This window comes from Scyliorhinus torazame, chromosome 3, assembly GCF_047496885.1.
Source record: "Scyliorhinus torazame isolate Kashiwa2021f chromosome 3, sScyTor2.1, whole genome shotgun sequence".
Taxonomy (NCBI): Eukaryota; Metazoa; Chordata; class Chondrichthyes; order Carcharhiniformes; family Scyliorhinidae; genus Scyliorhinus; species Scyliorhinus torazame.
In genome coordinates this window covers 208,067,487-209,220,919 of record NC_092709.1, presented here as the reverse complement: position 1 = coordinate 209,220,919, position 1,153,433 = coordinate 208,067,487, and the positions used below count along the sequence as shown (strand labels likewise).

The following is a 1,153,433-nucleotide window of genomic DNA, read 5'->3' as shown; positions in this document are numbered from 1 at the left end:
CTTTGTTCTTTGTTCTTATCAAGCAATGTCTCGAGCTCAGCATCGGTGAACCTTGGTGCTGCTCTTTGTGCTGGCATCACCTTGGCTGGAATGACAGTGTGAGGGGAGTAGTGTGCTTACATGCAGCTGCAGCGTGTCAGGCTCCCCAGTGCCAATCCTGACCCTGGCGGATCACACGCCGGCATGCGGTAGAATCGCCCATTAGCATGTCCTGAATGGCTCCGGGACCGGTGGCCCCGTCGGTACCTTAGGACATCCCCCATTCAGTCCCAGTATCTGTCTCTGAAACGCAGAATCCGATCTAGAATGTCTCTGGGACCTTTTACTGATTCATTCTGGTGCCAACCATTAATGTTTGTTTGGGATCCCATTCAAGTAAACTAGGTTATTCAGGGAATTCAGCGAATCGTTTTGGCATATATCCACATCATAAGTTTTAAAAAATTGTTTTATTTAGCTTTATATGAATAGGTTGCGTTTCTTTTCTTCTTGCAAACATTTTGGGCAGGATTCTCCATCCCAGGATACCTGGATCGCTTTCCCGAAGGGACGGAGAATCAGGCATTGGGGTGAAATTGGGATCTCCGCCGGGCACCGACCCAATCGTGATGCTCCAACCCCTCACTGGCAGTGGGATCGAGGCTCACAACCGCGTGCCAGCCGGAGCATGTCAATGAATTTAGCGGGCCCGGCACCCTATGCACCCACAGACCCCAGAAAAGAGACCCCTGACTGAAAGCTAGAGAGCAGTCCAGACAGGGGCAGTGAGAAGACTTACAGCTACAACACATACCTTGAAGATCCATGTGTCCATTCCTGGAAAGAGAACAGCTATGACCTTTGTCTGGTCCCCACAGATCCATTGGCTGCAAACCACGGTAGCACAGTGGTTAACACTGCTGCCTCACAGCTCAGGGACGCAGGTTCAATTCCAGCCTCCAATGACTGTCTGGGTGGAGTTTGCACTTTCTCCCCATGTCTGCGTGGGTGTCCTCCGGGTGCTCCAGTTTCCTCCCACAGTCCAAAGATGTTCAGGTTAGGTGTATTGCCCCTCATGTTAAATTGCCCCTCAATGTCCAAAAGGTTAGGCTGGGTTACTGGGTTACGGGGATAAGGTGGGGTGGTAGCCAGATAAACAAGCAGTGATTTACCTTAATCACTTTTTACATTACTACCCAGCCATCATTACTGCCACACAACTGAATTCTGAGCTCCAATCATGAGAGCGGAAGGAGGGCCAACCAGGGAAAGTACTTTAAGCCAAAAAGAAACAATCTTTTTGCTTCAAGGCAGCTAGAAAGTTCGTGCTGGGTCCAAAGCTGGCACCTCATCCCCACTTGACTTGAGCTGAACGCCTGTTTGACCACCACAACAGAAACAGTGGGCAGGAGCATTAGAAGTTAATACTGATTCCATCCAAGAGTGTATAGGGTTAAGCTTTTAAACCTTCATGCAATGCTCAAGTTAATGGTGAATTTCTGTAGATCAACATGGACTTTGTGTCAGTATGATTGATTTTGAAAGCAATGTTGGACATGTAGAAATAGAAGCACTTCAATGAAAAACATTAGCTTGAAAATTACTGAGAGAGATGTTATTGTACAAATGGTCTCATTGTAGTATGAGAGTGTTTCGAATTGTAAGGGTGAATATGGGACTGGGGAGACAGTACCGTCCACACTATGATGTAAACAGTTACATTGGAGTAGTACAGTGTAGTAGTAAATCTGGTACAACTCTGCGCAGAGATAGCACCTGGTCAGGACTGTATCCTATACACGTGTGAGTAGCTATGTGTTATTAATAATCAGTTATTGTTCGACCATACAAGCCTCCAGGCAACTTTATGAGACAACATGCTACCTTAGAACAGCTACCATATTTATTTCTCAGCTACTTTAACAGAAGCACCAGTCATTTGAAAGGCAGGCATCAATATGCGTTTCTGCTGTTGTAAAGGATGAGAAAATAGATGGATACTGCAATTTAACACAGACCACAGATAATCGAAAGTGGACAAGACATTGTAAAATCTTAGCTGTCAGGCTTGGCTGGGTGGTGCGTACTCTCAACCCGTAAATCAGAAGGATGTGGTTTCACTCGAACATAAAATCCCTATGCCAGAATACACCAGTAAGTCTCTGGTCACAACTATCTGGAAAATGCTTTTAGAAAATTTGGAAAAGAATGATGAACTGAATGGGCATGGTCCTTGCCTCTGGTGTAAAGGTCAGGGCAAGCCTGTCCCTGGCTTGGGGATCTTTCCCTGCAGCCATTAAATGGACATCGTTAATTGGTTTGAGGCATGACTTCTTCCCAGAAAGGGCAGGAAATTCTGTCTCCAAGAGCTGACAGTCAATCAAATGGTCAAAAATCAAAAAGTAAAACACTTGTCCACAGTGACAATAATGCATTGATCTATGTGCATGCCATGCTCAGTTTTAGTCGATAGGTAATTTGAGATGTTTAAAACATGACTTGAATATTGAAACTAGTCCTAGACAGTAAACGTGCACTGTCCCTTTTTTTAAATCCCATTGCTACCACTCAACAGCTGACCTCTTCTCACAGCGAGACAAGAAATCACTATTCGGTATCAGAGTAATACCATTGGCTAGTGTAATGTCACATGTTATGCAATCTTCAGAACATTTTGCAGGCTTTTGTGGAGTTCACCATTGTACCCTGTTTGAGCAGCAGCTTCTAATAAACCCCTTATTGTTTACATACTTGACGTGTGCCACCTCTCATTCTTTCTCTTTCCGGCTACAACAAAGAACATATCAATAAACAAACTGGTGATGAGATCTGGGACGTAAAATAAAGGGAGGAAAACAACTTTTGGAGACAATTCTGTGAGCCAGAAGAAGGAATCAGCGATGGAAATCCAGGCCCATACACCATTGGAGTGAGGTCAGGAGAAACACTGTCGACTTCCAAGGTGGAATCCTCATTGTGACAAGTAAACAAAACACTCAAGTAAATATTTGGACACTGTACAGTTTGTAGAAGGCTGTCGGCGAATCAGCCGATCCATCAACTAGGAATTTGAAGCTGTTGATCATCTCCACCTTGGCATCATTGATGCAGACAGGGGTGTGTTCAATACTTCGCTTCCTGAAGTCAATGACCAGCTCTTTAGTTTTGCTGACATTGAGGGAGAGATTGTTGTTGTATCACCTAGATTCTCTATCTCCCTCCTGTATTCTGATTCATCAATGTTCGAGATCCGACCCACTACGGTCGTGTCATCAGCAAACTTGTAGGTGGGTTTGGAGCCAAATTTTGCCACATAGTTGTGTGTGTATCGGGAGCATAGTAGGAGGCTGGGTAGGCAGCCTTTCGGGGCCCCGGTATTGAGGACTATCGTGGAGGAGGTGTTGTTGTTTGTCCTTACTGATTGTGGTCAATGTGTCAGAAAGTCGAGGATCCAATTGCAGAGGGAGGAGCCAAGTCCTAGGTTTTGGAGATTTGATATGATCTTGGCTGGGATTAAGGTGTTGAAGGCGGAGCTGTAGTCAATGAATAGGGGTCTCACATAGGAGTCCTTGTTGTCGAAATGCTCCAGGTATGAGTGTAGGAGGGAGATGGTGTCCGCTGTGAACGGGTTGTGGATGTGAATTGCAGTGGATCAAGGCATTCTGGGAGTATGGAGTTGATGTGTCTTATGACCAACCTCTTGAAGTACTTCATAATGATAGATTTCAAGGTCACTGGATGGTAGTCGTTGAGGCACATTGCCTGGTTCGTCTTTGGTACTGGTATGATGGTGGGCCTATTTGAAGCAGGTGGGACCTTCGGAACGGAACAGGGAGAGGTTGAAGATGTCCGCGAACACACCCGTGCAGGATCTGAGTGCATGACCAGGGACCCCGTCCGGACCCGCCGCCTTCCGAGGGCTCACTTTTAGGAAGGGCAATGCTGCTGGGGCAGTTGACAGTGGTTTGTGATTTCCTGTCAAACCGAGCATAGAATGCATTGAGTTCATTGGGGAGGGGTGTGCTGCTGCCGGAGATTCTACACGGTTTTGCTTTGTAGTCGTTATGTTTATTACGAGCCAGGGTTTAGAGAACTCCAAAGTATATCATGGAGTTCACCTGACCCACAACTTTAAATAGATTTTGGTTATGGGGAGCACAAGGGCCCAGTCCCAGCAATAGAGAGCTAAAGTATGTTTAAAACAAAACAATGTTTATTCTATGAATCCAGTTAACATTTTATAAATGCACAGTAAACATCTTATCAACTACAAACACTGACACTTTCCCAAATACAATATTCTTAGGTAACCCTTAATAACTCCCCAAACAACATCCATAAGTTAAATCCTTTTCAAAATAAAGACAGTTAAATGCTCTGCAGAAACAGGTATTACTTTGAAATAATCAATGGTCTGGAGACATTCCTTAGCTTGTAGAGAGAGAGAGATCATTATACAGCTACTTGCTTTCAATGCAGCTATCCACCTCTGAAAAAGAAACCAAAAGCACAAAAAAGTTTGGTATTGTCTCTTGGCATCCCTGATGGCTTTGCAGAGGCCATCCCTGGATTTCTTGTTTAGGTCAGGGTCGCCTGTCTTGAATGCCTTAGACCGGGCCTTCAGAAGGGAGTGAATCACCCGGTTAAACCATGGTTTCCGGTTGGGGAACGTAAGCACTACCTTCTTTGGCACGCAATCTTCTACATATGTGCTGATGAAGCCTATGACGGTGGTGGCATACTCGTTTAGGTTGGCTGCTGAGTTCTTGAATATGGACCAGTCCACTAACTCTAAGCAGTCAGGTAGAAGCTCTTCTATTGCCTCGGACCAGCATCGCACGACCTTCTTAACCGGATTCTCCCACTTAAGTTTCTGCTTGTATGCCGGGAGAAGGAACACTGTCTTATGGTCCGATTTTCAGAAGTGCAGTCGGGGGATGGAACGGCAGGCGCCTTTGATGTTTGTGCAGCGGTGGTCGAGGATGTTGGCGCCCTGGTGGGACAGGAGATGTGTTGGTGGAATTTTGGCAGTACACTCGAGGGTGGCCTGGTTCAACTCTCTGGCCACAATGAAAAAGACCTCCAGATATTCTGTTCCACTGATATTTATAGCAGTGTACAATTCATCACTTCCTCCTTGGGTGGGATGTAGATCGCCAAGATAATGGCAGAAGTGAACTCCCATGGAAAGTCGTATGGGCGGCACTTCACAGTTGGTTATTTCAGGTCGGGGAGCAGTAGTTCGCCAGGGTCACCACGTCCGAGCACCAGGAGGACTTGATGAGGAGGCAAACCCCTCCACCCTTCACTTTACCCGAGGACGCCGTGCGCTTCGTCCGGTGTTTGACGTCAATGATGTAATCAGAGTGTTTTGAGGGTTTTAGTGGAATTCACCATTGTACACTGTGTGAGCAGTATCTGGTAAATAAACCCCTTGCAGTATAAAACAAATTCGACATGTGCAACCTCTGAGTCTTTCTCCTTGCAGATAAAACAACGAACATAACAGCAACAGGCTGCATGGCAAAGTGCCAGCTGTTACTCAGTTGGTGGCACCAATTGCTATTAAATTGGAGATTCAAGTCCCACTTCAGAACTTAGACTCATAATTCAAGCCTGATTCTTCAGCGCAGTACAGAAAGAGTGCTGCAGTGTTAGGCATGGCATTTTTCAGATGAAACCTTTGAGGTCCAATCTATCCTCTCAAGGTACAATTTTGAAGAAGAGTAGGGGAGTTATTCTTGGAGCACCAACCAATTGATGCACTATCAATTACGACGAGACGAGAGTAGAGAGTAATCAAGGCTTTATTAAGCAGAGATGTGTTGCCTCCTATAGCTGCTGCCAAAATGGCTGCAGCTCGGTGAGCTCACACATTTATACTCCGCCTACTGGGCGGAGCCAGCAGGCAAGGATCTACCCCTGTACCTGTAGTACAGGGGCCTTACCGTATTACTTCTCATATGTGCGATATAGACAAACAATGGTGATGACCACATTCACCCCCTGTTAAAAAAGAGTCCAGCGAGTGGGGTGGAAAAACTATTTACACGTATGTGAGCATTTTCTAAAGTGTACAGTTCGGGAAAAGTTCACAAATTCAGCCGGTTGGGTGCCTTGATCCTCCATTGTGAGCGCCACAGTTCCGGTGGCGATGCAGCCGCCGGCTTGGTTGCTGGTGAATCCGGGAGCGTGTAGTCCTCAACTTCATACCCGAGTGGAACCAATGGGAGGACGGATTGTCCTGGAGCGGGGGCTGTGGTGAGGTGCGCTGTGGGGAGGATGGGTGATGCCGGGGCAGTTGTGGGGGGGTGGGGACCCAGCTGCTGCCAGGTCCCTGCGGGTTTGCATGGAGTAGCTGTACCTTCTCGACCAAGGGGTACGCCTTGTGGAGCTGCATGTGCTTGCGAAGGAGAACGGGTCCTGGAGCTGCCAGCCATGTTGGGAGCGAAACCCCAGAGATGGACTTTCATGGGGGGGTTGCATTAGTCGCAGTGCAAATTAGCGATCGGATGGAGTGGAGGGCGTCGGGGAGGACCTCCTGGCAGCGGGAGACCGGGAGATTTTTAGACCGTAGGGCCAGCAGGATGGCCTTCCAGACCGTCCCGTTTTCCCTCTCCACCTGCCCATTTCCCCGGGGGTTGTAGCTGGTCGTCCTGCTCGAGGCAATGCCCTTGATGAGCAGGAATTGACGCAGCTCATCACCCATAAAGGAGGATCCCCGGTTGCTGTGGACGTAAGCGGGGAAACCGAACTGAGTGAAGATGCTATTGAGGGCTTTGATGACTGTGGCGGACGTCATATTGGGGCATGGAATGGCGAAGGGGAATTTGGAGTATTTGTCGACCACGTAAAGGGAGTACGTGTTTCGGTCGGTGGAGGGGAGGGGCCCCTTGAAGTCCATGTTAAGGCATTCAAAGGGACGGGAGGCCTTCATCAGGTGCGTCCGGTCCGGCCGGTAGAAGTGCGGTTTGCACTCTGTGCAGACCTGGCAGTCTTCAGTGACCGCCCTGACTTCCGCAATGAAGTAGGGTAGGTTGCGGGCCTTTATGAAGTGAAAGAACCGGGTGACCCCTGGGTGACAGAGACCATCGTGTAGGGCCCGGAGTCGGTCCACTTGTGCGCTGGCACATGTACCTCGGGATAGGGCATCGGGGGGCTCGTTGAGCTTACCGGGGCGATACAAAATCTCGTAATTGTAGGTTGAGAGCTCAATCCTCCACCTCAAGATTTTATCATTTTTGATCTTGCCCCGCTGTGTGTTATTAAACCTGAAGGCAACCGACCGTTGGTCAGTGAGGAGAGTGAATCTCCTGCCGGCCAGGTAATGCCTCCAATGCCGCACAGCTTCTACGATGGCTTGGGCCTCCTTTTCGACGGAGGAAATTTGAATGTCGGAGGCGTGGAGGGTGCAGGAAAAGAATGCCACGGGTCTGCCTGCCTGGTTGAGGGTGGCGGCCAGAGCGGCGTCTGATGCATCGCTCTCAAGTTGAAAGGGGAGGGTCTCGTCGACCGCGTGCATCGCGGCCTTGGCGATGTCGGCCTTGATACGGTCGAAGGCCTGGTGAGCCTCGGCCGTGAGGGGGAAAACTGTGGAGCGAATGAGTGGGCGGGCCTTGTCCGCATAGTTAGGGACCCACTGGGCATAGTATGAGAAGAACCCCAGGCATTTTTTGATGGCCTTGAGGCAGTGGGGGTTCCATGAGGGGGCGATGCGGTCGGGGTCGGGCCCTAGAACTCCATTTTGCACAACATAGCCAAGGATGGCTAAGCGGTTGGTGCTGAACACGCACTTCTCCTTATTGTACTTGAGGTTCAGGAGTTTGACGGTGTGGAGAAATTTGAAAAGGTTAGCGTCGTGGTCCTGTTGGTTGTGGCCGCAGATGGTGACGTTATCCAGATACGGGAAGGTTGCCCGTAGTCTTTACTGGTCAACCATTCGGTCCATCTCCCGTTGGAAGACCGAGACCCCATTAGTTACGCCGAAGGGTACCCTAAGGACGTGGTAAAGGCGGCCGTCTGCTTCGAACGCAGTGTATTAGCGGACCGCCTTGTGGATGGGGAGCTGGTGGTCGGCAAATTTCAGGTCCACTGTAAAGAACACCCGGTACTGTGCAATCTGATTGACCATATCAGATATGCATGGGAGGGGGTACGAGACAAGCTGCGTGTACCGATTGATGGTCTGACTGTAGTCAATGACCATCCTGTGTTGGGAATGGGAAGCACTGGAAAATGGGAAGCACTGAGGAATGAGAAGCACTGGATAATGAGTAGCACTGGAGAATGAGAAGCATTGGGGAATGGGAAGCACTGAGGAATGAGAAACACTGGATAATGAGTAGCACTGGAGAATGAGAAGCATTGGGGAATGGGAAGCACTGAGGAATGTGAAACACTGGGGAATGTGAAGCACTGGGAATGGGAAGCACTGGAAAATGGGAAGCACTGAGGAATGAGAAGCACTGGATAATGAGTAGCACTGGAGAATGAGAAGCATTTGGGAATGGGAAGCACTGAGGAATGAGAAGCACTGGGGAATGGGAAGCTTTGGGGAATGGGAAGCACTGAGGAATGAGAAGCACTGGGGAATGGGAAGCATTGGGAAATGGGAAGCAATGGGAAATGGGAAGTCATGGGGAATGAAAAACCCTGGGGAATGAATGAGAAGCACTGGGGAATGAGAACCACTGGGGAATGGGAAGCACTGAGGAATGAGAAGCACTGAGGAATGGGAAGCAGTGAGGAATGAGAAGCCCTGGGGAATGGGAAGCACTGAGGAATGAGAAGCACTGGGAATGGGAAGCACTGGATAATGAGTAGCACTGAGGAATGGGAAGCACTGCAGAATGAGAAGCACTAGGGAATGGGAAGCCCTGGGGAATGGGAAGCACTGGAGAATGAGAAGCACTGAGGAATGAGAAGCACTGGGGAATGAGAAGCACTGAGGAATGAGAAGCACTGGAGAATGGGAAGCACTGAGGAATGAGAAGCCCTGGGGAATGGGAAGCACTGAGGAATGGGAAGCACTGGGGAATGAGAAGCACTGGGGAATGAGAAGCCCTGGGGAATGAGAAGCACTGAGGAATGGGAAGCACTGGGGAATGAGAAGCACTGGGGAATGAGAAGCACTGGGGAATGGGAAGCACTCGGGAATGGGAAGCACTGGGGAATGGGAAGCACTGGAGAATGGAAAGCACTGGGGAATGGGAAGCACTGGAGAATGGGAAGCACTGGGGAATGGGAAGCACTGGGGAATGGGAAGCACTGGAGAATGAGAATCCCTGTGGAATGGGAAGCGCTGGAGAATGAGAAGCCCTGGGGAATGGGAAGCCCTGGGGAATGAGAAGCCCTGGGGAATGGGAAGCACTGGGGAATGGGAAGCACTGGGGAATGGGAAGCCCTGGGGAATGAGAAGCACTGGGGAATGGGAAGCCCTGGGGAATGAGAAGCACTGGGAATGGGAAGCCCTGGGGAATGGGAAGCACTGAGGAATGAGAAGCCCTGGAGAATGGGAAGCCCTGGGGAATGGGAAGCACTGGGGAATGGGAAGCCCTAGGGAATGGGAAGCCCTGGGGAATGAGAAGCCCAAGGGAATGGGAAGCACTGGAGAATGAGAAGCCCTGGGGAATGAGGAGCACTGGGGAATGGGAAGCCCTGAGGAATGGAAAACACTGGAGAATGAGACGCACTGGGGAATGGGAAGCCCTGGGGAATGAGAAGCCCTGGGGAATGAGAAGCTCTGGGGAATGTGAAGCACTGGAGAATGGGAAGCACTGGGCAATGGGAAGCACTGAGGAATGGGAAGCACTGGGGAATGTGAAGCACTGGAGAATGAGAAGCACTGGGGAATGGGAAGCACTGGGGATTGGGAAGCACTGGGGAATGAGAAGCCCTGCAGAATGGGAAGCACTGGGGAATGGGAAGCACTGAGGAATGGGAAGCACTGGGGAATGAGAAGCACTGGGGATTGGGAAGCCCTGGGGAATGAGAAGCACTGGGAATGGGAGGCTCTGGGGAATGGGAAGCACTGGGGAATGAGAAGCCCTGGGGAATGGGAAGCCCTGGGGAATGAGAAGCCCTGGGGAATGGGAAGCACTGGGGAATGGGAAGCACTGGGGATTGGGAAGCCCTGGGGAATAAGAAGCACTGGGGAATGGGAAGCACTGGGGAATAGGAGGCACTGGGGAATGGGAAGCACTGGAGAATGAGAAGCACTGGGAATGAAAAGCACTGGGGAATGGGAAGCACTGGGGAATGGGAAGCACTGGAGAATGAGAAGCACTGGGAATGAGAAGCACTGGGGAATGGGAAGCACTGCGGAATGGGAAGTCCTGAGGAATGAGAAGCACTGGGGATTGGGAAGCCCTGGGGAATGAGAAGCACTGGGGAATGGGAAGCACTGGGGAATAGGAAGCACTGGGGAATGGGAAGCACTGGGGAATGGGAAGCACTGGAGAATGAGAAGCCCTGGGTAATGGGAAGCACTGGAGAATGAGAAGCACTGGGAATGAGAAGCACTGGGGAATGGGAAGCACTGGGGAATGGGAAGCACTGGGGAATGAGAAGCCCTGCGGAATGGGAAGCCCTGGGGAATGAGAAGCCCTGGAGAATGAGAAGCACTGGGGAATGAGAAGCACTGGGGAATGGGAAGCCCTGGGGAATGGGAAGCACTGAGGAATGAGAAGCCCTGGGGAATGAGAAGCACTGGGGAATGGGAAGCCCTGGGGAATGGGAAGCACTGAGGAATGAGAAGCACTGGGAATGAGAAGCACTGGGGAATGGGAAGCCCTGGGGAATGAGAAGCCCTGGGGAATGAGACGCCCTGGGGAATGAGAAGCCCTGGGTAATGGGAAGCACTGGAGAATGAGAAGCACTAGGAATGAGAAGCACTGGGGAATAGGAAGCACTGGGGAATGGGAAGCACTGGGGAATGGGAAGCCCTGGGTAATGGGAAGCACTGGAGAATGAGAAGCACTAGGAATGAGAAGCACTGGGGAATAGGAAACACTGGGGAATGGGAAGCCTGGGGAATGAGAAGCCCTGGGTAATGGGAAGCACTGGAGAATGAGAAGCACTGGGGAATGGGAAGCCTGAGGAATGAGAAGCCCTGGGTAATGGGAAGCACTGGAGAATGAGAAGCACTGGGGAATGGGAAGCACTGGGGAATGGGAAGCACTGGGGAATGAGAAGCCCTGCGGAATGGGAAGCCCTGAGGAATGAGAAGCACTGGGGATTGGGAAGCCCTGGGGAATGAGAAGCACTGGGGAATGGGAAGCACTGAGGAATGAGAAGCCCTGGGGAATGGGAAGCCCTGGGGAATGAGAAGCCCTGGGGAATGGGAAGCACTGGGGAATGAGAAGCACTGGGGAATGGGAAGCACTGGGGAATGGGAAGCACTGGGAATGGGAGGCACTGAGGAATGAGAAGCCCTGGGGAATGGGAAGCACCGGGAATGGGAGGCTCTGGGGAATGGGAAGCACTGAGGAATGGGAAGCCCTGGGTAATGGGAAGCGCTGAGGAATGAGATGCCCTGGGGAATGAGAAGCACTGGGGAATGAGAAGCCCTGGGGAACGGGAAGCATTGGGGAATGGGAAGCACTGGGGAATGAGAAGCACTGGGGAATGAGAAGCCCTGGGGAATGGGAAACACTGGGGAATGAGAAGCCCTGGGTAATGGGAAGCACTGGAGAATGAGAAGCACTAGGAATGAGAAGCACTGGGGAATGGGAAGCACTGGGGAATGGGAAGCACTGAGGAATGAGAAGCCCTGCGGAATGGGAAGCCCTGGGGAATGAGAAGCACTGGGGAATGGGAAGCACTGAGGAATGAGAAGCACTGGGGAATGGGAAGCACTGGAGAATGAGAAGCACTGGGAATGAGAAGCACTGGGGAATGGGAAGCACTGGGGAATGGGAAGCCCTGGGGAATGGGAAGCACTGAGGAATGAGAAGCACTGGGGAATGGGAAGCACTGGGAATGGGAGGCACTGAGGAATGAGAAGCCCTGGGGAATGGGAAGCACTGAGGAATGAGAAGCACTGGGGAATGGGAAGCACTGAGGAATGAGACGCCCTGGGGAATGGGAAGCCCTGGGGAATGGGAAGCACTGAGGAATGAGACGCCCTGGGGAATGGGAAGCCCTGGGGAATGGGAAGCACTGAGGAATGAGAAGCACTGGGAATGAGAAGCACTGGGGAATGGGAAGCACTGGGAATGGGAGGCACTGAGGAATGAGAAGCCCTGGGGAATGGGAAGCACCGGGAATGGGAGGCTCTGGGGAATGGGAAGCACTGAGGAATGGGAAGCCCTGGGTAATGGGAAGCGCTGAGGAATGAGATGCCCTGGGGAATGAGAAGCACTGGGGAATGGGAAGCACTGGGGAATGGGAAGCGCTGGGGAATAGGAGGCACTGGGGAATGGGAAGCACTGGAGAATGAGAAGCACTGGGAATGAAAAGCACTGGGGAATGGGAAGCACTGGGGAATGGGAAGCACTGGAGAATGAGAAGCACTGGGAATGAGAAGCACTGGGGAATGGGAAGCACTGCGGAATGGGAAGTCCTGAGGAATGAGAAGCACTGGGGATTGGGAAGCCCTGGGGAATGAGAAGCACTGGGGAATGGGAAGCACTGGGGAATAGGAAGCACTGGGGAATGGGAAGCACTGGGGAATGGGAAGCACTGGAGAATGAGAAGCCCTGGGTAATGGGAAGCACTGGAGAATGAGAAGCACTAGGAATGAGAAGCACTGGGGAATAGGAAACACTGGGGAATGGGAAGCCTGGGGAATGAGAAGCCCTGGGTAATGGGAAGCACTGGAGAATGAGAAGCACTGGGGAATGGGAAGCCTGGGGAATGAGAAGCCCTGGGTAATGGGAAGCACTGGAGAATGAGAAGCACTGGGGAATGGGAAGCACTGGGGAATGGGAAGCACTGGGGAATGAGAAGCCCTGCGGAATGGGAAGCCCTGAGGAATGAGAAGCACTGGGGATTGGGAAGCCCTGGGGAATGAGAAGCACTGGGGAATGGGAAGCACTGAGGAATGAGAAGCCCTGGGGAATGGGAAGCCCTGGGGAATGAGAAGCCCTGGGGAATGGGAAGCACTGTGGAATGAGAAGCACTGGGGAATGGGAAGCACTGGGGAATGGGAAGCACTGGGAATGGGAGGCACTGAGGAATGAGAAGCCCTGGGGAATGGGAAGCACCGGGAATGGGAGGCTCTGGGGAATGGGAAGCACTGAGGAATGGGAAGCCCTGGGTAATGGGAAGCGCTGAGGAATGAGATGCCCTGGGGAATGAGAAGCACTGGGGAATGAGAAGCCCTGGGGAATGGGAAGCATTGGGGAATGGGAAGCACTGGGGAATGAGAAGCACTGGGGAATGAGAAGCCCTGGGGAATGGGAAGCACTGGGGAATGAGAAGCCCTGGGTAATGGGAAGCACTGGAGAATGAGAAGCACTAGGAATGAGAAGCACTGGGGAATGGGAAGCACTGGGGAATGGGAAGCACTGAGGAATGAGAAGCCCTGCGGAATGGGAAGCCCTGGGGAATGAGAAGCACTGGGGAATGGGAAGCACTGAGGAATGAGAAGCACTGGGGAATGGGAAGCACTGGAGAATGAGAAGCACTGGGAATGAGAAGCACTGGGGAATGGGAAGCACTGGGGAATGGGAAGCACTGGGGAATGGGAAGCCCTGCGGAATGGGAAGCCCTGGGGAATGAGAAGCACTGGGAATGGGAGGCTCTGGTGAATGGGAAGCACTGGGGAATGGGAAGCCCTGGGGAATGGGAAGCCCTGGGGAATGGGAAGCACTGAGGAATGAGAAGCACTGGGGAATGGGAAGCACTGGGAATGGGAGGCACTGAGGAATGAGAAGCCCTGGGGAATGGGAAGCACTGAGGAATGAGAAGCACTGGGGAATGGGAAGCACTGGGAATGGGAGGCACTGAGGAATGGGAAGCCCTGGGTAATGGGAAGCGCTGAGGAATGAGATGCCCTGGGGAATGAGAAGCACTGGGGAATAGGAAGCCCTGGGGAATGGGAAGCACTGAGGAATGAGACGCCCTGGGGAATGGGAAGCCCTGGGGAATGGGAAGCACTGAGGAATGAGACGCCCTGGGGAATGGGAAGCCCTGGGGAATGGGAAGCACTGAGGAATGAGAAGCACTGGGAATGAGAAGCACTGGGGAATGGGAAGCACTGGGAATGGGAGGCACTGAGGAATGAGAAGCCCTGGGGAATGGGAAGCACCGGGAATGGGAGGCTCTGGGGAATGGGAAGCACTGAGGAATGGGAAGCCCTGGGTAATGGGAAGCGCTGAGGAATGAGATGCCCTGGGGAATGAGAAGCACTGGGGAATGGGAAGCACTGGGGAATGGGAAGCACTGGGGAATAGGAGGCACTGGGGAATGGGAAGCACTGGAGAATGAGAAGCACTGGGAATGAAAAGCACTGGGGAATGGGAAGCACTGGGGAATGGGAAGCACTGGAGAATGAGAAGCACTGGGAATGAGAAGCACTGGGGAATGGGAAGCACTGCGGAATGGGAAGTCCTGAGGAATGAGAAGCACTGGGGATTGGGAAGCCCTGGGGAATGAGAAGCACTGGGGAATGGGAAGCACTGGGGAATAGGAAGCACTGGGGAATGGGAAGCACTGGGGAATGGGAAGCACTGGAGAATGAGAAGCCCTGGGTAATGGGAAGCACTGGAGAATGAGAAGCACTGGGAATGAGAAGCACTGGGGAATGGGAAGCACTGGGGAATGGGAAGCACTGGGGAATGAGAAGCCCTGCGGAATGGGAAGCCCTGGGGAATGAGAAGCCCTGGAGAATGAGAAGCACTGGGGAATGAGAAGCACTGGGGAATGGGAAGCCCTGGGGAATGGGAAGCACTGAGGAATGAGAAGCCCTGGGGAATGAGAAGCACTGGGGAATGGGAAGCCCTGGGGAATGGGAAGCACTGAGGAATGAGAAGCACTGGGAATGAGAAGCACTGGGGAATGGGAAGCCCTGGGGAATGAGAAGCCCTGGGGAATGAGACGCCCTGGGGAATGAGAAGCCCTGGGTAATGGGAAGCACTGGAGAAAGAAGCACTAGGAATGAGAAGCACTGGGGAATAGGAAGCACTGGGGAATGGGAAGCACTGGGGAATGGGAAGCCCTGGGTAATGGGAAGCACTGGAGAATGAGAAGCACTAGGAATGAGAAGCACTGGGGAATAGGAAGCACTGGGGAATGGGAAGCCTGGGGAATGAGAAGCCCTGGGTAATGGGAAGCACTGGAGAATGAGAAGCACTGGGGAATGGGAAGCACTGGGGAATGGGAAGCACTGGGGAATGAGAAGCCCTGCGGAATGGGAAGCCCTGAGGAATGAGAAGCACTGGGGATTGGGAAGCCCTGGGGAATGAGAAGCACTGGGGAATGGGAAGCACAGAGGAATGAGAAGCCCTGGGGAATGGGAAGCCCTGGGGAATGAGAAGCCCTGGGGAATGGGAAGCACTGGGGAATGAGAAGCACTGGGGAATGGGAAGCACTGGGGAATGGGAAGCACTGGGAATGGGAGGCACTGAGGAATGAGAAGCCCTGGGGAATGGGAAGCACCGGGAATGGGAGGCTCTGGGGAATGGGAAGCACTGAGGAATGGGAAGCCCTGGGTAATGGGAAGCGCTGAGGAATGAGATGCCCTGGGGAATGAGAAGCACTGGGGAATGAGAAGCCCTGGGGAATGGGAAGCATTGGGGAATGGGAAGCACTGGGGAATAAGAAGCACTGGGGAATGAGAAGCCCTGGGGAATGGGAAGCACTGGGGAATGAGAAGCCCTGGGTAATGGGAAGCACTGGAGAATGAGAAGCACTAGGAATGAGAAGCACTGGGGAATGGGAAGCACTGGGGAATGGGAAGCACTGAGGAATGAGAAGCCCTGCGGAATGGGAAGCCCTGGGGAATGAGAAGCACTGGGGAATGGGAAGCACTGAGGAATGAGAAGCACTGGGGAATGGGAAGCACTGGAGAATGAGAAGCACTGGGAATGAGAAGCACTGGGGAATGGGAAGCACTGGGGAATGGGAAGCACTGGGTAATGGGAAGCCCTGCGGAATGGGAAGCCCTGGGGAATGAGAAGCACTGGGAATGGGAGGCTCTGGTGAATGGGAAGCACTGGGGAATGGGAAGCCCTGGGGAATGGGAAGCCCTGGGGAATGGGAAGCACTGAGGAATGAGAAGCACTGGGAATGAGAAGCACTGGGGAATGGGAAGCACTGGGAATGGGAGGCACTGAGGAATGAGAAGCCCTGGGGAATGGGAAGCACCGGTATTGGGAGGCTCTGGGGAATGGGAAGCACTGAGGAATGGGAAGCCCTGGGTAATGGGAAGCGCTGAGGAATGAGATGCCCTGGGGAATGAGAAGCACTGGGGAATAAGAAGCCCTGGGGAATGGGAAGCACTGAGGAATGAGACGCCCTGGGGAATGGGAAGCCCTGGGGAATGGGAAGCACTGAGGAATGAGACGCCCTGGGGAATGGGAAGCCCTGGGGAATGGGAAGCACTGAGGAATGAGAAGCACTGGGAATGAGAAGCACTGGGGAATGGGAAGCACTGGGAATGGGAGGCACTGAGGAATGAGAAGCCCTGGGGAATGGGAAGCACCGGGAATGGGAGGCTCTGGGGAATGGGAAGCACTGAGGAATGGGAAGCCCTGGGTAATGGGAAGCGCTGAGGAATGAGATGCCCTGGGGAATGAGAAGCACTGGGGAATGGGAAGCACTGGGGAATGGGAAGCACTGAAGAATGAGATGCCCTGGGGAATGGGAAGCCCTGGGGAATGGGAAGCACTGGGGAATGGGAAGCACTGGGGAATGAGACGCCCTGGGGAATGAGAAGCACTGGGGAATGGGAAGCCCTGGGGAATGGGAAGCACTGGAGAATGGGAAGCACTGGGGAATGAGACGCCCTGGGTAATGGGAAGCGCTGAGGAATGAGACGCCCTGGGGAATGAGAAGCACTGGGGAATGGGAAGCACTGGGGAATGAGAAGTCCTGGGGAATGGGAAGCACTGGGGAATGAGACGCCCTGGGGAATGAGACGCCCTGGGGAATGAGAAGCACTGGGGAATGGGAAGCACTGGGGAATGAGACGCCCTGGGGAATGAGACGCCCTGGGGAATGAGAAGCACTGGGGAATGGGAAGCACTGGGGAATGGGAAGCACTGGGGAATGAGAAGCCCTGCGGAATGGGAAGCCCTGAGGAATAATAAGCACTGGGGATTGGGAAGCCCTGGGGAATGAGAAGCACTGGGGAATGGGAAGCACTGAGGAATGAGAAGCACTGGGGAATGGGAAGCCCTGGGGAATGAGAAGCCCTGAGGAATGGGAAGCCCTGAGGAATAAGAAGCACTGGGGATTGGGAAGCCCTGGGGAATGGGAAGCACTGGCGAATGGGAAGCACTGGGAATGGGAAGCACTGGGGAATGGGAAGCACTGGGGAATGGGAAGCACTGGGGAATGAGAAGCCCTGGAGAATGAGAAGCACTGGGGAATGGGAAGCACTGGGGAATGAGAAGCCCTGGAGAATGAGAAGCACTGGGGAATGGGAAGCACTGGGGAATGGGAAGCACTGGGGAATGAGAAGCCCTGGAGAATGAGAAGCACTGGGGAATGGGAAGCACTGGGGAATGGGAAGCACTGAGGAATGAGAAGCACTGGGGAATGGGAAGCCCTGGGGAATGGGAAGCACTGAGGAATGAGAAGCACTGGGGAATGGGAAGCACTGGGGAATGGGTAGTACTGGGGAATGGGAAGCACTGGGAATGGGAGGCACTGAGGAATGAGAAGCACTGGGGAATGGGAAGCACCGGGAATGGGAGGCTCTGGGGAATGGGAAGCACTGAGGAATGGGAAGCCCTGAGTAATGGGAAGCGCAGAGGAATGAGATGCCCTGGGGAATGAGAAGCACTGGGGAATGGGAAGCACTGGGGAATGAGAAGCCCTGGGGAATGAGAAGCACTGGGGAATGGGAAGCACTGGGGAATGAGAAGCCCTGCGGAATGGGAAGCACTGAGGAATGAGACGCCCTGGGGAATGAGAAGCACTGGGGAATGGGAAGCCCTGGGCAATGGGAAGCCCTGGGGAATGAGAAGCACTGGGAATGGCAAGCACTGGAGAATGAGAAGCACTGGGAATGATAAGCACTGGGGAATGGGAAGCACTGGGGAATGGGAAGCCCTGCGGAATGGGAAGCCCTGGTGAATGAGAAGCACTGGGAATGGGAGGCTCTGGTGAATGGGAAGCACTGGGGAATGAGAAGCACTGGGAATGAGAAGCACTGGGAATGAGAAGCACTGGGAATGGGAGGCTCTGGTAAATGGGAAGCACTGGGGAATGGGAAGCCCTGGGGAATGGGAAGCCCTGGGGAATGGGAAGCACTGAGGAATGAGAAGCACTGGGAATGAGAAGCCCTGGGGAATGGGAAGCACTGGGCAATGGGAAGCACTGGGAATGGGAAGCACTGGGGAATGGGAAGCCCTGGGGAATGAGAAGCCCTGGGGAATGGGAAGCACTGGGGAATGGGAAGCACTGGGAATGGGAAGCACTGGGGAATGGGAAGCACTGGGGAATGAGAAGCCCTGCGGAATGGGAAGCCCTGGGGAATGAGAAGCACTGGGGATTGGGAAGCCCTGGGGAATGGGAAGCCCTGGGTAATGGGAAGCACTGGGAATGGGAGGCTCTGGGGAATGGGAAGCACTGAGGAATGAGAAGCCCTGCGTAATGGGAGGCTCTGGGGAATGGGAAGCACTGGGAATGAGAAGCAATGGGGAATGGGAAGCCCTGGGGAATGAGAAGCCCTGGGGAATGGGAAGCACTGGGGAATGAGAAGCACTGGGAATGGGAGGCTCTGGTGAATGGGAAGCACTGGGGAATGGGAAGCCCTGGGGAATGGGAAGCACTGAGGAATGAGATGCACTGGGAATGAGAAGCACTGGGGAATGGGAAGCCCTGGGGAATGAGAAGCCCTGGGGAATGGGAAGCACTGGGGAATGGGAAGCACTGGGGAATGGGAAGCCCTGCGGAATGGGAAGCCCTGGGGAATGAGAAGCACTGGGGAATGGGAAGCCCTGGGGAATGGGAAGCACTGAGGAATGAGAGGCACTGGGAATGAGAAGCACTGGGGAATGGGAAGCACCGGGAATGGGAGGCACTGAGGAATGAGAAGCCCTGGGGAATGGGAAGCACCGGGAATGGGAGGCTCTGGGGAATGGGAAGCACTGGGGAATGAGACGCCCTGGGGAATGGAAAGCCCTGGGGAATGGGAAGCACTGGGGAATGGGAAGCACTGGGGAATGAGACGCCCTGGGGAATGGGAAGCCCTGGGGAATGGGAAGCACTGGGGAATGGGAAGCACTGGGGAATGAGACGCCCTGGGGAATGAGGCGCCCTGGGGAATGAGAAGCACTGGGGAATGGGAAGCCCTGGGGAATGGGAAGCACTGGAGAATGAGAAGCACTAGGAATGAGAAGCACTGGGGAATGGGAAGCCCTGGGGAATGGGAAGCACTGGCGAATGAGACGCCCTGGGTAATGGGAAGCGCTGAGGAATGAGACGCCCTGGGGAATGAGAAGCACTGGAGAATGAGAAGCCCTGGGGAATGGGAAGCACTGGGGAATGGGAAGCACTGGGGAATGAGACGCCCTGGGGAATGAGACGCCCTGGGGAATGAGAAGCACTGGGGAATGGGAAGCACTGGGGAATGGGAAGCACTGGGGAATGAGAAGCCCTGCGGAATGGGAAGCCCTGAGGAATAATAAGCACTGGGGATTGGGAAGCCCTGGGGAATGAGAAGCACTGGGGAATGGGAAGCACTGAGGAATGAGAAGCACTGGGGAATGGGAAGCCCTGGGGAATGAGAAGCCCTGAGGAATGGGAAGCCCTGAGGAATAAGAAGCACTGGGGATTGGGAAGCCCTGGGGAATGGGAAGCACTGGGGAATGGGAAGCACTGGGAATGGGAAGCACTGGGGAATGGGAAGCACTGGGGAATGGGAAGCACTGGGGAATGAGAAGCCCTGGAGAATGAGAAGCACTGGGGAATGGGAAGCACTGGGGAATGAGAAGCCCTGGAGAATGAGAAGCACTGAGGAATGAGAAGCACTGGGGAATGGGAAGCACTGAGGAATGAGAAGCACTGGGGAATGGGAAGCACTGGGGAATGGGTAGTACTGGGGAATGGGAAGCACTGGGAATGGGAGGCACTGAGGAATGAGAAGCACTGGGGAATGGGAAGCACCGGGAATGGGAGGCTCTGGGGAATGGGAAGCACTGAGGAATGGGAAGCCCTGAGTAATGGGAAGCGCAGAGGAATGAGATGCCCTGGGGAATGAGAAGCACTGGGGAATGAGAAGCCCTGGGGAATGAGAAGCACTGGGGAATGGGAAGCACTGGGGAATGAGAAGCCCTGCGGAATGGGAAGCACTGAGGAATGAGACGCCCTGGGGAATGAGAAGCACTGGGGAATGAGAAGCCCTGGGGAATGAGAAGCACTGGGGAATGGGAAGCCCTGGGGAATGAGAAGCCCTGCGGAATGGGAAGCCCTGGTGAATGAGAAGCACTGGGAATGGGAGGCTCTGGTGAATGGGAAGCACTGGGGAATGAGAAGCACTGGGAATGAGAAGCACTGGGAATGAGAAGCACTGGGAATGGGAGGCTCTGGTGAATGGGAAGCACTGGGGAATGGGAAGCCCTGGGGAATGGGAAGCCCTGGGGAATGGGAAGCACTGAGGAATGAGAAGCACTGGGAATGAGAAGCCCTGGGGAATGGGAAGCACTGGGGAATGGGAAGCACTGGGGAATGGGAAGCCCTGCGGAATGGGAAGCCCTGGTGAATGGGAAGCACTGGGGAATGGGAAGCCCTGGGGAATGGGAAGCCCTGGGGAATGGGAAGCACTGAGGAATGAGAAGCACTGGGAATGAGAAGCCCTGGGGAATGGGAAGCACTGGGAATGGGAAGCACTGGGGAATGGGAAGCCCTGGGGAATGAGAAGCCCTGGGGAATGGGAAGCACTGGGGAAGGGGAAGCACTGGGAATGGGAAGCACTGGGGAATGGGAAGCACTGGGGAATGAGAAGCCCTGCGGAATGGGAAGCCCTGGGGAATGAGAAGCACTGGGGATTGGGAAGCCCTGGGGAATGGGAAGCCCTGGGGAATGAGAAGCCCTGGGGAATGAGAAGCACTGGGAATGGGAGGCTCTGGGGAATGGGAAGCCCTGGGTAATGGGAGGCTCTGGGGAATGGGAATCACTGAGGAATGAGAAGCAATGGGGAATGGGAAGCCCTGGGGAATGAGAAGCCCTGGGGAATGGGAAGCACTGGGGAATGAGAAGCACTGGGAATGGGAGGCTCTGGTGAATGGGAAGCACTGGGGAATGGGAAGCCCTGGGGAATGGGAAGCACTGAGGAATGAGAAGCACTGGGAATGAGAAGCACTGGGGAATGGGAAGCCCTGGGGAATGAGAAGCCCTGGGGAATGGGAAGCACTGGGGAATGGGAAGCACTGGGAATGGGAAGCACTGGGGAATGGGAAGCCCTGGGGAATGAGAAGCACTGGGGAATGGGAAGCACTGGGGAATGAGAAGCACTGGGAATGGGAGGCTCTGGTGAATGGGAAGCCCTGGGGAATGAGAAGCCCTGGGGAATGGGAAGCACTGGGGAATGGGAAGCACTGGGAATGGGAAGCACTGGGGAATGGGAAGCACTGGGGAATGAGAAGCCCTGCGGAATGGGAAGCCCTGGGGAATGAGAAGCACTGAGGAATGGGAAGCACTGAGGAATGAGAAGCACTGGGAATGAGAAGCACTGGGGAATAGGAAGCACTGGGGAATGAGAAGCCCTGAGGAATGAGAAGCACTGGAGAATGGGAAGCACTGGGGAATGGGAAGCCGTGGGGAATGGGAAGCACTGGGGAATGAGAAGCACTGGGGAATGGGAAGCACTGGGGAATGAGAAGCCCTGAGGAATGAGACGCACTGGAGAATGGGAAGCACTGGGGAATGGGAAGCCGTGGGGAATGAGAAGCACTGGGGAATGGGAAGCGTTGTGGAATGGGAAGTCCTGGTGAATGAGAAGCACTGGAGAATGGGAAGCACTGGGGAATGAGAAGCCCTGGGTAATGGGAGGCTCTGGGGAATGGGAAGCACTGAGGAATGAGAAGCAATGGGGAATGGGAAGCCCTGGGGAATGAGAAGCCCTGGGGAATGGGAAGCACTGGGGAATGAGAAGCACTGGGAATGGGAGGCTCTGGTGAATGGGAAGCACTGGGGAATGGGAAGCCCTGGAGAATGGGAAGCACTGAGGAATGAGAAGCACTGGGAATGAGAAGCACTGGGGAATGGGAAGCCCTGGGGAATGAGAAGCCCTGGGGAATGGGAAGCACTGGGGAATGGGAAGCACTGGGAATGGGAAGCACTGGGGAATGGGAAGCCCTGGGGAATGAGAAGCACTGGGGAATGGGAAGCACTGGGGAATGAGAAGCACTGGGAATGGGAGGCTCTGGTGAATGGGAAGCCCTGGGTAATGAGAAGCCCTGGGGAATGAGAAGCCCTGGGGAATGGGAAGCACTGGGAATGGGAAGCACTGGGGAATGGGAAGCCCTGGGGAATGAGAAGCACTGGGGAATGGGAAGCACTGGGGAATGAGAAGCACTGGGAATGGGAGGCTCTGGTGAATGGGAAGCCCTGGGGAATGAGACGCCCTGGGGAATGAGAAGCCCTGGGGAATGGGAAGCACTGGGGAATGGGAAGCACTGGGAATGGGAAGCACTGGGGAATGGGAAGCACTGGGGAATGAGAAGCCCTGCGGAATGGGAAGCCCTGGGGAATGAGAAGCACTGGGGATTGGGACGCCCTGGGGAATGAGAAGCACTGAGGAATGAGAAGCACTGGGAATGAGAAGCACTGGGGAATAGGAAGCACTGGGGAATGAGAAGCCCTGAGGAATGAGAAGCACTGGAGAATGGGAAGCACTGGGGATTGGGAAGCCGTGGGGAATGGGAAGCACTGGGGAATGAGAAGCACTGGGGAATGAGAAGCCCTGAGGAATGAGAAGCACTGGAGAATGGGAAGCACTGGGGATTGGGAAGCCGTGGGGAATGGGAAGCACTGGGGAATGAGAAGCACTGGGGAATGAGAAGCACTGGGGATTGGGACGCCCTGAGGAATGGGAAGCACTGAGGAATGAGAAGCACTGGGAATGAGAAGCACTGGGGAATAGGAAGCACTGGGGAATGAGAAGCCCTGAGGAATGAGAAGCACTGGAGAATGGGAAGCACTGGGGAATGGGAAGCCGTGGGGAATGGGAAGCACTGGGGAATGAGAAGCACTGGGGAATGGGAAGCACTGGGGAATGAGAAGCCCTGAGGAATGAGAAGCACTGGAGAATGGGAAGCACTGGGGAATGGGAAGCCGTGGGGAATGAGAAGCACTGGGGAATGGGAAGCGTTGTGGAATGGGAAGTCCTGGTGAATGAGAAGCACTGGAGAATGGGAAGCACTGGGGAATGAGAAGTACTGGGGAATGGGAAGCACTGGGGAATGGAAAGCCCTGGGGAATGAGAAGCACTGGGGAATGGGAAGCCCTGGGGAATGAGAAGCACTGGGGAATGAGAAGCACTGGAGAATGGGAAGCACTGGGGAATGGGAAGCACTGGAGAATGGGAAGCACTGGGGAATGAGAAGCCCTGGGGAATGGGAAGCACTGGGGAATGGGAAGCCCTGGGGAATGGGAAGCACTGGGGAATGGGAAGCCCTGGGGAATGAGAATGTGCTGGAGAATGGAACTTAAAGGATAGCTTTACGAAAGTTCCATCAGGGGCACAATGTGCTATGTTTCGATCCCAGATCAGATCCCAACATTTGTTAGGATACTGGAGAAGAACCTAAATACTTTTATTTAATGTTTTAAACTTTGAGGGAAGGATACTTTGTTCCAACAGTTATTCCACTGACCTCCAATTTATCTCTAATGAAGGAAAGCCCATCACTGGTCAGAAGCCACTTATAAATAAAGATTGCAAACACAAGGGGGGGATTCTCTGATTCTGGGGCTATATCCCCACGCTGGCATGGGAACGGTGGTGTTTTCCGCCAGAACAAATGGCGTTAAACAGCCACTGATTCCCTGTTTTGCTGAGGGCTAGCAGGCGTGCAGCATAGAGCACCTGGCTCTAGCTGCTGGTACGGCCTGGAGAATTCCTGGGTCCGTGGCCGCGCATGCGCACGGCGGCAGCCTACAGTGGCCGCGCCATGCTACATGGCAGCGGCCACTCGCAGACTCGGCCCTCAAAATAGTCCCCCACTTCGGCCGGCTCGCGCGCCCCGGACCACCCCTCCACAGTGCCCCCAGCCCCTGATGAAGTCCCCCGCCCCAGCCCGCGGATTGACACACCCCAACTGTGGCAGAGCTGGACTGAGTCTGCAGTCGCCACGCCGGGTTCCTGACGGATGAGACCACACATGTCCCGCGCCGTCGGGAACTCGCCGGTCGGAGGCGGAGCATCAGGGGTCGGGCCTCAGGCAACATCCTGAGGCTATCGATATGTGGCGCGCCGTTCTCTCCGAGTATGCCGCTCTGGAGGGGGCGGAGCATCGCAAAAGCAGCGCCGCCCCCGATTTGGTCGGGAACTTTGATTCTCCAGGCGATCGCCGAAAGCAATTTCGATGCCGACCGGAGAATCCAGCCCAGGCTTATTGCTGTACACTTGTATAGAGATTTCTTGAAAGACTCCTTGAAGAGAGATTGAGAGATCGTGTCACGAAACAGTCTGAGATCCTTCTGTGTGTGTAAGACTACTGCTTAACTTGATAGCCTTTGGCAAAATCTATCAGGAGATAGAAAAGGCATATAAGAAAGGCAATATCACAATAATCATGGGAGACTTCAATGTGCAGGTGGACTGGGAAAATCAGGTTGGTAGTGGATCCCACGTAAAGGAATTTGTGGAATGTCTAAGAAATATTTTTTGGAGCAGCTTCTGACAGTGCCTAGTAGGGATCAGGCAATTCTGGATTTGGTGATGTGTAATGATGCAGACTTGATTAGGGAACTTAAGGTGAAGGAACTTTTAGGGAGCAGTGACCACAATATGATAGAATTTACCCTACAGTTTGAGAGTGAGAAGCTGCAATCAGATGTAACGGTATTACAATTAAATAAGGGTAACTACAAAGACATGAGGGAGGAGCTGGCCAGAGTTGATTGGAGAAGGAGCCTAGCAGGGAAGACAGTGGAACAGCAAGTTAGGAGTTTTGGAGGGTTATTTGGGAGCTTGCCTTTAAAAGCGAGCAGAGGACAACTAAAAAAGCAATAAGGGGGGAGAAGATGAAATATGAGTGCAAACTCGCTAATAATATAAAAGAAGATAAGAGTTTTTTCAAAATATAAAAAGTAAGAGAGAGGCAAAAATAGGCAAAGGACCAAGAAAATGTGGCTGGATAAGTAATAATAGGAAACAAAGAAATGACAGAGGAACTGAATAATTACTTTGCATCAATCTTCACGGTGGAAGACACCAGTGGGTTGCCAGAGCTCCAGGAGAATCAGGGGGCAGAGGTGAGTGATGTGGCCATCACTAAGGAGAAGGTTCTGGGGAAACTGAAAGGTCTGAAGGTGGATAAATGCCCTGGACCAGATGGACTACACGCCAGGGTCCTAAAAGAGATAGCTGAGGCATTGTGGAGGCATTAGTACGCCAGGGTCCTAAAAGAGATAGCTGAGGCATTGTGGAGGCATTAGTGATGATCTTTCAGGAATCACTGGAGGCAGGAAGGGCCCCAGAGGACTGGAAAGTGGCTAATGTAACACCGCTGTTTAAGAAGAGAGGGAGGCAGAAGATGGGAAATTATAGGCCGGTTAGCCTGACTTCGGTCATTGGTAAGATTTTAGAGTCTGTTATTAAAGATGAGATCGCGGAGCACTTGGATAAAATAGGACTGAGTCAGTGTGGCTTTATTAAAGGGAGGTCATGTCTGAGAAATCTGTTAGAGTTCTTTGAAGTTAGACAAAGGAAAACAAGTGGACGTGATTTATTTAGATTTCCAGAAGGCCTTTGACAAGGTGCCGCATAAGAGATTGTTAAATACGTTAAGAGCCCATGGTGTTAAGGGTAAGATACTGGCATGGACAGAGGATTGGCTGACTGGCAGAAGGCAGAGAGTGGGGATAAAGGGGTCTTTTTCAGGATGGCAGCCGGTGACTAGTGGTGTGACTCAGGGGTCTGTGCTGGACCACAACTTTTCACAATGTGCATTAATGACCTGGAAGAAGGAACTGAAGGAACTGTTGCTAAGTTTGCAGATGATACAAAGGTCAGTAGAGGACAGATATTATTGACGAAGCAGGGGGGCTGCAGAAGGATTTGGGCAAGCTGGGAGAGTGGGCAGTAGCAAATGAAAGACAATATGGAAAAGTGTGACGTTATGCACTTTTGAAGAGGAATGGAATCATAGATTATTTTCTAAACGGGGAAACGCTTAGGAAATCAGGGGCGAAATTCTCCGTTATCGGCGGAAACTCCGCCGATCGGCGCAAAAAACGGCGCAAATCCCACTTGCGTCACGTCATAAAAATGGGCCGATAGTCTGCGGCCCGAAATGGGCTAGCAGCGACGTAACGGGATCCGCGCTTGCGCAGTGGTTCACGCCGTGCAGCGTCATACGCGCTGCACGGCGTGACGGCTCATAAGGCCGCGCAGCTCCCCCCCACCCGACCGGAACAGCCGACCGCAACACCCGACTTGATGGCTGGCCGTCGCTCAGCCCCGAGGTTCGAGTCACGCGATGTGGAGGCGCTCCTGGATGCGGTGGAGCAGAGGAGGGACGCCCTGTATCCCGGGCACGGCCGCAGAGTTGCCCCACGCCACAGCCGGCGTCTGTGGAGGGAGGTGGCAGAGGCCGTCACCGCTGTGGCCCTGACACCACGGACAGGCACCCAGTGCCACAAGAAGGTGAACGACCTCGTCAGAGCAGGCAGGGTGAGCGTCCCCCATATCCCCCATATCCCCTCTCCCCCAAATCCCCCCTCCCCCATATCCCCCCCTCCCCCATATCCCCCCCTCCCCCATATCCCCCATATCCCCCATATCCCCCCTCCCCATATCCCCCCCTCCCCCATATCCCCCCTCCCCCATATCCCCCCTCCCCCATATCCCCATATCCCCCCTCCCCCATATTCCCCATATCCCCCCTCCCCCATATCCCCCCTCCCACATATCCCCCCTCCCCCATATCCCCCATATCCCCCCTCCCCCATATCCCCCCTCCCCCATATCCCCATATCCCCCCTCCCCCATATCCCCCATATCCCCCCTCCCCCATATCCCCCCTCCCACATATCCCCCATATCCCCCATATCCCCCCCTCCCCCATATCCCCCCTCCCCCATATCCCCCATATCCCCCCTCCCCCATATTCCCCATATCCCCCCTCCCCCATATCCCCCCTCCCACATATCCCCCCTCCCCCATATCCCCCATATCCCCCCTCCCCCATATCCCCCCTCCCCCATATCCCCCATATCCCCCCTGCCCCATATCCCCCCTCCCCCATATCCCCCCTCCCCCATATCCCCCATATCCCCAAGTGAATCCAGCCCTAACCTTAACCTCTGCAATGCACGCGCAACCGATGGCGTGCATTCATATACCTGCCTAACACTGTTGCCTTTTACCCCTGCCACCACCCCCCCCCCCCAGGAGAAGCGCGCACACAACAATAGGGAGCATGTGAGAACTGGAGGAGGGCCCGCTGATGAGAGGCCACTGACCGTACACGAGGAAAGGGCCCTGGAACTGGCTGGCGGACCTGACGACCGGGAGGTTGCTGATGCAGAGGTCGGGGCCCCACGAGCAAGTGAGCCACCAACAGCCCGTCCCCATATCCCCCCTCCCCTATATCCCCCTCTCCCGTATCACCTGATCACTGCCTGATGTCTAACCATGCATGCTTCATTGTGTATCGCAGGACCAAACGTCCAGGCACCCATCCCCGCAGATGCAGACCGCCCGCAGGATGCCCCTCCGAGACCACGGGAGACGGAGAGACCCGCACCCTCCAGCATGCGACGCCCGCAGGATGCCCCTCCGAGACCACGGGAGACGGAGAGACCCGCACCCTCCAGCATGCGACGCCCGCAGGATGCCCCTCCGAGACCACGGGAGACGGAGAGACCCGCACCCTCCAGCATGCGACGCCCGCAGGATGCCCCTCGGAGACCACGGGAGACGGAGAGACCCGCACCCTCCAGCATGCGACGCCCGCAGGATGCCCCTCGGAGACCACGGGAGACGGAGAGACCCGAACCCTCCAGCATGCGACGCCCGCAGGATGCCCCTCGGAGACCACGGGAGACGGAGAGACCCGAACCCTCCAGCATGCGACGCCCGCAGGATGCCCCTCGGAGACCACGGGAGACGGAGAGACCCGAACCCTCCAGCATGCGACGCCCGCAGGATGCCCCTCGGAGACCACGGGAGACGGAGAGACCTGGAGCAACAGGGAGACGACACCCCCGTCACGTGCGGGAGCGACGACCCAGCGATGAGGGGGGCAGCCACAGGCCCCCGTCACATCCGAGCCAGGACACCACTACCCAGGACACCACTATCCAGGACACCCCTACCCGGGACACCACTACCCAGGACACCCCTACCCGGGACAGCACTACCCGGGACAGCACTACCCAGGACACCCCTACCCGGGAAGACGAAATACCGGACAGTGACTCAGAGTGGATGGGTGGAGACGAACCCCCACCCCAAAGTGCCATGGACTCAGAGTGGGACGAAGAGCACGACACAACGCCACTGCTGTCACCAACACCCTCCACCATCGCAGAAACACTCACCACGGTTGGGCACTTTAGTGATGAGGCGTCTGGTACACTCACTGGTGCGCACAACACAGCCGTCCCGGTACAGCAGGTGGAGGTAGGAGCAGCAGAGGGACCGGGCGGTCGGAGGGCAGCCCAGGCCAAGCGAACATCTGCCGCCCAGATGGATCCCGGGTTCCTGCAGTTACCACACCCACACATAGATCCGATGCAACTACCGACACGGACAGAGCGAATAGGGTGACGGGTGGCTTGCGGCGGCTGCGGTCGCAGGTGGAGGAGTCCACCCGCGTCCAGTAGCTGGGAGTGGTCCCGGTCATGCGTGCCACCCAGGCTGACACCGCACGGGTGGCGTCCGCGGTGGAGGCAATGGGTGCGACGGTGTCAGACATGGGGAACGGTTTGCGAGGCCTGGGGCCTTCCGTGCAGGCGGCGTCTGTGGCCCAGGAAATGGCTGCCCTCTCACAGGAGGCCATGAGCCAGTGCCAGCGCCAGATGGCAGAGGCGCTCAACGCCATAGCCCAGTCTCAGCAGGCCATGGCCCAGTCTCAGCAGGCCATAGCCCAGTCTCTGCAGGCCATGGCCCAGTCTCTGCAGGCCATGGCCCAGTCTCAGCAGGCCATCGCTGAGGGCATCGGCGCCAGTGGCCATGTGCGAGCTGGCGTCGCACTGTCGCAGACAGGGTTCGACAACCCCCTGGGCTCCATGGCTGCAAACCTGCAGACCCCTGTCGATACCAGCACGGGCCTCCAGGACTGGCAGCGCCAGATGTCGGGGGCGCGTCGGATGGCCAGTCCGTTCGCATCCCCCACCCATGTAGAGGCCTGGGGGCCATCGGGCACCCCGAGGGAGGAGGAGGTGGTGTGGTCCGTCCCGGCTCCCTCTGTAGGGGAGGTCCCGGTACACCGCGACACCTCGGACTCCCCCCCTTCCGTCCCAGGTGCATCGGGTGGGCAACGGGCAGGACAGGCTGGCAGCTCGCCATCCCAGTCGCCCGGGCCGCAGCCTGGCCCATCTAGGCCAGGACGCCCCAGGAAACGGCCGCCAAAGGGATCCAGTGTCAGAGGGCAGGAATCACAGGAGTCCACCTCCAGTTCTGCTGTACCGTCTGGGGAACCACGTAGACGTAGTCAAAGGGCCCGTAAGGCCAAACAATTAGACACTGAGTAAGTTGGCACGGGTGCAGGGCACAGATGAGTTTTAGGCGCTAGGGCACGTGCATGAACTCCTTTGGTTATTAAAGTCAATGTTACACCTACCGAAGCTGCCTTTGTGCTCTGTCCAAAGTGTGCGGGGGTGTCATGTACGTTGAGCGCAAGTGTGTGTGTGAGGGGTGGTCTTACCTCAGCCCCAGGTGAGTCTGCCCCCTTCCCCCTGGGCCGCCATCAACATCCCCCGGGCAGAGGACGGGACCGTGCGCTGCAGTGTCACAGCCGCATGCAGGGATGGTCCGGGTGGATGGTGGTACTGTGGCCATGGGTCAGACATAGTCCAACGATGTAGAGCCAGGAGCTCATCGGAGGCGGGCTGTCATCATTCTCCATGGCCTGCGATAGACACGCGTCCACCCGCAACTGGGTGAGCCCGGCCCGTTGTGCCGCCGGTGGATCGGCAATTGGGAGTGGGGGGGGTGGTGTGCATGCGGGTGGGGTGTGTGGGGTTGGGGAGGGGGGTGATGGTGCTGGGTGGATGGATGGGTGGGGGGTGTGGGTGGTCGGCTGTTGTCATGGTGTGCGGTCTGTGGCCATACTACCCGATTCCCACGCCCATCTAGTCAGTGAAGCGGGCGTCTATCAGTCTGTCCCGTGCCCGCTGGGCCAGCCGGTAACGGTGGACAGCCACCCGTCTGTGTCTACCCCGTCTGCCCTGACCATTGCCCCCATCCCCCTCATCTGGGGAGGACTGGGCCTCTTCCTGCTGCTCCTCCACTCCGCCCTCCTCTGCCTGCGGCACATCGCCCCTCTGCTGGGCTATGTTGTGCAGGACGCAGCACACCACAATGATGCGGCCGACCCTATCTGACCGATACTGGAGGGCGCCCCCAGAGAGGTCCAGGCACCTGAAACGCATCTTCAGCACGCCAAAGCACCTCTCGATCACTCCCCTTGTCGCTACATGGGCATCATTGTAGCGGTTCTCCGCCTCATTGCGTGGCCTCCGTATAGGCGTCATCAGCCACGATCGCAATGGGTAGCCCCTGTCGCCCAGCAACCAGCCCCTCAGCCGGGGATGGCGTCCCTCGTACATGCCGGGGATGGATGACCGCGACAACACGAATGAGTCGTGTACACTGCCTGGGTAACGGGCGCAGACGTGCAGGATCATCATGCGGTGGTCGCAGACCACCTGTACGTTCATCGAATAGGTCCCCTTCCTATTAGTGAACACGGCCCTGTTATCTGCAGGTGGCCGCACGGCGACGTGCATCCCATCGATCGCGCCCTGGACCATGGGGAACCCGGCAATGGCAGAGAAGCCCACGGCCCGGGCATCTTGGCTGGCCCGGTCCACGGGGAAGCGGATGTAGCGGTGCGCCATGGCATAAAGGGCATCTGTCACTGCCCGGATGCACCGATGCACCGATGTCTGCGATATGCCGGACAGGTCCCCACTCGGTGCCTGGAATGACCCCGTTGCATAAAAGTTCAGGGCCACCGTAACCTTGACGGACACGGGGAGAGGGTGGCCCCGCCAGTGCCACGCGGTGACAGGTGTGCCAGCAGGTGGCAGATGTGTGCCACGGTTTCCCGGCTCATCCGGAGTCTCCTCCTGCATTCCCGGTCCGTGAGGTCCTGGTATGACTGCCGGGGCCGGTACACACGGGGCGCCCTCGGGTGCCTCCGTTGCCGTGGGGCCGCGACGTCCTCCTCCCCCTCCTCGTCCTGTCGGTCAGGTGTCCCTCCAGCCTGGGCGGCTGCCGCCTGCCCCTCTGCGGCAGCTGCGCCGCCTCTCTGGCACGCTCCTCCTCCTCCTCCTCCTCCTCCTCATCCAGGGCAACATAGACATGAGCGGCTGCCACCACGGCGGCCAACATCGCTGGATGATCTGAAAACATGACGACCTGGTGGGGGGGAGGGGAACGACGACATGTCATCATTGCCCATATCCCCTCCTCCCCCCAGCCAGGTGGCATGGACCGCATGGGTCCAACTGTTGGAGGCTGGCACCTGGCCAGGTGGACCAACTCATTTGCCCTCCCATCACCCACCCCGGCACGGACCCCTCCACAACCCCCAACCTCCACCCCGGCACGGACCCCCTCCCCAACCTCCACCCCGGCACGGACCCCCTCCCCAACCCCCAACCTCCACCCCGGCACGGACCCCCTCCCCAACCCCCAACCTCCACCCCGGCACGGACCCCCTCCACAACCCCCAACCTCCACCCCGGCACGGACCCCCTCCCCAACCTCCACCCCGGCACGGACCCCCTCCCCAACCCCCAACCTCCACCCCGGCACGGACCCCCTCCCCAACCTCCACCCCGGCACGGACCCCCCCCCCAACCTCCACCCCGGCTCGGACCCCCTCCCCAACCCCCAACCTCCACCCCAGCACGGACCCCCCCCCAACCTCCACCCCGGCACGGAACCCCTCCCCAACCCCCAACCTCCACCCCAGCACGGACCCCCCCCCAACCTCCACCCCGGCACGGACCCCCTCCACAACCCCCAACCTCCACCCCGGCACGGACCCCCTCCCCAACCCCCAACCTCCACCCCGGCACGGACCCCCTCCACAATCCCCAACCTCCACCCCGGCACGGACCCCCTCTCCAACCTCCACCCCGGCACGGACCCCCTCCCCAACCTCCACCCCGGCACGGACCCCCCCCCCAACCTCCACCCCGGCACGGACCCCCTCCCTAACCCCCAACCTCCACCCCGGCACGGACCCCCTCCCCAACCTCCACCCCGGCACGGACCCCTCCCCAACCTCCACCCCGGCACGGACCCCCTCCCCAACCCCCAACCTCCACCCCAGCACGGACCCCCCCCCATCCTCCACCCCGGCACGGAACCCCTCCCCAACCCCCAACCTCCATCCCGGCACGGACCCCCTCCACAACCCCCAACCTCCACCCCGGCATGGACCCCCTCCCCAACCTCCACCCCGGCACGGACCCCCTCCCCAACCTCCACCCCGGCATGGACCCCCCCCCCAACCTCCACCCCGGCACGGACCCCCTCCCCAACCCCCAACCTCCACCCCGGCACGGACCCCCTCCCCAACCTCCACCCCGGCACGGACCCCCCCCCCCAACCTCCACCCCGGCACGGACCCCCTCCCCAACCCCCAACCTCCACCCCAGCACGGACCCCCCCCCAACCTCCACCCCGGCACGGAACCCCTCCCCAACCCCCAACCTCCACCCCAGCACGGACCCCCCCCCCCCCAACCTCCACCCCGGCACGGACCCCCTCCACAACCCCCAACCTCCACCCCGGCACGGACCCCACCCCCAACCTCCACCCCGGCACGGACCACCTCCCCAACCCCCAACCTCCACCCCGGCACGGACCCCCTCCCGGCACTCCCCCGGAGCCCAGCCTACTCTAACCACCCCCCCCCCCCCCCCCGCCCCGCCGCACACACACACAAGCCGAGACACACCTCTCCTCAGGCAATCAGTCTGCGGCCACGCCATTTCCTGCCCAGAGCCAACCCCCCAGGCCGTCACTCACCTCCTCGCTGGTCGGCGTGAGCCTGGAGCACCGGGTCACGCCGATGAAAAGGAGGTTTGATTGACGTCGACGTGAACGGTCATCACGTCGACGGGACTTCGGCCCATCCGGAAGGGAGAATATCGGCAGGCCGAAAATCGGCTGCCTTGCGCAGACCCGTGACATTCTCCGCGGCAGCGGCGCCATTAACGCCCCGCCGACTTTTCTCCCTTCGGAGACTTCGGCGGGGGCGGGGGCGGGATTCACGGCGGCCAACGGCCATTCTCCGACCCGGCGGGGGGTCGGAGAATGACGCCCCTGAAACATAAAGGGACTTGGGAGTCCTTGTTCACGATTCTCTTAAGGTTAAAGTGCAGGTTCAGTCGGCAATTAGGAAAGCAAATGCAATGTTAGCATTCATGTCGAGAGGGCTAGAGTACAAGAGCAGGATGTACTTCTGAGGCTGGATAAAGCTCTGGTCAGACCCCATTTTGGAGTATTGTGAGAAGTTTTGGGCCCCAATAGATCATAGAACAGTACAGCACAGTACAGGCCCTTCTGCCCATGATGTTGTGCCGACCATTTATCCTAATCTAAGTTCAACCTAACCTACACCCCTTTAATTTACTGCTGTCCATGTGCCTGTCCAAAAGTCACTTAAATGTCCCTAATGACTCAGATTCCCCCACCTCTGCTGGCAATGCATTCCACACACCCACCACTCTCTGTGTAAAGAACCTACCTCTGACATCTTCCCTATACCTTCCTCCAATCACTTTAAAACTATGTCCCCTCGTGACAGCCATTTCCACCCTGGGGAAAAGTCTCTGGCTATCCACTCTATCCATGCCTCTCATCACCTTATACACTTCTGTCAAGTCACCTCTCTTCCTTCTTCGCTCCAGTGAGAAAAGCACTCGCTCCCTCAACCTTTTTTCATAAGACATGCCCTCCAGCCCAGACAGCATCCTGGTAAATCTGCTCTGTACCCTCTCCAAAGTATCCACACCCTTCCTATAATGAGGAGACCAGAACTGGACACAATATTCCAAGTGTGGTCCAACTCGGGTTTTATAAAGCTGCAGCAAAACCTTGCAGCTCTTAAACTCAATCCCCCTGTTAATGAAAGCCAACACACCATATGCCTTCTTAACAACCCTATCAACCTGGGTGGCAACTTTGAGGGATCTATGTAGTGGACCCCAAGATCCCTCTGTTCCTCCACACTTCCAAGAATCCTGTCTTTAACCCTGTATTCAGCATTCAAATTCGACCTTCCAAAATGAATCACTTCACATTTATCTAGGTTGAACTCCATCTGCCACTTCTCAGCCCAGCTCTGCATCCTTCAATGTTCTGTTGTAACCTGCAATGGCCCTCAACACTATCTACAACTCCCCCAACCTTCATGTAATCGGCAAACTTACTAACCCACCCTTCCACTTCCTCATCCAAGTCATTTATAAAAACCACAAAGAGCAGAGGTCCCAGAACAGATCCCTGCGGGACACCACTGGTCACCGACCTCCAGGCAGAATACTTTCCATCCACGACCGCTCGCTGTCTTCTTTCGGCCAGCCAATTCTGTATCCGGACAGCCAAACTTCCCTGTATCCCATGCCCCCTAACCTTCTGAATGAGCCTACCATGGGGAACCTTATCAAATGCCTTACTGAAACCCATATACACCACATCCACTGCCTGACCTTCATCAGTGTGTCTCGTCACATCCTCAAAGAATTCAATGAGGCTTGTGAGGCGTGACCTGCCCCTCACAAAGCCATGCTGACTATCTTTAATCAAATTATGTTTATCTAAATAATCATAAATCCTATCTCTCAGAATCCTTTCCAATATTTTGCTCACCATAGACTAAGACTGACTGGTCTGTCATTCCCAGGGATTTCCCTATTCCCTTTCTTGAACAGGGGAACAACATTCACCTCCCTCCAATCATCCGGTACTACTCCAGTGGAGAGTGAGGATGCAAAGAACATCGCCAACGGCGCAGCAATCTCCTCCCTTGCTTCCTGTAGTAACCTTCGGTATATCCTGTCAGGCCCAGGGGACTTATCTATCCTGGTGCTTTTCAAAATTTCCAGTACATCCTCCTTCTTAATATCAACCTGTTCGAGTCTATTAACCTGATTCACACTGTTCTCATGAGCAACAAGGTCCCTCTCTCTAGTGAATACTGAAGCAAAATATTCATTTGGGGCCTCCCCCATCTCCTCAGACTCTAGGCACAAGTTCCCTCCACTATCCCTGATCGGCCCTACTTTCACTCTGATCATCCTCTTATTTCTCACATATGTGTAGAATGCCTTGGGGTTTTCCCTAATCCTTCCCACCAGGGCTTTTTCATGCCTCCTTCTAGCTCTCCTAAGTCCATTTTTGAGTTTCTTCCTGGCTACCTTGTAACCCTCTAGAGCCATGCCAGATCCTTGCTCCCTAAACCTCATGTAAGCTTCCTTCTTCCTCGTGACTAGAAGCTCCACTTCTCTTGTCATCCAAGGCTTCTTCACCTTACCATTCCTTCCTCGTCTCAGTGGGACAAAACTATCCAGCACTCGCAGCAAGTGCTCCTTAAACAACTCCCACATTACTGTTGTGCATTTCCCCAAGAACAATTGCTCCCACTTTATGCTCCTCAGCTCCTGTCCAATAGCAGTATAATTTCCCCTCCCCCAATTAAATACCTTCCCATACTGTCTGTTCTTATCCCTCTCCATGACTATGGTAAAGGTCAAGGAGTTGTGGTCACTGTCACCGAAATGCTCTCCCACCGAGACACCTGGCCTGGTTCGTTGACGAGCACCAAGTCCAATTTGGCCTCCCCCTAGTCGGCCTATCTACATATTGAGTCAGGAAACCTTCCTGTACACACCTGACAAAATCTGCACCATCCAAACCATTGCAGTAAGGAGGTTCTAGTCAATATTCGGGAAGTTGAAGTCACCCATGACAACAACTCTGTTACTTCTGCACCTTTCCAAGATCTGCTGCCCAATCTGTTCCTCTATATCTCTGCTGCTATTGGACGGTCTATAGAAAACTCCCAATAAAGTAACTGCTCCTTTCTTGTTTCTGACTTGCACCCATACTGACTCAGTAGACAAACCTTCCTCAACTACCTCCTTTTCTGTAGCTGTGATGCACTGTTGCTCTGTTTCGGTCCCAACAGCATAGCCAATACTGTGGGTATTTCTATTTATCTTAGTGAACCACAAGCCTTCCCTTATATCGATCAAATGACCACACAACCAGTTACTTAGTTCAAAAGATGGTTTATTTACATACACAAGAGTTATCTCAACATGCAAACGCAATATCTACTACGAGTTAAACTACACCTATCAGCTACAATAACCTATACTTAACTTCAGGGCAACCGGCACTGTGCAAATGGATAAGGTTTTTATCTGGATTTCACTTGGCTGGTTCGAAGAAAGTGGCTCTGTCTCTGCTGGACTCATCCGTCAGGTAGCGATCGTTGATCTTGAACTTAGCTGGCTGTTCCTGCTACAATTGGGTTGGCACAGGCTGGATCCAAAAGAGACAGAACACATGGCTGCGCTCTTTTATCCCTCTGGGATTTTGCGCTCTTTGGGGCGGTCCTTAACCTTGGACCCAATAGTTTGACAGGGCTCTGATCACTGTCTTCGATTTCGGCCAATAAAGGGGCAGGTGCCTTGGTGGCTGGTCTGGTCCTTAGCGGTCATTGACCTTGGCAGTTGGGCTTTCTGAGTAAGGGGAGTGGCGCCGATCAGTCTGTGGCTGTACCGGTTGCTTGATTGGAGTTCTATTGTCCTGAGAAAATGGGCCATTAAAATGCAAACGAGCAGGGGTTTCTATCAGGTCTGGTTACCTGTGTTTTAGATACAGATCGGCTGTGTATGAGTCTGAGTCCTGGGTTGGCCATAATTCCCATGGTCCTTTGCAGGTGGCCATCTTAGCTGACTACAGCACTCCCTAATTAATAGTGCCATGCCCCCTCCTCTTTTTCCTCCCTCCCTAATCTTCTGAAAACATCTAAACCCCGGAACATCTAACAACCATTCCTGCCCCTGAAACCCATGTCTCCGTAATGGCCACGACATCGTAGTTCCAAGTACTGATCCATGCTCGAAATTAATCTCCCTTATTCCTGACAGTCCTTGCATTGAAACAGACACACTTTAACCCATTCCACTGAGTGCAACTTTGCCCTATCAACTGTCTACCCTTCCTCACAGACTCGCTGTATACTATTTCTACCTGTTCAACAGCTGCTCTATCCTCTGATCCATAGCTCTGGTTCCCATCCCCCTGCCAAACTAGTTTAAACCCTCCCAAAGAACTCGAGCAAACCACCCACCCAGGACATTGGTGCCCATCCAGTTATCTAAGGAGGGATGTGCTGGCCTTGGAAAGGGTCCAGAGGAGGTTGACAAGAACGATCCCTTGAATGAAGAACTTGTGTGAGGAATGGTTGAGGACTCTACGTCTGTACTCGTTGGAGTTGAGAAGAATGAGGGGGGATCTTATTGAAACTTACAGGATACTGTGAGGCCTGGATAGAGTGGACGTGGAGAGGATGTTTCCACTTGGCGGAAAAACGAGAACCAAAGGACACAATCTCAGACTAAAAGGACGATCCTTTAAAACAGAGATGAGGAGGAATGTCTTCAGCCAGAGAGTGGTGAATGTGTGGAACCCATTGCCACAGAAGGCAGTGGAGGTCAAATCACTGAGTGTCTTCAAGACAGAGATTGATAGGTTCTTGATTGATAAGGGGATCAGGGGTTATGGGGAGAAGGCATGAGACTGGGGATGAGATAAATATCAGCCATGCTTAAATGGCGCAGCAGACTCGATGGGCCGAGTGGCCTAATCCTGCTCCTATGTCTTATAGTCTTATCGTCTTAAAAGCTGCTGCTCAGCTTAAAATTCCTAACAGAATCCAAAAATGAAACTACCTGAAACAGACCTGGCTTCTCCCATTAATTACTTAGGGCGTGATTCAATGAAAATGTTTCGCACCAGCTGCCCATTCTTCCCGAGCTGAATCCCAGGGTTTTGAGCATCGACCGGGAGGAGTGCTGTATGCTAACCCGGACCCATCCTATGGAGTGGTGACATTGGCCACCAGCTCCCCCGAGTGCCACCCTTTTGACAACTCCGCGTCTTGCAGTCAGCAACTGGAACAGGGAGGCACAGCTGTGCAAGTCGCCTGGACCCTCCAGCCCCAGGGCCCCAAAGGATGCCCGCCAGGGGCATCGAAGACTATTGGTGCGTTGGGGAAGGGGGGAGAGGTGGGTGAAATGGTGGTGCAGAGTGTGGGACGGCATCATTGAGAAAGTGGTGAACACTTGTGAGAGTGACATTAAAAACCCTTCACCATGACCAGTATGCCAGGTGGGGAGGGGCGCTGGGGTGATGTGACACAGACATCGGGAGGATGGGAAATGGCGGGGGAGAGGAGAGGGGGAGGGGGGGCTGTGGTTGGAGGGGGAGGAGTGCGGATGGTGAGGGGTGGTTGCAGAGGGATGGGGAAGGGGAAAGTGGGAGGAGGTGCAATGACGGAGGAGGCCTTATCCTATGTGATTTGGGTGATGATGCCAGCTGCTTTGGCCCTCCGAGCATGCCGGACCTTCGCTACTGCTGCCTGTCCTCCAACCTCCAGCTGGTCCTCCCCAGGATCGTCCTCCAGTCCCTCCTGGTCCGGCGCCTCCTCATCCTCCTCCTCCTCGGAGGTGGCCACACATCCCTCCTCCTCCACCTCCAGCACATCACCCCTTGCTGTGCCAGGTGTGGAGGACACAGCAGACCAGAACAAAGCGGGCGACCCTCCAGGGGGTCTACTGTAGTGCACCACCAGAGCAGTCGAGGCATCAGAACCGCATTTTGAGCAGCCTGATACACCGCTCAATGACAGACCGAGTGACTGCATGGGCCTCATTGTACCGGGTCTCTGTATCAGACACCGGCCTCTGAATTGGCATCATTAGCTAGGTCCTGTGGGTACTCCTTACCCCCAAGAGCCAACTGGCCATCCTGGGGTGATCCTTGAAGAGGCCGGGGACATCTGACTGTCCCAGGATGTAGCTGTCATGGACACTCCCTGGGAAGTATGCACACACATGCATGATCAAAGGTGGTGGTCGCACATGAGCTGGATGTTCAATGAGTGGAACCCCTTCCTGTTGACGTAGGCACTCCTAGGCGGTCCGGTGCGCGCAAGGTGACATGCGTGCCATCCACTACCCCTTGGACCTGGGGCATCTCTTTGATGGTGGAGAGTCCAGCTGCCCAAGCATACTGTTGGGCTTGGTCCATGTCAAAGTTTATTGGCCGAGGCAAACAGGGCATCCATAACCTCTTGGATGCACCTGTGGGCTGTAGCTTGTGAGATGCCACACAAGTCCCTGCTCGAGTCCTGAAATGATCCCGAGGCATAGAGGTTCAGGGCAAAAGTAACATTGACGGCCATTGAGAGCGGGTATCCTCCACCTCCACATGGTGCCAAGTCCATGAGGAGATGGCGCAGGTGCTGCACCGTCTGCTTGTTGAGGCGGAGCCTCCACCAGTGCCCTGTCCGTCATCTATTCGAAAGCCCAGCAATGCTTGTGCAGCTTGAGCCGTCGAAGGCCTCCCTCTCTGGGTCTCACCCTGGCCTAATGAGCGGCGTGGTCCTGAGGATGTGGGGCGTGGTCCTGCACATGGGCTGTCGCCTCGATCCTCTGGCAACGCTGTTGCTGTCACCACCTTCTCCGGCGTCTGGTTGCCCGGCCTGCCAGCAGCACCACCAGGGCAAGTTGCACGGGTGGAGAATATTATCCGTACCGTTTGAAATCTGTAAGGAATTGGGAGAAGGTGTGAAACTGACGAACACCGATGTCTTCCATTCCGGGTCCCTCCAGCCTCCCATTGTTCTCCTAATCAGTGCCTGCATGACCACTTGCTGTGGAGGCGATTAGATCACAGGAGACCATTGGATAGGGAGGGTGTGGCTCCCGTTAATTATATGGAAATTGGGCTGAAGTGGCGAATATTGGTTTCTTGCCATGGTACGAGGGGATCCCGATTTCGCCTACGGAAGCGGGCCAATTGGATCGCGAACGGTTGGCGTCTGGAGCTATTCTCGTTTTTGGCCTCTCCCACTATTTAAGGGCCTCTCTCGTCACACTTTTGCTCGAGCGCAATACAGCCACTGAATCGCGTCCTTAATCTTTATCCCACTCAGATACCCTGACCTGCTTCCCTTAGTCCAAACACAATGGGCGGGATTCTCCATTTCTTTTTTTTTAAAGTATTTTTATTGGAATTTTAACACAATATCAAAATTTACAGAACATAAGTTTAAAAAACAGAACAAGAACAACAAGCACATCAACAACATGTATATCACAGGTTGTCCCCACATCTGTGACCATCGTTTTCATAATCACGTTTCCTTATTTACACTGGTGTACATAGTTACAAAGGGAATCTTTTATTTACATTCAAAGGTCACTAATGCAGGACTTCCTACCACCAAATTCTTTTCTTTTTTATATAAATCCTTTTATTGGCATTTCCCATAAGCAGTTGTATATATACACATCACATTCTTCTCGCCCGCGCTAATTTTCTTTATTATACAGAGAGGTTTAATTTGTCCTTCGTTTAACTGACCCTCTGTGCATTTCGTTGCCCTATGTTTCCTCCCCCTTCCCCGTTGTCCCCCCCCCCCCCCCCCCCCCCCCCCCCACCCCCCCCCCGGTTTCGGTTGTGCTTTTCTTTTCCGGACAGAATGGAGAAAAAAAAAAGAAAAAAGGGGGGGAATAGCATCCCGCCTCATCTCTCGTGGTTTCCCCACCTTCCTTCTTCGCCCCCCCCCCACCCCCACCCTGGGTTGCGCAGTCTTTTGGTACCTCATCTATCTTGGTTTGTTTTTTTAAATTCTTATTAGCTTACTCCTTGTTGCTGGCCTCGAACAGGTTTTGGAACAGCCCAACAAACTGCCCCCAAGTATCCAGGAAGCCTTCCTCTGACCCTCGGATAACGTACTTAATCTTCTCCAGGTGGAGAAATTCCAAAAGGTCAGCGAGCCAGTCTTCAGCTGTGGGTGGTGCTGCCAACCGCCAGCCGAGCAGGATTCTCCGGCGTGTGATTAGGGAAGCGGAAGCAAGGCCGTTGGCCCCCTTCCCCATGTGTAGTTCTGGCTGCTCCGATACCCCGAGGATTGACTCTATCGGGCATAGCTTCACCCTCACCCCCGCAGCCTTGCACATTGCCTCGGAGAAGGCTGTCCAGAACCCAGCAAGCTTGGGGCAAGCCCAAAACATGTGGGTGTGGTTGGCCGGGCCCCTCTGGCACCGTTCACATTTGTCCTCCACCTCCAGGAAGAACCTGCTCATTCGGGTTCTGGTCAGGTGCGCTCTGTGCACCACTTTGAGCTGCATTAGGCTAAGCCTTGTGCAGGAGGAGGTGGAGCTCACCCTGCTCAGTGCTTCACTCCAGAGTCCCCATCCTACCTCTGTCCCCAGTTCGTATTCCCATTTTTGTCTGGTCTCGTCCAGTGGAGTCCGAGCTCTGTCCAGTAGCTGTCCTTATATTTTCCCACATAGCCCCCCCCTTCTCGTTGCTTGTGCCTATCAGGTCCTCTAGCAGTGTGCTTTCTGGGGTCCCGGGGTACCCTACTGTCTCTTTGCGGAGTAAATGTTGTTTTTGGAGGTGTCTCATTTCCTGTCCTTTTGCTAGTTTCCACTTCCTCATCAATTCGTCCAGTGTCGCCAGTCTGTGCTCGACGTAAAAGTCCCCGACTGTCAATGTGCCCCCGTCCCGCCTCCATCTTCTGAAGGTGGTATCCAGCACGGCTGGGGGGAATCTGTGATTGCCGCAGATGGGGGCCATAAGGGACATTTTGATTATCCCGAAGTGTTGTCTCAGCTGGGTCCACGTTCTCAGCGTGGTCGCCACCACTGGGCTTGTTGTGCACCTTGTTGAGGAGGATGGGAGTGCTGCTGTGGCCAGGGCCCGGAGGGTCGTTCCTTTACAGGATGCCTCTTCCATTTGTACCCAATCTGTGTCGGGTTCTTGTACCCATCCCCTCACTCTTTCTGCCTTCTGCCGTTGCTGCCCAGTGGTAGTATTGTAGGTTTGGTAAGGCCAAACCCCCTTTTATTTTTCTTCTTTGCAGTGTCTGTTTGGGAATTCTCGGGTTCTTAACACCACCCGCCCCCCCCCCCCCCCCCCCACACACACACACACACACAAACTGTCTACGTTTTGGAGAAAGGCCTTGGGGGTAAAGATCGGGATGGATCTAAACAGGAAGAGGAACCTTGGCAGTACGTTCATCTTGATCGTCTGCACTCTCCCCGCCAGGGAGAGTGGGAGTGAGCCCCACCTTTGAAGGTCTCTTCTTACTTCCTCCACCAGGCTGGTCAGGTTCCACTTGTGGATCTGTGTCCAGTCTCTGGTTCTTTGGATCCCCAGGTAGCGGAGTCTGTTCTGGGCTGTTTTGAACGCGAGCCCCTCCAGCTCTCTCCCGCCCCCATTTGGCTTCACTGGGAATGCCTCGCTTTTGCCCAGGTTAAGTTTGTAGCCTGAGAAGGTTCCAAACTCGTTCTTTATTTGTAGTATTGCCTTCAGTCCTGATGCACGATCAATTACACAAAGACGAGAGAGTTGGATGTAATCGAGGCTTTATTACACTGAGAAGTGTGGTCTCCTACAGCAGCTGATGAAACGGCTGCTGTACTGGGAGCACACATATTTATACTCCGCCTACTGGGCAGAACCAACTGGCAGGGATCTACCCCCATACCTGTAGTACAGGGGCCTTACCGTAAAGCACCTATATCAACATCCTATATATACAATATATACATCAGTGGTGACTACCACATTCACCCCCTGTTAAAAAAATGAGTCCGGTGGGGGTGGTGGAGAACTATATACAGAAAGTTGTGTTTTAAAAGTACAGATAATATTACAAATTCAGGCGGTCCGGTGCCTTGCTCTGTCGTTGAGAGAGCCGCAGTGCTGGTGGTGACTCCGGTGGCGGCTTGGTCTTCGGTGACTCTGGGAGCGTGTCGAAATCCTCTTCATCCCCGGGTGGGAGCAAGGGGTGGACGGATTGTCCCGGAGCGGGGGCTGCGATGGGGTGCGCCGGGGAGGGGAGGGTGGTGCCGGGGCAGGGGTTTGTGGAACCAGCTGGTGCCAGGTCCCTGAGGGAGACTGTGTCTTGGCGGCCGTCGGTGTACGCCACGTAGGCGTTCTGCAGGTTGGTGTGTAGTAGCTGCACCCTCTCAACCAACGGGTCCGCCTTGTGGAGCCGCACGTGTCTACAGAGGAGAACAGGTCCTGGCGCTGCCAGCCATGTCGGGAGTGAAATCTCGGCCTTCCAGACCATCCATTCTCCCTCTCCACCTGCCCGTTTCCCCTGGGGTTGTAGCTGGTCATCCTGCTCGAGGCAATGCCCCTGTTGAGCAGGTACTGGCGCAGCTCATCGCTCATGAATGAGGATCCCCGGTCGCTGTGGACGTAGCGGGGAAACCGAACAGAGCGAAGATGGTGTTGAGGGCTTTGATGACGGTGGCAGACGTCATGTCGGGGCATGGGATGGCGAAGGGGAATCGGGAATATTCATCGACCACACTGAGAAAGTACATGTTGTGGTCGGTGGAGGAGAGGGGCCCTTTGAAGTCCACGCTGAGGCGTTCAAAGGGGCAGGAGGCCTTCACCAGGCGCGCACGGTCTGGCCGGTAGAAGTGCGGTTTACACTCCGTGCAGACCTGGCAGTCTCTGGTGAGCGCCCTGACTTCCTCGATGGAGTAGGGCAGGTTGCGGGCCTTGATGAAATGGTAAAAACGTGTGACCCCTGACTGACAGAGGTTGTCGCGCAGGGTTCGGAGTCGGTCCACTTGTGCGCTGGCACATGTACCTCGGGATAGGGCATCGGGGGGCTCGTTGAGCTTACCGGGGCGATACAAGATCTCGTAATTGTAGGTGGAGAGGTCGATCCTCCACGTCAAGATTTTATCGTTTTTGATCTTGCCCCGCTGTGTATTGTTAAACATGAAGGCAACCGAGAGGAGAGTGAATCTCCTGCTGGCCAGGTAATGTCTCCAAAGCCGCACAGCTTCAACGATGGCTTGGGCCTCTTTTTCGATGGAGGAGTGCCGGATTTCGTAGGCATGGAGGGTGCGTGAAAAGAATGCCACGGGCCTGCCCCGACTCACCGGGGAGTTGACACGGCGTGGAGAGGAGGTGCCTGGCGTAGAGTTTGTTAGTCCGCTGAGCGTAGTTTTCCTTCAGTAGCGCCATGGCCTCTGCATAGGTTGGCGCGTCCTGGACAAGTGGAAAGACATTGGAGCTCATCCGCATGTAAAGGATCTGGATCTTCTGGAATTGGGTCTGGCGCAGACCCGATGTACGCTTCAAAACAGGCTAGCCAATGTTCAAAGTCCTTTTTGGCGTTGTCTGCTTGCGGATGCAGCTGCAGGCGATCCGGCTTGATGAGGAGGTCCATCTTCTGAAATGCCCAGTGTAATAAATTGATGCACGATCAATTACACAAAGACGAGAGTAGGATGTAATCGAGGCTTTATTACACTGAGATGTGTGGCCTCCTACAGCAGCTGACGAAATGGCTGCTGTACTGAGAGCACACATATTTATACTCCACCTACTGGGCAGAACCAGCAGGCAGGGATCTACCCCCGTACCTATAGTACAGGGGCCTTACCGTAAAGCACCTATATCAACATCTTATATACACAATATATACGTCAGTGGTGACTACCACAAGTCCCTCTTGTGGCTTCAAGACATAGAGGAGCAGGTCATCTGCATAGAGTGAGACTCTGTGCCCTCTGTCTCCTCTCCGGATCCCCTTCCAGCTTTTTGCGTCCCACAGGGCTATCGCTAGGGGTTTGATTGCTCGCGCGAACAAGAGTGGGGACAGGGGGCAGCCCTGTCTTGTTCCTCTCTGTAGCTGGAAGTATTCAGAGCTGGTAGTGTTAGTTCGGACGCTCACTTTAGGAGTGTTGCACAGGAGCCTCACCCAGGCGGTGAATCCCGCTCCTAGCCCAAACCATTCCAGTACCTCGAGGAGGTATTTCCATTCGACTCTCCGGAAGGGGTCATTATTGCATTCAGCAGCTGCCTGATGTTTGCTGTGAGCTGCCTACCATTGACCAAGCCCGTTTGGTCCTCTGCGACCACCTCTGGTGCACAGCCCTCCAGCCTTTTGGCCAGGATATTTGCGAGTATTGTCGCATCCACGTTCAGCAGTGAAATGGGTCTGTATGATCCACATTCCGTCCGGTCTTTATAGTGTGGAGCGTGCTCAGAGGTAACGTTCCCCTGATCCCTGGAAGCACCAATTTCCCCACTGCAAAGAAGTCGATATGAGTACATCCTTGTGTACTTTTGAGAAGTATGAAAATTCCTTCTCTCCCGGGTGCAGGAACCTCCATGGGTCCACCGCCCCCATCTGCTCCATAAATGCTCCTGGTTCCCTAACCATACCAGTCTTTTTCCCTGCTCTGGGGTCTGATCGGTCGGTCAGTGGGTCCTGTACACGGTTGGGGATTTCCGCCATGGTCTTCTTTATGAATTCTGTGTCGTCCCAATTTGGAGCGTACACATTTACCAGTACGACTGGTGCCCCTTCCAGGACGCCGCTGACCATGACGTACCTTCCCCCTGGGTCCATAACTGTCTTGGTTTCCGTAAACCTCGTCCTCTTGCTAATTAATATTGCCACCCCCTTAGCCCTCGGCCCGTATCATGAGTGGTACGTCTGTCCCACCCAGCCCTTTCTTACCAGCAGTCGGTCCTTCACCCTCAGGTGCATCTCTTGTAGGTAGATTATGTCTGCTTTTAGGCCTCTTAGGTGGGTGAAGACTCTGGATCTTTTCACCGGGCCATTGGGTCCCCTTACGTTCCAGGTAACAATCCTGGTGGGGGGTTTTCGACCCCTCGGTCCTGCGGGATCACCCATACTTACCTGGTGGTTTCCCTTCGTTAGGGGGCCGTCCCAAATGGCCACGGTCGCTGCTCTCGCCGTGAGGTTGGGCCCCAGGGCTCCAGGGTTTCCGTTTGTCCAGGGGGCATCCAACATGGCCACTAACTGTGGCACTCAAGGGTCTCCCTCTGCCCTGCAGCCCTCCCGAGTGGCTGTTTGTGGCTCCATCTTGGATCCTTGCCCTGCTCCATGCCCGCCGAGGCCTGTGTTTGTGCTGCTTATCTACCTCACCCTTCTCTTTGCTTCTCTTCTGTTCTGCGCTCTCCCCCTGACTCCTCTCTCCCCCCCCCCAAAGTCCCTGTCCCTCTGTTCCCCCCCTGTGTTCTTCCCCCCCCCCTTTCTGCCCTGCCCCCCCCCTCTTTGTGCCAGGCGCTCCCTCTCCCCTGAGAGGCGGCCGCGGCCCTCCTTTCTTCCTGCCCTCCTGTGTTGGCCGTCCTCGCTAGCACGGTGGCCCCCCTCCCAGTATTTGCCCTGTTCTGGTCCTGTTTTACCTTCCTTTTGCTAGCCCTTGTCTCACCCTCCTGCCTGCCTTTCTCACCCTCGTTCACCTTGCTCCGCTCCGCCCATTGCATTGAGAGATGGAACGAGCCTGGGAACGAGTCAGCACAGTCCCGCACAGTACACCAAACATGTGTGTACAGTCCGTGATCGTATTGTCTCTGTTTGCGGTCTGCCCTCCGCTCTTTGTTCCGATTCTTCCTTTCTTTCCCATCCCCGTTGCTTTCATATTGGCCGTTGCGGCTGCCCCTCCCCCAGTTTGTTCGCTCTAACGAACTCCTCTGCTGCCGCTGGGGTGTTAAAAAACAGCTCCTTCCCCTCAAATGTTCCCCAGAGTTTGGCCGGGAGTAACATCCCAAATGTCACATTACTTTTGTAGAGTGCTGATTTGGCCCTGTTGAATTCAGCCCTTCTTTTGGCCAGGTCCGCCCCAATGTCCTGGTACACCCTTATGATCTTCCCTTCCCACGTGCTCGCTTTCGTCTGCCGGGCCCACTTTAGGATTTTTTCCCTGTCTTGAAACCTGTGCAGCTTCACGATAACCGCTCTGGGCTGCTCCCCGGCTTTGGGCCTGGGTCGGAGCGACCTGTGCGTCCTGTCGATTTCTGGGGGGTTTGGAAGCTTCTCCCTTCCCACTAGCTTGCCCAGCATTTGGGTGACGTAGCCTGTGGGATCTCTGCCCTCCATCCCCTCTGGCAGACCGACTATTTTAACATTCTGCCGTCTGGACCTATTTTCTTGGTCCTCTACTTTCCCTCTTAGGCTCCCCTGGGTCGTTACCAGCCTTTTCACCTCGGTTTCCTGAGTTACCACCCTGTCGCTCTGATCTGAGGCGGCCCTCTCCAACTCCTAAATCGTTTTCTCCTGTGCCTCCACCTTCCTTTCCAGGCCATCGATGGTTTGCTGCATTTTGTCCGTTGTCTCCGCCTGCATCTCCTTCATCATTGTGTGGAGCTCTGTCCTGAGTACCTCCCTCATGGCGTTTATCTCCATTTTTATCTCCTCTTTTATGGCGTTTATTTCCGTTTTCAGCACTCTTCTCCATTCCTTCCCCTGTGTGTGTGGGGGGGATGCGGGGTGGTCGCCACGTCCTGTTCCTGCTCTGCTGCTCGGCTCGTCAACCTTTCCGCTTCCTGGTTCGCCTGAACCTCCGCCTCGCCCCGTGGGGTCGTCTGCCTGCGCGGCTGCAGATCCTGCTTTTTCCCTACGCCTTCGCTGCTGCTCCTTCTTGCATCTCGCCGCCACCCCCCCCCCCCCCCCCCCGAATTTTAATTATTTGCAGGCATATTCCTGTTATGTGCCTTTCTCTTTTATTCCCTGGGTTTTGGTGCGAAAAAGAGATTCCCCAAGGGTTTTTCCTCCTTTTAAAAATGATTTGTTTTTTCTAAAAAGTAATTTAATTTTTTTAGAGAGTTTTTTTTGAAAAAAGTTTTTTAAATTTTCAGGAGTGGGGAAAAAAAAAGTTGAATTAAAAAAAAAAAGATTATTTTGTTTCTGTCTTATCCTCTCCGTGCTCCGACTTTCAGGCAGTTCCTTGTTGCGATCCCCACTCCTCCTCCACGTGCAGCTGCTCCGCTGACCAGGACCAGTCTCTCCTCTTCCTTTTCTCTTCAGCTCCGTGGAACGGAGCTTTGGCGCCTGGGCAGGGCGAGGGAGGCAGGGCCGATTTCGCGGGGCTTTAATTCTTTTTAAGAACTTGCCGGGAAAACCCCCGACAAAAGCCGCGATTTTGTGGATCTGCGGGAGCCTATTTCCTGCAGCCGCTCCGTTCGTGAATGCTCGGGATTCTCCATTTCTGAGACTAAATGTTGACATCAACGCAGAATTCATGGGGCTGGATTCTCCATCCCGCCATGCCAGATTTCTGGTTCATCACGCTGGTGGGATGCTCCGTTTCGCCGACTGCTCAATGGGTTTTCCCATTGTTGGACAGCCTGATGGCGGAGAATCCAGCCCATGGACTTTCACGACAGAAAAACTGCCGGCACATCTGGACCGATTCTGCTACTATTGAAGAGCTTGCACCAGTACCGCATGGAACACAATCGATTCCAATGAAAAATGGAGCGGGATTCGCCGGGTCCATGATTGACACTCAGGAGGCTAACAAGCCTCAGCCACACATACACATTGCAATCCCCACACACACTCATCCCAGCCAACAAGATAGCCCTGGTTATGTTGGAGTGCGCCAATACAGATAATGGGTTGGTTGGGGCCAGAGGACACCCAGTGGGGATATGTAAACGGTGTACTGTACGTGCGTTCAGGAACGCATGATGCCGCTGTCGAGGTGCTGGAGTATTGCGATTTGGCGTCAAATCGGCACCGGCCCGATTTTGGCGTCAGAACCGATTCTCCGCCCAATCACTTTTCCCGATTTTGACGTTGGCTCACGGAGAATCCCGCCCAATGTCTCAAATTATCTACTATCCAGGGAATCTCCAGCAATTGTAACTGAATTCCATCAGACCTCTCTTTGTAAACACATACATGTTTGGAATGAATGATGATCTCACTTTTATCACATCTTAATTGCACCCTTTGCAGACATACTGCCTGCCTGAAGGTTAGACCAGGAATTTTCAAAAATATTACTGCAACAGATAAATGTACATAACCCAGGCTTTTAATAACATTACTGCAACAGATATATATAATATATATATAAAATGTCCAACACTCATCACAGCTGTATCATTCTATGATTCTACAGGGTGAATTTTACACTGAGGTTGGATTCCCACCTCCAGCATAAAGGTTGAGATCAAATCCACCTTTACTTGGTCAGTGCTCTCTGCAGTCATTTATTGCTCTCGAGCCATTAATTGGCTCTAGACAAGCTTTGTGCCCCATCAAGAAGGCCACTCAAATAACTGGTAGCTCCCTTATACCAGCAGTATCACTGGAATAATGGCCACTGTTGCGACTAATGTCAGTCCCGAAGAGGACTATGGTACTAGACTTAAAGATTAGACCAGGATGTTGCCTGGGCCAGATGAGCTGGCCCCGGTGAGGGATCTCTAGGTCTGGGATTGTCAAGGTAATTGGAAGGGTGGGGTGGTAGGGGAAGCCAGGGGTGATGGGGGGGGGAGGGGGGGCGGTGGGGGGGGCGCTTAATGGAGTGGAGAATTATTTTGAGAAAGCTTCTGAGATGCACAGGAAGCTCAAAAAGGGGGGACTTCCTCCTCTTGTCTGGTCACCAGGTTTCACCAGATGGGCTGGTAACTTGGTGCTAAGCTCCCCTGTTGTGGGTAAAATCCCAGCAGTAATAGGACTACGGCTTTAAATGGTTATTAATTAGCCACTTGAGGGCCTCAATTGGTCCATGCCGAGTGTGCCACTTAACACCTCTTCCACCAATGGTAAAATAATAATGGGGTACATGGGGCAGTTACACAGCGGGCACAGCACCACTGCTATCTCACTCTATATGCAGCTGATATGGCTACCCCCCCCCCCACCCCTCTGCCTCTCCCGCTCCCCCAGGCCCAGCCCCCACAATCTGTCATCCTTCCCCCAGAGAACCATAAAATTCCAGCCTCTGAATCACTTGTGAAATAATGTGTTTGAATTTTTCTCTTCTGACTGCCTATTGTACTGAAATAGATCTGGCAGTCAGGCTGTGGAAAATGAGTGGGAGTTTGTTCTACTGGAATGTCGCCAGTGCTGTCAGAAGCCTCTGCCTCAAGCAAGTAAACACTTAATTTGCATATGTAGGGCCAAACCAATATGCACCTTCAGATGCAACAAAGTTCTAAATTGATTATCACTGTTTCAAAACCTGCCTGAATCTCAAGTGTAAGAGGCAGTCAATCGTGCAGTCTAAGCTCAAATACAACTCCAGATCCAAATTCAGATGCTGCAAGAGATGGTGTCCGTGGTAGGAAAGGACAATTATGTGGAAGCACAATTTACATCTTTGGCACAATGAACACATTTTTCTGACAGCAGCCTTTGCCAAGATTGAAGGAGCAGAGATTGGGTGGAATTCTCCCCCCAAAATGACTAAGGCCAGAGTTCTCCATCACGTCACACCGGCGGGATTCACCCTTTGTGAATTGACCAAGCCCCTGAGCGCCGCAGCAATGTCTATCTGTGCCCAAGACATGTCTGCCTGTGGCTATGCTCTCCTGTCCTGTCCCTCAGCCATGGATAGCACAGTGTTCCCCAAGCCTTGGATGTCCTGGCACATGGCCCTGACATCTTGCCCCAGGCCTTCCACCATGAATGCCAAATTTTCAGTGTTAGCCTGGCTGCCATGCATTATCAGACCATCTCCTTCACCTGAAGGTGGCTGAAGTCCTCCAGCTGTGCTCAGTTGCTGGTAAATTGCTGACACCCCATCCTGTAGATTCTGGCTCTGCTTCTGCATCTGTAACAGTGGTGGGATCACCTTTACCAGAAGCGAAACATCCGCTTCCTTGGGTGTTCCTGCTTCCACCTGATGTGCTGCAGCACAGGTCTAGTACTCACAAGAGGAAGACCCAGGAGCCGGATAGCTAACAGTTTCTACCAAAGTGATAGTCTCTGCGATGATGGATGGTGCAGGTGCAAGCAATGCGAGACGTCGATGTGTTCTCTGGAGTCATGATCCGGGGTGTTCCGATAGTGTGGGTGACGGGCTGAGGCCCCGGACAGCCCGGCCTCGTTTGATAGAGATCCTACAAGACAAAAGGCATGGGATGAGGTCTTGGAAAGGACTGATCTGTGGGACAGGTGGTGACTCACTTGCTATGGGACTCTTGCTCATTTGGTGCATGGGGGGTTCGTGGACTGATGCACTTTCAATTACGACGAGATGAGAGTAGAATGTAATCGAGGCTTTATTACACAGAGATATGTGGCCTCCTACAGCAGCTTACGAAATGGCTGCCGTTCGGAGAGCACACACATTTATACTCCGCCACTGGGCGGAGCCAGCAGGCAGGGATCTACCCCCATACCTGTAGTACAGGGGCCTTACCGTAATACCCATATATACAATATAATACAACAGTGGTGACTACCACATTCACACCCTGTTAAAAATGAGTCCAGCAGGGGTGGTGGAAAACTATTTACATACAGATTGGTTTTAATATTGCAGAGAAGGTTACAAATTTAGACGATCGGGTGCCTTGATCTGTCGTTGAGAGCGCCGCAGTGCTGGTGGTGACTCAGGCGTCGGCTTGGTCTTCGGTGACTCCGGGAGCATGTCGAAATCCTCTTCATCCCCGGGTGGGAGCAAGGGGAGGATGGATTGTCCTGGAGCGGGGGCTGAGGTGGGGTGCGCCGGGGGAGGGGATGGTGGCGCCGGGGCGGGGTGGGGAGGGGGTGTGGGGACCCAGCTGGTGCCAGATCCCTGAGGGAAACTGTATGTTGGTGGCCATCGGGGTACGCTACGTAGGCATACTGCGGGTTCGCATGGAGTAGCTGTACTCTCTCAGCCAACAGGTCCGCCTTGTGGAGCCGCACGTGCTTGCGGAGGAGAACGGGTCCTGGAGCTGCCAGCCATGTTGGGAGCGAAACCCCGGAGGTGGACTTCCTGGGGAAGGCAAAGAGACGTTCATGGGGGGTTTCGTTGGTCGCGATGCACAGGAGCGACCGAATGGAGTGAAGTGCGTCGGGGAGGACCTCCTGCCAGCAGGAGGCCGGGAGATTTCTGGACCGTAGGGCCAGCTCGACGGCCCTCCAGACCGTCCCATTCTCCCGCTGCACCTGCCCGTTTCCCCTGGGGTTGTAGCTGGTCATCCTGCTCGAGGCAACGCCCCTGTTGAGCAGGTACAGGTGCAGCTCCTCGCTCATAAATGAGGATACCTGGTCGCTGTGGACGTAGGCGAGGAAACCAAACAGAGAGATGCTGTTGAGGGCTTTGATGACGGTGGCAGACGTCATATCGGGGCATGGGACGGCGAAGGGAAATCGGGAATACTCGTCGACCACATTAAGAAAGTACGTGTTGCGGTCGGTGGAGGGGAGGGGCCCTTTGAAGTCCACGCTGAGGCGTTCAAAGGGGCCGGAGGCCTTCACCAGGCACGCACAGTCTGGTCGGTAGAAGTGGGGTTTACATTCCGCGCAGACCTGGCAATAGCCCTGACTTCCTCGATGGAGTAGGGCCGATTGCGGGCTTTAATGAAGTGGTAAAATCAGGTGACCAATGGGTGACAGAGATCGTCGTGCAGGGTCCGGAGTGGGTCCACTTGTGTGCTGGCACATGTACCTCGGGACAGGGCATCGGGGGGCTCGTTGAGCTTACCGGCGTGATACAAAATCTCATAATTGTAGGTGGAGAGCTTAATCCTCCACCTCACGATCTTATCGTTTTTGATCTTACCCCGCTGTGTGTTGTTAAACATAAAGGCAATCGACCGTTGGTCAGTGAGGAGATTAAATCTCCTGCCGGCCAGGTAATGCCTCCAATGTCGCGCAGCTTCAACAATCACTTGGCCCTCCTTTTCGACGGAGGAGTGCCGAATCTCGGAGGCATGGAGGGTGCGGGAAAAGAATGCCACGGGCCTGCCTGCCTGGTTGAGGGTGGCGGCCAGAGCGACGTCTGATGCATCGCTCTCGACTTGGAAGGGGAGCGTCTCGTCGACTGCGTGCATCGCGGCCTTGGCGATGTCTGCCTTGATACGGTTGAAGGCCTGGTGAGCTTCAGCCATCTGTGGGAAAGCGGTGGATGGAATGAGTGGGCGGGCCTTGTCCGCATAGTTTGGGACCCACTGGGCGTAATACAAAAAGAACCCCAGGCAACGTTTGAGGGCCTTGGGGCAGTGGGCCAGGGGGAGTTCCATGAGGGGGCGCATGCGATCGGGGTCGGGACCGAGAACTCCATTCTGAACCACATAGCCGAGTGTGGTAGTATGCATTAGGGGTCATGTGGGACTGTGAAGCCATGATGCCATTGGCTGACATATCCCGGGTCCTGGTTGGCTGTTGATCTCTAGCTCCGCCCTGAAGGCGGAGTATAAGAACCAGGAGTTCTCCCCGCAGCTCCAGTCTGTTGCTGAACTGCGGGGAACAAGTCACGCTTAATAAAGCCTCATCGACTTCATCTCTATTCGTCTCACGTAAGTCATTGTGCGCTACAATTTATTAAGCGTGCTTAAAGGACTATGGAGCTCAGGATCGTCCCGGAATGCCTGAGGATCAGCCCCCACGCAGTGAACTCAGCAGCAATTTTTAAACACTGGCAGACTTGTTTCGAAGGCTACCTCCGAACGGCCCCCGGCCGGATCACAGAAGACCAGAAACTGCAGGTCCTGCATTCGAGGGTAAGCCCGGAAATTTTCCCTCTCATAGAAGACGCAGAGGATTTCCAGACGGCGTTCGCAGCACTAAAGAGCGTCTACGTTCGCCCAGTGAACCAGGTCTACGCACGCGACCAACTCGCAACGAGACGGCAAAGGCCCGGAGAATCGCTAGACGAATTCTACGCCGTGCTGCTAATTTTGGGACGGGCCTGCAGCTGCCCGCCGGTAAACACGGCTGAACTCACGGACATGTTAATTCGCGATGCGTTTGTGGCAGGTATGAACTCTCCCCAAATCCGCCAAAGACTGTTAGAAAAAGAGTCGCTAGGACTCTCAGAGGCCCTTGCAGCCTCCCTGGATGTGGCCGCGCAAAACGCCCACGCGGACGGCCCCAACCGCGCGGCAGCCTCTTGGGCTCCATGGACACCCGTCGCGACAAACCCCCCCCCTCACAGGCTTGCGCGGTTCAGACGCCAGGTCATCCCGGGGGGGCCCGCTGCTATTTCTGCGGCCAGGCGAAACACCCCCGGCAGCGCTGCCCGGCCCGCGCAGCGATTTGCAAGAGCTGCGGCAAAAAGGGCCATTTCGCAGCTGTGTGCTGGTCCCGGGGGGTCGCCGCTGTCCCCGGAGAAGAAAGAGTCCAGCGCATCCCAAACGCTCCCCAACCCCCCCAGCGCCCCATGTGCGACCCGCAGGCGCCGCCATTTTGGGTCCCGGCCACCACGAGGGGAGGATGGGCGTCGCCATCTTGGGACCCCCCAGCCATGTGCGATGCATCGGGCGGCCATTTTGTTCACCCCCACCGCCATCTTGGACGACAACAATGGACCCCAGCATCGACGGCTCCACGGGGTTCGAAGAAGACGCTGAGACACTGCGACCACGTCTGGCCTCGGTGACGCTGGACCAAGCACGGCCCCGGACGCTCCAGACGACGACAACAACGGTGCTGATCAACGGACACGAGACACCATGCCTGATCGACTCCGGGAGCACAGAAAGCTTCATCCACCCCGACACAGTAAGACGCTGTCTTTTGACCATCCGTCCCAGTACGCAAAAGATTTCTCTAGCTGCAGGATCCCACTCCGTACAGATCAAAGGGTTCTGCATAGTGACCCTAACGGTGCAAGGGAGGGAGTTTAAAAACTACAGGCTCTACGTCCTTCCCCAACTCTGCGCGCCCACATTACTGGGATTAGACTTCCAGTGCAACCTGCAGAGCCTAACATTCCAATTCGGCGGCCCAATACCCCCACTCACTATCTGCGGCCTCGCAACCCTCAAAGTTGAACCCCCATCCTTGTTTGCAAACCTCACCCCGGATTGCAAACCTGTCGCCACTAGGAGCAGACGGTACAGCGCCCAGGACCGGACATTTATTCGGTCCGAAGTCCAGCGGTTGCTGAAGGAAGGCATAATCCAGGCCAGCAATAGTCCCTGGAGAGCACAGGTGGTAGTAGTAAAGACAGGGGAGAAGCAAAGGATGGTCATAGACTATAGCCAGACCATCAACAGGTACACACAGCTAGATACGTACCCTCTCCCCCGCATATCCGACATGGTCAATCGGATTGCCCAATATAAGGTCTTCTCCACCGTGGACCTCAAGTCCGCCTACCACTAGCTTCCCATTCGCCCAAGTGACCGCAAGTACACAGCCTTCGAGGCAGACGGGCGACTATACCACTTCCTAAGGGTCCCATATGGCATCACAAACGGGGTCTCGGTCTTCCAACGGGAGATGGACCGAATGGTTGATCAACACGGGTTGCAGGCCACGTTCCCGTATCTCGACAACGTAACCATCTGCGGCCACGATCAGCAGGACCACGACGCCAACCTCCAAAAATTCCTCCAGACCGCTAAAGCCTTGAACCTCACATACAACGAGGACAAGTGCGTGTTTAGCACAAACCGGCTAGCCATCTTGGGATATGTAGTGCGCAATGGGATAATAGGCCCCGACCCCGAACGCATGCGCCCCCTCATGGAATTTCCCCTCCCGCACTGCTCAAAAGCCCTAAAACGCTGCCTGGGGTTTTTTTCATATTACGCCCAGCGGGTCCCCCGGTACGCAGACAAGGCCCGCCCCCTAATACAGACCACTACCTTCCCCCTGTCGACAGAGGCTCGCCAGGCCTTCAGCCGCATCAAAGCGGATATCGCAAAGGCCACGATGCGCGCCATCGACGAGTCCCTCCCCTTCCAGGTCGAGAGCGACGCCTCCGATGTAGCTCTAGCGGCCACCCTTAACCAAATGGGCAGACCCGTGGCCTTTTTCTCCCGAACCCTCCACGCCTCAGAAATCCGCCACTCCTCAGTGGAAAAGGAAGCCCAAGCCATAGTGGAAGCTGTGCAACATTGGAGGCATTACCTGGCCGGCAGGAGATTCACTCTCCTCACTGACCAACGGTCGGTAGCTTTCATGTTCGATAATGCACAGCGGGGCAAAATTAAAAATGACAAGATCTTAAGGTGGAGGATCGAGCTCTCCACCTTCAACTACGAGATCTTGTACCGTCCCGGAAAGCTGAACGAGCCGTCCGATGCCCTATCCCGCGGCACATGTGCCAACGCACAAATAAACCGTCTCCAAACCCTCCACGAGGACCTCTGCCACCCGGGGGTCACTCGGTTCTACCATTTTATAAAGTCCCGCAACCTCCCCTACTCCGTGGAGGAGGTCCGTACAGTCACCAGGAACTGCCACATCTGCGCAGAGTGCAAACCGCACATTTTCAGGCCGGATAGAGCGCACCTGATCAAGGCTTCCCGTCCCTTTGAACGCCTCAGTCTGGATTTCAAAGGGCCCCTCCCCTCCACCGACCGCAACACATACTTCCTGAACGTGGTGGACGAGTACTCTCGTTTCCCTTTCGCCATCCCCTGCCCCGACATGACAGCGGCCACAGTTATTAAAGCCCTTAACACCATATTCACACTGTTCGGTTGCCCCGCATATATCCATAGCGACAGGGGGTCCTCCTTCATGAGTGACGAGCTGCGCCAGTTCCTGCTCAGCAAGGGTATAGCCTCGAGCAGGACGACCAGCTACAACCCTCGGGGGAACGGGCAAGTAGAGAGGGAGAACGGCACGGTCTGGAAGACCGTCCTACTGGCCCTACGGTCCAGGGATCTCCCAGTTTCACGGTGGCAGGAGGTCCTCCCGGACGCTCTCCACTCCATCCGGTCGCTGCTGTGTACTACCACTGATCAAACGCCTCATGAGCGCCTCCTTGTCTTCCCCAGGAAGTCCTCCTCTGGAACGTCGCTGCCGACCTGCCTGCGGCCCCAGGACCCATCTTGCTCCGGAAACATGCGCGGGCGCACAAGTCGGACCTGTTGGTCGAGAGGGTTCACCTCCTCCACGCGAACCCGCAGTACGCCTACGTGGCGTACCCCGACGGCCGACAGGACACGGTCTCCCTGCGAGACCTGGCGCCCGCCGGTAACACGCACACCCCCCCGACACCAATCATCCCCTCCCTGCCACCGGCGCACCCCGCGACCGCCCCCTTCCCGGGAGGATCGGTCCTCCTCCCATGTCCGACCAGGAGTGAAGCAGAAGCAGACACCGTAAAGCTCCCGGAGACGACAACGCTGGAACAAGCACCTGCACCACCATCGGGGCTGAGGCGATCAACAAGGAAGACCAGACCGCCCGCTCGACTCGTGGCATCGGTGTAACACAAGAATGTTGTGGACTTTAACGAGAATGTTCTTTTTTTCTTCTTACGAATATTGTAAATAGTTCACAAACCCTGTACATAGCCCAGTGTAGGGCAAAGTGTAGGGCACTGTAATGACATGCAAAAGTTTTTCCTCCCAGGACCAGCCTTGTAAACCCCTACCACCATGCGAAGCACCACCCCGCCGGGTTCATTTTTAACAAGGGGTGAATGTGGTAGTATGCATTAGGGGTCATGTGGGACTGTGAAGCCGTGATGCCATTGGCTGACAGATCCCGGGTCCTGGTTGGCTGTTGATCTCTAGCTCCGCCCTGAAGGCGGAGTATAAGAACCAGGAGTTCTCCCCGCAGCTCCAGTCTGTTGCTGAACTGCGGGGAACAAGTCACGCTTAATAAAGCCTCATCGACTTCATCTCTATTCATCTCACTTAAGTCATTGTGCGCTACACCGAGGATGGCTAATCGGTTTGTGCTGAACACACACTTCTCCTTGTTGTAAGTTAGGTTGAGGAGTGTGGCGATATTTGGAAAGGTTAGCGTCGTGGTCCTGCTGGTCGTGGCCGCAGATGATGACGTTGTCCAGGTATGGGAAAGTGGCCCGCAGCCCGTACTGGTCAACCATTCGGCCCATCTCCCGTTGGAAGACCGAGACCCCGTTGGTGATGCCGAAGGGAACCCTAAGAAAATGGTAAAGGCGGCCATCTGCTTCAAACGCAGTGTATGGGCGGTCCGCCTGATGGATGGGGAGCTGATGGTAGGCAGGTTTCAGGTCCACTGTCGAGAAGACCCGGTATTGTGCAATCTGATTGACCATATCAGATATGCATGGCGGGGGAGGGTATGCGTCGAGCTGCGTGTACCGATTGATGGTCTGACTGTAGTCAACGACCATCCTGTTTTTCTACCCAGTTTTCACCACTACCACTTGGGCTCTCCTGGGGCTGTTGCTGGCCTCGATGATACCTTCCCGCAGCAGCCGCTGGACCTCAGATCTGATGAAGTTCCTGTCCTGGGCACTGTACCGTCTGCTGCTGGTGGCGACGGGTTTGGAATCCGGGGTGAGGTTTGCAAACAGGGAAGGCGGGTCGACCTTAAGGGTCGCGAGGCCACAAACAGTAAGGGGTGGTAGGGGCCCGCCAAATTTCAGGGTTAGGCTCTGGAAGTTGCACTGGAAGTCCAGGCCGAGTAGCAAGGCAGCGCAGAGGTTGGTGAAGATGTAGAGCCGGAACCCGCTGAACTCTATGCCCTGGACGGTGAGGCAGTACCCTCGGATCGCCACGGAGTGGGATCCGGAGGCCAGGGAGATTCTTTGGTTAGCGTGGTGTACCTCAAGGGAGCAGCGCCTTACCGTACCGCGGTGGGTGAAGCTCTCAGTGCGCCCGGAGTCCAGAAGGCAGGATATCTCATGCCCGTTGACCTTCACCTTTGTCGAAGCGGTCGCGAGGTTGTGCGGTCGAGACTGGTCGATCGTGACCAAGGCGAGATGCGGCTGGTCGTTGGCGGTTGCAGGCAATGAGCGGCTTCATGAGGTGCCCGACGGGCAGGGGCACTGAGGCAGGTAAGGTGGTGGTGCCCACGGGCTGCACGTGTCCTGGGGCAGGCAAGATGGCGGTGCCCTCGGGCCGCACGTGTCCTGGGGCAGGCAAGATGGCGGTGCCCATTGGTTCTGAGGCAAGCAAGATGGCGACGCCCACTAGCCGCACATGGGGGGGTGCCGGAACAATAGCGGCGATTGAGCGGGCCAGGCACACTGCAGCGAAATGTCCCTTCTTGCCACAGGCCTTGCAGAGCACGCTCTGCGCCGGGCAGCGCTGCCGCGGATGTTTTGTCTGTCCGCAGAAGTAGCACTCGGGTCCCCCGGGGTTGGTTAGCTGCCGCACGGCAGAGGCGTGGGGTTGGCTGAGGGCGGTCGCTGATGGGGTCCACGATGGGGTGGGCGCTGGCGGGGTCCACGATGCACAGGGGGGGTGGGCCGTGCGGTCGGGGCATAAGCCTGTACGTTGCGTGAGGCGACCGTGAGCGAGAGCGCTAGTTTCTTGAGCGCCACGAAGTCAAGCCCTTCTAAGAGGCGCTGGCAGATGTAGTCAGACCCTATGCCCATAACGGACGCGTCTCTCATTAGCAGGTTCGAATGTTCAGTGACCAAAACGGCCTGGCAATCACAGTCTCTCACCAGGGCGAACAGGGCACGCCAGAAATCTTCCACAGACTCACCGGGAAGTTTTTTTTAAAATATATATTTTATTGAAATTTTTTTCCCTGAGCAACATTTTTCCCGCTTACAAAACAAGCGAAACGATAACAGTAACAAAACAGAAATTTTTAAACATTTTAACAATAATAATAATAGTAGTAATAATATACAAGTAACAAAACCTCGTACTCTATTGACCTATACTCAACTGCCTCCCCCCCTCGCCCCCCCCCCTCCCCCCTGGGTTGTTGCTGCTGGTCATCCGTCTTCCCTCTAACGTTCCCCTAGGTAGTCGAGAAATGGCTGCCACCGCCTGGTGAACCCTTGAGCCGATCCTCTCAGGGCAAACTTTATCTGCTCCAGTTTAATAAACCCCGCCATATCGTTTACCCAGGCCTCCAGTCCGGGGGGTTTCGCCTCCTTCCACATGAGTAGGATCCTGCGCCGGGCTACGAGGGACGCAAAGGCCACGACATCGGCCTCTTTCGCCTCCTGCACTCCCGGCTCTTCCGCAACTCCAAATAGAGCTAACCCCCAGCCTGGTTTGACCCGGGCCTTCACCACCTGCGAAATCACTCCCGTCACTCCCTTCCAATACCCTTCCAGTGCCGGGCACGCCCAAAACATATGTGCATGGTTTGCCGGGCTCCCGCCACACCTCCCACATTTGTCCTCCACTCCAAAGAACCTGCTCAATCTTGCCCCCGTTATGTGTGCTCTATGTAGCACCTTAAATTGAATCAGGCTAAGCCTGGCGCATGAGGAAGAGGAATTTACCCTGCTTAGGGCATCAGCCCACATACCCTCCTCTATCTCCTCCCCTAATTCTTCTTCCCACTTTCTTTTTAGTTCGCCCACCGACTCCTCCCCCTCTTCCCTCATCTCTCTATAAATCTCTGACACCTTGCCCTCTCCGACCCACACCCCTGAAAGCACCCTGTCCTGTATCCCCTGTGTCGGGAGCCGCGGAAATTCCCTCACCTGTTGTCTAGTAAACGCCCTCACCTGCATATATCTCAAGAAATTCCCCCGGGGTAACTTATACTTTTCCTCCAGTGCTCCCAAGCTCGCAAAAGTCCCATCTATGAATAAATCTCCCACCTTCCTAATTCCCAACTGGTACCAGCTCTGAAATCCTCCATCCATTCTTCCTGGGGCGAACCTATGGTTGTTCCTGATAGGGGACCCCACCAGGGCTCCCCGCACCCCTCTCTGTCGCCTCCACTGTCCCCATATGTTCAGTGTTGCCGCCACCACCGGGTTCGTGGTGTACTTTTTCGGTGAGAACGGTAGCGGTGCCGTCACCAGCGCCTCTAAACTCGTCCCTTTACATGACTTTCTCTCCAGTCTTTTCCACGCCGCTCCCTCACCCTCCATCATCCATCTACGTATCATTGCCACATTGTCGGCCCAATAATAATCTCCCAAATTCGGTAGTGCCAGTCCTCCTCTGTCCCTACTGCGCTGCAGGAACCCCCTCCTTACTCTCGGAACTTTCCCTGCCCACACAAAGCTCGTAATGCTCCTATCTATTTTATTAAAAAAGGTCCTGGTGATTAAAATAGGGAGACATTGAAATACAAATAAGAACCTCGGGAGGACCATCATCTTAATTGCCTGCACCCTGCCCACCAGCGATAAAGGCTGCATGTCCCACCTCTTAAAGTCCTCCTCCATTTGTTCTACCAGCCGTGTCAGATTAAGTCTGTGCAAGGTTCCCCAGCTCCTAGCGATCTGAATCCCCAAGTATCAGAAGTTTCTTTCCACTTTCCTTAGCGGTAAGCCTTCTATCTCTCTACTCTGGTCCCCTGGATGTATCACATATACTTCACTCTTCCCCATGTTTAACCTATACCTCGAAAATTCCCCGAACCTCCTCAAGATTCGCATAACCTCTATCATCCCCCCCGCTGGGTCCGACACGTATAGCAATAGGTCATCCGCGTATAACGAGACTCGGTGTTCTTCTCCCCCTCTAGTCACCCCTCTCCATTTCCTGGAGTCTCTCAGCGCCATGGCCAGAGGTTCAATTGCCAGCGCAAACAACAATGGAGACAGCGGGCATCCCTGTCTTGTTCCCCTATATAATCGGAAATACTCCGATCTATGTCGACCTGTAACTACGCTTGCCGTTGGTGCCCCATAAAGTAGTCTAACCCAGCGAATAAACCCGTTCCCAAACCCAAACCTCCTTAACACTTCCCATAAATACTCCCACTCCACCCTATAAAATGCCTTCTCTGCGTCCATTGCCGCCACTATCTCTGCCTCCCCCTCCACTGAGGGCATCATTATCACCCCTAATAGCCGTCGCACGTTAACATTCAATTGTCTCCCTTTTACGAACCCTGTCTGGTCTTCGTGCACCACCCCTGGGACACAGTCCTCTATCCTCGATGCCAGCACCTTTGCTAGCAGTTTGGCGTCCACGTTCAATAGCGAAATAGGTCTATAGGACCCACACTGCATCGGATCTTTGTCCCTCTTCAAAATTAGCGATATCGTCGCCTCCGACATTGTCGGGGGTAGTGTCCCCCCTTCCCTGGCCTCATTGAATGTCCTTGCCAACAACGGGGCCAATAAGTCCACATATTTTCTGTAGAATTCCACCGGGAACCCGTCTGGCCCCGGGGCCTTCCCTGCTTCCCAGTCCCTTAATAACCTCGTCCACCCCAATCGGTGCCCCCAGGCCTACCACCCCCCGCTCCTCCACTTTCGGGAACCTCAACTGGTCCAGGAACTGCCGCATCCCCTCCTCTCCCTCTGGGGGCTGAGACCTATACAGTTCTTCATAAAAGGTCTTAAACACCTCATTTATCTTTCCTGCCCTTCGCACGGTGTCTCCCCTTTCATCCCTAATTCCTCCTATCTCCCTCGCTGCTGCCCTCTTTCGCAGTTGGTGCGCCAACAGGCGACTAGCCTTTTCCCCATATTCATACCTCCTCCCCTGTGCCTTCCTCCACAGTACCTCCGCCTTTCTGGTGGTCAGAAGGTCAAACTCGGTCTGGAGTCGTCTCCTCTCCCTGTACAGCTCCTCCTCCGGGGTCTCTGCAAATTCCCTGTCCACCCTTAAAATCTCCCCCAGTAATCTATCCCTTTCCTTGGCCTCTGTTTTCCTTTTGTGGGCCCCAATAGAAATCAGCTCTCCTCTGACCACCGCTTTTAGTGCTTCCCAGACCACTCCCACAGGGACCTCGCCGTCGTCATTGACCTCCAGGTATCTCTCGATACACCCCCTCACTCTTGCACACACTCCCTCATCCGCCATCAGTCCCACATCTAATCGCCAGAGTGTTCTCTGCTCCCTGTCCTCTCCTACTTCCAGGTCCACCCAATGTGGGGCATGATCCGAAACCGCTATGGCTGAGTATTCAGCTCCTTCCACCCTAGAGATCAACGACCTTCCTAGAACAAAAAAATCTCTCCGGGAGTACACTTTATGGACGTGGGAGAAGAAGGAATACTCCCTAGCCCTGGGTCTAAGAAATCGCCATGGATCCACTCCCTCCATTTGGTCCATAAACCCCTTAAGTACCTTGGCCGCTGCCGGCCTTCTTCCAGTCCTTGAGCTGGATCTATCTAGCCCTGGGTCCAGCACCGTATTGAAGTCCCCTCCTAAAATCAAATTTCCTGCCTCCAGGTCCGGTATACGCCCCAGCATCCGTCTCATGAACCCGGCATCGTCCCAATTTGGGGCATACACATTAACCAACACGACCTCCATTCCCTCCAGCCTACCACTCACCATTACATATCTACCTCCACTATCTGCTACGATGTTCTTTGCTTCAAATGCTACCCGTTTCCCCACCAAAATGGCCACCCCTCTGTTCTTTGCGTCCAGTCCTGAGTGGAACACCTGTCCCACCCATCCTTTCCTTAGCCTAACTTGGTCCGTCACCTTTAGGTGCGTCTCTTGGAGCATAACCACGTCCGCCCTTAGTCCTTTCAAATGCGCGAGCGCTCAGGCCCTTTTTATCGGCCCATTCAGGCCTCTCACGTTCCACGTGATCAGCCTCACTGGGGGGCTACCTGCCCCCCTCCCGTGTCGACTAGCCATTACCTTCTCTAGGCCAGTCCCATATCCCGCCTCCGCGCTCCCGCTCGCTCCCCCAGCGTCGCATTCCGCCCCCGACCACCTTCTCTTTAGCCATTTCCTTTTGGATTTCCGCAGCAGCAACCCAGTTGTCCCCCCCCCCCCCCCGCTAGATCCCTATCTAGCTTGATTGCTCCCCCCATATCACTTCCGTAAGTCAGCTGACTTCAACTGACCCCGGCTACTCCTGCTCGCTCCTCGGCCCCCCCGGTGTGAGGGAACTCCCATCCGCCTTGCGCCTGTTTTCCCGCCTTATTCTTTCTGGCGCGGGAACATCCCTGTACCTGTCCCGCCTCTTATGGCGCAGCTCCCTTTCCCCTCCCCCTCTCCTTCCCCATTTTCTGACTATGTCCCGCCTCTCCCCCCTCACCGGCGCCCACATTTCCTCAGTCCCCCCCCTTCCCTGTTTACTTCTCGCTTAACTTTCACCATCCCATTAACAAAAACAATAATAACAACAATAACAGTCCCCTGCAGCATCAGTCCCTCAGTTCCGGTCCAGTTTCTCTTCATTGATGAAGGACCATGCTTCCTCCGCCGTCTCGAAATAATATTGTCTCTCCTGATGCGTGACCCATAGTCTTGCCGGCTGCAGCATCCCAAACTTCACCTTCCTTTTGTGCAAAACCTCTTTGGCTCGGTTGAAGCTCGCCCTCCGCACTCCAATCCTGGTAGATCCTTACCACCGCATTCTCCCATCTGCTACTCCGCACCTTTTTGGCCCATCTCAGGACCTCTTTGTCCTAAAGGCGGTAGAATCGCACGATTATCGCCCTCGGTGGTTCTCCCGCTTTTGGTCTTCTCGCCGGGATCCGATTTGCCCACTCCACCTCCATGGGGCCCGCAGGGGCCTCAGCACCCATCAGTGAGCTCAGCATCTTACTTGCGTACGCTCCACAGTCCACTCCTTCCACACCCTCCGGGAGACCTAGTATCCTAAGGTTCTTCCTTCGCGCTCCATTTTCAAGGGCCTCAATCCTGTCAGCACACTTTTTATGAAGTGCCTCGTGCGTCTGAGTCTTGACCGCCAGGCCCAGGACCTCGTCCTCAATACCTGACACCTTCTGCTCCACCACGCGAAGTTCCGTCTCCTGGGTCTTTAAAGTCTCCTTAAGCCTCTCAATTGCCTGTAACAACGGGGTCATTACCTCCTTCTTCAGCAGGTCCACGCACCATCTCACCACCTCGTCCTGCTCAGGCCCCCATGTCACCTGTGGTTTCTCCGCCGCCATTTTGTTTCACTCCCTCTCTCTCTCTCTCTCTGATCTTCTGGCTGCAGATTCTTTGGGCTGCAGCCGCCGCTGCCGGTTTTTCCCTCTGTCTTTCGGGGGGGGCTCCCTTCCCTCGCGCCTCGCACCGGGTTTTACGGCTGTCCAAGTCCCCGTTGGGGCTCTTAAAAGAGCCCGAAGTTCCGTCGGAGCTGGAGCCGCCGAAACATGCGGCTAGCTCATCCCTGCCGCAACCGGAGGTCCTCACCGGGAAGTTGGTGCCGGGGGATAGGTGTGCCTGGCGTCGATCTTGTTGGTCTGCTGAGCATAATTCTCCTTCAGTAGCACCATGGCCACTGCGTAGGTAAGCGCATCCTGGATAAGGGGAAAAAGGTTGGAGCTCAGCCGCATGTACAGAATCTGGAGCTTCTGTGCTTCTGAGATTGGGTCTGGCGCAGACCCAATGTATGCTTCAAAGCACGCTAGCCAATGTTGGAAGTCCTTTTTGGCATTGTCTGCTTGAGGATGCAGCTGCAGGCGATCCGGCTTGATGCAGAGGTCCATCTCTGAAAAATCTCTGTGTAATAAATTGATGCACTATCAATTACGACGAGACGAGAGTAGAATGTAATCGAGGCTTTATTACACAGAGATGTGTGGCCTCCTACAGGAGCTTACGAAATGGCTGCTGTTCGGAGAGCATACACATTTATACTCCGTCTCCTGGGCGGAGCCAGCAGGCAGGGATCTACCCCCGTACCTGCAGAACAGGGGCCTTACCGTAATACCCATCTGTACAATATAATACAACAGTGGTGACTACCACATGGACAATGGATTGTAAGGAGATGCAAGCAGGTCTGTTGTTGTTGCCCTTCGGGAATTGGGGGCAAATGTGAGGAATGAAGTACATGAGTGATGCAAGGGACCACAGAGGTGTTTACTCACCCAAGCTACTCTGAGGAGGTCACACATCTTCTTACGGCATTGTGTGCCAGTCCTGCTGGTGAGGCTGGCAGCACTGACCGTCTCTGCCACCTCATCCCAGGCCTTGTTCAGAAGGGAGGGCTTGTCTTCACCCCACCCTGGGGAAGAGGGTGTCCCTCTTCTCCTCAATGGCATCTTGCATCCAGTCAATCTCTGACTCCAGGAACCTAATAGCAGGGGCGGGATTCTCCGACCCCCCCGCCAGGTCGCAGAATTCTCTGGCAACGGAGATTTGGCGGGGGCGGGAATCGCGCCGCGCCGGTTGACAAGCAACCCCCTGGCGATTCTCCGGCCCGTGATGGGCTGAAGTCCCGCTGCTGTAATGCCGGTCCCGCTGGTGTGAATTAAACCACCTCCCTTACCGGCGGGAGCAGGTGGCGCGAGTGGGCTCCGGGGTCCTGGGGGGGGCGCGGGGCGATCTGGCCCCGGGGGGTGCCCCCACGGTGGCCTGGCCCACGATCGGGGCCCAACGATCCGTGGGCGGGCCTGTGCCGTGGGGCACTCTTTTACTACGCGTCGGCCGTGTAGGCCTCCGTGATGGCCGACGCAGAGGTGACCCCCCCCCAGCGCATGCGCGGGGATGACATCAGCAGCCGCAGACGCCAAAGGCCTTCCACGCCAGCCGGTGGGACGGCAACCACTCTGGCGCGGGCCTAGCCCCTAAAGGTGAGGGCTTGACCCTAAAAGGTGCGGAGAAATCCGCACCTTTGGGGCGGCCTGACGCCGGAGTGGTTCACGTCACTCCATCCCGCCAGGACCCCCCGCCCTGCCGGGTAGGGGAGAATCCCACCCCAGGTCTTTTACCAGCCAGCTTCTTGGCTGGAATGGCATTCTGTGCGGAGTGGAGTGCTTAAAAGATGCTCCAGCTTGTTTGGGTCGAAATGTGTATCGCGATCATAGTGAATCAGGGGCAGGAGGACAGGGAGACATGCAGGCTGTATATGGGCTGTGTGCTGGCCCATTTGCATGACTTGAAATTCTCCTGGCTGGCATTCCTTGCGGAATCATGCAGTTCCCGTGATTCTACTACGCCTGCAGCACTTAGTCATAGATGTTTACAGCATGGAAACAGGCCCATCGGTCCAGCTGGTCCATGCCACCCAGTTTCTATCACTCGTCTCCAGACTGGAGAATCCAGCCCTTGGCTCCATTGATGGAGAACAGTAGTGATTCCCCCAGACCTCAGGCTGTGGGGCTGAGCCAGGAGACTTCGGCTAAAATCCAGAAGTGCATATTTAAATGAGTTTAAATACTCATTTAAATATGTGAGTCTGGTTCACACCCAGCGAGGGCATGAACCACTTTGCATCCGGTGCTGCAAGGCCAGGAACATTGCGTTCTGTTTGACGCCCAGCGCAAACCCCGTTTAGGGGCTCTCCCGCTACTCTCCAGGAATAGCGGGGAGTGCTTCAGGTGCAACATTGGCGGAGAATTGTCCCCATTAAGAAGTATTGGGCCAAGGTGAAGGGAGAGAACCCGAGGTGCAAGTCTAAATGCAAAGCTGATAATTAAGGATGAAACCCAGCTCCTGACTTCATCTTTGATGCCTGCCAAAGGCGACATGGTGACGCAGGAGCTGCTTGTTGGATGAGTTGTCATCTGCCTCTTTATAGCATCATCCCATAGATCACCAATGCAGTAATGCTGCCTTACTTTAAATCACAACTGACTGTTACTGCCCCTGCCTGGGCAACATTTCCTCCATTGTGTAATTCGGAAAATGCTCACCTGGAAACTGAGAAGATAGTTCCCCATGTTCCTTCCTCAAAGGACTTACCAGGACCTTTGGAAATCTTCCTCGCATCCTGGCAAGTGCAGTCAATATGAAACGCTGGATCCTGATCACCCTGACACGTTATCTTTCATAGCACTAGATAAAGTATGGCATGCTGTGATTGGTGTGCTTCTGAATAATGTCCCAGTTAACCCTTTTTGTGATATTCACCAGTACGATCCCTGCCATTGGAAGGTAATGTTATCTCGCTCTCTCGCTCGTCAGGTGCAGGCATGGCAATAAGGCATAGAGGATCACCAGGGCAACCAGATCTCCATGGCATCTGGCCTCAGCTCCTTTTCATCCTCTACACCAGGCATTGTCAAACTCGGGGGCGCGACCCGCGGGTGGGTCGCGGGCGGGTGTCGAGAGGGTCACGGAGCCGTCCGTCGCGGAGCTGTCCGTCGCGGCGCTCCCGATCGCACACCTGCGCGCAACAGCCGCAGCAGCCGGCTGTTAATAACACTGGTTGCAAACGACCTTCAAAATGGCCACGATCATGTAAAACAAATACGCCCACACTGCGCATGCGTGCCCGATCATCGGTCCGCATGCGCAGTGCGGCCGCTTTTTTTATAAACGGTCGCAGCTTTTTATTTTACAAGTTCGGGGGTGGTTTTATTCATTTAATTTTTATTTTTCTTTACAAGTTCCGGGGGGATTTATTTGATAAATTTTTACAAGAAAAAAATTCCGAACTTTGGACAGATGGAGACTCCATACTTTCCGACACCAGAAGGCTTCACCTTCATCCAACAGGTTCCATTAGAGGAGCGTGTATGAGGGCCAAAGGGACCCAAAACCATTTCCTCCATTTTTGTCAGCAGCAAACAAGGTAAGAGAAAATGGTGGGTCGCGCAGGTCGGCCGGCGTGGGTCGCGAAGGTCAGCCGGCGTGGGTCGCGAAGGTCGGCCAGCGTAGGTCGCGAAGATTGGCCGGGTTGGGCCCCGAAGGTTGGGTCCCCAGAAAAAAAGTTTGAAGAACACTGCCCTACACATATCAGCTCATAAGACCTTAATTTGGCAAACCAATGTTGTCTATAAAAGGAGCAATAAAAAACAGATAAATAACAGCAACCACAAAGACTAATTAAAGTCTGTTGCCAATATTTCAAAAACACTCAGAAAAGAGTTACAACATGTTTTTATAAGGCCTAAATCACTTGCCTGGATAGCCCATCTGCTTTTTAAAGGTCTTCCTGTCCCTAATTCTATGTAACCAACTTACCCACTCGGTTCTCATGGTTGCACTAAGCACCTGGCATCCACCAATGGCCACCAACTGGGATTTGGAGTGAGGCCCTCCCTCACCCCACTTTCCGTAAGGCAATTGAGTTTCCACACATCAGTTTGCTTGACCTTAAAATTAGTGGAATATCACACGACATAGCATAAATTCAAAACAACAGTTTTAATGTTACACACCAGATCAGAACAATGATTTGCATTTATATAGCAACTTTAACAAAGCATCTGAAAGCTTCACAGCAGCATTAGCAAACCAAATCTGAAACCGAGCCACATAAGGCACATTCGAGCTGATGACTAAAAATGAATGGTAGGGTGATTAAAACCAGGGATGCATATGGGGGCGGAACTGGAAGAGGCAGAGATCTCGGAATTTGCCGAGCTAGAGGAGGTTATAGAAATACAGAGAGGTGAAGCCACGGAGGGATTTGAAAACAAGGATGGGAATTTTAAAATAGAGGAATTGATGGACTGGGATCCAATTTAGGCCAGTGGGCACAAGGACGATAGGTGAATGGAATTTGTTGCAAGGATATGGACAGCAGAGCTTTGGATGAGCTGTTTATCAAGGGTGGAAGATGGGTGGCTGGCCTGTTGCGCATTGTCAAGTCATGATGTAAGGCACATGTGGGGGTTTCAGTAGCAGAAGTGTTGAGGCAGTGGTGAAGTTGGCTGATGTTCTGGAAGAGAAAATAGGTGTTCTTGGTGAGGATAAGAGTTGAAGATGATCACATGACACAATGGTTGTGAATGGCTTGGTTCAGCCTCAGACAATTGCCTGGGAGAGAGAGTGGATCAGCGGTTTGGGAATGGAGTTTGTGGCATGATCATAGGCAATGGCTTTGGTTTTCTCTATATTTAATTGGAAGACATTTATGCTTATCGATTACTGGATGTCAGACAAGCAGTGTGCCAAACCAGGAAGAAGTGTTGGTAACGTAATAATGGATCTCATTAGTGTTTCTGTGGAACCTGATGTGTTTTCAGATAATGTCACTGAGTGATAGCATGTAGATGAAAAATAGGAGGGGACCAAAGAAACCAAGGAAATCCCGCCCCCGCCGGTTGCTGAAGTCTCCGGCACCAGAGATACAGCGGGGGCGGGAATCGCCCCGGAGATGTCATTTCCGCGCCAGCTGGCGGGGCACCAAAGGCCTTTTCCGCCAGCTGGCGGGGCGGAAATTCGTCCGGCGCCGTCCTAGCCCCTCAATGTTGGGGCTCGGCCCGCAAAGATGCGGAGCATTCCGCACCTTTGGGGCGGCGCGATGCCCGTCTGATATGCGCCGTTTTGGGCGCCAGTCGGCGGACATGGCGCCATTTCCGGAGAATTTCGCCCAAGGCCTTTGGTGCCCCGCCAGCTGGCGCGGAAATGACATCTCCGGGCGGCGCATGCGCGGGAGCGTCAGCGGCCGCTGACAGCATTCCCGTGCATGCGCAGTTGAGGGAGTCTCTTCTGCCTCCGCCATGGTGGAGACCGTGGCGGAGACGGAAGGGAAAGAGTGCCCCCACAGCACAGGCCCGCCCGCGGATCGGTGGGCCCCGATCGCGGGCCAGGCCACCGTGGGGGCACCCCCCCGGGGCCAGATCGCCCGTGCCCCCCCCCAGGACCCCGGAGCCCACCCGCTCCGCCTTGTCCCGCCGGTAAGGTAGGTGGTTTAATTTACGCCGGCGGGACAGGCATTTTAGCGGCGGGACTTCGGCTCATCCGGGCCGGAGAATCGAGCGGGGGGGCCCGCCAACCGGCGCGGTGCGATTCCCGCCCCCGCCGAATATCCGGTGCCGGAGACTTCGGCAACCGGCGGGGGCGGGATTCACGCCAGCCCCTGGCGATTCTCTGACCCGGCGGGGGGTCGGAGAATCTCGCCCAAGTTCTCTTCTGTCCGTTTGATCACCTACAAAATGATATGAACATCAGGTAGGCGCTTTCTTTCTCTTGTTTCTTTGTGCAGGAATTTTATATTTTGCGGCATCTTGCACGCTCAATCATAACTCATTCGCATGATTGCTCTTCCACAGGTACTTATCTGCATGTTCAGCAGGTGCATCACCATTTCCTTTTTCATATATAACTGTTTGGAAGCCCCAAACACTAGATCCACTTGCAATAAAGACTGATCAAGATGCTTTCCAGTCTAATGTGCTGCATTCACACATCATAATTTTTCCCCTTCTTTGCAGGAAAACTAAATACTGTTCTGTTTGAAGGCATGACCTCAACCTTCCATTGGTTCATGACTTTCAATCCCCTTCCCATTTAGCTTTACTCAGCTTTCGTATCCTCCTGTCGTTCCATTGGCAAAAAAGTACTTCATAGAATTTACAGTGCAGAAGGAGGCCATTTGGCCCATCGAGTCTGCACCGGCTCTTGGAAAGAGCACCCTACCCAAGGTCAACACCTCCACCCTATCCCCATAACCCAGTAACCCCACCCAACACTAAGGGCAATTTTGAATACACTACGGGCAATTTATCATGGCCAATCCACCTAACCTGCACATCTTTGGACTGTGGGAGGAAACCGGAGCACCCGGAGGAAACCCACGCACACATGGGGAGGATGTCCAGACTCCGCACAGACAGTGACCCAAGCCGGAATTGAACCTGGGACCCTGGAGCTGTGAAGCAATTGTGCTATCCACAATGCTACCGTGCTGCACTTGTTCGATTCCGAACTGGTCTTTCTTACTTCATTACAATATGGCATTAATGATAATACCACTCTTCAAGTTTTCTATTCAATACTTTAATCCTATTTAAAGTTATGGAGCCAAATCTTGCTGGAAAAATAATATTGTGTTAATAAAGAACATGATTATTAATGCACAAATTGGACATGAGGGGATTAAGAGATAGGTTGGAGTGACAATCTCCAGGTCAATTTGTGCCATAGCACTGTTTCCTTGCACAAGTGGCTTCTTGGCCTTAGACACCTAATTATTTTTTGAAACTTGCTGGATTTCCCCATTAATTGCCCACCAGTCATGTCATGGAAAGTTAAGTTTAATATTAATAGAATAAGTATCTTTTCAATTACATGAGAATTGTCAAAGCAGTAGCATTTATTCTCAATGGGCAGCTGCTGAAGGATAGAACTGGAGCCAAACTTTATGCACTTTCATATTTATTTAAAGTTACAGATTACAAATGTACACACACAAACCCAGATACCCACAGTTTTAGTTTACGTATGTTTATATTCTTTCAAATAAAATAAATCAACAATTAAAGAGAACAAATTAACAAATTAACAAAAGATCAAACCAACAAATTAAAGGGATAGCCCCTTAAAGAGGGGTTGAGTAAGTTTATGGGGGCTCAAGTGAATTCCGAGTTAATGCCCACCACCTGTGTACAAGTAAGCAAAATTATGTATAATTAACACAAATTAACCTCATTGGTACAAAATTGAGCATACAATGTGGAGTCTCATTCTTTCACACAGTAAATGTTCTTAGAGATCTTAAAAATTACATTTTATTTATCTCGTGCTTGTCCTTTCCCTTTTTAAAAAAAAAAAATCCAGTCTTTCCTTTCTTTTTCTTTTTCTATCCGATCCAACACTAAGTCAGCCACTCTAATTAACCTACCTTCTCAGTCCTTCCTCTATTTCTTTCTTAATTCTTTAATCTCATTGGTCAAGGAGATAATCTGCTTTAATGACAGTTCACTAAGCTCCCAGTTACTCCATTGCCCGTACCACACTGTTATCAGCCCACACAGACCAGCAAGTAATGGCACAACAAAAGTTCAAGCTGAAGGGTGCAGGAAAAAAATCTGTCTAAAGGGTCTTGACGTGAGTTGACCTGCTCCAGCAAGATCCAACTCATAAGTTTTCAAACAGTAAATAAAGATCTGTAAATTAAATTCTCCACATATAGCTGATAAACATGGGAATTGTGTTTAAAGGGGGTTGTGGATAGACAAGCATGGATTGTGGTTGGGGGAGTTAAGAAATAAAGTGAAGTAAATGGGATATTTAATATTTTCAAAACTTAGATAAATGTAATCAAGCAAAGCATTGTATGAAGTCCATCAGAAGTGGTTTAATAGGGCAGCACAGTGGCGCAGTGGGTTAGCCCTGCTGCCTCATGGCGCCGAGGTCCCAGGTTCGATCCCGGCTCTGGGTCACTGTCCGTGTGGAGTTTGCACATTCTCCCCGTGTTTGCGTGGGTTTCGCTCTCACAACCCAAGGATGTGCGAGGTAGGTGGATTGAACACGCTAAATTGCCCCTCAATTGGAACAAAATTAATTGGGCACACTAATTTATTTTATTTTTTTAAAGAAGTGGTTTAGTACATTGAAAGAGTAAGTTAATTTTATAGAGTTTTTTTTTAACATAAACATTTTAATATTCAATTTTAAGGAATTACTATTAATTATCGGGATTGTAGCTTTTCAAATTTCTTAATCTTTGGGTTCTTTATAAAAAATGTATAATGTTCAATTTGTATGGAAGTTATAGACAGTTCAGCAGGAACTCTCCTTAATTGATGTCCTCAGTTCTTTAAAGGAAGGAATATTAATTTTTTATATGCCAAGTTAAAAATGTTGCTATTTAATAAATATGAGTAAAAATACTTCTCCCCTCGAGTCACAGAGGTTTATAGCATGAAAACAGGCCCTTCTGCCCAACTTGTCCATGCCGCCCAGTTTTTACCACTAGTCCCAATTGCCCTCATTTAGCCCATAACCCTCTACACCCAGCTTTCCCAAATAACTGTCTAAATGCTTTTTAAAAGACAAAATTGTACCCGCCTCTATACCTGCCTCTGCAGCTTGTTCCAGACACTCATAGAGTGATAGAGGTTGAGGTAATGAGTAGTTCCATCAGGAGTATGGTATTCTTGGCAATTTGCCACAAGGAATGGCTTGGATGTAATGTGAAGAAAAATACAAGCTAATGAATTAGATTGAGTACCATTAGCTTTCAGAATGACCTTCAGTATTAACACAAAGCACTGAAAAAACAGATATGGGGGATGATATATGGCTTTACTGGCCGTGTAAGGTAGTTGATAGTAAATCAAGTGGCATTTAAAATAGTCTGCTGATTTGATATTGACCATTTTCTGCTGCCTCCAAGAACAAATTTAGCCTCCATGTGTTCAAATTTAGAAGTGAAAAGGAAACTACACAGTCAAAATAAATCTATTAAATAAAAGCAAAATACTGTAGATGCTGGAAATCTGAAACAAAAACAGAAATTGCTGGACAAACTCAGCAGGTCTGGCAGCATCTGTGAAGATAGAGAAACAGAGTTAATGTTTTGAGTCCATATGACCCTTCTGCAGAACAGAAAAGGGATAGAAACATGATGAATTGTATAGTTGGAGAGGTGGTGGGGCAAAATGGAAAGTCGGTGCTGGGTCAGAGTTAAGGTGAGATTGACAAAGATGTCATGGACATGAGACAAAGGCGATGCAATGATGCCATTAGGGACTGAAGAGTGTTGATAGTGGCAAAGGTAGGATGGCAGAATGTGTTAATAGGAGAATAGAGGTGAGTGCTCAGTGGGAGTAAAACTAACAACAAGGGACAGTGACCATGTGGGAGAGCGGTGGGTTGTGTTGGGACAAACCAGGGAAACTGGATAATAAAAAACAAAACAAAAAAGTCAAGATGGAGGGGGAAGTTCACAGCCTAAAGTTGTTGAACTCAATGTTGAGTCCAGAAGGTGGTAATGTTCCGAATCGGAAGATGAGGCGTTGTTCTTCTCCTTAGCTCCGACCTATCACTATCTTTCCATTCTGCCTCATCAACTTTTCAAGCCTTTGCAGTTATATACCTTTTCAGTTCTATCGAAGGGTCATAGGAACTCAGAAGGCTAATTATGTTTCTTTTCACAGATGCTGCCAAAGCACATCTGCTCCTGGAATGGCTTGGGAGTAGAGATATGAAGAAGGTGATGGATAGATTTTTGATATTGATGGGTATCAGAGATGAAGTGGGAGAAGAGATCTGTAATGCTTCGGGCAAGCCCAATGGATGGAAATGATCTGATCTTGCATAATTCTACAACCTTAAGTGAGTTGGAGCAGTGAGGGACAGGGTAATTTAACTGGAGTGTGACGAGTAACCGTGGTCTATTATAATACAATATTTTGGCTTACAATGTTAGGGAAAAATTTCCAAGAGTTATTTCTGAAATTGGCCAGTCATTGTTTTCACATATGTCTGCCCCTCCCAGGAGTTAGCATTACAAGTGGTAGAAGGTAGCAAATATGGTCACACTGTCGATTAGTTGGGTAAGCACTGTTGGGCCTGCAAATTTTCACAATCTTTTGTATTGATTGTTTGAAGGCAAACCTCAAATAATATTAAAATGTGGGCATTGGTTTCAATTTGTCTGTGCCTCTATTTCTGCCCTTAAATTCAAATAACACAATTTCTTTGTAAGCCATGACTAAGAGGTTAAAGTATGCAAGAGCGCTTGAAATTCCATTACTTTCTATGGAAGGAACAATGTTGGATTTGTAATCAAAAGGCCGAATTTGAAAAGGACGGAAGTTACCAACTTCATTTAGAAATTGATTAAGGAATTGCATACATACATATATTATGGGAGTAATGTTATACAGGCTATGCATAAGCTCTTTTTTAAAGGATCTTAGAAGTTAAAAAGTTATTTTCATGTGGATTCTGCAAGATCACAGATATAAGGACTGCTTACAGTCTGCTCACTCTTTCAAATCTGTTGCATTCATGACTTTAGACTGGAATTTTCCAATAATAAGCTACTACACTGAGGAATGTAATAAAGTTTCCTCAGCGCTCACAGCTCACCACTAAGTGTTGTCAACCCAGGGGGCTGAAACAGAACGGGATTATGAGCATGGAGTGAAAGGCTCATTCTTCCCAACCATGTGGGTGCTGCCATGCACAGCCATGTGGTCAGGGACTGAGCAACATGCATCGTAGAAAACGATGAAACACATCCTTTATATTGTAGTGACCAAAGCTCTCTTGAACTAAAAACCTGAGCATCATGCCAGCAGTCTCTGACAATGGCAGCTTTTGTCTACATGTTGCAGGCCACACGTTTTTTATTCACAATGCACAAGGCGTTCGTTTCCAAATGCCACACATCTCTGGTACTTTAGGCAGGCATGGATGATTGCTTGGCATCTTTACTTCTTGATGCTTAACTGTTTCATTACTAAATATCTTTCACAGATTATTGCATATAAAAAAATTTCGTAGTAAAAAATATTCAGTTCTACTCAAGTAAATCTCTTTTTGCAGCAATAGATTTTGAAATACATGTTCAATAAAATGTGTGTGAAATAGGTTTTTGTACATTTTCTCTCGAGCAGTGGTGCTTCTCACCTTCAAGATATACTTTGTTCTTTTAAACCATACTTCATAACAAAGCTGCTTGAAGGATTTAAATACACCACCAGGACACTGCTTGATCGTCAAATGATTGTTATTTGTTTCTCTCCATTAACAGCAACATATTGCTGAATCTTGAGCATATTAGAATTTATCTATATCCTCTGACCAGCCAGGAAATATCTGCTGCAGTGATTAAACCCCTTATTAGGTAGGTACATTGTATAAATAAATGTCACTGAGTCAATTCACTTGTGAAGTCCAAGAATTGGACACTGACAGAAAGAAGGAAATAGGCAAAGGATTGTTCTATTAATGAGACCCTGCAGATTAATGCAGGTGGTAAGAGAGAATGGTGTCTTGTTTGACTTAGAAGAACAATTTCTGAAAAAGCAAGACGATGAGGCAATGATAAGATCAGAAGCAGCAGTATCTTATATGCCCGATGTTCATTGCTCCAATGTTGGTAGCCATACATTCATTGCCTAAAACCTCGGGCTGGATTTTGAACAAGACTCCGTGGACCGTGGAGGTTGTGACCTGGATGCAAAAGTTCCACTTCCATTTCCAACAGATCCAATTTTTGTGGGCAAGGGGAAGGGGCAGGGAAACCCCAACTCAGCAGGGCTATTTGAACCGATGCGGAGTTCGATTAGATCCCATTTTGGCTAGTATATCGGCTTTAACCTATGGAATCCATGAATTGATGGAGTAGACATAAATGATCTTGAAAGGCAGATAAGACCTGTTTAATCATAGAATTATAGAATTTACAGTGCAGTAGGAGGCCATTCGGCACATTGAGTCTGCACCGGCCCTTACAAAGAGCACCCTACTAAAGCCCACGTATCTACCCTATCTCCGTAACCCAGTAACCCCCACTTAACATTTTTTGGACACGAAGGGCAATTTAGCATGGCCAATCAACCTACCCCGCACATCTTTGAACTGTGGGAGGAAACCGGAGCACCCGGAGGAAACCCACGCAGACACAGGGAGAACGTGCAGACTCCACACAGACAGTGATCCAGCCGGGAATCGAACCTGGGACCTTGGAGCTGTGAAGCAATCGTGCTAACCACTATGCTACCATGCTGCCCTCACTATGCTGCAGTGCTGTGTCATGATCTGAAGGTTTTTTATAAATCCCCTGCTGTTTAAACTCCAAAGCAAAAGGCTTTGTCTGTCAGTGAGAGTTTTAAAAAAGAACATCTTCTGGACTGCTGTGATTCAATGTGGTTATAAAAAAGTTACCAGTTTGTAGTACAGTTTCGGGCCTAGACAATATACCGCAGAATTACCTAAGATGGGAGGAGAATCAGTAGTGGACATGATGCATAGAGTATGTGTAGTGCTGTGGAGACTAGCGATTGGCCGAAGAACTGGACTGATCTACTTCTTTCCCTCTTCAGAAAAAAGGCGACCTAAAAAAGTGCACAAATTATAGAAAAATTGCTTTGATCTCCCATGCTAGTAAAATCTTGCTTAGGGTCATCCTGAAATGGATCCAGGAAAAGTCAGAGGCTGGAATTCCACGGTTGCTGGGGTTCTCTTTTCCTGCTGGCAGCCCACGGGGTGGGGTGGATTCAATGGGAAATCCCATTGACAAGTTGGGGTAAGAGAGAATTCCCCCACCAGCGAATGGCGCGCCGCCAAGAGTCACATGGCTGGGGGAATGGAGAATCCTGCACAGAGAGTGAGACTGCCGATGGGCAAGCTGGATTTTTACATGTAAGAGGAACCAGAAATGCGGTCACTAATCTTAGAATCATAATGTGCAAAGTCCAAGACAATAAGCAGCCAATATACATGTACTTCATTGATTTTGAGGAGGCATTTGATTGGATCTCATATGAGAAGCTCTGATTAAAAATGTTAGATCTGGAATATCCACCACGTTGAATCTACTTGCTAGCCAAGCTTTATTGCAAGCATGAACCTCGGGTCAGAATTGCCAGCACTCTCTCAGAATGATTCAGTGTCAAAAGGATGTTCGACAGAGGTTTGTCCTCACAATATTTATTCAGCGTCACGGCACAGGCCCGCCCGCGGATCGGTGGGCCCCGATCGCCAGGACCCCGGAACCCGCTCGCGCCGCCTGGTCCCGCCGGTAAGGGAGATACTTTAATTCATGCCGGCGGGATCGGCATTACAGCAGCGGGACTTCGGCCCATTGTGGGCCGGACAATCGCCGGGGGGGGCCCACCGACCGGCGCGATTCCCACCCCCACCGAATCTCCGGTGCCTGAGAATTTGGCGGCCGGCGTGGGCGGGATTCACGCCGCCCCCCCCCCCCACGCCCCCCGGCGATTCTCCGCCCCAGCAGGGGATCGGAGAATCCCGCCCCAGATGTCTCTATCAACACTATTGTGGGCGGCACGGTAGCACAGTGGCTAGCACAGTTGCTTCACAGCCCCAGGGTCCCAGGTTCAATTCCGGCTTGGGTCACTGTCTGTGCAGAGTCTGCATGTTCTTCCTGTGTCTGCGTGGGTTTCCTCCGGATGCTCCGGTCTCCTCCCACAACTCCCGAAAGACGTGCTGTTAGGTCATTTGGAAATTCTGAATCCTCCCTCAGTGTACCCGAACAGGCACTGGAATGTGGCGACTTGGGGATTTTCACAGTACCTTCATTGTGGTGTTAATGTGAGCCTACTTGTGACAATGAAGATTATTATTATTATTAAGTATCATGAAAAATGCCTGAAACAGGAGAAGGAATTACTGATGAATAAGAATGAATGACAGTGCAGAATTAGCAACCAAAACTGATTAAATATTGGAACTTCACAAGAACAACAAAATTCTTGAACATTGATCCAATGTGAAGAACAAAAATGATGGGATGTCCAGGATAGAGAGAAAATTCAGGCTTTACAAACAGAAAAGGAAATTCATAAGAAACAGACTGAAGATCTAATGTGTGAATTGAAAGAGTCTCAGGTGCACTCAATGTCCATGGAAGAAAGACTCTGAAAGCAACTGAATGCCCAGGTGAAATTGTTAAGCTTGGAAAGGATTCTACTGATAGTTCTGAAACAAAGACAACTGAACTCACCATACTTGCTGAACTGAATTAAATGATTCACAAGCTTGAAAACTAATTGGTCAACAAAAGAGTAAACAAATATTTGGTTATGATTGTGAAACTAGTGGCAATGAAGGTTTCATTTCTGAAATATCAGCTTCCAGGAAAAATATGGCAGATCTGATGGAAAAAGCAAACTCAAGTCCACTCAATGAATGAACAGTGCGAACATTCACTCTGGAAGGTATGGGAGGAGCCCATGATACCTGATCAAAAGGACAGATTGTCGACAAAGAAAAGCAGAGCACGAAAGAGCGCATGAAGTAAAGCTAATGTTGCAACCCGAGTATTCAAGTGCGACAATTTCAATTCTGAAACAAAGTCAACCTGGAACAACCAAAACTACCACTCCTCCAAATGGGAAGTGAACAGGGCCTGGAAAAGTCGTAAAGCCTCCAGACCGTCTGAAATTGTGGAGTCAGAGACTTAAGGGAAGGCCAGGAGATGGGGTACCAGGTAAAGATAGATTGTACTGTAAATACATGGGGGACGTGTAGCATAAGGGTGTTTGGCATAGCACAGATTAATGTGGGAGTGTTGAACAGTACGGCTACTGTATTTCCGTAGTAAGGTAAAGTCGCCATCGTCCCAGATGACCATAGGCTGCTTCCCCTTTGAGAGGGAGAGCTGACTGGTGGTGATTTATCCCGAGGATCGCCACACCTCAGGTGAGAGCCAAGGTTGAGAAGGCGGGGCCTACATGAGTAATGTAGTGCATACAAGACAGTAGACAGGAGACAGGGTCGTGCAGTGAGAATCTGAGAGATGTTAGCATGATAAGAGTATTCATGGTTAGAACCAAAACTTGGAGATATGTATATAGTTATGGGTGTTAAGAGCCCCACTGATGTTAAATGTGACTGTAAACCAAAACCCAGAAGGGTAACTTGGAATACGGGTTCTCTGTAGTGTATATTTTCAATTTGGTATAATGCAAGCCAGGGAGGAACAGTCCAGTCTTGATGTAATCAATTAATAAAGAATATTTATTAACTTAAAAGAAACACACAAGAACGCACATACATTACAGCACTACACTTAACTAAAATCATAGAATCATAGAATTTACAGTGCAGAAGGAGGCCATTCAGCCCAAATCTGCACCGGCCCTTGGAAAGAATTTACAGTGCAGAAGGAGGCCATTCAGCCCAAGTCTGCACCGGCCCTTGGAAAGAGCACCCTACGTAAGCCCACACCTCCATAATGGCTTTGCACACACGGTATCTCATGAATTTGACCCTTGGTCACAGCTACCTACATTTCCTGAACTCTGAGAAATGTGCCTTTTCCCAAACAACAGCCAATATTATTCAGCTCTATGAGCTAAATCCAGCATATAGTTTGAGGCACGATCAATTTGGCTGGAGACGAAGTTGAATCCAAACTGAGGCTTTATTAGTATCAGATGTTTGGCCTCCCACAACAGCTGACGAAATGGCTGCGAGCTGGAGGCCACGCATATTTATAACCCGGCTCCTGGGCGGAGCTAGCATGCAGGGGCCCAGGTGAACCTGTAGTGCAGGTTCTACCGTACAACCCCTAATATCAGAACCTGTGGTTTACCACATAGTTATCACTCATAAATTCTTTTTTAATCTGGGAAATCCTTTCTTCAGTTCTGTTTTGCATTTCTCTTTGGGACTTTTAAAACAGCAGCTTTTAACAACAATCTCTTTTCAGAAAAACCTGGAGCTGGGATTCTCCAAAAAGGGGGCTATGTCCCCACTCCGGCGTAAAAACGCTGGCGTTTCACTCCCCAGTTTCCTGCAACAAATAAAGAGCAATTCACTTACCTTCAGGGGGCTAGCAGGGACCCGGAGTGCTTCATGCAGCTTTGGCTGCAGATACGGGACCCCGCACTTCTGGTTCCAAGTCCACGCATGTGCACGGCGGCGGCCTCCAGCGGCCACGACGAGTGCAATGGCGGACTCAGACCGCGGACCAGCACTAAGAAAGACGGTCCCCCCCGATCGGCCCGCGCCGCTTCATCCGACCCGCCCAATCACTGCCCCGGCCACCCATTGGGCACCCCCTAATGATGGATCCCCCCCCCACCCCACACCAGGGAGGCCACGGGCTGAGTCCACAGCCGCTGCGCGTGAGTCCTGACTGGCCATACGTGGTTAGAACCATGCCGTCGGGAACTCGGCTGGTTGGGATTGGAGTATCGCTGGGAGGGTCTCTGGCAATGGCCCCCCAGCCGTGTGGCGTGATTCGCTGGAGCGGCGCAGGGCATGATTCGGGCATAAAAGTCGATTCTCCGCCCCGGCGCCAAACACGATTTTGGCGTGGGGCTGCGGAGAATCCAGCCCCTGATTTCTCCAGCTGGGTATGGTGGTGGCTGTCTCTCTCGTCCTGTATACGGTTTCCCTCCTTTGATGCTACCCTATCCCGATAGCCCCATGGACCAGGCTTTTAGCATATAGGTTCAAATTATTTCCTTATCTGTCCACTTTGAACTCATCTCTTCTACACCTATTTTTATACACCCTCTAGTCAGTTAGGTCAACTCTTGTTTTCCTACTGCTTTACTAATTCGCCTTCAGATAGCTGCAGTCATTGATTTCCCCTTCATCTAATTCTTTACTTTATTTTATTCCAATTTAATTTTTAATCTTGGTTTTACTAAATTCTTGAATCTTTCTTTTACTCCAGTATCTTGACATGGGTTAACAGTGAATGGTTTATGTTGAACTACACAAGCTTACAGACCGCTTAGGGAGACACCAAACAACCTTACAACAGTAAATCCAGTATCATTTTCATGAATCCACACTGTACCTTCCAAGACCAATATTTCTTTCTTGAGGTCCAGTACCTAAAAGCTAACCCCAGATGGAATCTGACCAAGGATCTGTACAACTGAAGTATCACCTCCTTAATTTTCAATTTCAGACCACTTGAGATCAAGGCTAACATTCAATTTACCCAAGATCTTTGAACTGGGACAGAGAAATCTTTTTCAAAGAAAGAATAACCAACTTTCAAAAGCGTCACTCAGAAAATATGCAAATTCATGACAGAGATAAACAAACAACAGAGAAACCAAAAAAGTTAAAATTGGAGAAGGCCCACCCGCTGCGGTAAAGCTAATCCCTGAAGATAGATTTTTTGCAAAAACCTTGCTTTTTGAGATTGATGACTTCTGACGATTAAACTCTGGGGACTTTCAAAGGAAAAGTGTACCCATGGTGAATCTAATTCTTTTTTTAAATCTTTACTTTCCCATCAGTAAATTCTGTGCGGCTCAAAGAAGCAAGTACAAAAATATCCCTGTTTGTAAAACCATCTTATTCCCATGCAAGGTAATATATATCCATCTGTCATATATTCAAATTATTATTATTTTTAAATGAGCAAATATTGTTCAATAAAAAGAAGTCACGAGAGTTTTAGGTGCACCAATGTCACATTGGGAAACAATTTAGATAATTTATTCCCTCTTTTCTACAATTGCTTCCCTACAGAATCTCTGGAAGGCATTCTAATCTCTTCAAGTATGAGCAGACTAGGGTCTCCAGGCCACTTGGAATCACCCCTTACAATACCTGACAGCATATACCAAACAACTCATTGGCCTGAATTTTACGTTCAGAGGGCAGATGCACGCTCAACCCGATTGAACATGAAATGGCGCCAAATAACATCAGACGTGCTTCCTGACGTAGTTGAGCATGCATGCAATATCAGCACTGAAAATTTAAGGACCAATTAAGGCCATCAACAAGCCATTGCCTGTACAATTTTCAGCTTGTCATACAGGCAAAATATGTTTTGATCAAACCATCATCCGACGGCGTGATAAAAGGTACCCAGAACAGAAGAACTTTCACTCATATTGCGAGTTTGTCACTCTGTGATGACAGAATTGTCCCATTCAGCAGCATTTCAAGCGTTCTTTGCTGGATTTCAAGATCTCAACTCCCCTGCAAGGTTTGCCTCAGAATTACAGGACAGTGCACTCTTATTTGCAAGGCACAGGTCCTCTGCATCTCATCTAATGGAGATAGCTGGTGGGAACTCCTCCTCCGAAGAAGAGAGGGGCAGGAAAGGGAGGATGTAAGGTAACTGTAACTTAAGTGTGATGTGCTCTCACCACTGTGTATTACCTGGGGAGCCGACAACCTAATGCCCACCAACGTGTGAGATTCTGGTGCCACTCCGAGAGATCGTGCGACACTGGCACGGGCGTGATGTCTTCCTAGGAGTTTAATGGAGTCCTCAAGGTCGCTGGCAGCTCCTGCAGGAGGAAAACAAAATATCAGTATATTCAATCATCATAGACATTGTGCAAGCTAGGCGAGCTGAAAGATAATGGAGACCTGCAGCATAGTGCCATCTGCATTGGAGTTTCCACGGCACTCTTGCTGTGACATTTCCCCTTTATGTTTACAGTACCCGCTGCAAAAGCATCTATGCACTGCACCTTACCTTCACCCATGACCCCGCCCTTACCATGACCAGAGGAGCGAGCTGGCTGGCAGCACTCTAGGTCTAGAACATCACTCTCATATTTAGTGAGGACATAGAGATTGGGCATACCAGCACCCGTTCCTCGGCACTTCACAGCATTATGGCTTCTCTTCTCCTGAAAGGAAAAAGTAGAATTCATCATTAGTGCCCTCTCTCCCTGAAGCTTGCACCACTCCCCGCCCCCCCCCCTCCCCCGCCACCCCCACCTCCCGCCACTGCCACTGCCCCCATTCACACCCTGGGGGCTACCATTGTTCAGAAAATGTACTGGACTAGCCGTATTAATACTGTGGCTGCCAGGGCAGGTCAAAGGCTAGGAATCATTTGGTGAATAACTCACCTCCAGACTCCCCAAAACCTGTCCACCATCGACAAGGCACAAGTCAGGAGTGTAATGGAATACTCTCCACCTGCCTGGATGCGTGCAGTTCCAATAACACTCAAGAAGCTCAACACCATCCAGGAAAAAGCTGCCCACCTGATTGCTCCCCCTTCCACAAACATTCAAATCCTCCACCACTGACGAACAGTGGCAGCCATGTGTACCATCTGCAGGAAGCACTGCCGTAATTCACCAAGGTTCTTCAGACAGCACCTTCCAAACCCATGACCACTACCATCTAGAAGAACCAGAGCAGCTGATACCCGGGAACACCACCATCTGGAGGTTCCATTCCAAGTCACTCACTGCCCTGACTTGGAAATATATCGCTGCTCCTTCACTGTCGCTGGGGCAACATCCTGGAACTCCCTCCCTAACAACACTGTGAGTGTACCAACACCTCAAGGACTACGACGGTTCAAGAAGGCAGCTCACCACCACCTTCTGAAGGGCAACTAGCGATGGGCAATAAATGCTGGCCTAACCAGCGACGCCCACATCCCATAAGTGAATTTAAAAAAAACAAAGAAGAGAAAGAAAGCAGGTATTGAAGAACATTTATTACTCGTGTCAAAATGTAAACTGCCTCAAATATGTGCAGAGCAACAAACCCACCTTGTTTAACAATGAATATTGAAAAATGGATATCTTGAAGTATCATATAATCATAGAATCATAGAATTTACAGTGCAGAAGGAGGCCATTCGGGCCAACGAGTCTGCACCGGCCCTTGGAAAGAGCACCCTACCCAAGCCCACACCTACACTTCCACCCTATTCCCGTAACCCAGTAACCCCACCCAACCTTTTTGGACACTAAGAGCAATTTAGCATGGCCAATCCACCTAACCTGCACATCTTTGGACTGTGGGATGAAACCGGAGCACCCGGAGGAAACTCACGCAGACTCATGGAGAACGTGCAGACTCTGCACAGACAGTGACCCAAGCCGGGAATCGAACCTGGGACCTTGGAGCTGTGAAGCAACTGTGCTAACCACTGTGCTACCGTGCTGTATTTCAGACATGCTTACCTTCCCAGTCTACCATTAAACTGTCAATCACAGGCTAGTGAAATGTATTGGAAGCCTATTCAAGTGTTGTGGGCTTTCGAGGAAGCCTGTGACACAATAGCTTCTGCTTTAAAGGCTTTTGCCACTGAATTGCCTGGACTGCTATTCAGCTGTCAGGCAGAGCAGGTCAGACTGAGGAGGCCACATCAGAATTAAAAAACTCTGTAGCCTGGCAGTGGCAGAGGAGTACATTATTAGGGGAATCAAGCTTCTAGCCATTAATTGCATGTCTGTGCATGTTTATCATGAATTTGCATTTTCCTATCGGCACAGGGTGGATAGTGCACTACGGCAGGGGGGTAGCGTAAAATGGCAATGGGCCTGGCGCCAATCTCGTTTTACTGCTGATGCTCCATTCGCTGCCCGATTGGGATTCCCATTCGCAGATTGCTGGACTGTGATAAGAACCAACATGCTCCATTGAACCTTGCTATTCACAACCATGATAGCAGCAGTCTGAGCCTACATAGTAACGTACATGATCTCATGAATTTCATCTGAGTTTCTATTGCAGTGCCCAGACATTGGGTGGCCTCTGCCTGTGCTGCAGTGGAAGCTGATGCTACTTCATGGTTGGGATGGTCAATGCTTCCATGGATTTGGCCATCACCTCCATGCTGGGAAGGATATGTTGTATTATCTGAGCTACTCCTTCTGTCAGATTGCAGCCAGATTCCTCCAGATTCCTAGACAACAAGCTGTCTCATAGATCTTCCAATGCACCAAACATTTGGTGCACGTGACCACGACAGTTTTCCTGTATGCCACCCCACTGAAGTCCTCATCAGATGATGCTATCTTTTCCTTCTGGCCGAGCTGTGGTGCACTTATTTTTTTTAAAATGTATGTTATTACAAACGTGTATAAACAAGAACAGTAACATATACAGCAACACATTCAGTTTGCACAGTTTTCCCCATTTTACCGCCTACCCTCCCCTCACTGCCCTTTCCCCGCGACGAACAGTTCCTCAAACCTTGTCATGAACAGCCTCCACCGTGCCTCAAATCCCTCCTCAACTCAAATGTGATCTTTTCCAATCGTAAAAAGCCATACAGGTCCCCCAGACAGGTCTCCACCTCCAGTGGTGTATCCGCCCTCCAGTTTAACAAGATCCTCCGCCGGGCAATTAGACATGCGAAGGCCACAACATCAGCTCCTCTCCCTTTCATCAGCTCCAGTATTTCCGATACCTCAAAGATCACCACCATTGGGTCCGACCTGACCTGTATCCCTACAATTTTGGACAATGTCCCAAACACTGCTTCCCAGTACCTTTCGAGCATCTCACAGCCCCAGAACATGTGCACATGGTTCGCCAGCCACCGTCCACACTTCTTACACACGTCCGCCACCCCACGAAAAAACCCACTCATCCTTGCCCGAGTCATGTGCACTCTGTGCATAATCTTAAACTGGATCAGGCACATCCACACATGGGAGGAGGGAGCATTCACCCTATGCATAGCCTCACACCACAGACCCCAATGTATTCCCCCCCCCCCCAGCTCCTCCTCCCATTTACATTTAATCCTCATCACTTTGCTCCCCAAGCCTACCTTTTCCAGACTCATCTAGGAGCAGCAATTACTCCAGCAGGGTAAACCCCAGCAACCTGGGAAACGGCCACCATTCGTTCCGCACCTGCATATGCCTAAATTTACTCCCCCTTGGTAACTCAAACCCCTTCCGCAGTTCTTCCGAACCCGCAAACTGACCTTCCAGATATAAGTCCCTCACCCTCTCCAATCCCGCCACCCACCACTTCCCATACATCCCATCTATCTCCCCCGGGAATAAACCTATAGTTCCCACACAGTGGCATCAACATCGACACCCCCTCCAATTTAAAGGGCCTCTTCAGTTGGTTCTTGGCCGTCGATTGTACCACCGGGCTCTCTGTGTACTTCCCCGGAGCAAAGGGTAGAGGAGCCGTCACCATGGCTCTCAGGCTGGATCCCCTACAGGATTCCTCATCCACCTGAACCGACACTGCCCCCTCCCTGCTCCCCCCCCCCCCCCCCCCCCCCCCACCATCCATACCCATATAAACTCTGAGATCACCGTCTCCATTTTCCGAAAGAAGGCCTTCTGGAGAAAGATCAGGAGGGCCTGGAAAACAAACAGGAACTTTGGTAGCACATTCGTTTTCACAGCCTGCACCCTCCCTTCCAGCGTCAGATGCAGTGTGTCTCATCTGTTAATGTCCCCTCTAATCTCCTCCACCAACACTTTCAAATCACCCTTATGGATCATAGCCCATTCCCTCATCACCTGGATCCCCAAATATCTAAACCCTTCCCTAGCCACCTTAAATGGTAGCATCCATAAGTTGATCCTCAGCCCCACTATGTTCACTGGAACTACCTCGCTCTTCCCAATGTTCAACTTATATCCCAAGAAGGCCCCAAACCTTTCCAGTATGTCCATGATACTACCCATGCTCTCCAGTGGGTCTGACACAAACAACAGCAGGTTGTACAGCGACACCCGGTGTTCCCTACTCCCCCTCACAATTCCCCGCGACTCCACTGACCTCCTGAGGCTGATCGCCAAGGGTTCAATCATTGGCGCGAACATCATGGCGACAGTCGACATCCCTGTCTCGTACCTCTGTGCAGCCCAAAACTTTGTGAGCTTGTTCCATTCGAGACTACACGTGTCGTATACAATAAACGCACCGACGCCGTGAACTTCGGTCCAAACACAAACTTCAAAATTTCAAATAAATACCTCCAGTCCACAGGATCAAAGGCCTTGTCTTCATCCATGGAGACTCTCACCTCCAGCAGCTGCCCCCTGACAGTGTCATTACCACATTCAACAGCCTCCTGATATTACTGGAGAACTGCCTGCCCTTTACAAAACCCATTTGGTCCTCTGCCACCACCTCTGACACACATCCCTCTATCCTTCGCACCATTAACTTAGCCAGCACCTTCACGTCAGTATTCAACAGCTAAATGGGCCGATATGAATCCAGCGGATCCTTCCCCTTTTTCGGGATTAATGTAATCAACGCCTGCTTCAGTGTCTCTGGCAGCTCTTCGCCAATGCTTCATTAAACATCCCCAATAAGAGCGGTGCCAATTCTGTTGTAAATGCCTTGTCGAACTCTGCCGGAAAGCCATCTGACTCCAGAGCTTTCCCCAACTTCATCCCCCTAATGCTATCAATCACCTCCCTCAGGCCCAGGGGTTCCTCCAATGCTTGCCTCCTCACTTCCTCAACCTTTGGCAACTCCAAGCCGTCCAGGAAATGTCCCATGTCCCCTTCCTACCGCCCTATTGTGGTAGTCACCACTGTTGTATTATATTGTATAGATGGGTATTACGGTAAGGTACGGGGGTAGTTCCCTGACTGCTAGCTCCGCCCAGCAGCCATTTGGTAAGCTGCTGTAGCTGGCCACACATCTCTGTGTAATAAAGCCTCGATTACATTCTACTCTCACCTCGTCGTAATTGATAGTGCATCACCGATATAACTTCTCGTAGTACTCCCGGGATGCTTCATTTATCTCTCCCCAGCACTGATGCTACCTCCCTCCTCTCCGTTCTTACTTTCAAAATTTCTCTGTACGTAGCCTGCCTCCTCAGCTGGTGGGCCAACATACGGCTCGCCTCCTCCCCATATTCATATTGCACCCCCCTCGCCCTCCTTAACTGCTCCACTGCCTTCCCCGCCGTCAGTCTATCAAACTGCCCCGCAACCTTTTCCTCGCTGCCAACAAGTCCGCCCGCATATCTCCAGTCCCCCTCGACTATCTCATCCAACAGCCGTTCATACTCCTCCCTCCACCTCATGTCCCATGCGCCTTGAACTAGATAATCTCCCCTCGGGCCACCACCTTTTACGCCTCTCAAAATGTGTCTGCCGACACCTCCCCGTTCTGGTTAGTCTCCATGTAATCCCCAATTGCTGACTTCAGCTTTCAGCAAACCCCTTATCTGCCAAAATATCCGAACGCAGGCTCCATCCCGGCCTCTTCACCTGCCCCTCACTGAGCCTCACCTCCATCCAATGCGGTGCATGATCGGATATTACGATTCCCACATACTGCATTTCCACCACCCCCAACAGCACCACTCAGTTCACCACAAAGAAATCAATTCTTGAGTACACCTTATACATGTGTGAAAAGGAATACTCCCTCCCCTCCGGGTTCCTGAACCTCCACGGATCAACCATTCTCATCCGCTCCATAAACCCTCCGAGCTCCTTTGCCATCTTCAACCTTCCCATTGACTTGGGGCACGACATGTCCACCCTCAGTTCCATCACGTAATTAAAATCTCCACCCATAATCAATTGATGCACATCCAAATTTGGGATGGCTCCCAGCAAACCCGTCAGAAATCCCCACATCATCCCTGTTTGGCGCATATATGTTGATTAGCACCACCAGCCTCCCTTCCAACACCCCACTCACTATTATATATCTCCCCCCCCCCCCCCCCCCCCCCGCCACTGGGTCCCATATCTCCTTAGCTCCCACAAACCCCATTCTCTTATTCAGCAAAATGGCCACCCCCACGACTTTGAGTCAAACCCCGCATTGATTAACTTACTTGCCTTGCAGGTCAGCTGTTGAGTTCGGGAGTGAGAGCTGGGACCTTAGAATCAGCACGGGAATTTTGAAAAGCGCGGGGGCTGCGAGACAGAGGGGACCATTTAAAAGGTTGCTGTCTGTGGTGAGGTGAGTACAGATTAACTTACTTGCCTTGCAGGTCAGCTGTTGAGTTCGGGAGTGAGAGCTGGGACCTTAGAATCAGCGCGGGAATTTTGAAAAGCGCGGGGGCTGCGAGACAGAGGGGACCATTTAAAAGGTTGCTGTCTGTGGTGAGGTGAGTACAGATTAACTTACTTGCCTTGCAGGTCAGCTGTTGAGTTCGGGAGTGAGAGCTGGGACCTTAGAATCAGCGCGGGAATTTTGAAAAGCGCGGGGGCTGCGAGACAGAGGGGACCATTTAAAAGGTTGCTGTCTGTGGTGAGGTGAGTACAGATTAACTTACTTGCCTTGCAGGTCAGCTGTTGAGTTCGGGAGTGAGAGCTGGGACCTTAGAATCAGCGCGGGAATTTTGAAAAGCGCGGGGGCTGCGAGATTAACAACTTGCTTACCTTGCAGGCCAAGTCGATTTCAGCAGGAGCAGAGCAGGTTAGTCCATTTCTGCGGGGGCAGTGCGGAAGTGATTTCTGGGAGGTAAGTTTCTCCTTTAAATAAATTTTTTTTAAAAAAAATTCTAGTGTTTAAGGTGGGAACAGGAAGTCGACCCGCGGACGTCTGGGAAGACCCTCACCAATAAATTCTGGTGGAGAGGAAACCCGAGACACTACACGTGTAGTGTCTCCCACCCGCCCTCCTCCTCTAACCTAATAATAAAACCCTTTGGTGTGAGGTAAGTACCATATTTTATTATTGTTATTAATTTATTTTTATTCTTTATTTTTTTTTATATATAAATTTTTTTTTTAAATTTAGTTGTTAGCCAGATCTTGGTAGAAAGTTAGAGGAATGGCAGGGAAGGGAGTGCAATGTTCCTCCTGCAGGATGTTTGAGGTGAGGGATGCCGTTAGTGTCCCTGCTGATTTTACCTGCAGGAAGTGCTGCCATCTCCAGCTCCTCCAAGACCGAGTTAGGGAACTGGAGCTGGAGTTGGAAGAACTTCGGATCATTCGGGAGGCAGAGGGGGTCATAGATAGCAGCTTCAGGGAATTAGTTACACCAAAGATTGGAGATAGATGGGTAACTGTAAGAGGGACAGGGAAAAAACAGTCAGTGCAGGGATCCCCTGCGGTCGTTCCCCTGAGAAACAAGTATACCGCTTTGGATACTTGTGGGGGGGACGACTTACCAGGGGTAAGCCATGGGGTACAGACCTCTGGCACAGAGTCTGTCCCTGTTGCTCAGAAGGGAAGGGGGGAGAGGAGCAGAGCATTAGTAATTGGGGACTCTATAGTCAGGGGCACAGATAGGAGATTTTGTGGGAGCGTGAGAGACTCACGTTTGGTATGTTGCCTCCCAGGTGCAAGGGTACGTGATGTCTCGGATCGTGTTTTCCGGGTCCTTAAGGGGGAGGGGGAGCAGCCCCAAGTCGTGGTCCACATTGGCACTAACGACATAGGTAGGAAAGGGGATAAGGATGTCAGGCAGGCTTTCAGGGAGCTAGGATGGAAGCTCAGAACTAGAACAAACAGAGTTGTTATCTCTGGGTTGTTGCCCGTGCCACGTGATAGTGAGATGAGGAATAGGGAGAGAGAGCAATTAAACACGTGGCTACAGGGATGGTGCAGGGGGGAGGGATTCAGATTTCTGGATAACTGGGGCGCTTTCTGGGGAAGGTGGGACCTCTACAGACAGGATGGTCTACATCTGAACCTGCGGGGCACAAATATCCTGGGGGGGAGATTTGTTAGTGCTCTTTGGGGGGGTTTAAACTAATGCAGCAGGGGCATGGGAACCTGGATTGTAGTTTTAGGGTAAGGGAGAATGAGAGTATAGAGGTCAGGAGCTCAGATTTGACGTCGGAGGAGGGGGCCAGTGTTCAGGTAGGTGGTTTGAAGTGTGTCTACTTCAATGCCAGGAGTATACGAAATAAGGTAGGGGAACTGGCAGCATGGGTTGGTACCTGGGACTTCGATGTTGTGGCCATTTCGGAGACGTGGATAGAGCAGGGACAGGAATGGATGTTGCAGGTTCCGGGGTTTAGGTGTTTTAGTAAGCTCAGGGAAGGAGGCAAAAGAGGGGGAGGTGTGGCACTGCTAGTCAAGAGCAGTATTACGGTGGCGGAGAGGATGCTAGATGGGGACTCATCTTCCGAGGTAGTATGGGCTGAGGTTAGAAACAAGAAAGGAGAGGTCACCCTGTTGGGAGTTTTCTATAGGCCTCCAAATAGTTCTAGGGATGTAGAGGAAAGGATGGCGAAGATGATCCTGGATATGAGCGAAAGTAACAGGGTAGTTATTATGGGAGACTTTAACTTTCCAAATATTGACTGGAAAAGATATAGTTCGAGTACATTAGATGGGTCGTTTTTTGTTCAGTGTGTGCAGGAGGGTTTCCTGACACAGTTTGTTGACAGGCCAACAAGAGGTGAGGCCACATTGGATTTGGTTTTGGGTAATGAACCAGGCCAGGTGTTGGATTTGGAGGTAGGTGAGCACTTTGGGGACAGTGACCACAATTCGGTGACGTTTACGTTAGGGATGGAAAGGGATAAGTATACACCGCAGGGCAAGAGTTATAGCTGGGGGAAGGGAAATTATGATGCCATTAGACGTGACTTGGGGGGGATAAGGTGGAGAAGTAGGCTGCAAGTTTTGGACACACTGGATAAGTGGAGCTTGTTCAAGGATCAGCTATTGCGTGTTCTTGATAAGTATGTACCGGTCAGGCAGGGAGGAAGGTGCCGAGCGAGGGAACCGTGGTTTACCAAAGAAGTGGAATCTCTTGTTAAGAGGAAGAAGGAGGCCTATGTGAAGATGAGGTGTGAAGTTTCAGTTGGGGCGATGGATAGTTACAAGGTAGCGAGGAAGGATCTAAAGAGAGAGCTAAGACGAGCAAGGAGGGGACATGAGAAGTATTTGGCAGGAAGGATCAAGGAAAACCCAAAAGCTTTCTATAGGTATGTCAGGAATAAGCGAATGACTAGGGACAGAGTAGGACCAGTCAAGGACAGGGATGGGAAGTTGTGTGTAGAGTCTGAAGAGATAGGCGAGATACTAAATGAATATTTTTCGTCAGTATTCACTCAGGAAAAAGATAATGTTGTGGAGGAGAATGCTGAGCTCCAGGTAAATAGATTAGATGGCATTGAGGTAAGTAGGGAGCAGGTGTTGGCAATTCTGGACAGGCTGAAAATAGATAAGTCCCCGGGGCCTGATGGGATTTATCCTAGGATTCTCTGGGAGGCCAGGGAAGAGATTGCTGGACCATTGGCTTTGATTTTTATGTCATCATTGGATACAGGAATAGTGCCAGAGGACTGGAGGACAGCAAATGTGGTCCCTTTGTTCAAAAAGGGGAGCAGAGACAACCCCGGCAACTATAGACCGGTGAGCCTCACGTCTGTAGTGGGTAAAGTCTTGGAGGGCATTATAAGAGACAAGATTTATAATCATCTAGATAGGAATAATATGATCAGGGATAGTCAGCATGGCTTTGTGAAGGGTAGGTCATGCCTCACAAACCTTATTGAGTTCTTTGAGAAGGTGACTGAACAGGTAGACGAGGGTAGAGCAGTTGATGTGGTGTATATGGATTTCAGCAAAGCGTTTGATAAGGTTCCCCACGGTAGGCTATTGCAGAAAATACGGAGGCTGGGGATTGAGGGTGATTTAGAGACGTGGATCAGAAATTGGCTAGCTGAAAGAAGACAGAGGGTGGTGGTTGATGGGAAATGTTCAGAATGGAGTTCTGTCACAAGTGGAGTACCACAAGGATCTGTTCTGGGGCCGTTGCTGTTTGTCATTTTTATCAATGACCTAGAGGAAGGCGCAGAAGGGTGGGTGAGTAAATTTGCAGACGATACTAAAGTCGGTGGTGTTGTCGATAGTAAGGAAGGAAGTAGCAGGTTACAGAGGGATATAGATAAGCTGCAGTGCTGGGCTGAGAGGTGGCAAATGGAGTTTAATGTAGAGAAGTGTGAGGTGATTCACTTTGGAAGGAAAAACAGGAATGTGGAATATGTGGCTAATGGAAAAGTTCTTGGAAGTGTGGATGAGCAGAGGGATCTAGGTGTCCATGTACATAGATCCCTGAAAGTTGCCACCCAGGTTGATAGGGTGGTGAAGAAGGCCTATGGAGTGTTGGCCTTTATTGGTAGAGGGATTGAGTTCCGGAGTCAGGAGGTCATGTTGCAGCTGTACAGAACTCTGGTACGGCCGCATTTGGAGTATTGCGTACAGTTCTGGTCACCGCATTATAGGAAGGACGTGGAGGCTTTGGAACGGGTGCAGAGGAGATTTACCAGGATGTTGCCTGGTATGGAGGGAAAATCTTATGAGGAAAGGCTGATGGACTTGAGGTTGTTTTCGTTAGAGAGAAGAAGGTTAAGAGGAGACTTAATAGAGGCATACAAAATGATCAGAGGGTTAGATAGGGTGGACAGTGAGAGCCTTCTCCCGCGGATGGAAATGGCTAGCACGAGGGGACATAGCCTTAAACTGAGGGGTAATAGATATAGGACAGAGGTCAGGGGTAGGTTCTTTACGCAAAGAGTAGTGAGGCCGTGGAATGCCCTACCTGCTACAGTAGTGAACTCGCCAACATTAAGGGCATTTAAAAGTTTATTGGATAAACATATGGATGATAATGGTATAGTGTAGGTTAGATGGCTTTTGTTTCGGTGCAACATCGTGGGCCGAAGGGCCTGTACTGCGCTGTATTGTTCTATGTTCTATGAACCTCTCCCTTCCTCAGCCTAATCTGGTCCTTCACTCGGGTGATGCATCCACTGTAAGAAGATCCACCTCCACCTTCAAACACCTCAAGTGTGCAAAGACCCAGGAACTCTTAATCGGCCCATTTTGACCCCGAACATTCCAAGTTACAAATCTTATCGGGGCTTACGCCTCAATTCCCCTCCATCATCTGCCATCATCGCCTTCCGACTCTGCCTATTCTAATACTGACCTATATCAGGCCCATCTAAGATGGCCCCCCTCTTCGTCTATGACCACATTTATTCTCTACCTTTGCCGCATCGCAATTCTCCCTCCCTCATCTCCACCCTTCGCCTCCCCCCCCCCCCCCCCCCCCCCCCCCCCTTCCCTCTGGCCATCTTTCTCGGCCTCCTCCCCTACACATCTCCATTCACCAGCATTGCCTACTCAAAGGCCCTCCTCCCACCCCCACCCCCCACGCCCCCCTGCCCGCACAATCACTGCCCGCTGCGGCTCCCACATTCTCAGCCTTTTCTTTAAGGACCTGTGTGCCCTATTCACTTCTGGGGCCTTGACCAGCACTCCCTGCTCCACTAACCTGGCCAACACCTTTGTCACATATTTTGTGGCGCTCATCCCTTCCACACCTTCTGGCAACCTCACGATTCATAGATTCTGCTGTCTCGACCGGTATTCATGTTCCTCCACTTTCACTCTCAATGATTTACACAAGTCCCCCAGGGCCCCCACCTCTGCCTCCACCTCCTGCAAATTCACCTCTTGTGCCTCAAGGCACTTTTCCACATGGTCCAGAAGTGCAAATGCACCCTCGATGGCCTTCGACCAGTCCCGTTGCATCTCTTTCCTCTGCTGCCAAAGTCCATCTCTGACAAAGCCATCAGCAGCTCCATCTGAGCCTTTCCTACTAGCGTCATGCCTTCCCCCTCCACCATTTTCTCATTTGTTGCTGCGCCACAAGTTCCCTCCAATTCCTTAGCCGGGTAGCTGCCGGCATACTAATCTTGGGGAGAACCTCAGCCTCTTCACCTTCTGCAGCACTTTCTATCAGTGTCCAAATCAACGCCTTCAGGCCGGAGCCACCTTATGTGCGACTATTCACTCCATGGCTGCCATCGGAAGTCTCGCTGTTGCGCACTCATGCCCAGTGACTCATCACATGATCCTGACTAACCTTTGATGTTCACACAGTGCCAGTATCTGAGCTGGTGGTTGTGAGGGTCAGATCAAGAGATGTTACTTCTTCCTCGGAGATACGGCACAGCTCTTTCTCTTCATCCTAGGGCTGATGTGGCTAGCCAAGTGATATTCTAGAGTCTCCGAAATGATAAAATCAGAAGAGGAGTGTTGGAGGGAAGGAGTGGGGTGGGAAGCAAGGTCACACCATAACAGCTTACACATCATGCCAGAGAACAGGATGAGGGTGAGGTGGGAGTTGAAATGTGACCTAAGCCAGTCACATTCCATTATCCTGGATGCTTTTAGTAATGTTAGATGCTAGGGCTCTTGTGCAGCCCACCCAAGGAGGTGGAACATCATCTCATCCATTGAGCTCAGGTATTGAAGGTGTGCCAGCACCTTGCAAATCCCCACACTTCCTGTTCTATGATCCCCCCTTGCATTTCATGCCATACATTTCTGTAAGGGTGAAGGCAGAAAATCAGTGACTGTTGCTCTGAGATTGGGTGGAGTGCCTGCCATAGTTGAATAGCTGGAGGTGGGTATGAGTCTAGCATTATTGGAAGGTATGTGAGGGTGAGATGGAGTATTTGACAGTTTAGGCACGAGTTCTCAGTGTTAGTGCATTGAACAACATTAGAGGTTAATCTGAGATGTCAAGGTGAATTCATGAGGTCATTAAACGTCTTGCGTCCCTGCTGCAGGTCCTAAGGAGCAGACTTTGGGAGCTGACCTCCTTGGTTATCTGTCCCTGTTTCCCGAGTGTTCATTGGGGGCATTCTGGCCCTCAGTGATAGATTTAGTTGGGGAAAGATGGGAGGAGACCCAAGTGGAACATAAACACCAGCATGGACTGGTTGGGTTGAATGGCCTGTTTATTTTGTGTTAAATTTTGTGTAAATGTACGTCATATTCTTCCACTTGGTTACCATATTTAAGAATACTGCATGCATTATATGATTACAGCTGATTGGGATTTTGTGTGGGTGTACATATGTTTTTTCACAATATCCCTTGGTGACTTGTACAGATATAAACATGCAAGGCCATCTTGAATAATAAAGCTGTGGGATTCTTAACCGGAAATGTAGATATTTCTGTGACATGCAATATCACTGAAACTCAAGCCAAGTTGTGTCTGAAATGCTAATTAATTAGAAAATTAAGAGATATGAAAACTGTAGAGGCAATTGTCAAGGATATGTCGTCTAAAAATATGATTAAAACTGTTAGCATTATCAGTGCACTGAAGCAGCTATAAATATGGTTTACAATTTAATTCTGGTTTTCATTAGGGAAAGATACTGTAAAATAGATTGTTCATTAAAACTTCCTGTGAGACATGAAGTGATGAACTATTTCCTTAGTAAGCCTCTGAGTCCAATTTTTTTTGTGACTGTACCACTGGCAAGTACACTATACATAACCACTTGGCAGTAACAGTGAGTGCTTAACCTTTTCCCATTGAAAGAGTCCAACCATCGACCATCTGGAAGCTCTTTCAATGGAAACATTTCCATAAAATGCCTACAATGTACAGCTCTAAATGTTAAATATACAGATCATCAAAAAAAAAATGGAGTTTGGACTATTGATGCATCGGTGTCTTGGTGTTCAGTCTGCACAAACCACTTGTCGCTGAAATTATTTTCTTTTAAATGCTGAGTTATTTTATCTCAGTTATGAGCCAATATGGGGAACTTTCTCCTCATGCAGTATGAAAGCTGATTATGTGTCGAGTGAAAATTTGGTTCTTTCGCTTGTGGGTTCTGGGTTCCAGTCAAACATAACACTGACAGGATGATAGTTTGTTCATTCCCTCCATGCCATGAAGGTCATTTATGAATTTAATTTGCCCAATTCAACAGTGTAAGCTGCCCATAATTTGACACCAAACTGTCAGAGGGGCCAGAAGGATGGCTGGTGTGGAAAAGCAGAACAAATCGCATGCTCAAGCAGAGGATGCATTTCTGAGGCTGAGTTTAATCTGTGCTGACCTGGCAGTGCTCAACGCTCTCACTTGATGCCAAAAGTGGAAAAGAATCCCATTCCCATGTGTAGCCAGCTTCCTCAGACCATTTCTCTCGATAATTAAGTTGTGTATTTATATTGATTTCTGAGAAGCAGCAGTGAAGCTGCACTGAGCACTGTATAAAGATATATGCATGACGGCATGATATCACCTCGATCTACATTTGTTTCTGCAATCGCTCTTTAATCATCTTGTAGGACGATCTTCACTTGTGTCAACCGACCCCGTTCTTTCCACAGTGCATGGGCAGCTTTGTCATTTTTCCTGACTTTTCCGACGATTTTAGCCTCCTGCTGGTAGTGAGCAAGTGCTGTTTGCCGTCCTCGTCGCCAGTTTCTGTGTTGTATCCACAAGATTGATGCTAGGGGGCATGGAGTTTGACAATTAAAGGAGCTTTATTAACAAGGTGTGTTCAGTACAGGCTGCTTCTTTACTCAGCACATTTACCCATGCTAGTGATCAATACCATTATGAATATATCTTTATACAGTGCTCAGAGCAGCTACACTGCTGCTTCTCAGAAATCAATATAAATAATCAATATAAATACATAGTGTGGTAGTATGTATTGGGGGTCATGTGGGACTGGAAGCCCTAATGTCATTGGCTGACAGATCCCGGGTCCTGGTTGGCCGTTGACCTCAAGCTCCGCCTTGAAGGCGGAGTATAAGAAGCCGGAGTCTTCCCCCGCAGGCCAGTTTACTATCGAGCTGCGGGGGAACAGACACGCTTAATAAAGCCTCATCGACTTCACTCTATTCGTCTCATGGAGTCTTTGTGCGCTACAATTTATTAAGTGTGCCTAAAAAGGACTATGGAGCTCAGGATCATTCCAGAATGCCTGAGGATCAGCCCCCACGCAGTGAACGCGGCAGCAGCCTTCAAACACTGGCAGACTTCCTTCGAGGCCTACCTCAGAACGACCACCGGCCGAGTCTCAGACGAACAAAAACTGCAGGTCCTGCACTCGAGGGTGAGCACGGAGATTTTCACCCTCATTGAAGACACCGATGATTTCCAGATGGCGTTCACAGCACTCAGAAGTCTCTACGTTCGCCCAGTTAACCAAATCTACGCTCGCTACCAGCTCGCGACGAGACGGCAAGCTCCCGGAGAATCGATGGACGAGTTCTACGCCGCGCTGCTGATTTTGGGACGAGCCTGCAGCTGCCCGTCGGTGAACGCAAACGAACACACGGACATGTTAATGCGCGATGCTTTTGTGGCAGGTATGCAATCCTCCCAAATCTGCCAAAGACTTCTAGAAAAAGAGTCACTAGGACTCTCAGAGGCACGGGCCCTAGCAGCCTCCCTCGACGTGACCGCGCGTAATACCCGCGCCTACGGCCCCGACCGCACGGCAGGCCATTCGGCCCCGTACGTACCTGTCGCGGCAAAACCCCTACCCACCCCCCGGACACCCCACAGGCTTGCGCGGTCCAAACGCCAAGTCGCACCGGGGGCGCCCGCTGTTATTTCTGCGGCCAGGCGAAACACCCCCGACAGCGCTGTCCGGCCCGCGCAGCCATCTGCAAAAGCTGCGGGAAAAAGGGCCATTATGCGGTTGTGTGCTGGTCCCGCGAGGTCGCCGCCGTCCCGGGAGCACAGGGAGCCCTGCAAGCAGTCTATGCGCCCCAACCCCCCCAGCACGCCATGTACGACCCGCAGGCGCAGCCGCTCTGGGTCCCGACCACCGCGGTCCCGGGAGAACTGGGAGCCCTGCACGCCGCCTACGCTCCCCAACCCCCTTCCCCGCAGCCCATGTATGACCCTCCGCCGGCGCTACCGCTTTGGGTCCCGGCCAACACTCTCCACGGAGAGGAGGGAGTTTTTCGCGTCCCTAACGCCACCCTAACCCCCGTACCGTGCCCCACGCCTGACCCGCCGGCGCCACCTACTTGGACCCCGACCACCGCTGTCCCCGGTGAGGGAGCTCCTCGCGGTCCTTGCGCTCGCGGCCCCACACCTGACCCGCCGGCGCCGCCGACTTGGGCCCCGACCACCGCTGTCCCCGGTGAGGGAGCTCCGCGCGGTCCTAGCGCTCGCGGTCCTAGCGCTCGCGGTGAGGGAGCTCCACGCGGTCCTAGCGCTCGCGGTCCTAGCGCTCCCCAGCCCCCCCAGCACAACATGTGCAACCCGCAGATGCCGCCATTTTGGGTCCCGACCACCACGAGGGGAGGAGGGGCGCCGATGTGCGACCCGCAGACGCCGCCATTTTGGGTCCCGACCACCACGAGGGGAGGAGGGGCGCCGCCATCTTGGACCGCCCCAGACCTGTACGACGCATGGGGGCGGCCATTTTGTCTACCCCCGCCGCCATCTTGTGACCCCCCAGCCACGTGCGATGTATGGGGGCGGCCATTTTGTTCATACCCGACGCCATCTTGGACGGAAACAACGGACCCCACTCCACTACTGCAACCACGGCTCGCTTCGATTACGCTCGATCAGGCTCGGCCTCGAACACTCCAGACGTCGACGACAACGGTCCTAATAAATGGCCACGAGACGCCATGCCTAGTCGACTCCGGGAGCACGGAGAGCTTTATACACCCCGACACGGTAAGACGCTGTTCCTTGACCACCTATCCCAGCGCACAAAAGATTTGCCTAGCTGCAGGATCCCACTCCGTACAGATCCAGGGATTCTGCATAGTTACCCTTACGGTGCAGGGGAGGGGGTTCAAAAACTACAAACTTAACGTCCTTCCCCAACTCTGTGCCCCCACCTTGCTGGGATTAGATTTCCAATGTAATCTACAGAGCCTTACGTTCAAATTCGGCGGCCCCATACCCCCACTCACTATCTGCGGCCTCGCAACCCTCAAAGTGCAACCCCCGTCCTTGTTTGCGAACCTCACCCCGGATTGCAAACCCGTCGCCACTAGGAGCAGACGGTACAGCGCCCAGGACCGGACCTTCATTCGGTCCGAAGTCCAGCGGCTACTAAAGGAGGGCATGATCCAGGCCAGCAATAGGCCCTGGAGAGCGCAGGTGGTAGTAGTGAAGACAGGGGAGAAACAAAGGATGGTCATTGACTATAGCCAGACCATCAACAGGTACACACAACTAGACGCGTACCCTCTCCCCCGCATATCCGACATGGTCAATCGGATTGCCCAATATAAAGTCTTCTCCACCGTGGACCTCAAGTCCGCCTACCATCAGCTCCCCATCCGCCCAAGTGACCGCAAGTACACAGCCTTCGAGGCAGACGGGCGATTATACCATTTCCTACGGGTCCCTTTTGGCGTCACAAACGGGGTCTCGGTCTTCCAACGGGAGATGGACCGAATGGTTGATCAACATGGGTTGCGGTCCACGTTCCCGTATCTCGACAATGTAACAATCTGCGGCCACGATCAGCAGGACCACGACGCCAACCTCCAGAAATTCCTCCAGACCGCCAAAGCCTTGAACCTCACGTACAACGAGGACAAGTGCGTTTTTAGCACCGACCGGCTAGCCATTCTGGGCTACATAGTACGCAATGGGATAATAGGCGCCGACCCCGAACGTATGCGTGCATTCATGGAATTTCCCCTCCCGCACTGCCCAAAAGCCCTGAAACACTGCTTGGGGTTCTTTTCGTACTACGCCCAGTGGGTCCCCCAGTACGCAGACAAGGCCCACCCCCTAATACAGACCACGACCTTCCCTCTGTCGACAGAGGCTTGCCAGGCCTTCAGCCGCATCAAAGCGGATATCGCAAAGGCCACGATGCGCGCCATCGATGAGTCACTCCCCTTCCAGGTCGAGAGCGACGCCTCCGACGTAGCTCTAGCGGCCACCCTTAACCAAGCGGGCAGACCCGTGGCCTTTTTCTCCCGAACCCTCCACGCCTCAGAAATCCGCCACTCCTCAGTGGAAAAGGAAGCCCAAGCCATAGTGGAAGCTGTGCGACATTGGGGGCATTACCTGGCCGGCAGGAGATTCACTCTCCTCACTGACCAACGGTCGGTAGCTTTCATGTTCGATCCTCCACCTTCAACTATGAGATCTTGTACCGTCCCGGAAAGCTGAACGAGCCGTCCGATGCCCTATCGCGCGGCACATGTGCCAACGCACAAATTAACCGCCTCCAAACCCTCCACGAGGACCTCTGCCACCCGGGGGTCACTCGGTTTTACCACTTCATCAAGTCCCACAATCTCCCATACTCTTTAGAGGAGGTCCGTACAGTCACAAGGGACTGCCACATCTGCGCGGAATGCAAGCCGCATTTTTTCAGGCCAGATGGAGCGCACCTGATTAAGGCTTCCCGCCCCTTTGAACGCCTCAGTCTCGATTTCAAAGGGCCCCTCCCCTCCACCGACCGCAACGCATATTTTCTTAATGTAGTGGACGAATACTCCCGCTTCCGTTTTGCCATTCCCTGCTCTGACATGACCGCAGCCACAGTCATTAAAGCCCTGAACAGCATCTTCACACTGTTCGGTTACCCCGCATACGTCCACAGCGACAGGGGGTCCTCTTTCATGAGTGACGAGCTGCGCCAGTTCCTGCTCAGCAAGGGCATAGCCTCAAGCAGGACGACCAGCTACAACCCCCGGGGGAACGGGCAAGTAGAAAGGGAGAACGGCACGGTCTGGAAGGCCGTCCTACTGGCCCTACGGTCCAGGGATCTCCCAGTTTCACGGTGGCAGGAGGTCCTCCCGGACGCTCTCCATTCCATCCGGTCGTTATTATGTACGAGCACTAATCAAACGCCTCACGAGCGTCTCCTTGTCTTCCCTAGGAGGTCCTCCTCTGGAACGTCGCTGCCGACCTGGCTGGCGGCCCCAGGACCCATCCTGCTCCGAAAGCATGTGCGGGCACATAAGGCGGACCCGTTGGTCGAAAGGGTTCACCTCCTCCACGCAAACCCCCAGTACGCCTACGTGGAGTACCCCGACGGCCGACAGGACACGGTCTCCCTGCGGGATCTGGCGCCCGCCGGCAACACGCACACCCCCCCGACACCATCAACCCAACCCCCCCCTTCCTGCCACCGCCGCACCCCGCGACCGCCCCCTTCCCAGGAGGATCGGTCCCCCTCCCCTTTGCACCGACAGCTGAAACCGTACGGCTCCTGGAGGCGACAACACTGGTACAAGCACCACCACCACCGCCGGGGCCGAGGCGATCGACACGGACGACCAGACCGCCCGACCGACTCGTGGCGTCGATGTAAAACAAGGATGGACTGTTCAAAGAACATTTTGCTTTTCTTCCTATACCCTCTGTAAATAGTTGCAACAGGACGAAATTGTCCAATACTGTATTGCCATGTGAATGTTTTATCCTCCCAGGACCAGCCCTGTAAACCCTTACCACCATACGAAGCATCACCCCGCCGGGTTCATTTTTGACATGGGGTGAATGCGGTAGTATGTATTGGGGGTCATGTGGGACTGGAAGCCCTAATGTCATTGGCTGACAGATCCCGGGTCCTGGTTGGCCGTTGACCTCAAGCTCCGCCTTGAAGCCGGAGTCTTCCCCCGCAGGCCAGTTTACTATCGAGCTGCGGGGGAACAGACACGCTTAATAAAGCCTCATCGACTTCACTCTATTCGTCTCATGGAGTCTTTGTGCGCTACACATAGCACAAGTGTTCTTGTTTTAAAGTGGAGCTTGAAACAAAATAGTTCCTTACATTACATATTTTACAATATAATGTCAAATAGTTCCTGATGGAAGAAGAGGAGGACATTGATGATGGAATTCCTATACACTTTCTGTTCAAAACCATTTTGTTAGAGCCTTGTGGTGAAATTTAATTCTTCCCTGGAAGCAGGAAGGCCCGTATAATTAGGTGGGAACCCTGTTACCATCCTGACTGTGCCCAGTTCAGTCAGGGGTGGTGAATATTGAGGATAGCCTTCCAGTCAGGGGCTAATTGATGCCCTTAGTTGTCACTGGTGCTCAGATATGCCCTGGCATCCGGCTTGCAGCCAGTTGGGGGGACTCCTGATTGGGTATCCGGTGCCCCACTGAGAGCCCCTGGTGATAACTACCACCCACACTGGAAGAGCATTCCCCTGTCGCCCCCAAAGGCTGCTCCTACCCCCAACTCTTTTGGGGCCTCCATCAATGGCTGCTGCTCTGGTACTTCCTGCAGTACTGGCAATGGTTGATATGACTGAAGAGCTGCCAGCCCTCTGATTGCAATGTATCTTTTGGAGGTGGGTCCTATCTAAAGATTCCCAAATCCTCATGGCAGGTTGTTAATTGCCTGAATGACATTTAATGTCATCAGGTCTTTTAAAAATTGCTGTTGTGAGGTTGACACCAAACATCTGACCGGATGGACATTTGCGACTATTGAATTCAGCCCGTAGAGTCTCCAGCTCAGAAAACACACTAAGAAAATCTGAAGAAGAAATTAAAAACAAACTTGTCCTCATAAGAGGATGAAAGAAATACTTAGATCTGTACTTCAATGCTTGTTCATGTATTGTGTCTCTCTTCACTGACTACATCCCTTCTGAAGATCTTCCCTCCACAGCTTGCACCGTCTTAGCCCCCAATACAGGACAGTCCACTTCTACCTCCTTCCCAAAGTCTGCAAACAGCACTGCCCTTGCAGACACTTTGTTTCAGTCTATTCCTGCCCCACTGAACAGATTTTTTCAGCCTTAACTCTATTTTTCCTCCCCTTGTCCTGTCTCTTCCAACCGACATCCATGACTTATCCTGCTCACACACAGAACTGGAAAACTTAATCAATTTTGCTTCTAATTTTCACCTTTCGCTCACTTTCACTTGGCCCATCTCTGACTCTACACTTCCTTAACTTTCAGCCAATCTAGAGAAATGGAGAAAATCAGTTAATATTCACTATAAGCCCACAGACACACACACTACCTTGGCTATGCTTTCCCATATTTTCTCCCTGCAAGAACACTTTTTCCATTCTCCCAATTTCTCTGTCTTCCTTGCAACTATTCAAACAATATAATCTTCTGTTTAGCGCTTATTTTTCAATTCCTTTCCTCAACGTTGACCACATCAAAGAGAGGTAAGTACAGTGAAATCACGTGCTTGACTGATTGGAATGCACTTTGTGTACTTATATCTCTTTGATGTGGTCAATATTTACAAAAATTGGGGTTACACCACTTAGATCACTGAAACATGAAGGGATATGAATGGATCAAAGTTGTAAATGACTTTTACGAGATGCCAATCACAGACCACTACACAAAAGCTATGAATAGCTTGCAGATAGTAGATCTGTGGGAACCAGATGCAGATACAGATGCCCTTCTTAGAGGAATGGACATGTGGATATAGCTGCAAGGTAAGTATTACAGCTATAATGCTCCCCAAGTCCTTGTCTGGACTTGTCTCGAGCTTCCAGACAGGGGTCTCATTTCTGGGGGAGACGAAGGTTTGAGGGGGTGGATTCCCTTAGTCAAGGTGTTCTTGGGGGGCCTCTTTAGTCAAGGGGTCTCTGGCTGGGTCCCTTTAATCAGGGGTTCCTGGAGGTCCCTTTAGCCAGTGGGTGCCTGCGGAGCATCTCCTTATCGCAGGGCTCCCTGTGGGGTGTCTCCCTATCACAGGGGTCTCTGTGGGAGGTCCCCCTATTACATTGGTCCCTGTGGGGGTCTCCCTATCACAGAGGTCCCTGCGGTGGGGTCTCCATATCAAAGGTGTCCGACCCCCCAGCGTCCTGGGTGGAGAATCCAGCCCAACATCATGGTACGACAATGTATGAATGACGAATATGCAGTGCGGGGATAGGTGGTGATTGAGCCTTGGATGGTCTCTACCAGCTTGGCCATGGCATGGTGGACCTTGTGGTGGGCCAAGGGCAACCGTTGCCCCCTTGGCCCACCACGGGGTCCACCACACCAGGACCACGATTGTAGAGACCACAAATGAACCGCTCCCATGTGATTCCCGGCCAAGGGGATCAGAGAGTCATGGGAGGGTGGAGCATAGGGTGCCGTGCCCGCTAAATAGATGCAAATGAGTCATTATAGCCCATTCAGTTTATTTACATGCACCCGCTAGCATATGCCGTGAAACCCGTTCACATCGCCAGCAGGGGGTTGGAGAATCGCTTTTAAGTCGGCGCCCGGCACCAATCCCAATTTTGCCTCAATGGCTGGTTCTGCGCCCCATCACGGAACGCATTCTGGGGGTCCTGGACGGAGAATCCAGCCCAACATCATGGTAAGAGAATGTATGAATGAATAATCTGCTAAATTCGAGGAGGTTTTCAAATATTTTGGCATTTGTTTTAGTTGGCGAAGCAATAAAATACTGCAGGGGGCTAAATTCAATAAGAGAGCCTAACTTCCTGGAGAACCCATCAATTGCTTTATAATTGATCTCTACAGGACAGCAGTGGGGGTGTGAATAAGGATTTAAAGTCTGATTCCTTCAGAGACAGAATAATTCTGGGTGTAACAAGTGATACAATCTCCAATAATAATAATCGCTTATTGTCACAAGTAGGCTTCAATGAAGTTACTGTGAAAAGCCTCTAGTCGCCACATTCCGGCGCCTGTTCGGGGAGGCCGGTACGGGAATTAAACCCGCGCTGCTGGCCTTGTTCTGCATTAAAAGCCAGCTGTTTAGCCCACTGTGCTAAACCAGCCCCTCTGACACCCTGAAAGCTAAAAAAGATATAACCCTCAATGAGGCAATCCATATAGTTCAACTGTTTGAACTCAGTGAGCACCACAGAATAATCTTAAGGGAGAAGATAAAACGTGGGGCAAAAGTCAACCCTCAGTCCAACTTTTCATGCCACAGGCACAATCAAAGCAATTCCCGAACTAGCCAGCAGAATGACCTTGCCAGCTCTGTGGTGTGAAGTGCCTCACAGGATAGATCAGTGTCCTGTGAGTACAGCCCAGTGCTTCCATTGTAACAGGGTGGGACACTATGGCAAACTGTGCAAGTCAAAACCCCAGAAATGCACAGAAGGCTCAAATGGAACCACAAGATCTAGACCGAAAACCCAGTAGACACACAGCCATGCTTCTTGGATGAGGTCAAGGATTGTGGTTCCTCATTTTAGAAAGCAGATATCTTGGTCAATGGCCATCTAGTAAATGTTAAATTAGGTTCAGGTGTCAGCCAGCGTGACAGTCCCGACAGACAAGGAACCATGGCTGAAAGAAATCTGATTTAGTACGACTGACACTCCACTTTATGGGGTAGGAGGAATCCCACTCCCAGTCATTGGCATGATCGTGGAACCACTGAGGTATGGTGGGAAACAGACCTTTGAGTTAATTTACTTCATCCGTAACCACTCTTTCCCTCTGTTGAGCAGGGATGCCAACATAGCCCTGGATCTCCATACGGCAGAGGATGTCCAGAAAACTACTGTCATTAGCTAACCAGGACTGCATGGTGCTGAGTACTCTAACACTAGAGTGTATTGAATCTCAGACTTTAGCTCGGATCTCTTTAATCTCTTTGCGGAGCAGGTTTGCCCATTATCATTGCAGGTCCCAGAAAGCCCCAGTGGTCAAACCAGCCCAGCATCAGTGAGATTACCACCTGTGGAAATGGTACAAGAGAGTGACCAGCAGTCCGAGACACCTCTACCTGCCACAACGACAATGGTACAGCTGCTCACCACAACTGTGCACACACTGCTGCTTCCAGCCAGCATGCTAGAACCACAGGGGATGCCAAAACCTGATAGCAGTCTCCCAGTATTGACAAGAAGCAGATGTGAGCGTACCACAAAACCTTCTCCTCGCCACAGGAACACACTTCCACTGCCACAGAGATCTTAGAGACAGCCCACGCGGAGAATATTCTTATGCCCCATAAGAAACAATATGGAGTAGCAACAACCACTGGTGAACGTAATCACTCAACTGACAAATTGTGGTTCAACATGAAGCAATGGAAGAAAAGAATGAAAACCTACCAAAATGCTAGTCCAACCTCCAAGCCAACAGGAAGAAACAGAAACAACAGAGCTTAGCATTCCTCTGATATGGAAAAATATCGAAGGCCTCCAGACCACCTGAATCTGTAAATTCAAGGACTTGAAGGGGGGGAGATGAAGGCGTGAGAATGTTGTTGTAGTGCTTATAGAGCAACAGCAATTATGCAGTATTAGCAATAATATGGTTAAAAACAAAGCAAATATATTAGACTGATAACAATGTAAGACATACAGTAAACTACTGTAACTCCATGTACATTGGATGAAGACTTGGGATGTGGAGTGGGGTGGAGTGTAGTATAAGGGTCTGACATATACAGGGTTAATGTGCACTCTCAGTAATGTAAGAAGGCATATGATCTAGGCCGAGGGGTCTGTGAGGTGTTGAGCAGAGAAGGGTAAAGACTTAAAATGGAGGTAGCTCCAAGCTTGTACCCTTATTATACATATGTAAATGGTTCTACTTGCTAATAGAGACTTACAGTTAACCTACTGAAGACTTTTTAAGAGACAGATTTCTGTATCCAACACTGACCCAACAAACAACAGCAGACAGGGATCTTTCTAGTTTGTTTTCCAGCTGCCAAGATCCTGAACTTTGGATTTTCCGCCCTAAGATGTTTGCCTCACTTTCCTCCTTTCGACACTCTTTAAAACATATCCTTTTCACCACATTTTTAGTCAACAGAGCGAATGTTTCCTTGTGTAACTCAGTGTCAAATGTTGTTTGATATAGCTTCTATGAATTCACTTGTCAGATTTTATTATGTTGAAGGCACATTATGAAAACAAATTGATGTCACTGCTGTTTTCATAGAAGAGGACGCTCCAAAGCAAAAGAAGCCATGTTGTCCTTGTCCAAGATCCATGGTTAGGCCCCTTTAAGAATATGGTTCCCTTTCGTGTTAGACGATATTAAGGCTTTGGACCTTACATATTAGAGAAGCATAGACTCCAGTAGTTTGATCAAAATTGACAAAGAAACATACTAAAGGGATTGGGACTGAATTATGCTTATGCAGACAAATTATTTCAACTTGCTAGATAGAATCATAGAATTTACAGTGCAGAAGGAGGTCAGATCGGGGAAACCAGTTCAGATGGCATAAAGGGGGAACAAGATTGGATTTTAGGGTTGTTCTTTCTCTGTAGAACAGCAGAGCTGTGGAACAGGTTAACAGCTTATGTGGTGAATGCTGATACATTCCTTTTCTCTTTGAAAGAGCTGGAACAGTTTCCAGCTGAGAAGGATATCAAGTCATTCAAGAATTATGTACCCTGTAGTATAAGTCAGGATTCTGGATTAGATTTGATCACCTAAAGGATCAGAGAAAGATATTTCCAGAACATTTTCCCCAATTGACCTGGATTTTTAGCCTTTTGCAAGGCCCCAGATGGGTAGTCATATCATAATGTAAAGAATATAACAACTAATGATGGAACAAATTTGATGGACGAGTTAGCCTTTTTCTGCCTGGCATTTCCATATATTTGTACATTTGCAAAAGAGAACAAATACAATTGTGCATTATTGGTATCCACTGGACCTACAGAGGAACATAGGAATTAGGAGCAGAAGTAGGCACGTCAGCCCTTCAAGCCTTCTCCGCCATTCAATCAGAACATGGCTGATCTCTTCCTGGTCTCAAATCCGCCTCCTCACTTTATCCCTTTAATCTGTTTTTTTTTAAATCAGAAATATATCTATTTCCCTCTTGAAACCATTTAATGATTCAGACTCCACCTCACTATGGGGCAGCAAGTTCCACAAATTCACCACCCTCTGCGAACACCAGTGCTTCCTCTACTCAGTTTTAAATCTGCCGCCTCTCAACCTATATCTGTGACCTCTTGTTCTAGATTGCCCCACAAGAGGGAACATTTGGTTTACATTTACTTTATCAACCCCTTTTAGCATTTTATGAACCTCGATCAGATCCCCTCTCGTCCTTCTGAACTCCAGCGAGTACAAGCCCAAACTGTTTAATCTCTCCTCATAGATCAATCCCTTCATCCCTGGAATCAATCTGATGAACCTCCTCTGAACTGCTTCCAATGCCACCACATCCTTCTTCAAATAAGGAGACCAAAATTGGTGAGGTGTGGTCTCACCAACACCCTATTCAAGTGCAACAATACTTCTCTATTTTTATACTCCCATTTTGCAATAAACGCTAACATTCCATTGCCTTTCTCATTACATTTTGTACCTGCATCCAGACTTTCTACGATTCATGAACAAAGACACCCAGATTCCTCTGCCCAGACACATTTTGAATCTGCTTTCCATTGAGATAATAATTTGTGTGACTATTTTTTCGTCCAAAATGGATAACCTCACACTTATCCACATTAAACTCCATCTGTCAAATTTTGTCCCAATCTCCTAACATATCTATATCCATCTATAAAATCTGTATCTTCTCTTCACTGCCTGCTTTCACACCTATTTTAGTATCATCCACAAATTTTGATATGTTACACTCTGTCGCTACTTGCAGATCGATTATATAGATTGTAAACAGTTGAGGTCCGAAGACTGAACCCTGCAGCACCCCACTGGTTACACTTCACCAGCCAGAGAAGGATCTACTTAACCCGACCATCTGCTTTCTATCAGTCAGCCAATCCTCCATCCAATCTAATATTCTACCCCAAACCCCTGCAATCTCACCTTCCGGATCAATCTTTTATGCAGCACCTTGTCAAACACCTTCTGGATTGGATTGGATTTGTTTATTGTCACGTGTACCGAGGTACAGTGAAAAGTATTTTTCTGCGAGCATCGCAACAGATCATTAAGTACATGGGAAGAAAAGGGAAGAAAAGAAAATACATAATAGGGCAACACAAGGTAAAATTTACAATGTAACTACATAAGCACCGGCATCGGATGAAGCATACAGGGTGTAGTGTTAATGAGGTCAATCCATAAGAGGGTCATTTAGGAGTCTGGTAAAAGCAGGGAAGAAGCTGTTTTTGAGTCTGTTCGTGCGTGTTCTCAGACTTCTGTATCTCCTGCCTGATGGAAGAAGTTGGAAGAGTGAGTAAGCCGGGTGGGAGGGATCTTTGATTATGCAGCCTGCTTTCCCCAGGCAGCGGGCCGTGTAAATGGAGTCAAAGGATGGGAGGCAGGTTCGTGTGATGGACTGGGCAGTGTTCACGACTCTCTGAAGTTTCTTGCGGTCCTGGGCCGAGCAGTTGCCATACCAGACTGTGATGCAGCCAAATAACATGCGTTCTATGGTGCATCTGTAAAAGGTGATAAGGGTTAATGTGGACATGCCGAATTTCCTTAGTTTCCTGAGGAAGTATAGGCGCTGTTGTGCTTTCTTGGTGATAGCGTCGGCGTGAGTGGATCAGGACAGATTTTTGGAGATGTGCACCCCTAGGAATTTGAAACTGCTAACCATCTCCACCTTGGCCCCGCTGATGCTGACAGGGGTGTGCACAATACTTTGCTTCCTGAAGTCAATGACCAGCTCTTTAGTTTTGCTGGCATTGAGGGAGAGATTGTTGTCACTGCACCACTCCACTAGGTTCTCTATCTCCCTCCTGTATTTTGACTCGTCATTATTCGAGATCCGGCCCACTATGGTCGTATGGTCAGCAAACTTGTAGATGGAGTTGGAGCCAAATTTTGCCACGCAGTCGTGTGTATACAGGGAGTAGAGTAGGGGGCTAAGTATGCAGCCTTGCGGGACCCCGGTATTGAGGACTGTTGTGGAGGAGGTGTTGTTGTTCATTCTTACTGATTGTGGTCTGTTGGTCAGAAAATCAAGGATCCAGTTGCAGAATGGAGAGCCAAATCCTAGGTTTTAGAGCTTTGATATGAGCTTGGCTGGGATTATGGTGTTGAAGGCGGAGCTGTAGTCAATAAATAGGAGTCTGATGTAGGAGTCCTTGTTGTCGAGATGCTCTAGGGATGAGTGTAGTGCCAGGGAAATGGCGTCTGCTGTGGACCGGTTGCGACGGTATGCGAATTGCAGTTGATAAAGGTGTTCTGGGAGTATGGGGATGATGCGCTTCATGATCAACGTCTCGAAGCACTTCATTACGACTGAAGTCAGGGCCATCGGATGGTAGTCATTGAGGCACGTTGCCTGATTCTTCTTTGGCACCAGTATAATGGTGGTCTTCTTGAAGCAGGTGGGGACCTCGGCGTGGAGTAGGGACAGGTTAAAGATGTCAGCGAATACCTCTGCCAGCTGGTCCGCGCAGGCTCTGAGTGCATGACCAGAGATCCCGTCCGGGCCCGTCGCCTTCTGAGGGTTCGCTTTCAGGAAGGCCGGTCTGACCTCGGAAGCTGTGATGGTGGGTATGGGTGAGTTATGGGCTGCTGGGGCACGCGACAGCGGATTGTTGGTTACCTGCTCGAAACGAGCAGAGAATGCATTGAGTACATGTGGGAGGGGTGTGCTGACGTCTAGTTATACCACATCCGTAGATTTGGCAGATTGTTTAAAGGGGTGTAATGTGAGTGGCATATTCATCGATCTTACCAAGGCAACATCATTGCATATAGCCAGTGGACAATTGCTGTTCCAAGTTAATAACATGAAAAAGGATACAATATGTGAAAAAAGAACAGCCTGTCAAAATAATCATAAAAAGGAGGTTGATGCATTATTGAATTTCTTAGATGTTACTAGCACGTCAATAAATACTTATATTTGCAAATTATTCCAAAGGCATCCGAGATTAAATGCCATCAATTAATTCTGCTTTTGCTCATTTTGACTCCTTGAATTCAGCATTCTATACCTGAAAATACTATGTAGATGTCTGAACAGACTCCAGGGAGCAAATAGTCATGGTAAACCAAAGAGAAAATGCTGGAAAATTTCAGCAGGTCTGGCAGCATCTGTGGGGAGAGAAAAGAGCTCACGTTTCGAGTCCAGATGACCCTTTGTCAAAGCTTTTTTGACAGGGTGTAGGATGCAAAGAGCTGTAGCCCAGATAGCTGTGGGAATCAGTGGGCTTGTAATGGATATTAGTAGACAGTTTATTGCCGGAAATGGAGACAGATAGATCAAGGAAGGGAAGGGAAATGTCTGAGATGGACCAGGTGAAAGTGATGGAGGGGTGAAAACTGGAAGCAAATTTGATGAGTTTTTCCAGGTCCGGACGAGAGCATGAAGCAAAATAGTCATCAATGTACCGGTAAAGGAGTTGTGGGAGGGGACCCAGGTAGGCCTGGAACAAGGAATGTTCCACATCCCTCATAAAATGGCAAGCGTAGCGAGGACCCATGTGGGTACCTATTGCTACACCTTTGATTTGGAGAAAATGGGATGAGTTAAAGGAAAAGTTGTTGAGAGATAGAACAAGTTCAGCCAGGCAGAGGAGAGTGGTGGTGGATAGAAATTGTCCAGGCCTCTTTTCGAGAAAGAAGCGAAGAGCTCTCAGGCCATCCTGGTGTGTCATAGTGTAACCATCTGGGATGGCCACTTTCAACTAGGTACAGAGAAACTCGCAAAGCCTGGTGGGTAAAATGGACAAGCCAAGACTCAGGCAGGCTCAGAGCCTGAAATGCATGTTTGTAAGCAAGAAATCGAGACGGTATCGAAACTCCGTCCAATTACCATTTTAATGGGGCCGATTAGCATTTGATGGCCCACCTTCCCCAAAACATAGGACTGGTATTCAAGCAACCGGGACAGTCCCAGACATTTCGGCGCCACTCCCTGTTCAAGGGAAACGCAAACAACGGGGTCAGTGACTGCTTGGGACACGCCCAGCTATCCAGACCCCGCCCACTTATTGGCTAAGGAATCAGGGATCACCCAATTAGTAAGGCCCAAATCGAAGGACCACCCAAAAGAGCTCAAAAAACCCCTGAGTATAAGAAGAAGAGTTTGCCATATGTTCGCTCTCTCTTGGCTCTTGGCCCTGGTACCCCAGTCACGGCCATCGCCAAGTGCAGCAACACCAGAAGCGAGTCCAAGTTCAACGCTTGCTACCAGACGGATGAGGCTAGCTGAGCAGCAGTTACTCCTTAGAACCCGTTATGGATGCATAACGCCTTATGCATCCAAAAGAGCCTGAGGTCGCAGCGTCCAATAGATCAGAACCGTGTCCCGTATGGGAAGAAGAGATTAGGAGACACCTAAAGGGGAAAGGATGGCCCCTATGGTCTGAGTTTTGCGTGAATGAAAAGACAGGTTCTGGCAGCATAGGACAGATTTGGTGGGACAGCCTGACCAAGATTCGCAAGAAAAGTTTAAGCAAGGTTCGTAAGCCGATGGCAATCGTGTCCTGTTTGGCATAATTGCAAGGCACAGAGGAGGTCGTGAGGACGCTCCGCAAGCAGCTTGAGGAGAAGGAGAAAAGTAGAGAGGGAGATATCAGTAAAAGCGAGAGATTAAATGTGCAGCTCCGGGAGCAGTTAGTGGCGAAGGACAAGGAAATGGATGATGTCAAGAGGGCACATCAATCCTGTCTCGCCCACCTTAGCAGCTTCCAAATTCAGTATGAGAAGGCCTACCAGGACACAACGTGCTGTAATGGTAAGAGAAGAGACAGAGAATCAGGTACAGCAGTTAAAGAAACAGAGTGATGATCTAAAGGCAGCCCTCCGAGCACGCCACAGTTCCACCACGGAACAGAGGCAGAGTTCGGTGGATCATGCCAAATGCAGGAAGCAAATTGCCAAGTTGCAATCCCTGCTATCAGTTCAAAATGGGTTGAGAGACACCTTTGGCCCACAGCTAGACCAGGGGGATGGCCCTTCTTGGCAGGAACTCAGTGAAACAGCCCAACGGTACGTAAGCGAGACCGAGAGTCAAAATAGAGCCCCCCAGGCCCTGAAAAGAAAAGCACCCGCACCACTGACTGCACAGGCAGCACCCAACTCAATAAAACCTATTACCACGCAGCGCAGGGTTACCACGGAAGGCCAACCCGATTTTGTGTACACCACCCCATTATCTATCACCCAATTACGAGATGCCCGCGAGAAGATGGATACTTTCCACCCCACATCGGACCCACATCACTTTTTCGAGTTAGTGAAACAACAAACCCTCATGTATGGTTTAGACGGGCCGGAACAGGTTAAGCTCATAATTATGTGCTTAGACCACTTAGTTAGTTCAGCCCTTCCCGACCCACAAAATATCGGAGGAGGTAGCCTCCAAGAAATGAAAACGGCCATTTTAGATGCCATAGGTTATAACAGAAGAGATCCGGTAGACGGACTCAACCGGTGCAGGCAGAAAAAGGGAGAGCATCCAACAGCACTTGCTGGACACCTCTGGATCCATTTTACTGCTGGATTTGGTGAGTTAGCCCGCGCCCATTTATCAGCAAACAATACGGCCAAATGGACCCGTATGTTAGTATCCCATGCCACAGAGGCAGGACAGAAGGCATATATGCCAGTTACCACCCCTCAGACCCAGCACACAATGAAGTGTGGGTTCTGAAACGATTGTCCAGAGCTTGGGAACAGTCTGAACAGAACAAGACAGAGCATGAGAGAGTAGATGCCACAATGCATCCAGTAAGGGCACACCAAGACCCCGCATGGGTAAATGAAGGCAGGGGTACAGCGCAGCACCGCAAGACACAGGAATTCTATAATTGTGGACACGAGGGACATTACGCACGAGAATGCAATGCCCCCCCCCGAAGCAGCAAAGGAATCAGCACCCAAACCACCCCCCGGAAACAATACCCGACCCATTCACAGCGTTAGCGCCTGACCAGATAATTCGGCCATGAATGGCACTGACTGACGGTGTTCGGGCTCCCCAACTTGGGTCTGCGATACCCTTTGGGATAAGTCCGGAAGACCGGTCGTTGCAGGCACCGTCCAGGGACACCCCGTAGAGTTCCTTTGGGACACAGGTGGGTCCCGAACAGCGTTAAACTCCTCCATCATGTACCAGAAAGAGATATGGCCCACTACGGATACCATTACCCTTTGGCTTTACAGGTCACCTCCAGCAGGGACACATCACAGCCCCTGTGGACGTACAGCTCGGTAATATTAGGCCAAAACATTCGGTTGTTTTAGTAAACTATCCCCAGGCAGCAGAACACATCCTAGGCATCAACTTCACAACATTTCATTCGACCCCCGCCACGCTCACAGTAGGAGATTATGCCCATAGAATCAGCTCAGTAGGAGAGTACTGGTTTGATCCATAAACCATTACCACAGCCAAAGCGGTTAGAGAGGTCTTGAAAAGACATAAGGCAGCATTTGTCCAGCACGAGCACGACTGCGGCAAAATCCCAGGTGTAGTAAACATTACAGGTCCCGATCGCAAGCCCCAGAAACAGTACAGCTCCCCCAGCAAGCCGTGGGAGAGATAGCCAAGGTAATTCAAAGTTTATTGAATCAAGACGTGATTCGACCCGTTGCATTGACAAATAATGCTCCGATTTGACCAGTAAGAAAACCCGATGGATCATGGCGACTGACCATCGACTACAGAGAATTGAACAAAGTGACTCCCTAGCAGCCCCCACCATTGCCACGAGTCCCGAAAGCATGTTGAGACAGGGACTCCAGTCAAAAAAAATTCTGGTATTAGATATCAGTAATGGCTTTTGGTCCATACCGTTGGACAAAGCATGCCAGTATAAATTTGCGTTCACCTTTCAGGGACAGCAGTACACGTGGACGTGCCTTCCACAAAGCTTCCACAACTCCTCCTCCATTTTTCACAGACAATTAGCAAACGGATTATCTAAATTTTCCCGCCCTGAATGCCTTGTTCAGTATGTGGATGACTTGCTCCGACAGACGGTCACCAAGGAAGAGCACATCTCGCTTCTTTCTGAATTATTACAACTCCTTACAATGATTGGATGCAAAGTTTACCCCAAGAAAGTCCAAATCCTTCAGGAAAAAGTCACTTTATTAGGCACTGTCATCACGCATGGGAAGCGTGAAATAGAACTCAAACACATTGATTCCATTGTAAATTTGCCCTTGCCCCAAAACGTTACAGCATTCCAGTCATTTTTAGGACTGGCTGGATATTGTCGGAACTATATAGACGGATTCGCCACGAAAGCAGCCCCACTTTCTGAGCTATGAAAGAAACAGGCCCCATGGAAATGTCTTCCACAGCACATGGATGCCGCGGATGCATTGAAACGTGCCCTGAGCACAGCCCCCGCTTTGTAAGCCGCAGATCCACACTCCCCATATGCAATAGAGGTAGCGACCACAGACCAAACCCTTTTGGCCGTGCTCCTGCAGGAAAGGCACAATCGTCTAGGACCCGTAGCCTTTGCCTCACGAGTCTTAGATCTGGTCGAACAAGGATTTTCAGCCTGCGAGAGGCACCTGTTAGCAGTTTTCTGGGCGGTACAATACTTCTCGTCCACTACCGGACTCAACCCAGTAACTATTTTTAGCGAGCACACCCCGACACATCTTTTATTGGACGGCAGACGAAAAGACGGCGCAGTAAGCCAAATTCGAGCAGAGCGATGGACCCTACTCCTGCAGGGACACGACATCTCTGTAAAACGGACAAAAATACACACGATTCTGGCCGATAATTTGCAGTATGCAGGAATCCCACATGAGTGCGAGATCATAGCCCCCAAACACAGCATAGGCCCCTTTGTTCCCAAGTTGGTATCAAGAAAGACAGGAATCGGACCCCAGCCCACAGACAAAGCACTGAGAATTTACGTAGATGGCTCCTCCACAGTCTTTGAGGGGAAAAAGGATAACAGGCTGTGGTATTTATGTAGAGGACGCGCAGGGACGTGCTTTAGAAGAGATAGCTTTAAAGTTGCCTGGACACTTAGGTTCGCAGGCAGCCGAGTTAGCAGCCATTGCTTACATTGTCCAGCACCCCGATTCATTCCCGACCCCTGCAGACATATATTCGGACAGTTCATACGTCTTCAATGGAATTCCTACGCCTGTGGGAATCGAGAAAACCTCTACCTTCAGCCCCATTGCTCAAACATATCCTTCAGACAGCTAAAGGCAGGAAATATGGCATTGTTAAAGTAAGAAGTCACCATCGTTCCTCCCCACCCGGTAATGTGAAAGCTGACACCCTAGCGAAGGCAGGCTCACAACATGGCCACTTTTGGCAACCCCCCAAGAGTGCCCCAGTACACCCAGTTCAGGTCCCACAGACCAACATCCAAGACTTAGCCCAGGCACAAAAGGAAGACGAAGCATTAAAGGAGATTTTAAAAGTAAACTTCCCAGCCCCCGACGAAAAGTTTAGGAATTCTTTGACAGTCCATGAGGGAATCGTTTTAAAAGATGGAATTTATGTAGTCCCCACCCAGGACAGGAATGAGATAATTTGGAAGTTCCATGACGGACATGGACACCAAGGGATTGAATCCACCCTTGCCCACCTCAGACCCCTCTGCTGGTGGCCTGATTTGAAAACCGACGTGTCCCATTACATCGAGAACGGTTTAATTTGTGCTCAAAACAACCCCGATAGGTATGCGAGAAAAGCCCAGCTCCGACACACCTGCCCTGTAAATGGCCCGTGGACAAACCTTCAATTGGATTATATTGGTCCCCTCCCCCCCTGCAGAAATGGATACAAGTATGTGTTAGTGGTGATAGACACAATTACGAAATAGGCCGAAACGTTCCCCTCGAGAACAAACACAGCCAAGTCCATGGCGACGATCTTAACTGTTATGGGTGAGGTGTTTTCAGAACCCTAAAATGTATCATGGAGTTCAATCACCCTCTCCCTTTAATGGATTTGTTGCTTTTCCTAGCACACGGCTTTTCCCTAGTTGTGGGATTACAATTATGGACATGTGGGTTTTTAAACACAAAACACTGTTTATTCCATGAACTCAACTTAACATCTTAAATAGACAGTGGATCTCTTAACACCCCTTACTTCAAAGATAACTCAGAAAATATTGCAACAGTAAATAACTCCTTAAAATGTTCCTTCAAACTTCCAAGAGACTTAACACCTTTAAACAGTATCACATCAGGTTAAAGGATATATATATTTTCTGTAGAATGGCAGAGATATGTTAGCTTGGTTGCCTTCAGCTCCAGCACCTGGCTTTCTTCCTGCAAACTGCAAAATACAGACACACACCCAGCTCTTTTCAAAACCGACTTCCCCCTTCAGGCAACTCACAGCAAACCAGAACTTCTAAAGCTGCTGTCTCAAACTGGCTTTCTCCTTTTAATCAGCTCACAGCAAAACCAGCCAGGCACTTTTAAAAACTGAAACTTGAAAAAACCCTCAAAATGGCTGACCTGAGCTGAGCTCCACCCACTCTATGACATCACTGTTTTCTGAAAGGTACATTGCTTAAACATCATGGGCGAGATTCTCCGACCCCTGCCGGGTCGGAGAATCGCTGGGGGCTGGCGTGAATCCCGCCCCCGCCGGTTGCCGAAGTCTCTGCCATCGGAGATTCGGTGGGGGCGGGAATCGCACCGCGCCGGTTGGTGGGCCCCCCCCCGCGCGATTCTCCGGCCCGGATGGGCCGAAGTCCCGCCGCTAAAATGCCTGTCCCGCCGGCGTAAATTAAACCACCTACCTTACCGGCGGGACAAGGTGGCACGGGCGGGCTCCGGGGTCCTGGGGGGGGGGGCGCGGGGCGATCTGGCCCCGGGGGGTGCCCCCACGGTGGCCTGGCCCGTGATCGGGGCCCACCGATCCGCAGGCGGGCCTGTGCCGTGGGAGCATTCTTTCCCTTCCGCCTCCGCCACGGTCTCCACCATGGCGGACGCAGAAGAGACTCCCTCCACTGCGCATGCGTGGGAAGCTGTCAGCAGCCGCTGACGCTCCCGCGCATGCGCCGCCCGGAGATGTCATTTCCGCGCCAGCTGGTGGGGCACCAAAGGCCTTTTCCGCCAGCTGGCGGGGCGGAAATTCGTCCGGAGCCGACCTAGCCCCTCAAGGTTGGGGCTCGGCCCCAAAAGATGCGGAGCATTCTGCACCTTTGGGGCGGTGCGATGCCCGTCTGATTTGCGCCATTTTGGGCGCCAGTTGGCGGACATCGTGCCGTTTCCGGAGAATTTCGCCACCCATGTCTTAAAGGTACTCTCACATGACATAACAGAGCAAATTCTTACGAGATGGGGACTCCCCCGTAGTATTGAGTCAGACCAAGGTTCCCACTTTACGGGAAGGGTCATGAAAAATGTGATGACGATATTTGGGATTAAGCAAATGTTCCACATTGCCTATCACCCCCAGTCCAGCGGCATTGTGGAGCTCATGAATCGGACACTAAAGGCCACACTTAGAAAAATGGTGCAGCAGAACAACACAACATGGGACACAGTGCTCCCATTCGCACTGATGTTTATTAGGAACACAGTGTCGAGCTCAACAGGATATACCCCCCATACCCTCATGACCGGACGACCCATGAAGGGTACCGAATACTTATTCGGACTTGATTTGGCCAGCCCCACAGTCACCGCCCTGACCCATGAGAAAGCAGTCCAGCACATGGTAGAGAATATTAAAGCAGCACAGCTCGCTGCAGCTGTTCGACTAGGCGCTAAACGAAAGCAGAGTAAGGCCTGCTTTGATAAAACAGTACACCCGACAGAGTATACAGTCGGACAGCAAGTAATGATCACCTTATACAACCCTCGCTCATTCCTCTCCCCTAAATTTGCAGGACCCTATTCAATCTCGGACAAAGTCCCTCAGTTCATAAAAACACGTATCCAAACGGAAAATCAGGATGGTTCCATGTAAATCAGCTTGAGGTTTATGGAACGCAGTGCAGCCACTCGCACCACCTCTCATTGGCGATGGCAGACAATGAGGACCCGCCCACTGACAGCCCGAGCTCCCCCTCCCCCAGCAGCAGCAGCATGTCCACAGACACGACGTTGATCACGCCCCCAGAATCAAATTTCACCTTGACACTTGATTCGGCTGCTAGCGACAGTGACAGTACTACTGAAGCCCCTGAGAGACCCGAACAAAGATCCCACGACCCAGGCCCCAGTCACTACAGGCACAGAGACCCCGACCATGATACGCTCAGCCTCTTTGAAACAATTTATTTACCCACACCGGAACCTGACCCGCCACCCGACGATAGCGGCAGCCCCCTTGCAACCTCTCTACAGAACACGAAGCATTGGCACCGTGATAATTCCTGTCGCCTGATGCGGAATGATGAAATGGACCCCACATAGGCACACGCCGCGTTAGCCCGCAAACTCCATGAACGAGTTTGGCATCCGGGAGATGGTGATGACTCCGAGTGTGACTCCCACCATGGTAACCTCTTTCAAAATCTTTTTGAAATGGAACCTTGAGGTATCAAGATGATGAGAGCCAGGAACCGATCGAGATTTACGGTGTCCTGCACTCTGATGGAGCCTGCCCGTTTTTCTTTCTCTAATTTGTTATTTTTTTGAATGTTGAATGTTTGTTATTGGTGCAACTATTTGTATCGATCTCTCTAAAATTTTCATACAGTTTCTTCTTTCTGTCTCACACCAAATCTCTTGATGCAGTCATAATTACTCCCCAACGCCACATGGCAGTTAGGGAAACAAGTTTGTCTGTAGGAAGGTCTTGGAAGGTCACTCAGGCAGTGGAGTAACAGCAATTATCCCCACCCTGCCTGCGGACCGCCTATACATTTGGTCAGCCAAGCTCGGGTAGTGGAGCAACGGCACTGATCACCGCCCCAGCAGGGGATCCCACCCATTCTTGCCCTGCCGCGGATCATACGCACCACCCCATTCGGATACTTGTTTTCGAAACACTTTTGCTGTTCTTTTCTAGTCCTGTGGTTTAAAGAATGCTTTTTGCCACAACTTTTGCCCTTTCCGGCAACCCTTCGGTTGCTTTCCCCCCCCATATTATTTACATGTCAGAAACACTTGGTTGGCAAAACAAGTTTGCAGAGGACGGAGAAATTATCCGTCCACTCAGCCCATCGACCACAGGCTGCGAGAGTGCTCGCATAATGCACAGAATTTTCTTCCCCGGATGTCTTGCCTCCGCAAGTGGTTGTTTGAAAAAATAAAATGAGGGAGTCACATATGGTGATGATTATAATATGGAATTGACGTTAAGGAGAAACAGACAGACATACAAGATGTTAAACAACACGTTTATAACAGATATTATGCTTGTTCCCGTAGAAAAATACGAAGATACTCGACGGTGAAGGAAAACTTGAACACAATGAAGACGACCCTGATGATTTGCATCATGATTGTCGCTGGAACAGTCCAGTTGCGTGCATTACCCACCTCTACCCCTTCACCACACAGGCCCCAAACCCGACTACCCATCACAACACCCTCAGCCCGGACACTACACCACACATAGACCCAGTCACCGATACCCCACATGATGTGAGAACCTCGTCAAGTGGTAATCACTGTCCTACACAGTGGAAGCCTTACTAGTGATAGCCATATTGTACAGTGTCATCCAGCCAATTAGATTGCGAAAATGGAGGAAGAGAGCCTCCCGCCCTCCAGTATACACATTTAGAGCCCCTTTCCTCAGACTCCAGCAAACCCCACACTCTTTCTGAACATTACTCTTTAATAAATTCCGCGGTTGCTGTTTTGTTAATAAAGTTTCTTTTTCTGTGTGTGTGAATGTTAGTGATGGAAAGAAATGTGATGCTGCTATCGGATTTTTGTATTGTGAGATAAGTTCTTTGATTGTTAAATAGCAGCATGAGTGTAGTCTAGTTAGAGACAGTTAGAGGTTCCCCTTTTTACTGAATGTTAAATGGCCCCTCAGAAATTCTTAGATATGTGTTGTTTAGGGAAAATTAGGTAAATGTTTTTGACCCATAGGACAGAGTAGAGTAGAACCTGTCCTTGGTTAAGGGTACCCGGCATTTCAGAGAACAAAGAAGACCCAGTATTGTGATCCTTCACCTTCGCGTTGAGGATCAAGAGGACGGAGTGTAGCCATCTGGGATGGCCACTTCCAACTAGGTACAGAGAAACACGCAAAGCCTGGCAGGTAAAATGGACAAGCCAAGACTCAGGCAGGCTCAGAGCCTGAAATGCATGTTCGTAAGCAAGAAATCCAGACGGTATCGAAACTCCGTCCAATTAGCATTTTAATGGGGCCGATTAGCATTTGATGGCTCACCTTCCCCAAAACAAAGGACTGGTACTCAAGCAATCGGGACAGTCCCAGACATTTCGACGCCACTCCCTGTTCAAGGGAAACACAAACAACGGGATCAGTGACCGCTTGGGACACACCCAGCCATCCAGATCCCCGCCCGCTTATTGGTTAAGGAATCGAACGGAGTGATCAGGGATCACCCAATTAGTAAGGCCCAAATCGAAGGACCGCCCAAAAGAGCGTGAAAATCCCTAAGTATAAAGGAAGAGTTTGCCATATGTTCGCTCTCTCTTGGCTCTTGGCCCTGGTACCCCGGTCACGGCCATCTCCAATTGCAGCAACACCAGAAGCGAGTCCAAGTTCAACGCCCGCTACCAGACGGATGAGCCCAGCTGAGCAGCAGTCACTCCTTCGGCCTCGATAGATCCATAATTGAACAGCGGCCATTGTTTTCTGACCTAAGCCGGGTGCCCAAAGTTAAGTACAGGTTGTCTTAGTCGATAGGTGTAGTTAACTAGTAGTGTTTATGTTGCATGACTAATTGTGTGTAAATAAAGTACCCTTGACCTTGAACTAACTAACTGGTGTTTGGCTCTTTGATCGATAGCCGGTTGAAACTTGAGGTGATATCATTCGATACCTGGCGACTCTAAGCATTCGGACATAGACAACATAGAAAGAAAGGCAAATTCACTGATTGCCATAATTGGAACAGAGCCACAGAAAAGACAAAGTACAAAAGAAAAAGGCAACAATGGTAAAGCTGTATATGAGCCCTTCAGTCTCACACTTATGATTTCATTACATGTAATGGGCAGATAAACCTTTGCCCTTACGTTTCAGAAAGTTAGACCTGCTTCTGAGAGATCTTTACGAAAAAGCTTGAACATAGAAGAAATAGTTCTTCACCCTGACATCCTCATGAAGCTGTGCATACAGGCCGATGTATTCATACTTATCATAGATAGAATTCATAGAATTTACAGTGCAGAAGGAGGCCATTCGGCCCATCGAGTCTGCACCGGCTCTTGGAAAGAGCATCCTACCCAAGGTCAACACCTCCACCCTATCCCCATAACCCAGTAACCCCACCCAACACTAAGGGCAATTTTGGACACTAAGGGCAATTTATCATGGCCAATCCACCTAACCTGCACATCTTTGGACTGTGGGAGGAAACCGGAGCACCCGGAGGAAACCCACGCACACACGGGAAGGATGTGCAGACTCCGCACAGACAGTGACCCAAGCCGGAATCGAACCTGGGACCCTGGAGCTGTGAAGCAATTGTGCTATCCACAATGCTACCGTGCTGCCCCTAATACTTGCACCTGTCCAAAAAAGATCTGCATGTGGAAACTAGAATTTACCTGAGACCCTGTGGCAGGACATTGCAATCTCCTGCAGCCAAACTGTTTTGTTACCTGTGTGGTAGGTAACATGTGCTACTCAATCCTCGGCTAACGAAGAGGTCTTCTGAATATCGATGAAGAAGACTCAAACTCATCCAGTAGTAACAAAAGGTTCATTGAGTAACTATAACAATAATTGCATGAATTCTTTACTTTAACTTTGATACCAGTGATAAGGTTAACAAGATCTAACTACAGTAACTATACATAACTCCACTAGCCATCTGAACTACTCTGCTATTGCCCTGGTCACAGTGCACCCCCGAGAGACCCAGAGACCCAATGTGGTTGCCTTTTTATACCCCTGTTGGTCCGGCCCTCTAGTGATCATGTGGTGCTACTGATTACACATTAACCCCTTGTGTACATGCACATATTGGGATCACTACAGCCCCCTTTTTTTCTTGTTACATATTTTCTGTATGTTGGAAAGAAAATTGAACAAACATAATGGATGCAGTTTGCAAATGCATTGCATAAAATCAATGAGTTAGTCCGTCAAATGTGAATACATTTATTCTCTAAGGTTTTTTCGCTTGCGTGAAATAGGTAGACAAATGATGTTATGTACAACGTGTGATGATCTTGATGATTATACAAAGCCAATTAATATGTATGAGTCCAATCTTAATAAAAAAATGTGTGAGTCCAAACTTTATGAATTTGTTCGGTTGAGTTGCTTTCGTCTCTGTTGTTGAAGTGGTGATGTTGATGTCGTTATTTCTTTGTGAACATCATCAGTGTTCTTGTGTTTAAGTGACCATCAAGTCATCATGAGGTGTTCGAATGGTCGAATCACTTTGTTGTCTGATTTAGACTTTCTTTTTTTTCTCTATACTTGTGGTAACGATTCTGTGTTACACCGTTGTCTGACCTGGACATTTTTCTGTGCTTGTGGTATTGATTCTGAATGTCATCTTTTCATCTGACCTGGACTTTTTCCTGTGCTTGTGGTATTGATCTGGTGTGTCATCTGCCTTGAAAGCTGGTGTGCTTGCTTGTTCTCGAGCAGATGTGAACACGTGAGATTCTTTGTCATGCCTTGGCATGTTTGTAGTCTTGTCATTGTTTTGCAGTGTGCTGTGGCATTGTCCTTCATGTGCAGAGTTGTAGCATGTTGTACAGGTCATTGTTTCATTGTTGTTGTTTCTGTCGTTTCTGTGTTTGTTGTTTTCGTTGTCGGTCGTTCTTGTTGTGGTTTTTCATCGTGCTTGGTGTTTCTGGTTTTTCCCCCATTCCTGGTCTTGGCGTTTTTCTTGTTGTGCGTGTTGTTTCTGGGATGCTTCTTGTTGTCTTTGATGTTCTTGTTGCACTGCATGTTGTTTTTGTTGTTGCTGTTGTTGTTCTTGTTTCTGCTGTGCGTCTTGCGGTGTTTGTTGTTCTTGTTGCGCTCAATGAGTGTTCCGTGTGGATGATTTGAGTCATTGTCACAGTTATTGGTGTCAGTGTCCATTGTGGTATCTGTTACATTGAGCGTTCCTTCTTGAGAATTGTGAGAATGATCTGATGTTGCATTGATGTTGGTGACATCAGTCATTTGTGATGGATTTGATTCCTCTTCTTTGCTTCCTTGGTACTTCTCTTCTAGAGTCATTTCTGGTTCACTTGAATCATCATTGATTTCTTTGTGCTCAACTTCTGGAGTTATTTCTGGTTCATTTGAATCACCTTTGGTTTCTTGGTGCTCCTCTTCTGGAGTCAAAATCTTCACCATTTCATTCTCTTGTGGGTCTTGGTGCTCCTCTTCTGGAGTCAAAATCTGCAAGATTTCATTCTCTTGTGGGTCTTGGTGCTCCTCTTCTGGAGTCAAAATCTTCAAGATTTCTATTGTTGTGGTCTTTCTGGACTCTTGGTGCTCCTCGTCTGGAGTCAAAATCTTCAAGATTTCAATTGACGTGGTCTCTCTGGACTCACGGTGCTCCTCTCCTGGAGTCAAACTCTTCAAGATTTCAATTGACGTGGTCTCTCTGGACTCATGAGTAGCCCTCCTCTGATTGTTGAGTGCTTCTGTACAGAAGAGCTGAGATCTGTCAGTCTCGCTGTGATCCTGCACATCCTGTATGGGAATTGTGATTTCTTCGTCACTTGTTTCACATACAGTGGGTAGACATTCAGTGTCTTCTTGTTGGTTAAATGAGCTGGGTAGACTTTCATAGTCTTCTTCTGGTGGCTCAAATAAGCTGGGTAGACTGTCTTCTTGTTGGTTTAATGAGCTGGGTTCTGGTGGCTCAAATAAGCTGGGTAGACTGACATAGGCTTTTTGTTGTTCACGTGAGCTTGGTAGACTTTCATAGTCTGCTGCTGGTTGCGCAGATAAGGTGGATAGACCTTCATAGTCTTGTTCATGCATGGCGTTTGCTATGGAGTGTTTGCCTGCTTCCATTTTTGAGTCTGTCACCGAGCTGTTTGTGGAGGCTTGCATCACTCTCTTTGTGGAGGCTTGTATCGCTCTCTCTGTGGAGTCTTTCATCGCTCTCTCTGTGGAGTCCTTCATCGCTCTCTGTGTGGCATCGTCTTCTTCTTGGGTATTGCTGTCATCCAATGTATCGACGATCTGCCATGGCATCATGGTATTGGATTCATCTACCATGAGAAGAGTCATGTTGAACATTTCAACATTGTTGCTGATGCAATCATCATCAATTCCGAATAACTCATCCACGTCTGAGCAGTAGTCTTCAATGAACAAATCATCACTTTTTGTTTCGGATTTGTCATTGTTCTTGTTTCGGATTTGTCATTGTTCTTTCTATGTCCAATTAAGAAATCATCTTCTGAGTAGTATTCTTCAATGAACAAATCACTGTGCTCTCCTCTTTGGGTCGTGCAAACTGCTTGTGCCAGGGTGCTGCAGGGGTTATTTTTAACTGCTGGTGTAGGTTTGGGCATTTTTCTGTCTTTTGATGTAAGAAAATTTAGTTTTGCAGCTTTAAATGTCTTTTTGTTCATTTCCCTTTTAAGTGGGCATGGTCTGGGTCCTCTGACATCATGATGCTTGTGACATCATGCGTAGGATTCGATTGCGAATGCGCAATTTGCATTTCCTTTACTGTGCGCTCTTTTCGCAACGGCGCATGCGCGGCTTCTCGAGTGTATTTTGCCATTTTCCTTCTTTCTGAGAAGTGCGCATGTGCGTAATGGCTGGAATGCTCTCGCTCAAGATGGCTGCCAATCAAAAAGCGCTGTTGCATCGAATGAGATCCTGCCTCTGCCTTGTGGTGAGTGTTCGTGCCATTTTTGCCGATTTTGTTTTCTAGATACTGATTCTGTGTTTGTAAAGACTCACAGTATTGATTTTTTTGTTCATAAGCAAGGCAAGTTCTTCCTTCAAATTTTTGTCAGATAGTCCAGAAATTAATTGATCCATTATCATAGTGTCTCTGACATCAGCATAATCACAGCCTTGTGGTGTTAACTTGTGATTTGTGATAAAATCAGTGATGGGCCCTCCGTTTCTCTGGAATTTATGACAAGAGTTAAATCTTTCCAGCATCTCTCCAGACTGACTCTTACAGTGTTCATCAAATTTATTGCGTATTACTTCTATTTTGGTGTTGTCTTCACCTTCTAAATAATTAAAGCAATTATAGATTTCTCTGGCTTCATGCCCTCCTATTGAGAGTAGTAATGCTATTTTTGTTGCGTCAGAGACTGTGCTTAAATCATTAGCTGTGATAAATATTTGGAATATCTATTCAAATTTTTTCCAGTTATAACTTAAATTGCCGGTTGTTTCCAGCTGCCCTAGTTCCATAGTCCCATAGTTAGTCGTCGAGGATCCATTTGCTGCGAAGTCTTCCACAGTCGAATATCCGCTCTGAATTTTCTTCTCTTTTTGTCTAACCTAATCTAGCTAGTTCTGTTAAAGCCAACACGTTTTGTTACCTGTGTGGTAGGTAACATGTGCTACTCAATCCTTGGCTAATGAAGAGGTCTTCTGAATTTCGATGAAGAAGACTCGAACTCATCCAGTAGTAACAAAAGGTTTATTGAGTAACTATAACAATAATTGCATGAGTTCTTTACTTTAACTTTGATACTAGTGATAAGGTTAACAAAATCTAATTACAGTAACTATACGTAACTCCACTAGCCATCTGAACTACTCTGCTATTGCCCTGGTCACAGTGCACCCCTGAGAGACCCAGAGACCCAATGCAAACAAACAAAGAACAAAGAAATGTACAGCGCAGGAACAGGCCCTTCGACCCTCCAAGCCCGTGCCGACCATGCTGCCCGACTAAACTACAATCTTCTACACTTCCTGGGTCCGTATCCCTCTATTCCCATCCTATTCAGGATGCCTTTTTATACCCCTGTTGGTCCGGCTCTCTAGTGATCATGTTGTGCTACTGATTACACATTAACCCCTTGTGAACATGCACATATAGAGATCACTACACTAACTTTGAAAAAATATCAAGCATAGTGACATCACAACTGTTAAGGTGACCACCGCTGTCACTTTTTAAAATCTCTGTGCCTCTTGCAAAGCAGCAGCACAAGATATGTGACAATTCTCCAAAGGTATACATGGATGCATCATGCAGTTGGCACATGTATTTTCCTGCTGGACCAGTGATTTCCTTACTTTCACCAAGGATGGTTTTGGGGCCAAATCTCAACTCATTTAAAAGATACCGCGATCTGCACCTAAAGTGTTGTAACCTGCAAGGCTACGGACCAGGAGCTGGTAAGTAGAATTAAAATAAGTGGCTAGTTGCGTTTCTCTTTTTTGTTTGGCCAGCGCAGGCACGATGGGCTGAATGTACTCTAAGCCAGACCAAAGAATGGACCAGAGTTATCAACTAGATTTGTGTCTGATGACACCTCTAATGCATCCAAGGAGCATCCTTCTGTATCCTCAAAGATTACTAAGATGTGTTCTTCTGCCTTGGACTCTAGGCATGAGATGTTCTTAGACACTGTAAACATACTCTGGTATCTGCTTAATACTTGTTTATTGGTACCACATCTAAATAGGCTACAGAGTAGACATGTAGCCTCTTGGCATGATTCCAACCTCTCTCTTGAGTACACATGACTGCCTGATGTCAGTGATACATCATCATCTATGTCATACATTAGTTTATCCCATCTGTTAACCCATTATCTTACAATTGTCTTCATTAATCTAGCTGTCAAAATACACAAAAACACTTCCACCCACCCCACCCCCACCACTAATACCATCATTATAATATGGCCCTTTTGTATAATTTACCGTGATGTATTAATAAAGATGTGAAATGCAAGATTTTTTTAATGCGACCCAAACATTGGTAATTAGCAAACCAGAAGCCTTTAAATGTGAGAAGTAAATCCATTTGCATGAATCTGACTTATTGCAATTAAATTCATACATTCCATTGGGTGAAAGATGAATTTTGGCAGTGTCATTTCAGGCAATACAAAATTGGTTACTGAGTTCTCAAGCATTGACAACAATTCCTAATGGTATTAACCATATGTGATAAAACCGCTAATTAACTGTATTAAACATGTTATGCAGTTGGGCTCCATATTTGCGTGTTAAATTGAAAACCACAGATCTACCATCACTTTCCAGCACAGTCCCTATAATAGTGACTTGGCGTCAATCATATTTTTGTCTGTGAGAAAATATTCTTGTGGACCGACTCACTGGAGAGCAAGGGCAGCCAAAATGAACTCTTGCACAATTCGTGCTACTAGCTGGAAGAAAAGTTATCCCTATGGAATTGTAACACAAAGCCAGCTGAGGAAATCTCCCCCGGGTGGCTAATATCAGACAGATAATTCAAGCAAGGTGGTCAGAATAGTGATACATACTTGGATACACTACGCGTGTATTAAATTTTATATGGTAATTGTTTTTCGTGTTGGCGTTAGAAATAGTCATATGGAGATCTGACCAACTTTTAATAAGGCCAACTTGTTAACATTTAAACATAATCCATGTTAGTCTTTTCATTTAATTTAAGCTCAGGTGAAGTAATGAAAATTTCATGATGCCTTTACGCAATATGTTACATTACATTTTAATCCAATAATTAATATGTAGAGAATAAAAAACACAAAGGGCAACTCTCAACATAATCACAGTGATGATCAAACAGTCGCTGGAGGAAAATCTAATGGGGAACACTCGGCACTGGAATTTGCAAACCTCCAATTTTTCTTTCTAAAATATGCTCAGAACTACTGAAAAACAAATAATTGTCACATTAAAAAGAAACTTAACCAGCACAGTAATTGTAGAACTTTTTCCCAGATATGGTAAGTTTACTTAGACATAAAAATTATTGCAGTGTAAAATTTAAAAATCTTAAGTCAAAGCTATGTTGTGTCGCATAGAAAATTCAAGGTGAAGAAATAGGGAGCGTATATTCATTTTTTTCAACATTATATGACATCCATGATGCACGTTTACATTTTCAGGCTTTATCTTGTTGGATGCCGTTTGGTAAGGTTGTCAGCGCACACGCATTGGAATTATGTAAAGCAGATTGCCAGCAGTGCCATTTTGGAGCTCACTCCAACTCAAATGCCCTTTATTAACCTTGCACAGCTAACCAAGCATTCAGCAGCACAAAGGACCATTCCCCCATCACTCCCACCCCTATTCCACCCCCACCAGTGATATTTAAATGGATCATGAACTACTTACAAGTTAGTTACTGGCTGATTTCTTCTAGCTGTTACTTTATTCTACCACTGTTTGGTCCTTTCTTTGGTTTTTAAAGTTGACAAAGTCTACATGGAATGAGGCGATTCTACCGATTTCAAGGCTCCTGCACAAACCAGTTGCTCCTAGACATGAATATGCCAGCAGGGATTCCCCTTGGAATACAGCACAGCTGAGGGAATGAATAGAAGCCGTGCAGAGCTTCTTAGCAGGAGGCCGTATCTGCGGAACTCGCACATGAACCTTAGTGAGGAGAAATGTGTGAAATAGCTCACTTCAGTAAGGGCAGCCTCAATGAAATCTACCACCTGCTGGAGCCACAACTGCAACCTTGCAGCAGGACCACATTGCCAGTGGCTGCAATATTGACCAGGTGGTGAACCTTTTGCATTGGACGTCTTCCAGGCTGGAGCTGCCATCCACTATTTTTATGGGAGGTCATTCAGGCTCTCGACTTAATGACATCCAATTACATTTCTTTCTCTCTTGCCAGAGGGAAGCAAACAGATCTAACATGTGCCTTTACCAAAATTGCAGATTCCCCGTGGTGCAGGTACCTTCGGCTGCCTGTATATTTCTTTGTGAGCGCTGCATGCCAACTCTGCCTTTTGCTGGAACCAAAAGTAATTCCACTTGCCCAGTGTTCGGCCGGTGTGCAACAATAGTTCGCAAAACATGCAGCTTGATTGCCGTTATCCTGCCAGCAGATACAATTGTCCTAATTCTGCGGCAGTTCAAAGTATCAGCTGCATTTGAACAGCAGCGGAAAATCAAAGGGCGGCTACTTGGCAACAAGGGCTATCCATTGCTGACAGGTCAGATGATTGCGGAACTCATCCCGTGCATAAATGCATGGCCTGCTTACAATAAAAGCAATGTAAGAAGTCTTACAACACCAGGTTAAAGTCCAACAGGTCTGTTTCAATATCACTAGCTTCCGAAGGAGCAGCGCTCCGAAAGTTAGTGATATCGAAACAAACCTGTTGGACTTTAAGCTGGTGTTGTAAGACTTCTTACTGTGCTCACCTCAGTCCAACGCCGGCATCTCCACATCAATAAAAGCAATGTGATAGATCAGATCATTGTGTGTGCTGAAATAATGCTTCCATTGCCGAGACTACTCTCGTGCAATCCTTCAATACCCAGAAGAGCAGGGTCAAGATTCATGGTGGTCTGTTGCATGCTTCACAACCTCGTCACTATGTGGGAACGGCTTGTAGCAACCAATTGGATGGCAAGCAGCTGAGGAGCAGGAGTATGAAGCAGAAGAAGGAGGCCGAGGCAACCTAGACAGCTTTTTCTGACCAGTCTGTCCATGAAAAACTCATCCAAGTGTGTCAGCAGTAACCACAAACCCAATTCCCCTTTCACCAACAGTCCCATACCTTACCATTACTCTGCCACTAACCATCACAGTGTCTTTTCGGCCACTATGTAAAACCAAATGCCAACACAAATCAAACATTCCATACCAAATTTATGAATGCAATCATGCCATATTGCTCACAAAACTCAAATATCAATCTTGCGCATCCCTTGTTGCCTGCCTTTCATTACCTGCCTTTACCTCTCCGAATGCATCTCCCCTACACCTGTGGATGCAACATTCCTGGTGGAAGGGCAGCTGACATTCAGTGTATACACAGAAAATGGTCTTGGAGGATGTCCTGGAGTAGCTCTGGGCCAAGAAGCCCTGGCTTCAGACTGCATGGGCGGGATTTTCCGCTAACGGGCAGGGCGAGACGTACCGGCGCAAAGGAGTGGCGTGAACCACTCTGGCGTCGGGCTGCCCGGAAGGTGCGGAATCCTCCATAACTTCGGGGGCTGGGCCGGCACTGGAGTGGTTCGCGCGTGCCAACCACCGCCGAAGGGCCTCCGCGGCCGGCGCGAGTTGGCGCATCCGCAGGAGCGCCAGCGTGTTCTGGTGCATGCGCAGAACCGCTGGCGTGATCCCAGCGCATGCACACAGGGTTTCTTCTCCGCGCCGGCAATCGCGGAGCTTCATAGCGGAGGGAAAGAGTGCCCCACGGCACAGGCCCGCCTGCAGATCGGTGGGCCCCGATCGTGGGCCAGGCCACCGTGGGGCCCCTCCTCGGGGCCAGATCCCCTCGCACCCCCCCCCCGATTTCTCCGCAGGCCGCCCGCAGAGCCAGGTCGCACCGGTAAGGACCTTGTATAATTTACGCCGGTGAGACTGGCCGGAAACGGGCGGCCGCTCGGCCCATCGCGGAGTGGAGAATCGCCGGGGGCCGCTACCAAGACTCTGGATCTTTTCACTGGGCCGTTCAGTCCACTGATGTTCCAGGTGACCATCTGGCGTGATCCCAGCACATGTGCAAGGGGTTTCGTCTCCGCGCCGGCCATTGCGGAGAATCGCCGGGGGGCGGCATGAATCCCACCCCGCCACTGGCTGCTGAATTCGCCGGTGCCGGGTTTCTGGCGGGGGCAGGTATCGCGACACGCCGGTCGGTGCCCGCTAGCAGCGCCCCCCCTCGGCAATTCACTGCCCCACGATGGGCCGAGCGGCCTCCCGTTTTCGGCCAGTCCCGCCGGGGCAAATTATGCAAGGTTCTTACCGGCGGGACCTGGCTCTGCGGGTGACCTGCGGAGTCCTCGGGGGGACGTGAGGGCATCTGGCCCCGGGGGGGGCCCCCAACGGCGGCCAGGCCCCCGATCGAATCCCACCGATCCGCGGGGGTGGGGGCTGTGCCTCTTTCCCTTCCCTACCAGAAGGCCGTAGATGCTTTAGAGAGAGTGCAAAGAAGATTTACCCGGATGTTGTCTGGTCTAGAGGGTGTTAGCTATGAAGAGAGATTGTTTTCATTGGAAAGATGGGGCCTGAGGAGAGACCTGAATGAGGTCCACAAAATTATGAGAGGTATAGACAGAGTGACTAGTCAGAAGCTTTTTCCCATGGTGGAAAACTCAATTACAAGGGGGCACAGGTTCAAGGTGAGAAGGTGAAAGTTTAGAATCATAGAATTAACAGTGCAGAAGGAGGCCATTTGGCCCATCGAGTCTGCACCGGCTCTTCGAAAGAGCATCCACTTAAGCCCACACCTCCACTCTATCCCCATTACCCAGCAACCTCACCCAACGCTAAGGGCAATTTTGGACACTAAGGGCAATTTATCATGGCCAATCCACCTAACCTGCACATCTTTGGACTGTAGGAGGAAACCAGAGCACCCTGAGGAAACCCCCGCACACACGGGGAGAACGTGCAGACTCCGCACAGACAGTGACCCAAACCGGGAATCGAACCTGAGACCCTGGAGCTGTGAAGCAATTGTGCTAACCACAATGCTACCGTGCTGCCCTAGTGGAGATATGCGTGGCATGTTTTTCACACAGAGGGTGGTGGGTGCCTGGAATGCATGGCCAGAGGAGGTGGTGGAGACAGGCATGATATCAACATTTAAAATGTATCTTGATAGACACATGAACGGGCAGGGGGTAATGGAGTGATCCAGGTCGTTTTGACAATAAGTAGTCGGTATAAATAAGGAATCTGGATCGGCGCAGGCTTGGTGGGCTGAAGGGCCTGTTCCTGTGCTCTAATGTTCTTGTTCTTTGTTTCTGTCCCCCGCCTCCTGCGGGGTTAACCATATTTATCATGTGTATGCGCCCCGGCACTCCAAGGTTTCCCTTTGTTTGGCGGGGCCATCCAAGATGGCCGTTGTCACCATATTCGCCATGCAGTTGGGCCCCTACACTCCGGGGTTTCCCTTTGACCAGGGGCCCTCCAAGGTAGCCATTGTTGCCATATTCATCATGTGGAAATGCCCTTGCACTCAGGGGTTTCCCTTTGTTTGAGGGGTCATCCAAGATGGCCGTTCCTGGTGTATTTGTTTCTGCTGTTGCCATATGCATCCTGCTGTAGCCAGTGCTCTACCCCCTCCCCCTCCTCATCCCCTTCCACCTCTCAGTTCCCCCCTGGGCCTGTCTATCTCTCTTTTCACCCTTCCCATGTCCCTGTGGGTCTCCCCCTTTCCCGCCCCTTCCTCTTCCCATCTAGAGTTTTCACCCCCCCCCCCCCTTTCTGCCAGGCATTCTCTCCTCCATGGGAGCTGTGCTGCGACTCTCCCCTACTCCTGCACTTTCCTGCGCTAGCTTGCTCGCTAGTGTGGATCCCCCACCTCCCCCCGGGGAGCGATCTGTACCTTCTCCGACCCGTTGTCTTTATTCCCCCCTTCCTCCTTCTCCCCATCCATTCCTGTACCTTACTGCTCTCACCCCTCCTCCCTGGACTCATAGTAGACTGAAAGCAAGGCAATTCTATCCCACATAATTGCCCTTTTGTTTTTGCCCAGAAGTTCGTATTCAGTGTTGTTGCTGCTGCCTTCCCAGTCCGTGCTGGCACATGGGTTAGTCCACTTAGGCCAGTGCGGTGAAGTAATGCTCCATCCCAGAGCTTGGCCGGATACAGCATCCCAAACCGCAAATGAGGCAGCACTTCAAACTAACCAAAATGTTCACCAATTCCCCCATCTGCAGTAATCATTAGTTCACTCCCACAACAATGGACGCCTCCTTCAAGAGGTGGAGACAGGGCGAGGGGACACTGACAGTTCAGCACATGTATACAGACAGTAGAGTAATGACCCTGGGGGAACACACGGAGAAGTTTCAATTCCGGAGTGAGAATGACCTAATGTACACATGTTGAAAACTTCCTCTGCAAGGAAACAATGAAATACCCCCAGATTCCAGGACATCCTGGAAGGACTAGTGAATGTGGGAGACCTGAGAGAGGGGAACTGCTTGCACCTGTATGGACGACTGGTAGAAGAGGTGCACCCACCCCTGGATGAGACAAAGAAGTGGGAGGAAGAGCTAGGTAGGGAGATAGGGAGGATTCTGGATCGAAACACTGCACAGAGCAAACTTCACCTCCACATGCGCAGCACTGAGCCGAACACAACTAAAGGTGATGCACAGACGCACCTAACGATAACACAAATGAGTGGGTTCTTCCCGAGGTGGAGGACAAATGCGAGTGGTGCCACGGAGGCCAGGCTACCACATTCATATATTCTGGGCATGCTCCAGATTGGTCGGGTACTGGACGTCCTTCTTAAAGGCTATGCCCAGTGTTGTGGGAGTGAAGGTGGAGCCATGCCCATTAGTGGCGGTCTTCAGGGTAGCAGATCAATCAGAACTCTTCACAGGGAGGCAGGCTGATGCCCTAGCCTTTGCCTCCCTCATCGCCCACTGGAGGCTCCTGCTTGGTTGGCGATGGCAGCACCACCCAAGGCTGCAGACTGGCGGTCAGACCTGGCGGAATTTCTTAGGCTGGAGAAGATAAAGTTTGCCATCCGTGGGTCAGAAGAAGACTTTCACAGGACATGGAAACTGTTCACCAATGTGTTTCAAAACCTGTTCGTAACCAGAAACCAATAAAATATGGAGGGGTGGGGGCTTACAGAGTAAGTCATGGAACAGTTGTGGATCATCAGAATGTCCTCTGCTGCCTAATTCAGTGGATATTCACATGTGCAACATGGGTAACAGTTGGGACTGGCTGACCAAGAGGTGACTGCAAGTGGACTGGCAGAGTGGCCGTGGTGGGGGGGATGAATATTGTCATCCTGAGAGAACAAAAAGTGTGTGCTCCATTGAGCCACTGACACTCACAGGGGCAGTGTCTCCTCGTAACCCACTGGAGTACAGATTACTGAAGTACTCTGGCACCTTACACACTAGAATCCACAGGCAGGATGGTCGCAGCCTGAGATTTCATGCCAGGAAGCGGACTTTGTCTTACAGCAGTTTGAACTTTTCCTGCAGAACTTAGACATTGGATGGTCGCTGCTTGTGCATAGTTCATCAAACTGTGACATTTTTTTAAAAAATATATTTTATTGAAATTTTTTTCCAAACAACAATTTTTTCCCTCTTACAAAGCAAACGTAGCAGTGAAGAAATTTTAACAATACACAAATAACTAAACCCCATAATCGTTTGACATAAACTAAACCAAAACCCCCACCCCCCGCCCTCCCCCCCCCACCCCCTGGGTTGCTGCTGCTGGTCATCTGTCTTCCCTCTAACGTTCCCCTAGGTAGTCGAGAAATGGCTGCCACCGCCTGGTGAACCCTTGAGCCGATCCTCTCAGGGCAAACTTTATCTGCTCCAGTTTAATGAACCCCGCCATATCGTTTACCCAGGCCTCCAGTCCGGGGGGTTTCGCCTCCTTCCACATGAGTAGGATCCTACGCCGGGCTACTAGGGACGCAAAGGCCACAACGTCGGCCTCTTTCGCCTCCTGCACTCCCGGCTCATCCGCAACTCCAAATAGAGCTAGCCCCCAGCCTGGTTTGACCCTGGCCTTCACCACCTTCGAAATCACTCCCGTCACTCCCTTCCAATACCCCTCCAGTGCCGGGTAAGCCCAAAACATATGTGCGTGGTTTGCCGGGCTTCCGCCGCACCTCCCACATTTGTCCTCCAATCCAAAGAACCTGCTCAATCTTGCTCCCGTTATGTGTGCTCTATGTAGCACCTTGAATTGAATCAGGCTGAGCCTGGCGCATGAGGAAGAGGAGTTTACCCTGCTTAGGGCATCAGCCCACGTACTTTCCTCAATCTCCTCCCCTAGCTCCTCTTCCCACTTTCCTTTTAGTTCGCCCACCGACTCCTCCCCCTCTTCCCTCATCTCTCGGTATATCTCTGACACCTTGCCCTCTCTGACCCACACCCCTGAAAGCACTCTGTCCTGAGTCCCCTGTGTCGGGAGCAGCGGAAATTCCCTCACCTGTTGTCTGGTAAACGCCCTCACCTGCATATATCTCAGGAAGTTTCCCCGGGGCAACTTATACTTTTCCTCCAATGCTCCCAAGCTCGCAAAAGTCCCATCTATAAATAAATCTCCCACCCTCCTAATTCCCAACTGGTGCCAGCTCTGAAATCCTCCATCCATTCTTCCTGGGGCGAACCTATGGTTGTTCCTGATTGGGGACCCCACCAGGGCTCCCCGCACCCCTCTCTGTCGTCTCCACTGTCCCCAGATATTCAATGTTGCCGCCACCACCGGGTTCGTGGTAAACTTTTTTGGTGAGAACGGTAGCGGCGCCGTCACCAGCGCCTCTAAACTCGTCCCTTTACAGGACTTTCTCTCCAGTCTTTTCCACGCCGCTCCCTCACCCTCCATCATCCATTTACGTATCATTGTCACATTGGCGGCCCAATAGTAATCGCCCAAGTTCGGTAGTGCCAATCCTCCTCTGTCCCTGCTACGCTGAAGGAACCCCCTCCTTACTCTCGGAACTTTCCCTGCCCACACGAAGCTCGTGATGCTCCTGTCTATTTTATTGAAAAAGGTCTTAGTGATTAGTATAGGGAGACATTGAAATACAAATAAGAACCTCGGGAGGACCATCATCTTAATTGCCTGCACCCTGCCCGCCAGCGACAGAGGCTGCATGTCCCACCTCTTGAAGTCCTCCTCCATTTGTTCCACCAGCCGTGTCAGATTAAGTCTGTGCAAGGTTCCCCAGCTCCTAGCGAACTGAATCCCCAGGTATCGGAAGTTTCTTTCCACTTTCCTTAGAGGCAGGCCTTCTATCTCTCTACTCTGGTCCCCTGGATGTATCACAAATAATTCACTCTTCCCCATGTTTAGCCTATACCCCGAAAAATCCCCGAACTCCCTCAACATTCGCATAACCTCTATCATCCCCCCCGCTGGGTCCGACACGTATAACAATAGGTCATCTGCGTATAGCGAGACTCGGTGTTCCTCTCCCCCTCTAATCACCCCTCTCCATTTCCTGGAGTCTCTCAACGCCATGGCCAGAGGTTCAATTGCCAACGCGAACAACAATGGAGACAGCGGGCATCCCTGTCTTGTTCCCCTATATAGTCGGAAATACTCCGATCTTTGTCGACCCGTAACTACACTTGCCGTTGGGGCCCCATAAAGAAGTTTGACCCAGCTAATAAACCCGTTCCCGAACCCAAACCTCCTTAACACTTCCCATAAATACTCACACTCCACCCTATCAAATGCCTTCTCTGCGTCCATTGCCGCCACTATCTCTGCCTCCCCCTCTACTGGGGGCATCATTATCACCCCTAATAGTCGTCGCACGTTCACATTCAGTTGTCTCCCTTTTACGAACCCTGTCTGGTCTTCGTGCACCACCCCCGGGACACAGTCCTCTATCCTCGATGCCAGTACCTTTGCCAGCAATTTGGCGTCCACGTTCAATAATAAAATAGGTCAATAGGACCCGCACTGCAACGGATCTTTATCCCTCTTCAAAATTAGCGATATCGTCGCCTCCGACATTGTCGGGGGTAAAGTCCCTCCTTCCCTGGCCTCATTGAACGTCCTCACCATCAACGGGGCCAACAAGTCCACATATTTTCTGTAGAATTCCACCGTGAACCCGTCTGGTCCCGGAGCCTTCCCTGCTTGCATGCTCCCCAGTCCCTTAATAACCTCGTCCACCCCAATCGGTGCCCCCAGGCCTACCACCTCCTGCTCCTCCACCCTCGGGAACCTCAATTGATCCAGGAACTGCCGCATCCCCTCCTCTCCCTCTGGGGGTTGAGACCTATACAGTCCCTCATAAAAGGTCTTGAACACCTCATTTATCTTTCCTGCTCTTCGCACCGTGTCTCCCTTTTCGTCTCTAATTCCTCCTATCTCCCTCGCTGCTGTCCTCTTTCACAATTGATGAGCCAGCAGGCGACTAGCCTTTTCCCCATATTCATACCTCCTCCCCTGTGCCTTCCTCCACAGCACCTCCGCCTTTCTGGTGGTCAGAAGGTCAAACTCCGTCTGGAGTCGTCTCCTCTCCCTGTACAGTCCCTCCTCCGGGGTCTCTGCAAATTCCCTATCCACCCTTAAAATCTCCCCCAGTAATCTTTCCCTTTCCTTGGCCTCTGTTTTCCTTTTGTGGGCCCCAATGGAGATCAGCTCTCCTCTGACCACCGCTTTTAGTGCTTCCCATACCACTCCCAAAGGGACCTCGCCGTCGTCATTGACCTCCAGGTATCTCTCGATACACCCCCGCACTCTTGCACACACTCCCTCATCCGCCATCAATCCCACACCTAATCGCCAGAGTGCTCTCTGCTCCCTTTCCTCTCCTAATTCCAGGTCCACCCAATGTGGGGCATGGTCCGAAACCGCTATGGCTGAATACTCAGCTTCTTCCACCCTAGAGATCAACGACCTTCCCAAAACAAAAAAATCTATCCAGGAGTACACTTTATGGGCATGGGAGAAGAAGGAGAACTCCCTAGCCCTAGGTCTAAGAAATCGCCATGGATCCACTCCCCCCATTTGGTCCATAAACCCCTTAAGCACCTTGGCCGCTGCCGGCCTTCTTCTGGACTTTGAGCTGGATCTATCTAGCCCTGGGTCCAGCACAGTATTAAAGTCCCCTCCTAAAATCAAGTTTCCTACCTCCAGGTCCGGTATACGCCCCAGCATCCGTCTCATAAATCCCGCATCATCCCAGTTCGGGGCATATACACTAACCAACACGACCTCCATTCCCTCCAGCCTGCCACTCACCATTACATATCTACCTCCGCTATCTGCTATGATGTTCTTTGCTTCAAATGCTACCCGTTTCCCCACCAATATGGCCACCCCTCTGTTCTTTGCGTCTAGTCCTGAGTGGAACCCCTGTCCCACCCATCCTTTCCTGAACCTAACTTGGTCCGCCACCTTTAGGTGCGTCTCTTGGAGCATAACCACGTCTGCCCTTAGTCCTTTCAAATGCGCGAGCACTCGGGCCCTTTTTATCGGTCCGTTCAGGCCTCTCACGTTCCACGTGATCAGCCTCACTAGGGGGCTACCTGCCCCCCTCCCGTGTCGACTAGCCATTACCTTCTCTAGGCCAGTCCCATATCCCGCCTCCGCGCTCCCACTTGCTCCCCCAGCGTCGCATACCATCCCCGTCCACCCACTCTTTATCCATTTCCTTTTGGATTTCCGCAGCAGCAACCCAGTTGTCCCCCCCCCCCCCCGCTAGATCTCTTTCTAGCGTGATTGCTCCCCCCATATTACTTCCGTAAGTCAGCTGACTTCAACTGACCCCGGCTACTCCTGCTCACTCCTCGACCTCCCCGTGTGGGGAACTCCTATCCGCCTTGCGCCTGCCTTCCCGCCATATTCTTTCTGGCGCGGGAACATCCCTTTACCTGGCCCGCCTCTTGTGGCGCAGCTCCTTTTCCCCACCCCTCCCCTTCCTCATTCTCCATCTATGTCCCGTCTTTCCCCCCTCACCGGCGCCCACATTTCCCAATGTCTCCCCCCTTCCCAATTTACTTCTCTATTAACATCAATAATAACATTAACAATAACATTTCCTGCAGTATCAGTCCCTCAGTTCTGATCCAATTTCTCCTCTTTAATAAAGGTCCATGCTTCCTCCACCGTCTCAAAATAATGGTGTCTCTCCTGATACGTGACCCATAGTCTTGCCGCCTGCAGCATCCCGAACTTCACCTTCTTTTTATGCAACACCTCCTTGGCTCGGTTAAAACTCGCCCTCCTTCTCGCCACCTCCGCACTCCAATCCTGGTACACCCGTACCACTGCATTCTCCCATCTGCTACTCCGCACCTTTTTAGCCCATCTCAGGACCTCTTCTCTACCCTTAAGGGGGTGAAATCGCACGATTATCGCCCTGGGTGGTTCTCCCACTTTTGGTCTTCTCGCCGGGATCCGATGTGCCCACTCCACCTCCAAGGGGCCCGTAGGGGCCTCAGCACCCATCAGTGAGCTCAGCATCGTACTTGCATAAGCTCCACAGTCCACTCCTTCCACACCCTCAGGGAGACCCAGTATCCGAAGGTTCTTCCTTCGCGCTCCGTTTTCTAGGGCCTCGATCCTTTCAGTACACTTTTTATGAAGTGCCTTGTGCGTCTGAGTTTTGACCGCCAGGCCCAGGATCTCGTCCTCATTATCCGTCACCTTCTGCTCCACCACGCGGAGCTCTGTCTCCTGGGTCTTTTGTGTCTCCTTGAGCCCCTCAATTGCCTGTAGCATCGGGGTCAGCACCTCCCTCTTTAGTAGCTCCACGCACCGTCTCAAAAATTCGTCCTGCTCGGGCCCCCATGTCGCCTGCGCTTTCTCCGCCGCCATCTTGTGCTTCTCCCTTTCTGCCTCTTTGGTCGACGATTCCTCGCGCTGCAGCCGCCGCTGCCGGTATTTTCCTCCTTCGTTGGGGGGGGACTCCCTTCTCACTCACCCCACACTCACTCGCCCAAAAATTTCCCGTTGGGGCTCTTAAAAGAGCCCGAAGGTCCGTCGGAGCTGGAGCCGCCGAAACGTGCGGCTAGCAAGGCATCACTGCAACCGGAAGTCCAAACTGTGACATTGATCATCAAAATGTCACATCGTCACTGGGTCCACAAGTGTGCAAAGGGATAGAATAATATTATCATAGAATTTACAGTCAGAAGGAGGCCATTCGTCCCATCGAGTCTGCACCGGCCCTCAGAAAGAGCACCCTTCATTAAACTCATGCCTCCACTCTTTCCCCATAACCCAGTAACCCCACCTAACCTTTTGGACACTAAGGGGTAATTTGGCATGGCCAGTCCACATAACCTGCACAGTCACCCGAGGCCGGAATTGAACCCAGGACCTTGGAGCTTTGAGGCAGCAGTGCTAACCATTGTGCCGCCATTTCACCCAATAGAAACAGAAAGTCCTGGAAAATCTTAGCGGGCCTGGAAGCATTTGTGGAGACAGAAACAAAGTTACTGTTTCAAGTCTAATATGACGCTTCTTTAGAACTGTTTGATAACAAAGTCAGGGTTAGACCTGTGAGAACGGTGTGCGGCAAGTTCACAGGGACTCAGGTTAGAGTGTGTGAGGAGAACAAAGAAATGAAGACAGACAATGTCACACTGACGGCTCTCGAGGAAAAGTTCAGATAAGAGGCCAGAGCATGGGATCCAAGTGGAGGGCAACTACTTTAGGCAGGTGGAATGGTCCATGGATTCCTGCCCAAAGAAGTGAGCACGGAGACAAAGGTGACGGAACCAGGGGTCAACATTCTGCCGAGTTTGAAATTCATTGAGGTGGGGGTGGAGGGGATAAGACTGAGCCCTCTGCTGAGCACCTATCTTTAGTCAATAGCTGGCTTAATCTGGTCTCTTGTAGATCTGACTCAGCTATCATAAATACTGGCTCTGGTTACAACATGCGCTAAGTGCGACTTCAAAGAGTGAGCATCTGGGCGTTTGGTGAGTGTGAGAGTTTGGAGACCAGTGAAGGTTGGTGCTCCTTTCTTTATCTACCTTTGTCAGCCTCCAGTATTTGGTTCTCACTTTGGTACAGGTGAAGGTGCTGATTGGCGAGTAATGTTTAAGTTATCCTTCTTATTCCACTTATAAGAAATAGTTTGTAAAGTTAAGATATGGCAGGGCAGCTCAGCTGAGTGGAATGTGCATCCTGTGTAATGTGGAAAGTCTTGGGCATATCATATGTCCTAGACAAACACATCTGCAGGAAGTTTCTCCAGCTGCAGGTGCTTGAGCTCCAGGTTTTGAAACGTGCATGATGGCTGGAGTCACTGTCATGCGTCCGTGTGGTAGAGAGCTATGTGGACAGCATGTTAAGGTAAATGATCACGCTGCAGATTAGGAGCATGAATGCAGAGAGGGAGTGGATGACTACAGTTGTAATGTGCCTTTAAGGAATAGCACTGTACCATCACTAGAAGGGAAGGTATCATGTGATCCTGCCTCAGTTTTATTTTGGCCTGTGAGCAGAACACAAGAAACACAGCCCTGTTGCTGATGCCTTCAAGTTTTCTGTCCATGTATATCTCTTCTCATCTGCCTAGTTTAAAGAAATTAACCCACAACGTGTTTGTAAAATACCTTTTGAGTGATTAGCGCCTTTATATCATTAGAAAAATACAACTTGTTGTTCAGCTTAACAGAAAGATTCATCTCAAGTATGACATTATAAACATCTTTGGACCATGTTACATGGCATTAAACGACCTCTGACATTTAGGTCAGCCCACAAGTTCCCAGTATCAGTGAGTGTTAAAACTGCAGTGTGCTAACTGCATAGAAAATCTTGGAAGACGCAATGAGAGAATGCTCAAGTAAAGAGTTGGTAAACAGATGTGTACTTCTAGTGAGATTGTAGCACATAGCCTGTCAGCTCAGTGAGTGGGACCAGCCTGGAAGACTAGCATTTAGTTAGCTTAGTCAAGAAAGGTGAGTGACCAGGATGTGGGCCAATGTGAAAGTGAGGAAGGAAGAGTCAAACAAAGCATAAAGAAAATAAACAAAACCATCATAAAATCAGGCCGGAGAAGGTTGTCATTATAACGTGCGGCTTCAGGAGTTGCAGAACAATAAATTGATTAAAGCAAGGTCGAAGGTAAAGTGATATTGTCAACATGTCCACAAAGTTCCCCAGTTTGAATAGGAATGCATCGAACCTACTATCCAAATTCAAAATGTTTAATTAGCGTACAGAGCGATGGTTTCTTGATTTAGGTATGTCTGAACCAGACAAGCAAATCATAAAAATTCACCAAACAGTTGGGAATGTAGTTCTATACAGGCTGAACACATCAGGATGAATAGCAGAAGAGCTAAAGGATCCTCAAAAGAAATGGGGCTGGATTCTCCGCAGCCCCGCTCCAAAATCGCGTTTGGTATGGGGGCAGAGAATCAAATTTCCAGACGGAATCGGGCCCGGCGCCGTTCTCCGGGCCCCGAATAACTGCGCATTCGTGAATTACACCGTGCAGCTGGGGGGCCATTGCCAGAGGGCTGGCCAGCGATACTCCGCTTCCGACCGGCCCAGTTCCTGACGGCATGGAACTAACATGGTATGGCCGGTCGGGATTCAGTCCGTGGCCGCTCTGGAGGGAGCGGGGGTTCGAGCACCAGGCGGGGCCTTATGGGCAGCCGGGGAGTGATTGGGCCGGACGGATCCTCGGGTGCACGGCCGATCGGGGGGGGCCTGGTTTCTTTGCGTGGGTCCGCGGTCCGAGTCCACCATGGTGCTCGGCTCGGCAGCTGGAGGCCGCCGCCATGCACATGTGCGGACTCGAAACCGGATGTGCGGGGACCTGAATCCACAGCCAAAGCTGCATGAAGCACACCGGGTCCCTGCTAGCCCCCTGAAGGTAAATGAATCGGGTTGTATTTCTCCCAGGAAACTCGGAAGTGCAACGCCTGCAATTTTCGTCACTGTGGAGACATAGCCCCAATTTTGGAGAATCCAGCCCATGGGCTACATTAGAAAACAAGTGTTGTGACTTTTCCTTTTCTTACTCTTTTACTCTGTCCTTTCTGTGGCTCTGTTCCAATTATGGCAATCAGTGAATTTGCCCTTCCTTCGATGTTATCTATGTCCTAATGCTTAGAGTCGCCAGGTATCAAATGATACCACCACAAGATTCAACCGACTATCGATCAAAGAGCCAAACACCAGTTAGTTAGTTCAAGGTCAAGGGTACTTTATTTACACACAATTAGTCATGCAACATAAACACTACTAGTGAAATGAAATGAAATGAAAATCGCTTATTGTCACAAGAAGGCTTCAAATGAAGTTACTGTGAAAAGCCCCTAGTCGCCACATTCCGGCGCCTGTTCGGGGAGGCTGGTACGGGAATTGAACCGTGCTGCTGGCCTGCCTTGGTCTGCTTTCAAAGCCAGCGATTTAGCCCTGTGCTAAACAGCACTTGAAGCCGCACGTTATAATGACAACGTGTTTGTAAAATACCTTTTGAGTGATTAGCGCCTTTATATCATTAGAAAAATACAACTTGCTGTTCAGCTTAACAGAAAGATTAATCTCAAGTATGACATGATAAACCCATGTTACATGGCATTAAACGACCTCAGACATTTAGGTCAGCCCACAACAAGTTCCCAGTATCAGTGAGTGTTAAAACTGCAGTGTGCTAACTGCATAGAAAATCTTGGAAGACGCAATGAGAGAATGCTCAAGTAAAGGGTTGGTAAACAGATGTGTACTTCTAGTGAGATTGTAGCACATAGCCTGTCAGCTCAGTGAGTGGGACCAGCCTGGAAGACTAGCATCTGGTTAGCTTAGTCAAGAAAGGTGAGTGACCAGGATGTGGGCCGATGTGAAAGTGAGGAAGAAAGAGTCAAACAAAACATTAAAAAAATAAACAAAACCATCATAAAATCAGGCCGGTTTGCATAAATCCATCAAACCCCACACTCTTTCTGAACCTTTCTCTTTAATAAATTCCGTGGTTGGTGTTTTTGTTAATAAAGTTATTCCTCTATATGTGAACGTTAGTGATAAGAAGAAATGTGATGCTGCTATCGGATTTTTGTATTGCAAATAAGTTCTTTGATTGTTAAATAGCAGCATGAGTGTAGTCTAGTTAGAGACAGTTGGAGGTTCCCTTTTTATTGAATGTTAAATGGCCCCCTTAGGAATTTTTAGATATGTGTTGTATTCGGGAAATTTAGGTAAATGTTTTTGACCCATAGGACAGAGTAGGGTAGAACCTGTCCTTGGTTGAGGGTACCCAGCATTTCAGAGAACAAAGAAGACCTAGTATTGTGATCCTTCACGCTTCGCATTGAGGATCAAGAGGACGGAGTGTAGCCATCTGGGATGGCCACTTCCAACTAGGTACAGAGAAACTCGCAAAGCCTGGCGGGTAAAGTAGACAAGCCAAGACTCAGGCAGGCTCAGAGCCTGAAAGCATATTTGTAAGCAAGAAGTCCAGACGGTATTGAAACTCTGACAAATTAGCATTTAATGGGGCCGATTAGCAATTGATGGCCCACCTTCACCAAAACAAAGGACTGATACTCGAGCAACCGGTACAGTCCCAGACATTTCGGCGCCACTCACTGTTCAAGGGAAACGCAAACAACGGGGTCAGTGACCGCTTGGGATACGCCCAGCCATCCAGATCCCCGCCCACTTATTGGCTAAGGAATCAAATGGAGTGATCAGGGATCACCCAATTAGTAAGGCCCAAATCGAAGGACCACCCAAAAGAGCGCGAAAACCCCTAAGTATAAGAAGAAGAATCCGCCACATGTTCATTCTCTCTTGGACCTGGTACCCTGGTCACGGCCATCTCCAATTGCAACAACACCAGAAGCAAGTCCAAGTTCAACGCTTGCTACCAGACGGATGAGCCCAGCTGAGCAGCAGTTACTCCTTCGGCCTCGATAGATCCAGAATCGAACTGCGACCATTGTTTCTCTGCCCTAAGCCGGGTGCCCAAAGTTAAGTACAGGTTGACTTAGTCGATAGGTGTAGTTAACTAGTAGTGTTTATGTTGCATGACTAATTGTGTGTAAATAAAGTATCCTTGACCTTGAACTAACTAACTGGTGTTTGGCTCTTTGATCGATAGCCGATTGAACCTTGTGGTGGTATCTTTCGATACCTGGCGACTCTAAGCATTAGGACATAGACAACAGAGAAAGAAGGGCAAATTCACTGATTGCCATAATTGGAACAGAGTCACAGAAAGGACAGAGTAAAAGAGTAAGAAAAGGAAAAGGCACAACAGTTATTGGCGACTCTGGTGGGATTCGACCCAGAAGAGAATGAACAACATTTAAAACAAACTAAACATAAAGCGGGCAGGTTCGATCAGAGTACAGGACACCGTAAATCTCAATCAGTTCCTGACTCTCATCATCTGGACACCTCAAGGTTCCAGTCCAAATAGATTTTCAAAGAGGTTACCAAGGTGGGAGTCAGACTCGGGGTTGTCACCATCTCCCGGGTGCCAAACTTGCTCATGGAGTTTGCGTGCCAGCGCGACGTGTGCCGATGTGGGGTCCATTTCATCATTCCTTGTCAGGCGACAGGAATTATCACGGTGCCAGTGTTTCATGTTGCGTAGGGAGGTCGCAAGGGGGTTATTGCTATCGTCAGGTGGTGGGTCAGGTTCTGGTGTGGGCAAATAAATTGTCTCAAAGAGGCTGAGCGTATCGTGGTCGGGATCTCTGAGCCTGTAGTGACTGGGGCCTGGTTCTTGGGCCCTTTGTTCGGGTCTCCCAGGGACTTCATTAGTGTTGTCGCTGTCGCGAGCAGCTGGATCAAGCGTCAGGGTGAAATTTGATTCTGGGGGCGTGGTCAAGGTCGTGTCCGTGGACATGCTGCCGCTGCTGGGGGAGGGGGAAATTGGGTTGTCAGTGGGCGGGTCCTCATTGTCTGCATCGCCAATGAGAGGTGGTGCGAGTGGCTGCACTGCGTTCCATAAACCTTAAGCTGATTTACATGGAACCATCCTGATTTTCCGTTCGGATACGTGATTTTATAAACTGAGGGGCTTTCTTTGTCCGAGATTAAATAGGGTCCTGCAAATTTAGAGGAGAGGAATGAGCTGTGGTTGTATAAGGTGATCATTACTTGTTGTCTGACTGTATACTCCGTCGGGTGTACTGTCTTATCAAAGCAGGCCTTACTCTGCTTTTGTTTAGCGCCTAGTCGAACAGCTGCAGCGAGCTGTGCTGTTTTAATATTTTCTACCATGTGCTGGACTGCTTTCTCATGGGTCAGTGCGGTGACTGTGGGGCTGGCCAAATCAAGTCCAAATTCGGTACCCTTCATGGGTCGTCCGGTCATGAGGGTATGGGGGGTATATCCTGTTGAGCTCGACACCGTGTTTCTAATAAACATCAGTGTGAATGGGAGCACTGTGTCCCATGCTATGTTGTGCTGCTGCACCATTTTTCTAAGTGTGACCTTTAGTGTCCGATTCATGCGCTCCACAATGCCGCTGTGGGTGATAGGCAATGTGAAACTTTTGCTTTATCCCCAAAATTGTAATAACATTTTTCATGACCCTGCCCGTAAAGTGCGAACCTTGGTCCGACTCAAGACTACGGGGGAGTCCCGATCTCATAACAATTTGCTTGGTTAAGATCTTTGCCGTGTCCTTAGCTGTATTTGTTCTTGAGGGGAAAGCTTCGACCCATTTCGTAAATGTGTCGATTACCACTAACACATGCTTGTATCCATTTCTGCAGGGGGGGGGGGGACCAATCTAATCTAATTGAAGGTTTGTCCATGGGCCACGTACAGGGCGGGTGTGTCGTAGCTGGGCGTTTTTCGCGTACCTATCTGGGTTGTTTTGTGCACAAATTAAGCAGTTTTCAATGTAATGAGATACGTCGGTTTTCAAATCAGGCCACCAGCAGAGGGATCTGAGGTGGGCGAGGGTGGATTCAATCCCTTGGTGTCCATGTGTTATGGGTCCGGGTTTACAGAACCCCAAAGTGTTTCATGGAGTTCAACTGACCCACAACATTTAATAGATTGTACTGTGGGAAGCACACGGCCCACTCTACAGGTGTGATACAGCAATTATGGACAAATGGTTTTTAAAACAAAACAATGTTTATTCTATGAACTCAAGTTAACCTTTTAAAAACAAACATTGAATATCTTAACACCCATTACATCAAAGATAACCCCAAAAGACTACAACACTAAATAATCATTCAAACTGTTCCTTTAAACATCCAAAAGACTTCAAACCTTCAAAAACAGACATGAGGTTACATTCAATATATTTATAGTCTTTGGATTTGCAGACATCAACAAACCAACTCTGTGTATTCTTCCTGCAACTCTCAGCAAAACACACAGACACTCCCAGCTGCCTCCTCAAACTGAAACCAAAAGAAGAAGTGAGCTCAGCTCCCCCCCCCCCCCCCCCCACACTCTGACATCACTTCAGTAATATGATCAGCTCCATTTCTTAAAGGTACATTGCTTAAACATCCATTTCATAAAGGTATTCTCACATGACACATGTCCGTCATGGAACTTACAAATTATCTCATTCCTGTCCTGGAACTACATAAATGCCATCTTTTAAAACTATTCCCTCATGGATCGTTAAGGAATTCTTAAACTTTTCGTAGGGGGCTGGGAAGTTTCCTTTTAAAATTTCCTTTAATGCCTTGTCTTCCTTCTGTGCCTGGGCTAAGTCTTGGATGTTGGTCTGCGAGACCTGAACTGCATGTACTGGGGCACTCTCGGGAGGTTGCTAAAAGTGGCCATGTCGTGAGCCTGCCTTTGCTAGGGCGTCAGCTTTCACATTACCGAGTGGGGAGGAATGGTGGTGACTTCTTACTTTGACTATGCCATATTTCCTGCCTTTCACTGTCTGAAGGATATGTCTGAGCAGTGGGGCTGAGGGTACAGGTTTTCCGTTGGTGGATATAAATCCTCTGGATTCCCTCAGGGGTAGGAACTCTCTTAGGCTGTTGCAGACGTACAAACTGTCTGAATAAATGTCTGCAGGGGGCGGGAACAAATCGGGGTGCTGGACAATTTAAGCCATGGCTGCTAACTCGGCTGCCTGCGAACCGAAGTGTCCAGGCAACTTTAAAGCTATCTCTTCTAAAGCGCGTCCCTGCGCGTCCTCTGCATAAATACCACATCCTGTTATCCTTTTTCCATCAAGGACTGTGGAGGAGCCACCTATGTAAATTAGCAATGCTTTGTCTGTGGGCTGGGTCGTCTGTGGTCCGATACCTGTGATTTTTTGGTACCGACTTTGGAACAAAGGGGCCTGTGCTGTGCTTGGGGGCTATGGTCTCGCACTCATGTGGGGTTCCTGCATAGTGCAAATTATCGGCCAGAAACGTGTGCATTTTTGTCCGTTTTACGGTAATGTCGCATCCTTGTAGGAGTAGGGTCCATTGCGCTGGTCGAATTTGGCTTACTGTGCCGTCTTTTAGTCTGTCGTCCAATAAAAGCTGTGTCGGGATGTGCTCGGTAAAAATAGTTACTGGGTTGAGTCCGGTTATGTACGAGAAGTACTGTACCGCCCAGAAAACTGCTAACAGGTGCCTTTTTCAGGCTGAAAATCCCTGTTCCACTTGATCTAAGACTCGAGAGGCATAGGCTACGGGTCCTAGATGATCGTGTCTTTCCTGCAGGAGTATGGCCAAAAGGGTTCGGTCGGTGGTCGCTACCTCTATCGCATATGGGGAGTGTGGATCTGGGGCTTGCAGAGCGGGGGCTGTGCTCAGGGCACGTTTCAATGTATCCACGGCATCCGTGTGCTGTGGAAGCCATTTCCATGGGGCCTGTTTCTTTAGGAGCTCGGAAAGTGGGGCTGCTTTTGTGGCAAATACGTCTCTGTGGTTTCTACAATATCCAACCAGTCCTAAAAATGACCGGAGTGCTGTAACGTTTTGGGGCAAGGGCAATTTTACAATGGAATCTATGCATTTGTGTTCCATCTCACGCTTCCCATGCGTGATGACCGTATCTAAATATGTGACTTTTTCCTGGAGGATTTGGGCTTTATTGGGGTTAATTTTGAATCCAATCGTTGTAAGCAATTCGAACAATTTGGAAATAAGCGAGATGTGCTCTTCCTTTGTGTCAGTCTGTTGGAGCAAGTTGTCCACATACTGAAAAAGGCATTCAGGGCGGGAAAATTTAGATAAGCCGTTGCCAATTGTCTGTGAAAAATGGAGGGGGAGTTGTGGAAGCCTTGTGGAAGACACGTCCACGTGTACTGCTGTCCCTGGAAAGTGAACGCAAATTTATACTGGCATGTTTTGTCCAGTGGTATGGACCAAAAGCCATTGCTGATATCCAATACTGTGAAAATTTCGACTGGAGTCCCTGTCTCAACATGGTCTCAGGTCTCGTGGCAATGGTGGGGGCTGCCAGCGGAGTCACTATGTTCAATTCTCTGTAGTCGATGGTCAGTCGCCATGAACCATCTGTTTTTTTTACTGGCCAAATCGGGGCATTGTTCGTCGAGGCAATCCCTCCTTGATTCAATAAACTTTGAATTACCTTGGCTATCTCTCCCTCGGCTTGCTGGGGGAAGCCGTACTGCTCCTGGGGTTTAGGATCGGAACCTGTAATGTTTACTACTCCTGGGATTTTGCCGCAGTCGTGCTTGTGCTGGGCAAACGCTGCTTTATGTCTTTTCAAGACCTCTCTAACTGCTTTGTCTGTGGTAATAGTTTCTGGATCAAACCAATACTCTCCTACTGAACTGGTTCTATGGGCATAATCTCCTACTGTGAGCGTGGCGGGGGCTCGCGCTGCTATAGCTATTTTCCATATGCATCGGTTAACTGGGTCGAATGAAAGGTTGTGTGTACTCATGAAATCTATGCTTAGGATGTGTTCTGCAGCCAGGGGTAAATCTACTAAAACGACCGAGTGTTTTGTTTTAATATTACTGAGCTGTACGTCCACTGGGGCTGTGATGTGTCCTTGCTGGAGGTGACCTGTAAAGCCACTAAGTGGTAATGGTGTCCATCGTGGGCCACAACTTTTTCTGGTACATGATGGAGGAGTTTAAAGTGGTTTGGGACCCTCCTGTGTCCCAAAGGAACTCTACGGGGTGTCCCCGGACTGTGCCTGCAACTACCGGTCTTCTGGACTTATCCCAAAGGGTATCGGAGACCCAAGTTGGTGAGCCCAAACACCATCAATCGGTGCCATTCATGGCCGAATTATCTGGTCGGGCGCTAACACTGTGGATGGGTCTGGCATTGTTTCTGGGGGGGGGGCATTTGTGTGCTGATTCCTTTGCTGCTTCGGGTGGGCTTGACATTCTTGGGCATAATGTCCTTTCTGTCCTCAGTTATAACATTCCTGTGTCTTGGGGCGCTGCACTGTACCTCTGCCTTCATTGACCCATGAGGGGTCTTGGTGTGCCCTTACTGGATTCATTGTGGCGTCTACTCTCTCATGCTCTGTCTTTCTGTGTACAGACTGTTCCCAAGCTCTGGACAATCGTTTTAGAACCCACACTTCATTGTGTGCCGGGTCTGAGGGGTCGGAACTGGCATATGCTTTCTGTCCTACCTCCGTGGCATGGGATACTAGGGTAGGGTCCATTTGGCCGTATCGTCTGCTGATAAATGGGCACGGGCTAACTCACCAAATACAGCAGTAAAATGGATCCAAAGGCGTCCAGCAAATGCTGTTTGATGCTCTCCCTTTTTCTGTCGGCACTGGTTGAGTCCTTCTACCGGATCTCCTCTATTATATCCTATGGCGTCTAAAATGGCCGTTTTCATTCCTTACCTCCTCCTACATTTTGCGGGTCGGGAAGGGCTGAACTAACTGACGGGTCTAGGCTCATCATTATGAACTTTACCTCTTCCTGCTCGTCTAAACCGTACATGAGGGTCTGAAAATTCGAAAAAGTGGTGTGGGTCTGAAGTGGGGTGGAAAGTCTCTAACTTCTCGTGGGCATCTCTTAACTGGGTGATAGTTAATGGGGTGGTGTACACAAAATCGGGTTGGCCTTCCGTGGTAACCCTGCGCTGTGTGGTAATGGGGTTCATTGGGTTGGGTGCTGCCTGTGCAGTCGGTGGTGCGGGTGCTTTTCTTTTCAGGGCCTGGGGGGCTCTATTTTGATTCTCGGTCTCACTTACGTACCGTTGGGCCATTTCACTGAGTTCCTGCCAATCGGGGCGAGTTTCACTGAGTTCCTGCCAAATCTTCCTGATCCAGCTGTGGGCCAAAGGTGTCTGTGAACCCATTTTGAACAGCTAGCAGGGATTGCAGTTTTGCAATTTGCTGCCAGCACTTGGCATGATCCACCGAACTCTGCCTCTGTTCCATGGTGGAACTGTGGAGTGCTCAGAGGGCTGCCTTCAAATCATCGCACTGTTCTCAATTGTTCTACCTGGTTCTCTGTCTCTTCTCTTACCATTACAGCACGTTGTGTGTCCTGGTAGGCCTCAACATACTGAATTTGGAAGCTGCTAAGGTGAGTGAGACAAGATTGATGTGTCCTCTTGACATTATCCATCTCCTTGTCCTTCGCCGCTAACTGCTCCCAGAACTGCACATTTAATCTCTCGCTTTCACAAATATCTCCCACTCTACTTCTCTCCTTTTCCTCAAGCTGCTTACGGAGCGCCGTCATGACCTCCTCTGTGCCTCACAATTGTGCCAGACAGGACATGATTGCCATCGGCTTACGAACCTTGCTTAAACTTTTCTTGTGGATCTCGGTCAGGCTGTCACACCAAATCTGTCCTATGCTGCCAGGACCTGTTTCTTCATTTGAGCAAAATTCCGACCATCCTTTCCCCTTTAGGTATCTCCTAAGCTCTTCTTCCTATACGTGACACTGATCTGATCTATTGGTCACGGCGACCGCGGGCTCTTGTGGATGCATAAGGCGTTCCATTGCCTTCATGGCCATCCCTACAATTACAACCGGAAATTTGGAACAAGGGGGAATAAAGTGGTGGTGCAAACACGGGTACGGCTCAAGCTATTTTCCGGTTTACGCAACTCCCAAAAGTTGCACGCAACAAAATCTATCGAGTTTACCTTATATCCCTTTGTTAATACGCATGCAAATTACACACTTCCGAATTCTGGAGGCTTCATCGATATTGGTTTCGCTTGTGGTTTCTTTTATTTTGCCAATTTGGATTCTAATTCAAATGCTTTTGTGGGTTCTCTCGGAGTGACACGGTCACTTCTGGGTCGAATCCCACCAGAGTCACCAATAACTGTTGTGCCTTTTCCTTTTCTTACTCTTTTACTCTGTCCTTTCTGTGGCTCTGTTGCAATTATGGCAATCAGTGAATTTGCCCTTCTTTCTATGTTGAGTATGTCCTAATGCTTAGAGTCACCAGGTATCGAAAGATACCACCACAAGGTTCAACCGGCTATCGATCAAAGAGCCAAACACCAGTTAGTTAGTTCAAGGTCAAGGGTACTTTATTTACACACAATTAGTCATGCAACATAAACACTACTAGTTAACTACACCTATCAACTAAGGCAACCTGTACTTAACTTCGGGCACCCGGCTTAGGTCAGAGAAACAGTGGCCACTGTTCGATTCTGGATCTATCGATTCCGAAGGAGTAACTGCTGCTCAGCTAGCCTCATCCGTCTGGTAGCAAGCGTTAAACTTGAACTTGCTTCTGGTGTTGCTGCAATTGGAGATGGCCGTGACTGGGGTACCAGGTCCAAGAGAGAATGAACATGTGGCGGATTCTTCTTCCTATACATAGGGGTTTTCGCGCTCTTTTGGGCGGTCCTTCGATTTGGGCCTTACTAATTGGGTGATCCCTGATCACTCCGTTCGATTCCTAACCAATAAGTGGACGGAGATCTGGATGGCTGGGCGTGTCCCAAGCAGTCACTGACCCCGTTGTTTGCTTTTCCCTTGAACAGGGAGTGGCGCTGAAATGTCTGGGACTGTACGGGTCGCTCAAGTACCAATCCTTTGTTTTGGTGAAGATGGGCCATCAACTGCTAATCAGCCCCATTAAAATGCTAATTGGTCGGAGTTTCGATACCATCTGGACTTCTTGCTTCCAAATATGCATTTCAGGCTCTGCGCCTGCCTGAGTCTTGGCTTGTCCATTTTACCCACTAGGCGTTGCGAGTTTCCCTGTACCTAGTTGGAAGTGGCCATCCCAGATGGCTACGCTAGCTCAGAATCAGGTTAAACTTCCATATTTATCAACTAAAGTTAATGTCGTATCACCAACATCCTACAAGATCCACAGACCACTTTGTCAGCAGATACAAAGCAAAGGGTATGTACTGTGATTTTTCAGATGCAGAGCTAGCAGACAGAATTGTTGAGTTGGTGATCACACCCACTCCTTGGACGTATTCTAGTAGGATCTACTAGACATGCCCAAAGCATCGAAGACCTAATAAAGGATGAATTTAACCGCAAAACGATCCTCGCAGATTGACGAAGCTCACAGGTCTTAAGTGCAACCGCAACTGCCAACACACATCACTAGAACACCCAAATCTAACAAACATGTGGAAGGTGCGGCCTTCTGCATGAACTAAGGAAATACTCAGCTATTCAACAATTCTACAAGGCATGTGGCAGAAAAGGCCATTGGCAGCAGTTGTACGCTCGGGCAAAGGTCAATGCAGCTACAAAGAGCGGTGCACAAATGCAAACAGACCATACACAATGGTACTTTCAAGCAATAAGAATGACCATCTGGTATCCTGTCAGAAACATTCATCTGAGGTGATTTACAAACCAGGAAATGATGATGATCTGCATGATGAAACGAAGAGTGTGACTACAGGTTTGACTCTGTCAGTCTTGTGGAAAACATAGGTGCCATTACACCATTACAAACATTCAAAATGTTTGCCAAGATTCAAATTGTCTGCCGGAAGAAAATTGGCAACTACTATGTGATAGTCAAGATTGACAGAGGGTTAAGTGCTAATATACTACCCCTGTAGGGCAGCACGGTGGCACAATGGTTAGCATTGCTGCCTACGACCCTGAGGACATGGGTTTGAATCCCGGCTCTGGGTCACTGTCCATGTGGAGTTTATACGTTCTCCCCGTGTCTGCGTGGGTTTCACCCCCACAATCCAAAGATGTGCAGGATAGGTGGATTGGCCACACTAAAATTGCCACCTAATTGGAAAAAATAATTGGGTACTCCAAATTTATTTTAAAAAACATACTACACCCTGTGGATTCTAAAAGGCAAGTTTCCACAGATTTTCGTCCGATAATGATTAGTTAATTCCATGCACCGGATCCATCATCCTGGAGTGGAATTACAATGGGAGCCAAAGATGTTCTACATCATGATAACTAAAGGCCTGGCGATGGTAGGACTACCGGTATGCCATGACCTCTCACTAGAAACAATTTATGGAATTAGTCAGACCTCGCAAGGCAGATCAACCACAGAAACTACTATACTCTGTTAACAACCTATTGACAAAATTGTCAATTTCAAGGGAGCTGCAACGTTGCACTTGCATGAGAATGCAGATCCATCAATTGATCTAGTATATTTTGCGCAGTGAAAATATCAGCAGTTACAAAGAGAAATGGCAAAGATTCTACAATACAGAAACTGTAGAAAACGATCATTAAATGATGGGCTGATTAAAATCTGAAAGAGGTGGGTGATCATTTTGACCTGATCAGGATGATCAAGGCATCTTTCAGGGAGTCATTTTGAAAGGCAAGACAGGTCATCATACTGGAATCCGATATTCTTCCACACCTTCATCACTCACATTTGAGCATAGGTTGGATATAAAGACTTGAGGAGAGACAGTCAATTGGCCGGATACGAACAATGACATTGAAGTCATCATGAAGAAGTGCCAGGTATGTTAAGAGCATATGCAAAGCCAGTCCAAGGAATCCTGGGCGGGATTCTCTGATCGCCGACGCCACAAACACGTTCGGCGATCGGCGGGAGAATTCGCGTTTACGCCGGAATCGGGATCAGCGCCGTCAATGCTCCACCCCCTCAAAAACGGCGTACTGTACGCCGCATACTGTATGGATGGCCTCAGGATGTCACCTGAGGCCCTCCCGCAATGCTCAGACCCCGATGGACTGAGTCCCCGATGGCGGGAGACACATGTACTCACACCGTTTGGGGACAGCGTGTGGTGGCTGCGGACTGAGTCCAGCGCTGCCACAGTCGAGGGGGGAGCCATTCCTCTAGCAGGGGGTCCTTCGCTGGGGGGACTGGTGGTCGGGGGGTAGCGACACTCGTCACAGGTGGGCAGTTTGTGGCAGGCTGGGTCTGTGTGTGGCCGGCGCCATGTTGCATGGCGTGGTCGCCGAAGGCCGCCGCCATGCACTTGCACGACCATGGGCCCGGCCATTCTGCAGCTGTATCTGCAAGTAAAGCCGGGGGCTTTATGTTGCATGGCTGCGAGCTCCCACCCGACGGAGGGTCGGTGTGCGGGCAGCGCCGACTTTCTGGTCGTACAACCAGACGGATCCTGCGGACATAGCTGCAGGATCGGAGAATCCAGCCCCACAGATTCCACGTTAAGTTTCTCTGCAGCCTTGGTCCAAAATCATTTCTGACCTCTTTCATGTCCATAGCATTGACTTTATCATCATCATTGACCTTTCTTTACCAAGTACTCTATTATTTGACAATTGCAAAATACATACATACAATTGTTGTGCATACTCAAAGTGCTCATTTCAGTTTATAATGTGTACCTCGTGTTACGACACTCTGGGCTAGAGCACGGTCAATCCCAGCCCCACAGACCCCGCAGCTCCAACACAAGTGAATTAACCAATAATTTGTACAAAATTTGCAGAATTTATGGCCCCTTGACTGCTCAATATGTTATAGCCACCAGGTTTGTAATTTGAACACAATTACTGTTTATTTATAACAGTAACACTACTTCTTCTCCTCATTAGCCAAAATCTAATGATCTAACTGAATGAGTGACTCACACAGTGAAATCTCTCATTCTCAAATGTAGATAGAACTAGAGAGTAGCTTTTAAAATTGCAACAGATGATCAATTTGCATGATAGCAATGCAGGAATAGAATTGCCAAGTTTCAAGTTGCAACAGCAAGCTTACGTCCAGGATCCCACAGAAGGTACATGGCAACCAGCTGAGGTAACAATGAATTGTTCAGGTCCAGCATGATTCCAAAGAGGAGTCATATTGGACTCAATGTTAACTTTGTTTTTCTCCATAGATTCTGAAAAATCTGCTCAGTTTTTCCAGCACTTTCTGTTTTTATTTCAGATCTCCAGTATCCGTAGTTTTTTCCATATATTATAGTGTGCAAAGCAATAACCTCAGGATTACACCCAATTCCATGTGTTAGTGGGCATAAGAAGAGTAAGATTGAACAATTCAATATGTGGCTGGAGAAATAGAGTAATAAGGATAGCATTAGATTTCAGAGGCATTGGGACTGATTCTGGGGCAGGTGGGATCCATACAAGAAGGACAGTTTACACCTTCACCGGACGGAACTGATGCCCCTGTGGCGATGTTTACTAGTGCTGTTGGAGAGGGTTTAAACTAAATTGGCAGGGGAATGGGAACCTTAGGCGAAATTCCGAGTGGCGAGAAGTAACACTGACAGTGGGAAATAGAAAAGTATTAACTGAAAACGAGGATATATTAGAGTAGTATCAAGGTATTAGAATATTTGGGGAGTTGAAAGAGCTATAGTAGGTTATAGTAAATCATTCCATGTCAGAATAAAGGGGAAAGTTAAAAAACCTAAAACCAAATTGATGTATAATAAGAAATGAAAAAAGTACAATAACACTGACTGGTTTAGCATATATACCACCAACTAGTGGAAGGGATGTGAATAAACAAATGTGCAAATAAATTACCCAGAGTTGCAAGAATTAAAGAGTAATTATAATAGCGTGGGGTGCGGGAGGCTCAATTATCCAAAATAGCCTGGGATAGGAATGGTGCAAAGGGACAAGAAGGGTGAGAGTTCCTGGATTGTGCTCAAGATAACTTTCTGCAGCAGTATGTATCCAGTTCAACTAGGGGGCAGGCTCTCGTTGAACTGGAAACATACTGCCGCAGAAAGTTATCTTGAGCAAAATCCAAGAACTCTCAACGTTCTTGTTCCTTTGCACCATTCCTATTCCAGGCTATTTTGGATAATTGAACCTCCCGCACCCCACGCTAGTATAATTACTCTTTAATTCTTGCAACTCTGGGTAATTTATTTGTACATTTGTGTTGGACCCCACTCTGGGAAATGAGTTGGCCCAAGTGGATCAAATATCAGTGGGAGAGCATTTAAGGCTGGGAGAGGGGGGGGGGGGGGTGACCATTGCATCATAAGGTTTAGGTTGGCCATGGAAAAAGACAAGGAGCAATCTAGAGCAAGATAATTAATTGGGGGAAAACAAACATCCATGGGATGAGAATGCATCTGAGTCGAATGAGTTGGAATTAAATATTGGCAGAAAAGGTGGTGGCTGTACACTGGCCCAGGTTCATTGCAGGCAATGTCAAGATATATCGCCTTGAAGGAGAAAGGTAAAGCAAATAAATACAGAGCACCCTGGATGATGGAAGAGATAGAGGTGAAGATGAAAAGATAGAACTATGGGTATGACAGATGTCTGGTGGAAAATACAATGGAGAATCATGCTGAATATAGAAAGACCAGAGGGGAAGTGAAGAAACTAATCAGAAAAGCAAGGAGGGAGCATGAAAAGAGACTGGCAGCAACATAAAAGGGACGCCTAAGACCTTCTATAAGCATGTAACTAATAAAAGGGTCATAAAAGAAAGAGCAAGGACGATTAGGGATAAAAAGAAGAATTTCATGTGGAGGCAGGGGAAGTAGTGGAGTTATTTAAACAAATACTGCACAAAGGAAGAGGATTCTACCCAGGCCGAGATGAGAGAGGAGGTAACTGTCACAGTCAACAAATTTAAAATTGAGAACGAGGAGGTATTAGAAAAGATACTTAAAATTGTTAAGGTACCAGGACTGGATGAAATGCAGGATACCACAAGAGGAGACAGTGGAAATTACAGAGGCACAGCTATCAATTTGTGCAAAAGATCCAAAATGGCCCTGACCTTTGAGGTATGGGGGTGTTTGTCATTGCAAGATTTAACGAGGGACTGGAGAACCGCCAACAGTATGATGTAGAGGGCAACATGATAGTGAAATGAGTATAATAGAGTCGAATTGAAATCGCCATGGAGAAAGTACATAGTTAGGCCTGTACTCTGGGGCTTTATTTAGTTGTGTCACTAATAAACAATGTTCAGCCACACAAGCCTCCAGATCTCTTTGTGAGATACAAAACAAACCCTCACAACATGGTGGCAGCTAATGCACAAATCCAGAACTGAAGGAACTGGAATATGACCGCAGAATCTCAAGGATATAAAACAAATGAAACTGAGGTCCTGATCAGACTGAAGTGCACCTGAGTCAATGACACAGCTGGAGGTCGCCTAAAAAGGAGTTCCATTACAGACGTGGGAAAGAGAGAATACAGTTGAAGTACATTCCTGTTGAAGAGCTTGAGACAATGAAAACATCACTGAACAACTGAGTTCTGGAACTGTAGGAGGGAAAGGAGATGATGAAGAATTCCTGTTTAAAGGAGCAACAAAAAGTGAAAACTTGCAGCTCCAGTTTGTCCATTGGATAAAAGAGTTATCACCAACTTATGCAAAATACCCAAGTGAAAGTTAAAGTTCTGAGAAAGGAACATGAATGGTCTCAGAAACAATTAGCAGAAGTTAAATTACAGAATGTGAGCTTGAAAGATAGCAAAAAGAATTAGATTCTGCCGAGGAAAAATGGTTCAGTGCAGAGAACCAGCGTTCATGTACAAAAGATGAGTCCGCAAATGAAATACAAGATCAGATGAGAACACTAGAGTATCACTCAAAGGAAATAGAACACTTGAAAGAAGACTTGAAACATCCAAATAATAACCTTACAGAACCAAATTTAGATGTTCAATTAGAATGTGATGAAATTCAAGGACCAGAGGTCTCTATTAATTATTGTGAAAAATGCTTTCAATGGGAGAAGGAAGTGCTGATGAATCAGAACAACTGGCTGAAAACAGAATTAACAATGAACGCTGCTGAAATTCTTGAACTTCGATCCAACCTGAAAAACATGAAAGATCAGATGCACTGTATGAAAGAGAAAATCCAGACTTTGAGAACAAATAAGGAAAATTCTAAGGAGTAGATTGGGAGAATGAGTGAATTTAAACAATCTAAGGTGCACTCAATGACCAAGGAAGATAACTCTGAAAGCAACTGAATGCCCAGGTGAAGTTGTTAAATTAGTATAAGGATGTCATTGATAACTCTGAAACAAAGACAACTGAACTCACCCAGAGTAGTTGCTGAGCTGAATTAAAAGATTCATAAACTTGAAAAAAAGAACTGGAAAATAAGGGAGTAAACAAATATTTAGATGAAGTTGTGAAAAAGGTGGATATGAAAGTTTCAGATTTGAAATGTCAACTTCCAGCAAGAATGTGGTGGGCCACATGGAAAAAGAAATCCCGAATCCACTTTATGAATAAACAGAATGAATATTCCCTCTGGAAGGAATGGAACAAACCCATGGAGTCCAACAAAGCAAACATGTTGTTGATGAAGAAAGATTCAACTCTAAGCAGCGCAAAAAACAAATTAAATTGAGACAACCAAGTACCGAAAACACAGATTACTACGATTTCAACTCCAAATGAAGAAATTCTGTCCCAAGCAATGCTGCTCCTCCAAACTTGACAAGTATGATACCTTGGAGTGTTGTGTAAACCCCAGACCATGTGAATTTATGAAGTCAAAGACTTGAGGTGGGGAGAATGGGTATCATGGAAAGATTGTATTGTAAACATGTGTGGGTGAAGATTTGCATGGAGGTGTAGTATGAGGATGTTCCCCATAGCAAGGGTGTATTTATGACTGGAGAACAGTACAGCCCACAGTATGATGTTGAGAGTCACATGATAGTGGACTAATTGCAGTGGAATCAGCTTTGACAAAGGGTCATCTGGACTCAAAATGTTAGATCTTTTCTCTCCCTACAGATGCTGCCAGACCTGCTGAGATTTTCCAGCATTTTCTCTTTTGGAGTATAGCAGAAGCCAGTTTGGAGATAGTACATTGTTTGGGTTCTATCCTGGAGATGTATGCAGCTGCATTACCAATAAACACTTGATATTCAGCCACATGAGCCTCCAGACCTCTTTGTGAGGTCATTACACAAACAATTCCTTCCAACAATTTTCACTTACTCGGGACATCTTTAACAATGGTGGAGGGGACTGAACCTCTTGATTCCCACCCCATTTCCATTCCTCGAAATTTTCATCTGAGAGGGATAAGGGTGCAGGTAACCCTCCTGTACACAACACTCTGATATATAGCACTCCTGCCCTTGTCAGCTGCATTTCAGAGGAAGGCAGTTTAAAAACCCTTGCAGTTTTTGTGGCTTAAACCCATTCCTCAGGAATATGTGGTTTGTAGCACCGCAGAGGAGTCCTGTACCATGGGGGAACCCCATTTCCAATTGAGGAACCAACACAAAGTCACCTGCTCCTCGAAATCTTTCATTGAAAGGATATGAAATATGAGAAAAATATTCTTTCAGTTTCAATACTTAGATCCTGTATTGTGAGGTACAAATGTTTTTGTTACAGTGATTTATTTTAGGGATTTTCCCGCAAAAGGTAAGTTGACTGTTGCGTTCATCAGCGTTGTGTAAGTTTTGAGATCCATTGGAGTACTTTCCCATTCAGACAAAGTGCAAAATTGAAGGAAACACTGGTAAGTATCATAATTTAAATCTCCCACCCTTTAACATTGAATTTAAAGGAGTCTACAGTTTTCAGATAAAAAAACACAATCAGCTCCTGCTTGCATACATTGTCAGGTCATCTGGTGTAGCTTGGGAAAAAACATAGGGCGTGATCTAGTGGCCCTGTTTGTTGTGGTGCAAATCACATATGGCCACTAAATACTGTGAGCATTATTTTCATGAATTTAAACATATTTTAATATAATTGAAGGGCTTTGCGCTGTAACTTCCATCCGCGACGTATCTGGGTTTTATATTGTTGAAAAAGGTGAGAGAGTCAGGTGGAAGAAACAGGGAGGTTAGAAAGCGAGGGAGATTAAATACAAATTATGTAATGGAACAAAAGGCAAAGGGAGTGGTAATGGTTGCAGTCAAGACATAAAGCAAAGGTCTATAGTAGGTGTGCACAGCAAAGTAAAGAGCTACCTAGTCTCAAAGCAAAAAACAAGTTATGGATTGGCACTTGGCAAAAGAAAAAGAAAATGGCAGACAGAGTTCATGTTCTGAAGTTGTTGAACTCAATGCTGATTCCAGAAGGCTGCAAGTGCCTAATCGGAATAAGAGGTGATGTTCTTCCAGATTGTGCTGGACTTCACGGGAATATTATAGCAGGTCGAGGACAGAATATGAGCATGAGAGCAAGATGTTGAATTGAAATGGCAAGTAACTGGAAGGTTGGCGTCATGCTTGATGAATGAGCAGAGGTGTTCCAAAGGTGTAGAGGAGACAGCAATGTGAGCACCGAATACGGGAGACTAAATTGATTGAAGTGGGTACAGTCAGGTTTGGCGAATGTAACTCACCCCTGTTCTGAGTGGCAGAAATATTGATATCTGAGGGACACAGAATTAAGGAACAAGAACCAGAGGTGACATCAGGAAAACCTCCTGTAGTTGTTATGATTTGTAATGTATTGCCTAAAAGAGTGATGGAAGCAGATTTAATTGAACTTTGAAATAAAATTTGATAAATACCCTTAGAAAAAAATGTTTGCAGGGAAAGAGCAGGGGAATACATATTTTCACCAATGAGCTGCAACAGACACAAAGGCCAAATTGAGTGCCTACTGTGCTGTTTTATTTTATGATTCTATGAATCTTCACCCAATGTGTCAAGGAAATCACTGGAAGAAACGTTTATCTGGTATTCATAAAAGTCTCATAAAATGTACATGAAATGGAAGTTGTAGTACATCTGGGACACAACAGCCTCAGAATGTTAAAGTTTAACATGACCTGAGAGTCAAATACCTAAGAAGAGTTAGGTAAACTTTTTTAAAAACTAAGGAGTTAATGTGAATCTTTACCACTGGGTAGAAAACTAACATTAGTGGATTGGCCACCGGTTTATATGCTCCAACCTTGACCGCCTGTCAACGGTTCACAAAGGAACAACATTGTCCACAGAATATGAGGTTACCACAGCATACAGTTGCCATGCCATTGCATCCTCCCTGTTGGCAACAAGGAACAACTGTCACGTTAGGCCATCCACTGCATGCCTTTGCTAAACAAGTGATAAGTGCGACACTTCCATTGCGGTACACAGCATATGGCACCCACTTGGGCATTCGTATCAACCTCGTGGCTTGCATCAGCAGAAAAGACTTGCACCATAACAGTTACTAGAATCCAGCACACACCCACAATGCCTTTGTTGTGCAATGTTCATAGCCCATATTATTTTTAGGCAAAGAAACACAGGGTGGATATGTCAAAGGAGAAGACATCAGTCCTCTGCATCCATGACTGATGGTCCCATTGAGAAATTTCTTGACAGAAGAGCTTCCTGGAATGGGTGTCTCAGTACCTGTTCCTAGGTTGTCACATCCACCTGTAAGGAAAGTGCATTATGCAGTTTGGGCACAATGAGGAAATGCATGCAACGGGGTAATAGTAGTACGCAAAGCACCCAGGTACTTCCCAAATTAGGTTTCTGTGCTGGTTAATGGATCCCACACAATATCAGAAAATTGAGGACATCTGTTATTTTTACCTGCTTCCTGATGCCAACAAACATGTTCCTTCTTTCAAGAAAGTACAAGGGATACTGCATTGACTCTGCATGGTATGTTGCCTGCCCTGTTCCAGGGTGAGGGACATATCTGACAAGCTTAAAAGGATATTGGAGTGGTAGGGGGAGGATCCAGTTGTTGTGGTCCATGTTGGGACAAACAACATAGGCAAGACAAGGAAAGAGGACCCGTTGGGGGATTATCAGGCACTAGGAATTAAATTAAACACTAAGGTCCTCAAGGGTCATAATCACTGGATTACTACCTGAGCCACTTGCGAATTGGCATAGGGATGAGAAAATTAGGGAAGTAAACAGGTGGCGAAAGGAGTGGTGCGGGAAAGAGGGGTTTCATTTCATGGAGCACTGGCATCAGTATTGGGACGGTCATCACCTGAACCAATCTGGGATCAGTGTTTGAAAGAAAAGGATAAACAGGGTGGTCACAAGGACTTTAAACTAGCAAGTGGGAGAAAGAGAAGTGTAACACTACGGGAAGTAAAATGGTAATTGGGAGACAAAGCAGCAGGTTAGCACATGGGGGTTCAACTCCATGGAAAATTATGAAAAAAGATAAAATGAAGAACTCAGAAGGTGTTATTAATGGAGGTGTTAGGATTCAAAAAGAAGGTATAAAACCAGCACAAGGACACTTTACCTGAATGCTCATAGCATTCGAAACAAGGTTAATGAGTTGATGGCACATATCATCGCAAATGAGTATGATTTAGTGGCCATTACAGAGACATGGTTGCAGGGTGGTCACAACTGGGAGTTAAATATCCTGGGGTATCAGATTCTTTGGAAGGACAGACAGGAAGGTAAGGGAGTTGGTGTAGCTCTGATATGTAAGGATGACATCAGGGTGGTAGTGAGAGATGATATAGGTTCTATCGAGAACATGGTTAAATCCACTTGGATGGAAATTAGAAGTGGGGCGGAATTTCCGACCCCCCGCCGGGTCGGAGAATCACCGGGGGCTGGCGTGAATCCCACCCACGCCGCGTCCCGAAGTCTCCGCCACCAGAGATTCGACAGGGGCGGGAATTGCGCTGCGCCGGTCGGCGGGGGCGGGAATCGCGCCGCGCCGGTCGGCCGGCCCACCCCCACCGATTCTCCGGCCCGCGATGGGCCGAAGTCCCGCTACTGGAATGCCTGTCAGGCCAGCGTGGATTAAACCACCTTTTGAACGGCGGGACAAGGCGGCGCGGGTGGGCTCCGGGGTCCTGGGGGGGGGGGGGGGGGCGCAGGGCAATCTGGCCCAGGGGGGTGCCCCCACGGTGGCCTGGCTCGCGATCGGGGCCCACCGATCCGCGGGCGGGCCTGTGCCATGGGGGCACTCTTTTTCTACCGTCTTCGCCATGGTCTTCACTATGGCAGAGGCGGAAGTGATCCCCTCCCCTACGCATGCGCGGGGATGACATCAGCAGCCGCTGTCACTCCCGCGCATGCGTGGGCCCGCGTCGCCCGGCAAAGACCTTTCGGCTCCGGCTGTCGTGGCGCCAAAGGCCTTTCCCACCAGCCGGTGGAGCAGAAACCGCTCCGGCACGGGCCTAGCCCCTCAAGGTGAGGGTTTGGCTGCTAAAGGTGTGGAGACTTCCGCACCTTTGGGGCGGCCCGACGCCAGAGTGGTTCCCGCCACGCCATCACGCCGGGACCCCCCGCCCCACCGGGTAGGGGAGAATCCCGCCCATGGTCACTGATAGGCGTAGTCAATAGGCCATCAAATAATATCACGGTGGAGCGGGCAATAAACAAAGAAATAACTGATGCATGTAAAAATGGTCTGGCAATTATCATGAGGGATTTTAATCTGCATGTCGATGGGTGAAACCAGGTCAGTCAGGGCAGCCTTGAGGAGGAGTTCATAGAATGTCTCCGCGATAGTTTCCTCGAACATATGTAATGGAACCTGCGAGGGAGCAAGCTATCCTAGACCTGGTCCTGTGTAATGAGACAGGAATAATTAATAATTTCATAGTTGGGGATCCTCTCGAAAGGAGCGATCACAGTATGGTTGAATTTAAAATACAGATGGAGCATGAGAAGGTAAAATCCAATACCAGTGTCTTGTGCTTAAACAAAGGAGATGACAATGAGAAGATGGAGGATTTGGCTAGGATAGATTGGGAGCAAAGATTTTTTAGTGGGACAATTGAGGAACAGTGGAAGACTTTCAAAGTGATTTTTCACAGTGCTCAGCAAAAGTATACACCAGTAAAAAGGAAGGACTGTAGGAAAAGGGATAATCAGCCATGGATATCTAAGGAAATAAAGGAGGGTGTCAAATTGAAAAGAAATGCATACAAAGTGGCAAAGATTAGTGGGAAAGTAGAGGATTGGGAAATCTTTAAAGGTCAAAGAAAGCCACAAAAAAAGCTATAAAGTAAAGTAAGACAGATTATGAAAGTAAACTAGCTCAGAATATTTTTTTAAATAAATTCAGTGTACCCAATTCATTTTTTCCAATTATGGGGCAATTTAGTGTGTTCAATCCACCTGCCTTGTACATCGTTGGGTTGTGGGGGCAAAACCCAGGCAAACATGGGGAGAATGTGCAAATTCCACACGGACAGTGACCCAGAGCCAGGATCGAACCTGTGACCTCAGTGCCATGAGACTGCAGTGCTACCACTGCGCCACCATGCTGCCCAACTAGCTCAGAATATAAAAAAAGATAGCAAAAGCTTCTACAAATATATGAAACAATAGGCAGATGAGCTTAACTTCTGTAATGGGGAAAATGCTTGAATCTATCATCAAGGAAGAAATAGCGAGACACCTGGATAGAAATTGTCCCATTGGGCAGATGCAGCATGTGCTCATGAAAGGCTGGTCATGTTTGACTAATTTAGTGGAATTCTTTGAGGACATTACGTGCGCGGTGGACAACGAGGAGCCGGATGTGGTGTATCTGGATTTTCAGAAGGCATTCGACAAGGTGCCGCATAAAAGACCACTGCATAAGATAAAGGTGCAAGGCGTTACAGGTCATGTATAAGCATGGATAGAGGATTGGTTAACTGACAGAAAGCAACGAGTGGGGATAAATGGGTGTTCTTCTGGTTGGCAATCAGTGGCTAGTGGCGTGCCTCAGGGATCAGTGTTGGGTCCGCAATTGTTTACAGTTTACATAGATCTGGAGTTGGGGACCAACTGCAATGTGTTAAAGTTTGCAGATGACATTAAGATGTGGTAGAGTAAAGTGTGCAGAGGACACTGAAAGTCTTCAGAGGGATATAGATAGTTTAAGGCAAAAGTTTGGCAGATGGAATTCAATTTTGATAAATGTATAGTCATTCAGTTTGGTAGGAATAACAGCAAAATGGACTATTATTTAAATGGTAAAAATTGCAGCATGCGGCTGTGCAGAGGGATCTGGGTGTCCTTGTGCATGAATCGCAAAAAGTTGGTTTGCAGGTGCAGCAAGTAATTAAGAAGGCAAATGGAATTTTGTCCTTCATTGCTAGAGGGATGAAGTTTAAAAGCAGGGAGGTTATGTTGCAGCTGGACAGGGTTCTGGTGAGGCCACACCTGGAGTATTGTGTACAGTTTTGGTCTCCTTACTCGAAAAAGGATGCATTGATACTGGAGGGTGTGTCGAGGAGATTCACTCAGTTGATTCCGGAATTGAGAGGATTAGCTTATGAGGAGAGACTAAGTAGACTGGGACTATACTCATTGGAATTTAGAAGATTGAGGGGGCAGTTTTATAGAAACCTTTAAAATTATGAAGGGAATAGATAGGATAGAAGCAGTGAGGCTGTTTCCACTGGCGGGTAAAACTAGAACTAGGGGCATTGCCTCAAAATAAAGTGGAGCAGATTTCCGACTGAGTTGAGGAGGAACTCCTTCACCCAAGGGTCGTGAATCTGTAGAGTGCTCTGCCTTGTGAACCAGTTGAGGCTAACTCGTTAAATGTATTTAAGGCAAAGGTAGAGAGGTTTTTGAACAATAAAGGAAAAAAAGGTTATGGTGAGCGGGTGGGTAAGTGGAGCTGAGTCCACAAAAAGATCAGCCGTGATCTTATTGAATGGCGGAGCAGGCTCGAGGGGCCAGGTGGCTTACTCCTGCTCCTAGTTCTTATGTTCTTATGACTCAGTTACGAGCATTACCTGGTCATTTAAACTGGTACTCCACTGCTGCATAAGGGAGAGATGCACAGTTGGAAGTGCTGTCCTCCAGATGAAGCATTAAACCAAGACCCAAGTGTCATGATATCCACATCAGCATATCATGGTGCAATCACACACACACTGATGGATAGGCAGTTGGACCAACCAGCACACACATAACATCGCAGCCAATCACCAGTGAGAGCACACGCACTATAAAACAGGGAACACCACAGTTCCCGCTCATTCTACCAGGAGATAGCTCAGAGCACAGAGCTCACAGCGTGCCACTCAGACATAGACCATGTGCTGAGTGCCTCACTAAGATAGTGATAGGGCTGGGTCCACAGGTTAGCTGGTGAAGCAGGTACCCAAGCCAGTAGTTAGTTGTTACCGTTGATTAGACAATAAAACAGAGTTGTATCATCTACAGCCATGTTGGATCATTTGTGCATCAGAACACCCAACACGACATGATACCAGTAGTGGACGCAAACCAGCGACTGTGAGACCAACCTGCACCCTTTCAGATATCCGCCATCCTGCTCCAGGAAAGACATCAGCCCGCCGCTCCGAATCGCTGGTAAAGTCGGCGTAAACTGGAAGCTGTTTAAACAGCGCTTCCAGCTCTTCCTCGAAGCCACAGACAGGGAGAATGCCTCGGACACCAGCAAGATTGCCCTCCTCCTCTCCACGGCGGGGCAACACCCCATCCACATCTATAACTCCCTGGCATTCGTGGAAGGCGAGGACAAAACAAAATATAAGACGGTGCTTCTGAAGTTCGATGAACACTTCAGCGTGGAAGTTAATGAGAGCTTCGAGAGGTACCTATTCCAGCAGCGCCTGCAGGGTAAGGATGAGCCTTTCCAATCTTACTTAACACACCTCCGAATCCTCGCGCAGTCCTGCGGCTAAGGGGCCACGTCCGACTCCATGATACGGGATCAGATAGCTTTTGGGGTCATCTCGGACACCCTACGCCAGCAGCTCCTTAAAATAAAGCGCCTCACCCTAGCGACTGCCATCGAGACCTGCGTCCTCCATGAGAACGCGACCAGCCGGTACTCCCAAATCCACGCGGCCGAAACAGCACGGCACGGGCCCCATGAGTGGAGCAAGTCCAGTCGATCGAGTTCCTCCCGGCCCGCGGCCCGGACGAGGGCGGCCATTTTGCGCACTTTCTGAGGGCTCCCACGCTTGTACACGCCAAAAGAGGGACCTTGACGCAGAGGAACGTGATGCACAGGCGCGCTCTATGCAGGGCCGCACCGCGCATGCGCGGTGGCGCAATGAACGCAACGAACGCCATGACAACACGACGTACGGCATCTGTGGCTCCGCCCACTTAAAGCGGCAATGTCCGGCCAAAGCGCGACAATGCCTACAATGTGGCAGGATGGGCCACTATGCTGCCTGCTGTCGAGCAGCTTAACCTTCCAACTCCCAACAATTACGCCAGCCTCGCAGGGACGTGCGGGCAATTCAGCCCACCTACACTGAGTCATATCCAGATAGCATGCAGACCAGCGATACCGAAGACAGAGAGCCCTTCCACGTTGCGGTAATCCACAAGAACCGGATGTCCCCAAGTCGGAACCACCAGCCGCTGCCAGTGCACAGCACTGATCCAGGCGATGAGTGGTGTGCCACCCTAATGGTCAACCGATCCCAGATCACATTTCGCCTGGACACTGGTGCCTCCACCAATCTACTTGCATGGTCAGCCTTCCAGACTTTGAAGGTTAAACCACCGATTCTGCCATCCCACTGTCAGCTGGTTGACTACAATGGAAACGTCATCCCGGCCACGGGGTCCTGCCAGCTCGAAGTTACACACAACTCACACAAAGCCACATTATCATTTGAAATCGTAGGATCCTCAAAGGACTCTCTGTTAGGCGCACAGGCGTGCAAGATTCTCCACCTCGTTCAGCGGGTACACACTCTGTCTCCAGAAGGCACGTCCGATTTCCCAGATGCAGACTTTAGTGCGCAGCTCCACTCACTCCTCGCGCACAACCAGGAGGTTTTCGAGGACATGGGCACACTGCCCTACACGTACAAAAAACATCTCAAACCGGACGCTACCCCGGTCATTCACACACCTCGTAGGGTCCCAGCACCACTCAAGGACCGCCTGAAGCAGCAGCTGCAGGACCTGCAGGACCAACGAGTGCTTTCCCGGGTCACAGAGCCAACGCCATGGGTCAGCTCCATGGTGTGCGTCAAGAAGCCCTCCGGCGAGCTCCGGATCTGTATCGACCCAAAAGATTTAAATCACAACATTATGAGGGAACACTACCCCATACCCAAACGAGAGGAAATCACGAGCGAGATGGCTCAGGCAAAAATATTCACCAAGCTTGATGCCTCAAAGGGCTTTTGGCAGATTCAATTGGATCAGTCCAGCAGGAAGCTGTGCACTTTCAACACTTCATTTGGTAGATACTGCTCCAATCGGATGCCATTCGGCATCATTTCGGCCTCCGAGGTGTTCCATCGCATCATGGAACAGATGATGGAGGGCATCGAAGGGGTACGCGTCTACGGAGACGACATTATCATCTGGTCCACCACACCACAGGAGCACATCAGTCGTCTCCAGCGTGCCTTTGCACGGATACGGGATCAGGGCCTGCACCTTAACCGAGCCAAATGCTCTTTTGGCCAGACTGAGCTAAAGTTTTTGGGGGACCACATCTCCCGGTCGGGTATGCGGCCGGATGCCGACAAAGTGGCAGCCATCGCAGCCATGCAGCAGCCGTCAGACAAGAAGGCAGTGCTGCGCTTTCTCGGGATGGTCAACTTCCTGGGGAAGTTCATTCCTAACCTTGCTTCACACACGACTGCTCTTCGCCACATAGTCAAAAAGACAACGGAATTCCAGTGGCTGCCCGCACACCAGAGTGAATGGGAGGAGCTCAAGGTCAAGCTCACCACTGCCCCGGTACTGGTGTTTTTCGATACCACACGGGAAACAAAGATCTCAACTGACTCCAGCCAGTCTGGCATTGGGGCGGTACTCCTGCAACGGGACGACACCTCATCATGGGCTCCGGCGCAGATTGAGAAGGAGTGCCTAGGCCTGTTGACTGGCATCGACAGGTTTCACGACTATGTATATGGTCTTCCGCAGTTCACTTTTGAGACCGACCATCGCCCCCTGGTCGGCATCTTTCAGAAGGACCTCAACGACATGACCCCTCGCCTCCAACGCATTCTGCTCAAGCTCCGGAGGTACGACTTCCAACTTGTCTGCACCCTGGGGAAGGATCTCATCATAGCAGATGCTCTGTCAAGGGCGGTCAACACACCACCCGACTCGGAGGGGTTCGTTTGTCAGGTCGACGCACAGGTAGCCTTCACATCGGCCAATCTGCTGGCCACTGATGCACGTCTGGCCCACATTCGCCGTGAGGCTGCGGCTGACCCCCTTCTACAACGTGTGATGTGTCACATGACGGAAGAGTGGCTCAAGGGGCAGTGCCCACAATTTTACAACATCCGGGACGACTTGGCCGTCATTGATGGTGTCCTCTTGAAGTTGGACCGGATCGTTATCCCATACAGCATGCACTGGCTTGTCCTCGAACAACTGCACGAAGGCCATCTCGGAGTTGAAAAGTGCAGGTGGAGGGCCCGAGAGGCTGTGTACTGGCCGGGCATCAGCGACGACATCGCCAACATGGTGCTCAATTGCCCCACCTGCCAGAGGTTTCAGCCGGCGCAACCCCCTGAGACACTTCAGCCCCATGAGTTGGTCACGTCCCCCTGGGCGAAGGTGGGTGTGGACCTCTTTCATGCGCTCGGCAGGGACTACATTATTCTTATTGACTACTTCTCAAGTTATACGGAGGTCATGCGCCTGCATGACACAACGTCATCAGCTGTCATCCGGGCATGCAAAGAAACCTTTGCTTGCCATGGAATTCCGCTCACCGTCACGTCTGACAACTTTGTGAGTCAAGAATGGTCTTCCTTTGCCACTTCATACAACTTCACACACGTGACGTCCAGTCCCTTGCATCCTCAGTCGAATGGCAAGGCGGAAAAGGGCGTCCACATTGGGAAGCGACTCCTCTGCAAGGCTGCTGATGCCGGATCTGACTTCTGTTTAGCCCTGCTGGCCTATCGCTGTCCACGGGCCTCTCGCCAGCCCAGCTGTTGATGGGTCGCACCCTCAGGACCACTGTGCCGTCCATTCATGTTCCTGACCTCGACCATGCTCCAGTATATTGCCAAGGATGCAACAACAGCGTGCTCATCAGAATGTGGCACATGACGCTCGGGCGACTGATCTTCCTGTCCTGGCGCCTGGAGACAACGTCCGCATACACCTACCGGAAGGTGGCTGGTCGGCAACCGCCGAGGTTCTCCGCCACGTGGCTCCCCGCTCATTCCTGGTTTGCATGCCTGATGGTTCCATTCGCCGCCATAATCGGCGGGCCCTTTGTTTTGTTCCGCGCTTGCTACGAGATCATGCACCGGTGCCACACCCTCCTGTTGTCCCTGATGTCGACTTTGTTGAGCTTCCTGACACTCTGCCTCTTCCTCTCTCGCCCGTGGCCAGGCCCATTCCTCAGCTGGTGTATCATGACCCACCCTTGAGGCGGTCAACCCGAATTCGTCGCCCACCTGAGAGACTTGACTTATGAGCCTGTTAGCGCATTGGACTCACTGAATTGTTTTACAGTACTGTTAACGAGTTTTTTTTCTTGTCGTTCATTGGTCCAGAGTTTTCTCTCGGCGTTTGTTGATTGCATTTGTTCTGTTATTGGTACAACGTCGTTGTTCTGTTGCACCTGACACCTTCCTCTGTATATAGTTTAGCCTCATGTACATGTTGTAAATATTCCACACACATACTCAGAGGCACGCAGTACACATTTCTATTTATTATCATGTCGGCACATATCCTTTGTGAAAGGGGGGAATGTCATGATATCCAAATCAGCATATCATGGTGCAATCACACACACACTGATGGATAGGCAGTTGGACCAACCAGCACACACATAACATCGCAGCCAATCACCAGTGAGAGCACACGCACTATAAAACAGGGAACACCACAGTTCCCGCTCATTCTACCAGGATATAGCTCAGAGCACAGAGCTCACAGTGTGCCACTCAGACATAAGACCATAAGACCATAAGACATAGGAGCAGAAGTAAGGCCATTCGGCCCATCGAGTCCACTCCACCATTCAATCATGGCTGATTTCAACTCCATTTACCCGCTCTCTCTCCATAGCCCTTAATCCCTCGAGAAATCAAGAATTTATCAACTTCTGTCTTGAAGACACTCAACGTCCCGGCCTCCACCGCCCTCTGTGGCAATGAGTTCCACAGACCCACCACTCTCTGGCTGAAGAAATTTCTCCTCATCTCTGTTTTAAAGTGACTCCCTTTTATTCTAAGGCTGTGCCCCCGGGTCCTAGTCTCCCCTGCTAATGGAAACAACTTCCCTACGTCCACCCTATCTAAGCCATTCATTATCTTGTAAGTTTCTATTAGATCTCCCCTCAACCTCCTAAACTCCAATGAATATAATCCCAGGATCCTTTGTTTTTATATTCCTGTATAGTTTTTTTCTTGTATTATATTTTTCCCCTTCTTATCCACCCTTTGGTGACCAATTTCTGGTTTCTAAAACATTCCCAAATTGCCAGCCTTGCTATTATGCTACTATTCTTTTCACCCATATACGCCTCTTCTTTTAATCTAATGCTACCCTTAACCTCCTGTGTAAACCAGGGTTGGGCTGTTATGGCTGAGTTTTAGGGTGCAATCGAATAGTCATGTTGCGCCTGAAATGCAGTTCGCCGTGGACAAATGTGGTCGATAGAAGCCGGGAGACCCCGTTCCCAGGATCTACCCGGCTTGCAGTACTTTGCGAGATCTAATGCAATCTCACGAGACATTGTGATGTGAATCCCGCCCATTGTGGGTGGGATTACTTTTTGTCAAATATGCCTGTTAGAGCGAGGCAGCTCGTCTCACTTTAATATGCAGTGTCCAGAGGCACCTGAGGTGTTGGGATCTATCCCCTTTGCCTTGGAGACCTCTGGCGAGTGCTGTTCAGTACTGATCTCCACGAATGGGGACCAGACAGAACGGCACTCAAGAGAGGTCTCCCAGAAGATCGGAGGCCCCCAGATGCTTGCTCTCTGGGCAGGGTGACACCCTGGCAGTGCCACTTGTGTGCCATACTGGCACTGCCAAGCTGCCCACATGGCATTGGCAGATGGCATGGGCACTGCCAGAGTTCCAGGTTGGCTGGAACTTTTCACGTGGCAGTGATCGGGTGGGGGGTGTTGCCCCACGCGGGTGTTGGGGGTTGCAGGAGGGGGACACAGTGATCATCCCATAGTGAGTTGGGACTTGGTGGGATCGGGGGTCAGGTCAGGGGCTCGAGAGATCAGGATGCCAGTTAAAAATAGCGTCCCAATCTCTCACTACACTGAGGAGTTCCGGCGAACGGAGCATCCGGCGAACAGGACACTGTGCAGCCTCGACCGCACGTTTGCCTCTGAGGCTCCCTATCTAACCCGGGTGACGTTCGGTAGCGTTGTGTTCCTCAGCGTTCACTGTGGGACTTGTACTCATTTAGTTAAACTGCGCCCTTAGTTTCTCAATGGATTGTACTTTTTGCGAACATTTTGAGTTCTTAATGTTTCCCATTGTTTCTTGACATTCATACCTTTTTCATCAGGATTGACCTCCTGACTCCCCAAAGCCTGTCCGCCATCTACAAGACGTCAGGAGTGTGATGGAATACGCTCCACTTGCCTCAATGAGTGCAGCCCGAACAACACTCAAGAATCTCATCATCCAGGACAAAGCAGCCCGCTTGATTTGCACCCCATTCACAAACGTTCACTCCCTCAGTCATCGGCAGGCAAAAGCAGTGGTCATTGACATCCGCAAGATGCACTGTAGGAACTCACGAAGGCTCCTTCAAAAGCACCCTCCAAAACTACGACCACTACTATCTCGAAGGACAAGGGCAGCAGACACATGGGAACACCTCCATGGAAGGTACCCTCCAAATCACTCACCATGCTGACTTAGAAATATATTGCCATTCCTTCACTGTCACTGGGTCAAAATCCTGGAACTCCCTCCCAATATGAAGATTAAAGTCCCTTACAGTTATTACATTGCCATTGTTGCACGATCCAATGCTTTGTCCAACATTATAATTACTGTAGGGGACCTATAAACTGCTCCCACCAGCATTTTCTGACTCTCGCCCGATCTCCACCAATACTGATTCCATTTGATGATCTTCTGGGCCAAGATCTTTTCTCATTAATGGGCAGAATTTTCCCATAATTTGTCAGAGTGTCAGGCTCTGACTGAAAATCGGCATGTAGCTCTCCAGCTGCACAGCCAAGTTCTTAGACCAGATCTTTTGACACTCTGAACAAAATCAATTTGGGAGCGTGGTTTATGCCATTACTCTGGTGGGATGGGACCAACAAGACAGCTCCATAGAGAATGCGGTGCCATCTTTAAAGGAGAACTCAATTTAAACTATACATTGTGTGGGGCGGGGGGGGGGGGGCATTGAGGTGAGGGAAACCTTGCATTGAAGGGGAGGAACTTGCATGGGAGGGGGTGGGGTGGTGATACTGCTGCAGTGCTTGTGGGAGGGTGGTGGGAGAAGCCCCAATCATTATGCGGTGAGGGGTAGAGCCCCCGATACCTTTGTGATGGTGATGAGGGGGTTGGGGAGAGTTTCACGCCAGTGCTGATCAGGGCGCCCTTTAAAACCAGCGCCCCGATCTCTGTGGAGCTGGTCTTGCCGGCGCTATCAGGCTCCACCCCACCATATTGATGGCACAAATCACACACCCCTAATTTTTTTGTTATAGTGGTTAAAGACCTTCTGAAACCTTGACTGTGCATTGAAGAGATGCATGGCCGGTTTTCAGTTAGAGCCTGTCACTGACAGATTATGGAAAAATTCTGCCCATGTAACTATGCCTCTGTAAGGGCGATTAGATCTAACCATTGGTGCCACTCGTGGATCTATCTTATTGCGAATGCTTTGCTGATTCAGATATTGAGCCTTTAATTTCATTTTTCTGCTATTATCCTTGCGTGGACCTTACCAGGTGTGGACCTGGGCATAGAGGGATAAGGACCCCGGAAGTGTAGAGGATTCTAGTTTAGACGGGCGACATGTTCGGCGCAGGTTTGGAGGGCCGAAGGGCTTGTTCCTGTGCTGTACTTTTTTTTGTTCTTTGTACTCACAGATGAATAATTACCATTAAACTTTCTGCCCTTCCTCTCCAATCTGTTTGTCTTCACCTGCACCTCTGCATTGTTCTGCACCTCAACATTCCTCTTTGGATTTAATTCTCTAATCTGTAATTGTTATGGGCCAGGGTTTAGAGAACCCCAAAGTGTATCATGGAGTTCACCTGACCCACAACATTTAATAGATTGTGGTATGGGGAGCACACGGCCCACTCTACAGGTGTGGTACAGCAGAAATGGAAAAGTATTTTTTAAAGCAAAACAATGTTTATTCTATGAACTCAAGTTAAGTTTTTTAAAACATACAGTGAACATCTTAGCAACCATCAATTCAAATACAACTCCCAAAGAATACAACACTAAGTCATTCTTAAAGCTTTCCTTTTCACATCCATAAGACTTAAAACACCTTTTACCAGAAGCACATTAGGTTTACATTCACTACTGAGAACATTTATAATTCTGAATTCACCAAATGATCAAGAGATAGTCTTTTCATGGCAGAGAGATCAACAGTACACCTGCTCTGTCTGGCTTCAGCTCCAACACTGAAAACAAAACTAAAACACACCATGAAGCCTTCTCAAAAACGAAAGTAAAAAGCTGACAGACAGACCAGCTCCACCCACTCTCTGACATCACTGCAGTAGTAAACACCCATTTCTTAAAGATACTCTCACTACAGAGATTTATATACACACCCATTTATAAACACCCATTTCTTAAAGGTACTCTAACATGACACAATACCCTATGCTAATTGGCTCATGGCTCAGATAACAACCCAGCGATTATTTCTTTTGATGTTCTGCATCTAACTCTCCAAATACTCCATGCAGAACTTAATTCCTAGTTCTATTGTGATGAATGGATATAATACTATCTATGGTTCCTCCATGGACCTACCCACTCCAAGTTCAACTCCAGCCACATAGAGATGATTTTCACCATGTCACCAGGCAGACAACATAACCATCAGAGGTTGCAGTTGCAGACAACAGTGCCTATACCCCTGACTATACTATCCCCTATCTGTATCACATTACTTTTCGCTACCCACACGTGATTGGCATCCTTAGTCTGGTGCTATGACCAGTTTGCTCATTCATGCTGCAATCCTGGTTGGCATTCACCCAGGTAGCTAGCATCTTGTACCTGTTGGTCAATGTCAAAGGCTGAGGCTCCTCCATCGCTACCCGTTGGATCTCTGTACCTGCCTGAATCACAGTGACCTCCTCCTATCCCTGACCATTGATCAAACTTTAAAGGTGTACTTAACCTAATGGTTGTGACTGCCTCCTGCAACAAAGTGAGCAGAAAAATTGCCTCCTCCCGCTGCTCCGTAATGTCTGTAACTCAGATTCTAGCTCAGAGCTACTGAGAAGGTTGAGAGGAGATTTCATAGAGATATTCAAAATCACAAGGGGTCTGAACAGAGTAGGCAGAGAGAAACTGTTCCACTTGGTGGGAAGGCCGAGATCCAGTGGACGCAGGTTTGTGGTGATTGACAAAAAGAACCAAAAGCAGTGTGAGGAAAAACATTTTCATGTAGTGAGTGTTTAGAATTTGAAATATATTGCCTGATATGATTATGGGATCAGATTCAATCATGGCTTTCCAAAAGGAATTGGATAAAGTACACAAAGGGAAAAAAAATCAGGACAACAGATAAAGAGTTGGGGGAATGGGATGGGGTAAATTGCTCTTGAAGAAAACAAGCACACACTTGTCATATAATTCTGTGATAATAAAAAGATTGTGATCCATTTCCAAAGCATACGAAGGGGTGGATCAGCTTTGTCAGGACCTAAATTGGGATTGAATCTGTAATTAGCTAGTAGCATGCGGAAGACTGTTTGTTCAGTGTGCTGCACTTCATCCTTCAATTACATTAAATCTCAGTTTCTCCACGGAGCCATACGAATCCTGAAGCTACTGGCCCAAATATTCTGCTTTTGTCGAACTGGGATGGGTTGTGGTGGTGGGGCGGGGGGGGGGGGGGGGGGTTGCTTGTTTGACATGTTGGAAATTGCACCCACCACAAATCAACGCTCTTATCCTGGGGGACTATTATTTGCCTCATGGTCAGTAGATTGATCATGCAGATCTCCTGGTCTCTGTCAGAAAATCCACCTGAGGGAGAGGGAAAACAAAGGGTTTTAGAGGTCTGGTGCACCACTGCATAGATTCCTTTTCCCCTTGTACATAACAAGAGAGTAGGCAGTTATTTTAAGTCTTGGTACATTCTTTGTCTTTGATTTTGATTTCTTCATCGCGTTCTACTGCCAGCAGTAGGGTTCCATTGTCCTACAGTCATTGCTTACATCATTATTAACAAACCAAAATTCCCATGTGCACATTTTTAAATATGAGATTAATGGAATCAAAACGGTTAATGGAATGTTGGCCTTTATCTCAAGGGAGCTAAAATACACAGGAGCGGAAGTGAAGCTTCAGTTGTACAGAATCTTGGTCAGGCCCAACCTGAAGGATTGAATTCAGCTTTGGGCACCGAACCTCAGAAAGGATTTACCAGCCTTAATTTGAAGGAGTACAAATGATGATTCACCAGAATCTACCCCAGTATTTTAGACAGCTTTTTGAATCTAATCCTGTGTCTACTTCAAATAATATGAAGAACTCTTTGATTATTTGAGAAAGTGGAGGAGTTTATCAGAAATACACTGGCCCAGAACCTCCCACCCGGGTTGGAATCCTTATTTCTGACCCAGAGCAGACAAAATGCTAGCTACTTATCATCTTACAATTTGTCAGGCCTGTCTTCCAACGCAGGGCCCTTCCAAACTCAACCCGTGCAGCAAGCCTCTCAGGGAGCAGTGGAGAGAATCATTATAGTAGTCTTCGGGTAAATTGAGAGTTTAAGGGCGCGATTTAACAAAACAAAAAGAGTCCTGATTTGGCCGCTGATAGCAGTGTGTTTCTCAGCTCGTGCAGTGTGTGAACGACTCCGCTATCAAAATTGATTCTGTGTGTTTTTTGGCCTCGGCGAGGTATGCCCCGCCAAGGCCACACTTACTTAATTTGCTCGTCAGTGCAGGAAGAGATAGAGACTGAAGTGTTGGGTACTCTGACACACAGACGAACCAACACGGTTGCGTACAGTACAACGCAGTTTTATTTCATTGAACTATAAACATAGTAAACTCTGGTATTCAGCACATGGTGAACCTCTGAGTGGCTGGCAATGAGGTCTGTGCCCTGAGTTCTCTCCTGCTCGAGTGCCCAGGAAGTGTTGTGTTCCCTGCTTTGTACTGTGTATGCTCTTGTCTGTGATTGGCTGTCGTGTTGTGTGTGTTGATTGGTCCGTTGATCTGTCCATCATTATGTGTGTGTGTATGTGCTGTGATGTTCACATGAATATCATGACAGAGACGTCATTTTTAAATGCTGCCCTGAACTCCCAAACCCTCAGCTATCCTATCCAATACAGATCCGGAGCTCGCCGGAGGGCTTCTTGACACACACCAAGGAGCTGACCCACGACGTGGGCTCCGTGACCCTGGATAGGACCCCTTGGTCCTGGAGATCCTGCAGCTGCTGCTTGAGGCGGTCTTTGAGTGGCGCAGGGACCCTGCGAGGTGCGTGAATGACCGGGGTGGCGCCTGGTTTGTGGCGAATTCTATAGGTGTATGGCAGTGTTCCCATGCCCTCGAATGCCTCCTGGTTGTGGGCGAGGAGCGATTGGAGCTGTGCGTTAAACTCAGCATCCGGGAAGTCAGACGTTCCGTCTGGAGAGAGAGAGTGGACTCGTTGCACGAGGTGGAGAGCCTTGCATACCTGTGTGCCTAGCAGGGAATCTTTCGTTGAGCCGACTATCTCAAAAAGTGGCATTGGGGGTGGATGTAGGGAGGTTGGTTCCAAACAGCGTTACTCTTTCAGGTTTTCAAGAAGGTGAGATTTATGCATGGGTAACTATTGGTTTTTTGAGTAAAACTCCTGGTACTATTATGAAACCCATGGGCCTGTGTTTTTAAGCTGCATAGTGAAAATGCATAATGGGTAATATTTCCAATTCAGCGCAGAAAACCAACACCAATAATTCCAGATCCGAGTCTTGTCCCGCATCTGCTTTACTCACACAACACTATACGTCCAAGTGCGTAATTAATAGTGCCGATTGTTACCAGGAGGTGTGAGCTGCCTGCTGAGTGGTAAAAGGCAGACAGCAACCAAGATGGGCCTGTCTCTTCCTTACAGAAGATGACCTTAGACAGCCATCAGCCTCAATGTGCACAAAAGTGGCCAAATTGCCAAATGAAAGATAATGCATTCAATCAGGAGAAAAATCTCTCAGGTCCCCAAATTATTCAGCATAAAGAGAAACTCACTTCTGCCCACGTTGAACGTGACAGCTGTGGACGAACATGCATCAGGCAGTTCGGGTTCAACGATTTACAAATTGAAATCGGTCCATTAACAAGGTCTTCAAGGAGCCATTTATCAGAGATGGGTGGGTTCCCAGCAACCCCCTCGCCTGCACTTTGAAAGTTCTAGCACGTCCCAGAGGCTTTGGGACAATGATGTGCGTTTTAGGAGTGTAATCTTCAAAACACGTGCACTTCAGTTCCACCCCTCATAGGCAATCAGAAATTCTGCCAGTTAATATCTTACATATCTTCTTCTTCAGTTCTCTGCCTGAAGGCAGGTCTTTGGCAATTATTTGCCAAAACACAGCAAGTGATGTTTCTTTGCAACTAGTAGGGTAAGGAGACAGGCCTCTCAGTTGGAACGGGGATCAAAACCCATACTGTTGCCATTAATCTGATCCATCACTAACTGACTAGCCAACTGAGCTAACCGGCCCCCATACTTACATATATGTACATAAATAAATATCCTTCAATGAAAAGGAGTAATATTTTAAAATGCATTTGTGCAGTTTATTTGCATATTTTTTTTTAATGTTCTCTTCACTGAGCCAATTTTTGCAGAGGATCTGGCTTCAGCTGAGTGAGAACTTTGCTTTTTTTTATGTCCAGAAGTCACTTACATCTTCTGTAAATGTTGGGCCATCTGGGCTGTGTTATATTTCGCCTTCCTCCCACACGTTATGAAATACATTGCCGTTGCCAGGTTCAATTGATGTTGGGGGGAAAAAGAATCAAAAATTACCCCGATGGTAAAATGATCCAAAACAGTGTTTATATTAAAAGGACTGCTTAAAAAAACAGTATCCTAAAATGCAGCCTGCCATCACCTTCAGCTGTGAAATTCATAATCTACATGTTTAAAATTACATTTTATATAATTCCCCACTTATTGATTAAAATATATTAAGATTGATATCAATTAAATAAATTGAGGTTTTGTAAACTTTGCGAGATTTTAGGAAGGTTAAAGTGAATCTAAGTTTCAGTGGAATATTAATATTCTGTTCTATCATCTTTCTTTCCAGACACACTTGCTCTCCCTCTCTCTCTCCACACGTGTTTATCTAAATCTTACAGCATATGATGTTTTAGGCAGAACAAGTTACAGCTTAAAGCATCAAGTAATTTCACAATACCTTTGACAATCCTGTTAATTTTAGAGCCACGCAGTTTTTACGTGTGTGATAATGGCATTTATGAATTAAAAGCAGGAATGTGTATTACGTGATGTTATGTTTCATTCCAAAACATCATGATATGACATGCAAAGAAAATCAAGCCACGATCATAGGTAAAGAGAAAAAAAAGAACAGTGCATATGTAAACCTCATAGTTTATGTTAAGAAGTGCATGTTGTGTCCTTTACATGACATATAATGGTGGTGCGCTTATTTAGTCGCACACGGCTACTGAACCACATGCTAATTAGAGTTTTTTTTAAAACCTGTGATCTGCAATAGCTTGGTTCTGGCTTTTACAAAGGTACTTGTCTGCTTTTAATCAAGACCAAATGGTGAACTTAGTTCCCAGCCTGCAAGTCGCTTGGAGAAACAGAGAGGAAGTTGTTCCAGGGAGGAAGAAATGGGGGAAAAAGATAAACAGATGATGGTTCAAGAAAGTCTTTTCATAAATCTGGATGCATAAGCTGTGGGCAGTCCTAGTGATCCAATTCAGGCACTCTGTCAAACTGGAAAGCTCTGCTGCTGTGTGTTTTATGTCAGCATAATTCTGATATGCTCAAGATGGAATTTGCCCTTGCGAATTTACATTGTTGGTGGTTATCTGTTGCTCTGGAGGATTCTCAGGAAAGGTAATAATGCATGTTATCTACTTTAGAATCCGTTAGACTTAAAATAAACCAATATGTTAAATAAATAAATGAATGCAACTACTATAATAAGATAAAATCAGTTCCTATTTTTAAGCAAACCTTTTGAGATTGAGATGGATTTTACGCTTATCCAGTCTGTTTAGAACTGGTTAGAATAAGAAAGAAACTGAATCGGGTAGCTATACACAATCTAATTACTACATATCCTGCCATTGCGGTATCCCCCCCATTTGTATTCCTTTACTTTTTTGCGTCTTTTTTTCTCATGCACTTACTCACTCGCTTGCACATGTATATACTTCTTAGAGGCAGGAAATAGTTTCCAGCCCGTCTGGGCCTGGTCATTGGGCCCCTTCACAAAACATTCGTTTCGTCTGAATTTCGGAGACAGGAGACGCTGGGAATAACTTAACAGGATTCAGTTCAGTTTAGTCTCATTCTGCTACAGTATGTGCGCTTTCAGTATCACACGCTGAACAAAACTGCTTGGAGTAGGTCATTGATCTTAGTAAGGCAAACAAGGGAAAGCTTTTAAACCTTCTGCACCAGAATTACGATCAGATTATGGAATATAAAGCTGTCAGTCATTTATCTGGATGTGTGTAATGTAGGTAAGATCTTACTTAAATTTCTGTTACAAAGTAGTTCGCGTAGTAGGAGCCGGTTACAGCCCAAGATGTTGAGGAGGCTGACAGTGAAATATATTTTGCTGAATGGGCTGGCATTATGAAGCACTGTACAGTTGAGAGAATGATATTGAGGGGAAAAAATACTTACTCAGACTAATCACAGTAACATTAGCAAGGTTGAGGTGTTCAGGTTTCATCCACAGTTCGTTCAAAATCTGTGAGGAAGTCCGTTTACAAATCAAAATGCCATCAATCTACCACAATAATTAATGTAGCCTCGTGGCATGGCTCTCTCTGTAAAAATAGATATATTTTAGAGTTATAAATGAATAAGGATGTAGCATGGTCTGTTACAATATTTACAATAAGGTGCCCAGACCTCGACAGATGTTGATACCCGAGTACAATGCCACATTTACTCCGTCCTGTACTTTTTCTCTCTGTTTGAAGCTCCAGTTGTCCTCTGGTTTTTCCTATTTTACAAGCTGCTGACATTTGGTAAAGTACATTATTGTCACAATGGGTGCTTTCAGCATGTTATATAATTTTTTTACAGCAGTTCAACTGTAACAAATCAGTTTTGTATCTGTGTCTATGCATCTTAGTGAATCTAATGGATTATCTGAGAATGAGTGCTTTATCTCTACCATATCAACCAGGTCATTCAGAAAAGAAGAACGCAACTCAGCCTTTAGAAGACTGATTATCTTAAGATTGATAGTTTGCTGATACTGAAATCTGTGATTAGCATTTCTGAGATATTTAGATAAAGAAGCATGACATTTGAGAGGTGAATTGTTTTGTTACTCTATTATTTATTGTTCTTCTCCTTGGCGTGTGTTCATATGTTTGTGTTCTAAACCAGATTCTCAGGGGACAAGTTACGTTGTCAATTTTGATTAAAACAAATGCATTGCTTCAACTCATAGATTTGTTGCCCAATGTGGAATAAAATCCATATCCTCAGGCCTTACTCTTTGTACATGTCAGCTGAGGTAATATTGGAGACTACAGTCTCCAGTACCCTTGGGCCAGGAAGTGAACAATTTAGCTGGGATTCCCATTCCAGATTGCTATCCATTAAATCCTCCAGGAATGTGCACATTTGTCGACATCAAGTGAGGGGACATTCAGTTTTGGAATGAGAGGTTGAATTTAATATTTCCCCCCGCCATCCTCCGAAGGCAAGTTTGGAAACGTGGTGGGGCACTCCATTTAATTGGGCAGGATGATTCGTGATGGGGACATCCGTCCTTGCCAACTCTCTAATCAAGCTCCAGGTGCGAAGGGTGGAGGGTGTCATTCCCCTCTTCGGCTAATTGGCCCTCAAAGTAGCCTTAAAGTGGGAAACTTGCCATGCTGGAAGACAACTCAGCAATTCTTGTTGGGTTTGCCAGCTTACTGTTGGCGAGGGAGGCAGCCCCTTGTTTAAAAGCACCATGTGCCCAATCAAGGAACCCGGCTTTGGGAAGAAGGGGTCTGTGGGAAAGCAAACCCTGCCCTTAAGCAGGTTATTGTTGTGTAAGTGCCACTTGACAGCAGTGACATTGCTGATGATCGATGCAGATTGGTGTGACAGTAACTGGCCTGATTGGATTTGTCCTGCTTTTTGTTTACAGAACGTATCTCGGAAGGTTTCCACATTTCATAGATACAAGTGTTATTGCTGTACTGGAACAACTTGGCAAGGGATGTGGCAAGTTCTAGAGTACAAGTCTTCAATATTATGGCCAGTGTGTTGTCAGGACCCATAGCCTTTGCAGTATCTAATGCCTTCAGCCATTTCTTGATATCATGTGGAGTGAATCAAATTGGCTGAAGACTGATATCACTGATGCTGGACGAGGCCAAGGTGAATCGTCCATTCAATACTTGGCTTTTGTACTGATGCGCTGGGCTTTCCCATCATTGAGGATGGAGATATTTATGGAGCCTCCCCCTCTGGTTAGTTGTTAAATTGTCCACCACCATTTATAACTGGATGTGGCAGGACTGCAGAACTTTGAACTAATCTGTTGGTTGGATAGCTTAGCACTGTCTATCTTATGCTGCTTTTGCTGTTTGGCATGCAAGTCGTTCTGTGTTGTAAATTTACCAGATTGACACCTCATTTTTAAGTATGCTTGGCACTGCGCCTGGCATGCCTTCCAGCACTCTTCATTGAATCAATTAATGGCCACTTACAGTCTTAATTTTTTGACTGGCAGGTAGATTGAACCTCCGTGGGGGAAACACAAAAATAAAATTAGATCTCAGGTGGGAAGGGCTTGGGCGTGTGTGTGGGGGGGGGGGGGGGGTGGGGAGGGAGGGGCAACTCCATCATACACCACCTTCTAATTGGGGGAGCGTGTCCTCCCCTTAAGACCTGTTGACCTCCGAACCCCCTCCACATATCCCCAGCCTATCTCCGGGGACTCTAAACCCCTCAGGCCTTCCCTACCCTCCCTGCCTCGGGACTCCTGACACTTAACTGGAGCCCCAATTCCAGGGTCTTAAACTGTGGTGATTCCGTGCAGTGTCTTCCAGACACTGCAGCGCTGTTGCTAAAGGAGCTGGAGAGTTACAGGCCAATCAGGTTAGCTGGCAGCTATCCAAGGTAGGACTTCCTCCCAAGTGAGGGCGGAAGTCCTGCCTAATACCAATCAACACTTATTTGAGTGTAAATTGCCTGTGGGGCTTTCTGGGGGGGGGAGGGGGGTGGTCTTCTCCATCACCTCTTCAAACCCCCCCTCCATCCTGAAAATTCAGGCCAGACTCTTGAGTGCTGGAGAAATACTCCATATATTGCCCTAAATTTTCTTTACAAATTTTGGAAACACAAATTTTACACAATCATTTATACTGTTATAACAAACAAAATGTGTACACAAAAACTGCAAAGTATTTTCAGAGCTGGGAGAGTTAATTACCAGACAATCGAACCCAGCCTGGAATTTAGTTCATACATATGCTGATCAAACGTTTGAAGTCTGTTAGAGGCAAAGTGATAGCATATGTGCAAGTACACATACACAAAAGCTATGCAGAGTAAATGTCAAGTAATTTAGATGTATTAGAATCCCACATCTGTGAATGCATTATAGCTTCTGTTTTGCAGCAGATAATGGCGCATGGCTATACCTCTGTCTTCCTTTTCAAGCCTCCTGTCTGCATCCTGCTGTAAGGAGCCTGCAGTCCCATGGTCAATCAGAGCCATGTCTCTGCACTATTAAGGCATAGCTCTGTGTGGACTAATAGTCTCCTGAAGAATAAGTGTTGACATTACTTATGGACAGCTTAGTGGGCAGAAGAAATAACTGTTCTTAGCTACTTTAACTGTTTATTAGAGCAAGAGCAAGTTTGTTTACTTTTGTTACCTTGTCCTTCCTGTTGAGCAGGTATTGACTCTTTATGAGATATGAGGTTGGATTTTCATCCCCAAGGTGGCTAGTGGGAGTTAGACATAATGTCAGAGTCTTTTACAGCACAGAAAACCCTTCGGCCCATCATGTCTGTGCCGGCCATCAAGCATCTATCTATTCTAATCTCATTTTCCAGCACTTGGTCATTAGCCTTGTATACTATAATGTTTCAAATGCTCATCTAAATGCTTCTTAAATGCTGTGATGGTTCCTGCCTCTACCACCCTTTTAGGCAGTGAGTTCCAGATTCACACCAATGTCTGGGTGAAAATCCCCTTTAAGTCTTCTGTCTATTACCTTAAATCTATGACCCCTCAACTAAGGGGAAAAGTTTCTTCCTACGCACCCGATCTATGTCCTTCATAATTTTGTACACCTCAATCAGGTCTCCCCTCAGTCTTTCTGCTCTAAGGAAAACAACCCCAGCTTAACCACCCTCTCTTCATTGCTAAAATGTTCCAGCCCAGGCAACATCCTGGTGAATCTTCTCTGCAACCTCTCTGGTGCAATCACATCTTTCCTATAGTGTGGCGACTAGACCTTCACACAGTACTCTAACTGTGGCCTAACAAATGTTTCATACAGCTCCATCATAACCTCCCTGCTCTTATATTCTATGTTTCAACCAATAAAATAAATTATCCCATGTGGCTTCTTAACCAACTTATCTACCTGCCAGCTACCTTCATTGACATATGGATATGCACTCCAGGATCCCTCTGAGCCTCTGTATTTCCTAGCTCGAACAAACAGTTAAAGTAGCTAAGAATAAAAACAACACCATTGTTTAACCAACACCATTGTCCTCCTGCGCCTAAACCAAATTTGGATCCAATTTGTCAAATTGCCCTTGATCCCATGGGCTTTTAGTTTCTTCATCAGTCTCCCATGTGGGAACTTGTCAAAAGCCTTACTGAAGTCCAGGTAGACTACATCAACTGCATTACCCTCTTCTACACACCTAGTCACCGCTTCAGAAAATTCAAATTTGTTCAACATGATCGCCCTTGAAAAAGTCATGCTGACTATCCTTGCGTCTCCAAGTGAAGATTAATTATGTCCCCAAGAACTTTTTCTAATAATTTCCTTACCACTGATGTTAGATTCACTGGCTGGTAATTTCCTGGTTCTACCCTACTTCCCTCTTGAACAATGGTACCACATTAGCTGTCTTCCAGACCTCTGTCACCTCTCTTTGGCCAGAGAGGATTTGAAAATTAATGTCAGAGCCCCTGAAATCTACTTTCTTTCCTCACACAACAGCCTGGGATACATCCCACCTGGGCCTGGTTATTTATCTACTTTTAAGCTGGGGAAATTCACAGCTCAGCCTGCCCACCTCAGGGGAAAGTCCACACAAAGGCAGGATCTTCATTGCCAGGGAATGGGTCCCGACTGGACCTAAGTCAACTGGTCCAGGAAAGAGGTCGTCAGCTGCAGGGCCTACTGGATCTGAAGGATTGCTGTTTAAAAAGCTCATCATAGCACTATGGGTCTTCAGACCAGTTAGAATAAAAATAGAAAGGTCTCCCAGCCCTTAACCCTCACACCCCTTCAACCCACACACATTCCCATGCCCCCTCCATGCCACCTCATACACCCTACTTATCCCCATGTCCCCGAGTGCCCCCTATTCTAATCTGTGGCACTCCACCCACCCCAGATCACCTCAGGCCTCCTATGCCAATCTATGGCATTCCACCTACAATTCATGCCACGTATGCCAAGCTATGGCAATCCACTCACACCCCATCACTCTTCATGTCCACTATGCCGAGCTACGGCACTCCACCCACCATCCCATGTCCCCTCATGCTTCCTATGCCATGCCGTGATGTATACATGCCCATTAGCCCACCGTACATTGTGTAGAATTAATTAACACTATAGTGAAAGTAAGATGTGGAAGAAAAAGCTTTAAAAGTAAGTCCTTCATTCATTACTTTCTACTATGTTAAAAAAAAGTCATTTCACAACAGGGAAATTATCTAAACCTTTTAAAGCATTAATAATAGAAAACGCAAACCCTTGAAATCACTTAACTTTGTGTAAATAAACATCGTTGAATTGACAGCATGGATCAGAGTTCCAGAGCTGTCAATCAAGCAACGTTTTATCTGGGCTGCAATTGTTTCAACAAGAGGACTAGCGTAATGGTAAAAACTGGGCGGCACGGACTGGTTGGGCCGAAGGGCCTGTTTCCATGCTGTAAACTTCTATGATTCTATGATTCTAAGAGTAATGAATGTCTGGGTTCTCAGCCATTCTCATTAAGTGGAGTACCATATCCTGCCAGAGGGGACATTTGGGGAGGGGAGGGAGTGGAGTGCCATAGTAATTTGGCATAGGGGTATGAAGAGAACTTTTAGAACTCACTTTTTAAAGGATCCCGCTCTGCAGACTGCTTTCGCAACTCCTCTTTACAAACCTGGCCTGACTACAAACATTTTGGAGGAGTGGAACATGTTGATCTTTGGAATGGAGCCAGCCAAGTCAGTTGTGGCAGATGGGGGATTTTGACCCAAACCAACCCAGACCCTTAAAAGGCACTCCTGAAAATCAAACAGCTCAGAATCGGGACCTGCCCTCCATTTTTAAGCAGCTCCGAGTCATCCCAAATTGGTGAAAATCCAGCCTATGATGACATGTAAGTGCCAGTGGCTGTAATATGTTACCCAAATAGCCATTATTTATATGTGTGAGCCCTGTGACCTGTGTCAACAGATTAAGTTAGTTAGTGTGGAGGACTCCACTGATGAGCACAATGTTATTGTCTTCTGACTGACAGTCATAAATGTACCCTTGGCAAGAGTCAGTGGGTAGTTGTCAGGAGCCAGAAATGCTACCATTTTGTTTTTTGATTTCCCTCTCATGGAGACCATGAAGTTAATTTTGGCATTTGAGAGCTGACCTGGCTGAGATGAGCTAACTCAACATAAATCGAAGATCTTTATGATTTTTCATCAACTCAATGGATATTCAAATGTATACTTGCATTGGACCTTCCCTGACCTTCAATTGCAGCATTTGTAAATGTTATGACAATGCAGCTTAATTTTCAGATATCAAGGTCACCACTGTTTGCATTACATTAGGTGGAGAAACTGAGCTCAGCTTGGAAAAGTGAGGAGACATTACTTCTGCCTCCAATTACTCGTGTGTTTTCAGTAAAAGAAGAAAAACATTGATTCTTTGGAGGATACTTTTCTTGCTAAAAAGAGCTTCTAGTTGGTGATTTATTTTGGAGAGACAATAGCCTACAAGTTCCACAATTGGACACTAGCAGACAAAAGCTGAATGCAGACGCACCTCTCCCCTGCCAACAGAATACTCCCGTAAATTCCTTCTTTCAATCATTTCCAAATGCTGAATTATAATTTATGGAGGCCTTTTTGCTGAACAGGTTTAGGGTTGAGGAAATGTCAATGACAAAAAGAAAAGTTACAATTTGAATCATAACTCAACTTGCTCTCGTCAAAGTTACATGAGAGATAATGAATGCTTAAGCAGTTTGTTGTTCATATTCTTCTTATAAGCTCGATGGTAAATCATTTAGCGAAATTTGTAAAAGAATTTTGAGACCATACATTGTCTTCTGCAATCACCTACACTTGTTTGTCCCTTTATTCCCACCTTACAAGTTCTCTTCCATTTCCTTCCTACGTTTTGGCCAAACCTATCTTCTGCCCAAGCAGGAACGTAGCTCCCAGAACCAATTCAACATTGTTCTACCTGATTTGCCAAGAGGAACTTGAGAGCAGCCAATGGATACCTTCCATTTGATTTTCCGTCTACACTGTGGAAAGATGGTTGATGTCTTCTTTTCATTAATGTTCTGGGGCACAGCTAAGAATGGGAACCCAAGAAAATTCATGACTGAACTTTTATTCCCAGTGTCAGCTATGCATACATAGTATTTTTTTTTTTTAAGACTCCAACTAATCCCTATTGTTTCACATTAGGTCTTTGAACACACTGTCCCACTTTCTGGGTCAGAGTATTATACATATTTTATTAAAACGACACATGTTATCTTTATTAAAACTGTTTCATGCTGGCAATTGTTAAGGGTAAACATTCCACTGGTTTCTTCATTTCATAGGGTGTAATTATGTTCAATTTATGATAGTCAGCTTCTGTAACAATAACAGAATAGATTACCCTATGTTGCGATATATAGATTTACTAGGCGGGCTTCTCCATTTGGGATACTCTGTTCTCTCATCGGAACTGAATTGCAACCAGTTTATGATCCCCCTGGGAGCGCAAACCAATAACCAATTCTGTATTCCTTGCCATGCAGAGATAAGCTTGGCATGGACTACAAGGGATTTCCAGGGAATCCGCTATCGGGCCACTATCTTGAGCCATCCGCGAATAACGAGGTCCCATGGCCAGCCGCTCCCCCACACCACAAATTAGCAGCGAACCCCCTCCACTGCACCACACAGCAGCCCTCCGCCCCTGGGTTTGCTTGGATGCCCCCTTACCACTAAGTATGCCCCCCCAGGGACCTCTGTGATAGGGAGTGTCCCCCAAAGGAACCCCTATAATAAGGAGACCCCCCATAAGGACCACTGAAAGAGGGCTACCACACAGGGACAGCTTCTACAAAAAATCTGCCACTTTGACTTTTTTATCTCCCTCCGTGGTTCGGTGGCCTAAGTGGTGAAACCCCAATGTTTGTAAACACTGACCACATCAAAGAGAGGTAAGTGCATTCCAAGCACTAAGTGCATTCCAATCACTCAACCGTGTGGTTTCACTGCACATATCTCTCTTTGATGTTTTCAAATTTAACAAACATTGAGGTTTCACCACTTAGGCCACAAACCATGAAGGGAGATGAAGAAATCAAAGTTGCAGATAGTTTGTAGAAGCTGTTAATTACAGACCACTTGTAAAAAGCTATGAATGACTTGCAACTCATGGATCTGTGGAAACCAGATGTAGATCACAGCTGCTCTCCTTATCGGAATGGATATGCGGAGCTGCAAGGTAAGAGTTACAGCTGTAATTCTTCTCACTGCTCATGTCTGTACTGCACTTCAGCTTCCAGTCAGGGGTCTCTTTTCTGATGAGGTCCACCACGCCAGGGCATGCTGGTAGAGACCACAAGTGATCCCCACCCACGTGATCCCCAATACGGGGACCAGAGAATCACGGAGACTGCCAGAGCATAGGGCGCAAGCCCGCTAAATGGATGCAAATGAGTCAGTAAGACCCATTTATTTGCATGCTCCCGCTGGCGACAGTGTGGACCTCATTCCTGCCACCAGCGGGGGGTTGAGAGCATCGCGGCCAGGTCAGCGTCCTACGTCAATCCCGATTTTGCCCCAATACCTGATTCTCCATCCCATCAAGGAAAGCGATCCGGGCAGTCAGGGACGGAGAATCCCGCCCATATAGCAAAAAAATCACCACGGTAACAAAATACATGAAGATGAAAATATATATCCAAAAATAACGTTTCAAGAAGTTTTATGAGGCAAATATTCGAAAGACTATGGACCAAGTAAAATCAATTCTTTCGCGAACAAGAATGCCAAATTTGTAAAAGCCCTCATAAATCATTGCAATCAACATGGCACTCCTTTTTGTGAAAAAGGTCATAATGCAAATTGTGTTGGCTGGGGGAACAAAAGCCTGCATAATCCTTATGGAATTTATACATTTGTGATCTGTGAACTGTATGGCTTTGGGATTTTTTTGTTACAGTATTTTATGTCCCACAGGGTTGGTTGCATTTCTCATACATCCCATCATTTTGAAATAACAGTCCCAGGAATAGGAAGCAGGAAACAGAGCAGGAGTCAGTATAGTACAGTTCGAGTTGAGTTGAGTTCTGTTCCATTAAGAACGTCTGTTTAGATTAGTGTTTTATACTTTTTCCATTCTCTTTTCAGATGATAAACCTTTAACAGCATTCTGGTATGTGCAGCCTATAACCACACATACCAGCCAAGGAACTTGCTTGTAAGGAAATGCTGGCATGTACTGAACTCTCACAGGAATGTTTATTCATGTTAAATGTCTCTGCTTATATTGATATGGTTCTGCATGAATATATTCCTGCATTCAATGGAGTGCACTTACTTTGACTTTACGTTCGAAACTGAGACCCCCGTGTCTCCAGATATTCTTATAGAATTTAATTTTAGTGACCTATAAAGCATTATTCTAAATTTATTTTTAAATTAATATTATCATCCGATGTATCTTACTAAGGTCAACTCTCAGATGTCTATTTTTGGCCGGAAAGCTCATTTCTGTCCAGTCTGTTTGCAAAACGGGTTGCTTTGTCCCGGGTGGTATCGAGCTTCTTGCATGTTGATGGAACCATGCTCATCCAGGCAAGTGGAGAGTATTCCATTGCACTCTTGACTTTTGCCTTGTAGATGGTGGACAAGCCTTGGGGAGTCAGGAGTTGAATTACTCATCACAAAATACTGACTTGCTCTTGTAGTCACAGTATATATATATTGCTGGCCCAGTTAGGTTTCTGGCAGCAAACCCAAGTTTTCATATTTGAATTTCATCTAAAAGTCTTTTAAAAGTCAAGGTACACCATAGTAAAGGGCTTTCCACTGGCCAATTGGGTTGTAGTTGTCCCCAATTAATTTAATAGATCTGTTGGACAGGCTCTCGTTTGTTAAGATACAATAGCAACTTCCAATTATACAATGATTTTAACACAGTCAACATCCCAAGGTGCTTCACCAGACAGTTGGACAAATTGCTGGTTATTGTATTAATGACTATGAAAAAAGTCTCCAAGATATATTCAATGATAAATAATAATGTTGTTAATCACCTAATTCAATCTCCACGGGGAAACTGCAAACCAAAATAACCAAATTTAATGAATGACATCCAGATGAACAAATTACCAACAAGATTCCACTTTTTATAACACAAATCAGAACCTCTGCAAATTACACATAAACCAATAGGCAAAAGAATAGTACTGACAACATTATCTATCTATCAATTACACCATATACTATGTTCACAACAGGAGCTCGCATTTTATCACTTTTGTTTCTCGGTAAAGTTTATATGAATCAAATACAAGTGCAAAATCTAAGTTGTATATTTTCAACGAAGTTCATGTATGTTGCTATTCATATAAGTAAGTACATGGGACTCTTTCAGTGAGTACTTCCAAATATTTTTGCTCTATCCATGTTAATACTTAAATGTCAGCAGTTGTTCTAGTGAACTTAACATTCATATATAAGTTTAAGAAAAGGCAATATTTCCTATGTTGCTGTGATGGAAAGAATCTTGGCGCAGAATATAATGATGTCTGTGTAGATGCATCATTGCCAAATCTCTGAAGCTGTTCTTTTCTTTGTGACACAGATTCTGTTAACATAGCTTTGAGAGACAGAAACCGGCAAGTGCTCTTTATCATGGAGAAAGTCAATGGGTCTCCCTGATTCTTTTCTTTTCTCTCTGATGTACGCCTGGAAAAATCTGTAACTGGATTGTGATGACATGTCTTTAACTAATAAGAAAAGAAGCTGGGAAGATCATGTGACCAATTGGCCTGGCTTTTCATTTGATTCTGTTGATTCTGGTGCAGTCTGTTGTCATGGACTTGTGGCGGATAATCTAAAACCAAGTATGGAAAGCAATGAAATATCAAAAGCCGACAAGAAGGAAAGATTCTCCAGTATTTCTTTACCAGAATATTGTCTTAACACTGATCTATCCACCCTCGAGGCAAAGCAACTGTGCGACCATAGACGAGGAGTCGATGAAAATGATAATCATGAAAGTGAGGAGTACATTCTGCCATTAGAAGCAAGCACAGAGACATTAGTCCATGTATCTGGTGAAAACTCAGATTTTAGTTGTGAGGAAGATTATGTTGCAGGAGAAGTGCAGCCCTCGGGGAATGAACGAGCGCCTATTGAAATATTGCGATTCGAAGAGATCGAGCAGGCGACCCAGAATATATCAGAGAATGTTGGAATTGATAATGACCCTGATTATGATTCGGTTCCTGAGGAAGAGGAAAAGAGTGATGAGAAGACAAGTGAGCCTAAACACCTGGAAACTTCAGCGGAATTAGATCCGAAGGATTTACCAAAGAAAGACCTGGATAAGGGTTTGGATGTAATTAATGCAACAGAGGAGCTTCTCCACACTGCAGTAGTTGCACAGCAGCGTCGAAAGCATGACACACCAAGAGATGAATGTGATGGGGACGTTACTAAGAATATGGCTGAGAGCCTTGTCACTAACAGTGAAGTACAAACGACATCAGAGGGTACCCCTGTGAATTGTATAATTGCATCTAAGACGTGCTCAAGGGAGAGTTTGAATCAAACCTTTCTGGAGGAATTCAGTCTAGTTGTAGCACAAGCTGAAAATGATTCTGATACCAGAAATAATACTACAAATATTTCAAAGCAGAGTTCCCAAATATTAAATGTACAGGAAAATACAAATAATGTTAATCCTGCAGATTGCACCATAAAACTCCGAAAAAGAAAGGTAAGATAATATTTTAATTTACTCTACTTGATTTATTGATTGATAGATGACTGATATTAAAACAATTTTTATACTGAGATCCTCATTTTAACTATATTTGCTGCCATATTTGCGTTATAGTCAATCAAGAGTGAAGAAAGATTTGGGGTTAAACAAAGAATGTATTTGTCCATTTTATGACACAAAGAAAATGCATATGTATGCATTTTGGGGGTAATTTCAACTCCAAATGATGGTATAAATGGCACTATTGAATTGCTGCGCCACCCAACTTTCTATACCAATGACTTTAATGGAAGGGTAATTGAGATTAATAGACAGCAACACATGCACCGCTATGTTAAAATTACCCGGTTCTGTGCAGATTTCACAGGCCCCATCTCTGTGTATTTATCTTTATTCTATTGATGCAAATGTTGAGACACTGGGATTATGTCTAATGATATATATCACCTAAAAGGTGGACCAGTAGTGGAATCCAGGGTTTCCAATCACAGTGATTAAATTTAACCCTTTTGAGGTACTTCAGCTCAATTCCGCTCAGCGTCAGAGTTCCACGCGATTGTGGTGGGGTCACTCAGCAGAGTTTTATTAAACAAAAGTGGAAGAACTCATCTCAAGGAGGGAAAGGAGCAAAGAACATAAAAACAGCTGAATTAGTAAGTCATATGTTGTTGTTTGTAGATCCTCATTGTGTGCAAATCCATTTTCAGCGGTTACTCATAGAACAAAAATGATTGCAATTTAAAAATAATTAATTGCATGTGAAGGGCTTTGGGGTGTTTGGGACATGTGATAAGGTTGCTGCACAAATGAAAGTCTGTTCTTTCTTAGCATGACAAATCAATACTCTGTTATGACATCTCCAATTCAACAATCAAAGAACTACTTTTCCAGCAGCCAATGACCAGGATGGCATTCTGATGTAGAGTAATATGATGATTTTGTTCAGTTAGTGTTGGAAAAGCAAAAAAAGGGGACTCTCCCAGATGGGTGCTCCAGGTCCGCAGAGCAAAATTGCCACCTCCATGTCAAGGTGCCAGTGTCACCCCTCACATGCAAACCTTGATCAATAGGGCCTGCTTCCTAGTCATGGCTTCCTGAAATGGCTCACTTGTATCCGAGGTTCCTCCAACGTTGAGGCATCTTAGCAGTGGCATCTTGGAGCTTGCAAAAAACCGTCTCTCTGATTGCCCCAGAGATTATGGAGTGGGGTGGGGCAAGTGGGAGCCAGCCTCATCCTCAATTGAACAGCAGCCCTAACAGAGGCCTGTTTAAATGGGCAATACTTGCTGAATGCTGTCACAGGATCCTCCATCTCCTGGAGCAAGTACAGCTGTCATAAAAGTAGAGAAGTGTCGTTACAATTGTATAGGGTGTTTGTGAGACCACATCTGGAGTATTGTGTCCAGTTTTGGTCTCCTTATTTGAGGAAGGAAGTGTAGCACTGGAGGCAGTTCAGAGGAGGTTCACCAGATTGATTCCGGGGATGAAAGGGTTGACATATGAGGAGAGATTGAACAGTTTGGGCTTACACTCACTTGAGTTTAGAATCATAGAATTTACAGTGCCGAAGGAGGCCATTTGGCCCACCAAGTTTGCACTGGCCCCTGGAAAGAGCACCCCACCCAAGCCCACACCTCCACCCTATCCTCGTAACCCCACTTGAGATGAGAGGGGATCTGATCAAGGTATATAAAATACTAAGAGGGATTGATAAAGTAAATGTAGACCCCTTGTGGGGCAATCTAGAACAGGATACAGTTTGAGAGGTGGCAGATTTAAAACTGAGTTGAAAAGAAAGTACTTCGCGCAGAGGGTGGTGAATTAGTGGAACTCACTGTCCCACAGTGGAATCGGTTTCAAGAAAGAGATAGATATATTTCTGATTTTAAAAAAGAGTTAAAGGGATATGGGGAACAAGCAGGGAGGTGTATTTGAAACCAGGAAGAAATCAGCCATGGTCTGACTGAATGGCAGAGCAGGCTCGAAGGGCCGAATTGCCTACTTCTGCTCATGATTCCGATGTTCCTATGGTCATTCCCAGTGACAGAACTTGATCTTCTTTGGCAAAGTTGCGCATTAAGTACTGCTTTTAAACCTTGAAAGAAGTCTCAGGTATTTTGGGGCAACCCCTGTGCTGCGACTAATGTAAATTACAGGCATCAGTTGTGTGGTAAGACAAGCAGGCTATCGTAGTTAGAACAGTTGCTGTAGTATTGGTTATGTCTACCCATCTTTCATCTCGACAAACTAACTGCAGTATAAAACAGATGGTTTTCCAAGCTGGCAGGTTCACAGACGCTTGATTCATTAAATGACTCTTACATCCAAAGAAACTAAAACAAAATACATTCTGTGAATTTGTATCTTTTCCTATAGTATTATCTTAATACCATCACAATGGGTATTTTTTGATGTTCAATTTTCCTGATTACATCAAAGCCGAGTAATAGGCATATTGTAATCATTCAGTATCGAACTTGTCAGGAAATCATTAGTAATGATTAATGTAATCAATAAGTAACCCATATGGCAACTTTAGCAGCAGACAATATTAATTAATAGTAGCCTATCAGAGAACATTACAGCTGGTTCTAATTCATTCAAACAGCTGTTTGTGGTTGAAACAAATTGATTAAGGGCTGAGGCCAGAGCACCAAAATTGAAAAGTGTGCAGTACTCGGGGCAAATGAGGTATGTCCAGAAGTAATGATTAGGTGACATCAAGCTTAGGTTTTAAAAGTCACCAGGTCATTAACATGGGTGGTAAAGAACTCGACAGTTTTAAGGTTCTGGGAAAGAAGGAATTAACAAAAGGAATAGTTGCAATTATTGACAAAGTTAGTTGCTTTTAAACAATACGAATGAGCAAATTTAGAACTTAAAAGCTTTCGTTTAGTCAATGCAGATATAATTTATTGTGTCGAAAAATCACTTCTGCCATGAGTATGGTACTAGAAACCTTACACAAAAATGAGATGAATGTCACAAAAGCAGCGTACGATAGCGTAGTGGTACAGCACTATTACTGGTGGCTAAGACTAATGAATGCAGAGACATAGGTTGGAATTTTCCTATTTTTGCACAGAGTTCTGGCTGAGGCAAGAAAAGCGGTGTGCAGCTCGCCGGCTGCACAGCTCCCTTTTCTCACCAGATAGTGCAGCACTCTGTGCAAAAGGAATCTGCAGGCAAGGCCATTGCTGTCAAGTTGGTGGCATGGGCAAGTAAAAGCCAGGAATGCCAGGAATCCTTAGATCAAAATAAGGAAGTCCTGTCCCCACAATGTACACGGAGACCCCCTTCCACACACACAAGGGATACACCCACCACAATTAAGGGGAACTGCCCACAGATAAGGGGACCCCACCAATGGAGGTGACCTGAGCCCCCCCCCCCATCTTTGGAACCGTCCCCTGGCATGCTAGCCCTGCCTTGGCACTGCCCCAGTGGGCACTGCCCCAGTGAAAGGGCAGTCCCAGAGTACCAGGGTTCAGTGCCAGGGGGAAGAATCAGGGTAGAGTTCCAGGCTACCAGCGGGCAGTGTCAAGCGTAGTGTCAGGGAGCAGTGCACAGGTGCCAAGGGGAAGTGCCACGGGGCTGTGTACGGGAAGTGCCAGGATGCGATGGGACAGTTCGAGGTACTGCTCGGCATGAACCTCTGTCCCTGGGGACTATACTTACTTGTGTGCTCCAAGTGAGTTCCCTTTGCCTGCTTCACATTTTGCGAAACCTGTTGTAAACCACGCCGGTGAGAGGGGATTTTCTAATGTGGGGGAACAACACGACGGGGAGGTCCTTTAATAAGATGTTAATTTATTGAATGAGGTTCACGACCTTTCTGGACAGGAAACTCGCTATGTCACTGGTGGGGGACAGGAAACTCGCTATGTCACTGGTGGGGGACAGGAAAGTAAGAAAACAAGGGGCATAATTCAACGGGAAAAAATTTATGTTCGGCTTTGGCAGCGTTGAGTGGGGTGTTTCCCGGTGACTGCCAGGGATCGGGCCCGGGAGGCCTTACCAGCTGGGGGGGGGGGGGGGGGGGGGGGGGTGTTGCTGGGGGCTTGAAAAGTATTCAATTTTTTTTTTTAATCTTGAAATGAAAAGTGAATAAACATGACTGTTGGGTTGTTGTAAAATCCCAACAGCAAGTCCCTGCCACTGGGGGACATGACCCAGTACCAGGTGGACCTTGATGAGGCGCTGTGGGGCGTGTCCCAGGCTCAGGTGGGCATACTCCGCGGAGCGTTCCAGAGCATGTCCCAGTCACTGAGGAGCATCTCCGAAGTCGCCAACACTATGCTGAAGACATTAGGGGGTCACCAGGGCCAGATGATGCAGGTGCAGCCGGGGCTCGATCTAGCTACATCTCTGTCCCGAGGTGAACCGTAGGGCCCAATAGTCTGCTACCAGGAGGGGGCGCTGGGTGACAACCCAGAGTGGTGACGGTGGCCACCCGCTCCCCAAGACCCACCCCACTGACAATGGTGCATCTCGGAGTCAGCACTAGGAACAGGGTGGCACAGCGGGGCATGTGCCGCTGGGAACTGTGCCTGAGCTCTCCAGCCCCAGAGCCCCCAGAGGATTATTGTCGAGGGTATCGAAGGCCACGGGATGAGGTAGGCAGCAGGCTGCCTCCACCACTGTTGTGCATCCTGGGAACACACCTAGATTCAGTGGTAGAGCACGGAAGGCAGGTCGAGGAAAACCGGAAGGACGCTAGGGGGGTGGGGAGTGGGTATGGAGGGGTTGGGTGCATTGTGTTGGGGGGAGGGGGGTTGGGGAAAGGGGGGAACACCATTGGAGGATTGGGGCAGTTGGGGACACGTGTTAATTCATGAAAATCGTTTATCTCGACCAACATTCCGCCTCTGACACTTTCTTCCGCAATGCTGGTCGAGCACCAATCCCATGCTCCATCTCGCTGGACACAGAGGTCCTGGATGCCTCTTACCCCCCACCCCCCCCCCCCCCCCCACCCCTGCCTCCACCCCTCACATCACGGATGCACTTGTGGGTTGTAGCTCGTGAGATGCTCTTACCCCAGACACCCGCACGTAACATTACCTGGACCAGGCGCTGGTCCTCTCCCAGGTGCACACACCCACCGTATGGTCACTGAAATGTTCCCGGTGCAGGAGTCCAACCCCTGGGTGTTCAGATGTTTGCCGCTACATCCGTAATGTTGCCTCCTGCAGTGTTCAGGCACACTGTCCAGGCATCACAGTCTGAGTGGGATGATAGGCAATAACTCTCACCTGCTCCATGGCCCGCCCACCCACGGGGAACCACTTGGGAGCTGTGAAATGCTTACTTAACTACGGTTGCTAATTCATATTAGCAATAGCATTCAGTCACGCGGCAAAGGCCACATGATCCAGGGGTTAGCATGGCGGACCCACGGGCGCTGCGCCACCCATCTCCAGGCCCACCCCTGCTCTGCGCAAATGACACTTCGGAAATGTTCCATTAGATCGCTCCCTTAATGCTTAGAAATTTGAGTGTCCGTGTGCATGAAACACAAAGTTATGTAGGTACGGCAAGCAATTAGAAAAGCAAAAGCTCTTCTTGAAAAGGGATTGAATTTCAACCGTAAGGGTGCCTTGCAGCAATTGTAGAGAGATTTAGTGAGACCACACCTGGAGTACTGTTTTGGTCTCTGTGTCTAAGGAAGAATGTAGAGGAGCTGCAAAGAAGGTTCAATAGATTGATGGCTGGGATGAGAGTGCTGTCTTATGAGGGGAGAATAAGTGGGATGGACCTAAAGTTGAACACAATGAAGGTGACCTCATTGAAACAAAAAGTTATTCTGGGGGGGCTTGACAAGGTAGATGTTGAGAGGCAGAGTCTAGAACTAGGCAGAAAACTGAAGACAAGGGGTTGATGGTTTAAGATTGAAGTGAAGAGAAATTGCTTCATTCAGAGTTCTGTGAATCTTAGAAATTCTATACTTCAAAGGGCTGTGGATGTTCAGTCATTGAATATATGCAAAGCCGAGGTCAATAGATCCTAAGGGAATCTAGGGATATGAGGGTAGGCTGGGTAAGTAGAATTGGTATGGAAGATTGGCCATTAGCTTATTAACTGCAAAAGCAGCCTCAGGGGAATGTATTTTTACTCCGGTTCCTATTTCTTATGTTCCTGTATTACTCAAGGTTAGGTAGGAGTCCAAATGAGGATTGGATTGAAGTCTACGACTGTTCAGGATTATAACACTTTTTTATTAACATCTGTTAACAAGCTGTTCAAATGCTCCAATGTTCAGAACAATGATGGGATATTTTTAGTAACAACTTGTGCTTAAGTCACATAAACAGATTAAAAGGAAACAATGTTCTGCTGATTAGCTGTTTGTATCAACAATATCAACTTGCCTTTAATTAGCCCTTCAAAGCAGAAATGCCCCTGCTTTACAGAGGTTTACAGGTAAAAGTAATGGCAGCCTAAGAAGCTGTGATGATGTGGATGACTACAGTTTGGTCCAAGAGGTAGGTTTCAAAGAACTGAAATTCCTCATCCCTGGAACCATTCCTGCGAATCTTTTCTACACCCTTTCTGATGCCTTCATATCCTTCCTAAAATGTGGAGCCCAGAACTAGAGGAATCAGTGTGTTATATAGTTTTACTTTGCTTTGTTCTTCTTGCCCTGATTTGTTAGGTCCAAGATCCTGCACATTTTATTACCTGCTGTCATGTGAGAGTACCTTTAAGAAATGGGTGTATATATAAATATCTGTAGTGAGAGTACCTTTAAAGAAATGGGTGTTTACTACTGCAGTGATGTCAGAGAGTGGGTGGAGCTGGGCTGTCTGTCAGCTTTTTACTTTCGTTTTTGAGCAGGCTGCAGGGTGTGTTTTAGTTTTGTTTTCAGTGTTGGGGCTGAAGCCAGACGAAGCAGGTGTACTGCTGTTCTCTCTGCCATCAAAATTCTATCTCTTGATCATTTGGTGAATTCAGAATTATAAATGTTTTCAGTAGTGACTTTAACCTGATGTGCTTCTGATAATAGTTTTGTTTTTAAGTCGTATGGATATTAAAAAGGAAAGCTTAAAGGTTTACTTAGTGTTGTAGTCTTTGGGGGTTGTATTTGAATTGATGGTTGCTAAGATGTTCACTCTATGTTTTAAAAAGGTTAACTTGAGTTCATAGAATAAACATTGTTTTGCTTTAAAAAATACTTTTCCATTTCTGCTGTACCACACCGGTAGAGCGGGCCGTGTGCTCCCCATACCACAATCTATTAAAAGTTGTGGGTCAGGTGAACTCCATATTACACTTTGGGGTTCTCTAAACACTGGCCCATAACACTGCTCTCTCAACCTGTCATGTTACTATTATAGTCAATGAGGAGTCCCGAAAAGCTAAGTCAAAAGTATTTTAGTTCCTATTCGCAGTAAGGAAATCCAGAAGCCAACAACTCCCCAGGTCCCAGCCAGGACCATCCCTGAGACACCAGTTCCCTTCTGGCCGGCTTTTATTTCGGGGAATTAATGAGCCCCGTTGTTGGGCCTCCGCCCCTCAGCGGGAGAGCTCATGTTCCACAAGCCCAACAAAGGTCTGGATTCTCCATTTTTGGGGCTATGTCCCCATGCCATCAGGAAAACTGTGGTCTTTTACACCAGTGAAACTGGCATCAAAAGGCCACAGATTCCCCGCTCTGCTGGGGGCTAGCAGGCAGCCGTCGTAGAGCTCAGTCTCTAGCAGCCGATACGGCCCCCAGCACTTCCAGGTCAGAGGCCGCGCATGTGCACGGCGGCGGCCTGCAGCGGCCGCTCCGTGCTCTATGGCGGACTCAGCCCGTGGACCTGGACCGGCAAAATAATGCCCAACATTGCCCGCTCACGCGCCCCGAACTGCCCCCCTCCACGAGTACGCCGATTTTTGGAGGGGCGGAAAATTTGAAAAATGGCGCCGCTTTCAATTTCGGCACCAAAACAGATTCTCCACCCTGTCGCCAAACGCGATTTTGCCGTCAGGGAGCGGAGAATCCAGTCCAAGAAGATTGATCAGTTCGTCCCCGTGGGTTTCATGAGAGTTACAACAGTCACCTTCAGTGACTTGTGCACGTATACACCCATGCTCCCCTGCTCATGCACTTGCTTTACAATTGTACCCTTTAACTTCTAGTGCCTTCCCACATTATTCCTACCAAGATCAATCATTTCACATTTCTTTGCTGTTTTGAACAGTTTTACTCATTCTTCGGAATTTTGGCATCACTGACAAGACCGGCCTAACCATAGCTTCTGTTGAGAGGTGGTGGGTCTTCAACCACTGCAGTCTGTGTGGTGGAGGTACGGTTACAATGCCATGAGGTAGGTAGTTCCAAAATTTTGATCCAGTGACAATAAAGAAATGGCGATATATGTCCAAAATAGAATGGTGCATAGCTTGGAATGGAATTAGAAGGTGGTGGTGTCCGCCCACCCCTGCTGCCCTTGCTTTTCTGGGTGGTAGAGGTAATAGATTTAGGAGGTATCACCAAAGAAGCCTTTGTGAGTTGCTGCAGTGCATCCAATAGATAAGGCATGCTGCAGCCACAATGCACCAGTGGTGGAGTGAATGAATGTTTAAGCTCAACTCAAGCATCAATCAAGCAGACTCCTTTGTCCTGAATGGTGTTATCTTCTTGAGATTTGTTGCAGCTGCACATCTGCTACATCAAAGTTATATCACTGAACTTCATCAAAAATCTCTCTCCCCTTCAGCACTCTTACAAATGTTTACAAACTGTACATTGATTATTCTTTTCTCTCTCACGCAAAGACTAAAATCCTAGTCCAAGTCATGAGAAGCATCCTGGAAAATAAAATGTCTTTAAAATGGCGAGCCTATATGTTGCCTTTTGAAAAAGAAAAATATCAAAACACTCATGTCAGGGACAATATTACAGATGGGCCTGGAGTTCCTGCTAACTTGTGCTGCTATTTTAAGTGGAATTCGGCAATGAGAGACCAAACTAGTGCAGAAAGTTGAAGAATTTATAGTATATATTATGCCTCGCACAAATGTAGTTTCTGCAATTTTTGGCAGCAGTTTAAAAGTATTTAGCTGGGAGCTGACTCTGTCCTAAAGCTGTTGTGCCCCAAGGTTGATTGAATCACCATTAAAACTATCTCTATTTGGACACATTTGCAGACCTTTGAAGAAACTGTTAAGTGCCAGGACCACAACAATCATGTTTCAAAGAACCTGACTACTGTAAACCAATGCACTAATAAACAGTTCTGTAGTTTTTCTGAAAGTCATTTCAGTTACTTAAAATTGGATTACTTAAAAGTGCAGGACGAGACACAGAGGGCGGTATTTTCCATCCATCCCCACTCCACGGCATGTTTTCTGGTGGTGGAGGCAGCTTGACTTCGGCCACCGGCGGAATCTCCGGTCCCGCTGATGGCTACGTTGTTTTGCATGACTCACCCGTCCGCCAACAGGGAATCAGCTATGCTTCTTTCAGAAGGAGTGGAAGATCCCGCTGATAGGAAGGGCCGGAAAGTATTGCCCTCTGATTTTTAAAAAGCTTATTTTCCGGGTCAACTTATTTTCAGCTGCAGAAATAAAATTGCACCAAATATATATCTTAAATATATCAAGTTTTTTTTTTAATGCACAACCTTCGAAGAGAAATTATGTTCTAAAACTTTGCTTGATTGGGCATTTGGCACATCATGACACTCAAGGGTATGGGCCACGTGCTGGCAAATAGGAGTAGGTAGGTAGGTCAGGTGTTTTTCATGTGCTGGAGCAGACTCATTAGGCCAAAGGGCCTCTTCTGCACTGTATTTTCTGAGATCCTGTATTAGTCATCGGAGATTTCACAAATAAGTTTAAGTAGGTACCTAAGCAAAAAATACACATCCTAAAATTAGCACAAATTTGCATCCAGATCGTCAATTGCCCAAAATACAATCTCTTGGTCATGGTACGGCATTGGTTATTCAGATCAAAAAAATTGATAACATTTCCTTTTTGGGTTGTGTTTCTGTTTGCCAGATTGCTAACGGTGTCAAAATATTTTCTTTGAAGTGATTTTCTTTCCATTGGCAATTGTCAAAATGAAGGATGATACTCATTTTGAGAATGTTGAAAACAGCATAATTGTCACTTTGAATTTGCTCTTTAAATTTCCTCTGGCCAATTTACAGCCAGTGTTTATGCAAATCTGTAGCACATTTTTTAGTTATATTAGGCAATAAAGTTATGAAGTTGCCAGCACTGTCTAGACACTTAAACCAAAATTAATAACAGTAAAGGACATGTGATGTATTCTTTTATAACATTGTTTCTGTTATGGTCCAGCCAAAATGGAATTTATGGTATTTGATATCTTAATATGTGGCTTTTATGAAATATGAAGTATGTATTTTATTGTGGTACATCTATAATCAATTTTTTTTAACTAAATAATTATAATGATCATTGTCTAGATTGTGACATTTTAGCACCTAATTGCACATCATACTTTAATTTCTAAAATTAAACGATATTAAACACAGGTCACTGATAATTCAATCCTTGTATCCATCTATTTGATTTGAAATGTATACATTCATTCAAATCTTTGAGCGTCAATTAAATTCAATACTAATAATGAATGATGTAGATTGTTATACTAGATTGACAAAAACTTAAAAGAAAGTCAGAGGATGCTAGGCTGGCAACGCCAAGGTGCCCGGATGCCAGATTGGCACTGCCAAGAATCAGAGCCGGAGGGGAACCATGCCCATGAAAGGGGGCGGAGGAGGTATTAAGAATGGGGGGGGGGGGGGAAGAGGGGTATGAAGGGGCCTCATAAAGGAGGATGGGGAGGCCTGAAAAGGTGGGGGTGGGTTCCTCGGTGACCCCATGGCAGGGTTTCCTCACTTGCACCCGAGTGTTTTAAAAAAACAGAAGTTAACAGGCTCTTGCAGTAAGTTGTCAGAGAAAGACATTGAAGTAAACAGCACAAACAACTTCAAGGTCAAACACATTCCATTTGTGAAGTGAACAGGGATTTATTGGTATGGCAAGAAGGCAGACAGGGGAAGTTAAGAGCAGTTGAAAAGGGAAATGCTTGTTGGGACAAATAACATTTTCCTGACACCAGATGTTCTTACACCCTTCAATTTTTGCAGTTCCATTTGGCTATCTTAGTAGGTCAATGAGCAACTTCATATCGCTTTGACTGCATAGCTGTTTTACCTGTGATTTATTTCAGCTACAGCCCCCAAATAAGGTGAGTCAATTTGGTTGTAATAAAATTGGCTACGTTTTATGTAGACAACATGCTGTATGGCCTAAGAAGGGCTGTAGGGATAAGCCTGGGAACTACAGACTGGTTAGCCGTACTTCTGTACTACATAAATTGTTAGAAGGTATTCTGAGGGACAGGATCTACAGGCATTTAGACAGGCAAGGGCTAATTAGGGAAAGTCAACATGGCTTTGTAAGGGGAAAGTCATGTCTCACGAATTTGATTGAGGTTTTTGAAGGGATAACCAAGAAGGTAGATGAGGGCAGTGCAGTCGACATTGTCTACATAGACTTTAGCAAGGCCTTTGACAAGGTACGGCATGGTAGGTTGTTGCAAAAGGTTAAATCTCACGGAATCCAGGGTGAGGTAGCCAATTGGATGCAAAATTGGCTTGGCGACCAAAACAAAAGGATAGTTGTGGAGGGTTGTTTTTAAAACTGGAGGCCTGTGACCAGCGGTGTGCCTCAGGGATCGGTGCTAGGTGTTATTTGTTATATATATTAATGATTTGGAAGAGAATGTAGTCGGCATGGTTAGTAAGTTTGCAGATGACACCAAGATTGGTGGCATAGTGGATAGTGAAGAAGGTTCTTTAAGATTGCAACAGAATCTTGACCAATTGGGCCAGTGGGCTGATGAATGGCAGATGGAATTTAATTTGGATAAATGTGAGGTGATGTATTTTGGTAGATCAAATCAGTGCAGGACCTATTCAGTTAATGGTAGGGAGTTGAGGAGAGTTACAGAACAAAGAGATCTAGGGGTAGAGATTCATAGCTCCTTGAAGGTGGAGTAACAGGTGGACAGGGTGATGAAGAAAGCATTCTGCATGCTACATTTTATTGGTCAGAATATTGAATACAGGAGTTGGGACGTCTTGTTGAAGTTGTACAAGACATTGGTAAGACCACACATGTAATACTGTGTTCAGTTCTGGTCGCCCTATTATAGGAAGGATATTGTTAAACTAGAAAGAGTGCAGAAGAGATTTACAAGGATGCTACCAGGACTTGATGGTCTGAGGTATAAGGAGAGGCTGGATAGGCTGGGACCTTTTTCCTGGGAGCGTAGGAGGCTTAGGGGTGATCTTATAGAGGTATAAAAGAATGAGGAGAATAGATGAGGTAGATAGTCAACATATTTTCCCAAAAGTAGAGGAGTCTAGAACTAGAGGGCATAGGTTTAAAGTGAGAGAGGAGAGATACAAAAGAGACCAGAAGGAAAATGTCTTCACACAGAGGGTGGTGAGCATCTGGAATGGGCTGCCAGAGGCGGGTACAATTTTTTCCTTCAAAAAGCAGTTAGACATGGGCAGGGTGGGTATAGAGGGATATGGACCAAATGCGGGCAAGAAGGACGAGCTTAGTGATAGAAACTGGGCGGTCTGGACAAGCTGGACCGAAAGGCCTGTTTCCATGCTGTAAACATCTATAACTATGAATGTTCTTACCTTGCTCAATACTTCATATGTATTTCTTTGTAATAGCACAGTGCATATTTAGACTTGTGTGAATTCATGTTATTGATTTCTAACAGTTATACTGTTATTTTTTTTAAATCACACATACTTTCAACTTTTCAAATTTATTTCAACAGTAAATCCTTGCATGCAAAAGTGCAATCTAACACATACTGCATTTATCAATTTGCAAATGAAGTAAAAGGTTCTGCTTATCTGGAAATTATTTGCATGTATTGCTTGAACTGCGAGTAGAATTCATTTCCTGTTTAAACAAAGTTGATCTTAAATTACGTTATGTATCCTATTTTTACCGAGTGTAATCATTTTATTGAGCCAATAATAATGCAATTATTAAAATTGGTTCCTTTTTCAAATTGAACAGAGTGTTCAGATTAAGACTCTGGGGCTTCATATTCTAATCAACTTTCTCTATCTCTGAAATTATTAGAATTATGAGTTACTTAATTTGTTATGTCTCATCATTTTAAACCTGTTATTTTAGAAAATACTTATAAAATAAGGACAAATGTGACCTTATTAAGTTTCTCAACATGGAACATTGAACATAACCTTTATCGTCAACCATATTTTTCAAACTTTTGATGGGTGACTACTTTTGTGCGCAATCTTCCCAAAAGGGAACAAAGTTCCCGAGCGAGCACGTGTTTCCCGGCATTCGCAATGCCGTGAAACACATGGCTATTAAACGTGATTCGCTTTAAATAAGGGGCCGAAATGGGGTACATGCAGCCAAGGCACCACATAGCCCTATTTATTTACAATGGGGAGCTCCTGTCTCCGAGTCGCACAAAGAAAATCCCCAACCTGGCACCACCCCTGCCAGCACCACCAGGGTACCTTGGCAGTGCTAGGCTTGCACCCAGGTGACACTTCCAGGCAAGCAGTGTCAGGGCATCACCATGCCCAGAGAAGGGCCTCCAATCCCCATGGGGACCCCCACAAATGCTGTTCCATCTGGTCCCTGTTTGTACAGACCATTTTTTATTATTTTTTTGTTCAAAAAATATACTTTATTCATACCAAACAACACTCACCCAAGGTCCCTGAGACAAAGGGATTGAATCCCAAAGCCTCAGGTACCTTGGGAATCTGCACATTAGAGTAAGGCTTACTGCTTCGCTCTAATATGCTAATTTGCCAAAAACTGATCCCGCCCATTGTGAGCGCGATTCCCCTTGCAACATCTCGTAAGATTGCACTGAATCATGCAAAGCATTGTCGATCTTGGGAAAAGGGGGCGGGATTCTCCACTCCCGCGCCGAAGTGGCTGCGCCGTCGTGAACGCCGTCGAGGTTCACGACGGTGCGAAACGGCCCCGGTCCCGACCGATTCAGGCCCTGACAATGGGCCAGGATCGGGGCCGCGTCATCTACACGTGCCAGGCCTTGTCGCCCGCGTAAAAGCGGCGCCACATAGATGACGCGGCCGGCGCCGCATAACGGGCATCATCCGCGCATGCGTGGTTGCCGTCCTCTCTAAGTCCGCCCCGCAAGAAGATGTCTGATGGATCTTGCCGGGCCGCGGAAGGAAGGAGGTCCTCCTTCAGAGAGGACGGCCCGACGATCGGTGGGCACCGATCGTGGGCCACCCCACATCTGAGGTACCCCCCGGTGCATGATCCCCACTCGCCCCCCCCGCAGGCCGCCCCCCCCAGCGTTCACGCACCGCTCACGACTGCAGCGACCAGGTGTGGACGGCGCTGGGGGGAACCCGCCATTTTGGCCTGGCCGCTCGGCCCATCCGGAGCTCAGAATAGCGGGGGTGCCGGAGAATCGCCATTTTCGGTGTCTCCGGCGATTCTCCGGCCTGCGGCCCGCGAAACCTGACCGGGCCGTTCCCGCTGTTTGGGAGAATCGCGGGAGGGCGTCGGACCGGCGTCCCGGGAAATTCTGGCGGCCGAGGCAATTCTCCCAACCGGCGTGGTAGTGGAGAATCGCGCCCAGGGTCTTCCGGCTTTCACCGGCCATGCTGTGCCGTGGCAAGCTGCTTTTCCAGTGCAGCGTGGCCGGAAGATCGTGTGCTCGAGTTGTCGGCCATGAATCAGTTTTGTAGTGCTATTTTTTGTGGCTGGCTGCCTATATAGAACGACCGACCACAAAAGTCAGATGCATAACAATCGTATTTTTAGCACTACAGGTGCCATTTTGAATCTAAAACGGCATCCAGATATACATCTGCACTTTTGTTGCAGATGCACCAGACACCAATTTGGTGAGGTTGTTAGTGGTGGTGGTGAGGTGAGGGGGTGCACTGGACATATGGAGGGTAGTTATATGGTGAAGATATAATTTGACTTCAGCGGTGCCATTTCTGACCCCAACGCTCCAGCTAACCCCCTTTCTGAACCTCCAGAACTGAATGCACATTGAGCAGAAAGATGGAACCCACAACAGTATTATATAAAGGGATCACTATTCAGGTTAGTTACTGGTTGATTCCTATTGGCTTTTCCTGAGTTAGTAGATGTGTTTGGTGGTTTGTTCTGCTACTCAAAGTTGGTGAAGTTTGCGAGGAGTGGTATGGCATGTAATAAAGGTCTTGTTTCGCATTTGAAGGATTCCACTCACGCCACTTGTTCCCAGTCATGGATACTACAGAATCTATCCACCTTGGCATGCAGCATACAAGGAGAATGAACGGACACAACAAAGAGGAGGAAAAACTGCTGAAAGACAAAGGAGGAGAGGGAGTAGGTCTCGCAGCAAAAGGCCATATCCACTCAAAGTCTTCAAGGAGTACTTTCCCTTCCTCAATTTAAACCAGGAAAAATGTGTGTGATATGTGTGTGACATCGCTGACTCACTAAAATCATTAATGTCTTTAAAATCTGCGACCTGTTGCTGGCAGATCTGCAGTCTCAGAGCTGGGTGAGGAGGAGCTGACAGTGGTTGCAGAAGTTACATAGTCATGGACATTTTTCAAGCGAGCTCCTTCCGAGCTGGAACAGGGACAGCACCAATACCTTGCAGTTCATTGTCAATTTTTTGTATTCATTCACAGGATGTGGACACAGGATAGCGAGGCAGCATTTGTTGCCCATCCCAGTCGCCCTTGAGAAGGTGATTGTGAACCACTTTCTTTAAGTGCTGCAGGCCATCTGCGGTAGATTGACCCCATTAAGAAGGGAGTTCAATGATTTTGGAACCAGCAGCAGTGAAGGAACAGCGACAATTCCCGTAACAGCCTTCCCGAACAGGCGCTGGAATGTCGCGACTAGGGGCTTTTCACAGTAACTTCATTTGAAGCCTACTTGTGACAATAAGCGATTTTCATTCATTTCATTTTCAATTCCAAATCAGGATGATGTGTGGTTTGGAGGGGAACGTGCAGGCGGTGGTGTTCCCATACATCTGCTACCCTTCTCCTTCTGCTACCCTTCTCCTTCTGCTACCCTTCTCCTTCTAGGTGGTAGTGGCCATGGGTTTGGAAGTAGGTTTTAGGAAAATGCTGTCAAAGGAGTCGTGACAAATTTCTGCAGTGCATCTTGCAGTTGGTACATGCTGCTACCACTGTGCATTGGTGATAGAGCGAATGAATGTTTAAGGTAGTGAATAGGGTGCCAATAAAGCAGGCTGCATATCTTGGATTGTGTCAAGCTTCTTGAGTACTTTTAGAGCTGCATTCACCCAGACAAATGGAGACCATTCCATCAAATTCCTGACATGTGCCTTGTTGATGGTGGTCACACTTTGGGGGAAATCAACAGATGAGTTACTTGCTGCAGAATTATTAGTTTCTGACCTGCTCTTGCACTCACAGTATATACATTTGACTGGTCCATGACTGGTCCAGCTCAGTTTCTGGTCAATGATTAGACCCAGGAGATTGATGGGTTTGGGGGGGGAAGGGGGTGGGATTCAGCAATTGGATTGGATTAGATTTGATATATTGCCACACGTACCAAGGTACAGTGAAAGGTATTGTTCTGCGTACAGTCTAGACAGATCGTTCCATACATGAAAATTGAATATCAAGGGAGATGGTTAGACCCTCTCTTGTTAGAGATGATCATTCCATGATCCCTTTGTGACAAGAATATTAATTGAGACTTGTCAGCTTAAGCCTGAATGTTATCCAACTCGTGCTGCATTTGGACATAAGACTGTTTCAGTATCGGAGGAGGTGGAAATGGTGCTGAACATTATGCAGTCATCAGCGAACATCCCCACTTCGGACCTTATGATGGAAGGAAGGTCATTGATGAAGCAGTTGAAGATGGTTTGGCCTAGGGCACCAGCCCGAGCAACTCCTGCAGTGATGTCCTGGAGCTGAGTTATTGACCTCCAAAATGTACAACCATCTTCCTTTGAGCCAAGTATGACTCCAACCAGTGGAGAATTTTCCCCTGATTCCCATTGACTCCAGTTTTGCTTGGGCACCTTGATGTCATATTCAGACACATGTTGCCTTGATATCACGGGCAGTGACTCTCACCTTCCCTCTTGAATTCAGCTCTTTTGTGCATGTTTGGACCAAGGCTGTATTGAAGTCAGGAGCGGAATTATGCTCTTGGAAACCAAAGCGTTAGTGAGCAAGATATTGCTGTGTAAGTGCGGTTTGACATCACTGTTAACAGCACTTTCTATCACTTTGCTGAAGATCAAGAGTAGTTAATGGCACAGTAATGAACTGGACTGGATTTGCCCTGCTGTTTGTGGACAGGAGATACCTGGGCAATTTTCCACATTGCCAGATAAATGTCAATGTTGTAGCTTAATTGGAACAGTTTGTTCAGGGGCATGGCTAGCTCTGGAACAGAAGTCTTCAGTACTACAGTACTACTGTTATCAGGGCCCATTGCCTTTGCCAATTCCTTCAAACAGTCCTTGATATCAAGTGGAATTAATCAAATTGGCTGAAGACTGTTATATGAGGATGATTAATGTGTGTGGATAAAAAGGGGAAGACACTGTCTTCTCCCTTTCCGGAGAGGAGAAGATTGAAAATGAAATTGGCTTCTCTAGGTTAACTATTTTCTTCATGGTGCAGTGTGCCACTGACTACATACACATTGTGTGTAGATCCTGACAGGATAGATGTGGAGAGGATCTTTCTCTTGTTGGAGAATCTAGAACTAGGGGTTTCTAGTTAACAATAAGGCGTCGCTCATTTAAAACAGAGATTATTCAAAATCTTTACTTTTGGAGGTTCGTGAGCCTATGGAACTCTCTTCCTGAAAAGGCAGTGGAACAGAGTCTTTGAATGTCATTAAGGCAGAGGTGGATAAATTCTTGGTAAGCAAGGGGGTGAAAGGTTATCAGGAGAGGCGTGATGCAGATTTGAGGTTACTATCAGATCAGCCATGATCATATTAAGTGACGGAGCAGACTCGGAAGGGCTGAATGGCCCATTCCTGCTCATTGTTCACATGTTTGTATCTTGCTTTGTGGGTGCTGCATCGAACTTCTGAGAGGTATCACAGCTGCAAAGATTGCCACTCCTTCAATGCTGTAACTGATGTGGAACCATGCTCGGTGCATCATACAAATCAGTGCCCGATATCTGGGCAGCTGTCATGATGCCTTCATTCACGTTGGTTCAAACATGGACAAAGGAGATGAATGCCAGAGGTGAGCTGAGAGTGACTGCCCTTGACATCAAGGCAGCATTTGACGGCGTATGGCATCAAGGAGCCCTAGCTAAACTCGAGCCAATGGGAATCAGGGGGAAAACTCTCCACTGGTTGGAGTTATATCTGGCATAAAGGAAGAAGGTTGTGGTGGCTGGAGGTCAATCATCTCAGCTCCAGGACATCACTCCAGGAGTTTCTCAGGGTAGCGGCGTGGGCTCAACCACCTTCAGCTGCTTCATCAATGGCCTCCCTTCCATCAGAAGGTCAGAAGTTGGGATGTTTACAGATGACTGCACAATGTTCAGCACCATTTGCAACTCCTCAGATAATGAAGCAGTCCGTGTCCAAACACAGCAAATTCTGGACAATATCCAGGCTTGGGCTGACAAGTGGCAAGTGACATTCACGCCATACAAGTGCCAGGCAATGACCTACAAAAGAGGATCTAACCATCGCCCGTTGAATGGCATTCAATGGCATTACCATCGCTGAATCTTCCACGTTCAACATTTTGGGGTTTACCATTGATCAGTAACTGAACTGGACTAGCCATATTAATACTACGACGGCAGATCAAAGGTTCAGAATCCTACGGCGACTAACTAATCTCCTGACCCCCCAAAGTTTGTCCACCATCTATCTACAAGGCACAAGCCAGGAATGTAATGGGATGCCCTCCACTTGTCTGGACGAGTGCAGCTCCAACAACACAAGATGCTCAACACCATCCAGGACAAATCAGCATCGTGATTGCTCCCCCTTCCACAAACATTCAAACCCTCCAATACCGACGAACAGTGGCAGCCATGTGTACCATCTACAAGATGCACTTCAATAACACGGCAAGTTCCTTAGACAGCACCTTCAAAACCCACGACCACTACCATGCAGAAGAACAAGAGCAGCAGATACCTGGGAACCTTACCACCTGGAGGTTCCCCTCCAAGTCACTCACCACCGTGACTTGGAAATATACTGCTGTTCCTTCTCTGTCACTGGGGAAAATCCTGGAACTCCCTCCCTAATCGCTGTGGTAGTCACCACTATTGTGTTATATTGTATATACTGCACTGTATACGAGGGTATTACGGTCCCCTGTATGACAGGCACGAAGGGTAGATCCCTGCCTGCTGGCTCCGCCCAGTAGGCGGAGTATAAATGTGTGTGCTCTCCGAACTGCTGCCATTTCGGCAGCAGCTGTAGGAGGCCACACATCTCTGTGTAATCAAGCCTCTGTGTAATAAAGTCTCTACTCTCGTCTCGTTGTAATTGATAGTGCATTAATATATTACCAGAGATTTTACAAAGATGGATCTCCGCATCAAGCCGGATTGCCTGCAGCTTCATCCTCAAGCAGCCAATGCCAAAAAGGACTTTGCACATTGGCTAGCTTGCTTTGAAGCATACATCGGATCTGCGACAGACCCAATCCCAGAAGCACAGAAGCTCCAGATTCTGTACACGCGGATGAGCTCCGATGTCTTTCCCCTCATCGTACCTACGCAGCGGCCATGGTGCTACTGAAGGAGAACTATGTTCCGCAGACCAATAAGATCTACGCCAGGCACCTCCTGTCCACATGGCACCAACTTCCCAGTGAGTCTGTGGAAGATTTCTGGCGTGCCCTGCTCGCCCTGGTGAGAGACTGTGATTGCCAGGCCGTTTTGGCTGCTGAACATTCTAACCTGCTAATGAGAGACACGTTCATTACGGGCATAGGGTCGGCCTACATCCGCCAGTGCCTCCTAGAAGGGGCTACGCTTGACCTTGCGGCGACCAATAAACTAGTCGCCTCACGCAACGTACAGGCGTATGCCGCCGACCGCACGGCCCACCCCCCCCTGTGCATCGTGGACCCCGCCAGTGGCCACCCCATCGTGGAACCCATCAGCGACTGCCCCCAGCCAACCCCACACCTGCGCCACGCGGCAGCCAACCAACCCCGGGGGACCCAAGCGCTACTTCTGCGGACAGACAAAACACCCCCGGCAGCGCTGCCCGGCGCAGAGCGCGCTCTGCAAGGCCTGCGGCAAGAAAGGACATTTCGCTGCAGTGTGCCAGGCCCGCTCAATCGCCGCTATTGTCCCTGCACCACCTTCCTCGCCTCAGACCACGTGCGACCCATGGGCGCCGCCATCTTGCTCCCCTCACAACACGTGCGGCCCATGGGCGCCGCTATCTTGCTTGCCTCACAACCAATGGGCAGAGCCATTTGCCTGCCTCAGGACACGTGCGGCCCGTGGGCACCACCATCTTCCCCGCCTCAGGACCCCGGCCCGTCGGGCACCTCATTGGGCCGGTCATCGCCTGCAACTGCCGATGACCAGCTGCGTCTCGCCCCCGTCACGATCGACCAGTCCCGACCGCACAACCTCGCGACCGCGTCGACAAAGGTGAAGGCCAACGGGCATGAGATATCCTGCCTTCTGGTCTCCGGGAGCCCTGAGAGCTTCATCCACGGTAAGGCGTTGCACCCTCGCGGTACACCCCATTAACCAAAGAATCTCCCTGACCTCCGGATCCCACTCTGTGGCGATCCGGGGGTACTGCATCGCCACCCTCGCCATCCAGGGCGTAGAGTTCAGCGGCTTCGGTCTCTACGTCCTCCCCAACCTTTGCGCTGCCTTGCTACTCGGCCTGGACTTCCAGTGCAATCTCCAGAGCCTGACCCTGAAATTTGGCGGGCCCCTACCACCCCTTACTGTATGCGGCCTCACGACCCTTAAGGTCGACCCGCCTTCTCTGTTTGTAAACCTCACCCCGATTGCAAACCCATCGCCACCAGGAGCAGACGGTACAGCGCCCAGGACAGGACTTTCATCAGGTCTGAGGTCCAGCAGCTGCTGCGGGAAGGTATCATCTAGGCCAGCAACAGCCCCTGGAGAGCCCAAGTGGTAGTGGTGAAAACGGGGGAGAAAAACAGGATGGTCGTTGACTACAGTCAGACCATCAATCAGTACACGCAGCTCGACGCGTACCCCCTCCCATGCATATCTGATATGGGCAATCAGATTGCACAGTACCGGGTCTTCTCGACAGTGGACCTGAAATCTGCCTAACACCCGCTCCCCATTCACAAGGTGGACCGCCCGTACACCGCGTTTGAAGCGGACGGCCGCCTTTACCATTTCCTTAGGGTTCCCTTCGGCGTCACTAACGGGGTCTCGGTCTTCCAACAGGAGATGGACCGAATGATTGACCGGTACGGACTGCGGGGCCACTTTCCCGTACCTGGATAACATTACCATCTGCGGCCACGACCAGCAGGACCACGACGCTAACCTTTCCAAATTTCTCCACACCGCCAAACTCCTCAACCTAATGTACAACAAGGAGAAGTGTGTGTTCAGCACGAACCGATTAGCCATCCTCGGCTATGTGGTTCAGAACGGAGTTCTAGGGCCCGACCCCGATCGCATGCGCCCCCTAATGAATCTCCCCCTTCCCCACTGCCCCAAGGCCCTCAAACGATGGCTAGGGTTCTTTTCGTACTACACCCAGTGGGTCCCTAACTATGCGGACAAGGCCCACCCACTCATTCACTCCACCGGTTTCCCACTGACGGCCGAGGCTCACCAGGCCTTCAACCGTATGAAGGCCGACATCGCCAAGGCCGCGATACATGCGGCCAACGAGACGCTCACCTTCCAAGTCGAGAACAATGCATCAGACGTCGCTCTGGCCGCCAGCCTCAACCAGGCAGGCAGGCCCATGGCATTCTTTTCCCCCACCCTCCATGCCTCCGAAATTCGGCACTCCTCCGTCGAAAAGGAGGCCCAAGCTATCGTCGAAGCTGTGCGGCACTGGAGGCATTACCTGGCCATAGGAGATTCACTCTCCTCACAGACCAACGGTCGATTGCCTTCATGTTTAACAACACACAGCGGGGTAAGATCAAAAATGATAAGATCTTGCGGTGGAGGATCGAGCTCTCCACCTTTAATTACGAGATTTTGTATCGCCCCGGTAAGCTCAACGAATCCCCCGATGCCCTGTCCCGAGGAACATGTGCCAGCGCACAAGTGGACTGACTCCGGGCCCTGCACGACGATCTCTGTCACCCAGGGATCACCCGCTTTTATCACTTTATTAAGGCCCGCAATCTGCCCTACCCCATCGAGGAAGTCAGGGCTGTCACCAGAGTCTGCCAGGCCTGCGCGGAGTGTAAACCGCACTTCTACCGGCCAGACCGTGTACGCATTGTGAAGGCCTCCCGCCCCTTTGAACGCCTCAGCGTGGACTTCAAAGGGTTCCTCCCCTCCACCGACCACAACACGTATTTTCTCAATGTGGTCGACGAATATTCCAGATTTCCCTTCGCCATCCCATGCCCCGATATGACGTCTGCCACCGTCATCAAAGCCCTCAACACCATCTTCGCTCTGTTCGGTTTCCCCGCCTATGTCCACAGTGACCGGGGATCCTCATTTATGAGCGATGAGCTGCGCCAGTACCTGCTCAACACAGGCATTGCCTCGAGCAGGACGACCAGCTACAACCCCAGGGGAAACGGGCAGGTGGAGTGGGAAAATGGGACGGTCTGGAAGGCCGTCCAGCTGGCCCTACGGTCCAGAAGTCTCCCGGCCTCCCGCTGGCAGGAGGTCCTCCCTGACGCACCTCACTCCATTCGGTCGCTCCTGTGCACGGCGACTAACGAAACCCCCCATGCACATCTCTTTGCCTTCCCCAGGAAGTCCACCTCCAGGGTTTCGATCCCAACGTGGCTGGCAGCTCCACGACCCGTTCTCCTCCGCAAGCACGTGCGGCTCCACAAGGCGGACCGTTGGCTGAGAGGGTACAGCTACTCCACGCGAACCCGCAGTATGTCTACGTGGCGTACCCCAACAGCCGCCAAGACACAGTCTCCCTCAGGGACCTGGCACCAGCTGGGTCCCCACATTCCCCCTCCCTCTGCCCCGGTGCCACCCTCCCTTCCCCCAGCGCACCCCACCACAGCCCCCGCTCCAGGACAATCCGTCCTCCCCTTGGTTTTCCACCACCACCGCTGGACTCATTTTTAACAGGGGGTGAATGTGGTAGTCACCACTGTTGTATTATATTGTATATACTACACTGCATACGAGGGTATTACGGTTACGGGTGTAGACCCCCGCCTGCTGGCTCTGCCCAGTAGGCAGAGTATAAATGTGTATGCTCTCCGAGCTGCAGCTGTAGGAGGCCACACATCTCTGTGTAATAAAGCTCTCTACTCTCATCTCGTCGTAATTGGTAGTGCATCAATCGCACAGTGCATGTACCTGCACCTCAGGGACTACAGCGGCACAAGGAGGCAACTCACCACCTTCTGAAGCGCAACTAGGGATGGGAACTAAATGTTGACCAAACCAGCGATGCCCACATCACATAAATGAATTTTTTAATAACCTACTGTTTGATCAGCATTTAAGGCATCATGAGAAAACCTCATTACCCGTGAACAAGTGTATCCATTGACCACCTGTCTCATGACTCTAGTGTGCAACTCATGCACTTGTGGTCAGCTTTTATATGATGAAAATTATCCTGCTGCAAAAAATGTGATTGAGCAGACATTTCTGGTACTTAAACAATACATGGACCAGTCTGGAGGAGCCCTGCAGTACTCCCTAGTGCACATGTTGTGATTCATGGTGGTTTTTTGCATCCCAGAATCTTAGAATCCCTACAGTGCAGAAGGTGGCCATTCAGCCCATCGAGTCTCTCACCGACCCTCTGAAAGAGTACACATCCTAGGGCCCTATCCCCACAATCCACCTAACCTGCACATCTTTGGCCACGAAGGGGCATTTTAATATGGCCAATCGACCTAACCTGCACCTCTTTGTAAGAGGTTTTACAACACCAGATTAAAGTCCAACAGGTTTGTTTCGAATCACTAGCTTTCAGAGCGCAGCTCCTTAATCAGCTGCGTTCCGAAAGGAAGTGATTTGAAACAAACCTGTTGGACTTTAACCTGGTGTTGTAAGACTTCTTACTGTGCCCACTCCAATCCAGCGCCGGCATCTCCACATCATGTGCACCTCTTTGGACTGTGAGTGTAAACCGGAGGAAACCCATACAGACACGAGGAGAACATGCAATCTTCACACAGACAGACCCAGGCCAGAATAGAACTCAGGTCACTTATGCTGTGAGGCAGCAGTGCTAACCACTGTGCCACCGTACGACCCATGGAGGCATCCAACACAACCTTTTTCCAATCAGGCTGTCCACAATCACTCATCCAATTTAGGTTTTAGTGATCACAGCCTCAATTCTCCAATTAACAATAGTTCCACACTTTACCTCCCCTATGTTAATGACCATCACAACATCCTATTAGCCACAATCCTGAAATCAGAGCCACCACAAACCAAACATTCCAAAGCAAGATTATCAAACAAACATCCAATATTCCGTAAAGAGGTTTCCTTATCACCTTGCGCGTTTCCTGTGTGTTTGTCTTTTGTATATCTAACCCGTGCTACTACACAGTGCTCTCCCAGTGACTGCAGCATGGCTGGCAGAAAGCTCAGTGGGAAAGACTGAAGATGGCCCAATAGGACATCGTCACACAGCACTGGCCCAAAACTGTGGCCTTCTACAAAATATTATAGCCAACATAGCAGCTTTGCAGGAAGATGTTTTGAAAGTCGAATTATGTTATTTTAACTCATTATACTGTTTGATGTAACTTAAGGCAATTCACCCAAAACATTTCCAAGTGTAGGCTCCGGTGCGATTCCCTTCGGGTGGGTCGACATGATTCAGATCACAATCCACCCACACTTCAGCACTTTGTTTTGGAGATTGGGGTGACTTGTGCCCTCAGTGAAGCATGTGACACTTAAAGATACTGGCAAGCCCGACTCCTCAGAGATCAGGGCACCCATCTTAAGACAACCCTATAGAATGCTCCAATAGCCGACAATGAACCCTCCCAATCGCTGTCATCAGGCACCCCTCCAAGTGAGCGACACCCCATTATGGGGTCGTCAAAGGCCCCCCTCCCTTCAGCCCCCCCCTACATCAGCGCCCTCCCTAGAGCCCCTTCAGGCCTTGCAACTTGGCAGTGCCTACCTGACACTGGCAGGGTGCCAGTGAGGAATGCCAAAGCACTTTACAGCCATGTCCCTGACCACCCAGAGGCTCTCTAATGGCCCTGCAAGCCCCCCCACCTCGGCGTGTTCATCATGTCTGTGCTCCGGTTTTGGAGACCAGTAATGATCCCCAGCAGTCTCATGTTGCACCTCGCCTGTGGGCGAGAGAATTGAAGGGGCCCAGTGAATTCAGCTTGAAGACAAATCTGAATATGCTAATCTGATTCACGCCCTCATTGGGCTTAACTAGGTTACGTTGCTGACTGGAGGCAGGAGAATCTCAAAGTGCATTCTGGCCCATTTGCAAGAGTCCTCGGCCTGAACACGATTTGAGCCTGCTTTAGCAAGGCCGGAAAATCACCCCAAGGGTCCCAATACAGAAGCAGGAATAAATACAAATCTGATATTAAAAACTGAATTTGATCAGCCTTTTGGGGATGGATTGGGTGACCCCATGTGGGAGGCAGCCAGATGTGCACATTGTTTTTGTTTTCCACCATCATGCAATTTTGCTCATGGCAGGAAAGATGACAGATGGCCTGCCCACCCAGAGTGCAACTGGGTCACTTAAGTGGCTGTTTAGGGCCTCTTTCTCTTCTGCTGGCACTTGACCGACTGCTGCAAAATCTCCACCATGTGTGGAGATCACTAGGTAACCCCTAGTGGTCTCCCAGCAGATTACAGGCTGTCCTCATCTTTAGGCACTCTTTGGTCCATGAAGGGGCTCTTCGAGAAGCAATTGCCACCAATGGCAACAGCGCATCCTGTAATCAGTGACCAGCCCTCTTCCCCAGCCTGCCTAACAAACTCCATCACTTCCAGGCTAAACCTGCTTGACTTTGAGGGTTCAGGGCCATCCATGCACCCTCACCCTGCAGATACAGCCCCAGCAGTGGCCACTGCTCTTGATGGTGCTACTGAGCTGCTGACCCTCTGAATTGGCCAGCAACTCTTGGGCCAGCTTCAGCAACTGCGACTGATTTGCTGCCATTGACAAAATGCATCGACAGGTCCTGTTCACTGCTGAAGTGAGGTAATCCCCTGCTTTAGGTATATGAAGAGAAAAAGATTGGTGAAGACAAATGTAGGTCCCTTGCAAACAGAAGCTGGGGAATTTATAATGGGAACAAATAAATGACTGACCAACTAAATACTTTGGTCCTGTCTGCACAGAGGACACAATTAACATACCAGAAATGGTGGGGTAAACAGGACGAACTGAAGGAAATCAGTATTTGTAGGGAAATAGTGTTGGGGAAATTAATGGGATTAAAGCAAAGAAATCCCCAGGGCCTGATAATCTACATGCCAAAGTACTTACAGAAGTGGCCCTCGAAATAGTGGATGCATTAGTGGTCATCTTCCAAGATTCTATCGACTCTGGACCAGTTCCTACAGATTGGGGGTAGAGAGAAAACAGGGAATTATAGACCAGTAAGCCTGGTCTATAAAGAAATGGGGAAAACTCTGGAATCCATTTTCAAAGATTTTATTGCAGAACTCTTGGAAAACATTGGAAGGATCGGATAGAGTCAGCATGGATTTATGAAAGGGAAATCATGCTTGACAAATCTATCGGAATTCTTCGAGTAGAGTTGATGAAAGGGAACAAGTGGATTTGGTTTATTTGGACATTCCGAAGGGACAAAGTCCCATATAAGAGATTAGCGTGTAAAATTAAAGTGCACGGGATTGGGATAGTATATTGAGATGGATAGAAAACTGGTCGGCAAATAGGAAACAAAGAGTTGGAATAGACGTTTTATTTCAAAGTGGCAGACAGTGACTAGAGGGGTGTCCCAGGGATCGATGCTCGTACCTCAGCTATTCACAATGTATATTAATGATTTAAATGAGGGAACAAAATATGATATCTCCAAATTTGAATTTGACACAAAGTTGGGTGGGAGGGTGAGCTGTGAGGCGAATGCAGAGATCCTTCAGTGTGATTTGGCAAAGTTGAGTGAGTGGGCAAATGATTGGCAGATGCAGTATAATTTGGATAAATGCAAGGTTATTATCCACTTGGATAGCAAAACAGGAAAGCAGATTGTTATCTGAATGGCCATAAATTAGGAGAGGGGAATATGCCATGAGACCTGGATGTCCTTGTACACGACTTCCTGAACGTAAGTATGCAGGTGCAGCAGGCGGTAAAGAGGGCAGGTGGTACCTTGGCTTTCATAGTGAAAAGATTTGAGTACAGGAGCAGGGATATCTTGCTGCAATTATACAGGACCTTAGTGAGACCACACCTCGAATGTTGTGTACAGTTTTGGTCTCTTTATCTGAGGAAGGATGCTCTTGCTATCGAGGGAGTGCAGGGAAGATTTACCTGACTGATTCCTGGGATGGCAGGACTGAGGTATGAGGAGAGATTGAGTCAGTTAGGATTGTATTCGCTGGAGTTCAGAAGAATGAGGGGGGATCTCATAGAAACCGCTGAAATTCTAACAGAACTAGACATGGAAGATGCAAGGATGTACCATATAATGTGACCAGAACCAGGGGTCACAATCTGAGGATACAGGGTAGACCATTTCATAGACGTTACAGTGCAGAAGGAGGCTATTTGGCCCATCAAATCTGCACTGGCTCTTGGAAAGAGCACGCTACCCAAGCCCACACCTCCACCCTATCCCCATAACCCCATAACCCAGTAACCCCACCCAACACCAAGGGCAATTTTGGACACTAAGGGCAATTTAGCATGGCCAATCCACCTAACCTGCACATCTTTGGACTATGGGAGGAAACCGGAGCACCCGGAGGAAACCCACGGACACACGGGGAGACCGTGCAGACTCCGCACAGACAGTGACCCAAGCTAGGAATCGAACCTGGGACCCTGGAGCTGTGAAGCAATTGTGCTAACCACTATGCTACCGTGCTGCCCTTTAGGACTGAGATGAGGAGAATTTTCTTCACTCAGACAGTGGTCGACCTGTGGAATTAGCTACCCCAGAAAGAGGTTAGGTCAAAACACTGTGGCCGTTGGGAGCGCTATTCGGTGAGCGAGTTAGGAGATGCAAATAGGCTAGCACTTTGCCGGTGCGAATTCAGAGCAATTCCCGGTCCTGTGGGCATTGTAACCGCCGGGGCTGAAGTTAGCGCCAAAGAACCTGATAGCTGGAGCTGTTTTTAAGCAATCCACTTACCACAACTCACTCAACCGCAAAGATGGCTCACAGAAGACCTGCCCCCCGAGTTCGGGAGGCCGAGGTAGACCCAAAACCCGATGCCAGTGAGGAGCGGAGAGACACCATCTTCCCCAGGGTGGGCTGCAGACTCAGGCCTTCCCTCCTGAACAGCACCTGGGAGGTGGTGGCAACGGTAGTTCACTCTGCCTACCTCACCAGGAGGAGGAAGCTGGTGATCCAGAGGGGGATGGTTCATTGGTGGGGTCTCTGCCCTGAGAGGGGCCCAGAACCAGCGAGGGTTCCAAAGGCCACTGTGCAGGTGTCCTCTGGTTGGGGTGAACTCTGCTGAAATTGTATCCTCTGCAGTTGGGCACTGCTTCTGAGGAGTGCCTGGTGATCCCTGAATGAACTTGGCCATGCCCATCCTTTGGTGAAACAGCTGGGGTATGAGGGTGTCCAGGGGAGTGGCTGGGTGGGCTCCCAGATGACCAGATGCCTTTTGAGCATTCAAAGAACACAGGCAATACTCAGAAGTGTGAGCAGCCAGGAGCCTGCAAGGAGCTCCAAAGTTTACTGCAGCTATGGTAATCTGAACCAGGACACCCCGATCCTGAGGGGACTCACTGAATCCACTGAATTGGCATCTAGTCACTTCCCCCACCACTGCCCCAGCCGGGGCAGCCACCACCCAGCAAGCCCGACAATTGTTTCGGATTTTTTAGCTCCCCCTCGGCACCCATGGTGCTCAGGCCCTGGTTTTAAATACTTGCACTAATCCGTGTCCGCGTGACTTCTGCCTAAGTGGGGCAGAACATCATGCAGGAGCGGAGCATGAAGTGCCCAAGCTGCTAATGATATTGAAATCCATGCAAATGACGGTTTAGTATGGATCCAGGGGTGCAGGGCGCAAACATTAATATCTCCGCCGACATCAGAATCAGCGCCAGGCGCAAAGCTCAATTGAATTTTTGATAACCTGCAATTCTCACTCCATCACGATTTACGTTTATGGCATCACGAAGTGGAGAGTCCCAGCCTGTATGTTTTCCAGAAGCAATTAGATACACCACTTGGGGTGAAGGGGACCAAAGAATATAGGGGAATGCGGGATCAGGCTATTGAGTTGGGTGATCATAATGAATGGTGGGGTAGGCTCTAAGGGCTGAATGGTCCCTCCTACTCCAATTTGCTATGATTCTATGCTTTGGCTCTGGTAGGGAAACCACTGCCGTTTACATAAGATCCAGCCTTAAAGACTCTTCCGACTGTCAAATGGACGATTTGATAACTTTTGTGAGGGCCGCGAAGAATCTAGCATGAGTTTGTCAAACAGAATGTAACTTTATTTACAACAATATGTACACAGCAGCAGCAGTTCACCATTGCTTCCTTCTCTAGCCGGTATCACACTTCCAGCTCTATTTATACAGCTGTGACAACTAGTGATAGTCCTGACCCCCTTCATTGGGGAAACTCATACCCCACAATACATTATGGGATAACCAATTTTCCCCAGCCAATAGGATTTGGGCAGGTTATAACAGTAATTCTTATTAGGTCCTAGTCCAGGAGCAGCCCTTACCTCACACAAATGGCTCTAACTGAAAAATCTCACTCAGAGTGATCATAAAAATGTTCTCCAGCAGATCTTAAACCCAACTGCATTGTTGGTTCAAATCATTCACATTCGTCAAGTTATCCTTTGTTCATGTGCATTCACTGTGGAGAAGCAGAAGCGTAATGTCAGCCACTCCTGCATGCCTGGGAGATTTGCAGTAATATTATTGACTATCAGCTACAGGTCTTTCAGATCAAATGCCAGCCAGAAGGCCTTCAGCCCCAATTCTCTTCTTCCTACACTTAAAAAAGAAGGTGCTCGTCTTCTCCTTTGGTTCAGCAGAGATCCCAAAGCAACACAAAGGCTTGGTGACCTGCGATTATGGGTCTCCAACCATGTCCTGGAGAAATGAGCAATCCTATCTGAGCTGAGGAAGATTGGGCCTCACATTGGTTAAAAAAAAAACATTTTTGCCCATGGTGGTGAAACGGTCTTTCGAGGAGCCACAAGAACTGGGAACAACAAAGGGAGGAATTGGAAGGCTTGGGAAAGATGAACGACAATCATTTTCTATTGTCATCTTTGCCCATTTAATATTTCTCCCATTGTAATTTACATTTGGACCTCATGCCTTCAGCATTTGGGAGCCCACTAAAACAGCCATTAAGCCATTTTCTCCCGTCAGAATGTTTAGAACAGTGAACAGGAGCTTAATTATTTGTTCATTCAGCTACCTATAAACAACTTCATTTCAACTGTTTTATTATTTCAAATATAGAACAGGACACTACTTTTCGGCTAATTTCCTTTTCTCACTCCATTTAACTTTTTCCTCTTTCCTCCTCACTTAAAGATCTTGGTTATTTGTTGGTGTAAAGCTCCAAAGCTGTTAGTTGTCTTCGATGCACTGGTCAAGAGACTATTCCACATGTGTGAGCCCAGACGACGACCAGGCCCATTCCAGAGTTCACTGTACCTAATTGCTGTTGCCCTCACTTCCCCATCCCACCCAGCCAGCCCAGTTAACATCAGTTAACTGAACACAGACCATGAATCAAACCTAGGAAATTCTGTTCTATATAAGTCCAATACATCCTGCCTCTGCCAACAAATCATTAGTACCTTCCTGACAATGTCAGGAGGCCATTTGTTTATGGAGAACATTACAACTTGCAGCGGAGATGATGGCGCTGTGGCATTATCACTGGACTAGTAATCCAGCTACCCACAGTCATGCTCTGGGGACGTGGGTTTGAATCCCACCTCGGTAGGTGGTGAAATTTGAATTCAGTTTTTAATGGACAGCATGGTAGCACAGTGATTAGCACAGTTGCTTCACAGCTCCAGGGTCCCAGGTTCGATTCCCGGCTTGGGTCACTGTCTGTGCGGAGTCTGCACGTTCTCTCCGTGTCTGCGTGGGTTTCCTCCGGGTGCTCCGCTTTCCTCCCACAGTCCAAAGATGTGCAGGTTAGGTGGATTGGCCAGGATAAATTGCCCTTATTATCTAAAAAGGTTAGGTGGGGTTACGGGGATGATGTGGGCTTGGGTAGGGTGCTCTTTCCAAGGGCCGGTGCAGACTCGATGAGCCGAATGGCCTCCTTCTGCACTGTAAATTCTATGATTCTATGAACTTAGCTGAATTGTCCCACAGTAGGAGTTTTTATTCAACATTCAGGAACAGTAAAACTGGTTGACTTATCTGTCATGTCCCACTGCTGACCTGACTGAGATTAGTTAACTCATCATAGATTAGCTTCCTCCTCTTCCATCTGCTTCATCTCAACCTTTCATATAAGGCAAAAAGGGGACAAGACTACAAATCTGAATCAGAATGAAACAATAATAACAAGTGGTGTGCCACAGGGGTCAGTGCTGAGGCCCCAGTTTTTTACAATTCATATAAATTACTTAGTTGAAGGGACTGAAGTTATGGTTGCTAAATTGCTGATGACAAAAAGACAGGTAGGATAATAAGTTCTAAAGAAGACACGAGGAGGCCACAAAAGGATATAACTAGACTAGGAGAGTGGGCAAAAATCTGGCAAATGGGGTATAATGTTGCAAAATGTGAAATTGTCCATTTCGGCAGGAAGGATAAAAAAATAATCATTTGGTGAGAGATTGCACCCCTGAGAGGCATAGTGTAGGATATCCTGGTGCAGGAATTGTAAAAGGCTAGTATACCGGTACAGCAAGTAGTTTGGAAAGTTTTGTAAGGGCCCCGAAGAATCCAGCACGAGTTTTAAGGATACAAAATAATAAAGTTTATTTACTATGACAACATATACATAGCAGTAGCAGTAACTTCCCTTGCTACCTTCTCCTTCCTCCTGGTTCCTGGACTGGCCAGCTTATTTATAGTAGGAGTTTCTCCGCCCCCCTCATTGGGGAAGTTCATACTCCCATAGGATTGTGGGATAATCATTAGTCCCCAGCCAATCGTCAGTAGGCAGGTTATAACAGAAAGCTAATAGAACGTTGTTGTTTATTGCAAGTAAAATTGAGTACAAAAGTAGGGAGTTTATTCTCCAGTTGTACAGGGAATTGGAAAGACCACATCTAGAGTATTGTGTACAATTTGGTCTCCTTATTTGAGGAAATATGTTAAAGCATTGGAAGCAGTTCAGAGAAAGTTTACCAGACTAATACCTGGAATGGGCGCGTTGTCTTATGAGGAAATGTTGGATAGGCTGAGCTTGTATCCACGAGAGTTTAGAAGAGTAAGAGGTGACACTGTGCGAAGTTTGCACATTCCCTCCGTGTCTGCGTGGGTTTCCTCCGCATGCTCCGGTTTCCTCCCACAGTCCAAAGATGTGCAGGTTAGGTGGATTGGCCATGCTAAATTGCCCCTTAGTGTCCAAAGGTTAGGTGGGGTTACGGGGATAGGGTGGGGGATTGGGCCTAGGTAGGGTGCCCTTTCGGAGGATCAGTGCAGATTCGATGGGCCTTCACTCTAGAGATGCTATGATCCTCTGAAGACGAGGCCACTATATGCACTACTAAACGTCCATTGTGAAACAAGATTATGGAGTATGTCGGGGAAGGAAACAGGCACCACAAATCACCACAAATCCACAAGAGCTGGTGCAGCTGTGGAATGTTATACAATTTCAGAATTGTTGGCACTCGAAGTTTTTAGAGCAAATATCTGTACCAATTCTTTGTTTTTTCAACTTTTTCAAATATTCTTTTCAAAGGGTTACTAGGTTAAAATCAGCGCTAAGCTAGCTAATTTGGTCAGTGATGCTTTATTCCAACATTATGCCGCTCAGGGCAGCATGGTAGCACAGTGGTTAGCACAGTTGCTTCACAGCTCCAGGGTCTCAGGTTCGATTCCCGACTTGGGTCATTGTCTGTGCGGAGTCTGCACGTTCTCCTCGTGTCTGTGTGGGTTTCCTCCGGGTGCTCCGGTTTCCTCCCACAGTCCAAAGATGTACAGGTTAGGTGGATTGGCCATGATAAATTGCTCTTGATGTCTAAAAACGTTAGACTGGGTTACGGGAATAGAGTGGAGGTGTGGGCTTAAGTGGGGTGCTCTTTCCAAGGGCCGGTGCAGACTCGATGGGCCGAATGGCCTCCTTCTGCACTGTAAATTCTATGATATCTATACATGTGCCTGCTTTGCCTTTATAATGAACAAAGAATGGAATGGTGACACACATGTTAAGCAAATACAGCAGGAGCTGCAAAGTCAGGGAAAATTAATACTTGTTCTAATGCACTTTCAGTTCCATAGTCATATCAAGATCTGCCAAATTCTGGTAACGAAAATGTATTATAAAGCCCCTGGTACTGTTTCAATCTTGTTAGCACTGGCAGAAGCGAGACCCCCAGAAAGAGATGAATTACTGGTGGTCCTTTAATGTGCCAACTGCAGTACAATTGAAAACAAGCATCTTGCACTAATTTAGCCCATGCCTCATTGTAATTCAGGTAGAATGTTACAATTAATTAACAATTGAACAATCATCCTCTGTAACCTGATCTACATTGATGGAAAATGACAAAACAAATCCCAAATATTCAAATGAAAACATGAAGAATGTACTATAACCCATTATTTTCCTATCCAATTGTGATACAGACCTGGTGGCATAATAGGTTAGCATGTTAACTTTGCAACTTTTGTTTATATCTTTTACTCCTGGCATGATTATTGGGGCGATGACCTCCACTCTGTGCCAACTTTATCGACACAATGTAAAATAAATGTGTCAACCTATCTTATATTAGACTTTCCTGCCCTTGACAACTCTACCCATATTTTGGCACAACTTAACAGTAAGCATCCGATAAGCCATAAAAACTGTTTGGGACAAATAATTCAAAAATTCCCAGTACTACTTTATGAGGCTGAAACATATTGATGGGGCACAGTAGAGGGAGCTTTATTTTGCATGTAGCTTATGCTACACCTGGCTTCAGAGCACTAGTTGCAAAAAGTGAAAAGATGGACAAATGGTTCCTGACATTACCTGTAGACAAAAGTAAAAGAATTACTCAAACTTTCACTCCACACAGATTTTATTGCAGTCAAATATGAAACAGTCAGCCACTGGACAACTTTTCTATCCAGGATCCTGATTCTAATTTAGCCATTTCTGCGAAGTAAAAAGGAAAGAAATTGTGTGTGAATGTGCATGCATTTGAGACGAGGCACAATGTAGGTTTAAGAATTTGACAGGTATTTCAGGGCAGTTGTGTTTGAAGCCTGTAACTCAATCATTACGTTTGAATGCACAGAAATTTCCAGCACAGAATGCAAGTTACTGAGTACAGCACACGGACGTAAGAATAGATTCTTCAGCTCCATTTTTTTTCCATATTCCAAACTAAATATATGGTAACTTCTGAAGTAAATATACCTTTATTATTAGATTTTTAAGAAAGTAAATTCATTAAAAAATGTATTTTATGTACTTAAAAGATTTACAGAGGAATGGTGAGACGGGAAGGCGACTGGGAGGAATAGCAATCTGGAGGAGGGAAAACAGGAAGAAATCAAATTGTTTGGGGGTGGGGATGGGCTTGCAAAGTTCCCTAATTTTGGTAGTGAGATGAAAGTTGGTGAGTTGATGAAAGTTTTCCCGCTGCCTTCCCCAAGCAGGGTGAGTGACATTGCTGAGTGGTTTGATGGCTCTCACACTGAGAAGCCAATGCCCGCTGCCTTCTATTTCCTTTCAGAGGACTTGGTGGGATTCGCACCCCGGGCCCCAGAGTGTTGCCCTGGGTCTCGAGATTACTATTCCAGTGACAATACCGATGCACCACCATCTCCTCTGTGACAGCATGGAACAGGAATGTAGTCCAAGGTAGGGAAAGAACAAAATTGAAAGGTTGTGGGCAAGGTAGGGAGGGAGGGGTCTCTTACACGTGGCACATGGGAGCAATACTCTGTGACAGGCTCCACTTAAAGTAAAGTGAGACCAGTGCCCTAGCAGAAATAGTCATTTTGTAATACTGAACTTGAATATTGCTGAAAAAGAGACATGCTGTTGAAGGTTTTCATATTGCGTTCTTCAGGACAGATGTAAGAATGCCAAATTTCAAATGGAACAGTAATTTATACTGCACGAGAAAAGCGTGCTGATTGGTTGGTAATGTGACTCTGATTGGTTGAGACATTACCATGGAGAATGCACCAGTGACTATTGCCCCCAGGCTTTTGTATAATTCAAAAATATGCAATGCCTGGACATGTTCTTTTTGCTTGCAGAGGATTATCATAGATTATCATAGAATTTACAGTGCAGAAGGAGGCCATTCGGCACATCGAGTCTGCACCGGCTCTTGGAAAGAGCACCCTACCCAAGGTCAACACCTCCACCCTATCTCCATAACCCCACCCAACACTAAGGGCAATTTTGGACACGAAGGGCAATTTATCATGGCCAATCCACCTAACCTGCACATCTTTGGACTGTGGGAGGAAACCGGAGCACCCGGAGGAAACCCACGCACACACGGGGAGGATGTGCAGACTCCGCACAGACAGTGACCCAAGCCGGAATCGAACCTTGGACCCTAGAGCTGTGAAGCAACCGGCCGAGTTCCCAAGGGCGTGGGTTGCGTGTGGTCCCATCCTGTCAGGAACTCAGTCCAGCACTGCCACAGTTGGGGGAGGGCCGATCTGCGGGCAGGCTGCAATGTAGGGAGTGGTCCCGGGTGCGGGAGCCCGCCAAAGGTGGGGCACTATTTAGCGGGCCAGATCCGGGTGCTCTACGCTGCCGACTTTCTAGCCCTCAGCAAAACAGGGAATCGGTGGCCGTTTTGCGCCATTTTTGTCTGCCGTAAAATGCCACCGTTCCCATGCCAGCATGGGGATATATCTCCAGAATCGGAGAATCCAGCCCATGAATTTTGACTTTGACTGCTAACTCCCCTTAACCGTTTGGACTGTGACACTGATGAACTTGTCTTAATCAAAGATCCCGGGCGGGTTTCTCCGTTGCACGACGCCAAAATCCTGTTCGCCAATTGGCTGGAGAATGGCTCTGACCCCGAAATCGGGGCCGTGCGGTTTGATGCTGGTCAACCATGCCCCGCCCCCTCCTAAATGGCATCATTGTGACTTGCACCACGCGCGGTCGCAATGCTGCTGGCACCTCATCAGCTGACCCACTCGCGATGCTCCACCCTCGACGGACCGAGTTCCCGAAGGCACGGGATTTGTGTGCTCACACAAATCGTGAACCCAGTGTACAGCCTGCGGACTGTGTCCAGTGGTGCCCACTCGGCCGGGCTCCGTGCCGCTGGCGGGGGGGGGCTTCTGTGAGGGCTGGGGGGACTAGTGGGCGATGACCAGGGGGTGGCCAGAGGGTGGGCTGTAGGATCGCGGATGGCGGGTTGACCGCTGCAGGTCATCAGCCATGTGCACGGCCTGGGACCCGGCAATTCTCCGACGAATTTTGGCGCAGGACGCGGGCATTTCACGCAGCACCGATGCTAGCCCCTCACCGGTATCCGAATCAGTGAGGGGTTCATGCTGATTGTTCCGACGTAAACCTCAAATGGATTCTCCGTTCGAGCCCTGTGGTAGTACCAGGTATTGCGGTACCTAAGAGGCTGATGACCATTGGTTAGACCCAGGAGTCTACCATTGGCTGTTGTACGTGGCTCCGCCTGTCAAGAAACGGTGCCGTCCCAGCAGCCTTCACTTTCTGTATCGAAGCTGCTGGGGAACAAGTTCTAATAGATTAAAGCCTTCAGTTATGAAATCACTTTGTCTTGAGTGTAATTGATTGCGCATCAATTTAACCGACAAGAACTAAAGCTGGAAGGATGGATCTCCGAATCAAACCGGGTGCCTTCAACTCAGCCCCCACGCGGAGAACTCAGCTGCAATATTTAAACACTGGCTGGCGTGCTTTAAAGGCTACCTCGAGACGGCCGGAGGCATCCCCTCAGAAGGACAGAAAATGCATCTCCTGCACTCAAGGGTCAGCCCTGGGATCTACCCCCTTATCGAGGAGGCGAAGAACTATGATGCCACGATCGAACTGCTAGAAGGACATTATATCCGCCCTGTAAATCAGGTCTACGCACGTCACCTGCTTGCGACTAGACGGCAAAGCCCCGGGGAATCGTTGGGAGATTTCTACCGGGCGCTACTGGTGCTGGGCCGAAACTGTGGCTGCCCGCAAGTTTCGGGGAACGAGCACATGGAACTTTTAATCAGGGATGCTTTCGTAGCAGGTATGAGCTCCTCAGGTATCCGCCGAAGACTCCTAGAAAGTGACACTCTGGGACTTAGAGAGGAGTCCATGGACGTCGCCTACAAAAACGCGCAATCCTATGCGCCTGACCGCGCGGTGGCCCCCTGGGCTGCGTGGCACCCTGCAATGGCAGCCCCACAGACCTTCCCCCTGACCCCGCAGGCCTGCGCTACGAGACGGCCCTCCAGCGCCCCCGGGCCCCGCTGTTTCTTCTGCGGGCAGGCGAATCATCCCTGCCTGCACCGCCACCTGCAAAGGGTGCCAGAAGGGCCACTTTGTGGGGGTCTGCCAGGCCCGCGCCGTGGCCGCGGTCTCCAGTGACTATGGACCTCCGCGGCAACCCACCCTTCAGGCCCCAACCAGCCAGCGCTCACCGCCACCCCCCTATCCTAGGGCCACGTGCAACCCACGGGCGTGGCCATTTTGCCCCCCGGACACCACGCTGGATGGGTGGGCACCGCCATTTTGTCCATCGCCGCCGCCATCCTGTTCAACCCCGGACACCATGTGCGACCAATGGGTGACGCCATCTGGGATGGAGCCCCAGGCCCCCAGCACGGCCGACTACACGCTGCCCGATCAGAACTCGCAATTGCTTCATCTGGCCTCGGTGACACTGGACCAAAGTCGACCCCGGACACTCGGAACAGCTACAACAACGGTCTTCATCAACGACCACGAGACATCTTGCCTGATTGACTCTGGGAGCACGGAAAGCTTTGTTCACCCCGACACGGTAAGGCGCTGTTCACTTGTAACCCACCCTGTAAATCAAAGGATCCCCCTGGCCTCCGGGTCACACTCAGTGGAGATAAAGGGGTTCTGCCTAGCGAACCTCACTGTCCAAGGCAGGAGATTCGACAATTTCCGCCTGTATGTCCTACCGCACCTCTGCGCGGCTACCCTCCTTGGGCTGGACTTCCAATGCCATTTGCAAAGCCTGACCTTTAAATTCGGTGGCCCTATACCTCCCCTTACTGTCTGCGGCCTCGCGACCCTTAAGGTCGACCCGCCTTCCCTGTTTGCGAACCGCGCCCGGATTGCAAACCCGTCGCCACCAGGAGCAGTGCCCAGGACCTGACCTTCATCAGGTTAGAGGTCCAAAGGCTGCTGGCGGAAGGGGTCATCGAAGCGAGCAACAGCCCCTGGAGAGCTCAAGCAGTGGTGGTAAAGACCGGGGAGAAGCATAGGATGGTCTATGGTCTAGGATGCTTTTCTAATTGGAGGGCTGTGACCAGTGGTGTTCCACAGGGATCAGTGCTGGGACCTTTGCTCTTTGTAGTATATATAAATGATTTGGAGGAAAATGTAACTGGTCTGATTAGTAAGTTTGCAGACGACACAAAGGTTGGTGGAATTGCGGATAGCGATGAGGACTGTCTGAGGATACAGCAGGATTTAGATTGTCTGGAGACTTGGGCGGAGAGATGGCAGATGGAGTTTAACCTGGACAAATGTGAGGTAATGCATTTTGGAAGGGCTAATGCAGGTAGGGAATATACAGTGAATGGTAGAACCCTCAAGAGTATTGAAAGTCAAAGAGATCTAGGAGTACAGGTCCACAGATCACTGAAAGGGGCTACACAGGTGGAGAAGGTAGTCAAGAAGGCATACGGCATGCTTGCCTTCATTGGCCGGGGCATTGAGTATAAGAATTGGCAAGTCATGTTGCAGCTGTATAGAACCTTAGTTAGGCCACACTTGGAGTATAGTGTTCAATTCTGGTCGCCACACTACCAGAAGGATGTGGAGGCTTTAGAGAGGGTGCAGAAGAGATTTACCAGAATGTTGCCTGGTATGGAGGGCATAAGCTATGAGGAGCGATTGAATAAACTCGGTTTGTTCTCACTGGAACGAAGGAGGTTGAGGGGCGACCTGATAGAGGTATACAAAATTATGAGGGGCATAGACAGAGTGGATAGTCAGAGGCTTTTCCCCAGGGTAGAGGGGTCAATTACTAGGGGGCATAGGTTTAAGGTGAGAGGGGCAAAGTTTAGAGTAGATGTACGAGGCAAGTTTTTTACGCAGAGGGTAGTGGGTGCCTGGAACTCACTACCGGAGGAGGTAGTGGAGGCAGGGACGATAGGGACATTTAAGGGGCATCTTGACAAATATATGAATAGGATGGGAATAGAAGGATACGGACCCAGGAAGTGTAGAAGATTGTAGTTTAGTCGGGCAGTATGGTCAGCACGGGCTTGGAGGGCCGAAGGGCCTGTTCCTGTGCTGTACATTTCTTTGTTCTTTGTTCTTTGTTCTTTGTCATTGACTACAGCCAGACCATCAACAGGTTTACGCAGCTGGACGCGTACCCTCTCCCCCGTATAGCCGACCTGGGAAACAGGATCGCACAATACAAGGTCTTCTTCACGGTGGATCTCAAGTCCGCCTACCACCAGCTACCCCTCCGTAATAGTGACCACAAGTACACTGCCTTCGAAGCAGATGGGCGGCTCTATCAATTTTTAAGAGTTCCTTTTGGTGTCACTAATGGGGTCTCGGTCTTCCAGCGAGAGATGGACCGAATGGTTGACCGGTACGGCTTACGCGCAACGTTCCCGTATCTGGATAACATCACCATCTGCGGCCATGACCAGCAGGACCACGACACCAACCTCCGCAAATTTCTCCAGACTGCGAAAATCCTTAATCTGACAGACAATAAGGATAAATGCATGTTTAGCACCGACCGTCTCGCCATTCTAGGCTACGTAGTGCGAAGTGGAGTTATAGGCCCCGACCCTGAGCGCATACGCCCCCTTATGGAGTTCCCCCTCCCTCACTGCCCCAAGGCCCTGAAGCGCTGCCTCGGGATTTTCAGCTATTATGCACTGTGGGTCCCCATCTACGCAGACAAAGCCCAACCCCTAATCCAGTCCACAACCTTCCCCCTGTCGATGGAGGCCCACCAGGCCTTCAGCCGCATCAAAGCAGACATTGCAAAGGCCACGATGCATGCCATCGACGAGTCCCTCGCCTTCCACGTCGAGAGCGATGCGCCTGACGTAGCTCTGGCGGCCAACCTGAACCAAACGGGCAGACCCGTGGCCTTCTTCTCCCGTACCCTCCATGCTTCCGAAATTCGCCATTCCTCAGTCGAAAAAGAGGCACAAGCCATAGTAGAAGCTGTGCGACATTGGAGGCATTACCTCGCCGGCAGGAGATTCACTCTCCTCACTGACCAACGGTCGGTTGCCTTCATGTTCGATAATGCACAGCGGGGCAAAATTAAAAACGACAAGATCTTGCGGTGGAGGATAGAACTCTCCACCTTCAACTACGAGATCTTGTACCGTCCGGGGAAGCTAAACGAGCCTCCTGATGCCCTGTCCCGCTGCACTTGTGCCACTGCACAAGTGGACCGCCTCCGATCCCTCCACGAGGACCTCTGCCACCCGGGGTCACTCGATTTTTCCATTTTGCCACGACCCGCAACCTGCCCTACTCCATCGAGGAGGCCAGGACAGTCACCAGGGACTGCCAAATCTGCGCAGAGTGCAAACCGCACTTCTATCGGCCAGAGAGGGCACACCTGATAAAGGCTTCCCGTCCCTTTGAACGCCTCAGCATGGATTTCAAAGGCCCCCTCCCCTCCACCGACCGCAACACGTATTTCCTGAACGTGATTGACGAGTACTCCCGGTTCCCTTTCGCCATCCCCTGCCCAGACATGACCACAACCACCGTCATCAAGGCCCTCCAGGGTATCTTTACACTGTTCGGTTTCCCCGCGTACATACACAGTTATAGGGGATCCTCCTTTATGAGCGACAGACTGCGTCAATTCCTGCTCAACAGGGGCATCGCCTCGAGCAGGACAACCAGTTACAACCCCCGGGGAAACGGGCAGGTAGAGAGGGAGAACGGAACGGTCTGGAAGACTGATCTACTGGCCCTACGATCCAGGGATCTCCCAGTCTCCCGCTGGCAAAATGTCCTCCCGATGGCCCTCCACGCCATCCAGTCGCTGCTCTGTACAACCACAAATCAGACACCTCATGAACGTCTCCTTGTTTTCCCCAGGAAGTCCTCCTCCGGGACCTCGCTCTCAACCTGGCTAGCGACACCCGGACCCATCCTGCTTCGGAAGCACATGCGGGTGCACAAGTCGGACCCATTGGTCAAGAGGGTCCACCTGCTGCACACTAACCCCCAGTACGCCTACGCGGCGTTCCCTGACGGCCGGCAAGATACAGTCTCCCTTCGGGACCTGACGCCCGCCGGAACCCCACTCGGACCCGAACCATTGCCCCCACCCCCACAGCACCTCACTGGAGGGTCAGTACTCCCGCCGCTCGTGCCTAGGCCCGCCCACCCACCGACGCCCCCTACAGGCGCCCCCCCCCGTGTCAACCTTTTGCCCCAACAGCGCCGCCTAGGGGTGACGAAGCTGCCAGGGAGGACAAAACCATGCTCCCGGAGTCACAACCACCGGACCCCCATCAGAATCACCACTGCAGCCCAAACACTCCAGAAGGACGACCAGGCCACCCGATCGACTGATTGCTTCACTGTGAACACTTTGTAAATATCCTCGACACCACGGTACCTCCATACCTGGTCATACCATGCTAAAGGCGACTATTAACACTGGCCACCACACCCGCCGGACTCTTTTTTAACAGGGGGTGAATGTGGTAGTACCAGGTATTGCGGTACCTAAGAGGCTGATGACCATTGGTTAGACCCAGGAGTCTACCATTGGTTGTTGTATGTAGCTCCGCCCAAAACGGTGCCGCCCCAGCAGCCTTCACTTTCTGTATCAAAGCTGCTGGGGAACAAGTTCTAGTAGATTAAAGCCTTCAGTTATGAAATCACTTTGTCTTGAGTGTAATTGATTGCGCATCAAGCCCGCACTTAGCCGCGGAAATGGAGAATCCAGCCCCCTGACTCACTATACTGGTGGATTCTGACAAATTTTTAATTTCTTTCTGCCTTGCAGTTGGGACCGTAGGGGGAGTTTGGACTACAGAGGGTTACCCGGCTCCTTCTTTGTCAGATTTTCTCTTTCAAACAAATGATTTACATGACACTCTCTTTACATGAGAGTCTCTTTCCAATCCTCACTCGATCTATGAATGTACCTCGTTCCTTTATAGCAACTCTAATCACACTAATCACCCTTATCACTTGATGGTTTTCACCATGACCTTCTAACCAGCAATGAACAAAATTTCATGCCTTTGCACCATGACTCTATCTTGTCTTGGGACATGATTGTCCCACCCCAATTGCACCCGGCTCCGATTGTGTTGCACCAGGCGCTTAGCAGGAGAAACCCAAAACGGTTTACGTGACGGGCGCCAAATGCAATGCACCTGATTCGCTACACTTGGTGCGATCTGGATCATACCCTCACTGAGTCAGCTAGTCTCACTCTAATGTGCAAGTTCCCAATCTGGATTCATCGCCTTCACCTCCGAGACCCCACAAACGGGTCCAGACGGAATGGCACTTGTTGCGGTCTCCCAGGGGATCGAAGGCCCTCAACTGCATGTCCTTTGTGCAGGGTGGTGCGCTGGCATTGCTGGTGCCACCTGGACATCTTGGCAGTGCCAAGTCTGTGTGCCAGTCTGGCACTGGCAAGGAGCCCAGGTGGCATTGCCAGCTGGCATGTTTGGGCACTGCCAAGTTGACAATTATTTTTCACACACGATCGGGCTGGGTGCCCTGCGTGGGTGTTGGGGCGGGGGTGCATGTGGGGCCAGTCTGTTCCCAGTATGTTCGGGGATCGCTTCGGATGCCTTGATCTCTCGCTACACTGGGGCGTTCTGGTGAGCGGAGCTCCCCAGTGTACAAAACGGGGCTATGTGCGACACGAGTCGCATTGTACAGCCAAGTCTTTCTCGCCCTTGGTTTTCTCTTACTTTGCTATTGACATCAGGATTAAGCAAACAAAACCTTTAAAAATGTTTAAATTATAAATGCCTCAATAAAATATTTTCTGAAAAAAAGCAAACAAAACCTCCTCCAAGGAACATATTTAAACACTAACTGATGAGGTGAGTAATCTGTAGACTATGGGATAATTCTGTAAGAGAACAGAAAATTGTCTCTCCTTTTTGAAGAGAAAAGCGGAAATTACTGCCGAACTTGTCGTCCCAATCTGCTCACTTCTTTCTGTGGCGCCATTTGATGTTGGACGATATGGTTGTATCAGGGCGTGTTCTTATTCACAGATATTTCAAATTCTCCTCACTTAAACTGTAGACCATCATCTGGCACCAACAACTCTGGCAGCCCATAAATTGCAAACCAACTTCTCAAAACCTCAATAGTTTTGGTTTGTTGGATTGAGCATTGACTCAACATTTATTCATTAGCTACAGCGATCAATCAAAACAAATTTTCTATTTCAAAGAGCAATAGAATTGAAATGCAGAGTTATGTTTCAAATTTGTCTGGAATCTTGGTTCGAACACATTTGGAGTGCTGTGCACAAATCTGGGGCGATATTCTCCCCAAACGGCGCAATGTCCGCCGACTGGCGCCCAAAACGGCGCCAATCAGATGGGCATCGCGCCGCCCCAAAGGTGCGGAATGCTCCGCATCTTTGGGGGCCGAGCCCCAACATTGAGGGGCTAGGCCAACGCCGGAGGAATTTCCGCCCCGCCAGCTGGCGGAAATGGCCTTTGTTGCCCCGCCAGCTGGCGCGGAAATGACATGTCGGGGCGGCGCATGCGCGGGAGCATCAGCGGCCGCCGACAGTTTCCCGCGCATGCGCAGTGGAGGGAGTCTCTTCCGCCTCCGCCATGGTGGAGACCGTGGCGGAGGCGGAAGGGAAAGAGTGACCCCACGGCACAGGCCCGCCCGCGGATCGGTGGGCCCCGATCGCGGGCCAGGCCACCGATCGCCCCGCGCCCCCACCAGGACTCCGGAGCCCACCCACGCCGCCTTGTCCCGCTGGTAAATAGGTGTTTTAATTTACGCCGGCGGGGCAGGCAGTTTATCGGCGGGATTTCGGCCCATCCGGGCCGGAGAATCCAGCGGGGGGGCCCGCCAACCGGCGCGGCCCGATTCCCGCCCCCGCCGAATATCCGGTGCCGGAGACTTCGGCAACCGGCGGGGGCGGGATTCACGGCAGCCCCCGGCGATTCTCCAACCCGGCGGGGGGTCGGAGAATGACGCCCCAGGTGTCTATATTATTAAAAGGATATTGAGGCACTGGAGAAGTTGCAAGTAAGGCTTTACTAGAATGATTCCAGAAATTAGTGGTTAGGCCGAGCAGGAAAGAATGAGCAGAATTGGATTCTTTCCTCCAGAAAAGTGAAGACCGAAGGGTAAGCTGCTAGCGATTATAAATATTATGAACATTTTTATTGGGTGTGTTTCTGCTTGCAAGGATGACCGGATTGAGGGGCATGAATATAAAGTGATCACGAATGAATCCAATAGGAAATTCAGGAAAAATTTGGAGACCTAGGGCGGGATACTCGGTTTAGTGACACCGGAATCGCGAAACATGTGAGCCAAAAATGGTGGCCAACGGAATGCCATGCTCCGGAGTACCTCGACAGCAGCGTCAATGCATTCTACGCCACACATACAGTAATTGCCGTTGGCATGTCATTAACGATCCCGAGCCGGTATCCTCCGGGGCCTCCGCAATGCTTCATCTCTGCCAGGAGGAATTGGCAATGAGAGGGTGTCTGCCAGGGCCGAGGGTGGGGTGGGGGGGAAGTAGCAGGGGTGAGCAGGGGTGGGCTCTGGAGCCGGAATCACCTCCCTAGGATCAGGGTGTTCAGGCATGGACTGTCATTGCCATGACCTGCAAGGGCATCATCGTCGGGTGCCCCCACCTCACCCCCCCCACTCCACGCCCCCCTCCACACCACCAAGTCCCATTCCCAGAACTGAGCAACACCCACTGGTGGGGCAGCACGCGGCACACCCAAGGGAACGCCCGCAGTAGCTCTTACAGGAGGGTGCCGGATGGGGGCAACAGAGCATACCTCTGGCATGAGTAACGCCAGCCACCGGTACACCTGTTGGCAGGGATGGGTGCCGGGGCTAAAGGTCCCCACGGTGCCAGGCACCGATTTGGCCAGGGATACGGTGTGGAGGGCAGAATGCCAGGGGGAACAGCTGGGGTGGATGTCGGGATGGGAGACGAGGAAGGGTTGTATGGGGAGATGCAGGGGCAGGAATTGAAGTGCAGGCCGGGGCCACTGTGTAGCCCGTTGGACCTGGTTGAGCAAAGGGGTACACGCAATGCTAACATATTTGCCTTTCACTCGCAGCAAAAAATAAACTTCAGAATCCAACCTGGAATGGAGGCCTTCATCCTATCCGCCGTGGCCCTCTGGTATGCACTGAGGCTGTACGAGCAGGAGCTGCTTGGGGTGGACCCTGCAGCGGTGGAGCCTGCCCCAGAGGAACTCATGGCAAATGGTGAAGATGGATAGCCTGCGGCCCAACAGGCCGAGGGGGAGGGGGGATGGAGGCACCACTTAAGGCCTTGTGTGTGTCTGCAGCACCTGTCATTCAAGATCCTGCCGGATCGAGCATGTCGTCGAAGACTCCGACTGAGCAGACGGATTGTACAGCATATCTGCAAGAACGTGGCACACCTGGAAACGTGGGGGTTTTGGGGAGGACACCGTGGTTCCAGGTAGCCATCAAGGTCCCAGTGGCTCTGAACGTTTACACCACGGGGTCCTTCCAGGTGCTGAGTGTGGACCTGTCTGGGATCTTGCGGACGACGGTGCACAGATGTATCCGCGATATCACGGAAACCGTATATGCCCGGTTAGCACAATATATTAAATTCCGTGTGGACCGTGCTGACCAGGATGCCCAGGCAACGTGATTCGCCACTATTGTCAGATTCCCCAGCCCAGGGGGTGATTGACAGGATGCATGTCCCCCTACAAGCACCAGCAAGACAACCTGGTCTTCACAAACCGAAAGGGGTTCCACTCGATGAACGTGCAGCTGCTGTGTAACCATGAGCTGCACATCATGCACGCCTGCACCTGTTACCCAGACAGTGTGCACGACGCCTTCATCCTGGACGGCTCCTAACACCTTTGAGGCACACCCCTGAGTGAGAGGTTGGCTCCTGGATTACAGGGCTATCTGTTGCAGTCGTGGCTGAGGACGATAATTCGGAGGCCACAGACTGATGCAGAGACCCGCCACAACGAAGCCCGTGCAGCGACCAAGGGTGTGATCGAATGATGCATCAGCATCCTGAAGATACAGCTGAGCTGCGTGGACCGCTCTGGAGGGGCCCTCCAGTATAGCGCGAGGAGAGTCACCCACATCGTGGTGGCCTACTGCATCCTCCACAATATTGCACTGCAGAGGACGACGTGCTGGAGGCCTCGTCCGATGGCCAGGATGGGCAGGCCATGGGGCCCGAGCAGGCACAGGAAGCTGCCAACGTGCGCACCAGGGCCAACATGCAAGGGTCGCTCTAATCGCCTCCCATGTTCACCAACTAGGAAGCCTGGCCGAAGGCGAAAACATCCCGTTCCACCCCGAGAGCCCCCCCCCTTGACCATCCTCCCTGCACCCCCACCCCTGCAACAGCCTCCGTGATTCCTATCTACCACACTACAGGATACAGGCCCTGTGTTGGCAGTAAGAGCAGGTCTGCTCCCCATCATTTGAAAATGTCTGACTTCTTCCACCGTTCACTTGGTTGACCCCTGCATGCAAGCTGGCCATTCCACCATAGAAAGCATCCTATCGGGCTGCATCACAGCCTGGTATGGCAACTGCTCAGCCCAGGACCGCAAGAAACGTCAGAGAGTCGTGAACACAGCCCAGTCCATCACACAAAGCTGCCTCCCATCCATTGACTCCATTTACACCTCCCACTGCCTGGGGAAAGCGGGCAGCATAATCAAAGACCTCTCCCACCCGGCTTACTCACTCTTCCAACTTCTTCCATCGGGCAGGAGATACAGAATTCTGAGAATCGCACGACCAGACTCAAAAACAGCTTCTTCCCACTGTCACCAGATGCCTAAATGACCCTCTTATGGACTGACCTCATTAACACTTACACCCTGTATGCTTCATCCAATGCTGTTGCTTATGTAGTTACATTGTATATGTTGTGTTGCCCTATTATGTATTTTCTTTTATTCCCTTTTCTTCCCATGTACTTAATGATCTGTTGAGCTGCTCGCAGAAAAATATTTTTCACTGTACCTCGGTATACGTGACACTAAACAAATCCAATCTCACGGTCCTACTGAACACTTGGGATGGTGGAGGTGGGGCCGGGGTGCAAGGTGGTGGGAGTTGTGGTTGAGAGGCAGGGTAGGGATAGGGTGTGCGTTGTCCAACCCAGGGTGATGTGCGTTGTCCAACCTGGGGTCTCGGCTCATGCCCACCTCCGACGTACGCCCATCTCCCATCACGCTCCCATGCCCCTCTGCAGCCAGCCCAGCCCAGCCCATAGGTCACACCTCTCTGAAAGAGCACCGAGGCCGTTTGGAACTTTTGTGCACAGGTGTTTATTTTGAACATAACAGGTGAACATTTCGATAGCGGTTTGTGCCCTAGCCCTTAACGCTACCTTGTGTGCTGCACCCGTGCCAACTTAACAGGTGTCTAACATACTGGCCTTACAGGCCCATTGTTATGTCTCGGTGGTTCCCCAGCCATGGAGGTGCCTGCTGCGATTCCCGCCCTATGACGTGGGTCCCCTTTGGCACCGACCGGGCCTGGATAGACTCGGCAGTCTCTCGGGCCTCCCAGCTCAGAGGGTGCCGCCCTGTTCTGCGTACTTCCACCGGATGCACCTGGGACAGGAGGGGGGTGTCCGAGGCGTTGTGTTGTTCCAGAACCTCCTTTGCAGGTGTCACCAGCACAGGCTCCATCCTGGCCTCCTCCCTCGGGGTGCCAGATGGGCCCGGGCCTTCTCTGTGGGATGGGAGTGCAACTGGAGCGAACTCCTGGGGCTCCATCACCACCTGGCGCTGCCAGTCCTAGAGGCCCGTTCTCGTCTTGACCAGGGTCTCAATGCTCACAGCTATGGAGCACAAGGACTAGGGCACCTCCCTCTGGGACAGTCCCACATCACAGAAACTGTGCCACCTCCCTCTGGGACTGGCTCAAGTCAGCCAGCGCCTGGGCAATGCTGTCAACGCCTGCAGCCGTAACCCGTTGTGACGGGACCAAGCTCTGGAGTGCCGCTGCAATGTTCAGGTGGTCCTGGTTCATAGCTGCCTGTGACAGGGCAGCCCTGACCTGTGTCTCGCCCCCCTCACGCACAGAGTGCCCCAGGCCTTGGGCATCCTGAACCATGGCCTATACCATTGCACCCAAGGTGTCAACGCAGATGCACCCGTGCGGCTTTGGCCTGGATGGCACTCATGGTCGGCACCACCTCCTGCACCGCAGGCACTGGTTGGTTGCTGACATCCTTTGATTCCCACTTGGGTCACTGTCTGTGCGGAGTCTGCACAGTTTCCCCATGTCTGTTTGGGTTTCCTCCGGGTGCTCCAGTCTCCTCCCACAAATCCTGAAAGACGTGCTGTTAGGTAAATTAGACATTCTGAATTCTCCCTCTGTGTCCGGGACCGGAATGTGACGACTAGGGGCTTTTCACAGTAACTTCATTGCAGTATTAATGTAAGCCTAATAAAGATTATTATTATGTAGTTTCTGGCTAAGTCTGCATCTCCGTTATCGATGGCTCCGTCCTTTCCAGAAGCCTGAGACACAGGTAGTCTCTGGGGACGGGCTGCCCTCCAACCGACCACCCCCTCGGGGGTTCCTACCTTCACCTAATGTACCATTGCATGTGCATGGTACGCACCAGATAGTGCCCCAGGGGCCTCTTCACTAACATGCCCAACTGGGATAGTGGAGAGTGTTTGGCACAGTTGTGACGGAAGTAGGTGTCGTCCCCAGACTGGTGTTCCGGTGTGTCTCAGGCTGGCGTTTGGGGGCTCCCTTCACTATCTGTTGCTGCCTCATCGCTGGAATCTGCTTGGGGTTGGTGTCGGGGGTGGGGGGGACACCAGAAGGGCCTGCCGCATCTTCAGGTGATTCTGCAAGACACAAGACATGACACATGATTTGATCGCGGGTTGGGATGGTGGGTCTTGTGCGGCAAATGGGGTGGTGTGGGGGTGGTGAGTTCGTGAGGGTGTGTTGTGGGGGATGTGGTGTGGCTATGCCACACATGCTATCGGGGCACCGTAAGTCAGCGGGGGCTCACTTAGTTGCCCGATGCCAACCTTCACCTCAGCAACTGCACTCTCTCCGGGCCCACCAACCAGGTCCTGAGCCCACTGCGCTGTGCAGTGAGGTGCGCTGGTCCAGCAGTACACCTCCGGATTTCTCTCTCTCTTTGCGGTTATGCGCCACCTTCTCCTGAAAGGCGGGGGGCAGGAGACAGAAAATGCACAGTGTTAGACAGTCGGATACGTGCAGCACAGGATGTAGGCAGCTGGTGGTCTTTGTGGCCAAGACAGCCAGCCATGGCAGGAGGTATGGGTGCTGACACGTGGTACAGAGTGGGGTGCGAGCAGACTGCCGGCGGGGGGGAGGGGTGGGGGGGGGGGGTGATGTGCATCAATGTTAATACATGTAGGCTAGCTGGACACTAGAGGAAGCACAAGAGACATCATACACACACACTCAACCAATAGATCAGTTAGATAGGACACGACCAATAGACATTCACGATACACACAGAGGTGACACGACCACAGGAGGGCATTACACCAACCCATATATAAAGGACACCACACACATGATCTGCCTCTTTCCAGTGGAGACAGTCAGTGAGTAGAGACACAGGGTTGATTCAATATTACACCCACCACGTGGATTGCAGCAACTGGTTAGTCAGTCTGGGTAGCTATAGTCGGATTATCAGTAGTGTCGAACCCGAGTAATAGAAGTGTAAATAGTTTAATAAACGTGTTGAAGTTATCTCCACGTCTGAACCTTCCTTTGTCAAGTGCACCACAAGGAAGCCGCTTATGTTACACCTACAGCATAACAACTCAGGGGGTTCGATTACTCTCCGGGTGGTGGGGGGGGAAGTTATGAGTGTGTGGGACTTGGGCTGCGACGGGGCACAGTACTGCCTACTCACCCTGGCCACCGTGAGGAGGTTGTGCAACTTCTTCTGGCACTGCTCTCCCGTCCTGGCGGTGGGGCCCATGGCACTTAAGGCCATTTCCACCCATGCCCAGGCCCAGTGTACAATTGCAGGTGGCAGCCTCCTTCCCACCCGGGGGAACAGGGTGGCCAGCCTCTCCTCCATGGCGTCCAGCAGGGTCTCGAGCTCTGCATCTGCAAACCAGGGTGCTGCTATTCCTGCTGCCACCTTGTTGGCTGGGATGAATGTGTGTGTGGGGAGTGGAGTGCTGATATGCGGCTACAGCTTGTCAGCCTCTCGAGAGCCAATCACACTCCATCAAATCGTTTTTCATTGAAATCGATCAGGTTCCACATGGCGCTGGTTCTAGCCCATTAATGGATCATGAGTTGGTCTGGGACCGGCATGGATTTCTAACTAAGTTCACCGATTCAATCCCAGCATCAACACTTGTTGAAATGGAGAATCCAGCCCCTAGTTACAAGTGGAACTCATCACCACAAGAATGATCAGCTAGAAGCGTTCGTAAGGAAACCAGATAAGCACAAGAGTGAAAAAGGCATATGTTGATGGGGTTAGAAAGACTCATGGAAGGAGGCTCTTGTGGAGAATACATACTAACGTTGATGGACATGAGCCGAATTCCCTGATTCTAATGTGCGAAAGGAATGGACGGCAAAGAATTCCAAAGAATTAAGTATACAGGACTGGATACTGCGAGGCCTGGACAGAGTGGACATGAAGAGAATGTTTCCACTTGTAGGAAAAGCTAGAACCAGAGGACACCATCTCCGACTAAAGGGACGATCCTTGAAAAGAGAACAGGAGGAATTTCTTCAGCCAGATGGTGGTGAATCTGTGGAACTCTTTGCCGCAGAAGGCTGTGGAAGCCAATTCACTGAGTATCTTTAAAACAGAGATCGATAGGTTCTTGATTAATAGGGAGATCAGGGGTTATGGGGAGAAGGCAGGAGAATGGGGATGAGAAAGTATCAGCCATGATTGAATGGCGGAGCAGACTCGATGGGCCGGGTAGCCTAATTCTGCTCCGATGTCTTATGGTCTTATGGTCTTATGGATTCTCCATTCTGGACACTTAAGTGCACCCACCTGGGGCTGGATTCTCCGTTTCAGCGGCTAAGTTTTGGCTCGAACGGAGAATCTGCGGGCATTTTACGACCCAAAAATCGGGATCGACCCCTCACTGATTCCGGGACCGGTGAGGGGCTAGTGCCGGCGCTATGTGAAACTCCTGGCTCCTGCACCGGAAACGGGCGGAGAATGACCGGGTCCCTGGCCGCGCATGCGCACAGCGACGACCTGCAGCGTCCATGCCGGATAGCATGGCAGCACCATGTGCGGAACCGACCCGCCAACCGCAACCCCACAGGCCACCCCTAGCCACCCCCCACCAGTCCCCCCAGCCCTCGTGGAAGCCCCCACCCCCACCAGCGGCACGGATTCCTGCCGAGTATGGCAGTGCTGGACACGGTCCGCAGCCACCAGGCCGGGTTCCTGACCGCTGAGACCACACGTGTCCTGAGTAGTCAGGAAGTCGGCCCTTCGGGGCTGTAGCATCATGAGACAGCCTTCCAATGATGCACCAATGCCGTTGCAATGGCGCACGGCACACAACATGATTATGCCATTTCAGAGGGGGTGGAGCATGGCAGACCGTCGTCATACTGGCGCCGGACCCGATTTGGGCGTCGGAGTGGATTCTCCACCCGACCGCCGATTATGATACCAGCGTCGGACAATGGAGAATCCCACCCCTGGTCTCTGCTGGCACTTGGAGTGGCTCTCAGGAACGCTTCTCTCACCTTCGTGTAAATTTATGCATCGAGAGGAACTCGCAGGATTCTGTCTGAATCCTGGTTTTGGGCCTCCAATTGAGCGGTCAGCCCAATAACGAGGTCCGGCAGCTGGCCCTCTCCTCTTCACAGCTCAAATTGTGCCCCCCTCGCTGACAAGTAAGGTCAGCCTCCTCCACACCACCATGGGAATAATGGGTCACCCCCCCCCTTCCACAGCATGCGCACATGAGGGTGACCAGCTCCCCCCACCTGAACCCTGTTAGACCAACCCATCAGACTCCCATCAGAGACCCCAATCAAACCATCCCATCAGACCCTCCCAGCAGACCACCTCCAACAACAAACCCCCCAACAGAGACACCCAACAGTGACCCTGATCAGACACCCCCATCAGACCCCGCCAGCAGACCCCCCCCAACAGATGCCCCTGCTTGAAGGCTACTGCTTACCTATTCCTAAGCTCTGCTGCCTCAGACAAAAGTGTTCAAAGCAGCAGCTGTTACAAGTGTCAGAGGCTTCTACAAGCCCAGTACATTTCAAAGGGCTTAAAAACCCTTGACAGCCTTTGAAATGCAGATCTTACATTCAATTTCACACAGCAATACATTTCATTGATTGAACGTTTTATTACTCCAGTGACTGGTGATTGATGGATTGTTTATTTATCTTTCCTTTCGCGCAAGAATTAATCTCCATTATCCTGCTTTGATGCCAACCACAATATTTATAAACACTGTAGCTATATTCCACAACGAACGCATCTGATCTAAGCTCTGCAGTCCTGTCACATCCAGCCAAGAATGGTGGTGGACAATTAAACAACTCATTAGAGGAGGAGACTCAACACCTATCCTGATTCTCAATGATGGGGGAGCCCAGCACATTAGTGCAAAAGACAAGGCTGAAGCATTCGCAACAATCTCAATCAGAAGTGCTGAGTGAATGATCCATCTCGGTCTCCTCCGGAGGTCCCCAGCATCACAGTGATCAGTTTTCACAATTCACTCCACATGATATCAAGATACAGCTGAAGCCAGTGAATACTGCAAAAGCTATGGGCCCTGACAATATTCAATAGTACTGAAGACTTGTGCTCCAGAATTTGCCGCACCTCTAGCCAAGCTGTCCCAGTGCAGTTACAACACTGACATGAACCCGACAATGTGAAAAATTGCCCTGGTGTGTCCTGTACACAAAAAACAGGACAAATTCAACCCAGCCAATCACTACCCTATCAGTCTAGTCTCCATCATCAGCAAAGTGATGGGAGGAGTCATCAACAGTGCTATCAAGACGTACTTACTCAACAATAACCTGCTCACAAACGCTCAGTTTTGGTCCTGGGTTAGAACAAAGAACAATACAGCACAGGAGCAGGCCCTTCGGCCCTCCAAGCCTGTACCGGTCATGATACCACCCTTGGCTAAAGCCCTCAAAACTCCATCGTGCCATATCCCTCTACATCCATCCTGTCCATGTAAATTAGTCAAGATGCCTTTAAAACGCCATTAATGTATCTGCTTCCACAACTTCCCCTGGCAGCGGGTTCCAGGCACTCATCACCCTTTGTGTAAAAAACCTGCCTCGCACATCTCCTCTAAACTTTACCCCACAGAAATTAAACCTATGCCCCATAGTGACTGAGCCCTCCACCCTGGGAAAGAGTACCTGCCCATCCACTCTATCCATGCCCTTCATAATCTTGAAGACTTCTATCAGGTTGCCCCTCAACCTCCATCATTCTAATGAAAACAGTCAGAGTCTATTAAGCCTCTCTGCATAGCTAACACCCTCCAGACCAGGCAACATCCTGGTAAACCTCCTCTGCACCCTCTCCAAAGCCTCCACATCCTTCTGGTAGTGTGGTGACCAGAATTGTGTGCAATATTCCAAGTGTGGCCTTACCAAGCTTCTATACAACTGTTGCATGACTTGCCAGTTTTTATACTCGGTGCTCTATCCAATGAAGGCAAGCATTCCGTATGCTTTCTTGACAACCTTGTCCACTTGCGTTACCACTTTCAAAGACCTGTGGACCTGTATGCCCAGATCTCGCTGATTTTCTATATTCCTAAGCGTTTTGCCATTTATGGTATATTTCCCCTCTGTGTTAGACCAACCAAAATGCATTACCTCACATTTGTCTAAACTCACTTCCCATTTCTCTGCCCAAGTCTCCAACCTATCTGTGTCCTGCTGTATCCTCTGACAATCCTCAACACTATCTGCCACTCCACCAACCTTGGTGTCATCCGCGAACCTACTAATCAGACCAGCTACATTTTCCTCCAAATCGTTTATGTACACCACAAACAGCAGAGGCCCCAGCACAGATCCCTGTGGAACAACACTAGTCATGACCTTCCATGCAGAAAAACACCCTTATACTGTGTCATGTGAGAGTACCTTTAAGAAATGGGTGTTTATCACTGCAGTGATGTCAAAGAATGGGTGGAGCTGGGCTGTCTGTCAGCTTTTTACTTTCGCTTTAGGCTTTTTGCTGCAGGGTGGATTTGGTTTCATTTTAGTTTTGGAGAAGCTGCAATCACAGCAGGATGTATGTGAATCTCTGCAAGCTTCAGAGTGTCCATTTTCTGATTTCAACGTGGTAACTGTTCTCAGTAGTAACGTTAAGCCTGGTGTTTTTAAGTCTTATGGATGTTAAAAGGAAAGTAAGAATGACTTTGTGTTGTATTCTTTGGGAGTTGTATTTGAATTGATGGTTGCTAACATGTTCACTGTATGTTGTAAAAAGATTAACTTGAGTTCATAGAATAAACATTGTTTTGCTTTAAAAAATACTTTTCCATTTCTGCTGTACCACACCTGTAGAGTGGGCCATGTGCTCCCCATACCACAGTCTATTAAAAGTTGTGGGTCAGGTGAACACCATGATACACTTTGGGGTACTCTAAACCCTGGCCCATAACAAATTGGGGGCTCGAGGGGGGATAAAAGTCTATCTATTGGATTGGCTTAGTGAACTTAAAGACAGTGACGGGTGAGTATATTGTGGTTGCTTTTCAGGTCTGGTATTCCAGTTTAAGTGGGGAGTGTGTTGTGGACAATGGCTCTGAAGTTTTTGGGGGTGGAGATGGTCACACACAGTATCTTACGGACAGAGACTAAAAGCAGGCTGTTAGATTTGGCTAAAATATTGCAGTTAACATTACCTGACAAAATGCAAAAAGATGAGGTAATTATGGCGGTGGCTAAGCATTTAAATTTGCCTGAGATACAGTTGGAAATAGCAAAAATTCAGTTACAAATTAAACAAATGGAACATGAGAAAGAATGAAAGCAGCTTGAATACAAAAGAGAGGAAAAAGAAAGAGAGAGAGCGGAAAGAGAAAGAGATAGAGAGGAAAAAGAAAGAGAGAGAGAGGAAAAAGAAAAGGAGAGAGAAGAAAGAAGAAAAGAAAGAATAGCCCGAGCAGACCAAAAAGAAAGAGAAAGGGAGATACAGATCAGGGAAAAAGATAAAGAGAGAGAGTTGAACTTCATAAAATGGCCATGAAACATGACAGTCAGTTAAAATTGGCAGACGTAAAGGGAAACGTACAGTTGGATGATAGTGATGAGGACAGTGAGAAAGAGCGTCAAGGTCGAAGGCGTGGTGGGGATCTATTTAAATATGTCCAAGCATTGCCAAGGTTTGACGAGAAGGAGGTATAAGCCTTTTACATTTAATTTGAGAAGGTAGCTGAACAAATGAAATGGCCACTGGACATGTGGGTATTACTGATTCAAACAAAGCTGGTAGGTAGGGCTAGTGAAGTGTTTGCATCACGACTGGAGGAAGTATCTGGAACGTATGAGGAGGTGAAAAAATCCATCTCAGGTGCATATGAACTAGTGCCTGAAGCCTACAGACAAAAGGTTCAGAAATTTAAGGAAATAATTTGGTCAAACATACATGAAGTTTGAAAGGCTCAAACAGAGTAATTTTGATAGGTGGATAAGGGCTTTTAAAATAGACCAAAAGTATGAAGTTCTCAGAGAAATTATACTTTTGGAGGAGTTTAAAAATTCAATTCCTGATGTAGTGACAACTCATGTGGAAGAGCAGAGGGTTAAAACTGCGAGATTAGCAGCAGAAATGGCAGATGATTATGAATTAGTTCATAAATCAAAGCTTTGTTTCCAACATCAGTTTCAACCAGTGAGGGTAGAAACTGGGGACATGAGAAATACTCAAGTGGTAAAGGTAAAGGTGATCTGATGGAAGATAATAAGGAGAGTGTACCTCAGATTAATAAAGAAATCCAGGAGGGTGGAAGAGACATGAAAAGTTTCAAATGTTTTCACTGTAATAAACTAGGCCATGTAAAGTCACAGTGTTGGTGGTTGAAGAAAAGCACTGGGAAGGTTGATGTGATAAAACAGGATAAGACAGTGGGGTTTGTTAAAGAGGTAAAGGAAAGCCCAAGTGAAGCGAAGGAAGTGCAAATCATTGTACAGCCTGTTCAAGAAGTAATTGATAAGAAGGTGCCAGGTGCCTTTAAAGAATTTACTTGTGTGGGTAAAGTTTACTCATGTGTATCAGGAGGAGCAGGTAAAGAAGTCACAATTTTAAGAGATACAGGAGCTAGTCAATCTTTAATAGTCAGAGATGAGGAGTTATGTAGTTTGGGAAGAATATTGCCAGAAAAGGTGGTAATATGTGGAAGTCAGGGTGAGAGGAATAGTGTTCCATTCTATAAGGTAAGGTTGGAAAGTCCAATGAAGAGTGGTGAAGTGGTTGTATGAGTAATAGAGAAACTATCTTGTCCAGGAATACAGTTTATCTTGGGTAATTATATAGCTGGATCGCAGGTGGGAGTGATGCCTTCTGTGGCTGATAAGCCAGTGGAAAATCAGACAACTGAAGGGTTGAAGGACGAATATCCTGGGATTTTTCCGGCTTGTGTAGTAACAAGGTCGCAAAGCCACAGGTGCAGACAAGGGGAGAAATCAAAGAGTGAAGATGGAGTTCAAGTGCAATTATCAGAAATGATTTTTGATCAAATGCTTGAAAAAGAACAAGAACAGGTGGAGGATGAGGCGGATATTTTTAGTTCAGGAAAATTGGCAGAGTTACAACAGAAAGATGTAGAAATAAAACAGGGATGTATCAGAAAGCATACACAGAAGAGGAATCTGAATGTATACCAGAGTGTTATTACCGTAAAAGTGATGTCTTGATGAGAAAATGGAGACCTTTACATGTGCGGGCGGATGAAAAGTGGGCAGAAGTTCATCAAGTAGTATTGCCGGTAGGGTATAGAAAGGAAGTGTTGTGAGTTGCATAAGAGGTACCAGTGGGAGGTCATTTGGGAATAAGGAAAACTCAAGCTAAAATCCAGAAACATTTTTATTGGCCTGGACTACATAAAGATGCAGTTAAATTTTGCCAATCATGTCACACATGTCAAGTGAGAGAGAAACCTCAAGCAGTGATAAAACCAGCACCCTTAATACCCATTCCAGCATTTGAGGAACCTTTTACAAGGTTCCTAATTGATTGCATAGGACCGCTTCCTAAAACTAAAAGTGGGAATCAGTATCTTTTGACTGTAATGGATGTGTCTACTAGGTTTCCAGAGGCCATTCCAGTAAGTAATATTGCAGTTAAATATTTGTGGAGGAGTTACTTAAATTCTTTACTAGATATGGACTACGCACAGAAATACAATCGGATCAAGGATCAAATTTTACCCCAAGGTTATTCAAAGAAGTTATGGATAGCTTAGGAATAAAACAATTTAAATCAACTGCGTACCATCCAGAATCGCAGGGAGTGTTAGAAAGGTGGCATCAGACATTAAAGACAATGCTGAGGGCTTATTGTCAAGATTATCCAAAGGATTGGGATAAAGGAATTCCATTCAGACTGTTTGCAATTAGGGATATACCTAATGAGTCAACCAAATTCAGTCCTTTTGAACTAATTTTTGGTCATGAGGTAAGAGGACCACTTAAATTGATTAAGGAAAAATTGGTGAGTGAGAAATCAGAAATTACATTATTGGATTACGTGTCAAATTTTAGGGAACGATTAAATAGAGCAGGTGAATTGGCTAGACAACATTTAAAAGTTGCACAAAATGTGATGAAACGGGTATCGGACAAGAAATCCAAAGTTCGTGGTTTTGCCAGTGGAGATAAAGTTTTAGTGTTGTTACCAGTGGTAGGTGAGCCTTTAAAAGCAAGGTTTTGTGGACCTTATCAGATTGAAAGGAAATTAAGTGAGGTGAATTATGTGGTAAAAATGCCAGATAGAAGGAAACCTCACCGAGTGTGTCATGTGAATATGCTTAAAAGGTACTTTGAAAGGGAAGGAGAGAAAAAGGAGGAGGTTTTAATGATTCTAACTCAAAGTGACAAAGCAAATCCAGATGACTGTGAATTTGACATATCTCAAATTAAATTGGAAAACGAGGCTGTTCTTAAAAATTGGGATAAACTGTTGAGTTACCTTCCAGAGGAAAAACAAACTGACCTGAAAGAGTTATTGATATCACATGGGCAAGTTTGTAGAGATAAATTGGGAAGTACTAAAATGGCTATACATGATGTAGATGTGGGAAATGCTGTTCCAATCAAACAACATCCACACAGACTTAATTCTTTAAAATTGGCACAGGTTAACAAAGAGATTGAGAGTATGCTTAAAAATGGCATAATTGAAGTGGGTTGCAGCCAAAGGAGCTCACCCATAGTGATGGTACCTAAACCAGACGGTACCCAACGGTTGTGTGTGGGCTATAGAAAAGTTAATGCAGTTACAGTTACGGACTCTTATCCTATCCCACGTTTGGAGGATTGCATTGAGAAAGTGGGGCAATCAGCTTTTCTTTCTAAACTGGATTTACTTAAAGGTTATGGCAGGTACCTTTATCCGAAAGGGCGAAGGGGATTTCAGCTTTTGTGACTCCAGATGGTATATACCAATTTAAAGTTACTCTCACATGACAACTGCTACCCTCTGCCTTCTGAGGGCCAAGTTCATTGTCCATCTTGCCACCTCACCTCTGATCCCGTGTGACTTCACCTTTTGTAACAGTTAGCCATGGGGCACCTTGTCAAAGTCTTTACTGAAATCCATGTAAACAACATCCACCACCCTCCCCTCATCAATCATCTTTGTCACCTCCTCAAAAAACTTGATCAAGTTAGTGAGGCACGACCTCCCCTTCACAAAACAATGCTGTCTATTGTTAATGAGTCCATTTGTTTCCAAATGGGTATAAATCCTGTCGCTGAGAATTCTCTCCAATAATCTACCTACTACCGACGTGAGGCTCACCGGCCTATAGTTTCCTGGATTATCCTTACTAACTTTCTTAAACAGTGGTACCACACTAGCTATTCTCCAATCCTCTGGGATCTCACCTGTAGCCAATTAGGATACAAAGTAGTCAGTCAAGGCCCCAGCAATTGCCTCCATTGCTTCCCTCAATATTCTGGGGGAAATCCCATCTTACGCAAGAGACTTATCAATCTTACTGTCTTTTAAGACACCCAATACCTCCTCCTTTTCAATGTCAACATAACCCAGACTGTCCACACACCCTATCCAAAAATCATCTTCCACAAAGTCCTTTTCTTTGGTGAACACTGATGCAAAGTACTCATTTAGCACCTCGTCCATTTCTTCTGGCTCAACACATAGATTCCCCCCACTGTCCTTAAGTGGTCCAATTCTTTCCCTGGCCACACTCTTGCTTCCTACATATGAATAAAAATCTTTGAGATTCACCTTAATCCTATTTGCCAAGGACATTTTATGGCCCCTCTTAGCCCTCCTAATTTGTTACTTGTGCACTTTCCTACTTTCTTTATACTCCTCAAGGGTTTGACTGTCCCCACCCTTCTAGAACCTACAAAAGCCCCCTTTTCCTTTATGACGAGGTTCACAATATCCCTCATTATCCAAGGCTCCCTAAACTTCCCATACTTATCCTTCGTTCTCTCAGGAACGTGACTTTCATGAATCCTAATCAACTGTTGCTTGAAAGACGCCCACATTTCCGATGTTGATTTACCCTCCAACAGCCACACCCAATCTAAATTCTTCAATTCCTGTCCAATTTGCCTTTCCCCAGTTTAGCATCTCAACCCGAGGGTTACCCTCATCTCTATCCAAAAGTACCCTAAAACTTACGGAATTGTAGTCACTACTCCCAAAATGTTCCCCTACTTAAGCCTCAACCACCTGTTCAGGCTCATTCCCCAATGCCAGGTCCAGTATTGAACCTTTCCGGGTTGCGCTATTTACAAATTACATCAAAAGGTCTTCCTGGATACACCTTACAAACTCTGTCCCATCCACTAAGTGAGTCCCAGCCAATACAGGGGAAGTTAAAATCCCCGACCACAACAACCCTGTTACTTTTGCACTTATCCAAAATCTCTGGAACTATCTGCCCCTCTATCTGTCTCTGGAAGTTGGGGGGCCTGTAATAAGCCCCCAACATTGTGATTGCTCCCTTCCTGTTCCTGTGGTCTATCCAGATTGCCTCATTATATAAGCCATTCGAGGTGTCCTCCCGCAATACGGTTGTAATATTCTCCTTAACCAGTAATGCTACTCCCCCACCCCTTTTACATCTCCAAAACTCCTGAGCTCATGTCAGCCTTGGTTCAAACATGGACAAAAAAGCTGAATGCCAGAGATGAGGAGAGAGTGACTGCCCTTGACACCAAGGCAGCATTTGACCGAGTATGGCATCAAGGAGCCCCAGTAAATTGGAGTCAAATTAATCAGGGGGAAAACTCTCCACTGATTGGAGTCATACCTGGCACAAAGGAAGATGGTTGTGGTGGTTGGAGGTCAATCATCTCAACTCCAGGTCATCATTGTAGGAGTTCCTCAGGGTAGTGTCCTAGGCCCAACCATCTTCAACTGCTTCATCAATGACCTTCCATCCATCATAAAGTCAGAAGTGGGGATGTTCACTGATGATTACACAATGTTGACCACCATTTGCGACTCCTCAGATAATGATTGGATTGGATTGGTTTATTGTCGCATGTACCGAGGTACCGTGAAAAGTATTTTTCTGCGTGCAGCTCAGACAGATCATTTAGTACATGAAAAGAACATATGTAATCGGGCAACATAAGGTAGACAATGCAAATACATAGACACAGGCATCGGGTGAAGCATACAGGAGTGTAGTATTAATGAGGTCAGTCCATAAGAGGGTAATTTAGGAGTCTGGTAACAGCGGGGAAGAAGCTGTTTTTGAGTCTGTTTGTGGGTGTTCTCAGACTTTTGTTTCTCCTGTCTGATGGAAGAAGTTGGGAGAGTGAGTAAGCCGGGTAGGAGGGGGTCTTTGATTATGCTGCCCGCTTTCCCAAGGCAGCAGGAGGTGTAGATCCAAGTCTTGTGTGTTGCTGTCTGGGAAATGCTAGACAGGTCACCCATCCAACTCTGAAACAAGCTGCTGGCATAAAAGTTCAGAGCGGCAGTAACTTTCAGGGCCACAGGCGATTTGTGATCTCCCAATCCATGTGGTGATATCTGTTTCATCACCTGGCACAGTTGGTCCACCATTCCCCAGGTCAGACGCAGTCTTCTCTGGCACTGGACCTCTAACATCTGGAGTAGGGACTTCTACTCGGAATATGCATGGCCAGCAGTGTCTCCTCTGAGGCTCCGTTATCTGTGGCCCTGCTCCAGGAAGATGAACAGGCCATACCTCCCTCTTCTCTGCAGGACGATGGTATTGGCCACCTACAGCGGAACGTTGATGTCACTGTTGGTCGATCACAATCAGAAGAATTGCCAGGTCGACTAGCTCTGTACTTCTCCAGAATCATGAGAGGGAGGGAACATTAAAGTCAGGGACAAGAAATCCTGGCAATGCCCTGACCCACAGCCCTCTCAGGATCTAGGATACCCACCCATGCTTATCCCCTATGTGAGCACCTTTCTCCTAAGCCTTACTTCCTCCCCATCCTGTTCACTGCAATTTCCCCTCTCAACTCCACCTGAATGAAGGGCCCTGACCTTGAGAGCCTTTGCGGACTGCATGATTCTCCCAAGGGTGAGGAGTGAGTCAGTTGAGTGCATTCAATGAACCTGTGTTCTGACCTCATGGGGAAACGAGATGCTACCACCCATCAGCTCCTGAATGGGGTGACTGATGAGTGACTTCACCATAACGCCTTGCATTGGGGGTCACATCAGTGCCACTTGTCTAATACAGAGATGTGAAGAGCCTTGGAGTTCAATGCTTGGTAACTAGGCTTCCAAAGGGTTAACAGTTGGGCGCCATTCAGTGGCGCACACATGCATTGCAATGCTGACTAAGTTGGCACAACTGACTCATCAAGAAAGGGTCAGGGAGCTAATTAGGCAACTGCCTTCCCCTTGTGGCAGGCGAAGCACACCTGATATGTGTAAAGATTGGAATTAACATGTCAACTTTCTCCTGAGACAGCACCCTCGTTCCCCCAGCTCTCATGGGATGTGGATTAAACAAGCCTTCCAACTTGGATAGTCAGCCACCCAAACACTAATCCCTGACAGCCTGGCCTCCGTAATCAGTGGCTTGAATTTCCATACAGCTCTTGCCCTCTGGCTTCACAGTGATGCCTGAGTGTGGAATTCATTCTGACTGCAGTCGTACTCCCCCCAATGTGAGGGTCTTCAACCTCCATGAGGCTGGAAACCACTCCTTGTCAGAGCTCCCCCACTCTGCCCTTGCGGCCTGGCATCTCACGGGACCCCACGCATGGACCTCACAGTCACTACCTGTGCTGACCCTGTGGATTCATCTGCTCTCACCCACTTTCCAGCTGCCACTCTGGAAGGGCAATCCCTCAGCGGTGATATTGCCACAAGTCCAGCAAGGAGGGTAGCGTACCAGCTGCCAGACCCTTTTACACCTAGAGGCTCACAGACATGAAGGGCCGCTAAGGTATGTGAATGATTCCACGCCCCGAGATGCCGCGATTGAATCCCTTAATAGAACATAGAAAAATACAGCACAGAACAGGCCCTTCAGTCCACGATATTGTGCCGAACCTTTGTCCTAGATTAATCATAGATTATCATTGAATTTACAGTGCCGAAGGAGGCCATTCGGCCCAATGAGTCTGCACCGGCTCTTGGAAAGAGCACCCTACCCAAAGTCAACACCTCCATCCAAAATTAAGGGCAATTTTGGACACTAAGGGCAATTTATCACGGCCAATCCACCTAACCTGCACATCTTTGGACTGTGGGAGGAAACCGGAGCACCCGGAGGAAACCCACGCAGACACAGGGAGGATGTGCAGGCTCCGCACAGACAGTGACCCAAGCCGGAATCGAACCCGGGACCCCGGAGCTGTGAAGCAATTGTGCTATCCACAAAGCTACCGTGCTGCCCTTAAGAACAAATAAATCTACACTATATCATTTTACCGTAATCCATGTACCTATCCAATAGCTGCTTGAAGGTCCCTAATGTTTCTGACTCAACTACTTCCACAGGCAGTGCATTCCATGCCCCCACTACTCTCTGGGTAAAGAACCTACCTCTGACATCCCCCCTATATGTTCCACCATTCACCTTAAATTTATGTCCCCTTGTAATGGTTTGTTCCACCCGGGGGAAAAGTCTCTGACTGTCTACTCTATCTATTCCCCTGATCATCTTATAAACCTCTATCAAGTCGCCCCTCATCCTTCTCCGTTCTAATGAGAAAAGGCCTAGCACCCTCAACCTTTCCTCGTAAGACCTACTCTCCATTCCAGGCAACATCCTGGTAAATCTCCTTTGCACCTTTTCCAAAGCTTCCACATCCTTCCTAAAATGAGGCGACCAGAACTGTACACAGTACTCCAAATGTGGCCTTACCAAAGTTTTGTACAGCTGCATCATCACCTCACGGCTCTTAAATTCAATCCCTCTGTTAATGAACGCTAGCACACCATAGGCCTTCTTCACAGCTCTATCCACTTGAGTGGCAAATTTCAAAGATGTATGAACATAGACCCCAAGATCTCTCTGCTCCTCCACATTGCCAAGAACTCTACCGTTAACCCTGTATTCCGCATTCATATTTGTCCTTCCAAAATGGACAACCTCACACTTTTCAGGGTTAAACTCCATCTGCCACTTCTCAGCCCAGCTCTGCACCCTATCTATGTCTCTTTGCAGCCGACAACAACCCTCCTCACTATCCACAACTCCACCAATCTTCGTATCGTCAGCAGATTTACTGACCCACCCTTCAACTCCCTCATCCAAGTCATTAATGAAAATCACAAACAGCAGAGGACCCAGAACTGATCCCTGCGGTACGCCACTGGTAACTGGGATCCAGACTGAATATTTGCCATCCACCACCACTCTCTGAATTCTATCGGTTAGCCAGTTCGTTATCCAACTGGCCAAATTTCCCACTATCCCATGCCTCCTTACTTTCTGCAGAAGCCTACCATGGGGAACCTTATCAAATGCCTTACTAAAATCCATGTACACTACATCCACTGCTTTACCTTCATCCACATGCTTGGTCACCTCCTCAAAGAATTCAATAAGACTTGTAAGGCAAGACCTACCCCTCACAAATCCGTGCTGACTATCCCTAATCAAGCAGTGTCTTTCCAGATGCTCAGAAATCCTATCCTTCAGTACCCTTTCCATGACTTTGCCTACCACCGAAGTAAGACTAACTGGCCTGTAATTCCCAGGGTTATCCCTAGTCCCTTTTTTGAACAGGGGCACGACATTCGCCACTCTCCAATCCCCTGGTACCACCCCTGTTGACAGTGAGGACGAAAAGATCATTGCCAACGGCTCTGCAATTTCATCTCTTGCTTCCCATAGAATCCTTGGATATATCCCGTCAGGCCCGGGGGGTTTGTCTATCCTCAAGTTTTTCAAAATGCCCAAAACATCTTCCTTCCTAACAAGTATTTCCTCGAGCTAACCAGTCTGTTTCACACTGTCCTCTCCAACAATATGGCCCCTCTCATTTGTAAATACAGAAGAAAAGTACTCGTTCAAGACCTCTCCTATCTCTTCAGACTCAATACACAATCTGCCGTTTCTGTCCTTGATCGGACCTACCCTCGCTCTAGTCATTCCCATATTTCTCACATATGTGTAAAAGGCCTTGGGGTTTTCCTTGATCCTACCCGCCAAAGATGTTCATGCCCTCTCTTAGCTCTCCTAATCTCTTTCTTCAGTTCCCTCCTGGCTATCTTGTATCCCTCCAATGCCCTGTCTGAACCTTGTTTCCTCAGCATTACATAAGTCTCCTTTTTCCTCTTAACAAGACATTCAACCTCTCTTGTCAACCATGGTCCCCTCACTCGACCATCTCTTCCCTGCCTGACAGGGACATACATATCAAGGACACGTAGTACCTGTTCCCTTCTTCCCCCTCACCCAGAGTTGAACCTATCTGGGTCCCTTGCATGCTCTCCAGTGCTTCCTCAGCAATTGGCACCTTGGAGGGTAATGGCAACCTGAGTGCTCACCTCCAATATCCCCTTCCGAGGCCAGAGTCGTGTTTCCCAATTCTTGCCATTTTGGCGCCTACATCGCCGTTCTCGCTAACGGCTAACTCGGGTTGAAAATCGCCCTCCCCCCCCAAAGTTTGCAAAGTAATGCTTCCAATAAGAATCTCTGTTCAGCAATAGAGTGGCCTTTTAATATTTTCTCCCGTCTATAATTTGTGTCATTGCCATTGCATATAAACATGTGAGAAACCTAACTATGTTGTCTTGACCACACTATGATCACAAATCACACAACTAACCATGCACATTATTCCTGGATATTATTCAACTTCTCCAGGATTGTGATGTTACAAATCTCAAGAGGCTGCAATTTTACCAGCACTTGCAGCTTTTATAGAAACCTTAAAAAAATTACAAAATCCTCTTTTATAAGAGAGATGAAAACTGAAAGCTCTCTTTAACTTGGTTTGGCTTTATCACTTACGCTTTGCTTAGTTTCCAATTTCTGGTTAAGTTTGCTTTCATTGCCTGACTTACTTTATTAAAAAGAAACCATATACCAGAGTCTGCTGAAGAAGTCTTGTGACCTAATAGCAGCAGTAAACCCCTAGGCATGCAAACAACAAGGTTTTATCAGGTCAGCGCTTATTTTGGCAAGAGGCAAAACCAATGGGTTACCACTGTTTTTGATGAAATAAATAAACTTGTGAACAGCTGATTCTATTCAATCCAACAGTACCTCCATCCTTGAGGTTGGTCTCGCTGTTTTTTCTCTGTTAAATAATCTGTGAAAATCCTCGGGCCTTCTGACATACTCCTACCGTCAGTCAGGGTAGAGCTCACATTCTGGGCTGGAACCGCATAACACTGGGCTCTGGCTTGACTTTTCAGTTTCTGGGACATTGCTCAGGATGCAATAGCCATCCATCTCACATACAAGCGGCAGTGTGGCAGACCTGAGGAAACACTCTGGCCAGGAATTTCCTTTGACACCGCCTCAGGATCGATCATGTATTTGGCAAATCAGGTGCCAAGGCAGGCCTCCCAACTGATGAAAATGAGGCTTACCTGGGTGCCCAGGCTGAGAAGCAAAATGATGAAGCAGCATCAGCCAAAAAGCCTCCATTCTAATGGCCCAAGCATAGCTGCAGATCCGCAGTTGTACTGCTACTTCCTGTATGACTCAGTCAATGGGTATGAGTGTGTCTGGAATTCCCCAACATGCGAAAGGCCCAGTGAAGTAAAAGCAAGGGTCGTGACAGTGTGTGCCCGTCATGAATGAGGACAGATTCAGTCCGAACTGTGATGCTACCGGTAGTAAAATATTTGTCTAATCCTCACAGTCTAGGTGAAACAAGAAAAATAGCCTTTCAGCTCACGTATCAGAGGGCTACGCAAGAGGGCAGAGTGTTAGGAATGGGTTAAGATACAGTCCAATTACATATCAAATTGATGTTAAGGATCCAATAATTGACACTGATATGTAAAGGGGTTACAGGTGGCACTTGGTGTGGTGATTGAGTTTTGTATGGAGTGTGTTCAAGGAACAATAAAGTTGTTTGGAAAGAAGCAGACCACTTGACTCTTTACTCAACAGCAGCCTCAAACTAACAGTGGTAGCAGAAGATGGTTCTGATCCATCAACCTCTGGGTTATGGACCCAGCACGCTTCTGCTGCGCATTTAAATATATCGGACTGGAAATCGGACAGACTGAGTTTGGTGCAACTTTACGTCAGCAATCTTATTTGGAGAGCATCAGCCCAATAGCAATTAGTCGTGGTCGGTTTCATAAGGAGATGTGGTGGTTTCAAAGACGGCAAAAGAGCAACTGCGAAGTTTAATTGGGCAACTGAATTGGTTAGATAGACAGACTAGACCAGATGTTAGTTTTGATGTCCTAGAGTTGAATACAAAAATGAATGATCCTAAAGTGGAAGTCAGAATGAGAACAAATAAAGCGTTGGCCAAACTAAAGATGCAGGAGTGTGTTTTGAAGTTCCTGGTTTTAGGTGATCTCAGGCACTTGAAACTCACAGTTTATAGTGATGCATCCTATGCAAATTTATGTGATGAGGTTTCAAGCGCAGGAGGTTTTATAATTTTCCTTTTGGGAAACAATGGTAAATGTTCCCCCCTTGTATGGGAAACAAAGAAAACAAGGAGAGTGGTCAAAAGCACTTTGGCCACTGAGACGTTAAGCCTTGTAGAGGCAGTGCATATGGCCTTTTATATATCCCAGATATTGACAGACATTTTGGGATTAGGGGATTTGGGTAACATACCCATTGAGTGTCACTTTGACATTAAATCTCTGTGGGAAAATGCACACTCTCCAAAAAGTGTGAATGGGAAAAGGTTAAGGATAGACATTGCCAGTTTGAAGCAGATGCTGGACAAAGGGGAGATAGCAGAAAAAAATGGGTTGAAGGTAGCTATCATCTATCCGATTGTTTAGTGCTTATAATTTAGTGCTTTCTATTTGATCCCGCAAACCGTGGTGAGGGCAGCACTGGAGGGTGCTGGAATTCCTTTTGTAGTTGCTGAGACCCATCCCCAAGCAGTTTCAGGTGCAGTATTTTGAGTGTCTACTGTAATAGGAAATGAAACTTCATGATGGTTGCTATAAATATTACCTAATGTCCACAGATGGCTCTGCTTTATTGGCCTGCCACCATGTTTACAATATGCCCTGTTGCCGTTAGCACTTTGAAGGAAGAAAAATCTATCCTTCTCCCAGCAAGTGGCGTGGACCAATCCATTCATCAGAAACTGGTCATAGTTCGAAGGAGCTGCTGCTCTGTACTTGATCAGCCATGGGAAATAACCATTTGCTCTTCCCTCAGAGACTGATAAAATATTTGACCTCAGGCAATTTGAGCCAGCAGACATCAATCAGCATGCAGCAGAAGAGCTGATTTGAATTTGTATTTGTTTGGCAGTCTCGGTGAGAAGCTAAGCTTCTGGAGGACGTGACTACATTTAAACACCAATATAGTGCAATGAACCTTGTTCCACGAAGGAAGAATTTGCTTCTAGGAAAATTATTGTATTTATCAGCATTGTTAGATCATCTCTGATTTAATCAGAGATGATACGAGTTGCATCGCACTATTTTTGAGCATAAATTTGGTCTTCGGTTGAGGTTAAGTTGTTGCAGATGGGTTGGATGGGATTGGGAGTTATGGCAGTGACACCCATGCATAAGAATGTTGAAGGTTTATTTGAATTTTATAGTAACATCAGTTGCTATATTAATCAGTAATTTCCCCGTGATGCTTCAAACTGGCAGCTATATGAAAACCACTGCCACTCGTAAAGAACCTTCCAGCTGCATAAAGTTAAAGATTTTCCATTTGACTTCACTGAAGGCTGAAGTAAATGGATATTTTCCACATTTAGCTTGAAGACCTTGTATAAGCAGCTGCAGTTTTAACTTTGTTCTTTCAAGTTCAGAATTTTCTAAAATTTGATTAGTCTCAGAAATGCCTCCAGTTTGAGGTTTATCGTGCATACTACTCTCAGTCTACAACACGGTGGTACTGATCCCAGCTTATTTCACTATATATTGAAGTAACCTATTATAATTTATCTTGCATCATCAATCATATCTTAGATTCTAGCTAACCATCTCCTTTTAATTATCAGAAAAATATGTAGCTTTGAAGTTACTGTGAGCAATATTAGTGAATGGATTCTTAACATACTTGGAGAGCATACTTTGTGCATTATTTTATAGAGGCCTCAACCTGTTAAAAATAGCAGACAAAGTAATGTTGGATTAAGCACTCATATGCTAATATCACACAACAAAACTTCTACTCTTACATCTATTACAATGGGCAGCACGGTAGCTTTGTGGATAGCACAATTGCTTCACAGCACCAGGGTCCCAGGTTCGATTCCGGCTTGGGTCACTGTCTGTGCGGAGTCTGCACATCCTCCCCGTGTGTGCGTGGGTTTCCTCCGGGTGCTCCGGTTTCCTCCCACAGTCCAAAGATGTGCAGGTTAGGTGGATTGACCATGATAAATTGCCCTTAGTGTTGGGTGGGGTTACTGGGTTTTGGGGATAGGGTGGAGGTGTTGAACTTGGGTAGGTGCTCTTTCCAAGAGCTGGTGCAGACTCGATGGGCCGAATGGCCTCCTTCTGCACTGTAAATTCTATGATAACCTCTATGACAATGAATAAATTATCTACAATAGAGCCTATTGATGACGCACTGGCGAGCACTGCTGCCTCACAGTGCTGAGGACCCGGGTTCAATCCCAGCCCCGGGTCACTGTCCGTGTGGAGTTTCCACATTCTCCCCGTGTTTACATAGGTCTCACCCCCACAACCCAAAGATGTGCAGGATAGGTGAATTTGGCCATGCTAAATTGCCCCTTAATTGGAAAAGAAAAGAATTGGAAACTTTAAATTTATTTTTAAACATTTAAAAAATAAGAGCCTATTTATCGTTAGAATCATATTTACTTGGAATTGCAATGATGGAAGTTGCGCAGCAATGAACATTTGTAATAAATGCCAGGGACCGGTTATTACAGGATATTATGTTCCCTGCTCACCACTCCCCTAATTGAAAAAGCTAAAGGGAACAACAATTTGTATTGCATGAGAAGAGAGTGCTGATTCGTTTGCAGTGGAATCTGAGTGGTAGAGGTGATGCCTTGGGAAATACATAAGGGGACAGTCAACTGCCAGAATTTTTTAAAATTCAAGCCAGGCAGGTCGACATTTTAGTATTCTTGCAAATGTGCCCTGTTGAGTGCAGGATGAAAGCTTCAATGCCATGGGGAGGATTTTCCAGCCCTTCCTGTGGGCGGGATCTCCCGTTCCCATTAAAGTCAACTGCAACCAGATGGGCAAGCCTTGCAATTTGCCATTGACTTCAGCAGTACCAGAAGACCCTCCCATGATCAATGGCAAGCTGCCTGCATCGTGGGAAAACCCTCCACAGGACGGGCTGGAAAACCCCAGCACATGCCACTTTTTTCAGCAATGCTAGAAAGTGGTTCTGGAGCCCAATCACAAGAAAGCCAACTGCTCCACAGTTTTGCATGGTGGGACATTAATTGATGAGGAAAATACTTCAGCACCCACCTGACGAGGAGGTCCTGCTTTAGGATGCTACCGGGCAATCTGCTCATTTCCCAGGGTTACTAAATGGAATCATTTTGGAATGGAATTTGTAGCCAAAGTTAACTTGGTCTTTTTACTTGAGGTTAGATCAACTTGAGACATTTCTTTTATGTTTAAGGCACTATATGAACACAAGTAGTTGTTCTTGAAATTATGCCCCTCAGATTGACAATAGGAAGTGTTTGACTTTGAACATCAGGATGAATGATGCAGAGTGCTCCAGCTCTGAGCATTACTCTGAAAGACACAGTGAATTTTAGCTCTCAGCCTCAACCTAAAAGATACAGGCCGGGATTCACCAAAATCCCGGTTAAGTGTTGACGCCGGCATAAACACCGGAGTGCTGCACGCTGCGCCGGCACCGATATGTGGCCCTGCACTGCCGGCGCGGGTACGCGCATGCACATGTTGGCCGTTTCCGCAGCGGCGCATATGCGTGATGGCCGTTTCCATGCCGGCACCGCGCAACGTGGCGGAGTCACACAGCGGTCCAACACGGAAGGATATAGGCACCCTCCAGATTGTGCCGGCTGTCGATCGGTAGCCCCCCCCCCCCCCCCCAGAGTCTGATCCACCCCCCCCTGCCACCACTACCAGGATGGCCACCGAGGCCGCGGGTCCGAGCTCCTGCCGGGTGGTACCAGGTTGGAACCACACCAGCGGAATTCGGCGGGAAGTCGGCCGGTCGACTGCGAAGAATCGCCCTGACCGGTGCCATGTCGACCTAGCTCGCACGACTGGCGCCGATTCTCCGGCAATCGGCGCGGGCTCGGAGAATCCCGGCCATAGAGTGCTCCAGCTTTGAGTTTTCATTATCATGATGAATGACAAATTAGATAGAAGAAACTGTAGATTACAGGGGTAAATTTTAACTCCTGGTAGAGTTCTATTTCAATTAAACTAGGAATAAAATAAGCTGTGCTTTTGTATACATATGGAATTCAAACCACAGTTGGCACAATGAAGGGAAACATTTAGTCAAATAACTACACCCTCAGAGTAATAAAATGAATGTTCACTTAAAGAAAGATATGTTAAAACACATATAAATTTAAACTGGAAAACAATGGATCCATATGTAAAACTTGTTAAATTCATTTATGGGATTTGGGCGTCGCTGGTTATTGCATTGAGGATGCCCATTTATAGCATTTATTGCCCATCCCTAGTTGTCCTTCAGAAGGTGGTGCTAAGTTGCCTTCTTGAACGGCTGCAATCCTTGAGGTGTAGGTACACTGACTGTGCTGTTAGGGAGCAAGTTCCATGATGTTGCCCCAGTGACAGTGAAGGAACGGCAATATATTTCCAAGTCAAGATGGTGAGTGACTTGGGAAGGAACCTCCAGGAGTTGAGGTTCCCGGGTATCTGCTGCTCCTGTCATTTTAGATGTTAGTGGTCATCGGTTTGGAATGTGCTGACTAAGGAACCTCAGTGAGTTCCTGCAGTGCATCTTGTAGATGGTGCACACGGCTGCCACTCTTCATCGGTGGTGGAGAGTTTGAATGTTTGTAGAATGGGGAGCAATCAAGTGGGCTGATTTTTCCTGGATGATGTCAAGCTTCTTGAGTGTTGTTGGAGCTGCACTCATCCAGGCAAGAGAAGAGTATTCCATTACACTCCTGACTTGTGCCTTGTAGTTGGTGGACAGGATTTGGGGGGGTCAGGAGGTGAGTTACTCGCCACAAGATTCGTATCCTTTAACCTGCCCTGGTAGCCACAATATTAATATGGCTAGTCCAGTTCAGTTTCTTATCAATGGTAACCCCCAGGATGTTGATTGTGGGGGATTCAGTGATGGTAATGCTATTGAATGTCAAGGGCGATGATTAGATCCTCTCCTGTAGGAGATGGTCATTGCCTGCCACTGTGTAGTGCGAATGTAACTTGCCACTTATCATCGCAAGCCTGGATATTATCCAGATCATGTTGCATTTGGGCAAGGACTGTTCATTATCTGAGGAGTCGCGAATGGTGCTAAACATTGTGCTGTCGTCTGCAAACATCCCCACCTCTGACCTTGTGATGGAAGGGAGGTCACTGATGAAGCAGTTGAAGATGCTTGGGCCTTGTAGCCATCTGGGATGGCCACTTCCATCAAGGTACAGAGAAACTCACAAAGCTTGGCGGGTAAAATGGACAAGCCAAGACTCAGGCAGGCTCAGAGCCTGAAATGCATATTCATATGCCAGAAGTCCAGACGGTATCAAAACTCTGTCCAATTAGCATTTTAATGGTGCCGATTAGCATTTGATGGCCCATCTTCACCAAAACAAAGGACTGATACTCAAGCAACCGGGACAGTCCCAGACATTTAGGCGCCACTCCTTGTTCAAGGGAAATGCAAACAACAGGGTCAGTGACCGCTTGGGATCTGCCCGACCATCCAGATCCCCGCCCACCTATTGGCTAAGGAATCGAACAGAGTGATCAGGAATCACCCAATTAGTTAGGCCCAAATCGAAGGACCGCCCAAAAGAGCGCGAAAACCTCCTGAGTATAAGAAGAAGAGTTCGCCATATGTTCACACTCTCTTGGTCTTGGTACCCCGGTCACAGCCATCTCCAATTGCATCAACACCAGAAGCAGATCCAAGTTCAACGCTCGCTACCAGACGGATGAGGCTAGCTGAGCAGCAGTTACTCCTTCGAATCCAATGGATCCAGAAATGAACAGCGGCCACTGTTTTCTGACCTAAGCCGGGTGCCCGAAGTTAAGTACAGGTTGTCTTAGTCGATAGGTGTAGTTAACTAGTAGTGTTTATGTTGCATGACTAATTGTGCGTAAATAAAGTACCCTTGACCTTGAACTATCTAAGAGGTGTTTGGCTCTTTGATCGATAGCCGGTTGAAACTTGTGGTGGTATCATTTGATACCTGGCGACTCTAAGCATTAGGACAAAGATAACACAGAAAGAAGGGCAAATTCACTGATTGCCATAATTGGAACTGAGCCACAGAAAGACAAAGTAAAAAAAACGCGCAACAGTTATTGGCGACATCTGACGGGATTCGACCCAGAAGTGACAGTGTCACTCTAAGAGAACCCACAAAAGCATTTGAGTTAGAATCCAAATTGGCAAAGTAAAAGAAACCACAAGCGAAACCAGTATCGATGAAGCCTCCAAAATTCAGAAGTGTGTAATTTGCATGCGAACTAACAAAGGAATATAAGGTAAACTCGATAGATTTTGTTGCGTGAAACTTTTGGGAGTTGCGTAAACCGGAAAATAGCTTGAGCCATACCCGTGTTTGCACCACAGCTTTGTTCCCCTTGTCCCAAATTTCCGGGAGACAGAAGTAATTGTAGGGATGGCCATGAAGGCAAAGGAACGCCTAATGCATCCACAAGAGCCCGAGGTCGCAGCGTCCAATAGATCAGAACAATGTCCCGTATGGGAAGAAGAGATTAAGAGATACCTGAAGGGGAAAGGATGGCCGCTATGGTCTGAGTTTCACGCGAATGAAGAGACAGGTCCTGGCAGCATAGGACAGACTTGGTGGGACAGCCTGACCAAGATCCATAAGAAGTGTTTGACTAAGGTTCGTAAGCTGATGGCAATCGTGTCCTGTCTGGCACAATTGCGAGGCACAGAGGAGGTCGTGAGGACGCTCCGCAAGCAACTTGAGGAGAAGGAAAGAAGTAGAGTGGGAGATATTAGTGAAAGCGAGAGATTAAATGTGTAGCTCCGGGCGCAGTTAGCGGCAAAGGACAAGGAAATGGATGATGTCAAGAGGCACATCAATCCTGTCTCGCCCACCTTAGCAGCTTCCAAATTCAGTATGATAAGACCTACCAGGACACAACGTGCTGTAATGGTAAGAGAAGAGACAGAGAATCTGGTACAGCAGTTAAAGAAACAGTGCGATGATCTAAAGGCAGCCCTCCGAGCACGCCACAGTTCCACCACGGAACAGAGGCAGAGTTCAGTGGAACATGCCAAATGTAGGCAGCAAATTGCAAGGCTGCTATCAGTTCAAAATGGGTTTAGAGACACCTTTGGCCCACAGCTAGACCAGGAAGACAGCCCCAATTGGCAGAAACGGCCCAACAGTACATAAACGAGACCGAGAATCAAAATAGAGCCCCCCACGCCCCGAAAAGAAAAGCACCCGCACCACCGACTGCACAGTCAGCACCCAACCCAATAAACCCCATTACCACACAGCGCAGGGTTACCTCGGAAGGTCAACCCGATTTTGTGCACACCACCCCATTATCTATCACCCAGTTACGAGATGCCCGCGAGAAGATGGATACTTTCCACCCCACATCCATATCACTTTTTCGAGTTAGTAAAACAACAAACCCTCATGCATGGTTTAGACGAGCCGGAACAGGTTAAGCTCACAGTTATGTGCTTAGACCCCTCAGTTAGTTCAGCCCTTCCCGACCCACAAAATGTAGGAGGAGGTAGCTTCCAAGAAATGAAAACAGCCATTTTGACGCCATAGGATATAACAGAGGAGATCCGGTAGACGGTGTCAACTGGTGCAGGCAGAAAAAGGGAGAGCATCCAACAACGTTTGCTGGACACCTTTGGATCCATTTTACTGCTGGATTTGGTGAGTTAGCCCGCGCCCATTTATCAGCAGACAATACAGCCAAATGGACCCGTATGTTAGTATCCCATGCCACAGAGGTAGGACAGAAGGCATGCACCAGTTACGACCCCTCAGACCCAGCACACAATGAAGTTCGGGTTCTGACACAATTGTCCAGAGCTTGGGAACAGTCCGTACACAGAAAGATAGAGCATGAGAGAGTAGACGCCACAATGAATCCAGTAAGGGCACACCAAGACCCCTCATGGGTCAATGAAGGCAGAGGTACAGCGCAGCACCCCAAGACACAGGAATGCTATAATTGTGGACACGAGGGACATTACGCACGAGAATGCAATGCCCCCCTCGAAGCAGCAAAGGAACCAGCACCCAAATGCCCCCCCCAGAAACAATACCCGACCCATTCACAGCGTTAGCGCCCGACCAGATAATTCGGCCATGAATGGCACTGATTGTCGGTGTTCGGGCTCACCAACATGGGTCTGCGATACACTTTGGGATAAGTCCGGAAGACTGGTCGTTGCAGGCACCGTCCGGGGACACCCCGTAGAGTTCCTTTGGGACACAGGAGGGTTCCGAATCACGTAAAACTCCTCCATCATGTACCAGAAAGAGATATGGCCCACTATGGATACCATTACCCTTAGTGGCTTTACAGGTCACCTCCAGCAGGGACACATCACAGCCCCTGTGGACGTACAGCTCGATAATATTAGGACAAAACACTCGGTTGTTTTAGTAGATTTACCCCAGGCAGCAGAACACATCCTAGGCATCGATTTCATGAGCACACACAACCTTTCATTCGACCCAGTCAACCGATGCATATGGAAAATGCCTAGAGCAGCGCGAGCCCCGGCCATGCTCACAGTAGGAGATTATGCCCATAGAATCAGCTCAGTAGGAGAGTACTGGTTTGATCCACAAACCATTACCACAGCCAAAGCGGTTAGAGAGGTCTTGAAAAGACATAAGGCAGCATTTGCCCAGCACAAGCACGACTGCGGCAAAATCCCAGGTGTAGTAAACATTACAGGTCCCGATCCCAAGCATTAGAAACAGTACGGCTTACCCCAGCAAGCCGAGGGAGAGATAGCCAAGGTAATTCAAACTTTATTGAATCAAGGCGTGATTCGACCTGTTGCATTGACAAATAATGCCCCAATTTGGCCAGTAAGAAAACCCGATGGATCATGGCGACTGACCATCGACTACCGAGAATTGAACTACTCCCCGAGCAGCCCCCACCATTGCCACGAGACCTGAGACCATGTTGAGACAGGGACTCCAGTCGAAATTTTTTATGGTGTTAGATATCAGGAATGGCTCTTGGTCCATACCACTGAACAAAGCATGCCAGTATAAATTTGCATTCACCTTCCAGGGACAGCAGTACACGTGGACGTGCCTTCCACAAGGCTTCCACAACTCCCCCTCCATTTTACACAGACAATTGGCAAACGGATTATCTAAATTTTCCCACCCTGAATGCTTTGTTCAGTATGTGGATGACTTGCTCCTACAGATGGACACCAAGGAAGAGCACATCTTGCTTCTTTCTGAATTATTAGAACTGCTCACAACGATTGGATGCAAAATTAACCCCAAGAAAGCCCAAATCCTTCAGGAAAATGTCACATATTTAGGTACGGTCATCGCGCATGGGAAGCATGAGATAGAACACAAACACATTGATTTCATTGTAAATTTGCCCTTGCCCCAAAATGTTACAGCACTCCGGTTATTTTTAGGACTGGTTGGATATTGTAGGAACTATATAGACGGATTCGCCATGAAAGCAGCCCCACTTTCTGAGCTCCTAAAGAAACAGGCCCCATGGAAATGGCTTCCACAGCACACGGGTGCCGTGGATGCATTGAAACGGGCCCTGAGCACAGACCCCGCTTTGCAAGCCCCAGATCCACACTCCCCATACGCGATTGAGGTAACCACCACAGACCGAACCCTTTCGGCCATACTCCTGCAAGAAAGGCACAATTGTCTAGGATCCGTAGCCTGTGCCTCACGAGCCTTAGATCCGGTGGAACAGGGATTTTCAGCCTGCGAGAGGCACCTGTTAGCAGTTTTCTGGACAGTACAGTACTTCTCGTCCACAACCGGACTCAACCCAGTAACTATTTTAACCGAACACACCCCGACACAGCTTTTATTGGACGGCAGACTAAAAGACGGCACAGTCAGCCAAATTTGGGCAGCGCGATGGACCCTACTCCTACAGGGATGCAACATCACTGTAAAACTGACAAAAACTCACACGTTTCTTGCCGACAACTTGCATGATGCAGGAACCCCACATGAGTGCGAGATCATAGCCCCCAAGCACAGCACAGGCCCCTTTGTTCCCAAGTCGGTACCAAGAAAGACAGGTGTCAGACCCCAGCCCACAGACAAAGCACTGAGAATTTACGTAGATGGCTCCTCCACAGCCCTTGACAGAAAAAGGATAACAGGCTGTGGTATTTACGTAGAGGATGCGCAAGGACGCGCTTTAGAAGAGATAGCTTTAAAGTTGCCTGGACACTTAGATTCGCAGGCAGCCGAGTTAGTAGCCATCGCTTACATTGTCCAGCACCCCGATTCGTTCCCGACCCCTGCAAACATATATTCGGACAGTTTGTACGTCTGCAGCAGCCTAACAGAATTCCTACCCCTGTGGGAATCGAGAGGATTTATTTCCGCCGACGGAAAACCTGTACCCTCAGCCCCACTGCTCAGACATATCCTTCAGACAGCTAAAGGCAGGAAATATGGCATTGTCAAAGTAAGAAGTCACCATCGTTCCTCCCCACGGTAATGTGAAAGCTGACACCCTGGCGAAGGCAGGCTCACGACATGGCCACTTTTGGCAACCCCCCCCGAGAGTGCCCTAGTACATGCAGTTCAGGTCCCACAGACCAACATCCAAGACTTAGCCCAGGCACAGAAGGAAGACAAGGCATTAAAATAAATTTTATAAGGAAACTTCCCAGCTCCCTCCGAAAAGTTTAAGAATTCTTTGACGGTCCATGAGGGAATCGTTTTAAAAGATGGAATTTATGTCGTCCCTACCCAGGACAGGAATGAGATAATTTGCAAGTTCCATGACGGACATGTACACCAAGGGATTGAATCCACCTTTGCCCACCTCAGACCCCTCTGCTGGTGGCCTGATTTGAAAATCGGCGTGTCCCATTACGTCGAAAACTGTTTAATTTGTGCTCAAAACAACCGCGATAGGTATGCAAAAAAAGCCCAGCTACAACACACCCGCCCTGTAAATGGCCCGTGGACAAACCTTCAATTGGATTATATTGGTCCCCTACTTCCCTGCAAAAATGGATACAAGTATGTGTTAGTGGTGATAGACACAATTACGAAATGGGTCGAAACATTCCCCTCGAGAACAAACACAGCCAAGTCCACGGTGAAGATCTTAACAGAGCAAATTTTTACAAGACGGGGACTGCCCCGTAGTATTGAGTCAGACCAAGGTGCCCACTTCATGGGAAGGGTCATGAAAAATGTGATGACGATATTTGGGTTTAAACAAAAGTTCCACATTGCCTTTCACCCGCAATCCAGCGGCATGAATCGGATACTAAAGGCCACACTTAGAAAAATGGTGCAGCAGCACAACACAACATGGGACACAGTGCTCCCATTCGCACTGATGTTTATTAGCAACACAGTGTCGAGCTCAACAGGATATACCCCCCAAACCCTCATGACCGGACGATCCATGAAGGGTACCGAATACTTATTCGGACTTGATTTGGCCAGCCCCGCAGTCACCGCCCTGACCCATGAGAAAGCAGTCCAGCACATGGCAGAGAATATTAAGGCAGCACAGCTTGCTGCAGCTGTTCGAGTAGGCGCTAAATGAAAGCAGAGTCAGGCCTGCTTTGATAAGACAGTACACCCGACAGAGTATACAGTTGGACAGCAAGTAATGATCACCTTATACAACCCCAGCTCATTCCTCTCCCCTAAATTTGCAGGACCCTATTCAATCTCAGACAAAGTAAGCCCCTCGGTTTATAAAATCCCAGCAGCAGCAGCACATCCACAGACACGACCTTGACCACGCCCCCAGAATCAAATTCCTCCCTGACGCTTGATTCAGCTGCTAGCGACAGCGACAGTAGTACTGAAGCCCCTGAGAGACCCGAACAAAGGCCCCAGTCACTACAGCACTACAGGCCCAGAGACCCCGACCACGATATGCTCAGCCCCTTTGAAATTATTTATTTGCCCACACCGGAACCTGACCCACCACCCGACGATAGCGACAGCCCCCTTGCGACCCCCCTATGGAACATGAAGCACTGGCACTGTGATAATTCCGGTCATCTGACTAGGAATGATGAAATGGACCCCACATCGGCACACACCGCGTTAGCCCGCAAACTCCATGGGCGGGATTCTCCCCTACCCGGCGGGGCGGGGGGTCCCGGCGTGATGGAGTGGCTTGAACCACTCCGGCGTCGGGCCGCCCAAAAGGTGCGGAAGTCTCCGCACCTTCAGGGGCCAAGCCCTCACCTTGAGGGGCTAGGCCCACGCCAGAGTGGTTTGCGCGCCGCCGGCTGGCGGGAAAGACCTTTGGCGCCACGCCAGCCGGGGCCGAAAGGTCTTCGCCGGGTGACGCAGATTAGGGCATGCACGGGAGCGACATCGGCTGCTGACGTCATCCACGAGCATGCATAGGGGAGGGGGTCTCTTCCGCCTCTACCATAGTGAAGACCATGGCGAAATTGGAAGAAAAAGAGTGCCCCCACGGCACAGGCCCGCCCGCGGATTGGTGGGCCCGATCGCGGGCCAGGCCACCGTGGGGGCACCCCCCGGGACCAGATTGCCCCGTGCCCCCGCCCAGGACCCCGGAGCCTTGTCCCGCCATTCAAAAGGTGGTTTAATCCATGCTGGCGGGACAGGCATTCCAGCAGCGAGACTTCGGCCTATTGCGGGCCAGAGATACGGTGGGGGAGGGCCCGCCAACCGACGCGCTGCGATTCCCGCCCCCACCGACTGGCGCGGCACGATTCCCGCCCCGCCGAATCTCCGGTGGCGGAGACTTCGGGTCACGGCGGGGGCAGGATTCACGCCAGCTCCCGCCGATTCTCCGACCCGGCGTGGGGTCGGAGAATCCCGCCCCATGAACGGGTCTGGCACCCGGGAGATGGCAACAACTCCGGGTCTGACTCCCACCATGGTAACCCCTTCGAAATTCTTTTTGGAATGAAACCTTGAAGTGTCCAGATGATGAGAGTCTGGAACCGATTGAGATTTGGGGTGTCCTGTACTCTGATGGAACCTGCCAGCTTTTATGTTTAGTTTGTGTTTAAATGTTGTTCGTTGTCTCTTGTACGATTTTGTGTGTCGTCCTCACGGACGCTTTCTTGATGCAGTCATAACTACTCTTCCGACGCCACATGGCAGTTAGTGAAACAAGTTTGTCTGGAGCCCATGTAGTTACAAATTCTTACCGCTCTTGGAAGGTCACTCAAGCAGTGGACCGTATCCCCTTCCTGCCTGAGGACCCCCTATACATTTGGTCAGCCAAGTTCGGGTAGTGGAGCAACGGCACTGATCACCGCCCTACCCGCGGATCCCACCCATTCTTGCCCTGCCACGGATCATATGCACCACCCCATTCGGATACTTGTTTTCAAAACTCTTTTGCAGTTCTTTTTCTTCCCTGTTGTTGAAAGAATGCTTTTTGACACAACTTTTGCCCTTTCCGGCAACCCTTCGGTTGCTATCCCCCACATACTATTTACATGTCAGAAAGTCTTGGTTAGAAAAATAAGTTCGCAGAGGACGGAGAAATTGTTCGCCCACTCAGCCTATCGACCACATGCTGCGAGAGTGCTCGCACTGTGACACAGAATTTTTTTTTCGGATGTCTTGTCTCCGCAAATGGTTGTTTTAAAAAAAAATGAGGAGTCACATATGGTGACGATTCTAATGGGACAGTGACATTAAGGAGAGACAGACAGACATACGAGATGTTAAACAACATGATTCTAACAGATACTATGCTTGTTCCCGTAGAAAGATACGAAGATACTCGAAGGCGAAGGAAAACCTGAACAAAATGAAGACGACCCTGATGATCGGCATCATGATCATCGCTGGAACAGTACAGTTGCATGCGTTACCCACCTCTACCCCCTCACCACACAGGCCCCGAACACGACCACCCAACACAACACCCCCAGCCCAGACAGTACACCATACACACACCCAGCCACCGATACCCCCACATGGTGTGAGAATCTCGTTAAGTGGTATTCACTGTCCTACACAATGGAAGCCTTACTAATGATAGCCATATTGTACAGTATCATTCGGACAATTAGATTGCGAAAATGGAGAATGAGAACCTCCCGCTGTTGCTAACTTTTGCCTTAGTTTAATTGTTCTGTTCTATCATCTTTGCTCTTGAGTCGCCAGGTATCTTTCTGATACCGCCATGTGGTTCAAGTCGAGTAATGATCAATAATCCAATACACCGCTTAGTAAGATTTAAATCAAAGCACATTTATTATACACAGTAATCACTACTCATGCATAAATTCTACGTCTAAGCTACTTCTACAGCTAACAGGCCTATACTTAACTTGGAAATGGCCCACCAGGTCAGGGAAACAAGTGGCCTTTCGTTCGGGTTCTGAGCCTGCGGGATTCGAAGCTGGTACAGATTGATAGCTAGGAGCGCCTATCTCGTTGCGAGCATTGAAGTAAGACTTACTGGATGTTTCACGATGGCTGGACCGGTTACTGTCAAGGGTTGGTCTGCGTTGCTGAGTGACCCGGTCAGAAGAAGAAGCAGAAGGGTGCAGGAGGATGCAGAAGGGTGCAGTAGGGTGCAGAAGGGTCGATTTGAACTTGGACTCTATTCTTATAGTCCCCAGGGGCTTCCCGCCTTTCGGGGCAGACCCTATACCTGGTTCCAAGTGATTGGACTTTGTCCCAATCACTTGGTTCGATATTCTCCAATGCTGGAGCGATTCCTTGATCGATGGGCGGTCTTGAGGTGATTGTTCACCTCCTTTGTGTAGGCTTTTGCTGGCGCCGCCGAGTCTGGGTTGGCTTTGTGTGTCTAAAATGTTACACATTGTTCCCGGGGATTGCTCATTAGTATGCAGATGGCTGGTGTTTTGTTGTGCTGATGGTTACTGGTATCGATCTTGTCTGGCCTTCCCAGAGGTGAATACACAGTCTACCTGTAGCTGCTTGTTTTAGTCCTGTTGGCTGATTTTCCCATCATCCTTTGCCGTTCGCCATTTTAAATCGGGGTTAGCCATTCTAAATCAGGAGTTAGCCATTTTAACTGGCTACAGACCCTCCTTGTGATCCTAACGCGAAGCGTGAAGGATCACATCACTATGTTGCTTTCCATTCCCTGACCTGGGGGGGACACTTCCTTTATGGCCTCTGCACTGACCATAGCTATGCAAAACATTTTTTAACTAACAATTCTAAGGGCGCTATGTCAGACAGGGACATGCATTACAAAACAATAAACTGGGAACCTCTAACTTATTCTTAATATACTACACTCACTTAAACATTCCATTACCCTACCTTCCTCAATCATACAACAAAATCATAGCATTTCATACAGCCTTTCCTGGCTTGGCAGTCAAGCTCAGGATCATACAATTTGTTCATGAAAAAGTTCTTTACATTTCTTTATTTACAATAACAATAAACGCAAGTGAATGTACTTTATTATAGATCGCGGGGGTCGGGGGTCTGGTCGTAACCGAACATAGGGGATCTGATCCTATATACCGGGGTTCGAGCGCGGTAGGCTCTCCTTCTCCATTTCCGTAGACGCATAGTCTGCACAATGCAGCAGAGTATCGACAACGCTAGTAGTGTTTCGATCACATCGGACAGAGAATACCAGGTTATAAACCTGGCACACCAAGATGCTGTAGTGTCGCTGGTGACTGGGCTCTGGGTACTGCGGGATAGTGAAACATTAACGGCTGGGGGTCTTGAAGTCATGGGATTCGCGGTCACGCGCAACCAAATGTCCAAAAGCACAAGGGTGATCCACTTGAAGGAAGTCCTCATGGCTCTTCTCTTTCCTTTTCTTTCTTTGTCTTCTCCGGTCCTGGAGCTTCTGGAGTTCTGTAGAAACAAGCATAGTGTCTGTAACTATCTTTGTTTAATGTCTTGTACGCTAGTGTGTCTGTCCTGTAGTGCCAATTACTCCCTTTATAATTGGTCACTATGCGTGACTCCCTCATTTTTTTTCAAAAATCGAATTTTAGGACAAGACACACTTCCCAATAATTAACCAGTGCGAGCCGTCTCCCAGACTGTGCAATTTACCATCCGAATGTTTCAGGATGTAAATAGCATGTGGTTGGCAACCTAAAGGTCACCTAAAACAAAACAAAACTTTTTGAACTGAAAGTGCCAAAATGAGGTGCGTATGGGCCGCGACGGGTACGATTTGGTTGGAGTCCCTGGGTAGGATGGCTACCAACGCCGTGTCTCTCCTACCCGAGCATAGTTGATCAGAGGGCGGATTCCCAGGCAGGGCGGGTCCCAAGCCGTTTCTCCACTGCCTGAGCAACCTACAAGAACGGGCAAAAATGTAGGCATCGTGGTGGGGCTGCCATAGTGGTTCTATCCTTCGAACCAGAAGGGCAGTTACGAACGGGCGTCTGGTTCCATAACCAGTCTCTGCAGACAAGCTCTCAGAGGTTTCTGCAGAACTGGTGAGTCTCTGTAGGCAAGTCCTCAGAGGTTTCGGCCGAATAGGCGTGGGGCAGTGAGAAAATTCTCCTGTCGGACATACAACATTTCACAAACTTACAAACAACATAAAACATTTTGCAGGTTCCATCAGAAAGGACAACACTTCTCCTAAGCGGTTCCTTTTAAAACATCATCTGGACACCTCAGTTCTCGGTTGCGAACAGGGTCGCAAAGGGGTTCTCGGTTTGGGAGTCAGACCCAAGGTCGTCCTCTTCTCCCGGGTGCCAAACTCTGGAGTGGATTGGGGCTGAAAGGGCTGCATGGTGTGAGTTGGGGTTGCTCTCATCGTTGCGGACGAGTCGGTATGAGTTGTCTCGGTGCCAGTAATTGGTGTCTAGTTGTGTGGGGACAAAATCGGGGTCGTCAGTGTGGTTCGGTGGTCAATGGTGGGGTTTATTCAAGAAAGTGATCATGAAGGGATCACTTGGATCGTAGTCGGAATCGCTGGGTGTGGGTCCTGTTGCATGGGGATAGTAGGGAGGCGTGCTGTGGCTATCGTCCGAGTCACAGTCACTGTCTCTGCTGCTGCAGTCTGTGGGCGTTCTGGGGCGGAGTGTATATGTGGGGGGTGGAGTCGAGGTCGAGTCCGTGGCTGGGCTGGACGAGTTGGGGGATGGTAGGGTTACGTTGGCTGTGGGCGGGGTGTGGTGTGCTGCGTCAAGCATGACGTGGTGTGCGTGGTTCGACTGTGTTCCGTATGCCTTCAGCTGGTTTATAATGAAACCACGCAGTCTTACCATTGGGGAACTTTGGGCGCGATTCTCCACTCCCACGCCGGTTGGGAGAATCGCCTGGGCCGCCAAAATTTCTGGGGACGCCGGTCCGACGCCCACCCGCGATTCTCCCAAGCGGCGGGAACGGCCCAGTCGAGTTTCGCGGGCCGCAGGCCGGAGAATCGCCGGAGACACCGAAATTGGCGATTCTCCAGCACCCCCACTAGTCTGAGGCCCGGATGGGCCGAGCGGCCTGGCCAAAACGGCGGGTTTCCCCCGGCGCCGTCCACACCTGGTCGCTGCAGTCGTGGGTGGTGCATGAACGCTGGGGGGGCGGCCTGTGGGGGAGCGAGGGGGGATCCTGCACCGGGCTTCACCTTGAATGTGGGGTGGCCCGCGATCGGTGCCCACCGATCGTCGGGCCGTCCTCTCTGAAGGAGGACCTCCTTCCTTCCACTGCCCCGCAAGATCCGTCCCCCATCTTCTTGCGGGGCGGACTTAGAGAGGACGGCAACCACGCATGCGCGGATGACGTCCGTTATGCGGCGCCGGCCGCGTCATCTATGCGGCGGCGCTTTTACGCGGGCGACAAGGCCTGGCACGGGTAGATGACGCGGCCCCGATACTGGCCCATTGTCAGGGCCTGAATCGGTCGGGACCGGGGCCGTTCATGACGGCGCGGCCACTTCGGCGTGAGAGTGGAGAATCCCGCCCTTTATTTTATAAACGGAAGGGCTTACTTTATCCGCAATGGAATACGGACCCGAGTATTTTGGTGACAGGAATGTGCTGGGGTTATATACAGAGAGCATCACTTGCTGTCCGATACTATACTCAGTCGCATGCACTGTCTTGTCGAAACAAGCCTTGCTCTGTTTCTTTCTGGTGCCCAATTTTACTGCGGCTGCTAGCTGAGCCGTTTTAATATTGTCAACTAATTGCTCCACGGCTTTCTCGTGTGTGAGGGTCGTCACTTCGGGGCTGGTCAAGTCCAAACCTAACAAATATTCTGTACCTTTCATGGGGCGTCCGGTCATGAGAGTGTGCGGGTTGTAACCTGTGGAAGTAGAAATTGTGTTACGCAAAAACATCAGCACAAAAGGGAGGACTGAGTCCCAAGTGGTGTTGTTCTGCTGGACCATTTTTCTGAGGGTGGATTTTAGGGTCCGATTCATGCGCTCCACGATACCACTCGACTGGGGGTTGTATGCTATGTGGAAATTTTGGGTGATGCCAAATATCGTGAGGACGTTCTTCATGACACATCCCGTAAAATGGGAGCCTTGGTCGGATTCAATGCTGCGGGGGAGTCCCCATCTTGTAAAGATGTGGTGGGTCAAAATCTTGGCTGTGGTTTTTGCAGTGTTTGTGTAGGCTGGGATTGCTTCCACCCATTTGGTAAACGTGTCAATTACCACAAGTACATATTTATAGCCATTCCTACAAGGGGGCAATGGTCCTATAAAATCGATCTGGAGGTTAGTCCAGGGGCCATTAACGGGTCGGGTGTGGCTGAGTTGGGCCTTTTTGGCATATCTGTCCGGATTATTCTGGGCGCAGATAAGACAATTTTCGATGGAATGGTTTACATCCTCCTTTAAATTCGGCCACCAACAAAGCTGCTTGAGATGGGCTGTAGTGGGATTGATTCCCTGATATCCATGACCGTCAAGCAACAAGCAAATCAATTGATTCCTGTCCTGTTCAGGAACCACATAAAGGGTGTCTTTTAACACCACACTGTCATGTGTGGTCGGTGTATTTCTAAATCTCTCATAGGGAGCTGGATATTTTCCCTTTACAATCTCCTTGAGATTGCTGTCCTGCTTCTGGGCCTCCACTAGATCCTCGATCTTTGTCTGTGAGACCTGAACTGCACTCACTGGTGCGCTTTCGGGGGGTGTCCAAAGGTATCCGTGTCTGGAACCTGCTTTAGCCAGTGTGTCGGCTTTCACATTTCCAGAGGGGGAGGAACGATGGTGACTGTGGACTTTGACTATCCCAAAAGTCCTGTTCTGGGCTCTTTCTAAAATATGATGGAGCAATGGGGCTGAGGGGAGGGGTTTTCCGTCTGCGGAAACAAATCCTCTTGCTTTCCACAGGGGCAGAAATTCCGTGAGGCTGTTGCAGACATAGAGGCTGTCCGAGTATATGTCTGCTGGGCTGGGGAAGGAATCTGGGTGCCCAACTATATACACGATGGCCGCGAGCTCTGCTGCCTGCGCGCCTAAGTGTCCGGGTAGTTTTAACGATATTTGCTCAAGGGCGCGTCCCTGCGCGTCCTCGACATATATACCGCAACCTGTTACGCGCTTCCCATCCAAGACTGTGGAAGATCCATCCACATAGATCTTTATGGGCTCACACGTGTCCGTGTGCGGGGGGCTCTGGGTTGAACTATCTATCTTTCTGGGGGGTGTCTTAGCAATAAAGGGGCCTGTGTTGTGGTGTGGAGAGATAATCTCACATTCATGGGGGGTTCCGGGGTACTGTAAATTGTCGGCTAAATAGGTGTGTGTCTTTGTCCTTTTCACAGTGATGTCCCGTCCCTACAAACGAAGGGTCCATCTAGCTGCTCTTATTTGGCTGACGGTACCGTCCTTGAGTCGTCCGTCCAGTAGAAGTTGGGTGGGGGTGTGTTCGGTGAGAATTGTGATGGGGTTCAGTCCGGTAATATACGAAAAATACTGGACTGCCCAGAATACTGCGAGCAGGTGCCTCTCACAGGCTGAAAATCCCTGCTCCACAGCATCTAAGAGTCTGGAGGCATAAGCTACGAGCCTTAACTGGTCGTGCCGTTCCTGGAGGAGCACGGCTGAAAGGGTGCAGTCTGTGGTCGCTGCGTCTATGGCGTAAGGGAAAAGCGGGTCTGGAACTTGTAGTGCGGGGGCTGCTATGAATGCCTGTTTTAAAGAGTCCACAGCATCCGTATGCTGCGGAAGCCATTCCCAGGGGGCTCCTTTCTTTAGGAGGTCTGAGAGGGGTGCTGCCTTGCTGGCGAAACCGTCAATGTGGTTTAGGCAGTAGCCAACCAGTCCTAAAAATGACCGGAGGGCTGAAACGTTCTGGGGAAGGGGCAATTTAGCATTGAGTCAATCCTTTTATGCTCGATCTCGCGTTTACCGTGCGTGATAATTGTTCCCAAATATATCACTTTTTCTTCCAAAATCTGGACCTTTTTGGGGTTGACTTTACAACCGATTGAATGTAATAGTTCCAGGAGTTTGGACAGAAGCTCAATGTGCTCTTCCTTGGTGTCTGTCTGCAGTAGTAGGTCGTCTACATACTGTACCAGACATTCGGGGCGAGAGAATTTGGCTAAACCATTTGCCAGCTGTCGGTGGAAAATGGAGGGGGAGTTGTGGAATCCTTGTGGCAGGCATGTCCACGTGTACTGCTGTGCTATAAAGGTGAAGGCAAATTTGTACTGCCACGCCTTTGCCAATGGAATGGACCAGAATCCATTACTGACGTCCAAAACCGTAAAGAATCGGGAATTGAGTCCCTGCTTGAGCATGGTCTCGGACTTGTTGCTACTGTGGGGGTTGCTGCGGGAGTGACTTTGTTGAGTTCCCGGTAATCGATGGTCAGTCGCCATGATCCATCGGGCTTTCTCACTGGCCAAATCGGGGCATTATTAGTGGAGGCTACTGATCTAAGTACGCCCTGCTCTAATAAGCTGTCTATTACCTTGGAGATTTCTCCCTCTACCTCTTTGGGAAATCTGTACTGTTTTTGGGGTCGAGGGTCAGGTCCTGTTACTTATACGGAGCCAGTCATCTGTCCACAGTCGTGCTTGTGGGTCGTGAATGCTGCCCTTTTTTTTACAGAACTGCCCTAACCTGCTTGTCCGTACTAAGCGTGGTCGGGTTGAACCAAAATTCGCCTACGGCGCTAATTTTGTTCATGTATTCTCCTATGTTGAGCGTTGCAAGGGCTCTTGCGGATTTTGCCATCTTCCAGACACACTGGTTGACTGGATCAAATGAAAGGTGGTGGGAATTCATGAAATCGATTGCCGGAATGCTCGCTACCAGACGGATGAGCCTAGCTGAGCAGCAGTTAATCCTTTGAACCCGATAGATCCAGAGGCGAACAGCGGCCACTGTTTCTCTGACCTAAGCCGGGTGCCCGAAGTTAAGTACAGGTTGCCTTAGTCAATAGGTGTAGTTAATTAGTAGTGTTTATGTTGCATGACTAATTGTGTGTAAATAAAATACCCTTGACCTTGAACTATCTAAGTGGTGTTTGGCTCTTTGATCGATAGCCGGTTGAAACTTGTGGTGGTATCATTTGATACCTGGCGACTCTAAGCATTAGGACATAGATAACACAGAAAGAAGGGCAAATTCACTGATTGCCATAATTGGAACAGAGCCACAGAAAGATAAAGTAAAAGGAACGCGCAACAGCCTAGGGCACTACCCTGAGGAACTCCTGTAGTGATGCCCTAGAGCTGAGATGATTGATCTCCATCCACCACAACCATCTTCCTTTGTGCCAGGTATGACTACTGCAAGTTTCATCAGTTGTCCATTGAGGAGAGGAATATTTCGACCTGACTATTGCAGTTTGCTTGTACTCCTGAAGAGTGCTTGTATGAGCATGACCCAGAGACCATAATAATACAGCCTTATTGCATGTGCTTGATGCTGTGATCTCACAAGTTCCACTATATCTATTCTGCTGTTTTTGCTAAAGGCAGGTTGAAAAGCATTCCAATGTGGCGAGGTCAACTGTAAACCAATGTACAGGTCTATTTGGCATGAAGTACATACAAAACTGAGTTCAGTCTCATAGTGAAAATCAGTCAATTTATTACTGCTTCTTAAAGGCGGCACAGTGGTTAGCACTGCTGCCTCACGGCGCTGAGCTCCCAGGTTTGATCCCGGCTCTGGGTTACTGGCTGTGTGGAGTTTGCACATTCTCCCCGTGTTTGCATGGGTTTCACCCCGACAACCCAAATATGTGCAGGTTAGGTGGATTGACCACGCTAAATTGTCCCTTAATTGGAAAAAATGAATTGGGTACTCTCAATTTATTTTTAAAAATATATATACATTACTGCTTCTCGTACCATAGTATAGTCTACTAAACTCTTCTACTATTACAGACTAAATGGCAACCAACTTCTCTGATCACAGGTTGTGACAGGTACTGGAGATGATGGGATACTGGATGAGATGGAAATACATAAAGAAATATTAGAAAGCTGGACAGTACTTGAACTGGGTCGGTCACTCACCTTGGATCAGATGCTTCCTAGAATTCTGAAGGAAGAAAGGATAGATATTGGAGAGGTGATGGCCACAATAATCTGATGCTCCTTCGATAAGAAATAGTAGCGGAGGACTGGAGGATTGCAAATGTTTAAAGAAGGAAAGAAAGATAAATTTGGCAATGACATGCCATCAGTTTTACAAGAACACTGGAAAGGTTTAGAAAAAATAATTCGGGATAAATTTAAGAGCCATTTGAAAAAATATGGACTAATAAAGGAGAGCCAATGTGATTTTGTTAATGGCAAATATTGTGTGACTAAACAACATAGCGTCAGATGATGTGGAGTCTGTGTGGGTAGAGTTGAGGAACCACAAAGGCAAAAAAAACATAATGGGAGTTATGTACAGGCCTCCTAACAGTGGTCAGGACCAGGGGCACAAAATGCACCGCGAAATAGAAAGTGCACGTCAGTAAGGCAAGGTCACAGTGATCATGGGGGACTTCAATATGCAGGTGGACTGGGTAAATAATGCTGCCAGTGGACCCAAAGAAAGGGAATTCAGTGAATGTTTACAGGAGGGCTTTTTGGAATAGCTTGTGATGGGAGCCCACGAGGGAACAGGCCATTCTTGACTTAGTGTTATGTAATGAGCCAAACTTGATAAAAGATCTTAAAGTAAGGGAACACTTAGGAGGCAGTGACCATAATGTGGTAGAATTCAGTCTGCAATTTGAAAGAAAGGAAGTAGAATCAGATGAAAAGGTGTTACAGTTAAATAAAGGTAACTACAGGGGCATGAGGGAGGAACTGACAAAAATCGACTGGGAGCAGAGCCTAGTGGGAAAGACAGTAGAACAGCAATGGCAGGAGTTTCTGGGAGTAATTGAGGTCACAGTACAGAGGTTCATCCCAAAGAAAAGAAAGGTTATCAGAGGGGGGATTAGGCAGCCATGGCTGACAAAGGAAGTCAGGGAATGCATCAAAGCAAAAGAGAAAGCCTATAATGTGGCAAAGAGTAGTGGGAAGTCAGAAGATTGGGAAGGCTACAAAAACAAACAGAGGACAACAAAGAGGGAAATAATGAAAGAGAGGATCAAATATGAAGGTAGACTAGCCAGTAACATTAGGAATGATAGTAAAAGCTTCTTTAAATACATTAAAAACAAACTGGAGGCAAAAGTAGACATTGGGCCGCTCCAAAATGACGCTGGTAATCTAGTGATGGGAGACAAGGAAATAGCTGAGGAACTAAATAAGTACTTTGCGTCACTCTTCACAGTAGAAGACATGAATAATATCCCAACAATTCAGGAGAGTCAGGTGGCAGAGTTGAATATGGTAGCCATCACAAAGGAGAAAGTGCTAGAGAAACTAAGAGGTCTAAAAATTGATAAATCTCCAGGCCCAGATGGGCTACATCCTAGAGTTCTAAAGGAGATAGCTGAAGAAATAGTGGAGGCGTTAGTTATGATCTTTCAAAAGTCACTGGAGTCAGGGAAAGTCCCAGAGGATTGGAAAATCGCTGTTGTAACCCCCCCTGTTCAAGAAGGGAACAAGAAAAAATATGGAAAATTATAGGCCAATTAGCCTAACCTCGGTTGTTGGCAAGATTCTAGAATTCATCGTTAAGGATGAGATTTTTAAATTCTTGGAAGTGCAGGGTCGAATTAGGACAAGTCAGCATGGATTTAGTAAGGGGAGGTCGTGCCTGACAAACCTGTTAGGGTTCTTTGAAGAGATAACAAATAGGTTAGACCAAGGAGAGCCAATGGATGTTATCTATCTTGACTTCCAAAAGGCCTTTGATAAGGTGCCTCACGGGAGACTGCTAAGTAAAATAAGGACCCATGGTATTCGAGGCAAGGTACTAACATGGATTGACGATTGGCTGTCAGGCAGAAGGCAGAGAGTTGGGATAAAAGGTTCTTTTTCGGAATGGCAACCGGTGACGAGTGGTGTCCCGCAGGGTTCAGTGTTGGGGCCACAGCTGTGCTCTTTATATATTAACGATTTAGAGACGGGACTGGGGGCATTCTGGCTAAGGTTGCCACTAATACAAAGATAGGTGGAGGGGCAGGTAGTATTGAGGAGGTGGGGAGGCTGCAGAAAGATTTAGACAGTTTAGGAGAGTGGTCCAAGAAATGGCTGATGAAATTCAACGCGGGCAGGTGCGAGGTCTTGCACTTTGGAAAAAAGAATAGAGGCATGGACTATTTTCTAAACGGTGACAAAATTCATAATGCTGAAGTGCAAAGGGACTTGGGAGTCCTAGTCCAGGATTCTCTAAAGGTAAACTTGCAGGTTGAGTCCGTAATTAAGAAAGCAAATGCAATGTTGTCATTTATCTCAAGAGGCTTGGAATATAAAAGCAGGGATGTACTTCTGAAGCTTTATAAAGCACTAGTTAGGCCCCATTTAGAATACTGTGAGCAATTTTGGGCCCCACACCTCAGGAAGGACATACTGGCACTGGAGCGGGTCCAGCGGAGATTCACACGGATGATCCCAGGAATGGTAGGCCTAACATACGATGAACGTCTGAGGATCCTGGGATTATATTCATTGGAGTTTAGGAGGTTGAGGGGAGATCTAATAGAAACTTACAAGATAATGAATGGCTTAGATAGGGTGGATGTAGGGAAGTTGTTTCCATTAGCAGGGGAGACTAGGACCGCTTTAGAATAAAAGGGAGTCACTTTAGAACAGAGATGAGGAGAAACTTCTTCAGCCAGAGAGTGGTGGGTCTGTGGAATTCATTGCCACAGAGGGCGGTGGAGGCCGGGACGTTGAGTGTCTTTAAGACAGAAGTTGATAAATTCTTGATTTCTCGAGGAATTAAGGGCTATGGAAGAGAGCGCGGATAAATGGAGTTGAAATCAGCTATGACTGAATGGTGGAGTGGACTCGATGGGCCGAATGGCCTTACTTCCGCTCCTATGTCTTATGGTCTTATGATCTAAGATAGTAAATGGGTGACCAAAAGACAGAGCAAGAGTAGGAAGGCAGTGCAGGTGTCCTCTGCGGTCATCACCCTGCAAAACAGATATACCGCTTTGGAAAATCGACCGTGGATATCTAAGGAAATAAGGGAGAGTATCAAATTGAAGGAAAAAACATACAAAGTAGCAACAATCAGTGGGAGACTCGAGGACTGGGAAATCTTTAGGGGGCAACAGAAAGCTACTAAAAAAGCTATAAAGAAGAGTAAGATAGATTATGAGAGTAAACTTGCTCAGAATATAAAAACAGATAGGAAAAGTTTCTACAAATACATAAAACAAAAAAGAGTGGCTAAGGTAAATATTGGTCCTTTAGAGGATGAGAAGGGAGATTTAATAATGGGAGATGAGGAAATGGCTGAGGAACTGAACAGGTTTTTTGGGTCGGTCTTCACAGTGGAAGACACAAATAACATGCCAGTGACTGATGGAAATGAGGCTATGACAGGTGAGGACCTTGAGAGGATTGTTATCACCAAGGAGGTAGTGATGGGCAAGCTAATGGGGCTAAAGGTAGACAAGTCTCCTGGACCTGATGGAATGCATCCCAGAGTGCTAAAAGAGATGGCTAGGGAAATTGCAAATGCACTAGTGATAATTTACCAAAATTCACTAGACTCTGGGGTGGTCCCGGCGGATTGGAAATTAGCAAACGTGACACCACTGTTTAAAAAAGGAGGTAGGCAGAAAGCGGGTAATTATAGGCCAGTGAGCTTAACTTCGGTAGTAGGGAAGAATCTGGAATCTATCATCAAGGAAGAAATAGCGAGGCATCTGGATGGAAATTGTCCCATTGGACAGACGCAGCATGGGTTCATAAAGGGCAGGTCGTGCCTAACTAATTTAGTGGAATTTTTTGAGGTACAGTGCGGTAGATAACGGGGAGCCAATGGATGTGGTATATCTGGATTTCTAGAAAGCATTTGACAAGGTGCCACACAAAAGGTTGTTGCATAAGATAAAGATGCATGGCATTAAGGGGAAAGTAGTAGCATGGATAGAGGATTGGTTAATTAATAGAAAGCAAAGAGTGGGGATTAATGGGTGTTTCTCTGGTTGGCAATCAGTAGCTAGTGGTGTCCCTCAGGGACAATTTACATAGATGATTTGGAGTTGGGGACCAAGGGCAATGTGTCCAAGTTTGCAGACGACACTAAGATAAGTGGTAAAGCAAAAAGTGCAGAGGATACTGGAAGTCTGCAGAGGGATTTGGATAGGCTAAGTGAATGGGCTAGGGTCTGGCAGATGGAATACAATGTTGACAAATGTGAGGTTATCCATTTTGGTAGGAATAACAGCAAAAGGGATTATTATTTAAATGATAAAATATTAAAACATGCTGCTGGGCAGAGAGACCTGGGTGTGCTAGTGCATGAGTCGCAAAAAGTTGGTTTTCAGGTGCAACAGGTGATTAAGAAGGCAAATGGAATTTTGTCCTTCATTGCTAGAGGGATGGAGCTTAAGACTAGGGAGGTTCTGCTGCAATTGTATAAGGTGTTAGTGAGGCCACACCTGGAGTATTGTGTTCAGTTTTGGTCTCCTTACTTGAGAAAGGACGTAGTGGCACTGGAGGGTGTGCAGAGGAGATTCACTAGGTTAATCCCAGAGCTGAAGGGGTTGGATTACGAGGAGAGGTTGAGTAGACTGGGACTGTACTCGTTGGAATTTAGAAGGATGAGGGGGGATCTTATAGAAACATATAAGATTATGAAGGGAATAGATAGGATAGATGCGGGCAGGTTGTTTCCACTGGCGGGTGAAAGCAGAACTAGGGGGCATAGCCTCAAAATAAGGGGAAGTAGATTTAGGACTGAGTTTAGGAGGAACTTCTTCACCCAAAGGGTTGTGAATCTATGGAATTCCATGCCCAGTGATGCAGTAGAGGCTCATTCATTAAATGTTTTTAAGATAAAGATAGATAGTTTTTTGAAGAATAAAGGGATTAAGGGTTATGGTGTTCGGGCCGGAAAGTGGAGCTGAGTCCATAAAAGATCAGCCATAATCTCATTGAATGGTGGAGCAGGCTCGAGGGGCCAGATGGCCTACTTCTGCTCCAAGTACTTACGTTCTTAAACCTGATTGATATTTTATAAATGAGAAATCAAGCAGCATTACAATTAATTTTATACATGTATGTATGTTTTTATTCTTCCCTGAGATACTTCCCATACTGAATTGTCCTTGAGAAGGTGGTGGTGAGCTGTGTTACAGGAACACCCACAGCTCTGTTCAGAAGAGAGTTCCATAACTTTGATCCAGCAACAGTGAAGGAATGGCGATACAATTTCAAGCCAGGATGGTGTATGGCTGAGAGGGAAATTTGCCCCCTGCATCTGTAGCCCTTGTCCTTCTAGCTGTTAGGGGTCATGGCTTTGAAAGATGCTGTAGCAGTTCCTGTAATGCATATACACATATAGATATATAGGGGGCGATTCTCCGATCGCGGGACTAAGTGCCCACACCGTTGTGAACACCGTCACGTTTCACGACGGTGCGAGACAGCCCCCGCCGCGACTGATTCAGGGGCAGAAAAGGGGCCAGCAGCGGCGCCGCGAGAAATGTGGTGGCCGTGGCGCCAGAGCAGCGGCGTCATCACGCGACGCCAGGATGATGCCGCGCCGTGTCATAGGAAGTGCCCACACCCCAACCTCTGCCACATTTCCCACCATCCAACCGGCCGCCGCCCACCATCGGGGCATCTTGCGACCCACTCAAGGGCAACGCCCACTCTAGCCCCTACAAAGTCACCGGGAGGGGGCCGCGGAGTGTAATGCTGGCAAGGGCAGTGCCAACCATTGGTACCCCTGGCATCATAGAAGTGTGCCAGGGCCAGAAACCCCCACTGCTGGGCTCCGACAGGGCCAGGCGTGCGGGGATGGGGGGGGGGGGGGGAGACATGAGGGGGTAGTGCCAACCAGGGGCACCGTGTAGGCCATTGGACCTTTGTTGGCATGGGGGTACGCACCATACCGACATGTCGGCCTTTCACCCCCTGCAGACAATGGAAATTGGAATTCAACCAGCAATGGTGGCCTTCCTCCTAGTCACCACATCCCTGGGGGATGCCCTACGGCTGTACAAGCTGCCGCTGCTCGAGGAAGAGGAACCTGGAACCATGGAGTATGCAGCAGCAGAGTATGCAGCAGCGGAGCTTGCCCCCAGAGGAACAGGGGTCAGCCGCCCAGGATGGAGAGCTGGCCACCCAACAGGCCGAGGACGAGGTGCCAAGCGGAGCTGCATGAGGCTTTGCGTGTACCGGCAGCACCTGTCATTCGAAGATCTGCCGGACCGGGCATGCCGTCAAAGATTCCGGCAGAGCAGGGGTCAGTGCGGCATATCTGCCAGATCATGGTGCACCTGGCGGGGGAATGGGTGGTCGTCAAGGTGACAGTTGCCACAGGGTCCTTCCAGGCTCCAAGTGGGGTCCTGGCCGGGACCTCTCAGATCTCAGTGCACAGGTGCATCCGTGTTGTCATGGAGGCCTCATATGCCCAGTCGGCACAATACATTCATTTCAGTGTGGACTAAGCTCACCAGGATGCCTAGGCATCGAGGTTCGCCGCCATCGCAGACATGCCCCAGGTCTGGGGGATGATTGACATGATGCATGTTCCCATATGAGCACCTGCAGGTGACAGGTAGCTCTACAGAAACTGGAAGGGGTTCCAGTCGATGAACGTGCAGGTGAGATGTGACCATCAGATGCGCCTCATGCACGTCTGCGCCCGATACCCGGGCCGTGTGCACACCGCTTTCATCCTGGCACACTCGACGATTCCTGACATGTTCAAGACACCCCTCTTGGGGGGTTGGCTCCTGGGCGGCAGGGGTTAATCCAATGCAGTCATGGCTGATGATGCCTATCCGGAGGCCACAGGCCGATGCAGAGACCTGCTACAATTATGCCCACGCAGGGACCAGGAGCATGATCGAGCATTGCTTTGGAATCCTGAAGATGCAGTTCAGGTTCCTGGACCGCTCCGGAGGGGCCCTCCAGTATGATGCTGAGAGGGTTGCTCACATCGTGGTGGCCTGCTGTGTCCTCCACAACATCACACAGCAGAGGGGTGGCATGCTGGAGCAGGAGGATGAAGGATAGGCTTCCTCCAATGAGGAAGATGCGGGGGAGGGGAGGATGGGCATGACATGGGGCCCAGGCAGGCATGGGAGGCCACACGATGTGTGTGCCAGGGCCAACGTCTATGGTATGCTCTGATTGCCTCCAGGTTAACCTACTTCGGGGGGGGGGGGGGGGGGGGGGGGTGGGGGGGGGTAACTGGCAGGGGCATGGACACCATATCACGCCACAAAACCCTCCCCCCCACGCCCTGCCTGCAACCAGTCCGTGATACATACCTGCCACACTACAGGACATCAGGCCTGGTTTATGGGATGGAGAATGATGACAACCCACTCTGCGATGAACTCTGGTGCTCCACATCATAGAATCATACAGTGCAGGAGATGGCCTTTTGGCCCATCAAGTCTGCACCGGCCCTTGGAAAGAGCACTCTACTTAGGCCCATGCCTCCACCCTATCCCCGTAACCCGACCTAACCTTTTGGAGACTAAGGGGCAATTTAGCATGGCCAATCCACCTAACCTGCACATCTTTGGACTGTGGAAGGAAACCGGAGCACCCGGAGGAAACCCACCCAGACACAGGGAGAAAGTGCAAACTCCACACAGTCACCAGAGGCCAGAATTGAACCCGGGTCCCTGGAGCTGTGAGGCAGCAGTGCTAACCACAGTGCCACCGACATGTCCAAAAACAGAGATCCCATTGCATCTCCTGTGAAATGAAACAGAGCATTTATCCCCATGGGCACTTCATGCCTTTGCTGCCCAATATCCTTCAATCTGAGCTGGCTTAAGAGCTAGGACGAGAGCCAATTTCTTCTGGGTGCTTGCCAAATGGGCACCACTCCACAGAAACAAGGGAAAATGAAATGAGAAGTAATGACACGTCACTCCCATCTTTTTAATATCTGATTTTAATGCTTGCCTACACACCCCTGGTCTCTTTCCTTTTTCCTCTGCTTTACACATGGGAATAAATGAGCCAGGCTCAAAGCAATGTAAAACTGGTCCTGGGCCATATTATCTCACCCTCGTTAAGACCAAATCTCTTTGCAGTTGAAGCCATCGTCTTCAAGTACAAAAGACTATGTATCCTAAACTTGGAAAATTACTCTTTAAATGGCTCTAGGATTACAATAAATTATAAGATTACTTGAGCTGATTTTTGATCTGAAAACAGTTGCCGTCATGTTGGCTATATATGGCTAACCTACTCACATAACATCCTTTTAACATTTAGCACAGACATAGGGTGGGATCTTTCCATATTTTTTCGATGCGTCAGGCTCAGACTGAAAACCAACCTGTAGCTCTCCAGCTGCACGTACCAGTTTTATCTCCAGCTATTGAGCCCCTTTAAAGAAAGAAAATGAGTGGACGTGGTTTATGCCATCACTCTGGCAGGGTGGGGCCTGATAGAGCTGGCCCTCGGCTCCACAGAGATCGTGGCATTATGTTTAAAGTGTTCCCCGATCAGCACTGAAGTGTAACCCCCTTTCCACTCCTCCCATGGAGGTATCGGGAGCTCCCCCCCCACCCCCCGGACAACCCCCACCACTACCGTAGAAGTATCGCCAGCATTCCCCCACCTCATTGCCTGCTCCCCTGTGCCTGCAAGTTCCCCCTCACTGTAAACACCCCTCCCCCAACACACATAAATGGAATCCTTCCCCATTAGGCGCCCATGAGTGCCTTCCCTGGCACTGCCCCTTAGTGCACGTTTGCACAATCAGGGGGCACTCCTGTGCATATCCCTCTCCTCCAGGGGCTATGCTTACATTTGCACCCATGGAGGGTCCCCTAAACTGAATTTCCTTTTTAAAAACTTGTTGCATAAAGAAAAAAGAACAAAGAAACGTACAGCACAGGAACAGGCCCTTCGGCCCTCCAAGCCTGTGCCGACCATGCTGCCCGACTAAACTACAATCTCCTACACTTCCTGGGTCCGTATCCCTCTATTCCCATCCTATTCATGTATTTGTCAAGATGCCCCTTAAATAATGTCAGCGATGTTTGAATATTTAGTGAGGGCAGGATCATGTGGCAGGAAGGCCCGTTAATAATATTAATATTTATTAAGATCCATTTAAATAAGGTTCTTGTCCTTTGTGGACCTTGTTATGCCACCAGCGAGGAGCGGGGAAGATCAGGACATGCAATTCTCTCCGGACTTTCTGCCCAAGTCACCGTTCTGTCTGATGACAAACACGGACTGAAAATTGCCACTAAATTGTAGTTGGCTTTGCATTTCCAAACCTAAAGAGGCAGAAAACATTAAGAAGACAGCATCTAACTCCAAAATTTCAACCTTGTCCTTTCATTCTGCAACAGATTCTGACTCATGTTGTCAATCAACCTCCAAAGTTACAGGCTCCTGGATTGTCATTCTATCTTTCGGGTCCTACCTGCCACATATCTGTCTGGTATCAAAAGCACATTGTTAAACTATTGTCAGAACCAGGATTGCTTGCTGTGTGCTGGAGACTGATGCAGTTGTCGTGCATCTCTGTATATGAGGCAATCGTGTTTGGTAACTCCAAGTAAAAACGTATCTCTGAGTACAGGATTACAGGGGTTTTGTCTCATATTTGGAAATAATTCACATGCATGGCCATTGAAAAGGTAAACTGTAATATCAAAGCAGAGATACGTGTTGTACATAATGCAAACAAAGATAGTCAGCCATTTTCCAACTATTATTGCAGGCTGTGCTTGACAATGATTGATGTGTGAGAATTACAGCAAAGGAAAAAACATGTCGGATTCCGAGTTGGAAACCAAGCCAGATTCCGAGGTGGAGAACACCTTTCCAGTCTTGGCTGTTCATTTCCACAGTTCCCCCACTTGTTTTTGTTTCTGCTTTTAATTACATTGGGCCTTCCTTGGTGATTCTGAGGGCCTGGAAGTTGAAAGCAACATTGTGTTCTGCTTTTCTTTACACTGCTCAGCACGTCCTCAGCGTTCTTACAAAGTTATTCAATTAGTGGAGACAGCATTTAAGGGCCTTGCTCTTTCTCGGAAGCCAGCCTCTGCTCCTTGCCAAAGATCAGCACTTACCTTGATGGTGCCTTCTTCGCAATGACAGCCATTCACTTTTCTGTTTATATCTTGTATTATGTTCAGTAACTTTGGGAATATCAGATAAAGGACATCTAGTTTGTTGCCTTATTACATGGGTCAAGAGGCTTATTTCCTGCTTGTTAAGGTGATGAACTGTGATTACGGGGGGGTAAAATCTGATTAGATAGCAGGGTTTCCTCAACCCCACCCCCACCTTGCTGTTCTCGATCAAAAAATGCAGGGTGAATTATCACGAAAAAGTGAGGTCTCCGGTGGGAAGTGAGATGCGATTCCTGCCAAGTGGTTGGGCACAATCAAGATCACAATCCACAGAGAAGTATTTTTGACGGGAGGTGAGTTTTGTTCCGGCACTGAGAAGGGCAGGGCCTAACCACGGCAGCAAGCTCAGATTCAAAGCGATCAGGGTGCCCCGATCTCTTTAAGTGACAATGAAGGACTCCTCCCAACATCACACCCCCACCTCCCAAGGGCCACTAGCATCGGTGCTCCCCCCCCCCAATGGGTCTCCTTTCAGACCACACCCCTTCTTGCCAAAATCAGCCCCCCCCCCCCCCTCCAACCGTTGGTACCAACGCCCTCCTGCCCCCCCCTCTAATGAGCGACACCCTGAATGAGCTTGCCAGAATCCCCACCCCTTCATGCCTCCCTTCATGCCCTGCCCCTTTTAGGCCCCAATCAGGCAGTGCTCCCTGGTACCCTTAGCAGTGCCAATCTAGCAGTGTCTTGTTGGCACTGCCAGGGTGCCAGGAACTGCCCTGCCATGCCCCAACCACACAGGGGTTCCAATATCCTCTAAGTCGCCTCCAGCTTGGTCTTCACATCTGGTCCCCGATGTTGAAGACCGGGCCTGGGGCAGGATGCTCCGACCCCCTGCCGGGTCGGAGAATCGCCGGGGGCTGGCGTGAATCCCGCCCCCGCCGGTTGCCGAATCCTCTGGCACCGGAGATTCGGCGGGGGCGGGAATCGCGCCGCGCCGGTTGGTGGGCCCCCCCCCCGGCGATTCTCCGGCGCCATTTCCGCGCCAGCTGGCGGGGTGGAAATCAGTCCGGCACGGGCCTAGCCCCTCAAGGTTAGGGCTCGGCTGCTCAAGATGCGGAGGATTCCGCACCTTTGGGGCGGCGCAATGCCGGACTGATTTGCGCCGTTTTTGGCGCCGGTCGGCGGACATCGCGCCGATTACGGAGAATTTCTCCCCTGATTCCCACCAGCCTCACACTGCGCCGACAGGGCAGAGAATACCAGGAGTCGGGAGAATCTGGCTTCAAACAGTCGTGGAATATTTAAAAGTTAATTTAAATATGCTGATCTGGTTCACGCCCAGCGAGGGCATGAACCAGATTTTATCACCTGCAGCATGCCAGGAGCATTGTGCTCTGTTTGGGGTCCGACACAGAGCCCGTTGTCTCTCCCACTACTCTCCAGGCATAGCGGGATGCATGCTGGGTGTAATGTGGCAGAGAATCAACCCTGCTGTGTTGCTGTCTGTGCTGCAATCTGGAAGCTGATGCAGAATATAACTTCACAAAGGACCTTAAAGTCTGAAGCCTGACAAATCTCCCTACATTGGTATATGTTCAGAATAATAAGTATTTTAAAGTAATTGAAAAATCATAGAATATAGAACAGTATTCTAGAAAATCTTAATTATACAAATAAGTTAAATTAAATGAAAGGAGCTTTAAGTTAATTACTTCCCTGCCTGTCAATACTGCCTTGTGTCCATATCTTTATTTTAAACAGGCCAGTTATTCAGTAAGTAGAGTTTCAGCTCAGTTTCCTAATCTATTTCAAATAAATGCGGGATTCACATTCTAATTCTGCCAAATGCAGTTTGGACAGATGGCAAACATCAAATATAGACTAAATGCAAATTACTGCAGCTATTGGAAATCTGAAACGAATCTAGAACATGGTGGAAATATTCATCAGGCATGACAGCATCTGTGGCGAGAAAAGCAGAATTAGCATTTGCGATCGATGACCTATCACCGGAATCATTGACCTGAAATGTAGGGTGCGTTTCTCTGGCCTCGTTACACTCACGCTCAAGCGAAACGAGGGCGGTGAATAGCGGGAGAGGCCAAAAATGAGAACCGTGCCAGGCACCAAACAGTTGGCAACGCAACAGGTCCACTCCCCATGGCGAAATCGGGATCTCGCCATAGCGTGGCAAGAAGCCAATCATCACCACTTAAGCCCCGTTCCATGCAATTAACAGGAGTGACCCCATATCCAACAGCCTCCCTTCAGCGGCGTCCCCAGCAAGTGGTCATGCTGGCACCGATTAATAGGTAGCGGTTGACAGGTGGGCAGATGGGCAGGGGCTAGGGTTGCCTGGGGAACGGGTACGCACGATCCAGGGATTGACATGCTGTTGCTATGGGTGGTTGTCCCCCCCCCTCCAGCCTCTTTCCCCCCCCCCCCCCGCCACACCCCCCCCCCCCCCCCCCCCCCCCCCCCACCTCCCCACTCCCCACCCTTCCCATGATGAAAAGCAAAGGCAGTTAGATAACCGGCACAGATTACTGTGCAAAATGAATTTACGCTTCAGCTCCCCGGTCCACACTGCCTGGGATCCTGCTCCCAGGGAACTGCGCAAACTCCCCATTGGCCGGGATTCACACACCCCTGCACAATTGGCCCCGAGCTAGTCAAATGGTCCGTGTACACCACCCCCTTAAAGGGGTAATGTTAACCCATCTCTTTTCCCTTAAGTCCCTTGAGATTATGTAATAAAGTTATAATGGTTAACAGGGATAACCAAGTAAAGAGAGTCCATCAAAAAGTCAATCGGTCTGGAGGTCTCCGGATCATCCCGGACCTCCATATGCTGGCCACAAGCTTGGTACTTTTTTAAGTGATCAAGTGGTCCACAGTTGATGCCACCTCAGGAGGGACCACTCTGACCACAGGGGAACTAGCCTCATTGGCCTTGCCCGACGCAGTAGGTTGAACATAAACGGGAGCCCCTGGCTCCCCTTGACTGGATCGAGTTACAGGAATATTGTCGACTCCACGCTGGGGGTCGACACACTGCGACTCCTCAGATGGTCAACATGATTTTTGACAGTCGCCCCATTAACAGCGACCACATAGGACAACAGCTTACATTGGGACAGAACCTGTCCTAATCAAGGAAAACAGGCAGCTAAATCCCGGAACAAAACCGAGTCTCCCATCCAGAACCAACTGTCATCTCTCTGCTCCAACCGCTGACTTTTCTGGGAGGCCTGCTGTGCCTCCACCCTCCCCACCAAATTTGGAAATAAAGATCCAATCGGGTTCTCAACCGACAGCCCATGAGCAGCTCAGCTGGTGTGACCCCCGTGGTTGAATGAGGGGTTGACTTGCACAACACAAAAAACTAACCACCTCTGTCAAAGTGGTTTATCAGTTTGACCTCAATTTCTACATGTAAGGAATTAGCAATGAAGTATTTTATGTATTCACCTTATCTATATCTCAAAAGGCAATGCCTGCTCCGCCCTTATTCTCTAAAAGTTCATGAGTCAGTACTTGCTTTGTAATAACATCCATTATAATTATTTTGCAATGTACTGTATAATAATAAAGCTGGTTTTCAAAAAGGCACGATATTGTGCTTTGAACTGCAAAAGCCTTCATCAAATGATTAGCAAATATCCACTGATAAAATGAGTTGTTAAGTAATCCCAGGCAGACGTGGAGATATAGATCCTTTATTCTTTTAAGAAGAAACCAGACTGTCTCTAATTAACTCTCTGAGGAGTTAATTTTTCAAGCTGTGAAAAGTAGAACTGAACTTATTTAGCGACTAGGCTATCAGAGGACGGGGATTCCCAGACTTTCTGAATAGACCACCTCTGACACTGGGAGGAATCCAGATGAGGTCACCATGGCACCCTCTATTTCCTGTCCCAGAGACATTCCTGATAAACACAAATGTTGGAAACTCTTTGAAAATCTCATGGGAATGTTTTCTGGTATTTATGCACCATTAACCCTTTTTAACCTAATTATGCATTCATGTTTTCATGCTTATTTATCTAACACCAGTTACAAGCATATTAGAACTCTTCAAATTCATTAGAAAGAATTAAGGAGTAAAATGTTTTGACTGGTGTAGTGTTGAAATATCCTAACTGCTTCAGTTTTAGCATATTTAAAATAATAATCTTTATTATTGTCACAAGTAGGCTTACATTAACACAGCAATGAAGTTACTGTGAAAAATATTTTGTCTATCACGATACATAACCTGATGTATGTCAAGGCAATCATTTTCATCATTACTTTTGTTTACCTATGTTTCAAATATTTTAATTTAAGCTGTTGCCTTTTGCCAATCTTTTAGAAACAGAGAATTTCAGAGTCTTAGTCCTGTTTATGGTCATAATCGTCCTTTTCAGATGCAGCGGGGTAGGTGTTTCTATTGATATCCTTTTATGTAAAATATAAATCCAGATAAGAAGCTTGGTTATATGTACAAAATCATATACTTAGAAGATAATAAAATAAATGCACTATAGCGGGGAGGGAGGTTTTCCTCTGTGTATTTGCTATAACAAAGTTGGACATTTAAAGAGGACACGTTAAAAAATTCACAATGCCTAAAGACATACAAGAGAGAATGATTTGGAATGTATTCAATCATACCCCTATTTACTATGAATGCGGATAGATGTAAGATAATAGCAGTTTCATAATGGTTCACGCAAAATAATTTTGGGAAGATTTTTCTTTCTCTGCCTCTGAATAACACTCTATTCACAGGAGTATAAAGAGCAAATGGTATGATTTATTGGCGTTCCCCAAATTGACAGCACTGGATTGAGAGCCTGTGTAAGTTGTATGATGATAATACGACTGATAAGTTCATACAAGAATTCCAAACTCTGGTGAAAGAGAAGGACTGTAAAGTTCCACACTGCACTGAACGACAATGAAGGTTTGTCCAGTAAAATATGAGAGGTATATTCACCAATATTGTGTGCAAGGTACTTTTGACTAAAATTCATGTCTGTGGCTAAATAGTATTGCAGTAGACAGTTTTGTGGTTAGTCAGCGATTTCTATTGGATTACACTGTATTAGAAGTTCAATATCTTGCAATGTAGCTGTGTCTAAGGGTCAAAATGAACCTCTTTATTACTTCCAGTTGCTCACTCGAATTGGCATAAATCCTGTAGCTTTCGGAAAACATAGGATGTAATATTCTATCCAACTGTGTGATTTATGGATAGGCCATGAATCAGGTTTATTGAATGAAAACAGTAGCCGGAAATGAGTACTGGTTTCCCTTGATTGTAGAACTTTTAATTTTATAGAAATACGTCGCACCTCGCTTATTCTGAATGATATTAAATTCGGACCTGCATTTTAACAAAAAATCATATTCCACTGCCATATTCCCACCTCCTGCTATTGCTAAAGTTCAGCTGGATAGAAAGAACCAAGGACTTCTTCTAACAAGAATACAATTCTCTTTGAAGTTCAAACTAAGATGCAGGAAATCCAGTAGGAATATTTCACATTTAAAGATCTTTGTCACTTAACTATAGGATTTAAAAGGATGATTGTTTGATGCTCTGGAAGTGCAATCGTAAGTTGGATTTTATGTGCCCCACTGGACGGGAGGGCATGTAAAATAGGGCGGTTGTCCAGCCCATCACCTTCCAACCACCGCCGAACTCACCCCCTTAACATGGTAGGTGGACAGGCACTGAAATCAGTAGCCCGCCACCCGCTATGCTTAAAAATAACTACGGGTCAATTGAGTTTGTTAACAAGCCAATTGACCCCGATAAAAGACTGGGGGCAGGATTCTCTGTGGACCGACACCGGAATCGGGAATCACAGTTGGGCAGAGAATCAGTTCCGTCGCCGAAATTGTGGCGGCCGCCGATTTCATGCCAAATCACAATTCTCCATCGCCTCGACAGCAGCGTCAATACATTCCACTCTGCATGTATAGTAAACACCATTGGAATATCATTAGCGGGCCCGACCCGGTATTCACCAGGGCCTCCACGATTCTCCACCTCCAATGGGCAGCACGGTAGCATTGTGGATAGCACAATTGCTTCACAGCGCCAGGGTCCCAGGTTCAATTCCAGATTGGGTCACTGTCTGTGCGGAGTCTGCACATCCTCCCCGTGTGTGCGTGGGTTTCCTCCGGGTGCTCCGGTTTCCTCCCACAGTCCAAAGATGTGCAGGTTAGGTGGATTGGCCATGATAAATTGCCCTTAGTGTCCAAAATTGCCCTTAGTGTTGGGTGGGGTTTCTGGGTTATGGGGATCGGGTGGAGGTGTTCACCTTGGGTAGGGTGCTCTTTCTAAGAGCCGGAGTAGACTCGATGGGCCGAATGGCCTCCTTCTGCACTGTAAATTCTATCTATGAACAATGGGCCGAATCCCCGACGGTGCGGTTCACTTGTACTTTGAAAAGTCGTGAAACAAGCGCTGTGGCTGCTGAGGGAGAGAGAGGATACGGAAAGTGTCCAACATCGCCATAGTTTGTTATCAGTTTTGCCGCTGGCCGGGGGGCTTCTGCCAGGGTTGGGGGGAGTAGCGGGGGGTGGCCAGGAAGTGGGCTGTGGGGTCTGGGCGGGCAGGCATGGAACATCATTGTTGCAGTCTGCAAGGCAGCCATGCAGCTGTGCACGCCGCTGAATGCCCATTGTGAACTTTGGGGCACAGATCATATGGGTGCCCCTCAAGGCACCCCCCCTAGGTGTCCTCTGGCCCCAGCAGACCCATCAGCAGTGTGGGCATGTTCCAGCGCAACCAGTGCCATTTTGTTGGCTGAGATGTGTGTGTGTGTGGAGTGAAGTGTGTACATAAGGCTGCACCTTGTCTACCTCCTGAGTGTCAATCACGAATCCGGCACTGATTCTCATTGGAATCAATTATGTTCTGCGTGGCACCATTGCCAGCTCGGTCCAGGTGCGGTGTCAGTTTGGTCGTCGTGGAAGCCCACGAATCGTGCCCCGGCGTCAACACTATGGGCAGGATTCTCCGATTGCCTCAGCCGATTGGGCGGAGAATCCTTTTTGATGCTGAAATCAGGGGCGCCGCCTGTCTTTGGATGCTCCGCCCCTCCAAAATGCCGTGATCGGTAAGTACGCCGCACACCATTGGGATGGCCTCAGGGCGTCACCTGAAGGCCCTCCCCGATGCTCCGTCCCCAATGGGCCGACTTCCCAAAGGCGTGGATAACTTGTGGCCTGAGGTTTCCTCAACCTTGCATGGCGGCTGCGGACTGTGTCCAGTTCCGTCACAGTCTATCAAAATTCATTGCATTATTTGATGAGGCTGGAGTGATCTGCACATCTGCATGTATACAAGGGGTTAATATAAATACACTACAACTAAGTAATCACTAGAGGGAGCACTAGAGAGGTATAAAATAGACAGACGGGATCCAGGATCTTACTCTTCACAGGAACGGCAGCTAGTGACCAGACACAAGCAGACAGCTCAGATGTAACATCTCGTATAAGCTCTGGTGAGAGAACAAACTGACTCAATAAAGCATTTACTTCAACTGGAAGACTGAGCTTTATTCGGACATAAGAAATAATATAGAGGCGACAGAGGATATTGATCAAGGTTGTATAATATATGTGGTATAGGGTCTTTTTGAAGGCATTCAACAAGGTGTCACATTGGAGGGTTATGAAGAGATATAAGTTCATGAAGTTAATGGGAAAAGTGGCTGTGTGGATATAAAATTGGCTCAGTGGCAAGAAGCAAATAGTTAGGGAAGAGAAAATGCTGGAAAATCTCAGCAGGTCTGGCAGCATCTGTAGGGAGAGAAAAGAGCTAACGTTTTGAGTCCAATGAGTCGAAGGCCCCCGATTACTTGCCTGGCCGCCGTGGAGGCCCCCCCCCGTGGAGACTGATCCCCCGCCCCCCACCAGGGCGGCCACCACAGCCGCGACACCGAGTTCCCCCCGGGTGGAACCATACGTGAACCACGCCGGCGGGAACTCGGCCGGTCGACCGCAGAGAATTGCCGCGGGGGTCTCCTTCAATGGTACCCGACCAGCACCGCGTCGACCGCGCACGCACGACTGCCGCCGATTCTCCAGCCATCGGAGGTTCACGTCCCAGCGCCAGACCCGATCGCGGGTCTGACGCCCCATTCTCCGCCCCCGCGCTGAGCGCGATTTCGACGCGGAGGCTCGGAGAATCCCGGCCACGGAATATTTGAGTTCATAAATAGAGGAATAGAACAAAAAAGCGGAGAGATTATGCTAGAACTTTACAAATCACCGGTTAGGTCTCAGCTGGAGGTGTGTGTACAATTCAGGGCCTCATGCGTCAGGAAAGATGTAAAGCCATTAGAAAGAGTACAGGTGAAGTTTAGCAGCAGTTTACCAGGAATGAGGGATTTAAGTTATGAGGAGAGGTGGGAAACATTAAACATGTACTCCTTGTACCCGAGAAGGTGACCTCTGAGAGCTTTTTGGGATGATGGAACGAATATGATAGAGTAAACAGAGGAAGATTATTCCATCTGGAGAATAGATCAGTAACAAGAGAACATTTTCAAAATCAATGACAAAAGACGGGAGATGAGGAGAATTTGGCTTCACTCAGAATTGTTGGGATCTGGAACACTTTAACCCAAAACATGGTAGAATCTGATCCAGTCAATAATTCTAAAGGAAAGGAGGGGTTGAATTTTCCTCTAGGTGTGGAGGCATGTTTCAGTGCACATATGGCCACACTTTTGATTTTTGTTTTGGAGGAAATTCAATTTTCCCCTGCATTCCTGATGCTGCACCATTTTCCTCTGGCCTTTTCCCTTGTCAGGAATGCCTTGTGTGCAAAACAGGCTCACCCTGTGATGCACAAGCATCAAGAACCACAAAGACATGTGAGACTTTAACCAAGGCTTTAATACACTACATAGGAAGCTTACCCGACACAGATGACCCCAGACAAAATGGGTCCGGTCTCAGAAGCTGGGTCTTATACCTAACTCCCGGGGGAGTGGCCAAGGCGAAGCTCTCCGTGGCCAGGTCAGGTTACATACAGGTGACCGAACCTCTACAGAGCTACAGTACAATACACAGTACAATACACAGGATTACAGGGCCACGTTACACACAACTATTAAATAACTATGTACAATGCTAGGGAAGTACAGTGGTGTATCACCACACCCTGTTGAGTTTTGGTTCCCCATTTTAAAATTGGGATAAAATTCAAACCCTTTCCACCTCACATTCCCAATGCCTCCTCTATGTAGCTCATGCACCTTCTATTGCCCCTCATCCAGAAATCACTGTGTACAGTTCTCTGTGGCACAGTGGCTATCACTGCTGCCTCACAATGCCAGGGGTCCAGGTTCAATTCCGGCCTCAGGCGACTGTGTGGAGTTTACACGTTTGCCCTGGGTTTCCTCCCAGTGCTCCGGTTTCCTCCCACAGTCCAAGGATATGCAGGTTAGCTGGATTGGCCATGCTAAATTACCCCTTAGTGTCCAAAGATGTGCAGATATTACGGGGATTGGGCCTAGGTCGGATGCTCTTTCGGAGCTCAGTGAAGACTTGATGGGTCGAATGGCCATCATTGGCATCAAATGGGAGGAAAAAGTGTCAAACACTGAGATACTTCAAAGGGCAGAAATATGTGGATTTGGGACACATCATCAGAGCCCAGCTCAGTTGGAGTGGACATGGAGTCTGGAATTTTTGGGTACTCTCAATTTCTTTTTAAAATGAACGATCTAGGGCTACCCACTCCCTTAGTGTGGGAGCTCGTATTGGGTGAGGCTCACGGGGAGATTGATTGCTCCAACCCTGTCGGTCTTGTGTGGGTTATAACATCCATCCCCGCCAAAGTCCGAAGACTCTTCTGGCGACTGTGGAGTAGGAGGGTGCCGGATTCTCTTCGCACTTGGCTGTGAGTCCTCTGCTCGTGGTGCTGGATCTGGTGGCATGTATCTGGATATTCCGATCGAAACGTCATGGTCGATGCCTGGTCGATGCACTGTCTGAGGCTGTTGCACTGCTTGATCCACGTCGGACACATCTGACACCTGGGATTCCATTTCAGAATCCATGTGCTGGATACTCCGGTCGGCGACGCCGAAATCGCTTTCGGCAATCGGCCGGAGAATCACAGTTCCCGACCGTATCGGGGACGGCGCACCTTTCGCAATGCGCCGTCCCCTCCAAAGTGGCGAACTCCGAGAGTATGCCGCGCCACGTATCGACGGCCTCATGACATTGCCTGAGGCCCGCCCCCAATGCTTCGCCCCCGACTGGCCGAGTTCCCGACGGCATCAGTTGCTTGTGGTCTCATCTGTCGGGAATTCAGCCTGGCGGCTGCGGACTCAGTCCAGCGCCACCACAGTTGGGGCAGGGCCGATCCGTGGGCAGGGCAGGACTTTATTAGGGTTTTGGGGCACTGTGGGGGGGGGGGGGGGGGGGGGGGGGTCCGTGGCACGTGAGCCGGCCAAAGGGGGGGAACTATTTCACGGGCCGAGCCCGTGAGCGGCCTCCGTCATTTTGCAAGGCGCAGCCACTGCAGGCCTCCCCCGTGTGCATGCACGGCCACGGACCCTGCAATTCTCCGGGCCGCATCGGCAGCTAGAGCCGGGTCATAGATCATAGATATTGCAGTGCAGAAGGAGGCCATTCGGCCCATTGAGTCTGCACCGGCCCTTGGAAAGAGCACCCTACTTTAGCCCACACTTCCACACTATCCCCATAGCACAGTAACCCCACTTAACCTTTTTGGATACAAAGGGCAATTTAGCATGGCCAATCCATCTAACCTGCACATCTTTGGACTGTGGAAGGAAACCGGATCACCCAGAGGAAACCCACGCAGACACGGGGCGAACGTGCAAACTCCACACAGACAGTGACCCAAGCCGGGAATCGAGGCCAGGTCCCTGGCGCTGTGAAGCAACAGTGCTAACCACTGTGCTACCATGCTGACGGCATGCTCGCCCAAAGCAAAACAGGGAATCGGTGGACATTTTACACCTTTTTATCTGGCATAAAACGCCACAGTTCCCACGCCGGTGTGGGGACTTAGCCCCAGAATCGAGAATCCAGCCCCATATCTATGAGCTCTCTCATTTCGACACCTTGAGTGGCTTGGGGTAATGCTCTAGCCTCTTCGGGCATCAGATTTGGTTTGACTGCAACTTTCCTCTCCCAAGGAATTCTGGGTAAAACTGGCCATCTGAACTGTATGTGACCAAGGTGCGATTGCATGATTCGACCTTGTACCTCTACTTGATAAGATGCCAATCCTGTCTGGCGGACGATTATCCCGGAGAACTATTGAGAGCCACCTGCAAAGTTTCTAATATAGACTGCGTCACCTGGTACAAAGTGTCTGGGAAGTTTTCATCAAACAGGGCAATGCCCTTGCAGCTCTTGGCTGTGGCGTATTTTCCCGCCAATATCAGGGAAAGCCAGACTAACACCAGTTCGAAGACTCCAGCCCATTAGCAATTCAGTTGGCGCCACCCTGATCATGGCATACGGAGTGGTTTTGTAGCACAGTGTCCTGTGTCCATCGACCATGAAAACTGCTTTCTTAGTCTGCGTTTGAACATTTGCACCGCTCTTTCTGCAGGCGGCTTGAGGCTGGTTGATACAGGGCCATACGGATGTGGTGTACCCCATTTGCCTTCAGGAGACCTGAGAACTCCTCATTTGTAAAAGATGTTCAATTGTTGGTGACCAACACCTCTGGGATACCATGTGTACTGAAGGACAAGAGGAATTTTTCAATGGTTGCTGTAGAGGTGGTCGCCAACGCTCCAAAGGGTAGTCTGGTGTATTCGTACGGATAATGATGAGTATTTTTAATGATGTATTTATGGGAGGCAAAGTCCAATTCTAACTGCAAAAATGCATAGCTTGTATAGAGCTTGGTGAATGAGTGACTACCGGCCAGTTTTCGCATATGTTCTTAGTTCGGGGTATCGGGTAACGATTGGACCGGGAGGCCCTGTTGACTGTAAACTTATATTCCCCACAGAATCTGACCCTCCTATCGGGTTTGAACACTGGGACCACCAGCGCTGCCCAATCAGCAAAATATACCAATTTAATGATCCCAAGACCTTCAAGCCAGCTGAGTTCAGCCTCAACTTTTGCAGACAAAGCATAATGGCCCAGGCGAGCTCTGAATTACCTTGGTTGTTTCTGCGAGTTGACGTGAATTTTTGCCATGGCCCATTTTATTATCCCCAGTCCAGATTGAAAATCCTCAAGGTATGTTCCTGGCCCTTCGTAAAGACCCCCGTATCCTATTTAGAAAATTTCCTGCCAGTCCAGGTGCTTTAGCCAATCGCAGCCTAGCAGGCTGGGGTCACGTCCCTTGACTATGATCAACGGGAGACGTACCGACTGTTATCCATAAACTACCGGGGTCATTGCATTTCACCAGTATACATCGCTAATCTTGCCTCAGTGTCCCACAAATCCAACTGCTGCACCCCCGACTTTATCCTTTCCAAAGTCTGCTTTCCAGCAGAGGGAACCACAGCTCCCGTGTCTAGTTCAATATCGAATGGATGTCCATTAACTTGCACAGTTATCTTGATGGGGGCCACTCCGAGTGCTGTAACACAATTCAGCTACATACACTCCTCCTCTGGTTACTCCAGGTGGAAAATGTGAACCCTTGGTTGGCGTCTGGCTGGCTTGTGTCTTGCATTCCCTTTCCCCCCATGTCCACATGCCCCACAAGATCCGGGCTGTCCCTGTATAGATTCCAGGAGATATCGCAGTGGGATGATTCGGTTCTTGACCAACAGACCTGGGCCCTATGGTACTCAGTCCAGGGTGAGGTATCAGTCCTGGGAAGGGCCGCTCGCCATGAGGGGGCATCTTCCTGGATGTTTACCTCCATCCCCTAGTTGCACTTCTCTCTCAGCGTTTTCCCAGAAAAGCAAAATTTGTATGGCCTGCTGAAGATCTATGAAAAGTTTGGCTAGCAACTTCCTTTGAGTAGCCATGTTATTTACGCCGCACATCAAACAGTTGTGCAGAATGTCGGAAAGGGATGTTCTGTATTCAGAATATTCTACTGGTTCTTTTGAAATGGTGGCCCAATCTCTCAAGCCCCCGATATGGCCCCCGGGCCTCTTTCCCCCCCCCCCCCCCCCCCCCCTCAACCCCCCTATGTACGAACTCACTTATTGGGGGGGAGGGGTCCTTGAGCATGGCACCCCTGGGCCCGATCCCAGGTGTGGGCAAAATACCACCTGGGTACCCCGGCAATGCCAGCCTGACAAAGCCACCTGGATGGCCAGCAGTGCCAGCCTAACAATGCCACCTGGATGCCCTGTAGTGCCAGCCTGATACTGCCACCTGAGCACCCAGGTAGTGTCAGGCTGGCAGGGTGCACTGATGGCACTGCCCTGGTGGCACTGCCAGGGTGCCAGGCCTAGAATGCAAAAGTGCCAGGTGGCATCAGCTGTGCCAGAGTGCCATCCTGCCCAGAGGCAAACCACTCAGGGGCTTCTGATCAGCTGGGAGACCCCCCAAGTGCTGTTCCAGCTGGTTCCCGTTTGTGTGGACCAGTACTAATTGGTTCCTGGCTGGGGTCTCCTTGGCGAGGCTGGTAGATCCCAGGAGCCAGTTCAATCTGGTGAAGGAATCGTGAAGTGAATTTTTAAACTCACTTAACTTTGTGAGTCTGGGTCCCGCCTATTGTGGGTGGGATCCAAATCGCAATGTCTCGCGAGAACCTAATGAGATTTTGCAAAGTGTAACGACTGTTGGGAATTCCAGGAGAGGCCTCTTGCGGGATCTACTGGCCGCATCCCATTCTGATTCCAGCAGGATGCGCCCAGTAAATCACGCCTGGTATCTTTGCACTATAACGGATGGTTTAGGTTTGAAGTGTTGGGCCACTAGGGTTACCAATTGTTCAAAGATTTTAGTGTCTAGAGCTGCAGGATATGTAAGAATTTTTACCGCTACATAAGTATGTGCCCCACAGACAGTCAACAATATTATTGTCTATCGATCAACATCTGTGATAGTGTTTGCCCGGAAACAGTAATGCATGCACTCTGCGTACGATGTCTAATCCTCTAAGCTTATGTTGAACATGTCCAATCTTCTCAGCAAAGACATATTTGTAAAAATAATTCTCCGGCCTTGGTCCAGCAGAGTAAAAGTGATGGTTCACCCGATGGTGTAGCAGAGTCGGCAGTAATCCAGTTGTATCCTCGTCGCCAGTTTTATAGGCCACAAACGAGTTCGAACCGAGTTCGTGAAAAGAAAACTTGCTTCATTGCAAAGCAATGATATTTACAATATACATCAGATCCCAGCCGGGTCTGCTCTGTCAGTTCCAAACTTGGCCAACTTTATACAGATCTCAAACATGAATGATGTGGGGTTCGCCGACCCCTTAACAGGGAAGCTCGTATTCGGCAAGACTCATGGGGAGATTGATTGCTCCAACCCTGGAGGTCCCGTGCGGGTTATAACACTGATCAATAACCAATTGCCTCATTTCCCTGTGCATTCAGCTGGTGTCCCCCAGAGTTATGGCAGGTGATCAGGAATTTCGGTTCGAATGTGTTTTCTCAAGGTGGTTGAGCTATACTGCAGCCAAATTGGAGCTTAAACTGTCTTTGCTTGGCAACATTTGTATTTTCCTCAGACAGGCTATTTCAATCCATTGTTCCATTGCTCCTTTCAGATTTTCATTGATCTTGACATTCAGGAGAATTCAGCTTGTTTTTGAGCAGGCCCATGAGATTAGTTCTTCTGCAAAATTACCTAAAATAGCAGCAGATTCTTTTAAAGCCTGCCTGCTTGCCACGTCATAATTTAATTGAAAAAGCAAATCTTAAACAGTCGCTAACTTTTTGATAAACAAAAGCTGTTTTCTGGCGAACATTTGCATTCCCACGTACTTTAGTGTAGCTTTTCCAAATTAAATCCTTGTACTCTAGGCCTAGCCTCTGATACAAGGAGCACATATTTGAAGGAGTGATCTTGGATACAGTAACTAAAATACAAAAACAGATCTTGGCAACCACTTTAGACATGATGTAGATCTACATTTTGTATCAAATAGTTTCTGAAATGTTAGTGGAAAATGTTTAAGCCAAGAGCGCTTGATGAAGAGCTACTGCTTTTGTTACTGTGCATGTTTAGCGATAATTCAAATATGCGATAAAGTTACATGACCTGTTTCAAAGCACAAAAATGGAAAAAAAAGTAATAAATGTAAGCAGAACATCTAATACCCTCGTCTGTCATGCCAAATTCAATGCTCAAACAATATACAATAAGTGCAAATTTGGTTAAAAAATGATGACAAGGCGGCATTGAATCTGGCTGCCATTTAGCTTAGATTGCCTCTACTCAAGCCTACCACAAAGTGATGGTCTAGCCGTGAATTACCATTGTGTGTACTTAAGTTGACCAACTGGAGCTATCATACAACACCCAAATACTTATGTATTGGAATTCAGCTTGGCTTGATAGTTAGTGAGCTATAAGATAGATCTATGAGAGTAGGGCATATTGCAGGAAACTCCGATTCTCCGTCCTCCACCGCTGCAATCAGGAATCCAGCTCGGGTGGAGAATGGAGCGTTGGCCAGAAAAAGGGGCGGGATTCTCGCTTCTGACGGCAGAGTGTTGACGGCGTCATAAAAACTGGAGAGTTTAACAACGGCGTCATCGGACCGCTAAGTGTAGCAATCCTCTGCCCTACAGGAGGCCAGCACGGCACTGGAGTGACCCATGCCGCTCCAGCTGCCGATACCGGCCACAAATGGGCGACCAGCACGAATACGCACTGCAACTGGCGTAAATGTGTGGTAGCTTCCTTCTCTGCACGGGCCCCGACGCAATATGGCGTAGGGCTACAGGGGCCGGCGCAGAGTAAAAGAGGCCCCCACCAGGACAGGCAGGCCCGCCGATCGGTAGGCCCCGATCGCGAGCCAGACCACGGTCGAGCGCCCCCCCCCCCCCGGGTCGGACCCCCCCAACCAGGGCGCCCCCGACAGGATGGACGCTGAGGTCCCGCCAGGTAAGACCAGATGTCAATGGCGCCGGGCTTTTTTGGCGGCCACTCGGCCCATCCCGGACAGAGAATCGCTGGGGGAGGCCGCGTAGAGTGGCCCCCGACCGGCACCGCGCCGACTGCGCTGGCACCAATGGTGCCGACTCTCCGGTGACCGGAGAATCGGCAGACCGGCATCGGGGCGACGTCGCACAAATCGCGCCCGGCCCGATGATTCTCCGAACCGGCGTGGGCTGAGAGAATCCCGCCCAGGATCTGCACTGGGCGGCAGACCCATCCCCAGTCTCCATTCCCACGCCGCCGCCCGTAGTGGGCTACCTTCCCCGCACCAGTGAGAACATGCAAAGTGCTGATTTAATTAATGGGCTGGAAGCCCGATTCTGCTCCCCCCACAGTGTTGGTCCAACCCCCACAGTGGGAAATCCACCGGCGGGCTTTGCCAAGTGCAGTCTTGGCATGGTGGACCCTGAGGGGTGGTCAAGGGGGTCATCCTGTTGCTAATGTGCCCCCCTGCCACTGCCAAACTGCGGGAGGGGGGGGGGGTGTCCCCAAGACTCCTGGGGGTTGGGTCCGTGTGAGCTTTGGGTGAAGGATTGACCCCAGGACCCTCCCCAGGATGGGGTCCCCTGCCTGGACTGTCCCTTCCAGCCCTGGGCAATCTGAAGATCACCCTTGGCATGACGATCTCAGGCAGCCCTCTGTTCAACAACATCTTCCTGGTCAGTCTTTTGAAACTCTGCAGATACCTCCTCAGCCTGAACTGCATTGCCTGACAGCTGATAAGAAGTCCAGTCACAGTGAAGAATCAATGCAAGAACACTTTCCTCACATCTGCTCCCTCAGCCCTATGTCTTTGAAAATGCAGCCTTTTGAAGTGTCAGAGCCTTCGTAGAAAGTGCAACACTTGAAACGGCTTCAAACCAACTGAGATCCTTTGAAATGCTAAGCATCCCCATTCAATTTCACAGAGAAATACCTTTCGCTAGCCTGTGATTGACAGCTTAATGATTCAAACACAACTAACAAAGAACAAAGAACAAAGAAATGTACAGCACAGGAACAGGCCCTTCGGCCCTCCAAGCCCGTGCCAACCATGCTGCCTGACTAAACTACAATCTTCTACACTTCCTGGGTCCGTATCCCTCTATTCCCATCCTATTCATGTATTTGTCAAGATGCCCCTTAAATGTCACTATCGTCCCTGCTTCCACCACCTCCTCTGGTAGCGAGTTCCAGGCACCCACTACCCTTTGCGTAAAAAACTTGCCTCGTACATCTACTCTAAACCTTGCCCCTCTCACCTTAAACCTATGCCCCCCAGTAATTGACCACTCTACCCTGGGGAAAAGCCTCTGACTATCCACTCTGTCTATGCCCCTCATAATTTTGTAGACCTCTATCAGGTCTCCCCTCAACCTTCTTTGTTCCAGTGAGAACAAACCAAGTTTATTCAACCGCTCCTCATAGCTAATGCCCTCCATACCAGGCAACATTCTGGTAAATCTCTTCTGCACCCTCTCTAAAGCCTCCACATCCTTCTGGTAGTGTGGCGACCAGAATTGAACACTATACTCCAAGTGTGGCCTAACTAAGGTTCTATACAGCTGCAACATGACTTGCCAATTCTTATACTCAATGCCCCGGCCAATGAAGGCAAGCATGCCGTATGCCTTCTTGACTAACTTCTCCACCTGTGTTGCCCCTTTCAATGACCTGTGGACCTGTACTCCTAGATCTCTTTGACTTTCAATACTCTTGAGGGTTCTACCATTCACTGTATATTCCCTACCTGCATTAGACCTTCCAAAATGCATTACCTCACATTTGTCCGGATTAAACTCCATCTGCCATCTCTCCGCCCAAGTCTCCAAACAATCTAAATCCTGCTGTATCCTCTGACAGTCCTCATCGCTATCCACAATTCCACCAACCTTTGTCTCGTCTGCAAACTTACTAATCAGACCAGTTACATTTTCCTCCAAATCATTTATATACACTACAAAGAGCAAAGGTCCCAGCACTGATCCCTGTGGAACACCACTGGTCACAGCCCTCCAATTAGAAAAGCATCCTTCCATTGCTACTCTCTGCCTTCTATGACCTAGCCAGTTCTGTATCCACCTTGCCAGCTCACCCCTGATCCCGTGTAACTTCACCTTTTGTACTAGTCTACCATGAGGGACCTTGTCAAAGGCCTTACTGAAGTCCATATAGACAACATCCACTGCCCTACCTGCATCAATCATCTTAGTGACCTCCTCGAAAAACTCTATCAAGTTAGTGAGACACGACCTCCCCTTCACAAAACCATGCGGCCTCTCACCAATATGTCCATTTGCTTCCAAATGGGAGTAGATCCTGTCTCGAAGAATTCTCTCCAGTAATTTCCCTACCACTGAAGTAAGGCTCACCGGCCTGTAGTTCCCTGGATTATCCTTGCTACCCTTCTTAAACAGAGGAACAACATTGCTATTCTCCAGTCCTCCGGGACATCCCCTGAAGACAGTGAGGATCCAAAGATTTCTGTCAAGGCCTCAGCAATTTCCTCTCCAGCCTCCTTCAGTATTCTAGGGTAGATCCCATCAGGCCCTGGGGACTTGTCTACCTTAATATTTTTTAAGACACCCAACACCACGTCTTTTTGGATCTCAATGTGACCCGGGCTATCTACACACCCTTCTCCAGACTCAACATCTACCAATTTCTTCTCTTTGGTGAATACTGATGCAATGTATTCATTTCATACCTCGCCCATTTCCTCTGGCTCCACACATAGATTCCCTTGCCTATCCTTCAGTGGGCCAACCCTTTCCCTGGCTACCCTCTTGCTTTTTATGTACGTGTAAAAAGCCTTGGGATTTTCCTTAACCCTATTTGCCAATGACTTTTCGTGACCCCTTTTAGCCTTCCTGACTCCTTGCTTAAGTTCCTTCCTACTTTCCTTATATTCCATGCAGGCTTCGTCTGTTCCCAGCCTTTTAGCCCTGACAAATGCCTCCTTGTTCTTTTTGACGAGGCCTACAATATCTCTCGTTATCCAAGGTTCCCGAAAATTGCCGTATTTATCCTTCTTCCTCACAGGAACATGCCGGTCCTGAATTCCTTTCAACTGACACTTCAAAGCCTCCCACATGTCAGATGTTGATTTGCCCTCAAACATCCGCCGCCAATCTATGTTCTTCAGTTCCCGCCTAATATTGTTATAATTAGCCTTCCCCCAATTTAGCACGTTCATCCTAGGACCACTCTTATCCTTGTCCACCAGTACTTTAAAACTTACTGAATTGTGGTCACTGTTACCGAAATGCTCCCCTACTGAAACATCTACCACCTGGTCGGGCTCATTCCCCAATACCAGGTCCAGTACCGCCCCTTCCCTAGTTGGACTGTCTACATATTGTTTTAAGAAGCCCTCCTGGATGCTCCTTACAAACACTGCCCCGTCTAAGCCCTTGGCACTAAGTGAGTCCCAGTCAATACTGGGGAAGTTGAAGTCTCCCATCACCACAACCCTGTTGTTTTTACTCTTTTCCAAAATCTGTCTCCCTATCTGCTCCTCTATCTCCCTCTGGCTGTTGGGAGGCCTGTAGTAAACCCCCAACATTGTGACTGCACCCTTCTTATTCCTGATCTCTACCCATATAGCCTCACTGCCCTCTGAGGTGTCCTCCCGCAGTACAGCTGTGATATTCTCCCGAACCAGTAGCGCAACTCCGCCTCCCCTTTTACATCCCCCTCTATCCCGCCTGAAACATCTAAATCCTGGAATGTTTAGCTGCCAATCCTGCCCTTCCCTCAACCAGGTCTCTGTAATGGCAACAACATCATAGTTCCATGTACTAATCCAAGCTCTAAGTTCATCTGCCTTACCCGTAATACTTCTTGCATTAAAACATATGCACTTCAGGCCACCAGACCCGCTGTGTTCAGCAACTTCTCCCTGTCTGCTCTGCCTCAGAGCCCCACTGTCCCTATTCCCTCGTTCTCCCTCAATGCTCTCACCTTCTGACCTATTGCTCCCGTGCCCACCCCCCTGCCATACTAGTTTAAACCCTCCCGTGTGACACTAGCAAACCTCGCGGCCAGGATATTTATGCCTCTCCGGTTTAGATGCAACCCGTCCTTCTTATATAGGTCACACCTGCCCCGGAAGAGCTCCCAGTGGTCCAGATAACGGAAACCCTCCCTCCTACACCAGCTGTTTAGCCACGTGTTTAGCTGCTCTATCTTCCTATTTCTAGCCTCACTGGCACGTGGCACAGGGAGTAATCCCGAGATTACAACCCTAGAGGTCCTGTCTTTTAACTTTCTGCCTAGCTCCCTGAACTCCTGCTGCAGGACCTCATGCTCCTTCCTGCCTATGTCGTTAGTACCAATATGTACAACGACCTCTGCCTGTTTGCCCTCCCCCTTCAGGATGCCCTCTACCCGTTCGGAGGCATCCTGGACCCTGGCACCAGGGAGGCAACATACCATCCTGGAGTCTCTTTCACGTCCACAGAAGCGCCTATCTGTGCCCCTGACTATAGAGTCCCCTATTACTATTGCTCTTCTGCGCTTTGACCCTCCCTTCTGAACATCAGAGACAGCCGTGGTGCCACTGCTCTGGCTGCTGTGGGTTTGTCTATTTATCTTTCCCTTCATACTTGAATGTATCTTAAGTCCCCTCCATTGGTCCTAACCACAATGTTTATAAACACTCTTGCTATGCTTGACAGCTCCTGACCACTTCAACAATGCTAGGTTCTTTCTGCGTTTACAAAAAGGAAGTGAAACCAATTAGCTGCCAGAGTGTTAGTGCCATGGTGCCAAGGGGCAATGCACCTTTGGAAATGCTAGGGGGCAGGGGCTGGAGGGTTCCTAAGACAACACCTTCCAAATCCATGACCACTACCATCTAGAAGGACAAGAGCAACAGATACCTGGGAACCCCACCACCTGGAGGTTCCCCTCCAAGTCATTCACCACCCTGACTTGGAAATATATCACCGCTCCTTCACTATCACTGGGGCAACATCCTGGAACTCCCTCCCTAACAACACTCGGGGTGTACCTACACCTCAGCGACTGCAGCCACTCAAGAAGGCAGCTCACCACCACCTTCTGAAGGGCAATAAATTCTGGCCTAACCTGCGAAGCCCACATCCTGTAAATTCCATAAACTCTGAAATGGAGAATCCCGTCCTTTATGATTGTTTGATAATGTAAAAGAAGAGGTGTTGAATCAGCAGCCTAATTTATGTTGCTTGCCATTTTTATTTCTATTGACTTCAACGCCCAGCTTAAATGCAGTGGCCAACTAACAGAAAAACCATAAATCATCAACTGGGACATATTTAGACAGAAGATGGTTAGGATATAAACCATGCATATTTCAGTCAGGAAAGAATGTATCAAAGGTCGCGTTTAGTGGACGTTTAAATCAAATTTAAAACTTACAAAAGAAACAATAACTGCTTACAGGCAAGAAAATGAAACGGCAGGCCAGGATCTGAAGTTGAAACATGGTGGCACTGTAGCACAGGGGCAGCACGGTAGCACAGTAGTTAGCACTGTTGCTTCACAGTGCCAGGGACACGGGTCGATTCCCGGCTTATGTCACTGTCTGTGCAGAGTCTGCACGTTCTCTCCGTGTCTGTGTGGGTTTCCTCCGGGTCCTCTGGTTTCCTCCCACAAGTCCCGAAAGACGTGCTGTAAGGTGAATTGGACATTCTGAACTCTCCCTCAGTGTACCTGAACAGGTGCCGGAATGTGGCAACTGGAGAATTTTCATAGTAACTTCATTGCAGTGTTAATGTAAGCCTACTTGTGACAATAAAGATTATTTTTAAAAAGGGGCGTTTTTAAAAAAACTAAACGGATGTACATGAGAAATTTAACAGAAGTCATTAAGAGCAATAAATAGGCTTTCTATAGGCACAGTAATCGTAAGAGGATAATCAAAGTAAATCTACTGAGAGATGTAGGCGACTTGCTTGTGGAGACTGAGGGAATGACAAAATGACTCAGGAAGTACTTTGCTCCAGTATTCATGGACAAGGCTATTGGGAATGGAGAAACATTATGAATGGGGTGTACAGAGTATTGAGGAGAAATAGAATAAAAGCTATTACTCAGCCTTTACACTTATTTGCGACATAAATAAATATCCTGAACTTAACGGGGAGCATTGACAAGCTTGGGCTTTGCACCACCAACTCTTGTCATTTAATCTTTCCTGCCTTCCACCCCATCACTGACCATCCCTTTTTTGTTTCCCACACTCCAACCTCTCACTTGCTTACCACCTGTTACATCTCTAACTGATTCCACTTCTGATGAATGGTTATTGACCTGAAAATAACTTTGTTTCTCTGCACAGGTGCTGTCTGAACTGTTGAAATTCCAGATTTTCTATATTTATTTCAGATTTCCAGTATCTGCAGCAGTTTGTTTCGTGTCGGTGATTTCTGACACCTACAGTGCCCCGGCAATCTGTGCCCATGGAGGCAGGTCCAGGGATATCTCCCCAACAAACTATTTCTTATTTCCCCATAAAATATGTTTGTGTCTGCTGTTCTGAAAACAGTCATTGGTTTATGTTGATCGTAGAACATAGAACATAGAACATTACAGCGCAGTACAGGCCCTTCGGCTCTCGATGTTGCGCCAACCTGTGAAACCACTCAAAAGCCCATCTACACTATTCCCTTATTGTCCATATGTCTATCCAATGACCATTTAAATGCCCTTAGTGTTGGCGAGTCCACTACTGTTGCAGGCAGGGCATTCCACGACCTTACTACTCTCTGAGTAAAGAACCTGCCTCTGACATCTGTCTTATATCTTTCTCCCCTCAATTTAAAGCTATGTCCCCTCGTGCTAGACATCACCATCCAAGAAAAAAGGCTCTCACTGTCCACCCTATCCAATCCTTTGATCATCTTGTATGCCTCAATTAAGTCACCTCTTAACCTTCTTCTCTCTAACGAAAAGCCTCAAGTCCCTCAGCCTTTCCTCATAAGATCTTCCCTCAATACCAGGCAACATTCTGGTAAATCGCCTCTGCACCCTTTCCAATGCTTCCACATCCTTCCTATAATGCGGCGACCAGAATTGCACACAATACTCCAAATGCAGCCGCACCAGAGTTTTGTACATGACCTCATGGCTCCGAAACTCAATCCCTCTACCAATAAAAGCTAACACACCGTACGCCTTATTAACAACCCTCGCAACCTGAGTGGCAACTTTCAGGGATCTATGTACATGGACACCGAGGTCTCTCTGCTCATCCACACTGCCAAGAATCTTACCATTAGCCCAGTACTCTGTCTTCCTGTTATTCCTTCCAAAATGAATCACCTCACACTTTTCTGCATTAAACTCCATTTGCCACCTCTCAGCCCAGTGCTGTAGCTTATCTATGTCCCTCTGTAACTTGTAACATCCTTCCGCACTGTCCACAACTCCACCGACTTTAGTGTCATCTGCAAATTTACTCATCCATCCTTCTACGCCCTCCTCCAGGTCATTTAAGCAGTGGCCCCAAAACAGATCCTTGTGGTACACCACTAGTAACTGGACTCCAGTCTGAACACTTCCCATCAACCACCACCCTTTAGACTTCCGGGTGCGGCTATGCAGAGCTAGGTCGCATATTCGGCAGCTCCCGCTTGGAACGGATTTTGGGCTCTTTTACAGGGCCCCCACGGCATTTGTTTGACATTTCCCGGTGTGGCAAGAGGACTGCAACACTCCCCTGACGGTGTCCCCCAGGAGTGTTGTGTCTTTTGGCTGCCAGACCCGGCAGAAACAGTGAAGGATTTGGCTTGAGCTGCAGCAGTAGACGAGGGCCTCTTCCAGCATGCAGGCGGGGGAAGGGCAAGCTTAAAGCTGCAATCTGACTTGACTCTATCAAAGGTGAATTCTAGCAGCAGAGGGAACAACTGTGAAAGGATCTACCAAGGCCATTGAAGAGGCGGGGACGAGGCTTCTGGTGGCGGCCATGGAGGAGTAGGTCGTGCATTCGGCAGCTCCCGTCTGGAACCGACTCTCAGACATTTTTCAGGAGTTTCCATAGACTTTTTGGGGCAGACTGGTGAAGCAAACACTGCCAACTTCTATGAAACGGACCAGAAGTGTAACGGCCGAAGGAGCGGCACTGGAGCAACGGGAGAAGCGAGGGAAAGAAAACAAAATGGCGGCGGCCAGGGACAAAGGGGAGCTGCAGGAGTTCATCAAGCGCTGCTTCGAGGAGCAGCACGAGGAGATGCGCAAAGAGATGTTGGCGCCTATGCTTTCGGCAATTGAAGGACTCGGGATCACGCAGTAGGCCCACAAAGCTAAGATCCAGGAGGTACAGAAAAGAGTCAGTCAGAACGAGGACGAGCTCGTGGACCTGGCGGTGAGAGTGGAGCAGAACGAGGCGCTACACAAGAGGTGGGCGGGAAGACTCGAAGACCTGGAGAACTGGTCGAGGAGAAAGAATCTGCGAATCCTGGGTCTCCCTGAGGGAGTGGAGGGGGTTGATGCCGGGGCATACGCGAGCACGATGCTCGAGGCGATGATGGGCACGAAGGCCCCTTCGAGGCCGCTGGAGTTGGACAGGGCACATCGGGTGCTGGCGAAGAAGCCCCAGGCAAATGAGCCGCCAAGGGCGATGGTGGTGAGGTTCCACCGGTTCACGGACAGAGAGTGGGTCCTGAGATGGGCCAAGAAGGAGCGGAGCAGTAAGTGGGACAATGCAGAGATCTGAATATATCCGGACTGGAGCACGGAGGTTGCAAAGTGGAGAGCGGGTTTCAACAGGGCCAAAGCGGCGTTGTACCGGAATGAAGTGAAATTCGGAATGCTGCAGCCAGCGCGACTGTGGGTCACATACAAGGGCCAACACTATTACTTTGAAATGCCTGAGGAGGCGTGGACCTTTGTACAAGCCGAAAAGTTGGACTCTAACTGAGGGTTTGTGAGGGTGGGGGGGATGTTTTGGGGTTTGATGTGTGGGGTTGTTGTATACAGGGGGTCAATCACGCGCAGGAAATGTTACATGGGCTGGGGGAGAGAGACAAGGCCGCGACAGGAGCTGCGCCAGAGGGGGCGGAGCGGGCTTTGGAAAGCGCGGGTTTTTTTCCCGCGCGCGGGAAGAAAGGCGGGAAGGGGAATGAAGGAATGCATATGGATTGGGAGACTCCCACGCGGGGAGGTCAATGGGATGGCAGGGGAAGCCGGGGTCAGCAGGCGTCAGCTGACTTACGGGAGTGACATGGGGGGAGCAAAAATGCTAGACAGGGGTCGTAGCGGGGGGGAGGGAAGGGGGGGAAAAGGGTTGCTGCTGCACTGGCCGAAAGGGAATGGGACACAGAAGAGGTGGTCGGGACGGGGGTCCCCCCTCTGGGGGACTGGAGGGTGAGGGAGGCGTGGACACGGGACTGGCCCAGAAAAGGAGATGGCTAGTTGGCGGGGCGTGGGGGGGTGAGAGCCCCTCCAATCCGGCTGATAACGTGGAATGTGAGGGGCCTGAATGGGCCGGTGAAGAGGGCTCGAGTGTTCGCGCACTTAAAGGGACTGAAGGCGGACGTGGCCATGCTCCAAGAGACACATCTGAAGGCGGCGGACCAGGTCAGGTTAAGAAAGGGATGGGTAGGGCAGGTATTCCACTCGGGACTGGACGCGAAGAATAGAGGGGTGGCAATATTGGTGGGAAAGCGGGTGTCATTTGAGGCCAAGACTATTGTAGCGGACAATGGAGGGCGATATGTAATGGTGAGCGGTAGGCTGCAAGGGACGTGGGTGGTGTTGGTAAACGTATACGCCCCGAACTGGGATGATGCAGGATTCATGAAGCGCATGTTGGGGCGCATTCCAGACCTGGAGATAGGAGGCCTGATAATTGGAGGGGACTTCAATACAGTGTTGGATCCAGCACTGGACCGCTCCAAATCAAGGACTGGAAAGAGGCCTGAGGCGGTCAAGGTACTTAGGGGGTTTATGGATCAGATGGGGGGAGTGGACCCATGGCGGTTTGCAAGGCCGCAGGCCAGGGAATTTTCTTTCTTCTCCCATGTACACAAAGCCTACTCCCGGATAGATTTCTTTGTTCTGGGTAGGGTGCTCATCCCGAGGTTGGAGGGGACGGAGTATTCGGCTATAGCCGTTTCGGACCATGCCCCGCACTGGGTGGAACTGGAGCTGGGAGAGGAGAGGGACCAACGCCCGTTGTGGCGGCTGGATGTGGGACTGCTGGCGGACGAGGTGGTGTGTGGGAACGTGAGGGGATGTATTGAAAGGTACTTGGAGGCCAACGACAACGGGGAGGTGCGGGTGGGGGTGGTATGGGAGGCGTTGAAGGCGGTGATCAGGGGAGAGCTAATTTCCATTAGGGCTCATAGGGAGAAGACAGAGGGTATGGAAAGGGAGAGGTTAGTGTGGGAGATTTTGAGAGTGGACAGGAGATACGCAGAGGCCCCAGAGGAAAGATTACTTGGGGAAAGACAACGGCTCCAGACGGAGTTTGACCTGTTGACCACAGGGAAGGCGGAGGCACAGTGGAGGAAAGCGCAGGGGGCGACCTACGAGTCTGGGGAAAAGGCTAGTCGGATGCTGGCACACCAGCTCTGTAAGAGGATGGCAGCGAGGGAAATAGGGGGAGTCAAAAATGGAAGGGGAGCCACGGTTCGGAGTGCGACGAAAATAAACGAGGTATTCAAGGCCTTTTATGAAGAGTAGTACAGATCCCAGCCCCCAGCGGGGGAAGAGGGGATGAGACGATTCCTAGATCAGCTGAGATTCCCGAGGGTGGAGGAGCAAGAGGTGGCTGGTTTGGGGGCACCAATTGGGTTGGAGGAGCTGAGCAAGGGTTTGGGGAGCATGCAGGCGGGGAAGGCCCCGGGACCGGACGGATTCCCGGTGGAGTTCTACAGGAAGTACGCAGACCTGTTGGCCCCGCTACTGGTGAGGACCTTTAATGAGGCAAGAGAGGAGGGGACCCTGCCCCCGACAATGTCGGAAGCGACAATTTCTTTGATCCTAAAGCGGGACAAGGACCCACTGCAATGTGGATCGTACAGGCCGATCTCGCGCCTCAATGTCGATGCAAAGTTGCTGGCAAAAGTGCTGGCCACCAGGATCGAGGACTGTGTCCCGGGGGTAATCCACGAGGACCAGACGGGATTTGTAAAGGGCAGGCAACTAAACACCAATGTGCGGCAGCTCTTAAACGTGATAATGATGCCATCGGAGGAGGGAGAGGCGGAGATAGTGGCAGCTATGGACGCGGAGAAGGCCTTTGATCGAGTAGAGTGGGAGTACTTCTGGGAGGTGCTGCGTAGGTTTGGGTTCGGGGTAGGGTTTATCAATTGGGTTAAGCTCCTTTACAGAGCCCCGATGGCGAGTGTAGTGACGAACCGGCGGAGGTCGGAGTACTTTCGACTGTACCGAGGGACGAGGCAGGGGTGCCCCCTGTCCCCCCTGTTGTTCGCATTGGCGATCGAACCATTGGTCATGTCATTGTGGGAGTCTAATAAATGGAGGGGGGTGGTCCGAGGGGGAGAAGAGCATCGGGTATCGCTATATGCGGATGACCTGTTGCTGTACGTGGCGGATCCAATGGAGGGGATGGTGGAGGTCATGCAGACTCTAAGGGAGTTTGGAGAGTTTTCGGGCTATAAGCTCAATGTAGGGAAGAGTGAGCTCTTTGTATTACGGGGGGACCAAGAAAGAGGGATAGGGGACCTACCGCTGAGGAGGGCGGAGGGGAGCTTTCGGTATCTGGGGATCCAGATAGCCAGGAGTTGGGGGACCCTACATAAACTGAATCTGACGAGGTTGGTGGAGCAAATGGAGGAGGATTTCAAAAGATGGGACATGTTACCGCTCTCGCTGGCGGGTAGAGTACAGTCGGTCAAAATGGTGGTCCTTCCGAGGTTTCTATTTGTGTTTCAGTGCCTTCCCATCGTGATCACTAAGGCCTTTTTTAAGAGAGTAGGCAGGAGTATTATGGGGTTTGTGTGGGCGAATAAGACCCTGAGAGTAAGGAGAGGGTTCCTGGAACGCAGTAGGGACCGAGGAGGGTTGGCGCTGCCAAACCTGGGGAGCTACTACTGGGCAGCAAATGTGGCGATGATCCGCAAGTGGGTTAAGGAGGGAGAGAGGGCGGCATGGAAGAGAATGGTGATGGCGTCCTGTAAAGGAACGAGTCTGGGGGCGTTGGTGACGGCACCGCTGCCGCTCTCGCTGACAAAGTATACCACGAGCCCGGTGGTGGTGGCAACGCTAAGGATCTGGGGCCAGTGGAGATGGCACCGGGGTGCAATAGGAGCATCAGTGTGGTCCCCGATCAGGGGTAACCACCGGTTTGTCCCGGGGAAGATGGACGGGGGGTTCCAGAGCTGGCATCGGGCGGGGATTGGAAGAATGGGGGACCTGTTCATCGACGGGACGTTTGCGAGCCTAGGGGCACTGGAGGAGAAGTTTGAGTTACCCCCGGGGAATGCCTTTAGATATATGCAGGTGAGGGCTTTTGTGAGGCAATAGGTGAGGGAATTCCCGTTGCTCCCGGCACAAGAAGTTCAAGATAGGGTAATCTCGGGTGTATGGGTCGGGGAGGGCAAGGTGTCGGAAATACACCAGGAGTTGAAAGAAGAGGGGGAAGCGCTGGTAGAAGAGTTGAAGGGTAAATGGGAGGAGGAGCTGGGGGAGGAGATCGAGGAAGGTCTGTGGGCTGATGCCCTAGGTAGGGTTAATTCCTCCTCCTCGTGTGCCAGGCTCAGCCTGATACAATTTAAGGTGGTCCACAGAGCGCACTTGATGGGGGCGAGGTTGAGTAGGTTCTTTGGGGTAGAGGACAGATGTGGAAGGTGCTCAGGGAGCCCGGCGAACCATGTCCATATGTTTTGGTCATGCCCAGCACTGGAGGGGAGTGGCGGGAGCAATATCTCAGGTGGTGAAAGTCCGGGTCAAGCCAAGCTGGGGGCTAGCAATATTTGGAGCAGTGGATGAGCTGGGAGTGCAGGAGGCGAAAGAGGCCGGCATTCTGGCCTTTGCATCCCTAGAAGCCCGGCGAAGGATCTTGCTAATGTGGAAGGAGGCGAAGCCCCCCAGCCTGGAGGCCTGGATAAATGATATGGCTGGGTTCATAAAGCTGGAGAGGATTAAGTTCGCCTTGAGAGGGTCTGCGCAGGGGTTCTACAGGCGGTGGCAACCGTTCCTAGACTATCTCGCGGAGCGTTAGAGGAAGGTCAGTCAGCAGCAGCAGCAACCTTCGGGGGGGGGGGGGGGGTGGAGGGGACGTCCTGGGAGGAGGGGGATGGGGGGGGGGAAGGGGGGACTGCCTGGGAAGGTGGATGAGCAAGAGATAACATGAAGGGTTGGGGAAACTGGCACGTACGGGTGAGGGCCAGTGTACAAAGCTGTGTAAATATATCATTATTCCATGTATATATCTTGCTCTGCGCGATTTCTCGTTTGTTTTTTTTGTTACGAGGGAGGGGGGTTATTGTTTGTAAGGGAGAAAAATTGTGTTAAAAAACTTTAATAAATATATATATATTTTTTAAAAACCACCACCCTTTGTCTTCTTCCAGCCTGCCAATTTCTGATCCAAACTGCTAAATCTCCCTGAAGCCCATCCCTCCGTATTTTCTGCAGTAGCTTACCGTGGGGAACCTTATCAAACGCTTTACTGAAATCCATACACACCACATCAACTGCTTTACCCTCATCCACCTGTTTGGTCACCTTCTCAAAGAACTCAATAAGGTTTGTGAAGTACGACCTACCCTTCACAAAACCGTGTTGACTATCTCTAATCAAATTATTCATTTCCAGATGATTATACACCCTATCTCTTATAAATCTTTCCAAGATTTTGCGCACAACAGAAGTAAGGCTCACTGGTCTATAGTTACCGGGGTTGTCTCTACTCACCTTCTTGAACAAGGGGACAACATTTGCTATCAACAGCTTTAAAAAATGAGAAGACCACTCTGATTTACAAAAACAGGCAATAAATGGCATTTCCTAACAGTTCTATAATACATGTTCATATAAACCTCGTACATGCTTCAATGAATATTAGTGAAATTAATTATTAGCTATTAGAACTTGCTGTCGATGGAATTTAAATCAAACTCATTTGTATAAGCCATGTGACCAGGAACAACCTAGTCACTTGCTTTTCCAGATGCCTTACTTGAGACCTGCTGAACTATTTACATGCACACAAAGACAAATTACTCCACTTTTCTTCTGTGGATTACATGGCAGGCATGCTGGTAGTGGACAGATAAATAAGGTGACGCTGCAATGTGTGTTGTTTCCATATGGGCATGTTGGTGCATTTGTATAAAATTCCTTTGTTTTTAGCTAAGCTGTCAGCGTGTTTAAATCAACTAACATCTTTGATGAAGTAATGGAGAGAGAACTTTCATACAGAGATTAACATTGCCCGATCATACTTCCAGTCTACACAATTCACCTCAGAAGAAAGCTAAATCCAAGGGGTGATTATATAGTTTGGCATTCCGAGCAGCAAGCATACCTTGAGATATTGTTGGCCTTAGGGGCTTCCAACCTTTCCAGCTGATGCAAACTTTCCCCATTTTGGGAAAGGCTCCAAAACAGAAAAAAACAAGTCGGCAAATGTGCAAGCAATTGGTTTTGCTGCAGTTTAAAGGATCAGATTGAGTACTAAAGGAACCAACATAATTGCCACTAAACGCTGCTGTTACTGGAACCGGTCAAAGGCTGGGCATTTTGCAGAGAATGGCTTACCTCACTATTCTTTGGTGATTGGTTCATCTTTTGACCTCTCAATCCTTCTCTGCACTGCTCAAGTCAGTCAGGGGTGAGATGGAATGTTCACTGTTAACCTGGATGGCCATAGCCATAGCAATATTCAAGAAGCTTGACAACTTGACAACATTTGGGATAAAGGTGCCCCTACTGCTGAACTCAATATTCATTCTACCTCCATGGCATTTCACTCTCATGGGACTGTTACCTCTGAGGACAAAAGGAATAATGTTGCCTCCAAGTTTCCCTCCAAATCAAGCACCATTTTCATTTGGACAAATATGGAAAAGAATCCTTGCAGTGTAGAAGGAAGCCTATCAGCCCATTGAATCTGCATCGACCCTTCGAAAGACCACCCTACTAGGCCCAATCCCCCATCCTATTCCCGCAATCCTGCCTAAGGGGCAATTTAGCATGGCCAATCCACTTAACCTGCACATTTTTGGACAGCGGGAGGAAACCGGAGCACCCGGAGGAAGCCCACACAGATACGGGGAAAATGTGCAAATCTGTGCAAACTCCACACAGACAATCACCCAAGGCTGGAATTGAACCCTGCCGCTGTGAGGCAGCAGTGCTAATGCCGCCGTGCCACCCATCAAATATAATCTCCCTGCAACAAACCAATTCAGGTAATATTCAGCCACAAACGTCTACTAATGCAAATGACTGTTGTGCAAACATTCCTCGATGGGCAAGGTTGAGAAGGCGGGCCTTCATGAATAACCTCAGCTGGTACGGGAATTTAACATGCACTGTTGACCTTGCTCTGCATCACAAACCAGCTGTCCAGGAAACTGAGCTATATATTGCTGTTCCTTAATTCTCACTGGATTAATATCCTGGAGTTTCCATCTAACACTGTTGTGGAAGCACCACTCTCACAATGACTGTAACTGTTCATGGAGATGTCTCATCGCCACCTTTTCAGCACAGCTAGGGGTGGCCAATAAAAGTGATTTTACCAGTGTCACTCTCTTCTTGTATAAAGAGATTATAAACTACACTCTGACTAGTTTTGCCAATAGAGAACTTAACAGAACAAATCACATCATCATGTTATGAGTTCATTCTTCTTCATGACTTTGTTGCTTTGCAGGATAGTTTCCATTTTGAGCTTTTTTACATTAAAATCAATAACACAAAGCTGCTCTTAAATTTAGCACAAAACTAGTGACCCCATTCACAGAGTGAGCATGGGTGATGTGGAATATAGAAATGTCACACTAGTGCAACAAGGAGGTTTTCTATGTTACGGACTGAAAGGTATTGTTGGAGAGGGGTTGGCCTTGGCGTCAAACTCTTTCTGCATATGGCGAGGGAGTGGCAACACTAGCTGGCTGAAATTCATCGACAAACATTCCTCACCTTGATTAGCACAAAATTCACCCAAGAAAAGCTAATTGATACTTTTCTTGTGGCCTGTGCTTTTTCTGGAACTTTAGAAATTCTACATTAGTAGAGTGATGACACAGGCCTTTGAATATCCATCTACTGACGTGTCAACACAGCATGTTTGAATATGATGGGGTCAGACCCCATTTGGAGAATTGTGAGCAGTTATGGGCCCCGTATCTAAGGAAGGATGTGCTGGCCTTGGACAGGGTCCAGAGGAGGTTCACAAGAATGATCCCTGGAATGAAGAACTTGTCATATGAGGAACGGTTGAGGACTCTGGGTCTGTATTCATTGGAGTTTAGAAGGATGAAGGGGGATCTTATTGAAACGTAGAAGATACTGCGAGGCTTGGATAGAGTGGACGTGTAGAGGATGTTTCCACTTGTAGGAAAAACTAGAACCAGAGGACACCATCTCAGACTAAAGGGATAATCCTTTAAAACTGAGATGACGAGGAATTTCTTCAACCAGAGGGTGATGAATCTGTAGAACTCTTTACCGCAGAAGGCTGTGGAGGCCAAATCACTGAGTGTCTTTAAGACAGAGATCGATAGGTTCTTGATTAATAGGGAGATCAGGGGTTATGGGGAGAAGACAGGAGAATGGGGATGAGAAAAATATCAGCCATGATTGAATGGTGGAGCAGACTCGATGGGCTAATTCTGCTCCTATGTCTTATGGTCTTATGGTCTTTACAGGGTCTGTATTCATTGGAGTTTAGAAGGATGAAGGGGGATCTTATTGAAACTTATAGGATACTGTGAGGCCTGGATAGAGTGGACGTGTAGAGGATGTTTCCACTTGTAGGAAAAACTAGAACCAGAGGACACCATCTCAGACTAAAGGGATAATCCTTTAAAACTGAGATGACGAGGAATTTCTTCAACCAGAGGGTGATGAATCTGTAGAACTCTTTACCGCAGAAGGCTGTGGAGGCCAAATCACTGAGTGTCTTTAAGACAGAGATCGATAGGTTCTTGATTAATAGGGAGATCAGGGGTTATGGGGAGAAGACAGGAGAATGGGGATGAGAAAAATATCAGCCATGATTGAATGGTGGAGCAGACTCGATGGGCTAATTCTGCTCCTATGTCTTATGGTCTTATGGTCTTTACAGGGTCTGTATTCATTGGAGTTTAGAAGGATGAAGGGGGATCTTATTGAAACTTATAGGATACTGTGAGGCCTGGATAGAGTGGACGTGTAGAGGATGTTTCCACTTGTAGGAAAAACTAGAACCAGAGGACACCATCTCAGACTAAAGGGATAATCCTTTAAAACTGAGATGACGAGGAATTTCTTCAACCAGAGGGTGGTGAATCTGTAGAACTCTTTACCGCAGAAGGCTGTGGAGGCCAAATCACTGAGTGTCTTTAAGACAGAGATCGATAGGTTCTTGATTAATAGGGAGATCAGGGGTTATGGGGAGAAGACAGGAGAATGGGGATGAGAAAAATATCAGCCATGATTGAATGGTGGAGCAGACTCGATGGGCTAATTCTGCTCCTATGTCTTATGGTCTTATGGTCTTTACAGGAACCAACCTAAACAACACTGAGCATTTAGACATTTGCCAAGATTGGTTAATGTTTTTCACAGTCAGCTGACATGAAGGTCTATACCACAGGATCCAACCTTATTTGAGAAACTATGCAGTTTATTGGACAGCAGAGCAGTCACCCGTCGAGGTGGACGGGCACGTTATGGGGAGAAGGCAGGAGAATGTGGATGAGAAAATATCAGCCATGATTGAATGGCGGAGCAGACTCGATGGGCCGAGTGGCCTAATTCTGCTCCTATGTCTTATGGTCTTATGGTATTAATTTACCAAGTTCACAAATACATTGCCCCTGAAACTCGAGCCCCTCCAATTTCCATTCCAAGTGTGGTGGAGCAAACAGCACTTCAGAGACAGTTATAACAGATGGGAAAATCGGAGTGACAACATTTGCTCCAATGGAGGAATAGAGGTCTGGGTGGGGCGCAATTGATAAGGTTGACTATGACTCTGATTGGTCCTTAATGGCTGGCTAAGTTTTCTACATTGCTTTGAAATAACAGTGTTCAGGAAGGTGGATACTGAAACATAGGTAAGACCATTCAAACTGATCAAAAATGCAAGCGTAAGGGTATAACATGCAACGTGGTGCACAGTTACTGGCATGGAAAAAACCTTGGCATCTAAAGTAAGTAGGTGACTATAAGTAAACTGTGTTTAAATACAGTCATCTAACAGCCAATGTTTTTCTTCAGTTGAGAAGATTGATATAAAATATATAATTACATTATTGAAATAGAACATGACGAACAAGCACTGCCAACTAAAATCTATAATAGTTTGTGTTTGGAGCTCAGTTTAAAATCTATCAGATTTTTATCAGAGATTATTATTTTTTTAGTTCATGGGACATGGGCGTCGCTGGCTGTGCAGGCATTTATTGCCCACCCCTAATTGCCCTTGAGGGGGTAGTTAAGAGTCAACCCCATTGCTGTGGATCTGGAGTCACATGTAGGTTAGACCAGGTAAAGGACATTAGTGAACCAGATGGGTTTTTACAACAATCAACAATGGTTTCATAGTTATCATTAGACTTTTGTTTTTATTGAATTCAAATGTCACCATCTGCAGTGGTGGAATTCTAACCTGGGTCCCCAGAGCATTACTCTGGGTCTCTGGTATACTAGTCTAGTTGCAATACCACTAGGCCAGCGCCTCTCCTAATGGTTCATATGTGTTCGCCTTGAAGATCATAATCCTTTTCAAAATGAAAGGATTATTCTCTTTATCTAACACAACCTGCTGAAAGAAAGTAAAAAAGAATGTGCATTTAAATAGCATCTCTCGACTTCCGGTGGCGCCCTCGAGGCAGCAGGTCGCAGGTCGGATCGCTCCCGCCCGCGATGGGCAAACGGACCTTTTCCAAAGGACTTTTTCGGGACCTGGCGACCTGAATCGGTGGAGGAGACGATAGGGAAGAGGCTTTCCCCCCGGGGTATGGACAACTGGACCAGAAGTGGTCAAGTGGAGCGGCAAGGATCGCAGCGGGAGCAGCGGGGACCCTAGACCGGGCGGCGAAGCATGGCGGACGGCAGGGACCAGGGAGCGAAGGCTCACTGGCCAAGGGAGCAATGGATAGAGTTCTTCAGGAATTGCTTCGCCGAACTGAAGAGGGACACGCTGGACCCGATGAGAGCGGTAATGGACCGAATGGTGGAGACACAGGCGGTCCAAGAGAAGGCACTCAGGGAGGTCGAGTTGAAGCTCTCCAGCCAGGCGGACACGGTAACGGAGCTGGAGCACGAGGTGGAGGAGCTGAACTCCCGCCACAGGAGTGATGCACGATCAATTAAACTCAAAGACGAGGTTGTGACATAACTGAAGGCTTTCATAGACAAGATCTGTTCCCCAGCAGCTTCGGTACAGAATGAGGGATGCTGGGATGGCACCTGTTCTTATACCCCGCCTGTCAGGGCGGAGCTATATACCAAACAGCCAATGGTAAAGTCCTAGGTTTATCCAATGGTCTACAGCCTCTCGGGTACTGCAATGCCTGATACTACCACATTCACCCCCTGTTAAAAAAGAATCCGGCGGGGGTGGTGGCCACTGGTTACAATTGCATTTAACATGGTATGATCGGATATGGAGGTACCGTGAGTATTTACAAGCGTGGAAGATCTAAACAGTCAGTGTTCATTTACAGTTACAGTTACAGTGTAGCAATCAGTCGGTCGGGTGGCCCTGGTCGTCCTCCTGGATCGTCTGAGCCTCTGTGGTGATCCTGGTGGGGATCCGGGCGTCTGCGACTCCGGGAGTGTGGCTTTGTCCTCCATGGCAGCTTCGTCACCCCTAGACGGCGCTGGTGGGGCAAATGGTTGACATGAGAGGGGGGCGCCTGTAGGCGGCGTCGGTGGATGGGTGATCGAGGTAGGAGCGGCGGGAGGACCGACCCTCCAGTGACGTGCTGAGGGGGGGGGGGGGGTAATGGTTCGGGTGCGCGTGGGGTTCCGGCGGGCGCCAGGTCCTGGAGGGAGACTGTATCTTGCCGGCCGTCAGGGAATGCCGTGTAGGCGTACTGGGGGTTAGCGTGCAGCAGGTGGACCCTCTCGAACAACGGGTCCGACTTGTGCGCCCGCACATGCTTCCGAAGCAGGATGGGTCCGGGTGTCGCTAGCCAGGTTGTGAGCGAGGTCCCGGAGAAGGACTTCCTGGGGAAAACAAGGAGACGTTCATGAGGTGTCTGATTGGTAGTTGTACAGAGCAGTGACCGGATGGCGTGGAGGGCCTCCGGGAGGACTTCTTGCCAACGGGAGACTGGGAGGTTCCTGGACCGTAGGGCCAGTAGAACGGTCTTCCAGACCGTTCCGTTCTCCCTCTCTACCTGCCCGTTTCCCCGGGGGTTGTAACTGGTCGTCCTGCTTGAGGCGATAACCTTGCTGAGCAGGAATTGACGCAGTTCGTCGCTCATAAAGGAGGACCCCCTATCACTGTGTATGTACGCGGGGAACCTGAACAGTGTAAAGATATCCTGGAGGGCCTTGATAAAGGTGGTTGCGGTCATGTCGGAGCAGGGGATAGTGAATGGGAACCGGGAGTACTCGTCAATCACGTTCAGGAAATACATGTTGCGGTCGGTGGAGGGGAGGGGGTCTTTGAAGTCCATGCTGAGGCACTCAAAGGGACGGGAAGCCTTTATCAGGTGCGCCCTCTCTGGCCGGTAGAAGTGCGGTTTGCACTCTGCGCAGATTTGGCAGTCCCTGGTGACTGTCCTGACCTCCTCGATGGAGTAGGGCAGGTTGCGGGCCTTAATGAAGTGGAAAAAAACGAGTGACCCCCTGGTGGCAGAGGTCCTCGTGGAGGGCTCGGAGGCGGTCCACTTGTGCGGTGGCACACGTGCCATGGGACAGGGCATCGGAAGGCTCGTTTAGCTTCCCAGGATGATTCAAGATCTCGTAGTTGTAGGTGGAGAGTTCTATCCTCCACCGTAAGATCTTGTCGTTCTTTATCTTGCCCCGCTGTGCATTATCAAACATGAACGCCACCGACCGTTGGTCAGTGAGGAGAGTGAATCTCCTGCCGGCCAGGTAATGCCTCCAATGTCGCACAGCTTCTACTATGGCTTGTGCCTCTTTTTCGACTGAGGAATGGTGAATTTCTGAAGCATGGAGGGTACGGGAGAAGAAGACTGCTTGGTTGAGGGTGGCGGCCTGAGCTACGTCGGACGCATCGCTCTCGACCTGGAAGGGGAGGGACTCGTCGATGGCGCGCATCGTGGCCTTTGCAATGTCTGCTTTGATGCGGCAGAAGGCCTGGCGGACCTCCGTCGACAGGGGGAAGGTTGTGGACTGGATTAGGGGTCGGGCTTTGTCTGCGTAGTTGGGGACCCACTGTGCGTAATAACTGAAAACCCGAGGCAGTGCTTCAGGGCCTTGGAGTAGTGAGGGAGGGGGAACTCCATAAGGGGGCGCATGCGTTCAGGGTCGGGGCCTATAACTCCATTCCGCACTACGTAGCCGAGAATGGCTAGGCGGTCGGTGCTAAATACGCATTTATCCTTATTGTACATTAAGTTAAGGATTTTCGCGGTCTGGAGGAATTTGCGGAGGTTGGTGTCGTGGTCCTGCTGGTCATGGCTGCAGATGGTGACGTTATCAAGATACGGGAACGTTGCCTGTAAGCAGTACCGGTCAATCATTCGGTCCATCTCGCGCTGGAAGACCGAGCCCTATTAATGACACCAAAGGGAATCCTTAAAAATTGGTAGAGCCGCCCATCTGCTTCGAAGGCAGTGTACTTGCGGTCACTAGTGCGGAGGGGTAGCTGATGGTAAGCGGACTTGAGATCCACCATGGAGAAGACGTTGTATTGCGCAATCCTGTTCACCAGGTCGGATATGCGGGGGAGAGGGTACGTGTCCAGCTGCGTATACCTGTTGATGGTCTGACTGTAGTCAATGACCATCCTATGCTTCTTCCCGGTCTTCACCACCACTACTTGAGCTCTCCAGGGACTGTTACTAGCTTCAATGACCCCTTCCCTCAGTAGCCTTTGGACCTCTGACCTGATGAAGGTCCGGTCCTGGGCACTGTACCGACTGCTCCTGGTGGCGATGGGTTTGCAATCCGGGGTGAGGTTCGCAAACAGGGAAGGTGGGTCGACCTTAAGGGTCGCGAGGCCGCAGACAGTAAGAGGAGGTATAGGGCCACCAAATTTAAAGGTCAGGCTTTGCAAGTTACATTGGAAGTCCAACCCCAGGAGTGTAGCCGCGCAGAGGTGCGGCAGGACATAAAGGCGGAAATTGTTGAATTTCCTGCCTTGTACAGTGAGGTCTGCTAGGCAGAACCCCTTTATCTCCACTGAGTGTGACCCGGAGGCCAGGGAGGTTCTTTGGTTTACAGGGTGGGTAACAAGTGAACAGCGCCTTACCGTGTCGGGGTGTATAAAGCTCTCCGTGCTCCCAGAGTCGATCAGGCAAAACGTCTCGTGGCCGTTGATGAACACCGTCGTCGTTGCAGTCGCGAGTGTCCGAGGTCGATTTTGGTCCAGCGTCACCAAGGCCAGATGGAGCAGTTGTGGGTTGTGATCGGGCAGCGTGTAGTCAGCCGTGCTGGGGGCCTGGGGCCCCATCCAAGATGGCGTCTCCCATGGTTCGCACATGGTGGTCGGGGATGGACAAAATGGCAGCGGGGATGGACAAAATGGTGGCGCTGATCCGTCCAGCGTGGTGTCCGAGGGGCAAGATGGCCGCGCCCGTGGGTCGGACGTGGCCCTTGGATAGGGGGGTGGAGGTGAGTGCTGGCCGCCTGGGGCCCGAAGGGAAGGTTGCCACGGCGGTCCGGAGTCGTTGGAGACCGCGGCCACGGCTCGTGCTTGGCAGACCCCCACAAAATGGCCCTTCTTGCCGCACCCTTTGCAGGTGGAGGCGCGGGCCGGGCAGTGCGTGCGGGGATACTTCGCCTGCCCGCAGAAGAAACAGCGGGGCCCAACGGAGTCAGCGGGACATCTTACAGCGCAGGCCTGCGGGGACAGGGGGAAGGTCAGTGGGGCTGCCGCTGCGGGATGCCACGCAGCCCAGGGGGCCGCCGTGCGGTCAGGCGCATAGGACTGCGCGTTTCTGGAGGCAACATCCATGGACCCTGCCAGGGCCCATGCCTCTCTCAGTCCCATGGTGTCCTTTTCTAAGAGTCTTTGGCGGATCTCTGAGGAGCCCATACCTGCTACGAAGGCATCCCGGATTAGAAGTCCCGTGTGCTCGCTGCCCGAAACTTGCGGGCAGCCACAGTTTCTGCCCAGCACCAGTAGCGCACGGTAGAAGTCCTCCAGTGATTCCCCGGGGCTTTGCCGTCTAGTTGCAAGCAGGTGACGTGCGTAGACCTGGTTTACAGGGCGTATATAATGTCCCTTTAACAGTTCGATCGCATCATCAAAGTCCTCCGCCTCCTCGATGAGGGAGAAGATTCCAGGGCTTACTCTCAAGTGCAGGAGATGCAGTTTCTGTTCTCCTGAGGGGGTCCCTCCGGCCGTCTCGAGGTAGCCTTTAAAACACGCCAGCCAGTGCTTAAATATCGCCGCCGAGTTCTCCAAGTGGGGGCTGAGTTGTAGACACTCCGGCTTCATTCAGAGATCCATTCTTTCAGCTTAAGAGTAGTCTATTAAATTGATGCACGATCAATTAAACTCAAAGACGAGGTTGTAACATAACTGAAGGCTTTAATAGACTAAATCTGTTCCCCAGCAGCTTCAGTACAGAATGAGGGCTGCTGGGACGGCACCTGTTCTTATACCCCGCCTGTCAGGGCGGACCTACATACCAAACAACTAATGATAAACTCCTAGGTTTACCCAATGGTCTACAGCCTCTCGGGTACTGCAATACCTGATACTACCACAAGGAGGATGCAGGAACAGCTTGAAGAGCTGGGGAACAGAGCCAGGAGGCAGAACTTGAGGATCGTTGGCCTCCCTGAGCGCTGCGAGGGATCGGATGTGGGTGCATACATGATGGGTATGCTCGAGGCGCTGATGGGGCCGGAGGCCTTCCCTCGACCCCTGGAGTTGGATGGGGCGCATAGAGCCCCCGCAAGGAAGCCCAGGACGGGCGACCGACCGAGGGCCTTGGTGGTCCGCTTTCACCGGCTTGCTGACAGGGAACGTGTGCTGCGATGGGCCAAGGCGGAGAGGAGCAGCAGATGGGGGAACTGCGAGGTGCACATCTACCAGGACTTGGGAACGGAGCTGGCCAAAAGGCGTGCACGATTCATCAAGTCAAAGGCAGCCCTCTACAAAAGGAGGTGAGGTTTGGAATGCTGTATCCTGCAAAGCTTTGGGTTACGTTTGAGGACATCCATTACTACTTCGAGACACCAGAACAGGTTTGGGCTTTCATTAAAGATAAGAAGCTGGTCTTGAACTAACAGGCACTTAGTTTTCTCAGTGCTGTACAGTGGTGGTGGTCTGTTAACCTAACTTGCTCTGACTAGGTGTGGACTTTTATTAAAAGAAGAAGCTGGACTTGAACTAAAGGACTCTGGACTCTCAGAGTTTTTCTGTGGCGGTGTTTTTTTTAAAAAATATATAATTTATTCAAAATTTTTGGCCAACCATGACAATACATTGTATATCCTTTACACAGTAATATAACAATATAAATAACAATGGCCAGTTTTAAGCAAGAAATAAATAATATATAAACAACATCAAAATTAAAAAACAAAACTAAATGGCAACTGCCTTGTCCCAAATAAATACTCTCCAAAAATACAATACAGCAGTCCAATATACAATTACCTATAACAACAACCTATACATATTATACATATACACTAACATCCCTGAGAGTCCTTCTGGTTCCTCCCCACCGCCCCCCCCCCCCCCCGCCCCCCCCCCCCGCCCTGGGTTGCTGCTGCTGTCTTCTTCTTTTCCATTCACTCTATCTTTCTGTGAGGTATTCGACGAACGGTTGCCACCGCCTGGTGAACCCTTGAGCCGATCCCCTTAGGACGAACTTAATCCGTTCCAACTTTATAAACCCTGCCATGTCATTTATCCAGGTCTCCACACCCGGGGGCTTGGTTTCCTTCCACATCAACAGTATCCTGCGCCGATCTACTAGGGACGCAAAGGCCAAAACATCGGCCTCTTTCGCCTCCTGCACTCCCGGCTCCTTTGCAACCCCGAATATAGCCAACCCCCAGCTTGGTTCGACCTGGACCCCCACCACCTTCGAAAGCACCTTTGTCACCCCCACCCAAAACCCCTGTAGTGCCGGACATGACCAGAACATGTGGGTGTGATTCGCTGGGCTTCTCGAGCATCTCGCACACCTATCCTCTACTCCAAAAAATTTACTGAGCTGTGCTCCAGTCATATGCGCCCTGTGTAACACCTTAAATTGTATCAGGCTTAGCCTGGCACACGAGGACGATGAGTTTACCCTACTTAGGGCATCAGCCCACAGCCCCTCCTCAATCTCCTCCCCCAGCTCCTCTTCCCATTTCCCTTTCAGCTCATCTACCATAATCTCCCCCTCGTCCCTCATTTCCCTATATATGTCTGATACCTTACCGTCCCCCACCCATGTCTTTGAGATCACTCTGGCCTGCACCTCCTGCGTCGGGAGCTGCGGGAATTCCCTCACCTGTTGCCTCGCAAAAGCCCTCAGTTGCATATACCGGAATGCATTCCCTTGGGGCAACCCATATTTTTCGGTCAGCGCTCCCAGACTTGCAAACGTCCCATCTACAAACAGATCTCTCAATTGTGTTACTCCTGCTCTTTGCCATGTTCCAAATCCCCCATCCATTCTCCCCGGAGCAAACCTATGGTTATTTCTTATCGGGGACCACACCGAGGCTCCCGTCTTACCCCTATGCCGTCTCCACTGCCCCCAGATTTTCAGAGTAGCCACCACCACCGGGCTTGTGGTCTATTTCTTCGGTGAGAACGGCAACGGCGCCGTCACCATAGCTTGTAGGCTAGTCCCCCTGCAGGACGCCCTCTCCAATCTCTTCCACGCCGCTCCCTCCTCTTCTCCCATCCACTTACATACTATTGAGATATTGGCGGCCCAGTAGTACTCACTTAGGCTCGGTAGTGCCAACCCCCCCCCCCCCCCATCCCTACTACGCTGCAAAAATCCCCTCCTCACTCTCGGGGTCTTCCCAGCCCACACAAAACTCATGATATTCTTCTCAATCCTTTTGAAAAAAGCATTCGTGATCACCACCGGGAGGCACTGAAACACAAAAAGGAATCTCGGGAGGACCACCATTTTAACCGCCTGCACCCTCCCTGCCAGTGACAGGGATACCATGTCCCATCTCTTGAAGTCCTCCTCCATCTGTTCCACCAACCGCGTTAAATTTAACCTATGCAATGTACCCCAATTCTTGGCTATCTGGATCCCCAAGTAGCAAAAGTCCCTTGTTACCTTCCTCAGCGGTAAGTCCTCTATTTCTCTGCTCTGCCCCCCTGGATGCACCACAAACAACTCACTTTTCCCCATGTTCAGTTTATATCCTGAAAATTCTCCAAACTCCCCAAGTATCCGCATTATCTCTGGCATCCCCTCTGCCGGGTCCGCCACATACAACAACAAATCGTCCGCATACACAGATACCCGGTGTTCTTCTCCTCCCCTGAGCACTCCCCTCCACTTCCTGGAACCCCTCAATGCTATTGCCAGGGGCTCAATCGCCAGTGCAAACAATAATGGGGACAGAGGACATCCCTGCCTCGTCCCTCTATGGAGCCAAAAATATGCAGACCCCCGTCCATTCGTGACCACGCTCGCCATCGGGGCCCTATACAGCAGCTGTACCCATCTAATATACTCATCTCCAAAGCCAAATCTCCTCAACACCTCCCACAAATAATCCCACTCCACTCTATCAAATGCTTTCTCGGCATCCATCGCCACCACTATCTCCGCTTCCCCCTCTGGTGGGGGCATCATCATTACCCCTAGCAGCCTCCGTATATTCGTATTCAGCTGTCTCCCCTTCAGAAACCCAGTTTGGTCCTCATGGACCACCCCCGGGACACAATCCTCTATCCTCATTGCCATTACCTTGGCCAGAATCTTAGCGCCTACATTCAGGAGAGAAATAGGCCTATAGGACCCGCATTGCAGCGGGTCTTTTTCTTTCTTTAGGAGAAGCGATATCGTTGCCTCTAACATAGTCGGGGGCAGCTGTCCCCTTTCCCTCGCCTCATTAAAGGTTCTCATCAGTAGCGGGGCGAGCAAGTCCACATATTTCCTGTAAAATTCAACTGGGAATCCATCCGGTCCCGGAGCCTTCCCCGCCTGCATGCTCCTAATTCCTTTCACTACTTCCTCCATTTCGATCTGTGCTCCCAGTCCCACCCTCTCCTGCTCCTCCACCTTAGGAAATTCCAGCTGGTCCAGAAAACACATCATTCTCTCCTTCCCATCCGGGGGCTGAGCTTCATATAATCTTTCATAGAATGCCTTGAACACTCCATTCACTCTCTCCGCTCCCCGCTCGATCTCTCCCTCCTCATCCCTCACTCCCCCTATTTCCCTCGCTGCTCCCCTTTTCCTCAATTGGTGGGCCAGCAACCTGCTCGCCTTCTCCCCATATTCGTATTGTACACCCTGTGCCTTCCTCCACTGTGCCTCTGCAGTACCCGTAGTCAGCAAATCAAATTCTACGTGTAGCCTTTGCCTTTCCCTGTACAATCCCTCCTCCGGTGCCTCCGCATATTGCCTGTCCACCCTCAGAAGTTCTTGCAGCAACCGCTCCCGTTCCCTCCTCTCCTGCTTTCCTTTATGTGCCCTGATTGATATCAGCTCCCCTCTAACCACTGCCTTCAGCGCCTCCCAGACCACTCCCACCTGGACCTCCCCATCATCATTGAGTTCCAGGTACTTTTCAATACACCCCCTCACCCTTAGACACACCCCCTCATCCGACATTAGTCCCATGTCCATTCTCCAGGGTGGACGCCGTTCTTTTTCCTCCCCTATCTCCAAGTCCACCCAATGTGGAGCGTGATCCGAAATAGCTATAGCCGTATACTCCGTCCCTCTCACCTTCGGGATCAACGCCCTTCCCAAAACAAAAAGGTCTGTTCGCGAATAAACTTTGTGGACATAGGAGAAAAACGAAAACTCCTTACTCCTAGGTCTACTAAATCTCCATGGGTCTACTCCTCCCATCTGCTCCATAAAGTCTTTAAGCACCTTGGCTGCTGCCGGCCTCCTTCCAGTCCTGGACCTCGATCTGTCCAGCCCTGGTTCCAGCACCGTGTTAAAATCTCCACCCATTACCAACTTCCCCACCTCTAGGTCCGGGATACGTCCTAACATGCGCCTCATAAAGTTGGCATCATCCCAGTTCGGGGCATATACGTTCACTAAGACCACCGCCTCCCCCTGTAATTTGCCACTCAGCATCACGTATCTGCCCCCACTATCCGCCACTATGGTCTTTGCCTCAAACATTACCCGCTTCCCCACTAATATAGCCACCCCCCCTGTTTTTCGCATCTAGCCCCGAATGAAACACCTGCCCCACCCATCCTTTGCGTAGTCTAACCTGGTCTATCAGTTTCAAATGCGTCTCCTGTAACATAACCACATCTGCCTTAAGTTTCTTTAGGTGTGCGAGTACCCGTGCCCTCTTTATCGGCCCGTTCAGCCCTCTCACATTCCAGGTGATCAGCCGGGTTGAGGGGCTCTTTACCCCCCCCCCTTGTCGATTAGCCATCCCCTTTTACCCAGCTCCTCACCCGGTTCCCATGCAGCTGTGTCCCCCCAGGCAGTGCCCCCCCGCCCCGCCCACCCCACCCCATACCAGCTCCCCCTTCTTCCCAGCAGCAGCAACCCAGTAAATCCCCCCTCCCCCCCCCCCCTCGCTAGATCCCCCACTAGCGTAGTTACACCCCCCATGTTGCTCCCAGAAGTCAGCAAACTCTGGTCGACCTCGGCTTCCCCCCGTGACCTCGGCTCGCACCGTGCGACGCCCCCTCCTTCCTGCTTCCCTATTCCCGCTATAATTATCATAGCGCGGGAACAAAGCCCGCGCTTCCCTTTTGGCCCCGCCCCCAATGGCCAACGCCCCCAACTCCTCCACCTCCCTTCCTCCCTCCCCCACAACCTGTGGAAGAGAGAAAAGTTACCGGGTCGCAGGATTAACAACATAAAAATCATCTCTCCCCCCTTTTTCCCCCCTCTTCGCCCCCCATATTCGCCCCACCACTTTGTCTCAAACGTTCTTTTTTAATAACCCACTCATTCCAATTTCTCCTCAACAATAAATGTCCACGCCTCATCCGCCGTTTCAAAGTAGTGGTGCTTCCCTTGATATGTGACCCACAGTCTTGCCGGCTGCAGCATTTCCAAATTTGATCTTCTTTTTATGAAGCACCGCCTTGGCCCGATTAAAGCTCGCCCTCCTTCTCGCCACCCTCCGCACTCCAGTCTTGATATACGCGGATCACCGCGTTCTCCCATCTACTGCTCTGAGTTTTCTTTGCCCATCTGAGGACCGTCTCTCTGTCCTTAAAACGGAGGAATCTCACCACTATGGCTCGAGGATTTCTCCAGCCCTCGGTCTTCGCGCCATAAACTCGATAGCTCCCTCCACCTCCAGCGGACCCGTCGGGGCCTCCGATCCCATCAACGAGTGCAGCATCGTGCTCACATATGCCCGACGTCCGCCCCTTCTGCACCTTCAGGAAGACCAAGAATCCTTAAATTCTTCCTCCTCGCATTATTCTCCAGCACCTCCAGCCTTTCCATACATCGTTTATGGTGTGCCTCGTGCATCTCCGTCTTCACCACCAGGCCCTGTATATCGTCCTCGTTCTCGGCAGCCTTTGCCTTCACGACCCGAAGCTCCCGCTCCTGGGTCTTTTGCTCATCTTTTAGCCCTTCAATCGCCTGTAATATCGGGGCCAACAGCTCCTTCTTCATCTCCTTTTTAAGCTCTTCCACGCAGCGTTTCAAAAACTCGTGTTGTTCAGGGCCCCATATTAAACTGCCACCTTCCGACGCCATCTTGGTTTTTGCTTGCCTTCCTTGCCGCTGCTCTAAAGGATCCACCGCAATCCGGCCACCTTCCTCTCCTTTTTCCATCCGTATCCAGGGGGGATTCCCTTCTGGTTTACCGCACAGTGCTTTTAGCCGTTAAAATTGCCGTTGGGGCTCTTATTAGGAGCCCAAAAGTCCGTTCCACCGGGAGCTGCCGAAACGTGCGACTTAGCTGGTCATCGCCGCACCCGGAAGTCCACCTGGCGGCGGTTTGTTAAATTATCCTGTACTGTAATGTTCTCTCCAAGATTGTTTTCAGCCGGGACAGAGAGAGGGGGCTGGAGGGCGCACTGCTTAGGGTGTTTTGGGGAGATTGCAACGAGTTGGGGGGGGGGGGGGGGGTTAGAGAGAGGGGCCCTGCAAAGGGGGCCCTGCGCTTGATATCTTTCGGCGGGAGATCGGGGCTTCGGAGAGGGGGTTGGGCTAGGGGCTGGTTAAGGGACTTGAAAGGGCACGGTGAGATGCAATCAGGTTAATGGGTCCTTGGTGTGTGGGGGGAGGGCCCTAGCGCTCGGGTGGGAGACAGACAGGCGCCAAAGGCAGGGGTCAGCGTAGCTAGCGTAGGTCAGGGGGCACCAGGGAGAGTAGGAGGAGGGGTGGGCTAGGGCCAAGCGCAGGGCTGACCTGGCAGGTCTCGGGGGGCAGGGGAGGTCGTTGGGTGGGGGGGGGGGGGGGGGGGGAGCAGCTGAGAAGTAGAGCAGAGGAGACTTAAGTGGGCAAGGGGGGGGGGGGGAGGTGACCAGAGATCCCCCCGGGGGGGGAAGGTCGCTTGCAGACTTTCAGGGAACAGCGCAGGAAACCGACAGCAGCGGCACCCGAGGGAGGGGGGTTTGGGGGGGGGGGTGGGGGGGGGTGCAGAGCCACATTAGTTCAGCAGATCACGTGGGGCAGGGCAAACAGAGCTGACAGGGGAAGTGCCTTATTAACATGTTTATTCTTTCCCACTGTTCGTTTTCACTATGTTAAGGCTCTTTGCACAGGGCCTGTTTTCTCTCTGGAAATGTTACAAATTTGTTTTAAATAAAAAATTTCAACAAAAAAATAAATAAATAAACGAATAAATAAAATAGCATCTCTCATGGTTTCAGGACTTCTAAAGTGCTTCACATTCAATTAAGTACGTTTTTTTGAAGTACTATCATTATTGTAATGTAGAAAAATGTGAAAATCAATTTGCCTACAAACAGCAATAAAACAAATATCCAAACAATCATTTTCAGTTGTACAATTTCCATCCTTCTCTCATTTTTACCTGGTCCACTCTTCTATTCCTCAACCTCTCTGCTTCTATTTCTGGAGATAGGCTATCAACTCATATTCACTACAACCCACAGACTCACAGGCACCTTGACTAGACTTCCTCCCACTCTGCTTCCTGTAAGGAAACCACTCTATTCTTTGTTTCTCCATCTCCCTCACAACTTTTCTGATGATGCTATGTTCCACACTAGACTTCTGATAAGTCTTCCCTTTTCCTCAACAGAGGATTTGCCAACTCCGTGTGGTTGAAAGGGCCTTCCACCATGTCAAATCCATTTCACACGCTTCTGCTCTCACCCTTCTCCTCCCTCCCAGAACCAAGATAAGGGCCCAGATGTTCAACAAATGGTTAATGAGCCCTGAAATCCTAAATCCAGTCCCCTATTTTTGTTGGGGTGGGACTGGAGTTGGGCCAAGGTTTGCGCAGGTGCAATCATCGGAGACAGCTGGTCATTTACATCATTAGCTGCCTCCACGGAAGTGGGATTTTGGGAGGCGAGGAGTGTGATTAGACCAGGGAAGAGTTGGCCTGGATTCATTTGGATAGTCAGGGCACTGCTTTGGAGAGGTAAGGTGCCCCTTTGGATATGGTCCCTGGATACCTTGGGAATAAGTAAGGCAATATTTAGGAGTGGTAAGGCAGCCTTTGGGATTGTTAAAGTATACATGAGCCTTCAAATTCAAAGGATCATCGTCTGCCATTTCTGTCACCTCCAGTGTGATTCCACCACCAAACACATCTCCTGCTGCCTTTCCCTTTCAGCATTCCAAAAGGACTGCTCGCTCCATGACACCCTGGTCTATTCCTCAGTCACTCCTAACACCCTCTTCCTTAACCACAGCACCTTTTCATGCAACTCCTGACCTTTCACCACCCCTGCTTCCCACCATCCATGGCCCAAACCCTCCTTCCAAATGAAAGAGCAATCACTTGTACTTCTTTCAATAGCATAGTGCACTCACTATTCACCATGTGGTCTTGTCTACCTTGGGGGGGGGGGGTGGGGGGGGGGGGACCAAACATAGACTGGCTGCCACTTTGTGGAACACCTCCATTCAATCTGTAAGCATAACCCTGAATTTCCTGTCACCTCTCATTTTAATTCTCCCTTAGCTCCTACTCTGATCTATCTGTCAATGGCCTGTTCTAGTATTCCAATGAAACTCAATCCAAACTGGAGGAGCAACACCTCTTTCATCTTGGCATTTTACAGTCTTCTGGACTCAATATTGAGTTCAACAACCATAGATCATGTTTAACTACTTCTTGTTTAACATGTTTTTGGAGAGTCTTTGCCGCTTGTTTCCTTTTTTTAATCCCTTCATGGTGCATTTAGATAATTCTGTCTAACCATTCATGCCTCATCTGAGCACAATCTTTGTTTCATACTGTACCCATTACCGCACTCTTTGGGTATTGCGTCATAACATTTTTGTTATTTAATCTCCCCTGCCCGACACCATTGAGGGATAACAGTTGACTAGAACAAGAATCTCTCTACCTCCACCTTAAGTATATCCAGTACTCCTCAGTACTTCATTGAAGAGTCAGTCTGGGATGGAATTAAACCCATATTCGAGAGGTCAGAGTGTGTCGACAAGAGCCAAGTCCAACACCTTTTGATACTAATGTGCACAAGAGTTTTACATAAACACATTGGCCAGTATTTTTAAATACCACAGAGCAGGATTTCATTGTCTTTGGTGTGCTGTTCCTCAGGATAAAGGTATGTCATTAGATAGAAAACCACAATTGCTTTCCGCACTTCCAGCAGTTAGATGGAATGGAGATGGATTAAAATGTTGCCGTTCTGCTTCTCTGGAAGTGTGGAGTGGCAGAATTAGCTCAGTCAAGTAGATGGGACATTATTCTCTCACCTCTGGAATTGAAGCTCAACCAGCTTCACATGATGCTGACATGGTTTCACAAAGGATATTGATTCAAAGGTGATAAAACAGGCTGCAGCATAAGCTGCAAACTAAAAGCAAAATGCTGCAGATGCTGGGTAAATGAAATTAAAATCAGAATGTTCTGGAAAATCTGGAAGCATACATTAAATGATGGGAGAGATTAAGGGCTCGATTTAATGCCCACATGGCGCATAAGCGAGAGTGGGTCGATGCCGTTAAAACACGGGAGAGGCCAAAATCGAGAACCATACCGGGCCCTGATCTGTTTGTGATCTAACAGGCCCTCTCCCATTGGCAAAATTAGGATCCCGCCTTAGCGTGGTGAGAAACCAATAATCACCACTTAAGCTCAATGTTCAGACAATTAACGGGAGTGACCCCCCCCCCGCAATCTAACGGCTCCCTGTGATCTAACGGCCTCCGTAGCAAGTGGTCATGCAGGTGCTGATTAGTGCTCCTTTTTGAAAACGTGAAGTTGGTGGACGGCTGCTGCGGGGACCTGAGGAGGTGAGTAGCCACCTTCGCTCCCAGGCAATGAGCCCAGAGGCACTGGGGTTGCTGCCCCAGTGCTCGGAGAGGTGGGATGCCATTGGTGGGGGAGGGGGGGGGGGCACGCGCAGCCGGAGAATGCTGGGTTGGGGGAAGAGGAGATGGGTGTCTCAGCACCCACGGGTCCACCATGCCAACCCCTGGATCATGTGGTCCTGTTATGTGGGCAACCCCAGCTCATGCCCGTCTGCCCCCCCCCCCCCCCCCCCCCCCCACCACGACAACCCATAACTCCCACTGACCACAGAGGCCTCTGGCTGCGTGGCTGAAGGCTATTGCTAAATGGGAATTGGCAATCGTGGTTCAGTGAGCACTTCATACATTCCAAATGGAGTCCCATGGATAGGCGTGTCATGTAGCATGTGGGGGTTATTGTCTAGTATCCCAATCAGGCCGTGATGCTTGGACACTGTGTCTGGACACTGCGGGAGACAACACCACAGACCCAGCGGACAACATCCGAACACCCAGGGGCTGGACCCCAGCACCGGGGACATTTCCACAACCAGAGGGTGGGTGTGTGCACCGGGGAGGGGACCAGCACGTGGTCCAGGTAGCGTTACGTGCGGGTGTCTGGGGTACAGGTTGTGCGGCCTGGTGTACAGGGGCCCCCGCTGCAGCTGGGGGTGCGTGGGCAGGGCATGCCGGGTGGGGGGAGGAACAGTTGGGGTACTGGAGGATCCCGGGTGGAAGACACTATTGGTTAGTCAGTCTCTCAGGCTTTTGACTACTATCTCGCTTGGGCATTCCTGCCTCCACCAGATTAGCATCATCAGCAGTGCGGTGCTCACCAGATTGTACCCCAGACGCCAGACATTTCCCACCGAGCTGTGTGTCTCTGCGTTGGTGGAGGGTGGTGATGACAGCTATGACGCTTCGAAGGTGGCATCCTTGGAGCTCTACAGTGGTGGCTCTGGGAGATGGCCCGTTTGGTTGGGGGGGCATGGGGAGTATGGGGGTGGGGGCATAGACAGCACTGCTGAACTTGGGTGGGCCGGGGCATGGAACAGTGCTGGGCCGGGGCGGTGCCAGGCGCATGCTCATGGCCAGGGGGGGTGGGTTGTCGGGGGCCCAGTGCCAACTCACCCGTGCAGCCCGGTGGAGGTCTAAGATCTTCTTATGGCAGTGGGTGCCGGTCTTCCTGGTCACACTCCTTGAGGTGACAGCCACCGCCACTTCCTCCGAGACGGCACTGGCTGCCCTGTGGCTGACCTCCCGAAACCCTCGGGGGGGAACAGGGCATCCCGTCCGGACTCGACCGCATCCAGTAATCTGATCAGCATCCCCAAGTCATGGGGCTCATCTTTTCGGAGGCATGGCTACCAGCAGAGTGGGGATGACTGTGTAAGATCGATTGAAGTGCCGGTCTCACTTGTTGACGGGGTGGTGGTGGTGGGGGGGGGGGGGGTTTGCGGGGGGTTGGGGTGGGGGTTGGGGGGAGGGGGGTGGCGAGCGCAGTCCCGGCGAATCAGTCAGTGGGACCATCATTTGCAGCGTGAAGCCCGTGGAGCCTCGTTAAGGGGACCAATTAACCTTTTGTAGCGGTGATGGCCTCCCCAGTCTGAGCGCTCCCGCTCACGAACACACTTAGAAACTTTTTGGTTAAATCGTGCCCTAAATAACTAAGATGGTGTGGTAATACCAGGTATTGCGGTACCTGAGAGGTGGATGACCATTGGTTAGACCCAGGAGTCTACCATTGGCTGATGTACATAGCTCTGCCCTGAGAGGCGGAGTATAAGAACCGATGCCGTCCCAGCAGCCTTCACTTTCTGTATCGAAGCTGCTGGGGAAGAGTTCTAGCTGATTAAAGCCGATTAGTTATGCCTCACCTTGTCTCGAGAGTAATTGATTGCGCATCAATTTAATCTGCGACAACTTCAGTTGGAAGGATGGATCTCCATATCAAACCTGAGTGCCTTCAGCTCAGCCCCCACGCGGACAACTCTGCTGCTACTACCTTCAAACATTGGCTGGCGTGCTTTAAGTGCTTAAGTCGACACGGCCGCCGACACCCCCACGGAAGGACAAAAGATGCATCTCCTACGCTCACTGGTCACCCCTGGGATCTACCCTCTTATCGAGGAGGCGGCGAATTATGCGGCCGCGATCGAGCTGCTAGAAGGACACTATATCCGACCTGTGAACCAGGTCTACACTCATCACCTGCTGGCGACTAGGAGGCAAAGCCCCGAGGAAACGTTGGAAGACTTCGGGCGCTGCTGGTGCTGGGCCGAAACTGTGGCTGCTCGCCAGTTTCAGGGAACGAGCACACGGAACTTTTGATCAGGGATGCTTTTGTGGCAGGTATGACTTCTCCTGATATCCGCCGAAGGCTCCTAGAAATGGACACTCTGGGACTTGCAGAGGCACGGGCCCTGGCGGGGTCCATGGACGTTGCATATAAAAACACGCTGCCCTTTGCTCCCGATAACGCGGTGGCTCCCTGGGCTGTGTGGCACCCCGTAGCGGCAGCCCCTCAGTCCTTTCCCCTGACCCTGCATACCTGCGCGACAAGACGGCCCGCTAACGCCGCCGGACACCGCTGTTTCTTCTGCGGGCCAGCGAATCATTCCCGCCCGCGCTGCCGGCCCGCACCGCCACCTGCAAAGTGTGCGGCAAGAAGGGCCACTATGTGGGGGTCTGCCAGGCCCACGCCGTGGCCGCGGTCTCCAGCGACTATCGGCAACCCCCCTTTCTGGCCCCGACCGCCCAGCGCTCACCGCCACCCCCTTATCCTTAGGCCACGTGTGACCCGCGGGCGCGGCCATTTTGCCCCCCGGACACCATGCTGGAAGGGTGGGCACCGCCATTTAGTCCCTCGCCGCCGCCATCTTCTTCAACCCCAGACGCCATGTGCGACCAATGGGTGACGCCATCTTGGATGGGGCCCCAGGCCCCCAGCACAGCCAACTACATGCTGTCCGACCAGAACTCTCCATTACTGCAGCTGGCCTCGGTGACTCTGGACCAGAGTCGGCCCCGGACGCTTGTGAGAGCTACAATGACGATCTCCATCAACGGCCACGAGACGTTGTGCCTGATCGACTCTGGGAGTACGGAAAGCTTTGTTCACCCTGACACGGTAAGGCGCTGTTCCCTTGTCACCCATCCCGTAAACCAAAGGATCTCCCTGGCCTCCGGGTCACACGCAGTGGAGATAAAGGGGTTCTGCCTAGCGAACCTCACTGTCCAAGGCAGGGAATTCCACAATTTCCACCTGTACATCCTGTCGCACCTCTGCACAGCCACCCTCCTCGGGCTGGATTTCCAGTGCCATCTGCAAAGCCTGACTTTTAAATTTGGCGGCCCTACAACCCCCCCTTACTGTCTACGGCCTCGCGACCCTTAAGGTCGACCCGCCTTCCCTGTTTGCGAACCTCACCCCGGATTACAAACCCGTCGCCACCAGGAGCAGACGGTACAGTGCCCAGGACCGGATCTTTATCAGGTCGGAGGTCCAGAGGCTGCTGAGGGAAGGGGTCATCGAAGCGAGCAACAGTCCCTGGAGAGCTCAAGTAGTGGTGGTAAAGACCGGGGAGAAACACAGGATGGTCATTGACTAAAGTCAGACCATCAACAGGTTTAAGCAGCTGGATGCGTACCCTCTCCCCCGTATAGCCGACCTGGTGAACAGGGTCGCGCACTACAAGGTTTTCTCCACGGTGGATCTCAAGTCTGCCTACCGCCAGCTACCCCTCGGGTTCATCAGCTATTATGCACAGTGGGTCCCCAATTAAGCAGACAAGGCTCAACCCCTGATCCAGTCCACAACCTTCCCCCTGTCGACGGAGGCCCGCCAGGCCTTCAGCCGCATCAAAGCAGACATTGCAAAAGCCACGATGCACGCCATCGACGAGTCCCTCCCCTTCCAGGTCGAGAGCGATGCGTCCGACGTAGCTCTAGCGGCCACCCTCAATCAAGCGGGCAGGCCTGTGGCTTTCTTCTCCCGCACTCTCCATGCTTCCGAAATTCGCCACTCCTCGGTCGAAAACGAGGCCCAGGCCATAGTAGAAACTGTGCGACACTGGAGGCATTACCTGGCTGGCAGGAGATTCACTCTCCTCACGGACCAACGGTCGGTTGCCTTCATGTTCGATAATGCACAGCGGGGCAAGATTAACAACGACAAGATCTTGCGGTGGAGGTTAGAACTCTCCACCTACAATTACGAGATCTTGTACCGTCCGGGGAAGCTGAACGAGCCTCCTGATGCCCTATCCCGTGGCACTTGTGCTACCGCACAAGTGGACCGCCTCCGAGCCCTCCACGAGGACCTCTACCACCCGGGGGTCACTCGTTTCTTTCATTTTATCAAGACCCGTAACCTGCCCTACTCCATCGAGGAGGTCAGGACCATTACCAGGGACTGCCAAATCTGCGCGGAGTGCAAATCGCCCTTCTACCGACCAGAGAGGGCGCACCTGATAAAGGCTTCCCATCCCTTTGAATGTGGATTTCAAAGACCCCCTCCTCTCCACCGACCGCAACACGTACTTCCTTAATGTGATTGACGAGTACTCCCGGTTCCCATTCGCCATCCCCTGCCCAGACATGACCACAACCACCTTCATCAAGGCCCTCCAGGGTATCTTTACACTGTTCGGTTTCCCCGCATACATTCACAGTGATAGGGGGTCGTCCTTTATGAGTGACGAACTGCGTCAATTCCTGCTCAGCATGGGCATCGCCTCGAGCAGGACGACAAGTTACAACCCCCGGGGAAACGGGCAGGTAGAGAGGGAGAATAGAACGGTCTGGAAGACCATCCTGCTGGCCCTACGGTCCAAGAATCTCCTCGCTGGCGGGAAGTCCTCCCGGCGGCCCTCCACTCCATCCGGTCACTGCTCTGTACAACCACGAATCAGACATCTCACGAACGTCTCCTTGTTTTCCCCAGGAAGTCCTCCTCCGGGACCTCGATCCCAACCTGGCTAGCGACACCCGGACCCATCCTGCTTCGGAAACATGTGAGGGCGCACAAGTCGGACCAGTTGGTCGAGAGGGTCCACTTGCTGCACGCCAACCCCCAGTACGCCTACGTAGCGTTCCCTGACGGCCGCCAAGATACGGTCTCCCTTCGGGACCTGGCGCCCGCCGGAGCCCTACGCGCACCCACACCATTGCCCCCACCCCCACCCTCCCCACAGCACCTAACTGGAGGGTCAGTACTCCAGCCGCCCCTGCCTAGGCCCGAACACACACCAACGTCCCCTACAGGCGCCTTCCCCCCCTATCCACCTTTCACCCCAACAGCGCCACCTAGGGGTGACGAAGCTGCCTGGGAGGACGACATCACGTTCCCGGAGTCGCAACCGCCGGGACCCCCATCAGAATCACTGCCGAAGCCCAGACGCTCCAGAAGGATGACCAGGCCACCCGATCGACTGATTGCTGCACTATGAACACTTTGTTATTACCCTCGACATCACGGTACCTCCATACTTGGTCATACCATGCGAAAGGCGACTATTAACGCTGGCCATCACCCCTCCGGGCTTTTTTTTAACAGGGGGTGAATGTGGTAATACCAGGTATTGCGGTACCTTAGAGGTGGATGACCATTGGTTAGACCCAGGAGTCTACCATTGGCTGATGTACATAGCTCCGCCCTGAGAGGCGGAGTATAAGAACCAATGCCGTCCCAGCAGCCTTCACTTTCTGAATCGAAGCTGCTGGGGAAGCGTTCTGGCAGATTAAAGCCTATTAGTTATGCCTCACCTTGTCTTGAGAGTAATTGATTGCGCATCAATTGGCATGGACAAAGAAAGTGGTAATGGGTGTAGTAAAGACACACACCATTGGTCCAGAGTTAGTATGAATGGAAGAATAACAGAGAGATTGGTCCAAAAGCAAAGACAGGAAAATAAGATACAGGCTGGGAAAAAATGAAATAGGATAGAGTCCATGATCTGAAGTTCTTGAACTCAACATTGAGTCCAGAAGGCCTTTTCACCTTTCTCAGGCATTCTCTATTCTTCTTCCACCCCTCCCCCTTTCAACAGTATAAAACCCAAAACATATCTGCAACATATTGGACTCAAAATTATATCTGTTTCTCTCTCTGCTGACGTTGCCAGGACTGCAGAGTTTTTCCAGCACTTTCTGTTTTCAGTTGCAGCATAAGCTGTATTTTGATATCAATGTTCTTGCTGTGTATTTGTGCTGTTATGCATTTAACTCATCAAATAAAACTTTCAACCATTTTATCCATATAAATGGCCTCAGCACCCGTTAATTGCAGTTGGAAAAGTAGATTAGTCAGGGATTTTGTCAAGTTGTGACCTGTGCTCAGAAATGTGTTCTTGATAGAAGATGGAATTAGGTTGTGAGGTCCTCCACAGTCAAATAGTTTCCAGATATTATCTGGACTCACACATGAAGCATTGTCAGTGCACAGATGCTTAACTATATTGACGCCAGTTCTAGCTGGCACCTGGGATATACCGGTCAGACGCCATTTAGCACTGGTCCCCACAAATGGGGAGCAAGCGGAACGGCACTTGGGGGGATCGGAGAGGCCAGGTCGATGGCCTCTGGGCATAGTGGCATCTTGGTACTGTTGATGCCAGGGCACCATGGCACTGCTTTCCTGACACCATGGTACCTTGGCAGTGCCACCTGAACATCCTGGCAGTACGATTTGTGTGGCATTCTGGCATTGCCAGGGTGCCCAGGTGGCACTGCCAGGCTGGTGGGGGCACTGTCAGGGTGTCATGCTGGCAGTGCCAAGATGCCCACGTGATATTTTGCCTGCACTGGGCATTGGGCTTGGGCGTGCCCTGCCCGTATGAGGTGGGGTGCAGGGGGGCACGAGGACCCCCCAACAGGTGGGCTGGTGCATTGAGGGGTCTGGGGTCGCACCGGGGGATCGAGAGATCGGGGCTCCATTTAAAATGGCGTCCCAATCACCTCCTGCACTGACGGAGTGCCAGCTCGGCTGGTCATTCCGCGCTGAGGCCCGTAAAGAAAACAGAGTGCCGTTCGATAGCTGGGACGTTCCCGGCACTACATCCCGCTCCAGAATGGGACTCCGTTGGTTTTCCATTGATCGCATCCTTTGTCATACGGAGAGATTGAAGCAGAAAATGTTGATGCGTTTAAAGGGGCATTCAGAAGGATGAAGGGAATAGAAGGATATGGAGATAGGGTGGGAAGAGGTCATTTAAATGAGAACAAGCTCATGGGAAGTATAACCACTTGCAGACACCCATTCCACCAATTAGCTCACAGTCGCTTACTGTGCACAGTAATTCTGTGCAAAAAAAGATAAAATGGCAGTACAATCTGGCAGTTTCTATCATTTTCTGCCAAAGGTGAAAGTTAAACCCATTTCGCTAACACTCCAGGCATGCGAGACTGTTCTGTGACTGCCGTTAATGGAACTTTGTTCGACATTAGGGCATTAGAAGCTATGATTCATTGCAATGCCATGTGCATACTTTGCAGGGCTGGTCACCGAATGGACAATGTTCGACTGTCTTGACACTTGTGTGTGGAAACATTTAAGATGATGTCATGCATAACCACCTTCACGATAGTAAAACTTATGCTTCATCTGAACCGTGCAAACATTGTGCTGTGTCTCTAGTCCCCAATGAGGTGAAGTAACCTCTTTGAAAGGAGTACTGTCTTCATGAAGGAAAAATAGTTAGTAAATCTGATTTTGTTGACAGAAGGAGAAGGCACATCTGCTTCCTTAGATTACAGACAGAACTTCATGAATTGATGTCATTACATCGTATGTTTATAAACAAATGAACCTGGGGTTTTCTGAATATTTTCTGCAAAGATGCTATTCATTTAACAACCCTCCGTGAAGCAGGCACAAACGAAAAGGCAGTTTTACCACCATATTTTGTTTCACGGTGTAAAAGATGGGCGCGATCTGCCAGCCACGTCCCGCCCGAACGGGGGCGCAACGTGGCTAGTAACCTCTGGAAGGGAGGCCTCTTCCGGGATTCATCTGGTTCGCCATGCCTTGCGAGATCTAACGGGATCTCACGAGACATCGCAAACCCGCGGGATCAGTATTTGGCAAATCTGCATATCAGAGTGAGTATCTACTCTCTCTCTAATATACAGAGCCACTGATCTACCCATAGTGTTGGGATCTAATCCTTTCGCCTCGGGGACCTTAGGCGATCGTCGCTCAGTACTGGTCCCCACAAACGGGGGCCAGGCAGAATGGCACTTCAATTTAAATATAATTAAACGGCGTCACACTATAGCGTCCGGCCCCATTGAATGTTCCCCCTTCTCGAAGCGTGACATCACACCGGTGCAAATCACTACTTGTTTTTGAAAATGAAACCTAGTAGTGGTCACCACACCAGAGGTGCGGAGGTTCCTGGACACCATGGGGTTGAGGGCCAACAATGGGTATTGCCCTCTAGCACCATGGCACTGCCACCTGGTACCGGGCGCACTGAGGTGGGTACTGAGTTGTGCACTGCCAGGAGCCCATGTCAGAGAGGTAACCCTCCTCCATTGGGGAAGGTGCTTCCCCTTAAGTATGGTGGAGGAGTGGGGTGCATGGTGATGACAGCATGGAGGTAGAAGAGGAGTGCGCCCCCTCAATACTTCTTGGTGAGGGGGTGCTGCCCCAAAACATGTGTGGGGGAGGGGTGAGGGGGCGGAGGTTGGGAGTGAGTTTATTTTTTTGGCAGATCTTTAAAGGGCGCTCCCGATCTCTGTGGAGCAGGCCTTGCCGGCTCTATCAGGCCCCAACTTGTTTTAAAAATGTTCTTAATACATTTAGAGTACCAATTAATTTCTTCAAAGGGGCAATTTAGCATGGCCAATCCACCCTGCACATCTTTTTTTGGTGGTGGGGGCGAAACCCACACAAATACGGGGAGAATGTGCAAACTCCACACGGACAGTGACCCAGAGCCGGGATCGAACCTGGGACCTCAGCGCCATGAGGCAGCAATGCTAACCCACTGCGCCACCATACTGCCCTAGGCCCCACCTTTTAACAATGGGCAAACCATGCCCCCTAATTTTTTTGACAGAGTGTCAGAAGATCAGAAGGTCAGAAATTTTGGCTGTGTTTCTGGAGAGAAACATTCCAGTTTTCAGTCAGAATCTTACACTCAGCAATCTTTTAAGAGAATTCTGCTCATTATAGATTCTTTGGTTACAGAATTCAGTTCTGCTGTGCCAATAGTGGCATCTTTTTGTTCCAAAAAGACATCTATGCCAAGCATATATAGTTCCATCTCCTAAGATGCCATTTTGGGTCCGGTGTTAGAAGGACATGCTGGGAATATGCTGAGTCGCACATCATGTCGGTCAGCTGGAACGCTTCCAGACGATTAAATCAGCAACCCTGTCATACTGGGAAACCCGAGATAAGGGTAAAACCCCAGTATGCCTCCTTTAACTGCCCTTCACATGGCTCTTAATGAACCCAAGGGAGATGAGAAGGAGAGTATCCCAAGATACAGGTACAATTTCACCACCCTTTTTAACTTCAAATTAGAAAATGGCCTCAGCAGCCAGGCCACCATTGTAGGAGAGGGACGGGGGTGCTTTAAACAGGGTGGCCTGCAGCTGAGGCCAGACAGCAAGGGAGAGTCTTTAAACCTGCCTGGAATACTGACTCCTATGGGCTGCCACTGGGAATCTTAGGCACCTGCACTACTCCCTGACGCTTCTCGAGACTTGGAAGCTGACTGAAAAATTTCACTCACTTTTAATAGGAGTTTAAGTTGCTCAATTAAATACGTACTGTTTGCAGCAGGTGGGCCTTCCACCCGTGCAATCCGACCTCCAGGAAAGTGGTCAAGTGGTGGGAAGAGGCCAGGCAATTGGCACACCACAACTGCCTCTCTCTGTGTCAATCAGGACCTAAAATTTCAGGCCAATGTTTCACATTGACAATCTTTCATCAGGAAGGGGAGTTCACCCCTACTCTCCATTTTCTGGCTCTTGGTCAATTTTATATTCCCTCGGTCATGGTCCCTTTTATCTCATGATCTTTCATTTTGCTGACGAGTCTATTAACTTTGTCAAACATCTTCTGAAACTCTATATACATAACATGCCCTACCTTCATCAACCATCTCTCTTGTTTAATTGAAGAACTCAAGCAAGTTTGTCAGATATGACTTAGCCCTTTAGCAAATCCATGTCTGATTTTCTTCCAAATGATAAGTAATGTTATTTAAACTATGGTTTTCCCATCACCTACATTTGGCTCCCTGGCCTGTATTACCTGGTTTATCTTTCTCTTTCTTCTTTTATGAACAGAAGTACAACAACAACAACAAAAAAAGTAACAATCACTGCATTTATATTGTGCCTTTAAGGTAGTAAAATGTACCAAAATGCTTCACAGGAGCACTATCGGACAAAACTTGATACCTAGCCACATAAAGAGCTCGAGGCATACACTGGAGACTTCGAGTAGTTAACAAAGGGGTTATTGATGAAAGCAAAGGCAGTTAAGTAACAGGCACAGAACACTATACAACAGATCTAAACACTTTGGCTACAGAGTTCACACTGCCCGGGGTCCTGCTCCCAAGGCCCAGCGCAAACTCGCTATTGCCAGGGTTCAGGTTCTCCCGCGTAATTGGCCCCAAACTGGTCACGTGACCGATGGAGCCAGCCCCCTAAAAACAGCTGCGTTACCACAAAGAGATATTAGGAAAGGTGACCAGAAGCTTGGTCAAAGAGGTTTTAAGGAGTGACATAACAGAGGAGAGAGAGGCAGGGAGGTGGTGAAGTTTAAGGAGGGAATTCCAGAGCTTAGGGCCTAGTCAGCTGAATACACGGCAGCAATGAAATGTGGAGCAATGAAAATCAACGATTTGCAAGAGGCCGGAATTGGAGGTCTCTGAGAGATTCCTCCTGAGATATACTCCGGAGGTATCTGAACACAAGGATGTTAATCGTAAAACCACGGCATTGCTAGACTGAGAGCCAATGTAGATCCAAACACAAGAGCAATGGATGAATGGAACTTGGTGTCCATTAAACTGAACTCTCAGCCCACTTTATCCAAGCTAGTAATGCAACATGTGCTCTGAGGGTCTGGACAGACTTTCGCCGTCCAACAGATGAGACCCGTAGCTTTTGCTGTGCTCCTTTGTGCCTTCAATATTGATGTCCCTTGCTCCTCAGTTCCTGTAAAATACACCCTAACGTGTTGTTCTCACAAATATGTAGTAAAATACACAGATTCACAGAGGAAGCATAATGTATTCCAGGGTGACCTCTTGTCACAGTGAAGTACATTAGCATGATTTGGCTTGGGGTAATGAAACGGATATTATTCTTGGACTTGTCCGACTTTTCATAATCACGAACAACACGTGATCTGAAAAATATGTATGAAACATTAAATGGCGAGAATGTGACAATATGGGAAGAGTCACAATGAGGTAAAGCATTCCTATTAGAATAAACAGAAGCCAAACATAAAATTCTTCTTATTGAAAATGGTGGACGGCCTGTTTTTCACTCAAATGAATGGTCTGCTAATGAAATCATAAGTTTGCCTTGTTCGGAAATGCGCTATTCTCCATATTATGTTGTTAGTATTTCGTTCATTTTGGATAAATGGATTCTGCCATTTTTCATTCACAAAGAGAAATTTCACCCGTGAATAAATAAGTTCAGTAGACTTCCGTTAAAATGATATGCATCGTTATTAATCACTGAACACTTTGCAATTTGTGCCAAGAATTTATATTACAATTTAGAAGTGTGCCCATTATGTATTGTCGTCATGCCAAAACTGCAGAGGTAAATTTTGACTTTGGTGGGGGTTGAAATGTGGGAGTGGCAGAGGAATTTACACCTTACCTGACTTTTCTTTGTGCAAAGTAATGGAAATTAAGGGGCTGTATAATGGGCAGTTGCTCCGCTACTGTTAGGTTTCACCCCCCGACTGGATCTGAAAAATACCCTCCATGTCTTTAATTTGGCAGGATTGTTGTCCAAAAAAATTAATAGATTGCAGTTGCAAAACAGCGCCAGCTGGGGTCGCTAAAAACCTGCACTTCTCTTGAATTAAAGTTGACATTGGGAATTTTTAGGTGGAGCAATTGAATGTAAATATAACTTTTGTTTTATATATCCATAGTAACAATTAAATCTCAATATGCCTGAGAACAGATTCATGACATTTCGTGACTTGTCAGTTTTAAAATAAAATTGCATAGTTACGAGCTCCATTTTAAGTCTGTCTGCCTGAAGCTTTTTCAGAGATATATGTATTTCCAATGCTCAAACGTCCAATCAATGCAGAGCAGCAACCAACAAAGAAAAGAGAATGTTAAATTAAATTGATAAACTGTTAGTGTATAAGTCAAAGGATATTGTCCTCAAACAGCCTCGGGTTCTGGTCAGACTCCACCTTGAGTAGAATTCCCCAGTTTTGGTAATCAAGATGCCACTATGTCCTGGATTTCAGGGATCATGTCAAATAAATGTTTTGAAACCTAACGTGTATTCGCTTTAAAGAGGCTGCCTTGTCTCAATGAAAGTGATAAAACCAAAGGTTAGGTTGGGAGACAAAAAATGTCCTTCCATTACCTCACACAAAACTAGAGTGTCTTTACACAGAAGTGAATCATTCTCCATGTAGAAGTTGGTAATAGAAATACACTGCTGCTCGGGACACAGATTCATTTCTCCTCCCGCTCATTGTCATGTTTCTGACATGATTTCGTAAAATAAAGGAGATTTGTTGAGACACAAAACCTGTCTGGTAGAAATGCAGCACCGCATGCCATGCAATAACCACCCAAAACAAGATTGTGCCAACTCCTGTCTTAGCCAGGTCCACTACTCATTCAGCAGAGCCATAATTGAGTCAAATACATTTGTAATCGAACAAGTGGCATATTTCACAGGCTAAATCAAAGTTAAAATGAATTCGCATTTTGTGCAACCTAATCATTAAAACTACAAAGGCCTTCATTTTATAAACAATATTTAGCCACTTATTTCAGTATACAACAGGGGTAAATGTTCCACCGGCACACCCCCAACACCATACCACTCCCATGTCATACTATCTAAGCACAGTAAGAAGTCTTGCAACACCAGGTTAAAGTCCAACAGGTTTGTTTCAAACACTAGCTTTCGGAGCACTGCTCCTTCCTCAGGTGAATGAAGAGGTATGTTCCAGAAATATATATATAGACAAATTCAAAGATGCCAGACAATGCTTAGAATGCGGCCATTAGCAGGTGATTAAATCTTTACAGATCCAGAGATGGGGTAACCCCAGGTTAAAGAGGTGTGAATTGTCTCAAGCCAGGACAGTTGGTAGGATTTCGCAGGCCAGATGGTGGGGGATGAATGTAATGCGACATGCATCCCAGGTCCCGGTTGAGGCTGCACTCAAGTATAAGTTTCTGCTCGGCGATTCTGCATTGCGCGATTCACGCAACGCCTCTCCAACGCCGATTCTCCGATCACCGGAGGATCGCCGCCATTGGCGCCGGCGCAGTCAGCGTGCCACCAGTTGGGAGCCACTCAACACGGCCCCCCCAACGGTTCTCCCCGCGCGATGGGACGAGTGTCCGCCGAGTTAGGCCGAGTCCCGCCGGCGCCGTTCTCGTGAAAAAATGAAAATCGCTTATTGTCACAAGTAGGCTTCAAATGAAGTTACTGTGAAAAGCCCCTAGTCACCATATTCCGGCGCCTGTTCGGGGAGGCTGGTACGGGAATGGTCTGGTATGGTCCTACCCGGCGGGACACGGCGTTCATGTTGTGGGGGTTGGTCTCGTGGGGGGAGAAGGGGTGATCCGACCCCGGGGGGGGGGCCTCCACGGTGGCCTGGCGGGCGGGCTTACCCTGGTGGGGGCCTATGTTCCTCTGCGCCGGGCCCCTGTAGCTCTCCGCTATGTTGGGTCGGGGCCGGCGCGGAGAAGACTGCCCACGCCCATGCACGAACTCGCGCCGGCCGTGGCGGGCATGCGCAAACCCGCAGCGCCCGTTCTGACATCCATATCGGCTGCTGGAGCAGCATAAGGCTCTCCAGTGCCGTGCTGGACCCCTGTACGGCGCAGGATCGCTGATCCTTTAGGCCAGATGATGCTGGCGTAAAACGCTCTGGCGTTTACGCTGGCGTCAACACTTAGCCCCAGGATCAGAGAATCCCGCCCCCTGCCTACGTCCCTCAGAAATTCCCAGCTTTACCGTTGCTGGGAAGCAGTACTCACACACTAAGGGCGTGATTGAATGGCCTAGTCACACTCGACTCTGTTGCGCAACAAGGCCGTTAAATCTCGCAAGAGGCCTTTCGCGTGATTTGAGAAGCTCGGAACGCCTCGTGAGATCTAACAAGACCTCGCGAGATGTTATGATCTAGACCTCACCTTCACTGAGTGAGATCCAGATTAACATATTATCCCGAGACCCTGGAGCACGCGCCCTACCTGGGAGAACTTGCCATGGCACCATTTAGCACTGGTCACACAAACATGGACCAGGTGTAATGACACCTGGGGGAGTCTCCCAAGCCATTGAAGGCTCCCGGGTGTTCGGCCTCAGGGCAGGGTGGTACCCTGGCAGCCGGGCACCTTTGCACTGCCAGCATGCCACCCGAGCACTGCCAGTGCTAAGGTGCCCGGGTGCCAGATTGCCTGTGCCAGGGATCGGGCCTGGGTTGCTCTGCCCTTAAGAGGTTGGGTGAGGAAGGCCTCGAGGACTCCCTAAGAGGTAAGTTGGGGGGGGTCTAAAGGCCGCGGTGGGGATGCTGAGGGGTTCAAGAGATCAGGGTGGCATTTAAAAATGGTTCCCTGATCTCGCCCTGCACTGATGAGCTCAGCATGTGAGGTACATGCAGGAACGTACTGATCGAGGCCCCAAAAATACAAAGTCACATTTGATAGTGGGGTCATTCTAGGCGCTGCAGGCTCCGAGAATCACCCTGCTATTTGCGCCCAAAGTGGGACTCTTTTTCGTTATATCTCACTCTATATAATATTTACTTTAATTGTGGTCCAGCAGTATCATAAAAGCTTACAGATCAGAGTACATATGCTGTCATTTACATTCTCATTGAAAGCAGTCAAAAACCCTTTTGTAAATTTTATTAGTTGGAAAATGTTTGGCCAGACAGTTGCTGGTCTAATAATGTGGGTTAAATGTTTTTCTGGCAATAAATAAATATAGTAATTGAAACTCTAAACATTTGGGTTGGTATGAATCAGTCTTCATTTTATATTTTGGTTTTGTGATGTGAAAGGTGTGTTTCCCTTTTGAAATGGAGGTAGCTTTTCTTTCACATGACCGTGTAAAATCTATTTTCCCTCTGTCAATATTATTAACACAGATGGTTACTGAACCATTGAACAGTTTGTAGTTTTAGTAATTTTTCTCCCCTTTTTTTGCTATGTGTGTATATTTTCACTGGTTATCTCCTTTAACTTTACTCTCCGAAAGACACTGGGCAGGATTCTCCGTTCCTAAGACAAAATGTTGACGCCAACGCAGAATTTGTGGAATTGCACGAAAAAAACCTGATGCCACACATGGACCGATGCCGTGGAACACAATCGATTCCAATAAAAAACGGTGTGGAATTCGCCGAGTCTGTGATTGACACTCGGGAAGCTGACAAGCTGCAGCCGAACATACACATTATAATCCCCACACACAGCCAACAAGGTGGCACTGGTTGTGCTGGAGCGCGCCCATACATCTGATGGTCGAATGGGGTCAGAGGGCACCCGGGGGGGTGGGCTGAGGGGACACCTATAGAACCTGTGACACTAAGTCCACAGTGGGCTGTTAGCGGTGTGCGCACTTGCATGACTGCCTTGCCGCCTGCGGCAATGGTGTTCCGTGCCCGTCCACTCCGACCCCACAACCCACGTCCTGGCCACACCCTCTAGTCCCCCCAGCCCTGGCAGAAGCCCACCATCCAGCAGCACAACTGTCAGCCAACTATGGCGATTGTGGACACTTTCCGTATCCCTCAGCAGCCACGACGCCAGTTTCACGATTTTTAAAAGCACAAGTGAACCGTGCCATTGCGAACTCGGCCCATTGGAGGCAGAGCATCACGGAGGCCCCGGAGAATACCGGATCGGGCCCGCTAATGACATGCAAACGGTGTTTACTGTACTTGCGTTCCGGAATGCATTGGCTAGTTTTTGAGGTGGTGGAGAATTGCGAATTGGCGCCTGTGGCGATTTTGGCATTGGAACGCTTTCTCCGACCATTCGCCTTTCACAATTTCAGCGTCAGCCAGCGGAGAATCCCGCCCATTGACTATTGCTGGACCACAGGAATCTCATAGTTAGGGATCCTCTCGGAAGGAGTGATCACAATATGGTGGAATTTAAAATACAGATGGAGGGTGAGAAGGTAAAATCAAGCACTAGTGTTTTGTGCTTAAACAAAGGAGATTACAACGGGATGAGAGAAGAACTAGCTAAGGTAGACTGGGAGCAAAGACTTTATGGTGAAACAGTTGAGGAACAGTGAAGAACCTTCCAAGTGATTTTTCACAGTGCCCAGCAAAGGTTTATACCAACAAAAAGGAAGGACGGTAAAAAGAGGGAAAATCGACCGTGGATATCTAAGGAAATAAGGGAGAGTATCAAATTGAAGGAAAAAACATACAAAGTAGCAAAGATCAGTGGGAGACTAGAGGACTGGGAAGTCTTTAGGGGGCAACAGAAAGCTACTAAAAAAGCTATAAAGAAGAGTAAGATAGATTATGAGAGTAAACTTGCTCAGAATATAAAAGCAGATAGGAAAAGTTTCTACAAATACATAAAACAAAAAAGAGTGGCTAAGGTAAATATTGGTCCTTTAGTGGATGAGAAGGGAGATTTAATAATGGGAGATGAGGAAATGGCTGAGGAACTGAACAGGTTTTTTGGGTCGGTCTTCACAGTGGAAGACACAAATAACATGCCAGTGACTGATGGAAATGAGGCTATGACAGGTGAGGACCTTGAGAGGATTGATATCACCAAGGAGGTAGTGATGGGTAAGCTAATGGGGCTAAAGGTAGACAAGTCTCCTGGACCTGATGGAATGCATCCCAGAGTGCGAAAAGAGATGGCTAGGGAAATTGCAAATGCACTAGTGATAATTTACCAAAATTCACTAGACTCTGGGGTGGTCCTGGCGGATTGGAAATTAGCAAACGTGACACCACTGTTTAAAAAAGGAGGTAGGCAGAAAGCGGGTAATTATAGGCCAGTGAGCTTAACTTCAGTAGTAGGGAAGATGCTGGAATCTATCATCAAGGAAGAAATAGCGAGGCATCTGGATGGAAATTGTCCCATTGGACAGACGCAGCATGGGTTCATAAAGGGCAGGGCGTGCCTAACTAATTTAGTGGAATTTTTTGAGGACATTAACAGTGCGGTAGATAACGGGGAGCCAATGGATGTGGTATATCTGGATTTCCAGAAAGCATTTGACAAGGTGCCACACAAAAGTTTGTTGCATAAGATAAAGATGCATGGCATTAAGGGGAAAGTAGTAGCATGGATAGAGGATTGGTTAATTAATAGAAAGCAAAGAGTGGGGATTAATGGGTGTTTCTCTGGTTGGCAATCAGTAGCTAGTGGTGTCCCTCAGGGATCAGTGTTGGGCCCACAACTGTTCACAATTTACATAGATGATTTGGAGTTGGGGACCAAGGTCAATGTGTCCAAGTTTGCAGATGACACTAAGATAAGTGGTAAAGCAAAAAGTGCAGAGGATACTGGAAGTCTGCAGAGGGATTTGGATAGGCTAAGTGAATGGGCTAGGGTCTGGCAGATGGAATACAATGTTGACAAATGTGAGGTTATCCATTTTGGTAGGAATAACAGCAAAAGGGATTATTATTTAAATGATAAAATATTAAAACATGCTGCTGTGCAGAGAGAACTGGGTGTGCTAGTGCATGAGTCGCAGAAAGTTGGTTTTCAGGTGCAATAGGTGATTAAGAAAGCAAATGGAATTTTGTCCTTCATTGCTAGAGGGATGGAGTTTAAGACTAGGGAGGTTCTGCTGCAATTGTATAAGGTGTTAGTGAGGCCACACCTGGAGTATTGTGTTCAGTTTTGGTCTCCTTACTTGAGAAAGGACGTACTGGCACTGGAGGGTGTGCAGAGGAGATTCACTAGGTTAATCCCAGAGCTGAAGGGGTTGGATTACGAGGAGAGGTTGAGTAGACTGGGACTGTACTCGTTGGAATTTAGAAGGATGAGGGGGGATCTTATAGAAACATCTAAGATTATGAAGGGAATAGATAGGATAGATGCGGGCAGGTTGTTTCCACTGGCGGGTGAAAGCAGAACTAGGGGGCATAGCCTCAAAATAAGGGGAAGTAGATTTAGGACTGAGTTTAGGAGGAACTTCTTCACCCAAAGGGTTGTGAATCTATGGAATTCCTTGCCCAGTGAAGCAGTAGAGGCTCCTTCATTAAATGTTTTTAAGATAAAGATAGATAGCTTTTTGAAGAATAAAGGGATTAAGGGTTATGGTGTTCGGGCCGGAAAGTGGAGCTGAGTCCACAAAAGATCAGCCATGATCTCATTGAATGGTGGAGCAGGCTCGAGCTCCTGCTCCTAGTTCTTATGTTCTTATGTTCTTATGATCTGGGGACATGGAGACGGCACCGGGGTGCAATGGGAGCATCGGTGTGGTCCCCGATCAGGGGTAACCACCGGTTTGTCCCGGGGTAGATGGACGGGGGGTTCCAGAGCTGGCATCGGGCGGGGATTGGAAGAATGGGGGACCTGTTCATCGACGGGATGTTTGCAAGCCTAGGGGCACTGGCGGAGAAGTTCGAGTTACCCCCGGGAAATGCCTTTAGATATATGCAGGTGAAGGCTTTTGTGAGGCGACAGGTGAGGGAATTCCCGTTGCTCCCGACACAAGAAGTTCAAGGTAGAGTGATCTTGGGTGTATGGTTCGGGGAGGGCAAGGTGTCGGAAATACACCAGGAGTTGAAAGAAGAGGGGGAAGTGCTGGTAGAAGAGTTGAAGAGTAAATGGGAGGAGGAGCTGGGGGAGTAAATCGAGGAAGGTCTGTGGGCTGATGCCCTAGGTAGGGTTAATTCCTCCTCCTCCTGTGCCAGGCTCAGCCTGATACAATTTAAGGTGGTCCACAGAGCGCCCTTGACGGGGGCGAGGTTGAGTAGGTTCTTTGGGGTGGAGGACAGATGTGGAAGGTGCTCAGGGAGCCCGGCGAACCATGTCCGTATGTTTTGGTCATGCCCGGCACTGGAGGGGTTCTGGAGAGGAGTGGCAGGAGCAATATCTTAGGTGGTGAAAGTCCGGGTCAAGCCAAGCTGGGGGCTAGCAATATTTGGAGTAGTGGACGAACCGGGAGTGCAGGAGGCGAAAGAGGCCAGCATTCTGGCCTTTGCGTCCCTAGTAGCCTGGCGAAGGATCTTGCTAATGTGGAAGGAGGCGAAGCCCCCCAGCCTGGAGGCCTGGATAAATGATATGGCTGGGTTCATAAAGTTGGAGAGGATTAAGTTTGCCTTGAGAGGGTCTGCGCAGGGGTTCTACAGGCGGTGGCAACCGTTCCTAGAGTATCTCGCGGAGCGTTAGAGGAAGGTCGGTCAGCAGCAGCAGCAACCTTGGGGGGGGGGGGGGGGGGGGGAAGACGTCCTGGGAGGGGGGGGGAAAGGGGGGACTGCCTGGAAGGGTGGATGAGCAAGTGATAACATGAAGGGTTGGGGAAACTGGCACATACGGGTGAGGGCCCGTGTACAAAGCTGTGTAAATATATCATTTTGCCATGTATATATCTTGCTCTGCGCGATTTCTCGTTTTTTTTGGTTATGAGGGGGGGGTGGTTATTGTTTGTAAGGGAGAAAAATTGTGTTAAAAAACTTTAATAAATATGTTTTTTTTTTAAAGTTGAGTAGAATGCTTTTTGAAGGGCGCAGGAAGATTCAACCTGGCGTAGCAGAGAGAAGGGACCTGCTTGATCTTACATTTCTATATTTTTATGAATTACTTATTTCTGAGTCCCTGTGTACTAAGTTATCAATCTGTGGAGATGGTAACAGGTTGTTCCACTGCTAGTTACATTTCTTCCTGCTTAGTAACAAGGGCGAGACCCATTTGGAATGTTCTGATAGGTCATCAGATCTGTTCGAGGATCAGTGATCTGTCACCTTTTAGTCAGTCAGCTAGCAGGTACTTCAGGCCAAAGACAAAGGATAGCAAGAGGTCCCAGATAAGATAATACAAAGTGGGCTTGACAGAAGCTTAAAAAATCCACAAAGGTAGTCGAAGGTTGCTGACTTCTTGCCGTGGGCCTTTGGGACAGAAATATCCCTTTGGTGTAATGGTGTTCCATTTGGTGTGGTCGAAGAGCTGAAATTGTTCATGTTTGAGTGTACTCCAAAATCCAAGGAAATTAAATCTCGGACTGAAATCCTGCAAGGTGGGCTCTTGTCTAAGCTGACTGAGTTAGAATGGCAGGTGGAGAGAATGTAAAGATTGTAAACCATTGTGAAAGAGTTTCCGTAAAACTGGTTCACTCACTGTGTGCCTCCTGAAGAGAATTATTTGGATCTCTTTGGAGAGTGTTACTTAGCTCCCTCCATCAGGCTGCAAGAATAAAAACTGAAGCCAAGCTGGAACCCTCGTGACACTGCAAACATTCCAGTGGGATCAGATCATATCACCACCTGTTGCCGGGCAGAGCACAGCCTTTTGGGTGAATTCATTGGCCACCAGCCAATCGGTCAAACTGAGGCCCCACCCATCTCTCTGTCACTCGTCAATCTCCAGTTTAAACCAGCACACCCTTTTAGATTCTTCTGTTTGAATTAAAGGTGAAGGCAGCTTACAGGCTGCTTGCAGGCTGCTTGCCTTAAAGTGAGATGTCCATTAATCATCCATCGATAAAAATATAACGGCAAAAATAAAACAAAGGGAAAATCAGGGAATAAGCAGAGAACAAACAGGAAGGACTCTTATGTAACAAAATAGGGTTATGACCATTGATTGAGTTCTGAAACAGTATTCCGATGAACATTAATTGAAAATAATGATTTTTTTTTTTGGGCATAGAAAATGTGGATGCCATACTAGTGTCACAGACTGGGATTGTGTGATTTTAGCTGAATTTCCATTGTCTCATCAAATGACTTTTCCAGAATAATAACAATCTTTATTGTCACACGAAGGCTTACATTAACACTGCAATGACGTTACTGTGAAAAGCCCCTAGTCGTTACATTCCAGCGCCTGTTCGTATACATAGAGGGAGATTTCAGAATGTCCAATTCACCTAACAGCACGTCTTTCGGGACTTGTGGGAGGAAACCAGAGCACCCGGAGGAAACCCACGCACACACGGGGAGGATGTGCAGACTCCGCACAGACAGTGACCCAAGCCGGAATTGAACCTGGGACCCTGGTGCTGTGAAGCAACAGTGCTAATCACTGCTTGCTCTCCCTCTGCCTTAGAGATAAGCAGAAAGCACAGTTTGTATCTAATATTTGTAACAACACTCAAGCGTTTGCTGAGTTCTAGCTGGCAACCATGTATGGACTAACATACTTGATGACCTTCAGCTTTATCCCAAACTGTATTCCACCATACAGTTTTCATAAAGTGGGAGATAGAGTTATGGTAATACTTTATAGCCTACAGTTGTTTCAATCTTTTTTTAATATTGGAAAATCACATAAAATACATTTGAGATGTTTACTGCCAGTCTTTCGATATAGGTTTTTAACAGCTGTTCATTGTGACTGCTCTGCTGTCCAATAAACTGCATAGTTTCTCAAATAAGGTTGGAGCCTGTGGTATAGACCTTCATGTCAGCTGACTGGGAAAAACATTAACCAATCTTGGCAAATATCTAAATGCTCAATTTTTTTAGGTCCTGTAACGACTTATAGTCAAGTGAATCACCGATCCTGCACTCCCAATATAGAATAGAATCAGTGATTTAGAGATGGTATGCACTCACAGGGTTAGGGTTATAATATTGTAGCTACAATCCTATCCACCCATTGGAATACAGGATGCAGAATCACGCTGAGATGCACTATTGATGTTCTAGCAGCAGACTGCATCTTAATATTTTGTATAAATATGTTATGCGTTGGTTAACACGGTGCTATTTAAACCGTCACTTGGTGGCGCAGAACCTGAATATTGTTGAAAGGAGAGATAGATTGCCAAAGCTTTTCATGTTGCATTCATCAGGACAAGTACAAGGATGCCAAATTTCAAACAATCGCAATATATACTCCAGGAGCAATGATTGTTGATTGGTTGGCAAATCCACTCTGATTGGCTGAGGCATTGCCGTGGAGATAGCAATGTGAACTATAGCCTCTTTAGCTCCTGTGTAATTCAAAAACAATGAATGGTTCCATGGCAAACATGCTGCCTTACTTCAAATCCTATATCAGACAGTTGTTCAACTTATAAGCTTATAACAGACTGTAAAGCTACAAGCAGACCTGGCTCCTCACATTAATTTCATCATCTGAAACCCAAGAATAAGCCATTCTCCAGTCTCCACCCACTTACATGTCCCATGACCTGCAAGGATATGACGAAACACAATGTGGTATTATCAGGTATTACGGTACCTGAGAAGCTGAAGTACCATTGATTAAATCTAGGGGTTTTACCATTGGCTGTAGAGTATGGTAGCTCCGCCCCGATAGGCGGGGTATAAGAACTCAGGCCGTCCCAGCAGCCCTCATTCTGTACCTGAGCTGCTGGGGAATACTTCTAGCTTATTAAAGCCTTCAGTTGTACTACAACCTCGTTTTAGTAGTTATTGATCGTGCATCAATTTAATAAGCTAGATTTAAGTAGAAAGGATGGACCTCCGAATCAAGCCGGAGTGTCTGCAACTCAGTCCCCACGCGGCGAACTCAGCGGCGATCTTTAAGCACTAGTTGGCGTGTTTTAAAGGCTGCCTGGAGATGGCTGAAGGCACACCCTCGGGGGAACAGAAACTGCACGTCCTGCACTTAAGAGTAAGCCCAGAGATCTACACCCTCCTCGAGGAGGCGGAAGACTTTGATGCAGCAATCAAACTTTTAAAAGGACACTATATTCGCCCAGTAAACCAGGTCTACACTCGTCACCTGCTTGCAACAAGACGACAAACCCCCGGGGAATCGTTGGAGGAATTCTACCGCGCGCTACTGGTGCTGGGCGGAAGCTGAGGCTGATCGCAAGTTTCGGCAAGCGAGCACGCGGAACTCCTGGTCCGACACGCCTTTGTAATGTCTGCTTTGATCCTGCTGGTATCTTTGCACTGTTCGGTTTCCCTGCTTACATACACAGTGATAGGGGGTCCTCCTTTATGAGCGACGAACTGCGTCAATTCCTGCTCAGCAAGGGCATCACCTCGAGCAGGACGACCAGTTACAACCCCCGGGGAAACGGACAGGTAGAGAGGGAGAACGGAACGGTCTGGAAGACCGTTCTACTGGCCCTACGGTCCAGGAACCTCCCAATCTCCCACTGGCAAGAAGTCCTCCAGGAGGCCCTCCACTCCATCCGGTCACTGCTTTGTACGACCACCAATCAGACACCTCACGAATGTCTCCTTGTCTTCCCCAGGAAGTCCTCCTCCGAGACCTCGCTCCCGACTTGGCTGGCAACACCCGGGCCCATACTGCTCCGAAAATACGTGCGGGCGCACAAGTCGGACCCGTTGGTCGAGAGAGTCCACCTGCTACACGCTAACCCCCAATACACCTTCGTGGCGTTCCCTGATGGCTGACAAGATACGGTCTCCCTACGGGACCTGGCCCCCGCCGGAATCCCACGTACATCCCAGCCACCAGTCCCACCGCCAACCCCCTCCCCTCCACCGCAGCACCTTACAGGAGGATCAGTCCTCCCGCCGCCCCTGCCTAGGCCCCCCCATCCACCGACGCTCCCTACAGGCGCCCCCTTCCCGGGTCAGCCGTTTTTCCCACCAGCGCCATCTAGGGGTGACGAAGCTGCCATGGAGGCCGAAGCCATGCTCCCGGAGTCGCAGACGCCCGAGTCCCACCGGAGTCACCACCGAGGCTCAGACGATCACAGAGGACGACCAGGGCACCCGACCCACTGATTGCAACATTTTAACTGATCTGTAAATATTAAACACTGAATGTACATGTCTGCCATACCTGTAAATAATCACTAAACACTGTAAGGAGGTATCACGGTACCTCCATAACTGATTATACCATGTTGTTACATTTTGTAGTTGCTGACCACCACCCCAGCCGGACTCTTTTTTAACAGGGAGTGAATGTGGTATTATCAGGTATTACGGTACCTGAGAGGCTGAAGTACCATTGGTTAAACCTAGGGGTTTTACCATTGGCTGTAGAGTATGGTAGCTCCGCCCCGATAGGCAGGGTATAAGAACTCGGGCCATCCCAGCAGCCCTCATTCTGTACCTGAGCTGCTGGGGAATACTTCTAGCTTATTAAAGCCTTCAGTTGTACTACAACCTCGTTTTAGTAGTTATTGATCGTGCATCACATAATTCCTCATAAATTATCTACATCCCAGGGAGCCTCCTAAAAGCCATATCTCTGTGAACAAGTAAATAGTTAAAATTAATGATTATCTCACCTTTACAGTTCCTTAATCATAAATTTACAGACATGCTGCCTGTACATATTTGAACCCAAAGTTTTTAATAACAATTCTACAATAAAATATAACAATTCCCTACATTCATCACAGTATGAGCATAGTCACTTTTGGGTTTTACCCCTGGCCATGGCCTCATTCCTGTTATCAGAGGATTGTACTCTGCCTATTAAGATCAACCAGAGGAACATACTTTTGAATTGATTAGCCAACCATTAGGCTGTACAGCCTACATTCCTGCTTCTGTGCAGGCACTGAAAGTCAAACACAATGTTGCTCAATTGTGTAGAAGTACAGACTATACTTATCCAGCCCATGCTTGCAAAACCCAAAACAACCTCTTTACTGTTAGATTCAGTGATTGGGCAGCACTTGCGTTCTGAGTGTACCAAAAGCCACACTAACAACCAATTCAGGGTGAACTGTCGAGCTCTTAAGATGGATGATTTATTCTTGCTAAAAGTGACATGCATTCATACACAGGGACTCACTTCCCACAAACAGAAGGAATATATTCCAACCTTACTTCGTTATTGAATTACACAGGAGCTTAAAGAGGTTATAGTTCCCCATTGCTTTCTCCACAATAATGCTCAGCCAATCAGAGTGGATTTGCCAACCAATCAACAACCATTTCTCCTGTAGTACATATTGCGATTGTTTGAAATTTAGCATCCTTGTATTTGTCCTGATGGGTGCAACATGAAAAGCTTTGGCAATCCATCTCTCCTTTCAACAATATTCAGGTTCTGTGCCACCAAGTGACGGTTTAAATAGCACCGTGTTAACAACACATAACATATTTATACAAAATATTAAGATGCAATCTGCTGCTAGAACATCAATAGTGCATCTCAGTGTGATTCTGCATCCTGTATTCCAATGGTGATAGGATTGCAGCTACAATATTATAACCCTAACTCTGTGAGTGCATGCCATCTCTAAATCACTGAATCCTATTCTATAATTGGGAGTGCAGGATTGGTGATTCACTTGACTATAAGTCACGCGTCAGATCACGCTGAGAAGATCTTTCAAGAATCACTGGAGGCAGAAAGGGTTCCAGAGGACTGGAAAGTGGCTAAAGTAACACCCTTGTTTAAGAAGGGAGGGAGGCAGAAGATGGGAGATTATCGGCCGGTTAGCCTGACTTCGGTCATTGGTAAGATTTTAGAGTCCATTATTAAAGATGAGATCGTGGAGTACTTGGAAGTGCATGATAAAATAGGACTGAGTCAGCATGGCTTCGTCAAGGGGAGGTCATATCTGACAAGTCTGTTCGAGTTCTTTGAGGAAGTTTCAAGGAAGTTAGACAAAGGAGAACCAGGGGACATGATTTATTTAGATTTCCAGAAGGCCTTTGACAAGGTGCCGCATAGGAGACTGTTAAATAAGTTAAGAGCCCATGGTGTTAGGGTAGGATCCTGGCATGGATAAAGGATTGGCTGACTGGCAGAAGGCAGAGAGTGGGAATAAAGGGATCTTTTTCAGGATGGCAGCCGGTGACTAATGGTGTACCTCAGGGGTTGGTGCTGGGACCACAACTTTTCACAATATTCATTAATGATCTAGAGGAAGGAACTGAGGGCACTGTTGCTAAGTTGCAGATGATTCATAGATCTGCAGAGGGGCAGGTAGTATTGAGGAAGCAGGCGGGCTGCAGAAGGACTTGGACAGGCTAGGAGAGTGGGCAAAGAAGTGTCAGATAGAATACAATGTGGAAAAGTGTGAGGTTATGCACTTTGGAAGGAGAAAGGGAGACATAGACTATTTTCTAAATGGGAAGATGCTTTGGAAATCAGAAGCACAACGGGACTTGGGAATCCTTGTTCACGAATCTCTTCAGGTTAACATGCAGGTTCAGTCGGCAGATAGGAAGGCAAATGCAATGTTAGCATTCATGTTGTGAGGGCTAGAATACAAGACCAGGGATATACGTCTGAGGCTATATAAGGCTCTGGTCAGACCCCATTTGGAGTATTGTGAGCAGTTTTGGGCCCCGTATCTAAGGAAGGGTGTCCTGGCCTTGGAAAGGGTCCAGAGGAGGCTCACAAGAATAATACCTGGAATGAAGAGCTTGTTGTATGAGGAACGGTTGAGGACTGGGTCGGTACTCGTTGGAGTTTAGAAGGATGAGGGGGGATCTTATTGAATCTTACAGGATACTGCATAGCCTGGATATGGTGGACGTGGAGAGGATGTTTCCACTTGTAGGAAAAACTAGAAGCAGAGGACACAATCTCAGACTAAAGGGCCGATCCTTTAAAACAGAGATGAGGAAGAATATCTTCAGCCAGAGAGAGGTTAATCTGTGGAACTCTTTGCCGCAGAAGGCTGTGGAGGCCAAATCACTGAGTGTTTTTAAGACAGAGATAGATAGGTTTTTGATCAATAAGGGGATCAGGGATTATGGGGAGAAGGCAGGAGAACAGGGATGAGAAAAATATCAGCCATGATTGAATGGCGAAGAAGATGCGATGGGCCGTGTGGCCTAATTCTGCTCCTATGTCTTATGGTCTTATGATCTTTACAGGAACCAACCTAAACAACATTAAGCATTTAGACATTTGCCAAGATTGGTGTTTTTCGCAGTCAGCTGACATGAAGGTCTATACCACAGGATCAAACCTTATTTGAGAAACTATGCAGTTTATTGGACAGCAGAGCAGTCACCGGTCGACGTGGATGGGCACAGAACATCATTGGCGCAGCCTGACAGGCAGCCATGCGGCTGCGCACGCCGCTGAACCTAGTGCCATAGGTCATATGGGTGGCCAACCCCCCACCCCAAGGCCACCCCTCCGAGGTACCCTCTGGCCCCATCCAACCCACCAATGGGATGTGCAGGCTCCAACACAACCAGTGCCATCTTGTTGGCTGGAATGAGTGTGTGTGGAGAGTGGAGTGCTACTATGCAACTGCAGCTTGTCAGCCTCTCGAGTGTCAATCCCGACCCTGGCGAATCCGGCACCATTTTCCTTTGGGATCAATCGTGTTCCATGTAGCGCCGGTGCTCGGCCTCTCAACGGTCGCTGAAACGGTCCAGGTGCGGTGTCAGTTTTGCTGTCATAGAACTGCACGAATTCCTGACCATGCACCAACACCTAGTCTCAGGAACGATGAAGTCAGGGCAAAGTCAGCCAACATGAGCCACACCACTCCCTTTACACTTCAGCAACTTTAAAGTACTCCAGTAATCACAAACACTTTACAAACACTGTAGCAGCCAGTAGAAATCAATCAGCAACTAACCAGTAGAATTAAATCACACTGGTTGATGGTTTGTCTTCTTTCTGATCGCATGTTCGCTATGTAGCTATGTATGTCTCAAGATGGTTATTGTGTTCTGTGATGTAGCCATTGTAATGATGTACACAGAACATATAGTTGATTAACTATAAAGATGATTTATTAATAAACATGTGGTAAAGGTAACTAAGGAATTACAGTACAGGCGATGGCTACTAAATTAATTCAGTGAATTCTCCTGGGGCTACTCTGAGTGCGACAATATTCATGTACGTCTTACTACCAACTGCTGAGTGTCTAGAGTAATGTGATCGATCTCTATTGCCACCAGTTGGCTGGCGGTCGCATTACTAATTATATGCAGAACTGTGCACAAGCATATCACCACAATGGTGATATCTGGAATATTGTGCTCCGAAGTGGCAGCACTGGTGTCCAATCTGTGTTACATTCTTATTGACGTCACAATCTATTAACTCCACATACCCCTGGTCGACACTTCCTGTGGCCATGTTGATGCTCTCGCCAAAATGATCTGTTTGAGCTGCTGCAAAAAAATACTTTTCACTGTACCTCGGTACACGTGACAATAAACAAATCCAAATGGCAGCTGGCACCTCTCACATCAAAATTGTACACTCCTGCAACAAATATCATTTTGGAGTGAAAATGACATGCATAGCGTTGAGATAAATTGGTGCTAAGGAGCTGAGTCTTGCAGCCTCTGTCTCCAGTTGGAAAATAGTATAGACATCACAATGTAGTTTGGTTCTTATGGTCCTATTGATAGATTTGCTTTCTGATATGCAACATTTGTACTGACGTGACAAATGGGTGGGTGAATATAGGTATTAGAATGCTGCATGCAGTTCCCAAGAGGAGGGAGTACCTTAAAAATGAGAAAAGTTATTTTGTGACAGAACACCAGTAATCATTTTATTTTGTTCCTACATTTTGACTCACTGAATACAATAACGGAGTCTTAAAAATTATAAATGCAGATCTGAGTGAAATACTGAAGGATAACAGTGCATAGCTGTGAAGAGCTCCTTATCCAGATCATTGTGTTGGCCTCTCTGGAGGTGAGTATGTCACGCCTCATGGGAACCTAAGGAGGGAAGACATTAATTATAGAGAAACAATCCTCCATCGAAAATCCAACACAAAATTAAACACATAACATATAACCTGATTGCGTGTTTTCTTGAAAGGCCTTACTCAGGCTATGACCAAAATGGTTCCGTTAGTTTATTTTGTTGTCACTGTAAATCTGATGTGAGTATATAACAGATCAGATACAGATAAATAACAACAGATCTAAACACATGTATCATTGAAGGCAAGAAGTTAAACTGGCAATTAGGCATATGAAAGTCAGTTTGTAGCAACAGTAACTACATTCTTGTCATATTTTATTCCGTGTCGAATAGAGAAACAGCATATGCATCATTCACAATATCCATGATGAGATGGTTGAGAGAATTGGAATTTGCATGTTTAATTCGGATTACATTTCACCATTTTCATTTAACTTGAGAAGCGAAACCACCATTTGAATACTAAGTTCTCTAGAAAATCTTACGAAAACTTGTGGTATATTGTTGGAAGCCCTTGTGGTAGCTATCTGACCCTGCGGTCATATTAGAAATGTATTTCAATAGTGGTTCACAGGAATATGTCAAGATGGCTAGCATTCCTCTAGGTATCAGAGTACAAAAGCCTCTTTCAGCTGCTGGATGTTTTTTTCTTTATTTCAAATTCTACCCTATAAGTCAGGGACTTTAGTCTATGAATAAGCAAAAGGGGTGGTGGGGTGGGGAGGAGGAGTGGGGGGCCATCTATAATTCTTGAACAAACCTCTCATTGAGGTCTTTAAATAGCGCATATTTGGAAATGACTAGAATCGAGCCGCTGTAGGCTGTGTGATGGTATTTTTACACTCGTGCCCCACAAATAACCAGAATTCCACCAATGTCATGAGAATGTTTAGAAGAATTAACTTCTGAAAATAATAGCGGCAGAACACAGTTGCCGTTTTGGTGTGGACGTTCATGGAGTTATAAACATGGTAATGATGAGAAGCAAAGGCTGACATTGAGATTCCTTCTAAACTTCAGCAAGTACAAGAGTTAAGTATTTGTAAAAGGATCTAGGAGTCTTTTCTAACCATACGCAGTTGAGATGCGAGTACATAGCTAATAATCTGGTTGAGGGCTCAAATGATCCATAAACCGTAGGGCAAGTTTGAGTGGCATAAAATGGCCTGGAGTGAGCCTAAAGATCAGATTGCAGTTAAAATAACAACTAGCCCCTGTAAAAACTTGTGCTCATTTTAAGTTTCAGAAGAAACCAAGACTGAGAATGGCAATTTGACCCATCAAAGCTCTCCCTATCCGGAACCTTCCTTCTCTCATTGGTGGTAAAGCTTTTTCTGAACAAACCCATGTTTCTGAATGAGCAATTAGCTGCAAGTTAGAAAACATTGAGTACTCATTACAGGAGTTGTGTCCGGGTGAGTGTGCAGTATTAGGTGGGTCCCCCTGGGATTATTGCTGAGCCCACTAATGGGTCAAAATGTGATGCTAAAATAATGGTGAAGGTAATAGCAATTATCATTCTTCATATTTAAATGATCCAGCAACTTTAGGTGAGGAGTAGATGCACGATTGGATGGTAATATCCAAAGATTGCTACCTGATTTGTACCTTTCCCTCATCTGTTACCAAGAGGTGGATTGCAAAATCAGCTAGAGTATCTCCTCCATAGAACACATGACCTAGGAGCAGGAGGAGGCAATTTAGCCTCCCAAGCCTAAACATCTTCAATATGATCATTGCTGAACCCATCCTGGCCTCAATTCCACTGTCCTGCCTGATCTCCATAACCCTTCAACCCATTACCAATTAAAAATCTGTCTAACTCCTCCTTAACTATACTCGCTGTCCCTGCATCCACACCACACTCTGGGGTAGCAAATTCCACAGATTCACAACAGTTTTGGAGAAGTAGTTTCTCCTTAAATTAATTTTAAATTTGCTACCTCTTATTCTAAGATTATGACCTCTCATTTTAGAATGCCCAACATGAGGAAGTATCAGCTCCACATCTACTTTATCTATACCTTTTAGCATCTTGTATATGTCAATTTGATCTCCCCTCTTTCTTCTAAACTCAAGAGGATATAGGCCTAAACTGTTCAAACTCTCCCTCATACGACAAACCCCTCATCTCTGGAATCAATCTAGTGAATCTCTTCTGAACTGCCGCCAATGCTACTATATCTTTCCTCAAATAAGGGAACCAAAACTGTGCACAATACTCCAGGTGTGGTCTTACCAATGCCTTGTACAGTTGCAACAACACTTCCTTACCTTTATACTCAATTCCTTTTGCTATAAATGCCAATATTCCATTTGCTTTCCTTATTATCTGCTGCACCTGCATGCTCATTTTCTGTGACTCATGCACGAGGACACCCAGATCCCTCTGCAATGGAGTGTCTCCCCATTTAGATAATAAGTTGCCTTTCAATTTTTTGACCAAAATGCATGGCCTCACACTTATCCACATTAAACTCCATCTGCCACACTTTGGCCCACTCTCCTAACCTATCTACATCCATTTGTAAGGTGCTTATTTCCTCACTGCAATTTATTGTCCCACCTATTTTTGTGTCATCTGCGAATTTGGCGATCCCTGCATCCAAGTCATTAATCTAGATTGTAAATAGCTGGGGCCCAAGGACTGAACCCTGTGGCACCCCACTAGTTACATCTTGCCATCCAGAAAAAGACCCATTTATCCCAACTCTCTGTCCTCTATCCATTAGCCAGTCTTCTATCCAAGCCAATAAGTTACTCCGAATCCCATGTGATCTCACCTTGTGAATAAACTTCTGTGTGGCACCTTATTAAACGCCTTCCGGAAGTCCAGATATACTACAGCTACAGAATCCCCATTGTACACTTTGCTTGTTACATCTTCGAAGAACTCAAGCAAATTAGTCAAACATTATTTGCTCTTCACAAAACCATGCTGACTCTGATGGATTGCGCTTTGGCTTTCCAAATGTCCTGATATTACATTCCTGATAATTGATTCTAATAATTTTCCAACAACAGATGTTAAACTAACTGGTCTGTAATTTCCCACATTCTGCCTCCCCAAAACAATAGTTTTTAAATTATAAAATGGTTGTCCATTCAAGAGATGGGAGTGACGACTTTGGCGTCCATAGTAGAAGTGTTGCGCTAGCTATTTGCCACCCACGGCCTCCCCGAAACAATAGTGCCCAATAGCAGCACTCCTTCCACTGGAGAGGAGATTCTTCACTTTTCCAGATGAATGGAATCCCCCATACCAAAACAGCCTCCTATCACCCCACATCAAACAGGTTAGCTGAGAGAGCTGTGCAAACATTTAAGAGTGCCATGAAGAAATAGTCTGGCCATCCAATACGCCAGAGGCTGGTCAACCTTCTCTTGACTTATAATCGGTCACACCAGCGGAATTGCTTATGGGCTGTTGTGTCCGAACCCATTTAATCTTAATTTTCCAAAATTTGGCGTGGAGACACGTCAGGCCTCCCGGAGGAGACAGCATATTTCACAAAAAGGTGATAGGTTGTTCCAAGTGGTCAATCTGATTCTTGTCAGGAATTTCGCCTCAGGCCTACTTTGGTCAATAGGCCGGACTGTGTCCAGGTCTGGGCTAGTCTCAAATGTGGTAGAATTGAGGGGAAGCATGTTACCGACATGAGAAGCAAGGGGGCAACAACCCTCTTCCTGGAGCAGATGAGGCCAATGGGTGCCACTGCGTAGCCCTGTGACTGCACCAGAGCAGAAGGAACCTAGGAGTTCAGAGTACACATGGCCGGTGGCCCAGGTAGGAGTTGGAAAAGGGAGCGCCCCGAAAGAAGCAATGGTGTCTCAGAGACTGCCATCGTCAACAAGCAACAAAACTACCTCAGATGCGGAGACGTCGGTTGGGAGATTAAGGTGTTCCACAAGGATCTGGACAAATTGACTTTGTGATAGACTCTCTTCACTCATGTCTCTCGACCTTTTCCAATGTATATAGCACTTGCATATAGTCTACCTTGTAAAAAGTTACTCAGGAATTTAAGGGGGAAGGGATGTGGTAGCAATGTCCTTTAAGCGGTCAGCCCTCGCAGTCCATGTGACCGGCTCGGGGCCTATAGCACATGAGTACATGAGCCCTGACCAATGGGGAGAAAGTGCAGGGCCTGCGGAGCAGGTGCCCGGGCAGTGTGGACATCGGAGCCAAAGAGTTAAGGCCTAAATGTTGTTGCTCTGCACCTGCACATAGTTGCCTTTGCCTGTTATTAATAAACTCCCTTGTTCATTACTGGAAGTCTCTGGTGTGTTGTCTCGAGCCACCACAGTACCTTACGGAGGGGCATCTTATAGTAAACAGCACTGAAAAAGTACATTGTGAAAATTGCTTCAAATTAAATTGCAAGAGTAGAACAAGGAAACATTGGTTCAAACTGAAGCAACATATTGAAGGCTGATATCACAAAGTTTTCCTTCTCATGCTATTAATGCATGATACAAACATAAGTTAGCGTTTTGTGGCACACACAAACTCCATTCCTCTCCAAAGTCCTTAAATGTGTAAATAAAATAAAAATTAAAAGTCCCTCCCTGCCAATAAAGCAAAGCTGGATGCCAGCACTGAACAGGAATTTCTTATCCAATACTGCTAATGCATAAATGAAAGACAGGACATTGAAGGATATATTTCTCCTACTTTCATTTGCCCACAGTACTAGGAGAATGAAACAATAGGGAGACATGCAGTGAGTGGAATCTAAAACAATCTCCACCTCTGATTGCCTAAATGTGCCGAAGCCTTGATGGATGGTGCTGGAGAAAGGTAAATCAAAGAATTAATGCATGCGCTACTGAATTCAAATAGTGGACTGATTACAGTTGCTTAGCAATTACATAAACAATCAACTTGCGAAGGATCCTTACAAAGAATATTTAAATACTGTTGCATAAACATGATGTAGTTCTTGTAATTATGTATGACATATCTCGTCCAGATAAGGACCACCAGTGCATTTTCTGATACATTTCGTGTATTTAGAATGCAAAACTAAATCCACAAAAAACCTCACAATCAATCAATCCATCTGAGTTGCATTCCCGTGTTCACCTAGATATATTTCCACACTTGCTCGTAGGAAAAAGAGAGAGATTCGAGTGCAAAAGGACCAATAACCTCAAGGCCCAGACCATATAAATAGTGGACACACAAGTATAGGGGTAGACCATTTAGCTCCATTCAATAAGGTCTAGGTTGATTTGTATCCTAACTTCATCCATTCACCTTCGTGTTCCTTAATATCCTTGCCTCGTACAAAATCTATCAATTTCAGATTTGAAAAAGATCATTGAGCTACATTTTGTGGAAAAGAGTTGGACTATCTGAACACGGGGCGGCATGGTAGCACAGTGGCTAGCACTGCTGCTTCACAGCATCAGGTTCCCAGGTTCGATTCCCGGCTTGGGTCACTGTCTATATGGAGTGTGCACGTCCTCCTTGTGTCTGCATGGGTTTCCTCCGGGTGCTCCGGTTTCCTTCCACAAGTCCCAAAAGACGTGCTGTTAGGTGAATTGGACATTCTGAATTTTCCCTCCGTGTACCCGAACAGGCGCTGGAATGTGGCGACCAGGAGATTTTCACAGTAACTTCATTGCAGTGTTGATGTAAGCATACTTGTGACAATAAAGATTATTATTATTTATTTATAAGCAGAATTGTTTATTAACACCTCTGCTGAATGTCCTGGCTCTGATGTTGAAGTTGTCTTCCCATGTCCTCGACTTCCTCCACCAACAGAAAAAGGTGCTCTCTATCCAGCCTGTCAATTCATTTCAAAATCTTGATACCTGAATCATGTCACCCCATAACTTCTTACATTCCAGGGAATACAAGTCAGCATTTTGAAATCTCTTCTCAAAATCTGATACTCAGAGCACTGATAATATTCTGCTGAATCTTTCTAAGGCTAATATATCCTTTGTAAGGCGTGGGGCAGATTTCTCCGACCCCCACGCCGGTCAGGGGCCGTTAGCAGCGGCCCCCCGGCAATTCTCCGGGCCCCGATGGGCCGAGCGGCCGTCAGTTTCTGGCCAGTCCCGCCGGCGTGGATTGGACATGGTCGAACACGGCGGGACCTGACAGGTCCGTTGGCTGGTGCGGCCCTCGGGAGAGGGTGCGGGAGGATCCTACCCTGGGGGGGCCCCCATGATGGCCTGGCCCGTGATCGAGGCCCACTGATCTGCGGGCGGGCCTGTGCCGTGGGGGCACTTCTTCCTTCTGCGCCGGCGCAGAGAAGACACCACCCTGCGCATGCGCCAGAATACGCCGGCCGGTCTGCACATGCGCTGAACCACGCGGCGGTTCTGCGCTTGCGCTAACTCGTGCAGTCCCTTCGCCGCCGGCTGGCGCAGCACCAACCCCTCCGGCACCTGCCTAGCCCCCGGAAGAATTGCGCAACTTCCGGTCGGCCCAACACCAGAGTGGTTTGCACCGTTTTTTACACCAGCGTCGGGCCATTGTGCCGATTTGTAAGAATCCCGCCTGTGGTTCCCCAAACTCAGTGTATCATGATATGCAGACACACACATAATGATATACAGACAAGCAGCTAATGGACACAGAGAACAGGACATGACCAATAAGCAGGCAGGACACTCAGGGGTGGGATCTGACTATAAAAGACACGAGGCACTGACACTCCGCCTCTTTCCACTGATGAACGTCTAGAGAGTCAGTCAAGGGTGTTGTTACAATCTCACACCTCCACCACGTGGCTAAGAGCTAGTCTGGTTCAGTCAGACAGAGTGACCACACTTAAGCTGGCAGAGAGTCGAACTCACAGAGAACTGTGGTAACTGTGCTATTAGTTCAATAAACCTGATTGAACTAACTTCAAGGTCTGGAGTATCTTTCTGATCTAAGCTGCATCCAGTTGCAGCCAGTGTTAGACCAGTGTACCTAACATGACACTGTGCACAGATGTAATCGACCCAGGGCTTTAGATAGCTCTGGAAAAAAAATCCTGCACTTTATATTCTAGTTCTCAAGTTATTACAGCTAACATTCAATTAGACTTTTTGATTATTTTTTATGCCTGACGACGACATTTTATATCCTGTCTTATCATCTAACCATTCTCCTTACCAGGTCATTAGTTTGTCTTCAATTCCATGAGCTTTCATTAAAGCTAACAGTCTCCAGTCTTTTTTCGACTGGAAGTCCAAAAACTTTGATTACTTCCTCAAAATAATCAATTCAATGTGTTATGCACCAACTGCCCTTAAATCCAGTTGTTTCTCTCTAATCAGCTCAAATTTTCTAAGTGGTGGGTAACTCTGGACTTAATTATAGATTTGAATAACTAGCCCCTGCCACCCCACCCCCAGTGTATGTTAGATTAATAGGTCTATAGTTTTCCTGTTTCTCTCTTTCAGGTTTCTTAAAGAATGAAGTTAAACCTGCAATTTTCCAATCTAAATGGTTATTCCTAAATCAAGAAACTGTTATAAGATTATAGCTAAAGTACCTTTCCTATTTCATTTCGAACCCTGGGGTGGAAACAGTCAAATCCTGTGGGTTTGTCAGTCACTCTTGTCAAGATTTTTTCTGATTCTATTTTCTTGCTTATCTTAACTTTAGTGAGTTTCAGGATTTGAATCGCTGTTTGTTTCCTTGCAAATTCAAGTATATTATCCCATTGCTCTACTGACATAAAATAATTAGTTAACAGCCTGCACTTTGACCAGTGGTAATGTCATGGACAGTCTGTATGTGCTGTCTCACAGCCCACATTCGGTATGTTTTGGATGGAAAAGAGATGTGTCTTTTCTCAAAAACAAAATACTGTGGATGCTGTAAACTTGAAATAAAACCAGAAAATGCTGGAAGATCTCAACAGGCCTGGCAACATCCAGAGAGGGTGATACAGAGGTAACGTTTCAAGTCCGTATGACTCTGCTTCAGCTCTGGAGAAGAGTCACAGGACTCTACACATTGGGTGCGAGTTAATGGCCTTGTTGCACCCAGCTTTGTGTCGGGATGAGGCCGGTGAATCTCGCAAGAGGCCTCTGGGGAGATTTACGATGCTTGAAATGCCTTGCCAGATTTAACAGAGTCTCGCAAGACTTCGCAATCTGGATCTCGCTCTCGCTGGGCGAGATCCCAATCAGCATAATTAAATGAGCTATTAGGAGGGCAGCACTTGGCCCTGTAGTTAGTGCTGCTGACTCATGGCGCCGAGGTCCCAGGTTCGATCCGGCTCTGGGTCACTGTCTGTGTGGAGTTTGCACATTCTCCCCGTGTTTGTGTGGGTTTCGCCCCCACAACCCAAAAATGTCCAGGGTAGGTGGATTGGCCACGCTAAATTGCCCCTTAATTGGAAAAATGAATTGGGTATTCTAAATTTATTTATTATTTTAAAATGAGCTATTAGGGTCATTTAAGTATGCGGTCGCAGGATTATCCCAGAGTCAGGGACCTAACGGCCATGCCTGGGAGACCGCGCAAGGGTGCAGTTTAATACTGGTTTAATACGAAGTGGACCAGTCGGAATGGCACCTTTATGGTCTCCCAGGCCATTAGAGAGCCCCGGGTGGATAGGGACAGGGCACAGTGCCAACCTGAACTCCATCTGGCACCCAGGCACCTTGGCATTGTCACCCTGGCACCCTAGCAGTGTCACCTGGGCACCGTGGAAGTGCCAGACTTGTATCACTGCCAGGCTGTCAGGGGCACAGCCAGAGCATCAGTATTCACCAAAGAGAAGGAATTGGGAGATGTTGAGTCTGGAGAAGGGGGTGTAGATAGCCTGGGTCACATTGTGATCCAAAAAGACGAGGTGTTGGGTGTCTTAAAAAATATTAAGGTAGATAAGTCCCCAGGGCCTGATGGGATCTACCCCAGAATACTGAAGGAGGCTGGAGAGGAAATTGCTGAGGCCTTGACAGAAATATTTGGATCCTCGCTGTCTTCAGGGGATGTCCCGGAGGACTGGAGAATAGCCAATGTTGTTCCTCTGTTTAAGAAGGGTAGCAAGGATAATCCCGGGAACTACAGGCCGGTGAGCCTTACTTCAGTGGTAGGGAAATTACTGGAGAGAATTCTTCGAGACAGGATCTACTCCCATTTGGAAGCAAATGGATGTATTAGTGAGAGGCAGCACGGTTTTGTGAAGGGGAGGTCATGTCTCTCTAACTTGATAGAGTTTTTCGAGGAGGTCACTAAGATGATTGATGCAGGTAGGGCAGTAGATGTTGTCTATATGGACTTCAGTAAGGCCTTTGACAAGGATCCCTCATGGTAGACTAGTACAAAAGGTGAAGTCACACGGGATCAGGGGTGAGCTGGCAAGGTGGATACAGAACTGGCTAGGTCATAGAAGGCAGAGAGTAGCAATGGAAGGATGCTTTTCTAATTGGAGGGCTGTGACCAGTGGTGTTCCGCAGGGATCAGTGCTGGGACCTTTGCTCTTTGTAGTATATATAAATGATTTGGAGGAAAATGTAACTGGTCTGATTAGTAAGTTTGCAGACGACACAAAGGTTGGTGGAATTGCGGATAGCGATGAGGACTGTCTGAGGATACAGCAGGATTTAGATTATCTGGAGACTTGGGCGGAGAGATGGCAGATGGAGTTTAATCCGGACAAATGTGAGGTAATGCATTTTGGAAGGGCTAATGCAGGTAGGGAATATACAGTGAATGGTAGAACCCTCAAGAGTATTGAAAGTCAAAGAGATCTAGGAGTACAGGTCCACAGGTCATTGAAAGGGGCAACACAGGTGGAGAAGGTAGTCAAGAAGGCATACGGCATGCTTGCCTTCATTGGCCGGGGCATTGAGTATAAGAATTGGCAAGTCATGTTGCAGCTGTATAGAACCTTAGTTAGGCCACACTTGGAGTATAGTGTTCAATTCTGGTCGCCACACTACCAGAAGGATGTGGAGGCTTTAGAGAGGGTGCAGAAGAGATTTACCAGAATGTTGCCTGGTATGGAGGGCATAAGCTATGAGGAGCGATTGAATAAACTCGGTTTGTTCTCACTGGAACGAAGGAGGTTGAGGGGCGACCTGATAGAGGTATACAAAATTATGAGGGGCATAGACAGAGTGGATAGTCAGAGGCTTTTCCCCAGGGTAGAGGGGTCAATTACTAGGGGGCATAGGTTTAAGGTGAGAGGGGCAAGGTTTAGAGTAGATGTACGAGGCAAGTTTTTTACGCAGAGGGTAGTGGGTGCCTGGAACTCACTACCGGAGGAGGTAGTGGAAGCAGGGACGATAGGGACATTTAAGGGGCATCTTGACAAATATATGAATAGGATGGGAATAGAAGGATACGGACCCAGGAAGTGTAGAAGATTGTAGTTTAGTCGGGCAGTATGGTCGGCACGGGCTTGGAGGGCCGAAGGGCCTGTTCCTGTGCTGTACATTTCTTTGTTCTTTGTTTGTTCTTTGTTTATGCCTGGGTCCCCGGTTGCCAGTTTGGCGCAGTTAGGGATCTGTGGGGGGCATTATCAGGTGGAGGGGAGGTTTAAGGGGTGTTCCTGGTTTTGGAGAAGAGGGGGGGTCAGAAATGGGGGGAGGAGATCAGGGCAGCCAGACAAAATGGCACCCCAATCTGCAAGTAGATTTTCTGCTGGCAAAATTCAGCTCGCCAGCAGGAAATGAACAGCCTTTGCGGAGAGAAGCCAAAGGAAATGGCAAAATGAGGTTAAATAGTGAGATGTTTCCGGGCACTGCAGCCGCTGAGAAACACTACGCTAAATGCACCCAAAGCCAGAGAAAAATCTTTGCCGATTTAATCGCCCCTGTTCCACGGATGCTGCCTGACCTGCTGGGTTTTTAAGATTTTCTGTTTTTATGTGCCTTTTCTTGTCCTGTTAGAATATGTATCCCAATTAAATAATTAAGCGGCAAGCTTCTTGTGAGTTTTAAAATACAGAAGGTTATTTATCAAAACACACTTACCCTGAAGTAAACATAGGGGCACACTCATTCTCACACATGCACTCTCACACACAAACATTACTGCAGATATAAAGGACAAGCACTTTTACAGATTATACTTATCTTAGTCTCTGATTGATGATCTCCTGTTTCCCACTTAAGAGGTTTGGCACCTTAGGTGGTTTTGGTGCTTTCAAGTCGAAGTGAATGTTTTGAGAATGGAACAGTTCATAGCAAGTTGTGCGATGTCTTGTAGTCATATTTCTAGGAGGTGGGCTGTCAGGTAAACATTAAACTAGAATAGGTTACACGCTCTGGCTGCCTGGTTTCTCTATTTCTTTCCAGGTCTGGTTTACAGACTATCTGAACCGATAGTTCAATAGTTTTGGCGGTAGTAACTGCAAAAAGCTCCTAGCTGATCTTTTACACGTACAATGAACCGCTGGAGTCCATGTGGTGTAGGTAAACACACGAAGTGCAGTTAGAAGGGGAGTTCCAAGATTTTGACCAAGGGAGATTGAAGGAAAGGTGATACAGTTTCAAGTCAGTGTGGTGTGTGGATTGAAGGAAAATTGACAGATGGTAGCGTTACCATCGATCTGCTGCCTGTGTCCTTCCAGATTGTAGAGGTTGTGGGTTTGGATGGTGCTATCAAAGGAGCCTTGCTGAGTTGTTTTACTGCATCTTGTAGATGCGACACTCTACTGCCACTGTTCATCAGTGGTGAAGGGAGTGAATGTTGAACGTGGTGGATAGAGTACCGAATAAGTGGCTACTTTGTACTGGATGGTGTTAAGTTTCTTGAGTGTGGCTGGGAGATGCACTCATCCAGACAAGTGCAGAGTATGCCATCACACTTCTGACTTGAGCCTTGTAGAAGGATAGACATGATTTGGAGAGTTAGGAGGTGAGTTACTTTCCACAGAATTTCCTGTCTCTGACCTGGGGCGGGATTCTCCGACACCCCGCCGGGTCGGAGAATCGCCGGGGGGGCGGTGTGAATCCTGCTCCCGCCGGCTGCTGAATTCTCCGGCGTCGGAGGATTGGCGGGGCGGGAATCGCGCCGCGCCCGTCGGCGTCCGCTGACAGCAGCCCCCCGACGGTTCTCCGGCCCGCAATGGGCCGAAGTCCTGCCCGTTCTATGCAGGTCTCCCCAGCGTAAGTTGGAATCGGTCCCTTACCGGCGGGACCTGGCGGCGCGGGCGGGCTCCGGGGTCCTCGGGGGGGCACGAGGCGATCTGACCCCGGGGGGGGTGCCCCCACAGTGGCCTGGCTCATGATCGGGGCCCACCGATCCGCTGGCGGGCCTGTGCCGTGGGGGCACTCTATTCCTAACTGCCGGCCGTGTAAGCCTCCGCGATGGCCAGCGCGAAGGCGAACCCCCCTCCGCGCATGCGCGGGGATGACGTCAGCAGCCGCTGATGCTCCAGCACATGCGCGGACCCGCGCCGGGCGGCAGAGTCCCTTCGGCCCCGGCTGGCGCGGCCCCAAAGGTCTTCCGCGCCGGCCGGCGGGGCTCAAACCACTCCGGCGCCGGCCTAGCCCCTGAAGGTGCGTTCGATTCCCCAGCTTTGGGGCGGACCGACGCCAGAGTGGTTCATGCCACTCCATCCCGCCGGGACCCCCTGCCCCGCCGGGTTCGACAGAATCCCACCCCTGATCTTTTAACCACAATATGGCTGATACAGTTCAAATTCATGACAATGGTACCCCCTCTAGGTACCCCCAGGATGTTAACAGTAGGGTTTCAGAGTTGGTAATACCATTAAATGTCAAGGGCTGATGGTTAGATTTTCTCTTGTTGAAGATGGTCATTGCCTGGAAATTTTGTGATGTAATTATTACTTCCCACTGATCAGCTCAAGCCTGAATGTTAACAGTTCTTCTTGCTTTGATATTCAAAAATGGAGGTAGAGAGAAGGCAGGGAATTATAGACCAGTAAGCCAAACATCGGTAGTGGAGAAAATGCTTGAATTCATTATCAAGGACTATATAGCAGAACATTTAGAAAGCAGTGGCAGGATCATTCAGAGTCAGCATAGATGTAGGGAAGATGTTACCAATGATGGATGTGTCCAGAACAAGGGGCGGGATTCTCCGCAATCGCTGCGATGTCCGCCGACCGGCGCCAAAAACGGCGCGAATCACTCCGGCATCGCGCCGCCCCAAAGGTGCGGAATCCTCCGCATCTTGAGGGGCCGAGCCCTCACCTTCAGGGGCTAGGCCTGCGCCGGACTGATTTCCGCCCCGCCAGCTGGCGGGAAAGGCCTTTGGTGCCCCACCAGCTGGCGCGAAACTGACTTTGCCATGCGGCGCATGCGCGGGAGTGTCAGCGGCCGCTCAGTGCATCCCCGCGCATGCGCAGTGGAGGGGGTCTCTTCCGCCTCCGCCATAGTGGAGACCATGGCGAAGGCGGAAGGAAAAGAGTGCCCCCACGGCACAGGTCAGGCCACCGTGGGGGCCCCTCGCCCGCCCCCCCCCCCAGGACCCCGGAGCCCGCCCGCGCCGCCTTGTCCCGCCGGTAAGAGAGGTGGTTTGATTCTCGCCGGCGGGACAGGCATTCCAGCAGCGGGACTTCGGCCCATCGCGGGCCGGAGAATCGCCGGGGGGGACACGCCAACCGGCGCGGCGCGATTCTCACCCCCGCCAAATATCCGGTGCCGGAGAATTCGGCAACCGGCAGGGGCGGGATTCACGCCAGCCCCTGGCGATTCTCCGACCCGGCGGGGGGTCGGAGAATCCCACCCCATGGGTCACAGCCTGAGGATTCAGGGTAAACCATTTCGGACAGTGATAAGGAGACACTTCTTCACACAAAGAGTGGTGAGCCTGTGGAATTCATTACCACAGGAAGTAGTTGATGCTAAAACTTTGAATATATTCAAGAGGCGGCTGGATATAGCACTTGAGGAGAATGAGATCAAAGTCTATGGGGGAAAGCAGGATTAGGCTATTGAGTTGGATGATCAGCCATGATCGTGATGAATGGCGGAGCAGGCTCGAAGGGCCAAAAGGCCTCCTCCTGCTCCTATCTTTTATGTATCTATGTATCTATGAGAACAGATGGAGGATTTTCGGGGTGGCACGGGGCAGGGATACGAAGGTTGGGAGACCAGTTTGTGGACGGGAAGTTCGCGAGCCTGGGTGAGCTGGAGGAGAAGTATGGGCTCCCCCCCCCCCCCGGGGAACACCTTCAGGTACTTACATGCAAGGGCGTTTGCCAGGCGGCAGGTGGTGGAATTCCCACGGCTGCTGCCACGCACAGTACAGGACAGGGTGCTCTCGGGGGGGGGTGATTGGGAGTGGGGAAGATCTCAGAAACTTACCAGGTGATGCAGGAGGAGGAAGAGGCCTCGGTGGTGGAGGTGAAAGGTAAGTGGGAGGAGGAGTTGGGAGAGGAGATCGAGGAAGGGACGTGGGCAAATGCCCTAGGGAGGGTGAACTCTTCATCTTCGTACGCGAGGCTCAGCCTCATACAGTTTAATGTGCTGAACAGGGCACACATGACCGGGACAAGGATGAGCCGGTTCTTTGAGGGTGAGGACAGGTGTGTTAGGTGCTTAGGGAGCTCAGCAAACCACACCCATATGTTCTGGGCATGCCCAGCGCTGGAGGAATTTTGGAAGGGTGTAGCGAGGACGGTGTCGAGGGTGGTAGGATCCAGGGTCAAACCGGGCTGGGGGCCCGCAATATTTGGGGTGGCAGAGGAGCCGGGAGTGCAGGAGGCGGAAGAGGCCAGTATTCTGGCCTTTTCGGCCCTGGTAGCCCGGCGGAGGATTCTTCTTCAGTGGAAGGGCCCGAGGCCCCCAAGCGTAGAATCCTGGATCAACGATATGGCCGGGTTTATTAAGTTGGAGATGGTGAAATTCGCCTTGAGAGGGTCGGTACAAGGGTTCTTCAGGCGGTGGCAACCGTTCTTAGACTTCCTGGCAGAATGGTAGACATTGGTCAATGGCAGCAGCAACTCGGGGGGGTTACTTTATTTATGTTTAATTACACTGGGGGATCTGAGGGGGTGTATATATTTGCTATGTTGGCTCTGTGTTAAGTTGGGGTGTTAATTTATTATTTTTGTACGGTGGGAGGGGGATATGGAGGGTTGTTTTTTGACTGTGTTTTGTATTTAACCCTGTTGGGTTCCTTTTTCATTTTGTTATTGATATTGTGTGAAAACCTTGATTAAAATTATTTATTTTTTAAAAAAATGTTTTAAAGAATATTATCAGGACCCATAGCCTTTGCAGCATCAAGTGCCTTCAGCCATTTCTTGATGTCACGTGGAGCGAATGGAATTGGGTGAAGACTGGCATCCGTGATGTTGGGGACTTCCGAAGAAGACTAAGATGGATCAGCCACTCGGCACTTTTAGCTGAAAATGGTTACAAATGCTTCAGCCTTGTCTTTCTCATTGATGTTCTGGGCTCCCCATCATTGAGGATGGGGATATTTGTGGACCTTCCTCCTCCAGTTAGTTGTTTAATTGTCCACCACCATTCATGACTGGAAGTGATAGAGCTCAGATCTGATCCGTTGGTTTGGGGATCACTTATCTGTCTATCGCATGCTGCTTCCACTGTTTGCCGCACAAGTAGTCCTATGTTGTAGCTTCCCCAAGTTGACATCGTATTTTTAGGTATGTCTGGTGCTGCTAGTGGCAAGGTCTCCTGCACTCTTCATTGAACCAGGGTTGATCTCCCTGGCTTGATGGTAATTGTAGTGTGGGGGATATGCTGGACCATGAGATCACAATTGTGGTTGAGTACAGTTCTGCTGCTAACAGGGGCCTACAGCCCCTCATGGATGCCCAGACTTGAGTTGCTGGATATGTTCGAAATCTATCCCATTTAGCGTGGTGGTAGTGCCGCACAACACGATTTGGTCATCCTCAATGGACCTTTGACTCTACAAGGACAGTACAGTGATCACTCTTACAGGTACTGTCATGGACAGATGCATCTGTTGCAGAGAGTTGGTGGAGATGGGGTCAAGTAGTTTTTTTCCCTCTTGTTGGTTCCCTCACCATCTGCCACTGAACCAATATAGCAGACTCGGCCAGCTTGGTCAGTAGTGGTACTATCGAGCCACCATTGGTGATGGACATTGAAGTTTCCCACCCAGCGTACATTCTGTGCCCTTTCTACCCTCAGTGCTTCCTCCAAGTGGTGTTCAACATGGAGCAGCACAGATTCATCAGCTGAGGGGTTGGTTGTAACCAGCAGGAGGTTTTCTTACCCATGTTTAATATAATGCCATGAGACATCATGTGGTCATGAGCCAATGTTGAGGACCCCCAGGGCAACTCCCTCCCCATTCAGTGCCATTATGTCGTCACCTCTGATGGGTCTGTCCTTTCAGTGGGACAGCTCAGTATGATAGTGATGGTGGTGTCTGGAGCATTGTCTGTATGATTCGGTGAGTACAACTGTGTTAGGCTATTGCTTGATTAGTCTGTGGGACAGCTCTCCCACTTTTGGCACAAGTCCCCAGATGTTAGTGAGGAGAACCTTTCAGGGTCAACAGGCTTGGAAGTCGTTTCCGGCATCTATGTCGATGCTGGATGGTCTGTCCATAGGAATAAATGACTTAGGGGCAAGAGTAGGCTATTTGGCCCTTCAAGCTGGCTCCACCATTCAACAACATCATGGCTGATCTGGCTGTGGTTCCAATTCCACTTTCCTGTCTGCCAACCCCCCAATGATGTCCATATTGTCTATCGAAACTGTGTCTAAATCTGCCTTGAATAAATGCAGTGACCCAACCACCAGTGCCTAATCTTTTCTCTTTTCACCATGGATGTCCAAATTCTCTACGCCCCATCCCCCACAGGATGGTATAGCGCATCTCTGCTTCTTCCTTGAATGGAGATCTAACTGACCCGAGGAGGTTGTGGTAGTGATAATGGTCTGGTAATCCAGAAACCCAGGCTAATGATCTGGGGACACAGATTCAAATCACACCATGGCATCTGGTAGAATTAAAATTCAATGAATAAAATCTGGGGCAGGATTTTCTGGCCCTTCTCGGCAAAGGCATCCTCCGGCCCCACTGATGGCGGATGGTGGACCCCCCCCCCCCGCCCCCTGCAGTGGTGGGAAAGGTGAGGCACGCAAAACGCCATAGACATCGGCGGGACTGGAAGATCCTGCTGGCAGCCAATGTGTGCTGCCTCCACTACTGGAAAACATGTCGTGGGGGGAATGGAAAATCCTGCCCCTGGAACTGAAAGCTCATCTCAGTAATGGGGATCATGAAACCATTATCAGTTGATGTAAAAATCCATCTAGTTCGCTGATGTTATTCAGGGGAGGAAATCTGCCATCAGTACCTGGTCTGGTCATCATACGACTCCAGATCCATTTTCTGTTTTATTATATAATTTATATCATGGGGTTTGATGTCTGCTGTGCTTTTGGGATGGGTGAGATTTTTTTACGGAGAACAGCAGGTGTAGTTGAGGGGAACTATGTGGATGAAAGAATATACTGGAGTTTGATTTAATTGCTTTGGGAGGTCAGAGAGTATTTATGTGGAGTTTCCCATAAGAGTTGAAATAGAGTGACTGATTGTCTGTGGAAGCTATCAGCCTGATTAGCCATTGCTGATCCCTTGATTCATGCTCTTATATTCGAAGAGCATCTTCAATTTTAATTTTGTGTCAAATTTAGTAACATTACATTACTCGCCAAGCATAAAACATTAAATTGCAACCCCTTTAAACAGGCTGGAACGCCATACTTCCCATTTTTACAGCACATGTGTGCATAGTCAATTGAGTAGCTTGCAATAATCCCCAGAAAAGAGGCTTTTGCCGTCTACTCAGACAAACTGAAACAGATGATGGTAACACAAGATATCTCAACAGGGACAATGAGTTATGATAGCTCTTTTATAAGTCTGAGAGAACCTTAATTCATGGGAGCCAAAGCCACGTATGAGTTATGCTCTTTCACACACTTGAAATAATGTCTGGAATTCACGATCACTAGCAAATTACTCATTTAAAAAAATAATATTGACATGTGTATATATGTCTGCACTTCTTCTGGTAGAATTATAAACTTGTTGTTAATTCTGGAATGCAAGACACTGCTGCCAAATTGTAATTGCTTTTTTCACCCCTTGGGATCTTCACATACGTGAACCATCGATTATATGGCAAGTGGAATCGCTAGTTGCACCTCCAGAATAAATGGACACCTTCTAATTTAACTAGGCTGACTCATGCAGTTGGAACAGATATGAACAATTCTCCAATTCTATCCCTCGATATTCATAGAAAGGTTTATCTTGGCTACATCACCAGCCGCTACATACGTAACCAAACTTAAAGTAAAGAATCACAATGAGTTGCTATGGCATCCTAACCAAGTGCAGCGTAGAAGTAACAACGTATGACACTCTTCCACATCTTTACTAACTCAATCTCTCAAATTAAAACAGGGCTCTGCAAAATGGGAAAGCTTTTGACTTCTATTTCCCTCCAGCATTCTGAGGTATGGCAGTTCTCAGAATCTGTTTGTAAAAGTAAAAAATTTGGATAGCCGTTTTTAAAGGGCTGGCAGAAACATAATGGAGCGAATGGCCTGCTTCAGCATTGTATAATTCTATGATTCTAGGTCTGCAAGTTGTAATTGCACGATCTGTTTCCTCAGGAAATGAGGGAAGATCGAGATCGGGCCAGGCTGGATTCCATGGTGCTGCTCATTATGAAATTGGACCAACTTGACCAAGACATTGAAAATGCCCTCAGTGCAAACTCATCTCCATCCAGTACTCCAACTGTTCAGAGAAGACACATTCCTGTGAGCACATTTACTTACAATCACATTCTTTTTTGTATGCTTTGTTTACTAATACTGAATATTGTACAAATCTTTATTAAGACTGATATAGGAAAGACAGATTTGGGGAATAGTCTAATTTCAAGCCAATAGCCAAGAAGAGAAATTTTAAATAAAACTTAATTTTATTGAAATTGATTGAGAAAGGTAAGGGCAGAAGATAGTCTCCCATATTCTGACATTGTAATTAAAAGTAGGAGGCCCCTTCAGACTTTAATTGATGGTTATAGCTGAACAGCTTCAAAATAGCACCAAATTAATATCCTCTTGTAAAATTTATCAAAGAAGCAAGGTGCTCCACAGGCATGAGGAAAGTAAAGCTGCAACACCTGAAAGGCAGCATAAGAAGAGACCTATGACTATGTAAACTGGTCTTGTGGTCACCCTTCTCCCCAAACTGAAAGAACGAGGGGCGGGATGGCATTGTGGTATTGTCTTTGGACGAGTAATCCAGAGACCCAGGTAAAAGTAGGACAAATCCAACCCAGCCAATTACATCCCCATCAATAACTTACTCACTAGCGCTCAGTTTGGGTTCCGCTAGGGTTACTCAGCTCCTGACCTCATTAGAGTCCAGGTTCTAAATGAAAAAAAGAGCTGAACTCCAGAGGTGAGTTGAGAGTGACCGAGCGCGACATCGAGGAGCCCTAGCAAAACTGAAATTTGGAGAAACTCTCCACTGGTTGCAGTCATACCTGGCACAAGGAAGATGGTTGTGGTTGTTGGAGGTCAGCTCCAGGACATCACTGCAGGAGTTCCCCAGAGGAGCATCCTAGTTCTCAGCTGCTTCATCAATGTCCTTCCTTCCACCATCAGGTCAGAAGTGGGGATGAATGCACAATATCAAGGCTTGAGTTGACAAGTGGCAAGTAACATTCATGGCACAAATGTCAGGCAATGACTAGCTCCAATAAGAGACAATGTAACCTTTGACATTCAATGGTATTACCATCACTGAAACCCCCATTATCAACATCCTGGGGTGACAATCAATCAGAAACTCAATTGGGTTAGCCATATAAATACTGTGGTGACAAGAGCAGGTCAGAAGCTAGGATACTCTGGTGAGTAACTCACTTCCTGGCCCCCAAACCCTGTCCACCATCTACAAGACACAAATAAGGAGTGTGATGGAACACTTTTCCCTTGCCTGGACAATAATCAAGAAGCTTGACACCATCCAGGACAAAGGAGCCCGCTTGCTTTGCATCCCTTCCACAAACATTCACTCCCTCCACCAGCACACACGGTGGCAGCGGTGTGTACAAACTGCAAGATACACTCACCAAGGCTCCTTAGACAGCTCCTTCCAAACCCATAAATAAGTAAATAATCTTTAGTGTCACAAGTAGGCTTACATCACAATGAAGTTACTATGAAAAGCCCCCAGTCGCCATATTCCGGCGCCTGATCGGGTACACAGAGGGAGAATTCAGAATGTCTAAATTACCTAACAGCACGTCTTTCGGGACTTGTGGGGGGAAAGCTGAGCACCCAGAGGAAACCCACACAGTCACGGGGAGAACGTGCCGACTCCGCACAGACAGTGACCCAGCCGGGAATCGAACCCGGGACCCTGGCGCTGTGAAGCCACCGTGCTACCGTGCCGCCCATGCCCATGACCACTGCAATCCATGAGGGTAAGGGCAGAAGGCACATTGTAGCACTACCACCAAATTCCCCTCCAAATTACCATCCTGACTTCATAGAATCGTGGATTCATAGAGTTTACAGTGCAGAAGGAGGCCATTCGGCCCATCGAATCTGCATGGGCCCTGAAAGAGCACTCTACTTAAGCCCACGCCTCCACCTTATCCCTGTAAACCAGTAGCACGGCAGCACAGTGGTTAGCACAGTTGCTTCACAGCTCCAGGATCCCAGGTTCGATTCCCGGCTTGGGCCACTGTCTGTGCGGAGTCTGCACGTTCTTCCCGTGTCTGCATGGGTTTCCTCCGGGTGCTCCAGTTTCCTCCCACAGTCCAAGGATGTTCGGGTTAGGTGAGTTGGCCATGATAAATTGCCCTTAGTGTCCAAAAAGGTTTGCTTGGATTACTGGGGTACGGGGATCGGGTGGAGGTGTGGGCTTAAGTGAGGTGCTCTTTCCAAGGGCTGGTGCAGACTCGATGGGCCGGATGGCCTCCTTCTGCACTGTAAATTCTATGATTCTATGATTCTAACCTGAACTAACCTTTTGGACACTAAGGGGCAATTTAGCATGGCCAATCCACCTAACCTGCACATCTTTGGACTGTGGGAGGAAACTGGAGCACCCGGAGGAATCTCACGCAGACACAGGGAGAAAGTGCAAACTCCACGCAATCACCCAAGGCCGGAATTGAACCCAGGACTCTGGAGCTCTGTGAGGCAGCAATGCAAACCACTGTGCCATCGTGCCGTCCCAATTGCCTTTATATCGCCTTTGCTTCGCTGTCAATGGGTCAAAGTTCTGGCACTCCCTACCTCCTGGTGTACATACACCACATGAACTGCAGCAGTTCAAGAAGACAGCTCACCATCACCTTATCAAAGGCAATTAGGGATGCACAATGATTTCTGGCCGAGACAGCGATACCCACATCCCTTAAATAAATAAGAAAAAATTGGCACATAGTGGGGCAAGGGGAAACTTTCAGAATGTTGTTAAGTAAATCATTTGAATTTTATTTTCAGAGATTGGAAGGGAAACATACAATGTTATAATGTTGTAATTCTTCAAAATAACATTTAATCTTTAATAGCCTCAAAATGACACTGTGCAGTTTTATTGTACAAAGTCTTGGAGGCAAATTCAGCATGTTTGCACTTCCAGATCTAAATCTCACCAGATGGCAACACAGAGCAGTGAATCAGAGCTACAGAATTAGCCCTCTCTTCACGTTGTGTTACTGTTCGGTGATGCTCTGCTCAAAAAAGCACAGACTTGGTAAAAGTGCTCTTTAGTACCTTTTATTAAACTATTTTGTCTGTTGTTTTAATGGAAATATTAATCTATCTAAAACAAGTAGGTTAAGATCAAATTAAGGTAATGGAGAAAGAAATTTGATGTGAGTGCATTACATTTTCAGGCGATAATATCACTGTAATTTTGATGGCATTATGCTTTAAGTTGCAAGCTTATGTTCTGATAAAGATCATAACTCTTGCACATAAAAAGATTTCTGACAAAGGGCATTTTGTGGAGATTATTTGTTCTAAATTACCATACTATGTATGTTACTTTGAAGTAAAACAGCACAGACATTTTCTTCAAAAGGGATTGGTCTCATTTTCTGAGCATTAAATAATCCCAGTGGACTGTGTGTCAGTTTTTAAAGGTAGCATTTTAACCGTGTTCCGAAAAGTAGAACTGTAACATGACTTCAGTGTTGAACTTACATGCTGGTGAGAGATGATGTCACTGCAGATAGATTGTTTACAGATGTTGACATAAACCTTGCAATGTCTCCTGGGAAAGGAAATGGGAGTGAATGTAGCATTTAAAGCACATGTGGTATCATTATGAAAATATGCTGGAACATTCAACCCATGATCAGGTTTTACACAGTCCCACAGTTTATATATATATTTTCCCACTAAATTCTTAATCCCTCAAGTATTTTTGCTACACAGTGCATTGAGTGCAGTGATATTACTTCATGACTGTACCATATTACTGCTGCTCAATGGAAATATGCTTACTGCTGCTGGCTTCAAGTTGTTTTCTCTTAAAATTCTCTAACTTTACAAGACACAATTCATCACATGCTTTCCCTATTAAATGGGTTCTTGATCCCATAGACACCAATGCAGAAAGCACAACTTAAGCATTCTACTGTAGAGTGGAGTCTGAAATGCCTGAAGAATTGAAATTACATGGATGTTAATTCCAGGTAAAAAGGCTTTCTGAGTACAATGGACAGAATATTCCCACAAAATGACTAGGGTCTGGTTCTGACTGAAAGTCGGTGGCCAGAATTCTCCATTTCAGAGACTAAGGGCGCGATTCTCCGGCCTTGTTACGCTCTCACTCAAGTGAAACGCGGCTGGTGAATAGAGGGAGAGGCCGAAAACGAGAACCGGGCCAGGGGCCAAATAGTTGCCGATGCAACCGGCCCATTCCCGTAGGCAAAATCGGGATTTCGCCGTAGAGTGGCGAGAAACCAATTATCACCACTTAAGCCCCATTTCCATACAATTAATGAGAGTCACCCCATATCAAACGGCCTCCCGTCATCCATCGGCCTCCCCAGCAAGTGGTCACATTGGCGCCGATTAGTATTCCTTTTGAAAAATGTGAACCTGGCGGAAGAGCTTCTGTGGGAAGCCAAGGAGATGAGTAGCCATCTTTGCTCACAGGCAAAGAGCCCAGGGGCACACGGTTTGCCACCCAAGTGCTCGGCGGGGGGTAGGGGACCCTCAACTTTGGCTGGGGGGAGACAGACCCGGCTGAGGTGGGCCGCCATGGGAGGGGGTTGCTGGAGGGGCAACCGGGAGGCACCCAATCGCAGCACCACCATGACAACACCTGGATCATGTTTACCCGTTCTGGGGCAACCATTGTTCTTGTCCATCTGGCCCACCGACTACCCACAACCCCCACCAACTGCTGAGGTCTCTATCTGTGAGGCTGAAGGCTATTGATAATAGGAAATTGGCAATCGTGATTAGGTGGCACCTCACATAACCCACGTGAATTCCTGTGGGCGGGCGGGCCATGTAGCATGTGGCAGTCATTGCCTAGCATCTCAATCAGACCGTGATGCATGGACATTCTGCCTGAAAACTGCGGGAGACAACACCACACACGTAGTAGCAAACATCCGAACACCTAGGGGATGTGAGACGGGTCCGGAGACGTTTCCACAGCCAGAGAGTTGCCAAGGGGAGGGGACCAGCACCAGGTCCCGGTGACGTCGTGAGCAGGCATCTGGGGTAAAGGGTCAGGGGCTCGTTGTAGCCAGGAGTGCATGGGCAGGGCATTCTGTGTGGGGGGAGGGGGCAGCGTGGGGGGAGGGGGCAGGGATCAATGTGGGATTGGAGGTCCCGGGATGGGAGCCACCGCTCTTTGTCAGTCTAACACCCTCTCCCAATTCCTTACAGATATTGACTGCTAGGGCAGGGATATTGGACCCAAAACTTGCCCAAGTGGTGCTGTTGGTTGTCCGGGAGGCCAGGCGCCGGAGACGGCGGCAGCAGCAGCGTCAGCAGATGATCATGGCAGCGGCCCATGTGCCGGACCCCGCCCCATACCCTGAGGACCCGTCCACCATCAGGCCAGGGATGGACCCAGAGAGGGAGTCCCACAACGGACCAGGGTGTACAGGTGCTGCTGGTCCTTTGACCAGATGATGGACACGGCGTGCCACAGGTGGCTCCGCCTCAACAAGACGGCGGTGTGACACCTGTACCATATCCTTGCGGACTTGGCACCACGTGGAGGAGGAGGAGGACACCTCCTCCCAGTGGCTGTCAAGATCACCACAGCCCTGAACTTTTACCCCCTCGGGATCATTCCAGGGCTCAAGAGTGGACCTACGTGGTATCTCGCAGGCCACAGCCCATAGGTGCATCGAACTAGTCATGGATGCCCTACTTGCCCGGGCAGAAAACTACATCATCTTTGGCATGTCCAAAAGGTTTCTCCATCAGCGCCGGGTTGCCCCAGGTCCTGGGGGTAATAGATGCCACATATGTCACCCTGCGCTCGCCAGGTCATCTGGTGGTGCCCGATGTTAACGGAAAGGGGTGCGCCACTCCCTTAACATACAGCTCATGTGTGACCACCAGATGAAGATAATGCAAGTGTGTGCCCGCTTCCCGGGGTGTGTGCATGACAGCTATATCCTGGGGCAGAGGGTCATTCCGGGCCTCTTCAAGGAGCACACCAGGATGGGCGGCTGGCTTTGGGGGATAAGTTGTACCAGCTGAGGACCTGGCTAATGCGCCAGTATGGAGGCCGGTGGCCAAAGCGGAAACCCGGTACAACAAGGCCCATGTGGCCACCCGGGCTGTCATTGAACGGTGCATCAGACTCCTCAAGATGCGGTTCCAATACCTCAACCGCTCCAGAGGTGCACTCCAGTACACTGCCCAGAGCATTGCCCACCTTGTGGTGGTTTGCTGTGCCCTCCAGAATCTGGCATAGCAGCAGGGTGACGTGCTGGAGGTTGGGGATGAGGAACATGTGGCCACTTCTGAGTAGGAAGAGGAGAACGAGGATGATGTGGCAGTGCCGGACCAACAGGTGCTGGATGGCGAGGCCTGGGAGGAACCTAAGGACAGACTAGGGCACGGGAGGCCCTCATATTCGCTCGATTCACTTAGGACGTGGCCTGGTCCATCATCCCTCACTACCATTTCCCACCCTCCCAGTGTATGTGTCCCATCACTCCCAGAGAAGGGGGGTTGGGGAGATGCCTGGAGAAATGAGCCAAGGGTTCGGAGGTCGGTCTGCATTGTGGAAGAAAGTGACAGAGGCGTCATACTGGTTGTGCTGAAGGGTGTTTATTGTGTTTCACATTTCCAACTCTCCCGAAGGTGATGACCACCATCCACAATCCGGGTCCGGGTTGGTTCCCAGTGCCCCTAATCTCGGAGGGTGCACATAGGGCCCTGGGGTTCACCTTGGGAAGAGGGGCAGCTGGTTCGAGCCACGTCTGTCCCTGCATCATCTGGCTCTGCCAGCCCTGGCGGCTCCCCATGGTCCGCACGATCGTGTTGATGCCCTCGGTGATGCTCCTCAGTGAATGGGCCATGCTCTGCAGTGACTCGGCAATGCTCACCTGTGACTGCAATATGCCCCGCAGAGCTCAGCCATTCCCATCTGAGAGCGGGGCAGGTCCCGCAGAACATGCTCAGCATCAGGCTGGGACCCAGCTGGATCCTGGCATCCAGCAGATGCCTGACTGCTGTCTCGCCTGGGGGTTCCTGTGTCCGCCTGATGTACATCAGTACTGTGGTGCTCACCAGATTGTGCCCCTAACATTTCCCACCGAGGTGTGTGTATCTGTGCTGGTGGAGGGTGGGGATGACAGCTATTATGGTGGCATCCTCGGAGCTCTCCTCCAAGGTGGTCTCATGGGAGACTGGAAAGGGGGCCACCCAGGATGGGCCGGTGCCGTCAGCTGGAGGACCTCCGGGAGAATGGACATGAGGTCAGTGGGAGGGATCGTTGAGTCAGTAAGGCAATAATAACTCACATTTGACAGGTCCTCTGATGGCGCCCGGTGATTCCTCACCTCTGCAGCGTCCGCCAGCCTCTGTGTTGGTGACCACTCTGTCCTTGACCACACCGCTCACCTCCAGTGCCCATTCCTCGAAGGTGGTGAGGATTCTGATGTCTGGCACACCACTGCCAGTCTGAGCCCTCTCCCGGCGATTGAGGAAGAGCTTTTCCTGAGGAGACACAGAGTGGGCATTGTTAGGCACACGTGTGGTACACAGTGGTGGAGGGTGGTGTGAAAAGAGGGTAGGGGATAGTTGAAGAGGGAGGGGGTGGAGGACGTGTTGGGGGGTTGAAGGGAGAGGTTGGGTGGAGGAAGGATTGGGGGCGCATGGAGAGTTTGGGGTCAGATGCTCCCGTGGTGGCAGAAATGTCCCCGGGAAGGTGGGGGGGGGGGGGGGCATGGGGGGGAGGCGTTGGTGTCTACTCGCTCGTGTTGCTTGGTGTAGGTCATTGACCTTCTTCCTGCACTGGAGACCAGTCCTCCTGCTCACACTCCCCAAGCTCACTGCCGTCTCATCCCAGGTGGCACTGGCTGCCCTATGGCTCACCCTCCAGCACCCTTGGGGGAATAGGACATCCCTCCTGGCCTCCAGAACATCCAGCAGCCTCCACAGGTCAACATCCCTGAATCTTGGGGCTCGGCGTCATTGTTCAGAGCTGACTGGGGTTGGCTGAGCAAATGCAACACAACATGGTTTAACTCAGTGGGCTAGACAGCTGGTTTGTGATGCAGAACAAAGCCAGCAGCACGGGTTAAATTCCCGTACCAGCTGAAAATTCTGAATTCTCCCTCAGTCTGCCTGAACAGGCGCCGGAATGTGGCGACGAGGCTTTTCGCAATAACTTCATTGCAGTGTTTATGTAAGTCTACTTGTGACAATAAAGATTATTAATAGGTTAGCGGGGGGCTGGCGAACATGGTGCTGGTGAATCAGCTGGCAAGCCTTCATTTGCGGCCTTGTTAAGTGGACCAATTAAAGTTGAATAGCATTGCAAGTCTCGCTGATCCGAGCGCCGGGAATTCGCACTCGCTACCACACTTAGAAATCTTTCCGCACAATCGCGGCCTAAGTGCTGACACCGGGACTGAATCGTGTCAGTTCTATGGCCCAGAACAATTCAGGGCATCATAATGGGCTAGCACCCACGCCACGTGGAACTAGCACAATTCCAATGAACGCTGGCCTGCGATTCACCGAGGGATTGGCACTCGAGAGCCTGCCAAGCAGGAGCCGCATATAGGCACTCCACTCCCCACACACCCCTAACCTAGCCCAGAAGATGGCACTTGTTGCACAGGAGCGCGCCCTTCCGTTGATGGGTCGGCTGGGGCCAGAGAGTACCTCGGACGGATGGCCTGAGCAAGCACTCATATGACCAGAGGCTCTCAGTTCACAGTGGGCAGTCAGCATCGGTGCAGCCGCAGGGCTGCCTTGCTGGCTGCAGCAATGATGGTCAGTGCTCATCCATTCCAACCCCCTGGCCCACCTCTTAGTTGCCCCCTCACTCATCCCCCCAGCCCTGGCAGAACCCCACTCCAGCCAGCGGCACAACTGTTAGCACACTATAGCGATGTACCCCCTCTCTCTCCCTACCACAAGTGAACCTTGCCATCAGTAATTCCCCCTGGTGGAGGTAAAGCATCGTGTGGGCACAGAAATTGCTGGGTCGAGCCTGTTAATTATATGTCAATGCCAGTTACTGTACAACTTCCATGCCCACACTGAAGTGCGGCGTGGAACGCAATCGAAGCCGGTGTTGAGTCACCTGAGCATGGCATTCCATTGGGCGCCCGCCACCGGCCTCGATTTTCGCCAGACGTGCGATTCTTCGCACAATCGCACTTTACGATTCCAGCATCGCTGGACGGAGAATCCTGCCCAGTGCATTTCTCCCCCAGTCAGGTTTTCTCTCCGGATCTTCAGACATTTTGTCAAAAAAAAGCATGGAAGTGTGTTTTGCACTGCCACTCTGGCGGGGCTGGCCCTCATTGATCCAGCAACCCCTTTTTACAGAGATCGGAAGGGTGCCCAGATCTCAAGGTGAAAGTAGAGGCCCACCCATCTCCACCGTTACCGACATTGGAGCCCCAGTGCCCCACCCCCCCCATCCACCATTGCTTGCACGGGGCTTCAGTGCCCCCCCCCCCCCCCACACACCCATCGTCGGCATCCCTGCATCACCGAAGCACCCCCTCTCCCAGCCCCGTGGGGTTCCCTGGAGGCCGTGCCCCTGGGCCCCACCCCCTGGATCTGCCAAGGTGCCAACCTGCCATGACCCTGACCACCCCGGGACTACATTGGCCTCCTCACCCACAGTGTGATTATTTCGACTGCTGGGGAGCAGTAGTGATTACCACTAGTGGGATGTCACGCCGGCAGGGAGGGCGGGGGTCATCTGATGCCCCCAGATGATATGGCGTAAGGCATATTAAAGTCATGCAAATGGATGGTAATCAGTTTCACGTCCTCACTGATCGTGAACCTGATTATGTCACCAGCAGGAAACAGGGAAGATCTCGGGTGGGATTCTCCCCTACCCAGCTGGAGCTGACCAGCCTCCACCAGGCAATTTGATGCGAAGAGCGTCCTTCAGACACAGCACGGACAGATCAGTAACATGAGCATCTGATGTTAGCTTTTGCCGGGTTCTGATCTGCTGCATCTTTTGCAGCACTGGAAGGTGATCCAGGTCAGGTACATGAATGCCCGGAACAGTCGGCCGCAGGTTACGATTCATAAGGAGCTGTGCCGGAGACATACTGTTGGATAGAGGGGTTGCCCTGTACGCCAGAAGAGCAAGATTAAAGTCCGAAGCTGAGTCCACAGCCTTACAGAGCATCTGCTTCACGATGTGGACACCTTTTTCGACCTTCCCATTGGATAGCGGGTAATTCGGGCTCGAGGTGATGTGCAGGAAGTGGTATTGCTTTGCGAAGTTGGACCATTCTTGACTATAGAAACAGGGACCGTTGTCACTCATAACCGTGAGCGGGATTCCATGCCTGGCAAATGCCTCCTTGCAGGCCTTTATGACAGTCCTGGATGTTAGGTCAGACAGTTTCACTACCTCGGAGTAACTGGAGAAGTAATCAATTATCAGGACGTAGTCACGCCCGTTGGTGTGAAAAAGGTCAACGCCGACCTTAGATCACGGAGAGGTCATGATCTCGTGCTGCTGCAGCGTTTCTTTGGGCTGAGCAGGCTGGAAGCGCTGGCAGGTCGCGCAATTGAGGACCATGTTTGATATATCCTCATTGATGCCGGGCCAATAGACAGCCTGCCGGGCCCTGCGCCTGCACTTCTCGATACCGAGGTGTCCCTCTTGTCCTGCGTGAGCACCAAGCTCTGGAGGCTGCGCGGAATGACGATGCGATCCAATTTCAGGAGGATCCCCTCGACAACAGTTAGGTCATCCTTTACATTATAGTATTGGGGGCATTGCCCTTTCTGCCAGCCATTCGTGAGGTGATGTATGACCCGCTGCAGAAAAGGGTCCTTGACGGTCTCTTCTCGAATGATGACGACTCGTTCGTCAGATGTCGGGAGGGTGCTGGCAAACAGTTGCACCTGTGTCTCAATATCGTGTATGAAGTCTACCTGCTCTCATGGCAAGGTGATGGCACGCGACAGGGCATCCGCGATGATTAGCTCCTTTCCGGGTGTATAAACCAGTTCAAACTCATACCTGTGGAATCGAAGGAGAATGCGCTGGAGCATCGGTGTCATGTCATTTAAGTCCTTGTGTATAATGTACACTAGGGGTCTGTGGTCCGTCTCTACTGTAAATGTCGGGAGACCATAGACATACTCGTGGAATTTCACGATGCCAGTGAGAAGGCCTAAGCATTCTTTCTCTATCTGAGCATATCGTTGCTCAGTGGGGGTCATGGCCCTTGACGCGTAGGCCACTGGGGCCCAGGACGAGGTGTCATCCTTCTGGAGGAGCACCGCCCCAATGCCGTGCTGGCTGGCATCTGTGGAGATTTTAGTCTCCCTCGCTGGGTCAAAAAAAGCTAGAACAGGAGCGGTGGTTAGCTTCGCTTTCAACTCAAGCGACTCTGCTTAATGTGCAGGTAGCCACTGGAAAGTGGTGGACTTTTTCACCAGGTGCCTGAGGGCCGTGGTGTGTGACGCGAGGTTGGGAATGAACGTCCCCCAAAAATTTACCATCCCCAGGAAGTGGAGGACCGCTTCTTGTCCCCTGGGGTCTTCATTGCGTTGGTGGCCTAGACGTTGTCCGAGTCTGGTTGCACACCCTGCTGGGAGATCTGATCACCCAGAAACTTAATTGACGACATGCCAAAGGCGCATTTGGTTTTATTTAATTTCAGGCCGTTGGCATGTATGCGCCTGAAGACTTGTTGCAGACGAGAAATATGTTCCTCCCGGGTCGTGGACCATATGATGACGTCGTCAACATAAACCCGCACACCGTCAATGCCCTTTAGCATTTGCTCCATTATTCGATGAAAGATTTCAGAGGCCGAAACAATACCAAACGGCATGCGGTTGTAACAATATCTTCCGAAGGGTGTATTAAACGTGCAGAGCTTCCTGCTGGACTCGTCCAGTTGTATCTGCCAGAAGCCACGCGATGCATCCAGCTTTGTAAAGGTTTTGGCATGTGGCATCTCACTCGTCAGCTCCTCCCGCTTCAGGATCGGGTAGTGTTCCCTCATAATGTTGCGGTTCAGATCCTTGGGATATATACAAATGTGCAGTTCTCCAGAGGGCTTCTTGACACGGACCATCGAGCTGACCCAGTCAGTTGGTTCCGTCACCTTGGGTATTATGTCCTGATCTTGGAGCTCCTGCAGCTGCACCTTTAGATGGTCTTTTAGGGGCGCCGGCACCCGGCGTGGCGCATGGATGACTGGCGCGGCATCAGGCCTGAGCAGAATTTTATAGCAGTAGGACAACGTACCCATCCCACTGAACACATCCGGGTATGGCAATAGTAGCTCCTCAGTGTCGGCCTGAAGAGTGCTGTTGGCAGAGGACATGGCATGTACATGCTGGACGAGATTGAGTAGCTTGCATGCATGGGCACCAAGCAGAGAAGCCTTGCCGGGCTTGACAATCTCAAACCGCAAAGTGGCCTTGACGGCCCTGTTGGATACATGCAGGTGACAGGACCTAACGCAGTGATGACATTTCCATTGTAGTCAAGCAACTGGCAGGCCAGTGGAATAATTGTTGGCTGCCTCTGGATACGAGCAAGATCTGCTTGGCCGATATTAGATTGGCCGGAGCACCGGTGTCCAGCTTGAACCGGATGCTACAATCGTTGACCTGTACTGTGGCACGCCACTCGTCCTCATAATCCACATTGAGGATGGGTGTGTGTGTTGCTGAATGCGAGGAGGCTTTGTCATGCATGGTGATGATGCCCACTCGATATGGGGACTCCGGGCAGTCGTCCTCCGGATCCGTGACGGGATCAGGATCCAAATCCAGCAGCCCTTGCTGCACACTTCGAACGCGTCTGCGTTGGAACTGGGATCGCTGGCCCCTTATCGGAGGTGCAGACCTGCACAAAGCCGCATAATGGCCAAGCTTCTTGCAGTTGAGACATTGCCTGCCTCTTGCAGGGCATTGCCGCTTTAAATGGGCGGTGCCGCAGTTGGGGCACGTCATCACATCGACTTTGTGATGCTCGGTGCGTTGTTGCACATGTGCAGTGCGGTCAACCGCCACTCGCACCTGCGCAGTGTAGTTTTCGGCCACTTTGTTCTCCTGACCGTGCTGCGCATGCGTGGGACCCCTGGAAAAGCGCGCAAAATGGCCGCCTTCATCGATGCTCAGGCGCCGCATTCGGGCGATGGCCCGTACACTCTCAGCCTCCTGGGAGGCAAGTTGGTCCTGCTCTGCCGACTTAAGGCGGAAATAGCGACTTTTCGCCTGTGAGTGGACTTTGCACATCTCGATGGCCACTGGCAAGGTCGTATTTTTTACTTTTAGGAGCTGCTCCCGCAGGGCGTCGGAGTGGACGCCAAACACGATCTGATCCCTGATGAGGGAGTCAGTGGTGTCACGGTAGTTGCAGGATTGCGCTAGAATGCGAAGATGAGTGAGAAAAGACTGGAAAGGCTTATCCTGACCCTGAAAGCGCTGCTGGAAGACATAACGCTCAAAGCTTTCATTTGTCTTGACCTCACAGTGACTGTCGAATTTGGCTAATACGGTCTGGAACTTGGTCTTGTCCTCACCGTCGGCAAAGTGAGCGAATTGAAGATTTGGATGGCCTGGTCCCCTGCAGTCGACAGTAGTCTTTCGGGCATCGGACGCATTTTCGAGGCCCGAGGCCTCAAGGTATAGACTGAATTTCTGCTTGAAGACCCGCTAGTTGGCGCCAAGGTTCCCGGAGATCCGGAGCTGTGGAGGTGCCTGGATCTTTTCCATGCCGCTGGAAGGCAGTTGCTGGTCATCAGTAAATTTTCGAAGGTATATTACTTAGAAGCAGTAGCCACACCTGGTATCATGTCGTGTTGTTCACCCTGGGGTAACACGGACTGCAACACAATGCAGTTAAATGATCAAACGTAGGCGTTGGCTCAATAAGATTTATTGAACTACAGTAACGAAGCACACAGCTGCCTGTGGGTTGACTCTCTACTACTCTAAGTAAACTAACATTAACTATCTAGACCAGGCTAGCTCTGATCCACGTGCAGAAGGTGTTGAATGATTTGTACACCCTGTCACTACAGTTGTCACCAGTGGAAAGAGGCAGAGTGCTGATAGCTCGTGTGTTTTATAGTTGGGAGCCCCCCTCTGGTGTTCTGTCTGGTGATTGGCCGTGTTCTGTTCTGTATGTTGATTGGCTCACCTGGGTGTCTGTCACTGCCTGCTTTTACCTCATGATGTGCATGGGTGCATAGTATGACAAAGACCATTCCTTTTGTGTCTGCTTTAAGAGGTAAATCACAATGGGCGAGATTCTCCATTTGCGCGACTATGAGTGGGATTCTCCGTCGGCCGATGTGGGAAGGAAAACATGATTGGGCGGAGAATCAAGATCAGTTGAAAATCGAGGCCGGCGCCCGAAGGAATACTATACTCCAGTGCCTTGACAGTGGCGTGAACACATTCTGTGCCGCATGTACAGTAAACGCCATTGTCACATCATTAACTGGCCCGTCCCGGTATTCTCATGTGCCTCCCACGATGCTCCGCCTCCGCCAGGAGGAATTATTGATGGCGAGTTTCACTTGTGATTTTGAAATCGGGAAACAGACGCAGTGGCTGCTGAAGGAGAGAGCAGAGGTGGGTCATGTTCCCAGAGCTGAGACCATGGGCTGCCGGTCCTACCGCTGCCTTGGCTGGCTGCAGGAAGGGGGTTTGTGTAGGGGGTCTCTGCCAGGGCAGCAGGGTGTAGAGGGGGGTGACCAGGGAACGGGCCAGAGTTTCTAGTCATGGACCGTCTTTGCCACAGCCTGCAAGACACCTCTTGCTGCGCACCCCACTGACCGCCCACCGTGGCCCATGGTTGCGTAGTGCGACACCGGCCGTATGGATGCACTCACCCCATCCCCCCACCCTCAACCGCTCCTTCCACCCCACCAACCATCTCCCCCCTCCCACACCCAGAAGAATAGGTGCCATCCGGAGAGGATGGAGAGCCTGGATGCCCCAGGTTCGGGGGTGATTAATGTGACGCATGTCCTCCTATGGGCACCGGCTTATGAGGGACTGCAATTCACAGATTGAAAGGTTTACCACTCCATGAACGTGCAGCTGCATGTGAGCACGGGATGTCCATCATGCATGTCTGCGCCTGATACCCAGGCAGTGTGCACGACACCTTCATCCTGGCACACTCCTTTGAGGCGCATCCCCGGGTGAGTGGTTGGCTCCTGGGCAGCAGTGATCTGCTCAGTCATCACTGATGATGCCTATCCGGAGTCCACAGGCCAACACGCAGACCCGCTACAACGATGCTCATGCCGCGACCTAGATGGTGATTGAATGGTGTGGTTCAGGGGCCTGGACCGCTCTGGAGGAGCTCTCCAGTATAGCGCTCGGAGAATCTCCCACATATGATGGCCTACTACCTCCCCCACAACAACATGCTGGGGGAGGAGGATTAATGCCAGGCCTCGTCCGATGAGGGGAATGCGGGGGTGGTCCAGATGGACAGGGCATGTGCGTCAGGGCCAACGCGCAGGCGACAATCTAATCGCCTCCAGGTTTGCCCACTAAGCACCATCACAACCCCCCTACCCACAACCAACCACCCCCTCCCTGCACCAACCACCCCCTCCCCTCACCACCCCCCTCCTCCCACCCCGCACCTGCAACAACTTTCTTTTTTTAAAAAAATCTTTTCATTGGCTTTTCTCATATTTATAAACAGTTGTTACTTTTATACATTACAGTTTTCTTGCCCGCGCTAATTTGCTTCATTTTACAGAGAGGTTTGTTTTGTCCTTCATTTGACTAACTGTACGTACATTTTGCTGCCCTCTGGATCGGTATATGTTATCCCCGCCCCCCCCCCCCCCCCCCTCTGGATCGGTATATGTTATCCCCCCCCCCCCCCCCCCCCCCCGCCCCCCCTCTGGATCGGTATATGTTATTCCCCCCCCCCCCCAGATTTTACAGAGAGGTTTGTTTTGTCCTTCATTTGACTAACTGTACGTACATTTTGCTGCCCTCTGGATCGGTATATGTTATCCCCCCCCCCCAGGTTGCGCAGTCCTTTGGTTCTTCATCTTTTCTTTTCCCTGGCTTACTCCTCGTTACTGGCCTCAAACAGGTTTTGGAACAGGCCGACGAACTGCCCCCTAGTATCCAGGAAGAGCCTTCCTCTGACCCTCGGATGGTGCATTTAATCTTCTCCAGGTGGTGAAATTCCGAGAGGTCAGCGAGCCAGTCTGCAGCTTTGGGCGGTGCTGCCGATCGGCAGCCGAGCAGGATTATCCAGCGTGCTATTAGGGAAGCAGAAGCAAGGGCGTTGGCCCCCTTCCCCATGTGTAGCTCTGGCTGCTCCAATACCCCAAAGATTGCCACTATCGGGCATGGCTTCACCCTCACCCCCACAACCTTGCACATTGCCTCGGAGAAGGCTGTCCAGAACCCAGCAAGCTTGTGGAAAGCCCAAAACATGGGGGTGTGGTTGGCCGGGCCCCTCTGGCACCGCTCACATTTGTCCTCCGCCTCCGGGAAGAACCTGCTCATTCGGGTTCTGGTCAGGTGCGCTCTGTGACCACTTTGAGCTGCATTAGGCTGAGCCTTGCGCAGGAGGTGGTGGAGCTCACCCTGCTCAGTGCTTCGCTGAGGAGTCCCCATCCTACCTCTGTCCCCAGTTCGTCCTCCCATTTTTGTCTGGTCCCGTCCAGTGGTGTTCGGGCTCTGTCCAGAAGCTGTCCGTACATTTTCCACATAACCCCCCCTTCTCGCTGCCTGTGCCTATCAGGTCCTCTTGTAGTGTGCTTTCTGGGGCCCACGGGGTACCCTACCGTATGTTTGCGGAGGATGTGCTTTATTTAGAAGTGTCTCAATTCCTGCCCTTTTGCTAGTTTCCACTTCCTTGTCAGTTCGTCTAGTGTCGCCAGTCTGCACCCTACGTAGAAGCCCCCGACCGTCAGTGTGCCCCGTCCCGCCTCCACCTTTGAAGGTGGTATCTAGCATGGCTGGGGAGAATCTGTGATTGCCGCAGATGGGGGCCATAAGGGACATTTTGGTTATCCCGAAGTGCTGTCTCAACTGGGTCCACGTTCTCAGCGTGGCCGCTACCACTGGGCTCATTGTGTACCTTGTTGAGGAGGATGGGAGTGCTGCTGTGGCCAGGGCCCGGAGGGTTGTTCCTTTACAGGATGCCTCCTCCGTTTGTACCCAATCTGTGTTGGGTTCTTGTACCCATCCCCTCACTTTTTCTGCCGTTGCTGCCCAGTGGTAGTATTGTAGGTTCAGTAGAGTCAGGCCCCCTCTGACTTTCCCTCTTTGCAGTGTCGGTTTGGGAATTCTCAGGTTCTTACCCCCTCACACAAACGCCATGATTAGACTGTCTACGTTTTGGAAAAAGACCTTGGGGATGAAGATCGGGATGGATCTAAACAGGAAGAGGAACCTTGGCAGTACGTTCATCTTGATCGTCTGCACTCTTCCCGCCAGGGAGAGTGGGAGTGAGCTCCACCGTTGAAGGTCTTTCCTTACTTCCTCCACCAGGCTGGTCAGGTTCCACTTGTGGATCTGTGTCCAGTCTCTGGCTATCTGGATCCCCAGGTAACGGAATCTGTTCTGGGCCATTTTGAACGGGAGCCCCTTCAGCTCTGTCCCTCCCCCTTTTGGGTTCACTGGGAATGTCTCGCATTTGCCCAGGTTAAGTTTATAGCCCGAGAAGGTTCCAAACTCATTCAGCATTTGCGGTATTGCCTTCAGTCCCTCCTGTGGCTTTGAGAGGTAGAGGAGCAGATCATCTGCATAGAGTGAGACTCTGTGCTCTCTGTCTCCTCTCCGGATCCCCTTCCAGCTTTTTGCGTCCCGCAGGGCTATCGCCAGGGGTTCGATGGCTAGCGCGAACAAGAGTGGGGACAGGGGGCAGCCCTGTCTTGTTCCTCTCTGTAGCTGGAAGTATTCAGAGCTGGTGGTGTTAGTTCAGACACTCGCTTTGGGAGTGTTGTACAGGAGCCTCACCCAGGCGGTGAATCCCGTTCCTGGTTGGGGGGGAGGAGGGGGAGGGGTGTCATTATCAGATTCAGCAGCCGCCTGATGTTCTCTGTGAGCTGCCTACCCTTGACCATGCCCATTTAGTCCTCTGCGACCACCTCTGGTTCGCAGCCCTCCAGCTTTCTGACGAGGACCGTTGCGAGTATTTTCGCATCCACGTTCAGCAGTGAAATGGGTCTGTATGATTCACATTCCGTCCGGTCTTTATCTTTTTTGGGTATCAGTGAAATTGTGGCCTGTGCTAGTGTGGAGGATAGGGTGCCCCCTGCCAGTGAGTCTGCAAACATGTCCCTTAGGTGTGGGGCCAGGACTGGTGCAAATGTTTTGTAGAAGTCCGCCGGGAACCCGTTGGGTCCTGGTACCTTCCCTGCCTGCATGGAGCTGATGCTGTAGTTCCAGTCTATCTAGGAACTGTTTCATTTCCTGCATCCCTGTCGGGGGGCCCGGAGGTGTACAGTCCCCGGTGGAAGGTCTCGAATGCCCGATTGACCTCCTTTGGTTCTGTTACCAGTCTGCATCTGCTATCCTTAACCTGAGCTATTTCACTCATCGCTGCCTGCTTTCTCAGCTGGTGAGCCAATAGGCGGCCAGCCTTGTCTCCCTATTGGTAGAAAGTCCCCCATGTCTGGCAGAGTTGGTACACTGCTTTCCTCGTGGATAGCAGGTTAATGTCCATTTGCAGCTTTTTCCTCTCCGCCAGCATCCCTACGGTCGGGGCCTCTGAGTATTTTCTATCGACTTCCAGAATGGAGTTCACTAGCTGTTGCCTAGCCACCCTCTCTTCCCTACCTCCACTTGCCTTGCAGGCTATGATCTCTCCTCTGATCACGGCCTTCAGTGTCTCCCAAAACGTGAAGGGTGAGAACTCCCCGTTTTGGTTGTTACTAATTGTGGTAGTATGCATTAGGGGTCATGTGGGACTGTGAAGCCGTGATGCCATTGGCTGACAGATCCCGGGTCCTGGTTGGCTGTTGATCGCTAGCTCCGCCCTGAAGGCGGAGTATAAGAACCAGGAGTTCTCCCCGCAGCTCCAGTCTGTTGCTGAACTGCGGGGAGCAAGTCACGCTTAATAAAGCCTCATCGACTTCATCTCTATTCGTCTCTCGTAAGTCATTGTGCGCTACACTAATATAATCGCCTATGGCCTGTGATATTTTTTGGCAGAAAGCCTTGTCGGCCAGGAGGTCCATGTCCAGCCTCCATGTGGGGCGCTGGGCCCGGCCTGTCTCCAACGTCACATCCATATAGTGTGGAGCGTGGTCGGAGATAACGATCGCGGAGTAGTCCTTTCCCGTGATCCCTGGAAGCACCGATAGCCCCACAGCAAAGAAGTCGATACGGGTGTATACCTTGTGCACCTGCGAGAAGAACGAGAACTCTTTTTCTCCCGGGTGCAGGAACCTCCATGGGTCCACCATCTGTTCCATGAAGGCCCCTAGCTCCCTAGCCAAGCCAGACCTTTTCCCCGTTCTGGGGTTTGATCGGTCGGTCAGTGGGTCCAGCATGCAGTCAAAGTTGCACCCCATAATCAGTCGGGGATTTCCGCCATGGTATTCTTTATGAATTCTGAGTCGTCCCAATTGGGAGCGTACACATTTACCAGTACGACCGGTGCCCTTCCAGGACACCGCTGACCATGACTTAAGTTCCCCCCTGGTTCCCGTAACTTTTACTAATTAATATTGCTACCCCACCTAGCCCTCGTCCTGTAGCATGAGTGGTACGCCTGTCCCACCCAGCCCTTCCTTACCAGCAGTCGGTCCTTCTCCCTCAGGCGCGTCTCTTGTAGGTAGATTATGTCTGCTTTTAGGCTTCTTAGGTCGGCGAACACTCTAGATCTTTTCACTGGGCCGTTGAGTCTACTTACATTCCAGGTAACAATCCTGGTGGGGGGTTTCTGACCCCCCCCCCTGATCCTGCGGCATCACCCATACTTACCTGTTGGACTCCGGGGTTTCCCTTTGCTAGGGGGCCGTCCAAAATGGCCAGGGTCACCGCTCTCACTATGGGGTCAGTGCCCAGCGCTCAGGGGTTTCCCTTTACTCAGGGTCACCCAATGTGGCCACCAGCTGTGTGTACACCATGCAGGTGCGCCTCTGCGCTCCGGGGTTTCCCTCCGCCCTGATGCCCTTTCGAGTGGCTGTTTGCAGTACCCTCGTGGTTTCTCGCCCTGCTCCATGCCCGCCGAGGCCTATGTCTGTACTGTTTCACTATCCCACCCTTCTCTTTGCTTCTCTTTTGTTCTGCGCTCTTCCCCCAGACTCCTTTCCCTGCCCCCCTAGTCCCTGTCCCTTTGTCCCCCCCTGTGTTCTACCCCCCTTCTGCCCCCCCTCCCCTCCTTGTGCCAGGCGCTCACTCTCCCCTGAGAGGCGCGTGCGACTCTCCTTCCCGTGCTGGCCCTCCTCGCTGGTACGATGGCCCTCCTCCCAGTATTCGCCCAGTTCTGGCCCTGTTTAATCTTTCTCCTGCTGGCCCTTGTCTCGCCCTCCTGTTTGCTTTTCTCACCCTCATTTCCCTCGCTCCACTCCCCCCATTGCATTGAGAGTGGAGACAAGCTCTGAAACAAGGCAGCACAGTCCCGCGCAAGGCATAACACACACGTGCACAGTTCATGAGTCCATTGTCCTTGTTTGCGGTCTGTCCTCCGCTCTTTGTTCTGGTTTCCCCTTCCTTCTCACTGGGTCAGGCGGGTTTGGGGGAGCGGACCGGAGTCCCGCTTTAGAACATAGAACATAGAACGATACAGCGCAGTACAGGCCCTTCGGCCCACGATTTTGCACCGACATGGGAAGTCAAAAAACAAAAGCCATCTAACCTACACTATGCCATTATCATCCATATGCTTATCCAATAAACTTTTAAATGCCCTCAATGTTGGCAAGTTCACTACTGTTGCAGGTAGGGCATTCCACGGCCTCACCACTCTTTGCGTAAAGAACCTACCTCTGACCTCTGTCCTCTATCTATTACCCCTCAGTTTAAGGCTATGTCCCCTCGTGCTAGCCATTTCCATCCACGGGAGAAGGCTCTCACTGTCCACCCTATCTAACCCCCTGATCATTTTGTATGCCTCTATTAAGTCTCCTCTTAACCTTCTTCTCTCTAACGAAAACAATCTCAAGTCCATCAGCCTTCCCTCATAAGATTTTCCCTCCATACCAGGCAACATCCTGGTAAATCTCCTCTGCACCCGCTCCAAAGCTTCCACGTCCTTCCTATAATGAGGTGACCAGAACTGTACGCAATACTCCAAATGCGGCCGTACCAGAGTTTTGTACAGCTACAACATGACCTCATGACTCCGGAACTCAATCCCTCTACCAATAAAGGCCAACACTCCATAGGCCTTCTTCACAACCCTGTCAACCTGGGTGGCAACTTTCAGGGATCTATGTACATGGACACCGAGATCCCTCTGCTCATCCACACTTCCAAGAGCTTTACCATTAGCCAAATATTCCGCATTCCTGTTATTCCTTCCAAAGTGAATCACCTCACACTTCTCTACATTAAACTCCATTTGCCACCTCTCAGCCCAGCTCTGCAGCTTATCTATGTCCCTCTGTAACCCGCAACATCCTTACGCACTGTCGTCAACACCACCGACTTTAGTGTCGTCTGCAAATTTACTCAACCACCCTTCTGCGCCCTCCTCTAGGTCATTTATAAAAATGACAAACAGCAACGGCCCCAGAACAGATCCTTGTGGTACGCCACTTGTAACTGAACACCATTCTGAACATTTCCCATCAACCACAACCCTCTGTCTTCTTTCAGCTAGCCAATTTCTGATCCACATCTCTAAATCACCCTCAATCCCCAGCCTCCGTATTTTCTGCAATAACCTACCGTGGGGAACCTTATCAAATGCTTTACTGAAATCCATATACACCACATCAACTGCTCTACCCTCGTCTACCTGTTCAGTCACCTTCTCAAAGAACTCGATAAGGTTTGTGAGGCATGACCTACCCTTCACAAAGCCATGCTGACTATTCCTGATCATATTATTCCTATCTAGATGATTATAAATCTTGTCTCTTATAATCCCCTCCAAGACTTTACCCACAACAGACGTGAGGCTCACCGGTCTATAGTTGCCGGGGTTGTCTCTATTCCCCTTCTTGAACAAAGGAACCACATTTGCTATCCTCCAGTCCTCTGGCACTATTCCTGTCATCAATGATGACATAAAAATCAAAGCCAAAGGCTCAGCAATCTCTTCCCTGGCTTCCCAGAGAATCCTAGGATAAATCCTAGCTTTGTCTCGCCGCTCACCACGTGGTCGCCGCCAGTCCGTTGCGGGGGTGGGGAGGGTTCTCTCTCTCTCTCTCTCCTGGGAATTGGCTCCGTTCCCGAGTGCCTGTGTCTCTGGCTTCGCTGGCGGGCTGCCACTTCTCTTCTGCCGCCCACACTCTGCTGAGCGGAGGGGCGGGGAGGGGCACAGTCAGGCAGGCTCGCGGCCTTGCGTTCTTGGGCGCCAGTTCTGTTCAGGGATCCGACTCTCCTCAGCCGTTTCTAAGTCTCCGGCTCCAGTTCCTCCCGCACCTTTTAAAAAAAGATTCTCCGGCTCCTCTCACACACTTTTTATTTCTCTCACCGGCCTCAGCTTACTGGTGGTCCGGTCCCTTGCGGCTTTTTCCTTCCTGCTCATACCTTCGGGAGAGCGCTATGTGGGTTCTTTCTTTTTTTTATACAAAAAAAAGCAAGAATAAAAATACCCCTAGGACTAAACAAAAAAGAAAAAACCCTGAAAATTTAGTCCTTTAGCGGGAGTTGCCCCATGCATGTCTTCCCCCTACAGAGCTCCACTGGAAGTCTCCTGCAACAACTTTCTTGATTCCTACCTGCCTCACTGTGGTGTGCAGGCCCTGGGTTGGCAGTAACAGCGGGTCTGGTCCATGGGATCGAGGATGATGACAACTCGCACTGCGATGAGTTCTGGTGCTCCGCATCATTTGACAATGTCTGACTCCTGCCCAGGGGAGCACTTCCACTGTCCACCTGGGTGATCCCTGCATGCGAGCCGGTCATTCTATCACACAGTACCACCGAACCCTTGGGTGGCGGAGATGGGGACGGGGTGTAGGGGATGGGAGGGGGAGGGTGGGGGGGGGGGCGGTATGAATGGAGAGGATGGGGATGGGGCTAGCTACCGGGGCAGTGAGCGGTAGCTGACCTGAAGCCCTGACCCATGCCCACCTCCAACAGCCGCAAATCCCCCACCGCCCAGCCCACCCCATGCCTCACACCCTTCTGACCGAGCACCGAGGCAGAGAGAAACGTTTGTGAACAGGTGTTTATTGTGAACAGGTGAACATGTGTTATGGGCCAGGGTTTAGAGAACTCCAAAGTATATCATGGAGATCACCTGACCCACGACTTTTTCTAGATGGTGGTATGGGGAGCACACGGCCCACTCTACATGCCACGTGGCGTACAGCTGAAATCGAAAAGTATTTTTTTAAGCAAAACAATGTTTATTCTATGAACTCAGTTAACCTTTTTAAAACATACAGTGAACATCCTAGCAACCATCAATTCAAATTCAACCCCCAAAGAATATAACGCTCTAAATAATCCTTACATTACAGAAGAACATCAGGTTTAAATTCTCTTCTGAGAGTAGTTATCACTCTGAATTCACCAAATGATCTAGAGATAGTCTTTAGATGGCAGAGAGATCAAAATGACACCTTCTTTGGCTGGCTGCAGCTCCAACACTAAAACGAAACTAAAAAACACAGACACACCCACGCTTTTCCTCAAAAAGAAACTAAAAAGCAGAGCCAGAGCTCAGCTCCACCCACACTCTGACATCATTGCAGCCACTTGAGCAGACAAACATGTCTTAAAGTGACATTCCCATGCCACATGTATTTACAGGTTTATGCGCTAGCCCCTATTGCTATTCTGTATGCTGCATCCATGCCAACTTAAGTGGTGTCTACCTCTCAGGCCTTTTGGGCCCTAATGATATGTCTAAGTGGATCCCCAGGTAGTGCCTCAAGGGTGGAGGTGGCACGCTGCGATTCCCGCCCTGTAACCTGGCTTCCCTTTGGAGGCCCGGCTCTGGAGCAACCAAGCCTGGATGGGCCTGGAAGTCTCCCGGGTGTCCCATGTGGCATGATGCTCATTGCCCGTGGGATGCGCAATGAACAGGAAGGGGGGGGGGTGAGTCTGAGGCGCTGTGGTGTTCCAGGATCTCCCCTGCGGGGGTAACTGGCACGGGTCCGATTACCTCCTCCTTCTTTGGGGTGCCCAATTTTCCCCGGGCTACTCCTTGGGATGGGGGTGCTGCCGAAGCGAGCCTCAGGGTTTCCCCTACCATCTGCTGCTGCCAGTCCTGGAGGTTTGCTCTCATCTCAACCATGGCCATAGAGCACAGGGATTGTGCCGCATCTCTCTGGGACTGTGCTAGGTCCCCCTGTGACTGGCTCAGGTCAGTCTGCACCCGGGCAATGATGTTGGCACCCGCAGCCATGATTTGTTGTGACTTGGCCAAGCTCTTGAGCGCCAGTGGCATGATGGAACATTAGAAAACCTTTGAAGAGCAACAAAGGGTTACTAAAGAAGTCATAAAAAGAGCAAAGTGTCATGTGGGAGTACCTTAAAGAAATGGGTGTTTATCAGTGATGTCAGAGTGTGGGTGGAGTTGGGTTGTCTGTCTGCTTTTACTTTCACTTTGGGCTCGCAGCTACAGGATGTGTTTAGTTTTGTTTTAGATTTGGAGACGCTGCAGTCACAGCAAGATGTGTATGAATCTCTGCAAGCTTATGAATGTTCATTTGGTGATTTCAAAGTGGTAACTGTTCTCAGTAGTGAAGTTAAACCTGATGTCTTGCTGTAAAAAGGGTTCTTTTGTCTGATGGATGTTGCAAGGAAAGATTAAGAGTTACTTAGAGAGTACTGTATTCTTTGGGGGATTTATTGGTGTTGATAGTTGTTAAGATGTTTACTGTGGGTTTATAAAGTGTTAACTGGTTTCAGAAATAAACAGTGTTTTAATTTAAAAGTACTGTCGATTTATGTTGCATCACACCTGTAGAGTGGGCCGTGTGCTCCCCATACCACAATCTATTCAAAGTTGTGGGTCAGGTGAACTCCGTGGTACACTTTGGGGTTCTCTAAACCCTGGCCCATAACAAAAGGATAATTATGAAAGAAAACTAGCCCAAAATATAAAAAAGTACAGCAAAAGCTTCTGTAAGTATATGAAAGGGAAGAGAGCTGCTAAAGTGAATAATAATAATCTTTTATTGTCACAAGTATGAAGTTACAGTGAAAAGCCCCTAGTTGCCACATATTGGTACCTTGGAGGATGGGACCAGGGAGTTAATAGTGGGAAACACAGAAATGGCGGAGATGCTAAATTAATATTTTGCCTCAGTTTTCATGGTGGAGGACACTAGTACCATCCCAATAGTAACAGGTAATTCAGGGAAGTCAAAGCTCAAATCCATCAGAGTCAGCATGGTTTTATTAAGGTTAAATCGTGTTTGCTAATTTTCTAGAGTTCTTCAAAGATGTAACAAGCCAAGTGGGTAATGGGGATTCTGTAAATGTTATATATCTGGACTTCCGAAAGGTATTTGATAAGGTGCCACACAAAAGGTACATATACAAAGTAAGATTACGTGAAGTTAGGGGTAATTTAGTAGCCTGGATGGAGGACTGGCAAACCGACAACAGGGAGAGAGTGGGGATAATTGGGTCTTTTTCTGGTTGGCAAGATGTAACTAGTGGGGTGCCACAGGGTTCAGTCCTTGGCCCCCACCTATTTACAATCTCTATTAATGACTCGGATGCAGGGATAGAAGATTCTGTAGCCAAATTTGCAAATGATACTCAAATAGGTGGGACTGAAAGTTGCAATAAGGAAATAAGAAATTTACAAATGGTTGTGGATAGGTTGATGAGTGGGCAGTTTAGGGCTATACTCTCGAGTTTAGAAGAATAAGAGGTGTATATAAGATGATAAAAGGTATTGACAAAGTAGGTGTAGAGTGGATGTTTCCTCTTGTGGGGCAATCTAGAATGAGAGGTCATAGTTTTGGGATAAGGAGTAGTAGATTTAAAACAGAGATGTGGAGAAATTACTTCTCTCAAAGGATCGTGAATCTGTGGAATTCACAACACCAGATTGAGGTGGATGCTTGGATTTTGAGTATATTTAAGGAGGAGACAGACAGAATTTTCGTTTAAAATGGGTTGAAGTGTTATGGAGAACCAGCAGGAAAGTGGAGATGAGGCCAAGATGAGATCAGCCATGATCGTAATGAATGGTGGAGCAGGTTCTAGGGCTGAATTGCCTAAACCTCCAGCTAGTTCTTATGTTCTTGTGTGAAAAGGAAGCTGGAAATGATAGCAACAAACCATCTAAGCAAGGCAGTAACTGGCTGTCAGCCAATGTTGGCAGGTTTTAACAGGGTAGTAATGATTCCCATTTGAGAGGATTGACAAGAGGAGGATCATGAAATGGCTTGAAAGCACACGTCCAACATTGCCTTTCTGACACAGTAAGTAAAATTAATCTAAATTAAGGGCAGGTGTGTACTTTTCAAGGTCTGGGGTAGAGAAATCGGGCCAGCAAAGAACCATGGTGTGGAATGACATGTATAATCTAAGGAGAGTAAAGGATTAACAAGATGATGTTCATGTGTATCAACACTAGATGGCATCACTGAGTAGTCTTATAAAAGGCTGCATCTCTAAGCATTCCGGGAGAAGCTGTTGGAGAAGTTGATGAAGAAGGGCCGTGTGTAGTTAGAGTGTAGGTTGTATTAGAGAGAGATAATTAATTACTGTAACATAGATTTAATACTATTATTTTGTTAGCTGTTACTCAGTACAGTGTGCAAACCATTTCAAGTAGTATAAAATAAACTAGCTTTAGTTTAAACATATAGCTTTACGTTCTTTGTAAACACTACGACTTTGGCTATCTTGGAGAACAATACAAGCAACATAATATGGTGAACACAAAAAAGCGCAGCTAATAGTGGGATTCCGTCACATGACAGTTAAGTATTATGCATACAAATATCCACAAACCACATTTATGGTCATGGATTCCAACAGCAGAGATGGTGCGGGAAGCAATCTATCAGATCGATCAGAATGCCGAATTTCAGAGTTATGACGCAGAAAGTCAAGAGCAATTGATGAGTAAGTCAGAGAAAAATATAGCCTCTAGCTTAGGACTCAGGTTTTAATGAATTTTAAATCTGTTACATGAAAGCCTCATCTCTCTGTTGACTACCCCACTTTCAGGCTTAAATCCGCTGCTTTCATTGTTGGTCTCAGGACTTTTTATATCTTTCCTTGCTTCATATTCACCACTGGTGACCTTAAATATCTTAGCCCCACTGACTGCAATTTCATCCATTAACATCTTCATCATTTGAACCCATTTTCCTCAACTAAGAGCCTTCTCAAACCCATTTATTTGTCCTGTACCCATCCCACACTCCCACTAATCTATCCTTTCATGACTTGACACCCATAGAATCATAGATTCATAGAATTTACAGTGCAGAAGGAGGCCATTCTGCCTTTGAGTCTGCACCGGCCCTTGGAAAGAGCACCCCTGCCTAAGCCCACACCCCACCCTATCCCCGTAACCCGAACTAACCTTTTTGGACACTAAGGGCAATTTAGCATGGCCAGTTCACCTAACCTGCACATCTTTGGACTGTGGAAGGAAACCGAAGCACCCGGAGGAAACCTACGCAGACACGGGGAGAAAGTGTAAACTCTCTGCACAGACAGTGACCCAAGCAGGGAATCGAACCTGGGACCCTGGAGCTGTGAAGCAACTGTGCTAACCACTGTGCTACCATGCTCCCATTTCCCTGTCTTTCAATTTTCAAAATATACTGGGACATATTCACGTTAAAGGTACTATCTAAATGCAGGTTGATGTTGCTACAGGTTTTCATATCATTATTGTCGGTGAAATAAAAATCTCTCCTGCATATTCTAGACAGAACTCATTTGTGAGGACATTTAGGTTTGTAGAAAACGATTCCATTGAGTAGGCGCCAAAATCAAACAGAAGTTCCCTTCATTTAAAGTATACACACACCCCAGCTCTGCCACTGCCAACAGTGAACTTTCTATAAACATGGACGAAGATTTATAAAAACACAAGTAATCGTGAGACTCATTTACATCCAGCTGCACGCATACAGCTTTAAACTTAAATATTTTAACATTATCACAATATCTGCAACGTTATCAGGTGTCCAAAATAATGGCGGGAAATTTGGTTTGTTGGCACTCAATGCCCTCAAAGCTCTAAAATGGCTTCTGCAGAGTGAGGATGGATTTGTGGATGTGATATTAGTGAGTGTGCTAGAATGTCTAATGTACTTCTGCCAGAAATAGGCAGATCATGTTGTCAATCAGAATGCTATGCCGATTTGACACCTACAATGCCAATTGGAGCTCAAGGCTCCACTAATATTCCCCCTCTTAACCCCACGCAGCTGGAAGTTCATTTAGCAGCAGGAATGACACCCCACCCACTATCAAGGGATCATCAACTGCTAACAGCATGCTAATACCTACTAATTTCTTCTACCTGTTGTGATGATTCTACCACTAGTGCTTGGTGCCCTCTATAGTGCCGTCTATAGTTGTTTAAAGTTGCACAATGAGTTTTATAGCAGACACCGAAGGAGATGTTGCTGATTTCAAGTCTTTTGCACAAATTATTTGCACTGGTAGACCTTCTTTTGAAATACACCATGACTTGGATAATGAAAAGAGGCCACACAGAGCAGAACAAACCGCTGGAAGTGGGTGGGGAGAGAAGAAAATTCAGCAGGGGGCCCTATCATCCAGAGTGTTGAAGGAGAAATTCTCTGACCTGAATCTCAGCAACGAACAATGTGCAAGATGCCTGTGCTTCAGTAAGTAAGTTCCACCAAAATCCGCTATCTGTTTCAGTCACAACTGCAATCCCCAAGTAGAAAAAAGACTGCACATGGGACCATGGCATTGCACATTTGTGTGTCTGGCTTCTTCAAGGCTAGATTTCAAGGTATTTATAGCATTCGCAAAATGTTGTCCATTGTTGTGGAAGTGAAGGCACTGAGGCTCCCTATTCAATGACAGTCTTGCCCGAGCAAAATTATCATGTGATTATGTTAGACACGTAGGATTCCCCCGGTACAAAATGCTAATGACTGATGCACATTACTTCGCAGGTACCATATGGCAACTCCGCTCTGTATAGGAACCAAACGGGATTCCACTCCCTTGATGTCCAGCTAATGTAGGACCGTAGAGAATTATGCAGGTCGATGCCCAGTATCCTAACAACTGGCAAGATGTCTATATGGTTAGGTTCACAAGGTGCAAATGGAGATGGCCACCACCTCCATGTTGGCAAGGATGGGTTTCAGGCTACACTATGCTCCTTGATATTAACCATAGGCTTATGCAGACTTTCTAATGCAGCAAGTATTTTTTGTGCATTAGCCTTTTTCTGCAGGCTGCCCTGCAGCTGTTCACATCTAAACCCTCTGCAGCAGAACCCTACTGTGATGTCAACCTCCAGCACAGTGGCACCTGCATTATACTTGCCCCCTGCTCTGGGTGCAGGCCACTTGTGCCCAGTGTCTCATTACATGTAGGTCTCAACTCTAACCCATTCTCTTAGATAGTGGGCGTAATCTACCGGCCTTGTCCTGCCCTACCGGGGGCATAATGCAGCCGGTAGATGCCGCACCAAGAATTCCCAACAGCCAGAATGCCTGGCGAGATCTGATTAGATCTCACGAGGCGTTGTGATCTGGGCCGGCTCACAATAGGCAGGACCCAGTCTTGCAGGGCTAAGTGGGTTTAAGAACCCACTTAACCATGCTGACGCCAAATCTAACCAGTTCCCAGCATCTACCAGCCGGGTCCCAGCATCTACCGGTGTCCCCAGGGAGACCCCAGCCGGCCGACGTATAGTACTGGTCCACACAAACGTAGACCAGGTAGAATGGCAAATGGAGGGGGGGGGGGGGGGGGGGGGTATGCCAGGTCATTGGAAGCCCCTGGGTGGTCAGGGATAGGGCAGGGTAGTATCCTGGCTCCCCCTAGTACCCAGGCACCTTAGCATTGCCATCCTGGCACTGCCAAGGTGCCTTGGTGGCAGTGTCAGAGTGTCCAAGTGCCAGGGTGGCACTGCCAAGGTTCAGGGCCCGAGGGGGGCCATGCCCATGAAGGGAGTGATGAGGGGAGTATGAAGGATGGGGGGAGTGAATGGCGGGAATGAAAGGACCTTCAGAGGATTGGGGTGGAGGCTAGTTGTCGTTGAAGTGGGTGAGCCAAAAGGGGGGGTGCTAAGGCCTGAATAGGTGTGGCTCTCAGCAACTGCAAAGAGGGGTGTCATTACTTGGGGGGGGGGGGGGGGGATAATGCCTATGTGTGTGGGGATAACATCATTGCCTGTTGGTAGGGATGTGGGGGACCCTCAGGTTCACCTAGAGATTGGGGCACCCTTTCAAAATGTAGGCCCAATCTCTGAGGAGCCTATCTGAGCAGTGAGTTCAGCTCCCCAGTGATGAAAAGAATGGGCTAGCCCAGAGGAAAACTCCCCAGGGTTCGAGAATGTTACTAAGTGTTGTTAGATAGCATGGGGAACTCGCCAACAGAGCCGGGGAGAAAGTCCCAGCCTACCCTCCTGAAATTACACTTAGAAACTTTTCCACTAGATCACGCACAGTGATATTGTTTGAGCTGGTTTCTGCTATTGTGAAATCATATGATTCTCCTGTGTCTCCATCATCATTCTCCTCTAGCTGTTCCTCCACTGCTGGATTAGTTTACTTCCCTTAGGTATCTGAAAGGAAAATGGCACAAGGGTAATATTATGGTGAGCGGAGAGGAGTAAGTAACAGGTGCAAGTGTACATCTGAAGCTTGTAAATCAGGAGAGATGGTGGGATGAGGGAAATGTTGTTACCTATTCTTTCATGGGATTTGGGCATTGCTGGCTAGGCAAGCATTTTATGCCCATCCCTAATTGCCCTTGATAGCATGGTGATGAGCCACCTTCTTGAACTGCCGTGGTCCATGTGGTGTAGGTACAACCACAACGCTGCTGGAAAGGGAGTTTTGGGTCTTTGACCCAGCGACAGTGAAGGAACTGCGATATATTTTTTAAATAATATATATTTAAAAAATGTTTCAGAGGTGGAAATAGGTGGTCTTAATGACGGCACAAATATGAGGTCCTTGACTAGTCAACACCACTCATGTAATATACGTGTTGCCAATTTTCCTTCCTATTCAGCATCTCACATTCTGTGTGTTAATCTTCATCTGCCATTTTGCTGCCCATGGTCAAACTCCACCTTTAGACATATTTTTGATAGAGAAGGGAGTTGAGTGTTATAGGGGTGGGGGAAGATGGCAGATGGCAAAGTGGAGCTGAGACACAACCAGATCAGCCATGATCTTGTATGAATTGTGGAACAGGCTCAATGGGCAGAATGACCTACTCTTAAGTCCAAAGAGATCTAGGAGTACAGGTCCACAGGTCATTGAAAGGGGCAACACAGGTGGAGAAGGTAGTCAAGAAGGCATACGGCATGCTTGCCTTCATTGGCCGGGGCATTGAGTATAAGAATTGGCAAGTCATGTTGCAGCTGTATAGAACCTTAGTTAGGCCACACTTGGAGTATAGTGTTCAATTCTGGTCGCCACACTACCAGAAGGATGTGGAGGCTTTAGAGAGGGTGCAGAAGAGATTTACCAGAATGTTGCCTGGTATGGAGGGCATAAGCTATGAGGACCGATTGAATAAACTCGGTTTGTTCTCACTGGAACGAAGGAGGTTGAGGGGCGACCTGATAGAGGTATACAAAATTATGAGGGGCATAGACAGAGTGGATAGTCAGAGGCTTTTCCCCAGGGTAGAGGGGTCAATTACTAGGGGGCATAGGTTTAAGGTGAGAGGGGCAAGGTTTAGAGTAGATGTACGAGGCAAGTTTTTTACGCAGAGGGTAGTGGGTGCCTGGAACTCACTACCGGAGGAGGTAGTGGAAGCAGGGACGATAGGGACATTTAAGGGGCATCTTGACAAATATATGAATAGGATGGGAATAGAAGGATACGGACCCAGGAAGTGTAGAAGATTGTAGTTTAGTCGGGCAGTATGGTCGGCACGGGCTTGGAGGGCCGAAGGGCCTGTTACTGTGCTGTACATTTCTTTGTTTGTTCTTTGTTTTGTTCTTTGAGACCAAAACTGAACACAATACTCCAGATGCGGCCTCACCAACACCCTATACAGTTGCAGCATAACCTTCCTAGTCTTGAACTCCATCCCTCTAGCAATGAAAGACAAAACTCGATTAGCCTTCTTAATCACCTGTTGCACCTGCACACCAACTTTTTGCGACTCGTGCACCAGCACACCCAGGTCCCTCTGCACAGCAGCATGTTTTAACATCTTACCGTTTAAATAATAATCCATTTTGCTGTTATTCCTCCCAAAATGGATAGCCTCACACTTGGCAACATTGAATTCCATCTGCCAGACCCTAGCCCATTCACCTAACCTATCCAAATCCTTCTGCAGACTTCCGGTATCCTCTGCACTTTTTGCTTTACCACTCATCTTAGTGTCGTCTGCAAACTTTGACACATTGCACTTGGTCCCCAACTCCAAATCGTCTATGTAAATTGTGAACAACTGCGGGCCCAACACTGATCCTTGAGGGACCCCACTAGTTACAGGTTGCCTACCAGAGAAACACCCATTTATCCCCACTCTCTGCTTTCTGTTAGTTAACCAATCCTCTACCCATGCTACCACTTTACCCTCAATGCCATGCATCTTTAGTTTATGCAGCAACCTTTTGTGTGGCACCTTGTCAAAAGCTTTCTGGAAATCCAGATATACCATATCCATTGGCTCCGCGTTACCTACTGCACTGGTAATGTCCTCAAAAAATTCTACCAAATTAGTCAGACACGACCTACCCTTTGTGAACCCATGCTGCGTCTGCCCAATGGGACAATTTCCCTCCAGGTGCCCCGCTATTTCCTCCTTAATAATAGATTCCAGCATTTTCCCTACAACCGAAGTTAAGCTTACCGGCCTATAATTACCCGCTTTCTGCCGACCTCCTTTTTTAAACAGTGGTTTCACGTTTGCTACTTTCCAATCCTCTGGGACCACCCCAGAGTCTAGTGAATTTTGATAAATTATCACTAGTGCTTTTACAATTTCCCTAGCCATCTCTTTTAACACTCTGGGATGCATCCCATCAGGGCCAGGAGACTTGTCTACCTTTAGCCCCATTAGCTTGCCCAATACTGCCTCCTTCGTGATTACAATCATCTCAAGGTCCTCACCTATCATATCTTTATTTCCATCAGTCACTGGCATGTTATTTGTGTCCTCCACTGTGAAGACTGACCCAAAAAACCTGTTCAGCTCCTCAGCCATTTCCCCATCTCCTATTATTAAATCTCCCTTCTCATCTTCCAAAGGACCAATATTTACCTTAGCCACTCTTTTTTTCTTATATATTTGTAGAAGCTTTTACTATCTGCTTTTATGTTCTGAGCCAGTTTACTTTCATAGTCTACCTTACTCTTCTTTATAGCTTTTTTAGTAGCTTTCTGTTGTCCCCTAAAGACTTCCCAGTCCTCTAGTCTCCCACTAATTTTTGCCACTTTGTATGTTTTTTCCTTCAATTTGACACTCTCCCTCACCTCCTTAAATATCCACGGTCGATTTTTCCCCTTTCTACCGTCTTTCTTTTTTGTCGGTATGAACCTTTTCTGAACACTGTGAAAGATCGCTCGGAAGGTTCTCCACTGTTCCTCAACTGCTTCACCATGAAGTCTTTGCTCCCAGTCTACCTTAGCTAGTACTTCTCTCATCCCATTGTAATCGCCTTTGTTTAAGCACAAAACACTAGTGTTTGATTTTACCTTGTCATCCTCCAACTGTATTTTAAATTCCACCATATTGTGGTCGCTCCTTCCAAGAGGATCCCGAACTGTGAGATCATTAATCAATCCTGCCTCATTACACAGGACCAGATCTAGGACCGCTTGTTCCCTTGTAGGTTCCATTACATACTGTTCCAGGAAATTATCCCGGGCACATTCTATAAACTCCTCCTCAAGGCTGCCTTTACCAACCTGGTTAAACCAATCGATATGCAGGTTAAAATCTCCCATGATGACCGCTGTACCATTTCTACATGCATCCGTTATTTCTTTGCTTATTGCCTGCCCTACCATCCTGTTACTATTTGGTGACCTATAGACTACTCCTACCAGTGACCTTTTCGCCTTACTATTCCTGATTTCCACCCAAATTGATTCAACCTTGTCCTCCATAGCACCAATTTCATCCCTTACTATTGCTCGGATGCCATCCTTAAACAACAAAGCTACACCACTGCCCTTACCGTCCATTCTATCCTTTCGTATAGTCTGATTCCCTTAGATATTTAACTCCCAGTCGTGACCATCTTTTAACCATGTTTCAGTAATGGCCACTAAATCATAATCATTCACGATGATTTGCGTCATCAACTCATTTACCTTATTTCGTATACTACGAGCATTCAGGTAAAGTACACTTATGCTGTTTTTTATGTCTTTGTTATGAATCCTAACACCTTGATCAGTAACTTTTCGCAATTTATTTTTCCTAATTTTCCTTGTCTTTGAACCCATATCTCTACATAATAACCTGTCACGTAACCTGCTGCCTTGATCTCCATTAACCATTATACTGTCCATAGCTTTACACTTCCCTTCCCCCCCAACTTGCTAGTTTAAAGTCCTTGTGACCAACCTATTTATCCTATTCGCTAGAACACTGGTCCCAGAATGGTTCAGGTGAAGACCGTCCCAACGGTACAGGTCCCTCCTGCCCCAGTACTGATGCCAATGCCCCATGAAATGGAATCCCTCTTTCCCGCACCACTCCTTTAGCCACGTGTTAACTTCCCTAATTTTCTCATCCCTATGCCAATTGGCACGTGGCTCGGGTAGTAATCCAGAGATTATAACCCTGGAGGACCTGTTCTTTAATTTAGTCCCTAGTGTTTGATAATCCCCAAACAGGTCCTCTTTCCTAGTCTTACCTATGTTGTTAGTCCCAACGTGGACCACAACAACTGGATCCTCCCCCTCCCTCGCCAAAATCCTTTCAAGCCAATAAGAGATGTCCCTCACCCTGGCACCGGGCAGGCAACATACCATGCGGGACTCTCGATCTGGCTTACAAAGGATGCCATCAATCCCCCTAATTATAGAATCCCCTACAACTACCACTTGTCTTTTTGCTCCCCCCTCTTGAATGGCTTCCTGTACCACGGTGCAGTGGTCAGTCAACGCATCCTCCCTACAGCCCTCTTCCATATCAACACAGGGAGCAAGTACCTCATACTTGTTGGTCAAGGGCTGAGGCTCCTCAACTCCTAAACTCAGGATTCCCCTACCTGCCTCCCTTGCAGTCACACCACTCTGTCCCTGACCACTGTCCGAATTAACAGTACTTATTCTACCGGGTGTGACTGCCTCCTGAAACAAAGCGTCCAGGTAATTTTCCCCCTCCCTGATGTGCCGCAGTGTGTGCAGCTCGGTCTCCAGCTCATCAATTCTGAGCCGAAGTTCCTCGAGCAGCCAACACTTGCTGCAGATGTGGTCACTGACGGTCTCAATGGGATCCACCAGTTCCATCATCATACAGCAACAGCACATCACCTGTCCAGCCATATTCAATTAGTTAATTAATTTAAATAATAATTTTTTTTTTATAGAACCTCAAGGATAAACCCGAACACCAACAAAAACACAGCCCTCTCTCGCCACTCACCCGAACTCAGTCACTCACCTAAACTCAGATGCACTCTGTTCCAATCAGCACTCAGTCACTCACCTAAACTCAGATGCACTCTGTTCCAATCAGAAATTAGTCACTCACCTAAACTCAGATGCACTCTGTTCCAATCAGCACTCAGTCACTCGCCTAAACTCAGATGCACTCTGTTCCAATCAGCACTCCGTGTCTAAAGGCACTCCTGCCACACCTTTTGTGCACTCACCTCTCCCAGCACTGTCCCGGCTCTCTCTCCTCCCGCGCTTTTTAAATCTCCTGGCTCTCTCTCCTCTCGCGCTGTTTTCGCTGTCCCGGCTCTCTCCTCCCGCGCTTTTAAAATCTCCCGGCTCTCTCCTCCCGCGCTGTTTTTGCTGTCCCGGCTCTCTCCTCCCGCGCTGTTTTTGCTGTCCCGGCTCCCTCTCCTCTCGCGCTGTTTTCGCTGTCCCGGCTCTCTCCTCCCGCGCTTTTTAAATCTCCCGGCTCTCTCTCCTCTCGCGCTGTTTTCGCTGTCCCGGCTCTCTCTCCTCTCGCGCTTTTTTCGCTGTCCCGGCTCTCGCCTCCCGCGCTTTTAAAATCTCCCGGCTCTCTCCTCCTGCGCTGTTTTTGCTGTCCCGGCTCTCTCTCCTCTCGCGCTGTTTTCGCTGTCCCGGCTCTCTCTCCTCCCGCGCTTTTTAAATCTCCCGGCTCTCTCCTCCCGCGCTGTTTTAGCTGTCCCGGCTCTCTCTCCTCTCGCGCTGTTTTCGCTGTCCCGGCTCTCTCTCCTCCCGCGCTTTTTAAATCTCCCGGCTCTCTCCTTCCGCGCTGTTTTCGCTGTCCCGGCTCTCTCTCCTCTCGCGCTGTTTTCGCTGTCCCGGCTCTCTCTCCTCCCGCGCTTTTTAAATCTCCCGGCTCTCTCCGCCCGCGCTGTTTTCGCTGTACTTGGTGAAATTCACATAGTACTTGGTGAAATTCCAGAATCCATCCGGCATTACTGAAGCTGAAATCAAGAGCAAATTCAGCAAGGATGAGAATGCCAAATGCAAAGCATATGTTGCACAGTGTTCACAATTTTGTATAGAATAAGAATAAAGCCGAACTATTCTAACAGACAACCCCTGCTCTGTTCTTTGTTACAGTTATCTGTAGTGTGCTCTTGTAGTCATGGAAGTGAAAATTATTCAAAACATTTTTTAACACTTTTCCTCAACTGGGTTGGTCTATAAGGGGGTTTATTTTCCTACAATGTTGGACATTTCGAGAGTAATTATTCTTAACATTTAAATGTTCAAGGAACATAAGAAATTTAATACTGAACATGGAAACTTTTTGTAAATGGAAGCAATGTTCACCGTAGTCAATACAGTGTTCAAAATTATTTCTACATCACAGGGAATCTGTTTGTGCAAAATATATTGTATGCTATTGTACTGTGTGGGTAAAATTTAACTTTTAACAAATTCTCCAATATTCTCCCACTGATACCTGGTGGTAATGCAGGAAAACAGTGGCTTATTTGAATGAATTTTGAAAACATACTGATACTGTGATTCCAAAGTAACAGTACACTCTTGGAGCAATAATGTAAAAATATTAAAGCTCTGAAGCAGCTTAGAGTAATAAACCTGCAAGCCAATCCAATAATTCAATGAGTTTACTGTGTGAATAGCTAAGCTGTACAGATCAGAAAGATCTCTCGCATAATTCTTAACGTATGGCATGTTTCCTGATCTCAGCTCAAACAGAGATGGGGGCAATGGCCACACACATGGCCACAGCATTCCTGATTCCTAATGACCAGAGTAGGAACGTTGATAAGGGCGGATGTAAGGTTACAAGATATGAACAACAAATGTAAAATTGTACACACTCTTTCCAAACAATGATTGAGAAAAATATGAAATCAATTGGGGTTGTTTTCCTTGGAGCAGAGGAGACTGATAAGGGGCATGATTAAGATGTCTAACAGTATCGATAGAGTAGACAGGAGGAACTTTTCCCCTTGGTGGAGGGATCAATGACCAGGGAACGATTTAAGGTAAGAGGCAGGACATTTAGAGGAGATTTGAGGAAAATCTTTTTCACCCAGAGGGGGGTGGGAGTCTGGAACTCGCTGCCTGAAAGGGTGGTGGAGGCAGAGACCCTCATAACATTTCAGAAGTATTTAGATGTGCACTTGTAATGCCAAGACACACAAGGCTATGGGCGAAGAGCTGGAAAATGGGGTTAAAGGAGATATCTGGTTGATTTTGACCGTATAGATGCGATGGGCAAAATGACCTTTTCAGTGTTGTCGACCTCTATGACTCTATAAAGAATGAATTGATATTCATTTTTCACAAAATGCAATCAACAATTCAATTACTTTAACAATAAACTAAAAGAGACAAACAAACCAATAATTTCCCTAATATCTACTAATGAGATCAGAAGAAGTTATAGTGGACACTAACTCTGCTTCTCTCTCCATGATGCTGCCTAACCTGCTGAGTTTTCCAGCTGCTGTACCTCATTTCAGATTTCCAGCATTTGCAGTAGTTTGCTTTTCTGAAAAATGTCTCTCGCCTGCCTCTCATTCCTAACCCCCTACCTCTTTTTTCTCATTAATTCCCCACCTCCCTCTGTAGGGGGGAAGAGAGAGAGAGAGGGGGCGGGGGGGGGGGATGTTTCACATCCATATGAGGTGTGAACTTGCAATCCTATTTCCATCGTCTGAGGTGGTTGCCCCCCAGTTTCAGGCTGCATCTTCTGATCCTTGACCACTCGGAGTATTAGGGAGCCAGCAGATTTGGGGATCTCATGGTGGCATTGCTGCTGGATCTGGTCATGGTGGCCATCAACAGGTCCAGGCAACGAGTGGTTGGGGACGGGGGGTGTCATTTGGCTTTGATGCCTGTCTCTCTTCCAAAGCTACCTCTGCATCCTGGCGTCCCTGGGGAGAGAGCACACAGTGTGTACCAGGACATTTCAAGTCTTCTGAGACCAATGGACACCTGGGGCAGTTGAGGGTATCACCACTCTTGGGGATATCACTTTAATCCGATGAACTAAGTTTTTAAAGGTTTTTTGTTTGTAGTAGTACATTAGTGGTGCCTTTTTCAGAAAGGGCACTTAGCTCCTCCTTAGTACCGACAATCTGTATGGATCAAGAAAAGGTACGTTCTACTCAGCAAATACTGGGCACCAAATGCTATGTATGCTCAGTTCACTTTAGAGGCTCCAATTAGTCAGGTCTTACTGAGTCCCACAAGGACCTTACAATAAATAAAAATCTAATTACTTACTAACATGCCCCTACAAATACAAAATGGAGTTGTGTACATTACATGTATTTGTTTCTTTCCTGGACTGTATTTAGATTTAGTACTTGGCACAATTAAACAGTTTGCCATCATTCGCTGTCTAGGGGCACACCTGAAGACCAGTTGCTTGAGTGGTGTAACTGTGAAAATATACCCTAGCAATAATCAGTCCCTTTAGGAATATCAAGGAGCAAACTGTAATTGGGAAATAAGATAATTTACTAGTCAACATAATGAGCTAGCTGCTGTTCTAACAATGCTGTAATTCTCAAAGAATTGCGTCCTCATAAGTGGAACATGCTGTTAACAGGACTTGATATGTTGAAAAGAATTCTCCATTCTGCACTTCTGAACTGGAATAAATTGAACTTTCAAGTGACCTACATTCTTCCAAAGCCCCTCATTGTGTATTTCATCACAGAAGCTGTTTCTCCCAAACGTCCCTCTGCCAAAGTGCAGATGTAGGAAATATGACAGCCAACTTGCGCACAGCAAGTTTGCACAAACGGCAATATGATAATGGGCAATTAATCTGCGTTTGTGATGTTAAGGGATAATTAATGGCCAGGACACTAGGGATATCTCACTGCTCCATTTTGAATTTGTGTCATGGGATTTTTTTATATCCACCAGAGAGAATGCGTAATAACCCATGTAACAGAATAATATAAGAAAGTCATAATCATCACCATAGATTTTCCCAAATATTAGAGATCTGGGACTGACAATAGCCTTGATATCAAGCGACACTCCTTAGATTAGCCATGCTTATTCTAAATTTAAAATGATTACAAATCTGTGATTCCAACAAATTCCTCTGATTAAGCTTTTTTTTTAAACTGTTTGAGTTGTATTAGCGCTAAATCTTGCTTATTCCATCCTCAGTAAACAGTACTTAATAAACCAAAATCTGAGAATCCCCTTTTATTCCATCTGTGTTTTGTGTAAGCTCTATCTACAGCCACTCCCACAATGAAGTTTGTTTTATACAAAACATTTACAAAACACATCCCAAGATCAATTAGAGGCATGGGATGTGATTGCAAGTCACTGGCATACTCATTTCTGAGGAGTTATAGTACAACAGTGACTGCACTTCAAAAGTACTCCATTGGCTATAAAATGTTTTGGCGCATCTTGTGAAAGGCGTTAAATAACTGCAAGTCTTTCTTGCTTTATTTTGTTATTGCTTTGTAAGGGTTAACATTGTGATGTTTCCCACGGTCTATTGGCAGGAGCTGGAGTCTGATTCAGAAAATGGAGCAGATGTGATTGCAATCAGTCAAAACCAGAAGGTTCATCTTGTCCACTCACCACTTGGATCCACATCCCCCATGGCAGGTCCGGGGGCTAAACCAAAGGCTGGGGTAGGTTTGGCGCTTTTAATCAAACCAAATAATTCTTAGAACAGACAGATGATTATGAATTGTAGCAGTTTTTATGCCTGGAATATAATTTTATCAGTGCTAAATCTTTTCCAAAGGACCATACTTTCTTTCCTCTGATGATCTCAGTGAGAAAATGCAGAAGAAAATGGCCTAATATTGGTAGAAAGCATGAACAGACTATATGACTATATTCAGCACAGTTCCAATGGTCCCTATCCCTACAAAAAGGATGTGAAACATGATGAAGAAAGAGTTTTACTTGTTGAGGCCTTATTAGGGTGATGATGAACTCATGCAGTCATCCACAGCCACAGAATCAAATGAAAAACAAGAATTTTTCCAAGTCAGTTCTGGCATAGATAAGTTAAATAAATGGAAAACTTCCAAATGCTGAATTATATAGTGCTAAATAAGGTTAGTATTAGAGGAGAGCATTTGGTTGTGGTCATTGATGAGTGTATCACATTGAACAACCAGGAGAGCAGAAGGCATAGATAGCACATAACTTCTAACACATACTTCTCTAAGTTAAGTCAGTTAACCAAGCATAATGAAGGGCTAGGGCATGGGAAGGCTCAGGCATACGGAGAAGATTTAACTATGGTAGACCATTTGGGCCATCGAGTCTTGTAAGAAGAGTCAAGCATCCACCTTAGGCTGTCATTACTGGTATCAACTTTGATGTCACAGTGACCTTTCAAGAACTCACAAAGCCTACCATAGGAGTACGGTCATTGGTTTCTAGGCATTCAAATTCTCCACTGAAGTAGTGACTCTTTTGCAGCGACGGTGTACAGATTTTTCCAATCCACAAGGCAAACTAACCATGATTTCTTTTAACTTGGCAAAATTGAAGGAACAATTACAGTTTACTACATTTAGCAATTTTGCCAATTCATTCAAAAAATATTGATGTGCAATTTCAATGCACATAGTAACTAAAGTAATATTTTCACAATCCAATTTATTTCATAAACCTTTATCCTCCAATGAATTAATGTGCTGCATATAAGTTACTAAACTGGCATTCATTTAAGTAAAAATAATCCAGGGATATGTGGGCTTAATAATCATTCTAATTATCAGTACTTCGCCCAGAACATCATTAGCCATTTATCAATCTCTAAAACAATCATCCAAGGTTTAAGAAAAGAAACAAAAATTAAATGAGCGCCATTTTTCCATAAAATGTTGCATTTTTTAAATTTAGGCTTTTTGGGAGTCAGAGATGCAATTAAAACATCAAAAAAGCTTGGGCCAATGTTTTTTTTTATATTAAGAGGGTTTCCTGTAGAGTAGTTAATTGGAGACACTCAACGAATTCTCCGTCGGCGGGATCCTCCATTCCACTGGCAGTGTACCCACCCCCGGGTTTCTCGACGATGTAGGGTGGCCACAATGGGGAATCCCAGCAGCCGGCTGTGGGGACGGAGAATCCTGCTCCCGGAGGGGCCGCACTGGAAAACACAGCAGGCGGACTGCAGAATCCAACCCATTGTATTTGAGCTTGATAATATGATATAGTTAATGGGAGAGGCCAAGGGCTGAAGCAGTCAGATGTTAGGTTTTAGATTGGGATGTAAACAGAAGTCAAGCATCTGTCTCAATACAGTTCAGTTGAAGATCTGTCTGGAGCCAGGCGATCAGCCTCTTTCCAAGCAGATCAGGGGTTTAGTTGGGAGCTGGAAGTCAAGCTTTGAAGGCAGTTTTTGAAGACTTCTGCTAGAGATCCTGCAGTGTTCTGACAGGGTCAGATCTCTTTCTTTCGAGCAGTCTCAAGAGATTTCTCTTTTTAAAAGTGGAGTTTCAATATATCTCTCTTCAGCAAGTATTCCTGAGTACTAACTGTATTTAAAAGTGGAATGGGATCTGAAATGATTCTGTTGTTTGAGTGAAAGTAAAGGTAGCAATTAAGGGTTATTGTGTCTCTGTATCGATTAGCATTGTGTAATTTTAAGTTATTTTATTGTGTGATGTTGAAGATATTTTAATATTGTGTTAGCAATAAAGTTTGTTTTAATATACCATATCCCTATTTTGCATGGAACCACTCCTGGTCCGAGGTATCCTTTCCTCACAATCTTAAAAATTTTAAATAAAATATTGGAGTTTCTGTCCGGTATCCCGGTTTGGTCTGGGATTGAAATAAAATAAATTGTGAGGTTGTACCTTTAGTGCAACACTTTGCAGGATTTTGCAGGAAAATTATGCAGATCAGATTGGATGCCAAGTTCTGTTTGTCTGATGCACTCCACTTCTGATTATCGATTTAATTTATTATTAGACGTAGCGAAACTCATGTGAAATCTTCATTAAAAATCGCTCTCTTACCTTTCATGTTCTTCATGTTATAGGTTTTACTCAGTTGTTTAAGTCTGCTTGCAGCACTGCTTAGGGAGATGTGCATTCTTGAAGAATAATTCTGACATATTATTATAGTGTTGTTGCTGTGGCCTGAGGTCACCGCTAATTAATTTCCCCCAAATCTGTCTCTTCCCATCTACTCTCCTGAAGCTGCTGCACCTTTCCAGTGTATGGCTTCAAACACACCAGCAGCCTGACGGAACTAAACCAAGTTCTGTATTTCCATATGATCCTTCACACAGTTGAAGGTAATCAAGCTATTCTTTACATGATGCACACACATATTCACTAACTGGAAGGAGTCACAAGACAGAAATTGTTACCCTTGCTGATTTTCCTCTTTCCTAAGCTGAAGGGCTCTGATACCAATTTTAGCCTCCCAACTATGCTCCAAACATTGTCATAAATCCAACACAGGATTAGGGGCCAAACTTGATCCTTGCCACTTTGTGCTCAGCCATGATATTCACCAATTCACTATTGCATTGGGAATGTTGGATGCCAATGTTTCAACATCAAGGCAGCAGATAGAGAATAGGCATCACACAGGAAAGCTGCTGCACCAAAGCTGCAGCTTGCAATACAAGGCAAACTTGTTCATTGTTTAATTGACACAATAGGTTTACAATCCAGCACAGTATTTCCGTGCAAGGTATGGATTTGACCAGGTGCAAACGTTTCACATAAAGAAGTACTGGAACTGGAACTGGTGCTGAAGTGCATTGCATGTAAACAGCAAGGGTAAAGGCAGTAAACAAAGCTGTCCAACGGAGTAGGGATTGAATAAGCATGCCTGGCCTAGAAAATACACTGTGAAGAAGTTTCACATTTCTGCCTGAGTGCACAGCTAGAATTTATAGTTTTGAAATTCATAGCAACTGAAGCTTATAGGGAGTGTGTGGCATGTGTGAGTCTGAAAAGGCTAATGCTTCTTTCTCTTGGCAGGATTTGGTTTGTGAGGAGTAGGGTTTGTGACGATGAGTAATGACCCCATTACACTTTGATTACTACATTACCAGGGTTGCATTGACAAGGGAAAGAATTAAAGGCATTCAGATGTAACCAGCTGTGTGATTTAATTTAACCTTTCACATTGTTCCTAATGTCTTGAATTATTTACTCTCTGCTCTGCACCAGCAGACCTAGGTCAGACCACACAGAGGTGATAATACGGAATGTCTCTTTACAGTGACATTTTATCAATGAGAACTGAGAGCAGTAATATTGTTTATTTACTTGAGACCTGTTATATTTATGTCATGACAAGAAGTGCATTTATTTACCTGGCATTTCCATTTTTTGATAAGTCATGCGCTATTCAAGTGAAACAATTAAAAAGAACAAAGTATTGCCACAACAGTTACTGCTCACTGTGACTGGAACCAAAATTGAAGACACCATTTTTGTGTATCTCCAATGTCTTTTTATAGAATTCTGCTGGTTACAATTCCCGATTGGATATAGATCTAACCACAAATAGAATGACAAGGTGGGTACTGGACAGATCCTCGGTCATAAGTTATGTATCCAGTCGGTGATGGTGTAGAAATTAATGTATCCAATTGGTGATGGTGTAGAAATGAGTGTTGCCAATCGGTGATGGTGCAGAAATGGGTGTATCCAATCGGTGACGGTGTAGAAATAGATGTACACAATTGGTGATGGCATGGAAACATTGATGAATGTAGGAATTTTTATATATATTGGATTATATGCAGTAACGGTTTTAAAAGAGGATTAGGGCGTGTTTATATCTGCTGCTGAAGTTTTTTTTAAATCCTGGTTTAAAAGACAGGCAGACACCGAGGCTACAGAATGTGCCATTAAAATGTGGTAAAAGTGAGATCGTCGTTATTTTAAACCATGTTTATGTTTAAAAGGAGAATCTAATGAGTTTTTGTTATGATTACTGGGGAGTAGACAATTGGAGACATTGGGCAGGATTCTCCATCAGCCGACGCCAGAATCGGGAAACACAATTCGGCTGAAAATTCAGCGTCAACCGGAAATCAAGGTCAACACCGGGTGCCAAATGGAATGCCATGCTCCGGTCCCTCAGCAGCGGGAATGTGTTCTACACCGCACGCCGGTGTGGGCATGCCAATTGTACAGTAAAGGCCGTTGGCATATCATCAATAAACCCAATCCGGCATTTCCCAGGCCTTCCATGATGCTATGCCTCCCCCAGGAGGAATTACCGATGGCAAGGTGCACTTGTATTTCAAATTGGGAAACAGACGCCATGGTTGCTGAGGGCACAAGTGGTTTACAATCTGTATCCAACATGGGCAATAAGGTAGCACAATGGTTAGCATTGTGGCTTCACAGCACCAGGATCCCAGGTTCAATTCCCCGCTGGGTCACTGCCTGAGCTGAGTCTGCTCGTTCACCCCGTGTCTGCGTGGGTTTCCTCCGGGTGCTCCCGGTTCCTCCCACAGTCGAAAGACGTGCAGGTTAGGTGGGTTGGACATGCTAAATTGTCTTTCGTGTCCAAAAAGGTTAGGAGGGGTTATTGGGTTACAGGGTGGAAGTGAGGGCTTAAATAGGGTTGGTGCAGACTCGATGGGCCGAATGGCCTCCTTCTGCACTATATATTCTGTGTTCTACGTAACATCGCTATAGTCTGCTGATGGTTGTGCCGGTGACCAGGTGGCGTCGGCCAGGGCCGGGGAGTGTAGCGTGGGCCGGCTCCGAGAAGGGCCGTGGAACTGACGTAACCAGGCACGGACCGCCATTGCCGCAGCCTGCAAGGCAGCCATGCGGCTGCGCACGCTTCTGACTGCCCACTGGGAACATAGTGCCATGGGTTGTATGGGTGCCCCCTGCCCCCCGCCCCCCCAGGCCACCCTATCCCCCCCCTCCTCCCAGGTACCCGCTGATCCCAGCCAACCCATTAACGGGATGAGGCTGCTCCAGTGCAACCAGTGCCGTCATCTTGGCTGGGATGAGACTCAGTATGCATTGGGATGGAATTGCGCAGGTTCACATGGCGGCCGTGCGAGCCCATGAACGCGACCTAAATTGCTCCAGGACTGGCACCACCTTCGTCCACGTAAAATGATTCAGTCCCGGCATCTGCACCTAGAGCCTTAGAGTCTTAGTGCGCAGAAAGAGGCCTTTCGGCCCATCATGTCTACGCCACTTTGTCTCTCAAACGGAGCATTTGCCCCGTTGTGTTTAAATCTTAAGTAATCAGGTCCTGGGATTTGAGTGGGATAAAGATGATGTAGTAATGGGAGTGGCCACGTCTGTGGCAGTGAGTTTTGGGTTCAGTTCTGCCAGAAGCTGTTAGCTGAACAGCAGCTTTTGCTAAATATTGTGAGGATAAGCAAGTCTAACACAGACAGAAGGATTTCTTTCTCTTCAAGCAGTCTTCCCAAGACATCTCTATGCAGAAAGTATCTCCTTTTCCGTTAACATTATTTATAGATGGCTTTTCACTTGTGATGGGCTTTGCTTATTTGGAGGTAAAGAAAGTATAAGTTAGTAGTAAACAGCGTTTCCGTGGAGCACGATGGCACAGTGGTTAGCACTACTGCCTCACAGCGCCAAGTACCCGGGTTCGATCCCGGACCAGGGTCACTGTCCGTGTGGAGTTTGCACATTCTCCCCATGTCTGCGAGGGTCTCACCCCCAGAACCCAAAAGATGCATAAGGTAGGTGGATTGGCCACCCGAAATTGCCCCTGAATTGAAACAAAATGGGGTGCTCTAAATTTTCAAAAACAGGGTTTCCTTTTACTGTTAAGAATTATTTAACTGTTAAGTGTGAGCCATTTCTTTTATGATGTTACGATAGTTTAATACTGCAGTAATAATAAAGTTTATTTTAGTACGCCCTATCCCTATTTGTGATGGAATCACTCCTGGAGCGAATTATTCTTTTCCTCACAGTTTTAAAATTTGAAGAAAATTATTGGAGTCTCGTCCGGTTTCCTAATATAAATTGGGGTCTCATCTGGGATCGTAATAGTGTCCAATCAGTGACAGTGTATAAATGGGTGTACCCAATTGGTGATGGTGTAGAAATGGGTGTACCAATCAGTAATATTGTAGAAATGGTGTGCATCCAAATGGTGATGGTGTAGAAATAGATCGGTGACAAAGTAGAAATAGGTGTAAACGATTAGTGATGGTGTAAAAATGGGCGTATCCAATCAGTGACAGTATAGAAATGGGCGTACCCAATCGATGATGGTGTAGAATTGGGCATATCCAATCAGTGACATTGTAGAAATGGGCGTATCCAATCAGTGACAGTGTAGAAATGGGCGTATCAAATCGGTGATGGTGTAGAAATGGGTGCATCCAATCAGTGAGAGTGTATAAATGGGCATATCCAATCGGTGATGGTGTAGAAATGGGTCCAATCGGTGATGGTGTAGAAATGGGTGTATCCAATCGGTGATGATGTAGAAATGGGTGTATCCAATCGGTGATGGTGTAGAAATGGGTGTATCAAATCAGTGACAGTGTAGAAATGGGTGCATCCAATCAGTGATGGTGTAGAAATGGGTGTATCCAATCAGTGACAGTGTAGAAATGGGTGTATCCAATCGGTGATGGTGTAGAAATGGGTATATCAAATCAGTGAGTGTAGAAATGGGTGTATCCTATCGGTGATGGTGTGGAAATGGGTGTATCAAATCAGTGACAGTGTAAAAATGGGTGTATCCAATCAGTGACAGTGTAGAAATGGGTGTATCCAATCGGTGATGGTGCTGAAATGTGTGTATCCAATCAATGATGGTGGAGAAATGGGTGTATCCAATCAGTGACAGTGTAGAAATGGGTGTATCCAATCAGGGACAGTGTAGAAATGGGTGTATTCAATCAGTGACAGTGTAGAAATGGGTGTATCCAATCAGGGACAGTGTAGAAATGGGTGTATTCAATCAGTGACAGTGTAGAAATGGGTGTATCCAATCAGGGACAGTGTAGAAATGGGTGTATCCAATCAGGGACAGTGTAGAAATGGGTGTATTCAATCAGTGACAGTGTAGAAATGGGTGGATCCAATCAGTGACAGTGTAGAAATGGGTGTATCTAATCAGTGACAGTGTAGAAATGAGTGTATTCAATCGGTGACAATGTAGAAATTTGGAAATCCAATTGGTTGTATTTCATGTCTTGTGTATTGTAGGTGATTTTGCTTCTTTCTTGAATTTGGAGACTGAGAATTATGATTGATGCAATGTCCATTAAATCCAATGCTTTCATTGAAAATTTTAACAAAAGTTTCAATTAATCCAAACGGTTGCTCCTCAGTGGTCCATCTGAGATGACTGAAGGCTGCTTAGGGGTAATCATTCACCGAGATCTTCCTGCTTGGTCGCTAGGACTTTTATAGTTGCTAATATACAGTTTAAAATTAAATCATATAGTTATTCCTCAGGTCGTCTATCTGAGATAACTATAGGTCACTTAAGAGGGATCTTTGACTGAAATCATCTTGCTTGATTCAGCAAGATTCTTCCCATTGATACATATCTCCTGTCTTCTTTATTTGAGCCATATTGTGTGGGTTTTTCTAAGGGGTTTACGTACAGAATACATATTGTAAGAGTGATCAAGCACACTCCATTTCTGGATGTGGGTTGGTTAGTTAGGTGGATGGATTACTGTTGATTGGTTAATGGGTTCCTAAACTGTTCTGTGTTGACTGAGTCAAATAGGATTTCTTCTGAACTTGCTGCAATTACCTGTCTGGTGTCAAACAGTGTGCTGCTATTAATTGTTATACTTCAGTGTAAATTATTCTATTGCAGTGTAAATTGTTCTCTTCAATTTAGCATAGTCACTGCAACACACCCATCCTGTTTTTATAGAACAAATATTGCTCTGAACTTGTCGTCAATTCATTAATCCCTTTCTTACAGTAACCTATCAGTGACAGTGTAGAAATGGCTGTATCCAATCAGTGACAGTGTAGAAATGGCTGTATCCAATCAGTGACAGTGTAGAAATGGTTGTATCGAATCAGAGGCCTCCACCTTCAGTGGGAGTTATGGTGGTCAGTGGGACAGATAGGCAGGGGCTGGGGTTGCCCCCATTATGGGTACGCATGATCCAGGAGGTGGCATGGCAGAATGGAGGTGCTGAGACAACAACCACCATCCCCAGCCCAGGGGTGATCCTCCCACCACCAATAGCGGCCCACCAACCCCCCAACCTTCCCCCAAGCTGCCCCCATGGGTACTCCCCCACCAAACCCCGAGCACTGAGGCAGCAACCCCAGTGCCCCGGAATCATTGCCCAGGAGTGAAGATGGCTACTCACCTCCTCAGATCCCACAGCAGCTATTCCGCGAGCTTCACGTTTTTAATAAGGTGTACTAATCGGCGCCTGCATGACCAATTGCTGGGAGGCGTTTAGATCACAGGAGGCCGTTTGAGAGGGGGGCATTTCTGTTAATTGTTTTTTTAAAATAAATTTACAGTACCCTATTAATTTTTTCACAATTAAGGGGCAATTTAGTGTGGCCAATTCACCGACCCTGCACCTTTTTGGGTTGCGGGGGCGAAACCCACACAAACACCGGGAGAATGTGCAAACGCCACACGGACATGACCCAGAGCCGGGATCGAACCTGAGACCTTGGCGCCATGAGGCAGCAGTGCCAATCACTGCGCCACCGTGCTGTCCCATTTCTGTTAATTGTATGCCGATTGGCTTTATGTGGTGATTATTGGTTTGTCGCCACGCCATGGCAGGATCCTGATTTCTGCACCGGGAGCGGGTCAGTTAGATCACAAACCAATCGGCACTCGGACGGTTCACAATTTTGGCCCCTCCCACAATCTAATGGCCAAGTGGCTGTAAAATAATGCTCCCCCAAGTCTCAAAATAACTAACTATTTTCAATACCAAAGGAAACTTTGGTTAGAAACTGAAATGTAATGCAGAAGATATAGGGCAGGATTTTCCATCCCGTTTTCTGGTGCGGCCCGCTCCCGCCGGCAACGGAATCCTCCGTCCCAGCAGTCAGCCAATGGGGTTTTCCATTGTGGGCACCCCCACGCCACCGGGAAATCCGTGGACGTGAGTGCGCTGCCGGCGAAATGGAGGATCCCGTCGACGGAGAATCCAGCCCAGGTGATCCATTGCAGCAAAAGCATAGCACAAAGACCAAGGAGTTTGCATTGATGTTGAGGCTGTATATCAGTCAATCTTAATGTTGTAACACTGGCTTTTTAAAGCTAATTCAAAATCAGCTGAATTCCCACTATCCCTCTCCCACATCTGAAACTCAGATTTCAATTCTCTCTATCAGAAGATTTTGCTCAGTTTTGATTTGTTTAGCAATCTGGCTTGTTTAGCATGTGGCGGTCATGTGGAAACAGTTTATGTTCATTAAGATAGTTATTCTAGTTCCTGCAGCCTAGGTATTTCATGTTTCAGAGCACATGAGATGTTGTGAGGCTATTTATGATTCTAGTCCAGGAAACAGGAGAGAAAAACATTCTGATTCATGTGCCAAAACTAAAATCCATTGCTTTTTAAAATAAATTTAGAGTATCCAATAATTATTTTGTCAATTAAGGAGCAATTTAGTGTGGACAATCCACTTACCCTGCACATCTTTTGGGTTGTGGGGGTGAGACCCACACAGACACGGGGAAAATGTGCAAACTCCAAACGGATGGTGACCCAGGGCCGGGATCGAACCTGGGACCTCGGCGCCGTGAAGCAGCAGTGTTAACCACTGCGCCACCATGCCGCCCTTAAAATCCATTGCTAGAAATGGGGAAGGGTTAGCCCTGCTGCATCACAGCGCTGAGGTCCCAGGTTCGATCCCAGCCCTGGGTCACTGTCCATGTGGAGTTTGCACATTCTCCCCGTGTCTGCGTGGGTTTCACCCTCACAACCCAAAGATGTGCAGGGTAGGCGGATTGGCCACGCTAAATTGCCCCTTAATTGGAAAAAATGAATTGGATACTCTAAATTTATTTTAAAAAAGAAATGGGGAAGAATTGTGAGCTGCATGTTCATCGCTGCTGTCAATGTTAAACCCAGCTGGGTTCCTGGGCTGGATTTCCCAAGAAATCCACCGCGTGTTTTTTGGTACCTAGGCTACAGGAACTAGAATACTGTCTTAATGACGATAACGAATGTGGCAGGGGGATGGGAACCGATGCAGGAAGTTGGAAGGTAGTAAAACAGGGACAGAAATAAAAGGCAGTAAGGGGGAAAGTGTAAGGCCGAGAAGCCACAGTCAAAAATCAAAAAGGGCGACAGTACAAGGTACAGTGACTGAGGGGAGCTCAGTGAATAGGACCAGGACTACTAAAAGAAATAAAACGGAAAGTGAAAACATTAATGGTAAGCGAAGCGGCAGGTTGTTACATGAAGATATGGGTTCAACTTCAAGGAAAATTAGGAGAAAGGTTAAGAGGAAATATAACTTAGGAGAGGTTACTGATCGAGGTGTTAAGATTCAGAACAGAGGTACAAAAGCCAACATAAGTGTACTTTACCTGAATGCTCGTAGTATTCGGAATAAGGTAAATGAGTTGATGGCGCAAATCATCGTGAATGACTATGATTTAGTGGCCATTACTGAAACATGGTTAAAGGATGGTCACGACTGGGAGTTAAATATCCAAGGGTATCAAACTTTTCGGAAGGACAGAGTGGATGGTAAGGGAGGCGTTGTAGCTCTGTTATTTAAGGATGACATCCGGGCAACAGTAAGGGATGACATCGGTGCTATGGAGGATAAGGTTGAATCCGTTTGGGTAGAAATCAGGAATAGTAAGGTGAAAAAGTCACTGATAGGAGTAATCTATCGGCCACCAAATAGTAACATTATGGTGGGGCAGGCAATAAACAAAGAAATAACTGATGCATGTAGAAATGGTACAGCAGTTATCATGGGAGATTTTAATCTATATGTCGATTGGTTTAACCAGGTCGGTCAAGGCAGCCTTGAGGAAGAATTTATAGAATGTATCCGCGATAGTTTCCTAGAACAGTATGTAATGGAACCTACGAGGGAACAAGCGGTCCTAGATCTGGTCCTGTGTAATGAGACAGGATTGATTCAGGATCTCAATGTTAGGGATCCTCTCGGAAGGAGCGATCACAATATGGTGGAATTTAAACTACAGATGGAGGGTGAGAAGGTAAAATCAAGCACTAGTGTTCTGTGCTTAAACAAAGGAGATTACAACGGGATGAGAGAAGAACTAGCTAAGGTAGACTGGGAGCAAAGACTTTATGGTGAAACAGTTGAGGAACAGTGGAGAACCTTCCAAGTGATTTTTCACAGTGCTCAGCAAAGGTCTATACCAACAAAAAGGAAGGACGGTAAAAAGAGGGAAAATCGACCGTGGATATCTAAGGAAATAAGGGAGAGTATCAAATTGAAGGAAAAAACATACAAAGTAGCAAAGATCAGTGGGAGACTAGAGGACTGGGAAATCTTTAGGGGGCAACAGAAAGCTACTAAAAAAGCTATAAAGAAGAGTAAGATAGATTATGAGAGTAAACTTGCTCAGAATATAAAAGCAGATAGTAAAAGTTTCTACAAATACATAAAACAAAAAAGAGTGGCTAAGGTAAATATTGGTCCTTTAGAGGATGAGAAGGGAGATTTAATAATGGGATGTGAGGAAATAGCTGAGGAACTGAACAGGTTTTTTGGGTCGGTCTTCACAGTGGAAGACACAAATAACATGCCAGTGACTGATGGAAATGAGGCTATGACAGGTGAGGACCTTGAGAGCATTGTTATCACCAAGGAGGTAGTGATGGGTAAGCTAGTGGGGCTAAGGGTAGACAAGTCTCCTGGACCTGATGGAATGCATCCCAGAGTGCTAAAAGAGTTGGCTAGGGAAATTGCAAATGCACTAGTGATAATTTACCAAAATTCACTAGACTCTGGGGTGGTCCTGGCGGATTGGAAATTAGCAAACGTGACACCACTGTTTAAAAAAGGAGGTAGGCAGAAAGTGGGTAATTATAGGCCAGTGAGCTTAACTTCGGTAGTAGGGAAGATGCTGGAATCTATCATCAAGGAAGAAATAGCGAGGCATCTGGATGGAAATTGTCCCATTGGGCAGACGCAGCATGGGTTCATAAAGGGCAGGTCGTGCCTAACTAATTTAGTGGAATTTCTTGAGGACATTAACAGTGCGGTAGATAACGGGGAGCCAATGGATGTGGTATATCTGGATATCCAGAAAGCCTTTGACAAGGTTCCACACAAAAGGTTGCTGCATAAGATAAAGATGCATGGCATTAAGGGGAAAGTAGTAGCATGGATAGAGGATTGGTTAATTAATAGAAAGCAAAAAGTGGGGATTTATGGGTGTTTCTCTGGTTGGCAATCAGTAGCTAGTGGTGTCCCTCAGGGATCAGTGTTGGGCCCACAATTGTTCACAATTTACATCGATGATTTGGAGTTGGGGACCAAGGGCAATGTGTCCAAGTTTGCAGACGACGCTAAGATAAGTGGCAAAGCAAAATGTGCAGAGGATACTGGAAGTCTGCAGAGGGATTTGGATAGGCTAAGTGATTGGGCTAGGGTGTGGCAGATGGAATACAATGTTGACAAATGTGAAGTTATCCATTTTGGTAGGAACAACAGCAAAAGGGATTATTATTTAAATGATAAAATATTAAAACATTCTGCTGTGCAGAGAGACCTGGGTGTGCTAGTGCATGAGTCGCAAAAAGTTGGTTTACAGGTGCAACAGGTGATTAAGAAGGCAAATGGAATGTTGTCCTTCATTGCTAGAGGGATGGAGTTTAAGACTAGGGAGGATCTGCTGCAATTGTATACGGTGTTAGTGAGGCCACACCTGGAATATTGTGTTCAGTTTTGGTCTCCTTACTTGAGAAAGGACGTACTGGCACTGGAGGGTGTGCAGAGGAGATTCACTAGGTTAATCCCAGAGCTGAAGGGGTTGGATTACGAGGAGAGGTTGAGTAGACTGGGACTGTACTCGTTGGAATTTAGAAGGATGAGGGGGGATCTTATAGAAACATATAAGATTATGAAGGGAATAGATAGGATAGATGGGGGCAGGTTGTTTCCACTGGCAGGTGAAAGCAGAACTAGGGGGCATAGCCTCAAAATAAGGGGAAGTAGATTTAGGACTGAGTTTAGGAGGAACTTCTTCACCTAAAGGGTTGTGAATCTATGGAATTCCTCGCCCAGTGAAGCAGTAGAGGCTCCTTCATTAAATGTTTTTAAGATAAAGATAGATAGTTTTTTGAAGAATAAAGGGATTAAGGGTTATGGTGTTCAGGCCGGAGAGTGGAGCTGAGTCCACAAAAGATCAGCCATGATCTCATTGAATGGCGGAGAAGGCTCGAGGGGCCAGATGGCCTACTCCTGCTCCTAGTTCTTATGTTCTTATGTTCTTATAAACTGTTTCCACATGACTACCACATGCTAAACAAGCCAGATTGCTAAACAAATCAAAACTGAGCAGCAAAATCTTCTGATAGACAAGATTCCCCGTTGACTGCACCCCTTGTCATTGAGAAACCCGTCTGCTGTCGGTGGGACCGGAATATCCCGTCAGCGTGAACGGCCGGTAAATTCCGCCCACTGTGTCTCAGCTCAATGATTTTATTGCTTTAAGATCTCTTTATCGCTTCACCCATAGTAATTTACTCCTGCCTTGAGTCCTGGCACACATCCACTGCTCCTCCAACACCAAGTTATTCTTCTTATTCTGTTCCATTGTCACTCACCATTGTTTCAGCTGTGTTTCTGCTCCCTGACATTACCTCCCTCAATTCAATTACCTTGCCACCTTTAATGATATGTATATAGGTATGCCAGTGAAGGGTTAATTATTATGTCTCAGTGTAATTCAAATACTAGAGGGCACCACCAGTTCCCAGTATAAGTATCAGAACTCAGGGTATCTTGGGTAGTTAGGTGTTAGCAGAGGAGAAGTATTGATCACGGCTCAGGGAGTAGTTTAGATTAGAGAGAAGTAGCACAAGGACATCATTAGTTAATTCTAGATTATAGATTACTGTTTAACAGACTCAATCTTATTTATTAATAGTTATAGCTCTGTGTAGTGTGTGAACTCTTTAATTTATTCGTTATTCAATAAATCAGTTTTGTTTCAATCTAAAGATTGGTGGTTTCTTTATCATCAACTCATCCGATCATTCTGGATCACAAGGCAAAGAATAATGACATATTTACCACAAAGTGTAATATAACACCCATCTCTGCTTTCCAAAGGCTACTCTTTGTCCCTTCTTTTTGCTCCTCCTCCAACTCTTATTTCATATTATCCTTCTCTCTCTTTTGATTGGCGTCCGTTTAAGTCCACCAACACATAAAATGCTTTGAGGTTTAATTGTCTTCCTCAAAGGCGAGATACAGAAATGTATTAAAAGATGATGCAAAATCTGGGGGTAGAAGTTAGAGTCTGACAGTGGGCACGATTGGAGAGGTAGCTGAGGGACATGTCCAATAAAGTCAGATGAAATTGATCTGTGAGCCTCACAGTAATAACTGGGGCAAGCGTCTGAGGTCTGTCGTGTCTCCAGGGGCAACGCACTCTGACAAAGATAACCAATTTGTCACATGTCTTGCTGGTAATAGCCATCAAGGAAGGAAGGACGGGCAGGTGGGGAGAACTGGAGGGCAGTTATCGTAGTTCAGTCGGAGGGCTCTTGCCCATTATGTCTCCACATTGCGGAACGTAGGAAGAAGTTTCTTGATGGTTTTTGCAGTGGGCTTCTGCACCGTAAGGACGGTCCAGAAATGGGCGGCATGGTAGCACAGTGTCGCTTCACAGCTCCAGGGTCCCAGGTTCAATTCCTGGCTTGGGTCACTGTCTGTGCGGAGTCTGCACATTCTCCCCATGTCTGCTGTGGTTTCCTCCGGGTGCTCCAGTTTCCTCCCACAGTCCAAAGATGTGCAGGTTAGGTGGATTGGCCATGATAAATTAGCCTTAGTGTCTAAAAAAGGGTAGGTGGGGCCACTGGGTAACGGTGATAGGGTAGAGGTGTGGGTTTAAGTGAGGTGCTCTTTCCAAGGGCCGGTGCAGACCCGATGGGCCAAATGGCCTCCTTCCGCACTGTAAATTCTATGATTCTATGAATGTTGATTGGGCCGCAGTGGTAAAATTAGCTTGTGCTTTTACAGCACAAGCTCCGGCTAGTCTTAAGGAATGTAGCAAATGGATCATGAAATGGGGCAGACCCTCATTTCAATGTTGCGAGTCAGCTCAGAAAAAAACCTGGTTCCTTTAGCAGTGACATGAATACACATTCAGCTCATGTGTTCGCTGTTGCACTGTTAAAGTTGCCATTGTTGTAGTTTTAATCCTTATAAATGGGTACAATGCATATGTCTACTGAGTAAACTGTTAACTTAAACCATCGTGAAGTGTCACAGGTATTAAATAGTTTTTGAGTGTTGTACTCAAACAGCATCGGGACACTGAGGAGCTTTTGGGCAGGTTCATGAAAAGCATATATTAAATAAAAATAGAAAGTGTTGGATCGGTTCTGGCAGCACAGTGAGGAAAGAAACTGAGTGAATGTTTTGAGCTTAAAATGACTCTTCTTCAGAACTGTTCTATGGATCTGCAGAGTTCTCTTTTCATTTCAGATATCCAACATCCTCGGTCTTTTGATTTTATTTTAGGAACAAATATTAATCTGTCCATTTTTCAGCTATTCTTGTATGCTTGCTGCTGCAGTCGCAGGCTTTGTCTACCCAGTTTTAAAATATCTATCTGAAATAAAAATGTACCTAGCTGCAAACACCGTCGATGACATGATACTCATGTCTCAGCTTGCATCATTGTTTAAAAAAACAATTTTGCCCTGCTCCCTTTATTGTAAGAAGTCTTACAACACCAGGTTAAAGTTGGACTTTAATCTGGTGTTGTAAGACTTCTTACTATGCTCACCCCAGTCCAGCGCCGGCATCTCCACATCATGACTACCCTTTATTGTGGATGACCAATGCTCCCATTATTTTGTGTTGCTACACACTGGTGGAAGTGTTAGAAAATAAGCTGTCCTCCAGAATCTCTGAGACACATAGGTAGCAGTGCATTTTCCTGGAGATGGACTGCATTCTCCGGTCCCCTAGCCGCATGTTTATGGGCGATGCGCCGTTCGCTGCCGGCGGGATTCTATACTCCTGCGCTTGTCAATGTGATTTCCCATTGAAGCCACCCCATGCCGCTGGGAAATTCCTCGGTGCGCTGCCAGTGGGAACAGAGAATCCCAACAGCCAGTGGATTCCGGCCAATATATACTCAAGATATCATCCTTTCTAGTCCCGAGTGAACAGAAAGTTGTAGCTACTTTTGCAAGCCTGTTATATGGCAAGTCGATGACGATTTATACTCCTGGTCCAGTGGGTAAAGCTGGAGAATTCCGGCCCTTATTTCACAAGACAACACCGTTTCTAAGGCTCATGAAAAAGGTGAGCTTCAGATTATATCCCTCTGTCTACATAAGTAATTATACAACACAGCATTACCAAATACAACAGACAATGCCTGTGTCACAAGGTGGACATTTTAATGTGTTGTCAGCATTAGTAGAACAAGCAATTGTGATAAGCAGCAGATTAAAAACTTGAGTCCACTTTAGAAGAGATTACATTCCAAAGACAAACTTTTACTGAAGCCTTGGGTGGTCAGCTTCATCGGATTCCTCAAACAATGTATACTGAGATTAAAGTCAACAATTACTCACCAGCTGCTACCTAATAAAAAGACTGATGCCTTAAATAATGCTAAACTGTTCAAGGTTCATGACATCTATTAAGACCAACCCCATATCTCAATGAAAACCTGAAAAAACATCCCAACATCAATCCCCCAATCTGTGCAAAAATCTGATCACAATCTTTTGAAAATGTTTCATTTTTATTATAATATATAATTAAAATACACACACACACCCATAAAACCGATTGTGAGCTAAAGGCAACAAAGTAAGAATAATATTGGACCAGAAGGGCAGACAACATTAGTTTTCACCTACTGTAAGTAGACCTCGAAGAATGCTGAATATAAAAATGCATCGGAAAAATTAATTCACTTTTTTGGAGTATGAACTACTGCAATTGAATTCAATCTTTGATTTTTGTCCAGTAACATTGGGAGCAATCTTCCGGCCTAATCACGCTCTCGCTCAAGCAAAACAAGGCCAAAAACGAAAAGCGCACCAGGTGCCAAACAACTGCGATGCAACCGGCCTGCTCCCATAGGCAAAATCGGGATCTCACCATGGCATGGCGAGAAACCAATTAATCATAGAATTTACAGTGCAGAAGGAGGCCATTCGGCCCACCGGGTCTGCACCGGATCTTGGAAAGAGCACCCTACCCAAGATCAACACCTCCACCCTATCCCCATAACCCAGTAACCCCACCCAACACTAAGGGCAATTTTGGACACGAAGGGCAATTTATCATAGCCAATCCACCTAACTTGCAGATCTTTGGACTGTGGGAGGAAACCGGAGCACCCGGAGGAAACCCACACACACACGGGAAGGATGTGCAGACTCCGCATAGACAGTGACCCAAGCCGGAATCGAACCTGGGACCCTGGAGCTGTGAAGCAATTGTGCTATCCACAATGCTACCGTGCTGCCCAATTACTACCACTTATGCCCAATTTCCATACAATTAACGGGAGCCATCCCTTATCCAACGGCCTCCTATCATTCAGCGGCCTCCCCAGCAAGTGGTCACGTTGGTGTTGATTAGTATTCCTTTCGAAAAATGTGAACCTAGCGGAAGGGCTTCTGTGGTGAGCCGAGGAGGTGAGTAGCCATCTTTGCTCACAAGCAAAGAGCCCACGATGCTGGGCTTGCCACCCCAGTGCTCGGTGGAGGTGAGGAACCCTCGGCTGGGGGTGGGGGACTCTCCTCAGGGATGGGCCGCCATAGGAGGATGGGGGCGCTGGGGGGCAACCGGGGGGCAACTGCTTAAGGCACCACCATGCCAACCCCTGGATCATTTACCCATTCTGGGGGCAACCCTTGTCCCTGCCCTTCTGCCCCCAGTGACCACCCATAACCCCCACCGACGGCCTCTGGCCGTGCGGCTGAAGGCTATTGTTAATAGGGAATTGGTAATAGCGGTTAAGTGAGCACTTCGCACATCCCAAGCGGATCCCCATGGGTGGGAAGGTCATGTAGCATGTGGGTGTCATTACCTAGCATTCCAATCACACCTTGATGCTGGACACTGTGCCTGAACACTGCGGGAGGCAACACCACACACGCAGAAGCCAACATCCGAACACCCAGGGGATGGGATACTGCTCTGGGGACATGTCCACGGCCAGAGGGTGGGTGGGTGCCACGGGGAGGGGGGATGCCTGGAGGGTCAGTATTAGGCTGGGACCATGCTGGGCCCTGGGATCCAGCAGCCTTCGACTGCTATCTCGCCTGGGGATCCTGCCTCCACCTGATGTGCATCACCTTCGTCTGCTCTGCAGGCTGATCCTGGCTCTTCAGAGCCTTAGCTGGATCGATGAGTTTTGGTTGATCCATGGTTGTGTCCACACGCTGAGTCGCATGCCCATCACCTGGTGATATGTCCAGTGTTGCCATACTTTTGGATGACCGCGTGGTCGCAGGCATGTCTTTTTTTCTTTGAAAAACATTTTTACCCGCCCACACAAAACCCAAAATCACCTTGGTTACCCATTTTAAAAAGGCCCTTGGGATAAAGATGGGAGGCACTGAAAAACAAACAGAAACCTCGGGAGGACCGTCATTTTCACGGTCTGAACTCTCCCTGCCAGTGACAGCAGGGGCATGTGCCACCTTCGAAAGTCCACCTTCATCTGTTCTACTAGCCGGGTCAAATTTAGTTTATGTAACAGCCCCCAGTCCCGTGACACCTGGATTCCCAAATAACGAAATCTCCCTCCCACCACTCTGAACGGCAGCTCTCCCAGTCTCCTCTCCTGCCTCCTTGCCTGGATCGCAAACATCTCGCTTTTCCTGATATTCAATTTGTACCCCGAAAACTGGCCAAATTCTCCTAAAATCCTCATAATCTCTCCCATCCCCCTAATGGGTCGGAAATATACAGGAGCAGGTCGTCAGCGTATAGAGAGAGACCTGTATTCTACGCCCCCCCCCCCTCGGACCACCCCATTCCAATTTCTTGAAGCTCTAAGCGCCATTGCCAGTGGCTCTATGGCCAAAGCGAACAGCAATGGGGAGAGGGGGCATCCCTGCCTAGTCCCCCGATGCAATTTAAAATAGTCCGATGTCAACCGATTCGTTCGGACACTCACCACCGGTGCCTGGTACAACAACCGGACCCAATCAATAAAGCCCCGCCTAAACCCGAACCGCCCCAAAACCTCCCACAAATAGTTCCATTCCACCCAGTCGAAGGCCTTTTCTGCGACCACTACTTCCACCTCCCTCCCCTCCGGGACATCATGATCATGTCTATGAGCCTTCTAACGTTGGCCGTTGGCTGCCTGCCCTCAGCCAACCCCGTCTGGTCCTCCCCTATCACCTCTGGGACACAATCATCTATCCTTGAGGCCAAGATATTAGCCAACAGTTTGGCATCAACATTCAATAGGGAGATTGACCTGTATGACCCGCATAGCTCAGGGTCCTTCTCCCTCTTCAGGATCAGTGAGATCGAGGTCTGTGACATTGTCAGGGGAAGAACCCCCCGCTTCCGAGCCTCATTAAATGTCCTCACCAGCAGCAGGCCCAGCATCTCAGAGAACGTCTTGTAAAATTCCACTGGGTACCCATCCGGTCCTGGGGCCTTAACCGACTGCATGGCCTCTAGCCCCGCTGCTAATTTCTTCAATCCCGATCAGGGCTCGCAGCCCAACCACCAACCCTTCCTCCACCCTCAGAAACTCCAGTCCTCCCAGAAACTGCCTCATACCTTCACCCCAGCTGGGGGTTCCGACTCATATAGCTGGCTCTAAAACTCCTTAAATTTCCCGTTCACCACTGCTGGGTCCAAGACCGTGTTCCCAGCTCTGTCCCTCACTCTACCTATCTCCCTGGCTGTCTCCCTTTTGCTTAGCTGGTGTGCAAGCATTCTGCTGGCCTTCTCTTCATACTCATATATCGTCCCCCCTCGCCTTCCTCAACTTCTCCACCACCTTCCCTGTAGACAACAGACCAAACTCCATCTGTAGCTTCCGCCGCTACTTCAATAACCCTGCCTCTGGGGCCTCCGCGTATCTCCTGTCTACCTGGAATATTTCCCCAACTAACCTATCTACCTTTGCTCTTTCCTGTGGGCCTGCATCGATATTAGCTGGTCGCAGGCAAGTCTGCAACTTCAGGAGCAGTCTGCAAAGCCTCGCACTCTGGTGTCTGGGTTGAATCGACGTCCCCAATATCGGGTGCTGCTCCTTCATTTTGTGTTTGAACCCCAATTGGTGGCTTATCCTCACTCGACAGGATGAAAAATGTTTCGTCTGTCATTGTGGAACTGCATGCAGGTGTATCCATCTGCTCTCCTAGCATGACTCTTAACATACAACATATAGTGCAGAAGGAGGCCATTCGGCCCATCGAGTCTGCACCGATCTACTTAAGCTCTCATTTCCACCCTATCCCCATAACCCAGTAACCCCTCCTAACCTTTTTGGTCACTAAGGCCAATTTATCATGGCCAATCCACCTAACCTGCACGTCTTTGGACTGTGGGAGGAAACCGGAGCACCCGGAGGAAACCCACGCAGACACGGGGAGAACGTGCAGACTCCGCACAGACAGTGACCCAGCGGGAATCGAACCTGGGACCCTGGCGCTGTGAAGAAACAGTGCTAATCACTTGTGCTGCCGTGCTGCCCATGGTGGAGTGGCCTTGGGTATTGGGAAGTCCACTGCAGGAACCATTTCATGGCCATGAGATGATTCACCCATCTGCCTCTGGAGCCAGTTTCTCCAGAATGGGATTGTTTCATGAGTTACCAGTCGGATCGCAATTGAGTTGCCTTCATCTGATGTGTCTGTGCCTGCTATCTCACTTTCAGCCTCTGCATTCGCCATCTTAGAGCTTTCACACTTATCGTCGTCCTGTGCAGACTGGGCAGCCCTTGTGATCCCTTGTCACTCCCTCCAAATAAAGTAACTAAACATTCATCATTACCAATGCCAAATTAGCTAAATACATTTTTAGGGCTTTCTTCTTCTGGCTCATCAGCTGCTTCTTCACCCTCCTCATCATAATCAACATTACCGTCTGCCACTTTTCCTGAAAAGTGTGATATTGCTGCTGGAATAATGAGTTTATGGAAACAATAATTGCAAAATCAGCAGCAAGTCGCACCACAGTTTCCCCTTCTCAGGAGGACGAAAAAGATTGACGAAAGGGTCATTTGGTACAGTTTTCTACCAGTGCGCCGACACTTCTGCCTCTGCTTCGTTTTCATGGTCTCATTGGTAACATCATTTTTTCCTTCCAGTAGATTTGTCATCCTGTGCATCCTGTAATTTGTGATCCATCAAAAAAGAAAAAAATCTGACTCATCAGGCTGTGCCTTCATTGTGTATGTCTTGATCAATGCTTCATTTGTGAAATACTCATTTGGGGCAAACTTAAACTGCAGAGTGAAACTCATTGGCTGCCCTGGACCTGAACATCTCACCTCTAATTCTTGTAAATGCTTTAGAATGGGCTCATGTAATTGAGCACATCCACATTTTCAAAGACTGTTAACCAGAATTCTGAAGTTCTCTTTGCCTCCTCCATCTCTTCATCCGGTTTATCTTCGTCCTCTTTAAATGTCGCTTGTATCTGTTCGGATAGTTGCGCCATTATATCTTGTTGCCAATTGCAATGGTCCTCCGTCGCAGTGATGTCTGGAATGTACAGCCGCTCAACTAGGTTCAGGGCCTCACACGCGTCCGCTCCTATGGTGGACTCGCGTTTCATGTCCACAATGGAAAATGGTATGATGTGGCATCTGTGGTGTACCCATGCTTAGAGTTCACATGCTCCCAGCATCTCAATCTCATTCCCACTGTCAGCAGTCTCGTTTGATTGACAATTTTTGATTTAACCTGGAGCTCGTTCAATTCGTACAAACTGATGAGGTTGGCCCTCGCTCCCGTGTCGAGTTTCCATTTTATCAGTGTAGCGTTCAACATCACTGGAATAGTTCATCTGTCTTTGATGGTATCAGCTTCATCAGGATTATTTTCACAACTGGTCAGTAAGGCATCTTCACTTTTCATATCCGAGTTCATCATTTCTTTAGTCGAGATCAGATCAATGAAAAACAATTCTTCAAAGGACATCTCATCAACTGTGTTGACTGACCCTGTTTGGTCCACTGTAGGACGCAAAAACCAATGCTTCACAAAATGTTTTGTATGGCCACACTTGGAACATAATTTCCAAAATGCTGGACATTGCCGTGGCCCATGACGATTGCTGCATCGCTGGCACAAAATGCTGGACCCGGTCGGCCACTTAAGATGGCCGCCCGCACTGAGACCATGGTGGGATTCTCTCACCCCAGGGATGGGACGGAGAATCGCCGCGACCGGTGCGCGCCCCCACGCCGGGACGCGATTCTCCGGAGAGCGGAGAATCGGCGCCATTGGCGCCGGTCGAGGGCCGCTCTATGGGGTTCCCTCCGCCGATTCTCTGCCTGGCATGGGCCGAGCGGCCGTACCAAAAAAACCTGAGTCCCACCGGCGCCGTTCTAACCTGGTCTTACCCGGCAGGAGCTCGGCGTGGAAGGATCCGGGGTGGCCTGCGGGGGGCCTCTGCTGTGGCCTGGCCCGCAATCGGGGCCCACTGGTTGGTGGGCCGGCCTCTCGCCGCGCCGGCCCCTATAGCCCTACGCCATGTTGCGTTGGGGCCGGAGCAGAGAAGTGAGACACCGTGCATGCACGGAAATCGCGCCGGTCCCATTGCACATGCGCGGACGCGCGGCACCCATCTGACGCCGGGATCAGCAGCTGGAGCAGCGTGGGTCGCTCCAGTGTCATGCTGGCCCCCTGTAGGGGTCAGAATTGCCGCTCCTGAGGCCATGTTGAAGACGGCGTCAACACCTAGCCTCAGGATCAGTGAATCCCGCCCCATGCTTTTTATTGAACTGCGTCACAGTGCTGATGGTGCTGGCATCTTCTAAATTGGTGCCAAACTGTTTCAGGTTGAACATACTAATCTGCAGTGCAGCTATCTCACTTGCATGACAAATCGTGATAGGATTTTCTGATTAAAGCTCTTCTTTTTGGGTACACGTACAAAATATATGACATTCACACATTTCATATTTCTTTGGAGAGCAATGCTGATCTAAGTATTTTATTACTGCAACGAACCTCTTCCTTTCCTCTTCGTTGACGAAGGCGGAGGTATTGTATATTTCTATTGCTTGAGGACCTGCTACCGTGAGCAGCATCGTAATATGCCTCTAGAAGGCTGTCCCTGTAGGCTAAGGACTCTGACATAGAATCTAAATTAGCCGAGACTTGAAGCTGTTGGGGTGCCTTCAACCCTTCCTTCTCTAACTTTGCAGTCGTTTGTTGTGTTGAGACGCAGATTTCCGTAGTTCACAAGGTCAGCGGAAGAATCTTCTCTTCGTTGTTCAGCCTATTTCACCCCGTCTTCTCCATTGCTATTTGTAAGTGTCCTGGTATCATGATGTGTTCTGCGATTTAACTACTGTATGGATTTACACAGAACACATAGTTGTTTAACCATAAAGATGATTTATTAATAAACACATGGAAAAGATAACTAAGGAATACAATACAGATGATGGCTACAAAATGAATTCTATGAATTCTTCTGGAGCTACTCAAAGTGCAAATCTTCTTGCACTCTTACTACCAACTGGCGGGCATGTTGAGTCACGTGATAGATTTCTATCACCACCAGCTGCTTGGAGGTCATATTGCTAACTATATGCAGAACTGTGCACAGACATATCACCACATGGTGCCCCAGAAGCCTGTCCACTAACATGTGTTACTGCGCTGGTGAAGAGTGGGGATGACAGCTGTGCCGCGACTGTAACGGTTGCATCCTCCGAAGTCTCCTCCGAGGTATTCTCCTCAGATGCAGGAGAGGGGGCCACCCGGTATGAGTCGGCTGGAGGACCTGCGGGAGAATGGACATGTGGTCAGTAGAAGACATGGGTCAATAACAACTCATGTTTGGCAGGTCCTCCGGGTGGAGCCCAGTGGATCCTCACCTCTGCGGTGTCCGCCAGCCTCCGCATGGGTGACCGATTTGTCCTCGGCCACCCCGGTCACCATCAGGGCACGCTCCTGGAAGGAGGTGAGGATTCTTAAGTCTGGTACCCCTCCGCCAGTCTGGGCCCTCTCCTGACGATTATGGGAGAACTTTTCCTGAGGAGACACAGAGAGGGGGTGATTAGCCACACGCGTGGCTCACAGTGGTGGGAGGGAATGTGTGAAGGGACAGTTAGGGTGTGCAGGGAGGGGAGGGTGTGGAGGGAGGGTTGGGGTCGCATGAGAGTTGGGAGATGGCTGCTCCCATGGGGGGGAGGGAGTGGGGGGCGTTGGTGTCTACTCACTCGCGCTGCTCAGTGTAGGTCATTGGCCTTCTTACGGCACTGGAGGCCAGTCCTCCTGGTCACACTCCCCGAGCTCACAGCTGCTCCATCTCATCCTAGGCAGCACTGGCTGCCCTATGGCTGACTTTGCTGGACCCTCAGTGGAACAGGACATCCCTCCACGCTGTCTAGGAGCCTCCCCAGATCTGCGTCCCCGAATCTTCGGACGGTCTCCTTGGCACATTATTGCAAGCTGGCTGGAGTTGGCTGAGCAAGTGCAGCTTAAGTGCTACTTGACCTTGTTAGCGGGGGACTGGTGAGCACGGTCCCGGCAAATCAGCTGGCAAGCACGGTAGCATTGTGGTTAGCACAGTTGCTTCACAGCTCCAGGGTCCCAGGTTCAGTTCCCGGCTTAGGTCATTGTCTGTACGGAGTCTGCACGTTCTCCCCATGTCTGTGTGGGTTTCCTCCGGGTGCTCCGGTTTCCTCCCACAGTCCAAAGATGTGCGGATTAGGTGGATTTGGCATGCTAAATTGCCCTTAGGGTCCAAAAAATGTTAAGTGGGGGTTACTTGGTTACAGGAATAGGATAAATACGTGGGCTTCAGTAGGATGCTCTTTGTAAGGGCCGATGCAGACTCGATGGGCCGAATGGCCTCCTTCTGCACTGTAAATTCTATGACTCTATGAAGCCTTCATTTGCAGCGAGATACTCGTGAGGCCTCGTTAAGTGGACCAATTAACATTGAATTGCTTTGCCGGCGTCTCTTGGTCGAGCACCAGGAAATTCCCATTCACTACACACTTAGAATTCTTTCTGGAAAATCGCGCCCATAGTATTTGTTTAAGATAATCTGATTTTTTTCTGGCTTCATTGGCATATTTAGTCATTGGGCATGATTTAGTTGCCTCATTGGTGACATGACGAGGCCATTGAACCTCGCGAGATTCGCGACACTTGAAACGGCGTGGAGTTTCAACAAAATCTATCCTGTTAAATCGCACCCAATATTAATCTTTTAACATTAATCCCAGACACAGACCTTTACAAGGATGATTGGTGTGAAATATAGAGAAAAAAAAATCACTGCTCCAGTCAAGGGCTCTCTTAACAGTTAAGGCAGCTTTTTGGCTGTCAGCCTTGCCTCAGTTGTAGAAGTTCTTGAGAAAATCAACAAGTAAATTCCAAATTTCTTGTGTGATGAAAGTCTGCTTTTAGATATGTTAGTTGGAAACATTATGCTTATGCTTCCTCTGGTGATAGAATACTTCTTGTTTTCTTTACCTCATCTCTTTAAATGATGCTTCTGTGAAGTGCTTTAATGGGACATGTTAGAAGCATTGGGGCTGTTTCAGCTCAGTGGATTAGACAGCTGGTTTGTGATACAGAACAAGGCCAGCAGCGCGGGTTCAATTCCCGTACCAGATGAGAATTCTGAATTCTTCCTCTGTGTAACTGAACAGCTGCTGGAATGTGGCGACTAGGGACTTTTCACAGTAACTTCTTTGCAGAGTTAATATAAGCCTACTTGTGACAATAAAGATTATTTATTTATTTTTTATTTATAAAAGTTTTGGTTGTTAAATTGCTTTCCTCCATTTTCATTCTTAGCGTGGTGTCAGATGGCAACACGTCAAGTGTGGTTAAGAAGCAGGTCAGTAATGTGTTTTCAGCTGTTTGTCGGCGTACAAATCTTAACCAACCATCGGAAAACGGATGGGTGTTTCCCAATGATAACTTACACTCCAGTTTTCCATCCCAACATCATGAGTAAGGGATTAATCACCAAACCATGGCTGAGATTTTCATCTGCCTTCAGGAACTCCACACTTGGATAACTGCCAGGATGCAACCCTCTGCCTCATGTGTATTGCTCATGTGATGCTATCTTCATATGCCAATGACTTATTAGATCGGTGGTGAGCTTAATGCCCAGTTAGTGCCACTGAATGCTGCCAAGGGGCAGGAGATGACTGCTGGGCACAATCTTCAAAGGCAGATGGTAGCCATGGTTGTGGTGATGTGCATCAATGTAAGTGCATGTAGGCTAGCTGGACGCTAGAGGGAGCACCAGAAACATCACACACACACACTCAACCAATAGATCAGTTAGATAGGACATGACCAATGGACATTCACGATACACACAGAGGTGACACGACCACAAGAGGGCATTACACCAACCCATATATAAAGGACACCACACACATGATCTGCGTCTTTCCAGTGGAGACAGTCAGTGAATAGAGACACAGGGTCGATTCAATATTACACCCACCACGTGGATTGCAGCAACTGGTTAGTCAGTCTGGGTAGCTATAGTAGGATTAGCAGTAGTGTTGACCCCGAGTAATAGAAGTGTAAATAGTTTAATAAACGTGTTGAAGTTATCTCCACGTCTGAACCTTCCTTTGTCAAGTGCACCACAAGGAAGCCGCTTATGTTACACCTAGAACATAACAAATCATGGTACCAGCAGTGAACTGTTTCAATCCATATAGCCACACCTCAGCGTACAGTGACACCCAGCAACGATACCCAGGCAAGATGTTCGAGATCCGGGTTCCGCAGCAGCTCCAGTGCCACGGCGATCTCCGCGAAAACTGGCAGGTATTCCGGCAAAAGTTTGAAATCTTCCTGGTAGCAGCCGAACTAGAAGACGTGGCTGATGCTGAAAAGAGAGAGCTTCTGCTCACCTTCGCCGGTGCCAGAGCAGAAGAAATCTTTTAAAAATTCAAGTTCTCCAAAGGGCAAAACAGGAGCGACTTCCAGGCAGTCCTGGACAAATTCGGCAAATACTGTGAGGAAAACGCACGCCAACCAGCAAGAAAAGGTAAGAGAAGCGCCAGTACTCACCACGAGGCCGAGATCCCGGAGCAGAGAACAAATTTGATCGGTGGCCATCTTTCTAAAGGGACTACACTTGCCCAGTTGCGCGAGAAGCGCACAGAATGGGAAGGTACATTTGCACATGCGCGAGACGCCGCGCATGCGCAATCACAAAAACGGCCATCGGTACAGGAACAGCGATTTGCGCATGCGCAAACGCTTCCTACATATGATGTCACATGCGTCATGCGCCATTTAAAGGGGAAACATCCCAAATCAAAGAAAAAATCTTTTAAAGCTGTAAAACAACCTCCCTTCACATGGAATGACAGCACAACGCCTCAAATTGAACCAGGAAATGAAATTAGCCTCTGAAGAACCCTGCAACAAGCAGTTACCTATGCCCAAACCGATGATTCCGACCTTGAATACTTCAAAACCGACCTTTACATTTTCTCTGGACCTCGCAAACCCAATGCCAGCTCCGACGCAAAACGTGATGATGTGGTCTTGGAAGACAACGAGTCATACAAACCTTTCACCTTGGGAGGCTACCCCAGTACCAAATCTGAACTGCAACTAGACGTGTTGCACATTGACGACCCCGATGATGAGTTCTTCGGATTTGAGGATCTTCAGCCCAGCAGATATGACATCCTGACTCATGAGTGCAGGATTATGCTGCGGCCTGAAACCAAGAGACAGAGAGCGGTACAAGCCCACAGAGAGCGGCCTGCTGCCACACAGAGCATGTTCCATGCACCGCTCAGGGTTCCCGACTCTATGAAAGAAGACACGCAAGACTCCACACCGTAGTCCTTGCATGAACAAGAAGTGACTCCAGTGTCACAAGCCTCCACAGCGAGCTCATGGACAGACTCCACGATAGAAGCAACGCAAGACTCCGACACGCAGTCCTTGCAGGAACAAGACCATGAGGGTCTAGCAACCTCCTCTGACCAACTAGCGGCAGACGATGCAAGTCTGCCAGGCTCAAGTAAACAGCAAGAAGACTATGACAGTCTACCACGCTCAAGTGCACAGCAGGACGACCATGACGGTCTATCATGCTACAGTGAAGAACAAAGCGACGATGACAGTCCAAGCCCAAATGAAGGACAACAGCAAAACAATGACAGTCCACCCACATTGTTTGCACCATCAGATGAAGACTCTGACAATTTATCCAACCCAAGTGAACAACAAGCAGCTACTGAGACTCTACCCACGGCATGTGAGACGAGTGACGACAGCATCCTATTTCCCATGCAAGATGTGCAAAGTGACAGACCTCAGCTACTGTGTACAGAGGCACTCGACGATCACTGTGAGACCACTGGTGACACCATGATACTTCCATCCTCATTCGCTCGAACCTCTCCACAAGTCAATGCATTCCTCCATGTTCCGACTCCAGACATGCAGCTTCAAGAAATCTCAGCTGACTCCAGTGAACCTGCTAAGACTCCGGACGGGGAGCATCAACAAACCAACACTGACTCAGTTAACACAGACCAGACTCCAGATGGGGAGCAACCAAACGCTGACTCTGATTCACGTAAGCCGGACTTTATTCCAGACAGGGAGTGCCGCAACCTCAGTGATGGCATGCTCAGGGTGACAGCAGATGCCACAACGACAGGAGATGGATCACTTAATGATTATACTGGGTCAGTAATAACAAGCAGCGGCTACAGTCCAAGAAGAATACACCAATATTCACCACAGTCATATCCACACATTTTTCCCACACCAGCAGTGCAGCCAATGACAGCTCATGCTGGACAAACCCAGTATTCAGGCATGCAGCAGCCAGCAGTCTATGCAGCATATTCTCAAACAGGCCAGCACTACGGATTGCCCACTAATGGAATCAAGACCGAAGGAGGACTACCGCAAATGCAATCTGCACTACAGACTGGATGCCTTAGTTACAGCCCAGGATCTGCTGCACCCCAGCCTGGCCATACGGCATATTCCTATCAGATGCAAGGTTCTAGTTTCACACCATCACCAGGTATTTATGCGAGCAACAATTCTGTTTCCAATTCGACAAGCTTCAACGGTTCTCAGCAGGATTACCCTTCCTGCACAACATGTAGCCAGAACCAATATGTACAGTCTTATCCAACTTCAACATCTGGCACATCCATGACCTCGAATGATACTGTTGATGGTACCTCTTCAACGTCAACACCTTATGAGCTACAAGATGCCATCCGACAGCACCATCACAAACATCGAAAAAGAAAGAGACTCCAAATCAGACAGCGAAGTGATTTGACCACTTCTTGGTTCCTGTGGCACAGGGACGTTGATGTCGTTCATAACCAAGAGAGACATTTGACCATGATGATTGATGGTTTTTGGCCTTACACAAATGATTTGGACTTATTGTTTAATCACTGTTCCCATGACTTGTATATACCTTAACCTATCTACCTGTTTTTTGTTCAATTTTCTTAAAGTGTACAGAAAATATGTAACATATAAAAAAGGGGGGATGTGGTGATGTGCATCAATGTAAATACATGTAGGCTAGCTAGACACTAGAGGGAGCACCAGAAACATCACACACACAAACTCAACCAATAGATCAGTTAGATAGGACACGACCAATGGACATTCACGATACACACAGAGGTGACACGACTACAAGAGGGCATTACACCTACCCATATATAAAGGACACCACACACATGATCTGCCTCTTTCCAGTGGAGACAGTCAGTGAGTAGAGACACAGGGTTGATTCAATATTACACCCACCACGTGGATTGCAGCGACTGGTTAGTCAGTCTGGGTAGCTATAGTAGGATTAGCAGTAGTGTCGAACCCGAATAATAGAAGTGTAAATAGTTTAATAAACGTGTTGAAGTTATCTCCACGTCTGAACCTTCCTTTGTCAAGTGCACCACAAGGAAGCTAGTTACACCTAGAACATAACAAATAAATGGTGGTGCTTGATGCTGCCCTGTTAAAGAGAGGAGGTAGGAGTTCAGAGGGCCAGCAGTCTCACATAGGGTTGTGAACTGTGATTAAATATATTCCTGCAGGTTTCGTCACGTACCGTTCCCACATTCTCCAACCATTTGTTGGCTAGAACATCCATCCTTGTGACGCACTGTCTTCCCATGCCAATTGGCAAACAAGAAGACTAATTACCTAATTGGATGATGCTTGACTGTTAATCAAATAGCCATTTTTGTATTTTCAATATTTTTATATCAAAGAAAATGACAAAAGGAAACTAGGTTGGATTCTCCCCTCACCCCCCCCCCCCCCCGGCTCCCTCCCCCTGCCATGCCCACCCCCGCGGGTCATGTTTTCAGGAGGCGGCTGATCATTTGCTATCAGTGGGATTGTATTGTCCTGCCAATATCTATGGCGTTTTGTGTGGCTCGTCTGATCCGCCACAGGTGACACCTTTGGCGGGACCAGAAAATCACACCAGCGGGAAGGGTTAGAAAGTCCCACCCACAATCTTTCCAAAATCCCAATGAATTTTCTCCACGGTTGCACTGAACAGTGTCCTGGAGATTGGTCTTCAATTCCTGGGGACTGGAGGCTAATCCTGGGGGGTTGGCAACCCTAGCCTCATAGTGTAGAGAAGTGGATGACCAACTCGTCTCACATCTTAATGGATTGCCCCACATTTTCACTGATTGTGCTGTCCCCGTTAAGGGAGGCCTTATTTCTAGGACAGCCTGTGGGAGACGAATCCTGGGAGTCAGTCCAGGGTTCCGAGCAGATCCAGGATCACATGATGCACCACTCAACGCAAATGCCAACACAAAAGTGACCCCAGAATCTGCAAACCATGCAGCCCAAGGGAGAATCCTCAACCCTGCGCTGGCACACACCACTCTGCCTTTCAGGTTACGCAGACTTTTAACCGTGAGGTAAGTTTGAGCCCATTATTTTTGTGCTAGCGCAATAGATCAGCATGCTTAGCAAAATGTAGGTGCCCCAAACCAAGCCTTTTCACATGCCAATCATGTATGTTCTGGTTTTAAACGCGGCAGTTATCAGGATTAACTGAATTAGTCCTTTTAAATCCTGTGCATGGCAATGCCTTCAGAACAGGAAGGGAGGATAAAACTGAAAAAGAATTGTTCTCTATAATGTTTATTGTGCTTCTCAAAAATACGGCGGCCGTCATTGAATAGTGAACCTCGGTCTGCCATTTTTCCATTCGTTATTTTGTTGTGCTCTATTTTTAAAATTTAAAAACGAAGCATGTCATTCTCTCTATTTGATGTACAGATACTTATTAAAAAGTGAAGAAACATACGCTGTCTGTACAAGAGTAATGACGTTAATGATCTGAAATGGCTGGTTGTTCCCGTACTCTCTGCTCCAGCACAGGAATTGTTGTTAACCTTATCCAAGAAAAGCAGACATGGTCCCAGAATCTGCCAAGATCAAAATGTGTGAAGTGATGCAAACATTAAGTGCATGTGGTGACATTTAGAGGGACATTATGACGGTATTAAAGTGTGAAGAAACATAAATCTGGCAACTAGGGGCTTTTCACAGTAACTTCATTGAAGCCTACTTGTGACAATAAGCGATTTTCATTTCATTTCATTTTCAAAACTTTTTGTCTAAAACTATGTTGAAGTATTAATTACACTACTCTTAGCCAACTCTCACTACCTTTGCTGTACAATTAATAAAATTCCAGCACTATGACTAGCTGCTGTAAGAGCCCAAATGTATTGACTCAGAAGGCTGATTTTGTGCTCTGTACCTGCTGGCGGTGTTTGACTAGCCATTATAATATTTTTGTTCTATTCGCTCTAAACCTGGGGGTTTTCAAAGTTCCTAAAACTTTAAATACCTCCCCTATTGAAGGTGGGCAGAGTTAATATTTTCATTTGTTTGTTAGACCAATTATGCACTTGTAAACAGTATTTCTCAAAATCTAATGGATGGATTTCAACAAAATTTGGCGGGGTATATGGCCCAAGGAAGAAGGGATTCATTTCTGGAGAAGATGTGGATCCAGATGAATCCATTAACATTGCAAGATACGACAAATTGACTTTTCCTTTGAATGTTGCTTGTTTTATAATGTTATGGATTGTCTCAGCTGCTGTGCTGAGATTTGTCACCCCTGACAAAATATGAGCAGGGTTTTCAGAGCAGGTTGATGGATGTGGATTGGCCCCAAGCCTTCTCAGTGTGAAGGGAACTCTTAATAGAAAGACTTTTTAGATTAGTTTTGTAGTTATAGTGCATCAACCTAGCAGGTGGAAGCCTCAAAGAGGAGTTAAATAATTGAAATGATATTGAGCATGGAAGAAGTATGCACTCTGCTGAGTGCCCTCTTCACTTGTTGAAAACTGTAATTCAGTGGTGAAGACTGTCATGAGAATGTCACTTTAAGAAATGTTTGTCTGCTCATGTTACTGCAGTGATGTCAGAGTGTGGGTGGAGCTGAGCTCTGGCTCTGTTTTTTAGTTTCACTTTGAGAAAAGCTTGGGTGGATCTGTGTTTTTTTGGTTTCGTTTCAGTGTTGAAGCTGAAGCCAGACAAAGCAGGGCTACTGTTGTTCTCTCTGCCATGAAAAGACTATCTTTTGATCATTTGGTGAATTTAGAATTATAAATGTTCTCAGTGGTGAATTTAAACCTGATGTGCTTCTGTTAAAAGGTGTTTTTTTGTCTTCTGGATGTTGTTTGGGAATTTATTAAGGATTACTTAGTGTTGTATTCTTTGGGGGTTGTATTTGAATTAATGGTTGCTAAGATGTTCACTGTATGTTTTAAAAAGGGTAACTTGAGTTCATAGAATAAACATTGTTTTGCTTTAAAAAAATACTTTTCGATTTCTGCTGTACCATACCTGTCGAGTGGGCCGTGTGCTCCCCATACCACAATCTATTAAAAGTTGTGGGTCAAGTGAACTCCATGGCACACTTTGGAGTTCTCTAAACCCTGGCCCATAACAAGACATTTTCACTAAAAGTTGTTGCTAGTGACTGCAATTATAAAGTTGATTTATGTCATTGTAACTGTGTGAACGTGGTTAAGGTGCAAGAGGAGGCCTGTGTTATAAACAATATGCTGGTATCTTAATACCTTTATTCTGCAAAGTGTTATCTTTCATAAGATAAAGATAACGCAGGGGAAGCACGGTAGCACACGTGGCTAGCACTGTGGCTTCACAGCGCCAGGGTGCCAGGTTCGATTCCCCGCTGGGTCACTGTCAGCGGAGTCTGCACGTTCTCCCCGTGTCTGCGTGGGTTTCTTCCAGGTGCCCCAGTTTCCTCCCATAGTCCAAAGACGTGTAGGTTAGGCGGATTGGCCACGCTAAATTGCCCTTAGTGTCCAAAAAGGTTAGATGGGGTTATTGGTTTATGGGGATAGGGTGGAAGTGAGAGCTTAAGTGGGTCGGTGCAGACTCAATGGGCCGAATGGCCTCCTTCTGCACTGTATGTTCTATGTATCTATGTATGTAAGAGTGACATCCTTTGACTTGTGTATGACACTGGTGGTGTTTGACACCGCTAATCCATATGATAATTTCACTGCCACTTATGAAACGTATATGTTAACAAAATTCTAAATAAACCTCTCACAGTTTTTTTCCAGTACTTGCTCTACCTTACCTTCCATTAAATTTTATCTTTATTTTGCCCCATTTCTTTTACTTTTCATTTTGAGAATGCAATCCTCCGTGCTATATTCAGCTACCATTACGATGTGCTCCATTCTGAAATTGGGAGGCCCATTTCTAAAATGTACCCCTTGAAGGTGAGTTATAAAAAACAGCTTTCCAGCCAATAAACCTGGCAATAAACCTTGACCTGGCTGTGTCTTTGGAACAAGCAGCACAAGGAAGGAGGCACGTCAAAAAGCGTTGCCTTCCTTCCAGCAGTCCAAATAATAAAGTCTCAGTATTGGTCGTTTAAAAAATAAAAACAAAGTGTGCATTTCATTGATGAAATGAAATGAAATGAAATGAAAATCGCTTATTGTCACAAGTAGGCTTCACTGAAGTTACTGTGAAAAGCCCCTAGTCGCCACATTCCGGCGCCTGTTCGGGGAGGCTGGTACGGGATCCATTGAGGACTGCAATACTTATACATGTGACTGCCCTTGACATCAAAGCAACACTTGACGGAGTGTGGCATCAAGCAAGCTGAACAAAACTGGAGTCAATGGGAATCGGGGAAGGGGGAACTCTCCGATGTTTGGATTCATACCGAGTTTAAAGGAAGATGGTTATGATTGCTGGAGATCAATCAGCTCAGCCTCAGGACGTGACTGCAGGGATTCCTCAGGGTAACGTCCTAGACCCAACCATCTTCAACTGCTTCATCAATGACCTTCCTTCCAACATAATGTCAGATTTACTTTAAACTTGTCAATAGCATTATATTAAATGATAAAAGTTGTGTGTGTCAGCTATAAACTCTTCAGTATTTAGGATGCTCTTTACCAATCAAGATTTTAACCTGCTTCAACAGCCCCTTCCAAACCCATGGTCTGTACCACCTGGAAGGAAAAGGGCACCAGGGTGTGGTGACACCACCACCTGCACGTTCTCCTCCAAGTCACACATCGCCCTGATTTGGGATTGTCTTGCCATTCCTTTACTGTTGCTGGGTCAAAATCCTGGAACTACTTTCCTAACAGCATTGTGTGTGTTCCTACGCCACATGGGCAGCAGTGGTTCAAGAAGCAGCTCACTATTGCCTTCTCAGGCAGCTCACCATCACCTCAGTGGCAATTAGGGATGGGTAATAAATGCTTGTCTAGCCAGTGACACCTGTTGTAATGGTATTAGTTACTGAACATGTCCATTCAGGAAGCCTTCATAGCTTTCTATATGTTAATAGTGAGCTTAATTAATTACATGTAACTATATACGTATATACAATAAAGGGTAGAGGCAAGGAGCGAGCTCTGTGTCTAGATCTTAATATGTCGCTGCTCAACACCACACCTACCCTAGCTCAAGGTCATATGGTAGCACTGTACTCAATCCAACATTTACTGTGTAAATACCAGACCCTTATACTACAAAACCTGCATCCCAGGACCAATTCAAAAAAATATTTGATCATTATCTGCCATTTTATTAGCCTAGCAAGGAACATAGGAACAGGAGTAAACCAGTCAGCCCCTCAGCAGCCCCCTGTTCCAACTTTCATTTTGATCATGGATGATCGGAACTTTAGCTCCATCTATCCGCTTTGGTTCTCCAAGCATTACAACTTTTAGCTAACAAAAATCTACCAATCTCAGTTTTGAAATTTACAATTGACCCATTTTCAATAGTTTTTTGGGGAGAGAATTTTTATTTTCCCATTCCGTTCATACGAAGAGGTGCTTTCTGACAGTTAATTTCATGATATGGCCCCTTGCCCTGTATCCCCACCCCAGATTAAATAATTTCTCTCTATCGAATCTAGAAAATAATTTCATGATTTTAAACACCTCAATTAGGTCACTCCCCAGTCTTTTATACTCAGGGGAGTACATACCCCGACTATGCAACCCGTGCTCATAGTTTAACATTTTTAGTCCCAGTATCAAGCTCTGCAAGTTCCAACTAAACATTTTATGTGGACCAATTAGTTGCAAACTGGATTCCTACTCCTGTCTAGAGCTCCACTTTGGGAAGAAGGGGAATGGAGTTTAACTGCAGTTTACACACCCGAAGTACAAAAAATTGTGTATGAATGAAAGAGAGTTGTTTGAGAGGCTTCAAATGGCAACAGAAGTAGTATTTGAGGTATCTGTTGTAGCTGAAAACCCAAATGTTTCAGAAGCTTCCATAGAGATGATGTTGGCAGAGATAAGCACGAGGAAAGACAGGCTCTTTGACACATCATACAGGAAATCCCATCAGAATGAGATCACTCGGGCAGTCAATGCTGTCATAATATCCACTCATGTATATAAAGATATGCAGACAGGCAGTGATTGACACATAGGATGACCAGTAAGCATACAACACAGCACAGCCAATCACCAGACAGGACACTACCACTATAAAGCCAGAGGGCACTAGGTTTCCCGCTCTTTCGGAACCCAGCTACTGAAACATTCAGAGTCAAAGAACAAAGAACAAAGAACAAAGAAACGTACAGCACAGGAACAGGCCCTTCGGCCCTCCAAGCCCGTGCCGACCATACTGCCCGACTAAACTACAATCTTCTACACTTCCTGGGTCCGTATCCTTCTATTCCCATCCTATTCATATAGTCATATAGTCCACGAGCTAGCAAGCACAAACACCATGCGGTAGCTAGTAAGTCTGGTCAGGCTACTACAAGGTCACTAGTCAGATCAGTATAGTGTCGACCCACAGCTGAATATGTACAGCAGTTCATCTAGTTGAATAAAACAGTGTTGGATGTTCTCCTGTGTTAAACATCTGTTTCTAACTTCCCTGCATCGAGTGCAGTCCACATCGAACCAACCTGCCTAACACATCAAATGCCACCTCAACGGACCCAAAAATGTAAATGGGGCAATGGAAATATTCTAGTGGCGGGATTTTCACTCTCAGGTTGGGTGCCCAGAGATGGGAGAATTCCTCACTCCGCAAACCCGGCCTTTAAAAGTGTCTGCCTGGTTGTCAGATGTTCAGAATGTAGGGTGGGATGGGTTGGATTGGATGTCAGGGATAGTGATCCAGGAAGAACTAAGAAGGATGCCAAATGCAGAGGCAGGCTGGGCGGAAGGCCTGCATTGTATCCAAATTTTAAAATAAAGAATAAAACATGAAGTATCCCTCCAGCCTTTGGCCTTCACCTGCCCACAGACTCCCATGCCCCATCTATGCCAACATATACTAGCTCATGCTCTCCACGCAGCTCCATAACCCCTCATACCCGCCAAAGCAGCCTATGACATTCGACCCACCCTATGGCCCCTCATACCCTCCATTTCAACCTATGTTTAAGAAACCAATTAGTTATTATCAACTGAGTAACTTTGTGAGGAGACAATTCTCCAGGCTTGTGCTAGTAACAGAGAATCACAATTACTAGCAGCGAGTATATGTAAAATGTGGGCAGCTTGGCCCTGATTCTTTTTCCCAGATGCGCTGTCAGACATTAGGGGATTCCACTGCCAGCACAAACTCCGAAATTGACCCCCAAGCTGTACGTGAGAAAGTTATATGGCAGTGGCTTAGCAGAATATTCCTGGAACAACTGACGCCGGACTCTACGTCTAAGCCACATTGTCAAATGTTTCACGTTGTGCAGCTGTCACATCAGGTTGGACTGTTCTTTGTCACTCCGTGTGAGTTCGTCTTTCTGGTCATTAGTTCAGGTAATTTGGTGAAACACTGGAGGAGTCCCTGAAACTGGGCAGGAGCAGGCAGAGGTGGGGCTGAAGTCTGTGCTGTGGAAAACTTGAATACTGTAGTCTAAATAACAGAGACTGGAAAAGCCTCCCAAATGGAAAACATTGGCGTGGAGTGAATCATCCTGCAGCAAGCAGAGTGAGAGGAAAGAGCTGTCTCCATCAGCAAAAAAAACACCAACATAACAAAGGGAAAATAATCTTGCTCATCATTTGCACATTTGGGAGGAAAATAATTGACTGAAATAAAAGCAGTTTCATATTCGACTTGAAACATTAACTCTGTTCCTCCCTCGACCGATGCGGCCAGACCTACTGAATATATCCTGCCCTTTCCGTTTTTATTTCAGCTATCCAGCATCTGCAGCATTTTACTTTTATTAAACCAGTTAACTGTTCCCTGTCTATAAAAGCAAATTACTGCAGATGCTGGGATCTGAAACCAAAGAGAAAATGCTGGAAAATCTCAGCAGGTCTGGCAGCACCTGTAGGGAGAGAAAAGAGTTAACGTTTCGAGTCCAGATGACCCAAGCTCTTCCTGCCGATGCTGCCAGAACTGCTGAGATTTTCCAGCATTTTCTCTTTTGTCCCCTGTCTATTATTGTTGTTGCGATTCACAAGAGAATGATGAAAATGCAAACTTTTCTTCATGAATTTTGTTATATTTACCTCAAGAAAAAGAACTTCCTGTTTATTTTGAACAGCTGGACATTGACCGTTCTGTCTATTCCATTTCAGTGGAGCATCTTTTTTACATTGTAGAAAAATCTGATCTGCTTAATTCAAGTTGCTAATTTGAATTAGAATTCTCATTCCTATAAAAATTGCACAGGAAGTCTGTTGCTTAATCGACACTACTAAATTCAATTTGTTGGTTTGTTTGAGTTAATTTTCCATGAGAAATGGGTCATAATAAGTGAAATGCATTGCTCAATTTGAATTCAAACTGGTTCAAAAGCAAAACAGAGCCGTTACCTCCGTAGAACCTCATCTTGGAAGTGCCAATTTTGCTGAAGAATTTTGAAACTGCCATGGTCCTTCCACATGGGTCAGCTGTATAAAAGCTACCAAGCCATTCGATCCAGTTCCAGACATAGAGAGGCAAGGGTGGCATGGTGGCACAGTGGTTAGCACAGCCGCCTCACAATGTCAGGGTCCCAGATTCAATCCGTTCTTGGGTAACTGTCTGTGTGGAGTTTGCACGTTCCCCCCATGCCTGCGTGGGTTTCCTCTGGGTGCTATGGTTTCCTCCCACAGTCCAAAGATGTGCAGGTTAGGTGGATTGACCAAGCTAAAAAATTGCCCCCTAGTTCCAAAGATGTGCAGGTTGGGTGGGGTTACAAGGATAGGGTGGGAAGAGTGGGTCTAGGTAAGGTGTTATTTCAGAGGGTAGGTGCAGACTGGATGGGCCGAATGTCATCCCTCCGCGCTTTAGGGATTCTATGGATACTCTTCCCACATAAGGTGCTGACAACTGAGTGCGTGATAACATTCCTGAAATCTCCTCTTGTTACAAGCCTCAAAACATCTTTAATCTTAGTGAAAGCAGCCTTTTTAGCAAGCTGCATCCAAGCAAAGCAGAAGCTTTCATCAAGGAAAAATTCTCAGAATAGTTAAAAAAAAAGGACAAGTTATAAATTACGATCATTGTTTGCACCAACATGACTGGGTTGAAAGAAAACTCTTAGTGATTCGGATAACCTCTGCCTGTAATCTACAGAGTCAACGTATGCTGCTTCTATTTTTGAGTAATGGCTGTGTTTGACTTGCCGAATTCTACTTGGTTACTGACAACTGGAACTCCCTCAAAGGGTCGATCTTGTCCTCAATGGAAATAAAATCCGAGAGAGATGTGAAAAAGATCTGCCAATTCTCAAACACCCATTTTCCACTGATGTACAAAGTATGAACCAACCCCCAAGTACCTGCATCTAAAAGCAGAATTAATTGTCAATTATTTTTCAGACTGGAGTCCAAGGAAGCAACTGAATAAGGTGTGGTTGAGGATCTGAGACAGGCGCCCATGGCTGACTTGCAGCAATGAATTCCTTTACTCACTCAGAGAGGGCGATTTTGAGCCCGCGTTAGCTGTCAGCATTAACAGCACATAGGCCCAAAAATTTGCGAGCGTTGGGAGACGGGATTCTCGCCAGCGAGATCTCATTTCTCAATTTTCCGTGAACCTCATGGGCGAGGGACGGGAATCAGATTTCAATAAGTTTTAATCAATTTAAACATCATTGCAGGGCTTCTCCATAATATGTCTCCCAAAATGAATATTCATACCTCATCGGCGTGACATCAACAGGTTTAGAAAAACTTGAAGCAGTTGAGTGGAACTCGCTGGGGGCACAAAGGTAAATATGGACCACAGTGGGGGAGAGGGAAATGTTCAGGCACTGCCCTCTAACACTGCCCCAGGCAGAATATCACTTCTAGTGGATAAGTGACAATGCAGGGTAAAGCCCCTGACCCACCAGTTAATTTTTCATTGTTTGGACAAACCAGCTGGACTTTAACCTGGTGTTGTAAGACTTCTTACTGTGCTCACCCCAGTCTAACGCCGGCATCTCCACATCATTTATTAGGGAGGCATAGAATATAACAGCAGGATGGAATTGTATCCTTAGGCCACAGCTGAAGTACTGTTTGCAGTTCTGGTCGCCATACTATAGGAAGGATGTGCTAGAAAGGGTGCAGAGAAGATTCACCAGGATGTTGCCTGGCTGGAGGGTTTCAGCTATAAAGAGAGGCTGGTTAAGCCTGAGTTGTTTTCCTTAGAACAGAGAAGGCTGAGGGGGAACCTCATCGAAGTGTACAAAATTATGAGGGATTTAGATGGGGTGCATTGGAAGAAATCTTTCCCCTTAGCAGAGGGGTCAATGGTAGGAGCAGGAGATTTAGGCAAGATTTGAGGAAAACATTTTCACCCAGATGGTGATGGGAATTTGGAACTCACTGCCTGAATGGGTGGTAGAGGCGGGAACCCGAACAACTTTTTTGAAGCATTTTGATGAGCATTGAAAGCCTGTAGCCAAAGCTATGGACCAAGTGCTGGTAAATGGGACTAGAATGAAATGAAAATCACTTATTGTCACAAGTAGGCTTCAAATGAAGTTACTGTGAAAAGCACCTAGTCGTCACATTCCAGCGCCTGTTCGGGGAGGCCGGTACGGGAATTGAACCGTGCTGCTGGCCTGCCTTGGTCTGCTTTCAAAGCCAGCGATTTAGCCCTGTGCTAAACCAGCCAGCCCTGTGCTAAACGAGCCATAGAAGGATGTTTGATGGCTAGGATGAACACAATGGGCTGAAGGGCCTATTACTGTTCTGTAATACTCTATGCCTCTGTGGCTCTATCTGTACTGAAAGAATAGCAATCTCCACAGCTTGTCTGAAGCATAGTGGGCGAGATTCTCCCAACAGGAGTCTAAGTGCCGACGCCGGAGTAAAAACCGGAGTATTTTACTCCAGCGTCAGCACCTGTTCTCAGACTCCTATTCTGGGGCCTCTGTGGGGCTGGCAGGGGCGTGGCGCGATTTGCGGGGGCGGGGCCACGGCACAGCATTGGAGACCCAGCGCCGCGTAAAAGACGCAGCGCTTTGGGTCCCGCGCATACGCAGTTGGGCAGGCGCCAACCAGCGCATGCGCAGTGGCCGTCCTCCCCTAGGCCGACCCACACAACACTGGCGCAGGGCTATAACATTGCCGGCGGAGGAAAGGAGGCCCGCCGACAGAGAGGCCGGCCCGCCGATTGGTGGCCCCGATCACAGGCCAGACCCCTTCGGAGGCCCCGCCCAGTGAAGGAACCCCCCTCCCTTCCCACAGGCCGCCCCCGAGCATTTCCGCAGAGTTCCCGCCGGCAGTGACCGGGGCGAACGGTGACGGTGGGACTTTGTCGTGTCGGAGCGGCCGCTCAGCCCATCTGGGCCGGAGAATCGGCGGCCCCACCGATTCCAGCGGCATTCGGCCGGCGCCACGCCATATGCTCCGGCACAAATGGCGCCGATTCTCCACACCTCAGAGAATCGCGCGCCGGCACGGGCACGGCGTCGTGGCACGGTTGCTCTGATTCTCCGGCCCGGCGCGAGACTTGGAGAATCGCCCTCAATGTCTTCTAGCTATGTTCATTCCTTGGTGTTTGTTTTGTTGTCTTTCGAGTCTTGGCTGTGGCCTAGTGGTGTTGCCACTAGTTTAAAACAATATCCTCTGAACTTTCATTGTCAAATGATTGACATACAAATGTTTGCCAGAGCAGGGTGCTTATCTTCCTTTTTTAGGGGGTAATTGTTTCTATAATTGCCATTTATTCCTTGTAAATGCTACTTCCGTTACTGTACATCTTTTTGTATTGTGGTAAGGGTTGTTGTCCATTCTTCTGTTGCTGTAATGAAACTTTTGTTCTGCGTTCAAGAATGTGTCCTGCATTCAACCTACATTCCACCAGGTTTTCAGGGTAATGTAAGATTAAAATTTTCAATGCTCATCACTTTAGACAAGAGGACATGATGCTCAGGATAATTGGTGATTTTATCTCTGTATCTGATAATTATTGAAACTGTGCATGGTAAATCTTTCGTGGTTCAGTCAACTTCGAGCTTGCTTACATGTAAAAGTTTCACTTTCTTTAATGGAAAATTTGCTCTTCATTACAAACATGCAAATTAAGAGCATGAGTAGGCCAGTCGGCCCCTTGAGCCTGCCCTGCCATTTGATAAAATCATAGTTGATCGGAATGTAGCCTCAACTCTACTTTCCAGTCTGCTCCCCCTACCCCCCGCATAACACTTGACTGCCTTATGAATCAAAAATGTATCGAACTCAACCTTGGTTATAGTCAATGACCCAGCCTCCACTGCTCTTTGAGGAAAAAACATCCAAAGTCCCTCTGAGAGAAATAAATTCTCCTCATCTCCATCCTACATGGGAGGCCCCTCATTTTCAAATTGTGTCCCCTCATTCTAGTCTCTCCCATAAATGAAAATATCCTCCCAGTATCCACTCTGTCAAGTCCCCCAGCACCTTATATGTTTCAATAAGATCAATCTGCTAAACTCCAATGGGTATAGGCCCAACCTATTCAACCTTTCACCATTAGATAACCCCTTCATTCCAGGCATTAGTAAGGAGGCCAGAACTGTCGACAGTACTTCTGGTGTGGTCTCACTAACGTCCTGTATAGCTGTAACAAAATTTCCCTACTTGTATATTCAATTCTCCTTGCAATAAATTACATCATTCCATTTGCATTCATTATCATTTGCTTTACCTGCATACTAACTTTTTATGATTCATGTACCCTTTAACTTTTTTAGCCTGTTTGTTTGCCAAGCTGACTAAAAGCTTTGAACTGCATTCTTTACATTCAATCTCATGAACCATTGGCAATTACAAACGATTTAATTCATCGGTCCAGGCAATTTCAAAGGGAGGATTAAGAGTGTCTATTTATATAGCTCTACATGGGTTCCGGGAGCTCAGAGGAGAAGCTGTTTTTCTAACTACAGTTTTTTTTTAAGAGGCTGTCTCTTTGTTCTCAACACCTGAAAGATCTTGAGATGTTGTTGGTGGTGAGCAGTCTCTGCCAGACCAACCTGGACCCTCCATGTATGAAAATGGGCATCCCCACCAACTGTGCCACCACGGAAATGAACATTAAGATTACTCTCCCTTATAGACCTCTCGCTTCTCCTCCTGTATCGCTTGACCCATTATTCTTGTGATACTTACCTATAAGTTAGCTCATGGACATTCTGAGGTTGAAGAGCCGATGCTACATGTCCACGTTAATCCTCAAAATCATGAGGCCACTTGCACTCCTCCCTCAGACACCCTGGCATTCCCCTCCTTTGCCAAGCTAGCCTTTGTCCTGTTGCCTCAGAACACATCCAGGCCACTTCACCCTTTGCCAAGCCAGCCCTCACCCTGCAGCTTCTGAACTTGCCTGAAGTTACTTCTTCCCTTCACCAAGCAAGCCTTCATTCTGCAGCCACCGAAAAGACACTGGGATCAGACTTTCAAGATAGCTCCATTGAAACCAATGTGGGACTACTACAGATGCTTGGCTTTGAATCGTGTGAGCATTGCCCTAGACAAGGTAGACAAATGGCCCTCAAATGGAGGAGCGAAGTGCAGGTTGCCAGGTGCACGTCTCTTATGTACCATTATAAAACCTGTCAGTGTAATTGCACACCAACATAGCCTCATGCTCCACTGAGGACGGAAAATGTGACCTGCCGTCAACAGCAAGCTTGGATGATTGCAAACTGTTTTTCCAACTATGTAAAACAGATTTTTGCAATCTCTCAAAATTTTCCACTCCTGCCTGTCATGATGCCCATCGCAAATGGAGCGGAAAGTCCCGGCCTATGGTCTCTTGTTGGCTCAGTAGGCAAAGTCACTATTAATTGTGTGGCATGGTGGTTAGCACTGCTGCTTCACAGCGCCAGAGACCTGAGTTCAATAATGGTCTTGGGTGACTCTCTGTGTGGAGTTTGCACATTCTCCCCGTGTCTGCATGGGTTTTCTCCGGATGCTCCGGTTTCCTCCCACAATCCAAAGATATGCAGGTTAATTGTATTGGCCATGCTAAATTGCCCCTTAGTGTACAAAGATGTGCAGGTTAGGTGGGATAGAGCAGGGGAGTGGGCCTTGGTCGGGTGCTCTATCAGAGATTTGGTTCAGACTCAATGGGCTGGAGGGCCTCTTTCTGCACTGTAGGAATTCTATCAATTCTATTCTATTCTAACTGAGTAATGCAGGTCCAGGAAAGACAGAGGTTTGATTCCTGGACGATGTGAAGTGAACTGATCTCATCCAGAATGGCAGTATGTCTTCTATAAGCAGTCTTAATGTCCTTGAGTTAAGCTGGAAAAATAATCCACCAGGATTTCTGAATTGTGTTGGAAATGAAAACGTCGAATGAATGTTGAGGTGCTTGTGACGTCCTGATGATGGAATAACTGACCAGCTCATTATAACTAAGATCTGACAGAAGAAAAGAGGATGATTTTCAATCATGAAATTATATCCTCATCTGAGTTAGAGTTTTCCGAAGAAGAATGAAGAAAATCAGAAGGCACAAAAGTCATGGTTCAGATGGTGCAGTGGTTATGAACATAGAACAGTCCAGTACAGCACAGAACAGGCCCTTCGGCCCTTGATGTTGTGCCGAGCTTTGTCCAAAACCAAGATCAAATAGAACAGTAGTTATGACGACTGAACTGTTAGGCCGGATTCTCTGCGGCTACCTGCCAGCAAAGAGAACCCCCCATGGCCTCATGAGATGGGCATCAGACCAAAAATGGAATTCATGCCGGTCGTGAAACCCGCTGTGAGTCTCCCAGCCCGCTCCACCAGTCGTGACGGTCTTTCCGACGTCCCTGGAGGTTCCCGCCCAGTCCCAGTGGGAATATGCAAATAGCTCATTGGAGCTGATTTGAATCTAATATACCAGCCTCCTGGGGTGCTCCAGCAAACCCACCCGACAGTCCTACTGGCATGAATTGGTGCAAGTCCTGAGAAACGTGGACCTGGCAGTTTGCAGACTAAGGGGTGGTAATGTACACTCCCTACACTTGCCTCTAGGGTGGCGAGAAGGGTCCCTCATGGGAGGTGGGCGTCAGAGGAGCTTGTGCTGGGATAGACTGTCAGGTCAGGGGTCCAACCACCACCAACATCAGACCTCTGGAGGAGCCTAAGATTCCAGTTGACTGCATTGGAATGGTGTGGTGATTAAAGGACTGTGCATTCCCACAAGGGCAGATAGGCACCGTTCAGAGTTGTTAGTGATCTCTCAATGGTAATGCAGGAAATCGCCAAACTGAAGCAATGATGTGCCGTCATGCAACACGAATTGGATCTCCTGGGTTTGACCCCTTTCTCGCAGTATGGCATTTCCCCACAGTGGTGATGAAGGTAAGTGCCAATGAGCACGCAGATAAGCTTTTGAGGTGTGTTGCTGGATGGTTCCAAGAAGGCATGCCTCAGGACACCTTCGATATTTTGTATTGCCTGTGCAGAAGTTGACACGATGGTATACTCATAACAATGTATCTTACGGTGCTGAACATGAGGATAACAGTGTTTGGGCTGAAAGCAGAACATCCATGGAACCATAGAATTCCTACAGTGCAGAAGGAGGCCATTTAACCCATCGGGTCTGCCCTCATCCTCTGAAAGAGCACCCTACCTAGGCCCACTCCCCCGTCCTATCCCCGTAACCCAACCTAACCTGCACATCCCTGGAAACTAAGGGGAAATGTTATGGCCAATCCACCTAACCTGCACATCTTTGGACTGTGGGAGGAAACTGGAGCACCCGGAGGAAATGCACTCAGACCAGGGAGAAAGTGCAAACTCCACACAGACAGTCACCCAAGGCCAGAATTGAACCCAAGTCCCTGCCGCAGTGAGGCAGCAGTACTAATCACTGTGCCACCGTGTATCCAGGCACCTGGTCAACATAACGGGCTACAAAGCGAAGCCGAGTAGTATCTCCGGCAGCAGCACACCCCTCCACGATGAACTCAATGCATTCTATGCTCGATTCGAGCAGGTAACCAACAATTCGCTGTCGAGTGCCCCAGCAGCCCATAATTCACCCATACCCACCATCACAGCTTCCAAAGTCAGACTGGCCTTCCTGAAAGTGAACCCTCGGAAGGCGACGGGCCCGGACGGGATCCCTGGTCATGCACTCAGAGCCTGCGCGGACCAGCTGGCAGAGGTATTCGCGGACATCTTTAACCTGTCCTGACTCCACTCTGAGGTCCCCACCTGCTTCAAGAAGACCACCATCATACCGGTACCAAAGAAGAACCAAGCAACGTGCCTCAATGACTACCGTCCGGTGGCCCTGACTTCAGTCGTAATGAAGTGCTTCGAGAGGTTGATCATGAAGCGCATCACCTCCATACTCCCAGAATGCCTTGATCCACTGCAATTCGCATACCGCTGCAACCGGTCCACATCAGACGGCATTTCCCTGGCCCTACACTCATCCCTAGAGCATCTCAAAAACAAGGACTCCTACATCAGACTCCTATTTATTGACTACAGCTCTGCCTTCAACACCATAACCCCAGCCAAGCTCATATCAAAGCTCCAAAATCTAGGACTTGGCTCCCCACTCTGCACCTGGATCCTCGATTTGCTGACCAACAGGCCACAATCAGTAAGAATGAACACCAACAGCTCCTCCACAATAGTCCTCAACACCGGCACCCCGCAAGGCTGCGTACTTAGCCCCCTACTCTACTCTCTATACACATGACTGCGAGGCAAAACTTGGTCCCAACTCCATCTACAGGTTTGCTGACGATACGACCATAGTGGGCCGGATCTTGAATAACGATGAGTCCAAATACAGGAGGGAGATAGAGAACCTAGTGGAGTGGTGTAGCGACAACAATCTCTCCCTCAATGCCAGCAAAACTAAAGAGCTGGTCATTGACTTCAGGAAGCAAAGTACTGGACACACGCCTGTCAGCATCAACGGGGCCGAGGTGGAGATGGTTAGCAGTTTCAAATTCCTAGGGGTGCACATCTCCAAAAATCTGTCCTGGTCCACCCACGTTGACGCTACCACCAAGAAAGCACAACAGGCCTATACTTCCTCAGGAAACTAAGGAAATTCGGCACGTCTACATTAACCCTTACCAACTTTTACAGATGCACTATAGAAAGCACCCTATTGGGCTGCATCACAGCCTGGTATGGCAACTGGTCGGCCGAGGACCGCAAGAAACTTCAGAGAGTCATGAACACCGCCCAGTCCATCACATGAACCTGCCTCCCATCCATTGACTCCATCTACACCTCCCGCTACCTGGGGAAAGCGGGCAGCATAATCAAAGATCCCTCCCACCCGGCTTACTCACTCTTCCAACTTCTTCCATCGGGCAGGAGATACAGAAGTCTGAGAACACGCACGAACAGACTCAAAAACAGCTTCTTCACCTCTGTCACCTGACTCCTAAATGACCCTCTTATGGACTGACCTCATTAACACTACACCCTGTATGCTTCATCCGATGCCAGTGCTTATGTAGTTACATTGTATATGTTGTGCTGCCCGATTATGTATTTTCTTTTATTCCTTTTTCTTCCCATGTATTTAATGATCTGTTGAGCTGCTCGCAGAAAAATAATTTTCACTGTACCTCGGTACACTCGACAGTAAACAAAACCAATCCAATCCAATGTGGCAAGCATTTGGTGACAGGATCCAGAGCCATTAACCTATCGTCACTCATGAGTCATTGACAGAATGATTAGTATTGCAGACGCGTTCTGACTCCTGTGTATTTCTCTTCTATTATACAGTGAGTAGGCCACAGATAGAGCCTGCAATCATTTCTGTCTGCATTGTTGCCAAAGACAGAAACAAAATCCTGAAGACCAAGGCCTAGCAGTGCCCCCTTTGGACACAGAGATTCAGGGAAACAGAAATGTCATACGTGTACCTTGCATGTAGATTGTAAGGACATTGCCTGTCTTATCAAGTGTCACCAATGCCTTCAAATGTCCACGGATCTGGCAACTCAAATTTACCACATTCTGCACGATGTGGCACCATGTGAATTCTGAGGACATCATTTGCTAGTGACTGTGAAAATAACAGCTGTATTCAACTTCTACATCACTGGCTCTTTTCAGGGTTCGACTGGGGACCTCTGTGGGATCTCTCAGACATCCACAAACACATTCATACATGAGGTCACAGACATCTTTTTGCCAAGGCCCACAATTACAACAGCTTCGACAGATCAAGCATGCCAGGACTCCACAGAACTGATATTTCCAGGCTTCAACAGGTGCAGTGTGCCATCGACGGCACTCATGTAGCTATCAAAGCTCCCTGGCAACAGGTCCTACAATGCATAAACATAAAGGTTTCCACTCACTCAATGTGTAGCTGGTGTGTGACGTTTGCACCAGAGATCCAAGAATCACCCATGACCCATGTAACTTTAGAAGACCACAGATCCCAAAGATTTTCAAGGGACCACACAGAATCCAGGGATGTCTCCTAGGGGACAAAAGGTCCCCACAAGGTTGACACCCATACAGTGACTTCCGACACCTGCAGAGGGGAGGTGCAATGAGGCTCATGCCACTATTCAGACATTGGCCAAGAAATGTTGAAGATGTGATTCAGGTGCCAGGACAGTGGAGCACTCCAGTACATTCCTCAGAGTGTGTCACGGATCACCATGGCTTGCTGCGCAGTACACAATCTCATGCTGCACAGAGGGGATGACTTGGCTGATGATGAGATGGTGGAGCTGCACGACTCCTTTGATGTGGGGGATGTGAAGGGGATGACAACGATCTTTGAGGAAGCCGATGTTACAAATGAAGAGGCCATAACACAGGCCAGTTGAGGGAGGTGAGCACGGGAGGGCCTCATCACCACAAGATTCCAGGAAGGGCAGCACGGTAGCATTGTGGTTAGCACAATTGCTTCACAGCTCCAGGGTCCCAGGTTCGATTCCGGCTTGGGTCACTGTCTGTGCGGAGTCTGCACATCCTCCCCGTGTGTGTGTGGGTTTCCTCCGGGTGCTCCGGTTTCCTCCCACAGTCCAAAGATGTGCAGGTTAGGTGGATTGGCCATGATAAATTGTCCTTAGTGTCTAAAATTGCCCTTAGTGTTGGGTGGGGTTACTGGGTTATGGGGATAGGATGGAGGTGTGGATCTTGGGTAGGGTGCTCTTTCCAAGAGCCGGTGCAGACTCGATGGGCCGAATGGCCTCCTTCTGCACTGTAAATTCTATGATAATCTATGATGATGGAGCAGCTGATACGCTATCGTCAGTGGCTTTGTAAGTGGTAGCTTTCAATTGGGCAGCACTCCTCAAGGCCATCTTTATCCACTAATGTAATAACGTATTCTGAGTTATGTTGATGGGTCAACTGATGGGTGAGACTGGGGCCAAGGCAGCTGAGAAATGGACATGAGTCAGTTCCGTTGGCATCTGACCCTCTTACTCAGGGATGGTGACTTTCATGTCTCGTCACCTTACGATTAATGTGGACAACCTGAGGCTGATGCCATTCAATCGATTGCATGCCAGTCATTAACATGCGTCCTCTTCCTCACATACATTGTACCCTCATGGGCAATGCTGGCCCTGGCGATTTGAAGGATCTCTGACACAAGGAAGCCCTCAGGGTGACGTGCAGCTTCCAAGATGGAACAAACTGAAGCTTCAGTTTTATATTACTTCTACCCCATTTCTCCATCAACATTGTCTGAAAGCACGGCTGGTGGTCCCTGATCATGCTCATCAGATCCAAAGCTCAAACCATGTGACCATTTTGATGCAGCATTGGTGACCATTGTAATGATATGCAGACATGTACCCAATGGGTAATCAGAACAAGACACAACCAATGGGTAATTAGAACACCCAGCGGTGGCATCACCACAAGAGAGCATCACACGACCACTATAAAAGACAAGACAGAAAGGCCCTCTGCCCCTTCCACTGGCAGAAACCTAGAGAGCAAGACATGTGTAGTAAGCAGCACGTCACACCACTACATGTGGTCTAGAGTAAGTTCATATAGTTAGTAGAGTGTACTGTGTTACTAGAGTCAGATCAGTAGAGTGTAGAACTCATTTAGGAGCTTTGTTAATTGCTCAATAAATACGTTCAACTTACCTCGAGGTCTGGAGTATTCTTCAACAGCGCCTACACCAAGTAGCAGCTTATGTTACTCAAAGTAACATAACAACACAACCATGACCAATAATCAGGTGAGGGGATGAAGAACGTTGCAATTGTACATTGAAACGAGAGCCTTGTGGCCATAACACGCACACCTCCACATTTATAAATGCTCAGGCCTGTGGGTTTGAGTGTAAAGACCCTAGTTTGGCTGAGAGGGCCACTTGTGCACTTAAATTGGTCCTTCCACACTACACTTTCACCTACACCTGTGGTGTGGAAGATCAGAAGTATTGACACTATACTTTCACCTATAAAGCATGTATACGACATGGAAGAAACGTCTGTCTTTATGGCACGCAGCCAACACCGAAAAGATGACCCTGAAAAACATTTGAATGACCTCCCTTCTGTAAGAACAGATAACATCATGGAGGCCATATCACAAATGTTGAAAACGGCCAAACACTGCGATAACATGGAACTTGAAAAAATAAATGAATGTCCATGATCACAACATCTGAGTGACTGCAACAATAAGAATGAGGCAAACACAAGAGGAGATGCAGAATGGGTCATTTTCTACTTAGAATTCTAAACATTGCATACATCTTGTTAACACCCATGCCATTCATTGTGCTCGTAATATTTCTTCCTTTTCTTAACCATACTGCTCCATTTTGGTGCTGCCCTGATATGCATAGAAGAGGTGGAGGCAGCCTGCTGACTGCTATGCCTTGTTGTCTGTGATGGGCTTGATGGACATTCTCTGGAGGGCCCCGGCTTGCTTTAGGTGTCCTGCAGTGGGGCAGGTGCACCTTCATCAGCCTTTGAAGCTGGATCTGATGTGGTCACAGGAAGAGGGGATCTGGATCAACCGGATATTCCTGGAGCCATCTGGGTAGGTGGTCTTGGGGTGTCGAACTGCTGGTCCTCCTCCCTCTGTGTGCCCAAGGGCCCTTGGCTGACTCCTTGAGGAGAAGGGGAAGTTGGAGTGAGATCGAGCCACCCTTCACCCCTCTCACATTGACACTGTTGGAGGCTATCTAAGGCCTCAGTGATGGAGTTCAATGATGGACTCTTCCATCATGCATTGCAATCTGAGGAGTGCAGCTGGCATCCCTTCCTGATGCTCCCATGGTTGTTGCTGCAGCTTCAGCTGATTGACAACGAGTCTGGAGGCTCACCATTGGACTCAGACTCAGCAGTTTCCTGGCCTCCAATAGCCCTCCGAGTGCAAGTGATCCTGCCTCCACCTGCTGTGGATCAGAGATGTGCTATGCTCACCAGATGGAGATCCCGTGACTGCCCTACATGTAGGTCCCACCAATATTGTGTATCTGTGCTGCTAGAGGGTATAGGTGATTGGTCTTATAGGCTACTGACCTCAGCATCCTTATCCGAGGTGCTCTTGGTTCTGGAATCAGGGTCAGGGTTGCCTGAGAGCATCGGGTACGTGGCAGAAAGAATCTCTACAGTGCAGAAGGCGGACATTTGGCCCATCAAGTCTGCATCAACTCTCCGAAAGAGCACCCTACCCAGGCCCAGTTGCCCAAACTATTCAAGTAATCCCACCTCAGCTTTGGACATTAAGGGGCAATTTAGCATGGCCAATCCACCTAACTTGCACATTTTGGACTGTGGGAGAAAACCTGAGCACCAGGAGGAAACCCATCAGACACTGGAAGAATGTATAAACTCCACACAGTCAGTCACCCAAGGTCGGAATCAAACCTGGATCCCTAGCATTGTGAGGCAGAAGTGCTAACCATTCTGACCTAAGAAAAAGATGTGCCGAGTAGAGAGAGTGGAGAATATTAGTGCATTGGCAACTGTGTAACACACAGAACAGTACACTCAGAGTAGCCTTGACAGAGGGATGATCTGGTGCAGGACCCTCACAAGGGTTATCATCGACCTCACCACCACCAAGGAATGGTTAACATCATCTCCAGATGCTGGCTCTGTTTTTATAGTCACTTAATATCCACTACACCGCCCCCTGCCTAGGATCTCTCATTGTGCACAATCTTGTCCTGCTCAAAGCAAATGGAGGTGTAAGCAAGAGGCCTAGCAGAGCAGATGAGAAGGAAGGCTGGCATTTGTGGGTCGTTAGTGGAGCCCATGAAAGGACCAAGAGTGAGATGAGCAGAGGGGATGGGGCTAGATGTAAGGATATGTGTGAGAGTGCGAGTGGTGATGTCCATTGAGCCTGCGGATGTGCGATGGGGTTGTGAGTATGTGAGTTGAGAGTAATTCGATAGTTGACTCACCCTGGGGGCCATATTACATCATTCACCCTCTTTCGGTACCGGGTGGCTGGCCTTTTCTGGGCAGCGTTCGCACTGGCAACCACCATCAATGCTTCCCAAGGTGTTGAGTTACCCCCGGGAAATGGATTTAGATATATGCAGGTGAGGGCTTTTGTGAGGCGACAAGTCAGGGAATTCCCGTTACTCCCGGCACGAGAAATTCAAGACAGGGTGATCTCCGGTGTATGGGTCGGGGGGGGGGCAAGGTTTCGGCAATACACCAAGAGATGAAAGAAGAGGGGGAAGCACTAGCAGAAGAGTTAAAGGGTAAATGGGAGGAGGAGTTGGGGGAGGAGATCGAGGAAGGTTTGTGGGCTGATGTCCTGGGTAGAGTTAATTCATCCTCCTCATGTGCCAGGCTCAGTCTGATACAATTTAAGGTGGTTCACAGAGCGCACTTGACGGGGGTGAGGTTGAGTAGGTTCTTCGGGGTAGAGGACAGATGTGGAAGGTGTTCAGGGAGTCAGGCGAACCATGTCCATATGTTTTGGTCATGCCCGGCACTGGAGGGGTTCTGGAGAGGAGTGGTGGGAGCAATATCTCAGGTGGTGAAAGTCCGGGTCAAGCCAAGCTGGGGGCTAGCAATATTTGGAGTAGTGGATGAGCCGGGAGTGCAAGAGGTGAAAGAGGCCGGAATTCTGGCCTTTGCGTCCCTAGTAGCCCGGCGAAGGATCTTGCTATTGTGGAAGGAGGCGAAGCCCCCTAGCCTGGAGGCCTGGATAAACGACATGGCTGGGTTCATAAAGTTGGAGAGGATTAAGTTTGCCTTGAGAGGGTCTGCGCAGGGGTTCTACAGGCGGTGGCAACTGTTCCTAGACTACCTCGCGGAGCGTTAGAGGAAGGTCGGTCAGCAGCAGCAGCAACCCTGGGCGGGGGTGGGGGGTGGGGGGGAACGAGAGATTGTTTGAGGGGATGGATGAGCAGGAGATAACATGGAGGGTGGGGGAAACTGGCACGTGTGGGCGAGAGACAGTGTATAAAGCTATGTAAATATACCATTTTGCCATGTATATGTCTTGCTCAGTGCGATTTTGTGTTATTTTGTTACGGGGCGGGGGGGGGTTATTGTTTGTAAGGGGAAAAAATTGTGTTGTTAAAAAAACTTTAATAAATATATATATATTTTTTAAATTTTAAATGCTTCCCAAGGTGGATTTGTAACATTGCAGCCCTTCTCGTGGCCAGAACGGGAGTAGGGAACATCGTGGAAGGCCACCAGGGCATCCAGCAGGCATCACTAAATCTTGGGGCAGCTCAGTCCTTTGCCTTTGGGGCGTATCTTCAGTGGAGCACTGCTGCGCTACAAGCATTGAGGCGTGTGCACACTACGCCTGATTACATTTGGCGTCCACATTGAGGAAGCAGTGAGGCCACATTGGGGCAGGCAAATCAGGGCCGCCCGCCAACAATCTGACAGGTTTCATATACATGAATGCCATTGCACCTGGCGGGCGAAACACCCATTTCCACGCTCACTCCCGCACTTGTTGCATTTCAGGAATAATGCCACCTTTATGTTTATGGTTGAATTAGAAATATTGTTCCATGATCTACATTTGACAGTATAAATTGATATCCAGTCCAATGCATATACATTATAATTAAGCAACATATATACAGTAAGACAATTAGATTATTAAATGCATGCATTTGATTGCCCATTGTGGGACAGCTAGATAGAGTGCAGAGACTAGCTCTATATTAATTTATGCAATGATTGCAGTTCATGGCATTCTTTCGCAACTAAGAATTTCTTTTAGGTAACTTTAGTGGACCAAATCAGAAAGATATGCTTTGCATTCCTGAATAAGTTTGAGCGAAATGTGTTGGAATTGTGAACATGTTGCCAAGGAAATTATTTACAAGGCATCAGATAACAGTTTATAGGTGCCAGCTTTTGTAAAGGTAACACAAGTTCATCAGCATTATATAAAAAATTGAAACCGAATGTGACCCTCAGCTGTAGCACCATGACTTTATATTCGATGTGTAATTGAGCATTTTCCTGCTTGAGATCATTTGAGGTACTGAGCACTATCATTGCCCAGCCAGTGTAAATGCCCCAGGATTTTTATTGCTTTGACCTACCATGTTGCAGACGACAGGGAAGGAATCATGTTTCAGAGCACTGCACGTTCTGCACGTATACTTACTGTTTGTTTTTCCACCAAATGGAATCATTTTAATTTGCTATGTTCCACTTGCCTGTAGAATTGGGAATTGTTCTTACAATTGAGTGGAAAGTGTCTTGAGAAGAAATAGTGGAGCTGACAGTAAAGGCCATTACTTCATGAAATTCAAAGTTACAGTGGTAGAAAAGACAGATCTTCATTTACATAGAACCCTTTACAACCTCAGACATCCTAAATGGCTTCACGGGCAGTGTTCTTTGAAGTGCATCCACGACTGAAACATTGGAATTGTGACAATTTATACACAGCAAGCTCCAGTAAGCAGCAATGTGGTACATGACCAGTGGTTTGTTTGGGTGGTGGTGATTCAGAGTAAAACATTCACCAAGATTGCATGTCGGAGAGTATCATGGGATCGTGTGCATTCACCTGAGAGATTAGACAGAGCCTCTGTTTAATGCCTCATCCAAAAATGGCACAGTCTCCACAGAGGGTGTCAGGTTTTTTTTATGCCCATGAATGGGACTTGAACTCACCCTCTCTTCCTCCTCCCACTCCTGCCCCTTGCGCCGCGGCATGTTTTGCGGCAGTGGTGGTGGCCTGCCATTGGTCGGCGGCGGGATCTTCCGGTCCCGCCACTGTCAATGGGGTTTCCCGTTGTTCCCACCCTCCGGGAAACCCATGGCAGAGCTCGCCATCAGCAAAACCGGCCGGAAAATCCTATCCAATATCACCATTTTACCTTATCATGCAAAGTCAGATGCTAGCCCAACAATGTTTATCAATAGCTCATTGGTAAAATAGGTTGTGTTACTGAGCCAGGAAGACTACGGTCTGACCTCCAGTCTGTGCTCAGCCACCTCAGTGGTTGCGAGAGACAATTGGCCTCAGTGTCTCTGGGCTAAAGATTCAAGAAAAACTGGAACGGATATTAATACCCGATTATTACTCAGGCCCTCGTGTCACAGTGACAAGATTGAAACCAAAGTAAAGCTGAAGAAAGAATACAAATGGCCATTGAAAGTAGTTTTTGCAATGTTAGCTAAATTCTTAAATTGAACACGATAAACCTCTGGCTAGAAATTGAATAATTGCTGACTTAAGTGAACAAATGCTGTTTTGAACACTGGTTTCAGGTTTGTTCGGACTATGGAATTCTTATCTGTGGAATGTAACCAGTCAGGGTTGAATCATTCAGGGAATAACGTTAAATCAATGTCCGGGTGTTTTCTCACTTGGTTATATTCAGTGGTTACAGAGAAATTTCATACACTGTCCATGGAGGGTTAAGATATATTTATCTCAGGATCTAAAAGCTCTGCTCAAAAGAGTGAGCTTGGTGAGTGGAATGATCTTTTCTTGCTCAGTGATTTCCTTCCTGCTTATCTAGTCTTTTCGTTCTTTTTTTAGCCTTTTGTTTCTTCCCATTGTTTAGTTCCTATTTCCCGTTTGTCGGAGTCCTCTCCTTTGGTGAAGGGTATTCGTGGATAGTCTTTATTTTTGGAGACCAAATTTTTTTAATTTAAAAAAAAATTCTAGCGTACCCAGTTCATTTTTTCCAATTAAGGGGCGATTTAGCGTGGCCAATCCACCTACCCTGCACACCTTTGGGTTGTGGGGGCAAAACCCACACAAACAAGGGGAGAATGTGCAAACTCCACACGGACAGTGACCCAGGGCCGGGATCGAACCAGGACCTCAGTGCCGTGAGACAGCAGTGCTAACCACTGCGCCACCGTGCTGCCCTCTTGGCGACCAAGTTAATGATCAAAAGTGTAGTGTTGTGTATTCATGTTTTTTTGGGGGGAGGATTTTATTTTTGCACTGTTTAATAATCCTGTGGCACTACAAATATACAAGCTTATTCTAGGACCACTAAGTCTGGTCATGCATTGAAAGATATCTAGTGATAAATAGCTAAACGGTCTGTGGTTAAAGTTAGGTGATCATAAAAGGGAACCATTTTTAACAGTAATTTCTGAAGTGATTTACAAAAATATTTCAGAAGTCAACTGTTTCCAGAAAATTACAAACTTCAATCAAAAATGTTGTACTTAATAATCAAAAGCAGATTTCTTCTTCTTTTGCACGTAGCATTCAGTATCCTCATGTAAAATCTGTATACATATTCAAAAGAGCAAAACAAAGTTCATTAAACCCCACACTGTGGGGAAACAAGATAGCAAAATCCTTCTCTATTTCCAGTTCATTATCGTGCTTTGTTTTTCATCTTCTGTCAATTCCTTTTGCAAGGACGTTTATTTGCATTCTTTCTTCCTCCTTTTCCAAAACCACTCTTTTTGGAATGTGCAATTTTTGATCTGAAGCTGGAGACATCATTGTGACTGTCTTTGGTGTTCCACTTCAGGCCACTTTTCTTCCCTCCAAACCCGAACTTCTCATTTTTGAATTTCCTCTTTGTATTTATTCCTTTCTTCTGTGGTGCAATTCTAGCCGCTGATCCCTCTCCACCTTCATTCTTTGCTTTTGAAGAAACCTTATCACCCTCAAGGAAATCCAGTTTGTCGGAGAGTCCTTTCTGGTACTTTTTCACTGCTGTCATCATGGCTTTCTTTTCTTTTTGCCGTTGCTGTATAACTTCTATTTGAACCTTTTTGCCATATTTTCGCAATGTTCGGAGCTGTTTAGCCTTTTCAGACTTTTCCATGGAGATCTTCTTCGATAACATTTTTTCTCGAATCTTCTGCATTTGCTGGTCTGACTTGGCCATCTCAGCAAAGTAGTCATCTGGTCTCTTTGTTGCAATTTTCAGTCGCTGTAGGCGAGACAATGCATCTAACACAGTTGCCTGTGCTTGGCGATAAAAGTACATCTCACGTTGGAAGTCATCATCTGGGTCAATATCTGAACGTTCCTGTGTTACGGATTTCCCTTCGTGTATTCATGTTTGTTCCTAGTTGGAATAAGGTCACTTTAAAAGTCTGATCGCATGGCGTATTGACGGCCTAATCGGCCGTTGTGTGCAAGCAAATGGGCAGTCTATCCTAACAGTCTGTGGAGTAAAAACCTTTCCAATAAAGCTCTTGTTTGTTTGTACCTTCTGCAAGCTTATCCTTTCAAAATACCACAAAGAAAATTGCCGACAGGGAAGTCGGAACTACACTGGCAGACTCCCGGGAAAATTAAAAAATGTATAGAAAAATCATCAATCCGTATGAAGACCTCCAAAATGGATTAAGAAGCTAAAAACTCTGCTACATGGCAGCTGGCGATGGAGGGGTGTCAAATATTGGTTGCAGCCATCGAAGGATCTTAAATTTAAATGTTGATTTCAGAGGGAACAATGTCTAAAAGAAGCATGCCACGTGCTCCACCCAGAAAGATCTGGAAGAGTACACGGAGCACTCTGAAAAGCAAAGACACTGCAACAATAGTTTAGAGATGGGTGTGGTCCAAAACATGGAAGGTAACAGGCTGAGCTCAGGGGTACCTTGTTTGAAAAAATAAGTGAGGTATTGCTAAAGATTTTGTGCAAGCACTTTCCATAGTAAAGATGGCAGCAATCTTTGGCGCTGTCAGACTGTATGCCGAGAACACCGAGCAGTGAAACTCATACACTGAAAGATTCGATTATTTTGTTCAAGTCAATAAAATTGCGGCAGATATTGTAGTCCCAACTTTCCTAAGTACAATGGGGTGGGGGGGATACATTCAACCTCCAGCAATGTCTGGTACACCCAGAAAAACGAGGCTCAATAACCTATAATGAGATTCTGGAGATATTGCAGGACCACTTTTCAAGTAGTCCTTTGGTCATCGCCGAGAGGCTTGGGTTTCATAAACATAACCACCAAGAAGGTAAATCAGTCACGCAATTTGTAGCTGCTTTGAAGAAATTAGCTGAATACTGTGAATTTGGAGATATTTTGAAGGACACCGTTAGAGACGGACTAGTGTGTGGGTTAGGCAGCGAAGCTATCAAATAAAGGATGTCAACAGGAAGCAACTTAAACCTAAAGAAGGCTTTAGAAGTCGCACTCTCTATGGAATTAACAGCTAAGGAAGCCCAACAATTAGGTTTGAGCACTAGAATCCATAAAATGTCAACTGAGAACTGGACGCAGACACACGTTCAAAATCACCACCAATGTGCAAAAACTGGGCATGCTACAGCAGACTGCTGGTGCAAAGATGCGAAATACAGGAATTGTGATAAAAAGGGGCACATCGAACATGCGTTTGGGGAAAGAAACAAATTTCAAACAAGAACTACAAAAAGAAAGAACCAAATGTATCAAAATGGAAACTGAATAAAAGGAAAAGGATCCATGTCAGTTCTTACGCCAACAGGCAGGAGGTCAAGGCAGAATTAGAGAGACTGGTCAAGATGGGCGTCCTTGAACCCATTAATGTAAGCGATTGGGCCACGCTGATGGTACCTGTGATGAAGAAAGATGGTTTGGTACATTTATGTGACTATTTTAAAGTCACTATCAATCCAGTACTGTGTTCAGAGCAGTACCCTCTGCCTTTAACTGATGATTTATTTACTGGATTGACTGGAAGCCAGCATTCCAGTAAAGTTGACCTTAGTCAAGCTTACCTCCAGATATATGTGGATCCAGATTCACAACAATATTTGACAATCCAGGGCGGCACGGTGGTGCAGTGATTAGCACTGCTGCCTCACGGCGCTGAGGACCCAGGTTCGATCCCGGCCCCAGGTCATTGTCTGTGTGGAGTTTGCACATTCTCCCCATGTCTGTATGTGTTTCACCCCCACAACCCAAAGATGTGCAGGTTAGGTGGATTGACCATGCTAAATTTCCCCTTAATTGGACAAAAATAATTGGGTACTCTAAATTTTTTTTAAACCAATATTTGACCATTGTGACACACAAAGGGCTGTTCAGATATAAAAAACCTCCATTTGACATCATATCTGCACCTGTGTTGTTCCAACATGCCATGGATCAAATTCTAAGCTGACTACAAGGAGTCCAGAGCTACTTAAACAATCATTAGTTGCTGGTCAGAATGAAGAAGAGCACTGAGTGCTGAATTTGGTGCATTTGAGTGCTATAATGAGAGTTTGGTGACTGAGGGAGTATAAGGGTTCATTTTTATCTAAAGTCTATTCTTTCTTTTACTTAATTAATTAACTTAAAAGTTGCTGTTTGGTTTAGAAGAAGGTGAATTTTCAATCAGCTTCAAACAAAAGTTCTACTTGTAGGTACTTGCAGCTGGAGCTTGTTAATTAGTTAATTGGATTAGGCCAGTTTTCAGAGGCTAGATTCACAGTATAAAAGTGATCCACTACAGTGCAGACTTTGTTTGCACTGAGTGCTGAATTTGGTGCATTTGAGTGCTATAGTGAGAGTTTGGTGACTGAGGGAGTGCTGAATTTGGTGCATTTGAGTGCTATAGTGAGAGTTTGGTGACTGAGGGAGTGCTGAATTTGGTGCATTTGAGTGCTATAGTGAGAGTTTGGTGACTGAGAGAGTGCTGAATTTGGTGCATTTGAGTGCTATAGTGAGAGTTTGGTGACTGAGGGAGTTAGGTGAGGAGGGATTAAGGTGCTCCTTTCATTTTGTTTCCTACATTTCCACAAAGAGCGAGAAGGGGGCCGGGAGTTTACAGAGAGTGCAGCTGACTGGGAGCAGAGTTGGAGGGCGGAGGTCCAGTTGGTCCACAGGGCAGTTATATTCTGTAAGGTAAGAGGGGATGGAGGCTAGGCCAGTTGCATGCTCCTCCTGTAGGATGTGGGTGGTGAGGGATACCACTGGTGTCCCCGCTGACTATACGTGTGGGAAGCGCACCCAACTCCAGCTCTTCAGAGACCGTGTTAGGGAACTGGAGCTGGAGCTGGATGAACTTCGGATCATCCGGGAGGCAGAGGGGGTGATAGAGAGGAGTTACAGGGAGGTAACCACACTCAAGGTACAGGACAAGAGTAGCTGGGTTACAGTCAGGGGAAAGAAAACAAACAGGCAGACAGTGCAGGGATCCCTTGTGGCCGTTCCCCTTCAAAACAAGTATACCATTTTGGATGCTGTTGGGGTGGATGACCTATCGGGGGAAGGCCCTAGCGGCCAGGTCTCTGGCACTGAATCTGGCTCTGGGGCTCAGAAGGAAAGGGGGGAGAATAGAAAAGCAATAGTAGTAGGAGATTCAATGGTTAGGGGAATAGATAGGAGATTCTGTGGTCGCTAGCGAGACTCCCGGAAGGTATGTTGCCTCCCGGGTGCCAGGGCCAGGGATGTCTCGGATCGTGTCTTCAGGATCCTTAAGGGGGAGGGGGAGCAGCCAGAAGTCGTGGTGCACATTGATACCAACGACGTAGGTAGGAAAAGGGTAATAAACGAGTTTAGGGAGTTAGGCTGGAAGTTGAAAGCCAGGACAGACAGAGTTGTCATCTCTGGTTTGTTGCTGGTGGCACGTGATAGCAAGGCTAGGAATAGGGAGAGAGTGCAGTTGAACACGTGGCTGCAGGAATGGTGTAGGAGGGAGGGCTTCAGGTATTTGGATAATTGGAGCGCATTCTGGGGAAGGTGGGACCTGTACAAGCAGGACGGGTTGCATCTGAACCAGAGGGGCACCAATATCCTGGGAGGGAGGTTTTCAAGTACTCTTCGGGAGGGTTTAAACTAATTTGGCAGGGGAATGGGAACCGGATTTGTAGTCCAGCAACTAAGATAGCCGATATTCAGGACGCCAAAGCGTGTAGTGAGGCAGTGGGGAAGGGAACACTGACAAAGGAGAGTACTTGCAGGCAGGGAGATGGGTTGCGGTGTGTATACTTCAATGCAAGAAGCATCAGGAATAAGGTGGGTGAACCTAAGGCATGGATCGGTACTTGGGACTACGATGTGGTGGCCATCACGGAAACTTGGATAGAAGAGGGGCAGAAATGGTTGTTGGAGGTCCCTGGTTATAGATGTTTCAATAAGATTAGGGAGGGTGGTAAAAGAGGTGGGGGGTGGCATTGTTAATTAGAGATAGTATAACAGCTGCAGAAAGGCAGTTCGAGGAGTATCACCCTAATGAGGTAGTGTGGGTTGAAGTCAGAAATAGGAAAGGAGCAGTCACCTGGTAGGAGTTTTCTATAGGCCCCCCAATAGTAGCAGAGATGTGGAGGAACAGATTGGGAAACAGATTTTGGAAAGGTGCAGAAGTCACAGGGTAGTCTTCATGGGTGACTTCAACTTCCCAAACATTGAGTGGAAAATCTTTAGATCAAATAGTTTGGATGGGGTGGTGTTTGTGCAGTGTGTCCAGGAAGCTTTTCTAACACAGTATGTAGATTGTCCGACCAGAGGGGAGGCCATATTGGATTTGGTACTTGGTAATGAACCAGGGCAAGTGATAGATTTGTTAGTGGGGGAGCATTTTGGAGATAGTGACCACAATTCTGTGACTTTCACTTTAGTAATGGAGAGGGATAGGTGCGTGCAACAGGGCAAGGTTTACAATTGGGGGAAGGGTAAATACGATGTTGTCAGACAAGAATTGAAGTGCATAAGTTGGGAACATAGGCTGTCAGGGAAGGACACAAGTGAAATGTGGAACTTGTTCAAGGAACAGGTACGACGTGTCCTTGATATGTATGTCCCTGTCAGGCAGGGAAGAGATGGTCGAGTGAGGGAACCATGGTTGACAAGAGAGGTTGAATGTCTTCTTAAGAGGAAGAAGGAGACTTATGTAAGGCTGAAGAAACAAGGTTCAGACAGGGCGCTGGAGGGATACAAGATAGCCAGGAGGGAACTGAAGAAAGGGATTAGGAGAGCTAAGAGAGGGCATGAACATCTTTGGTGGGTAGGATCAAGGAAAACCCCAAGGCCTTTTACGCATATGTGAGAAATATGAGAATGACTAGAGCGAGGGTAGGTCCGATCAAGGACAGTAGCGGGAGATTGCGGATTGCGTATTGAGTCTGGAGAGATAGGAGAGGTCTTGAACGAGTACTTTTCTTCTGAATTTACAAATGAGAGGGGCCATATTGTTGGAGAGGACAGTGTGAAACATACTGGTAAGCTCGAGGAAATACTTGTTAGGAAGGAAGATGTGTTGGGCATTTTGAAAAACTTGAGGATAGACAAGTCCCCCGGGCCTGACGGGATATATCGAAGGATTCTATGGGAAGCAAGAGATGAAATTGCAGAGCCGTTGGCAATGATCTTTTCATCCTCACTGTCAACAGGGGTGGTACCAGGGGATTGGAGAGTGGCGAATGTCGTGCCCCTGCTCAAAAAAGGGACCAGGGATAACCCTGGGAATTACAGGCCAGTTAGTCTTACTTTGGTGGTAGGTAAAGTAATGGAAAGGGTACTGAAGGATAGGATTTCTGAGCATCTGGAAAGACACTGCTTGATTAGGGATAGTCAGCACCGATTTGTGAGGGGTAGGTCTTGCCTTACAAGTCTTACTGAATTCCTTGAGGAGGTGACCAAGCATATGGATGAAGGTAAAGCAGTGGATGTAGTGTACATGGATTTTAGTAAGGCATTTGATAAGGTTCCCCATGGTAGGCTTATGCAGAAAGTAAGGAGGCATGGGATAGTGGGAAATTTGGCCAGTTGGATAATGAACTGGCTAACCAATAGAAGTCAGAGTGGTGGTGGATGGCAAATATTCAGCCTGGAGCCCAGAAACCAGTGGCGTACCACAGGGATCAGTTCTGGGTCCTCTGCTGTTTGTGATTTTCATTTATGACTTGGATGAGGGAGTTGAAGGGTAGGTCAGTAAATTTGCAGACGATACGTAGATTGGTGGAGTTGTGGATTGTGAGGAGGGTTGTTGTCAGCTGCAAAGAGACATGGATAGGATGCAGAGCTGGGCTGAGAAGTGGTAGATGGAGTTTAACCCTGAAAAGTGTGAGGTTGTCCATTTTGGAAGGACAAATATGAATGCGGAATACAGGGTTAACGGTAGAGTTCTTGGCAATGTGGAGGAGCAGAGAGATCTTGGGGTCTATGTTCATACACCTTTGAAAGTTGCCACTCAAGTGGATAGAGCTGTGAAGCAGGCCTATAGTGTGCTGGCGTTCATTAACAGAGGGATTGAAGTTATGAGCCGTGAGGTGATGATGCAGCTGTACAAAACTTTGGTAAGGCCACATTTGGAGTACGTGTACAGTTCTGGTCGCCTCATTTTAGGAAGGATGTGGAAGCTTTGGAAAAGGTGCAAAGGAGATTTACCAGGATGTTGCCTGGAATGGAGAGTAGGTCTTACGAGGAAAGGTTGAGGGTGCTAGGCCTTTTCTCATTAGAACGGAGAAGGATGAGGTGCGACTTGATAGAGGTTTATAAAATGATCAGGGGAATAGATAGAGTAGACAGTCAGAGACTTTGTCCCCGGGTGGAACAAACCATTACAAGGGGACATAAATTTAAGGTGAATGGTGGAAGATATAGGGGGGATGTCAGAAGTAGGTTCTTTACCCAGAGAGTAGTGGGGGCATGGAATGCACTGCCTGTGGAAGTAGTTGAGTCGGAAACATTAGGGACCTTCAAGCAGCTATTGGATAGGTACATGGATTACGGTAGAATGATATAGTGTAGATTAATTTGTTCTTAAGGGCAGCACGGTAGCATTGTGGTTGGCACAATTGCTTCACAGCTCCAGGGTCCCAGGTTTGATTCCGGCTTGGGTCACTGTCTGTGCGGAGTCTGCACGTCCTCCCCGTGTGTGCGTGGGTTTCCTCCGGGTGCTCCGGTTTCCTCCCACAGTCCAAAGATGTGCAGGTTAGGTGGATTGCCCGTGTTAATTGCCCTTAGTGTCCAAAATTGCCCTTAGTGTTGGGTGGGGTTGCTGGGTTGTGGGGATAGGGTTGAGATGTTGACCTTGGGTCGGGTGCTCTTTCCAGGAGCCGGTGCAGATTCGATGGGCCGGGTGGCCTGCTCCTGCACTGTAAATTCTATGATAATCTATGATTAATCTAGGACAACGGTTCAGCACAACATCGTGGGCCGAAGGGCCTTTTCTGTGCTGTATTTTTCTATGTTCTTTATGTTCTATCTTCAAAATTTAGATGCTACACTCCAGAGATTAGAAGATTAAGGATGACGGGTATGGAAGGATAAATGTGAATTCTTCAAATTTTCTATTGAACACCTGGGGCACGTTACAGATGCAAAGGGACTGCACAAATCAATCTTCAAAAGTAAAATCCATAGCTGAGGCACCTGCACCTCAAAACGTAAATCAACCTTGATCGTTTTAGGGCTTATTAAACTATTATTGTCCCTTATCCTCAAACCTTTACACAACTTGTTGTGTCAAAACAGAAAATGGAAATGAGTGGATCAGTGCGAGAAGGCCTTCATACAAGCTAACGTGGCGCCACTAATGTCAGAAGTCCTGACACACTTTGACCGAAGTTGCCATTGTAACTGGCTTGTGACCGCAGGAGCAAACCCGGAGCTAACGCCATATGTTACCCAAAGATTTAACAATACATACAGGCTAGTTGTCTCCTCTGGGGAATGAGGGTCATCATTCTGCCATTGTTTGGAAACCAACGTCATGAAGATCATTGTGGGATAGTAAGGATGACGGAGTTAATCAGAAGCCCTGAGGCCAGGGCTTGATAGCAAAATTGAGTAGAAAGCGGGCATGTGTTCAGCTTGTGCGAAGGCTCGAAACCTGTTGCCACTAGCACTGTTACATCCATGGGAATGGCCAGAAGGACCATGGCAAAGAGTTCATATAGATTATGCCAGACTGTTCAAAGGACAAATGTTCTTCATTGTGGTAGATGCGCACGTGTAATGGCCTGAACCCTGAACAACTTGCTTGTGAAAATGGACACAGTTCATTTCACAAGAATTCACAAATTATCTCAAGGAGAAGGGAATCCAACACATCCGATCCACTCCTTATTATTTGGCCACAAATGAGCTGGCTGAAATATTTTTTCAGATCATGAAACATTCTTTGAAGGTTAGCAAAGATCATTGTCTAAACAACAAAGTCAATTCCTGATGACATACTGGAACATTCGACAACCCAAAGTTTTCTGGTATTACTCCTGATAAAATGTCAATTATGCACAGCCTTTGATTTGCTTAAGTCACATAAGGCAAGAGAGATTGTTGAGAGGAAACAGCAAAGTCAGGTTTTGTGACATGAAAACAGGGATAAGCACCATGTTTTCACAAAGATCAGGAAGTATTGGCAAGGAGCTATACCGCCAGTGAGATGTGGATTCCGGCCACCGTCTTAGAACAGACAGACCGGCCTCCTACTGTTCAAACGTGGAATAATGTCGTGTGGAGAAGACACATTGATTGGCTTCTAGCAACTACAACTTGCCAGAGTCCACAGCAAACTGTGCCAAGTGAAGACCTAAACGTTCCTAAGAACTTGGCAATACCAGAAGCAACTGTGGAAGACATTACCCAGTTGAGGACACTTCAACACCGAGTCAGGCTCCAAACATGACATTGACTCCGGTTGAGACAACTACTGATGACATCTAAATTAAACCAAAAACATCAGAGGTTGCAGCCAACACATAAAAGCAGACCTCTGAGATTCGCTAACAACCACAGAGAAAATGACATCCTCCTGAATGTCTAATTTATTGACTGTTTGATTATAAACATTGTATTGTGTTTCATTGCAGGAACCACTAATGTAAAGGGGGAGGAAAATGTTGAGTATTCATGTTGGTTCCAAATTGGAACAAGGTCACTTTAAGAGATGTTCACGTGACGTATTGATGATGTCATCGGCCAATTTGCGTGGGCAAATGGCCAGTCTATCTTTACAGTCTGCTGAGTGGACACCTTTCCAGTAAAGCTCTTGAGTGTTTGTACCTTCGGGATCTGCATGCCTATTCTTTATACCACTTGATTAATAAGGGGATCACGGCCAAATCACTGAGTGTCTTTAACACAGAGATGGATAGGTTCTTGATTAATAAGGGGATCTAGGGTTATGGGGAGAAGGCAGGAGAATGGGGATGAGAAAAATATCAGTCATGATTGAATGGCGGAGCAGACTCGATGGGCCGAGTGGCCTAATTCTGCTCCTATGTCTTGTGCTTATGGTCTTATGCAGCAGTCCTGAAATTATTGGATTGGGAGAGGGAACTAACCAGGGTTTATGGGAGCTTATCGCTGAAGGCAGAGGCTCTGTGCAGTCTCACACCAGGGTGAGGAAGTACCCATCCTCACAGCAGCAACCACATGGCAATGCCATGCTAAATTCATAAATTCATAGAATCATACAGCACCAAGGAGTCCATTCGTGCCATCATACTGTGCCAGTTCTTTGATAGAGCTACCCGTTCAGTGCCACTCACCTGCTCTTTCCCCATAGCCTTTTCTTTTTGTTCACCCTGGTATTATTCCTTTTGAAAGTTATTGTTGAATCAGCTTCCACCACCCTTTCGGCAGTGGATTCAATGTCACAACTCGGTGCGGGACAAATTGCTCCCTCATGTCACCACTGCAAACTTGTTTTGAAAACCGCAACCAAATGTCCTCTTGACCCTCTCTGGCTAGATTTCAAGAGGACAGTGACAGGTTTGTGGAATGGGCAGAGAGAAATTCAATGCAGAAAAGTTTGAGGTGATACATTTTTGGTAAGAGGATTAAGGAGAGATAATAGATGCTAAATGGTACAATTGTAAAGGGTGTGCAAACAGAGAGTGGCGGGGGGGTGGGGGGAGGGGGGGGGGGTGCCTGTGCACAAACCTTTGATCACAGGACAGGTTAATTAAGCAGTTAATGAAATATATGAGATTCTGGACATTGTAAATAGAGGTACGAAATACAATATCCGCGAAGTTGCTAAACCTAAATAAAATACTGGTTCAGCCTCGGTTAGTATTCTGGTCCACTACTTTAGAAAGATGTGACGATTTTGGTGAGGATATACAAAGGATTTACTAAAATGATTCCATCAGTGCAAACCTGATGCATCGAATGACCACTTGCGCTGAACTATTTTTTCTATTCTAACAATCCCAATGTCTCCTGCACCCGCACATAATGGAATCATTTTGGGACATTTGTCTTCCTTTCAGTCCATGGTGCACCATTGATTAAAGGGCACTGTTTGTCAGCAACCATTCATCAAGATGGAAGTGATTTATTAAAGAAACACTGCTCACTAAGATTACTGGTTGAGACCTTTGGTCATATCTTGAGACTCACTGCAGGTATTACCAAAATAGGTTAAGAGCATAAGAAATAGAAGTAGACCTTATGGCCTCTCAAGCCTGTTCTGCCATTCAATGAGATTAACTCAATTTTCCTGCGCCATCCCCATAACCCTTCAGTATGCAAAAATATATAAACCACAGCCTTAATTATACTAAATGACCGAGTATCCACAGCCCGATGCAGTAGAGATTTCCAAAGATACCCAACATTCTGAGTGAAGAAATCACAACTCATCTCTGTCTGAAAGAGAATTCATTCTTGTACTCAGAAAATGCAATAAATTACATTACCCTTGGATAGCATTTTATTTGAGGACAATTGCTGTGCTCTAATCTTAAGGTGGTGCTATGGACTTCGCAATGGGAATTCCACTTCACATGAGCTAAATGCCAGAAGATGAAAAGCAGCAGGAAGTTATAAGAAAAGCCGTAGTAATCATTCAGCACTAGAGGAGGACCGAGTTATCGCAGCACTACCAATCCAGTATGGGTGCACTTTCTGGGACCTGTCACTGGTGCTCTGCCTCAGGAGGCTGCACTTCAGTCATAATAAAAGCAGAAAGTGCCTGAAATGTCAGCAGGTCTGTCAGTATCTGCGGGGAGAGAAACAGAGCTAACATGTCCTGTCAAATCTACCACCCGAACGATGGCTCATGTTATTGAATACTGCCCCCTGACAAAATTCCGAGGAGTGCTCAGGGAGCTCCAATTATCCACTGCAGTAGCTGTTGCCTGGCTTGGCGATTACTGCACATGCTAAAAATAATAATAATAATTCCAGAAACCACAGGAGACTTTTGCCAGGTCAGGCAATTTGCTTTATATTCTCAATCAGTCAGGTGACTGATGCCCCTTTGACAGGGGAACTGGATTTGTACAAAGGTGAATTGATCATTCTTCCACACAGATGATCGAGAGGATCATCAGCACTGGAAGGTTTGCTCCTTACCATCTCTGGCTTCCTTCTTCCATATTCACTAATTGATGCACAATCAATTACTCTCGAGACAAGGTGAGTCATAACTAATCGGCTTTAATCAGCTAGAACTGTTCCCAGCAGCTTCGATACAGAAAGTGAAGGCTGCTGGGATGGCATTGGTTCTTATACTCCGCCTCTCAGGGCGGAGCTATATACATTAGCCAATGGTAGACTCCTGGGTCTAGCCAATGGTCATCCACCTCTCAGGTACTGCAATACCTGGTATTACCACACTAGGTACTGAAGTAGACCTTAAGTCCCCATGTTTCATTTTCTCACAGAGTGTGGACGTCGCTGGGTAGGCCAACAGCACTTACTGCCCATCCATGATTACGCTTGAGAAGTTGGTAATGAGCCTCCTTCTTGAACCGTTGCAGTCCATGTGGTGTAGGTACACCCACTGTGCTGTTAGGGAGGGAGTTCCAGGATTTTTACCCAGCGCCAATGAAGGAATAGCAATATAATTCCAAGTCAGGATGATGTGTGGATTGAAAGAAAACTTTCCTAGAAAGAGGATTTTCTTATTTACTTTCAAGATGTACAGGCTTTTATTGGCTATCTGTATTAGTGAGTGTTGTTGCTGGACCATTTTAAATTAAGAGTCACCCATACATTTTGGAATTGAATCACAACACACCAGACCAAGAGGGGGCAATAGTAGGTTTGCATCTCTGAAGGGCAAGGACGGTTGGACTTTGATGGCAATGTTGCTGCAAAGCTGCGAATTACCTAATAATCTGAATTTGTCTTTCATAACTTCCTATGGTGGGGCTTGAACTTGCAACGTTTGGATTTAATCCCATACCAGAACTAGAATATTGCAGTATTCACCAATTCAAATCCAAAGTATCTCTATTGCGATTAACAGGCAAAATTGCTGCTTATGACTTTACATGCAACTGATATAAGCATGCAATTCAGCACATTTATGGGTAAGCAGTCTGGTGTGTTGGAAATGGAAGGTGGTGAAGTTGTGTCATAATATGCACCCATGCACATCATGAGGTAAAAACAGGCAGTGACAGACACCCACGTTAGCCAATCAACATACAGGAAAGAACACAGCCAATCACCAGACAGAACACCAGAGGGGGACTTCCAACTATAAAACACACGAGGCATCAGCACTCCGCCTCTTTCCACTGGTGACAACTGTAGTGACAGTCAGGGTGTATATATCAGTCAGCACCTTCTACACGTGAATCAGAGCTAGCCTGGTCTAGTAAATCAGAGTTAGTACACTTAGAGTAGTAGAGTGTCAACCCACAGCCAGCTGTGTGCATTGTTACAGAAGTTCAATAAATCAAATTGAACCAACACCTACGTTTGGTGTATGCTTTACCGTTCATCTGCATCCAGTTGCAGTCCGTGTTACCCCAGGGTGAATAACACAACATGATACCAGAAGTGTCTACTTCATCTAAGTAATTTACCTTGAATAATTCAGTGACGACCAGCAAGTGCCTTCCAGCGTCATGGAGAAGGTCCAGGCCCCTCCATAGCTCCAGATCTCCGGCAATCTCAGCGCCAACTGGCGGGTCTTCAAGCAGAAATTCAGTCTATGCATTGAGGCCTCAGGCCTCGAGGATGCGTCCGATGCCCAAAAAACCGCGCTGCACCTATCGAATGCGGGGGCCATCCAAATCTTCTATTCGCTCACTTTTGCCGACGGCGAGGACAAGACCAAGTTCCAGACCGTGTTAGCCAAATTCGACAGTCACTGTGAAGTTGAAACGAACGAGAGCTTTGAGCACTATGTCTTCCAGCAACGCCTTCAGGATATGGATGAGCCTTTCCAATCCTTTCTAACTCATCTCCGCATATTAGTGCAATCCTACGACTACGGTGACACCACTGACTTCCTCATCAGGGATCAGATCGTGTTTGGGGTCCACTCCGATGCCCTGCGGGAGTAGCTCCTAAAAATATAAAACATGACCCTGCCAGTAGCCATCGAGATGTTTAAAATGTATGAACAGGCGAAAAGCCGCTCCTCCCGCCTTAAATCGGCAGAACAGGACCAACTTGCCTCCCACGAGACAGAGAGTGTACAGGCATCGACCGAATGCAGCGCCTTAGCATTGATGAAGGCAGCCATTTTGCACGCTTTTCCCGGGGTCCCACGCATGCGCACCACGGACGGGAGAATGAAGCGGCCGAAGACCACACTGCGCAGGTGCGAACAGCGGCTGGCCGCACTGTGCATGTGCGACGACACACGGCGCGTTACCACGTCAATGTCATGACATGCCCGAACTGCGGCACCACCCACTTAAAGCGGCAATGCCCTGGAAGAGGCAGGCGATGTTTAACTTGTGGGAAGCCTGGCTATTATGCAGCCTTGTGCAGTTCTGCACCTCCGATCGTGGGCCAGCAATCCCAGTTCCAACACAAACTCGTTCGAAGTGTGTAGCAAGGGCTGCTGGATTCGGAACCTGGTAACACCACGGATCCAGAGGACGACTGCCCGGAGTCCCCATAACGTATGGGCATCATTACCACGTATGACAAGGCCTCCTCAAATTCAGCAACACGCCTACCCATCCTCAACGTGGATTCTGCGGACGAATGGAGTGCTGGCGTTCCCGTTAACCAATGCAGCATCCGGTTCAAGCTGGACACTGGTGCTTCAGCCAATCTCATGTCTCAAGCAGATCTTGATCGCATCCAAAGGCTGCCAAAAATTCTTCTGCCGGCCTGCCAGCTGCTTGTTTATAATGGCAATGCCATTACTGCCTTAGGGTCTTGTCACCTGCATGTCTCCAATAAGGCCCTCAAAGCCACACTGCGATTCGAAATCGTCAAGCCTGACAAGGCTTCCCTGCTTGGTGCCCATGCATGCAAGCTACTCAACCTCGTCCAGTGAGTACATGCCATGCCCTCTGCCAATATGAATCTTCAGGTTGACATTGACAAAATCCTGTCACAATACCCGGATGTGTTCAGTGGGATGGGCACGCCGCTGTACCACTACAAAATCTTACTCAGGCCTGATGCCACACCTGTGATCCATGCACCACGCCGGGTGCCAGCTCCTCTGAAGGACAGTTTAAAGGCGCAGCTGCAGGAGCTCCAAGACCAGGGTATAATCTCTAAAGTGACGGAACCGACTGACTGGGTCAGCTCGATGGTCTGTGTGAAGAAGCCCTCAGGAGAACTGCGCATATGTATAGATCCCAAGGATCTTAACCGAAACATAATGCGGGAACACTACCCGATCCTGAAGCGGGAGGAGCTGACCAGTAAGATAGCACATGCAAATTCTTCACAAAGCTAGATGCATCGCGTGGCTTCTGGCAGATACAACTGGACGAATCCAGCAGGAAGCTCTATATGTTTAATACACCTTTCGGAATGTACTGTTACAACCGCATGCTGTTTGGTATTGTTTCAGCCTCTGAAATCTTTCACAGGATCATGGAACAGATGCTGGAGGGCATTGAGGGTGTGCGGGTTTATGTTGATGATGTCATTATATGGTCCACGATCCCAGAGGAACACATATTTCGGCTCCGACAAGTCATTAGACGCATACATGCCAATGGCCTCAAGTTGAACAAGGCCAAATGCTCCTTTGGCATGTCATCAATCATGTTTTTGGGTGATCAAATGTCCCAGCAGGGTATGCAACCAGACTCAGACAAAATCAAGGCCATCAACACCATGAAGACCCCGGATGACAAAAAGCCGGTACTCCGCTTCCTGGGTATGGTTAACTTCTTGGGAAAGTTCATTCCCAACCTCGCATCACACACCACGGCTCTCAGGCATCTGGTGAAGCAGTCCACTGCATTTCAGTGGCTACCCACACATCAAGCAGAGTGGCTCGAGTTAAAGGCAAAGCTCACCACTGCTCTGGTACTAGCTTTTTTTGACCCAAAGCGGGAGACAAAAATCTCCACTGACACCAGCCAGGACGGCATTGGTGCGGTGCTCCTCCAGAAGGATGACTCCTCGTCCTGGGCTCCAGTGGCCTATGCATCCAGGGCCATGACTCCCACTGAGCAGAGGTATGCTCAGATAGTGAAGGAGTGCCTGGGCCTCCTCACCAGTATTGTAAAGTTCCACGATTACATCTACGGTCTACCAACGTTCACATTAGAGACTGACCACAGACCCCTAGTCCATATCATTCACAAGGACTTGAATGACATGATGCCCAGGCTTCAGCGCATTCTCCTTCGACTCCGCAGGTATGATTTCGAATTGGTTTACTCACCGGGCAAGGAGCTAATCATTGCGGATGCCCTGTCTCGCGCCATCACCTTGCCCTGTGAAAAGGTCGACTTCATCTGCCAAATTGAGGCACAGGTGCAACTGTGTGCCAGCAACCTCCCGGCCTCAGACGAACGAGTCGTCAACATTCGAGAAGAGACTGCCAAGGACCCTCTTCTGCAGCGGGTCAGATATCACCTTGCAAATGGTTGACAGAAAGGGCAATGCCCCCAGTTCTTTAATGTCAGGAATGACAGGGCAGCACAGTAGCATTGTGGATAGCACAATTGCTTCACAGCTCCAGGGTCCCAGGTTCGATTCCGGCTTGGGTCACTGTCTGTGCGGAGTCTGCACATCCTCCCCGTGTGTGCGTGGGTTTCCTCCGGGTGCTCCGGTTTCCTCCCACAGTCCAAAGATGTGCAGGTTAGGTGGATTGGCCATGATAAATTGCCCTTAAGTGTCCAAAATTGCCCTTAGTGTTGGGTGGGGTTACTGGGTTATGGGGATAGGGTGGCGGTATTGACCTTGGGTAGGGTGTTCTTTCCAAGAGCCGGTGCAGACTCGATGGGCCGAATGGCCTCCTTCTGCACTGTAAATTCTATGTTAAATGCCTATGAATGACGTAACAGTTGTCGAGGAGATCCTCCTCAAGCTGGATCGTATCGTTATTCCTCACAGCCTCCAGAGCTTAGTGCTCAAACAGATCCACGAGGGTCACCTCGGTATCGAGAAATGCAGGCGCAGGGCCCGGCAGGATGTGTATTGGCCTGGCATCAACAAGGACATATCCAACATGGTCCTCAATTGTGCGACTTGCCAGCGTTTCCAGCCTGCTCAGCCCAAAGAAACACTCCAGCAACACGAGATCATGACCCATCCATGGTCTAAGGTGGGAACCAACCTTTTTCACGCCAATGGACGTGACTACGTGCTTATAATTGACTACTTCTCGAGTTACCCCGAAGTGGTGAAACTGTACGGCCTCACATCAAGTACTGTCAACAAGGCCTGCAAGGAGACCTTTGCCAGGCATGGTATTCCGCTCACAGTCATGAGTGACAACGGTCCCTGCTTCTACAGCCAAGAGTGGTCCAACTTCGCGAAGCTATACCAGTTCAAGCACATTACCTCGAGACCGCATTACCCGCAATCTAACAGGAAGGTCGAAAAAGGGGTCCATATCGTGAAGCAACTGCTCTGCAAGGCTGCGGACTCAGCTTCTGACTTTAACCTTGCGCTCCTGGCGTACAGGGCAACCCCTCTGTCCACCAGTAGGTCTCCGGCACAACTCCTTCTGAATCGTGACCTGCGGTCGACTGTTCCGGCCATTCATTTACCTGACCTGGATCACCTCCCAGTGCTGCAAAAGGTGCAGCAACTCAGAAACTGGCAAAAAAGCTGACATACGATGCTCATGCTGCTGATTTGCCTATGCTCTCTCCGGAAGATGCTGTTCGCATCAAGTTGCCTGGTAGAGGCTAGTCAGCTCCAGCTGTTGTTCGACAGGCTGCTCCCAGGTCATTCGTGATTCGCATGGCTGATGGATCCATTGTCAGGCGTAACAGAAGGGCACTACGCAATCTTGCCTGCCCACCACCGGATCTCACGTTCCCAGCTGTCGTTATGCCTTTTCCAGACACCTCGCTCCACAAGGCCACCAATCTGGCTGCAATCCCGCCTGTCAAGGCGCCGTCGTCCCCACTTCCACCTCTCAGGCGGTCGACAAGGATCTGACGCCGACCCCAGAGATTGGAGTTATAAATATTTCCTTTGTACATATTGTTCTGTATCTGCACGCTAGACACCTTACATGTACATATGCCTTCACTCGCCATTTGCTGTAAATAGTTATATCTGTAAATATGTTGTAAATGCTCTCAACAACCGACAATTTTTTTTTTAAAAGGGGGATGTCATAATATGCACCCATGCACATCATGAGGTAAAAACAGGCAGTGACAGACACCCAGGTTAGCCAATCAACATACAGGAAAGAACACAACCAATCACCAGACAGAACACCAGAGGGGGGGCTTCCAACTATAAAACACACGAGGCATCAGCACTCCGCCTCGTTCCACTGGTGACAACTATAGTGACAGTCAGGGTGTGGATGGCAAATATTCAGCCTGGATCCCAGTTACCAGTGGCGTACCGCAGGGATCAGTTCTGGGTCCTCTGCTGTTTGTGATTTTCATTAATGACTTGGATGAGGGAGTTGAAGGGTGGGTCAGTAAATTTGCAGACGATACGAAGATTGGTGGAGTTGTGGATAGTAAGGAGGGCTGTTGTCGGCTGCAAAGAGACATAGATAGGATGCAGAGCTGGGCTGAGAAGTGGCAGATGGAGTTTAACCCTGAAAAGTGTGAGGTTGTCCATTTTGGAAGGACAAATATGAATGCGGAATACAGGGTTAACGGTAGAGTTCTTGGCAATGTGGAGGAGCAGAGAGATCTTGGGGTCTATGTTCATACATCTTTGAAAGTTGCCACTCAAGTGGATAGAGCTGTGAAGAAGGCCTATGGTGTGCTCGCGTTCATTAACAGAGGGATTGAATTTAAGAGCCGTGAGGTGATGATGCAGCTGTACAAAACTTTGGTAAGGCCACATTTGGAGTACTGTGTACAGTTCTGGTCGCCTCATTTTAGGAAGGATGTGGAAGCTTTGGAAAAGGTGCAAAGAAGATTTACCAGGATGTTGCCTGGAATGGAGAGTAGGTCTTACGAGGAAAGGTTGAGGGTGCTAGGCCTTTTCTCATTAGAACGGAGAAGGATGAGGGGCGACTTGATAGAGGTTTATAAGATGATCAGGGGAATAGATAGAGTAGACAGTCAGAGACTTTGTCCCCGGGTGGAACAAACCATTACAAGGGGACATAAATTTAAGGTGAAAGGTGGAAGATATAGGAGGGATATCAGAGGTAGGTTCTTTACCCAGAGAGTAGTGGGGGCATGGAATGCACTGCCTGTGGAAGTAGTTGAGTCGGAAACTATCAAGCAGCTATTGGATAGGTATATGGATTACAGTAAAATGATAGTGTAGATTTATTTGTTCTCAAGGGCAGCACGGTAGCATTGTGGATAGCACAATTGCTTCACAGCTCCAGGGTCCCAGGTTCGATTCCGGCTTGGGTCACTGTCTGTGCGGAGTCTGCACGTCCTCCCCGTGTCTGCGTGGGTTTCCTCTGGGTGCTCCGGTTTCCTCCCACAGTCCAAAGATGTGCGGGTTAGGTGAATTGACCAATGATAAATTGCCCTTAATGTCCAATTTGCCCTTGGTGTTGGGTGGAAGTGTTGAGTTTGGGTAGGGTGCTCTTTCCAAGAGCCGGTGCAGACTCAAAGGGCCGAATGGCCCCCTTCTGCACTGTAAATTCAATGTTAATCTATGATTAATCTAGGACAAAGGTTCGGCACAACATCGTAGGCCGAAGGGCCTGTTCTGTGCTGTATTTTTCTATGTTCTATGTTCTATATATCAGTCAGCATCTTCTACACATGAATCAGAGCTAGCCTGGTCTAGTAAGTCAGAGTTAGTACACTTAGAGTAGTAGAGTGTCAACCCACAGCCAGCTGTGTGCATTGTTACAGAAGTTCAATAAATCGTATTAAACCAACGCCTACGCTTGGTGAATGCTTTACAGTTCATCTGCATCCTGTTGCAGTCCGTGGTACCCCAGGATGAATAACACAACAAAGTAGATTGGCTACAATGCTTCAGACAGGCTTTGTGAATGAAGGACTTTGGGAAAATGCGCTTTGAAGGAATGATCATGAGTGGCCAAGCAAAGCACGGCTGACAAATCCTAAGTATGAGCAAATGGACATACCTTGGGAGCTCAAACTTGTTCAACCAATATTTGTAAACATAGGGACAGTAGTTGACATTTTAGCTCATCGAGTTAACTCCATCATTCTGCTAGCAATGACAGCCTTTTGACTTTTTCCCAATTTCTGATCTGTCTCATTATCCCTCACTTGCAATAAAGTTGCTCAATTGAATTATGTAAGAGACCAATGGAAGCCCTAGAATAAATCATACCATAGAATCATCTCGTACAGAAAGATGCCATTTGACGTATCATGTCTCTTCTGACTCTTTGAAAGAGAAATCCAGTGAGAAACACACTCCAGCCTTTTCCCCATATGTTTATGAATGTTTTCCCTTTAAGTATTTATCCAATTCTATTTTGAAAGCTGTTATTGGACCTGGTTCTACCACCTTTCATGGGGTATAACACCTTGCTGTGAAAAAATATTTCTCCCCATCTTGTCTGGTTCTTTTGCTGATCACCTTTGTATTTCGGTCACTGACCCTTGTTCAACGGATGTAGTCTCTCCTTATTTATTCTCGCAAAATCATTCTTGGTTTGGTTCTAAGAACAACTCCAAAATCTCTCGTCTAGCCACAAAACAGACATCCTGCATCCTTGATAACATTCTAGTCAATCTCTTCCACAACCTCTCTAAGTAATGACATCCTTGCTAAAGTATAAAACCAAGAACCCAATATTGCAGCTGAGGCCGAACCCACGTTTTATAAAGGTTCAGCATAATTAATGTCCTCTTTTTGTATTTGATGCCTCTATTTATAACGCAAGAAGCATTACAGCCTTCTCAACTTATGCTGTATCCTCAAAAATGTATGTATATGCAACCCCATGTCTGTCTGTTTCGGCACTCCCTTTAAAATTGTACAATTTTGTTTCTATTATATCTCCTTGTCTTTCCCACCAAAATGTATCACTTCACACTTCTCTGTGTTAAGTTTAATTTGCAGGAGAACTTGGAAGAAGCAAGGGTGGTGCAACTTCTGGAATAAAAGGGGCAACACGGTGGCACAGTGGTTAGCATTGCTGCCTACGGCGCTGAGGACCTGGGTTTGAATCCCGGCCCTGGGTCACTGTCCATGTGGAGTTTGCACATTCTTCCCGTGTCTGCGTGGGTTTCACCCCCACAACCCAAAAGATGTGCAGTTTCGGTAGATTGGCCATGCTGCCAATTAATTGCCCCTTAATTGGAAAAAATAATTGGGTACTCTAAAAAAAAATTTTAATTTATGGAATAAATTATCTGGGTGTGAAGCTATTTGAGGCACTAAAAAAGCAACACTGTAAATGTTTCATTGATTTAATACTGGTATATAGAGCACAGTAACCATTTTTGACCGAATTACAGGAATTTTGAGTGGTATACCTAATGTAGCTAATGAAGATCTCATGGTTAATTAATTGGTCATGATTTTATGTTTTAAACAGTGAAGGTCAGTCACCGTAAAACAATTATGAACTCATAAATCATGCCAGAGAAACTCCAGGCACTATTTGCAACATTATCAGTTGTTTATGTTGAACTGCAGTCACAAGTTTAATAGCAGCTAAGTATATATACAAAAAATACCTCGCGGTTTGAATTTTCCATTTGCGCAGTCACAGTGGCAAGTCAAAACCTGTAAGGAATGAATAATGCAGTGGCAAGTGTTAATGTGGAGACTGAAAACAACCCCTAAAATCTCACCTATATGAATAAAATGAGTAAGGTGTTAAGAGACTGAATGAACCTTGCATTGAATTTAATACCACTTTAACGTAAAAATAAAACTGTAAATGGTTTGTCTGAGTTCTATCACTGCTGTGAGCAGAACTTAACACTGCAGTCCGTGAAAACACCAAATGCTATTAATAATCTGCAGGGCTGCTGCAGCTCTAAGCCTGTTCAATATGTCATCATTGAACATCGTGCAGCCCATGTACGGTCTTCTGCTCATCCAGCTCTCGAGTGTTCCTCGTTATTCACAAGCATGAATGTGAGATCCATGTGCAACTCTGCTGCTTTCCATGAAGCACATTAGGACAATTTGCTGCATTAAAGGCACGATATAAAAGAAAGGCTGGAGTTTATATCATGGGCTGGATCTCCGCCCCGCCGTGCCACTTTTCTGCCCTGACCCACAGGCGGGATTCTCCATTACACTGGCCGGTCAATGGGGTTTCCCATTGCGGGGCAGCCCCAGGCCGCCGGGAAACCCCCGGGGGGCCGGCAAAACGGAGAATCCCGCCCCCCCCCCCCCGTCTTTCGCAGCACCAGAATGTCCCAAATCTTTTTACAGCCAGTGAAGTACTCCTTTCTGAACTGTGGTCACTGTCAGAATGTGAATATTCCAATAAGTGAAACTGCTGTTTATGGCGCATTGAGAGATAAAGAAAGGGGATCGCAAATGAGAAATTTTGCAATCCAGATTGGTCTTCATTGAATTTGACTCATCAGTTTGGAAAAAGTGAAACACCCACTCAAGCCAGGAGTATGAGGCAAGAATGGAAATGAATTGGAATTGGCCCCCATTTATCCATCCCCTGTTGAGGAAAAGCCAAGGATATTAGGGTTTCCATACATATTTATGTGTATGGATAATTCTGACCTTCAACTGAAATAAGGTGGCATATATCTGGAAGCAAACTGTGGAGAGGAGGAGAAAAGTAGCAAAATGGAATGAAGTAAATTAACTGTTTGAAGAGCAAAGTTCAAAGCACAAGGCAAAAATGTCACTCTAGCACATCACACAACATCAACAGTCCAAGTGGAACAAAAGAAAAAAGCTTTTGGTTTAATATTTTGAAGGCTTAATTATATCTGATCATTTTTTCCCTGACTGGAGATAAATGTAAGGTTTGGGTAAACATCTGGAGAATGTACAGCTGCAACAGCTGTTCGGAGCAACTAGACAGATCGAGTAGGAGAAAGATCTCTTGTTATTTTAGTCTTTAATTTCCTTCTCTATATAAAATAAAATATTGTGTATGTTTAGAAGAAGTGAGAAGTCCGAAGCCATCAGTGAGTAACTTCACTGTTTAACACCGAGTGTTACCAACAAAACAGTGTCTGGGAAACACATGCACACTTCTCGTAGCAGTTGGCAGATTGTGATATCAGTGGGTGAAGCTTCTTTGATACCAGTTGTGTCATTTTGGAGCTTAATACTCCAGCTCACAACCACTGTTAACTTCGCACAGCTGAACAAGCAGAAAGGGCACCCCATCCCCCAACCCCATCCCAGGGCCAATTGGAGGGATCACCAACTATTTTCAGTTTAATGCTGATGATTTTTTTTTCTGGTTGTTGCTGCAGTAGTAGAAATGTTTGATGGTTTCTAGAATTGTTCAAAGTTATTGAAGTCTAAAGGGAATGATGTGGCAGGTAGTGATTGGGCTTTTACTGTAGAATCAAAGAATCCTTACAGTTGCACATGGATCTCACATTCATGCATGTGAATAACGAGGAACACTCAAGAGCTGGACGAGCAGAAGACCGTACATGGGCCCATCGTGCCTGCACCGACCCACTGAAAGAGCACTCTATCTAGGCCCACTCCTCCGCCCTGTCCCCATAACCCCGTAAACCCACCTAGGCTGCACATCTTTGGACTGTGTGAGGAAACCTGAGCAGCCGGAGGAAACCCCGCAGGCATGGGGAGAATGCGCAAACTTCACACAGGCCTGAAGTGAACCCGGGTTCCTGGTGCTGTGAGGTAGTAGTGCTAACCACTGTGCCACCAACTACTGAAAAACTACTTGCTCCCAGACATGGTTGCAATAGTTTGTGTCTCCCCTTGGACTACAGCATGACAGAAAGAATGAGCAAAAGCAACTCAGAGGGGGGCAAACTGCTGGAGGAGGGAGGAGAAGGAGGATGAGTAGAGCTCCATCAGGAGGCCATATCCTTCAGGGTGCTCAGGGAGCAATTCTCCCACCAGAACCTCTGTCAGAAACAGTGGACGCAGATCCGGGCAAATCACACGAGACCTCTAAATCGGGCTCCGCGCCAGGGGCCGGGCCCTCGCGAGTCACCCGTCACTCCACCCGGCGCAAGATCCTGGGCGAGATCCAGTAGTGCATACTTAATTGTGCCATTAGACTCATGTAAATACCCGGAAACAAATTTTCCGAGCCTGGAGGGTATGGTTAAAGCGGATTCACAGAGGTGGGACAGCTGCCCATTGTCGTTGGCGGGTCGAGTTCAATCTATTAAGATGAATATTGTGCCACGATTCGTGTTATTCTTGCAATGCCTCCCAGTTTTTCCACCGAAGTCATTTTTTCGGGAGATGGAGTGGCTCATAACGGGTTTCATATGGGTGGGAAGAAATCCTTGGATACGGTGGAGGTCCTACAGGGGTGAGGCAGGCGCGACTGAATTTTATGTATTATCATTGGGTGGCCAATGCAGAGAAGGTGTTGGGGTGTTTTGGGGATCAGGATGTTTTACTGGAGTCGGGGTCCTGCAAAGTGATGGGCTTGGAGGAGCTGGTGCCGGCATCTCTGCCGTTTGCTCCGGCGAAATACTGTTCCAACCCGGTGGTAGTCTCCACGTTAGAAATATGGCGACAGCTCCGTCAGCATTTTAAATTGAGGGCAGTGTCAAGGTGGGCCCCATCTGTAGGAATGGTCAAAATTGGACGCTACATTTGGGGTGTGGAAAGGCAAAGGGCTGGAGAGGGTTAGGGACTGGTTCTGAAGGGGAGGCTTGCCAGTTGGGAAGAGTTGAATGAGAAAGCAGGACTTGGGGGATCGGATGCGTTCAGGTATTTTTAGGTGCGGGATTTTCTTCGGCGGGCATTTCCGACATTGCCGGAGGCACCGCTGTCTACCTTGTTGGAAAGGATACTCTCTCGTGCGGGGTTGGAGGAGGGCACATCCCGATATAAGGGCAGATCATGGGGAAAGAGCAAGTTTCAATAGGAGGTGAAGGCCAGGTGTGAGGAGCAGCTGGGACCCATTTTGGAGGAGGCGGTGTGGCGTGAGTCCCTTCATACTGTGAATGCGACGTCGTCCTGCGCGAGGTTGAGTTTGATTCAGCTAAAGGTGGTGTTTAGGGCACACCTCACTAGGGCCAAGATGAGTCGCTGTAGCCGCCGAGAAACACCTTGCCCAAAAACGAACTTTAACTTTGTTTGCTGTATCGCCCCCAATGTGGCAGACATCTCCACTTTACTCAGGAGGTCATCATGAAATCTGCCACTTGTTGCAACTTCAGAGCAGGGAGAAAGCAGTGTTGCTAATGGTTGTGAAAGTGGCCATGGTGATGAACATTTATGCATCTGGTTCCTCCGCTTGCATCTGGAAGTACTTGCAGTGTCTCCCAGTTCACTCACTGCAGTTGCACCCGGGAGGTCACAGAGGTGCTTGATTTCACACAACCTGAAGACATTTCATTCTCTCTTACCAGAGAAAAGCAGGCAGAGCAAGTAGGCAGCTTTGTGAGGATTGTGGGCTTCCTATTGATGCATTAATTCAAGGTCCTGGTTGAGGATGCGCAACAACACAGAATCGCCGAGCAGAAACTAGCCAAGTTCCGCACACATGAGTACAGCCTCAACCGGGATCTTGGATTCATGTCGCATTGCATTCACCCCCCCCCCCCTCCCCCCCCAATCTGGCCTGGGCTTGCGAAATCTGACCAACTGTCCTGGCTTGAGACAATTCACATCTCTTTAACCTGGGATTACCCCTTTTTCTGGATCTGTAAAGACTTAATTACCTGCAAATGCTCGCATTCATAGCATTGTCTTGCATCTTTTGACTTTGTCTGTATATATGTTTCTGGAACCTACCTCTTCATTCACCTGAGGAGGAGCAATGCTCCAAAAGCTAATGATTTGAAACAAACTCCGTGATTGTCGTACTGCGAAATATATTTTGGAGCTCTTGGCTGCATTTCTGCAATGCCATGGAATCGGATTCACTGGATTTTAACCTGGTGTTGTAAGACAGCTTACTACCTTTAAATGGTCCAAGCGTTGCACAAACCTGGGTTACCTGGTAAGGTACGCATCCACGCAGCAGTGCATTCAACAATGACCGTATGCAGCTAATTCAGCAGACAGCTTGAAGTTTATGTGCTATCTGCATTGGATGTAGCCGGCATGGTTTTACAAGGATATGTTTTTTGAACATATATATAACATTTCTACTTTCCTTTTTTTGGTTACATTTTTTAAAAACACTCGAATCGTATTAAGACACGACAGGACTGCTAGCCAGTCAGAATATACAACTTGCATCCTCCCCAAGTGAGACGAAAAGGGAAAAAACTTCCAAAAACCCCTGAGGAGTGTGAAAGACTCTATCAACTGTTGGTTTTCAAACTACCTTGGAACTTTTCAAAAGTTTCTGAGTTGAACCATCAGAATGCAATTACCAGTTCTACAAATCAATGAACACAGCAGACATGGTAATTGATTTCCTCTGGAATATACAGCCAGCAAGATTTTTAAGAACTGTTACTAAGCCAGAGAGATCAGGAGAGATCAGAATGCTATACAGAAAGGTTGAAAAGAAGCTGTTTCTCTCGCTCTCTCAAGTATTGTACCGCAATTTAACAAAGTAACCATCCTGAAAAGAGAAATCTACTGCAGATCAGGATCGTTTGGAGATAAAATGTGGAAATGAGTTCCATACAACTACATCCAGGATCACAACTGAACAAAACAGCCGCAATGTGGAATTACTACATTGAGTCCAGCCAAAGAACAGTTAACCGTATATTCCTTTGATTGTTTCTTTTCTTCGCAAACTTCAGAAAATCTTTAAGCCTATCCTCTTATTCTACCATCTGCACCTGTGCATGTGTGGGCCTAGCGAATGTATGATATATGAATAGTGGTTGCAATTTACCTAGTTTTCTTTAAATTCAGAAAGTAGGGTCAATAAACTTGTTTGTTCAAACTCAGAAACTCGTTTAATTCCAGACTTCTATTCAAACCGGTACGAAAGAAGAACCAGGCAACGTGCCTCAATGACTACCGTCCAGTGGCCCTGACATCAGTCGTAATGAAGTGCTTCGAGAGGTTGATCATGAAGCGCATCACCTCCATACTCCCAGAACGCCTTTATCCACTGCAATTCGCATACCGCTGCAACCGGTCCACAGCAGACGCCATTTCGCTGGCCCTACACTCATCCCTACAGCATCTCGAAAATAAGGACTCCCCTACATCAAACTCCTATTTATTGACTACAGCTCCGCCTTCAACACCATAATCTCAGCCAAGCTCATATCAAAGCTCCAAAACCTAGGACTTGGCTCCTCACTCTGCAACTGGATCCTCGATTTTCTGACCAACAGACCACAATAAGTAAGAATGAACAACAACACCTCCTCCACAATAGTCCTCAACACCGGGGCCCCGCAAGGCTGCATACTTAGCCCCCTACTCTACTCCCCGTACACACACGACTGCGTGGCAAAACTTGGTTCCAACTCCATCTACAAGTTTGCTGACGATACGACCATAGTGGGCCGGATCTCGAATAATGACGAGTCCGAATACAGGCGGGATATAGAGAACCTAGTGGAGTGGTGTAGCGACAACAATCTCTCCCTCAATGCCAGCTAAACTAAAGAGCTGGTCATTGACTTCAGGAATCAAAGTACTGTACACACCCCTGTCAGCATCAACGGGGCCGAGGTGGCGATGGTTAGCAGTTTCAAATTCCTAGGGGTGCACATCTCCAAAAATCTGTCCTGGTCCACCCACGTCGACGCTATCACCAAGAACGCACAGCAGCGCCTATACTTCCTCAGGAAACTAAGGAAATTCAGCATGTCCACATTAACCCTTACCAACTTATACAGATGCACCATAGAAAGCATCCTATCGGGCTGCATCACAGCCTGGTATGGCAACTGCTCGGCCCAGGACCGCAAGAAACTTCAGAGAGTCATGAACACCGCCCAGTCCACCACACAAACCTGCCTCCCATCCATTGACTCCATCTACACCTCCCGCTGCCTGGGGAAAGCGGGCAGCATAATCAAAGATCCCTCCCACCCGGCTTACTTACTCTTCCAACTTCTTCCATCGGGCAGGAGATACAGAAGTCTGAGAACACTCACGAACAGACTCAAAAACAGCTTCTTCCCCACAGTCACCAGGGGCGCGATTCTGCCCTACCCGGTGGGGCGGGGGGTTCCGGCGTAATGGAGTAGCGGGAACCACTCTGGCGTCGGGCCGCCCCAATGGTGCGGAAGTCTCACCTGAGGGGCTAGGCCCGCGCCGGAGTGGTTTCCGCTCCGCCGGCTGGCGGGAAAGGCCTTTGGCGCCACGCCAGCCGGCGCCAAAAGGTCTTCACCGCGCGACGCATGCGCGGGAGCGTCAGCGGCTGCTGACGTCATCCCTGCGCATGCGCAGGGGAGGGGGTCTCTTCGCCTCCGCCATAGTGAAGATCATGGCGAAGGCGGAAGAAAAAGAGTGCCCCCACGGCACAGGCCCGCCCGCGGATCGGTGGGCCCCGATCGCGGGCCAGGCCCCGGGGGGTGCCCCGCGACCCCCCCAGGACCCCGGAGCCTGCCCGCGCTTGTCCCACCATTCAAAAGGTGGTTTAATCCATGCCGGCGGGAGAGGCATTCCAGCAGTGGGCCTTCGGCCCAACACAGGCCGGAGAATCGCTGGGGGTGGGCACTCCGACCGGCGCGGCGCGATTCCCGCCCCCGCCGACCGGCGCGGCGTGATTCCCGCCCCTGCCGAATCTCTGGTGGCGGAGAATTCGGGACATGGCGGGGATGGGATTCACGCCAGCCCCCGGCGCTTCTCCGACCCGGTGGGGGGTTCGAGAATCACGCCCCAGACTCCTAAATGACCCTCTTATGGACTGACCTCATTAACACTACACCATATATGCTTCATCCGATGCCAGTGCTTATGTAGTTACATTGTATATGTTGTGTTGCCCTATTATGTATTTTCTTTTTTTTCCCTTTTCTTCCCATGTATTTAATGATCTGTTGAGCTGCTCACAGAGAAATACTTTTCACTGTACCTCGGTACACGTGACAATAAACAAATCCAATCCAATCCAATCCAAACTTCACTATCTGCCATGGCGGGATTTGAACCCAGGTCTCCAGACTAGTACCCTGGATCTCTAGTCCAGTGACAATACCAATATGCCACTTTGTTGTTAGCAAAAATATATTCTCTTGAACTCTTTCTTCTTTTGGTGATCATTTTAAATTTAAGCCTCCAACTTGACCACCTTATTGACTAGTAAAAATCTTTTTTTCCTTTTTGCCTTATCACAATTTTCTACAATTTCACATTTCTATCAGACCTCCCCCAAATCATCTTTATTCAAATTAAAAGCACCACAGTTTCTTTACTCTCTGAATAACTGAAACCTTTCATACTTGATATTATTCCAGTGAATCTCATCTGTATGCAGTCAATGCCATTGACATTCTTCCTAAAGCAAGCCATTAAGTTTAGATTGGCAGGCATCTACTCTCCCTGTAGCAGCTTATAAGGGTAGCTCTCAGTAATAGTGACGAGATGAGAGATGAGAAAACCTCAATTTTCTTTTTGTGAGGTGATTTTACGAATCAACTTTTTCATGTCATAGAAAATTACTTCATGAAACATTCTCCTTCACCCAATCTAGCCTGCAGACTGTGCTGTTTAACTAGAGGGAGCTCCAACATAGCATTTGTCAAAGTAGGAATAGCGCATTAATTTTCTTCGCTGTGCTGTGTCTGATATTTGAAAAATGACACAAATTACAGTGAGTTACCACTTGGCCCTGAGATTCATTTATGGAAAGTTTTTGTATTAACAGTATCAAGGATTGAGTCCAGATGTAATAGAGAATGTTGAAGAAAACAAGTGTCCATTTATCCAATTTCTGAGTTTCAGCAGAGATGCTAGTAAACACATCTTTATTAAATCTTTTTCACTACTTTAAATCTACTTCTGAAGCCATTGACTGATGCTCATGTATCTAAATATTGCTTCTTCCTTGTAACCCAAACCTTTATTCTTTTCACATTTCGTACTGAAAGATAATTTGATCTCTTCTCTGAGATTTTCCTACTAATATGATGAACGCCCCGATTGACTATCGTAGTGAGGCCTGATGTTCTCTAAGATACTGTGCTTGGGCTGGCACGGGATACCATTATCTCTCAGGAGTCTCAGCTCCACGCAGAGCTGTTGACTGCCCTAAATTCCTGTTAATGTTGTTTGGCAGCTCATTCAGAACCCCCCCCCCCCGCCCCCCGACCTCCAACCCCCAAAACACCCCTCAGTCTGTGACACCTCCTGCTCAAATCTTTAGTCATGTTCTTTTTGAGCTATTTACACCCAGAAAAAAAACATTGAGGGGGTTGTGGAAGCAGATTCAATTGTATCTTCAAAAGAAAATTGGATAAGTAGTTCAAAAATAAATATTTGCCAGCTACAAGAAGGAACAGGGGAATGTGACTAATTAGAGAGCTCTTTTCAAAGCTCCAACATTGACATGATGGACTGAATGGGCTCCTTCTCTTCTGTATGATTCCAGGAAGCTCTCAGGTTTGTTTTCATGGTATTGCTGATCTCAGCACAATGGCTGGCTTGCTACAATTGTCTCCACTGTCAGGGAAACAAATGTAGGCTTTCCATTCCTAATCGCCATTCAAGTGACTAACTGCTGGACATTCGGTGATCCCAAAAATTACTTGATTACAATATCAAATAGATTGCCTGTACTCACCACGGGAGAAAGTTAATTCCAGCTCACCAATTTACCCAGTTGAATTCAACAGCTCTAAATTTATTAACTCCACCAAAAGTGCATTGGATGCCATATTGCTTCTAGTTACATTTCATCACCTATTGCATCTTAAACAGACTTCATTAATATGCAGATTCACCCTGAGATGTAAGAACAATGCTCAAAGTCATAAAGTTAACGGCAAGAAAAACATAAATTAATCTGCCATGCTGGCTAACCCCTGAACATGTGCTCTCTGACCTTCCACCCCCCAGGTCAGGTGGCCCTATGTGTAGTACAGAGTATCTTGTTCAAGTACAGTATAGTATCTAATACTCATGTCCACCCACACACAATCAGCTACCACCATGACAGACCTCAAACATCAAATTCAGGTGTATAATGTCAGGGTGTGTTCAGTACATATCTCTCCTACCTATTCCAGATGATGAGCTGCACAACAAAAGAGCTGAATGCCAGAGGTGAGGTGAGAGTAACGGCCCTTGACATCAAGACAGCATTTTACCGAGTATGGCATCAAGGAGCTCCAGCTAAATTGGAGTCAATAGGAATCAGGGGGGGAACTCTTCGCTGGTTGGAGTCATACCTGGCAAAAAGGAAGATGGTTGTGGTGGTTTGAGAGCAATCATCTCAGCTCCAGGACTGCAGGAATTCCTCAGGGTAGTGAAGTAGGCCCAACCATCTTCAGCTGCTTCATCAATGACCTCTCTTCCATCATGTGGTAGTCTGTGTTAGAAGGATTACGGTACCTGGTAATGCCGGAATACCATTGGTGGAGAATGTACTTGTTCCCATTGGTTAAGCCTGTATGTTAGCTCCGACCTGCAATATGGGGTATAAGAGCCCGTGCCACCCCAGCAACTTTCTTCTGTACCTGTGCTGCTGGGGGAAACATCTAGTGTATTAAAGCCTTCAATTGTCTCCAATCTCGCTTCTGGAGTTATTGATCGTGCATCAATTTAATACGCTAGTTTTTAAAGAATGGAGCTCCGAATCACGCCGGAGTGTCTGCAACTCAGCCCCCACGCGGCAAACGTCAAGCACTGGCTAGCGTGCTTCAACGGATATCTCAGGACGGCCGAAAACACACCCACGGGAGAACAGAAACTACAAATTCTGCACTCGAGGGTGAGCCCAGAAATCTACACCCTCATCGAGGACGCAGACGATTTTAATGCCGCAATGGAGCTGCTGAAAGGACATTATATTCGCCCGGTAAGCCAGGTCTATGCCCGACATCTACTAGCGACGAGGCGACAAATCCCTGGGGAATCACTGGAAGAATTCTACCGTGCGCTCCTGGTGTTGGGGAGAAACTGCAGCTGCCCGCATGTTTCGGCGAGTGACCACACAGAACTTTTGATCCGGGACGCATTCGTTGCAGGTATGCTGTCCTCCTAAATCCGGCAGCGATTGCTGGAGAAAGAGACACCGGGCCTCAAGGAGGCATGGGCCCTTGCCGGCTCCCTGGATGTGGCCTCCCGAAAGGCCCACGCTTAAGTCCCCGACCGCGCGGCAGCCCCCTGGGCAGCGTGGAACACCCCCCCCCCACCCCCCGTGGCCGACCTCGAGGCATCTCCCATCCCCCCCACAAGCTTGTGCTGCGAGACGGCCTGGCAACCCCGGGGGGCCCCGATGCTATTTTTGCGGGCAAGCCAAGCACCCCCGACAGCGCTGTCTGGCCCGTTCATCCATCTGCAAGGGATGCGGCAAAAAGGGCCACTTCATGGCGGTATGCCAGGCCCAGGCGGTCGCTACGGTCTCCGGAGGCGAATACGGACCTCCACCACAACCCTCTCCACGGACCCCATGCGGCCAGCAGGCACCGCCATCTTCCTCCTCCAGGGCCCACGTGTGGCCTCCGGGCGCCGCCATCTTGTCCCGCGGACGCCAAGTGTGATGGACTCTGCCATTTTGTACACCCCCAGCCATGTGCGACCAGTGGGCGCCGCCATCTTGGAGGGACTCCCAGGACCCCAGTTCGGCTGATCACACACCGCCCGAAGAGAACATCCAACTGCTGCCACGATTAGCCTCGGTGACCCTGGACCAGTCTCGGCCCCGAACATTCTCGACTGCTACGACAACGGTGCATATCAATGGGCATGAAACGTCTGCCTAATCAACTCTGGGAGCACGGAGAGCTTCATACACCCCGACACGGTAAGGTGCTGTTCTCTCCCCGTCCATCCCGTTAATCAAAAAATCTCCCTGGCCTCCGGATCTCACTCAGTAGAGATCAAGGGGTTTTGTGTAGCTAACCTCACAGTCCAGGGAAGGGAGTTCAAAAACTACCGACTGTAAGTCCTTCCCCACCTCTGCGCGGCCACACTCCTAGGGTTGGACTTTCAATGCAACCTCCAAAGTCTAACTTTCAAATTCGGCGGCCCTATACCCGCCCCCCCTCACTGTCTGCAGCCTCACGACCCTCAAGGTTGATCCGCCTTCCCTGTTTGCAAACCTCACCCCGGATTGCAAACCAGTCGCCACCAGGAGCAGACGGTACAGTGTCCAGGACCGGATCTTTATTAGGTCAGAGGTCCAACGGTTACTGAGGGAAGGTGTCATTGAGGCTAGTAACAGCCCCTGGAGAGCTCAAGTAGTGGTTGTAAAGACCGGGGAGAAGCATAGGATGGTCATTGACTACAGTCAGACCATCAACAGGTTTACGCAGCTTGACGCGTACCCTCTCCTCTGCATATCCGACCTGGTCAACTGGATCGCGCAATACAACGTCTTTTCCATGGTGGATCTTATGTCTGCCTACCACCAGCTCCCCATCCGCACTAGTGACCGCAAATACACTGTTTTCGAAGCAGATGGGTAGCTCAACCACTTCTTAAGGGTTCCCTTCGGTGTCACTAATGGGGTCTCGGTCTTCCAACGAGAGATGGACCGAATGGTTGACCGGTACGGTTTACGGGCCACATTCCCGTATCTCGATAATCTCACCATCTGCGGCCACGACCAGCAGGACCACGACACCAACCTCCGAAAATTCCTCCAGACCGCAAAAATCCTTAACCTCACGTATAACAAGGATAAAAGCGTGTTCAGCACCGACCGCCTAGCCATCCTCGGCTACGTGGTACATAATGGTGTTATAGGCCCCGACCCTGAACGCATGCGCTCCCTTATGGAGTTCCCCCTCCCGCACTGCTACAAGGCCCTGAAGCGCTGCCTAGGTTTTTTTTCCAACTATGCCCAGTGGGCCCCCAGCTATGTGGACAAGGCCCATCCCCTGGTCCAATCCACAGTTTTTCCCCTGTCGATAGAGGCCCGCCAGGCCTTCAGCCGCGTCAAAGCAGACATTGCAAAGGCCACGATGCATGCCTTCGACGAGTCCCTCCCCTTCCAGGTCAAGAGCGCCGCATCCGATGTGGCTCTGGCAGCCACCCTCAACCAAGCGGGCAGACCCGTGGCCTTCTTCTCACGCACCCTCCACGCCTCCGATATCTGCCATTCCTCAGTCGAAAAAGAGGCCCAGGCCATAGTAGAAGCTGTGCGACATTGGAGGCATTACCTGGCCGGCAGGAGATTCACTTTCCTCACTGACCAACGGTCGGTTGCTTTCATGTTTGATAATGCACAGCGGGGCAAGATAAAAAACGACACGATTTTACGGTGGCGGATCGAACTCTCCACCTACAACTATGGGATCTTGTATCGTCCCGGGAAGCTAAACGAGCCTCCTGATGCCCTATCCCACGGCACATGTGCCAACACACAAGTGGTCCGCCTCTGAGCCCTCCGCGAGGACCTCTGCCACCCGGGGGTCACTCGATTTTTCCACTAATCAATACCCGCAACCTGCCCTACTCCATCGAGGAGGTCAGGACAGCCACCAGGAATTGCCAAATCTGCACGGAGTGCAAGCCGCACTTCTACAGGCCAGAGAAAGCGCACCTGATAAAGGCTTCCCATCCCTTTGAACGCCTCAGTATGGATTTCAAAGGCCCCCTCCCCTCCACCGACCGCAACACGTACTTCCTGAACTTGATTGACGCGTACTCCCGGTTCCCATTCGCCATCCCCTGCCCCAACGTGACCGCAACCATCGTCATAAAAGCCCTCCATAGTATCTTTACACTGTTCGGTTTCCCCGCCTACATACACAGTAATAGGGGGTCCTCCTTTATGAGCGACGAACTGCGTCAATTCCTGCTCAGCAAGGGCATTGCCTCGAGCAGGATGACCAGTTACAACCCTCGGGGAAACGGACAGGTAGAGAGGGAGAACGGAACGGTCTGGAAGATCGTCCTACTGGCCCTGCGGTCCAGGAATCTCCCAGTCCCCCGCTGGCAGGAAGTCCTCCCAGATGCCCCCCACTCCGGTCACTGCTTTGTACCACGACCAACCAAACACCTCACGGACGTCTCCTTGTCTTCCCCAGGAAGTCCTCCTCTGGGACCTCGCTCCCGACCTGGCTGGCAGCTCCCGGACCCATCCTGCTCTGAAAACACGTGCGGGCGCACAAATTGGAACCATTGGTCGAGCGGGTCCATCTCCTCCACGCTAATCCTCAGTACGCCTACGTGGCATACATGGCGGCCGACAGGATAGGGTCTCCCTACGGGACCTGGCGCCCACTGGATCTCCACACACACCCCCACCATCAGTCCTACCCTCCCTCCCACCGGCGCACCCCACAGCCGCCCCCTTCCCAGGTGGATCAGTTCTTCCACCGGCCCCGTCTAGGCCCTCCCGCCCACCGGCGCATCCCACAGCCGCCCCGTTCCCAGGTCAGTCGGTCCTTCCACCGGCCCTGTCTAGGGGTGATGAAGCTGCCACAGAAGCCGAAACCACGCTCCCATAGTCACAGACGCCCGAACCCCCACCGGCATCACCACCAAAGCTACGACGATCGTAGAGGATGACCAGGGCCCCCGATCGACTAATTGCTTCATTTTGAAATGTACATTACTGTTGCAAATAGTAAGATGTAATAAGGCAAAATGCTGTACGTAGGTATTACGGTACCTTAATAACTGTAACTTCTACCACTTTACCACGTTGTAATACGAAGCCACCACCCCCGCCGGATTCTTTTTTAACAGGGGGTGAATGTGGCAGTCTGTGTTAGAAGGATTACAGTACCTGATAATTCCGGAATACCATTGATGGAGAATGTACTTGTCCCCATTGGTTAAGCCTGTATGTTAGCTCCGCCCTGCAAGGCGGGGTATAAGAGCCCGTGGCGCCTCAGCAGCTTTCCTCTGTACCTGCGCTGCTGGGGAAAAAATCTAGCGTATTAAAGCCTTCAACTGTCTCCAATCTTGCTTCTGGAGTTATTGATCATGCATCACATCATAAGGTCAGAAGTGCGGACGTTTGCGGATGACTGCGCAATGTTCAGCACCATTTGTGACTCCTCAGATAATGAAGCAGTCCATGTTCAAATGCAGCAAGACCTAAACAATATCCAGGCTTGGGCTGACATGTGGCAAGTTACATTTGCACTACACAAGTGCCAGGCAATGACCATCTCTTAGAGGAGAGGATCTAACCACCACCCCTTGACATTCAATGGCAATAACATTGTTGAATCCCCCACAATCAACATCCTACAGGTTACCATTGATCAGAAGCTGAACTGGACTAGCCATATTAATACTGTGGCTAACATGGCAGGTCAAAGGCTAGGAATCCTACGGTGAGTAACTCACCTCCTGTCCCCACCAAAGTCTGCCTACCATCTAAAAGACATAGAAATGTAATGGAATACTCTCTACTTGCCTGGCTGAGTGCACCTCCAACAATACTCAAGAAGCTCCACACTATCCAGGACAAAGCAGCCCGCTTGATCGGTCCCTCTTCCACAAACATTCAAACCCTCCACCACGAACGATCATTGGCAGCCATGTGTACCATCTAAAAGATGCACTGCAGGAACTCACCAAGGTTCCGAAGACAGCACCTTCCAAACACAAGGCCACTACCATCTAGAAGGACAAGAGCTGCAGATACCTGGGAACCCCACCACCTGGAGGTTCTCCTTCATGTCACACACCACCCTGACTATGAAGTATATTGCTGTTCCTTCACTGTCTCTGGGGCAAAATCCTGGAACTCCCTCCTTAACAGCACGGTGGGTGTACCTGCACCTCAAGGACTGCAGCGGTTCAAGAAGGCAATTCACCACCACCTTCTGAAGGGCATCTAGGGATGGGCAATAAATGCTGGCCTAACCAGCGACACCCACATCCCATCAATTCCGTCCCCTTGGCAATGCTTCACCCTGTCAACTATCTGAGCTACAACCATACTACTGGCATCCTTGGCATTTCATTTGACCCCAAGATGAGCTTCCAGTCACACATTTGTGCCATCTCTAAGACTACCTATTTTCACATTGTAACATTATCGATTGCCTCAGTTCATCTGCTGCTAAAACCCCTATCCATGTCTTTGTTACCTCTTCACTTGACTATTTCAATACACTCCTGGGCAGTCTCTCTTCTTGTACCCTATATAAACTCGATAGCATCCAAAACTCTGCTGTTTCGTCCTGCGGTCAGGATCTAGGTGGATTTGCCTGTTTCCCAGAGAATGCTACCATGGACCGTTAACTGCTAAATAAATTATTGTTTATTTACAGATCTATAAGCATCTCAGTAATTCTACACGAGGTTGTACTTCTGCTTCTCACCAGATCTCAATCTCTTCATCATGTGCCATTGCAACACAGCTACATCAGTATCAGCTGTCCTTGCTCTACATCTGCTGCCTATAATCCATCTTACATTAATTTCCATGCACCGTATCCCTCTTGGGGTTCACCTACATTGGCCCCCAGTCAGACAACACCTTAATTTTAAAATTCTCTTTTTTTATAAATTTAGTGTATCCAATCCATTTTTTCCAATTAAAGGTCAATTTAGCGTGGCCAATCCACCTACCCTGCACATCTTTGGGTTGTGGGGGCGAAACCCAAGCAAACACGGAGAGAATGTGCAAACTCCACAAGGACTCCACACCCAGATCGAACCTGGGTCCTCGGCGCCATGAGGTAGCAGTGCTAACCACTGTGCCATCATGCTCCATGCTGTCCTTCAATTTTAAAATTCTTGCGCCTTTTTGCAAATCCCTCCAGCCTCACAGTACATGAGATTGTGTTCCTCTAATTCCAGTCTCCTGTACATCCTTGATTTTAATCACTTCACCGTTGATGGCTGTGCCTTCAGCTACCTAGACTCAAAATTCCAGAATTTGCTCAAAACCTCTCTCTCCCTTCCGTTAGGATGCTGCTTCAAGCTTACATTTTTGACCAAGTTGTGGTTCAGTGTCAAATTGTATTTTAAAACATTATTCTGAAGCAGCTTGGTATATTTTATGTGGTAAAAGCACTTTATAAATGGAATTTGCTGCTGTTCTTGTTGGTGCTGTTGCCAGCATTAAAATTAAGCCTGAAGGTGGATTTACCAGCGGCCTCAAGCCTCCTTGTATCTCTGCATGCAATCATTGCAATGATGACTTTGAGACCATTTTGGACACAACTTGAATTTGTCAGCAATTGGCTCAACATGCCCATGAAGAATAGTCACTCAAACAAGATTGTGAAGGCTGATACAGGCAGAAGCATATGCCAGTATCAGCAAATGTCCCAAAGAGGGGAAAAAAAAGGAATGATTTGTCTTTATGAAAATGAAAATGAAAATCGCTTATTGTCACAAGTAGGCTTCAAATGAAGTTACTGTGAAAAGCCCCTAGTCGCCACATTCCGGCACCTGTTCAGGGAGGCTGTTACGGGAATTGAACCGTGCTGCTGGCCTGCCTTGGTCCGCTTTCAAAGCCAGCGATTTAGCCCTGTGCTAAACAGCCCCTATATATGCCCATCACAACCACAGGATATCCCAAAGCACCTTACAGTCAATGAGGCTCTTCTGAAGTGCAGTCACTGATGTAATTTAGAAAATGCAGCAGTCAATTGGTGGTCAGTAAGCTCCCACAAGCAGCAGTATGATGTGACCAGATTATCCGTTTTGTGATGTGATTGGGGCAGAAATATTGGCCAGGAGATAATGCATAACTCCCCCGTTCTTCTTCAAAATAATGGCATGGGGTATTTTATGCCCACCTGAGAAGGACCTCAGTTTAGTGCCTCATTCAAAATGCACACCCTCCAAAGGTGCATCACTCCTTCAGTACTCCACTGGATGTGCCCAGGTCCTAGAATGGAATTTAAACCGCAAACTTGCTGAGTTAGAGACAAGAGTGGTATCAACTGAGTCACTGCTGACACAGAGGGGATAAAATACATAGGAACAGAAAATCAATTGGACAAACATGACACAGCCAATGCTGCAAAGAATATCTACATATATTATGATGCCATAAATTGTCGTAATTTGAGCAAATCTTCAAGAAGGTATGTGGACGTTGTTATGCAATTATGAACTACACTAAGAAACAGATGCTGCGAGATAGGAACAAGGGAGGATCACTGTCTTCTACTGAGCCTCATTTAAATTCCAATAAAAAATAAATCAGGACAAGGCACCTGCTTGATAGTCTTTTGTCTGTGTTTACATTTCAAAGTTCAGGAATCAACCGGGAGTTTGTTTTATGCACCCCACGTCATAGTGCTATTTACAAATCTGTTTGCAGGGCATGCAGCAGAGTCGCCTGGAAGTACTTGACATCAAAGTCCCAAAGGGATTCAGGGGTAGGTGTTTGCGTGAGGAGCTCAGAGCAGTCTGTGGTCCTTCCCTTCCTCATTCCTGTACGGCGACAGCAGTTTCATAATAACGACAAACATCCTGTAGCCTCACCTTAACTGAGCCCTTTGTTCACTAAATCTTCAGATATATCAGTAAATCTGACTTGTGCTTGGCAATAAAGGCACCAAGAAGAAATAACTTCGACACTCACTGTGCAGTTTCAGATAACTTTTACTGGACAGGAGTATTTCTAACTTTTCAAGTTCAGAAGCCTGAACATTCTTGTGACTTCAAGGGTGTTCCTGCTGTAATTTAGGCAGTAATATGAAATGGATACACAGAGGGATACCTTGAATTTGCGCAAGTGTAATGGGTGATAATAAATAGTCCTTTCTGCACCACTCCTGAGTTTTATTTCCTTTGCTGTTAATGTATTCTAGTAATATACCTCCAGGAGTTCCCTTCTTCTCTCTGGACCATCTAATTTAAGATACTTTAATCTTTCCTCATAGCATATGCTTATTGTTCTTAGAATTCTTCTTGTTATTCTTTGCTGTACCCTAGCAACATACATTTGTCTCATTGGTGACACAATGGACAGATTTCAGAACGCATCCGGCAATTGTGGAGTTTCTCTCGCAGTTGCATATATTAGGAAATGGTGGGATATGTTGACTATAATTTTCTGCATATTGTAGTGTTGGGTGTTCTGATGTACAGATGAACCAACACGGTTGTATTTGGTACAACGCTGTTTTATTTCAACTTGTTATTTACAGTTCTGTCTTGATACTCTGCACGTGGTGACTCCCTGTGTGTGATGTTAATCAGGTCCTGGCCTTGCCCTGGTCTCCAGATCTACTGGCCACCAGGTGTCGTGTTTCTTCTCTTATACTGTCTCTGTCCTTGTCTATAATTGGTTGTCGTGTTGTGTGTGCTGATTTGTCTGTTGGTGTGTCTATCATGATGTGTGTGTTTGAATATCATGACATCCCCCCTTTTTTACAAAATTATGTGCCTACGTGGTTATAAATACGAATGTGTCGTGAGTGCATCTAAAAGTGTGTGTGCGTGATATTTACAGCAGGTGCATGTGGCATAACTATATACATGGGGCGATGTCGGGTGCGTCATGCTAACGAGGTTGTACCATAACAAAACAGGAAGACGAAAAACGTTGAAGTGTGGTCCGGTCAAACAATATCTGGAATGATAAAACAGTAACATGTTACAATACAATAGTGTTTCAACTTTAACGTGTGAACAGTCTCATAAGTCCAATCTAGTAGGTGTGCGACGAATTCGGGTTGACCGCCTCAAGGGTGGGTCGAGAACCACCGGCTGAGGTGCGAGCCTGGCCACGGGTGGCGATGGAAGGGGCATGATCTGTGGCAGCTCCACAAAGTCATCCTCGGGAACCAGTGGAGGACCCGGCGTGTGTGCACTGTTCGGTTGCGAGCGTGGAAGGCGGCGACGGGCTCGCCGATTGCGGCGACGCACTGATCCATCCGGCATGCGTACCAGGAACGAGCGGGGAGCCACACGTCGGAGAACTTCGGCAGGTGCTGTCCAGCCACCATTTGGCAGATGAATGCGGACTTTATCCCGGGAGGACAGGGGGGGAAGATCAGTCGCCCTTGTATCGTACAGACTCTTCTGGCGATCACGCTGCAGTTGCATCTTGTGCAGTACCTTAGCATGGTCCGTTGTTGGTGTCAGGATGGAAGGCACAGTTGTCCTGAGGGTGCGACCCATCAGTAGCTGTGCTGGCGAGAGACCCGTGGCTAGCGGGGCCGATCGATAGGCCAGCAGGGCGAGGTGAAAGTCCGATCCGGCAGCAGCAGCCTTGCAGAGGAGCCACTTGGCAATGTGAACGCCCTTTTCCACCTCTCCATTTGACTGTGGATGTAGAGGGCTGGATGTTACCTGTGTGAAACCATATGATGCGGCAAAGGACGACCATTCACGGCTGGCGAAACAGGGCCCATTGTCCGACATGACAGTCATCGGAATGCCGTGGCGAGCAAAGGTGTCCTTGCAGGCCCTGATGACTGCAGACGACGTCAGATCGTGTAGGGGTATGACTTCTGGGTAATTGGAGAAGTAGTCTATGATGATAATATAGTCCATGCCAAGCACGTGAAATAGGTCGACACCCACCTTCGTCCCGTCACCAGCTCATGGGGCAGAAGCGTCTCAGGAGGTTGCGCCGGCTGAAACCTCTGGCAGGTTGTGCAATTGAGTACCATGTTGGCAATATCGTCATTAATGCCCGGCCAATATACCGCCTCTTGGGCCCTCCGTCTGCACTTCTCGACTCCCAAGTGGCCTTTGTGTATTTGATTGAGAATCATTTGGCGCATACTGTGCGGAATGACGATCCTGTCTAGCTTCAGAAGGATCCCATCAATGGTGGTTAGGTCATCTCGCACATTATAGAACTGCGGGCACTGCCCTTTGAGCCAACCTTCCGTCATGTGGCGCATCACTCGCTGTAGAAGGGGGTCGGCCGCTGTCTCTGCGCGTATGCGGGCCAGACTGGGGTCGTTAGCTGGCACATTTGCCGCTGTCAAAGCCACGTGTGCCTCAACTTGACATACGAACCCCTCCGCATCTGGTGGTGTACCCACTGCTCGGGATAGGGTATCCGCCACGATGAGGTCCTTCCCTGGAGTGTAGATCAGTTGGAAATCATACCTCCTGAGTTTAAGTAAGATGCGCTGGAGGCGAGGGGTCATGTCGTTCAGGTCCTTGTTTATTATGTTGACCAGGGGGCGGTGGTCAGTTTCGACTGTGAATCATGGAAGACCATATACATAATCGTGGAACTTGTCCAAACCAGTTAGCAAGCCCAGGCATTCTTTTTCAATTTGCGCGTAGCGCTGTTCCGTAGGGGTCATGGCCCATGATGCATAGGCAACCGGGGCCCATGACGACGTGTTATCTTTCTGCAGGAGCACTGCTCCAATACCAGATTGGCTGGCATCAGTTGAGATTTTGGTGGGACGAGACGTGTCGAAGAACGCCAACACTGGTGCCGTGGCAAGTTTGTGTTTGAGCTTCTCCCATTCCAGCTAGTGTGTATGTTGCCACTGGAACTCTGTAGATTTCTTTACGAGATGGCGCAGTGCCGTTGTGTGGGAAGCAAGGTTGGGAATGAATTTCCCGAGGAAGTTGACCATGCCCAGGAATCGTAGTACAGCTTTCTTGACATACGAACCCCTCCGCATCTGGTGGTGTACCCACTGCTCGGGATAGGGTATCCGCCACGATGAGGTCCTTCCCTGGAGTGTAGATCAGTTGGAAATCATACCTCCTGAGTTTAAGTAAGATGCGCTGGATGCGAGGGGTCATGTCGTTCAGGTCCTTGTTTATTATGTTGACCAGGGGGCGGTGGTCAGTTTCGACTGTGAATCGTGGAAGACCATATACATAATCGTGGAACTTGTCCAAACCAGTTAGCAAGCCCAGGCATTCTTTTTCAATTTGCGCGTAGCGCTGTTCCGTAGGGGTCATGGCCCATGATGCATAGGCAACCGGGGCCCATGACGACGTGTTATCTTTCTGCAGGAGCACTGCTCCAATACCAGATTGGCTGGCATCAGTTGAGATTTTGGTGGGACGAGACGTGTCGAAGAACGCCAACACTGGTGCCGTGGCAAGTTTGTGTTTGAGCTTCTCCCATTCCAGCTAGTGTGTATGTTGCCACTGGAACTCTGTAGATTTCTTTACGAGATGGCGCAGTGCCGTTGTGTGGGAAGCAAGGTTGGGAATGAATTTCCCGAGGAAGTTGACCATGCCCAGGAATCGTAGTACAGCTTTCTTGTCGGCCGGCCGCGGCATGGCTGTGATGGCGCTTACCTTGTCCGCATCGGGACGGACCCCTGATCGGGAGATGTGGTCCCCCAGCAACTTCAATTCGGTCTGGCCAAAGGCACACTTGGCGCGGTTGAGGCGCAGGCCATTGTTTCGTATGCGGGCGAAAGCGCGTTGGAGACAATGTATGTGCTCCTGCGGAGTGGTGCACCAGATGATGATATCGTCCACATATACGCGTACCCCTTCGATGCCTTCCATCATCTACTCCATTATTCTGTGGAAGACCTCGGATGCCGAGATGATGCCAAATGGCATCCGGTTGTAGCAGAATCTGCCGAAAGGGGTGTTAAAAGTACATAGCTTTCGGCTGGACGGGTCCAGTTGGATCTGCCAAAATCCTTTCGAAGCATCCAGTTTGGTGAATATTTTGGCTTGGGCCATCTCACTGGTGATTTCCTCTCGTTTAGGTATGGGATAGTGTTCCCGCATAATGTTATCATTTAGGTCTTTAGGGTCTATACAGATGCGGAGCTCGCCAGAGGGCTTCTTGACACACACCATGGAGCTGACCCATGGCGTGGGCTCCGTGACCCTGGATAGGACCCCTTGGTCCTGGAGATCCTGCAGCTGTAACTTGAGGCGGTCTTTAAGTGGCGCAGGAACCCTACGAGGTGCGTGAATGACCGGGATGGCGTCCGGTTTGAGGCGAATTTTGTATGTGTATGGCAGTGTCCCCATGCCTTCAAATACCTCCTGGTTGTGAGCAAGGAGGGATTGGAGATTTGCATTGAAGTCAGCATCCAGGAAGTCGGATATGTCGTCTGGAGAGAGACATAATTCGCTGTACAAGGTGAAGAGCCTTACATGCCTGTGCGCCCAGCAAGGAATCTTTCGTGAGCCAACAATTTCAAAGGGGAGTGTGGCCATGTGCGTTTTGTGTGTCACCTGGAGCTGGCAAGATCCCATGGCCGGGATGACGTTCCCGTTATAGTCAACCATCTTGCACCGGGATGGCTGGATAGGTGGTTTGACCTTCATGGCATGGAATGCTGAATATGCTATGAGGTTGGCGGATGCGCCAGTGTCCAGGCGGAAAGTGATCTGCGATCGGTTGACCGTCAGGGTGGCACTCCATTAATCGGCCGGATTGATGGTGTTGACCCTGTTCACATCAATGACTGAAACCCGGAAGGCATCTCATCTGTGTCACTTGGCTGGATGTCCTGATGTACGGGCTGGACGGTCCTGACGTGTCTGCGAGGTTGTCGGAGCTGTGTAGGATCCATCGGTTGAACCGCTCGACAGTAGGCAGCGTAGTGGCCCATCTTGCCACATCGTAGGCATTGTCGGTTTTTAGCAGGACATTGCCCTTTTAAATGTACAGCTCCACAGTTGCCGCACGTCATGACGTCACGGCGTTCGTTACGCCACTGAGCATGCGCAGTTCAGTCTTGCATCGGGCGCGCCTGCGCAGAGCGTCCCTCAATGTTGCCGTTGGTTTTGGCGCGCACAAGCGCGGGAGACCGCGAAAAGCGCGGGAAACGGCCGCACTCGTCCAGGCCGCGGGCCGGGAGATAATCAATTGCCTGGATGCGTTCGGCCTCGTGGGTGGCCTGGCTTGCCGATTCGACGGCTAGGGAACCCTCCGTGCCGACTCGGTCGCCTGAAATTGGGCAAAACGGCTGGTTGCATTTTCATGGAGGACACAAGCTTCCACCGCAGACGCTAAGGTCAGGCCTTTAATTTTAAGAAGCTGCTGGCGTAGGCCACTGGAGGCAACACCAAAAACAATCTGGTCCCGGATCATGGACTCTGAGGTGTTGCCGTAACCGCAGGACTGCGCGAGTATGCGGACGTGCGTCAGAAAGGGTTGAAAGAGCTCATCCTTATCTTGCAGGCGTTGCTGAAAGATATACCTTTCAAAACGTTCATTCACTTCAACGTTAAAGTGCTGGTCTAGCTTGAGGAGGACTGTGTCATACTTGGATTGGTTCTCGCCTTCCGCGAACACCAGTGAGTTGAATACATCGATGGTGTGCTGACCTGCGGTGGTGAGGAGCATCACAATCTTTGTTTCGTCCGAGGCACTCTGTTTCTCGTTGGCTCGCATGTACAGTTCAAATTGCTGCTTGAAAAGCTTCCAGTTGGTGCCAAGTTTCCCAGCGACTTGCAACGGCTGCGGTTTGTTGGTGATGTCCATATCTCAGGATGGCAGGTTTGCCGGCAGGTATCGATCCACTCCTGTACCATGTAGTGTTGGGTGTTCTGATGTACAGATGAACCAACACGGTTGTATTTGGTACAACGCTGTTTTATTTCAACTTGTTATTTACAGTTCTGTCTTGATACTCTGCACGTGGTGACTCCCTGTGTGTGATGTTAATCAGGTCCTGTCCTTGTCCTGGTCTCCAGATCTACTGGCCACCAGGTGTCGTGTTTCTTCTCTTATACTGTCTCTGTCCTTGTCTATGATTGGTTGTCGTGTTGTGTGTGCTGATTTGTCTGTTGGTGTGTCTATCATGATGTGTGTGTTTGAATATCATGACACATATCAGATGTTATGAATAAAATCCCAAGGGCATCCGGTGGCACAGTGGTTAGCACTGCAGCCTCACAGCGCCAGGGACATGAGTTTGATCCGGCCTCAGGTGATTGTCTGTGTGAAGGTTGTAAGTTCACCCTGTGGTTGCATGGGTTTCCTCCGGGTGCTCCGGTTTCCTCCCACAGTCCAAAGATGTGCAGGTTAGGTGGATGGGCCATGCTAAATTGCCCCTTAAAGTCCAGGGATGTGCAGGGTAGGTTATGGGATTACAAGGATGGGGCGAAGTGAACACTCATAAATGGCCGGGATTCTTATTCGAAGGGTCGTTGCAAACTCGATGGGCCGAATGTCCTCCTTCTGCACTGTAAGGATTCTATGATTCTATTGTCAATTTCCTGATATCTAATGGTCACTGAGCAAGCACCAAGAGCATGAGTTTAGAAAAGTTGTTTACTGCTCCAAGTGAAGGAGGGATGTGGCCCAGTCAATAGCGCCCCTTGCTTCTTTTAAGTCTAGGTTCTAAATCCCACTCTAGAGCTTGGTGGCCATGGAAATAGCATTCATGCTGTGATATAGCAGTTTGATAATCCAACACTTACCCACTATATTCCCAAAAGGAAAAGAAAGTGTGTGAAGATATGAAATAAATTGTTCTGATGTAGTTCAGCCAGTGCTTTGTATAATCATCTACTCCATTATTCTGGCTATATAGTCCAATACTGTTTGCTATTTTAATTTGATCTTAAATTTGTTTTAAGATTGAAACTGACAAGTTTTTGAAATTGTGAAACCTCCCTGTGTTAATTTACCACAACTCTTTACAACTCATTATGGTTTGCATTAATTTCCATTTGTTGATGATTAATTTGATTTATGACTTGTTTGCAGCACAGATATAAATCCTTCCCTAAAATGTTGGCTGCATTCTCATTTCTATATTATGTGCTTTAGTTGTTCCCAAGCTTAAGCTTACAGATGACGGCTTTATCCAGGACCTGAACTTGGAGGTGGGACATCGCAGGAGCATAAAACCGCATGGATGGGATTCCCTCTGGGATCCCGGTTGGCACAGACACGTGTGGGGGAGTGGGGGGGGGGGGGTGGAGGGGTAGGGCCTCAGACAGGATGGCAGCCCTTGCCCCTATTATGGCCCAAGTGGCCATTTTACCAGCCTCATTTTTCAGCCTGTTTGGCACCTCCCGATGATTGAGGTTGGGAAATAGAGAAAGTTCTTGGGCGCGATCCAACAGCTACACTGCGACAGAAAAGCAGCTCGCCGGGATCTACCCGGTTCGCCACGCCACGCTTGATCAAATGCGATCTCATGAGGCGTTGCAATGTGAATTCCGTCCATTGTGGGCGGGATCAGATTTCTGCATATTAGAACGAGACAGTAAGCCTCACTCTAATGTGCAGATTCGCGACATACCTGAGGCTTTGGGATTCATCCCCTTCCCCTCAAAGACCTCGGGCGAGCGCCGTTCAGCACTGGTTCCCACAAACGGGGACCAGACGAGCAACACTGCTGGCGGTCTCCCAGATGATCGGAGGCCCCTAGCTGCATGCCTTTGGCCAGGGTGGTGCCCTGGCACTGCTGGTCCCACCTGGGTACCCTGGCAGTGCCATTTGGGTGCCAGCCTGGCATTGCCAATGTGCCCATGTAGCACTTCCAGCTGGCATGGGCACTACCAGGGTGTCAGGTTGGCACTGCTAAAGTGCCAAGCTGGCAGTTTTGCACGCGTGTGAGTGCGTTTGGGCTGGGGGAAGGTTGGGGATCTTTTTGGGTCTCGGAGATCAGAACGCCATTTACAAATGGTGCCTCAACCTCTCGCTAAACTCAGTCATAGGGAGCTGCACTATTTATTTTATTTAACATAATTTTACTTTTCACATCTTGAAAGAATTTGAGACGTTGGTCAGTAGGGCTTCCATATAAATGCTGCCTTTTCTTATTGTATTATTGGTGTATAGGTAATTTCTTATAGGCTTATTTCTTAGTACCCTTTCCATTAATTTATCCACCATTGAAAGACAAATAGGCCTGTAGTTGCCTGGACCAAACTTGTTCCTTTAATTCTTCTTTCCAGCTGTGTAGTACATTTGCATTATCCATTACATTTCTAGATGCAAGAATACTGACATTTCTCTATCTCAGCATTATGGTCGTTACGTAATAGCAAAGCAAAAGTGACAATGTGACCTAGATTTTTATCGAGATTCGTGTAGCATTTGGGTAAACTCAATGGAGGGACACACACCCAAACAGCTTGGTTCATAGAGGCCCTGCTAATCTTAATGACAAGGATAACACTTCACGGGCTCCAGCCCAACACTCAGCCAGATGTGCTATCTGGCCAAGAAGCAGGAGCAGGAATTTAGTCTCAGGCTCTACAGCTTGAGATCCATGGGAACAGTCAGTGAAATGTGAGGTTTGGGGAAATCATGTTGGGTTTTGGGAGGCTTGGGAATTCCCTCATGTTGGGAATGGGGAGGCTGGGGATTTCCTCATGTTGCATATTTAGGAGGAAGCTGGGGAAGGCACAGTAACAGACCGTGGAGTTCAAAATGAAGGATATTAAATAAATCTTACCATGAACTTCTCTGGCCATACAGCCTCTCTGGTCATATTTCTGCTGCCAACTAGTAATGGATAGTGATATGGGGACCTAGGTTCAAATACCACTTCGGCAGGTGATGCAATTTAAACTCAATAAAATACCTGGAATTAAATGGCTACTGATGACGATGGAGCCATTGTTGATGGTCGTAAATGTGAAAACCATCTGGTTTACAAATGCCCTTTAAGGAAGGAAACCTACCATCCTTACCTGGTCTGACCTCCAGACCCACAGCAACAAGGTTGACCCTTAAATGCCGTCTGAAATGGTGGCCTAGCAAGCGACTCAGTTGTATTCAACCACTATGAAAACACAAAAAAGGAATGAAACCGGACACTATCCAGCATTGAACCAGGTGGAACCCAGCCCTGTCAATCCTGCAACATTTGGGGGCTTGTACCAAAGTTGGGACAGTTATCTCACAGACACGATAAGCAACAGCCTGACATAGTCATACTCACAGAATCATACCTTACAGACAATGTGCACAACTGTGCTAACAACTGTGCTACCGTGCTACCATGCTGCCCGTTTCTCTTCCTGAGGAGCTGTAACTGCTATTTTCATATCAGTACTTGCAGAGAAACGGTTTGCCCTATATTCTGGAGATTCCTTTATGTTATTCAGTCAAATACTTACACGTTATTTTTAATTATTTTCCTTTCTATTGAGAAATCTCTCTCTAAAAGGTCATTCTGTGGTGCTACTTCTTACCAGTTGGGAAGTTCTCATTCACCACCTTAGTTGATGTCATGAGGAGTTTGTATTACATTCACCTCCAGCTATATCTTGTATTAAGCCACTTGTAAAAGCTGCAAGGAGAATATCAAGGTGTTCGTTAGTTCAACTTTGAATGGGTCACATTCATTCCTGGTAAAGTTAAAGTAGCACATGACAGTAAATAACATATAGCATGTGACAGAATTAATTCTATTTTCCATAACATCCCAATTAAAACTCATTACCAACAAGCCCACCATTATCTCACAATAAAAGCAGCAGATTGTGTCCATTTTCGCTATGGGTCAATGCCAATTGTAACCACAGAAAACTCACTTAACAAAGCTGCCCCTGAACATTCACGATTATTGGCAGTACTGACCCATGATGAAAAGAACTGATGCAGCACACAACGCAGCCTAAGGAGAGTAGAAGCAAGCAACCATTTCATCACATGCTGCACAATAAGAAGCAAAAAGCAAACAATGTGTGAACCTTCACGGAGGAGCCCCCTCAATTGTCTGCTGCAGCTGTGGTTGTAGAGGCAGGTTGAATTCCAGAGAATGGCCTTGACAGCCTTTCCACTTTTTTCTATGGCTTCAGCAGCACTTTAGCCGAAGATACAGGGTAAAGTTGGGAAACATTGTCAAAATTCACCTCCAAAGTGGTTTGATGCATGATCCGGGACATTAGTGAAAAGATTAAGTGAAACCTTCCCCTTATGTGTACAGATGTCTAATTTATGAACAGTATTCAGTCACTTTTACAGTTTTTTCAGTTATTGCAAGAAACATTTTTAAGAAAATCCATCCAACAACATTCTCTCCAGGAAGAAAGAAGATGACAGCTGTTTATTGGCACTGCAAATTACTATGGTGACCTCGGTTTTAAAATATTACATTGGCTCTGGAGCACTTTGGGATGTCCTGTGATCACAAAAAGCAATATATAAATGTGAGCGCATAGCACTGCGGATTCTGTTACTGTGAAATAAAAACAGAAGGTGTAAGAAATACTCAACAGGACTGGCAGCATCTATGGAGAGAGAAACAGAGGGCACGATTTTGCCACCGCTCTGCGCCCAGCGTGGATCTGGATGCGCCGGTTAAATAAGCCAAAATCGTGGGGGTGCTGGATTAATGTGACAGAGGCTGCACAGTTATTAGGTATAACTTGTTTTAATAGAGAACATTTGACATTTCCATTTCGCCTAGCTACACATAGTGACCCTCCCTCCACCCCCTTCCCCCATCACCCCGATGCCCCACTGCGCCTACTCAGTGGTCCTCTCTATTCTTGAACTTACATGGTCTACTGACATGTATCAGTGTGTCCCCAGGATGCATGTCAGAGGTGGAGGCAGCCTGCTACTTTCCGCACCCTGTGGTCTTTCATGCCCTTGATGGAAGTCCTCTAGAGGGCCTGGAGCTGGAGGCCCAGGCCGTCTTACCAGTGTCACAGGCGTAGCTGGGCAGTCTGTTTGGTCCGCTGCTCTTGAGATGTGCCAATGTCAGGAGGGGGGGATTCAGAAGAACTGGAGACTGCTGTTGTCTCGGTGCCAGGCCCCAGTGCCAGGCCCCAGGTTGGCCTCCGGCGCTTCCTATTCCCTGCCAGTGCCTGTAGGGCACTGGGGGTCTCCAAGGGATGGAAGAGCAGCTGGGGTGTGTTCCAGAGACCTCTGCGCCATCTGGCATTGCCAATCCTGACACCTCCTCATTGTCTGCATCATGGGTGTCGACGCACTCAGTGATGCTCCTCAGTGATTGGGCCACGCTCTACAGTGCCCCGGAAATGTCCACTTGTGGCTGGGACACGTCCTTCTGTGACTGGGACATTATTAGCAGTGTCTCAGCAATGTCTACCTGCATCTGGGACACAACCCCTCAGTGACTGGGCGCTTTGCTTTACCGTGCCTCAGCAATGTCTACCTGCATCTGGGACGCGTCCCTCAGAGACTGGGACATGCTTTACCGTGCCTCAGCAATGTCTACCTGCATCTGGGACACGTCCCTCAGTGACTGGGACATGATGTTGAGGTTCTCAGCCATGGTTGTCACAGACTGAGCCATGCCTTGGAAACCACGACTCAAGACGCAGATGTTCTGCACCAGCCTTTCCACTGCGGTCGCCACCCTAGCAGTGTTTGCCTCTGTGCCACGCACTATAGACATCATGATGTACCCGTAGCCTTTGGGACTCCTCCAATCAACTGTGCACTGTCTGAAATGTCGCTGACATCCCCTCCTGAATCTCACGGCTGTGTCCCATCGTCTGTATGAACTCTAAGATAATCTTGTCCAGTTGCTCGGCATCTGACTGGGACTCAGCTGAGTCCTGGGACCCGGTAGACCTCCAACTGTTGACTCCCTTGAATGTTCCTGCCTCTACTCTATCCCTTATTTATACTCATAGCCCTGCATCAAAGACAGCTAATCTCTTTATGACCACTTGGAGCTGTCAATCAAACTGTCAACTTGCAGCCCCCCCACCTTCACCATGATAATGATAAGTTGTGGAAGCAGTCAAGAAGCACTAATTCTATAATGTTAGCCCTCAGAGTATGTCAACAAACAACTCGTGAAATTTCAAGCCCCGACTTGTCTTCCAACTGCAGGTTTTTTCTCCATGTTTTAAAGAGCAGAGGATTTAGAGTAGACAGCTTGACAGGTCCACAGAACTTATCTATCTTATCTATCTTTTAAGAACATTCATGTTTACTCTGAACAATCCCAAAAAGTACCTAACCTCTCCCAGAGTTGTAATTTATCTTTCCAAAGGATACCTGACCTCTCAAAAAATTTCATTAAGTTTAGACCTTTTTCTCAAATGTGTAAAGCGCAGAGGCCATGTTTCAGAAAGCTAGCTGATTAAAATTGTTTCTGTTTGAAGGTAGCAACAAACTTATGGGAAGCTGTCTCTGGACAAATGTAGATTATATGAAATGCATCCACCTGAAATAGGGAGTGCCCAATATGGGGGCGGGACTTCCAGAATCGGGGATCTTGCAAGATTCTGACTCAAGTGTGGATCCCTCTCCCACTTTGCAAAATTCCAGACCTATATTTCAGATTGCTGACCATTTGTCAGATGTGTCTGACAAAGGGCTAACAACCTGAAACATTAACTCTGTTTCTCTCACAGGTGCTATATAAATGCAAGTTTGTCTTTCTCACTTGACTCACTTGACCGTTGGATCAGCTACAAAACCCACACCTGTTAATTGTTAGGTTACATTATATGGATATAAACAATGATTTGCTTGACGGGCTGGATTAGAGGCATATGGAGCAGGAGAATGTCAAAGGCACCTTAGCAAGATCCACTCTGGGTAGAGTGAGGTAATCACAAAACAAAAGTGAATATACAAATGAATGGGTATTTTTATCATCTATAATTCATAAGAAAGATATTTCAGAGGAATATTCCAATTATTGTAATAATTGACTGGTTGCTATCATTATTCATTGGTGCAGCCCCGGCTCATCTGAGCCTATGGTTCCAGATTTTTAAAATCCACTTCCAGATTTGAGCATCCCATTCTTTGCTGTAGTACTGATTCTACTGTCAGAAACGCAGGGCTGGATTCTCTGAAAATGCCGAAATGGGGCCCGGTGCCGGTTCAGCGATTCTCCGGGAACCGAGAATCGGCGTGATCACGGAGTACTCCGCATGGCTGGGGGCCCAAGGATCCTCCGCTCCCGACCGGCCGAGTTCCCGACGACGTGGAACTAACATGCTATTGCTGGTTGGGATGCTCGGGTGGTGGCTACGGACTCAGTCCGCGGCCGCCCTGGTGGGAGGCGGGGGGTCGGAAATCGGGAGGGGATCCTTATAGGCGGCTGGGGTTAATATCCGTGAGGTCAGATCTTCGGGCACGTGGCCAATTGGGGGGGGGGGTCTACGTTTTCAATCTGCCTGCATGGTCTGAGTCCGCCATGGCATTCGGCGCAGCCGATGGAGGCCGCAGCCAAAGGCATGAGCGAACACAAAACCGGAAGGACGGAGGCCCGTATCCGCAGCTAAAGCTGCGTGAATTACTCTGGGTCCCTGCTAGCCCCCTGCAGGCCATTGAATTAGGTGATCTTTTTTGCAGGAATCTCCAGAGTAAAACACTAGGGTTTTTACGCCGTCATGGGGGCATAGTCCCATTTTGGGAGAACTCAGCCCGCAGTCTTTAGGGTGGGATATTACATGCCTATCTGTTCAGCTGAATGTAACAATTGCCCATGTCACTGTTCAAAAATGAGCAAGAAACTCTCTTGATGTCCTGGCCAATATTCATTCCTTAACCAATCCCAGTAGGAACAGACTGACTGGTCATTCATCCCCTTTCCTGTTTGTGACATCCTGAGGTAAGTAATTTGTTATTTTTGCATTTTCCTAGAACAGCAGTAACGTTTCAAGAGGAACTGAATGAATGTGAAGCCATTTAATACATCCTGAGAAGATGAAAACGTGCAACATCAACCCAATCTCAATGTTAAGTCAAAACCAAATGTTTTCTAATACCATTCAGGGTCACTAGTTTAGAGTAACTGAATAAGTTAAATTCCATTTTTATTACAGAGAATTATCACATTTTCCAGATACTTTTCCACTCAGTGTTTTGGAATTAAATTTCATGATTCCATCATTTTTTGTGCGAATCTACAAAACATTGACTTTGAAAATACACTTAAAGGGGCCCACACTTCATGACAAAATGTTTTGTTTGCAAATCTCCTGTGCAATGATGTGAAGCATATTGAGACTCATCAGGAAGGCTGTGGATTCGATTTCCGAGCCGTGCTGACAAACTAGTCCCAGTTGGGATGACAATTTGCGGTATTAAAATAGGTTTCAGGGCCTCTGAATCAGAGTTCAGAGTCTCAAATCTAATGACAAGACCTCGTTAACTTTCATCTCCCCCCCTGGCAGCCAGCCAAATTGACAGGCTGCTTTGAGACCATCTCCAACAATCAAGGACTGGGGAGGGGCTTGTAGTTGGGAAGTGTGGGGAGAGGTCCACAATCGCAAGGGCGTTGGAAGCTGACAATGAGGAGAGCTGAGTGAGGCCATAGGCTTCCGTGAGAGGCCCGAAGGGAGCACTCCTCCTCCTCTTGACCCACAAGGAGAGCTGAAAGAAACAGTTACCTTGGGGAGCTGGCACCTCGTGCTTCCATTTCACTGACAGGTTTCTTGAGCCCTGAGAAAAACTACACAACAGCAGTAAATTTCAAATTGGGCTCTTAATTGCACTGTGGGCGGCCAATTTGAACATCTGAATTAAGTGACCTACCTCTCCACAACGAGACAGTATCCGTCACCACAAAAGTGCCAGGCTGTAGTCACATTCCATGCATTCCACTTTCTAGCAAGCCTCAGCAACCATATGATATAAGTTATGAGACTGGGAAATCTGTGGCAAGCTACTCACCTTCCGACTCCAAAGCCTGTCCATTATCTCCAAGGCACAAGACGGAATATTCTCCACTTGTTTGGATGAGTGCAGCTCCAATATCACTCAAAAAGCTCAACACTAGGGCGGCACAGTGGTGCAGTGGTTAGCACTGCTGCCTCATGGCGCCGAGGACCCGGGTTCGATCCCGGGTCACTGTCCATGTGGAGTTTACACATTCTCCCCGTTTCTGTGTGGGTCTCACCCCCACAACCCAAAGGTGTGCAGTGTAGGTGGATTGGCCACACTAAAATTGCCCCTTAATTGGAAAAAAAAAAGAATTGGGTACTCTAAATGTATTTATTTTTAAAAGAAGATCAATACTATCCAGGACAAAGTGGCCTCATTTGATCACCACCTTAAACATTCACTTCCTTCACCACTCTGATTCACAGTATCTGTGGTGACTATCACCTGCAAGGTGCACTGCAGCCACATACCAAGGTTCTATTGACAGCACCTTCCAAACTTGCAACTTGTACCACATTGATGGGCAAAGTCAGCAGGCGCATAAGAACACCATCATCTGCAAATTCCCTTCCTAGTCACATACCCATGCTGACTTAAAACTATATTGGCATTTCTTCAGTGACGCTGGGTCAAAAACCTGGAACTCCTTTCCTAACAGCACTAGGCATATACCTTCCCCACATAGACTGCAGCGGTTCAAGAAGGAAGTTCACAACTACCTTATCAAGGGCAATTAGGGATAGGTAACAAAGTCTGGCCTGCCCAGTAACGTTCGCATCCCGTGAAAGAAATTGCCAATTAGTGATCTTAAAAAACATGTTTTCAATCTTTACTTTATAATAATCAAAGTCAGGGAATTGTAAGTCAAGGATCTTCTTACAGTAATAAGCTACTTTCACCCATTTGGAATTGATAACTGCGAATATGCATTGTTAATGCAAATTATTCACATCACTTACATTGTCACACGGGATGTGGGAATTGGTTAGCATGTCATAATTTTCCTACTTGCAATTTTGTATTAGAAAATGTTTATTTCCTTTTGCATTTATTTATATTAGAAATTCATTAAGTGCAATCTTAACAGAACCTAAGGCCTGAATTTTCGTAAAGATGGAGAGGCTCTCCATCCTCATGAAAATCCAAGCAGAGGTGAAAATCTGGGTGTACCCCTAAACATACACCTACCATTGTCATGGGTGGGGGGGGGGGGGGGGCTGGATGGGAATTGGGAGGGTTCTAACTTGTGCACCTGTGTTCATGGAGACAACTGCATGTGTTGAAGTGCAGCTGCCTTAAGAAGAATTGATTTTTCTGAGTGGCTGTCCAAAGCATGACTTGTGCACTTGCGACCAGACAGGAGAAGGTTTGAAGCTGTTGAAGCTCTTTGCAGGGGTATGATACCCTTTTGGAGGTAAGGTACCATTTTTGATATGGTCCTGAGACACCTTTGAGGTAGGTTAGGTGCCCTACGAAATTGGTAAGGTGGCCTTTGTGATTATTAAAAGTAGACATGAATGTGCGCAAGAAGTGCATAAACTCATTCGAACTGTCATGTTCATGGGAACAGGCAAGCATATTGGAACTGTTAAGATTGCCGACATGAGAACTGACAATATAGTTTCCAAGCTGGCAAAGAAGTTTAAAGTCGTCTGCCCTTTAAATTGGAAAATAGCATCTACTGTGTTAAACAAAATCAGAGCTTGAAAAATGACTGTCTGCTGACATAAGCCTGAGGGTTATCATTACATGGTAATGATGAATGATTGATTTCACAACCTTCCTTTATCGCAGTGGAGTATCTGCCAGTTTACAGGTTGACTGACGGTCCCAAGTGGTTACAAACTCTTTGCAATGGGACTATAAACACAAATGCTTGTTTTCATAAGGGATTGAAGGAATTTGTATAAATGGACTTTTTAAATCAATGGGAGTGTTTTGTTTGACAAGGAAATTCATGGGGTGGCATGGTGGTGCAGTGGTTAGCACTACTGCCTCCCGGTGCTGAGGACCCAGGTTCGATCCCAGCTCTGAGTCACTGTCCTTATGGAATTTGCACATTCTCCCCGTGTCTGCGTGGGTCTCACCCCAACAACCAAAAAAATGTGCAGGCTTGGTGAATTGGCCACGCTAAATTGTCCCTTAATTGGAAAAAAAAAGAATTGGATACTCTAAATTTATTTTTTAAAAAGGGAATTCATCAGTAGGTACTTAAAAATGTTATTTAATTTCAATCTGCAATATTGCCATTTCTTGCCACTTTCTCCATTCTATTGTATACTCTATAATTATATTAAATCCTAATACTTGTGTTTCGTGTGTTTAAACCATCACCTAAGGAGTAGCTCAGTGAACATAGTTGAGGGGTTAAAAATAAAGTTAGGACACACACGATGCAATAAATCTTCAGCTCCTTCATTATTGTTCACTGTTAATAATTTAGTTCACAAGTTGAATTCCTGAATAATTAGGATGAATTTTGCTAGACCCTTGGGCGGAGAGATGGCAGATGGAGTTTAATCTGGACAAATGTGAGGTACTGCATTTTGGATGGTCTAATACAGATAGGGAATATGCTTGCCTTCATTGGCCGGGACATTGATTATAAAAATTGGCAAGTCATGTCGCAGCTGTATAGAACCTTAGTTAGGCCACACTTGGAGTGTAGTGTCCAATTCTGGTCACCACACTACCAGAAGGATGTGGAGGCTTTAGAGAGGGTGCAGAAGAGATTTACCAGGATGTTGCCTGGTATGGAGGGCATTAGCTATGAGGAGAGGTTGAATGAACTTGGTTTGTTCTCATTGGAACGAAGGAGGTTGAGGGGCGACTTGATAGAGGTCTACAAAATTATGAGGGGCATAGATAGAGTGGATAGTCAGAGACCTTTTCCCAGGGTAGAGGGGTCAATTATTAGAGGGTATAGGTTTAAGGTGCGAGGGGCAAGGTTTAGAGGAGATGTACGAGGCAAGTTTTTTACACAGAGGGTAGTGGGTGCCTGGAACCCGCTGCCGGAGGAGGTGGTGGAAGCAGGGACGATAGTGACGTTTAAGGGGCAACTTGACAAATACATGAATAGGATGGGAATAGAGGGATATGGACCCCGGAAGTGTAGAAGATTTTAGTTTAGACGGGCAGCATGTTCGGCGCAGGCTTGGAGGGCCGAAGGGCCTGTTCCTGTGCTGTACGTTTCTTTGTTCTTTGTTCTCCCAACAGGACTGCTGATTGGAAAATTAGGTACAAAATTTAATGTGTCTGATTGTACAGAACATCGACACACAATATATAAACAGAATGTGATGAGGAACCATGTGATGTGAGCGACATTCCATAATTGGCTGGATCTGACACCTCAAGAGGGGCAAAATGAGATCCAGCAGTATAAAATTTCATCCCAATGTCTAACCCCTGTACACCGTCGAAAAGTAATTGAAATAAAAACCATAGAAGTAAAGTGGAAATAATAATTTCAAATATAAATTCACGGAAACATGGATATTGGAATGATTTTCTTGATGTCACCTCCCATCACCAGCTATTCTCGATATTGATCTTATTTCCAACAAATATGAAAACCATTTTACAAAAAGAACATCATTGTGTGTGGTGTATGCCATATTTGTCTGATTGATTACAACTAGAAGTATACTGATTCATCTTTTTTGCTTGTAATCTATGCATTCCATTTACTTGGCTTCTATCAAAGTTTTGCCTAATTTCTGGCTTTGACCTTTTGATACAAATCAGGCTGGAATCTGGGTCATGAATATGATGTAACCAACATTTTACACAGCTGTTAACATTTTGTATTCAACGTGTGAAGACACTTCATCTAAATCTGCCTGTAATCAGTTGATGGGCACAAATACAATTAGAAACACATGGAGAAACACATGAGTAGTAATGTTCTCAGAGATTTAGAGAGCTGAAGATTCTTGGAGTGTATGTTTCTGGCTAAGCCAAAGTTGTTTGCATTATCTGCGCTGTTCCTCATCTATTTGTTCGATATCTTCGCCATGAATTCATTTAGTTTTCTCCCTTGCTTTCTGACCCCTTTCTTCTGCTTCCAAAACCAATTACAAGATCAATTTAATAACCAGGATACCTGCTCTCTGGCTTCCACTCCTGTTTTTTGCAGCCCATCAGCTTGTAGAGCAGGGAAGTGGGGTTAATTGGATAGTTCTTTCAAACAGCAAGCACAGGCATAATTTTACTGAATGGCCTCTGTTATAGCCCGCAAGGGACTCATCCAGCTGGGGATGATTGCTCCCTGGTGCTGAATGGACTGTGAGTTAACCAGCACTAGTATAACAGGTCAGCTGCTGTCGCTGACAGAAAGGAGTGAGGACCCTGAGATGTGTAATTGGGTCCTGTGTAAATACTGCTGTTATATTGAATAAAAGTCTTTCTTGTAAATTCTTTGGACTCCCCTTTGCTGTTTACTTCAGCCTCCTTCTATGATTTCTAAGATATCTAAGTGGGGCCAAATTAGCTCCCTGCTGAAAGAATTTGGAACCTGCGACATGGGTAAATATGCAGCAGTAAACAAATGGAACATGTCTTTTGAGGAGCAATCTACAGAGCCGCCATCAATAGTGGCTGTATTGAATACAAGAGTTTCCAAGAAAGTATATATAGGCCCAACATTTACTGTAATAACATAACCAGCAATTTACACCATAATTCATGCTAAAATTTGCATCAGTATTGCCATCGACAATTTGCGCTTAAATTTCGCAGGAATAGTATTTGCATAAGCCAGGATAGAAACAGCAGCATAAAAGAAGCAAAAATCAGCATCAACAATTAGGGCCCAGGACAAGTATTTTAAGAAACAGCAGATGCTGGAAATCTGAGAGAAAACAGAAAATGCTGGAAATACATACCACAGAATGGTAGAATTTACAGTGCAGAAGGAGGCCATTCAACCCATCGAGTCTGCACCGGCCCTTGGAAAGAACACCCTACCTATGCCCCATGCCTCCCCGCTATCCCCTTTATCCCCGTAACTCAACCTAACCTTTTTGGCTACTAAGGGCAGCACGGTAGCATTGTGGTTAGCACAATTGCTTCACAGCTCCAGGGTCCCAGGTTCGATTCCCGGCTTGGGTCACTGTCTGTGCGGAGTCTGCACATTCTCCCCGTGTGTGCGTGTGTTTCCTCCGGGTGCTCCGGTTTCCTCCCACAGTCCAAAGATGTGCAGGTTGGGTGGATTGGCCATGCTAAATTGCCCTTAGTGTCCAAAATTGCCTTTAGTGCTGGGTGGGGTTACGGGGATAGAGTGGAGGTGTGGACCTTGGGTAGGGTGCTCTTTCCAAGAGCCGGTGCAGACTCGATGGGCCGAATGGCCTCCTTCTGCACTGCAAATTCTATGATTCTAAGGGCAATTTAGAATGGCTAATCCACCTAACCTTCACATCATTGGACTGTGGGAGGAAACCAGAGCATCTGGAGGAAACCCACGCACACACAGGGAGAACGTGCAGACGCCACATATACAGTGACCAAAGCCGGGAATTGAACCTGGGACCCTGGAGCTGTGGAGTAACTGTGCTAACCACTGTGCTACCGTGCTGATTTCAGATCAGGTAGCACTTGTGAAGATGGCAACAGAGTTAACAATGCAGGTCAATGACCTATCATCAGACCCCACTGAAAAGGGAAAACTCATCAGATTGATGAATGTCATTGCCAATGCTTTATCTAATTAACTCTTTATATTTAGAGAAGCAATATCAAAAGAACAACTGACAAATTTTGTTGCGCATGTCTTAATAAAATATATATATTGTTAAAAACAGACATTCAGAATATTTGCAAGAATACAATTCAAGGGAAATCAACAGCATTATACTGTATGAGAAGAGAGTGCTCATTGGTTGGCAAGTAAATTCTGATTGGTAAAAGGCATTCTCATGGAGAATACCCAGTTGATGGTGACTGACAGTTAACTGCCAAGCATTGTTTTAAATTTAAACCAGGCAGTTTGACTCTGATTGGTCAAGGCATTGTTCTGATGAAATAGTTAGCAAATGACTGACACTTATTTTGTTGAGCTGAAACAGGTGCAATGTGTGAACATGTTCTTTCTGTCTGCAAAGAACAGGGTCCTGTGTATTAATATATTTAACTTCCAATACAAGCAATCGCACCACACTGTAAACTTGACTGACAATTGTAAATTGGTTGTCAGCATAATTCTTATCACACTGAAGATTATTTAACAAATGTGTCCAATTGAGGAATCGCATCTAATGTTGGACACCGGTGCTTTGAGTTTTGAAAGCAAGGGCTGGTTGACTACCATCTGCACCTTGCTTGCCCATTGCAAACATGGAATGGACATTCTGTTTGATATGATCCACCTGTCTTTGGGACACATGGTCTACATATCTAGCATCACACTGGCACTGAAATTCATATATCACGTTACTCATTTGTGTGATAGGCAGAATGACTTTTTGACTGAACGGCAGAATTGTGTTCCGACTGAATAGTCGCAGCATGAAACAGCTAGCTTCACCTGTTGCTCAATTTATTTTGATACCTTGCCCTTCCAGGGTAATCTAAGTTAGACTGAACATTTTTCAAGGTTGAAAGCGACAGCCTTATGCCCGTTCATGAGCTTGTGCAATATACAGCTCAAAATGATCTGATCAGGTAGCCATTGTCCTGCAAGATGCCTTGATACACTCCTTTTTCAACATCATGCTTGCATGGTGAACAAATGACTTGAGCCCTATTTACAATTAGGGGCTGGTTTAGCACAGGGCTAAATAGCTGGCTTTGAAAGCAGACCAAGGCAGGCCGGCAGCACGGTTCAATTCCCGTACGAGCCTCCCCGAACAGGCGCCGGAATGTGGCGACTAGGGGCTTTTCACAGTAACTTCATTTGAAGCCTACTTGTGACAATAGACGATTTTCATTTCATTTCATTTCACAAGGTTGCCGATAAGACCAATCTCATAGTGCATGGAACTGTAAGAATCCCAACCTGTATACCTGTATATTGACCAGTGAAGATAGGCTTGCGGTAGACTATGAGAGAGAATTTCTGGCAGATTCCTCAACTAGTACATCAAGGAAATGGAGTAAATTTGACTGAATCATTTCAAAGGTGAATTTGAGCGCAGGGTGAAGCCCATTATGATGTGTCAGGGAATGATTGCATGCAGCTGTTAGATTTAAATCTAACAAACAGCTGGAATATCAGAAATATGCAAGGGATAGCAGTTTAGGTGTCATTCCATCAAAGACACACGTCTCATGGAATCCAACAAAGCTGTTTGCGAGAACTGGCCTTGCGGAGATCCCATCGCAACACCATGTGGCTTGTCTTTCTATGCTGCCAAGGCAATGGCTCTCTAAAGAGTCTTGAGTGCTGTGAAGACAAGCAGAAAAGTGTCCAAGTGAGGCTTCCTGTACATGGTTCTCATCGCGCTTGTCAAAGAACTAGGGGCGCGATTCTCCACTCCCGCGCCGAAGTGCACACACCGTCGTGAACGCCGTCGAGGTTCACGATGGCACGAAATGGCCCAGATCCCAATCAATTCAGGGCCTGAAAATGGGCTAGGATCGGGGCCGCGAGAACCTCGGGGGGGCGTGCCGCGAAGGCCGCGTCATCACCGTGCGACACCCGAATGACGCAGCGCTGTGTCATATATTGCGCGATCCACACACAGAGGACCCAGAGGAGAAGAGAGGAGATGGCTGAGCCCCGAAGAGCCGCACCGAGGTTCCGGAATATGGACCTGGACACCCTGGTGGATGAGGTGGAATGTTGAAGGGACACCCTCTGCCCAAGACGTGGGCATCGCCAGCCATCCAGCGCGGCTGGCGGGAGGTGGGCACCGCAGTCAGTGCTGTGGGGCAGACCCCCCGGACGGGGGAGCAGTGCCGCAAGAAGCTGCACGACCTCACCCGGGCTGCCAGGGTAAGTGCCATGAGGGTGCCCCCAGGCCACCCCCCCCCCCCCCGGCACAGGGGGGGGGGGGGAGAAGTGGGCTGGGGGGGGGGGGGTTTGGGAGTGTTGGGGGGGATTGGGGCATCAGGGGCGGTGCTGGGGGGGGATGACCAGGGGCGGTTGTGAGTGTTGGGGGGGACTGGGGCATCGGGGTGATGTTGGGGGGGTCAGGGGTTTTTGGGGGGGTCACGGTGCCCAATATCTACTCGACCCACATGAGCCCCGGGACCACCCCTGGAGCGAACCCATGGCGTGCTGTCTCCTGAACCAGCAACAATGTTGTCAATATCTGCATGCCCTGATGATACCCGCCTAATGGTGATGCTTTATCCAACCCCCCCGCACCAGGACAAGACAGCGCACAACCAGCGTGAGTGCATGAGAACCTGATGGGGTTCTCCGGTCCTCCACCCTCTAAATGTTCACGAGCAGAGGGCCCTGGACCTCGCTGGGGGATCCGCCACCCGGGAGGTCGCGCCATGCCAGGTCAGAGGCACAGAAGCAAGTGAGAGAACCCTGCATGTCCTCTCCACCCCCAACCCGTCATCGCCCCCCTCACACTCTGGCCACTGCACCCCAGATCCCATCCCCCCTCACACTCTGGCCACTGCATCCCCTGATTCCATCCCCCCTCACACTCTGGCCACTGCATCCCCTGATTCCATCCCCCCTCACACTCTGGCCACTGCACCCCCGATCCCATCCCCCCTCACACTCTGGCCACTGCACCCCGATCCCCTCCCCCCTCACACTGTGCACCCACCACCACCATACACCCGGGCCACCGTGTCTAACGAACCCCGAATCTTTTATGTTCCCCAGGGCCATCCGCCGAACCTTCAGGGACGTCTCGCCCAGGAAGCAGCGCAACATCGCCCACCGCAACTGCACCCAGGGACGCACGCCAGAGGTTGGCAGTCGGTCGGACAGGAGGGCAGACCTCTCAGTCTGGGACGCAGAGACCACCGGGACAGACACTAGTGAGGGGCACAGGGTGGACAGTCATGCCGAAGCCCACATCATGGCCACACACCCGCTGGATCGAACTGGAGGTCAAGACGACATGGCCCGCATGGAGCTTGCGCCAGGCCACGAGGGGGACCATTACACACCAGACTTCTTGACGGATGATGACCTTGAGTTTGCGGCACTGCTGTCTCCCACACCGTTCACCATCGCAGAGACACTCACCTCGGTTGGGCATATAAGTGATGAGGCTCCCGGGTCACGGTCTGGTGCGCACCCCACAGCCGAGCCGGTACAGCAGGTGGAGTTTGAAGCAGCCGAGGGGCTGGACAGTCGGAGGGCAGCCCAGGCCCATCAACCAGCTGCCACCCAGACGGTTCCCGGGTTCCTGGATGTAATTGACCCACCCGGACAACCGATGCGTATGAATAACGGGATGAGGGCCATCTTCCAGGACCTGCACACGCAGCTGGAGGAGTCTATCCGCGTCCAGGAGCAGGGAGTGGTGCCGCTCATCGCAGCCACCCAGGCCGACACCGCTCGGGTGGCGTCCGCGGTGGAGGGGTTTCGGCCATGGGTCAGGTTCTGCAAGGCGTTGGGCTTCACGTGCACGCGTCATACATGGCCCAGGAGAGGGCTGCCCTCTCACAGGTAGCCATGCGCCAGACCCACCACGACATTTCCGCCGCTCTCCGGGCCCTGGCCGAGTCTCACCATGCCATGGCCCGGTCCCAGCAAGCGATGGCACAGTCCCAGCAATCAGTCACGGAGAGCATTGACCGCCTGGCGCACGTGATGGATGGCGTCGCGCACTCACAGGTCGAGATCGCACAGACCTTGGCAGGAATGTGGCACTCCCTGGGCCCCGTCTCGGCAAACATTCGGACCGTGGTCGATCCCGCTGCAGGCCTCCAGGACTGGCAGCGTCAGGTGTCGGGGGTGCGACGGGGCATGTCTCCGAGCGCATCTCCGTCCCACAGTGAGGCCCGGGGGCCACGGGCTCCCCGAGGGAGGAGGAGGTTCTGGGACCCGTCCCGGTAGCTCCATCAAGGGACGTCCCGGTACACTCGGCCCCCCCCGTTCCGTCCCTGGCGCATCTGGTGGGGAGCAGGCAGGTCAGGGTGGCACCACGCCATCCAGCATGCCCGCAGAGCAGCCTGGCCCATCGAAGCCGGGCCGCCCCAGAAACGTGTGCCGACGGGGAGCCATGTCGAAGGGCGTGAGTCACAGCAGTCCGCCTCCACTCCTGCTGTACCATCTGGGAACACACCTAGACGTAGTGGTAGGGCCCGTAAGGCAAAGTCGTTAGGCAGGTAAGAAGTTGGCACGAGTGCAGGGCACAGTCTAGTTGTATTGGGTAGGGCACCTATGTTTACCACACGAATAAACGCACTGTTAAATTTGACTTGTAAGACTGTGTGCTATGTCCGGTGCCAGGGGGCTCGTGAGGGTGCCCGAGTGGTGTAGTGGTATACGAGCGGTTCAAGGTCTGTTCCGGATGTGCTGACCCTTTCTCCCCCTGCCTCCCATAATCGGACACCGTTATCCTCGGTACACCGACGCCAGCCAACCCACGGGCATGTGGTGAAATATCCGTCAGGAAGGCTGTGTCCACCGGAGTGCATGGTTCAGCTATAGCCATGAGTCAGACCTCGGCTGGCGAATCTGAGCACACAGCTCATCGCAGGGCGGGCTGTCATCATTCAACATTCAACTGATCACACCCGCTTACCCAATCATCACTGTTGTGCAATCCCATAGTGCCGCATTGGTAAGGTGATGTGGAATTGCTGCCGTGAACGCGGTGCGGGGGTGCGGGGGGGGGGGGGGGGGGCGGGCTGCTGTGTGGTGCCCGTGTACAGGAGTGATGATGCAAGTGACAGTGTTCAGCGAATCCCACCCCCACAGTGCGTGAACCGTGCGGACACCAACGCATCACGTGCCTGGTGTCCGCGGCAGTGCCGTCGCGCAGCCTCCTGGACGTAACGAGCAGCCGGGCAGTGTCTGCGTCCTGCACCCCTCCCCCACCCTGATGCGCGCCATCATCCTCATCCTCCGCATCCTCCTCTTCCGCATCCCCCTCGTTTGCGTTGGCTCCGGTGCCGTCGGGTCCTCCCTCCGACTCCTCTCATCTCCTCTCTGCATGGAAATGTTGTGCAGCGCACAGCAGACCACAACCATGCGACCGGCCCTGTCGGGTTGGTACTGCAGGGCCCCTCCTGATCGGCCCAGGCATCTGAAGCGCATCTTCAGTAGCCCGACTGGCTGACGACTTTAAATAGCAGGTGTGAATGGCGACGGCATGAACTGGGGTCACGCCGTCGGGACTTCGGCCCATCCGGGCATGAGAATAGCAGGGGTGCCGGAGAATCGCCATTTTGGGTGTCTCGGGCGATTCTCCGGCCTGCACAGCCCGGAGCTCGACGGGGCCATTCTCGTCGCTTGGGAGAATCGCGGGAGGGCGTCGGACCAGCGTCGCGGGAAATTTTGGCGGCCCAGGCGATTCTCCCAACCGGCGCGGGAGTGGAGAATCGCACCCAATGTCTCCATATGTATTCATATATGAACAGGAGGAACACCAATCCCTGGTCCTCCAGGATGTCCTTTACCTGAAAGGGGTAGGGTGGGGATATCACGTCTAAATGTGAATGACTTAGCACTGGCCTGCTTGCTTTGAAATGGAGGGAAACCGTAATGGACATGCTTAGTGAATGTATCACTTCAATTTGTTCTCACATCCACTAAGGCGTGGGTGATGCAGGCTGCCGGCAATTCTGCCTTGGTAATGACTGTCATCCAGAGGAAAATGAGGGCCCATTGTCAGTTGACACAGGACCATGAGGAACAAGGGCCTGAATGGAAAGAGGCAACGGGGCCTCCATTAGATCAAGAGGCCAGCTAGCCTGGTACAGTACAACAGCGAACATTGGCTTGACCATGGGTATACTGTTGGTGAAGTTCCTGTCTAGAGATGGGCAAATGGCAACTCCGTGGGTGCCCTTGTATGTCCTGGGGTGTAATTGGTCACATCTGAGAGCTTCTCCAGTACGAGCTGCAGTCGCAGGGATGTTAGAGGAGGAATGCGGAGCTCCTAGTCTGCAAAGACTGAATGTCTATCTGGGTGCCATTTAAATATGGCACCAGAACCTTCTACCCCATGGGTTAATGTCGAGGCGGGTTGCTTCCTGCCCGCCCCACCGTGAGATTTGCAAAGCTCCTCGCAGATGCATAATGTATGAACTCAAAAGCAACAGATTACAAGTGCTCACCTGCCCAGGGGGATTCATGCCAACTATCTTACCTGCCACCACACTTTGTCTCCACGATGGAAAAATCCCTGGAACTGACACTAAATGTCTGTGCAAGTCATTTGATGACCTTTTTGAGGGTCTTTCTGACCAATGGTTTCTGTGAAGTGTCCAAAGTGGATTTGCTCCTCATCCTGTCATTGTGGCCGGAAAGGAGGAGGAGGGGCAGCAGAGGATTTGCAGTTGCCAAAAGGCGAAGTAGAAGGTGGGAACATTGCAGACAGCTCTGCCCCAAACAAGTATGCAGAGCCAGAAATTAGTAATAGGACTTTATCCAAGACTGCTTCCACATCCAAGGGGTTCAACTACAAGTGGAAACACAGTGAGCTGACTCAAACCATGCTTCCCTGTTGTGGCCTACCCCTCTTCCACCTGCTAGAAATAAGGCATACTTCCTAATCTCCTTAATTACACCACAAATGTCTCCAGGGCATTGTCCAACAATCTGAGCACAACGCCTGTGGACATTTTTTGCCTTAATGTGTGTCATAATATACACCAGTATATCACACACAGACACACACACTGATGGACACACAGTGGGACCAATCAACACATACAACACCGCAGCCAATCACCAGTTAGAGCACACGCACTATAAAGACAGGGGGCATCAGAGTTCCCGCTCATTCGAGCTGCAGCTTCCAAGTAGGACAGAGTTCACAGCCTGCAGCACAGACATTCACCATGTGCTGAGTGCATCGACTGGTTAGGACAAGGCAAAGGTCTTTAGTTAAAGCTAGTATCGTGTTAACCCACAGTGAGAGTATGTTAAACTGTTAATGACTCAATAAAATAGTGTTACATTATTTCAAGTGTTGGTGACCTGTATGTGTTCCACGGATCCAGAGCGCCAAATACAACATGATACCAGGTGTTGAGGGATATTAGCACTTCTTAGACCTACCTGCAAGTGATCTGCCTTCCGCCAGCATTCCGTCATCCTGCAACATGGACTATGCAGAGATTCCGGTCACTCTGCATCCTCCTCACTCTGACGCAGTCCAGCCCGCGCCTCTGCCGGCGGCTCCCGACCCACCCTTGAGGCGGTCAACCAGAATTCGCCGCCCACCTCAGAGACTTAATTTGTGAACTTTGTGGACTTATAGACTTTCTGAATTGCTCTGTTCTTCCGTTTGATTGTTTACATGGTGTGTATATAGTGTTCATCTCGTTATTCTTGTTGCATACTGTTTTACTGCACCAGGCACCTTCCCATGTAAATAGCTTAGTTCTCATGTACATAGTCCTGTAAATATGTATTTCACACACACGTAGTCAGGAACATTCAGGAACTATTTATTGCCACACATGTATATTCTTTTATAAAAGGGGGGATGTCATAATATACACCAGTATATCATGGTGCAGACACACAGTGGGACCAATCAACACACACAACACCGCAGCCAATCACCAGTTAGAGCACACGCACTATAAAGACAGGGGGCATCAGAGTTCCCGCTCATTCGAGCTGCAGCTTCCTAGTAGGACAGAACTCACAGCCTGCAGTACAGACATTCACCATGTGCTGAGTGCATCGACTGGTTAGGACAAGGCAAAGATCTTTAGTTAAAGCTAGTGTTAACCCACAGTGTTAACCCACAGTGAGAATATGTTAAACTGTTAATGACTCAATAAAATAGTGTTGCACTATTTCAAGTGTTGGTGACCTGTATGTGTTCCACGGATCCAGACTGCCCAACACAACAATGTGTACAGGAATCTGCTTCAGTTTCAGCTCAGCTTCTCAATATGAGGCTGTCCCTTTAAGAGGAGCAGACCAGCAGGAACTGATATCACCCAAAATCCTGCCCCTTGATGGTGAGATGCCCATTCTTGCAGAGCTTTTGCTGACCGTTCCCTTACAAACCTAAAGCGAGGTACAAAACCTGAAAAGGATTCACGCCTCGCACTGACAACATTGGGTCAACAAAGCAATCACCTTGACCACTTCATGCTCATTTTGGGTGTAAATTGTAAGCCTGTATTTTCCTTGAGGTAGAAAGTTTAATGAGAAAGCAGCTGTGGATATAAGAAGATCAGGGAGTGTGGGAGAAAGCATTAACAGACTCTTTGTCCTGCTTCTGTGTTAAAATATATTTGTAGAAGTTAGGCTGTTAGAAAGAAAAAATGCTTAAAGGGCGGCACGCTGGCGCAGTGGCTAGCACTGCTGTCTCAAGGCACCGAGGATCCGAGTTCAATCCTGGCCCCGTGTCACTGTTTGTGCAGAGTTTGCACATTCTCCCCATGTCTGTGTGGGTCTCACCCCACAACCCAAAAAGATGTGCCGAGTAGGTGAATTGGTGACGCTAAATTGCCCCTTAATTGGAAAAAAAAGAATTGGGTACTCTAAATTTAATTGTTTTAAAATGTTTAAGTCCTTCTTAAATAAAAGCAATCAGGAGAAACTTAAAGAAACAGTTATTTATTTCATCAGACCTATATGAGACAAGGGCAACGTTTCACAGCAGAGAAAAAGGAATATTATTCAGAATGTTTTCATCTCCACAGCAATAGTGCAATAATCATTGCTAGTTAATACAGTGTGCAGCAAGAGATCAAGGAGATGGTATCAGGAAGTATGGAACAACAACATTTGTGTCGAAAAAATCTGAAGATATTCCCCTGAGGAGATCTACCTCAACAAAATGCAGCTACCTGGAAATTTAGAGTGCTAACTTATAAGGAGATTAGGATAATCTTTACCACGAGAGATAAAGAACACCACTGCCATGAAATCTATTCTACAGGATATAGTGCACATGATGCTTTCATTTCGAAGCAATAAACTCTGACACAAAGATGGGCAGGTTAGGTGGATTGGCTCTGCGAAATTGTGTCCAAAAAAGGTTAGGTGGAGTTACGGGGATAGGGTGTGGGCTTAGGTAGGGTGCTCCTTCCAAGGGCTGGTGCAGGCTTGATGGGCCGACTGGCCTCCTTCTGCACTGTAAATTCTATGATTCTATGGTAACTGAAGGAGGGGTAAATGAATTCCCTTGCAATAGAAGCTACATAGTTAATTCATGGTCGATAGAACTTTGCACAACTTTTATCATCCCAACAGAAATTGACACAATTATGTGCAGAAGCATGGATTAAATTGTTGGATTGTGCTAAAATTCCGGCCAGTTCATTAATGTCATCAGTTAGGGATGGATGATATATTCTGGCTTTACTAGTGACATTCACATCCTGATAATGAATAAAAGTAAATGCACAATTAGGATCCTCATTGAACAGATTATTGAGATTCTAAAGCAACTTGGATGTTTTCACCAGCTCAAGGGTAAGAGTTACAAAATGCCCCAAAGAAGGTAGCAAGATTTGTACAATCAGGAGAGATGTAAAGCGGAATGTTGCTTAACTAGGATTAAGTGTGGTCCAGTTTACCCTGTTGTGTGAAGACAAAACTATCTCCTACATATCCAAATTGTAATCAGAAATGTGGAAACATTTTCCCACACTGCAAAGCTGGAATGCTGAGGAACTTCAGCTGGTGACGAGCACTTCCTTAAACATGCCTCCCGATGGTAATAGCAACAACAATGGATATTTTACAAGGAATTTTCTGGAAACTGTACATTTGATACATGCATCTGGTTAGGTGCAGACGCTGAACATGCAGCTGCAGAGTTGGAATGAGCCACTCATGGGCTTTGCACTGATGATGAAAACTATATATGTCAAAACATTTTGCATTCCAGCTTTCTGCATGTCAGCATTTTGTTTCTAAACGTTCCCACTACTGTACTAACTTTTGGCTCGGCATTAATTCACAAGTATTGTAATGGTTTGTGATGTGTTGGGTGTTCTGGATCACATACAGGTCACCAACACTTGAAGTAGTGCAACACTATTTTATTAAAAGGTTAACTATTTAAACATACTTGAACTGTGGGTAAATACGATACCGGCTTTAACTAAAGACCTTTGCCTTGTCCTAACCAGTTGATGCACTCAGCACATGGTGAATGTCTGTGTTGCAGGTTGTGAGCTCTGTGCTCCTAACTAGCTGCTACTCGAATGAGCGGGAACTCTGATGTCCCCTGTCTTTATAGTATGTGTGCTCTCACTGGTGATTGGCTGCGGTGTTGTGTATGTTGATTGGTCCCACTGTGTGTCCGTCAGTGTGTGTCTGCACCATGATATACTGGTGTATATTATGACATCCCCCCTTTTATATAAAAAAATGTGCTTGCGTGACAATAAATAGTGTATGGTGAATGTTCCTGACTACATGTGTGCAAAATATTTACAGGACTATGTACATAAAACTAAGCTATTTACATGGGAAGGTGCCTGGTGCAGAAAAAAAACAGTGTGTCACACAAATAACGAGATGAACACTATATACAAACCACTTGAACGATTAAACGGAAGAACAGAACAGACCAGAGAGTCCATTAGTGCAAAGTTCACAAATCAAGTCTCTGAGGTGGGCAATAAATTCTGGTTGACCGCCTCAAGGATGGGTCAGGAGCCACCAGCTGAGGAGCGGGCTGGACTGCGTCAGAGTGAGGAGGATGCAAAGTAACCAGAATCTCTGCATAGTCCAGGTCAGGGACAACAGGAGGGCGTGGCACTGGCGGAGGATCACGTAGCGAGCGCGGAACGAGACGAAGGGCACGCCGATTACAGCGACGAATGGAACCATCCGGTAGACGAACCAGGAACGAGCGGGGAGCCACCTTCCGAAGAACCACAGCAGTTACAGACCAGCCACTATCCGGAAGATGGATGCGGACGTTGTCATCTGGAGCCAGAGCAGGTAGATCAGCTGTACGGGCGTCATGAGCCGCCTTGTGCTGTGCACGATTGGCATTCGTTGAAGGACCGGAACGTGGTCGAGGTCTGGGACGTGAATGAACGGCACCGTCGTCCTCAGGGTGCGATCCATGAGCAGCTGGGCTGGCGACAGGCCAGTGGACAGTGGGGCCGAGCGATAGGCCAGCAGGGCGAGGTAGAAGTCGGATCCCGCATCGGCAGCCTTGCAGAGGAGCCGTTTGACTAAATGGATGCCCTTCTCCGCTTTGCCGTTGGATTACGGGTACAGGGGACTGGATCTCACATGCACAAAGTTGTATGTCCTGGCAAAGTTGGACCATTCCTGGCTTGCGAAGCAGGGGCCATTGTCCGACATCACAGTGAGTGGGATGCCGTGACGAGCAAAGGTGTCCTTACAGGCACGGATGACTGCAGATGATGTGATGTTGTGTAAATGTACCACCTCCGGGTAGTTTGAAAAATAGTCTACAATCAGGACTTAGTCCCTGCCCAGCGCGTGGAACAGGTCGATGCCGACCTTGGACCAAGGGGACATGACCAACTCATGGGGCTGTGGGGTCTCACGTGGTTGGGCCGCTTGAACCGCTGTCAGGTGGGACAGTTGAGCACTGTGTTGGCGATGTCGTCATTGATGCCGGGCCAGTACACTGCCTCTCGGGCCCGTCGGCGGCACTTCTCCACGCCAAGATGGCCCTCGTGTAGCTGTTCCAAGACAAGCTGGCGCATGCTGTGCGGGCTAACAATGCGGTCCAGCTTCAGGAGGACACCATCGACTACTGCCAGATCATCTCTGATGTTGTAGAACTGTGGGCATTGGCCCTTGAGCCACCCGTCTGTTAGGTGGCGCATGACACGCTGTAGCAGGGGGTCAGCCACAATCTCGCGGCGAATTTGGACAAGGCGTTCATCCGTGGCCGGTAGATTGGAGGCCACGAAGGCCACATGGGCGTCAACCTGGCAGACGAATCCCGCTGGGTCACACGGGGTGTTGACTGCCCTGGACAGAGCGTCGGCTATGATCAGGTCTTTGCCCGGGATGTATACGAGCTGAAAGTCGTATCGCCGGAGTTTGAGCAGAATGCGCTGGAGGCGAGGCGTCTTGTCGTTCAGTCTTTTTGTATTATATTGATCAGCGGGCGATGGTTGGTCTCGACGGTGAATTGAGGAAGGCCGTACACATAATCATGAAATTTGACAACACCAGTCAACAGGCCCAGACACTCCTTTTCTATCTGCGCGTAGCGCTGTTCCGTGGGGGTCATGGCGTGTGACGCATATGCAATGGGGGCCCATGATGAGGCCCCATCGCGTTGCAGGAGCACTGCCCCAATGCCAGATTGGGTGGCATCGGTCAAAATCTTTGTCTCTTTCGCTGGATCAAAAAAGGCCTGTACCGGTGCCTGGTAAGTTTGGTTTTAAGTTCTCTCCATTCGCACTCGTGGGCAGGAAGCCATTGGAAGTCTGTTGTCTTCCTGACCAGGTTCCTGAGAGCTGTAGTATGAGAGGCGAGGTTAGGGATGAACTTCCCTAGGAAGTTGACCATGCCCAGAAATCGGAGGACCGCCTTCTTGTCCTCTGGCTTTTTCATGGCTGTGATGGCAGCCACCTTGTCCGCATCTGGCCGCACACCCAACTGGGAGATGTGGTCCCCTAGGAACTTGAGTTCCGTCTGGCCGAAGGAGCATTTGGCTCTGTTGAGGCGTAGGCCCTGCTCCCGTATGCGTTTGAACACGCGCTGGAGGCGACTGATATGCTCCGTTGACATAGACGCGAACACCTTCAATGCCTTCCATCATTTGTTCCATGATCCTGTGGAATACTTCTGACACCGATATGATCCCAAACGGCATCCTGTTGTAACATTATCTGCCAAAAGGGGTGTTAAAGGTACACAGTTTCCTGCTGGATCTGTCTAGTTGAATTTGCCAGAATCCTTTTGAGGGGTCAAGTTTGATGAAGAGCTTGGCCCGAGCCATCTCGCATGTGATCTCTTCGCGCTTGGGGATTGGGTAATGCTCCCTCATTATGTTGCGATTCAGATCCTTTGGATCAATGCAGATTCTGAGCTCGCTGGAAGGCTTCTTTACGCACACCATGGAACTGACCCAGTCGGTTGGTTCCGTAACACTGGAGATCGCTCCCTGGTCTTGGAGGTCCTGCAGCTGCTGCTTGAGGCGGTCCTTGAGGGGTGCTGGGACTCTGCGAGGTGCATGCACCACAGGTGTGGCGTTCTGTTTGAGTATGATCTTGTACGTATATGGGAACATGCCCATGCCTTCGAAGACGTCGCGGTGCTGGTCGATGATGGCGTTGAGTTGTGCCCTGAAGTCAGCATCCTGGAAGGCAGGAGAGAGAGACTGAACTTTTTGAATGAGGTTTAGCAATTTGCACGCCTGTGCGCCAAGCAGAGAGTCCTTCGGGGAGCCCACGATCTCGAAAGGAAGGATGGCTTTTTGTGACTTGTGCGTCACTTCGAGTTGGCATGAGCCAGTAGCAGGAATGATGTTGCCATTGTAGTTCAATAGCTGGCAGGCTGATGGGAGAATGGTTGGTTTGACATGAAGGCTTTGGAAAGCAGACCATGCCATGAGATTGGCGGAGGCACCAGTGTCCAGGCGGATCGTATTTGGGACCGGTTGACCGTCAGGGTGGCACACCACTCATCGTCTGGATCGATGCTGTATACCGACAGCGACTGGTGTCTTTGCTTCGGGGACAGCCTGTTTTTCGTTACGACACCGACTCGAAAAGACCCCTTCAGGTCCTCAATGTCACTGCTGTGTGGGAGGTCGGAATCGGACTCGGTGACCGTGGGTTGAATTGCCCGAACATTCCTGCGAGGCTGGCTGAAGTGATATGAATTGGAAGGCTGAGCTGCTCGACAGCAGGCAGCATAGTGGCCAAGTCTTCCACATCGTAGGCATTGTCGAGATTTTGCTGGTCATTGCCGCTTGAAGTGGGCGGAGCCACAGTTGCCGCACGTCGTGACGTCAGCACGTTCACTGTGCCACCGCGCATGCGTGGTGCGGTCCTGCGTAGTGCGCGCCTACGCATTACGTTCCTCCACGTCGCCGTCCCCTCGTTTGGTACGTACAAGCGCGGGAGTCCGCAAAAAGCGTGCGAAATGGCCGCCCTCATCCAGGCTGAGGTCCTGGAGGTGTTCAATCACTTGGACCCGTTCCGCCTCGTGGGGACCTGGCCGCGCCATTTCAGCCGCTTGTATATGGGAGTACCGACTGGTGGCATTTTCATATAGGACACAGGTCTCGATGGCGGCCGCTAGGGTGAGTTGCTTTACTTTGAGGAGCTGCTGTCGTAGGGGGTCCGACTGAACACCGAAAACGATCTGGTCGCGTATCATGGAGTCGGAGGTGGGCCCGTAGGTGCAAGATTGCGCAAGGATGCGGAGGTGCGTTAAAAAGGATTGGAAAGGTTCGTCCTTACCCTGCAAACGCTGTTGGAACACGTAGCGTTCGAAACTTTCATTCACCTCTACGCTGCAGTGAGTGTCAAATTTGAGGACAACCGTCTTGAACTTCGTCTTGTCTTCATCATCTGCAAAGGTGAGAGAGTTGAAAATATGGATGGCATGGTCCCCGGCCGTGGAGAGGAGAAGAGCAATCTTTCTGGTGTCCGAGGCGCCCTCCCTGTCCGTGGCTTCGAGTTAGAGCTGGAAGCGTTGTTTGAAAATCTTCCAGATGGCCCCGAGGTTGCCGGTGATGCGGAGCGGCGGCAGCGGGCTGATGTTGTCCATGTCGCAGGATGACGGAATGCTGGCGGAAAGCAGATCACCTGCAGGTAGGTCTGAGAAGTGCTAGTATGCAACCACTCCTGGTATCATGATGTGTTGGGTGTTCTGGATCACATACAGGTCACCAACACTTGAAGTAGTGCAACACTATTTTATTAAAAGGTTAACTATTTAAACATACTTGAACTGTGGGTAAATACGATACCAGCTTTAACTAAAGACCTTAGCCTTGTCCTAACCAGTTGATGCACTCAGCACATGGTGAATGTCTGTGTTGCAGGCTGTGAGCTCTGTGCTCCTAGCTAGTTGCTACTCGAATGAGCGGGAACTCTGATGTCCCCTGTCTTTATCGTGCGTGTGCTCTCACTGGTGATTGGCTGCGGTGTTGTGTATGTTGATTGGTCCCACTGTGTGTCCATCAGTGTGTGTCTGCACCATGATATACTGGTGTATATTATGACAGTTTTTCTGAAAACTTAAATTCTGAGTAGGAGCGAATATTTATATTTTACCATTAACTCCACAACAAGTGATATGTCGTGAAGTGAATCAGGCACACTGAAGGCAGGAAGAAAGAACAAGAGAGATTAATTGACTTTTGCCTACATTGCAGCATGATTCCTTTTATAAATTTGGTTTGGGACATTTGTTTTGTGTTGGCTTTTATGTTTGCATTGTGGTCAACTGGATGTTTGACAGAGGAAAGGTGAGGTGCGGGACTGTTGGTGAATGGTGAAATGTGATCGCACATGAACAAATTCTTCAAGGACAGCACAGGCAGAAAGGGGCTATCCAGATTGCCTTCGCTCTTCCCTTTCCTCCTCATCTTCCTTCATCTCAGCTGTTTGACGTACAGCTGGTGGCAAGGGGTGACCTTTATGATGCCAACTTGTGCAGCATGCAGCAAACACTACAAATCATGATGCCATCTCTGCAAGCAGCAGAAGTATTTTTTAAAAACACCCATGGTCTGTTCTTTCACATTTTGTGTGGCAGGATGGCTTTTATTGTGCATTTTGATGTACAGCAGTAGCATCAGCCACGTCATCAGCAATTAGCCCTTTCTACCTAGTAGTCACTCTTTGATTTGCTATAGTGGCCCAAATGCAGCTGACAAAGGGGACTACCACAAAATGAAGGCCTCATGACTGCTGCCAGAACACCTGAATGCCTTGTGTAATTTTCTACCTATAGTTGTGCTCCAGGGGATCCTCTTCAGTTCTGAGGTAGGGAAAGGTTGACATGCGGTTCCCACAATCCTAGCAAGGTGTTCACTCCACCTGGTAACAAAACTAGAAACTAGAGAGTCTTGGTCACCTTATGCAACTGCCAATAGCAACCTGTAAAATATTGCAAATATTTCCAGCTTTGGTCTAGAAGGAGTCACATGCATAAATGTTCATCACCACAGTCACCTTCACAGCCACCAGAATTGTGATCCTTGCCCTGCTCTGGGATAGCAGTTGATGGTTGCAGGAAGTAGCAGATTTCAGTCAGGATAAGGATGTTGAAGTGCACATGTTCTCCCCATGTCTGTGTGCGTTTCCTCCGGGTGCTCTGGTTTCCTCCCAAAAGTCATGAAAGATGTGCTGTTCGGCGAATTGGACATTCTGAATTCTCCCTCCATGAACCCGAACAGGCGCCAGAATGTGGCGACTAGTGGATTTTCACAGTAACTTCATTGCAGTGTTAATGTAAGCCTACTTGTGACAATAAAGATTATTCCGATCCCATCAACAGCGCACGGGTTTCCCGGTGATGAAGGGTGCAGTGAATGGGAAATTCCATTGAAAACGGTGGGACCAGAAAATCCAGCTCTGCTGCTGAAAAACTGAGAGTAACTGGATTATGCAGAAACTTTGAAATCAGCTTAAAGTTCTTCAGCACTTGCCACACAATCCCCTGTAAACTTTAGCAATGTTAAGCAACTGTACAAAGCAGAAAACACTTGTTGAATCATAGCAACAGCCAGAAGAAATCAACCAGCAACTAATCTGCAATCCAAGGATGGGCAATTATTTGGGCTGGAGGGCCACTTGAGAGATTTTGTTGGGCTGTTGAACTGTGTTAATAATTCCCATTGAAATTTATGACATTTATTACATGAAGAACCTTCATGACATTTCCACACTTATGACAAATGACATATATTAACTTGCTAATGAACATGTTATTGATTTACCCAAAATGTTTCTCAACCATTGATATTATTATGACATTATTAAAATTGAGAAACTGGTTACTTCAGCTGCAAAGTTTTGTGAAACAAAAATAAATTATAAGTTTTCAGTAGATAGCATTTTAACAATTGTAGATAGGAGAGAAATAACATACTAACAATTAAATATTTGCTATAAAATATTTGAACAGAACATCATAAATGTTTGCTGCCTGATCAATGAAAGGATTTGGTAGGCACAGTAAATTACCTGCTTCAGCTATGTTTACTGGCACTTTAAAACTCTTCGCTAAATTTGTTCCAGTGTTGAACAGAAAGCAGGAGAAAAGTCAAAGTTTACACACATTGTAAACCTTCTTGCTGTTGTTACAACACCTTGGGCTAATGCGGGGTCAATTCCAGCCCCACGTGACCCGGAATCGCAAACTAATTGAGGTTAGCAAATAATTCTGAGAAAGTACCCCTCTTTACCTCAACCACACACACACACACACACACACAAACACACATGCACACAGCAGACAAACAAAGCATGGTGCACAGTGGTTAGCACTGCTGCCTCACAGCGCTAGGAACTAGGGTTCAATCTGGCGTTGGGTGACTGTGTGGAGTTTGCACTTTCTCGCTGTGTCTGCATGGGTTTTCTCAGGGTGCTCTGGTTTCCTCCCACAGTCCAAAGAGATGCAGGTAACATGGATTGGCCATGTTAAATTGCCTTCTGTTGTCCAGGGATGTGCAGGTTAGGTGGGATTATGGGCTTACGGGGATATGGTGGGTGAGTGGGCCTAGGTAGGATGCTCTTTCAGAGGGTCGGTGCAGATTCTATGGGCAAATGGCCTCCTTCTGCAAGTAGGAATTCTATGGTTTCGCTAAACACAGGGGAAAGAGGGGTGCAAAAATAATGATGAAAGTAAAAGGATAAGAGTCTTTGTTTTAGGTGGACATTTTCCAGTACACCTTTCTTCAATTTCAGCCTTCAGGTGGACATTTTGGTTTTCAGTCTGTAATGGTTTTCACTGTAAATTCATCTAGATTCACTGCAGCTTCAGAAACCTGCAGATTGGCAGTATTTCTGGAGAGAGAGAAACTGAGACTGACACTCACTGCTTCTCTCAGCGTCTGACTGTCATTGCCTGCATCCTCTGAAAACCATCCCAATTGGGTAGGACCCAATCACCACCTATTACCGGGCAGAATACATCCTTTTGCCAATTCATTGGCCACCAGCCAATCAATCAAACCCACTCTCTCCGATCTCTCGGGTGCCAAAATGTCTGCGTTTTTCTGTTCAGAAGCTTAACCTCCATAGCCCAGTGTACTATTTTGCAACATTTTCATTCCTCACTTCCTCTGCTTGACTTAAAGCTATATGTTCATTAAATATCCATGGATCAAAATGATAACCACAAAGTAAAAGAAATGGTAAGTAAGGGAATCAACAGGAAGGGCCCTTTCCCTGTTCTGAGTGTTCAAAGAACAATACAGCACAGGAACAGGCACTTCGGCCCTCTGAGCCCTGTACCGGTCATGTTACCACCCTTGGCCTTTATCCTCAGCACTTCCTAGTGCAGTATCCCTCTATGACCATCCTATCCATGTATTTGTCGAGATGCCTTTTGAACACCGTTAATGTATCTGCTTCCACAACCTCCCCTGGCAACGCGTTCCAGGGACTCACAACCCTCTGTGTAAAAAGCCTGCCGAGCTCATCGCCTCTAAACTTTGCCCCATGGACCTTAAACCTATGCCCCCTAGTGACGTACCCCTCCACCCTGGGAAAGAGTGCCTGTCCATCCACTCTATCCATGCCCCTCATAATCTTGTCGACCTCTATCAGGTCACCCCTCAACCACCGTCTTTCTAATGAAAACAATCCGAGTCTATTCAGCCACTCCGCATAGCTAACACCCTCTAGACCAGGCAACATCCTGGTAAACCTCTTCTGCACCCTCTCCAAAGCCTCCACATCCTTCTGGTAGTGTGGCGACCAGAATTGTGCGCAAGATTCCATGTGCGGCCTTACCAAGGTTCTATACAACTGCAGCGTGTCTTGCCAGTTTTTACACTTGGTGTCGCATCCACTGAAGGCAAGCATTCCATATGCTTTCTTATTTATTTATTTTTTAAAATTTAGAGTACCCAATTCATTTTTCCAATTAAGGGGCAATTTAGCGTGGCCAATCCACCTACCCTGCACATCTTTGAGTTGTGGGGGCAAAACCCACGCAAACACGGGGAGAATGTGCAAACTCCACAAGGACTGTGACCCAGAGCCGGGATAGAACCTGGGACCTCGGCGCCGTGAGGCAGTTCCATATGCTTTCTTGACTAGCTTGTCCAAATGTGTTGCCACTTTCAAAGACCTGTGGACCTGAATGCCCAGATCTCTCTGACTTCCTATATTCCTAAGAGATTTGTCATTTACTGTATATTTCCCCTCTATGTTAGACCTACCAAAATGCATTACTTCACATTTGTCCTGATTAAACTCCATTTGTCATTTCTCTGCCCAAGTCTCCAACCCATCTATGTCCTGCTGTATCCTCTGGCAATAATCAAACTATCTGCCACTCCACCAACCTTGGTGTCATCCACAAACCTACTAATCAGACCAACTATATTTTCCTCCAAATTGTTTGTGTACACAACAAACAACAGAGGCCCCAGCACAGATCCCTGTGGAACACCATTAGTCACACGGTCCATTCAGCCCTTCCCCACTTCTCCCACGTGGCTATTGCATTCCATTTCTAGCTTGCAAAAAAAAAGCCTCCATTTACTGCTCATTGGCTTATCTTGAACTACTTCCTGTGGTCATTTATTAAATGTCTGTGGTGGTATGTATTAGGGGTATTAACCCTGTGATGCCGAGAGGCTATTGGTGGATAGACGCTGGGTCCCGATTGGATCAGCCGCCTACTGGCTCCACCCAGTAAGGCGGAGTATAACAGCCCAGGTTCTCCCAGCAGCCGCATTCTGTAACTGTGCTGCTGGGGAACAAGTCTGCGTAATAAAGCCATCGATTGACTCCTTCTCATCTCGTCTCGTGAGCGATTGATTGTGCTACAAGGTCATTTTACTCTATACAGAAAAGCAGATAATCTCACTCTCTTCTCTTCTCAAAGTCTCTGATTCTTAGCTCAACTACTTCAATAATTGCTATAATGCGATGCAGTTCAAGGGCTGGATAGAAAACTCCCATGGGCTAGATATACAGACCACGGTTTTCCCACCATCGCTGAATGCAACTAATGATCCCTTTACATAATGTTGGAGAGGGGCTCCAATTCCTATTCCTGAGCATGTGGTCAAATGGCAAGATGAAGAAAAGGCATTAGCTGGGTGTTGAGCTCCAAAGTGCCACTACAGTCAGATCACTGTTCACAATCACAATCATGGCATCTAGCATGACTTCCACCAAAAGCGGGCACATCAAGGGCAGCACGGTGGCGCAGTGGTCAGCACTGCTGCCTACGCCGCTAAGGACCTGGGTCACTGTCTTTGTGGAGTTTGCACATTCTCCCCGTGTTTGCGTGAGTTTCGCCCCCACAACCCAAAGGTGTGCAGGGTAGGTGGATTGGCCTCGCTAAATTGCCCCTTAATTGCAAAAGGTGAATTGGGTACTCTAAATTTAAGAAAAGAAAGCGGGCACATCATGGTCACCCTTTTGGTGCCCAATTTAGTGCAAAAGTCTTTAAACAGCAGTGAAACTGTCCAATACAGGAAGGAAATCTCATCTTATTGCTTCAGCATTAAAAAATGTTGAATTGCTTCCTGAGAACACTGTACATGCACAGCATATGGAAAAGATTAAGCAGGCGCAGTAATTCATTTACACCCAGGGTTTTGTGGCAAAGTTGTGCTGACTTATAAATATCATAGGTTAGGCTAAATGGTGTATCATTTTAATTTTATAAACACAATTGCAAGAGCAAACAGTTTTACAGAAGAACCAAATCTTGGCTTTGAGATGCTTTATGATGTTAAAGGTACTATGAAATGCAAATTGTCACTGCTGTTCCTTGCCTATCAGTGGATTATTGGGTAACGCTATGTTGTCTGGTACTGAGCCACGCTGACTTCCGATGAAACCTGGATTCTCATTCTCCTGTTGGAAAATACATTTTTGAGCAGGGAATTTCCATTTGTTGTGATCCCCTCCAAAGTAAATAAAAGCCGCCCGGTGTGTACTGCTGAATTATGCATGTAAAAAACATCAATTTAATGAATATCTGAGGACTCTCAGACCAGGCAAAAGTGGATAGACAATCCAACCTTAAACAGTGCCTACATGAGAAAAGGGGAGGAAATTGGGAGTGAGGCAAATAAATTAAGGAGTGCTAACACACCCGCCAAATAAATGTTGACTACATTCATTATTCTGACATTCCAACATAGTTTGAAATGAGTGACCTGAGAATTAAAAGCAAGCCAATTCAGAGATATTGGGCGGGATACTCCGACCCCCCCCCGCCGGGTGGGAGAATCCCCAGTGGGAGTATCTGGGGAGTATCCCCATATTCTCTGGCGCCGTTTTTCGGGCGGGCACGGGATCGCCGCCACGGCAGTCGGGGCCCGTTGACAGAGGCCTCCCCGGCGATTCTCCAGGCCCCAATGGGCCGAGCGGTCGTCCATATTTGCCCAGTCCCACCAGCGTGAATCACTCAACTCACGCACTGGCAGACCTGGCAGGTGAGTATGCGTGGGTGGTCCTCGGGGGGGGGGGGGGGGGGGGCGCGCGGGGAGGAGGATCCGACCCTGAGGGGGGCCCCACGGTGGCCTGGCCCACGATCAGGGCCCACCGATCTACGGGCAGGCTTGTTCCATGGGGGCACTTCTTCCTTCCGCGCTGGCCCCCTGTAGGGCTCCGCCATATTGCCCAGGGGCCGGCACGGAGAAGATAACCCCCACGCATGCGTGAGAATACGCCGGCCGGTCCACGCATGTGCGGAATCACACCGGCCATTCCACGTCAACCTAGCCCCCTAGAAAGGTGAGAATTCCTCACCTTGGGGGGCCATTGATGCCGGAGTCGTTGCCGCTGGTTTTCCCGCCGGCATGCGGACTTAGTCCCCAGAAGGAAGGATCCCGGCCATTAAATTTCAAGCCACAATATAATTGTGAACTTCTGTCTCTGCCTTCGGAATTTTGGAGTTAACTTTTTGCCATTTGTTTTAATGTTTTCACCTGCAGCATTAGTGCTATCTTCAATGAGCTTCCCAATAGAATCCCCCTGGCTAGGGTGCTGAGAAGGAGAAGACTACTAAAAGGGCACCAAGGTTGGCTGCACTAGAGTTGCTCTGTTCCTGTGAGGTTTGTGGGAAGGAACAGTGAGATTCATTCAGTCAGAAGCAGAACTGCACGTGCTGTTGCAACAATTGATTGATTTTTTTTCTCTTTTCTGACTTCCTCCACTGGTACACATGTATGGCAGCCTTAAATGGACAAAATGCACAATGCACTTTTCAATACACAACAGTGTCCTCCCCCCCACTGATACCCGTATACCCATATCTGTAGGAAGAAGCAACCAAATCTTGATTCGTACATTTGCTTATTCCAGCTCTCAAGGTAGGTAGTGACTGAAAGCTGAATGTTGATGTGAAGACCTGACTCGTCATTTGAGGATAGTTCTAAAAGAGGAAGATATGCACACATCTGGCTCTTTTCACAATCTCAGACCATCACTATGTGTTTTACAAGCAATGAAGTAGCTTTGATGTGTAATTAATGTTGCAATGTCGGAAATTTGCAAGCCAATGTGTATAGCACACTCCCATGAACAGCAGATAAATAATTCACCTGATCATCTGTTGTCAATGTTAGTTGAGGTATGAATGTTTGCCAGGGCACTGGAAGAGCCGCTTGCTCTTCTTCATTTATTGCCATGAGATTTATTACATCCACTTGTGAGGGCACATAGGGTTTCAGATTAATAGCGCATTGAAAAGCTGGCACCTCTGACAACAGTGCACTCCCTTAATCTTACATTGAAGTCTAGATTATGTGTTCACATCTTGGGAGTGGGCTCTGAATCCACAATTCCTGACTCAGGGGGAAGTGTACTACCATTGAGCCAAAGTTGATACTGATTCTGAACTACTACATGTTTAGGGTCTTGCCTTAGGTTTTCTTGCAGATGCAGCTGTACCAGTGACTCCCCTAACAATCTGGGTATTTTGCATTTATGGGTATGTCCATACAACCAATAAATGTTGGCTGATTAAAAAATATTAGCAGTGTGAAATACCCAATTGCAAGATGGAAAGGATACACACCAGAAACATTCTAATCAGGAGCAAGTGCATTGTGCAAAATGATAGAGTTTCAAGATTTGCTCAAGGGTAGAGAGCAAATAATATCATAATTTGTGAGACATGAAATGAGAAACACTGCAGGAGGCCATTTAAAGAATAAGGCATAATAAATTAAGTTTGATGTGCATAAATGTAAATCGTACATAGTTAGGATATAGGGATAGTTTTAAGTAATTTATATTTGCATTTCTGTGTGTTGGGAAAAAGATATGACTTTAAGTTTAAGTGTAATTTGTGTTTCTGAATTGTCTATTAAGAAAGGGTTAAGAAATTAGGATTTGGTTTCATTTTTTAAAAAGCTGCCTGTACGTCTGTGTGCTTGTTTAGATGCCTGCATGGTAATGAGGTTGTTGAAACCCCTCAAAAAAAAGTATAAAATAAACTAGGCTGTTGCTTAACAACCAGGGGCCCACACCGAAAAGTCGAAGCAATTAGTGCAGTTGAAAGAAAATATCCCAGGAGTAAGCAGCTCTCACAAAACTGCTGGAACAGGAATGAAAGGAGACTGCAGAGAGCAGGTCCCAAACTAAAGAACAGAAATTCCCAGAAACCAGGGAATGGAACAGAAGAAAATTCCAGGAAGACTGTGAAGTCAAAAGAAGAAAGACCAGGAATCAGGGAAAAAAGTTCTGTTCAGTAAAGTTGTGAGTGAGGAGCAGTGAAGGACTCCAAATTAAAAGGCAAAGCTGCAGGAATCACAGGTAAAGTGATATGCCTGCTTGAAGCTGAGATCTGAGGTGACCCAAAGGTTGGTGACACCTTAATAATACCTGTGAAGCAGTGGTTCGGTTAGCGGCTGGGTATCTGAGAGATTGTGTGGAACCTCAAATGCAAGTGGCGATCCAGGGCAGAGAAATACCGGAAGGGGAGGTTAAAACCCTGGAGGTGAATCTTTGGTGAAGATACCAACAAAAAAGTTTTGCTTTGGGAAGAATTCCAAAACCAGATTGTAAGTCCTCATGTGAATGACAAGGTTTCTGTGAAACCAATTGCTTCACAGTGTGACAAGCATCGAAGGGGAATAGATGAGAAATCCATTAAACCTGTTTTGGGTGACACCTGTCACCTGGTTTCAGAAAGTTGGGTGTCTGACCACAGTTCATAGAACATAGAACATAGAACAATACAGCGCAGTACAGGCCCTTCGGCCCACGATGTTGCACCAAAACAAAAGCCATCTAACCTACACTATGCCATTATCATCCATATGTTTATCCAATAAACTTTTAAATGCCCTCAATGTTGGCGAGTTCACTACTGTAGCAGGTAGGGCATTCCACGGCCTCACTACTCTTTGCGTAAAGAACCTACCTCTGACCTCTGTCCTATATCTATTACCCCTCAGTTTAAAGTTATGTCCCCTCGTGCCAGCCATTTCCATGGGAAAAGCCAGGGAGAAGGCTCTCACTGTCCACCCTATCCAACCCCCTGATCATTTTGTATGCCTCTATTAAGTCTCCTCTTAACCTTCTTCTCTCCAATGAAAACAACCTCAAGTCCATCAGCCTTTCCTCATAAGATTTTCCCTCCATACCAGGCAACATCCTGGTAAATCTCCTCTGCACCCGCTCCAAAGCCCCCACGTCCTTCCTATAATGCGGTGACCAGAACTGTACGCAATACTCCAAATGCGGCCGTACCAGAGTTCTGTACAGCTGCAACATGACCTCCCGACTCCGGAACTCAATCCCTCTACCAATAAAGGCCAACACTCCATAGGCCTTCTTCACAACCCTATCAACCTGGGTGGCAACTTTCAGGGATCTATGTACATGGACACCTAGATCCCTCTGCTCATCCACACTTTCAAGAACTTTACCATTAGCCAAATATTCCTTCTGTTATAACCTGCCTACTGACGATTGGCTGGGGACTAATGACTATCCCACAATCCTATGGGAGTATGAACTTCCCCAATGAGGGGGGCGGAGAAACTCCTACTATAAATAAGCTGGCCAGTCCAGGAACCAGGAGGAAGGAGAAGGTAGCAAGGGAAGTTACTGCTACTGCTATGTATATATTGTTATAGTAAATAAACTTTATTATTTTGTATCCTTAAAACTCGTGCTGGATTCTTCGGGGCCCTTACAAAACTGGCGACGAAGGTAAAAGTGAATAGCTGTCTACACTGCTGAAGCCACCTCCCTGGATTTTTGTTGGATACAGGTTGGAAGTTGTTTTCTATTACACCATGCCTCTGTACGGACGTTTGGATGTTTTTGATGCTGCGCTGGAAAGCTGGAACCAGTACACACAACGGATGCGTTACTATTTCCGGGCAAACAATATCACTGAAAACGAGCGCCAGGTGGTCATATTGCTCACCGCCTGCGGGCCGCATACGTTTGGGGTGATTAGGAGCCTTACGTACCCAGCTGCGCCGGACACCAAAACGTTTGACGAACTTGTGAATATAGTGGGGCAACACTTTAACCCAACCCCGTCCACGATAGTCCAGCGTTACCGGTTTAATACCGCTGAGAGGACCCCTGGAGAATCCCTTGCCGATTTTTTATCCAGGCTACACGGGATTGCGGAATACTGTGACTATGGTGAGACCTTGTCAGAAATGTTACGCGACCGTTTGGTTTGCGGTATTAACAATGCGGCCACCCAGAGAAAGTTGTTAGCGGAGCCAACATTGACTTTTCAACAGGCAATACAAATAGTCTTGTCCCGAGAGAGCGCAGAGCGAGGAGTACAGGAGCTACAGGGACTGGAAGTGCATGCCTTGGGGCGAAACCCTTTCCGCCCAAAAACGTCCCCCCCGCACTCCTGCGGTACCTTGGGCGAGGCAACGACCAGACCGACGCCAGTGGCCATCGGACATTCCTCCCCGAAGGGAGCCTTCTCCAGAGCCAATGGATGAGGAGCCATGTCCGTGTCAGACTTGTAGGCGCCGACCCCGTCGCGGACGGCGGTCCTGGGGACGCCAGAGGCGCCGTCGTTCCGACCGAAACTGGGACCAGCCCAGGGGCCGTAACTGGGACCAGCCCAGAGGCCGTACCTTCCATGTGGATGAACCTGCGGCGACCACTCCTGAGGACGTGGAGACGGAGGACGACTGCCTGCAGCTGCATTGTGTGGCAGCTCCCCGTGTGGCCCCCATTAAGGTGACAGTACGGGTCAATGGCCACCCACTGGAGATGGAGTTGGATACCGGCGCAGCAGTCTCTGTGATCGCCCAGAGGACATTCGACCGCATCAAGCAGGGTATACAGACCCTTACACTAACTGACTCACAGGCCAGGTTGGCCACCTACACGGGGGAACCACTGGACATTGCAGGAACTACAATGACCCCTGTTGTCTATGGACGCCAGGAGGGGCGTTTCCCACTTATCGTAGTGCGTGGCCATGGGCCCAGCCTGTTGGGTCGGGACTGGTTGCGCCATTTGCAGTTGCAATGGCAGCACATCCTCCAAACAGTTTCTGGAGGGTTGACTGAGGTGCTAGGACGATACCCAGAGGTATTCCAGCCTGGTCTGGGGAAAATAAAAGGGGCCGTAGCCCGTAACCAAGTTGAACCAGGAGCCACACCGCGCTATTTCCGGGCGCGCCCAGTGCCTTACGCTTTGCTCGAGAAGGTAGAAGGGGAGCTCACTCGTTTGGAGAGTTTGGGTATTATCAGGCCCGTCCGTTTTGCTGACTGGGCAGCACCAATTGTGCCAGTAATGAAGCCAGATGCCACAGTTCGCTTGTGTGGCGACTATAAACTTACAGTGAATACAGTTTCCCGACTCGACCGATACCCAATGCCTCGCATAGAGGATCTCTACGCAAAACTCTCGTTCACAAAATTAGATATGAGTCACGCCTACCTGCAGTTGGAGCTGGACCCTGCCTCCCGACCATATGTAACAATTAACACACACCGGGGCCTGTATGAATATACACGGTTGCCCTTTGGAGTATCCTCTGCCTGCGCAATTTTTCAACGTGTTATGGAGGGCATTTTGAGAGGTTTACCACGTGTGGCTGTCTACCTAGATGACGTGTTGATTACAGGGACGTCGGAGCAAGAGCATTTGGAAAATCTGGAGGCTGTCCTTAAACGCCTTTCGGAGGCTGGAGTCCGTTTACGTCACACAAAGTGCATATTTCAGGCAAAAGAAGTTGTCTACCTAGGTTATCGGGTGGACCGCAAGGGTCTGCACCCCGTCGCAGAGAAGGTGCGTGCAATTCAACATGCCCCCACCCCGACTGACACTTCGCATCTTCATTCTTTTCTCGGTCTCGTAAACTATTACGGGAAGTTCCTCCCCAATCTGGCAACTACGCTGGCCCCCTTACACCTGCTGTTAAAAAAAAATCACACCTGGGTTTGGGGTCAGCCGCAAGAAACCGCTTTCCAGCGGGTAAAGCAACAATTGTCGTCGTCTGGGTTACTAACCCACTATGATCCGGGAAAGCCTTTGCTCATCACATGTGATGCATCCCCGTATGGTATTGGGGCTGTCCTGTCCCACAAGATGGAGAACGGGGCCGAGCGACCGATAGCTTTCGCCTCCCGCACATTGACTGCAGCGGAGAAGAAGTACGCGCAGATCGAGAAGGAGGGCCTGGCAGTGGCTTTCGCAGTGAAACGCTTCCACCAGTATGTGTACGGCCGCCATTTCACTATCGTGACTGATCATAAGCCCCTGCTGGGACTCTTCAGAGAGGATAAGCCGATACCGCCCATTGCTTCTGCACGGATCCAGCGCTGGGCTTTGTTGCTTGCTGCATATGAGTATTCTCTGGAGCACAAACCAGGTGCGCAGATAGCAAATGCCGACGCACTGAGCCGATTGCCTTTATCGACCGGCCCCATGTCGACCCCCACGACCGGTGAGGTGGTCGCAACCCTAAATTTTATGGACACCTTGCCTGTCACGGCATCACAGATCCGTGAGTGGACCCAGACGGAGCCAGTCCTGTCAAAGGTTCGGCACATAGTCCTGTATGGTGGGCAGCATAGACAGCTCCCAGGCGAGTTGCGGGCATTTTCCTCCAAGCTGTCAGAGTTCAGCGTGGAAGACGGCATCCTCTTGTGGGGGACGCGTGTGGTTGTCCCGGAAAAAGGCCAGGAGCTGATATTATCAGACTTGCACAATGGGCATCCGGGCGTGACCAAGATGAAAATGTTGGCCCGGAGTTATGTCTCGTGGCCAGGCCTCGACACCGACATTGAGAAGGTGGCCCAAAACTGCTCCATTTGCCAGGAGCATCAGAAGCTTCCGCCGGCCGCGCCCCTACATCACTGGGAATGGCCAGGGCGGCCTTGGGCACGCTTACATGCAGATTTCGCAGGCCCTTCTCAGGGATCCATGTTCCTTCTACTAATTGACGCCCAGTCCAAATGGCTGGAGGTGCATAAGATGCAGGGGACAACGTCCTGCGCAACAATTGAAAAAATGCGTTTATCATTTAGCACGCATGGCCTCCCCGAGGTGCTGGTCACGGATAATGGCACTCCATTCACGAGTGAGGAGTTTGCTAGGTTTACAAAGATGAACAGCATCCGCCATATCCGCACTGCCCCTTACCACTCGGCTTCAAATGGGTTGGCAGAGCGTGCAGTGCAAACATTCAAAAGAGGCCTAAAGAAGCAGTCTTCCGGATCAATGGACACGAGACTGGCTCGGTTTTTGTTTACATACAGGACCACCCCCCATACAGTGACTGGGGTAGCTCCCGCAGAACTCCTAATGGGTCGGAGACTTCGCACCCGCCTTAGTATGGTCTTCCCGGACATTGGCGCAAAAGTACGCTGCACACAAGAACGGCAGGGACCGGGATTGTCTCAGCATCGTCCGATTCGGCAGTTTGCGCCCGGTGACCCAGTATTCGTGCGGAATTTTGCTGGTGGTGCCCAATGGGTTCCTGGGGTAATCTTTCGCCAAACGGGCCCTATATCGTACCAAGTGCAAGCCCAGGGTCGTCTCCAGCGAAAACATGTAGACCACGTCCGGTCCAGAAGATCATCCCCGCAAAAGATTCCCCGCCCCCGGAGCTCAGTTCAACAGCGGCAAAGACCAGAAACAAGGGAAGGTAGTCCTCCAAATCTTCCACTGGTGCCTCACTCAAAGCCTGCGAGGTCATGACGGGACCGAATGGGGACAGAGACGCTGACATGACGGAGGCAGCAGACTCTGACTCCGAGATGGAGACACAGGATGAATCAGAGGGGGAATCCTCGGGTCCACAGGCCGTGGATGTACAACCGCGCCGTTCATCACGGAAGCGCCGGTCTCCGTCTCGTTATACGCTGCCTGATCCAGCGCCGCGTGCAAATGGCGTCCGGCCTGCGGCCAAACGAGTTTGACGCCTTCCTTCGCCAGGGCCTACGGTGGATTCCTTGGACTTTGGGGGGGAGGGATGTTATAACCTGCCTACTGACGATTGGCTGGGGACTAATGACTATCCCACAATCCTATGGGAGTATGAACTTCCCCAATGAGGGGGGCGGAGAAACACCTACTATAAATAAGCTGGCCAGTCCAGGAACCAGGAGGAAGGAGAAGGTAGCAAGGGAAGTTACTGCTACTGCTATGTATATATTGTTATAGTAAATAAACTTTATTATTTTGTATCCTTAAAACTCGTGCTGGATTCTTCGGGGTCCTTACAAAACCTTCCAAAGTGAATCACCTCACACTTCTCTACATTAAACTCCATTTGCCACCTCTCAGCCCAGCTCTGCAGCTTATCTATATCCCTCTGTAACCTGCTACATCCTTCCACACTATCGACAACACCACCGACTTTAGTATCGTCTGCAAATTTACTCACCCACCCTTCTGCGCCTTCCTCTAGGTCATTGATAAAAATGACAAACAGCAACGGCCCCAGAACAGATCCTTGTGGTACTCCACTTGTGACTGTACTCCATTCTGAACATTTCCCATCAACCACCACCCTCTGTCTTCTTTCAGCTAGCCAATTTCTGATCCACATCTCTAAATCACCCTCAATCCTCAGCCTCCGTATTTTCTGCAATAGCCTACCGTGGGGAACCTTATCAAACGCTTTGCTGAAATCCATATACACCACATCAACTGCTCTACCCTCATCTACCTGTTCAGTCACCTTCTCAAAGAACTCAATAAGGTTTGTGAGGCATGACCTACCCTTCACAAAGCCATGCTGACTATCCCTGATCATATTATTCCTATCTAGATGATGATAAATCTTGTCTCTTATAATCCCCTCCAAGACTTTACCCACTACAGACGTGAGGCTCACCGGTCTATAGTTGCCGGGGTTGTCTCTGCTCCCCTTTTTGAACAAAGGGACCACATTTGCTGTCCTCCAGTCCTCTGGCACTATTCCTGTAGCCAATGATGACATAAAAATCAAAGCCAAATGTCCAGCAATCTCTTCCCTGGCCTCCCAGAGAATCCTAGGATAAATCCCATCAGGTCCCGGGGACTTATCTATTTTAAGCCTGTCCAGAATTGCCAACACCTCTTCCCTACGTACCTCAATGCCATCTATTCTATTAGCCTGGGGCTCAGCATTCTCCTCCACAACATTATCTTTTTCCTGAGTGAATACTGACGAAAAATATTCATTTAGTGTCTCGCCTATCTCTTCAGACTCCACACACAATTTCCCATCCCTGTCCTTGACTGGTCCTACTCTTTCCCTAGTCATTCGCTTATTCCTGACATACCTATAGAAAGCTTTTGGGTTTTCCTTGATCCTTCCTGCCAAATACTTCTCATGTCCCCTCCTTGCTCGTCTTAGCTCTCTCTTTTGATCCTTCCTCGCTACCTTGTAACTATCCATCGCCCCAACTGAAACTTCACACCTCATCTTCACATAGGCCTCCTTCTTCCTCTTAACAAGAGATTCCACTTCCTTGGTAAACCACGGTTCCCTCGCTCGACGCCTTCCTCCCTGCCTGACCGGTACATACTTATCAAGAACACGCAGTAGCTGATCCTTGAACAAGCCCCACTTATCCAGTGTGCCCAACACTTGCAGCCTACTTCTCCACCTTATCCCCCCCAAGTCACGTCTAATGGCATCATAATTGCCCTTCCCCCAGCTATAACTCTTGCCCTGCGGTGTATACTTATCCCTTTCCATCATTAACGTAAACGTCACCGAATTGTGGTCACTGTCCCCAAAGTGCTCTCCCACCTCCTCTCCGCCACCGTAATACTGCTCTTGACTAGCAGCGCCACACCTCCCCCTCTTTTGCCTCCTTCTCTGAGCTTACTAAAACACCTAAACCCCGGAACCGGCAACATCCACTCCTGTCCCTGCTCTATCCATGTCTCCGAAATGGCCACAGCATCGAAGTCCCAGGTACCAACCCATGCTGCCAGTTCCCCTACCTTGTTTCGTATACTCCTGGCATTGAAGTAGACACACTTCAAACCACCTACCTGAACACTGGCCCCCTCCTGCGACGTCAAATCTGTGCTCCTGACCTCTATACTCTCATTCTCCCTTACCCTAAAACTACAATCCAGGTTCCCATGCCCCTGCTGCATTAGTTTAAACCCCCCCCAAAGAGCACTAACAAATCTCCCCCCCAGGATGTTTGTGCCCCTCACGTTCAGATGTAGACCATCCTGTCTGTAGAGGTCCCACCTTCCCCAGAAAGAGCCCCAGTTATCCAGAAATCTGAATCCCTCCCGCCTGCACCATCCCTGTAGCCACGTGTTTAAATGCTCTCTCTCCCTATTCCTCATCTCACTATCACGTGGCACGGGCAACAACCCAGAGATAACAACTCTGTTTGTTCTAGTTCTGAGCTTCCATCCTAGCTCCCTGAAAGCCTGCCTGACATCCTTGTCCCCTTTCCTACCTATGCCGTTAGTGCCAATGTGGACCACGACTTGGGGCTGCTCCCCCTCCCCCTAAGGACCCGGAAAACACGATCCGAGACATCACGTACCCTTGCACCTGGGAGGCAACATACCAAACGTGAATCTTTCACGCTCCCACAAAATCTCCTATCTGTGCCCCTGACTATAGAGTCCCCAGTTACTAATGCTCTGCTCCTCTCCCCCCTTCCCTTCTGAGCAACAGGGACAGACTCCGTGCCAGAGGCCCATACCCCATGGCTTACCCCTGGTAAGTCCCCCCCCACAAGTATCCAAAGCGGTATACTTGTTTCTCAGGGGAACGACCGCAGGGGATCCCTGCACTGACTGCTTTTTCCCAGTCCCTCTTACAGTTACCCACCTATCTCCAATCTTTGGTGTAACTAATTCCCTGAAGCTGCTATCTATGACCCCTTCTGCCTCCCGAATGATCCGAAGTTCTTCCAACTCCAGCTCCAGTTCCCTAACTCGGTCTTGGAGGAGCTGGAGATGGCAGCACTTCCTGCAGGTAAAATCAGCAGGGACACTAACTGCATCCCTCACCTCAAACATCCTGCAGGAGGAACATTGCACTCCCTTCCCTGCCATTCCTCCAACTTTCTACCAAGATCTGGCTAACAACTAAATTAAATTTTTTATAAAAAATAATAATAATATAATAAAATATGGTACTTACCTCAGACCAATGGGTTTTATTATTAGGTTAGAGGAGGAGGGCGGGTGGACACGTGTAGTGTCTCGGGTTTCCTCTCCACCAGAATTTATTGGTGAGGGTCTTCCCAGACGTCCGCGGGTCGACTTCCTGTTCCCGCCTAAAACTCTAATTTAAAAAAAAAGAATTCTCAGCTCCTGCTGAAATTGACTAACCAGCCAGCTCCACTCCCGCCGAAATCGACTGGCCTGCCCCTGCAAAGACAAGTGGACAGGACAAGGACAGACTTACCTCCCAGCAGCCACTTCCGCACTGCTCCCGCTGAAACTGACTCACCAGCTGTTCTCCCGCCGAAATCGACTGGCCTGCCCCTGCAAAGACAAGTGCTTTTAAAGGACAGACTTATCTCCCAGCAGCCACTTCCGCACTGCTCCCGCTGAAACTGACTCACCAGCTGTTCTCCCGCCGAAATCGACTGGCCTGCCCCTGCAAAGGCAAGTGCTTTTAAAGGACAGACTTACCTCCCAGCAGCCACTTCCGCACTGTTCCCGCTGAAACTGACTCACCAGCTGTTCTCCCGCTGAAATCGACTGGCCTGTCCCTGCAAAGACAAGTGCTTTTAAAGGACAGACTTACCTCCCAGCAGCCACTTCCGCACTGCTCCCGCTGAAACTGACTCACCAGCTGTTCTCCCACCGAAATCGACTGGCCTGCCCCTGCAAAGACAAGTGCTTTTAAAGGACAGACTTACCTCCCAGCAGCCACTTCCGCACTGCTCCCGCTGAAACTGACTCACCAGCTGTTCTCCCGCCGAAATCGACTCAAGGCCTATTGGTTTACATGGACTAGTGTACTTCGAGTATAAAATAGATTGTGTAACTTGTGTTGTCCTTACAAATCTCTATATATCTATAAAAGGCGTAGCTGGGATGAAGGAGTAGTATATTATAGTTCATTTTTTCTTGCTGAATAAACATTTTATCCTTTTGCTATCAATTCATCGGGAGTCCTGTGACTCTGTTCAGTATCTGCCTTCCAAGTATCTAAATAAAAAATAAAAGTTTGGATCTATCAAGCCACGTTTCTCCCTGGGATCTGATTAATCCAATAGTAACATCAGCTGGGGTCATAACGACATTTTGAAGAGAAAGAGCAACATGTTCAATGGAAGCGAGGAACAGAACAATCCAGGGCCACAGTGACACACATTTTAAAAGTGGGATTACAGGTGAAAAATATTACAGAAACACAAATAGAATTTTGGATGCGGGACATGAGCATATGAGGGGTGATGAACTTGTACATGCTGTTTCCACTGAACAATGCCTTGGTAATAAGGGAACATAAATCTAGGATTGGAACTCAGTGTGGTAGTTGAAATATTTTAATGAAACGTATTGGCAAAATGTGTGATTATTACAAATAACTATTGTGGCTAAGGCAAACACAGCATTTAAAAAAGACTTGGCCAAAACTGTGAGAGGAAACATATTAAAGTGAGTGGAGGAGGAGCTGGGAAATAACATTATCGTGATAGCTGTGGTATCATGAGGCAAAATTAACTGAATGGCCTCCTTTGATTAAATTTCTATGTCAATCTGTGTCATCATCACTGTGGAATTCAAGAATGTTTTTCTGATGATTTCATACAAGTAAGATGGTACAAAAAGCCAGCCTAATGCAGGCCATAACAGAACTCTGGTTGGTTAAATACCCAAGATAGTTCTGTATGGAAACTGTAATGGAGGTTCTTGTATGGCTTTTATTTAATTAATCAATGTGTTGTCTCAAGAGATTTAACCAGGATTCTGGGATGAAATTGTACATGGTTGGATGAGGGGAATGGGGAAATGAGGCGTCATTGGAGCATGGAGGTAAATTGGGAAATACTGACAAAAATATTGAGTTTCCACGCCCATCACAATTCATACCAAATGGGTCAATTTCAGTAGATTTGCTGTGAGGTCCTCTGTTGTTCCTACCCAATGACATCAGCGGAAGGCATGGTTGATTCAGGTTATCAGCTGACTGAGTATTTCATTGAAAGGATAAAGTAAAATAACTTTGCCATTATCTCAGATTACCAGAGGCTGCATTCCCGCTTGAGAGGGAGGGCTGACTGGTGATGATTTGTTTTTTTAAATAAATTTAGAATACCCAATTATTTTTTTTCCAATTAAGGGGCAATTTAGTGTGGCCAATCCACCTATCCTGCACATCTTTGGGTTGTGGGGGTGAAACCCACGGGAAGAATGTGCAAACTCCACACAGACAGTGACCCGGGTCCTTAGCGCCGTAGGCAGCAGTGCTGACCACTGCGCCACTGTGCTGCCCTGACTGGTGGTGATTTAACCGGAGGATCACCACACCTCAGGCGAGGGACAAGGTTCAGAAGGCGGGGCCTTCATGAATAACCAAAGCTGGTACAGGAATTGCATCACAGACCAGCTGTCCAGCCAACTGAACAATGTTAGTTCCAATACTGCTTTTACCTCTTAACGTTTTGTTGCAAGTGTTCAAGAGAGCTCACTTTCCTCTGGCGAAGTAATCACAGTGAAGAAAGTTGCAATGATCAACCTTTCGGGTTTTTTAACCACATCAGAAACTGGCAGGATTGTTGGCCCAGAATTGGCTTTTTTTTCATCAAAAATATATACACATGACGAAGAGAAATTTCTCTTGGCTTGTTTTGAGTGAACTATCTCTGAGAAACCGACATGGAATTCAATGTGTATGAAATTGTTTTTGTTATGCTTGTGAAGAATTCACTTTATCGGTTCACTGTAAGGTCAGGCCAAATTACAACTTAGGTTGTGAGGCATTTGGAGATAATCTTTTTCGTATGCTTATGCCAATTATTTGTCAGTTTTCTAGCCTTTAGTGTCAGCAAATGTTGCAGGCGTGTTAGCCAGATGATATGATAAATGGTGTGCTTTATTGATTGCCTGGCAAATACGTATAAACTACATACAGACATATCTATAGTGTATCAATTTGACAATTAATTATACATACCAGAAGTGATCAACTGAAGAAAAATGTCACCTGCCCTTGTCAAAGTGTTCTACAGTAATGTACTTGCTCCCAACTCCCCTGCACATGTAAGAATATTTTGCAATGCTGGGTGAAGCTGAGAAATTCTTAATATTGCCTGATAATCTATGCATTATTTCAAAGGTACATTTTTCAATTAATCTAAAAAATGTTGGCTAACTTCATAAAATTAAAGCATGAATTGAATCAACATACATTCAGAGGTTTGCAAACCACATGCCTGCCATTTGTTTGATACCTCAGGATACTGCAAACTCCTGATAAAGTAGATGTCTCCTGCACGACCTTGGACAGATCTAGTAGCACAGAAGCTTCACACTTTGGGAACTTCTACTTCAATGGGAAGAACAGCTTTTATCCCAGATGTCTTCAAGTCATCTATCCAGCAAAACCATCTAATGTATGAAATAAAATACAGTGAAATACATTTCTACATTATATTTTAGAATGTTATTAAGGTGGAAAAAGCTTTTTAAAACTGCCACAGAAATGTCTGTGGTGACTTCATCCAGCTTTTCGTGGCATCCAGCTGGAGATTCCTTTAAACAAATGTTAGGAAGGTGAACTTGCTGTTTTGGGAGGAGGTCATTCGTTAGGTAGCTCCCGGGAGGGCATTTGTTTTTTTGGCCTTTTTTGGCCAGTTACTAGGGGCGGGATTCTCCGACCCCCCGCCGGGTCGGAGAATTGCCGGAGGGGTGGTGTGAATCCCGCCCCCGCCGGCTGCCGAATTGGCAGGGGATTTGGCAGGGGCGGGAATCTTGCCGCGCCGGTCGGCGGCAGTGGGTTCCCCGGCTATCCTCCGGCCCGTGATGGGCCGAGTGGCCGCCCGTTTCTTTGCCGGTCCCGCTGCCATAAATTAGAGTAGGTCCTTACCAGTGGGACCTGGCAACGCGGGCGGCCTCCGGGGTCCTCGGGGGGGGACGCGGGGGGATCTGGCCCGGGATTTGCCCCCACGGTGGCCTGGCCCGTGATTAGGGCCCACCAATCTCCGGGCGGGCCTGTGCCGTGGGGGCATTCTATTCCTCCGCGTCGGCTGGTGTTGTCCTCCGCTATGGCCGACGCAGAGAAGATCCCCCTGCAATGCGCTGGTATGATGCCAGCACACGCTGGCGCTCCCGCGCATGCGCCAACTCGCGCAGGCCGGCAGAGGCCCTTCGCGCCAGTTGGCGTGGCACCAAGCCCCTTCCCCGACAGCCGGCAGGGCGCAAACCACTCCGGCGCCGGCCTAGCCCCTGAAGGTGCGGAGGATTCCGCACCTTTGGGGCGGCCCGACGTCGGAGTGGTTCACGCCGGGTAGGGCAGAATCCCGCCCCAGGGTTTTTGATGGATAATCTCTTCCTATAAGAAAGTACAGGGGTCCTAGAGGAGGCTTATGTCAAAAAAGACCAAATCAGAGACCTCTCCCACCCAGGCATTGCCTTCGACCAGACCCTTCCATCAGGCAGAAGGTACAGATGTCTGAAGACTCGCACATACAGGCATAGGAACAGCTTCTTCCCCATAGCTACAAGACTCCTCAACGACTCCCCCTCAGACTGATCTGTTCCCTGTAAGAACACTATTCACGACGCCCTATGTTGCTCTTGCTCATGTATTTGCTTTGTTTTCTTTGTTTGGCCCCTTGTTCCGCACTGTAACCAATCACTGTATCTCAATGTACCATTTGTCAATGTTCTCTGTTGATTATTCTTTTATCTACTATGTATGTACTGTGTACGTTCCCTCGGCCGCAGAAAAATACTTTTCACTGTACTTCGGTACATATGACAATAAATCAAATCAACTAAGAAGTCTACAGCTGGAAATCCTTCAACTGACTTGGATGCTTTGTGTCGAGCCTCAGCAGAGAAGATGGCGGTGGCGGGTCAGGCAGTCGGGGTCGACCCGATCATAGCAGATATGCTAACGGGGGTACTAGCAAGTTCGAAAAACAGTTTGAAAAGCATTTCGAGAGGCAATGCAGGGTGATGCTCAACACTCTGTATATGTCGATTGAGGAGGTGCTGGGACAAGTTCATGAGAAGTTGGCGAGGACTTTGTATGCTGTAAAGGAACATGATGAGGTGTTGAAATGGGTAAAGGAGGCTTTGTCAAGGCACAGCGACCAAATCGCCTCGTTGGAGGCTGAGATCACGGTGGTGGTGGAAAAGAACAAGAATTTGAGGGCTATGGTAGATGACCTGGAGAATCGGTTGCGGAGACAGAACCTCAGGGTCGTTGGGGTGCCGGGGGCATGGAGGGCCTGAGCCCAACTGGGTACTTTCCTCAGAGGTTCGGTAAGGTGGTGGGGGAGGGTGTACTGGTGCCCCCCCCAGAGTTGCCCACCGAACACCCCAACAAAAACCTCAGGCGAACAGGCCACCATGAGCGATGATAACCAAATTCCACAGATTCCAGGAGAAGGAGTGTGTCCTGAAGTGGGCCAAGGAGAATCCTAACCTGAGATGGGAGGAAGCCATGTTAGAATATATCAGGATCTTGGTGGAGAGCTGGCAAAGAAGCGGGCGGTCTTAATAAGGCCAAAGCGTTGTTATACAAGAGTGGACTGAGGTTTGGAGGGGTGTACCCTGCGATGCTGTTTGTTACCTTCAGGTAAAAGGACCATTATTTTGATACTTTGGAGGAAGCAGAAGCATTTGTTACAAAGCATGGACTGTGGTCAAGTTAACCGGGCTCTGTGTGAACTTGTTATGGTTGTTAATGGGAAGTGGTTTGGGAATATTTTGTATTCTGTACTTTCTATATATTTGTTGTTATTTATTTGTTTTCTGGGTTGGGATGGAGTTGTTTTGTACTAGAGGGCCTACACCCTCTGGGCAGGCACCCGAGAATCCTTTACGGTGGAAATGGCTGACTCTGAGTTAAGAGAGAGGGAGACCTCCAAGTCGGTTGGCCACCTGGTATGTAAGGGAATTGGGGGGCCCAGTAAAAAGGTCAAGGGTTTTCCCTCACCTAAAGAATCTGAGGGCTGATGTGGATTTTTGCAGGAAACTCATCTGCGGGTGTGGGATCAGACCAGGCGACAGAAGGAGAGGGTGAGCCAGGTCTTTCACTTGGGCTTTGATGGTAGGCTCGGATATTGGCAATTTTAATCAACAAATGGCTTTGGTTTTGATGGACAAGGTGATAGCAGACACATACGGTAGGTATGTGACAGTTACAGGGTCTTTGGTAGGTAGGTTGGTGGTATTAGTTAACATATACATCCCGAAATGGGATGATACAGCATTTATCAGGAGGCTGTTGGCTGCCGTTTCGGATTTGGATAAACACCAACTGATTTTTGGGGGTGGATTTAAATTGTGTGCTAGATCTGAAGATGGACCATTCTAGGCAGAAATCCTTGGTGCTCTCGGGGATGGCGAAGATAATGTTAGCATTTATGGAACGGGGGGGGGGGGGGGGGGGCGGGTAGAAGATCAGTGGAGGTTAATGTATCCTGGGGGTAAGGAGTTCTCGTTCTTCTCCCCAGTACATAAGGTGTACTCAAGGATTGACTTTTTTCTGGTAGGTAGGTCTCTTCTACCTGAGGTGAGGAAGGCAGAATACTTGGCCATTGTCATCCCAGATCATGTCCCTCATCTGGTAGATTTGGTTCTGGAGTCATGCCCTGTTGACCATTGTGTAGTTTAGATGTGGAGTTTGGCGGATTTTGGGGTTTTGTGGGCTCATGTCCAAGGCCATTGGACAGTACGTGGAATTCAATAAGAATGATTCGGTCTCGTCCTCCACGCTTTGGGAGACCTTTAAAGCGGTGATTAGAGGAGTGATTATATCGTAAAAAGGAGCATATGGAGAGGGAGGAAAGAGTGGAACAACAGAGGTTGGTCGATGAGATCTTGGCGGTGGACCACAGTTTTTCATTCGAACCTATCCCGGAGCTCTTGGCGAGCAGGAAAACGCTGCAGACACAGTTTGATCTGGTATCTACAGAGAAGGCGGTGACACAGTTACGGCATTTGAGGGGGTCTTTTATGAGTTATGGGGAGAAGGCCAGCTATTTGTTAGCTCACCAGCTGAGGCAGCAGGTGGCCTCTCAGGAGATTATTCAGGTTAGGGATTTGAATGGCAGTCGGTTTCTGCCCCAGATAAAGTTAACGCGGCATTTGAGGCTTTTTATAAGAATCTTTATAAATCGGAACCCTCGATAAGGGGAGTTTGAAGTTTCAGACAGTAGGGGATAAGCGACGGGTAGAGTTGGAGGCCCCGCTAGACCCTGATGAGATTTTGATTGGTATTGGACGGATGCAAACGGGTAAAGTTCCTGGGATCGATGGGTTTCCAGTCAAATTCTACATGAGGTTTGTGGATCAGTTGGTTCTGTTGTTGGTAGACTTGTTCAATGACTCACTGTCCCTGGGGTCCCTGATGCTATACTCCATTTCACTAATGTTGAAAAAGGATAAGGACCCAATGGAGTGTAGGTCATATCTATCTATCTCTATCTATCTACCTGTCTATCTATCTATCTATCTATCTATCTATCTTGCTGCTAAATGTGGATGCCAAGATACTGGTTAAGGTATTGGCGATAAGGCTGGAGCCCTGTGTCTCTGAAGTGATTGTGGGGGATCAGACAGGCATTGTCAAGGGCTGGCAATTGTCAAACAATATCTGGAGTCTGTTGAATGTGGCTCTGTCCCCATCCAAGGAGCCTGCACTGGAGGTGATAGTAACTTTAGATGCCGAGAAGTCATTTGACAGGGTGGAGTGGGGATACCTGATCAAAGTCCCGGAGCAGTTCGGTCTTGGGCCAAAATAGATTTAATGGGTATGTTATATGGGGCCCCCTTGGCTATTGTTTGCACTATTACCTTGAGTTTCGGGGTACTTTAATTTGAAAAGACAGGGGTGACCTATGTCTCCCCTCTTATTTGCATTAGCGATTGAGCCCATAGCCATAGGTTATGGTCTTCAGGGAAGTGAAAGGCAATAAAGAGGGGAGGGGTGGAGAACAGAGTGAAGGGTGTCCCTAAATGTTGACAATCTGTTGCTTTATGTCACGGGCTCGGTCCCCACTATGGGTGAGATGAGTGAGGATCGCCAAGAACCTTTGGTTCATTTTCGGGCGACAGGTTAAAGCTGGAAATGAGGGAATGTTTTCTGGTTAACTGTCCCAATGAGGGCAGTCAACTTGGGTGAGTTGCTATTTTGTTCGGCCAGCTCTAATTTCAGGTATTTGGGACTCTGGGTGGCCCATGATTGGGCCCGGTTGCATGAATTGAATTTTGCAAGTCTGATAGACAAGGTTAAGACTGATCTTCAAAAATGGGACAACCTTCCTCTGTCCCTGGCAGGCAGAATCCAATCTATCAAAATTAATATTCTTCCTAGGTTTTTGTTTTCATTTCAATGACTTGGGGAGAGTCAATAGATTGATTTAATTTTTTATATGGGCAGGCAAGACTCCAAAGATCTGTAGAGTGTTTCTTCAAAGGGATAGCAGTTGGGGGACACAGAATTTGCTTTATTATCATTGGGCTACCAATGCTGAGAAGGTGCTGGGGCCGTGCAATGACCCAGATTCCATATGGGGGTAGATAGAGGCAAGATCATGCATGGGGTCTAGCCTGAGTGCATTGGTGACAGCCTCAATTCCGTTTTCCCAGCTAGGTACTCTTTAGACTGGGTGGTTGCACCTACTTTGAGGATATGGGACAATTCAGGTAACATTTTAAGCTTGGAACTGTGTCTAGGCTAGCCCCTATCTGTGCCAATCATTTAACTCAGCCGTTGAAATTGGATGCAATGTTCGGGGTCTGGGAAGGGAAGGGCTGGAGAGATTCCGGGATCTGTTTATTGAGGGATGGTTTACCAGCTTGGAGGAATTGACAATGAAGTTTGAGCTAGGGGGTGAAAGAAATTAATTAATTTAGGTACCTCCAGGTAAGGAATTTTGTACGGATGGCCTTCCCAACATTTCCTGAGGCACGTGGACGTCTCTGTTGGAAAGGATACTTTCGCTGGCAGAGTAGGAGATGCTGAGATGTGATGTGAAGCCCTTCGCAGGTCTTCATGTGTGCAGCTTGGTCTGATCCAGCTTAAGGTGGTTCACAGGGTACACCTGATCAAAACTAGGATGATGGTTTTTTTTCCTGAGATAAAAGATAAATGCGAGCGGCGTTCCATAGGGCTGGCCAATCAAACATATATGTTCTGGTCTTGCCCCAAATTGGTAAGCTTTTAGCTCTCTTTCTGTAATACCATGTCAGTGATTTGGGCAGCACGGTAGCACGGTGGTTAGCACATTTGCTTCACAGCTCCATCCCAGGTTCGATTCCTGGCTTGGGTCACTGTCTGTACGGAGTCTGCTCATTCTCCCCGTGTCTGCGTGGGTTTCCTCTAGGTACTCCGGTTCCCCCCCACAGTCCAAAGATGTTCAGGTTAGGTGAATTGGCTATGTGGCCAAAAAAGGTTAGTTGGGGTTACGGGATGGGATAGGGTGGAGGTGTGGGGATAGGGTGGAGGCGTGGGCTTGGATAGGGTGCCCTTTGCAAGGGTTGGTGCATACTCGATGGGCCAAGTGGCCTCTTTTTGCACTGTAAATTCTACTAAACTATGATTCTGAATGTTGAGCTTGACCCTTGCCCTTTGTGGCCACTTTTGGGGTGTTGGACTCATCAGGGCTGCAGATGGGAGTGAAGCCGGATGTCCTCACCTTCACCATGCTGATTACCCGGAGAAGAGATCTGCTGGGGTGGAGGTCCTCTTCTCCGCCCAGTGTCTCGGTGCGGTTGGGGGACTTAATGGAATTCTTGTACCTGGAGAAAGTCAAGTACACCGTCAGGGGGTCAGTAAAAGCCATTCATTACCTATTTTAAGGAATTAATCAACATCAGTTGCTAGGTGGTGGTTTGGGGGTCTGGAGTTATGTTGTTTGCTTGGTTGGTTGTAGTTTTTGATTTTGGTGGATGGGCGGGTATGGTTGGTTGGGGTTTTTGATATGTGGGTTTTGTTTATCATCTATTATGGGGAATATGGGTTTTGATCAAAAACATATTGTAAAAAATGGAAAATATTTAATAAAAATATCTATTTTTTAAACAAATGTTAGGAAAGTAAAGGTAGTTTTAAGGGATTTGTATTTGTATTGCTAAACATTAGAAATAAGATAATTTTAAATGTGTTTGATTTAATGTTTCTGTGCCTGGAAGGGTAAAACCTATTACCAATTCCAATTCTAATTCGATTGTGCTTAGAGAGGGCTATGCCATGAACAGTAAATAGCCAGCAGTGGTTGCTCAGAAACTGGGGCCTTGTAAGGTAGAGAAGCTTTTAAGCTTTAATTTAACTAATTTGATTGCAGTTGGAGATATGTAGTGAGAGAGAAGGCAGCTCTCACTGCTCTGCTGGAAACAGTTGGTTTTAGAAGGCTAAGCAGGGAACACCTTTCTCAGCTTTGCGAGAAGAAAAACCATACTATGGAGTAATGGTTCAGAAAACAGATGCTGGAAATCTAAAGTCGAACTGGTTAAGAAAACTAGAGAAATTAAGAGATTTTTCCAAGAAATCTGAAGTTAATAGGACAGAGGAAACTGGGGACCAGGACAGATTACTCTTCGGTAAAGTCTCAGAGGCATTGGATCATGAGAGGCCAGAAAGATATTTGCAGTAGTGTTAGGTTTGTGAGATATTACTACAGTTTGGGAGACATCATTTGAAATAGTTGTGGAAATGGATGGCTGGACCTTGGTGTTAAAGCCTTGGTGTTTGTGTTAAAGCCTTGAAGACAAATTAAATCTGCAGGGAGAGGTGTACAACCCGAAATTAAAACCTTGATGGAAGCAGCAGAGAGAAAGCATAATTTAAAAAAAGATTTGAAAGTGTGACTTTTGAAAGCGTAATTTGAAATCACTCGCGTGAAAGCCAGAGTTCTGTGAGACAACGAATCTTCTGGGGGGATTTTGAGGAGAAATACACAGACACTCACTTGGGTTCAGAGCGGAGTGTGTGTATTCGACCACAGCTAATCTGTGTTCTTAAAAAATACTTTGTTTAATGAGACCATTGTACTTTGTAATCTGTGTTCATCTAAAAATCCATGTGTAATTGTTAGCTAAAGAAGGGGGGAGTAAAGGAGTATAATAATCCACCTTTTCGTGTTTAAGAAATGTTTTTTTCTTGTTGTTAAAATTAATTGGCGGTCCTGTGACTCTGTTCCGCCACGTTTTATAGAGAAAAATAAAAGTTGCAGTCTTTTGAGCCAGGGTTCAATGTTGGAATCTTCCCGTCCAGTTATAACATCAACTAAGATTGCAACACAAATGTCGCTCCAAGTGCTGCATCCTAACTTGGAGCACTCACAGTCAGGGAGTGGTGCAGAAACTGGCAGCATTCAGCCCGAAAGAAACGCAAATGGCATGTGTTCAAGGATCCTGGCCATGTCCGATGGGAGCATTATCTGCCATAGAATCATAGAGTTTATAGTGCAGAAGGAGGCCATTCGGCGATTGGTCTGCACTGGCCCTTGGAAAGAGCACCCTCCACTCTATCCCCATAACCCAGTAACCCCACCTAAACCTTTTGGACACTAAGGGAAATTTAGCATGACCAATCCGCCTAACCTGCACATCTTTGAACTGTGGAAGGAAACCAGAACTCCCGGAGGAAACACATGCAGACAAGGGGAGAATGTGCAGACTCCACACAGACAGTGACCCAAGCCGGGAATCGAATCTGGGACCCTGGAGCTATGAAGCAACTGTGTTAACCACTGTGCTACCGTGCTGCCCTATGTTTGGGATAGGAGTCAGTGCCATTACTTCAAATTGGAGTTAGAATCCATCGAAGACCTATACTGCAGAAGGAAGCCATTCAGCCTATTGAGCCTGCACTGACCTTCGAAGGAGCACTATACCTAGGCCCGCTTCCCCACACTAGCCCCACAAACCAGTGCATTGATCATGGCCAAGCCATCTAACCTGCACATTTTGGGACACTAAGTGGCAATTTATCCTGGCCAATCCACCTAACCTACACATCTTTGGACTGTGGAAGGAAAGCGGAGCACCCGGAGGAAACCTACGCAGACACGGCGAGAAAGTGCAAACTCCACACTGGCAGTCACCCAAGGTCGGAATCAAACACTGATCCCTGGAGCTCTGAGGCAGCAGTGCGAAACACTGTTCCACCGTGCCGCCCCAGTTAGGTTACAGTACAAAAACCCCAAGAAGTGTGGTTGCACAGAAATCACTCTTTGGTGTTTGAATCATCACCAATGCCAAGTGGTATGGTGCAATATTAAAAAATGACATCACAATTCAAAATAATGAGAACCACTTCAACTGTGGCACAAATTCTGCATCCCCTTTGAAGAGATTTCATAAAATGTCTTTTCCATTTGATAACTATTATATTTTGAAGATCAGAAGCAAAGTTTTCGGAAGTGCCAGTCTGAATGTTTATATCCTTGAGAGTGAGCATGTTTCCTCCTATTGTAATAATAGGGAGTTTCCACAATTCCAGTTATGTTTTTTAGTTTATTTTCTTGTTGGGGGCGGGTGGCTGTTGAAACAGAATTATTATATCTCCCGTCATAGCATTTAAACTGCTCGATCTAAAATGACCATATTCAGGAGGACGTTTCCCTGCCTTATGTTTATATAACATTTAAAGTATTTTAGCTCAGCAGTCTTCACTCATCATTTATGGGAAAACAAGGCTGTAATTTCCTAATGTGGAGTGAATAATAAATCCTCACTAATTTTGACAATGTAAATAAAATATGTATATGGACCCATTGACTGCAGATTGTAATCAATAAAATATATTTTGCAGCAAATTCTGCTGCTCCGTCTGCTGGAACACAGAACTGTAATTTCCTCTGTTGGCTCTGCAAGGAGTTAGTTCATAATTCAAATTTAAATACACACGTGATACACCTTCCTGGCCGCAGAAGCAATTTTCAAATGCAAATGCATGGATGGAGTCTGTGAGTTGTCAGTTAAGAGGTAGGAATGGCTGTTCTTATTTTTAAAGTAATCTTCATATTTTTCTGCTTGCCTCACTTTTTTAATGTTTTTCTTTTATAAATTTAGAGTACCCAATTCATTTTTTCCAATTAAGTGGCAATATAGCATGGCCAATCCACCAACCCTGCACATCCTTGGGCTGTGGGGGTGAAACCTACGCAAACACGGGGAGAATGTGCAAACTCCACACCGACAGTGACCCAGAGCCTGGATCGAACCTGGGACCTCCGTGCCATGAAGCAGCAATGCTAATCACTGCACCACCGTGCTGCTTAGCTTGCCTCACTTCCAGTTGCTTTAAGTAGTAATTGTTCTCAAAATGCCAAAAGGAAAGTCTGCAGAGCAGTAGGCCTAAGTTTAACTTCAATCTCAGGACACCTTTGCAGAATCCACTGTTAACAAGATAATGGGCTGGATTCTCCGCTCCACCACGCCACACGTCTGCCTCGACCAGCCGGCGGGATTCTCTGTTAACCCGGCCGGTCAATGGGGTTTCCCATTATGGGGCAGCCCCCACGCTGTCAGGAAACCCCCGGGTGCCGGTAAAACGGAGAATCCTACCGGCGGAGAATCCCGCCCCATTTGTTAGGCCCAGCCTCCAAATTCACCCACAGGGGACCATAGAATTCTCCTCCATTATTCCACAGCAAAGGCACCCATGTAGGGCCATATAGTTTGCTCTCTGGTACCTCATGGGAGGAGGAATTACAGCTGACTATTGAGGTTGGGGATTGGTAATCCCAACACAGAATGTTTGAACTTATTTCCATTTAGCTGTCACTGATAGATTGAGGTGTGCTGAAGAATCCCCAGTGGAGCAGTTCCCCAGGAAGACTAAATCCTATGAAGCCAAATAAGGGACATTTTGACTTTAAGGATAAAAGAATGCAAGAAAGAGCGAGACTAAGAGCAGAGTGCTAGCTTGGAGTTTTGACCTCCTGAGGTGACATCAGACTTCAAAAGTGGGGCGGGGCAAGTAGAATAAACTGATTGGTTGATTATGGTTGGGTAAGTATTTACTAATTTTATTGCTTGTAATTTGTACGGACTATATTTTGTTGTCTCTGTTTTTTAAGGGTTATATACTGCAGTAACGAGGACAGGAAAATTTGATTTTAAGTATCCTCCAACAGATTTGACTTAAAAGGGTAAGTCATGGCAGGAGGACTCAAAGCAGTTGCATCCTCCTCCTGCTCTATGTGGGAAGCTGGAGCATTTCCAGTACCTGGGGCTACCATGTGTGCAGGAAGTGTCTCCAGCTACAGTTTCTGGAAGCCTGTGTTTTGGAGCTGAACTGGTGGCTGGGGACACTGTGGAGAATCCACGAGGGGAGAGTATCATGGATAGCAGGTATAGAAAATTGGTCAAACCACAAGCTACGACTCCGTAGACATAATGGGAATGGGTGGCCACCGTCGGAGCAAGAGGAGTATCCAGGCAATGCAGGAATCTCCTGTGGTCATACCTCTGCCAAACAGATATACCACTTTGGATACCGTTGGGGGCATGACCTCTCAGGGAAGAGCAGTTACAACCAAATTTATTTCATCACAGTTGGCTCTGTTGCATGGGAGAGGAGTAAAAAGTGTTGGAATGCATAGTTATAGGGGATTCCATTGTAAGGGGAATAGATAGGTATTTGAGGACAGCAAAGAAGAATCCAGGATTGTTCTTTGCCTGGTGGGAGGGTCAAGAATGTCTCGGAGCAGCTATAGAACGCCCTGGAGGGGGAGGGTGAACAGCCAGCAGTCATGGAACACATTGGTACAATCGATCGAGGTGAACAAGGGATGACATCCCAGAATGTCTACCAGTCCCACATGCTAGATGGAGCAGAATGGCTGAAGAGATGATGCAAGAGGACGGTTTCAGATTCCTGGGACGTCGAACTGATTCTGGGGGAGGTGGGACCAGCACAAACTGGGCAGGTTACACCTGGGCAAGACCAGGACTGATGTCCTAGGGTGAGTATTTGCTGGAGTGGTGAGGGAGGGAGGTTTAAACTAAAATGGCAGGGAGATGGACACCTATGCAAGGAATCAGAGGAGGGGGAACCAAGGATAAGAAAAAAAGACTGAAAGGGGAATCAGAAAGGTGATAGGCAGAGAAACCAAGGGCCAGAGTCAAACAGGGTCACAATAAAAAATAATGGGAATGGGACAAGGAATGTTAAAAAGACACGGCTTAAGCCTTAATGTGCGTAGCATACACAATAAAGTTGATAGATTAATCTCACAATGGGGAAATGCTTAGGAAATCAGAAGCACAAAGGGACTTGGGAGTCCTTGTTCACGATGCTCTTAAGGTTTTGTGCAGGTTCAGTCGTCAGTTAGGAAGGCAAATGCAATGTTAGCATAGAATACAAGACCAAGGATATACTTCTGAGGCTGTATAAGGCTCAGGTCAGACCCCATTTGGAGTATTGTGAGAAGTTTTGGGCCCCGTATCTAAGGAAGGATGTGCTGGCCTTGGAAAGGGTCCAGAAGAGCTTCACAAGAATGATCCCTGGAATGAAGAACTTGGCGTATGAGGAATGGTTGAGGACTCTGGGTCTGTACTTGTTGGTGTTTAGAAGGAAGAGGGGGGGATCTTATTGAAACTTACAGAAAACTATGAGGCCTGGATAGAGTGCATGTGGAGAGGGGGTTTCCACTAGTCGGAAAAACTAGAACGAGAGGACACAATCTCAGACGAAAGGGACAATTATTTAAAACAGAGATGAGGAGCAATTTCTTCAGCTGGAGGGTGGTGAGTGTGTGGAACTCTTTGCCGCAGAAGGCTGTGGAGATCAAATCACTAAGTGGTTTGAAGACAGAGGTAGATAGGTTCTTGATTAATAAGGGGATCAGGGGTTATGGTGAGAAAGCAGGAGAATGGGGATGAGAGAAATATCAGCCATGATTGAATGGCGGAGCTGACTTGATGGGCCGAGTGGCCTAATTCTGCTCCTATGTGTTATGGTCTGATGGAATGATATAGTTGATATTACAGAGACATGGCTGCAGGGTGACCAGGGATGGGAACTGAACAATCAAGGTTATTCAGTATTTAGGGAGGACAGCCGAAAATGAAAAGATGGTGGAATTGCATTTCTGGTTAAAAAGGAAATTGACGCAATAGTGAGGAAGGATATTAGCTCCGACAATGTGGAATCTGTATGGGTAGAGCTGAGAAATACCAAGGGACAAAAACGTTAGTTGGTATATAGATCCCCCAAACTGTAGTGGTTATGTTGGTAATGGCATTAAACAGGGAATTAGAGATGCATGCGATGAAGGAATATCAGTAATTAATCTGCATATAGATTGAGAAAATTAAATTAGTAACAATATTGTAGAGGATGAAATCCCGGAGGGTATACGGGATGGTTTTCTGGGCGAGTACAGTGAGGTACCAACTGGAGCACAGGCCATCCTAAACTGGGTATTACGTAATGAGAAAGGAATAATTGGCCCCTTGAGGATGAGCAACCATAATATGATAAAATTCTTCATCAAGACAGAGAATGATGTTGATGATTATGAAACTGGGGTCCTGAATCTAAATAAAGGAAACTCTGGTGGTATGCGGCACGAGTTGACTGGGAAACCTTACTGAAAAGGATGATGGTAAATAGTCAAAGTGTAGAGTTTATATATTCTATCATTAGAATTGAAACTGGTTGCCAATCAATTAAAGAAATAATGAATGCTTGTCACATTTCAAATCAATGCATCATCATGTTGTAAACTATTCTCATCTCATCAACTTTTATAGATTCAGATTCCATCAACATGGAGTTTACAGATCTGTTTGGATTTAGTGCAAATTTTGGAATGGCATTGATAAACATCAATTTATTTTCAATGAAATTCAGGGGGTGGGCTGTAGCCAGACAGATTAAGAGTGAGACGCTGCTCTTATCAGTGATGTGATCACACAAGACAGAGAGAGATTAATCCTTTCTCTCTGTGTTGTTACTCAGAATGTAACTCCTGTTACTCATTCCTTTTGTATCATTTATCTTGGAACACAAAGACTGTCCCTGATTTTATAGGAGCCTAATTAAGGTGCCTTGACTGATGAGTAACAGTTGGTAAGTGGTATTTCTATTCTGTAGCCCTTTTTAAACAAAAATCATGCTCTTTTATCTGGTAAACAGCTAAAGTTGCATTCATCATAGATTGCTGAGAGATAAATCCGTCTGTCCATGTGGCTTGGAGCCACAGAGTGTAAGCATCAAACCAGGTAGACAACTTCATTTATACAAAAACGTAGGCCTTTGTCTCAGTTGCAGTCACCTTTCTCTTTATCCGATTGGACAGAAATGTTTTGGGACTTAAAATCTCCTTAGTAAATCATTTTTGTACAAGTAGTTGATATGTTCCATGCTGTGTTAATCTCACTTAATTGACTGTTCTGAATGCATCCTATTTGTTTTCATTTGGACAACTCGAGCAGACTGTCAGACACAGTCCACTGTTTGTCAAATCTCTGTAACAAAGAATTGTTGTTTTTTGGTACTAATGACTCAGTTGCAAATCATTAGGTGAGAGGATTTCACAAATACTTTCCATTCCATTTTAAGAACTTCTACGTTTGAGGCTTCTTTAGTTTGCATCATGAGAGATTTGCATCTGAGCAACAACAATAACAACTTGCATTCATGTAACACCTTTAATGTAAGCAAACATCCAAAGGAGCATTGCAGGAGAATTCTCAAACAATACTTTACAGAAAGTCACATAAAGAGTTTTGGGAGCAGATGACCAAAAGCTGGTCAAGGAGATATGTTTTAAGCAACATCTAAAAGAAGGAAAGAAAGGTAGAACGGCAGAGATGTTTAGGGAAGAAGATCCAGAGTTTAGGAACTTGACAGATGAAGGCACATGACTACCAATGGCAATGTATAGCAAAAGGGTATAAATTATTTATAACCTCAGTTATAATGCAACTGTACAATTGAACAGTATGATGCTTAAACTCACCTGTCAAAAATTAAAAACTCCAATAAAAATATATTTTTTTAAATGACTGCCTATCGAAAATCCAATTTGTTATTGAGCATTTACTGCCAACAGTTGTTAGAAATAAAATATAAACATAAATAATGAACAAAAGCAAAACCCTCCAGACGCTGGAGATCTGGGGTGGGATTCTCCCCTACCCGGCAGGGCGGGGGGGGTCCCGGCGGGATAGAGTGGCGTGAACCACTCTGATGTCGGGCCTCCCCAAAGGTGCAGATTACTCCGCACCTTTAGGGGCCAAGCCCTCACCTTTAGGGGCTAGGCCCACGCCAGAGTGGTTGCCGTCCCGCCGGCTGGCGTGGAAGGCCTTTGGCGCCATGCCAGCTGGAGCCGAAGGGACTCCGCCGGCCAGCGGAAGTCCACACATGCGCGGGAGCGTCAGCAGCTGCTGATGTCATCCCCGCGCATGTGCAGGGGGGGGTCACCTTCGCGTCGGCCTTTGCGAAGGCTATGACCGACGCGGAGGGGAAAGAGTGCCCCCACGGCACAGGCCCGCCCGCGGATCGGTGGGCCCCGATAGCAGGCCAGGCCACCGTGGGAGCACCCCTCAGGACCCCGGAGCCCGCTCGCGCCGCCTGGTCCCGCCGGTAAGGGAGGTGGTTTAATTCACGCCGGCGGGACCGGCATTACAGCAGCGGGACTTCGGCCCATCGCGGGCCGGAGAATTGCCGGGGGGGGGGGACCGCCATCCGCGATTCCCCACCCTGCCGAATCTCCGGTGCCGGAGAATTTGGCGGCCGGCGGGGGCGGGATTCACGCCGCCCCCCGGCGATTCTCCGACCCTATAAATTTAGTTTATATTCCTATGAGTTTTGAAGATTGCATGCGGAGCTCTAATGTGATTAATTTGGGAAGATGATGTGGAGGAGCCAGCGTTGGACTGGGGTGGGCACAGTAAGAAGTCTTACAACACAAGGTTAAAGTCCAACAGGTTTGTTTCAAACACTAGCTTTCGGAGCACTGCTCCTTCCTCAGGTGAATCAGAGAAAATACTTCCTCCTATGTGGAGAATCCAAATCGAAGGTGCGGTGAAACTGTTCTTAAATAGAAAATAATATTGGGAATGATGTAAATAGGCTGATGATTCATTATTGGCCATTGGGGCGACTGTTCAAGACCAATTTCATCCATAATATTTTAAAATTAGAGCTAGGACAGTTAGGAATAAAATGAGGAAGTCTTCTTCTACACAAAGGGTAGTCTTGAACTCATCCCCCAAATCTGCAGATGCGAGATAAATTGAAATTTTCATGAATAAAACTGATAAATGTTTGTTGGATTATGCAGAATAGGTAGGTAAATGGAGTTATTAAGACAAAGTATCCATGATCTGATGTAATTATGGAGAAGACTCAAGAGGCTGAATGGCCTATTTCTGTTCCTCTGTAACAAAGCTGTTTTACAATCATCGGTCGACAAGAACATTCGCAGCTTTTATGAAGGGACCACAATAAATAACAATAATTTCAAATGGCAGCCTTAAAATTACTATGCAATGCAAAAACAAGCATAATGGTTATGTATTTCCATTTCTGTGGAAACCACTGGACTAGTTAAACAGCAGCGAATAAAGTCAGCACCAGAAAACCATTCCAGGAAGCCATTCTCTATTACACAAGGTACACAAGGAAACCACAACCTCCAGTTATATTTTTTAAAAGAAATGGAACCAGCTTACTCTGTTTGCAGTCTGGGCTCATAACATTCCCAATACTGCAAACCTTAGACCTGTGAAATCCAAATTAAACACATGTGGAGCATGGGCACCAGACGGGTCATTTTGCCTTCATGTTGATCTTTTGTAGCCTGGAGAAATGCAGGAAGATCAAAAGAGCACTGCAGCATGTCACTAGGCATTTCCTTTGATACCAGAGGGTTAGGTTTTTTTAACTGGTATCAGACTATCATGCTGGGGACCTGAGGGAATATAAAAGTATTGCCCATCCTATTGATCTGCCCGCAGCTTGGCTACAGAAATAAATGATTACAAGATCACAAGATACTTCCAGATGAGGAAAGCCATACAGCCCATCTTAATTCATCCATTCTAAGAGATCCTAGAGTCCCTTCTCCCACAAGAGTATCATATTGTCTTTTAAATTATTCTCGGGTTTTTGCTTCAATTATCTTTTGCTAGTTTGAATTTAGCGCTTCCCATAGTTTTGTCCCTGCAGTTTAATTCAAAATAATACTAATGATTAATACTCTCTATGCCCTTAACAGTCATATATGCTTCAATAAGATCATTTTTCAGACAGCTTGAAAGATTTTATAGCTTTGATAGACATACTCAGAATCAAGAGGAGAGTAGATGGAGAACAATTCCCATTGATGGAAGAATTGAGAGCAAGAGGGCACAGATTTAAAGTAATTGGCAAAAGAAGCAATGGTGACATGAGGAGAAACTTTTTTAGGCAGAGAATGGTTAGGATCTGAATACGCTGCCTGAGAGTGTGGTGCAAGCAGCTTAAATCGAAGCATTCAAAAGGGTTGGATTATTTTCTGAAGATGAAGAATGGGTGCAGGGCTACGGGGAGGAGATGGTAGAGCGACACTAGGTGAATTGCTCCTTCAGAGGGCCAGCATTGACACGATGGACCAAATGGCTGCATCCTGTGCTGTAATCATTCTGTGATGCTGTGAACCGTTGGCAAGGCCACTTAGTTCCTTCCTTTCCGGACACAGAAAATCAGCCTTGTGGATCTTCTCCACACTCATTCTAGCTCTTACGTGTTTCTCATTTCTTTTTGACCACACCAGTCATTTCTTTATTCTTTCATTGGCTGCACACTGCTAAGAGTCATTTTCTGAACCACTGTGTCTCCTAATGCGAGATGGCCTCAATGATGGCTGCCAATACACTTCTGCGCATATGCAGAAAACCAATGATGCTGCACCCCAGTGTATGTCTTTGATTTATTTAACCACAGTCTGCGACCTTACTTGCAGAGCTGATTCTGACCCATGGTCCTGAATAAAAACCTTTTTTTTTGCTGTGTGTAGTTCATCATTAAGATTTTGATATGGGAGAGAAATAGGACCGGAATTGGTCTTATACCCTCAGGGTACTGAACTGAGGCTAGGATATGAAATCTGAACGAGCAAATCGCCCGAGTGCTCCTCTGTTTTCGGCAAGATCAGCTGGACAAAGTCATCCAAAACTAAATTGAAAATCAATCCTTCTTAACTCAAGTGTCCCAGGGAAGTGGCAGATATGATGATTCAAATTATCTTCTAAATGAGATTCAACAACACGTTTCTAATGAAAACAATTTGTAGTTATATTGGCAAGTGCAATTAAGTTCAGGGTGGCATCGCAATGGCATCACAGAGTAAAACAATACAACTGTGTGTGCATGGCATTTGCAGTAAACACATGTGAACTCACATATAAATAATGAAATACTTTACCAACGTAAGGTAGTGTTTTAGGGGAAGCAGGAAGGTAAAAGAGAAACTGCTAGTGCAAGTGTGGAAATTATCTGTAGCTTCTATTCTCATTCTAATTTATTTATTTTATTATAGAGAAGCTAATATGGTACTTTTTAACTAAACAAAATTCATAACTCTAAAATGGTTATAATGCTGAAGCTGTTCCACCACACTGACCTAACAAAATAATTGAAGATAATTTTATTACTATTAAATCTGTTTTTATATGCAATGGAATCTCAGTATGATTCCACCCTCTTGGACCCAAAGACTGAATAGGTGGAGAGTAACAGTACTGCCACGGTTCGTTAGGCCCTTTCCACAAGTAGCCTTAGCAGTGGTTTTCATCAGAAATCAGGGCAAAGAAAGGTGGGCCTCCGGGTTTTCTATCTGCTGTTGGACAACAGCCACCATATGTTACCTAGGCTTCAAGTTCCAGTGGCACATGGGTTTACTTCTTTAGATTTGTGTCTGATTTTCTTGGACTATCTGATCTGAGGTGACCCCAGGTGTAACATCCACCATCAGCTTCATGGGGAACAATGGATACAGGCATCTCCCAGTTTCTGCTGGGAGCGGCTTACATATGCAGATTAGCTTCTGATACCATGTATGCTTCATCCATTTGTACCAGGCATTGAGTAGCTTATCTGACAGCCCTTAAAGGGCAGCTGGAGGCCACTCATGCAGCCTGAAAATGTTTTTATTGTTTATTTTTGTAGATCCAGCAGTAAGCCCTCAAAAATATTTTGGCCTGTTTGCCAATTTCTGACACAACAACTGACAAGATATTTCGGTGGCAGCATTTCCATTAAATACTGATCTTCATACCAGTTTTGTTCGTTTTCAGCTACAATCACAGGCGATTGGAGCCAAAGTCAAAAATGATCCCTCACCACTGTTTAACAAGGGCAATTTGACACCAACAAATGGCTGTTGCTTCTGTTGTCTACTCATATGTTTGTTCCTAGTTGGAACAAGGTCATATTAAGAACCTGATCACATGGCATTTGATGACATCATCAGCCATTTGCGCGGGCAAATGGGCAGCTTGTCGATTCAACACCTTTCCAATAAAGCTCTTGTTTGTTTGTATGTTCATGGTCTGTAAGCCTATCCTTTAAAAATACCGCAGCTTCAAAGTTTTAAAGAGGGTTTTAAATCTTTATTAATGGAAGTAAAATATGACCCTGTTTATAAAGCAATTTAACACACAATAAGTTTTTAAAAGATGAACAGGTTTGAGTGTTAATAAAATTGGCAGGCACAAAATGTAATTCTTTGCACACAGCTCAGCCTTAAACGGCTACATCTCAGGGTTGTTCATAGAAACATAGAAAATAGGAGCAGGAGGAGGCCATTTGACTTTTCGAGCCTGCCATTCATTATGATCATAGCTGATCATCCAACTCAATAGCCTGATCCTGCCTTCCCCCCATATCCTTTGATCCGCTTCGCCCCAAGTGCTAGATCTAACTGATTCTTGAAAACAGATTTGGTCAAAGAAGTATGTTTTGAAAGGGAAGCTGAAGTACTTTAGGTTCCTACACCCAACACTGGCAAAATGGATTGGAGATGGAAGAGAAGAATTGTGGTGCAGGCGTGCTTACACCAGAGGCAGACCTACACCTGCCTCCTGTGTTTAAGAAAGCATGCACACCTGGGAATGTCTGAAGGGAATTGTATTCACAGGCTGAAGTGCACCGAGGCAGTGAGTAAGCTATACAGCAATTTGACATGCAGACAACCACAAGGACCAAACTGCAGTCATGGTCAAAGTGACCTTGACGTTTATGCCTCTAACTCTTTCCCAGCTACAACAGAGGACACTTCCGATATCAGTCAGTGTATATAGTTCACCAGGACAAACATATTCATGAGTTTTTAAGGTTGACTGCAGCTCCTAAAGGTGATGGAGCAGAATGGTACAGATGTAGTTACTGGCTTGGTCCACCGCCATCGCCAGTCTGTGTGAAATGTTAAATGCAGTATCAAAGAATCCCAGAGCGTTCTAAATATCAAACTCCTTTATACACAGACCACATGTAGACTATAGCTTGAGCATTATCATCAATAAATTTCATAAGCTGGCATCCCGATCAGCAGGTTTTCACTCCTACAATACCGTGCAACTTATTTCCTCAGTCATTTTTGTGATCTCATCCAACTGACTACCTCAAACTGACTACCTGCATCTAAATTTTCCAAACTTGCAAGAGTGAAGTGAGCAAGGAGAGTACAGCAATGCTGACTGGTTGGTTCTTGCTGATACATGGAAAGAATCATGACCGAAACAGAAGGGGAACACACTTTAGAACACACTATAACTTACATGGGTGTATGTGCTCGGGTCTAAACCCCTTTGTGAGAACAATTTCATTATGATCATAGCTGATCATCCTTTCACTTGGAACTGTCCCATTGAATACCCATTTGCCTAGAGTTTGATCCTCCATTCACCATGACATTACTGCAGTTATCGAACCAAACCCTGGATCATCCCAGAATGCAGGAATAATTCCAGCTTCTTTTCTCCACTGCTTAAGCCTGTCTCTACCGTATACTGCACCTCACCATACTCACCATACATGAAAGGTGCTTCCATGTTAGCTGACATTGTTAATGGCTCTCTCTCCTTCGAATGGTAATTCCCTTGTATCTGTTGCCCTTGTTCTTCTAGGAGGTACAGGTTGTGGGTTTGTATGGTGCTTCTGAAGGAGCCCTGTTGAAAGCACCATGCTGCAGACATTGGGTAGCCACCAGGGCTCCAGCTCAATACAGCTTCCTCTCCGTCCCAAGGTGACCCCCAGAACCCTATGGGCACCGACTGGGAGGAAGGAGTCTTGGTGAGATGCTGCAGTGAGTTGCTGTAGATGGGGCTGTTTACACAGGGCTAAATCGCTGGCTTTGAAAGCAGGCCAAGACAGGCCAGCAACACGGTTCAATTCCCGGAACAGTCTCCCCGAACAGGCGCTGGAATGTGGCGACTAGGGGCTTTTCACAGTAACTTCATTTGAAGCCTACTTGTGACAATAAGCGATTTTCATTTCATATGGTACATACTACTGTTGCTACATGTCAGTGTTAGTGGGGATGAATGTTAAAGGTGGTGGATAGGATGCCAATCAAATGGACAGCTTTGTCTTGGATGGCGCTGGATACTGCCAAATGTTGACACAGCCCCAGAGCCTTTGCAGTATTCAGTGACTACAGTTATCTCTTGATCACACATGGAGTGAATCGAATAGCTGAAGATTGCAATCTTTGATGCTGGAGACAGGAGGCCAAGATGGATCATCCACTCGAAGCTTCTGGCTGAAGATTGTTACAAATACATCAGCCTGACAGTGAACTGGATCTTTTGTAATGACAATCAATGGCAGTTTTCATTTCTTAGTTATCAATACTGGAACTAGCTTTTAATTCTAGATTAATTAATTTAATTTAATTTCCACCTGCTGCCAAGGTGGGATTTGAACTCATGACCCAGAACATTAACCTAAGTCTATGGATTATAAATCCAATAACATTACCGCGACACCACCATATCCCCTCTAATCATGGCTTGAGAATTGTCAACAATGACATTTCTTTCTACTACCAAATCATTACCATGGTGTTCTCTTAGGATCAAACCTTGGCCCTTTCTAATTCTCATTTGTGTTGCCCCTCGGCAAAATCTTGGGAAAATACAATATCAGGTTCAACATGTACGCTGACAACATCCAGCGCTACCTCACCACCACCTCTCTCCAACCTTATGCTGTCTTCACATTGTCAAATTGCTTATCTGACATCCAGTACCGGAAGAGAAGAAATTCCCTCCCAATTGAATAGTGAAAAGGCCAAAGCCATTGTCTTCAACTACAAGCTCTGCTCCCGACCTACCAACTCCATCCATCCCCTGGCAACTATGCAGAATGTCCATAGTTTCCTCTGGGTTTCCTCTGGGTGTTCCGGTTTGCTCCCAGTCCAAAGATGCGCAGGTTAGGTGGGTTGGCCATGATAAATTGCCCCTTAGTGTCCAAAAGGTTGGGTGGGGTTACGGGAATGGGTCAGGGGAGTGAGCCTAGATACAGAGAGGGTCGGTGTAGACTCAATGGGCCGAATGGCCTCCTTCTGCACTGTAGGGATTCTATGATCTCTGAAATCTCCTCCAGCCCTACAACCTCCTGAAGTATTAGTGTTCTTCGAATTACAGTCTCTTGGGCATTCCTGATTTTAGTCACTCCATCATTGGTAGCTATGCTCTCTTTCCTAAGCTCTGGAACACCCTCCTTAAGCCTCTCTACCTCACTTTTTTCCTTTAAGACAAGGAAGCTCCTTAAAACCTACACCTTTGACCAAACATTTGATCATCTGCTCATATATTTCCTGATATGGTCCAGTGTCAAATTTTGGTTTGAATTGTCACTATGATGGGCGACACGGTGACGCAGTGGTCAGCACTGCTGCTCATGGTGCCGTGGACTCGGGTTTGATCCCGGCCCAAGGTCACAGTCCGTTTGGAGTTTGCAGATTCTCCCCTTGCCTGCATGGGTCTCACCCCCACAACCCAAAGATGTGCAGGATGGGTGGATTGGCCACGCTAAATTGCCCTTAATTGGAAAAATGTAAAAAAAACAATTGTCTCTATGAAGTGCCTTGAGACTTTTTCTTATGTTATACGTGCTATCAAAATGCAAGCTGTTGTTATTGATGTGACATAATTTCCCTTTAAAGCAAGTAATGTTACCTTTAAGTTGTTCGGCCTGTGCAGGAAATCCCATGCCAAAATGAATTGACACTCAGAGCTCTCTTCGTTCACTTAATGAATTCAAACCTCAAAATCAAAATAACTGAATAGGAATCTGCCAAATTTGGAGGTACATTCTCCAACCTTCACAACATTAGTGCAAGTTTCACTCCGATAATGTGCAGTGCTTTACACGGTTTACCTTACTGTAAACAATCAACTGGAGTACTTTACAATGTTATTTATTGTTTTATTTTAATATATTTTTGTAGGCAATGCCGATGATATCAGAAAAAGGGAAGGCTGGTGAGTAAACTTATATCTTTCTTCAGAACTTGTGCTATTCCTTCACACACTTCACCTGTTCAGTCTTTGCTTTTCAAACAGTCGATAAATAGCACATTTGGAAGCTTGTGGGGTTTTTTTGTGCGGAATGCATGACATTTCACTGGACTTTTGTCAGGCATTTTTAGTTTATTGCATAACCTCATAGTGTGCACATTATTCCATCATATCAGCAGGTGCACGGAGTTTATATCTATTAGCTATAAATGATTCTGTCTCTGTGTGAATAAAGTTGGCTCATTTCACTGCGCGGGTACATTTCTCATCAATTCTGTAGAAGTGGCTAACCTTTCAAATTAACATGTGTGGGGTGTTTCTACTTGGTCAAGGATTCCAAGCTTGGACTTCAAAGAATGCATTTTAGGTCCTTTATTCTCCGCATGCAAATCTTTGATGGTCAAAGACGTATTCTTGGGTGCAGAGTTTAGTGAAGATTTACATTCCGACAGAGCTTTCTTAATTCGTCAGTCACCGTGCCAGATTGCTGTGTGGGAAAGGATGTTGTTTTGTTTTGGAGGCACAAATGCCGCATTGCTAGGATGTTAGCGTATAAATAGCAAAATGTGTATATTTTTGCATTTTTTCTGCTGCTGTTCTTCTGCTTTCTTTTCATCGAAAATTTCCATGCACACTGATTATTCTCATCACAAACTGTCTCCTTCCCTTTATTTCCCCACGACTAGAATTTACATGCATGAAGTCTTTTTCCTGTTGCTGGGCTTTGGTTATCTGAAGGAAAAAATACTCACTCAAGTTTCATTAATATTAAAATATTCAGATTCCAAATACTGTGGATGATGGAATTGGGAATATTTTAGATTACCGATATAATGGACCATTTTCATTAAAAACAGGATAACCTGTTTTGAAGCCTCCAGTCATGGTTCTCGTGATAACTTAGTAAGTTAATCCCTTTGCCCATTTGATACTAAGCCATTCAAATCATGCAGATCCTAGGTTTGCACACAGCTCCAGTTGAGAATTTGTTGGAGGTGTACAGTGGTTCTTCAAACTTTAGAATAAAAAGAAAAATATATGAGATTGGGCCATAGTATGGGATACACTGCAAGGTGGCTCAATGGTTAGCACTGGTGCCTCATAGCACCAGAGCCCAGGGTTCAATTCTAGCTTTGGATGATTGTGTGGAGTTTGCACATTCTTCCCATGTCTGCATGGGTTTCCTCTGGGTGCTCCAGTTTCCTCCCACAGTCCAAAGATGTGCAGGTTAGGTGGATTGGCCATGCTAAATTGCCCCTTAAGTGTCCAATGGTGTCCAGGTTAGATGGGGCTGCGGGGATAGGGCGGGGGAGTGGGCCTTGTGGGGTGTTTTTTTGGAGGGTCGGTGCAGACACGATGGACTGAATGGCCCCTTCTGCACTATAGGGATTCTATGATTCTATGTATGGAACCAGAGAAAACAAGACATCAAAAAATCAACAAATTGTGAATTTTTCCTCTCTCTGTGCAGTTCTTACCATTTTAACCCACTTCTAGAGTTTTCATAGAGAGCTTACTGAAGTAGTATCCATTTCAAACTGCTTAATTCTAATCCTATCCCTAACATATGCATGAGGATCAAACCTAGTCTCATCTGACTTCTGGCTCTCAGATCTGAATTGTGAGGACTTTGGGGTAATCTCAGTTTAGTTGAGGGCATATGGAGCCCAAAGTAGAAAACATGGGGCGAGATTCTCCGACCCCCCGCTGGGTCGGAGAATCGCCGGGGGCTGGCGTGAGTCCCGCCCCCGCGGGTTGCCGAATTCTCCACCACCGGATATTCGGCGGGGGCGGGAATCGCGCTGCGCCGGTTGGCGGGCCACCCCCCGCGATTCTCCGGCCCGGATGAGCCTAAGTCCAGCCGCTAAAATGCCTGTCCCGCCGGCATAGATTAAACCACCTACCTTACCGGGACAAGGCAGCGCGGGCGGGCTCCGGGGTCCTGGGGGGGGCGCGGGGTGATCTGGCCCCGGGGGATGGCCCCACGGTGGCCTGGCCCGCGATCGGGGCCCACCGATCCGCGGGCGGGCCTGTGCCGTGGGGGCACTCTTTCCCTTCCGCCTTCGCCACGGTCTCCACCATGGCAAAGAGGCGGAAGAGACTCCCTCCACTGCGCATGCGCGGGAATGCCGTCAGCGGCCGCTGACGCTCCCGCGCATGTGCCGCCCGGAGATGTCATTTCCGTGCCAGCTGGCGGGGCACCAAAGGCCTTTCCCGCTAGCTGGCGGGGCGGAAATTCATCCGGCGCGGGCCTAGCCCCTCAAGGTTGGGGCTCGGCCCTCAAAGATGCGGAGCATTCCGCACCTTTGGGGCGGCGTGATGCCCGACTGATTTGCGCCATTTTGGGCGCCAGTTGGCGGACATCGCGCCGATACCGGAGAATTTCGCCCATGATTCCAATCCAGCATGAAATATCACTCAGTTGTGAGAAATCTTTAAAACTGCACCATATTGTTTTTTTTTAATTGTTAAAATAAGGAAAGAGCACTCGTCGCTCTTCAGTGCATCGGGCTGAGGGGCATAATAGAGAGTACCCTTGGACCTTTCACTGTACTATGTTGACACTATTGCTTATAATAATACTGGTATCAACAATGGGAAATGTTCCCTTTCCTAGAACTTCGGTGAGAGAAATATTTTAACAAAATCATAAAACGACATTGTTCCCAATATTCTGAAGAATTATCAGTCTGATAGAAATACTGGCTTACAAGTGGGAATCCTATTTTATATATTATGCAGAATGCACCATATAGCTTTTCATTTTTTTAATTGGCCATTTGGTTTTATTGAGCACCAACTATAGATTAATCAATTATAAATGCCCAAATTACTAGCAATCACAAACATTTGTTGAACAAAATGTTCTACAGAGTTTAGGAGCTGTGATTTCAGGGTGCTTTATAATAGTTTTGTTCTCTGTTTCATTATATGGAACAGTATGAACTGGTCAAAAAACATCTCACTGAGGAAAAAAAACTTCAGTGCAAAATGCAAAATACGTTCTGTACAGACTGTGTTTCATCAGTTAATAATCTGTTTCGAATCATCCCCTCCCTTGACATTTCTTTCCATTTAATCAGTTGGTGGGAAGCTCAGGACGCAAAACAATGACAAAAATAACTTTATCCTTTTGCTTTCAGATGAGTAAACAAAAATAACAAAACATCTCCATGGTTCCTTAATTAACTCAATACTGGTCAAGAACTGAAAGACTCACATTGGCAACTGACTAAATGAGTGTGTGTCTGTGGTAATTGTTTGGATTTTAATTTCTGGTCGAGTTCCATCCCCCTGTGCATTCTACTTCATGTTCATTGAATAGAAATTATTTTGTTGAATTCTCCATTTCGGGTAATGAATCAACTCTTTGATATGGCGGCATTAGAGGCACTGTAGAAAAGATTCATGAGAATGGTTCCAGTTGTGTGGAACTTCAGTTCCATGGACCAATTACAAAAGTGGGAGCAGTTCCCCTTGGAGAAGAGATGTTTAAGAGGAGATTTGATAGAGGTTTAAAAAGCCCTGGGAGTCTGGACAGTGCAGTTAGGGGGACACTGTTCCCTTTGGTGGAGGGATGAAGAACCAGAGGACACTAAATTAAGGTGATTGGCAAGAGAAGCAACAGTGACACGAGGAAGAGCCTCCGAAGACAGCACGTGCTTAGAATCAGGAATGATCTACCTGAGAGTGTGGTGGAGGCAAATTCAATCGGATGGCAAAAGCTCAAGAAGCCAGCTCACCATCACCTGCTGAAGGGCAATAGAAATGCCGGCCGAGCCAGCAGTGCCCACGGACCATGAAAGAATGTTTAAAAAGTTGCCTCTTGCATTTCTTCCCACAACAGTGACTATAATTCAAAATGCTTCAATTGTGAAAGGTGTTACATAAATGCTAGTTACTGTTTTGCAGGAAGGTAGGAAAAGTACAAAAGTTTTACTTTCTCAAAGCTGGAACTTGTATCTGGAGAAGCAACCATTACAATTTGTAAAAGGTAATGTGATTGAATTGTATTTCTTTATGTAAGTGATCCTACCTTCCATGGTGAAGGTGGGTTTAAACTTCTGTCTTGGAGGCAGTATTTTAACAAAAAATATCATTGTATCACACTCCTGGGCAGTATTTTAACAGTTAAATTGCTTAAAATTAGTTAGTTATTCCAAGAGAATCACATGCCTGGTACTGATTGAACCCTCATGCCCTTTCATTCTGTGATGACATAGATCCTGTTATGGAAATAGGATAAAAAGGTCAAAGGTTGTACTTATCCTTTGGTGGTTATGATCTCTGAACCTCCTTTGGAGACATTAACTTTAGTTGTATCACTACTGCAACCATGAGGCAACATCGCATTTATTTTAGTACATGCAATCCTTTAGAATGTCAAACAACTGTGCTTACATATGTTTAATAAAATTTGGGATCTCTCTGAACATTTTTTTAAAAGTCTACGATAGATTAATTAACTTGCACAACTGTAGCAACACAGCCAGGTGAACTCCTATATTTATAAATCACTGAGAGAAATAGAAACATTAAAAAACCTCACCCCAGGTGGCATGGTGGCACAGTGGTTATCACTGCTGCCTCACGGCGCCGAGGACCCGGGTTCGAACCCGGCGCTGGGTCACTGTCCGTGTGGAGTTTGCACATTCTCCCCATGTCTGCGTGCGTCTCACCCCCACAACCCATAGATGTGCAGGTAGGTGGACTGGCCATGCTAAATTTTCCCTTACTTGGAAAAAAAATGTTTTCATTTAAAAGAGAAAAAAATCCCTCCCAAGGTGTAAGTGGAATGCAAATGGGCATTGAGCCTAGTAGGATGAAATTTGGAACGCGAACGGAAAGGTTGGCCTACATCAGAACAGTTTGATGGCCGAGGTAGATGGACAGATGTGGGGATATTTACAGGGGCGTTTCAAACTGAGGTTGCTTAAGGTTTCAGTGATGGGCAAAGAGAAAAAGGATGCACAGGGAACATAAAGCAGAGAAGAGCCACTTGGAAAGACTTATGAGACTGGGGAAAATTGCAGAAAGGCAATGGAAGATTTGATGAACATCAATTTAGGAGGTTAGTGTGCTATATTAAAATTGAATGAGTTCCATTCTGCAACAATAGCCTCTGTCTCAGTGGTAGCACTTTAATAACAGAAGGTCATTGTGCAGTGATCTCTTTCCATTGCTGTCATGGACAATTGCATCTGTGGCAGATAGATGGATGAGGACAAGTTCAAGTAGGTTATTCCCTCTTGCTGATTCTCATACCTGCAATAAGGCTAACTTCACAATTATTTACTTCAGGACTTAGTCAGTGATGTCCATCATGCTGGGGTTCCCCACCCAGAGCATGTTCTGTGCTCTTACATAAGAAATGGGAGCTGGATATAATTGCATTTGAAGCTGTTCAGACAAGGTTCACAGGACTCATTCCTGGGATGAGGGGATTATCTTATGAAGAACGGTTGAACAAGTTGCTATACTCACTGGAGTGAGAGTGATTTTATGGAAACAAAAAAGACCCTGAGGGTATTTGCTAGGGTGGATCCTGGGAGGATGTTTCCACTTGTGTCGGAGTCTGGAAACAGAGGACACAGTTTAAGAATAAGTGGCATGATTTTCTGGCCGTTCACACTGGCGGGATCTTACAGTCTCACCTACAGTGCACCCCTGCTGTGGGCTTTGCAGCAGCAAGTGGTGGATTCAATGGGAAACTCTGTTGACAACAGCGGGTCTAGAAGATCCCGCCGTCAGCCACCCTCCGCTGCTGCAGATCACACCGCAGAGGGGGAGGAAAATCATGCCCATGGGGTCTATCATTTAAGATGGAGATGAGGAGAAATCACTCTCAAAAGGTCATTAGTCTGTGGAATTCTCTTCCACAGGAAGCACTGAAGGCTGGGTCATTGAATCAGAGTTAAGCAGTTTTTAGATAGGAAAGGGAGCCAGGATTTTGGGGGGCAGACAGCAAAGTGGAATCGAGACATGATCAGATCAGCCATGATCTTATTGAATAGTGGAGCAGGCTCAAAGGGTTAAATGGCTCTCTCCTGCTCCTAAGTCCTACATTTCTGGGAGTCAATAGTACACCCATCTTGAGTGTGCTCCACCATTCAATACGATCGTGACTGACCTGCCTTAATTTCACTTTCCTGCCTGTTATCCATATCTCTTGATACCCTGGGAAACCAAAACTTTATCTACCCCAATCTTGAAAATATTCAACGTTAGAGCATCCACAACCCTCCGAGGCAGAGAATTCGAAAGATTCAAAGACCTCTAAAGTAAAGAAGTTTCCCCTCGTCACAGTCCTTCTCCTGAGACTGTGCATCGTGCTCTAATTCCCCGATGAAGGGAAGGAACCACTTAGTGTTTACTCTGTCAAGCCTCTTTAGAGTATTTTATGTTTCAATCAGGTCACCTTTCAGTCTTCTAAACTCCAGATGGTAGAGGTGTAACATACTCAGCGTCTCGTCACAGGACAGCTCTCATCTTCTGGAACTAATATAATGAACCTAAATCCCAGTTTTATCTTCAGTGGTTTATAAAAGCGGTGGTGCTCAACATGGAACAGTACTCATTCATCTGGAAGTGGTAATCAATAGAAGGCTTATTTGTCCAATTTTTCACCAAAAGCCGTATAAGACTTAATGGTGGCAAAGTGAAAGTTGAAGACTTCCAGCGTCACTAACACTGATTCTATATCATCCATGATATGAGGAAACAATCTGGTACATTGGCTGTTAGTTGTACTCAGAGGATCATGATTGTGAGCAGTTTTTATCTGATTTGTCTGTGAGACAGCTCTCCAACTTTGGCAACAGCACCCAGATGTTAGTGAGAATGTTACAGCCGAGCTATCTGAGCTGGGTGTGCCTTTGCCACGTCCCGATTTGATGCCTAGGTTACAATCGAGTGGTCTCTGTGGTTTCATTGTTGGTTTTCTTGCTAGACCACTTCAAAGGTCAGTTAAGAATCAACCGCATTGGTGTAGAACTGAAGACAGACATAAACCAGACTGGATAAGAACAGCAGGTTTTCTTCCATACAGGGCATTCGATGTTTTCAGCAATACACCAGCACCGTGCTCAGTTTAACCAATTTCATTTCCAGATTCAAATTCTGCAGGTCATGCAAAAATATGGGCTTCCTTTTTTATAGTGAAAAAAATATATATAGAGGGCGATTCTCTGTGCCCCGCGCCGGGCCGGAGAATCGCCGCAACCGCGCCACGACGCCCTGACGACGGCGCGCGATTTTCCGAGGTGCGGAGAATCGGCGCCATTTGCACCGGTGCATTTGGCACGGCGCCAGCCGCGGGGCACTGGAATTGGCGGGGCCACAGATTCTCAGGCCCGGATGGGCCGAGCGGCGGTGCAGATACGACAGAGTCCTGCCGGCGCCGTTCACCCCTGGTCGCTGCCGGCGGGAACTCTTCGGGAACGGTCAGGGGTGGCCTGGTGGGGAGGGGAGGGGGTCTCCTTCACTAGGGGGGGGCGTCCGATGGGGTCTGGCCCGCAATCGGGGCCCACCGATCGGCGGGCAGGTCTTACCCCCCCACCGGGCCTACTTTCTGGCGCGGCTGGCCCCTGAACACCGACTCCATTTTGAGTCGGGGCCGTCGCGCTAAAGAAGTCCCCCGCGCATGCGCAGGATGGAGCTGGCCCAACTGCGCATGCGCGGGTTGGCGCGGCGCCCATTTGGCACCGTGAAAGGAGGCTGGAGTGGGGTGAACCGCTCCAGCACCGTGCTGGCTCCCTATGGGGGCCAGAATCGTACGTAACCGGGCCCAGTTTGCGCCGTCGTGAAACGTGACGACATTCACGACGGCGAGAACTCTTGGGCCCAATATGGGCGAATCGCCCCCATTTTTAAAAATAAATTTAGAATACACAATTCATTTTCTTTTCCAATTAAGGGGCAATTTAGCGTGGCCAATTCACCTAGCCTGCACATCTTTGGGTTGTGGGGGCGAAACCCACGCAAACACGGGGAGAATTTGCAAACTCCACATGGAGAGTGACCCAGAGCCGGGATCGAACCTGGGACCTCGGCAATTTTTATACTCGATGTCCAGTCCAATGAAGGCAAGCATTCCATATGATTTCTTGCCTACCTTGTCCACTTGTGTTGCCACTTTCAAAGATCTGTGGACCTGTACACCCATGTCTCTCTGACTTTCTATATTCCTGAGGGTTTTGCCAATTACGGTATATTTCCCCGTTAGACCTACCAAAATGCATTACTTCACATTTGTCCGAATTAAACTCCATTTGCCATTTCTCTGCCCACGTCTCCAACTATCTAAGTCCTGCTGTATCCTCTGACAATCCTCAATACTATCTGCCACTCCACCAACCTTGGTGTCATCCGTGAACTTGCTAATCAGACCAGCTACCTTTTCCTCCAAACCGTTTATGTACACTACAAACAACAGAGGCCCCAGCACAGATCCCTGTGGAGCACAACTAGTCACAACCTTCCATTAGTAGACCCTGTCTGCTGCCAATGCACGTTTACCACAAAGGTGGCTGTCGACACACGTCTGAGCATTCGTGGAAAACCAATGACACTGCAGGGGAGAAATAAGATTGGGATTTGTCTTTTAAAAATTTTGCCATGGGGGAGAAATAGTACTGGGCTTCATCTTATCCTCAGTGCTCCTTATTATGTTTACTGCCACCATCGGCGAGACAAAGGCATTTTTCAAAATAATTTTCTCCCCGTGACCAAGGCTTCTTATTCAGTTCTCTCTCCTTTTCCCTCCTTTCCTGAAGATGCTGCCACTTCTCAGACTTTATATTAAACTTTATCAGTTCCCATTAGGATTACTGCAAGTTTAAATTTTGCTCAACAAAATTGAGAAGGGCGGCACGTAGCACATTGCTGCCTACGGCGCTGAGGACCCAGGTTCGAATCCCGGCTCTGGGTCACTGTCCATGTGGAGTTTGCACATTCGCCCTGTGTCTACATGGGTTTCACCCCCACAATCCAAAGATGTGCTGGTTAGGTGGATTGGCCACGCTAAATTGCCCCTTAATTGAAAAAAAAATAATTGGGTACTTTAAATTTTTTTTTTTTTAAACAAAATTGAGAAACTAAATGAAGAAGATGAGGATCGCGCTGAGGTTAGACGAAAGAGTAGAGCTCTGGGACGGGATTCTCCGCCCCGACGTCGGCTTACCCATTCTCCGGCGCCGTTTTTCGGGCACCCGCGGGATCGCCGCTATGCCAGTCGGGGGCCTTTGACAGCGGACCCCGGCGATTCTCCAGGCCCCGATGGGCCAAGTGGCTGACGAGTTTGGCCGAGTACCGCAGGCGTGGATTACTGACCTCCCACACGGCGGGACCTGGAAGGTGAGTGTGTCCCCGTCCTGGAGGGGGAGCGGGGGGGTATCCAAAACCGGGGGGGGGGGGGGGCACGGTGGCCTAGCCCGTGATCGGGGCCTACCAATCGGCGGGCGGGCTGGTTCCGCGGGGGCCTACTTTACTCCACACCCGGGCCCCTGTAGGTCTCTGCCATATTGCCTGGGGGGCCGGCGCGGAGAAGGGAACCCCCGCGCATGTGCGGAAATACGCCGGCCGTTCCGCGCATGCGCGAACTCGCGTGGGCCGTTCCGCGTCAGCTGGAACTGCAGGGACCGCTCCGGTGCCAACCTAGCCCCCTAGGAAGGAGAGAATTCCTCACTTTCGGGGGCCGTTGACACTGGTCGTTGGCGCCAGTTTTCACGCCGGCGTGGGGACATAGCCCCATTATTAGAGAATCCCGCCCCTGATCTCCAATGCTTGCACAATCGTCACGCTTGCACAACTGCACAGCATGCGCCACGCTGCCAGCAAATAACACCTAATTAGTGATCGCTTAACCCTGAAGATTTCTTAAACAAAATGTAGCGGATAAAATGCTGACCAAACTGTAAGAATCAGATTGGGTGTATGGGCTGAATTTTCAAGGCACCTGCCAGCAGAAATGGATCTGCGGCAGCCGGAAAATGGCACGTTCAAACGTACCACCCTGTTGCCGTTATTGCAGTGGGCCCCACCATTTTGTTGGGATGAGTGCCCACTTGAAGAGAATATTTTTTTAAGTTGGTGCCAATGTTGCCTTAGGGTTTAACTGACTGGAGCACTGCGCACACTCTGTCCATTATTAATTGATAGCTCAAACTACCAGGATTTGAAAAATTGGGACTGCTTCACACTAATGGAGGCTAGACGGGCATCCTGATACTGTCCTGGACCAGAGCCGGCAGCCTGCCTGGGAATGCTTGGTTTCTGGCCAAGTGCATTACCTGTTCCAAATGAAACAAGTCTTCAAAATGCGCCACTTCTCCCAGCAGTGTACATTCTTACTGCACGTCAATATTTTTGTGGATTCAACTCTGGGGCTATCACAGTCAATTTCCCCTCTTATTCCACCAGGGAATGAGGAAAAAGCAATCAGGAAATGGAACACCAAATTGTCAGGAATTGCCAAATTCCCCCAGGATTCGCATTACTTCCCCCATCCCATCCAACGGGTCTGAAATATACAAGAGTAGGTCATCTGCGTAAAGCGAGACCCGGTGCTCCACCCGCCACCCCCCCGAACCAGCCCTTTCCAGTTCCTAGATGCCCTTAACGCCATGGCCAATGGCTCTATGGCCAGAGCAACCAGTAACGGGGAGAGGGGGCACCCTTGCCTCATGCCTCGGTGTCGTTTAAAATATCCCGACCTCAGCCAGTTCATACGCACACTCGCTACTGGTGCCTGATAGAGCAGCCGCACCCAGTCAATAAAGCCCTCACCAAACCCAAACCTTTCCAGCGCCTCCCACTGGTATTTCCACTCCACCCAATCAAAAGCCTTCTCCGCATCCATCGCTACCACCACCTCCACCTCCCCTCCTTCTGAGGGCATCATAGTAACATTTAAAAGCCTTGAGTTGCCTGCCCTTAACAAATCCCGTCTGGTCTTCCCCTATCACCCCCAGGAAACAGTCCTCTATCCTTGTGGCCAGTATCTTACCCAGCGGTTTGGCGTCCACATTCAGTAGAGAAATTAGCTTGTATGACCCGCATTGCTCCGGATCCTTCTCCCATTTCAGGATCAATGAAATCGAGGCCTGCGACATTGTTGGGGGACGACTCCCTTCTCTCTTGCTTCATTAAATGTCCTCACCAACAGTGGGCTCAATATCTCTGAAAACATCTTATAGAATTCCACCAGGTAGCCGTCAGGCCCCGGGGCCTTGCCCGACTGCATGCCCTCCAGCACCTCGATTATTTCCTCGATCGCAATTGGGGCTCCCAGCCCTTCCACCAGATCCTCATCTACCCTCGGAAACCTCAACTGATCCAAAAACTGCCTCATCCCCTCCACCCCAGCCAGGGGTTCCGACTCATATAATTTACTATAAAAGGCCTTAAACACCTCATTCACCCCCATAGGATCCAGGACAGTATTCCCGCCTCTACTCTTTACTTTCCCTATCTCCCAGGCCGCCTCCCTTTTTCTGAACTGGTGCACTAACATTCTGCTTGCCTTTTCCCCATACTCATAAATCGCCCCCTTGCCTTCCTCAACTGTTCCACCACTTTCCCTGTGGTCAACAGCCCAAACTCCGCCTGTAGCCTCCTCTGCTCCCTCAGTAGCCCCGCGCGAGTATCTCCTGTCTACCTGGAGTATCTGCACAAACCTATCCCTCTCAGCCAGTTCCGCCTTTTCTCTGTGGGCCCGTATTGAGATTAATTCCCCTCTGACCACTGCCTTCAAAGCTTCCCAAACCGTCGCTGCAGAGACCTCCCCTGTATCATTTGTTTCCAGGTAGTTCTGGATGGACTTGTTCACAAGCCCGCAGATCGCTTTGTCCGCTAGCAACCCCACATCCAGTCTCCACAGCGGGCATTGCCCTCTCTCCACACTAACCCGTAGATCCACCCAATGCGGGGCATGATCCGACATTGCGATTGCCGAGTACTCAGGATCCTCCACCCCCGGTATTAGCGCCCTACTCAGAACAAAAAAGTTGATGCAAGAGTATACCTTGTGGACATGGGAGAAAAAAGAAAACTCCTTCGCCCTTGGCAGTGCAAACCTCCATGGGTCTACTCCCCCCATCTGTTCCATAAACCCCTTCAATTCCTTTGCCGCGGCTGGCCTCCTCCCTGTCCTGGATTTTGATCGGTTCAATTCCGGATCAATGACTGTGTTAAAATCTCATCCCATAATCAGGTTATGTGACTGTAAGTCTGGAATCTTACCTAACACCCGCCTCATAAATTCCACATCGTCCCAATTCGGAGCATATATGTTCACGAGTACCACCCGCACTCCCTCCAGCTTCCCACTCACCATTATGTACCTATCCCCCTTGTCTGACACAATTCTCCCTGCCTCGAATGCCACTCGTTTGTTGATCAAGATCGCTACCCCCCTGATGTTTGAAAACTTCCAGCCCTGGAATTCCCTTCCTAATAGCACTACGGATGTACCTACACAAAGGGTCTGCAACTGTTCAAGATGGCAGCTCACCATCACTTTCTCCAGGGCAATTAGGGATAGACAATAAACGCTAGCCTGGTCAGTGATGCCCACATCCCAAAAAGGAATTTTAAAAAATTTGTTCTTGACTGCCATGAGGCATGAGGAACAGAAGTGATGTTCCTGATCCCACAACAATATTGCAAACCACTGCCAAACTGCATCTTACCACCAGCAACCCCACAGATGTATCAAGATCTATTACTGGTATCTTGTTAGCAAAATTTGTTTAAAGACAGCAGAAAGTTACCTTTTGGAGAGAATTGGCATTTGTGCTTTACCGGAATTATGATGACGAGGTTTCGGGCCCAATTTTAGACAAGCTTCTGATTCGCATATCAAACTTGACATGTCACCCATATTCTACTTGGATACAAACCTAAACTAATTGTTTCCCTTGTACAACACTTGGGTATAGCAGATTAACATTTTTTTGCTTCTGGGTGCTGGAATACAATTCCACAGGCACTGGCTGTCCTCCAGTGCTACAATGTCCGTTTCTCATATAGGTGCCAAGTGCTGCAACATTGGAAGCTACACAGTAACTGATCCTATCCTCATGTCCATACAAATGTTCTTTCCAGCAAAGGTTGCTAAACAGCAATTCAGGAGCAAGGACATTTGCTACAAATATTTCTCTCTTTTATTGCCTACCAATGTTGAGGCCATTTAGGGAACATTTACAGCCCATTCACTTGAGATCAACTAACTCAACTCTAATGGGGATCAAAGTTCTTTACTGTTAAAAGGCATGCTTTTATGCATCATAAATAACCTCCTCAACTTTAATTTATTACCATTTAATTTTGTCTCCGGTTTATTGATGCTAATGTTCCCTGGAACCTCCAGTATATCAGTGTCTTTGCAAAAGTAAACCATGGGCTGGATTCTCTGTTTCAGCGGCTAAGTGCTGACACAGCGGAGCATGTGTCGTTTTTTATCTACAAAAAAATCCTAGTGAAACCCTCACCGATTCTGGGATCGGCGAGGGGCTAGCAACGGCGCTGGGTGAAACTCCCGACTCCTGCGCCGAAAATGGCCAGAGAATGGCCGGGTCCCTGGCCGCACATGAGCGTGGCTGACGACCCGCCATCCGTGACCCCACAGCCCACCCCCTTGCCACCCCCGACCAGTCCCCCCAGCCCTTGCAGAAGCCCCCCCCCCGGCTAACGGCACGGACCCCGGCCGAGTGTGGAACCGCTGGACACAGTCCGCAGCCGCCACGCCGGGTTCCAGCACAGCTGAGATCACACGTGCCCCGCGCCGTCGGGAACTCGGCCCATCGGGGATGGAGCATCACGGGAGGGCCAACGGATGATGCGCCAACGCTATTGCAATGGCACGCAGCACGCAACGCGATGACGCCATTTTGGAGGGGGCGGAGCATGGATGACCAGCATCAAACCAACGACGGCCCCAATTTCGGCGTCAGATTTTCCGCCCGATCGCTGATTATGATGTCGGCGTTGGGCAACAGATTATGCCGCCCCATATTTTTTGCACTATGTTGCACACTTAGATTTAACGTTCCATTATATTTGCTTTCTAAATCTTTGTTTCAATATAATAAATACCTTGAAGATGCATCCCATTTCCTCTTTTGCCCAATTGAAAATGGCTTCACATTGAATCCTTACTTTCAGCATACTAATGAATAACCCGCAAATACTAATGCATTGTGTTCACATAGTTTGCATGTTCTTTACCAGTGTTTATTCGTTCATTTTGACCAATATATTTCCTTTATACATTGTTAGGATCCCAAACGAGAACCCAACTATTTTCAATTTGTAACACTGTAAATGGTACTGCGTCACATGAGTGATAACACTGACCAATAGGTATCTTTTATGTTAAAATACACTTTAAGCCGGTTGCGGCGATGCGGAGCTAAGCCGCACGATTCGGCAGCTCCCGCGATCACTGACTTTCGGGCTCTCCAGACGAGCCCCAACGGGACTTTTTTGAAGGCGTTCAGTGTGGGAAGGTGAGAGTGAGGTCCCCCTTCACTGTATATGGAACAGACAAGAAGTGAAACGGCTAAAAAAGCGGCGTTGGAGAGCGAGAGAAGCGCGGGAAGAAAAACAAGATGGCGGCGGCCGGAGATAAAGTGGAAGGCTGGCCGGAGCTGCAAGAGTTCATTAAGTGCTGTTTTGAGGAGCTGCGGAAAGAGATGCTGGCGCCTATGCTGTCGGCGATTGAAGGATTAGGGATGACCCAGAAGACCCACGAGGTAAAGATCCAGGAGGTGCAGAAAAAAGTTAATGAGAACGAGGATGAGATCTTGGGCCTGGCGGTGAAGGTGGAGGCGCACGAGGTGGGCGGAAAGATTCGAAGACCTGGAGAACAGGTCGAGGAGAAAGAATCTTCGGATCCTGGGTCTCCCTGAAGGAGTGGAGGGGGCCGATGCCGGGGCATATGCGAGCACGATGCTCGAGTCGCTGAGGGGTGCGGAGGCCCCTCCGAGGCCTCTGGAGCTGGATGGGGCACATCGGGTGCTGGCGAGGAGGCACAAGGCTAATGAGCCGCCAAGCGCGATTGTGGTGAGGTTTCACCGTTTCACGGACAGAGAGAGGGTCTTGAAATGGGCCAAGAAAGAGCGGAGCAGCAGCTGGGAGAATGTGGAGATCCGAATCTACCCGGACTGGAGCACGGAGGTAGCAAAGAGGAGAGCGGGTTTCAACCGGGCCAAGGCGGTGCTGCATCGGAAATGAGTGAGATTTGGAATGCTGCAGCCAGCGCGATTGTGGGTCACATTCAAGGATCAACATCACTATTTTGAAACGTCTGAGGAGGCTTGGACCTTTATTCAAACTGAAAGGTTGGACTCAAACTGAGGGTTTGTGAGGGTGGGGGGATGTTCGATGTTTGTTGTATATAGGGTGTTAATCATGCGCAGGAAATGTTCCACGGGTTGGGTGATGGATGGAGATGGGGAAAGGGACCGGGTGAGAAGACTGTACGAGACGGTGGGCGCCGGTGCTGGAGGGAGGGGAGGCTCGGGGATGGGGGAAAATGAGACAAGGCCGCGACAGGAGCTGCGCCAGAGGGGGCGGGGCAGGCTCAGGAAAGCGCGGGCTTTTTCCCGTGCTAGGGAAGGACGGAGTGGGGGGAATGGAGGAGCACACACTGATTGGGAGATTCCCACACGGGGGGGTCAATGGGACAGCGGGGGAAGCCGGGGTCAGCAGGAGTCAGCTGACTTACGGGAGTGCTATGGGGGGAGCAAAAGAGCTAGACATGGGTCTAGCCGGTGGGGGGGAATAGGGTTGCTGCTGCACTGGCCGAGGGGGAATTGGACACAGAAGAGGTGGTCGGGGCGGGGGTCCCCCGTCTGGGGGACTGGAGGGTGAGGGCGGCGCGGGACTGGCCTAGAAAAGGGGATGGCTAGTCGGCCGGGGGGGGGGGGGGGGGGGGCGGGGGGGGTGGCCCCCCAATCCGGCTGATAACGTGGAATGCGAGGGGCCTGAATGGGCCGGTAAAGAGGGCCCGAGTGTTCGCGCACTTAAAGGGACTGAAGGCAGACGTGGTCATGCTTCAGGAGACACATTTGAAGGTGGCAGACCAGGTCAGGTTAAGAAAGGGATGGGTAGGTCAGGTATTCCATTCGGTGCTGGATGCGAAGAACAGAGGGGTGGCAATATTGGTGGGGAAGCGAGTGTCGTTTGAGGCCAAGAATATCGTAGTGGACAATGGAGGTCGATACGTGATGGTGAGCGGTAAGTTGCAGGGGACGTGGGTGGTATTGGTAAATGTATACGCCCCGAACTGGGATGATGCTGGATTCATGAAGGTTAGGTGCATTGGCCATGCTAAATTGCCCTTAGTGTCCAAAATTGCCCTTAGTGTTGGGTGGGGTTACTGGGTTATGGGGATAGGGTGGCGGTGTTGACCTTGGATAGGGTGCTCTTTCCAAGAGCCGGTGCAGACTCGATGGGCCGAATGGCCTCCTTCTGCACTGTAAATTCTATGATAATCTATGATAATCTATGAAGCGTATGTTGGGGCGCATTCCGGACCTGGAGGTAGGAAGCTTGATAATGGGTGGGGATTTTAATACGGTGTTGGACCCAGCACTGGATCGCTCCAGATCTCGGACCGGAAAGAGGCCGGCTGCGACCAAGGTGCTTAGGGGGTTTATGGACCAGATGGGGGGAGTGGATCCGTGGAGGTTTGCCAGGCCGCAGGCCAGGGACTTTTCTTTTTTCTCCCACATGCACAAAGCCTACTCCCGGATAGATTTTTCTGTTCTGGGCAGGGCGCTGATCCCGAAAGTGGAGGGAACGGAGTATTCGGCCATAGCCATTTCAGATCACGCCCCGCACTGGGTGGAACTGGAGTTGGGAGAGGAGAGGGACCAACGCCCGTTGTGGCAGTTGGATGTGGGACTGCTGGCAGATGAGGCAGTGGGTGGGAGGGTGAGGGGGTGCATTGAAAGGTACTTGGAGGCCAACAACAACGGGGAGGTGCAGGTGGGGGTGGTATAGGAGGCGCCGAAGGCGGTGATCAGGGGAGAGCTAATCTCCATCAGGGCTCATAGGGAGAAGATAGGGGGCATGGAAAGGGAGAGATTAGTGGGGGAGATTTTAAGAGTGGACAGGAGATACGCAGAGGCCCCGGAAGAGGGACTACTTAGGGAAAGGCGACATCTGCAGACGGAGTTCGACCTGTTGACCACAGGGAAGGCAGAGGCACAGTGGAGGAAAGCGCTGTGGTAGTATGCATTAGGGGTCATGTGGGACTGTGAAGCCGTGATGTCATTGACTGACAGATCCCGGGTCCTGGTTGGACGTTGACCTCTAGCTCCGACCTGAAGGCGGAGTATAAGTACCAGGAGTCCTCCCCTGCAGGCAGTCTACTACTGAACTGCGGGGGAACAGTCACGCTTAATAAAGCCTCATCGACTTCACTCTATTCGTCTCTCGGAGTCTTTGTGCGCTACAATTTATTAAGTGTGACTAAAGGACTATGGAGCTCAGGATCATCCCGGAATGCCTGAGTATCAGCCCCCACGCAGTGAACGCAGCAGCAGCTTTCAAGCACTGGCAGACTTGTTTTGAGGCCTACCTCAGAACGGCCACCGGCCGGGTCACAGAAGACCAAAAACTACAGGTCCTGCACTCGAGGTTAAGCACGGAGATTTTCTCCCTCATCGAAGACGCAGAGGATTTCCAGACGGCGTTCGCAGCACTAAAAAGTCTCTATGTTCGCCCAGTAAACCAGATCTACGCTCGCTATCAACTCGCAACGAGACGGCAAAGTCCCGGAGAATCGATAGATGAATTCTACGCCGCGCTACTAATTTTGGGACGGGCCTGCAGCTGCCCGCCGGTGAACGCAAATGAACACACGGACATGTTAATGCGCGATGCTTTTGTGGCAGGTATGAACTCCTCCCAAATCCGCCAAAGACTTCTAGAAAAAGAGTCTCTAGGACTCTCAGAGGCACGGGCCCTAGCAGCCTCCCTAGACGTGGCCACGCGAAATACCTGCGCCTACGGCCCTGACCGCGCGGCAGCCCATTGGGCTCCGTACGCACCCGTCGCGACAAACCCCCCCCCCCCCCCGGACACCCCACAGGCTTGCGCGGTTCAAACGCCAAGTCGCACCGGGGGAGCCCGCTGCTATTTCTGCGGCCAGGCGAAACACACCCGGCAGCGCTGCCCGGCCCGCGCAGCGATCTGTAAGAGCTGCGGGAAAAAGGGCCATTTCGCGGCGGTGTGCCGGTCCCGCGAGGTCGCCGCTGTCCCGGGAGAACAGGGAGCCCTGCACGCCGTTTACGCTCCCTAACCCCCCCAGCGCCCCATGTATGACCCGCCGGCGCTACCACTCTGGGTCCCGACCACCGCTCTCCCCGGAGAACAGGGAGCCCTGCACGCCGTCTACGCTCCCCAACCCCCCCCCCCCCGCGCCCCATGTATGACCCGCCGGCGCTACCACTTTGGGTCCCGGCCACCGCTGTCCCCAGAGAAGAGGGAGCCCTGCGCGTTCCTAACGCTCCCCAACCCCCCCAGCACCCCATGTGCGACCCGCAGGCGCCGCCATTTTGGGTCCCGGCCACCACGAGGGGAGGAAGGGCGCCGCCATCTTGGACCACCCCAGACCTGTGCGACGCATGGGGGCGGCCATTTTATCCACCCCCGCCGCCATCTTGTGACCCCCCAGCCATGTGCGATGCATGGGGGCAGCCATCTTGTTCACCCCCGACGCCATCTTGGACGGCAACAACGGACCCCAGTGTCGACGGCTCCACGAGGTTCGAAGAAGACGCTCAACCATTACAACCACGTCTGGCTTCAATGACGCTGGACCAAGCACGGCCCCGGACGCTCCAGACGACGACGACAACGGTGCTGATAAACGGGCACGAGACACCATGCCTGGTCGACTCCGGGAGCACGGAGAGCTTTATCCACCCCGACACGGTAAGACGCTGTTCTTTGACCATCCGTCCCAGCGCACAAAAGATTTCCCTAGCTGCAGGATCCCACTCCGTACAGATCAAAGGCTTCTGCATAGTTACCCTAACGGTGCAAAGGAGGGAGTTCAAAAACTACAGGCTCTACGTCCTTCCCCAACTCTGCGCCCCCACATTAGTGGGATTAGACTTCCAGTGCAATCTACAGAGCCTAACCTTCAAATTCGGCGGCCCAATACCCCCACTCACTATCTGCGGCCTTGCAACCCTCAAGGTGCAACCTCCATCCTTGTTTGCAAACCTCACCCCGGATTGCAAACCCGTTGCCACTAGGAGCAGACGGTACAGCGCCCAGGACCAGACCTTCATTCGGTCCGACGTCCAGCGGCTACTAAAGGAAGGCATAATCCAGGCCAGCAATAGTCCCTGGAGAGCACAGGTTGTGGTAGTAAAGACAGGGGAGAAGCAAAGGATGGTCATAGACTATAGCCAGACCATCAACAGGTACACACAACTAGACGCGTACCCTCTCCCCCGCATATCCAACATGGTCAATCGGATTGCCCAATATAAGGTCTTCTCCACCGTGGACCTCAAGTCCGCCTACCACCAGCTCCCCATCCGCCCAAGTGACCGCAAGTACACAGCCTTCGAGGCAGACGGGCGATTATACCATTTCCTAAGGGTCCCATTTGGCGTCACAAACGGGGTCTCGGTCTTCCAACGAGAGATGGACCGAATGGTTGATCAACACGGGTTACGGGCCACGTTCCCGTATCTCGACAATGTAACCATCTGCGGCCACGATCAGCAGGACCACGACGCCAACCTCCAAAAATTCCTCCAGACCGCTAAAGCCTTGAACCTCACGTACAACGAGGACAAGTGCGTTTTTAGCACAAACCGGCTAGCCATCCTGGGCTACGTAGTGCGCAATGGGATAATAGGCCCCGACCCCGAACGTATGCGCGCCCTCATGGAGTTTCCCCTCCCGCACTGCTCAAAAGCCCTAAAACGCTGCCTGGGGTTCTTTTCATACTCCGACCAGTGGGTCCCCCAGTACGCAGACAAGGCCCGCCCCCTAATACAGACCACGACCTTCCCTCTGTCGACAGAGGCTTGCCAGGCCTTCAGCCGCATCAAAGCGGATATCGCAAAGGCCACGATGCGCGCCATCGACGAGTCCCTCCCCTTCCAGGTCGAGAGCGACGCCTCCGACGTAGCTCTAGCGGCCACCCTTAACCAAGCGGGCAGACCCGTGGCCTTTTTCTCCCGAACCCTCCACGCTTCAGAAATCCGCCACTCCTCAGTGGAAAAGGAAGCCCAAGCCATAGTGGAAGCGGTGCGACATTGGAGGCATTAACTGGCCGGCAGGAGATTCACTCTCCTCACGGACCAACGGTCGGTAGCCTTCATGTTCGATAATGCACAGCGGGGCAAAATCAAAAACGACAAGATCTTAAGGTGGAGGATCGAGCTCTCCACCTTCAACTACGAGATCTTGTATCGTCCCGGAAAGCTGAACGAGCCGTCTGATGCCCTATCCCGCGGCACATGTGCCAACGCACAAATTAACCGCCTCCAAACCCTCCACGAGGACCTCTGCCACCCGGGGGTCACTCGGTTCTACCACTTTAAGTCCCGCAACCTCCCATACTCTTTAGAGGAGATCCGTACAGTCACAAGGAACTGCCACATCTGCGCAGAGTGCAAACCGCATTTTTTCAGGCCGGATGATGCGCACCTGATTAAGGCTTCCCGCCCCTTTGAACGCCTTAGTCTGGATTTCAAAGGACCCCTCCCCTCCACCGACCGCAACATATACTTCCTTAATGTGGTGGACGAGTACTCCCGCTTCCCATTCGCCATCCCCTGCTCTGACATGACCGCGGCCACAGTCATTAAAGCCCTGAACACCATATTCACACTGTTCGGTTGCCCCGCATACGTCCACAGCGACAGGGGGTCCTCCTTCATGAGTGACGAGCTGCGCCAGTTCCTGCTCAGCAACGGTATAGCCTCGAGCAGGACGACCAGCTACAACCCCCGGGGGAACGGGCAAGTAGAGAGGGAGAACGGCACGGTCTGGAAGACCGTCCTACTGGCCCTACGGTCCAGGGACCTCCCAGTTTCACGGTGGCAGGAGGTCCTCCCGGACGCCCTCCACTCCATCCGGTCACTACTCTGTACTAGCACTAACCAAACGCCTCATGAGCGCCTCCTTGTCTTCCCCAGGAAGTCCTCCTCTGGAACGTCGCTGCCGACCTGGCTGGCGGCCCCAGGACCCAGCTTGCTCTGAAAATATGTGCGGGCGCACAAGTCGGACCCGTTGGTCGAAAGGGTTCACCTCCTTCACGCGAACCCGCAGTACGCTTACGTGGAGTACCCCGACGGCCGACAGGACACGGTCTCCCTGCGAGATCTGGCGCCCGCCGGCAACACACACACCCCCCCGACACCAATCACCCCCTTCCTGCCACCGCCGCACCCCGCGACCGCCCCCATCCCAGGAGGATCGGTCCTCCTCCCAGGCCCGACCAGGAGTGAAGCCCAAGCTGAAACCGTAAGGCTCCCTGAGACGACAACACCGGAACAAGCACCACCACCACCACCGGGGCCGAGGCGATCGACACGGACGACCAGACCACCCGACCGACTCGTGGCATCGATCTAACACTACAATATGTGGACTTTTAACGAGAACATTTTGTCTTTTTTTTTCCTGACGATTACTGTAAATAGTTCGAAACAAAAAAAAAACCTTGTACATACTGTAATAACATGCGAAAGTTTTCCTCCCAGGACCAGCCTTGTAAACCCTTACCACCATGCGAAGCATCACCCCGCCGGGTTCATTTTTAACAAGGGGTGAATGTGGTAGTATGCATTAGGGGTCATGTGGGACTGTGAAGCCGTGATGTAATTGGCTGACAGATCCCGGGTCCTGGTTGGACGTTGACCTCTAGCTCCGCCCTGAAGGCGGAGTATAAGTACCAGGAGTCCTCCCCCGCAGGCAGTCTACTACTGAACTGCGGGGGAACAGTCACGCTTAATAAAGCCTCATCGACTTCACTCTATTCGTCTCTCGGAGTCTTTGTGCGCTACAAGCGCATGGGGGCGACGTATGAGTATGCGGAGAAGGCGAGTCGGATGCTGGCACACCAGCTCTGTAAGAGGATGGCAGCGAGGGTAATAGGTGGAGTCAAGGATAGAAGGAGAGCTACGTGCGGAGTGCGACGAAAGTAAATGAGGCATTCAAGGCCTTCTATGAGGAGCTGTGCAGATCCCAGCCCCCAGCGGGGGAAGAGGGGATGCGACGATTCTTGGACCAATTGAGGTTCCCGAGGGTGGAGGAGCAGGAGGTGGCTGGTTTGGGGGCACCAATTGGGTTGGAGGAGCTGATCAAAGGTCTGGGGAGTATGCAGGCAGGGAAGGCCCCGGGACCGGACGGGTTCCCAGTTGAGTTCTATAGGAAGTACGTAGGCCTGTTAGCCCCGTTGCTAGTGAGGACTTTTAATGAGACAAGGGAGGGAGGGACCCTGCCCCCAACAATGTCAGAGGCGACGATCTCTTTGATCCTGAAGCGGGACAAGGACCCACTGCAATGTGGGTCGTACAGGCTGATCTCGTTCCTCAACATGGATGCTAAGTTGCTGGCAAAAGTGCTGGCTACGAGGATCGAAGACTGTGTCCCGGGGGTGATTCACGAGGACCAGACGGGATTTGTAATGGGCAGGCAGCTAAACACCAATGTGCGGTGGCTCCTGAACGTGATAATGATGCCATTGGTGGAGGGAGAGGCGGAGATAGTGGCGGCTATGGACGCGGAGAAGGCCTTTGACTGAGTATAGTGGGAGTTCTCTGGGAAGTGCTGCGGAGGTTTGGGTTTGGGGGAGGGTTTATTAGTTGGGTTAAGCTCCTATACAGAGCCCCGGTGGCGAGTGTGGTTACGAATCGGCGGAGGTCGGAGTACTTTCGGCTGTATCGTGGGACGAGGCAGGAATACCCCCTGTCCCCCCTGTTGTTTACATTAGCAATTGAACCCTTGGCCATGTCATTAAGGGAGTCTAAGAAATGGAGGGGGGTGGTTCGAGGGGGAGAGGAGCATCGAGTGTCGCTTTATGCAGACGACCTGTTGCTGTATGTGGCGGATCCAGTGGAGGGGAGGGCGGAGGTCATGCAGACTCTAAGGGAGTTTGGGGATTTTTCGGGCGAGAAGCTTAATGTAGGGAAGGGTGAGCTTTTTGTAGTACAGTCAGGAGACCAGGAAAGTGGGATAGACGATCTACCGCTGAGGAGGGCGGATAGGAGCTTTCGGTACCTTGGGATCCAAATAGCTCGGAGTTGCGGGGCCCTACATAAACTTAATCTGACGAGGCTGGTGGAGCAGATGGAGGAGGACTTCAAATGATGGGACATGTTGCCGCTCTCGCTAGCGGGTAGAGTGCAGTCGGTCAAAATGGTGGTCCTCCCGAGGTTTCTTTTTGTGTTCCAGTGCCTTCCAATTGTAATCACAAAGGCCTTTTTTAAGAGGGTAGGCAGGAGTATTATGGGTTTTGTGTGGGCGAATAAGACCCCGAGGGTAAGGAGAGGGTTTCTGGAGCGCAATAGGGTCAGAGGAGGGTTGGCGTTGCCGAATCTTGGTGGCAACTACAGGGCAGCAAATGTGGCGATGATTCGTAAGTGGGTGATGGAGGGAGAAGGGGCAGCATGGAAGAGGTTGGAGATGGCGTCCTTCAAGGAAACGAGCCTGGGGGCGCTGGTGACAGCACCGCTGCCGCTCTCGCCGACAAGGTACACCACGAGTCCGGTGGTGGCGGCAACGCTAAAGATCTGGGGCCAGTGGAGACGGCACAGGGGTGCGACGGGAGCCTCGGTGTGGTCCCCGATCAGAGACAACCATCGGTTTGTCCCAGGAAGGATGGACGGGGGGTTTCAGAGCTGGCATTGAGCAGGGATTAGAAGAATGGGGGACCTGTTCATTGACGGGACGTTTGCGAGCCTAGGGGCACTGGAGGAGAAGTTTGGGCTACCCCCGGGAAATGCTTTCAGATACATGCAGGTGAGGGCGTTTGTGAGGCGACAGGTGAGGGAATTCCCGTTGCTCCCGGCACAGGAGATTCAAGGCAGGGTGATCTCGGGTGTATGGGTCGGAGAGGGCAAGGTGTCGGTGATATACCAGGAGATGAAAGAAGAGGGGATGGCATTGGTAGAGGAGCTGAAGGGTAAATGGGAGGAGGAGCTGGGGGAGGAGATTGAGGAGGGGCTATGGGCTGGTTAAGTAGGGTTAATTCCTCTTCTTCGTGTGCCAGGCTTAGCCTGATACAATTTAAGGTGGTTCACAGAGCGCACATGACGGGGGCGAGGCTGAGTAGGTTTTTTGGGGTGGAGGACAGATGCGGGAGGTGTTCAGGAAGTCCGGCAAACCATGTCCATATGTTTTGGTCATGCCCGGCACTGGAGGGGTTCTGGAGGGGAGTGGCGGGAACAGTATCTAAGGTGGTGAAAGTTTGGGTCAAGCCAAGCTGGGGGCTAGCACTATTTGGAGTCGTGGACGAGCCGGGAGTGCAGGAGGCGAAAGAGCCCGGCATACTGGCCTTTGCGTCCCTAGTAGCCCGGTGAAGGATCTTGTTAATGTGGAAAGAGGCGAAACCCCCCAGCGTGGAGGCTTGGATAATGATATGGCAGGGTTTAGCAAATTGGAGCGGATAAAGTTTGCCTTGAGAGGGTCTGCGCAGGGGTTCTACAGGCGGTGGCAACCGTTCCTAGACTATCTCGCGGAGCGCTAGATGAAGGTCGGTCAGCAGCAGCAGCAACCTTGGGGGGGTGGGGGGGGAGGGGGGATGTCTTGCATGGGGGCGGGGGGGGAGGAGGGAGGGAGGGGGAAGGGGGGCTTGTTTGGGGGGTATTTGAGCAAGAAAATACATGAAGGATCTGGAAAACAGACATGTACGGGAGGAATCCAATGTACAAAGCTCTGTATCATATCGATTTACGATGTTCATGTCTTGCTATGTGCGCTTTCTTTCTTTTTGTTACGGGGGGGGGGGGGGGGGGTTGTTTGTAAGGGTGTAAAATTCTGTTAAAATTCTTAATAAATATATATATTTTTTGAAAATACACCTGGGGCGAAATTCTCCGGAAACGGCGCCAATCAGACGGGCATTGCGCCGCCCCAAAGGTGTGGAATGCTCCGCATCTTTGGGGGCCGAGCCCCAACATTGAGGGGCTAGGCTGACGCCGGAGGAATTTCCGCCCCGCCAGCTGGCGGAAACGGCCTTTGTTGCCCCGCCAGCTGGCGCGGAAATGACATCCCCGGGCGGCGCATGCGCGGGAGCGTCAGCGGCTGCTGACAGTTTCCCACGCATGTGCAGTGGAGGGAGTCTCTTCCGCCTCCGCCATGGTGGAGACCGTGGCGGAGGCGGAAGGGAAAGAGTGCCCCCATGGCACAGGCCCGCCCGCGGATCGGTGGGCCCCGATCGCGGGCCAGGCCACCGTGGGGGCACCCCCCGGGGCCAGATCACCCCGCGCCCCCCCCCAGGACCCCGGAGCCCACCCACGCCGCCTTGTCCCGCCGTTCAAAAGGTGGTTTAATCCACGCCGGCGGGACAGGCAATTTATTGGCAGGACTTCGGCCCATTCGGGCCGGAGAATCGAGCGGGGGGGCCCGCCAACCGGCGCGGCCCGATTCCCGCCCCCCGCCAAATATCCGGTGTAGGAGACTTCGGCAACCGGCGGGGGCGGGATTCACGGCAGCCCCCGACGATTCTCCAACCCGGCGGGGGGTCGGAGAATGACGCCCCTGAACTTAATCATGGAATGAATCACATTAGCAATTTTTTTAAAGCTTTATGTCAACAGTTACAACAGTTCTTAAGTAAAAGAATAAGCCTTAACGTACTTCTGAAACCTGCCACTATATTTCAATTAAGCAAATCAATATATATTAAATACCATCCCTGTATAATGTTAACAACCAAGATTTTCCTTGCTTTTCTCTGTGCAGAATCATTGGAGAGAGAACCTTTTAGGACCAAACTGAAGCACCTCTGGTCATATTAGAGTTCTAGGACATTCTGACCCTTCAGACAGACATAGTTCCTCGCATTAACTACACCATCTGTACCCAAAGCACAAGGCATTCTTTTGTCTCTTCTGTAGTCAAATGTACCTTGACTTGTTTAGCCAGGACCAAACACAATACTCCTCATATATTATCCACACCCTGGGGGTCCTTCAACCCTAAACAATATTCCATTAGCTAGCCATCTGTATACAAGTAAATGGTTCTCAATATCTATTAGTAGAACACTTCACTTGCAAATCAATTATCACATCACTTTTATCTTAATCATCATTCTAGCAGTCATATTGGGCGGGTTTCTCTAATCCCGCGGCAGAGTGTCCACACCGTCGTAAACGCCGTCACGTTTTATGATGGCGTGAACGGGCCGACCCGACGACTAATTCTGGCCCGCAAAAGGAGCCAGCATGGCACTAGAGGGGTTCACGCCGCTCCAGCTGCTGATCCTGGCGTGAACTGGGTGCCGCAGGATCTGCGCATGTGCAGTGGGCGCCAACGCACGCATGTGCAGTGGCTTCCTTCAACGCGCCGGCCCCGACCCAACATGGCGCAGGACCACAGGGGCCGGCGCAGAAGAAACGAGGCCCCAAGCCAGAGAGGCGATCGGTGGGCCCCGATCACGGGCCAGACCACATCGGAAGCCCCCTGGGGTCGGACCCCCCCCCCCCCTCCCCACAGGCCTCCCCCCCGACCCTTCCACGCTGAGTGCCAGCCGGCTGAGAGCAGGTATGGACGGCGCCGGCGGGACTCACTGTTTTAACAACGGCCATCCGTGTGGAGTTTGCACATTCTCCCTGTCTCTGCGTGGATCTCACCCCCACAACCCAAAGATGTGCAGGGTCGGTGGATTGGCCACACTAAATTGCCCCTTAATTGGAAAAAAAGAATTGGGTACTCTTAAAAAAAAATTAAATGCTTTGGTTGATAAAGAACCAGGTTTTAGTACAGCTGTCTTCAAGCCTGCAGTCTTAGCTGATTCCAGAAGAATCATGAAACACAAACTATTTCTGAAAAATGGGCAGCATTTTTCAGATAACAGCCATGTTGCCAGCCCTATAGCCATTTTACACTCCATGTAATATTAAAGGCTGGAAACAGGACTTCTGCCCCCCATTCGGAAGGAAATCCTGTGTCCCAGAGCTTCCAGCCAATTTGATTGGGAAGTACCAGCAGCACAACCAGGATTGGTGACCACTGCTGGAACTATTGGTAGTCCACATATCCCAACTGCCAGGAGCCCAGGATCGGATAAGTGTGGGACTCTGACAGTGGGAACTGGATGAGTGACTCCATGGTGGGAACGGTGCCAAGGAAGGCAGCAATTGTGTTGGAAAAGCCAGGGGATGAGGGAACACCAGGGGGTCCGGGTCTTAGAGTAAGTGGGGCTGATTGGCATTGGGGCCATGTGAGGGAGGTACCCCACCGTTCCCACCTGAGGCCTGGATAAGACAACCTGCTGCACATTCCCCTCCCCGACCTCAAAGTTGCGGCTGAGCAGGAAGCAGCCATTAGTGGCCATTAAATGCCTCAGTTGGGGCGAGGGTAGACAGGTCTTCTGTAACATTTCCGGAAGGTCAGGGGCAGGAGGGCAGGCAGCAGGATGAAACCCCATGCACTGTCACAGGCCTGCCCAAACCCGCCTGCCCCTGCCTGAAAACCCACCAGTAAATCCTTTAAAATCCAGTCCTTAATTTCAATTTTCATTTAAAAAGCAAAAAATTGCCAGTATTCTGCAGGACGTCGCCAAATACCTTTCCCACTGCCGAAGATAACCAATCTCAAATCCGCTCATTTATATCTCTGACCTTTTTGTCTGCAAGGGTTTTGTAGCTTAGTTATCAGTCACATACCTGAGGAGAGAGCCGGTAGATTTAAAAAGCGCAGGAGGAGAGAGCCCGGACAGTGCTGGGAGAGGTGAGTGCACAAAAGGTGTGGCAGGAGTGCCTTTAGTCACGGAGTGCTGATTGGAACAGAGTGCATCTGAGTTTAGGTGAGTGACTGGGTTCGGGTGAGTGGCTGTGTTTTTGTTGGTGTTCGGGTTTATCCTTGAGGTTCTATAAAAAAAAAATTTTTAATTATTTACATTAATTAACTAGTTGAATATGGCTGGACAGGTGTTGTGCTGTTGCTGTATGATGATGGAACTGGTGGATCCCATTGAGACCGTCAGTGACCACATCTGCAGCAAGTGTTGGCTGCACGAGGAACTTCGGCTCAGAATTGATGAGCTGGAGACCGAGCTGCACACACTGCGGCACATCAGGGAGGGGGAAAATTACCTGGACACTTTGTTTCAGGAGGCAGTCACACCCAGTAGAATAAGTACTGTTAATTCGGACAGTGGTCAGGGACAGAGTGGTGTGACTGCAAGGGAGGCAGGTAGGGGGATCCTGAGTTTAGGGGTTGAGGAGCCTCAGCCCTTGACCTTGTCCAACAGGTATGAGGTACTTGCTCCCTGTGTGGATGAGGAAGAGGGCTGTAGGGAGGATGCGTTGACTGACCACTGCACCGTGGTACAGGAAGCCATTCAAGAGGGGGGAGCAAAAAGACAAGTGGTAGTTGTAGGGGATTCTATAATTAGGGGGATTGATGGCATCCTTTGTAAGCCAGATTGAGAGTCCCGCATGGTATGTTGCCTGCCCGGTGCCAGGGTGAGGGACATCTCTGATCGGCTTGAAAGGATTTTGGAGAGGGAGGGGGAGGATACAGTTGTTGTGGTCCACGTTGGGACTAACAACATAGGTAAGACTAGGAAAGAGGACCTGTTTGGGGATTATCAAACACTAGGGACTAAATTAAAGAACAGGTCCTCCAGGGTTATAATCTCTGGATTACTACCCGAGCCACTTGCCAATTGGCATAGGGTTGAGAAAATTAGGGAAGTTAACACGTGGCTAAAGGAGTGGTGCGGGAAAGAGGGATTCCATTTCATGGGGCATTGGCATCAGTACTGGGGCAGGAGGGACCTGTACCGTTGGGACGGTCTTCACCTGAACAATTCTGGGACCAGTGTTCTAGCTATGGTGGAATAGGATAAATAGGTTGGTCACAAGGACTTTAAACTGGCAAGTTGGGGGGAAGGGAAGTGTAAAGCTATGGACAGTATAATGGTTAATGGAGATCAAGGCAGCAGGTTACGTGACAGGTTATTATGTAGAGATATGGGTTCAAAGACAAGGAAAATTAGGAGAAAGGGTAAGAGGAAAAATAAATTGCGAAATGTTACTAATCAAGGTGTTAGGATTCATAACAAAGACATAAAAAACAGCATAGGTGTACTTTACCTGAATGCTCGTAGTATACGAAATAAGGTAAATGAGTTGATGGCGCAAATCATCGTGAATGACTATGATTCAGTGGCCATTACTGAAACATGGTTAAAAGATGGTCACGACTGGGAGTTAAATATCCAAGGGTATCAGACTATACGAAAGGATAGAATGGACGGTCAGGGCGGTGGTGTAGCTTTGTTGTTTAAGGATGGCATCCGGACAATAGTAAGGGATGATATTGGTGCTATGGAGGACAAGGTTGAATCAATTTGGGTGGAAATCAGGAATAGTAAGGCGAAAAGGTCACTGATAGGAGTAGTCTATAAGTCACCAAATAGTAACAGGATGGTAGGGCAGGCAATAAGCAAAGAAATAACGGATGCATGTAGAAATGGTACAGCGGTTATCATGGGAGATTTTAATCTGCATATCGATTGGTTTAACCAGGTTGGTAAAGGCAGCCTTGAGGAGGAATTTATAGAATGTGCCCGGGATAATTTCCTGGAACAGTATGTAATGGAACCTACAAGGGAACAAGCGGTCCTAGATCTGGTCCTGTGTAATGAGGCAGGATTGATTAATGATCTCATAGTTCGGGATCCTCTTGGAAGGAGCGACCACAATATGGTGGAATTTAAAATACAGTTGGAGGATGACAAGGTAAAATCAAACACTAGTGTTTTGTGCTTAAACAAAGGCGATTACAATGGGATGAGAGAAGAACTAGCTAAGGTAGACTGGGAGCAAAGACTTCATGGTGAAGCAGTTGAGGAACAGTGGAGAACCTTCCGAGCGATCTTTCACAATGTTCAGAAAAGGTTCATACCGACAAAAAAGAAAGACGGTAGAAAGGGGAAAAATCGACCGTGGATATCTAAGGAGGTGAGGGAGAGTATCAAGTTGAAGGAAAAAACATACAAAGTGGCAAAAATTAGTGGGAGACCAGAAAGCTACTAAAAAAGCCATAAAGAGTAAGGTAGACTATGAAAGTAAACTAGCTCAGAACATAAAAGCAGATAGTAAAAGCTTCTACAAATATATAAGACAAAAAAGAGTGGCTAAGGTAAATATTGGTCCTTTGGAAGATGAGAAGGGAGATTTAATAATAGGAGACGGGGAAATGGCTGAGGAGATGAACAGGTTTTTTGGGTCAGTCTTCACAGTGGAGGACACAAATAACATGCCAGTGACTGATGGAAATAAAGATATGATAGGTGAGGACCTTGAGATGATTGTAATCACGAAGGAGGCAGTATTGGGCAAGCTAATGGGGCTAAAGGTAGACAAGTCTCCTGGCCCTGATGGGATGCATCCCAGAGTGTTAAAAGAGATGGCTAGGGAAATTGTAAACGCACTAGTGATAATTTATCAAAATTCACTAGACTCTGGGGTGGTCCCAGAGGATTGGAAAGTAGCAAACGTGACACCACTGTTTAAAAAAGGAGGTCGGCAGAAAGCGGGTAATTATAGGCCGGTAAGCTTAACTTCGGTTGTAGGGAAAATGCTGGAATCTATCATTAAGGAGGAAATAGCGGAGCACCTGGAGGGAAATTGTCCCATTGGGCAGACGCAGCATGGGTTCACAAAGGGTAGGTCATGTCTGACTAATTTGGTAGAATTTTTTGAGGACGTTACCAGTGCAGTAGATAACGGGGAGCCAATGGATGTGGTATATCTGGATTTCCAGAAAGCTTTTGACAAGGTGCCACACAAAAGGTTGCTGCATAAACTAAAGATGCATTGCATTGAGGGTAAAGTGGTAGCATGGGTAGAGGATTGGTTAACTAACAGAAAGCAGAGAGTGGGGATAAATGGGTGTTTCTCTGGTTGGCAACATGTAACTAGTGGGGTCCCTCAAGGATCAGTGTTGGGCCCGCAGTTGTTCACAATTTACATAGACGATTTGGAGTTGGGGACCAAGTGCAATGTGTCAAAGTTTGCAGACGACACTAAGATGAGTGGTAAAGCAAAAAGTACAGAGGATACCAGAAGTCTGCAGAAGGATTTGGATAGGTTAGGTGAATGGGCTAGTGTCTGGCAGATGGAATTCAATGTTGCCAAGTGTGAGGCTATCCATTTTGGGAGGAATAACAGCAGAATGGATTATTATTTAAACGGTAAGATGTTAAAACGTGCTGCTGTGCAGAGGGACCTGGGTGTGCTGGTGCATGATTCGCAAAAAGTTGGTGTGCAGGTGCAACAGGTGTTTAAGAAGGCTAATCGAGTTTTGTCTTTCATTGCTAGAGGGATGGAGTTCAAGACTAGGGAGGTTATGCTGCAATTGTATAGGGTGTTGGTGAGGCCGCATCTGGAGTATTGTGTTCAATTTTGGTCTCCTTACCTGAGAAAGGACATATTGGCACTGGAGGGAGTGCAGAGGAGATTCACTAGGTTGATCCCAGAGTTGAGGGGATTAGATTATGACGAGAGGTTGAGTAGACTGGGACTGTACTCATTGGAGTTTAGAAGGATGCGGGGGGATCTTATTGAAACATATAAAATTATGAAGGGAATAGATAGGATAGATGCGGGCAGGTTGTTTCCACTGGTCGGGGAAAGCAGAACTAGGGGGCATAGCCTCAAAATAAGGGGAAGTAGATTTAGGACGGAGTGTAGGAGGAACTTCTTCACCCAAAGGGTTGTGAATCTCTGGAATTCCTTGCCCAGTGAAGCAGTTGAGGCTCCTTCTTTAAACGTTTTTAAGAAAAAGATAGATACCTTTCTAAAGAATAAAGGGATTCGGGGATATGGTGTACGGGCCGGAGAGTGGAGCTGAGTCCACAAAGATCAGCCATGATCTCATTGAATGGCGGAGCAGGCTCGAGGGGCCAGATGGCCTACTCCTGTTCCTACTTCTTATGTAACTTATATACCAGAGCTCTTAAAAAATATTAACCATAATGCCATCTATTACAGGGGCTGGTTTAGCACAGGGCTAAATCGCTGGCTTTGAAAGCAGACCAAGGAAATGTCAGCAGCACGGTTCAATTCCCGTGCCAGCCTCCCCGAACAGGCGCCGGAATGTGGTGACTTGGGGCTTTTCACAGTAACTTCATTTGAAGCCTACTTGTGACAATAAGCGATTTTCATTTCATTTCATATTTCCTTAATCATTTCCTCAAGGATTCCACTTTCGATCCCATCTGGGCAGAATGTGCTGTGACATGATGAACCCAAAACTCCAGCCAACGATGAAAAGAGGGGAGCGTGTGAATCTCCCACTGACAGATGTAATTTGGTTTTGTTAGGATTCCCGTTTCTTTTATTCCTCCACCTGCCCTCCCCCACATCAGCAGAGAGCTGACATAATTACCATTGAGACCTTTTGAAAGGCCCCAGACATTGCTCAAACGAAGGTAATCAACTCCGGATTGCTGGGATTGGTTACCTTTGCCCTGCAGGCAAATGCTCCCTTTGGAGATGAAAAAGTGGATTTATCTGTGACCTTGGTAGGACCTCAGGTGGAACAGCTGTGAGTTCTTCTGCCATGCACTGGCTCAAAATAGTGGGAGCTCCGTAAGTCATTTTTGCAAGCTGTGCAACCCAGCACAAACGTACAAATGATCAGCAGATTCATTCCATTACTCTGGCTCTCAATCCTTGCTCCTTTTTATTTTGTGTACCTTAAAAATGTGTTTGTTGAAAACGTGTTTATTAAAGTATTAAAGTAAATATGTAAGAGGTCTTGTGGTGCATGCCTCAGAGCCAAAAGCTTGAAGTTCAAGTACCACTCCAGAACTTAATAGCCAAGAAACCAAGAAAGGCGGGTTTAAAATGTTGCCAAAGTGTCAATCTGCAAATCCTTCCAACACACATCAAAGGTAAGAGTGCAAAAGATTCCTGGCCAACCTCCACTGTCAGCATTCTGGTAGGTTACCATTGATGAGAAACTGATCTGGACAAGCCATTTTAATACTGTGGCTACAAGAGCAGGATCAGAGGCTGGGAATCCTGCAGTGAATAACTCACCTCCTGACTCCCCAAAGCCGGTCCACAATCTACAAGCCACAAGTCAAGAGTGTGATAGAATACTCTCCCCTTGCCTGGATGAGTGCAGCTCCAACAACACCCAAGAAGCTCGACACCATCCAAGACAAAGCAGCCGGTTTGATTGACACACCCTGCCACAAACATTCACTTCCTCCACCCCGACACACAGTAGCAGCTGTGTAGTGTACCATCTACAAGATGCACTGCAGAAACTCACCAAGGCTCCTTAGGCAGCATCTTCCAAACACACAACTAGCATCTAAAAGGATAGGGTAGCAGATGCATGGGAACACTATCACCTGGACTTTCCCCTCTAAGCCACTTACCATCCTAACATGGAAATATATCACCATTCCTTCAGTGTTGCCGTGTCAAAATTCTGGAACTCCTTCCACAACAGCATTGTCAGTGTACCTACACCACATGGACGGCAGCAGTTCAAGGAGGCAGTTCACCACCACCTTTCCGAGGGCAATTAGGGATGGGTAACAATTGCTGACCTAGCCAGTGCAGCCCACATCCCAGTAATTAATTTTTAAAAGCAGGTAACCATAACATATCCAACACCGCCTCCTCAAATATGGCCAGGAGTTGGGACCCTCAGATGGAACCAGCATGCCTCACAGCAGCCCACGCCCCATTTTGTGACCAAAATCCAAGTGAATGTCTATGATATTCTTTTAAATTGGCAAAACACTGTAGGAGACTACTTTTGTGCAGGAAAACACTACTATTTTTTTGCATTCTTCGGTCATTCTGGCAGATTTAATATGTAGAAAAAGATGGGTCATTTTTTTTCTACTCGGAGTATAAGCTGCAATAACATTTCGACATCAATGGAGCCAGTGGACTTTGCTGATTTCTCAAAATGTTTTCACATCTGGAACATCTTTATTGCAGCTGCAACTTTTACACGGCTTGATTAATTCAGCATTAGTTCCCAGGCCTCGTTCGTACCTCTGTCCTGTCTTTCACATGACTGCAGCAATTCTCAAGAAGATCACTGAGGGTCAGCCTATTATTAGATGTATATCAAGGCTCTCAAGAAATCTGAAGCCTCCCTGGCTCCAGTCAATGGCTTGTTGTCAGTTTGAGAGGCCGTTCAGATCCTCACTTTTAGGCTAAAGCAGAACTTGTGAAAATAAATTGTGTTACTTTCCTTCCATTGATCTTCCTGCTCATGTTGCATGCACATCATTAAGTCATCTCATTAAAGAGAAGGACTCATCTGATATGTGCTTGTGGATACAATGACAGAGACTTTACCAGTCGTTAATATACATGTGTGAACATATTGTTGGCAAATGCACAACGTGGCAATGTAATTTGCTGCAAAACCTGTCATAATGCCACTTGCATGCGATCGAACCTGATTTTAAAGTAACCCATGGGTCTTCTGGCTCATGTCACATCTGAAAGAAAATTATGTGTTTTCTGGGGCGTCATTCTCCGCCGGCGGGAGTCTCCGTTCTGCCGGCACCGGGGGTTTCCCGACGGCGTGGGGCTGCCCCACAATGGGAAACCCCATTGACCGGCCGGTGTTACGGAGACTCCCGCCGGCCGGTCGACGCAGAAATGTGGCGGGGCGGGTAGGAGAATTTCGCCCCTGAAGTCTGAAGGGCTTCCCACTTTATTCACCGATACTAGGATTATGTTGGTTGCAGTTGGCCCTGCGTTTCCTGGTGATGATAGGACTCTCGATTTCTCACTTTGCCAGCTCTGTTTCAGCATCTCTTTCAGATCGTTTCCTACTGTCTGCCGTGCTCCAGTATTCTTTACTATTCCAGGGTGAATTGTTAAATGTGTGAATGTTTTCCTGTTTGAATTTTAAGGTGGTTTGTAATATTTGGCTTTTTTCCATCTTTACTTACAGCTATATTTCTGCAGAAGGTGTATGAATATAAACATAATGCCAGAAAATAACTTCAATCATCTGATACACAACTTCATGGTGGCACAGTGATTAGCACTGCTGCCCCACAGCGCCAGGGACCTGGGTTCAATTCTGGCCTTGGGTCGCTGTCTGTGTGGAATTTGCAAGTTCTTGCCGTGTCTGTGTGGGTTTCCTCTGGGTGGGCCAGTTTCCTCCTACAGTCCGAAGATGTGCAGGTTAGGTGGAGTGGCCATGCTAAATTGTCCCTTTGTGTTCCTTAGGTGAGGTGGGGTTATAGGGATGGGGCTTGATCCTGGGTGGTGTGCTCTATCAGAGAGTTGATGTGGAATTGATGGGCCGAATAGCCTCCTTCTGCACTGTACGGATTCTATGATTCTAGGAACTTCACTGAGGAGAGAGTGCAAGCTGCTGATTAATGCTTAACCTTAATTATCTGAGGGCAGCACGGTGGCTCAGTGGTTAGCACTGCAGTCTCACGGCGCCGAGGTCCCAGGTTCGACCCCGGCTCTGGGTCACTGTCCGTGTGGGGTTTGCACATTCTCCCCATGTATGCGTGGGTTTCGCCCCACAACACAAAGATGTGCAGGGTAGGTGAATTGAACACGCTAAATTGCCCCTTAATTGGAAAAAATGAATTGGGTACTCTAAATTTTAAAAAATAAAAACCTTAATTATCTGCATTTTATCACATGACTTACTGCTTTGTGAAAACTGCAAAATAATGGCAATAACATCCCATTTATATTCTGAACTTATTTTCAGTGGATGTAAATCCACTACATCAGAGGTTCCCAAACTGGGGTCCTTGGGTCCCCAGGGGTCCATGAAGGGTCTCCAGGGAGTCCATGGAACTGATTGACAAGTTCCAGTTTGAAACGTGCAACTGGCCAATTTCAAAAATAATTAATGCAATAAAATAGGCCAATCAGAGCAAGAACTAGTAGTCAGCCTCTCAGCATCGACTAATGAGAGGCTTTTCTCTGATTGGCCCTTTAGATTCATACCGTCTCGCTGTTTTTTTAACCTTCATTTTTACAGGATGTGGGCTTCGCTGGCAAAGCCAGCATGTATTGCCCATCCCTAATTGCCTCTGAAAAGATGATGCTGAACTGCCTTTTTGAACCACTGCAGTCCATGTGGTTCAGCTACACCTACTGTGCTGCCAGGGAGTGAGTTCCAGGATTTTGACCCAACGATAAGTGAAGGAACGGCGAGACATTTCCAAGTCAGGGTGGTGAGTGACTTATAGAATTTACAGTGCAGAAGGAGGCCATTCAGCCCATTGAGTCTGCACCAGCCCTTGGAAAGAGCACCCCACTTAAGCCCATGCCTCCACCCTATCCTAGTAACCCCACCGAACCTTTTTGGACACTAAGGGCACTTTATCATGGCAAATCCACCTAACATGCACATCTTTGGACCGTGGGAGGAAACCAAAGCACCCGGAGCAACCCACACAAACACAGGGAGAACGTGCAGACTCCACACAGACAGTGACCTCAGCCGAGATTCAAACCTGGGACCCTGGAGCTGTGGAGCAACTGTGCTAACCACTGGAGGGGAACTTCCAGGTGGTGGTGTTCCAATGTATAGATGGTGTGGTCATGGGTTTGGAAGGTGCTGCCTAAGGAGCCTTGGTGAGTTTTTGCATTACATCTTGTAGATGGTACACACAGCTGCCACAGTGCGTTAGTGATGGAGGGATTGAATGTTTGTGAAAGGGGTGCAAACCAAGCGGGCTACTTTGTCCTAGAACTTGTCGAGCTTCTTGAGTATTGTTGGAGTATTCCATCACACTCTGATTTATGCCCTGGATGGTGGATAGGCTTTGGGGAGTCAGGATGTGAGTTATTTTACACAGGATTCCTAGCCTCTGACCTGCTCTTGTAGCCACAGTATTAATATGGCCATATGTTGCTGGGCAGAAAAGCCTACAGCCAACAGCAAGGATTGATGCTGATAATGGAGCCTGCAGCAAAGCAGGTGATAATAACCAGTGAGAGGCCTCGGAGAGGTAAGTGTGAGAGAGGGATGGCTTGGGCCTCGGAGAGGTATGCATGAGAGAGAGTGGGTTCAGGCCTCAGAGAGGCATGCATGCGAAAGGGGGGATGCAGGCCTCAGAGAGGTGTGTGAAGAGAGCATGGAGGGTGCACAGTCCTTGGAGAGCGTGAGAGGAGAGGGGATGTTCAGACGTCGGAGAGGCGTGTATGAGAGATGGAGATTCGGGCCCCAGAGAGTCATGAATGAGAGGGGGGGTGGGGGTGAGTGAATGTGTGTGGGATGGGGTGAATGTGTATGTGAGGGGGGGGGGGGGTGGCAGTGTGTATGTGAGGGGGGGTGAGTGTGTATATGAGATGGGGTGATTGTGTATTTGAGGGGGTTCAGTGTGTTGTGACAGAGAAAGTGTTGAGTGTGTGTGAAAGAGAGGGGGTGAGTATGTGTGTATGTGTGAGAAAGAGAGAGAGAGAGGTATGTGTGTCTGAATGTGAGAGACATGTCTGTGTGTGTGTATGTGACGGACTGAGGTGAATGTGTGTGAGGGAGAGAGAAGTGCTTGTGTCCGTTGTGAGAATCAGCTTTCCAGAATCATTCCTCTCATTAAAATGACAAAAGGTAAGACTTAATTTTTTTTAAAAATAAGATATCTTAATTATTACCAGCATACCCACTCCTAAAGTGAGTACTAGTTCCATGAGTTAATGTTATATGGTAATGGGAGGGTGGCTAGGGGTTAATGTGAGGGGGCCATGTAACTGGCGAATATTTTTGTGACTTCCTAATTTCTAATATATGCATAGATATAGCAAGAAAAGACTTGCTTGAATTTGATTTCTGTGTTCGCACCTATTTCGCGGCAAGAAAAGGGGCATCGACATTATGAGAATTTGGGGGTTCCCCGATGATTTTGGGACGTCACTAGGAGTTCCGTAGCTCAAAATGTTTGGGAAACCCTGGGCGGGATTCTCCGCAAACCGGCGGGATGGGCCACTCCGGCGCCGAGGAGTGGCGTGAACATTCAAGGGCTAGGCTGGCGCCGGAGTGTTTGGCGCCATGCCAGCTGGCGCAGAAGGGCTTGGCGCCATGCCAACCGGCGCCGAAGGGCCTCCGCGAGTTGCCGCATGCGCGGGAGCGCCAGCGTGTGCTGGCGTCATCCCATCGCATGCGCAGGGGGGTTCTTCTCCGCACCGGCCATGGCAGCGGCCAGTGCGGAGGGAAAGAGTGCCCCCACGGCACAGGCCCGCCCGCAGATCGGTGGGCCCCGATCGCGGGCCAGGCCACTGTGGGGGCACCCCCCCGGGGCCAGATCCCCCCCCCCCCGAGGACTCTGCAGGCCGCCCGTGGAGCCAGGTCCTGCCGGTAAGGACCTGTTGTGATTTACGCCAACGGGACCCGCCGAAAACGGGTGGCCACTCGGCCCATCGCGGGTCGGAGAATCGTCGGGGGGCGATTTCCCCCCCCCCCGCGCCAAAACCCCAGCGCCGGAGTATTCGGCAGCCGGCGGGGGCGGGATTCATGTCGCCCTCCCCCGGCAAGTCTCCGACCCGGCGGGGGGGTCGGAGAATCTCGCCCCCTGTATTACATGATCCCTTTTCCATTATTTAAATTTGTTCTTTTGCACTGGAAGACAGACAGAGTGAGACAGGACAAGCTCACACAATCAGGGAAAACATATTGTCATACGGTCTGCTGCCACCAGATCAGTTGAGGATCTCGATGTGGACCTCAAGGGAGCTGCCTCTATGCTATCAATGCTAAGCAAGATATTGAGAATGACGAGGGTTTTGGCTGAACACAATGACATGACATTTATTACTAGCAACAACTATATAAGCTCTGCACAGGCCTTGATCTGGCTTGGGTCCTAACAGTTCATAGGTTGATTATGTGACTATATGCCTGACTCATAAGACATATATGGAGTCTTACTGATACAGAGTCACAGACAGTAGTGAAATCTCCTAGCAGGGTTCCGAGGCAATGGTGAACATCGACCACGGAGGTTGTATCTTTATCGTCCAGTGATAGTGATATCACTGTGCATCTTCTTAAAGGTACATGTCATCGCCTGCATTAGCAAGTGTACAATATCACAACACATATTGTTGCTGGCCTCAAAGTTCTCAGTTTGAACAGCATGGCAATCATAGAATCATCAAGTCATAAAACAACAACTTGTATTTATATAGCACCTTTAATAAAATGTCCTACAGTGCTTCTCTGAAGAACTATGAAGCAAACTTTGACACCAAGGAAACCTTAGGGCAGCTAACCCAAAAGATTTGTCAAAGAGATGGGGCTGAATCTCCAGTCGCCGACGCCATAATTGCGTTCAGCGACTGGCCAGAGTTCACGACCAAATCGGGGGGGGGGGGGGGGGGGGGGGGGGGGGCGCCGCTTTCGCAATGCTCCGCCCCCTCCAAAGCAGCGTACTCTAGGAGTAAGCCGTGCCACGTATTGATGGCCTCAGGAAATTGCCAGAGGCCCACCCCCCGGTGCTCTGCCCCCGACCGGTCGAGTTCCCGACGGCGTGGGTCTCTCATGGTCTCATCCGTCGGGAACTCGGCAAGGCGGCTGAGGACTCAGTTCAGCGCCGGCACAGTCGGGGGGAGGGCCGATTCGTGAGCAGGGAGGAACTTTATTATGGGCTGGGGGCACTGTGAGGGGTAGTCCAAGGGTAGTCCAAGGAGTTAATGTAGGTCAGTGAGGACAGGGGCAATGGGTGAACAGGGCTAGTTCGAGTTAGGGATCGGCAGAAGAGTTCTGGACCATCTCAGTTTTACTGAGGGTAAAATCATGGGAGGCCAGCCAGGGATGCACTGGCATAGCCAAGTCTAGAAATGGCAAAGGCATTGTTCAGGGCTTTGTTCGATCCGAGGTAAGTAGGCACGCATCAGCCATAGGTTAGAGCACAAAGAGGTTTATTATTACTTACAATCAAATCACCATCACTCCCCGGAGGGTTTCCTTTCCCAGCTTGCATCCAGGTTGGAGTTTTTATACTAGAGGGGCTACACCTGTTAAGGGGAGCCCCGCCCCTTTACTGGGGGAAGTTCGTATTCTGCGCTGGGTCGGAGAATCCCCGGGGAGGCGCGAATCGCGCCCCGCCGCTGGCTGCCCTATTTTCTGGCACCGTTTTTCAGGCGGGATTCCCGCCATGACGGTCGGGGGCCATTGACAGCGGCCCCACCGGCGATTCTCCGGGCCCTAATTTTTGGCCAGTCGGTGTGAATTACTCACCTCACAGCGGGATCTGGCAGCTGAGTTTGTGGGGGTGGTCCTCGGGGGGGGGTGCGGGGCGATCCAACCCCAGGGGAGGCCCCCACGGTGGCCTGGCCCACGATTGCGGCCCACCGATCTGCGGGCGGGTTTGTTCCGTAGGGGCACTTCTTTCCGCCGCGCCGGGCCCCTGTAAGGCTCCACCATATTGCCCGGGGGCTGGCGTGGAGAAGAGAACCCCCACGCATGCGTGGAAATACGGCGGACGGTCCGCGCATGTGCGAGATCACGCCAGCCGTTCCACACATGCGCGAACTCGTGGGGGCCCTTCGGCAGCCCCCTAGAAAGGTGAGAATTCCTCAACTTGGCGGGCCATTGACGTCGGAGTCGTTGGCGGCGGTTTTCCTGCTGGCGTGGGGACATAGCCCCATTTTCTCAGAATCCCGCCCGAGATGCTTCCTGTCCCGTGACCTCCACTGGGGTTATAACACGGTTCAATGTAGGCAAGGACAGAGTCAGGCGATGATACATGGGTGGAACAGAAAGAGACCTTTCGTCCCAATGTGCGTGAGCTAGCTTTTTTGAAGAGCCGCTCTCCACATTCTTTCCCATATCCCTGCAAATATTTGTTTTCCAGTCTACTTCCAAGGTTCTGCTGAACTTGCATTCACTGCCTTACAGGCCATGCATTGCAGATCATGACACCTGGAGTACTGTGTGCAGTTTTGGTGTCCTTATCTGAGGAAGGATGTTCTTGCTATGGAGGAAGTGCTGCGAAGGTTTACCAGGCTGATTCCTGTGACGGCAGGACTGTCACATGAGGAGAGACAAAGTCGGTTAGGATTTTATTCATTGGAATTTAGAAGAGTGAGGAGGGATTGCATAGAAACTTATAAAATTCTAACAGGATTAGACCGGGTAGATTCGGAAAGAATGTTCCCGATGGTGGGGGAATCCAGAACTAGGGGCCATGGTTTGAGAAGGAGTAAACCTTTTAGGACTGATGTGAGGAGAAATTCTTTCACCCAGAGAGTGGTGAAGCTGGAATTCACTAACACGGAAAGTAGTTGAGGCCAAAATGTTGTGTAATTTCAAGAAGAAATTAGATATAGCTCTTGGGGCTAAATGGATCAAGGGATACGGGGGGAAGGCGGGATCAGGGTATTGAACTTGATGAGCAGCCGTGATCATAATGAATGGCGGACTGGCCTCCTCCTGCCTCTAATTTCTATGTTTCTATAACTCGTTACAGAAGTAACATTTTCTTAACAGGGAGAGACATGAGCCAGTGGAGGCTGTTCATGTATACAGATCACATAAAGCTAGCGCACATAGAACATAGAACATAGAACATTACAGCGCAGTACAGGCCCTTCGGCCCACGATGTTACGCCGACCTGTGAACCCAATCTGAAGCCCATCTACACTATTCCCTTATCATCCATATGTTTATCCAATGACCATTTAGATGCCCTTAATGTTGGCGAGTCCACTACTGTTGCAGGCAGGGCATTCCACACCCTTACTACTCTCTGAGTAAAGAACCTACCTCTGACATCTGTCCTATTTCTATCTCCCCTCAATTTAAAGCTATGTCCCCTCATCCGAGGAAAAAGGCTCTCACTGTCCACCCTATCTAATTCTCTGATCATCTTGTATGCCTCAATTAAGTCACCTCTTAACCTTCTTCTCTCTAACAAAAACAGCCTTAAGTCCCTCAGCCTTTCCTCATAAGATCTTCCCTCCATACCAGGCAACATCCTGGTAAATCGCCTCTGCACCCTTTCCAATGCTTCCACGTCCTTCCTATAATGCGGTGACCAGAACTGCATGCAATACTCCAAATGCGGCCGCACCAGAGTTTTGTACAGCTGCAACATGACCTCATGGCTCCGAAACTCAATCCCTCTACCAATAAAAGCTAACACATCGTACGCCTTCTTAACAACCCTATCAACCTGGCTGGCAACTTTCAGGGATCTATGTACATGGACACCGAGATCTTTCTGCTCATCCACACTACCAAGAATCTTACCATTAGCCCAGTACTCTGTATTCCTGTTACTCCTTCCAAAATGAATCACCTCACACTTTTCTGCATTAAATTCCATTTGCCACCTCAGCCCAGCGCTGCAGCTTATCTATGTCCCTCTGTAACCTGTAACATCCTTCAGCACTGTCCACAACTCCACCGACTTTAGTGTCATCTGCAAATTTACTCACCCATCCTTCTATGCCCTCCTCCAGGTCATTTATAAAAATGACAAACATCAGTGGCCCCAAAACAGATCCTTGTGGTACACCACTAGTAACTGAACTCCAGGCTGATCATTTACCATCAACCACCAGGCAAGAGTTATTTCAGTGCAGATTTTCAAGAATAATACTGGAGTTTAAAAGGTATTCTAATTTGTCGCCTTACCTAATACCTCCTTATATGTGACGTGGTGTCAAATCTTTTCTTTTTTTAATATAAATTTAGACGACCCAATTCATTTTTCCCAATTAAGGGGCAATTTAGCGTGGCCAATCTACCTACCCTGCACATCTTTTTGTGTTGTGGGGGCGAATCCCACGGAGACATGCGAAGAATGTGCAAACTCCACACGGACAGTGACCCAGAGCCGCGATTGAATCTGGGACTATGGCGGCGTGAGGCAGCAATGCTAACCACTGCGCCACCGTGCTGCCCTGTCAAATCTTTTCTGATAACATTTCTGTGAAGCATCTTGGGATGCTAAAGGTGCTTCATAAATGCATTTTGTTATTGTTAAAAGGACAATATGTCGGCACGGTAGCACACTGGTTAGCACTGTTGCTTCACTGCTCCAGGGTCCCAGGTTCGATTCCCGGCTTGGGTCACTGTCTGTGCGGACTCTGTATGTTCTCCCAGTGTCTGCGTGGGTTTCCTCCGGGTGCTCCAGTTTCCTACCACAATCCAAAGATGTGCAGGTTAGGTGGATTGGGGGCAGCACGGTGGCGCAGTGAGTAACACTGCAGCCTCACGGCGCCGAGGTCCCAGGTTCGGTCCCAGCTCTGGGTCACTGTCCGTGTGGAGTTTGCACATTCTCGCCGTGCTTGCATGGGTTTCGCCCCCACAACCCAAAGATGTGCAGGGTAGGTGGATTGGCCACGCTAAATTGCCCCTTAATTGGAAAAATGAATTGGGTACTCAAAAATTTTTTTTTAAAACGTTAGGTAGATTGGCCATGATAAATTGCCGTTAGTGTCAAAAAAAAGGTTAGGTGAGATTACAGGGTTACGGAGATAGGGGTGGAGGTGTGGGCTTAAATAGGGTGCTCTTTCCGAGGGCCGGTACAGACTCAAATGGCCTCCTTCTGCACTGTAAATACTATTATCTAATTTGCATAAATGTAGTTTACATTCTCTTTGAGTTTAGAATGTATTTCAAATAATTAAGTGATTGGATAGGGTAGATACAGAGAAACTATCTCCTCTGGTGGGGAAAACCAAAATAATGGAGCACAATCCTAAAATGGGCCATTTTCCACACAAAGAATAGTGGAAATCAGGAACAGTCACCAAAAAGGCTGTGGGCATTTGGTTGATTGAAATTCTCCAGTGGGACATTGATATACTTTTGTGAATTAGGGGTATCAAGGCCTGTGGTAAGCTGAATTGAGGTGCACAGCTCAGCATGATTTAATTGAATGTTGGAAAAGATTTGTGTGGCAGAATGGCCTCCTCTTCTTCCCATGTTTCTATCAACGTACCAGAAGGAGAGATCTTGGAGCAGCCATGAGTACAAAGTTTGACATATTTTACAAAAAGACAAGTATAACCCAATTCCTTGGGGATTCCCATAAAAACATCTGGAGGAGGTAAGGGTAGTTCAAGGGGAAGTTCTTAATTTCAGTAAGTTTTGTTAGGAGATGAAAGGTATGATTGATGGAAACTGTTTGGGCCACTGTTCAAGGAAAAAGCAAAGGGCCTCAGGCCTTGATGAAAGATTGAAGAGAGATATATCCCAATTTGGGAAATTTAGACAACTGGGGTCTGAGAATCAGAAAGCACCACAAAGTGGCACAAGATATCAGAACAGCCATGGATCATCGCGTCTTGGTCTTTTGACTAAGACCAAGCATTAGATCAAGCCCCACATGAGGTGCAATGCCTTTTCTTGTCAACTTAGATCTTTCATGTCTCTCTTGTGGAGACCACAAATTGGCTTCAATTTGAATTGATTTTTGGAACAAGCAATGGATGGATTAAGGGTTTGCCCTGTCCACTCTGCGCATTTGGCTTTGTAATTTAAGGATGGGATTAAAAAAATTAAAAGTGCCATGGATGTAGTTTTGAGGGTACAAGGATTCTGATCTCGATAGAGACAAGTAACATTTTTAATCTAAGTGTCTACGAAAAGAATTAAGGTTATAAAGGTTCACATTTTAATCAGAAAAATTTTACTACATAGAAATAAAACATGAAGACTAAGACATGCACTGTACCTTAAATAGTTAGTACTAGAACAAAAGAATAATGAATTCAGTTACTTATAATCTAACTTGAACTCTTTAAATCACATTGCCTTCTATCTCCCAATAAACACAAATTTAGTAAAAATTGGGACATCGGTCTGAGTACTGCTCTGAAGATTCATAAGGATTGTAATTCTTGGGCCCTCCTCTTACTAGCAGCAGGATTTTCCCTTCAAATCACCTCCAACCATCCGATAGTTGAAAACCCCCGTTCAACACAGGAGTCACGATCACCTTAAGTATAGCCACCTTGGGTCAGAATTCTCCGCTTCTAACAAATTCCTGTACATTTTTGTTAAGCAAAGTTATTAAGGGATGTAGGCCAAAAGCAGGTACATGGGGCGCAATTCTCCCATCGGGAGACTAAGTCCCGACGCCGGAGTGAAAACCGGAGTGTTTCACTCCGGCATCAGAGGCCATTCCCAGCCCCCTATTCTCCCGCCCCCGGGGGGCTAGGAGCGGCGCCGCGTCATTTACGAGCACCGGGCCTTAGGCGTAAATGACACGACCGGCGTCCCATAAATTACATCACCCGCGCATGCGCGGTTGCCGTCCTCCCCGCAGCCGCCCCGCAAGAAGATGGCGGATTGATCTTGCGGGCAGGGGAGGGGAGGGGGAGGGCGGATGGGGGGAGGAGGGGGAGGGGAGGGGGTAGGGGGGCAGGGGGAGGAGGTGCTGAATGGCCTACCCTTGTTGCTATAAATATTCTTTAACTCTGGAATATTGCATATAAAACTCTCTCTCGCTCTCTCACGCACACCCTCTCTGAGCATGACTATTCAAAAAGTTCAACTCCGTTAGGACTTCAGTTACTCAAATTTCAGCTGAACTCTTCTGCCACCAGCTTGTACTCAAACATAAAATCTAAACCGTTTGAATGCAGCATCACAGCTCTTATAATTAACTTATCTTGACCTTTCTTTTTCCACTATTGTATACCTCTCAGGCAACGTAGTCAGAGAATCAAAGAATTTACAGTGCAGAAGGAGGCCATACAGCCCATCAAGCCCACGCCTCCACCCTATCACTATAACTCAGAAACACCACCTAACCTAAGGGGCAATTTAGGGCCAATCCACTTAACCTGCACACTTTTGGACAGTGGGAGGAAACCGGAGCACCCGAAGGAAACCCATGCAGACACGGGGAGAAAGTGCAAACTCCACACGGACAGTCACCCGAGGCCGGAATTGAACCCAGGTCCCTGGTGCTGTGAGGCAGCAGTGCTAACCACTGTTCCACCGTGCCGCCATCTAACATGATAATATGCCAGAAGTCAGGTACTTTACCAGAAATCATATCCAAGAGAAAACTAGGTCTTAAAGGACCTTCAACCCAACACAAAATATATTGGGCGGGATTCTCCACTCCCACGCCGAAGTGGCCGCGCCGTCGTGAACGCCGTTCAGGTTCACGACAGCGCGGAACGGCCCCGGTCCTGACCGATTCAGGCCCTGACAATGGGCCAGGATTGGGACCGCGTCATCTACACGCGCCAGGCCTTGTCTTCCGCTTAAAAGCGGCGGCGCATAGATGACGCGGCCGGCGCCGCAAAACGTGCGTCATCGTGGTTGCCGTCTTCTCTAAGTCCGCCCCGCAAGACGATGGGGGACAGATCTTGAGGGGCCGTGGAAGGAAGGAGGTCCTCCTTCAGAGAGGACGGCCCGACGATCGGTGGGCACCGATCGCAGGCCACCCCACATTCCAGGTAAAGCCCGGTGCAGGATCCCCCCTTGCCCCCTCGCAGGCCGCACCCCCAGCGTTCATGCACCGCCCACGACTGCAGCGACCAGGTGTGGACGGTGCCGGGGGGAACCCGCCGTTTTGGCCTGGCCGCTCGGCCCATTCCGGGCCTCAGAATAGCGGGGGTGCTGGAGAATCGCCATTTTCGGTGTCTCCGGCGATTCTCCGGCCTGCGGCCCGCGAAACTCGACCGGGCCGTTCCCGCCGCTTGGGAGAATCGCGGGAGGGCGTCGGACAGGCGTCCCCGGAAATTTTGGCGGCCCAGGCGATTTTCCACCCAAAAGCACATGGCCCATCTCTCTGGCTAGAGGAAGGGTTGGGAAATCAAATCAAGATCAGAAGAAATTAGGAACAGGAACAGGAGAAAATTGAAATAATTGGTCTACTACCAATTATCTCTGTGTGTATCTTGAGGTAGAGATAGGAATGGGATGTAAAGGGCTTTGACAATTTGCTGCAAATTATTGTTGAATTATGGGAACAACCCACATCCGAGCCAGTTGGTAAAACTAGCTGCTGCCAGTGCTGGCAAAGTTAGCCCACGTGTCAATAATTCTCACAAAAGGAGAGGTAATGGAGGATAACCGTGGAAATACATCCCAGCTCGGATTTTTTTTTAGGAAGGGAGCATAGGAAGACAATTAGCAAATAAAAGCAAGTTGATATAAACCATAAGGCTCATCGGAGGCTGCATGTTATCTGTGTCTAAATTTTTCAACAAAACTGTTCATCAACAAAATACTTGTTGAAAGCAAGGCTGTTGATAACTGAGTCTTTAAATGTCACTCTTTCCACCCTTATTTCCTCTGAAATGGAAAGCACTCATTATTTTCTTGTAACCTATTTTTTTCTCTCTGTCCACTTACCAGTTTGCTCCCTAAATACTTGTTATTGACTGCTGCAGCTGGCCTATTCATGGTTGCTCTAAGTCAATCAGAGTAATAATTAGCATACAGAAAATAATTGCCTCCTTCCTCCCTGCTTCACACTTTTGCTTTTCAGCACTTCCTCACTAATTTCATGTTAATGATCTGCAGCTACTGTTCCATTCACTATTAAACCCACTGCAGCCTGCAATGAATGACACATACTCATTCATCCACAGCACAACCTGCAGTTCTAATTGGATCACATTAGTCTGTGTGAATATGCTGTTAATTATTTGGTTATCTTTATGCTGCCTGATCTTGGGACCATTAGCAGGTAGCTTAGTTTAAGCTTCCATTATCCTTTTTGAGTAGCCCAGTGCCTAATATGCTCAAAGGCTCATCACTGTTCCTCAGGAGTCTTCATGCCAACACACTGAAAAATCCAAATGAGTAGAATGGGAACAAAAAATACCTTGAGGGAGAAACTGGTTTAGGCCGTCACACCGGGTGTACAACAACACCATACTCAATAAGTACCTGTGCAAAGTGTCCCTGAAATACGTCTGATACCAGAGCAGCTCAGGTGGTAGCTACCTGAAATATACGTTAGATCCCATGTGTGTGCTAATGAAGGGCCACCGGTGCCTTTATCAGAAATTTGTCGACATGCGGGGTACACTCACCTCATTTTCTTTTCAGATTCTTGCTGTGGTTGAACTGTCCTTAAAAGCACAGCTGGGAACTGCAAACCAAAATGTAAGTTCTCCAATTTGAACTTACCTCATCACCCTTGTCTGTAAGGAAGAGAGCATGCCAGATGATCTCCGAGAAGCCTTAATTGTGTCCACCTTCAAGATAGGAGACAGGTCCGACTGCAAAAATTATAGATGGATTTCCCTACTCTCTGCCACAGGAAAGGTAATCGCGAGAATACTTCTCAACCACCGCCTCCTCCCAGTGGCTGAAGAGCTACTCCGTGAGTCTCAGTGTGGTTTCCGCCCATCAAGAGGTTCAATGGATATGATCTTCAGCACGTGACAAATCCAGAAAAAGTGCATGGAGCAGCATCAACCTCTGCACTTGGCCTTCTTCGATCTCGCAAAGGCCTTGGACTCTGTCAACTGTGAGGGATTGGGGAGCATCATCCTCAAACTCGGTTGCCCGCAGAAATTCGCAACTGTCCTCTGCCTGCTCCACAATGACATGCAAGTTGTGATCCTCACCAACGAACCAATACATGTGCAAACTGGAGTCAACAGGGCTGTGTCATTGCTCCAACGCTCTTCTCCATCTTCCTTTTAGCAACACGCCACCACATCACCTTAAGCTCCCCACTGGAGTGGAGCTAACCTACCGGGCAGGTGGGAAATTGTTCAACATCCAACACCTCCAGCCAGAACCAAGATGACCCCAACTTCTGTCATCGACTTGCAGTATGCAGACGTCTGTGTGTGTGCACATTCAGAGGCCGAGCTACAAACTGTCATCGTTGCATTCACCAAGGCATAGAAGAGAAAGGGCCCCAGACTAAACATCGGGAAAACGAATGTTCACTACCATCCCGCTCTTGTCACACAAATCTTCCCCCCCCCCCCAACTATCAAGGTCTGCAGTGAGCCCTTGGACAATGTGGATCATTTCCCATACCTCAGGAGACTCCTCTCAGTGTGAGCAGACATTGATGACAAAATCCAACATCGACTCCAATGCGCCAGTGCAGTCTTCGGAAGCTTGAGGAGTATACTATTCGAAGACCGAGACCTCACACCCTGCACCAAGTTCATGGATAACAGAACAGCCGTGGTCCCCGCCCTCCTGCATGCATGAGAAACATGGACAATGTACAGCAGACACCTCAAATCCTCGGCGAGATATCACCAATGCTGTCTTTGTAAAATCCTGCAAATCCACTGGCAGGATAGGCATACCAACATGAAGGTCCTCTCCCAGACCAATATCTCCATTATTGAGACACTGGTCATGCTTCACCAGCTGCGATGGGTGGGCCACATTGTCCGCATGCCCGTCAAAAGACTCCCAAAACAAGGGTTCTTCTCCGAGCTCCGCAGTGGCAAGCGATCACTAGGAGGGCAGAAGAAGCGCTACAAGGACAGTCTGAAAATCTCCATAAATAAATGCTAACATGTGAGAATCGCTTGCCTTAGAATGCACAAACTAGAGAAAAAGTATCCGCGAAGGCACCAATCGCTTCAAGTATCACATGGTGGAGCACACGGAGGCCAAGTTGAAACAGTGGAAAGAGAGCGCAGAATCCAGAGCGTTCCACCCACCCACAAATCAAGCACCAGCTACCAAACCTGTGGCAGAGTCCGCGGATCCAGGATCGGACTATTCAGCCACCGCAGAACCCACCTCCCTGGAGTGGAAGCAAGTCATCGTCGATGCTCAGGGAATGCCCAAGATTACTTGGAAGAAATAGGGGGTAGCCAAGGGCAAAAATTGTACAATATCCAAAAACCAAGCATTGACTGAGCTGGCAGTGTTTTACAGATATAACTGTTCGACTGGGCCTATAGTAGGTGGTGAGGGGATAAACCTACTTGGCCTCATCTTTACCAATCTACCTGTCCATGGAGAGAAAGTCTCATGTTACAATGAAGACATGCTGCATTGTGGTCAATGGGATAGATTCATAACAGACCTAGCAATTCAAAATTGGCATCCATGAGGCATAGTGGGCCATCAGCAACTGAATTGTATTAAACACAATCTACAGCTTGGTGCTCTGGCATATCCCTCAATCTGCCATGATCATTGAGACAGAGGATTAATACTGAATCAATGAGTAGTACCGAAGTGCCTGCCAGGTACACACAAGATGTAACTAAAAATGGGGAGCCAAACTGGTGTGGGTACACAGGGCTATATATGCACTCAACAACAAAAGCAGCACGCTTTAGACCAAGCTAAGCAACCCCACAACCAACAGATGAAATCTGGGGCGCAATCCCCCGGCCTTGCTGTGCCGGAAAGGCAGCTCGCCGTGACGCAGCATAGCTGTTGAAAGCAGGGAGAACCAACTCCTGGGATTTACCCGGCTCACAACGCCTCGCGAGATTCAACGCAATCTCGCGAGATGTTGCAAGGTGAATCCCGCCCATAATGGGCGGAATCACTTTTTGGCAAATCTGCACCTTAGAGCAAGGCAGTAAGCCCTACTCTAATGTGCAGATTCCTTAGGTACCTGAGGCTTTGGTATTCAATCCTTTCGCCTCAGAGACCTCGGGTGAGCGGCGTTTGGTACTGGTCCCCACAAATCGGCCACTTGTGGGGGTCTCCAAGGGGATCGGAGGTTTCCAGCTACATGCCCTTTGGGCAGGGTGGTGCCCTGGCACCGCTGGTGCCACCTGGGTACCCTGGCTGTGCCACCTAGGTGGCACTGCCAGCTACCATGTTGCTTTCAGGCTGGGGGGGGGGAGTCAAGGGTTCTTTTGGGGGCCTCGGAGATCGGGGGGCCATTTTTAATTGGTGTCTCAATCTCTTGCTACAATGGGGATTTCCGGCGAGCAGAGCTCCTCATTGTAAAATACGGGGCTCGTATCACACTACGAGTGTCGGGAAACACACGTTTAAATGCGCTTGCTGGGAACTTTTTTCCCTTTTGGGAAGCTCGCTCCCCCGAGCTCTGCAGTCCTGTCTCATGTTGTCATGAATAACAACGGACAATTATGGCAAACAATGAATGAGACCATTCCCTTCCTCAATGAGTGCAAAAGGCAAGGCTGAAGCATTTACCACCATCTTTAGCCAGAAGTTTTGAGTGGATGATTAATTTTAACCTCTTCCTGAAGCCCTCACCATCACAGATGCCAGTCTTCAGCCAATTCAATTCACTCCATGTAATATCAAGAAACAGTTCAAAGTGAATACAGTAAATGCTATGGGTCCAGACAACATTGCAGCTATGACTATAAGACTTTTGCACCGGAACTAGTTCTGTCAAGTTGTTCCAGGACAGCTACAACACTAACATTTTCCTGGAGTGTGTATAAGATGGGTTTCAGGAACAATACATTGAAGTACCAATTAGAGATAAGGCTATTTTACGTTTAGTATTATGTAATAAAAAAGGACTAATTCATAACCTTGTCATAAAGGAGCCTTTAGAAAATATTTACCTTACTTTAATCAAATTTTATATTCAGTTTGAAAGTATTAAAGTTCATTCTGAAACTAGGATCTTAAGGAAACTATGAAGGTAAGAGGGGCAAGTTGGGTATGATGGATTGGGAAAATACACTAAATGATTTGATGGTCATTAGGCAATGGCCAGTATTTAAAGAAGCATTATATTGTCTGCAACAAATATACATTCCTCTGAGACACAAAATCCCATCAGGAAAGGTGAGTCAACCGTGGCTAAAAAAAATAAGTTAACGATTGCATTAGATCGAAGCAAGTGACTCATAAGGATCCAGAAAAAGGGATAAACCCGAAGATTGAGAGGAATTTAGAATCCAACAAAGGAGAACGAGGAAACTGATAAAGGGAAAAGAGAACATGAATGGAAGCTAGCGAGTAACATAAATGCAGACTGTAAAAGCTCCTTTAGATAAGTGTAAAGGAAGACTAACAACGACAGATATAGGTCCATTACAGATGGAATAATTTATAATGGAGAATAGGAATATGCCGGAGAAGCTAAACAATTACTTTGTGCCTGTCTTCACGGAGGAAGGTACAAAAGATCTACCAAAGATACTAGGGAATCAAAGGGGTGGTAAAAATGAGCTGAAAGAAATTATCATTAATAAAGAGATAGTATTGAACATTAATTAGATTGAAGGTTGATAAATCCACTGACCCTGATGAGCTACATCCCAGAGGGTTGAAAGAAATGGCTATCGATTTTGTGGATACATTGGTGGTTATCTTTCAAACTTCTATAGATCCTGGAAAATTTCTTGCAGACTGGAAAGTAGCAAATGTAACCACAATTTTTAAGAAGGGTGAGAGAAAACAGAGAACTACAGGCCTGTTAGTTTGACGTCACAAATACAGAAAGTGTTAGAATCTATTATAAAGGATATGATTGGGCAGAGTCAACACTGATTTAGAAAGAGAAATCATGTTTGACAATTCTGTTGGAGTGTTTTGAGGATGTTACTTGTAGCATAGATAAAGAAGATCCAGTGTGTGCAATGTATTTGGATTTTTAGAAGGCTTTTGATAACCACAGGATGTCAGTAAACAAAATTGGGGCACATGGATTGGAGTAATTTACTCGTATGGATTGAGAATTGGAGAATTGTTTAACTGTTGCTACCAGGACACACTTCAGGATGGACATTGTAGTCCCCAACTCGGAGTACATTTTGTGGTGTTCAACATGGAGGGGTTAGCTGACAGAAGGTTATAACTTGTAATCAGCAGGAGGTTTGCTTGCCCATCTTTGCCCTCATGCCACAAGACTTAATTTGGCCTAGAGTAAATCTTAAGGACTTTCAGTGTACCTCTTTCTGACGGTACAACTGTGCCACCACCTATGGTGGTGTCCAGGACATTGTCTGTAAGGTATGATTCACTGGGCATGACTATGTCAGGCTGTTGTTTGACTGGTCTGTGGGACAACTCTCCCTATTTTGCACAGGCATATGTTAGCAAGGACGGCTTTGCAGGGCCAATTGGGCAGTGTGCGCCATTGTCATTTCAATGCCTAGGTTGATGGCAGGTGGTCCATCCCGGTACCTGCCTGGGTCCCACTGGACACAATAGTGTGAATTTTTCAACTGGTGTTACTTTGCTGGCAATAAACCACTTGAAAAAACACCAATTGGAAAATTTACATACATTTAACAAGTGGATTTTGACACTGGGCCCTTTATTTTCCGCTTTGATAAATGTTGCTTTCCAGCAGAACCGTGTATCTTGTTTTTGCATTCAACCAAGAATGGGGCAATACTTTAACCTGCCTTGTTCAAATGATATACTCACTTTCTCTATGCTGTTTTACACATTTGTAAACAAATATGAACTTCTAGTTCAGCATCACACTCAGCTTAGCGAATGTGCGCCTGTCTATAATGGGATGCAAAAAGCTGCCTGGAAAATTGAAAACAATCTCCTGGGGAATCAGTATGGTAGGTATTTGGCATGCTTCAGGAAATATCACTCACAAAAACAAATTTATGTCAGGAAATGGTGTTCCATTATCCCTTTTTAAGTACAATACAGAAATCTAATTTGTTCATTCAGTGTTTCCGTTTCAATAAAAGCCAATTTATAAACTTTCACCACGCAATACCAAGCACTGGAAAATTGTTTCTTCCATTGTCGGTTTATAAGTTATACCAACTGTGTGATTCATCCCTTTATGAGTCGATAGATCTGAGCCAGCCAACAATGTAATATAGTTCTCTTCCTAACGCCATGTCAGCTACAACATTCTGCAGTAATGGTATTCAAATTTTCTTGATTTCTATTGTTATTAGCAGTATTTGTTTTTTATAAATTTAGAGTACCCAATTATTTTTTTGTTTCCAATCCACCTAATCTGCACATCTTTGGGTTGTGGTGGTGAAACCCATGCAGACATGGGGAGAATGTGCAAACTCCACACGGTCAGTGATCCAGGGCCGAGATTCGAACCCGGGTCCTCAGCGCTGCAGTCTCAGTGCTAACCACGGCGCCACATGCCGCCCTATTAGCAGTATTTTTAAGCTTTCATTAAATACACTCTAGCAAATAGTTATTATTAAAATTCTAGCTGGAATAAAGTGGATTAATAACTCTAATTTAGGCAATGAGGTGAATCCCGAATTAATTCAAGCCCAATTAATTAAATGCTACATATTGTATGTTCAATCTTCCTGATTTGTTGACAGATTCTTGGATTTCAAAGACATAGAGGAATCTTGTTCCAAATCCATTGCCAGACAGAATTGTTTATCCAGAAATTGTTCAGTATTATATTCAGTGCTTTTTCACTGATTCAATCATCTGTAAGACTAAATGTAATATAATTACATTTAACTCAATCATTTCTCAGAACGTTTCTGGATTTACTTTAAAAATCCATGCTTATTACTTAACAAATACAGATTATGGTAAGTTTTTAAAAGATTGTGAACATTGCTGGCAAGGCTAACATTTGTTGCCCTTCCTTAATTGCCTTGAGAAGCTAGGGTAGTGAAATGTCTTCTTGAATCGCTGCAGTGCTTGTGGTGTGGGTGCACCCTCAGAGCCTTTAGGAAGAGAGTTCCAGGATTTTGGCCCAGCAACAGTGATGGAAGAGTGATAGTTCCAAGTCAGGCTGTTGAGGGGGACTTGCATGCAGGTGGTGGTGTTTGCCTTTAGAGGTCATGTCAAAGGAGGCTAAACTCTTGATACATAAACAGAAACCTACACACTGATGAGTTTCTAGCTGAAGCATAACATTTTAACATTTGAAGTGATGCTAGTGACATGTTTTAAGTAAATATATTTAACACTCTGGTTTCCAAGCAGTTGAAAGCATGAAGCTAGATTCCCACATCTTTTAATAATTGTAATCATGTATGTTTCAGATTTTTGGGAGAAAGAGAGAGTAATTACAACAGAACAGCACAGAGCAATTGTGAGATGCAATTTCTGTTCTGCCCCCAAGTACTGTTTGTGTCATATGGAGGAGATATAAGGAATGGTTAGCTGAGAGGCATGTTTGAGGCCTGGACAGGTTCAGGTTGTGGTGTTGGGTGCTCTGGTGCACAGATGAGCCAACACAGTTGTATGTGGTACAACTCTATTTTATTTTAACTCTTATAATACATCGTTCTGGATACTCTGCACGTGCTGTCTCCCTGAGTGTGTCGTGTAGCAGGTCTGTCCTGGTCCTCCTCTCCAGCTAATACTGACCACCAGGTGTTGTGTTTGTGCTTTTATATCTTTCTGTGATTGGTTGTGGTGGTGTGTGTTCTGATTTGTCTGTTGGTGTGTCTATCATGATGTGTGTGTTTGAATATCATGACACAGGTGACATCCAACGCAGTTCTAAATGCAAACACATGGAGCTGGCTATAACACAATCTGAGGCAGTTGTACCATGTATACAATTTTGTCCTTTAAGAATTTTTATGTGAATCTAACTTACGGAAACATAATGCTACGATGATCTCCCATGACAGAAAAAGCAGTGGCAAGTGTTGTGCTACAAACTAAATGTAACCGTTAAAGTGAATTTTACAAGATTACAAGGTTAGAGCAGCTAGGATAGTAAAAGGGAGATTTATTGCTTTGCAGTGGGTCTGGCACACACGAGGAATGCATTTTTGATAAATTGTGTACACCAAGCCCATGATTTTTTTTTGTCCAGTGAAATTAATGAGTGGAAAATCATGAGCTGGGGAATGCAATTTCCTGATATGGGCTCCTGGGGTGTACTACGAACTCCAATGCTGAAAATCTTTCTTCACGAATCCAATGACAGAAATGGTGAAAACTGGGAGAGTGTCCACCAATTCAACAATCTGGTCTGGCTGTTTGCATTCTGGATGCAAGTTCACAACTCAGGGCAGGCAATCCTGGCAGACTTGTGGAGAAGGTTTGCTTCAGCCAGGTGTATTAAATGTGGGCTGAGAGCTCAGGCTGACTGAGTGCAGCTAGAACAAAATGGTGACTTCAACATTAGGTCATTACCTTTTCTGCCACAAGCACTTAGCTCTTAAGGCAGGCATTGAAACCACTTCATTGGAATGCTTCCTGCACAAATTATGAATCATTTGTTGTCTCTGAAGATGTGTTACCTCCAGAGACAGTGGGGTAGAATATAAAATGTAATACACCAGAGTTCCTTTGGTTAACATGTTAAAGGCAACATTTAAAGAAAGGAAAAGCTTGTGTTTATGGAGCATCTTTCATGAGCTCAGGATGTTCTAAAATACTTTACAGTCAATGGAGTACTTTGAAGTGTGGTCAGTGTTGTCGGAAGCGCAGCAGCCAATTTGTGCAAACTGAGCCCTACAGGCTACAAAGTCTTTGTTGAATTCGCAACTCTCTCCTGTAGTGGCTGCAGAAGTGCTACAATTGGCAGGAGTGTCTCTTGCGGGCTAAGGAAATGAAAAAAATCACTAGGGTTCCCACACCTAATAAAAACAGAAAATGTTAGAAGAACATAGCGAGCCAATTAGCTCAGTCTAGTGAAGGATACAAACCTAAAATGTCATAACCTGTTTTGTTTTACAAATCCAGACTGATCTGTTGTGTATCGACTGTATTCATTTCAAAGTTCCAGAGTATAGCTTTTTAAATTGCTTCTTTTTCCTTTTGTAATTTCTATCTGATGACTTTTACTGGAAAGTGCACATTTAAAGATTATGGAGAAGGGCAGGATTGGGCAGAGTTTAGTTTTCTAGGCCTTCAGTCCGCATGGAAACATACTCTGGACAGATTGCCTGGGTAATGAGTTACCTCTAAGGTCCATGTTCAAAAATTACCCATTCTGATGGGCTGAAAGGGTTGGATTTTATGGAGGCACCAGGGGTTTCACCACCAGGGCCAAAAGCGGGGGCAAATCCACTTTGTCAGTCAACGAGACCTGAGTCCCCATTTTGCCAGCGGCAGCCATTAAATGGCTCCCATCAGGGCTACAAAGAGGAGATCCATCCCAAGAGCCCCCGGCCAATGAGAGCTGGCAGATCAGCAGCTTCGTCATTGCCATCATTTCATGGGCCACTGCCGGGCTTACACCTGCAAGGTGAGGGTTCAGCAATGGACTTGCATTCTCAAAGGCTGATGAGTGGAGTTGAGGGACACTGGGCCCAGACAGGCAGGCACTATGGTTACCGAGAGCAAGTGGTGCCATTTGCCATTTCCACAAGGATTTTGTTCCTGGGGGGGGGGGGGGGGGGGGGGGGGGGGCTCCATCTGTGGGCCAGAGAGTGCCCAAAAAGGACAGCCCTCCACCCTGAAGCCTGCCAAAGGTTGCCATGGTTTACCTGGCAGACTCCTTATGTGGTAGAGGGCACCCAAGCACTGGGAAAAATGCAAGTGGAGATGGGAAGAGGGCCTTAATTGGCCACTTAATTGGTTCAATTGCATTCCTACAGGCAGGCCATCTACCACTTTTCCTACCATTGGCAAGGTGACATGCCAGTGGGCAGGTGAGAGGCATGCCTCCCATCACCTTCCCATGCCATTTACACGCCTTCCCACCTTCCAACCCATTCCCAAAGAGCTGGTAAAATCCAGCCCAAAGTTTGCTCATCAGCTGTTTGGAAAATATCCTCCATGAGAGAAGATTGGGCAGCTTTAATTCAATGGACAGAAGCCTGGCTTAATTTGGAAATAAATCCCAATCTTACTCCCAGAGGGAGCCGGTTTAGCTCAGTTGACTGGACAGCTGGTTTGTGATGCAGAGCAAGGCCAACAGCACAGGTTCAATTCCCGTACCAGCTGAGGCCTTCATGAAGGTCCCACCTTTTCAACCGTGGGGTAGCACGGTGGCACAGTGGTTAGCACTGCTGCATCACAACTCCAGGATCCCAGGTTCAATTCCAGCCTCAGGTGACTGTCTGTGTGGTGTTTGCACTTTCTTCATGAAGGTCCCACCTTTTCAACCGTGGGGTAGCACGGTGGCACAGTGGTTAGCACTGCTGCATCACAACTCCAGGATCCCAGGTTCAATTCCAGCCTCAGGTGACTGTCTGTGTGGTGTTTGCACTTTTTCCCGTGCCTGCGTGTGTTTCCTCCGGGAGCTCCGATTTCCTCCCACAGTCCAAAGTTGTGCAGGTTAGATGGATTTTCAATGCTAAATTACCCCTTAGTGTCCAAAAGGTTGGGTGGGGTTGCGGGGATAGGGTGGAGGCATGGACTTAACTGGGGTGCTCTTTACAAGGATCGGTGCAGAGTCGGTGGGCCGAATGGCCTCCTTCTGCACTGTAAATTCTGTGACTTCATTGAAGCCTACTTGTGACAATAAGTGATTATTATTATTATTGCCCCTTGCCTGAGGTGTGGTGATCATCAGGTTAATCCACTGCCAGTCAGCTCTCCCCCTCAAAGGGGAAAGCAGTCTATGGTCATCTGGGACTATAATGACTTACTTTCTTACTCCCAGAGACCAACGAATGGCAAATGAGAGAAAGGCATTATATCCATGTAATAGCACAGCGCATAAATACTTATAGAATAGAATCATAGAGTCCCTACAGTGCAGAAGGAGGCCATTTGGCCCATCAAATCTACACCTACCCTCCGAAAGAGCACCCTATCTCGGCCCACTCCCTGTCCTATTCCCATAAGCCCCCCTAACCTCTTGGACGCTAAAGGGCCATTTGTCATGGCCAATCGACCTAACATGAACATCTTTAGACTGTGGGAGGAAACTGAGCACCTGGAGGGAACCCACGCAGACACGGGCAAACTGCACACAGACAGTCCCCCGGAAAGCTGATATTTCTTTAACATTGCAGCACTGGGACCACCCTCATACCACATCATCAACGCAGTTGAGACTTTCAAATCTGTATTCAAGTTTTGTATACTTAATTAAGGCATGTTATTTTTACTGTTACAAAAAGCATGCAATCAATTGTTTGGGGCTACACATGAAACAAACTGTATATATTGAGGAGGCTTGGATTGTGAAAGAGGTTTGTCCCAAACCTCTGCAACCAAAGCCATTAAGGCAATGCTTTACACGGAAGTTCTTTTAATGTTTGCTTGATTTGATTTGACGTTAGCTTTCTTTTCGCATCTCTTTCAAGTTCAACATCACTCAAAGTAGGCATTTCAAGCAAAAAACAAAGCTAGATTTTTAAGGTCACACCAGCTGATATTTGATAAAGGGGTCTGGGAAAATGCTATTATAGATATTAGCAGATGTCCTATGGAATTACTCATGGTAAGTCATTGCATTATACATTTTAAAAATTTATTTACGGGATGTGTCCCTTGCTGGTTAGGCCAACATTTATCGTCCATCCCTAGGTCCTTTCAGAAGGTGACGGGCCATTGCCTTCTTGAACTGCCACAGTCCTTGAGGTGTAGGTACCTCCACTGTGCCATTAGGGAGGGAGTTCCAGACTGTTGCCCCAGTGACAGTGAAGGAACGGCGATATATTTCCAAGTCAGGTTGGTGAGTGACTTTGAGGAAAACGTCTAGGCGGTGGTGTTCCCAGGTACCTGCTGCTCTTGTCCGTCTAGATGGTAGTGGTTGTGGGTTTGGAAGGTGCTGTCTGAGGCATTTTGGTGAGTTACTGCAGTGCACCTTGCAGATGGTACACATGACTGACTCTGTTCATTGGTGTTGGAGGGTTTGAATGTTTGTGGAAGGGGGAACAATCAAGCAGGCTGCTTTGTCCTGGATGGTGTTGAGCTTCTTGAGTATTGTTGAAGTTGCACTCATCCAGGCAAGTGGAGAATATTCCATTACACTGCTGATTTGTGCCATGTAGGTGGTGGACAGGATTTGGGGGGTCAGGAGGCGAGTTACTCGCCGTAGCATTCCTAGCCTTTGACCTGCCCTGGTAGCCATAGTATTAATATGGCTAGTCCAGTTCAGTTTCTGATCAATGGTAACCCCCAGGATGTTGATTGTGGGGAATTTAACGATGATAATGCCATTGAATGTCAAAGGAGGGTGGGTTAGATCCTCTCTTGTAGGAGATGGCCATTGCCTGGCACTTGTATGGCATGAATGTAACTTGCCACTTGTGAACCCAAGCCTGGATATTGTCCAAGTCTTGCTGCATTTGGACTTGGACTGCTTCATTATCTGGGGAGTTGGAAATGGTGCTGAACATTGTACAGTCATCTGCAAACATCCCCACTTCTGACCATATGATGGAAGATAGGTTGGTGAAGCAGCTGAAGATGGTTGGACTTAGGACACTCTAAGGTAAAACTCTTAGGAATATAGAAAGTCAGAGAGATCTGGGTGTGCAGGTCCACAGATCTTTGAAGGTGGACGAGGTAGTCAAGAAAGCATACGGAATGCTTGCCTTCATTGGATGGGGCTTCGAGTATAAAAACTGGCAAGTCATGCCACAGTTGTATAGAACCTTGGTATGGCCGCACTTGGAATCTTGCACACAATTCTGGTCCCCACACTACCAAAAGGATGTGGAGGCTTTGGTGAGGGTGCAGAGGAGGTTTACCAGGATGTTGCCTGGTCTGGAGGGTGTCAGCTATGTGGAGAGGCTGAATAGACTCGGACTGTTTTCATTGGAAAGACGGTGGTTGAGGGGTGACCTGATAGAGGTCGACAAGATTATGAGGGGCATGGATAGAGTGGATGGACAGGCACTCTTTCTCAGGGTAGAGGGGTCAGTCACCAGGGGGCGTAGGTTTAAGGTCCATGCGGCAAAGTTTAGAGGAGGTGTGCGAGACAGGTTTTTTACTCAGAGGGTGGTGAGTGCCTGGAACGTGTTGCCAGGGGAGGTTCTGGAAGCAGATACATTAACGGTGTTCAAAAAGCATCATTTTGTAATATAAACATTTTATTGAGATATTTATGGTTTTATAACAACAACAGAAGAAACAATGTACATACAAATATAAACATAGTGCAAAAGCCGTCTTCCTCCCTCACAGGTCCCACCTTTTCTAACACCCTACTCTAAGCTAAACTAAACCCCAGCACCCCCCTTTCTGCTGACAATTAATTTTCCCCAAAGAAGTCGACGAACGGCTGCCTCATTCAGCAACCTTCTTATGTTGGCCGCCAACTGCCTACCCTTAACGAATCCTGTCTGGTCCTCCCCAATCACGTCCGGAATGCAGTCTTCAATCCTAGAGGAGAAGATTTTGGCCGACAGTTTGGCATCTGCATTTAGTCGGGTGATCGGACTGTAGGACCCGCATAGCTGTGGGTCCTTGTCCCGCTTCAGGATCAATGAGATAGTGGCCTGTGACATTGTGGGGGAAAGCACCCCTCTTTCCCTTGCCTCATGAAATGTTCTCATCAACAGCGACCCCAGTATCCCAGAGAACTTTTTATAAAGCTCCACTGGGTACCCGTCCGGCCCCGGGGCTTTACCCGACTGCATGGCCTTCAGCCCACCTGCTCTTTCCTCCAACGCGATCGGGACCACCAGCCCTTCTACCAACCCCTCGTCCACCTTCGGGAACCTCAGCCCTCCTAAGAATTGCCTCATCCCCTCCGGCCCAGCTGGTGGTTCCGACTCATACAGCCTGCTGTAAAACTCCTTAAACGCCTTATTAACCCCTCCTGAATCTCCGACCAGGTTCCCATCCCCGTCCCTTACTTTCCCAATCTCCCTGGCTGCCTCCCTCTTTCTGAGCTGCTGCGCAAGCATCCTGCTGGCCTTCTCTCCATATTCATAAATCGCCCCCCTCGCCTTCCTCAGCTGCTCCACCGCCTTCCCTGTAGTTAACAAGCCAAACTCCGCCTGTAGCCTCCATCGTTCCCTTAAAAGCCCTGCCTCTGGGGTCCCCGCATAACTCTTGTCGACCTGTAGTATTTCCCTTATCAATCGGTCTGTTTCTGCTCTGTCTACCTTCTCCCTGTGGGCCCGTATCGAGATCAGCTCCCCTCTAACCACCGCCTTCAGCGCCTCCCAGACCATTGCAGCTGAGACTTCCCCTGTGTCATTAACTTCCAGGTAGTTCTGGATACATTTCCTCAGCCGCCCACGACCTCCTCATCCACTAAACGTCCAACATCCAGTCTCCAGTGCAGATGTTGGCCACCCTCCTTGCTCACCTGTAGGTCAACCCAGTGCGGGGCATGATCTGAGATCGTAATCGCTGAATACCCAGTGTCCACTACCCCCGTCAGTAAAGCCCTGTTCAGGATAAAAAAGTCAATCCGGGAGTACACTTTATGCACATGTGAGTAGAAGGAGAACTTCTTCACTCTCGGCCACCCAAATCTCCATGGGTCCACACACCCCATCTGCTCCATAAATCCCTTTAGCCTCTTTGCCATTGCTGGCACCCTGCCTGTCCTTGAACTCGACCGGTCTAGCCCTGAGTCAATGACTGCGTTAAAGTTCCCCCCCACGACCAACTTGTGCGAATCCAGGTGCGGGATCTGCCCCAACATCCTCTTTATGAACTCCACATCATCCCAATTTGACGCGTACATATTCACGAGTACCACCGGCAGCCCCTCCAGCTTCCCACTGACCATAATGTAACGGCATCCAACAATTGCAACTATTCTTCACGCCTCGAATGACACTCGCTTGATAATCAGGATCACGACCCCTCTCGTCTTAGAATCCCGCCTCAAGTGAAAAACCTGTCTGACCCATCACTTCCTTAATTTAATCTGATCAGTTACTCTAAGGTGCGTCTCCTGTAATATTGCAACGTCCGGCTTCAGTCCCCTCAAACGCGCGAACACGTGTGCCCTCTTAACCGACCCATTTAGCCCTCTTACGTTCCATGTGATCAGCCTGGTTGGGGGGCTTCTCGCCCACCCCCCCTGCTAATCAGCCATCACCTTTCTTGGGCCAGTCTCCAGCCCGCGCCTCACGCATCCGCAGGCCCGCCCCCAGGCAGCCTCCGCCCCGACCTCCTTTTTGTCCCACAGCAAAAGTCCCTCCCCGTCAGCAGAACATTTCCCCCCCTCCCCCTCTAGTAACAGCACTATGCAAACCACCTCCTTCAACAAGCATAACATTTGCTCACGCCCCACTGCGCTTCCGTGAGCTAGCCCGCTCAGCTAGCTTGGCTCCAGACATTTTCCCACCTATTGTTCCCCCCCCCCCCGGCCCGGACACACATATGCAAAATAAAAACAATCCCAACATAATTGCCCGCAAGAATCACAAAAAAATCAAACAGAAGATCCAACATCCAACATTCACACCTCCATCCCCCATCAGTGCAAATGCAAACTTTAACTCACACAACTCTGCAGCAGGCCCCAAATCAATACAGCAGGCATTACATATAACGTTCAAAAAGCAAGAAACTTTTTTAACATGAGCGCTGCAGCAAAGTTCAAAAACCTCAGTCCGCCAATAGCCCTTTCCTTCTAGCGAAGTCCATCGCTTCCTTGGGGACTCAAAGTAAAAATGTTGCTCCTCATACGTGACCCAAAGATGGGCCGGATACAGCAGTCCAAACTTAACCTTTTTCTTGAAAAGGGTCGACTTTATCTGGTTGAATCCCGCTCTTCTCCTGGCCACGTCCGCGCTCAGTTCCTGGTATATACGCAGGATGCTATTCTCCCATTTACAGCTCCGTGTCTGCCTGGCCCACCATAAAATACGCTCCTTGTCCAGGTACCTGTGGAATCTCACCACCATTGCCCTCGGGGGTCCCCACATGTTGCTTCCTCGCGAGCACTCTGTGAGCCCTGTCCACCTCCAAGGGTCGGGAGAATGTCCCATCCTCCAGTAGCTTCACGAACATGCCCGCTATATATGCCACAGCGTCCGCTCCTTCAAACCCCTCCGGGAGACCAATGATTCTCAAGTTCTGCCAGCGGGGCCTATTCTCTAGGTCCTCCACCTTCCCCAGGAGCGTTTTCTGCTGATCTCTCAGCATCCCCACCTCCAACTCCACTGCTGTTTGGTGTTCCTTCTGCTCAGTCAGTGCCTTCTCCAATTTTTGGATCGCCCGATCTTGAGCATCCAGTCTAAGTTCCAGCCACGCAATCGATTCCTTAATCCGGTCCAAGCATTCTTGTTTCTGTTTGGCGAAGCCCTCCTGTATGAACTGTGTCAGCTGCTCCGTCGACCGCTGGGTCGACAAGCCAGGACTCCGATCGTCCGCCATGCTTTCTCCTGCTGCAGCCTCAGCCCAAGACTTCTCTGTTCGCCTATTTCTTCCTTTGTGAGCACTCTGGTCTGCCTCTCCATGCACTGATGTAGGATTCCTCTTCACAATTGCCTCCACCATCAATTTTCCGAATCAAATCCGACACAAAATCGGAGAAAAAGGTCCAAAGGTCCGACCCGAGCGGGAGCCACTAAATGTGCGACCTACTCCTTCATAGCCGCCACCGGAAGTCCCGGTTCAAAAGGCATCTTGACAAACACATGGATAGGATGGGCATAGAGGGATACGGCACTAGGAAGTGCTGAGGGTTTTGGCAAAGGTTGGTATCATGACAGTACAGGCTTGGAGGGCTGAAAGGCCTGTTCCTGTGCTGTATTGTTCTTTGTTCTTTGTACCCTGAGGAACCCCTGCAGCCATGTCCGGAGCTGTGATGATTAACCTCTAACCATCACAACCATCTTCCTTTGTGCCAGGTATGACTCCAAGCAGCAGAGAGTTTTCCCCTGATTCCCATTGACTCCAGTTTAGCTAGGGCTCCTTGATGCCATACTCGGTCAAATGCTGTCTTGATGTCAAGGGCACTCATGCTCACCTCACCTCTGGCATTCAGCTCTTTTGTCCATGTTGAACCATACTGAGGAAAGGCTGTAGAGGTGATACCAGTCTTCCGCGATAACACAATACAGATACTAGAAAATTATCTTTTATGCCTCAGCCAATCTTCCTTTGTATCGAGTTTGTTGGGAAGATGATTGGTTTGACTAGATGCATCTTTACAGATAGTATGTCAGGCCTCACTGACAGCTTGGATGTGGGGATACCTGATGCAAGAAGTACTCATCGCTGCTCGTGACAATGCCAATGATCACATTTAAAGCTGTGTTCCACAAGAGGCCATTTGAAAAGATTCAGGAAAAACATCAGGGGTGCAATTCTCTGACCCCCACTGGGTCGGAGAATCGCCGGTGGCTGGTGTGAATCCCGCCCCCGCCGTGTCTCGAATTCTCCGCCACTAGAGATTCGGCGGGTGCGGGAATCGCGCCGCGCCGGTCGGCGGGCCCACCCCCGGCGATTCTCTGGCCCGCGATGGGCCGAAGTCCCGCCGCTGTCAACCCTCTCCTGCCGGCGTGGATTAAACCTCCTTTTGAACGGCGGGACAAGGTGGCGCGGGCAGTCCCTGGGGACCTGGGGGGATGCGCGGGGTGATCTGGCCCCGGGGGGTGCCCCCACGGTGGTCTGGCCCGCGATCGGGGCCCACCGATCCGCGGGCGGGCCTGTGCCGTGGGGGCACTCATTTTCTTCCGCCTTCGTCATGGTCTTCACCATGGCGGAGGCGGAAGAGACCCCCTCCCCTGCGCATGCGCGGGGATGACGTCAGCAGCCGCTGATGCTCCCGCGCATGCGTCGCCCGGCGAAGACCGTTCGGCGCCGGCTGGCGTGGCGCCAAAGGCCTTTCCCGCCAGCCGGCGGAGCGGAAACCACTCTGGCGCGGGCCTAGCCCCTCAAGGTGAGGGCTTGGCCCCTAAAGGTGCGGAGACCTCCGCACGTTTGGGGCGGCCCGACGCCGGAGTGGTTCCCAGCACTCCATTACGCCGGAACCCCCCGCCCCTCCGGGTAGGGGAGGATCCCGCCCCAGAACTCAGCGTACAAGGAACTGGCCTAGTTTCTATCCATTCTGACGGATTACAACCAGAATTGTTTTTAATTTAGAAAGACTGAAGCTGCATGAAATCTTTTTCTATTCATTCATGAGGTTTGGACATTGTTGGCAATACCCAGCATTTATTACTCATCCCTAAATTCTCTTTAGAAGGTGGTGATGAGCTGTCTTCTTGAACAGCTGCAGTCCATATGGTGTAGGTACACCCACAGTGCTGTAAGGTTCCAGGATTTTGACCCAGCGACAGAGAGGGAACAGCATTATAACTCCAAGTCAGGATGGTATGTGGCTTGGAGGGGAACCAACCAAAGGTGATGTTCCCATGCTTCTGCTGCCCTTGTTCCTCCAGCTGGTAGAGGTCGTGGATTTCACAGAATCACATTGGAAGGTTCTATCAGAAAAACGTTGGTGAGTTCCTGCAGTGCATCATGTACATGGTACACATAGCTGCTATTGTGCGTCGGTGATGGAGGGAATTAATATTTACGGTGGCATTCAGTGAAAGAAGTGGTACTTAATAAAAAAAGAACATTTTTCAACATACCTGATGGTAGCTGAATAATTTGCTAATTTCTGAAGCATTTTGTCAGCTATGCGAACAAGGTAATGTATGTAAAAATAATTGCAATTGCAGTTCATTAATTTTTTCGGCAGCAAAAATATATTTTCCTAATGTTGTGGAAGTTCTGTGTTATTTTTAAATCCAGCTAATCTCAATTCTTTGTTTCTGATAGTATCTGAATATTAAATGTTCTTCACCGCCCCCCGCCGACCCCCACCCCCAACATTCCACTGCTCCTATTCCGAAGGTGTTGTGAACATATTAAACTTTGCACTAAATGGGATCAGTTGTTCTTTTTTCATCAGTGATTGCTGTCCCTGGTCACGCTCTTGAAGTCATAATGCCAACAGAAATAGAATGATCTCTAAAGAGCAGCCTACAAATCTGACTTTCACCCCGTGCAACTTTTAAACAATGTGTGTTCCCCATGGATCTGGATTCAGAATACATGAGCCAGGAGAGTGACATGTTGCAGTTAATAACTTCTACCCTCAGGTTAAGGATACCCAGGGCAGATGTCTTTGGCAGATCTCCCTCTCCTCCCCAGAGAACTGGCTCACTTGTCTGTCTCCAGGTCCAAAGGCAGATGGCTCAGCATCGTCACAGACAAAGGTACCTGCCAGGATCTGCAGATAATCCTTATTTCTTGCAAAGTTTATTACACTCTAACATGTAATTTTATATGCTTTACACACTGCTGCAAATTGGCACATCAGATGGCCTAATGGAATCGAATGAAAAGTTTAATGACTTCCTTCCCTCATTAAACTCAACTTTTCCCCTGTGCCACCAGACCTCCATAATTACACCTCATTTCCTCATAATTGGAAAATTCTGCTGATGCAGTTACTGATAGTAGGAGTGAGTTTGTGTTCGCTAATTGTTTTAAGTGTAGTTAACAGAAGCCCCAAATAATCAGCAATGTTATTAATACGTCCCACTGAAGAAGGCCAGTCCCTTTACTAATGTCCCATTAGTAAAACACTGATCTGTTGGGATGTACTGAAGCAGAACTGTTGCAGATAGGATTTGTTTTATATTTTTCATTCTGGTCAGACTGTAAACATTTGCAATGGGCCCTTCTCTTTATGGTTCAAGAAAGAAGTGCAAGTGCAGATTTCAACAGCTGGCTATCAGCAGCATTCAGCACAGTCCCACATGAGAGCTGAGTCTCAAGTCATTTTGTAAATTTCCAGGTGGAATTTTTATGAAACTCAGTAATGAGCAGCTGCTTGACGTGACAAGTTATAGCAAACATAAAAGTCTTTTTACTCTCTGGGACACCCTCTTTGAAGCACTCCAATTTGATTTCTCTCCATCTCTCACCATTAAATGCCTTCTCAAAACTTCCCTATTCGACTGTGTCTGGGATCACCTCTTAACTTCACCCGTTTATGCTCAGTATCTATTTCCCTCCTCTGGGAAGTACTTTGGAATGTGTTCCCATGATGAACGCACTGCATAACTTCAAATTTATTACTATTGTAACGTAAAGGGCAGCATGGTGGTGCAGTGGTTAGCACTGCAGCCTCATTACGCTGAGGACCCGTGTTTGATCCCGGTCCTGGGTCACTGTCCGTGTGGAGTTTGCACATTCTCCCCGTGTCTGCGTGGTTTACCCCCACAACCCAAAGATGTGCAGGTTAGGTGGATTGGCCGTGCTAAATTGCCCCTTAATTGGAAAAAAAGAATTGGGTACTCTAAATGTTTTGTCAAAATAAGTTATTGTAACATCGTTGTTTGGCTTCTCGTGATCCAGTGGTAGCGTCTCTACGTACATACTTACAAATGAATTAGGAGCAGGAGGAGGCCACTTGGCCCCTCGAGCTTGCTCTGGCATTCGATAGGATCATAGCTGACCTGATTGTAAACTCAACTCCACATTCCACCTATCCCTGATAACCTTTCACCCCCTTGTTAATCAAGAATCTGTCCAACTCTGCCTTAAAAGTATTTAGAGACTCTACTTCCACTGCCTTTTGAGGAAGAGAGTTCCAGACACTCACGACTTTCTGAGAGAAACAATTTCTCTTCATCTCCATCTTAAATGAGTGGCCTCTTATTTTTAAACACTGACCCCTGGTTCTCGGTTCTCCAATAAGTGGAAACATCCTTGTAATGTTCTTGTTGGATGGCCTGATTTTTGTTACAAGAACACTTGTAGCTAAAGCTATAAACAATTTATTAACATTAACTGTGGGTAAACTATATACAAAACAACCGATGATTAACAGTAAAATCAAGCACCTGCACCCTCTCCCTTCAGCTTCCTCCAGCCAGTCTGAGGGGGTCACCTGACTCTAACATTTACTTATATATTAGTGAAACTCCTAATGGTCAGTCGGTGAATTATAACACAGCCATGATTTCACTACAATCCTCTCCACATCCATCCTGTCAATGCCCCTCAAGATCTTAAAGGTTTTGACCAAGTCGCCTCTAACTCTTCTAAACTGTAGTGAATACAGACCTGACCTCTCCAACCTTTATTCGTAAGGCAACCCGCTCATTCCTGGTATTAGTCTAGTAAACCTTCTCTCAACTGTTTCTAATCCATTTACGCATTTACATCTTTCCTTAGATAAGGAGACCAGTTCTATACACAATACTCCAGATGTCGGGGGGGGGGGGATTTTCCAATCCTCCTGCGCGTGTTTCTTGGCAATGTGGGGTGGCCTGCCATTGGCCAGGCAGCAAGATCTTCTGGTCCCACTACTGACAATGGGATTTCCATTGAATCCACCCCCTTTGCCGAGATACCCGCAATGGGGATCGGCGACGGCGGGACCAGAAGATCCCACTGGTGAGGACAGCCATAATTTCCCCCATAATAATAATAATAATCTTTATTGTCACAAGTAGGCTTACATTAACACTGCAATGAAGTTACTGTGAAAATCCCCTAGTCACCACATTCCGCCGCCTGTTCGGGTACACAGAGGGAGAATTCAGAATGTCCAAATTACCTAACAGCACATCTTTCGGGACTGTGGGAGGAAACCAGAGCACCCAGAGGAAACCCACGCAGACACGAGGAGAACGTGCAGACTCCACATAGACAGTGACCCAAGCCGGAAATCGAACCTGGGACCCTGGCGCTGTGAAGCAACAGTGCTAACCACTGTGCAACTGTGCTGCACATACTCTCGCCAATGCCCTGTACAACTGATGCATAGCTTCCCTACTTTTGTAATCAATTTCCCTCACAATAAATGATAGCATTCTATTAGCTTTCCTAATTACTTGCTGTATCTGTATGCCAGCCTTTTGTGATTCATGGACTAGGAGGCCCAGATCTCTCTGCATCTCAGAGCTCTGCAATCTCTCATGATTTAGATAATAAGCTTTTTTAATTTTCTTCGCAAAATGGACAATTTCCCATTTGCCCACATTATACTCCATTTGACAGATTTTTTGCCCATTCACTTAATCTATCTATGTCCCTTTGTAGCCTCCTAACGTCCTCTTCACAATTTACTTTCCTACCTATCTTTGTGTCATTGGAAAATTTAGCAAATATACCTTGGGCGGGATTCTCCATTCCACCAGCCCCGATTTTGGCGCGGCTTCCCCTCGCCGGCAGCGGGATTCTCTGTTCCCGCAGCTGGCCATTGTGACCACCCCACACTATCAGGAAACCCGCGGGTGTGGGTGCGCTGCCAGCGAAGCAGAGGATCCCACCCTCGGAGAATCCCACAGGGTTATGTCCATTCATCCAAGTCTTTTACATAAATTTAAAAAGTTGAGGCCCCAGTACTGATCCCTGTGGCACACCACTCATTACATCCTGCTACCCAGAAAATGAACCATTAATGCCAACTCTCTGTTTCCTGTCAGCTATTCAGTCTTCAATCCACACTAATATGTTAGCCTCTACACCATGAGCTTTTATTTTCCACAATGACTTTCGATGTGTCATCTTATCAAATGCCTTCTGGGCCAAAAACTTTGGGTTCAACTCCCATTCCAGGACTTGATGGCTACAGAAGGTGTGTTCATAACATGACCAAATAGGTTGATTATGAAAATTGCTTATTGTCACAAGTAGCCTTCAAATGAAGTTATTGTGAAAACTATCAACCTACAAATCCTTCCAATAGGGCAGCACGGTGGCACAGTGGTTAGCACTGCTGCCGCAATGCACCAAGGTCCAGGTTCGATCCCGGCTCTGGGTCACTGTCCATGTGGAGTGTGCACATTCTCCCTGTGTTTGCGTAGGCTTCGCCCCCACAACCCAAAAATGTGCAGGGTAGGTGAATTGGCCACGCTAAATTGTCCCTTAATTCGAAAAAATGAATTGGGTACTCTAAATTTTTTTAAAACATCCTTCAGTACAACTGATGTCAGGTGGTAAAAGCGGGTAAATTTCCTGGTGAGCCATCGTGCAGAGGCATTGACAAGCCACTGCAGTACTTTGGCAAGTATAATCGTGGAATTCCATGGTCACCAATGCACTCCTAGAGCATGGAACCTGGAGGAGGAGTGTGGTTGATAGAGAGGCAGGGCAGTTGGTTAAAGAATTTTACAGCAGGGATGCCCAGTTTGTGGTTGTAAGGCCACATGCAGCCACTAAGATTTGGCAATCCAGCCATTTAAGTTCAGGAAACTTTTATTTCTTTCCAGTTTATTCCATTTGAATTTAATAGTCCCAGAAAATTGGAAAGGGATGTTCATAGCCATGTTGCTTCATTTGTTGAATAACTTCTAAATTAGAATAGCAAACCACAACAACCCATATTTATGAAGTGCCTTTAATGTAATTTTAAAAATCATAGAATCATAGAATCCTTACAGTGCAGAAGGAGGCTATTTGGCCCATCGAGTCTACACTGACCCTCTGAAAGAACACCCTACCGAGGCCCAAACCCCACATTATCCCCATAACTCCAACTAGGGCCAAATTAGCATGGCCAATCCACCTAACCTGCACACCTTTGGACTGTGGAAGGAAACCAGAGCACCCGGAGGTAACACACGCAGACATGGGGAGAAAGTGCAAACTCCACACAGACAGTCACCCGAAGTCGGAATTGAAATACCGATCCTTGGTGCTATGAGGCAGCAGTGCTAACCACTGTGTCACCGTGTCACCCACAACATCTCGAGGCACTTCACATGAGTGTCAAGCAAAAGATTTGGCACCAACTCACATAAGGTAATATGAGGGCAGATGGTCAAACGCATGGTCACAGAGATAGATTTTAAGATATGTATTAAAGGAGGAACGAGAGGGAGAGAGACAGAGATTTAGAGAGGGAATTTCAGAACTTAGGGCCTAGGCAGCTAACCGCACAGCCATCAATGGGGCAGAAATTAAAATAAGGGATGCTCGAGATCAGAATTAGATGAAGTGCAAATTTCTCACAGAGTTGTGGAGTTGGAAGAGATTACAGATGTAGGGAGCAGCCAGATTATGAAGGGATCCAAAAACAATGATGAGAGTACTAAGATCCACTAACAACTTGAGATACGTGCAAATTAATGAAGGCATTGATTTTATCATTATTTGTGGCTGTTTGCATGACCACCAGGTATTTCACAGTATTTTTACTGCCAATGAAGGACATTTCTGAAGTATATTCACTGAAGGAAATGTAGGGTGAGGCTCCATAATGTGCACCTATGCAACCTAAAGCTTCGGCCTGTGTTTACAGGACACTTTACCAAGATTGTAAATTGTATCAACAACATGTCCATTCCAAGTGCCCAGCATAGCCACAATTTTCTCTGCAGGGAATGAATTCTCTTGTGCAGTTCCAAAGGCCCCTGGCAGTGTGTTGACATCTTACCCATGATCCTGCTCTGTGAACCTTAAGTATGAGTGTGAAGAGGTTGTAGGCAAGTCCAATCCTGCCTGCCTCCAACATCCATATAACGAATGCACTTCCTGAGTTTGTGATTGAAACAGAAACTCAACATTCAAGATTAGATTGGATGAAGGGATATAGAAATAGAGTGGATAAGTGTGAGTAGGATTATTGTTTTGCTTGCAGGTGACACGTTGACAGACTGGTTGGACCAAATGGCCTATTTCTGTGTTGCAACTTGTATGTATTTCTATATGTACTCTGTAACAAGATAATGATCAAGAGCAGGAACATCGTGTCTATTTTTCTGCTTCCTTCAACCTGGGAAAATTAATTTTTTTAAACAAGAAGCGGATACAGATAATTCCTGGAGATGCCAGTACTGGAGGAATTTAGCCATCTGTGACCAATAAGCTCCCTTTGGGTGCAGTTATGTTGCTTAAGGTACAGAGAGATTATTCTGTAAGATATTTATACATATTTCATTTGTTTAAACAACACGAAAAACAGATGTTATTCATATAGCATATGTGGGATACTGAGGCACAGGTCACCATTTTTTACAAGTGCATTAATTCCCCAAATGCGAGAGACAATCATTAGAACATAGAGCAAAATTGTAAAATGCAGCACTTTACAGATACCAGCTTTGGGTTTTGGATAACCACAGCAGATTTATGTTCATAAAGAGACACTGTAAGAAAACAAGGTAGTAAATAATGTCAATTTTTAACGTTGCAGCAGTTATGGCAGCCCTGATATCAATGGCAACACTGTAATATAAATATGACGCTGCTACTGGCATCTGGGGACCCATGAAACCACATAAGGAGTTGATTTTCTATGGGTCCTCCAAAGGCAGCAGTACCACTAACACCACATGCAAATGGCTGCAGCAGGTGTTGAAGCAAGTATTTCTTCTGGGCATGCTCAACCGCCTGTGCAGGCCAGGAACGGTATTTCACACTACTAAACTGTATTGACAATACCTTGATGTTAGGTCCATGGCTAGAAAATTAAAGCTATATTTATTGAACAACGGTGCATTTTCCACACTGTTCTTTCTTCGTTGCTGCACATGCTGTGTCATGTACGCTGAAATATAAATATTTATATTATTTGCAAGTTGAAGGAAAGAGTAAAAAAAGGAACCAAGCATGCACAGGGGATTAGTGCAATGTTTTCCAAACTATTTTCAGTATGACCCCATTTTAAGAGTAAAAAGCAACATGATCCTACATGTCAACAAAAACAAAAGAGTAATTAAACAAGCATAGAATTTTTATAGAATCATCGAATTTACAATGCAGAAGAAGGCCATTTGGCCCATCGAATCTGCACCGACACTTAGAAAAAGCATCCACTTAAGCCCACACCTCCACCCTAACCCAGTAACCCCGCCTAACCTTTTTTTTGGATACTAAGGGCGATTTTATCATGGCCAATCCACCTAACCTACACATCTTTGGACTGTGGGAAGAAATCGGACACGCACACACGGAGAGAATGTGCAGACGCCACACAAACAGTGACCCAAGCCGGGAATCGAACCTGGGACCCTGGAGCTGTGAAGCAACAGTGCTGCCCCCTGAGCTACCGCGCTGCACATTCAATATATAATTAAAGTTTCTGTACTATGATCAAGATGTAATACCATTATATAAATATGAACATCTGTGATTTTAAAGTCCTTTGTAAAAATGTTATTATTTTTTGTATTCATCAGTCCATTGCTTCATCTGACGGCCCCAGTTCAAGGATCTGGGCCAGGATTCAGCGGAAGCACAGGTTGATTGTTTTGAAGGGCTGATTTTGGAGCCCAGGTCAATCTGCCAGCGGGCCAGGGTTGAGTTCAGATAGACTGCAGTTCAGCAGTGGAGGCATTAATGTTGAGTTCATGTTTGGGGCAGAGCTTTATGAGAAAAGTAGAATGCTTCTGAATAGCACAGAGCACAACATGTGACAGTCACTGGCCTCTGATGTTTCAGAGAAGCTCTCCATATTCCATGGTGACAGAAGACTCAGTGAAGGGGTCACAGGCAGGAACCCTTGGCCTGAATAGAGATATTGAGAGACAATCAGGGCAAAGGTAGGCCAGGGCTGGCACGGTGGCATAGTGGTTAATACAGCCGCCTCACGGTACTGAGGACCCGGGTTCGATCCAGGCCCCGGGTCACTGTACGTGTGGAGTTTGCACATTCTCCCCACAAACCAAAGATGTGTCGAGTAGGTGGATTGGCCACGCTAAATTGCCCTTAATTGACAAAAAAAGAATTGGGTACTCTAAATTCTTTTAAAAAGGCGAAGGTAGGGCCAGACTTTGCTGGTGCAGGGTGCAGTCAGGGAGGAGGGGCAGCTCGTGACTGCATTGTGACACCCAGGTTAGGATTAGGGCCACTGTTCATGTGGAGGAAATGTACCAACATGAACTGTTTGGGACCAACAGCCTCTTTCCATGTTGTGATTTCTATGTAAATTATTAACCTTAAAAGCAACAAATATTACAGTAGCACAAGTTGCAACACATAGCTGAACTTCTTCAAGTAGAAATAAAAAGATTTATTATTTATGTCGGATTACCGGATGACTTCAATTGAAATTTATCGTGACTGTCAAATCAAAACGCGCAAATATTTTAGTTTACAAATTATCTTTCTAATTAGTCAGTTTTGTTTAATTGTCTGATCTGTAATTTGTATGGTTTCCCAGAAAAAGTTACACCCCCCTCCCCCCTTTACCTTCCTCCCTATTTGGCCATGTGAGTTCGAGCCAGATCCAGAAGAGTCTTCCAACAGTTTGCCCAAATGCAGATTATGTTTATTTCCCATTAAATATATTCCAGACTAAAATTTATTATAAACAGAAAGCTGTATTTGTTTATTTGCAGTACACTTTAATGGACATGTGGAATGTAAATTCACAATTTATGGGTTGGTGATATTAACAAATTAACACTCACAAATCTCATGACATTCCTTGTTTTGCCAGTTTAGTAGAATCACTAAATTCCAGAGCATATCGGCTAATGTACTAGTGCAGTCTGAAGTTATAATAACTTCCTGGTTCCCTAGTGTCGTATTTAGGGGGTACCCCAATGATGTGCTGGGCATCCCTTGACGGAGTGCCCACATAAGGGTAGCACAGTGGTTAGCACAGTTGCTTCACAGCACCAGGGGCCCAGGTTCAATTCCCGGCTTGGGTCACTGATGTGTGGAGTCTGCATGCTCTCCCTGTGTCTGCGTGGGTTTCATCCGGATGCTCCGGTTTCCTCCCACAGTCCAAAGATGTGCAGGTTAGGCGGATTGGTCATGATTAATTGCCCTTAGTGTCCAAAAAGGTTTGGTGGGGTTACTGGGTTATGGGGATAGGGTGGAAGTGTGGGCTTAAGTAGGGTGCTCTTTCCAAGAGCCAGTGCAGACTCGATGGGCCTAATGGCCTTATTCTGCACTGTAAATTCTATGATTCTATAAGGGTTTACCTGGCAAATCCCCAGAAGTGCTAACTTGTTCTGAACACTGACAACACCCTCCTCTTGTCCAAACCCCCCCCCCCCCCTTTGGTGCGACACCCCCTCCTCCAGTCCAGCCACCCCACTTCGTCCCGCGTCCAGTCCGTCCTGCCCCACTCCCTCCTGTCCAGTCTGCCCTGCTCCCTCCCCTCCAGCCCAGCCCCTCCCCTCCCTTCTGATTCGCCCACCCGTCCCGTCAAATTCCACATCAACCCTGTCTTCATATCTTGGAACCTTAATTCACAAAACACAGCAGGCTGCGCTCAATCGCCATTTGTTGGTTTCTGGAATCTTTTTGGAACCAACATGTTAAAATCAACAGATCAGTGGCACATGTCCAACTGCACTCTGTTCGTCTTCTGTATTTCCTGCCCGGAACAAGTCAAAATTGTCAGGAAATGCTCTGATTTGTTTTAGAAAATTCCAGGAACAGACAGTTACTCACACTTCAAAAGCTGAGGATGAATAATTTTCATACATTTTAGATAAATCCAGGAAGTCAGTGTGGATTTACTAAATATTTTTGGGAAAATTAGTATCTGGGGGTTAATAAATGACTTTTTTCCGTCCTCAAACTTGGGATGAAATGGGGAGTTTCGGTCCCACCGAATGGGAAGGGGCAGAACTAATCCTTTAAATCAGATTGAGATGCCTCTGAAGGCAACATGAGCAGAACATTCATTAAAGACATTAGATTTGATGTTGTCGAGTCCAAAAACGACAATCAGAAACTATAAACTCTTCGACAAGGGCGGTGAGGAAGAAGGCATATGTGTAAAGCCTGTAATGACCGCCTTCCCACTTCATCTAAGGCGCATTGCGGGATCTGTAACAGCAGGAATTAAAGCAGCCAACACTCGTTCAGCATTATCATAACTAGCCTAGCCAGCTAACAGTGAGGTTCAGTGAACACACAAATTTACTGGCTAGCATGCTTAACCCTTCGACAAATAAATTGAAATAAGGGGCGAAATTCTCCCGAAACGGCGCGATGTCTGCCGACTAGCGCCTAGAACGGCGCCAATCAGACGGGCATCGCGCCGGCCCAAAGGTGCAGAATGCTCCGCATCTTTGGGGGCCGAGCCCCAACATTGAGGGGCTAGGCCGGCGCCGGAGGAATTTCCGCCCCGCCAGCTGGCGGAAACGGGCCGAAATTCTCCGTTATCGGCGCAAAGTCCGCCTATCGGCGCAAATCCGACCTTCATCACGCCGCCCCAAACGTCGCAAAGTCTCCGGCCCGGAATGGGATAGCAGCGACGTGACGGGATCCGCGCTTGCTCACGTGCTTCACGCCGTGCGGAGTCATACACGCTGCATGGCGTGACGGCTCATCAGGACGCGCTGCTCCCCTCCACCCGACCGGTACACCCGACCGGAACACCTGACCGGATGGCCGCCCGCCGCTCAGCCCCGAGGTTCCAGTCACGGGATGTGGAGGCGCTCCGGGACGCAGTGGAGCAGAGGAGGGAGGCCCTGTATCCCGGACACGGCCGCAGAGTTGCCCCACGCCACAGCCGGCGTCTGTGGAGGGAGGTGGCAGAGGCCGTCACCGCTGTGGCCCTAACACCACGGACAGGCACCCAGTGCCACAAGAAGGTGAACGACCTCGTCAGAGCAGCCAGGGTGAGCCTCCCCCCCTGCCCGATATCCATAACCCCATATCCCCCCTCCCCCATATCCCCCATATCCCCCCCTCCCCATATCCCCCATATCCCCCCTGCCCCATATCCCCCCTCCCCCATATCTCCTCTTCCCCATATCCCCCATATCCCCCCTCCCCCATATCCCCCATATCCCCCTCCCCATATCCCCCCTCTCCCATATCCCCCATATCCACCCTCCCCATATCCCCCTCCCCATATCCCCCCTCCCCCATATCCCCCAAATCCCCCCTCCCCCATATCCCCCCTCCCCCATATCCCCCATATCACCCGTCCCCCATATCCCCCATATCCCCCCTCCCCTATATCCCCCCTCCCCCATATCCCCCCTCCCCCATATCCCCCATATTCCCCCCTCCTCCATATCCGCCTTCCCCCATTTCCCCAAATGAATCCAGCCCTAACCTTAACCTCTGCAATACATGCGCAACCGATGGCGTGCATTCATATACCTGTCTAACACTGTTGCCTTTTACCCCTGCCACCACCCGCCACAGGAGAAGCGCGCACACAACACCAGGGAGCATATGAGGACTGGAGGAGGCCCCGCTGATGAGAGGCCACTGACCGAACACGAGGAAAGGGCCCTGGAACTGTCTGGCGGACCTGAGGACCGGGAGGTTGCTGATGCAGAGGTCGGGGGCGTACTAGCAAGTGAGCCACCGACAGCCCGTCCCCATATCCCCCCTCCCCTATATCCCCCTCCCCCATATCACCTGATCACTGCCTGCGTGTCTAACCATGCATGCTTCATTGTGTATCGCAGGAGCAAACGTCGAGGCACCCATCCCCGCAGATGCAGACCGCCCGCATGATGCCCCTCGGAGGCCATGGGAGACGGAGAGACCCGGACCCTCCGGCATGCGACGCCCGCATGATGCCCCTCGGAGGCCACGGGAGACGGAGAGACCCGGACCCTCCGGCATGCGACGCCCGCATGATGCCCCTCGGAGGCCACGGGAGACGGAGAGACCCGGACCCTCCGGCATGCGACGCCCGCAGGATGCCCCTCGGAGGCCACGGGAGACGGAGAGACCCGGACCCTCCGGCATGCGACGCCCGCAGGATGCCCCTCGTACACCACGGGAGACGGAGAGACCCGGACCCTCCGGCATGCGACGCCCGCAGGATGCCCCTCGCACACCACGGGAGACGGAGAGATCTGGACCCTCCGGCATGCGACGCCCGCAGGATGTCCCTTGGAGACCACGGGAGACGGAGAGACCTGGAGCAACAGGGAAACGACGCCCCCGTCTCGTGCGGGTGCGACGACGCAGGCGTGTGCCACCCAGCGACGAGAGTGGCAGCCACAGGCCCCCGTCACAGCCAAGCCAGGACACCACTCCACAGGACACCACTACCCAGGACACCACTACCCAGGACACCACTACCCAGGACACCCCTACCCGGGACAGCACTACCCAGGTAAACGAAATACCGGACAGTGACACAGAGTGGATGGGTGGAGACGAACCCCCACCCCAAAGTGCCATGGACTCAGAGTGGGACGAAGAGCATGACACAACGCCACTGCTGTCACCAACACCCTCCACCATCGCAGAAACACTCACCTCGGTTGGGCACTTTAGTGATGAGGCGTCTGGTACACTCACTGGTGTGCACAACACAGCCGTCCCGGTACAGCAGGTGGAGGTAGGAGCAGCAGAGGGGCCGGGCGGTCAGAGGGCAGCCCAGCCCGAGCGAACATCTGCCGTCCAGATGGATCCCGGGTTCTAGGAGTTACCACACCCACCCATTGATCCGATGCAACCACCGAACCGGAGACGAGCGAAGAGGGTGATGGCCAGCTTGCGGCGGCTGCAGTCGCAGGTGGAGGAGTCCACCCGCGTCCAGGAGCTGGGAGTGGTGCCGGTCATGCGTGCCACCCAGGCCGACACCGCACGGGTGGCGTCCGCGGTGGAGGCAATGGGTGCGACGGTGTTAGACATGGGGAACGGTTTGCGAGGCTTGGGGCTTTCCGTGCAGGCGGCGTCTGTGGCCCAGGACATAGCTGCCCTCTCACAGGAGGCCATGAGCCAGTGCCAGCGCCAGATGGCAGAGGCGCTCAACGCCATGGCCCAGTCTCAGCAGGCCATGGCCCAGTCTCTGCAGGCCACCGCTGAGGACATCGGCGCCATTGGCCATGTGCGAGCTGGCGTCGCACAGTCACAGACAGGGTTTGCCAATCCCCTGAGCTCCATGGCTGCAAACCTACAGACCCCTGTCGATACCAGCATGGGCCTCCAGGACTGGCAGCACCAGATGTCGGGGGGACGTCGGATGGCCAGTCCGTTCGCATCCCCCACCCATGTAGAGGCCTGGGGGCCATCAGGCACCCCGAGGGAGGAGGAGGTGGTGTGGTCCGTCCCGGGTCCCCCTGTAGGGGAGGTCCCGGAACACCGCGACACCTCGGACTCCCCCACCTTCCGTCCCAGGTGCATCAGGTGGGCAACGGGCAGGACAGGCTGGCAGCTCGCCATCCCAGTCGCCCGGGCCGCAGCCTGGCCCATCTAGGCCAGGACACCCCAGGAAACGGCCGCCAAAGGGATCCCGTGTCAGAGGGCAGGAATCACAGGAGTCCACCTCCAGTTCTGCTGTGCCGTCTGGGGAACCACGTAGACATAGTCAAAGGGCCCGTAAGGCCAAACAATTAGACACTGAGTAAGTTGGCACGGGTGCAGGGCACAGATGAGTTTTAGGGGCTAGGGCACGTGCATGAACTCCTTTGGTTATTAAAGTCAATGTTACACCTACAGAAGCTGCCTTTGTGCTCTGTCCAAAGCGTGCGGGGGTGTCATGTACGTTGAGCGCAAGTGTGTGTGTGAGGGGTGGTCTTACCTCAGCCCCAGGTGAGTCTGCCCCTTCCCCCTGGGCCGCCATCAACATCCCCCCGGGCAGAGGACGGGACCGTGCGCTGCAGTGTCACAGCCGCATGCAGGGATGGTCCGGGTGGATGGTGGTACTGTGGCCATGGGTCAGACATAGTCCAATGATGTGGAGCCAGGAGCTCATCGCAGGGCGGGTTGTCATCATCCTCCATGGCCTGCGATAGACACGCGTCCACCGGCAGCTGTGTGAGCCCGGCCGTTGTGCCACAGGTGGATCGGCAATGGGGGGGTGGTGTGCATGCGGGTGGGGTGGGTGGGGTTGGGGAGGGGGGTGAGGGTGCTGGGTGGGTGGAGGGTGGGGGGGTGTGGGTGGTCGGCTGTTGCCATGGTGTGCGGTCTGTGGCCATACTACCCGATTCCCACGCCCATCTAGTCAGTGAAGCGGGCGGCTATCAGCCTGTCCCCGTGCCCGCTGGCCCAGCCGGTAACGGTGGACAGCCACCCGCCCGTGTCTAGCCCGTCTGCCCTGACCATTGCCCCCATCCCTCTCATCTGGGGAGGACTGCGCCTCTTCCTGCTGCTCCTCCACTCCGCCCTCCTCTGCCTGTGGCACATCGCCCCTCTGCTGGGCTATATTGTGCAGGACGCAGCACACCACAATGATGCGGCCGACCCTATCTGACCGATACTGGAGGGCGCCCCCAGAAAGGTCCAGGCACCTGAAACGCATCTTCAGCACGCCAAAGCACCTCTCTATCACTCCCCTTGTCGCTACATGGGCATCATTGTAGCGGTTCTCCGCCTCATTGCGTGGCCTCCGTACAGGCGTCATCAGCCACGATCGCAATGGGTGGCCCCTGTCGCCCAGCAACCAGCCCCTCAGCCGGGGATGGCGTCCCTCGTACATGCCGGGGATGTATGACCGCGACAACACGTATGAGTCGTGTACACTGCCCGGGTAACGGGCGCAGACGTGCAGGATCATCATGTGGTGGTCGCAGACCACCTGTATGTTCATCGAATAGGTCCCCTTCCTATTGGTGAACATGGCCCTGTTATCTGCAGGTGGCCGCACGGCGACGTGCATCCCATCAATAGCGCCCTGGACCATGGGGAACCCGGCCACGGCAGAGAAGCCCACGGCCCGGGCATCTTGGCTGGCCCGGTCCACAGGGAAGCGGATGTAGCGGTGCGCCATGGCATATAGGGCGTCTGTCACTGCCCGGATGCACCGGTGCACCGATGTCTGCGATATGCCGGACAGGTCCCCACTCGGTGCCTGGAATGACCCCGTTGCATAAAGGTTCAGGGCCACCGTAACCTTGACGGACACGGGGAGAGGGTGTCCCCCGCCAGTGCCATACGGTGACAGGTGTGCCAGCAGGTGGCAGATGTGTGCCACGGTTTCCCGCCTCATCCGGAGTCTCCTCCTGCATTCCCGGTCCGTGAGGTCCTGGTATGACTGCCGGGGCCGGTACACACGGGGCGCCCTCGGGTGCCTCCGTTGCCGTGGGGCCGCGACGTCCTCCTCCCCCTCCTCGTCCTGTCGGTCAGGTGTGCCTCCAGCCTGGGCGGCTGCCGCCTGCCCCTCTGCGGCAGCCTGCGCCGCCTCTCTGGCACGCTCCTCCTCCTCCCCATCCAGGGCAACATAAACATTAGCGGCTGCCACCACGGCGGGCAACATTGCTGGCTGATCGGAAAACATGACGGCCTGGTGGGGGGGGGGGGGGAACGACGACATCTCATCATTGCCCATACCCCCTCCTCCCCCCAGCCAGGTGGCATGGACCGCATGGGTCCAACGGTTGGAGGCTGGCACCTGGCCAGGTGGACCAACTCACTTGCCCTCGCACCACCCCTCCCCAGCACGGACCCCCCCATCCCCCCTCCCCGGCACGGACCCCCCCATCCTCCTCCCCGGCACGGACCCCCCATCCCCCCTCCCCGGCACGGACCCCCCCCATCCTCCTCCCCGGCACGGACCCCCCCATCCCCCCTCCCCGGCACGGGCTCCCCCATCCTCCTCCCCGACACGGACCCCATCCTCCTCCCAGCACGGACCCCATCCTCCTCCCCGGCACGGACCCCATCCTCCTCCCCGGCACGGACCCCCCCATCCCCCCTCCCCGGCACGGACCCCATCCTCCTCCCCGGCACAGACCCCCCCATCCTCCTCCCCGGCACGGACCCCATCCCCCCTCCCCGGCACGGACCCCCCCATCCCGCCTCCCCGGCACGGACCCCCCCATCCTCCTCCCCGGCACGGACCCCCCCATCCTCCTCCCCGGCATGGACCCCCCCCATCCCCCCTCCCGGCACTCCCCCGGAGCCCAGCCCACTCTAACCAACCCCCCCCCCCCCCCCCCCCCCCGCCGCACACACACACACAAAACCCTACACACACCTCTCCCCCACACATACAGACTGCGGCCACGCCATCGTCTGTCCAGCGGCCAACCCCCCAGGCCGTCCCCCACCTCCACGCTGGTCGGCGTAAACCTGGAGCACAGGTTGATGCCGATTGAAAGGTGGTTTCATTTACGCCGACGTGACCCGTCATCACGTCGACGGGACTTCGGCCCATCCGGACGGGGGAATATCGGCAGGCCCAAAATCGATTGCCTTGCGCCCACCCGTGCCATTCTCCGAGGTCTGCGGCGCCATTGACGCCCCACCATCTTTTCTCCCTTCGGAGACTTCGGCGGGCGGCGGGGGCGGAATTCACGGCGGCCAACGCCCATTCTCCGACCCGCTGGGACCATGCGTGCCATGGGACCTTCTACATTCATCAGAATTCATCTTTCTACTTCTCAAGTGGTTCACATGTTTACGAACAACAGCAGCACAACTGTTTGGAAAATATGGCGATGTTGGACACCTTCCGTACGCCCTCTCTCTCTCGTTCAGCAGCCATGACGCCGGTTTCACGATTTTTAAAAGCACAAGTGAACCGTGCCGTCGGAAACTCGGCCCATTAGGGGCAGAGAATCGTGGAAGCCCTGGAGAGTACCGGGTCGGGCCCGCTAATTACATGCAAACGGTGTCTACTGTACGTGCGGAGTGAAACGCATTGATGCCATTTTCGAGGTGATGGTGAATCGCGATTTGGTGTCAAATCGGCGCCTGCCGTGATTTTGGCATCGGAAGCTATTCTCCGCCCAACCGTATTTCCCAATTCTGGCGTCGGCTAACGGAAAAACCCACCCAAATTCCGGGGACCCATCTGGGTGGCACAGTCGAGCAGTGGTTAGCACTGTTGTTTCATAAGGCTGGGGACCCGGGGCCAATTGCCAGCTTGGGTCACTGTCTGTGCGGAGTCTGCACATTCTCCCCGTATCTGCATGGGTTTCCTCCGGGCGCTCCGGTTTCCTCCCACAAGTCCCGAAAGCCGTGCTTGTTAGGTGAATCCTTCAGTGTTCCAGACCAGGCGCCGGAGTGTGGCGACCAGGAGATTTTCCCAGTAACTTCATTGCAGTGTTAATGTAAGCCTACTTGTGACACTATTAAAGATTCTTCTTAATATTATTATTAATTCATTATTAAAAATGAAGTTTCTCATATATACGGCTTCATTTACCACAAATGATAGTGCTGTAATATGTGAATCATAGCTTGCTTTCTGATTTCTGATTAGCCTTCACCTATCGCTGGCCCTCTTTCCAACCCTTACTCCTCCACCCTGCCCCCCCCCCCCCCCCCCCCCCAACTACTGTATCAATCTCATCCTATTCCCAGTTGTCTCTAGCTCTGATGAAGAGTCATCCAGACTCCAAACATTAGCTCTGTTCTCCCTCCTCGGATACTGTCAGACCTGCGGAGATTTTCAAGCATTTTCTGTTTCTGCTTTCTGATTACTTTGGCTGGCTTCTAAACTCCCTGACAAATTTGGAAACAGTAGGCTCAGTCTCTTCTGAGACGGCGGGTGCGATTTTGGGAGCGAATAGCGGGGTGTTTCTCAACACCCGCAGTTCTGAAAACGACGCTGCTATCAAACGGGACTCTTTTTTAGGCCTCGGTGAGGAATGCCCTGCTGAGGTCACAATTACCTCACTACCTGCACTGCAGAGCCCATTACTAAAATGTTTTGTAAGATGAACAAAGGACAAACGGGGTTCAATTTTATTCACTATTCTCTCACTCAAATGGAATATGACTCAGGCTCACAGCTGAGCTCAAGGTGTAAACAACAGTAAAGTAAAGTAAAGTAACAGTAAAGGAGGCTGGCCAGTCAATGTGGATATCTTCTCTGGGTTTTGAACCAAGGGTGCCTTCTTCTCGCGATGATTATGCCTGGGAGACTCCTGGGTCATCGCTTCAGATCTGTTCCAATGTTCCTTCTTTTATACCGGTTCTACAGCTGGTTCGGCTAGCACTGAGTCATAGGTATACGCACACACCTGGCCTGAGTTCTATTGTTCCATCCAAATTTAAACCCATTAATGGAAATAAGCCTACTTGTGACACTAATAAAGATTATTATTACTATATCAGGACTGCAAAACCTGACCCATGTTGTCAGCTCTAGTCGGGAACCATTCTTAAAATCTGGCAGATTTTTTTTCTGAAAATTCTAATATCTACATATATTTGCTTTTTCAATTTCCTTTCAGTCGGGTTACTTTGATTTTAATATATTTACTTTTTACTGCATACATTATTTGAATTATTTTGTTTTAAGTTTTCTCATGTGCAATTTTTGGTGTACTGTTCCACATTTATTTTATGAAATATTGGGTGCGATCCAACGGCCATTAAAAGCCAGGAGCCCCGCTTCTGGGATCCAGCTCGCAACGCTTTGCGAGAGAAAATGCAATCTCGCAAGACGTTGTGATGTAAATCCCACCCATTGTGGGCAGGATCACTTTTTAAGAAATCTGCATATTAAAGCGAGACAGCTAGTCTCGCTTTAATGTGCACCCATTTTGCGTCCGGGCCTTGGAGATCAAGAAGCCATGTAAAACTGGCATCCAGTGAGCGGAGCTCCTCAGTGCACAAAACAGAACTATGTGTGGCCTCAGCCGCGGGTCTCCGCTTCGGCCCCTTATCTAACGCGGGTGGCGTTTTATAACATTTCTCGGCACTGGGAGCTCTGGGAGTTACGTGTCTAAACACGCTCACTATGGGACTTTGTTCCCTTTTAGTTGAATCACGCCCATTACTTCTGTTAGCTATTCTAGTTTATACTTCTTTCTTTGTACAGTCATGTATGTTTTAATATAATGGATGCAATTTATTGCCCAAAGTGTTTCAAAGTCTCATTATAATCCTATTGCAGTTCGTACTTTAACAAGACAGATTTGATCCTTTGTTTTCCTTCTCTTTCTGACATATCACAGAATCACTGCAGTGCAGAAGGAGGCTATTTGGCCCATCAAGTCTGCACCGACCCTCTGAAAGAGCACCCTACCTAGGCCATGGCCACAACCCCATCTAACCTTTTGGACACTAAGGGGGAATTTAGCAAGGCCAAACCACCTAACATCTTTAGACTGCGGGGGGGGAAACCGGAGCTTCGGAAGAAACCTACGCAGACACGGGGAGAAAGTGCAAACTCTACACAGAGAGCAACCCAAGACCGGAATTGAACCCGGGTCCCTGGTGCTGTGAGGCAGCAGTGCTAACCACTGTGCTGCCATGCCACCTTTTTCTTACCTTTTCTCCACAACAACAATTCGTTTTTTCTCGGAATTTTAATCTTGATTCTCCTGGTAATTGCTTTGACAATTATTCACATGCATATCTTGATAGTGGGTCTTTACAGGCAATTGGACACTGAACAGTATCACAGCTGAGCCAGAGCCTGTCCACACAAGTGCAATTCCAGCAGGAATCACTTGATATTGACCAGGAACAAGCATCCCATCTGATTTCTCTCTCTTTGCCCCCACATTATTGAGGCACATTGTAGAGGTTCCACAAACACACCGGGCGGGATTCTCCCAGCCTGGGGCTGGGCCGGAGAATCCCCGCAACTGGGCCACGCCACTCCGATGCCGGGATGCGACTCTCCACGGAGCGGAGAATCGGCGCCATTGGCGCTGGTGGTGGGCCGCTGTACGCAGCCGGGCCTCAAATTCTCCGGCCCGGATGGGCCGAGCGGCCGCTCTAAAAAGGCAGAGCCCCGCCGGCGCCGTCCACACCTGGTTGCAGCCGGCGGCAACTCTGCGCGCAGGGTCGGGGGGGGCGGCCTGTGGGAGGGGGGATCCGACCCCGGGGGGGGGGGGCCTCCGATGGGGCATGGCCCGTGATTGGGGCCCACCGATCGGCGGGCCAGCCTCTCGCTCCCCGGGCCTATTTTCTTCCGCGCCAGTCCCTGAACTCCCGCGCCATGTTGCGTCGGGGCCGGTGCATTGAGGGAGGCCACCGCGCATGCGCGGGTTGGCGCCAGCGCCACTGCGCATGCGAGGATCCCGCAGCGCACAGTTCGCGCCGGGATGGGAGGCTGGAGCGGCGTGAACCGCTCCAGCGCCATGCTGGCCCCCTGTAGTGGCCAGAATCGGTACTCCCAGTGGCCCGTTCACGCCGTCGTGAAACGCGACGGCGTTTCCAACGGCAAGGACACTCTGCCGCCGAATGTGAGAATCCCGCCCATCAACTGGGACCCGCAAACTCACTGTAGACTCAAGGATTGAAATCAGGGGTTTCCTGGTTTAACAAATACTGAGCAACATGATCAATATTTTAACAGTAATTACCACATCTTTTCTTTGATTTGTTTCTTCTTCTTCACCTCCAAAATGTTGCGATTTTTTTCCTGCTTAATGTTTTTTAATATTTGGAACTGGACAGATAGGGATGTGGAATGTAAAGCTCTGCTCACATTCAAATGGAACACCAAGATCACAAACAAATAACAAAGTGATAATTATAAATAAAAATCCACATCCGTTGGTATCACACAACATGCTGCCGAAACTCATTTTGTAAAATGGCAGACAGATGTCGCTGTGAAATGAGTTGCCAGTACTGACCATTTTGACAGTCCCAAATCGCTTTGTATTATTGCAGCATCTCACTCTGAGGGAATTCCAGTAAAACTGCTAATTCACCATGATGAGTAACAAGGCATTGTTCATTACTGTTACTTACTAACTGTCCAAATGTTCCTGTAATGCACTTACAAGATTTCATTCAGAAACATGTGGCACAACTTATTTGCAAAACCAGCATGAGACTGAAATCACCTGATATATAAAGACAGATGCCCCATGGAGTGTGTGGTCGTACGTGACATTTTCGCAAAACCAGAGTTTATTTGGAAGGTGCAGAGATTTTGACAAATAGATGAAACCCGAGATTTATGTAACCAGCACACAGGAGTGATAGGGCATAGATTACACATGGCATGTGACAACCAAGCACTTTTGTGGAATTCAAAATGCAAAAACCTAATCCTGTAGCTCTCATAAATGTGATAAAATGAAGTGGGGATCACTGGCCAACTTATGAAATATGGTTTTGTTTCAAATGGTCTCACTTGGTCTGGACGTGACTTTGCTCTGCAGACTCAGTTTTTGTAGGCATTCATAAGCAGATACCAATAGAAGAGAATGTTGTTTGTATCTGGATTCCTGACAGTATTTCATTCTAATTGCCTTCTTTCAGAAGTTATTATATTAATCTTTATGGCAGCAATGCAACTGTCCTACTTCTAACTCTACAAACCAGGATGGGCTGATGCTGCTAATCTGAAAAATTGATCGAGATTGTGTGAAGTAAAACATGTATCAACCTTTTAACAACTTTGTTAAAAAGGAAGAGCGGAAAAGCTGAGAATCTGCATCTGTAAAGAGATAAGGTAGGTTTGTCCTAAATTAACTTGAAATTGGTCCAATCTGTCATAGTTTCGCAGGGGATCAGAGAGTGAACATGAACGCCATTTTTCAGTAACGTATACCATGGGCGGGATTCTCCGCAATCGGCGCGATGTCCGCCGACCGGCGCCAAAAACGGCGCGAATCAGTCCGGCATCGCGCCGCCCCAAAGGTGCGGAATCCTCCGCATCTTGAGGGGCCTAGCCCTCACCTTGAGGGGCTAGGCCCACACCGGACAGATTTCCGCCCCGCCAGCTGGCACGGAAATGACTTTGCCGTGCGGCGCATGCGCGGGAGCGTCAGCGGCCGCTCACGGCATCCCCGCGCATGCGCAGTGGAGGGGGTCTCTTCCGCCTCCGCCATAGTGGAGACCATGGCGAAGGCGGAAGGAAAAGAGTGCCCCCACGGCACAGGCCCGCCCGCGGATCGGTGGGCCCCGATCGCGAGCCAGGCCACCGTGGGGGCACCCCCCGGGGCCAGATCGCCCCGCGCCACCCCCCCAGGACCCCGGAGCCCACCCGCGCCGCCTTGTCCTGCCGGTAAGAGAGGCGGTTGATTCTCGCCGGCGGGTCAGGCATTCCAGCAGCGGGACTTCGGCCCATCGCGGGCCGGAGAATCGCCGGGGGGTGCCCGCCAACTGGCACGGGGCGATTCCCACCCCCGCCGAATATCCGGGGCCGGAGACCCGGCGGGGGGTCGGAGAATCCCGCCCCTGGTTTCCAAAGTTCTGCTAATTTCTCACCAAAGTTGAGGTGGATGGAAGTCAGGACAACATATTTAGGGCACTAATAATGTTTCAGGTCTGTAGCCCTATTTGAGAAAGAGTACAATTCTAAAACATTATAATCTATCTCTTAGCAGTTGCAAGCTGATTCTTTTGTGTTGCAGCATTTGCTGTTTTTATTTCCGGTTTTCAGCATTTGTATTCTTTCTCTTTTATTTAAAGATTGTTGGATTATGGGTTGCTGTAACTTTAGGACAACTTTCGTAAGTTCATTCACCTCATCCCCCTACCCGCATCAACCCCATGATTGCATGTGCCAGGTAGAGTTATGACACAGTAATCAACCAGTTCTGTGCCCAATGCTACATAGCAATTGGGGTAGCTGGAGTTTGATGCGATCATTCTCGACAGAATTCCTGAGTGCATACATGGTCATTCTGGAATTAATCATTTTATTAAATCCCTACGGTGTAGAAAGAAACTATTCAGCCCAATGAGTCTGCACCGACCCTCTGAAAGAGAACCCTGACCTAGGCCCACTCCCCCGCCTTACCCCATAACCCCGTAACCCCACCTAACCTGCACATCTTTCGACACTAAGGGGAAATCTAGTGAGGCCAATCACCTAACCTGTGCATCTTTGAACCATGGAAGGAAACTAGAGCACTCGGAGGAAACCCACACAGACACGGGGAGAATGTGCAATTTCACACAGTCACCCAAGGCCGAAATTGAACCCGGGTCCCTGGCGCTGTGAGGCAACAATTCTAACCACTGAGTCACTATAGATAAAGATGGATAGGGAAAGATCAACTGCTCTATGCAGCATGCCTCAAGATCTCCCATGATGGCTGGAGCATCATGACTAAACACTTCATCCCTCCACACTCTAGCCACCACCAACCGCAACAATCCACCCCTCCATAGAATCCCTACAGTGCAGAAGCAGGCCATTCAGCCCATCTGTATCGACCCTCTGAAAGAGCACCGTACCTAGGCCCACTCCCTCGCCCTATCCCCATTACCCCACCCAACCTGCATATTTTTGGACACTAAGGAGAAATTTAATATGGCCAATCCACCTAACCTGCACATCTTTGGATTGTGGGAGGAAACCTGAGCATCCGGAAGAAACCCACGCAGACACAGGGAGAATGTGCAAACTCCACACGGTCACCCAAGGTTGGAATCAATACCATATCCATGGCGCTGTGAGGCAGCAGTGCTAGCCACCAAGTCACCCAAAAGTCTCCATCCTCTGTAATCATGTGACCTACTGGGAGTAGTAAATAAACAGCAATTTGTTCGCATTTGTAATATTCTAGAAGTATCCCAAACATGTAGTGACAGTCATTACGTAAGCTTAGATGTCTGTCACTGCGTCAGTGTTTGCTTGGCTCAGTGGATAGCACTCTCAGCTGTGGGTCAGAGAATTATGGATGAAATTCATTCCACAATTTCAACAACAGCAATTTATAATGTAATTAATGTGTTTGCTTGAAGCATTATAAAACACAATGTGACACACCAAGCCACATAAAGAGATATTTTTTTAAAATACCCAATTATTTTTTTTTCCAATTAAATGGCAATTTAGCATGGCCAATCCACCTAACCTGCACATCTTTTGGGTTGTGGGGGTGAAACCCATGCAGAAACGGGGAGAATGTACACCACACGGACAATGACCCAGGGCCGGGATTCGAACCCGGGTCCTCAGCGCCGTAGTCCCAGCGCTAACCACTGCTCCACCATTCTGCCCCACATAAAGAGATATTAAGGCCGATCGCCAATATCTTGGTCAAAGGGCCTTTGAGGATGAAAGTGAAGGAGAGAGTTGGAGAGGTTGAGGGAGGGATTTCAGAGCTTCGGGGTCAGCCAATGAAGGTGTGACTACCAATGGTGGAGAGGTTAAAATTGGAATACACAAGTGGTCAGAATTAGAGAAGCATGGCTATCTTAGAGGTTTGTGGTTCTAAAGGAGATTAAAGAGATAGGGAAGCGGTCAGGTCCTGGAAGGGTTTGAAAACAAGGATGCAAATTTTACTGTCAAGATGTTCTTTGACCAGGAGCCAATGTCAGCAAGCACGAGGAGCAATAGGTGAACAAAACTTGGTGTGAGTTAAGACACGGGCAGCAGAATTTTGGATGACCTCAAGTTTATAGGCGGTTAGATAGGAGACCAACCAGCAGTGAATTGAAATAGTCAAATTTGGAGGTAATTAAAGCAAGAATGAGTGTTTTAACAGCTGATCAGCTGAGACAGGGGTGAAGCCAAGCAATGTTACAGAGGTGGAATTAGGAGGTCTTAGAGATGGCACAAAAATGAGAGGCACGTCTTGCAGTCAAATGTGCCACCATGATTGTGAACAGACCCGCTTAATCTCAGATTGTTGTTCGGGACAATGGTTGAGTCGGTGATTAGGGAAAATGTTTGTGGTGGAGACTGAAAGCAATAACTTCAGTTTTTCCAATGTTTAATTGGAGAACGTTGCTGCTCATCTATTACTGGATGTCTAATAATCAATATGTTAATTTAGCAACGCTTGAGTACATAATGTCGACTGATATTCTAGTACTGCAGGGCTTCAATGTTGGAATTGCCGTCCTTTGTTTGAGATGGGAAGCTGAGGCCTAATTGGTTTATCCGTGCACTATTCAAAGATGAACAGACAGACCCTGGCTAACACTCCTCCCTCAACCACCATCACCAAAAATAGATTAGGTAGGTTGTCATTTATCCCATTGCTGTTTATGGGACTTTGCTGTGTGAAAATGACAGATGTTTACCAACAAAACAACAATCACATAGAAGTGAAGCGCTTTGGGATGCTTAGGAGAGACATGAACGACAATAAAACAGTTTTTTCTTTTTTTTTGGTGTACAAAATGTATAAATTTTATAAGCAAAAATATTGCTTTCCCATGCAGTTACGTTACAAGAGGCAGTTTACCCTTCACTACTGCGTTTAAGGCTATTTTCTAGTAATTAAAATTGCTCTGGTTTTGTTAACATCTGGAGAACTTCATTGCGTCAGTGGAAGGCATTTCACAGGAATGATGACTTCCAGATGTTGCTGGACCTGTTTAGTTGAGTTCTCTGTGCTGTTGCCATTTCTCTTTGTTTGTGAACTGAACGTTCTTAATAAATGAGTGTTATTAAAACAGCAAAGGAGAAATTTCTTCTTGGCCTGATGCCAGTGTAACTGATCTCTAATATTTATCATTAGCAGTGAAAATGATGCGATCTTACAGAATGTGCAGTCTGTGTGGAGGAGTTCAGCCTTGATTCCTGTTTTTATTTGAAATTTCTCATGAGGAGCATGCACATACATAGAGGTATACTGGCCAAATGCTTGGCTGGTAATCAAATGACGTTTACTGTTAGTGCAGTTAACTCACTACATATCCCAAGCCAAAGTAAACTTGAGGCCACCTCAGGATTCCACATCTCATTTTTTAGTGAACTGAGTGTATTGGATCTCATGAAATTCAAGCTAAACTGTTAGTTGATCATTGCTGTGTCCCTTAGAGGTGTATGGAGTGACAGGATTAGTGCAATGGTGATATATTTGCATCAATGATTATGCCAGCTGCTTTAAAATTATTTAACTTGAACATTAAAATTAAACTATCCCAAAAACCATGGCAAAAATAATATCTGCAGTGCAGTTGGCAGCATAGAGTTTCCCACCTGCTGCCTCATGGCACTGAGGACCTGGGTTCGATCCCTTCCTGGGTCACTGTCCGTGTGGAGTTTGCACATTCTTCCCCTGTCAGCGTGGGTCTCACCCCCACAACCCAAAAGATGTGCAAGGTAGGTGGATTGGTCACGCTAAATTGCCCTTTAATTGGAAAAAAATAATTGGATACTCTAAATTTTATTTTAAAAGAGCATTGGGGGCGGGATTCTCTCAGACCGAGTCCGGGCCGGAGAATCCCTGCGACTGGCACGAATCACGCCACGCCGCCCCGATGCCAGGGCACGATTCTCCACTCTGACATTGGCGCCGGCGCCAGGCCCCGCGGATTCTCAACCCAGGATGGGCCGAGCGGCTGTCGCAAAAAACCCGAGTCGCGCCGGCGTGGTTCACACCTGCTCTCAGCCAGCAGGACCTCGGCATGGAAGGGTCCGGGGGCGGCCTGTGGGGGGTGAGGGGGGGATCGACCCCGGAGATGGGGGGGCGTCCGATGTGGCCTGGCCCGCGTTCGGCGCCCACCAATCGGTGGGCCGGCCTCTCGGGCTGGGGGCCTCCTTTCTTCCGCGCCAGCCCCTGCGCCATGCTGTGTTGGGGCCGACGCGGAGAAGGAAGCCACTGCGCATGTGCGCGTTACCGCCGGTGCCACTGCACATGCGTGGGACCCGCGGCGCTCAGTTCATGCCAGGATCAACAGCTGGAGCGGCGTGATCCACTCCAGTGTCGTGCTGGCCCCCTGTAGGGGCCAGAATTGCTGATCCTGAGGCCGTGTTGACAGCGTTGAGAAATGCAACGGCGTTTCCAACGGGGTCAACACTTAGCCTCAGGATCACAGAATCCCGCCCAGAGTTTCCCAAAAATCATGACCATGATGGGACACATCTGGGATAGTTAGCTTTAATCGACAGCCTTGCTTACCTAATAAACAAGATTTATCCTGATGTCGACGGTTACTTTAGTACTACTACTTTAGTATGTCAGCACAAATATCATGAAATGCCTGATTTTGCTATCATTTAGTGGCCTTCTGAGATGCCAATGGAGAAATGAGGCATCTCCTTCAACTGATCTCAGTGGGCAGATTAATGTGATGTTTTGCGTGGTCTTGGACACATTGGCATAAATAATTTTGGTTCACCTCTCATCTTACACTTATAGATCAAATGGCCACATTGACCATGAAGTGTGTGTATTCAATTGAGCACAGTCCACTGTCTTCGAAGGAGGTCAAAGACAGGGATCTTTGCTGTTGGGTCATTAATGAGGTGATGGTTCTTTTAAGTTGCTTGCATCCAGATAGTGGGTTGGTACCAGTTTCCTGAACATAAGCTGATGTTTCCCAGAACAGCTGGCATGATTTAAAGTGCTTTCTTGGTAGATTTTTCTGGCCTTCATAAATGGGAAGGTCGGTGCTCCTCGTGACTTTTTTCATCTCACAGAACATGATGATGTCACAGCAAATGACAGGTGGATCAATGTAGGTTAGCGGTAGAAACCACCCAGTTGGAATGGATTTAAGCATCCCTGACACTGTCCACATGGCAGCATTTAACTTCAGGTTTGCCATCTTTGTGTGGCTACTGCAGGATCATGAGGCAGAGCAGCGTTCTGCACCTGAACCATTGTTGCTGTAACGAGATATGGCTGTGCTCTGCTGTGATGATCCACCTAGTTTCCACACCATCTTCCCCCTGTTTTTTTCCTGCTGTTGATGGGGTGAGGCTGATAGATGAGAGTCCCTGTACAGGTTAAGATCCAGGTATGGGTGGAGGTTATCGGTAAACCAACCTCCACAGAAGAAAATGTTTTGTCCAGTGGTATTATTATTCAGATGGAACACTGACACAGCTGTCTTCTTTGGAATAATGATGTGGAGATGCCGGCGTTGGACTGGGGTGAGCACAGTAAGAAATCTTACAACACCAGGTTAAAGTCCAACAGGTTTGTTTTGATGTCACTAGCTTTCGGAGCGCTGCTCCTTCCTCAGGTGAACGAAGAGGTATGTTCCAGAAACATATATATGGACAGATTCAAAGATGCCAGACAATGAAACTTAATGTCAGTGTCTATATGCGCGATTTTCCTGGAGATCCTCTCCACTTTGAGCCGGCAGTTTGCGGTGTCGATGGTAGCCATGATGTGGAGATGCCGGTGTTGGACTGGGGTGAGCACAAGTCCAACAGGTTTGTTTCAAACACTAACTTTTGGAGCACTGCTGTAGAGGAAGGCGCACTGCTCCAAAAGCTAGTGATTTGAAACAAACCTGTTGGACTTTAACTTGGTGTTGTAAGACTTCTTACTGTTCTTTGGAATAAGCAGAGGTACCAGGTCCAGAAGCAGCCTCCCAGTAGCTCCAGGAGTGTTCTACTTGCTTCCTCTAGTATTGATGCTTGCAGAATTTCTCCTTGGCATGTCTGAAGTATAGATGATGAAAAAAGTTGGCGAAAGTAAAGGTAAAGTCGCCGCCATAGTCCCAGATGACCATAGGCTGCTTTCCCCATTGAGGATTAACTCCTGTGAGAGATCATTGTTGTGCATCTGTGTCTGGCTGGCCTCGCCACCAACATAAATCTGGAACTTGTTTAGATGCTGTTGAGCCTAAGAGTTTTGCATCATGCCCAGTACAGGCAGGAAGGCATTACAAATTTTAAAACGATGGCTGAAAAAAAGACATAAAAATTTAAGATGGTTGCAGCATGTCATGTCACTTCTTTGGCATTTGAATTGTTAGACAATAGATCCTGGGGCAAATATCTGATTGAATACGGACCTGAGTGAGTAGTCAAGGGAGGCAGTGGACTAGTAAACTCTGTCCATGACATTTGCCACATTGAACAATTGTTGGAAATTTAGTAGCAGGCCTTTGTACCTTTGCCAATGACAAGTTGATGATATCCTATACTTGGTCTCTCGGCGTGTGCATTGTAAATCTGCCAGAAAATGCTATCAAGAAGATAACCAAATTCCCTAAAGTGGCCTTCCAGTCTAAAAAGCATGTCATTCAAAGGTCCCTTTCATGACCAACATCACCCAAAGTAACTGGCCCAGCAGTCCACATTTATCAACTCAATGCTGAAGCTTTATGCACAGCAAAGTATGAAATCTTGTCAAGGGAACCGAGAACATAAGGGATCAATGTTCTTGTCTTCCAAGAAACCCATGTAGCTGAACCCACATGTATGCCTTCCCCATGATGTCTTGCTGATACCACGTGAAGTACAGTATCACCACTGTGGCTAGGCTGACCTGATTACAGAAGTTTACTTTCGTAATGGAGCTTAATCCAAGGACAGGTTCTGACCTGGAAACACAGCTGAACAAGATAATAAGGTTTACATGATGATAATGCCCCTCATGATGATATGGCTTATCCAGGTAGCGAATCAGACCCTAGTGAAAACATTTATGCTGAGAGCAGCATGTATCCTGGTGAGGTGGTTTTACTATGGTGAATTCCCTTACTTGGTAATGGAGCCTACCATTGTGACAGAGTTAACAATAGTGGCATAAACTTACATGAAACCATCAGAGAACACCTTTCGAAAGCTGTTCTGGCATTATTCTTTAAACTCTGATAATCAAATGTTCAACGAAAGAAATATCATTTAAGAAAGGTAGCATAATCAGAATTTGGAAGTTGAAGCACTTATGATGTATAGCTTGGCTTTTAACATTTTGGCCAATAGTTTTTTTTAAACTCTTGGCTATGTGATTTGTGACAATATGTTACAATACTTTGTAAGCCTGATGTGATTTATGTTATTTTATTGGTTTATTACTGCATCTATAAAACTCTTGGAAAATAAGTTGTGAGTGACGTTGGCAGAAACTAGTGCGTTTCCAATTGAGGTTTTTTGTCCATGCCTAAATCATGGTTCAATTCTGGGCAATGAGATCCAAAAGGCCAGCTAAGGTAAAAAGAAGAATGGAAACAGTGTGTAACAGTTTCTGCAGAACAATTATGTGCTTGTGACCCACATTCTGCAATATTGTTCTCTGAGCCCCACAAACAGCAGCTGGTACTTAAAATCTCCAAACGATTAACATCTAATCTGAGGTTTCAAAGACCATAAACGGACAGCCCCAGCTCAGTTTTACACATCATATTTGGCAGTTGGGCTACTGAAGAGTTATTGCGACAAAAGCAGAACTGAAATCAATAAACTTTTCCCATAATATTTTGCCAGCATTGAGCGGAGGTGTTAAATGTGGTAAAGGACTGTGGGAGTGTATAGGCAAACCGATGCAGCTGTGAAAGGGGAAAGGTTATTGATAACAAATGCCAAGAATGATGTGAATGAAAACAGCCATACAGAAAACAGAGCTGTGTGAAAATCATTAATGTAATCGGAAAGTCTTAATGGTTGAAGTTATGTTCTGTGTTTCATCACGTTGCTGAACCTTGTAGCATCACTAACAGATTTAGAGATGGAAAAATGAGGGATTGGGGTATTTTTCCACATGAACTAAAGATAGGCTTTGTAAGTCATACCTGGATAAATAGTCTGTCCGAAAGCTAAGTGATAACATTTCTTACAGAAACTGGGTGTGTACATTAGCACCATTTCTTCCTAACCTGAAAGTGGCAGAGGTTCCATGGGTTTCAGTCACTTTCTTGCATCTCATGCAGGATGACATGTGTTTCCTGGTTCCTCTTCTCCTTTGTGTCTCAACAGTGAATGGCACCAGAAAATATTGGACAATGATTTTGATCTACAGAAGAGTCAAGGGTTATGGGGGACAGGAAGGAAAGTGGAATTAAGACCACAAGCGGTTCAGCCATGATGTTATTGAGTGGTGGGGCAGGCTCAATGGGTGTAATGGCCTCCTCATGCACTTCTTTTTTTCAATAAATTTAAAGTACCCAATCATTTTCTTTTCCTATGGGGCAATTTAGCATGGCCAATCCACCTCCCCTGCACATCTTTGGGTTGTGAGGGTGAAACCCATGCAGACACGGGGAGAATGTGCAAACTCCACAAGGACAGGGGCCAGGATTGAACCTGGGTCCTCGGTGCCGTGTAGCAGCTGTGCTAACCACTGCGCCACCATGCCACCCGTCCTCCTGCTCTTCTGATCTTATGAGGGAGAGGTCTTTCAGCCAAAGCTGGTTCTGCTGTCCTCATGGACTTAGATTGCAGATCAAGGGGCTAAATAGCCTACTCTTGTTTCTATGTTCCTCTGTCTCTGACAGCCGCTGTGCACATTTCCAGTTGGCTGACAAAGTAATGTTACATAAAGGAAGCACAAGCTGACATTTTTATGGCCATTCTGTCGTCTGAGCAGGAGATGATCATTAAACCGTTCCTTAACTGGGATGAAATCTAACCCTGAAATATAAATCAGACATAATCTTAGCTAATGCCTCCTCTTAATCTCAACAATTTTGCATTGTCTCAGTAATACAGTGAATTGTCACCTTTTGCCAAGACAAAAAGTTGTTTCTCCATAATCTGGCTCAATAACAGAGAAGGATAAATTCACCCCACCCATTTTTACAATAAACTGTCTCACAAATGGTGAGGACTTGTAAAATCTGCCCTATATTTACAGACAAATATATACCTAAATCCACAATATTTGCATCTGAAGTCGCCTTCTCCTTTGGTCTTTGAGCAACACCTGTTCAGTAAGAAGGCTTTGGAATTATGTGGAAGTTTAGATCAATTGGGATGCATAGTTACTCATTGGATGTTTGTGAGAGAGTGAGATATTATTCAATGTTACAGATGTGCCGTGGAGGGTATCTCACAAGGAGACCACAACTCAATGGTCCCAGTTGTACCTTTTAAAAAGAATTCCAGAGAATCGCTACAATGCAGAAGAAGGCCAACCAGCCCATTGCACTCTACCTAGGCCCACTCCCCGTAAACCCATAACCCCACCTGACCTGTGCATCTTTGAACACTAAGCGGCAATTTGGCATGACCAATCCACCTAACCTGGACGTTTTTGGACTGTGAGAGGAAAGCCCAGCGCCCAAAGGAAACACATGAAGACACAGGGAGAATGTGCAAACTCCACATTCACAGCCACCCAAGGCTGGAATTGAATCTGGGTCCATGGTCCTGCGAGACAGCGGTGCTAACCACTGTGCCACCCTCTTAACATATGGCCTCAAAAGCTACACTCAAATGGTCATTCACAAACCTGATGACATTAAATCCTCAGGGGTCAGACAATTCAAATAAAGTGGGCAAGCACTCTTTCCAAAGGCAGCATAGGTGCATGGTGGATGGAAAATAGTGGAGTGGCCCACCGCTGAAGTAAAAACTGCAGGTAGTCCTACCAAATAATGAAGGGATGGCAACTTCCCAGAAAAGCTGTCATCCTTACAGCTGTTGATGACTTTCGAAATGTGACGGATCCAAATTTACCACCTCAAAGGTACTTCATGCTGGTGTAAAGTCTGGGGCCAGACAAAGGCATTCAGGCAGATGTTGTCATTCTGTCAGTCTCACTTCCTTCGGTAATGTCAGTTTTTAAAGCTTTCCGCTCACCAAGAAACCTTAGTTCTACATGAAGGGACTGGAAAATTGTAGGAGCTGAGTCCCATCGATCATGATATCCATATCAGCATATCATGGTGCAATCACACACACACTGATGGACAGGTAGTTGGACCAACCAACACACACACAACATCGCAGCCAATCACCAGTGAGAGCACACGCACTATAAAACAGGGAACACCACAGTTCCCGCTCATTCTACCAGGAGATAGCTCAGAGCACAGAGTTCACAGCGTGCCACTCAGGCATACACCATGTGCTGAGTGCCTCATCAAGATAGTGATGAGGCTGGGTCCACAGGTTAGCTGGTGAAGCACGAACCTCAGCCAACAGTTAGTAGTTGTTATTGTTTAAGACAATAAAACAGAGTTGTACCATCTACAGGCGTGTTGGATCATTTGTGCATCGGAACACCCAACACGACATGATACCAGTAGTGGAAACTAACCAGCGACTGTGAGACCTACCTGCACCCTTTCAGAAATCCGCCATCCTGCTCCATGGAAAACATCAGCCCTCCGCAGCCGCTCCGAATCGCTGGAAATCTTGGCGTCAACTGGAAGCTGTTTAAACAGCGCTTCCAGCTCTTCCTCGAAGCCACAGACAGGGAGAATGCATCGGACACCAGGAAGATCGCCCTCCTCCTCTCCAGGGCGGGGCAACACGCCATCCACATCTATAACTCCCTGGCATTCACAGAAGGCGAGGACAAGACAAAATACAAGACGGTGCTTCTAAAATTCGAGGAACACTTCAGCGTGGAAGTCAATGAGCGCTTCGAGAGGGACCTCTTCCAGCAGCGCCTGCAGGGTAAGGATGAGCCTTTTCAATCTTACTTGACACACCTCCGTATCCTCGCGCAGTCCTTCAGCTATGAGGCCACCTCCGACTCCATGATAAGGGATCAGATAGTTTTTGGGGTTACCTCGGACACCCTGTGCCAGCAGCTCCTCAAAATTAAGTGCCTCACCCTAGCGACTGCCATCGAGACCTGCGTCCACCACGAGAACGCGACCAGCCGGTACTCCCAAATCCAGGCGGCCGAAGCGGCACGGCAGGGGTCCTACGAGGCGGAGCGGGTCCAGTCGATCGAGTTCCTCCCCGCCTACGGCCCGGACGAGGGCGGCCATTTCGCGCACATTCTGAGGCCTCCCGTGCTTGTACGCGCCAAAAGAGGGGACATTGATGCAGAGGGACACGATGTGCAGCCGTGCTCTACGCAGGACCGAACTGCGCATGCGCGGTGGCGCAACAAATGCCATGACGTAACGACGTGCGGCAACTGTGGCTCCGCCCACTTAAAGTGGCAATGTCCGGCCAAAGCACGACAATGCCTCCGCTGTGGCAAGATGGGCCACTACGCTGCCTGCTGTCGAGCAGCTCAACCTGCCAACTTTCAACAATTCCGCCAGCCTCGCAGGGACGTGCGGGCTATTCAGCCCTCCTACACTGAGTCATATCCTGACAACATGCAGACCAGTGATACCGAAGACAGAGAGCCCTTCCGCGTTGTGGTAATCCACAAGAACCGGATGTCCCCAAGTCGGAACCACCAGCCGCTGCCAGTGCACAGCACTGGTCCGGGCGATGAGTGGTGTGCCACCCTAACAGTCAACCGATCACAGTTCACATTTTGCTTGGACACCGGTGCCTCCGCCAATCTCCTCGCATGGTCAGCCTTCCAGATCTTGAAGGTTAAACCACCGATTCTGCCATCCCACTGTCAGCTGGTTGACTATAATGGAAACGTCATCCCGGCCACGGGGTCCTGCCAGCTCGATGTTACACACAACTCACATAAAGCCACATTGTCTTTTCAAATAGTTGGATCCTCGAAGGACTCTCTATTAGGCGCACAGGTATGCAAGGACCTCCACCTCGTTCAGCGAGGACACACCCTGCCTCCAGAAGGCACGTCCGACTTCCCGGATGCAGACTTTAGGGCGCAGCTCCACTCACTCCTCGCGCACAACCAGGAGGTTTTCGAGGACATGGGCACACTGCCCTACACGTACAGAATACGGCTCAAACCGGACGCCACACCGGTCATTCACGCACCTCGTAGAGTCCCAACACCACTCAAGGACCGCCTCAAGCAGCAGCTGCAGGACCTGCAGGACCAACGAGTGCTTTCCCGGGTCACAGAGCCAACGCCATGGGTCAGCTCCATGGTGTGCGTCAAGAAGCCCTCCGGCAAGCTCTGGGTCTGTATCGAATCAAAAGACCTGAACAACAACATCATGAGGGAACACTACCCCATACCCAAACGAGAAGAAATCACGAGCGAGATGGCTCAGGCAAAAATATTCACCAAGCTTGATGCCTCAAAGGGTTTTTGGCAGATTCAACTGGATCAGTCCAGCAGGAAGCTGTGCACTTTCAACACTCCATTTGGCAGATACTGCTACAATAGGATGTCGTTCGGCATCGTCTCCGAGGTGTTCCATCGCATCATGGAACAGATGATGGAGGGCATTGAAGGGGTACGCGTCTATGTAGACGACGTTATCATCTGGTCCACCACACCACAGGAGCACATCAGTCGTCTCCAGCGTGTCTTTGCACGAATACGAGATCAGGGCCTGCGCCTCAACTGAGCCAAGTGCTCTTTTGGCCAGACTGAGCTAAAGTTTTGGGGGGACCACATCTCCCGGTCAGGGGTGCGGCCGGATGCCGACAAAGTGGCAGCCATCGTAGCCATGCAGCAGCCGTCAGACAAGAAGGCAGTGCTGCGCTTTCTCGGGATGGTCAACGTCCTGGGGAAGTTTATTCCTAACCTTGCCTCGCACACAACGGTTCTTCGCCACCTGGTCAAAAAGACAACGGAATTCCAGTGGCTGCCCGCACACCAGAGTGAATGGGAGGAGCTCAAGGTCAAGCTCACCACCGCCCCGGTACTGGCGTTTTTCGATACCACACGGGAAACAAAGATCTCAACTGACGCCAGCCAGTCTGGCATTGGGGCGGTACTCCTGCAACGGGTCGACACCGCATCATGGGCTCCGGTCACCTATGCGTCGCGGGCCATGACCCCCACAGAACAACGCTATGTGCAGATTGAGAAGGAGTGCCTAGGCCTGTTGACCGGCATCGACAAATTCCACGATTATGTGTATGGTCTTCCGCAGTTCACTGTGGAGACCGACCATCGCCCCTGGTCGGCATCATTCAGAAGGACCTCAACGATATGACCCCTCGCCTTCAGCGCATTCTGCTCAAGCTCCGGAGGTACGACTTCCAACTTGTCTACACCCCAGGAAAGGACCTCATCGTCGCGGATGCCCTGTCCAGAGCAGTGAACACACCGCCCGAATCGGAGGGGTTCGTTTGTCAGGTCGACGCACAAGAAGCCTTCACATCGGCCAATCTGCCGGCCACTGACGCACGTCTGGCCCACATTCACCGTGAGACTGCGGCTGACCCCCTTCTACAGTGTCTAATGGTACAATGTCCGTGACGACTTGGCCATCATTGCTGGTGTCCTCTTGAAGTTGGATCGGATCGTGATCCCACACAGCATGCACCGGCTTGTCCTCGAACAACTGCACAAAGGCCATCTCGGAGTTGAAAAGTGCAGGCGGAGGGCCCGAGAGGGGGTGTACTGGCCGGGCATCACCAACATCGACATCGAAAGCCGACATCGCCAACATGGTGCTCAACTGCCCCACCTGCCAAAGGTTTCAGCCGGCGCAACCCCCTGAGACCCTTCAGCCCCATGAGTTGATCACGTCCCCCTGGTCGAATGTGGACGTGGACCTCTTTCATGCGCTCGGCAGGGACTACATCATTCTGATTGACTATTTCTCCAATTATCCGGAGGTCATACGCCTGCACAACATGATATCATCAGCTGTCATCCGGGCATGCAAAGAAACCTTTGCTCACCATGGAATTCCGCTCACCGTCATGGCTGACAACGGGCCTTGCTTTGCGAGCCAAGAATGGTCTTCCTTTGCCACTTCATACAACTTCACACACGTGACGTCCAGTCCCTTGCATCCCCAGTCGAATGGCAAGGCGGAAAAGGGCGTCCACATTGTGAAGCGGCTCCTCTGCAAGGCTGCTGATGCCGGAACTGACTTCTGTTCAACCCTGCTGGCCTATCGCTCGGCCCCACTGTCCACGGGCCTCTCGCCAGCCCAGCTGTTGATGGGTCGCACCCTCAGGGCCACTGTGCCGTCCATTCCCGACCATGCTCCAGTACTGCGAAGGATGCAACAGCGTGCTCAGCAGAAGGTGCCACATGACGCTCGGGCAACTGATCTTCCTGCCCTGGCGCCTGGAGACAACGTCCGCGTACACCTACCGGAGGGTGGTTGGTCGGCAACCGCCGAGGTTCTCCGCCGCGTGGCTCCATTCCTGGTTCGCATGCCTGATGGCTCCATTCGCCGACGTAATCGGCGGGCCCTTCGTCTGGTTCCGCACTCGCTACAAGATCATGCACCGGTGCCACGCCCTCCTGTTGTCCCTGATGTCGACTTCGTTGAGCTTCCTGCCACTCTGCCTATTCCTCTCTCGCCCGTGGCCAGGCCCATTCCTCAGCCGGTCGATCCTGACCCACCCTTGAGGTGGTCAACCCGAATTCGTCGCCCACCTGAGAGACTTGACTTATGAGCCTGTCAGCACATTGGACTCACTGAATTGTTTTACAGTACTGTTAACTTGTTTCTTTCTTGTCGTACCATAAGTTCTCTCTCGTCGTTTGCTGATTGCATTTGTTTTGTTATTGGTACAACCTCGTTGCTCTGTTGCACCTGACACCTTCCTCTGTATATAGTTTTGCCTCATGTACATGTTGTAAATATTCCACACACATACTCAGATTCACTCAGTACACACTTCTATTTGTTAGCATGTAGGCACATATCCTTGTGAAAAGGGGGGATGTCATGATATCCACATCGGCATATCATGGTGCAATCACACACACACTGATGGACAGGTAGTTAGACCAACCAACACACACACAACATCGCAGCCAATCACCAGTGCGAGCACACGCACTATGAAACAGGGAACACCACAGTTCCCGCTCATTCTACCAGGAGATAGCTCAGAGCACAGAGCTCACAGCGTGCCACTCAGACATACACCAAGTGCCTCACCAAGATAGTGATAGGGCTGGGTCCACAGGTTAGCTGGTGAAGCACGAACCTCAGCCAGCAGTTAGTAGTTGTTATTGTTTAAGACAATAAAACAGAGTTGTACCATCTACAGGCGTGTTGGATCATTTGTGCATCGGAACACCCAACACGACACCATCCTGATATATGGCCCTTCCTATGAAAATGTATCTCTCATTCAGCAAGAGATTTTTGAGGCTGCATCTTCTGGGGTTCATGCTGTCCAAGACAATGGTCTCTAAGAACTAGTTGCAAACCAGCTGTGTTTCTTTATTTTGTCTCCACCATGCTGTTCTCTTGCCAGGAGAAAGGATAGATGTAGACAAGAACAGAGGAATGGCGGAGACACAAACAAGGGTCCTATTCTTTTAAATATAGCTGCACTTTAAGTACAATGAGACTGGTACAGGGACATTTACCAGTACCATTTATTTCAGCTGTTAGAAATCCGATTTGAAATTTATCAGCCTAAATTAGGTCAAATAATGTTCGATTTGTGCCTCTATTAAAGCATGATTTACACAAAACTATGCTCCAATAAACCCCTCATAGGTGACGTGCCAGATAGGTAGTAGAATTATTGAGGTAACTGAAAAGGGTGAAATAAGTTACCATTTGAAGGATCATAGCTATCCTCCAGTGCTAATATTTATATTAGGATAAGAGAGATTAGCTTTTAAAGGCAATTAATCTTTTGTCCGTTTGGTGATAAAATTGGTCATTTTAATGAGATTAAAATGTTCTTGTCAATGATTAAAAACTGCATTCTCTTTCGAGTGTGAATATAGTATATGTAGTTCAAAGACTGTTGTTACTGGTTGACTTCAGTTTTTTTACCCTCTCAAATATTTCCACAGATAAAGTGGTCGTAACATTTTTATGAAATGCCAGAAACAATATTGTCAATGTTTTCTTTTGTTTGGTGTGGGAGCTGCCTCCAACCACACAAATTGAATATACCATAGAGGAAATGCAAAGCTCTGGAGTGTGCTTTGACTCCTGAGTTTTTTTAGCAAAAGATCTTGACCAAAGTTTGAACACTGATCAGTAGTCTCTCTTTACAACAGCTTACAGTGCACTCCACGGATTCTACTGGGAGGTTGCCTATGTGGCAACAGTCACCCTACTTTAGACACATTTCATTATGTGAAGTGCTTGGAGATGTTTCAAAATGATAAGATGCTATGTAAACTAAAACATTACTCGTTACTGAAATGCTACTGGTTTCACTAGTCTCTTTAACAATGCACACATATATGCACAGCCCATTTTTTAACGCATAGTTGTTCACTCTTGTAAAAGGTTAGCTTTGTTTTGACATGAATTGATGGCCAAGGAATAGGGAGAGAATGGGAGAAATGGCATGCCTTAACTCCAAGTAACTGCGAGACCAACTGATGATGGATTTTCTTCCTTTCTGAATGTTTTAGCCTTTCATTACGCGGCCCACTTCTTCAGATTTTTGGGCCGGGATTCTCCGAAATCCCGGCCACGTGTTGACGTCAGCGTCAAAACTGGCGCAAGCGAGGCTGGCATCAATAGGCCTCCAGGCCCGGTCATTTTCCCCTTCCTCGGGAGCTAGAACAGCGCCGGAGTGCTGTGCGTTGCTACGCCGCCAAAGGCTGGCCCTAGGCAGCTGGCGCAGGTCCGTGCATGCGCGCCACGGCCGTGCAGGTCTGTGCATGCGCGCCACGGCCGTGCATGCGTGCCACGGCCAGCGCAAGTCTGTGCATGCGCGCCACGGGCATCTCCGCGTCAGCCCCCGGGCAACATGGCGGAGCCCTACAGGGCCACGGTGTGGAGGAACATAGACTCCCCCCCGGAATGAGCACGCCTACCGATCGGTAGCCCCGGATCGCAGGCCTGGCCACCGTGGAGGCCCCCCCCGGAGTCAGATTCCCCCGCCACCCCCCACCAGGACGGCACCTGCATCCAGAAAGCCGAGGTCCCGCCGGGTGGGACCATATGTAAACCACGCCGACGGGACTCAGCGGAATTCAACGGGCACTTGGCCCGTCAAGCACGGAGAATCGCCATGGGGGCCGCTTTCAACGGCCCTCGACCGGCGCCGCAGCGACTGCGTGGCCGCGATTGCTGCCCATTCGCTGGTTGCCGGAGAATCGGCGGCCGGGCGTCGGAGCAGCGTGGCCGGATTCTTGCCCCCCCATGGCGATCCTCCGACCCAGCACGGGCTCAGAGAATCCCGGCCCTGCTCTTCCATTGTCCATCTCCTTCTTCGAAAATAACCTACAAATGATGAGTTCAGAATACCAGCCATGCAATTGACAGATGTGGCGTGAACATCTCGTAATTTGAATTTGGTCCCTCTCGCCATCGATATTTGTCTGCTCGAAAGTTGTTTTGGAGAGTAAAATCAACTCTAAATTATTGTGCTATGATCAGCCGAACTCTCATCTACATTTTAAATAGACTTCTTTTTACCCAAATGAGAAGGCAGCGCCACTGACTTGACCTCTGCTCCTTCCCTCATCTAAAATGCGTTCCGCTCCACACATTCCATAATTCTACCTGCAAACTCATTGGGCGGGATTCTCCCCTACCCGGCGGGGCCGGGGCTCCCGGCGGGACGGAGTGGCGTGAACCACTCCGGCGTCGGGCCACCCCAAAGGTGCGGAATGCTCCGCACCTTCAGGGGCTAGGCCCGCCCCGGAGTGGTTGGCGCCCGCCGGCTGGCGGGATAGGGGCTTGGCGACACGCCAACCGGCGCCTGAGGGCCTCCGCCGGCCGGCGCATGCGTGGGAGCGCCAGCGCTTGCTGGCGTCATCCCCGCGCTGGCGCAGAGGGATTCGCTTCCGCACTGGGAATGGCAGAAGGCCACAGCCTCCGGTGCGGAACAATAGAGTGCCCCCACGGCACAGGCCCGCCCGCGGATCGGTGGGTCCCGACCGCGGACCAAGCCACCGTGGGGGCACCTCCCGGGGTCAGATCCCCCCACGACCCCCCAGGAACCCCGGAGCCCCCCCGCGCCGCCAGGTCCCGCCGGTAAGGGACCTACTCTAATTTATGCCGGCGGGACCAGCTACAGACAGGCGGGACTTCGGCCCATTGCGGACTGGAGAATTCGGGCGGACCCGGCACCCATTGAGTCGCGCCGGACCCCGCCATTCTCCGAGGCGGGCGGCACGACTCATGCCGGGCCGTTTTTTTTGGGGGGCGGGAGAATTGGGAGGACGGCGGGGGCGGGATTCATGCCGACCCCCGGCGATTCTCCCACCCGGCGGGGGGTCGGAGAATCCCGCCCACATTGTCCATTAAGCTATCTCATTTGACCTGTGCCGCCAGCCCCCCCCCCCACCCCCACCCCCACCCCACCCACCTCCATGGACAGGCAACCCACTTTGCAACTTACTGTCCAAGCAGCAAAGGTGAAAATCATTATAATCTGGATCTTACCTCATTTTGAAATAAAACGTGAGAATAGTGACTCATATCTATTTCCTAACCTACCCTCCTTATAATCTAGTGCTCTGTAAAGTGGGGAGAGGAAGATATGTGATGTGGATGACTTTTAAAAGGAGCAGACAGTCTTTTGAAAGTATCTTTCAATTACATGTCAGATCCCTTGATTTACCTGTGATTAGTGTAAAATAATATTTCAAAGAATAGAATGTGCAGTATGTACCCATGCTAATTAAAATTACATTGGAATTGCTTAACAGACATCATTCTGAATACTTCAGTTTGACTCTTGGCTGTTGGGCCAATTTATCAAAACACAAGGCCGGATAATCCCTTCACAACATGAGACTGAAGTGCGTAGGTGGATTTTAAACATGGGTGCAGGATCAGAATCCTGGATTTCTGCCTCAATTCCCGGCACTAACAATTTACATCGGTGTAGGAAAGGGGACTGGTTATGATCCCACATAATACTCTCTCAACGTAGCCAGCACATTGTGGGAGGAAGCATTTCCAAACATCTGTAAATTTGATGGAGGACATTGAGTATTGGTAGGCAATGCAAATACTTGTCTAGTTTCCCCTTAAATGCATCTCTACTATTACTTCAACTGCTCCTTGTGGTCGTGGGTTCCACATTCTCACCACTCTGTGGGTTACAAAGGTTCTTGAATTCCCTTTTGGATTTCTTGATGACTATTTTATATTGATGACCACTAGTTGTGCTCTTCCCCACAAGTGGAAATATTTTCTCTGCATTCAATCTGTGACAATCTTTAATAATTACAAAGAGCTTAATTTTATTCCCCTTCAGCCTTCTTTTTTATAGGAGTAAAGGGACACAGCCTGTTCAGCCTTTTCTGAAATGTATACCCACTCATTTCTGGTATTACCTTTGAAAATCTTATCTGCAGCCTTTCCTTGGCTCTATACCTTTAAAACAATATGGTGGCCAGAACTGCATGCAGTACTAAGTGTTGTCTAACCAAGGTTCAATACAGGTTTTGCATAACTTCCCTATTTTTCAATTCTATCCCTCTATAAAAACAAGCCTTGTGCTTGTTTTTGTTTTATTGCCTTCTTGTGATGCAACATTCAGTGATGGGTATAGTTGTACTCCTTTGTTTTTCTACCGGACCTAGACTCACCTTATAGGTAATAAGCAACATCCTTATACTTCCTGTTAAGATGTACTATCTCACATTTATCTGTATTGAACTTCATTTATAAATTATTTACTCATTCTGCAAATTTATTAATGTCCTCATTTACTTTATTGCAGTCGTCCTCAATTCGGGTCACCCGCAAATTTAGAAATTGTGCTTCAACAACCATGATTATTTTATATTATTGATGTCCACTGGTTTTCTAGACTTGGGAGAAAAATATGTTAGCAATGTGTTTCTAGCAGCGCTACATAGACTTGTGTCTGTCCATGGGGTTAGGAAGTGCTATGGGCAGCTTGCGTGGTGTTCATTAATGATATCAATGAGGGGACTTCCGGTGACGGCGGGCGGGAGGCGGCCGCACAATGGAGGGCTCCCGTTCGGGAACGGCATTTTCGGGCCTTTAAGCCCGGTCCCAGGGTCCACGGAGGCGGCAGAAGCAGGGAGAAGGCACGGAGGAGGCACAGTGAAGACACAGGAGGAAAAAAAAACAAAGAGAAATGTCGAGGGAGAGCAAAAAAACGGCCGAGAAAAAGACAGCTGAAGGTCCGTCGGGGAGTGGAAAGGTCACCGCGGGGTCACCAAGGAAAATGGAGGCTGGAGCACCAGGGAAGGCCGCACTGCTTACGGCTGAAGAAATAACTAAGGTGATGGCTGCGGAATTTGAAAAGCAGTTGGCGCAGATTGCAAAATGCATGGAGACGGCGAGGAAGGAGATGAGGGAGGTTTTGAGTGTGCTGGTGGAGGAGGCGGTTTCCCCGGTGAGGACGGAGGTAGCGAGCGCAGTGGCGGAGGTGCGAGAGCAAGGGGAGGCGCTGAAGGAAGTGGAGGAGACGTTATTGCAGCACGGTGATCAACTTGCCTCGATGGGGAAAGAGATTCGGAAGGTGATGGACACTAACAAGGATCTGCGAGGGAAAATGGAAGACCTGGAAAACAGATCCAGGCGACAGAATTTGAGGATTGTGGGGCTACCCGAAGGAGTTGAAGGACCGAAGCCGACTGAGTACTTTGCCGCGATGCTGGCAAAACTATTGGGGGAGGGGGAGGATCCCTCCCGATATGAACTCGATCGGGCTCATCGGTCATGGAGGCCTGTACCAAAGGCGAGTGAGCCGCCAAGGGCAGTGATTCTGTGCTTCCGTAAGTACAGTGTGAAGGAGAAGGTCCTGAGCTGGGCCAAGCAGAAGCGGGTGGTGCAGTGGGCTGGAGCTGGTATACGTGTATACCAGGACTTTACGGTGGAGCTGGCGAGGAGGCGGGCTGCCTTCAACCAGGTGAAGAGGGCACTGTACATTAGCAAGGTGCAGTGCGGCATTGTATATCCAGCGAAGCTGAGGGTGACTTACAAGCTCAGGGACTTTTATTTTGGAACGGCGGAAGCAGCGGAGGAGTTTGCGAAAGCAGAAGGACTGTGACAGAACTGACAAATTGAGGAATGGCCATGTGCCGATGTAACCTCATGACTGTATTTTCTTTTTTGTATCACTGCGCGCGGGTGTAGAGGCTAAAGGAGCCAATGTGGTATATATTTAGACAAGGGAAGGGACGGGACTTTCACTCGAAATGAGGGCTCTTTGGGGTGTAGGTGGATATGCGGGGTGTGTGTGCTAAAAGGGGATCTTTGGGCTTTCCTAGGGCCGGGCAAGTGGGAAAGGGACCCGGGCGGGGGCCTCCACGCTGGCCGGTTTAAGCCGGCCAGTGAACGGGAGTGAGGTGGGGGAGGGGCTGCGGCCATCGGAGCCTGGCAGAACAGGGTCCGAGTGGTCTAGCCGGGGTGGAAAGTTGGGGGGAAGGAACCGAGGTTGGGAGGAGGAGTTTTACAAGAGGCAATGGACGGGAGGAGCTGGAGACCTGGGGTGGTGGGGGGGCGGGGGGAGCTGTGTAAGATTAAGGGTGACTACGGTAATCCCTGATTCCTTTTTGTCATTTGTTTATGTAAACATGCGGGTTGAGGTTTGATGGTTGGTGGGTAGATGGGATCGTTGTTATTATGTGGACTGACATATCTTGCTGATTATTGTTTATTGTTGATGGATGTAAATGTGGGAGAAAATGTGAACAAGGAGGCGAATAAAATATATATTTTTTTAAATAAAAAAATAAAAATGATATCAATGAGGATTGCTGCATGAATTGCACAAGTATTGGCCCCCGCCACTGCCTGCTCCCAGAAAATTGGCATAGGTCTGTGCAGCAAAAAAAAACACATTACACTGACCATTTTCCCCCTTAATCTCCTGGCTGAGTGTGTTATTATGTCCAAACTTGCGAATAGAAGCTGAGACTAATGACCCCAGACATAAAATATAGAGCATTTGACCAATGACCATTGAATACACTTCTTTCAAATTAGATATTTTTGGGATCAAAGATAAAACTTGACTAACTGGGAAAGAAAATCTGTCTGGGAAGGGTCCTTCCAATTGGTGAATGTTGTTGTTAAGATCTAACTGAGGTTGCACTTGGTGCCAAGTAGTCAGTAGGGCACTTCCTTGAGAATACAAATGTTTTAAAGTTCAAGTGTAAGAGCACTAGAACAGACCAAACAGTGCAGAACTACATTTAAATCTGTTTCATATGTTTGTGTACTTCCATATCCTATGACAGGCCAAAGCATTTGTGCGCAAGTCATTTTTTTAGAACACGTTCGGGCAATCTCTTGAAAATTCACAATTCTAAATTGTCATTAGACTGTGGTCTCAGAGAGTGTATATGTTTCCTTTTGGATGAAAAATTCTTGATATGCTTTGACTTTTGTTGGGCTGTGTAGCTCTTGAATAGAGCCCAGAGACCATCAAAGTTCAAACAGTATCAAAAGCAACACTTGACATGGGCCCAAAGAGCATTGAATTTGCTAACAGCTAACCTTTCACCTAGATTTTCTGGGCCAGTGCCTAAATCCTCAAATGGCACACACAAGATTATTGTTTCAATAGGCAACAAGCTAGGAGGTGTGTTTAGTCACCACAAAAAAGTTCAAGTTATCTACATAAACTAACCTAATATTAATAAAATATGTTAAGCCAGCTACTGATTTGGTAGCTATAAATTTGACTTCAAACAATTTACACATCTCTTTGTTCTATGCTGTATTCTTTGAAGTTCTTAGTTCTTATTTGGCCAGACAGAACCATTTTTCAGTATATAATGGTAGACAGAAATGGTCCATGCCATGTTTATGAGACAAAGGATAGTGAAAATCTGGAACTTTCACCCCAAATGGTTGTGGATACTGGATCAGCGAAAGCTTTTGTGACTTCTGCTGATAGACTTTACAAAGAATTTGTATCAAAGACAGGTAAATGCAGTGATGTAAAGGTCAGCTATCATAGGAGATCAGGGGCGGAATTCTCCCGAAACGGCGCGATGTCCGCCGACTGGCACCCAAAACGGCGCCAATCAGACGGGCATCGCGCCGCCCCAAAGGTGCGGAATGCTCCGCATCTTTGGGGGCCGAGCCCCAACATTGAGGGGCTAGGCCGACGCCGGAGGAATTTCCGCCCCGCCAGCTGGCGGAAATGGCCTTTGTTGCCCCGCCAGCTGGCACGGAAATGACATCTCGGGGCGGTGCATGCGCGGGAGCGTCAGCGGCCGGTGACAGTTTCCCACGCATGCGCAGTGGAGGGATTCTCTTCCGCCTCCGCCATGGTGGAGACCGTGGCGGAGGCGGAAGGGAAAGAGTTCCCCCACGGCACAGGCCCGCCCGCGGATCGGTGGGCCCCGATCGCGGGCCAGGCCACCGCAGGGCACCCCCCGGGGCCAGATCGACCCCAGGACCCCGGAGCCCGCCCACGCCGCCTTGTCGCGCCGTTCAAAAGGTGGTTTAATCCACGCCGGCGGGACAAGCAATTTATCGGCGGGACTGCGGCCCATCCGGGCCGGAGAATCGAGCGGGGGGGCCCGCCAACCGGCGCGGCGCGATTCCCGCCCCTGCCGAATCTCCGGTGCCGGACACTTCGGCAACCGGCGGGGGCGGGATTCACGCCAGCCCCCGGCGATTCTCCAACCCGGCGGGGGGTCGGAGAATGACGCCCCTGATCTGGGTGGCAGAATGCCATATTCCTGCTCCTATTGTTATGACACCCTGGGGTAGTGTGCAGTCGATTCCAGCTCCACAGATCCCGCTGTCCCAACTCAAGTGAACGTTTTAAAAATAAATTTAGAGTATCCAATTTTTTTTTTCCAATTAAGGGACAATTTAGTGTGGCCAATCCACCTACCCTGCAGATCTTTGTATTGTGGGGGTCAGATCCATGCAGACACAGGGAGAATGTGCAAACTCCACACGGACAATGACCGGGGCCAGGATTGTCAAGTGAATTAACCAATAATTCGTAAAAGTTTCTGAGATCTTTGGGCTTTGACTGCTCCAATGACTTACAGGCACCAGATTTGTAAGTGAAACACAACAACTGTTTGTTTATAACAAAAATAGAGATAAGACATGCAATAATGATCATGAAATAATGGCCAGTTAATCAACTACTTGCCCTTTTACCATTCTACATTCTACCCAAACACACACACAAGACAGACACACACAGAGGGAGGGTAAAAGTAATAGGAATTCAAAAATGGAATGGAAGATGAGCGTCCTGGCTTCGGATGTTGAAGTCGTTGCAGCAGCAAGCTGTCCTTCCAGAACATGGAGTGATTGAAAACAGCGGTTGGATTGCTAACGAGGATCTTCTGGCAATACATTCAATCAGAATTCACAGGCTGTAGGATTTCCTCTGGGGAGTCACTTTAACTTTTTTTAACTTGGGCCTTCACTACAAAAGTACAGCCTCAGGCCTGTGTAATTCTTATCAGTGTCCACCTGCGCCAAAATGTCCAACAGCCTTTCTGAGATAATAGAAGAGTTCGTCACACAAGATTTCAAAACAGTTTTTAAACAAGTGACACTAGCTGGTGCTGGATTGGATTTTCTTTGCAGCTCAAACTGGTTGTGCAGAGAGAAAGGTCTTTATTCTGGACCTCAGAAACAATCTAACAGGTGAAAGAGAAATCAGAGCTGTGACCCTTCAGCTTTTGTTCAATATGAAACGAAACCAAAAAATGGTCCCATAAGGTAAGGTACATTCCATAACTGTCAGCATCAATCAGCATCAAATGTCAGCGAAGTCCCGGCAATTGTAAAACAGCTCATTAGCCGCAAGCCAAGTCCATCATCACTGATGTCATACCAAACAGCACAGGAAAAACAAGGGATTAACAGGAGGATCCTTACACTAACACAAGAAGTTCTGGAGGTGTATTCTTGGTGTCCAGGCCAACGTTTACATGTCTGCCATCAACACAACATCTATTCATTTAGTTCCTTCAAAAAAATAATTAAAGGGATATGAGTGCCGTGAGAAAGATCAACATTTATTGCCCTTGCTAACTGACAGCGAGAAGATGGTGGTAAGCTTCCTTCTTGAACCGCTGCAGCTCATGTGGTGTTTCCAGGATTGGCTCAGCAACAGTGAATATTGTGTGGCTTAGAGGGAACAATGCAGATAATGGTGTTATCTAATGCCTGATGCTCAAGTCCTTTAGGTGGCAGACGTCGCCAGTTTGAATGGTGTTGTTGAAGAGCATTGGCGAGTTGCTGAAGTGCATCTTGTGGATTGTTCGCACTGCATCCATTGCACATCAGTAGTGGAGGGATGCTTGAGGACCCCAGGAGCAGGCTGAGATGAGTCAACCACTTGACATTTCTGGCTGAAGATTGTTGTATATGCTTCAGCCTTGTCTTTTACACTGACGTGGTGAGCATAGGTGAGTAACTTCCCTTTCCAGCGCATTGTTAATTTTCCACCACAATTCATAAAAGGATGTGGCATGACTGCAGAAGAGTGATCTGTTCTGTTGATTGTGGGATTGCTTAGCTTTGTCCGTTGCATGCTGCTTCTGTTTTTTAGCAAGCAAGTAGTCCTGCGCGGTGACCACCAGGTCCTTACTTCACCAGGTGGGCAGTTGATTTTTTTTAAAAATTCCAATTAAGGGGCAATTTAGCGTGGCCAATCCACAGACATAGAATTTCATAGAATTTACAGTGCAGAAGGAGGCCATTCGGCCCATCGAGTCTGCACCGGCTCTTGGAAAGAGCACCCTACCCAAGGTCAACACCTCCACCCTATCCCCATAACCCAGTAACCCGACCCAACACTAAGGGCAACTTTGGACACTAAGGGCAATTTATCATGGCCAATCCACTTAACCTGCACATCTTTGGACTGTGGGAGGAAACCGGAGCACCCGGAGGAAACCCACGCCCACACGGGGAGGATGTGCAGATTCCGCACAGACAGTGACCCAAGCCGGAATCGAACCTGGGACCCTGGAGCTGTGAAGCAATTGTGCTATCCACAATGCTACCGTGCTGCCCCTGCACATCTTTGGGTTGTGGGGGTGTGTTCCACGCAGACACAGAGAGAATGTGTAAACTCCACAGGACAATGACCCGGGGCAGGATCGAACCCGGTCCTAGACGCTGTGAGGCAGCAGTGCTAAACACTGCGCCACCGTGCCGCCCTGGGCAGCTCATTTTTAAGTAGGCCTGGTGCTGCTCCCATAGCCCTGCTGTCCTACATTTCTCACTGAATCAGGGTGTGGTGGCATGTATTAGGGGTAGTACGGTACCTGTGATGCCGAGAGGCTATTGGTAGACAGACACTGGGTCCTGATTGGATCTGCCGCCTGCTGGCTCCACCCAGTAAGGCGGAGTATAAGAACCCGGGTTCTCCCAGCAGCCGCATTCTGTAACTGCGCTGCTGGGGAACAAGTCTGCTTAATAAAGCCTCGATTGACTTCATCTCTTCTCGTCTCGTGAGTAATTGATTGTGCTACAATTTATTAAGCAGACTTAAAAAGACTATGGAGCTTCGGATCGCCCCGGAGTGTCTGCGAATCAGCCCCCATGCAGCAAACTCAGCGGCCGTATTTAAACACTGGCTAGCGTGTTTTGAGGGATACCTCCGAACGGCCCCCGGCCAAATCACAGAGGACCAGAAAATGCAGGTCCTGCATTCCAGGGTGAGCCCGGAGATCTACACGCTCATCGAAGACGCGGAGGATTTCCCGACGACGCTCACCATGCTGAAAGGAGTCTACATTCGGCCAGTAAACCAAGTCTACGCACGCCACCAACTCGCGATGAGACGGCAAATCCCCGGAGAATCGCTGGACGGGTTCTACAGCGCGCTGCTAATATTGGGAAGGAACTGCAACTGCCCATCGGTGATCGCAAACGAACATACGGAGCTCCTAATCAGGGATGCTTTTGTGGCAGGTATGACCTCATCCCAAATCCGCCAGCGACTGCTGGAGAGAGACTCACTAGGGCTCACAGAGGCACGGGCCCATGCGGCCTCCCTCGATGTGGCCTCACAAAATGCCCGCGCTTACGGCCCCGACCGCGCGGCAGCCCCTTGGGCTCCGTGGACCCCCGCTGCGACCGACTCCCCGGCACCCCCCATTCCCCCGCAAGCCTGCGTGGCCAGAGCACCAGACCACCCGGGGTGGCCCCGCTGCTATTTCTGCGGGCAGTCAAAACACCCCCGGCAGCGCTGCCCGGCCCGCTCGGCCATCTGTAAAAGTTATGGCAAGGAGGGGCACTATTCGGCAGTGTGCCAGTCCCGGGGGTCGCCGCAATCTCCGGGGGAGAACGGGGACAGCAGACTCAACCCCCCCCCCAACGATCCATGTGCGGCCAACGGGCGCCGCCATTTTGGGTCCCGGACTCCACGTCGGGAGGATGGGCGCCGCCATCTTGTGACACTTCGGACAGATGCGATCCATGGCCGTGGCCATTTTGTCCGCCCCCGACCACATGCGAGCCATGGACGCCGTCATCTTGGCTGATAGCCAAGGACCCCAGCATGGACGGCTCCATGGGGTCTGAAGAAAACGCCCCGATGCAGCAACCACGACTGGCTTCGGTGACCCTGGACCAGTCGCGGCCCCAGACGCTCCAAACGGCAACAACGACGGTGCTGGTTAACGGGTACGAGACTCCATGCCTGATCGACTCTGGGAGCACGGAAAGTTTTATCCATCCGGATACGGTAAGACGCTGTTTTCTTTCAATCCACCCGAGTACCCAAAAGATTTTCCTGGCAGCAGGATCCCATTCCGCAGAAATCAAAGGGTTCTGCATCGCGAACCTAACAGTACAAGGGAGAGAGTTTAAGAATTATCGGCTTTATGTCCTCCCCTACCTCTGCGCTCCCACTCTCCTAGGGTTAGATTTCCAATGTAACCTCCAGAGCTTAACATTCCAATTCGGCGGCCCTATACCCCCACTCACTATCTGCAGCCTTGCGACCCTCGAGGTTGAACCGCCTTCCTTGTTTGCGAACCTCACTCCGGATTGCAAACCCGTCGCCACTAGGAGCAGACGGTACAGTGCCCAGGACCGAACGTTTATCCGGTCTGAAGTCCAGCAGCTGCTGAAGGAAGGCATAATCCAGGCCAGCAATAGTCCCTGGAGAGCACAGGTGATAGTTGTAAAGACCGTGGAGAAGCAGAGGATGGTCGAAGACTATAGTTAAACCATCAATAGGTACACGCAGCTAGATGCGTACCCTCTCCCCCGCATATCCGACATGGTCAATCGGATTGCACAATACAAGGTCTTTTCCACCGTGGACCTTAAGTCCGCATACCATCAGCTCCCCATCCACCCGAGCGACCGCAAGTACATGGCCTTCGAGGCAGACGGGCGGCTCTACCACTTTTTAAGGGTCCCATTTGGCGTCACTAACGGAGTCTCGGTCTTCCAACGGGAGATGGACCGAATGGTTGACCTGCACGGTTTGCGGGCCACGTTCCCATACCTCGACAATGTAACCATCTGCGGCCATGACCAGCAGGACCACGACGCCAACCTCCGCAAATTCCTCCAGACCGCTAACGCACTGAACCTCACCTATAACGAGGAAAAATGCGTGTTTAGCACCGACCGTCTAGCCATCCTTGGCTACGTGGTGCGTAATGGAGTGATAGGCCCTGAACGCATGCGCCCCCCTCATGGAGTTCCTCCTCCCCCACTGCTCCAAAGCCCTGAAACGCTGCCTGGGCTTCTTCTCTTATTACGCCCAGTGGGTCCCCCACTACGCGGACAAGGCCCGCCCGTTAATTCAGTCCACTACCTTCCCCCTGTCGACAGAGTCCCGCCAGGCCTTCAGCCGCATCAAAGCGGATATCGCAAAGGCCACGATGCACGCAATCGACGAGTCCCTCCCCTCCCAGGTCGAGAACGACGCATCCGACGTAGCTCTGGCGGCCACTCTCAACCAAGCGGGCAGACCCGTGGTCCTTTTTCTCCCGGACCCTCCACGCTTCAGAAATCCGCCACTCCTCAGTGGAAAAGGAAGCCCAAGCCATAGTGGAAGCTGTGCGGCACTGGAGGCATTACCTAGCCGGCAGGAGATTCACTCTCCCCACTGACCAACGGTCGGTAGCCTTTATGTTCGATAATGCACAGCGGGGCAAGATAAAAAACGATAAGGTCTTGTGGTGGAGGATCGAGCTCTCCACCTATAACTATGAGAACTTGTACCATCCCGGAAAGCTGAACGAGCTGTCCGATGCCCTATCCCGCTGCACATGTGCCAACGCACAAGTAGACCGCCTCCAAGCCCTCCACGAGGACCTCTGCCACCCGGGGGTCACTCGGTTCTACTACTTTGTGAAGACCCGCAACCTCCCCGACTCTGTTGAGGAGGTCCGAACAGCCACCAGGAACTGCCAAATCTGCGCAGAGTGCAAGCCGCACTTTTTCAGGCCAGAAAGAGCGCACCTGATAAAGGCTTCCCGACCCTTTGAACGCCTCAGTCTGGATTTCAAAGGCCCCCTCCCCTCCACCGACCGCAACACGTACTTTCTAAACGTGGTGGATGAATACTCCCATTTCCCTTTCGCCATCCCCTGTCCCGACATGACCGCGGCCACGGTCATTAAAGCCCTCTGCAGCATCTTTATACTGTGCGGTTTCCCCGCATACATCCATAGCGATAGGGGGTCTTCCTTCATGAAGGACGAACTGCGTCAATTCCTGCTCAGCAAGGGCATTGCCTCGAGCAGGACGACCAGTTGCAACCCCCGGGGAAACGGTCAGGTAGAGAGGGAGAACGGTACGGTCTGGAAGACCGTCTTACTGGCCCTACGGTCCAGAAGTCTCCCAGTTTCCCGTTGGCAGGAAGTCCTCCCGGATGCCCTCCACTCCATCCAGTCGCTGCTGTGTATCACAACTAATCAAACGCCTCACGAGCACCTCCTTGTCTTCCCTAGGAAGTCCTCCTCCAGAATGTCACTCCCGACCTGGCTGGCAGCCCCAGGACCCATCTTGCTCCGAAAGCATGTGCGGGTGCACAAATCGGACCTGTTGGTCTAGAGGGTTCCATGCAAACCCCCAATACGCCTACGTGGCATACCCCGACGGCCGACAGGACACGGTCTCCCTGCGGGACCTGGCACCCGCCGGAACCACACCCCCCCCAACACCAATCACCCCCTCCCTCCCACCAGCGCACCCCACGGCCGCTCCCTTCCCACGTGGATCGGTCCTCCTCCCATGCCCGCCAGGAGTAGTGAAACAGGAACAAACAGCACAACGCTCCCAGAGACAACTGTGCCCGAGCCAGCACCTGCACCACCACCGGGGCTGAGACCATCGACAAGGACGACCAGGGCACCCACTCGACTCGTGGAATCCGCGTGACAAAGCAAAACCTGTAAATAATTCAATAGCCCAGTGAAGCGGCAGTGTAAATAGTTCACCGTTCAGATCGATGCATAGCACTGTGTTAAGATAATTCCAGTACCAGCCTTGTAAACCCCTGCCACCATGCGACCCCCCCCACCCCGCCGAGTTAATTTTTAACAAGGGGTGAATGTGGTGGTATGTATTAGGGGTAGTACGGTACCTGTGATGCCAAAAGGCTATTGATAGACAGACGTTGGGTCCTGATTGGATCTGCCGCCAGCTGGCTCCACCCAGTAAGGCGGAGTATAAGAAGCCGGGTTCTCCCAGCAGCCGCATTCTGTAACTGAGCTGCTGGGGAACAAGTCTTCTTAATAAAGCTTTTGATTGACTTAATCTCTTCTCGTCTCGTGAGTAATTGATTGTGCTACACAGCGTTGGTCCCCCAGCTTGATATATAGTGGAGTGAACGATGTGCCAGGCCATGAGCTTAGAGATTGTCGTTGATTACAATTCTGCTGCTGTTGATGCTTCGCAGTGCTTCATGGATGCCAGTTTTGAGCATCATGATCACTGACTTTTGTGAAACCTTAATGGGATGGATTGTTTCCACACACTGTAACAGTGACTATATTTGAAAACTACTTTGACTGAGAAAATATTTTGTGATGTCCTATGATCATGAAATGTGCTCTATAAATTCAAGTGTTTTCTTTATTCAAGAAAGTGTGGTATCAGTATCAGACAAGATGTTATGGACATTACTTGCATTTTATATTTCAAACTAAAGCAAGCAGCAGATGTTGGGCAGAAATTCCTGCTCAAACTTAGGTGCTAGCTCAGAAGAATTTTGAGTAACTTGAGCTATATAACTGGAATGTGGCAGAAAATTCTTTGGTAGGCACTTCACCTGCTCCCTGCTCACCACTCCTTTTGGCATTTTTCACTGAAAATGATGTCAGGATATTTTCGTTCACATGATTTTTTTAAATAAATTTAGCGTACCAAATTAATTTTTTCCAATTAAGGGGCAATTTAGCGTGGCCAATCCACCTACTCTGCACATCTTTGGGTTGTGGGGGCGAAACCCATGTAGACACGGGGAGAATGTGCAAACTCCACACGGACAGTGACCCAGAGCCGGGGTCGAACCTGGGACCTCGGTGCCGTGAGGCAGCAGGGCTAACCCACTGCGCCACCGTGCTGCCCTTTCGTTCACAGATTATATTGGGAAGCAGATGATAGAGGTATATCATTCAGCGGGGGTGAAATTTTCCCAAAAAATGTCAAATGCCATTTTCTGACTGAAAACAGGTATGTTTCTCCCCAGAGAAACAGGCATGATTTGCATCGCGACCTTGCCACACTTTGCCATTTTTTAGAAGGAGGGGCTATGTTTTGTGCCGTCATTGTGAGGAGCTGGACCTTTTTAATGGGCGTCCCGATCTCAATATGTATTAAAGACTCCCCAGACACAAAATTTGCTGGCATCACTCCACCCTCACAAGGATCGCTGGCATCGTGGCCCTCCCAATGGTTCTGCCTATATGTCCCACCCTTCAGGCCCCGACCCTTTGCACTGCCAGTGCCAGGACAGTCCCCTGCCATGTCGCTGACCACCCGGGGGCTACACTGGCATCCTGAAAGCCTGGCACACAGGAGGGCCAGCAGCAGTAACAGGGTCTTGGGTGATGACAGTCGTGAAGGAGGCGAGGTCCCATTGACTTGAAGTACTCAGGCAAGTACTAAGATCTGTCACTACTGGAGTAAAATGTTCCCCAGTGGCAGAAGTGAAGAAGTGTGGTGGGGCACTGCTGGACTTTGAGAAAGTTTGATAATGATCCTGTGAAGTGGTTCGAGAATCTTTACTAATTTTACCGTGTTAAAGATGACTTACAAATGAAAGTTACTGTTGTAGGGGAAGTATTTCCAATGGAAGTTAGTTTGACCTTCTGAAATAGCTGAAGCCTTAGAGTAAAATCTTTCTGGTGTTAAAAAGGCACAAATGACAATACTATATGTACATTTAATTAGCTGCAAAATGTATCCATTTTTAACATTAAAATCTTTGTTTCGCATATTATAAGTTTCAATACCAAGAAGAAGTAGCAGATGTACAATCTTGAATTTTCTTTTGAACGATTTGATTCATTCAGCTTTTACTTCAATTGCTACTGTTCTCCTGACTTGGTTATTCAGTCTTGGCATTATCTTTGTGTTTGATTCATACGTTCCTCACTTCTTCAGTTCCAATTTTTGTGTCATTTCATCTCGCAGCAAAATATGGCAGAATTAAGTGACAATGAGTGTCACATTTATAATTGTGAGTAAACAAGTTGTGAGTCGCAAGATACGTTATTTTATTCAATAAAACAAGTGGATATGTTAAATGGTTTGTTGTGATATGTTGTGCCGGTTGATTAAGTCAAACTGTTTTCCTTACAAAGCATTGTAGGAGTGTTAGTGATAATATTTTTGGAGTCTGTTTCTATGATTATGTGCACTCTTGTGTGGAGAATACAATCCACTGACTTTGATCAGTATTAAATATTTGGTGGACCGTGAAGTTAAATTTAAAACTTAACTTTCTGTTTTTGAATGCCTAGATACAGAGGAAGATTGTGGGAAGATGTTCTAAATTACGTTGAGATGGGAGACAGGCTCAAGGAACTATAGATTCTCTTTACTGCCTGGGCATTAATATATCTTAGTGGATCTGCCACTCGATTTCGATAGGATAAACATCAGGCAATTCCTACAATCGGCATATCATCCGCTCCTCTAGATTACACCCAAGCTCCAGGCCGCAAAAACAAATATGACCCCATAAAAAGGGACAGGACAGTATCCAGAGTGGAGAATTACTTAGGAGCCGGTAGTGTTGCGAAGTCTTGGGATTTGACACCAGGGATCAGTAGGCATGATAATATTGGGCGGACTTTAATCCAGCCAATCCTGGTGGGAAACATGGCAGTTGGGCCCACCTAATCGCATACATCAGTTTGCCCCCCACGATTAAGTCCTAGGTAGGAATGGGCCAATGCAAAAAACTTATCCACTCATGGCATGATGTCAATTACACTCAGCAATGAACCACTTGAAGACATGGGCCAGGATTCTCCGATCCCACGGCAGGTCGGAGAATCGCCGGGGGGGGGGTCGCGCGAATCCCGCCACGCCGCTCCGACGCCGGGCCACCGATGAGGCACATGTGCATGTATGATGCCTAACAATGCCCTTTAGTTTATGTTGTGGGGCGGGAGAGGGGGGGGGGGGGTAAAGATCCTAGGGGACGATGTTACTCTGTGATAGGTATGGTACAGAGGTTGGTAGCTTAGTTATTGCATGGCTAGTGAGAGGGTGGCAAACCACATCCCAGGTCCCAAATGTTGTAAGGGCATGAGGGATATGGAGATTAAGTGACATCCTTGTGGTGATCTGAGGGGAGGCCAGGAGATGCTCAGTTTGCTGTATCTTTGAGGGTTCAAAGCCTTGAGATGGTTGCTGCTGGTGTGAGAGGGTCTTATTTGGAGTGGGGGACGCAGCAGATGAACTGTGTTGCTGGGGTAACTTGCAGATTTTTGCGAGCTGCTGCAAGGTGTGTGTTTAAAAGCCAGAGGCAACCAGTGGTAAGCATCACAAGACTGATGCAGTACGGAAGTGATACGATCGAGTAGCGTATCAACGTTGGCATAAAACAATGAACACCTGTATAACTAAGGAAAACAGTCAATGGGTCATCTCACACATGATAACAATGTGTTAGCCAGTAAACAAATGTACAATACCTACGTCACAGGCAAGGTGTCAGGGCTATATCTGGGCTGATCTGGATCAGCTGCAAGAGTCACTTGATGCCCTTTTATGGGCAGAGGACAGGAGTAACCCTCCTCCTCCGACGTGATTCAGCCCTGAGTGTGAGCCTGAACCCAGTCGAGGCCCACAATCTGCATCCAGAACCGACTTCTTACGAAAATTATTGAAAATAGCAGGTGAAGTCAGACTCCCTTCATGGGTGCAGTCTGCACGTCGCAAGATGGCCCACATCGCATTTTGCAACCCGATGATGAAGATTTGGCCCCTTTGAGTGTATGGTTTCTGATGTCATCTCATATTCCTGGCCACCTTTGGATTGTCAGTCTTTATGCAATTGTAAGATTTTTCTCAAGCTGCTGGTCAGCTGCTGTTTTTCAGGTTGGCACATATGCCGAGCAAAGTGACTGTGGGAAGAAATGAAACAGGACCTGAAATAAAGCATTTGCAAATCTTCTTTATTGATGAAGCAAGTTATTGGTGCTGTGTTAGTCATTGGGTTAATCATTCTAAATCCATCAAAATGCACTTAGTGCGACATAACATTGATTTTACATTCAGCTGATCTTTGAATTCCTGTAAATGGAACCTCAAGTTTATTTTTGTCACCCGAGAACTGTGAAAATATATTTAAGGGCAAAGAAAAGATCAAGTTAATTTGAAGTTGGGAAATGTTTTGAGGTTTGTATTAAACTATTATTACAGCTGGTCCAGCCAGAATGTGAGTTTTTAACCTTTTTTTTTTGTGAAGCTCAGCTAGTCTCATTTCTCTCGTTCCCTGCTCCTGAGCTGCCTTTTGTTTGAATGGTGGCATTTGCTCTGATTGCTCAAAGGGTGCCTGGAAAGTGTATGCACAATAACCTGGACAGATCTCTCTATTTACCCTTTCACTTCCAGACCAGCTAAAGACAGCGTTCACTTGACTGCCTGTGTTAAACACTCAATAAACAAAGTAAGCACTTTGGAAACTGTTTGAATTGGCAAGGGAATGAAGCAGAACAGTTTGTTTCCAACAGAAGGAACCTAGACAGTCTCTGAAACAGTTCTGTGGTGCCAGTATGGTGCCGGCATGGCAGCATATACCCTAGGTAGTTCATAGCTGTGGTCACACGGGCTTGTGAAGCTGTCTGCATGTGTCAAACTTCTGTTTCCTCTCGTTATGGACTGGCGATGGAGGGGGGGTTGGGGGCAGGGCCAAGACTGTTCATCGTAATCAGCAAAGGCAGAAACTAGTTTTCTTTCCCCAATTAGTACTTTAAAAAAGGCGGTGACACAAATTGTTATTACTAAAATGCTGCTTGGAAAAATAGACCTAACTTTGAGCCACTATCACAATTGAAAATGATTAATTGACCAATTGGGCTTGTTTTATTTAATACATTTGAACATTTTACCATGTACTGTTTTATTTTTACGGAGCTTCCCTTGTAAGCACCGTCTGTCAGGTGCACGTTTATCTGGTTTTCTGAATACCCAATATTGTCGAAAGGAACATCAAATATATGTTAAATTCCTAATCTGAATATGGAAATGTCTGTTTGAGAATGCCTGTTTTTTTTTGCCTACACCAATATAGTCAGATTATGCTTCAGCCTGTATTTACTATGTGCTTCCTACCTGCCATATTAGAGGCTTAGGCATCTGTGTAATATCTTAAAATGGCCACGGCACCATCTAACGACTAAACCAATATTTTTTTCCTCAAGCTTACGACTCTTCCAGCTGAAGGCAGAACCTGGAGATTGAGCACTTGCATGGTTCCAGAATGCATGAATGCTGATAAATCAGCCCAACCAATACAATACAGTACCTGAATCTAACAACATTCATTATATTAGTTTTCCCACAAATAAGTTTGAAAATGAGAGGACAAATGGAAATCTATTAACGTATATACATAGGGGTGAACATAGACGCGCAGTGTAAAATGGGAGGTAGAAAATCAATAACTTTTTTATTCTTTCCATTGGCTTCAAAATTTGGAAACACCATCTGCTTTCCTCCGACTCCTGCCTTTTTTGCCCTGAGGTGGGGAGTCCATGAATGGCATAAAACGTGTATGCTGCGATTTTTGAACATGGGACCATGACCCATGACGATAATATCAAAGACCATCTTTGTAACCTACTAGCTGCTAAAGAAGGAATACTTTTATACGGCCCGAAGATTGTTGCCAAGGGACAGTAATCTGTCAAGAGAGTAAAATGACATCTATAAAGGTAGTGGTGAAACCTTCTTACTCGGAATATGATACTCAAAGCTCTTTTTCTAACTGAAAAAATTAACTGAGTGTAATTCATTTCTGCACTAGCAATAGCTCATGAAGCGAATGCTAACGGTTGATCCTGTCCTGAAGGCATTATGTGTGATACAACTGCACCAACCCGATATGGTGATAGATCGCAAGCAAGTTGCAACTTCAGTTTGGGAGTGTAGTGAACCAATAGCTCTGGCTTCTTTAAGACTTCTTTTACCTCTTTATATGCACTTTTGTATTCTTCTGTCCAGTGCCATACCTAATTGGCACAAACAAAGTGTGTAAATGCTTCAATTGCATTGCTAAAAGTGAGACAAGTTTATCATAAAAATGTATTAATCCCTGAAACAGCCTCAGTTGACCACTGTGCACTTCCTTCAAGCTTTTTTTCAATTCGCAGATACCCTTCAAAGGGGCCATGCCACCCTGTCCAGAGCTCTTGGGACCAGACTTGGGTGCCATGAAACTATTTGTGTTCTGATGGTTGTAAGGGCCGGGATTCTCCCCTACCCGACGTGGCGGGGGGTCCCGGCGGGATGGAGTGGCGTGAACCACTCCGGCGTCGGGCCGACGCAAAGGTGTGGATTTCTCCACACCTTTAGGGCCAAGGTCTCACCTTGAGGGGCTAGACCTGCGCCGGAGTGGTTGGTGCCCCGCCGGCCGGCGGGAAAGGCCTTTAGCACCACGGCAGTCGGGGCCGAAGGGACTCCGCCGGTCGGCGGAAGTACGCGCATGCGCGGGTGCGTCAGCATCTACTGACGCCATCACCGCGCATATGCAGGGGGTGGGATCACTTCCACATCGGCCATCACGGAGGCTGTGGCCGAGGCGGAAGGAAAAGAGTGCCCTCACGGAACAGGGCCGCCTGCGGATCAGTGGGCCCCGATCGCGGGCCAGGCCACCGTGGGGGCACCCCCCAGGGCCAGATCGCCCTGCGGGATTCACGCCGCCCCCCAGGGCCCCGGAGCCCGTCTGCACCACAAGTCCCGCCGGTAAGGTAGGTGGTTTGATTCACGCCGCCGGGACTGGCATTACAGCAGCAGGACTTCGGCCCATTGCGGGCCGGAGAATCGCCGAGGGGGGGGCCCGCCGACCAGTGCGGCGCGATTCCTGCCCCCGCCGAATTTTCGGTGCTGGAGAAATCGGCGGCCGGCGGGGGCGAAATTCAGGCCGTCCCCCGCCGATTCTCTGACCCGGCGGGATGTCAGAGAATCCCGCCCCAGGTTTGAGAGACAATCTGTGCGATGGATTTTACTGCAATGTTCAAAGGTTGTTGCTATTAATGCACCATATGGATTCAGTGATGCGGGGGGTGTCCATTGCTATTCTCCAGCAGAACAGCACCTTTCACTCAACCCTCGCTAAACCCACCCCACAAAGGCTGCTTACTACTCACAGCCACTGCTTGTTCTGCACAGTTGCCACCTTGAGGCGCGAGGACTGTGCTGGAAACGATCCCAAATGACATCTTTGATTGTAACTAAAATGAGTTGTTGGTTAATTATCTGCTCACCTTAATGCTGCCGGCTGAATGAAAAATGAAAATCACTTATTGTCACAAGTAGGCTTCAAATGAAGTTACTGTGAAAAGCCCCGAGTCGCCACATTCCGGCGCCTGTTCGGGGAGGCTGGTACGGGAATTGAACCGTGCCGCTGGCCTGCCTTGGTCTGCTTTCAAAGCCAGCAGTTTAGCCCTGGAATGAGCCAGAGATCAAACATGCAAGAAGGTAACCGGCAGCAACCAGATTCCCAAGCGCTGGTGTGGACCAAATAACCCAAAACATACATTCGCAGCTTTTCTACTCTGTTTGTCATTCCCCAGTCCATGCTGTTAACTGTAAAAAGGGACCAGGGAGCCCAGGAACCTGTGTTCAGACCCCATTCACCCACGTGACGACCGTCTTTGATTTGCAACAGCCCCATGGGAGAAACACTTACGAGATGAGAGTATACAGAATGGCTATCAGTCAAGGTTGGCTTTGAGACCCAGATCATTTTTTTTTTCAGAAATGTTTTTTCTTGGGTTTTTGAACAAAGTATATTTTCCGTTATGTACACAGGATAAGAAACATTTCTACATGTATACATATATAGAAGAGAAGGGCACACCCAAACATACCAAAGAAAATAAAATAATAAATAATTTTTTTAAATACAATAACAAATAAAATAGAATAACTGGTAGGGTATTGTGCACCAGCTCAACAGCAGCAACTCTGTACACCTGGCAAAATTATTTACACACATAAGTAGGCGACTGTTTGTGGGGGGGAGGGAGGGGGGTGGGGGGGAGACTGGGGAGGTAAATATACATTTGGGTGCCGGAGAAACAATTACAGTGGGCAATACTCGAATGGGTTTGGTGTTGGTGTTGTCGCTTGCTTCTCCCGGACGGCTCTCGCTGCCGTCTCGCGCTTGATGTGTTGGGTACTCTGCTACACAGACGAACCAACACGGTTGTGAATGGTACAACTCAGTTTTATTACTAACATTTATTTACAGTGGTAAACTGGTTACTGAGGTTCGATCATAACCCTAGAATTTGTGGACCTATTCCTAATACTATCTTGTAGTGGCACTCAGCACATGGTGGATGTCTGAGTGGCTTGCTATGAGCTCTGTGCCCTGAGCTGTCTCCTGCTGGAATGCCCAGGAAGTGTTGGGTTCCCTGTTTTGTACTGTGTATGCTCTTGCCTGTGATTGGCTGTGGTGTTGTGTGTGTGTTGATTGGTCTGTTGATCTGTCCATCAGTATGTATGTATGTTTGTGCCAAGATGTTTACCTGAATATCATGACATCCCCCCTTTTTTTACAAGAAGATGTGCCTATGTGGTGATAAATAGAGATGTGTACTGAGTGCAGCTGAATGTGTGTGTGTGCAATATCTACAGCATGTACATGGGGCTAAACTATATACAAGGGGCGATGTCGGGTGCGACATAACAACGAGGTTGTACCATAAACAAAGAACGGGAAATGTTGAACGACAAAACGAACTCCTGTAACGACAAGGAAGAACAGAAACATATTAACACAGTGGTATTATGAGTTCAATGTACAAACAGGCTCATAAGTCCAGTCTAGTAGGTGGGTGGGATTGCGCCTTCGAATGGATCCATCAGGCATGCGAACCAGGAACGAGCGGGGAGCCACGCATCGGAGAACTTCGGCAGGTGCTGACCAGCCACCTTCTGGTAGGTGGATGCGGACGTCGTCTCCAGGCGCCAGGGCGGGAAGATCAGTTGCCCGTGTGTCATATGCCCTCTTCTGGCGAACGCGCTGCTGTTGCATTCTGTGTAGTACCGGAGCATGGTTGGTTGTGGGTACCAGAATGGATGGCACAGTGGTCCTGAGGGCGCGACCCATCAACAGTTGGGCTGGTGAGAGGCCAGTGGCTAGTGGGGCCGAGCGATAGGCCAGCAGGGCGAGGTATAAATCCGATCTGGCAGCAGCAGCCTTGCAGAGGAGCCGCTTGATGATGTGAACGCCCTTCTCCGCCTTTCCATTGGACTGGGGATGCAGAGGGCTGGACGCCACGTGTGTGAAGCCATACAAAGCAGCAAAGGACGACCATTCATGGCTGGCAAAACAGGGCCCATTGTCCGACATGACAGTAATCGGAATGCCGTGGCGAGCGAAGATGTCTTTGCAGGACCTGATGACAACAGACGATGTCAAATCGTGCAGGCGTATGACCTCTGGATAGTTTGAAAAGTAATCAATGATGATTACATAGTCCCTGCCAAGCGGGTGAAAAAGGTCCACACCCACCTTCGCCCAGGGGGACGTCACCAGCTCATGGGGCTGAAGCATCTCTGGAGGTTGCGCCGGTTGAAACCTTTGGCAGGTGGGGCAGTTGAGCACCATATTGGCAATGTCATCACTGATGCCCGGCCAGTATACCACCTCTCGGGCCCTCCGTCTGCACTTCTCGACCCCCAGATGCCCTTTGTGGAGTTAGTCGAGGACCAGCTTGTGCATGCTGTGTGGAATCACAATCCGGTCCAGCTTTAGGAGGACACCATCAATGACGGCCAAGTCGTCTCGGACATTGTAGAACTGCGGGCACTGTCCTTTGGGCCACCCTCCCGCCATGTGGCGCATCACCCGCTGTAGAAGGGGGTCAGCCGCAGTCTCCCGGCGAATACGGGCCAGACTGGAGTCATCGGCTGGCAGATTTGCCAATGTGAAGGCCACCTGCGCTTCGACCTGACAGACAAACCCCTCCGAATCGGGTGGTGTGCTCCTGCTCTAGATAGGGCATCCGCAATGATAAGATCCTTTCCCGGGGTGTAGACCAGATGGAAGTCATACCTCCTGAGTTTAAGTAGGATGCGCTGGAGGCGAGGGGTCATCTCGTTCAGGTCCTTATTTATGATGTTGACCAGGGGGCGATGGTCAGTCTCAACAGTAAACTGGGGGAGACCATGCACGTAGTCATGGAACCTGTCCATTCCGGTCAGCAAACCCAGGCACTCCTTTTCGATCTGCGCGTAGCGCTGTTCTGTGGGGGTCATGGCCCGCGAGGCATAGGCGACCGGGGCCCATGACGCAGTGTCATCCCGCTGTAGGAGTACCGCCCCAATGCCGGACTGGCTGGCATCAGTCAAAATTTTAGTGTCACGAGATGTGTCGAAAAACGCCAATACCAGGGCTGTGGTGAGCTTAATTTTGAGCTCCTCCCATTCCTTCTGGTGTGTGGGCAGCCACTGGAACTCTGTGGACTTCTTGATGAGGTGGCACAGAGCCATCGTGTGGGAGGCAAGGTTGGGAATGAACTTCCCCAGGAAGTTGACCATGCCTAGGAAGCGTAGCACTGCTTTCTTGTCTGCCGGCTGTGGCATGGCTGTATTGGCGCTCACCTTGTCTGCATCCGGACAGACCCCTGACGGGAAATGTGGTTCCCCAGGAACTTCAGCTCGGTTTAGCCGAAAGAACACTTGGCTCGGTTGAGGCACAGGCCGTTTTCCCGTATGCGCGCAAAGGCGCGCTGGAGACGATTGATGTGCTCCTGTGGTGTGGTGGACCAGATGATGACGTCATCCATGTAGACGCGCACCCCTTCGATACCCTCCATCATCTGTTCCACGATCCTGTGAAAGACCTCGGATGCGAGATGATGCCAAATGGCATTCTGTTATAGCAGAACCTGCCGAAAGGGGTGTTGAAGGTGCACAGCTTTTGGCTGGACTGATCCAGTTGGATCTGCCGAAAACCCTTCAAGGCATCCAGTTTTGTGACGATTTTAGCCCATTTCGCTCGTGATCTCTTCCCGTTTGGGTATGGGGTAGTGTTCCCTCATTATGTTGTTGTTGAGGTCTTTTGGATCAATGCAGATCCGGAGCTCGCCGGAGTGTTTCTTAACACACACCATGGATCTGACCCATGGAGTGGGCTCCGTGACCCGGGATAGCACCCCTTGGTCCTGGAGATCCTGCAGCTGCTGCTTGAGGCGGTCTTTGAGTGGCGCTGGGACCCTGTGAGGTGCGTGAATGACCGGGGTGGCGTCCGGTTTGAGCCGAATTCTGTAGGTGTAAGGCAGTGTTCCCATGCCCTCGAATGCCTCCTGGTTGTGGGCGAGGAGCGATTGGAGCTGTGCCCTGAATTCTGCATCCAGGAAGTCAGATGTGCCTTCTGGAGACAGAGCGTAGACTCGTTGCACGAGGTGGAGAACCTTGCATGCCTGTGCGCCTAGCAGGGAGTCCTTTGATGATCCGACTATCTCGAATGAGAGTGTGGCCGTGTGTGTGTTGTGTGTCACCTGGAGCTGGCAGGATCCCATAGCCGGGATAACGTACCCATTGTAGTCGACCATCTTGCAACGGGATGGCCAAATTGGTGGTCTGACCTTCATGGTGTAGAAGGCTGACCATGCTATGAGGTTGGCGGAGGCGCCAGTGTCCAGATGGAATGTTATCGGTGATCGGTTGACCGTTAGGGTGGCACACCATTCATCACCCGGATTGACAGTGTTCACTTGCAACAGCTGGTGGGTCCTGGCTGGAGACATCCGGGACGGAATTCTCCGACCCCCCGCCGGGTGGGAGAATCGCCGGGGGCTGGCGTGAATCCCACCCCCGCCGGTTGCCGAATTCTCCGGCACCGGATATTCGGCGGAGGTGGGAATCGCGCTGGTTGGCGGGCCCCCCCCCGGCGATTCTCCGGCCCGCGATGGGCCGAAGTCCCGCTGCTGGAATGCCTGTCCCGCCGGCGAGAATCAAACCACCTCTCTTACCGGCGGGACAAGGCGGCGCGGGCGGGTTCCAGGGTCCTGGGGGGTGCGCGGGGCGATCTGGTCCCGGGGGGTGCCCCCACGGTGGCCTGGCCCGCGATCGGGGCCACCGATCCGCGGATGGGCCTGTGCCGTGGGAGCACTCTTTTCCTTCCGCCTTCGCCATGGTCTCCACTATGGCGGAGGCGGAAGAGACCCCCTCCACTGCGCATGCACGGGGATGCCGTGAGCGGCCGCTGACGTTCCCGCTCATGCGCCGCACGGCAATGTAATTTCCGCGCCAGCTGGCGGGGCACCAAAGGCCTTTCCCGCCAGCTGGCGGGGCGGAAATCAGTCTGGCGCGGGCCTGGACCCTCAAGGTTAAGGCTCGGCCCCTCAAGATGCGGAGGATTCCGCACCTTTGGGGCAGCACGATGCCGGACTGACTCGCGCCATTTTTGGCGCCGGTCAGCGGACATCGCGCCGATTGCGGAGAATCCCGCCCCCAGTTCCCATCAATGACCGCAACATGGAAGGTGTCCCGGTCGTCTGTCACTGGTCTGGATATCGTCTGGGCACGACTCGTAGTAAGGAGGCTGAATGGTCCGCACGTCCCTGCGAGGTTGTCGGAATTGGGGAACATTGGCAGGTTGAGCTGCTCGACAGCAGACAGCGTAGTGGCCCATCTTGCCACAGCGGAGGCATTGTCGGTTTCCTGCGGGATATTGCCGCTTTAAATGTGCGGCTCCGCAGTTGCCGCACGTCATGACATCATGGCATTCGTTGCACCACCGCGCATGCGCAGTTCGGTCTTGCGTCGAGCGCGCCTGCGCATCACGTCCCTCTGTGTCGATGTCGTTTTTGGCGCGCACAAACGCGGGAGGCCTCAAAAAGCACGCAAAATGGCCTCCCTCGTCCGGGCCGCGGGCCGAGAGGCACTCGATCGCCTGGACCCGTTCGGCCTAGTAGGACGCCTGCCTCACCGATCCGGCCGCGTAGGGCCCCTGCCGCACCGATTCTGCCGCCTGAAATTGGGAGTAGCAGCTAGTCGCGTTTTCATGCAGGACACAGGCTTCGATTGCGGAGGCTAGGGTGAGACCTTTAATTTTTAAGAGCTGCTGGCGTAGGGTGCCCGGGGTGACCCCAAAAATGATCTGGTCCCGAATCATGGACTCGGAGGTGGTGTCGTAACCGCAGGACTGCGCGAGGATGCGGAGATGCGTAAGGAAGGATTCAAAGGGCTCATCCTTACCCTGCAGGCGCTGCTGGAAGAGATACCTCTCGAAACTTTTGTTGACCTCGACGTTGAAGTGTTGGTCGAGTTTGAGAAGGACCGTCTTGTCCTTGGTCTTGTCGTCACCTTCCGCGAACACCAGGGAGTTGTAGACATGGATGGTGTGTTGACCAGCCGTGGAGAGGAGGATGGCGATCTTTCTGGTGTCCGAAGCACGCTCCTTTTCGTTGGCTTCCAGGAAGAGCTGGAAGCGCTGTTTGAACAGCTTCCAATTAACGCCGAGGTTTCCAGTGACTTGTAGTGGCGGCGGTGTGTTGACGGTGTCCATGGCGCAGGTTGGCAGATTCCGGAGGATTCGTAGGTAGGTCCCACAGTTACTCCTGGTACTAGGATGTGTTGGGTACTCTGCTACACAGACGAACCAACACGGTTGCGAATGGTACAACTCAGTTTTACTGCTAACATTTATTTACAGTGGTAAACTGATTACTGAGGTTCGATCATAACCCTAGAATCTGTGGACCTATTCCTAATACTATCTTGTAGTGGCTCTCAGCACATGGTGGATGTCTGAGTGGCTTGCTATGAGCTCTGTGCCCTGAGCTGTCTCCTGCTGGAATGCCCAGGAAGTGTTGTGTTCTCTGTTTTGTAGTGTGTATGCTCTTGCCTGTGATTGGCTGTGGTGTTGTGTGTGTGTTGATTGGTCCGTTGATCTGTCCATCAGTATGTATGTATGTTTGTGCTATGATGTTTACCTGAATATCATGACAGCGCTCACCTCCGCTTCTGCCGTTCCTCCCGTCTTTCGTCTTTATTCTTCTCGTTCCCTGCTCCTGGAGATGCCAAGTTCATTATTGTATCCCGTGCCTTCCTTCCGGCTCTCATTTCCCTGCCTCCCCCCACCTCCCTGGTTCTCCTCTCTTGTTCCCTGTCTCTTTCCTCTCCCCGCCCCCCTCCTCCCTCCCGGTCTATCTCTCCCTCTCATGCTTTGGCTACTTTCCCCTGATTCTTGGCTACCTGGCTATTCTTCCGCTTGTTCGTTGGCCACAAACAGGTCCCGGAACAATTGTGTGAATGGCTCCCACGTTCTGTGGAAGTCGTCATCTGACCCTCAGATGGCGAATTTGATTTTCTCCATTTGGAAAGATTCTGAGAGGTCGGACGGCCAGTCCGCAGCTTTGGGTGGTGCTGCTGACCGTCAGCTGAACAGGATTCTACGGCGGGCGATCAGGGAGGCAAAGGCAAGGGCGTCCGTCCTCCTCCCAGGAATAGATCTGGCTGGTCTGAAACCCCGAAAACCGCCACTTTCGGGCATGGCTCCACCCTCACCCCCACCACTTTGGACATTGCCTCGAAGAAGGCTGTCCAGTGCCCCGCAAGTCTGGGGCAAGACCAGAACAAGTGGGCGTGGTTGGCCGGGACTCCTTGAGACCCAGATAATGGCAGATTGTCATCACTGAGGCTGCTTTCCCCACAGCTGGTGTGTGAGAAGGGACTGCTACGGGACTGCTACTTACTTATGGTGGCACGACAGCACAGTGGTTAGCACTGTTGTTTCACAGCACCAGGGACCTGGGTTCGATTCCCGGCTTGGGTCACTGTCTGTGCGGAGTCTTTACGTTCTCCCCGTGTCTGCGTGGGTTTCCTCCGGGTGCTCCGGTTTCCTCCCACAAGTCTACTTGTTAGGTGAATTGGACATTCTGAATTCTCTCTCTTTGTACCCGAACAGATGCCGGAATGTGGCGACTAGCGGCTTTTCACAGTCACATCATTGCAGTGTTAATGTAAGCCTACTTGTGACAATAAAGATTATTATTATTTGTTGTGTTACATTTTCAGGACATGGTGATTCTAAGATTTCTAGGCTTAGATGTTTTCTTCTTTTACACATCTTAGCCGTTGGTAGTTTGCCGTGACCAGCATGCTTTGACAATATGGCCCCTATTGCCTCAGTTCTTACACTTATTTTCTCTACTTCATCATCCCCCCATTGAGTGTTGAACTTGTGCACATCAATAACATGGTTGTACCCTTACAGACTTGTTTTTGCGGTCTCCATCTTGTGGATCTTCTCTCCTGCTCCTATCTGTGAAGCCTCTTTTGCTGCTAGCTCCATTGACATGGCAATTTGTACAGCTAATTTAAGCGGTTAGTTGCTTACAGTAAGGAACTTCCTCTGAATAGCTTTGTAGCGGAGTCCATATATCATCCTATCAGGAATGGTGTCGTCTAGTGTTGCACCAAACTTGCAGTATTTTGCTAACCTTCTTAAGGTCACCACAAACTGGAAGATGTTTTCATCTTCTTCCTGACTACGGCGGTGGAACCAAAACTTTTCTGCAACTGCAAGTGGTCTTGGTGAGAAATACCCTTCAAGAATCTTCACCAATTCATTGTAGGTCTTATCTCCTTTGCTGGATGGACTAAGTTTTGTAGTAGCATAAAAGTTTTACACCCTACCAAATAGGTCCTCCAGCCTTGCTAAATTGCCCCGCAGTGTCCAAAGGTTAGGTGGGGTTGCTGGTTTGCGGGGGTGGGTGGTGTTGTGGGCTTAGGTAGGGTGCTCTTTCAGGGGTCGGTGTAGACTTGATTGGCCGAAAGGCCTCCTTCTGCACTGTAAATTCTATGATTTCTATGACTAATTAATACAACAGCCAAAATGCAACACCTGCCAAAAAGAACTTCACTTACACCTTTGGCTCTTCCACACCTTGTTTACTCCATTGCACCTTGACCTTCACTAGATTGACTCTCTCCCAAACTGCTGAAACTTTCTTGGCCAAGAAGCTTCTTGGTGCAAAAATGCAGCTCTTTCATTGGTCTGAATGAACCAATCAAGAAACAACTGTTCTAAATCTCAAAGCCCAGGGAGTTTGAACTGCTCCATCTGACAGTAACAGGAAAAGAAACCTGCTTGAAGGACTTGCGGACGGGCTTCAGCCTGTGTCCAGTGTCTTGATGTAAGGTCACACACAAACGGCATCGCTTATTTCTACCTCAAAGAAATAGGTGACGTTTCTGTCGTTATATGATGTAAGTCTAACATCAGATTAGCCAAATAATCAAAGTGTATCAGTCTGATTTGCCATTCAGCAAATTTGTGTGGGCATAGTTCTATCGTGTCAAGTGCCTTCTACAGAATGAACTGTCTCCAACAGTAGATTAATAGGGGAGGCATTTATAATGATGTGTGCTTTGTCAGTGCCAATGGGATTAACAGGCTGCAGTTACTGCTCTTAAAAAGCAGCCTCTCTAAAAAAAAGTGGGACAGAATGTTTCTGCACCCAGTAAATGTGGCCACCCTCATTATTCCACATCTGACAGTGCAGCAGGCAGGTAGGCTATAAACTGTTAGTTATGCGGAAACGTTGAGGAAGATATCTGTATAGAAACAAAGGTCTGAGCTCAACACAACACTGATCAAAGAAGAGCTAAAGAAATGCAGTGTTTTCTGCATTGTCCCAGTTGTGACTGAATGTCGGAATTATTATGGGGGTGCTGGCAGTAGCCGTCAAATTAGCCGCTGCTCGTGAAAAGTCTGAGCAGCACCAACAGATGGGATCAAAGGAGTTCTTGCTGTGTGTCAGTATTGTCTGCCCATCTGTTTCTCAAACCAACATGTTATTTTCTTGTTGTTTAGTGACTTCAAAGATTTTCCAGCTGTGATTTATTTAACCACAACATGACGTTCCATCACAGTCACCTGCTTGTCTGTCATTCATTACAAAACATTCCGGCAGTTTTGGAATTTGCATATTTTCAGAAAGCAAAATGCTGGTACTAAACAAGTGAGTTATTTCGCTCTTCCTCCCAATCATCTTCTTTTCCTCTGAGGTCAGCCCTCCAATTCATTGCCCAGGTTACCATCCTCCATGAGGAAATCTAGACTGTAAGGGCCAATTTTTCTTTTCCAACTCGGGTGCGCTGTTGGAAAAATTCCTGACTCTCCAAAATGAACTCGGAAGAAACTTCTGCAAAAGGTCGGATTTTTGCTCTGGGGGTTGGGGCTGGGCGAAATGGAGTCAGGTCCACCATCTTAGGAAATTGTGCAGAGGCAGCTACAGGGGCGGGTGAATGCCAGAATGGCCTGGTTGAAAGGCCTGCCTCAGTGCTCTGAGACTTTGTCTGAGCTATAATAAAAGCAGTTATGTCCTCAAACCGTCATCTTTCACTCATGTCCATTCATGTCCACTTATGCCACCCGATCATCCTATACCCACCTCCACTGGCCATCATAGCCTCAATACCAAAGTATTGCCAACTCATGACTCCCACTCATCCCCATAGACCTTTATAGCCTTTCTGCCAACTTAATGCTGACTGAGGCCAACCCATGCTCCCCACTCACCACCCTTGCTCTTACAGCTTCCATGCTGACTGAACCAGTATCCACCATGTGTAGACCTCAGGGGCAATGTTGAGATGAAATTAAATCAAGTTCCATGTATCTATTGCATACTTCAATATATGAAATAAACACTTTCATTGATAAAAGCCTATCCAATATATGAAAGACCCTTCAAACATTTGTATTCATCGGTCCACATCAAAGAAAGCTAATCCTTTTATATTCACACGGAGCTGTTAATCAAACTGTGAACTTATAGGCCTCCCATTGTGATAATGATAAGTTGTGGAAACAATTAAGTAGTAATAATTCTATAATGTTAGTCCTCCAGCTTGTGTCAACAAACAACTATTAAAATTGCAAGCAGCATTTCATTCAGCTGAGAGTCACAAGATGCTGGGATTTTCAAAATTTAAAGAACAGGGAATTTAAACCACATAACAGCTTGACAATTCCCCAGATCATTATCCACTTTGTATGCACATTCATGTCGACTGTTAACAATCCAAAAGAATACCTGAATCTCTCCAAAGGTGTGCCTGATCTCTCGAAACACTCCAGGAGGTCTAATCATTTTCCTCTGTTTCGTAAAGCCCACCGGTTGTGTTTCAGAAACCTGGGTGACCAAAATTGCGTGCATGTTTAAACGCGCTGCTCTTCCGTGAACTGAATGTATGAAATATCTCCCACCCCCATTCTCTGCCAGTGAAATTGCGGATTATCGGTTTGGAGGGCGGACTTCCAGAATTAGGGCTTTGGCATCATTTTGGCTAAGGCACGGAGGCCTTGCATCAGATCAGGTGTTACTGACAGGTATCCCAGATTTTCACTGCTACACCATTGATCCCTGTTCCTAGCTGCCTAGCCCCAATTTCTGGAATTCCCTCCTGAAATTATACCATCGCTCTCCCTCTCCTCCTCAGCTGCTCCTTAGAACCTACATTATTAACCAAATATTTGGTCACCTGTCCTAAGGTCTCCTCATGAGACAAGTGACTAGTGTTAACTCTTGTTTCATAACTCCCCTATGAAGCCCCGTGGGATATTTTACTATCAGAAAGAAGTAAAATGAAAGTTTTTGTTACCAGTAGTGCAGATGTACTGTGACATCACAGTTGAATCCTATTCTAGAACCACAAGTGGAAATCCTGGCTGATTTGTCTCATCCATCTGCTGGCAAAAGATGTCACACAATCACTGATGCCCTTACTGAAGCAGCTCTATATACCGAATGATCAAAGCTGGCACCTTCCTAGTCAAAGTTCTCAGGGGTTCGTTAATAAAACCAATGCCGGGATTTTCCGACCCAGTTTACAGCAGACAGCATGGTGGGCTGGAGCAGAAAATATTGGGGAAAAGGACAAACATCAGCTTTCCATCATCATAAACCAGCTTGCGATCATCCGTTCTACCCATCAATGGTTGGCTGAGCTTCCACCGTGTCTAATCAAGAACATAATTTTACTACATTTGCATCTCATTACAAGGATTCCTCAATGGACTCACTCCCCCTTTCCCCCCATGCTGGATCATCAGGCCATGTTGGCATGCAATTAGAACAAAGAGTTTCACAACAGAGCAAAAGCTCTGTACCCAGCAACCTGCACTTCATTCATGACTTTGAGGTTAGTCTGCCTGCCTTATATCGAACAGCGCTCACAGGAACCAGCGGCAAACTTCACAGACAGCACCATATTTCTTTCAGCGAGGTCTCACAGGCAGATTCATACCTACCAGACCAGCGGCAAGGACTGCACGGTTAGGGCTGTACTGGAACTGGCCTCAGGCTAGCGAAAGGGCTGCATGGCTAGAGGGTACAAGTGTGGAAGGTTGCATTCAGACACATGATTACAGGGAGCATCCTCAGCACCAGGGCGTGGAGAGAGAATGTTACAGGTTTATATAAGCCACTTGGGACCAGAATGGAAGGAGCGCTGAGTGAAGGAGTGCTTCAGGTTACATTATTGAGCTTGCAAAGACTGTCCTTATCTCAGTCCAGGGAGGGGTAGAGCAAGTCAGTCCAGTCTCAGTCATGTCTCATGCCTTCATAATAATTGAGGCGGCAAGCAGATGATACAGCACCACAATTGCCATTGCAGCCAGCGGGACAAGCACTGCTTTTCACAGCTCCCACATTGAATGGACTTAAGTGGAGTCTGGAAAATTCAGCCCTAAATTAAAAAATAAGAGAAATTAATTATAGAAGTTCAAACTGGGATTGTTGGTGACACAGTGGCATGGCAATGGTGCTTTCATATACAGCTATTACAGGAACTGCAATGGAGCATCAGTGCCTCTGTAGAAACATTTTTTTAAATCATAGAGCAAAGGCCATTCAGCCCTACAGGTGGACTCAACTTTGCTTTCCACACACATGTTGCTGCCTGAGCTGTTGAGTGTATCCAGCATTTTCTGTTATATTTCAGATTTCCAGTATTTTGTTCTTGTTTTTATGTTGCAACAGAAATCACCACTTACAGCAAAGCATTCCACGTTCCAATAAATCTTTGCATGAGAAAGTTTCTGATAATCTTTTATGTACTTAGTGCTTATTTCGAGATCAGGGTTTCCTGTTTTAGGTTTACCAATCAAAATTTTCCTTGTCGAGTTCTTTTAACATCTAATTACCTCTGTTTGAACCCCCTTCAATTTTTTTCAGTTCAAGAGAATGCCGCTCAAGTTTTTTAAAATTAAATTTAAAGTACCCAATTAATTTTTTTCAATTAAAGGGCAATTTAGCGTGGCCAATCCACCGACCCTGCACATCTTTGGGTTGTGGGGGCAAAACCCGCACAAACACGGGGAGAATGTGCAAACTCCACACGGTCAGTGACCCAGAGCCGGGACCGAACCTGGGACCTTGGCGCCATGAGGCAGCAGTGCTAACCACTGCACCACCGTGCTGCCCAAGAATGTAGCTCAAGTTGATCTAGCCATTCTTCCCAGCGTGCAGGTCAGAAAAAAGTTAATTGGATGTAATCATACCTTCCTTTATTCTTTTAACCCAGCTTCATGCTTGATATCATCCAAGTAAACCTGCTATTACTATTCCCTACCATGTTAAGAAGCCTAAAACTACAGATAGCATTCAAGATGTGGCCTCTACCTATTGTTTTGTGCTGAATTATCATGACATTTTTGCTTTTAAATTTAATTCCTGAAGATTCATATTTTTTATTTAGTGGGGCTCAGCTTTATTGTGTATGTGAGCTAGGGCTGTTTTATTTATGGTGCGCTTCAGTTTTCATGTTAGGGAGATGCCAGCATTGGACTGGGGTGAGCACAGTAAGAAGTCTTACAACACCAGGTTAATGTCCAACAGGTTTGTTTGGAATCACTAGCTTTCGGAGTACAGCTCCTTCATCAGGTGAGTGAAGAGGTGGGTTCCACAAACACATATACAGACAAAGTCAATGATGCAAGATGATACTTTCATCAGTTTTCATGACACGAGGTGGGGGGCTTAATTCTTTATGTTTTCGGGTCTCAGGACACCATTAAATAGCACTCCCTTCCAACTAGGTAAAACAGAAACATGGCTGAGGCCTCTTTTCCTCAATTTTAATGTCATTGACAATGTAATTTGGTTTCACCAGGTCGGCCACCGGGCAAGAGGTGAAGGTGGGGCAATAACAGAGCATACTGTAATGACTCAATAACGTATTGTGTGAAACACTTCTAACATGGCTTCATGTGATAAATACGGGAAATATTATTAATTAATTTGAAGTGAAACATATGACTTTGTAGTCACAGAAGGTTATTGTGCTGCCTACATGAGCCATAATTTATACCAATCTTCTAGATACTCAGTGATCTTATTGGCTGCCTGTATCCTTCCCCAGAATCTTACATGTTTTATTTCTTCATGGGATGTGGGCATCATTTATTGCCCATCCCTGATTGCCTTTGAACTGTGTGGTTCAAGGGCAATGAGTGGCTAGAGGGTATTTAAGAGTCAACCACATTCCTGTGGGGCAGGATTCTCCCCTACCCAGCGGGGCGGGGGATCCCGGCGGGATGGAGTGGCAGGAACCACTCCAGCATCGGGCCGCCCCAAAGGTGCGGACGTCCCCGGGGCCAGATTGCCCGTGCCTGCTCCCGCTGGTAAGGTAGGTGGTTTAATCCACGCCGGCGGGGGAGGGTTGACAGTGGCGGGACTTTGGCCCCTCGCTGGCCGGAGAATCGCTGGGGGTGGGCCCGCCGACCGGCGCGATTCCTGCCCCCGCCGACTGGCACGCCGCAATTCCTGCCCCCGCCGAATCTCTGGTGGCGGAGAATTCGTGACACAGCGGGGGCGGGATTCACACCAGTCCCCGGCAATTCTCCGACCTGGCGGGGTGTCGGAGAATCCCGCCCATAATGTCAATTCCCATATCAACAACAACAATCCCATCCTCTCGCCAACCCGCCAAAAATGCCCGCATATATGAGGAACGGTTGAGGAGTCTGGGTCTGTACTCGTTGGAGTTTAGAAGGATGAGGGAGGATCTTATTGAAATGTACAGATACTGTGAGGCCTGGATAGAGTGGACGTGTAGAGGATGTTTCCACTTGTAGGAAAAACTAGAACCAGAGGACACCATCTCAGACTAAAGGAGCGATCCTTTAAAACAGAGATGAGGAGGAATTTCTTCAGCCAGAGGGTGGTGAAGCTGTGGAATTCTTTACCGCAAAAGGCTGTGGAGGCCAAGTCACTGGGTGTCTTTAAGACAGAGATAGATAGGTTCTTGATTAAAAAGGGGATCAGGGGTTATGGGGAGAAGGCAGGAGAATGGGGATGAGAAAATATCAGCCATGATTGAATGGCGGAGCAGACTCGATGGGCCGAGTGGCCTAATTCTGCTCCTATGTCTTATGGTCTTATGTTAACATAAACAAATAACAAAAAGGAATCAGGAATCACCCATAGTCACCATTAACACATACAATCACCCACCCCCCAACGCTCCCAACCCCCTACTCCAGCTAATGTTCGATGTTATCCAATTCTTGAAAGTGCATAATGAATAACGCCCATGAATTTTCGAACCCCTCTATCCTTCCCCTCAGTTCAAACTTAACCTTCTCAAGAGTCAAGAATTCCAACAGGTCCCCCCCGCCACTCCAGGGCGCAGGATGGAGAGGCTGCTCTCCATCCTATCAGGAGGATCCGCCTTCGGGCGATCAACGAGGCGAAGCTACAACATCCGCCTCCACACCCGTTTCCAACCCCGGCTGGTCCGACACCCCGAATATGGCCTCCCGAGGTCCTGGGCCCAGTTTCACATGCACCACTTTAGAGATTACCCTAAAGACTCCTTCCAGTAATCCTCCAGCTTTGGACAGGACCAAAACATATGAACGGGATTTGATGACCCCCCCCCCCCCCCTTGCAACATTCACGCACATCTTCTACCCCCTGAAACAGCCAGCTCACCCTCGCCCTTGTGAGGTGTGCTCTATATACCACCTTCAGCTGTATCAGCCCCAACCTCGTGCACAAGGTGGAAGCATTCGTTCTCTGGAGCACTCACATCAGAACCCCTTCTCCATATCTCTCCCAACTCTTCCTCCCACTTTGCTTTTATCCCTTCCAGTGGTGCCTTCTACTCTTCCAAAATAGCCCCGTAAACCGCTGACGCTACCCCCTTCTCCAGTCCCTCTGTCGTCAGCATCTTTTCCAGCAATGTGGAGGCCGGCTCCACCTGGAAGCTCTGTATCTCCTTCCTGGTAAATTCTCGAACCTGCATGTATCTAAACATTTCCTCCTGCTCCAGCCCATACTTCACTCCCAGCTCCTTCAATCCTGCAAACCGGCCCCCAAGAAACAAATCTTTTAGTGTCTTAATCCCCTTCGCCTCCCATTTCCGAAAATTTCTGTCCCACCTCCCTGGCTCAAATCTGTGGTTCCCTAAATCGGCATTTCCCTTGACCCTGCCCCTAACCCAAAGTGTTGGTGAAACTGCCTCCAAATTCTCAATGAAGCTATTATTACCGGACTCCCTGAGTATTTCCCCGGGCCATTGGGAGCAGCGCTGTTGCTAGTGCCTTCAATCTTGTCCCCCTACACAAACTCTCCTCCATTCTGACCAACTGGGAATCAACACCTCTCACAGCTCCGCACCTTCTCCACATTTGCCGCCAGTAATAATACATTAGGTTCTGAAGATCCAAAACCCCTGCCTGCCTTCCCCTCTGTAGCAGCACCTTTCTAACTCTGGCCACCTTCCCTCACCATATGAACGAAGTAAGCCTTCCCTCAATCTCTCTGAAAAAAGCCTTTGGCAGGAAAATCGGCAGGCATTGGAAAATAAACAGAAATCGCGGAAACATGTTCATTTTAACCGCCTGTACCTGACCCGCCAGTGACAGAGGGAGACCATCCCATGTTGCCAGATCAGCTTTCACTCTCCTCACCAAACTAGAAATGTTGTACCTACGGAGCCCCCCCCCCACAATCCCGAGCACCCTGCACCCCCAGGTATCTAAAGTGAGTACCTGCCCTATGGAATGGCAGCCTCCCCCCACCCCAGCCCCCACACCCGGTCGAGATACCACAAAATACTCACTCTTGTCTAGATTTAATTTGTACCCCGAGAAAGACTCAAACACCCGAAGCAGCTCCAATATTCCCCCTATTGACACACTTGGTTCCTGTCGTGTTGGGTGTTCCGATACACAAACAAACCAACACGGTTGTAGATGGTACAACTCTGTTTTATTGTTCTGTACAATAATAACTATTAACTTCTGGCTGTGGTTCGTACTTCACCAGCTAACCTGTGGACCCAGCCTAGCACTATCTTAGTGAGGCACTCAGCTCATGGGGTATGTCTGAGTGGCGCGCTGTGAGCTCTGTGCTCTGAGCTATCTCCTGGTAGAATGAACGGGAACTGTGGTGTTCCCTGTTTTATAGTGCGTGTGCTCTCACTGGTGATTGGCTGCGATGTGTGTGTGTTGGTTGGTCCATCTACCTGTCCATCAGTGTGTGTGTGTGATTGCACCATGATATGTTAATGTGGCTATCATGACATCCCCCCCTTTTCACAAGAATATGTGCCTACATGGTAATAAATATTGGTGTGTACTGGGTGCGGCTGAGTATGTGTGTGCAACATTTACAACAGGTACATGAGGCTAAACTATATACATAGGAAGGTGTCAGGTGCAACAGAGCAATGAGGTTGTACCACAAACAAAACAAATGCAATCAGCAAATATCGAAAGAGAACTCCTGGAACGATAAGAAAGAAACACGTTAACATTATTGCAAAACAATTCAGTGAGTCCAATGTGCAAACAGGCTCATAAGTCCAGTCTATTAGGTGGGCGACGAATTCGGGTTGACCGCCTCAAGGGCGGGTCAGGATCCACCGGCTGAGGAATGGGCCTGGTCACGGGCGAGAGAGGAATAGGCAGAGTGGCAAGAAGCTCAACGAAGTCAACATCAGGGACAACAGGAGGGCGTGGTACCGGTGCATGATCACGTAGCGAGCGCGGAAGCAGCCGAAGGGCCCGCCGATTACACCGGCGAATGGAGCCATCAGGCAGGTGAACCAGGAACGAGCGGGGAGCCACGTGGCGGAGAACCTCGGCGGTTGCCGACCAGCCACCCTCCGGTAGGTGTATGTGGACGTTGTCTCCAGGCGCCAGGGCAGGAAGATCAGCTGCCCGAGTGTCATGTGCCACCTTCTGCTGAGCACGCTGCTGTCGCATCCTTTGCAGTACTGGAGCATGGTCGGGTTTAGGAACATGAATGGACGGCACAGTGGTCCTGAGGGTGCGACCCATCAACAGCTGGGCTGGCGAGAGGCCCATGGACAGTGGGGCCGAGCGATATGCCAGCAGGGCTAAACAGAAGTCAGATCCGGCATCAGCAGCCTTGCAGAGGAGCCGCTTCACGATACGGACGCCCTTTTCCGCCTTGCCATTCGACTGGGGATGCAAAGGGCTGGACGTCACATGTGTGAAGTCGTATGAAGTGGCAAAAGAAGACTCGCAAAACAGGGCCCGTTGTCAGACATGACGGTGAGCGGAATTCCATGGCGAGCGAAGGTTTCTTTACATGCTCTGATGACAGCTGATGATGTCAAGTCGTGCAGGCGTATGACCTCTGGATAATTTGAAAAATAGTCAATTATAATGACGTAGACCCTGCTGAGCGCATGAAAGAGGTCCACACCCACCTTTGCCCAGGGGGACGTGACCAACTCATGGGGCTGAAGTGTCTCAGGGGGTTGCGCCGGCTGAAACCTTTGGCAGGTGGGGCAGTTGAACACCATGTTAGCGATGTCGTCGCTGATGCCCGGCCAGTACACAGCTTCTTGGGCCCTCCGCCTGCACTTTTCAACTCCGAGATGGCCTTCGTGCAATTGTTTGAGGACAAGCCGGGGCATGCTGTGTGGGATCACAATCCGGTCCAACTTTAGGAGGACACCATCAATGACGGCCAAGTCGTCCCGGACATTGTAGAATTGTGGGCACTGCCCCTTGAGCCACCCTTCCGTCATGTGGCGCATCACACGTTGTAGAAGGGGGTCAGCCGCAGTCTCACGGCGAATGTGGGCCAGACGTGCATCAGTAGCCGGCAGATTGGCCGATGTGAAGGCTACTTGTGCGTCAACCCGCCAAACGAACCCCTTCGATTCGGGCGGTGTGTTCACTGCTCTGGACAGGGCATCCGCGATGATGAGGTCCGTTCCCGGGGTGTAGACAAGTTGGAAGTCGTACCTCCGGAGCTTGAGCAGAATGCGCTGGAGGCGAGGGGTCATATCGTTGAGGTCCTTCTGAATGATGCCGACCAGGGGGTGATGGTCGGTCTCCACAGTGAACTGCGGAAGATCATACACATAATCGTGGAATTTGTCGAACCCGTCAACAAATCCAGGCACTCCTTTTCAATCTGCGCATAGCGCTGTTCTGTGGGGGTCATGGCCCGCGAGGCATCGGCGACCGGGGCCCATGATGCAGTGTTGTCCCGTTACAGGAGTACCGCCCCAATGCCGGACTGGCTGGCATCAGTCGAGATCTTTGTGTCCCGAGTGGTGTCGAAGAACGCCAATACCGGGGCGGTGGTGAGCTTGATCTTGAGCTCCTCCCATTCCTTCTGGTGTGCGGGCAGCCACTGGAATTCCGTTGTCTTCTTGACCAGGTGGCGAAGAGCCGTTGTGTGCAAGGAAAGGTTGGGAAGATACTTCCCCGGGAAGTTGACTATCCCGAGGAAGTGTAACATTGCCTTCTTGTCTGCCGGCTGCGGCATGGCTGCGATAGCCGCCACTTTGTCGGCATCCGGCTGCACCCCTGACCAGGATATGTGGTCCCCCAGAAACTTTAGCTCAGATTGGCCAAAAGAGCACTTGTCTCGGTTGAGGCGCAGGCCCTGATCTCGTATCCGTGCAAAGACACGGTGGAGATGACTGATGTGCTCCCGTGGTGTGGTGGACCAGATGATGACATTGTCAACATAGACTCGTACCACTTCGATGCCCTCCATCATCTGTTCCATGATGCGATGAAACACCTCGGATGCCGAGATGATGCCAAACGGCATCCTATTGTAGCAGTATCTGCCAAAGGGAGTGTTGAATGTGCAGAGCTTCCTGCTGGACTGATCCAATTGAATCTGCCATAAACCCTTTGAGGCATCAAGCTTGGTGAAAATTTTAGCCCGGGCCATTTCGCTCGTGATTTCTTCCCGTTTGAGTATGGGGTAGTGTTCCCTCATAATTTTGTTGTTCAGGTCTTTTGGGTCGATGCAGATCCGGAGCTCGCGGGAGGGCTTTTTTACGCACACCATGGAGCTGAGCCATGGCGTTGGCTCCGTGACCCGGGAAAGCACTCCTTGGTCCTGCAGGTCCTGCAGCTGCTGCTTGAGGCGGTCCTTGAGTGGTGCTGGGACTCTACGAGGTGCGTGAATGACCGGAATGGCGTCCGGTTTGAGTCGTATTCTGTAAGTGTAGGGCATTGTGCCCATGCCCTTGAAAACCTCCTGGTTGTTGGCAAGGAGCAAGTGGAGCTGTGCCCTAAAGTCTGCATCCGGGAAGTCGGACGTGCCTTCTGGAGACAGAGTGTGTACCCGCTGAACGAGGTGGAGGATCTTGCACGCCTGTGCGCCTAACAGAGAGTCCTTCGAGGATCCAACTATCTCAAAAGACAGTGTGGCTGTATGGAAATTGTGTGCAACCTCGAGCTGGCAGGACCCCATGGCCGGGATAATCAACCAGCTGACAGCGGGATGGCAGAATCGGTGGTTTAACCTTCAAGGTGTAGAAGGCTGACCATGCGATGAGATTGGCGGAGGCACCAGTGTCTAAGCGGAATGTGATTGGTGATCGGTTGACCGTTAGCGTGGCACACCATTCATCGCCCGGATTAATGCTGTGCACTGGCATCGGCTCGTGGGTCCGACTTGGGGACATCCGGTTCTTGTTTATTACTGCAACGTGGAAAGGTTCCCGGTCGTCGGTGTCACCGGTCTGCACGTTGTCAGGGTATGACTCGGTGTATGGGGGCTGAATGGCCCACACGTCCCTGCGAGGCTGGTGGAATTGCGGAGAGTTGGCAGGTTGAGCTGCTCGACAGCAGGCAGCGTAATGGCCCATCTTGCCACAGCGGAGGCATTGTCGCGCTTTGGCCGGACATTGCCGCTTTAAGTGTGCGGATCCACAGTTGCCACGTCGTGACGTCATGGTATTCGTTGCGCCTCCGCGCATGCACAATTCGGTCCTGCGTAAAGCGCGCCTGCGCATCCCGTCCCTCTGCGTCGACGTCCCCTCTTTTGGCGCGTACAAGCGCGGGAGGCCTCGGAAAGCGCGCGAAATAGCCGCCCTCATCCGGGCCGCAGGCCAGGAGGAACGCGATCGACTGGACCCGCTCGGCCTCGTAGGACCCCTGCTGTGCCGATTCGGCCGCCTGGAATTGGGAGTACCAGCTGGTCGCGTTTTCGTGGAGGACGCAGGTCTCGGTGGCGGTGGCTAGGATGAGGTGCTTTATTTTGAGGAGCTGCTGGCATAGTGTGTCCGAGGTGACCCCAAAAACTATCTGATCCCGAATCATGGAGGCGGAGGTGGCCTCATAGGCGCAGGACTGCGCGAGGATACGGAGGTGTGTCAAGTAAGATTGAAAAGGCTCATCCTTACCCTGCAGGCGCTGCTGGAAGAGGTACCTCTCAAAGCTCTCATTAACTTCCACGCTGGAGTGTTCCTCAAATTTTAGAAGAACCGTCTTGTACTTCATCTTGTCCTCGCCTTCTGCGAATGCCAGGGAGTTGTAGATGTGGATGGCGTTTTGCCCCGCCGTGGAGAGGAGGAGGGTGATCTTCCTGGTGTCCGATGCATTCTCCCTGTCTGTGGCTTCTAGGAAGAGTTGGAAACGCTGTTTAAACAGCCTCCAGTTGATGTCAAGATTTCCAGCGATCCGGAGCGGCTGTGGCGGGCTGGATGGTTTCCATGGCGCAGGATGGCGGGTTTCTGAAGAGGTGCAGGTAGGTCTCACAGTCGCTGGCGAGTTTCCAGACCTGGTATCATGTCGTGTTGGGTGTTCCGATACACAAACGAACCAACACGGTTGTAGATGGTACAACTCTGTTTTATTATTCTGTACAATAATAATTATTAACTTCTGGCTGTGGTTCGTACTTCACCAGCTAACCTGTGGACCCAGCCCCATCACTATCTTAGTGAGGCACTCAGCACATTGTGTATGTCTGAGTGGCACGCTGTGAGCTCTGTGCTCTGAGCTATCTCCTGGTAGAATGAGCGGGAACTGTGGTGTTCCCTGTTTTATAGTGCGTGTGCTCTCACTGGTGATTGGCTGTGATGTTGTGTGTGTGTTGGTTGGTCTAACTACCTGTCCATCAGTGTGTGTGTGTGATTGCACCATGATATGTTAATGTGGCTATCATGACAGTTCCGACACGTATAACAACAAGTCATCGGCATATAAGGACACCCTATGCTCTATCCCCACCTGCACTATCCATTTCCATACTCCTGAACTTCTTAACGCAATGGCCAACGGCTCAATCATGAGTGCAACAGTAGGGGGGGACATAGGACATCCCTGCCTAGTCCCACAGCGGAGAAAGAGGTAAGCATTAGACTTTAATTAAAATGTTCCCAATACCGTTGTGCCATCACCTTCCCATATTATTAAAATACTTCACAGGCAAGTTTTTCAATCACATCCTGTATTGAATAAACTACTTTTATACTGTGCGTGAACCTGAGTAAACTTATCAAATTTGCCAAGGTCGGCAGCCAGGGTGACTTGGTTTTTTCAGCAGGTAGCCATTGCCAATCCAATAAATTTACCTCAGGGCTACTGTTATCTGCACAAGGCCTGTGTGGGGGAAGCCAGTGGCCATTAGCACAGCTCTTGTCTTAATATTGTAAGAAATGGTTAAAGAGCTGGTGCAGCAACACGGGAGTCGACGGGGCCATTATATGAAATAGATTTTAGATTAACTATTAAACTGAGGCACAATTTAAGGCGGGTGTAAAAGATCCCATACAACTGTTTCAAAGAAGAAGGCTGGCCAACATTTATCTCTCAATTAACTACACAAAAAACTGATTTGCTGGTCATTATCACATTGCTATTTTTGAGATCTTGGTGTGTGTAAATTGGCTGTCTTCGTACATGATAACAATGGCTACACTTTTAAAGTATTTCAAAAGCTGTGACGCGTTTTGAGAAGTCTGGCGGCCATGAACGAAGCTATGTACAGGAACAAGCATTTTTATTTTGGGAAAAAATGGACTCTACCTGCCATAGTGCAAAATCCATCTGTTTACTTCCTCTATTTCTAATGATAAATTCAATTAAGATTTTTTTTTAAATTAATAAACCTGTACTTTTGAGGAAATCTGTGATGGGATAATGCCATTCTGTTGTCCTCTGCATCAGAGTCATTATAGCTGCTCTGCATTCACAGTTGATGCTCTTTATTGGAAGCAACCGGTCTTTGTATGTTAAAATAGCTGCACAATAAATGGTCATTATTAACACAGTCAACCAATTAATTACAAAGGCAATCTACACTGACACCCTCAGAACGTCTTTTGTGTGGAATGTGAGTGGTGATGGTCAGGGAAGCCTTAGGTGTTAATAACCATTCATTTCCTTTATAGATCTACAGACTGCAACGAGTAAGGTTAATAGTCTTTACGACAGCACATTTTTCAGTACCAGTGATTAATGAACAAAGGATAGCTGCCATGCCCTACACCTGTAATTCAATAGAGCAACCACATAGTGTGATGGTATATGCTGCAGGTATTCGGAGCCTGCTGTAGCCTGAAAAGCTCCAATTACATTGCAAGCCAAAAAACATCTTTTAGTTTTGCGTAAATTGGGAAAAATATCAGTCCATTCAAATGAACAGAAAACACAGATTCTTGCTACAAATAAAATGTCTTCAGGCTAAAAAAGACTGACAACAATTTTGGAATTAAAAAATCTAAATGAAGAACAATGGCTTAGAAATATTCAGCATAGGACACTTAACCTGCTCATAAATGATACAGTCCATTGAGCCCTCGATAAATGGCCTCAGACCTCATGTTCTTATCAACACTGCTATGGGGGAGGTCATGATGGACAGCCAGGTGTCTGACATTTTGAGATTCAGGAGAACATGTAGCATCAGGAAACCATGTACTGTCCAGTCCAATTCCTTAGCCAACCACCTGAGGAATTTTGAAATGTCATGTTGAAAAACCCAGGCCCAAATTGTTTGGTCCCGCCAACCGCGGGAATCATTGCAGGCGGGACAGAAAATTCAATCGACAAGCAAAAGGTCCGTTGACCTCGGATGGAAATTTCCGGTCTTGGGACAGGCCGGACTAGAAAACCTCACCCCAATGTGTACCATCAGTAAATGCACTGCAGTCTGTTACACTGCAGCCCACTGTAGTGGATCCACATTAGCAGATTATGTTACAGGTATTCATCGTAGAATGATTATGACAGAGAATTGGACGGGCATTTCCATTTCCATTGAGCGAGTTTGCCTCTCTGCAAGAGCAATTGAAATAATCTAACTTCCCTGTAGCCCTGCACTTTTTTCCCTTCAAATGCTTTCCTTTTTGATAGCCACACTTGAATCTTCTTCCAACACCCTTTCAGGCAGTACATGCCAAAGTATACTTTCCTCATGTTACCTTTGGTTCTCTTGCCAGTCATCTCAAATCTGTGTCTTCTGATTCTTGACCCTTTCACCAAAAGGATCTGTTTCTTTCTATCAGCTCTGTCTAATCACCTCACGACTTTGAGCATTTCTATGAAATCAGCTATCCCCCTTCTCTTCTTTAAGGGGAATAATCCTACCTTTACCAATTTATCCAGGGAACTGAAGTGTATACTCGAGGGTCATTCTTTTAAATCTTTTCTGCACCCTTTCTAAAGTATTCATGTTCTTCCATAAGTGGAATGCCCGGAATTTGTCACAATACTCCAGTTAAGACTAAACCAGTGTTTTATAAAGATTTATCATAACTCCCTTGTTTTATGCTCTATATTTCTATTTATAAAGTCCAGGATCCTCCTGTATGACTTCTTGTCTGCTTTCTCAATCTGCCCTGACATCTTCATCAATTTGTGCACACAATTTGTACCCCTGGGTTTCTGTTCCTGCATCCCCTTTAGTATTGTACTTATAAGTCTTCTTGTTCTTCAACCAAAATGTAACACTTCATATTTGAAATGTTAAATTTCATCTGCCCCCAATCTTCCGTTCCACCAGTCTGAATTATGTCCCCTTGAAGTCTATCCCTATCCCCCTCGCAGATCACTAAATTTGCAAGTTTTGTGTCGCTGCCAAATCCTAAAGTCTTAGTCATTAATATACATTGTTATAGTGATCTGAAAAGCCACATAGCAGCTGGAATTTTTCGCAGAGGCAGTAGCTCCACCCACTGACTGAAATGTCAGGACCAACCCCGTCTCTGCTGTCCCAGGAAACCACAACCGGATTTTACAGTTATCAGACAGTTAGTTTCCTGATGTCATGGCATCCATCCTCATGTGAGAGGATGCCCCACCACCAAGAGCTTTTAGCCAACTGACAAAGAACAGCGACGGAGGCTGGATAATCAGTTAAGTTGGGCAGCTTTGCTGGAGCCAGGCAGATCCTGGTGAGGGGCAGGTGTATGTGCAATGATCAGGAGGGCAGGGTGGGGATAAGTAACTATCAGTGGTGATGTTTGCCATTGGGGATGGCCTCCATTTGGCGCAGGGTGTCCAAATAGAAAGTGACCCCTCTGGTAAAATATCAATAGTGTTTCTAGGCAACGTGCCATCTTGTTCCTAGCGGTTTGATTTTGGCCAATTTTATTTCTACTCTTATGGTGTCACTGGGCAATAATATATCACAGTTCATGTTTATGTCAGCTTGCTTTCACAGGGGACAGTGCCTTGACTTGGAAGGCTTGCATGACCTGAGGGCATTGCTGTTGTAAGTATTACTTCAGCAAGGATCACTCATGTCAGGCAGTTTGAAAGGTAGGATATGAGATTGTGGACCATGCTAACGCCCTTTCTAAGCAAAATGCCTTTCATTCCAGAAACAACCTAGAGATGGGAAGATTCTGCTACAGACTTGCACATATAAATGTCAATTGTGGAAAACCATGATCTGCTGGATGTAAGGCATTACCGTGATCAGAGTCAAATATCTTGCTGTAACAGTGCCAGCTCATCTGGAAAGAGTAGTCTCCATTTCATTGGATAAATTAGGAATCGGGCACTTTGGAACTACATCAGCCAAGTTAATTCCAAGAGTGTGTCTCCAGGCTTAATATTAGTGTTACTGGAATCCATTTATTCCTCATTTCAATTCAGGAGAGAGTTAAAAGATGTAATGCAATAAATCTGAAAACAGATGAAATATTTTACATTTGAGATTATCCTATGAAAAGTCAGCTTATTGCAATTATTGCAACTGGGGCTCAGTAGATTAAATGAATGATGTAGTGTTCACCAACAGCTGCATGATCTGAGAAAGGAGCAGGCTTGATTTGTTGAATGGTGTTTTCTCATTCCATGCTTTTGTTGAGTTCCAACGACATGGAAAGAAACGCTCCACTATGCATTCAAAAACTTTATCCTTACTGCTTTTTATTTCTAAAACTGGTCTTTTTCTGCTGAACAATGGAAATTTAGATGGCCGCTACAAGTCACCTGATCACAGGGTTGATCCTCTGACTGGGACCTAACCCCAGGAGTTTCAAGGACAAAATAATTATTTTCTCAGTTTCTGGAATGTCACAACTCATTACCTCTAGAAAGTTCCTAACAGACTCACATCACACCTGAGACTGTTCAGACCAATTTCAAAGGGAGCTAAGAGATATCAGATGCATTGATAAGCCAACCATGCCAGTGGAATCAGTGGGTCTGCTGAGACAATGGCTTCCCAAATGCCAGACCCTCTTTCAACAACTAATAACTGAGACGTTATCAGTCCTGAAACCAATGCCAATTCCAGACACTGGATAAACTTTCCTTTGAAGTCATTATGGAGAAGTAAGGTCACACAACCCAAGCCTATGATCTTTGGACAGTTTAGTATCACATCTCTGGTCTTCACAGCCATTCTGCAGTTTTAACATCCAACTGTTAAGCCAGAAAGAAGCAGACTCTTCCAGGCAGAGCAATTTTCTCGGCGAACCTGACTCTGCTGGAAGATTTCATACCATTGCCTGCAGCAGGGGTTTTCAAAGAGCGGGTCATGACGCACAGGTGGGTCGTGAGTGGGTGATGGGAGGGTGGCAGCATTCCCGCGGTGGTCCCGATCGCAAGAGAAGCGCCAACAGCCACTACCGGCATTTGTATTGAGAGTGGCGGCCACTGCCATTTAAAGAAGAAGGAAATAAAACTGTGTGCAGTCTTCCAGCCAGAGGCAGCAGCAGTGAGCAGTTACACACCCTGCACATACACTTGACGCCCAGTGCCCTGCATGTACATGCCTTTGCCGTCAAATCACAGACGAGTGCTTATTTAATTTTCTAGCTGCTGGCAAGCAAGGCATGAGGACTGTGAAGATTAATCATTTTCTTGCAAGTAAGAGATGGCCAGAGACACAAAACGGGCAGTGTACCTACTGTCCAGGATCTCACAACTGAATCAGCTTGAGAGAGTTGCTTAGGAGAGTCCAGGGCAGTCCAGAGCAGTGCTCGTGTTAGCTCTGTGCAGAGCAGGGCGGCACGGTGGCACAGTGGTTAGCACTGCTGCCTCACAGCACCGAGGTCCCAGGTTCGATACCAGCCATGGTCACTGTCCATGTGAAGTTTGCACATTCTCCACATGTCTGCATGGGTCTCACCCCCACAACCCAAAAGATGTGCAAGGTAGGTAGATTGCCCAGGCTAAATTGCCCCTTAATTAGAAAAAAAAATAATTAGGTACTTTAAATTTAAAAAAAGAAAAAAAAAGCGCTGTACAGAGCTCCAGGGCCTCTGGTTAACAACCTATAAAGAAGAAATGAAACTTAGGAACAAAGCAGTATAAGGATGATTTCTTGAGTTATGGTTTTGTCAATTGTGCCAACGCTCATCAGGATACAAAGCCCATGTGTGTTATATGAAGGGAAGTATTGACAAATGCAAGGTGAAGTTTCAGATTTTGAAAGCGGAATAATAGGTGAAAAATTCCTTTTGAGGTTGAAATCCAGTCATCAGTTATTAACTTACAGCTGACTACAAATGAAAAGACAACACTGCTGAACCTGACCTGTGATAGCACATTAAAAACACACCAAAAGCCCATGAGACTGTCAGCAGTCTGAAGTATCATCTTCCAGGAGTATCCAGTGCTGAGTAAAACAAGCATTTTGTTGCTATTGCCCTTCAGAAAGACCTACATGTGCGAGGTTAGATATTCCATTCTCACAAAGATGAAGGAACTGGCTGAGTCTGCATCTGATATGCGCATTGCCCTCTCCAACCGGTGAACCTGGTTAAAGTGCAATCGCAAGGACTAAGCAGACTCCCCTTTCACATTAAAGCTGTGTGAACATGATGTGTGTCGCAAAGGTCGGATGGCGTGGGCCGTGAAAAACCTTTACACAGGCAGACAAAGGCAATACTTACTTTTACGAAGCAATTTTTATTTTGTTAGGGACATTCGTTCAGAGCCCTTTTCCAAAGCCATCTAATCTGTAACTTTCAGATCAGCCATTTTTCTCTCTCCCTCTCTCTCTCTCTCCCTCTCTCTCTCCCTCTCTCTCTCCCTAAGCTCTGCCCAGCCCCTCAAACAAAGGTCCCCTGCTGGGGTTTAGAGACTTAAACCCATCAGCGTTATCTTGGCTGTTTGATTGCCCACTCCCGCCTATATAAAATAACAGAGCCATGCTATTGATATGCAACTGACCATCCGTTGAGGGACAAAGAGGTCATCGGACTCTGTAATGGGCTAATGGCTGGTCAGACAGGAGGTCCAAAGGACAATGGATCTGGGGCACCCTGTGCATTCCCACTAACACATTTAAGTCTGACTGGGACATGTGTCCCTCTGACTGCGCTAACAGACTTTTTTCCTCTCAGTCTGTTTAACTCCTAAATTGCTTGCTACATTTGCAAGATCATTTCTGGAACCAACTTTCTAATATCTCCCTCACGTAACATACGTCTAAATACATGAGAAAACTCTGACAAAGTTATGATGGTGAAGCAGGAGCAGGTCTGAGAAAATTGTGATCAACGTAAGTACCAATTTCCAAGAACTTATGCTGACACTACTTTCACAAACCTGAACCCAATATTTTCTGAAACCTGTCAGTTGTTATGCTACAAGAGTTGGTGCGATCTGATTTTAAGTGCTGCAAATTCGTCAAACCTAATTGTCAAAATTGCTTTTGGCATATTCTGTCATTTTTCTGTTTGATGATGACAAAAGGGTTGTACCGACTTTGGAATAACCCCTGAAGAGAATTGCCCTCTCTACGCATTCTAAAGTATTTGTGTTTTACCAGAAGCAAAAAAAAAATGCAATCCTGAAATAACTGGACAATTGTCCAAACAGTGAAAAATGTGGAGGGAGGTGGTGGATTTCTCAATAGTGGATTCTTCAGCATTTGGCTGAAGTTGAAAGTTGAGATAAGGAATAGTATTCATCCATTTGATATGTTGGTTCAACTCCCTTAAAAAATATGTGCACATTATTGCATTTTTTCCTTATAATGCTTTTTACTGTCCTTTGCTCTGAATCACTATAACTGAAAGGGCCTGAAATATTTCCCTTTGCCCTGTCCAGTCATTTCCATATTATAAGCAAAACGTTGTTAGATATGAATGCAACAGTTACAACAAAATGTATGACAGACCTATGTGGGTTTGTAAAGTGATATTTTGATACAGACAGCTCAAGCTAACAATATGTTTCCTCCACATAATCACTGACTCCCATTTATTTCTGTGACACAAAATTCTTCAACAAATAGCTGCTTTGAAATAAGTTTTGTTTCTGCATTTTTATTGTGATTGTTACTCATCTATGAAAACACACCTATTCTGTAATATAGTTTAGCACATTAGTCATCTAATAATCAAAGGATATACCCCAGAGATATTACACTCTCCAAATCTCTCCTTGCCTAACTCCTCATAGTCCAGAATCAGCCGCGTCTCATATTCCAGAATCAGCAGTGTGCTTGCTGTAGCCTTCCCACTTCTTTGCAATTCAGCCTGTCACATTACACATATAGGACGCGATTCAGTGCAAAAATGTTAAAGCCCGCTTTTGGACATGTTTCGCAGGGTCTTTCTCGGCAGCGGCAGCACAGATTCATCCCACTATTCAACAGCACTTTGCCATTCTTTTTGGCCTCGGGAAGTCTCTCCTCGCCAAGGCCACATTTTAGTGTGTTCGCAGATCGGAGCACCATTCTGATCGGCAGCCCCGTTCCACCCCCTCCTTTCAGGCCACCTCCCCTTCCCACTTTATCGACCCCCCCAACCTTGTTGGGGCCCCTGGAACACCCCCTCCAATTGGCAAGACCCCCCTGGGCCTGACCCATGACAGTGCCAACCTGTCACCAGAGCACTCTGGCTCTGCCATCTAGCGATCTGGCAGTTTACCTGGCACCTTGGCAGTGCCACTCAGGCACATTGGCAATGCCAGGTTGGCAGTGCCAAGATGCCCAGGTTCCAGGGGGAGTGCCAGGATTCTACCCTGCCCTGTCCACGACCACTCAGGGGTCTCCAGTAGCCTGTGAGACAGCCCACACACCCCCGCCCCCCAAGGTGCCATTACGCCTGGTCCACATTTATGTGGACCAATACTAAACAACGCCCTGACGAGGTCTTGCAGCCCGGCCGTTGAGCTCTGGGTGTCAGGTGAATCCGGCTTCAGGGTATTAGAATGAGCCAGATCGCGCTGGGTGGAGTGAGTCGGCAGACTCACGGTGGGCCTGGAGCCCAATGTGTAGCTTGATTTGGGCTCTCGCGTGATTCACCCATTGCGCCCGGAGCGGATCCGGGTGCAATGGGTGCACCCGGATCCGCTCCGGGCGCAACAGTTTTGCTGAATTGTGCCCATAATTATAACATGCTCATAGCCATCTGTTTATTTTTATCAGTGTGATAATTATATTCACTTAAGGAGACCCCTGGAATTATTAGAGGACAGCTATTTTTTAAACAGAGAACACATCAATTTGTTTGACAAGTTACATAATTACAGGTTAGCTGCGGGATTCTCCGTCAGCGAGCTCCTCCGCCCCGCCCGCAGCGCATCCACGCCCGCGCGCTTCCGATGGCATGGGGTGGCCCACAATGGGAAACCCCATTGGCCGGCTGTGGGAATGGAGAATCTGCTGCCAGCGGGGTATGCATCGTGGAGACACACCTAGGCACAGCGTTAGAGTTGAAGATCACTGAGAGAGGTTTCCGAGGGAGAGGGAGAGGCTGGGCGTAGGTGGGGAGTGCGGGGGAGGTGAGGGGGAGTGTGGGGCGGCACCATCGGGAGAGTGGGGTATTGTTGGACACTTGTGACACATTAAAAACCCTTCATCACAAGTATCGCGCCTCTGTCACTTGCTGCCGCAATGCAGTCGACCTCCGAACCCAGGCATACACCTGGACACACGCATGCAGATGATGGGTGTGAGCGAGCACTCAGCAGACAGGCAGGAGTCAGACTATGGCATAGATTGAGGAGCACTGGCATTCAGCTCTCTGCGGGATATCATCGTCCCACTGCCCTCGACAGTGACCCGCTGACGATGCTGACACAGTCCCAGCACCCTGAAGTGATGTTAGACATACCCTGGGAGGGTGGGAAATGGGGAGTGGGGAGGGGGTGTTGTGGCAGGGGGGGGGGGGGGGGGGGGGGGGGAGACAGATCTGCAGTGACAGACCAGGCCATGTCTTAAGTAAAGTGGGTGAGTATGAGGGATTCCCTGGCCCTCCAGGCTTGCTGGGCCCTCGCCGCAAAGCGGGCGACCTTCCAGCGAGTGTACTGCAGGGCACCACCAGAATGGTCAAGGAATCGGAACCGCATCTAGAGGAATCCGATGCACCACTCAATGACAGCCCGGGTGGCCACATGGACCTCGTTGTATTGGGTCTCCACATCTCTGGCCTCTATACTGGCATCATTAGCCAGGTCCTCAGCGGGCACCCCTAATCCCCCAAGAGCCAACTGGCCATCCTTGGGTAGTCCTTGAAGAGGCCAGGGATGTCTGACTATCCCAGGATATAGCTATTGTGGGAAGCGAGCACATTCATGCATGATCTGCATTCGGTGGTCGCACCTGAGCTGGATATTCAAGAAGTGGAATCCCTTGCCGTTAATGTAGGGCACTCCCAGCTGGCCTGTAGCATGCAAGGTGACGTGCATGCAATCTATCAGCCCCTGGACCTTGGGGCATCCCAGTGATGCCGGAGAATTGTGCTCCCCAGGCATCTTGTTGGGCGTGGTCCATGTCAAAATTGATACAGTTTTCTGTCCAGACAAACCAGGCATCAGTGTCCTGTCGAATGCACCTGTGGAATTTAGCCTGCGAGATGCCACACAGGTCCTCGTTTGAGCCATGGAATGTTCCCGAGGTGTGAAAGTTTAGGGCTGTGGTTATCCTGACGGCCACAGAGGTGGGTGACCTCCTTCTCCACGTGGTGCCAAGTCCGCAAGGGCATAACACAGGTGTCGCACCATCCCATTGTTGAGGCGCAGCTTCTGGACATGCACTGTCTCTCATCTGCTCAAACAACCAGCGATGCTTGTACACGTTGGGCAATCACAAGTCACCCCCTCTGGGTCTCACCCTGGCCTGTTGGCCAGCCGGATCCTCAGGGTGTGGGATGGGGTCTGGCGCATGTACCGCCTCAAGCCTCTGTAAACGCTGCTGCTGGTGGTGCCAATCTGGAATTGTCAACCTGTGTCAGCCTGCAATGCCGACCTGTGCCAGGAGCAGTGTAAACCTGTGCTGGGCCAGTGCCAGGCTACTGCCTGGGCATGTCCCTTTCCCCCTTTGGGGTTATACTTACCTTGGTGCCCCCAGTAAGTCCTGTTTCCCGTCTTCACAAACCGGTTGTAAACCTCACCAATGTGACATCACATCGGCGAGGTTTCAATATTCTGTGAGGAGGGGATAATGTGGAGGGGAGCCCCTTTAAACATATGTAAATGCTTTAAAATGCATTAACCTCGTAATGCCACCGGCGAGGGGCAGGGAAAATCGGGAAACGAGATCTCAGCGACAAGAATCTTCTTTCCCGATTCTCGTGAGGTTTTGTGACTGCGTCGCAGATTTCACTGTCAGCTAACACGAGAGCAAAATTGCCCCTGATGGGCCAAATGACCTCCTTCTGCACTGTAACAATTCTGTGATAAATGGGTCATTTTCAGGACTGCAAACTGTAATGAGTGGAGTACCACAGGGATCAGTGCAGGGACTTCAACTATTGACCATCTATATTGATGACTGAGATGTCCTGTCCGACTTAGTATAGCCAAATTCCCTGACAATATGGAGATAGGTACGAAAGCAAATTATGAGGAAGGCACAACTAGTTTGGAAAGGGATGTGGATAGGCTATGTAAAGGGACAAAAATTTGACTGATGGAATATAATGTTGGAAAATGTGAGGTTGTCCACTTCAGAAAAACTGAACATTGTTTAAATCAAGAAATGCGACAGAATTCTGCACTATAGCCAGGTCTGGGTATCCTTGTACAATGCAGGAACAGCAAATAGTCAGGAAGGCAAATGGAATGTTTTCACAAATTGAAAGGGAATGGAATATGAAAGTTGGGAAGTCTTGATACAACTGTACAAGACATTGGTGAAACCACACCTGGACTGGTGTGTACAGTTTTAGTCACCATACGTAAGGAGGGACAATTTGTTTTGGAAGCAGTTCACAGAAGTAATAATAATCTTCATTAGTGTCATTAGTAGGCTTACATTAACACTGCAATGAAGTTACTGTGAAAAGCCCCTAGTCGCTACAGCGCCTGTTCGGGTACACAGAGGGAGAATTCAGAATGTCCATTTCACCTAACAAGCACATCTTTCAGGACTTGTGGGAGGAAACCGGTGAACCCAGGAGAAACCCACGCAGACGTGGGGAGAACGTGCAGACTCCACACAGACAGTGACCCAAGCCAGGAATCGAACCTGGCTCCCTGGCGCTGTGAAGCAACAGTGCTAACCACTGTGCTACCATGCTGCCCTTGCTTCGCTATGTTGATTTCTGAGATGAAGGGATCGACTTATGAGGAAAAATTAAGTAGGTTGGGCCTATACTCATTGCAGTTCAGAGGAATGAGTGGTGATCTTATTGAAGCATATAGTATTCTGAGGAGGCTTGACATGGTAAATGCTGAGAGGATGTTCCTCTCGTGGTGGAATCTAGAACTACGGGGCACAATTTGAAAATAAGGAGTCTTCCATTTAAGTCAGAGATGAGGAGATTTTTGGAGCTCTTTCTGAAAGCCTGGAATATTGGACCCCTTCCTCCTCTCGAAAACGCAAACTGTCTCCAAGCAAAGGATAGCCAGAATGGACAGAATGGGTTTATGGTCTCTTCTGTGCCCTAAATCTTTCCACGGGCAAGGCTTTCTCTGCTACCAGAGAAGACAAATGGTTTTTCCCACCATATAGAAAAGAAATTGCAGTGCCGGGTAGGGCAACAGATTAATGGTTGGCAGCCTCTGATTCGCCTGTCCCTGGGAGTGCTGATCTTCCAGTGCACGCCTTCGGACACCAGTCATGCTTCACACCATTTTGACATCACGCCGCTGTAGATGGATTTTTTGGCATGGGTGTATGATTCCGGCGTATGGGTCTGAGATCTTAATTTATTACAATGAGGTTGTATTGATATAGTTTTCTGCCCAGGCAAACAGGGCATCAATGATCTGTCGAATGCAGCTGTGGGCTGTAGCCTGCAAGATGTCACACAGGTCCAATATTGGGCATTACTAATTGGGGGAGGGGACAATTGCTCCCTGCTTTTACATCAATGTGAAATGCAATTTGGCCTTCTCACAATATTTTTCACTGGAGGTTGTGCTCCGTTGACAATTGCAGTTTGAATCTGCGATGCCAATTTGGAGCTGGAACATTATACATAACAATATAAAGGATGACGTGAGCGGCAGAATTCTTTCTTCATTCAGTGCACTTAACAAAACATTGGAGTGATTACTGAACCAGAATGAAATAGATGTATTTCAGCATAAATTGTAACCTGAAGTGCCATCAAGCGTATCTAAGGGCAGAAAACAGCTTCATATTCAAAAGATCTGACCTGAAAAGCAGTCAGTTGAAGTAGTCATTCCTGAGCTTCATGTTCTCCTGCAATGCTTTCACTGAAAAGCAATTGCATGGACACTTTTGCAAATTGTGCTTTGAGTATTTAGCAGAGTGAATCTGCAACCATAGGCTCCATTAAACTGGAATAAAGCATTAAAGTGGAATGTGATGTTCCGTTTTAATGTCAATTAACTGCTTAGCAGTGTCAGAGCACCTTTCCCTCTCCCTTCTGCTTGAAGAATCAGTAATATTAGTCGGTTATTGTATTTAATTCCACACAGAAAAGCGTTATCCCTCTAAATCTATCTCTTTACCTGGTGAAATATGATGTGTTGTGTACTCTGGGATAACACAGGCTGCAACTGGATGCAGCTTTAATCAAAAGATACTCCAGACCTTGATTTATTGAACCAGTAGCACAGTTAGCACACTTCACTATGAGTTCGACTCTCTGCTAACCTAAGTGTGGTTACTCTGTCTGACTGAACCAGACTAGCTCTTAGCCACATGCTGGAGGTGTGATACTGTACATACACCCTGACTCACTCTGCAGATGTTCATCAGTGGAAAGAGGCGGAGTATGAGTGCCTCGTACCTTTTATAGTGAGATACCACCCCTGAGTGTCCTGCCTGCTCATTAGTCATGTCCGGTTCTCTGTGTTCATTAGCTGCCTGTCTGTGCCTGTCTGTGCCTGTCTGTCTATCATTATCTGCATGTCTGCATATCATGACATCTCCCCTTTTTTGAATGTTTTATTGGCACATGGGAACGTACTTACATGTGGTGGCATATATTAACATATTTACAAGCGGTGGCATATGTGAACGTATTTACATGTGAAGACAGCTGTCTAATGTGAGAAAACAGAACATAGCAAACAAAACAAATGTTCATAAGTCCAGTCTCTGGGGCTTGCGTCTGATCCTTGTCGACCGCCAGAGAGGTGGTGTTGGGGACGACGGCACCTTGACAGGAGGGATGGAAGCCTGACTGGTGGCCTCATAGTTCGAGGTATCAGGAGGTGGCAAAACAATGGACGGAAACGGAGAAGAAAGCGGTTGCGGGCAGGCAACTTTGCGCAGTGCCCGTCTGTGTCGTCGCACAACAGAACCATCAGCCATACGTATAACATACGAACAACGACAGCTGGAGCAGACCAGCCACCATCCGGTATCTTGATCCTGACAGTGTCTGCTGGGGATAACACGAGCAAATCGGTGGCATGAGCATCATAGCCCTGCTTTTGCTGGTTTCGGAGCTGCTGCACCTTCTGCAGCACCGGGAGGTGATCCAGGTTGGGCAAGTGTACGGCTGGAAGTGTCGTCCGCAGGTCCCTGCTCATCAGGAGTTGAGCCGGCGATATGCCAGTGGACAGTGGGGTCGCCCTGTACGCAAGCAGCGCGAGGTAGATGCCAGAAGCAGAATCCGCGGCCTTGCAGATGAGCTGTTTCACAATGTGCCCCACTTTTTCAACCTTCCCATTGGACTGCGGATAGTGTGGGCTGGAAGTGACATGTTTTAAATGGTGTGACTTGGAAAACATAGACCACTGTTGAAGCACGGCCCATTGTCACTCATGACAGTGAGTGGGATATCATGCCTGGAGAACATCTCCTTACAGGCCTGATGACGGTCCGAGATGTGAGGGCTGAGAGCTTCACAACTTCAGGGTAATTGGAGAAATAGTCAATAATCAACATGTAGTCACGATCATTCGCCCGAAAGAGGTCGATGCCAAACTTGGACCACGGGGAGGTCTCGATTTCATGCTGCTGGAGCGTCTCCTTGCTCTGCGCTGGCTGGAAACGTTGACAGGTGGCACAGTTGAGGACCACGTTCGAGATGTCCTGGCTAATACCAGGCTAGTAGACAGCCTGCCTGGCTCTGCGTCTGCACTTCTCAAAGCCCAGGTGTCCCTCATGGATTTGGCAGAGCACCAAGCTCTGGAGACTGAGTGGAATGACAATCCGGTCCAGCTTGAGGAGGACACCATCAATCATCGTCAGGTCGGCCTTTACATTGTAAAATTGAGGGCACTGCCCTTTCTGCCAGCCATTGGCGAGGTGGTGCATGACACGCTGCAAGAGGGGGTCTTTGGCTGTCTCCTCACGGATACGAACCACTTTCTCATCAGACGCCGGGAAGGTGCTAACACACAGCTACACCTGTGATTCAATCTGCCGGATGATTTCCAGCGGTTCACTAGGCAATGTGATGGAGCGGGACAATGCATCAGCGATCATGAGCTCCTTGCCAGGCGTGTACACTAAGTCAAAGTCGTACCTTCTGAGTTTGAGGAGGATGTGCTGCAACCGAGGCGTCATGTCACTAAGGTCCTTGTGGATAATGTGGACCAGAGGCCTGTGATCCATCTCGACAGTGAATGTCGGCAGGCCATAGACATAGTCGTAATACTTGAGAATGCCAGTGAGAAGACCCAGGCATTTCTTCTCTATTTGTGCATACCTTGTTTCGGTGGGCGTCATGGCCCTCGATGCGTAGGCTACCGGTGCCCAGGGTGAAGTGTCATCGCGTTGAAGCAGCACCGCACCGATGCAATCCTGGCTCACATCTGTCGAGATCTTCGTCTCCCTCTCTGGGTCGAAAAATGCCAAGAAGGGTGCAGTGGTGAGCTTGGCTTTCAGCTCAAACCACTCTGCCTGATGGGCCGCCTTCCACTCAAAGGCAGTGGACTTTTTCACCAGGTTTCGTAGGGCCGTGGTGTGTGAGGCCAGGTTTGGGGTGAACTTGCCCAGAAAATTGACCATGCCCAGGAAGCGCAACACCGCCTTCTTGTCTTCAGGGACCTTCATGGGTTCGATGGCCTTGACCTTGTCTGTGTCCGGACGCATGCCCTGCTGAGAGATCTGGTCACCTAGGAACTTGAGTGTCGACATGCCAAAGCAACATTTGGACCTGTCAAGCTTCAGGCCATTGGCATGGACATGGCGGAATATCTGCTGGAGATGGGGAACATGTTCTTCAGGGGTCGTGGACCATATGATGATGTCGTCCATGTACACACGAACCCCTTTAATGCCCTCCATCATCTGCTCCATGATACGATGGAAGATCTCCGATGCCGAGACAATGCCAATCGGCATGCGATTATAGCAGTATCTGCCAAATGGTGTGTTGACGGTGCAGAGCCTTCTGCTGGACTCATCCAGCTGGATTTGCCAAAATCCATGTGACGCATCTAACTTGGTGAAAAAATGTGCGTGTGCCATCTCACTGGTGAGTCCCTCCCGCTTCGGTATGGGGTAGTGTTCACGCATTATATTCTTATTGAGAACCTTGGGATCATTGCAAATGCGCAGGTCTCCCGAAGGCTTTCTAACACATACCATCGAGCTGACGTGGTCAGTCGGTTCAGTTACCTTGGAAATGATGCCCTGTTGCTGAAGATCCTTGAGCTGTTCCTTCAGGCGCTCCCTCAGCAGAGCCGGGACCCGGCGTGGTGCGTGGACCACTGGCTTGGCATCAAGTTGTAGCAGAATCTTGTATCGATATGGCAGCGTGCCCATCCTGTCGAGGGTGTCGGATACTGAGCGAGGATGTCGTCAATGCCAGCCTGAAGATCCTCATTGGAAGATGTCATTGTGTAAACCCGCTGCACGAGGTTCAGCTGCTTGCAGGCATGCACTCCAAGTAGGGATGCCCTGTCTGGCTTGACAATTTCAAAACGTAACCGTGCATGGGTGCTCCGGTTGGAGACGAGTAGATGGCAGGATCCCAGTGCTGTGATGGCATTTCCGTTGTAGTCCAGGAGCCTGCAGGCTGCTGGAAGGACCTTAGGGGGCTTCTTGATGCGTTTGAAATCTGCCTGTGAGAGGAGGTTGGCAGAAGCACCTGTGTCCAGCTTAAACTGGATGGAGCAGTGGTTGACCTGCATCACTGCACGCCATTCGTCCGCAGAATCCACAGCGAGGATGGATTGAATTTGTGAAGAGTTGGATGTGGCATATTCACATTTGGTAATGATGCCCACACAGTAGGCGGAGTCCAGGCATTCTTCCTCTGGATCCGTTGTGTTGCCAGGATCAGAATCCTGTAATCATTGTTGCACACTCTGAACATGCCGTTGTCGGAATTGGGAGCGCTGGCCCCTGACTGGTGGTGCAGACCTGAACAAGGTTGCATAGTGTCCAGGCTTCCCGTAGTTTAAACATTGTCTGCCTCTTGCAGGGCAGTGTTTCTTTAAGTGGACAATGCCGCAGTTCGAGCATGTCATGATGTCGGCGTCCTGACGCTCAGCGCGTCGTCGCACATGCGCAGTGCGGGTGTCGGCCGCTTCATTATCCCATTTGCCTCGCGCATGTGTGGGGCCCCGGGAAAAGCACGCAAAATGGCCGCTTTCATCAATGCTGAGGCGCTGCATCCGGGAGATGACCTGCACACTCTCTTCCTCGTGGGAGGCAAGTTTCTAATTTTCAGCCGATTTGTACTGGCCATAGCGATTTTTGGCGTGCTCGTGCACTGTGCATGTTTCAATCGCGACTGGCAGGGTCATATGCTTGATTTTCAGTAGCTGCTCTCTCAGAGGATCAGAGTGAACTCCAAAAACGATTTGGCCTCTCATCATGGAGTCAGCAATATCACCAAAGTTGCAGGACAGCGCTAGCAGGCGGAGGTTAATTAAGAAGGAGTTGAAAGATTCATCTTTACCTTGTAAACGCTGTTTGAATATGTAACGCTCGAAGATTTAATTGGTGTCCACTTCACAGTGACTGTCAAACTTGTCCAGGATGGTCTGAAACTTTGTCCTGTCCTGGCCTTCGGTGAAGTGAAAAGAGTTGAAGAGTTCGAAGGCTTGATCACCCGCTGTTGAGAGGAGATTGCATCAGACGCACCCACGAGATCTGAAGCTTCGATGTACAGCAGAACCTTTTGCTTGAATCTCAGTTGGCACTGAGATTGCCGGAGGTCCTGAGCTGGTGAGGAGCCTGACTCTTCTCCATGGTGCCGGGATACATTCGCTGGTCGTCACGGTACGGACTGAGGTAAACCACCTAGATTAAGCAGTCTCCTGGTAGCATGATGTGTTATGTACTCTGGGATAACACAGGCTGCAACTGGATGCAGCTTTAACCAAAAGATACTCCAGACCATGAAGTTAGTTCAATCTGATTTATTGAACCAGTAGCACAGTTAGCACAGTTCTCTATGAGTTCGACTCTCTGCTAACCTAAATGTGGTTACTCTGTCTGACTGAACCAGACTAGCTCTTAGCCATGTGCTGGAGATGTGATACTGTAAATACACCCTGGCTCACTCTGTAGATGTTCATCAGTGGAAAGAGGCGGAGTGTGAGTGCCTCGTGCCTTTTATAGTGAGATACCAGCCCTGAGTGTCCTGCCTGCTCATTGGTCATGTCCTGTTCTCTGTGTTCATTAGCTGCCTGTCTGTGCCTGTCTGTATATCATTATCTGCATGTTTGCATATCATGACAAAATATTTTTAATCCACAGTTATCAGGCTGGCTGACTGAAATCTGGTACTGGTCCCAAGGTGCTAATGATACTCAAAGTACCGACTCTCACTGATTTCTGCTGAGTTTTGTAATCGAACAGAAGATATTATTGTCACAAAGCAATTAGCAACCACTTGCATTCAACTAGCTCTTATAATGTAATAAAACATCCCAAGGTGCTTCAGAGCACCATTCTAAAACAAAACACAAAAGAATATTCGAGCAGGTGATCAAAAGTTTGGTCAGATAGGTACATTTTAAGGATTGTCTGAAAGAAAGCGAGGTAGAGTGGTGACGAGGTGTAGGGAGGGTATTCCAGATCTTAGAGCCCAGGCTACTGAAGGCATGGGCAGCAGTGGTGGAGCACATAAAATTAGAGATGCTCAACACGGCAGAATTAGTACAGATAAGTGTTATGGGACTGGAGAAGGTTCAGAGATTAGGAGGGAGAGAGGCCATAAAAAATTTGTAAATATGGTTTGGGATTTTCCACATCGCCCCCCCCCCCACCCCCCCACCTCGCAGCGTGTTGTGCGATGGCAGCGGCAGAGGGCACCCACCATGGGCTGGCAGTGGGATCTTCCGGTCCCGTGTCTGCCAACGGCATTTCCCATTGCCCACATCCTCCGCCATCTGGGAATCTGCAGCAGCGGTCGCCAGCGGCAGGCCCGGAAGTTTCCCTTGGCAGGAATGGCCAGAAAAGTCCATCCAAAAATCTTCAAATCGATACTATGTTTAACCAAAAGCTGATGTAGGTTGGGGGGCATAGGGTTGATAGATGAGCAGGATTCGTGGGAGCTAGGACACAAGCTGTTGAGTTTTGGGTGACATTAAGGTTATAGAGCATAGACGGTGGGAGGCAGGACAGGAGTGCAATGCATTAAAACAATTAGCAATGCATTATTTTTTCATTTGAAAGCATAGCCTGATATCAAAGTATAATTTATTATATTTTGTTGCAAGGAAAAGCTTGTACAATTCAACCCAAATCATCCCAAAGTATGCAAAATATTATTATTATTTTTTTTTTAATTTAAAATTTAGAGTACCCAATTATTTTTTCCAATTAAGGGGCAATTTAGCGTGGCCAATCCACCTATCATGCACATCTTTTGGGTTGTGGGGGCGAAACCCACGCAGACACGGGAGAATGTGCAAACTCCACACGGACAGTGACCCAGGGCCGGTATTCAAACCCAGGTCCTCAGCGCCGTAGGCAGCAATGCTACCCACTGTGCCACCGTGCTGCCCCTCTGCAAAATATTATGGGTGGAGTTGCCATTATTTGTTTTTATAAATTTAGGGTATCCACTTCATTTTTTCCAATTAAGGGGCAATTTAGCGTGGCCAATCCACCTATCATGCACATCTTTGGGTTGTGGGGGCAAAACCCACGCAAACACGGGGAGAATGTGCAAACTCCACAGGGACAGTGACCCAGAGCCGGGATCGAACCTGGGACCTCGGCACCATGAGGCAACCGTACTAACCACTTGCGTCACCGTGCTGCCCACGGAATTGCCATCATGGCAACTGCTTCTCAGGTACTGAATGAGATAAGAAAGTATAATTTCTTAGGGCTTTCACAAACCCAAACAACATAAGTGCTATGTCCAATTTTATGTTGAGTCAGGTGAGATTTAAGTGTCTCTGGAGGCTGTACAGGCTACGAGGGATCTAATGCCAGTCTCATTACTCCACTCTGAAATTTAGCAGGACTGAAAGTGTCAGGCATGCTCCATTCCTTCTTTCAGGTCAGGTCCTGCAGCCCAACCAAAAGGCTTTCCATGGGACACTGCCTGCCGAAAGCCGATTTTGAAACAGCAAGAGCAGAGGGTCCACAGAAATAGAGCAGGCCACTGCCAGCAGGTGCTCACTGTATTCATCCCCCCGATCTCTCCCCTAATATCATTCCCCTCCGAGGGCCTATCTTACAGTCTGTAGCTGACCCAAATTCATACTCAGCAAATATTCCAAATCCTCCGAACGCTCAATTGATGCCCGCAGCTTGACGGAATTAGTCTGATATTCAAGGCCCAGCTTGGGATAAGCTTTGTCCTGCAGCTTCTGGCATACACCATAAATACGTACAATTCTTCCCTAAATATGTTGACAATTTAAAATGTTTTAAATCTGGACAAGACTGATGCTGAAATTCCTCGGGCGGGATTCTCTGAGCCTCCGCATCAAAATCGCGATCGGAGAATGGGCGTTGATTCAGTCCGCGGCCGCCCTGGTTGGGGGCGGGGGGATCCTTCATTTAAATAATCCAATGCCGTATTCACTTGGCGCCTTTGAGGCCTCAACCTGGTGCCATTTAGTACTGGTTTCCACAATTGTGGACCAGGCCTAATGGCACCTTGGGGGGTCTTGCAGGCCAGTAGAGCCCCCTGGGTGGTCGGGGACAGGGCAGGGTAGCACCCTGGTACTCCCGTGACACCCGGGCATCTTGGCACTGGCAGCCTGGAACCCTGCCAAGTGAATACGGCATTGGGTTATTTAAATGAGCCATTCATTATCCGGTGAATCATGCCCCCTACCTGGAGTGGTGAGCAGTTTTGGTCTCCTGATTTAAAAAGGACAGGGGGCGGAATACTCCGTCGGCCAACTCCAGAATCAGAAAATGCGATCGGGTGGAGAATCGCGCGTCGACTGAAAATCAATGGCCTACTCCTACTCCTATTTCTGATGTTCTTATGTTTTCCCCCTTGTTTTATGGTTTTGAGCGGTCCTTTCACAGTGACTGAGGAATGGCGTGGTTTTTAGGGTGATTCTGACCGCTGTGTAAACTAGGTCTACAATACAAATGGATCAATCTCTTCCGCAAGGAGATGATATCAGAGAACTGCTTCTCAATATATAAAAGCACAGTAAAAACATGATTCATGCGATCCATTAATTCAGCTGCTTGAGTATTTCTGGTGCTAGGCTTAGTTACTCAGATGCTGCAAGTTCAAATCCCACCGTAGCAGGTCATGAGATTGAATGCAATGCATCTGATAATTTGTGGACTAACACACATGAAAGCTGCTATATTGTTGTATAAATGTCCTTCACGACAATGCCACCCCTATCTGTTTTGAACTATATGTGACTCCAATTCCACAATAAGTGGTCAACTCATAATGTACTCAGAACAACTAGGAATGGGCAATAAATATTGCCTTGCCAGTGACCATGTACCAAGAACAAAATTTAATAATCACTGTCATTCAGTTCTCATCCAGCAGTGAGCAGAACAGAACATTTTTCTGAACGCAGCACATAGAACATTGAACATACAGTGCAGAAGGAGGCCATTCAGCCCATCGAGTCTGCACTGACCCACTTAAGCCACTTTCACCCTATCCCCGTAACCCAGTAACCTCTCCTAACCTTTCGGACACTAAGGGCAATTTAGCATGGCCAATCCATCTAACCTGCACGTCCTTGGACTGTGGGAGGAAACCGGGGAATCAAACCTGGGACCCTGGTGCTGTGAAGCCACAGTGCTAATTACTGTGCTCCCGTGCTGCCCAAAGTTTAAGGATCTTCCTTTCTCTGCCATTGTCCCCCCCCCCCCCCACCCGTCCCCCACACCCCCACCCTACCATTGCCAGTTGCTGACAGACCACTTTCTGTGCCAACAATCCTTTCTAAACCAGATTCACTTCGTGTCCCACAGTCAGTGCCCTGCAGTGGTCAAGAACACATTGAGCGTTTTTGAAATGTGGCGGATTGGAATACATTTGTGAGCCTCATGCTCAATAGCTCCATAACAGATTAGTCGAATTATATTGTAATCCTTTTATGAAAAAGGCCTCCTTTCCATAGATGAAAGGAGATTAGTTTCCAAAGCAAAATTGACCTGAAAGTAAACTGCTGATATTGTCTGTCAAAACCTTGGCAGGGTCTAAAACTTTCCTTTTCCCATAAAAGGAAAACAGAAATTAATTAGAGCCCATAAATAAAGGGTACTGTTGACATTAGGTTTAATATGACTGTATCTTGAGATATAGCTCACTGTAGCTCAAGCTCTGCTGGTTTGGCAATAACTAAGAGCTGTATTTCAGTCTTGACTGGCAAAGTGACACAAAGTACAAACCTATTTAAGTTTATAGATCTGTGTTTAATTTTAGGAGCGTGTACATCGATGGGATAGATTTTTAAACCAAAATGTATCAATTGAAATGGCCTCCTACTTCAATCCTGGAGAGTAACAATAACAACTTGCATTTGTAAAGTGTTTAAGGTACTGGGCCGAGCAACTCAGATTCTGCCCGTTCCAATCCTACCAGAGCAGGTTATGAGATTGAATTTAATGCACCTGATAATTTGTGGACTAACGCACATGAAAATCCACATGAACTTGCTAAATTGTTGTGTAAATATCTTTTAACTTGGTAAAGCATCCAAAGGAACTTCACACCAGCGTTATCAAACAAAACTTGACACGGAACCACATAAGAAGATATTGGAACTGTTGACCAAAGTTTGGTCAAAGAGGTAGGTTTAATGGACATCGTAAAAGAGCAGAGAGAAAGCAGAGAGGTGGAGAGGTTAAGTTAGGGCACGAAATCCAGAGTTTAAAGTCTCGACAGCAGAAGTCAATTCTGCCTTCATTAATGTTCAAGAGTCGTGGCGATGAGGACCCGGGTTCGAATCCCGGCCCTGGGTCATTGTCCGTGTGGAGTTTGCACATTCTCTGCGTGGGTGTCACCCCCACAACCCAAAGATGTGCAGGGTAGGTGGATTGGCCACGCTAAATTGCTCCTTAATTTAAAAAATAAGTTGAATTGGTGACGCACAGAGATCTCAGAGAGGTGTAGAGCTGGAAGAGGTTACAAAGATGAGGAGGGGCCATGACATGGAGGATTTTGAAACGAGGCTGTTAATTTTAAAATCAAGGCATTGCCAGACTAAAAGCCAATCAGCAAGCCTGGGTAAACAGACCTTAGTATGAATTAGAATATGGGTATCCGCGTCTTTTTAACTTAATTGGATGTGGGTGTCACTGGCTAGACCAACATATATTGCCCATCCTTCTTGAAACATCATAGTACATGTGGTGTAGGTACACCCACAGTCTTGTTAGGAAGGAGGGTGCGTGGCTTAAGAGGGGATCTTGCACTTAATGCTGTTCCTATGCACCTCGCTGCCCATGTTCCTCTACGTGGTACAGGTTGCAGAAGCTGCTGTCAAAAGAGTCTTAATGAGGTGCTGTAGTGCATCTTGTAGATGGTTCACACTGTTACCACTGTGCGTCAGTGCTGGAGAGAGCGGATGCTGAAGATGGTGGATGGGCTGCCAATCTAGTAGGCTGCTTTGTCTTGGGTGGTGTTGAGCTTCTTCAGTGTTGTTGGAGCTGCATTCACCAAGGCAAGTCTGGAATATTCCATCAGACTCCTGATTTGTGCCTTGTAGATGGTGTACAGACTTTGGCGAGTCAGGCGATGGGTTATTCGCCACAGAATTAATTCCCAGTCCCTGGTCTGCTCCTGTAACCACAGTATTTATATGGCAGTTCTAGTTCAGTTTCTCGTCAATAGCAGCCCCAGGAGTTGATAGTAGGGGGATTCAGCGATGGTAATGCCATGGAAAGTCAAGAGGAGTTGGATAGATTCTCTCATGTTGGAGATGGTCAGGGCAGCACGGTGGCGCAGTGGGTTAGCCCTGCTGTCTCACGCCGCCGAGGTCCCAGGTTCGATCCCGGCTCTGGGTCACTGTCCGTGTGGAGTTTGCACATTCTCCCTGTGTTTGCGTGGGTTTCGCCCCCACAACCTAAAAATGTGCAAGCTAGGTGGATTGGCCACGCTAAATTGCCCCTTAATTGGAAAAAATGAATTGGGTACTCTAAATTTTTTTTTTAAATGTTGGAGATGGTCTTTACCTAGTACTTGTGCGGCACGAATTTTACTTGCCACTTGTCATCCCACGCCTGAATATTGTCCGGAGCATACTGCATAAGAGTCCGGACTGCTTCACAGATTGTACTGAACATTGTAAAATTCGCAGCAAACATCGCCATTTCAGGTCTTGTGTTGGAGCGAAGGTCATTGATGAAGCAGCTGAAGGTGGTTGGGCATGAAACACTACCCTGAGGATTGGATTGGATTGGATTTGTTTATTGTCACGTGTACCGAGGTACAGTGAAAAGTATTTTTCTGCGAGCAGCTCAACAGATCATTAAGTACATGAGAAGAAAAGGGAATAAAAGAAAATACATAATAGGGCAACACAACACAACTCCTGCAGTGATGTCCTGGAGCTGAGGTGATTGTCTTCCAACAACAACAACCATCTTCCTTTGTGCCAGGTATGACACCAACAAGTGGAGGGTTTTCTCCCTAATTCCCATTAACTCCAGTTTTCCGAGGGCTCCTTGATGCCATACTTGGTCAAAAGCTGCATTGATGTCAAGGGCAATCAATCTCAACTTATCTCTTGTGAGGGCTCTGGTGAATGTATGATTACTGATAATTCACCAGTGCACTGTGTTACGTTATTAACCCTGTGGGCTCTACCTATGGGCCATTGTGTGGCTTCACCCACAGGGGATATGTTGGGGCATGTACGGGCTCCGCCCATGGCTACACCCCCTTTACAGGAAGTAGAAGAGCTGCTGACCTGTGGGGCCGCCTTCAGTGTTGTACCGGTCACAGGCAGGCTCAGTTCTAAGCTGATTAAAACCACGATTTACTTCTCCACGTGTCTTCGAGTGAATTGATGGTCGCATCAATTTAATCAGCTTAAAATACTACGATGGAATCAGCCCTCGAACCTGACAGACTGGAATTCGATCCACAGGCCGCGGAGGCGAAATACATTTTTTCATATTGGCTTTGATGCTTAAAGGCCTATCTCGCTGTGTCGTCTATGCCATCCGTCACTGACGAACAGAAGCTGAGCCTCCTCCACGCACGGGTGAGCCATCGCATTTCTACCCAGCTCGACTAAGCCGCTTCCTATACAGAGGCCCTCGCACTCCTCGAACACCACTATGTGCGGCCTGTGAACGAGGTATACGCGCGACACATCTTCACCACTCGCCGCCAGCGCCCCGGGGAGTCGCTAGATAATTACCTACACGACCTCAAAGCCCTCGCACGCAACTGTAACTACCAGGCCGTTACGGCCACTCAGCACATGGAACTCGCCGTCCGAGACGTTTACGTGGCGGGGTCAGATCGAACTAGGTGAGACAGCGCCTGCTCGAAAAAGGGGCCCAGGACCTGGACGACACGGTAAACCTGGCTACCTCTCTGGAGGCCGCTTTTCAGAGCCTTACTGCGTTCCCGGCCGATCACGTGACCCCCCTCGTGGGCCCCCGAGCAGAGACTACCCCAGGCCTGTGCCGCGCGACCGCCCGCCCATCATGGGGGGCTACCCTGCTACTTTTGCGGCCAGTCCCAACACCCCCGACTGCACTGCCCGGCCCGCAACGTGAACTGCAGCAGCTGCGAGTGAAAAGCACACTTCGCCAAGGTCTGCCTGGCCAGGTCTAAGAACTTGAACTCACAGACCCGATCCACAGACTCACAGGCCCGCAGACCCCGCAAGGCGGCAGCGTGTCTGCCGACTCCACCCCCGCATAACATGTGCGACTCATGGGGGCCGCCATCTTGGCCATCCTCCCCCACGCGGCCGGCCACGTGCGATCCATTGGGGCCGCCATCTTGGACGCCATCTGCTACGCCGCTCGAAGCGTACGACCTACACGGACAGCCATCACGGGGCCGCCCCAGCACCTCCGATCACGCCGCCGGCTACCCACAACTCAGCGCGTTCACCCTGGACCAGTCGCGACCTAAGCACCTCCGGAGCTCCATGATGGCCGTCCAGGTTTACGGGTACACCTTGTGTTTTCGACTCTGGGAGCACAGAGAGCTTCATTCACCCGGACATGGTAAGATGCTGCTTGCTCCCAATATTCCTGACGCAACAAACCATATCCCTCGCCTCTGAGTCGCACTCGGTGCAAATCCAAGGGTGCACTACTGCAACCCTAGTGATGCAGGGCGCTGAGTAAGCTAATTTTCAACTATATGTGTTCCCAGACCTCTGCGCTCCTCTCCTTTTGGGACTCGACTTCCAGTGCAACCTCAGGAGCCTAACACTTAAGTTCGGGGAGTCCCTGCCCCCGCTCACCATATGCAGCCTCGCGACCCTAAAAATCGACGCCCCCCCTCCTCTTCGCAAACCTCACAACCGATTGTAAGCCAGTAGCCACCAGAAGCAGGCGGTATAGCATGCAGCACAGGACGTTCATTAGGTCCGAGGTCCAGCGTCTCTTGCGGGAGGGGGTCATAGAGGCCAGCAATAGCCCCTGGAGAGCTCAGGTGGTGGTCGTCAAGACCGGGGAAAAGTTCCGGATGGTGGGTGATTACAGCCAGACCATTAACCGGTTTACGCAACTTGATGCGTACCCCCTTCCCCAGATTGCAGACATGGTAAATCAGATCGCGCACTACCGCGTGTTCTCCACGGTGGATCTGAAGTCTGCATACCACCAGCTCCCAATCCGCCCGGAGGATCGCCACGACACGGCGTTTGAGGCAGACGGCCGCCTTTTCCATTTCCTCCGGTCCCCTTTGGCGTCACAAACGGGGTTTCGGTGTTCCAACGAGCGATGGACCGAATGGTGGACCAGTACAGGCTGCGGGCCACGTTTCCGTACTTGGACAAAGCCACCATCTGCGGCCATGATTAGCAGGACCACGTTGCCAACCTCCACTGATTTCTCTAAAACCGCCCAAAAACTCACTCTCACCTACAACAAGGAGAAATGGGTTTTGCGCACAACCAGGCTAGCCATCCTCGGCTACGTCGTGGAAAACGGGGTCTGAGGGCCCGACCCTGACCGTATGCGCCCCATCCTACAACTCCCTCTCCCTCACTGTCCCAAGGCCCTGAAGAGGTGCCTTGGATTTTTCTCCTATTACGCCCAGTGGGTCCCCCAGTATCCGGACAAAGCCCGCCCACTATTTAAGGCCACCCTCTTTCCACTGGCAGCCGAGGCTCACCAGGCCTTCAACTGCATCAAGGCGGACATCGCCAAAGCTACGATGCGCGCGGTGGACGAGTCCGTCCCCTTCCAGGTGGAGAGCGATGCCTCAGAGGTCGCTCTCGTCGCCACCCTCAACCAAGTAGGCAGACCGGTAGCGTTTTTTTCACGCACCCTCACCACCTCCGAAATTCGACACTCCTCAGTCGAAAAAGAAGCCCAAGCCATCGTGGAAGCCGTGCGGCACTGGAGGCGCTCCCTCGCTGGTAGGAGGTTTACCCTTGTCACCGACCAATGATCGGTTGCCTTCATGTTTGACGATACGCAGCGGGGCAAGATCAAGAATGATAAGATCTTGAGGTGGAGAATCGAACTCTCCACCTATAACTACGATATAGTATATCGTCCTGGGAAGCTCAACGAGCCCCCAGATGCCCTATCCTGCAGCACATGCGCCAGCGCGCAAGATGACTGACTACGGGCTATCCACGATGATCTCTGCCACCCAGGGGTCACCCGGCTCACCCATTACATCAAGGCCCACAACCTGCCCTACTCCACCAAGGAGGTCAAAGCTATAACCAAATACTGCCAAATCTGTGCGGAGTGTAAACCGCACTTCTATCGACCGGATAAGGCCCACCTGGTAAAGGCATCCCGGCCCTTTGAACGCCTCAGTATCGATTTCAAAGGGCCCCTCCCCTCCAATAACCGCAACACGTACTTCCTTAACATCATAGATGAGTTCTCCCGCTTCCCGTTTGCCATCCCCTGCCCTGATATGACCACCCCCACTGTCAGTAAAGCCCTGTATAGCGTCTTCACCCTGTTTGGTTTCCCCAGTTATGTCCACAGCGACAGGGGCTCGTTGTTCATGAGCGACGAACTGCGTCATTACCTGCTCAGCAAAGGCATCGCCTCGAGCAGGACTACCAGTTATAACCCCAGGGGAAACGGGCAGGTGGCGAGGGAGAATGCGACGGTCTGGAAGACCGTCCTACTGACCTTGCGGTCCAGGAATCTCCCAGTTTCTCACTGGCAGGAGGTCCTCCCCGATGCGCTCCACTCTATTAGGTCCCTCCTTTGCACGGCCACAAACCTGACTCCCCATGACCGTTTGTTTGTTTTCCTGAGGGGAGCCACCTCAGGGGCCTCGCTTCCGCCCTGGCTGATGACACCGGGTCCAGTCCTCCTCCGAAAACATGTTTGGAGCCATAAGACCGACCCCCTGGTAGAGAGGGTCCAGCTCCTGCACTCCAACCCACACTATGCGTACGTCGAACACCCCGATGGCCGGCAAGATACCGTCTCCCTCCGGGACCTGGCGCCCGCAGGATCTGACAGCACGACCACTACTGCATCCCCCACACTATGTCCCGTCCAACCTCCCATGTTCAGCGCCCCCACCCCTATATGGTTCCCGCGCTCCCTCCCACCCGCTGAACCGGTCCACAGGAACGAAGCTCCGGAAGAGCCGTTCACGGAGTCCACGCCTGTGCCTGCTCCGGACCCACTTCCACAGCCACCCGAAGCGGCTGCAACACCAGTGCTTCGGCGGTCGCAACGTACGATCCGGGCACCGGACCGACTGAATCTATGAGCCCGTCACCCCCGCCAGACTTCATTTTTAAACAGGGGGTGAATGTATAATTACTGATAATTCATGAGTGCACTGTGTTATGTTATTAACCCTGTGGGCTCTAACTATGGGCCATTGTGTGTCTTCACCCACAGGGGATATGTTGGGGCATGTACGGGCTCCGCCCATGGCTCCACCTCCTTTACAGGAAGTAGAAGAGCTGCTGACCTGCGGGTCCGCCTTCAGTGTTGTACCGGTCACAGGCAGGCTCAGTTCTAAGCTGATTGAAACCACAGTTTACTTCTCCACGTGTCTTTGAGTGAATTGATGGTTGCATCAAGGGCGACATGTGGCGCAGTCGTTAGCACTGGGACTACGGCGCTGCAGATCCGGGTTCAAATCCCGGCCTATCACTATCCATGGGTCACTATCCGTGTGGAGTTTGCACATTCTCCCCGTGCCTGCGTGGGTTTCACCCCCACAACCCAAAGATGTTTAGGTGATGGATAGATGGATTGGCCACGCTAAATTGCCCCTTAATTGGAAAAGGAAAATAATTGGGCACTCTAAATTTATTTTAAAAAACTTATCTCTTGTGTTTAGCTCTTTTGTCCATGCTTGTACTAAGCCTGTAATGAGGTCAGGAGCTGAGTGGCCCTGACGGAACCCAAACTGAGCGTCATTGAGCAGGTTATGGCTGAGTAAGTGCCGTTTAATTGCATTATCGATGACCCCTTCCATCACATTGCTGATCCGAGTGACTGGCTCATTGGTATCTGCTTTGAAAGACATTGACCTGTTATGCAGAACGTCCTGTTGCCCTGTTGGCCTACGCCTGGCTCAAATCAACTAGTGCAGAGCAAAGGAGGCTTGAGAACATCATATCCTGAGGCAATTGCATATCATAATGCCATAAGCTTGGGATTGAAGAATGGTTCGTTTTGCACTGGGATACAAATTCACAAAATGAACTTTTGATGTTCAGGCTCGGACAGGTGGAAAACAAGGCTCTGTGATGATTTCTGTTCTCCAATAGTCATATTATTTATAGTTAAGAATCTCATCAATAGTGGGAACATGTGTCTACAGTCAGGGCATGACTTTAGGTAAAAGTGCCTAAATCGTGATACAAGATTGCAAGTTCACGGCAGTTAGTTTTTGTCTGTCTGATGACAAGAAGCAGGCTCCATGATCAGTGCCAAGGTAGAATTTGATTGAAGTAAGTAAACCAATTTGCAACACCCTTATTTAATTTAAAACAATACCCTTTTTAAAATGAAGAAGACAGAATGGGCTTTATCTTACAATAATCTGTTTGTATCCGCAACTGTAAAGCAAGCATTGCACTAAACACCATACTGGTGGTACGAAAAGGTTCAGCTGAGGAAAATGTCATACAGGCTTCGGTCACATCAAATCCTTTTCTATTATTGTAGCCAATGCGGCTGTCCCTGATGCAATGATGGCATCAGGTTGTTGTGATGTGGAACACAATTCTTGAAAGATTCAATCATAACTTTCAAAAGGGAATCGGATAAATGCTTGAAAAGGGATACAAGGCAAGGCCATAGAGAAAGAACCAGCAGACACATGCTGGGCCAAGTGGCCTCCTTCTGTGCAGTCTATTTCCATGATCTTATGAAATCATTAATTGTGCTGTTTGTTCTCGTCTCTTCATAGACCTGTTAAATTACCATGTAGGACAGTCACAGGCAAAGTTATAAAAACATACCGACCTAAATAGAACCTTCATTTTGCACCTGGGTTATTTCAGTATTTGATCCACCCATGACAAATGGAAAAATGCAGCCTTACATGTGGAATTTCACTGTGTGACTAATCTGTAATACCGGGGGGGGGGGGGGGGGGGGGGGGGGGGCTCAACCCTTTGTCCGAAAAGAAGATTTTCAGGATGACTGCAGCTACAGCTGCTAACGGAATGTTTCACTCATAACCAGTGATTGTACAGTGACTAGTACCTCCATCACCAGTCACATTTATATAAATATTATAGACCTGATGCATTGTTGACTGACATTGCACTACACTTCTTATGATGAGGCAGAGTAGGGGCACGTGGTTGTTTACCGGAAAGCTGTAAGCATAAGAAATTGCATAATCACAATATTACAGATTGGTATCCAAAAAACATTTGTCTTCCTTCAATTTGAAAAATCAAAGAGCTTGCCCCCATCCCTCCCCCTTCACTACACCACTGCGTTACCTTAGGAAAAGCACTATTATTAAAGTGCGTAATCCTCTTGCCAGTAGCCTTCTATACAGGGTCTCTTCATTCATAGCTAACCTAGAATGACTCAAAGCAATTGTAGACTCCGCTAAAGCAGTACGCATTGACCAGGCAGGTAGAAAACCAAGGTTATGTTTATTTATGATAATACAGTCTCCTCTCCCCGAAGGGTCGCCCACCCCAACCTGCTCCCAGATCAGGGTTTTTATACTAGAGGTCTGATTCCCCCAGTTAAGGGGAAACCCACCCCTCATTAACAGGGGAGCTCTTATTCAGAGGAGGTCACGTGGAATCTGATTGTCCTGATATCGTGACCCCCCTTGAGGGTTATAGCATCAAACTTCCTTACAGAGCATTCTGAAACTCAGTGCTAGCCCAGAGTACAAAAAGAACTCATGATCCCACATCTCCTTGTGAAATGAAAATGAAAATCGCTTATTGTCACAAGTAGGCTTCAATGAAGTTACTGTGAAAAGCCCCTAGTCGCCACATTCCGGCGCCTGTTCGGGGAGGGTGTTGTATAGCACTGTACTCAAGGTGGCAGGACCACAGTTAGAATGGGACACATTGATGCTTCATCCTTGTCCCTTTCTTCAGTGTCATCCCGCACAGGTCCTACGGGGTGGGAATGATTATCTTCCCCGTGGTTCTCGCGGAGTACAAGCTCCCCTGCTGAGGAGCAGGTGAACTCCATTCAGCAATCTATAAAAGGTCAGCCGGTAAGACACTGACCGTGGAGAGACCGGGAGGAATCTAGCGAGCTTTGTATATAATGTGGCAATAAATTAGCCAAAGTTCATTATTCTTACTCAGTATGGACTCCCCATGTCCTTATTAAACTGGCGACGAAGGGGCGGCATGGTGGCGTAGTGGTTAGCACTGCTGCCTCACGCAGCCGAGGACCCGGGTTCGATTCTGACCCCGGATCACTGTCCATGTTTGCACATTCTCTCCATGTCTGCGTGGGTCTCACCCCCACAACCCAAAGATGTGCAGGGTAGGTGGATTGGCCACGCTAAATTGCCACTTAATTGGGGAAAAAAACTGACAACGAAGATAGGATTGGATAGAGGAGCTACCGTTTCTGAGGTGGCACAAAGTACTATTGATCTATTTTTTTTTAATAAACATTTTATTGAGGTATTTTTGGGTATTATAACAACATAATAAATAATGTACATGAAACTATAAACATAGTGGAAAAGCCGTCTCCCATCCTTACAGGTCCCACCTTTATTAACCCCCTACTCTAAGCTAAACTAGCCCCCCCCCCCCTTTCTGCTGACGATTAATTTTCCGCGAAGAAGTCATTAAACGGTTGCCACCTCCGGGCGAACCCTAACAGTGACCCTCTCAAGGCGAACTTGATTTTCTCCAAACAGAGAAAGCTAGTCATGTCCGATAGCCAGGTCTCTGAATTCGGGGGCTTTGAGTCCCTCCATGCCAATAGTATCCGTCTCCGGGCTACCAGGGAAGCAAAGGCCAGAACGTCTGCCTCTTTCTCCTCCTGGATTCCCGGGTCTTCCAACACCCCGGAAATCGCCACCTCTGGACTCAGTGCCACCTTGTTTTTAACACCGTGGACATGACACCTGCAAACCCGTGCCAAAATCCCCTAAGCTTCGGACATGCTCAGAACATGTGGACATGGTTCGCTGGTCCTCTCGCACATTTTGCACACCTGTCTTCCACCCCAAAGAATCTGCTCATCCGGGCCAGTGTCATGTGAGCCCAGTGAACAACCTTAAATTGTACCAGGCTGAGCCTGGCACATGTTGCAGACGCATTGACTCTACTCAACGCGTCCGCCAATAGACCATTCTCTATCTCTCCTCCCAGTTCCTCCTCCCACTTGCGCTTCAGCTCCTCGGTCTGCGTCTCCTCTGACCCCAGAAGTTCCTTGTAAACGTCCGAGTCGCTCCCTTCTCCTACCCACCATCTGGAAACTACCCTGTCCTGAATCCCCCCTAGCGGTAGGAGCGGGAAGGTTGACACCTGTTTATGTAGGAAGTCCCGCACCTGCAGATACCTGAATTTGTTTCCCTTTGCCAACCTAAACTTCTCCTCCATCGCCCTCATACTCAGAAAGCTCCCCTCTATAAACATATCCTCCATCCTCTCAATCCCTGCTCTCCGCCATATCCAGAACCCCCCATCCATACTTCCTGGAGCAAACCGGTGATTATTACAGATTTGGGACCAGACCGATGCTCCCTCTGCTCCCACATGTCTCCTCCATTGCCCCCAGACTCTCAGGGCCGCCACCACCATGGGGCTGGTGGAGTACCGTGCCGGCGGGTACTGCAGAGGTGCAGTTACCAACGCCCCCAGACTGGTGCCCTTACATGAAGCCGCCTCCATACACTCCCATGCCGACCCCTACCCCACCACCCACTTCCTGATCATGGCTATATTCGCCGCCCAGTAATAGTTACTAAAATGTGGCAGCGCCAGCCCGCCCTCTCCCCGACTCCGCTCAAGCATTACCTTCCTTACCCGCGGGGTCTTGCCCGCCCAAACAAAGCCAGAGATCACTTTGTTGACCCGTTTAAAAACAGACCGCGGAATAAAGATGGGGAGACATTGAAACACAAACAGGAATCTTGGGAGGACCGTCATCTTCACCGTCTGCACCTTCCCAGCCAATGACAATGGGAGCGCGTCCCATCTCCGAAAATCGTCCTTCATTTGGTCTACTAGCCGGGCCAGATTTAATTTATGCAGCCGGTCCCATTCCCGCGCCACTTGAATGCCTAGGTACCTAAAGCTTCCTGCCAGTAATCTAAACGGCAGCTCCCCCAAGCGCCTCTCCTGTCCTCTCGCCTGGATCGCAAACATCTCACTTTTCCCCATATTTAGCTTATACCCCGAAAACCGGCCAAATTCCCCTAGAATCCTCATGATTTCTTCCATCCCCTCTAATGGGATACATACAGAAGCAGGTCGTCTGCATAGAGCGAGACTAGGTGCTCCACCCCCGCCGAACCAGCCCCTTGAACCTCTCAGAACAATTGCCAACGGCTCTGTAGCTAGCACAAACAGTGGGGAGGGGGGGCATCCCTGTCTCGTCCCCCGGTTCAGTGTAAAATAGTCCGCTGTTGTGCTATTCGTCCGTACACTTGCCACAGGAGCCTGACACAGCAACCTGACCCAGTCAATAAAGCCCCGCCCAAATCTGAACCGTCCAAGTACCTCCCACAGATAATCACATTCTACCCGATCAAAAGCCTTTTCAGCATCCATTACGATCACTACCTCCACCTCCCTACCTTCCAGGGGCATCATGATCACATTTAACAGCCTTCTTACATTGGCTGCCAACTGCCTACACTTAACAAACCCCGTGTAGTCCTCCCCAATAACGTCCGGAACACAATCCTCAATCCTGGAGGACAAAATGTTGGCCAGCAGTTTGGCGTCCACATTCAACAGGGATATCGGCCTGTAGGACCCACACAGCTCCGGGTTCTTGTCCCGCTTCAGAATCAGCAAAATCGTAGCCTGTCACATCGTCAGGGGCAGCACCCTTCTTTCCCTTGCCTCATTGAACATCCTCATCAACACCAGCCTCAATAGCCCAGAGAACTTTTTATAAAACTCCACTGGGTACCCGTCCAGCCCCGGGGCTTTACCCACCTGCATGGCCTTCAGACCCTCCACTATCTCTTCCAACCCGATCGGGGCCCCCAACCCTTCTACCAGCTCCCCGTCCACCTTTGGGAAATTCAGCCCCCGCAAGAAGTGCCTCTTCCCCTCTGGCCCTGTAGGGGATTCCGACCTATACAGCCTACTGTAGAAATCCCTAAACGCCTTATTCATCCCTGCTGAATCTCCAACCAGGTTCCCATCTCCGTCATTTACTTTCCCTATCTCCCTGGCTGCCTCCCTGTTTCTAAGTTGCTGTGCAAGCATTCTGCTGGCCTTCTCACTATTGATCTTATTAAACAGAGTGTGCACATGGCCGCTCGTTTGGCCACTTATACTGCAGAGCGACTGTATATTGCGGTAACGACCCTTACTCCGGTTGTTTATGGGTGCCAATCATTTTGCCTTCCCCTCATTATCATGGCCCTAGCCTGTTGGGCCGTGATTGGTTACACGAGCTGCAGCTGGTTTGACAACATATCCTCCAAGTGACATCTGGCGGTCTGTGATGATTATGCAATTTCTTCTGCTTTTAGCTTCTCTGTTGCACAACCACTTGCCTTTACTCTGCCTCATCATAAGAAGTGTAGTGCAGTGTCAGTCAACAATGCATCAGTTCTTCTATAATACAAAGAACAAAGAACAAAGAAATGTACAGCACAGGAACAGGCCCTTCGGCCCTCCAAGCCCGTGCCGACCATACTGCCCGACTAAACTACAATCTTCTACACTTCCTGGGTCCGTATCCTTCTATTCCCATCCTATTCATATATTTGTCAAGATGCCCCTTAAATGTCCCTATCGTCCCTGCTTCCACTACCTCCTCCGGTAGTGAGTTCCAGGCACCCACTACCCTCTGCGTAAAAAACTTGCCTTGTACATCTACTCTAAACTTTGCCCCTCTCACCTTAAACCTATGCCCCCTAGTAATTGACCCCTCTACCCTGGGGAAAAGCCTCTGACTATCCACTCTGTCTATGCCCCTCATAATTTTGTATACCTCTATCAGGTCGCCCCTCAACCTCCTTCGTTCCAGTGAGAACAAACCGAGTTTATTCAATCGCTCCTCATAGCTTATGCCCTCCATACCAGGCAACATTCTGGTAAATCTCTTCTGCATTTATATAATATTTATATAAATATGACCGGTGATTGAGTTACTAGTCACTGTACAATCTCTGGTTATGAGTGAGGTCCAATTAAGGGGCTGATAAACACCCCAGTGTAACGGCAATTAAAACAAAGCCTAGATTTAAGTAACCCATTTTTGCCTTATAAAATCAGAGTTAATTGTGAAAAGAAACTTTAAAAATGGGTAACCCATCTCTGATCGTCTTATTGCAACCAGGGAATGTAGGGAGAAGACAACTGCATCTATTAGAAATATAAATTATTTATATGGGTTGCAGAATCAAAGAGTTGAGTTGAAGGTAAATAAAATTAGTTTGCATTCCTGTTTGAATATCCCAAAGCATGCCACATTGCCATAGAGATGAATGATTCAGTGGGAGACTTTGGTTACAATTCTGAAAATCTGTCTGTGGGTTTATTCCAGAAGGTCATAGGGGATGGAACGAAACGCACCCAAGTTGATAGGTGTAATCCCTGAGTTCATGCAGGCAGAGAAAGAGAGAGTCTGTTAAGAACCCAAAAGTAGGTGTAGACCAGAAACAAAAGGACTGTCAGGAATTAAGGGTATTTCTGAGGTGACGATGCTAAGCAGTAGTGCAGTGAAGCCCACACTTGAACTGAAGTGTCCACAATCATGGGGTACTTAAGGAACAAGGGAGGATCACTTAGCTACATGGAGGCTAGTGGAAGGACCCCAAGGAGGCTCTGACCTCAGGGGATAGCACGACCATGAATGAAACTAGATGTGAGGAACTAGACATTCCTGAGAACTGTGGCTTGGTCCCAGGGAATGAAGGAACTTCCAAGAGCCTGTAAAGTAGCTAAAGCCTTTCAGGGAGAAATCAAAGTGGAAAGGGAAAGGTTCATTTGAGGAATTCATCTTTTAAGTTCAATTATCATTTATTTTTAGTATAAGTATTCACCTAGGTTTTGTAATGCTGGTTTTACTTGTCTCTTGTATAGTAAAATTCATTTGTTTTATACCAGTGAATCATGTCGCATAATTTTTTTCAGTTAATCACTGCCATTTGAATTTCTCTTTAATTGTTAACGATCCCTAACAGGATTGTAACAAGCTTTAAATTAGTTTTTCTCTCAGACCTGATCTAAAATTCTGTGCCGCATGACTGAAAACACTTTCAGACAATAACAAAAAATCACGGGTGCAGTTCAACTAAAATATTTCTATTTTCAGTTTCGGGTGCATTTAGCAGGGTGTTTTTCAGCGGGGAACACCCCCTTACCCCACTCCATCCACAAAGCGCCCCCGCTCCCCCCAGGCCCGATCCCTGGCAGTACTAACCTGGCACCCAGGCATCCTGGCACTGCCAGCCTGGCATTGGAGACCTCCAATGGCTTGGGAGACCTCCCCAGATGTCATTACAACTGGTTCCACGTTTGTGTGAACCAGTACTAAATGGGATCCTGGCAAGGTCTCCCAAGCCTGTACATTAATTCCCGGGCCCCGTGAGAATACGGTAAACACATATTTAAATTAGTCTCATGGCTCATTTAAATGTCCTGAACTTGGTCAGGCCCAGTGAGAGCAAGCTCCAGATCACGATATCTCGCAAGATTCTGTTGGGTTTCATGTGATGTTTTGAGCATCGCAAATCTCACAAGAGACCTCTCACGAGATTCAACAACCTTGACCTGACACCATGGGCCGATTCTCCACTCCCACGCCGGTTGGGAGAATCGCCTGGGCCGCCAACATTTCCGGGGACGCCGGTCCGATGCCCTCCCGCGATTCTCCCAAGCGGCGGGAACGGCCCGGTCGAGTTTCGCGGGCCGCAGGCCGGAGAATCGCCGGAGACACCGAAAATGGCGATTCTCCGGCACCCCCGCTATTCTAAGGCCCGGATGGGCCGAGCGGCCAGGCCAAAACGGCAGGTTCCCCCCGGCGCCGTCCACACCTGGACGCTGCAGTCGTGGGCGGTGCGTGAACGCTGGGGGGGCAGCCTGCGGGGGGCAAGGGGGGATCCTGCACCGGGCTTTACCTGAAATGTGGGGTGGCCCGCGATCGGTGCCCACCGATCGTCGGGCCGTCCTCTCTGAAGGCGGACCTCCTTCCTTCCGTGGCCCCGCAAGATCCGTCCCCCATCTTCTTGCGGGGCGGACTTAGAGAGGACGGCAACCACGCATGCGCGGATGACGCCCGTTATGCAGCGCCAGCCGCGTCATCTATGGGGCGCCGCTTTTACGCGGGCGACAAGGCCTGGCGCGTGTAGATGACGCGACCACGATCCTGGACCATTGTCAGGGACCGGGGCCGTTCCGCACCGTCATAAACCTCAACGGCGTTCACGACGGCGCGGCCACTTCGGCGTGGGAGTGGAGAATCGCGCCCCATGGTTGGCACGATGATGTCACTGAATCACGCCCCACATCACAAAACCTTGCTGATAGGCAGAAAAAAATGTAAAGCTAAAAATAAGATCAGTGTAATGCATTTAAGGGTGCTGACTCTCGAGCATTTTAAATTTCAGATCTAGAAAAATCATTGAAGTGAAACCATTTCCTAATTAAACTTTGTGCATATTTAAAAAATAAATTTAGAATACCCAATTCTTTATTTTCCAATTACGGAGTAATTTAGCGTGGCCAATCCATCTACCCTGCACATCTTTGGGTTGTGGGGATGAGAGCCACGCAGACACGGGAAGAATGTGCAAACTCCATACAGACAGCGACCCAGGGCCGGGATTGAATCCAGGTCCTCGGCACCGTGAGGCAATAGTGCTAACCACTGAGCCACCATGCTGTCCCTTTTTGTGCGTATATTAACGCTGTTATATATTAATGGACAGAGCATATGTAAATCTGGTAAAGATAGCATAGTTTGGAGGCTGTGTGCCTGACACACGTGCTGTAAAAGAATTGCAGCTGGCAAACCCAGGTAGTGCAGCATGCTTGGCAAAGGCACACTTCACATAAACAATGTCAGTTTACTGAGTTACATCCAGTGTCACTCATTCATTACTGCTTGTATAAATAAACAAGTCTAACTGTTTTAGTTAAAGATAAATGTTCTAAATATTGCCTACATAATGGATCAGTGAACGTGAATACAGATTTACAAGAAGACTAATAGTTAAAGGGGCTGTTTAGCACTGGGCTAAATTGCTGGCTTTGAAAGCAGACCAACGCAGGCCAGCAGCACGGTTCAATTCCCGTAACAGCCTCCCCAAACAGGCGCCGGAATGTGGTGACTAGGGGCTTTTCACAGTAACTTCATTTGAAGCCTACTTGTGACAAAAAGCGATTTTCATTTCATTTTCATTTCAAGTGTCAGGGAATACCAACATTTTAATTATGTGCCGCAGAAAAAAAATAGTTATCATGGTTATATGATTATAGCTTTGCTATTGTTCCAACTCAGTGACATTACAAGGTTGTTGAGACTTCACACAGCTGCCTTGAACACATGGCATTCCGAATTTCAATGGGCTTCCTTGTGCACTCCACCAGATTCTGACAGGAGTGCAAAGAAAGGCCAAGGAATTAGGCTCAGCCTTCTGCACCCCAAATATCCACGTTAGAAGAGGTGGTTTGGTTATGTGCACCCCCAGGCCCAATGTTTTTTTTGAGAAATCAATAGCCTCAATACACCAAGTGAAAGCTAGTTTACCGATTACTGCAGAGGCTGTCTCGGGGGTGGGGGGGTGGTAGTGTTAGAGGCAGTCCTGGAAGTCCCAGAGCAGGAAGTCCTATTGTTCAGCCATACTGCACTCATGGCCTCAAACTGAGTCTAACTGATTCTGTCATTATGAAGTACTGGCGTTGGCCTCCACTCATGGCTGTTTCTGAATGATTGGTTTAATGTGACTTCAGCTTTTTTGGTGGTGTTCAGCTTTTATGGTTTTCCGACATTATCATATCTTTGAGAATGGTGTGGGTTTCAGATGAAATTAGTTGAATACGATCAGCCTTAGAAATAACTGAGCTATTGCAGACATAATGGAGTACGTTTTTCTTTTCACCGCCTCAGCTGTGTTGTGGCAGAATGAATCAGTTGACCAATATTAAACTCACAACATTTTCAATTCATTGAAATCCAGGGACAGGGGATCAGCTCCACTAGACCACCACACACGAGATAAAAAGATTAGATGTGGATCTACATTTCACAAACTCCTAGGTGTTCCCGCAGACACTCAGAAAACATGCATATGTATTTGTTACACAAGCATTGGGCAACCTGTGGCCCATTTGGGTTCTGAGCATGGCCCACAAGACATTTTGTTTACCGTTGCCCACATGCAAGGTTGTCACATTCCAGAGGTTTCCATCTGAATAGTTTTTTCCTACCGGTATGACTGAAGTGATACGCAAGTAAACAAGGGCAAGTAAGCAACATTAACTGTGAAAGCCGTGTGCTCTGCGTCCAAATTATCTAATAAATAATATAATAATCTTTATTGTCACAAGTTGGCTTACAGTAACACTGCAATGAAGTTACTGTGAAAAGCCCCAAGTCGCCATATTCCAGCGCCTGTTCAGGGAGAATTCAGAATGTCCAATTCACCTAACAAGCACATCTTTCGGGACTTGTGGGAGGAAACCGGTGCACACGGAGGAAACCCACGCAGACACGGGGAGAACGTGCAGACTCTGCACCGACAGTGACCCAAGCCGGGAATTGAACCTGGGACCCTGGCGCTGCGAAGAAACAGTGCTAACCACTGTGCTACCGTGTATTTCTCTGGTTTTGCCATTTGAAGATGATGGTAGTCCTATTAATATATAACTGATTAAACATTTTTCATAACTCATTATGAAATATTCAGTGTGTATTAAATGTATTTAATCTTTTTCATGAGGTAATGGTTAGTGAACAAGCCTGATTTCAGTCTTGTGGCCCAATGAGATGAAGGCGGGCCATGCATGGGGCATAGTAAGAGGACCAGTTAGGCAGTGCAGCAATCACCTCTGGCCATTCCCCTGCAAAACAGGGACATTCCCCCTGTATGGGGGAATGTCCTCTCAGGGGAAAGCAGCAGCTAAACTTGTTGCACCATGATTAGCTTTGCTGCACAGGAGAGAAGTAAAAAGTGTGGGAATGCAATAGATACAGGGATTCGGTTGTAAGAGGAATAGATAGGCATTTCTGTGGCCGCAAATATGACTCAAGAATGAAGCTAGGGCCCTCCCTACATACTCAAATGACATCAAAATGCCAACAGGCACAAAAAATCATCCCTAGGTGGGTCCTTAATTACTAAACTTGGTTGCTCTCCTCCATTTGGCAAGCAGCCAGTTCGACAAATGAGAAACTTCCCTCACGACGGGGAATTATTGGGTAGCCATCTTGCCCGTGATTTCAGAATTAGTATGTCCTCCCTCAGCTTTAGTTCCACATCCCATGCTCCTAAGGGAGATATACGTTTGCAGGCACTGCCAGGGTGCCAGGCTGGCACTGCCATGGTTCGCAGGTGGCACCAGCAGTGCTAGGGCACCACCCTGCCCAAAGGGCATGAAGCTGAGGGCCAACCCCTTGGGAGACCCCCACGAGTGCCATATCGTCTGGTCCCCGTTTGTGGGTACCAGTGCTGAAAGGCACTCGCCCGAGGTCTCTGAGTCGAAGGAGATGAATCCCAAAGTCTCGGGTACCTCAGGAATCTGTACATTAGAGAGGGATACACTAACTGCCTCGCTCTAATATGCAGATTTCCCACAATGGGCGGGATTTACATCAGAACGTCCCGTGAGATCGAGCCTGGTTTTATCGGCTAAGTTGCGCTGCGGCGATCTGGGTTTCCTTCATTGCGTAGCCGTAGGATTGCGCCCATGGGCACTACCCCACACCCATCCCTGAGTGAGGGCACCCTTCTATGGGGTCCCTGGGAGCCCCCCCTCTTCAGTCCCCACAAGCTCCTTTACAGCACCCCCCATCCATGACCCCGACTCGTCATTCCCCAACCTTCCAGAGGCCCCTACTTACCTCCCTGCACACCCCCACCCTTCAAACCCCTTCTCCACCCTCCTTTTATGGCCATGTGCCACTCGGGGCCTGACCCTTGGCAGTGCTGTCCTGGCAGCTGGGCACCATTGCACTGCCAAACTGGTACAATGTCAGTGCTCCTGCTACTTGGCAGTGCCAGCCAGGCCCCTTGGCAGTGCCAGGGTGGCAGCACCAAGATGCCAGCTGGGACTACCAAGGTGCCCATGTTCCAGGGGGAGGGCCAGGGAGCCATCCTGCACTATCCCTGACCACCCAGGGGCCTCCGATGGCCCAGGAGACACCCGTGGGTGCTGTTCCGCATGGTCCACATTCTTGTGGACTAGTGCTCATCGACATATGGCTGCGGCCTCCCTGAGGAGGCTGGTAGATCGAGGGAGGCCAGTAGATCCTGGGGAGATGGGCCTTAAGTAGGTTTAAGAATTACTTTAGCGAGTGATGTTTGGTCCCGTCCCTTTTCCGATGACTCAGGGGGACTTGGGTAGATGCCGCGAGGCTCGAAGTTGGCAACACCCTTTAAACGTACCTTTTAAAAGGTTTCAGACTCTCAAACGGACATGCCCTATGGTTCATATCCTGTCTGACCTGGCATGAATCAAATCTCCTTTAAAAGCTTTCTGAAGCGGCCGGACTCTATGAAAATTGTCGGGGATTGGAAATCACTACCCCCATAATGGAGCCACCAGTGCCGGGGATACTGAGTGCAGGATTGAAACCCACACTCGCGAAAATAACAGGCAATGGGATTGGGGTCGAGAATCTGGAACCGGGTGCCCAGCTCTCAGTGCTTTCGCCCAGCTTTTGCTCCACGCCTGGACAGTATGTCAGGGAACTCTTTGGAACTCATTGAATGGTTTGATGAATGCTGAATGTGTAAAATATTGATTTTAATAAATGACATGACACAATTTAAAGTGGCGATGAAATATATTAAGTTAAGTCTTGGAAAGGGCCAGCTGTGAACATTATTCAGGAACATCCCTTTAGTGAGCAACAGGAGCCTGTAAAAAGCTTTAAAATGGATTGTATAATTATTAGCCGTTTCACTCATTGGCTTAATATTACTTTCTTCCAGTGATTGGCAAGTAGTTTCTATTTGTTTGGCAGCCTTGTAATTCCTTACCCATGGCTGTTACTCTCTTACTTGAACCATAGATCATGTTGACAGCACATGCCATTGCAACAATGTGCTTTCATTCAGTGCGAGATATGCATTAGTTGGTCTTAGTCAAGACGTCACCGTGGAATGCTGATGTGTACACCGTGTAGGGAGTGACTGTATCCTCCCAGAGAGCTACACTACATTGTTGAATCTTTATGGCCAAATTACTGAAGTTGTACATGACAGAATGTATAATCATCGGCCAACAACTCTGAAAAACTTTGATGTGTAGAATGCATACCAAATGCACAACAGAAAAAAGCAGTTTGATCTGGGAATGGTTTTCAGAACCTCTGAGAAGTACTGTGGGAAGTATTTCTCATGAAAATAAGGATCAAGTGAATGTGGCAACATTTGTGATGCTATGTTTATGCGACTGAGCCACGTTCGTGTCTCTGAATGTCTGGAGTTCCTCCATCATTATCCTGTTTATACTATTAAAACAAGGGGGAGAAAAAGATGGCATTGTTGGTCAAAATAGTCTGATCCCACCAGTATCTGGAATCAGCATTTCTAACACTTCAGAAAATTAAATATAAACAATCCTTTCTGATTGATTTCACCTATACTGAATAGTGTAAATTCACTTTGTCACAACAGCAAATAGGAATCAGTCACTGGACTTCAAAGATAATCAATTGCTTAATGTGCTTTAGCCATTTAAGTGTGATAACAGAACATATAGATGGAACCATTATATTACAAATCATTTTAATGTTACTAACATCTGTTGCTATTGGTAAAGGGGGAGGAAAAGCTTGCATTTATATACCTTATTGAAATGTCTCAAAGAAATTTATACACTGAATTTGTTTTGCCCACGATCAGCAAGTCCTTACCCTTGGAGTGTGTATTCCAATTAACTAATTCAGCATCAGGCTTTTGTGAGTTGAAATTCACAAGCACTTACCCTGAATTAAAGCAATGTCACATACCAAGTCTCTCTCTCACGCATATGGGCACACACAGACACACATACACATGCACGCGCATCCAAAGATTGAATACAGATAAAGATAATGCATGTTTACAGATTACAGTTAATTCAGTCTCTGATTTACAGCATCTCGTCTCCTATGTGGCAGGCCTGTGGTTTCTTGAATGGGTTTGATGACTTAAAGTTGAAGTGAGGGTTTTGTAAAGCAAAGGTTTCACAGTAGGTTGTGAGGTTTCTTGTAGTCAAACATCTAGGAGGTTGGTTCTCAGGTGAAACTGGTACTTTGGGTATACGATGATATAGGGCAGCACAGTAGCATTGTGGATAGCACAATTGCTTCACAGCTCCATGGTCCCAGGTTCGATTCCGGCTTGGGTTACTGTCTGTGTGGAGTCTGCACATCCTCCCCGTGTGTGCGTGGGTTTCCTCTGGGTGCTCTGGTTTCCTCCCACAGTCCAAAGATGTGCAGGTTAGGTGGATTGGCCATGATAAATTGCCCTTAGTGTCCAAAATTGCCCTTAGTGTTGGGTGGGGTTACTGGGTTATGGGGATAGGGTGGAGGTGTTGACCTTGGGTGGGGTGCTCTTTCCAAGAGCCGGTGCAGACTCGATGGGCCAAATGGCCTCCTTCAGCACTGTAAATTCTATGATATCTGGTTTCAGAGTATGATTCTCAGAATGAGTGATCACTGATTGTTCTGATGGAGCTGCTGGGTGCTGAGATAATAAAGGTCCAGTCCCTAAACCCCGTTATGATCATATGGCTGCTGTGTTAACGCTTCTGAAGCCCATCTAGTTTTGTTTGGATGACGCAGGCCATTGTGTTACAATGGGAAATTGGCCATTTAGTTTTGATCCTCCTTTTGTCCAGTATGCAACATGTCAGTTTGGAAAACCCATTGTCTTTAGGTGTTGGCCCATCCTTAAACAATGAGATGTGTAAATTTCATGAATGGCTGTGAGGTGCCCTCATCTATGTCCGCATTTAATTAGGGGTGGGCCAGAGACTTGATATTGTCTGTACTCCAAATGCCAAAAGTCACATGCTTTGTGCCAACCAACTTAAAATCTTGTTTGTGTCCAGCTTTTAAAAGTATTGACTTTTGCAGTATGATATTCCTGTACGGAATATGATAATGTGCAGTGAGATTTCTTATTTTGGAAAGCATTTTTTGAAAGCTACAGGTGAGCTAATGCAATCAGTATCTTGGCTGTGATCGAATGGTCTCGTTGTGCCCGACTTGGAGATGCAACAAAGCCGTTAAACCTCGTCAGAGGCCTCTCACGGGATTGGCGACACTCAGAACGCCAATCCCGTGAGATCTAACGAGATCTCAGAAGGCAACGCGATATGGATGTCATCCTTGCTGGGAAAGATCCAGATTAATATATTTAAGTGAGTCATTAGGCTCATTTAAATATGTCTGTGCAGATTTTTTTCCATCTTTTAGCACTGGTCCTCGCAAATCTGGACCAATCATAATGACACATGGAGGGGTCTTCAAGGCCTATAGAGGCCCAAGGATTGTCGGGCTCTGGGCAGGGTAATACCCTGGCACTCCTGCTGGCACCGGGGCACCTTGGCACTGCCAGCCTGGCACCCTGACAGTGCCACCCTGCCAGGGTGCCCTGTCGGCATTACCAGGGTGTCAGGTTGTCCATGCTAGAGAGCGGACCCAGGGGTGCACTGCCCTTAGAAAGGGTGAGGGAGGGGGCTCAAGGACTCCCTAAGAGGTAAGTTCGATCACAGCCAAGATACTGATTGCATTAGCTCACCTGTAGCTTTCAAAAAATGCTTTCCGAAATAAGAAGTCTCACTGCACACTATCATATTCAGTACAGGAATATCATACTACAAAAGTCAATACTTTTAAAAGCTGGACACAAACAAGGAAATGAGGTAAGTGCAGCCTTCGCAGGGCCTTCCTCACCGAGGCCCCAAAAAACCCACAGTCCCGCTTGATAGTGGAATCGAGAAACACCCACTACACCCACAAAGAAAGGACTCAGTTTTTTGGGAGTGAAATCGCGTCCGCCACCATCCAGGATAAAGTAGCCCACTTGATTGGCACTCCATCCATAAATACCCTGTCCCTCCACTATCGAGACAAAGTGGCAGCCATATCTCCCCGTGTCTGCGTGGGTCTCAGCCCCACAAACCAAAAGATGTGCAGAGTGTGTGGAATGGCCATGACAAATTTCCCCTTAATTGGAAAAATTTAGAAAAATAAATTGACAACTGTGTATGCCATCTACAAGATGCATTGCAGGAACGCTGTCATTGGGTCCAAATCTTGGAACTCCCTCCCTAACAGCACTATTGGTGTAGTTACACCTCAGGGACTACAACTGTTCAAGAAGATAGCTTCTGGCGGGCAACTAGGGATGGGAAATAAATGTTGGTCAAGCCAGTGGCACCCACATCCCATAAATAAAACTCACCCAGTATTCTTAGGCAGCACCTTCTAAACCCACACCCACTACCATCTAGAAGGAAAAGAGCAGCAGGCACAGAGGAACACCATCACCTGAAAGTTCCCTTCCAAGCCCCTCACCATCCTGACTTGGAAATATATCACCGTTACTTCACTGTCGCTGGTTCAAAATACTGGAAATCCCTCCCTAACAGCACTGTGAGTGTACCCACACCATAGGGAATGCAGCGGATCATGAAAAGAGATCATCATCACCTTCTGAAGGGCAATCAGGGATGGGCAATAGATGCTGCCCTAGCCAATGATGCCCACAGCCCATGAATGACTATAAAATAGGCCACAGCCCTGGGAACTGACCGGAGTGATGATGAGTGGGCACGTGTGGAGTGGATAAGGGGGGCTCACAAGAGAGCTTGGGATTTGAGGGGGAGAGGGTTAGGATATAAATAGAGTTCGTGATTGGGTGGAGAGGATTAGGCCTGGGAGAGAGCTTGGAATTGGGTGGGGGAGGGAGGTTGAGGAGGTGGGTTTAGTGTTTATGGATAGGGAGAGGTTGGTGGGAAGGGATCTGTGATTGCGGGCGGCCAGGAGGTATTGAACTGGTAGAAGCAGCTGGGTAGCTCCTCAGTAGCAGGAGGATTCACACCAATCACTAAGAAGATATAGGAGATGTCAATGGTACACTTCCACTTGTGATGGATGTTTAAATTGTGCAACTTGATTCCTTCCCACAACGGTTCCAATCACTTTGATGAAGCAGCAATTGCAAGGCCAGAGCTGAGGGTAAGACTCTGTCCCTTTGGCCCATTGAGTCTGCACCAACACATGAAAGATACCTGACCTACCTACCTAACCCCATTTGCCACCACTTGGCCCATAGCCTTGAATATTCTGACTTGTCAAGTGCTCATCCAGGAACTTTTTAAAAGGATGTGAGGCAACCTGCCTCTTACCTCCCAGCCATTTGAGATGCCAACAAATCATGAGACGTGAGACAGGGTTCTCCAGTTCCCCAGCCTCCTGTTTCTCAGCGGTGTGCCATTTGCTGATGGTGGGATGTTCTCTTCCCACCGCTTGTCAATGGGATTTCTCATTGAAGCCAGCCCACGGTGCCGGGGAACCCACAGGTGGGGGTGCACTGCCAGCGGGAAATGAGAATCCCAACAGCTGGAAAATTCCAGCCGTTATAAGACCATAAGACATAGGAGCGGAAGTAAGGCCATTCGGCCCATCGAGTCCACTCCGCCATTCAATCATGGCTGATTTCAACTCCATTTACCCGCTCTCTCTCCATAGCCCACGTTGAATTTCATCAGCCATTTCTTGGACCACTCTCCTAAACTGTCTAAATCTTTCTGCAGCCTCCCCACCTCCTCCATACTACCTGCCCCTCCACCTATCTTTGTATCATCGGCAAACTTAGCCAGAATGCCCCCAGTCCCGTCATCTAGATCGTTAATATATAAAGAGAACAGCTGTGGCCCCAACACTGAACCCTGCGGGACACCACTCGTCACCGGTTGCCATTCCGAAAAAGAACCTTTTATCCCAACTCTCTGCCTTCTGCCTGACAGCCAGTCGTCAATCCATGTTCGTACCTTGTCTCGAATACCATGGGCCCTTATTTTACTCAGCAGTCTCCCATGAGGCACCTTATCAAAGGCCTTTTGGAAGTCAAGATAGATAACATCCATTGGCTCTCCTTGGTCTAACCTATTTGTTATCTCTTCAAAGAACTCTAACAGGTTTGTCAGGCACAACCTCCCCTTACTAAATCCATGCTGACTTGTCCTAATCTGACCCTGCACTTCCAAGAATTTAGAAATCTCATCCTTAACAATGGATTCTAGAATCTTGCCAACAACCAAGGTTAGGCTAATTGGCCTATAATTTTCCATCTTTTTCCTTGTTCCCTTCTTGAACAGGGGGGTTACAACAGCGATTTTCCAATCCTCTGGGACTTTCCCGGACTCCAGTGACTTTTGAAAGATCATAACTAACGCCTCCACTATTTCTTCAGCTATCTCCTTTAGAACTCTAGGATGTAGTCCATCTGGGCCCGGAGATTTATCAATTTTTAGACCTCTTAGTTTCTCTAGCACTTTCTCCTTTGTGATGGCTATCATATTCAACTCTGCCCCCTGACTCTCCGGAATTGGTGGGATATTACTCATGTCTTCTACTGTGAAGACTGACGCAAAGTACTTATTTAGTTCCTCAGCTATTTCCTTGTCTCCCATCACAAAATTACCAGCGTCATTTTGGAGCGGCCCAATGTCAACTTTTGCCTCCCGTTTGTTTTTAATGTATTTAAAGAAACTTTTACTATCATTCCTAATGTTACTGGCTAGCCTACCTTCATATTTGATCCTCTCTTTCCTTATTTCTCTCTTTGTTATCCTCTGTTTGTTTTTGTAGCCTTCCCAATCTTCTGACTTCCCACTACTCTTTGCCACATTATAGGCTTTCTTTTTTGCTTTGATGCATTCCCTAACTTCCTTTGTCAGCCATGGCTGCCTAATCCCCCCTCTGATAACCTTTCTTTTCTTTGGGATGAACCTCTGCACTGTGTCCTCAATTACTCCCAGAAACTCCTGCCATTGCTGTTCTACTGTCTTTCCCACTAGGCTCTGCTCCCAGTCGATTTTCGTCAGTTCCTCCCTCATGCCCCTGTAGTTACCTTTATTTAACTGTAACACCTTTACATCTGATTCTACCTTCTTTCTTTCAAATTGGAGATTGAATTCTACCATATTATGATCACTGCCTCCTAAGTGCTCCCTTACTTTAAGATCTTTAATCAAGTCCGGCTCATTACATAACACTAAGTCCAGAATGGCCTGTTCCCTCGTGGGCTCCATCACAAGCTGTTCCAAAAAGCCCTCCTGTAAACATTCAATGAATTCCCTTTCCTTGGGTCCACTGGCAGCATTATTTACCCAGTCCACCTGCATATTGAAGTCCCCCATGATCACTGTGACCTTGCCTTTCTGACATGCACTTTCTATTTTGTGGTGCATTTTGTGCCCCCGGTCCTGACCACTGTTAGGAGGCCTGTACATAACTCCCATTATGGTTTTTTTGCCTTTGTGGTTCCTCAACTCTACCCACACAGACTCCACATCATCTGACCCTATGTCATTTAGTGCTATTGATTTAATTTCATTCCTAATTAACAAGGCAACCCCGCCCCCTCTGCCCACCTCCCTGTCTTTTCGATAGGTTGTGAATCCCTGGATGTTTAAATGCTAGTCCTGAACCCCCTGCAACCATGTCTCTGTGATGCCTACCACATCATACCTGCCAGTCACAATCTGGGCCACAAGCTCATCTACCTTGTTCCGTACACTGCGCGCATTTAAATATAGCACCTTTAATTCTCTATTGACCGTCCCTTTTTGTTTTCTTAGTGTGGTGGACCTTGGTTTACTGAGCCTTTCCATACACTGTGTCATATTTTGTGGGATGGGGACTATCGTAACCTCTCCTGAGTTTTGTCTTTTCGTGCTTTTTTGTATTCCTAAGCAGCTACGCTTCCCACTGATTACTTCACCTCTTGGTTCCCTGACTTTCCCTTCCCCTTATGTTAAGACAATTGTCAGATTTTGCTGCATTTTCAAAAACCATTAAACATTTTATTTTCGGACTTCCTGCAGGCAACAGGGGCTGGGTTCGCCGTAGCCCTGCGCCAAAATCGCATTCGGTGTGGGGGCGGAGAATCCCCATTTATGCCGAAATCATAGCCGCCGCCGCTCCCACGATTCTCCAGTCCCTGGAGAATCGCTCACGCACGATTTACGCGACAAGGCTAGGGGGCAATTGACAGAGGCCTCCCCCCCCCCCCCGTGATTCCCCTGGCAAAACTGGCCGAGTTCCCAATGGCATGGTTCTAACCGCATATTGGCAGTCGGGAACCTCGGGGGAAGCTGTGGACCCAGTCCGCGGCCGCCCCGGTGAGGGGCAGGGGGTCCTCATGGGCAGACAGGGCAGCGATCAGGCAGCTCGGATCCACGGGCGCGTGTCATCTCAGGGGGGCCTACATCTTGCAGCTACCTCCGCGGTCTGAGTCCGCCATTGTGGATGGCGCGGCTGTTACAGGCTGTCGCCGTGCGCATGCACGGACTCGCGACTGGAAGTGCGGGGGCCCGTATCTGCAGCTGAAGCAGTGAGAAGCACTTCGGGGCACTGCCAGCCCATGCAAGGTAGGAGAATAGCTGTAGATTTTTCTGAGAAATGTAAAGAGTGGGCAGCACGGTAGCACAGTGCTTAGCACAGTTGCTTCACAGCTCCAGGGTCCTAGGTCCTAGGTTCGATTCCCAGGCCACTGTTCGTGCGGAGTCTGCACGTTCTCCATGTGTCTGCATGGGTTTCCTCCGGGTGCTACGGTTTCCTCCCACAGCCCAAAGATGTGCAGTTTAGGTGGATTGGCCATGTTAAATTGCCCTTATAGCCCAAAAAGGTTAGTTGGGATTTCGGGGATAGGTTGGAAGTGTGGGTTTAAATGGGGTGCTCTTTCCAAGAGCCGGTGCAGACTTGATGGGCCGAATGGCCTCCTTCTGCACTGTAAATTCTATGATAAAAAAAACTTACGCTGGCATCGGGCCATAGCCCCATTTTTGGAGAATCCAGCCTCAAATGTCAAGAAATGGTCAAGACCGGAGTATAGAAATGCAGAAAGTTGATAAAACCTCAATCAACAGAAAATTAATGCACACAACACCAGTTGCTTATAATGGGGAGAGTACTTTATCTTACACTTGTTATATTACAGAGATGCAATATATATATTACTCATTTGCCTTGCCGAGTTGTATTTAACTTGATGATAACTTGAAGTCTTCCAGTTGATGACAAATTATTTATTGAGTAACAAAATAATATATTTGTGAGTTCTTTTACTTTAATAGTATGACTAGTAATAGAATTAACTAAGATCAGATTAAATTAACAGTTAATATAATACACTACACTCTGAGCTGGTCACGTCTATCCTCTAGCTGCAATACACACACACACTAACACTAAAAAAGAGCGGGAAACTCCTCATATAGTTCCTGTTAGTGTTGCCATCTAGTGATCATCTGACTGTACTGAATGCAGATTAACTAATCATGTATTAACATATACAGAGATCACTACAACACTGCTGACTAATTTAAACTGGTTAGCACAGATATTCAACAGTTTCAAGTAAACTGGGCCAATGTTCATAATTTAGTTGTTAAAGAAGGTTTTAGTACAGCTGTCTTCAAGCCTGCAGACTTAGTTGAAAATAGCCCAATAATTTTGCTTCTTACGCATCAACGGTATCTCATTTAACTTCAGCAATGCTATCTGAAGCAATGCTTAACACTAAAAGAGGTTGTATTGACCCACATATCTTAAAAGCAACAATAATATAACCACTTGCCATTGGTTTTTGGTGACTCAGGCAAGTGATGCAGTTCAGCTTTCAATGGTAAATATGGACCGTCCCAAACATTGAGGAATGTTGCGGCTCCCAGTGATAAGTCAGAAACAGTTTAAAATGACAGCTTTCAGGAGGGACACGGGTTTTAATTAGCAAAAGGTGACTGACATCAGAGAATTCCTCTCACACAAAGGGTCCGATTTTAATTAGATGTTTTTTTAAAATAAAGTTAGAGTACCCAATTTCTTTTCCAATTAAGGGGCAATTTAGTGTGGCCAATCCACCTAACCTGCACATCTTTGGGCTGTGGGGGTGAAATCCACGCAGACACAGGGAGAATGTGCCAACTCCACACAGACAGTGGGCCGTTGCCGGAATCAAACCCAGGTCCTCAGTGCCGTAGGCAGCAGTGCTAACCACTGCACCACCGTGCCTCCCAATTAGATGTGTTTTGAATGAATTAAAACCTCATCCACAAAAAATCCGATACATATTCCAGAGAAAGCATTTGAGGCAAATCCATGGGATGTTTGAAGAAACAAATGTGGGAAAATGTTGGGACTTTGGGATCTCTAAATAACTACAAGTTGCTATTGTTCAGAATTGATTAATTAAATGGGCTAAATTACATCCCTATCCTGAATGATGTTATGAAAGGTTAATGGACAGTTGTTTAAATAAATGTAACTTTTACACTGCAGAGAGCATCCCACAATAGAAACAGAATATACTCATGGCTGCAGTCCTGATTTGCAGAAAAGCTCCCTGAAGTCCAGGTTCAACCATAGTTCTTGGAAATGAATAACCAAAACTAAAATTCAACTGTTTCAGAAAAGTCAGGAACTTTGTTCAGTTGTACTCAGAATGAATTGCCTGTTGTCTCTACATTGTACCTTCTGAAGAAAGGTTCTCTGTGATTGCTTGGCACGCAATCTAATCGAACATTATCTCCAAACTAACCAGAATTCTGAGAAAATAACTCTCCAGCTCCAGTGAGCTGATTCACATTTCCTGTCCAAGGTTGGCTTTGGAGAAATTGTTACAACCCCACTATGTTTCCAGTATAAAAACAGGGAAGTCTTGCTAAAACTATACAAAAACTAGTGAGACCACACCTGAAATGCTGTGACAAGTTTTGATCCCTTTATCTAAGTAAAGATATATCGAGATTGGAAGCAGTCCAGAGAAGGTTCACTGGGTTGATCCTGGGTATGGAGGGATTTTTTTTATGAGGTGAGGTTGAGTAGATTGGGCCTTTACTCATTGGAGTTTAGAAGAATGAGAGATGACTTTTTTGAGACATGTGGGATTGGTAGGAGACTTGACAGGGTAGGTGCTGAGAGGTTGTTTCCCCTTATGAGAGAGTCTAGGACCAGAGGGCATAATTTCAGAGTCAAGGGTCACCCATTTAAGACAGAGATGATGAAGAATTTCTTCTCTCGGAGTGTAGTGAACCTGTGGAATTCTTTACCACAGAGAGCTGTAGAGGCTAGGCAGTAAAATATGTTCAAGGCAGGGCAGCGCAGTGGATAGCACTGGGACTACGGCGCTGAGGACCCGGGTTCGAATCCCGGCCCTGGGTCATTATCCGTGTGGAGTTTGCACATTCTCCCCGTGTCTGCGTGGGTTTCACCCCCACAATCCAAAAGATGTGCATTAGGTGGATTGCCCTCGCTAAATTGCCCCTTAATTGGGGAAAAAATAATAATTGGTACTCTAATTTTATAAAACAAAAATATATCCAAGGCTGGGATAGACAGATTTTTAATCAGCAAGGGAATCAAGCATTTTTGGATAAGGCAGGAAAGTGGAATATAAAGGGGGTTATATCAGATCAGTCATGATCTCATTGACTGGCAGAGCATACTTGATGGGCCAAATGGCCTACTTCTGCTCCTATGTCTTATGGTCTTATATCAACCTCCTTGTAACCTGCCCCCCTCCATTTGAAAGCTTCACAATAATACTTCCAAAACATCTTTTAGACTTATCATTCATTTTGCTTCTCCCATAATTGCTTATCTCCATCTCCTCTTTTGCCCCATAAAACATTCTGAGATGTTTATTATACGAGTAGTCAAGCAAACGTACAAGTTACAGTTGTTGCTACTCATGCTCTGGCTTATAGACACAGGAAAATATATACCAACATATTTCAGTGTGTGACAGAGCCTTTTTAATTAAATAATAATGCTTTCTTGAAGAAATAAGCAATGTCTTCTTATATTATTCAAGCATCTATTATCCAGCTTGTCATAATATGAGCCCAAAATAATAAAGGGAAAAAAACATATTTTTGTACATCTAATGTCACACTGACATTCCAACATTCCTCAACTGTCTATTCTAAATTAGTTTTTACATTAAGAATTGCAGTATTTCATAAACCATGCAGATATATGGATATATATTTCAGGGCCTTGGTCCGCTCTATTTCTCTAACCTTCTCCATCCCTGCAACCCAAACTCAGCGTTCTTTGAATTCTGGTCTTTTGTGCGTTTTCTTTTCCCAACCCCATCATCAGTTGGCCAGTCATAATCTCAGGAATTCCCTCTCTAATCCATCTCGGGATCCTTCATTAAAATTTCTTCCAAAGACCTCCCTCTTTGACCAAGCTTTTAATCACCTTCCCTAATATGTCCTTTGGCTCAGCATCCATTTGAAGGCATTCAGGATGTTTTTTCTATGTAATAGACACAGTGGTCTGTATTTCACAGCCACTGCCAGCATATTTGAAGACAGGAGCTTCTAAAATAAAGTGGCTGGCCTTCCCACCACCTTTCTGCCAACCACTGACTGATCTTCCATATTACACTGAGCAGGGAAGACATCAAGCAGCTGCCCAACCTTAGGCCTAATGGGGACCATAATTGACCATTGCCTCATTCTACTTCCGCTGCTGTTTTACAATTGGCAGGGACAGATGGTGGCCAGGTGGGTAGCCCAGCAGCTTTCACTACACAGCTAATGCCAGGAAGAAGTGCTGCCTCCTTTAGGGTCTCCCTTGTGCCCATCAGAGGGAATCCACTGCCTATCAACTCACAAACCTTCCTCCCTAGCCTCACTAACCCCGTTCCCCGCACCCTCCCAAAGGCCCCACAGCCAGGCTTGACTCTGTGCCAGGCTCCAAGACTCATCTTCATCAGGGACTGGCTGTAGTCCCAGCAGTGACCACTGCTCGATCCTGGTGCTGCTGGGACTACAGTCAGATTGGCCGGCAGCGCTCTCAGGCTGGACCTCTTCCCAGAACAGGGCTATATAATATAATAGTAATCTTTACTGTCACAAGTAGGCTTACATTAACACTGCAATGACATTACTGTGAAAAGCCCCTCGTTGCCACATTCCGGCACCTGTTCCGGTACACGGAGGGAGAATTCAGAATGTCCAAATTACGTAACAGCATGTCTTTCGGGACTTGTGGGAGGAAACCAGAGCACCTGGAGGAAACACATGCAGACACGGGGAGAATGTGCAGACTCCGCACAGACAGTGACCTAAGCCGAAAATGGAACCTGGGACCTGGGGGCTGTAAAGCAACAGTGCTAACCACTGTGCCACCGTGGGTTACTTCTGCCGTATTATTGCCACAGGGCAGTCGACTTCTGAGCAGGCAAGCTCATGACTAATGGGGCGCAAGAAATATATCTCCCCACAAAATCCAATCCAATATAAACATAAGTAGTAGTTGTAGATGTAGTTGCAGTATACTGGGTAGATTTTATGGATACATATGTCCACTGTGGAACATCACATGCCAAAAGCACATATTTGTATAAAGCCCCACAGGATTTTCCATCTCTTAATTGTGATGGATGAAAATCATGTAGAACCTGCAGACTTCCATATTCATATTCCCACCGGGTATTCCGAGCATTTGAAACTTCCATTAGACAAAAAATTGAAAAATCTGTCTAACAGAACTAACTTACCAGCCTTGATGATTTTGATACCTCGTAATAGTGTACCAGCTCATTAATAGTCTTGAAGTACCCCACAGTGACTACTATATGCTTCTTTTATTTTGCATTGGGGAAGACAAGCACCTGAAAATATGAAATTTTCCTTAGGACTTTTAAAGAACTGGAAACAAATAGAAGCAGTGTTCCTGCCAGTGATGTGGAATCCATCCCTCAATAGAAAGAGGATGGATTCCACAGCATTAGAATCCCCAGCATTTCTCAGAACCTCTTCAAATACAAGTAGTTCTACACTGTAAAAATGTCACTATTCCAAGAATTAGAACTGCTTATCATTGGGTTTCACAGTATTTGATCTGTTTAGGAGAGTTGCTTCTTAAGAATGAAGGATAATTATTCCAATTATTTTTTTTGTCTACGATGTACGTACTGTGTATGTTCCATTGGCTGCAAAAAAATACTTTTCACTCTACTTCGATACATATGACAATCAATCAATCAATCAATCAATGGGATTTGAATTTATCTCAGCTAACATTCAAGTAAAGACCTCACTATTTTGTTGTAGAACATGAGCATTTCTTTGCCCTTGTAAACACACAGGGTTTTGAACACCGAGATGCAATCTGAAAATAACAATGAATTTGAAAAGTATGTTTGACTCTTAAAATTACTAATTAATTTAAGAAATGCGAACTAAAGGGAAAGCCAATTGAACTGAAGTCACAACTAAAGAAGTAGCAATTGCATTCCTGTTTAAATATCAGAAGGTATGGTTGTAAGTTTTAAGGTATCGTCTTTCCATCAAAAGCAATTATTATCATATTGTCTAATATCCTTAATAAGGAACAAATTCATATCTGGTTTAAGGGTGAATTGAAGGTTATAAGGATGAGTACAGATATACTTGGCAAGCACGTCCCACCCTTTGGACCTGTCAGCCAATTCTTTGAGATATTTGCTTTAAAAATCAGGGGCCCACTCCCGCCGACTGCCCATGCCAACCATTTTATGGCATGGGCAGCATAAAATTGGTGTCAGTTGGTTTGTTCACAAGCCCAATTGATCCTTGATTATCTACTTAAATACGGCAAGCAGATTGCCAATTCAGCACCTGCCCACCTCCTTTATCATGGAGGTGAGCTTTGGGATGGGCAGAAAGGTGGTGGGATGGACACCTACCCTATTTAACCTCCCCCCCCCCCCCCCGTGCTAAAAGTACATCCATCAGGGGTACGAGAAATGTATCCCAATGTTTCACGTTAAGTTGACCTTGTGCAGGAAATAAATAATGAAGATATTGGTAATTTTGCACTGTCTGCTCATTAGTTTTCAGCAGTTTTGATTCCTGCCAAGGTTTTTAGCTATGAGTTGTAGTTCTATTGGAACTATGGAATGACATCTATGGAATGCAACCAGTCAGGGCTGAAGAATTTAGGTTGTAATGTTAGACCGATATCCTGAGGTCAGTACAAAATTTAGGTTTTGTCCTCTTGAAACATTTACCTGTGTACTCTTTACTTGCCCGTGGGCATTGAATAAATTGTCTGGAGTCCACAAGAGGTTAAATAGTATATAGTTGGTAGGAAGGAGCAGGCTCATTGGATCAAATTACCTTTTCTCACTGTGCTTTATAATATATTTATCTTGTGCAGAAAATAGATAGAATTAAGACATTGGAAATTATTCACTGTCCCAGCGAGATACAACTTTTCAGCAGTTTTGATATCCCCGATGTTGTCAGCTCCCAGCACATCCTGGTCGGTAGCATGTTTCTACGCACATTCCAAGAAGGTTCTGAACTGCCATACACTGAATTTCCAACTCCCAATGGTGCAGGCAAACCTCCTGACTGCACACCTACCATGAGGACAATGAAGCAGTGAAGTCAGGAGGCTTGGATGCAATACCATGAACTGGGAGATGGCAATGCTCACACACACAGTGACTGTATTCTCCCAGATTGATCTAGAGACTTATAAGACGTACAAATCTGTATGGTAATCTCTCATTTCAATTACTGCAGGAACAGCAAAGATAGTTGCATGCCGGAACCAGGATTTTACAGGGCCCCAGGGAGTGTTCTGGGAGGCAGTGGGACGTAGGATCGGGTGGGAGAGTGGAGGGATGACTGTCACCTTTCTATCACCACTGGCATTTTATCAGCAGCCAGGATGGTGGCAGAAGGCCCTCCCACCCAGAGGCCAAGTGATGTTTTGATCAGCCATGATCTTACTGAGAGGCAGAGCAGACACAAGGGGCTGAATGGCCTACTCCTACTCATATTTATGATGATCTTATAATGATCTTATAAAGCCCTTAAGTGGCCTCTTAAGGGCCTCTTCCTGCTGCCAGTGGTATTTTACCAGCAGCTAGTAGACCAACCACCATGTGGAGAGAACATTGCAGGCATATCCTGCTGGCCTCCTTGCAGTCCCGACGGCCCCTCCTAAACAGGCACGCTGTGGACCACTGAGGGTCACCCCAGTGGTTAGGGCCACCCATGTGACAACAACACCCACATTCCCTCCCCACCCATTTTCATCAACTATCCTCCACTCCCCCACTCTCTTGGCTGAGGCAAATCACAACTCCATTTGCCTTCATTCCGCGGCCTGCTCCATTTGTGTGCTCCTGCCTGAAGTCTAAGCAGTGGCTGCCGCTCTAGGTGGGTTGCTGGGACTGAAGAGCTGCCAACCCTCCAATTTGACAGCAGCTCTTGAGGGTGAGACGTAGTGCCTGAAAAGGATAGGAACCTCAATGGCAGGCATTTTACTGCTCGCTGTGCATGAAATCAAGTCAGAACTCCCAGGCCCCGCTGAAAGTGGAGTTGCCCCAACTTTCAAGTCAGTGGACAGGGCCACTGGTGCCCCATAAATGGACATCTTTTTTAAAAAAAATTTAGAGTACCAAATATTTTTTTTTCCAATTAAGGGGAAATCCACCTACCCTGCAAATCTTTGGGTTGTGGAGGTGAGACCCACGCAGACATGGGGAGAATGTGCAAACTCCACACAGACAGCCACCCTGCCGCCCTTGGAGAAATGTCTTTTAATTGATTAATAAAATAATAGCTTTAATCTTCTAAATGAAAATTTCTGCATGGTACATTTTTTTTAACCACATTACTGGAACAATTCCAGTCAGCGCCAAGACCATTTGCCCAACCCCATGAAAGTTGAGCAACATTGTGAGTCCTTCCTTGTGTTCGCGGCTCAAAGATAAATGACTAAACTATTGAGAAATGATCAAATTAGCTTAGGAAAGAAGGCATCAATCCACATATCTCAAACTGATCATAGATCACCATTGTGAAATTCTGACATGACTGACAAGGTAATAATCGGTCTTTGGACAAAATGTTCAAATTCGTCCACCCATTTCGCTTCATAAATTACAAACAGTTGATTTATTGCGGAAAGACATGAAGGGACTTAGATATTCAATGCCTTTTGAGTGACCCTCTCAATGCGAATCAGCAAATGTTACTTTAATGCAGTCTCTAAAGGTCAAAAGCAGATAAGCTTCACCTTACAGACTGTTTAAACTTGCACTGCTGGAAAACTTGTGACAGAAAGACTTTGAACAGAATCTAGTAAATATGCTACGTTTCTCTACAGTATCATTTTACTTATCACTTTTACTTAACAAATATCGCTTGCGTGACCTTTCTCGTCCTCTGTAAATTCAGTTTAATAGCTGCTCAGTTCTGGTTCATACCGGGATTGTTTGCTAATGAGGAAGGATAACCAAATGGGCTAATAATACATTCCTGAGGGGAGTGTCCCACCTCAGTTTCAACAACATCAAAGTCGAAGTTCTATTTAACTTCAATGGTAAATTTGCAATCAAGACTTGCTCTGTTCTTTCTAGAACTGAATCCATGAATATTAATTTCCTGTCTTGATTTTTAGTCATACATTAATTATTTTCAGTTGCATAGAAAAACAGTGGGCGGAGTTTTTTCATTATACTGCAGTGGGGCAGTGGGCGGGAAAAAAGGGGTGGCAGTCACTAGCCCCAAGGACGGCTTCCTCCATCATATTTTTAGCCACTTAGTCAAAAATAAAGCGATGGGGCGGGTCCCACAATCTAATTTAGCCTGCCTCGTCAGAAACACAGATTTTTTAAAAGTGTGCCCCAATTTTAAAAAATAAAAATGGAACCCTTCTCTACCTATTCAACCCCTCTCTCCCCACCACAAAACTAACCCCCCCATCCACTACGGAACTCCTCCCCCCACCCCTCCCAGGCATTGCCGCTATAAGACTCTCCCTGCCCACCACCTCCAACTCCAGGGAGCCTCCCCTCGCACAGACAAAAACTCCCCAATTTCACCTCCCCAATGGAATCCTCCCACCACCAAAAAATCACCTATGCAACACCCTTCCTCCCTCACAATGGAACACCTCCCCAAAGACTACCTCTTGGCATGTTCCGGGCACTGTCCAAGATTGACCCTCTCCCCCACATGGGCTGAACTCATCAGTGCACCTCCAGTGGGTTTTGTTCGCCAAGTGCACGTCATGGGGAACCTGTCAGAATTCAGACCTTCCTCACTCCTTTCAATGGAAAAGGGGCGTGAGCATTAGTGTAATCATTTTCATGGGGGCAGCTGGAATGAGCAACCTCTCGAGCACTGCGCTTCTCATACAGTGGGAGTCAGGGATGCACCCTCACTAATTTGTGCCCAGAGGTTGCCCTGTAGATTTTTCCAAAGGTCATTGTTTATGCTTTTTCCGAGATTTCACACAAAATAATTTGCCTGTGAGCCAAAAGTTGATTTTCTTTCTCAGAAGAGAAGTATTTTAACTAAATTTGAAGCCAAAATAAAGTAGTGGTAGGGCGGGGGGTGTGGGGGGGGGGGGGGGGGTGTGGAGGGGGAGGTTTGGGGAGGGGGGCTTGCTGCTAATGACAAAAGTAACTCGGTTAGGAGGAGCCTGATCATTCCAATTTATTTTCCAGCCACGTTTAAGTCACTTGCGGGAACAAAAGCTGAAATATTTGGATGTTCCCATTGAGAAAAATTAATACATTCTCACAGATAGATTCTTTTTGTGTTTTGCTTTCGTGAGCCTGGATTTTAACCTAGCTTGCCTGCCGGAAATGGTCCAATGAAATCAATCGAGTGTAAAATTGAGAGAGATATGAAATGGGTATCCTGCCCAAATTCTCACCGAACCAAAATCAGAGTTCAACGGTCAACAAAAGAGACCACAGATTCATGTAATTCATTGCTTCTTATCAGTTTGTAAAGGAAAAATGGAATTGTTCACATGAGCAGTTGTTGATATTTTGAAAGTAAAATCTGCAACAGTAAAGTTTTGAAAAATCAGTCTCCGGTTTATTTTGAAGTCTTCTGGAAAAAGTTTAAAAGTTCACAAATCCTCAGTGAATGAAGGGTAATAGGCTTCTATTTCAACTCAAGAAACCAATTGCCTAAATTCTTTAAACCACACATGCTCAAACCCAGCACATATTTGTGTTATCTCAGACAGCAGCTTGCAACATTCATGAAAATCTGGATCCTTCCAACTCTGGGAGACATTAGGTTTGCATCCTTTATAGCAGCAATGACCAGACATTAGTCATGGCACATTGATAGGTCAAAACTGACTTTTAATTCCCACAAATACTAATGACTGGGGATTTGATTTGGACTTCAGCAAGCGCATTTTACACCCAGCTGAGGCTCCTTGCTCTCGCTCCCAGTCAGGCTCATCATTGGCTAGGCAGTGTTTCCACCATATGTGACAAACTTTATGAATAAAGTTACATGACCTCTTCAAGTTACCCTTTAAACTGACTGAGAAATTCTGGCTGCTAAACATGCTTTCAGGCTTAATATGATTTTTTGGACCCATTCACAACCAAACAGGCCAGCAGCAAGTTAGGAACTTAAAAGAACAGGGAGCGAGATTTGGCTGAGGCTTTTTAACTCAGGCACGGTATTAACATCTTCTGGGCTTCCCAGTCACACCTAATTCTGCAATTCTCAGTAAAGGAGCAGCAACTATACTGATGGAAGTTTGTGGTCCTTCTCGGAGTGATCATTCTGTGGCTATAAGAAAATACTGCTCCCCAAGGATGAGAGAAGGCAACCAATCTCTGAAACAAAGCTGGTGTGGCTGGAAATTGCGAAGGAGGTGAGCAACAGGAGTCTGGTGGATACATGCCACAAGACATTCAATAACTTCATTGGGGCAGGAGTAAGGTTGTACATCATGGCACACCTGACTTCTCCTGTACAACACTCCTCAGACCAACACACCTTGCATGTGCCCCATTCAAGCCTCTTAAGGCACCTCATCATGTTCCCATCTGAACATCCAGCATTGAATCTCAGCCTCATCTTATTGCCATCTTCCACCAATCGCTCACAGTATCCCGACACAGATGTCCTTCCGTCATCTCAACATATACCATTTCTCACATTTAGAACTCTCTTCCTTGCAGAAGAGAGTGCAGAACACCAGGAAGAGACAGAGAACCAGGGATGATCCACCAGTCAGTACCACCCTGACTGCTGCACACTGAAGTGAAAATAAGAAGAGCATCAATGGAGATGGAGAGTTGGAGAGTTCTCCCAGATACCTGGTGGTAGAATTCGAAATCGCACAGCCACATTACACACAATTCTCACTCAAATATTGATTTGATATTAGGAGCCAATGTGATTTGATGATCTGCAGATTGATGCCTTTGAACCATTTCATCCTGTCAATTCCATTGTCTTTAATCTCCCACAGGTCCTGTAAATGTAATGCAGGGCGAGTGGAGGAGGAGCAGAAAGACTTCTCAGAGGAGTCTGTGCACCCTGAGAAAACACAGCATATGACTCAAATACACCCTCCCCATTATCTCAGGTACACAATCTCCGATATGGGTAGTTGAGCCACATGGTGAGCCACACACAAGCAGGAGCATACTGGCTCTTGGGAGATGCACTTGTGACCACAGATTGAAATCTTGCAGAAGTAGCCAGTAGATACCTGGAAGAAGCCAATAGGAATTCAGGGCTGCGATGACCTTGGTGGATATTTGCCATTCGTGTCAACCTAGGTCACTCAAAAGGAGGTCGTCTAGGAGGCTTCAGATGTCAACGGTGACCTGATGTGACCATATGTCTCCTGAGACACTGTTGCTCAGAAAGATGGTTTTCTATAGCTTGTGTTGGAAGTATAGCTTCCTGCAAGCTGAAGCTCTGGGTGTATTCAATTTGTTCACTGGAAAGACAATTGACTGGAGATGATGCTGCTGCTCCTCCTGGTGTTGCTTTGGCTGATGGTACTGTTTCTGGTGCAACTTCACTTGTAACTCATTAGAGGTATGTGGTAGAGTTGCATTTTCTGCTTCTATACCGATAGCTGGGAACAGAATGATTTACACAGAAGACTTACGATATAAAATGAGGCATTTCGGCCTTTTATGTCTGTGCTGACAGTTCAGACCAAAGACAAAAATGCCCAAGGTGTCTCCAAAGTCTTGGAAACCATCCGCACTATAGTGAAAGCACACCCAGAACAGGTAGCATGATTGAAAACCTTTCACTAGGGTTTCACATTGTCACAGTTTTGGATTTAAAGGCTTTCCAATCTGTCAATTACACAGCCCCATCAATCCCTAGTTTGCTCTCACCTTGATGAACCTGGTGAGATTCAGACAGCCTGGAAAACTAACTGGCAATTAACGCCAGAATCCAGAGTTTAAGTTGCGTTAAATGGCTTTTGAAATATTTCAATTACAGTTGCAGACCTGCAGGTTCCACAGTGGGGGGTGGGGTTGAGGGGGTGGGGGTGGGGGATGGGAGGATGAGGTTCCTGTGTGTTTCACAATATGCCCCAGTTAAGTGTGGTAACTGATGGGTTCCTGCCAAGTTGCCAATATGCCAGTGAATGTTGTGCTCCTTTATAAATCCCCCCATTCACTCGCATCTGATCACGTGTACCCTCCCCACTGATCCCTCCCCCCACCCCCACAACCTTGCAGATTAAAATTCCCTCTTTTATGTCTGGTGGGTGTAATATTACTTAATTCATTTAACAGCATAGGATTTACCCCACGTGAACCAAGTGCATTGAAACTATACTAAGGCAAAAAAAGTGTTTACTTGATTTTTATTACAGTACGAAGACAGTGTGGGAAATCAGCCAATGCATCTACTTTGTGTAGACACACTAAATGACTTGTGTGAAATGAAGCAGCATTCCTGTTCGGAAGTTAGAACAGTGCTCCTTTTCCATATAAAGTCAAATATATGGAATTCCGAGGAGGAGGAGGACGATGAGACCTCATAACAACCTGGTGCAAACAAAACACTTATATTTGTCTTGATTTCTCAGCTTTCTTATACAGCAATTCCTGTGCTAAAGTGAAGATGGGATAATGGTACGTAAAGTTATATTGCAATAAGTAACTACTTTTCAGCGAGTCTTGTTCATAATTAGCATAATTAAACCAAACTTATTCATTCCTTTTATTTGTTCACCTGGTACACAGAATTTTATTTTATTTTTTTAAATTTTAGATTACCCATCTAATCTATAGATAGCTTATAGAACATAGAACATAGAACATAGAACAATACAGCGCAGTACAGGCCCTTCGGCCCACGATGTTGCACCGAAACAAAAGCCATCTAACCTACACTATGCCATTATCATCCATAAAGATGACCTATAAGGCAATTTCCAATTAAGGGGCAATTTAGTGTGGCCAATCCACCTGCCCTGCACATTTTTGGGTTGTGGGGGCGAAACCCACGCAGACACGAGGAGAATGTGCAAACTCCACACAGACAGTGACCCAGAGCCGGGATCGAACCTGGGACCTCAGTGCCGTGAGGCAGCTGTGCTAACCACTTGGCCACCATGCTGCCCTACCTGGTACACAGAAATGCTTGATAACAGGGTTTTACATTTTGTCTTTCTACATTTGCAGAACTCCACCAACCTCTACCCAAATAAAAACACATATTTAAAAAATGTTGTTCATAAAGGTTTGGCAGGAAACTGCATCAAACAGACCAGAAAGGATCCAGGTTTGATCCTGGCCGACGCTGAGTTAACTGATCACAGCTGGGGTAGCAATTGTCCCTGATTGATTTACAGATCAGGAAAATCACTCAGAGTTCCAGTAGAAAATGAGTGGACATCAGTTAAAGACAAAACTGGGTTTGGCTGGGGCCCTCTTTACCATCAAAACCAGAAACTAATAGCCACTAGCACGAGGTATTGATCATTGACTCATCGAGAATGAGATACCTTTGGGAGATGGGAAAAAATGGTAAGAAAAAGTACTTTAGTTGACATGCAAAATGGATACACCAGACACCAGTGTTGGAACATTTTATCAGGTCACGAAGGAGTCCACACCGAGTAGTTCAACGAAACTTAGTTTATCTGCAATCAACATTATATACATCACACGGTAGATCACATCTGGGTCTGCCTTGCTGGTGCCCAACTGGCCGGCTTTATATGCCCTACAACTATAACGGGGAAGCTTGTATTCTGCAAAGTTCATGGAGAATTAAATTGTTCCCACCCTGTAAGATACTTGCAAGTTATAACAGAGCATAATACTACATAGCTCAAATGTGAAGGAATATTGGACTCAGGACTTATTCAAAGCTATACCAAAGAGTGAAAAATAGTAGTAGTCCTTGTTATCCACGCCAGTCGTTTTACTATCTTGTTATATTTTTTAACTGCTTTACAATAGACCGATAAAAGTATTACGTATATAAGTTGCTTGTTAAAGTTGAATAAAGCACATAGCTTTCTTCAATGTTTCCCAGATGTGTTCATGAAAGGGGCTAACAGAGTCTTCTCCCAGCACACTGCTGGAATAAAGCCTTTTGCTGGTTTTCTTACAAGTCATTTTTTCTTTTTGCTTGCCAACATTTTGTGTCAACCCTCTGAGCACTTCAGGTGCACTGTGAAGTGGTGTGTTGAGACACACTCTCAGCACCACATGCAAAAATGTTGGATGCGATCCAAGTGTAAGCCTGAGATGATACGAACATGATTAGATCAGTGAGTCCATTGAAATGTGATGCAGCTCACAGATCTCTATGAACATAATATGAAAATCTGTTGCGCCAACTGAGCATTCCAGCAGTGTTAGTAACACAGTGTGCAAGATTAGACATTATTCAATGATGCTGGTTACTCACCTTGGCATGTTCAGCTATGAAATATGTCTTGGCCAGCCTTGACTTCACAGTGCAGACTTCATGCTTTATGTGAAGGTGTTATAAGTGTTATATGGTGCATAACTGCAATATTGACTGAAGCGCATAAGTAAAGTAGTCTTGCTTGAATGAAATTAATGTTGGCATCAGTTTGCTCAGTGTAATGTAGAACCTCAGAAAGGGAGTCAAGGAAATAGCAAATAATAATGAGGAGTGTTTCATGGTGAAAACACTTTCTGTCAGTGTTGCTAAGACCCGCTGCCACATTGTAATATTTCAGCATAGATTTTCTTTATTAAGTGTTATAAGTTTAAAATACTGTAATCAAACATTACAGATACCAAGACCCGTGGAGTATTTGTTCCACATGACAACTACAATCCCCGTAACTAAAGCAGAAAAATTAATCCACACGTGTGGGGTATTTCAGATCAAAACATGATGCACCTAATTTGTGTAATAATAACCTTTATGCCAAGCTGCTGATACTTGGCAGAAACAAAAAGGGTAGCAAACAAAATAACATGTTGTGCTAATTTCAGTATTTGCTAAACCTACAGGTGTAAGACAAATTTGGCTAACCAAACCAGACTTAAATATCACAACATTGCAATGGTAGGGCCTGCATTATTTCTCCCAAACTAAGAACATTTGCAAAAGCATAGCATTTCATTTGAAATAATATATCAGTAATGGTCCTCACGATGATATATGTCTGCCCCAGAAACACACAGGTAATTTTATAACTAAGAATTTAAAGAGCCAGTTTTACAAAATATTGGGTCTCATTTTAGCTGGTGAGTAATTTATTGAAAAGTTCATATTTCTGCTCGCCCTGTCTGACCCAGCCATAAGAAAGAAAGCAGAATTTTATATCGGGTACACAACTTCTACAGATGCACCATAGAAAGCATTCTTTCTGGTTGTATCACAGCTTGGTATGGAGCCTGCTTATCCCAAGACCACACTACAAAAGGTTGTGAATGTAACCCAGTCCATCACGCAAACCAGCCTCCCATCCATTGACTCTATCTATAATTCCCACTTCCTCAGAAAGGCAGCCAGCATAATTAAGGACCCCATGCACCCCAGACATACTCTCTTCCACCTTCTTCCATCAGGAAAAAGATATCAAAGTTTTAGGTCACGTACCAACCGACTCAAGAACAGCTTCTTCCCTACTGCCATCAGACTTTTGAATGGACCTACCTCGTATTAAGTTGATCTTTTCTCTACACTTTGCTATAACTGTAACATTATATTCTGCAGTCTCTCCTTCCTTCCCTATATACGGTATGCATTGTTTGTACAGCATGCAAGAAACAATATTTTTCACTGTATATTAATACATGTGACAATAATAAATCAAATCAAATCAAGTAAAGCGACTAAAAGAAGAGTGGGTGTTCAATTTGTTGAAGGATGAACTTTAATTGTGGAGCATGTCATTCCATTAGTTAGCTATCCACATATAAATTCCGTGTAAAATCTAGATTTTTTATTTCAATTCCCAGTGTACACTTTTGCAGTATGAAGCTGAGTGCCAGGGATGCTAATTCACAAAAGCTATGCTCTGATGATTGGATAGATTGGACTTCTGCAGTATAATCCGACTGAGGTCACAAAGATGCCTAACTTTTCTCTACATTGAGGCATTGCTATGGGGAACGTGGATAAAGCAGCCTATTAACAATTAATGCCAAAGCAATAACACTGATAATGAACAAGAAAATATCCTGCATTTGTTGCCTGGAAGAGTTTGGATCAAATATGGCTTGAATACACAATGCAGTCAGATAAGTGATCAATTAGCCCTGTGCTCAAACAGTCCAACCTGTGCATTAGTTTTTTTTTAAATTTTAGAGTACCCAATAATTTTTTCCAATAAGGGGGCAATTTAGCGAGGCCAATCCACCTATCCTGCCCATTTTTGGGTTGTGGGGGTGAAACCCACGCAGACACGGGGAGAATGAGCAAACTCCACACGGACAGCGACCGAGGGCCGGGATACGAACCCGGGTCCTCAGCGCCGCAGTCCCAATGCTAACCACTGCGCCACATGCCGGCCCCGGGAGAAACATTAATGGAATTAAATTGGCTATACTTCATGCCAACAATCTCCAGAGAGTTTACTTTAGTTGGCTTGGAATAAAGTATCAGCAAATTAAAGAATGGGTAGAGGTGATAATTAAATGGTTTAGAGGAGAATGGTGATGGATGCACTAGACCGATCATCTTATACACAGTTTAGGCAGCACGGTGGTGCAGTGGGTTAGCACTGCGGCCTCACGGCGCTGAGGTCCCAGGTTCAATCCCGGCTCTGGGTCACTGTCCGTGTGGAGTTTGCTCATTCTCCCCGTGTCTGCGTGGGTTTCGCCCCCACAACCCAAAAATGTGCAGGATAGGTGGATTGGCCTCGCTAAATTGCCCCCTTATTGGAAAATTTATTGGGTACTCTAAAATTAAAAAAAAAACTAATGCACAGGTTGGACTGTTTGAGCACAGGGCTAATGTGGCAGAGACAGGGCAAAGATGTGCTTGTTAGGTGGATTGGCCACGCTGAATTGCCCCTTAATTGGAAAAATAAAAATAATTGGGTATTCTAAATTTATATTTTACAAAATTAATGTTTCTCCCCAGTGTTTTCCCTTGGTCACGGTTTTTGAATCTGTCTTCTCAATCCTATTGTAATGCTCCTCCTTGGATGTGATGCTCCAGTTGGAGGAGTAAGTCAAGCGGCTAGCTATTGGATATCAGTGTATGCTTCTTGGGATTCATGTCTATCTCCTTTATTAGGTTAGAGGGATGACTTTGCAACTACTTGCATTATGGACAATATTGTAGTGGGTAGCTGGACCTGCCCATTATTTGAACAGGTGGATATTATGTTATGCTTCAGTATATTAAGAATTTTCAATCACTTTAAAAATGTTTAACATGGGGCTGCATGCGGTGCAGTGGTTAGCACTGGGACTGCGGCGCTGAGGATCCGGGATCAAATCCCAGCCCTGGCTCACTGTCCATCTGGAGTTTGCACATTCTCCCCATGACAGTGTGGGTTTCACCCCCAACAACCCAAAGATGTGCAGTTTAGATGGATTGGCCATGCTAAATTGCCCCTTAATTGGAAAACAAAATTGGGGTATTCTAAATTTATTTAAAAAAAGAAAAAAAGTGTTTAACACAAACAGTCTATTAAAAGTGCCACGGCATATCATGTGACTTTATGGCTTCTGAGCTCCAGGTTGTCCTGTGTCTCAAGCAAATACCTAATTAAATACGGATATTCACTGCCATCTGGAGAATTCACACATCCCTTGGTTTAAGGATGGACCATCAACAAAAAAGCTACAGTATTTCAGCCAGCTCAATTTTCTGTTTCACCATGGAGAAAACAAATGTCAAAACTCAATATGCAATATGTGTCAGATGAATGTGACTGGGTCCCATGGACCTTCCATTGTCATACGATGGTCTCTCACCCAACCCATATGAGGCAAATTTCAAAGTGTCAAATAACAACACAGAAGGTGCAATCCAGGCTTGTCCAATTCTTCTTCGTCTCGGGACCACATTTTCATTTATTTCTCACTCAAGATGCCAATGTGAAAATTTCAGAAAGATAAGCATTGGCACAATAATAAACAGAATTTCAAAAAGATAAATTGAGGTATTAAGTTAAAAAAGAGTAATTGATAAAAATGACTATGTGTGTGTATGTGTGTGTCTGGAGGTAAGGCAGACATACCTTCACTTTCTCACTCCGATACACTGATTCCCACACCTTCACTCCCATACTCAGTCGCTCACTCCGACACACCCATTCCCCTTCTCTCACATACCATGGGCAGAATTTAACTAAATGGGAACAAAGTCCCATAGCGAGCGCATTTAGCCGCGTGATTCCCAGCACTCGCAGTGCCGAGACCCCCCCCCCCCCCCGCAAGCCCCAACAAACTATTGGAGGATCCACAGGACTCCCCTGCACTCTAATCACACCCACATGGGGCACCCCCAGCCAGATCACCACAACACAAAAAGTACCAGTATGGTACCTTGGCAGTGCCAACCTGGCAGCATCCCTGCCAGCAGGCAGTGCTACCTGGGCATCTTGGAAGTGCCAGGCTGGCACCCAGGTGGCACTGTCAGGTTGCCAGGGTACTACCCTGGCCAAAGGGTATGTACCAGGGGGCTCCAATCCCCAGGAAGACCACCACAGGTGTCATTCCATCTGGTCCCTATTTGTGGAGACCAGTACTGAACAACTCTCATCCGAGGTCTCCAAGGCGAAGGGGATAGATCCCAATGCCTCAAGTGCTTTGACAATCTGCACATTAAAGTGAGACTAGCTGTCTTGCTTTAATATGCTATGTTCTATTTGCCAAAATGTTGTCCTGCCCACAATGGGTGGGATTTACATCGCAACGTCTCGCGAGGCATTGTGAGTTGGGTGGACCTTGGGAGCTGCTTTTCAGATGCAGCATGGCCATTCGATCGCGCCCCATGGCACCACTTCATTCCGGGGCCTGCCACAACGTCACCCTACCTGAGTCCGCCAATACTTCGCCCTGCCCATACCCACCAAAACTTTGCTCTCCCATGACTCCAGCCCCGCCATACCTTTGCTCCCTCTAGGGATACAAAAACATACATCCCTCATGTACAAAACACACTGATCATTGCTTGTGACAATAGTTCGTGAAAGGTGTCAGAAGTTTTATGCAAACATTGAGCTTTTCCATCTGCATGTAAATACCAGCAGAAACTCGAATTAGGAATTCCCAGCCCCACGCCTGGCTTCTGCCAATTTCAATGGGGGGTTGAGTGGTGATAGAAGTGGATTATAAATCTCACATCTGTGATCCTGGAGGCAATTGTGTCCCCTTATGTGTGATTTTGGAGGGTTTGAATCTGAAAGACAAAGTAGAAGCAGGTCTGAACCTTGTGGATTCACTGGGTTAGCCAGGGTACCCTTTGGAAAGATAAGGTGCCTCTTCAGATATGGCCCTGGAACAAGTTTGGGAGAGATAAGTCATGATTTGGGAGAGATAAGGCACACTTTGGGCTAGCTTTGGTATCATTTGGGGTTGTTAAATGTAAACATGATTGTGCATAAAAAGTGCATAAACACATTGAAACTGTCAAGTTGTCAAAATACTGTCAAGCTGTCAAACAGCTGTCAAGGCTGTCAAAAATTCTTAAACTGTCAAAAATTGTCAAATTGTTAATGAATTGTCAGTGCGGTCAAAGAACAGTCAAGCTGCCAAAGAAATGTCAAATGTCATTGGACCTCAATGCTCATTGGAATCATCAAGCTATCAAGGGATTTAACTCTGTTGGGCCTTAAGTTTTAAAAAGATGGATGGAGTTTTGAAATAAACAGTGTCTACTATTTCACTATGTCTGTTGACATAGACCCAAGGGCTACCATTATCGGATCTGTGCTGTATGTCTGCTTTCACAACCTAGAATTATCACATTGGGTTGTCCATTAAGTGAGCAGTTTGATTGACAACTCCGTGTGGTTAAGTTTGTTTTCATAAGACAGTACTTGAAGGAATTTCAATGCACTGAATGCTTTTTGTTAGTTTTTTAAAGTTGTGACATCATCAATAGACAGATAACTTTATATTATATCAGGATCCTGATGATATTTGCCCATGGTGGATACTAGGTGAGTTGGCATGGATGGATAAGGGCAAAGGGTGGTGAATGCCGTTGGCATGAATTTGTACAAAGTTGGCATTGGAGCTATTAAGGGCCAGGAGATGAATGGGGCATGGGTGGACATGGTTGGTATGTGGGTCCATGGGAGGTGGGTAGTGGAGTATATGGCGACTTCGGGGGTATGAGGGCCCATTGGGTGAGGTAGAGAGGCATAGGGTGGCATAGGAGGTATGAGGGGCCATGCGGATGTGGGTAAATAGTTATAGGGTGTATAGGGTGGCATGGAGGATAGGGGGATCCATGCAGGGATGGATGGGGGCATGAGGTGGCATAGGATTGGCTTGGTTGGGACATGTGGTGTGTGAGGAGAGATGAGCAGTGAGGCCAGGAGGGCTGTTTTTTGTTCCATACATTTTTTTAATAGCTTCAACAAAGTGCTGAGCACACATAGAGGCCTTCTGCCGAGCCTGTCTTCACAGCCAGTAGCCTCCATATTTGTTCTGGGGGCAGCGGGCCCAACTGCGAGTCTAGTTCATCCTGAAACAAAAATCCAACCTTCTGGACCTCTTTTTCCCGGGCCGGATTGATGGAGCAGGGAAATGTCCTGTCTCTGAGCTCCCAATCAGGGAGCGAAAATCCAGGCCATGTTTCCTTATTCGCTTACGTGCCAGGATACGTTGGTGTGTGTCCAATTCTGAACAATTCCTGAAATATGTTTTATCCAGACCAGTACTGATTTAAAATATAAACTCAATGGGGGTAATTTTGAGTTCGGATGATATTGCAAAACGGGCAATAACAGATCAGTTGCCTGTTGTACTTCTCTCCCAATTTGAAAATGAAATGAATGAAAATGAAAAATGAAAATCGCTTATTGTCACAAGTAGGCTTCAAATGAAGTTGCTGTGAAAAGTATGGAAATTTGAATTTCCATTGACTGCAAAAAACATTTATTTCACACTGTTATTCAAACTCAAAATGACTCCTGTTCCCCCAGGAACCATCTTGGCACCAACCCTAATTATTTTCCACACTTTCCAACTACATTGTCCAGTCGGAAGACTTGCAACATAGAAATGCATTGAAGTTGCAACACAGATATAGGACATTTGGCACAAGAGTCTGTGTCAGCATTTCCCCTCCACACAAGCAAATAGTTCTAATTATATTTACCTATATCCCTTTATCCCCTTTTTCTACATCCATATATCCAATCTAATCTTGAGTATTGACAGAGTTTCAGCCTCAACCATGAATAGGTTCACAACTCTCTGCATGACAACATTCCTCTTGCTCTCTATTCTTACTCTCTCACAGTGAATGTTATTTCTATGGTTTTTCATTTTAAACCCCTCAACTGCTGGAAACAGTCTGTTTCACTCTACATTTCATGATTCTCCATGCTTCCATTATAACAGCCCATTATTACCATTGTTCCCATTGAGAGTCGTAGTGAGTACCACGCAAGGAATTCTGGATTCTCCTGGATGATTTGTAAGGCGTACTGGAGATCAGTTTTTAATTATAAATTTAGAGTACCCAATTCTTTTTTTCCAACTAAGGGGCAATTTAGCATGGCCAATTCACCTACCCTGCACGTCTTTGGGTTGTGGGGGTGAGACCCACGCAGACACGGGGAAAATGTGCAAACTCCACCTGGACAGAATATTGGGAGTTAGCAAAAATGTGCACTTGCAATCAAGTAGCTGCTCCACACCAACAGAATGAACTATGTACAGTGCTGAAATAATTCAGTCAGCGATTGGCCACCGGTAAGTTTGCATTGACAGAGTTTGAAGTTCAAAGAGTTTGAAACGCGTGCAATTCCCCAAGGACATTTACTGAAATGTTTTTCCCAACAATCCTTTTATATTTTTGGTGGTCGTGAAATATTTAAAATACTAGTATTGTGAGGTTTTCAACACATCAGCTTTGTTTGACAAACTGTAATAGACAGCAGGTGTGGGTAATCAAGTAATTTTCCAAATGTTTATTGGAGTGTTAAATTACACAAACAAATGCTTCACGGCACCGAGGTCGATCCTGGCCCAGGTTACTGTCCGTGTGGAACAAAGAACAAAGAACAATACAGCACAGGAACAGGCCCTTGGCCATCCAAGCCTGTACCGATCATGATACTACCCTTAGCTAAAACGCTCAGCACTCCCTCGCGCCATATCCCTCTAAACCCATCCTATCCATGTATTAGTCAAGATGCCTTTTAAACCCCGTTAATGTATCTGTTTCCACAACCTCCCCTGGCAATGCATTCCAGGCACTCACCACCCTCTATGTAAAAAACCTGCCTCGCACATCTCCTCTAAACTTTGCCCCACGGATCTTAAACATATGCCCCCTGGTGACTGACCCGTCCACCCTGGGAAAGTGTGCCTGCCCATCCACTCTATCCATGTCCCTCATAATCTTGTAGACCTCTATCTGGTCACCCTTCAACCTTCGTTGTTCTAATGAAAACAGTCTGAGCCTATTCAGCCTCTCTGCATAGCTAACACCCTCCAGACAAGGCAACATCCTAGTAAACCTCCTCTGCACCCTCTCCAAAGCCTCCACATCCTTCTGGTAGTGTGGATAAAAGAATTGTGTGCAATATTCCAAGAGCTTGCACATTCTCTCCTTGTCTGCGTGGATCTCACCCCCACAACCCAAAATGTGCAGGGTAGGTGAATTGGCCATACTAAATTGCCCTTTAATTGGCAAAAAAATTAATTGGGTATTCTACAAAAATTTTTAAATTACACAAACCATTTTAAAAAACATATTTTGCACTGAGCATAAATATTGTAACCTCTTTTGAGAGATTCCTCCTCGCTGAACTAAAACTATAAATTCTGTGGCTTCCAAGAATATTACAAAACGTCAGTGTAAAAAATACATACCTTCAGTGTCCACCTTATTGTGGCTTTGATTTAAGTCAACATTGTGAGGAAATCAGGAGATTAATAATCAACACGACAGAACATTTCTTACAATTACTCAAAGCACTTTTTAAATTGAATTTAACCAAGGAAACTCCATTGATTTAATGTCAAATTAATTTATCTTTAATTGAAGGAACTACTGCAAATGTGTCTAAAACCTCAGTCAGGAAAACAGAGATTAAAAGAAATGGTCACCATGTCTGGAGACAGTTATTTTCATCCTGGAACAGAAAACAAGAAACACTATGTCCTGTATTTTCCCTTGAGGTTCAGCTGTTCGCTCTTTCCCCTCCCCTCCTTTTCCTCAGATTTTTACAATGGGATCATGATTTTACATTTTAAAAGTATTGCTGAAAAAAGACACATGTTGTTGAAGCTTTTTGTCTTGCACGCATCAGGACAAGACAAAAAGCTTTGATAACGTGTTATTTTTCAGCTCATGTTCTGTGCTATTAAATGGCTATTTTAAAAGTAAATCAGCAGAACCTTTCATTTGAATGTAATTCATTCCTGAAATATTGATCAACGTGCTTCTACATTAATGGCAGTAATCTTTTCTGTAATATCTTCTGATTACTTAAAACAAAATGTTGCTGATGTGGCTTCTGCATGCATCATGTTAAAACAGTCAGGTATCAGTGAGCTGCCTCACTGATTGCCTTTCTCTTTGATGTCAAGGGGCTTAACTTGTTGCTTGTGATCACTCTTACTCTTGTTATGATACTGAATTTTCTCGTTTGATGTCTCATTGAGTTTGCGCAACATATGGTGTGATATTGAGCCCTAAATTTCAGAAAGATACCAGCTTCAGTCACTGGACTGCATTGAGTTAGTTGATCTCTGCCAAGGATGGCTGTAGTAAATGTAACAATTGGCCTACCAAAATGTGGTCTTAATTAGGAAAGAAAACTTTCTCAGCTAATATTTTTTAAAATAACAATCTTTAGAAAGTGAGTGTGTGTGTGGATAGGGGGGAAATGCAGTGCCGCTGTATTGTAAAGGAGAAAGGGAGAAGAAGTTGAAAGAGAAAAATGTAACTCAGGCAGCAAACATTTTGCACAGATTAGAGTGTCACATTCTACAAACTGTAGTAAAATATAATGGAGTTAAAATGTCATTTGAAAAGACGAACAGCCAAATTCAATGGTCTTACAGCAGAAACACTGTTGAAACGTTGGTCAGCATCCTTCCATCTACAAAGGATATTGCATATCTCAGCAAACAACCCATTACAAATGGGGGGTGTCTTCATATGGTGCACCTCTGCTGATGGCCAATCCTTGAGAGGCAGGTTCTGTCACAAGCTGTGTACATGTAGCTGCCAAGTTTTGTTGTTGGCTGTTGTTTTCAGTGTTGGGATCTGTTACCAAATTGTTGTAGCCATTGGTCATCATGGAGCATGCCAGTCCACAGGGAGTGTCACCAATTTCCTCTGTCATCAGCTAGTGACTCCCAGGTGCGATAATCAATGCCTAGAGCCTTAATGTCATGCTTGCAACAATCCTTGAAACGGAGCTTTGGGTGCTCCACTGGATCTGCTTCCCCCATAAATGTATCACGTTCTGCAAAAAGGAACAGGTTGTCTGTCCCCATGGACCCAAGGTAGCAGAATTTGCTAACCAGCTCCAGTGAGGTGTGATTTAGTGTGATCAGTAATTTTTTTAAAGAAAATTTAGAGTACCCAATTCTTTTTTTCCAATTAAGGGGCAATTTAGCGTGGCCGATTCACCTATCCTGCACTTCTTTTTCAGTTGTGGGTGTGAGACCCATGCAGACACGGGGAGAATGCGCAAACTCTACACAAACAGTGACCCGAAGGCAGGATCGAACCAGGGTCCTCGGCAATGTGAGGGTGCAGTGCTAACCAGTATGCCACCGTACTTCCCCCATGCGACCAGTGTTTTCTCATAACATGCAGCATTTGCTTCATTAAGTAGCTCTAGCATTTTGTACTCAGAGATCAGTAATTGAAAGCTCGTCCTTTAAGGAAATTCAAGCATTCAGTTACTCTCATTGAGCATGTTTGACCAAGATATTTGCCCAATCATCAACAGATCTATTTATTCATTTTATTTATTTTCGTGGAAGCAACCCCAACATGGTGCAATTTAAGTTTGTTATGGACAAGGAAATTGACAAATTGCAGAAAAAGGTCTTGGATTGGGGAGAGCAGACTTTAGTAAAATAAGGCAGGATCTGGCCAAGTTGGATTGGAACAAGTTACTGGTGGGGAGATCTACAGAAGAGCAATGGGGGGTGTTCAAAGAGGAAACGGGGCGGGTACAAGCCCAACATGTTCCCTCTAGAATAATAGGAAGGAGTAACAAGCCCAGAGAACCATGAATGACCAGGGATATTCAGGATATAATGAAAAGGAAGAGAGAGGTTTTTAATAAGTACAAGGGGAATGAGTCAACAGAGGCATTAGTGGAATACAGAAAGTGCAGGATGGAGCTTTAGAAAGCAATTAGGAGAGCAAAGAAGGGGTATGAGAAATCTCCAGCTCGTAAAAGTAGGGAAAATCCCAAGATAGTCTGTAAGCGTATCAATGAGAAGAGGATAACTTGGTAAAAAGTAGGGCCCATTAGGGACCATGGGGGGAATCTGTAGGTGGAGTTAGAATCTGTTGGTGGAGAAGGGTGTTAAAAGAATATTTCGCATCTGTCATCACCCAAGAGAATGAGGAGGCAGATATGGAACTTGGGAAGAGTGCCTGTGAGGTTATTGAGCAAGTTGTCATAGGGAGGGAGAAGGTATTGGAGGTATTGGCAGGCTTAAAAGTGGAGAAATCGGGCAGCACGGTCGTTTCGTGCTTAGCACTGCTGCCTCAGGGCGCCGAGGTCCCAGGTTCGATCCCGGCACTGGGTCACTGTCCGTGTGGAGTTTGCAAATTCTCCCCAGTTTTGCGTGGGTTTCACCCCCGCAACCCAAAGATGTGCAGGATAGGTGGATTGGCCACGCTAAATTGCCCCTTAATTGGAAAAAATGAATTGGGTACTCTAAATTTATTTTTTGAAAAGTGGAGAAATCTCCAGGTCCGGATGAATTGTGTCCCAGGTTGCTGTGGGAGGTGGGGGAGGAGATTGCAGGGGCCCTGATACAAATGTTTCATTCTTCTCTGGCCATGGGAGAGGTGCCAGAAGACTGGAGAACCGCAAATGTGGTCCCACTATTTAAGAAAGGCTGTAGGGATAAGCCAAGGAAGGCCAGAGAGTCTCACGTCAGTGGTGGGGATATTAATGGGGAAAACTCTGAAGGGAGAATCTATCTCCACTTGGAGAGGTAAGGTTTGATCAGAAATAGTCAGCATGGCTTTGTCAGAGGGAGGTCATGTCAAATTTGATTGAATTGTTTGAGCACGTGACTAAGTGTGTAGATGAGGGTAGTATAGTTGATGTAGTTTACATGGATTTCAACAAATCATTTGACAAGGTCCCCCATGGGAGACTTATAAAGAAGGCACATGGGATACAGAGGAACTTGATAAGGTGGATTCAAAGCTGGCTGAATTGGAGGAAGCAGAGGGTGATGACAGACGGCTGTTTTAGTGTCTGGAAGCCAGTGTCCAGTGACGTACCACAGGGATCTGTGCTGGGTCTCCTATTATTTCTCATTTATATCAATGACTTAGATTTTTTTTTGAATTTAGAGTACCCAATTCATTTTTCCCAATTAACGGGCAATTTAGCGTGGCCAATCCACCTACCCTGCACATCTTTGGGTTGTGAGGGCAAAACCCACGCAAACACGGGGAGAATGTGCAAACTTCACAGGGACAGTAATCCAGAGCTGGGATCGAATCTGGGCCCTTGGCGCCGTGAGACAGCAGTGCTAACCACTGCGCCACTGTGCTGCCCCTGTTCCCCCTAGTTGAAGGTCAATTACGAGGGGACACAAGTTCAAGGTGAGAGGCGGGGGGGTTCATGGGGGATTTGAGGAAAAACCTTTTTACCCAGGGGGTGGTGATGGTCTGGAATGCACTGCATTGGAGGGTTGTAGAGGGGGGTTGCCAATATCCTTTAAATAGTACCTGGAAAGCTCGGTGGGGCAGTGGTTAGCATTGTTGCCTCACGGCACTGAGGTCCCAGGTTCGATCCCGGCTCAGGGTCACTGTCCGTGTGGAGTTTGCACATTCCCCCGTGTTTGCATGGGTTTCGCCCCCACAACCCAAAGATGTGCAGGGTAGGTGGATTGGCCATGGTAAATTGCCCCTAAATTGGAAAAAAAATGAATTAGGTACACTAAACTTATATTTTTCTTTAAAGTACCTGGATGAGCACTTGGCACGCCATAACATTTGAAGCTATGAGCCAAGTGCTGGGTTAGGATTGGCTGATCAGGTGCCTTTCATGCAGCTGTGTGGACTCGATGGGCCGAAGGGCCCTTTCTGCGCTGTATTTTACTGTGATTCTGTGATTTAGGTGGGAGGTGAGAAAGGAATACATTAAATTTCAGCACACTTCTTGCCAAATTGCCACCAACATTGTGTCTTGCCAAATCTAAGAAGGCTGCGCCCACGCTGCCTGTTTCTGAGTTGAGTGAAAGCTGGAAAACAGAAAAGAAGGGATTTAATAGGTAGCCATGGGGTGTTAAGTTTTAGATTAACACCACTAGGGAATGATATACCACAAATAGCCCCAACAGAATGATTCAAATGGATAGCTAGAATCATTCAGCATAGATGAAGACTATTCATTTTTAATTTTTATAAATTTAGTGTACCCAATTCATTTGTTTTCCAATTAAGAGGCAATTTAGTGTATTCAATCCACCTACCTTGCACACCTTTAGGTTGTGGGGGCAAAACCCACGCAAACACGGGGAGAATGTGCAAACTCCACACGGACAGTCACCCAGATCCGGGATCAAACCTGGGACCTTGGCGCCATGAGGCAACAGGGCTAATCCACTGCGCCACCGTGTTGCCCGATGAAGACTATTCATGCCTGGAAAGCAGAAGAACTGTGAATGATTTTTCACCCTGATGATAGTTGCTCAAACTTGTTCAACACTCTTAAATACTGGAAATCCATCCATGCTCAATTAGCTCTGAAAATGACAGGAAGCATTCCAAAATGTATTTCGAGTCCAAACAAGCTTATGGGATAAGCTAAACATGATGCAATTCTCCTCTTCTATATGTTCCTCTTCTGTATGTGTTTGCTGAGTTACGCAAGAAACAAATATTGCCATGAAATGATGTACAGAGCAGTGATAGAGGATGGTGATAAAGGAATTAAGCTGTAGTAAATGCAATGATTGGTGACCACCAGTATGTAAAGGAACAACAAAGGGTTTATTAGCAAATTATATACAGAGCACAAAGTATCAATGCCTTCAAAAGCCCACGCCCTGCACCAAGATCCCCGTGGTAATTCCCCATTGGCCGATCAGGTCACATGACCCTTCCAGTGCATGTCCCCCCTTAAAGGGGTGAACTACTACAGAGGTGTCAGAGGTAGCCCAAGAATTTATGGAATTCCAATACATAATTTTGGGCTGGATTCTTCCGCATAAATGCCACGGGCGAGACACCGACAATGGAAAAATCCATTGACCCTCGGGCGGGACACTCTGGTCGCCGGGCGAACGCGGATAGAAAATCACGCCCGAGGTCATAACTTTAATCAATACAGTGAAGTTAACAGTGTATCATGAGAATGTCACTTCAAGAAATGTTTGTCTGCTCAAGTTACTGCAGTAATGTCAGAGTGTGGGTGGAGCTGAGCTCTGGCTCTGCTTTTTAGTTTCACTTTGAGAAAAAGTTTGGGTGTGTCTGTGTTTTTTGGTTTCGTTTTAGTGTTGGAGCTGCAGCCAGCCAAAGAAGGTGTAATGTTGTTCTCTCTGCCATGTAAAGACTATCTCTTGATCATTTGGTGAATTCAGAGTTATAACTGTTCTCAGTAGTGAATTTAAACCTGATGAGCTTCTGTTAAATGTTTTTTTTTAATGTGTTGTGGATGTTAAAATGAAAGTTTAAGGATTACTTAGTGTTGTATTCTTTGGGGGTTGTATTTGAATTGATGGTTGCTAAGATGTTCACTGTATGTTTTAAAAAGGTTAACTTGAGTTCATAGAATAAACATTGTTTTGCTTAAAAAAATACTTTTCGATTTCTGCTGCACCACATCTGTAGAGTGGGCCGTGTTCTCCCCATACCACAATCTAGTAAAAGTCATGGGTCAGGTGAACTTCATGATACACTTTGGGGTTCTCTAAACCCTGGCCCATAACAAGTGAAATAGATTGTACTGAATTTTAGCCCTTTTATACATACTTAAAACAGCTGGTTGGAAATTCTTGTATATAAATAATATTTTGGATTTAGTCAGAATATTACAGCATCCACAGGCAGGCCTGAAAGTCATTGGGGGTCAAGAACAGGTCGGTGGCTGTTGGCTAAACAGGATCACATGCTGGAAACCTCATGGATGTGGGCGACGTGGCATTGCTGCCAAATCATGTGGTGGGGGTGACTCTGACTTCGAGAATCCAACATCACCTGATGGCCATGCAGGAACTAGCACCATATCTAAAAGACAGAAAGCCCTGTGCTGGAGTTGGAGTAAATCTTGCAGGCTTTTAAAGACAGCTCTGCAGTTTAGATCTCCAGCATCTGAAATGTTGTTGCTCCAGCACAAAAGAGATGTTCCAGAGCCCAGGGACAAAATTCCCCTGCCGCCACACAAGATCATTCGGTGGCATCAATGGGTTCAACTGAGGTCTGAGATTTCACAGTCCAGTCAGCAGATTCCCTCCAGGGCTTGAGAATGAAGAAGGACAGGGTAGATGATTCCCATGCTGCCATTTCCTTACAGGCAAATACCCAAGTGTCCTCCCTTCAGGGACTCGGATCTGCGATGCCTCTTTAAGGGATGGCTTCTCTGCACTTCAGTCGTTCTCTCCCCCTTTAACTTTTGGACCCAATGCTTATGGTTTCTGAATTTCCTGCCTGAAGAGTCAGCACTCGAGTGGATGGTGCTGTGCGACAGCGCCTAGCAGTGCTGCCTCACCGGGTCAGAGACCTGGGTTTGATTCCGGCTTTGGATGACTGTGTGAGGTTTGCATGTTCGCCCTGTGTCTGTGTGGGTTTCCTCCGGATGCTCCAGTTTCCTCCCACAGTCCAAATATGTGCAGGTTAGGTTGATTGGCCTTGATCAATGAACGGGGTTATGGGGATGGAACGGGGCAGTGGGCCGAAGGAGGGTGTTCTTTCAGAGGGCCGGTGCAGACTTGATAGGGCTGAATTGCCTTCCTCTGCACTGTGGGGATTATATGGACTCTATAGTGTCAGCGCAGAGAGTTTTTACACAGAGAAAACTTCTCCAAGATCAATGCAATGGCCTGTGACTCAGTCTCCTGGAAGTTCAAAGGACTCTCACAGCTACATATCAGTCACAGGCTTTCGCTGGGCAGGTTACTGAAGGCACGAGAGACACCGGTGAGTTTCACTAAATCCGGGAGGCAGCATTGTGTTTAGATGATGCACACCTGGGCATTTAAGCATGTAAATGACCTTCCGTCAGCTTTCCGGTTTGTTATTTTTCCGCCGCTAACTTTAAAAAAAAAAAATTTAGAGCACCCAATTCATTTTTTCTAATTAAGGGGCAATTTAGCATGGCCAATCCCCCTACCATGCACATCTTTTGGATTGTGGGGGCAGAACCCACGCAAACATGCGGAGAATGTGCAAACTCCCCCACACGGGCAGTGACCCAAAATCGAACCTGGGACCTCGGCGCTGTGAGGCAGCGGTGCTAACCACTGCGCCGCTGTGTTGCCTCCTCCCGCCGCTAACTTAAACACACCGCCAGCAGTCTGTTGCACAGCCTCCACAAAATTCTTCGTGCCAGCCAGCCCGCTATCCTGCCTGCTCCACAAAATCCAGCCCAATATATTTGCATGGAAATGTTTTCCACCTGATAGAGATCATGGGGTACCAGAGGCTTTTTTACCTACCCTTTATGTGCTGCTTGATTGCCTGAGGAAGGTTAGATAGGAACCTTGCGTGTCCATTGGCCTGATTCAATCTTCCAAAAGACCTCTAAATGGGAACTCAGTGCTCAGACCCAAAAAGCAGGTGGGGGAGGGGTGGTGTTCAGGTATGCAGATTGAGATCCGATGCCAGTTGTACGACACCAAGCGATGTTTCACAGAGAAATGTGTGGGCCTTAAAGTACGTTTTTCAATTTCTGTAAGACAGGCATTCCTGTTTCTCCTAGCCCCCTAAACATTTTCTGCCATATTTCTACCTTTCCCCTTCACCCTACAACAACAAAAGCTTGCATTAAGTGGCACCTTTAACATAAAATTCTCAAATTTCACAAAAGCATTACAAAGCAAAATTTGACACTGATTCATTGAAGCAGATTATTGGTCTAGATTCTCCATTTTGTGACGCTGGAAGGGCGATTCGTGATAGGACAGAGAATCCAGCGTCGGGCAAAAAACGGAATCGGAACCCGGCGTATTGCACAGTTGGGTTTTAAAGCAGTGATTTTTTTTTCCAGCCTCTGTCTGTCTGGGTTGCTCTCTAACTTCCAGAAAGGGTCTTTCTTATGGGGGGTTTCCAGGCAGGGGTCATGGGAGGACTCTGGTGGGAGTCTCTGTAATTAAGGGGTCTCTGGTGGGGGTCATCTTTATCGGAGGTCTTTGGTGGGAGTCTCTCTAAGTAGGGGGATTCTGGTGGGCGTCTCCCACTTGGGGGTCTCTGGGGGGGATCATTGGGGGGGGGGGGGGTTGAGTCATCCTCATACTGGGGGGGGGCAGAATTGCATTGCAGGAGGGGAGGACCTTGCTATCAAGCCACCTGCTCAAAATGGCGGCCTGATAGAGAGATTCGCACGGGATTCCCTCGCAATCCTCGCTATGCATAAATTTGCATGGTTAAGGAATGTAACTTGCTTCCTGATTTGCAAATCAGATGCGATTCAGCCCCAGTGGGAGAACATGAGGCTGGATTCTCCATCGGTGTGATCCTCAGTTTCGCCAGCAGCGCACTCACGGCCATGGATTTTCCGATTGCGTGGGGGTGCCCACAATGGGAAACCCCAATGGCCGGCTGGCGGGTTGGGGGATCCCACTGCCGGGGGGGGTGGGGGGGTGGCGGGGGGGGGCACCAGAAAGCGGGTGTGGCGGGACAGAGAATCCTGCCCCGGTCTCCCAAATGGAGCAAATGCTTGGTCAAAGCTTGCCAAAGGAATAAAGTGAGGTGGATTGGAAGAGAGGCATTGAGAGGAAATTCCAGAACTTGGTGTCTAGTCAACTGAAAACATGGCGACCAATGGTAGAGGGAGTAAATTTGGGATGGCCAGGAGGTCAGATTTGGACAAACACAGATACCTCAGATGATTGTGAGTCTGGAGGAGATTACAGAGATTCAGAGTAGCAAGGCCATGAGGGGATTTGAAAGCAAGGATTAGAATTTTGAAATCAAGATATTGCATGACTAGGAGCCAATGCTGGACAATGGGCACAGGGGTAAGAGGCGACTTATTGTGAAGTTAAGGACATAAGGGGCATTGTTGTGAAGGTAAGGACATAAGGGGCAGAGTTTTGATGAGCACAAGTTTGCAGAGTTATATTATGTGAGAGACCAGCCAGGAATGTGTTGGAATCCTCTACCTCAGAGGTAACAAAGGTATAAGGGTTTCAGCAGCAGATGAGATGGTCCGAAGTCTAGCAATGTTACGGAGGTGGAAAGAGGTGGTCTTATTGTTGGCATGGGTATGGTTGGTAGTTCATCTCAGGATCATTTGTGACTCCAATGTTGTGAAAAATCTGCTAGGAAGGGTGAAGGAATTGGGAGCTAGGGAACAGAGTTTGGAGCAGGGACTGAAAACAGTGGCTTCAGTCTTCCTAATACTTAACCAGAGGAAATTTCTGCTCCTCAAGTAATAGATGTCAGATGAGCAGTCTGGTAATGTAACATCAGTGCAGGAGTCCAGAGGTGGTGGTGAAATGGAGCTGAGTCAGTATACATGTGAAAACAATTCCTAGCTACTAACCCACTCCCCCTCTCCCGTCCCATCTTGAGCTCATCGCGGATACACCATCAGTTCTATCTTGGGCTGATAGCTGACAACATACCTGTTCAGGGCTCACTGCCATTGTCAGTGCCACTCAGGGCTCACCAGTGAAATTGGGCCTGCCATGGGATCATGCCCACCAATATCAGAGCTGTCTAGGGCTCAAATGCTTTTAAACATAAGAATTTATCTTTTACATGAGGAGCAAATGGTTCTTTACAAAATACAATCAAGTGGCACTGCATTGAAGGGGCATCATTTACATGGAATAAAGCTATTGGCAATTTTTGTTGAAAATCAGAAGAATTGTGCATTCTTTTTCACCCCGATGGTATTCATTTACAAGTAATGCAGTGGGATGTTCAACATGATCTACGTTAGTAAGTTGCATGTTTGCAAACAAACTGGAATGGATTTATCAAACACTTTTTTTGGAGCTGATGTAGATGCGGCGCTAAAGGTCAGGTTCCGCTGTAAATTGAGATGAATACTTGTCCTTTATTGTTGAACACAAATGTTGACTTGTTTGTTGAGAACAAATTCCCCCTCCCCCACTCATCCTTCTTGAACCAAGCAAAGTGCCTCCAAGTCACAAGTTTTATTGTGCTGATGCGGTATAATCCACTGAGAGCCATACTGCAGCTTACATTATTTGCATGCTTCTCAACTGACCAGTACGAAATGATTTCCTGTCAACACTAGTGTCCCCTGAGGTATAATGGGAGTAGCTTGATGACTTTTGGTCAGTTAGCTCAGGTGGCTGGAGCTGTCCTGTCTAGCCACAGGAAACGGCCCTTAGTGAATGTGGAACTAATGTTGCTGCGTGATTCTGGAGCTAATTTAAAGGATGGGTTTCATTTCTTAACTTGGGGGCAGGGCAGGAGAAAAAATGATTTACGCATTACTTATTCTACTTTCCAACTCGCCCTTCCCCATGTATGCATTGTTTAAAAACAGGAATTAACCTGGCAATGAGCGTTTTGAGCATTTGTACAGCAACACCTCTGGGATATACACCAGTCAGTAATCAATGGTTAGAATGGCACTTGGTTTCATGGGGTCCAGGTCTGAAAACATTCATTATTTTTAGTTCCAGAACATTGCTCAATGCCTAATACTTTCTAAAATGGCATGGCTGCGATAATGAACACATGTTTATCACTATGAAGGTCACAGCCTTAGGCTATAGTTCCTCCTTCGCTGAGAATGAGGACGGCTTCTGCATGCTTGTTATCTGATTTTTCACAGTGATAGAGAGAACTCAGGGACTCACAGACCCTGATGCTCATTCATTAACTTTTCATCTATTGAGATTAGGTTCAGGGCGACTCCCCCAAAAGCAGTTTGTCATTCTTTAGGTAGCAAAAACCTTTTAAGAACCAGTTCTCCAGATTTGCACATTTGAACAAAGGAGAATCTCAGGAACTGATCTCTCAAATATGTATGCCCCAAAAGAACTTATTTAAAATTTCCGCTGTCTCTTATTTAAATCTTTTTGAAGGATGACAAGTCGTTTAGATTATCTTGGATCGGTGAAATCCAATTGATCTCTTGGTCAGAATAGGCAAAGATTGATTTTAATCAGACACGCATAGAGTATTGATGGTACTCCAGACCATGTGATCCCCACTTATAAAACTCATGTGGGTCTGCAAATATTTTATTCCAATAACTGTTTGGAGAAACCTTGAAGTAAATTGAAGCAAATGCATTTTCAGAACTTCTCCAAAGCTTTATAAATACAGTAAATATCTACCAAAAGTGTACCACTGTCAAATTCCTTTAGAAACTCAAATTTAATGTTGCAAAGTGTTTTCTTAAAACTAAAGAACAATGAATGTATCTCTGACAATGTTGTGATCGGAATAATAATAATTTGAGTGATTGGAATAATGCCCTCTTAAATATTTAGGCATTGCTGTACATAGACTCTAAATATTAATTAAAATGTCATGATATCCTAAAGGTGCATGAGCTTGGTGAGTGTTTATTTTTCATGGAACAAAGTTGAAGGCAGCAGATTTGAATGGCTGATTAAAGCAGGCCCTTGCTGTGACCCCTGCAGGCCAGAGCAACCGCAAACCAGCTGTGACCCTGCTACGTGCAGCTGACAAGTTGGGCTTTCTTTATCAGTTTTCAGATGGATCTTGAGTTCCAGAAGGAATCTATCCCATAGAAGCCTCTTTAAACTGAGCCTGTTGAGAATCCCATGTCATACTGTTGCTGCTTTGGGAACATTAATGCAAAGCATAGGGAGAGCAGCCGTGGCATCTGTGTAATGTCGTCTGTGGCGCTGATGTACCACATACGAGATCTCTACTTGAGGAAGATCCAAACGTAACTCTAGATACAAATGAAAGAACAGCAGCAATAATTGACTCAGCTGTTACTGCAGAGTAAAAATGACTAAGTTATCAATTCAATCCAGGAAATGCATTTGAATTAGAAGAGAGCTATTGAATTAATCATCAGCCCTGAATTGAAGCGTCAGACTTTAGTTTTTTTTCTACATTTGTTTCTCCTGAAGGAACGCAAAAGCTGCGTCAATCCTCCGTCTGGTGGGGGGCTAGTATGCACGCAGCAAAAAGCCCCCAGCTTTACCTGCGGATATGGCCAGAGAATTGCCACGACCACGCCGTACAACATGGCACCGGCCGCACGCAGACCCGGCCTGCCAAAAGCTGCCCCCCTTTGACCAGGCTCGCCACCACCAGCACCCCCACCCCCCCACCACCAGAGCCCCAACCCTCGCCAAAGGCCCCCTTGCCTGCGGAACGGCTCCCACCCGACTGTCCGCAGTCGGCACGCCAGGTTCATGAAAAAAAATAGGATAAGTGTTCCTCACTGTCGGGAACTCAGCCCATCGGGGGCGGAGCATCAGGGGACGGCCTCATCGGGGGAGGACATCCTGAGGCCGTCCCGACAGCATGCGGCGTACTCTGCGAGTATGCCATTTTTGAGGGGCAGAGCATCGTAAAAGTGGTGCCGCCCCCGATTTCGACTCAAACGGGGATTCTCCGGCCGATCGGCGAACACAATTTCAGCATCGGAGACTGGAGAATCCCACTCATTGTCTTTTGTTTTATTGAGCAGAGTGTTTTTAAAAACATTTTTTAGAATAAATTTAGCGGACCCAATTATTTTTTTTTCCAATCAAGGGGCAATTTAGCGTGGCCAATCCACCTAACCTGCACATCTTTGGGTTGTGGGGGTGAAACACACTCAGACACAGGGAGAATGTGTAAACTCCACACAGATAGTATAATAATAATAATAATAATAATCGCTTATTGTCACAAGCAGGCTTCAATTAAGTTACTGTGAAAAGCCCCTAGTCGCCACATTCTAGCGCCGGTTCGGGGAGGCCGGTACAAGAATTGAACCCACGCAGCTGGCCTTGTTCTGCATTACAAGCCAGCGGTTTAGCCCACTGTGCTAAACCAGCCACCTGATAAACCAGATAGTGACCCAGGGCCGGGATCAAACTTGAGTCCTCAGCGCTGTAGTCAGCAGGGCTAATCACTGTGCCACAATCCGCCCCTGAAGGAATGCATTGTCCCTTGAATCCCACTGAACTGGTTATGAATAATCTATTGGCTTAGTTAGTGGGGCTATTTGGCATTGAGGGGCATCACTAATTAGGCTGATCCGATCCTCACAATGAATGTATTAATTTATGACCTTAAGATAATTTTCTGACTTTACACTGACTGTAGCAACCTCCTGCCCTTCCTCCCCCTGAGCAAGTCAGAAACTTCAGCAACCTCTGCACATGCTTTTCCACTATTTTAACGGTTGGAAAATCACACAAAGAGCGCACTGCAGCTTTCAATATTTGGTCTCTACAGGTGAGGTTGAGAATGCAATTTTTAAAATTACTCCTAATGGCCAAGGAGTGGCCACTCGATAACATCCAGGCTGGTTTTTGTCCTCTCCCCAGGCCAGACATGCTGAGCCCAATGAAAGGAATCCAGACCAGGGTCTGGCCTGAGTCTTTGGACAGAAATGTAAAGCAATTTGTTAGTAGGCACCTGTTTGGTTTGGATCAGGAGGGGGCAGTGTCTATGCCAGGGCTTCCTACACTTCCACTATCAAAGCCGACAGCCCTATCCCAACTGAACAATCTTCGACCATAACAGTTTGAGTCCAAAATTTTGGGGTCAGGGTTACAGGGATTAATTTAGCATTGATAACATTGAAAGAAAATGTCCAATCGGTGTATGTGGGAAAGCATCAATGTAAGGGCACTTGTAGAGGTGTTCCTGTGTAAATACTCAGGAGATTCAATTCAATTTGGATAAGAGTCATCCAGACTGTATCTAATTGGCACTGTGAAGAGAGCTGACAATCTGTGGGAATTGATTGTTCAGCCTTTGGCAGCCACTTTTTTCAGGTGTGTGAGATTAGCAGCCCCAGGATGGTGCCACTTCACTCTAAATATTGAAACCTACCATTATAAAAGCATCATGGCAGGCATGTAGTGAAGTTCTAGGGTTCATATATCTGGATTAAGAGGACATCATGTATGCACTTGACAGCAAAGATTGGTATTACATGATCAATAACAAAGCATGTATTTGTAGGAAAGAAAATAAAGTTGAAACCAGTTTTCATTCCAGACACTTTGAAATAGCTCTGCACTCATTCAGAGATTTGAAAAGTGACTATTTCTGAGAATAAGGTTTTCAATTTTCATGTTGATATTTCATATTGGAACACGTTAACCCAGATTAAAGCGTGGGAGTAGGACCTGTACTTAATCCTGGTAACTTGCTTTTCCTTCCCCGCAATTTTATAGGCTTCACACTGTTGCTACCCATTTGTTAATCCTACCAGAAGTATTTACTTCAAAGTCAGTCAAATGAAAAATACCAACTTAATCTATTTCAGTATTGTACACATCTACCTCCAGTGCCTTGCACTCTGCAGCTGATCCCGTGAATCGTTATCACTCAGTCCCCTAATGTATCCTTGTCTAATTCTTCATCATGTGGAGATGCCGGCGTTGGACTGGGGCGATGAATTCTTCATCAATCAGCAATAAAATGAAAAAGTAATCCACTATCTGAAATATTTTTCAAGCTATTGCTTTTATTTCAGTTACCTGGGATATGCTGATGTTTCATTATGTGATATATATCACTGTATAGGGTTAAGATAAGGTCAGTGTCAATGCCCTAAGCAATTCAGGCCAAATAAATCTCACACCCAATGGCAGACAAGGCAATAGTGGAAAATCTAGATGGATCTGGAATGAGGGTGTTACTGGCAAGGCCAGCATTTATTGCCCATCCATAAAAGCCCTTGAACTGACCTTGCTTGGTCATTTCAGAGGGCAGTTAAGAGTCAACCACATTGCTGTTGGTCTGGAGTCACATGTAGGGAGTCACATGTAGGCCAGTCCAGGTAAGGATGGCAGATTAGTGAACTAGATGGGTGTTTATGACAATCAATTTATTTTTTTAAATTTAGAGTGCCCACTTCATCTTTTCCCAAGGGGCAATTTAGCATGGCCAATCCACCTACCCTGCACATATTTGGTTTGTGGGGGCGAACCCCACGCAAACACGGAGAGAGTGTGCAAACTCCACACGGACAGTGACCCAGAGCCGGGATCGATCCTGGGACCTCGGCGCTGTGAGGCAGCAGTGCTAACCACTGTGCTACCTTGCTGCCCATTTCTGAAAATCAGCGATAGTTTTATGGTTACCATTACTGAGACTAGCTTTCAATTCCACCAGCTGCCGTGGTGGGATTTGAAGAGCATTATCTGGGGCCTCTGGATTATTAGTCCAGCAACATTGCCACTAGGCCACCATCTCTCCTAATGTTTCATCGCTGATCAGATTCCCAATGGCTGCAAATGCAGTAAGGGACCTGGGTGGGAAGAATATCTGTCCACCCTGCATATGGGTACTGACATCAGAGCAAATCTAATGGGAGGGATGTGCAACTCCACAGCAGTTCAACAGATGGCTATTCTGCTGATTTATTAGAAGTTTAATGAATGTGATACATCTGATTCTGTGATAGATTTATATATAATTAAGCATCTTTAGTTTTTACACAGTTTTAGTATCCATATTTGAACTGTAGATTATCATTACTTTACTTCCCGGTAATAATTTGGAGTCAATTCTCTTCATGGCCTTACACCGCCCCACCTCAGTGGAGATAAGGGGAGATGGTGGAAAGAGGTAATGTCACTGGATTAATAATCATGAGTCCAAGGTTAATGATCTGGGGGCGTGGGATCAAATCCCACTCCAGTTAATAAATCTAGAAGATAAAGTTAATCTCAGTAATGGTAATCATGACAGCCATCATCAAATTTTTGTCAAAACCCATCTGGTTCAGTGAAAGGAAATCTGTCATCCTTACCTGGTTTGACCTCCATGTGACTCCAGGCCCACAGCAGTGTAGTTGATACTTAAATGCCCTTTGAAATGGCGGAGCAAGCCACTCCTTTCAAGGGAAATTGGGGATGGGCAACAAATGCTGGCCTTGCCAGCAATGCCCACGTCTCATGAAAGAACAAGGAAAAATGTGTCAGCTGTTCTGACATCAGCCTATTCCTTGTTTCTTAGTCCCTCAGATTCCGCCATTAGTGGCCACTCCCTCAGGCAGTGTAGCCTCCCCCCACTGCCTGGAGCTCTTGCCTCCAACACCTCTGATATGTTTTCTCCATCCCGGTTTTCAAAAGCATCCTCCAAATTATTTTCTTTGATTGTGCTTTCACACCTCCCATCCCACTTATTCCCTTTGCCCATTCCTGCTCCTGTTGAGTGTCTACTTTTAATCCACTGCCTCCCCTCTGTAGTTTTGAAACAGCCTCTAATATTATGGCCAAATCTTGCAGACTGTGACGACCATTATCCCTTATTTACTTCTGAATTGTCAGTCTTTCTGTGAACTGATAGCAAACGAGAAACATGTAACAGAGTAGATGTTGTAAACAGGCTGCTGTGTAAATGCGTTTTTACATGACAACATGCAAAACATGTATAAGACAGGGGAGTATACATGATGATGCCAGCAAAGGTGGAGGGTAGGTGGCGATGGGGCCTCCATCATGATGTGATCACTGCTTTTACTAGACAAATAGACTAGCAAAAGATAATAAATCTTTTTAGCCATTTAGCTAACAAAATCTGGCAATTTTAGCCTCATTTAGCTTTAATTGCTTTTGATACGGCTGCAAGAATCAATGGCAAAAGAATGACAAAAAAGCACCTTCATTAACACAGATGGTTATTATTGTTCCAGTGGACATCCTTACTAAACAAAGAAAGGAGGGCATCAGGTTTCTGAGGGATTGGGACTGATTCTGGGGAAGGTGGGACATGTACAAGCTGCACATCCTACACCTTAACAAGACTGGAATGAATATCCTAGCACGGAGATTTGCTGGTGCTGTTGGGTGGGGTTTAAACTCGATTGGCAGGGGGTTAGAACCTGAGGGCAAATTGAGAGCAGGAAACAGAAGATGGAGAATTAGTTATTGACTGAAAGACAGAAGCAGCACAGGTTAAAATATGTTCAGTACAGGAATTTGACAGTGTTAAAAGATATATACATATAAATGCAAGGAGCATTGTAAATAAAGCCAATGAGCTGAGGACACAGATAGACACATGGCACACACACTGCTAGGACTGCATTATAGACCCCAAAATAGTGGAAGTAAGTTAGAAAAGCAAATATGTAGGCAGACTTCTGAGTGCAAAAACAATCAGGCAATAATCTTTGGGGCCTTCGACAACCCTAATATCAGTTGGGATACGAACAGTGTGAAGGGCACAGAGGGCATAAAATTCTTGAACTGCATTTAAGAAAACTAAATTTATTTAAAAAATAAAAAATAAAATAGAGTACGCAATTATTTTTTTTCCACTTAAGGGGCAATTTAGCATGGCCAATCCACCTAACCTGCACATCTTTGGGTTGTGGGGGTGAAACCTACGCAGACATGGGGAGAATGTGCAAACTCCACACGGACAGTGACCCAGGGCCGAGATTTGAACCCGGGTCCTCAGCGTCGCAGTCCGAGTGCTAACCACTGCACCACATGCTGCCCTCGAAAACTATTTTAGCCAGCATGTAACTAGCCCAATGAGATGGGTTGAAATTCGAGATTTAGTCTTAGGAAATGAAGTTGGGCAAGTGGACGATGTGGACCATAGGGCAGCATGGTAGCACAGTGGTTAGCGCTGTTGCTTCACAGCGCCAGGGTCCCAGGTTCGATACCCGACTTGGGTCACCGTCTGTGCAGAGTCTGCATTTTCTCCTCATGTATGCGTGGGTTTCCTCCGGGTGCTCCGGTTTCCTCTCACAAGTCCCGAAAGACGTGCTTGTTGAGTGAATTGGACACATTCTGAATTCTCCCTCTGTGTACCCGAACAGGCGCCGGAATGTAGCGACTAGGGGCTTTTCACAGTAACTTCATTGCAGTGTTAATGTAAGCCTACTTGTGACAATAAAGATTATTATTATTATGGAGATAGTGACAACAATATCGTTAGATTTAGCGCCATTATGGAAAAGCATGAAGACGGAACAGGAGTAAAAGTTCCAGATTGGGGGAAGCCAAATTTTACAAAGCTCAGAGATGACTTGACTGGATACAGCTATTAGAACAAAAAACCATGTTAAATCCTTGGGAGGCATTCACAGGCAAAATTCGAAGGGCACAGTGTATACATGTCCCCACACAAACAACAGACGATACTGCCAAATCTAGAGCCCCCGGTTATCCAGAAGCACACAGGACAAGATAAAGCAAAAAAAGAAAGCTTGTGACAGACACAAAAAACTTAATACTGTAGAAAGCCGAGAGGAATATAGAAAGTACAGGGATAAAAATGGAAATTAGAAAACGAATGAGAGGACACGAGGAGAGAGCAACACGGTGACATGGGGTAAGTATCGCTGCCTCACAGCACCAGGGACACAGGTTCGATTCTGGCCTTGTGTGGCTGTTTATGTGGAGTTTGTACGTTCACCCCGTGTCTTCGTGGGTTTCCTCCAGCTTCCTTCCACAGTCCAACAATATGCAGCTTAGGTGGATTGGCCATGATCAATGCCTGGGGGTTACAGAGATAGGGTGGGGGAGAGGGTGTAGGCCGAGTGCTCTTTTGGAGGGTTGGTGCAGACTCCTTCTGCACTGTAGGGAGTCTACAGATTCTATGGTCTACCTGGTGTTTATACGTTTGTCTCTAAGCAATCCCTCATTAGGTCCAGATTTGTTACATTATTAACCTTCCGCGGTTTGCGAGACCACTTCAGAGGACAGTTAAGAGTCAGCTACATTGCTGTGGGTCTGGAATCACATGTAGGCCAGACGAGGTAAGGACAACAGATTCCATTCCCTGAAGTACAATTGTGAATTCACAACATTCTGATAGTTTCATGGTCACCATTGCTGAGACTAGTTTGTAATTCTGGAGTTAGTCTTTGAATTGTAACTTCACCATTTGCAATGATGTTTTGAATTTGAACCTGTGCTTTCACAACATTAGCCCAGGCCTCTGGATCACTAATTCCCATTGCCATGATGCCATTGTCCCCAATGGATGAATGATGCTAAGAACCAAAATAGTGGAAATAAGGAGGGGTCATTCTCTCCCATAACTTTGCTGACTAGTCCCTTTTTGCTGAACCAGATGTGATTATATTTTTCACACACAATATAACCTTGTCTTTTAAGAGGCTAATGGACTAAAATTTCCATCCACACCAAATGTTCTTAACTCTTCTCTGTATAACAGAAATATATAACACAAGGAGATCACCTGGGGTACTGTTTATAGATACAAAGATCTTGAGTGCAGCTTTTGATGTTTACCGTTGTCCAACTGTTGCCTCAAGGGCAAGATCAGAGAACTGTTACAGTGACACAACAGATTTACTGAAATTTGGCGAGCACATATTGGCTGCTATGTTTGCTCACTTAACAACAGAGACTGTGGGCTGAGTCTTTTTACCACCTTTGAAACATTCTTCCATCAAATCAAATGTGGATCCTACCCCCCCGAGTCCTGCCCACTTGCACAAACTGCCTCGGGATAGCCATTTAAAATGCTGCTTCCAGGAAGTCCACTCAATTAAAGATGGACAATGGGGGTTCCTGAGGCTGCAGGCTCAAAAGGCTTTTAAAAAAAGTAATTGATGTATTATGAAATACTTTGGCACTCTATGGATGGTGTTCATGTTGCCCACGAAAGAAAAGGGACAGTAGCCATTGTTTTATTTTGCCTGACCTCATTGGACGATTGACGTTTTGATGCACTATCAATTACCACAAGATGAGAGTAGTGGAATAATCGAGGCTTTATTGAGCAAAGATGTTGTGCCTCCTGTAGCTGGAACCAGGATGGCTGCAGCACCGGCGAGCACACACATTTATACGCCGCCTACTGGGCGGAGCCAGCAGGCAGGGATTTACCCATGTACCTCTACTATACGGGCAGTGCCGTAATACATGTAATACAACTAGTGGTGACTACCACATTCACCCCCTGTTAAAAAAAGAGTCCAGCGGGGATGGTGGAAAATATTACAGGTTAAGTTGTCGGGGGCCTTGACCCTCCTCTGTGATCGCCTCAGTCCTGGTGGAGATGTGGGTGCCGACTTGGTCACCTGCGACTCCGGGAGCGTGTTGTCCTCGTCTTCGTCACCCCTGAGTGGAACCAGTGGGAGGACGGATCCTACTGGGGCGGGGGCTGCGGTGAGGTTCACTGGAGGGAGGGTGAGTGACGCAGGGGTGAATGAGGCAACCGGGGGTGGGTGTCAGGTCGGGGATCATAACCCAGGAAGTGGCCATCCTGGGGAAGGCAAACACAAGGTCGTGAGGGGTCTCTTTGGTCGCGGTGCAGAGGAGCGATCGGATGGAGTGGAGCACGTCGGGGAGGACTTCCTGCCAGCGGGAGACCGGGAGACTTTTAGACCACAGAGCCAGCAGGACGGCCTTCCAGACCGTCCCATTCTCCCTCTCCACCTGCCCGTTTCCCCGGGGGTTGTAGCTGGTCGTCCTACCGAATTTTAAGGTTAGGCTTTGGAGATGGCACTGAAAGTCCAGGCCGAGTAATAGGGCAGCCCAGAGGTGGAAGAGGATGTAGAGCTGGAAGTTGCTGAACTCTACGCTCTGGACGGTGAGGGTCGCGATGCAGTACCCCCTGATTTCCAGGGAATGGGATCCGGAGGCCAGGGAGATTTTCTGGGTGACGGGGTGTACCGGGGGGAGCAGCGCCTTACTGTAGAGGGGTGGATGAAGCTCTCTGTGCTCCCGGAGTCAAAAAGGCAGGTCGTCTCGTGCCCATCGACCTTCACCGATGTCGTCGCAGTCGCGAGGTTGCGGGTCTGGGACTGATCCAGGGTGAGAGAGGCGAGCTGCGGCAGATGCTGGGAGGTCACGGGCTGGTCAGCAGTGATGGAGGTAGCGGCAGGCAAAGAACGGCCAGACGAGCAGGGGTCCTGAGACGCCGCCCAAAATGGCGGCGCCCACGGTGGGCGTCATCAAAGATAGCGGCGCCCACAGGCCGCACGTGGCTTGCGGTGAAGAAGATAGCGGCGCCCACGGTCCGCATGTGGCTTGCGAAGGGGAAAATGGCAGCGCCTGTGGGGGGTGTAGGAACGCCGGGCCTGGAAACAGTGGCGACCGACCGGGTCTGGCAAACAGAAACAAAGTGTCCCTTCTTCCCACAGCCATTGCAGTTCACGCTCCGCGCTGGGCAGCGCTGCCTGGGGTGTTTGTTTTGTCCGCAAAAATAGCACTTGGGCCCCCCAGAGTTGGCTGGCTGCTGCGCGCCGCAGGCTTGCGGTGAGCTGGAGTCGGCAGCTGGTGGGGCCCACAGTGCCCATGAGGGTGCTGCGCGGTCGGGGGGGGGTAGGACTGGGCGTTATGGGAGGCCACTTCTAATGAATTAGCGAGCTGCCTAGTTCCCGCAAGATCAAGCATACCCCCTTCCAGTAGCCGCTGGCGGACGTACGCAGACTTCATGCCCATAACATAAGCGTCTCGAATTAAAAGTTTGGTGTGCTGGACTGCTGAAACTGCCTGGCAGTCACAGTTCCTACCTAGGATGTGCAGGGCACGCCAGAAATCGTCCAGAGACTCCCCAGGGAGTTGCTATCTCATGGCCAGGAGGTACCTGGCGTTTACTTGATTGATTGGTCGAATGTAATGTCCCTTCAGGAGTTCCATCGCTTCAGAGTAAGTGGGCGCATCCTGGATGAGAGGAAAAATGTCAGGGCTCACCCGTGAATAGAGGACTTGGAGCTTCTGCGAGTCCAAGGGTTCCTCAGCGGATGTTCGGAGGTAGCTTTCGAAGCAGGCTAGCCAGTGGTCAAAGGCGGACATAGCGTTGGCTGCTTGAGGGCACAGCTGCAGGCGATCAGGCTTGGTGCGGAGATCCAACGTTGAAAAAAAATCTTTGCTCAATAAATTGATGCACTATCAATTACCACACGATGAGAGTAGTGGAATAATCAAGGCTTTATTGAGCAAAGATGTTGTGCCTCCTGTAGCTGGAACCAGAATGGCTGCAGCACCGGCGAGCACACACATTTATATGCCGCCTACTGGGCGGAGCCAGCAGGCAGGAATCTACCCATGTACTTCTACTATACGGGCAGTGCCGTAATACATGTAATACAACTAGTGGTGACTACCACACCTTTCTCTGCTATTCTTCTTGGGTGAGAGCATTCGCCCTCAGGTATCATCTCCCATCCCATGGAGAGGCAGTTTTGTCAGATTTTCTCCCAGAGTAGTCATCCTCTCTGTTATTTGTTCTATCCAGCAGTGTTTGTTGGTTAACCTCATTAAACTTTGTGCTCTTTTCAAAAAATATTTTCATTCATGAGCGCGCTGGTTAGGCCAGCATTTATTGCCCATCCCTAGTTGCCCTTCAGAAGGTGGTGGTGAGCTGCCTTCTTGAACCACTGCAGCCACTGAGGTGTAGGTATACCCACTGTGTTGTTAGAGAAGGAGCTCCAGCAACAGCGAAGGAATAGCGATATATTCCCAAGTTAGGGTGGTGAGTGACTTGGAGGGAAACCTCCAGGTGGTGGGCTTCCCAGGTATCATCTGCTCTTTTCCTTCTAGATGGTAGTGGTCGTGGGGGAAGGTGCTGTCTAAGGAACCTTGTTTAAGGAGTTGCTGCAGTGCATCTTGTAGATGGTAAACACTGTTCGTTGGTGGTGGAGGGATTGAATGTTTGTGGAAGGGGGCGCAATAAAGCAGGCTGCTTTGTTCGTGATGGTGTTGAGCTTCTTGAGTGTTGTTGAAGCTGCACTCATCCAGACAAGTTGAGAGTATTCCATTACACTCTTGACTTGTGCCTTGTAGATGATGGACAGGCTTTGGGGTTCAGGAGGTGAGTCACTCACCATAGAATTCCTCGCCTTTGACCTGCTTGTGTAGCCACAGTATTAATATGGCTAGTCCAGTTGAGTTTCTGATCAATAGTAACCCCCAGGAAGTTGATTGTGGGGGATTCAGCGATGGTAATGCCATTGAATGTCAAGGGGTAACGGTTAGATCATTTCTTATTTTTTTAAATTTAGAGTACCCAATTCATTTTTTCCAATTAAGGGGCAATTTAGCGTGGCCAATCCACCTACCCTGCACATCTTTGGGTTGTGGGGCCGAAACCACACAAACACAGGAAGAATGTGCAAACTCCACACGGAGAGTGACCCAGAGCCGGGATCGAACCTGGAACCTCGACGCCTTGAGGCAACAGGGCTAACCCACTGTGCCATTGTGCTGCCCATTAGATCATTTCTTGTAGGAGATGGTCATTGCCTGGCACTTGTGTGGTGCGAATGTAACTTGTCACTTGTCAGCCCAAGCTTGGATATTGTCCAGGTCTTACTGCATTTTGACATGGACTGCTTCATTACCTTTGGAGTCGCGAATGGTGCTGAACATTGTGCAGTCATCTGCGAACATCCCCACTTCTGACCTTATGATGGAAGGGAGGACATTGATGAAGCAGCTGAAGGTGGTTGGACCTAGGGCACCACCCTGAGGAACTCCTGCAGTGATGTCCTGGAACTGAGATGATTGACCTCCAACCACCACAACCATCTTCCTTTGTGACAGATGTGACTCCAATCAGCGAAGAGTTTCCCCCCTAATTCCCATCGACTCCAGTTTAGCTAGGGCTCCTTGATGCCATACTCGGTCAAAAGCTGTCTTGATGTCAAGGGCAGTCATGCTCACCTCACCTCTGGCATTCAGCTCTTTTGTCCATGGTTGAACCAAGGCTGGAGCTGAGTGACCCTGGTGGAACCCAAACTGAGTTTCCATGAGCATGTTATTGCTGAGTAAGTGCCGCTTGATAACACTGTTGATGACTCCTTCCCTCACTTTACTGATAGGGCAGTAATTGGCTGGATTGATTTGTCCTGTTTCTTGTGTACAAGGAACACCTGGGCAATTTTCCAAATTGCCGGGTAGGTGCCAGTGTTGTGGCTCTACTGGAACAGCTTGGCTAGGGGTGCGGCAAATTCTGGAGCATAAGTCTTCAGGCTGGAATATTGTCAGGGCCCATATCCAGTTTCTTCAGCTATTTCACGTGGAGTGAATCATATGGCTGAAGACAATACGCCTCCTAATTTTAGTATCTCACAGCTAAGGAAATATTTTCAACTGTTGTGATCTAGGAAATAGCTAATTTGTGCACAGCAAGATCCCAAAAGCAATAACTAGATTAATAGCCAGGCAATCTGTTTTTGTGGGATACATATTGCCAAGGAAACTGGGGAGAACAACCCCACTCCTTGTTGTATAATCCACTGGCATCTTATATAGACCATACAGTGCAGAAGGAGGCCATTCGGCCCATTGAGTCTGCACCAACCCACATTAAGCCCTCACTTCCACCCTATCCCCGTAACCTTTTTGGACACTAAAGGCAATTTAGCATGGCCAATCCACCTAACCTGCACGTCTTTGGACTGTGGGAGCAAACCAGAGCACCCAGAGGAAACCCACGCAGACATGGGGAGAACGTGCAGACTCCGCACAGACAGCTACTTAGCGGGGAATCGAACCTGGGACCCTGGTGCTGTGAAGCCACAGTGCTATCCACTTGTGCTACCCACTTGTGCTACCGTGCTGCCCACGTTTCCATTTCCATTTCTTTTCAATTTACCTGAGCAAACAGACCCGACAGCACCTAAAAATGGTACCTGGATGGTATTGCCCCAGGGATGCGCGATAATGGAATCAATCATCAAGTTAAGCAAGCATCAAAGCAAACCTCTTGAGGGCAATGAGGGATGGGAAATACGGTGACACTCTCATCTCATGAAAGAATAATATTAAATATATATAATTTTGTGCTGTTGCCTGAGATTAGAGGTCGAATAGAGCAGATGACGTGTTAAACTATGTGGAATGTGGGTATTTAACAGAGGATTATAATATTTTGCCGTTGTTTGTGTCATAACAGTGACTAAACTGAGTGGTACAGTGTGTGGTTTGGAACGTCGTCCAGTGGCTGTGTGTGTGGGAGGTGGCTGCAGCACAGGGGAGGAGTGGCTATTCCGCTGGGTTTCAGCACTGCTCTCACTGCGGATCAGAGGCAATGTGAGTTCTTCCGATCCTCTGTGCAAAAAGAGCGAGATTTACACGGAGCTTTATTGAACCAGTGCAGGAACGGGGCTGAACTCCAGCATTCCTCGGGTACACACAAAAGTGACGCCTGGGACTTTGAGAATATGGATTCGCATCAATTCGTGATTACTGGGAACGTTTAACCAACTCGGAAAAACCGAGAACTTTGTTGAATATTGAACACTGTTCGAGTTTTCCAGGGCACAATTTGCTCTCCCCAACCCCCCCCCCCCCCCCCCCTCCCAATTTGGGAGACCAGGGTCTTGTTTTGGATAGATTGTTAAAGAAGCCAACAAGCCAGTGTGCTTGTCCTCCTCGGCTGGAGTTGCACATTGATGTGAAAGCTGGAAACGATGATTTTAACACGTAAGTATGAAAGTGTTTTCCTTTGCCTCCCCTCTCCCCCAATGAAATGAAGATAGTGAATTGCAGATTAATTTGAATTGAGCTAAATCATTAATATTTGGCGTGGAGTGTGTGAATAGCTGAGTGCTTGATCTTCACTGTGCTGTTTACAATATGTACGAGTGGGGGGTCATTGCGAAGGAGAAAGATAATCAGAAGCAGGCGCCTCAATCTCAATTTGCTGCAGATTTCCAAAATGCTCCGAGCTGCAAGAGTTACATTTTTATACCGAGATATCCCTTCAAACGCATTCCTGCTCACAGTATATACTTAGCGCCCAAATGCGATGGAGAAACGAGGCAGACAGGGGTTTTGATATTTAGGACAAATTGTTTTGAGATTTGTTTTTTTTCTCTCCCTCTTGTTTGGTTTGCTGATGCGGTTGGTGGGCTTGAATGTGAGCAGACTGATGTGTGTGTGTGTGGGGTGTCCTCAGCAAACTCTACCTGCGGCGAAAGATGTGAGATAAGGAGTGGAGCCGCACGTCTCCCTCGCCCCGGCCAGCCCAGCTCTCCCTCCCATTCCCGCGCATCCCTGGGGCACATAGATTGTCTCTACTGCACCCGGGGCTGCTTTGCCTCCTCTGGGGGTTGGCATTCACTCCGGGGAAAACGTGTATTTCGCTTCGACTGTTATTGACGTGATTTTTAAAAATTAAACAGGCGGTTGTAGATTTAACAGAAAACCTGCAGGAATCCAAATTCTTCCGCCCTTGCAAAATGAGGGAATAGAGGATGTTATTGCTGCTGTTGTTGCATTTTTATTAAATTGGAAGAGCGATCGATCTGGTTATATTTGAATGGTGCAATAGTTTCAGGGAGCTTCCAATTGGTTGCTTTGAAGCCGCACAGTGGAGGAGGCATGTGTGCTATTCGGGGTTGGAGTTGCCAATGGGAGCAGGGCGGCATCGGGCGGAGCTAGGACCTAACGGAATCTGCCTGTTGGCCAGCAAAGCTGAGAGGTCAGTGGCGCCCCCCCCCCCCCCCTTTGATCCCAGGGTGTCCGGCCCCTGCCCCCTGGCACTCCCCCGCCAGCCTCCTGCCGCCAGCTGCCTCAGCACTGACACGAGGAGAAAGAGGCAAAACAAACAAACAGGCCGCTTGCATCATTATCCAGCAGGCTCCAGCCTTCCTGCCCCCCCCCCCCCACCGCCACCACATTGACACGGGTACCAATGGGTGCTCAGAATCTGCAGCACTACCTGCAGCCGATCAATCCTTCAGCTTGGCCATTTGGAGCAGTGTCTGACAGCAAACCCGTGGCCCTTTATCCACCTTTTTGAAGAATATATGTCTTCATTCAAAGTGCAAACTTGACAGTTCTCCACATACATCCCAATACCGAATGAAAGATATGTTTTAGCTTAATTGCCCCTTTGGGTTTGGCACAGAAGGATGTTCTGTACCATATTCAGTCCAAACATCTCGTACATTGTTAATTTTATGGAAATTGTTGACTCCCCCATTGGGAGAGCCCCAGGCTCAACTCCTGGCAGTTAGCTGGTCTCAGCTGGAAGGACCGTAGAACCATAACCACTAGTCTTTGCACTGATTGTGCAAGAGGAAATTGTGCCAGGGTGGTCTTGGCCGCTGGAAAGTGCAGATGGGCCCAATTTGTGTTCGGCCCAGAGTACATTTGATTCCTTCTCTTCCCCTGTGGTCAAATAGTTGTCCCCATTCCCTGTGGAACTGCAAGGCAAAGCTTTCAGGAGAGGTGGGGACAAAATTGGCAGAAAAAAAGGGCAAAGAAAATTACTACGAAATTTCAGTTTGGTAATATTTTGTTTATTTGAAAGAGATGCTCTTGTAATATTAGTGTTGGGGCAACACGGTGGCGCAGTGGTTAGCGCTGCTGCTTCACGGCACTGAGGTCCAAGGTTCAATCCCGGCTCTGGGTCACTGTCCGTGTGGAGTTTGCACATTCTCCCCGTGTTTGCATGGGTTTCCCCCCACATATCCCAAAGATGTGAAGGGTAGGTGGATTGGCCATGTTAATGTCTCCTTAATTGGAAAAGATTTAGAGTACCCAAATCATTTTTTCCAATTAAGGGGCAATTTAACTTGACCAGTCCATCTAGCCTGTACATCTTTGGGTTGTGGGGGAGAATGTGCAAACTCCACACGGACAGTGACCCAGAGCTGGGATCAAACCTGGGACCTCAGTGCCGTGAGGCAGCAGTGCCACTATGCCACCGTGCTGCCCGATTAAGCCTGGATTTCTATATGCAAGCACAGAATACTGCCGTCACCGCACTCCAATGCAATGGAAATAGGCAAGCATGAAACACGCACCTAACACTGCAATTAGTGCAAAATTGGCTATTAAAGTGGGATTACCATCTCTGTAAAAACGCCAGTCAAGTACATTCCCATTTCTTGCAATTAGATGGCAAAACTGTATACTTATGCTTAGAATTGCAGCAAAATTCAGCATCACATCACATCCATGTGAAATCACTGTGATAAAATCAGTCAACTCGTCAAAACTTTCATGATCCCCCCCCCACAAGCGGTGCCGGTATCATTGTGTTAAATCTTTCACTGCACAAGTTCATTTCTGTAATTTTTCAAAGGTTCATTATAGAAATAATCAGCCAATCAGATCACTCTACCCTACCTGAATCAGCAATCAAAGAGTACTTACATATGGATGCTTTGACACATAGCAGCATTTGACAAATAAATCTCCACTACCAAAACAATAACAATAGCAAGTTGTAATTAACTATGTGGGAAAAGGTCAGTTGTTAGAGAAGTGTGTGTATAAAACATTTTCACAGCTCACTAATCTGATTGTTAATAGGTAGCAGTTTTGATTTTGTTAGATCTCAGTAATGATTTGTTAAAACTACCAATTGTAAATTGGTTCAGAATAATGTAAGTATCAGTAATGTAAGTATTAATGGTAAATGTCATCTGTAGTAGCACCTGCATTGTCCACATCACTATTAGAGTCAATGTTGCAGGAATTTGCACAGAACAAACCTTCAACTCATTGCAACTGGTTTTGGAATTTGCAATTCTATATTTTTTGTCAAAATTGATGTACAATGTTTTGTTATTTATAGTCTACTTGGCTCAATCACTGTGCTTCGGGTATTTCTGTAATATTGTGTAAGATTTGGGCACTTGACTGTTTTCCAATTTCTAACATCTGCTGATGGTCCTTGCTACTATGGCATATAACAAATATTCCACTATATTGGCTATGTCAATATGATATAAAATAAATAATTATGCTTTTATACTGTAAATTCTCCGTTTAAATGGACAGAATAGTGGTGACATTCTCTATCAGCTGATGGGGCAGTCCTTTTTTTATAAATTTAGAGTACGCAATTATTATTTTCCAATTAAGGGGCCATTTAGCGTGGCCAATCTACCTTTCTGCACATCTTTTTGGGTTGTGGGGGTGAGACCCACGCCGGCACGGGGAGAATGTGCAAACTCTACATGGACAGTGATCTGGGGCTGGGATCGAACCTGGGTCCTCAGCGCCGTGAGGCAGCAGTGCTAACCACTGCGCCACATGATGGGGCAGTCCTAAAATAGTCTGTAAACATGCCTTCAGTCAGAGTGGATGAATTTATCATAGAATTTACAGTGCAGAAGGAGGCCATTCGGCCCATCGAGTCTGCACCATCTCTTGGAAAGAGCATCCTACCCAAGGTCCACACCTCCACCCTATCCCCATAACCCAGTAACCCCACCCAATACTAAGGGCAATTTTAGATACTATGGGCAATTTAGCATGGCCAATCCACCTAACCCGCACATCTCGGAGCACCCGGAGGAAACCCACGCACACACGGGGAGAATGTGCAGACTCCGCACAGACAGTGACCCAAGCCGGGAATCAAACCTGGGACCCTGGAGCTGTGAAGCAATTGTGCTATCCACAATGCTACCATGCTGCCCAAATGCATTGGCTCTCTGTACAGTAACAATCAAGCAGATCAGTTCGAAGCTGGCGTGTATAAATCTGTCACCCCCATAAAATGTTCCATTGGCCTGTATGTATTCAGTGGGCTAATCTGCAGGCATTAGTATTCCATAGTGCAGATAATTAGCAATAGCTATCTCCATTATTTCTCTCAAGTTTGTTTTCAGTGTCTTATTTCAGTATGTAACAGATGGCTGTGGCCTCCTGTAGTCTCCTGGAAGAATTTTGAGACAGATTAAAAGTCCTGCACATGCGCAAGATAGCTCAGCAGATGTGGTTTGATGTCAGGCCTGATCACTTGTGTTTGTTCAGGATACATCTGCTGGGCTCTGCTTGCAATAGAGGGCTTTTTTTTCTACAGGATGGCCCAGCATTGTAAACAGGACTCTCATGCTTTATTTTGCTTCTTAGCAACAGGAAAAGAACACAGGAAAGAAGGTAGAGCAAAGATCCTGAGTGGCTCCAGCAATATTAAACTCACCATACAACATGCCAGACTCATCATGTCTATAAATAACATGGAACAAAATAAGTACTATAACAATCGATTCACTCATTGTTTTTCTCGTATGTAAATACAGGTAATTAGTCTCACTTTAGACTCAGATGGTACCAGGGACCCGCCTTATATTGTTTTAAGGAGATTGCACCACACCTAATTTAGTCTTCCAGATTAAATATAGCAGGAGTGCGCACATACGCCAGCTCACTAACTCATGTTGTGCTGTCGATAACATTACCGATGGCGGTTTCATATTTGAGAAATGACATTATCCTGAAGGCTAGACAGTTATACTGCTACATTATCGAAAATTGCTAGTGATCACTAACAATAACATTCTTTAGAATATAGCAGCCAGTTACATTGATTTTCTGCACCTGGGCAAAAATATAAAGCATAACAGTTGGAAAGTATTAAGCTAAATTGCACATATATACTCTTCTGATCCTAATTGGGCATCATGGTAGCATTGTGGATAGCACAATTGCTTCACAGCTCCAGGGTCCCAGGTTCGATTCCGGCTTGGGTCACTGTCTGTGCGGAGTCTGCACATCCTCCCCGTGTATGCGTGGGTTTCCTCCGGGTGCTCCGGTTTCCTCCCACAGTCCAAAGATGTGCGGGTTAGGTGGATTGGTCATGATAAATTGACCTTAGTGTCCAAAATTGCCCTTAGTGTTGGGTGGGGTTACTGGGTTATGGGGATAGGGTGGAGGTGCTGAACTTGGGTAGGGTGCTCTTTCCAAGAGCCGGCGCAGACTCGATGGGCCAAATGGCCTCCTTCTGCACTGTAAATTCTATGATAATCTATGATAATTATTTTCTACGTTGTTTGCCTGTCATCTTAAATTGCTTAAAATGGCTATATTTTGATATTTAAACAATGTTTACTTTGGGTTCAATTTTATTTGCCTCTTGCCTCTTATTGTTTTAAAATGTTTAGTTATTCAAAATAACTATATTTAAATCAGTAATTGAAAGAAGAGATTGAAGTGAGTGATAATTTTCAGTCACAGTTAATGGATTCTTCAGTTGTTACAATTCAAAACAATGATTTATCCTAAACTTTTTCTGTATCCCAACTATTGTGTACACTTTGTCGTGGCGAAGATCAAAATTAGCATGTATTCATTATGTTTGCCTACAAGTTAATCTATTCACATGCAATAGTGCAAGAGATACAGTTTCTCAAAGGATTCATTAGCATTAGCGCAGTTTTTCCAAATGCCTGATACTCTGTTGTTGTGGAGTTGACAGGGTGGTGTTAAATCTCGGAAATGTTACTCTTTTCCCATAGACACAGTAGTTTAACTTGAGGATGTTGCGGTTTAAACAATTGCAGACATTCTTGGCAAACCACATCCCAGCCTGAAACGTCTGTTAATTTGGAATGACCTGATGCCTTTTGTCTGACACTGTACAATGAGTTGTTGGAACTACCTATTGTTAAGTGCAGTATTTATGGTAAAACAATTATGATTACATGAATTAAGGTCAGCTTTGCACATTGATGTATTACACACTGCCAATAAATATCTAGATAGTCATTGTCTGCACGGAGACTACTTGTGATTAATATCTATTCAGGAAAAAGTATATATCTATTCAAATTATAATAAAGAAATCACACATTAATTCATTGTACAGTGAATCTGCAAGAGGACACTGTCACATGCTCGACAATTTGAAAAGTTATATTCTTGAACACACAAATGACCACCCTTGGATTAAAGGTGCCCAAAGGAATCAGAATGTTTCCAGTGTGCTTCCTAATTTCAGAAACTAAAATAGAACAGCAGGTGACAAGGTCAGAATAGATTTAACATAGGCTGGTACAGGCTTTGAGTCACAGAACTCATGCTAAAAATGAATGTTTCCCCTGGATTCTTCTGTTTATGTCAGCCTTAAAGCTTCTGGTCTTTAACGAATGTTGTTCCCTAATAAAACCATTCACAATATTGAAGCACAGTGAAAATCAAAGTAATACAATTAGGCTGACTTTCAACTGCTAGCAACTTAAAAAAATAACATGGCGGTTTAAATTTCAGGAATGCTTCTATTGCCCATAATAATGATCTTATAATCAAGATGTGCCTGCACTTGCTTAACATATGGGTTAATGGATAAAACTGGATTATTGGTTTAAAAAAAAAGAATATAATTGTATACAAATGGTGTACATGGTCTTATAAGTGGATTTTACTGTACTAAATTAAAGTACTTTCACACCAAATATAGTTAGAAGGGCCAGTACCTTTCCCTTTTGAACCCAGGATCCCACTGGATATTTATATTGAGGTAGCTGTGGTAGATTTAAGAGGTATAGCTTGCGTTCAATTAATTTATTTTTTGGATATCAATTTGTGTATCATGAATGTTCAGAAACTTGGATTTGCTGAGGATTTGCTCTACTGTACATCCTTATCTCTGTGCCTGTCATTGAAGCATATACTTATGGTTATTATAAAAACTTGCGACATACCACAACACATCCAAAATAGTGTTTATGCTTTGTGTTGCTAAATGGTGGATATATTGCTGATTGTTGTCTTTGAGTTTTTTTGGTTTACAATGTGCTTTTTGGTCAGCTGTAACTGAAAGACAGAGGCCCATTGTCGAATGTAAAAGTCTCCAAAACAAACTGTTCAGTAATTCACACAGGTAGAGTTTCTGTTAAGCAGATAGATTGCACACTGTTCTCCACCATAAGAACAAACTTCCCAACCCCACTTTACATGGATTCAGGGTTGGATTGGATTGGATTTGGTTTTTTGTCACGTGTACCAAGGTACAGTGAAAAGTATTTTTCTGCGAGCAGCTCAACAGATCATTAAATACATGGGAAGAAAAGAAAATGCATAATAGGGCAACACAACATATACAATGTAACTACATAACTACTGTATTACAGTGCAGAAGGAGGCCATTCGGCCCATCGAGTCTGCACCGACCCACTTAAGCCCTCACCTCCACCCTATCCCCGTAACACTAAGGGCAATTTAGCATGGCCAATCCACCTAACCTGCATGTTTTTGGATTGTGGGAGGAAACCGGAGCACCCGGAGGAAACCCACGCAGACACAGGGAGAACGTGCAGACTCCGCACAGACAGTGACCTAGCGGGGAATCGAACCTGGGACCCTGGCGCTGTGAAGCCACAGTGCTAGCCACTTGTGCTACCGTGCTGCCCCCAAAAGCTAAGATGTAGATTGGTTGAGTCAAAAGCTCAGGAACCTCCAAGTGTACAAGTGGGCACTACTGAAGTTTAGCAAACTAAAATCTTGCAGCCTCTCAGCACAGAGTTCTATTTACAAAGTTAAGTGGAGCAGAGTAAGAAGGGTCAAGCTTCCCATGATGGGTTTATGTCTCCAGGTCCAATCACCTGAGGCAGATTGAGTGTTCAAGTTACTGACAGTGTCCTGCAGGATATGACACGTTCCACAATGTCATTTAGGAACACACTTAACCTCAGATATTACATGGGGAGGAAAGGCACAAATTGGCAATTAGACAAATGCAGATTTGAGATCTTGTTCAGCAAGCAGAAGATTCCAGGAGTGACTCATGACTGGCATAACTGTGCTGACTACAACCACAGCAACAACCATCTCTGAATTGTAGGAAATGGTCCAGGATGCTTCACCGAGCTGTAATCAAAAGTTGGGACTTTAAGTTAATTATGGAGAGATTAAGAAGGATGTCCTAAAGCTTGGTCAATATAACGGGGATTTTAAGGAATGCCTTCATGACAATAAGTGGATAGAGAGATGGAGAGGTTTGAGGCAGAAAGCCTATGTCAACGGATTTTTTTAAAGTGTTGATTTTCTTCCACATCTGCAAATCGACTGAGGCAATTAAAGAAGGGTTTACAAATATGTTAACATTTGACAAACAACATTTCACTTTGTGCTGATGTAGTCCAATGATACTTGTGAAATAATTCACAGCAATCCCGTTCATGAAATAAACCTGACAACTCTCTTCTATTAACTTTATCCCCGAAAAAAGAATCCATCCTGAATTTTGATGACTTTCTAATTCTTTGGCGTGCTTACTGAATATTTCAGTTGGAAATATTAACAAAGAAACAGTTCATTTGAACAGCCTAAATAAATGGAAGCGTTTACATTACTTCCATGAAACACGTTCACAAGGAAGTGAGTTCCATTCATGACCTCAGGATGTCCCAAAGAGCTTCGCAGCCTATGTAATATTTCTGAGGCATGGTCACTGTAGGCACTGTATTAAGAAACACAGAAGCTGATTTGTGAACAGCAAGATCCCAATATCAGCAGTGAGATCAATGACCAGATAATCTGTTTGTGTGGTATTGGTTGAATGCCTTCTGACTCAGAGGTGAAGCTGCTACTCTTGAGCCAAGAGTGAAACTGAGACTTTCTGAAATAGCTATTTATTCAAAAAAAGATTTTCTGTGTATCTTTCTGAAAATCTTTAGCTTTTTATATTTAAAAACAAAGAATCTGGTTATTATTTTGGCATGGCACAGTGAAGCTTCTATCTTAGGGGCTTTGGTTAGGACTCCCCCTTGCACTCCTTTTTCTGAAGGCACTGATGCTTGTCGAGGTATTTTTCACGAGCAGCCTTCCAGTGCCTCATCCAGTGACCATTCCTCACATTATAAATCTAGTTGGTTAATTTTGGCATGCTATTTTGGAGAACATCGCAACAGTGCCTTGTCTTTGCGCAATCACTTTCCAGAAGAAGTCACTAGGTAGGAATCGGAGCAAGAGCCTTGGTAGATTTCTCCCACCCTACAGCAGTGTACTGAGCCCAAAAGTTGCATTCCAAGGACTTCAGATCAATTAACTCAGTACTAATCAGAGATCAAATGTAACACCTTCTGCGCTATCTTACGCACTATGACTTTTGGAGGAGTCAGCAACAAATAAAGTTGAGGCTATGATGAGAGTCAGTGTGTGGAAAATTGTGAATTAAGAAAAAGATTCTGGAAATTGAAATGCGAGCCAGTGACTGGCTTTTTGACATTTACCTGCAGTGCACAAGTCCTGGTAAAACCAGTCCAAAGAACTGTGGTCAAACTGAATACATTGCAGGCCATCAGGATACATAAGTATCCACTGCGTTCTATTCTTTTGGTTGAAAAATGTCTTGCATTTCTCATTTAATGAGGCTTCAGTATTATCTACTGTCGTTTAAATCGTAGAATCCCAATGATAATGTTTTCTGATGTTAAACAGCACTGATTCTGTTGGCTCTCAATAGCTGCCCTAGTTACTGTCACCTCAGTAGTATTCTGATTATTCTGAGAGATTCTATGAGGGCAGCTGATGGTGGCTTGGTTTTAAGCCACATGTTTAGCATGTTGTTATTATGCAGTTCAGTACTTTTGTTAATTAAGCCATTACAACTGAGAAGTCTCACTTGTGGCCAAACAAAAGCAGGCCTTGTCAGTTGTGATATTTGCACATTTGAATGCTACTGCTAAGATTTTTCAGCAGAGGGCGAGGAATGACAGTTAATTATTTCCTTCTTAAAAATTATTTCACTGTTTAAGAAAACTCCTTGGGTCATACAATAGAGCTGAAATATATGGCTTTTCTGCAACATATGAACACAACTTGCCAGAAAGGTAAGATCCCAGAAAAGTCACGACCTGACCTCATGTGGGGAATTATGTGGACATCTTGGAAGTGACAGAGCCTCCACCTGCCCCACACTGTGTCAAGCAGCATCAAGGTTGGGTCAGGCCCCCAATGTCAGGAGTTCCCATATTTCTAGCCCTCAGAGGGATATGGTGAAGGATCAGCAATGTTACCTACTGAACTGCAGAAGTGGGGCCTGCTTGGTGGAGGTGTGTGGGAGGCAGTGAGGATTCAGGCTGGGATTGTTGCAAAGTGGATGCAACGTTTTTGCAGATATTTTGAACCCACTAAAGGGTTTCTGTTTGCTATTTCCAGGGAGAGACTCAGCAACTCGCAGGATCTGATTACCACCCTGATAGTAAGGCAGATAGGTGCTCTAGATGCACCTGTCATTGCCAAAGATGTTTGCTCCATCGAGGTTACAAAAAGATTCAATCCCCGTTTAATTTGAGAAATTGCTAGCTCGCACATTTTCAGGCTATTGTGTTTTAACTGAAAAGGAAAATGAAAATCGCTTATTGTCACAAATAGGCTTCAAATGAAGTTACTTTGAAAAGCCCCTAGTCGCCACATTCCGGCGCCTGTTCGGGGACGCTGGTACGGGAATGAACCAATGAACCAATATGAAAGCATAATTTACCCTGCCCCAATTTCCAGTTAATTTTAGGTAGAAACAATCAAACTGGGCTCGTCCACACGCAGTCTCGAAATCACCAATTGAAATGCGTGAATTAAAGAAATAGTTTGTCTCAAAGACGATGAGGAGCTTTAATGTGTGTTTTGCCTGGAGGATGTCCAATTATCAGCACTGTTTTGAAAATAAACCTTTAACTGTGGGCCAAATAAAACTTAAACCTTGATGTGAAAAAATGGCATTTTACTATTTACATAATACAGACCTGGGGCGGGATTCTCCGAACCCCCACCGGGTCGGAGAATCGCCGGGGGGCGGCATGAATCTCACCCCGCCGCTCCGATGCCGGCTGCCGAATTCCCCGGTGCCGTTTTTGTGGCGCAGGTCACATCGCGCCTTTTGGGGGCCGTTGGCAGTGGCCCCCCCCCCCCAGCGATTCTCCGGGCCCCGATGGGCCGAGCAGCCGCCCGTTTTCGGCCAGTCCCACCGGTGTGAATTACTCATGGTTTATACCTGCGGGACTTGGCACTGAGGGCGGCCTGCGGAGTCCGTGGGGGTGGTGAGGGGTGCGGGCGGGGGGAATCCGGCCCCGGGGGAGGGGGGGGCGCACCTATCTGCAGGCGGGCCTGTGCCGTGGGGGCACTTGTTCCCTCCGCGCTGACCTCTGTAAAGCTCCGCCATGGCCGGCACGGAGAAGAAACCCACTGCGCATGCGCAGGGATCACGCCAGCGGTTCTGTGCATGCGGCAGAATATACTGGCGCTCCCCTGTCAATGCGCCAACTCGCGCCGTCCGGCGGAGGACCTTCGGCGCCGGTTGGCGCGGCACCAATCATTCCAGCGCCGGCCTAGCCCCCGGAAGTGCGGAAGATTCCACACCTTCCAGGCGGCCCGACGCCGGAGTGGTTCACACCGCTCTTTGGCGCCGGTATGGCCCGCCCGCCGGTTGGGGGAGAATCCTGGCCCTGATTCCTCATGTGAATTTCTAACCCTGGCTGGAATTCTCCGTTTGTTGCTAGTCACTTCTGCTGCCGGGAACGCACACCCGCCAGCGGTTTCACAGCAGCGTGGAGTGGTTACATTGGGAAATCCCATTGACAAGCGGCGGGTTGATAGAATCCTGCCGCCAGATGATGCCTTGCGGCTGAGAAACACGCAGCTGGGGAACTGGAGAATCCCGTCCCTTATCTTTCCACTATTCATAGGTATAACCTTGCTAACTGCTCCGAATGACTCTTTTTCAGTTCCAGGTGACAAAGACAGTGAACATTCTTTCTTTCTTCCTGCCACTGTCTTCGACTAGCAAATTGAATTTTAACAGTAATTCTTTATTCTTTGCCGTCTTTTTCCCTTGAAAATATTGGGCAGGATTTTCCCACGAGCCCGCCGCACGTTTTTCGGTGGCGGAGGTAGCTTGCCAGTGGGATCTACTGGTCCCACCATTGTCACCGGGCAGTCCCGTTGACAGCACTCCTTGACACCGTGAAACTCGTGCTCTGCTGTGGGACTGGCGATTTCTGCCAGCGTGAACAGCCGATAAATCCCGCCCATTGAATTCTTCTGGAAATTTAGGAGTGATTTTATGGTCCATTTTCAGTGTATTTTAAAGTGGGGTGCAAAATAAAGCGGGTGGTCATCCACAAACTTCCCACCCACCCCCGACCTGTCCCCCATATTGGATTAACTGCCACTTAAGGGCCTTATTCCACCTCTGCCGTAATATTTCGACCTGCGGGGTAAGGTGGAAGGAAGGCACTCAGCCCAGCAGCTATGGCAGTGCAGGCTCCTGTCAGAAAGGAAGGGGACATTACCATGTATGGGGGTCCCCTGTAATCATCAGATTCACCCCACCCCAAGATCATACCCCGATTTGTGCCTCGAAAACACAACACCCTCCCTCCAACCCTCCCTTGCTGCTAATGCCCGGAGAGGTAAGGTTTGCGCGGGATGTATTGGAAGTCTCAACGTAAGCACATCCCCGGTGCCAATGTGGGAAGTTTAAACTTCCGATTGTTGGTTTTACTATGCCAGGATCGCTCTGCGATTGGCCAGAGCCATGCAGATTTGGGTTGTTTGCCCAATACTTACCCTGACCTTTACACGATTTACTGAGAGGTTTTCGGAGCAGATATAAAACCAGCAAAATTCTAAGCAAATCACTCCAGAACGCACAGAAATGCTCAACCCTCCACCACCCCTCCACCCACCTCTCCCATCCCCAAGCCGACCCCCCCTTCCCCAGAATTGGATAGTACTCACCTCAACACGCCCACCCTCGACAACATCCCCCCCCCCCCCCCCCCCCCCCCCCCACCGACTCTCACCACCGAAATTCCCCGAACCCCATAGCTCCTACCCCAATTGAACACCCGACCACCCACTGAACAACTGACTTGTCCCACTCATCAACTGACCACCTGAACCCCCACACCTCTTGCCTGTAGTTCCAGTAGAAGTCACTATTGTCTTCTGGAGCTGCTGGAACTACAAAGCTGCCAGCCAATCAAAACATCCGGCAGCACTTGAGAGTGAGACTATCTGTTCTTGAGGGGTGGAAGTCCCATTCTAGAGTAATTAAGGTTGCCCCAGTGTAATATCACTGCAGTGCAGACAAATTTAAAATCGGTGAGGTGCCAACCAACTTTTAGCTTGGCGAGGGCCTCCCCATCATAAATCCGCCCTATAATTCCAACCCCTAGTATTTTGTCCTAATGGCCATTCATAAAATGTAATTTGGCCAGTGAAAGGTAGTGGACTTTTCAACTTGGGAAATCACAGCCGAACCCAGATCTGTTCCCACCAGATATCCCCAAACACAATTCTGTACACCAATAGAACTTGGCACATTCTGTGATGTGTGCTGAGTTAGCTGATCTCAACTGCAGTCACAATTGGCTTGCATGCCCCTGGGCTTAAGGAGAAAAAATGGTTTCTGATCCATCTTGTTATCTGTCTAGTTTAGTGACTCTTTAAATTGGCCTGAATACCCTTGGGCTTAGGAGGGGTGAATTCAGCCAGGATTCCAGTTCTGATCACCATCCAGTAGGCCCTGTCAGAAAGTGGACAATGTTGCATTTCAGTTGAGAACATGTGCCCATGTCTACTTCCTGACTCAGGTTCTGGTTCAGTTTTGTTTCCCCTGCCCCCATGGTCAAAAAACCTGCTGGCTCTCACAAACTGAATCGAGACTTGTACTAGAGAGTTACTAGTGCTCATAGAACAAGTACCCCAGCATGAAAAACCATCTTCAGGTGTTGAGAGGCAAATCCAGGCCATGTGGGAGAAAATAAAATTCAGAATCAAGTATCGGCACGAAAAACCACATTACTGGAGCTTAAACTTCAGCAAAGTAGCATGTGACAATTTGGCAAACTTTCCAGAGCAACTGTCATGGAACTGAATGCCTGAAAACTTCCCAATTGGGTATAGTATCCATTTAAGCATAGCAGTGAATGGCTCTTCAGATTTGGCAATATCAATAAGGCAGAAAATGAATGCCAAAAATGTTGCAGTTGGCCAACTGATTGACAAGTCGCATTATCTTCGGAGCAAAGCTTTGAAGAATGCAGGGAGTGTGAAGCAGGAGATATGGCTGAAGTAGGTGGCAAAATGCTCCACTTGCTTGTGTCTAATGAAGCTGTGTGTTCTGCTCCAACGGGAGGACTAAATGTGGTCAAGCCTGGTTGAATGCCAGGAATTCATAGTTGCTTGCCACCTGTAATCTTGATTTGACAATGTGTGAAAGAGTAAGCTATGATCATTTGGCAGCACACTGCAAATCTGCTTGTGGTAATCCAATGCAGGCTCATTCCTTACACTCAGTTTATTCTGTGAAGCCACTATATTTATCACTGAACTATTAACTGCTGGAAATTTTACTTCAGAGTGTTGAATTGATGCTGTTGTTGGCCTGTAATTGTTGTTTAATTAGCTGAGGTCAAAGCAAAATGAAGCTGACGTATCACATTGTACTGAAATAGTCAAATGGAGAGAGAGTACCCACACTGAAATGCATAACTGCAAAACTTTATTATAAAATGAACTCCAAACAATGTTCTTGTTTCTTTTTGTACTGTAAGGATTGTACCTAAGAAAAATTAGATGAGGATATTAGAGGCATGAAGCTTTATTATTTCAGAAGAATGTTCAAATAATGTGTCATTATCACATTATTACTCAATGTAGGAACACTGACTGTATCAAAATGTGAATGTAATTCCATTGATGACGTACTTGAGATGAAAGACATATTATAATATATCTCCAATGCAGAGATTCAACAGTGTCTCAGTGTCCTGGTTGTCGGTGGCCTGTAACACCAAGGGTATTATGCTTACTCGACATTCCATTTGAGGAGACTAGCACTGCCAACGGATTGTGTGATTTAATGATTTAAGTCCTTGTATGCAGACTGTCAGTGCTGGTTCCTGCCTCAAGAAGGAAGTTTCCCTGATATGTGAAAGGACCATTAGGGTTTCGCTATAATAATGTATTAAAAGATTACAAATCCCCAATCATGATATTGTGTTTGTACGCACTAGCAGTACAGTGTTGGAGATCAGCACAGGATAATAGCCCTGTGAACACTGAAAACAGTCAGATTCACTTTTTTCTTCGAACTTTTTCATGCTTAATGAGGTCCTTCCTTTATTTCAGGCACCTAGACATGCCATCTTCAACTCAAGGCCAACTTCACCATCTCATAAATCAAGAGATACATTTTTTTAAATCACAAGATTTGGTTTTGCTATCAAATGGCGCAGTGCCTCCCACCGGTGAGAAACACGTGGCTGGGAGGCTGGAGAATCCTGCCCATTATCTCTTCTGAATGACAGCACCACTAAATTGGCAACACTCTTTTGTTACTCCATTAAATTGTCTGCTTACATTATGCATTCAAATTTGAAATGAGGTTTCATCCACAACTTTTTGCCCAAGAAACGGCAATGTTACCAACAGAGCCAAGTTGGCAATTAATGCATATGAGAATATGGGGGCGGCACGATGGCACAGTGGTTAGCACTGTTGCTTCACAGCACCAGGGACCCGGGTTCGTATCCCAGCTTGGGTCACTATCTTTTCGGAGTCTGCACGTTCTCCCTGTGCCTGCGTGGTTTTCCTCTGGGTGCTCCGGTTTCCTCCCACAAGTTCTGAAAGATGTGCTTGTTAGGTGATTTGGACATTTTGAGTTCCCTCTCTGTGTACCCGAACAGACGCCGTAGTGTGGTGACTAGGGGGTTTTGACAGTAACTTCATTGGAGTGTTAATGTAAGCCTACTTGTGACACTAATGAAGATTATTATTATTATTTAGTACAAATAAATGTCCAAGTGTTGATCAGCTACTACAGCCTGATAGCCAATACTCTAAATTGAGTATCTCTACAAACTAGATTTATGTTTTTCTGCTGCCAAAGAGAGGAGACTATCAACCCATTAGTGTGGGTTATATTCAAGCCCAGCTCCTAGAAGTGAAAGGGTTGTACAAACTCTAATTTTAATGTCAGACAAGTACCAATTTCTTTGGCAGCAATGTGGAGTGGTGGTTACTATCAGATCAGCCATGATCTTATTGAATGACGGAGCAGGCTTGAGGGGCCGAGTGGCCTACTCCTGCTCCTAAATTGTATGTTCAACGTAAAATGGCTCTTGTATGGTCATGTCTCGAGTTTAAAATTCTCATCCCTGCTTAAAAAATTCTTCCATTACCTCAGTTCACCCTTTGCAACCTTCTCTAGCTGAGATCTCTGTGCTCCTCCAATTCTGGCTCTTTATCTATGCCTGATTTTCATTGTTCCAGCATTGGGCTGCCTGGGTCTTACGCTCTGCTATTCCCTAAATCTCTCTGGCGTTCCATCTCTAGTCCCTGACTGATCTCTTTGGCCAAATCTTTGGTCATGTGACCTAATATTGTCTTCGGGGTACCATGTCAATTTTTCCCCTGATACTGCTTCTGTGAAGCATGTAGGACATTTTACTATATTAAAGGCACCATATCAATTCAAGCGTCATTGTTAACTAACTATGGAATGTTGTTTTTTCTTTTCCTTTTAGAAATTGAGGCCAAGGAGGCTTGTGATTGGCTGCGGGCAGCAGGGTTCCCCCAATACGCCCAGCTGTATGAAGGTGAGGCAACACGTCCCATAGTTATTATAGAAACTGATGCACACAATCAGATGAAAATTGACATGAAAAAAATATTTTTGTGTCTTGTGGTAACTATTAAATTTATGCCTTGAAGACAGGTGAAGTTTCTCACTTTGCACCAACCACGGTTCTTCTATTTCAGTTCACTCAAAACCACAACACATAGATCGCAATTACTTTACTGCCTGGGGAAAATTTCTGAAGTTTGCTTTTGAATATCTTTTTTAGTGGGCTCGTCCATCAAAAGTTTGCATTTTTAAGTTGTGGTATTCCAGATGTTTAAAGCTTCACAAAACGATAGAAGTAAAACTGCTAAGGGTAAATTTTTAATTGTGGTTTCAATTGAGGATTTGGAAAAAAAGTGGGTGAGACCGATCGGGCTCATTTATGATGATCACCACAGCCGAAAGCCTCCTAACTCTCACAATCTCAAATCACGTAAAAAGAATGTGTCAGAGAGACCAAAGCCTGGCGAGGTATCAATGCTTCAGATGAGGGGAAAATTGACAAACACATTTTTCATAAACATTTTCCTTGGGAATTAAGAGATTTGTTGACTGATTGTGTGAATGAATAGGTTGAAGAGAAATAGTTTGACAGAAAACATATTGGGCAGCATTCTCTGCTCTCATCCGTGGTGGGACCCATTGAGAGCGAGAACAGAAAATTTGGCGATCCAGTCAAAACCCCATTCACTCTCAACGGAAAATCCCAGCCACCAACAAGGATGCGAGATTTTTGTCAATTTAAATAAGTTGATAATGTGTGCTTATGTGACTGGCTGGGGAAATGAGAAAACGTGCAATAATCAACAGATACTTGTTAATTCTTATGGAACTGTACCTATGAAAAGCACAGAATTAACTCATTCTGAAAGATAATGTGGTTATTATGAAAAAGATATTTCAAGTTAGGTTTGCTGTGTTCGAACATTCTTCTTGGCAGAAAAGCCTTATTTCCATTTTTCTTGCGTGATTTGCTTCTTATGTTTGCCATTGTCGTTCAGACTTTCTAATGCCCTAACTGAATCTAAAAGAACTATACTGGACGGAAAGTGATCCCATAATAAGTGTAAATTTATCCGGTGCAATTATGAAAACAAAAAGCAAGTAAACACCACCAGGAATAGTTTTCACTTAATGATAACTTTTCCCCCTCACCATAGTGAGGGAAATCTATGTAGCATTTATCAGTGGTGTAAAGGTAGTATAGGGGTATCTCCTTTAAGGTACTGCCCAAGTTCTTAAGTTCAAATTGTGCCATGATTGGCTGTGAAACTAAATTGAAGAAGTCTAGTAATTGTGGATTGACATTTCAATTGAATGACTATGAAGTGGGAAGGTCCGAAAGACTGAGGATTTTAAATTTCTTTGCTTGCACCTGAATCGAATGACTTTAAGACTACTTACTATAATTGTACTTGTTTGTCTCTGCTTCTTATGCTTTCCATGAATTCCTCAGATTTAAAGTGCAATCTTTTATCTTGCTTTCACACAAATTTTGTTCTCACAAGAAAGCAATGTTCTGCTCGTGTTTTACTAGAATTTATACTACTTATTTTGGCAGGGTTAAATTTTCCCTGTTTTGTCGACCAAGAAACACCTGGCTTTATTATAGAAAGCTAGCTCTAATCAGTACGACTTTTGTTTTAACATGAATCCATCTGTCTTGATTATACAACAGATTCACTGTTCCCCATTGACATTTCATCAGTGAAGAGGGACCATGACTTTCTGGATCGAGATGCAATTGAATCTCTTTGCAGGTAGGCAATGATTGCTAGACATCAAGCCCTACTTTGTCCAGTATGTGACAGAACTATTTATTGTAGGCTTCTTCTTGCCTAATGTGCAGTCAGATTATTTAGCTGTGGTGGTTCATGAATGAAGAGTTTCAAAATCTCAGTGAGCATCTTTTGATCTTCAGGAATGTGAAATTATATAACTGCATCGACCAAAGCTGTGGAATAGAACAATCAGTATATTCAAATGTCTATATTCTGGGACAGTTGGTGGGGCGAGCTTTTTTTATGATAAAATAAGTGCTGCAAATGCTCAGCAAGTCTGGCAACATCCATGGAGGGAGTAACAGAGGCTAGAATTCTTCAATCATTGCTATTCATTTTCCTGCCAGCAGTACACCCCCACCAGCGGGTTTCCCAGTGGCGTGGGGTGGTTACAATGGGAAATCCCAGTGACAAGCGGCAGGAAGATAGAATCCCCCCGCCAGCGAATGGCGCGCCAATGAGAAACACATGGCTGGGGAATCAGAATTCAGCCCAGAGTTAATGTTTTGAGTCGAATGTGATTCTTTTTCAGGGAGGCTTTGTGAAATAATAACAATAATTACTGTGTCTTCATGCTGGATTAGTGCGTCCTGAAAGTGTATACCTGAGTCTATTAACACTCAGACCTAGATTCTACAAGTCCTGCCCAATCAATTAAACAATATATTGTTTAAGATTCGTAATTATAAAAATGTTTCTTTTAAGTATTCATTTCATGTCATCAGTGAGGTAAAACTAATTTAATGATTGGGGTTTAACAGGAGAAGGTCAGTTTGAAGAAGCATTTTGAATTTTTGAATGCAAGTTATATGCCCCACCCCCACCATCTGTTACCACTGCCCACCTAGTTTGGCTCCTACCTGATATGTGAAATCTAACATTAAATCTCCACCCCCACACCCCCTGCTGTACACTCAACCATTTTAAACTATTGATGTCTCTTGATCTGTAGCCAGGACTAAAAAGATTGTTGATCTCTGGTGATTGTATGGAGCCAGCCACTAACTGACAGAGCTGATAGCTGATGTTAGTAGAATGGCTGTCTGATGAGAACACGAATTTCAGGGAAACGCAAATCTATTGGTCTTCAAACTCAATCCTTGAATTTCAGCGACAGAAAATCGTAAATCTCTGGAGTTGTAGGAGAGATTAATTTCAATGTACAAAATCGGAGATTTATAAGCAAGATGGAAGAGTAATTTACATTAAAACTCCCAGCGCATACATACGCAGACCTTCTTTATTAACAGTCTGACATTATTTTCACAATATCAGATCGTAGTGATAACATTTGTCTTGCTGTCAAAATATGTTAGAAATTAACTGGAACACTTTAGAATTAATGATTCTGTCAAAAGATTGGTCAAATAGATTCCAACGATAAAGCACTTAGATACTTTGTAATATTTTAGATACTTTGTAACATTTTACAAGAGACGGTGATGCATTTGATAAGGGTATACATTTTTGCGTGTGTTGCTCACCTGGCTTTTAGAGGCATGTACCCCATCTGCGCCATACCTTTTTATTTTGTTTACCTTTTTGCCTCCATTGCTGTAGACACTTGGCTTATCTGTCGCAGCTGACAGGAGGTTTGTGCGAATGTAAATGCACAACAAAATGTTCAAACTATCAAAGGCATTCTTATCAGGCAGGCTGTTCATTTTTTGTTTCCCACATCAAAGTAACTGGGGCTCCAAAGGAGCACGATTGCGCAAGGCGAGGAGACAGTAGACACTAGTCAGGAAAATTGAGCTGATTGTTGTTCTTATTATGTAAAAAAGGACCTTAGCCCCTGCTTAAAGATTCCCATTGCTGATGAACTTTCAATATTCTGCTCCTCATCTGAAATAAGGGCTAGATTTAGAGTAAATATACCCTAATGCAGCCAAAAGTCACACCTGAAAATAGAAGGGGTCTAGTCAGGGACACTTGAAAATGAGATAATCCTCAACAGACCTGTACATCTGGAAACAGTTAATATGTAATTCCTTCATTCTAAAATGTGGTACAATGGAAAGAAAGGCATGAGCAAGGACAGTATAAAGAGGTGGATTGGTATAACTTTTAATTTGCTGACTTGTACAATGGAGATGGTTATTGAGCAACCTGAGCAAAGAACCAAGACCGGTGCAGGATATCAACAAGGTTGAAAAGCATAAAAAGACAAGTAAAGGTATATCGGGAGAGAGAGTGTGTGTGTTGGGTGGGAGGAGGAATGAGCGAGAATAGAAAACGGTGCCTGGTCTCAATTTCAATAGATGCAGAAAGAAGAAACATGTATATTTTGTTTCAGAATTTATAAAGATTAGAATTTTGATATTTTATGGATGAGCTGTATTGGAGATATCACTGCACTCATGAAATAAGTCAATTGAATTCTGTTTTACTTTAATAATGCATTGATTCGGGGTGAAATTGAGTTTTTTTCACAGCTTTCAAAACAAAGTGAGTATACATGCCACAAAGTTACCAGGGGAACATGTAAAATATGTGCTGTAATCAGGGTTCTACATTTGTCCTTTTGTTCCGCATTTTCACTACAGCACAGTGATTATCTGTTGCGTATAATGGATACTAATTGGACCCATTCACATTCACATTTTTATGTAGATGAGCTCCAAAAGGCACTGTATAGAGCATATTCATCATGAGGGAAATGGCTCGGAGGGTTGGGGGGAGAGTGTTTGGGAAGTGGTTGGTGCAGCTTGTCAATATTATTCTATTTTTATTTCCTTTTAGACGATTGAACACCCTCAATAAGTGTGCAGTGATGAAACTAGAAATCAGCCCACAGAGAAAAAGAGTAAGTTTAACCTTTCGAAAGAATTATTAATCACACGGTAGATCTTTGAAATTTGTTTAGATTTTCATTAGTCGGAGCAGTCAACATTTAATGGCAATAGGGTTCCTGTTTATCGAGAAATTATTCAAGGTTCCAGTAGTGGCAGTGACTTATTCTATTAATAGTTTGGTGGCCTGGTGGGTTCACTAATTTTCGATTGTGGGTGTATTGTTTGAGTGTGGCATTGTTAAGGCACTTCCCCACAGGGCAGAAAATCAAAGGTCATGTCCTTGTGAGCGAATATCAATTACCTCTCCGCAACATTGGTATGGGACAGAGTTGCTAGTACAGGTTGAGTATCCCTTCTTCGAAATTCGAAAAGCTCTGAAATTTCCACTTTTTTTCGGGTGCCAAAATCATGCTGATAGTAAAAATGATATGGTCGAGATCCGCTAGCTCTGCGATGTTTCACAACTCCGAATCCTCAGTGTCGGCTGTTCCTAGCACTGTGTCCTGTTCCTGTGACCAAACACACGTGCGTGTGTGACTCCTTCCAATTGACGGCACAAGTTTATTGCACCAAAAGAATTGAACCCGGCACCTGGGGCGAAATTCTACGGAAACGGCGCGATGTCCGCCGACTGGTGCCCAAAACGGCGCCAATCAGACTGGCATCGCGCCGCCCCAAAGGTGCGGAATGCTCTGCATCTTTGGGGGCCGAGCCCCAACATTGAGGGGCTAGGCCGACGCCGGAGGAATTTCCGCCCCCCCAGCTGGCAGAAACGGCCTTTGTTGCCCCGCCAGCTGGCGTGGAAATGACATCTCCGGGCGGCGCATGCGCGGGAGCATCAGCGGCCGCTGACAGTTTCCCACGCATGCGCAGTGGAAGGAGTCTCTTCCACCTCCGCCATGGTGGAGACCGTGGCGGAGGCGGAAGGGAAAGAGTGCCCCCACGGCACAGGCCCGCCCGCGGATCGGTGGGAAGTGTTGGGGACAGAAAGATTACCATAAAAATATTTCTAATTTATATTTATTTTTGGGAAAATGTATTTATTAGGGTTTAGCTTGTGTTTTGGGGAAATACTACATTCCCTTTGTAAGTGGACCACCATTATTTCTCCAAAACCTCAGCTCCCATTTTGCAAGCCAAAGAGGCGATTCCGGGTTTTACAAGAGAGCTCTGTAGGGGGAAGACATGCATGGGGCAGCTCCCGCTAAAGGACTAAACTTTCAGGGTTTTTGTTTGTTTAGTCCCGGGGGTATTTTTATTCTTGTTTTTTTATATATATATTAAAAAAAAGAAAGAACCCACATAGCGCTCACCCGGAGGTACGAGCAGGAAGAAAAAAGCTGCAAGGGTCAGGACCGACGGTAAGCTGAGGCCCGTGGGAGAAATAAGTGCGCGAGAGGAGCTGGAGATTTTTTTTAAAAAAAGGTACGGGAGGAACCGGAGCCAGAAGCGGCCGAGGAGAGTCGCGTCCCCGAACAGAACTAGCGCCTAAGAGCGCGAGCCTGCCCAACCGAGCCCCCCCGCAACCCCCTCACCGCGTGGGCGGCAGAAGAGAAGCGGCAGCCCGGACCGCGAAGCCAGAGACACAAGCGGCCGGGAGCAGAGCCAAAGACCAGGAGAGAGAGGACCCCACCCCCGCAACGGGATCGGCGGCGATCACGTGGTGAGCAGCGAGACAAAGAGAGGAGAGGAAACTCCTCTCCCGAACCCTCCTGACCCGTGAGAAGAAAGGGGGGGAAAAAGAGGAGGAAAAATAAAAGTAAATAAATAAAGAAAGAAACAAGGAAAGAGAGGAATGGGAACCAACCACAACCCCCCACCAACAAAATAAAAGGAAACCCGAAGCCCGAGGCAGACCCAGCGAGAGCAGAGGAGCGGGGGAAGTAAGAGCAACCCCAGGGTAAGGAACAGCAGTGGGGAAAGAGAGAGAGAGAGACAGACAGATGGCTGGAGGAAAGAAAAACACCAAGGTGAAGGGACGAGACGCAAGCAGCAGCAGCAGCAACGAGGGTAAGGCGCAGGAGCGGCGGACGGGTGCAGGCAGGCGGCCCCACAAGATGAGACGGAGGTACAGGCGAGCCTGAAAGGGAAAACGATGGCGGACCAAGCAGCGGAGCATGAGCAGGACGCAGCGACCAGCATAAAGGAGGTGCTCTGGTCGGAGCTCCAAGCAATGATGAAGGAGACGACGCACAAATGCAGCAGACCATCGAAGGCCTGGAAAGGGAAGTGAAGGAGCAGAAAAAAACGATTCTAGATTTGGTGAGGGCCGCCTCGGACCAGAGTGACAGGGTGATAACCCTGGAAGCCGAGGTCAAAAGGTTAGTAACGCTCAGGGGAGCCTGAGAGGGAAAGCCTAAGAGGGTCCAGACGGCAGAACATTAAAATAGTGGGTCTGCCAGGTGGGATAGAGGGCAGAGACCCAACAGGCTACATCACCCAAATGATGGGCAAGCTAGTGGGAAAGGAGGTATTCCCAAACCCACCAGAAATAGACAGGGTGCACAGGTCGCTCTGACCCAAGCCCAAAGCCGGGGACCAGCCCAGAGCGATTATCGCAAGGCTGCACCAGTTCCAATACAGGGAGAGAATCCTAAAGTGGGCCCAGCAAACGAAACAGAGCACGTGGGAAGACCATAAGGGTGTATCAGGACATTGGGCGGACCTGGTCAAAAAAGGGCTGAATTCAACAAGGCAAAATCAGCACTGCACAAAAGCAAGGTAAAATTTGGGATGTGGGCAGCATGGTGGCGCAGTGGATAGCACTGCTGCCTCACGGCGCCGAGGTCCCAGGTTCGATCCCGGCTCAGGGGCACTGTCCGTGTGGAGTTTGTACATTCTCCCCGTGTTTGCGTGGGTTTCGCCCCCACAACCCAAAGATGTGCAGGCTAGGCGATTTGGCCACGCTAAATTGCCCCTTAATTGGAAAAAATGAATTGGGTACACAAAATTTTTTTTTTTTTTAAATTGGGGATGCTATTCCCGGCCAAACTCTGGGTAACATTTGAGGGGAAAGAGCTGTATTTTAACACCCCAGCGGCGGCTAATGAGTTTGTTAGAGTGAACAAGCTGGGGGAGGAGCACACGCAACTCAATGAAAGACATGGGGACGGAATAGGAAGGGAAAACCAGAACAAAGAGCGGAGGACAGACTGCTAACAGGGACCATGAGATCATGAACTGTGCACATGTGTGTTATGCCTTGCGCGGGACTGTGCTGCCTTGTTTCAGAGCTTGTCTCCTCTTTCAATGCAATGGGTGGGAGTGGAGCGAGGGAAGTGAGGGTGAGAAAAGCAGACAGGAGGGCGAGACAAGGGCCAGCAGGAGAAAGGTTAAACAGGGCCAGAACTGGGCGAATACTGGGAGGAGGGCCATCGTACTAGCGAGGAGGGCCAGCACGGGAGGGCATGAAGGAAGGAGGGCCGCGGCACCCCTCTCAGGGGAGGGGGGAGCGTCTGGCGCAAGGAGGGGGGGGGGGGGGGGCAGAAGGTCGGGGAGAGAACGCAGTGGGGGGGGGGGAATAAAGGTACAGGGGCTGGGGGGGGAGAGGAGTCTGGGGGAGAACGCAGAACAAAAGAGAAGCAAAGAGAAGGGTGAGATAGTGAAGCAGTACAGACATAGGACTCGGCGGGCATGGAGCAAGGCGAGGAGCCAAGAGGGTGCCGCAAACAGCCACTCGAAAGGGCATCAGGGCGGAGGGAGACCCCGGAGCGCAGGGGCACACCCGTGTGGCACACACACAGCTGGTGGGCGCATTGGGTGCCCCTGAGCAAAGGGAAACCCCTGAGCGCTGGGCCCCGACCCCATGGTGAGAACAGTGACCCTGGTCATTTTGGATGGCCCCCTAGCAAAGGGAAACCCCGGAGTGCAGGTGCATGTCCAACAGGTAAGTATGGTTGATCCCACAGGACCGGGGGGGTCAGAAACCCCCCCCCACCAGAATTGTTACCTGGAATGTAAGGGGACTCAACGGCCAGTGAAAAGATCCTGAGTGTTCGCCCACCTAAGAAGCCCAAAAGCAGACATAATCTACCTACAAGAGACGCACCTGAGGGAGAAGGACCGACTGCTGGTAAGGAAGGGCTGGGTGGGACAGACGTACCACTCATGCTACTGGACGAGGGCTAGGCGGGGTAGCAATATTAATTAGTAAAAGGACGAGGTTTACGGGAACCAGGGGGAACGTACGTCATGGTCAGCGGTGTCCTGGGAGGGGCACCGGTCGTACTGGTAAATGTGTACGCTCCCAATTGGGACGACTCAGAATTCATAAAGAAGACCATGGCAGAAATCCCTGACCTTGACACACACTGACTGATTATGGGGGGCAACTTTAACTGCGTGCTGGACCCACTGACCGATCGATCAAACCCCAGAACGGGGAAAAGGTCTGGCTTGGCTAGGGAGCTTGGGGCCTTCATGGAACAGATGGGGGCGGTGGACCCATGGAGGTTCCTGCACCCGGGAGAAAAGGAGTTCTCGTTCTTTTTGCAGGTGCACAAGGTATACACCCGTATCGACTTCTTTGCAGTGAGGAAATCGGTGCTTCCAGGGATCACGGGAACGGACTACTCCGCGATCGTTATCTCCGACCACGCTCCACATTATATGGATGTGATGTTGGAGACAGGCCGGGCCAGCGCCCCACATGGAGGCTGGACATGGACCTCCTGGCCGACAAGGCTTCTGCCAAAAAATATCACAGACCATAGGCGATTACGTTAGTAACAACCAAAACGGGGAGTTCTCACCCTTCACGTTTTGGGAGACACTGAAGGCCGTGATCAGAGGAGAGATCATAGCCTGCAAGGCAAGTAGAGGTAGGGAAGAGAGGGTGGCCAGGCAACAGCGAGTGAACTCCATTCTGGAAGTCGATAGAAAATACTCCGAGGCCCCGATCGTAGGGCTGCTGGCGGAGAGCAAAAAGCTGCAAATGGACTTTAACCTGCTACCCACGAGGAAAGCAGTGTACCAACTCCGCCAGACACGGGGGATCTTCTACAAACACAGAGACAAGGCTGGCCGCCTATTGGCTCACCAGCTGAGAAAGCAGGCAGCCACGAGGGAAATATCGCAGGTTAAGGATAGCAAAGGCAGACTGGTAACAGAGCCAAAGGAGGTCAATCGGGCATTCAAGACCTTCTACCGGAGACTGTACACCTCCGGGCCCCCCGACGGGGATGCGGGAATGGAACAGTTCCTAGACAGACTGGAACTACCAGTGGTGGGGAAGACAAACAGGGGGAGCTGGAAGCACCAATAGACCTGGGAGAAATCATGGAGAGCATCAGCTCCATGCAGGCGGGGAAGGCACCGGGACCCGATGGGTTTCCCGGCGGACCTTTACAAAACATTTGCACCAGTCCTGGGCCCCACACCTAAAGGACATGTTTGCGGACTCACTGGCAGGGGGCACCCTATCCCCCACACTAGCACAGGCCACAATTTCACTGATACCCAAAAAAGATAAAGACCGGACGGAATGTGGATCATACAGACCCATTTCACTGCTGAACGTGGATGCGAAAATACTCGCAAAGGTCCTGGCCAAAAGGTGGAGGGCTGCGTACCAGAGGTGGCCCCAAAGGACCAAACGGGCTTTGTCAAGGGGAGGCAGCTCACAGCGAACATCAGGCAGCTGCTGAATGTGATAATGACGCCGCCGCCCCCCCCCCCCCCCCCCCCCCCCCCCCAAGGAGAGAACACCAGAGGTGATCGTCTCCCTGGACTCAGAAAAGGCCTTTGACAGAGTGGAATGGAGCTACCTCCTCGAGGTACTCGAACGGTTTGGGCTCGGAGCGGGATTCACCACCTGGGTGAGGCTCCTGTACAACGCTCCCAAAGCGAGTGTCTGAACTAACACCACCAGCTCTGAATACTTCCAGCTACGCAGATGACCTGCTCCTCTATGTCTCGAAGCCACAGGAGGGACTGAAGGCAATACTGCAAATACTGAATGAGTTTGGAACCTTCTCGGGCTACAAACTTAACCTGGGCAAAAGCGAGACATTCCCAGTGAACCCAAAAGGGGGAGGGACAGAGCTGAAGGGGCTCCCGTTCAAAACGGCCCAGAACAGATTCCGTTACCTGGGGATCCAAAGAACCAGAGACTGGACACAAATCCACAAGTGAAACCTGACCAGCCTGGTGGAGGAAGTAAGAAGAGACCTTCAACGGTGGGGCTCACTCCCACTCTCCCTGGTGGGAAGAATGCAGACGATCAAGAAGAACGTACTGCCAAGGTTCCTCTTCCTGTTTAGATCCATCCCGAGCTTCATCCCCAAGTCCTTTTTCAAAAACATAGACAGGCTAATCATGGTGTTTGTGTGTGTGTGGTGGGGGGGGGGGGGGGGGGGGGGGGGGGGGGGGGGGGGGGGGAGGAGGAGAAGAACCCGAGAATTCCCAAACCGACACTGCAAAGAAGGAAAGTCAGAGGGGGCCTGACTCTACCGAACCTACAATACTACCACTGGGCAGCAACGGCAGAAAGTGTGAGGGGATGGGTACAAGAACCCAACACAGATTGGGTACAGATGGAGGAGGCATCCTGTAAAGGAACAACCCTCTGGGCCCTGGCCACAGCAGCACTCCCATCCTCCTCAACAAGATACACAATGAGCCCAGTGGTGGCGGCCACGCTGAGAACGTGGACCCAGTTGAGACAGCACTTCGGGATAATCAAAATGTCCCTTATGGCCCCCATCTGCGGCAATCACAGATTCTCCCCAGCCATGCTAGATACCACCTTCAAAGATGGAGGCGGGACGGGGAACACTGATTGTCGGGGGCTTCTACGTAGGGCGCAGATTGGCGACATGAACGAACTGACAAGGAAGTGGAAACTAGCAAGAGGACAGGAGTTGAGACACCACCAAATAAAGCACTTCCTCCGCAAAGAGACAGTTGGGTACCCCGGGGCCCCAGAAAGCACACTACGAGAGGACCTGATAGGCACGAACAGCGAGAAGGGGGGCTATGTGGGAAAATATACGGACAGCTTCTGGACAGAGCCCGAACACCACTGGACGGGACCAGACAAAAATGGGAGGACGAACTGGGGACAGAGGTAGGATGGGGACTCTGGAGCGAAGCACTGAGCAGGGTGAGCTCCACCTCCTCCTGCGCAAGGCTTAGCCTAATGCAGCTCAAAGTGGTGCACAGAGCACACCTGACCAGAACTCGAATGAGCAGGTTCTTCGCGGAGGGTGGAGGACAAATGTGAGCGGTGCCAGAGGGGCCCGTCCAACCACACCCACATGTTTTGGGCTTGCCCCAAGCTTGCTGGGTTCTGGACAGCCTTCTCTGAGGCAATGTCCAAAGTTGTGTGGGTGAGGGTGAAGCCATGCCAAATAGTGGCCAGAGCTACACATGGGGAAGGGGGCCAACGCCCTTACTTCCACTTCCCTAATCACACGCCAGAGAATCCTGCTCGGCTGGCGATCGGCAGCACCACCCAAAGCTGCAGACTGGCTCGCTGACCTCTCGGAATTTCTCCACCTGGAGAAGATTAAGTACGCCATCCGAGGTCAGAGGGAGGCTTCCTGTGGATACTAGGGGGCAGTTCGTCGGTCTGTTCCAAAACCTGTTCGAGGCCAGCAACGAAGAGTAAGCCAGGGAAGAAAAACCCCCAAAAGGTGAAGAACCAAAGGACTGCGCACCGGGGGGGGGGGGGGGGGGGGGGGGGGGGGGGAATGGGGGAAACCAGAAGAGAAGAGGAAGGGTGCTGAAACCAGTGGGTGGTGGAGAGAGGAAGGTGGGATATCATAGACCGATCCAGAGGGCAGCAAAATGTAGGTACAGTTGTCAAATGAAGGACAAAACAAACCTCTCTGTAAAATGAAGCAAATTAGCGCGGGCAAGAAAACTGTAATGTATAAAAGTAACAACTGTTTATAAATATGAGAAAAGCCAATAAAAAGATTTTTTTAAAAAAAAGGCAATTCCCAATACCAGGATCAAAGATTACATTGTTGGAAATACCTCTCTTTTTGTGAGCTCATCAAAAGCAGTCAATGCCCCATCAAATTGTTCTGGAATGTTTTGCACCCCAAGACACCTTCCTGCCACCTCCCCATAACTCTTCAACCCACTACTAATTAGTGATAGGGAGGGCCAAGGCCATGGAGGGCTTTAAAAACAGGGACGAGACTTCTAAAATTGCTTAACCAGGAGTCAATGTAGCACAACAAAAGCAGAAGAGTAAATGAATGGGACTTGCTGTGAATTAGGGTACGGCAGCAGAGCTTTGGGTGACCTCAGGTTCAGGGAGAGTGGAAGATCAGAAGTTTGAACAAAGAATTACCGGTCTGCACATTTAATTTCATTTGCTCCTGCTGTTAGTCTGTGAATTTGACTACTTCCATAATGAAGCTAGTGTTCAGTGGGCCAAAGGGACCAACAAACGCCCTCGCTGATGTGTAAATGGGTGAGGGAAAGCGATTGCCTGCTCATTCCTTTTGGTGCCGCCCTGCCTCAAATAGGAATGCATTTTAGCGTGCTTGAAAGTTCTTGCCCTTCTGTGTTTCTCTTGTCAGATTATGGTATTTAGTCATCAGCAAGCTACTGTGATTTGAGATTGGGGCAGATAAAAGAGCACATAGGTATTTGCTTCTGTAAATATAGTTTTGTAAAACAAGTGTACTACATAATGTAATCTCAACTACCATCTGACTTCAGTACATACAGATTCTGAGATCAAAGCTCTATCTCAGTTTAAGGTCCTCATTACTTCTTACACAATGTAAACATCAATAAAGGATCGTTTTGAAAAAAAGAATGTGTACCTCTTGCAATTCTGTTTGCTGGACGTGACATTATTCAAAAACCTTGTAGCCTCTGTCTTCCTAGCGCATTTAAAACTTTACTGGAGAAATGCTTACCGTTGTGCTTCTCAAAGTTCTGGAATTGACATCTTGAAATATTCCTGGATTTAATATAAAAGCCATCACTTTGTTTTGAAGAATAAATAGACCAAGAAATAGACAAGATTGTCAAAGGTAGTCTATGATTATATGAATACTGACAATCTTAAAAAGGCAATTAAATCAATAGTACTTGACAAATTCATACCATCCGTCCACTATTTTAACAGAAGAATTCAGTCATTCACTTTAATAGTGTCGGGGTGGGGGGTAGGGAATCAATTTGTAGGGAAATGACTTGTATATTGTAACCGCCGCATAAACCCTTGTTGAATGTACAATGTGAAAAATGTAAAAACTTCAATAAAATCAATAATCTCATGCCAATGCATGAAGCATTTATCTGATCCTTATCAATTGCCATTTTTAGTGCCGAATGATATTTAGATAAGAATTTTTTCCCGTTTGTTTTTCCTTATCAATTTTCTTCTCACTTCTCTATTCCTGAATACATTGATTAATATTTTACTGAGTTTGGTTTCAAAGGTAGAGATTGACTTCCACTCCCTTGTTGAAGTGGCCATATGAGCCTTGGCTGCGCTTAACATGAACACAAAATCGTAACGAGACTAGGGCCGATTTAGTCTGTAGCATCAGTCTCTTGTCAATAAACGGGTAGTCACTAGAAGTTAGAAAGATAGTTGACGATATTAAACTATTTTAAACTTCAAGCGAAATATAGATTTTTAAATTAGAAGTCACTTAATGCCAGTAAGTCGCTTTACAATTTATAGAAACCTGGCTTCATAATTGTTGGTGCTTGATGTCTGAGAATGGTAATTAGACACAGTGTTAAATTACAGAGCACTGGGTCAGATCTGAAACTCCCCAGGTTAACTTTGCAGTGTCATCTGTAACAGGCGACTGGGGAGGACCCTAGGGCACGAACTGTGGAGATTTAATGGCCATGTGTCGCCATCTCATTAGTCACAGTTGGAAGATACAGAAGTCCTGAGACAAGCACTATAGTAGTCAAAATTGGATAAGGCTTTGAGATACGTTCGTAATTACCATTCAGGGAATTATAAAACAAGGTAGCTGTTAGAAGGGGCTTGGGTAATTTGTGAAACTGCATCTTTGTTCCCTTACTGGCATTCATTAATGCTGGGGAATGAGAAATGTTTTCTATCTATAGTTGGGGGCGGTTAAAATGTTGACTGTCTGTGGCAATTGCTGTGACAAACAGCATCAACTCTCAGAAACACAACCCCATTTATTAGACTCCGGTCCAATCAGGAATTCAGTGGAAAAGAGAATGCTGCAAATGCACAGCTGCCAGTTTGGATCTAAACTGTAAATTTTATACAGGGCCCTTTCATCAGAACCAGTTACTAGATGTTGAGCAGGATTCTCGGTCCTCCAGCCGTGGGTTTCTCAGCCCCGCTCGGCTCGCAGGCGGGGGATTCTATCTTCTCGCCACTTGTCACTGGGTTTTCCCATTGTAGCCATCCCACGGCGCTGGGGAACCCGTGGGCGGGTGTGCATTGCCGGCGAGAAAAGTGAATCACAATTCTCTGGCTGTTGTCTTGATCTCCGCAAGTCTCTCTGGAGACGAGTTTTCTTGGAACTACTGTACCTTCGCCCTGAAATAAACCAGGTTTCCGCTGAAGTTACAGAGACAAACAAAGGACATTCCCAATTTAGGCATCCAAAAGTAATGCCTAAAATAAGGTGCAGTGATGAGAAGTATAAATATTCACTCTATTTTGTTTATTCAGCACCACGGTAGCATGGTGGTTAGCACAATTGCTTCACAGCTCCAGGGTCCCAGGTTCGATTCCGGCTTGGGTCACTGTCTGTGCGGAGTCTGCACGTCCTCCCCGTGTGTGCATGGGTTTCCTCCGGGTGCTCCGGTTTCCTCCCACAGTCCAAAGATGTGCCGGTTAGGTGGATTGGCCATGCTAAATTGCCCTTTGTGCCCAAAATTGTCCTTAGTGTTGGGTGGGGTTACTGGGTTATGGGGATAGGGTGGAGGTGTGGGCTTGGGTAGGGTTCTCTTTCCAAGAGCCGGTGCAGACTCGATGGGCCAAATGGCCTCCTTCTGCACTGTAAATACTATGATTCTATGGTTCTAAGGGACCCAGTAAATTGGGTTTAATATGTTTGTCTAATAATAAGGCTGTATATTAATAATATGTATAACTCGAGGGGCCAATTAGTCTACTTCTCCTAATTCCTATGTTCGTATGCATACTTACATCAAAATTTATCTCGGCACTTGTACATGTAAAATATCTGCTACAAACTCTCCCTAACAGCTCACATTTCCTTTCAGAGTGAAGATTCTGATGAAGATGAGCCTTGTGCTATCAGTGGGAGATGGACCTTCCAGAGGGACAGCAAACGATGGTCACGGTTGGAGGAATTTAACGTTTTCTCACCAGCAGATGTTACAAATGGCATCTCTGCTGATGAAGCTTTGCTGAGGAACGCCGTGAGCAACGAAAGCGTACTAACTGACCTCAGCGAACGGCAAGAAGTGGCATCAATTCACAGTGCTAGCAGCACAGAGAGCAATGGGGCAAACTTGCCAAAGAATGTAGAGAACAGAAGGACAAATTCTGAAATGAGTGTGATTTCCACAGGGACCTCTGTTACTCGCGTTGAGTCATTCAGTACAATCCCTTCACCAAAGGACCTCTCTGGTCTTACTTTCAACCTAAAAACTGAAAGGAACACAAAATCCAAGGCTAAGAGCTTCTTGAAGAGAATGGAGAGCTTGCGCATCAAAAGTTCTCACAGCAAGAAGAAACTTCCTTCAAAAAATAACCTGGTCATCAGTGGACCTGTTCTCCAGGAAGGCATTGATGAGGAAAAATTGAAGCGCCTGAACTGCATTGAGATAACTGCACTCAATGGCAACCATATGAAATCCTCCACGGCACAAAACCAAAGTGTTTCTTATTCTACGCAAACAAGTAGCAGCAGCAGTCAGTCTGAGACAAGTAGCGCAGTCAGCACACCCAGTCCCATCACCAGAACTCGCAGCCACAGTACTTGCAATAAGCGAAGTGGAATGTATTTAGAAGGCTTTGATCCTTTCAGTCAATCGATGCTGAATGACACCAGAGAGCACAATTTAAAGAATGAGAAGGGTATGGAAGAGGACATCATCTTCTATATACCAGAAGATCACAAGCCAGGCACCTTTCCTAAAGCACTTTCTAATGGTAACTCTTTTCCCCCAGACAGCACCTCTATAAGCTGGCGAAATGGAACTTTTCATGGACACAGACACCGTAGCCTTACCAGAGAGAGCAGTGCCGACAGCGCAAAGGAATCTAGCTTTAGACGGAGACGAAATTCATGCAGTTCTTCCGGCAGCCGCCTTAGTATCTACGACAATGTTCCAGGGTCCCAGCTTTACTCCAGCACTGGTGATCTGGCAGATCTTGGGAATGAGGAGGACATTTTCCCAGAACTGGATGACATTCTGCACCATGTCAACGGACTACAAAGGATTGTAAACCAGTGGTCAGAAAAGCTCTCTGACGAGGGGGACTCCGATTCAGCAATGGATTCTATTTCTCCTTGCCCATCTTCACCCAAACAAATACACCTGGATATTGAAAATGGCAGGGCCTCACCTAGTGACTTTGACAGCACTGGGAACTCTATCAATGAGACAGAGGATCGATCAGTAATCCGAGAAAGGAGGGACTCTGGTGTTGGGGCATCACTGACAAGGTCTAACAGGTCAGTAAAATCATTTGTATTTGCAGTTCCCAGGTAGTAAATGACATTGTTTAAGCTCGCTTAACTTTGGCACATGCACAGACAAATGACAGCTTTCCTTTGGCAAAGAAACACAAAAACATCCTCCTATGCTGCTAGGTTATGTCCGGGTACCTCAGCACTAAGAAGTCAGCCTTACACTTTTACATAATTGCGAATGCTTTAATTTGGTGAATTCTGAATAGTGCTTTCACAGCAAATATATATAATTAACATAAAAGCTTGAAGATTATTCTTTTAATTTATATTTTTTGCGGTAGTCTGCCAAACCTGTTGCACCCACTCTGTGAACTCCATTCCCTTTAACTAAATGGAACTCCTGCTTCCAACTTTTCCACCAATGATGCTGAAAAATATAAAACCAGAGCCCATTCACTCTTGAGTTGCATACTCCTCCTGGCTGTCTCATCTCATGTACTTCTCCAAGTCAATTCCTACTCCTTCAATGTACTTTCATTCTGTATCGCTCTGTGCCATTTCCAGCCTCCTCATATTCCCCCTCTTTTGCTCCCTTGATATTCCCTGGCCCCCTAAAACCGTACACTGCCAACTTTCTTTTTAACTCCTGCTTGACATAGCTGGCCTTTATTACCCATCCCTGGTAGTCATGAAAGCTTTGTTCCAGTTTGATGCAACTGAGAAACTTGCTAAAACACTTAGAGAGCGGATAAGAATCAACCCAAGTTGTTGTGGGACTGGAGAAACATGCAAACCTGATTCAGAGTGGCAGGGACATTCGTGAGCCAGTCGGGTTTCGAAGAACCAGTAATTTCATGATCACTTTTTTACTGATGTTTCCAGATTCAAACTGTGATTGTGGGATTTGCAGTAAAATTCTCTGGATTATAGGGCGGCACGTGGCACATTGGTTGGCACTGCTGCCTACGGCGCTGAGGACCTGGGTTTGATCCCAGCCCCAGGTCACTGTCTGTGAGGAGTTTGCACATTCTCCCCGTGTCTGTGTGGGTTTCACCCCCACAACCCAAAGATGTGCAGGGTAGGTGGATTGGCCACACTAAATTGCCCCTTAATTGGAAAAAAATAATTGGGTACGCTAATTTTTTTAAAAATTCTGTGGATTATTAGTAACATAATCACTACATTAGTGCACCCATTTATGCTGTATATCAAGTCATGCTTTAGCCATGAATATTGCAGTTTTATCTCCAGCAAGACTAACATAATGTTAACATTGAAACTGGGCAGACACCTGGCAGCTATTAACAGTGACTGAGACGAGGTGATAAGTCTTCAGCAGAGGAATAGCCAATGAATATATATGAGGAACAGTAGTAGTTCACAAGGACACAGCACAACAAAAGGAGCTCAAGGTGCTGGTGGATGCCTCGTACCTCTGAGACTTTCATGGCAGTAAAGAAATTAAACAAGACCAAAAGAGAAATAAGTTTGGAACAAATGATGGAAGCAGGTAGTGTCCTCCACATTCAAAAATGGCTGGGATGTTCGAGCCCCCTTCCCCCGCGGCAGATTTTCCAGCTGCGGGGGCAGCTCGCCATTGGTCGTCGGCAGTATCTTCCGGTCCCCCACCAAAGTCCATGGTCATTTGCGTTGCTCGCTAACCATGCCGCCAGGGAACCCGCCACAGGGGGTCACCTTTGGCAAAACCGGAATGTCCTGGCCATTGTGTATTGTTGGCGCATTTAACTTTGGAACTGACTAAATGATCTTTTTTGGTGCTACGCATTTCCTTTCCCATGAATATTGTACAGTACTGTATATTGACTCAGAATATTTCAGTATAAATTGAAAAATAAATTTTAATTCTGAATCCAGAATTCACTCTGGCTGAAGTGATCAAATAATAACCGGTTATTTTAAAACCATTAAAAAAATATGGCCAAATTACATTGTATGGAATTAATCTGAAAGCATTGCCACTAAAGACATCTTCTGCAATAATCTACTTTGCTTCTTGCAATGCCGAGTACAATTACAGAACTTTTGAACAGACTTTGCAGCTGTTTTAATACACAAAATAATATTTTAAACTAATGTAGGATTGTTTACTTCAAGTTTCAAGCATGATGTCAGTAATTCTTTTAATCCTATTTGAGTGATTACATAAATCGGTTGCAAGACTATTACCCAAAAGTAATCAAAGTATTGACTTAATTATGATTATTGTTTAATTAAATAGGCGACAGAGATTGCGATGGGGCAGTTTCCAGATCTCTCATAGGCCAAGTTTAAATTCAGCCTCATTGCAAATCAACAGCCAATCGGTGGCACAGATGAACCTGCTGCAGAAATTCTCTCTGCTTAAGCTTACAGCCCTAATGGAGAAATATTCACCTTCCAACAAACATGGATTTAACTGGTAGGTGTTGGAACATCGCGGAATGAAATGAAATGAATAATGTATATGGACCACTCGGTGATAATCCAATGTCATTTGATAGTTATTGAAGTCATGACCTAGACAGTAAACTTTGGAAAGTATGCATTGTAAATTGGTGTCATCTTGTGTTATAAGTGCAAAAAACATAGGGCCAAATGGAAGGGTCTTGTACCAAAGATCACCCAAGAATATTTCCTGGTCTCATTAGTAAAAATAATTTTTTTATTGATGGTTAAACAATGGTCTAAGATGTAATAGCCTAGTGTTTAAATCTCAAATTCCTTTCCAAAGTAACCAATTGTATCTATAGCATTCTGAGGTCAAGCCTAACTTTATGGAATCATTGTTGCAGGTGCACATTGTCATGTTCTTGCTGTCCTTAATATCTATCGAGATTCTGGCGGTTTTGGAAGGGGCAATGAAAGGAGTGCACATTGTGTTGTAGAGAAAAACAAAACTTATTTATTTAACACCTTAACTATTACGTACAGCCAGTAGGTCTCTACTGGGTCTTCTCAACTGGGTGTCTGACTGTCCGACTCTATTTATAGAAAGGCATGTGAAGGGTCCCCCGCCCCCCTTATCAGGGGAGCTTGTATTCTACAAGCTCCATAGGGTAGTGGATCATCCCTTCCCTGTGAGGGTTATAAGAGGCGGACTTTTCAATGCAAGTGGGGACGGAAATGACTGCAGACACAATTTAAAAATCAAGTTCACGGGCTTTGGTGGGTTGGTGGCGATATGACATTGAATCTGCCTAAATTAAAAGGGAGGGCAAGAGTGAACAGAAATGGGGCATCTCACGCACCTCCAATTAACACCTTATTAAGCCACTTGAGGAGCTTGTTAACAGGTTGGGGGTGGGGGGGGGGGCATTGCGAGAAGGTCATTTCAATTTGTAAATCACCGAAGCCAAACAGTTTGGTGCTGTTGTGTTTAAGTCTTTTCCTGAATGCTGAAAACTCTTGGAACCTTCAGCGATCTTGCACCAGATCGTTTCATTTTGTCATAGAAGGCGTGTTCTGTAGCCTATCAGATTGTTAATCAGGCTGAGAATCCTTCGAATACTCTACATCATTCTGCAAAAGGAAAGATTTTAAAGATATCAAAATAAACAATGGATGGATTCACACACTTGTTAATGCTCCCTCCATTCATTTCAGAGGCACAACAGTGTATAAACTGGTGGGGGGGATATCCGAGACAAAACTAGGGTTTGGGACATGCTGCCCTCAAATTAACCTCTTTGCCATCCCCCTGCCCACCTGTTCCAGTGTTGTACATTACCCCTTTAGGAATAGGTAGTTTCATCCATTTTATTGCAGTGAATTACTTGACCAGTTCTCCATGAACCATACCAAAAATGGTAACTTTGTTTCAAAATCCTTTAAAAATGATGGTGTATTGTTCACAATGTTCAGCAATACTCTCATTGTCTAGCCTATTCTAAGAAATGTTTATGGCTTCAACTATGGTTCTATCCTTCCTCTTTCTTTAACAGTAGCACTTTGTATATCTAATGGAAAGATGCCCAGTGTGTTTTTTTAGACCACACAAGTGATTCAATGATTCAAGTTGCATCCTCAATGCACCCTCAATTCATGGAGCATTTTAATACACCAGCCGTTTAACAAAATACATGAAGCGCACGCACAAATGGTGGATATTTGGTTCTTTTCACCGGTGTTGCTTGTCAAACTGTGTTTCCCACTGGCAACATCGGAACTTTCACATCAGTTTCATATTGTCATAAACGATAGTGGACATTCTGGCTGCCTCGAGGGTTAACGGAATGGAGCTCTGGTTACACAAACCCCACATTGTCAGTTTGGCTGTTCAATCCAGGGCTACAAAGAAGTGGTATCATTTAGTGAGGTAGAAGAACATTAGGTGTCATTTTGCCTGGGATACAAATCAACTAGAGATTACTTTATTTTGTTTTTTGCCCAGAGCTCAATGTTCTCATTGACAGTGGAACATGTCAGTAGTATGGCCAACAGGCCCTGGTGCTTGTTTGATGTTTCAGATTTTGAAATTTTTTTTGTATCAGATTGGATTACTGACAATTAGAGAATCAAAGCGGATATTGGTACTTCACAGAAGATGCCAAGGAGAATCTGATCCTGGCAGTGGTATAATGAAAAGAAGGCATGCCAAGTAATTTCAAATAGTAAAAGAAAAATTCCAATTAACCCTTGCTCTGCTGATAAGTTCAGGGAAATTCCAGTATCCCTGGGGCTAATTCAATGTTTATTTATAGTTTGTGCTCTATGACGATGGCGTTACAGTGATAACGTTACTCAAACAGCTATTCACTCTAAATTATGTAACCAGGTAAATTTTATTGGTAGGGCAAACAGACAGCTGTGAATTAACACTATTATACATCCTGACCAATTTTCTATTTTGCTTACTTCAGTGCTACCGTCTGCTCTGCATCTCTACTGGCAGCTAAATTCTGCCTGAACTTTACACTAACTGAAGACCAGGAGTATCAAGCGATTTATCGATACTCAGCCTGATCCTGTTCTTTTGTCATTCCCCCTCTCTCATCCTGTTACCAAATTAATCAAGACATAAATGTTTTGCTGTCTCATCCTGGCAGCATCCAAGCTAAAAATAGCTTATCATTAATGACTGCACCTGCTGACAGAATGTGTAATTATTCAGTGAGGGCAGTACCAGGATTGACTGTGACAGCTTGTGTAGTTAAAAAGCAATTTGTAAGGGCAGCCCATGGCACAGTGGTTAGCACTGGGACTACGGCGCTGAGGACCCGGGTTCGAATCCCGGCCCTTGGTCACAGTCCTAATGGAGTTTGCACATTCTCCCCACGTCTGCGTGGGTTTCACCCCCACAACCCAAAGATGTGCAGGTTAGGTGGATTGGCCACGCTAAATTGCCCCTTAGTTGGAAAAATAAATAATTGGGTACTGTAATTTTTTTCAAAAAAACATTTTGTGTCAAGGCTCTCCGATGATAATGTTCACTGGGTGATCTCAGGGGTGTACTAGTGCTAGTGAAACCATGCACGAGTAAGGGCTCAGCTTCTTAAATCAAACATGTTGACACTGGTCTTCGCTATGGCAAAGAGTTTGTCGCCACTGAACCCCTTCAGATGACAGCAGAACTACAATGCAGAACCCGTAGAATTGCAGGCCAAGCATGTACTGCCCCAAATCATTAGCCTGGCAATGGTCAAATGTAATTCTCCCCCCCCCCCAACTCATTTTTTCCCTTCTCTGAGGGTCTTCTAGCATTGAACCAGGTTACTGCTTGTATAGATGCAACTTTATGCCCAATCAATTGAGCTCAATTGCAAATGTGTAAGAGATGCAGTGGTATTCATTCTGGTCCATGTACACTTTTTTCCAGGGCTGTGCCCAAGTTCATGAAGAGGATCAAGGTTCCAGACTACAAGGACCGGAATGTTTTTGGGGTTCCTCTGCTTGTGAATGTCCAACGTTCAGGGCACCCTCTCCCTCAGAGTATTCAGCAGGCCATGCGCTACCTCCGCAACCAGTGTTTGGACCAGGTCAGTGCCATACTGTACAGATCGTGAAAAAGGGGGCACGATTTAACGTGCAAAAATTAAATTCCCTTTTTGGGTGCCGAGAACGTCCCCGCTATTTAGTTTTCATAGACTTTACAGTGCAGAAGGAGGCCATTCTGCACCAGCCCTGGAAAGAGCACCCTACTTAGGTTCACGCCTCCACCCTATCCCTGTAACCCAGTAACCCCACCTAACCATTTGGACACTTAAGAGGCAATTTAACATGGCCAATCCACCTAACTGCATATCCGTGGACTGTGGGAGGAAACCGCAGCACCCAGAGGAAACCCACGCAGACACAGAGGGAACATGCAGACTCCACACAGACAGTCCCGAGTCCAGGGAAAAAATTCCTCTGCCGTCACACAAGATCATTCAGTGGCATCAATGAATCACCTGAGGTCTGAGATGTCACAGTCCAGTCAGCACATCCCCTCCAGTGCTTGAGGATGAAGAAGGACAGGATGGATGAATCCCATGCTGCCATTTCCTGCGATGCCTCTTTAAGGGATGGCTTCTCTGCACCTCAGTCGTGCTCTCCCCCTTTAAATTTTGGACCCAGTGCTTATGGGTTCTGAATTTCCTGCCTGAATTTCCAGCTCAGCAAGGTGTTGCACAGAGAAAGCTTCTCCCAAGATCAATGCAATGCCCTGTGACTCAGTCTCCTGGAAGTGCAAGGCACTCTCACAGTGCGTCAAGGAAGTCACATATCAGTCACAGGCTTTCATCGGACAGGTTACTGAAGGCTCGAGAGACACCTGCGAGTTTTCACAGGGAGGCACCGTTGTATTTAACTTGAATGCAAGTGGGAAATTAAGCATGTAGATGAGCTTCCGGCAGCTAACTAGTGAGTTTCCCGTTTTGTTACCTTTCTCAGCTCTAATTTAATCACTTAGTTTCCTGCCGCTGGCAGTATAATGCGTGCCCTCCCATGAAATTCTCTGTGTGTATCTGCCATTTTGCCTGCTTCAGCAGGCTCCACAAAATCCAGTCCACTATTCTTAATGTTGGCAACAGTGGATTGCTGTATGTATTATTGTAAGTATTTGTAGTAAGAAAATTAATGTGTGATAGTTATCATTTAATTTTATTGGAGGGATTTATTTTGTTGCAATCTGCACCTGCAGTGTATACTTAAGACTGACAAAAGGGCCTTGCTGATAGAATGCCCCTCACTTTTTATTCTGAAGTTGCTGTCGGCTGTTCTTTACAAATTTGTTTAAAGTAACATTTTAATATTTTTAATAAACAGGTTGGGTTATTCCGAAAGTCTGGAGTAAAGTCTCGAATCCAAGCCTTGCGGCAGATGAATGAGACTTGTACAGATAGCGTGAACTATGAAGGCCAGTCCGCATATGACGTAGCAGACATGCTTAAACAGTATTTTCGAGATCTGCCTGAGCCACTGATGACCAGTAAACTCTCGGAAACATTTCTACAAATCTACCAGTGTAAGTAATAGCAGTAGTTTCCAGATCTAAATACACTGGATTGTCTTTGGCTTTGATTAGTGGCTGAAAGCAAATTTTAAACCAGGAGATACTAACATTATATGGGCACTAGCTCTGAAAACCCAAGACTGTTCCCTGCCCTTACAAGGCTTTCAACACGAGGCTTGGGGGGCAAGGTCTAGTTCAACAACATGCATGTTCTTTAGTACATGATGTATGGTTTCTCGCTCGCTCTCTCTCTCTCCCCCCGAGAGCCTGCACCTCTGGAGAATAATTTGTTTTTGATTCTGGTTAATGGTTTGATGGCATTTTCCCTGTAGAAAGAGGGTGCTGCGGGAAATGGCAGTAGTCTCAATGTGGGGACTCTCCAGTTGGATTTACAGGCATCTTTGGGAGGGGACATCCATATGCAAATCCAGCCTGCCAAAGATATTGAAATCATGGTACCTCCACTGACGTTGCAAACTTTGCCTGGGTCCAGCTGAATTCTGGGATCACTGTGTTAGGACTCAGTGTTTTCTTTGTAGAAATGGAAAGGCCATGCTTTATTTTCGACACAACCATTTCCTGAGCACAATTTATTTTCTCATGTTTGCACTGCTAGAAGTAAACATTTATCCTGGTATTTCTGAAATTCATAAAAGTTGCCATATCATAATTTGATAAGTTCTCTCTGCCAAGTCTGCGAAGATGACCGCTTCCAAGGGTGTTCAGGGTGGTGTGATTTCGTAAACAATTTATGGGTTAAAGATCCTAGAGGTCATTGTTTAAATGTCCTTGCAGATTCATTTCCATTCCCATGTAAATATTCCGAGGGTGTTCTATTTTGAGCTGGTGCATGTTATGAAGATATGTATTTTGAGGAACCTTTACATTATTTGCTCTCTGTATCAGGACATTGTTGAAGTGTTCTGCCTGAAAGAGTTTGCATGTATTTTTCGCTCAGCTCATAGCACAAGGAAAACAAAGTAACCCTACATGTCCCATCAATCACCATGTGCTTCAGCACCCTTGGCCTCCTGACAGAAACGTAAACTAATCGTGCGTTTAAGAACTGAGAAGGAAGTTGTTTCATTCTGTTTGGGATAAACTAACATGAGTTGAATTTCATGTGGGGCTTATTATGAGCTCTGTGGTAAAAGGGTATCTTGGCTTCCCTATCTGTTCAAAATAAAACATCATGTTAACAAAGGCACGAGATAAGGTAATAAAGTAACTTGAAATTGCATCAAATGATAGAAATACTTCTTGCTTTCTACTCTGTTCCCTCTCTCCTCTCCTGAAGTCAAAAGCAGGAAAGTGGTTGACGTTTTTTTTCACCGACTTGGCCTGACTGAGATCAGCTCATTTTGAAGACACAGAAATCAAAATGCTTTTCTACCTGAACGGTGTATTTTTTTATTTGCTCTGGTTAAGGTGCTATGCACATTCAAGTTGTTATTTCTAAAGCAGGTACTTTCTAAGTGCAATGTTTCAGTTCCAACAGGGCACTGCATTTATCAACTTCGACTGAAAGTGGCTTGGTTGCAGCTTGAAAAGGATGCATCGGTTTCCATTTTCATTTCCTTCACCAGACCTCCTTTTGGAGACTTGCCGGTGTCATTACCCAAGTTACGAATTTTGGATAACTTTGCGCTCAAGCTTATTAGTAAATGTGCACTGAGCAGCTGGCATTGTATCTCAAGTTGGTTCATTGTACATGAAGCCCGTGGAGATATTCCAATAAGGGGCTTTATAAAATGCAAGTTTTCTTTCTTAGACCATAAAGCACCTTCAACTTTTTCTCCTCCAAGTCTGAAAAGTAAAATGAAAATAATTTTATGCTGCAGATGTCCCAAAGGATCAACGTTTCCAAGCAATTCAGGCTGGCATCATGCTATTGCCTGATGAGAATCGCGAGGCCCTGCAGACTCTCCTCTATTTCCTGAGTGATGTTGTGGCTGTTGTGGAAGAAAACCAGATGACACCTACAAACCTCGCCGTGTGCCTGGCCCCTTCGCTGTTCCACCTCAATACTCTGAAGAGAGAAAACTCCTCTCCCAGGTACTGCTTCCTTCCTAGGCACAAGGGTTGTATGTATTTTACATTTTTTCTAAAAATTGGGCAAGATTTTGCAGCTCCTCTTACTGGCAGGAACTTCCAATCCTGCCAAAGTCAGTAAACTTTTGGCTGCCTCCCTGCATCTGCTATGGAGGGACTGGAAAATCGGGGTCATTATTTCTCTTCCAAGAGTAACTAGTTTTCTGGACACAAGGATAGGAGATGAATAATACACACCCACACATGCACACAGGAAGATCTGTTGTATACAGATACATAGGAGACAGGTAACACACATCGGGATAGATCTTACCTTGATTATGTGCACTCGTGTAAAATGGGTGACTTAAATCAAAATAAAAATCATGAGTCACATAAAACTGGCTAGCAAGACCAGTAATAAACCCACTGCACATTTGCAAGGGGAGGTCAGTGAAATATTTCAAAAGATGTATCTGGAGACCAGCAACACAAATCCACATACACAAGGGAAGATCAGTAATCCCTGCAGCAGAATTGCAGGTGATTTTCATTTTGCACTATAATTTCTGCAGAAGAGTTGCAGAAAACTCAAAACAAACAGCATAAATGGGGAAATTCACCCCTTCGTTTTTCAATTCACCATCGAGAGATCGGGAATATTACATTATGTAAACACCAGGAAATAGCTGTCAGACTCCCTAATTAACACAGCGCCAGTGTAAAAGTGCCTTTTTATATGGTGCCCTTTCTAATTATTTGTTGTGTGGAACTATTGTGTAAAGTTGTCATCTATCAATGGGCAGACCTGATGAGGACCTGTTCCACAATGTCACTTTAAGTACCCTCCTCGTGCTGCACCACTGCCTCAAAGACTTGAAATATAAAAAACCTTGACCTTGCCACAAAGTCTACTATCTAATTTAAAGACAAGTCCTAAAGCTCCTAAAGCAGAGACAAATTGCTGTTTGCTTACTAGAGTGAAAGGATTTTTACTCCGATGCAAGTTAAGTGTGTGCCATAAATTGCGTGCCCTTATCGTTGATCCTTGTGCAAGTTTTACAAGGTTTGCTGCTGTTTAATGATCCTTTTGTAAAACTCCACAAATACCTGTGCTGGCACCGAAGTGTCTGTGCTATTGTCCATTAGTCATTTATGTATTAATGAGACCTTGTTTCTTTTTAATCCAGAGTGATACAGAGGAAACAAAGTTTAGGCAAACCTGATCAGAAGGACCTGAATGAAAACTTGGCTGCTACCCAAGGCCTTGCCCACATGATCGCAGAGTGCAAGAAGCTTTTCAAGGTGTGCTTTGTTTGCCATTGTTCATTTTTATTTCGGACCCAGTAAATACTCAGGGCAGGGTTTTCTGGCCTTCCCTGCCGGTAGGATCTTGTGGTCCCACTAAAGGTGGCCCCCCATGGTGGGTTCCCCGGGACGGGTGAGCCGCGCAAAACGGCGTGAACATCAGCAGGACCAGAAGATCTGGCCATAGGCAGGCCTCCTTCGCTGCTGGAAAACATACCACGGAGTGGCCAGACAATCTCGCTGTTGGTCAAGTGTTTGAAACATGACATGTTAGATTTTGCTCTTCACTATGCCCAAATCCCTAAACACAGCAAAGTGAGGATGTAGGCAGAGGCCTGTTGAGTCTGACGTCCCCTATATATGCTGCCCATGGGTTTTCTAGAGTAGACAGAAGAAATGGGCATTAACTGCCATGGGTGAAATCCCAATGTAACCGTGCCAGATGTGACAGGATAGGCCATTCTGACCCTCTCCCAAACGGAGAGGTGCTCCCAAAATCTGGCATATGGCAGCAGGGATCCAGGAACATCCTAAAGATTTTCACAAATAATAGGACTTTTGAATATTTTACCTGTGCACCAACCTCCATGACATTACAACAGCAGTCTTAAAGTCACAATACCAGTCACCCGAAACACAGATTTCCTGTTCCCTGATCCCATGCAAGGCTATACCAATCTCCCTGAAACTCCCTTTAGACTGTGATGAATACCACCCTTACGTTAAGAACATATACAAGAATTACCAAAAGCTTTCAAAGTTGCTGTGTAAATAATTTGTCTTTGGGAGTGGGTGCGCTGCACTGAGGCAGGCCTTCTGCCCAGCCGACCCCTGCACTTAACATCTTCTGCATTCTTTCCGGGGTAACATGACCTGACTCCCACAGAACCCCCGCCACCCCGGAACAAACATCACACTTCCAGGACGGGTTTGTGGAGCTGTCCCGACTCTGTGCTCCCGACCTGGGAACGAAAACCCAGGTCTAAGTTTTTCACAGTTACGTTATTGGAGTCTTAATGTAAGCCTACTTGGGAAAATATAGATTATTATTATTATTATGTAACTATACTGAAAGGATGCCTTGTTTACATTGGCAAGCTGCTTTTACATTGACAACATTTAATTTGGATTGCAGGAGCTGAGTCCAGTTTCCTTACTAATTGTGTTCTCTTTATTTGGCTCTGAATATGGCGGTCAATATGGTCGCCTTCCTTAATTCTAATTACGTTTCGCTCTAGAGTCGCCAGGTATCTTTCGATACTGCCACAAGGTTCAAACCAAATACTGATCAAAGACTCGATACACCAGTTAGTTAGTTCAAAGTCAAATGCTTATTATTTACACATACAGTTAAATATACTCATGCGCAAATACTACAGACTAAACTATCACTACTCCTAAAGCCTATACTTAGCTTCGGGCATCCACTCAGTCAGAGGAACAATGGCCGTTATTCGGTTCTGAGGCTGCTGGGGTCGAAGTGGTGAAGGGGAATGCTACGGTCGTCTGTCTGGTAGCGTGCGTTGACCTTGGACTTACTTGTTCTGGTGCAGCTGTTGGGCAGGTCTCTCCTTGGTGAGAGCTGGAGCCAAGAGAACGATTCTCTCTTGGGGGATCGTTCTTATACCCAAAGGGGCTTCGCGCGCTTTTGGGCGGGCCTTGAACTTGGCCCCAATTAATTGGGCCATTTCTCGATTGTTCCTATCGATTTCCTCCAATAAAGGGGTGGGTGCCCTGATGGCTGGGCGTGTCCTAGGTGGCCGTTGGCCTGCTTTGTTCTGGTCTCCTCTGACGCCGGGGTGTCTGCCTTAGTATCGGTTACTCAAATGTTACTCTTTTGTTCCCGGAGATGGGCCATTAGTATGCTAATGGGTTTGCAGTTTTGGTCTTGTTTGGGAGCTGCGGCTCCAATATGCAGACAAACCCTGAACCTGCTTGTTTTCTCAGTATTGTCCATTTTCCCTGCAATCTTTGCAAAGTGTCCATTTTGTAATCACGAAGTGGCCATCCCAGATGGCTACACCCTGTCAACAGATTCCTAGACTCAGTGTTGATAGCTGCTAATATGAGCCTACCATCTGGACAAGGGAGCCAGATGAATCAGTATAAACTGATCATAGATGCTGAACATCCAGTATGAAACTAAACAGGAGTAATATAAATGCAGGGATACTTATTGACATATTATAAGTGTGGCTATATTTTTATTCCTTAGATTCCAGAGGAAATGATGAGCCATTGTCGCAACTCCTACATGGAACAGGATTTGCAGCCAGTCAGTTTGGAGGAGTTGGGCAAAACCAGTCAGGGTGAATCCTCTGAGTTCCGAGCTCATCTGCAGAACTACGTCAATGTTCTGCTGAAGGAGGCCAAAGACAAGTTTAAAGGCTGGGTCAACTGTTCAACATCAGAATCGGCGGAGCTGGCCTACAAAAAGGTAATTGTTTAAAATGGAATGCAGCAGCAGACTGCAATTGTGGTCGACGTTGGCAGCACAAAGTGACTATGTGAATGTTGTGTATGTCTCTGTGTCAGAGCTTTGTTTAAAAAGAAAAAGGCGATGGACAGTGAAAATTGTTTCAAAGGTGGAGAGTACAGGCAATGTAAATGAATATTTGAAGTGAATTAGCCATTTTCAGCAAGGAGTGGAAGAAGGCTCTGGAATTCCACAGGGAAAAGTCCTGATGACAATGGAGGGATTTTGCTTTCAGTCTTCCATCACTGACCCTCACTGGAGTTCAGACCCAATGGGCTCAATCCATGCAAACCCCATCCCCTTGCACAGAACTAAAATGTAACTCACAGTGACTCACCGTAAGCGAAACCACTATGTCGGGAGAATTCCAGGAGAGGCTTGAAACTGGATTTGTACCGGGTGCCAAAGAGTTCCGATGCTCCCAAGCCCTCCCAGCAGACGTAATCTGGTTTATGCCCTGGCTGGGTGTGAACCAGATTAGCATATTAAAAATCTAATTTAAATAATGCAGGATCGGCTTTAAGCCGAATTCGTCCGGCTCCTGCAATTTTCCCACCCACCAGCGCAACGTGAAGCCAGCACGGATCACTACTGGTCACCACAAATAAAGATCAGACGTGATGACCACGCTCGGAGTTCGGAGGCAATTGTAATCCCAGGGTGGCTGGGGCCATGGCAGAGCAGTGCCTGGGCACTGCCCCCTGGCTTTCCGGCACTGCCAAGGTGTCAGCGGACAATGTGAAGGGGTGGGGCCTTATGCGGGTGAGGCTGAATGGAGAGGAAACATGAGCATGATGGGGACAGGGCCTTTGGGGATCCCCTAGTGGGGTACCACTCCTGGGGGGGCTGCTGGTATCAATGATCGGAGAGGGTGGACTCCTGATGCTGGCGATTGTAGGGGTGTCTTTGCTGGTGATAAGGGGGGGGTGTCTTTCCCGGCGAGAAGGGGGTTGCCTGTAGCCGTTATTGTGAGATTAGAGCGCCCTTTAAAAGTGGCACCCCATTCTCTGAGAATCCAGCCTTGCCAGCATCTTTGGGTCACGCACATCTCATTACGACGCAAATCACCCCAGCTCCAAAAATTACTTTGTAAGGGAAGATCGTAGTCGGAGTCACGATGATTAGCTCAGATTTTCAAGCTCAAAATGGCATTTTTGGGAAGACTTCTGACCACCAGTTACAAATAACAGCAGATCCATGTACTGCACGAGCCCACCTTTCTCACTTTCTTGCCAGATTTAAACCTAATTCGGAGTCAACCATATTGCTGTGAGCCTGGAGTCACATGTGGGCCAGATTGGGTAAGGAGGGCAGATTTCCTTCCCTAACGACATTAGTGAACCAGATGGGTTTTTACAACAATCGTCAATGGTTTCACGGGCAGTAGCTTTCCGTTCCGGAATTTAAATTCCACCAACTGCCTTGGTGGGATTTAAACTTGTGTCCTCAGATTATTAGCTAGGTCTCTGGTTTCCTAGTCCAGTGGCATTAGCACTATACCACCATCTGTGCAAAGGGATTAAAAGGAGTTAAATGCAATGAATGAATGGATCTTTATCAATGAGTTTTTTTTAAGTAGTGAATTCATCAATGGACGCTGAAGACTTTTACTTAATCTCAGCCTGCGTCCTGATGTCTGCCCATGCTGGATACTGGGTGAGCTAACATGAGAGGGTGTAAGGGCAAAGATTGGTGGGTGGGGTCATGGGTTGACACGCGTGGGCATTAAGTTGGCACAGGGGCTATAAATGGCCATGGGGATGAGTGGAGGGCATAAGTTGGCATGGAGGGTATGAATTGCCTTTCACCCAGCCCTGCACCAAACAACTCCTATGGCTGCCAATAAACTTTTTCCGGTGGTAGCTGGCACCACTTCCATGAAACCCGCTCCTCCAGGAACGGAAATTAAGACTTCTGGGGCAGTTTCTCAGGAACCACGTTTGCAGAGCCGGGAATTCTCCCAATCCTGCGCACAAGACGCAGAAACGTAAACTCACACCTTACTGTCATTTTTCAGCCATTTGTATGCCAATACATCACAAAACATTTAACCTCTTTTGGCTGCATCTTTGAGGAATAAAAAGATTTAAAGGGCAATTCTTTTTTTTAACCAGATTTGTGATGGACCACCTCTAAAATTGTGGAAGGCTTGCATTGAGATTCCTGCTGCACCAGAGGATGTTCTGTGGCGGATACTACGGGACCGTCATCTCTGGGATGATGACCTTCTTAGTTCAAAGGTCATTGAAAATTTGAATAGTCAAACAGATATCTATCATTATGTGCAAAGCAGCATGGCCCCACACCCGACCAGAGATTATGTGCTCTTAAGGTAAGCATTTTTAAACTCTGAAGTATTATCCGTAGAGAAAAGATAAGGTTTAGATTAGCCAGCATTGCCTGCATTGTTGCAAATTCCCATACAAAGCAGGAAGTTGACTTGTTTGGATCTTGATGTGCATAGTTAGTTAGTCTCAGTTTAGCGACAGTAGGTATACCATATTTGGACTCTATGAAGGGGAGGGTAGAATCTCTGGGCCCATTCGCCATGGGCGCAAATCCCGTTATGGCTGATAACTCTCGCAACAGGGCAATAACGAGATTTGCGACGGGGAGATCGCAGAATAAGAGATCTTCCCCGCCCCTCCACCGGCGACGTAATCTGGGCATGGACCTTATTGCCATTCATTTGCATGAATTCAAATATGTCTAAATGGCCTTGCTTCCGGAGCATCAGATATTTCCCTCTACAAGCCCATCTCCGATGGGTCCTAAAGCACAATGGCGGTTGACATCTCAACATTCGCCACTGTGGATGTCGGAAGATCCTGTCGATTATATTTATAGTTTATCAAAATTCATTTCTCTTGAATTTTTTACCTTGTATTTCTTCTATTCAGAATCTACATTTCAAACATGTTTATTTTCTTTTTCAGGACTTGGAGGACCAACTTGCCCAAGGGAAGCTGTGCGTTGGTGGCCACCTCAGTGGAGCACAATGAGACACCTGTGGTTGGAGGAGTCCGAGCTAATGCTCTAACCTCACGATATCTAATCGAGCCTTGTGGGTCAGGAAAATCCAAACTCACGTACTTGTGTAGAATAGACACAAGGTATTGGAGGGTGTCTTTTTCATAGTATTAGTTAGTAATATGTACTATATTATATTTCTGACCAGTGCTGTACGCATGCTTTAGATAATCATACTAAATCTTGCTGTCCACTTCCTTTAAACACACATTATTGAAGTTGATTTCCTCCTACATTAAAATGCAGCAATGAAATATTCATGCAGCTACCATATTGAAAAGAAAAAACACTCCTGTATGAATGCAAAAATGACATGACGCGCTGCGCAAAATGTAAACTATTTCAACGCCATACCGTCCAAAATAAATTTGATCACATTCTGCAGAGAACAGTTTGATCCAAGCACTTTAGCATTTTTACAGGCACAATTTTCAATGAATCGTAACATGGTTTAAGTAAATGTACAATCCGATAGAAGCACTATTGCTTATGGTGGCACCAAGAGAAACAAGGAGGCCTTGCGTCACAGTGGTAGCATCCGTACCTCTGGACCAAAGATTCCGGCAGGAGCAATGGCAGGACCCGTTGGCCACGGAGAAGGAATGTTCATCATGCAGTTCAACGGCTATAATCAACTCAGGAATCCTTCCACCATTTCCCCACTATTCCCCAAATATCAAGACAGAGTGTGGGTGTGAGGGTACACTTAAAAAAATGAGAAACAACAAGATCCATGGTGAAGCATAATAAATAACGTACTAACTCAACCCAACAAATTTTGCTCCCATAAATTTTGTACTAACTCAGCCCAACACATTTTGCTCCACTGCAAAGCTGCATTGCTGGTCTATCCTGACAAATGCTGCTCACCCAAAACCAGTACAAACCTCTGGCCTACAGCATTCAGCTATCGCAGCGGCATCATTTTTCTACAGCACTGTAGTGGTGCAACTGCAGCAAGGAGGATAGGAACCACTACTGAATTGGGCTTTCTAAAGGCATGAAAGTGCAACCTCGTTTATATAATGACCCTGTGACCAGAGTCGGAACTGTCTTAAACTACAAAGGTAGGGCCCTGGAATAGTTTTCTGACTTCGACTGTAGAGTTTAACCAGCACAATATATATTGTTAAAAATCAAACACGTTTGTTTAATTTTTCAATCAGCATTACAAATTCAATCCAACATTTTCTATCTTTTATTTCAGAGGGCGGATGCCAGAGTGGTACAATAAAGCATTTGGGCACTTGTGCGCAGCCGAAATTGGTAGAATACGAGACTCTTTTAATATTCCTGGCTCCGACAGTCAAGAAAGCAAGCATTAGGGCACTACTTCCAATGAGCTCATATGTTAACTCTGATGCACAGAGCTTCAAAGAGCAACCGTATGTACTTCGAAGGAAACTGTGGTGGACCCAAATGAACGCATTTATAATGGAGGCCTGCACATTTAGACCTTTGAAATGAATTATTTTATTTTTAATGGAATTCCTAATTATGACTGTAGCGACATACTATTAAAAAGCTGCTTAATTCGTACACGAGGGCTGTCATATAGGCCTTTACTGGAATACTAGGATGGGACTAGTGACTCTTTGAAAAAGTGAGGTGCAAAAAATATATTGTACTTGCTTGTTTAGGGGCCACAATTGCTTCTATGAAGCATCAAGCAATTTGTGTAATATAAATCATGTGTATGTAAAATAATAACCTGGTGTGTTCACGTCATTTGCTATTTTTTTATATTTCATTCTACATAGTTTATGAACTATTGCTATACTTCATTTGAGTCATGTTTGGTTCAGTTATCCATATAGCATGGTGCATCTGGAGGAGTGTGTGCTTGAGCGTGTGTTTCTAAGGAACTGAAATGTGAGAGATTGGGTAAGGGACGGTGTCTGGTACACTGCTTGCTCAGACGGCACTGGCATGGCAGAATGATATCCGTCAATCAATGCGTTTCCCGTACAGCTAAACCTGTCAATATAGTATTTATGTAAAAGACAATGGAGACCACTTTAGGGCCACTTTTTCCCCACCAAGGTTTGGATTTTATCTCTTGGTGGACTCGTAACTTGTCGACCAAAACTCAGTCCCACCTGCCAGGGATTGGGAGAGGGTTTGGTTGGAATAATGTAACAGCTTTGATGATCCCTCTCAATGTATCTTGAAAACCTAACTGGACTCCAACTACATTTCCAAAGGAGAAGGACTGTTTCTTTTGATGAAGCTGGTTTTTTTAATGAACAAACCCCTCCGTTGTATTTTTCACTAGATGAGACCCTTCAGTGGTTCTATAAGTTTGCAGGGACAAAAATACATAATTTCAAAAGTGGTGTTTCATGCTACAGAACGTTAATATATGCATCCATGCTGTGCTGCATTTTTAACAATCAATGTGGCGTTTGTTCGATCTAAGGCAGGGAAGAACATTGCAAAACTGCTGTTGTTGCAAAAGTGTTGTGTCTCTTAAAAGTGATGTTGAAAACTGCTGTGAAACAGAAAGTTCTGGGCCTATACGGAGAAAGTTAAAGGGGACTGGTCTTGCTGGTTTTTAATAGTCAAATGTGTTATGTATTGTGCCAATGTTAGCTTTTTATGTATTGGGCGACTTGCATGGCTAATCCGAAAATAGTTTTATAGTAAAATGTAGCCCTTCCTCTGTCTCCCTCTGAAGCAGAATGATTTGTCTGCTTAGTATTTTCCTGTCTATATTCTAATAGATCAGCTGCAGCATTCTCCGTTGGTGGGATCCTCCGCTTCGCCGGCAGCGCACCCACGTCTGCGGGTTTCCCAATGGCATGGGATGGCCACAATGGGAAACCCCAAAGGCTGGCTGCCGGAACGGACGATCCCGCTGGCGGAGGGGGTGGGGTGCGCATTTCTCGGAAAACGGGGCTGGCGGGACATAGAATCCCGCCCCAGATTTTGCTGAAAAGCCACTTGACTCTGAAAAATCACAGGAAGCTGTAGTTTGGTTAAAGTGCTGAAATGCATCTGTCCCCATTAGCAGCTGACCCCAATAAAGCTCATGGGCTTGGGTGAGATTCCTCAATTATCATGATAGTGGATGTCCATGCTGTCAGTGGCGCATCTGGGGCACCCGCAATTGGCATCAAACGAAAGGTGGGGCATAACATGTTCCCCCTTGCAAATCGGTTATAGGCAACTTGGTGGTTTTTGTACCTGATCAGCAATCCTGAGGTCATAGTAATCATGGGTGAAATTTTATGATTCCCCGCTATTAGGTTTGAAGATGGGGAGGGGTTTTGTAAAATGCAGGGCATTGCCTGCCTGCCACCTTCCCATCCACCAACCAGTGGCCACTTCAATGCCTCACCCCGCCCCCTCACCTGGTGGGTAGCTCGGCAGCTTTTATTGGGCGAACTGGCGTCAGGTTAAATCACCACCAGTCAGCTCTCTCAAAAGGTGAGAGCAGCCCATGGTCCTCGGGGACTAGGGCGACTTTCACATTTTTTCCATTATACAAAATAATTTCTCCACTTCCAAAACTGTCACTGGATGTACACCTGTGGTTAAAATCACAAGACAATAGGGGCCGAGCTGTGCCTATATCACATGTGAATAACACTGTTAAGGTTGTTAAGGTGCTATTGAGTGTAGAGTACTTTTCATAATAGAATCAAACCTTTCTCAATTCCCAGCGAATATTCACTGGAACATGGTATTGGATAATATTTGTAATGGTGTGCATCGGAAGACCTCCAGCTCTGTTCATGAAACAATTCTGACATGTTAAAAATCATTTCTGGTGTTCATTGTTTTTTTTGCTCCTCTTTTTGTTTTAATTTTTTGGTTTTTCATCCTCACTTTGCCAGTTCTTGAGATTTTGCTAACAATCGCTAGGATGCTATTTGCCAAGTGGGCCTCTCACAGAAGGTGGTCTTTCATACAGGTTTTACTGTAACATTACCATTTGTATGAGGCTTTAAATGGAATGGCAGTTAATAGCTAATACAAAACTGCCATTGGGAACTCAATGAACCTTCTTAATATGTGGGTGCTGGAGCCCTTAATGAGCAGAAGTTAAAAGAAGGATTTATCTAATATTGTTTAAAATATTTACCGTTCAGTGTTATGTAAATAACTTTCAGTGAAATTTGTGGCAATAAGAACAATTTTATCAGTAATTATTTCAGTGTTATCCCTTCACTTTAAAATGCTTACCATTCTGTGTGTCTATACAAGAATTTAATTGGTATTTGTAGAATTTGATGTCACTGTGTATACCATTGCATTGTAAACGTGTATACATGTCTAGCTGCATACTGCCAAACAGGGATAACGCATGTTATTAATTATTTAAATATTCACATATTTATACCTCAATTATAATTTTTTGTACCTCTTTTTAAATTGTAAATATTTTACTCTCTAAATGCTAAGACATAAAGAACCAAGAAAGTGTTTATATCTTTGTGTGTCTGTACAGTTATAACCGTCAAGTGCACTATTAAATGTGTTAAATGAAAATAATTATTCTTTGTTTCTGGACATTGGTCTTTGCATGTTACAGCAGATGCATCCAAAGGTGACAGGGATAAACCTGGGGAGTGGGACGAGCTAGATCATAGATAGCGTCACCCGAGGTAGAATACTCTTTCAGAGGGCCAGTGGGGAGTCGATGGGTCGAATGGCCTCCTTTTGCACTAAAGATTTTGAAAATGAGCTCATGGATCACACACTGGCAATTTCGGCATCCTTGTTCAATTTGATCTTGGTATTTGTTGCCCTGACTTGCTTGGCTTTTGTTGCAATGGATGTTTGGAAAGGACTTTGTGCTGTTGCTGGTCTGAATTCTCCGTCCTGGAGGCTTAATGCTGCTGCAGGTGGAGAATCACGATAAAGGCACACTGCTGCACGGAGTGCCGGTGAGGAGAGATTCATGCCATATAATGGGCCAGCCGCAGCCCACGTGCAGCCCGCCCGAATCCCAGCCCCACTGGCATCTGATTCACTGGGGTCAGGATTCGTGTTCAGAGTCTGATGAGCTGGAGCAGCTTTGAAGCGATCCACTCAGCACAGACTGTCATTCCAGCTGAGAAGATGGCTGCTAAAAGATCTACACCGAGGTTTCTGGAGTCAGAGATTGACTGAATGCTGAACACTTTTGAGAGGAGCAACACGCTCTTCCCCAAGGTGGGGTAGAGACTCAAGCCTGTGATCCTGAATGAGGTGGCAGAGGCTTTGAGTGCTGGCAGCCTCACCAAGAGGATTGGTATGCAATGCCGTAAGAAGATGGAGCAACCTCTTTCGGGCAACTCGGCGAGTAACCACCTCTGTGCCCCTGGCATCACTCCTGTCCCTCCTCAGATTTCCCTCAAGTTTGAAAATGAGCTCATGGATCACACACTGGCAATTTCGGCATCCTTGTTCAATTTGCTCTTGGTATTTGTTGCCAACAACACCTGCCTGCATTTCCCTTAAAGCCCACCCTTTATGAACCCCCAACACATGTCTTGTCCTCTTTGGTCTGGAGCCTTGCACACTCATGCCACCAGCTACAAACTCCGCATAAAACAAGTGTCCCAGTATCGCACTATGTCCTTTCTGTGTCCTCATGGATAAAGCAGGCCATAATCACCAGGAGTGCCAGATGATAGGAGGGGGCATCCCAGAAATCCGTACCCACTCTCAGGAAAGGGCCCTGCAATTCGCAGGGAAGGCTGAAAAGAGGGCAGTGGCAGGAATGGAGTTTGGCATGCACCAAAGAGTCCGATGCAACACAGATGTCCCTATAACAAGTGAGTCACCCCTCTCCCACAGACCAGTCATGGCCATCAGTCCAGACCTTGTCTTTTGTCTTGCAGGATCCCTACCAGACGGAGCCGGGTTGTAGGGGGTCAGTATCCCCCATCCAAACCCTCAGAACACCCCGGAGCACCACTCCAGGGAGTACACTGCGTTCCGGCACTGCCTTCACCTACACCATCCACCATCGCAGAGACTATCACCTTGGTGGATAATGTTACGAGGGGCAAGGTGGATAAGGTGCGAGAGGCAAGGTTTAGAGGAGATGTACGAGGCAAGTTTTTTTACACAGAGGGTAGTGGGTGCCTGGAACTCGCTGCCGGAGGAGGTGGTGGAAGCAGGGACGATAGTGACGTTTAAGGGGCATCTTGACAAATCCATGAATAGGATGGGAAGAGAGGGATACGGACCCCGTAAGTGTAGAAGGTTTTAGTTTGGATGGGCAGCATGGTCGGCGCAGGCTTGGAGGGCCGAAGGGCCTGTTCCTGTGCTGTACTTTTCTTTGTTAGTGATCAGGTTCCTGGGTCACCCTCTCGTGAGCACCACACACATGCTACAGCACATCAGGCGGAGTCAGGGACTCCCAAGGGAGTGGACGGTCGGAGAGCTGCCCAGTCCCAGGGAACAGCTGTTGCCCAGGCAGATGTTGCGCTGGAGCTCACTCAAGCCTCCCATGCATCCCATTGAGTCGCCCAGGAGCCAGTGAGAACCACAAGGGAGGGGGAAGTAATGGGGCCCATCCACAGGGTAGGTGCTGGAATGCCCCAACCCTTCTGAATTCCCCCCTCCCCCATCTGACACTGGCACATCTGCTTGGCAGCAGGCAGAACCACGTGACATGAGATCACCCATGATGCCCAAAAGTTGGCCAAGCCCATCTAGGGCCTCGGCCCTCCTGAGGACACCCACCAAGGGCATCACAGGGCAGAGGGTGAGACAAGCAGCAGGCCGCCTCCACTTCTGATGTGCTGTCTGGGTAAACGCAGAAGAAGCGGTAGGCCTCAAAAGATAAATTACTCTTTAAATTGGCACAGGTGTAGTAGAGAGTAGAGGTTAAGGGGGAAGGGCACCATGTTGTGAGGCGATGGTATTGTCGCTGGACTAGTGATCCAGAGACCCAGGATAATGATCTGGGGAGCCTGGTTCGAATTCCACCCCGGTTGGAAAACTCCAACACATCCAGGAACCGTCGCATCCCCTCCTCCCCGGTCGGGTCTTCCAACCCATATAGCCTTCTATAAAACGCCTCAAGCGCCACATTTACCCCCTCTAGGTCCATCACCGCCTTCCCCTTATCATTCCGAACTCTGCCAATCTCCCTCGCCGCCTCTTGCTTTCTCAACTGATGGGCCAACATCCTACTCGTCTTCTAACTGTGCTCATACACTGCCCCTCTGGCCCTTCGTAATTGCCCCACCACCATCCCTGTAGAAACTAGCCCAAACTCCATCTGGAGCCCCTGCCTCTTCTTCAACAGCACTGTCGCCTGCATCTCCGAGCATCTCCTGTCCACCCTCAAAATCTCGTCCACCAGTCTGGCCCTTTCTTCCGGCTCCGTTTTCTCCCTATTTCGCTCGGATTGATGTAAACTCCCCCTGACCATCGCCTTGAGTGCCTCCCACACCATGGCAGCCATGACCTCCCCATATCATTCAGCTCCAAGTATTCCCGAATGGCAACCTACACCTGATCGCACACCTCCTCACTCGCCAGCAAACCCACATCCAGCCTCCACTGCGAATGCACTCTTCCATTACCACCAAGCCAGGGGATCAAACCTGGTTCAATGAGAAGTGAAGGACAGCGTGCCAGGAGCAACATCAGGCATACCAAAAAATGAGGGGCGTCATTCTCCGACCCCCCGCTGGGTCGGAGAATGGCCGTTGGCCGCCGTGAATCCCGCCCCCGCCGAAGTCTCCGCTCCCAGAGATTGGGCGGGGGCGGGAATCGGGCCGCGCCGGTTGGCGGGACCCCCCGCTGGATTCTCCGGCCCGGATGGGCCGAAGTCCCGCCCAGGAATTGCCTGTCCCGCCGACGTAAATCAAACCTGGTATTTACCGGCGGGACAAAGCGGCATGGGCGGGCTCCGGGGTCCTGGGGGGGGGGGGGCGCGGGGCGATCTGACCCCGGGGGGTGCCCCCATGGTGGCCTGGCCCGCGATCGGGGCCCACCAATCCGCTGGCGGGCCTGTGCCGTGGGAGCACTCTTTCCCTTCCGCCCCCGCCACGGTCTCCACCATGGCGGAGGTGGAAGAGACTCCCTCCACTGCGCATGTGTGGGAAACTGTCGGCGGCTGCTGACGCTCCCGCGCATGCGCCGCCCGGGGATGTCATTTCCGTGCCAGCTGGCGGGGCAACAAAGGCCGTTTCCGCCAGCTGGCGGGGCGGAAATTCCTCCGGCGTCGGCCTAGCCCCTCAATGTTGGGGCTCGGCCCCCAAAGATGCGGAGCATTCCGCACCTTTGGGGCGGCGCGATGCCCGTCTGATTGGCGCCGTTTTGGGCGCCAGTCGGCGGACATCGCTCCGTTTCCGGAGAATTTCGCCCAAGATATTGGAGTGCCAAACAGCATAAGCAGCAAGCAATAGACTAAGCGATTCCACAATGAATGCTTCAGATCTAAGCTCTCCAGTCTTACCACATCCAGCCGTGAATGGTGGTGGACAATTAACCAACTCACTGGAGGAGGAAGCTCCACAATGTCCCAATCCACAATGATGGAGGAGCCCAGCACATCTGTGCAAAAGACAAGGCTGATGCATTCACAACAATCTTCAGCCAGAAGTGCCGAGTGGATGATCCATCTCGGTCTCCTCCAGAGGTTTCCAGCATCACAGATGTCAAACTTCAGTCAATACGATTCACTCCATGCGATTTCAAGGAACGACTGAAGGCATTGGATACTGCAAAGGCTATGAGCCCTGACAATATTCTGGCAATAGTACTGCTGCCTTGTGCTCCTGAACTTGCTGCACCCCTAGCCAAGCTGTTCCAGCACAGCTGCAACACTGGTATCTACCCGGCAATGTGGAAAATTGGCCAGGTGTTTCCTGTACACAAGAAACAGGATATATTCAACCCAGCCAGTTACTACCCTATCAGTCTACTCTCCGTCATCAGCAAAGTCCATTCCCACCGGCAGCTCAAACTCCTCCAAATCCTTCAAACACGGAAAGCCCCCATCACTAAACAAGTCCCCAAGCCGCTTGATCCCAGCTCGCTGCCACACCCGAAACACCCCATCCAGCACCCCCCCGATGCAAACTGGTGGTTTCCACAAATTGGTGCCCATACCGTCGCCCCCTCCACCCCCACATGCTTCCGCCACTGACCCCACACCCTCAGGGCAGCCACTCCTACTGGGCTTGTGGAGTACCAAGCCAGCGAGAATGGCAGTGGCGCCGTTAACAGTGCCCTAAACCTGTGCCCTGACATGAGGGCACCTCCATCTGCTCCCACGCTGACCCCTTCCCCACTACCCACTTCCTGGCCATGGCTATGTTCGCCACCCAATAGTAGTTTCTAAAATTCGGTACAGCCAGCACCACCACCACCCCACCCACCCTCATTCAACCCTGCTCCAGCAGCACCTTCTTTACCCGCAAGGTTTTACCCGCCCACACAAACCCAGAAATCACCGCTTTCACTCTCTTAAAGAAAGCCTTGGGGATAAAAATAGGCAGGCTCGGAAATATAAACAAAAACCTCGGGAGAACCGACATCTTCACCATCTGCACCCTCCCCGCCAGTGACAACGGGAGCATATCCCACATTCTGAAGTCCCCCTTCATCTGCTCCACCAACTGAGCCAGATTCAGCTAGTGTAGCTGCTCCCACTCCCATGCCGCCTGATACCAAAATCTCCCTCCAACTACCATGACCGCATTGCCCCCAATCTCCTCTCCTGCTCCTTGCTGGAATCGGAAAACCTCGCTTTTACCTATATTCAATTTATACCCTGAAAATCCTCTAGGATCCCCATAATCCCTCCAATCCCCCCCAGTGGGTCAGAAATATATAAAAGCAGGTTGTCCGCATAGAGCGAGACCCCGTGCTCCCACCCCCCTGTTCTATCCCCTGCCAGTCCTTCGATGCTCTCAACGCCATCGGCAGTGGCGAGAGAGTGGACATCTCCGCCTTGTCCCCCCCGTGCAGCCTAAAATAATCCAAACTCACTCGGTTCGTCCGCATACTCGTTACCGGTGCCTGGTACAGCAACCAGACCCAGTCCACAAAACCCTGCCCAAACCAAAACTGCCCCAGGGTCTCCGATTAGTATTCCCACTCCACCCGATCAAAGGCCTTTTTCACGCCCATGGCGACCACCACCTCCACCTCTCTTCCCTTGGAGGGCACCATTATCACATTTAGCAGCCTTCTGATATTCACTGCCAAATGCCTCCCCTTCACAAACCCCGCCTGGTCCTCCCCCATCAGCCCTGGCACACAATCCTCTATTCTCGAGGCCAAGATCTTGGCCAATAGCTTGACGTCTACATTTAGAAGCGAGATTGGCCTGTGCGACCCACATGTTTTCCGGGTCCTTGGCCCGCTTCAGGATGAGAGAAATCGAGACCTGTGACATCCTCGGGGGGAGCACTCCTCGCTCCCTAGCCTCATTTAACGCCCTTACCAATAGGGCCACAGCACACCCAAGACCTTTTTGTAAAACTCCACTGGGCACCCATCGGCCCCGGGGCCTTGCTCCACTGCATCGCGTCCAACCCCTCCATCACTTCAACCACCCCATTTGGGGCCCCTAAGCAGTCTACCAACTCTTCTTCCACCCTCGGAAACTCCAAACCCTCTATAAACCGCCTCATCCCTTCCATCCCGGCTGGGGGTTCCGACTCATAGAAACAGCAGTAAAAATCCCTGAACACCCCGTTCACCCCCATTTGAGCACACAAGTACCAGGCAATGACCATCTCCTACAAGAGAGGATCTAACCACTGTCCATTACATTTAATGGCATTAGTATTGCTGAATCCCCCACCATCAACATCCTGAGGGTTACCATTGATCAGAAACTGAATTGGACTAGCCATATTAATACTGTGGCTACCAGAGCAGGTCAAAGGTTAGGAATCCTACGGTGAGTAATTCACCTCCTAACCCCCCCCCCCCCGCCCCCCCCACAAAGCCTGTCCACCATCTACAAGGCACTGGTCAGGAGTGTAATGGAATACTCTTCACTTGCCTGGATGAGTGCAGTTCCAACAACACTCCAAGCAACATTGTTGCCTACGGCGCTGAAGACCCGGGTTCGATCCCGGCCCTGGGTCACTGTCTGTGGAGTTTGCACGTTCTCCCCATGTCTGCGAAGGTAGAAGTCTCACCAGTGACACTCTCAACCCAGTAATGAATTGATGGTTGTCAACCATTGACTGAGGGCACCTCGGGAAGTCCCGGTGGGCGACCTCTCAGTACACCTGGGTTGATTTTAAGCTCACACTAGCCGTGCACATGATTGTGATTCATTTAACTATTCTTCAAAGGCCTTCCACCACATGATCGCACCTCTCTATTCATACCTCACCATCATTGTGGTACATCGGTGAGGTTTACAACAGGGTTGGCCAAATGAGAACCGAGGGGGACCCTGAGGTAAGTATCGGGGAGGGGGGGGGGGGGGGGGGGCGGAGCAGGCACCGGGGAGAGATTTCCGTCGCTACGACCACAGTGCGTGGGGGTGGGGGGGGGTAAATGCTGCCAATGATTGTTGGGGGTGTGGGGGGAGTGCTCCTGACACCTTTGTGGTGGGGGCTGGGAGCCGTTAGATTTCAGGGCTGATTGGGGTGCTCTTTAAAGATGACGCCTCGATTTCTGTGGAGCCAGTTGCCGGATCTATCAGGCCCGCCCTGCCATAGTGATGGCGGAAACCACACTCATTCATGTTTTTTCTTTAAAGAGGCACAAGGTCTGGGGAGAAAACTGGAGGGTGCGTGCAACTGGAGAATTATATGCAAATTTTCAGTCTGAGCTGGACACCTCGAAAAAAATATGGTAAGATTCTGCCCACTGGAAGCAGATGTTTCACTTCAGTGATGGCTAGGGCAATCTAGATCAGCTGGTACTAACATGGGACAGGCAAGAGAGAGACGGTGTCCAACCAGCCTTCATTTTCTTTTTTAAAAAATATTCTTTTATTCTCCATTTTCACATTTTCCTTCAAAATTTACACCCACCCACAAACAGCAAATGGCAACAAATACAAAATCAATCCCCTTGACAACACCGACGATCCCATCGTCCCACCACCCCAAACAACGGCCCACCTGTCAATATATGCATCCAATAAAACAAACCCTCCCACGGTGGAAACAAGAAACAAAGGAGAAAAAGAAAAAGGAGTCCGGGACCGCCCATGGTCACCATTGACCTATAGAGTCCACTCCCCCTCCCCCCCCCCCCCACACTCAACGCCATCCAACCTCTGAAAGAGTACCGTACATGATACCCAAGAGTTGTACACCCCCCCCACTCCCCCCCCCCCCCCCCCCCCCCCCCAAAGCTCCAGCTCCTCCCGTCCACTGCCTCTTGTAAAACTCCTCCCCCCAACCTCGGTTCCTTCCCCCCAATTTTCCACCCGGCTAGACCACTCGGACCCTGTTCTGCCAGGCTCCGATGGCCGCAGCCCCTCCCCCCACCTCACTCCCGTTCACTGGCCGGCTTAAACCGGCCAGCGTGGAGGCCCCCACCCGGGTCCCTTTCCCCCTTGCCCGGCCCTAGGAAAGCCCAGAAATCCCCTTTTAGCACACACACCCCGCATATCCACCTACACCCCAAAGAGCCCTCATTTCGAGTGAAAGTCCCATCACTTTCCTTGTCCAAATATATACAACATTGGCTCCTTTAGCCCATACACCCGCACGCAGTGAAACAAAAAAGAAGAAAATACAGTCATGAGGTTACATCGGCACATGGCCATTTCTCAATTTCTCAGTTCTGCCACAGTCCTTCTGCCTTCGCGAACTCCTCCGCTGCTTCCGCCGTTCCAAAATAAAAGTCCCTGAGCTTGTAAGTCACCCTCAGCTTCGCTGGATATACAATGCCGCACTGGACCTTGCTAATGTACAGTGCCCTCTTCACCCGGTTGAAGGCAGCCCGCCTCCTCGCCACTATCACTGGGTGAAAATCCTGGAACTCCCTCCATAGCAGCACTGTGGATGTACCTACACCACAGACACTACAGGGATTCAAGATGGCAGCTCACACCATCTTCACCAAGACAATTAGGGATGGACAATCATAAGTGCTTGCCTAGCCAGCGAAGCCCATGTCCCATGTACGACTAAAAACAATTTACATTGACTTATAGTGTGTCTTCAAGACCTCAGTCTTCCTCTTATTAAATCAGTATGCTGTCCATTTTTTCAGTGGAAAATTAGGACCTAAAAATAAGTCAAAGGGAGAAACATAATGGTGGAATTTTCCCAAGAAATGGCAAAATTTCAGGTTCTGACTAAGAACCATATGATGAGATTAAAATGTATTCTAAAATACGCTAATTAGGCCCGTACCCTTCTTGAGCATGAACCTGGTCGCATCATCGGAGGGCGGAGGGGGAACGGGAAGTAACCCAAACCGAGATCTCGCCAGCGCAAATTCTTTTTCGGGCAACTCACGAGATTTAACGGTCATTACGACATTTGCGCCTGCAGCGAGGGTAGCCCCTCGATCATAGCTATTGGATTTAATGTAAGTGAAATGGTGAAAACAATGGCATGTAAAACAGATATATCTCAAAGATCTGATCATTTCCAGATTAATTATTAAATTAAGTGAGTGATGAAATTTTAGATGTGTTGGTTAAGATCGCAGTTGAGCAATTGTGCCTTGGGGCTGGTAAATTGTAAACAACATTCCATTATTTAACAGGGAGAGATCGCAACAGGGTAACCACAGATCTGTCAGTGTAACATTAGTTATGGTGGAGTCACTGAGATTCATCATCAGGAACAAATTGACAGGCATGTATGGGCTGAACAGTTAACATAAATTTGTGAAGGGTAAGTCATATTTGACTAATGCAGTGAATGTTTGTGGGGGTTACTCACATGATGGGTAGGGGTGTTATTGGATGGTGTTCATATAGTCTTATAAAAAGCAGTTGGTATGGTCCCACTCAAGAGGTCAGTAGCAAAAGAAGGAAGCTTACTGAATTGATGGTGACCAGAAGGAAGCTTACTGAATTGATGGTGACCACCACCATAGGACACCACAGTGGCACAGTGGTTAGCACAGTTGTTTCACAGCTCTAGGGTCCCAGGTTCGATTCCCGGCTTGGGTCACTGTCCGTGTGGAGTTTGCACTTTCTCCCTGTGTCTGCATCGGTTTCCTCCGGGTTCTCCAGTTTCCTCCCACTGTCCAAAGATGTGCAGGTTAGTTGGATTGGCCATAATAAATTTCCCTTAGTGTCCAAAAGATTAGGTAGGGTTACTGGGTTATGGCGATAGGGTGGAAGCATGGGCTTATGTAGGGTGTGCTTTCCAAGGGCCATGCAGACTCGATGGGCCGATTGGCCTCCTTCTCCACTGGAGGGATTCTATGTTACTATCATAGAATTTACAGTGCAGAAGGAGGCCATTCAGCCCATCGAGTCTGCACCGGCTCTTGGAAAGAGCAAGGTCAACACCTCCACCCTATCCCCATAACCCAGTAACCTCACCCAACACTAAGGGCAATTTTGGACACTAAGGGCAATTTATCCTGGCCAATCCACCTAACCTGCACATCTTTGGACTGTGGGAGGAAACCGGAGCACCCGGAGGAAACCCACGCACACACGGGGAGGATGTGCAGACTCCGCACAGACAGTGACCCAAGCCGGAATCGAACCTGGGACCCTGGAGCTGTGAAGCAATTGTGCTATCCACAATGCTACCGTGCTGCCCGTAAACTGTTATAACCTGCCTGCTTACCATTGGCTGGGGACTATTGACAATCCCACAATCCTGTGGGAGTATGAGCTTCCCCAATGAGGGGGGCGGAGAAACCATTAGTGAACTCCATGTATAAATAAAGCTGGCCAGTTCAGGAACCAGCAGGAAGGAGTGTGCAGCAAGGGAAGTTGCTGCTGCTGTTATATATATTTGTTATTGTAAATAAATGTTATTACTTTGTATCCTTAAACTTGTGCTGGATTCTTCGTGGCCCTTACAAAACTGGCGACGAGGGTTAAAGTGAATAGCTGTCTACACTGCTGAAGCCACCTCCCTGGACTTTTGTTGGATACAGGTTGGAAGTTGTTTTCTATTATACCATGCCTCTGTACGGACGTTTGGATGTTTTTGATGCTGCGCTGGAAAGCTGGAACCAGTACGCACAACGGATGCGTTACTATTTCCGGGCAAACAATATCACCGAAAACGAGCGCCAGGTGGTCATATTGCTCACCGCCTGCAGCCCGCATACGTTTGGGGTGATTAGGAGCCTTACGTACCCAGCTGCGCCGGACACCAAAACGTTTGATGAACTTGTGAATATAGTGGGGCAACATTTTAACCCAACCCCGTCCACGATAGTCCAGCGTTACCAGTTTAATACCGCTGAGAGGACCCCTGGAGAATCCCTTGCTGACTTTCTATCCAGGCTGCGCAGGATTGCGGAGTACTGTGACTATGGTGAGACCTTGTCAGAAATGTTACGCGACCGTTTGGTTTGCGGTATTAACAATGCGGCCACCCAGAGAAAGTTGTTAGCTGAGCCAACATTGACTTTTCAACAGGCCATTCAAATAGTATTGTCCCGGGAGAGCGAGGAGTGCAGGAGCTACAGGGAATGGAAGTGCATGCCTTGGGGCGCAACCCCTTCCGTCTGAAAACGTCCCCCCGCACTCCTGCGGTACCTAGGACGAGGCGACGTCCGGACCGACGCCAGTGGCCGCCGGACATTCTTCCCCGAAGGTAGCCTTCTCCAGAACCAATGGATGAGGAGCCATGTCCGTGTCAGACTTGTAGGCGCCGACCCCGTCGCGGACGACAGTCCTGGGGGCGCCAGAGGCGCCGTCGTTCCGACCGAAACTGGGACCAGCCCAGGGGCCGTACCTTCCATGTGGATGAACCTGCGGCGACTACTCCTGAGGACGTGGAGACGGAGGACGACTGCCTGCATTGTGTGGCAGCTCCCCGTGTGGCCCCCATTAAGGTGACAGTACGGGTCAATGGTCACCCGCTTGAGATGGAGTTGGACACTGGCGCAGCGGTCTCCGTGATCACCCAGAGGACATTCGACCGCATCAAGCAGGGTATACAGACCCTTACATTAACCGACTCACAGGCCAGGTTTGCCACCTACACGGGGGAACCACTGGACATTGCAGGAACTACAATAACCCCTGTTGTTTATGGACACCAGGAAGGGCGTTTCCCACTTATCGTGGTGCGCGGCCAGGGGCCCAGCCTGTTGGGTCGGGACTGGTTGCGCCATTTGCGGTTGCAATGGCAGCACATCCTCCAAACAGTTTCTGGAGGGTTGACTGAGGTGCTAGGACGATACCCAGATATATTCCAGCCTGGTTTGGGGAAAATAAAAGGGGCCGTAGCCCGTATCCAAGTCGAACCAGGAGCCACGCCGCGCTATTTCCGGGCGCGCCCGGTGCCTTACGCCTTGCTCGAGAAGGTAGAAGGGGAGCTCACTCATTTGGAGAGTTTGGGTATTATCAGGCCCGTCCGTTTTGCTGACTGGGCAGCACCAATTGTACCTGTAATGAAGCCAGATGCCACAGTTCGCTTGTGTGGCGACTATAAACCTACAGTGAATATGGCTTCCCGACTCGACCGATATCCAATGCCTCGCACAGAGGATCTCTACGCGAAGCTTGCAGGCGGACTCTCGTTCACAAAATTAGATATGAGTCACGCCTACCTACAGTTGGAGCTGGACCTTGCCTCCCGACCATATGTAACGATTAATACACACCGGGGCCTGTATGAATATACACGGTTGCCCTTTGGAGTATCCTCTGCCTGCACTATTTTTCAACGTGTTATGGAGGGCATTTTGAGAGGTTTACCACGTGTCGCTGTCTACTTAAATGACGTTTTGATTACAGGGACGTCGGAGAAGGAACATTTGGAAAATCTGGAGGCTGTCCTTAGATGCTTTTCTGTGGCTGGAGTCCGTTTATGTCGCACAAAGTGCGTATTTCAGGCAAAGGAAGTAGTCTATCCGGGTTATCGGGTGGACCGCGAAGGTTTGCACCCCGTCGCAGAGAAGGTGCGTGCGATTCAACAGGCCCCCGCCCTGACTGACACTTCGTATCTTCGTTCTTTTCTCGGCCTCCTAAACGATTACGGGAAGTTCCTCCCCAATCTGGCAACTACGCTGGCCCCTTTGCAACTTCTGCTAAAGAAAAATCACACCTGGGTTTGGGGTCAGCCGCAAGAAACCGCTTTCCGGCGGGTAAAGCAACAATTGTCGTCGTCTGGGTTACTAACCCACTATGATCCTGGAAAGCCTTTGCTCGTCACATGTGATGCATCCCCGTATGGTATTGGGGCCGTCCTGTCCCACAAGATGGAGAACGGGGCCGAGCGACCGATAGCTTTCGCCTCCCGCACATTGACTGCAGCGGAGAAAAAGTACGCGCAGATCGAGAAGGAGGGCCTGGCAGTGGCTTTTGCGGTGAAACGCTTCCACCAGTACGTGTATGGCCGCCATTTCACTATCATGACTGATCATAAGCCTCTGCTGGGACTTTTCCGAGAGGATAAGCCAATACCGCCCATTGCTTCCGCACGGATCCAGCACTGGGCTTTGTTGCTCGCTGCATACGAGTATTCTCTGGAGCACAAACCAGGAACGCAGATAGCAAACGCCGACGCACTGAGCCGATTGCCTTTATCGACCGGCCCCATGTCGACCCCCACGACCGGTGGGGTGGTTGCAACACTAAATTTTATGGACACCTTGCCTGTCACGGCATCACAGATCCGTGAGTGGACCCAGACGGAGCCAGTCCTGTCAAAGGTTCGGCACATAGTCCTGTATGGTGGGCAGCATAGACAGCTCCCAGGCGAGATGCGGGCATTTTCCTCCAAGTTGTCAGAATTCAGCGTGGAAGACGACATCCTCTTGTGGGGGACGCGTGTGATTGTCCCGGAAAAAGGGCAGGAGCTGATACTAAGAGACGTGCACAATGGGTATCCAGGTGTGACCAAAATTAAAATGTTGGCCCGGAGTTAGGTCTGGTGGCCAGGCCTCGACACCGACATTGAGAAGGTGGCTCAAAACTGCTCCATTTGCCAGGAGCATCAGAAGCTTCCGCCGGCCACGCCCCTACAGCACTGGGAATGGCCAGGGCGGCCTTGGGCGCACTTGCATGCAGATTTCGCAGGCCCTTTTCAAGGATCCATGTTCCTTCTATTAATCAACGCCCAGTCTAAATGGCTAGAGGTGCATAAGATGCAGGGGACAACGTCCTGCGCAACAATTGAAAAGATGCGTTTGTCTTTTAGTACGCATGGCCTCCCCGAGGTGCTGGTCACGGATAACGGCACTCCATTCATGAGTGAGGAGTTTGCGAGGTTCACGAAGATGAACGGCATACACCATATCCGCACTGCCCCTTACCACCTGGCTTCAAATGGGTTGGCAGAGCGCGCAGTGCAGACATTCAAAAGAGGCCTAAAGAAGCAGTCTTCATGAACAATGGACACGAGACTGGCTCGCTTTTTGTTTACGTATAGGACCAACCCCCATGCGGTGACTGGGGTAGCTCCCGCAGAACTCCTAATGGGCCGGAGACTTCGCACCGGCCTTAGTATGGTTTTCCCGGACATTGGCGCAAAAGTACGCCGCACACAAGAATGGCAGGGACAGGGATTTTCTCGGCATCGGCCGATTCGGCAGTTTGCGCCCGGTGACCCAGTGTTCGTTCGGAATTTTGCTAGTGGTGCCCAGTGGGTTCCTGGCGTAAGCTTTCGCCAAACGGGCCCTATATCTTACCAGGTGCAAGCCCAGGTTCATCTCCAGCGCAAACATGTAGACCACATTCGGTCCAGAGGACTATCCCCTCCAAACATTCCCCGCCCCCGGAGCTCATTTCTACAGCCGCAGAGACCAGAGACAATGGAAGGTAGTCCTCACAATCTTCCTCTGGTGCCTCATTCAAAGCCTGCGCAGGTCGTTACAGAACCGAATGGAGATAGAAACGCTGACATGACGGAGGCAGCAGACTCTGACTCCGAGATGGAGACACAGGACGCATCAGAGGGGGAATCCTCGGGTCCACGGGCCGTGGATGTACAACCATTACGCCGTTCATCACGGAAGTGCCGGTCTCCGTCTCGTTACACGCCGCCTGATCCAGCGCCGCGTGCAAATGGTGTCCGGCCTGTGGCCAAACGAGTCCGACGCCCTCCTTCGCCAGGGTCTTCGGTGGATTCCTTGGACTTTGGGGGGGAGGGATGTTATAACCTGCCTGCTTACCATTGGCTGGGGACTAATGACAATCCCACAATCCTGTGGGAGTATGAGCTTCCCCAATGAGGGGGGCGGAGAAACCATTAGTAAACTCCATGTATAAATAAAGCTGGCCAGTTTGGAACCAGCAGGAAGGAGTGTGCAGCAAGGGAAGTTGCTGCTGCTGTTATATGTATATATATTATTGTAAATAAATGTTATTATTTTGTATCCTTAAACTCGTGCTGGATTCTTCGTGGCCCTTACAAAAGTTACGTACATTAACGATCGAGAGTCCTCAATCACTCCTCATGCGACAAGTCCTTCATTGCGGGGATCATTCTTGTGAACCTCCTCTGGACCATCTTCAGTGTGGTCATTGGTTCCCCAGTGATCTAAGTTTTCACCATATATACCCATGACTTAGGTGAAGGAATAGGTAGTTGTAGGTCCAAATTTGTACATCTCACTTAGTTCAAAGACACATTGGCCCTGATTCTTCAGTCAGTGGTGGACCATGCGTGCCCTCCACTGACTTCAATTTAAACTGCCCACACAGCATTTTACATTGGAGGTTGGCTGAGAACAACTGCCAAAGAACTGACAATGCTTAAGTCGTTTAGAAAATCGCTATGGTTGCGAAATAAATATTTAGCAAGAGATACTAAACTATTACGACTTGCCTCCAGCAGGGGGCCAGCAATGAACAGAATCGGGAGGTCATGTGCCAATTCCAATTCCAGCGCCCCTTCACTCCTGCCTTACCTTTTCCAATGAAGCTGTTAGGGTTACTGGGCACACATCACAGTTGTGATTCTCAATTCATGCCCATTTTCAGCACATTGAATTTCTATTCTACTGTGTGTACTGACTACTGTTTGGCCGTCTTTTTAATGTTCAATAAACTGATCTGGTAGTTTAAAGTCTGAACTCATGGCTTGATAAAGCATTTATTCTACTGCCTACCAAAAGCAAGGAAATCAAGTAGTGGCACAGGGTGTAATCTAGTAAGGTGCTTGACAAGGGTTCTCTCATCCCGGGCCTCACTATATTTACCTAAATACTTGGCAGTAAAGGCACATTCTGGACAATGGTTGCAACGCACCCTAAAAACGGGTGGACTGTGGCGCTAAATCCAAGGAAATTTATTGTGATAAATAATGCACAATAATGTTTGCAAACTTTAAACATCTCTGTAGCATTCTAAATGTTTGTATTCGCAATTCACTGCAGTTCGAGTTAGCCTGCAAGTCCCAGAAAGACCACCAGATGGCAGCATTAACACAATGAAGCAAGTTCGACACACTTTACATACATGGTCACGAATGAAAATAATTCCACTAGATAATTGGCGCAGATCTAGATTTTATGCAACAGTGAAAAAGGAGTAATTGTGAATCAATAGGATATTTTAGATCTCACACAATTTCTATGTCCATTCTATAGCCCTGTCAAAAAATACAAAATTCTACGGTCATTTTATGTCTTTACTTGACTCATAGTTTTAACATAGAATTTACAGTGCAGAAGGAGGCCATTCGGCCCATCGAGACTGCACCGGCTCTTGGAAAGAGCACCCTACCCAAGGTCAACACCTCCACCCGATCCCCATAACCCCAGTAACACTAAGGGCAATTTTGGACACGAAGGGCAATTTATCATGGCCAATTCACCTGACCTGCACATCTTTGGACTGTGGGAGGAAACCGGAGCACCCGGAGGAAACCCACGCACACACGGGGAGGATGTGCAGACTCCGCACAGACAGTGACCCAAGCCGGAATCGAACCTGGGACCCTGGAGCTGTGAAGCAATTGTGCTATCCACAATGCTACCGTGCTGCCCCTAGACTCCTGTCACAGATCAGTGATCCATGTTATTCTGTTCCTTGTTCTTCTTAATGTAACCTGGATCTATTAACTGAATGATCAAACGTACCTGGTTGACCAAACAAGGGCTGTGACCATGGTAGCACGCCAAAGTAACAGAGAAACAACTTAGAACCTCGAGAAAGTCAAACTTCCGGTGGCGGCCTGTAGGGGGAGATCGCACGTCGGGTGGCTCCTGATCGAGGCTTGTTTTTTGGGAGTTTAATGCTTGGTCCCAGGGTCAATTTTTTGATGATCGGGTGTTGGAAGGCATAAGGAAGGAGGAAGATGTGGAAAAATCAGAAGAAAGCCGCAGTGGAGAAGGGAGGGAATGAGGGTTCGCCATCGAGTGAAAGAGTCAGCCCGGGAGCTGGCAAGATGGTGGAGGCTGGGTCGCTGGATGGGGTCGCACCGCTTAGAGCAGAAAAGGTGACCGAGGTGATGGCTTTGGAATTGGAGAAGCAGTTCGCAAAGCACATGGAAGTGTAGAGGAAGATGACGGTGACGTTGAAGATGCTGGTGGAGGAGGCAATTGCCCCCGGTGAAGGTGACTGTTTGAAGGCATCGGCCGAGGTGCGAGAGCAGGGTGAGAAAATGAAGGGAGTGGAGAAGGCCATGTCGCAGCACAGCGATCAGTTCACCATAATGAGGGAGGAGCTGCAGAGGCTGGTTGAGGCCAACACAGGGCTGCAAACAAAATTGGAGGACTTGGAGAATCAATCGAGGCAGTAAAATTTGAGGATCGTGGGCCTGGATGAGGGGGTGCAGGGCCCAAGGCCGAAGGAGTACTTTGGCAAGATGTTGGCAGGGTTGGTGGGGGAGGGAGAGGATCCCTCCTGGTGTGAACTGGACCAGACTCATCAGGCATTGAGGCCTAAACCGAAGACTAATGAGCCGCCAAGAACAGTGATTGTTTGCTTCCCTGTGAAGGAGAAGGTCCTGATTTGTCGAAGCAGAAGCGGGAGGTGCAGTGGGCTGGAGCTGGTGTCCGTATCTATCAGGACTTAATGATGAAACTGGCGAGGAATCGGGTGGCCTTCGGCCGAGTAAAGACGGCACTGTGTAAGAGTGGGATGTGGTTTGGCGTAGTGTACCCAGCTAAGTTTATTTTTATAAATTTAGGGTACCCAATTCATTTTTCCAATTAAGGGGCAATTTAGCGTGGCCAATCCACCTAGCCTGCACATCTTTTGGGTTGTGGGGGCGAAACCCACGCAAACAGGGTGAGAATGTGCAAAACTCCACACGGACAGTGACCCAGAGCCGAGATCAAACCTGGGACCTCGGCGCCGTGGGGCAACAGGGCTAACCCACTGCGCCACCGTGCTGCCCATGTACCCAACTAAGTTGAGGGTGACCTACGATTCCAGAGACTTTTATTTCGAGATGGTGGAGGCGGCATAGTCATCCGTGAAGGTGAAAGGATTGGGGCAGAAATGAGGAATGGGACTGGAGACTGGTCTTGCACCGTGGTGTGGGGAGTGGGAAGAGTGTGTATATAGTTCTGGTTTCTATATATAACATGCTGTTATATGGGTCAATTTCTGTCTTTGTTTTTTGTAGCAACGGTTTTTCTGGGATTTGTAAGTTGGCACGGGATATGTTTGGTTGAGGGGAGTATGAATTTTCTGGTTGTTTTCCTAGGACTGGGCAGTGGTGGAATGCCCCCACACTAGGTGTGGGTGGGGGGAGGAACTGTGGACATTGGAGCCTGATGAGCAGGTTATGATGTGCCTAGGAGGTGTGAAAAGGGGGAGGGGGCGAGGGGATCGATAGTGTTTTCAAGAAGAAGTGGATGGGGGATTCTAGGAGGGGGGAGGGGTTCGATGGTAACAATGGGTGGGGGCGGATCAGGTCCGGTGGGCAGGTCCCGGAGTTATGATGATGGTGGATAGGAAGGTGGGGGAGGTGGGTGGGGGGGGGGGGGGGGGGGGGGAGAAAGAAACCCCCTGTTAGGTTAGTTACGTGGAACGTGAGGGGGTTATGAGGGCCTGTGAAGAGGTTGAGGATGCTCGCGCACCTAAAAGGTTTAAAGGTCAATGTGGTTATGCGACAGGACACTCACTTGAGGGTGAAGGATCAGGTGAGGCTCAGGAAGGGCTGGGTCAGCCAGGTGTTTCATTCAAAGTTTGACAGCAGGGGTGTGGCGGCTTCGGTTAGTAAGAGAGTGAGATTCCAGATGGAGAAGGTGGTGGCGGACCAGGGGGTAGGCATGTGATAGTGACAGGGCATTGGAGGGGAGGTTGGTTGGGTTGGCAAACGTGTACTGTCCTAACTGGGACAATGTAGGATTCGTGAGGAAGGTATGTGGGGCTAGTTCCTTTTTAAAAAAATTTAGAGTACCCAATTCATTTTTTCCAATTAAGGGGCAATTTAACGTGACCAATCCACCTATCCTGCACATCTTTGGGTTGTGGGGGTGAAACCTATGCAGACACGGGAAGAATGTGCAAACTCCACACGGACAGTGGCCCAGAGCCGGGATCGAACCTGGGACCTCGGCGCCATGAGGCAGAGTGCGAACCACTGCGCCACCATGCTGCCATATGGGGCCATTTCTGACTTGGATTCGCATAAGCTGATAATGGGGGGGACTGCAACTTGGCGCAAGAGCCAAAGCTGGACAAGTCGAAGCCGCGCTCGCTTGCCCAGTCCGGGGGGGGGGGGGATGGGGGGGTTGCAAAGATGTTGACTGGGCTTATGAAGGAAATGGGAGGGGGACCCGTGGAGATTTTTGCAGCCGAGGGAGCGGGAGTATTTGCTTTTCTCTTCGGTTCACAAGGTTGATTCGAGGATCGATTTTTTTTTTTTGTAGTAGGGAAGGCGCTGTTGGCTGGTTAGGGGTTCAGAGTGCTCGGCGATAGCGATTTCGGATCACGTGCCGCATAGAGTGGACATGGTCTTTGTGAAGGGAATAGTGCAGAGACTGGGATGGAGATTGGATGTGGGGTTGCTGAGGGATCGAGATTTTTGTGAAACAATAGGGAGGGTAATTGAGGAATACGTGGGTTTTAATTGCATGGGGGAGGTATCGCAGGGGGTGGTATGGGAGGCTTTGAAGGTGGCATGAGGGGGGAGGTGATATCGTTTCAGGCAAGGGTGGATACGGAGGAGAGGGTAGAGTGGATGAGATGTTGGAGGTGGCTAGGCGGTATGCAGGGGAAGCTGATCCAGCGCTTTTGGATGGAAGTAGGGAGCTACAGGCTAGTTTTAATCGGTTGTCCACAAGGAAGGAGGTGCGCCAATTGAGGCGGGTAAGGGGAACGTTTTATGAATATGGGGAGAAGGGGGGTGCATGTTGGCAGGCCAACCTCAGAGGGAGGCGGCGGTGAGGGAAATTGTCCAGGTGTGAGATAGGATGGGGAAATTGGTGGTGGCCCCGGACCAGATTAATAGGGTGTTTAAGGAGTTTTATGCGAATTTGTATAGGTCGGAGCCACAGGGGGAGGACCGGGAGATGTGGGAATTCCTGGACGGTCTGGAATACCCAAGGTTGAGGAGGAGGATCATGCAACATTGGAGGGGTCAGTAGGGGAACAGGAGATAAATGAGGCAATTGGGAGGATGCAATCGGGGAAGGTGGCAGGGCAGGATCGGTTCCCAGTGGAGTATTATAAGAAATTTAGGGATAAGTTGGCTCCGCTGATGATGAGGAAAGGGGGTGCTGCCACAGACTTTGGGGCAGACCTCGATCTTCTTGCTGCTGAAGAAGGTTAAGGATCCAACAGGGTTTTGGTCGTTCAGGCCAATATCGCTGCTGAATGTGGATGCGGAGATATTGGCGATGGTCCTGGCGGCTAGGTTGGAGGGGTGCCTCCTGAAGGTGATAGGGGAGGACCAGACGGGGTTTGTGAAAGGGAGGCAGCTATTCTCGACTATTAGGAGGGTGTTAAATGTGGTAATGACGCTGGCTGAGGGAAAGGAGACAGAGGTGGTGGTTGCACTAGATACAGAAAAGGCATTTGATCGGGTAGAGTGGGGTATTTGATTGCGGTGTTAGAGCGGTTTGGGATTGGCCCCAGATTTGTGGAGTGGGTACGGTTATTGGATAGAGAGCCAAGGGTGAGTTTCCACACAAACAATATAAGTTTGGGGTATTTTGCTCTGCACCAGGGAGCAGGCAGGGGTGTCCTATGTCCCCTCAGTTATTTGCGCTAGCAATTGAGCCTTTGGCTATCATGCTGTGGAGTTAAGGGGTGTGGAAGGGCATAGTGCGGGGCGGGGGTGGGGGGTGAACATGGGGTGTCTTTGCACGCAGATGATTCCTTAGGGCGGTAACCCACTTTAGATATCTGGGGGTGCAGGTGGCTTGGGACTGGGAGGGGGGGCTCCATTGATACAATCTTATTAGTTTGGTGGAGAGGGTGAAGGTGGACTTGGCTTGATGGGATCGTCTCCCACTGTCGCTGGCAGGTGGGGTGCAGGCAATTGAAATGAATGCGTTGCCGCGTTTTTTGTTTATATTTAAGTGACTGCTGATCTTTTTACCAAATGCGCTTTTCAAGGAGATGGAGAAGTTGATTACCTCGTTTATTTCGGGGGGGGGAAAGTAGCTCGGGTTAGGAAGGTACGTCTGCAAAGAGGACGCCGGCAGGCAGAGAGGTTGGGACTCCCGAATCTACTATGTTATTACTGGGCGGCAAGTGCTGGAAAGGTGAGGAGTTGGGTCAGAGGGTGGGGGGGGGGGGGGGGGGGGCCTGGTCCCAGTAGGTTAGAATGGAGGAGAGTCTGTGCAGGGGGTGGGGTGGGGGCTGAGAGCATTGGCAACAGCGTCATTTGCAATGGCCCCAGGTAAATATTCTGGGAGTCCGGTGGTGGTGGCAATGCTGAAGAACTGGAGGCAGTTGAGGCGGCACTTTAAGCTGTATGCGGGATCAAGGGAAATGCCGATTTGATGGAATCAGGGGCGGGATTCTTCACCCCCACGCCGAAGTGGCCGCGCCGTCGTGAACGCCGTCGAGGTTCACGACGGTGCGAAACAGCCACGGTCCCGACCGATTCAGGCCCTGACAACGGGCTAGGATCGGGGCCGCGTCATCTACACGCGCCGATGAGCCGACTATCTCGAACGAGATTGTGGCCGTGTGTGTGTTGTGTGTCACCTGGAGCTGGCAGGATCCCATAGCCGGTATAACCTTCCCGTTGTCGTCGACCATCCTGCACCGGGACGGCCGGATTGGTGGTCTGACCTTCATGGCATAGAAGGCTGACCATGCTATGAGGTTGGCGGAGGCGCCAGTGTCTAGGCGGAAAGTGATCAGCAATCGGTTGACCGTCAGGGTGGCACACATTCATCACCCGGATTGATTGTGTTGACTCGGTTCCCATCAATGACCGCAACCCGGAAGGCGTCTCGGTCATCTGTGTCATCGGTCTGGATGTCGTAATGTGGAGGCTGAATGGTCCGCACGTTCCTGCGAGGTTGTCGGAGATGTGGAAGATCGACAGGTTGAGCTGCTCGAGAGTAAGCAGCGTAGTGGCCCACCTTGCCACAGCATAGGCATTGTCGGGTTTTTGCGGGACATTGCCCTTTTAAATGTGCAGCTCCACAGTTGCCCCACGTCGTGACATCATGGCATTCGTTGTGCCACTGCGCATGCGCAGTTCAGTCTTGTGTCGAGCGCACCTGCGCATCACGTCCCTCAATGTTGCCGTAGGTTTTGGCGCGCGCAAGCGCGGGAGGGCTCGAAAAGCGCGCGAAACGCCCGCCCTCGTCCGGGCCGCGGGCCGGGAGAAACTCGATCGCCTGGACCCGTTCGGCCTCGTGGGGCACCTGGCTCGCCGATCCGGTCGCGTAGGACCCCCTCCGCGCCGATTCGGTTGCCTGAAATTGGGCATAGCGGCTAGTCGCGTTCTCATGCAGGACACAGGCTTCAACTGCAGATGCTAAGGTTAGGCCTTTTATTTTTAAAAGCTGCTGGCGTAGGCTGCCCGAGGCAACCCCAAAAACGATCTGGTCCAGGATCATGGACTCTGAGGTGGTGTCGTAACCGCAGGACTGCGTGAGTATGCGGAGATGAGTCAGGAATGACTGAAAGAGCTCATCCTTACCTTTCAGGCGCTGCTGGAAGACATACCTCTCAAAGCTCTCATTGACCTCAACGTTGAAGTGTTGGTCGAGCTTGAGGAGGACCGTGTCGTATTTAGATTTGTCCTCGCCTTCCGCGAACACCAGGGAGTTGTAGACATGGATGGCGTGCTGACCTGTGGTGGTGAGGAGGATGGCGATCTTGCTTTTGTCCGAGGTGCTCTGTTTTTCGTTGGCTTCCAAAATGAGTTTGAAGCGCTGCTTGAACAGCGTCCAATTTACGCCAAGGTTCCCAGCGACTTGCAACGGCTGCGGTGTGTTGACGGTGTCCATGGCACAGGATGGCAGATTTGTGGGTAGGTTTTAATTCACTACTGGTACCATGAAGTGTTGGGTACTCTGAGACACAGACGAACCAACACGGTTGCGATTGGTACAACGCAGTTTTATTTCAATCAACTATTTATATATCAAACTCTGGTACTCAGCACATGGTGACTGTCCGAGTGTCTGGCTTGGAGGTCCTTGCCCTGAGCCGTCTCCTGCTGGACTGCCCAGGAAGTGTCGTGTTCCTTGTTTTGTACTGTGTATGCTCTTGTCTGTGATTGGCTGTCGTGTTGTGTATGCTAATTGGTCCGTTGATCTGTCCATCACTATGTATGTGTGTATGTGCTGTGATGTTCACTTGAATATCATGACATTAAGGGGTCGCAGTTCCTGGTTGTGAACCATTGGATGGTGACTGAAAGGAAAGGGAACAATCATAATATAAATAGGATAGGAAATGGATCCGAAAGCCAAAGAATGCAACGAAGATCAAAAATATTGTTAACTCTCTTGTGTTTAATGTTACATAAATATGAATGTAAATGCATCAGCTACAGATTGATAAATTGTGAGAAATACATTACGAAACCAGGGCTTGGATGTGATATTACATCAAAATCACAGCGAGACTTGCAATATTGTCATTTTTAATCGGAGAACCTTGATTTTTCAAAAGCCTGGGGTAACAGTAAAACAAACATCACATTATACACTTCAACAACAAAGAACTGCATATTTATATAAGGCCTCTGCAGTATAAAATATTCTGAGGTGCTTCACAGGAACGTTATCAAACAAAATGAGGCTCCAATCTGTAGAAGGAGATATAGAATTTCATAGAATTTACAGTGCAGAAGGAGGCCATTCAGCCCATCGAGTCTGCACCGGCTCTTGGAAAGAGCACCCTACCCAAGATCCACACCTCCACCCTATCCCCGTAACCCAGTAACGCCACCCAACACTAAGAGCAATTTTGGACACTATGGGCAATTTAGCGTGGCCAATCCACCTAACCTGTACATCTTTAGGTTGTGGGGGTGAAACCCATGCAGAAACGGGGAGAATGTACACCACACGGACAGTGACCCAGGGCCGGGATTCGAACCCGGGTCCTCAGCGCCGTAGTCCCAGCGCTAACCACTGCTCCACCATTCTGCCCCACATAAAGAGATATTAAGGCCGATCGCCAATATCTTGGTCAAAGGGCCTTTGAGGATGAAAGTGAAGGAGAGAGTTGGAGAGGTTGAGGGAGGGATTTCAGAGCTTCGGGGTCAGCCAATGAAGGTGTGACTACCAATGGTGGAGAGGTTAAAATTGGAATACACAAGTGGTCAGAATTAGAGAAGCATGGCTATCTTAGAGGTTTGTGGTTCTAAAGGAGATTAAAGAGATAGGGAAGCGGCCAGGTCCTGGAAGGCTTTGAAAACAAGGATGCAAATTTTACTGTCAAGATGTTCTTTGACCAGGAGCCAATGTCAGCAAGCACGAGGAGCAATAGGTGAACAAAACTTGGTGTGAGTTAAGACACAGGCAGCAGAATTTTGGATGATCTCAAGTTTATAGGCGGTATAGATAGGAGACCAACCAGCAGTGAATTGAAATAGTCAAATTTGGAGGTAATTAAAGTAAGAATTAGTGTTTTAACAGCTGATCAGCTGAGACAGGGGTGAAGCCAAGCAATGTTACAGAGGTGGAATTAGGAGGTCTTAGAGATGGCACAAAAATGAGAGGCACGTCTTGCAGTCAAATGTGCCACCATGATTGTGAACAGACCCGCTTAATCTCAGATTGTTGTTCGGGACAATGGTTGAGTCGGTGATTAGGGAAAATGTTTGTGGTGGAGACTGAAAGCAATAACTTCAGTCTTTCCAATGTTTAATTGGAGAACGTTGCTGCTCATCTATTACTGGATGTCTAATAATCAATATGTTAATTTAGCAACGCTTGAGTACATAATGTCGACTGATATTCTAGTACTGCAGGGCTTCAATGTTGGAATTGCCGTCCTTTGTTTGAGATGGGAAGCTGAGGCCTAATTGGTTTATCCGTGCACTATTCAAAGATGAACAGACATACCACTTTGGACTGTGGGAGAAAACCGGAGCACCCGGAGGAAACCCACGCACACACGGGGAGGATGTGCAGACTCCGCAGAGACAGTGACCCAAGCCGGAATCGAACCTGGGACCTTGGAGCTGTGAAGCAATTGTTCTATCCACAATGCTACCGTGCTGCCCACATCAGGACAGATGGCCAAAAGCTTGATCAAAGGTTATAAGGAGCACTTTAAAAATGGAAAGAGAGGGAGAGAGGTTTGGAGGGGAGGGGGGAATTTAACAGCTCTGGTTCCAGTCAGCTGAAAACACAGCCGCCAATGATCAAGCAGTAAAATGGAGAATGTTAAAAGAGACCAGATGGGGGTTGGAGGGATTGGAGAGGATTACAGAGTTAGGGAGGGATGAGTGCCTGAAAGAAAGTATGAGCATTTTGAAATGAAGGTGTTGCTGGATGGAGAGCCAATTAAAGTCAGTGACACAGGGGTGACAGGTGAACAGGATTGGTACGAGTTAGTACACAAGCAGTAGAGTTTTGGGTGACACTGTCTTTGTGGAGGGTAGAACATGGCGGACAGCCAGGTATGCTGTGAATTGTCAAGTCAAGTGGAAACAAAAAGATACGAGTGAGGGTTTTAGCAGATGAGTTGAGGCAAGGGCGGAGTTGGGCAATATTACAGAGATTAGCAGTTTAGTGAAGGCGTGGACTTGTGTCGCAAGCTCCTCTCTGGGTCAAATGTGATACCAAGGTTGCAAACAGGCTGGTTGAGCCTCAGACAGGTGTCAAGGAGTGGAATGGGATCCATGCTGAGGGAAAGTAGTTTGCCACAGGAATCAACGATGATGGGCGGAATTTACTGGCTGTCCATGCCAGCGGGAAATCCCGGTACCACATCCGTGCACGGGTTTTCCGGCGACGAGGGGCACAGTCAACGGGAAATCCTATTGACAACGGTGGGACGGTAGATCCCGCTAGCGGGCCGCCTCTGCCGCTGAAAAACACTCGACGGGGTGGTCAGTAAATCCCGCCCAATGTGCGGAACTTTCCTGCAACCCCCCCACTGCGTATTTTCCGGCCCGTCATTCGCCGTCGGTTGGATCTTCTGGTTCTGTCAATGTCTACGACATTTTGAGTGGCTCATCCATCCTGCCGCCAGGGAACTCACCGCAAGGGGTCGCCTTCGGCGAACCGGAAGATGCTGCCAACGGGAAGGGCCAGAAAATCCCCCCAAACGACATCAGTATTCCCAATATTTAGTTGGAAGACATTTCTGCTCATTGTCAGTCTTCACATTGCTGGGCAAGCAGTCTGACAATTTAGAGGACTCAGAGAAGTAATAGGAAGGTGTCCTCAGTGTACAGATAGACACTAATAGTGAGATTTTGGATGATATCTCCAAGGGGCAACATGGAAATGAGAAATAGGGCACAGCCTTGGGAGATAGCAGCAGGAACAGTGCCAAAGTGGGATGAGAAGCTGTACACAGGGATTCTCTGGATACAATTAGATAGAATGGAATGGAATCAGGTGACTGCAGTACCACACCTCTGAGCATTGATGCTGAGGCATTGGAGGCAAACGCACCAGAATATAATTCTGAAAATTACTGAACATTTAGTATTTCAAATTTACCAGAATGAGATTTTGATTTGAAATTTTTACCACAGTTAAAGAGAGAATCCTGAGAAAGAAGGTGGTTTTTATAGGTTCCCACCAACCCTCCGACTGGAGGGTTAGAATATTTAGATTATGCTTTTATGGAAGATACTGAGGCAACCAAAATATTATGGGCAGAATTTTCCCAAAATTGCAGAGTGCTGGATCTGGCAAGCCAGAAATGTGAAACTCGTAGGATTCATGCACACCGTTTCCAGCCAGATCAAACTGCTCTCTGCAATTTCAAAGTGCTGGTGAGGATCACACAGCCAGTTAACAGGACGTGGCCTAAACTCTCTGGCAAAGCTGGGGTTGCGGAGATCAGGGTGCTGCTGTTAAAGGGTGCCCCTGTCTCAAAGTGAAGTTAAAGGCCCCCCCCCACCCCCCGCGAGTCCCCCTTCTCCTCCCCCTCCCTCTCCTCCTACCTCGGACATTGGGACACCTTGCAGACAAGAGGAACATGCACAACCTTCCAACAGAGAGTGCCAACCGCTCACGCCATCGCTAAATGGTCAAGTCACACCTCGCTCCACATCACGTAGGCACCAGGGTGACCCAAACCCCACTCTCCCATCGTCGCTGACATCGGGGCAACCCCCAATTCTAAGTCTCCATTCCCTTCCAACCTACGGCCATGGAGGCACAATCCACGCCCCCTCCACCATCGTTTCCCCACCCCTAATGTATTTGGATGCCTCACAGTGGGGTTCTCCACAGGCCCCCCCCAGATCCTGCTGCCGGGCCCTGCCATACATCTGGCTCCACAGACCTGGCTCTTCCAACCTGGCGCTGTCAACCTGGTATTGCCAACCTGGCATTGTCTACCTGGCACTGGCCACATTGAACTGCCCATCTGACAGTGCCAACCTGGGTGTTGTGGGCTGTGCCAGGGCACTGCCCAATCAGGTCCCTCACCATCCGGGGACTATATTCACCTCTAAGCCCCCTACGTGGTCATCATGACTAGTTTCCGTTTTTGGAAACCAGTAGTGATTACTGTGGTGATGTGCATCAATGCAAATGCATGTATGCTAGCTAGACACTAGAGGGAGCACCAGAAACATCACACACACACGCACTCAATCAATAGATCAGTTAGATAGGACACAACCAATGGACATTCATGATACACACAGAGGTGAAACAACCACAGGAGGGCATTACACCAACCCATATATAAAGGACACCACACACATGACCTGCCTCTTTCCAGTGGAGACAGTCAGTGAGCAGAGACACAGGGTTGATTCAATGTTACACCCACCACGTGGATTGCAGCAACTGGTTAGTCAGTCTGGGTAGCTATAGTACGATTAGCAGTAGTGTCGAACCTGGGTAATAGAAGTGTAAATAGTTTAATAAATGTGTTGAAGTTATCTCCACGTCTGAACCTTCCTTTGTCAAGTGCACCACAAGGAAGCCGCTTATGTTACACCTACAACATAACAAATCAATTACCACCGGCGTTACGTCAGCCGGTGGTGGGAACATCTGATGACCCCGGAAGCAAGGGCATTAGGCTGTTTTTGAATATCAAAAAGCATGCAAATTAATGTTAATCAGGTTAATTCACTCGCTGGGGGTGAACCTGATTACATCACCGGAGAGGGTGCGGGAATATCTCAAACTGAGATCTTGCCACTGCAAATCCCATCACGGCCCTCTCACGATAATTAGCGGCATAACGAGATTTGCGCCCACGCCAAACAGGTCCTGAAGATTTTGCCTAAAATCTTAAAATTGTGTTTATATATCAAAACAGAAAGCATAATAATATTTTATCATGATGTGATAAATGTGTGGAATGAAGTGATAAAAAGCAGCATGAATTTTCCAGAAAATTCAATGGAAGAAACAGAAAAAAAACGTTTATGTTTTGACTGTCACAATTCCAAATAGCTGGGAAAATTCCAAACAGGCCTGTGACGGCAAAACTGCAGTTCTGGGCCTGTCCAATCAGGATAGGCTGCTGGGCTTCCCAGTATCAGAACAAATTGAGGCCTTTCCTTCTTGTAGAAGCGATTACATTCCCAATAGGATGAGGCAGATGTGTTTGTAGAGGTCCCAGCAAATGTCAATTCTTTAAATGAATCTTATGGCTCCATCAGCAGCAGTGCCACTTTAACCACGTTTGGAACACTGCCCAAGTCAGGGGTGTTGATCATTGAAAGGTAAATTAGGCACTTTAATCACATTGGTGGGATCATCTCTCTTTGATGAGGTTTAACAGTTCAGCTAATCAACACACATTCATGCTTGCTCCTCAAACCCTCTTTAGTCGTTGCTTGTATCTGTCACGTATTTAGGAACATAGGAACAGAATTAAGCACACAGCGAATTAGATCACGAGTGCCTCAACTCCATTTTTTGAACATTTTTGAACACCTTGATTAGATTACCCCTCAACTTCCTGAGCTCAGGGCAATACAAAGCAAGTTTATGCTTGTTCTCCTGATTTAACTCTTGAACTCCAGTATCATTCTAGTGAACCTGCATTATATCCCTTCCAAGACTAATATATATTGCTAGCAGTTTTCTAATAAATTACATGCCATTAATAGTTTTAAAGTAACCATCATAGATCTTAAGTCGATTTGGTGCATAGATCTGAGTATACGTACGAACAGATTCAAAAACAGCTTCTTCCCCACTGTTTATCATCTCAGAAATGTATGTTTTACTCACCTTATAAGTCAGCACATGAGATCAAGCAGGTGATATGGGCCACACTGCCAACAAGATGCATGGGCGTTTAAGAGCAGGCTGTGTGCATGATGAATAACAAAAAGAAATGGTCCTCCAACAAAAAGAACAAAGTATGAAACTGGTTTCAGGTTAAAAGTTGTAACATTTGTGTTATATATTGTACCCAACGACTTCTGTATAGAATGTCATGTGATAAGTGGTGACATCACCAGAAACACTTGGGAGATTTTCCTCTCTTTCACCGAGGAATGTAAGCAAGCAACACCTCTGCAATAAACTCTGAAAACTGGTTAAGCAACCTACAGTGCGGCAACCTGATTATCCTTTATCTCTACTGTGAAGTAAAAGCAAAACCCTTAAAACATAACAATTTGCTTACTCATCGAGAAACTGTGTTGTGTTGGAATTTGGTGTTTGTGAGAAATTAGTGTGAGAATGGAAGAAGGAGGAGGATCCCACCGATGGGGAATTCCACTGTATGAATTTTGATATGCCCAGCAGTCAAACTGGGGAGTGGAAAAGTTCACAAACAGTTCTAGTGAGAAGCGCAGGACATGAGAAAACAAGATTCATGGTGGTACGAGCCTGCATGGCCGATGGAATGAAATTAAAGCCTATGATAGACATAAAACCATGCTGAATATCGAGTTTCTCACAGGAGGTTTTGTGCATGTCTGTGACATGGTTGGATGGATGAGGATGGAGTGGAGCTGTGGATCGATAATGTGTGGAATACGTGTCCCAGGAGCCTGCGCAAAGAACACAGCTTATTCGTGTGGGACATTTTCAGATCCCATATAAGTATTGAGATCAAGAGGCACCTGTGAAGAAATAACACCCACATTGCAGTTGTACCAGGAGGCCTAACATCCGTAGTTTAACATTTGGATCCGTGCATCAACAAGCCATCGTGTTCATGTCAAATTGAATAGGTGGATGGAGAAAAAAATCTTCACAATGAGCGAAAATACATGTCCTGCCCCGTTTAATGTTTGTGTGGTTTGTCACTGAATTGAGTGATGCTATTACTGTACAAACCAGCACCCAGTACAACCAGTTAGAACTGTTGCCTCACAGTGCCGATCCGGGTTTGATCCTGGTCCCTGGTCACTGTCCGTGTAGAGTTTGCATATTCTCCCCGTGTTTGCATGGGTCTCATCCCACAACCCGAAGATGTGCAGGGTAGGTGGATTGGCCATGCTAAATTGCCCCTTAATTGGAAAAATTAAAAACAAAATGGCGCCCCGATCTCTGTGGAGCTGGTTTTGGCGGCTCCATCTGGCTCTGCCCTGCCAGGGTGAAGGGGTAAACCACGTCCCCAGATTTTCTACGCACTAAATGCCAGAAAATCTGGTCTTAAAAACTCAGCTATGTTTCTGGAGAGAAACACGTCGGTTTTCAGTCAGAATCCGGCATTCTGACAATTTTTTGGAAAAATCTCACCCAATGAATTTGATGATTTTTAAAATGTTTTGATTGTAGGTAAAGGTAGCATTGCAGAATTAATTAATTTAATAAAATGTGTCACATGGATTTAATTTGAATTATGTGTTTTTATTGCTCAGACTTGAAAATGGCGACCCACACCAACTCTGGTTTACATTTTACACTCAGCGTTTAGTTGACCAACTTTTTGGGAGGATTTTTCAAGCTTGCATAGATCGACTTATCTGCCATGGCCTCTGGTACTGCAAGGTGTCTAGCTTTAAACTCAAATAAGAGTGATGTAAGACCATAAGATATAGGAGCAGAATTAGGCCACTCGATCCATCGAGTCTGCTCCGCCATTCAATCATGGCTGATATTTCTCTCATCCCCATTCTCCTGCCTTCTCCCCATAACCCCTGATGCCCTTATTAATCAAGACATAAAGATGTGCTATGTAAATTGTTAATGTTAGATCTTCCAATTTTCAACTGGACTTAACTGAAAAAAATATAAAATACTTCTTGTTGTATACTATTACTTAAAGTATCATCCCTTTGTGGGTCTAACTACAAACAAAATCAACTCAACATCAATGATAAAATACTTATTATTTAAAATAACTAAAATATTGGAATGTTATCATGTGGCTCCTAGAAATATTAACCTTTCTGAAATAACATTGATTGATCCCCATTAGTCCCTCTTACAAAATCTGACTGAATCTGTGTAAGACAGCTGACATTTTTATGAGGAATTACCAATAAAGATATATATTTTTCAAATTTTTCTCCAATTCAGGGGAAATTTAATGTGGCCAATCCACCAACTCTGCACATCTTTGGATTGTGGGGGTGAGACCCATGCAGACACGGAGAGAATGTGCAAACTCCACATGGCCAGTGACCCGGGGCCAGGATCGAACCCAGGTCCTTGTCGCCGTGAGGCAGCAGCGCTAACCACTGCGCCACCATGCTGTCACCCAATAAAGATCTTTAATATTGCTTAAACAAAGGAACTGATGGGGATATTTCCCTGCTGTTGGTTCCATACAATGTGTCTTTATCGCTAATTTAATCTTTAGGTAAACCTGTATGCTGTCTTTTAAAATTTTATATTCAAAATTATACATTGGAAAGACTGAAAGAGAGGTTACTGTAGAAACATTTTGAGTCTGATTCAATTTATTTTTAAATACAGCTGTTAACCCACTAAATATATTTGTACTATGGCATTGTTGTCAGTGATTTCCAGGCTAACATTTGTACATTTGTTACAGACATAATGTATAATTTACAGCATTAAAACAGACCATATGGTCCAACAGGTCAATCCCAGTATATGCCACATGAAACTCTTTCCCATCCCTCTTCAACTAGCTCTATCAGGAAAACCTTTTATTCCTTTCTTCATATATTTAATCAGTTGTCCCTTAAATGCGTTCATGCTATTCACCTCTAGTACTTCTTGTGGTAGTGAATTTTACCCTTTAACCGATATCTGGGCAAAGACATTCCTGCTGAATTTCCTATTTGATTTATGGGTAACTATCTACTATTTATTGCCCCTAATTCTGATTCTCCCACATCGACATGGATTTCTTAAAGTAATGCCACTGTTAAGTTGTATTGGTATCATGATGAGGGTGTCGCCACTATTTCTGAGTTCAAAAAGAAAGATTGTTTTATACTTAAATCCTTCCTCAACAGTGGTGGTCCAAGAATTCTTCAAAATGTTGTTGGGAGTGCGGGGAGCTAGAAAAAAAGTTAATCAGTTCCGCGTTGATGGTACAATCTTAGAGAACTATGTGTATTTGGTTTACCTTGGAGCTACATTAGACCAAAAGATGACATTCGAAGCGTTGAAAAGTAAAGTGAAATCCAAGAACTGTGTGCTTCTGAAACAGGCCAGCACAAAATGGGGAGCTGGCCTTGAAACATTCCTAATGAACAGCCTCACCTGTACTATTCAATTCCAGATTACTGTGCTTCAATAGGATCACACTTGAGCCTTGCAGATACATATTGATAGTGAACTCAATCAATCAATTAGGGGCTGGTTTAGCACAGGGCTAAATTGCTGGCTTTGAAAGCAAAGCAGGCCAGCAGCATGGTTCAATTCCCGTACCAGCCTCCCCGAGCAGGCGGCAGAATGTGGCGACTAGGGGCTTTTCACAGTAACTTCATTTGAAGCCTACTCGTGACAATAAGCGATTTTCATTTCATTTCATTTTTCATTTCATTTCAATCGATTAGGACTTCACTGAGACTTGGAAACCAACCCCCACTTTCCTGCTACATTGACTCAGGAGGATTACTCTTGATATATATTAATGGTCTCGACTTTGGCATGGTCTAGTCTTTGGCATACAGGGCATAAATTCAAAATTCAGGGGCGACACAACAATCACGGAAAGCTGACAGCACAGCGGAGCCCAATGGGCCCATTGTGGCTGCGCCGGGAGACTTGGAGTAGGGTAACCGTGAGGCAGTCAAAAAGACATGACAGTCTGGCGGAAAGGGCGGCGAACTTGGAGATGAGATTTAATATCGAGAAATGCAAAGTGATTCACTTTGGTAGGAAAAACAGGGAGAGACAATATCAAATAGACGGTACATTTCTAATGGTGGTTTAGGAGCAGAGAGACTTGGGTGTAGATATGCATAGATAATTGCATAAATCATTGAATGATAGGATAAGAAAGCTGATAATAAAGCATGAATGCCAGGCTTTATAAATAGGGGTGCAGAGAACAAAAACAAGGCAGTTCTGATAAATCTGCATAAAACATTGGTTCAGCTTCAACTGGAAGACTGCATCCAGTTTTGGGTCTTGCACTTTAGGACAGATGTGAAAGTATCAGAGAGGGTTTAGAATGGTTCCAGGGATAAGGATCTTCAGTTACCAGGATAATTTGGAGAAGTTGGGTCTGTTTTCCTTGGAAAAGAGAAGGTTTAGAGGAGACTTGATAGAGGTGTTCATAATCATGAGGGATCTGGACAGGGTAGATAGATAGAAACTGATGGAAGGATCACGAACCAGAGGACACTGATTTAAGTTAATTGGCAAAAGAAACAAAGGCAACATAAAGAAAGTTGTTTTGGGGGCAGAAGGTGGTTAGGATCTGGAATTCACTGCCTGATTTTGTGGGAGAGGCAGATTCGATCATGGCTTTCAGAAGGAAATTGTACCATTACCTGAAGTGAAGGAATTTCTAGGGCTATGGGGAAAAGGGAGGATGTGGCACTAGATGAATTGTTCTTGCAGTGAGTGGGCATGGACATGGTGGGCTGAATGGCCTCTGTAGTGATCTCTGTATGTGCATGTACATAAGGGGTTAATGTGCACCACATGAACACTAGTGGGCCGAAAAAACAGGGGTATAAAGGCAACCACATTGGGTCACTCTCTCTCTCTTGGATGGACTGTGACCAGGACAGGAGGATCAGATGAGCTCAGATGGTTAGTGGAGTCAAGCGCAGTTACTGTAGTTAGATCTTGTTAACCTTATCACTAGTATCAATGTTAAAGTAAAGAACTCACACAATTATTGTTATAGTTACTCAATAAACCTTTTGTTACTACTGGACGAGTTTGAGTCTTCATCGAGATTCAGAAGACCTCATCAGTAACCAAGGTTTGAGTAATACATATTACACTCCGTAGTATATCAAGATAATACAGGAGTGTAATAAAAGATGATACCAGGCGTGTTGGCTTTAAAAGAACTAGTTAGATTAGGTTAGACAAAAAGATAAAGAAAATTCAGACCAGATATTCGACTGTGGAAGACTTTGCAGCAGATGGATCCTCGACGACTAAATGAGTCGATGGACCACATTCAGTATCAATGCAGCTGAATACTGATGGTAACTTAAGTAATAACTGGAAAATGTTTATACAAAAGTTCCAAGTATATATGGAGGCTAATGATTTAAACACGCCTCTGAAAAAAGGAAAATAGGACTGCTATTCGGAATAGCAGGACATGAAGCCATCGAGATCTATAACTCCTTTAATTTTTTGGAAAGTGAAGACAAAACTAAATATAAAGTGATTCTTGCAAAATTTGAAGAACATAGTAAAAGTCAGTCTGGTGAGATGCTGGAAAGATTTAACTTTTGTCCTAGATGCCAGAGAAATGGAGAGCCCATCACTGATTTTATTACAGAATTCACGTTAATAGCACAAGGCTGTATTTATGCTGATTTCAGAGACTCTACGATAATGAATCAATTATGGACAAAATCAATACTTTGAATCTTTACAAACAAAGAATCAGTATCCAGAAAACAAAATCTGTAAAAATGGCACGAATTCTCACCACGAGGCAGAGGCAGGATTGAAACTGAAGAAGACGGAAGTTCTGATCGTCAGCTGTCTTTCGCGTGTGCAGTCTTACCAGTCCGCACATGCGCACTTCCCTAAAAGACGCAAACCGGCAGAACAGTGTTTTGCGCATGCACGAGAAGCCGCACATGCGCAGTTGTGAAAAGAGCGCACAGTAAAGAAAACACGGCATGCGCAATCGAGTCTGACGCACGACGTCACGAGCGTCATGACGTCAGAGGACCCGGACCACGCCCACTTAAAGGGGAAATGCCCGAAAATTGAAAAAACGAGTTTTAAAGCTACAGAACACAGTTTTTTTACCTCGAAAGACAGAACAATGCCTGAACTTCTACCAGCAATTGAAAATAACCTCCGCAGCAACCTGGAACAGGCAGTTTGCAACACCCAAAGTGAAGAGCACAGTGACAAATCCGAAACCAAAGAAGATGATTTGTTCATTGAACATGAAAAGCACAATAATGAATGCGAAACAAAAAGAGATGATTTATATATTGAAGAATAGTACTCAGACATGGCTGTGTTCTTTGGATATGATGATCCTAGCATCAGCAACATGGTTGAAAAGCTCAATATGAATCTACTCATGGTAGATGAATCCAATACCATGATGCAATGGCGGATCATTGAAACATTGGATGACAGCAACCTGAAAATCAGCCAAGAAGAAAACGACGCCACACAGAGAGCACAGAACGACTCTCTGGAGAGCACAGATCAACTCCAAAGAGAGAACACTGCACGACTCCACACACAGAGCGATGAAAGACTCCACAGAGAGAGCGACGCAAGCCTCAACAGAGAGCTCGTTGACAGACTCCAGAATGGAAGCAATTAAAGACTCCAGAGCGACAACCGTGCATGAAGAAGACTATGAAGGTCTATCCACCTTATCTGAGCAACCAGCAGCAGACTATGAAAGTCTATCAAGCTCACGTGAACAACAAAGACTACGAAAGTCTACCCAGCTCATTTAACCAACAAGAAAACACTGAATGTCTACCCACTGTATGTGAGAATAGTGACAATGTGATCACAATCGACATACAGGATGTGCAAGATCACAGCGAGACTGTGTAGCCACCTGGGTTGGCCACTTCCCGACTTAAAATGGAGATCCACAAAGAATGCAGGGAAATTCAGTCAAGCTAGGAAAAACAAGTAGGTGCAAAGTCTCCTGTGTATTAGAACTTGCAGAAACCCAGACAGCACTGAAACTCACAGCTACCTGCATATTAATGAGCGATCCCCGGGAACAATTGAAACATTTAAGGTGAATAAGGCCAAGCCAGACTCCTCGGTGCCAGCAGGAGCCAAGACAAAGGAAAGCCAACGGACACTCAGGGACCGCCCAGCGATCAGGGAACGGCTCCAGTATTGGAGAAATCGATCCAAGTGATCGGAACGTAGTCCAATCACTTGGAACCAGATACGGGGTCTGCCCCGAACGGCGTGAAGCCCCTGGGGACTATAAAGTAGAGTCCCCAAGTTCAATTCGTCCTTCTTGGCAGGGTCACTCAGCAGCGCAAAACAACCCTTGACAGTGACCTGCCTAGCTGCCGCAGCAACCAAGTAAGTCTCCAGTCAACGTACGCTATGAGATAAGCACTCCTAGCTACCAGTCCATACCAGCTTTGAATCCTGCAGATTCAGAATCGAACAAAAGACCATTTGTTCCCCTGACCTGGTGGGCCGCTCCCAAAGCTAAGTATAGGCCTTTTAGTGTTAGAGATAGTCTAGTAAGTAGAGTTTTATGCATGAGCAGTGATTGACTGTGTGTAATAAATATGTTTTGATTTGAATCTTACTAATTGGTGTGTCGAGTTATTGATCAGTACTTGAACTTGAACTTCGTGGTGGTATCATAAAGATACCTGGCGACTCTCGAGCAAAGGTTCTAGAAACAGAGCAAATTAAGTTAAGACACAACAGGCAACATTTAAGAACCAACCAAAAGTTAGCAACATTTACTGGTGATATTCTGACGGGACCCGACTTAGAAGTGGCTTAACCACTCCAGGAGAACCCAAAATTTGAATTGAGAATCCAATTGGGAACAGAAAACCACAAGTGTTCAAGCAGTTCTGATCAATCCTCATAATTCGGAAGCGTGTTAATGTATGTGTAACTAACAGGGCTATAAGGTAAAACTGACTGATTTTTGTTGCGAAAAACTGTCAGGAGTTTGTATTCTGGAAACTCGCGAACGCTGTACCTGTGTTTACAGCACCGCCTTAGTATCCCTCGTTCCAAATTTTAAAAGAGCATTCAGATAGGAAAAATGGCAATGAAAGCAATGGAACGCCTTATGAAACCTCAAGAATTCGTGGTTGCAGCGACCAGCAGTAGAGTAGGACAGTGTCCCGTTTGGGAAGAAGAGATCAGGAAAGATCTCAAAGGGAAAGGATGGCCCCTTTGGAGTGAATTTTTTGATAATGAGGAAACAGGACCCGGGAGTATAGGACATACTTGGTGGGAGAACCTGTCAGAGATCCATAAGAAAAGCTTAGGGAAAGCTCGCAAGCCGATGGCAATCATGTCCTGTCTGGCACAATTGCGAGGCACAGGGGAGGTCGTTCAGACGCTCCGCAAAGAGATAGAAGAGAGACATCGAATGAGTAAGGTCGATTTTAGTGAGATCGAGAGAGAGAATATAGATTTGAGAAGGAAGTTGGCAGCAAAGGACGGAGAGGTGGATGATGCCAAGCGGGCACACCAGTCTTGTCTGGCGCATCTGAGCAGCTTCCAAACCCAATATGAGAAGGCCGATCAGGACACGCAACGTGCAGTCCTGGTAAGAGAAGAGACAGAGAAACAGGTAGAGGCATTGCAAAGGCAGTGCAGCGATCTAAAAGCAGCGTTAAGAGCACTCCATGCTGCCACCACGGAGCACAGACAAAGCTCAATGGATCATTCAAAATGCAGGAAGCAGATTGCAGAACTGCAGTCTTTGCTTTCAGTACAAAATGGGTTTCAGAGCACCTTTGGATCCCAATTAGATGAGGAAGACGGCCCTGATTGGCAAGAATTAAACAAAATCGCGCATAGGTATGTTCAGGGAACATGTGCGCAAGGAAAGCCCCAAAAAAGGAAAGCACCCCAACCCCCCACAGAGCAGATAGATCAGGCACCCATAAATCCAGTAACTAACCACCGCACAGTCACATCGGAAGGAGACACGGAATTCCTTTACACCACCCACTTAACCGTGACCCAATTACGGGACGCGTGCGAGAAAATCACACCGTTCCTCCCCACCTCAGACCCCCACCACTTCTTTGCTAGAGTGAAGCAGCAGGCGACCATGTACGGCCTGGATGAGCGTGAGCAAGTGAAGCTCACAGTTTTAAGCTTAGACCCTTCGGTTGTAGCAGCCCTTCCCGACCCACAGAATGTAGGAGGAGGCACCCTAGCAGAGATACACACAGCGATCCTAGACGCGATCGGCTGTAACAGAGGTGACCCAGTAGAAGGCCTGAATAAGTGCAGGCAGAAGAAGACAGAACACCCCACAGCGTTTGCTGGACGCCTGTGGATCCATTTTACAGCCATTTTTACAAATTTGCCTTCACTTTTAAAGGTCAGCAGTACACGTGGACATGCCTTCCACAAGGATTCCACAACTCCCCCTCCATTTTCCTGGCAAATGGTTTATCAAAATTTTCTCGCCCCGAATGTCTGGTCCAGTATGTGGACGACCTATTACTGCAGACAGACACCAAGGCAGAGCACATCGAGCTTCTGTCCGAATTCCTGGAACTCCTACAGCAAATTGGATGCAAAGTGAACCCCAAAAAGGCCCACATTTTGGAAAACAAGTGGTATATTTGGGAACAATTATCACGCATGGTAAACGCGAGATCGAGCATAAAAGAATTGACTCAATTGTCAAATTGCCCCTTCCCCAGAATGTTTCAGCCCTCTGGTCGTTTTTAGGACTGGTTGGCTACTGCCGAAACCATATTGACGGTTTCGCCACCAAAGCAGCACCCCTCCCGGAACGCCTAAAGAAAGGAGCCCCTTGGGAATGGCTTCCGCAGCACACGGATGCTGTAGATGTTTTAAAGAGCGCACACATTGCAGCCCCCACACTACAGGTTCCAGACCCGCTTTCCCCCTATGCTATAGAGATAGCTAGCACAGAGCGTACCCTTTCGGCCGTGCTCCTCCAGGAACGGCACAAACAATTAAGACCCGTGCCTTACGCCTCCAGAGTTTTAGATCCTGTGGAGCAGGGATTTTCGGCCTGTGAAAGGCACCTGGTCGCAGTTTTCTGGGCAGTTCAATACTTTTCATACATCACCGGACTAAACCCCATCACAATCCTCACGGAACACACCCCACCCAACGTTTACTAGACGGACGACTTAAGGACGGTACAGTAAGCCAGATCAAAACAGCCAGATGGACCCTTCTTTTGCAGGGATGGGTCATCACTGTAAAAAGGACCAAGACCCACACTTTCCTAGCCGACAACCTTCAGTACCCAGGCACCCCCCACGAATGTGAAATCATCTCACCGCACCACAACACAGGCCCCTATATCGCAGCCCCCCCTCCCCCAGAAAGATAGGTAGTTCACCCCAGAGCCCCCAGCACACAGACACGTGCGCACCTTTGAGAATATATGTGGTTGGTTCTTCCACTGTATTAGACGGGAAGCGCATTACAGGATGCGGCATCTATGTCGAGAAGGCGCAGGGACGCGCCCTCGAAGAAATCTCATTAAAACTACCAGGACACTTAGGCGTGCAGGCGGCAGAACTAGCAGCCATTGCGTACATCATAGATCACCCAGATTCCTTCCCCAGCCCAGCAGACATATACTGGGTCAGCCTCTATGTCTGTAACAGCCTCACAGAATTCCTACCCATGTGGAAAGCAAGAGGATTTGTTTCCGTGGACGGAAAAACCCTCCCTTCAGCCCCATTGCTCCGGCACATTTTGGACAAAGCACAGGACAGGATATTTGGCATTGTTCGAAGTCACCACCGTTCCTCCCCACCTGGAAAGGTAAAAGCCGACGCACTGGCTAAAGCAGGTTCCCGACATGGACATTTTTGGAACCCCCCGAAAGCGCCCCAGTGAATGTAGTTCAGGTCTCACAGACTAATATCAAGGATTTAGTGCAGGCCCAGAAGCAAGATAGGAATCTCAGGGAGATTTTAAAAGGAAGCCTTCCAGCCCCATACGATAGGTTTAAAAATGCACTGACCACACATGACGGTGTGATCCTAAAATACACCCTTTATGTGGTTCCTGAACAGGACAGGAATCAGCTCACTTGTTTGTTCCATGATAGTCATGGGCATTAGGGAATTGACCCCACTACAGCCCACCTCAGGCAGCTCTGTTGGTGGCCGAATTTAAAGGAAGACGTCACGCACTACGTAGAAAATTGCCTTATATGTGCCCAAAACAATCCGGACAGATATGCAAAGAAAGCTCAGCTTAGCCATACCCGCCCCATTAATGGCCCCTGGACTAACCTCCAGATTGATTAGCAGGAATGGTCACAAGTACGTGTTAGTTGTGATAGACACATTTACAAAATGGGTAGAAGCATTCCCATCTAGAACAAACACGGCAAAGACTACCGCTAAGATTTTAACCCACCACATCTTTACGAGATGGGGACCCCCCCGCAGCATTGAATCCGACCAAGGTTCCCATTTTACGGAACGTGTCATGAAGAACGTCCTCACGATATTTGGCATTACCCAAAAATTCCACATCGCATACTACCCCCAGTCAAGTGGTATCGTGGAACGAATGAATCGGACCCTAAAGGCAACCCTCAGGAAAATCGTCCAACAAAACAGCACCACTTGGGATTCAGTCCTCCCTTTTGCACTAATGTTTTTGCATAACACTGTTTCGACATCCACAGGATACACCCCACACACTCTCATGACCGGACGCCCCATGAAAGGCACAGAATTTTTATTAGGACTTGACTTGACCAGCCCCGAAGTGACGGCCCTCACACACGAGAATGCAGTGAAACAACTAGTTGGGAATGTAAAAACGGCTCAGACAACAGCTCAGAGGAACTAGTCTGTCGACAGAAAATTGTTCAAGGTACAGGTTTGTCCCAGACAATAGTTCAGAGGAACTAGTCTGTCGGCAGACAACAATCATAACTACTCTCCTGATTCGAAGGTAATCACGTGAGGCAGCCCCCAAGATGACCAGATTCTTACCCGTTCTTGCCAGTTGCTCAGGCAGTGGAGAAACGGCATTGGTCTCCGCTCTGCCTGAGGACCCCCCTCTGGTCAGCTACGCTCGGGTAGAGCACATACGGCATTGATCACCGTCCTACCCGGGGATTCCATCCAAATCTTACCCGCCGTGGCCCATATGCACCCCATTTTGGCTCGATTACGTTCAAAATTCTTTGGTTTGGTTTAGCAACCCTTAGGATTGCTTCCCTATGCTATTTACATCCTCAAACACTCAGATGGTAAATGACACAGGCTGCGAGATGGCTCGTAGTACGGCAGTATTTTCTGAGATGTCTTGTCCAAATATTTGGTTTAAAAAAAAATGAGGGAGTCACTTATGGTGACAAATTATAAAGGGAAATTGGCACTAAAAGACAGACATGCTAACGCACAAAGATATTGAACAAGATGGTAGCAGAAAGTATGCTTGATCCCCAGAATTCCAGAAACTCCAGGAAAAGAGAAGAGACAAAAAGGAAGAGATGAAAGAAAAAGAAGAGAACAATGAAGACGGCATACGTGTTTTTCGTTATAATGTACATTCGGTTACGCGGGGACGCGAACCCCATGACACCAAACCCCCCCCCAGCGGTCAATGCTTCACTTCCCCATAGCACCCAGAGCCCAGTGACAAGTAACAACACACCATCATGGTGTGATAGGTTTATAACATGGTACTCCCTTTCATATGCAATTGAATCCCTTTTAGTACTAACGATATTCTGCAGCATCGTGCAGACTATCCACATGAGAAAATGGCGAAGGAGAGCCTATCGCTCTCGCACCCCGGTATACAGGATGAGATCCCCTATTTTCAGTTTTCACCAGGCCCCCGAACCCCTTGATCTACAATAAAGGACATTCGTTCGGCGTCATTTTGTGAATAAAGACAACTGAGAGATTGTACAACTCTGAGCTTGACCGCCAAGCCAGAGGAAAATGTGAATGCTGCTATTATTTTTGTATTGTTAGGAAGTTAGTATGATTGAATGTTTAAGTGAGTGTAGTTTATGGAAGATAGTTAGAGGTACCGTTTTTTTATGTTGTAATGCATGCCCCTGTTGTGACATAGCGCCACTTAGAATTGTTAGTTAAAAATTTTCATAAATGGTTATGGTCAGTGTAGAGGCCATGGAAGAGTGCTCGCTGGGTCAGGGAGTAAAGACAATGCAGTTATGTGATCCTTCATGCTTCACGTTAGGGATCACAAGGAGGGAGTGTAGCCACCTGGGTTGGCCTCTTCTCGACTTAAAATGGAGATCTACAAAGAATGCAGGGAAATTCAGTCAAGCCAGGAAAACTAGCAGGTGCAAAGTTTCCTGTGTATTAAAACTTGCAGAAACCCAGACAGCACTGAAACTCACAGCCACCTGCATATTAATGAGCGATCCCTGGGAACAATTGAAACATTTAAAGTGAATAAAGCCAAGCCAGACTCCTCGGTGCCAGCAGGAGCCAAGACAAAAGAAAGCCAACGGACACTCAGGGACCGCCCAGCGATCAGGGAATGGCTCCAGTATTGGAGAAATCGATCCAAGTGATCGGAACGTAGTCCAATCGCTTGGAACCAGATACGGGGTCTGTCCCGAACGGCGCGAAGCCCCTGGGGACTATAAAGTAGAGTCCCCAAGTTCAATTTGTCCTTCTTGGCAGGGTCACTCAGCAGCGCGAAACAACCCTTGACAGTGACCTGCCTAGCTGCCGCATCAACCAAGTAAGTTTCCAGTCATCGCACGCTACGAGATAGGTGCTCCTAGCTACCAGTCCATACCAGCTTTTGAATCCTGCAGACTCAGAATCGAACGAAAGGCCATTTGTTCCCCTGACCTGGTGGGCCAGTCCCAAAGCTAAGTATAGGCCTGTTAGTTATAGAGATAGTTTATTAAGTAGAATTTATGCATGAGTAGTGATTGACTGTGTATAATAAATGTGGTTTGATTTGAATCTTACTAATTGGTGTGTTGAGTTATTGATCAGTACTTGAACTTGAACTTCGTGGTGGTATCATAAAGATACCTGGTGACTTTAGAGCAAAGGTTAGAGAAACAGAGCAAATTAAGTAAAGACACAACGGGCAACATTTAAGAGCCAACCAAAAGTTAGCAACAACTGACAGATCTCAGCTCATATGTACAGAAGCACTCAACAATCAAAGTGTCACTACTCTTGAGTCCAGTGAGACCACGACAATTAAAACCTCATCTACTCTAAACTACCCACAAGAAAATGAAATCTTGATGATTTTGACTCCAGAAGAGAAGCACCAAGAAACCAAAGATGATTCAAGTGAACCTGAAATGACACCAAAAGAGGAGTACCAAGAAACCAAAGATGATTCAAGTGAACCAGAAATGACTCCAGAAGAGAAGCACCAAGGAATCAAAGAGAAATCACATCAACCACAAAGAAGTGATGTCACCAAGATCAATACAACATCAGATCATTCTCACAATCCTCAAGAAGAAACGCTCAATGAAACATCAGATACCACAAAGGATACTGACACAAATAACTTTGAGAATGACTTGAATTATCCACACGGAACTGTCATTGAGCACAACAAGAACAACAAAAACCACAAGAAGCAGAACAGAAACAAGAACAACAACAGCAACAACAAAAATAACAAGAAGCACAACAAAAATAACAAGAAGCACAACAAGAACAACAACAAAAACTACAAGCAGGACAACAAAAACTATAAGAACAACAACAAAAACAACAACAAGAAGGATAACAAAGGCAACAACAGCAACAACAAGCACGACAAAAACAACAAGAACAACAACGGAAACAACAAAGACAGAAACGACAAAAACAACAACAATGAAACAACAACTTGTACGACATGGTACAACTCTGCACATGAAGGACAATGTAACAGCACAGTTCAAAACAATGACAAGAGTACAAACACACCATGGCATGACAACGAATCTCACATAATCATATTTGCTCCACAACAAACAATCAAACCAGCTTTCAAGGCAGAATCAAACCGCAAACACACTCTCTCTCTTTTGGATGGACTGTGACCAGGACAGGAGGATCAGATTAGCTCAGATGGTTAGTGGAGTCAAGTGCAGTTACTGTAGTTAGATCTTGTTAACCTTATCACTAGTATCAATGTTAAAGTAAAGAACTCACACAATTATTGTTATAGTTACTGAATAAACCTTTTGTTACTACTGGACGAGTTTTAGTCTTCTTCATCGAGATTCAGAAGACCTCATCAGTAACCAAGGTTTGAGTAACACATATTACACTCCGTAGTATATCAAGATAATACAGGAGTGTAATAAAAGAGCCTCCTTCAGTGCAGCAATCATTCTATGATTCCATGAACAGTGAGGTGGTGGCTTTTAGTCAAAAGGAAGAATAAAAACAAGTGCATGATGTAAACAACTACCAAGAAGCTACAGTCGAGAAAGAGCTTTGCTTTTGAACACAAGCCTCCTCCCATCCTTCTTCATTTAATCTATCGGCATAACCTTCCATTCCTTTTTCCCTTATATATTTATCTAGCTTTCCCTTAAATGCAGCTATGCTATTTGCCTCAATGACTCCATCTGGTAGTGAATTCCACAATCTAAATTCTTGATTAAGGAAATTTCTACTGAATTCTCTTTTTGATTTATTTGTAACTAGCTCATATTGATGCCTCTAGCTTCAATACTCTGGAGAATCATAGAATTTACAGTGGAGAAGGAAGCCATTTGGCCCATCGAGTCTGCACCAGCTCTTGGAAAGAGCACCCTACCCAAGCCCACACCTCCACCCTATCCCCATAACCCAGTAACCCCACCCAACACTAAGGACAATTTTTGGGCACAAAGGGCAATTTATCATGGCCAATCCACCTAACCTGCACATCTTTGGACTGTGGGAGGAAACTGGAACACCCGGAGGAAACCCACGCACACACGGGGAGAACGTGCAGACTCCGCAAGTGACCCAAGTTGGGAATCGAACCTGGGATCCTGGAGCTGTGAAGCAATTGTGCTAACCACTATGCTACCGTGCTGCCAATGGTAGAGAACTTGGCTCCTTAAGAAGAGAAAGGCTGGTGATGGACCCCACTTAGGGATTCAAGTCAATATCAAGGCTGGGGCTCACACAGGGTATCTCTCTTTATATCTTGATAAAGGGAGCAACTAGAAGAGGGCCAATGCTCTGGCATGCTTTCTGGTCCTGAAAAAAGTTACCATATTTCTTAGCAGCTCAAGGCAAGTGAGAAATTCCAAGGCCTCCCTTAACATGGAACCCGCTAAGCTATCTTTCCCCAAATCGTGCAAACTCCCGCGAATTCCGAGTCAGAGGTCACCAATATCGCCAAAACTTCACAAAGGTTTTTGGCCCCAAAAGCAGCAAGCTACCACTCACCTTCTGGAAAACATATACATAATATAATGGCGTGTCACGTTAGTGCAGCACACTGGTGCCTCAATGTGTGGGACAATCAAGTTATGGAGAGGGACCTAGCAGAGGTAGGTTGCATTCACACAAGTAGGAGGGAAATAGCTCCCATTGCTCCTTGTGGAACAAGGATTAGTATAGCGTGACTATTAGTGTGCAAAGTCTCCTGGTCCCGATGAGGTGGTAGTTTTTAGTGTCCTTATGACACTCATTAAAACTTAGCTCCTAAAATCTTTCCTGTAACCAAAATGGAAATGGTCATTTTAAATCCCATGGCCATGTTCCTCACTTGTGCTTTGCTTCAATTCTAGTGGCACCAATGAGAATTTATGCTGGAAATGCTATCCAATTATATCTGTAATATTCAAATGTACAAATACCTGGGTCATGTAATAGATTTTTTAGCATTACCATATTCAATATTGTGCTTACCACAGGCATAAAGGAGTTACAAACAACTTGGTGTTGAAAGTTAATGGCTTAAAGACCTTTTACCTTTGATTCTATATTTAAATATATACATCAGTGAATAATCTCTGCATATCATTCTTTTTCTGCTATAACACACCAATTGCCATGATCATAAGAGGAACTGAGAATGTGAAGCTCCTGTACATTCTCTTCAATTAGCTGAGCCAATTCGCCTTCCCTGAAGACATGATAATATCTCATGAACTCTGTAGCATCTGCCATTTCCTCCTGCTTATCATCTAAAGCCACAGCTCCGATACTGTCAATCACAGAATCTGTTGATTCTGTTGTGGAAGTCCTTTTAAAAACCCGAGCTGCACTTCCCTCAGATTTCTGTGCTTCCTCATTTTTCTGAAACATCTGTCTGTCTTCTATGGAGTTAGCTTGATCAGGATTTAGGCATCCCTGCCCGTTGCATTCACTAGTAGGTCTTCCTTGTTTTTCTTTCAAAGTGCTTCTAGTCTCTAACCACTGTACTTCCTGATGCTTTGGATTTTCAGCAAAAACTTCATCATCTTCAAAACTGTCTCCCTTTACTAATGGTGGACAATCTCCATCCAAACTGCAGTGCCTAGAAGAAACCCTCAATTTCCCCACTCGCTGTGTGGGATCTGTGTTGTTTCTCCATGTGTTCACCAGCTCTGGAGAATCCCTCATTGATTTAAGGTGATCAATGTGTGTCTGCATTGCGGCCTCGTCGAGTGATTTGGAAAAGAACCACGAGCAAAGTGATTTCCCCAGATTCTTGTAAAATCGGTGCTCCTGATCTTTGGACATCCTGGAGCAGCAGTTCTCAAACAAGGAGTGATTGTTGGTTCTGTATTGAAGTAATGTGCGTTGATCCTGCCTGAGAGACAATGTCGCACTGGCTTCACTTGGGGCTGTTTTCATTTTGTCTTTATCTTGTGCTTTGACTGCGCTCACAAATGTGGGTTTGTTGTTGCTTTGGCTAGATTCCGATGACAGTCTAGAACACAAGGATCGGTTCCAAGGAACAAAGATGTCCTGTTTTTCGAAGCGACGGTATTTTTGCTCCATCGCCCACACATAAATCATCATTTGTCCTCCGTGGAGCAAAGTCCTTGTCATTTCTTTTATTGCTCGAATACGTCTGCCTTTAGTCGAGAAATGGTGAATCACTACAATAAAAAATGATAGAATTCATTGATAATGATTATCACTATTGGAGAACATTTCCAGGCTGTGGGGAAAGGGCAGTGAAATGGGACTAATTGGATATCTCTTCAAAGAACCATCAAAAACACATTAGGCCAAATGGCCTGCTTTTGAGCCTTATGATTCTATGATTCTATGATCACTGATCACCAAAAAACAAATTTTAGGGGAAAAAAGGTACGTTTAAGGGATTTTTATTTGCATTGGTAAAAATTAGAGATAAGGGGCGGGATTCTCCGAACCCCCGCCGGGTCGGAGAATCGCCGGGGGCGGCGTGAATCTGGTCCCACCGCTCCGACGCCAGCTGCCGAATTCTCTGGCGCCGGTTTTCGGGCAGGGGCGGGGATCACGCCGGGCCAGTTGGGGGCCGTTGGCAGCGGCCCCCCCGGCAATACTCCGGGCTCCGATCGATCGAGTGGCCACCCGTTTTTGCCCAGTCCAGCCGGCGTGAAATAGACATAGTCCATCCCGGCGGGACCTGGCTTGGAGGGCAGCTAGCGGAGTCCTCGGGGGGGGCGCGGGGTGATCCAGCCCCGGGAGGGGCCCCACGGTGGCCTGGCCCGTGATCGGGGCCCACCGATCTGCGGGTGGGTCTGTGCCGTTGGGGCACTCTTTCCCTCTGCGCCGGCCTCTATAGGGCTCCGCCATGGCCATGTGCAGGAACACGGCGGCAGTTCTGCACATGCGCCAACTTGCGCAGCCCATGGCGGCCCTTCGCCGCCTGTTGGCGCGGCGCCAACCCCGACAGCGCCAGCCTAGCCCCCAGTAGTGTGGATGATTCCACAACTTCTGGGCGACCCGACGCCGGAGTGATGCGCGCCGCTCTTGGATCCGGCATCGGGCCATCCCACCAATTGCGGGAGAATCCCGGCCAAGGTCTCATTTTAGGCATGTTTAATTTAATGTTTCTGGTCCTGGAAGGGTAAAATCTATAGTCAGAGTCATAATGAGCAAAGGTGTTTGTATGTGGGAGGGTTGGTTAAGTTCTAACTGTTTCTATTGTGCTTAGAGAGGAGCATAGTGTGAAACAAGATAAAAGGCATAAGTATTTGGTTGCTGATTAGCAACTGGAGGTCCTTGTAAGGTAAAAAGCTTTTAATTTTTAGTTTAGGTAACTTGAGAGTAGTTGGAGACAGGGGCAAGGATTCTCTGTTGCAATCCGCCCCGCTACTGCTGCTAGCGAGGACGGAGAATATGGCACTCAGCCAAATCTCTCATTCACTGCAGTGGGACTCGAGAATCCTGCGGCCGTGAGCAGGATCCGTGGAGGATCCCAGCCAGGATCATGGGAGTGATCATCTCTCAACTCTGCCAGAAGCAAGACTGCACAGGATGGGAGATGCAAAGAGTTCCTAAAATACAAGTTACTGTCTGGATAACCAGGGAATTGGGACTGAAAGATTGCCTAAGAAGTCTGGAGTTAAGTGAACAGAGACAAGGGGCGAAATTTTCCGGTATCGGCGCGATGTCCGCCGACTCGCGACCAAAACGGCGCAAATCAGTCGGGCATCGCGCTGCCCCAAAGGTGCGGAATGCTCTGCATCTTTGGGGGCCGAGCCCCAACCTTAAGGGGCTAGGCCCGCGCCGGACTAATTTCCGCCCCGCCAGCTGGCGGAAAAGGCCTTTGGTGCCCCGCCAGCTGGCGCGGAAATGGCATCTCCGGGCGGCGCATGCGCGGCAGCGTTAGCGGCCGCTGACGGCATTCCCGCGCATGCGCAGTGGAGGGAGTCTCTTCCGCCTCCGCCATCGTGGAGACCGTGGCGAAGGCGGAAGGAAAAGAGTGCCCCCATGGCACAGGCCCACCCACGGATCGGTGGGCCCCGATCGCGGGCCAGGCCACAGTGGGGGCACCCCCCGGGGCCAGATGGCCCCGCGCCCCCCCCCCAGAACCCCAGAACCCGTCCGCGCCGCCTTGTCCTGCCGGTAAGGTAGGTGGTTTAATCTACGCCGGCGGGACAGGCATTTTAGCAGCGGGACTTCGGCCCATCCGGGCGGCCCATTGGGGGGGCCCGCCAACCAGCGCGGCGCGATTCCCGCCCCCGCCGAATATCCGGTGCCGGAGAATTCGGCAACCGGCGGGGGCGGGATTCACGCCAGCCCCCGCCGATTCTCCGACCCGGTGGGGGGTCGGAGAATCTCGCCCCAGATATTGTTCAGAAGAATTTAAGGAAGAGTAAACCAAGTGTTCCGAGTTAAACATACAAACACCTTAATTAGATTTAAAGTGGGAAGTAGAGTTCAGAAGTAGATGAAACATTTGATGTCATTTTGACACAGTTTGGTAATTGAGAGTTAAAGCAATTGTGAGCAGTTGATACAGCAGTCAAGGCAAAACAATCCCACAGGGGTTTGTGTGAAATCCTGGACTGGATTCACTGTTAAAAGTGAGCAGAAGCTTTGTCTGAAAGTTTCATTTGTAAAATCTGGACTAGATTTCAGAATGCAAACCACTGAGGGAACGAATTATCATGAGAGAATAATTTAAAGTTTGTTTTGGGAGTGGAGTTTGGCAATTCTTATGTGGCAATCGTCTGGGGAGAATCTGAGAAAACCACAGACACTAACTTGGGGTCAGAGCGGAGTATATATTTGACCACATCTTGTGTGCTTAAACGGGACTTTTTATTTTAATGTGACCATTGTAGTTTAAGATGTACTTTCTGTTCCATGTTAATCTTTAAATCTGTGTGTATTTGTTAAGCTCAGGGATGGAGTAAGGGAATATTGTACTGTAATCCAAGTTTTCATGTTGAATAAATGTTTTTCCTTGTTAAGACTAATTAGTAGTCTAGTGACTCTGTTCCTCCATGTTTTATTTAAAAAAAAGTAAGTTATGGTTTTTTGGGCCAGGATTTCATTCTGCAATCTTCCAGTCCAGTTGCATCAACTGGGATCATAACACAAGATGGACAGGAACTGAAACAAATGTGAGCACTTTGGTCAGGATTGCATGGCTTGTAAGCTACAAATTTATACAATGACACTCAACAACTTCATCAACACTATGGAAGATAGGTAACACTATTTGCCAAGCTAATCTCTTTCATATTTCTTATGCAATGGATTCAGGAACCATTTTTTCACCAAGTGTCTCATAGAATCATATAGCATAGAAGGAGGTCTTTTGGTACTGGGTGCCCAATTAGTCCATTCCCCTAATCTTTCTCCTTCATTTTTCTTCTTTTTCAAGTATATAACCAATTCCCATCAGAAAGTTATAATTGAATTTGCTTCTACAATCCTTTCAGGTAATGCATTCCAGTGCATTACTTTGAAATGTAAAGTTGTACATCTTTAACCTGAACTTGAAGGAAATATAGGAGAAGAAGGTGAGAAATAGCATGCTTTCCCCAGTAGTCACCTCAACCAGGGATTACTAATGTGGTCAATAATGTTATGCAGGTATTTTTTTAAATAACAAAGGGAACAATAATACCAAATTGGCTGGCAGGAAAGTCAGTGGGCAATAGCTGATAATGTATAATGCAGAAAGCAGTAGAATCCCTCACAACACTGATGTCTACTCTCCAACGTGTCTAAAGCTGAGTTCAAGATACCTTTGGAGGATATGAGATAGGAGTATATAAAGTTTACTTGACATCCAGATAACAGACTAACTCATGTCACGATGAGAGCTTAGTAGAATGTGGTAGCTATAGAATTAACGACCACCTTCATAACCCCAGAATCAACAATACAATGCAGGAACACATTTAATGATTTGACAAGGATAAGGCAAGATTGGCTGGCAACATTAGGATTTTTTTCACTGCTACGGCAGAGTAGCAATCAGAAAAATAACATGAAGAGGCGGCATGGTGGCACAGTGGTTAACACCGCTGCCTCACAGTGCCAGGGACCTGGGTTCAATTCCAGCTTTGGGCGACTGTGTGGAATTTGCACATTCTCCCCATGTCTGCGTGGGTTTCCTCAGGGTGCTCCAGTTTCCACAGATGTCCAAAGGTATTTGGATTAGGTGGACTCATCATGCCCAAAGTATCCCTTAGTGTCCAAAGACATGTAGGTTTAGTGGGGTTAGGGTGGAGGAATGAGCCTAGATAGGGCACTCTTTCAGAGGATTGGTGCAGATCCAATGGGCCAAATGGCCTCCCTCTGCGTGGTAGGAATTCTATGGATTCTATAGATCAGTGGCGAATGAGAGGAATTGCTAAAATCATGGCGGATTTTGCATTTATCTGTCTATGGGCTGCTCGCAGGAGCCCAGGAGGTATTATGATCTGTTGAGAGTCCTTCCAAACAGCTCACAAAGCACTTCTTTCCACGTGGGTGTGCAATACGCAGATAAAGTGCCTAGTCAGACAAGAAGCCCCTTCTGACTCATAATGCTAGTGGTATGTTATTTTATAATGCACGTATTCAAGGCACAGGCCCAATTACATGCATTTGCAGTAATTCTAGCACAAAGGGTCTTTGATCCAGTTTCTCCAGGCACAAAGTGAAAAATCTCCTCTAGGGTCACTATCTGAAATGTTAGCTTATTTTTTTCTATGAGCTGCTGATAACCCCGCTGTATATTTCCAGCAGTCATTGTTTTTATTGTAGCTATTATGTAAAAGCAGAGGTTGAATTCTAGATTGGCCCAAATCCATATCCCTCCTCCTGACAATGACAATGGTTACACATCTATTAAAGATTAACTATCTCACTGCAAACTGATTTTACCTGTCTTTGGTGACCATAATAGAGAAGATTTGCAGCCCTGATTCCAAAATATGTGCTCATGCACTCTTTTATCCAATGTGACAACTATATTGGAACTCAAATTGAATCAGATTATATTTTATTTGAAATAAGTTTGATCAGTTTTAAGATACAACTGTCATCCACATTAAATATTGTGACTTTTCTATCCATCTCCAATAACAATAAGATTGCACTTTTAAATTAAAAACAAAATATATTCACTTCAGTTTAAAATTTGAGTCCGAGCAAGGATAATTCAGTCAAGTCATCATAATATATTATGCATATATTGCATTAATTCAGTACATCTTCAATTATGTAAAGCACATACCTAAGATAAAACATTTATAAGAGTTTTATGTTCAGAATGTATGTATGATTATCATACAGTTGCTTTGGGAATCTAGTCCATATTTGCCTGTGTGAAAGAATTTTACAATGTCACACAGACTAGGAGATGATTTCAACAATGATACAATTCTATGCTGTGCCTGAGGAGTATTCAATTTTCTAACAGGACAGAGAGGAAAATGTTTGGGTGCAGGGGTGGGGGTTGGTGGAGTAGTGGCAGGAGTGGAGGAATCCAATTATAATAGGTCACTGCCTTTTTTACTCTTATGCAGGACTTTTGCTGCTTGCCTAAATAGACGAAGGAAGGCCTTTAACTGCAACAGCCTGCTTGGTAATGTCCATGGTGCCCCATGATGTTGGGGCTGAAACTTGTGTCTGGAGCCCGCACGGACCAGAAGATCATGGAGAGCTCAGAAACAAGGTGAAGAGACTGTTGATGGTCAGTTTATATTCCTTTTCAGGCACCAAGTTGGTCTTCTGGCCTTGGGGCCTCTGTGCTTCAACAGCAAGCAGAGAAGGTCAGAAACCAGAAGCCTGGTCTATAGTTGCATTCTTGATTCTGTCTCCATTTCATGGCAGAAGGCACTGCACAGCGATGGCAATCAGACCATTCTAATAGTCCAGGACATCAATAAGAACATTACGGCAGCTAGATGGGTAGTACATTTCCAATGCCATCTGCTGGACATGCAGCAGGGCTCAGAGACTGGACACGAGAAATTAAATATAAGGGCCTTCCTCCATGCATAAGATATAACAAAATCAGGACTGCCTTTATAATGAAGGATTTACAATTTTGCTATAATTAATGCACAGAGAAAATGTCATCCCACTATGGCCTTAAAGCCTCGTTACAGAAATAATCAGAACACATAGGGGTGTTCAGGATGCATGCTTGAAATAATCTGTCCTTCTAGCATGTGATCATGTGATTTCTTCTCTTACCTCCAATTGAGATGACAGCATTAAAACACTGATCCCTGTAGGGGAGAATAAGGTTGTCACACACCATGACTTCATGTCCATGCCTTTTAGCAATCTCCACCAAGGGACTGCAATAATCGCTGCCAAGCTTATAAACCCGGCTGTTTACACCAAGATATTTTCCAATCCCACATCCTGCAGTAGAGAAAGACCAACATTAATACCAGTTCATTGCTTCTTACAAAGACACTTGAGGAATTAGGACTAAATATGATAGACAGGGAAAATTATGCCAAAATCCAGTGCACTCAGCATTGTGTGGTGGCAGGGAATGCATTTAAGAAAATGTCAAACAAACATGATTTTCTGTCTGTGCATTAGCCCACCTGACATGACAATGGAAGGTTACCTCATCAAAATATTGAATTTAATTCCCAGCACATTGCTAACAGGATGTTGAAAGAGTGGAGAGTTTGGGGCAACAGCTGACAATGAGCTGTCTGTGCCTTAACGCAAAGTGGACAATAACTGGACCTCAAAAGTAGCAATCTCCAGATTACTGCCATGTGTAAGTGAATGCAAAAATAGAAGGTTAAGGCAAATGAATGTGTGACTGGAAAGATGGTGCAGGAGGGAGAGTTTGCACTCTCCCTGTATCTGTTGAGTTTCCTCCGGGTCCTCGGGCTTCCACCCACAGTCCAATGATGGGCAGGTTGGGTGGAGTGACCATGATAAATATGCCTCTTATTGTCCAAAGATGTGTAGCTTGGGTAGGGTTACGGAGATAGGGCAGGGATGTGGGTCTGGGTGAGGTGCTATTTCCAAGGGTCGCTGTGGGCCGAGTGCACTGCTTCTGCATTGCAGGGATCCTGTGATTCCATGAGAAATTTCTTCACCAGAGAGTGGTGAGACTGTAAAATCTGTTCCCACAGGAAGTAGTTGAGACCAAAACAAACTGTTTTCAAGATATAACACTTCGGGAGAAGGGGGGTCAAAGGATATGGGGGAGTGGGGGGGAGGGGGGGGGAGGCAGGACCAGGCTATTGAGTTGGATAATCATCCATGATCATAATGAATGCTGGCACAGGCTTGAAGGGCTGAATGGCCTCCTCTTGTTCCTATTTTCTATGTTTCTGAAGGTCAACTAGAGGTGGGTAACAAATGTTGGCCTGGAAAGCGATGCCCACAACCCACAAATTAATTTTAAAAAAGGAGTAGGGCTGATTTGGTTCCAAAAAAGGGACTTACACATGGAGGCAGGGGCATAGCTGACGTGCTAAATTAATACTTTGCAGGCCATCATGACAGAGGAGGAATCTCTGTCACTAGAAGGGTTCAAAATTCAAAGTTTCTGTGATGGTGACCATAAAACTATCATTGATTGTCATAAAAATCCATCTGGGTTCACTGATATACTTTTGGGAATGAAATCTGCCAGCCTTACCCGGTCTGGCCTACTTGTGACTCCAGATCTACAGCAATGTGGTTGACCCTTAACAACCCTCAAAAGTGGCCTAGCAAACCACTCTTGATCTCAGTTCAAGGACAATTAGGGAAGAGCAACAAATGCTAGCCTTGCAAGCAATGCCCACATCCCATGACATAATAAACAAAATACATAATTATTGGGTCAAATCCATTTTAGCAAAGCTGTTAAAGACCAATTGCTGCAAACTGCCACTTTCCAAGGTCCAGGATTACATGCTGAGGGGCACACTAAAGCTGGGGGCAGCCACTATAAAAGTTCAATGGAAACAAACCATTGTTTAAAAGACCTTCTCACCATAGTAAACCCTAAGTGGCTGAAATCAGAGTAAAACACTTGGTCAGCATGCACCAGAAAGCATACATTGTAAATCTGTAATGGCAATCATAGTGAGACAACTCATTAGTTTTATTGTAAGAAACTGACCTGTATGTAATGCCAAATTTGAACTGTTATGTAATGTACCTTTATAATTTCTCTGAAATAAGTGTATTTTTTGGAAAAAAAGGTTTAGGCAGAGTATTTATTGATAGCCCTGCATCAGCCAATGAGTTAGAGTCAGAGCGGAACTCAGAGAAAAGTTCACGACAAACACAGTAAAGTCTACTTACTCAGCGGTTACGACAACAAATGGTCTACACAGTGTATTTAAAAATTCTTCGATAAACTACAGCTCGTGATCTAAACAGCAGCAGCATCTTCTGTTGCAGCACAATGAGTTCTCACACAAAATGCAGTGAGTGGAGAATAATTACATAAAAAATAGGTGATTAAATCAATCACAATTAATTACAGAAGTGTGGTCTTCAAGTGTGATTGCTAGGGGTGTTCATCCAGCCATTTCCATTCTGGCCAAGAATGATGATGCCACTATACACAGCCTATTGCTCATAAAATCATTACGTTTGAAACCAAACCTGGATGACAATGTATTTCCATAGTGACACTCATTTAAAAAAATAAATTTAGAGTACCCAATTCATTTTTTCCAATTAAGGGGCAATTTAGCATGTTCGGGCAGCACGGTGGCGCAGTGGTAGCACTGCAGTCTCACGGCGCCAAGGTCCCAGATTCGATCCCGGCTCTGGGTCACTGTCCGTGTGGAGTTTGCACATTCTCCCCGTGTTTGTGTGGGTTTCGGCCCCACAACCCAAAGATGCGCAGGGTAGGTGGATTGAACATGCTAAATTGCCCCTTAATTGGAAAAAATGAATTGGGTACTCTAAATTTATTTTTTAAAATAAAAAATTTAGCATGTTCAATTCACCTACCTTGCACATTTTTGGGTTGTGGGGGCGAAACCCACGCAAACACAGGGAAAATGTGCAAACTCCACATGGACAGTGACCCAGAGCCAGGATCGAACCTGGGACCTCGGCGCCGTGAGACTGCAGTGCTATCACTGCATCACCGTGCTGCCCCATAATAACACTCATAAAAACATATTGTGACCTACTAAAATAAAATTAGTTTCCAAAAGTGAAAATATTAATAAGAAAAGCAGCTTTGCTAAGTTCCTGCGAGGATGTGATAACTTTTGTTTCTTAGTGATCTTCATTTACTGAGCTCATTCTTGAACTACACAAACATTTATTTCTGCCAATTGGTGTTGAATGGCAGCATTTCCACAATATTAGCTATAATAACCCCCCACGAGGTCCACGGAGATATCCTGTTTAATCGCCCCATCGGACTCATTGGATATGAGCTTCCCTGCTAGTCGACAAAGGCCTGTCCAACTGGGGCTCATAAAAACTCAGTATAAAGGCCGGCCCAGACAGGGACAGGTATATTGGTTGTCCCAGCGGGAGTTTAATCTGTAAATATATTCGCCGCCATGGCAGACTTTCTGTGACCGTAAATAAATCGACGTGCGCCTTACCACTTGGCTTCCTGGGTTTTACTACTGGTGACGAGGTCAAAGAAACTTTAACTCCGATTCTGGACATCCCATCCGCTCTGGGGGTGGCTGTGCAGCAACGCGTTGGACTGACTTTTAATTATGCCACTCTTCAGGAAATTAAAGGCCTTCAACGCAGGCCTGGAAGACTGGGCTCAGTATACACGGCATCCTTGGAGAAGACCGACAGAAAGTAATTCTCCTGACTGCCTGGGGGGCCCCAACCTTCGACATTATAAAAAGCCTCATATACCCGGCTGCTCCGGATTCAAAATGGTCGAGATGGTTGTCATAATATACACCATTATATCAAGGTGCAGACACACACACTGATGGACACACAGTGGGACCAAACAACACACACAACACCGCAGCCAATCACCAGTTAGAGCACACGCACTAGAAAGACAGGGGGCATCAGAGTTCCCGCTCATTCGAGCTGCAGCTTCCTAGTAGGACAGAACTCACAGCCTGCAGCACAGACATTCACCATGTGCTGAGTGCATCGACTGGTTAGGACAAGGCAAAAGTCTTTAGTTAAAGCTAGTATCGTGTTAACCCACAATGAGAGTATGTTAAACAGTTAATGACTCAATAAAATAGTGTTGCACTCTTTCAAGTATTGGTGACATGTATGTGTTCCACGGAGTGCCCAACACAACACAACACTGGTGTCCAAACATTACGACCCAAAGCCATCTGTACTCATGCAACAGTACCATTTCAACACTGCCGTGCAGACTCCAGGAAAGTCTGTTGCAGATTTCTTGACTTGACTCTGAAGGCTGGCTGCATTACGGGTTTGGGCTATCACTTTCTTGAGGGATTGGTTGGTTGCAGAATTAATAACATGGCCCACAGAAGAAACTGTTGGCAGTTTTATGCTTGATTTGAAGAGAGCTAGCGCTGTCCTGCGAGAACACGAAAAAGGGAGTTCAGGAGCTCCTGGGTTACATAGACTACAGTGTCCATAGTGTTGATTGACCCCCCCAGACTGGAATTCAGCAGCATCCTAGGGCAGTACTCGAATGGCCAGGTCACCACTGAAATCACAACCAAGAGTACAAAACCTCTTCTGGACTCAAAGATCGAGGCCACCATGGACCAGCGGGACCCTCCCCAGAGGACAAGGAGGAGTTCGGCAACATTGCCAAACCTGCGGGCATAGAACACGCAGCAACCAAGGCCACCAGAATTGGTAGAGAACGCGGCACCCTGGACAGGTGATAAGGTAGCCTCGAGCCAGAGCATTGCACATGCTCCCACCAGAGAGGAAACCATGATGCAACTGAACTCCACCAGGGCCCCGAATGTGGCGTTGATTCGAGTTAAGCTACAAGTAAATTGACACCCCCTAGTGATGGAAATTGACACAAGAGCTGCCGTCTCCATCATCGGTCAGCAGACTTTCTGTCGGCTCTGCACAGGAATCCTGCCATTGAACCTGCATGAATCCAAGGTCAGATTGATGACGTAAACTGTGGAACCATTGCGCATCATTGAAACCACGGTGACCCCAGTGACCCATGGGCAATAAACAGTCAGGCTGCCTTTTATAGAGGTGCAAGGATTAGGACCCAGCCTGTTGGGCCGTGATTAGCTGCGAATATTCCACTTTGAGTGGCAGCAGATTTTCCAAATGGGCACCGGAAACCTGTATGAGGTCCTTGGAAAATATCTGGAGGTATTCCAGGAGGGTTTGGACAAGGTAAAAAGAGCCGAGGCATGAATTTACATGGACCAAGAGGCCGGGCCCAGAGACTTCAGGGCACAACTGGTCCCCTATGCCTTGCTCACAAAAGTGGATACTGAGTTGCAGCGCTGGAGTGTTTGGGCATCATACGCCCTGTTGGATTTGTGGAATGGGCCGCACCAGTGATCCCAGTTATGAAGCCAAACAAGTCAGATCACAACAGTGGAGATTACAAACTGACTGTAAACATGGCATCTGCCTGGACCGTTACCCCATGTGGAGGACTTGTACGTGAAACTGGCTGGAGGATGCTAATTCACCAAACTGGATATGAGTCGTGCATATCTTCAGTTAGAATTGGACACTGCAACTTGGAAGTATGTGACTATAAATACCCACAGGGGGCTAGTCGAATACACTTTCTTTCCATTTGGTGTCTCTTCCACCTGTGCAATTTTTCAGAGGGTGATGAAAGGCATCCTCCAGGGGCTACCCAATGTGGCGGTATATTTAGACGACGTACTCATCCCAGGCACCGCTGAAAACGAACACATGGGCAATGAAGAAGAGGTCCTCAGACACTTTTCCCAAGTAGACGTCTGCCTGAAGAGAGGCAAATGTGCCTTCCAAGGGGCAGCTCGGGGACACAATGGTTAGCACTGCTGTCTCACAGCACATATTCAATTCTGGCCTCGGGTGACTGCCTGTGCGGAGTCTGCACGTTCTCTCTGTGTCTGCGTGGGTTTCCTCCGGGTGCTCCGGTTTCCTCCCACAGTCCAAAGATGTGCAGGTTAGGTGGATTGGCCATGCTAAATTGCCCCTGAGGGTCCAAAGATTTGCAGATTAGTGGTTGCAGGCTAGGGTGGGAGAGTGTACCGAGGGAGGGTGTTCTTTCAGATGGTCAGTTCAGACCAAATGGCCACCTTCTGCACTGTAGGAAGTCTATGGTTCTAAGGTTCAAAGGCTGTGACGTACTTGGTTTATCGGATGGATAAAGACAGCTTGCACCAATTGGAGGAAATCCTTCGGGCCATAAAAGAGACCCCGACTCCACAAAACGCCAGGGAATTAAGATCAATTCTAGGACTCATAAATTATAGGAAGTTTATTCCAAACTTGGCCATTCTGCCGACACCTCTTCATGTCCTGCTGGCAACATGTGAGTACATTTTTCAACATTGCCCAGGGGTTCAGATAGCCCATGCCAATGCCCTTAGCCATCTCCTGCTACCTGTGAGCCCCCTGCCTCCACCATAGGTGGATGAAGTCGTGGCAATTTTAAAATTCATAGATGCTCTGCCAGTACCAGCTGCACAGATATGGACGTGGACGCAGAGAGGTTCCACACTGGCGAAGCTTCACCACATTTTACTGCATGGCGGATTACAGGAGACACCCCAGCAGCCCTGCAGGTCTATAGTTTGAAACAGCAGAAGCTGAGTGTCAAAGCCGGCATCCTCCTGTGGGGAGCTAATGTGGTAATCCCACAGCCAGGCCAGGAATTGATCCTGTAGGATCTGCATAGCGGTCACCATGCGCTTTAAAGATGAAGATGTTGGCAAGGATTATGTCCTGTGGCCAAGGATTGTTGGTGACATCGAGCAGGTAGTGAAAGATTGTCTGGCGTGTCAAGAACATCAGAAACTCTCTCCTTCATCCTCCCTTCACCCTTGGGAATGTCCAGCGTGCTCCTGAGGTGATGCTACTTGTGGGCTTCGCTGGGCTTTTCATGGGGTCTATGTTCTTAATGAGATGAAATGAAAAATGAAAATCGCTTATTGTCACAAGTAGGCTTCAAATGAAGTCACTGTGAAAAGCCCCTAGTTGCCACATTCCGGCGCCTGTTCGGGGAGGCTGGTATGGGAATCGAACCGTGCTGCTGGCCTGCCTTGGTCTGCTTTAAAAGCCAGCGATTTAGCCCAGTGTGCTAAACAAATCCTGGTGGATGATCATTCTAAGTGGCTAGATGTACATAGGATAACTTCCAACACATCGAGAACCTTGGGTGAGAAATTGAGTCTTTAGCACTCATGAGGTTCCAGAGATGCTGGTCACTTATAATGGGACCCCCTTCATGAGTGAGGAGTTCTCCACATTTGTACACACAAACAAGATAAGACACATCCGCCCCGCCCAGTACCACCCATCCTCAAATGCCTTGGCCGAACAGGCGGCGCAAACATTCAAGCGGGGCATGGGCTTCCTGGACACGTGACTGGCGGGATTCCTCTTTCATTATAGGACCATGCCACATGTCATCACAGAGGTAGCACCAGCGGAGCAGCTGATGGGCTGATGCCTCTGAACTCATTTAAGTCTGATTTTCCCAAGTTTGGGCAGAAAGGTCGAGCCGCAACAAGTCATGCAAAGAAAGTATCATGACAGCAGAACACGGAAGAAAAAGTTTAAACCGGGGGACGCTATTTCTGTCCAAAACTTCGGAGATGATGCTCTTTGACAGCCAGGAATGGTGTTGGAGAAAACAGGTCCCGTATCTTATAAGGTCAAGACCCAAGGAAAGACCCTGCATAAGCACATCGACCATCTTAAGAGACGAGAGCTTGCTTCAGAGGATGCCCAGCCAGGGATGTTGTTACCTCCACCACCTCGTGGACTATTCCTTAGCCCAGGTGGGCAACCTGCTGTGGCTCAAAGCCCAGACCATCAAGGTAATGATGACTTTGACTTGGAGATGGACACCGAAGCATCTGCACTCACAGATGACATTGTGTCCAGAGCCGATCCCTTCAGTGATCATCTTGGCAAAGGAGGTCTACAAACCATTACATGCCACCTGACCCAGAACGCCGCTGGATGAAGGACAACCATGTTTGAAGTGGTGCAGACGGTCTCCTCAGATTGTGGCAGAGGGAAATTTTCAGACTTGGGTGCGCAGTGATGTGATAACCCCACAAGGCCACGGGGATACCCTGATTGATCTCCCCGTGGGACTCATGGAAAAGATCTCCCCTGCTACTGGGCAGAGGCTCATACAGCTGGGACACATAAGAACTTAGTATAAAGACCAGCCCAGATAGGGACTGGCATGTTGATAATCTCAACAGGAGGATTGTACTTTGTAAATATAATCCCTGCCCTGGGAAGACTTGCTGTGACTGTAAATGAATCGACCTTACCGCTGGGCTTCCAAGGCCTTAATACTAGCCTAAGGGGATCCTTTCAGTAAGTCAATTCCATAATAAGAGCAGATGTTTTGGTGTTTTTAAAGACTGATCACATTTTATTTGTCCCTTTTGTTCGAGGCTTGACTGAATAGCTCTCCGGTGAATTTGAGCAACAACAAGTTGCAGTTGTGTAATTCGTTAGTTAAAATTGGCAGTATGTAACCTAGCAACTAGACAATGTCACATTTAGTCCTCAATCTTAACTGATATCAGCCAAGGAAACAGAGGTGCTACAATTGCTCATTATGTCCCTGGGCTCTGTAAGACAGAAATCAGCTATGTTTTAAATCATTGTCCAATTACCCCATGTGTGGAAGCCAAGTACGAACAGCACTTTGCTCATTTGTGTGATCTTTTGCCCTCATTTAGTGGTTGACCAGTCTTCCAGCATCTTTGTTCTTACTAAACCATGGGTGGCAGAGTGGTACAGTGGTTGCCTCACAGTGCCAGGGTTCAGTTCCGGCCTTGGGTGACTGTCTGCTTGTAGTTTTCATGTTATCTCCATGTCAGCATGGCTTTCCTCCGGGCGCTCTGGTTTTCTCCCTCATTCCAAGATGTGGGGGTTAGATGGATTGGCCATGCTAAATTGCCCCTTAGTGTCCAGGGGTGCGCTGGTTAGGTTACGTGAGTAGGGCAAGGTGGATGGGGGAGTGGACCTGGGTAGAGTGTTCTTTTGAAGGGTCGTTGCCGATTCAATAGACCACATGGCCTCCTTCTGCACTGCAGCTTTTCTATTCAGGAGAGCTATGGGGATATTCAGGAGAGGTATGGGAGAGTACCCGGGGAACATGAAACCTGAAGTGAAATTCATTGCCTTCAGTGAAGTAGGCGGGGGGGAGAAATAGGCATGAAACTAAAAAATCCCTGTTAAACATTGAAATATATGTGATAAATATTGATAAACTGTTAAAAATTTCACGTTTAGAATGACCAAGTCATATGAATACCATCCAACTCATTGGGCAGAATTTTACGCATGCCCCCAAAATGGGTTCTGTGGTGGCGGGAGGGTAAAATTGAATTGATGGAAACCCGCCTGCCCAAATCCAGATGCAATTTCATGCTTTGGCGGGCAGAGCCTTGGGCAGGAAATCCGCCCATTCACCAGTTAAGGATATTAAGTGGTCACTTAATGGCCACCTAGGGGCTTTATTCTGCCCAGCCTCAATTTTTAGGTTGGCTGGAGTGGGTGTAGGCCAGGTGGGAAAGTCACAATGAAACGACTCCCCATCTCAGGCGGAAAGCAGTGGGAGGAATGTGGGGGGGTGTTACACTCTACAGGCCTCCTCAGCTTTGAGGCACCCTCCCCTCCAGGATGTTGGAGCACCAAGAGCCCCTTCCCACCTTTCCTACCCCCTGATGCCGAAATCACTCTCCTCCTGACACTTCCCCCCCCCCCCCACCCCCCCCGAGCATCCTCTATCTCCCAATCCCAGGATCTTTTCGAGACCCACGGTGATACCTCTTAAAACTGAATCGTTAGCATGCCACTAGAGTAGTTTTACATAAGTAGTTTTATTAAGGATTGAGATGAATTATAGGACTGACAAATCATTACTAACCATTAAACATGTATTTTTAGGACATAGCAGTAATAAGTAATCAAATGGGATTTAGGATAGCTAACTTGACCAAAAGGACATTACTTCTGACATCTTGGGCGCGATTCTCCACTTCCACACCGGTTGGGAGAATCGCCTGGGCCGCCAAAATTTCCGGGGACGCCGGTCCGACGCGCACCCGCGATTCTCCCAAGCGGCGGGAACAGCCCGGTCGAGTTTCGCGGGCCGCAGGCCGGAGAATCGCCGGAGACACCCAAAATGGCGATTCTCCGGCACCCCCGCTATTCTGAGGCCCGGATGGACCGAGCGGCCAGGCCAAAACGGCGGGTTCCCCCCGGCGCCGTCCACACCTGGTCGCTGCAGTCGTGGGCGGTGCGTGAACGCTGGGGGGGGGGGGCGGCCTGTGGGGGGGGCGAGGGGGGAACCTGCACCTGGCTTCACCTGGAATGTGGGGTGGCCCGCGATCGGTGCCCACCGATCGTCGGGCCGTCCTCTCTGAAGGAGGACCTCCTTCCTTCCGCGGCCCCGCAAGATCCGTCCCCCATCGTTTTGCGGGGCGGATTTAGACAGGACGACAACCACGCATGCGCGGGTTGGCGCCGGCCAACCCGCGCATGCGCGGATGATGCCCGTTATGCGGCGCCGGCCGCGTCATCCATGCGGCGCCGCTTTTACGCGGGCGACAAGGCCTGGCGCGTGTAGATGACGCGGCCCCGATCCTGGCCCATTGTCAGGGCCTGAATCGGTCGGGTCTGGGGCCGTTCCGCGCCGTCGTGAACCTCGACGGCGGCCACTTCGGCGTGGGAGTGGAGAATCCCGCCCCTTGTCTTTGTGAAACAATTCAGGGTGCTGGTTCTGTTGTTCTGTTTCTCACAAACAGTCAGCACAGTGTGCTGAGATTGTACATAGCTGTCAGGATGAAAATTAATCATGCACTGCTTGCGATTCTATTGGGTGAAGTTTAAACACTGCTCGCAATTCAATTGGGTGAAGTTTAAACACTGCTTGCAATTCTATTGGATAAGTTTAAAAGAAGCAGCTTCAGGGATTGGATCGCGTTCAACTGGGGTGGGCTATTGATTTATGAATGTTGTATAATTACTGTGTTTGGGCCTTTTTTCGGCAGAACAGATCTTGGCCGATATCCAGTCTGTTCTCCGTGTACACGTAACAAGCTTGATTAAATAAGCCATCTTTGTCCAGGTTGTCGTGTTTGTTCCTCTGTGTACTGAGCTGAGCCACAGGGAATAACCCCACGTGGAAGCTGACTCAATACACAGGTCTTGACACCGCTCCTACATCACACGGTACTTAGCCCCAGGCAGAGCGCTGCAGTACCACATCTGGCCACTTCAGCATTGTGCCTGCCAGATTGAAGTGCTGGCTCTCCCAGGTGGAGCTTCCTTCCAAGGGTGGTCAGAAGTCCCAAACACTGCAAATCAATGCTCGAATAAGTGTTAAATGGCAATGGGAGTTAGGGAGTTGCCGGCTGCGTGATAGGCACCAACTCTCAGGATGGCGAGCGCCAATTGCTCGCCACACTTAAAATCCTACCAATAGATGTAGGGAATCACAGTTATTGATTTTGCAAATCGGCCACATCCCTTGAACAGAAAAGAGGATATGAAGAACAACAACTTGCTTTTATGTAGCTTGCAAGGTGTTTCACATGAGCAAAAGATATAAAGCAAGGCAATGAAACAATACTTTGAAAAATCCCATTTATTAATATATTGGTAAATGTTTGTAATTATTGTAATATCTTACCAACATCAGCAATGAGGCTGCCTGGTTCTTGGTCCATGAGGAACTGTCGGACACTAGGCCAAGCCTTGCTTCGAAGCTCGATGAAGTATGGTGCCGTTTGTTTATATACATTATGAACGTGTGCTTCTTCCAGCTGAATGGCTTCTAATTCCATCCTGTGGCAAAAAAACTGGAGTTCTGAACAGTACCATACCAGTGCAATTTCTGTAACCCTTTAATAAGATTTTTCTCTTTTAACTCTATGAGCAGTGCCTCCTATATCTTGTTTGTTATCAATGCTCAATTATCTCTATTTGTAATCCGATCATTTCAAAGGCATATTGCAGGTCAAGAAGTTTTATTGCAGTTAAAGTGCCTGAGGCTTCCCCTCAACAATTCTTTCGAATCTGGAGCATTTTAGCACACTTCTCAGATCGTTTCCTCCTGGAAAAATAGCCCACGAACTGTTTACTCCATGGCCAGGATTTTATGACCGTGCCACCGTGTGTCTCCCCCCCCCCCCCCAGCTGATGTGGCAGGACATTTAAATTGCCGTTTACTTCAGCAGGACCATAATATTCCAGTGGGTAGGCGGGGCCATAAAATCCCGGCCTATATTTTGGAGGCTTCTACTTATCCCCTGTCTAAGTTACAGCAAGAGATCAAGACCATCCCCCAGGATAATGCAGGCCACATTTAGTAAAAGTAGGTAGCGAATATTCTTGTGCCCATTCAGACATGAAAGTCCTGCGGTTAATGCAGCCATCAGAAAATAGTGCCCCTTGAGGATCAGAGGTTGTACGTTAGCATTCGTCGAACAGTCTCCCATGTCTTAACGGCAGCTGATGTGAGATAACTAGAGATCACATTTAGTCCAACACATCATGACCTGAGGGGTCAGCGAAGCAAATTGAAAAAAAAAGAATTCATACTTTTCAGTACTCAATTATTTTTTTCCAATTACGGGGCAATTCAGCGTGGCCAATCCACCTGCACCACCCTTAAAACAGTGCACCTAAACCTACAGATTTGTGAAAATTCACAGACCCTCACTGACCCGAAGGGTTTCAGGGTCAAGGCTTCTTGAATGCTCCTAACCATTCCCTGACCAGAATCAGGAAGGCAGATTACTACCTAAATGGTTGTAAATTGGGAGAGGGGAGTGTGCAGTGGGACCTGGATGTCCTTGTGCACCAGTCACTGAAGGTAAGCATGCAGGTGCAGCAGGTGGTAAAGAAGGCTAATGGTATGTTGGCCTTTGTTGCGAGAGGTTTCGAGTATAGAAGCAGGGATGTGTTGCTGCAATTATACAGGGTCTTGGTGAGGCCACACCTGGAGTATTGTGTGCAGTTTTGGTCTCCTTCTCTGAGGAAGGATGTTCTTGCTCTCGAGGGAGTGCAGCGAAAGTTCACCAGACTGATTCCAGGGATGGCGGGACTGTCATATAAGGAGAGATTGACTAGGTTGGGACTGTTCTTGCTGGAGTTCAGAAGAATGAAGGAGCATCTCATAGAGACTTATAACATTTTAACGGGACTAGACAGGGTAAATGGAGGGAAGATGTTTCCAATGATGTGAGTGTCCAGAATCAGGGGTCACAGTCTGAGGATTCAGGGTAAACTATTTCAGACAGAGATAAGGAGACATTTCTTCACCCAAAGAGTGGTGAGCTTGTGGAATTCATTACCACAGGAAGTAGTTGATGCTAAAACTTTGAATATATTCAAGAGGCAGCTGGATATAGCACTTGGGGAGAATGGGATCAAAAGATATGGGGAGAAAGCAGGATTAGGCTATTGAATTGGATGATCAGCCATGATCGTGATGAATGGCGGAACAGGCACGAAGGGCCAAAAAGCCTCCTCCTGCTCCTATCTTCTGTGTATCTATGTATCGATGTAAGTAGCAGCATACCACAACCTCACAGATCACAGGTGCCTTATTTACACCTACTGCAGTGCAATACACACAATTATAAACACATGGAGCTTCGCAGGCACCAAGAGTAGTGGGATTCACCTTAATTGCTGGATTCCCACAGGTGTAGCGCATCATTGATCATAATGGGGAGACTAGGACCCAGGGGCACAGCCTTAGAATAAAAGGGAGTCACTTTAGAACAGAGATGAGGAGAATTTTCTTCAGCCAGAGAGTGGTGGGTCTGTGGAATTCATTGCCACAGACGGTGGTGGAGGCCGGGACGTTGAGTGTCTTTAAGTCAGAAGTTGATAAATTCTTGATTTCTCGAGGAATTAAGGGCTATGGAGAGAGAGCGGGTAAATGGAGTTGAAATCAGCCATGATTGAATGGTGGAGTGGACTCGATGGGCCGAATGGCCTTACTTCTACTCCTATGTCTTATGGTAATCATGTGACCATCAAGATGCAAACTAGAGGTCACTCAGGTCCATCAATCGGAAGAACTTCCACTCCATCAATGTTCAACTGGTCAGTGACCAGAAGAGCTTCCTCCATGCGAGCACTCGCTTTGCTCACAACTGCCATGACTCCTTCATTCACAGTGCTGCAGCTTTTCAGTCCACTCTCCCCTTCCCAAAGCTCTGTGGATGGTTCTAGGAGACAAGGGCTATCCTTTGAAGACATGGCCACTCAAAGCTTTACATGACCCCAAGACAGACATACAGCTGAAACTATCTGCTCACAAAGACCACCATTGATCAGGTCATCAAGCTTCTGAAGATGCGGTCCCAATGAAGAACTGGTCAGGTGATGCCCCGTGATGGTCTGCAGAGCTCTCTATAAGATAGCCCTCAGAAAAGTATGGGCCATGAAGAGGACAAAGTGATAGATTGACACAGTTCACCATCAGAGGAGGAGGAGGTGAGGAAGACGAGGAGAAAGATGCAGAGCAGTGAGTTGCCCAGTGCTGAGCAGGGAGGTGGCAGGGGATGGCTGAGGAGGCAAAGCTCTCATCGGGAAGGTGTCAACAACAGGGCACATCTGGTCCAGGCACATTCACCTGAGCTGTACTCATTTGGCAAGATTTCAATCTCTGCCACTCACTTTGATCTGCCTGTGAGAACACATCTATTAAACACACAATCTTGAATAGATCCACTCTTACTGCCAATTCGTGGAGTATCTCTCCAGCAGTCTGACTGACCCATTCAAAGACCACTGCTTCCCTTCACCACTTCTGCCCTCTTTTACAGTCATACCATTAAAGAATGGAAGCGCACACATCTGGGATCACGGCTCAACAATTCCAGTGTTCATAACAAAATGCAATTTAAAAAAATTATTTCAAAATCACTCGCTTGGCGAGCACCTATTGCCCAATCCTAATTGCCCTTGAGAAGTTGGTGGTGAGCTGCCTTCGGTGCCATTAGGGAGGGAGTTCCAGAATTGTGACCCAGTGACAGTGAAGGAACTGCATTATAGTTCCAAGTCAGGATGGTAAGTGGCTTGGAGGGAAACTTGCAGATGGTGGTGTCCCCATGCATCTGCTACTCTTTCATTCTAGGTGGTAGAGGTCACGGGTTTGGAAGATGCTGTTTAAAGAACCTTCGGAAGTTGCTGCAGTGCATCTTGTACATGCTACACACTGCATCGATGGTGGAGGGAATGAATGCTGGATCTGGTGGATGAGGTGCAATCAAGTGGGCTACTTTATACTAGAAGATGTAGAGCTTCTTCAGTGTAGATGGTGGACAGGTGAGTAAGATGTGAGTAACTCTTCATAGAATTCTCCGCCTTCTGATGTCGCCACAATATTTATATGGCTGGTCCAGTTCCATTTCTGGTCAATGGTAACCCTCAGGATGTTGATAGTGGTGGATTCAGTGATATTAATGCCATTGAATGTCAAGGGGAGGTGATTGGATTCTCTCTTGTTGGAGATAGTTGGCACTTGTGTGGTGTGAATGTAACTTACCACTTGTCAGTCCAAGCCTGGATATTGTGCAGGTCTTGCTGCATATGGGTACAGAATGGTTCAGTATTTGAGCAGTCATGAATGGTGCTGACCATTGTGCAATCATTAGCAAGCATCCCTTTTTCTGACCTTAGGATAGAAGGAAGGTCATTGATGAAGCAGCTGAAGATGGTTGGGCCTGGGACACATCCTGAGGAACTCCTGCAGTGATGTCCTGGAGCTGAGATGATTGACATCCAACAACAATAACCATCTTCCTTTGTGCCAGGTATGACTCTAACCAGAGGAGAGCTTTCCCCCGATTCCCATGGACTCTAGTTTTGCTCGGGTTCTTTGATGTCAGACTTGGTCAAATGCTGCCTTTATGTCAAGAGCAGTCACTCTCATCTCACTTCTTGGGCTCAGCTTTTGTCCATGTTTGAATTAAGGCTGTAATGAAGGCACTCAACTTGCCAGAGCAAAGGTCATTAAGGTTTTGCGTACTGCAGCCAAGTCTTCCAGGTGACACTGCAGCTACTCAGATCTTCTGCCACCTCTAGCTAGGGCAGCTTGGTTAGCTGTGTGGCCTTCTCCAGTCATTCCTGACACCATCCGGGAACAAGACCACTTGCCTCTCGCTGCCTCCAACTTCACCTCAAGATGTACATCTGTGAAGAATGGTGTAGCCTTGCCAGCATTGTCAGACCCCTATGTCGCACCCTGCTGACCACGGCCTACCATACCTCTACAAGACAACTCGCATGTTAATGGCTGTCGTCATGCGTTTCAATCAGGCCCACACTTTAAGAGTACCACTTCCATCCTATACCACTAATTGGTTGGCAAACCTGCCCTCTAGTGTTGCCAACCTGGGCCAAAGACACAGGCTGTGCATACTTCCCTACCTCCAGTGCGGGGTCAGGGCACAGAAATGTTTCTGGCATTGTGTTGCCGACCCCCAGCTGAAAATCCTGCCCCACGTCTTCCCTCATCTTTCAAATAAAATATTAAACCAAGGTCCATGTACTCTCTCAAATGAACCTCAAAAATCCCTGCATGATCCCATTGAAGGAAAAACAAAGTTCTGCCCAGTGGCCTACATTTACATCTCCAGTAACCTCACTAAAACAGATTACCTGGGTTATTATCTCATTATGTTTGTAGCTCTTTACAGTCTCCAAAACTGACCACTGCATTATACTGGTGGCTACATTTCCAAAATAATTCATTGGCTGTAAAGTGCTTTGTCCTGAGATCATGGGTGCTATATAAATGCAAGTCTTTCTTTATTCCTTTCTCGGAATACTTCAGTCATCCAGCCTCAGTAAATGCTCACAGGTCCCCTATCTCCCAAAGTCCTTCACCCATGATTATTCCATGACCCAGCTTCTATCACCATATCCGAGGTCCTTTTGCCTCCTCCGATAACGCATCAACATCATGTTCCATTTCCCTGCTTCCCAGCCCCAAAAAGCAGTGCTGAGGGCTCACACCTGAAACAGAGGATAGGGTCTATACATATTCCAGTAAGAGACTTACTGATGTCCCCCTCAATATTGATCGCCTACCTACTGTCTAACAAGTGGCCCTTGAAGGGACGCCTGCAAGACACAAACAACAAAACAAGTGTTTAAATTATACTTACTTGAATGTGGAGTCAAGTAGATCAGGAAATGGAAACTATCTTTTTCCCTAAGCATTCAGCTCACAGGAATACCTTCCCCATCGTGCCAGTGTTGACTCTTTGGAAGGACTATTCATCAGGCCCATACCCCTACGCTTTCCCCAAAGCACCGCAAATATATCCAATTCTCCTTTGCAAGTTACCAGTCAATCTGTTTTCCCCATCCTTTCTGCAGTGCATTCCAGATCATAATGATCTATTGCATTACACGTTTCTCCTCATCACTTCTATTGATTTGCTGCTAATGCTTCTGAACCCATGTTTAAGTAGGAGCAGCTGTCAGAGCAGGGCCAAACACAAATAATAACCTTTAGAACATTCTGCTCACATTGCACTGCCTTTTACGTATATCTACTTTGCTGCTAAAACCAAAGTATAAAATATAGCCCACAGCATGGAAAATAAAAACAATTATGCAGATGCAAATCTTGTTTTAATCCCCAAATAATCCAAAACCGCTAATTACTACTTACTCCATAAGAACTATGGTTGTGTCCATTATAATTTTCCGTAATGTATTGATTTTATATTTCCTCAGTGTTGCCATCATTAAGCTCTTGGAAAAAAAATGTTGGGATCTAATTACAGTACAATGCCGTAGTTCTAAAGGTGTAGTTAATTTTAGTTAAAGCAACATCTTGATTTTAAAATTCTCATCCTTGTTTCCAGATCGGTCCATGACTTCACTCTTCCCTAACTCTGTAAACTCCTCCATCCCATACAACTCTCTGAAATATATGTGTTCCTCTAATTCTGGTGTTTGTGAGTATTCCTGATTTTACTTTCTTCACCATTGGTGGCCATGACATAGGTTGCCTTTGCCCATAGATCTGGAATTCCATCCCTACACCTCTCTACCTCACTTTCCTCCTGTAATTCTTGCAGCCTACTGGCAGAATTTTCCACTATGGAGACCAAGTGCGCAGGCCATTTGCGGTGAGTTTCCCTCTGATCGGCGGGTTGGCTTCTCACGCCCGATCTTCTGCGTGAAGCCTCATCAAATAATCAATTATGCATAGGCAAGCTGCTTGTTGAATCATATGATCTGTCCTCCCAACATCACCTCCTGGGGTTGAATTTCCTGGTGCCATATTTAAATGCCCCTCCGAGCACACACACATCACTTTCTGCAGCCCAGCTGTATGGTCAAATGTTGCAGGGATGGCCCCGAGGAACAAGAAGACTGTGCTAAGGTTTAGCCATGAGGCTTTAATTTGAGGTTCTTTTTCTCAGGGATGGACCCAGGAGGTCCACTGACCTCACCTCGCCAGCCTGTGAGTGGGTCGCGAAGGAGGTCAGCTCTGCAGGAAACTGCCAGAGAAATACCATCCAGTACAGGAAGAGGATAAATGATCTCATCCATACCATCTAGGTAAAATCAGCTCACTCCAAACTCTCACTCTCAGATTGGCATTATACACTCAAAGCATCACACAGCTCAGGAAACTCGCACAATATTAGCAGGAGAGATATCAGCACCAAAAGCCTATTCACCAGAATCAAAACTACCATCCTGCACAAACAGCATCTTCAGCCCTCACTGGGGGAGCTCAGCATTCATTAAGCATGTATGCTTCCCAACCTCTGCTCCGTCCCTTCTCATCACGTCCCACCCATTTTTCTTCATGCAGGCCAAGCTTGTCCACAACGAGAGAGAGAGAGATCACTGACTGGGGGAGGGACAGTCAACATCCAGGAACTCTTCAAATTCAAGGAGGATGCCGCCGAGTTGGGTGGGGAGGTCAAAATTCACTCTTTGAGTAATGCGAGATCACCCTATTCCCGCAAGCTCGTATGGATGACCCCTCCATGAGTTGATCAGATCCTGACATTCCCAGTGAGTCTCAGTGAATATTCAGCCTGTTCATGAACTAAATCTATCTTCTCCCTTTTACAGACAGCAGCAGGTCCAGACAGACCTACACAGGCAACATAAGAGCAGACCACATGAACCCCTCAGAGGAGGACACTAAGTAGCCACTTGAAGAAGGCCCGTCACAGCATTCACCTGTACCTTCCACCAGCGCAGAGGCACACACCTCGGTGGCTCATAGTTCTAGATTAGTCTCAGGTTCACATTCTGGGGAACACTGACATATCTCCGCAGCAGTCAGAGACAGTGACAGCCCAAGTCTCTGGCACACGGGGGAATGGTAGATAACAGACACCTGCTGAGTCCAGATCAGATGATCAGCCTCTGCAAGTGGTCATGGCAAACATGTTGGAGATGCAAAGACAGTTGGCGGGGCAACATCAAGTAGAGCTGAGCGAAGCGGTCAACAGACTAGAGCGAAGGATGGAGAAGTCCATCCGTGTTCTGTCTAATGTCATGGCTTTGACATGCGAGTGCCTCAAGGCCTCCATGGGAAAGTTTGTGGCTGCCTTGGAGATGTTAGCCCAGCAGATCCTGCTGAATTTGTGCTCGGACCTGCACTCCATCAGTGGGATCCATCAGTGGATAGGCGAGAGTGGGCAGGGCACCTAGACCTCTCTCCAAATGCCCGTTCTCCTCAACTAGTCAGGTAGCATCCCTCAGGCACCCACAGGATGGAGCACCAGCAGCTGGACACCCCGCGGCCATCCACTCAGGTGACTCTGCAAGAGTTCAGCCAATCCTAATCCTCTCTGCCTGTGATCCATCACCTCCAGCTGCATAGGCCGAGGAGATTGGATCTCTTGCTTTGGGGCAGGTGCAATGCAGGCTGGGCCCGCCAATCCTCAAATCTCTAAAAGACGCCTGCCAAACTCATCAAAGATAACAAGGCTTAGCAACGAGCAGACTGCCTCCATCTCTGCTGTAAATATTTGGGATCCACCAAAATGCAATGATAGGGTTAGAAAGATGAAGAAACCTTGACACCACGCTTGGGTCATGGGTGTTCACTCATTGTATATATCAGGCACCTTTGTAAATACATTTGCTGTTCGTGACAGTTGTATCGCCATTTGAATGTGTTGTCTATGTGCATATGTATCTATGTTGCCTCTTATTGCAAGGGTGACCCAAGCTCTGAATCGGTGATCGCCTCCTTTTGTGGACCTCATATTCACCTGATGTTTAGCTGACTTGTGTTAGTTAATCACGCCTTGTTAAATGTTAGGGAGATGTACTAACCTCTGTACTGAAAGTGACTGAAAATTTCATTAGGAAGTGATATTTATTAAAGACACCATGGAGTTATGCGTGGTCAATTGTATTAGAAGGTTACCACTCATGTTGTCTCATTATCAAATGGCTGTCCTCATTGTTGGTGCTAAAGGACAAGACCTGCAGCCATGATGGTCTCTTGAGCCATGCGCACATCTCTGTGGCAGCAAAGTGTCTCATTCAGGAGACCACAACTGCATCAAGTCCACTTGACGCAGGCTTTTCGTTGGCATGCTGTCTTTCACTTCCCAGACCAACTACATACAGCTTGGACTGCCTACCTTCCCAAAGATTAGGGCCTGGGGAAACATAAGAGTTGGAGGCCCAAGGCCCAATGTTGGCATAGTTCTTGAAGCTAGTGGTTGTAAATGTCTTTCTGATCACAGGCATGCCAATAAAGAACAGAAGAAATGCACTTGGGCATTTTGTCTATAGTTTACTCTTCTTGGAATCTTGTGGTTATGAAACATAGAAAATAGGAGCAGGCCATTTAGCCCTCTGAGTCTGCTCCTCTCAATGCCATATTCACACACTCTCCCCATATCCCTTGACACATTTAGTATCTAGAAATATATCTATTCCTTCTTAAATATATTCATGTGGTACAGAATTTACCTCTGAGTGAAGAAATTTCTCCACATCTCAGTCCTGAATGGCCTACCCCATATCCTGAGACTGTGACCCTGTTTCTAGACCCCCCAGTCAGGGGAAACATCATCCATGCATCCAGTCTGTCCAGCTCTGTCAGAATTGTACACGTTTCAATGAGATCCCCTCTCATTCTTCTAAATTCCAGTGAATTCAGGCCTAGTAAGCCTAATCTCTCCTCATATGACAATCCTGCCTTCCCATGGATCAGTCCGGTGAACCTTCGCTGCACTCTGCCTATTGCAAGTATAACTCTTCTTAGGTAAGGAGACCAAAATTGCACACCAAACCCCAGGTGTGGTTTCAAAAAGGCCCTGTGCAGCTGCAGTGAGATATTTTTGCTCCTGTACTTGAATCTTCTGGTAATGAAGGCCAACATACCATACTCCTTCTTAGGAGCTGGCTTTACTTGCATGCTTGTTTTCAATGTTAGCGTCACATCTTCCACGTCTTGCAGCTTTCGATAACATCCTCATGTGGAAGTCTCCCATCATCATCACTTCCTGCCCTTCCATTTCCTCAACATCTGAGGAGTTTTCAGCCTCCTCCATGTCTCCCTCTGACAAGTGATCTCTCCTTTGAAGTGCCAGTTTGTGCTAGGTATAACACCACGATGATGTGAGACAAACTCACTAGAGAACACTGCAGAGCCCGAACAGAGCAGTCCAGTCATCAGAAGTGCTTCTTTAGGATGTCAATGATCTGCTCTATGATGGATCTTGTTGAACTATGCATCATGTTGGATCTTTCCTCCGAGACACTTTGAGGGCAACACATGGGTGCCGTTTCAGCAGGTACCCATTATCACCCAGTGGCCAACCCTGTAAGTGCTGCCAATATTCAAATATCTGAGGCATCTGGGAGTTCCTCAGGATGTAGGACCATCAGGTTCTTAGCACAAACATGCATTATGTGGTTCCGAGGATCATATATCAGCTGAATATTTAATGAGTGGATCCTTTTACTGTTAATGAGCATCATGGGCTGCCTAATGGGGCTCTAAAAGCCACAGCCACATGTGTGCAATCAATTGCAACCTGCACATTAGGGAAGCCAGGGATTGACGCAAAACCCAGAAATCTAGCAGCCTGGTTAGCTTCATCCAGTACGAACATTGCATAATGATGAGCCTCACTGTAGAGGGCATCCCATCATCTCCTTTATACATTTATGTGTTGAGGACTGAGTGATGCTGCACAGTACCACTGTGGATCTCTGGAACAACCCGCTGGAAAATAAATTGGGTATGGCTGTGACCTTTAGGGGCAGTGGCAGGGGATGTTCCCTTAATCCATGTGGCATTAGATCCTCCCACAGGAAGTGGCAGATATGAGCTGCCACCTTTCTAGACAAATGCGGACAGGCGCAGCATTTCCTCCCACTCATCTCCAGATAGGAACGGTGTCTTCAGTAGACCCTGTGAGTCGTATCCATGGGATGGGTCTGACCTCCCCATCCTCTGGATCTGGCAGGGGCTCCCCTGGACTATGGACCTCAGGTCAGGCTTCCTCTCAAAGCTGTGCTGGGTGGTGCCGGGCCCTTCTCCTCCTCAATCAGATCACTGCCACCAAGAAGGCAGCATTGAGCACAGGCTCCATTACTCAATCCTCGTTTGCCCTGTGGACAAATAGTTCCAACAAATTAAGGAGTAATGACCAACGACAGTAGACCTCCCAATTGCAACCAGAAAGCCACTGTCATGCCCTAGAGCTGCGTCTGCGTGAAGTGCCTTTCCCTCATCCAGCATTCCAGCTGAGGTACAACGTCACAGATCTAGGTGACCAAAATATCCCCTCAGCTTCCTGACATCTTAATCCCAGAGAGTTTGGAAGAAGCTTGAGCACATCCAGAATATGTTCAATCTTACCTAATATACTCCTGCTATGTCTGATGTGGTACACTGTTTATGCCTAACCTCCACTTTTGGAATGGTTGGATGCCCTTTGGCCTGTTAACCATGCCAATTGCAGAAAGCACCTTCGAGGCTTTCATGATCATCTTGCAGACATCCAGCAGCTGCGCTCCCATCATGGTTGGCTGCATCTTCCATTCTCACATTCCTCTCTGTTAATGCACAAACTGATCAATTTCACTGTGAACCCAATGCCTCCTACAGCCTCACGATAAAGCGATCCAAATATCAGTGGCTTTAATTGCGCCTTCCCAATAAACTCTTCCTGACTTTTATCAGCTCAGACTCCATTTCCATGTTGTTACTCTAAACCTGTGAAGGACCTCCCTCCCCCCCGCCCCAATGGCCCCACTTGCAATTGACTGGGCTTGTACTCACTGGAGTTTAGAGGAATGACAGGGGATCTCACAGAAACATATAAAATCCTGATGGGACTGGACAGGCTAGATGCGGAAAGAATGTTCCCGATGTTGGGAACGTCCAGAACTAGGGGTCACAGCCTAAGAATAAAGGGTAAGCCATTCAGGACTGAGATGAGGAAGTACTTCTTCTGTACCACAGAAAGTTGTTGGGACCAGTTCGTTGGATATATTCAAGAGGGAGCTGGACGTGGCCCTTGTGGCTAAAGGGATCAAGGGGTATGGAGAGAAAGCGGGAGTGAGATATGTATTTGCATGATCAGCCCCATGATCATATTGAATGGTGGTGCAAGCTCGAAGGGCCGAATGGCCTATTTTCCATGTTTCTATGTTTTCCATTTTTGAGGCTGATGAGGCCGGTTCCCCCCCAGCGAGTGCAGACAGAGCCAAGCTTCTGGCACCACAAGCAGCCCGTCTGTTCAGGAGAGGGGGAAGAGAAGAAGAGCAACAGTAATAGGGGATTCTATAGTCAGGAGAACAGATAGATGCTACTGTGCCTATCAACATGACTCCAAGATGCTGTGTTATCTCCTGGTGCCAGGGTCCGGGGTCTCATTGAAAAGCTGCAGGGCATCCTGAAGGGGAAGATGAAAAAGCAGAGGTCATGGCACATGTTGGTACCAATGACACAGGTGAGGTCTTGCATCAAGAATTCAGTGAGTTCGGCAGTAGACTAAAAAGCAGGACCTCTCGGGTTGTAATCTCTGAATAACTTCCAGTGCCACAGTGCTAGCGAGTACAGAAATAGGAAAATAGTGCAAATGAATGCATGGCTTAAGAGTTTGTGCGGGAGGGAGGCTTTTAGATTCCTGTACCACTGGGACTGTTTCTGGGGAAGGTGGGACCTGTACAAGTGGGACCACAGCAGGATCAACATCCTTGCGGGTGGGTTTGCTAGTGCTTTTGGGAGGAGTTTAAACTAACTTGACAGGGGGAGGGGACGCAGACTGTTAGCAGAATAGGGACACCGCATACACAGAAAAGCAATTAAGTCAGAGGGAATACAGCGGTAGAATGTTTCAAGGCAGTAAGACAAGGCTGGATGGCCTCTACTTTAATGCCAGGAGTATATCAGGTAAAACGGATGAGTTAGGGGCGAGGATTGACATGTGAAATTGAGCTTTAGTAGCCATCACAGAGACATGGTTGAGTGAGGGGCAGGATTGGCAGCTCAACATCCCGGCATGTAGAATCTTCAGACAAGACAGAGGAGGGGGTAAAAGGGGAGGAGACATTTCATTCTTAGTTAAGGAGTCAGTTACTCTGGTAAGGAGAGATGATATCTTGGAGGGAGCATCAAATGAAGCTTTGTGGGTAGAGCTTAGGAATTAAAAAGGGGCAGCCCCATTGTTCGGTGTTCATTATAGACCCCCAGATAGTCAGCAGGAAATTGAGGAGCAAATATGTGCGCAATTCACACAGGGTGTGTAAAAATAATATTGGTAATTATATTAGGGGATTTCAACTTTCCAAACATTAATTGGGATAGTCATCATATTAAGGGCTCAGATGGAGTGGAGTTCTTAAAATGTATACAGGGGAACTTTTTAGCTCAACATGCAAAGGATCCAACAAGGGATGATGCAGTACTGGACCTAATTCTGGGGAATGAAGCCAGGTAGGGGGTTGATATGTTGGTGGGGAGCATTATGGTGTCAACGACCACAATATGGTACAATTTAAGTTTGTTAGGGACAAAAAAATAGACAAACTGGAAAAAAAGATTTTGGATTGGGGGAGAGCGGATTTTAGTAAAAGAAGGCAGGATCTGGCCAAACTAGACTGGAAAGAGCAGTGGGGAGCGTTCAAAAAGGAAATGGGGAGGGTACAGGCCCAACATGTTCACTCTCGGGTAATAGGAAGGAATAACAAGCCCAGAGAACCATGGATGACCAGAGACATTCAGGATACGATGAGATGGAAAAGAGAGGCTTTTAGCAAGTACAAGGGGAGCAAATCAACGGAGGCATTAGTGGAGTACAGAAAGTGTAGGAGGGAGCTTATGAAAGTAATTAGGAGAGCAAAGATGGAATATGAGAAACTTCTGGCTGGTAAAAGTAGGGAAAATCTAAAGATATGCTATAAGTATATCAATGGTAGCTATGATGCGGAGATGCCGGCGTTTGACTGGGGGTGGAGCACAGTAAAAAGTCTTAGAACACCAGGTTAAAATCCAACAGGTTTGTTTTGAATCACCAGCTTTCGGAGCACAGATCCTTCCTCAGGTGGGTTCCAGAAACATATGTATAGACAAAGTCAATGATGCAAGACGAATGCGAGTCTTTGCAGGTAATTAAGTCTTTACAGGTCCAGACGGAGCAACTGGCGAGAGGGATAATCACAGGTTAAAGAGGTGTGCATTGTCTCAAGCCAGGACTGTGGGTAGGATTTTGCAAGTCCAGGCCAGATGGTGGGGGCTCAATGTAATGTGACATGAATCCAAGGTCCCCGTTGAGGCCGTACTCATGTGTGCGGAACTTGGCTATAGGTTTCTGCTCGGTGATTCCGCATTGTCGCGCATCCTGAAGGCTGCCTTGGAGAACGCTTACCCGAAGATCAGAGATTAAATGCCCTTGACTGCTGAAGTGTTCCCCGACTGGAAGGGAACATTCCTGCCTGGCGATTGTCGCGTGATGTTCGTTCATCCGTTGTCGCAGCGTCTGCATGGTCTCGCCAATGTACCACGCTTCGGGACATCCTTTCCTGCAGCGTATGAGGTAGACAACGTTGGCCGAGTCGCACGAGTAATGTACCGCATACCTGATGGGTGGTGTTCTCACGTGTAATGGTGGTACCATGTCGATGATCTGGCACGTCTTGCAGAGATTGCCATGGCAGGGTTGTGTGGTGTCATGGTCGCTGTTCTGAAGGCTGGGTAGTTTGCTGCAAACAATGGTCTGTTTGAGGTTGCAACCGCCAGATCATCGACATGGAAGAGAGGGTGGCTCAGCAACAACTAGTCGACTCCATCCTGGGAGTAGACCGGCGATACTCCAAAGCCCCAACCATAGAGCTTCTGGCGGAGAGGAAAAAGCTACATATGGATTTTGACCTGCTCTCTACGAGGAAAGTAGTGCACCAACTCCACCAGGCACAGTGGACCCAGTATGAGCACAGAGACAAAGTCAGCGCCTGCTGGCTCACCAGCTCAGAAAGTAGGCAGCCACGAGGAAAATAGACCAAATTTGGGACAGCAAAGGCAAACTAGTAGCGGAGCCGGAAAAGGTCACTGAAGCATTCAAGACCTTCTAAGGGGGGGTTGTACACCTCCGAGCCCCCAGCAGGGAACTTGGGGATGGGCTGGACATGCCAGTTGTGGGGGAAGATAGTAAACGGGGGCTGAAAGCAACACGAGAACTGGGAGGAGTCATGAAGAGTATTAACTCCATGCAGGCAGGGAAGGCGCCGGAACCAGCTGGATTCCCGGTGGACTTATACAAAACATTTGCGGCGGCACTGGCCCCGCATAGACTCGCTGGTGAGAGGCACCCTGCTGCCTACGCTAGCACAAGCCTCAATCTCGCTGATATCCAACAAAGACAAAGACCCAACAGAATGCGGGACCTAACGACCTATTTCGCTGCTAAATGTGGATGCAAAAATATTGGCCCAGATCCTAGCCAGGAGACTGGAGGACTGGTGCCAGGGGTGGTAGCAGAAGACCAAATGGGCTTTGTCAAGGGTAAACAACAAACATCAGGCACCTGTAGAACATGATAATGACCCCATCTGGGGAAAGAACACCTGAGGTGATCGTCTCCCTGGATGCAAAAAAGGCCTTCGACAGAGTCAAGTGGAATACCTCATTGAGGTACTGGAGCAGTTTGGGCTTGTAGCAGGGTTCGCTGCCTGGGTGAATCTCCTGTATAGCGCTCCGACGGCAAGCGTATGGACAAATACCACCAGCTCTAAGTTCTTCCAACTGCACAGAGGCACAAGGCAGGGATGCCCGTTGTCCCTGCTGCTGTTTGCCCTCGCGATCAAACCGCTACCGATCGCGCTCAGGACGGCAAGGAATTAGAAGGGGATCAGGAGAGGACACAGAGAACACAGAGTCTCGCTGTATGCGGGTGACCTGATCCTCTACATCACGGACCCGCAAAGCAGCACAGAAGGAATCATGGCGCGACTGAAAGAGTTTGGTGCCTTCTCAGGCTACAAACTCAAGCTGGGCAAAACTGAAATCTTCCCAGTGAACCCGCAAAGGGGAGTCACAGAGCTGGAGGGAATGCGATTTAAACCAGCCCAACACAAATTCCGCTACCTGGGGATCCACAAATGGAACCTGGCCAGTCTGGGCGGCACAGTGGTTAGCACTGTTGCTTCACAGCTCCAGGGTCCCAGGTTCGATTCCCTGCTTAGATCAGTGTCTGTGTGGAGTCTGTATGTTCTCCCCGTGTCTGCATGGGTTTCCTCCGGGTGCTCCAGTTTCCTCCCACAAGTCCCGAAAGACGTGCTGTTAGGAAAATTGGATATTCTGAATTCTCCGTCTGTGTACCCGAACTGGCGCTGGAATGTGGCGACTAGGGACTTTTCACAGTAACTCCATTGCAGTGATAATGTAAGCCTACTTGTGACAATAAAGATTATTATTATTAATGGAGGAAGTAAAAAAGGACCTGCAGAGGTGAGACACACTCCTACTCGCCCAGGTGGGGAGACTGCAGATGATTAAGATGAACGTACTGCCCAGGTTCCTCTTCTTGTTCTGATCCATATCAAACTACATCGCCAAGGCCTTCATTAGAAAAACTGATCATGGCGTTTGTGTGGGGGAAACCCTAGGATCCCCAAAGAGGTATTGCAGAGAACGAGAGGCATGGGGAGGCCAGCACTTCCAAACCTGCAATATTACCACTAGGCTGCAACCGTGGAAAGGGTAAAGGGGTGGATAAAGGAGCCAGAAACTAAGTGGGTGCTTATGGATGAGGGCTCCTGCAGAGGGACCTCCCTCCTGGCCCTGGCCACGCCAGCACTTCCATCCCCACCGAACAAACAGTCAACATGCCCAGTGGTGGTAGCAACACTCCGGTCGTGGAACCCCCTACGACAACATTTCGGGCTAACCAAAATGTCTGACAAGGTCCCCAACTGCAACAACCACAGGTTCAAGCCCGTGACAATGGACTCCACCTTCAACAAGACAGAGGAACACTGACAGTTAGGGACTTGCACACTAACAACAAACTGACAACACTTGAGGAACTAACAGAGACGTTCCAGCGGACAGAGGGAAACAAGCTAAGATACATGCAGGTCAAAAACTTCTTATGTAGAGAAACAAGGACATATGCATGACCACCACAACAATCGCTGCTAGAGGACCTATTGGGCGCGGACATCTTAGGGAGGGGGACCTGTGGCGACATGTATGGGTGACTAATAGGAAGGTCATACACATGACTGGATGAAACAAGGCAAAAGTGGGAGGAAGACCTAGTGTCTGAAGTAGGGTGGGGACTACGGAGCGAAGCACTGCACAGGGTCAACTCCACCTTCACATGTGCAAGTTTAAGCCTAATGCAGCTGAAGGTGATACAAAGGGCCCACTTAACCAGAACCCGAATGAGCAGGTTCTTCCTGGAGATGGAGGATAGATGTGAACGGTGTCAAGGAGGTCCGGCCAACTATGCCCACATGTTCTGGTCTTGCCTCAGACTTGTTGGGTTTTGAACAGCCTTCTTTGAGGCAATATCCAAGGTGGTGGGGATGAAGGTGGAACCTTGCCCAAGAGTGGCGGTCTTCAGGGTCTCAGAATAGCTAGATCTCTTCATGGGGAGGAGGGCCAACGCCCTTGCCTTTGCCTCCCTAATCGCCCGCCGGAAAATCCTGCTTGGCTGGCGATCAGCAGCACCACCCAAAGCTGAAGACTGGCTGTCTGACCTATTGGAATTTCCCCAGTTGGAGAAAATTAAATTTGCCACCCGGGGATCAGAAGAGAGCTTCCACAAAACATGGGAGCCATTCACTCAGTTGTTCCAGGACCTGTTTGTGGCCAACAGCCAATAAGCCAGAGGAAGGGAGAGAGTAACCACGGTATAAGAAAGAGAGATAGGGAAGGGGGGGGGGAATAAAGAGGCATGGTGCCGAACCATGCCCACCACATAATAAAATACATGGCGTCACGCCAACCAAACAGGAACAGTAGAAAAGAACTGATGAGGGAAGAGGGCACGCTAGATGACGAGAAGGGGTGTGGGGGAGGGGGGGGGGGGCAGAATGAAAATGGGGAGAGAGGCAGAGAACCCAACTAGAACTAAACTCCGCCTGGAGAACATAAAACAAGAAGCTGGAACCGTTGTAAATAACGAAAGACAACCAATGTAAATATTGGAAGGTGACCGATGCATATATATTTTTGTTCTCGATGTGTTCTTGCACTTAGCTTTCTTCTGAATAATATGAAACATCCTTAAAAAAACATTTAGGTTGTGTCTTGGGTTGCAGGAAGATATAAACGGGATGGTCAAATGGGCAGAAAAGTGGAATTTAACCCTGAAAAGTGTGAGCTGGTACACTTCGTAAGGAGTAATTTAACAACAAAGTATACAATGAAAGGTCTGACACTGGGAAGTTCCGAAGAACAAAGGGACCTTGGTGTGTTTGTAAATAGATCTCTGAAGGCAGAAGGGCAGATTAATAGGGTGGCGAGAAAGGCATATGGGACACTCGTTTTTATCAATCGGGGCAGGAATTCCAAAAGCAGGAAGATCATTTTGGAGTTATATAGAACTTTGGTGAGGCCACAGTTGGAGTACTGTGTGTAATTCTGAACGCCACATTGTAGGCAGGATGTAATTGCACTGGAGGTGGTGCAGTGAAGATTCACCAGGATGAAAAATGAAATGAAAATCGCTTATTGTCACAAGTAGGCTTCAAATGAAGTTACTGTGAAATGGAACATTGAAGTTATGAAGAGAGGTTGGATAGGCTTGGGTTGTTTTTGCTGGCGCAGAGAAGACTGAGGGGCGACCTGATCGAGGTGTCCCAGATTATGAGGCGCATGGGCAGGGAACAGCTGTTCCCCTTGTTTTGTTTTTTTTTAATTTAGATTACCCAATTCATTTTTTCCAGTTAAGGGCAATTTAGCGTGGCCAATCCACCTATCCTGCACATCTTTGGGTGGTGGGGTCGAAACCCACACAAACACGGGGAGAATGTGCAAACTCCACACGGGCAGTGACCCAGAGCCGGGACCGAACCTGGGACCTTGGCGCCGTGAGGCAGCAGGGCTAACCCACTGCGCCACCGTGCTGCCCGCAGTTCCCCTTTGTTGCAGGGTCAATTACAAGGGGACACAAGTTCAAGGTGAGGGGCAGGAGGTTTAAGGGGATTTGAGGAAAAAGCTTTTTATGCAGAGGGTGGTGACGGTCTGGAATGCAGTGACTGGGAGGGTGGTAGAGGCAGGATGCCTCACATCAAAATACCTGGATTAGATTTGGATTGGATTGGACGTATTGTCACATGTACCGAGGTACAGTGAAAAATATTGTTCTGCGTATAGTGCAGACAGATCATTCCATACATGAAAAAAAACCATAGGACGTACATAAATACACAATGTAAGTACATAGGCCCAGGCAACGGGTGAGCTTACAGGGTCTAGTACTATTCAGTAGAGAAGTTGTGTGAAGAGATCAGTTCAGTCTATAAGAGAATCATTTAGGAGTCTGGTAACAGCGGGGAAGAAGCTGTTTTTGCACCTGTTATTGCGTGTTCTCAGACTTTCGTATCTCCTGCCCGATGGAAGAAGTTGGAAGAGTGGGTAAGCCAGGTGGGAGGGGTCTTTGATTATGCTGCCCGCTTTCCCAAGGCAGCGGGAGGTATAGACAGAGTCAATGGATGGAAGGCGTGTTCGCATGATGGACTGGGCTGTCTTCACGACTTTCTGACGTTTCTTACGGTCTTGGGCCAAGCAGTTGCCATACCAGGCTGTGATGCAGTCAAATAGGATGTTTTCTATAGTGCATCTGTAAAAATTGGTAAGAGTCAATGGGCACATGCCAAATTTCCTTAGTTTCCTGAGGAAGTATAGGCGCTGTTGTGCTTTCTTGGTGGTAGCGTCGACGTGGGTGGACCAGGGCAGATTTTTGGTGATGCGCACACCTAGGAATTTGAAGCTGTCGACCATCTCCCCCTCTGCACTATTGATGCAGACAGGGCTGTGTACGATAGTTTGCTTCCTGAATTCAATGTTTTGCTGATGTTGAGGGAGAGATTGTTGTCGTTACACTTGCACATCATAACATTCAAGGCTCTGGGCCAAGACCTGGCAAATGGGATTAGGCAGGCAGGTCAGGTGTCTTTCATGCGTCTGTGCAGGATCGCTGGGCTACTTTGCACTGTGTTATTCTGTGATTCGGTGATTCTGTTAGAGACCCTGAGTCTAGCTGTCGGCTCCTCACACACTACTTCAGCTTCCCACCTTGCAGATTCATTCCTGGTTTTGATTTTAAACTGCATCATAACATTGGAACTCAAGATGGTGGTGCTGCATTTTAAATTTGAGACCAGCTTCAACCCTCCCTGTCAGAGTTTGGATCACTCTGATCTTCCTAGAGCCTCAGGAAGTGCAGGTAGATCACCCTCAGGTGATTCTCCAGCTTCTCTCAATTCACCTGGATGCTTGTGGACATTTGAGGAACCTTCCCCATTCACAGGCTGAAGATGCCTACCCGAAACATGACAATCCCAGCTCAACACCCGAGACAGACACAGTGAACATCCCAGCTCAACACCCGAGACACAGTGAACATCCCAACTCAACACCCGAGACACAGTGAACATCCCAGGTCAACACCCGAGGCACAGTGAACATCGCAGCTCAACGCCCGAGACACAGTGAACATCCCAGCTCAACGCCCGAGACACAGTGAACATCCCAGCTCAACACCCGAGACAGACACAGTGAACATCCCAGCTCAACACCCGAGACACAGTGAATATCCCAACTCAACACCCGAGACACAGTGAACATCCCAGCTCAACGCCCTAGACACAGTGAACATCCCAGCTCAACACCAGAGACACAGTGAACATCCCAGCTCAACGCCCTAGACACACTGAACATCCCAGCTCAACACCCGAGACAGACACAGTGAACATCCCAGCTCAACACCAGACACACAGTGAACATCCCAGCTCAACGCCCTAGACACAGTGAACATCGCAGCTCAACACCCGAGACACAGTGAACATCCCAGCTCAACACCCGAGACACAGTGAACATCCCAGCTCAACACCCGAGCCACAGTGAACATCCCAGCTCAAGACCTGAGACACAGTGAACATCGCAGCTCAACACCCGAGACACAGTGAACATCCCAGCTCAGCACCCCAGACACAGTGAACATCCCAACGCAACACCGTAGACACAGTGAACATCCCAACTCAACACCCGAGACACAGTGAACATCCCAGCTCAACACCAGAGACACAGTGAACATCCCAGCTCAACACCCGAGACACAGTGAACATCCCAGCTCAACACCCGAGATGCAGTAAACATTCCAGCTCAACACCCGAGACACAGTGAACATCCCAGCTCAACACCCGAGACGCAGTGAACATCCCAGCTCAACACCCGAGACACAGTGAACATCCCAGCTCAACACCTGAGACACAGTGAACATCCCAGCTCAACACCCGAGACACAGTGAACATCCCAACTCAACACCAGAGACATAGTGAACATCCCAACTCAACACCAGAGACACAGTGAACATCCCAACTCAACACCAGAGACACAGTGAACATCCCAACTCAACACCAGAGACACAGTGAACATCCCAACTCAACACCTGAGACACAGTGAACATCCCAACTCAACACCCGAGACACAGTGAACATCCCAATTCAACACCTGAGACACAGTGAACATCCCAGCTCAACACCCGAGACACAGTGAACATCCCAGCTGAACACCCGAGACACAGTGAACATCCCAACTCAACACCAGAGACACAGTGAACATCCCAACTCAACACCTGAGACACAGTGAACATCCCAACTCAACACCCGAGACACAGTGAACATCCCAATTCAACACCTGAGACACAGTGAACATCCCAGCTCAACACCCGAGACACAGTGAACATCCCAGCTCATCACTCGAGACACAGTGAACATCCCAGCTCAACACCCGAGACACAGTGAACGTCCCAGCTCAACACCAGCGACATTGTGAACATCCCAGCTCAACACCCGAGACACAGTGAACATCCCAGCTCAACACCCGAGACACAGTGAACATCCCAGCTCAACACCCGAGACACAGTGAACATCCCAGCTCAACACCCAAGACACAGTGAGCATCCCAGCTCAACGCCCGAGACTGATACAGTGAACATCCCAGCTCATCACCGAGCCTTATCATATACCCACAGCAATGTGGGATAACACTTGCATCGCTAAGGATGCAAAGCTGCATTGTTGCAGGTAGGTTTTGAATATTGCACTCCCTTCAAAGTTACGAGTAAAGTGGAGATGGACAGCTCACATCACTTCTATCCGGACCTGATTGTTGGTCTAATTTTCTGCTGGCTGCAACATTCTTCCAGCGAGTAGCATTTTTAATGAGTATTCATAACGCATGCATATGGCGTTTCTGACATGGGTCAGCGAGAAAGCTGAGCTGCCATCAAACCCGCTGTGAAAGTGGCGAAGGGAAAACTCTGAATGATTTTTCTGCTGGCAGGAATCTGACTTTTGGCTTCACTCTGCTTGTGCCCACCACAAATCTCGCCACTGGTGGGACCATCTTACTATATCTTTTCTGTGTCGGTTCCGGTGAGAAAACCGGGGAGAATGCCCTTGGCAATGGCAGGAAACCTCACCGAATATTCAACCTCTCTCACAATTTTTTTCTGCACGTGATTCAATCCGCGCTTAGTACACTTGTAACGGGAAAACGTAATCCCTGTAATTAATGGGGCGCTACTTTAAAACTCCTCCCTAGCACTCTTCCAAGTCCAATGAGGGTAATGGCTACCAGAAAGACTGCATCATCATTCATAGAGAGAGCCCTCACCAAACTACTGGGCAGTGTCAAGAAAGGCGTTCCATTCTGAATCCGTGATGGCCAGAGGTCCAGCCAGACAGGTCACCACCCCCGTTTGGGAGGCAGTGGCCAAGGTAGTGAGTGCAACTTGCTCCATAAGAAGGTGGGCAACAGTGCTGAAAGAAGATGAATGGCCTTCATCGTGCAGCCAGGGTAAGTCTGTCTCCTATAATAATAATAATCGCTTATTGTCACAAGTAGGCTTCAATGAAGTTACTGTGAAAAGCCTCTAGTCGCCACATTCCGGCACCTGTTCGGGTGGGGGGGCCAGTATGGGAATTGAACCCGCGCTGCTGGCATTGTTCTTCATTACAAGCCAGCTATTTAGCCCAGTGAGCTAAACCAGTTAGCACATGGTCCATGCTCCGCAAACCCCCAGGTACACTCAGCACCTCATCCCTCTGGAGTGTGAGAATGGCAGCGCTATGTCTCTCCCACTCTCGCACAGATGATACAGTAAAGGGATGCCGCTGCTGGCACAGGCCCCCCAGCCACACACCCCTCCCCAAAACCCCACTCCATGCAACGCCGCCCCCCCCCCTCTCAATGTCATCTAGTAATGAGGTTACCAAGGGCTGAACACATGTTGAGAGTCTGTCCACTTTGTCAGTAGGTTGAGAGGAACACCAGGACCGCCCGTGACCTCAGAGGAGGCAGTCACAGCTTAGATTTGTCAATCCTTCATTGCCAGGATACGTTCAGGATGCGTTCAGCTCTCAGTCAGGCAGGAGTCAGACATATCACTGAGGATGAGGAGCATTGCGCTGTACTCACTGCAAGTCATCATCATCTCCTGCAGCATCCGACCATAAATGTAGCCACCATCATGATGACCTCCCACAGGCATCTTAGCAGTGAGTGGATGTCAGACCCCATGGTGGACGAGCTCTTCACAACCTAATCCTGGACATCACCAAATCAAGAGTCAATAAGAGCATCCCTAGCCCTGTGCACCATGTGGGCCCTGGCCATCGCAAGAGGCCCCTCGCCGTCCTCCTCGACATCCTCAACACCTGCCGAGGTGTGGCACTCCTCCATGGCCTCCTGGTCCTGCTGCTCTCCCTACTGCAGTCAAGGTTGTGCAGAGCGCAGCAGACCACTAGGATGCGGGCAACCTCTGGGGGCTGTATTAGAGGGCTACCCCCGAACTGTCTAAACACCAGAACTGCATCTTGAGCAGCCCAATCACCTACTTGACCAGAGCACGTGTTGACACACGAGCCTCGCTGTAGCGAGTCTCAAGCAGGTGTTTGTGGCCTCCCCACTGCCGTCATCAGCCACCTCCTGAGTAGGTGCATTGTGACCCGAGGAGCCATCCCTCCAGCTGCTGCTCTCCCTCAAAAACGAGTGGGATCTGCGAGCGCCCCGAGATATAACACACCCCGGGAAATGCACACACAACTGCAGGATGTGCATCACGTGGTCACAGACGATCTGGACATTGAGGGAGTGGAATCCCTTGTGGATGGCACCCCGAACGCCAGGGGGAATACTGAGCCATGTGGGTGCAGTTGATGACACCCTGCGCCAGGGGCATGCCTGCCATGTGTGCGAAGCCCATGGCCCTGGCGTCCTGGTTCACCTGGTCCTGGTCCACATTGATGTACATGTGGGCCCAATAGCGCATCTGTGACCTCCCTTATGCACTTGTGTGCTGCTGACTGAGGTATGCCACCAGGTCACCTGTGCTGCCCTGAAACAAGCCACAGGCACAGACGTCCGAGCAGCGGTAACGTTCAGGGCCACAGCCAAAGGGTGACCTCACAGACCATGTTGTGCCAACTCTTGCATTACCTGGCACAGGTGGTCCACTGTCCCCAGGGACAGACATAGTCTTCTCCAGCACTGGACCACTGACATCCGGAGGTTTTTTTGTTCATTAATTGGATGTGGGCATCGCTGGCTGGGCCAGCTTTTATTTAGTGTCTCTTCCCAGTGTTATGGGCCAGGGTTTAGAGAACCCCAAAGTGTATCATGGAGTTCACCTGACCCACAACTTTTGATAGATTGTGGTATGGGGAGCACACGGCCCACTCTACAGGTGTGGTACAGCAGAAATGGAAAAGTATTTTTTAAAGCAAAACAATGTTTACTCTATGAACTCAAGTTAACCTTTTCAAAACATACAGTGAACATCTTAGCAACCATTAATTCAAATACAACCCCCAAAGAATGCAACACTAAGTAATCCTTAATAACTTCCCAAACAACATCCAGAAGACAAAAGAAACACCTTTTAATAGAAGCACATCAGGTTTACATTCACAACTGAAAACATTTATAATTCCCAATTCACCAAATGATCAAGAGATAGTCTTTTCATGGCAGAGAGAACAGCAGTACACCTGCTCTGTCTGGCTTCAGCTCCAACACTGAAAACAATACTAAAACACACCCTGCAGCAAACAGCCTAAAAACAAAAGTAAAAAGCTGACAGACAGCCCAACTCCACCCACACTCTGACATTACTGATAAACACCCATTTCTTAAAGGTACATTTCTTAAACACCCATTTCTGAAAGGTACTCTCACATGACACTAGACTCCTCCATCTGTGGCCCTGCTCTCAGAAGATCAACAGACCCTGCATCCTTCTCTGCAGGGTGCTTGTCCTGGCCATGTGCAACATCACATGGATGTCACTGCTGCTGGTCGATTGCAATCAAAATGATTGCCAGCTCGACTGTCTTCTTGATTCTCCAGAATCACAAATTAAAAGGAAGAGAACATCAAATGAGCGATGAGAAGTCGTGACAATGCCTTGACCCTCAGGCCTCTCAGGACCTGGGACATCTACCCATGTCCATCCACCTATGTGAGCGCCTTTCCACTGAGTCACCTCCTTCCCCTGTCACACAATAGCCTCTTCACCACAGTTGCCCCTCTGAATGAAACGCTTCGATCCTTAAGAGCCTTAGCGGGCGATGTAACTATCCGAAGGGGGAGGACTGAGGGCTGTTATGTGCATTCAATGGACTTGAGTTCTAACCTCACAGGGGAACAAGATGCTGCCCACACCCAACATCCCTTGAACGGGGTGACTGATGAGCAAACTCACCATAATGCCTTGCATTGGGGGCTACACCTATGTCATCTCTCTATGTAGGTGTGAGTTTGAGCCTTGGAGTTCAATGCTTGGGGGCTTGGCTTCCAACCATTTTGATCAACACAAATAATCAAGTAAACAAAATCAAATAAACTGAGGGACAAATTAAAGGGGAAGGCCCTAAAAGGGAACCTTCCTTAAACAAAAAGAGAATCACAAATGAAACTTAAAAAAACAAAAACTAAAATATCATTAAAGGGGGTGATAGGGAACCCCAGTCCCTGTGGTCAGTGCCCAATGAGAACGTAAGGGAAAAACACACCTATTGGGCATGAATCAGTGGCACACTCAAGCATTGCAATGTTGACTGAATTAGCACAATCAGCGCATCAAGGAAGGGTCAAGGAGCTGATTAGGAACTGGCTTCCCCTTGTAGCAGACGTGGCCAACCTGATGCGTGTGAAGAGTGCAAGATGTCAACATCATCCTTAGAGGGTGCCCTCATCCCCCCAGCTCTCATGGGCTGTAATTAAATGAGTATTCCAACAGCCACCCAAACACTAATCCCTGACAACCTGGCCTCAATAACCAGTGGCCTTGAACTTCATCCAGCTCTAGCCCTCTGGCTTCACAGTGCTGCCTGAGTGTAAGCGTTCTTTCCCACTGCAGTTCGGCTTCCCCACTGTGTGAGAGTCTTCATCCCTCGTGAGGCTGGAAAACCCCCTCTGTCAGTGTTCCCACTCTGTCCATGCATCTTGGCCTCTCATGGAACGTCGTCCAAGAAGCTCCCAGTTGCTCCCAGTGGATTCACCTGCTCCCACCCATTCTCCAGCTAGAAGGGCAATCCCTCTGCGATTATATTGCCACAAGCCCAGTACGCAGGACACGGAAAGCACTGCCCATTTACCAGCTTTCAGACCCCTTTAAAGTTAGCAGCTCACAGGCATGAAGGCATACGAGCGACTCCACCCCCGGAGATGCCGATATTGAACCTGCTCCCCCCTCCGGCCCTGAGTTGAACGTATCTGGGTCCCCGCATACGCTCCACTGCCTCCTCAGCAACTGACACTCTGGAGGGTAATGGCGACCGAAGGGTTCACCTCTGATATCCCCTTTGGAGCTGAGGTCGCCAGGTTCTCGTTTTTATACCATTGTAAACCGCACTGGTGTGATGTCACACCGGCAACCGATGAAGATTCATTAGGTGGGCGGGGGGGGGGGGAATCCCGACAGGATAGCTCGCTAATTATATTATAATTTATTAAAATAAGGTTCCCGGCCTTCCGTGGCATTTTTCTCGTTACACCACCTGCAAGGTGCCTGGAAAATCGGAAAACGGGATCTCGCCAGTGAGAATCGCGTTTTCCGATTCTTGCTGGATTTTCTGCCTGTGTCATCGTTTCCATTGGAGTCTAACGCGGGCTCAAAATTGCCCCTACCTCTTTGACATCTCACATGTGGCTTGGTGTCAGACTTTGTTTTATCATACTCCTGTGAAGTGCCTTGCGACGGTTTGTTACATCAAAAGTGCAGCACGGGCAGCACGGTAGCACAAGTGGATAGCACTGTGGCTTCACAGCGCCAGGGTCCCAGGTTCGATTCCCCGCTGGGTCACTGTCTGTGCGGAGTCTGCACGTTCTCCCCGTGTCTGCGTGGGTTTCCTCCGGGTGCTCCGGTTTCCTCCCACAGTCCAAAGACGTGCAGGATAGGTGGATTGGCCATGCTAAATTGTCCTTAGTGACCAAAAGGGTCAGGAGGGGTTATTGGGTTACGGTGATAGGGTGGAAGTGAGTGCTTAAGTGGGTCGGTGCAGACTCGAAGGGCTGAATGGCCTTCTTCTGCACTGTATGTTCTATGCTATATAAATATGAGTTGTTGTTGTCATTGTATGAAACGGAATAAGACCTCTAGCTGACATTACAAATTTGCAAGAGAGCATGTAATTGAAAAGAGAAAAAGCTACCTGAAGGATGTGCATTACCAAACGTTAATTCACTCAGGTCTCAAATTAATACATCAACTATACATTTCCAGCAGTGAAATTAAATATTCAATCCTAATTATAGATTGGAGATGAAAAACTCTTCCAATTATAGGGAGTATAGGGCCTCATTATAGTCATGTTGAGCTAAATCAATACTCTGACATCAGCAGCTTTATTTCTTTAGATGTAAACAGACCCAAAATAGCAACTGATCTTACAGCTTACCAGCAGTCCTACATAAGTTCCACGTCAGAAAGGACTTTAACATTTATATTCGATATTCTACGTCTGCTTTTCCAGCACATATTTTATCTCTCTGAGAACCCAAATGTCATTGGCAGCTTTTTAAATATTTAAGATTTCAGTTAGGGTAAGATTCATTACTGGCTTTTATAAAACCGAATTGAAGAAATGCACAACAGCTGAGAGGGCTGTTTAAGTCACAGGATTACTATATTAAAATAATCTTTATTAGTGTCACAAGTAGGCTTACATTAACACTGCAATGAAGTTACTGCGAAAAAACCCTAGTCGCCACATTCCAGGTACACTGAGGGAGAATTCAGAATGTCCAATTCACCTAACAAATGTGTATTTCGGGATTTGTGGGAGGAAACCGGAGCACCTGGAGGAAACCCACACAGCAACAGGGAGAACGTGCAGACTCCACACAGACAGTGACCCAAACCGGGAATCGAACCCGGGACCCTGAAGCTGTGAAGCAACAGTGCTAACCACTGTGCTACCGTGCGATTACTGCCAGATTAAACTTTTAAAAATGTACATTACCAGCAATGATGATGGATAAAAAATGTGAATGTTTCCTTTGCCTGTCAACTTGTAGCTACCCCATTGTCGTGAATGAAAAGCATTGTTTTCATGAACAATTTCATGGGAGTGTGGGTCAAAGCTGGGAGGTAAACAGCGTTTAATTAATAGGAACATCACATGACTAGAAATGCTGCTCCCAAATGTCTACATCAACAAATGGTGGATGCCATAGAAACTAGGAGCAACAGTAGGTTCATCGGCCCTCCAAGCCTGCTCTGCCATTCAATATGATCATGGCTGATCCTCTATTTTAACACTATACTCCTGCTCTCTCCCCATATCCCTTAACACCTTTAGAGTCTAGAAATCTATCTGTTTCCTTCTTAAATATATTCAGTGACTTGTCCTCCACAGCCTTCTGTGGTAGAGAATTCCACAGGTTCCCCTCATCTCAGTCTTGAATGGCCTACCTTGAATCCACAGATTGTGACCGCTTGTTCTAGGCCCACCAACCAGAGGAAACATCATCCCTCATCTCGTCTGTCCAGCCCTGTATGAATTTTGCACATTTCAATTAGATTCCTCCTCATTCTTCTAAACTCCAGTCAATATAGGCCTAATTGACCGAACCGAACCTCATATGACTATCCTGCCATCCCAGGAATCAGTCTGGTGAACCTTTGCTCTATTTCCTCTATGGCAAGCGTATCCTTTCCTAGATAAGGAGACCAAAACTGCTCACAATACTCCAGGTGTGGTCTCACCAGGCCCTGTACAGCTGCAGTAAGACAGCCTTGCTCCTGTACTCCCATCCTCTTGCAATGAAGGCCAACATACCATTTGCCTTCCTGTTTGCTGAGCCTGCATTGTTGCTTTCAATGATTGGTGTTGTCACAGACAGGCGAGGGGGTCAATTTGAACTGCCGATTTCCCCACTCTCTACCCATCCCTAAAGAGAAAGGTGTTTTTTTTTTAAATTCTGATTTCCCCCTTTATACCAAGCGCATATTTTCCCAACCCTTAAATGTAGAGTGTTCCAACCGTCTATGAGTAAGTTGAACAGCAAACTTGAGATAAGATCAAATATAAAGGGTTGGTTTATTTTTCTACACATACATACACGTGAGAGGGGTTTCTCAACGTCTACCCATTTTCACACTCACAATAAACAGGGGATAAGGAAAAAGGAAGAGGGTTCAGGGCACAACTCCAATAAAATACAAATTAGGGTTTTACATGTGTCCAGCCTCGAGAACACCAATGGAAGGTTTATCCCAAGGGGAGGTTGACTGATCATAGGGTGATCTGTTTGTCTGGAGTGAGACTTGCATGATGGGAGAAGGCACAAAGAGTGAGTTAGTCTTGAAGGCACAAATTCTAATGTTCCAGCAGGATGCAATTTTTATGAAAATATTTTTATTCAGTTTTTCACATTTTCAGAATCACAGAATACTACAGTGCAGAAGAGGCTCTTCGGCCCATCGAGTCTGCACCGATGGATGAAAGGCCCTAATCTGCCACCTAATCCCATTTGCCAGTGCTTGGCCCATAGCCTTGAATGTTATGGCGTGCCAAGTGCCCATCCAGATACTTTTTAAAGGATATGAGGCAACCCGCCTCTACCACTCTCCCAGGCAATACATTCCTGACTGTCACCAAAAGGTTTCCCCTAAAATCCCCCCTAAACCTCCCACTCCTCACTTTGAACTTGTGTCTGCTCCAAACTGACCCTTCAACGAAGGGAAACAGCTGCTCCCTACCCACCCTGTCCATGCTCCTCATCATCTTATACGCCTCAATCAGGTCGCCTCCTCCAGAGAAAACAACCCAAGCCTATCCAACCTCTGTTTATAACTTCAATGTTCCATCCCAGGCAGCATTCTGGTGAATCTTCTCTGCACCCACTCCAGTGCAATTACATCCTTCCTTTAATGTGGTGACCAGAACTGCACACTGTACTCCAGCTGTGGCCTCACCAAAATTCTATACAGCTCCACTCATGACCTTCCTGCTTTTGTAATCTATGCCCCGATTGATAAAAGCGAGTGTCCCATATGCCTTTTTCGCCACCCTATTAACCTGCACTTCTGCTTTCAGAGATCTATTTACAAACACGCCAAGGTCCCTTTGTTCTTCGGAACTTCCCAGTGTCAGACCTTTCATTGTATACTTCCTTTTTCAATGACTCCTTCCAAAGTGTATCACCTCACACTTTTCAGGGTGAAATTCTATCTGCCACTTGACCATCACGTCTATATCTTCCTGTAACCCAAGACACTCAAACTCACTGTTAACCACCCGGTTAATCTTTGTGTCTTTCGCAAACTTACAGATCCTACCACCCACATAGTCATCCATGTCATTTATATAAATGACAAACAATAGGGGGCCCAACAGGGAACCATGTGGTACGCCGCTGGTCACTGGCTTCCAGACACTAAAGCAGCCGTCTATCATCACCCTCTGTCATTTTATACATTAAAAAAAAAGTAAAATAGCAAGAACAACAAACTGCCCCCCCCCCACTCTCCCAACCGACACCATAATAACTAAAAAAATACACCTCCCATCCCTAGCCCACCCGCCAACCCCCCTCCCCCTAGCAGCTGACGGTAACCAATTCTTTAAAGTGAAGAATAAACAAATCCCATCTCTTGTGCAACCCCTCAATCAGCCCCGTCAAGGTAAACCTAACCTTCTCCAAATACAGGAACTACATCAGGTCCACAAGCCATACTGAGGCACTTGGTGGGCAGGCTTATCTCCACCTCAACAGAACCCGTTTATGAGCAATCAGCGAGATGAAGGCTAAAACACCTGCCCCCGCTCCCGTCGGCAGCTCCAGCAAATCCAACACCCCAAATATGGCCCCCAGGGGACTGTGTAGCCACCTAAATTGGCCAACTCCCGATTTAAAATGGCGAACGGCAAAGGCTGCTGGGAAAGTCAGCCAGCACAGGCAGAAACCAGCAGGTGCAGGTTTGCTGTGTATTTAACTCTGCAAAAGCCCAGACAGCATCGATAACAGCGACCATCAGCATAACAATGTAGCAGCCATCTACATACTGATGAGCAATCCCCGGGAACAATGGCAACATTTGGGACACTCAAAACTAAGCCAGACTCCCTGGCACCAGCAGGAGCCAACACAAAAGAGGTTAACGAACACCTCAAGACCGCCCATCAATCAGGGAACCGCTCCAGTATTGGAGAAATCGAACCAAGCGATTGGAACAAAGTCCAATCACCTAAAACCAAGTACAGGGTCAGCCCCGAAAAGCGGGAAGCCCCTGGGGAATATAAGAGTGAAGCCCCAAGTTCAAATCGCGCTCTTCGTCTCGTCGTCCTGCCCGGGTCACCCAGCAACGCGAACTAACCTTGACCGTGACCAGTGCAGTGACCACCGAAAGAAGTAAGTCATAATTCAACGCTCGCTATGAGATAGGCGCTCCTAGCTACCAATCCGTACCAATTTCGAATCCCGCAGACTCAGAACCCGAACGAAAGGCCATTTGTTCCCCTGACCTGGTGGGCCAGTGCGAAGTTACGTATAGGCCGGTTAGTTGTAGAAGTAGCTTAGACGTAGAATTTGTGCATGAGTAGCGATTACTTTGTATAATAAATGTGCTTTGATTTGAATGTTACTAATCGGTGTATTGAGTTATTGATCATTACTTGGACTTGAACCTCGTGGCGGTATCATAAAGATACCTGGCGACTCGAGAGCAAAGGTACTAAAACAGAGCAATTGAACCAACCGGAAAGTTAGCAACATTATTTGGCGACTCTAGTGGGACCCGATCTAGAAGTGACATAACCTCTCCGGCAGAACCCAGAATTTGAATTAGAGATCCAATTGGGAACAAAAAACCACAAGCGTTCAAGCAGTTCTGATCAATACTCATAATTCGGAAGTGTGTGTATGCATGCGTAACTAACAGGATGATAAGGTAAAACTGATAGATTTTTTGTTGCAACAAAACTGTCAGGAGTTTGTATTTCGGAAAATAGCGAAAGCCATACCCGTATTTACAGCACGGCCTTAATACCCCTGTCCCAAATTTGAAGAGCAGCATTTGGATAGGAAAGATGGCAATGCAGGCAATGCAACGCCTCATGAACCCCAAGGAATTTGCGGTCGCAGCGACCAGCAGCAGTAGAGTGGGACAATGTCCCATTTGGGAGGAAGAAATCAGGAAGTACCTCAAAGGGAAAGGATGGCCCCTTTGGAGCGAATTCTGTAACAACGAGGAAACAGGTCCCGGGAGTATAGGACATACTTGGTGGGAGATCCTGAGTGAGATTCACAAGAAGAGCTTAGGGAAAGCGCGCAAGCCGATGGCAATTGTGTCCTGCTTGGCACAGTTGCGAGGCACAGAGGAGATCGTTAGGACGCTCCGGAAAGAAGTAGAAGGCATACATCGAATGAGTAAGGTTGATGTAAGCGAGGTAGAAAAAGAGAACTTAGAGTTAAGGAGGAAGTTTGGCAGCAAACGACGGAGAGGTGGAGGATGCCAAAAGGGCACACCAGTCTTGTCTGGCGCACTTAAGCAGCTTCCAGTCCCAGTATGAAAAGGCATATCAGGACACGCAACGTGCAGTCCTGGTACATGAAGAAACAGAAAAGCAGGTAGAAGCATTGCAGAGACAGTGCAGCGACCTGAAGGCAGCGTTAAGAGCACTCCATGCTGCCACCACGGAACCAAGACAAAGCTCACTAGACCACGCAAAGTGCCGGAAGCAGATTGCGGAGCTGCAATCGCTGCTATCAGTTCAAAAAAGATTCCAGGAAACCTTTGGAGCAAGTTAGAAGAGGAAGGCGGCCCTGATTGGGAAGAATTAAATGAGATAGCGCAGAGATATGTTCAGGGAACATGTGCGCAGGGAAAGCCCCAAAAGAGGAAAGCGCCGCAACCCCCCACAGCGCAGATAGTTCAGGCTCCAATGAACCCAGTCACCACCCAGCGCACAGCCACATCGGACGACACGGAATTTTTGTATACCACCCCCTTAACAGTGACCCAATTATGGGACGCGTGAGAGAAAATCGCACCGTTCCTCCCCACCTCAGACCCCCACCATTTCTTTGCCAGAGTAAAGCAGCAGGCAACCATTTTTTAAAAACAATATATTTTATTCAAGATTTTTTGGCCAAACGTAACAGCACATAGCGTTTCCTTTACACAGCAATAAAACAATATAAATAACAATGGCCAGTTTTAAACAAGTAAATAAATAATATATGAACAAAATCAAAAATAAAACTAAATGGCAACTGCCTTGTCCAAGATAAATACTCTCCAAAAATACAATCCAACAATCCAATATACAATTACATATACCACATACCTATACATATACAATAACATCCCTGAGAGTCCTTCTGATTCTTCCCCCCCCCCCCCCCCGCCCCCTGGGTTGCTGCTGCTGTCTTCTTCTTTTCCATTCCCTCTATCTTTCTGTGAGGCATTCGACGAACGGTTGCCCCCGCCTGGTGAAACCTTGAGCCGACCCCCTTAGAACGAACTTAATCCGTTCCAACTTTATAAACCCTGCCATGTCCTTTATCCAGGTCTCCACACCCGGGGGCTTGGCTTCCTTCCACATTAACAATATCCTGCGCCGGGCTACTAGGGACGCAAAGGCCAAAACATCAGCCTCTCTCGCCTCCTGCACTCCCGGCTCTTCTGCAACCCCGAATATAGCCAACCCCCAGCTTGGTTCGACCTGGACCCCCACCACCTTCGAAAGCACCTTTGCCACCCCCACCCAAAACCCCTGTAGTGCCGGGCATGACCAGAACATGTGGGTATGATTCGCTGGGCTTCTCGAGCATATCGCACACCTATCCTCTACTCCAAAGAATTTACTGAGCCGTGCTCCAGTCATATGCGCCCTGTGTAACACCTTAAATTGTATCAGGCTTAGCCTGGCACACGAGGACGATGAGTTTACCCTACTTAGGGCATCAGCCCACAGCCCCTCCTCAATCTCCTCCCCCAGCTCTTCTTCCCATTTCCCTTTCAGCTCATCTACCATGATCTCCCCCTCGTCCCTCATTTCCCTATATATGTCTGACACCTGACCGTCCCCCACCCATGTCTCTGAGATCACTCTGTCCTGCACCTCCTGCGTCGGGAGCTGCGGGAAGTCCCTCACCTGCCGCCCCGCAAAAGCCCGCAGTTGCATGTACCGAAATGCATTCCCTTGGGGCAACCCATATTTTTCCGTCAGCGCTCCCAGACTCGCAAACGTCCCATCTATGAACAGATCTCTCAATTGTGTTACCCCTGCTCTTTGCCATGCTCCAAATCCCCCATCCATTCTCCCCGGAACAAACCTATGGTTATTTCTTATCGGGGACCACACCGAGGCTCCCGTCTTTCCCCTATGCCGTCTCCACTGCCCCCAGATTTTCAGTGTAGCCACCACCACCGGGCTTGTGGTGTATTTCTTCGGTGAGAACGGCAACGGCGCCGTCACCATAGCTTGTAGGCTAGTCCCCCTGCAGGACGCCCTCTCCAATCTCTTCCACGCCGCTCCCTCCTCTTCTCCCATCCACTTACATACCATTGAGATATTGGCGGCCCAGTAGTACTCACTTAGGCTCGGTAGTGCCAGCCCACCCCCCCCCTGTCCCTACTACGCTGCAAAAATCCCCTCCTCACTCTCGGGGTCTTCCCGGCCCACACAAAACTCATAATACTCTTCTCAATTCTTTTGAAAAAAGCCTTCGTGACCACCACCGGGAGGCACTGAAACACAAAAAGGAATCTCCGGAGGACCACCATTTTAACAGCCTGCACCCTCCCTGCCAGTGACAGGGACACCATGTCCCATCTCTTAAAGTCCTCCTCCATCTGTTCCACCAACCGCGTTAAATTTAGCCTATGCAATGTACCCCAATTCTTGGCTATCTGGATCCCCAAGTACCGAAAGTCCCTTGTTACCTTCCTCAACAGTAAGTCCTCTATTTCTCTGCTCTGCTCCCCTGGATGCACCACAAACAACTCACTTTTCCCCATGTTCAATTTATACCCTGAGAAATCTCCAAACTCCCTAAGTATCCGCATTATCTCTGGCATCCCCTCCGCCGGGTCCGCCACATATAACAACAAATCATCCGCATACAGAGATACCCGGTGTTCTTCTCCTCCCCTGAGAACTCCCCTCCACTTCCTGGAACCCCTCAATGCTATTGCCAGGGGCTCAATCGCCAGTGCAAACAATAATGGGGACAGAGGACATCCCTGCCTCGTCCCTCTATGGAGCCGAAAATATTCAGACCCCCGTCCCTTCGTGACCACGCTCGCCATCGGGGCCCTATACAGCAGCTGTACCCATCTTATATACCCATCTCCAAAGCCAAATCTCCTCAGCACCTCCCACAAATAATCCCACTCCACTTTATCAAATGCTTTCTCGGCATCCATCGCCACCACTATCTCCGCTTCCCCCTCTGGTGGGGGCATCATCATTACCCCTAGCAGCCTCCGTATATTCGTATTCAGCTGTCTCCCCTTCACAAACCCAGTTTGGTCCTCATGGACCACCCCCGGGACACAATCCTCTATCCTCATTGCCATTACTTTGGCCAGAATCTTAGCGTCCACGTTCAGGAGGGAAATAGACCTATAGGACCCGCATTGCAGCGGGTCTTTTTCCTTCTTTAGGAGGAGCGATATCGTTGCCTCTGACATAGTCGGGGGCATCTGCCCCCTTTCCCTCGCCTCATTAAAGGTTCTCATCAGTAGCGGGGCCAGCAAGTCCACATATTTCCTATAAAATTCAACTGGGAATCCATCTGGTCCCGGGGCCTTCCCCGTCTGCATGCTCCGAATTCCTTTCACTACTTCCTCCAATTTAATCTGTGCTCCCAGTCCCACCCTCTCCTGCTCCTCCACCTTAGGAAATTCCAGCTGGTCCAGAAAACACATCATTCTCTCCTTCCCATCCGGGGGCTGAGCTTTATATAATCTTTCATAGAATGCCTGGAACACTCCATTCACCCTCTCCGCTCCCCGCTCCATCTCTCCCTCCTCATCTCTCACTCCACCTATCTCCCTCGCTGCTCCCCTTTTCCTCAGTTGGTGGCCAGCAACCTGCTCGCCTTCTCCCCATATTCGTACTGTACACCCTGTGCCTTCCTCCATTGTGACTCTGCGTTACCCGTAGTCAACAAGTCAAATTCTACATGTAGCCTTTGCCTTTCCCTGTACAGTCCCTCCTCCGGTGCCTCCGCATATTGTCTGTCCACCCTCAGAAGTTCTTTCAGCAACTGCTCCCGTTCCCTACCCTCCTGCTTTCCTTTATGTGCCCTGATTGATATCAGCTCCCCTCTAACCACTGCCTTCAGTGCCTCCCAGACCACTCCCACCTGGACCACCCCATTATCATTGAGTTCCAAGTACCTTTCAATACACCCCCTCACCCTTAAGCACACCCCCTCGTCCGCCAATAGTCCCATGTCCATTCTCCAGGGTGGACGCTGTTCTTTTTCCTCCCCTATCTCCAAGTCCACCCAATGTGGAGCGTGATCCGAAATAGCTATAGCCGTATATTCCGTCCCCGTCACCTTCGGGATCAGTGCCCTTCCCAAAACAAAAAAGTCTATCCGTGAATAAACTTTGTGGACATAGGAGAAAAACAAAAACTCCTTGCTCCTAGGTCTACTAAATCTCCAGGGGTCTACTCCTCCCATCTGCTCCATAAAGTCCTTAAGCACCCTAGCTGCTGCCGGCCTCCTTCCGGTCCTGGACCTCGATCTGTCCAGCCCTGGTTCCAGCACCGTGTTAAAATCTCCACCCATTACCAGCTTCCCCACCTCTAGGTCCGGGATACGTCCTAGCATGCGCCTCATAAAGTTGGCATCATCCCAGTTCGGGGCATATACGTTCACTAAGACCACCGCCTCCCCTTGTAATTTGCCACTCACCATCACGTATCTGCCCCCACTATCCACCACTATGGTCTTTGCCTCAAACATTACCCGCTTCCCCACTAGTATGGCCACCCCCCTGTTTTTTGCATCTAGCCCCGAATGAAACACCTGCCCCACCCATCCTTTGCGTAGTCTGACCTGGTCTATCAGTTTCAAATGCGTCTCCTGTAGCATAACCACATCTGCCTTAAGTTTCTTTAGGTGTGCGAGTACCCGTGCCCTCTTTATCGGCCCGTTCAGCCCTCTCACATTCCACGTGATCAGCCGGGTTGGGGGGCTCTTTACCCCCCCCCCCACCCCCCCCCCCCCCTTGTCGACTAGCCATCCCCTTTTTTAATCCAGCTCCTCACCCGGTTCCCACGTAGCTGTGTCCCCCCCAGGCGGCGCCCCCCCGCCCCGCCCACCCCACCCCATACCAGCTCCCCCTTCTCCCCAGCAGCAGCAACCCAGTTAACCCCCCCCCACCCCCCCCCCCCCGCTAGATCCCTCACTAGTGTAATTGCACCCCCCATGTTGCTCCCAGAAGTCAGCAAACTCTGGCCGACCTCGGCTTCCCCCCGTGACCTCGGCTCGCACTGTGCGACGCCCCCTCCTTCCTGCTTCCCTGTTCCCGCCATAATTATCATAGCGCGGGAACAAAGCTCGCGCTTCCCTTTTGGCCCTGCCCCCAATGGCCGACGCCCCCAGCTCCTCCACCTCCCTCCCTCCCTCCCCCATAACATGGGGAAGAGAGAAAAGTTACAGGGTCGCAGGATTAACAACTTAAAAATCATCTCTCCCCCCTTTTCCCCCCTCTTCGCCCCCCATATTCGCCCCACCACTTTGTCTCAAACGTTCTTTTTTATAACCCACTTATTCCAATTTCTCTTCGACAATATATGTCCATGCCTCATCTGCCGTTTCAAAGTAGTGGTGTTTCCCTTGATGTGTGACCCACAGTCTTGCCGGCTGCAGCATTCCAAATTTGACCTTCCTTTTATGAAGCACCGTCTTGGCCCGATTAAAGCTCGCCCTCCTTCTCGCCACCTCCGCACTCCAATCTTGATATACGCGGATCGCCGCGTTCTCCCACCTACTGCTCCGAGTTTTCTTTGCCCATCTGAGGACCATCTCTCTGTCCTTATATCGGAGAAATCTCACCACTATGGCTCGGGGAATTTCTCCAGCCCTCGGTCTTTACGCCATAACTCGATAGGCTCCCTCCACCTCCAACGGACCCGTCGGGGCCTCCGATCCCATTAACGAGTGCAGCATCGTGCTCACATATGCCCCGACGTCCGCCCCCCCCTCTGCACCCTCGGGAAGACCAAGAATCCTTAAATTCTTCCTCCTCGCATTATTCTCCAGCACCTCCAGCCTTTCCACACACCTTTTATGGTGTGCCTCGTGCATCTCCATCTTCACCACCAGGCCTTGTGTATCGTCCTCGTTCTCGGCAGCCTTTGCCTTCACGACCCGAAGCTCCTGCTCCTGGGTCTTTTGCTCATCCTTTAGCCCTTCAATCGCCTGTAATATCGGGGCCAACAGCTCCTTCTTCATCTCCTTTTTAAGTTCTTACATGCAGCGCTTCAAGAACCCGTGTTGTTCAGGGCCCCATATTAAACTGCCACCTTCCGACGCCATCTTGGTTTTTGCTTGCCTTCCTTGCCGCTGCTCTAAAGGATCCACCGCAATCCGGCCACTTTCCTCTTCTTTTTCCATCCGTGTCCAGGGGGGATTCCCTTCTGGTTTACCGCACAGTGTTTTTAGCCGTTAAAATTGCCGTTGGGGCTCCTATTAAGAGCCCAAAAGTCCGTTCCACCGGGAGCTGCCGAAACGTGCGACTTAGCTGGTCATCGCCGCACCCGGAAGTGTGCAGCAGGCAACCATGTACGGCCTGGATGAGTGAGAGCACGTAAAGCTCACGGTTCTGAGTCTAGACACTTCGGTCGTAGCAGCCCTTCCGGACCCACAGAATGTAGGAGGAGGCACCCTTGCAGAAATGCATACCGCGATCCTCGATGCGATCGGGTATAACCGGGGTGACCCCGTAGATGGCCTCAACAAATGCAGGCAAAAGAAGACCGAGCACCCCACAGCATTCGCTGGACGCCTGTTGATCCACTTTGCAGCAGTCTTTGGAGACTTAGACCACGCCCATTTGTCCCCAGACGACATGGCCAAATGGACCCGCACCCTTATCTCCCATGCCACAGAAACAGGACAAAAAGTTTGCGCCAATTATGATCCCTCAGAGGAGGCTCATAACGAGAAGTGGGTAGTAAAAAGATTGTCCCGCGCCTGGGAGCAGTCTGTACAAAGCGAACCCGCAGTTAAAAATCCCGAGGAAAAGCAGGCCGATGCAGATATACAGGCAGTTACAAGACACTAGAACCCCGCATAGGTAAATGAAGGAAAGAACAGCCCCGCACCGAAGTCACAGGAGTGTTACAACTGTGGACAGTTGGGACATTTTGCAAGAGAGTGCAATGCCCCTAGAAAGCCACAGGGAGCCCAGCAGACGGGCACTCTGAGTAAGAAGAAGACAGAGCCCATTCATAGTGTTAGCGCCCGTTCAGATCAGACGGACCTGACCGGAACTGACTGACGGTGTTCGGGCTCCCCCAGTTGGGTCTGCGACACCCTTTGGGATAGGGCCGGACGACCGGTAGTTGCAGCGAAATTTCGGGGACAGCCCATCGAATTTCTATGGGACACAGGAGGGTCCCGCACCACAATAAATTCCTCCACCCTGTTCCAAAAGGACACGTGGCCCACTACAGTCACTATCACCCTCAGCGGCTTTCAAATCCCATTCAAATCGGCAACATCACCACCAAGCACCCCGTGGTTTTAGTTGTCCTGCCCCACACAGCAGAACACATTCTAGGAATAGACTTCATGAATTCCCACAATCTTTCATTTGATCCAGTCAACCAGTGTGTCTGGAAAATGGCAAAGTCTGCAAGAGCCCCCGCAACGCTCAACATAGGAGAATACACCAACAAAATTAGCGCAGTAGGCGAATTTTGGTTCAACCCGACCACGCTTAGTACGGACAAGCAGGTTAGGGCAGTGTTACAGAAAAAACGGACCGCATTCGCGACCCACAAACACGACCGTGGACGGATGACTGGTTCCGTACAAATCACAGGACCTGACCCTCGACCCCAAAAACAATATGGATTTCCCCAAGAGGCAGAGGGAGAAATCGCAAAAGTAATTGAAAGCGTATTAGAGCAGGGCGTACTTAGATCAGTAGCCTACACTAATAATGCCCCAATTTGGCCAGTGAGAAAGCCCGATGGATCATGGCGACTGACCATCGATTACCGGGAACTCAACAAAATCACCCCCGCAGCAGCCCCCACAGTAGCCACAAGTCCCGAGACCATGCTCAAGCAGGGACTCAATTCCCGATTCTTTACGGTTTTGGATGTCAGTAATGGATTCTGGTCCATTCCATTGGCAAAGGCGTGCCAGTACAAATTTGCCTTCACTTTTAAAAATCAGCAGTACACATGGACATGTCTGCCACAAGGATTCCACAACTCCCCAGCCATTTTCCACCGATAGCTGACAAATGGTTTAGCCAAATGTTCTCGCCCCGAATGCCTGGTCCAGTACGTAGACGACCTACTACTGTAGACAGACACCAAGGAGGAGCACATCGAGCTTCTGTCCGAACTCCTGGAACTCTTACACGCAATTGGTTGTAAAGTTATCCCCAAAAAGGCCCAGATTGTGGAAGACAAGGTATATATTTGGGAACAATTATCACACATGGTAAACGCGAGATCGAGCACAAAAGGATTGACTCGATTGCTAAATTGCCCCTGCCCCAGAACGTTTCAGCCCTCCGGTTGTTTTTAGGACTGGTTGGCTACTGCTGAAACCACATTGACGGTTTCGCCAGCAAGGCAGCACCCCTCTCAGACCTCCTAAAGAAAGGAGCCCCCTGGGAATGGCTTCCGCAGCGTACGGATGCTGTAGACTCTTTAAAACAGGCACTCATAGCAGCCCCCGCACTACAAGTTCTAGACCCGCTTCCCCCTTACGCTATAGAGGTAGCAACCACAGACCGCACCCTTTCGGCCGTGCTCCTCCAGGAACGACACGAACAGTTAAGGCCCGTAGCTTACGCCTCCAGAGTTTTAGATGCTGTGGAGCAGGGATTTTCAGCCTGTGAGAGGCACCTGCTCGCAGTATTTTGGGCAGTTCAGTATTTTTCGTACATTACTGGACTGAACCCCATCACAATCCTCACAGAACACACCCCCACCCAACTTTTACTGGACGGACAACTCAACGACAGTACCGTCAGTCAAATAAGAGCAGCCAGATGGACCCTTCTCTTGCAAGGACGGGACATCACTGTGAAACGGACAAAGACCCACACTTTTTTAGCCGACAACCAACAGTACCCCGGAACCCCCCATGAATGTGAAATTATTTCTCCACACCACAACACAGGCCCCTTTATTGCGAACCCCCTCCCCCGAAAGATAGGTAGTTCAACCCAGAGCCCCCAGGGCACAGACACGTGCGAACCTATAAAGATATATGTGGATGGATCTTCCACAATATTAGAAGGGAAGCGCATAACAGGTTGCGGTATTTATGTCGAGGACGCGCAGGGACGCGCCCTAGAAGAAATAGCAATAAAACTTCCAGGACACTTAGGCGCGTAGGCAGCAGAACCTGCGGCCATCGCATACATAGTGGAACACCCAGATTCCTTCCCCAGCCCAGCAGACATATATTCGGACAGCCTCTATGCCTGCAATAGCCTTACGGAATCCCTGCCCCTGTGGAAAGCAAGAGGATTTGTTTCCGCAGATGGAAAACCCCTCCCCTCAGCCCCATTACTCCGTCACATCTTAGAGAGAGCACAGAACAGGACTTTTGGGATAGTCAAAGTTCGTAGTCACCATCGTTCCTCCCCCCCTGGAAATGTAAAAGCCGACGCACTGGCTAAAGCAGGTTCCAGGCATGGATATTTTTGGACACCCCCCGAAAGCGCCCCAGTGAATGCAGTTCAGGTCTCGCAGACTAAGATCGAGGATCTAGTGGAGGCCCAGAAGCAGGACAGCAATCTCAGGGAGATTTTAAAAGGAAACTATCCAGCACCCCACGAGAGGTTTAAAAATGCTCTGACCACACATGACGGTGTGGTGTTAAAAGATACCCTTTATGTGGTTCCTGAACAGGACAGGAATCAACTGATTTGTTTGTTCCATGACGGTCATGGACATCAGGGAATCGATCCCACTACAGCCCACCTCAGGCAGCTTTGTTGGTGGCCGAATCTAAAAGACGATGTAAATCACTACATCGAGAATTGTCTTATCTGTGCCCAGAATAATCCGGACAGATATGTCACAAAGGCTGAGCTTAGTCACACCCGACCCGTTAATGGCCCTTGGACTAACCTCCAGATTGATTTTATAGGACCATTGCCCCCTTGTAGGAATGGTTATAAATATGTACTCGTGGTGATAGACACGTTTACAAAATGGGTGGAAGCATTCCCATCCAGGACAAACACTGCAAAGACCACATCCAAAATTTTGACCCACCACATCTTTACAAGATGTGGACTCCCCCGCAGCATTGAATCCGACCAAGGTTCCCATTTTACGGGACGCGTCATGAAGAACGTCCTCACGATATTTGGCATTACCCAATAATCACATAGCATACCACCCACAGTCGAATGGTATCGTGGAGCGCATGAATCGGACCCTAAAATCCACCCTCAGAAAAATGGTCCAGCAAAACAACACCACTTGGGACTCAGTCCTCCCCTTTGCACTGATGTTTTTGCACAATACAGTTTCAACTTCCACAGGTTACACCCCACAGACCCTCATGACTGGACGCCCCATGAAAGGTACAGAATTTCTATTAGGTTTAGACTTGACCAGCCCCGAAGTGACGGCCCTCACACACGAGAATGCAGTCAAACAATTAGTGGATAATGTTAAAACGGCTCAGCTAGCAGCCGCAGTGAAATTGGGCACAAGAAAGAAACAGAGCATGGCTTGTTTCGATAAGACAATGCATGCGACTGAGTACAGTGTAGGACAGCAAGTCATGCTCTCCGTATACAACCCCAGCACATTCCGGTCACCAAAGTACTCGGGTCCGTACTCCATTGCAGTCAAAGTAAGCCGTTCCGTCTACAAGATAAAGTATCCCAACGGAAAGACTGCGTGGTTCCATATCAACCAGCTAAAGGCATATGGAACACAGTTTAACCACGCACACCACGTCATGCTCGACGCAGCACACCACGCCCCGCCCACAGCCAACGTAACCCTACCCTTCCCCAATACGTCCAGCCCAGCCACAGACTCAACCTCGACTCCACCCCCAAAATATACACTCCGCCCCGGAACGCCCACAGACTGCAGCAGCAGAGACAGCGACTGTGACTCAGACGATAGCCACAGCATGCCTCCCTACTATCCCCATACAACAGGACCTACACCCAGCGAATCTGACCACGATTCGAGTGATCCCTTCACGATCACTTTCCTAAACAAACCCCACCACTGACCACCGACCCTCAATGACCACCCCGATTCCGTCCCCACACAACTAGACACCACCTATTGGCACAGAGACAATTCGTACAGACTCGTCCGGAATGACGAGAGCGATCCAAAATCATACCAGGCAGCCCTATCAGCCCTGATACATTCAAGAGTTTGGCATCCGGGAGAAGATGACGACCTTGAGTCTGACTACATTTCTTGCCCGTTCTTGTCGGTTGCTCAGGCAGTGGAGAAATGGCTTGGGACCCCCCTCTGGTCAGCTATGCTCGGGTAGGGGAAACACGGCATTGGTCGCCGTCCTACCCGGGGACTCCAGCCAACTCTTACCTGTCGCGGCCCATACGCACCTCATTTTGGAAAGTTTTAGTTCAAAAAGTTTTGTTTTGTTTCAGGTAACCCTTAGGTTGCCAACCCTATGCTATTTACATCCTCAGACATTTGGATGGTAAACCGCAGTCTGTGAGACGGCTCGCTCTAGTTCATTATTTGAAAGTGTGTCTTGTCCTAAAATTCGGTTTTTGAAAAAAAAATGAGGGAGTCACACATAGTGACCAATTATTAAGGGAGTATTTAGCACTAAAGGACAGACAGGCTATCATACGAGATGTTAAACCAAGATAGTAACAGATACTATGCTTGTTTCCACAGAACTCCAGAAGCTCCAGGACCAGAGAAGAGAAGAGAAGTGAAAGAAGAAGCATCATGAGGACTCCCTCCGCGTGGTCCATCGTTATAATGGATATTTGGTTGCGTGCGAACGCGAACCCCATGATCTCAAACCCCCCAGCCGTTAATGATTCACTTCCCCACAGTACCCAGAGCCCAGTCACCAGCGACACCACACCATCTGGGTGTGCCAGGTTTATAACCTGGTACTCCCTGTCCTACATGATAGAATCCTTATTGGTATTGGCGATACTCTGCTGCATCGTGCAGACTATGCGTCTGAGAAAATGGAGAAGGAGAGCCTACCACGCTCGCACCCCGGTATATAGGATAAGATCCCCTATTTTCGGATACGACCAGACACCCGACCCCCGCGATCTATAATAAAGAGCATTCATTTGCGTTTTTGTTGTGAATAAAGAAATGTTCATGAGCAATTGTACGATCCTGAGCTTGACTGCCAAGCCAGGAAAAATATGTATAAACTGCTATGATTTTGTTTGTATGGTTGAGGAAGTTAGAGTGATGAAATGTTTAAGTGAGTGTAGTGTATTAAGGATATTTAGAGGTTCCCATTTTCTTGTTTTGTAATGCATGTCCCGGTTTGACATAGCGCCCCTTAGAATTGTCAGTTAAACATTTTTTGCATAGTTATGGTCAGTGTAGAGGCCATGAAAGAAGTGCTCTCCGGGTCAGGGAATGAAAACAACGCAGTTATGTGATCCTTCACGCTTCGCGTTAGGATCACAAGGAGGGATGGTAGCCACCTAAATTGGCCAACTCCTGATTTAAAATGGCGAACGGCAAAGGCTGATGGGAAAGTCAGCCAGCACAGGCAGAAACCAGCAGGTGCAGGTTTGCTGTGTATTTAACTCTGCAAAAGCCCAGACAGCATCGATACCAGCGACCATCAGCATAACAATGTAGCAGCCATCTACATACTGATGAGCAATCCCCGGGAACAATGGCAACATTTGGGACACTCAAAACTAAGCAAGACTCCCCGGCACCAGCAGGAGCCAACACAAAAGAGGTTGACGAACACCTCAAGACCGCCCATCGATCAGGGAACCGCTCCAGTATTGGAGAAATCGAACCAAGCGATTGGAACAAAGTCCAATCACCTAGAACCAGGTACAGGGTCCGCCCTGAAAGGCGGGAAGCCCCTGGGGAATATAAGAGTTAAGCCCCAAGTTCAAATCGCGCTCTTCGTCTCTTCGTCCTGCCCGGGTCACCCAGCAATGCGAACCAACCTTGACCGTGACCGGTGCAGTGACCACCGTAAGAAGTAAGTCTTAATTCAACGCTCGCTACGAGACAGGCGCTCCTAGCTACCAATCCGTACCAACTTCGAATCCCGCAGACTCAGAACTCGAACGAAAGGCCATTTGTTCCCCTGACCTGATGAGCCAGCGCAAAGTTAAGTATAGGCCTGTTAGTTGTAGAAGTAGCTTAGACGTAGAAATTGTGCTTGAGTAGCAATTACTGTGTATAATAAATGTGCTTTGATTTGAATGTTACTAATCGGTATATTGAGTTATTGATCATTACTTGGATTTGAACCTCATGGCAGTATCATAAAGATACCTGGCGACTCGAGAGCAAAGGTAATAAAACAGAGCAATTGAACCAACCGGAAAGTTAGCAACAACTGGGTTCCAAATCCAAGTGCAAGGCCGCCGACATGGTGCTGATAAAAGACACCCAAAATGTCTCCAACAAAAGGCCTCCCCCTGCGGAATTCCAAACCTCTCCATTAACTCCTCCAAACTTCAACCACCTTTCAAAAATAGTCCTTCATTTCCTTCACTACCCACTCCTCCACCCCCAAAACCTAGCATCCTGTCTCACCGGCTCAAACACATCATGATTCTCTCGAACCGGCATCAGATTCCATCACAACCCAAACTTTTTATTGAGGCATTTTTGGTATAGTAACAACAATAAAATAAACAATATACATGAAACCATGAGCATAGTGCAAAAGCCATTTACCTCTCGTACAGGTCCCACCTTTATTGACCCCCTACTCTAATCTAAATTACTCCTCCCCACCCCCTCGTCTGCTGACAATTAATTTCCCGCAAAGAAGTTGATGAACGGTTGCCACCTCCGGGTGAACCCTAACAGAGACCCTCTCAAGGCAAACTTGATTTTCTCCAAACAGAGAAAGCTAGCCAATTCCGATAGCCAGGTCTCCGACTTTGGGGGCTTTGAGTCCCTCCAAGCTAATAGTACCATCTCCGGGCTACCAGGGAAGCAAAGGCCAGAACGTCTGCCTCTTTCTCCTCCTGGATTCCTGGGTCTTCCGACACCCCGAAAATCACCACCTCTGGACTCAGCGCCACCCTTGTTTTTAACACTGTGAACATGACATCCGCAAACCCATGCCAAAATCCCCTAAGCTTCGGACATGTCCAAAACATGTGGACATGGTTCGCCGGTCCTCCCGCACATTTTGCGCACCTGTCTTCCACCCCAAAGAATCTGATCAGCCGGGCCCCTGTCATGTGAGCCCGGTGAACAACCTTAAATTGTATCAGGCTGAGCCTGGCACATGTTGCGGGCGCCTTGACACTACTCAACGCGTCCGCCCATAGACCATTCTCTATCTCACCTCCTAGCTCCTCCTCCCATTTGCGCTTCAGCTCCTCGGTCTGCGTCTCGTCCGACCCCATAAGCTCCTTATAAATGTCTGAGACGCTCCCTTCTCCTATCCACCCTCTGGAAACTACCCTGTCTTGAATCCCCCTTAGCGGTAGGAGCGGGAAGGTTGACAGCTGTTTACGAAGGAAGTCCCGCACCTGCAGATACCTGAATTCGTCAACCTCGCCAACCCAAACTTTTCATACAGCACCCTCATACTCGGAAAGCTCCCCTCTATGAACATATCCCTCATCCTCTCAATCCCTGCTCTCTGCCACAACCGGAACCCCCGGTCCATACTCCCCGGGGCAAACCGGTGATTATCACAGATTGGGGCCCAGACCAATGCTCCCACTGCTCCCACATGCTGCCTCCACTGGCCCCAAACTCTCAGGGCCACCACCTCCACTGGACTGGTGGAGTACCGTGCCGGCGGTAATGGCAGAGGCACAGTTACCAACGCCCCCAAACTGGAGCCCTTACATGACGCTGCCTCCATACCTGGTCAGTCCTAGTCAGTCCATGGACTGATTTCATTAACACTACACCCTGTATGCTTCATCCGATGCCAGTGCTTATGTAGTTACATTGTATATGTTGTGTTGCCCTATTATGTATTTTCTTTTATTCCCTTTTCTTCTCATGTACTTAATGATCTGTTGAGGTGCTCGCAGAAAAATACTTTTCACTGTACCTCGGTACACGTGACAATAAACAAATCCAATCCAATCCATACGCACCCATGCCGACCCCTCCCCCATCACACACTTCCTGATCATGGCTGTTTTAGCCACCCAGTAATAGTTGCTAAACTTTGGCAGCGCCAGCCCGCCCTCTCCCCGACTCCGCTCAAGAATTACTTTCCTTACCCGCGGGGTCATGCCTGCCCAGATGAAGCCCGTGATCACTCTGTTGACCCGCTTAAAAAGGACCACGGAATAAAGATGGGGAGACACTGAAATACAAATAGGAATCTCGGGAGGACCGTCATCCTCACCGTTTGCACCCTCCTAGCCAGAGACAACGGAAGCGCGTCGCATCTCCGAAAATCGTCCTTCATTCGGTCCACCAGCCGGGCCAGATTCAATTTATGCAGCCGGTCCCATTCCTGTGCCACTTGGATGCCTAAGTACCGTAAGCTTCCCTCTACTAACCTAATCGGCAGCTCTCCCTGTCGCCTCTCTTGTCCCCTCGCCTGGACTACAAATGTCTCACTTTTTCCCATATTAAGCTTATACCCCAGAAACCGGCCAAATTCCCCTAGAGTCCTCATGATTTCTCCCATCCTCTCTATTGGGTCCAAAACGTACAGAAGCAGGTCATCCGCATAGAGCGAAACCCTGTGCTCCAGCCCCCACCCCCCCCCCCCCCACCCCGGCCCCCCCCCCGGACCAGTCCTCCCCAACCCCTCGAGGCTCTCAGAGCAATTGCCGACGGCTCTATGGCCAGCGCAAACAACAGTGGGGAGAGGGGGCATCCCTGTCTCATCCCCCGGTGCAGTCTAAAATAGTCCGATGTTGTCCTATTCGTCCGTACACTTGCCACAGGAGCCTGGCACAACAACCTGACCCAGTCAATAAAGCCCCGCCCGAATCCGAACCGTCCCAGTATCTCCCACAGATAATCCCATTCGACCCGATCAAAAGCCTTTTTTGCATCCATTGCGATCACTATCTCCACCTCCCTACCTTCCGGGGGCATCATGATCACATTTAACAGCCTTCTTACATTGGCCACCAACTGACTGCCCTTAACAAACCCCGTCTGGTCCTCCCCAATAACGTCCGGAACACAATTCTCAATCCTGGAGGACAAGATTTTGGGCAGCAACTGGGCATCTACATTCAACAGGGAGATCGGCCTGTAGGACCCACACGCTCCGGGTTCTTGGCCCGCTTAAGAATCAGCTAAATCGTTGCCTGTTACATCGTCAGGGGCAACACCCCTCTTTCCCTTGCCTCATTGAATATCCTCATCAACACCGGCCCCAATATCCCAGAGAGCTTTTTATAGAAATCCACTGGGTACCCATCGGGCCCCGGGGCTTTACCCGACTGCATGGCCTTCAGACCCTGCACTATCTCTTCCAACCCAATCGGGGCCCCCAGCCCTTCTACCCGCTCCCCGTCCACCTTTGGGGAATTCAGCTCCTCCAAGAAGTGCCTCATCCCCTCTGGCCCCGTAGGGGGTACCGACCTGTACAGCCTGCTGTAGAAATCCCTAAACGCCTTATTCACACCTACTGACTCACCAACCAGATTCCCATCTCTGTCCTTTACTTTCCCTATCTCCCTAGCTGCCTCCCTCTTCCTAAGCTGCTGTGCAAGCATTCTGCTCCATGTTCATAGATCTTCCCCCTCGCCTTTCTCAGCTGCTCCACCGCCCTCCTTGTGGTCAGCAAGCTAAACTCCGCCTGTAACCTCCGCCGTTCCCTTAAAAGCCCTGCCTCTGGGGTCTCCGCATACCTCCTATCAATGTAGTATCTCCTTTACCAGTCAGTCCGTCTCTACCCTGTCCACCTTCTCCCTGTGAGCCCGGATCGAGATCAGCTCCCCTCTAACCACTGCCTTCAGTGCTTCCCAGACCACCGCTGCTGAAATTTCCCCCGTGTCATTGACCTGCAGGTAGTTCTGAATACATTTCCTCAGCCGCTCGCACACCCCTTCATCCGCCAAAAGTCCCACATCTAAACTCCAGTGCGGGCGCTGTTACTGTCTTTACTAACCTGCAGGTCAACTCAGTGCGGAGTGTCATAATATGCACCCATGCACATCATGAGGTAAAAACAGGCAGTGACAGACACCCAGGTTAGACAATCAACATACAGGAAAGAACACAACCAATCACCAGACAAAAAACCAGATGGGGGCTTCCAACTATAAAACACGCGAGGCATCAGCACTCCACCTCTTTCCACTGGTGACAACTGTACCGACAGTCAGGGTGTATATATCAGTCAGCGCCTTCTACATGTGGATCAGAGCTAGCCTGGTCTAGCAAGTCAGAGTTAGTACACTTAGAGTAGTAGAGTGTCAACCCACAGCCAGCTGTGTGCATTGTTACAGAAGTTCAATAAATCGTATTGAACTACGCCTACGTTTGCTGTATGCTTTACCGTTCATCTGAATCCTGTTGCAGTTCGTGTTACCCCAGGGTGAATAACACGACACGGAGCATGGTCTGAGATTGTAATCGTCGGGTACCCCGTGTCCACCACCCCTGCCAGTAAGGCCCTGCTCAAAATGAACAAATCGATCCGGGAGTACACTTTATGCACATGTGAGTAGAAGGAGAACTCCTTCACCCTCGGCTGCCCAAACCTCCATGGATTCCCCCCCCCCCCCCCCCCCCCCACCCACCCTCCCATCAGCTCCATGAACCCTTTTAGTTCCTTTGCCATTGCTGGCACCCTGCCCGTTTTCGAGCTTGACCGGTCCAAGCCAGGGTCAGTAACTGTGTTGAAGTCCCCTCCCATGACCAACCTGTGTAGGTCCAGGTCCAATATCTTCCCCAGCATCCTCTTTATAAACTCCACATCCTTCCAATTTGGCGCATACACATTTACTAATACCACCTGCACCACCTATAGCTTCCCACTGACCATAATGTACCAACCCCCCATGTCCGAGATTATTCTACCCACCTCAAACACCACCCGCTTATTGATCAGGATCGCGACCCCTCTAGTCTTTGAATCTAGTCCCGAGTGGAAGACCTGACTGACCCAGCCTTTCCTCAGTCTAACCTGGTCCGTTACTCTAAGGTGCGTCTCCTGCAACATTACCACGTCCGCCTTCAATCCCCTAAGATGCGCGAACACACATGCCCTTTTGACCGGCCCATTTAACCCTCGAACATTCCAGATGATCAGCCTAGTTGGGGGGCTCATTGACCCCCTCCTCCGCCAATCAGCCATCTCCTTCTTCAGCCTCCAGCCCATGCTCCGCGCCTCCACCGGGCCATCCCCAGGCAGCCCCCGCCCCCAAACCCCTCTCTGTCCCTCAGCCCAAGTCCCTCCCTCGTCAGCAGAACATTCGCCCCCCTCCCCCCCCCAGTAACAACACCCTGTAACCCAACCCCTTTACTAAACCAAACACATGCCCCCCCCCCCCCACTGCACTTCCGAGAGCTAGCTCGCCCAGCTAGCTTGGTGGCCCCCATCCCCGGTGCCAGATAGTCTCCCACCTATTGTTCCCTCCCCACCGCTCATACAAACAAACTCCAACATCAAACAGTCCCCACACAATTGCCGAACAGAAAAACACCAAGATCAAAACAAGCATACCTCCATCCCCCAACAGTGCAAATGAAAACCTTAACTCACTCAGCTCTACCGCTGGTTCCAAATCAATGCAAACGGCATCACAAACATCTTCCATGAAACGCAAAATGAGAAACTTTTTACAACAACAGAGAAACAAAAACAAAAAACAAAAACATGAACGTTGCAGCCAAGTTCAAAAGTTCTCAATCCATCACCAGCCCTTTCTTTTTCGCAAAGTCCAACGGGTCCTCAGGCGACTCGAAGTAGAAGTGCTGATCCTCATGCGTGACCCAGAGACGGGCTGGCTATAACAGTCCAAACTTCACCTTTTTCTTAAAAAGGATCGACCTGATCTGGTTGAAGCCTGCTCTCCTCCTGGCCACCTCTACACTCAGGTCCCGGTAAACCCGCAGGATGCTATTGTCCCATTTACAGCTCTGTGTCTGCTTGGCCCACTGTAGATGCGCTCCTTATCCGAGAAACTGTGGAATCTCACCACCATTGCCCTTGGGGGGTTTCCCATTCACGGCTTCCTTGCGAGTGCTCTGTGAGCCCTATCCACCTCCAAGGGCCGGGACAATGCCCCATCCCCCAGCAGCTTCACAAACATGTCTGCGATGTATGCCCCAGCGTCCGTTCCTTCGGACCCCTCCGGGAGCCCGACGATCCTTATGTTCTGCCGGCGGGACCTATTCTCTAGGTCCTCCACCTTCTCCAGGAGCTTTTTCTGCTGGTCCCTCAGCATCCCCACCTCCAGCTCCACCGCAGTCTGATGTTTCTCCTGCTCAGCCAGTGCCTTCTCCACCTTCTGGATCGCCCGAACCCACCCCTTACTTAAAATGCTGCCGAAATTGCCTCCAAATCTTCAGTGTGGCTACCACCACCCAACTACCCAAGCATTTCCCAGGGGCAAATGGGAGCCAGTGCCCACAACCTCAACCCCCTACACGAGCCTGTCTTCATCCTCACCCACATTGCCTCTGACTCCCTACCCCAGCACTGGAACTTCTCAGCATTCCCCGCCCAATAGTACTACATTAGATTCGGAAGAGCCACCCCACCCCTGGACTGTCGCCTTCTCTGAAGCACCGTCTTCCGAATCCTCACCACATACAAATGACTAAATCAACCATTCCACCCTCATAAAAAATGCCTTTAACAAAAACGGCAAGCACTGGAATCAAAATAAAAAACGGGGCAAGATATCCATCTTTACAGCCTGCACCCGGCATGCCAATGTTAGAGGGAGGCTGTCCCACCTCAACAGATTTGCCTTGACCCTACCCACCAGGCTCGTAAAATTCAATTTACGGACTGGGCCCAGTCCCGAGCCACCTGCATCCCCAGGTACCTGAAATGAGTAGTCACCACACGAAACGGCAATCAGCCAAGCCAGCTCCCACCTCCGGAGACGAACCCAAAATGCACTGACTCGTCTCCAAATTCAATTTGTATCCCAAACAAGCCCCAAATCACTTGAGCAGTCCTAATATATCCCCCACTGTGGGACCAGGTTAGAAATATACAGCAAAAGGTTGCCAACGATAGGGACACCCACCCCCTCACTATCCCCCTCCATTTATCCAAACTCCTCAGCGCAATGGCCAAGGGCTCTATCACCAGCTCAAAAAAAAGGGGGGACATGGACACCCTTGTGAACAAGTGCCGCAGATTTGAAGACAACTGCCTACTCTTCACAAACCCCGTCTGATCCTCCCCAATCACCTGCGGAAGGCACTCTTTCAACCTAAATGGCAACACTTTGGCATGTATCTTGGCATCCACATTTAACAGGGATATTGGCCGATACAACCCCCACTCCACCGGCCCTTATCCTTTTTTAACAACAGCGAAATAAATGCCTGTTCCATCTTCTCCAGAAGACCCCTTTAGCTACCGCATTCTCAAACACCTCCACCAACAGCGGAACCAGGCTATCCAAAAACCCCTTATAGAATTCCACCAGCCCCAGCCCTTTACCCTGTAGTATCTTCCATATCACCTTCCAAACCCCCTCCACTCCCACTGGCTCCTCCAGCCCTGCCTTCCCCTCCTCTTCTATTTTCGGACGCTCCAGCCCCTCCAAAAGCTCTCTCTTATCCAACTAATCCCCCCGAGGCTCTGACCTGTACAACCTCTTATAAAACTCCTCAAATGTCCTGTTCACCTGCACCAGCACCACCACCAGCCCCTTCACCCCATCCCGGTCCTGCCAGCAGATGACTGGCCTACTCCCCGTACTCGCACCACACCCTTCACCCACCTCAACTGGCATACCAGTTTCCCTGTAGACAAAGGGTCTTTCTACTGACCAAAAGCTCCGGAATGGGATCTTCCACATACTTCCCATCAACCTCCAAGATATTGTCTACCAGCCGCTGCCTTTCCTCTCTTGCCCACCTATCCACCTGCGCCTTATACGAGATGATCTTGCCCATTACCACCACCTTCAGTGCCTCCCACATCACCAATAGTGAGACCATTGGTGTGACCTCCCACACCAATGGTCTTACAGCCTCAACCTAGGTACCGTACACCCCTAATACAGACTACCACACCACCTTCACACAAACACGCGTATCTGCAAGCAGCCCCACGTTGGACCTCCACGCCAGCCTCTGTGCAGGCCTCTTCCAGGGCCACATCCGACCTCCACGCCAGCCTCTGTGCAGGCCTCTTCCAGGGCCACATCCGACCTCCACGCCAGCCTCTGTGCAGGCCTCTTCCAGGGCCACATCCAACCTCCACCCCAGCCTCTGTCCAGGCCTCTTCTCCAGGGCCACATCCGACCTCCACGCCAGCCTCTGTGCAGGCCTCTTCCAGGGCCACATCCGACCTCCACGCCAGCCTCTGTGCAGGCCTCTTCCAGGGCCACATCTGACCTCCATGCCAGCCTCTGTGCAGACCACTTCTCCAGGGCCACATCCGACCTCCACGCCAGCCTCTGTGCAGGCCTCTTCCAGGGCCACATCTGACCTCCATGCCAGCCTCTGTGCAGACCACTTCTCCAGGACCACATCCGACCTCCACGCCAGCCTCTGTGCAGGCCTCTTCCAGGGCCACATCCGACCTCCACGCCAGCCTCAGTGCAGGCCTCTTCCAGGACCACAACCGACCTCCACGCCAGCCTCTGTGCAGACCTCTTCTCCAGGGCTACATCCTACCTCCACGCCAGCCTCTGTGCAGGCCTCTTCTCCAGGACCACATTCACCAAGTGCGGAACATGGTCCAAGATTACAATCTCCGGCATTCCGCTTTCCTCACCCCCGACAACAAAGACCTCCCCATAATAAAGAAATCAATCCTCTAATATCCATTATGCACTGGTGAAAAAAAGGAATACTCTCTGCCCCCTGGATGTAAGAACCGCCAAGGGTCCGCTCCCCATATCTCCTTCATAAATGCTGCTACACCCTCGCATTCCCACCCCCTCTCCCACTCCCTGAAGGGGTCAATGAGTGCGGCTTAGATCGATCCATCTTCGGATGCAGCACTGTATTTAAATCCCCACCTAAAATTAACTGATGCGAGTCCAGACATCCTCGTCATAAACCCTACATCATCCCAGTTTGGGTTTTACACACTAACCAACACCACCAACGTCCCCTCCAAGGCACGCATTACTATAACGTATCGGCCCCCTGATCTGCCACTACCTTCTCCATGTGAAACCCATCTCTCTTACCCATTTATACTGCTACTCCCCAGGCCCTGCTATCAAAGCCCGAGTGGAATACCTGACTCACCAAACCTTCCGAAGCCAAATCTGGCCTTTCACCCTCAAATGGGCCTCCTGCAACAGCACCACATCGGCATCTCAATATCTTCAAATGCGAGAAGAGTCTCACCCACTCCACCAACCCCCGCACGTTCCACGTTGCCATTCGGACTGGGGGTCGCTCACCCCCCCCTCCCCCTCCTATCAGTCATAACCACGTCCCCCACCCTGCCCCAACAAGTGGGTCCTGCCCTGCTCCTAGTCCCTGTCAGCCAGCTACCCCTTCCCCCCCTTCCCAGTAACCCCCCCAACCACTTCCTCTACATACTCCCCATCCTCACACCATTCACACCTCCTAGGCCCATTGAAACCTGTCCACACAGGCTCGGCCAGCCGCAGCCCCTCCCCTCACCTTGCTCCCATCCACCTGCCACCTGCTATCCAGGTGGCCCCCACCAGAGCCCCTTCCCCCACATACCTAGTACAAAAACCAACAGATCCCCTCCCCGCCAAAGCCAGCTCTTCTAATCTAGCCAGACATGACAAACCCACAAACGAAAGGGGAAAGAAAACGCCTATTGACACCTTATCTCACCATTCCCACACCAACCCCTCTCAACCACAACATAAGAAAACAAAGTCCAAACTCAGTTCAGTTCAGTCCCAGTCCTTCAGCCCTCACAAATTCCTCTGCCTCCTCCGCCATCTCAAAGCAATAGGCCCTGGAGTTATGCGTGACTTCCAACTTCGCCGGGTAGACCACTCCAAACCACACGCTACTCTTATAGAGTGCTGCGTTCGACCTGTTAAAGGCCACCCATCATCTTGCCAGCTCCACCGTGACGTCCTGGTGTATACGTATAACACTGCCTTACCACCTCACCTACCGATTCTGCTTGTTCTATCTCAAGACCTTCTCCTTCATGTGATAGTTGTGAAAACGGACTATCACAGCTCTTGGTGGATCATTCGCCTTTGGCTTCGGCCAGAGGGACCGATGAGCCCTATCCAAAGAGGGGGGTGTTCCCCTCCTCCCCCAACAAGTTGACAAACATCTCCGAAAAGTACTCTGTCGACCTCCGGCCCTCCAACCCCTCAGGCATTCCCATGATCCAAAGATTCTGCTGCCGTGACCAGTTCTCCAGGCCGCCAGTTTGGCTCTCAGCTCTTTATTACTCTCCTCCACCTATCGCAGCTCCTCTCCCATCGAGGCGAGCTGGTCACTGTGGTGGAACAATGCCTCCTCCACCCCCTTCAACACCTCTCCTTGCTACCTCACCGCCGTCAACATCTTTCCAAGAGCCTCCTTTATCGGGGCCAACGTATCGTCCACCAACGTTTTGAACATCCCCATCATTGCCTTTGCATGCCGCTCAAAATGCTTGACAAACTGCTGCTCAAACGCCACCACCATCACCTCGGCCAGCCTGTCCACCATAATGGGCGCAGCCCCACCCAGCGAGCTTGCCCCCGCCATCTTTCCTCCCACAGCAGTCCTCACCGAACCCGAGCTCTCAGGCAAACTAGCGCTCTTTCCTTTTCGTGCCATATTCTTTCGTTGGGCTTTCAACATCCTCTGATTACCACAACTTTACTGGAGACCATTCATATAAAATTTCCCAAAAAGCTGGATGAAAAGGGCCAAAAAAACGAAAGCTCGAGTGGGAGCCACCCAACGTGCTACTTCCACGTACATGTCACCACCGGAAGTCCAGCAGGTTACAATTTTTGATAAGGGCGAGACTCTTTCTGCTGTCACCAACTTGATGGTCAGCTGCACAGACTGTCACCTGGAGTTCTGTTCTTATTGGAGGTCAAAAGGAATTCAGACAGCCCAAGTTTCAGTCAGGTGATACGGGTTTTAGGCTGTTAAACAACGTTAAAACCATTGTGTTAGAACAGTTAATGCTTAGGCCATGAGTACAATTATCAGAGATTAGGATTGTCCTAAAGGTTTACCAGACTGAATCCTGGGATGGCAGGATGGTCATATGAGGAGAGGTTCGGTCAACTAGGCCTATATTCACTGGAGTTTGGAAGAATGAAGGGGAATCTAATTGAAATGTGTAAAATTCAGACAGGGCTGAACAGACTAGATGAGGGATGATGTTTTTTCTGGCTGGTAGGTGTAGAACAAGAGGTCACAGTCTGTGGATGCGGGGTAGGCCACTTTGGACTGAGATTAGGAGACAAGGGTTGCCATTGTTCGAAATTGGCTGGAGCAGACCGACCGCCTGCTGGGTCAAGACACTGGCGAGGCTGGAATGTTAATGCAATGCAAGGAGTATTACGTTCCAGACGTTTGAGGTTTTAGTCTTCGTTAACTTTGAAATTCCTGGATGGCAGTGTGTAAATAGCTGCAACCATCTTCTCAGCTCAGCAACTGTCCAATTTGAAAAGTTCAAAAAATGACTTTATAAAGTAGGCCAGCTGACGAATTTATACATATTTTTTCTTTCACGTCTCGACCATGACAGTGTCAAGGACACCCAGGACCCTTTGTGCATCAACATTTCCCAATCTATCACCATTTAAATAATACTCTGTCACTCTGTTTTCCTACTGAAGTGGATAACTTCACATTTACCTACGTTATACTGCATCTGCCACATATTATCCACGTAATACGGCATCTGTCATGCCAGTTGGTACTTGGAAACTTGATCGATTTATTCTACAGTTTGGCATCGATTGGGCAAAATGCTGACTGGGAGGGGAAACTTTGGAGAGAGTCCAAAAATCGGATTCCGTCAGCTGGAAAAGTTTGGAATTTTCCCCTCACTACTTTCATGACAGGTTGACGGTTTCCCACTTATCCTTGGCGCGAACGCCATTTTCATATATTACCATCTCATGACTGCTCATTAAAATGGTTACTTGCCGGAATCACCTCCCAATATAATGTCGCGTCAGTGGGAAATTAGACTGTTTTGAAATAAGTGGCATACAGCTGGTGGCCCTCTCTTCACTCGTGACTTTGGGGTGAGTGCAATATTCAGAGCCGCCTCCAGGTTTATACCAATGCCAGTGAGATGCTACAGGGGTGCCGCTATAGGGTTGCCCTGCTCACAGGCTTCCTCTGTTCCTCAGAACTGCATCATCTGGGCTTAGGCAGAGCTGCATATGAGACATAGACCAGCATTGTGACCAGGGTGGGGCCGGGGGGCGGGGGGCGTGGGACGCAGAAGACAGGGTAACAATGGGTAATGGTGGAGATGGAGAGGGCAGGGGGAAGGAGGAAGGAGACATGGGTGATAATTGCCAATGGTGGGGTTGTGGTAGGGGAAAGAGGAATCAAAGACCCCTCCCACCCGGCTACTCACTCTTCCAACTTCTTCCTTTGGGCAGGAGATACAAAAGTCTGAGAACACGCACGAACAGATTCAAAAACAGCTTCTTCCCCGCTGTTACCAGACTCCTAAAAGACAGTCTTATGGGCTGACCTGATTAATACTACACTCCTGTATGCTTTACCCGATGGTGGTGTCTTTGTGTTTATATTGTGTACCTTGTGTTGCCCTATTATGTACTTTCTTTTTATTTTATTTTATTTTCATGTACTAAATGGTCTGTTTGAGCTGCTCGCAGAAAAATACTTTTCACTGTACCTCGGTACATGTGACAATAAACAAATCCAATCCAAGGAAGGAGATATGGGCGGCATGATGGCACAGTAGTTAGCACTGCTGCCTCACAGCTCCAGGGACCCGGGTTCAATTCCGGCCTTGGGTGACTGTCTGTGTGGAGTTTACACATTCTCCCAGTGTGGGTTTCCTCCGGGTGCTCTGGTTTCCTCCCACAGTCCAAAGATATTTAGGTTAGGTGGATTGGCCATGCTAAATTGCCCCTTAGTGTCCAAAAGGTTAGGTGAGGTTACTGAATTGCGGGGATAGGGTGGGGGCACGGGCTTAAGTAGGGTGCTCTTTCCAAGGGTCGGTGCAGACTTGATGGGCTGAATGGCCTCCTTCTACAATGTAGGGATTTTATGTTAATTGCCAATGATGGGATTGTAGTGTAGGAAGGAGGAAGGAAACTCGGGGGATAATTACCAATGGTGGGGTTGTAGTGGAGGAAGGAGGCATAAGGGACAATGAGTTATGGTGAGGTTGGTGGGAGGAGGAGCGGTGATAATGGCAGACAGAGAGGAGACCAAGGGTGGGGAAGCTGGAGCCTGGCATGGAAGACTAGAATGCAGACCACAGAAGAGAGTGGTTGGGAATTGAACTGTATGAATGGGAGGGGACGCACACAGACCCAGGGGTGGTTGTGCTAGTGTGGCACAAAAGAGGTGGATTGTACAGAGACTTATGGAGCGGTAGGGGAGTAGAAATGATATATGAGGGATGGGATGCACAGAGATTCATGGAGAGGGTGAAGGAGGGAGACTGTGTTTTCATCCGTTAAGATGGAATGGGAAACGTCATTGAAAGACAGTCATAGCCCTTGGGCTAAGAGGTCGGAATGGGAGATTAACGGCAGTCCTGGGGTTTTGCGGGCCATGCTACAGGGCTATGTATGGCATGCACATCGTAGTCCCTATCCAGGGAGGGGCAAAGCCTTTGTGCCCAACTGTGATAATGCACAGCTTGGTGGGAATTGAGTGGTCATGGTCCGACAGACACTAGCCTTGATCTTGACTGGCTTGGTACTGGGCCGCAAATGGGATGATGAAGCTTCAGGGAGATCTTTGCAGCCTGTAAAGGAGGAATACGTAAGACACATAGGCTTGAGATGGGGAGGGGTGTGGACACAAGAGCTGAATGTCAGAGGTGAGGTGAGAGTGACTCCCTTGATATCAAAGCAGCATTTGACCGAGAATGGCATCAAGGAGCCATGGCTAAACTAGAGTCAATGGGAATCATGGTTGGAGTCATACATGGCATAAAGGAAGATGGTTGTGGTGGTTGGAGGTCAGTCATCTCAGCTCCAGGGTATCACTGCAGGAGTTCCTCAAGGTAGTAGCCTTGAGCTACTTAATCAATGACCTCCCTTCCAACATAAGGTCAAAAGTGGGGATGTTTGTGGATGACTGCACAATGTTAAGCACTATTCACGATTCCTCAGATAATGAAGCAGTCCATGTCCAAATGAGACCTGGACAATATCCAGGCTTGGGCTGACAAGTGGCAAGTTACATTTGTGGTACACAAGTGCTAGGAAATGACTATCTCCTACAAGGGAGGATCTAACCACTGCTCCTTGACATTCAATGGCATTACCATCACTGAATCACCCACAATCAACATCCTGGGGGTTACCATTGATCAGAAACTGAACTGAACTAGCCATACTAATGTTGAGGCTACCAGGGCAGGTCAAAGGCTAGGAATTCTATTCTCCTGACCGCCCAAAGCCTGCCCACCATCTACAAGGCATAGGAGTGCAATGGAATACTCTCCACTTGCCTAGAAGAGTGCAGCTCCAACAACACTCAAGAAGCTTGACTCAACACCATCCAGGACAAAGTGGCCCGCTTGATTGCTGTCCCTTCCACAAACATTCAAACCTTCCACTACCGACGAACAGTGGCAGCCGTGTACACCATCTACAAGATGCACTGCAGTAACTCACCAATGTTCAAATGTTCCAAACCCACGACCACTACCATCTAGATTCTAGAATGACAAGAGCAGCAGATACCTGAGAAACCCACTCGCTGAAGGTTCCCTTCCAAGTCACTCACCACCCAGATTTGGAACTATATCACTGTTCCTTCACTGTCGCTGGGGCAAAATCCTGGATCTCCCTTCCGAACAGCACGGTGGGTGTAACTACACCTCAGGGACTGCAGCGGTTCAAGAAGGCAGCTCACCACCACCTTCTGAAGGGCAGTTAGGGATGACCAACGACAGCCACATCCCATAAATTAATTTTTAAAAATAAATAATATTCAATTAGCTAGCTATCTGTTAACAAGGAAATGGTTCTCAAGATCTATTATAGCAGAACACTTCACCTACAAATCAATGATGACCTCACGATTATACCTTAATTGCTGCTCTAGTAGTCATGCTGTCTGTCTGCATCTTTTTGTTAAAATTTAGAGTACCCAATTATTTTTCTTTTCCAATTAAGGGACAATTTAGCATCGGCAATCCACCTAACCTGCACATCTTTGGGTTGTGGGGATGAAACCCATGCAGACACGGGGAGAATGTGCAAACTCCACGCGGACAGTGACCCAGGACCGGGATTCGAACCCGGGTCCTCAGTGCCGCAGTCCCAGTGCTAACCACTGTGCCACGTGCCGCCCATCTGTATGCATCGTAACGCCAGTTTTAACAACGTTACTGCAAAAAAATATAAAATATGCCAATTTCTTACTTTCATCTCAACATCTATTTGAGCATCAAACTTTCATTTCCATTCTCCAGTTATTGTCTTCCTGATTATCTGCCAGAATGTTTGAAGGGCATAATCTTGCACTTGACGTCACCTTGTTATTAATCCACCGAAAGCAATTCTCTCCAATAAGGATTATCCAGTCAGCGATGTATTACAGGTGCACAGATATCAATATTAATAAAGTAGCTATTCATTCTCTGTGCCTGTGATTATTATCAGGCTATTGGGGGAGTGGGAAACACAAACAAGTCTCACTGCAAATCCACTTTTCGGCTTGGGTCACTGGATAATGATCAGAAGCAGGAACTTTAGCTGATTTTTCCTCTCCTTAATCTAAGGACAATCGGCTAACTCAACACAAACAAAGTATGAAATCTTTGATGGTTCCAGTCGGTTTAATCAAGTGGTGCATTTACCTCATTAAAATGCTGGGAAGCTCACAAAACCAGTTTTTAGTGCACAAATCTTAAGGCATAGCACATGCAAAGTAGACCTCTGAAGGGCTTAAAGTTAATTGTTCTAATTGTTGCTCAATTTCTTTGATAAATTTTAAAATAAGCCAGATAAAATTGTGCAAGTTCGAACATTTTTGCAAAAATATTCTGTACAAAACAATTTATTAGGCTGTCCCATGCTGGTTCGCTCTATTAATTTAACAATATCACTGCAGAGATGTATAACTTGCTTCTGAGAAGGAGCACAACCGAGTGAACTGTGTAATTACCTAATTAAATTGAAAATGAACTAAAATGTCGCAATAAATTGTTCAGCTGCTGTTTAAGGTTAATCTCTTCACAAGTACAAATCTACTCTTTGGTCTGAATGAAATGTTTCCTGCAGTGGAATTAATGTGGGTGTCTGTTTTCATTGCTGGCTCCTTCTATTTGTGCAGACCGTTCAATTTTACATCTGTCTGGCAGTCAGGAAATGTAATGCAATGAAATCTTGAACACAGAATGAAAGGGTTATCAATGCAGCAACAAGCAAAGGCGAAACAGACAACCAAGCAACAGATTCACTGGGATCATGCACTGTGTCGGTATTGACCAGTGTAAGTGATAACTCAAGACTACATTTTTTATTTAAATACCCCACATGAGCTGGGCCATTGATTTAAGCCAATTGGCAATAGCAAATGCAATGATTGGCCAAATAACTTTTGAGTTACTCGCTGCTTCCTATCCGGTAAGCCTACTGGAAAGTGTATATGTGTCAACATTGGTTAAGGGCAAGGACAGTCTCTCCACTTTGAAAGGCATACCAATATTCACTATGGAGTCTCCACATAAAGAACATTAATTTAGTTAAGGCACTCTGGAGGATGGAAAATAACCATGATGGCATCCACTTGCATGACTCAGCATATTCAGGAGAGGGGAACAAAAAGGCAGTGACATCTAGGGTTTACAGTAACATCCAAACAAGAAATGGAAAGGTTTTGTGGTGATTTTCCCTTTAAGGGCAACACAGTAGAGTAAGGGTCACCTGGCCTGGGTGACCAATCGGGGCTCCGAGTGGGGAATCACCTCAGGGGGAGGAGGCATTGCAGAAGCAGCTACGGACATGCTGCTGCACTTGTAGATCCTTGTAAATAAATCCTTTGTTGTTCACTAATGAATGGCTGGATTCTCCGTTCCCCCAGCTGCGTGTTTCTCAGTGGCTTGCCGTTCGCTAGTGGCAGGATTCTATATTCCCGCTACATGTCAATGGGATTTCCCATTGAAGCCACCCCACGTCACCAGGAAATCCATGATGGTGTTGCCAGCGGGAACGGTGAACCGCAACGGCCGGAAAATTCCAGTCAAAGTCTCTGAAAGTGCATCATTACAGGTATCTAAAATGAAGGGGAGAAAATCCATTCACAGCTCACACATGCAATATGCTGCTCCGGCCAATGCTTTCAGATTTTGATGTACTGTTCAAAGATTTTCCTAATCCTCTTGTATCCTCAAACCATTGGGGCAGGTTTCAATCTCTCTTCTGTGCAGAAAGGAGAAGAGCAACCAAGTTTCTGTCCCGTGGTCTGGTTTCCTCTAACTCACTGGCACAAGTGTCAATCACACGATTGTACACGAAGGACCATCATAGAATGTGGTTCCACTAAATTACAAAAGTAACCAAAGAATTTACATTTGCACAGCACCATTCACGACATCCAAGCTGCTCCACAGCCAATGAAATACTTTTAAATTAAATCACTGTTTGGAATGTAAGGAAACACAGGAGTCAATTTCCATACAGCAACATCCAACAAACATCAATGAGATAATTGGACTTTAGTGATGTTGTTTCAATGTAAACGTTGGCCGTGGTACTGGGAGAAACCCCTATTTCTATAGAGCCACTAAATCTTTTGCAACTCCCTATCAGGGAATATAGGGTCTCAGTTTAACATCTATCTGAAATATGCCACCTCGAAGAATATAGGACTCCGACAATGCTACACTGAATTGTCAACTTCAATTCCAGATTTTCCAACAGGCATCAGGATTCCGGAGTCAGGACCAAATGAGGGTCCTGAGCCCACACACCTCAGCAACGAGACTGGCATCACAAACTTCCGGAAGGCGGTTACTTAATTAGCCACTTCTGCACTTGCCGTACAATTCAGGACGGTGGGCAGCTATCAACGCTTCAGAGGACCAACAGCTCCATTGGGAGAGGCAGCCACTGCTGAGGCAGCTTGGGGGACTGCAGGGCAACTCGACATGGAGGCATCCTGACTGGCCCGCACAGAATAAAGAATCAGTGGTGTGAGGATATAAGAGGATTTGAGAATTAGGACATTATTTGAACAGTGCATCAGATTCTGATAGCACTGGCTGGAGCAGCATGTTGAAGCCTTTCAGGGTTATGGATGTGAATGGACTTTCTGTCCTTCATTTTAGATCCCTGTAATGATGCACTTTCAGAGACTTCATTAGTGATCTACAAGAGCAGCAGCATGGCTGCAGATGAATCTGGAATGCCTCTGTCAAAGAGAACTCCTCTCCCTTGGGTGATTCCCATTCTGAGTCCTGATTGGTCACCCAGACCAGGCGACCCTTACTCTACTGTGAACATAGAACATAGAACATAGAACAATACAGCGCAGTACAGGCCCTTCGGCCCACGATGTTGCACCGAAACAAAAGCCATCTAACCTACACTATGCCATTATCATCCATATGTTTATCCAATAAACTTTTAAATGCCCTCAATGTTGGCGAGTTCACTACTGTAGCAGGTAGGGCATTCCACGGCCTCACTACTCTTTGCGTAAAGAACCTACCTCTGACCTCTGTCCTATATCTATTACCCCTCAGTTTAAAGTTATGTCCCCTCGTGCCAGCCATATCCATCCGCGGGAGAAGGCTCTCACTGTCCACCCTATCCAACCCCCTGATCATTTTGTATGCCTCTATTAAGTATCCTCTTAACCTTCTTCTCTCCAACGAAAACAACCTCAAGTCCGTCAGCCTTTCCTCATAAGATTTTCCCTCCATACCAGGCAACATCCTGGTAAATCTCCTCTGCACCCGCTCCAAAGCCTCCACGTCCTTCCTATAATGCGGTGACCAGAACTGTACGCAATACTCCAAATGCGGCCGGACCAGAGTTCTGTACAGCTGCAACATGACCTCCCGACTCCGGAACTCAATCCCTCTACCAATAAAGGCCAACACTCCATAGGCCTTCTTCACAACCCTATCAACCTGGGTGGCAACTTTCAGGGATCTATGTACATGGACACCTAGATCCCTCTGCTCAGCCACACTTTCAAGAACTTTACCATTAGCCAAATATTCCGCATTCCTGTTATTCCTTCCAAAGTGAATCACCTCACACTTCTCTACATTAAACTCCATTTGCCACCACTCAGCCCAGCTCTGCAGCTTATCTATATCCCTCTGTAACCTGCTACATCCTTCCACACTATCGACAACACCACCGACTTTAGTATCGTCTGCAAATTTACTCACCCACCCTTCTGCGCCTTCCTCTAGGTCATTGATAAAAATGACAAACAGCAACGGCCCCAGAACAGATCCTTGTGGTACTCCACTTGTGACAGAACTCCATTCTGAACATTTCCCATCAACCACCACCCTCTGTCTTCTTTCAGCTAGCCAATTTCTGATCCACATCTCTAAATCACCCTCAATCCCCAGCCTCCGTATTTTCTGCAATAGCCTACCGTGGGGAACCTTATCAAACGCTTTGCTGAAATCCATATACACCACATCAACTGCTCTACCCTCGTCTACCTGTTCAGTCACCTTCTCAAAGAACTCAATAAGGTTTGTGAGGCATGACCTACCCTTCACAAAGCCATGCTGACTATCCCTGATCATATTATTCCTATCTAGATGATTATAAATCTTGTCCCTTATAATCCCCTCCAAGACTTTACCCACTACAGACGTGAGGCTCACCGGTCTATAGTTGCCGGGGTTGTCTCTGCTCCCCTTTTTGAACAAAGGGACCACATTTGCTGTCCTCCAGTCCTCTGGCACTATTCCTGTAGCCAATGATGACATAAAAATCAAAGCCAAAGGTCCAGCAATCTCTTCCCTGGCCTCCCATAGAATCCTAGGATAAATCCCATCAGGTCCCGGGGACTTATCTATTTTCAGCCTGTCCAGAATTGCCAACACCTCTTCCCTACGTACCTCAATGCCATCTATTCTATTAGCCTGGGGCTCAGCATTCTCCTCCACAACATTATCTTTTTCCTGAGTGAATACTGACGAAAAATATTCATTTAGTATCTCGCCTATCTCTTCAGACTCCACACACAATTTCCCATCCCTGTCCTTGACTGGTCCTACTCTTTCCCTAGTCATTCGCTTATTCCTGACATACCTATAGAAAGCTTTTGGGTTTTCCTTGATCCTTCCTGCCAAATACTTCTCATGTCCCCTCCTTGCTCGTCTTAGCTCTCTCTTTAGATCCTTCCTCGCTACCTTGTAACTATCCATCGCCCCAACCGAAACTTCACACTTCATCTTCACATAGGCCTTCTTCTTCCTCTTAACAAGGGATTCCACTTCCTTGGTAAACCACGGTTCCCTCGCTCGACGCCTTCCTCCCTGTCTGACCGGTACATACTTATCAAGAACACGCAGTAGCTGATCCTTGAACAAGCCCCACTTATCCAGTGTGCCCAACACTTGCAGCCTACTTCTCCACCTTATCCCCCCCAAGTCACGTCTAATGGCATCATAATTGCCCTTCCCCCAGCTATAACTCTTGCCCTGCGGTGTATACTTATCCCTTTCCATCATTAACGTAAACGTCACCGAATTGTGGTCACTGTCCCCAAAGTGCTCTCCTACCTCCAAATCCAACACCTGGCCTGGTTCATTACCCAAAACCAAATCCAACGTGGCCTCGCCTCTTGTTGGCCTGTCAACATATTGTTTCAGGAAACCCTCCTGCACACACTGTACAAAAAACGACCCATCTATTGTACTCGAACTATATATTTTCCAGTCAATATTTGGAAAGTTAAAGTCTCCCATAATAACTACCCTGTTACTTTCGCTCATATCCAGAATCATCTTCGCCATCCTTTCCTCTACATCCCTAGAACTATTAGGAGGCCTATAAAAAACTCCCAACAGGGTGACCTCTCCTTTCCTGTTTCTAACTTCAGCCAATACTACCTCGGAAGAAGAGTCCCCATCTAGCATCCTCTCCGCCACCGTAATACTGCTCTTGACTAGCAGCGCCACACCTCCCCCTCTTTTGCCTCCTTCTCTGAGCTTACTAAAACACCTAAACCCCGGAACCTGCAACATCCATTCCTGTCCCTGCTCTATCCATGTCTCCGAAATGGCCACAACATCGAAGTCCCAGGTACCAACCCACGCTGCCAGTTCCCCTACCTTGTTTCGTATACTCCTGGCATTGAAGTAGACACACTTCAAACCACCTACCTGAACGCTGGCCCCCTCCTGCGACGTCAAATCTGTGCTCCTGACCTCTATACTCTCATTCTCCCTTACCCTAAAACTACAATCCAGGTTCCCATGCCCCTGCTGCATTAGTTTAAACCCCCCCAAAGAGCACTAACAAATCTCCCCCCCAGGATATTTGTGCCCCTCAGGTTCAGATGTAGACCATCCTGTCTGTAGAGGTCCCACCTTCCCCAGAAAGAGCCCCAGTTATCCAAAAATCTGAAACCCTCCCGCCTGCACCATCCCTGTAGCCACGTGTTTAAATGCTCTCTCTCCCTATTCCTCATCTCACTATCACGTGGCACGGGCAACAACCCAGAGATAACAACTCTGTTTGTTCTAGTTCTGAGCTTCCATCCTAGCTCCCTGAAAGCCTGCCTGACATCCTTGTCCCCTTTCCTACCTATGTCGTTGGTGCCAATGTGGACCACGACTTGGGGCTGCTCCCCCTCCCCCCTAAGGACCCGGAAAACACGATCCGAGACATCACGTACCCTTGCACCTGGGAGGCAACATACCAAACGTGAGTCTCTCACGCTCCCACAAAATCTCCTATCTGTGCCCCTGACTATAGAGTCCCCAATTACTAATGCTCTGCTCCTCTCCCCCCTTCCCTTCTGAGCAACAGGGACAGACTCCGTGCCAGAGGCCCGTACCCCATGGCTTACCCCTGGTAAGTCGTCCCCCCCACAAGTATCCAAAGCGGTATACTTGTTTCTCAGGGGAACGACCGCAGGGGATCCCTGCACTGACTGTTTTTTCCCAGTCCCTCTTACAGTTACCCACCTAAGTGTTCCCCTTAAAGGGACAATCACCACAAAACGTTTACATTTATTTTTTGGGTGTTACTTAAATCCTCCCCTCTTTTGATTATGCTGCCTCATGTAAGAGGATGCCCTTATGGTTATTTTCCATCCTCCATTGTCAGCAGGGGCATCCAAATAGAGGGGAAATTCCTGCTCAGGATCAAACACACCAGTGATTTCAGCCTTCCATTCACACAGTGTCGTCATTAGGGCATGGAGCCTCTGAATTTGATTTCCTCAACATCCCTAGTCCTTCCCCGTGCCATCCTGCCACAGGGAGGCCACCTCAATTGAACAGGCAGTGCTCATATGATTCTGCCTGCAGAATCATAGATTATCATAGAATTTACAGTGCAGAAGGAGGCCATTCGGCCCATCGAGTCTGCACCGGCTCTTGGAAAGAGCACCCTACCCAAGGTCAACACCGCCACCCTATCCCCATAACCCAGTAACCCCACCCAACACTAAGGGCAATTTTGGACACTAAGGGCAATTTATCATGGCCAATCCACCTAACCTGCACATCTATGGACTGTGGGAGGAAACCGGAGCACCCAGAGGAAACCCACGCACACACGGGGAGGATGTGCAGACTCCGCACAGACAGTGACCCAAGCCGGGAATCGAACCTGGGACCCTGGAGCTGTGAAGCAATTGTGCTAACCACAATGTTACCGTGCTGCCCAGTCCTTCCAGACTTGGTATAAAATCACTCCAAATTGGAGGCTGGACTACTCTAGCCCTACCCGGTGAAAGTACCCTGGCAGTGAGAATGCATCAAGGAGAGGTTACAGTGAAGCTCCCTCCTATTTTCCAGCACCCCCAACGTTGTCTCTACTGGAGATCCAGCCCAATGCTTTTATGCCATATTAGAAATTGAGCCAGAATCTCCTGTTGCAAAGGCAAGGGTGCTACACTGACATTGAAACATAGAATCAGTTCCTCATAGAAGGAGGCCACTTGGCCCATTTGTCCATGCCAGCCAGAACAACCCAGCTGGAGCCACTCCCAGTACCTTTCCCCATAGCCTTGAATACCTTTTCTCTTCAGGTGCTTATCCAATTCCCTTTTGAAACTCCCGATTGTAACTGACTCCACCACACTCTCAGGAAGGCCATACCAGACCCTAATGCTTTTCCTCATGTTGCCACCGGTTCTTTTGTCACTTATATTAAATCAGTATGCTATGGTTCTCAGCCGTGCCGTCAATGGGAACTCTTTCTATCTACTTTGTCTAGACCCCTCATGATTTTAAGTACCTTCTATTAAATCTCCTCTCACCTTTCTCGAAGAAAACAAATCTATCCATGAAACTGAAGTCCTTCATCCCTGGAGCCATTCTCATAAAATTTCTTAGCATCCTCCTTAAAGCCTTCACATCCTAGAATTGCCCAGAAGTGACAGAATGCTCCAGTTGAGGCCACACGTGATACTGCTCATTCTTCCTACCAAAATGTACCACTTTGATTCTCTGGCCCGGCGCGGGGCTCGGAGAATCACACCCTTTGTTTTTACTTCAGATTTCCAGCATCTGCAGTATTTTGCTTTTATTGCTAGTACTGACCACTGCAGAGCCCCACTGCATACCTTCCTCCTGGTCAACAATTCACCAGTGCTCTCTGTTTCCTGTCACTCAGCCAACATCGTATGCCATGCTGCTACTTTCCCTAATATCTTTTTTAAAAATAAATTTAGAGTACCCAATTATTTTTTTCAATTAAGGGCAATTTAGCATGGCCAATCCACCTAACCTGCACATCTTTGGGTTGTGGGGGTGAAACCCATGCAGACACGGGGAGAATGTGCAAACTCTACCCGGACAGTGACCCAGAGCCAGGATTTGAACCCGGGTCCTCAGCGCCATAAGCAGAAATGCTAACTACTGTGCCACCATGCTGCCCCACTTTCCCTAATATCTAACACAATCACCTCAAGTTAACACCATAATGTTATTACTGAAAGAGGTTCTCAACAAAAAGGCACTCCAACAGATTTCTTTTCACTACTCAGTTGGCAAATAATCTTTTACTGGCTTAAAAATTGAAGGGTTTTTTTTTGCAATTGTCCCTTTTGTTTTTCAGTGAGTTGGTCACGAGAGATCATGGTTGTGTATCTACAGATACCAAATCTACAGAAACATCCTCATTAAAAATTGTAAAGCTTCCAGAGGGAGAAGAATAAAATCAGCTGCACATCATTTATGCCACAGTGATAACACGCACAATTTTTACACACCATGTTGCTATTTTGCATATTTGCAAGCTAACACTCAATAATTTATGACAAATTTCTTCATGAAAACAGTGCCCTTTTAAATATCATGAATAAAACTGACTAGTGTGAAGCAAGAGCATATGTGGTCCTTAGCACAGGAACAGTGAAAATGATTTTTGTCAAGGATTTCACGACTGCCTTTTAACAGATACAGGCTCACAGGAATATTTAAGTTGCATGACCCCTGTCAGTGCAAAATCAGTAAGAATCAGAAGTTTATTATTTGTAAAAAGAAATGGTGTCATCAATTCACATCAAGTGACAATCTGCTACAAAAAACTGTTGTGCTGAATGGTACATCACAATTAAAATACTGTAAATTACAAGATGAGTTCTGACAAAATAATCTGATTCGAATCAATTACAAAACCTCTTTACCTGTTAGTGAAGATGTCCCTGATGTCTCTTCAGTTCTTAGTAAAGCCATGACGCATGAGACCACTATAGAAATGAGCATAAATTGAATCAGTTAAACTCTCCATTTTTTCAGAGCAGCTTCAGCAGTCAAAGGCTCCAGAGAGCTGGAATAACCTAGTTTGGTAGTGTTTATCTATTGCATTAGCTTGTATTGAGTAGGCCATGAAGTGCAGAGCAGGCTCTTCCCGCAATATTCCAAGCAGATCTCAGCGCTGGAAACATACAACAAGGAGACAGTCCCCACATATCAACTGAAGCTTTGTAATTCAGGTGATGTAGTAAAACCCTTTGCTGACAGCCTCCTCAGTGTCTTCTGGGAAAACATTTTCCATTCAGAGCAGCCTGCCTGGCTTTTGCGTGAATGGCATTGCTACAAGGCTCACAGTCGATGGAACGCAAATTCTCCACTGACTTTCAAGGTAATCCAAGTTGATCTCAGTGACCATTAAAATAATTTCAGTTCAGGATGATTTCTTGATTTCAGAATTTTTTTCCTTGTGGATGATACCGTGGCTTCAAACCTCGGCACGGTTCTATTTTCCTAATTTATTCAGAAAGACAGTGTCATTGGAGCTAAATCAGTGAAACAATTTGCTATGTGCCTCTTAAAGTGGCAGTGAGGTTTCACAGTTCCAGGATGATAATATATTAATAAGACACTGGCTGGGGTTGCTAATAACATTAAGATTGTAAAATGCTGTTTGTACATGTCATGCACCTTGCACTCAGGAACTATTTTATGTTTATGTCTCTGTAATATAAATTAGGAAAAATCACTGTACCATATCATTTTTTTGATAGAATATTTACTCACGATATTTTACTCATATAAATGGATGACAGTTCTATGCAGTATAAAACAGCAAAGCAACAACAACAGCTTGCATTTAAATAGCATCTTTAGCACATTAAAACTTTTCAAGGGCTTCACGAAGTTAATATCAAACAGAATTTTACCTCGAGCCACAAAAGGAGTTGCCAGTTCAGATTATTAAAATCTTGCTCAAAGACATGAGCATCTTAAAGAGGAAAAGCGAGGTAACGGTTCAGATAGGGTTAGACAGGAAATTCATGAGCTTATGGTCTCAAGTTTAAGAACCTTCTCCCCCACCCTCCAGCAGGGGTCAATGGCAAGGGTGGCACAGTGACACAGTAGTTGGCACTGCTGTCTCACAGCACCAGGAATTTGAATTCAATTCCGGCCTTGGGTCACTGTCTGTGGAGTCTGCACGCTCTCCCCTTGTCTGCGTAGGTTTTCTCCGGGTGCTCCGGTTTCCTCCCACAGTCCAAAGATGTGCAGGTTAGGTGGATTGGCCGTGATAAATTGCCATTTAGTGTCAAAGGGACCTTTGGACTTGAATGGGCTGAATGGCCTCCTTCTGCATTGTAGAGATTCTATGATTCTCTGACACATGGGGATGGTATTAAATTGAGAACCATAGCAGCAGCACCATGCCCGTTGCTCCTGCATCCAACCCCTACCAACCCTGAGGGTATTTTGGGGGGAGCATCGGACATCGCCCTTGCCAGTGGACGAATTGAGACCCTTGGGTAACTAATTAATGAGCATTTAAGGACCTCCTTTCACCACTGCTGGGTAGCTTGACTGCCTGCATACTGGAGGGTGAGGTCGTAGACATGTCTTCCACAAGGAGTTCAGATGAACACTTTGATGGGGTGTTATGTGGGAGAAATCCGAGGAATGTGCACATTGAGGCACTGGGTGCTGTTATAACCTTCCCGGATCCTATTGACTGGGGACAATTGGTTACCCCATGACGGTCTTTTGCTTTGATCAACTAATTATACTAAAAGAAACATATTCATGGACAAATTAAAAGGGGCCATTCCTGATAGGGCCACTGCCCCAAAAAAACAAAGAGCAACAGAAACTTACCAAACGTTCAATCAAAATGTGACTAAGAGGGTCTGTAAAGCAATCCAGTCCCTCCAGCGCCCACCAGGCACGGAAGGCCTTGATGGTGCCTGTGGACACCACATGCTCCCTCTCCAGGGACGCCCAGCTGTAAACATAGCTGTGGAAGAGGGGGCGACAGTCCGGCCAGACGACTTCCTCGGTCGCCTGCTGCCTGGATCTGTTAATGGCAAGTTTCACCAGGCCCAGGAGCAGGTTCACGAGCAGGTCCTCTGCCTTCTCCACCCCTTTCCGCATCGGATGCCTGTAGATCAGGAATGTGTGGCTGAAGTGGAAACAAAACTTCAAAAAAAGGATGGACAAGAAACTAAAAAGGGAGTGCAGCCTAAAACATTCACCATAGACATGGATCACGGACTCCACAAGACCGCAAAAGAGACAGGATTCTTGGCAGTCCATGAACTGGTGCAGACGCTGGCAGCACGGCACTGCTCCACCCCAGGTGCCCAAGATTGAGGGGCAGGAAACCTCGATAGAGGGACCTTCAGTGGCGGCCTCCGCTGATGGACAGTAACAAGGCACGCCGGGCGACGCCTTGGAGATGAAAGGTGTGCAGCAGCAGCCTGTACAGGAAACCCCTCCACATGGTACAAAAGGGTAGTTACTCCATGACTCTTGGGGAATGAGCTCCCCTAATGCTGTGTAAATAAAGTTACTTTCTGTTTGACTCTACAAACACATGCTGGATTCTTCATGGCCCTCACAGCTGTATTGGCAGACCTACCAGTCAGCCTTGTGTCATTGTTAAGGAGTATAGAGGAGTCGGGCTCCAATGTGGCACAGGGAATATCATAGTGATTGGATGCCATCCTCCCCAAAGTGGAGGTGATGGCCAACCCCAAGGCAGCACCTTCAGACCCAACCACAATGCATGTCCAATAGCCAACAATCTTAGCTTCCACTGCAGCACAGGCAGAATCCTCCCATTGCTGAAGTGCTGCAGTGGATATTGAGGTGGAGGTCATGAGATGAGTGTTTGTTGTCATGCAGACACAGACTGTTGGCATCTCAGTGCTCAAACAGGAATGTGGGTTCTCGCATAAGTCCTCCAATAGACTACTGGGATTGCTGAGTTGCTGCCATGGGCAGTGGCTGGGTGGATCTTGAACCTGCTGTCTTGTCTCAGAATGTCAGTAATCTTGTGTTGGCCACAGCCATTCCACTGGTGGTCTTGCTGCTACCTCTCAGCAAGCCAACCAAGACTGCTGTGGCACAGTCGCAAGCTGTACCCTCAAGCTCAAGCTGCAAAGCTAATTGCAGTCTCCACCAGTAAAAATGATCAACCTTCAAATGTCAAGCTTGAAATTTGAATAATAATTTTTTGTTTGTAAAAGTGGATGTTATTTGGATAAAGATGTAAAGGAAAGGTTATTGTCGATGGCCTTTACTTTAGGTTTTTTGCTTAAGTGCTGCTACGATAGATGGGGAGGTGGGAATTGTGGGGCCATAGTAGTGAAGTGACATTGTCCGATGGAAAGAGAATTCTCAGCAGGCACCCTCAGACAGCCAGTCTGTGGTGAAGGTTTCCTGGATTCCTCATCTTTTCCTCCTCTTCTTTTTCCTCCTCCTCCTTCTCTACCTGAGGGTGGCCTCAGGATTTCTGGCAGCCTTGGCTGCATCCCCGTGATGGCAGTGTTGTGGAGGATGCAGCAGACCAGCGTAAACTTAGAGACATATTCCACTGAATACTGAACTCTCCTCCCAAGTGATCCAGGCATTAGAAGGCAGAAGAAGTGTTGTTCCAGCCCACCAATAATCTGCTCCATTATTGTTAAACTGAGAGTAATTAACAGAGGTATTCACGGGTCTGCACAGACCAAATTTGAAAGACATGTGTCAAATTAGCCTTAAAGAAATTGAATATCAAACTGGCCCATGCTGTTCGAAGTAATTTTATTTTAATTTATTCTTTCATAGGGATGTGAGCATTATTGGCTAAGCAAGCACTTGTTATCTGTAGGGTTTAAATGTTTGGTGTTTGAGTGTGTGTGTCTGGTATATGGGGCGTCATTCTCCGACCCCCCAGAGGGTCGGAGAATGCCCGTTGGCCGCCGTGAATCCCGCCCCCGCCCCTGCCGAAGTCTCCGAAGGGAGAAAAGTCGGCGGGGCGTTAATGGCACCGCTGCCGCGGAGAATGTCACGGGTCTGCGCAAGGCAGCCGATTTTCGGCCTGCCGATATTCTCCCTTCCGGATGGGCCGAAGTCCCGTCGACGTGATGACCGTTCACGTCGACGTGAATCAAACCTCCTTTTCATCGGCGTGACCCGGTGCTCCAGGCTCACGCCGACCAGTGTGGAGGTGAGTGACGGCCTGGGGGGTTGGCTCTGGGCAGGAAATGGCGTGGCCGCAGACTGATTGCGTGAGGAGAGGTGTGTCTCGGCTTGTGTGTGTGTGTGTGCGGCGGAGGGGGGGGGGGGTGGTTAGAGTAGGCTGGGCTCCGGGGGAGTGCCGGGAGGGGGTCCGTGCCGGGGTGTTGGTTGGGGGGGGGTCTGTGGCGGGGTGGAGGTTGGGGGTTGGGGGGGGTCCGTGCTGGGGTGGCGTTGGGGGTTGGGGGGGGGTCCGTGCTGGGGTGGAGGTTGGGGAGGGGGTCCGTGCCGGGGTGGAGGTTGGGGGGGGGGTCTGTGCCGGGGTGGAGGTTGGGGGTTGGGGGGGTCCGTGCCGGGGTGGAGGTTGGGGGGGGGGGTCCGTGCCGGGGTGGAGGTTGGGGATTGGGGGGGGTCCGTGCTGGGGTGGAGGTTGGGGGTTGGGGGGGGGTCCGTGCTGGGGAGGAGGTTGGGGGTTGGGGGCGTCCGTGCTGGGGTGGAGGTTGGGGAGGGGGTCCGGGCCGGGGTGGAGGTTGGGGGGGGGTCCGTGCCGGGGTGGAGGTTGGGGAGGGGGTCCGTGCCGGGGTGGAGGTTGGGGGGGGTCCGTGCTGGGGTGGAGGTTGGGGGGGGGGGTCTGTGGCGGGGTGGAGGTTGGGGGTTGGGTGGGGTCCGTGCTGGGGTGGCGTTGGGGGTTGGGGGGGGGTCCGTGCTGGGGTGGAGGTTGGGGAGGGGGTCCGTGCCGGGGTGGAGGTTGGGGGGGGGTCTGTGCCGGGGTGGAGGTTGGGGGTTGGGGGGGTCCGTGCCGGGGTGGAGGTTGGGGGGGGGGGGTCCGTGCCGGGGTGGAGGTTGGGGATTGGGGGGGGTCCGTGCTGGGGTGGAGGTTGGGGGTTGGGGGGGGGTCCGTGCTGGGGTGGAGGTTGGGGGTTGGGGGGGTCCGTGCTGGGGTGGAGGTTGGGGAGGGGGTCCGGGCCGGGGTGGAGGTTGGGCGGGGGTCCGTGCCGGGGTGGAGGTTGGGGATTGGGGGGGGTCCGTGCTGGGGTGGAGGTTGGGGGTTGGGGGGGGGTCCGTGCTGGGGTGGAGGTTGGGGGTTGGGGGGGTCCGTGCTGGGGTGGAGGTTGGGGAGGGGGTCCGGGCCGGGGTGGAGGTTGGGCGGGGGTCCGTGCCGGGGTGGAGGTTGGGGAGGGGGTCCGTGCTGGGGAGGAGGTTGGGGGGGGTCCGTGCTGGGGTGGAGGTTGGGGGTTGGGGGGAGGGGTCCGTGCTGGGGTGGAGGTTGGGGAGGGGGTCCGTGCCGGGGTGGAGGTTGGGGGGGGTCCGTGCAGGGGTGGAGGTTGGGGGGGTCCGTGCTGGGGTGGAGGTTGGGGAGGGGGTCCGTGCCGGGGTGGAGGTTGGGGGGGGGGGTCCGTGCCGGGGTGGAAGTTGGGGTGGGGGGGTCCGTGCCAGGGTGGAGGTTGGGGGTTTGGGGGGGTCCGTGCCGGGGTGGAGGTTGGGGGGGGGTCCGTGCCGGGGTGGAGGTTGGGGGTTGGGGGGGGTCCGTGCTGGGGTGGAGGTTGGGGGTTGGGGGGAGGGGTCCGTGCTGGGGTGGAGGTTGGGGAGGGGGTCCGTGCCGGGGTGGAGGTTGGGGGGGGTCCGTGCAGGGGTGGAGGTTGGGGGGGTCCGTGCTGGGGTGGAGGTTGGGGAGGGGGTCCGTGCCGGGGTGGAGGTTGGGGGGGGGGGGTCCGTGCCGGGGTGGAAGTTGGGGTGGGGGGGTCCGTGCCAGGGTGGAGGTTGGGGGAATGGGGGGGTCCGTGCCGGGGTGGAGGTTGGGGGGGGGGTCCGTGCCGGGGTGGAGGTTGGGGGTTGGGGGGGGTCCGTGCTGGGGTGGAGGTTGGGGGTTGGGGGGGGATCCGTGCGGGGTGGAGGGTGGGGGTTGGGGGGTGTCCGTGCTGGGGTGGAGGTTGGGGTGGGGGTCCGTGCCGGGGTGGAGGTTGGGGGGGGGAGGTCCGTGCCGGGGTGGAGGTTGGGGGTTGGGGGGGGTCCGTGCTGGGGTGGAGGTTGGGGGTTGGGGGGGGTCCGTGCTGGGGTGGGGGTTGGGGGTTGGGGGGGGTCCGTGCTGGGGTGGATGTTGGGGGGGGGGGGGTCCGTGCCGGGGTGGAGGTTGGGGAGGGGGTCCGGGCCGGGGTGGAGGTTGGGGGGGGGTCCGTGCCGGGGTGGAGGTTGGGGAGGGGGTCCGTGCCGGGGTGGAGGTTGGGGGGGGGAGGTCCGTGCCGGGGTGGAGGTTGGGGGTTGGGGGGGTCCGTGCTGGGGTGGAGGTTGGGGGTTGGGGGGGGTCCGTGCTGGGGTGGGGGTTGGGGGTTGGGGGGGTCCGTACTGGGGTGGAGGTTGGGGGTTGGGGGGGTCCGTGCTGGGGTGGAGGTTGGGGAGGGGGTCCGGGCCGGGGTGGAGGTTGGGGGGGGTCCGTGACGGGGTGGAGGTTGGGGAGGGGGTCCGTGCCGGGGTGGAGGTTGGGGGGGGTCTGTGCTGGGGTGGAGGTTGGGGGGGGGTCTGTGGCGGGGTGGAGGTTGGGGGTTGGGGGGGTCCGTGCTGGGGTGGCGTTGGGGGTTGGGGGGGGTCCGTGCTGGGGTGGAGGTTGGGGAGGGGGTCCGTGCCGGGGTGGAGGTTGGGGGGGGGGGGTCTGTGCCGGGGTGGAGGTTGGGGGTTGGGGGGGTCCGTGCCGGGGTGGAGGTTGGGGGGGGGTCCGTGCCGGGGTGGAGGTTGGGGATTGGGGGGGGTCCGTGCTGGGGTGGAGGTTGGGGGTTGGGGGGGGGTCCGTGCTGGGGTGGAGGTTGGGGGTTGGGGGGGTCCGTGCTGGGGTGGAGGTTGGGGAGGGGGTCCGGGCCGGGGTGGAGGTTGGGGGGGGGTCCGTGCCGGGGTGGAGGTTGGGGAGGGGGTCCGTGCTGGGGAGGAGGTTGGGGGGGGTCCGTGCTGGGGTGGAGGTTGGGGGTTGGGGGGTGTCCGTGCTGGGGTGGAGGTTGGGGAGGGGGTCCGTGCCGGGGTGGAGGTTGGGGGGGGTCCGTGCAGGGGTGGAGGTTGGGGGGGTCCGTGCTGGGGTGGAGGTTGGGGAGGGGGTCCGTGCCGGGGTGGAGGTTGGGGGGGGGGGGGTCCGTGCCGGGGTGGAAGTTGGGGTGGGGGGGTCCGTGCCAGGGTGGAGGTTGGGGGTATGGGGGGGTCCGTGCCGGGGTGGAGGTTGGGGGGGGGGTCCGTGCCGGGGTGGATGTTGGGGGTTGGGGGGGGTCCGTGCTGGGGTGGAGGTTGGGGGTTGGGGGGGGTCCGTGCGGGGTGGAGGGTGGGGGTTGGGGGGTGTCCGTGCTGGGGTGGAGGTTGGGGTGGGGGTCCGTGCCGGGGTGGAGGTTGGGGGGGGGAGGTCCGTGCCGGGGTGGAGGTTGGGGGTTGGGGGGGGTCCGTGCTGGGGTGGAGGTTGGGGGTTGGGGGGGGTCCGTGCTGGGGTGGGGGTTGGGGGTTGGGGGGGGTCCGTGCTGGGGTGGATGTTGGGGGGGGGGGTCCGTGCCGGGGTGGAGGTTGGGGGGGGGGTCCGTGCCGAGGAGGGTGATGGGAGTGCAAGTGAGTTGGTCCACCTGGCCAGGTGCCAGCCTCCAACAGTTGGACCCATGCGGTCCATGCCACCTGGCTGGGGGGAGGTGGGGATATGGGCAATGACATGTCGTCGTTCCCCTCCCCCCCACCAGGCCGTCATGTTTTCAGATCATCCAGCGATGTTGGCCGCCGTGGTGGCAGCCGCTCATGTCTATGTTGCCCTGGATGAGGAGGAGGAGGAGGAGGAGGAGGAGCGTGCCAGAGAAGCGGCGCAGGCTGCCGCAGAGGGGCAGGCGGCAGCCGCCCAGGCTGGAGGGACACCTGACCGACAGGACGAGGAGGGGGAGGAGGACGTCGCGGCCCCACGGCAACGAAGGCACCCGAGGGCGCCCTGTGTGTACCGGCCCCGGCAGTCATACCAGGACCTCACGGACCGGGAATGCAGGAGGAGACTCCGGATGAGCCGGGAAACCGTGGCACACATCTGCCACCTGCTGGCACACCTGTCACCGCGTGGCACTGGCGGGGGACACCTCTCCCCGTGTCCGTCAAGGTTACGGTGGCCCTGAACTTTTATGCAACGGGGTCATTCCAGGTACCGAGTGGGGACCTGTCCGGCATATCGCAGACATCGGTGCACCGGTGCATCCGGGCAGTGACAGATGCCCTTTATGCCATGGCGCACCGCTACATCCGCTTCCCCGTGGACCGGGCCAGCCAAGATGCCCGGGACGTGGGCTTCTCTGCCGTGGCCGGGTTCCCCATGGTCCAGGGCGCGATCGATGGGATGCACGTCGCCGTGCGGCCACCTGCAGATAACAGGGCCGTGTTCACTAATAGGAAGGGGACCTATTCGATGAACGTACAGGTGGTCTGCGACCACCGCATGATGATCCTGCACGTCTGCGCCTGCCACCCAGGCAGTGTACACGACTCATTCGTGTTGTCGCGGTCATCCATCCCCGGCATGTACGAGGGACGCCATCCCCGGCTGAGGGGCTGGTTGCTGGGCGACAGGGGCTATCCATTGTGATCGTGGCTGATGACGCCTATACGGAGGCCACGCAATGAGGCGGAGAACCGCTACAATGATGCCCATGTAGCGACAAGGGGAGTGATCGAGAGGTGCTTTGGCGTGCTGAAGATGCGTTTCAGGTGCCTGGACCTCTCTGGGGGCGCCCTCGAGTATCGGTCAGATAGGGTCGGCCGCATCATTGTGGTTTGCTGCGCCCTGCACAACATAGCCCAGCAGAGGGGCGATGTGCCGCAGGCAGAGGAGGGCGGAGTGGAGGAGCAGCAGGAAGAGGCCCAGTCCTCCCCAGATGAGGGGGATGGGGGCAATGGTCAGAGCAGACGGGGTAGACACAGGCGGGTGGCTGTCCACCGTTACCGGCTGGCCCAGCGGGCACGGGACAGACTGAAAGACGCCCGCTTCACTGACTAGATGGGCGTGGGAATCGGGTAGTATGGCCACAGACCGCACACCATGGCAACAGCCGACCACCCACACCCCCCACCCATCCACCCACCCAGCACCCCCACCCCCCTCCCCAACCCCACCCACCCCACCCGCATGCACACCACCCCCCCCCCCCCCCCATTGCCGATCCACCGGCGGCACAACGGGCCGGGCTCACACAGTTGCGGGTGGACGCGTGTCTATCGCAGGCCATGGAGGATGATGACAACCCGCCCTGCGATGAGCTCCTGGCTCTACATCGTTGGACTATGTCTGACCCATGGCCACAGTACCACCATCCACCCGGACCATCCCTGCATGCGGCTGTGACACTGCAGCGCACGGTCCCGTCCTCTGCCCGGGGGATGTTGATGGCGGCCCAGGGGGAAGGGGGCAGACTCACCTGGGGCTGAGGTAAGACCACCCCTCACACACACACTTGCGCTCAACGTACATCACACGCCCGCACACTTTGGACAGAGCACAAAGGCAGCTTCTGTAGGTGTAACATTGACTTTAATAACCAAAGGAGTTCATGCACGTGCCCTAGCCCCTAAAACTCATCTGTGCCCTGCACCCGTGCCAACTTACTCAGTGTCTAATTGTTTGGCCTTACGGGCCCTTTGACTACGTCTACGTGGTTCCCCAGACGGTACAGCAGAACTGGAGGTGGACTCCTGTGATTCCTGCCCTCTGACTCTGGATCCCTTTGGCGGCCGTTTCCTGGGGCGTCCTGGCCTAGATGGGCCAGGCTGCGGCCCGGGCGACTGGGATGGCGAGCTGCCAGCCTGTCCTGCCCGTTGCCCACCCGATGCACCTGGGACGGAAGGGGGGGAGTCCGAGGTGTCGCGGTGTACCGGGACCTCCCCTACAGAGGGAGCCGGGACGGACCACACCACCTCCTCCTCCCTCGGGGTGCCCGATGGCCCCCAGGCCTCGACATGGGTGGGGGATGCGAACGGACTGGCCATCCGACGCCCCCCCCCCCCCGACATCTGGCGCTGCCAGTTCTGGAGGCCCGTGCTGGTATCGACAGGGGTCTGCAGGTTTGCAGCCATGGAGCCCAGGGTGTTGGCAAACCCTGTCTGTGACAGTGCGACGCCGGCTCGCACATAGCTCCTGGCGCCGATGCCCTCAGCGATGGCCTGCTGAGACTGGGCCATGGCCTGCAGAGACTGGGCCATGGCCTGCTGAGACTGGGCCATGGCCTGCTGAGACTGGGCCATGGCCTGCAGAGACTGGGCTATGGCGTTGAGCGCCTCTGCCATCTGGCGCTGGCACTGGCTCATGGCCTCCTGTGAGAGGGCAGCCATTTCCTGGGCCACAGACGCCGCCTGCACGGAAGGCCCCAGGCCTCGCAAACCGTTCCCCATGTCTGACACCGTCGCAACCATTGCCTCCACCCGTGCGGTGTCAGCCTGGGTGGCACGCATGACCGGGACTACTCCCAGCTCCTGGACGCGGGTGGACTCCTCCACCTGCGACCGCAGCCGCCGCAAGCCGCCCGTCACCCTCTTCGCTCGTCTCCGGGTCGGTGGTTGCATCGGATCTATGTGTGGGTGTGGTAACTCCAGGAACCCGGGATCCATCTGGGTGGCAGATGTTCGCTTGGCCTGGGCTGCCCTCCGACCGCCCGGTCCCTCTGCTGCTCCTACCTCCACCTGCTGTACCGGGACGGCTGTGTTGTGCGCACCAGTGAGTGTACCAGACGCCTCATCACTAAAGTGCCCAACCGTGGTGAGTGTTTCTGCGATGGTGGAGGGTGTTGGTGACAGCAGTGGCGTTGTGTCGTGCTCTTCGTCCCACTCTGAGTCCATGGCACTTTGAGGTGGGGGTTCGTCGCCACCCATCCACTCTGAGTCACTGTCCGGTATTTCGTCTTCCTGGGTAGTGCTGTCCCGGGTAGTGCTGTCCCGGGTAGGGGTGTCCTGGGTAGTGGTGTCCTGGGTAGTGGTGCCCTGGGTAGTGGTGTCCTGGGTAGTGGTGTCCTGGCTCGGATGTGATGGGGGCCTGTGGCTGCCCCCCTCATCGCTGGGTGGTCGCTCCCGCACGTGACGGGGGTGTCGTCTCCCTGTTGCTCCAGGTCTCTCCGTCTCCCGTGGTGTGCGAGGGGCATCCTGCGGGCGTCGCATGCTGGAGGGTCCGGGTCTCTCCGTCTCCCGTGGTGTGCGAGGGGCATCCTGCGGGCGTCGCATGCTGGAGGGTCCGGGTCTCTCCGTCTCCCGTGGTGTGCGAGGGGCATCCTGCGGGCGTCGCATGCTGGAGGGTCCGGGTCTCTCCGTCTCCCGTGGTCTCCGAGGCGCATCCTGCGGGCGTCGCATGCTGGAGGGTCCGGGTCTCTCCGTCTCCCGTGGTCTCCGAGGGGCATCCTGCGGGCGTCGCATGCTGGAGGGTCCGGGTCTCTCCGTCTCCCGTGGTCTCCGAGGGGCATCCTGCGAGCAGTGTGGCATCTGCGGGGATGGGTGCCTGGACGTTTGGTCCTGCGATACACAATGAAGCATGCATGGTTAGACATCAGGCAGTGGTCAGGTGATACGGGGGAGGGGGATATAGGGGAGGGGGGATATGGGGACGGGCTGTCGGTGGCTCACGTGCTGGTGGACCCCCGACCTCTGCATCAGCAACCTCCCGGTCCTCAGGTCCGCCAGCCAGTTCCAGGGCCCTTTCCTCGTGTACGGTCAGTGGCCTCTCATCAGCGGGCCCTCCTCCAGTCCTCACATGCTCCCTATTGTTGTGTGCGCGCTTCTCCTGTGGGGGGGGGGGGGTGGTGGCAGGGGTAAAAGGCAACAGTGTTAGGCAGGTATATGAATGCACGCCATCGGTTGCGCGTGCATTGCAGAGGTTAAGGTTAGGGCTGGATTCACTTGGGGATATGGGGGATATGGGGGAGGGGGGGATATGGGGGAGGGGGGATATGGGGGATATGGGGGAGGGGGGATATGGGGGAGGGGGGATATGGGGGAGGGGGGATATGGGGGATATGGGGGAGGGGGATATGGGGGAGGGGGGATATGGGGGATATGGGGGAGGGGGGATATGGGGAGGGGGGATATGGGGGATATGGGGAGGGGGGGATATGTGGGAGGGGGGATGTGGGGGATATGGGGGAGGGGGGATATGGGGGAGGGGGGATATGGGGAGGGGGGATATGGGGGAGGGGGGATATGGGGGATGTGGGGGAGGGGGGATATGGGGGAGGGGGGATATGGGGATATGGGGAGGGGGGATATGGGGAGGGGGTATATGGGGGATATGGGGGAGGGGGGATATGGGGGATATGGGGAGGGGGGGATATGTGGGAGGGGGGATGTGGGGGATATGGGGAGGGGGGATATGGGGGAGGGGGGATATGGGGAGGGGGGATATGGGGGAGGGGGGATATGGGGGATATGGGGAGGGGGGATATGGGGGAGGGGGGATATGGGGATATGGGGGAGGGGGATATGGGGAGGGGGTATATGGGGGATATGGGGGAGGGGGGATATGGGGGAGGGGGGATATGGGGGAGGGGGGATATGGGGGAGGGGGGATATGGGGATATGGGGGAGGGGGGATATGGGGAGGGGGTATATGGGGGATATGGGGGAGGGGGGGATATGGGGGAGGGGGGATATGGGGGATATGGGGGAGGGGGGATATGGGGGAGGGGGGATATGGGGGATATGGGGGAGGGGGATATGGGGGAGGGGGGATATGGGGGATATGGGGGAGGGGGGATATGGGGAGGGGGGATATGGGGGATATGGGGAGGGGGGGATATGTGGGAGGGGGGATGTGGGGGATATGGGGGAGGGGGGATATGGGGGAGGGGGGATATGGGGAGGGGGGATATGGGGGAGGGGGGATATGGGGGATGTGGGGGAGGGGGGATATGGGGGAGGGGGGATATGGGGATATGGGGAGGGGGGATATGGGGAGGGGGTATATGGGGGATATGGGGGAGGGGGGATATGGGGGATATGGGGAGGGGGGATATGTGGGAGGGGGGATGTGGGGGATATGGGGAGGGGGGATATGGGGGAGGGGGGATATGGGGAGGGGGGATATGGGGGAGGGGGGATATGGGGGATATGGGGAGGGGGGATATGGGGGAGGGGGGATATGGGGATATGGGGGAGGGGGGATATGGGGAGGGGGTATATGGGGGATATGGGGGAGGGGGGATATGGGGGAGGGGGGATATGGGGGAGGGGGGATATGGGGGAGGGGGGATATGGGGGAGGGGGGATATGGGGGAGGGGGGATATGGGGGAGGGGGGATATGGGGGATATGGGGGAGGGGGATATGGGGGAGGGGGGATATGGGGAGGGGGAGATATGGGGGATATGGGGAGGGGGGATGTGGGGGAGGGGGGATATGGGGGATATGGGGGAGGGGGGATATGGGGGAGGGGGGATATGGGGGAGGGGGGGATATGGGGGAAGGGGGATATGGGGGAGTGGGGATATGGGGGAGGAGGGATATGGGGGAGGGGGGATATGGGGGAGGGGGGATATGGGGGAGGGGGGATATGGGGGATATGGGGGAGGGGGGATATGGGGGAGGGGGGATATGGGGGATATGGGGGAGGGGGGATATGGGGGAGGGGGGATATGGGGGAGGGGGGATATGGGGGAGGGGGGATATGGGGGAGGGGGGATATGGGGGAGGGGGGATATGGGGAGGGGGGGACATGAGGGAGGCTCACCCTGCCTGCTCTGACGAGGTCGTTCACCTTCTTGTGGCACTGGGTGCCTGTCCGTGGTGTCAGGGCCACAGCGGTGACGGCCTCTGCCACTTCCCTCCACAGACGCCGGCTGTGGCGTGGGGCAACTCTGCGGCCGTGCCCGGGATACAGGGTGTCCCTCCTCTGCTCCACCTCGTCCAGGAGCGCCTCCACATCGCGTGACTCGAACCTCGGGGCTGAGCGACGACCAGCCATCCAGTCGGGTGTTGCGGTCGGGTGTTCCGGTCGGGTGGGGGGGAGCTGCGCGGCCTTATGGGCCGTCACTCCGTGCAGCGCATATGATGCTGCACGGCGTGAACCACTGCGCAAGCGCGGATCCCGTTACGTCACTGCTAGCCCATTTCGGGCCAGAGACTATCGACCCATTTTTATGACGTGACGCAACTGGGATTTGCGCCGTTTTTTGCGCCGATCGGTGGACTTTCCGCCGATAACGGAGAATTTCGCCCATGTTCTCTGTTCTCTCCATGTGATTAGTTAAGGTTGGATGTGGTCACTTAGAAAAGGAAAGTAAACTCATTACAGGGATAGATCGCAATTGAGCTAAAAAAAATGTAATACTGATGCTTAAAGTGGAATTACTTTGTAAAGCTATGCTGATCGAATAAGAAAACGTCATCAGTTTGAGATGTGAAGGAATCTCTTCCTGAAAGTGAGGTATGGAACATAGAACATCCAGTGCAGAAGGAGGCCATTCGGCCCATCAAGTCTGCACCGACCCACTTCAGCACTCACTTCCACCCTATCCCCTCTTAAGCTTTTTGGACACTAAGGGCAATTTAGCATGGCCAATCCACCTAACCGGCATGTCTTTGGACAGTGGGAGGAAACCGGAGCACCCAGAAGAAACCCACGCAGACACGGGGAGAATATGCAGACTCTGCACAGACAGTGACCCAGCGGGGTATCAAACCTGGGACCCTGGCACTGTGAAGCCACAGGGCTCACTTGTGCTACTGTGATGCCCCGGTATGTGTATACCATCACAACTGGTAAAACACCTGGGTTTTTTTGAGGAATACTCAGTCAAGATTGCAGGCATCTCAGTCGAGTGACAAACTCTACCATTGGTGTTTTTTGTAACTTTCTCTCACTCCTGTGATGGACACTCTCCAAGCTTACGACAGTTAAATAACTCCAGCTTTTGGAACGATCAGAGTTTCAATATGCTACAAGAGCTTCACGCAGATAGGTTATCATTCGAAGTAAAGAAAGGCAGAATCCTTATGGGACTAAACCTTTTTTGTAGGCCTGGCTTCAAACCTGAAGACCCCATTGGGGCATGCACTAATGTGATTGATAACTTAAACTGTAGACACCAGTATCCTTCCTCATTTATTGGATTTGAAGAGATCTGCCGCACTCCTTGCACCGGCACATCAATTTTGCCAGTTCAGATATTTGCCATTTGAAATTCATGCCAAATGCCACAGGACTGAAATGACTTGAAGCAGACTGTATCACAGAGCAAATCGACTCAACACCATGCATATTGAACCTAGTCACTGTGTAAAACAAATGGCAAACCTAAACTCTTCATCGACCTTAAGGCAGTCAACAAAGCTATCATTCCAGACAAATATCCATTTCCTCTGCTCCAAGAATTATTGGCATAATTCCATGACTCCACAGACTTCACAAATCTTGATATGTGATGGTGATATTGCCAAATACCTTTAGCAGAGCAAAGCTGATATCTCTTTTTTAAATGTATTTTATCCCAAACATATTCAAAGGTACAAAACCATAAATAAATCAAAGAACATTCTCCATGCCTCACAGTTCAGTTGGCAAGTTTTCCCCCCTTTTTATCCCCTCCCCTCCCTCCTCACCTCCCCCCAGCACCCCCTCCCCCGTCTAACCACGACAAACAGCTCCTCAAACATGGTCATGAACAGTCCCCATCGTGTCTCAAAGCACTCTGCTGATCCCCTCAATTTGAATTTGATCTTCTCCAGCCGGAGAAAGTCGTACAGATCCCCCAGCCAGGCTGCCACCCCCAGCGGTGTTGCCATCTACCATTCCAGCTGAATTCTTAGCCAGGCAACTGGAGAAGCGATGGTCACAATGTTAGCCTTCCTCCCCTCCATCAGCTCCAGCATTTCCAATACCCCAAAAATCGTCACCACAGGGTCCGGCCCGGCCTCTACCCCCACAATCTTCGATAGGGTCCCAAACCACCCCCTCCCAGTATCTCGCCAACTTCTCACAGCTCCCAGAACATGTGCACATGATTCACCAGCCCTCGCCCACACTTCTCGCACTCATCTGCCATCCCCTGGAAGAACCCACTCATCCTCGCCCGGGTCATATACACCCTGTGCATCACTTTAAACTGAATCAAGCTCATCCTCGTGCACGGTGGGCGGGGAGAGAGGGGGAGGGGTTAGGGAAAGGGGGGCTGGGGGGTGGCGGGAGGACACGCCAATCTAGGCAGCAACCGTATGTAAATAAAGTAAATAAAAGTAGGGCAAAGCCTTTTTTCTACATTGTATAATAAATGAAAAATGGCAATAAAATGATTGAAAAAAAAAAGATTTGGTAACGCCAACCAATTTTCTGCCTCTGCAGCAGGGCCCTCTTCACCGAGATACCTTCCCCATCCATATAAACTCTGAAATCGCTGCATTCAGTTTCCATAAAACGGCCTTCCGAATGAAGATAGGGAGGGTCTGGAATACAAACAGGAATCTTGGAAGAATGTTCATTGTTACCACCTGGACCCTCCCCATCAGTGCCGAGTGTAACGTATCCTATCTCCTAAAGTCCTCCCTAGCCTCCTCCACCACCTTTGTCAGATTCTATTTATGCATTGTCGCCCACTCCCCCGTCACCTGGAGCCCCAAATACCTAAACCTGTCCTTTGGCAACCTTAAATGGCAACATCCCAAGTTTGGCTCCCCGACCAGCCATATTCACTGGAAACACCTCACTCTTTCCGACATTCAGTTTAGAGCCCGAGAAGGCCCCAAACCTCTCTAGTATGTCCATAATTCTCCTCATACTCTCCAATGGGTCCGATACGAACAGCAGCAGGTAGCCTGCGTACAGCGACACCCGGTGTGCCCAACTCCCCTTGTAATCCCCGGCCCTCTGCTGACCCCCGAAGGGCCATCGCCAAGGGCTCTATTGCCAGCACGACAGCAGCGGAGAAAGCGGACACCCCTTCCTTGTCCCCCTTTACAGCCCAAAGTTCCATGTACTCACCTTGTTTGTCCGTACACTCGTTACCGGGCCATGAGGCACCCACGCCACAAACGTCAACCTGAACCCAAACCTTCCCAGAACCTCAACCACCCAGTCAAAAGCCTTCTCCATATCCATAGAGACAAATACCTCCGGTACCCATCCAAAGACCGCCCCATATCCCTTTCCTCACCACCAGATCGGCCCTACACAACTTCTCATAATACTCCCTGAACACCTCATTAATTTTCCCATGCTCCGACATTACCTCCCCCTTCTCTGTCCGTACTCTCAAGATTTCGCTAGATGCGGCCTGCCTCCATAGCTGATGGGCTAGCATATAGATCGCCTTCTCTCCATATTCATACTACGCACCTCTCGCCCTCCGTAGCTACCCCACTGCCTTCCCCATCGCCAGCCTGTCGAACTGCCCCAGTAACTTCTTTCTCTCTGCCAACCCCTCCTTGGTGGGGACACTTGAATATTTCCTGTCCACCTCGACTATCTTGCCCAACAACCGCCCAGTCTCCTCCCTCCTTCTCCTATTTCTGTGCGTCTTGAACAAGATAACCTCCCCGCAACCACCTCCAACCATCTCCTTAACACCTCCCAAAATGTGGCCGCCCCAATCTGATTCAACTCCACATAGTCTCTGATCATCGACCACACCTTCTCACAGAACCCCTTGTCCGCCAAAAGCCCCAAGTCTAACCTTCATCTCGGCCTCTGCTCCTGCCTCGCACTAAGTCTAACCTCCAGCTAGTGCGCATGGCCTGAGATCACGATTCTTGCATAATCCCCCACCACCACCCCCACCAACATCGCTCGGCTCACTACAAAAAACTCAATTCTGGAGTTTACCTTGTACACGTGTGAGAAGAGCGAATACTTCCTATCCCCCGGATTCCTAAACCTCCACGGATCCACCATTCCCATCCTTTCCATAAACCCTCCGAGCTCCTTCGTTCCTCAATCTTCCCATTGATTTAGGGCTGAACCAGTCCACCCTCGATTCCAGCACGCAATTAAAATTGCCCCCCATAATCAACTAGCGCATGTCCAAGTCCGGAATCGCTCCTAGCAAACCCTACGTTGTCCCAATTCGGCAAGTAGGTGTTTACCACCGGCGTGCCCTCCAACAACCGCTCACTCTCACATATCCCGTCCCCCCCCCCGGCCGGGTCCTGCACTTTCTTGGCACCTGTAAACTCCTGCAGGATAGCCACCCCACCAGTGACTTTGAATCAAGACCGAGTGAAATACCTGATCCACCCATCTCCTTCTGAACCCGACCTGATCCTTCACCCGGAGACACGTCTCCTGCAGAAAGACCACCCCGCCTTCAAGCTCCTCAAGTGCGCGAAGACCTGAAACCTCTTCACCAGCCCATTCAGTCCCGGTACATTCCATGTTACAAACTTCACCGGAGGGTCGCACCTCCATTCCCGTCTACTGTCGCCATCCTTCCCTTCCAATTCTGCCTCCATTAATTTCACCCCAAACCAGGCCCATCCAAGGTGGCTCCCTTCTCCGTCTATGACCTCTCTCCTACTCCAACAGTGCCACATTGCATCCCCCTACCCCCGACTTGGCCAACCCCCGCGGCCTTCTCCCTCACTTCACATCCGTTCACCAGCATTACCTGTCAGGGTGGCAGTTCCTGCCCAAAGGCTTCTCCCATCTACCCCTCCACCTCTCCCCCCCACCTTTCCGTCTTTGGTCTGTGCAAATGGCTCCCTGTGGACCCCACCCTCCCCCACACAAGCAAAGACAGATCCAAAACCACAGGTCACCCCCTCCAAAAAGAAAAATGCCACAAACGGCGGGCAAAGGCAGTTGCCCCTCTAAAAACTTATTGCCCTTATCAAACAACCACAACGGTAAAATCCCGCCACCTGAAAAAAAGCCACCGGACTCCACACTACCCACATCTCTGTTGTCCCAGCTCCCCCGTCTCCCATCAACTTTCAGTTCTCCCCCAGCTTATGGTCTCTGATCAATTCATTGGCCTCCTCTGGAGTTTCACAATAGTCCTCCCGGCCTTCAGAAGTCACCCACAGTTTCGGAGGGTACAATACCCAAACCAGGGGCGTCATTCTCCGACCCCCCGCTGGGTCGGAGAATCACCAGGGGCTGGCGTGAAACCCGCCACCGCCGGTTGCCGAAGTCTCCGGCACCGGAGATTCGGCGGGGGCGGGAATCGCGCCGGTTGGCGGGCCCCCCCGCGCGATTCTCCGGCACGGATGGGCTGAAGTCCCGCCGATAAATTGCCTGTCCCGCCGGCGTGGATTAAACCACCTTTTGAACGGCGGGACAAGGCGGCGTGGGCGGGCTCTGGGGTCCTGGGGGGGGGGGGGGCGATCTGGCCCCGGGGGGTGCCCCCACGGTGGCCTGGCCCGCAATCGGGGCCCACCGATCCCCGGGCGGGCCTGTGCCGTGGGGGCACTCTTTCCCTTACGCCTCCGCCATGGTCTCCACCATGGCGGAGGCGGAAGAGACTCCCTCCACTGCGCATGCGTGGGAAACTGTCAGCGGCCGCTGACGCTCCAGCGCGTGCGCCGCCCGGGGATGTCATTTCCGTGCCAGATGGCGGGGCAACAAAGGCCGTTTCCGCCAGCGCCGGCCTAGCCCCTCAATGTTGGGGCTCGGCCCCCAAAGATGCGGAGCATTCCGCACCTTTGGGGCGGCGCGATGCCCGTCTGATTGGCGCCGTTTTGGGCGCCAGTCGGCGGACATCGCGCCGTTTCGGGAGAATTTCGCCCCAGATCTGCCTTCGGTATAAAACCACTTTGGGCTTGTTGAACCCCGCGCGCCATTTCGCCAGCTCCGCTCCAATGTCCTGATAGATTCGGACCCTGTTTCCCTCCCATTCGCAGTTCTGCTTCTCCCTGGCCCACCATATCATCTCCCTCTCCACAAACGTACGGAATCTCACAATCACAGCCCGCGGTGGCTCCTCTGCTCTTAGCTTCTGCCTTAGGGACCTGTGCACCCGATCCACCTCTGAGGCCTGCCCAGCACCCCCTCTGCCACCAGCCCCATGAGCATCCCTGAGACATATCCCGTGGCACTCGTGCCTTCCACAACCTCAGGCAGGCTAACGATACGCAGGTTCTGCCTTCTGGATCTGTTCTCCTGCTCCATTACCTTTGCCCTTGGTCAACGGCTTGCAAAGGTAACCCGAGCCCCACCTCCACCCCCAACGTCACCACCCGATCACTGTGGTCGGACATCACCTTCCCCATCTCTCGGCTCTGTGACCACTGTGCCTCCAAGCACTTCTCGAGTCTCCCCAATGAGCCTTTCAAGGGTGTTACTGCTCCCTCAATGCCGTCAACCGATCTTCCTGCATCTCCTTTCACTGCTGGTGGAACTTCTTTCTGACGAACAAAGCAGCCGTTCCATCTGCAGTTTTCCAGCTTGTGACAGTTCTTTACCCTGCGCCATCTTTCCAATTGTTGCTGCGCCACAGGTCTCCTTCAGTTCCTTGGCCAGGTCTTTAACCTTCTTCTGCCGGGTCTGATGACCAGCAGACGCGCCACTCCCATGGGGTTCTTCTCCTCCACACCTTCAGCTACACTTTCCTGTCAAAATGCCCATGCTTTCGAGTAAAAAGAGCTCAAATCAATGCCTTCGAGCCGGAGCTGCCCTATGTGCGACCACTCACTCCATGGCTGCCACCGGAAGTCTGCAAAGCTCATATCTTACACCTTTCTTTACTCACAAGGTGCCCTTCAGTCCCATGGAATACTCAATGAACTAAATTCAACACCTCGAGCATGCTAGACAATAGTCTCATCAGACGTTGAGGGGACGCTCAATCTACTTGTAAACATCATTGTCCATGGAATGGACAGAGCGGAACATAATCAATGGTGCTTACTAAACTTGCACAACAGAATTTGATGCTCAACAAGGACAACTGCAAATTTGCAGAACCTGAGACTGAGTTTCTAAGGTACAGAGTGCCAGCAGCTGGAGTAAAGCCTACACAAGACAACGTCAAAGCCATTCATGTGCTCCCATTTAATATGAAAGAGTTGACATAGTTCTATGGTACTACAAACCTTTATCACAAACTTGTTCCTAATTATCCAGAGATCATGGAGTCTCTTCAGAAGCAACTACACAAAAAAATCACAATGAGAATGGCATCTTTACTAATCCTTGTGCATTTCCACTCACGTGGAAACGCATGACACAAGAGATGCAAAGGAAATGCAATAGGAATTGTACTCTCACAGTACATCGAAGGAAGTGAACAACCAATCGCTTACGTATCATGCCTGGTATCAGAAACTGAACACAAATACTCTACTGGAGAGAGGGAAGCACTCGCCTGCATTTACATGTATGAACATTGACACATGTGTATCTTTGGAAGAAAGTTCACTCTCCACACCAATCACCAAGCACTGACTATATTGTTAGTCACATCAGGATCTAGTCATTGACCTCTATGCATATACAGATGCTCAGATCGTCCCCATCAGTACAACTTTGAGGTTGAGAAACCCACAGGCTCATTCAACTGAGCAGCTAGCATGCTTCGCTGTACTACTATCACAAGACAGTGTTAGTGATAGTGAAGTTCATAGGTTCATAACATATAGGAACAGAATTAGGCCATTCGGCCCATCGGGTCTGCTCCGCCATTCTCTCATGACTGATACGTTCCTCAGAGCTGGGTTCCAAAATCATGCAGAGCATCTCCTCCCTCGAACACATGACCTAGGAGCGGGAGTAGGCAATTTAGCCTCCCGAGTGCCTACCGAGCCTAACACCATCAATGTGATCATGGCTGATCCCATCCTGGCTTCAACTCCACCGCCCTGCCTGTTCTCCATAATCCTTCAACCCATTACCAATTAAAAATCTGTTGAACTCCTCCTTAAATTTACTCACTGACCCTGCATCCACTGCACTGTGGGGTAGTGAATTCCACAGATTCACAACCCTTTGGGAGAAGTTGTTTTTCCTCAAATCTGTTTTAAATTTGCTACCTCTTATTCTAAGATTATGACCTCTCATTTTAGAATGCCCTTACCTCTCGGTTTAAAATGCCCATGGAATGCCCATAGACTTATGATATTGAACGCTACATGATCATTGTGATTTCACACACAACCATGCATCTGTTTAGTAGAATGAGTAGGATGAGTAGAAAGCAGAATCAATGGCAGATAGAATAGTGCAGAAAGTTATTTGCATTTTATATATAAGGACAGCAGAGCCTAATCAGTGCTTCTCAGTGAGATGCTTTATTGAGCTGCTTAAGATGTCTGCCTCCAGAGGCAGCCTCATGGCATAGTCACATGACTACACAAAGCCAGATGTGTCAATCAGACTGGTTATATTTAATATTGAACAAAATATACAAACATCTTCCTTTTCCTAGTGAACAAAAGACACACTTGCATGCCCGATCCTTTGAGTTACCCAAGTTACCCACTATACACCCTCTGTTCTAATGCATTACCAACTGCTTGCTCGACTAATCAATCACTGTAATTTATGCACCTATAGTCTTTAATTCGTGCAGGTCTCTTAATGGAACATGTGCATTTTGTAATTGGATGATGTTCTTTGTTCTTTGAGGGGCTGGTTTAGCACAGTGGGCTAAACAGCTGGCTTGTAATGCAGAACAAGGCCAGCAGCGCGGGATCAATTCCCGTACTGGCCTCCCCGAACAGGCGCTGGAATGTGGCGACTAGAGGCTTTTCACAGTAACTTCATTGAAGTCTACTTGTGACAATAAGTGATTATTATTATTTGTCTGGAGAGTGTCATTCCTCGAGCATTTGTTGCATAGGGGCAACTATTGTTATTCCATTGGGGTTGTTGGGGCACATGGATATCTGGTATTGATGGTAATTCTGTACTCAGTACAGCTGGTGAGATCCCGTCTCCCTGACCAGCTGATTTCTGTGAAGGAACAGCTTTGCTAGTTGTTGGAAAACACCTGTGGTTGCACCAGTGTATTTGGTCATTCACTTCCACCATATACAATCGAGGTGACAATTTCTCTAGACATGTCTCAAGTTTACACATGGGCTGAATCCTGAGAGCATTGAGGGTTTGGACCCTGACTGGCTCCTCATGTTTTTCATGGATATATGAGTCTTCAAAGAGTCTTTCAAGGTTGCAACTTCTTTGTGTGCCTTTTCTGCCTGTCGTTTGCCTGGTTATTCACCTGGTTGATTATTTTCAGCTGCTGCTTTGAGTTATCACTTGTGGAATGGAGGATCATTATTTCCTCCTGGTACCTTTGAGTTGCCTCTGAAATGTGTTTGTTCAGATCACGCACAGTTTGGTTCATTGAAGATTTCAGTTTATCATGCACTTTTAAGGTGTATGCTCAGCTTGAATCTTGTGCTTCAAATCTTCCGGTTCAGCTCTGATGTGAACATACTCCTGTAGAACTGAACCATTTACCTTCATGTCTGCAATCATATTGTGGTTCACTTAAATATTGGTTTCCTTTCTCTGGGACCTTCTGTTTTCCTCGCTTTAGAGTCTTTTCTTTCCTTTTTTCTGGTGATACAGTCAGGGTTACTAGCCAGACCAAGCTGTAAACTTGCTCAAGTTGAGATGTGTGACCTTTGCTTCCCATCTCTGGAACTCGAGATCTTCCTGCTTGCCATTGCATTGGGCTCTCAGATTAATTTATCATCACTGCATGAATATTGTGCCATCATATAGTCTCAAACTTACCTTTAGGGATCATTCTCAGATTGCCGAGTTGGGCTACTTCACACAAATCTGTGAAGGTCATTATGTTGCATGTTGCATCAGTGTTTAATTGGCATTTATTGTTCACTTGATACTCTCCCTCTGCAGTCACCTTTGTAACAGTCACAAACCATTTACTGCCTATGGTCATGACTGAACCAACTTGTTGTACCCTGTATAGGTCCTCATCAGACTCATCTGCTGATGGCTTTCCAGTGGCCATCTGTATAGACTTGTTTTGCTTTTTCCTGGCCAAGCACTTGTGTAAAAATTGATTCAGCTTAAAACACTTTTTTGCCCATGCTAGACAAACTTTCTTTTCCTGTGCAGGCTGTGCTATTTGCACACTGCCCTTTGTCTGCAATTGCTCAGCTCTTTCAGCTTAGACTGTCTCACAGCATAATGTATTTCCTGTCTGCTCTGCCATACACTCTCCAACTGGTGTTTCACAACTTCCACATTTTGACACACATCTATCACTTCCTTCAGTGTCAGTTCCTCATCTATCAGTAAACTTACTGTCGCTGAGGGGTCTCTCATGCCTAAGAACAATCTATTTTAAATCAAATAATCTTTTAGCTCTCTGAATTCATGTGATTCTGCAAGTTGCATTGCTGTCATTGCGTACCATTCAATGGTCTAATTTTCATTCTGAACTTTAGTATTGAATACATAACTTTCATTTGTGACATTCATTCGGCACTCAAAATGTGCTTTCAAAATCTCTGTCATCTGTTGGATTTAAAGTGGTATACCCTTTGTTGCAGTCCTTCCCAACAGTGTTAAAAATTCTCTTATCAGGGGCGGGATTCTCCGACCCCATGCCGCGCCGGTTGGCGGGCCCACCCCCGCCGATTCTCCGGCCCGCGATGGGCCGAAGTCCCGCTGCTGGAATGCCTGTCCCGCCAGCGTGGATTAAACCACCTTTTCAACGGCGGGACAAGGCAGCGTGGGCAGGCTCCAGGGTCCTGGAGGGGGGGCGCGGAGCGATCTGGCCCCGGGGCGCTCTGGCCCCGGGGGGTGCCCCCACGGTGGCCTGGCCAGCGATCGGGGCCCACCGATCCACGGGCGGGCCTATGCCATGGGGGCACTCTTTTTCTTCCGCCTTCACCATGGTCTTCACTACGGCAGAGGCGGAAGAGACCCCCTTCCCTGCGCATGCGCGGGGATGACGTCAGCAGCCGCTGACGCTCCCGCGCATGAGTCGCCCGGCGAAGACCTTTCGGCCTCGGCTGGCGTGGCGCCAAAGGCGTTTCCCGCCAGCCGGCGGAGCACAAACCACTCCGGCACGGGCCTAGCCCCTCAAAGTGAGGGCTTGGCCCCGAAAGGTGCGGAGACTTCCGCACCTTTGGGGCGGCCCGACGCCGGAGTGGTTCCCGCCACTCCATCACGCCGGGACCCCCCGCCCCGCTTGTTACTTAAGTCTGTTGTAATCGCATAGTTTTGCCATTGTAGGAAAAACTGTCAGTTTTTCCACGTATCACCATCCATTTCAACTGGAGATGAGAGTACAAAATTTACTGCAGCCATTTTTACTCATTCTGTAATTTACTTGCAGCCGTTGTTTGTGTTCCTTTTGTCCTTTCATGTCTGCTTATCCTTTGTCCTTTTGCAGTTGTTGTCTGCAAATGTGACGGTTTCTGTTTGCCTTTTTTAGATGTGTCTTCGCCGCAGCCAGCATTTTACTTCAGATTTTCTTTTTGTCTTTTTTCAGCAGCTTTCTGTTTGCAGATTTGAACCTTTCTGTGTTCCTGGGTTCTCAGTGTCTTCTCTGCAACATCTCCATCATTCAAAAGTCTATTTGTTTTCCACTTTTGGCACCATGTTTCATGTATAAAAACAGCAGTGCTTCATCAGGGCTTCTCAATGGGAGGCTTTATTGAACTTCTTAGGATATCTGCCTCCAGAGGCAGCCTCATGGCATGCGTCAATCAGAGTAGTTTCAAAACCCAGCCCTTCTCTGCTTCACTCCCCAGGGTAATGCCTGAATCAATCAGAGTCAACCTGCATGGTTTGAATTTAAAGCTTGGAAGTTAACTGTCAGCCATCACTAAACTGGTACATCTTGCATGGCAACAACTCCAACAATCAGTGTCCACTTGCCAATCAAGCAGCACTCTTTTCTGATGAAGTATCACTTCTGTTCCCTTTACATTTGGTATTCTTGCAAATTGTCCCAATGAGTGCAAGATAACTGCAGAGAGTAAGCCTGTACCTAAAAAAGCAAGTGGGCTCATGAAGTAAAAGAGGAATTGATCCCTCCAGAGTACACATTGAACGTCCATTGTTTGACGCAAGTTTGTTGCACATGGAACCTGGAAGTTAATCCAAAAGTGCTACAACAACATGTATTGCACCTTGCCCGTGAAAGACATCCAGGTGTTACTAAGGTGAAACATGATCCAGTGGAACAGTAATAGAACACTGGATAGAAGAGTCTATTAGAAATTTTGTAGCTTATATACTCAGGTGCAATAACCTACTCCTCTACAACCGACCCCAGGGCCAACAAAACCATGGAAACAACTCCAGGCAGATATTTCTGGAAAAGTGAGAGCTTGTTGTTCATGGTTTATATAGCAGACGGCCAAATCAAGACCACAAACTTGCATCATCTCCATCTGGACCAAAACAGATCAAGTGGTTGCTCGGTGCCAATGCTTATCTGTTGGACGATGACACGAAGTGGAATAGCTGATAGCAAGCAGACAAGGATATTTTGAGGACAGTGATTATGAGCATACATTTCCTTTTCTTTTTTTAAATAATTTTAGAGTACCCGATTATTTTTTTTCCAATTAAGGGGCAATTTAGCGTGGCCAATCCACCTTCGCTGCACATCTTTGGGATGTGGGGGTGAAACCCACGCAGACACGGGGGAATGTGCAAACACGACACGGCAGTGACCTAGAGCCGGGATTCGAACCCGGCTCCTCGGCAAGGTGAGGCAGCAGCGCTAACCATTGCGCCACCGTGCCACCCTCATTTCCTTTTCTAATGAGTGGCTAAGATGTTGATTATCCACCTCATCAAGCTGACTACATGGAACCACAGCCTCAAATCCATAGATCACAGTACTGTCATCAAAGATCTTCATATCTGAAAGACCATTTCTGTTCTTGGAGAAAATGGATAAGCTGAGCTCTAAGAAATGACTCAGTGGATATATATTTGATGTTTAGGAAGTTTTAATTTACAATAAATTATTTTCTAAGGGAGAAAAGATGCACTGTTCAATTGTTTAGTGTTTGATTGTGTGCACCTGGTAGCTGTCCTCTGTGCATGGTTAGTTAAGCTTGGGTGTGGAAACTAAATTGTAGTCATGATGTTAAAAGCACGGGAGCATAAATTTTATAGCATTAAATAAAACTCTTCCTGCACAAAAAGAACCTGAAGTGTATCATCTCTGCATACCTCCGCGGCATAAAGCACAAGATTATTTATCTCTAATTCTTCTTGAGAAGATGGTGGTGAGCCCTTTCTTGAACTGTTGAAGTCATGTTTTGCAAGTATACCCACAGTGCTATTAGGAAGAATGTTCGGGATTTTGACTCAGCAACAGTGAAGGAATAGTGATATAGTTCCAAGTCAGGGTGGTGTGTGGCTTGGAGGGGAACTTGCAGGTGATGGTGTTCTAATGTATCTGCTGCCCTTGTCCTTCCAGGAGATGGAGATCATGGGTTTGGAACGTGCTGTTGAAGAAAGTTGCGGCCAGTGTGCTTTGGTGGTGACTGAATGTTTGGGCTTCTGGGTGGAATGCAAATCAAGCAGTCTGCTTTGTACTGGATGGCATTGAACTTCTTGGTCTTGTTGGAAATGCACTCATCCAGGCAATGGGAGAGGATTCTGTCACATTCCTGACGTGTGCCTTGTAGATGGTGGACAGTTTTTGGGGAATCAGGAGGTGAATTACATGCAGCAGAATTCTCAGCCTGCTCTTGTAGCTACAGGATTTATATGGCTAGTTTAGTTAGGTTTCTAGTTAATGATAACCTGCAAGATGTTGATAATATGGAATTCAGCAATGATAATATTGTTGAAGATCAAAGTGGAGCAAGCATTGTGCAGCCTCATAATCTAAATGATAATGCCATACATTCCAACACTGAGCATGCTGCTGAATGGCTGCATTCCTCAGCAGCAGACACACATTTGAGTGAGGCTAGCAAAATATAAGGGGCTGTTTAGCACAGGGCTAAATTGCTGGCTTTGAAAGCAGACCAAGGCAGGCCAGCAGCACGGTTCAATTCCCGTATCAGCCTCCCCGAACAGGTGCCGGAATGTGGCGACTAGGGGCTTTTCACAGTAACTTCATTTGAAGCCTACTTGTGACAATAAGCAATTTTCATTTCATTTCATATAAACCTGCCTGGGTGCCAGAGTGGCAGGGGTCAGGGGTGAGGGGGTGCCATGCCCATGAAATGAGGGTAGAGGGGGGGTTGAAGGGTGAGGGAGTGCAGGGCAGGAAAGTAGGGGCCACCGGAAGGTTTTGGGGTGGGGGTGGGGGAGGGCATTATGGATGGGGTTCCTAGAAGGGAGGGGGTGCTGTAAAGGGATTTGGGGGGGGCCTGAAGTGGGGGTTTCTTTTTTCTCTTTTTGGCTCGGTGCAGACATGATGGGCTGAATGGCTATTTCTGCACCGTAACTTTTCTATGGTGCTATGATTATTCTGTAAAATACTTATGCTGGGTTACTAGGGGGAGTTTAAAAAAAGCTATTCCCACAGCAATTGCCATAAGAGGTTTGTTAAAGATCTCAGGAGCGACAGAAGGGAGACAAAACCTAAGAATTAGCCTGATGATTTTGCAGTCTAATGACTAATCGTAAACAGAGTTCAGCATGTCCAATTTGCATGAGCAAGTAAAACAAAGTGTGGATAGACAAAAGTTGTGAAAAATCATAGGAATAACAGCATGATGCATCAATTTAAAAATATTGCCTCAAATTAATGCATACTTTACCGGGTCATTTAAAGTTCAAATGCAATATTGTATGGGATAGAAAATGGGGGATGGGCATATCCCATGCTTTTAATCAAAAAACAATTTTGTGATCAGTTATACTCACAACAAATAAGAAAATTTATCTCAGCATTAATAAAGGCAGTTATTTACTCATTTGCCAGCAAATAACAATTTATCTTCAAGGACAATAGTAATTCAGCCTCGCAATGCCCTTGGCAAACAAACAATAACAAGTATCCCACCACACAGAGCACTGTGAAAGGAAAGATTGAGTCATTACAGGCAAAAACTGTTCTTCAAACACATTTCATGTCTTTCTGAGGTTGCTAAGTGCTTGTAAGTTTAAATATAGACAGGAGGCAGTGCTGGAATCTCAAGAGAGTGTTGAACTGAAAACAGGCATTGAATACTGAATACCTGTGACAAGAATAACAACTCTGGGGATTGAAATGACAAGAAGAACGGCAACACCATGGAGCAAGTAGCTGTCAGGGAGCAGGAAGGGAAAAACAGTCATAATTGGGGGCTCTCTAGTCAGGGAAGTAAACATGATTTTGCAGTGTAACCAAAGGCTCCAAAATATTGTTTCCCAGGGAGAGGATATTAGGGAGTAGGCACAAACTATTTTGGAATTGGAACGGGAGTAGTGATGAATTGTAATCCATTGTTGGAGCAAATGCCGTAAGAAGAAACGGAATTGGAGTCTAGCAAAGGGGTTTTCAGCAAATGTGCAGTTCTGGCCTTCATATGATAAAGAGCACATGCACTCACCAGGGAAAGTGCTAAAAGATTTACAAGAATAGTACCAGGGCTGAGGTTACACCTACCAGGAAACACTGAACAGGTTGGCTCAGTTAGGAGATCTGGTTGAAGTTATAATGTTCTCAATGGGTTAGACATGGCAGTTGTAGATGTGGAGAGATTCCAAAACTAGGAACCATTCAAGATAATTACTACTATTACTTCCGTAGGACAATAAATGAATTCAGAGAGTGGTTAGAATGTGCAATTTGCTACCACAGGAAGCAGTTGAGGCAAATAGCTTGGATGCTTTTGATAGGAAATTAGGCAAGTACTTGAGAGAATAGTGAACAGAAAAATGTGCTTGTAAACACCAGTATGGATTAGTTAGCCCGGATGCCTATTATTTGTCATGTAATTTTATGTAATTAAAAGCAAGATATCAAGGGCTTCAAATTCATCTAACTAACTTAACTGAGTTTTTTGGATGATGCAACAGAGAGGGTTGATGAGGGTAATGCAGTTGATGTGGTGTAAATGGACTTCTAAAAGGGAGTTTTAAAAATGTATTTTATTCCAAACATAATCAAAAATACAAAAATATAAATAGTCTGGGGATTCTTCCCAACGCACAATTTTGCAGTCTGTAAAAGTTGTCCCCCTTTTTCACCCCCTCCCCCCTCCTCATCACCACCCCCCCCCCCCCCCCCCCCCCACAACGATTCCTCAAACATAGTCATGAACAACCCCCACCATGCCTCAAAGCCCTTTGCTGAACCCCTCAATTCAAACTTAATCTTCTCCAACCGGAAGAAGTCGTAAAGATCCCCTAGCCAGGCCACCATCCCCAGCAGCGTTGTCGACTGCCATTCCAGCAAAGTTCTTTACCGGGCAACCAGAGAGGTGAAGGCCACGACATTGGCCTTCCTCCCCTCCATCAGCTCCGGCATTTCCGATACCCCAAAAAATTGCCACCATAGGGTACGGCCCGGCCTTTACCCCCACAATCTTCGATAACATCCCAAACACCCCCTCCCAGTATCTCTCCAACTTCTCACAGCCCCAGAACATATATGTGTGACTTACTGGTCCTTGCCCACACTTTTCACACTCATCTGCCACCCCCTGGATGAATCCACTCATCCCCGCCTGAGTCATTTCCCCCCTGTGTATCATCTTAAACTGTATCAATCTCATCCTCGCACACGAGGAGTTCAAATTCACCCTGCACAGCGCCTCACTCCACACTCCCCATCCTATCTCCCCCAACTCCTCTTCCATTTTCTCCTTGATCCTCACATTTGCGCTCCCTGCTGCTTCTCAGCCACCCATATATGTCCCCTATCCTACCCTCCCCTTCCACATCAGGAAGCAGCAACCGTTCCAAAAGGGCAAACCCTTTCCACACCTTCCATGCAGAGTCCCTCACTTGTAAATACCTAAGTTCACTTCCCTTTGGGAGCTCTACCCTCTCCTGCAGCTCTTCCAGGCTTGTGAACCACTCCTCTAAATATAAATCCCTTGCCCTCATGAACCCCACCTCTCTCCACCTCCTGTAGATACCATCCGTCTCCCCCAGCTTAAACCCGTAGTTCTCACACAACGGCGTTAACACCAATATTCCCTCCAACCTAAAGTGTCTCCTCAGATGGTTCCACACCCTAATCGTGGACTGCATGACCGGGCTCAGTATACCTTCTCGGTGCTCGCGGTAGCTCCGCCATCACCATGACCCTCAGGCTGGATCCCCTCTTCCTCCATCCTAACCCATTCTACCCCCTCTCCTTCACACCACTGCCTCACTTTCTCCACATTTACTGCCCAATAGTGAATGGGCAGCAGGTTCGGTAATGCCAATCCACCTTTCTGTCTCTGCCCCTGTAGCAGGGCGCTTTTTACCCTTGGCACCTTTCCCGCCTGTATAAACTCTGAAATTACTGCGTCCAATGTCCGGAAAAAGGACTTTGGAATAAAAATCAGGAGTGTCTGGAATACGTATAGGAACCTTGGTAGGACATTCATTTTCATCACTTGGACTCTCCCGTCAGCGTCAGGTGCAGTATAGCCCACCTCCTAAAGTCCTCCTTTATCTCCTCCACCAACTTTGTTCAGTTCCACTTGTGCAATGTCGTCCACTCCCCCATCCCCTGGATCCCCAGATACCTAAACCTATCCCTGACTACCCTAAATGGCAACACCCCTAAATTAGCTCCCCGACCTACCTCGTTCACCGGGAACACCTCACTTTTTCCTACGTTCAACTTATAACCCGAGAAAGCCCCAAACCTCTTATAATCCTCCCCATATTCTCCAGTGGGTCTGACACATATAATAATAATAATAATAATCATCGCTTATTGTCACAGGTAGGCTTCAATGAAGTTACTGTGAAAAGCCCCTAGTCGCCACATTCCGGCGCCTGTTCGGGGAGGCCGGTACGGGAATTGAAACCGCGCTGTTGGCCTTGTTCTGCATTAGCCCACTGTGCTAAACCAGCCCCTATATATATACCAGCAGGTCGTCCGCATACAGCAACACCCGGTACTTCCTATTCCCCCTTATAATCCCATGCCACTCTGCTGACCCCCTAAGGGCCATTGCCAAGGGCTCTATCGCTAGCACAAGCAACAGCGGCGACAATGGGCACCCCTGCCACGTTCCCCTATGCAACCTGACACTCTGAGCTCAACTCGTTGGACCGGTGCCACATACAACAGACGCACCCATGCCACAAACTTCGGCCCAAATCCAAACCTTTCCAGGACTTCGAACAGGTACCACCACTCCACCCGGTCAAATGCCTTCTCCGCATCCATAAACACCACTACCTCCAGTACCCGTCCTCTCGACGGAGTAATGATCACATTCAATAGTTGCCTTATATTACTCAAGATTTGCCTGCCCTTCATAAAGCCCGTTTGATCCTCTGCAACTGCCCCGGAATGCATCCTTCCATCCTCTCCGTCACTAACTAAGCCAACATTTTCACGTCTGTATTCAACATTGATATGGGCCTGAATGACCCACACCCTTAATGGGTCCTCCACTTTCTTTGGTATTAACGTAATCATCACCTTTGTCATTGTCTCCAGCAGCTGCCTCTTCTCCAGCGCCTCGCTAAATGCCCCCCGTAGATATGGTGCCAACTCCGACACAAACTCTTTACAAAACTCCACCGGGTAACCGTCTGGCCCCGGGGCCTTACCCAACTTCATCCCTCTTATGTTTCCAATACCTCTCTCAACCTTAAAGACTCTTCTAACGCCTACCTCCTCTCCTCATCCAGCCATGGGAATTCCAGCCCATCCAAAAACTGCCCCATATTCCTTCCTCACCACCCAGATCGGCCCTGTACAATTCCTCATAATACTCCCCAAACACCTCATTTATCCACCCCGGCTCCAACACTACCCCCCTCCCTTCCCTGCCTGTACCCTCAGGATTTCTATGGACGCGGCCTGCCTCCGTAGCTGATGGGCTCGCATACGGCTCGCCTTCTCTCCATATTCATACTGCACCCCATCACCCTCCGTAGTTTCCCAACACCCTTTCAGTCATCAGCCTACTGAACTGCTTCGGTAACTTCATTCTCTTTGCCAATCCCTCCATGGTTGGGGCCCTCGAATACTCCCTGCCCGCCTCGTCTATCCCACCCAATAATTGTTCACACGCCTCTCTCCTTTTCCTATCTCCGTGCGCCTTGAACAAGATAATCTCCCCTCAAACCACCGCCTTCAGTGCTTCCCAAAATGTGGCCACTGTTACCTCTTTATTTTGGTTCAACTCCAGGTAAGCCTTAATCACCGACCTCACCTTATCGCAAAATCCCCTGTCTGCTAACAGCCCCAAGTCTTGCCTCCACATTTGAGAATAAGGAGGACTCCCTCTCCTCCGGGATCTTAAAACTCCAAGGGTCCGCCATATCCATCCTTTCCATAAACCCTCCCAGCTCCTTCACCATTCGCAGCCTTCCCATTGACCTGGGACTCGACCTGTCCACCCTCGCCTCCAGCACACAATTAAAGTCCCTCCTATAATCAACTGATTTGCGGCCTAGTCCAGAATCACTCCCTGCATCCCCCACACGGTGCATATACATTCACCAGCACCACCGGCGTCCCCTCTAACACATCTATCACCGCTCACTATCACATATCTCCCACCTGGTCCCGCATTTCCTTGGCACTTAAAAACTGTCTTTTTACTCAACAGAATAGCCACCCCCTGCGACTTCAAGTCAAACCCTGAGTGAAATTTCTGACCCACCCATCCCTTTCTCAACCTAACCTGACCACCCCGCCTTCAAGCTCCTCCAGTGTGTGAAGACCCGAGACCTCGTCACCGCCTGTTCAGCCCCCGCATGTTCAATGCTATGAGCCTTGCCGGAGGCTTGTGCCTCCATTCCCTTCTACTGTTCACCATCCTCCCCTACCGATTCTGTCCCCTTTAATTTCACCCTAAACCGGGCCTATCGAAGACGGCCATCTTCTCCGCCAATGACCACGCTTCTCCTCCAAACTTGCCACATCGCCTCTCTTTCCACCCCCCCCCCCCTCTGCAGTGAGTTCTCCCAGTGAGCCAGAGAGAAGACAGCCAGGAGTGAGACAGCAAAGAGTGAGTTTGGGAATCTGAATCGAGGTGGGAATTGAATTGAATTAAATTGAATCAGTAAGGCAGCGCCTTTTAAATTTCAGGAGTTTAAATTAATTTAAATTAAGCTAGTATTGTGCAGTGTGGGTTAACAAGGGCTGCCCCACCCACTCACATAACTGGTTGGCAGTTAAGTGTCAGTCACTTTAATCTACTTTGATCTAAAAGCAGGTGGGGGAGGGGAGTCAATTCAGGACAGTTTAAAAAGAGCCACTTGTAAACTCACTCCCAGTCAGTTCTCCCAGTGAGCCAGAGAAGACAGAGCCAGGAGTGAGACACAGCAAAGAGTGAGTTTGGGAATTTGAATTGAGGTGGGAATTCGAAGCTGGGTGGGGAGGAAGTGCTTTTTATCCCTGGTAAGTGACTGGTAAGTAGTGTTTCTGTTTTTCTGTTTCTTTTCATTGGTATATTAATTTATTTATTTTCTTCGTTGTTTATTTATTTATTTAAATTTGGGGGGGGGGGGAATTGAAATTGTTGAAGTTAACCGAAGGTTTAAGACATGGCAGGAGATCTCAGACCAGTGTCATGCTCCTCGTGTGTGATGTGGGAGCTCAGGGACACGTCCACTGTCACTGGCTCCTTCACGTGCAAGAAGTGTGTCCAGTTGCAGCTCCTGTTAGACCGCTTGACGGCTCTGGAGCTGCGGATGGACTCACTTTGGAGCATCCGCGATGCTGAGGACGTCGTGGACAGCACATTTAGCGAGTTGGTCACACCGCAGGTGAAAGGTACAGAGGGAGATAGTAAATGGGTGACCAAAAGACAGAGCAAGAGTAGGAAGGCAGTGCAGGTGTCCTCTGCGGTCATCTCCCTGCAAAACAGATATACCGCTTTGGATACTATTGAGGGAGATGGCTCACCAGGGGAAGGCAGCAGCAGCCAGGTTCATGGCACCGTGGCTGGCCCTGCTGCGCAGCTGGGCAGGAAGAAGAATGGCAGGGCTATAGTGGCAGGGGACTCAATTGTAAGGGGAATAGACAGGCGGTTCTGCGGACGCAATCGAGACTCCAGGATGGTATGTTGCCTCCCTGATGCAAGGGTCAAGGATGTCTCGGAGCGGCTGCAGGACATTCTGGAGGGGGAGGGTGAACAGCCAGCTGTCGTGGTGCACATAGGCACCAACGATATAGGTAAAAAACGGGACGAGATCCTACAAGCTGAATTTAGGGAGCTAGGAGTTAAACTAAAAAGTAGGACCTCAAAGGTAGTAATCTCAGGATTGCTACCAGTGCCACGAGCTAGTCAGAGTAGGAATGGCAGGATAGAGAGGATGAATACGTGGCTCGAGAGATGGTGCAAGAGGGAGGGATTCAAATTCCTGGGACATTGGAACCGGTTCTGGGGGAGGTGGGACCAGTACAAACCGGACGGTCTGCACCTGGGCAGGACTGGAACCGATGTCCTAGGTGGGGTGTTTGCTAGAGCTGTTGGGGAGAGTTTAAACTAATGTGGCAAGGGGATGGGAACCGATGCAGGAAGTTGGAAGGTAGTAAAACAGGGACATAAATAAAAGGCAGTAAGGGGGAAAGTGTAAGGCAGAGAAGCCATAGTCAAAAATCAAAAAGGGCGACAGTACAAGGTACAGTGACTGAGGGGAGCTCAGTGAATAGGACCAGGATTACTAAAAGAATTAAAACGGGAAGTGAAAACATTAATGGTAAGCGATGCGGCAGGTTGTTACAGGAAGATATGGGTTCGACGACAAGGAAAATTAGGAGAAAGGTTAAGAGGAAATATAACTTAGGAGAGGTTACTGATCGAGGTGTTAAGATTAAGAACAGAGGTAAAAAAGCCAACATAAGTGTACTTTACCTGAATGCTCGTAGTGTTCGGAATAAGGTAAATGAGTTGATGGCGCAAATCATCGTGAATGACTATGATTTAGTGGCCATTACTGAAACATGGTTAAAGGATGGTCACGACTGGGAGTTAAATATCCAAGGGTATCAAACTTTTCGGAAGGACAGAGTGGATGGTAAGGGAGGTGGTGTAGCTCTGTTATTTAAGGATGACATCCGGGCAACAGTAAGGGATGACATCGGTGCTATGGAGGATAAGGTTGAATCCATTTGGGTGGAAATCAGGAATAGTAAGGCGAAAAAGTCACTGATAGGAGTAATCTATAGGCCACCAAATAGTAGCATTATGGCGGGGCAGGCAATAAACAAAGAAATAACAGATGCATGTAGAAATGGTACAGCAGTTATCATGGGGGATTTTAATCTACATGTTGATTGGTTTAACCAGGTCAGTCAAGGCAGCCTTGAGGAGGAGTTTATAGAATGTATCCGCGATAGTTACCTAGAACAGTATGTCATGGAACCTACGAGGGAACAAGCGGTCCTAGATCTGGTCCTGTGTAATGAGACAGGATTGATTCAGGATCTCATAGTTAGGGATCCTCTCGGAAGGAGCGATCACAATATGGTGGAATTTAAAATACAGATGGAGGGTGAGAAGGTAAAATCAAGCACTAGTGTTTTGTGCTTAAACAGAGGAGATTACAATGGGATGAGAGAAGAACTAGCTAAGGTAGACTGGGAGCAAAGACTTTATGGTGAAACAGTTGAGGAACAGTGGAGAACCTTCCAAGTGATTTTTCACAGTGCTCAGCAAAGGTTTATACCAACAAAAAGGAAGGACGGTTAAAGAGGGAAAATCGACCGTGGATATCTAAGGAAATAAGGGAGAGTATCAAATTGAAGGAAAAAACATACAAAGTAGCAAAGATCAGTGGGAGACTAGAGCACTGGGAAATCTTTAGGGGGCAACAGAAAGCTACTAAAAAAGCTATAAAGAAGAGTAAGATAGATTATGAGAGTAAACTTGCTCAGAATATAAAAACAGATAGTAAAGGTTTCTACAAATACATAAAACAAAAAAGAGTGGCTAAGGTAAATATTGGTCCTTTAGAGGATGAGAAGGGAGATTTAATAATGGCAGATGAAGAACTGAACAGGTTTTTTGGGTCGGTCTTCACAGTGGAAGACACAAATAACATGCCAGTGACTGATGGAAATGAGGCTATGACAGGTGAGGACCTTGAGAGGATTGTTATCACCAAGGAGGTAGTGATGGGCAAGCTAATGGGGCTAAAGGTAGACAAGTCTCCTGGACCTGATGGAATGCATCCCAGAGTGCTAAAAGAGATGGCTAGGGAAATTGCAAATGCACGTGATAATTTACCAAAATTCACTAGACTCTGGGGTGGTCCCGGCGGATTGGAAATGAGAAAACGTGACACCACTGTTTAAAAAAGAAGGTAGGCAGAAAGCGGGTAATTATAGGCCAGTGAGCTTAACTTCGGTAGTAGGGAAGATGCTGGAATCTATCATCAAAGAATAAATAGCGAGGCATCTGGATGGAAATTGTCTCATTGGACAGACGCAGCATGGGTTCATAAAGGGCAGGTCGTGCCTAACTAATTTAGTGGAATTTTTTGAGGACATTAACAGTGCGGTAGATAACGGGGAGCCAATGGATGTGGTATATCTGGATTTCCAGAAAGCCTTTGACAAGGTGCCACACAAAAGGTTGTTGCATAAGATAAAGATGCATGGCATTAAGGGGAAAGTAGTAGCATGGATAGAGGATTGGTTAATTAATAGAAAGCAAAGAGTGGGGATTAATGGGCCTTTCTCTGGTTGGCAATCAGTAGCTAGTGATCCTCAGGGATCAGTGTTGGGCCCACAACTGTTCACAATTTACATAGATGATTTGGAGTTGGGGACCAAGGGCAATGTGTCCAAGTTTGCAGACGACACTGAGATGAGTGGTAAAGCAAAAAGTGCAGAGGATACTGGAAGTCTGCAGCGGGATTTGGATAGGCTAAGTGAATGGGCTAGGGTCTGGCAGATGGAATACAATGTTGACAAATGTGAGGTTATCCATTTTGGTAGGAATAACAGCAAAAGGGATTATTATTTAAATGATAAAATATTAAAACATGCTGCTGTGCAGAGAGACCTGGGTGTGCTAGTGCATGAGTCGCAAAAAGTTGGTTTTCAGGTGCAACAGGTGATTAAGAAGGCAAATGGAATTTTGTCCTTCATTGCTAGAGGGATGGAGTTTAAGACTAGGGAGGTTCTGCTGCAATTGTATAAGGTGTTAGTGAGGCCACACCTGGAGTATTGTGTTCAGTTTTGGTCTCCTTACTTGAGAAAGGACGTACTGGCACTGGAAGGTGTGCAGAGGAGATTCACTAGGTTAATCCCAGAGCTGAAGGGGTTGGATTATGAGGAGTGGTTGAGTAGACTGGGACTGTACTCGTTGGAATTTAGAAGGATGAGGGGGAATCTTATAGAAACATATAATATTATGAAGGGAATAGATAGGATAGATGCGGGCAGGTTGTTTCCACTGGCGGGTGAAAGCAGAACTAGGGGGCATAGCCTCAAAATAAGGGGAAGTAGATTTAGGACTGAGTTTAGGAGGAACTTCTTCACCTAAAGGGTTGTGAATCTATGGAATTCCTTGCCCAGTGAAGCAGTAGAGGCTCCTTCACTAAATGTTTTTAAGATAAAGATAGATAGTTTTTTGAAGAATAAAGGGATTAAGGGTTATGGTATTTGGGCCGGAAAGTGGAGCTGAGTCCACAAAAGATCAGCCATGATCTCACTGAATGGTGGAGCAGGCTCGAGGGGCCAGATGGCCTACTCCTGCTCCTAGTTCTTATGTTATATTCTCCACCCCCTCCTTGGCCAACCTACGCAGCCATCTCCCCCACCTGAATTCCGTTCACCAGCATTACCTGCCAGTGTGGCAGCTCTTGCCCGAAGGCTCCTCCTATCTATCCCTCCACCCCTCCCCCCACCCTTTGTTCCTTGATCTGTGTAAATGGCTCTCTGTGGACTTCACCCTCCCCCACCCAAACAAAAACACATCCAAAATCAAAGGTCACCTCTTCCAAAAAATCAACACCCCCACAGGCGGCAGGAGAGGAGGAGGGTGGGGGCAGTTGCACTCTTACAAACTTATTACCCCATAGCAAACAGACACCATAATGAAATCCCATCACCCGAGAAGAAAGAAAAGCCCCCTCAGTCCCTGCCCCCCACACTACCCACGTCCTCTGAACTCCGTTGGACCAAATCCTCCGTCTCCCATCAAAGTTCAGTTCTCCCCAGTTTATGCTCTTTAATAAAGTCATTGGCCTCCTCTGGGGTTTCAAAATAGTTCTCCCTGCCTTCAAATGTCACCCACAATTTCGGCGGGTACAGCAGCCCAAACCTGATCTGCCTTCAATAGAGAGCCACCTTGGCCCTGTCAAACCCAGCACGCCTATTCACAAGCTCCGCTCCAGTGTCCTCATATATTCGGACCTTGTTCCCCTCCCGTTCACAGTTCTGTTTCTCCCTGGCCCACCGCAGGATCTTTTCTTTCTCCACAAACCTTTGGAGCCTTACAATCACCGCCCCTTGCAGCTCCCCCGCTCCTGGCCTCTGCCTTAGAGACCTGAGCACTCTTTCCACCACTGGGGCCTTGTCCAGCGCCACCAGCTTCACCAGCGTCCTCGCGATGTATCTCGTAGCACTCATGCCTTCCACACTTTCTGACAGGCCAACGTTTTGCAGGTTTTGCCTTCTAGATCTGTTCTCCTGCTCCTCTACCTTTGCTCCTGACGACTTGCAAATGTCCCGCAGGAGCCCCGCCCCCACCTCTGATGCCACCACCAGATCTGCGACCCCTGTGCCTCCAAACACTTCTCGATTCTTTTCAATCGAATCTTTCAGGGATGCAACAGCTCCTTCGATGGCCTTTGATTGGTCTTTCTGCATCTCCTTTCTTTGTTCGTGGAAATCCTGTTTGATAAACAGCATCAGCTGCTCCATCTGGGGTTTTCCACCATGGAACATCCCTTCACCCTCCACCATCTTTCCGATTGTTGCTGTGCCACAGGTCTCCTCCAGTTCCTTGGCCAGGTCTTTAACCTTCTTCTGCCGGGTCTGATAACCAACAGACATGCCACTCCCGGGTGAACTTCTTCTCCACACCTTCAACTACATTTTCCCATCAAAATTATCCCATTTTCGGGTAAAAAGAGCTCAAATCCACGCCTTCGAGCGGAGCTGCCCTGTGTGTGACCACTCACTCCATGGCCGCCACCAGGGGCGGGATTCTCCCATGCCGCGCCATTTGGGAGAATCACCGTTCCCACAGGATTTTCGCGCGACGCCAGTCCGATACCGTTCCACCATTCTCCCAACCGGTGAGAACGGTGTCATCGAGTTTGGCGCCTCGAGGGGCTAGGTTTGGCGATTCTCTGGGCTTCCCGGTATTGGCCCAGATGGCCCGAAGTCCCGACGGCGTGATCCCAGGTCACACCATCGCGGTTCGCACCTGCGGGGGGAGGAGTTGACCGGCCGGTGTTTTCGGCAGCAGTATGTTCTGGCATCCACGGCCGGGGCTGGCGGGGGGGGGGGTGGTTGGGGAAGGGTGCCACAATGCCCGAGGGGGGCGGGGAGGAGGTGGGGGGGGAAGGGTGCAGCCATGCTCGGGGGGGTGGGGGGTGGGAAGGGTGCAGCCATGCTCGGGGGGCGGGAGGATGGGGGGGAAGGGTGCAGCCATGCTCGGGGGGCGGGAGGATGGGTGGGAAGGGTGCGGCCATGCTTGGGGGGGGGGGAAGGGTGCAGCCATGCTCGGGGGAGCAGGAGGGGGGGATGGGTGCAGCCATGCTCGGGGGAGAGGAGGGGGGGAAGGCTGCAGCCATGCTCGGGGGGGGGGGGGAGGTTCAGGGCAGGGGGCCTCCATGTTCCGGGGGGAGGGTTTTCCGCGGGAGCGACATGCCAGCTGGTCTGCCATGGCAGGGCGGTGGCAAAGTCACGTCCACAGGTTGAGGTCATGCTGATGGGCAAAGGCCGCTGGTGCTGCCATCCCGCGCGGCCACACGCCTTGACCTTGGGCGTGCCCAGCCCCCACCCCCAGAGGTGCCGCAACACCTAGCTGACAGAGACCATCGTTGGGAAGGGTCCTGTTCCCAGAGGACCGCGCCCACCAGGATGCCCGGGCAGCGCGATTCGCCTCCGTGGCCAGGATACCAATGGTCCAGAGGGCGATTGACGGGGTGCACGTCGCCATGCGTCCACCAGCGGAGAACAGGGACGTGTTCATGAACAGAAAGGGGACCTACTCCATGAACATTCAGGTAGTCTGCGGCCACCGCATGAAGACCCTGCACGTCTGCGCCCAGTACACCGGCAGTGTTCATGATGCCTTTATACTGGCGCAGTCTTTCATCCCTGCCATGTTCGAGGGACACCTCCCCCGGTTGAGGGGCTGGTTGCTGGCTGACAGGGGTTACCCGTTGCGGTCGTGGCTGATGACACCTATACGGAGGCCACAGACCAACGCGGAGACCCGCTACAATGAGGCCCATGCAGCAACCAGGGGTGTGGTCTGGAGGGGCCCTCCAGTACCATCCGGAGAGTATCAGCCGCATCGTTGTTGTCTGCTGCGTCCTGCACGACATAGCCCAGCAGAGGGCGGTGTCCTGGAGGAGGAGCAGGAGGAGGCATGGGGGAGCCCGATGAGGGCGACGCATCTCTAGATGAGGAGGAGGAGGAGGATGGGGAGGGGGTGGGGCTGGATATGGCCGGGTACAGCACGACGCCACTGGCTTGGCGAGCGAGCACGCGAGGTGTTGATCGACACACGTTTCACCAACTAGGGGGGAGGGCCTCGCTGAGCACGGGCACTTGCACCACCGTTCTGCCCAAACACACCACCCAGCACCCCCCACTTCCTGCACCATCCGACAACCCTAGCTCCCACACCACCACATGCACAGCACCCTACACCTGCGGCACAACAGGACGGTCTCACATGATTGCTTGTAGAAGTGGGTGTGATCAGTGCCATTTTGAATGATGACAACCCGCTCTGCGATGACCTGTGAGCTCCAGATCGTTAGACAATGTCTGACTCATGGCCACAGCTACACCCTCCACCTGGGTGGTCCCTGTATGCGTCACGGACACTCCATCACATGGCCATGTGGGGTAGCTGGAGTCGGTGTTCCGAGGACGACGGGGGGTTGCGGGGGGGGGGGGGGGGGGGGCGGAGACACACCCGGCCTCATCGTTTTACCGACCTTTGACCCCCAGCGCCACTTGGTCCCCTTCACGACCCCTCATGGCCATAGCGCAGAGGCATCTAGGTTTGGTGTAACAGTGACTTTAATCGAAACTTTCACATACAAGTGCCCTAGCCCTTATAACTAAGCTGTGCCCTGCACCTGTGCCAAAGTACTACGTGTCCTTACGGGCCCTACCATTACGCCTTGGTGTTTCCCCAGACAGTACAGCAGGAATGGAGGCGGACTGCTGAGACTCCTGCCCTGCGACTTGGCTCCCCGTCGGCGCGCGTTTCCTGGGACGACCTGGCTTGGATGGGCCAGGCTGCTCGCCGGGCGTGCTGGATGGCATGGTGCCACCCTGTTCTGGCCGCTGCCACCCAGATGCACCAGGGACGGGACGGGTGGAGTCCGAGGTGTACCAGGACCTCCCTTGCGGGAGTCACCGGGACGGGCCCCAGTACCTCTTCCTCCCTCAGGATGCCCGGTGGCCCCTGGACCTCACTATGGGACGGTGGTGTGAGCGGAGACAAGCCCCGTGGCACCATTGACATCTGGCGCTGCCAGTCCTGGAGGCCCACTGTGGCATCACCCAGGATCTGAACGTTCGCAGCGATGGAGCTCAGGGAGTGCGCCATCCCAGTCTGGGACTGTGCCACCTCCCTCTGGGCTTGTGCGACGCCATCCATCACATGGGCAAGGCCACCGATGCTCTCAACGATGGCCTGCTGAGACGGGGCCATGGCCTGCTGAGACGGGGCCATGGCCTGCTGAGACGTGGCCATGGCCTGCTGAGACTGGGCCATGGCCTGCTGAGACTGGGCCAGACCCCGGAGCGCGGCGACAATGTCCAGCTGGCTCTGGGACATGGCTGCCTGTGAGAGTGAAGCCCTGTCCTGGGCCACGGATGATGTGTGCACATGAAGCCCCACGCCTTGCAGAACCTGACCCATGGCCGAAACCGTTGCTCCCATTGCCTCCACCACAGACGCCACCCGTGCGGTGTCGGCCTGGATGGCAGCCATGACCGTCACCACTCCCTGCTCCTGGACACGGATGGACTCATCCAACTGCGTCTGCAGATGCTGGAAGGTGGCCGTCATTCGTTGTCCACTCCCTGGGTTTCCAAACACATCGGGTCTGTGTGTGGGTCTGGTAAGTCCAGGAACCCGGGAACCGTCTGGGCGGCAGCTGGGTGCTGGGGCTGGGCTGCCCTCTGACCGTCCAGCCCCTCGGCTGCTCGTACCTCCACCTGCTGCGCCAGTTCGGCTGTGTGGTGCGCACCAGTCAGTGTCCCAGAAGCCTCATCACTAATGTGCCCAACCAAGGTGAGGGTATCTGCGGTGGTGGAGGGTGTGGATGACAGCAGTGACGCAAGGTCCATGTCCTCATCGGATCCCAGGTCTACTGGGTCGAGCCTTGGACAGATGGACGTTGTCTCCGGCCCATGTGAGGGGACCTGTCTGGTCTGTCCAACATCTGCCCGGCCGTCCTCTGTGCGTCACTGTCCTGGCTCTCCGTCCTCTCTTCATCCGTTTCATGGCCGTCAGTGCCCTGACTGTTCGTCCTCTGTTCATCACTGTCGTTTGTGTCGGCTTTGCATGAGGGCCCCCCTGTTTCCTCCCTGGCGTGCGTCCCTGTGGGCGACTGGACGTGGACCTGTACGGCAATAGCTTGTTTGAGAGGTGCCAGGACGATCGTCGGCTGGCCCTGAAATACACAATAAAGCATGTATTGTTCGACACGCGGAGTGGAGTGTGAACAGGTGTGAGGGGGGGGGTTGGGAGATGGAGGGGGAAGTGTGAGGGGGGGTTAGGGGGTTTAGGGGGCAGTGTGAGGCGGTGGAGTGAGGGGTGTGTTATGGGGTGGAGGGGGCTATGTGAGGGGGTGGAGTGTGAGGGGGTTTAGGGGATGAAGGGGGTGGAGTGTGAGGTGGGGTTCGGGGGAGGTGGGGGCAGTGTGTGGGGGTGGAGTGTCGGGGGGGGTTGGGGGTGGTGGGGGCAGTGTGAGGGGGCGGAGTATAAGGGGGTTATGGGGTGGAGGGGGCAGTGTGAGGGGGTGGAGTGCGAGGGGGGTTAGGGGATGGAGGGGGCAGCGTGAGGGGGTGGAGTGTGAGGGGGGGGTTAGGGGATGAAGGGGGTGGAATGTGAGGAGGGGTTAGGTGGTGGTGGGGGCAGTGTGAGGGGGCGGAGTGTGAGGGGGTTATGGGGTGGAGGGGGCAGTGTATGGGGGTGGAGTGCGAGGGGGGTTAGGGGATGAAGGGGTGGAGTGTGAGGAGGGGTTGGGGGTGGTGGGGGCAGTGTGTGGGGGTGGAGTGTCAGGGGGGACTGGGGGGTGGTGGGGGCAGTGTGAGGGGGCGGAATGTGAGGGGGGTTATGGGGTGGAGGGGGCAGTGTGAGGGGGTGGAGTGTCATGGGATTTAGGAGATGGAGGGGGCAGTGTGAGGGGGTGGAGTGTGAGGGGGGGTTAGGGGATGAAGGGGTGGAGTGTGAGGAGGGGTTAGGGGGTGGTGGGGGCAGTGTGAGGGGGCGGAGTGTGAGGGGGGTTATGGGGTGGAGGGGGCATTGTGTGGGGGTGCAGTGTTGGGGGGGGGAGGTGAGGGGCTGAGGGAGTGTAGCCAGGCAGGGGAGTCTCACTTGCTGCTGTGCCTCCGATCTGACATGGCGCTACCTCCCGGGTGCTGGCTCCCCCAGCGAGGTCCAGAGCCCTCTGCTCATGGACAGTGAGGGGGTGCAGAACAGGTGATCCCCCTCCGGTTTTTGCACGCTCACGATGGTTGTGGGCTGTCTTATCCTGCGAAGGGGGGGGTGGGGGTGTCATCAGAGTTAGGCGGTCAGCAGCAAGACGCGCAGATGTTGGCAACATTATGGCTGGGGGGGGCACTGGGTGTGGTGTTGGGTGTTCTAACACACAGAAGAGCCAACACAGTTGCATATGGTACAACACTTGTTTATTTAAACTCACTATTTACAACTTGGTCTTTGCACTCTGCACGTGGGGGGCTCCCTGCTTGTGGTGTTTCAACAGCTCTTTCATGCTTCCTTCTCCCCAGACCTACTGACCTCCAGGTGTCGTGCTCGTGCTTTTTATGTGGTTGGTGTTCTTGTCTGTGATTGGTTGTGGTGTTGTGTACTCTGATTTGCCTGTTAGTGTGTCCATCATGATGTGTGTGTTTGAATATCATGACATCCCCCCTTTTTACAAAGATATGTGCCTACGTGGTAATAAATATGATCGTGACGTGAGTGCATCTAAGAGTGTGTGTGTGTCGTGTGCAGCATGTGTCTATGACGGAACTATGTACATGGGGCGATGTCGAGTGCGTCACATGAATCCAGTTGTACCATAACATAACAGAAATGCGAACGAGAGAAGAAGAAAAAAAATTTTGAACAGTTGTCCAGTCAGACGACATCTGGAACGATAAACAACAACAGGTTATCATGTAAAATTGTCCAACTTATTAAACATATGAACTGTATTATAAGTCCATTCTAATGGGTTTGCGACGAATTCGGGTTGACCGCCTTAAGGGTGGATCAAGAACCACCGGCTGCTGTGCAGGCATGGCCATGGGTGGCGATGGAAAGGGCGTGATGTGCGGCAGCTCCACAAAGTCATCCTCGGAAGCCTGTTGAGGATCTGGCGTGTTGTGTGGCTGTGAACGTGGAAGTCGGCGAAGGGCGCGCCGATTGCGGCGACGCACGGAACCATCCGGCATGCGAACCAGGAACGAGCGGGGAGCCACTTGTCGGAGGACTTCGGCCGGTGCTGACCAGCCACCATACGGTTGATGGACGCGTACTTTGTCTCCGGAGGACAGGGGGGGCAGGTCCGTCGCTCGTGTGTCGTACCGACCTTTCTGGCGATCACGCTGCAGTTGCATGTCCCGAAGAACCGCCTCATGGTCTGTTGTCGGTGCCAGGACGGAAGGTACCGTCGTCCTGAGGGAGCGACCCATTAGTAGCTGCGCTGGCGAGAGGCCCGTGGATAACGGGGCCGATCGATAGGCCAGCAAGGCAAGGTTAAAGTCCGATCCGGCATCAGCCGCCTTGCACAGGAGCCGCTTTGCGATGTGGACACCCTTTTCAGCCTTCCCGTTCGATTGTGGATGCAGAGGGCTGGATGTCACATGAGTGAAACCATATGCTGCGGCAAAGGACGACCATTCACGGCTGGCAAAACAAGGTCCATTGTCTGACATGACAGTCCTTGGAATGCCATGGCGAGCAAACGTTTCCTTGCAGGCCCCAATGACTGCGGACGACGTCAGATCATGGAGAGGCATGACTTCCGGGTAGTTTGAGAAGTAGTCTATAATAACAATGTAATCTCTGCCGAGCGCGTGAAATAGGTCAACACCCACCTTCGCCCAGGGGGACGTCACCATCTCGTGTGGTAGAAGTGTTTCCGGAGGTTGCGCCGGCTGAAACCTCTGACAGGTTGTGCAGTTGAGCACCATGTTGGCTATGTCTTCATTAATACCCGGCCAATATACCGCCGCCCGGGCCCTTCGTCTGCATTTTTCGACACCCAAGTGGCCTTCGTGTAGTTGACGAAGAATCATCTGGCGCACACTGTGTGGAATGACGATCCTATGCGATTTCATAAGGACCCCGTCTATATTGGTGAGATCATCTCGCACATTGTAAAACTGGGGGCACTGCCCTTTTAGCCACCCTTCCGTCATGTGGCGCATCACTCGCTGCAGCAGAGGGTCAGTCGCCGTCTCTGCGCGTATGTGGGCCAGACAAGGATCATCAGCTGGCATATTTGCTGCTGTCAGAGTCACGTGTGCCTCAATTTGACGCACGAACCCCTCCGCATCTGGTGGTGTGCTCACTGCTCGGGAAAGAGTGTCCGCCACTATGAGTTCCTTCCCCGGAGTGTAGATCAGTTCAAAATCGTACCTCCTGAGTTTGAGTAAGATGCGCTGGAGGCGAGGAGTCATGTCGTTCAGGTCTTTGTTAATGATGTTGACCAGGGGGCGGTGGTCAGTTTCGACCGTGAATCGTGGCAGGCCATACACATAGTCGTGGAACTTGTCCAGTCCAGTTAACAAGCCCAGGCATTCTTTTTCGATTTGCGCGTAGCGCTGTTCGGTAGGGGTCATGGCTCGTGAGGCATACGCAACCGGGGCCCATGATGACGTGCTGTCTTTTTGCAGGAGTACCGCTCCAATACCAGATTGGCTGGCGTCTGTTGAGATCTTTGTAGGGCGAGTCGCGTCAAAGAAGGCCAGCACTGGTGCCGTGACCAGTTTGTGCTTGAGCTCCTCCCATTCCTGCTGATGCGACTGGTGCCAGTTGAATTCCGTCGATTTTTTTACGAGATGGCGCATGTTTGTTGTATGAGAAGCCAGGTTGGGAATGAACTTCCCAAGGAAGTTGACCATGCCCAGGAATCTTAAGACAGCCTTCTTGTCAGCCGGTCGTGGCATGGCTGTGATGGCGCTAACCTTGTCTGCATCGGGACGGACCCCGGACCTTGAGATGTGGTCCCCGAGGAATTTCAGCTCCGTCTGGCCGAAAGCACACTTCGCACGGTTGAGACGCAGGCCATTTTGCCGTATGCGGGTGAAGACACGTCGAAGACGATGCATGTGTTCCTGCGGAGTGGTGGACCAAATGATGATATCGTCCACATATACACGTACCCCTTCGATGCCTTCCATCATCTGCTCCATAATGCGGTGGAATACTTCAGATGCCGAAATGATGCCGAATGGCATCCGGTTGTAGCAGAATCTGCCAAAAGGGGTGTTGAATGTGCATAGTCTTCGGCTGGCCGGGTCCAGTTGGATCTGCCAGAATCCTTTGGACGCATCCAATTTAGTGAATATGTTGGCTCGCGCCATCTCGCTGGTGAGGTCTTCTCGTTTTGGGATGGGATAGTGTTCCCGCATGATGTTGTTGTTCAGATCTTTTGGATCTATACATATACGGAGCTCGCCAGAGGGCTTCTTTACACAGACCATGGAGCTGACCCATGGCGTGGGCTCCGTGACCTTGGATAGGACCCCTTGGTCCTGAAGAATCTGCAGTTGTGCCTTGAGGCGGTCTTTGAGAGGCGCAGGAACCCTGCGAGGTGCGTGAACGACAGGGATGGCGTCCGGTCTGAGTCGAATCTTGTACGTGTGTGGCAATGTCCCCATGCCTTCAAAAACCTCCTGGTTGTGAGCGAGGAGGGAATGGAGATTCGCGTGGAACTCAGCATCCGGGAAGTCGGATATCTCATCTGGAGAGAGAGACATGATGCGCTGTACCAGGTGAAGGACCTTACACGCTTGTGCGCCCAGTAACGAGTCCTTTGATGAGCCCACAACTTCGAAGGGGAGTGTGGCCGTGTACCCCTTGTGAGTCACCTGTAGCTGGCAAGATCCTACGGACGGGATAACGTTCCCGTTATAGTCAACCATCTTAAGCCGGGATGGTGTGATGAGTGGTTTGACCTTCATGGCCTGGACTGCAGAGTAAGCAATCAGGTTGGCGGATGCGCCGGTGTCCAGACGGAAGGCGACGCGCGATCGGTTGACCGTCAGGGTGGCACACCACTCATCGTCTGGATTGATGGCATTGACCTTGTTGACATCAATGACGGCAACTCTGAAGTCATCCTGGTCATCTGCATCACTTAACTGGAAGTCTTGATGCGTGGGCTGGACGGTCCTGACTCGTGTGCGAGGTTGTCGAGGATGCGCCGGATCCATGGGTTGAGCCGCACGACAGCGGGCTGCGTAGTGGCCTATCATGGCACATCTGTTGCACTGTTGGTATTTTGCAGGACATTGCCCTTTTAAGTGTAGACCTCCACACTTGCTGCACGTCATGACGTCACGGCGTTCGTTGCGCCACTGCGCATGCGCAGTGCGATCTTGCGGTGGGCGCGCCTGCGCAGTGCGTCCCTCGTTGTGGCCGTTATTCTTGGCGCGCACCTGCGCGGGAGACCGCGAAAAGCGCGGGAAGCGGCCGCTGTCGTCCGGGCCGTGGGGCGGGAAGAAATCGACGGCCTGGATGCGTTCAACGTCGTGGGCGGCCTGGCTTGCCGATTCGACGGCTGGGGACCCCCTCCGTGCCAACTCGGACGCCTGGAATCGGGCAAAACGGCAGGTCGCATTTTCATGGAGGACACAGGCTTCCACAGCAGACGCTAAGGTGAGGCTCTTTATTTTAAGAAGCTGCTGGCGTAGGCCACTGGAGGCAACGCCAAAAACAATCTGGTCCCTGATCATGGACTCTGTGGTGGTGCCGTAACCGCAGGACTGCGCTAGAATCCGGAGGTGCGTCAAAAAGGGTTGAAAAAGCTCCTCCTTACCTTGCAGGCGTTGCTGAAAGATGTATCTTTCGAAAGTTTCGTTTACTTCAGTTTGAAAGTGCTGGTCCATTTTGAGGATGACCGTGTCATATTTGGCCTGGTTTTCGCCTTCCTCGAACACCAGTGAATTAAAGACATCATTTGGGTGGGGGCCTGCGTAGAAGAGGAGCATTGCAATCTTCGAATCATCCGAGACATTCTGTTTTTCGGTGGCACGGATGTACAGGTCAAATCGCTGCCTGTAGAGCTTCCAGTTGGTGCCTAGGTTCCCCGTGACTTGCATCGGCTGCGGTTTGCCGGTGTGGTCCATGTCCAGAATGGCAGGTTGGTAGGCAGGTATCGATCCACTCCTGTACCATGTGGTGTTGGGTGTTCTAACACACAGAAGAGCCAACACAGTTGCATATGGTACAACACTTGTTTATTTAAACTCACTATTTACAACTTGGTCTTTGCACTCTGCACGTGGGGGGCTCCCTGCTTGTGGTGTTTCAACAGCTCTTTCATGCTTCCTTCTCCCCAGACCTACTGACCTCCAGGTGTCGTGCTCGTGCTTTTTATGTGGTTGGTGTTCTTGTCTGTGATTGGTTGTGGTGTTGTGTACTCTGATTTGCCTGTTAGTGTGTCCATCATGATGTGTGTGTTTGAATATCATGACACTGGGCACCATGCCACGGCGGCTCGCAAGGAGGGTGTGGTGCCCATGTGGGCTGGGTGGAACGTGGTGCCCCCCCTTCCTGCGTGGGTAGGGGAGGTGACACATGGTTGGGGGGGGGAGGGGGCGGTGGCCCAGGGGAACTCTCGCCGTACTTACCCTGCTGCCCTCGTCAGGTCATGGAGCTTCTTGCGGCACTGCTCTCCAGTACGTCGGGTGTGCCCCACAACACTAACGGCAATGCCCACATCGCACCAGTTGCGTCTGACTGTGCTGGCCGGGTGCCGGTGGCCACACCTTGGGCACAGGATCGCCCTCCGCTCTTCCACTGCGTCCAGCAATGTCTCCAGGTCATGGTTCCAGAACCTGGGGGCGGCACGACGGGGCGCGGCCATCCCTCCTGTGTCGGGGCCTGTGCGCGGATCGTGCACATAAAGTGACGCGGTGCCACGTCATCCGGGTGTCGCGCATTGATGGCGCCACTCTGGCGCCACGCCCACCGCATATCTTGCAGCACCGCTGCTGGCCCCTTTTCAAGGCCTGAATCGATACTGCCGGCGGCCCGTTCGCGCCGTTGAGAAACGCGACGGCGTTCACAATGGTGCGGACACTCTGACGCGGCATCGGAGAATCCCCCCCCAGAAGTTCTCTAAAAGGGAGTTGATAAAGTCCCAAGTAATAGACTTGTCAGCAAAGTTGAAGTTGATGGAATAAAAAGGTCAGTGGCATCATGGATACAAAGTTAGCTGAGTTACAGGAAACAGGAGTGGTGAATGGTTCTTTTCAAACAGGAGGAAGGTATAAAATGTATTTTCCAGAGGATATAATTGGGTCACTAATTTTCTTATTCTATATTAATATTTGGGTGCACAGAGCACAGTTTCAAAATTTGCAGATGCCACAAAACTTGGAAGTATTGTGAACTGTGAGAAGGATAATGATTGTGGTATTCAATTCTTCAATTGTTCAGTGTTTGATTATGTGAGTCTGTTTACTATTTACACTCACTGTACTTGATTGGTAGTGAGCCTGCTGGAGCTAGAGCTGGAAGCATGGAACAGACATTTTAAAGCACTGTGAATAAAACCTGTTACACACATAGGGGGCAATTTGTAGCCTATGTTCGCTGTTATTATTAACACAATATTAAACTCATTAACCTTACACCCAGTAATGGCTTACAATTACCCTTAAACAATACTACTAAATACATGAAATACAATATCCTTGATTATTATCTCTAGTCCCAATTAAACATTAAGAAAAAAAACCATACAGCTCTGCATCCAAAATCCCAATGGCAGAGAGTAATACTTGCTTTCCAGAACAGATTTAGCTCCTGTTAGATCCCCTGCAGACTCTGGCTGGATGTCTTCAAGAAGCTGTTTCAACTGGTTTGTTTCAGCTCCCCCTTGTCCTCAAACAAGTCTACGCTGTTTTACATCCTATCAATCCTTTTTAACTATCCTACTGTGAGAGCAAAACACTTTACTTGTGGTCTAAAGGGTAACCAGATCAGGACTCAACTCAAAAGCTTTCTCAATGTCTGAATACCTTAGCTCCATCCAGCAATAACATCATCTCCCCAGCTGAAAACAATATAACTCCCCAGGCTGAAAATACATGAACTCCCCAGGGACTCCCACTAGTCAAACACTAGTCTTGACTCTAGTCAATTTCACATCTGGCTGGTAAAAGCTTTCTGGTCTTGCAAAAGAAGATTTTTTTAAAACATGACTACTGCAGTCAAACACATTCCAGGCTATTAACCCTTAAATTGCCAACTGTTTGTAATCCAATATATCTAAAATCCTGCATTCACCACAACTCCCTGACCGACAACCATGGTTTCAGTCTGCATCTATTATCTACAGGGGCACAAGTGAATCCCAGTCAATGTCCATCCCCAGCATACAATTAAAAATAAATAATTTACAAATAATACCGAGGACATAAACATAAGTAAAGAGCAGAAGTGAGAAGTTGTGCAGAGGGAATGTCCTGCCAAGCAGGGGCAGATGGGAGCAGAACCAGCAAAACTTTTAGAAGGAAAGTGAATGAGAATTAAAAGAAAATAAATATTTAAAAGTTTGAGGAAAAGACTGAGGTATTGGAATAGAAGGATAGGTCTTTTGGGGGAATCGGCTCAGACATGATAGGTCAATTAGCTTCCCTCTGTGCTGTGAAATGCTGTGATTTGATATAAAAAGAAGAAATGCCCATCCTCTGAATTAATCATTAGCTGTCTGTCACCTCAGGGATGTTCTAGTAGTGCAAGAAAATAATGCACAAAAACATCCATTATTCATCAGCTCTAGCTGAGAGTTAACGCAGCAGACAGTCCAGAATACAATATGAGAGACTTTGAATTGTATATTTGAATAAGTACTTAAACTATTTGGTACGGATACATTGATCTATAAGATCAATTTTCTGTCAAATACATTCAATTACAACTTCTTGAGGTCAGTAATTGTGAAATCCTGCAGCGATCAATGTTATTCTATCTATTAAATTGACTAAGTTGTTATGTAGTTCAAAATCTCAGCATGTTGACCATCTTTCTACTACGTATTAGCATTCCACATCCTATATCACAGTTTTTTCCACTTGCACATTTAGTATTTAAAATTAACATGGAAAAATCTGAACATTTTCACTACTATTTGAATTTCTTTTCTCCCTGTGCGTAAAAATAATCAAGGGTCAGGATCATTTTGGGGTCTCAATCCCACACTGGCCGTGCGCATGTCCACCTGTAAGATCTGCCTGGAAGCGATCAATTAAGAAGCCACCTCCAAGTCCACCATCCACTTAAGGAAGGTCAGCAGGTTCCTGGGACCACAGGCCCCATCAAAGGCAGAGGTGGTTCCAGCCATTGCAGGAGGGGGACTGCAAGGGCGCCTCTAACTTGTGGCACCCTCTGAAGAGTTATTCACTTTAATACAATAAACAGTGGTCACACTACCCCTTCAGTGGCCACAGCAGTAGTCCACTGATGGTCCAATTGATGTGCGGGAGTAAGAACACAAGACCTCATGGGTCTCTCCTGGCTTGGCCTTCAGTGGCCCATTCACTGTCAGGAGCATTCTAGCTGTATCTCCAACTAATCTGCAAATGGATAATTAATTATTCAAACTGGCATCCCGCTGGTGCCAAATAAGACAGTATGCCACTTACTTTTGTAAGAAACAAACACTATTATGTTGGACGGATTTTGATCTTTTCCCACCTGCAAATTGTGCAGCTGCTTTCAAAAGCAAGTGCATAACAGAGATAGATACAAAAGACAAGGGGCGGGATTCTCAGACCCCCCGCCGGGTCGGAGAATCGGCGGGGGCTGGTGTGAATCCACCCCTGCCGGTTGCCGAATTCTCCGGCACCGGATATTCGGCGGGGCCGGGAATCGCGCCGGTCGGCGTGCCCCCCCGCCCCCCCCCCGCAACCCCGGCAATTCTCCCTTGGACTGATCCCTTGGACCGCGATGGGCCGAAGTCCCGCTGCTGAAATGCCTGTCCCGCCAGCGAGAATCAAACCACCTCGCTTCCCGGTGGGGCTAGGTGGCGCGGGGGGGCTCCGGGGTCCTGGTGGGGGCGCGGGGCGATCTGGCCCCGGGGGGTGCCCCCATGGTGGCCTGGCCCACGATTGGGGCCCACCGATCCGCCAACGGGCCTGTGCCATGGGGGCACTCTTTTCCCTCCACCTCGGCCAGAGTCTTCACCATGGCCGACGCGTAAGAGACATCCCCCCTGTGCATGTGTGGGGATGACATCAGCAGCTGCTGATGCTCCCGCGCATGCACGGACTTCCGCCGCCTGGCGAAGTCCTTTGGCCCTGGCTGGGGTGGCGCCAATCACTCCGGCGCGGGCCTAGCCCCTCAAGGTGAGGGCTTGGCCCCTAAAGGTGCGGAGAAATCCGCACCTTTGGGGCGGCCCAACGCCGGAGTGGTTTACGCCACTCCATCCCGCCGGGACCCCCCGACCCACTGGGTAGGGGAGAATCCCGGCCAAGGAGAGGATATCCTGAGCCAGCGACTTGTCCAAAATTCAATCATTTGTGACATTCTGCCCGTGGTGCCCTCTGGGCACGGAAGGCCTCGATGGTGCTCGTGGACACCGCATTGATTGATTGATTGATATTTATTATCACATGTATCGAAGTACAGTGAAAAGTATTTTTCTGCGGCCAAGGGAACGTACACAGTACATACATTGGAGACAAAAGAATAATCGACAGAGTACATTGACAATGGTACATCAACAAATAGTGATTGGTTACAGTGTGGAACAAGGGCAAACAAGAGCAGCATAGGCCGTTGTGAATAGTGTTCTTACTGGGAACAGATCAGTCCAAGGGCGAGTCGTTGAGGAGTCTAGGAGCTGTGGGGAGGAAGCTCTTCCTATGTTTGGATGTGCAGGTCTTCAGACTTCTGTACCTTCTGCCTGATGGAAGGGTCTGGAAGTGGGCAAAGCCTGGGTGAGAGATGACAATGCTGTCTGCCTTTCTGAGGCAGCGGGAGGTGTATACAGAATCAATGGGAGGCTGGCAAGCTTGTGTGGTGCGTTGGGCCGAGTTCACCACACACATTCTTGCGATCTTGGGCCGAGCAGTTGCCATACCAAGCTGTAATGCAGCCGGATAGGATGCTCTCTATGGCACATCTGTAGAAATTTGTGAGAGTTGATGCAGACATGCTGAATTTCTTTAGCCTCTGTAGGAAATAAGAGACATTTTGGGGCTTTCTTGACTGTTCTCTTGACATGCTCCCTGCCCAGGGACACCCGGCTTTGAACCATGGCAGAGGGGCAGACAGTCCAGCTGGATGACCCCCTCAGTCGCCCGCTGCCTGGATCTGTTAATGGCGAGTTTCACCAGACCCAGGAGCAGGTTCGCGAGCAGGTCCTCTGCCTTCTCCACCCCTGTGCCTGTAGATCAGGAACGTGTGGCTGAAGTGCAAACAAAACTTCAGCCACACGATTCTCCCCCAACCGGTGAACCACTCCGGCGTCGGGCCCCCCAGAACCCTCCACACGTCCGGGGGCTAGGCCGTCGCTGGAGTAGTTGGCACCGCGCCAACCGGCACCGAAGGGCCTCCGCCGGCCGGCGCGAGTTGGCGCATGTGCGGGAGTGCCAGCGTATTCTGGCGCATGCGCAGAACCGCTGGCGTGATCCCTACGCATGCGCAGGGGGTTTCTTCTCCGCGCCGACGATGGCGGAGCTTTACAGAGGCCGACGTGGGGGGAAAGAGTGCCCCCACGGCACAGGCCCGCCCACAGATCTGTGGGCCCCGATCACGGGCCAGGCCACCGTGGGGGGCCCCCCGGGGCCGGATCCCCTCCCCCCCGCCCCCCTGAGGACTCCGCAGGCTGCCCTCAGAGTCAGGTCCCGCCGGTATGGACCTTGTGTATTTCACGCTGGCGGGACAGGCCGAAAACAGGTGGCCGCTCGGTCCATCGGGGCCTGGAGAATTGCTGGGGAGGCCACTGCCAACGGCCCCCGACCAGCGCGGCGCGAACCCCGACCCTGCCAAAAAACCGGCGCCGGAGAATTCGGCAGTCGGTGTCGGAGCAGCGGGGCGGGATTTACGCTGCCTCCCGGCGATTCTCTGACATGGCGGGGTTCGTAGAATCCCACCCATTGTCTCCATGTTGAACAAGAGCAAACCCATAGACTTCCTTAGTCAAGTTTAGACAAGTGTCACTCTGTCTTTACAGGTGGAAATGTCAACAGAAGGTGGACAATATTCCTGTGGTGCAACCTCACCTGTCTGGCAACCATCAAGCAAATATATCAACAGTTGAATTTCCACTGTCCATATGTTGAGTGCCAAAATCAGTGGGCACAATGTGTTCTCAACAACACAGTGTACAAATAAAGACTCAAGCACACCGGCAAATGAGTAGTTCTCTTTCTCTGATCATTTTAATAATGATTTGCACATTCTGCTGCCACCAAGTGTACCCAGGGGCTTCGTCTCCACAGTTGTATTGATGACTGCCAAATTTATGTGATAAATAGGAAAAAGGAGAGACATTCATATGAAAGCACCCTACTTTAATTTTGTTATGATACACCTCTTGCTTTTTTTTTTTTGATGGGAGCTTTCTGCACCATTGATTAAATCCAAACATACATCCGATGCATTACGGTTTGGATCAGGTATAATAGATCAGTTTTTAAGCTTCATTATGCACCAGACCTGAGCTGCATGCCATTTGGGCAGCGTAATGCCCTGGCACAGTTGCTGCCACCTGGGTACCCTGGCAGTGCCAGTCTGGCACCCTGGCAGTGCTGCCTGAGTGCCTGCGCGGCACTGCAAGTGTGCCCAGGTGGCACTGCCAGCTGGAAGGGGCACTGCCAGGGTGCCAGGTTGGCGCTGCCGGGGTGCCAAGCTTACATCTTATGCGTACGTGTGTTCAGGCCGGGGTTGCCCTGAGTGGGTATTGGGGGACGGGGGGGGGCCTCCTCCCATGTTGCATTCGGGCTGGGGGGAGAGAGGTTGGGATTTATTTGTGGGCCTCAGAGATCGGGACGCCATTTTTAAATGTTCAAAATCATCTCAACGCCAACAGCAGCCACACCTTCCCTTTAAGAGGTACAGGCGGACTTTAAATAGGGGTAGAAACTCATTGGCCGGGATTCTCCGATCCCCCGCCGGGTCGGAGAATCGCTAGGGGGGGCGCGAGAATCGCGCCATGCTGCTCCGATGCCGGCCCGCAGATTCTCCGGCGCCGATTCTCGTGCGCCCGCGGGATTGCCGCCGCGCAGGTCAGGTGCCATTGAAAGAGGCCCCCCCGGCGATTCTCCGGGCCTCGACAGGCTGAGTGCCTGCCGGGTTTGGCTATGTCCCGTCGGCGTGGGTTATGTATGGTCACACCCGACGGGACTTCGGAGTTCTGACTGCAGGGGCCGTACTGGTGGTGGGGGCGGGGGGAGCCAACTCCGGAGGGGGCCTCCACGGTGGCCTGGCCTGCGATTGGGGCCTACCGCTCGGCGGGCGGACTATTTCCGTGGGGGAGCCTACGTTCCTCCGCGCTGGGCCTTGTAGGGCTCCACCATATTGCCCGGGGGTCGGCGCGGAGACGGGAACCCACGCGTATGTGCGAACTCGCGGCGGCCGTGGCGGGCCGGCTTTCGAGTGCCAGAGCAGCGGACACCACTCCAGCGCCTTACTCGCTGAGTGGCTCGCGTTGCTTTTGACACCGTCGTCAGAACTTGGCCGTGGGATCGGAGAATCCCAGCCTGTATTACAGGATGTCTTGTGATACAATGGGTAGCATCCCTGGGTGGGATTCTCCGCACAGCGGAGAATCGGCGCCATTGGCTCCGGCTCGATTGGCGCGGCGCCAGTCGCGGGCCGCTCTACACGGCTGGGCTGCCAATTCTCCGGCCCGAATGGGCCAAGCGGCCACTCTAAAAAGGCAGAATCCCACCGGCGCCATCCACACCTGGTCTCAGCCGGCGGGAACTCTGCGCGTAGGGTCGGGGGGGGGGGGCGGCCTGTGGGGGGGGGGGGGGGGGGGGAGGGATGCTCCAACCCGGGGGGGGCCTCCGATGGTGCCTGGCCCGCGATCAGGGCCCACCGATCGGCGAGCCGGCCTCTTGCTCCCCGGTCCTATTTTCTTACGCGCCAGCCCCTGAGCTCCCGCGCCATGTTGCTTCGGGGCCGGCACGTTGAGGGAGGCCACCGCGCATGCATGGGTTGGCGCCAGCACCACTGCGCATGTCTTCGTTGGTGGAGGTGCCACTGCGCATGTGCGGGTTGGCGCGTCGCACAGTTCGTGCTGGGATGGGAAGCTGGAGAGGTTCACCGTGCTGGCCCCCTGAAGGGGCCAGAATTGGTACTCCCAGCGGCCCGTCCACGCCGTCGTGAAATGCGATGGCGTTTCCGACGGCGTGGACACTCTGCCGCCGAATGGGGAAACCCGCCCCCTGTCTCTGAGCCAGATGCTTTGGGTTTTAGAACCATCCCAGGACTTGATGACCAAGGATGTGTTTTAATAACATGGTCAACAGGTTAAGTATCGACCTGGAAAATCCTTCCATCATGTCAATGGCAGGAATAAAGTGGGAGAGAGATTCTTCGTCAGCCATGCTTGGTGTTGAATGGTGCTCTAAAGCTTTAAGCATCTGATGACAGACTATAGCAATCTGTTCCAGGAAAAACTCTCTATGGAATCAGATGAAAATTTGCCTTGTGCATCACTAGGAGAGAAAAAACAACTCACTGTATTTAGCCTCCTGCTGATGCATGCAGCCACAGGGAGTGCAGGCACAACACAGCAATCATCGAAATAAGTAAACTGCACAAAATTGGCATCCTGCCTGCAATGCAATCAGCAGGCACAGGTTAATCATGTATCCTGATCCCTGAGCCAATTTTTAGAACTTATCTAAATTAACTCCCTGAGATTTCTTGCCATGACACAATCAGGTACATTTTTATTCCATAAAGACATATAATCTACATTCAATCTAACCCTCGTAATTGCAGACTTACAATGAGCAATCACAATTTAATGTGACGCACAACCGAGAGGACCCAGGAAGCCTGTATAGACCTGCTCAGAATACCATAGATTGAGACTGAACAATTGTACATCCATTGATTGAGACTGCAAGTTGCCTTGAATCCAGGCTGAAACCTGAAAAGTTAGAAGGATCTAAACTTTGAGGCATTTGGAATATGTTCATTTGAAGTGAGAAATCCATCAGAAGTCACAGACATCTGTTGTATTCCCGAATGTTGCAGCCAGAAGGAGGGGTGAAATGACTCCCCTGTTCTCCCACTCCAGATTCAACCGTTACATGGGTTTTGGGGAATGTAGAGAAGATCTACTTCAACAATACTGTAGGAGTCCCATTATGTTTCCAATTTGAAGGATTAGTCAGGCAGTTTTTCTGAGGTTTAATCATAAAATAGGATAGGTTTATTGAAACTACTTTCATAATTAAAAAAGTCTAGGTAAATCTCACACCATTCATACATTACGCACACTCGCTCTCACACACACTCACATTGTCTCTCACACTCACTCACCTGGGCCCATACTCATACAATCACACACACTCATCTGAGCCCACTCACACACACAATCACACACTCAACTGGGCCCATACTCACACACACTCATCTGGGACCACTCTCACTCACACACACACCTGGGCCATTTACACTCACACACGACTCACTTGGGCTATACTCACACACACTCACCTGGGCCCACACACACACATTCGCACACACTCACCTCACCCACACACTCACACATGTACATTCACACACACTCACCTGGCCCACACATACACACACATTCACACACACTCACCTGGGCCCACACACTCACATACACTCACCTGAGCCAACACACTCACTCTCATACACAGTTATATTGTCTGTCACACTCACACACACTCATCTGGGACCATACTCACACTCTCACACACTCACAATCACACACTCATCTGGGCCCATTCACACTCAAATACACAATCAGACACACACACTCACTTGGACCCATACATTCATACTCACACACACTCATACACATTCACCTGGGCCCACACACGCACCTAGGCCCACATACTCACAGACATACTCACACACAGTCAGTTAGGTTCACACACTCACACACTGGGACTCACACTCACATACACGCACACTCACGCGCACACTCATATGCATATTCACACATGGACCCGCTTCATACACTCACATTCACCTGGGCCCACACTCACAACACACTCACACACACTCACCTGGATCCACAGACATACCCACAACACACACACAGATGGTAAAGTAAGTGGAGAGGCATAAGGATTGTTTAGAGTTGGTAGAGAAGATTAAACGAAGGAGTGTACCTTTAGCTGTCCTTTGGCTGAGCTCAATGTGGTAATACCAAGTTATGGCCAGTTGCCTTCCTGGGTGTAGTAGTATGAAGGAAATTTCCACATTTTATTCCCAAAAGATCTAAGTTTGTAGTAGCAGTGCTTAGTACTGCTGCCTCACAACACCAGAACCCTGGGGTCAATTCCAGCCTTTGTGGAGTTTGCACTTTCTCCCTGTGTCTGTGTTGATGTGTTGGGTGCTCTGGATCCGTGGAACGCATACAGGCCACCAACACTTAAAATGGTGCAACACTATTTTATTAAGTCAGAAACTGTTGAACATACTTTCTCTGTGGTTGAACACGATATTAGATTGAACTAAAGACCTACGCCTTGTCCTAACCAGTCTATGCACTCAGCACATGGTGAAGATCTGTGCTGCAAGCTGTAAGCTCTGTCCTACTAGGAGGCTGCAGCTCGAATGAGCGGGAACTCTGATGCCCCCAGTCTTTATAGTGCATGTGCTCTAACTGGTGATTGGCTGCGGTGTTGTGTGTGTTGATTGGTCCCGCTGTGTGTCCATCAGTGTGTGTGTATCTGCACCATGATATACTGGTGTATATTATGACATCCCCCCTTTTATAAAATAATCTATATGTGTGGCAATAAATAATGTATGGTGAGAATGTTCCTAACTACGTGTGGTGTGCGAAGACATATTTACAAGATTACGTACATGAGAACTAAGCTATTGACATGGGAAGGCGCCTGGTGCAGAGAAGCAATATGCAACAAGAGTAACGAGATCAACTCTATATACAAACCAGGGAAATGATCAAACAAAGCAATGAAACAATTCAGAAGGTCTATAAGTCCGCAAAGTTCATAAATTTAGTCTCTGAGGTGGACGACGAATTCTGGTTGACCGCCTCAAGGGTGGGTCGAGAGCCGCCGGTTCAGGAGTGGGCTGGACTGCGTCAGAGTCAGGGGGATGCAGAGTGACAAGGATTACTGCATAGTCCGTGGTAGGGTCAGCAGGAGGGCGAGGCGACAGTGGAGGATTACGTAGCGAGCGTGGAACGAGATGAAGGGCGCGTCAATTGTGGCGCAGAATGGAGCCATCCGGTAGACGAACCAGGAACGAGCGGGGGGCCACCTGCCGAAGGACAACAGCGGTTGAAGACCAGCCACCATTCAGAAGATGGATGTGGACATTGTCATCTGGAGCCAGAGCAGGGAGATCAGCTGCACGGGAGTCATGAGCCGCCTTGTGCTGTGCACGAGACAACTGCATCCGGCGAAGGACCGGAAAGTGGTTGAGGTCTGGGACATGAATGGACGGCACCGTCGTCCTCAGGGTACGACCCATGAGCAACTGGGCTGGCAACAGGCCAGTGGACAGTGGGGTGGAGCGATAGGCCAGCAAGACGAGGTAGAAATCGGACCCAGCAACGGCAACCTTGCAGAGGAGCCGTTTGACTATATGTACTCCCTTCTCCGCTTTGCCGTTGGATTGGGGGTACAGGGGACTGGATGTCACATGGGCAAAATTGTACCGCCTGGCAAAGTTGGACCATTCCTGGCTTGCGAAGCAGGGGCCATTGTCCGACATAACCGGGAGCGGGATGCCGTGTCGAGCAAAGCTTTCTTTACATGCACGAATGACTGCTGACGAGGTGATGTCGTGCAACCGTATCACCTCCGGATAATCCGAAACGCTGTCCACGATCAGGAGATAGTCTCTACCCAGCGTGTGGAACAGATCGATGCCCACCTTGGTCCATGATAACGTGACCAACTCATGGGGCTACAGGATCTCACGTGGTTGGGCCAGCTGGAGGCGCTGACAAGTGGGGCAGTTGAGCACTGTGTTGGCTATGTCCTCATTAATGCCGGGCCAGTACACTGCCTCTCAGGCCTGTTGACGGCACTTTTCCACGCCAAGGTGGCCCTCGTGTAGCTGTTCCAGGACAAGCTGGCGCATGCTATGCGAGATGACAATGCGGTCCAGTTTTAGAAGAACCCCGTCTACTACCGCCAGATCATCTCTGACATTAGAGAACTGAGGGCATTGGCCCTTGAGCCACCCGTCTGTTAGGTGCCGCTTGACACACTGTAGCAAAGGGTCAGCCGCTGTCTCGTGGCGAATTTGGACGAGGCGTTCATCCGTGGCAGGTAAATTGGAGGCCGCGAATGCCACATGGGCGTCAACCTGGCAGACAAATCCCGCTGGGTCACATGGAGTGTCAACTGCCCTGGAGGGAGCGTCAACAATGATGAGCTCTTTGCCTGGGGTGTATACCAATTGGAAGTCATATCGCCGGAGCTTGAGAAGAATACGCTGGAGGCGAGGCGTCATGTCGTTCAAGTCTTTCTGTAATATATTGACCAGCGGGCGATGGTCGGTCTCGACGATGAATTGTGGAAGTCCGTAGACATCATCGTGAAACTTAACAACACCGGTCAGAAGGCCCAGACACTCCTTTTCTATCTGCACGTAGCGCTGCTCCGTGGGGGGTCATCGCACATGACGCATAAGCAACGGGGGCCCATGATGAGGCCTCATCACGTTGAAGGAGCACTGCCCCAATGCCGGATTGGCTGGCATCGGTTGAAATTTTGGTCTCCTTTGCTGGATCAAAGAAAACTAAGACCGGGGCCATGGTCAGTTTTGTTTGGCGTTTTCTCCATTCGCGCTCGTGGGCAGGGAGCAATATGCAACAAGAGTAACGAGATCAACACTATATACAAACCAGGGAAATGATCAAACAAAGCAATGAAACAATTCAGAAGGTCTATAAGTCCGCAAAGTTCATAAATTAAGTCTCTGAGGTGGACGACGAATTCTGGTTGACCGCCTCAAGGGTGGGTTGAGAGCCGCCGGTTCAGGAGCGGCTGGACTGCGTCAGAGTCAGGGGGATGCAGAGTGACAAGGATTTCTGCATAGTCCGTGGTAGGGTCAGCAGGAGGGCGAGGCGACAGTGGAGGATTACGTAGCGAGCGTGCAACGAGATGAAGGGCGCGTCAATTGTGGCGCAGAATGGAGTAAGTCTGTCGTCTTCCTAACCAGGTTCCTGAGAGCCGTGGTATGAGAGGCGAGGTTAGGGATAGATTTCCCTAAAAAATTGACCATGCCCAGAAATCGGAGGACCGCCTTCTTGTCCTCTGGTGCTTTCATAGCTGTGATAGCAGCGACCTTGTCCGCATCCGGCTGCACACCCAATTGGGAGATGTGGTCCCAGAGGAACTTGAGATCCGTCTGACCAAAAGAGCATTTGGCCCTGTTGAGGCGGAGGCCATGCTCATGTATACGTTTGAATACGCGTTGGAGGCGACTAACATGCTCCTGCGGGGTGGTGGACAAATGATTATGTCGTCGACATAGACGCGAACATTCAATGCCTTCCATCATTTGTTCCATAATCCTATGGAACACTTCTGAAGCAGATATGATCCCAAACGGCATCCTGTTATAACAATATCTGCCAAAGGGGGTATTAAATGTGCAAAGTTTCCTGCTGGATTTGTCGAGCTAGATTTGCCAGAATCCTTTTGAGGCGTCGAGTTTGGTGAAGAGCTTGGCACGAGCCATCTCACATGTGAGCTCTTCGCGCTTGGGAATTGGATAATGCTCCCTCATTATATTCCGATTCAGATCCTTGGGATCAATGCAAATTCTCAATTCGTCGGAAGGCTTTTTTACACATACCATGGAACTGACCCAGTCGGTTGGTTCCGTGACTTTGGAAATCACTCCTTGGTTCTGGAGGTCCTGCAGCTGCTGCTTGAGGCGGTCCTTATGGGGTGCTGGGACCCTGCGAGGTGCATGCACCACAGTCGTGTCATTCTGTTTTAATAAAATCTTGTAGGTGTATGGGAGCGTGCCCTTGCCCTCAAAGACGTCGTGGTGTTGGTTGATAATGGCGTCGAGTTGCGCCCTGAAGTCGGTGTCCTGAAAGGCAGACGTGACATCAGGAGAGAGAGAGTGAACTCTCTGAACTAGGTTCAACAGCTTGCATGCCTGCGCGCCAAGCAGGGAGGCTTTTGAGGAGCCTACAATTTCAAAGGGAAGGATGGCTTTGCGTGACCTGTGCGTCACTTCAAGTTGGCATGAGTCGCTGGCAGCAATGGCATTGCCATTGAAATCTAATAGCTGGCAGGCTGATGGGAGGATGGCTGGTTTGACACGAAGGCTTTGGAGGTCAGACCGCACAATGAGATTGGCGGAGGCACCAGTGTCCAGGCTGAATCGTATTTGGGACCGGTTGACCGTCAGGGTGGCAAACCACTCATCGTCTGGATCGATGCTGCATACCGATAGAGGCTGGATTCTTTGCTTCGGGGACACCCTGTTTTTTGTAACGATACCGACTCGAAAAGGCGCCTTCGGGTCCTCGGTGTCAATGTTGGGTAGTAGGTCCGCATCGGACTCGGTGACCGTGGGTTGAATGGCCGGAACATTCCTGCGAGGCTGGCTGACGCGATATGAGTTGGCAGGCTGAGCTGCTCTGCATAAAGCAGCATAGTGGCCAAGTTTGCCACATCTCAGGCATTTGTCGGGATTTGGCAGGGCATTGCTGCTTTAAATGGGCGGAGCCACAGGTGCCGCACGTCGTAGCGTCAGTACGTACGCTGCGCCACCGCACATGCGCGGTGCAGTCGTGCGTTGTGCGCGCCTGCGCATCACGTTATTCGACGTCGCCGTCCCCTCGTTTGGTGCGCACAAGCACGGGAGTCCGCGAAAAGCGCGCGAAATGGCCGCCCTCATCCAGGCTGAGGCCCTGGAGTTGCTTGATTGCTTGGAGCCGTTCTGCCCCGTGGGGACCTTACCATGCCGTTTCAGCCACTTGGATGTGGGAATACCGACTAGTGGCGTGTTCGTGTAGCACGCAGGTCTCGATGCAATCGCTAGGGTGAGCTGCTTTACCTTGAGGAGCTGCTGGCGTAGGGATCCGACTGAACACCGAAAACGATCTGGTCGCGTATCATGGAGTCGGAGGTGGGCTCGTAGCTACAGGACTGCGCAAGGATGCGGATGTGGGTGAGAAAGGACTGGAAAGGTTCATCCTTACCCTGCAAACGCTGTTGGAACACGTAGCGCTCAACTTTCATTCACCTCGATGTTGCAGTGAGTGTCAAACTTGAGGAGGACCGTCTTGAACTTTGTTTTATCTTCATCATCCGCAAAGGTGAGAGAATTGAAAATGTGGATGGCATGGTCCCCGGCCTTGGAAAGGAAGAGCGCGACCTTCCTGGTGTCCGAGGCATCCTCCCGGTCTGTGGCTTCAAGGTAGAGCTGGAAGCGTTGTTTGAATATCTTCCAGTTGACCCCTAGGTTACCGGTGATGCGGAGCGGCGGCGGCGGGCGAACGCTGTCCATTTTGCAGGATGGCTGTATGCTGGTGGAAGGCAGATCACTTGCAGGTAGGTCTAAGAAGTTCTAATATCTCTCAACTCCTGGTATCATGATGTGTTGGGTGCTCTGGATCCGTGGAACACATACAGGCCACCAACACTTAAAATAGTACAACACTATTTTATTACGTCAGAAACTGTTGAACATACTTTCACTGTGGGTTAACACAATATTAGATTGAACTAAAGACCTATGCCTTGTCCTAACCAGTCTATGCACTCAGCACATGGTGAAGATCTGTGCTGCAAGCTGTAAGCTCTGTCCTACTAGGAGGCTGCAGCTCGAATGAGCGGGAACTCTGATGCCCCCTGTCTTTATAGTGCGTGTGCTCCAACTGGTGATTGGCTGCGGTCTTGTGTGTGCCGCTGTGTGTCCATCAGTGTGTGTGTATCTGCACCATGATATACTGGTGTATATTATGACATGTGTGGGTTTCCTCCGGGTGCTCCGGTTTCCTCCCACAGTCCAAAGATGTGCAGGTTAGGTGGATTGGCCATGATCAATTGCCCCTTAGTGTCCAGTGATGTGTAGGTTAGGTTAAGGGCTTACTGGGATAGCACAGGCAAATGGGCTTGGGTGCAGTGGTCTTTCAGAGAATCAGTGGAGACCCAATGGGCTGAATGGCCTCCGACTGCACTGTAGGGATTTTATGATTCTATTCTATGATCGCCATTCCCTGGCTGGTTACTTTGCAAATCCAGACACAATAATCGTAAACCTGCCATTTTGAGACTAAGTGTGGTGGTGGGCAGCTTCAGCGGTGCCTTTCCTTTGGCCAGAATGGCCGGATCCCATTCTGTACTTGGAACCTCATTAATTATGCACAGGCGAGTTCTGCTCCAAGTCAGCTGGCAGCCCGGCAGCGGATTTGTCGGCCTGCCATTAGGTGGCGGGTTCGAACGTCACAGCGTCACATTTGAATTCCAGCCCAGCAGACTCATATCACTCTCTCCAGTCTGCATATCTTCACCAGACCATGCCGGATGTCAGCAACCCTGGGGGAAAACGTTAGCAGCCTCAAGATTCAACCACCCTCCCTATGGGCTCACCACTTGTGAGGTGCCCATGCCCCAATTGCAGCTTTCCTCCCCTCATTCTTCTCTTTGTCTTCCATTGTTTGTCTACTTCAACGATCTCCTTGTCCATCTGCCTGCCATCATGAGCTCCCCCCCCCCCACCCCCCCCGGCCTTCCTTTCACACTGCCCTCCCTTGTCTTCATCTGGCATCCCTCCCCACCTCTGCCTCACCCCTCACTCCATTCCTGATCAAACTTTGGATCTTTGTTACAGTGGCTATATGAGCCCCTCAGCACAGTGTTGTCCATACTGACATTGATTTGTGGCACCAGTGGGAAAGGGACCCCTGTACTCGCCAACCCCAGGCACAGTACTGATCAAGACAGTAACAAGAGGGTCCATGAGTCCAACAGCACGGTGCTGTCAATGAAGACCAGCTCAGCATGGACATGGAAGGTAGGAACTTGAGAGAGTGGTGAACAGTGCATCAGGAGCAGTGCATCACCATGGCAGTGCTGCACTCAACCTGAGGAATCTTGCGAACTGAGGTCTGCTTTGTGTATGACATTCATTAGCAATCGGGTTAATGACCAACATAATTTCACACTGACGTGATGCAAGATTGGATGGCCTGACGGGGAGCCAGCGGGCAGCTCTTTTTTAAAATATAAATTTAGAGTCCCCAATTCATTTTTTCCAATTAAGGGGCAATTTAGTGTGGCCAATCCACCTACCCTGCACATCTTTTGGGTTATGGGGGTGAAACCCACGCAAACACGGGGAGAATGTGAAAACTCCACACGGACAGTGACCCAGAGCCGGAATCGAACCTGGGACTCGGCGCCATGAGGCAGCAGTGCTAACCACTGTGCCACCGTGCTGCCCTTGCAGGCAGCTCTTTTTTTTTTAGAAAATATTTTATTGAAGCATTTGTAATTTCCAGAGTTTACGGTTTAACACTTTAACATTCCTTAAACAACCGCATGTGCCGACGCACGCAAAAAAACTAAAAGCAACATCCCCTGCTACCCCCACCCTATTTCCTAATTACCCGTGTAATAAGTTCCCTGTCCTTGTCTTACACTACCACACCTCCCATCCACCCCCCCCCCCCCCCCCGCCCTTACTGTTGCCGTTCAATTTTCCTTGAAGTTGATGAACGGCTGCCAGCTCCGAGCAAACCCCTGTATTGATCCTCTCAAGGCGAACTTAATCTTTTCCAGCCTGAGAAACCCTGCCATGTCGCTGACCCACGCTCCTGACTTTGGAGGTTCCGAGTCTCTCCATCCCAGCAAAATCCGTCTCTGGGCCACCAGGGAGCAGAAGGCCAGAACATCGGTCTTCCCCCCCCCCCCATGGGCCCCCGAATCTTCCGATAACCCGAATATTGCCAATCCTGGACTCGGAGTCACCCTCCCTTCCAGGACTTCTGACATAACGTCCGAAAATCCCTGTCAGAATCCCCTAAACTTCGGACACGCCCAGAACATATGTACATGGTTCGCCGGGCTTTCCCCACAACGTCCGCACCTATCCTCCACTTCCTCAAAAAACCTGCTCATCCGGGCTACCGTCATGTGGGCCCTATGAACCACCGTGAACTGGATCAGGCTAAGCCTGGCACACGACGAGGATGAATTAACTCTCTTCAAAGCCTTTTCCCATAATTCAATTTCCAACTCTCCTCCCAGCTCCTCTTCCCACTTACTCTTCACCTCCCCGATAGGGACTCCTTCTCACTCCATCAATTCCTTGTATATCTCCAAGACCTTCACTCTCCAACCCCTGTTTTTGACATTACCTTATCCTGTAGTCCCCTCATGGGGAGGCGAGGAAAGCTTGGAACCTGCCTCCGGACAAAGTCCCGTGCCTGTAGGTAGCGAAACCCGTTCCCACCCGGCTACTCAAACTCCTCCTCTAATGCCTCCAGGCTCGGAAAACCCTCCTGAATGAAGAGATCCCCAAATCTCTCAATCCCTGCCAGCTGCCACTTCCTAAAGCTGCCATCCAGCCCCCCCCGGTACAAAACAGTGATTGTCACAGATCGGTGACCATACTGACGCTCCCTCCAATCTCATGTGCTGTCTCCATTGTCCCCACACCCTCAGGGCTGCCACTACCACTGGGCTTGTGGAGTACCGAGCCAGCGAGAACGGCAGGGGCGCCGTCATTAAAGCCTCCAAACTCGTACCCTTACAGGATGCCACCTCTACTCGCTCCCAAACAGACACCTCCCCCAGTAGCCACTTCCTGACCATCGAAATGTTGGTTGCCCAGTAATAATTAATAAAACTCGGGAAGGCCAAGCCCCCTCCCCGCGGCCCCATTCCAGGAATGCCTTCTTCACCCTCGGGGTTTTACCAGCCCACAAAACCTTAGATCGCTGCATTCAGTTTCCTAAAAAAGGCTTTGGGACAAAAATCAGGAGAAATTGAAAAAAAAACAGCAGACTCGGGAGGACTGTCATCTTCACCGTCTGCACCCTCCCCACCTGTGTCAGCGGGAGCATGTCCCACCTGCGGAAATCCCTTTTCATCTGCTCGACCGTTTTACCCAGATTTAACTTGTGGAGCTGTCCCCAATCCTTAGCCACTTGGATCCCCAGATACCTAAAGCTACTCCCCACCACCGTAAAAGGTAACTCCCTCAGTCTCCTTTCCTGCACCCGTGCCTGAATCGCAAACACCTCGCTCTTTCCTATGTTTAACTTGTACCCTGAGAACCGCCCAAATTCTTCCAGTGTCTCCATAATTCCAGCCATCCCCCCTAGCGGGTCAGTGATATAAAGCAGTAATTCATCCGCCTAGAGCGAGACCCTGTGCTCCACCCCCCCCCCCCCTCACTATCCCTCGCCAAACATTCGATGACTTAAGGGCCATTGCCAAGGGCTCTATGGTCAGGGCAAACAGTAGTGGGGAGAACGGGAAGCCCTGTCTTGTCACCCTACAGAGACTAAAATATTCTGACCAAACCTGGTTGGTTCTTACATTCGCCACCGGAACCTGGTATAGCAACCGGACCCAATCCACAAATCCCTGCCCAAACCCGAACCTGCCTAAAATATCCCATAGGTACTTCCACTCCACCCGGTCAAAGGCCTTTTCTGCATCCATAGCTACTACCACCTCAACCTCGCGCCCTTCCGCTGGCATCATTATAACATTCAGGAGCCGTCTAATATTGGACGTCAGGTGCCTGACCTTCACAAGTCCCTTCTGGTCCTCCTCGATTACCTCCGGGACACAATCCTCAATTTGTGCGGCCGAGATCTTTGCCAGCAATTTAGCTTCTACGTTCAAGAGGGAAATCGGCCTGTACGATCCACAGCTCTCTGGGTCTTTGTCGCGCTTCAAGATGAGAGAGATCGATGTCTGTGATAACGTTGGGGGGAGCACTCCCAGCTCCTTAGACATGCCATGTGAGGGAACCTTTAAGACATGGATGTTTAAGCAAAGTACCTTTAAGAAAACAATAATGTCAGAGTGGGTGGGGCTGAGGTCAGGTCAACCATTTTGCAGTTTAGTTTTGCAGTTTTAAAAACAGCTTGTGTGTCTGTGCTTTGCAGTGAGCTGTGATGTCTGCCATAAAAGACCATCTCTGGATCATTTGGGTGATTTAAACTCATAATTGTAAAGCCTTTAACCTGATATGATTTTGTTTAAATGTGTTAAGTCTCTTAGAAGTTTGAAGGAACATTTTAAGGAATTATTTACTGTTGCAATATTTTCTGAGTTATTTTTGAAGTAAGGGGTGTTAAGAGATCCAATGTTTATTTAAGATGTTAAGTTGAGTTCATGTAATAAACAGTGTTTTGTGTTTAAAAACCCACGTGTCCATAATTGTAATCCCACACTGTGCGAGGAAAAGCAACAAATCCATTAAAGGGAGAGGTTGGTTGAACTCCATGATACATTTTGAGGTTCTGAAAAGGCCTCACCCATAACAATTGGGGGCTCGTCTGGGATAAAAGTCTATCTATTGGACTTAAAGACAGTGAAGGATTGTTGCTTTTCCGGTGTGGTATTTTAGTTTACATGGGAAGAGTCTTGTGAACAATGGCTCTTTCAGAGGCTCAGAAGTTTTGGGGGCTGGAGAATGTCACACGTAGTACTTTAGAGACAGAAACTAAAAGCAGACTGTTAGATTTGGCAAGAACATTGCAGTTAATATTACCTGACAAAATTCGAAAAGATGAGGTAATTATGGCGGTGGTTAAGCATTTAAAGTTGCCTGAGATAGAGTTTGACTCATTGGAAATGGCAAAAATTCAGTTGCAAATTAAACAAATGGAACATGAGAAAGAATTAAAGCGGCTGGAATATGAGAGTGAGAGAGAGGAAAGAGAAAGAGAAAGAGAGAGAGAGAGGAAAAAGAAAAAGAGAGGGAAGAAAGGAGAAAAGAAAGAATAGCCCTAGCAGAACAAAAAGAAAAAGAAAGGGAGATACAGATCAGGGAAAAAGATAAAGAGAGGGAGTTTGAACTTCAGGAAATGGCCATGAAACATGACAATCAGTTAAAATTGGCAGACGTAAAGGGAAACGTACAGTTGGATGATAGTGATGAGGATAGTGAGAAAGAGCGTCATACTCAAAGCCTTGGTGAGAACCTATTTAAATATGTCCAAGCATTGCCAAGGTTTGACGAGGAGGAAGTGGAAGCCTTTTTCATTTCATTTGAGAAGGTAGCTAAACAAATGAAATGGCCACAGGACATGTGGGTGTTACTGATTCAAACAAAGCTGGTAGGTAGAGCTAGTGAAGTGTTTGCATCACTACCGGAGGAGGTATCTGGAACATATGAGGAGGTGAAGAAATCCATCTTAAGTGCATATGAGCTAGTGCCTGAAGCTTACAGACAAAGGTTTAGAAATTTAAGGAAAGAATTTGGTCAAACATACATGGAGTTTGAAAGGCTCAAACAGAGTAATTTTGATAGGTGGATAAGGGCTTTGAAAATAAACCAAATGTATGAAGCTCTCAGAGAAATTATGCTTTTGGAGGAGTTTAAAAATTCAATTCCTGATGTAGTGAGAACTCATGTGGAAGAACAGAGGGTTAAAACTGCGAGATTAGCAGCGGAAATGGCAGATGATTATGAATTAGTTCATAAATCAAAGATTGGTTTCCGACATCAGTTTCAGCCAGTGAGGGATAGAAACTGGGGACATGAGAAATACTCAAGTGGTAAAGGTAAAGGTGATCTGCTGAGAGACAATAAAGAGTGTACCTCAGATTAAAAAAGAAATCCAGGAGGGTGGAAAAGAAATGAAAAGTTTCAAATGTTTTCACTGGAATAAACTAGGCCATGTAAAGTCACAGTGTTGGTGGTTGAAGAAAAACACTGGGAAGGCTGATGTGGTAAAACAGGATAAGACAGTGGGATTTGTTAGAGTGGTAAAGGAAAGCCCAAGGGAAGCGAAGGAGGTGCAAACGATTGTACAGCCTGTTCAAGAAGTAATTGTTAAGAAGGTGCTGGATGTCTTTAAAGAATTTACTTGTGTGCGTAAAATTTACTCATGTGTATCAGGGGGAGCAGGTAAAGAAGTCACAATTTTAAGAGACACAGGGGCTAGTCAATCTTTAATGGTAAGAGATGAGGAATTATGTAGTTTGGGAAGAATGTTGCCAGAGAAGGTGGTGATATGTGGAATTCAGGGTGAGACGAGTAGCGTTCCATTATATAAGATATGGTTGGAAAGTCCAGTGAAGAGTGGTGAAGTTGTAGTAGGAGTAATAGATAAACTGTATTCCTGGACAAGATAGTTTATCTTGGGTAATGATATAGCTGGATCGTAGGTGGGAGTGATGCCTACTGTGGTTGATAAGCCAGTGGAAAATCAGTCAACTGAAGTGTTGAAGGACGAATATCCTGGGATTTTTCCGCATTGTGTAGTAACAAGGTCGCAAAGTCACAGGTTAAGACATGAGGAGAAATCAAAGAGTGAAGATGAAGTTGAAGTGCAATTATCAGAAAAGATTTTTGATCAGATGGTTGAAAAAGAATAAGAACAGGTGGAGGATGAGGTGGATATTTGTAGTTCAGGAAAATTGGCGGAGTTACAACAAAAAGATGTAGAAATAAAACGGATATATCAGAAAGCATATACGGAAGAGGAATCTGAGAGTATACCAGAGTGTTATTACCGTAAAAATGATGTCTTGATGAGAAAATGGAGACCTGTACATATGCAGGTGGATGAAAAGTGGGCAGAAGTTCATCAAGTAGTATTGCCGGAGGTGTTGCGAGTTGCACATGAGGTACCAGTGGGACATCATTTGGGAATAAGGAAAACCCAAGCTAAAATCCAGAAACATTTTTATTGGCCTGGACTACATAAAGATGTCGTTAAATTTTGTAAATCATGTCACACATGTCAAGTGATAGGGAAACCTCAAGCAGTGATAAAACCAGCGCCCTTAATACCCATTCCAGCATTTGAGGAACCTTTTACACGGGTCCTAATCGATTGTGTAGGACCGTTTCCTAAAACAAAAAGTGAGAATCAATATCTTTTGACTGTAATGGATGTGTCTACTAGGTTTCCAGAGGCCATCCAGTACATAATATTACAGCTAAAAGGATTGTGGAGGAGTTACTTAAATTCTTTACTAGATATGGACTACCCACAGAAATTCAATTGGATCAAGGAACAAATTTTACTTCAAAGTTATTCAAAGAAGTTATGGATAGTTTAGGAATAAAACAATTTAAATCTACTGCGTACCATCCAGAATCGCAGAGAGCATTCGAAAGGTGGCATCAGACATTAAAGACAATCTTGAGGGCGTATTGTCAAGATTATCCAGAGGATTGGGATAAAGGAATCCCATTCGTATTGTTTGCAATTAGGGATGCACCTAATGAGTCTACCAAATTTAGTTCTTTTGAACTAATCGGCGCAGGCTGGGAGGGCCGAAGGGCCTGTTCCTGTGCTGTAATTTTCTTTGTTCTCTGTTCTTTGTTCTAATTTTTGGTCATGAGGTAAGAGGACCACTTAAATTGATTAAGGAAAAATTGGTGGGTGAGAAATCGGATATTACACTCTTGGATTACGTGTCAAATTTTAGGGAACGATTAAATAGAGCAGGTGAATTGGCTAGACAACATTTGAAAGTTGCACTAAATGTGATGAAATGGGTAGCGGACAAGAAATCCAAAGTTCGTAGTTTTGCCAGTGGGGATAAAGTTTTCGTGTTTCATAGAATATACAGTGCAGAAGGAGGCCATTCGGCCCATCGAGTCTGCACCAGCTCTTGGAAAGAGCACCCTACCCAAGGTCAACACCTCCACCCTATCCCCATAACCCAGTAACCCCACCCAACACTAAGGGCAATTTTGGACACTACGGGCAATTTATCATGGCCAATCCACCTAACCTGCACACCTTTGGACTGTGGGACGAAACCGGAGCACCCGGAGGAAACCCACGCACACACGGGGAGGATGTGCAGGTTCCGCACAGACAGTGACCCAAGCCGGAATCGAACCTGGGACCCTGGAGCTGTGAAACAATTGTGCTATCCACAATGCTACCGTGCTGCCCTAAGTGTTGTTACCAGTGGTAGGGGAGCCTTTAAAAGCTAGGTTTTGTGGACCGTATCAGATTGAAAGGAAATTAAGTGAGGTGAATTATGTGGTAAAACACCAGATAGAAGGAAGACTCACCAAGTGTGTCATGTGAATATGCTCAAAAGGTACTTTGAAAGGGAAGGAGAGAAAAAGGAGGTTTTAATGATTCTAACTCAAGGTGACGATCCAAATCCAGATGACTGTGAATTTGACATACCTCAAATTAAATTGGAAAATGAGGATGTTCTTAAATATTGGGATGAATTGTTAAGTTACCTTCCAGCGGAAAAACGAACTGACCTGAAAGAGTTATTGATATCACATGAGCAAGTTTGTAGAGATAAATTGTGAAGTACTGAAATGGCTATACATGATGTAGATGTGGGAAATGCTGTTCCCATCGAACAACATTCATATAGACTTCATCCTTTAAAATTGGCACAGGTTAACAGAGAGATTGAGAATATGCTGAAGAATGGCATAATTGAAATGGGTTGCAGCCAATGGAGTTCACCCATAGTGATGGTACCTAAACCAGACGGTACCCAATGGTTGTGTGTGGACTATCAAAAGGTGAATGCACTTACAAGAGAGGACTCTTATCCTATCCCACATTTGAGGGATTGCATTGAGAAAGTGGGACAATCTGCTTTTATTTTTAACTTCCAGACATGGAAAGAACCTTTAGAACATCGTATGGAGTTCTTCGATCGACTTCAGGAGGCGGGTTTGGTGATGAACCTAGCCGAAAGTGAATTTGGAGAAGCCCAAATCACTTTCCTTGCGGAGTTTCCGATACCCTCAAGACGAAGGGAAATAATGCGATTTCGTAGCATGAATGAATTTGATCGAACCTTTGTGCAAAAGATTTGTGGCGTGATTACTCCACTGATGGAATTGCTAAAGAAACCTAAAAAATTTCAATGGACAGCAGACTTTCAACAGGCATTTGACTGCCTGAAAGCTGTGATCACCAATGTTCCTGTATTGGAGAATTGCAAGGGACTCTGTGGTCAGATTGAACTAAATTATCTGATTCTGTAGATAAATGCCGAGGAGTAGAGGGATGGATGGATCGTGCAGAGACTTTGTTCAAAGAGACTGTCAATTGAGAAGGATTTCGGTTGGAGGAAGAAGAACAAAGGAAAATGGACTATATTATTATACCTGTTTGAGTGTGTTGTTTTCTTTGAATGAAAATGTATATTTACTGTGTACATTTCTTAGTGGATGGTGCAAAAGTGAAAAATGAAACCATCTTGAAGTTGGTGGGGGGGTTTTTCTTGGGGGGAGGTGTCATGTGAGGGTACCTTTACGACATGGATGTTTAAGCAATCTACCTTTAAGAACACAGTGATGTCAGAGAGTGGGTGGGGCTGAGGTCAGGTCAGCCATTTTGCAGTTTAGTTTTGCAGTTTGAAAAACAGCTTGTGTGTGTCTGTGTTTTGCAGTGAGCTGTGATGTCTGCCATAAAAGACCATCTCTGGATCATTTGGGTGATTTAAACTCATAATTGTAAAGCCTTTAACCTGATATGATTTTGTTTAAAGGTGTTAAGTCTCTTGGAAGTTTGTAGGAACATTTTAAGGAATTATTTACTGTTGCAATATTTTCTGAGTTATCTTTGGAGTAAGGGGTGTTAAGAGATCCAATGTTTATTTAAGATGTTAAGTTGAGTTCATGGAATAAACAGTGTTTTGTGTTTAAAAACCCACGTGTCCATAATTGTAATCCCACACCTAGGGAACAGGCCATGTGCTAGGAAAAGCAACAAATCCATTAAAGGGAGAGGTTGGTTGAACTCCATGATACATCTTGGGGTTCTGAAAAGGCCTCGCCCATAACAGACTTGTTAAAGGCCTTAACCAGGAGCGGTCCCAGTAACCCAGGAAACGTTTTATAAAACTCCACTGGGTATCCATCAGGTCCCGGGGCCTTACCCAATTACATCGCCCCCAACCTGTCTATCACCTCTCCGAGCACAATTGGGCCTCCCAGGCATTCCACCAGCTCCTCATCTACCTTCGGGAACTCTAGCCTCTCCAAAAATTGCTTCATACTCTCCTCCCTGACTAGGGGTTCTGATTCATAGAGTTGACTACAGAATTCACAAAACACATTATTTATCGCCCCCAGGTCCACCACTACCTTCCCCCTCATATCCTTTACTTTCCCACTTTCTCTCGCCACCTCCTGCTTCCTCAGTTGATGTGCTAACATCCTACTGGCTTTCTCCCCATGCTCGTATATTGCCCCTTTCACCCTCCTCAACTGCCCTTCTGCCTTACCTGTGGACAGGAGCCCAAATTCCATTTGGAGTTTCTGACGCTCCTTCAGGAGCTCCTCATCCGGAGACTCCGCATATCTCCTGTCCACCTGTAAGATTTCACCTACCAGCCTGTCCAACTCCGCCCGTTCAGTCTTCTCTCTGTGGGCCCGAATCAAAATAAATTCCCTTCTGATAGCCGCTTTCAGTGCCTCCCACACCACCACTGCCGCGGTCTCTCCCATGTCATTACTCTTTATGTACCCCCGAATGGCCGCCCTCACCCACTCACAAACCTCATCCTCCGCTAAAAGCCCTACACCTAACCTCCACTGTGGACGCTGGGTCTTCCCTGTGCTTACCCGTAGGTCTATCCAGTGTGGAGCGTGATCCGACACCACGATTGCTGAATACTCAGTGTCCTCCACCCCCGCTAACAGCATTTTGTCAAGTACGAAAAAGTCTATCCTGGAATATACCTAGTACACATGGGAGTAGAATGAATACTCCTTGCTCTTTGGCCTCCCAAATCTCCACGGATCCACCCCCACTTTGCGCTCCATAAACCCCCGCAGTTCTTTCGCCATTGCTGATACTTTTCCCGACCTGCAACTCAGGTCCAGAACTGTATTAAAATCCCCCCCATAATCAGCCGGCGCGAGTCGAGGTCCGGAATCTTCCCCAGCACCCTCCTGACAAACGCAACATCATCCCAGTTTGGGGCATATATATTGACCAACACCACTGCCATTCCCTTCAGCTTCCCACTTACCATAATAAATCTACCCTCCGGGTCTGCCTCTATCTTCCCCACCTCGAATGCCACCTTTTTATTAACCAGGATTGCCACCCCCCTTGTTTTAAAGTCAAATCCCGACTGGAACAGCTGTCCAACCCATCCCTTCTTTAGTTGAACTTGGTCTTCCTGTTTCAAGTGCGTCTCTTGCGACCGTCATTTACTCTCCCCCTCCAACCTCCGAAAAGTCCCCTCCTCATCAGCAGTCCCCCCTTTCCTCCCCCCTCCCCCCCCCCACCCCCAAAGTTAATCTTCAGCTCACCCCCCCACTTTGCTTCTGTGAACTAGCCCTCACAGCTAGCCTGACAGCACCCGCCCCCGGCACCTAGCATCCTACCACCTGCTGGTTCCCCTTCCCCCACTCTTAGTGTAAGCTCCCAAAACAATAGCACAAAGCACAAAAAACAAACAAACAATCCCTCCCAAGGCCTACCATTCCTCCCTTCACAAAATCTTATCTATTCTAACACCCTCAAGCAGGACCAAATAAGAAAGCCTGGACAAAGGAAAAGGAATTGTACATGTAAAAACTCAAACAGCTTTTCAAACATCGCAACTTAAATTACAGAGTTAAAGGCGAAGGTTTTTTAAAAGGGCAACACATAATTTCTAACTCAGTTCTCCACAACAAGGTTTAAGATCCTTGTTTGTCTACCAGGTTATTGTCCTTCATGAAGTCCGCCACCTCCTCCGGTGAGCTAAAGTACAGTTCCCGACCCTCATAGGTCACCCAAAGACGGGCCGGGTAAAACAGACCAAACTTTATTTGCTTCTAGTCCAGAGCCGCCTTGACGTTATTAAAACTCGCCCTCCTCTTTGCGAGTTCTGCTCCCAACTCCTGGTACACCCGAATCTCAAAATCTTCCCACATGCACCATTTCGTCTGTCTGGCCCATCTCATGATGAGTTCATTATCCAGGAACCGATGCAGCCGTACCACCATCACCCTCGGGGGCTCACTCCCCTGGGGCTTACGCATGAGCCCCCTACGGACCCGGTCCACCTACAACGGCTTGGGGAACAAACCTTTCCCTATCAGCTTCTCTAGCATCTTCCCCACATACACACCGGCATCCGCATCCTTCCTTCCCCTCTGGCAGACCAACGATCTGGATATTCTGCCTCCGAGAACGGTTCTCCATGTCCTCCCCCTTCTCCAGCAGCCGTTCTGTTGTTTACTGTAGCATCCCGATCTCCGCTGCCATCGCGGTGGACTGCTCCTCTCATTCCACCGCCATCTCCTCCAGCCTCTGGATCACCTGTCCCTGGGTCGTCAATCTCTCCTCCACATGGTCGACCTCCGCCCTGATCGAGTCCACCGCCCGGGCCAGGTCCCCCGCACACTCCTTGCAATGTTGAGTGAACTTCTCGGTCAAGAAGTCCACCAACTGGTCCATCGACCATTGAGCTGGCGAGGTTGAACCCTGCTTCCCCACCATTGCCTCCTTCAATCTCTGGTCCTCGCTTCCAGCCAACTTTTGATTTCACTTTTTCCGATTTTTCCTCGGGCACAGCTCCATAAACTAGGGGTCACCTCCTTCTCCTCTCGCTTTTACACCTTTATTATTTTGAAAAATTCCTGCTGAAATCCGGCTTAAAAGCCACAAAAAGACCACCAAGAGCGGGAGCTGCCAAATGTGCAACCTTTCACTCCATGGCCGCCACCAGAAGTCCAGGCAGCTCTTTTAATGAGAATTCATGAGATGCAAATGAATGAAATTGGTATTCGCATCACCAGCCAGCAGGAAGACTGACCTGCCATTAACTTGACATTGGGAGAATTACGACGTGATTTTACACCAGCGAGTTTCTGACTTGCCTCCAACACAGGGGGATGGGAGAATTTGCTCAATACTTCTGAGAGAGAGACCGACAGACAGAGGGCAACAGCTTCAGCCTGTCTCAGTATAGCATGATCTTGATCTCTCTCCTGTTTGGTAAAGGTCTCTTAAACTCTTAAAGTACCCTGCTAGCTGTATGTTCCAGGGAAATTATATTAGTCCATGATTGTTGTAGTAATTGTTTCAAAACAGGTAAATACATTGTGATGTCTCATCTCAAAAACATTTGCAATGTTTCAGAATAGTGTACAGCAAATGGGAGATGCCTGATCGGAGAATCCCCAGGGGGAGGCGCGAATCCCGCCCCGCCACCCCGACGCCGGCTGCCCTATTCTCCGGTGCCATTTTTCGGGCAGCGACGGGTTTCCCGCCACGCCGGTCGGGGGCCGTTGACAGCGGCCCCCACGGCGGTTCTCCGGGCCTCAGTTTTGGCGGCATGAATTACTCACCTCGTGCACGGCGGGACATGGCAGGTAAGTGTGCGGGGGCGGTCCTCAGGGGGGCATGGGGGATCTGACCGCGGGGGGGGTCTACCGATCTGCGGGCGGGCTTGTTCCGTGGGGAGACTTCTTTCCTCCATGCCGGGCCCCTGTAGGGCTCCGCCATATTGCCCAGGGGGTCGGCACGGAGAAGAGAACCCCTGCACATGCGCGGAAATACGCCAGCCGGTCTGCGCCTACGCGGAAATATGCCGGCAGTTCCGCGCATGCGCGAGATCACGCCGGCCGTTCCACCGCATTTGCCCTTCGGCGCCGGCGAGTGCGGCGCCAACCCCTCCAGCGTCCACCTAGCCCCCGACAGTTCGGAGAATTCCTCACTTTCGGCGACCGTTGACGCCTTAGTGGTTGGCGCCGGTTTTCCCGCTGGCGTGGGGACTTAGTCCCCAGAAGGGAGAATCCCGGCAAATGATTTTTTAAAATTCAGCCAGAAAAGAAAAATGAGGAGCACAACATCGGAACACTTTTTCATAATAATATGCAATTCCACAGCAGTGTTTATCAAATTTTGTTTGATAATGCTCCTTGAGACATTTTGTTACATTGAAAGCGTTACATAAATGCACTATTTGTTGTTGTTATTATGTGGTCGCTTAGCTGTGCTTGGACACAAACTCCATTTAACGGTAATCATCCAACAAATAGTTTTACAACAGTCGCCTTTGGAGTGAGATGTTTATCATTAATTTAAATGGAACAGAATTGGGCAGGTTTCTCTGCAAGCACTGACTCCCCCAGTTGTCCCATACTCTTTGCCCCCAGAGGCTCCTATGCACCTACATTTCATCTACTTTGTATTCAACATATGCTTTTAGTTCCTGCTGGAAATAGGTGGCAGCTTCATTACCAGATGTTAATGGAGGATAAATAGCATAATTTAGATTGCACCACAATTTTAGGCCATTTATGCCGATTTTAAATGGATTCATAATTACTCCCAAGCACAAGAAGTGCTAAGCAGCATCTGAAGAAAGCTTTTAAAATTTAAAGAACCTAAAGACCGTATAATGGAAGTTTAAGAGCTATCATTAGCATTTCTGCACTTTTGTTCTGCTCCTTTTCTTCTGTAACCATTTAGTTGCTGATAAAACTCTACTCATTTCAACCATTGTACATATTTTGCAATGGTTTTGGACGTGTGAACAATTACCTGCAGAAATTTAGCAATTTTGATGTTTTGAGTAAGACAAGGAATGATGACAGGCATCTGTCACTATAGTTATCCAGTTATATGAGGTCGGTTAGCTCAGTGGCTGGATGGCTGGTACGTGATGCAGAATGTCGCCAACTGTCCGGGTTCAATTCCCTTCTGGCTGAGGTTATCCCTGAAGGCCCCGCTTTCTTGACCTTTCCCCTCGCCTGAGGTGTGGTGACCCTCAGGTTGAATTACCATCAGTCAGCTCTCTCTCAAAAAGGGGAGAGCAGCCTAAGGTCGTCGGGGAGCATGACAACTTTCACAGCGACCATGCCCACATGGTGTCACCTTCCCACCACAGACAATGGTAGATGCTGACTTACTTGGAGTTGTCACGTGAATCAATTCCAATTCTTCTGCAAGACAGTGGAGAAGGTATGTCCCGTGCATTCCATTCAAACTGCAGCATAAAGACGGCAAAGCATGAATACTGATTTATGTCCGAGTGTCTCAGGTACCCTGCCTTCCAAAGAAGGTAACATGCCATTGAACGGTGGCATGGCGGCATAGCGGTTAGCACTGCTGCCTCCCAGCACAAGGGACCCAGGTTTGATTCCAACCTTGAGTGACTGTCTGTGTGGAGTCTGCACGTTCTCCCCGTGTCCGCTTGGGTTTCCTCTGGGTGCTCTAGTTTCCGCGCACAGTCCAAAGATATGCAGGTTAGGTGGATTGGCCATGATAAAATTGCCCCTCAGTGTCCAATGATGTGTTGGTTAGGTGGGGTTACAGGAATAGGGTGGGGGAGTGGGCCTCGGTACGCTGCTCCTTCAGAGGGTTGGTGCAAAATCCTTCTGCGCATTCGCGATTCTATGGAACGTCAGCTTTTACAATGTTATGCTGTTGCCACGTCGCGTGGGACCCATTGTCTCACATGTGAATCGGGAGCTGACTCACATAATGTTAAATAAGCCGCAAGACCTCGGGTCAGCGTTGTTTGGTACTGGTCCCCACAAATGGAAACCAAACAGAACGGCACTTGTTGGGGTCCCCAAAGAGATAATTTGGGCAGGGTGGTGCTCTTGGCATTGCTGGTGCCATCTGGCATGGGCACTGCCAGGTTGGCACTGCCAAGGTGCCAAGCTGGCATTTGTGTACATGTGCAATCGGGCTGGGGCTGCCTGCTGTGGGTGTTGGGATGGGGGCTGGGGATCCTCCCATATTGTGTTCAGGCTGGGGGGAAGGTTAGGGCAGCACAGTAGCATAGTGGTTCGCACAGTTGCTTCGCAGCTCCAGGGACCCAGGTTCGATTCCCGGCTTGGGTCACTGTCTGTGCAGAGTCTGCACGTTCTTCCCATGTCTGCGTGGGTTTCCTCCGGGTGTTCTGTTTTCCTCCCACAGTCCAAAGATGTGCGGAGTAGGTAGATTGGCCATGCTAAATTGCCCCTAGTGTCCAAAAAGGTTACGTGGGGGTTACTGGGTTACGGGGATAGGGTAGAGACGTGGGCTTGAGTAAGGTGCTCTTTGTAAGGGCTGGTGCAGATTCGATAGGCTGAATGGCCTCCTTTTGCACTGTAAATTCTATGTAAGTCAGCGTCTGCTTGTGATAGTGTATGGGAAGATGGGCAGCTAAGAGACATGCAACTCAGATGGAAAATTTTAATCAGTCACTTAGATAATCCAGCTCGTTAACTTTGCTTCCAGATTTCATGCAATTCCCAATCCCGCTCAGCCCCTCCAACCATGAACACCTGCTTAGGAGCTGAATTTTAATTAATTTGCCATGCCTTTGTTTGAGGGATTGGGTACATTTGATGGTAGTGTTGAAGACTGGAACCGATACGCTAAAGGGATGCATTACTTCTTCCGGGCCAACAACATCACGGAGAACAAGCGGCAGACAGTCATACGATTGAGGGTCTATGGATTCCCTTATCTCCTATTTCATTTACTTTGTCGTTATCATTTTTCATCCACGGATCTTTAATGGGCATATACCTTTAAGTTCAGCAGAGCAAGTGAGCAAGTCAAAAGTTGACCTCATCTGAGGCTCTCCCCCGATGCTCTGCACCGTTGGGCCGACTTCCCGACGGCGTGCGACATGTGTGCTCTCAATGTTCGTGAACCTGGCATGGTGGCTGCTGACTGTGTCCAGCGCCGCCACAGTCGGGGGGGGGGGGGGGGGGGGTGGGGGGGGGGGGGGGCGTTCCGCTGACTGGGGGGTTCGGTGGGGGCTGGTGGGAGGGTGGTTCGGGGGTGGCGAGGAGGTTATAGGGGGCACTATCTGGCACGCCGGGGCCACGCGTGTCCGGTGCCATGTTGTACAGCACGGCCAGTACAGGACCCGGCCATTCTGCGTCCATATCGGCAGGTAAAGCTACGTGGCGCGGGTGCTAGCCCCCCACCGGGCGGAGCATCGGTGTGGGGGCGCCACGACTTTTTGGTCGTCAGACCGGACGCTTCCTCCGGAAATTGCCGCAAAAGTGGCGAATCCAGCCCCATATTCTGCCCGGCAACAGACAGTCATTGGGTTCTACCAAGTAGGGGTTTTCAGAGGACCCAAGGAAAAGCTCCTGGACATTGAGAGGAGGGGTTGTGTTTTGTTATCTCACTCTCTCACTCACTCACTCACTCACTCACTCTCTCTCTCCCCCTCTCTCTTGCAAATGTTTCCTGCAGAGACGTCTCGAGACCCTGATGTATCTACAGTGAAAATCATTACAGACTGAAAGCAAAGACATCTAACTGGAGGCCTCGATTGGAGAAAAAGCTAACTGGAAACGTGCATTTGAAACAGAGACTTTTATCCTTTTACTTTTAGATTTTTTTGTTGCACTTCTCTTTTCTCTCTGTGTTTGTCTGTCTTGTGTGTGTGTGTAGAGGGCCAGGCAAGTTAAAGAGATGGGGGGGGGGTTAGGAATTAGATAATAATTAACCAGCTATATTTGGTACCTATTTAATTACAGTTATTGTTATTAATATAAGTTAATTATATTTAAATTTACAAACCTGGTGACTGTAGTTATTGGGCAGCCAAAGACCAAAAGGTACTTTTTAAATTAAGAATTGATTTCAACCGTATTGCTACTTCGGGTTAAATGGGGCTGAACCGACCATGTACTAACTCAGGGTATCGTAACTACTTGGATATCCATTCCAGATCAATGGGTGCCTTCATTCCCTTCAGTTATACATCCATTGTTCCTGCATGAGCGAGAGGGAAGTATCTCAATGAATGTAGTTCAATCTGTTTGGGTGATGTGTCTGTCATGGTTAAATAGCTGGCAGTGTGTGCAAGCTGTAAGGTGTGGGTTTGAGGCTTGCTGATCATGTGAAGATGCAATGAAATATGTATTTCAAGTACGATTCCTGATTAAAATAGATTTTGCTAAATGTGTAATTAAGGTGCGGTGCATTGAGCACCAACAGATTGATGCTACAAGTTCATTTTATTCTTTCGTGTGATGTGGCCATCACAGGATAGGCCAATATTTGTTGTCCACCACCAACTGTCTCTGAGAATGTGATGGTCTGGGGCGGCACTGTGGCGTGGTGGTTAGCCCTGCTGCCTACGGCGCTGATTCGGGGTTCAATCCCAGCCCTGGGTCACTATCCGTGTGGAGTTTGCACATTCTCCCTGTGTCTGCGTGTGTTTCACCCCACAACCCAAATATGTGCAGGTTAGGTGGATTGGCCAAGATAAATTGCCCATTAATTGGAAAAAAAATTATTGGGTGCTCTAAGTTTATTTAAAAGAGAGAATGTGATGGTCAGCTGCCTGTTTGAACAGCTGCAGTTCATGTGCTGTAGGTCAATCCACAGTGCTGTTAGGAAGACAGTTCCAGGATTTTGACCCAGCGACAGTGAAGGAACAGTGTGATGGTTCCGAGTCAGGATGGTGAGTGGCTTGGAGGGAAACTTGAAGGTTTTAGTGTTCCCATATATCTGTACCCTTGTCCTTCTAGGTGGTAGGTTTCAAAGGAGCTGTCAATGAAACCTTAGTGAGGACCCGCCGTGCATCTTGTAGCTGCCACTGTGAAATGGCGGTGGAGGCAATGAATGGTGAAGGTGGTGGATGGGGTGCCAGTTAAACAGTCTAATTTTTCTTGAATGGTGTAGAGCTGCTAGAATATTGTTGCAGCTGTGCTGATCCAGGCAAGTGGTAAATATTTCATCTCACTCTTTACCCGTGCCTTGTAGATGGTGGCCTCGCTTTGGGGAATCAGGAGGTGAGTTACCCATCTCAGAGCCTCAGTATTTATATTAGTGGTCCAGTTCAGTTGCTGGTCAATGGTAACCCCCAGTATGTTGACAGTGGGGGGATTTAGCAATGCCAATGTCATTGAATGTCAAGGGGTGATGGTTAGATTCTTTCTTTTTGGCGATGGCCTTTGTCTGACTTTTTTGTGGTGTGAATGTTACTTGCCACTTAGCAACACAAGCTTGGATATTGTCCAGGCCTTGCTGCATAAGGGGCTGGACTGCTTCAGAATCTGAGGAGTCGCAAATGGTCGGGAATATTGTGTTATCATCAGTGAACATCCCCACTTCTAACCTTACGATGGAGGAAAGGTCATTGATGAAGCGGCTGAAGATGGTTGGGTTGAGGACACCGCCCTGAGGCGCTCTTGCAGTGATGTCCTGGGACTGAGATCAACGGCCTCCAACAACCATAGCTATTTTCCTTTCTGCTAAGTATGACTCCAACCAGTGGTAGGATTTATCCTTTGAAGATACATTCCTTGACATTAATCATTGACATTAATCACTGATGTGAGATCATTGCTCTTCTTATGGCACTCCATCCAGGACGTTGCTGCTACACTACTTACATGGCTATCTGTTCCCACTACCTTGTGAGCATATGTCTGGAAGGGTTCCTGGGCCCCTGCGGACACAGGACAACCCTTCTGCTTTCCAACTCCTCCAGCAGGATCTCCAGTACAGTGTTTGAAAACCACGGATTCTCATATTTTTCCCATATTGCAGAATTCTTCAATGTTTCCCAGGTCAAAGTCACTTCCGGCTTGGCAGACAGCAGCAGCTTAAGTCACAATGCTAAAGTCACCCCTTTAAGAAGTGCAGGCTGGCTTTATGCAATGCAGGATAGCTCACATTGATAATCATCCCCTACCACTCATTCAACACTGGCTGGAAATCATTGAAATGAGCAGGCTGCATGAAGTTGGCATAAATTAATTGCACATCCCAATTCCCTGCTTAGGGGGTCTTACTAAATCTTTCAGTACCTGTTGTTCCATGTGCAAATTAACCAAGTACCAGGAGTACTATGATCCTTACATTCTGCCATTTGTTGCAGTATCCCTTTTAATACAAAATATTCTTTCCTACATCCTTCTCTTAATTGATGACAATATACTTACCACAGTAAACATTTCCCAGCATTAGTTTGAATATCAGCTACTTCAACATTGATCTGTAGAGCCATCAAAAATAAAATTATATTTGCAGTAAAGTTACACTGAAATAGCACGGCTTGTAGAAATGTCTGACATTCAAACAGGTAAAAGGAAGAAGTAAAAACAAAAGGCTAAAGGAAGGAGCCATGGATAAGTAAAAGGCTAGAAGATGAGTGAAGGTAGCAAATGAAGGAAGAAATGAGTGATAGAGGACAATGGCACTCACGATAAGAGACAAGAGAAGGAATAAACAGAAATTGTTACATATACATAATTCAGAACATCTATCAAACAAATTGTTTACCTCATTGTTCCTCCCGGTGCTACGCAGTTTAGCATCCTCTTCAAAATGAGAAAACATTGCAAAAATCAATGTGTCATGAAACAAAAGCTCAAACAACCTCTGGTGAACAATCCTAAAGTCAACCATGCATAAGCAGTGCCCAATGAATCACGTCTGAAAAAACAGGCTGAAGCACTGAAGTGTAAAACACTAGCGTACGCTGTCTAGTGCTATCATTACACAGCAAGATGGAGACAGAATTTAAAGCAATCACAAAACTGCCTTTCTTGCAAATTAAAGTGTTACTTGCATTTTCAAAGTGCCACACAAGCATCACAGATTTTTATTTTTTCTAAAGGGCTCGAAATCAATATCTCTTCAATATCCTGAAGCATTACTTTCCTTTGCAATGAGGGACAATTATATTCACTATTTAGTGAAGATTTGTAGGAGGGGTATTTTACCAAAATTTGTCAGTGTCAGGTCTCTCCAGATGCACAGCTGAGTTTTCAGACTATTTTCTGGCGCTCAGTGCATAGGTAAACCTGGGGGAGTTGTTTACGCCGTCACTATGGCAGGGCCGGGGTTGATAGACAGGGCGCCATCTTAAAAGGGCACCCCGATCAGCACTGAAAATTAAGTTCTCCCCCCCTCCAATCCCCACCACCCCATACCCCCAAGGACATCGAGGACCCTCCGCACAAGCATTGAGGTGACCCCCCCCTCACACACCATGGAGGTAGCAGGGGCTCGTCCCATCCACTCACCCCCCAAAACAACAGAAGTATAGAGAGGGCTCTCTTTCACACCACCACAAAAGTAGCGGAAGCCCTTTAATTAGATGGAAATTTATTAAAATGTATGGAAATGAGATTCCCGCCGTTTCTGGGCAGGAACCTCGGTGCATCACTGGCAAGGGGCAGGGAAAATCACGAAACAAAATCTTGCCAGCGACTCTTCGTTTTGCGACTCGTGGGGAATTTTGCACCCATGTCGCCGTTGGCAACCATTGTCATTGCTTCTTTTGCCAATTACCTTAAATCTGCCTTTTGATTCTCAATTCTTCCACTAATCGAACAGTTTCTCCCCAACTACTCCAGTCCAGACCCATCATCATTTTGAATACCTACATCAATCCTCCTCTCAACCTTCTCTTCCACAAAACAAAATCCCAACTTTTCCAATTTTCTACTTAACTGACGTCCCTCACCCCTGGAACTATTTTTGTGAATCTTTTCTACATCCTCTCTAATGCCTTCACATCCTCCCTAAAGTGTGTTGCCCAGAAGTGGATGCAATAGTCCAGTTCAGGCCAAACCGGTGATTAATACATAATTGTGATTAATACATAACTGCTTATCTTTGTACACTATGCCCCTACTGATCAAGCCATATGCTTTATTAACTGCTCTCTCAACCTGTCCTTGCCACTTCCAATGGTTTGTGCACATATACATCCAGATCCCTCCACCCCTGTACCCCTCCTCTCCCCCCCCCCCCCCCCCCCACCATCTAGAATTCCACTCGTTTTGTTTCTCTGTGTTCTTCCTACTAGAGTGAATGACTACACACTCCTCTGCATTAAAGTTCATCTGCTGCTTTTCCACCCATTCCATCAGCCTGTCTATGTCCTTTTGAAATTCTACACCATCCACCTCACAGTTCACTAATGCTTCCAAGTTTTGTATGATCCTCAAATTTGAAATTGTGCCCTCTGCAATTCTGGGACATTAATATGCATCAGGAAAAGTAGCAAGTACTAACACCGATCCCTGGGAAACTCCACCACAAATCTTCCCCAGCCCAAAAAATACAGTTCATCACGACTCTTTGTTTGCTGTCTCTCAGATAATTGCGTATCCATGTTGCCACTGTCCCTGTCATTCCATGAGTACTAACTTTGCTCACTAGTCTGTTATGTGGCACTTTATCAAGCACCTTCTGGAAGTCCATGTGTGTCACAGCAACAGCATTGCTCTCATCAAACCTCTATGTTACCTCATCAAAAAAACTCAAGTAAGTTAGTTAAACATGATTTGCTCTTAACAAATGCATGCTGACTTTCCTTACTTAACCTGTACTTGCCCAAGTGATTTTTAATTTTGTCCCATGTCATCATTACCAAAAGCCTCTCCAGAACCAAGGTTAAACTAACAAATAGATCTTGTAGCTGCTGAGCTTCATATCATAGAATCATAAAATTTACAGTGCAGAAGGAGGCCATTCCGCCCATCGGGTCTGCACCGGCCCTTGGAAAGAGCTCCCCACTTAAGCCCACACCTATCCCAGTAACCAAACCAACCTTTTGGACACTAAAGACAATTTATCATGGCCAATCCACCTAACCTGCACATCTTTGGACTGTGGGAGGAAACCGGAGCACTCGGAGGAAACCCACGCAGATACGGGGAGAACATGCAGACTCCGCACAAACAGTGACCCAAGCCGGGAATCGAACCTGGGACCCTGGAGCTGTGAAGCAACTGTGCTATCCACTATCCATGCTGCCCTAATCTTTACAAAATTTTGAACATAGGTGTAACATTTGCAATTCTCCAGACCTCTGACACCACCATGGTCAGGATTCTATGCACCCCCCCCCCTTCCCGGCAGATTCAGTGGGCATATAAATTACTGTTTATTGTAATATCCTGTCAGATGGGAAGGGCCGTAAGATCCTGACGCAGGAGTACAAGGAAGATTGGAAAATTATGACTAATGCCTGTACAATTTCCATTCTCACTTCCCTCAGTATCCTTGGATTTATCTCATTCTGTCCTGGTGCCTTATCAGCTTTAACTACAGACAGCATATTCAATACCCCGTCCTTAACAATTTTAAACCTTTCATGTGTCTGAAACACCTCCTCTTTCACCATGACCGGGGCAACAACTTCTGCCTTGGTAAAGATAGTGCATGTTATTCATTGAATACATTAGCCATACATAGAAACAGACATAGAAAATAGAAGCAGGAGTAGGCCATTTGGCCCTTCGAGCCTGCTGAAACATTCATTGAGATAGAATAGAATCCCGACTGTGCCACCGTGTCGCCACTGGCTGATCATCAAATTCAATACCCTGATTCTGCCTTCCCCTCATACCCCTTGATCCCTTTAGCTCCAAGAGCTTTATCTAATTCCTCCTTGAAATCACACAAAGCTTTGGCCTCAACTACCTCCTGTGATAGTCAATTCCATAGATTCACCATGTTCTTGGTGAAGAAATTTCACCCCACCTCAGTCCTAAAAGGTTTACCGCTTACCCTCAAACTATGACCCCTAATTCTGGACTCCCCACCACCGGGAACGTTCTTTCTGAATCTGCTCTGTCTAATCCTGTTGGAATTTTATAAGTTCCTATGAGATCCCCTCTCACTCTTCTCAACTCCAATGAATATAATCCTAACCAATTTAGGCTCTCTTCATATGACAGTCCCACCATCCCAGGAATCAGCCTGATAAACCTTTGCTGCACTCCCTCCACAGCACGAACATCAGGCTGGATTCTCTGTTGCTCCGCCAGCGCACCCACACCCGCAGGTTTCCCGGCAGTGTGGTGTGGCCACAATGGGAAATCCCATTGGCAGGTGACAGGAACGGTGAATTCCACTGCCGGTAAGGGCGCGACACCCAGGAAAACATGGCTGGCAGACCGGAGAATCCGACCCATCCTTCCTCAGATAAGGACACCAAAACTGCACACAATACTCCAAGTGTGGCCTCACCAATGTCCTATACAATTGCAGTAAAACATTTCTATTCCTATACTCAAATCCTCTCGCTATGAAGGCCAACATACCATTTGCCTTCTTTACCACCTGCTGTACCTGCATGTTTACTTTCAGTGACTGATGCACAAGGACACCAAGGTCTTGCTGACTATCCAGCTCTCTCAATTTACACCCATTCAAATAATAATCTGCCTTCCTATTTTTGCTACCCACGTGGATAACCTCACATTTATCCACATTATACTGCATCTGCCATGCATGTGCCCACTCACTCACTGTCCAAATCTCGCTGAAGCATCTCTGCATCCTCCTCACAGCTCATTCTCCCATCCAACGTTGTATCATCCTCAAATTTAGAGATTATACATTTAGTTCCCTCATCCAAATCATTAATATATAATGTGAACAGTAGGGATCCTAGAACAGATCCCTTCGCTGCCCCACTAGTCACTCCATGCCCATGCCAATTGTGAAAAAAAAACATTTATTCCAACTCTTTGCGTCCTGCCTGCTAATCAGCTTTCTATCCATCTCAAGACACTACTCGCAATCCCATGCACTTTAACTTTACATAGTAATCTTCTATGTGAGACCTTGTCAAAAGTCTTCTGAAAGTCTATAATCCACAACCACCACTTCCTGGTCAATTCTACTAGTTACATCTTCAAAGAATTCCAGTAGATTTGTCAAACATGATTTCCCTATTGCAAATCCATGCTGACTTTGTCCGGTTATACCACTGCTTTCCAAATGCTGTATTGCGAAATCCTTGATGATGGAATCTAGCAACTTCCTACTACTGACGTTAGGCTTATTGGTCTATAGTTCCCTGTTTTATATCTATCTTTCTTTTTGAATAGCGCTCTTACATTAGCTACCCTCCCATCTGTAGGAACCCTTCCAGGGTCCAAGGAATTTTGGAAAATGACCACCAATGGATCGACTATTTCTAGGGCCACTTTCCTAAGTCATCTGGGATGAAGATGATCAGGCCCTGGTGATTTGTCCGCCTTGAATCCCATACATTTTCCCAAAACCATTTCTCTACTAATACTGGTTTCTTTCAGCTCCTGACTAAAACTTGCGTTTCTCAGAACTTATGGTACATTATTCATGTTTTCCTCTGTGAAGACAGAAGCAGAGTCCGAATTTAGTTCCTCAGCCATTTCATTGTTTCCCGTTATGAATTTCCCAATTATGAATTTCCCCGTTTCTGACTGTCGGGGGCCTACATTCATTTTTGTCAATCTTTTTCTCTTTACGCACATATAGAAACTTTTACAGCCAGTTTTTATGTTCTCTGCTAACTTACTTTCATATTGTACTTTCCCCTTCTTAATCAATCCCTTGTTGACTCTTCTGAATTTTAAACTGTTCCCAATCCTCAGGTCTTTTGCTTTTTCTTGCTAACTTGTATGCTTCTTTTTTGAATCGAATACTATCTCTAATTTCCCTTGTAAACCATGGTTTGGCCACAATTTCCTTTCTACTCTTGCGCCAAATAGGAATAAACAACTTCTTGAGTTCACCTATTAGTTACTCGAATGTCTGCCATTGCCTGTCCACTATCATTCTTTTCAATAATGCCATGTCCCCAATTCTACGCATAAATCCTCTTTTTGGTTCCCAATCAGCTCAAGGTTATGTTGAGGCTTCTGGAGTTTACTCCAGCTGTCCCGCCTTCCCACGCACAAGGGCCAGCAAGCACTCCGAGGGAGAAGGAAGCAGGAATCAATCAGGTCCATCCCAGGGTCTCCCACGAGGGAGGGGCACAGAAACCTCATCCCACCTCCTCAGCAACCCACCAGCACCCCTCACACCTTTCTGACAGAGCACCGACTGGTTGTAACGTTGTGCACAGGTGTTTAACGTGACAACATAGATACATGTTTGTGACCTAGACCTATTGCTAAACTGTGCCCTGCACCCGTACCAACTTAACTGGTGTCTACCTTTCTGGCCTTACGGCCCTAATGCCAAGCCTAGGTTGTTCCCCAGATGGTACATCAGGAGTGTGATTCCTGCACTGTGACCTGGATCCCCTTTGACGGCCGTTGTCTGGGGCGACAGGGCCTGGATAGGCCCGGCTGCTGATTGGGTGTCCCGGGTGGAGTGGTGCCCTCCTGTTCTGCCTACTGCCTATGTGATGCGCCAGGGACAGGAGGGGGGGGGGGTCTGAGGTGCTGCTGTGTTCCGGCACCTTCCCTGCGGGTGTCATCAGCACGGGCCCCATCACCTTCTCCTCCCTCGGAGTGACCGATGGTCCCCGGACTACGCCATGGATCGGGGATGCGAGCAGAGCTAATCTCTGAGGCTCCCCTGTCACCTGCCGCTGCCAGTCCTGGAGGCCCGCTGCCATGTTGACCAGGGTCTGCATGCTCGCGGCCATGGAGCACAGGTCGTGGACCATCTCCGTCTGGGGCTGCGCCACATCATGCTGAGACTGTGCCACCACCTTCTGGGACTGTGCTACATCGCACCTGCATGGGCGGCACGGTGGCACAGTGGTTGGCACTGCTGTCTCACACTCCAGGGACCCGGGTCCAATTCTGACCTCGGATGGCTGTCTGTGTGGAGTTTGCACTTTCTCCCTGTGTCTGCGTGGGTTTCCTCTGGGTTCTCCGGTTTCCTCCCACACGCCAAAGATGTTCAGGTTAAATGATTTGCCATGCTAAATTGCTCCTTGTGTCCAAAGGCTGGGTGGGGTTACGGAGATGGAGCGGGGGATTGGGGCTAGGTAGGGTGCTCTATCACACATGGACCAGTGCAGACTTGATAGGCCAAATGGCCTCCTTCTGCACTGTAGGGCTTCTATGATTTTAGGACCAGCCAGTGACTGCGCCCTCTCCTTCGTGAACTGAGTCACCTCCCAGTGTCTGTACAAAGTCGGCCAGTGCCTGTGCAATGCTGCCGATGCTCTCAGCCATGGCCCGCTGTGACTTGGCCATGCTCAGGAGCCCGCTGCAACGTTCAGGTGACTCTGGAAAATGGCTGCCTGTGAGAGAGCAGCCCTGTCCTGGGCCTCAGTCCTGCCTGCACAGATTGCCCGAGGCCTTTGACATGTTGATCCATGGCCAAAACCTTCACCCCAAGGTCTCCACCGCATATGCCACTCGTGTGGTGTTGGCCTGAGTGGCATGCATGGTCGGCACCACCTCCTGATCCTGCACACAGTTGGACTCCTCCAACTGCACCTGCAGGTGCTGGATGCTCGCTGACAACCCCTCATGTAGTCCCTGGCTCTGTGACTGCATCTCCACGATCGATGGGACCGTCCATTCTAGAAGCACAAAACCCGGCTGAACGGCAGCTAGTCCCTGGGGTCAGTCTGCCCTCCGACCATCCGCCCTCTCGGGAACTCCTACCTCCACCTGATGTACTGGAGCATGTACCAGCCTCCCCGAACAGGCGCTGGAATGTGGCGACTAGAGGCTTTTCACAGTAGCTTCATTTGAAGCCTACTTGTGACAATAAGCAATTTTCATTTCATTTTTTCATTCATTTCATTTCATGTGTGTGGTGAGCACCAGATAGTGTCCCAGGAGCCTCTTCACTAAAGGGGAAACCAAGGTGAGTGTCCCCGGGATGGTGGAGGGTGTTGGAGACATCTGTGTCAGGAAATCAGTGTCATCCCCAGATTTGAGCTCCGGGGTGTCCTGGGATGTGGGTTGATGGCTCCCACCCATGTCAGTGTCATTTTCATCACTCGTCGACACCTGGGGTTCTGGCTGCGGCTGGGATCGGGGGCAGGGGACACCAGAAGGGCCCATCCCATCACCAGCAGCTCCTGCAAGACACAAGACAAGACGCATGATTGCATCACGGGCTACAGTATGTGTTGGTGGTGGTGGTGGAGCTGGGTTGTGGGAGTGGTGGGGGGGGAGGGGTGGTGAGCGGGCTGGACACTTGCCATGGGAAACTGCAACTCAGTGAGGTCTCACTTCCTCCCAAATGCAGACCCCCACCCCGGCGACTGCCCTTCCCTGGGCCAACCAACCGCATCCAGGGCCCTATGGTCTGCTGCCATGAGGGGCCACAGGTCCGGCGGTCCCACTCCAGAACAGGTCCGGCGGTCCCACTCCAGAACAGGTCCGGCGGTCCCACTCCAGACTTCTCCCACCCCCAGCGGTTATGAGCGGCCTACGCCTGAGGGAGGAGCGATGTGCACAGAAAACGCAGTGTGTTCGGCATTCCGACGCATGCATCCCAGGGTATGGGTAGCTGGTGGCTTCAGTGGCCAGGGCACTTGGCCATGGCGGCCGGGATAGGTCTGGCCTGTGATGCAGGGTGGGGGTCGGCTGCCCTCTGGGTGGGAGGAGGGGTGGGGTGGGAATTGGTGCCAGGGGCACGTGCTGCCTACTCACTCTGGTTGCCCTGAAGATGTCGGGTATGGTTTTCCAGCACTGCTGGCTGGTCCAGACAGTGTTGCCCATGGCCCTGACCACCTCTGCCACCTACATCCAGGGTGGCGAATGGCGGTGGTTGGAAGCCTTCTTCCCACCCCAGGTTACAGGGTCGCCCGCCTCTCCTCCACGGCATCCAGCAGAGTATCCAATTTTGCATCAGTGAATCTTGGGGCCACATGTCTTACTGCCATCTTGTTGGCTGGGATGGTGTGTGTGGGAAGTGAAGTGCATGTGTGCGGCTGCAAACTCCTGCTCCCTTAAAGGGGAAGACCTGCCTGCCTTAAATGGGAAGTTCATACTCCGGGGAGATCATGGGAAATCATATTGTCCTGATCCAGGGACCTCCATTGGGGTTATAACACTGCTCCCCCGGCGCCAGGCCTTTCGACCGTTTCACCTGTGGATGGTGTGCAGGTGCCAGCCTCGCGGCGTCCGGAGGCGTATATCAGACCAGGGAGTGGTGTTTACATGACGAGGATCTGGGCAGCGGTGCAATGCCGGCATGGCCGCGGGAGCTGGTATGGGCACCTCCAGCGGTGGCAGAATCTCCATCTTGGTTTCCGAGTTGGAGCTCGGTGATACTTCATCCGGCATCTCAGTGACCTTCAAAAATCACCGCTGAATCCTCGGCAACCGGCATTGGTGCTAACAGGGGTGGACGGGCCAGTGGTGAAGACGAGATGTCTGAATCAACAGACGGTACATCCGGCACACGGCTTCGGAGATGGTCCATGTGGCAATTAGACTCACGGCCCTGTGCCCGCCTTTGGTACGAAACAAGACCTATCAACAGCTGAGCTGCCGCGATGTCTGTCGTGGCAGGCGGAGTTGCCCGGTAGCAGAATAAGAACCTTGCTAAGCGGTTCCCAATGTTTGTTTTTTCATGCCGAGCTTAAAAGTTTGCACTGCCCGCACGGCCAACCCATTCGAAGCTGGGTGGTATGGAGCGGTCCTCACATGACGGATCCCGTTGGCAGACATGAATGCCGTAAATTCCGCACTCGTAAACGCCAGACCATTGTCCGATACCAGAACCTCGGGTATGCTGTGCGGGCTGAAAATGTACCGGAGTTTCTCTATGGTGGATTTGGCCATCGTCGCCTGTATCCTGACGACCTCCACACACATTGTGTGGGCATCTTCGAGGAACATTGCCCCTTGAAAGAGGTCAGCAAAGTCTACATGGAGGCAAGACCACGTATGACCTGGCCATTCCCACGGGTGGAGCGGGGCTGCAGGAGGCAACTGCTGGTGTGCCTGACACTGGACGCAGCACTGGGCCACCTGCTTGATGTCCACGTCGATGCTGGGCCACCAAACGTAGCTTTGAGTTAACATCTTCATCTTGGACACACCAGAGTCAGGAGCGGGCTGCATCCACATACGGGGACTACCACGCAGTTCCCCCAAAGGAGTGCGTCGTCCTCTATGCTAAGCTACTGCATCTTTGTGGCGTAAGCCTTTCGGTCCTGTGGTACTGCACCATGTGGCGGACGCGGGATAACTGAGGATCAGTCTGAGTCCACTCGTGACCGGCAGCAAGCCCATAAAATGGAGGACGGCAATGCCCTTGCTAGCCATCGCTGGTGTAGGTGGGCTGGTCAGCAGGAACAGACGGCTTAACATGTCAGCGTGGGGAATCTTGGTCCCGGAGCGGTGCTCCAACACATAGTCATACTCTGCGAGCAGCAATGCCCATCGCATTGGAAGCAATGGGGGGACAATCGGCCGATCCTCCTTGAAGAGTCCTAGGAGGGGCTTGTGGTCCATGAGAACGGTGAAGCGATGCCCGTAGACGTATTGATGAAGTATCTTGACCCCGAATACGACAGCCAAACCCTCCATCTCGATCTGAACATATCGCTTCTCTGCGTCGGTCAACTTTCTTGAGGCGAAGGCAATGGGACGTTTAGATCCCTCGTCCACCTCATGGGCCAGCACGGCCCGACGCCATACAGAGAAGTGTCACAGGTCAACAGGATTGGCCGGGATGTGTTGAAGTGGGTTAGCCGTCTTGGCGAAGAGAGTTGTTTCACCTTGGCGAAAGCCACTTGCTGATCTCGGTCCCACTCCCAGTGTTGCCCCTTCTTCAACAGACGGTGGAGGGAGTCGAAGGTGGGGCCAGGTTTGGGAGAAACTTGCCTTAGTAATTCACCAGGCCAAGGAATGACCGGAGTTCCGTTGGACCACCTTCTCTTCCACCGGATTCAAGTCATGGGGGTGTACCCGGTTGCCAAGATACATTGCTTTGGTGGTATTGAATGCACATTCCTCCCGCAGCTTCCTCAAACCGCTCCGCACCTCGGCCAGGTTTTGTACATGCTGCTGGTCGGACGAGCCTGTGATCAGAACATCGCAGAGATGGACTGCCACACGGGACAGGCCTCGCAGGATGTTCTCCATTACGCACTGGAATATCGCACACACGGAGGAAATCCCAAAGGGCAGGCGGTCTGTTCATATAGCCCCCTGTGCGTGTTCACCATTACAAAGAGTCTGGACTCAGGGGGCTAGGACCAATTGGAGGTAAGTGTGACTGATTCATAAACATGTGCCCTTCACTGAGCTTCACGTAAAGGTCCTTGATCCGGGGAACCGGGCAACGGTCCAGTTATGACACACGGTTGACCATCATTTTATAGTCGCCACACAAGCGTACTGTTCCATCCGATTTCAATACTGAGATGACCGGCGCCGCCCAATTGGAGAACTGTACTGGGTGGATGATGCCCAAGTTCTCCATCCAGTTCAACTCAGGGTCCAGCTTGCGTCGTAAGGCGTACAGGTGTAGCCACTTAAAATGGCCAACTGCCGATTCAAAATGGCAAACGACAAAGGCTGATGGGAAAGTCAGCCAACAGGACAAAAACGAGCAGCTGCAGGTTGGCTGTGTATTTACCTCTGGAAAGGACAGACAAGATCGATACCAGCAACCATCAGCATAACAAAACGCCAGCTATCTGCATACTAATGAGCAATCCCCGGGAACAATAAGCAACATTTAGACACACAAAGCAAAACCAGACTCTTCGACGCCAGCAGAAGCCTACACAATGGGAGGTGAACGACCACCTCAAGACCGCCCATCGATCAGGGAACCGCTCCAGCATTGGAGAAAATCAAACCAAGCTATTGGGACAAAGTCCAATCACTTGGGACCAGGTACAGGCCCCCCCCGAAAGGCGGGAAGCCCCTGGGGACTATAAGAATTGAGCCCCAAGTTCAAGTCGCTCTCTTCCTCAGCTCTTCAGCTCTTCACCACCGCTTCGCCAGCTCTTCACTCTTCAGCAGCTGGTCGAAACTGTAAGTCTTACTTCAACGCTCGCTACGAGATAGGCGCTCCTAGCTATCAATCTGTACCAACTTTGTATCCCGCAGGCTCAGAACCCGAACGAAAGGCCATTTGTTTCCCTGAACTGGTGGGCCAGTTCCAAGTTAAGTATAGGCCTGTTAGTTGTAGAAGTAGCTTAAACATAGAATTTGTGCATGAGTAGCGATTACTGTGTATGATAAATGTGCTTTGATTTAAATCTTACTAATCGGTGTATTGGATTATTGATCATTACTTGGACTTGAACCACGTGGCGGTATCATAAAGATACCTGGCGACTCGAGAGCAAAGGCGATAAAACAGAGCAATTAAACGAAGGCAAAGTTAGCAACACGGGACAGGTCGGGTGCAGAAGTAGCGCGGTTGAGCCATGGGATCTACAGCCACAGCTCCTTTTATGGTGCCCAAATCATCCTAGAAAACCGATGGGAACCTTGTCAGAACTCCCTCAAGGCCATGTGGGTGCATGCGGCACACCTGCTGCCAATCTAACCGCAAGTGGCGTAGCCAGTCACGCCCCAACAAGCTTGGACCACTAGAGGAAGGTTTGCAGACTGTTGACCATACTCGACCGAAGCATTGAAGTGCCCGCTATTGCCAGTGGTTCCCTTATATAAGTGGCCAACCATATGTTGGTGTCTGATAGGGTCAGTAATTGAATGCTAGACCGAATGCAGTTGAATGTACGGCGACTGACTACCGACACTGCTGCCCCAGTGTCAAGTTCCATGCAGATTGGGTGTCCATTAATCCACAGGGAGATCCGGATGGATCCTCAATGACTCTCCCTCGGACTGATCTGTTCCCTGTAAGAACACTATTCACGACGCCCTATGCTGCTCTTACTCATGTATTTGCTTTGTTTGTCCCCTTGTTCCACATTGTAACCAATCACTGTTTGTCGATGTACCATTTGTCAATGTACTCTGTCGATTATTCCTTTTTGTCTACTATGTACGTATTGTGTACGTTCCCTTGGCTACAGAAAAATACTTTTCACTGTACTTCGGTACATGGGACAATAAATCAAATCAAATGGGTGCTCTTCGGGAAGCCACGCAGTGTAACTGCTGGAAGCTGCTGTCCGCATTTCCACGTAGTAAGCCCTGTCACGTGGGGGTGACTGCGCCTAGCAGGTCAGCGGGCGAGTAGATCCTCGCGGGGCCTCCTGTCTCTCTGGTTTCTGCGGCCTGTTGCGGCCCACACTGGCTGGTGGTCATATTCTTGTTCCTCCTGGTTGGGGAGAATGTCCAGCGGCGCCCTGACCTCTATTATGTTGGTTCGTGACCCTCCAGTCGGGGGCCAGCCTCCTCAGATCTAGCCGAGTGTGATAGGTGCTTGTGATTGCTTCCCAGACTGAGTACTGTCAGTCCCTGGAGTTCCTGGACCCCTTGTTCAGCACTTTCTCTGGAGATAGCTATCGCCACCGGGCGTTGCCGGTCTAGGTGGGCCTCAGCGAATAATTTACATTGTGTGGCCGCATCATGGAGTCTCCACACCAAATGGTCCCTGAGTGTCTTATTCAGTGTTACTCCAAATATGCAAGTCTCAGCCAGTTTTCGGAGTCGGGCCTGGAAGTCACTCACCGACTCGGCTTGAGCCTGAGCAACCGTGTGGAACTGGAAACGATGAGCGTTAGTTTCGGGTCAAAATGCTCCTCTACCAGGGTCACTAGGGCGGTGAATGACCGAGAATCTGGGGCATCCGGGTGAGTCAAGCTCTTCATCACAATGTAGGTGGCCTCTGCAAGCCATCAGTAATATAACAGTTTTTCATGCAGCACCAGTAATATCAATTGTTCGAAGAAAATAGTCCATGCGTTCAACATATTTCCCCCAGTCATCTGTACCTGTTTCAAAATGGTCCAGTTTTCCTATGAGTGGCATTTTGGTGATTAGTAGTGGGGCCTGCCAAAGCTTCGACAAGGTAGGCTAAGCATGTAGCAGCCGGTATTGACGGCAGCTCCACTGAATTCTCGTCGCCAGTGTTGGATCCGCAATAAGCAGAACACATACACAAAAGTGGAAATTACAGAAAAGGTTTATTTCAATACGATTATAATACTCCTCCACTCCCCTAAGGGTATCCTTCCCGACCTGCTGCTAGGTCGGGGTTTTTATACAGCTGGGACTCTCCTTGTAAAGGGGAAACCCCACCCCCTTAAAGGGGAAGGCCTGTCTGCCTTAAAGGGGACATTCCTATTCCGGGAAGGTCATGGAAAATCGTATTGCACTGATCCCGGGACCTCCATTGGGGTTATAACATGAATTAAGTAAAAATTGAACATGAAATATTTCCCGAAGATGCAAAGTCCCCAATACAAGCAGTTAGATTAATCAACACTCACAAGTTGCAAGATGTCCTGCTAAATATGTGGGTTGCATTAAGGATAATGCTTATTATGCCAATAATTGTAGCCACATCCGCTGCCCGGCGCAGACCTTTCGGCCCCGGCTGGCGTGGCGCCAAAGGCCTTCCATGCCGGTCGGTGGCGTGCCAACCACTCCGGCGTGCGCCTAGCCCCTCACGGTGAGGACTTGGCCCCTAAAAGTGTGGAGAAATCCGCACCTTTGGGGCGGCCCGACGCCTGGAGTGGTTCACGCCACTCCATCCCGCCGGGACCCCCCGCCCCGCCGGGTAGGGGT

General features: G+C 48.5%; 3 protein-coding genes across 5 annotated transcripts; 1 reads left to right on the top strand and 2 right to left on the bottom strand.

The window, feature by feature from the left end:
- The first annotated feature begins 184,027 nt into the window (after positions 1 to 184,027).
- dlc1 (DLC1 Rho GTPase activating protein) lies at positions 184,028 to 916,926 on the top strand. Of its 3 annotated transcripts, none has more exons than XM_072496832.1 (18): positions 184,028 to 184,111; positions 195,528 to 196,667; positions 394,807 to 394,956; positions 435,233 to 435,364; positions 612,362 to 612,395; positions 878,904 to 878,975; positions 880,680 to 880,761; positions 883,525 to 883,588; positions 894,774 to 896,194; positions 898,392 to 898,571; positions 901,968 to 902,127; positions 903,398 to 903,596; positions 905,426 to 905,639; positions 906,806 to 906,920; positions 909,139 to 909,360; positions 911,514 to 911,731; positions 912,336 to 912,512; positions 913,637 to 916,926. In XM_072496832.1, the coding sequence occupies exons 2-18, from the start codon at positions 195,663 to 195,665 to the stop codon at positions 913,752 to 913,754; spliced, it is 4,563 nt and encodes a 1,520-aa protein (XP_072352933.1). In that variant the 5' UTR covers positions 184,028 to 184,111; positions 195,528 to 195,662; the 3' UTR covers positions 913,755 to 916,926. The 3 variants fall into 3 exon arrangements, with proteins under 3 accessions (XP_072352933.1, XP_072352932.1, XP_072352934.1); XM_072496831.1 differs by lacking the exon at positions 184,028 to 184,111 and adding an exon at positions 184,584 to 184,743; XM_072496833.1 differs by lacking the exons at positions 184,028 to 184,111; positions 195,528 to 196,667; positions 394,807 to 394,956; positions 435,233 to 435,364; positions 612,362 to 612,395 and adding an exon at positions 861,657 to 862,113.
- Positions 492,326 to 493,404, bottom strand: LOC140408929 (probable rRNA-processing protein EBP2). The gene has a single exon (XM_072496830.1). The coding sequence runs from the start codon at positions 493,345 to 493,347 to the stop codon at positions 492,751 to 492,753; it is 597 nt and encodes a 198-aa protein (XP_072352931.1). The 5' UTR covers positions 493,348 to 493,404; the 3' UTR covers positions 492,326 to 492,750.
- A 45,070-nt stretch (positions 916,927 to 961,996) lies between the features above and the next one.
- On the bottom strand, positions 961,997 to 1,053,134 carry LOC140408928 (probable tRNA methyltransferase 9B). The gene is made up of 4 exons (XM_072496829.1): positions 1,052,922 to 1,053,134; positions 981,880 to 982,034; positions 970,308 to 970,481; positions 961,997 to 964,270 (listed from the first exon to the last, which is right to left on the bottom strand). The coding sequence occupies exons 2-4, from the start codon at positions 982,031 to 982,033 to the stop codon at positions 963,204 to 963,206; spliced, it is 1,395 nt and encodes a 464-aa protein (XP_072352930.1). The 5' UTR covers position 982,034; positions 1,052,922 to 1,053,134; the 3' UTR covers positions 961,997 to 963,203.
- Positions 1,053,135 to 1,153,433: the final 100,299 nt, after the last annotated feature.

Bases quoted from the DNA above. Each gene is read 5' to 3' on its own strand.
- dlc1 (XM_072496832.1), top strand. From the start codon at position 195,663: ATGTCTTTAACTAATAAGAAAAGAAGCTGGGAAGATCATGTGACCAAT. The intron at 435,365-612,361 runs GTAGGTTTGGCG...ATATTTTTGTAG, and splicing joins GGGCTAAACCAAAGGCTGGG to GCAATGCCGATGATATCAGA. The intron at 905,640-906,805 runs GTACTGCTTCCT...TTTTTAATCCAG, and splicing joins AGAGAAAACTCCTCTCCCAG to AGTGATACAGAGGAAACAAA.
- LOC140408929 (XM_072496830.1), bottom strand. From the start codon at position 493,347: ATGTACTTTTATCGCCAAGCACAGGCAACTGTGTTAGATGCATTGTCT.
- LOC140408928 (XM_072496829.1), bottom strand. From the start codon at position 982,033: ATGGAATTAGAAGCCATTCAGCTGGAAGAAGCACACGTTCATAATGTA. The intron at 970,482-981,879 runs GTAAGATATTAC...TCTCTACTGCAG, and splicing joins CAGCCTCATTGCTGATGTTG to GATGTGGGATTGGAAAATAT. The intron at 964,271-970,307 runs GTAAGAGAAGAA...TTTTTATTGTAG, and splicing joins TGCTGTCATCTCAATTGGAG to TGATTCACCATTTCTCGACT.